The sequence below is a fragment of the Anomaloglossus baeobatrachus genome, chromosome 2, assembly GCF_048569485.1.
Source record: "Anomaloglossus baeobatrachus isolate aAnoBae1 chromosome 2, aAnoBae1.hap1, whole genome shotgun sequence".
In the NCBI taxonomy this organism is placed as follows: Eukaryota; Metazoa; Chordata; class Amphibia; order Anura; family Aromobatidae; genus Anomaloglossus; species Anomaloglossus baeobatrachus.
Genome location: NC_134354.1, coordinates 330,205,596 through 331,359,028, shown reverse-complemented (window position 1 = coordinate 331,359,028; position 1,153,433 = coordinate 330,205,596). Strand labels below are relative to the sequence as shown.

The 1,153,433-nt window shown below is 48.4% G+C and overlaps 1 protein-coding gene across 1 annotated transcript; it reads left to right on the top strand.

The window, feature by feature from the left end:
• Positions 1–211,856: 211,856 nt before the first annotated feature.
• Positions 211,857–1,107,298, top strand: FGR (FGR proto-oncogene, Src family tyrosine kinase). The gene is made up of 14 exons (XM_075333908.1): positions 211,857–211,930; positions 545,720–545,762; positions 693,412–693,456; positions 787,182–787,389; positions 864,812–864,908; positions 884,798–884,896; positions 953,748–953,851; positions 963,775–963,924; positions 994,901–995,056; positions 1,001,726–1,001,905; positions 1,002,687–1,002,763; positions 1,084,910–1,085,063; positions 1,086,072–1,086,203; positions 1,106,875–1,107,298. Exons 4-14 carry the CDS (start codon positions 787,185–787,187, stop codon positions 1,107,081–1,107,083), a joined length of 1,563 nt encoding a protein of 520 aa, XP_075190023.1. The 5' UTR covers positions 211,857–211,930; positions 545,720–545,762; positions 693,412–693,456; positions 787,182–787,184; the 3' UTR covers positions 1,107,084–1,107,298.
• Positions 1,107,299–1,153,433: the final 46,135 nt, after the last annotated feature.

The window sequence follows — 1,153,433 nt, the reverse complement described above, 5'->3', positions numbered from 1 at the left end:
GCACAGACAGACAGGGAAAGAGACAGGCAGACAGGGAAAGAGACAGACAGACCGGGAAAGAGACAGACAGGAAAAGAGACAGACAGGGAAAGAGACAGACAGGCAGACAGTGAAAGACACAGACAGACAGGGAAAGAGCCACACAGGGAAAGAGACAAAGAAAGTTACAAAGAAAGAGATAGAGACAGGGAAAGAGACAGACAGGGAAAGAGACAAATAAAAAGACATAGAAAGACACAAAGAAAGAAATAGGGAAGGAGGCAGACAGGCAAAGAGTCAGACAGGGAAAGAGAGACAAAGAGACAGACAGGGAAAGAGACAGACAGGGAAAGAGACAGGAAAAGAGACAGACAGGAAAAGAGACAGACATGGAAAAAGACAGACAGACAGGGAAAGAGACAGGAAAAGAGACAAAGAAAGAGATAGAGACAGGGAAAGAGACAGAGACAAGGAAAGAGATGTAAAGAGACAGAGACAATGAAAGAGACAGACAGGAAAAGAGACAGACAGGGAAAAAGACAGAGAGGTCAAGAAACAGAGAGACAGATAGAGACAGACAGACAGAGAGAGACAGACAGAGACAAACCGAGACAGACAGAGAGATAGAGAAATAGACAGACAGGCAGGGAAAGAGACAGACAGAAACACAGAGACAGAAAGGGAAAGAGACAGACAGACACTCAAGGACAAACACACAGGGACAAACACACAGGGACAAACAAACAGGGACAGACACACAGGGACAGACATACAGAGACATATAGACAAAGAGATAGAGAGAGACTGATTCAGAGACAGACAGAGAGATAATCAGACAGAGACAGACACAGATAGAGACAGAGACAGACATACAGGGACAGAGAGACAGAGACAGACAAACACACAGATAGACAGACAGAGATAGACAGGGAAAGAGACAGACAGATAAAGAGAGACAGACAGACAGACAAAGAGATACAGAGACAGACAGGGAAAGAGACAAACACACAGACAGACAGAGACAGACAGGGAAAGAGATAGAGAGACAGACACACAGAGACAGACAGACACAGACACAGAGCAAGAGAGAGACAGAGACAGGGAGAGGGACAGAGAGACAGTTACTATCCGGGCAACGCCGGGTACTACAGCTAGTCTAATATATAATTAGCTAGATGTTAGCCCGATTCTAGCATATCGGTTATTCTAGAATATGTATGTATTTTATTTATGAAGATTTAAGAATAATGCAATGAATATACAGGGTAAAATATATACATTATCATTAAATGTTATTGTTCATAGAACTTAATTCAAATGAACGAAATTATTAAACTGATCATCAAAATATATAAACTATTACATGAATAATTAGCTGTATTTAAATAAATCATTGGACGGAAGAAGTACATCGACACTATAATATATTAGTTAACAATATCAACCTAAAATATTTTTATACACCACATTTCTTGTGAATACACGGCAGCTCAGTGGCTCAGTGGTTAGCACTGCAGTCTTGCAACACTGGGGTCCAGGGTTCAAATCCCACCAAGGACACCATCTGCAAGGAGTTTGTATGTTCTCCCTATGTTTGCATGGGTTTCCTCCAGGTACTCTGGTTTCCTCCCACACTCCAAAGACATACAGATAGGGACTTTAGATTGTGAGCCCCAATGGGGACAGTGTTCCTGATGTATGTAAAGCGCTGTGGAATATGTTAGCGCTATATAAAAATAAAAATAAAGATTTGAATACCTTTTGACTATCTACAAGAAACTTTCCTTGTAAAGGGGTATCAAAAACTTGAACCTTGACATTGGATCTCATTTTAACTCTTGAATATGCAATGTAGAGATGACCATGACCAAAAACGGGCTCTGGTAGATATATGCCAACTTGGTGTAGAGTTTGACCTTGTGACTTGTTTATTATCATGGCAAATGCTAGTTTTACTGGAAACGGTCAATGCCGAAGCCAGCATCAGTACCCACCGCTGCCGACACACATCGTGCCATAACGTCGCAATCATTATTTTCCCCTGCATTTGCTAATTTTTCCCAATCCCCTCCATTTGCTCTCTAACACAGGTTCTGTGACAGTTTGTGTCACGTTGCTAAGGCTGCAGTCGGGTATCTAAGGGGCCTGCCCGCACCACTCCCTCAGCAACACCCACATCCAATCTGGAGGCAATTGAGCAGAGAAGTGGGCGGGACATGCCAAGGAGGAAATAGGAAGCAGCCGCATCTCCCAGCCTGCAGGGCCAGCGAGGGGAGGGAGAAAGTACTACAGAGTATGAAAAGAGAAGAAAGTGCAAGGTGAGTATAATCGTTCTTTTTTTTTTACTGTGTGCTGGAGGCTGCTGCTGTGGTGTATATAGAGGCTTTGGCTTGTGGGGTGTATATAAAGGCTGCTGGTGTGTATATGCAGAGGGTGTAAATAAAGGCTGCTGGGCAGTATATAGAGGCTGCTGGGGTGTATATAGAAGCTTCTGAGTGCGGTGGTGTCTGTGTGTGGCGGTAACTGTGTGCGGCGGTGTCTGTGTGCGATGAATCAGCAAAGCGTGGTTCAAATCCCGCGCCAATTCGTGGCCGGACTGCGCCTGTTGCTGATTGGTCGTGGGTGGCTGGCGCGACCAATCAGCGACGCGGGATTTCCTTTACAGACAGACAGAATTATAAGTATAGATTAATACACGTCTAAGCACTTTGAACAATTGTAATTTTAACTACTGTATTAATATACGTTATTGCACAGTACAAAATATATCCTTAGTCACTGGATACTCGGCTCGTTTTTACTTGTCTTTTGTATTCAAGCATTAGATTATATCTCTGGTGATTGTCCAATAGTCGTCTGCAAGCATTGAAGAGTTCCAACTACCCTGATATCTTTTTTCCATAGTCGCAATTTCCTGGTGAAATTGCTCACTGTGCTCGTCACTCACTGCTCCACAGTTTGGTGCAAAGAAGTCTACATGCGAATGCAAGAGATGAATCGTTAATGACATGTTGCAGCCAAGATTATGATACGCCTGAGGAAGATTTTCCATCAGCTCTTTATAGTTGTCTGACTTCGTGTTTCCAAGGAAATTTGTTACCACTACAGTCCGACAAAAGTTCTGTCGCTTATCCATGTTTCTTTATATACACACCCACTAATTAACCAATCACTTAGTGAGCACAGGTGAGGATGTAAACTAGGATTGGGTGCATTATATGACAAGGCGACAAAACTTATGACTTGCCAAAATCTGACCTTTCATGATGATCAATATTTCAGCTTAGTAGCAATGTTATTTTCATAACTTAAACCAAATTTGGGAGGATTTCAGCTTTCAAAAGCGTAATTTATGAAACCAATGGATGAATTTAAAGTCAGGTTATAAGCTTTCATATACATGTGCCGCCCCCACGTCAGCAGCCGGGCTGCTCGGATCCGGATCTGGAGTGGCTCAAGGGGTCTCCGGACCCGGGGGTCGTGCGGACACTCATTAAAAAGGGGATGTAATATATACAAGGGATTGTCGTAGATACTTCGTGATGCCACCCACGGTATGTGGTAAGGTGGAGTACCACCGCTGCTGTTGGGGAGCACCCGGGGCGATGGAGCGGCAGCTAGGTGTTTGACCCCTCCGTGCGTAGGGGTGGAGGCCCTGGGGCTCAGTGTCCAGAACTCGGGAAGTGATGGCTGCCGGTGGTGGTGCGCCGGGCCGGACCGGAGGGTGTTGGTATACTCACGATTAAATGATTGCACACAAGTCCGAAGGTAAACCAAGGTGTCAGTGGCCGGCTGCCGCCTCCGGGTGTATACGGTTCCCACACCCGGCTGGTGTACCAATGTCCCTTCCTCCGGCACTATGTACTTTTCTCCTCTTTTGGACAACCTCGTGTGGAACGGGGAAGTCCACTCCTGGTTCTGTTTTTGTTGGGAGATGTGCCCGCGAAAACTGACCCGTGGGATCTCAGTGGGTTGCTGCGGATACCCTATCCCCCGCGGTGGGCTGCCGTTTCGCTCTACCTGGGCTAACACACTGGAACAACGTCTGGAACCTTGTCCCTGGCCTGGTTAATTAGAGATGGGGCTTGCAACCGTCTTCTAACTAGGGTCCAGGTACCCCGACTGTGCATGGTTTCCGGACCGGATCTCCGCTGTCGGTACCAGCGGGCTCCAACCCTGCCCACTTTGCATTTCCCGCGACCGGACTCCCGTCGCCTTTGGACACAGTCCACTGCCTGCCACCTAGCCAGCAGACCAGGGCCACTACCCTGGCTACCCTTCACTAGGCTCAGACTTCACTTCAACTCTGACTTGAACCTCCATTTGAACTGAACTCTGACACTTTCACTCTCTGACTGGTTCCCTCCCTCGGATCCTCAAGACCCCTAGGTGGGCGCTCCCAATCCGCCTGGTCTCGCCCACTGGTGTGTCCTTCCTACCCTGAGGGGGGTGGCTAGGGTTTTGAGGAAGATGGTATCTGATGTGGGATGGTGTTGTGTGGGGTGTACTGTTTCTCTGTGACCACCTGGCGGCGCCAGGGCGTCACATACATAACATGGATAAGCGACAGAACTTTTGTCAGGGACTGTATATTATATGCCATTATGGTTCGATAAATGATGTCGGGATTCTTCAAGCAATAATAGACTAAAGACCGCTTTACACGCAATGACGTATCTAACGATATGTCGTCGGGGTAATGGAATTCATGACGCACATCCAGCATTGTTAGCGACGTTGTTGCGTGTGACACCTACGAGCGACCACTAGTGATCACAAATATTCACCAAATCGTGGATCGTTGACACGTCATTCATTTTTTAAATATCATTGCTCGTGCTGGATGCAGGTTGTTCGTCGTTCCTGAGGCAGCACACATCGCTACGTGTGACACCCCGGGAACGACGAACAACAATGTACCTGCGTTCTCCGGCAAAGAGTTGGGAGTGACGTGAATGCGGCTGCTCTCCGCCCCTCCGCTTCTATTGGTGGCCCGCTGAGTGAAGTCACTGTGACGCCGAACGAACCGCCCCTTTAAAAAAGAGGTTGTTTGGTGGCCACAGCGACGTTGTTAGGAAGGTAACTATGTGTGACGCGTACCGGCAATGTTGTTCGCCACGGGCAGCGATTTGCCCGTGACGCACAAACGACGGGGGCGGGTGCGATCACTAGCGACATTGCTAGCGATGTCGCAGCGTGTAAAGCAGCCTTTATGCTGAAAATGTTTTAATAGAATCCAGTGAACCCTGTACTGTTATGATACGTAAATGCTATTCTGCTGTTTTTTAATTGTGTTTCATCTTTATTATAAAAAATAAAAAGAATATTGAAAGAAAGACATTTGTTACCATTAACTGGAATACTACCCATGCAGCCTTTTCCTTGCCATGCAGTAAACGGTGAATCTCCTCATCTTGCAGGAGCACACAAATCTGAGGCCCAATGAAGACTCCTTCCTTTATCTTTGCTTCACTCAACCTTGGAAATTTACAAATGAGATACTTGAATGCTTCTGCATTTTTGTCCATTGCCTTTACGAAGTTCTTCATGAGACCCAACTTGACATGCAATGGAGGTAATAGAATTTTTTGTGGTTTGACAAGTGCTGGATGAAGAACATTTTTAGTCCCTGGATGCAGTGCATTTCTGAGGAGCCAGTCTCTTTTCTTGTAGTGTTTTGACTTGCTCGACTATCCCATTCACATAGGAAACAACAGTACTTTGTGTAACCAACCTGGAGACCAAGCACGAGGGCACAGAGGCACTGATCCTGATCCTTGTCCTGATCTCCTATTTTGCAACCAAAATACAGGTTGTAGGCTTTCTAACCATATGAGTCAAGTTTCTCTTTTATGACTCAAAATTCACCTCACAACAGATATAGCAGAAATTATCTGCTTTATTAATGCAAGTCTGAGGCATCACTGAATTGATGAACGATTATATCAGTCGACCTCTGAAAATACTGTGTGACTGATAGAGGGAGAACATGTGCCTTTTATAGAGTTGTGTGCTGCAAGTTTAATTAGGATTGCATCATCTTTCTTTCTTTGACATCTACCATTGGTCATTTAGAGATGATGAAATACTGATGAAGCAATCCATTAGTCAGTTGGATGGTGCAAAACTAATGACGCAAGGCTGATGATGTACTCCTTGTAACGCCCCTGAGACCATCAGGGTGCTACAAGGTTCTGCATCCCCACCAGGATGCAGGGCCTACCCCCTTAGGGACCCAGAACCCCAGTACCGGTAACACCAAAAACCTAGGTAATCCCAGTTTTCCCCAACAATCCCTCATACAATGGTACTTAGCTAGGGTGGGACCATGGATAGCCACCTAGAGGTGGAGCCCCTCCAGTCCACTAGTTGGCCAGGTGGGAGGGGCAGACTGTGGACAGAGAGAACACAGGAAGTCAATAGTCAGAGCAGTAGTGACTGTTGAGAGTAGAGGAGAGAACTGCAGTGACTGTAGAGGTGTAAAGGTGGAAGTGAAATGACTCCCTGACTGAGGTTAACGGTGACCTGGTACCCAGGAGAGGTGGTTGCCGGTGGAGTACGGAGGAGTACTCCCGGAACTACGCAACAACGGGTTACAGGACCCTAGGACAGGAAAGAGCTTTAATCCGACCTGTTAACACATGCACAGCAAAGGGGACCATCAAGGACCTTGCTCACCCAAAGAATCCGAAGACTCAGTAGGAAAGGGAGAACCGGAGACAGGATCAGAGACTCCAACCCCACAGGGTTCACGCTACTTTCAGGCAGACAGAAGTGGACAAACCACAGACCGCGGACCCGCAGTGTTCCATACCACGGGAACCCGCTTACTAGAGACAGATGCAGGGGCAGAAGGTACCAGAACACCACACTGGCACTGGGATGAAGGGGACCTGGAGGTGAAACCAACCGGCCTCAGGCAACCAGTTAACAACCAAGTGACTAAACCAGTTGCACTGAATACCTGTCTGGACTCCCACTACACCATATACCCGCTGGGGCAATACCCTCCTTGCGGAGGGACTACCATACTAGCTGCTAATACCATCAGCTCCAGTAGAGACATTTTGCAGCGGCGGCTCCCTATACTTAGCCGCAATACTGCAAGCTGCGTCACGTATAAACTTTATTCACCAATCCCCTGTAAATATCCTCATTATAAAAAGGCTCAGGGCACATAATTGGGTAACGGCCACCACTGTGACATTCCCAATAAAGACACTGCCCGGAACCGAGTACCCCATATCCCTGGGTGCTACACTCCTTTCGTTGTATCAAAGGCTGTGAGAAATATCGACGCACCCCTGTAACTAGAGCCAATTTAAAAATGTAAGCAACATTTTCATTTCAGCACCCCAAAATTAGTTAAGTCCAACTGTTTTCATGTCTGAACCAATTTTGCTGTTTACTAGTGTTATCAATAAAATTATTGTTTGCTTGATGATACCTCTTCAGTGATCCCAAAAAATTTTTGCTCACTGTCTTTTCTTTTCACTTGTGACTGGGGTCTTTGTCACTCCTCCACTCGCCCCTTGGGACCTTGGACTCCCAACTCTTGTGGCTCTTGTACCCTTCTTTTGGGTGTCACTTGACAATTGAACCCCCCAGTAGGGAAATAGTAAGTCCCGTGGCTTCCCTTGAGAACTTCCTAGTTCCACCTGGTCATCGGCATTCCAGGGGTCTCCCTGGGCAACCCAAGTCTATTCCGGCTTTGGAAGGGTGTGAACGAACCTGTCCATTACCACCCGCTCCAATTTCTGCGCTGAGGTGGAGGACTCTGGCTGCAACCATTTTTGTACCAGATACAGCAAATTAAACATTTGCGAGCGATGGGGTTTGTCGCCATATGCCCACTGGTGGACCCATTGTGCTCTGACAGTCATAGTTACACCCAGGTGCGCCAAAATTTCAGTTTTTAACTTATCATACTATTTAGCGTTCTGTACGGTCAGATCATAGTAGGCCCTTTGTTGCTCTCCACATAAATATGGCGCCAGCACCTCTGCCCACTGCTCCAGCGGGAGTTTCTCCCGTACATTGACTCACTCAAACACCATCAGGAAGGCCTCAACATCATTCCCTGGGTTCATCTATTACACAGCTTACCTTACTGCATTCCGGACATTGGAGTCATCATCTGGACTTGGGGGTGGGGTGGTCGTCCTGGATTGCCTCAGCTAGGAGATCTATCTGCTGCTGCTGATGTTCCATCGCCTGCTGCCGCTGCTGTTGCTACCGCTGCTGTTGCTCCCGCTGGTGCTCAAAAACCTAATGCTGTAGATGCTGCTGCTCCTGCTGCAACTGTTGTATCAACAGATTGTTTGTCTGCTGCAGAGCTAGCTGCTGCTGCTGCGCTTGCACCAGGTTCTTGATCAGGTCCTCCATGTTGTCAAACCGTGCTTCCTGGCTTATAGCTGCATTCACAAAGGACATTTGTGACGCCCCTGCACTAGTCAGGGTGTCACAGGGAACTACACTCCCGTCCTTATAGTGCAGAACCCACCCTCCTTGGTTCCAGGTTCCACCCAATGGTATTGCTACCAACCGCATTCAAACACCCAATCCACACTCACACCAGTACAGGACAGACAAGTCAATGGGTAGGTCTAGAGAGGAAAGGGCCGCCCACCTGTGCCGCCTCCGTGTCAGCAGCAGAGCTGCTCAGATCTGGATTCGCAGTGGCTCGTGCGGCCACTCAAATGAAAGGGGTATTTACAGGGGATTGTGTTAGAGTTTGTGACGCCACCCATGGTATGTGGTAATTTGGAGTACCACCGCTGCAGTTGGGAGTACCCAGGGGTGATGGAATGGGGCAGCCAGGTGTTAGAACCCTCCACGGGTAGGGGGGAATACCCTGGTCCTTGGTGATGGGGACCGGGGAGTGCCGTTGGGTGTGAAGTGGTCACTTGCGTACTCACTCAGTCCATTAAGCTGACATCAACAACTGGATAAAAGAAAAAGTTCTGGATACCGCTGCCGCTGAGGGGAGCTAGTTCAGGTCCCGTCCCTAATGGTGCTTCCTGGTGATCCGTGACCTGCCTCCTGACACTAAGTTTACTTCTCTGTTGGTCCCGGTAGTATGGAACTTGCCGGGTCTCGCTCCCCACTATGTGTGGGAGCTTGCTCTCAGAGTTCACGCTTGGGATTTTCTGGACCGTTTGAGAGGAAAGTCCTATCCCCCTCGTTGCGCTAGTACCCCGATTTTGGAGCGGGTAGAGAGCGGATCTTGAAGGCTCTATTCTCGTCGGGTAAATTGTCAGGTTGCCTGAAGCTACTCCCTGACCTAGGGTCTACGTACCCAGTCATGCCCTGGTCCCAGCCCGGTGATGGTGCAAGGCTGCCGGCTGTCCTCCTCGACAGTTCCGTGCCTTTTGCCATGATCCCCTGCGAGCGGGGGTCCAGCTCCTCTAGACCCAGATCACCATCTGCTACCTAGATAGCTTCCTAGGAGCCATGCTCCTGACCTCCTCTCTCGTTTGCTTCCAACACAACACTCTCCACTCCTGACATTCCTGACCTCCCCTAGCCAACCCCCCAAGTGGGTGACCCTATTCCAATCAGGCCGTCCACTGGTGTGCTTGGTGGGTGTGGTGCAGAGTGTACCTAGGATTTAATTAGCTGATGTAGGCAACACCATGTAGTTGGGGACTCATAACCAAGAAGGAGGTGGATACTGCTCGGGAGGGCAGATTTGCGCAATACCCTGTGAAAACCTGATAGTCCAGGAGCGTCCCACACCGAAAGGTTAAGCAGACTGGTGGGAGGTGACAAGTCAGTGAGCTCCAGGGGAACAAAGGGAGAGGAAACCGGGGGTTGGAGCTCCCAGGAAAAGTGAAGTAGTGGCCCTCATAGTGTGAGGGGCCGAGGAGTCGAAGCTTCAGAGAGGTCGGACTAAATTGGGACATAGCAAAAGCAATACTATTGGGAGCGGATACCTGGATGTGCTCTCCATCCTAAGCAGCAGTGGTACACTGGGACTTTTGGTACAACTGCAGCACGTGTGTAATGACTTTAGAAAACATCATCGAGCACCACGATAACCGGCCTGAGTGAATACCTGGTTATCCCCTGCTTCTAGCAGCCCTGCGCTCCCCTGCAATCCATTCCACCATCCAGAGTCCCGGGGCCTTCCTTACCCGTGGAGGGTAACGTCATCTGGCTGCCCCTGTTCCATCCCCCCGGGTACTCCCAATGGCAGCAGCGGTACTCCCTTATACCTCACACCACGAGTGGCGTCACGAACTATCTAATCCCCTTGTAAATAACCCCCATCACGTTTTAGAGTGACCCTGAGCCCCCGGGTCCGAAGACCCTAGAGCCACGAGCAGTGACACCTGGATCCAAGTGGTTCAACCACTGCTGGGGCCATACACCTCTGAAACGTCTGGCATCACTAACAGGATTCGGACAGGACCCACTAACCTGGGTGACGTGCGCCTTGAAAATCCAAGCTGCGGTGTCAAGATCCTGTTCCTGCCATTTTCCGCCATCTTTGGCGCTAAAACGCCATCTTCCAGACCAAAAGCGCGCAAAGCTGAAGCCCCGCCCTTCGTCCTGATAGTGTGGCCGGAACCGGAAGTTCCCAGGGCTCCCCAGCGTGAAAGTGAGTGGCTGGTGAAAAACAAAGGGGGCGTGACGGGATGTAGCAGCGGAAGTGGAGCAGGGACACCAGGACTCTGCCATAAAGTTCCTGGACACCGCAGAGGCAAGATGGCGGCAGCAAGGGACTGGTCACCAGAGCGCGCTGCTCCTGGGACCACGGCCTGGATAGAGCAGGAGACCGAGCAGCTCTGCAGGAGGATGCGTATGCAGTTCCTCTTCATTCTGGATCATGAAGAGGGCCCGGAGCGGTGTGCCACGAGGAGATGGTACCAGAGGCCCTTGGTGGGGGATGGTGCAAAGGGCAACAGCTGTACGGGGTTACCCGGTTCATCTGAAGGACTGAAAGCAGTTGCACCCATCACCACGGACAACTACAAGGAACTCAGAACAGTGCAGCACCGTGAGTGAAGGTGGCACTGGGGATCCAGGTGGTTGGGGTGGCGGGTTGAGGGAAGGAAAACTGCAAGAGGAGGTTGCCCCAGCAGCTGTTGCTTAATGTTGTTGACTGTTGTTGTTTTGCCCGGAATTCAACTCCATCACGGATCCCAAGTAGGAAGCAGCGGGTTTAGGTTGTTTGGGTGGTGGGTTGAAGGGATCCGGGACACGGGGAATCTGGACTCCGTGAGTTTTCTTTTGCAACGTTTAAGAATATGCCTACCCTGTGTGGAATGAGAAACTGTCATTAAAATGTTACCCCTTTTTCTACTTACAGGAGCACTTTTAATAAACCTCAGTGTGTCCTGTATCTCGGTGACGAGCTACGTTTAACCAAGGGGGAATGTGACGCCCCTGCACTAGTCAGGGTGTCACAGGGAACTGCACTCCTGTCCTTATAATGCAGAACCCACCCTCATTGGTTCCAGATTCCACCCAGTGGTATTTCTACCAACCGCATTCAAACCCCCAATCCACACTCACACCAGTACAGGACAGACAAGCCAGTGGGTAGGTCTAGAGAGGAAAGGGACGCCCAACGAAGGGTTAAGCAGACTGATGGGAGGTGACAAGTCAGTGAGCTCCAGGGGAGCAAAGGGAGAGGAAGTGTAGTAGAAACTCTCAAAGGGAGAGGGAACCAGGGGTTGGAGCCCCCAGGAAAAGTGAAGTAGTGGCCCTCATAGTATGAGGGTCCGAGGAGTCAAAGCTCCGGAGAGGTCGGACTAAATTGGGAAATAGCAAAAGCAATACTATTGGGAGCGGATACCTGGACATGCCTGCAGCATGTGTGTGTAATTACTTTACAAAACATCATCCAGCACCACGATAACCGGCCTGAGTGAGTACCTGGTCATCCCCTGCTTCCAGCAGCCCTGCGCTGCCCTGCAATCCATCCCACCATCCAGAGTCCCAGGGCCTTCCATACTTGTGGAGGGTAACGTCATCTGGCTGCCACTGTTCCATCACCCCGGGTACTCCCAATGGCAGTGTCGGTACTCCCACCACAGGTGGCATCACAAACTATCTAATCCCCCTGAAAATAACCACCCATCACATTTTAGAGTGACCCTGAGCCCCCAGGTCCGGAGACCCTTGAGCCACGAGCAGTGACACCCGAATCAGAGCGGTTCGACCGCTGCTGGGGCGGTACACATGCAGCTCCTCTGTAGCAGTCAGAGATGTTCTCTGGCATTCTAGCCACCAACTGTGGTAGATTCACTCACTCAGCTGCAGTTTGAGGTAGACAGAAAAAGACTTTCAACTTGAATTTCAGCTGGTTTATTGACTTCATAAACCAGCCTGAACCAAAAACAAAACAGCCTTTCGTATAAAAGAAAGTAAAAACAGATGTACGAAGTCCATACACTGCGGGTTCCGCCCGCTGAGGTTTGGAGTTTCACACTGTTCACAAAGAACAACACAGAGATGAGGAACTGCTTCCTCCAAAACACAGACCAGAAGCCTGAGTGTTTCCAGAGGCCTGACTTTTACTTGCTGGACCACACCCCAAGGTGGACATATGGTGAACAGCTGTCCCACCCATCTCTTTAGATGTTCACCAAAAACCCAGCCCTGTTAAAAGCCATTTAACTCTCTTAGCACCTAGTACACTGGAGCAATACATCCAGGTTCACATCACTGAATTTCATAATCTCAGCGACACATACCTCCCCTCTTGCACTTTACCAGTGATCATATCACACTAAGGACACATGAAGTCACTGCTATGTGCTCCTGATCATGGGCACACAGATGTTAGCTGCTGGCTGTTATGCTTGCCGGGCGAGAAGGGATGTTTAGCGAACATACCAGTTGCCACTCGGGAAGACTGGTGCTGCGTCAGCTGGCCCCAGGAGTATGGGAGTGACAGTCTCTAGCAGTAGGTTACAGGAGCAGCAAGTGTAGAGATTCCGTCCGGGATGGATGGATGGATGGATGATACAGCAGCAGCGACCGGTGTGGATACTTGCTATAATGTTCCTCTCACAGAGGAGTGAGAGATGCAGTAATTAGACAGTACACTAGGTGGCCCTGGGAATACCTAGTGGCTGAGGGAAGTTAGGCAGGCTGGGGTCCGAACCGAAAGTTCACGAACAGACACAGGGAGCACACAGGAGAGTTGTCGTCAGGTTGGGTACTAGGACAGTAAGTATAAACAAAAGGGGCAGGCAAAAGAGTAGTCAGAGAAGAAAGCCATGGTCAGGAGCCAGACTGGAACGGAGAAGTCAGAGGGGAGTAGACAGAGGCAAGTCAGGAGTCATTCCGGGGTCAAGTACCAAGATCAGTCACTATAACCAGGAGACAAACACTTAAGGGGGCTTTACACGCTACGATATCGTTAATGATTTATCGTCGGGGTCACGTTGTTTGTGACGCACATCCGGCGTCATTAACGATATCGCAGTGTGTGACACTTATGTGCGACCTAAAACGATCGCAAAAGCGGCCAAAATCGTTTGCTGCGCTGAGGTCGTCCTAAAACAAAAAATCGTTCTCTTCTAATTAGCGATATTGTTCGTCGTTCCTGCGGCAGCACACATCACTATGTGTGACACTGCAGGAGCGAGGAACATCTCCTTACCTTCCTCCACCGCCAATGCGGAAGGAAGGAGGTGGGTGCGATGTTTACGTCCCGCTCAACTCCACCCCCTCCGCTTCTATTGGACGGCTGCCGTGTAACGTCGCTGTGATGCCGCACAACCCGCCCCCTTAGAAAGGAGGCGGATCGCTGGCCAGAGTAACGTCGCAGGACAGGTAAGTCCGTGTGATGGGGTAAGCGAGGTTGTGCGCGACGGGCAGCGATTTGCCCGTAATGCACAACCGACGGGGGCGGGTACGATCGCAGCGTGTAAAGCCCGCTTTACTGTAACCTAGCCAGAGAATACGACTGGCGTTGCTCCGGGAATGAACTCCCCCAGATAAAGGAGAGCAACTGCCCAGAATTGGCGCATGTGAGTTAAGCCCCTCCCACAGCCAGCAAGTAACCCAATGCCTGTCAAAGGGCAGAGAATAACATGTGACTGCATGCAGAAGAATCTAACAGAAAGTCCCAGCGCAGGAGCCACACCGCAAGTCAGGGCCATAACAGTACCCAGTCTTCAAGGGAGAGCCACAGGACCCCCAGGTTTTCCAGGAAACCTTCGATGAAAGGCCCTGGGGCTAATCGGTGGGCACTAACTGAACGTGCCGGAACTCATTCTCTCTCTTCAGGTCCGTAACCCCGCCAATGGACCAAGTACTGAAGGGAGTTCTGGACTTTAGGAGAATCAACAATCCTTTGCACTTCATATTCAAGACCTCCATTGACTAAGACAGGAGGAGGCGGAACAGGAGTCAAGGCAGAGAGGACAAAGGGATTTGTGAAAAACATAGGGAATACAAAAATTTTGAGGGAATCGTAAACAGAAAGCCACAGGGTTGACAACCTCAATAATTTCATATGGCCCAATAAACCTAGGACCCAACTTGGCCAAAGGCACTTTAAGTTTGATGTTTTTCGTGGACAGTCACACCTTATCTCCTACCTGCAAACGGGACCTGAAGAACGTCTCTTATCCGCATTCCACTTTTGATGACGCTGATGTGACGCCAGGTGGTCACAGAAGTACACAACACCCCACATAACACCTTCCCACACAAGATTCCATCAGCCACAAAATCCTAGCCACCCCCCCCAGGTTAAGAAGGACACACCAGTGGGCAGGACCAGGTGGATTGGGAGCGCCCACCGAGGGGTCTTGAGGATCCGGGGGCGGGAACACAATAGATTAAGTTTGGAGTTGAAAGTTGGAGGTTAAGTGGAGAGGAGTGACAGTGACAGACTGTCAATAGAAAGCTGAGCCTAGTGGAGAGTAGACAGGGTAGTGGCCCTGGTCTACTGGCTAGGTGGCCAAGCAGTGGACCGTGTCCAAAGTCGACGGGAATACGGTCACAGGAGATCCGGAGTGGACCGGGACAGGGTTGGAACCCACCGGTACCGACAGCGGAGATCCGGTCCGGAAACCGTGCACAGGTGGGGTACCTGGACCCTAGTTAGAAGACGGTTGCAAGCCCCTTCTCTAATTCACCAGGCTGGGAGCAGGTTTCAGGCCTAGCTCCAGAAGTGTTAGTCAAGATAGAGCGAAACGGTAGCCCACTGCGGGGATAGGGTATCCGCAAACACTTACTGAAATCCCAAGGGTCAGTTTTCGCGGGCACGTCTCCCAACCAGAATATACCGGGAGTGGACTTCCCCGTTCCAGATGGAGTCGTCCAAAAGTGAGGAAAACTACAGAGTGCCGGAGGAAGGGACATCGGTACACCAGCCGGGTGTGGGACCCGAGTACACCCGGACGCGGCAGCCGGCCACTGACACCTTGGTTTATCAACGGATTTGTGTGCAATTATTCCACAGTGAGTACACCAACATTCCCCGGTCCGGCCCGGCGCGCCACCTCTAGCCTACATCACTCCCTGTGTTCTGGACACTGAGCCCCGGGGCAACCATCCCTACCCACGGAGGGGTTAACATCCAGCTGCTATCCCATCACCCCCGGGTGCTCCCCAATAGCAGCGGTGGTACCACATCTTGCCACATACCGTGGGTGGTGTCACAAAGTATCTACAGCAATCCCCGTATATATACGTCCCCTTTTTATTTGCGTGTCCGCGCGACCCCTGGGTCCGGAAATCCCTCGAGCCACTGCGGATCCGGATCCAAGCAGCCCAACTGCTGACGTGGGGGCGGCACACTGAGCCACCCCAATATTTCTCTAACCCTCCTTCCAGACCTCCCCAAGCTGCAGTATAGCCAATTCCACACCTGGACACCCCGAGGTCAATCCAGAAAACTCTCCAAAATGAGGGTGGGAACCATAATTGCAGAAAAAAGGCGGGGTCCTAGTGGATTGATTAACTCGACTGTTAAAAGCAAATTCAGCAAGAGGCAAGGAAGAGCACTTTGTCCTCAAACACCGTAGAATCTGTTCCAGAGATTGGTTAGTTATCTCGGTCTATCCATTGGTCTCAGGGTGATAGGCCGATGAGAACGATAACTCAATCCCTAGCTTCCGGCAGAATGCCTTCCAAAATCTGGAAACAAACTGTACCTCCCTGTCAGATACAATATTTAGAGGAATACCATGCAACCGAACCACATGAGTAATAAATAACTTAGACAGAGTCTCGGCATTCAGTAATCCCACTAGCGGGACAAAATGTTCTTGTTTACTAAAACGGTCTACCACCACCCAGACCAGTCTTCCCATCAGATACAGGTAGGTCCTTAATGAAATCCTTGGAAAGGTGCGCCCATAGTCTTTCAGGAATAGGCAGTCAGCGGAGCCAATTCCCTGGCAGGCTGGTTACGACACACTTTAGCCTGAGCACATGTTTCTTAGGCAGAAACAAAATCAGAGACATCCGAGCATATGGAAGCCCACCAAAAAAGCCATGAAATAGCCCTCAATGTGGCCGTGGGTGACCACTTAAAACAGAGTCATGAAATTCCCATAATACACGTAACTTTAAGTGTACTGGAACAAACAACGTGGACACAGGCAAGGAAGACAGAGTCGAAGACTGAGCATCCTGAATTTCTCCTCCAGCTTTGAAGAAATTGTGGCAATAATGAAACCCTGTGGAAGAATGGAGGATGGAGGGTCAGGGAAAGATACAGGATCAAGGCTGTGTGATAAGGCATCTGCCTTCACGTTTTTCGACCCAGGCCAGAATGTAATACAAAATTAAATCGTGAAAAGATTGGCCTGCCTAGGGATCAACTGTTTAGCCAACTCAATGTCTGCTAAATTTTTGTGATCTGTGATAACCATTATTTGATGCACAACACCCTCCAAAAAATGCCTCCATTTCTCAAATGCCAATTTAACTGCCAGTGTGACGCCCTGGCAAAACTAGGTAGTCACACAGTCTTAGGTCCCCGCATAACACCGCTCCCACACAGGGTTAAACCAGCCGACAAAATGCTAGTCACACCCCCCTAGGTAAGGTCAGACACACCAGTGGGCGGGACCAGGTGGAAGGAGAACGCCCACCTAGGGGTCTGGAGAGCCCGGGGCGGGAAAATAGTCAGATAAGTCTGGAGTTAGGTTGAGTAGTTGAGTGAAGTTGGAGGTTGGAGGTGAAGCTGACAGGTGCCAGGGTCGGAGCCCTGATACCTTGGCTAGGTGGCAGACAGTGGTCAGCGCCAGCTGGAGACGGGGATACGGCTGCCGTGGATCCAAGGTGGACTGGGGCAGGGTTGTAGCCCGCCGGTACCGACACGGAAACTGTGCACAAACAGGGTACTTGGACCCTGAAGCCAGGACCGGCACCAACGGCCTAGCTAATTAACCAATTGAGAGCAGGATTTCAGGTCCTGTCCCAACCTACAGGTTGCTTTACACGTGTCGATTTCATGTGCGATCGCACCCGCCCCCATCGTTTGTGCGGCACGGGCAATTTGTTGCCCGTGTCGCACAAAGTTAGTAACCTCCGTCACACGTACTTACCTACCGAACAACCTCACTGTGGGTGGCGAACATCCTCTTCCTGAAGGGGGAGGGACGATCGGCGTCACAGCGACGTCTCACAGCGGACGGGAATGTAAACATCCCGCCCACCTCCTTCTTTCCGCATTGCCGGCGGGACGCAGGTAAGCTGCAGTTCATCGTTCCGGAGTGTCACAAGGAGTGATGTGTGCTGCCTCGGGAACGATGAAAAACCGGACGTTCGATTTTTTGAAAATGAGCGACGTGTCAATGAGCAACGATAACGTGAGTATTTTTGCTCGTTAACAGTCGCTCATTTGTGTTACACGCTACGTATGTCAAACGAGGCCGGATATGCGTCACTAACAAAGTGACCCCGGCGACATATCGTAGATATATCGTAGCGTGTAAAGCGGCCTTTAGTCCCGAAAAGTAGACAACCACCCACAGAGAGGGATAGGGCATCCGCCAGGGCCCAGTAAATCCCATGGGTCAGCGTCTTATGGGCACGGCTCCCAATCAAAGGACCGGGAGCGGACTCCTATGTTACACACCGGGAAGTCCACCACAGAAAACACAAAGTGCAGAGGAAAGGGGCATTGATCTCCGGCCCGGGTGGGGGACCAGATACACCTGTCTACGGCAATCGGCCACCATTACCTTGGTTTACCAAAGGACTTGTGTGATTTATTCAACTGTGAGTAACATCCCCGGTCTGACCGAGTGCGCCGGCCCCTGCCATTATCATCCCCTGCACAGAGACATTGGGCCCCGGGGCATCCATCCGTGCCCACGGAGGGGTTAAGATCTAGCTGCCAGCCCATCGTCCCCGGGAGTCCCACAGCAGCAGCGGTGGTGCTACATCTCACCACACACCATGGGTGGCGTCACAGACAGTTTTCAACGAAACCCGTACAAATACGTCCCCCTTTTATTCTAAGTGTCCGCGTGACCCTCGGGTCCAGTAGAGTCCCTTGGGCCATACTGCAGATCCGGATCCGAGCAGCACGGCTGCTGGCACGGGGGCCGCACACCAGCAGCTCATGATTACCAATATCATAATTTTTCTCTGCGGGGGAAAACTTCTTGGAAAAGAAGGCACATTGCTGCAGATTGGTCAGAGGCTTCAGTTCCTGATACAGTGTGTCACCCACCTGCAGCGGTCACCCCAGGGACACCACTCCACCTTCGGGGATGCCACAGGGTCTTCACCTTGGTATTTCTGGCAACAGATATGTCAGGTTTATTTACATGGGAGTCGTGACGCCACTCACGGTTTGCGGTCAGGGTTATGGGTGACCGCCACTGCAGGTTTAACGAGCGTCTGGGGCTGATGGAGTCTGCAGTCTGTTGGTGTGGCCTCCCGTGAGTGAGGCTGGCCCCAGGGGCTCAGGTGCGTGGAATAACTCAGTCTCAGTCTAAGATATCTTTCAACTGTTCTTTACTCACTTTCAGATGTTCTGTGAAGAACCCAAGCGATGCTGAGATAAACCAGGAGGAACCAGGTATTCTTTAGGCCGGTCTAAGGGTAACCGTTAACTCGCCTTCCTAGCACTTCTTGTTTTGGATAACCCCTGACTTGAAGTACCATGGGATTCATCCAGGGAAGTCGCTACTGCCTTTTCTCCCTTTTTGGCCCGTTTGCTGGCAGCGTGGACCAAGGGAGATAGCTCAGGCTCGATCGCCCTTATGGGCCCCCTCATTGCTGCTGAGGCTTGGACTCTAGTTGGTTGGTGTGGGACTTGTGGTTCCCCCCACCGGCAGGTTTAGCAGATCAGTAAATGGACGTCTACTCTAGGGACCTGTTCCCCGTGCGTGCCTAGTCACCAGGAGTCTCCGTACTTGACCAGCTGACTTCCTCAGCGTCTTTCTGAAAGACTTGCTGGTAACCGTTCTGCCCCGCTAACGGCTACTACACGTGCAGGGTCTGACTAACGTGTCAGCGCGTGTCTCTCCTTCAGCAACCCTCTTTTCGCGCCCACAACTCTCAGACTGACTAGCTCCTCCTACTTTCCTTACAGCCGCTGCCACTTTAGCTTCCAGACCCTCCCCTACACCCCTAGGTGAGATGTGGAGGAAAGCCCCCTCTTGGGTCTGCCCAAGGGTCCCCTCTAAGGTGTGGAAGATCTGGTTGCTATGTGTCTGCGCGTACACACCCCTGTCCGGCCTTTGGAATTACCTGAAAGTACTGTCCCAGCATGGGTGCAGTACTCAGTGGCGCATGACCATGTCAGGGGCGCCACATTAGCACCGCCCCCACCCCAACCTTTGATGCGTCTACCTCAACAATGAATGGTTTTGTGAGATCAGGCTGAATAAGCACCGGTGCGGACATAAAACACCCCTTCAAATACTGAAAAGCCTGAGTAGCCTTCAGCGACCAAACCTTCAAATTCGCCCCCTTGAGTGTGAGATCTGTCAAGGGTTTGACAATCTGCGAAAACCACTGACTGAATTTCCTATAGTAGTTGGCAGAACCCAAGAACCTTTGCAGTGTTTTAAAGGGAATCTGTCACCAGTTTTTTGCCCTATAAGCTGCAGCCACCACCAATATATACAGTATTCTAACATGCTGTATATAAGAGCCCAGGCTGCTGGGTATAACATAAAAAACACTTTATAATACTCACCTAGAAGGTCGCTCGTTCTCCGTTCAAGCCACAGTGTATGACACATCTACGTTATACACACGAGCCGCCATTGAGGTCCTGTGCAGGCGCACTACAATACTTTAATCTGCTCTGAGCAGGGCAGATGAAAGTGCGCCTGTGCAGTACCTCAATGCCGGCGCGTGTGTATGACGTAGACGCGTCATGCACCGCGGCTTCAGAATAAGGAAAACTAGGATGGCCGAAAGGGGAGGTGCCGGTCCCGGAGAACGGCGCCACCCATCTGACCGTTGTGCACCGGAGTAACCTTCTAGGTGAGTATTATAAAGTGTTTTTTTATGTTATACCCAGCGGCCTGGGCTCTTATATACAGCATGTTAGAATACTGTATATATTGGTGGTGGCCGCAGCTTAAAGGGCAAAAAACTGGTGACAGGTTCCCTTTTAAGGTCTCTAGGCTGAACCCAATCCACTATGGCCTGCACTTTCCCAGGGTCAATCTTGAAATCGGCTGTAGACACAATAAACCCCAGGAACGAGATTTCCTGTACCGCAAATGTACATTTCTCCAATTTGGTAAACAGAGAGTTTTCCGTAAGCTGAAGCAACACCAATCGGATATGTTCATAGTGGAATATTAAATCAGGGGAAAATATCAAGATATCATCAAGATATACCACAATAAACCTTCCAATAAGATCAGAAAAGACTTAATTCATAAAATTTTGGAACACAGTGGGTGCATAACCAGATTTTTGAACAGACCCTCAGAGGTCAAAAATGCCGTCTTCCACTCATTTCCCTCCCGGATACGTATAAGATTGTAGGCCCCCCTGAGATCCAGCTTAGAAAACTATTTGGCCCCAGGTATACAGGTTGGGGATAAGTGGAAGAGGATAAGTATTTTTCACAGTAATTTTATTTAGTTCTTGGAAGTCAATGCAGAGACGGAGGCTACCATCCTTTTTACTAACAAAAAAGGACGTAAACTGCGTAAACTCTTGCTAATATACTCCTTCATGGTAGTCTGCTCCGGACCAGACAAATTGTACAAATGGGCTTTGGGCAATTTAGCACCAGGAATAAAATTGATTCCAAATTCATATGGATGATGGTGGGGTAATATCTCTGCCCACTTTCCCGAGAACACGTGTCTGAAGTCAGTCAGGTATTCCGGAAGACCCTCAAGATTAGTAGAGAACACTTGAATCAACTTTAAACAAGTCTTATAACATTTGGGACCCCATTTAACAATATCTTTTTTACACCAGTCAATTACAGGATTATGCAATTGCAATCAAGGTAATCCCAAAACCAGCCCCGCTGGCAAATTATTCAGCACAAAACAGGCTATAACTTCAGTATGGAGAAATCCTCACTTTGAGTCTGAAATCCCTTGTAACAAATCGGACCGAATTTTGGAATAGCATAGTCTTGTCAATTGCGATTACATGGATGGGTTTCACCAACCTAACTGTCCCTAAGGTGGGCTTTACACGCTGCAATTGCTAGCGATGTCGAGCGCGATAGCACCCGCCCCTGTCGTACATGCGATATCTGGTGCTTGCTGCCGTAGCAAACATTATCGCTACGGCAGCTTCACACGCACATACCTGGTCGGCGACGTCGCTGTGACCGCCGAACAATCCCTCCTTCAAGGGGGAGGTGCGTTTGGCGTCACAGCAACGTCACTAAGCGGCCGGCCAATAGAAGCGGAGGGGCGGAGATGAGCGGGACATAACATTCCGCCCACCTCCTTTCTTCCGCATTGGCGGTGGACGCAGGTAAGGAGATGTTTGTCGTTCCTGCGGTTTCACACACAGCGATGTGTGGTGCTGCAGGAACGACAAACAACATCGTATCTGCAGCAGTAACGACATTATGGAAATGAACGAAGTGACACAGATCAGCGATTTTTTTATGCTTTTGCGCTCGTTCATCGTCGCACCTAGGATTTACACATTGTGATGTCGCTACCGGCGCCGGATGTGCGTTACTAACGATGTGACCCCGACGATATATTGGTAGCGATGTCACAACGTGTAAAGCCTGCCAAACGCTAAACTCTGAACCAGTTCAGCATCAATAAAATTAACTGCAGACCCACAGTCAATGAAAGTAAGTGTAGATATGGACTGGTTCCACACTCAACAAGAACTTATTAGAGGAGAATAAAGGTACCTCGAAGTCTGGGTTACCTCCTCGACAATTACCCACCCAGACTTAGGCGTTTCCCGACGGCTTGCTTGTAACAGGGCGTGCCGGGCAGTCCTTCCTCCAGTGTCCTGTGTGACCGCAGTAAAATCAGAATCCTAAGTGGCGACGTCATCTTCTTTCTTTATCTCTCAGGCTGGCAGCACTGATTTTCATAGTCTCCGGATTGGGTTGGCAGCTGATCTTGGTGAACAGCGTCTCTGGTCGGACTACACGTTTTTCCCAGATTCTACGATCCATACAGATGGCCTGAGTCATGGCCTCTTCAAGGGAACTAGGAGGAGCATGGAGGGCCAAAGCATATTTTAAGGGCTCCGACAGGCCTCTTAGGAATTGACAGTGGAGGGCGACATCATTCCAAAAGACCTCGGAAGACCACTGATGGAACTCGGAGCAATATTGTTCAGCTGCGCTCTCACCCTGAGTCAAGCTTATGATCTTGGCCTCAGCTACATGGGCTTTGTCAGGTTCATCATAAATGAGGCCTAAAGCCTCGAAAAACAGGTCCACGGATGACCATTCTGAGGCCGAAGGGGGCAACAAAAATTCCCAAGTCTGGGACCGCCTAAGCAGGGACATAACAATTCTCACCCTTTGGGACTCACTAGCAGAAGACCGGAGTTGTAGGGTGAACAACAGTTTACAGCTTTCCCTAAACATCCTAAGATGATCCTTCTCTCCAGCCAATTTATCTGGAAGGACTATCACAGGTTCGGGAAAGCTAGAGACAACATCAGTGGTTTCAGAAGACCCATCAGCAGCCTGAAGTGAGGTGCTCTAAGAGAGTCATAATACCGAGGAAACCTGTCCCTGTAACTGTGTCTTAGAGGAGACCAATTTTTGGTGCTCCTCTGCCAGATCCTGAACCATCTGGGTTAGGTTTGCTACCTGGTCGCAGAGTGTGGTCAGAGGATGCATAGGTGGTAAAAATGTATGGCCAGTCATAATATAACGTTCCTCTCACAGAGGAGTGAGAGATGCAGTAATCAGACAGTACACTAGGTGGCCCTGGGGATACCTAGAGGCTGAAGGAAGTCAGGCAGACCAGGGTCAGAATCGAGAGGGCATGAAGAAACACAGAGAGCAGACAGGAGAGCAGTTGTCAGGCAAGCCGGAGTTCAGGTACCACAAAAGCAGATACCAGAGCAACCACCCGGAAGCAGCACGTGTAAATAAGCCCTTCCCATAGCCGGGGAGCAACAAGGTGCAGGGAACAGCCCGTCAAAGGGCAGAGAATAACATGTGACCGCATGCAGGAGAACCTAACAGAAGATCCCGGCGCAGGAACAACACCGCAAGTCAGGGCTGTGACACTTGCAGAGATGGGTATCGTGTAAGATGGTCGGCATTGATAGTAACGGCAGCAGAAGCAGACAGCACTATAACAGCAGCAGCATTAAGAGACATCTAGCAATGACTCTAACTCATTGCCCAGGCACCTTCCATAAGGCAGATGTGTAGCGCCCCTGAGCTACTCAGGGCACTACTAGGAACTGCATCTTCACAAGGATGCAGGGCCTACCCCCTGGGACCTGGAACACCAGTGCCAGAAACACCCACACACACCAAAATCCTAGTTACCACTCCACACCAGGGGTAATTGGGTAGTCGGACACAAGGGTATGGCCACCTAGATGGCGGAGCCAAACCAGAGGGACTAGACAACCTGGTGGGAGGGGACAACAGGCAGAGAAGCAGTAGAAGTGAAAGTGGAGAGGGGTGCCTGAGAGTTGGGTCGTGTAACGGTGACACAGGAGAGTGGTCGCCAGGGCAGGTACACCGAGTACCGCTGGGACCAGAGCATACTCGGGGCACAGGGCCCTACGTCAGGCGACAGTTTCATATGGACTGGCAAATACCTGCACAGTGAGGGGACCTACACAGACCTCACTGACCCACAGATCCAGGGGTATCAGCAGTAAAGCAAGGATCAGGGTTTGGGACACAGACCAGCCCCACACTGCTCGCTGTACGGACAAGGAGGTTGCCACCACAAAGGGACAGTTGGGCCCCAAACGCCCCAAACGCTCGACGCTACGGGGACCCAACCACACTGAGAGTGTCGGGGACAGAGCAACCGAGTCATCAACTGGCACTGGAAATACAGGGACCTGAACCAGCCGTCCAAGGGTCCAGAGTGAGTAGAGACTGTTAATTACAACCCACGGTGTGGCCTCCCTTATTGCTCCTTCACACATCTCCTGGGCTCAGCCCTACCTGCGGAGGGCCTACCACCACAGCTGCCATTACCACCAGCCCTAGAGATAATCAACTCAGCAGCGGCGGTTCCCCCATATTAACTGCAACCTGCAGTTGGCGTCACACAAATTACTTTATTCTCCCCAGTAAATACTCCCCATTATAAAGCACCCAGGGCACGGGACTGGGCAACGGCCACCAAAGTGACATTCCCCAGTAGTAAACCGCCCGGGACCGAGTACCCCATTCCCTGGGCGACACAGTTTTTTCCTGGCGTCATGAACAGGATATGAGACTAGGCCCGTTAACCCGGGTGACATGCGCCTTATGGACTGTTTTGTGCAAAAACTACCGCCATCTTTATTTTTGTGTAAAACGGGCTGCGCCATCATTCTGCCAAAAGCGCGCAAACAGAAATCCCGCCCACTAGTCATGTAAGTACGGACGGAAGCTGGCAGTAACCTGACCCGGAAGCTCCCAGAGTGCCCAGTCCCCGCGAGAGTGGTGAAAATAACCAAGAGGGAATGAAAAGATGCAGGCACCGGACAATGGGAGCGTCGCGGAGCCTTCCCTGGCCGCGCAAGGTGACGAGAACGCAGCGGGACCTGCTCCGGTGGCGCGAGCGGCAGCACCAGTAGCTGAAGTGGCAGTTCCAATCATGCCGATCACCTTTCGATATGTACCAGGCGCAGCCTGGCTGCCCCAGTATGCCGGCAAACCAGATGCCTTGCCCGGATTTAAAAAGAAAATTTGCCCTGTGCAGGACATGTACGCGATAATGGTAGACAAAGAGCGTCTGTGGTACTGGGACAGTTAACGGGTGCAGCAGAACTAGAGGTAGAGACCTGGTCGGATGAAGATCGGGCCTCAGTGAACACTGTATTTGAGAAACTCGAGGTTGTTTTTGAAACCCGCACCGAGGTAGAGCTCAGAATGGGGTTTTATAACTGTAAGCAGCGGTCCCAGGACAGTATCAGAGACTACGCCGTGAGATTACAGGCAGCACTGCAGACCCTAAGGGGTACTTCACATGCTGCCACATCGCTGCCGATATTTCAGGGGTTACTTCGTTGGTCACGCACATCCGGCACCGGTAGCGACATCGCAGTGTGTGACACAAATGAGCGACGATCAACGAGTGCAAAAACATGCAAAATCGTTGGTCGTTGACATGTCGTTTATGTCCATAATATCGGTGCTGCTGCAGGTACGATGTTGTTTTTCGTTCCTGTGGCAGCACACATCACTGTGTGTGACGCCGCTGGAACGACAAACATCTCCTTACCTGCGTCCACCGGAAAAGGAGGAAGGAAGGAGGTGGGCGGGATGTCCCGGCTGCTCATCTCCGCCCCTCCTTTTCTATTGGGCGGCGATTCAGTGACGTTGCTGTGACGTCGCTGTGACGCTGAACGAACCGCCCCCTTAAAAAGGAGGCGGTTCGGCGGTCACAGCAGAGCAGGTATGTGCGAGTGACGCTGCCGTAGTGATAATGTTCGCTACGGCAGCGATCACCACATATCGGCCGTGCAACGGGGGCGAGTGCAATCGCGCTCGACATTGCTAGCAAATGCTATGGATGTTGCAGCGTATAAAGTACCCCTAAAACTTGTGGACTCCATCAACGACCAGGAAGGGAACAAAATGATGGTGGAGCACTTCCTGCAGGGTTTACAGTCAACTGAGGACCACAAGCAGCTGCGGCTGTGGGCTCTGGAGCACCCGAATGTGGACTTTTCTATCCTTTAAGATCGGGCTTTCAAGGCCTTGCAACCCCCTAAGACCACTGACTCTATCCCCCAGTCCTGGCAAGCCAGCACCTCCCCTCTGCGGGTGGAGCCTCTTTCCTTAACAGTGGCAGAGACTAGAACTTAGGTCGCGCCCCCTGGTTCTCCCAGTGATTTGTGTTCCCAGGTGAAGCAGCTGAGCAAAGACGTGGCCAGGATCCTAGAGGTGATGCAGCTCCAGCCAGAGATCAAGCCGGCAGAGAAGATCCAGCTAGCCAACTGCCCTGAGGATGTTCCTTGGATGCGAGGAGGAAGGACCCCATCACTTAGAGGGAGGAGCAGCGACCGCTACAACTCATCTAGACAACCCATCTGCCATAGGTGCCAGTGTGACGCCCTGGGCAAGCCAGGGGTCACAGGTAATGACATCACCACACCCTACACCCCGGTTAGGTACACCTAAGCTAGACCAGAAATCCTTGTTGCCTTCCCCAGGGGCTGATGTCCACACCAGGGTGTGGAGCCAGGCGGTTGGTCTATATCCACCAAGGAGTTCACAGTCCTGGAGGAGAGAAAACTGGCAGATTAGTTGTGGAGGTTGAAGTAGTAGGAGGAAAAGTAGTAAAAGAGGAGCCTGAAGTTAGTCCGGGTGTGTGCCCCGGACTGAGACAGCAAGGTTAGCAGACGGCGGTGACCGTCTGCAGGAGTGGCCTATCGGAGTTGCCGTGAGGACCGTGGACGGGTGGTGGCCCGGCGGTACCGGACCGGTACACAAGGAGAAGCCAGCACCATTGGCAGGGGCCTTTCAGATCCCGGCAAGGCTAGGAGTCGCCGTGAATTTGCCAAATCCGTCAGTGAAGGGGACCCCCGGGTCTCCAAACAACTAAGTCCCGATTGAAGGCAACAGTCCAACCGTATGAGAGAGACACCGCCACCGCCAAGGCACCAGTTTCTCAGGGCCAGCGCCTGCGGGCAAAAGGGGCTCCTCCGGCCCATATCCAAGTCGGGGAGCGGGTTACCGGTGGGAATCCGTCGCTACCAACATTGAACATAGGTACAGGGAAAGAGACAGTCACCGTTAACTACCGGGGAAAAGCAACAGCAGCCGTCCGTGGGAATTGTCTTTCCAGCCGTGTGTTTTACCGAGAACTGTGTCAACGTCTCAGGCTGAGTGAGTACCACCGTGCCGTACGGCACAGCGCTGCCCCCGCGACCCTGCACCTCACCAGGCCCCGCACCGGCCTGCCATCCAGCCCTACCCCATCACCGGGCCCCGGGACAATCAACCCCCTACCCACGGAGGGGAGAAATAACAACAAAGCTGCTCCCTGTCACCGCTCCCGGGATCCCCATACAGAGCAGCGGTGGTGTCCACACAATCACCACAACCGTGGGTGGCGTCACGGACAACAAATCCCCAAAACCAATCCCCCTTTTTCACTCACGGGCGAGGAGCGGATCCGGCCCATCGCTCGAGCCACCGAGCAGCAGAGGCCGCAGCAGCAACGGCAGCCGAACCCGAGCAGTGGGAGAGCGCAGCGTCCCCTCCTCCGCCCGCGACACCAGAAGATGTCCTTTAGACTGGCAACCCCAGGGTCCGAAGGCCCGTCCCCAGGAATAAGACAAGGCCCAGCTGATTGGCGTGACTGGTATGTAGGAGGACGACCCATAATATCCATCACCTTGGATGGAATTCCTACTTCTGCATTGTTGGACACCGGCTCGCAGGTAACAACCATCCTGTATATACTGTATAAAAAGGTTCTGGTCAGCTGCTGAACTCACCCGGCCCCATGCAGGCCTTACTATCTATGCTGTCAATGGTTCTCCAGAAGAAACAATAGTTAAAAAATTATATATAGATTTATTTCTAAGTAATAAATTAAAATATAAAGGCAAACTTGGCCGTGTTACTTTTAAACTAGAATATTTTAAACCACAAAATTCTGTTTTAAAGCAGATCTGTCCCCTAAATCTGCCCCATGTACAAAACTGCAGACTTCATGACAGATCCGCTCTATTAGATAAAATATCTGTAATAATACTGTGCTTTTGGTTAATGGGAGGAATTAGTGAATACAGGCAACTTACTGTTCTGATTGTTCCAATTGTGGAGACACGGGGGTCAGTGGGTGCTCTCCTCCGCTGATCCGGCCGCCTTTAGAAAGACAGCAAGGCCCAGGGCTCATCCCAACTGAACGCCTCACCTCCTTAATCCCTCCCTCTCCTCCTCAGCTGTGATCCGACGGCAGGATCAGATCACAGTGTAACGGCTCACGCTCACAGCATAGCAGGAGCTGAGGGTCAATAGCATATCGCATCACATGTGATATGCCAGTGTGACCTCAGCTTGGTATGTGCGCACGTTGCGTTCTGTGCAGTGCGGAAAAAAACACACCCTCTGGCAGACTAGACAAATGTAAACACTGCGTTTGTAAAAAAAAAAAAAAAATGCACCCAAAACTCATGCATTTTGGATGCATTTTCCATGCGTTTTGCATGTGTTTTGGATGCATTTTTGACAGTGCGTTCCCCCGTCAATTCAGCTCTGCTACATGCCCGCTGACAGCAGACTCATCATTCTCATCGCACAGAGTTGTGCGATGAGAATGAACTCAGATGAATTTCACCCGACTTCATTGTCATCCCGCGGCTCTGTCTGTGTGCGCGTCCTGGTTAGCGGTCACCCTTGAAGGACGCACCAGTGACCGCAAATCCCCTGAGTGACTGAAGTGAGCAGCGCCATCAGCGGTGCCATCACTCAGGTTACCCGCGGCTAGCTGGAGTCCTCCACCTGAGACCGCAACTCGCCTGTGATGTCATCGCTGATCGCGCAGCTCACTTCAGTCACTCGGGCAACTTGCTGTCACAATTGGAGGATCCAGCAGTGGGCGCGGGTAACCTGAGAGATGTCATCGCTGATCGTGCGGCTCACTTCAGTTGCTGCGTGGAGCTCACAGAGCAATCGTGGTCTGTGGCCGCTTCTGTCAGCTTCATGTAGCAGAGCTGGATGCGTCGCGGGACCTCATGTGGATTACGTCGGACCTGGAGGGGTATTTGGGGGTTTAATAAAATGGTGAAAGAGGTTTTTTTTTTTTGTCTTTTATTCCAAATAAAGGATTTTTGGGTGTATGTGTTTATTTTCTTTAACTTACAGGTTAATCATGGAAGGTATCTCGGGGACATGCCTGCCATGATTAACCTAGGACTTAGTGGCAGCTATGGGCTGCCATTAACTCCTTATTACCCCGACTGGCACCACACCAGGGCAATTTGGGATGAGCCGGGTAGAGTCCCAGGACTGTCGCATCTAATGGCTGCGGCAATTCCGGGCAGCTGCTGGCTGATATTGTTAGGATGGGGGGCTCCCCATAACATGGAGCTCCTCATCCTGAGAATACCAGCTTTCAGCCGTGTGGCTTTACCCTGGCTGGTATCAAAATTGGGGGGGACCGTTTTTTTTAAATTATTTATTTATTTTACTGCACGATATAGACCTGCCCACCGGCGGCTGTGATTGGTTGCAGTGAGACAGCTATCACTCAGCGAGGGGGTGTGTCTGACTGCAACCAATCTTAGGCGCCGGTGGGCGGGGAAAGCAGGGAATATGAGATGGAATAATGAGCGGCTGGCATTTTCAAAAGAGGAATAGCCGCCGGAGCAGTGTGACAGCCGTGCAGCGCCGCGCCGGTGATCGGTGAGTATGAGAGAGGGAGAGAGACTGACATACGGACAGAAAGACAGAGAGAGAGACAGAGAGAGACTGACCGACGGACAGAGAGTGACAGACAGAGCGACCAACTGACAAAGAAAGAGACCGACCGACAGACAGAGGGAGACTGACCGACATCGACAGAGAGAGACTGAAAAGACCTGCGTTTTGCTTGTCAAAAAAGCATGCGGAACGCAACAAAAATGCAGTCCAAGTGCATTTTGGTTGCGTTTTGACCCACATCATTGGTTTCAATGGGTGGAGAATGCAGCTACAATGCACAAAAGAAGTGACATGCTGCTTTATTTTCCGCAGCGATTATTGGCATCCAAAACGCTGCATTTACAAATGCAGAGTGCGTATTGAATTTTTGCACTTCTCATAGACTTTGCTGGGAAAGCAGAACACATGCAATTTGGCACTGAAAACGCTGCAGTTCAAAACGCAGCGTTAACACGGGGAAAAAACGCAACGTGCGCACATAGTTGTAGGTCGCCGATGCATCGCGACGAGGAAGGAATCCTCGCGGCGAACTACAAGACCCAGGAGTCCGGCGATAGAACGGAAGATAAGGTGAGTATAATATGTGTACCTTCCGTTCCATCGCCGGCCTCCTGGGTCCTGTAGTTTGCCGCTCCAGGCTGTGTATCAGTAACCATCGGCGACGAAGCAGGAACTTCTGCTGTCAGACACTACTCAAAGGCAGCGCGCGCTGACCAATCAGAGGCTCCTGCCTTTGACGTCAGCGCTCTGGGTGCAGAAGTTCCTCCCTCGTCGTCATGGTTACCCGATACACAGCCTATGTTAGCGGAACAGCAAGTCCCAGCAGGCCGGCGATGGAACGGAAGGTAATGTGAGCATATAATATGTGCGTGTGCTTGTTTGTGTGTGTTTGTGTGTGTTTGTGCGAGTTTGTGCGAGTTTGTGCATGTGTGGAATGGCACAACAGAGGACCAGGATGGGACATTTAACAAGTTGTGGAACGAATTGTCTGCATTGCAATGATTTCCTATACATACACAGTACTGGGGCCTGTGGAGCTTACATACTGACAGTGGTGGTCTGTAGGGCATACATACTGGCCCTAGGGATGTGTGTCGCCCTGGGCAAGCCAGGGGACACAGGTCACAACACCACCACACCCCACACTCCTTGTTACCGCCGGAGGTATCCGGCAGAAAAATTTCAGAAGCCGCCATCTTTGGCGCGAAAAGTTCCCGCTCGAGCGTCTTCTCGAGCAGTAGAGGCGCGAAGGCCAAAACCCTGCCCCGAGAGAGGAGGGGCCGGAAAGAGCTAAGGGGGACGGAAACAAGATGTCTGCGCCCGACGGAGCCGCTGGAGGAGCGGTGGTCGCAGCCGCAGCGGCACCCGCGGATGGGAATGGGCCTGCCCAGGTCCCGGCCGTACCGGCGGGAGGTGCCGCGGCCCCCACGCTGGCTCAGGTCATGCCGTTTTCCTTGCCCTATGCGCCTGGAGCTGCCTGGCTACCGCGGTATGATGGGAAACCGGATGCCCTACAGGCCTTCCGGAAAAAGCTTAACCCGTTGCTAGAGCTGTACCCCCTGACTGATAAGCAATGTGCAGCGATAGTGCTAGGCCAGTTAACCGGTGCGGCGGAGCAGGAAGCGGAGACCTGGGCCGAGGGGGACCGGCTCTCTGTAGCCACCATCTTCGAGAAGCTACAGACTGCCTTCGAGACCCGGACTGAAGCTGAGCTGAGGATGCAGTTTTACCAGTGCCGGCAACGAGCTGGGGATAGCATTCGGGACTATGCTCTACGTCTGCAGACCGCCCTCCGCACGCTGAAGCGGGTGAACTCTATTAATGAGGCGGATAGCAACAAGATGTTAGTGGAGCAATTTGCGCAGGGGATGAGGTCCCCTGAGGATCGTAAACAACTCCGGCTGTGGGCCTTGGAACACCCTGATGTGGACTTTGCTGTGTTAAAGGAGCGGGCTATCAAGGCACTACAGCCCCCAGCTGCTGAAGTTCTGGAACCCGTCCCGTGGCCCGTCGAGACAGCTCCCGTTTTGGCGGCCCCAGCCAAACCAACCTCCTTAATACCTGCAGCCCCGAGCAGCACAGTGCAAGAACTGGCAGCCCAGGTCCGTCGCATGGACGGAGACCTTGCCAAGATCCTTGCTGCGCTACAACCTCTGACCAGATCTCAGCCTCCAGCGCAGATACAGCTTGCTGACAGTCCCGAAGATGTTCCCTGGATGCAGCGGAGAAGCGCTAACAACCCGCGGAGCAGACCCCCAATCTGCTACAAGTGCCGTAAGCCGGGCCATTATTACCGACAGTGCCCGTTAAACGAGCAACCCCTGGGGCCCCGGGCCAATCCTCAGGAGTAGAACACCGTGGCCCCCCGGACTGGCGAGACCGATATATCGGGGCCCGCCCTATCATCCCCGTGGCTGTGGACGGCATACCAGTGATGGCTCTCTTGGACACTGGATCACAGGTAACTACCATACCGTACACATTGTATCAGCAGTATTGGGCCACAGACGAGCTGGCGCCTCCAGACAATAGTATAAATTTGATTGCCGCTAATGGACTTCCATTGACCCAGGTGGGGTATAAACAAGTGGCTATGTCAGTGGGGCAAGCTGAACTGCAGCACCAGGGTATGATTGTGATCATGAATGAACCCAGTGATCATAACCCGAAAATAGTGCTGGGAACCAATGTGATGGAACACTGCATGGTTGATGTGTTGAACCTATTGCAACAGCTAGCCGCCACAGCGGCGGGGAGCCGGCAGAGGGCTGTGCAGCGGGAGATCCGCGCCCTGATGTACCGCCAGCATGTAAGCTCAACCGGAGGGGAGATTGGTGGAGTGAGAGTGATGGATGTTGCTCCATTGACTGTGCCCCCTAGGAGTGAGATGATGATTTGGTGTAGGGCAGCAGTAGGGCCTCAGGGGCGTGACTACCCTGCGATGATGGAGCCCATGCCTTCCGAGCACTGGCCCACTGTAGAAGCCGCCCGAGGGCTGGTAGATGTGAAGAAAGGGAGAGTGCCCGTGAGAGTGTTGAACTGTGGGGAGGAAGAAGTCAGGCTCCCCCGGTATGCCACCATTGCCAAGCTGCTCACCCTGGACCCTCACACTATCCATGAAGCCAGTCCATCCACACTCCCACCTACCGTCAGCACTCCCCCACCCCAGGGGGACCCAAAGGAGTGGCACCAACAGTTACATGTAGGCACTGATGATACCCCTACACATCACAAGGCAGGGGTACACAGGGTGGTGCAGGAGTACGAGCAGGTTTTCAGTAAGCACCCCCTAGACTTTGGGCAGATCAAGGGGGTCCAACACCACATTCCCACGGGTGAACATCCCCCTATCAAAGAGAGGTATAGACCTATTCCCCCTGCACATTACCAGTGTGCCAAAGATATGTTGAGGAATATGAAGGAGGCAGGGGTTATTCGGGACAGCTGTAGTCCCTGGGCCGCTCCGTTGGTACTGGTCAAGAAGAAGGATGGTACCATGCGGATGTGTGTGGACTACCGGAAGATCAACCAGATAACCCATAAAGATGCCTATCCATTACCTCGTATTGAAGAGTCTTTGGCTGCACTAAGAACTGCAAACTACTTCTCGACCCTTGACCTCACCAGCGGATACTGGCAAGTGGCCGTGGCCCCAGAGGACCGGGAGAAGACCGCCTTCACCACCCCGATGGGGCTCTGCGAATTCAATAGCATGCCGTTTGGGCTGTGCAATGCCCCCGGGACCTTCCAACGGTTGATGGAGTGCTGTCTGGGACATTTAAACTTCGAGACCGTCCTGCTGTATTTGGATGATGTGATTGTTTATTCCCAGACGTATGAAGCCCATCTGGAACACCTGGCCGAGGTGTTCGCGTCCCTTGCCAAATACGGGATGAAGTTGAAGCCCTCAAAATGCCACCTGCTGAAACCCAGGGTGCAATATCTAGGGCATGTGGTGAGTGCGGATGGTGTCGCCCCCGACCCTGAGAAGATTACTGCCATCCAGAGCTGGCCGAGACCAACTACAGTGAGGGAAGTAAGGCAGTTTCTGGGTCTGGTAGGGTACTATCGGCGCTTTATAAAAGCGTACACGAAGATGGCTGCCCCCATGCAAGATCTCCTCGTGGGACAGACCAAAGGTGGTAGACCCATTGGAGCCCCACTGTCGTGGGAGGACAAGCATGAGGAGTCCTTTTGCCAGTTGAAGGCGGCCTTGACCGGAGAAGAGGTCCTGGCGTTCCCTGACTATGGGCGCCCGTTTATCCTCCACACGGACGCCAGTAACGTGGGGCTAGGAGCGGTCCTATCCCAGGTCCAAGATGGAAAGGAGAAGGTGATTGCCTATGCTAGCCGAAAACTCCGGCCGACCGAAAGGAACCCCGAGAATTATAGCTCCTTCAAGCTTGAGCTATTAGCGTTGGTATGGGCTATCACGGAGCGGTTCCGCCACTACTTGGCGGCAGCAACCTTCACTGCGTTTACGGACAACAATCCACTGACCCACCTGAACACGGCCAAGTTGGGCGCGCTGGAGCAGCGGTGGGTAGCTCGGCTAGCCAACTATGATTTCACCATAAAGTACCGAGCTGGTCGTGTCAACATAAATGCTGATGCCCTCTCCCGGATGCCCCATTTGTCGGAAGAGGGGTGCGAGGATGACGACCTCGAGGAGATCGAGTTGCCTGCGTTTCACCAGCCGCCTACTGAGAGGGTACAAGTATGCCAGCAGAGGGTAGATCTGGACCCGCGGCCCAGTCAAGAGTGGCAGGACGCCCAGGACCAAGCGCCGGCTGTCCGCCTTGTCAAGACTCTGGTGGAACAAGGCGCCATGGGAATAGACCCTGGCGCTCCAGCCGAAGCCCAACGCTTGTGGAAAGAACGAAAACGGCTCTACCTACACCAAGGGAGGCTGTACCGTGAGCTGATCAACCCAAAGACCCATGAGAAAATATGCCAGTTGATCGTTCCTCAAGCCGAGGTCGCTACTGTCCTGCGGGCATACCATGATGGTGCTGGCCACTTCGGGTGGAAAAAGCTGGATATGCTGTTGACGGAGCGGTTCTATTGGAGTGGGATGCGTGAATCGGTGGAAGCCTGGTGCCGAGAGTGCGGTCCTTGTACACTGAGGAGAAAGGACGAGACTAGCCAGAGGGCACCGTTACATCCCATCGTTACCCATCAGCCGTTGGAGCTGGTCGCCCTGGACCATGTCAAGCTCACCCCTAGCCGAAGCGGGTACACCTACGCATTGACCATGGTAGACCACTACTCAAGATTTATGGTGGTAGTCCCCGTTAAGGACCTAACTGGTCGAACCGCTGCTCGAGCGTTCCAGGCTTATTTCTGCTGACCCCATGGGTACCCCGAGAAGGTGCTGACTGACCAAGGCCCGGCTTTTGAAGCAGAGGTGTTTCACGAATTCTGCCAGTTGTACGGCTGCAAGAAGATCCGGACCACTCCGTACCACGCCCAAACCAACGGCATGTGCGAGAAAATGAACCACTTGGTCCTGGGGCTTCTCAAGACGTTACCGCTGGAAGAACGGAACATGTGGCCGGAAAAGCTACCTGACTTGGTCGACATGTACAATAATATCCCGTCCAGCTCGACGAAATGCACCCCAGCGTATTTGATGAGGGCTCGGCCTGGCCGCCTGCCGGTGGATCTGGAGATGGGGTTGGAAGCTCCGGAAGCACTCCCTTCAACGGCGGAGTGGGAAAGTCGGAGGAGGGCACAGTACCGGCAAATCCAGGAGTATGTGGAGAAAAACCTCAGTCGAAGTCGAGAGCAGCAAGAGCACCGGTTCAACCAGAAGGCGCCCGCAGGTCCTTTCCAGCCAGGAGATGTGGTGCTGAAACGGAAGAGAAAAGCCCACAAGCTGGATGATCAGTGGGAGCAAGTCCCTTATGTCATACAACCCACAGAATGGGGAGATGGGAAAACCTACCAGATCAGTCGTGACCAAGGGGGCACCCTAGCCACAGTTTCCCGGGACCATCTAAAAAAATGCCCCCCAGCGCTGAAGGCAGAGGCTGAAGTACCGGTCCCTCCACCAGTGGAGAAGGCAGCAGAGGTAATCCACACTGTAATGGGTGACTTCCCAGCAAACTGGCCTACACAGAACGGCGCGGTGATTCTTCCAGTGATACTGTTCCCACAACCCGTGGATGAAGAAGTAGTGGAAGCGGTTAACCGTGAGCCAGAACCAGTGCCAGTGCCCAGGGATGAACCTGTACCCAGCCCCCCTGCACCTCCGCCTGCTCCACACTATAGCAGGGAGGAGGAACCGATTGTTCCCTCTACCCCACTGTCTAGCACCACTGACACCGGGCCCCGAAGGTCCACCCGTTCCAACCTAGGTAGACCCCCACTTAGGTACAGGGAGACCGTTCTATGAGTAAAAGGGGTCCGCAAATGTAAAAGAGTGTTGTTGTTTGTTTGAAAGTTTGCAAAAGAATGATAAGGAAAATGAAAATTACCGAGTTTTTCATCTGATTTGCTTGTGATTGAACCGGCAGGAGCCGGCACCGTTGTCCCCGTGGGGACCGTTTAAAGTTTGATTTGCATGGGAACTATTCATGGACAAGCCCGTGAACTTGCAGGGCACCACAAACGTTAAGTGGCTTGTAAATATGTTGGTTACCGTTACCGTTTCCGCAATACCGTCTCCGGAGAGGCAGGTTGGAGGGAGGGCCCTGAGCAGAGCAGGCCAGGGCCCAGCCACCAAAGGAACCGGTGGCCACCCTCTGGAGGGGAAGGACAGATCCCGCTCGGGTAACTTGTGCTGGACTGTGGGTCAAGGGGTGCTGCCTGGGTTTTAGTGGCAGCATCAGGGCCAGGTTGCTTGGGTGGGAGAGAGCGGAAACCGTGACCGTATACCGTTGCAACGTTAAAAGTAAATGTGCCTCCCGTCTTGGGAAGAGTTATGATTAAAAATGTTATTTATGTTTTCTTAACCCTGTTACCCCCTTTTTCAGAAAAATAAAACCGGTGTAGGACGGCAGCCCGCGGACGGTCTGCATTTTGCTAAGGGGGAATGTGTCGCCCTGGGCAAGCCAGGGGACACAGGTCACAACACCACCACACCCCACACTCCAGGTAGGCACATCACAGCTAACCTACAAATCCTTGTTGCCTTCCTCCAGGAGTCTGATGATGCACACCAGGGGGTGGGCCAGGCGGTTGGCTCCGCCCACCGAGGAGCTCACAACTCTGGAGGCAGGAAGAAACCAGGCAGTCTAGTCAGGGAGGAGGAAGTGGAAGGAGTGGAGGAGTAGTCTAGACAGGGCAAAAGTAAACAGCAAAGTGAGAGTGAAAGTAGAAAAGTAGAAAAGGAGGAAAGCAAGTGAAGTGACAGAAGAGAAAGACAGCCTGAAGGGTCCAGCTTTGTGGAGGGCCAGAACAGCAAGGTCAGCAACGGCGGTGACTGTCTGGAGGGGGACAGTTTGGAAGTTCCTGGAAGGACCCCGTTGGCTGTGTGCCCGGTGGTCTGGAGCAGTGTTCCGAAGGACAGTCAGCACCAGGGCAGGGGCCTCTCGGACCCCGGCAAGGCTAGGAGTCGCCAGATTTGCCAAATCCGTCAGTGACGGGGACGCAGATCCCCCAACAACCAAGTCCCGAGTGAAGGCAACAGCTCAACCTGAAGCAGAGAGACACCGCCACCGCCACGGCACCAGTTTCTCAGGGCCAGCGCCTGCGGGCAAAGTGTAGAGCTCCTCCGGCCCAGATTGCAGCCGGGGAGCGGGTAACCGGAGGGAATCCACCGCTACCACAAGTCAACCATAGGTGCAAGGAAGAGGGACATCACCGTCACCTACTGGGAGTGCAGGTGCAGCCGTCTGTGGGACCGTCCTACCAGCCGTTTGGTTTACCGTACAAACTGTGTCCGTGTGTCAGGCTGAGTGAGTACCACAGTGCCGCAAGGCACAGCGCTGCCCCCGCGTCCCTGCGCCCATCAGGCCCCGCACCCACTTCTCCACCACAGGGCCCCGGGATCACCACCCCTACCCACGGAGGGGCAACACAACATCTGGCTGCTCCGCATCACCATCCCCGGGAGCCCCGTACAGAGCAGCGGTGGTGAAATCACCACAACCGTGGGTGGCGTCACGAACTATAACAATCCCCACACCCAACAAACACCCCCCTTTCACTCACGGGCGAGGAGTGTCGCTCGAGAAACCCCGGGATCCGGCCTACAGCTCGAGCCACCAGGAGCAGCTGCCGGACCCGAGCAGAAGGGGTGAGCGCGGTGTGCTGACACCCTCCTCCCCGCCCGCGACAGATGCTTAGCACACAGGCTGGCAGCGGTGGAAGACGCGGAGGGACCAAGCTGGCAGCACTGGAGGGTGCTTAAGGTATAAGCTGGCAGCACTGCGGGGGAGCGCCGAGGGCACAGGCTGGCAGCACTGCGGGGGGCACTAAGGGCACAGGCTGGCAGCACTGCGGGGGGCACTTAGGGCACAGGCTGGCAGCACTGCGGGGTGCACTGAGGGCACAGACTGGCAGCACTGCAGGGGACACTGAGGGCACAGGCTGGCATGGTGCTGGGTGGCGCTGAGGGCACAGGCTGGCAGGGCACTGAGGGCACAGGCTAGAGCACTGGGGGGCACTGAGGGCACAAGCTGGCAGCACTGGGGGGCACTGAGGACACAGGCTGATGGGGCGCTGAGGGCACAGGTTGACAGCACTGGGGGGGGCACTGAGGGCACAGGCTGGCGGGGCGCTGAGGGCACAGGCTGGCATGGTGCTGGGGGGCGCTGAGGGCATAGGCTGGCGTGGTGCTGAGGGCGCAGGCTGGCATGGTGCTGAGGGCACAGGCTGGCGTGGTGCTGGGGGGCGCTGAGGGGACAGGCTGGCATGGTGCTGGGGGGTGCTGAGGGCACAGGTTGGCAGCATTGCAGCACCAGAGCCTGAGAGCTCCTCTGGCTGCTTTCTCTGAGTCCCCTGTTTGTCTGCTTTTTCTATTGCAGGCACAGGGGGGACCTGAGAAGACAAGTGCTGGACTTTCCCCTGCTCTCCCCTCCTGCAGGCACACTGCTACCCCCTCCTGCAAGCACACTGCTCTCCCCTCCTGCAGGCACACTGCTCTCCCCTCCTGCAGGCACACTGCTCTTCCCTCCTGCAGGCACACTGCTCTCCCCTCCTACAGGCACACTGCTCTCCCTTTCTGCAGGTACACTGCTCTCCCCTCTTGCAGGCACACTGCTACCCCCCTCCTGCAAGCACACTGCTCTTCGCTCTCCTCTCCTGCAAGCACACTGCTCTCCCCTCCTGCAGGCACACTGCTCTCCCCTCCTGCAGGCACACTGCTCCCCCTCCTGCAAGCACACTGCTACCCCCTCCTGCAAGCACACTGCTCACCCCTCCTGCAGGCACACTGCTCTCCCCTCCTGCAGGCACACTGCTCTCCCCTCCTGCAGGCACACTGCTCTCCCCTCCTGCAGGCACACTGCTCCCCCCTCCTGCAAGCACACTGCTACCCCCTCCTGCAAGCACACTGCTCACCCCTCCTGCAGGCACACTGCTACCCCCTCCTGCAGGCACACTGCTACCCCCTCCTGCAAGCACACTGCTACCCCCTCCTGCAAGCACACTGCTCCCCCCTCCTACAGGCACACTGCTACCCCCCTCCTGCAAGCACACTGCTCTCCCCTCCTGCAAGCACACTGCTCTCCCCTCCTGCAAGCACACTGCTCCCCCCTCCTGCAAGCACACTGCTCTCCCCTCCTGCAAGCACACTGCTACCCCCTCCTGCAAGCACACTGCTCCCCCCTCCTACAAGCACACTGCTCCCCCCTCCTGCAAGCACACTGCTTCCCCCTCCTGCAGGCACACTGCTACCCCCTCCTGCAAGCACACTGCTCCCCCCTCCTGCAAGCACACTACTTTCCCCTCATGCAGGCACACTGCTCCCCCCTCCTGCAGGCACACTGCTACCCCCTCCTGCAAGCACACTGCTCCCCCCTCCTGCAAGCACACTACTCTCCCCTCATGCAGGCACACTGCTTTATTCCTGCTACTGTTGCACTTACCACAGTTGTAGAACAAACGCTTTTGATGCAGCCGCTGTGTGTAGATGAGCTGGTCACACGTGAGGTTCCTGGGTAGAAGGGGCAGACAAAGGGGGCGTGGCCAGCATCGGGAGAGCAGCAGGAGGGGACAAGGAGGCATCCGAGGAGTGTGTCCAGCATTCAGAGGGGGCATGGACGACCGCAAAGGGGTGTGGCCAGCAGCATAGATGCCATGGAAGGCATCCAGAGAGTGTGGCCAGCATCCGGAGGGGGCGTGGCCGGTAGAGTGCGGGGGCAAGGCAGCTGCTTCTCACTGCACTGCGGGACACATAGCTTCCCGGGCGTGAGAACGGGACTGAAGTATAAAATCGGGGCTGTCCCGCTATATCCGGGACGGTTGGGTGGTATGCTCAACAGTCTGAGCACTGGCTCACAGTTTTGACAGCCAGAAGAATAGTTCATGTCCGCAAGGGAAGAGTGCCCGTGCGAGTGCTAAATTACGTGGAGGAGGAGACCAGATTGCCCAAATATGCCACCATTGCCAAACTATTCACTGTCACTGAAGGGTCTATCCAGGCAGTGGAATCCTTAACCCCACCAGGGCAGGCAGACAGTTCTACCCAATACTGTATATAGTATATATCCTATCCCTTCATAAACAAACAGTAAGTTAAATAATACAAAGATTCAATGAAAATATGGAGGTCAGTGGGGAGCATAGACATTACTGGGGTCAGTAGGGGGCATACACATTACTAGGATCAGTGGGGGGCATACACATTACTGGGGTCAGTGGGGGGGCATAGACATTACTGGGGTCAGTGGGGGGCATAGACATTACTGAGGTCAGTAGGGGGGCATACACATTGCTGCGGTCAGTGGGGGGGGCATACACATTACTGGGGTCAGTGGGGGCATACACATTACTGGGGGCATACACATTACTGGGGTCAGTGGGGGACATACACATTACTGAAGTCAGAGGGGGAAATACGGACATACACATTACTGAGGTCAGTAAGTGGCATAGACATTACTGGGGTCAGTAGGGGGCATACACATTATTGGGGCCTGTGGAGCCTACATACTGGCCCTGGTGGCTTGTGGACCATACATAGTGGCCCTAGTGGCCTGTGGACCATACATACTGGCCCTGGTGGCCTGTGGACCATACATACTGGCCCTGCTGACCAGTGGAGCATACATACTGGCCCTGGTGGCCAGTGGAGCATACATACTAGCCCTGGTGGCCAGTGGAGCATACATGCTGGCCCTGGTGGCCAGTAGAGCATACATACTGGCCCTGGTGGCCAGTGGAGCATACATACTGACAGTGGTGGCCAGTGGAGCATACATACTGACAGTGGTGGCCAGTGGAGCTTACATACTGACAGTGGTGGCCAGTGAAGCTTACATACGGACAGTGGTGGCAAGTGGAACATACATACTGACAGTGGTGGCCAGTGGAGCATACATACTGACAGTGGTGGCCAGTGGAGCATACATACTGACAGTGATGGCCAGTGGGGCATACATACTGGCCCTGGGGGCGCTGAGGGCTCGCTCCTCTGGCTGCCTTCTCTGAGTCCACTGTGTGTCTGCTTCTTATATTGCAGGCACAGGGGGACCTGAGAAGACACAAGTGATGCTCCCCTGCTCTCCCCTCCTGCAGGCCCACTGCACTCACCCTGCTGCTACTGGTTCATATTACCTCAGTTGCAGAACAGATGTTTATGAAGTGGCCACTGTGGAGATAAGCCGGTCACATGTGAGGATCCTGGGTATAATGGGTAGGCAAAGGGGCATGGCCAGCATTGAGAGAGCAGCAAGAGGGGACAAGTAAGGCTGGTTTCACATCAGCGTTTTTTTGCGTAGCGGCAAAAAAATGCAGAGCGCATATCACCGGATCCTGCAGATGGAATGTCGAACGCATTCAACCACAATTGTTATTTACCGAATCCTGGATGAAGCGGGACACAGAATTTATTGGCCGGTACTGCAGTCAGCTGATCGGGAGTCAGCTGAACTCCTGATGTGACAGCTCGCACACGCTGTGGATGCACTGCTGCCTATCACGTTTGAGGGCTGTGTGGTCAGGAGTTCAGCTGAGTTCAGATCAGCTGACTCCATCGTCGGCCTTTACTTGTTCTGTGTACCCCTGCATCCATTGCAGAGTGTGCGGGCTGTGAGGTCAGCTGAGTTCAGCCGACACTGGAGTCAGCTGATCTGAACTCCTGATCTCATAGCCAGCTGAGAGATCAGCTGATCGCTCTTAAAAGCCAGTCGCCGACTGATCAGCTGATCACTTATATAAGCTGGCCGACGACTGATCAGCTGATCGCTCATAAAAGCCGGCCGCCATCTTATCACCTTATCGCTCATCAAAGCCGGCTGCCGGCTTATCAGGTGATCGCTCATCAAGGCCGCCCGCCGGCTGATCAGCTGCTTGCTCATCAAAGCCGGCCGCCGGCTGATCAGCTGGCGGACGGCTTTTATGAGCGATCAGCTGATCAGCCGGCAGTTGGCTTTTATGAGTGATCAGCTGAGACTCTGTTCACGCTAGGCAGCTTCAGAGCATGCTCTGTAGGGCAAACTGGATCCGTTCCGAGCAGTGTGTGTGTCCAGCATTGAGGGGGCATGGACGACAGCAAAAGGGGCATGGCCAGCAAGATAGATGTCATGGAAGGCATCCAAAGACTGTGACCAGCATCCAGAGGGGGCATGTGTGCAGCAGAGCTGCGTGTATATACAGTATACTGTATATATATATATATATATATATATATATATATATATATATATATGCAGCAGAGCTGTGTATGTTTGTGTCTGTACATATGCAGCAGAGATGTGTGCAACAGTACTATCAGTGTGTGTGTGTGTGTGTAGCAGAGCTGTATGAGTGTGTATGTATGGATCAGAGCTGTGAGTATGGCCCCCCCCATAGCCATCTGTGTGGCCCTCCAGAGCCATATGTGCAGCCTCCCAGAGCACTATTCAACCCACCCCAGTAATGTGTACACTCCCAGATGTTTTCTACTCCAGCAACATCTATGCCCACCAGTAATGTCTATGTCACCTCCTGTGATGTATATATTGTAGCCCCCAGCCCCACCTGTGATGTATATACATCAGTGTCAGTGTGCACTGTGCATGGCCATGTCTGTAAAGGGCACTTTACACGCTGCGATATCGGTATCGCTATCGCTAGCGAGCGTACCCGCCCCATCGGTTGTGCGTCACGGGCAAATCGCTGCCCGTGGCGCACAACATCGCTTACACCCGTCACACGGACTTACCTTCCCTGCGACGTCACTCTGGCAGGCGATCCGCCTCCTTTCTAAGGGGGCGGTTCGTGCGGCGTCACAGCGACGTCACACAGCAGCCGTCCAATAGAAGCGGAGGGGCGGAGATGAGCAGGTGGAATATCCCGCCCACCTCCTTCCTTCCTCATTGCCGGTGGACGCAGGTAAGGAGATGTTTGACTTTCCTGCGGTGTCACACATAGCGATGTGTGATGCCGCAGGAACGACGAACAACCAGTGGCATGCACCACCAACGATATTATGAAAAGGAGCGACGTGTCAGCGATCAACGATTTTTGACATTTTGATGTCACAGCGTGTAAAGCACCCATTAGTGACGGCCATCATGCAGCACAGCCACATGCCCAGGAGGAGCTGGATGGAGAAGAGCGGGAATGTGTCTGTATGCATGTATGATGTGTATCTACAGTATGTATGTCACTGTATATGACTGTATAGATTTGTCTGTTTATAAGTATTTTTGTGAGTTTGTCTTCAAATATGTATATGTGTGTATGGCTGTATGTGCACGTATCTGTGTATGTGCGTGCCTGCGTGTGGATGGGGCCCACTGAGACTCTTCCGCCCGGGGCCCACAAAAACCTGGAGCCGGCTGTTGTGAATGTCAGTTATGCTTTTGCTGCTGTGAGGCTCCCTCTTGTGGCCAGGAATGGTTTGGACAGAGACCAGGTGTGTTGAGCAATGGGCGTTTCCATTGCTAACTCTCTGCCTATTTAAACCCTGGTCTGCTGGCAGGCTATGCCGGATGTCAGTTGTTCTTTGTTCACCAGCCTGCTTTATCCTGCTCCAGACCACATCTACCCCAGATAAGTGCTTGGCTCTTTATTTGTTGTTTGGTTCTTTTTGCTCTTATCTGAGTATGTCATTTGCTGTGGTTATTGTCAGTTTATTTGCATGCAGGGATCTTCCCTCTCAGTTGCTTAGCTGGGAAGCTCCCTGCAGCTTTGTTTGGAGTATTGCTCCTATAAGTCCATGTGTTTGTTGCTTCTTGAATTTGTATGGTTCCTGCTTTCTGTTCATTGGTATGACAAGAGCGCCTGGTATAGGACGGAGTTCAGATCTAGTAATCTGAGAGCTTTTTTTACTATCAGGTTTTTGGATTTTTGTAGGGTTTTTCTCTGGCCCCCATCAGTCCCTTTCCTATCCTGTCCTATTTAGTCAGTAGGGCCTCACCTTTTGCTAATCCTATCATCTATCTGTGTATTGTGTTTTCCTATATTACCGCAGTCTTTGAATCTGGGGGGCTTGCTACTCTTTGGCAATCTATTTTCTGAGGCAGAGAGTTATTCATCTTTCCTTCCTTTAGGATAGCTAGTTCTCCGGCTGGGTTCGCGGTGCACAGGATGTTAGTTCACCCCTCGGCTACTTCTAGTGTTGATGGTTAGTAAGGGGATGGCAGCCAGATTAGTTGCCAATGCTCTTGTCACCTTTTTACCAATGATTTATGGTGGTCTTCCATGGTTCCGGATCATAACAGCCGGCCCTGCCTATAAGGACAAGATCAGACGTGGTGACATTAATGTGGCTTTGAGTTGCAGATTCTCCAGCACATATCTTGAGGAGTTTATTGTACATTTGAAGAGATCACTTTTCTTAGGATATAAAAAAATGACTTCCTGTCTTCGTTTGTTTCCTGGGTAAAAAAAATTAGTAGTGTGCGGGGACCAAAGGGCAGTTTTGCACAGGGAACCATTCAGGCTAAGGCCGGCCCTGCTCAGATGGAACCTGTATACAGGCACAAGGAGCCCCTACACCTACATACCTGGATTGCTAATGTCCATTAACATAGGCCCTTCTTTGCTCCATCCATATGTGACGCCCTGGCAAAACCAAGTAGTCAAAGTGTCCACCCTCCTTGTTACCACCAAAAACCCACACCCAGGTACAACACACAGCCATTGAAGCCTAGCCACCCCCTCATGATAATAAGGACACACCAGTGGACGGGATTAGGCAGATGAGAACGCCCACCTAGGGGTCCTGAGGTGGGAACACGAAAGAACAGAATTGACAGTTGAGGTTGGAGAGTTCAAGTTGACAGGAGTGAAGTACAGACTAAGAAGTGTAGTCAGGGGTAGGGGCCCTTGGACTACCCGGCTAGGTGGCAGACAGTGAACAGCGCCACAGGCGACGGAGATCCGGTCGCGGGAAACCTTAAGTGGATCGGGGCAGGGTTGGAGCCCGCCGGTGCCGACAGCGGGAATCCGGTCCGGAGGCCATGCACAGACAGGGTGCCAGGACCTTAGAACGAGGAAGGTTGCATGCCCCTTGTTTATCAAACAGCAGAGGATGAGGTTTCAGACCTTGTTCGTCAGAAGCCCAGAGAGCGAAACGGAAGCCCCACGTGGGGGATAGAGTGCCCGTCAGAACCCACAGAAATCCCAAGGGTCAGATTTCGCGGGTCACAGCTCCCAAAAATACACAGTACCGGGAGTGGACTTCCCCGTTTCATGTGGAGTTGTCCCACAGAAGAGACAAACACAGAGTGCAGGATGAAGGCACACCTGTTTACTACACCCGGGTGTGGGACCCGAATACATCCCCCAACGGCGACCAGTCACTGGCAACTTGGTTTACCACTGGACTTGTGTGAGATTACTGAACTGTGAGTACACCATTGATCCACGGTCCAAACCGGCATGCCACCTCCAGCAGCCATTACTCCCGTGTACTGACACTGGGCCCCGGGACTACACCTCCCCTACCCGTGGAGGGGATCCCACCTTGCTGCCCCGCTCCATCAGCCCTGGGCGCCCCCTCACCAGGCAGCGGCGGTGTCACCATCACTCACCGCAACCCACGGGTGGCGTCACAGACACATCAAAACTCCCCTGTAAATATCCCCTTCCGACGGTTGTGAGGACGGACGGCCGTGCGAGCCTGGGTCTGGTCACCACTCGAGCCGCAGCAGTGAACCCGGATCCGAGCGGCCCCAGAAGCAGCAGCGGCCTCCGCCCGCAACAACCCGAACCTGGCGTCACGAACAGGATTCCTACCCCATCTATAAGCTTGGATGACGTGCGCCTTCTTACGAACTGTAGACTGTGAACTGTTGCAAAATTTTGAACTGTCGCCATCTTTCCCGCCATCTTTAGCGCCAAAAACAACAATGCCATCATCTTCTTCCCCGAAAAAGGCGCAAGGTTGAAGCCCCGCCCCCTAAGAACGCAAGCGGAACTCGGTGATTCCCAAAGCAGGATATTGAAAATGACAGTGGGTCCCGCGAGACTACTGACGAAAACCAAGGGAGAAAGACGGGAAGGATGTTCGCACCTGATAGCGATGGTGGAGCGGTGGCTCCCGCAGTGGTGCAGGATGACAGAGAAGCAGCAGGTGGAGCCTGCGGTCCCGGCGGTTACACAAGTTATGCCGATCACTTTACCTTACGTGCCCGGCGCTGCCTGGCTGCCACAGTATGATGGCCGACCCGATGCCCTGCAGGTATTTAAGAAGAAGATAAGCACTGTTCTTGATATGTATGCCATGACCGGCAAGCAGCGCGCGTCAGTGGTGCTTGGACAGCTGACCGGCGCCACTGAGCAGGAGGTAGAAACTTGGACTCACGAGGATCGGGCCTCAGTAGCCGCCATCTTTGACAAGTTGCAAGTAGCCTTGCATGGAGGCAGAATTAAGGATGCAGTTTTATAATTGCTGGCAGCGTCCACAGGACAGCATCAGAGACTACGCCTTGAAGCTACAAACCGCTTTGCGCATTCTGAGGCAGGTAGACTCTATTAACGAGCCCGAGAGTAATAAAATGCTGGTGAGCAGTTCCTGCAGGGGCTGGGGTCAGCGCAGGACCGTAAGCAGCTGCGGCTATGGGCCCTAGAGCATCCGGACTTAAACTTCGCAGTCCTAAAGGACCGGGCTATTAAGGCCTTACAAACCCCGGAAGCTAGTGACTCTGTACCATCGCCCTGGCCAGCTGACACTTCTCACTTACTGGTGAAGCCTCCTCTATTAGCCCTGCCAGTACCTGCAGTGACAACAGCACCCCCTGGAGCCCCCGGTGATCTGTCATCCCAAGTTCAGCAGCTGAGCAAGGACGTCGCCAGGATCCTCGAGGCCATGCAGCTCCAGACAAAGACCAAGCCGGCGGAGAAGAGCCAGCTCGCCAACAGCCCTGAGGACGTCCCCTGGATGAAGTGAAGGAGCAACAACCGCTATGGACAGCCCGGTTGTTACAGGTGAAGGCCCAGCTGATTGGCGTGAGCGGTATGTCGGAGGCCGCCCCATCATCTCCCTCACCGTAGACGGGATCCCGACGTTCGCACTCCTTGACACTGCCTCGCAGGTAACGACTATACCCTATGTACTATATAAGCGTTACTGGTCTGATGATGATCTCACCCCACCAGACTCTGCAGCCTTACTATTATTGCGGTCAATGGACTCCCCATGACCCAAGTGGGGTTTAAGAAGGTGACTCTTAAGGTGGGGCCAGTGCAGCTAGAGCATCAAGGACTTATAGTGGTGCAGAATGACCCTAGGGACCGTAACCCGAAAATGCTCCTAGCAACTAATGTTATTGAAAATTGTATGGGGGGAAGTTTTGCACCTATTGCAACAGCTGTTTGCCACGGCAGAAGGGGGTCGGCAGAGGGCTCTGCAACGTGAAATTCGGGCCCTCCTACAGCGGCAACAGGTGAATCTGTCTGTCTGGTGGAGAAATTGATGGTGTGCTTGTGATGGATGTGGCGCCTCTGGTGGTGCCTCCGCGAAGTGAGATGATGATTTGGTGTAAGGCAGCAGTAGGTACCCGTGGACAGGATTAGCAGGCAGTGGTGGAGCCCCTGCCTTCAGAACACTGGCCCACAGTCAGGTAGCCAGAGGAGTAATTGATGTCCGAAAGGGGAGAGTGCCCGTGAGAGTGATGAATTGCGGAGAAGAGGAGGTTAAGCTACCCAGATACGCCACCATTGCTAAGCTATTCACCAAAGATGCACATGCCATTCAAGCCACTGCACCCCCCATCACTGCACCTCAACCAGCCAGTGACAGTCCATCAAGTCAGGAGGAGTGGTGTCGAGAATTACACATAGGCACTGACTCCACATCTTCACATAACAAGGAGGGGGTTTACAGGGTAGTGCAATAGTACAAGCAAGTCTTCAGTAAACACCCGTTAGACTTTGGGAGTATCAAAGGGATCCAACACTACATCCCCACAGGTGCACACTAGTGTTGAGCCAGCCCCCTAGTGTTCAAGTTCCGTTCGGTTCATCGAACGGCTGGTGTGTTCGGCGAACGTTCGACGAACAACTGCGAACCCCATTGAAAACAATGGCAGGCAAACACAAACACATACAAACACATAGAAAACACGTTCAAAGGTGTCCAAAAGGTGACAAACAACTCACAAGACACCACAAACACATGGAAAAGTGACAAGTACATATACTCATGCTGAAATTAAACAGCTGGACCAGTAAAAGGAGGAGAAGACACAGATATAGGCATGTCATGCCCTTCTAAAATCATGTAAAACACAGCAAGGGGACACCAAACCAGAGTTTCCATTTTTTCCAAAAATTGGGCCACAGACACCACTTAAGTGGCATCAATTGTCCCACAGTTGCAAACTTGACATGTTGATTTGCATGAAGCACAATCAAAATCCACAAGCCTTTACTCCCCCCAGGATGACAAAGGGGTAGAAAAGTCCTTGCGGATCCATGACTTCTTCATCTTAGATCATTTAAAACATAGCAAGGGGACTCCAACCAGAGTCTCCATTTTGTCCAAAAATTGGGCCACAGACACCACTTAAGTGGCATCAATTGTCCCACAGTTTCAAACTTGACATGATGATTTGCATGAAGCATAATCAAAATCCACAAGCCTTTACTCTCCCCAGGATGACACAGGGGTAGAAAAGTCCTTGCGGATCCATGACTTCTTCATCTTGGATCATTTAAAACATAGCAAGGGGATTCCAACCAGAGTCTCCATTTTGTCCAAAAATTGGGCCACAGACACCACTTAAGTGTCATCAATTGTCTAACAGTTGCAAACTTGACATGTTGATTTGCATGAAGCACAATCAAAATCCACAAGCCTTTACTCTCCCCAGGATGACACAGGGGTAGAAAAGTCCTTGCGGAACCATGACTTGTTCATCTTGATGAACGTTAGTTTGTCCACATTGTCACTGAAGAGACGCGTGAGCTTATCTGTCAGCACACACCCAGCAGCACTGAAGACACGTTCCGAGAGAACGCTGGCTGAGGGACACGACAAGATCTCCAAGGCGAGAGTGGCGAGCTCAGGCCATTTTTCCAGATTGGAAGCCCAAAATGGCATAAATATTCACTTGGAGATACTCCTGTATCATCCTCTCCAGTCGTTGACAATGTGTCAGACATCTTGTGTCTTGTGGCCTTGCAAAGGATGGTCTAAAAAATTCATGAAACAATTCCATAAAATTGCTGTTACCACCAGATATGGTGTTGCTGGTACGGTTTGAGTGATGATGACTCGACAGTCACATGGTTGGCAAGTTAGAACTGTGAGATTCACTCTGTGCAGCACTGGTGTTTAGTGGAAAAGCCGAGCTAAGATTGCGTAACAGCTTCTGATGATACTCCTGCATACGTGCGTACCTTTCTATGGCAGGAATTATTTCGCCAAATTTTGACTTGTACCAGGGATCTAAGAGTGTGGCAACCCAGTAGTCAATATTACTTCTAATTCTGACAATCCGAGGGTCATGTTGTAGGTAGTGCAGCAAGAAGGCACTCATGTGTCTTGCGCATGCAGGAGGACCAAGTCCTTGCTGTATGGGTGGCGGCGAGGTGAGAATCATGCTTCCTTCCTCTGCCCTCTCCCCCCAACCTCAAACAACAGAAATGTGATCAATGTCTCCCTCATCTGCTGAGTCTTCCATGCCCATCGCCAGTTCGTCCTCCATTTCTTCCTGGGCTCCTGCACCTTCCTCAACAGTTTGGCTGCTACCATGCACCCTTGTTAATCCCTCTCCACCAGCGTCCCATGCCTGCCTCCTTGGTGATGCTGAACGTCTGGACCTTGTAGATCTTGGTATCCCTTCCGCATATGAATCCTCCTGTACTTCCTCCCCTTCCTCTTGTCCCACCACCTGACTCCGAATACTGTTTAGAGTGTGCTCCAACATGTAAATGACTGGAATTGTCATGCTGATAATGGCATTGTCAGCACTAAAAATCTTCGTCGCCATGTCGAAACTGTGCAGAAGGGTGAATAGGTCCTTGATCTGAGACTACTCCAGCAGTGTGACCTGCCCCACCTCTGGATCTCATTGGCCCAGGCTATACGTCATAATGTATTGCACCAGGGCTCGGCGGTGCTGCCACAGTCGCTACAACATGTGGAGAGTCGAATTCCAGCATGTCGAAACATTGCATTTCAGGCGGTGAACGGCAGGCCGAAAGACTTCTGGAGCGATGCAAGTCGTTCACCTGCGGCGTGTGAACAGCAGAAGTGAGCACATAGTGACCGTGCCCTGTGCAGAAGCCCATCTAGGCTGGGATAGTGGGTTAAAAATTGCTGGACAACAAGGTTCAACACGTGAGCCATACAAGGCACGTGTGTCACCTTGCCCCGGAGAAGTGCCACACCCAGGTTTGTGGCATTGTCGCACACGGCCTTCCCTAGCTGCAGGTTGAGTAGAGACAACCATTGACGAAACTCATTCTCCAGAGCTGACCACAACTGGTCAGCTGTGTGACTCACATTTCCCAGACATTTCAACTTAAAGACCGCCTGATGCCATTGAGCTCTGCTGCCAGCATAGTAAGGATGTGTGCGGGATTCCTTGTGCGCAGTTACAACGCGAGTGGCCTGACCAGACAGGCTTTGGGCAGAGGTCAAGGACACAGACGAGATAGAAGAGGCAGAAGCAGTTGAGGAACTTCTACATACAGAGGATTGACACACAACTCGTGGGGACAGCAAGACTTGTGCAGCAGACCCTTCTCCATCTCTCACCATAGTTACCCAGTGCCCAGTCAGCGACATGTAACGCCCCTGTCCATGCTTACTGGTCCAAGTATCTGTGGTGAAATGCACCCTGTCACACACAGAGTTTCTCAAGGAAGCGATGATGTTGTGTGGACATGCTGGTGTAGCGAAGGCACTCCTTTCTTGGAGAAGTAGTGGCGACTGGGTATCTGGTACTGGGGCACTGCAACGGACATAAGGTTTCGAAAATCCTCTGTGTCCACCAGGCGGAAAGGCAGCTTGCAGATGGTGAAAGTCAACCTCTTAGCTTTGTCATGGCTAGGAGGAAATGGTCTTTTACTTGTCCACATCTGAGGGACCGATGGCTGGCTGCTCTGCTGAGACGGCATTCAGTAGGGTGTCCCTGGAAAACTGCTGGTCTGTGAGGAAAGTGCAGGCGAAGACATAATGTTGATTTCATCCAAAGGCGGTGCTCTCGATGTCTGAGAGAGCTCAACACCAGCAGCTGTTTCCATTTCAAAAACAACTGATGACCTGCCAATCACACTGCCTGTTGCGGTTAAAGAGGTGAAAGGTCTGCGTCGAAAAGCATGTGTGACTGCTGTCCCCACAGTCATAGAGGATGAAGAGCACGCGGATGCACTTGAAGGGTGCATCCGCTCCGCTAGGCTGCATTGTAGCACAGTGAGCTTCGCACTGCGAATTATGCTTCATATCCATGTGACGGTTCATGGACGTAGTCAAACTAGTGAGTTTTTGGCCTCTACTTAGAGATTGGCGACAAATCTTACAGATGACATGAGTTGGGAGACCCTTTGCGATGTCAAAAAAGGACCAGGCTAGGCAAGACTTAGAGCCCATGCGACCTGCAGAACCACCCCGACATGTGCTCAGAGGCAGAGTTGTGGCTGAGGATGCAGTTGTTGACGTGCTACCAGTACTCTGTCTCTGTCCAGGAAGGCGCAAGCTAACCTCATCATCAGTCGCATCCTCCTCCACCGCCTCTGCTGACCTCATCGAGTGCCTGACTGTGGGTTGACAGTAAGTGGGATCCACAACCTCATCATCACCCTGTGTGTTTGCACTCCCCTCGTCCTCAGAACTAACCTCTTCCTGCCCTGACCGAATAGTTAAGTTGTCATTCCAATCAGGTATCTGAGTCTCATCGTCATCAGCATGTTCCTCATTGTCTCCAGCAAGAGGAGTTACAGTTTGGGAATGAGGGTCTACATTATGCTCAGAACCTTCTTCATCTGGGCCTGAATCTGACTCACAAAGCTTCTGGGCATCACTGCAGATCATTTCCTTGTCTGGACTCACTATAGCTTTGGAGCAGACCTCTGATTCCTAGGCTAGAGTGTGACTGAACAGCTCTGCAGACTCAACCATCTCGGTTACCCATCTGCGGGCCAGGTGGAGACTTGAGAGCTGTTGGAAAGCGAGTGCAATTGGGGTGACAACTCAGAGGACTGGAGTCTTTGGGATGTTGAAGTTGAGGTGGAGAGGCCACTTGATGGAGCACTTGAGATCCATTCAAGCATCTGCTGTTTTTGTGCCTCATCTACCTTTGGTAGAAATGGTCGTTTCCATAACAAAGGGATCATATCAGATTGTCCATGGAAAGTAGTAGACTTAGCAGATGTTACTGTTGCTTTACCACCTACCCCACGGACACAAACATTTTTCCCTTTCCAACACGCCTGTTCCCCTTTACACCAGAATCTGTCCTTTTTGCCACTCATTTTGTTTGTGAACAAATTAGACACTGTTTGTTGCACTTAAAATTGTGTAGCAAAAATGGAGAGGTGGTGTAGAATGCAGAGGTGGTATAGCTTTCTTGTCAGCAGAGAAACCCTCACTGACTATCCCAGACAATGAAACTATGCCGCTAAAACTGCCTGCACTTTTTGCACTTAAAATTGCGTAGCAAAAATGGAGAGGTGGTGTAGTATGCAGAGGTGGTCTAGCTTTCTTGTCAGCAGAGGAACCCTCACTGATTATCACAGACAATGAAATTATGCCCCTAAAACTGCCTGCACTTTTTGCACTTAAAATTGCGTAGCAAAAATGGAGAGGTGGTGTAGAACGCAGAGGTGGTCTAGCTTTCTTGTCAACAGAGGAACCCTCACTGACTATCCCAGACAATGAAACTATAGGGGGTGATACATGAAGCGATATCGCTAGCGATATCACTGGTGAAAGCACCCGCCCCCGTCGTTTGTCCATCACAGGCAAATCGCTGCCCGTGGCGCACAAAATCATTTAAGCCGTCACACGTACTTACCTGCCTAGCAACATCGCTGTTGCCGGCGAACCGCCTCCTTTCTAAGGGGGGCGGTTCTTGCGGCGTCACAGCGGCGTCACTAAGCGGCCGCCCAATAGAAGCGGAGGGGTGGAGATGAGTGGGACGTAACATCCTGCCCATCTCCTTCCTTCCGCATTGCCGGAGGCCGCAGGTAAGCTGCAGTTCGTCGTTCCTGAGGTGTCACACATAGCGATGTGTGCTGCCTCGCGAACGACGAACAACCTGCGCGCTCAACAATCAATGATTTTTTAAAAAGGAACGACGTGTCAACGATGGACGATAAGGTGAGTATTTTCCATCGTTAATGGTCGTTCCTTGCTGTCACACGCAACGACGTCGCTAACGATGCCGGATGTGCGTCACGGAATCCGTGACCCCGGCGATATATCGTTAGATACGTTGCTGCGAGTGACGGGGCCTTATGCCGCTAAAACTGTCTGCAGTTTTTGCACTTAAAATTACGTAGCAAAAATGGAGAGGTGGTGTAGAATGCAGAGGTGGTCTAGCTTTCTTGTCAGCAGAGGAACGTCACTGACTTTCACAGACAATGAAACTATGCCCCTAAAACTTCCTGCACTTTTTGTACTTAAAATTGCGTAGCAAAAATGGAGAGGTAGTGTAGAATGCAGAGGTGGTGTAGCTTTCTTGTCTGGAGAGGAGCCAACACTGACTATCCCAGACAATGAAACTATGCCACTAAAACTGCCTGCACTTTTTGCAATTAAAATTGCGTAGCAAAAATGTAGAGGTGGTGTAGAATTCAGAGGTGGTCTTGCTTTCTAAACAACAGAGGAACCCTCACTGACTATCCCAGACAATGAAACTATGCCCCTAAAACTGCCTGCACTTTTTGCAATTAAAATTGCATAGGAAAAATGGAGAGGTGGTGTAGAATGCAGAGGTGGTCTAGCTTTCTTGCCAGCAGAGGAACCATCACTGACTATCACAGACAATGAAACTATGCCCCTAAAACTGCCTGCACTTTTTGCACTTAAAATTGCGTCATAAAAATGGAGAGGTGGTGTAGAATGCAGAGGTGGTCTAGCTTTCTTATCAACAGAGGAACCCTCACTGACTATCCCCGACAATGAAACTATGCCCCAAGGAACTGCCTGAGCTGATTTAGACAGACGCTGTGATAAACCCTTGCTCAGCGCTGGCACAGACATGCCTAGCAAAAATGGCTATGAACTGCTCTAATGTAGCCCTGAAAAGGGCAGAAGTTACAAGTAGTCCCTAATCCCTAAACCGATGTGTAGATTGCACTGTATAAGTCTATAGTGCACGCAGCAGCGGGAGCGGTGACTGTCACACACCCGCAGCAGAGAGATAATGGCGGCGATGGGGAAAATGGCCGGGTCTTATAGGGCAAGGACATGTGACATGCACAGCCAATTACACATGCCCTTGCTTGTTTGGCAAAAATCCACTTTGCTGTGTGTGTGTCTGTGAATGACGACAGCCTGGCCCGCCCCACTGTACACGCGGTTAGGAAAAAAAAATGGCGATCGCCATTCTTTCAGCACTCAGCAGCACTGATCTAAACCCCGTCCCCCCGCACTCTATACACTTACTTTTGATAATATCATTAGTAACAGTGACTGACATGTATTACAGTGAAAAGACAGCAAGTAACTAGCTACGCTTTTGGTGATCGAACCATTATCAAATGGTAACTCGAAAGGTCAAACATGAAGCAAATCGTTCGAGTTCGTCAAACGACTCAAACACTGACCAAAACCACTCGAATTTGAAATTGGCGAACGGTTCGATTCGAACATCGCTCATCTCTAGTGCACAGCCACCCATATAGGCCAATACCGCCTGCACATTACCAGTGTGCCAAAGACATGTTGAGGAACATGAGGGAGGCAAGGGTTATCCGTGATAGTTGTAGCCCCTAGGCAGCTCCGTTGGATCTGGTCAAGAAAAAGGACGGCACCATGAGGATGTGTGTGGATTACCGGAAGATTAATCAGATCACCCATAAGGATGCATACCCTCTTCCCCATATTGAGGAATTGCTGGCTGCATTAAGAACTGCGAATTACTTTTCCATTCTTGATCTAACTAGTGGCTACTGGCAGGTGTCCGTTGCAGAGGAAGACCGAGAGAAGACCGCCTTTGCTACCCCGATGGGCCTCTGCGAGTTCAACAGCATGCCCTTTGGGTTGTGCAACGCACCAGGAACCTTCCAGAGGATGATGGAGTGCTGCTTGGGACATCGCAACTTTGAAACGGTCCTGCTATACTTGGATGACGTCATTGTCTATTCGAAGACGTATGAAGAGCATTTGGAACATCTTGCAGAAGTCATTGAAGCCCTCTCCAAGTACGGGATGAAGTTGAAACCGTCTAAGTGCCACCTGCTGAAGCCCAAGGTCCAATACCTCGGTCATGTGGTAAGCGCAGAAAGTGTAGCTCCGGATCCGGAGAAGGTAACCGCCATCCAGAACTGGCCAACCCCCACAACCATCAAGGAGGTATGGCAATACCTGGGCCTGATGGGCTATTACCACCGCTTCGTCAAGGGTTACACTAAAATGGCAGCCCCTATGCAAGACCTCCTGGTTGGACAAACCAAACATGGTAAAGTTTCCGGTCCTCCATTTGCCTGGGGCAAGGAGCAGGAAGCATCCTTCCAGCAGATGAAGTCAGCCCTGACCGGAGAAGAGATCTTGGCATCCCCCGACTACGGCCTCCCGTTCATACTATATATGGATGCCAGTAACATGGGATTGGGAGCTGTCCTGTCCCAGATGCAGAATGGCAAGGAGAAGGTAATAGCTTACGCGAGCAGGAAGCTCCGCCCAACAGAGAGAAACCCTGAAAATTACAGTTCTTTCAAGTTGGAATTCCTGGCACTCATCTGGGCTGTGACAAAGAGATTTAAGCATTACCTGGCTTCTGCAAAGTTCACTGCGTCTACGGACAACAACCCTTTGACCCATCTGGACACAGCGAAGCTGGGGGCCTTGGAACAGCGCTGGGTTGCCTGGTTGGCGAACTATGATTTCACCATAAAGTACAGAGCTGGTCGGAAGAACATCAACACCGACGCGTTGTCCAGAATGCCACATATGCCTGATGGTGGAGTGGATGAAGATGAGTTGGAAGAAATTGAACTGACTGCATTCCATCAACCTGCCGGTCTGGAGAATACCCAACCTTACAGCGGTCAGCAGGAGGCAGCATTCAAGTCGCTAGCCCATCATGGTTGGCAGGAAGACCAAGATAGAGATCCTGCAGTCCGACTGATCAAGACGCTGATTTCCCAGGCTGATTCCAAGATGGAGCCTACTGCAGCGGCAGAGGCACAGAGGCTGTGGAAGGAGAGGGGCCGGTTATACTTGCAGAGAGGCAAGCTGTGCAGAGGACTGATTAATCCTAAGACACATGAGAGGATCTGCCAGATCGTAGTACCTCAAGCATATGTACCGGTGGTCCTGGAAGCTTACCATGATGGAGCTGGACACTTTGGCTGGAAGAAATTGGAGATGCTGCTATGAGAACGCTTCTACTGGGCTGGAATGAGAGAATCCATCGAAGCATGGTGTCGGGATTGTGGTCCCTGTGTGCTAAGAAGATGGGATGGTACCAGTCAGAAGGCCCCGTTGCAGCCGATCGTTACCAACCAGCTGTTGGAACTTGTCGCTTTAGACCACATCAAGCTCACACCAAGTAGAAGTGGGTATACGTATGCTCTCACAATAGTGGACCACTAATCAAGATTTATGGTCGTGGTACCCGTCAAGGATCTAACAGCTCGCACGGCAGCGAGGGTTTTTGCAGGCACATTTCTGCCGGCCGCATGGCTACCCAGAGAAGGTACTTACAGATTACAGATTAAGGCCCTACTTTTGAAGCGGAGATCTTCAAGGAGTTCTGCAGTCTATCCGGATGCAGAAAGATCCATACCATGCCCAAACCAATGGGATGTGTGAGAAGATGAACCACTTGGTTATCCACCTGCTTAAGACTCTGCCCATTGAAGAGCGGAACCAGTGGCCTGAGAGACTGCCTGATCTAGTGGATATGTATAATAACATCCCTGTCAGTTCTACTAAGTGTAAACCTGCTTATCTTATGAGGGTGAGGCTTGGGAGATTGCCGGTGGACCTGGACATGGATATTGAGGTGCCCAAGACTATCTCGCCAACTACGGACTGGAATTCCAAACGCCAGATGCAGTACAGACAAATCCATGAATATGTGGAGTAGAACCTGAACCAGAGCAGGGAAAAGCAAGAGCAGCACTTTAACAGGCGGGAGAAAGCTGCCCCCTTTGCACCAGGAGACGTGGTGCTGAAGAGAAAAAGAAGACTGCATAAATTGGACGACCAGTAGGAGAGGGCCCCCTATGTTGTCCAACCCTCTGACTTGGGTAATCAGAAAACTTACCTTGTCAACAGAGATCAAGGGAAAATCACAACTACCGTCTCCAGGGACCACTTGAAGAAGTGTCCGGAAACCCTGAAAATCGTGGAAGAAGTTCCCACTCCAGCCCCGGGCGTGGAAAGAAGAAAAGAAGTGATCCACACCATCCTAGGTGCTTTCCCGGCGAATTGGCCTATGCAAAATGGAGCAGTGATTGTTCCCGTTCTAACGTTCTGACAACCTGTGGAAGACCCAGAACCAGAGAGGCCCATTGACATTCAACTGGTACATACACCTAGGGATGCACCTGCACCTATGTCATGCCCCCATAGGTCTCTATCTACTGTACCCATCACTAGGAGGGAGGAACTTGTAGATAATTCAACCCCACCGAGCCTAGGAGAAATTGTTGGGTTGAGGAGGGCCACACTCCCTAATCTAGCTCAGCCACCGCTCAGATGTAGGGAGTGAGTGGTGTCTGTATGTTCTTGTATATAGCAATGCATTTGTATAAGTAAATGCCAATCAACTGTGTATTTTACCTGATTTGTTTGATAGAATAAGGAGTAGGTAGCGGATTCCGGTTACCCTTCTTCAGTTCACTGATATTTATCCCCGGTTAAAGTTAATGATGGACCATGGCTTCAGGATTGGCGAAGCCACCCAAAAACTTTCTTGGGCCTTGTAAATAACCTCCATCTACATTCTTGTTACCCCACCACCAGGACTGTAATGCCTCTGGAGAGGTTGGTTGGAGGAAGGGCCGAGGCCCAGTCACCAGCAAAACCGGTGGCTAACCTCCAGGCCAAGGGTTCCGGACCAAAGAACTCTTAGGGTGGACTGGCGGGTAAGGGACTCTTACCCGGACAATCTGGACACTCACAGGAACTCGGGACGGTGTGCACCGAGGGTGGGTTCAGGTGTTTTGGGTGGCGGGTGAAAGCGAAGAAGAAGATGTTTGTTCATTGCAACACCCAGGTACAACACACAGCCATTAAAGCCTAGCCACCCCCTTATGATAATAAGGACACACCAGTGGACGGGATTAGGCGGATGAGAACGCCCACCTAGGGGTCTTGAGGTGGGAACACGAAAGAACAGAGTTGACAGTTGAGGTTGGAGAGTTCAAGTTGACAGGAGTGAAGTACAGACTAAGAAATGTAGTCAGGGGTAGGGACCTTTGGACTACCCGGCTAGGTGGAGACAGTGAACAGGGCCACAGGCGACGGAGATCCGGTCACGGGAAACATTAAGTGGACCGGGGCAGGGTTGTAGCCCGCCGGTGCCGACAGCGGGAATCTGGTCCGGATGCTGTGCACAGATGGGGTGCCTAGACCCTAGGACGAGGAAGGTTGCATGCCCCTTGTTAATCAACCAGCAGAGGACGAGGTTTCAGGGGTTCTTCTCCAGAAGCCCAGAGAGTGAAACGGAAGCCCAACACGGGGGATAGGAGGTCTGTCAGAACCCACAGAAATCCCAAGGGTCATATTTCGCGGGCCACAGCTCCCAAACATGCACAGTACCGGGAGAGGACTTGCCCGTTCCATGCGGAGTTGTCCCACGGAAGAGACAAACACAGTGCAGGAGGAAGGGACACCTGTTTACTACACCCGGGTGTGGGACCCGAATACACCCCCCCAACGGCGACTGGTCACTTGCAACTTGGTTTACCACTGGACTTGTGTGAGATTACTGAACTGTGAGTACACCATTGATCCCCGGTCCAACCCGGCACGCCACCTCCAGCAGCCATTACTCCCGTGTACTGACACCGGGCCCCGGGACTACACCTCCCCTACCCATGGAGGGGATCCCACCTTGCTGCCCCGCTCCAACAGCCCTGGGCGCCCCATCACCAGGTAGCGGCGGTGTCACCATCCCTCACCGCAACCCACAGGTGGCGTCACAGCCACATCGAAACTCCCCTGTAAATATCCCCTTCTGACTGTTGTGAGGACGGACGACCGTGCGAGCCCGGGTCTGGTCATCACTCAAGCCGCAGCAGCTAACCCGGATCCGTGCGGCCTTAGAAGCGGCAGCGGCCCCCGCCCGCAACACATACACATTTATTAAGGTGTTTTTTTAATGTTGACTTGTATACAGATTATTTTGGCTTTAATTTTCATCATTTTACAGTTTACAGTGAATGCAGCTAACGTCTTTCTATGAGAATTATGGGCTGGAGACATGTATCACCTATAATCATTATGATTTATTCTATTTTTCCAATATGTCTTTAAAATATATGGTTGTCCGTGTTTTTCGATAAGCTTTTCAGAAAAAATAGACAAGTTTGGCAACCCTGCTTCATACTGAATAGGAATATGGGTTCTGTGTGCTGTGTAGTGCCAATAAATCCATTATGGCATCTGAGGGAGCATGACACAATTTTATTTTTAGTATAAAAACCCATATACATTGCGGCTTCATGAACTTCCTTGTGCATGAGGCCACACTGCGTTTTTACCCACTTTTTTTGTATTTTTGCTGCAGAAATTTCTTGAGAAAATGGTTGTAACCTTTCTGCAGACATTCCCCATCAAAACCTATGGGAAAAAAAAATAGCTATGCGCTCACTGCGTTTTTTTCTGAAGAACATTCATTCTGCAGAATTTCTTGACAAAAAGAATGTGCATGTCACTTCTTTTCTGCAGGTACCTGCGTTTTTTGCCATAGATAATGGTAAAAAAACGCAGAAACCAACCTGCGGAAAAAACGCACCAAAAACGCATCAAAAATGCACAATAACGCTGTAAAAACGCATGCGTTTTTCGATGCGTTATTGGTGCGTTTTTTTACCACAAGTGCGCTAATCTTTCAGACTCTCAATAAATTTCTTGAGAAAAATCCTTTTTCTAGTGTGAACAGAAAACCTTAACATTTATATCCTGCACGTAATTGTGACGGCCCTGAACTAGTCAGGGTGTCACAGGGTACTGCACTTCTTTCCCTTTTGGTGCAGAGCTCAACCCCCCATGGTTCTGGGATCCTAGCCTTTGGTATTGCTCAATCAGCATTCAAATCCTAGCCACACCTCGCACCACGCCCTGTCAGGCACACCAGTGGGTGGTCTAGCTGGAACAGGGCCACCCGCCTAGGGGGTCAGGCAGACTGGTGGCAGGGGCTGAGTCAGTTGAGTGGTAGCCCTCAGAGAGTGAGGAGCTGGAGGGAGCTCTCTGGAAGACGTTGGCTAGGTCGGAGACGGTGGTCTGGGACCGGAGGAGTCGAAAACCCGGTTGCAGGGTATTAGAGACGGGTGCCAGACTTAGTTTGGAGAACGGTCGGCACCGAAAAATCTAGTAAGCACAGCGGGGTACTGGACCCTAGATCAGGGAGTAGCTTCACGCAACCTGTTAATTAAACTGTGTAGGATAGTCTCTTTATGAACTTTCCCCAAGAGCTCAGAAGATCGAAGGCATCAACAGAACGAGGGGGATAGGGCTTTCCAGCTTATGCGGCCCACTGAGATCCCAAGTGTCAGCCATTGAGAGCACAGCTCCTCTATCTAACCGTAGGGAGTGGGACCCCGAAAGCTTCAAGCTGAGTGGCAGGGCCAGATTAAGGTTGGTGGGGGCCCCTGGGCAGAAAATCTGGTGGGGGCCCCATAACGTTAACATTTTTAGCCATAACAGTAGAGCGTGAACCGAGGCATTTACAAATAAATCCACTGAGCATGGATCTTATCCTGTTATGCCACATTCACATTTACACTTATAAACAGAAAGTTACTCACATTTTTTTTATTGATCCCAATGTTAAGACAGCCATGGAATAGTAAAAATACAGAAAGGGAAAGTTCTCACTGGCAGCAATGGTTGCTAAAAATACTAATGTGCTCTCTATTGTATTATCTCCGGAGTAGTACATAGCAGCTGGTGTCTGTACACGGTATGCCATACACTGTATCAGAGGTGGATCTAGGTTTTCCTGTCCATGGAGTAGGAGGTCAGTTTGGCGCCCCCTTTCTATACACGGCTTATGCGGTTTGAGTAGTTGTCAGGTGACCGCTCATACGCTATTTTCACACTTGCGACGTGCCGATGAGCTGCTCATCCTAATTCTCTCAATGTTAAGTGAAATACTACAGCCCATAAAGGGAAGCAGGAAGAGAAGCTAATTTTGACTCAAAGTATTAAAATGACCTGCAAGTGGTCATGTGACCACTTCTGGAATTAGCAAGCAGAGCTAAATCCTTACATTGAGTATATTACAGGTTGTTGGATTGGGCATGCTACGGGGCTTACTTTTATTATTAAAGGGGTTGTCCAGGTCGACAAGGAAAATTTGTTGTTATCCTATATGACTGCAGACTTCTGAATTCTCACAGCTTGCGGACTGCACACTGTCATGATTTTCCCGTGCCATGAGCAAGTAGTCATGGGACTGCAAGTATGCGATTTGCTTACTTCCGGCCACATTCAAATTAGACGTCTGCAGCCTCACTCAATAGTTACATGCCCTCAAGCTCTCACTGCTGGCATCGGAGAGTCCTGATAGTGTGCAGTGTGCACACTGAGGATTCAGAAGTCTGCAGTCACATAGAAACTTTCATCACAAACCTGGACAACCCCTTTAATGCTACTAACATAATGTAGAAACCCTTGCGGTCATGTAATTTTACAAATTATGGCTTGCTACATGTGTACAGGATCAGAATCAGTAAAATGTACATAAATACACTGTGAGCAGAATTATTGGGCAAATGAGTATTTTGATCACATGATGCTTTTTATACATGTCGTCCTACTCCAAGCTGTATAGGCTGAGAGCCAACTACCAATTAAGTAAATCCGGTGATGTGCATCTCTGTAATGAGGAGGGGTGCGGTGTAATGACATCAACACCCTATATAACGTGTGCTTAATTATTAGGCAACTTCCTTTCCTTTGGCAAAATGGGTCAGAAGAGAGATTTGACGGGCTCTGAAAAGTCCAAAATTGTGAGATGTCTTGCAGAGGGATGCAGCAGTCTTGAAATTACCAAACTTTTGAAGCGTGATCACCGAACAATCAAGCGTTTCATGGCAAATAGCCAACAGGGTCGCAAGAAGCGTGCTGGGCAAAAAAGGCGCAAAATAACTGCCCATGAATTGAGGAAAATCAAGCGTGAAGCTGCCAAGATGCCATTTGCCTCCAGTTTGGCCATATTTCAGAGCTGCAACGTTACTGGAGTATCAAAAAGCACAAGGTGGGCCATACTCAGGGACATGGCCAAGGTAAGGAAGGCCGAAAACCACCACCTCTGACCAAGAAACATAAGATAAAACATCAAGACTGGGCCAAGAAATATCTTAAGACTGACTTTTCAAAGGTTTTATGGACTGATGAAATGAGAGTGACTCTTGATGGGCAGATGGATGGGCCAGAGGCTGGATCAGTAAAGGGCAGAGAGCTCCACTCCGACTCAGACGCCAGCAAGGTGCAGGTGGGCACTGGTATGGGCTGGGATCAGCAAAGATGAACTTGTGGGACCTTTTCGCGTTGAGGATGGAGTGAAGCTCAACTCCCAGACCTACTGCCAGTTTCTGGAAGACAACTTCTTCAAGCAGTGGTACAGGAAGAAGTCGGTATCGTTCAAGAAAAACATGATTTTCATGCAGGACAATGCTTCATCACATGCATCCAACTACTCCACAGCGTGGCTGGCCAGTAAAGGGCTAAAAGATGAAAAAATAATGACATGGCCCCCTTGTTCACCTGATCTGAACCCCATAGAGAACCTGTGGTCCCTCATAAAATGTGAGATCTACAGGGAGGGAAAACAGTCCACCTCTGGGAGCAGTGTCTGGAGGCTGTGGTGGCTGCTGCACGCAATGTTGATCGTAAACAGATCAAGCAATGACAGAATCTATGGATGGTCGCTGCTGAGTGTCATCAGAAAGAAAGGGGGCTATATTGGTCACTAATTTTTTGGGTTTTGTGTTTGCATGTCAGAAATGTTTATTTCTAAATTTTGTGCAGTTATATTGGTTTACCTGGTGACAATAAACAAGTGAGATGGGAATAGATTTGCTTTTTATTAAGTTGCCTAATAATTCTGCACAGTAATAGTTACCTGCACAAACAGATATCCTCCTAAGATAGCCAAATCTAAAAAACCCCACTCCAACTGCCAAAAATATTAAGATTTGATATTTATGAGTCTTTTGGGCTAATTGAGAACATTGCTGTTGATCAATAATAAAAAAAAAATCCTCTAAAATACAACTTGCCTAATAATTCTGCACACGGTGTACAGCACCAGAACCAAAAGCAATACCAAAATACATCACTAGCACCCTCATCACTAAACGAATATATCACCAGAACCACCAATACATGACTACAGTACCAAATTTACAACAATATATTGTAATGTCACATCCCCATATACATTTGTATCACATGAATTAACAACTCCCAGTATGTCCTTAACAATTGTAAGAAAATGCTGGGAGTTGTTATCAGTATTTATCAGACTTTGGACCATAGAGGAACCACAGTCCTGATGAGAAGCATTGAGTATTAGGCCCCTTTCACACGTCAGTGATTCTGGTACGTTTGTGCTTTTTTTTAAACGTACCAGAATCACTGACATACGCAGACGCATTATAATGAATGGGTCTGCTCACACGTCAGTGATTTATCACTGCACGTGTCTCCGTGCTGCGTACCCGCATGTGCGTGATTGCCGCACGGAGACATGTCCATTTTTTTCTGGCATCACTGATGTCCCACGGATTACGCAGTGGTGTGATCTGTGAAACACGTGCCAGAAAAAAACGTGCTTTTAAAATAATAAACATTTTAACTCACCCGGCGTCCAGCGATGTCCTCTGCAGCCCGTTCTCCCTGCTGCTTCTGAGCCGGCTGATTACTGTCACGCATATTCATTATGCGCGACACAGCCGACCCGGAAGCAGCTGCTGCGGGGGTCACCGCCGGCCGGATGCTGCGTCGCGGGAGGATTCAGCACCACGGAGAGCGGGAGCGGGCGCAGGTGAGTTGATTTCTAAGTGCAATCACAGGCCACGGAGAACGGAGCCCGGATTGCACTTAGACAACCCACGTGTGCCGAGATTCACGACACACAGAGGGACATGTGTGTGTTTTACACGCCAGTAAAAAACGTCTGTGTTTTTCACTGACGTGTGAAACGGGCCTCACACACATACAGTTACATCCGGGTACCTTGTAGGTGACATCTTCTCTGATCGGAGTCATCTTATTCTTTCTTCTCCATCTTGTCCAGACGTCATGAAGACTTTTCACATCTACAGCTCCCCTCTGCAGACCTCCCGGGTCTTCTGCAGCACATCTCGACATTATGCCCTTAAAATAAATAGCAGAATGATTATAATGCTCCTAAATATAAATATATGACCTACGCTGTGCGCCTGAATAAATAATTGCCCTTCACTGTGCTCCCTGCACAAAATGACCCACACAATGTCATTCTTATGGTACATGGCCTATTCGTTCAGTTCTGGGCCCCCTCTTCACACAGGCCTCTACATTGTGTACCCACTATACCTCCAAATGTCTATACTGTGCCCCCTCCTCACACTCCCCCTCCTGAGCTGTGCCCTCACACTGTTCCCCATGCAATCCCCTCTCTATACTGCCCTCACCCTCAGTACCAAAATCACTATACTGCACCTCAGTCTCACATTCCCTCTCCTCAGCATACTGTGCCCTCACACTGCCCACCATGCTGCCCCTTCTCTATAATGTCTACCTCCTTCACTATACAGTCAATATACCGCACCTCAGTCTCACATTCCCCCTCCTCAGCATACTGTGCCCTCACACTGGCCACCATGCTGCCCCTTCTCTATACTGTCTACCTCCTTCACTATCCAGTCACTATACTGCACCTCAGTCTCACATTCCCCCTCCTCAGCATACTGTGCCCTCACACTGCCCACCATGCTGCCCCTTCTCTATACTGCCTACCTGCTTCATTATCCAGTCACTATACTGCACCTCAGTCTCACATTCCCCCTCCTCAGCATACTGTGCCCTCCATACTGTGCCCTCACACTGGCCACCATGCTGCCCCTTCTCTATACTGTCTATCTCCTTCACTATCCAGTCACTATACTGCACCTCAGTCTCACATTCCCCCTCCTCAGCATACTGTGCCCTCACACTGGCCACCATGCTGCCCCTTCTCTATACTGTCTACCTCCTTCACTATCCAGTCACTATACCGCACCTCAGTCTCACATTCCCCCTCCTCAGCATACTGTGCCCTCCATACTGTGCTCTCACACTGACCACCATGCTGCCCCTTCTCTATACTGCCTACCTCCTTCACTATACAGTCACTATACTGCACCTCAGTCTCACATTCCCCCTCCTCAGCATACTGTGCCCTCCATACTGTGCTCTCACACTGACCACCATGCTGCCCCTTCTCTATACTGTCTACCTCCTTCACTATCCAGTCACTATACTGCACCTCAGTCTCACATTCCCCCTCCTCAGCATACTGTGCCCTCCATACTGTGCTCTCACACTGACCACCATGCTGCCCCTTCTCTATACTGTCTACCTCCTTCACTATCCAGTCACTATACCGCACCTCAGTCTCACATTCCCCCTCCTCAGCATACTGTGCCCTCCATACTGTGCCCTCACACTGCCCACCATGCTGCCCCTTCTCTATACTGCCTACCTGCTTCATTATCCAGTCACTATACTGCACCTCAGTCTCACATTCCCCCTCCTCAGCATACTGTGCCCTCCATACTGTGCCCTCACACTGCCCACCATGCTGCCCCTTCTCTATACTGTCTACCTCCTTCACTATACAGTCACTATACTGCACCTCAGTCTCACATTCCCCCTCCTCAGCATACTGTGCCCTCCATACTGTGCCCTCACACTGCCCACCATGCTGCCCCTTCTCTATACTGCCGATCTCCTTCACTACCCAGTCACTATACCGCACCTCAGTCTCACATTCCCCCTCCTCAGCATACTGTGCCCTCCATACTGTGCCCTCACAAAGCCCACCATGCTGCCCCTTCTCTATACTGCCTACCTCCTTCACTATACAGTCACTATACCACACCTCAGTCTCACATTCCCCCTCCTCAGCATACTGTGCCCTCCATACTGTGCTCTCACACTGACCACCATGCTGCCCCTTCTCTATACTGTCTACCTCCTTCACTATACAGTCACTATACTGCACCTCAGTCTCACATTCCCCCTCCTCAGCATACTGTGCCCTCCATACTGTGCCCTCACACTGCCCACCATGCTGCCCCTTCTCTATACTGCCGATCTCCTTCACTACCCAGTCACTATACCGCACCTCAGTCTCACATTCCCCCTCCTCAGCATACTGTGCCCTCCATACTGTGCCCTCACAAAGCCCACCATGCTGCCCCTTCTCTATACTGCCTACCTCCTTCACTATACAGTCACTATACCACACCTCAGTCTCACATTCCCCCTCCTCAGCATACTGTGCCCTCCATACTGTGCTCTCACACTGGCCACCATGCTGCCCCTTCTCTATACTGCCTGTCTCCTTCACTATACAGTCACTATACTGCACCTCAGTCTCACATTCCCCCTCCTCAGCATACTGTGCCCTCCATACTGTGCCCTCACACTGCCCACCATGCTGCCCCTTCTCTATACTGTCTACCTCCTTCACTATACAGTCACTATACTGTACCTCCGTCTCACATTCCCCCTCCTCAGCATACTGTGCCCTCCATACTGTGCTCTCACACTGGCCACCATGCTGCCCCTTCTCTATACTGTCTACCTCCTTCACTATACAGTCACTATACTGCACCTCAGTCTCACATTCCCCCTCCTCAGCATACTGTGCCCTCCATACTGTGCCCTCACACTGCCCACCATGCTGCCCCTTCTCTATACTGCCGATCTCCTTCACTACCCAGTCACTATACCGCACCTCAGTCTCACATTCCCCCTCCTCAGCATACTGTGCCCTCCATACTGTGCCCTCACAAAGCCCACCATGCTGCCCCTTCTCTATACTGCCTACCTCCTTCACTATACAGTCACTATACCACACCTCAGTCTCACATTCCCCCTCCTCAGCATACTGTGCCCTCCATACTGTGCCCTCACAAAGCCCACCATGCTGCCCCTTCTCTATACTGCCGATCTCCTTCACTACCCAGTCACTATACCACACCTCAGTCTCACATTCCCCCTCCTCAGCATACTGTGCCCTCCATACTGTGCCCTCACACTGGCCACCATGCTGCCCCTTCTCTATACTGTCTACCTCCTTCACTATACAGTCACTATACCGCACCTCAGTCTCACATTCCCCCTCCTCAGCATACTGTGCCCTCCATACTGTGCCCTCACACTGGCCACCATGCTGCCCCTTCTCTATACTGTCTACCTCCTTCACTATACAGTCACTATACTGCACCTCAGTCTCACATTCCCCCTCCTCAGCATACTGTGCCCTCCATACTGTGCCCTCACACTGGCCACCATGCTGCCCCTTCTCTATACTGTCTACCTCCTTCACTATCCAGTCACTATACTGTACCACCATCTCACATTCCCCCTCCTCAGCATAATGTGCCCTCACACTGGCCACCATGCTGCCCCTTCTCTATACTTCTTATCCCCCCCCCCCCCCCCACTACCCAGGCTCTATACTATGTCCCTCACACTTTTTTCCACCAATACTCTCCACTTACAATTTTCTCCCACCATACTGCTGCCTCACACTTTTTAATGGTGCCCCCCTGATTGCTGTGCAGGGACAAATATGACGCATGCCCCCCAAAGGTACGCCCCTGTACAGTGTACAGGAGAATACATGACTGTTACACAATATACTGTGATACAGACACCAGATGTTATACAATATACACATTATTATATACCATCTGATGTGTGTACACAGTGTATCACACTACTCTCTCTGTACACTGGATGTGGTATACCATGTGCACAGTATATCACACTACTCTGTACACTGGATGTGGTATACCATGTGCACAGTATATCACACTACTCTGTACACTGGATGTGGTATACCATGTGCACAGTATATCACACTACTCTGTACACTGGATGTGGTATACCATGTGCACAGTATATCACACTACTCTGTACACTGGATGTGGTATACCATGTGCACAGTATATCACACTACTCTGTACACTGGATGTGGTATACCATGTGCACAGTATATCACACTAATCTGTACACTGGATGTGGTATACCATGTGCACAGATATACAATCCCCTGCACTGATCACACCTGGACCTACAGGATATAACATATTCTATATGTAATATGGGCCATATAGTGTAATGTGTGCTGCAGGCTCAGATGTGATCAGTGCAGGATTCTGTGTAGTGATGTCTCTGCTGGAGATCAGTGTGTGTTATTGCAGGGGAGGGATGAGGCCGATGACCCGGCACTGACAGCCCGACCTGATCTGCAGCAGTTCAGACTCCGGCGACCGGCAATAACTCACACTGATAGCAGAGTGGCCGCTGACACTATGGAATCCCGTCTGGAGTTATCAGCGGCGTCCTGCTCCCTCCTCACTGCAGTCTCCTGCCCGGCCGGCACCATGATTAATGACCTCATACTTACCGGGATAAACTGAGACCTCCGGTCCTCCCACAAGCTCCTCTACGGCAGGAAGAAACAGCAGCGCGGTGACGTCATCCTGGCAGACGCAGCCCACACAGCGTGCAGTGGGCGTGTCTACAGTATAGTGATGGCCGGGATTGAAATACCTTAAAGGTACAGTGCAGTCTTGAACCACTGCAACATTAATAAAATGGCGGACACACAGATGGTGGTGGGGGCCCCCTCAGAGGCTCTTGTGGTGGGGGCCCCTGGGCTGAAGCCCCGTCTGCCCCGCCTATAATCCGGCCCTGCTGAGTGGTACTCAGAACTCTCTAAATTAGTGCATGGAGGCAGGTCCAAAACCATCAGGAAAACCCACGGGGAAGGATTCCCAGACGAGCTCTCCCTGAAGCGGCAGCGGCACCCAGAGACTTGGTTTACTCCTGTGTCAGAGTCTGCTTAATGGTCGCACCAACATCCATACGGCCTGAATGAGTACGCTGTCCCTGCCTGGCCTGCACCACGCTCCCCTACGCCTCCACCATCCAGAGTCCCAGGATCTCCCCTACCCATGGAGGGAACGTCATCTGGCTGCCCACTCCATCTTCCCTGGGTACTCCCATCTGCAGCAGCGGTACTCCCCTTACCGCGAACCACGGGTGGCGTCACGAACATTAATCCCCTGAAAATAGCCCCTTTCATTTTCGGGTGACACCGAGCCCCCGGGTCCGGAGACCCTCGAGCCATGGCAATCCCAGATCCGAGCAGTCTGACTGCTGCAGGGGCGGTACATAATCATCTGGTACAGAACGGGTTATTACTTAACTTGGATATCATTTCACTCATTCACATAAACTATAAAAAGCAAATATCAAATGGCTTTAATGTCAGTCATCCTCTCCTCCCCCGCTCTTTGTTTCTTTCTGATAGGTAGCGAATTGAGAAAGTGCTGGACAGTCCTTGAACCACCCGAAAGAGTCTCTGCTGCCTAGCAAAACAGAACATCTAGGGAAGCATTTTTGTTTCCGTGACAACCATGCAGTCTTGCAAGACAATTCAGCTCCACTTCTACCGCATCTCTCCCCTGTTGGAAACCGATGAACGTCCTCTAAGTCCCATGGTGATACCATGAAGTCATTGAGGAGGATTTTGCCTGAAAAGTCCATCTGCGTTGCCATGGGAACTCACTTTTCTGTCTTGCACAGTGAAGCGAATTTGTTGCAAAGACAGATTCAACCTCAGTTTTTTACCGTTGTTTTCAGCTCTCCCTGCAGAAAAAGCTTGATGTCTGTCATAGTATAAAGTTACAAGCACGTGAGGATTAATTTGTACAGATGTATTCATAGCACAGAATAAAATCAAATATGTAGCCATTCAGTGCAATGTCAGGATACATAGCTCTGTGCAAATGGCTAAGCAATATGACTGACACTGATTAGAGCTGCTTAATCATAAAAAATGATTATCACTGTGATTGTACTGTATAAATGGCAGAGCCATGATACTATAGGATCTATAAATAACTTTGTAGACAAGTCCCTGTAAAAAATTGGTTTGAGGCTATGTTACATTTGATGAGCATTTGATGTTGCAGATTTTCTGCAGGATTTCTGCACGCAGGACTGGAACAAAGTATTTTGGCCCCCTAGGCCGACAAAGCCAATGGTACTCCCTGCTCCAATGAACCTAAGGTGCAATGCCCTGAACAAGAGGTAAGAGACATGGCTATATCAGGAGAACTATACTACATTTCTAATTGGAAGTATCTGCTAATATTATTATTATTATTATTACACCTATTACATATTGTGATAGGATCCTGGAGATCTGAACACCCCTTTAACTATAATGGGGGCCAATTGGTTTCAATTAAGGTGTCCAACATTTGGTCAATACCTTAATGGAAACTAAACAGACCCCATTATAGATAAAGGGTGTGAACGAAAATATAATTGTAGGGAAATATATAAGCAGCAGTAAAGTTACATTTAGTGACTAAAGGACAAACAGGGTTTACCAGTATTGCAAAAACAAAGGGGCTTTTGCTGCAGGTGACATGTACGGCACATCAGCTCCAGGACTCTGAGCTTCAGGCCTCTTTCACACATCCGTGCAAAACACACACGTTTTGCACGGTCCATGGTGTATGTGCGTATGTGTGAACTTGCATGCTTGAACTTCTATACTTACCTGTCCATGGTACTGTTGTGTCCGGCGCTGCTGCTATTTCCGATCCGATGTGCAGTGAATATGCAATGAGCATAATGAGTGGGGGTCGGAAGCAAGTGACAGCAGCGCTGGAGAACGTGTGTATAGAAAATCATTTTATTTCACAGACACAGTGTTTTCTCCAGTATGTGCCACACTGATGTCACACAGAGCACATCAGTGTGCCATCCGTGCGGACTCTGTGACCCCTGTGCTGCCATTGAAAAATGGACATGTCGCCGTAGGGATCACACGAACACACGTATGCTCCACACAGACTCAAGATCCATGGGAAAACACACACATGTGGCAAACCCATTGATTTTAATGGGTTCACGTGTTCCCGTGTCTCCAGTACATGTGAAAACGAACATCACACGTACCGGAGAAACGGACATGTGAAGGAGGCCTCAAACGTTTTTCAAATAGTCTGTAGCAAGCAGAATACACTGACGAGCAAAGGGGTAACAAATAATGTCTTGAACTTTTGACTGTAAGGCTCCATATCTCACTATCCACTAAAGCTATATACTGTATGTATGTATAAAGTACAAAAAAGTGGGGTTTTACATACATTCATTGTAAATTATATTGGAAATAGTAATTGAAAATAGTTTTTTATTTTACTAATTTTATCCCAAAAGAATAAAATTAATTGCGGACATGTTTAGATTTATTGGTAGATGCTGGAGCATAGAAGTGTTAAGCGGGCTTTACACACTACGATATCGTTAATGTTCTAACGTCGGGATCACGTCGTTAGTGATGCACATCCGGCGTCATTAACGGTATTGCAGCGTGTAACACTTACCAGCGACCTTAAACATCTTCCAAACATCTTCCAAAGTGGTGAAAATCGTTCACCATGGAGAGGTAAAATTGTTAATGGTTGTTTATAGATTTTGTTCCTCGTTCCTGCGGCAGCACACATCGCTGTATGTGACACCGCAGGAGCGAGGAATCTCACCTTACCTGCGTCCCGCCCGCAATGAGGAAGGAGGAAGGTGGGCGGGATGTTCGTCCTGCTCATCTCCGCCCCTCCACTTTGATTGACCGGCCGCTTAGTGACGTCGCAGTGACGTCGCCGTGACGCCAAACGCATCTCCCCCTTGAAGGAGGGATTGTTCGGCAGTCACAGCGACGCCGCTGACCAGGTAAGTGCGTGTGACGCTGCCGTAGCGATAATGTTCGCTGCGGCAGCGATAACACAATATCGCATGCACGACGGTGGCGGGTGCTTTTGCGTAAAATATCGCTAGCAATTGCTAGAAATATCGTAGCGTGTAAAGCCCGCTTTAGAATTTTCTATGGCAAATCAGCATTTTATGGTGATTTACTTGGAAAATTAATTTTTATTTCATACATCTTTTCCAAGATGGCCAGTATTTATTTATTCTAGATTTTTCTGCCTCCATGTACATAGAAAAGTTATAGTATACATGGACAGAATTATCACAGAGATGCCGACAATGTCTTCAATTTTACAAATATAAATGCCTCTATATCCAGAGGTTGTGTTAATTATAATAATCTTTGTTAATAATCTAATTTATTAAAAATTACAATAATTTGGTTTAAGATGATTTATGGCATTCTGAGTTTGATATTTAATGTATTGAAATGTAGCGCCCCTGAGCCACTGAGGGCACTACTAGGTACTGCATCCTCACCAGGATGCAGGGCCTACCCCCAGGGACCTGGAACACCAGTGCCAGTAACACCTGCACACACCATAATCCCAGTTCCCACTCCACACAAGGGGTAATTGGATAGTCACATACCAGAGAGATGGCCACCTAGAGGGCAGAGCCAGTCCAAGGGACTCGACAGCCTGGTGGGAGGGGACAAGCAGTCAAGAGTAGAGGAGTCAAGTAGTAGAGAGGGAAGTGAAAAGATGTGTCCAGAGCTGTGTCGTGTAACAGTGACCCAGGGGCACAGAAGAGTGGTCGCAAGGGTAGATACACCCAAGTACCACTGGAACCAGAGCACCAACTGGGCACAGGGCCCTAGGTCAGGCGCCAGCTTCACGTGGCCTGGAAATTACCTGCCCAGTGAGGGGACCTTCACAGACCTCACTGACCCACAAATCCGGGGGCACCAGCAGTAACGCAAGGATCAGGGTTCGGGACACAGTCCAGCCCTACAGGGTCCACACTTCCCACCGTACGGACAAGGAGACTGCCAAAAAGGACAGTTGTACCCCAAATCAGCTCCAGCTATGGGGACCCAACCACACTGAGGGTGCCGGGAACAGAGCAACCGAGTCATCAACTGGTACTGGAAGTATAGGGACCTGAACCAACCGTCTAAGGGTCCACAGTGAGTAAAGAACTGTTAAACTGCAACCCCTGGTATGGCCTCCCTTCTTCGGCGAAACTATCCACCATACATCTACTGGGCTCAGCCCTACCTGCAGAGGGCTTACCACCATAGCTGCCATTATCACTAGCCCTAGGGGTAATCAACTCAGCAGCAGTGGTTCCATCATCTTAACTGCAACCTGCAGGTGTCGTCACACTAATGACTTTCATCTCGCCTGTAAATACTCCCCATTAAAAAAGTGTCCCCAGGGTCACGGAACCGGGCAATGGCCAGCATTCACCACCCATGACACAGCATCCCCGTAAATAAACGGCGTGGGACCAAGTACCCCATAGTCCTGGGCGACACAGCTTTTTGCTGGCATCATGAACAGGATATGGACTAGGCCCGTTAAGTGGACCTAGTCCATTCATTAATTGAAAACTACTTGGGGGAAGTGTTATTTTTGCTCCAACAGATTGCTGAAACTGCAGGTGCTGGGCAACAGAGGGTCCTGCAACGAGAAATCCAAGCCCTCCTGCAGAGACAACAGGTAAACTTGTCTGGTGGAGAAATTGGCAGTATACAGGTAATTGATGCTGGTCCTATTGTGGTACCCCCGCAAAGTGAAATGATGATATGGTGCCGTGCGGCCATAGGCCTTACCAGGCAGTGGTAGAACCCCTACATTCTGAGCACTGGCTCACAGTTTTAACAGCCAAAGGGGTAGTTGATGTCCGCAAGGGAAGAGTACCTGTGTGAGTGTTAAATCACGGGGAGGAGGAGACCAAATTGCCCAAGTATGCCACTATTGCCAAACTATTCACTGTCACTGAAAAGTCTATCCAGGCAGTGGAATCTCTAACCCCACCAGGGCAGGCAGAATGCGACAGTCCACAAGATCAGTTGGAAGGTTGGTGTCAAGAATTGCATGTAGGTACTGATTCCACACCTTCACACCAGAAACATGGGGTCTATTGGGTAGTACAAGTGTCGCGGGTGGAGGAGGGGACGCTGCGCTCTCCCACTGCTCGGGTCCGGCTGCTGCTGGTGCTGCTGCTCGGTGGTGGCTCGAGCGGTGGGCCGGATCCCGGGGACTCGAGCAGCGTTCCTCACCCGTGAGTGAAAAGGGGATTTTGATTGTGGGGGTTTTGGTTATTGTCCGTGACGCCACCCACGGTTGTGGTGATATTGGTGACACCACCGCTGCACTAGACGGGAGCGGTGACACCGAGCAGCTTGGTTGTTATTTCTCCCGTCCGTGGGTAGGGGGTTGGTTGTCCCGGGGCCCGGTGATGGGGTAGGGATGGATGGCAGGCAGGTTACGGGGCCTGGCGAGGTGCAGGGTTGTGGGGGCAGCGCTGTGCCGCACGGCACGGTGGTACTCACTCAGCCAATGATGAGGACACAGTTCTCGGTAAAACACACGGCTGGATGGATGGGTCCCACAGATGGCTGCGGTGTTGTTTCTCCCGGCAGGTTGATGGTGACTGCCTTTCCCTGCACCTATGTACGGTAGATGGTTCCAATGGGTTCCCACCGGTAACCCGCTCCCCAGCTTGGATATGGGCTGGAGGAGCCCATTTTGCCCGCAGGCGCTGGCCCTGAGAAACGGTTGCCTTGGCGGTGGCGATGTCTCCCTCACTTGGTTGGACTGTTGCCTTCTGTCGGGACTTGGCTGTTGGGAAACCCAGGAGGTTCCCTTCACTAACGAATTTGGCAAATTCACGGCGACTCCTAGCCTTGCCAGGGTCCGTAAGCCCCTGCAAGATAGTGCTGGCTTCTCTTTGCGTACCGGTTCGGTACCGCCGAGCCACCGCTCGTCCACGGTCCTTACGGTAGACTCCAATCAGCCACTCCTGCAGACGGTCACCACCGTCTGCCAACCTTGCTGTCTCGCCTGGGCCACACACCCGGACGCTGTCAATTAGTTGCTCCACTACCACTTCTCCTCCTTCCACTTTCACCTCCAAAACTAATCTGTCTGTTTTCCCGCCTCCAAGACTGTGAACTCCTTGGTGGGCGGGACCAACCTCCTGGCCCACCCCCTGGTGTGGACATCAGCCCCTGGAGGAAGGCAACAAGGGTTTGTGTTTGACCTCGGTGTGCCTGCTGGGAGTGTAGGGTGTGTTGATGTTGTTCTCTGTGGCCCCTGGCTTGTCCAGGGTGCCACATTCCCCCTTAGTTAAATGCAGACCGTCCGCGGGCTTCCCGTCCATCACCGGTTTTATTTTCACAAACTGAAAAATATGAAACGGTTAAACGGTAAAACAGATTACATTTATAATAACATCTTCCCACATCGGGAGGTACTCTTACTTAAACGTTGCGTAACGGTTACGGCTTCCGTTCTCTCCCACCCAAGCAACCTGGCCCTGATGCTGCCCCTAAGCAGACAGGCAGCACCCCTTGACCCCAGTCCAGCTCAAGTTGCCCGAGCGGGTTCTGTTCTTTCCAGGGGACCCACGTCTGTGGGGAACCCCTGAAACCCCCAGAGGATCACCACCGGTTCCGGTGGTGGCTGGGCCCCAGCCTGTTCCACTGCGGGCCCTTCCTCCAATCTGCCTCACCGGAGGCGGTCACGGTGAAAGCCACAACAACATTATTTACATGCCACTAGTTTGTGGTTGCCCTGCTAGTTCTCGGGCCTGTTCATAAGGAGTTCCTTATGCAAAAAATGGTAAAGGGGGTCCCAGCGGGGACCAGTTGCCGGCAACGACCGGTTCAAATCAGCAGCAAATCAGATGACTTCATCGGTAGATTATTTACTTATCATTCATCTAACTTTCAAACGGTACTTTTAACACACACAGCTGGTGGTCCCAACGGGGACGAGGACAACGGTACTCCGCTGCCATCACTCTGATTCTTTCGATGAGGCAGCCCCATCTTCCGCCATCAGCATATCAAACATGCAGTGACATGCCTACTGTGACAGGGGTGCCCGGTATCCGTTCCCACCACTGCGCTCGGTGTAATAAACTACCGGTTCTCCGACGTAGCGGAGACGCTCACTTGCCTCCTCACTTTCAAGGGTGGGCTCAGCACCGGAGCTGGAGTCACTGGAGTCACTATCACTTGTCTCTGCGTCAGGCGGGTTGCCGCCAGCTGTCGCAGCCTCCTGGCTCCCAGTATACAGCACATCAGACCCCTCTACAGTAGCATGGGGCAGCAGGCCAGGTGGGTTCACGCTGAGGCGCCCCATAAGTAACGGTAACGGCGATGCGTGGGTCGAGACTAGGCCGGGCCCCTCAGCCGCAGTGGCCGGTCCTGGTAGGACATAGGGACGTGGGTCACCAGTCGGCTCCGTCACATCTGTTCCCATCCCGTAAATCGGGGTAGTTGCAATCAGCATCTCCACCTCATTGGTCCACTGCTCCATCATGAGCATGAATAGAGTAGAAATCCAGCAATCTGGTCCAAAATAGGTTAAAAATAGGTTCTTTCTTTATTTCATGTTCAAGTTAAAAAATTTTTCCATCATGAATTCATAGGAATAAACGTGAGAGGACGCGTTTCGAACAGAGTTTGTTCGTAGTCTGTCTCTAGTAAATGGACACTGACAGAGTGATTAAAAAGACATGAAACCGGACATAGAATCTGAAAAGACTGCACAGGTTCAAGGTGATTAATTGGAGTAGTTCGACTCCCATGGGAAATAAGTGGTCATATCAATACACATACAACATATCTTTCTTTAACCCCTTCACGACCGCGGGCCGTAAAATTACGTCCTATTTTAACGTGACTTAACGACCAGGGACGTAATTTTACGGCCTAAACTTCATTTGATTGCCGTGGCCATAGCAACGGCTTTCAAATGATGTCCCCTGCTGTTTCTTACAGCAGGGGACCTTTGCTTGACCCCAGGGGGGGCGGCATCGCCACCCCCTATCGACGATCGATGTGATTGGCTGTTCAAATCTGAACCGCCAACCACATCGATCGCACTAATTTCGGCAAAAATAATGCCCGAATTAGTGCGATCCTGTGAGATCCAGCTATGAGATGCCGCAGCTGCTGCAGCATATCATAGGTGAACCTCAAACATGCCGCCCCCAGCCCCTGCAGCACTGATTGGAGCGATCGTGCTATGACGCGCAATCGCTCCAATCAGTGTGCAGTGGGGCGGTCTGATCTGGAGGTGGCCGCCCTCCCCAGGCCTGTGTTGGTTTGGGAAGCCCTCCCCCAGCATGTTTGCGGCGTGCACTGGCTGGTACTTGTAGTACCACACAACGCTGCTGCCGCCGCCCGATCGCCGCTCCTGCCCCACTTGAGTATTGCGCGCCTGATAGCCCCTGCGCGCTCCTGTGATGGCCCTGCCCGCTGCCGATGTGTCCCCCCGATCTGCTCCCCGCCACGATCTGCCCCTCTGCTGCGATCTGCCCCCCTGCCACAATGTGCCCCCCTGCTGCAATCTGCTTCCTGCTGCGATCTGTCCTCTGCCATGATGTGCCCCACTGCTGCGATCTGCCTCCTGCCGCAATCTGCCCCCTGCTGCCATCTGCCTCCCTGCTGCGATATGCCCCCTGCCGCTGCGAGCCCTCCCCCAACATGTCTGCAGCGTGCAGTGGCTGGTACTTGTGGTACCACGCCACCGCCGCCGCTGCTGCTGCCGCCGCCGCTGCTGCACGTGAGTACTGTGCTCACTTTGCAGCCTGTGCGCGCTCCCGTGGTGCCCCTGCGCGCTGCCGTGATAGCCCCTGCCGTGCCCCCCCCGCGATCTGCTCCCCCCAACCCCCCCCCCTCCCCCATTATCTCTGTTCTGCTTCTGCAGCTCCCTCTCCGGTCTCCCCCTCTGCTCTACCCCCTCCCCCTCTGCTCCCCCCCCTCTGCTCTCAGCCCCCCCTCTGCTCTCACCCCCCCCCTCTCCCCCTCTGCTCTCCCCCGACGTCCTCTTACCTGTCTTCACCGGCCTGATCACATCTGCGTCCATCGCTGGGTCCTTCCTGGGCATTCTGCTGATCTGCCTGCTGCTCCTGTAAAGCTGTCCATCTCTCTGCCATCTGTTCCTCTGCAGCTCTTCTGGTCAGTGATCCTCCTGCTAGTCCTGTGGGTACTGTGAGTATAACTTTTTTTTTTTTTTCCGTATCCCCTGTCCATTTTTACACCTCATCCGTCCGTGCGTCCCGCCAAGCGCTGATCAGGGATGCAGATAACGGATCGGCATCCCTGCTCAATTTTTGGCGTGACTTTTTTTTCCGTATCCCCGACGCTTTTTGTATCGCATCCGTCCGTGCGTCCCGCCAAGCGCTGATCAGGGATGCAGATAACGGATCGGCATCCATGGTCAATTTTTGGCGTGACTTTTTTCCGTATCCCCGACGCTTTTTGTATCGCATCCGTCCGTGCGTCCCGCCAAGCGCTGATCAGGGATGCACATAACGGATCGGCATCCATGGTCAATTTTTGGCGTGACTTTTTTCCGTATTCACGACGCTTTTTGTATCGCATCCGTCCGTGCGTCCCGCCGAGCGCTGATTAGGGATGCAGATAACGGATCGGCATCCCTGCTCAATTTTTGGCGTGACTTTTTTCCGTATTTGCGACGCTTTTTGTATCACATCCGTCCGTGCATCCCGCCAAGCGCTGATCAGGGATGCACATAACGTATCTGCATCCATGGTCAATTTTTGGCGTGACTTTTTTTTTTTTACGTATCCCCGACGCTTTTTTTATCGCATCCGACCGTGCGTCCTGCAGCGACCGATCAGTGCACTGCGTCTGTGCGTTTGAAAAGTCAAATGGCGCTCCTTCTCTTCTGAGCCCCGCCATGCGCTCAAACAATTACTTTCCACCACATATGAGGTATCTGCGTACTCAGGAGAAAATGCACAATACATTTTATGGTGCATTTTTTCCTGTTACCCTTGTGAAAAAAAAAGCTACCTAGTTGAAGCAACCGTTTTGTGGTAAAAAAAAAAAAATTCTTTTCACGGCTCAACGCTATAAACTTCTGTGAAGCCCCCAGGTGTTCAAAGTGCTCACCAAACATCTAGAAAAATTATTTGAGGGCTCTAGTTTCCAAAATGGTGTCACTTGTGGGGGAGCTCCACTGTTTAGGCACCATAGGGGGTCTCCAAACGTGACATGGCGTCCGCTAATGATTGCAACCAATTTTGCTGTCAAATGGCGCTCCTTCTCTTCTGAACCCCGCCATGCGCCCAAACAATTACTTTCCACCACATATGAGGTATCTGCGTACTCAGGAGAAAATGCACAATACATTTTATGGTGCATTTTTTCCTGATAGCCTTGTGAAAAAAAAAGCTACCTAGTTGAAGCAACCGTTTTGTGGTAAAAAAAAAAAAATTTCTTTTCACGGCTCAACGCTATAAACTTCTGTGAAGCCCCCAGGTGTTCAAAGTGCTCACCAAACATCTAGAAAAATTATTTGAGGGCTCTAGTTTCCAAAATGGGGTGACTTGTGGGGGAGCTCCATTGTTTAGGCACCTCAGGGGGTCTTCATACCCCACATGGCGTCCGCTAATGAGTGCAGCTAATTTTGCACTCAAAAATTCAAATGGCGCTCCTTGCCTTCCGAGCACTGCCGTGTGTCCAAAGATTTGATTTCCACCACATATGAGGTATCTGCGTATTCAGGAGAAAATGCACAATACATTTTATGGTGCATTTTTTCCTGTTACCCTTGTGAAAAAAAAAGCTACCTAGTTGAAGCAACCGTTTTGTTGTAAAAAAAATTTTTTTTCTTTTCACGGCTCAACGCTATAAACTTCTGTGAAGCCCCCAGGTGTTCAAAGTGCTCACCAAACATCTAGAAAAATTATTTGAGGGCTCTAGTTTCCAAAATGGGGTCACTTGTGGGGGAGCTCCATTGTTTAGGCACCTCAGGGGGTCTTCAAACCCGACATGGCGTCCGCTAACAGGTGCAGCTAATTTTGCACTCAAAAATTCAAATGGCGCTCCTTGCCTTCCGAGCACTGCTGTGTGTCCAAACATTTGATTTCCACCACATATGAGGTATCTGCGTACTCAGGAGAAAATGCACAATACATTTTATGGTGCATTTTTTCCTGTTACCCTTGTGAAAAAAAAAGCTACCTAGTTGAAGCAACCGTTTTGTTGTAAAAAAATTTTTTTTTCTTTTCACGGCTCAACGCTATAAACTTCTGTGAAGCCCCCAGGTGTTCAAAGTGCTCACCAAACATCTAGAACAATTATTTGAGGGCTCTAGTTTCCAAAATGGGGTCACTTGTGGGGGAGCTCCATTGTTTAGGCACCTCAGGGGGTCTTCAAACCCGACATGGCGTCCGCTAATGAGTGCAGCTAATTTTGCGTTCAAAAATTCAAATGGCGCTCCTTCCCTTCCGAGCTCTGCCGTGCGCCCAAACAATTGATTTTTACCACATATGGGGTATCAGCGTACTCAGGAGAACATGCACAATAAATTGTATTGTGTACTTTCTCTTTTCTCCCTTGTAAAAATGAAAATTTTATGGCTAAAGTAACATTTTTGTGTTAAAAAGTAAAATTTTCATTTTTTCCTTCCACATTGCTTTGGTTCCTGTGAAGCACCTAAAGGGTTAATAAACTTATTGGATGTGGTTTTGAGCAGTGTGAGGGGTGTAGTTTTTAGAATGGGGTCACTTTTGGGTATTTTCTGTCACCTAGGCCTCTCAAAGTCACCTCAAATGTAATGTGGTCCCTAAAAAAAATTATTTTGTAAATTTTGTTGGAAAAATGAGAAATTGCTGATGACCTTTGACCCCTTCTAACTTCCTAACGGAAAAAAAATTTGTTTCGAAAATTGCGCTGATGTAAAGTACACAAGTGGGAAATGTTATTTAGTAACTATTTTGTGTGACATATCTCTCAGATTTATGGGCATAAATTTTCAAAGTTTGAAAATTGCGAAATTTTCAAAATTTTTGCCAAATTTCCTAAATTTTCACAAATAAACGCAAAAAATATCGGCCTAAATTTACAACTGACATGAAGTACAATATGTCACGAAAAAACAATCTCAGAATCGCCAGGATCCGTTGAAGCGTTCCAGAGTTATAACCTGTCAAAGTGACACTGGTCAGAATTGCAAAAAATGGCCCGGTCATTAGGGTGTTTTAGTGGCCGGGGGTGAAGGGGTTAAATTCATACCCAGGGGAGTTCTAGTGTCCATTATAAAAATCCACTTGATTTCCTTGCGACAAAGAATATCTTTAAGATTACCACCTCTTTTTGGTAGACACACTTTCTCAATTGCATTAACCTGCAGTGAATCCATGTTGCCCGCATGCACATTGAGAAAGTGCTGCGATGCTCCAGATAATCCTCTAGTAGTTGCATTATTTGCATCATATATATGTTCAGACAGCCTCTTTCTCAATGTGCGTGTCGTGCTACCTATATACTGCAGATGACATTTAACGCATGAAATCAAATAAATAACATTGCTATTACCACAATTAATCATTGAATTTATAAAAAAAAAATTTCCATTAGAAAATGATGTGAAATTATTGGTGCTAACCATGTATTTACAAAGCCCACAGGTTTTATGGCCACATTTATAAGATCCCACTGTTGACAGCCAATTGCCCGCAGTACATACATCTGTTTTTTTCGCAAATTTTTTATTTTTATTTTGGGACATTTTATTTTTATGGTCACTTGGTGAAATTAAAGCCCCCAGTGTTGTATTTCTTTTTGATACAAATTTAACCCCTACATCAAGGATTTTAAATAGTCTCATCTGCTGTCAAAATAGGAAGGTATTTTTTTATTATTCCTACTATTTGATGGTAATTTTTGCTATATCTGGTGGAAAACACTAGGGGCAAAAGGCTGTCAGATCCAGAATGGAGATTATTTGTGTTTTTATTTTTATTTTTAAATTGGAGATAATCCGAACGTTCCCTCTGGTGAGTTTTGATCTTTGCTCTTTCTAGAGTGTTTTTTGAATAACCCCGTGCTAAAAATCTTTTGTCAACCAACTCAAATTCTTTTTCCAAGGTTTCCTGGTTACTGCAACACCTTTTGGCTCTGATATATTCGCCAGTGGGTATATTCTCTATTACATGCCTGGGGTGGCAACTGTTGGCATGCAATAGAGAATTGCCCGCAGACGGTTTGCGATATAATCTGAAATCAACAGACCCCCTATTGCTATTGCCTGTGAGGGTCATGTCCAGGAAATTAATTTCGCTTTTTTCATGTGAGTGGGTGAAGGATAAATTATAAGGATTATTGGCGATATACAAGAAGAAATCTGTGGCCATATCATCAGTGCCCCGCCAGATCATGAGTATATCGTCAATAAATCTCAGATAGATAACAATATCTGAAAAAAATGGATTTGAAAAATTAAAAATAAACTCCTCCTCCCACCAAAACATGAAAATATTTGCGAGCGAAGGTGAAAACCTAGCGCCCATAGAGCATCCTTGTTGCTGCAGATAATAATCGCCCAGGAAAGAAAAATAGTTGTTGTTTAATAGGAAAGTGGTGACTTCAAGAATATAATTTTGTAAGTCAGGGGCATATTCAGAATATCTCTCCATTTGTTTTTTCAAAGCCAATATGGCCAAATAGTGGGGAATGGATGTATATAATGTTTGCACATCACAAGAAATCCAACTACAATCACTCCGCCACTGTATATGGGAGAGAATATTCAGGACATGCTTACTGTCCTGGATATAGCTTGGGGACGCTTTGGCTAAAAACTGCAGATGATCGTCAAGCCACTCAGAGAGGTGTTCGGTTATAGATCCAGTACCTGAAATAATCGGTCTAAATTTAGGTGGAAATGAGTCTTTATGGGACTTAGGTAAGGCATGCAATAAGGGTGTGAGTGGACATGTGGGATAGAAAAATTCTTTCTGTTTGCTTGTAATTAACCCTAAATGGGCCCCCTCATCTAGCAATTTTTCTAAGGATTTTTTTACATCATTGATAGGATCCGATTTCAATTTCCTGTAGATATTACTATCATTAAGCATACATAACAATTCTTTTTCATAGAGTCCCACATCAAGGATCACCACCGATCCCCCCTTGTCAGAGTTTCTGACAACAATGTTCTCATTGTCCATTAACGATTTCAATGCGTTTTTTTCTTGTTTATTCAGATTTTGAGGGATAGGTTTATTGTTGTTATATAATTTAGTGAGATCCTTTTCAACAAAATTCTGAAAATCGTCCATCTGAGTACATCTAGATTGGACCAGGTAAAATTTAGGATTTGGAATTTTTTTCACAATAGTATCATATGGATTTGTAAGTTTGCAGGCTTCATCAGATAAATCTCTTAGATTTTGCAAAGTCATTTGTTCTTGAAAAGAGGACAAGATGGAAATGTCCTGAGTGACAGGTTGAGACAAATGTTGTTGTTCTTGGTGAAAAAAATGTTTTTTCACTGTAAGCTTACGTATAAATTTATTCACATCCAAGATTGTGTCAAATAAATTAAACTTCGCGTTTGGAACAAAATTGAGCCCTTTTTCTAATAGCCTAATTTCTGGACTGGTAAGGATGCATGCAGACATATTAATGACTGAGGAAAAACCGCATTTCTCTAGATCCTCTTGCCCCTGGTATAATGACCGTGCTGATACTTGCTTGTTCCTGGCGTGTTTACGCCCTGCTCTCCTGGTTTTTTTCGGGAGTTTTTTGGAACAGCAGTATAGTTTTTTGCACCTCCTGTTGAGAGGGGTTCAGAATCAATATCAGAAAAGTTCGTGTTACCATCTGTCGATTCAGGTTCTGTAGATGAAAAGTTTACTTTGTTGGAGTTATGTTTTTTATTTTTTAAAATAGACTTTGGACCATGTTCATAGAATTTTCTAAAGTGGTGCCAATTGTACACCCTATTGCTTTCATAGTCCTTGGTATCACGTTTAAACTTTCCTTCTTTGAATACAGTAATAGAATCCTCCAATTTCATAAGATTGTCATTAATCTGCTCCTTAAGAGTTCTATATGAGTCCAAACTTGAATATTTTGCCAATGAAGCTTCCATATCTCTGACTTTTTTTTCTAGATCACTGAGTTTAGTATCTTCCTGTTCAATGATAAGACGTATTAATTTAGCGGAACATTCAGACAAAATCAGATCCCATTGTATAATAAATTCTGGGTTGAAATCAGTGGTGGGTCTTTTCTTGAGGCGTAGACCCCGAGGTATCATTTGTTTATCCAAGTATGCTTGCAAAGTTTTTTTGTCCCACCAGGTGCGAATATGCGCTGAAAGGATTTTTTCCAAGTCCCACATTAATTTATTCAATTCCACCTGGTCTTCAGTAAGGGTGGCAATGTTATTACATGAAAAAATCCTAGCTGCTTTGTCCAGTCTTCTCTGATCATTCACATTAAAAAATTCATCCATTGGTGATTTATCGTTAATGATCTCCATAAAAAATAATTCACTTTACAGTATGAAAGTCCACACAATTTTGATACCCAAGGAGACACGGGGAATATATACTAATTCCTTCGCATATTATATGGGCAGGGAGCTGGGGTACTAAGCCAGACTAATAAGTACCAAAACAGAGGAAGGGGGTGACCCCGCTCACCTGTACCCGAGATCAAATCCAGACCGTGCACGGAAAGAAAGAGGTAGGCAGACCTCAGCATCAGCATGAATAGAGTAGAAATCCAGCAATCTGATCCAAAATAGGTTAAAAATAGGTTCTTTCTTTATTTCATGTTCAAGTTAAAAAAAATTTCCATCATGAATTCATAGGAATAAACGTGAGAGGACGCGTTTCGAACAGAGTTTGTTCTTAGTCTGTCTCTAGTAAATGGACACTGACAGAGTGATTAAAAAGACATGAAACCGGACATAGAATCTGAAAAGACTGCACAGGTCTTCAAGGTGATTAATTGGAGTAGTTCGACTCCCATGGGAAATAAGTGGGCTAATGTATGTTACTTTTTGAGATTAATACATGAAAGATTTTACGTAAAACATTGTGTGGCACTCCGATGTCCCTGAGAAGAGACGTACATAAAGGCCTCTGAGTCTAATGTGCCCATTTTGAGGAAGTGAGTCTTTGTAGTATTTTCCTTTGCCAGGGCAGTCCAAAATTGTGAGGTTCACCAATGCCCCTGCATACAGACGTGCATGAGGGCCTGTAAACCTGAAGTGCCCATTGTAAGGAAGTGGGTCTATTGTAGTATAGCCCTTAGGCAGGGCAGCCAAAAATTGGGAGGCTCCACGTTGTCCCTGGATAGAGACGTGCATGAGGGCCTGTAAACCTGAAGTGCCTATTGTAAGGAAGTGGGTCTATTGTAGTATAGCCCTTTGGCAGGGCAGCCAAAAATTGGGAGGCTCCACGTTGTCCCTGGATAGAGACGTGCATGAGGGCCTGTAAACCTGAAGTGCCTATTGTAAGGAAGTGGGTCTATTGTAGTATAGCCCTTTGGCAGGGCAGCCAAAAATTGGGAGGCTCCACGTTGTCCCTGGATAGAGACGTGCATGAGGGCCTCAAAACATTAAGTGTCCATTGTCAGGAAGTGGGTGTATTATAGTATAACCCTTAGGCAGAGCAGCCAAAAATTGGGAGGCTCCACGTTGTCCCTGGATAGAGACGTGCATGAGGGCCTCAAAACATTAAGTGTCCATTGTCAGGAAGTGGGTGTATTATAGTATAGCCCTTAGGCAGGGCAGCCAAAAATTGGGAGGCTCCACGTTGTCCCTGGATAGAGACGTGCATGAGGGCCTCAAAACATTAAGTGTCCATTGTCAGGAAGTGGGTGTATTATAGTATAGCCCTCAGGCAGGGCAGCCAAAAATTGGGAGGCTCCACGTTGTCCCTGGATAGAGACGTGCATGAGGGCCTCAAAACATTGTTCCCATTGCAAAGGAGCGGGTCTCCTGTCGTTGTAATGCCCATTCTGCAAAGAATGGGCGAAAAAATTTACCACTGGGGGTATACCTGAAACAAAGGCCTAACTATTGTAACGGTCATCATGGTGGCGCATGAGGAGAAGGAGGAGCAGTCCAGCGATTATCCAAAGTCCAGAAGTGTGTACCCATGGGTGAGTGGAGGTACATGGCAAATTCCCGTTACAAACTTTAAATTCCGCTCTCATTTGCTGGTGGTGTGGTGAAGTCTGGCACAATCCAACCCTTGTTCATCTTGATCAGAGTCAGCCTGTCAACCGCTGAACCACGAGGTTGAGCACATGGGCCACGCATGGAACATGTGTCAGCTGGCCTCGCCTCAAAGCCGCCACCAGGTTCCGGCCATTGTCACACACGACCTTTCCTGGCTTTAGGTTCAGAGGTGTGAGCCAGTGATCTGCCTGCTGTTTCAGAGCTGTCCACACCTCTTCTGCATTGTGGGGTTTGTCACCTATGCAGATTAGCTTCAGCACAGCCTGTTGCCGCTTCGCCGAGGCAGTGCTGCAGTGCTTCCAGCTTGGGACTGGTGTGGAGGGTAAAGTGGATGAGGATGCGCAGGAGGAGGAGGAGGCTGAAGAGCATGACATTCCGGAGCTGTAGAGTGTGGGTGAAACCTTGACTGAGGTAGGGCCTGCAAACCTTGGTGTGGGAAGGACGTGTTCCGTCCCTCGCTCAGACTGGGTCCCAGCTTCCACAATATTAACCCAGTGTTCCGTCAACGAGATGTAGCGGCCTTGCCCACAAGCACTTGTCCACGTGTCTGTGGTTAGGTGGACTTTGGGTGAAACAGCGTTGTTCAGGGCACGTGTGATGTTTTGTGACACGTGGTTATGCAACGCGGGGACGGCACACCGGGAGAAATAGTGGCGGCTGGGGACCGAGTAACGTGGGACAGCTGCCGCCATCAGGTCGCGGAATGCTTCTGTCTCCACCAGCCTAAAAGGCAACATTTCCAGCGCAAGCAGTCGCGAAATGTTAGCATTTAGAACTGTGGCATGTGGGGCGTTGGCAGTGTATTTGCGCCTGCGTTCAAAGGTTTGCTGAATGGATAACTGAACGCTGCGCTAGGACAAGGACGTGCTTGATGATGGTGTTATTTCTGCGTAGGCAACTGCAGGTGCAGGACCGGAGGAGGCTTGTTCGCAGGCAGCATGGACAGGGGATTGGCTCGCATGCACAACCAGCGAAGACGTAGCAGTGACATCAGCAAGCACTGCTCCTCGACTCTGTTGTACTTCCCACAAAGTCGGGTGCTTGGCTGACATGTGCCTGATCATGCTGGTGGTGGTCAGGCTGCTAGTTTTGGTACCCCTGCTGATGCTGGCACGGCAGGTGTTGCAAATGGCCTTTTTAGAATCATCTGGAGCCAACTTAAAAAACTGCCAGACTCGGGAAGACCTAACATTTGTACAGGCACCTTGTGTCGTGTTGTTGTTCCGGGGAACGGTTGCCTGACTTCTGCCTGGAGCCACCACCCTGCTTCTTACTGCCTGTTGGGATGCTACGCCTCCCTCCCCCTGTGCACTGCTGTCCTCGCTCTGCATATCCTCCTGCCAGGTTGGGTCAGTTACTGGATCATCCACCACGTCGTCTTCCTCTTCCGCACCCTGCTCTCCTCCTGACTTCCTGACAATTGTGTCTCATCATCGTCCACCCCTTGTTGAGACACGTTGCCAACTTGGTGAGAACGTGGCTGCTCAAATATTTGGGCATCTGTACATACGATCTCCTCATGACCCACTTCAACATGAGCTGGCGAGAGGCCAGAATGTGCGAATGGAAACGTGAACAGCTCTTCCGAGTGTCCAAGTGTGGGATCAGTAATGTCCGAGGACGTGTACTCAGCCTTGTGGTAGGAAGGAGGATCAGGTTCTGAAATGTGCGGTGCAGTATCACGGCTACTGACACTTGACCGTGTGGAAGACAGAGTGTTTGTGGTGGTGCCAATCTGACTGGAAGCATTATCCGCTATCCAACTAACAACCTGTTGACACTGGTCTTGGTTCAAGAGCGGTGTACTGCTGCGGTCCCCAAGAATTTGGGACAGGACGTGCGAGCGACTAGATGTGGCCCTTTGTTGTGGCGAAATTAGAGCTTGCCCACGACCTCGGCCTCTGCCTGCTCCACCATCACGTCCACTTCCTTGTTCCTTGCCAACGCCCTTGCGCATTTTGCAATGCTGTGCTGACGTGTATTCACTAGACTTGTGCGTTATATCCAAGTTTGTGCAAATCGTGCACCTGTACGCTGCCACCGACAGGCACACACGTGCGGTTTTTAAATGCAAGCACGGATGCACTAAGAACCTAACAGGTTTTTAGGAGCGACAATTACTGAGAAGTCTGACACTATCAGCCACTGCTGACTGACGTGTATTATACACTACACTTGTGCGTTATATAATAGTTTGTGAAAAACGTACACAAGTGCACCTGCACGCTGCCACCGACAGGCACACACGTGCGGTTTTTAAATGCAAGCACGGACGCACTAAGAACCTAACAGGTTTTTAGGAGCGACAATTACTGAGAAGTCTGACACTATCTGGACTGTTTTAGACTGTGTACACCAGCCCCAGATATGATGAAGGCTGGTATACGGTCACCACTAGGAATGGCTATATACCCTGCCTGCCTGCCTGCCTGCCTGCCTGTATACTGCTACAATAGTCCTGACAAGGACTCTTCTGGTCACTAGCCTGTATTCCGACCTGGCTATACCCTGCCTGTATATAGCAACAATAGTCCTGAGAAGGACTCTGCTCCTGTACTCCGACCTGGCTTTACCCTGCCTGCCTGTATAGAACTACAATAGTCCTGAGAAGGACTTCTGGTCACACTGTTTGCAGCCCTGCTACGGAAATAACTATAAAGGGCCGCAAACCTTTCCCTGAAGCAGCAACCCTCTCCCTGCACTGACTGTCTGGATGGCTGTGAGCAGAGCATAGCGCGCCCGCCGGTATAAAGGCTCGGTCACGCTGTGCGGGCCGGCCAATCACTGCAATTCCACAACTAACAGGGTTGTGGCATTGCAGTGGTCTGCCAGCCAATCCCTGCATGAGGGCTGGCTCTCAAAAGAGCGCCAACATGCAGGGATGAAGACCACGAGTACAGCACGAGTATCGCGAGATTACTCGGTCCCCGCCGAGTAGCCCGAGTACAGTGATACTCGTGCGAGTACCGAGTAGTAACAAGCATACTCGCTCATCACTAATCCTTACTAGTGATGAGCGAGTACTAAAAAGCTCGGGTGCTCGAAGCTCGGGCCGAGCCTCCCAAGATACTCGTGTACTCGGGCCGAGCAACGAGCCCAATGTTATCCTATGGGAGACCCGAGTATTTTTGTGAAATGACCCCCCGGCAGCATGGAGAAACCCTAAAAATGTCACAAAAGTCTCAGAAGAGTGCTCAAATGACATGGCAACAGCATGGGGTAGACCCCTTGAAGCATTTATCACTGAAAAGTCACAGCTGTGAACAATTTTGTCCGCGTTTTACGCCATTTTTACGGACTCACCAGAAAACCTTCCAAAATGACCCCAAAATGATTTTTCATGGCGGAAATGTTAAGGGCACATACCCAATAGTGAGATAGAGCTGGTGTATGTTACTTTTTGAGATTAATACATGAAAGATTTTACGTGAAAACATTGTGTGGCACTCCGATGTCCCTGAGAAGAGACGTACATGAAGGCCTCTTGAGTCTAATGTGCCCATTTTGAGGAAGTGAGTCTTTGTAGTATTTTCCTTTGCCAGGGCAGTCCAAAATTGTGAGGTTCACCAATGCCCCTGCATACAGACGTGCATGAGGGCCTCAAAACATTAAGTGTCCATTGTCAGGAAGTGGGTGTATTATAGTATAGCCCTTAGGCAGGGCAGCCAAAAATTGGGAGGCTCCACGTTGTCCCTGGATAGAGACGTGCATGATGGCCTGTAAACCTGAAGTGCCCATTGTAAGGAAGTGGGTCTATTGTAGTATAGCCCTTAGGCAGGGCAGCCAAAAATTGGGAGGCTCCACGTTGTCCCTGGATAGAGACGTGCATGAGGGCCTGTAAACCTGAAGTGCCCATTGTAAGGAAGTGGGTGTATTATAGTATAGCCCTTAGGCAGGGCAGCCAAAAATTGGGAGGCTCCACATTGTCCCTGGATAGAGACGTGCATGAGGGCCTGTAAACCTGAAGTGCCCATTGTAAGGAAGTGGGTGTATTATAGTATAGCCCTTAGGCAGGGCAGCCAAAAATTGGGAGGCTCCACGTTGTCCCTGGATAGAGACGTGCATGAGGGCCTGTAAACCTGAAGTGCCCATTGTAAGGAAGTGGGTGTATTATAGTATAGCCCTTAGGCAGGGCAGCCAAAAATTGGGAGGCTCCACATTGTCCCTGGATAGAGACGTGCATGATGGCCTGTAAACCTGAAGTGCCCATTGTAAGGAAGTGGGTCTATTGTAGTATAGACCTTAGGCAGGGCAGCCAAAAATTGGGAGGCTCCACGTTGTCCCTGGATAGAGACGTGCATGAGGGCCTGTAAACCTGAAGTGCCCATTGTAAGGAAGTGGGTCTATTGTAGTATAGCCCTTAGGCAGGGCAGCCAAAAATTGGGAGGCTCCACGTTGTCCCTGGATAGAGACGTGCATGAGGGCCTGTAAACCTGAAGTGCCCATTGTAAGGAAGTGGGTGTATTATAGTATAGCCCTTAGGCAGGGCAGCCAAAAATTGGGAGGCTCCACGTTGTCCCTGGATAGAGACGTGCATGAGGGCCTGTAAACCTGAAGTGCCCATTGTAAGGAAGTGGGTGTATTATAGTATAGCCCTTAGGCAGGGCAGCCAAAAATTGGGAGGCTCCACATTGTCCCTGGATAGAGACGTGCATGATGGCCTGTAAACCTGAAGTGCCCATTGTAAGGAAGTGGGTCTATTGTAGTATAGCCCTTAGGCAGGGCAGCCAAAAATTGGGAGGCTCCACGTTGTCCCTGGATAGAGACGTGCATGAGGGCCTGTAAACCTGAAGTGCCCATTGTAAGGAAGTGGGTCTATTGTAGTATAGCCCTTAGGCAGGGCAGCCAAAAATTGGGAGGCTCCACGTTGTCCCTGGATAGAGACGTGCATGAGGGCCTGTAAACCTGAAGTGCCCATTGTAAGGAAGTGGGTGTATTATAGTATAGCCCTTAGGCAGGGCAGCCAAAAATTGGGAGGCTCCACATTGTCCCTGGATAGAGACGTGCATGATGGTCTGTAAACCTGAAGTGCCCATTGTAAGGAAGTGGGTCTATTGTAGTATAGCCCTTAGGCAGGGCAGCCAAAAATTGGGAGGCTCCACGTTGTCCCTGGATAGAGACGTGCATGAGGGCCTGTAAACCTGAAGTGCCCATTGTAAGGAAGTGGGTCTATTGTAGTATAGCCCTTAGGCAGGGCAGCCAAAAATTGGGAGGCTCCACGTTGTCCCTGGATAGAGACGTGCATGAGGGCCTGTAAACCTGAAGTGCCCATTGTAAGGAAGTGGGTGTATTATAGTATAGCCCTTAGGCAGGGCAGCCAAAAATTGGGAGGCTCCACATTGTCCCTGGATAGAGACGTGCATGAGGGCCTGTAAACCTGAAGTGCCCATTGTAAGGAAGTGGGTGTATTATAGTATAGCCCTTAGGCAGGGCAGCCAAAAATTGGGAGGCTCCACGTTGTCCCTGGATAGAGACGTGCATGAGGGCCTGTAAACCTGAAGTGCCCATTGTAAGGAAGTGGGTGTGTTATAGTATAGCCCTTAGGCAGGGCAGCCAAAAATTGGGAGGCTCCACGTTGTCCCTGGATAGAGACCTGTTAGGTTCTTAGTGCCTCCGTGCTTGCATTTAAAAACCGCACGTGTGTGCCTGTTGGTGGCAGCTTTCCGCTGCATTTGTGTGAGTTTTGCAAAAACTTGGATATAACGCACAAGTCTAGTGAATACACATCAGCACAGCATTGCAAAATGCGCAAGGGCGTTGTCAACGAACAAGGAAGTGGACGTGATGGTGGTGCAGGCAGAGACCGAGGTTGTGTGCAAGCTCTAATTTCGCCACAACAAAGGGCCACATCTAGTCGCTCGCACGTCCTGTCCCAAATTCTTGGGGACCGCAGCAGTACACCGCTCTTGAACCAAGACCAGTGTCAACAGGTTGTTAGTTGGATAGCGGATAATGCTTCCAGTCAGATTGGCACCACCACAAACACTCTGTCTTCCACACGGTCAAGTGTCAGTAGCCGTGATACTGCACCGCACATTTCAGAACCTGATCCTCCTTCCTACCACCAGGCCGAGTACACGTCCACGGACATTACTGATCCCACACTTGGACACTCGGAAGAGCTGTTCGTTCACGTTTCCATTCACAAATTCTGGCCTCTCGCCAGCTCCTGTTGAAGTGGGCCATGACGAGATTGTATGTACAGATGCCCAAATATTTGAGCAGCCACGTTCTCACGAAGTTGGCAACGTGTCTCAACAAGGGGTGGACGATGATGAGACACAATTGTCAGGAAGTCAGGAGGAGGAGCAGGGTGCGGAAGAGGAAGACGACGTGGTGGATGATCCAGTAACTGACCCAACCTGGCAGGAGGATATGCAGAGCGAGGACAGCAGTGCACAGGGGGAGGGAGGCGTAGCATCACAACAGGCAGTAAGAAGCAGAGTGGTGGCCCCAGGCAGACGTCAGGCAACTGTTCCCCGGAACAACACGACACAAGGTGCCTGTACAAATGTTAGGTCTTCCCGAGTCTGGCTGTAATACTATTGTATGTATTGAGGATTTCGATTGCGTTAGGGCAATGACAACCAGAGACGAGTTCTTGGTGCAAGACGTTTATAATATGCAACCAGCAAATATGTACATAAACGGAACAAAAACACAGTAGAACATAAATACAGGAAATACCTTCCAGGGACGGAGCGAAAGGGAATTCCCGGGACCGCGCACCGGACTCCCCCAGGGAGACCACCAAGAGCGAACCCCTATACAGGGACTGTCTGGCAATCACCCCAGAAGCCCTAAATGCGCAGCAGCCGGGACACAAAAGGGCAATAGGTAAGTCCAAAAATGTCCGTACGTGATGTGAGTCCAGAGTGGTATTAAACGGAAGGAACCGGGCAGAAGTGCCGACCAAAGACGGCAAACGGAGTCCGGGCACAGCTAGATGATACCAGATGAAGTCCAGAGTCGGTGTCGGTTGTTTTCCAAGAGGATCCGAATAACAATCAGGAACCAAAAGCAGCAGGGCAGGAGCACACAGGAAGCAGTATACTCAGGCACTGGACTAAGCCTTAGGGGCGGCTTTTAAACAGATGGACAGGAAGTAGGGCAACAGAACAGAAAACTCCATGTTAACAAAGGGCAAGCTCTTTCAAAAGAAAACTGGAAAACCCGGAACTCTGACACTGGCAGTTTTTTAAGTTGGCTCCAGATGATTCTAAAAAGGCCATTTGCAACACCTGCCATGCCAGCATCAGCAGGGGTACCAAAACTAGCAGCCTGACCACCACCAGCATGATCAGGCACATGTCAGCCAAGCACCCGACTTTGTGGGAAGTACAACAGAGTCGAGGAGCAGTGCTTGCTGATGTCACTGCTACGTCTTCGCTGGTTGTGCATGCGAGCCAATCCCCTGTCCATGCTGCCTGCGAACAAGCCTCCTCCACTCCTGCACCTGCAGTTGCCTACGCAGAAAGAACACCATCATCAAGCACGTCCTTGTCCCAGCGCAACGTTCAGTTATCCATTCAGCAAACCTTTGAACGCAGGCGCAAATACACTGCCAACACCCCACATGCCACAGTTCTAAATGCTAACATTTCGCGACTGCTTGCTCTGGAAATGTTGCCTTTTAGGCTGGTTGAGACAGAAGCATTCCGCGACCTGATGGTGGCAGCTGTCCTACGTTACTCGGTCCACAGCCGCCACTATTTCTCCCGGTGTGCCGTCCCCGCATTGCATAACCACGTGTCACAAAACATCACACGTGCCCTGAACAACGCTGTTTCAGCCAAAGTCCACCTAACCACAGACACGTGGACAAGTGCATGTGGGCAAGGCCGCTACATCTCGTTGACGTCACACTGGGTTAATATTGTGCAAGCTGGGACCCAGTCTGAGCGAGGGACGGAACACGTCCTTCACACACCAAGTTTTGCAGGCCCTACCTCAGTCAGGGTTTCACACACACTCTACAGCTCCGGAATGTCATGCTCCTCAGCCTCCTCCTCCTCCTGCGCATCCTCATCCACTTTACCCTCCACACCAGTCCCAAGCTGGAAGTGTCGCGGGCGGAGGAGGGGACGGTGCGCTCTCCCACTGCTCGGGTCCGGCTGACGCTGCTCTACGGCTGCTGCTGCTCGTTGGCTCGAGCGATGGCTGGATCCCGGGGACTCGAGCGGCGCTACTCGCCCGTGAGTAAAAAGGGGTGGTTTGGGTTTTGGGGATATTGTCCGTGACGCCACCCACGGTTGTGGTGATTGTGTGGACACCACCGCTGCTCTGGACGGGGATCCCGGGAGCCTGTGACAGGGAGCAACTTTGTTGTTATTTCTCCCCTCCGTGGGTAGGGGGGTTGGTTGTCCCGGGGCCTGGTGATGGAGTAGACATGGATGACAGGCGAGTTGCGGGGCCTGATGAGGTGCAGGGTCGCAGGGGCAGCGCTGTGCCGCACGGCACGGAGGTACTCACTCAGCCCAATGATGATGACACAGTTCACGGTAAAACAAGTGGCTGGATGGACGGGTCACTCGGACGGCTGCGGTTGTTCCTCCCTGCAGGTTAGTGATGACTGTCTCTCCCTGCACCTAAGTTAAGTGTTGGTAGTGATGGTTTCCCAACGGTAACCCGCTCCCCGACCTGGATATGGGCCGGAGGAGCCCCTTTTGCCCACAGGCGCTGGCCCTGGGAGACGGTTGCCCTTGGGGGTGGCTGTGTCTCCCCTTCACGGTTGTACGGTTGCCTTCTATCTGGACTTGGCTGTTTGGAAACCCTGAGGTTCCCTTCACTAACGGATTTGTCAAATTCACGGCGACACCAAGCCTTGCCGGGATCCGAAAGTCCTCTGCCAATGGTGCTGGCTTCTCTTTGTATACCGGTCCGGTACGGCCGGGTCACCACCCGTCCACGGTCCTTACGGCAGACTCCAATCGGCCTCCACTGCAGACGGTCACCACATCCTGCCAACCTTGCTGTCCTGTCCGGGCCACACACCCGGACCAACTTCAGGCTCTTTGCTGTCACTTTTCTCCTCTCTACTACTTTCCTCCTTCCACTTCCTTAGCTTAACTCTCACTGCCTGTGTTTTCCCTCCTCCTCGGTGGGTGGAGACCAACCGCCTGGCTCCACACCCTGGTGTGGACAACAGCCCCTGGGGAAGGCAACAAGGATTTTGTGTTTTGACTATGATATGCCTGCAGGGAGTGTGGGGTGTTTAAGTGTTGTGCTCTGTGGCCCCTGGCTTGTCCAGGGCGACACAGAAGCACTGCAGCACTGCCTCGGCGAAGCGGCAACAGGCAGTGCTGAAGCTAATCTGCATAGGTGACAAACCCCACAATGCAGAAGAGGTGTGGACAGCTCTGAAACAGCAGGCAGATCACTGGCTCACAACTCTGAACCTAAAGCCAGGAAAGGTCGTGTGTGACAATGGCCGGAACCTGGTGGCGGCTTTGAGGCGAGGCCAGCTGACACATGTTCCATGCGTGGCCCATGTGCTCAACCTCGTGGTTCAGCGGTTTCTAAAGTCATACTCAGAGCTGTCTGATCTGCTGGTAAAAGTTCGCCGCCTGTCTGCACATTTTCGAAAGTCACCTACTGCTTCAGCCGGCCTTGCCGGCTTAAGACGCCGTTTGCATCTTCCGGCACACAGACTGGTGTGTGATGTCCCCACGCGTTGGAATTCAACTCTGCACAAGTTGGTCAGGATATGTGAGCAGAAGAGGGCAGTTGTTGAGTACCTGCATCACCTAAGCCGTCGGGAAATGGGTCAAACTCCACACATAACACCTGAGGAGTGGAGATGGATGTCCGACCTATGCACCATCCGCCAAAACTTTGAGGACTCCACCAAGATGGTGAGCGGCGATGACGACATTATTAGCGTCACCATACCGCTTCTCTGCCTTCTAAAATGGTCTCTGCTCAAAAAACAACCATGATGCATTGCAGGCGGAGCGCGATGAGTTTGAGCAAGAAACAGTAGTGGGTGTGGGTGATGATAACACACAGCCCAGCCTCGTCTCATCACAACGTGCAGTGGAGGACTATGACGAGGAGGAGGATGAAGACATGGAGCAACTCTCTGGCCAAATTGAGGATATGACATGCAGTCATATCCTCGGTTCAGCGTGGCTGGCCAGAGGACAGGGTAGATGATGATGAGGAGGAGGAGGACAGCATGTTCAGTCATCGTGTTGGTCAGGATACTGAAGTGATGGCTGTTAAGAGTCTGGCACACATGGCTGACTTTATGGTAAGCTGCCTGTCTCGTGACCCTCGCGTTAAGAACATCTTGGCCGACAATCATTACTGGTTGGTAACACTGTTAGACCCACGCTACAAGGAGAACTTTATGTCTCTTATTCCCGAGGCGGAGAGGTCAGGCAAAATGCAGCAGTTCCAGAAGGCCATAGTCACGGAAGTAGGCAAAGCATTCCCCTCACAAAACGTTAGCGGCATAGGTCAGGAATCAGTGGACAACCAAGGCGTACAGCCGAGAGGGGCACAAGTCCAATCCGCCAGAGGTAGGGGAACAGTCTTTAAGATGTGGGACAGTTTTCTCAGCCCCTCACATACCACAGCCCCTGAGGTGAGGGGTAGTGCCACAAGAAATCCTAAGTTTGCCCAGATGCTCAAGGAGTACCTTGCAGATCAAACAACTGTACTCCGACATTCCTCTGTGCCTTACAATTAATGTGTATCCAAGCTGGACACGTGGCATGAATTGGCTCTCTACGCCTTGGAAGTCCTGGCCTGCCCTGCCGCTAGCGTTTTGTCAGAGCGTGTTTTTAGTGCCGCAGGTGGAATCATTACAGATAAACGCACCCGCCTGTCAACTGTAAATGCTGACAGGCTGACTCTGATCAAGATGAACAAGGGTTGGATTTGGCCAGACTTCACCACACACACCAACAGCAAATTACAGCGGAATTTAAAGTTTGTAACGGGAATTTGCCATGTACCTCCACTCACCCATGGTAACACACTTCTGGACTTTGGCTACTCGCTGGACTGCTCCTCCTTCTCCTCATGCGCCATCATGGTGACCGTTACAATAGTTAAGCCGTTGTTTCAGGTATACCCCCAGTGGTAAATTTTTTCGCCCATTCTTTCTGAATGGGCATTACAACGACAGGAGACCCGCTCCTTTGCAATGGGAACAATGTTTTGAGGCCCTCATGCACATCTCTATCCAGGGACAATGTGGAGCCTCCCAATTTTTGGCTGCCCTGCCTAAGGGCTATACTACAATAGACCCACTTCCTTACAATGGGCACTTCATGTTTACAGGCCATCATGCACGTCTGTATCCAGGGACAATATGGAGCCTGACGCTGCCACCGACTGCCACACACATGCTGTTTTTAAATGCAAGCACGGACGCAATAAGAACCTAACTGGTTTTTAGGAGCGACAATTACTGAGAAGTCTGACACTATCAGACACTGCTGACTGACGTGTATTATTATACACTAGACTTGTGCGTTATATAATAGTTTGTGCAAAACGTGCACCTGTACCCTGCCACCGACTGCCACACACGTGCTGTTTTTAAATGCAAGCACGGACGCAATAAGAACCTAACTGGTTTTTAGGAGCGACAATTACTGAGAAGTCTGACACTATCAGACACTGCTGACTGACGTGTATTATACACTAGACTTGTGCGTTATATAATAGTTTGTGCAAAACGCGCACCTGTACCCTGCCACCGACTGCCACACACGTGCTGTTTTTAAATGCAAGCACGGACGCAATAAGAACCTAACTGGTTTTTAGGAGCGACAATTACTGAGAAGTCTGACACTATCAGACACTGCTGATGTGGCGCCCCTGACCTGGTCAGGCACCACTGAGTACTGCACCCATGCTGGGGACAGTACAATACAGGTAATCCAGAAGGCTGACCGAGGTGTGACTACACAGGCGCATAGTGATCAGGTCTCACACATTTACCTTTGAGAGGACCCCTGGGGATCCCAGGAGGGGGCAAAGCCTTCACCTCCACTGGAATAGTGGAGGGGGCCAAAAGCCTCCATCTCCACTCAAGGGGTGTGGTAAGAGAGCCTGGTTGCTAGGTGGCGTAGGCAAGAACAGGAGAGGAGGAGCAGTGAGCCGGTTTAGTGCAGAGTCCAGGGAGCTCCGAGGAGAGCAGACCCCTGGGGCTGTTGCAGTCTAACAGCGCCCGCGCAGTGGCTACCGACGGGGGAGAACGGTCACCTAGGAGTGCTACCCGAAATCCATCTTCAGCTAAAGAGAGAGCACGGAGTGGGAAGTAAGGAGACTGCTAGGGAGTACCAGGCCCAAACGGGCGGCAGATCCCGGAGCGGGGATAGATCTACCTTTCCTCGCTAAACCTGCCGGTGTGGGGCCCTCAAAGCCCACACCACAACACCCAAAAGCCGCAGCCACGTAGCCACAGTTAGGGCCCATAGTTCACAGGAGGCAAGCAGCTGGAGTGATCTGGTCCAGGCGACAAGCAAACGGCAATCAAACGAAGGGGAGAGAGGCTTCAGCAACTTCCCTGGGTGACCCCCATAGGGACTAAAAGTCGGGGTTACCCCAAACCACCAAGGGCTAAGGAAGGCGAGTCGGTAGTCACCATCATCAGTCAGCCTGAAGGATACCTGGTTCCAGCCTGGTTCATCCCAGCTACGCCCGGGTTACTCACCCTGCCATCAACTGTGAGTAAAACCCCTGAAAGACATCCTGCTTGTGTGGAGTTATTCTGCGCCTTGTGGTTCTACACACCTACACAGGGCCCTGGGGCTTGCCTCACTCTCAGGAGGCTATTACAACTAACTGCACCCACCATCAGCCCCAGGCGTCCCTTAACCTGCAGTGGCGGTCCGCACTGACCGCAATTCTGAGAGTGGCGTCACGACAATCCTACAAGAAGGTTTCCTACCTGTGACCAGACTGAGCCAGTGAAGTCCCTGAAGGTAATGCACCGACACAGCGTTCTCGGGGCTTCACACTGACTGACGTGTATTATTATACACTAGACTTGTGCGTTATATAATAGTTTGTGCAAAACGCGCACCTGTACCCTGCCACCGACTGCCACACACGTGCTGTTTTTAAATGCAACCACGGACGCAATAAGAACCTAACTGGTTTTTAGGAGCGACAATTACTGAGAAGTCTGACACTATCAGACACTGCTGACTGACGTGTATTATTATACACTAGACTTGTGCGTTATATAATAGTTTGTGCAAAACGCGCACCTGTACCCTGCCACCGACTGCCACACACGTGCTGTTTTTAAATGCAAGCACGGACGCAATAAGAACCTAACTGGTTTTTCGGAGCGACAATTACTGAGAAGTCTGACACTATCAGACACTGCTGACTGACGTGTATTATACACTAGACTTGTGCGTTATATAATAGTTTGTGCAAAACGCGCACCTGTACCCTGCCACCGACTGCCACACACGTGCTGTTTTTAAATGCAAGCACGGACGCAATAAGAACCTAACTGTTTTTTAGGAGCGACAATTACTGAGAAGTCTGACACTATCAGACACTGCTGACTGACGTGTATTATTATACACTAGACTTGTGCGTTATATAATAGTTTGTGCAAAACGCGCACCTGTACCCTGCCACCGACTGCCACACACGTGCTGTTTTTAAATGCAACCACGGACGCAATAAGAACCTAACTGGTTTTTAGAAGCGACAATTACTGAGAAGTCTGACACTATCAGACACTGCTGACTGACGTGTATTATTATACACTAGACTTGTGCGTTATATAATAGTTTGTGCAAAACGCGCACCTGTACCCTGCCACCGACTGCCACACACGTGCTGTTTTTAAATGCAAGCACGGACGCAATAAGAACCTAACTGGTTTTTCGGAGCGACAATTACTGAGAAGTCTGACACTATCAGACACTGCTGACTGACGTGTATTATTATACACTAGACTTGTGCGTTATATAATAGTTTGTGCAAAACGCGCACCTGTACCCTGCCACCGACTGCCACACACGTGCTGTTTTTAAATGCAAGCACGGACGCAATAAGAACCTAACTGGTTTTTCGGAGCGACAATTACTGAGAAGTCTGACACTATCAGACACTGCTGACTGACGTGTATTATACACTAGACTTGTGCGTTATATAATAGTTTGTGCAAAACGCGCACCTGTACCCTGCCACCGACTGCCACACACGTGCTGTTTTTAAATGCAAGCACGGACGCAATAAGAACCTAACTGTTTTTTAGGAGCGACAATTACTGAGAAGTCTGACACTATCAGACACTGCTGACTGACGTGTATTATTATACACTAGACTTGTGCGTTATATAATAGTTTGTGCAAAACGCGCACCTGTACCCTGCCACCGACTGCCACACACGTGCTGTTTTTAAATGCAACCACGGACGCAATAAGAACCTAACTGGTTTTTAGAAGCGACAATTACTGAGAAGTCTGACACTATCAGACACTGCTGACTGACGTGTATTATTATACACTAGACTTGTGCGTTATATAATAGTTTGTGCAAAACGCGCACCTGTACCCTGCCACCGACTGCCACACACGTGCTGTTTTTAAATGCAAGCACGGACGCAATAAGAACCTAACTGGTTTTTCGGAGCGACAATTACTGAGAAGTCTGACACTATCTGGACTGTTTTACACTGTGTACACCAGCCCCAGATATGATGAAGGCTGGTATACGGTCACCACTACCCTGCCTGCCTGCCTGCCTGTATACTGCTACAATAGTCCTGACAAGGACTCTTCTGGTCACTAGCCTGTATTCCGACCTGGCTATACCCTGCCTGTATATAGCAACAATAGTCCTGAGAAGGACTCTGCTACTGTACTCCGACCTGGCTATACCCTGCCTGCCTGTATACAACTAGAATAGTCCTGAGAAGGACTTCTGGTCACACTGTTTGCAGCCCTGCTCCGGAACTAACTATAAAGGGCCGCAAAGCTTTCCCTGAATCAGCGACACTCTCCCTGCACTGACTGTCTGGATAGTTGTGAGCAGAGCACAGCGCGCCGGCCGGTATAAAGGCTCGGTCACGCTGTGCAGGCCGGCCAATCACTGCAATTCCACAACTAACAGGGCTGTGGCATTGCAGTGGTCTGCCAGCCAATCCCTGCATGAGGGCTGGCTCTCAAAAGAGCGCCAACATGCAGAAATGAAGACCACGAGTACAGCACGAGTATCGCGAGATTACTCGGTCCCCGCCGAGCAGCCCGAGTACAGCGATACTCGTGCGAGTACCGAGTAGTTACAAGCATGCTCGCTCATCACTAATCCTTACCAGTCCAGAAATTAGGCTATTAGAAAAAGGGCTCAATTTTGTTCCAAACGCGAAGTTTAATTTATTTGACACAATCTGGGATGTGAATACATTTATACGTAAGCTTACAGTGAAAAAACATTTTTTTCACCAAGAACAACAACATTTGTCTCAGCCTGTCACTCAGGACATTTCCATCTTGTCCTCTTTTCAAAAACAAATGACTTTGCAAAATCAGTTGCTGATTTATTGTAATCCGTTTTTGGTGGGAGCGGGCTGATGCAAGGCTTATTAGAGCCGCCCGCTTACATTATGTTTCGGTGGCGATCTGCCTAATACTGTAAACATTAGTCCATTCATATGCCATGATTAAGTGTACAGGACAATTGGTATCTGTGTAAAAGGCTCCTTGTGTTACATCTATACTGCTGCACTGTGTCCTCTGAAAAACTTCCTTTCGAGGTGTTTTGTACTTATTTCTAAGCATCTTATAGGATATAGCCGGTCTTGATAGTATTCCTGTAGAGTTACACCCACATGTGTGTCAGATGTCAATAGGGTTACCCCCCGACATTACATTATTTGCATTTCTGTTAATTTTTTGGCAGTGCAGTAATATTCATCTTGAGCACTCCCATACTCCCAGACTAGTTGCACCTCCAATTTTAGTGCAGGGAGAGGAGGGCTAGCCGACGGTGAGCGGGGGCACCATTGCGTAATTTCGGGTGCCGACCTCCGCAGACTAGGTAGGGAGAAGTGAAAGGGTGTCGACCACTCCCATTCTGCACTGCAGCACTTTTTTCCTGTTTTTGTATATATACATGTGTGTGTATTTTCATGTTGGGATATCTATTTTAATCTTAATTAATAAAAATTGAAATTTTAAGGGTTTTTTTCCACGATCTTATAAATGTGGCCATAAAACCTGTGGGCTTTGTAAATACATGGTTAGCACCAATAATTTCACATCATTTTCTAATGGAAATTTTTTTTTTATAAATTCAATGATTAATTGTGGTACTAGCAATGTTATTTATTTGATTTCATGCGTTAAATGTCATCTGCAGTATATAGGTAGCACGACACGCACATTGAGAAAGAGGCTGTCTGAACATATATATGATGCAAATAATGCAACTACTAGAGGATTATCTGGAGCATCGCAGCACTTTCTCAATGTGCATGCGGGCAACATGGATTCACTGCAGGTTAATGCAATTGAGAAAGTGTGTCTACCAAAAAGAGGCGGTAATCTTAAAGATATTCTTTGTCGCAAGGAAATCAAGTGGATTTTTATAATGGACACTAGAACTCCCCTGGGTATGAATTTAAAGAAAGATATGTTGTATGTGTATTGATATGACCACTTATTTCCCATGGGAGTCGAACTACTCCAATTAATCACCTTGAACCTGTGCAGTCTTTTCAGATTCTATGTCCGGTTTCATGTCTTTTTAATCACTCTGTCAGTGTCCATTTACTAGAGACAGACTAAGAACAAACTCTGTTCGAAACGCGTCCTCTCACGTTTATTCCTATGAATTCATGATGGAAAATTTTTTAACTTGAACATGAAATAAAGAAAGAACCTATTTTTAACCTATTTTGGATCAGATTGCTGGATTTCTACTCTATTCATGCTGATGCTGAGGTCTGCCTACCTCTTTCTTTCCGTGCACGGTCTGGATTTGATCTCGGGTACAGGTGAGCGGGGTTACCCCCTTCCTCTGTTTTGGTACTTATTGCTCCATCATGAGGTATATCTGACTTTGCTGACGTTGGTGGAACTCAACCACTCGGGCCTTCATCCATGCCACGGTCCCGGGCTCGGGGTCTGGCGCAATCACTGCCGGGGCTTCTGGCACATTTTCATTAAGGGGCCGCGGTCCCAGCGGCTCTCACGGGAGCGATTCAGGGGAGTCCTGAGCGTTTGCAGCCGGTTGGTCCGCCGTGGCGGGTTGGCAGGGTATCGCTACCGGTTGGATAGGTAGCGGGCCTAGTGGTGGGGCGGCAGCAGCTAACACGGGTAGCGGGGAGGGAGGCAGGGTGAGCGGGTGCAGGCCAGGCTCCTCAGCCGCAGTGGCTGATCCCTCGGGAATACAGGGGCGTGGGTCTCTTACCTGCTCCTCCAAATCCTCTTCCACCTCACGTCTCCGCATAGCAGCCACCACGTCCGCCATGTCGGTCTCCCATTCCTCCAGGAGGAGCTGCATGTGGGCTTGCACATGGTTATTCAGCGGGGCAGTCCGGTCTCTCAGCCACATCGCCGTGCCGGGTGCGAGAGCATCCTCGTTGGTAGTCGGACTGTGCATCTTTGCAATGAAGTCCTCCAGGAACCCGGTATCGCTGCAGAGTCCTGGCGTCTCTGCTTTTACAGCCGCACTCACATGCGACCAGCCGCCATTTTGTCCCCCTTAGCCTCTTTCCGGCTCCTCCTCTACAGGGGCGGGGTTTTGGCCCTCGCGCCTCCACTACTCGAGGAGACGCTCGAGCGGGAATTCTTCACGCCCAAGATGGCGGCTTCACAAATTTTCCGGCCGGACACCTCCGGCGGTAACAAGGCGCACCTCTACCAGACGGCAGAGCGGTAGGATCCTGTTCGTGACGCCAAGTTGTCGCGGGCAGAGGAGGGGACGCTGCGCTCTCCCACTGCTCGGGTCCGGCTGCTGCTGGTGCTGCTGCTCGGTGGTGGCTCGAGCGGTGGGCCGGATCCCGGGGACTCGAGCGGCGTTCCTCGCCCGTGAGTGAAAAGGGGATTTTGATTGTGGGGGTTTTGGTTATTGTCCGTGACGCCACCCACGGTTGTGGTGATATTGGTGACACCACCGCTGCTCTAGACGGGAGCGGTGACACCGAGCAGCTTGGTTGTTATTTCTCCCGTCCGTGGGTAGGGGGTTGGTTGTCCCGGGGCCCGGTGATGGGGTAGGGATGGATGGCAGGCAGGTTACGGGGCCTGGCGAGGTGCAGGGTCGCCTGGGCAGCGCTGTGCCGCACGGCAAAGTGGTACTCACTCAGCCAATGATGAGGACACAGTTCTCGGTAAAACACACGGCTGGATGGACGGGTCCCACAGACGGCTGCGTTGTTGTTTCTCCCGGCAGGTTGATGGTGACTGCCTTTCCCTGCACCTATGTACGGTAGATGGTTCCAATGGGTTCCCACCGGTAACCCGCTCCCCAGATTGGATATGGGCTGGAGGAGCCCCTTTTGCCCGCAGGCGCTGGCCCTGAGAAATAGTTGCCTTGGCGGTGGCGGTGTCTCCCTCACTTGGTTGGACTGTTGCCTTCTGTCGGGACTTGGCTGTTGGGAAACCCAGGAGGTTCCCTTCACTAACGAATTTGGCAAATTCACGGCGACTCCTAGCCTTGCCGGGGTCCGTAAGCCCCTGCCAGATGGTGCTGGCTTCTCTTTGCGTACCGGATCGGTACCGCCGGGCCACCGCCCGTCCACGGTCCTTACGGTAGACTCCAATCAGCCACTCCTGCAGACGGTCACCACCGTCTGCCAACCTTGCTGTCTCGCCCGGGCCACACACCCGGACGCTGTCAGTTAGTTGCTCCACTACCACTTCTCCTCCTTCCACTTTCACCTTCAAAACTAATCTGTTTTCCCGCCTCCAGGACTGTGAACTCCTCGGTGGGCGGGACCAACCTCCTGGCCCACCCCCTGGTGTGGACATCAGCCCCTGGAGGAAGGCAACAAGGGTTTGTGTTTGACCTCGGTGTGCCTGCTGGGAGTGTGGGGTGTGTTGATGTTGTTCTCTGTGGCCCCTGGCTTGTCCAGGGCGCCACACAAGAATATGAGCAGGTCTTCAGCAAACATCCACTAGACTTTCGGAGGGTGAAAGGGGTACAACATCACATACCCACCCGTAATCATCCACCCATTAAGGAGAGATATAGGCCTATACCAGCCATACACTATCAATGTGCCAAAGAGATGTTGAGGAATATGAAGGAGGCAGGGGTCATTCGGTATAGTTGTAGCCCCTGGGCAGCTCCACTGGTTCTGGTTAAGAAGAAAGACGGCACCATGAGGATGTGGGTGGACTATAGACAGATCAACAATCATCACTCACAAAGACGCCTACCCATTACCCCGAATTGAAGAGTCACTGACTGCATTGAAGGCTGCTAATTACTTTTCTACCCTAGATCTTTCCAGTGGCTACTGGCAGGTCTCAGTTGCCGAAGAGGATCGGGAGAAGACCATTTTGCCACCCCCATGGGTCTGTGTGAATTCAACAGCATACCGTTTGGACTGTCAACGCACCAGGAACATTCCAGAGGCTAATGGAATGCTTCGAGACCCTAGTGCTATACCTGGATGATGTGATCGTATACACAAAGACCTACGAAGATCATCTAGAACACCTAGCAGAGGTATTCGAAGCCTTTCGAAGTATGGAATGAAGTTGAAGCTGTCCAAGTGTCATCTGCTGAAACCCAAGGTTCAGTACCTGGGGCATGTGGTCAGTGCCGAAGGAGTGGTCCTCGACCCGGAAAAGATAACAGCTATCAAGAACTGGCCTAGGCCAACTACTATCAAGGAGGTACGTCAGTTCCTGGGCCTGGTGGGATACCGGAGGTTCGTGAAGGGCTACACGAAGATGGCTGCACCCTTGCAAGAGCTCCTGGTGGGCCAGTCCAAGAAGGGCAAAACTTCTGGTCCTCCATTCACATGGGGTGAAGGAGAAGAAAATTCCTTCAGACAGATGAAGTTGGCCCTGAGAGCAGATGAGATTCTGGCGTATCCCGACTATCACCTTCCCTTTGTGTTGTACACAGACGCCAGTGATGTGGGATTGGGAGCTGTACTGTCCCAAGTGCTGAATGGCAAGGAAAGAGTGATTGCCTACGCAGGCAGGAAACCCCGCCCCACTGAGAGGAATCCCAAAAACTACAGCTCCTTCAAGATGGAGTTCCTGGCTTTGGTCTGGGTGGTGACTGAAAGGTTCAAGCATTACCTGGCAGCTGCAAAGTTCACCGTGTACACGGATAACAATCCCCTGACTCATCTGGACATGGCAAACCTTGGTGCGCTGGAGCAACGTTTGGTGGCACAACTGGCGAACTATGACTTCACCATCAAATATCGAGCTGGTCGCAAGAATGCCAACGCGGATGCGTTATCCAGGATGCCTCACCTATCTGATGAAGGGAGAGATGAAGACGAACTAGAGGAAATCGAGCTGCCAGCTTTCCATCGCCCTGGTGATTTGAAAAGCCATCAGCCTTATAGCATGCGGCAAGAAACCACATTAGACCCCCTTACTTCACCACGGGTGGAAGGAAGTACAAGACAATGATCCTGCATTCAAGCTGATCAAGGAGTTGATAGCCCAACCAGACTCGCATCTGGACCCAGAAGCTCCATTGGAGGCTCAGAAGTTGTGGAAGGAAAGAAGCCGACTATATCTCCATCGAGGGAAATTGTGCCGAAGCCTCACTAACCCTAAGACACATGAAAGGGTACGCCAAATAGTAGTACCCGGAGCCCATGTTCAGCTAGTCCTAGAGGCATATCATGATCGAGCGGGACATTTTGGTTGGAAGAAACTGGAAGCACTGCTATGAGATTGATTCTACTGGGTTGAAATGAGAACCACAATCGAGGAATGGTGCACAAATTGCGGTACTTGTGCGTTGGGAAGAAAAGAAAGCGCCAGCCAGAAAACACCACTACAACCCATTGTCTCTAAGCAGCCCTTAGAGATTGTCGCCTTGGATCATGTCAAGTTGACACTCAGCCGAACAGGTTACACCTATGCTCTCACAATGGTAGATCACTACTCCAGATTCCTGGGGGTTTTATCTGTCAAAGATCTGATGGCGAGCACCGCAGCCAAAGCCTTTCAAGTTCACTTCTGCAAACCTGCCCAGAGCAGGTATTGACAGACAGAGGCCCCACCTTTGAATCCGAAATCTTCCGAGAATTTTGTAACTTATATGGATGTAAGAAGATACATACTATGCCTTACCATGCACAAGCAACTGGAATGTGTGAGAAGATGAACCACCTAGTCATCAATTTGTTAAAAACTTTACCACTTGAAGAGAGAAACCTGTGGCCAGAGAAGTTACCTGACTTGGTGAATATGAATAATAACATTCCAGTAAGCTCTACAAAATGCACCCCCGCCTATCTCATGCGAGCAAGACCTGGAAGACTACCAGTGGATTTTGAAATGGAAGTAGAAATGCCGGAAAACAGCTCATCAGATGAAGACTGGGACTCCAAACCATCAAACCCAATATAGAAGGATACAAGACTATGTTGAACAGAACTTGAATCACAGTCGAGAAAAACAAGAAAAAGACTACAACAGAAAAGCGTGTGCTATCCCTCTTACACCTGGAGAAACAGTTCTCAAAAGAAAAAGAAAACTTCACAAACTCGATGACCAATGGGAAAAGGAACCCTATGTAGTACTACCTTCTAACTTTGATAATCGGAAAACCTGTCTAATCAGTAAAGACCAAGGAAAAACTACATCTACTGTTTCACGTGATCACTTAAAAAAATGCCCAGAACCATTGAAACCAACAACAGAAGTGTGAAACCAACCTCAAGTCACGGAGAAGAAATAAAAAGTGATCCATACCATCTTGGGAGACTTTCCAGAGAATTGGGCATGGTACAATGGAGCAGTCATCGTACCAGTCATCACATTCCCACAACCTGTGGAAGAACCAAAGGTACAGAGACAATTGCCAAGCCCACTGTTACGGAGGGGACAATTGAAATAAAAAATAAAAAATAATATAATATCAATCGTTGCCCCACGTCCGCTGGGCAGGTGTTAAATCCACTAAGGACAGAAGAACGGAGTACAGCAACTCAAGAGATCAAAACAGAAATGAAGGAGATGTTGTAAAGGCACACTCCTACGTGTAGCGTGTCCCTGTTAACCTCACAGGTGCACAAGTCATAGTCACGTGTGTAAGGACACATCTAAACCAAAGGAAAACACAGCAGAGAACAGTCATGTGTGTAGGAACACGTCGAAACCGAAAGGTAATCCAGTTAGTATTACTGGGAAACCTGGAACGTAACCACTGAGCCGGTCACGTGCGTGCAGGGGCACGTCAGACCGTGAGGGTCACCCAGTTAGTGTAGATACAAGTACCTGGTACCAGCGCCTGCCCTAAATTCAGAATCACACTGCACATATACAGGGGTCTGCCACAAGCTCTGCAGACTTACAATGGCGCTGGAACCCACTCACTCTGACAGCCGGGAATACAGCCTTTGCTGTCAGCATGGATAATGACGCTCGCAGGCTGATGGGCGGAGCTACAGACCTTTTATAGCCGCCACCCTGGCCCAGACCACATGGCATGTGGTAATGGCATCAGCTGCAGCCATACAGGGGCTGCCACGTCATTGCTGAAGTCATGATGATCAATCAGTGGCTGCCACTTCATCGCTGATGTCACTGATGACCAATCAGTAGCCGCGTTGTCATCAATGACATCACGCATCAATCAATGACATCAGTGTGGCTGCATGAGCACTTAGGCTCAGGATGGTACAAAACTCTAGCCACCTGATGCCTCAAGCAATGGCCAGGTGGTGCTGCAGAGTTAACTGACCCCAATGTGGGAGTCAATGACGGGACTAGGCCAGTTTGAGGCATAACCGTAAAAGCCACCTACCAAGGGAGATGATCTGTCCTTTGAATGTTTTATATATTGCTTCTCCACATATACCTAATTGAAATATTAACGGAATGTATAACCAAAACAAATTATGCTTAGGGCTGAGTAGAATACGTTTTAGTTCATGAATAAGTAACTGACGTTCATGAATAGAAGAGATACTTATCTGTAGTTTCAAATAGGTAACAAACATTCTTGAATAGAAGAGATGCTTATCTATAGTTTCAAATAAGTAAATGACATTCATGAATAGAAGAGATACTCATCTGTAATTTCAAATAAGTAACTGACATTGTTCTATTCATAGACTCTCGTCTATGTCTAAACACACTTGAATGTTTTGCTAACGAATGTTGCTAAGACTGTTCAAACAAGGAATGAACTATGCCCAAGCTAACTTGTTGGTTAATAGATAACATGGATGTACTGAGTAAGCTGTATATTTATTCTATGTTTTGAATACAAGGGTTAGAAGAGCACTGTGCATCTCCCAAATAGAGATACGTCTCTGTGTGGTCATTTTCCTGATTTATATAAATCTGCGCAGTTCAAATTCGAAATCCTTCTCTGAGACCCTGAGAGAGACCCGGCGGTCTCCCCTAACAGTCTGGCGCCCAAATCGTGGGGCCACCATAAGGAGCACCCCGAAAACCTGGACACCCCGATACCCGGATTACTGGGACCAGGACCTCCCTCCGTTCCAATCGGACTGATCATCCCACAACCTCAGTAAGTGTTACATACTGTGTATTCACTGCCAACAAGGTTGTTCTTGGAGAGGAGGGGGTGACAGGCCTTGTGTCACCATCGGAGTTAAAGGTACCCGATAGTGACTCGTAGGTGGTGCCCACTTGAGGCCCAGTAGCTTGAATCATACCCTGTGGTGTGGATTTCAATTGTCACAAGGGATCCGGAGGATCGATAGTAGTGAGTAAGACGGCAGCGGTTGGATATAGCTGGCTAGACTGACCCGATCCATAGTTTGAGGATGCAGGGGGATACCCGTGATTGAAGATAGGGATTAGGACAATAAATTGGTATAGCTGACCAAGTCCAGAGGACAGGACATTCTTGTATGTGACATTTTTGTGCGTCCTTCTCTTTTCACGGGACACCTTTTGTTTTTACTTAGCTGAGGGAGCTAGAGTAAGGGTGGAACGCCCCAGTGCCGGCCGGACTGTAGCATGCACCATATAGTCTTGGATTAGTGTAACCCAACTACCGCCAAGACAGCAACAATGTTTAAGTGGAGAAAGAAGAAAGTTGAGAAGCCGGAAGGTTCGCAGAATGTTATAGAATTAATGACAGACAGAGAGGGAAAGAAAGTTGTGCGCAATGCCTCAGAGATTTTTTAACGTGTTAGGTTTGCCTGGGAGCGGACGACTACAGCTGTCACAATGGAATGCAACACTGAAGGGAAAGAAAGGAAAGTTGAAAGATAAAGCATTGTGTGAAGATGCAGAGGTGTTTGGTAAAGTAGCACAGATTTTGCAGTCAGAAGGATATGTTGAAATAGGAAAAGAAGGTGCAGGAGGAGATGCTGTGTTTTATTATATGTTGCCTAAATCCGAGAGCAGTGCAAATGAACATGTAGGGTGTTTTGTTGCTACTACTGCCCCGCTACCCCAGTCAATCTCAAGGTTGTTATTGGATACGGCAGTACCCCAAACAGGTCAAGACCCCATGAAACATGCCACATCAACACCCCCCATCCCAGCTCCCACATCTCCAGTAGCGCCCTCTGTAGCTGGCCTTGCCTCCCAGTTAGAGTCACTGCCTCATGCCTCTCCACCGGTAAACCCTCCCCCTGTCCCACCTCCCACAATAACCCCGACACCAGCACCCACATATCCATCAGTCTCAGTCGAAAAACCGCCCCCATATGACCCGGCTGGTTGGACATGTTTTCGATGTGGCTGTCGGAACCCAGGTTGGAGAGACATTTGTTATTATTGTGGGGCACACCGTCCACACCCTGGCTATAAACAGGTTCCTACTTTCCCGGTGTTAATAGCAGAAAGCGGATATTATGTGCCCACCCAGAACAGAGGATGATCAAGCAGGCTCAGGAGTTGCCGCCTCCCGTACCTGTAATGCTGCCCCTCCACCGGCCAGTTTGACGCCACGCTCCCCGCCCCCGGCTCCTTCCTCCTCGGCCACCATATACCTCCCCCCAGGTGCCCCCTCTTCCCCCAGGACACATAGTGAACCCTACTCTGAGCGATCCCAAACCCGTCCAGACGTCTTCAATTCACGAATGCCCAGATACTCACTATGCCCTCGGGGGCTCAGGTTTTGTTCAGGATAGGCATGGGAGATTTATTGACGCAGGAGACAGGGGTGTATGTTAACCCGGCTATTTCAAATTTGCATCATGCTGGGGAATTGGCCCGGCAAATGGTTTTACAAGGTGGTCAGACGATTCAGGAGGAATCAGAGAATTATGTCAGACAATATGGTCGTGTTGAGCCTGGCCACATTAGTGTAACTCAAGGAGGTGCCCTCCTGGCAGATTATATTATTCATGCTGTAGGCTCCCAATTTGATCCTTTGCACCCCAAGAATTCTGAAGGTATTCTCAGGGATTGTATATACCGTTCAATTGTTTATGCCTCTGAAATGAGTCTGACCATCTTGTTCAGATGCAGTGTCTCCTTCCCTTTGATATCTGCTGGTTTGTTTGGGTTTCCTGTGGAAAGAGCTGTGAGGACTATTGTTGAAAGTATAATGTTCACGGTCAAAAGCTCAAATGTACACCTTGAGTTAATAAGGTTGGTTTTGGATGGTGAACTTGCGGCACATCATGTGGTGGCAGCTGCCCAGTGGGAACGCCCTGTATTCTTGCCCGCTGCTCCCCAACTCCCAGTCACAACAGAATCAGAAGTTCGCTCTGAGTTTGATCCCGATCATGAATCAGATGATGAGTAGCCCTCCCCACTCCCTAAGTATGTTCCCTTCAACCCCACCCAGTCAGCAGCATTGGTCCATCGTCTGTCCGACCCGGAGATTAACCCAATGCATTTCTATAGGGAAATGCTCCAAATCTTCCAACTATACTCTGCGGCCCAGAAAGATCTAGTCAATCTTACTAAAGTTAAGGCGGGAGACAGCTTCTGGCCGTTTATGGAACTCCACCTAGTGCTGCCCCCGGGAACTGATGATACCACATACCAGAGTGGCCAGCAATACTATGCCACGCTTAAAAGGTGGGCCCAGGATCAACTTGCAGATCAGGCCACCAGTTTGAAAGATGTAGTGCAAGAAAAAGGTGAATCTGCAGAAAAATATTATGCTATACTGCAGCGTGTCTTTCAAGACCTGGGGTTCACGGCCACTAATACGTCCCAGGCCTCCCTCCTCGCTAATGCATTTATAGAGGGTCTCCAGATAGATCTCAGAGACACTGTTATGACCACTAGACCAGAAATAGTGAACCTTCCTGCAAAGGATGCTATGTTGGTGGTAAAAAAGTTTCCAAAAAAGTCTGGCCAAACAGGCCCCCGCCCCAAAGTCAAAACGTAATGCCCCGGCTCTGGTGTACACGAACCCACCGGCCCAGACCATGCCACCACAGCAATATCAATCAGCCCTGCCCTGATTTTGGGTGGCAACCCGAATATTATCCGCCAGGTCAGTATCCACACCAACAGCCCTACCCCCAAAACAGCCAGACCCAGTATAACCATAGACCAAATCCACGCCAGAACAGAGGTCAGCAGTGACGGGCGAACCAACAATTGATCTGATGGAGTTGTGGTCGGACCGGTCATTTCCAACGGGAATGTCATACCCCGCAGCCACAATATCTAACCAGAAACCCCAGAATCAGTGCCAAACTCCTGAAAATCCCCGATGAAGGCATGGTCAACCAGACTCCACCGCAATGGTCAGTACAAACCAGGGATACTCTACGTCTGTAATTTTAGAAGTAGCAGGGAACCCGGTCAAATTTATGGTGGACACTGGGGCGGCCAACTCTATTGTCAAAATCTCTGATATCCCTGCAGACCATGCCCTACCACTTTCAGAAGACACCCTCACCCTGGTAGGGGTAGATGGGGCTCCCACCACCCATACCCTCACAATTCCCTTTCCAGTAGGCCCCTTTCCAGAAATATATAATCAGTTTGTCCTTTCAAACACTTGTCCGGTTAATCTCCTGGGGTCAGATCTTCTTAATAGGATGAGAACTGCCATTAACTATGATGAGGAAGGAGGAATTACCCTTACCCTAAATAAACCACATTCTCCCGAAAGTTGTGAAGAAGTCTGTCTACTGCGGGCACTACCCACACTAATGCTTTCACCTCCTTGTAACGTTAAAACTAAATACCCCGAACTCTCATCAGTCCCTGGCATACTATGGTCAAAATGACCGGATAATGTAGGTAAACTCCCGGTTGATCCGGTTATTGGTTTATTTAAAATCAGGAGTCCCCCTCGTCCCACAATATCCCCTTAAATTAGCCCAAGAAGCTGGACTACAGGACCAGATTGATAGTTTATTACACAGTGTGTCTCCCCTTGTAATCTCCCCTGTACCCAGTTAAAAGGAAAGCAGTCCCAGATGAACCCCAAAAATATCGATTGGTACAGGACCTTAGAGCAGTCAATGTGGCCATGGACCTGGAAACTCCTGTTGTTCCAAACCCTCAGACTTTGTAATCAAATATCCCCAGTGATTCTGAATGGTTCCCTGTGATTGATCTAGCAAAAGCCTTTTTCAGTGTTCCCTTGCACCCAGATTGTCAGTATCTGTTTTCACGTTCAGGGGTACGCAGTATGTCTGGACTGTTATGCCCCAGGGTGCCCAGAACAGCCCCAACCAGTTTACTCGTTGTTTGACGCAATGGTTGTTACCTTGGATTGTTGCAAATCCTGAAATTGCTCTACTCCAATATGTTGATGACCTGTTGGTATGTGCCGCTACTCAGGATTTGTGCCGTTCTCACTCAGTGTCGCTCCTCAAGCATCTTGCAGAATTGGACTGTAGAGTTTCATGCTCTAAATTACAATTCTGCTAGTTTCAGGTCATATTTCTTGGCCACTGTATCTCTAGGGGTGCCAAACATCTCACAGAAGACAGGAAGACCACAATACAGCAATTACCGTTCCTCCGGACGTTCACGGATCTCCCGATGTTTCTTAGATTAATCACTTACAGAAAGCCATGGAACCCATAGGGTGGAGGGGCGACATGACTAGAGGGAAGGGAAGGAGTGATGGGGTTAATAGGAACAGGAATGGTCGTGTATAGGGCAGAGAAAGGGATTGGTGGGTAGGAGGAGTTTCTCTGGAGGAAGAGGTGGGACAGATGAGGGGTGTAAGTATAGGAAATCTGGCTTACCCCCTCTCTTGATTTCCGGACATGGAGCGATCCGGACGTCCGACGGGATGGCTGCGATGCAGGACCAGCAGCGAATATCACATGGCAGTGCACGGGCCCCTGGCAGCGCGGTCCCATGTCAGGGCTGCCGGGGGTTAACCTGTCGGCACTTTCCCCTCGCTCCCCGGTCTGCAGCGGGCGGCGGTATCCCCCCCCTCCCCTCTCCTTCAGGTACTTGCAGTGTATGGGGGGAGCGAGGAGGATTTGTGAGAGCCCCTTCAGGGACCCTCCACGGCAGCGACGTGGGCAGCGGCGGTACCTAGCAGCTCCTCCGGTCGTGGGAGGAATCTCCGTCCGGGCCGCGGCAGCCGGGAAGGGGGCGTGGCTAGTCTACGGCCTACTTCCGGTTTTGAGCCGCAGCCTGGATTGCTAGATGCGGCGGCTCCTGGACAGGAGAGCGCTCGGCGGTGGACGGAGGCCAGCGCTACCCCCCCCGGACGGTGGGGGGGCCGCGGGGCTGCTGCCAGCGGGGTATCCGGCATCAGGGCAGGCAAGCCTGGTGCGACTGGTGCCTGGGAGGCGTTAGTAAGTGGGGGCTGACGGCGGGGGCCCTGCGGTTCCTGCCCGGTCACCCCGATCTGGCGTGCAGCTCCCGGCAGCGGCGGTCTCCCCCAGGAGGGGGAGGGCCCGGCAGTCGGATGCTTTCTGGGCCCAGGAGGGCAGGATGCGACGGCGGCTCTAGATGGGAGTCTGCTGGCAGCGGGTCGGGCCGCAGGTACCCCCCTTCCCTTGCAGGCGGCGGGGGGGGGGATCTGGCCAGAAGATGATGAGGCCCGCGGTGGCAGCCCATGGGACGGTGTGGTGTCCAGGGTTGTTGCCGCAGGGCAGAAGATGGAGCCTGGAGGACAGTGCCCACGCGGCGTACCAGGAGGACGGCCGTGGTGGTGGCGGCGCTTCGGCAGCGCCTGCATTACCTGAGCCAGAGGCAGTCGGCTCCAGCGAGGAGGATTGAGCAGCGTCGTTGGAAGATTCAGATGTCCAGATGGCTTGACTTCTACTCCAGTATCCGCCGGGTCGCGGTCGGGTGAGACAGCCGTGAATTTGGTGGGATTTTGGGGAGCACCTGGGGGTGCAAAAAAGGGTAGTGTGGGGGGGGAGGCTGCGGATACGGCAGCGCCAAGGGGGTCCGTGATATTGCACCAGGAAGGAGGTCTTCCTGCAAGGGTTTGTTGTATGATACGGTTGCCGGGAGTGCGCGTGTGCCGGCGGCGGCATGGACGGGAGCGGCGGTGGTAGGCGCAGGTACGGCAGGCAGAGTGAGGGTGCGTGAGGCGGCGGGGGAGATTGTTCTGGCAGAGTCGACGGGGGGGCTGTGACAGAGGAAGAGATGTGGAAAGAAGAGGGGGAGGAGTTGGTGCATCTGGATGACAGAGGCAATTGTGAGAGGTATATATGTGCGTTGAAAGCCCGCTGGGGGCTTACCTATTGGCGGATGTGAGGGATAAGAATTGCAAGGGGTGATGGTTGAAATATTCTCCCTGCTGCCCCTGGAACAGTTTCACTTGGATGAGGCAAGCTAGGTGACTCCAGGAAGGAGGGGGAGGGGATGTGCCGTTATAGGTCATCTCTCGTATATTTGCAACTTGGCGGCGGGCGTTTTGCGTTCTTTTGGTGAGTGTATTGGGGAGCAGGAATTGGGAAATTGTTTGGCGTTGTTTGGTTATATGGTTGCATTTGGGGGTGCTTGTAGGTCAGTTGGCGGTGTAGCCTGGCTTCTGTACGCCAAGCGATTTTTTTGGCAGGGGACGGTGCTGGGTACAAGTATGCGGTAAGATCATAAGGGCATATCCTTCTGGATGCGGTGATGGCGGCCCCTGGTCAACCCCCCCCTTTCCCAGGGTGCAGCCGGGTGCTTGAGACTTGGAACCCCGGCGAACCGGATGACGGGGGGGGGTTTGTGGGCAGTATAGTGATGGGCAGTGCAAATTTGGCACCGCCTGTCATCTTATGCACAAGTGTTCGGGCTGTGGAAGGGGACATAGCACTTCCCACATTTTTGCATTCTGTCGGTGTTGGGGATCTTTGCTCCTTATTGGAATTGGCGCTTTGCTAAGGGAGGCCCGGATGTGGTCAGTGGGCAGTTGGGTAAGGAGGTGGCTTTGGGCAGGTTGGGGGGGCTATTCGAGGCCCTCCTTGTCATGATTGGGCTTCTCCGTTGGGGGTGGTGCAAAAAGGTGCCAAACTTATTTCGGCTTATTCAATTTTATCTTATACAGAGGAGTCATCGGTGTGTGCCTGCATTGCTCCAGATTTGTCGACGGTTTATTATTGTGTCGTGGGACGGAGTGTGGGATTTGGTAAAGGCGGTGAGCCGTGGACCATTGATGGCAAAGGCGGCTGTGGAGGCGGCATTTAGGTTGTCATTGGTCCACTCCTGCTAGCCAACATTTCTGGTGTTGCTGTGGGGATGGGAATTATTACGTTGTTCGCTGTTGGGTGGTTCCATTTCGTGTTACTATTTGAGGCGGTTATTTCTTTGTTGAGTGGGTTGTGCATGGTGTGTCCAGGATTACATTGCTCATTCATTATTGGATGATTTGCTTTTGCGTCAGGTCGGCGGGTCCGATGTTTTGTGTGGGGTTTTTTGTCTCATTGCCGAAGGTGGCGGTTACTCTTTTGGCGTCCCGTGGGCGCAGGAGAAGACTGAAGGTCCAGCGTCAGTGATGCGGTTTATGGGGGATAAAGATTGATGTTCTGGCTATGGAGCGTAGGCTCCGTGGGTAATAGTGTGGTCCTTCGGGCTGCGCTAGAGGCAGTAGATCAGCTAAGGCAGTGCGGTTTAAGGTGGTGCGGTCTTCGCTGGGGCAGTGGAACTGCGGGTGCAGATATACGGCATTGTGGAGTGCGTTTGCTGGACGGCTGTCGTCGGCTACGCCAAGGGTGCAGCCATTGGCTCATTTTGTGGGGGGTCACGAGGGAAATCATGGACAATCTAATGGTAGGATGTTTTCTTGCGGCGATTTCAATAGCTGCGGGTGGTGGCTGGGTAAGGTGGTACCTGATGGAATGTTGCAGCGGTCCTCGGATGCGGCAGGACCGGCTGTTTTGGTTTGGCATGGTGGGGTATTGCTTCCAATTTGTGGTGGTGGTCGAATCGTGGGGGGTTAGCAGTTTTTGCGAGAGGAAGGTGTGCTGTCAGGGTGTTTATTAGTCGCTGGAGGATTTGATTATTGGTTTGTTGGCTAATTCTAGGCCAAGGGTGGTGTACTTGCAGCATTTCATTCTCAAATGTATGTGGTATAATCATATAAAAAAAAAAAAAAAAAAAAAAATTTAGGTGTGGCACAACCCGTGTCGGGGGTCAACAAAGGGGTAGCTGCTGCTTTGTTTCGTTTCAGTTCCGCAGGTTTCGGGAGTTGAAGCCGGGGACGGAAGAGGTTGGAACGGTGTTTCCGGGGGGCTTGTGGAGTCAGGAGCGGCTGTGTTTCGGAGCTGGTCAGGAACTCGGTGACTGTGGTTATTTGGTGCTGATATATAGAACTGTGGGCGGCATGGATAACGTTGTTTGGGGCCAGGTTTAGGGGGGGCCCGGTGGTGTATTTGGTGGTCTTGTTGACAGTGGTGAGTAACAGATTTTTCGGGTTGGTAGGTCGGCATCGGCAGTGGTCCATGGGATGGCGGCTGTGGTTTTGAGTTGAAGTTTAGGGGTGAGAGGGATGTTTTCGGAGGATTTTCGGGTGCGGCAAGGCCTTGAAGGGTTTTTCGCAAGGGTGTGAAGGAGCCGGACGCAAGGGTCCGATCTCCTTTGTGGTGTTAAAGCGTTTTAGAAGTGATTTGTGGTTGATATGTTCATCTGATTGTGAGCGGGTCTGTGTTTTCTTTGGCCCAAAACAGTTGGTGTTATCCTTGTATGGGGCGCTGCAAATCAGGGGTTTGCCGGCCCATCTACGGTTAGGGGCGGTGGTTTGATGTTGGCAGTTGGGTCTGCGGTGGGGCAGGGGGTTGAGCGCTGACTTCGTCGCGCACAAACAACGGATCAGGCAGGTTGTGAAGGTTGGGGGTGTTATACGCGGTCCTGGGTGTGGAATCATGTCGGGAGGACGCCCAGGACTGTTGTTGTGTCGTGTGGATGGTCACCCCCCCCCCCTCGTTTTGTTAAGGTACCAGTTTTGGCAGTGCTGGAAACTTGCTTGCAAGGGGCGGGGGTGGGCGCCCGGATTATTACGTGTCGCATTCCTTCTGGATTGGGGCTGCCACGGAGGCCCCTTGGTGTGGTCTCGGGAAAGTGTTTGTGAGCTGTATTGGGAGGGAGGACCCCTCTTGTTTTCGTCGTTACGTTCGGCCTCCGTTGTTATCGTGTTAAGGCCAACGGGGGGGTTTTTTGAGTCTTTTTGGAAGTGGAACATGTTTGGTTAGCATAACCGGTTGTTGTTTTATCTGTGGGGTTTATAACCTGTGGGTTTGTGGTGCGTGTATGCCTCATTTGGTTATTCGGGCACTAGTTTGTAGGGGGGTTCGGCGGGCTGAGGCTCGCCCAAATTTTCGCCAGCTGGGTCTAGACGGGCCTAATGGTGCTGGTTCTATATGTGGGAGGCAGCGATTTGGTGGCCCGGGCATCTAGGGAGTTAATTATAAAAAAAAAAAAAAAAAAGTAATTATACTTATATTGGTTTGTTGCATCTGTGGAAGATATACACCGTGGGTGGTTGATTGTGTGGCCAGGTGGAGTGGAGAGGGCTCGTTCGGTAGCTAGTATCACTTGAGCCTATTGGGTTGCGGCACTGAGAGTTGGTGTCGCTGATCTGGTAGTTTCGGAGATGCAATGGGGGTGCATTTTAATGATATTGGTGCTGTTTGTGGCACTGGGATTGCGTGGAGGTGTGGCACAAGCTTTTGGTGTGTGGCAGGTCCAGGCCACGTAAGGAGTCACGTGCCCTGTCCTGTGGCGGGTGGTAGGTCTGGTCCAGAGGCGGTTGAAGGCAATGGTAACTGGACTGAGGGACACCATCTTGGTATGGTGGCTCCGGGTTCCGGGATGTTGCAGACACGGGGTTCTGCAAAGTTGGGGGTATTAATCCGTTGGTGATTAATACCTCATCTCTGGGTCGGTGTGTTGCGGCCAGGGATATTGGTGTGAGAAGTTGTTCCTGGACTGGGCCTACTCAGGGTTATATATTTAATGTATTGATTACTGTGTTACCTGTTATTTGTTGGGGTCGCCCGTTGGACGGCGCCCCCTTGTGTATAAAATGTAAATAATAGGTAATTGTCACGCTCCCCGGGTCCTCTGCTCCGCTCCCCGGCTCACCTGCCACGCTCCCCGCTCCCCAGCCTCCAGTGCCCGCGCTTCCCAGGCCTCCTGGTCCCCGCTCCCGGCGCCCGTCGGCTTCCCAGTCCCTGGCCGGCTCTGCTGCGTCCTCCTCTCAGCTTCCTGCCCTGGCTTCTGGCACCCGGGCTGCGCGCATGCGCATTAGGGCGCGCGCGCGGTCACTGACCCTTTCTTAAAGGGCCAGTGTCCACTGACAGGAAATGATGCATACAGGTACAGGGTATAAAGGGGGTTAATGTCCAAGGGAGCGGGGCCTGTTCTTCGTGTTTTCCCAAGCTAGGAGTCAGGTCTCCTTGTGTTCTGTGAGATACTTACCTCTCTGTCTTCTAGAGCCGATCCTGCATCGCCATCCGGTCCTGCTGTATCTCGAACCCCGAACGCTGCCCATCTGCCATCCTGACAGTCCGTACCATCTCGGTTCCCTGCGGTGACCCGTCATCTCGCTCCAACGGTTCCGGACCCCGCCTGACATCATCACGGCTTCCGAACCTGAGCTCCGTCACCCGGACCACCATCAGTGACCTCGTGGTCCCAGGGACGTCTCCATTGTGTTCCAGTGCACGGACTGTCCTGCTACCTAAAGTGCTCCGGCTACCGGACTCCTTTCCATCATCGGGGAGTTCGGCCCAGTGGATCCACCTCCCGGGTCTGCCCATCCATCTGGCCCTAACAGTAATAAAGGCTGCTGTGGCCAATTTGAACCAAGTCACATGCAGTCCGTGTATTATTTACAGATGGTATTGGTGGGTAACACATACACACAGCACGACTGGAGAATCCTTCCTCAATGGTCAAGAAAGCCATGGAACCCATAGGGTGGAGGGGCGACATGACTAGAGGGAAGGGAAGGAGTGATGGGGTTAATAGGAACAGGAATGGTCGTGTATAGGGCAGAGAAAGGGATTGGTGGGTAGGAGGAGTTTCTCTGGAGGAAGAGGTGGGACAGATGAGGGGTGTAAGTATAGGAAATCTGGCTTAGCCCCTCTCTTGATTTCCGGACATGGAGCGATCCCCGCCCACCCTCCCTTGTGTTTAGTACGGTGGAAAATATTTGCCTGGATTATTTTCTTTGTCACTGCAGCGGGGGGTAGGTCTGGTCCAGAAGCGGTTGAAGGCAATGGTAACTGGACTGAGGGACACCATCTTGGTATGGTGGCTCCGGGTTCCGGGATGTTGCAGACACGGGGTTCTGCAAAGTTGGGGGTATTAATCCGTTGGTGATTAATACCTCATCTCTGGGTCGGTGTGTTGCGGCCAGGGATATTGGTGTGAGAAGTTGTTCCTGGACTGGGCCTACTCAGGGTTATATATTTAATGTATTGATTACTGTGTTACCTATTATTTGTTGGGGTCGCCCGTTGGACGGCGCCCCCTTGTGTTTAGAATGTAAATAATAGGTAATAAAGGCTGCTGTGGCCAATTTGAACCAAGTCACATGCAGTCCGTGTATTATTTACAGATGGTATTGGTGGGTAACACATACACACAGCACGACTGGAGAATCCTTCCTCAATGGTCATGCTACTCTACTGGCTAACATGGTACAAAGATATATTTTACCTGTATCAAAATGGAGGATACCAGAATGTACCGCATCTTTATGGAACTAAAGACACTTCTGAAGAAACGTGTGTGTCGCCCAGGGATAGAGGGTACTCAGAGCTGGGCCAATGGGGTCGCTTCTAGAGGTATCACAGTGGCGTGACCCGGTCTGTAATCCCAGGCTCCACAAGAAAGAAAAAGAGGAATATGTACAGGGGAGATTGTCTGTGACACCATCCGTGGGTTGCGGTGATGAGATGGTGGCACCGCCGCTGCCTCTGGGGACCATGCCCGGGACTGATGGTGTCTGGTGGCAAGGTGGGATCCCCATCCACGGGTAGGGGAGTTGTAGTCCCGGGGCCCAATTGGGAGTTGTGGTGGTGGCAGGGATTGCAGGGAGCAGGAAACTCACAGTTCGGTTATCCTGGTGTTGGATGAGGCTGTTTTCATGTGTAGGGTCAGGAAGCACAGAGACCAGTACTTAACCAGAAATTCCCGGTGTCCGTAGTAGAGATGAGGGAACTGGTCCCGGTTCGGCTCGAGCTTGGTTCGCCGAACGGAGGTCGCGAACGAGTTCGGTTCGGCGAACCGGTTCGGCGAACCACTCGAACCCCATAGGAAACAATGGGAGGCAATCACAAACACATAAAAACACATTATAAATGTACACATACAGTTAATAAACATTGCCATAACACTTACCGGTGCCCGCGATGCGTCCTGCCCTCTGTCTCCCGCCGCTTTTCCATCGGTAATCACTGCGTACGCTCGGTAACCAGCAGTGATGCAGGACCTATTGTGATGTCAAAATAGCCATGTGACTAGTCACGTATCTATTATCTCATTGGCTACAGACTGGTCACATGGCTTTGACGTCATGTCCTGTCCTAGGTCCTGTCATTGCACTCTCCGGTAAAAAAATAGTTAAAAAAAAAATGACGGTGCTTGTTTGTGTATCGCCGTGTATCGTCTAGATGCTCTGGCACACGGTTGACTACCCGTTCTGCTTCCCCATTCCGTTAGGGGACAGCCGGTCAATAATGGAGATCACCGTTGCCATAGCAACGCGCATGTTAACGGTGACGTCACCGCTAACAGCGTCACCGGGAATCACATGATCGGAGCACTGTTGCTATGGCAACCCGTCTGTCAGCGGTAACGTTACCGCTAACATCCTGCAGCACTGATCACTCACGGAGTAAAGACTGCACGGGGAGCAGCAGCGTCTTTCTCCCATGCTGTGCTGCTCATGTAGCAGAGCTGCATGGGCTGAAGGAGAAAGACAGAAGAGCATGGATCGTGGAGGTATGCGAGGGAGTAATAAACATGGAGTCTCTAAGTGTGTCTGTGTATTTGTTTCTATTAAAGTATTTTTTCTCTGTGTGGTGTCTTTTTTTAACCCTATATTGGAGATTCTTAATGGCTGGGTCAAACTTGCCTGACATTAAGAATCTCTGACTTAATACTAGCTAGTAAAACAAAGCTGGTATTAACTCATGATTACCCAGCAAGCCACCTGGCTTCAGAGCTGCTGGAAGAGTTGGATACAGTGCCAGATGATGGCGCTTCTATGAGAGCGCCATTTTCTGGGGTGGCTGTGGACTGCAATTCGCAGCAGAGGCGCCCAGAAACCTCAGGCTAACCTGTGCTGCGGATCAAATTCCCAGCTGCCTAGTTGTAACTGGCTGGACACAAAAATGGGGCGAAGCCTACGACGTTTTTTTTTTTTTTAATTATTTCCCTATATTTTTAGTTCCCAGCCGGGTACAAATAGGCAGCTGGGGGATGGGGGCAGCCGTACCTGCCTGCTGTACCTGGCTAGCATACAAAAATATGGTGAAGCTCACATCATTTTTTTTGTAGTTTTTTGGCAAAAAAAATAAAAATGCTTCCCTGGATTTTCCATTGCCAGTGAAGGTAACACCAAGCAGTGGCAGTTAGCAGCCAGTAGCTGCTTGGATTACCCTTATCTAGCAATACAAAAAATGCAGCGGGAGCCCATATATATTTTTTTTATTATTTATTTAAATAACTAAAAACAAAAAGGGCTTCCCTGTATTTTGATTCCCTGACATCACAGTGCTGTAAAAATAAATCTTTAAAAAAAATGACATAGCGCTCCACGGTATTTTTGATTCTCAGCACAGATAAAGCAGACAGCTACGGGTTGCCACCCCCATCTGCCTGGTGTTACCTTGGCTGTCAATCAAAATACAGGGAAGCCCATTAATTTTTTTTATTTAAAAAAATAGTTAAAAAAAAAATGACGTTGGGTCCCACCATTTTTGATAGCCAGCTAGGGTAAAGCAGAAGGCTGTAGCCTGAAAACCACAGCTGGCAGCTTTACCGTGGTTGGGGATCCAATGTGGAGGTCACCCCAGGCTCTTTTTTTATAATTATTTTATAAATATTAATAATTACAAATAAAAAGTAGGGTCCCCCCAAATTGGATCACTAGCCAAGGTAAAGCGGACAGCTGTGGTCTGGTATTCTCAGGGTGGGAAGGTCCATAGTTATTGGCCCTTCACAGCCTAAAAATAGCAGGCCGCAGGTGCCCCAGAAGTGGCGCATACACTAGATGCGCCAATCCTGGCGCTTCACCCCAGCTCATCCCGTGCCCTGGTGCAGTGGCAAACGGGGTAATAAATGGGGTTGATACTAGTTGTAAAGTCACCTGACATGAAGCCCAGCAGTTTGTGATGTCATGGCGTCTATCAGATACCCGACATCACATACTGTCAGTACTAACAAAAAAAATAGACAAAAAAAATGTATTTGAAAAAACACTCCCCAAAACATTCCCTCTTTCACCAATTTATATGTAAGAAAAAAAATAAGGGGGTCCCACGACGACTCTGGACCGTCTAGAATATGGGGGGACAAGCTCAGGGAACGTATCCCCCATTTTCTAGGAGTGCAGACCCTCCATGTGAGGAGTGTGGGTGCAATGAATCTGCACCCACTCTCCCCGGATCCACAGCAGTAGAGTCCATGTCGTAAGTGTTGCTACCAAAGCTGCAATGCCCTGCTCATGAGGTAAGGGCATGCCTAATCAGGAGAACTATTCTACATTTCCAAATATTGGTATTTGCTGATATTATTGCTATTCCACCTACTATATATTGGGGATAGGATCTTGGAGATGGAATACCCCTTTAAGTCCAGTTATCCAGCTGAATGAATACTAAACAACAGAGCTCGCTATTTAGACATGTTTTTTGTGGCGTATAATGGACTCTCATGTTTGGTAGTCGTTCAGCAGGGCAATTATAAAATCAAATACCTCCATTTGGAAATGTAGTATAGCTCTCCTGATCAACTATGTTCCTTACCTCATGAGCAGGGCATTGCAGTAGCTTACAGATGCATGGTTACCACCACTCACTGTGTCTGAACACAGGAAGCTGAGCTGACAGCCACTCTGTGCATGCGGCAGGGTCTATTGTGAAGGAGGGGGCCACGGGGGATCAACGCTGCACAGGTACCGTGGGACACCGGGGAACACCGTTGGGGATATAGGGGGTGACCTGGCAGAGCACATGCAACAGAAATCAGAGGAGTAGGGAGAATGCGGCTGTGCGCGTGGCCATCTTGGATTTCCGGGAGGGGGTCAGGGGGGGCACTTTGGCGACAGCGGGGGACCGGAGGGGACTGGGGATGAGATTTATCTCCCATCTGACATGTTTGTTCATGCCAGATGGGAGATAAATAATTTTTTACCGGCGCTGTCATTTACTGTAACGTGATCATCGGTATACGGTGTATACCGGTGATCACAAGAGCGGGGACCGGAAAAACCGGCCTGAATCATGATCTCCAGGGTCTCAGCTACACCCTGAAACCCCGGAGATTTTCTGACACTGGGGGGCGCTATTCACTTATTTCTGCCTGCTGTTTATAAACGGCAGATCAGAATAAGGCTACATTCACACGACCGATCCGTTTTTGCGGTCCGCAAAAAGCGTTCCTTTTTTTCACGGTTGCATCCGTTTCCGTTCCGTATGTCATCCGTTTTTCATCCGTGCGCCTTCGGTTTTTTTTGCGTACTGCAAAAAAACTGAAGGAGGCAAAATACATCAATTTACCCAGGATCCATAGCTTCAACCTACATGAGGCGGTCACATGTTCACTCCAGTGCCATTTTCTACTGCTTTTCACAGCGTAGAGCGCTCTGGTGGTTTTCCTGTGCTTATACACTTCATATCAGTCTTTTCTGTCATTATAATGGCAGAAAGACACATCATGTCCCACTCTCCTGCATTTTGTAATTTTGCACCCTTTGGTGCCTTTCATGTGGCACTAAGGGGTGCTTAGCCTTGTATTTACCAAAAAAAACAAATACATTTTAAAAAAAAATGACATGGGGTTCTCCCTATTTTTGTAGCCAGCTAGGGTAAAGCAAACAGCTGCAGCCTGCAGACCACAGCTTTCAGCTTCTCCTTGGCTGGTAATCCAAAAGTGAGGGCACCCCACGCTGTTATTTTAAATTAAATAAGTAATTAAAAAAAAAATACGTGGGGGTCCCCCCAAAATTGGATTACCAGCCAAGGTAAAGCGGACAGCTGGGGTCTGATATTCTCAGACTAGGGAGGACCATGGTTATTGGACTCTCCCCGGCCTAAAAATAGCAGGCCGCAGCCGCCTCAGAAGTGGCGCATCCATTAGATGCGCCAATCCTGGTGCTTCGCCCCAGCTCATCCCGTGCCCTGGTGCGGTGGCAAACGGGGTAATATATGGAGTTAATACCAGATGTGTAATGTCACCTGGCATCAAGCCCTGGGGTTCATGAGGTCAGGCGTCTATCAGATACCCAACATCACCAACCCAGTCAGTAATAAAAAAAAATAGACGACAAACACATTTTTATTTGAAAAAACACTCCCCAAAGCATTCCCTCTTTCACCAATTTATTAGAAAGAAAAACAAATCCAGGTCTGGTGTAATCCAAGCGGTTCCCATGACGATCCATACCATAGTCAATGTCCCAGTCAATGAAGAACAGAATGTTCCCCATTGGCTGGGCGAGCAATGCAGTGACCTGAGCTAACATCAATAGGTCAGCCCAGGTCATTGCAGGGCATGACAAGTGCTGCTGTCAGGAGCGAGGTACATTACCTGCGGTGACGATCTCCTGCACTGCTGACAGCAGACCTGTCACTGACTTCAATGACCGCCGCCATCACAGCCAAGTATTGCGGGAGCCTGTGACGTCACCGCTAGTCATAGTCTCGGGTCGGAAGCGAGAGGAGGAGATGTGACAAGCAGCGGCCATGGAGGACAGTGACAGCGCTGAGGTTGGGAGGGCGGGACTTCATCACCGCAGGTAAGCCGAGCGGGGCCATGTGTGCCGAGTGTGAGGTGGGTGGAGCCAAGCGGGGTAATGTGTGCGGAGTGCCAGGTGGGTGGAGCCAAGCGGGGTAATGTGTGCAGAGTGCCAGGTGGGTGGAGCTAAGGGGGTAATGTGTGCAGAGTGCCAGGTGGGTGGAGCCAAGCGGGGGAATGTGTGCAGAGTGCCAGGTGGTGGAGCCAAGCGGGGTAATGTGTGCAGAGTGCCAGGTGGGTAGAGCCAAGAGGGGTAATGTGTGCAGAGTGCCGAGTGGGTGGAGCCAAGCGGGGTAATGTATGTGGAGTGCTAAGTGGGTGGAGCCAAGCGGGGTAATGTGTGCAGAGTGCTAGGTGGGTGGAGCCAAGCAGGGTAATGTGTGCAGAGTGCCAGGTGGGTAGAGCCAAGCGAGGTAATGTGTGCAGAGTGCCAGCTGGGTGGAGCCAAGCGGGGTAATGTGTGCAGAGTGCCGGGTGGGTGGAGCCAAGCGGGGTAATGTATGTGGAGTACTAAGTGGGTGGAGCCAAGCGGGGTCATGTGTGCAGAGTGCTAGGTGGGTGGAGCCAAGCGGGGTAATGTGTGCAGAGTGCCAGGTGGGTGGATCCAAGCGAGGTAATGTGTGCAGAGTGCCAGGTGGGTGGAGCCAAGCGGGGTAATGTGTGCAGAGTGTCAGGTGGGTGGAACCAAGCGGGGTAATGTGTACAGAGTGCCAGGTGGGTGGAGCCAAGCGGGGTAATGTGTGCGGAGTGCTAGGTGGGTGGAGCTAAGCGGGGTAATGTGTGCGGAGTGCCAGGTGGGTGGAGCCAAGCGGGGCAATGTGTGCAGAGTGTGAGGTGGGTGGAGCTAAGCGGGGCCATGTGGCGCTGAGGACTTCAGTGCCGGGGTCTGCATGGCTGGGGACAGGTGAGTGTGAGTGTGTGTGTGTGTGTGTGTGTACATGCCGAGTGCAGGAGGGGGCCCATATATATTTTTTTTATTATTTATTTAAATAACTAAAAACAAAAAGGGCTTCCCTGTATTTTGATTCCCTGACATCACAGTGCTGTAAAAATAAATCTTTAAAAAAAATGACATAGCGCTCCACGGTATTTTTGATTCTCAGCACAGATAAAGCAGACAGCTACGGGTTGCCACCCCCATCTGCCTGGTGTTACCTTGGCTGTCAATCAAAATACAGGGAAGCCCATTAATTTTTTTTATTTAAAAAAATAGTTAAAAAAAAAATGACGTTGGGTCCCACCATTTTTGATAGCCAGCTAGGGTAAAGCAGAAGGCTGTAGCCTGAAAACCACAGCTGGCAGCTTTACCGTGGTTGGGGATCCAATGTGGAGGTCACCCCAGGCTCTTTTTTTATAATTATTTTATAAATATTAATAATTACAAATAAAAAGTAGGGTCCCCCCAAATTGGATCACTAGCCAAGGTAAAGCGGACAGCTGTGGTCTGGTATTCTCAGGGTGGGAAGGTCCATAGTTATTGGCCCTTCACAGCCTAAAAATAGCAGGCCGCAGGTGCCCCAGAAGTGGCGCATACACTAGATGCGCCAATCCTGGCGCTTCACCCCAGCTCATCCCGTGCCCTGGTGCAGTGGCAAACGGGGTAATAAATGGGGTTGATACTAGTTGTAAAGTCACCTGACATGAAGCCCAGCAGTTTGTGATGTCATGGCGTCTATCAGATACCCGACATCACATACTGTCAGTACTAACAAAAAAAATAGACAAAAAAAATGTATTTGAAAAAACACTCCCCAAAACATTCCCTCTTTCACCAATTTATATGTAAGAAAAAAAATAAGGGGGTCCCACGACGACTCTGGACCGTCTAGAATATGGGGGGACACGCTCAGGGAACGTATCCCCCATTTTCTAGGAGTGCAGACCCTCCATGTGAGGAGTGTGGGTGCAATGAATCTGCACCCACTCTCCCCGGATCCACAGCAGTAGAGTCCATGTCGTAAGTGTTGCTACCAAAGCTGCAATGCCCTGCTCATGAGGTAAGGGCATGCCTAATCAGGAGAACTATTCTACATTTCCAAATATTGGTATTTGCTGATATTATTGCTATTCCACCTACTATATATTGGGGATAGGATCTTGGAGATGGAATACCCCTTTAAGTCCAGTTATCCAGCTGAATGAATACTAAACAACAGAGCTCGCTATTTAGACATGTTTTTTGTGGCGTATAATGGACTCTCATGTTTGGTAGTCGTTCAGCAGGGCAATTATAAAATCAAATACCTCCATTTGGAAATGTAGTATAGCTCTCCTGATCAACTATGTTCCTTACCTCATGAGCAGGGCATTGCAGTAGCTTACAGATGCATGGTTACCACCACTCACTGTGTCTGAACACAGGAAGCTGAGCTGACAGCCACTCTGTGCATGCGGCAGGGTCTATTGTGAAGGAGGGGGCCACGGGGGATCAACGCTGCACAGGTACCGTGGGACACCGGGGAACACCGTTGGGGATATAGGGGGTGACCTGGCAGAGCACATGCAACAGAAATCAGAGGAGTAGGGAGAATGCGGCTGTGCGCGTGGCCATCTTGGATTTCCGGGAGGGGGTCAGGGGGGGCACTTTGGCGACAGCGGGGGACCGGAGGGGACTGGGGATGAGATTTATCTCCCATCTGACATGTTTGTTCATGCCAGATGGGAGATAAATAATTTTTTACCGGCGCTGTCATTTACTGTAACGTGATCATCGGTATACGGTGTATACCGGTGATCACAAGAGCGGGGACCGGAAAAACCGGCCTGAATCATGATCTCCAGGGTCTCAGCTACACCCTGAAACCCCGGAGATTTTCTGACACTGGGGGGCGCTATTCACTTATTTCTGCCTGCTGTTTATAAACGGCAGATCAGAATAAGGCTACATTCACACGACCGATCCGTTTTTGCGGTCCGCAAAAAGCGTTCCTTTTTTTCACGGTTGCATCCGTTTCCGTTCCGTATGTCATCCGTTTTTCATCCGTGCGCCTTCGGTTTTTTTTTGCGTACTGCAAAAAAACTGAAGGAGGCAAAATACATCAATTTACCCAGGATCCATAGCTTCAACCTACATGAGGCGGTCACATGTTCACTCCAGTGCCATTTTCTACTGCTTTTCACAGCGTAGAGCGCTCTGGTGGTTTTCCTGTGCTTATACACTTCATATCAGTCTTTTCTGTCATTATAATGGCAGAAAGACACATCATGTCCCACTCTCCTGCATTTTGTAATTTTGCACCCTTTGGTGCCTTTCATGTGGCACTAAGGGGTGCTTAGCCTTGTATTTACCAAAAAAAACAAATACATTTTAAAAAAAAATGACATGGGGTTCTCCCTATTTTTGTAGCCAGCTAGGGTAAAGCAAACAGCTGCAGCCTGCAGACCACAGCTTTCAGCTTCTCCTTGGCTGGTAATCCAAAAGTGAGGGCACCCCACGCTGTTATTTTAAATTAAATAAGTAATTAAAAAAAAAATACGTGGGGGTCCCCCCAAAATTGGATTACCAGCCAAGGTAAAGCGGACAGCTGGGGTCTGATATTCTCAGACTAGGGAGGACCATGGTTATTGGACTCTCCCCGGCCTAAAAATAGCAGGCCGCAGCCGCCTCAGAAGTGGCGCATCCATTAGATGCGCCAATCCTGGTGCTTCGCCCCAGCTCATCCCGTGCCCTGGTGCGGTGGCAAACGGGGTAATATATGGAGTTAATACCAGATGTGTAATGTCACCTGGCATCAAGCCCTGGGGTTCATGAGGTCAGGCGTCTATCAGATACCCAACATCACCAACCCAGTCAGTAATAAAAAAAAATAGACGACAAACACATTTTTATTTGAAAAAACACTCCCCAAAGCATTCCCTCTTTCACCAATTTATTAGAAAGAAAAACAAATCCAGGTCTGGTGTAATCCAAGCGGTTCCCATGACGATCCATACCATAGTCAATGTCCCAGTCAATGAAGAACAGAATGTTCCCCATTGGCTGGGCGAGCAATGCAGTGACCTGAGCTAACATCAATAGGTCAGCCCAGGTCATTGCAGGGCATGACAAGTGCTGCTGTCAGGAGCGAGGTACATTACCTGCGGTGACGATCTCCTGCACTGCTGACAGCAGACCTGTCACTGACTTCAATGACCGCCGCCATCACAGCCAAGTATTGCGGGAGCCTGTGACGTCACCGCTAGTCATAGTCTCGGGTCGGAAGCGAGAGGAGGAGATGTGACAAGCAGCGGCCATGGAGGACAGTGACAGCGCTGAGGTTGGGAGGGCGGGACTTCATCACCGCAGGTAAGCCGAGCGGGGCCATGTGTGCCGAGTGTGAGGTGGGTGGAGCCAAGCGGGGTAATGTGTGCGGAGTGCCAGGTGGGTGGAGCCAAGCGGGGTAATGTGTGCAGAGTGCCAGGTGGGTGGAGCTAAGGGGGTAATGTGTGCAGAGTGCCAGGTGGGTGGAGCCAAGCGGGGGAATGTGTGCAGAGTGCCAGGTGGTGGAGCCAAGCGGGGTAATGTGTGCAGAGTGCCAGGTGGGTAGAGCCAAGAGGGGTAATGTGTGCAGAGTGCCGAGTGGGTGGAGCCAAGCGGGGTAATGTATGTGGAGTGCTAAGTGGGTGGAGCCAAGCGGGGTAATGTGTGCAGAGTGCTAGGTGGGTGGAGCCAAGCAGGGTAATGTGTGCAGAGTGCCAGGTGGGTAGAGCCAAGCGAGGTAATGTGTGCAGAGTGCCAGCTGGGTGGAGCCAAGCGGGGTAATGTGTGCAGAGTGCCGGGTGGGTGGAGCCAAGCGGGGTAATGTATGTGGAGTACTAAGTGGGTGGAGCCAAGCGGGGTCATGTGTGCAGAGTGCTAGGTGGGTGGAGCCAAGCGGGGTAATGTGTGCAGAGTGCCAGGTGGGTGGATCCAAGCGAGGTAATGTGTGCAGAGTGCCAGGTGGGTGGAGCCAAGCGGGGTAATGTGTGCAGAGTGTCAGGTGGGTGGAACCAAGCGGGGTAATGTGTACAGAGTGCCAGGTGGGTGGAGCCAAGCGGGGTAATGTGTGCGGAGTGCTAGGTGGGTGGAGCTAAGCGGGGTAATGTGTGCGGAGTGCCAGGTGGGTGGAGCCAAGCGGGGCAATGTGTGCAGAGTGTGAGGTGGGTGGAGCTAAGCGGGGCCATGTGGCGCTGAGGACTTCAGTGCCGGGGTCTGCATGGCTGGGGACAGGTGAGTGTGAGTGTGTGTGTGTGTGTGTGTGTACATGCCGAGTGCAGGAGGGGGCAGAGCGAGCTGAGCGGGGAAGTGTCGGCTCCCTGCACATATAACTAGGGTAAATATCGGGTTACCAAGCAAAGCGCTTTGCTTGGATACCCGATATTTATCTTGGTTACCAGCTTACCACAGGCTGCCAGCGATGGCTCCCTGCACACTGTAGCTGTAAAAAGCCCTGCTTTTGGTGATAGAACCGTTCTCAAACGTAACTCAAAAACTGTCGAGCTTTTAGCAAAAAGCTCGAGTTCTAGTTCGATCTAGAACACCCCCCAAAATCACTCGAACCGCGAACTGGCAAACCTCAAACCACGAACCACGCTCAACTCTAGTCCGTAGGCCTTTGGTATGGTGGTGTTCGGATTCCACACCCGGTACACGAAGCAGGGCCCTCTCTCCTCTGCACTCCAGCTAAGAGTCACCTTCTCTGTTTCGGATGGGGGAAGTCCTCTCTTTGCACAAGTCCGGGGTCCCGTGCACACTACCGGCGGGCTACTACCCTGCCCCGGTCCACTACAGGTGCCCCTGAGCCTACTCTCTACTTCTGCTCCAAGACTCGGCTTTCTCCTTTCTCCACTTCCCCAGCAGCCCAGGAGCCACAACCCCCTCCTGCTCTCCTCTCCTCTCTCCTTCCACTGACTGACTCAACACCTCCCCTTCTGCTCTTTTTGTTACACTGGGGGAGGGGGCGGCTGCCACACTGTACCAGTGTGGGATCAGGTGGTACCAAGAAGGTTTAACTCTTTCTGTGACTACCTGGCTGGCCAGGGCGTCACACATGCACAACTGGACAGCGACATATTTTTGTTATCCAAATGCAAATCCAAAATCCAAAGGAGAATCTGATCCCCAAAGAACTCTGGATTACAAACCCAATTCTACATATCTACAATACCCATTATGCACAAAACCTTTGTCACAGGACTTCTGAGAGACTAAGGAACCACCTTTTGCATGTCTTCTACAGCATCAAGAGTAAAATCCAGAGGGAATTTGAAACACAAAGGAAGACACTTCCAGAAAGCACAGAGCAAAAACTACAACAATCATCTCGGGGCATCACAGCCCTGGACCAGACCCTAATCAAAGAACAATAAAACTTTCACACTGAACTGCAGCAATATTTATGGCCACAACAGTTTTTCCTCTTGCCATAGTGATAGTTCTGCTTCACATACCGTATTTTTCGCTTTATAAGACGCACCTGATTATAAGACGCACCCCCAAATTTGGTGAAGGAAAAGAGAATTTTTTTTTAATGTTAAATGGGGTCCATCTTATAATGCCAGTGTCCCTCTAACAAATTATATAGGGTATATGTCCCTCATAGCCCCCCATCCTAAAATTAGCCCCCTTAATCTGGATATGGCCCCCTTATATTGAATATAGCCCCCTTGTGATGGCACACGTTCCCCTGTGCTGCCTATGGCCCCCTATGGATTGCATACATTCCCCTGTGCTGCCTATGGCCCCCTATGGATTGCATACATTCCCCTGTGCTGTCTATGGTCCCCTATGGATTGCACACGTTCCCCTGTGTTGCCTATGGTCCCCTATGGATTGCATATGTTCCCCTGTGCTGCCTATGGCCCCCTATGGATTGCAAATATTCCCCTGTGTTAGATAGTGCCCCCATGCTGCTGCCCATGGCCCCTATAGATTGCACAAGTCCCCCGGTGTTAGATATCGCCCCCATGGTGCTGCCCATGGCCCCTATATAGATCGCACAAGTCCCCCTGTGTTAAATATCGCCCCCATAGTGCTGCCCATGGCCCCTATATAGATCGCACAAGTCCCCCTGTGTTAGATATCGCCCCCATGGTGCTGCCCATGGCACCTATGAGAAAAAGGAGCCAGCACGATCTGAATTTGGCATGCATCATATAAAAAGTGAAAATTCACAGATTTATTCCAACTGTACTATAATAAAAAAAAAAATGAGATTTTTAGCAAATAATTGATCAATTTTTTGAGCCACTCCTGCCAACGTCACGGCAAATCTCAATAGGGGGGTCCTACTCTATATTCTGTATTTCATGTGCCATGCAGCCTCCTAGATAAAGTTAAAAGCAGAACCATAATGGAGCACACATACCTGTAACCTGTATATAGCCGCTTCCATGTTGCAAAAAAGGCAATTGAGGATAGAGACCAGCCCAGGTCCCAGCATGTGGAGCAAGCTCTACACATACCAGGACTATATCAGAACTGACCCTCCCAGTGCCAGACTGCAACCATTGATAAAGGCGGACCAGATCCAAGAATGGTGCTTAATTAGCATTGCCTGTGGAAGGGGTGAGGTAACTGAATCTGAACAGCTACCAACAGGAGGAATACATTGCAAACCAAAATCAGGCGTGCATGGTATGGTGATGGTCAGTCACTAGAAATTGTAGCATAACTACAATCATAACAGAGAAAAAGGAGCCAGCACGATCTGAAATTGGCATGCATCATATAAAAAGTGAAAATTCACAGATTTATTCCAACTGTACTATAATAAAAAAAAAAAATGAGATTTTTAGCAAATAATTGATCAATTTTTTGAGCCACCCCTGCCAACGTCACGGCAAATCTCAATAGGGGGGTCCTACTCTATATTCTGTAATTCATGTGCCATGCGGCCTCCTAGATAAAGTTAAAAGCAGAACCATAATGGAGCACACATACCTGTAACCTGTATATAGCCGCTTCGATGTTGCAAAAAAGGCAATTGTGGATAGAGACCAGCCCAGGTCCCAGCATGTGGAGCAAGCTCTACACATACCAGGACTATATCAGAACTGACCCTCCCAGTGCCAGACTGCAACCATTGATAAAGGCGGACCAGATCCAAGAATGGTGCTTAATTAGCATTGCCTGTGGAAGGGGCGAGGTAACTGAATCTGAACAGCTACCAACAGGAGGAATACATTGCAAACCAAAATCAGGCGTGCATGGTATGGTGATGGTCAGTCACCAGAAATTGTAGCATAACTACAGTCATAACAGAGAATTAATATATTCCTCCTGTTGGTAGCTGTACACATTCAGTTGCCTCACCCTTTCCACAGGCATTGCTAATTAAGCACCATACTTGGATCTGGTCCGCCTTTATCAATGGTTGCTGTCTGGCACTGGGAGGGTCAGTTCTGATATAGTCCTGGTATGTGTAGAGCTTACTCCACATGCTGGGACCTGGGCTGGCCTCTATCCACAATTGCCTCTTTTGCAACATAGAAGCGGTTATATATACAGGTTACAGGTATGTGTGCTCCATTATGGTTCTGCTTTTAACTTTATCTAGGAGGCCGCATGGCACATGAAATACAGAATATAGAGTAGGACCCCCCTATTGAGATTTGCCGTGACGTTGGCAGGGGTGGCTCAAAGAATTGATCAATTATTTGCTAAAAATCTCATTTATATTACAGTACAGTTGGAATAAATCTGTGAATTTGCACCTTTTATATGATGCATGCCATTTTCAGATCGTGCTGGCTCCCCTCTCTCTCTGTTTGGTTGTAGTTATGCTACAAATGTCTGGTGGCTGGTCACCACCATGCTATGCACGCCTGATCTTGGTTTGCAATATATTCCATCTATTGGTAGCTGTACACATTCAGTTGCCTCACCCTTTCCACAGGCATTGCTAATTAAGCACCATACTTGGATCTGGTCCGCCTTTATCAATGGTTGCTGTCTGGCACTGGGAGGGTCAGTTCTGATATAGTCCTGGTATGTGTAGAGCTTGCTCCACATGCTGGGACCTGGGCTGGCCTCTATCCACAATTGCCTCTTTTGCAACATAGAAGCGGTTATATATACAGGTTACAGGTATGTGTGCTCCATTATGGTTCTGCTTTTAACTTTATCTAGGAGGCCGCATGGCACATGAAATACAGAATATAGAGTAGGACCCCCCTATTGAGATTTGCCGTGACGTTGGCAGGGGTGGCTCAAAGAATTGATCAATTATTTGCTAAAAATCTCATTTATATTACAGTACAGTTGGAATAAATCTGTGAATTTGCACCTTTTATATGATGCATGCCATTTTCAGATCGTGCTGGCTCCCCTCTCTCTCTGTTTGGTTGTAGTTATGCTACAAATGTCTGGTGGCTGGTCCCCACCATGCTATGCACGCCTGATCTTGGTTTGCAATATATTCCTCCTGTTGGTAGCTGTACACATTCAGTTGCCTCACCCTTTCCACAGGCATTGCTAATTAAGCACCATACTTGGATCTGGTCTGCCTTTATATATGGTTGCTGTCTGGCACTGGGAGGGTCAGTTCTGATATAGTCCTGGTATGTGTAGAGCTTGCTCCACATGCTGGGACCTGGGCTGGCCTCTATCCACAATTGCCTCTTTTGCAACATAGAAGCGGTTATATATACAGGTTACAGGTATGTGTGCTCCATTATGGTTCTGCTTTTAACTTTATCTAGGAGGCCGCATGGCACATGAAATACAGAATATAGAGTAGGACCCCCCTATTGAGATTTGCCGTGACGTTGGCAGGGGTGGCTCAAAGAATTGATCAATTATTTGCTAAAAATCTCATTTATATTACAGTACAGTTGGAATAAATCTGTGAATTTGCACCTTTTATATGATGCATGCCATTTTCAGATCGTGCTGGCTCCCCTCTCCCCCCATGGCACCTATATAGATCGCACAAGTCCCCCTGTGTTAGATATCGCCCCCATGGTGCTGCCCATGGCCCCTATAGATCGCACAAGTCCCCCTCTGTTAGATATCGTCCCCAGGCTGATGCCCATAGTAAAATAAAACACTCTTTCCTTACCTCCTCCAGCGTTGAGCTCCCTTCGTGCTTCTGTTCTTCCACTTCCTGGTTCTTGGTGCCGGTCATGTGATCGGCACAGCAGACTGAGATCTCTGCGTGCCTGATCACAGTAGAAGCAGGGACACCGGGGAGAAACGCTGGAGGGGGTAAGTAAAGCTTTTTTATTTTAGAATGAGCAGCAGCCTGGGGGCCAAATCTAACACAGGGGGGCATGTGCCATCACAGGGGAATGCAGAGACATATAATATGCACCGCTGCCCCAGTCCCTCACTGTGGTGTGATTTCAGCACCACCGGAGATGGACAGCGGCTGTGCATATTATATGAGCGGGAGCAGGAGATCAAACGCTGCCGCCGCAGTGTTCACCTGCCCCCAGCAGCGCCCCCACCTCCCCTGGACCTTGCAGTGTATATATATATATATATATATACAGTGCCTACAAGCAGTATTCAACCCCCTGCAGATTTAGCTGGTTTACACATTCGGAATTAACTTGGCATTGTGACATTTGGACTGTAGATCAGCCTGGAAGTGTGAAATGCACTGCAGCAAAAAAGAATGTTATTTCTTTTTTTATTTTTTTTTTTTAAATTGTGAAAAGTTTATTCAGAGGGTCATTTATTATTCAACCCCTCAAACCACAAGAATTCTGTTTGGTTCCCCTAAAGTATTAAGAAGTATTTCAGGCACAAAGAACAATGAGCTTCACATGTTTGGATTAATTATCTCTTTTTCCAGCCTCTTCTGACTAATTAAGACCCTCCCCAAACTTGTGAGCCGCACTCATACTTGGTCAACATGGGAAAGACAAAGGAGCATTCCAAGGCCATCAGAGACAAGATCGTGGAGGGTCACAAGGCTGGCAAGGGGTACAAAACCCTTTCCAAGGAGTTGGGCCTACCTGTCTCCACTGTTGGGAGCATCATCCGGAAGTGGAAGGCTTATGGAACTACTGTTAGCCTTCCACGGCCTGGACAGCCTTTGAAAGTTTCCACCCGTGCCGAGGCCAGGCTTGTCCGAAGAGTCAAGGCTAACCCAAGGACAACAAGGAAGAAGCTCCGGGAAGATCTCATGGCAGTGGGGACATTGGTTTAAGTCAATACCATAAATAACGTACTCCACCGCAATGGTCTCCGTTCCAGACGAGCCCGTAAGGTACCTTTACTTTCAAAGCGTCATGTCAAGGATCGTCTACAGTTTGCTCATGATCACTTGGAGAACTCTGAGACAGACTGGTTCAAGGTTCTCTGGTCTGATGAGACCAAGATTGAGATGCTTGGTGCCAACCACACACGTGACGTTTGGAGACTGGATGGCACTGCATACGACCCCAAGAATACCATCCCTACAGTCAAGCATGGTGGTGGCAGCATCATGCTGTGGGGCTGTTTCTCAGCCAAGGGGCCTGGCCATCTGGTCCACATCCATGGGAAGATGGATAGCATGGCCTACCTGGAGATTTTGGCCAAGAACCTGCGCTCCTCCATCAAGGATCTTAAGATGGGTCGTCATTTCATCTTCCAACAAGACAACGACCCAAAGCACACAGCCAAGAAAACCAAGGCCTGGTTCAAGAGGGAAAAAATCAAGGTGTTGCAGTGGCCTAGTCAGTCTCCTGACCTTAACCCAATTGAAAACTTGTGGAAGGAGCTCAAGATTAAAGTCCACATGAGACACCCAAAGAACCTAGATAACTTGGAGAAGATCTGCATGGAGGAGTGGGCCAAGATAACTCCAGAGACCTGTGCCGGCCTGATCAGGTCTTATAAAAGATGATTATTAGCTGTAATAGCAAACAAGGGTTATTCCACAAAATATTAAACCTAGGGGTTGAATAATAATTGACCCACACTTTTATGTTGAAAATTTATTAAAATTTAACTGAGCAACATAACTTGTTGGTTTGTAAGATTTATGCATGTGTTAATAAATCCTGCTCTTGTTTGAAGTTTGCAGGCTCTAACTTATTTTCATCTTATCAAACCAGCTAAATCTGCAGGGGGTTGAATACTACTTGTAGGCACTGTATATATATATATATATATATATATACACCCCCCCCCGTATATTCGGCTTATAAGACGCACCCCCTACTTTCCCCCAAAATGTGGGGGAACAAAAGTGCGTCTTATAAAGCGAAAAATACGGTAACTTGTTTTATTTACTGCCCCATTCTATGTCCTCTTGTGTATAAATATATGACTCTTCAGATTTTGTGTTATATTGAGCCTGAAGAAGAGACCTGGGTAGTCTCAAAAGCTTGCTATTATTACCATCTTTTCAGTTAGCCATTAAAAGGTATCAACCACTGAGGACTTCAGTTCTTTTAAACAATGTTTTATCTCTACTGGCTAACATGGTACAAAGATATATTTTACCTGTATCAAAATGGAGGATACCAGAATGTACCGCTGCATCTTTATGGAACTAAAGACACTTCTGAAGAAACGTGCACAACTGGACAGCGACATATTTTTCTTATCTGGATTACAAACCCAATTCTACATACCTACAATACCCATTATGCAGAAAACCTTTGTCACAGGACTTCTGAGAGACTAAGGAACCACCTTTTGCATGTCTTTTACAGCATCAAGAGTAAAATCCAGAGGGAATTTGAAACACAAAGGCCACACCCTAATCAGAGGACAATAAAACTTTCACACTGAACTGCAGCAATATTTATGGCCCCTACAGTATGTCCTCTTGCCATAGTGATAGTTCTGCTTCACAAAACTTGTTTTATTTACTGCCCCATTCTATGTCCTGTTGTGTATAAATATAAGTATGCACCATATAGGTATGATGCATTGAATTAGGCCAGAATTGGGCCAGAAGTGACCGGAAGGTAACTGGATACATAGTCACTGTAAACAATGTTTGTGTTTACCTTCACTTTCACTCCTATAATACTTCACTTTCTACTGCCCCCTCTAATCCCTAAACCCATTAATGAACTTTGCATCTCTCCCTCCATCCTCCCCACCCATCTCACCTTTCCCTCAGATATTTTCCTCCACATTTCACCCAGTGTCTCCAGACACACAGAACCATCTCATGGCCTCTCCTGCTCCCCCCTACTAACACTCTCACTGCTTCTCCTCACTGCTGGTGATATCTCTCCTAATCCTGGTCCTCCTTACCACATCCCTATTGTCACTTCAAACCCTCATCCACAACCTATCACAAATTTCCGCAACCTCTCTAACCTCATACCCATCCACCCAGCCCCCGCTCCCCCAGTCCCACTAACAGGAGCTCTATGGAACGCTTGCTCTGTCTGCAACAAACTATCCTACATTCATGATCTTTTCATCACTAATAAACTTTCCTTCCTCGCCATCACTGAAACCTGGCTCACCCCATCTGACACAGCCTCTCCTGCTGCACTTTCTTATGGCGGTCTCCAACTCTCTCACACCCCCCGCCCCAGCAACAAGCATGGTGGAGGAGTTGTTTGCTCCTGTCCGACCAATGCTCCTTTACACCAATTCCACTACCACCCTCTGTTACTCTCCCATCTTTTGAGGTGCACTCCGTACGCATCTACACCCCCTCCAACCTTCAACTGGCTGTCATTTACCGCCCTCCAGGGCCAGCCACTGCCTTTTTTGACCATTTCACAACCTGGCTACTACACTTCTTTTCCATCGACATCCCCACCATCATCATGGGTGATTTCAATATCCCCATTGACACTTCCCACTCATCTGTCTCCAAACGTCTAACACTCACTTCCTCCTTCGGCCTCACCCAATGGTCTTCTGCAGCTACTCACAAAGATGGCCACACGCTGGACCTCATCTTCACTCGCCTCTGTTCTTTATCTACCTCTCCCCCTGTCTGACCACAACCTACTCACATTCTCTTACCTCTCTTCTCCAAGTACGCAACCCCCCCTCCACAAACTTTCACACCCACGCAGAAATATCAAACACTTTGATTTACACGCACTTTCTCAGTCCCTTCTCCCTCTCACAGACTTTGCATTTTTACATGATGCAGATGCTGCTGCAACTTTATACAACACTACAATCTCTGCAGCTCTTGAGTCAGCTGCCCCCCTCACACAAACCAAAACCCGCACAATCAACAGGCAACCCTGGCACACGAGACAGACTAAAGAACTGAGACGGGCTTCCAGAATTGCTGAGCGCAGATGGAATAAGTCTCATTCCACTGAGCCCTTCATTGCATATAAAGAGTCCCTCACCACTTTCAAGTCCACACTCACTGCTGCAAAACAAACCTACTTCTCATCTCTCATATCCTCTCTCTCTCTCTCTCTCTCTCTCTCTCACAACCCTAAACAGCTATTCAACACTTTCAATTCTCTTCTCCGTCCCCAGCACCACCTCCCTCTCCTCTCATCTCAGCTAAAGACTTTGCCTCTTTCTTTAAGCAGAAGATTGACAACGTCAGAGCAAGCTTTGGCCCACAATCACCACAGCCCCTCATCATACCTACTCAGCCCTCTTCCTCCAAATCCAGCTTCTCCACCATGACAGAAAACAATCTTTCCACTCTACTCTCAAGATCACATCTACCCACCTATGCACTGGACCCGCTCCCATTGCACAACATCCCCAACATCAGCGAAGTCCTCATCCCAGCCCTAAAACATCTCTTCAACATATCACCTACAACTGGTGTATTCCCCTCATGCTTTAAACATGCCTCCATTACACCCATCCTCAAAAAGGTCTCCCTTGAACCATCCTCTGTGTCAAACTATCGCCCCATATCCCTTCTCCCCTATGCCTCAAAACTACTGGAACAGCATGTCCATCTTGAACTGTCCTCATACCTCTCCTCCTCCTCCCTCTTTGACCAGCTACAATCTGGCTTCCGACCACATCACTCTACTAAAACTGCCCTAACCAAAGTCACTAATGATCTACTAACCGCCAAAGTCAAGTGACACTACTCCATCCTCCTCCTCCTGGACCTGTCCTCTGCCTTCGACACAGTAGACCATTCCCTCCTAATACAGATTCTCTCATCTCTGGGCATCACAGACTTGGCCCTATCTTGGATCTCCTCATACCTAACCGACCGAACTTTCAGCGTCCCCCATTTTCACACCACTTCCTCATCTCTCCCCCTATCTGTCAGTGTCCCCCAAGACTCAGTTCTTGGACCCCTGCTGTTCTCCATCTACACCTGCGGCCTGGGACAGCTCATAGAGTCCCACGGCTTTCAGTATCATCTCTATGCGGATGACACACAGATCTACCTCTCTGGACCTGACATTACCTCTCTACTAACCAAAATTCCACAATGTCTGTCTGCCATTCCATCCTTCTTCTCTGCGCGATTCCTAAAACTTAACATGGACAAAACAGAGTACATTGTCTTTCCTCACCCTCACTCATCTCCTCCAACAAGCCTTTCCATCAAACTTAATGGTTGCTTACTCTCCCCAGTCTCACGAGCTCGTTGCCTTGGAGTAACCCTCGACTCTGCTCTATCCTTCAAGCCACACATCCAAGCCCTCTTCACCTCATGCAGACTACAACTCAAAAATATCTCCCGGATCCTTGCTTTCCTTAACCAAGAATCAGCAAAAACATTAGTGCATGTCCTCATCATCTCCTGCCTCGACTACTGCTACATCCTGCTCTCTGGTCTCCCTTCCAACACTCTTGCACCCCTCCAATCTATCCTAAACTCTACGGCCCACTTAATCCACCTCTCCCCTCACTATTCCCCAGCCTCGCCACTCTGCCAATCCCTTCACTGGCTTCCCATCGCCCAATGACTCCAGTTCCAAACATTAACCATGACATACAAAGCCATCCACAACCTGTCTCCTCCCTACATCTGTGACCTAGTCTCCCGGTACTTACCTGCACGCAACCTCAGATCCTCACAAGATCTCCTTCTCTACTTCTCTCTTATCTCCTCTTCCCACAATCGCGTACGAGATTTCTCCCGTGCCTCCCCCATATTCTGAAACGCTCTACCTCAGCATATCAGACTCTCCCCTACCATGGAAAGCTTCAAGAGGAACCTCAAGACCCACCTCTTCCAAAAAGCCTACAACCTACAATAACCCTCAGTCCAGTACACCACTGCGCAACCAGCTCTGTCCTCACCTATTGTACCATCACCCATTCCCTGTAGACTGTGAGCGGCCAGGGTCCTCTTTCCTTTTATACCAGTCTGTTTTGTACTGTTAATGATTGTTGAACGTATATCCTCTTTCACTTGTAAAGCACCATGGAATAAATGGCGCTATAATAATAAATAATAATAATAATAATATGACTCTTCAGATTTTGTGTTATATTGAGCCTGAAGAAGAGACATGAGTAGTCTCGAAAGCTTGCTATTATTACCATCTTTTTAGTTAGCCATTAAAAGGCATCAACCACTGAGGACTTCAGTTCTTTTAAACAATTTTTTATCTCTACTGGCTAACACGGTACAAAGATATATTTTACCTGTATCACTTACTGCAGACAGTGGATTCCAGATACCTCAAGAACAATGCAACCTCTTTATGATGGACTCAAGAGTGGTACTTCTTTCTACCAGTGTAACAACCCTGACCAGTATAAAGCTATTAGACTTTCTTTCCAGATGTTGAAGCATCAGATTGCCTCCGCCCCAGCTCTCGGATTACCGGATTATTATCATTATTTTTATAATTATAGCGCCATTAATTCCATGACGCTTTACAAGTGAAAAAGGGTATACATAAAAACTAGTACAACAATCATTAACAATACAAAACAGACTGGTACAGGAGGAGAGAGAACCCTGCCCGTGAGGGCTCACAGTCTACAGGGAATGGGTGAGGGTACAACAGGTGAGGACAGAGCCGTTTATGCAGTGGTGTACTGGACTGAGGGTTATTGTAGGTTGTAGGCTTGTCGGAAGAGGTGGGTCTTCAGGTTCCTCTTGAAGCTTTTCATGATTACCAATTACCATTCCACCTATATGTCTCTGAAAAGGTCGGACATGCAGCAGGTGTTCATACTCAATGTCATGGCACCAGACAGCGCCTGGTTGGCTATTACTCTGCAAAGCTGGATCTTGTCCCCTGAGCCTCACCCACATGCCTCAGAGCCGTGCATGCCACCCAACTTCTTCTTGACAAGACAGCAGATATTGTCCTGGGACATGAAACCAAAGTCTATGCTCCCCATGATATAGCAGCTATTCTCAAGCTTACCCAACCAAAACACCTGTCACATTAACGCCATCTTCGTCTACAGTGTTCCCTATTGATGCCTGACAATGTATCTCTTCACCGCTGCATTACCCTGAATTCAGCCACGCTTCTTCCACTTTCAAGGGGGGGATAGTAGTGAGGAAAATGAAGCTGAACATCATGATTGCTTCCAGGAGATGGAGAAAGAAGCTGTCACGCTGTCTCTGAACACACACTTGAAAATCCAGACTACACCCTGTTGACAGACAGCTCAAGATTTGCTGATGAAAAGGGCACCTTTCCTACAGGCTATGCTGTAACCACCTCAGTGTCAGTGATCAAAGCTACAGCACTCCCAGCGCCGAATGTCCACCCAAGAAGCAGAACTTGTAGCCCTGGCTGAAGCCTGTACCTATGCTGAAGATGCTACTGCCAATATTTATACAGAATCTCGATATGCTTTCAGCATAGTGCATGATTTTGGTGTCATATGGGCAAACAGAGGGTTTATCACCGCAGCAGGAACTCCAATCAAAAATGCAGAATGTGTCCACAGACTGATGTTTGCCTTGTCCAGGCCAAGACAAGTTGCCATCTTGAAGGTCCAAGCCCATGGACCCCAGAACACAGAAGTTGCCAGAGGAAATGCCTACACTGAAAAGAAAGCTAAAGAAGCTGCTTTAATGAAAGTGGAAGAATCTGAATCCTATATGGCCATGGTTACAACCAGAGCACAGAAGAAGAGGATTCTACAAGACCTATCTTTAGCTGAACCAGAAGATCCCAGAGACCGCATAAATGTTGGTAGAACACCAATGGATAGGCTCAAGGCAGAACAAAGACTAATCACAAGAGAAGAACTGCATACATGGAAGAAAGAAGGAGCCAAGCTAGAAGGTGACATATGGAAGGTCAACAGTCTACCCTGAGTTCCTAGAAGAATGTATGCCACCATAGCTGCCTGGGGAAATGGCCTTACAGACAGAGGGAAAAACCAGAGCCTAGAAGTGATGCGCAAGTTCTTCTATGCCCCTGGGATATCTACCATGCTTGCTACCTATAATAAGAGCTTCCATATTTGTCAAACTTGTAACACCGGAAGGACAGAAGAAGTCCCACCCAAACACCTAGCAAAGCCCCGTTCCAGAGGAGGATCCAAGTCCACCACATCCAGTTGCTCAAGTGTGGGAGATACGAATACTGCCTAGTAGTAGTGGATGTTTTCTCCAGTTGGCCTAAAGCCTTCCCAGTGCCCAATATGATGGCCAGAACAACAGTAAAGAAATTAATCAGTGAAGTTGTATGCAGATATGGAGTACCTGAAGTAATTGAAAGCGACCAAGGACCTGCCTTCATAGCAACTGTCTATCAAGAACTATTGACCATGGTTGGATCACAAGTTGCCCTGCATACCTCGTATCATCCTCAATCCAATGCAAAGGTGGAAAGAATGAATGGCACTGGGGAATACTGGGGAAGATTGGAGATATAGATTGCCTGAGGCTTTGTCTTGTAAAAATAAAAGCATAAGTCAGAGGGCCCGAATGACGATAACAAACCCCAAGATGCCTCAGACAAAGTATTTATGTTATCAATCTAATCAAAATAATAGATGTTCCTCTTTAATCCTGAACCTGGAGTACCCTACAACCTGCGATCTTACCTAATATGTATTGGGTTTGTGACAAAGTGAAAATAGTAGTAATTTATATTTGGGTCATATAGAACTTAAAGATACAGCCATCCGCCTGGGAGGGCCAGCTGTAAACCCTCTAATCCCGGAACATTTTTTGGGAAAACCCGCCTTACCGGGTACAGCAGTCCAGTTATCCACCACAGAGTCCTTTATAGTAGAAACGAGTTTCACTGACACTAATGTATGGCTACAGTGGACTCAGTATACTGCCAGAACTAATAATATGTCAGATTGTTATGTATGTGCATCTGCCCGGCCTCACCTTGGTTCAATACCTTTGTATATTAAGGATGAGGTGTTAAATTATTTCCTTAGCCTATAGCGGGAAAACGATGAGGAAGGTTCAGAATGTCAGGATTGGAAAAATAAGTACCCTATAGTAACCAAAACGCTCCAACCTGCACAAGGAATCACAATATACCCCGGTAATTATACCTGCATTTCTTTGAATAATACGCAAGCCCAAAGAAATTATGGGCTATTCCCACCCGGTTACTGTTCCCATTATATCACTGAAAAGGATGATGGAAATATAACCCAGTTGACCAATAACCATGCTCATTCGGTAGCAGATATATAATGGTTATGTGGGGACCTGAAAGTGAGGTCTAGGCTAGAACTCCCCTGGAAAGGTCAGTGTGCCCTGATGAAAGTATTAATGCCCATCCTTATAGCACCAATAAATCATGAAGTTACCCCTGAGCAGATAAAAATCAGTGTACAAGGTATGGCTAGGGCCCGTAGAGCTGTGTCGACTAGTGATCTGCTGGAGGCTCCGCATGTATATATAGATGTTATTGGAGTCCCAAGGGGGGTTCCCAAATGAGTATAAAGCAAGAGATGAAGTAGCAGCGGGGTTTGAGTCTCCGATTCAAATCACCATGGTTAATAAAAATGTTTAAATAGCAAGATGTGTGGACATTGTGCAAACGCACACTAATTATAAAATCTAACTTTTAATGGTGCTCTTTAAAATGAGTAAACCTCATAAAAACGTGAGTATAAAATAAGAATACCCAAAACAGTGGTCACCAAGCTCAAATGGACCATGGTTGGGTACAGCACACAAAACACTATCTGGACTGGGTCACCGATATGTCACCACAGAACTATACTGGAGGTCACACGCACAGGGACCCACCTTCCACTCTGTACCTCCAATATTATCTAATGTGTAGACATCTGGTGTAAATGGGTAGCCCTCACGGAGTAAGTAGACAGATAATCTTATTAAGAGGGGACTGTGAAGGCCTAGGCTATGAATCGTTTGTCCAGTATAATAATAAGATGATCTATCCTTTGAATGTTTTATGTATTGCTTCTCCACATATACCTAATTGAAATATTAACGGAATGTATAACCAAAACAAATTATGCTTAGGGCTAAGTAGAATAAGTTTTAGTTCATGAATAAGTAACTGACATTCAAGAATAGAAGAGATACTTTTCTGTAGTTTCAAATAGGTAACTAACATTCTTGAATAGAAGAGATGCTTATCTGTAGTTTCAAATAAGTAACGGACATTCATGAATAGAAGAGATACTCATCTGTAATTTCAAATAAGTAACTGACATTGTTCTATTCATAGACTCTCGTCTATGTGTAGACACACTTGAATGTTTTGCTAACGAATGTTGCCAAGACTGTTCAAACAAGGAATGAACTATGCCCAAGCTAGCTGGTTGGTTAATAGATAACGTGGATGTACTGAGTAAGCTGTATATATATGCTATGATTTGAATACAAGGGTTAGAGGAGCACTGTGCGTCTCCCAAATAGAGATACGTCTCTGTGTGGTCATTTTCCTGATTTCTATACATCTGCGCAGTTCGGATTCGGAATCCTCCTCTGAGACCCTGAGAGAGACCCAGAGGTCTCCCCTAACACCAACAGTAGTGAGACACTTGTAATAGACACCAGAACACAACAGGGGTTAACTGAAAGACCAGAGTTACATAGATCAACCCTTAGCAATCTAGGTCAGCCCCCACTTAGATATAGGGAATAGAGCCTTAAGGGTAATGTACAATCATTAATGTAAATAATGTTGAAAATGTTGAAAAAATTTCATGACCCTGCATAATAACAAAAAAGTTAATATATAAAAATGGAGTACTGGTCATTGGACTGGGAATGACCCGAACTTTCGCAGTGTAAATATGTCACACCAATTGTGCCTCCCAGAGTATACCTTGCCATCAGGACACTGATACCGCCACCAAGGAGAGGAAGATTGGAGAAAAGATCTGGGACAGAGGTGGCTCAGACCTGGTCACCAAAGGAACCGGTGAGCTGCCTCCTTAGAGGGATCTGGGTTCAGGGCCTTTGGGTGGGTTGATGGGGGAAAATGCTCATTGCAACGTTCAAGAAACGCCTCCCCTGCGAGGGAACAATGTTATGTTGTGCTTTTCCATGTTATTAATGTTTAATAAAAACTTTATTCTCATTCAAAGCCCGAGGACGTGCTGTGTTTCACCAAGGGGGAATATAGCGCCGCTGAGTCACTCAGGGCAGTAATAGGTACTGCATTCTCACCAGGATGCAAGGCCTACCCCCAGGGACCTGGAACACCAGTGCCAGTAACACCTGCACACACCAAAAACCCAGTTCCCACTCCACACCAGGGGTAATTAGATAGTCACATACCAGAGGTATGGCCACCTAGAGGGCAGAGCCAGTCCAGGGGACTAGACAGCCTGGTGGGAGGGGACAAGCAGCCAAGACTAGAGGAGTCAAGTAGTAGAGAGGGAAGTGGAAAGACGTGCCTAGAGCTGTGTCGTGTAACAGTGACCCAGGGGCACAGGAGAGTGGTCGCAAGGGTAGGTACACCGAGTACCACTGGGACCAGAGCACCAACGGGGCACAGGGTGCTAGGTCAGGCATCAGCTTCACACGGCTTGGCAATTACTTGCCCAGAGTGGGGACCTTCACGGACCTTACTGGCCCACAGATCCGGGGGCACCAGCAGTAAAGTAAGGATCAGGGTTCGGGACACAGACCAGCCCTACAGGGTCCACACTGCCCGCTGTACGGATAACAAGACTGCCAAAAAGGACAGTCGGGCCCCAAATCAGCTCCAAACTATGAGGACCCAACCACACTGAGCGTGACGTGGACTAGAGATGAGCCAGCCTCTAGAGGCTCGAGTTCGGTTCGTCAAACAGAGGCCGCGTCCGAGTTCGGTTCGGCGAGCCATTCGACGAGCCTCTCGAACCCCATAGAAAACAATGTGAGGCAATAACAAACACATAAAAGCACATAGAAAACACCTTCAAAGGTGTCCAAAAGGTGACAAACAACTCACAAGACAACACAAACACATGGGAAAGTGACAAGGACAAATACTCATGCAAAAACAAAACAGCTGTACGAGGAAAAAGAGGAGGAGACACAGATATAGGCATGGCATGCCCTTCTAAAATCATGTAAAGCCCAGCAATGGGACTCCAAGCGGAGTCTCCCTTTTTTCCAAAAATTGGGCCCCACAGACACTACTTCAGTGGCAGCACTTGTGCCCCAGTTGCAAACTGGACAGGTTGATTTGCATCAAGCACATTCAAAAATACGCCAGCCTTAACTGTCCCCAGGATGACACCGGGGTAGGTAGCAAAGTCTTTGCTGAACCATGACTTGTTCATCTTGGCTCGTTTTTAAAAACACAGCAAGGAGACTCCAAGCGGAGTCTCCCTTTTTTCCAAAAATTGGGCCCCACAGACACCACTTCAGTGGCAGCACTTGTGCCCCAGTTGTACACTTCAAAGGTTGATTTGCATCAAGCACATTCAAAAATACGCCAGCCTTAACTGTCCCCAGGATGACACCGGGGTAGGTAGCAAAGTCTTTGCTGAACCATGACTTGTTCATCTTGGCTCGTTTTTAAAAACACAGCAAGGAGACTCCAAGCGGAGTCTCCCTTAGCGGAGTCTACCTTTTTTCCAAAAATTGGGCCCCACAGGCACCACTTCAGTGGCAGCACTTGTGCCCCAGTTGTACACTTCACAGGTACATTTGCATCAAGCACATTCAAAAATATGCCAGCCTTAACTGTCCTCAGGATGACACCGGGGTAGGTAGCAAAGTCTTTGCTGAACCATGACTTGTTCATCTTGGCTCGTTTTTAAAAACACAGCAAGGGGACTCCAAGCGGAGTCTCCCTTTTTTCCAAAAATTGGGCCCCACAGACACCACTTCAGTGGCAGCACTTGTGCCCCAGTTGTACACTTCACAAGTACATTTGCATCAAGCACATTCAAAAATATGCCAGCCTTAGGGTGGCTTTACATGCTGCGTAATCCGGCCTGATATCACTAGCATGAGACCCGCCCCCATCGTTTGTGTGCGACGGGCATATCGCTGCCCGTCGCGCACAAAATCGCACACCCCCGTCACACGTACTTACCTGCCCTTCGACGTTGCTGTGACCAGCGAACCGCCTCCTTTCTAAGGGGGCGGTCCGTTCGGCGTCACAGTGACATCAATAAGCGGCCGCCCAATAAAAGCGGAGGGGCGGAGATGAGCGGGACGTAACATCCCGCCCACCTCCTTCCTTAAGCATTGTGGCCGGAGGCAGGTAAGGAGATGATCCTAGTTCCTGCGGCGTCACGCGTAGCGATGCGTGCTGCCACAGGGACGAGGATCAACTTCGCCCCAGCGACAGCAGCGATAACTGGCAGCGGACCCCCATGTCAGCGAGGAGCGATTTTGGACGTTTTTGCAACGATCCAAAATCGCTCCTAGAAGTCACACGCTACGACATCGCTACAGTGGCCGGATGTGCGTCACAAAATCTGTGACCCCAACGAGATCGCTGTAGCGAAATCGTAGCATGTAAAGCCCTCTTTAACTGTCCCCAGGATGACACCGGGGTAGGTAGCAAAGTCTTTGCTGAACCATGACTTCTTCATCTTGGCTCGTTTTTAAAAACACAGCAAGGAGACTCTAAGCGGAGTCTCCCTTTTTTCCAAAAATTGGGCCCCACAGACACCACTTCAGTGGCAGCACTTGTGCCCCAGTTGTGCACTTCACAGCTACATTTGCATCAAGCACATTCAAAAATATGCCAGCCTTAACTGTCCCCAGGATGACACCGGGGTAGGTAGCAAATTCTTTGCTGAACCATGACTTGATCATCTTGGCTCGTTTTTAAAAACAAAGCAAGGGGATTCAAGCGGAGTCTCTCTTTTTTCCAAAAATTGGGCCCCCAGACACCATTTCAGTGGCAGCACTTGTGCCCCAGTTGTACACTTCACAGGTACATTTGCATCAAGCACATTCAAAAATACGCCAGCCTTTACTCTCCCCAGGATGACACCGGGGTAGGTAGCAAAGTCTTTGCTGAACCATGACTTGTTCATCTTGGCTCGTTTTTAAAAACACATCAAGGGGACTCCAAGCGGAGTCTCCCTTATTTCCAAAAATTGGACCCCACAGACACCATTTCAGTGGCAGCACTTGTGCCCCAGTTGTACACTTCACAAGTACATTTGCATCAAGCACATTCAAAAATATGCCAGCCTTAACTGTCCCCAGGATGACACCGGGGTAGGTAGCAAAGTCTTTGCTCAACCATGACTTGTTCATCTTGGCTCATTTTTAAAAACACAGCAAGGGGACTCCGAGCGGAGTCTGCCTTTTTTCCAAAAATTGGGCCCCACAGACACCAATTCAGTGGCAGCACTTGTGCTCCAGTTGTACACTTCACAGGTAAATTTGCATCAAGCACATTCAAAAATACGCCAACCTTTACTCTCCCCAGGATGACACAGGGGTAGTAAAGTCCTTGCGGATCCATGACTTGTTCATCTTGATGAACGTTAGTCTGTCCACATTGTCACTGGACAGACGCGTGCGCTTGTTTGTCAGCACACACCCAGCAGCACTGAAGACACGTTCAGAGACAACGCCGGCTGCGGGACACGACAAGATCTCCAAGGCGTAAGTGGCGAGCTGAGGCCATTTTTCAAGATTTGAAGCCCAAAATGAGCAAGGTTCCAGTTGCAAAGTCATGGCATCGATGTTCATTTGGAGATACTCCTGTATCATCCTCTCCAGCCGTTGACAATGTGTAAGACTTCTTGTCTCTTGTGGCCTTGCATTGGATGGTCTAAAAAAATTATGAAACGATTCCATAAAATTGCTGGTACCAGCACCAGATACGGTGTTGCTTGTACGGTTTGACTGATAATGACGAGACAGTCCCATGCTTGGCAAGTGACAACTGGGAGATTCACTCCGTGCACCACTGGTGTTTGGTGGAAAAGCCAAGCTAAGATTGAGTAACAGCTTCTGCTGATACTCCTGCATATGTGCGTCCCTTTCTATGGCTGGAATTATTTCACCAAATTTGGACTTGTACCGAGGATCTAATAGTGTGGCAACCCAGTAGTCATCATCACTTCTAATTTTGACAATACAAGGTCATGTTGTAGGTAGTGCAGCAAGAAGGCGCTCATGTCTCTTGCGCATCCATGCGGACCAAGTCCTCACTGTGTTTGTGGCGTAGAGGTGTTAACTGTGCTTTCTTCCTCTGACATCTCCCCCCAACCTCGTTCAACCAAAATTTGACCAAGGTCTCCCTCATCTGCTGAGTCTTCCATGTCCATCGAGAGTTCGTCCTCCATTTCTTCATAGTCTCCTGCACCTTCCTCAATATTTTGGCTGCTACCATGCGCCCTTGTTAATCCCTCTTCCCCACCGTCCCATGTCTGCCGCCTTGGTGATGATGAACATCTGGACCTTGTAGATGTTGGTATCCCTTGCGCATATGAATCCTCCTGTACTTCCTCCCCTCCCTCTTGTCCCACCCCCTGACAACGAATAGTGTTTAGCATGTGCTCCAGCATGTAAATGACTGGAATTGTCATGGTGATAATGGCATTGTCAGCGCTAAACATATTCGTCGCCATCTCGAAACTGTACAGAAGGGTGCATAGGTCCTTGATCTGAGACCACTCTAGCAGCGTCATCTGCGCCACCTTTGCATCTCGTTGGCCCAGGCTATACGTCATAACGTATTGCACCAGGGCTCGATGGTGCTGCCACAGTCGCTGTAACGTGTGGAGAGTCGAATTCCAGCGTGTCGATACATTGCATTTCAGGCGATGAACCGGCAGGCCGAAAGACTTCTGGAGCGATGCAAGTCGGTCAGCTGCGGCGGTTGAATGGCAGAAGTGAGCAGAGAGTGACCGTGCCCTGTGCAGAAGCCCATATAGGCCGGGATAGTGGGTTAAAAATTGCTGGACAACAAGGTTCAACACGTGAGCCATATAAGGCACGTGTGTCACCTTGCCCCGGCGAAGGGTCGCACCCCGGTTTGCAGCATTGTTGCACATGGACTTCCCTGGCTGCAGGTTGAGTGGAGACAACCATTTACGAAACTCGCTCGCAAGAGCTGACCACAATTCCTCCGCTGTGTGACTCTTATTTCCAAGACATTTCAAGGTAAAGACCGCCTGATGCCATTGAGCTCTGCTGCTAGCATAGTAAGGAGGTGTGCGGGATTCCTTGTGCGCAGTTACAACGCGGGTGGCCTGGCCAGGCAGGCTTAGGGCGGAGGTGGAGGACCCAACGAGGTTGAGGAGGCAGAAGCAGTGGAGGAACTTCTACATAAAGAGGATTGACGCACAAGTCGTGGGGATGGCAAGACTTGTTCAGCAGACCCTTCTCCATCTCTCACCATAGTTACCCAGTGCTCAGTCAGTGACATTTAATGCCCCTGTCCATGCTTACTGGTCCAAGTATTGGTGGTGAAATGGACCCGGTCACATACAGAGTTTCTCAAGGAAGCGGTGATGTTGTGTGCGACATGCTGGTGTAGCGCAGGCAGACCTTTCTTGGAGAAGTAGTGGCGAGTGGGCATCTGATACTGGGGCACTGCGACGGACATAAGGTCTCGAAAATCCTCTGTGTCCACCAGGCGGAAAGGCAGCATTTCTGTAGCCAAGAGCTTACAGAGGGATAAAGTCAACCTCTTAGCTTTGTCATGGCTCGGAGGAAATGGCCTTTTATTTGTCCACATCTGAGGGACAGAGATCTGGCTGGTGTGTAAAGACAGTGGTGAGTAGGGCGTCCCTGGAAAAATGCAGGTCTGTGAGGAGTGTGCAGGCGGAGACATGATGTTGCCTTCATCCAAAGTTGGTGCTCTCGATGTCTGAGAGAGTTGTACACCAGCACTTGTTTCCCCTTCCAAACCAACTGACGACCTACCAAGCAAACTGCCTGTTGTGGTTAAAGTGGTGGAAGGTCTGCGTGGAAAACCAGTTGTGACAGCTGTCCCCACAGTCATAGAAGATGAATAGCACGCGGAGGAACTTGAAGGGGCAGACAGTGTTTAGCCAGCTCCACCAGGCTGCATTGCAGCACGGTGAGCTTCCGACTCTGACTTATGCTTGTTATTCATGTGACGATTCATGGAAGAAGTTGTCAAACTGGTGAGTTGTTGGCCTCTACTTATAGATTGCCGACAAATCTTACAGATCACATGATTTGGGGGATCCTTTGCAAGGTCAAAAAAGGACCAGGCTAGGCAAGGCTTAGAGGCCATGCGACCTGCATAGCCACCCCGACTTGTGCTCAGAGGCAGAGTTGTGGCTGAGGATGCAGTTGTAGATGTGATTCCAGTACTCCGACTCTGTCCAGGAAGGCGCAAGGTAACTTCGTCGTCAGTCGCATCCTCCTCCACTGCATCTGCTGACCTCCTTGAGTGCGTGAATGTGGGTTGACAGTAAGTGGGATCTAGAACTTCATCATCAAGCGTTGTGTTTGCACTCCCTTCGCCTTCAGACCTAACCTCTTCCTGCCCTGACTGAATAGTTAAGTTGTCATCCCAATCAGCTATCTGCATCTCATCGTCATCAGTATGTTCCTCATTGTCTCCACCAACAGGTGTTACAGTTTGTGAATGAGAGTCTACATTATGCTCAGAAACTTGGTCATCAGGGCCTGAATCTGAGTCACAAAGCTTCTGGGCATCACTGCAGACCATTTCCTGGTCTGTACTCACTGTAGCTTGGGAGCAGACCTCTGATTCCCAGGCTATAGTGTGACTGAACAGCTCTGCAGACTTAGCCATCTCTGTTACACCATACTGTGCAGAGCAGGTGGAGACTTGAGAGCTCGGAGAAGGCAAGTGTAATTCGGATGACAACTCAGAGGACTGTTGTTTTTTGGATGTTGAAGTTGAGGTGGAGGAGAGGGCACTTGTTGGAGCAGTTGAGATCCATTCAAGCATGTTCTTTTTTTTGTGCATCATCTACCTTTGTTACAGTTATTCGGGTCCGTAAATAAGGGAGCACATCGGATTGTCCACGGAAAGTAGGAGACATCTTACTTTTGCTGGAAGATGGCCTATCTTCAGCAGATGTTAATGTAGCTTCCCCACGTTCCACACGGACACAAACTTTTTTTCCTTTTCCAACACGCCTGTTCCCCTTTCCACCAGCATCTGTCCTTTTGCCACTCATTTTGTTAGAGACGAGATTGGCCACTTAAAATGTGGATGCAAAAATTGAGAGGTGGTGTAGATTGCAGAGGTGGTCTAGCTTTATAGACAGCTAAAGAACCAACACTGACTATCACAGACAATTTTTGTATGCCCCTAACAGTGGCAGCACAGTTTGCAAATAAAATAGCGTGGCAAAAGTGTGCAGGTGGGTACAGTGCCCGGGTCCTGTGGGTTAGTGGACAGGAAAGGAACACTAAGTTAGTATTCCAGACAATTTTAGGATGGCAGAAAAAGTGTCAGCTCTTTGGCCAAATAAAAAAGCGTGGCAAAAATGTGCAGGTGGGTACAGTGCCTGGGTTCTGTGGGTCAGTGGACAGGAAAGGAACACTAACTTAGAATTCCAGACACTTTTAGGATGGCAGAAAAAGTGTCAGCTCTTTGGGCAAATAAAATAGCGTGGAAAAACTGGGCAAGTGGGTACAGTACCCGGGTTCTGTGGGTACCAGGACAGTAAAGGAAAACTAAGTTAGTATTCCAGACACTTTTAGGATGGCAGAAAAAGTGTCAGCTCTTTGGGCAAATAAAATAGCGTGGCAAAACTGGGCAGGTGGGTACAGTGCCCGGGTCCTGTGGGTCAGTGGACAGGAAAGGAACACTAACTTAGTATTCCAGACACTTTTAGGATGGCAGCAAAAGTGTCAGCTCTTTGGGAAAATAAAATAGCGTGGCAAAAATGGCCAGCACAGTTTGCAATTAGAATTGTGTATCAAAAATGGACAGGTGTGTACAATGCAGAGGGGGTCTAGCTTTATAGATAGCTGAAGAACCAATACTGACTATCACAGACAATTTTTGTATGCCCCTAACAGTGGCAGCACAGTTTGCAAATAAAATAGCGTGGCAAAAGTGTGCAGGTGGGTACAGTGCCCAGGTCCTGTGGGTCAGTGGACAGGAAAGGAACACTAACTTAGTATTCCAGACACTTTTAGGATGGCAGAAAAAGTGTCAGCTCTTTGGGCAAATAAAATAGTGTGGCAAAACTGGGCAAGTGGGTACAGTACCCGGGTTCTGTGGGTACCAGGACAGTAAAGGAAAACTAAGTTAGTATTCCAGACACTTTTAGGATGGCAGAAAAAGTGTCAGCTCTTTGGGTGTGATACCAATGTGATATGACTGAAAGAATGTGTGATTAGATAGGAATCATAATCAAAAGATAGGAGTGATCCCAGATATTATTTGACCTATCAATAATTCAGTATCAGTGTAAAGCTGTGGAAAAAGAAGCGCAAATAGGGTATTACCCCAATAATATGGGGTGAGGGAGGGGGAGTGAATACTCACCAGATGGAGTTGTGCAAGTCACAACCCCTTTAACAGCATGTGAATTATTGATCCAGGCAGCAGCCACCCGATGGCAGATAACAGAGAATAGTAGAGATAGGTGATAATGCCGCGCCACAGATCACTTCTGGAACAGTAAGATTAACGTATCTTTATTGGCATAGGTCTACGCGTTTCAGGAGCACCGCTCCCTTCCTCAAGACCGTGAAGAACCAAGAGACATCAAATCACTGATGTCTCTTGGTTCTTCACGGTCCTGAGGAAGGGAGCGGTGCTCCTGAAACGCGTAGACCTATGCCAATAAAGATACGTTAATCTTACTGTTCCAGAAGTGATCTGTGGCGCGGCATTATCACCTATCTCTACTATTCTCTGTAATAATTCAGTATCAAAGAGATGTCCTTTGGATGGCCAATATGATGACCAAAGAATACATGTCAAACAGGTTTTGAAGCAGTTTCAAGATAATGAGGAAGTCACATTTACAGTTCCACTTACCGGAAACTTGTGGTTGGCTTAAAGACAGGTTTAAGGAAGCTTGCATATGAAATTTACGGCTCATTGCAATATTTCACTAACACTATGGTCAAACTGTGGTCGGCCAGTTGACAACTGGCTAAATGTGCAGGAAATGTGCAGGAAGCTGCTGGTGCCCACAGCAGTTTGTGGTCAAATTACATGAACATGACTCAGCTGTCACATGCTGGTGACCATTTAAACACAACCTACAAAGTTTTCCTATAAAAATACACCGGACTCGCTTAATGTTAGGGAAACCTTCCAGGACATTGAAGTGTACGTACGCACTGTTCCTGTGATGCAAGATGCCATGTTGATTCCTTATCATTAACTCGAGTTCCCTCCGATGTGAAAGGATTGCTACAACAAACGGTAATGTTGATGCATATTTCTGTTATTGTATAAGATTATAGTTCTAAATGCCTATGTACCATTGATTATATTCATGTGCTATTAAAATAAATAGTATCTTGCTATAAAGAATATTAGTATTCGTGCCTGATTAGGATATCAGTGAGCGCTTCGTAAGTACGGGTTTTCAGCCCCCTTTTTAGTAGAATTTAGCAAGACATAAATTGGCGTAGTCGGCAGGATTACTTCTATAAGAAGTAATTAACGAATTTTTGTAATTTAGAAGTTAAAAACATATATTTGGCAAATTTCCAGATATTTTTCAATCTTTTTGCATAGTGTCAAAATGTTCAGAAAACGTAAGGATAATGTTAAGGAGGTTGTTGTGGAGATCCCCGGCTGGACTGAGGCTCCCTACAATCTTATAGCACATGAATTGGTCAATTGTGGATTGGCAGAACAATGGCAGAATAAGCTCAAGGGTAGTGAGATTACTGATGTTGTTAATGTACTCAGTAGTGTCCCTGTGAAAGCAGGTGATGTAGTGTCTTTAGGACGGCGCATCTGGATTTTGGCAAGTGCATATCGCGAGATGCATGAGCGTAATCTAAAGATGCAGAAGAAATGTTCCCAAATGGAACAAAAGATGATAGAATTAGGTGGCCAGAAAACAGTTCTGGAATGTAATACCAGACTGTTGAAGGATAAATTGGAACATTATCAGAATGTGGCAGAAAAAGCTGCCGTAAAAATTGCTCAAAATAAGTACAAGAAAAGAAGAGGAAAAGTAAATAAAACCAAAGTACATAAAAGTATCGCCTCAGCTTCTGTAAACTGGGATCCCGATACTTGGGATGGGGATGTGTGGGATTCATCTTCATCATCTGATGAGGAGGATTACCATAAAGGGAAGATTCAGGCTAATCCCGTGAGGAGGCGCTTAGAGAGGACAGAGAATGAGATCATCCGGGAACATGTCCGGGATGGTCAGGGGAATCTGCAATATAACGAAGATGGTAATGCCATCACAAATGAGAGAACGATCCCTCATGTAAAAAATCGAGTAACCATTGAAGATTACTCTCAGGGAGAAGTTGATAGCATTTTAACACAGTTTAGACAAAAACCAGGAGAAGGAGAAATTCCCTGGTTGGTCAGGGTGCACGATCTCGGAGGAGGTGGAGTGCACTTTGACGCCGGAGACGTGGCAAAATTTGTCACCATGTCTCGGGACCCAGTAATTCAGAGATCAATAAAAAATTATTTTGTTGATCATAATGAGCATGGTACTCAAAACTTAATCATGATCTTAGCCCATGCTTTTCTGGACAAATACCCATCAGAAGCAGACTTTCCTATCAATGATAAACCTTGGCATACCTTAAAAGATGGTATGGAAAGGCTGAAGGAAGAAGCAATGAGGAATGCTCTTCCTCTTTTGGGAATGGATGATGATTATCTCCAGTACCCATTAACAGCCAGCATAAGAAATAGGCTGGTTAAACATGCTCCTCCAGCATACAAAACAGTTATTTTAACCTTAACTGTAGCGCTGACTGGAGAATCAATCGGTGTAGTTCTAGGGAGGATGAGGGAGTTACAGGATATGGGACAGTGGGATAAATCATCCCCTGGAGGCCATGTTGGTAACAGTAAGCCAAACAATCCTGATTGGAAAAAGAAATCAGTAGGGGAGGCCCCACGGGTGTCTCGCAAAGACATGTTCCAGGCTTTGCTTAAAGCCGGGATCAATAAGGAAAGGATTGATGGAAAGGAGACAGGAGAATTATGGAAGTTGTACAAACAGAAAGTTCTATCTGCAAAGAAAGTGACCACTGCAAATATGGAAGGGGGTTCAAAAACCCCCAAGGTAAAGAAATTAGAGGGAAAAGGGGAAAAAAACCCAAAGAAAGTGTCTTGGGAAGATTTTCAGTCAGTTTATCCATGGGAAGAACTGGCTGCAGCCGTGGCCACAAAGGTCACGGAAGGAAGGGCTAATGCACAGACTGAAGTCTGTGTAAATGAAAGTTCAGAAGGAAGTGATTTACTATAGGTAGCCAGCCAAGCCCCCCTATTGATAAAAAGGGACGAACGTCCCTACGTCAATCTTAGCATACATTGGAAAGGGGGAAATGTTCAAAGAGTCCCAGCTTTGATTGACACAGGGGCAGAGGCTACTTTAATTCATGGAAACCCAGAAAAAATAAAAGGACCTAGAGTAAAAATTGCTGGACTAGGTGGTCAAGTGATCACCGGGGTTCAGACACAGGTAGCTTTGAAGATAGGTAATTTACCTATCAAGAAGTATACGGTGCTGGTAGTTCCTATACCAGAATATATTTTGGGAATTGATGTCCTAAAAGGGATGACTCTTAATCTAACAGAAGGAAAATTCTCCTTTGGGATTAAGTCTTGTCATAAGGAAATGTGACCAGTGGTGGTGGGCAAAGTCAAAATGCCCCCTGTACATGTGCCTCCAGCTACAAAAATGGTAGCTATGAAACAATATCGAATACCAGGAGGTCACAGAGAGATAGGAGAAACCATTAAAGAATTGGTAGAAACTGGGGTAATGCGCCCTACTACTACCGCATGGAATAATCCTGTCTGGCCAGTTAAAAAGAGTGATGGCTCCTGGCGCATGACAGTTGATTATAGGGAGTTAAACAAGAATACTCCTCCCTTGACAGCTGCAGTTCCGGATACAATAACGATTGTGGAAAATATTCAGACTCACTCTGGAACTTGGTATGCAGTAATTGATTTGGCAAATGCTTTCTTTACTATACCTATAGAAGAGAAGGCTCAAGATCAATTTGCATTCACTTGGTTAGGAAGACAATATACCTTTACCAGGTTACCCCAAGGATGGCTACATAGCCCCACAATCTGTCACCGGACGGTGGCAGAGCATTTGGATGGATTTGATCTACCATCAGAAATGCAGATCTCACATTATATCGATGATATAATGATACAAGGACAAGATGAGCAAAGTGTGAAAGATCAATTGACAAAACTGATTGCTCATATGAGAAGTAAAGGATGGGAAATCAATGATGCCAAGGTTCAAGGACCGTCTCAGGTGGTAACATTTCTAGGGATTCAGTGGAACAAGGTGCACAGAGAGATCTTGCCCAATGCCAAACAGAAAATTATTAATTTTCCGGTCCCTAAATCCAAACAGGAGACTCAGTCTTATATTGGATTGTTTGATTTTTGGAGACAACATATCCCTCATTTGGGACAAATGTTGGCTCATTTGTACAAAGTAACGAGGAAAAAATATGAGTTCCACTGGGGAGAGGAACAGCAAAATGTGTTTGAGATGGTCAGGGAAGTGTGGCAAGACATTGAAGGGATTATTCAATCTACCAAGACCACTGTATTTCATGTTGATGCTCATGTCCCTACTAACTCACTTGAACATTTGTTTAATTCAAAAGCAGATAAAGCAGCAACCATCAGACAAGTCAGTCCAACAGTTGACAAGGCAAGGTACAGCTGTTTGGGCACACCAGAAAGAGCGACACCTTATTCCGCAGGTTTAGACCTCAGTACATTGGAAACTGTCGTGGTACCCCCAGGTAAGGTAAAACCAATTTCAACAGGATTGGGTTGCCAGATACCAAAGGATCATTATGGTCAAATAGCCACTCCTAGTTTAGTGTTAAAAGGAGCCATAGTGGTGGGAGGGGTAATAGATGCAGATTATCAGGGAGAAATCAAGGTACTGATGCTAAATTTTGAAAATGAACCTTTGATTTTGGTGAAACACCAGAGGGTTGCTCAGATGTTGATAATCCCAATAAACGTGTCTGAAATAAGAGAAGGAACTGCCCCGGCAGAATTAACAATATGGGGTACTAAAGGTTTTGGATCCTCTAATATTACAAATGTAGGAGCAAAAATATTGATTCAAAACCTCCAAGGACCGCCCTCAGAGTCAGCGGTAATAGCGGTCGGAAAAGATCGTACTTTCCTGATGAGACCAGGAGTGGGGAAGTGGGAATATGTCCCAGAAAAATGTTATTTACGAGAATAATAGTGTATCTTTATTTGCAGAGGGTGTTGTAAATAACCGGAATCCATGGTATCGGTTACTGGGAAGAGCTCGATAGTGATGAGATGGAGAAATTCCTGTGTTTGATGTTTGCCTCTTTGGTCGTTGGATGGACAAGTCTACATCAGGAGGAACCTATAGCGAATAAATTTCTGATGCACCATCACATTTTCAACACACAGATTGCTGGATTTGTACACATTCTTCGGTTAGAGCCACCAGTATCCCTTATCTGGATGTCCTGGTATCGATGGAGGAAATCTTAAAGTAGAAAAGTTGTTCTGATCATCTTGCTGATAAAGACACTCGAAGTGTTCGTCTATAGAATACTACAGTACCCTTTTCCATAGTGGGATGGATCAATCTTCCATGGTGGCAAGGCAATTTGAATGCAACAGTCACCAATTTGCAATATCTGGCTTTTAAGGGAGGAATTTGGGTACCAAGAAATAAGACTGGACTGACTAACCTGGGATTCATCCCTATGGGGAATATAAAAATAAGTTTTGGGACAGCTATAAATACTGTAGATCAGGGGTCGGGAACCTATGGCTCGCGAGCCAGATATGGCTCTTTTGATGGCCGTATCTGGCTCGCAGACAGGGCTCCTACCTGTCTATGGGAAGGATGCATGCACCGCGCTCCATCAGGCCGCAGTGCACGCTGATATTGGTAGTTCTTTGATGGCCTGATAAGCATTGGCGGCAGTGGTGAGCGGCAGGGAGCATGGACTACATTTCCCATAACTCCCTGCATAGCCGCGCCGTCTGCAAGCACGCACCTGCGTCCAGGGCCGGCGTCAGCACCCGGCAAACCCGGGCAAATGCCGGGGCCCTGGAGAGCCAGGGGGGCCCACTCGGCCTCGTCAGTTCTCCTGTCCCTTGGCCGGGGCCCACTCGCCTTTATAGTTCTGCTGCCCCCGGCCGAGTTTTGGGGACCGCAGTCCTCGGCAGCAATCTGCGGCGCCGTTACTTTAAGGCGCGCAGACATCCTGTTTTGAACTTCATCTGTGGGCGGAGCTACCGCCTTCTCAGTCCCACAGATGAAGGAGGCGAGCTTCTGTCCGGCGCTGTGTGGGCCCCCTCTCCACCGTGACCTAATTGGGTAAATGCCCTCCCCGCCTCCCCATTATGGGCCCCGGTGAGCTGCTTCTAACCCCCCAGATGTATGCCCTGCCAATCCCCCCCCGCCGATTCCGCGGGTGCTGGCCCCACCGATTCCGCGGGTGCTGGCCCCGCCGATGCCGCGGGTGCTGGCCCCGCCGATGCCGCGGGTGCTGTACCCGCCGAGCCGTGGGTGCAGGCCCCACAGAGCAGCAGAGTTGTGTGTATTTGTCTGTATGTAGCAGAGTTGTATGTGTTTGTCTGTATGTAGCAGAGTTGTATGTGTTTGTCTGTATGTAGCAGAGTTGTATGTGTTTTTCTGTATGTAGCAGAGTTGTATGTGTTTGTCTGTATGTAGCAGAGTTGTGTGTGTTTGTCTGTATGTAGCAGAGTTGTGTGTGTTTGTATGTAGCAGAGTTGTGTGTGTTTGTCTGTATGTAGCAGAGTTGTGTGTGTTTGTCTGTATGTAGCAGAGTTGTATGTGTTTGTCTGTATGTAGCAGAGTTGTATGTGTTTGTCTGTATGTAGCAGAGTTGTATGTGTTTGTCTGTATGTAGCAGAGTTGTATGTGTTTGTCTGTATGTAGCAGAGTTGTATGTGTTTGTATGTAGCAGAGTTGTATGTGTTTGTCTGTATGTAGCAGAGTTGTATGTGTTTGTCTGTATGTAGGAGAGTTGTATGTGTTTGTCTGTATGTAGCAGAGTTGTATGTGTTTGTCTGTATGTAGCAGAGTTGTATGTGTTTGTCTGTATGTAGCAGAGTTGTGTGTGTTTGTCTGTATGTAACAGAGTTATGTGTGTTTGTCTGTATGTAGCAGAGTTGTGTGTGTTTGTATGTAGCAGAGTTGTGTGTGTTTGTCTGTATGTAGCAGAGTTGTGTGTGCTTGTCTGTATGTAGCAGAGTTGTGTGTGTTTGTCTGTATGTAGCAGAGTTGTGTGTGTTTGTCTGTTTGTAGCAGAGTTGTGTGTGTTTGTCTGATTGTAGCAGAGTTGTGTGTGTCTGTTTGTAGCAGAGTTGTGTGTGTTTGTCTGTATGTAGCAGAGTTGTGTGTGTTTGTCACTTAGTACACAAAGGAGTGTTCCTCTCTGCTGCACTAAGCAACCGCTGGACCTAAACAATAATTCGCTGTGAAATAATAAAATAGATAATTGACATAACTGACAATGCGTTGTGTGACATGTCCAATATTCCAGCTTCTTTCTTCTGCGAATGCCTCAAAGCTGGCATTCTCTCAACATCAGGTGGGAAGAATGCCAGCTTCCAGTCATGCGCAGGAAAAAGAAGAAGCCAGACTGCTAGACTGATGTCATGCATCGCAAGTTCACAATGTAAGTTATTTATTTGATTTTTTTACTGCTAATTACCATTGTTTCAGTCCAGTTGTGGCTTTATACAGCAGGGAGGAGCATTCCTTGCTGTACTAAGTGAACATTGGAGCGATTGATCTGTCAATGGCCCTTTAAACATATTGTACGGCTCTCGCGGAATTATATTTCAAAATATGTGGCGTTTACGGCTCTCTTAGCCAAAAAGGTTCCTGACCCCTGCTGTAGATGCTTTTAAACCCAGCTTAGTGGAAAGGACAATTCATGATATGTTATGGCCTTATGCCAATATGTTCATAAATGGGTCTAGTGAAACTTGTAGTAACATATCGGGAAATGTAATGTGTAATGATTCCTTTGAATATCGAGCAAATGCCAAAACACATGATATTCAAGGGAGCTTTTCAGATAATATTGCTTTTAGTTTTAATATACTGTACAAAAGTAGTGAAAGTGATTATATTTGTGATTCAACGTTTATCTAAACAAACCAAGAAAACAAAATTTGTGGCAAACAATATTTCTTGGTCATGGTATGGTATATTCCGAGTGATCTTCTTCTAGTGAAATACTGATGATGGAAAATAATCCCTGGGATCAAGGACCGATTGTGATACCAATGTGATATGACTGAAAGAATGTGTGATTAGATAGGAATCATAATCAAAAGATAGGAGTGACCCCAGATATTATTTGACCTATCAATAATTCAGTATCAAAGAGATGTCCTTTGGATGGCCAATATGATGACCAAAGAATACATGTCAAACAGGTTTTGAAGCAGTTTCAAGATAATGAGGAAGTCACATTTACAGTTCCACTTACCAGAAACTTGTGGTTGGCTTAAAGACAGGTTTAAGGAAGCTTGCATATGAAATTTACGGCTCATTGCAATATTTCACTAACACTATGGTCAAACTGTGGTCCAGTTGACAACTGGCTAAATGTGCAGGAAATGTGCAGGAAGCTGCTGGTGCCCACAGCAGTTTGTGGTCAAGTTACATGAACATGACTCAGCTGTCACATGCTGGTGACCATTTAAACACAACCTACAAAGTTTTCCTATAAAAATACACCGGACTCGCTTAATGTTAGGGAAACCTTCCAGGACATTGAAGTGTACGTACGCACTGTTCCTGTGATGCAAGAGGCCGAGATGTTGTTTCCTTATCATTAACTCGAGTTCCCTCCGATGTGAAAGGATTGCTACAACAAACGGTAATGTTGATGCATATTTCTGTTATTGAAGAAAAAACAAAAAGCCAGCACCAAATGTGCACTGCGGCACTAAACATTCCAAACTGTACTTATTTTAAAAATTTTGAGATTTTTGGCAAAAAATTGCAATTTCTTGAGCTGCTTCGCCACGTCACGGCAAATCTCATTTGAAGCAGTCCTACACTAAAATATTTTTATAAAATGTGCCATACGGCCTCACATATGAATAGTAGAACTGCTCTTAGCAGCACTCACCTGGTCTATTTCAATCCCGTACCCATGACTGAGTCATGGCTGTGGGCGGGACAGGTCCAAGCAAATGCTGCATGAAGTAAATAGCCTGTGGACAAAGCCTGATGACTTAATGTGAACAGTCACCAACCGCCAAAATCCAGACAGATGGAATACATCCCAAATTGGGGTGCATAGCAAGGTGGAGGTCAACCACCGACCAATTCAATGAAGAAAAAACAAAAAGCCAGCACCAAATGTGCACTGCGGCATTAAGTCATCAGGCTTTGTCCACAGGCTATTTACTTCATGCAGCATTTGCTTGGACCTGTCCCGCCCACAGCCATGACTCAGTCATGGGTACGGGATTGAAATAGACCAGGTGAGTGCTGCTAAGAGCAGTTCTACTATTCATATGTGAGGCCGTATGGCACATTTTATAAAAATATTTTAGTGTAGGACTGCTTCAAATGAGATTTGCCGTGACGTGGCGAAGCAGCTCAAGAAATTGCAATTTTTTGCCAAAAATCTCAAAATTTTTAAAATAAGTACAGTTTGGAATGTTTAGTGCCGCAGTGCACATTTGGTGCTGGCTTTTTGTTTTTTCTTCATTGAATTGGTCGGTGGTTGACCTCCACCTTGCTATGCACCCCAATTTGGGATGTATTCCATCTGTCTGGATTTTGGCGGTTGGTGACTGTTCACATTAAGTCATCAGGCTTTGTCCACAGGCTATTTACTTCATGCAGCATTTGCTTGGACCTGTCCCGCCCACAGCCATGACTCAGTCATGGGTACGGGATTGAAATAGACCAGGTGAGTGCTGCTAAGAGCAGTTCTACTATTCATATGTGAGGCCGTATGGCACATTTTATAAAAATATTTTAGTGTAGGACTGCTTCAAATGAGATTTGCCGTGACGTGGCGAAGCAGCTCAAGAAATTGCAATTTTTTGCCAAAAATCTCAAAATTTTTAAAATAAGTACAGTTTGGAATGTTTAGTGCCGCAGTGCACATTTGGTGCTGGCTTTTTGTTTTTTCTTCATTGAATTGGTCGGTGGTTGACCTCCACCTTGCTATGCACCCCAATTTGGGATGTATTCCATCTGTCTGGATTTTGGCGGTTGGTGACTGTTCACATTAAGTCATCAGGCTTTGTCCACAGGCTATTTACTTCATGCAGCATTTGCTTGGACCTGTCCCGCCCACAGCCATGACTCAGTCATGGGTACGGGATTGAAATAGACCAGGTGAGTGCTGCTAAGAGCAGTTCTACTATTCATATGTGAGGCCGTATGGCACATTTTATAAAAATATTTTAGTGTAGGACTGCTTCAAATGAGATTTGCCGTGACGTGGCGAAGCAGCTCAAGAAATTGCAATTTTTTGCCAAAAATCTCAAAATTTTTAAAATAAGTACAGTTTGGAATGTTTAGTGCCGCAGTGCACATTTGGTGCTGGCTTTTTGTTTTTTCTTCATTGAATTGGTCGGTGGTTGACCTCCACCTTGCTATGCACCCCAATTTGGGATGTATTCCATCTGTCTGGATTTTGGCGGTTGGTGACTGTTCACATTAAGTCATCAGGCTTTGTCCACAGGCTATTTACTTCATGCAGCATTTGCTTGGACCTGTCCCGCCCACAGCCATGACTCAGTCATGGGTACGGGATTGAAATAGACCAGGTGAGTGCTGCTAAGAGCAGTTCTACTATTCATATGTGAGGCCGTATGGCACATTTTATAAAAATATTTTAGTGTAGGACTGCTTCAAATGAGATTTGCCGTGACGTGGCGAAGCAGCTCAAGAAATTGCAATTTTTTGCCAAAAATCTCAAAATTTTTAAAATAAGTACAGTTTGGAATGTTTAGTGCCGTAGTGCACATTTGGTGCTGGCTTTTTGTTTTTTCTTCATTGAATTGGTCGGTGGTTGACCTCCACCTTGCTATGCACCCCAATTTGGGATGTATTCCATCTGTCTGGATTTTGGCGGTTGGTGACTGTTCACATTAAGTCATCAGGCTTTGTCCACAGGCTATTTACTTCATGCAGCATTTGCTTGGACCTGTCCCGCCCACAGCCATGACTCAGTCATGGGTACGGGATTGAAATAGACCAGGTGAGTGCTGCTAAGAGCAGTTCTACTATTCATATGTGAGGCCGTATGGCACATTTTATAAAAATATTTTAGTGTAGGACTGCTTCAAATGAGATTTGCCGTGACGTGGCGAAGCAGCTCAAGAAATTGCAATTTTTTGCCAAAAATCTCAAAATTTTTAAAATAAGTACAGTTTGGAATGTTTAGTGCCGCAGTGCACATTTGGTGCTGGCTTTTTGTTTTTTCTTCATTGAATTGGTCGGTGGTTGACCTCCACCTTGCTATGCACCCCAATTTGGGATGTATTCCATCTGTCTGGATTTTGGCGGTTGGTGACTGTTCACATTAAGTCATCAGGCTTTGTCCACAGGCTATTTACTTCATGCAGCATTTGCTTGGACCTGTCCCGCCCACAGCCATGACTCAGTCATGGGTACGGGATTGAAATAGACCAGGTGAGTGCTGCTAAGAGCAGTTCTACTATTCATATGTGAGGCCGTATGGCACATTTTATAAAAATATTTTAGTGTAGGACTGCTTCAAATGAGATTTGCCGTGACGTGGCGAAGCAGCTCAAGAAATTGCAATTTTTTGCCAAAAATCTCAAAATTTTTAAAATAAGTACAGTTTGGAATGTTTAGTGCCGCAGTGCACATTTGGTGCTGGCTTTTTGTTTTTTCTATATTTCTGTTATTGTATAAGTTTCTATGACTATATTTCTAAATGCCTATGTACCATTGATTATATTCATGTGCTATTAAAATAAATAGTATCTTGCTATAAAGAATATTAGTATTCATGCCTGATTAGGATATCAGTGAGCGCTTCGTAAGTACGGGCTTTCAGCCCCTTTTTAGTAGAATTTAGCAAGACATTGGGCAAATAAAATAGCGTGGCAAAACTGGGCAGGTGGGTACAGTGCCCGGGTTCTGTGGGTTAGTGGACAGGAAAGGAAAACTAAGTTAGTATTCCAGACACTTTTAGGAAGGCAGAAAAAGTGTCAGCTCTTTGGGCAAATAAAATAGCGTGGCAATAGTGTGCAGGTGGGTACAGTGCCCGGGTTCTGTGGGTCAGTGGACAGGAAAGGAAAACTAAGTTAGTATTCCAGACACTTTTAGGATGGCAGAAAAAGTGTCAGCTCTTTGGGCAAATAAAATAGCGTGGCAAAAGTGTGCAGGTGGGTACAGTGCCCGGGTTCTGTGGGTCAGTGGACAGGAAAGGAACACTAACTTAGTATTCCAGACACTTTTAGGATGGCAGAAAAAGTGTCAGCTCTTTGGGCAAATAAAATAGCGTTTTTAAAACTGGGCAAGTGGGTACAGTACCCAGGTTCTGTGGGTTAGTGGACAGGAAAGGAAAACTAAGTTAGTATTCCAGACACTTTTAGGATGGCAGAAAAAGTGTCAGCTCTTTGGGCAAATAAAATAGCGTGGCAAAAGTGTGCAGGTGGGTACAGTGCCCGGGTTCTGTGGGTCAGTGGACAGGAAAGGAACACTAACTTAGTATTCCAGACACTTTTAGGATGGCAGAAAAAGTGTCAGCTCTTTGGGCAAATAAAATAGCGTGTCAAAACTGGGCAGGTGGGTACAGTGGCCGGGTTCTGTGGGCACCAGGACAGGAAAGGAAAACTAAGTTAGTATTCCAGACACTTTTAGAATGGCAGAAAAAGTGTCAGCTCTTTGGACAAATAAAATAGCGTGGCAAAACTGGGCAAGTGGGTACAGTGCCCGGGTTCTGTGGGCACCAGGACAGGAAAGGAAAACTAAGTTAGTATTCCAGACACTTTTAGGATGGCAGAAAAAGTGTCAGCTCTTTGGGCAAATAAAATAGCATGGCAATAGTGTGCAGGTGGGTACAGTGCCCGGGTTCTGTGGGTCAGTGGACAGGAAAGGAAAACTAAGTTAGTATTCCAGACACTTTTAGGATGGCAGAAAAAGTGTCAGCTCTTTGGGCAAATAAAATAGCGTGGCAAAACTGGGCAGGTGGGTACAGTGCCCGGGTTCTGTGGGTCAGTGGACAGGAAAGGAAAACTAATTTAGTATTCCAGACACTTTTAGGATGGCAGCAAAAGTGTCAGCTCTTTGGGCAAATAAAAGAGCTTGGCAAAAGTTTGCAGGTGGGTACAGTGCCCGGGTTCTGTGGGCACCAGGACAGGAAAGGAAAACTAAGTTAGTATTCCAGACACTTTTAGGATGGCAGAAAAAGTTTCAGCTCTTGGGCAAATAAAATAGCGTGGCAAAACTGGGCAGGTGGGTACAGTGCCCGAGTTCTGCGGGTCAGTGGACAGGAAAGGAAAACTAAGTTAGTATCCAGACACTTTTAGGATGGCAGCAAAATGTCAGCTCTTTGGGCAAATACAATAGCGTGGAAAAACTAGGCAGGTGGGTAGAATGATGGGTGCTGTGGGTCAGTGGACAGGAAAGGAAAACTAAGTTAGTATTCCAGACACTTTTAGGATGGCAGAAAAAGTGTCAGCTCTTTGGGCAAATAAAATAGCGTGGCAAAACTGGGCAGGTGGGTACAGTGCCCGGGTTCTGTGGGCACCAGGACAGGAAAGGAAAACTAAGTTAGTATTCCAGACACTTTTAGGTTGGCAGAAAAAGTGTCAGCTCTTTGGGCAAATAAAATAGCGTGGAAAAACTGGGCAAGTGGGTACAGTACCCGGGTTCTGTGGGTTAGTGGACAGGAAAGGAAAACTAAGTTAGTATTCCAGACACTTTTAGGATGGCAGAAAAAGTGTCAGCTCTTTGGGCAAATAAAATAGTGTGGCAAAAGTGTGCACGTGGGTACAGTGCCCGGGTTCTGTGGGTCAGTGGACAGGAAAGGAACACTAACTTAGTATTCCAGACACTTTTAGGATGGCAGCAAAAGTGTCAGTTCTTTGGGCAAATAAAATAGCGTGGCAAAACTGGGCAGGTGGGTACAGTGCCCGGGTGCTGTGGGTCAGTGGACAGGAAAGGAAAACTAAGTTACTATTCCAGGCACTTTTAGGATGGCAGAAAAAGTTTCAGTTCTTGGGCAAATAAAATAGCGTGTCAAAACTGGGCAGGTGGGTACAGTGCCCGAGTTCTGCGGGTCAGTGGACAGGAAAGGAAAACTAAGTTAGTATTCCAGACACTTTTAGGATGGCAGCAAAATGTCAGCTCTTTGGGCAAATACAATAGCGTGGAAAAACTAGGCAGGTGGGTAGAATGATGGGTGCTGTGGGCACCAGGACAGGAAAGGAAAACTAAGTTAGTATTCCAGACACTTTTAGGTTGGCAGAAAAAGTGTCAGCTCTTTGGGCAAATAAAATAGCGTGGAAAAACTGGGCAAGTGGGTACAGTACCCGGGTTCTGTGGGTTAGTGGACAGGAAAGGAAAACTAAGTTAGTATTCCAGACACTTTTAGGATGGCAGAAAAAGTGTCAGCTCTTTGGGCAAATAAAATAGCATGGCAATAGTGTGCAGGTGGGTACAGTGCCCGGGTTCTGTGGGTCAGTGGACAGGAAAGGAAAACTAAGTTAGTATTCCAGACACTTTTAGGATGGCAGAAAAAGTGTCAGCTCTTTGGGCAAATAAAATAGCGTGGCAAAACTGGGCAGGTGGGTACAGTGCCCGGGTTCTGTGGGTCAGTGGACAGGAAAGGAAAACTAATTTAGTATTCCAGACACTTTTAGGATGGCAGCAAAAGTGTCAGCTCTTTGGGCAAATAAAAGAGCTTGGCAAAAGTTTGCAGGTGGGTACAGTGCCCGGGTTCTGTGGGCACCAGGACAGGAAAGGAAAACTAAGTTAGTATTCCAGACACTTTTAGGATGGCAGAAAAAGTTTCAGCTCTTGGGCAAATAAAATAGCGTGGCAAAACTGGGCAGGTGGGTACAGTGCCCGAGTTCTGCGGGTCAGTGGACAGGAAAGGAAAACTAAGTTAGTATCCAGACACTTTTAGGATGGCAGCAAAATGTCAGCTCTTTGGGCAAATACAATAGCGTGGAAAAACTAGGCAGGTGGGTAGAATGATGGGTGCTGTGGGTCAGTGGACAGGAAAGGAAAACTAAGTTAGTATTCCAGACACTTTTAGGATGGCAGAAAAAGTGTCAGCTCTTTGGGCAAATAAAATAGCGTGGCAAAACTGGGCAGGTGGGTACAGTGCCCGGGTTCTGTGGGCACCAGGACAGGAAAGGAAAACTAAGTTAGTATTCCAGACACTTTTAGGTTGGCAGAAAAAGTGTCAGCTCTTTGGGCAAATAAAATAGCGTGGAAAAACTGGGCAAGTGGGTACAGTACCCGGGTTCTGTGGGTTAGTGGACAGGAAAGGAAAACTAAGTTAGTATTCCAGACACTTTTAGGATGGCAGAAAAAGTGTCAGCTCTTTGGGCAAATAAAATAGTGTGGCAAAAGTGTGCACGTGGGTACAGTGCCCGGGTTCTGTGGGTCAGTGGACAGGAAAGGAACACTAACTTAGTATTCCAGACACTTTTAGGATGGCAGCAAAAGTGTCAGTTCTTTGGGCAAATAAAATAGCGTGGCAAAACTGGGCAGGTGGGTACAGTGCCCGGGTGCTGTGGGTCAGTGGACAGGAAAGGAAAACTAAGTTACTATTCCAGGCACTTTTAGGATGGCAGAAAAAGTTTCAGTTCTTGGGCAAATAAAATAGCGTGTCAAAACTGGGCAGGTGGGTACAGTGCCCGAGTTCTGCGGGTCAGTGGACAGGAAAGGAAAACTAAGTTAGTATTCCAGACACTTTTAGGATGGCAGCAAAATGTCAGCTCTTTGGGCAAATACAATAGCGTGGAAAAACTAGGCAGGTGGGTAGAATGATGGGTGCTGTGGGCACCAGGACAGGAAAGGAAAACTAAGTTAGTATTCCAGACACTTTTAGGTTGGCAGAAAAAGTGTCAGCTCTTTGGGCAAATAAAATAGCGTGGAAAAACTGGGCAAGTGGGTACAGTACCCGGGTTCTGTGGGTTAGTGGACAGGAAAGGAAAACTAAGTTAGTATTCCAGACACTTTTAGGATGGCAGAAAAAGTGTCAGCTCTTTGGGCAAATAAAATAGCGTGGCAAAACTGGGCAGGTGGGTACAGTGCCCGGGTTCTGTGGGCACCAGGACAGGAAAGGAAAACTAAGTTAGTATTCCAGACACTTTTAGGTTGGCAGAAAAAGTGTCAGCTCTTTGGGCAAATAAAATAGCGTGGAAAAACTGGGCAAGTGGGTACAGTGCCCGGGTTCTGTGGGTTAGTGGACAGGAAAGGAAAACTAAGTTAGTATTCCAGACACTTTTAGGATGGCAGAAAAAGTGTCAGCTATTTGGGCAAATAAAATAGCGTGGCAAAACTGGGCAGGTGGGTACAGTGCCCGGGTTCTGTGGGCACCAGGACAGGAAAGGAAAACTAAGTTAGTATTCCAGACACTTTTAGGTTGGCAGAAAAAGTGTCAGCTCTTTGGGCAAATAAAATAGCGTGGAAAAACTGGGCAAGTGGGTACAGTACCCGGGTTCTGTGGGTTAGTGGACAGGAAAGGAAAACTAAGTTAGTATTCCAGACACTTTTAGGATGGCAGAAAAAGTGTCAGCTCTTTGGGCAAATAAAATAGTGTGGCAAAAGTGTGCACGTGGGTACAGTGCCCGGGTTCTGTGGGTCAGTGGACAGGAAAGGAACACTAACTTAGTATTCCAGACACTTTTAGGATGGCAGCAAAAGTGTCAGTTCTTTGGGCAAATAAAATAGCGTGGCAAAACTGGGCAGGTGGGTACAGTGCCCGGGTGCTGTGGGTCAGTGGACAGGAAAGGAAAACTAAGTTACTATTCCAGACACTTTTAGGATGGCAGAAAAAGTTTCAGCTCTTGGGCAAATAAAATAGCGTGTCAAAACTGGGCAGGTGGGTACAGTGCCCGAGTTCTGCGGGTCAGTGGACAGGAAAGGAAAACTAAGTTAGTATTCCAGACACTTTTAGGATGGCAGCAAAATGTCAGCTCTTTGGGCAAATACAATAGCGTGGAAAAACTAGGCAGGTGGGTAGAATGATGGGTGCTGTGGGCACCAGGACAGGAAAGGAAAACTAAGTTAGTATTCCAGACACTTTTAGGTTGGCAGAAAAAGTGTCAGCTCTTTGGGCAAATAAAATAGCGTGGAAAAACTGGGCAAGTGGGTACAGTACCCGGGTTCTGTGGGTTAGTGGACAGGAAAGGAAAACTAAGTTAGTATTCCAGACACTTTTAGAATGGCAGAAAAAGTGTCAGCTCTTTGGGCAAATAAAATAGTGTGGCAAAAGTGTGCACGTGGGTACAGTGCCCGGGTTCTGTGGGTCAGTGGACAGGAAAGGAACACTAACTTAGTATTCCAGACACTTTTAGGATGGCAGCAAAAGTGTCAGTTCTTTGGGCAAATAAAATAGCGTGGCAAAACTGGGCAGGTGGGTACAGTGCCCGGGTGCTGTGGGTCAGTGGACAGGAAAGGAAAACTAAGTTACTATTCCAGACACTTTTAGGATGGCAGAAAAAGTTTCAGCTCTTGGGCAAATAAAATAGCGTGTCAAAACTGGGCAGGTGGGTACAGTGCCCGAGTTCTGCGGGTCAGTGGACAGGAAAGGAAAACTAAGTTAGTATTCCAGACACTTTTAGGATGGCAGCAAAATGTCAGCTCTTTGGGCAAATACAATAGCGTGGAAAAACTAGGCAGGTGGGTAGAATGATGGGTGCTGTGGGCACCAGGACAGGAAAGGAAAACTAAGTTAGTATTCCAGACACTTTTAGGTTGGCAGAAAAAGTGTCAGCTCTTTGGGCAAATAAAATAGCGTGGAAAAACTGGGCAAGTGGGTACAGTACCCGGGTTCTGTGGGTTAGTGGACAGGAAAGGAAAACTAAGTTAGTATTCCAGACACTTTTAGAATGGCAGAAAAAGTGTCAGCTCTTTGGGCAAATAAAATAGTGTGGCAAAAGTGTGCACGTGGGTACAGTGCCCGGGTTCTGTGGGTCAGTGGACAGGAAAGGAACACTAACTTAGTATTCCAGACACTTTTAGGATGGCAGCAAAAGTGTCAGTTCTTTGGGCAAATAAAATAGCGTGGCAAAACTGGGCAGGTGGGTACAGTGCCCGGGTGCTGTGGGTCAGTGGACAGGAAAGGAAAACTAAGTTACTATTCCAGACACTTTTAGGATGGCAGAAAAAGTGTCAGCTCTTTGGGCAAATAAAATAGCGTGGCAAAAGTTTGCAGGTGGGTACAGTGCCCGGGTTCTGTGGGTCAGTGGACAGGAAAGGAACACTAACTTAGTATTTCAGACACTTTTAGGATGGCAGCAAAAGTGTCAGCTCTTTGGGCAAATAAAATAGCGTGGCAAAACTGGGCAGGTGGGTACAGTGCCTGGGTTCTGTGGGCACCAGGACAGGAAAGGAAAACTAAGTTAGTATTCCAGACACTTTTAGGATGGCAGCAAAAGTGTCAGCTCTTGGGCAAATAAAATAGCATGGCAAAACTGGGCAGGTGGGTACAGTGCCCAGGTTCTGTGGGTCAGTGGACAGGAAAGGAAAACTAAGTTAGTATTCCAGACACTTTTAGTATGGCAGCAAAAGTGTCAGCTCTTTGGGCAAATAAAATAGCGTGGAAAAACTGGGCAGGTGGGTACAGTGCCCGGGTTCTGTGGGTCAGTGGACAGGAAAGGAAAACTAAGTTAGTATTCCAGACACTTTTAGGATGGCAGAAAACGTGGCAGCTCTTTGGGCAAATAAAATAGCGTGGCAAAAGTGTGCACGTGGGTACAGTGCCCGGGTTCTGTGGGTCAGTGGACAGGAAAGGAACACTAACTTAGTATTTCAGACACTTTTAGGATGGCAGCAAAAGTGTCAGCTCTTTGGGCAAATAAAATAGCGTGGCAAAACTGGGCAGGTGGGTACAGTGCCTGGGTTCTGTGGGCACCAGGACAGGAAAGGAAAACTAAGTTAGTATTCCAGACACTTTTAGGATGGCAGCAAAAGTGTCAGCTCTTGGGCAAATAAAATAGCGTGGCAAAACTGGGCAGGTGGGTACAGTGCCCAGGTTCTGTGGGTCAGTGGACAGGAAAGGAAAACTAAGTTAGTATTCCAGACACTTTTAGTATGGCAGCAAAAGTGTCAGCTCTTTGGGCAAATAAAATAGCGTGGAAAAACTGGGCAGGTGGGTACAGTGCCCGGGTTCTGTGGGTCAGTGGACAGGAAAGGAAAACTAAGTTAGTATTCCAGACACTTTTAGGATGGCAGAAAACGTGGCAGCTCTTTGGGCAAATAAAATAGCGTGGCAAAAGTGTGCACGTGGGTACAGTGCCCGGGTTCTGTGGGTCAGTGGACAGGAAAGGAACACTAACTTAGTATTCCAGACACTTTTAGGATGGCAGCAAAAGTGTCAGCTCTTTGGGCAAATAAAATAGCGTGGCAAAACTGGGCAGGTGGGTACAGTGCCCAGGTTCTGTGGGTCAGTGTACAGGAAAGGAAAACCAAGTTAGTATTCCAGACACTTTTAGGATGGCAGAAAAAGTGTCAGCTCTTTGGGCAAATAAAATAGCGTTTTTAAAAGTGGGCAGGTGGGTACAGTGCCTGGGTTTTGTGGGTACCAGGACAGGAAAGGAAGCCTCACTTTCTATCCCTCCTAATGATGAAATGCAGCAAGAAATTCCCTGAGCTGAGGTACACAGACGCTGTTATCTAAAGCTGTACACAGCGTTTGCATGGACCTGCCTAGCAGCTATGGCTATGAACGCCTGGAAATCAGCCCTGAAAAGGGCTGAAATAAATAGCAGTCCCTAATCCCTACAGCGCTGTGTAGCTTGCACTATGTCTATAGCACACACAGCAGGATCGGCGGCAGCAGCGTGAGCGGTGACTGTCACCCACACGCAGAAGGCAGATAATGGCGGCGACAAGGAAAATGGCCATATTTTATAAGGCAAGGACATGTGACATTCACAGCCTATGACACATGCCTTTGGTTGTCTGGCAAAAATCCACTTAGCTGTGTGTGTGTCTTTGATCGGCTGACATCCTGTCCCGCCCCACTGCACGCGCGCTTAAGAGAAAAAAAAAATGGCAATCGGCATTCTCTCAGCACTACTCCCCATTGAAAATGCATCCCCAGGGTCATGGAACCAAGCATAGGCCAGCATTCACCCATGACACAGCATACCCATAAATATACGGTCCTGGACCGAGTACCCCATAGCCCTGGGCGACACAGAATAATCTGTTTTTTTTTTTATAGAAAGAAAGATTGTAATGAAGATTTCTGTGGTCCAAGCGAAGGTTAAAATGTCATTGAAATGGTTTTCCACTATAAAGTTACACATAACACAATATTTATGGTGTTCCCGGTTAGGTACAATCTAGACAAAATGTGACTTTTATGGCTAAATGTAGAACTCTGGTGCCACACACTTTTTGTTATGCTTTGGATAATGGATTCAAAAATTGTAGAAAGATGATATGAAAAGTCAGTCACCTATTTTTAAGTCTTTAATTTGTTCATCAATTGAGTTTTTATATTAAGTTTTCTTTATATTTTTATCTGTAAGGAGAATACAGCAGATATACATATATTTCATGATTGCTCTGATGTAACAAGAATTGTCAGGTTTTGTCTCAGATGAGCCCATTGCTAATGCAGATTTTGAGTTTTTCCGCAGATGGATCCAGATACCAAAATGCTGGTTGATTCTACACTGGATATGCTGAGGTTACGCAACATGAGGTAATAAAAATCGAACCACTCTCTCCTCTCTCATCGGAATAGGAGAATGAGATGAAGATTTGCAATCGCTGTGGTTCGTAGAGCGGAGGGGGGTAAGATAGTCAAATGTCTATATAGGCAGGAGATCTTTTCTAGTGTGACATGATAAACCTATAAAAGACCGTAGAGTGCATATGAGCCCGGACGGACTCTCTCCTCTTATCAAATGAGCCAGTGGAGATGGAGCCGGAGGAGATGCTTGCACAGGTGCAGACAACTAAGAAGCAGTGAACGGGCCTAAAATTGAGAGTATTTTACCAATGCAGACCAATACCATACTTCCGTGACATTTGTCGCTCCTTGTGTTCTTAAATCCCTACAGGAACAAGTGATTCAAGAAGGAACGGAGTGTAAGGTGCAGGGAGCCAGCCGAATGAGGAAGTTCAGTGGATAACGAGCGGTAAGCTTTCTCTACTCAGTGATGGACCAGGTAACCCATGAACACATGTGACAAAGACCGTTATAAGTGTGGTGGTGGACAAGATATGTGTGACACCAATGCTCAGTACCCAGGTGGCCAGACACACCCAGTCTTGTAAGACCTGTGCTTTATACAAGGTAGAAAAACTAAAAAGACCTCGTAGAAACAAAGCCCTCATCCACTCTACTGCTCCAGAGATTGAAGATTAGACATGTGGTTTATATGAGTTTGTGTTTGTTGTGTGAACTTCTTTTCATGCTTCCTCTGAAACATATCCAGTACCGAAAAAGTTACTACTGAAAAACTTATGATATTGGTGGTATGTAAAAAAAAATGGAGTTACTAAAAAGTTGTAAAAGTACATATTTTACAGCAGAGGTCATTATAGAGATCTTACAGTATCCGGGGATTAGTAGCTTTCCAGACTCCTCACTGTCCACAAAACCGTGGGAATGTGGAAAGACTGAATGAACAGCAAAATGTAACAATCCACAAGATAGTGGTGGACTCTGGCTAATCATGTAATAAATGCTTGTTTTCTTTTTTCTTAATAAGTAGATCTTTATATAAAATACTTTTAATTTAGCACCTAGATCATGATTATATTTCTCACAGATACAGCATGATATCCTGACCAGTTATGTATGAGCCTTATACAACTGCCTATACACAGGGCCGTATTTACCATTAGGCACCCGTGGTCCGGTGCCTAGGGCGGCAGATTGTGAGGGGCGGCACCTTCTGGCACCAAAAAAAAAAATAAAATTTTTTTTTTTTTTACATTTTTTTTTTGTGGCCGCCGAGCACAGGGAGCTGATTGACCCCGGAACTGCCGGCGCCTGCACTTCCGGGGTCACAGGCACGCGCCAATCAGCTCCTTCCTCTCTGCTGCGTCCACTGCTGTGTGGACGTCACATGCAGAGCTCACAGCAGGACGCCGCGGAGGACGCCGTGATGGAAGCCGGTGTCAGAAGAGGATACGCACGTGAGCCAGGAAGATGGCGGCGGGCACTGGAGCAGGTAAGTGGATTCATAAGGAGCGTGGGAGTGTCTCTAATGCAGACCGGAGATCTGCGCATGCGGGGGGGGAGGCGGCTAAGGCAGATACTGAAGGGAGGCAGAGGCTGAGACTGGGGGGAGGCTGGAGGGAGGCAGAGGCTGAGACTGGGGGGGGGCTGGAGGGAGGCAGAGGCTGAGACTGGGGGGAGGCTGGAGGGAGGCAGAGGCTGAGACTGGAGGGAGGCAGTGGCTGAGACTGGGGGGAGGCTGGAGGGAGGCAGAGGCTGAGACTGGAGAGAGGCAGAGGCTGAGACTGGGGGGAGGCTGGAGGGAGGCAGAGGCTGAGACTGGAGGGAGGCAGAGGCTGAGACTGTGGGGAGGCTGGAGGGAGGCAGAGGCTGAGACTGGGGGAGGCTGGAGGGAGGCAGAGGCAGAGACTGGGGGGAGGCTGGAGGGAGGCAAAGGCAGAGACTGGGGGGAGGCTGGAGGGAGGCAGAGGCAGAGACTGGGGGGAGGCTGGAGGGAGGCAAAGGCAGAGACTGGGGGGAGGCTGGAGGGAGGCAGAGGCTGAGACTGGGGGGAGGCTGGAGAGAGGCAGAGGCTGAGACTGGGGGGAGGCTGGAGGGAGGCAGAGGCAGAGACTGGGGGGAGGCTGGAGGGAGGCAAAGGCAGAGACTGTGGGGAGGCTGTGGGGAGGCAGAGGCAGAGACTGGGGGGAGGCTGGAGGGAGGCAGAGACTGGGGGGAGGCTGGAGGGAGGCAGAGGCTGAGACTGGGGGGAGGCTGGAGGGAGGCAGAGGCAGAGACTGGGGGGAGGCTGGAGGGAGGCAGAGGCAGAGACTGGAGGGAGGCAGAGGCTGAGACTGGAGGGAGGCAGAGGCTGAGACTGGGGGGAGGCTGGAGGGAGGCAGAGGCTGAGACTGGAGAGAGGCAGAGGCTGAGACTGGGGGGAGGTTGGAGGGAGGCAGAGGCTGAGACTGGAGGGAGGCAGAGGCTGAGACTGGGGGAGGCTGGAGGGAGGCAGAGGCAGAGACTGGGGGGAGGCTGGAGGGAGGCAGAGGCAGAGACTGGGGGGAGGCTGGAGGGAGGCAGAGGCTGAGACTGGGGGGAGGCTGGAGAGAGGCAGAGGCTGAGACTGGGGGGAGGCTGGAGGGAGGCAGAGGCTGAGACTGGAGGGAGGCTGAGGCTGAGACTGGGGGGAGGCTGGAGGGAGGCAGAGGCAGAGACTGGGGGGAGGCTGGAGGGAGGCAGAGGCAGAGACTGGGGGGAGGCTGGAGGGAGGCTGAGGCTGAGACTGGAGGGAGGCTGAGGCTGAGACTGGTGGGAGGCTGAGGCTGAGACTGGAGGGAGGCTGAGGCTGAGACTTGAGGGAGGCTGAGGCTGAGACTGGAGGGAGGCTGAGGCGGAGACTGGAGGGAGGCTGAGGCTGAGACTGGGGGGAGGCTGGAGGGAGGCAGAGGCAGAGACTGGGGGGAGGCTGGAGGGAGGCAGAGGCAGAGACTGGGGGGAGGCTGGAGGGAGGCTGAGGCTGAGACTGGAGGGAGGCTGAGGCTGAGACTGGAGGGAGGCTGAGGCTGAGACTGAAGGGAGGCTGAGGCTGAGACTTGAGGGAGGCTGAGGCTGAGACTGGAGGGAGGCTGGAGGGAGGCTGAGGCGGAGACTGGGGCAGGCTGAGGCTGGGGGGAGGCAAAGGCTGAGACTGGGGAAGAGAGGCCGATGCTGAGGGAAGATAGAGGCTGATGCTGGGGGAGAGAGGCTGATGCTGGGGGAGTGGGAGAGAGGGGCTAATGCTAGAGACAGAGGACAAGGGATGAGGGATAGTGCAATGACAAAATCGATTGGGTGGGGGGAGTGTAAGGACTCAGAATAAGAGGGGGCAGCATTGGGAGCTCATTGTGAAGAAGGGGCAGCATGTGTGGGATCAGTATGGAGTGGAGCAATGTAGGGGGGTCAATATCAAGAGTGGGGTAGTGTGTGTGTGGGGGGGTCTCAGCATAAGCGTTAGTGTGGTGGTCTTAGCATGAGTGGGGCAACATGAAGGTCTCATTATGGAAAAGAGGAAGGCAGCATTAGGAGCTCATGGAGAGGGACAGCATGCATGGGACATTGTGAGGAGGGGGCAGCATGCATGGGACATTGTGAGAAGGGGGCAACATGCATGGGACACTGAGGAGGGGGCAGCATGCATGAGACATTGTGAGGAGGGGGCAGCATGCATGGGACATTGTGAGAAGGGGGCAGCATTCATGGGACACTAAGGAGGGGGCAGCATGCATGAGACATTGTGAGGAGGGAGCAGCATGCATGGGACATTGTGAGGAAGGAGCAGCATGCATGGGACATTGTGAGGAGGGAACATCAAGCATGAGACATTGTGCGGAGGGAGCAGCATGCATGGGACATTGTGAGGAGGGAGCAGCATGCATGGGACATTGTCAGGCGGGAGCAGCATACATGAGACATTGTGAGGAGGGGGCAGCATGCATGAGACATTGTGAGGAGGGAGCAGCATTCATGGGACATTGTGAGGAGGAAGCAGCATGCATGGGACATTGTGAGGAGGGGCAGCATGCATGGGACATTGTGAGGAGGGAGCAGCATGCATAGGACATTGTGAAGAGGGGGCAGCATGCATGGGACATTGTGAGGAGAGAGCAGCATGCATGGGACATTGTGAGGAGGGGGCAGCATGCATGGGACATTGTGAGGAGGAGGCAGCAAGCATGGGACATTGTGAGGAGGGGGCAGCATGCAAGGGACATTGTGAGGAGGGGGCAGCATGCAAGGGACATTGTGAGGAGGGGGCAGCATGCAAGTGACATTGTGAGGAGGGAGCAGCATGCATGGGACATTGTGAGGAGGGGGCAGCATGCATGGGACATTGTGAGGAGGGGGCAGCATTCATGGGACATTGTGAGGAGGGGGCAGCATTCATGGGACATTGTGAGGAGGGGGCAGCATGCATGGGACATTGTGAGGAGGGGGCAGCATGCATGGGACATTGTGAGGAGGGGGCAGCATTCATGGGACATTGTGAGGAGGGGGCAGCATTCATGGGACATTGTGAGGAGGGGGCAGCATGCATGGGACATTGTGAGGAGGGGGCAGCAAGCATGGGACATTGTGACGAGGGAGCAGCATGCATGGGACATTGTGAGGAGGGGGCAGCATGCATGGGACATTGTGAGGAGGGGGCAGCATGCATGGGACATTGTCCTCACATCATGCTGCTCCCTCCTCACAATGTACAGATGATATTTCATAATCGAGGAAGGTGTGGTGCATATACAGTAGTTTATAAGGGAGGGCAGTGTGGTGTTTATTAGGGGCAGTGTCACAGTCACAGTATATAAGTGGGGACGGTGTGGTGGGAATATTTTATACTCATGCTATGTTTTGATGTGCCTGTGGTGATTCCCATTGGGGGGGGGGGGGTCGTTTCTTATTGATACTTTTTAAAGTGTGCTACAGAGTAGATCTGCCTTAAACAGATGTTGTGTGCGAAAACTCAGTTTTACGTTGTCACTAAGGGGCGCGACCACTTAAAGTGCCTAGGGCAGCATGAAGGCAAAATACAGCCCTGCCTATACAGTATGATAGACATGTGTATTATCCAATTCTAGATCCTAAATCAGTGTCAGGAGCACGTGGTCTCAAGCCGGGAGACTGGGTGATCTTCAAAAGACAAGTGAGAAAGAGCCATGAGTCAAAATCAGATGGGCCAGCTACTCCTAGCCACAGAAAGTTCCATGAAGCTTGAAGGAAAACCCATCTGGAGACAACAGCTGCTGGAAAGAGTCATCATACCAGCAGAATGAGGGTCAAAACACACATAGTGTTGGATTATCTCACATAGGTTCTTATGGAGAATTTCAGGATTGGGGATGATGCATGGGAAATAACCATGATAAAAGAACAATGGGTACAAGAACATTACACAAATAAGGGCTCATGGTGGGAAAAAACATTATCTCACCTGAACAAGCTCATTAGTTTAAGCGTTTAAGTGACTGTTACGGATAACACACACCTGTAGGTAAAGCTGGGTTCACACATAGCAACAGTGACAACGACGTCGCTGTTACGTCACCATTTTCTGACATAACAGCGACCTTGTAAGTCGCTGTTATGATCGCTGCTTAGCTGTCAAACACAGCAGAAGCAGCAGCGATCATAACGACGCTGTGCTACATGTACAGAGAGCAGGGAGCTGCGCTTAGAGCTGGCTCCCTGCACTCCTAGCTACAGTACAAATCGGGTTAATTACCCGATGTGTACTGCAGCTACATGTGCACAGAGCAGGGAGCCGCGCACACTGCTTAGCGCTTGCTCCCTGCTCTCCTAGCTAGAGTACACATTGGGTTAATTACCCGATGTGTACTGCAGCTACATGTGCACAGAGCAGGAGCCGGCACTGGCAGCGAGGGCGGACGCTGGTAACGAAGGTAAATATCGGGTAACCAGGGAAAGGTCTTCCCTTGGTTACCCGATGTTTACCCTGGTTACAGCTTACCGCAGCTGCCAGACGCCGGCTCCTGCTCCCTGCTCGCTTCATTTCGTCGCTCTCTCGCTGTCACACACAGTGATGTGTATGTCACAGTGGGAGAGCGACGACCAAAAAATGAAGCTGGACATTCAGCAACGACCGGCGACCTCACAGCAGGGGCCAGGTCGTTGCTGGATGTCACACACAGCGAGAGCGACGGGACATCGCTGCAACGTCACAGAAAATGGTGACGTAGCAGCGACGTTGCTGTCGTTGTCGCTGTGTGTGACACCACCTTAACTGGCATTGTCTTATTTGTTGATATATGAAGCCATAAAAGTGCTACTGAAAGTAATCAAATCTATGTGTAAGGGAAAATCCTGACAAAGAACTCCTGGTCATGGAATATGGAACCGAGTCAAGAAGAGACTCATTAGTGCTGTGATACTATCAGGTGTATTCAGGTAAGGAATTGTGGTGAAGTCCCGAGGTTGCGGGTATAGCGTTCCTATATACCTCCTGATATATCCAGAATTGGTCATGGAAGAGGGCGAAGGCTTGGCATTGTTTATCTAACTGACAGCTTAAAAAGTGGGAGATACGCATTTAGGCTGATGTGTTAGAGGACCACAGTAGGGTAAGAAAGTTAATAAAGTATTTAGGGGGGACTGTTGAGGAGAGCCATTGGATCAAATACTTAATTAACCTCTGGACTTAGGGGATTGTGAGAAGTGTTACGATTTGCCTTACATAAGTCAGTCATCAGAGATATCCAATATGGTCCCGATGACGTCATAGACCCTCCCATCAGCATCACTGTAGATCTGCCCTGATGATGTCACAGACCCTCCCATCAGCATCACCATGGATCCGCCCAATGACGTCATAGACCCGCCCATCAGCATCACCGCAGATCCGCCCAGATGACATCATAGACCTGCCCGTCAGCATCACCGCAGATCCACCCAGATGACATCATAGATGACATCTCCCAGTACCTTCCTGCACGCAACCTCAGATCCTCACAAGATCTCCTTCTCTACTTCCCTCTTATCTCCTCTTCACACAATCGCGTACAAGATTTCTCCCGTGCCTCCCCCATACTCTGGAATGCTCTACCTCAGCATATCAGACTCTCCCCTACCGTGGAAAGCTTCAAGAGGAACCTCAAGACCCACCTCTTCCAGCAAGCCTACAACCTACAATAGCCCTTTGTCCAGTACATCACTGCGCAACCAGCTCTGTCCTCACCTATTGTACCATCACCCATTCCCTATAGACTGTGAGCCCTCGCGGGCAGGGTCCTCTCTCCTCCTATACCAGTCTGTTTTGTACTGTTAATGATTGTTGTACGTATACCCTTTTTAACTTGTAAAGCGCCATGGAATAAATGGCGCTATAATAATAAATAATAATAATAATAATAGACCTGCCCATCAGCATCACCATGGATGTGCCATTTTTCTAACCCATGAACTGTCCCACTAAATGGGCATATCCAAACATGTCTACTCCCCTAGCCTATATAAGATGCACTTATAAAGCACTTTGTCTCTCTTGGGCCATTTTGCTCTGATCAAGAAGAGAGTTCACATCTGACCCTTTTTCCAGCGTAAATTCTTTTAAGCATGCACTTGATCCACACCAATTAGGTCAGGCAGTAGGCAACGTGTGAACTCTGGCAATACAGCATTTGCAAAAATTTCACATAACATTTTTTTGCATGATATGTATATTTTTATTTCACAACTTTTGTATGTCATTGTGTGAGAATACAATATATATTTTTCTATATATACAATATATATCTATATATATATACATACACTGTACATTTATATATATATACACATATATATATTTATATATATGTATATGTATATATATATATATATATGTACAGTATATATATATATATATACATATATATATATATATATATATATATATATACTGTATATATTGTGACGTATCAACCGACTGTATTACAAAGGCCCGGTATGTTTTGCAGAAGCATGGGTGCTCTGCAATGTGACGTTGGCTGGGACCTGTGGTTCCATAGGATTGCATTACATGCAGAGCCATGGAAGGGTGTGTGATGCTGATTACACACTCCTTACCACCTGTGGGTGTGGCTCCAGGGGTTACAGCAATCCTGTCTCTGACCCTAGGTGGAGTGTGTCTAGGGCAGTCTAGATAGAGACTAGCTCCAGACGTCCAGTGTGTGGACTGGAAACAAGTGAGAGCAGAGCCGGGAGCTCTGGGTGTATCAGCCTGTGTGGAGGCTGAACACAAGCCTCTGATATTGAGGAGTCTGAGGTGAGTGCAGCCAAGCCAGGCCAGGGCTGTAGGGCCGAATCTCTCCAGGAGGAGAGACAGACAGGGGTCTGCAGAGGGCCCTGGGTGCTGGAAGGAACCTTGGCTAGAGTTGTACGCTGGCAGGAGCCAGAGAGAGGGGAAGTTGCTAAAACTTCCATTATGGACTTATTGTTTATGTTTGAGGGCAGTTTATGCTGAGTGTTTTTAAATAAACTGCTGGATTTTCTATGAAGAGACTGTGTACGTGTGTTGGTGAAGCTACCTCACATCGCTGCAAGCGAGTGGAACCCCCACGTTGCAGGGTGCAACGTTACATATGGTGGAGAATGCGTGCATGCGGTCTGGTTGCTAGGGGCAACGCAGCCTGGTTGCTGAGAGTAACGGTCTAGGACGTATTCCTCTGGATACAAGTGGTTTCCGGTGGATCGGCGGGTCCACGAAAACGTTTGTCTGCGCATTCAAGCAGCTGGCGGTGGATCGGCGGGTCCACGAACAGTGACAGCGCTCTCAAGCACCTGGCGGTGAATCAGTGGGTCTGCAGGGTTCTGTACTGCAGTGGCGAGAGACCAGTGACTGGAGGTTCCAGACCAGCCGGAATTGTGAGGCCCTGCTTGGTGAGCAGTGATACACCACAGGCTAGAGATCCTGGTTGTACGGGCTGTACAACCCGGAAAGGTTAGTGGTTCTCTAACCCCCCCTGTCTTTGACCACCGGGTATTACCCATTGGAGCACCCCTCCTGTTCCTCTTCTCGTTGCAGCATGGAGGGGCTCCTGAACCAGCTGCTGCAGAGCCAGCAGCACCAACAGCATGTGCCAGGAGGTCCAGTGACAGCAGTGGGGGCTGAATGCCAAAAAGAGGGAATGGTCCCTGCGGACGTTGTGGAGGAGCTGTACCAGTCCCTGGTCCAGGGACAGCAGGAGCTGTCAGTGTGTAGCGATGTCGCAGCCATGGACCAGTTTGAGCGTTCCCTTCGGGGCCCAGTATGGACACTAGGTGCCCAGGGAGATAAGGGCGAACGGTGTGAACTGGGGGCTAAGGACATTGCATGGAGACACCAAAAGGGGGCGGAGTCCCAAAAAGGGGTGGTTGCCCAAAAGGGGGCGGAGTCCCAAAAAGGGGTGGTTGCCCAAAAGGGGGGTGGAGCATTCACAAGCCGAACAGGCGGACTATAGCAAGGGGCAATGGGATTCGCCTTACCTATGTCCTACCTGCAGTATAGGCTATCCATCCGATGTGAGGCCACAGAAGTGCTCTGTGGACCTGAATGGGCTACGTGTGTCTGGTCTGTTAGAACCGGGGAGCCGGCTGACCTTAGTGAGACCCATGCCCAATCTTCATTTTATGGATGGTAGGACAATAGAAGGAAGCTATGTGCATGGGACCACTAAAGAATATCCTCTGGCCAGAGTGATGATTCAGACGCCCGACCGTATGGGGCGCCCAGACGTGGGTGTGGTTCGGGATTTGATCTATCCCATTATCATAGGACAGGACTTTGAGTTGTTTAAGGACTTATGGAAGACAGAGGCCGGGACCGATTACACCGGAATGAGTCGGCCCCCGCCTAAGACAGCCTGTTTACCGTATGAGGTTAAAAGGGGTCCTTGTTGTGCAGTTATGTGTGGTAAGGAGGCGATAGCACCTCCTACAATTGACTGTCCTAAGTTAGGGGTGACCAAAGAAAATGATGGACGGACCCAAGTTAGTGACGTGACGTCTCCAAAGGGAAGTGACAGTCTGATCACTAAAACCCAAGTAGTTTCAGGGGAGGAGACTGACACCTGGTTAAGCGGGGACGTGTTAGTCCAGGACACCAGGGGGAGTGATGATGACTCCAATAAAGACACTGACTCTAGAAAGGGGACAAACGAGTACAGTGAGGTACAGATGAGCGAGAAGGGTAAAACATCCTCTCGACGCCGAAGACGTAATAAGCGCCGAGAGGGGGCACAGTGTATGCCGTCTGAGGGTGCAGAGAAAGTGACATGCCTGGGTAATGAAGACATGGTGCCAGGAACAACTGCTATGGTAGAGTCAGACGGTGATATCCTACAAAAGAAAGAGGAATCAGAAACTGACCTGACACATTGTGACTTCAGAAATCAGCAGGCTGCAATTGCAGGGAAGGGGCCCACCAAGGCCGTAATGGTGGTGGTCTCTATGATTTCCAAGTGTGAAGCTGATTGTTTGTCACGTGAGAGTGGTATAGGAAATGGAATCCTAGAGAGTGAGGGAGGAGGAATAATCCACAACAGTCACAGTGAGCAGACTGATGAACTACCTGGTGCTGGGGAGGATGACAGCGAATTCAGCCCCAAATCTCCAGAAGGAACAGAGTGACATGTTGAAGGGTGTGACACCAAGGCTGAGGGTGACACGGCAGAGACCCCAGAGGAAGTTGAAGGTAATGCAGTGAAAACCCAAGAAACAGCTGGCGCTGAAGTGAAGAGAGCCTCTGAGGAGGTGAAGTCTGGACCAGAGGTCTCATCCAGGACTGAGAGCTTGCCAGACCTGCTTGGTAAAACCAAGATGGAGGATATAGAGAAGGTCGTGGGTAAGAAGAGTAAGAAACCCAAAGGTTCTGAAGCTGAGGCGGGTACACTGGCAAGCGGTGACGTGCTGCCAGACAAACCGATAAATCGGGACAACAGTGGTCCGTGCGATGAAGCCATGGAGAAGGAGCCGACCCCAGAGTTGAAAGCTGAATTCTCTCCCACTTCTGAGCAAGCTGACGAGCCACCTATCTGTGAGGCGGCTGAAGGTGAAGCAGCTGAGACCCAAGAGAGGGGTGACTATGACTAAGTTGCACCCCATGGAACGGCCGGAGGTGTAGAGGTGAAAGAGGCCTCGGAAATAGTGTGTCGTAAACCAGAGAGGTCCGCAGGTGAAGACTCATTCAAGAGGATGAGCAACGGCTATCTGAAACACGAAACACTTCTTAGCCAGGCTACTGAGAGTCGAGTAAGGGAGTTGGAGAAAGAAGTGGCTGAGCTCCGACGTCACTTGGCAGAGTACCAGTCCAGGTCCCAGGTAGCCTTGGAGCAGATGGAGCAGCGAGTGTCAATCTTAACCAAACTTGTTGAAGCAGGGGAGGCCCAAAGAGAGCTGTCTCTGGAAGCTAAACTGGACAAGCATGTGGAAGCGGCAGGGATGAATGAGACTTCTGTAGTCAAGTGTGTGGAGACACGGGGCTCAGTGGGCGCTCTCGTCCACTAAAACCCGCCGCCTTTAGAAAGACAGCGTGACTCAGGGCTCATCCCAACTGAACACCGGCCTCCTTAACCGTGGGCGTAACACTACTCAGACAACACAGGGTTAGGGAACCACAATAATTAGACTTTATTGGATCCCCAAACAATTAACGGCACATAACGCATAACCAGCAAAACACACAAATGTAACAGGCAACAGAGTCTCACCCTTCCGCTGGCTCACCAGGGATTTAGAATGTCCATGCCTCACAGGTTCCAAGCTGTCTGAGGTCTGCAAAGTCTGTAACAGGTGACTGAACTGTCCCAACCTGAGTGTCCTCCTTAGGTAGTCCTGGTTTGATGATAAAATCCTGGCAGCCGGAGTCGAAATCCCTAGGCTGTGGATATGGTCTCCAACCGGGTCCGGAGTCCCTAGATTGAAGCCATAAGATATCCTGATCCTCTAGTCAGCTCCAAAGAGCTTAGACTGGATCCATCAGCATCCGTCAACAACACCTGGTGGCTTAAAGAAGTCCTTTTTATAGCCACAACCTTCCACTTGGATACACTGCGTCCTCATCGATTGGTTGGACAAGATCGCTTCTCCCATTGGAGGAATTTCAAGCTGCATGGACAATGTTCATTTAAATGATGTGCATAGAAAGACTGAGGGTGTACATGTAAACTGGGAGTCACCGACTAGACAATGGCTACTAAGGTAATTACATTATCAATACACAACTACAATACAATGGTTACTGGAAATGTCTGGAGAACAATCAATGAGGGACTTCTTCCCCCCCCCCTCTATAGACAATCTATCATGCTGTCTGGCTGGATTTTAAGAAACTTTAACCCATGAGAGTCCATGTCGTCACAAAGTGCATGGTGGATATACCTGAGGACTTAAGAGAAGCGTGTGCCATCGAGTGCATGCATGACGACTTTAAGAGAGCTGTGGAAGCGTGTGAGGTTTACTGTACCCCAGAGGCTGAACAGTTAGTGATATTGTCCACCAGTAAAATTACTGGGCAGCGGGTGGCTATTCTAAAGGACATGCACTTCAGATGTGTTCGTATGAAGTGGCAGGTCCAGCTGCAAAATGAGGAAGCCACTAGACAGCTAGAGTATAAAAGGAAAGCGCAGAGTCTGGCGGAAAATATCGTCCAAGTACCCTGGGCTCTGGTGGGGAGAGTCATTGGAAGAACCGGACGAGTCATGCAAGACATGGTGAATAAGTCGGGATTGGTGAGATTAAGAATCCCTGCTGTTAATGAGAGCAAGAAACCCAGGGAAGCTGGTATGGTTCCGATCGTCTGTGTCGGGACTGTAGAGAGTCTTGGAAACATTCGAAGCCTTCTTGGATATCGGGTACACCATGTACGTGACATGGAGCGGTTGAGGCAAGAAAACCTGAAAATTGAGGAGCAGCTTCGCCAACTGTGTGGGGGACAGCAGCCGTCTTCTCCCCATTGTTCAGAGGAAAGAAGTGGAAGATGGCGTGTCGGTCCAGTAGTTAAGACACGCGATAAAAGGAATCGCCGACAGAGAAGTACCCTGCGATGTACTGTAGATATTGGCCGCTATGAGCTTAGCGTTCCCGACAGTAGCCCTGAGGGTACACGAGTAAGCCTAGGTTCGGACAAGACTGTAGGTTTGACTGAGGACGTGTCTCTCTACTACTGTGACCCTGGGAGGGGGTCAGGGAGAGAACGGTCCAGAAAGGGGACGTCCTTTAACTCTAGGTTGATACGACAGGGTTTGGTGACAGTGTCGGGCGATGTCTCAGGGACTTCTGCTCTTGGGCACCTTGGACGGCCCTCTCGACTGGTGGGGCATGGCGGCGGGGATACCCTGTCTCGCGGTCCCAGGTCGTTGGCAAGTGTTCTCCCCTACGGGTTTGAACAGAGGGGGAGGGTATTTGACGTATCAACCGGCTGTATTACAAAGGGCTGGTATGTTTTGCAGAAGCATGGGTGCTCTGCAATGTGACGTTGGCTGGGACCTGTGGTTCCATAGGATTGCATTACATGCAGAGCCATGGAAGGGTGTGTGATGCTGATTACACACTCCTTACCACCTGTGGGTGTGGCTCCAGGGGTTACAGCAATCCTGTCTCTGACCCTAGGTGGAGTGTGTCTAGGGCAGTCTAGATAGAGACTAGCTCCAGACGTCCAGTGTGTGGACTGGAAACAAGTGAGAGCAGAGCCGGGAGCTCTGGGTGTATCAGCCTGTGTGGAGGCTGAACACAAGCCTCTGATATTGAGGAGTCTGAGGTGAGTGCAGCCAAGCCAGGCCAGGGCTGTAGGGCCGAATCTCTCCAGGAGGAGAGACAGACAGGGGTCTGCAGAGGGCCCTGGGTGCTGGAAGGAACCTTGGCTAGAGTTGTACGCTGGCAGGAGCCAGAGAGAGGGGAAGTTGCTAAAACTTCCATTATGGACTTATTGTTTATGTTTGAGGGCAGTTTATGCTGAGTGTTTTTAAATAAACTGCTGGATTTTCTATGAAGAGACTGTGTACGTGTGTTGGTGAAGCTACCTCACATCGCTGCAAGCGAGTGGAACCCCCACGTTGCAGGGTGCAACGTTACATATGGTGGAGAATGCGTGCATGCGGTCTGGTTGCTAGGGGCAACGCAGCCTGGTTGCTGAGAGTAACGGTCTAGGACGTATTCCTCTGGATACAAGTGGTTTCCGGTGGATCGGCGGGTCCACGAAAACGTTTGTCTGCGCATTCAAGCAGCTGGCGGTGGATCGGCGGGTCCACGAACAGTGACAGCGCTCTCAAGCACCTGGCGGTGAATCAGTGGGTCTGCAGGGTTCTGTACTGCAGTGGCGAGAGACCAGTGACTGGAGGTTCCAGACCAGCCGGAATTGTGAGGCCCTGCTTGGTGAGCAGTGATACACCACAGGCTAGAGATCCTGGTTGTACGGGCTGTACAACCCGGAAAGGTTAGTGGTTCTCTAACCCCCCCTGTCTTTGACCACCGGGTATTACCCATTGGAGCACCCCTCCTGTTCCTCTTCTCGTTGCAGCATGGAGGGGCTCCTGAACCAGCTGCTGCAGAGCCAGCAGCACCAACAGCATGTGCCAGGAGGTCCAGTGACAGCAGTGGGGGCTGAATGCCAAAAAGAGGGAATGGTCCCTGCGGACGTTGTGGAGGAGCTGTACCAGTCCCTGGTCCAGGGACAGCAGGAGCTGTCAGTGTGTAGCGATGTCGCAGCCATGGACCAGTTTGAGCGTTCCCTTCGGGGCCCAGTATGGACACTAGGTGCCCAGGGAGATAAGGGCGAACGGTGTGAACTGGGGGCTAAGGACATTGCATGGAGACACCAAAAGGGGGCGGAGTCCCAAAAAGGGGTGGTTGCCCAAAAGGGGGCGGAGTCCCAAAAAGGGGTGGTTGCCCAAAAGGGGGGTGGAGCATTCACAAGCCGAACAGGCGGACTATAGCAAGGGGCAATGGGATTCGCCTTACCTATGTCCTACCTGCAGTATAGGCTATCCATCCGATGTGAGGCCACAGAAGTGCTCTGTGGACCTGAATGGGCTACGTGTGTCTGGTCTGTTAGAACCGGGGAGCCGGCTGACCTTAGTGAGACCCATGCCCAATCTTCATTTTATGGATGGTAGGACAATAGAAGGAAGCTATGTGCATGGGACCACTAAAGAATATCCTCTGGCCAGAGTGATGATTCAGACGCCCGACCGTATGGGGCGCCCAGACGTGGGTGTGGTTCGGGATTTGATCTATCCCATTATCATAGGACAGGACTTTGAGTTGTTTAAGGACTTATGGAAGACAGAGGCCGGGACCGATTACACCGGAATGAGTCGGCCCCCGCCTAAGACAGCCTGTTTACCGTATGAGGTTAAAAGGGGTCCTTGTTGTGCAGTTATGTGTGGTAAGGAGGCGATAGCACCTCCTACAATTGACTGTCCTAAGTTAGGGGTGACCAAAGAAAATGATGGACGGACCCAAGTTAGTGACGTGACGTCTCCAAAGGGAAGTGACAGTCTGATCACTAAAACCCAAGTAGTTTCAGGGGAGGAGACTGACACCTGGTTAAGCGGGGACGTGTTAGTCCAGGACACCAGGGGGAGTGATGATGACTCCAATAAAGACACTGACTCTAGAAAGGGGACAAACGAGTACAGTGAGGTACAGATGAGCGAGAAGGGTAAAACATCCTCTCGACGCCGAAGACGTAATAAGCGCCGAGAGGGGGCACAGTGTATGCCGTCTGAGGGTGCAGAGAAAGTGACATGCCTGGGTAATGAAGACATGGTGCCAGGAACAACTGCTATGGTAGAGTCAGACGGTGATATCCTACAAAAGAAAGAGGAATCAGAAACTGACCTGACACATTGTGACTTCAGAAATCAGCAGGCTGCAATTGCAGGGAAGGGGCCCACCAAGGCCGTAATGGTGGTGGTCTCTATGATTTCCAAGTGTGAAGCTGATTGTTTGTCACGTGAGAGTGGTATAGGAAATGGAATCCTAGAGAGTGAGGGAGGAGGAATAATCCACAACAGTCACAGTGAGCAGACTGATGAACTACCTGGTGCTGGGGAGGATGACAGCGAATTCAGCCCCAAATCTCCAGAAGGAACAGAGTGACATGTTGAAGGGTGTGACACCAAGGCTGAGGGTGACACGGCAGAGACCCCAGAGGAAGTTGAAGGTAATGCAGTGAAAACCCAAGAAACAGCTGGCGCTGAAGTGAAGAGAGCCTCTGAGGAGGTGAAGTCTGGACCAGAGGTCTCATCCAGGACTGAGAGCTTGCCAGACCTGCTTGGTAAAACCAAGATGGAGGATATAGAGAAGGTCGTGGGTAAGAAGAGTAAGAAACCCAAAGGTTCTGAAGCTGAGGCGGGTACACTGGCAAGCGGTGACGTGCTGCCAGACAAACCGATAAATCGGGACAACAGTGGTCCGTGCGATGAAGCCATGGAGAAGGAGCCGACCCCAGAGTTGAAAGCTGAATTCTCTCCCACTTCTGAGCAAGCTGACGAGCCACCTATCTGTGAGGCGGCTGAAGGTGAAGCAGCTGAGACCCAAGAGAGGGGTGACTATGACTAAGTTGCACCCCATGGAACGGCCGGAGGTGTAGAGGTGAAAGAGGCCTCGGAAATAGTGTGTCGTAAACCAGAGAGGTCCGCAGGTGAAGACTCATTCAAGAGGATGAGCAACGGCTATCTGAAACACGAAACACTTCTTAGCCAGGCTACTGAGAGTCGAGTAAGGGAGTTGGAGAAAGAAGTGGCTGAGCTCCGACGTCACTTGGCAGAGTACCAGTCCAGGTCCCAGGTAGCCTTGGAGCAGATGGAGCAGCGAGTGTCAATCTTAACCAAACTTGTTGAAGCAGGGGAGGCCCAAAGAGAGCTGTCTCTGGAAGCTAAACTGGACAAGCATGTGGAAGCGGCAGGGATGAATGAGACTTCTGTAGTCAAGTGTGTGGAGACACGGGGCTCAGTGGGCGCTCTCGTCCACTAAAACCCGCCGCCTTTAGAAAGACAGCGTGACTCAGGGCTCATCCCAACTGAACACCGGCCTCCTTAACCGTGGGCGTAACACTACTCAGACAACACAGGGTTAGGGAACCACAATAATTAGACTTTATTGGATCCCCAAACAATTAACGGCACATAACGCATAACCAGCAAAACACACAAATGTAACAGGCAACAGAGTCTCACCCTTCCGCTGGCTCACCAGGGATTTAGAATGTCCATGCCTCACAGGTTCCAAGCTGTCTGAGGTCTGCAAAGTCTGTAACAGGTGACTGAACTGTCCCAACCTGAGTGTCCTCCTTAGGTAGTCCTGGTTTGATGATAAAATCCTGGCAGCCGGAGTCGAAATCCCTAGGCTGTGGATATGGTCTCCAACCGGGTCCGGAGTCCCTAGATTGAAGCCATAAGATATCCTGATCCTCTAGTCAGCTCCAAAGAGCTTAGACTGGATCCATCAGCATCCGTCAACAACACCTGGTGGCTTAAAGAAGTCCTTTTTATAGCCACAACCTTCCACTTGGATACACTGCGTCCTCATCGATTGGTTGGACAAGATCGCTTCTCCCATTGGAGGAATTTCAAGCTGCATGGACAATGTTCATTTAAATGATGTGCATAGAAAGACTGAGGGTGTACATGTAAACTGGGAGTCACCGACTAGACAATGGCTACTAAGGTAATTACATTATCAATACACAACTACAATACAATGGTTACTGGAAATGTCTGGAGAACAATCAATGAGGGACTTCTTCCCCCCCCCCTCTATAGACAATCTATCATGCTGTCTGGCTGGATTTTAAGAAACTTTAACCCATGAGAGTCCATGTCGTCACAAAGTGCATGGTGGATATACCTGAGGACTTAAGAGAAGCGTGTGCCATCGAGTGCATGCATGACGACTTTAAGAGAGCTGTGGAAGCGTGTGAGGTTTACTGTACCCCAGAGGCTGAACAGTTAGTGATATTGTCCACCAGTAAAATTACTGGGCAGCGGGTGGCTATTCTAAAGGACATGCACTTCAGATGTGTTCGTATGAAGTGGCAGGTCCAGCTGCAAAATGAGGAAGCCACTAGACAGCTAGAGTATAAAAGGAAAGCGCAGAGTCTGGCGGAAAATATCGTCCAAGTACCCTGGGCTCTGGTGGGGAGAGTCATTGGAAGAACCGGACGAGTCATGCAAGACATGGTGAATAAGTCGGGATTGGTGAGATTAAGAATCCCTGCTGTTAATGAGAGCAAGAAACCCAGGGAAGCTGGTATGGTTCCGATCGTCTGTGTCGGGACTGTAGAGAGTCTTGGAAACATTCGAAGCCTTCTTGGATATCGGGTACACCATGTACGTGACATGGAGCGGTTGAGGCAAGAAAACCTGAAAATTGAGGAGCAGCTTCGCCAACTGTGTGGGGGACAGCAGCCGTCTTCTCCCCATTGTTCAGAGGAAAGAAGTGGAAGATGGCGTGTCGGTCCAGTAGTTAAGACACGCGATAAAAGGAATCGCCGACAGAGAAGTACCCTGCGATGTACTGTAGATATTGGCCGCTATGAGCTTAGAGTTCCCGACAGTAGCCCTGAGGGTACACGAGTAAGCCTAGGTTCGGACAAGACTGTAGGTTTGACTGAGGACGTGTCTCTCTACTACTGTGACCCTGGGAGGGGGTCAGGGAGAGAACGGTCCAGAAAGGGGACGTCCTTTAACTCTAGGTTGATACGACAGGGTTTGGTGACAGTGTCGGGCGATGTCTCAGGGACTTCTGCTCTTGGGCACCTTGGACGGCCCTCTCGACTGGTGGGGCATGGCGGCGGGGATACCCTGTCTCGCGGTCCCAGGTCGTTGGCAAGTGTTCTCCCCTACGGGTTTGAACAGAGGGGGAGGGTATTTGACGTATCAACCGGCTGTATTACAAAGGGCTGGTATGTTTTGCAGAAGCATGGGTGCTCTGCAATGTGAAGTTGGCTGGGACCTGTGGTTCCACAGGATTGCATTACATGCAGAGCCATGGAAGGGTGTGTGATGCTGATTACACACTCCTTACCACCTGTGGGTGTGGCTCCAGGGGTTAAAGCAATCCTGTCTCAGACCCTAGGTGGAGTGTGTCTAGGGCAGTCTAGAGAGAGACTAGCTCCAGACGTCCAGTGTGTGGACTGGAAACAAGTGAGAGCAGAGCCGGGAGCTCTGGGTGTATCAGCCTGTGTGGAGGCTGAACACAAGCCTCTGATATTGAGTCTGAGGTGAGTGCAGCCAGGCCAGGGCTGTAGGGCCGAATCTCTCCAGGAGGAGAGACAGACAGGGGTCTGCAGAGGGCCCTGAGTGCTGGAAGGAACCTTGGCTAGAGTTGTACGCTGGCAGGAGCCAGAGAGAGGGGAAGTTGCTAAAACTTCCATTATGGACTTATTGTTTATGTTTGAGGGTAGTTTATGCTGAGTGTTTTTAAATAAACTGCCGGAATTTCTATGAAGAGACTGTGTACGTGTGTTGCCGAAGCTACCTCACACCGCTGCGAGTGGAACCCCCACGTTGCAGGGCGCAACGTTACAATATATATACTGTATATATTGTATTCTCACATTAGAAAAGTATATATATATATATATATATATATATATATATATACACAGTGGAACCTCAGTTTACAAGTAACTTGGTAGGCGAGTATTTCGCTATACGAGCAAAGCTTGCTGTAAATTTGAAACTCAGTTTACGAACAAGCTTTGCGGTACGAGCAAATACTCACCGCACCCACTTCCGGTTCCGTACTTTAACTGCGCTCTGACCCGCTTTTGCAGTCCACACAAACTGCACAAATCCAGACAAACACGCACGCACATACACATATTATGCTCACCTTACCTTCCGTCCCATCGCCGGTCTCATGGTGTGTATTGGGTAACCATCGCGACGATGGAGGAACTTCCGCTGTCAGCTGCTACTCAAAGGCAGCACGCTGGCCAATCAGAGGCAAGCGGCTCCTGCCTTTGATGTTAGTGCTCTGGCAGCGGAAGCTCCAGCATCGGTCACGATGGTTACCAGATACGCATCCTGTACCGGCAAACTACAAGAACCAGGAGTCCGGCGATGGAACGGAAGGTAAGGTGAGCATAATATGTGTGTCTGCGTCTGTTTGCGTGTGTTTATGCATGTGTGGAATGACAAAATAGGGGACCGGGATGGGATATTGAACAAGTTGTGAAATGAATTGTCTGAGCTTGCATTATTTCCTATGGGAAATTATGCTTTGCTAGACGAGTAACTTGGTTTACAAGCACACTCCCAGAACAGATTGTTCTTGTAAACAAAGGTTCCACTATATATATATATATTTCTATATGCTTTTCTATAACTAAGCTTTCTTTTGTATATGAGTAACAAGATAGAACCAGTTTCCTGATTATTGTTGCATATCAGGGAGCAAGTATGTGTACAGCAAGGTCTGCAGCTGATGTCTAATACAAGGGAACAGAATGAAGATGTTGATGATGATGACTTGCTGCATCTACGTAATTTCGGATCCATGACTGGTGAGCTACGTGACAAGGACCCTGCGAGTAATGGTGGGTTGAAGATAGCGGCCCCATGGTGCTATGTGACAAGAACCCTGCGAGTTATGGTGGGTTGAAGATAGGGCCTCGCAGCAATGGAAGGGCTGAAGAGGAAATCCCAAATATGGACATAAACATTCCATGCTTTCTGCATATACTTCTAGTATAACCAATGGCATACTGGTAGGAATTTTGCTTAGAGATTAACCCACTATTTCTCTATAAAAAGGCTAGTAACAATAAAGCACGTGTGGTGTGCACCTCGTTTTTACTGAGAGAGGAGTTTATAGCAGAAATCTTTGTGTGGTCTGAATTCCTCCTGCTAGCACTCAGTTACTTTCTGTTTGAGATTCAGCAGACATTCACTGGAAGGAGATTTCCTGAAATTTTGTGATTACCTTATCAATTGTACTTAAAGTAAACCTGTCATGTAAAAACAACTGCCAGACGCAGTATAAGGAACGTTACCCTAGCGGCAACGTCCACCTACGAGTAGAATCACAAGGCCCAGCCGGACCATGTGCCTCAGGCACCTGCCTATGTCCGCTCCACTAAGAGGTAAGGATACAGACTGCAGCCGAAGCTGTAAGGTATAAGAATGCTACCCTGCCGGTAGCGCTCACCTAACATAGACAGAGAGATGCCTAGAGGGACGTGCACAGGGCGTCTACCCTCATGCATGAACCAAGAGGACTGAGCGCCGAGCGGCGTGCATCAGGGTCTTATATAGACTCTGTGCCTCATCCAAGATGGAGGACACCAGAGCCAATTCGCTGCCAGAATGACAGTAATGACGTCAAGCTGGCCTATCACCGAGCAAAGCATCACAAGCACATGACCAGCGACCAATCGGCATAGAAGGTGTCAGAGACATGTGACCACGTGTCACAAGCACATGACCAGTGGCCAATAAGCTTAGAAGGTGTCAGAGACATGTGACCTCGTGTCAGCGATGATGTTACCCGCACATGTGCAATGGCTCCAAGATAGGACTTAGTCTCCAGCGCTTGCACATGTGCAGTAGCAAGAAATCCGGACATAGTCTCCAGAGCCACAGCAACCGTAACAGTACCTCCCCCTCAAGGGCCCCCCTCCCGGCAACGCAGGTAATCGGCAACTAAGTCGGGAGCATGGACAGCCTCCTCAGGCTCCCAAGAGCAATGTTCCGGGCCATAGCCCTCCCAATCTATCAAGAAGAACCTGCGCCTTCTAACCATCTTAGAACCAGCTATGGCTCGTACCTCATAGCTAGAGCGAGAGGAATCAGAGGCAGGAGAGTGCACTTCACGAGCATGAGGTAAAATAGCCGGCTTTAGCAGTGAAACATGGAATTTGTCATGGATCCTAAGATGGACGGGTAACTTCAATTGGTAGACTACAGGATTTACCTGTCGAAGAACCTCATAAGGACCCAGGAAGCGAGGAGCAAATTTGACAGAGCTCACTCTAAGTCTCACGTGTTTTGCAGAGAGCCACACAAAATCCCCTGGAGAAAAGACAGGAGCCGGGCGACGAAACCGATCGGACACCGTCTTCATACGGTCCTTAGCTGCTTGGATCGACTCTTGAGTCCGATCCCAAACCTCTCTGACATTAGTTGCCCAGTCGGCCACAAGAGGAGAAGGTGCAGCAGCGGGAAACGGTACAGGTACCCTAGGGTGTTGCCCATTATTGAGTACGAATGGTGTCTGCCCAGTGACCTCAGCCAGCGAATTGTTAAAGGCAAATTCTGCCCAGGGTAGGAGGGAGGACCAGTTAATGTAGTTCTCAGCAACAAAGTGTCGAAGGTATATAATCATGGATTGATTGGTACGCTCAACCAAACCATTGGTCTCCGGATGGTATGCCGAAGAGAGATTCAACTTAATTTGCAGAAGGCTACAAAGATCTCGCCAGAAACGGGAAGCAAATTGCAGGTCTCTATCACAAATGATACGATCTGGCATCCCGTGAAGCCTAAAGACATGCTTGAGGAATAGTTTGGCTAGTACCCTGGAAGATGGGATTCTTGCTAACGGTACGAGATGAACCATCCGGGAGAAATGGTCCATAATGACCCACACAAATCGATGTCCCTGTGAACACGGAAGATCACCCACAAAGTCCATGCCTACCATCTCCCATGGTCTATCTGGCACTGGTAAAGGATGCAAGAGCCCAGCCGGTCTCTGCCGTAATGGACGGTTGCGAGCACACGAGTAGCAGGAACCGACATATCTTTTGACGTGGCTGGCTAAGTGTGGCAACCAATACCACCTCTCCAGTAACTCTAGTGTCCGCCTAATACCAAAATGCCCACCCACCTTTGAGGTGTGGGCCCATGACAGTATATCATTCTGTCGATCAGGTGGCACAAAGGTCTTGCCCGGTGGGATTTGGTCTAACGTCACAGGGGAGAGCGTATGAAAAACCCTGGAGGGAAGGATAAGACGAGGTTTGTCAATCTCTTCCTGGGTAGAAACCATAGAGCAAGACAGAGCGTCTGCCTTGTTATTCTTATTCTTACTCCCAGACAGATAGTTGATGGAGAAGTGAAAGCGGGAGAAAAACAAGGACCAGCGGGCTTGGCGAGGATTCAGACGCTGAGCGGTTTGTAAGTACGTCAGATTCTTATGGTCTGTATAGACCTGGAAAGGATGTTTCGCTCCTTCCTGCAAGTGACGCCACTCCTCCAAGGCTAATCTCAGGGCGAGCAGTTCCCTATCCCCAATGGTATAGTTTCTCTCTGCCGGTGAAAAGGTTTTAGCAAAGAAGAAACACGGCCTTTTTCTACCTGCACCGTTCTTTTGATACAAGACCGCACCAGCACCCACTGAAGAGGCATCAACCTCCAAGAGGAAGGGCTTATTCTCATCGGGTCTTGGAAGAACGGGAGCAGTTGAAAAGTGTCTTTTTACTGCCTCAAAAGCCTGGGATGTCTCAGTAGACCAGGCTTTTGGATTAGCACCTTTCTTAGTCAAGGCCACCAAAGAGGCCACCAAAGTAGAGAAATGGGGTATGAACTGCCTGTAATAATTTATGAACCCTAAGAAGCGTTGCACCGCCTTCAAGGAATGAGGTTCGGACCATTCCAGGACAGCAGAGAGCTTTGCAGGATCCATAGCTAGACCCTCTTGTGAGATAATGTAGCCCCAAAAAAGGCAAGGATGACTGCTCGAATACACATTTTTCGAGTTTAGCAAACAAAGAGTGCTCCCTTAAAAGGGAAAGGACACGAACGACATCCTGACAATGAGTCTCCAGATCAGGAGAAAAAATCAGGATGTCGTCCAGATACACCACGACGGAGGATAACAGTAAATCCCAGAACACATCGTTTACGAAGTCCTGAAATACTGCGGGTGCATTACATAAACCAAAAGGCATGATGAGGTACTCATAGTGACCGTCTCGGGTGTTAAAAGCGGTCTTCCATTCGTCACCCTCTCGAATTCGTACCAAGTTATACGCACCCCGCAGATCCAACTTCGTAAAAACCTGAGCTCCCCTCAGTCTGTCAAAGAGCTCCGAAATTAAAGGTAACGGGTATTTGTTCTTTATTGTGATTGCGTTGAGACCCCTGTAATCTATGCAGGGACGCAAATCACCCTCTTTCTTCCGAACAAAGAAAAACCCAGCTCCCGTGGGAGAGACAGACTTACGAATGAACCCCTTCTCTAAACTCTCTCTTATATAAGTCGACATGGCCTCCAACTCAGGTATCGACAGGTGGTAAACCCTGCCCTTAGGTGGAACCGAACCTGGGATAAGGTCTATGGCACAGTCATACGGCCTATGGGGTGGAAGAACCTCAGCACCCTGTTTGGAGAACACGTCAGCGAAATCCAAATAGGGTGTAGGTATGGGAGAGAGATCAGTTGATGCAACTGCAACGACCTTAGGTGGTAAGAGAAAACATCGGGACTGACATTTCGAACCCCAACTAAAAATGCTGTCGGACTCCCAGTCAATGTGAGGAGCATGAGTCCGAAGCCATGGGAGACCCAGAAGGACGTCGTCTATACCCTCAGGCAAAACAAGAAAAGAAATCTCCTCTATGTGACCCTGAGGCAGGGAAAGGCGCAAGGGAACTGTCCTCAATGTAATGGAGTCAGACAACATAGTCCCATTAACAACACGGACAGGAATAGGCGCGTCTAACATGATAGAGGGAATATTATGTCTTTTTACAAATCCTGAGGACACAAAAGTCCCGTCAGCTCTGGAATCCACAAAAGCCATAATAGGCCATGTATTCTCAGAGAATGAGAGCTGACCTGGAATACTACACTTAGAGGGTGCAGAAGACGTCTCTAGTAACCCCCCCCTCTAATGGTTACTAGGCCTGGGAGTTTCCCTGACGACTAGAATACTTGTTGGCATAGTGCCCAGCCTGACGACATACGTAACATATAGGAGGACCAGACTTGCGTAGTCTGGAGGACGTATGACCTAACTCCATAGGAGTGGGAGATGTTTCAGATGCTGAGGAAGATGGTAGTGGACCCTCAACAACTGGAATAGCCCGATGCTTAGGGCGTGAGGAAGAGACCTCGAGTCTACGTTCCCTATGGCGTACGTCGATCCTCGTTGCTACTGTGATCAAGTCCTCCAGAGAAGCAGGGATCTCACGAGTAGCAAGGGCATCCTTGACATAGCCTGCCAACCCTCTCCAGAAGATAGGAATCAACACCTTCTCTGGCCAATCTAGTTCTTCCACCAGAGTTCTAAAAGCAATGGCATAAGAACTAGTGGATAACGAACCCTGAGATAGATATAAGAGTCTCAGGGCCGCATCATGGGTAACCTGCGGACCCATGAATACCGCTTTAAGAGCATCAAGAAAGTCTTGATGTCTCCGAGTAACCACATCAGAGCGCTCCCATAAGGGAGTCGCCCATTCTAAGGCTTTGCCCTGAAGTAAGGAGATGATAAAGCCTACTCTGGACCTCTCCGTAGAGAAGCGAGAAGAGTTGACCTCTAGGTGTATCTGACACTGACTAATGAAACCACGACATGATCTGGCATCGCCAGAATATCTGTTTGGCAGAGCAAGTCGAGGATCATGTGCAGATGTCACCATGGTCTGAGGTTTATCCTCTATACTCTTGAGCCGCGATTCAAGTACTTGTATGTAACGGTGTAACTGCTGATATTCTGCCATAACTGCCAGACCCTTGGCTCAGTCCTAATGTTACGGGGGGCTGTCTGATAATAAAACCTAAAGGAATGTCAGACAGTCAGGGTCCACCGTGCAAAGACTCTGCTGCAGACTATGGCAGAGGATAAGGGGTATATAAGTGTGCCACTGTAAAAAATAATAGCACAAGTGCAGAGTGCAATACCTCTGTTAAACTCACAGAGGAATATAATTAGAAAATAAAGCAATTCCTCCCTTACTTGGAGGGTGTGTGGAATGGTCTCTGTTAAAGATCACAGAGACAAAAGCAGTGAGTGGGAAATGGCACCTACCTAGGTCCGTTCCTCTAGTGGTGCCATGAGACGGACAGCAGCGTAAGCCGCACAAAGCTCCTACCTGCGTTCGCTCCACTAGTGTGCGAGGACACGAACCACTAGATATGGCACCTGCCTAGGTCCGCTCTTCTAGTGGTGCAAAAGAGACGGACAGCAGCGTAAGCCGCACAAAGCTCCTACCTGCGCTCGCTCCACTAGTGTGCGAAGACATGAACCACTAGATATGGCACCTGCCTAGGTCCGCTCTTCTAGTGGTGCAAAAGAGATGGACAGCAGCATAAGCCGCACAAAGCTCCTACCTCTGTTCGCTCCCCTAGTGTGCGAGGATACGAACAACTGCCAGACGCAGTATAAGGAACATTACCCTACCACAGGGCGTCTACCCTCATGCATGAACCAAGAGGACTGAGCGCCGGGCGGCGTGCGTCAGGGTCTTATATAGACTCTGTGCCTCATCCAAGATGGAGGACACCAGAGCCAATCCGTTGCCAGAATGACAGCAATGACGTCACGCTGGCCTATCACCGAGCAAAGCATCACAAGCACATGATCAGCGACCAATCGGCATAGAAGGTGTCAGAGACATGTGACCACGTGTCACAAGCACATGACCAGTGGCCAATCAACTTAGAAGGTGTCAGAGAAATGTGACCTCGTGTCAGCGATGATGTCACCCGCACATGTGCAATGGCTCCAAGATAGGACTTAGTCTCCAGCGCTTGCACATGTGCAGTAGCAAGAAATCCGGACATAGTCTCCAGAGCCACAGCAACTGTAACAAGGACAGTGTGAAGAGGGGGTCCAGTACTGATAGAAGAGGCCTTGTACCATAAGAGGGACATTGTGTGGGTCATTTTGTGCAGGGAGCACAGTGAGGGACAATTATTTATTCAGGCGCACAGCGTAGGTCATATATTTATATTTAGGAGCATTATAATCATTCTGCTATTTATTTTTAAGGGCATAATGTCAAGATGTGCTGCAGAAGACCCAGGAGGTCTGCGGAGATGAGCTGTGGAAGTGAAAAGTCATCATGACGTCAGGACAAGATGGAGAAGAAAGAATAAGGGCCGCTTTACTTGCTACGACATCGCTAAAGCGATGTCGTTGGGGTCACGGAATTTGTGACGCACATACGGCCGCGTTAGCGATGTCGTTGCGTGTAACACCTATGAGCGATTTTGAATCAAAAACGTTCAAAATCGCTAATCGGTGACATGGGGGTCCATTCCCAATTATTGTTGCAGCTGCAGGTACGATGTTGTTCGTCGTTCCTACGGCAGCACACATCGCTATGTGTGACACCGCAGGAACGAGGAACCTCACCTTACCTGCATCCACCAGCAATGAGGAAGGAAGGAGGTGGGCGGGATGTTACGTCCCGCTTATCTCAGCCCCTCCTCTTCTATTGGCCGGCCGCTTAGTGACGTTGCGGTGACGTCGCAGTGACGCTGAACGCATCTCCCCCTTGAGGGAGGGATTGTTCATCAGTCACAGCGACGTCACAGCGCTAATGTTCGCTACGGCAGCGATCACCACATATCGGACGTACGACGAGGGCGGGTGCTATCGCGCTCGACATCGCTAGCAATTGCTAGCGATGTCGTAGTGTGGAAAGCGGCTCTAAGATGACTCAGGTCAGAGAAGATGTCACCTACAAGGTACCTAGATGTAAATATATGTTTGTGATACTCAATGCTTCTCATCAGGACTGTTGTTCCTGTATGGTCCAAAGTCTGATAAATACTAATAACAACTCCAAGCATTTTCTTACAATTGTTAAGGACATACTGGGAGTTGTTAATTCATGTGATACAAATGTGTATGGGGATATGACATTGACTCGCCCACCCCAGGGCTATGGGACACCCGGTGCCGGGCCGGTCTAGTCCGGGGGACATCAGTGGTGGCTGGGCCCGACTCCGTACCCTGGTGGGGTCAATTAATATGGCTGGTGACTTGGGGGGTGATTAAAGTTTGTATTAGTCGTGACGCCATCTGTGGTTTGCGGCTATTAAGCCGCCGCTGCTGTATGAGGCCTGCGGGGCTGATGGAGTGGCAGCTTGGATGGTCCTGCTCCCCATAGGTGGAGCAGTGCCCCGGGGACACTGTTGGTGCTTGTAAGTGTCTATGCAGTGATGGAAGTCTATGCAGATGAAATAACAGAGGCAACACCAAGGGTGCAGTTTCAAGTTGTTTACTCACAGTTCCTGGTAGGTGCACACTGGTGCCTCTGGACTGCTGAGACCCACTTTCAGGGACCTCCGCCGATCCTGGGTAGATCTGGGGTTAAAAGCCGGTACACCCCTCTATGTGTTCCTTTCTTCAGCTGTCTGCTTAAGCCTAGCCCTTGTTGGCTGAACCTGGCTCGGCCTCCACTACAGCCTCCGGGCCAGGGGCTTGCCTGTCGGAAATTTACCCCCTTTCTAGAGGTTCTGCTGTGGGCTGTGGCCCGGGGAGCTTGCAGCTTTCCCTGGGCCTCGGTTTTTACTTTTGGAGATGACTTTTCCTCCTCCTAGTTTCTAGGGCCCGCCCCCTGTGTGCAGCTTGATCCCTCCACCGAATCTTCTTATTGTGGAACAGGCCACGAGCCTGAAAGCTATCTGTGGCCCTGGAATCCCTTCTTTTCTCTACTTGGTGTCACCTGGACCCTCTGAGTCCCAGGGTCTTCACCAGGAAGAGTCACTTTCTTCTCTTGCTCCTGACTGACTAGAGCACTTCTTCTTTCAGCTCTCTCTGCAGACTCTCACTTCTCACTTCTCTGCCTCCCGCAGACTTCCTCACTCCCCTCCTCCCTGAGGTAAACTGAAACTCTCTCTTTCTTGACCTTCCTTTCTACTCTTCACTTGGCTGGCTCCTCCCACCCACCCAGTTGCTAAGCTACCACCCTATGGGAGCAGGGATGGGTCTTACGGCCCCTCCCAGCATACAGCATGGGAGGGTTGCTGCCACTGTCCCTGGTCCCTGTGTGTACCTAACAATGGGTGTAGTGTGAATTTGCCTGTGGACCGGCGTTCACTCCTTTCCTTACCCAGGCTGGGACATCACACCTCTGGCTGGTGTGCAATGTCTCTGTGGCGACGGAAGCCTCAGGGGCGCCACACTCCCCCACAGTGAATCCCAGCACGTCCTTGGGCTGAAAAACAAGAACAGTGGAAAGAAACTGCAAAATTTTTGTTATGCATGCATAAACAGTAAAACTTTTTCTTCCCTTTATGGGAGGCACATTTTCTTGAACGTTGCAGAAATTAAAACTAATAAAACTTTAGAGTCTTTTTAAGCTAGAACAGACCAGCCACATTACATCCAGTGGCCTGGTTACACATCAACATAACTCACATATAGACACATGTAACTGCGGCCCACTTTCAAGTCCAGTGGCCCGGTAACACATTACCAGTGGGGGGGTGGTGACATCTTCAAAAAGCACAAAGGGGCAGGACTTCAGGGATAGGGTGTCATCTTCGAAAAGAACAATGGACAGACATACAGGGGCTATTTACAGTTCAGCATCTTCTTCTTTCTTCTAATTAGTTGCGGGGGTCCCGCTGCGGCAGGGCCCTGGGCAGCAGGCATGCCGTGCTCAGACTGGTCTGAGTCCCTTGGTCTTGTTCTCCAGCTGTTGTGGGGCTGTTGCGGCGTGATGGTATCGGAGCTGCGTCCTTGTCTAGGCGGGCCGCGCCCTGCATGGCGGCGGCCTGGATTGGAGTTGCTGCTGTGACCGGTTCTTGCTTGGCCGAGCGGGGTATCGCTGCTGGGGCCATAGCTGGACGGGCCGGGCTGGACGTCGCTGCTGCGGTGTGGATGGGCGTCGCTCCGGAGGCAAAATTTTGGCGGACCGCACCTGGCGTGGCTGCGGCCTGGATAGCGTCGCCGTGCCGGGCGTCTCTCCAGGGACCGCGGGCATGGCAGCGGGGGTTGGGGCACTCGCGCCGGCAGGGGCATTAAATGACTCACCCCTCAGTAGCATCTCCGATGCTCTGGCAGTCGCTGCTCTGCGCGTCGCGGGCTCCTTCATCCTGTCAGCCATCCTCCCGACCTCAGCCTTCAGCTCAGCGGCGGTCACAGGCCTGATCCAGGTGAGCTCTTCCTGGCCTCCGCTTGCAGGAGCCATCTTCTCTCTTCCTCTAGGCAGCATTCTTAGCGCGCCATTTTGCCTCCTCCGCTCACCATAGCGGGCACTGCTTCGCTCTTCTTCTTGCAGACCAATGGGGCGGGGCTTACTTTCGCGCTCTTTCTGCAGGCACGCCCCTCTTCTTCCCGCGCTCAGTGGCTTCAATGGCGGCAGTTTCTCACAGTAAAACAGTCTTTCAACACAGTTTTGTCACACAGTTCTTCAGGCGCACAGTACCCGGTGGGTCCGGGCACGTTATCCTGTTCGTGACGCCAAAGTTGACTCGCCCACCCCAGGGCTATGGGACACCCGGTGCCGGGCCGGACTAGTCCGGGGGACGTCAGTGGTGGCTGGGCCCGACTCCGTACCCTGGTGGGGTCAATTAATATGGCTGGTGACTTGGGGGGTGATTAAAGTTTGTATTAGTCGTGACGCCACCTGTGGTTTGCGGCTATTAAGCCGCCGCCGCTGTATGAGGCCTCCAGGGCTGATGGAATGGCAGCTTGGATGGTCCTGCTCCCCACAGGTGGAGCGGTGCCCCGGGGACACTGTTGGTGCTTGTAAGTGTCTATGCAGTGATGGAAGTCTATGCAGATGAAATAACAGAGGCAACACCAAGGGTGCAGTTTCAAGTTGTTTACTCACAGTTCCTGGTAGGTGCACACTGGTGCCTCTGGACTGCTGAGACCCACTGTCAGGGACCTCCACCGATCCTGGGTAGATCTGGGGGTAAAAGCCGGTACACTCCTCTGTGTTCCTTTCTTCAGCTGTCTGCTTAAGCCTAGCCCTTGTTGGCTGAACCTGGCTCGGCCTCCACTACAGCCTCCGGGCCAGGGGCTTGCCTGTCGGAAATTTACCCCCTTTCTAGAGGTTCTGCTGTGGGCTGTGGCCCGAGGAGCTTGCAGCTTTCCCTGGGCCTCGGTTTTTACTTTTGGAGATGACTTTTCCTCCTCCAGTTTCTACGGACCATCCCCTGTGTGCAGCTTGATCCCTCCACCGAATCTTCTTATTGTGGAACAGGCCACGAGCCTGAAAGCTATCTGTGGCCCTGGAATCCCTTCTTTTCTCTACTTGGTGTCACCTGGACCCTCTGAGTCCCAGGGTCTTCACTAGGAAGCGTCACTTTCTTCTCTTGCTCCTGACTGACTAGAGCACTTCATCTTTCAGCTCTCTCTGCAGACTCTCACTTCTCACTTCTCTGCCTCCTGCAGACTTCCTCACTCCCCTCCTCCCTGAGGTAAACTGAAACTCTCTCTCTCTTGACCTTCCTTTCTACTCTTCACTCGGCTGGCTCCTCCCACCCACCCAGTTGCTAAGCTACCACCCTATGGGAGCAGGGATGGGTCTTATGGCTCCTCCAAGCATGTAGCATGGGAGGGTTGCTGCCACTGTCCCTGGTCCCTGTGTGTACCAAACAATGGGTGTAGTGTGAATTTGCCTGTGGACCGGCGTTCACTCCTTTCCTTACCCAGGATGGGACATCACACCTCTGGCTGGGGTGCAATGTCTCTGTGGCGACGCAAGCCTCAGAGGCGCCACAACATTACAATATATTGTTGTAGAAAACTTGGTGCTTTAGTCATGTATTGGTGGTTCTGGTAATATATTCCTTTACTGATGAGGGTGCTAGCGATGTATTACTGTACTGCTGGTGGTTCTGGTGATGTATTTATATACCATTTTACTGGTTCTGATCCTGTACACATGTAGGAAGCCATAATTTGTAAATATTACATGACCACAAGGGTTTCTACATTAGTATTTATGTTAATAGCATTAAAGGGGTTGTCCAGGTTTGTGATGAAAGTCTCTGTGACTGCAGACTTCTGAATCCTCAGTGTGCACACTGTCAGGACTCTCAGATGCCAGCAGTGACAGCTTGAAGGCACTAACCACAAGTATAATCACAATTCACTTATATTGAGTGAGGCTGCACACGTCTAATTTGAATGTGGCCAGAGGTAGATAAATCGCATACTTGTGGTACTCTGACTACTTGCTCATGGCATGGGAAAATCATGACAGCGTATAGTCCGCAAGCTGTGAGAATTCAGAAGTCTGCAGTCATATAGAATATCTACAAATTTTCATTGTGGACCTGGACAACCCTTTTAATAATAAAATTAAGCTCTGTAGCATGCCCAATCCTAACAACCTGTAATATACTCAATGTAAGGATTCAGCTCTGCTTGCGAATTCCAGAAGAGGTTACATGACCACTTGCAGGTAATTTTCATACTTCCAGTCACAATTAGCTTCTCTTCCTGCTTCTCTTTATGGGCTGTAGTATTTCACTGAACATTGAGAGAATTAGGAAGAGCAGCTCATCAGCACGTGGCAAGTGTGAAAATGGCGTATGAGCAGTCACATATCGACCACTCAAACTGCATAAGCTGTGTATAGGAGGGACCGCCAAACTGAACGATCCACCTCTGATACTGTATATGGTATACTGTGTACAGACATCAGCTGTTATGTACTACTCCAGAGATAATACAATAGAGAATACATTGTTATTTTTAGCAACCATTGCTGCCAGTGAAAACTTTCCCTTTCTGCATATTTACTGTTCCTTTGCTGTCTTAACATTGGGATCAATAAAAAAATGTGAGTAACTCTACTTTCTATATACTTGTATAAGTGACGGCTGTGATTTATCCTGGACTGTATCTGTATTGTAGTACTGTAAATCTGAATGTGGCAAAACGACAGGTTAAGACACATGCTCATTGGATTTATATCTAAATGCTACAGTTCGCGCTTTACTGTTATGGCTAAAAATGTTAACGTTATTGGGCCCCCACCGGATTTTCTGCCCAGGGGCCCCCACCAAGCTTAATCTGGCCCTGGCTGTCAGTGTGCTCTCCGTGTGCAATCCATACTTTTCTCAGCAGCTATTATTCATTTACAGTCACTTACAGGACCATTTACAGTGTTCTGTGCTACATGATAGTAATGTATCCATAAAAACAGACGTCTCTAGGATGGTCCGTGTGTCGTCCGCATAGCGTCCTTTTATTCTCGCACCCATTGACTTTGTACTGGTGAGTCTCGCACGACTTCGGCACCAAATCGCAGCGTGTTGTGACTTTTCACTCATTCAAAATCTTGATGAGAAAAAAGCTGACCAACTGCTCTGCCTCATTGACTAACATTGGTCCAAGTGCAATGCGAGATTTTATCACATTGCACTCATACAAGTCATAAGGCCCAGTCACACACAACGACTTACCAGCGATCCCGAAAACGATGCGACTTGATAGGGATCGCAGGTAAGTCGCTGGGAGGTCGCTGGTGAGATGTCACACAGTCAGACCTTACCAGCGATGCAGGAACGATACAGGTCACAGTAGTGACCTGTATAACGATCTCAGCAGTCACTGTGAACCTGTCACACAGTGTCAAACACAGCGATGTGTTCTGCCCAGCAGGACATCGCCTTTGAAGAAAATGGCCTGGACCATTCTCCAATGACTAGCGATCTCACAGCAGGGGCCTGATCGCTGGTAGATGTCACACATAACGAGATCGCTAACGGGATTGCTACTGCGTCACAGAAACCATGACTCAGCAGCGATCTCGCTAGCGATCTCGTTATGTGTGACGGTACCTATAGGCTTGTGTGAGCTTAACCTTAGACTGCCACTTGAGATTTTTATCAACGAGCCTGACAATATAAATAACAGTAAGTGACAATTGTGATCACCGAAACAACACTATTAGAAACATGATATGATCAGTGCCACATTGTGGGAAAAATGTGCATAGGTGACCATAGTACATCCACCCATATTTCACAAACATATTACACCAATTTATACTTCAGTTAATGTATAGGACTGGAGAATGCATAGTGCAGTTTCTAAATGTTTAACTTCCTTTTATAATATTAAAGAGGAACCTTAGAAAGGGGGAAGTTTCCGAGAAAGACTCAGCGTGTGAAATAGACAGGCCAATATTTGGAGACAGATGTAAAAGTAGTTTCATAGAAAAGTAGGAGCCTTAAAAGGGAAAGGAAGATCAAATATAAGAGAAGAGAGGGAAGACCATCCGATGAAAACCATCACACCATAGCAGGTAAGCTTCAATTTGTCATAAGTGTAAATGTACCGTACATCGTGTGACATGTTGAAGGGGTTATCCGGGACTTTTTAAGTTTATAATATACCTAAGCACTAACAGGTAGTCGCTAACTATGTGTCTTTTGTGCCCGGTGCCAATCTCTACCAAAACAGAGCAGCCACAGACTACTCTTGATAGCGATTCATCATGCTGACAAAGTGCCAACTTCTTTTCTGCTTTGTTCTGTTGACGGGATATGACTGCTGACATCATGCTGATTGACAGCTTGCTCCCTACTGCCTAAATGCGGGAAGTCAATAGAAAAATACAAGGCACTCCCAAGATTGGCTGCAACGTGTGATTTATTTAAAGTGCACCCCTACATCTATTACCATCAGCACAGAGGAAGTGCCATTTACTTCTTGTTGTAAATGCGGGAAGTCTGCTGTCAATAAGGATGAAGCCAACAGTCAAAACCTGTGGATAGAGCAGCCCAGAAGCCCAGAAGAGATGCTCAATGGCCGGCAGAAGCAGTCAGTGACTGCTCTGAGCCAGTGATGGGTACAACAAGCAGGTAGTTGCATCTGTTACCAAGTATCTGCTTATTAGTTTTTAGGCACATAATGAAAAAAATATGGTTAACTTCTTTAAAAGAGATGCTGTTCCAGTGTTCAAAAGGGATTGGAAAACTTCTCTCATAATAAATAAGAGATAAGAAAAACATTGTTTTCAACAGAAAGGTGAATTGTTCTTTATATGTCATGGGAAGAAAGTTATCTTAAACTCCATAATATAATGAATGGGCTTCACTTTAATTTCTTGACCAGCTGATAAAAAAGTGGTATGGCCACCACTCTATGAAAGTGTATTAACCTCTTAATTAACTTATGCCCAAACAGTGAAACCCAAATATGTTTGCCGTATTAGGCGAATAAATGCCATAGAGGGGAGCACCGCTTAGGACCCACCTCTAATGTGCCAAAAGGTGTCTCAGTAATGCTTGTTTACAATACAAGGATGGCAATCCATGTTTCCATATGTGCAAGAATTTTCAAGCCATAAGTCATGGTTATATTTTTATAACGATTTTAATGCTCATAGTGCTGTGAGCTCATTAGTAAATGTATAAAGGTGAAATCAGGAGGAAAAAATCTGCAACAAATGTAGGACATTATTGACATGCTGAACAATTGAAAATCTGTTGTACGTTCGATTTTATTTTATTTTCTATCCTGCTATGTATGGATGACGTTTCAGAAGCCCATCCACATTTATTATACTTAAGCATAGGTCTACACACCGACTTTGGCCATGACACCTGTCATGTGAGCAAGGTTAACTCAATGCCATTGCTACATCACTGAGCAATATGAGTGAATGGGTTGCATTCCGACACCGAGTGTACTGCGACAAGCAAGTCACAAGAAGTCCAATCTCTTTGGATTTTCTGTAACTTGCAGGTCACGGTTGCAGTACCTTCACTCACAATGCAACCCACTTTTACTTGTATTGTGCTGTGATGTACAGCGGTACAAAGCAAAGCTTAGTCACAAGATAGCTGTTGCAGCAAAAGACACAATGTAGCTTTAGCCTTAAACTCAGCAAATCCATTTGAACTGACCCTAAAGGGTGCTTTAGGGTGCGATAGCTAGCGATGTCGTGCTCGATAGCACCCGCCCCGTCGTTCGTGCGACATTTGGTGATTACTGCCGTAGCGAACATTATCACTACGGCAGCGTCACACGCGCATACCTTTTCAGTAATGTCGCTGTGACCGCCGAACAATCCCTCCTTCAAGGGGAAGGTGCGTTCAGTGTCATAGTCACGTCACTGCAGCGTCACTAAGCAGCCGCCCAATAGCAGAGGAGGGGCTGAGATGAGCGGCTAGAATATCCTGCCCACCTCCTTCCTTCCTCATTGCCGGTGGACGCAGGTAAGGAGATGTTCGTCGTTCCTGCGGTGTCACACAAAGCGATGTTTGATGCCGCAGGAACGACGAATAACATCGTACCTGCAGCAGCAACGATCTTATGAAAAGGAGCGAGTTGTCAACGATTAATGATTTTTGATGCTTTTGCGATCGTTGATTGTCGCTCCTTGGTGTCACACGCTGCTATGTCGCTAACAGCGCCGGATGTACGCCACTTACGACATGACCCCAACGATATATCGTTAGCGATGTCGCAGCGTGTAAAGCACCCTTAAAGCTGCAATTACATAGGATACTTTCATAAGTTCATAGTTTCATAGCTTTTAAGGTTGAAAGTAGACAACCTATAGCTTAACATATTGATTCAGAGGAAGGCAAAAATCCATGTGAGACAGATGCTAATAGCCCCACATTGGGGGAAAAATTCCTTCTTGACTCCATAGATGGTAACTTAACTTTTGTAGTGCATTAGCCAATAAAACATTATGTGGCAGAGAATCATAGAATGGTAGAGTTGGAAGGGACCTCCTGGGTCATTTGGTCCAATTTCCTACTCAAAGCAGGAATCACTAAATCATCCCACACAGATGTCCGTCTAGTCTCTGTTTAAAGACTTCCATTGAAGGGGAATGCACTGCTTCTTGTGGGAGACTATTCCACTCACTGATCATCCTCACTGTCAAAAAGTTTTTTCAAATATCTAATCTGTGTCTCCTCCCAATCAGTTTCATCCCATTGCTTCGAGTGTTTCCTTGTGCAAATGAGAATAATTCAGAGCCTTGTACAGTATGACAGCCCTTGAGATATTTGTAGGCAGCTATTAAGTCTCCTCTCAGTCTTCTTTTTTTGCAAGCTAAACATTCCCAAATCCTGTAACTGTTCCTCATAGGAGATGGTTTGCTGACCATTTTGGTAACTCTTCTCTAAACTTGCTCCAGTTTGTTGATGTGTTTGTTAAAATGTGCTGCCGAGAACTGGACACAGTGTTCCAAATGAGGTCTGACCAAAGAGGAGTAAAGGGCAATAATTACTTCATGTGATCTAGACTGTATGCTTCTATTAATACATCCTAGAATTGTGTTTGCCTTTTTTGCTCCTGCATCACACTGTTGACTCATGTTCAGTCTGTGGTCTATAGTATACCCAAGTCTTTTGCATATGTGCTGTTGCTCAGTTCTTTTCCTCCCATTCTGTGCATGTTATTTTCATTTTTCTTGCCCAGATGTAGGATTTTGTTCTAAAGTCTCATTGCTATTACACTAAAGAAACACCATCAGTGATTATGATTATCAATCTTTCCTCTAGACATAGAAGTTGCTGTTGCAGCAGTGTAAAAAGATCATTAGTAGGAATGATCGAATACCCTATTGTTCGATTCGACAAATATCCGACGAATACCTTGCCGCTATTCGAGTATTCGCGAATATTCGACCCCCAATGTAAATCTATGGAAAACCAGAATGATTTTACGTAGACCTGTCAGTGACCTTTGGTGACTGAGGAAAAGGCTGAAATGGATGGGAAAAGGCTGAAACAGTATGGGCACAGCCTGTAGAAGGTGCCTCACTGCATTTCTGGTGTATTTGAATAATGTGGTCAGAGCTGCACGCAGTGTTTACGCAGTCGCCAGACCAGCTCTCAAACCAAAGTAAAAGAAAGGAAATTGCTAAGGGGGGCTTTGCACATTGCGACATAGCTAGCCAATTGTAGCGATGCTGAGCGTGATTGTCCCCGCCCCCGTCGCAGATGCGACCTCTTGTGATAGCTGCCGTAGCGAACATTATCGCTACGGCAGCTTGACACGCACTAACCTGCCCTGCGACGTCGCTCTGGCCGGCGACCCGCCTCCTTCCTAAGGGGGCAGGTCGTGCGGCGTCACATCGACGTCACACAGCAGCCGTCCAATAGAAGCGGAGGGGCGGAGATGAGCGGGACGTAAACATCCCACCCACCTCCTTCCTTCCGCATAGCTTCTGGAGGCAGGTTAGGAGATGTTCCTTGCTCCTGCGGCATCATACACAGCGATGTGTGCTGCCGCAGGAACGAGGAACAACATCGTACCTGTCGCTGCAGCGAAATTATGAAAATGACCGACACTACACAGATCACCGATTTGCGACACTTTTGCGATCGTTTATCGGTGCATCAAGGCTTTACACGTTGCGACGTCGTTACTGGCACTGGATGTGCATCACTTTCAATTTGACCCCGACGATATCGCAGTAGCGATGTCGCACCGTGCAAAGCTCCCCTAAGAAACAGTTTCTAGTGCCTAATCACTGTAATAAAATGTCAAATCAAGCCCCGACCTCCCAAAAAAACACACTTTAGCATATGTTCACACGTTTCCTTTTTTACATTTTTCCTTCTTTTTCGATTAGAAAGGGCTGTAACTTATATATTATATTGGTGTCTGTCTCACACCTCCTTTTTTGGGACATATTTTACAGCACTTTAAAAGGTCAGCTACAATGTGCCTGTTGGGATGTTGACCTTGCCCTCCTCCTCCTCCACCAGCACCACTGGCTCCAGTGGCCCTCAACTCAAATGTAGGAAGGGCCAATGGCTGTTCTCAAATCTCAAACTTCTTAGGGCTCTCAGGTAGGCCCTGTAACATACATTGGGGAGGGATGGCAGTCATTTGTAGTTTTCTGCGTCCCCTATATCATTAGTGTGAAAGTTGGAATACGTACTCTATAACACTTTACAGTGCTATTGCCAATGTGGCCGTTTGGGTGTTAGCCTTGCCCTCCCCCTCCTCCTCCACCAACCCACCGGCTCCAGTGGCCCTCTATTCAAATTCTATTCAAATGATTCAGAAATATATGTTTTATGGACAAACGAACGTCACGCTGGGACATCGAAGCTGATGTCGTTGATGATGATTGCATCTGACCAACAGCAGGTTGGGAGCAGCAGGCATCATCGCCTGCTTCCTAGACTGCAGTTTGTGAAGCATGCAGCACCGTGGAAGTGGCAGTTGTTTCACTCTGGAACTCAGGCTCTATTCCACTAGCTAACACAGAGGATTTAAAAAAAATTCAGTTTCCCCAGGGGGGAATGGTTCAAACACCATATAGCACAGAATCAGAAGGTACCCCAATAGCTTTTTTTTAAAAAAATAGGTAGGATAAGCAACATAACATGCCAAGGAGTTTAATACTTTCAGTTCCCTTAGGGTGTGATGGTTCAGACACCATGGAGCACAGCATCACAAGGTACTCCAACCAGCTTTTTTTTTTAAAAAAAATTGGTAGGATAAGCAACAGGGCATAACATGCCAAGGATTTTAATAAATTCAGTTTCCCCAGGGGATAATGGTTCAGACACCATGGAGCACAGCATCACAAGGTACTCCCAACAGCTCCCAATAGCTTTTTTTAAAAAAATTGGTAGGATTTGCAACAGGGCATAACATGCCAAGAAGTTTAATAAATTCAGTTTCCAATACCGCCATGTGACCACCTCATGTAGGTTGAAGCTATGGATCCTGGGTAAATTTATGTATTTTCCCTCCTTCAGTTTTTTTGCAGTATGCAAAAAAAACGGAAGGCACACGGATGACAAACGGATGACATACGGACCGTATACGGAATGGAGACGGATGCCACACGGATGCACCCGTGAAAAAACGGACCTTTTATGCGGACCGCAAAAATGGATCGGTCATGTGAACGTAGCCTTATTCTGATCTGCCGTTTATAAACAGCATAAGCAAGCATTGTTGACCTTAGGGAGATCAACATATCCACTGCGGAGACACCATCACGTGTTTCTCAACGCAGTGATTCTAGAGCATTGCCCCCTGGGAAGTATGCAAATAAGAAAGCCGCGGAGACACCATCACGTGTTTCTCAACGCTGGCAGGAAACTAGCCAGGTCTTTCACCGGGAAGGAACAACCACGGGAAGGGCAGTCTCCAGTCAAGGAGACCACCTATACCAAACATGGTATCCATCCACAGACAGCCATTTCGGGGTATTTGCCCCTCATCAGTGTGGAGTAGGAATCTGGCTAGTGGAGGCAATGCCTAGTAAAAGACTACTTAAGCAAGCATTGTTGACCTTAGGGAGATCAACATATCCACTGCGGAGACACCATCACGTGTTTCTCAACGCAGTGATTCTAGAGCATTGCCCCCTGGGAAGTATGAAAATAAGAAAGCCGCGGAGACACCATCACGTGTTTCTCAACGCTGGCAGAAAACTAGCCAGGTCTTTCACCGGGAAGGAACAACCACGGGAAGGGCAGTCTCCAGTCAAGGAGACCACCTATACCAAACATGGTATCCATCCACAGACAGCCGTTTCGGGGTATTTGCCCTTCATCAGTGTGGAGTAGGAATCTGGCTAATCTAGATTCCTACTCCACACTGATGAGGGGCAAATACCCCGAAATGGCTGTCTGTGGATGGATACCATGTTTGGTATAGGTGGTCTCCTTGACTGGAGACTGCCCTTCCCGTGGTTGTTCCTTCCTGGTGAAAGACCTGGCTAGTTTCCTGCCAGCGTTGAGAAACACGTGATGGTGTCTCCGCGGCTTTCTTATTTGCATACTTCCCAGGGGGCAATGCTCTAGAATCACTGCGTTGAGAAACACGTGATGGTGTCTCCGCAGTGGATATGTTGATCTCCCTAAGGTCAACAATGCTTGCTTAATTAGTCTTTTACTAGGCATTGCCCCCACTAGCCAGATTCCTACTCCACACTGATGAGGGGCAAATACCCCGAAACGGCTGTCTGTGGATGGATACCATGTTTGGTATAGGTGGTCTCCTTGACTGGAGACTGCCCTTCCTGTGGTTGTTCCTTCCCGGTGAAAGACCTGGCTAGTTTCCTGCCAGCGTTGAGAAACACGTGATGGTGTCTCCGTGGCTTTTTTATTTGCATACTTCCCAGGGGGCAATGCTCTAGAATCACTGCGTTGAGAAACACGTGATGGTGTCTCCGCAGTGGATATGTTGATCTCCCTAAGGTCAACAATGCTTGCTTAAGTAGTCTTTTACTAGGCATTGCCCCCACTAGCCAGATTCCTACTCCACACTGATGAGGGGCAAATACCCCGAAACGGCTGTCTGTGGATGGATACCATGTTTGGTATAGGTGGTCTCCTTGACTGGAGACTGCCCTTCCCGTGGTTGTTCCTTCCCGGTGAAAGACCTGGCTAGTTTCCTGCCAGCGTTGAGAAACACGTGATGGTGTCTCCGCGGCTTTCTTATTTTCATACTTCCCAGGGGGCAATGCTCTAGAATCACTGCGTTGAGAAACACGTGATGGTGTCTCCGCAGTGGATATGTTGATCTCCCTAAGGTCAACAATGCTTGCTTAAGTAGTCTTTTACTAGGCATTGCCCCCACTAGCCAGATTCCTACTCCACACTGATGAGGGGCAAATACCCCGAAACGGCTGTCTGTGGATGGATACCATGTTTGGTATAGGTGGTCTCCTTGACTGGAGACTGCCCTTCCCGTGGTTGTTCCTTCCCGGTGAAAGACCTGGCTAGTTTCCTGCCAGCGTTGAGAAACACGTGATGGTGTCTCCGTGGCTTTCTTATTTGCATACTTCCCAGGGGGCAATGCTCTAGAATCACTGCGTTGAGAAACACGTGATGGTGTCTCCGCAGTGGATATGTTGATCTCCCTAAGGTCAACAATGCTTGCTTAAGTAGTCTTTTACTAGGCATTGCCCCCACTAGCCAGATTCCTACTCCACACTGATGAGGGGCAAATACCCCGAAACGGCTGTCTGTGGATGGATACCATGTTTGCTATAGGTGGTCTCCTTGACTGGAGACTGCCCTTCCCGTGGTTGTTCCTTCCCGGTGAAAGACCTGGCTAGTTTCCTGCCAGCGTTGAGAAACACGTGATGGTGTCTCCGCGGCTTTCTTATTTGTTTATAAACAGCAGGCAGAAATAAGTGAACAGTGCCCCTCAACATCAGAAAATCTCCCAGGTTTCAGGGGGTAGCTGAGACCCTGGAGATCATGATTCAGGCCGTTTTTTCCGGTGCCCGCTCACGTGATCACCGGTATACACCGTATACCGATGATCACGTTACAGTAAATGACAGCGCCGGTAAAAAATTATTTATTTCCCATCTGGCATGAACAAACATGTCAGATGGGAGATAAATCTCCTCCCCGGTCCCCCGCTGTCACCAAAGTTCCCCCCCAACCCCCTCTCGGAAATCAAAGATGGCCGCGCGCACAGCAGCGTGCCGGCCGCATTCACCCTACTCCTCTGATTTCTGTTGCATGTGACAGAAAACTTCTCCCCAGGCCGTGCCAGGTCACCCCCTATAACTCCACCGGTGTTCCCCGGTGTCTCACGGTACCTGTGCAGCATCGATCCCCCTCGGCCCCCTCCTTCACAATAGACGCTGCCGCATGCACAGAGTGGCTGTCAGCTCAGCTTCCTGTGTTCAGTCACAGTTAGTGGCAGTAACCATGCATCTGTAAGCTATTGCAATGCCCTAGTCATGAGGTAAGGAACATAGTTGATCAGGAGAGCTATATTACATTTCCAAATGGAGGTATATGATTTTATAGTTGCACTGCTGAACAACTACCAAACATGAGAGTCCGTTATACGCCACAAGAAAACACATCTAAATAGCGAGCTCTGTTGTTTAGTATTCATTCAGCTGGATAGCTGGACTTAAAGGGGTATTAAATCTCCAAGATCCTATCCCCAATATATAGTAGGTGGAATAGCAATAATATCAGTGTGGCGCCCTGGACAAGCCAGGGGCCACAGAGAACAACACCAACACACCCCACACTCCCGGTCAGGCACACCGAAGTCAGACACAAACCCTTGTTGCCTCCCTCCAGGGGCTGATGTCCACACCAGGGGGTGGGCCAGGTGGTTGGCCCCGCCCACCGAGGATTTCACAGTCCCGGAGGAGGGAAAAGTAGAAGAGTTCAGTTTTGACGTGAAAGTGGAAGGAAGGAAAGTGGTAGTGGAGCAACTAACTGACAGCGTCCGGGTGTGTGGCCCAGGCGGTACAGCAAGGTTGGCAGACGGTGGTGACCGTCTGCAGGAGTGGCCTATCGGAGTCTACCATAAAGACCGTGGACGGGCGGTGGCCCGGCGGTACCGGACCGGTACGCAAAGAGAAGCCAGCACCATCTGGCAGGGGCTTACGGACCCCGGCAAGGCTAGGAGTCGCCGTGAATTTGCCAAATCCGTCAGTGAAGGGAACCTCCTGGGTTTCCCAGCAGCCAAGTCCCGACAGAAGGCAACAGTCCAACCGTGAGAGGGAAACACAGCCACCGCCAAGGCTACCGTTCCCAGGGCCAGAGCCTGCGGGCAAATGGGGCTCCTCTGGCCCATATCCAAGCTGGGGAGCGGGTTACCGGTGGGAACCCATTGGAACCGTTTACAGTACATAGGTGCAGGGAAATGCAATCACCATCAACCTGCCAGGAGAAACAACACCGCAGCCGTCTGTGGGACCCGTCCATCCAGCCGTGTGTTTTACCGAGAACTGTGTCCTTATCATTGGCTGAGTGAGTACCACCGTGCCGTGCGGCACAGCGCTGCCCCCGCGACCCTGCACCTCACCAGGCCCCGTAACCCGCCTGCCATCCATCCCTATCCCCTCGCCCCGGGACAACCAACCCCCCTACCCACGGAGGGGAGAACTAATAACAAAGCTGCTCCCTGTCACCGCTCCCGGGATCCCCGTCTAGAGCAGCGGTGGTGTCACCAATATCACCACAACCGTGGGTGGCATCACAGACAATCACCAAATCCCCCACCATCCAATCAATCTCCCTTTTCACTCACGGGCGAGGAACGCCGCTCGAGTCCCCGGGATCCGGCCCACCGCTCGAGCCACCACCGAGCAGTAGCGGCAGCCGCAGCAGCAGCAGTGGCCGGACCCGAGCAGTGGGAGAGCGCAGCGTCCCCTCCTCCGCCCGCGACATCAGCAAAATTTTAATATTTGGAAATGTTGAATAGTTCTCCTGATTAGGCATACCCTTACCTCATGAGCAGGGCATTGCAGCTTTGGTAGCAACAGTTACGACATGGACTCTGCTGCTGTGGACCCGGAGAGAGTGAGTGCAGATTCATTGCACCCACACTCCTCACATGGAGGGTCTGCACTCCTAGAAAATGAGGGATACGTTCCCTGAGCGTGTCCCCCCATATTCTAGACGGTCCAGAGTCGTCGTGGGACCCCTTATTTTTTTTCCTTACAATAAATTGGTGAAAGAGGGAATGTTTTGGGGAGTGATTTTTCAAATACATTTTTTTTTTGTCACTTTGTTTTGTTAGTACTGACAGTTTGTGATGTCAGGTATCTGATAGACGCCATGACATCAAAAACTGCTGGGCTTGATGTCAGGTGACCTTACAGCTAGTATCAACCCCATTTATTACCCTGTTTGCCACTGCACCAGGGCACGGGATGAGCTGGGGTGAAGCGCATGGATTGGCGCATCTAGTGGATGCGCCATTTCTCGGGCACCTGCGGCCTGCTATTTTTAGGATGTGAAGTGCCTATAACTATGGACCTTCCCACCCTGAGAATACCAGACCACAGCTGTTCACTTTACCTTGGCTGGTGATCCAATTTGGGGGGGACCCTACTTTTTTTTGTAATTAATATGTATAAAATAATTATAAAAAAAAGAGTATAGGGTGACCTCCATATTGGATCACCAACCACGGTAAAGCTGCCAGCTGTGGTTTTCAGGCTATAGCCGTCTGCTTTACCCTAGCTGGCTATCAAAAATGGGGGGACCCCATGTCATGTTTTTTTAACTATTTTTTTAAATAAAAAAAATTAATGGGCTTCCATGTATTTTGATTGCCAGCCAAGGTAACACCTGCTTTATCTGCGCTGAGAATCAAAAATACCGTGGAGCGCTAAGTCATTTTTTTTAATAATTTATTTTTACAGCACTGTGATGTCAGGCAATCATAATACAGGGAAGCCCATTTTTTTTTTTAGTTATTGAAATAAATAATTAAAAAAAATATATATGGGCTCCCGCTGCATTTTTTGTATTGCTAGCTAAGGATAATCCAATTAGCTACTGGCTGCTAACCCCCACTGCTTGGTGTTACCTTCACTGGCAATGGAAAATCCAGGGAAGCATTTTTTATTTTTTTTGCCAAAAAACTACAAAAAAAATGACGTGAGCTTCGCCATATTTTTGTATGCTAGCCAGGTACAGCAGGCAGGTACAGCTGTCCCCAACCCCCAGCTGCCTATTTGTACCCTGCTGGGAACTAAAAATATAGGGAAGCCCTTTTTTTAATTATTTCATGAATTTCATGAAATAATTAAAAAATAAAAACCACGTAGGCTTCGCCCCATTTTTGTGTCCAGCCAGGTACATCTAGGCAGCTGGGGATTGGAATCCGTAGCACAGGTTAGCCCGAGGTTTCTGGGCCCCTCTGCTGTGAATTGCAGTCCGCAGCCGCCCCAGAAAATGGCGCTTTCATAGAAGCGCCATCATCTGGCGCTGTATCCAACTCTTCCAACAGCCCTGGAGCCGGGTGGCTTGTTGGGTAATCATGAGTTAATACTGGCTTTGTTTTACTAGCCAGTATTAAGCCAGAGAATCTTAATGTCAGGCAAGTTTGACCCGGCCATTAAGAATCTCCAATAAAGGGTTAAAAAAAGACACGACACAGAGAAAAAATACTTTAATAGAAATAAATACACAGACACACTTAGAGACTCCATGTTTATTAATCCCTCTCATCCCTCCATGATCCTGGTCTTCTGTCTTCTTTGTGCTTCAACCCATGCAGCTCTGCTACATCAGACAGCACTGCATGGGAGGAAGACGCTGCTGCTCCGTGCAGTAATCACTCTGTATGTGACAAGAGGCTGCCGGCTGTAAGCGGTGACGTCACCGCTGACAGACGGGTTACCATAGCAACAGTGCTCCGATCACGTGATTCCCGGTGCCGCTGCGTGCTGTAAGCGGTGACGTCACCGCTGACAGACGGGTTACCATAGCAACGGTGCTCCGATCACGTGATTACCGATGCCGCTATTTACCGGCTGTGACAGCTAGTCCCTGCATGTGGCTGACTCTGTAAAGAGCGTCCACATGCAGGAACGGGGAGTCGACCATGTACCAGAGCATTTCGCCGGTACACGGAAATGCTCAAACGAGCACCGCGTACCGCGGGAGGATGCAGCGATTATCGGAAGAAAAAGCGGCGGGAGACAGAGTGCAGGACGCGTCGCGGGGACCTGTAAGTGTTATGGCAATGTTTATTAACTGTATGTGTACATTTATAATGTGTTTTTATGTGTTTGTGATTGCCTCCCATTGTTTTCAATGGGTTCGAGAGGTTCGCCGAACCGAACTCGAATGCGAGCCTCTAGAGGCTCGCTCATCTCTACTCCCAACAGCTTTTATTAAAAAAATTGGTAGGATTTGCAACAAGGATTTTAATAAATTCAGTTTCCCCAGAGGATAATGGTTCATACACCATGGAGCACAGAATCACAAGGTACTCCCAACAGCTCCCAACAGCTTTTTTAAAAAAAATTGGTAGGATTTGCAACAGGGCATAACATGCCAAGAAGTTTAATAAATTCAGTTTCTAACACCGCCAAAAGGTCGCGGAAAGCCTCTGTTCCCACAAGCCGATACAGCAACATCTCAAGGGCTATCAATCGTGCAATGTGTGTAGTTATGGTTTCTGCCCTTGGGTGCGTAACGGGGTATTTTCGCTTCTTTTCGAAGGTCTGTGGTATGGACAACGGAACGGAACGCTGAGACATCGAATCTGATGTCGTTGATGATGATTGTATCCGACCAAAAGCAGGTTGGGAGCAGGAGGCATCATCGCCTTCTTGCTAGACCGCAGTTTGTGAAGCATGCTGTTACGGTTGCTGTGGCACTGGAGACTATGTTCAGATTTCTTGCTACTGCACATGTGCGAGTACTGGAGACTATGTTCGGATTTCTTGCTACTGCACATGTGCAAGCGCTGGAGACTAAGGCGGGCTTTGCACACTACGACATCGCAGGTGCGATGTCGGTGGGGTCAAATTGAAAATGACGTACTTCCGGCATCGCATGCGACATTGTAGTGTGTAAAGGCTTGATGATACGATTAACGAGCGCAAAAGCGTCGTAATCGTATCATCGGTGCAGCGTCGGCGGAATCCATAATTACGCTGACGCGACGGTCCGATGTTGTTCCTCGCTCCTGCGGCAGCACACATCGCTGTGTGTGAAGCCGCAGGAGCGAGAAACATCTCCTACCGGCGTCACCGCAGCTTCCGTAGAATATGCGGAAGGAAGGAGGTGGGCGGGATGTTTACATCCCACTCATCTCCGCCTCTCCGCTCCGATTGGCCGCCTGCCGTGTGACGTTGCAGTGACGCCGCACGACCCGCCCCCTTAATAAGGAGGCGGGTCGCCGGCCAGAGCGACGGTCGCAGGGCAGGTGAGTGCATGTGAAGCTGGCGTAGCGATAATTTTCGCTACGCCAGCTTTCACAAGATATCGTACCTGCGACAGGGGCGGGGACTATCGCGTGCGACATCGCAGCATCAGCTTGCGATGTCGCAAAGTGCAAAGCCCGCCTAAGTCCTATCTTGGAGCCATTGCACATGTGCGGGTGACATCATCGCTGACACGAGGTCACATGTCTCTGACACCTTCTATGCCGATTGGTCACTGGTCATGTGCTTGTGACGCTTTGCTCAGTGATAGGCCAGCGTGACGTCATTCCTGTCATTCTGGCAGCGGATTGGCTCAGTCCTCTTGGTTCATGCATGAGAGTAGACGCTCTGTGCACGTCCCTCTAGGCATCTCTCTGTCTATGCTAGGTGAGCGGCAGGGTAGCGTTCTTATACCTTACAGCTTCGGCTTCAGTCCGTATCCTTACCTCTTAGTGGAGCGGACATAGGCAGGTGCCTGAGGCACATGGTCCTGCTGGGCCTTGTGATTCTACTCGTAGGTGGACGTTGCCGCTAGGGTAACGTTCCTTATACTGCGTCTGGCAGTTGTTCGTATCCTCACACACTAGGGGAGTGAACATAGGTAGGAGCTTTGTGCGGCTTATGCTGCTGTCCGTCTCTTTTGCACCACTAGTGGAGCGGACCTAGGCAGGTGCCATATCTAGTGGTTCGTGTCCTCGCACACTAGTGGAGCGAACGCAGGTAGGAGCTTTGTGCGGCTTACGCTGCTGTCCGTCTCCTGGCACCGCTAGAGGAACGGACCTAGGTAGGTGCCCTTTCACACTCACTGCTTTTGTCTCTGTGACCATTAACAGAGATCATACCACACACCCTCCAAGTAAGGGAGGAATTGCTTTATTTTCTAATTATATTCCTCTGTGAGTTTAACAGAGGTATTGCACTCTGCACTTGTGCTTGTAATACTACTGTATGTTCTGAGGATTTCGATAGCGTTAGGGCAATGACAGAGACGAGTTCTTGGTACAAGATGTTATATAATATGTAACCACGTAGATACACAACGGGAATAAACACAGTAAAACAACACACAAAACACTTTCACGAAACGGAGCGAAGGGGATTCCCGGGGCCACGCACCGGACTCCCCCAGGGAGACCACCAGAGCGAACCCCTATACAGGGACTGTCCGGCAATCAACCCCGGAAGGCCTAAATGCGCAGCAGCCGGTACACAAGGGGCAAGTGGTATAGTCCAGGAGTGTCCGTACGGGATGATTGTCCAGAGTGGTTACGAACCGGGCAGAGTGCTGATCAAAGACGGCAGACGGAGTCCGGGCACAGCTTGAAGAAAACCGGGTATGGTCCAGAGTCGGTCGGTAGAGTTTCAGGAAAATCCAAGGCAATCAGGAAGTAGAAACAGCAAAGCAGGAGCACACAGCAAGCAGTATACTCAGGCACTGGACTAGGCTTAGAGGCGGCCTTTTAAGCAGCTGGACAGGAAGTAGGGCAACAGAACAGTAAACTCCATGTTAACCGAGGGCAAGCTTCTTCAACAGAGAACTGAAAAACCCGGAAACCTGACATTACTCCCCCCCCCAGAAACGGCCTCAGGACGGATCAGGGCCTGGCTTGTCCGGGTACCGTCGATGAAACTGAGCGATCTTCCGGGGTGCCCGAATGTTACCCACTGGTTCCCAGGAATCGTCCTCGGGGGCGTACCCCTGCCAACGTACCAGATACTGAAGCCTACGACGATGGAGCCGGGAGTCAATAATGTCCTCAACCACGAACTGCTCCTCGCCGTCGACCATCACAGGCGGAGGAGGAGGCACGACACGACCAGGAAACGTATTAGGAGAGACGGGTTTGAGGAGAGAAACATGAAAGACCGGGTGTACCTTCAGATGGTGCGGTAACCGCAGCCGACAGGCCACAGGGCTCACGATCCCGGTGATCTTAAACGGACCGATGAATTTTTGTCCCAGCTTCTGCGAAGGGACACCCAATCTCAGGTTTTTGGTGGACAACCATACAGAGTCCCCTACCTTATACATGGGTGCCGGTTTCCGGTGAGTGTCCGCCGACCTCTTGTAACGCTCCTGAGCCGCAGCCACAGTGTCCTTTAGAACCTCCAGATTTTGTCGTAGCTCTGTCACTCTGTCCTCCACGGCAGGCACTGAAACCGCAACCGGTGACCTAGGCAAAATAGCCGGATGGTAACCCAAGTTAGCAAAAAAGGGCGTTACCTTAGTGGAGCTGCTCTGAGTGTTGTTATACGAGAACTCCGCCAACGGAAGCATCTTCAACCAATCGTCCTGCAGATGGCTGACATAACATCGAAGGTATTGTTCCAGGGTTTGATTGGTCCGTTCGGTTTGCCCATTTGTCTGAGGATGGTATGCAGAAGACAAACAGACATCAATCTGGAGTGCCGTACAAAACCCCTTCCAGAACCTAGACGTGAACTGCACGCCCCGGTCAGATATGATCTCGTCTGGTATCCCATGCAATCGGAATACGTTCTGGATAACCAAATCCACTGTCTCTGCGGCTGAGGGAAGACCGGTACACGGAATAAAGTGAGCAGCTTTAGTCAACCGATCCACCACCACTAAAACGGTATTGTGACCACCTGAGACTGGCAACTCCACAATAAAATCCATTGAGATGGACCCCCAAGGGCGAGATGGAACGGGTAACGGTTGGAGGAGTCCCGTAGGAGCCACACGAGGAACCTTGCACCGGGCACAAACCACACATGAGTGGACATAGTCCTTCACATCCTTTAAACAGGTAGGCCACCAGAAAAAACGGCTCAGAAATTCCTGCGTCTTCAGTACCCCCCTATGACCAGCCAACACGGAGTCATGGACAAACTTGAGAACCCGAAGTCTTACGGCCTCCGGGACATAAATGCGTCGTTCTCTTAACCACACACCATTCCGAAGAACAAGAGTTACATCATTCGGGGGGGCAGCAAGAAATACGTCACCATCATAGGCCAGCTTGATGTCCTTCCACAAGTCCTGGTCCTGGATTACTCCAACGAAATTGGCATCCGATAACACGGTCTGAGACGGGGTTCCAGGCACGGAGTCCACGGCGTGGATTCGGGACAAGGCATCGGCTTTCCCATTACGTGAACCTGGACGGTATGTAACGACAAAATTGAACTGGTTAAGGAATAGGCTCCAACGGGCTTGCCGTGGAGACAGGCACCTGGCAGACTTAAGAAATTCCAAGTTACGATGATCTGTGAGTACTATCACTTGCTGCGCGGCTCCCTGTAAGTGGTGTCTCCATTCCTTGAAAGCTGAAATAATCGCTAACAATTCCTTGTCCGCAATGTCATAGTTCCTTTCTGCAGGGGACAACCGGCGGGAAAAGAAAGCACACGGATGTAAGAGACTCTTGTCCCCAGTCCTTTGAGAAAGGATGGCCCCTAATGCGTAGTCGGAAGCGTCGACTTCCACGATAAAGGGAAGTGCGGGATTCGGATGTACCAATATAGGCGCTGAGGTAAAACAAACCTTGAGACGATGGAAGGCTTCCTGGGCCTGGGCGGACCACACAAACTTCTGTCCTTTCTTGGTTAACAGAGTGATGGGACGAACGATCTCTGAAAAATTACGGATAAAACGTCGGTAAAAGTTGGCAAAACCGACAAAGCGTTGTACCTCTTTGACGTTACCCGGTTCCGGCCAGTCCAGAATTGCTTGTATCTTGCCAGACTCCATGTTCAGTCCCTGAGGAGAGATGACATACCCTAAGAATTGTATCTGTGAGCAATGGAATTCGCATTTCTCCAGTTTAATGTACAGGTGATTTTCCCTCAGCCGGGTAAGTACGGTCTTGACGTGCTCCTGGTGTTCCTGTAGGGAATCAGAAAAGATTAGGATATCGTCCAGATAAATCACCATGAATTGGTCCATGATATCCCTAAAAATATCGTTAACTAGATGTTGGAAAGCCGCGGGAGCGTTACAAAGTCCAAAAGGCATCACTAGGTACTCAAAATGTCCATACCGACATCGGAACGCGGTCTTCCACTCGTCTCCGGGACGTATGCGAAGTAGATTATATGCCCCACGGAGATCCAATTTGGTGAATATTTTTGCCTGTTGGACCCTCTCCAATAGCTCAGGAATCAACGGTAACGGATACCGGTTCCGGATGGTTATTTTATTCAGTTCCCGGTAGTCAATACAGGGTCTCAGAGTCCCCTCTTTCTTTTTCACGAAAAAGATGGGTGCCCCTGCTGGTGAGGTAGACGGGCGAATAAATCCCTTGGCTAGGCTCTCATCAATGTATTCTTTTAGTGCTTCTAGCTCAGGTGCCGCCAACGGGTAGACATGGCCAAACGGAATCTCCGCCCCTGGGAGTAAGTCTATGGGGCAATCATACGGTCTATGCGGGGGAAGCCGATCGGCTTTTCTTTTGTCGCATATGTCAGCAAAGTCATCATAAACCGGGGGTAGAACAGGTACCTGTACAGTGCCCTCCGCATTCGGTGTTACTGGAACCGGAACAGTTGGACTAATGGTCGGACCACTCTGCGGTGGGAAGGATATTTCCTTAGTTTCCCAATCGATGACCGGATTCGTAGACCGTAGCCACGGAATACCTAAAATAATCGGAAAATGAGGAGAAGAAATTATCATGAAAACAAGGGTCTCCTGCTGACCTGGCTTCATCACGCATTCTAGCGGTACTGTTTCCCGATCCACTGGTCCAGAGCTTAACGGAGATCCGTCTACCGTCTCCATGGTAACCGGTGAGGATCTTTGCTGAGTCCGGATACCGTGTTTCCTGGCAAAAGAGGAGTCCATGAAATTTCCCCCTGCCCCAGAATCTATCATTGCAGAGGTAGGTATTAGATGCCCCTCCCACCGGATCTGAATGGGGAGCGAGCAATGGGTATATTTCCCTTCTGAGTCCTTCGGTGAGGTTGACATTACAGTCAAGGGAAATACCGCATCCAAGTGCCCACTTGCCTCAGAGATATCGGACTCTGCGTCCGTGTTGTCACACTCTGCCATGGCTGCCAATACCTTATTTGGGCAATTCGGACGTTTCGGGCAGTCGATCAAGAAATGATCCGATTGACTGCAATAGAAACACAAACGCTCACGGAGCCGGTGTTCGCGACGTTCGTTGGTCTCTCGCTTTTGCAGAGAGTCCACTTGCATAGGAACGTCCTCGGCCTCCCGTGGTGTCCTGAGAGCGGGTTCTCTAGAAGGAAACGCAAAGTTGTTTACACGGTTTACAGCTGCCCATTTTTCCTGTCTACGCTCCGTCAAGCGGGTATCAATACGCACACAGTGCTGGAGAAACAGTTCAAAATCCCCTGGAGATTCGGAACGAGCTAACTCGTCCTTGATGGTACCGGACAAACCTTTTCTGAAAACAGACAATAATGCATTGTTTCCCCAGTCGGTGTCTACCACTAACCTCTGGAACTCAGTGGCGTATTCAACGACAGAACGCTTTCCCTGACGTAAGGAAAGGAGAGCCGATTCAGCGGTAGCACGGCGATTCGGATCATCAAACATTTGCGCCATTGCGTTCAGAAAGTCATCCAGGTGATTTAAACGGATGTCCCGATTCTCTATCATAGGATTAGCCCAAGCCAGTGCTCGTGAGGTTAATAACATGATTATACATAACACTTTGGACCGGTCAGAACGGTAATAATCAGCATGTACATCAAAAAACAGTATACATTGGTTCACAAATCCACGAAACTGACTACGATCACCATTGAAACGGAATGGGGGTAACCTAGGCATACCGGCAGCTGATACGGACGTAGTGGGGACGGCTTCCTGAGCCTCCACTCTGACTTGCAAATCCTGAATAGCCGGACCCAGTACCTGGTGATCATGGCCCAGCTGTGCCTCCACATCTCTGAGTTTAGTTTGCACCGCCTCCATCTCCTGCTGCAAGGAGTTGATCATGGAAAAGAGCTGATCTACTCGTGTCTCAGTCATTGCCCCAGCGAAATCCTCTTATGGCCTGAGTATAATGTAATACTACTGTATGTTCTGAGGATTTCGATAGCGTTAGGGCAATGACAGAGACGAGTTCTTGGTACAAGATGTTATATAATATGTAACCACGTAGATACACAACGGGAATAAACACAGTAAAACAACACACAAAACACTTTCACGAAACGGAGCGAAGGGGATTCCCGGGGCCACGCACCGGACTCCCCCAGGGAGACCACCAGAGCGAACCCCTATACAGGGACTGTCCGGCAATCAACCCCGGAAGGCCTAAATGCGCAGCAGCCGGTACACAAGGGGCAAGTGGTATAGTCCAGGAGTGTCCGTACGGGATGATTGTCCAGAGTGGTTACGAACCGGGCAGAGTGCTGATCAAAGACGGCAGACGGAGTCCGGGCACAGCTTGAAGAAAACCGGGTATGGTCCAGAGTCGGTCGGTAGAGTTTCAGGAAAATCCAAGGCAATCAGGAAGTAGAAACAGCAAAGCAGGAGCACACAGCAAGCAGTATACTCAGGCACTGGACTAGGCTTAGAGGCGGCCTTTTAAGCAGCTGGACAGGAAGTAGGGCAACAGAACAGTAAACTCCATGTTAACCGAGGGCAAGCTTCTTCAACAGAGAACTGGAAAACCCGGAAACCTGACAGTGCTATTACTATTTGCAGTGGTACACTTATATACCCCTTATCCTCTGCCATAGTCTGCAGCAGAGTCTTTGCACGGTGGACCCTGACTGTCTGATATTCCTTTGGGTTTTATTATCAGACAGCCCCCCGTAACACATGCAGCACCGTGAAAGTGGCAGTTGTTTCACTCTGGAACTCAGGCTTTATTCCACTAGCTAACACGGAGGTTTAAAAAAATTCAATTTCTCCAGGGATAATGGTTAGACACCATGGAGCACAGCATCACAAGGTACTCCCAACAGCTCACAACAGCTTATTTTAAAAAATTGGCAGGATAAGCAACAGGGCATAACATGCCAAAGAGCTAAAAAAAATCTGATTTTGCAGAAGGCCATGTGCAACACACCGCAGAGCACAGCATCAATAAAGAACACAAATAGAGACTGCCTGACCAATTGTTCTAGACAGTGTAGCCTTGTTAGTGCTTGTGCCAGTGCATAATGTAAAAAGGCTTGAAAGATATTGCCCTGGGTCATTGGGCCAAACAATTACATTGCAGCAGAATAACAAGTTAGATTAGTCATGCGGTGTCATTAGATGATAGAAGACAAAATAGTCTTGAATGAGAAACAATGGAACTTATTTGAACTTAAGAAATCCAAATTTTGGGGCCACACTTATTATTGGGTATTGTTAACAGGCGGCCTGAGATACTCTAGGTAAATCCATCTATGGTTCATTTTGATCACCGTCAAACTGTCTGCACTTTCCGTGGATAGTCGTGTGCGACTATCTGTTATTATTGACCCGCTGAGCTGAAAACACGTTCAGACAACACACTCGCAGCAGGGCAAGCTAGGACTTCAAAAGCGTATAAGGCGAGGTCTGGCCAAGTGTTGAGCTTGGAAACCCAATAGTTAAAGGGAACAGTAGACTCTGAAAGCACGCTGATACGGTCACCCACATAGTCCCTCATCATCTTACTTACTTATTTCCTCCTTGTCCCCCAACCTTTATCTGATTTACAGTTGACGGTTTGTGGAAAATGGACCAGTTTTGGCACATTAGTCCCCTGCCTGTGTTGCTCCTACTATGCGTAGCCCTCTCTTGTAATCCTGTAGCGTAAGATGACATGCTATCTCTGACACCAGCATGATCTGAGGGTAATCGTTTCATCAACTGCTCCACTACAGCCCTCTTGAATGTTTCCATAGTACAATACTTATTTGCCTCGAAAAGTAGCGAAGCAAATTTGTCATAGTAGCATGGGTCAAGGAAGGTACATAACCAGTATTTGTTGTCTGCCAAAATGTGGATTAGCCGACAGTCATGAGAAAGGCAGTGTGACATGAACTGTGCCATGTGTCCCAGACTCCGAACTGGAAACCTTTGTGTGTCACTGCTAAGAATAGATTCTGTCTCCCTAAACCTCCTCTCCTCCTCAGTCTCCCTCTCCTCCTCCTGCTCCTCCTCAGGCCATCAATGCTAGACAGCCCTGAAGCTTGGGTTGTCAATCCATTGGTTACCAACTTCAAAGCATTCCTGTTCTTCATCATCCTCCTCATCCTCATCCTCATGATGCAGAGCTTGTTGCCCGAGATTGTGCGTATTACTAGCAACCATTGTGAAGTCTGGATCCACAGACAACACGGGTGCATGAACACTTTGGTCAGCAAGACCATCCAGATAGCGTTTCAATAAACAAATCAGTGGAATGGTAATGCTGATAACAGCATCCTCACAGCTCACAATGTTGGTACAGTAATCAAAATTCTCCAAGACCTGACAAATGTCTGCAATCCACACCCACTAGGCAGTACTTATGTCTGGCAGCTGCATTTGACGGGCATGTTCCAGCTGGAATTGGGATACTGCCCTCTGCTGCTCATGGATCCTGGCCAACATATGATAGGTTGAATTCCATCTTGTAGGGAGGTTACATATTAGTCTGTGACGAGGCAAGTGTAAGCGCTGCTGCAGCACTGCCAGGCCAGCAAAAGAGGGAGATGACTTGCGGAAATGTGTGCTAATATGTCGTAACTTGGTAAGTAGGTCTGGTATCCCAGGCTATTTCTTCAGAAAGCGCTGAACTACTAAATTTACAACGTGGGCCATACATGGAATGTGTACAAGCTTTCCAAGCTTTAAAGCCGCCACCAGATTACAACCATTATCGCACACTACCATCCCCAGACATGTGATTGTGGAACACTGGGACGGCACAACGTGAAAAATAGTGGCGGCTAGGCACAGAGTACCGATGTTCTAACACCGCCAAAAGGTTGCGGAAAGCCTCTTTTCCCAAAAGCCGATACAGCAACATCTCAAGGGATGTCAATCGTGCAATGTGTGCAGTTATGGTTTCTGCCCTTGGGTGCGTAACGGGGTATGTTCGCTTCTTTTCAAAGGTCTGTGGTATGGACAACTCAACGGAACGCTGGGACACCAAAGCAGATGTGGTCGTTGATGATTGAGTTTGGCCAACATCAGGTTGGGAGAAGGAGGCATCAGCGCCACCTTCTTGCACACCAGTTTGGGAAGCAGACAGCCCAGGGAAAGTGGCAGAGTTTTGAGTCTGGAAATCGTGTTTTTCACCTAGAGCTGACAACCACCTAGTGGCGTGCTTGGCTAACATATGGTTTCTCATGGTTGAGGTGCCCAAGCTGGAAGTATTTCTGCCTCTGCTAAGCTTGGTCTGACAGATTTGACAAATGGCAACCGTTTGGTCTGAAGGACTCTTGGAAAAAAAACTCCGAAACAATCGCACTACAGACCCTTGGACTCTGAGATGGTTGAGGTGGTGCACGGACCCTTGGACTCTGAGATGCCACAGGTGGTGGTGTCATGTGCACAGTTGATTGACTTCTGGCAGTGAACGAAACCCTATGCCTTAGGGTATGACCGCACTTTGCGTTTCCACCTGCGTTTCAGCTGCTTTTTAGGTCCGTTTTGAACTGCACCTTTTTCATGCCAAAAGGCATGCGTTTTGATTTTCCAGCAAAGTCTATGGAAAATGGGGATTTCCTGACCGCACTTTGTGTTTTAAAACGCTGCGTTTAATTTGCATAATTTGTGGCAAAAACCATGCGTTCAAAAAAGCAGCATGTCAATTGTGTTTGCCATTTCTGCAGCGTTTTGCTAACATTGAAGTCAATGAGAAGTGTCAAAAAGCAACAAACATCAAAATTCCAGCGTTTTACATGCTTTTTAGGTGCAGAAACACTGCGTTTTTGACTGCAAAACTTTTCAGACATTAAAATAATGGAATAAAATGTCCCTTTACACACACACATAATACGACAATTAAATTAGTGAAAATTATGATTTTATTGCTATTTTAGCAACAAATATTATAAAAGCACTATATTTTCATGAAATATAACTATTTTCTTCATTAATCCAAAAATTATATATGTTTTGCTTTTTTTCTCTTTTTTTCATTCTGTTTGACTATTCAAGCTTTATTTAGCAGTGTCTTGATGTTCAAAACGCATCTGTCAAAACGCAGGTGAAAAAGCATGTAAAAAGCACTGAAAACTCATCTAAAACGCGGTAAATACGCATGCGTTTTTAGCGCTAAATTTCTGGAAAAGGCAACTTTGGCTAAATCAATTAAGGCAAAAACGCGCGTTCTGAACTGCAAGTAGCGCAACGCAAAGTGCGGTCATAGCCTTACAGCCTTTTTGCAGACTATGGGCACATGCTCCTCTACACTGCTGCTCTCGCAATCCATGCCACCCGTCCATGTTGTATCAGTCACCTCATCATCGACCTGGTAGTCTTCAAATTCCTGAAGGTCAACATCTTCGGGAATGCCGCTGTGTATCACTGCACACCACGGCCTCACCTGCGTTGGTGAGAGGCAAGAAAGGTCAAAGGGTCCCATAAACAGTTCCTCAGAGTAACCTGCTATGATGTCATATGTTTCCTTAGAATATTGATGCTGTGAGGAAGAAGGACCAGGGTGAGGATTCGATGGGCCAGCCTCTGGGCTACTCAAGTCTGTCTGTGTGGACGCTTGGGATTTGCCACTCGACAAGTAACTGGAGGCATTTTCTGCTAGCCAACTCGTTACCTGTTCGTCCTGTTCGGGGCGCAGGAGTGCTTTCCCACGTGAACAAGAAAATTGGGATAGGAAGGCAGAGGTAGATAAAGCAGTAACCTTTTTCTTTGGCTCGATCACACTGCTTGGCCGACCACCACTGTCACTACCACCTCTTCCACGGCACTTACCGCCTCTTTTTCCCATTTTTTTGGTTTGATTATTTGAAAGTGAATGCTGTAACGTGACCTTTTCTACAGGCAGTGGAACAACACTTATGCCGGGTTGTTAAACTTGTGTTAATAGTTTCTCACGATAGCTGTTTCTGTAAGTCTGAAAACCAAAAGGTACCTTTATTGGACAAACTACCACTTGGAGGAGTCGACAAAGATGTTGTGAATGTCTTTCAGTCCCAAAAGAAAACAGGGTTTGACAACACTTTTATTTTAGTATTGGTTTTTGGCACTCAGACTGTGTTTTAGTAAGAGCAAGCAACTATGTAGGTTCTGTAAGATATGAAGCCCCTTAAATTACACTAGGTTGCTGATAGGAAGGTACTGGCCTTGAGGCACAAGTAGTGCCGCTGACAACAAGTATTAATAAAAATTGGGTAACACTGAGACTGTGTTAAGGCCGCTTTACATGCCGTAACCGATATTGCTAGCATGTGTACCCGCCCCCATCGGTTGTGCGACACGGTCAAATCGCTGCCCGTGGCGCACAACATCGCGCGGACCCACCACACTACTTACCTGCCTACCGACGTCGCTGTGACCGGTGAACCACCTCCTTTCTAAGGGGGCGGTTTGTTCAGCGTCACAGCAGCATCACTGAACCGCCGCCCAATAGAAGCGGAGGGGCGGAGATGAGCGGGACGTAACATCCCGCCCACCTCCTTCCTTCCTCGTTGCCGGCGGATGCAGGTAAGATGAGGTTCCTCGTTCCTGCGGTGTCACACATAGCGATGTGTGCTGCCGCAGGAGCGACGAACTACTTCGTACACCGATCAGCAGCGATATTTGAGAATGGACCCCCATGTCACCAATGAGCGATTTTGAACGTTTTTGTGACGCTCATAGGTGTCACACGCAAAGACATCGCTAAAGCGACCAGATGTGCGTCACAAATACCGTGACCCCAACGAGATCGCTTGGGCGATGTTGCAGTATGTAAAGCCCGCTTTAGTTGCAGCAAGCCACTATCTAAGTTCTGTAAGATATGAAGCCCCCAAAATTACACTAGGTTGCTGATAGGAAGGTTCTGGCCTTGAGGCACAAGTAGTGCCACTGACACCAAGTATTAATAAAAATTGTGTAACACTGAAATTGTGTTTTAATAACAAGCCACTATGTAGGTTCTGTAAGATAGGAAGATGCCACCACCAGGAAGAAGGGCAGTGAGCCCCATAGGGGTGAATGGACCCCATGACGATCGGGAGGGTGCAAGGTTAGGAAAGAGTTAATAGGTTTGCATGGGATGGGGGATGTGTGGGAGTACAGGATTGGTAGTAGGGAGCTGTAAGGGGATTGGGGGGGAGCAAGGAAGGGGTGGGGTGTTGGGAGAGGTATAAGAGAGGGGGGTGTGCTGTTTACCTCCCCTTTCGTCGATTGATCTTTGTGTCCCAGGACGTAGTGCTGCTGCTGCTTCCTGCCATGGCTGCCCTTGCTGAACTCCTGGAGATGGTGCGGGGGGCATCCGAGGTCATGGGAGTGGATGCCCTGAGGCAGCAGCTGGCAGCGGTCTGTGGGGCTGGAGCGGCGCCGCCTGCTGTTCCAGCGCCCGGGCCGTGGCTACGTGCTCGGCGGGCGCGACCGCCGGAGCGCTACTCCCCCAGCTGGAGGGGGAGAATCAGATCAAGGAGCCCCTGCGGGGACCCTCCGGAGCAGCGGCGGAGCCCTCCAACTAACCTAGGGGAGCAGCCGGCCACCGGGAGGAATCCGCGACGGAGATCCCGTGGGTCGGGGGTGGGCGGAGCCTCTGCGAGGCCCACTTCCGGTCCGCGGCCTGCGCAGCACCAGACCGGAGCATGGATGACGGCAGCCCCCAGTGATGTGCCGGCTGGGGGTGGCGCTCGGCGTGCCGGATTGCCGGAGGAGACTCCCTGCAGGCCGCAGGGGAGAGCAACAGGACGGGGGACGGGAGCGGATGTGAGCGGCGAGGTCAGGAGATCGGAGGAGGGGTACGGTGGCCCGCAGGCACAGAGGAGATCGGTAGTCACGGTCCCCCCCGGCGAGGAGCGTGCTGGGGGTGGGTCCCGGCGAGGAGCAAGCTCGGCACGGCCTTCCGGCAGTCGGCAGGGAGGGAGCCCACTGAGGACGACAGGAGAAGGGGCGGCGCAGCAGGATATCACGATTACAGCGGGAAGAGACGGCGGCAGGGCGCCACGGCGGGAGAAAAGGAAGAGGTCAAGCGGGAGTCGCCCGGACGAGCGGGGTGCGGTGACCGTGGGGGTCGACGGCCGCCAGGTGCGGGCTGTCCCCTCGCTGGTCCCCCCTGAGGATTTCGGCAGCGCATCAGACTCCAGCGAGGAAGAAGGAGCAGCGGCAGGTTGGACGGAGCGGCAGCTGGAAGATCGTGGCACGGCTGTTCCGGCGTCGGCTCAACGGCAGCCTGGTGAGCAGACAACAGAAATGTTACATGCTGTGGGTAGCGCGGGCGAGGGCGGGGGTTCCGTCGCGGGACGCGTTGTGCTGGGGGCGAGTGCGGTCGGGCAGTCTGGTTTACCGGGTCCAGAGTTTTGGGGGCAGCTTTTGGGGGTGTTGCAGGGGTTGTCTGCGGAACGGGGTAGTCGGACTGGGCCTGGGGCTCCGGTGGGGGCGTGGGTGGGCCCCACGGAGGTGGTGCGGACAGAAGCGCCGGTGCGCGATGTTGCTGCGGGGGACACGACCTCGGCGGCAGGTACGGGACAGGAGGCTGGTGGGGCGGCTTTCGTGGGTGCGAGTAAGGAGGCGGAAAAGGAAAAAGAAAAGGAGGATGAGGTAGTGCGTTTGGATGATAGGGCACGGAGTGAAATTTATGTGTGCTTTGAAGGGCAGTTAGGGGTTCATTTGAAAAAGGAGGTGAGGGAAAAGATTTGGAAGGGGGAGTATGTGGAAATTTTTTCCCTGCTTCCCTTGGAAAAGTTTAATTTGGATAAGGTGAAACCTAGTGATACAAAAAAGGAGAAGGAGGATGAGGAAAAACGGCGGTATAGGTTGATCCCGAGGACGTTTACCAATTGGTTGCAGGCCTTTGCTATCTTAGCCAGTGTGATCGGGGAAAAGGAGCCGGAGCATTGTTCCGCCCTATTTGGATATATGGACGCGATAGGGGAAGCGTATAGAGTATACGGCGGTTTGGGGTGGTTGAGATATGATGAGCAGTTCCGGCAGCGGAAGGCTCTGCGGCCGGGAGTCCAGTGGGGCCACAAGGATATTTCTTTGTGGATGCGGTTAATGACGGCGCCGGCTCAGCCCTTTCGAGGGGGTGCCGGGAGCCCGGGTGCGAGTGGCGGGTCCTCGGCTGGACAGAAAAAGGGAGCTTGTTGGCAGTATAACGAGGGACAGTGTAAGTTCGGGGCCTCTTGTCGGTTCAGACACGAGTGTTCCGGATGTGGAGGGTCCCACCCTCTGGCCAGGTGCTTCAAGAAAGGCAAAGGAAAGGCGGGGGAGGGGTCTGGAAAAAGGGAGGACGCCAGTGAGGGTAGAGGCGATGCTTCCCTATTTAAGTAGATACCCGGATGTGCGGGCGGCGGAGTTGTTGGAACGTGGTTTTACAGAGGGCTTTCGGATTCCGTTTGAATCTGAGGCGCCGGTGTTTCGCCCGGGAAACTTGCGGTCCGCAAAAGAACATCCGGCGGTGGTGAAGGAAAAGCTGCAGAAGGAGGTGGAGTTGGGGAGGATGGCGGGCCCATTCCAGGACCCGCCATTCTCTAATTTACGGATTTCCCCCCTTGGGGTGGTACCTAAGAAGGAGCCGAACAAATTTCGGCTCATTCATCATTTATCTTATCCGGCGGGATTGTCGGTGAATGATGGGATATCACCGGAATTGTCGGCGGTATGTTATGTATCGTTCGATAGGGCCTTGGAGCTGGTAAGGGTAGCGGGGCGGGGGGCCCTGATGGCAAAGGCGGATGTGGAAGCAGCTTTTCGTTTACTCCCGGTGCATCCAGAGAGCTTTCATCTCTTAGGGTGTATGTGGGATGGTGAATACTATGTGGATCGTTGCCTGCCGATGGGCTGTTCCATTTCGTGTGCTTATTTTGAGGCATTCAGTACGTTTGTGGAATGGGTAGTCAAGGAGGTGGCAGGAGTCCATTCGGTGATTCACTATTTGGATGACTTCTTTTGCATGGGTCCGGCGGGCTCTTCGGTTTGCTCCTTGTTGTTGTTTACGTTAGAGCGGATCGCGCGGAGCCTGGGTATTCCGTTGGCAAAAGACAAAACAGAAGGGCTGGTGACGGTATTATGTTTCTTAGGTATCGAAATTGATACACTGGCAATGGAATGCCGGTTGCCGGAGGGAAAGCTGTTGGATTTGAAGGCGTCGGTGCGGTTTTTGTCTCAGGCCAAGAAGGTGCGGTTGCGCGAGTTGCAGTCAGTGCTCGGAAAATTGAATTTCGCTTGTCGCATTATGCCGATGGGGCGGATATTTAATAGGAGACTGGCGAGCGCAACCGCAGGGGTAAAAGCTCCAAATCACTTTGTCAGAGTGACAAAAATGATGAAAGGGGATTTGTTGGTGTGGGAGGAGTTCTTGGACCGGTACAACGGTCGGACCCTTTGGATGAGCGAGGCGGTGTCCAATAGCCAGCTGGAATTGTACACGGATGCGGCTGGGGCGACAGGTTTTGGAGCAATTTTTCAAACGCGCTGGTGCGTGGGAAAGTGGCCACGGCGGTGGGTGGAAGCAGGTTTGGTGAGGAATTTGGCGCTGTTGGAATTGTTTCCCATTATTGTGGCGGTGGAGTTGTGGGGCCCTGTTTTTGCTGGAAGAAGGGTTTGCATGCATTGTGACAACATGGCGGTGGTGCATTCCATCAACGCACTGTCGGCAAAATCCCCGCCGGTTGTGGGGTATTTAAGGCATCTAGTGTTGCGTTGTTTGGAGTTAAACATTTGCGTGGTGGCTCGGCATGTGCCTGGGATTCGCAACGAGGTGGCTGATGCGCTATCACGGTTTCAGTTTTGCAGGTTCAGGAAGCTGGTGCCGGAAGCGGACGCGGAGGGGGAACCTTGCCCGAACTGGCTGTGGGACCTGGCATCGGTGTAGCTTTTGAGGGAATTCGGAGATCGGTGTCTGAGGCTACTTAGTGCCGATATCAGGCGGTGTGGCAGGAATGGGCAAAGTTGGAAAGTAGGGAGTTCATGGAGTCGGGTTACCAGGGTCGAGTGTTGGGGTACTGATGTTAATAAGTGGGGATTTTTCGGAAGGCAGGTCTGTTTCGGTGATTGGTTGCAAGTTGGCGGCGTTGGCCTTTTTGTTCCAGATGCAAGGGGTTCGGGACGCGACTAAGGATTTTCTGGTGCGACAGGCGATGAAGGGTTTTCGAAAAGGGGCTCAGTCGCGTGACTGTAGGCGGCCGGTGTCATTGCCATTGTTGGTGCGTTTGGTGGGGTGTTTAGGGGAGTTGTGTTCGTCTCCTTATGAGCGGGTGTTGTTCTCGGTAGCTTTTGTACTGGCGTTTTTTGGGGCCTTTCGTATTGGCGAATTGGTCAGCCCGACTAAGCAAGCGATGGGTGGTTTGCTGTTGGGTGATGTGATGCTGGGGGAGGATAGAGTGGAATGTCGGCTTCGTTTTTCTAAGACGGATCAGAGGGGCCGGGGGCGCTTAGTAGTGTTGTACGCTTTACCGGGGCACCAGTTGTGCCCAGTGTTACATGTGTCAGAGTTTTTAAAGGTGCGCGGCGGTTACCCTGGTGTTTTTCTTAGACATACGGACGGATTGGCTTTGTCGCGGTATCAATTCAATGCGGTGCTGAAGATGGCTCTAGCAAGGGTGGGGGAGGAGCCACGTGAGTACGGGTCTCACTCCTTCCGGATTGGGGCGGCAACGGAGGCCGCCAGGTGGGGCTTGAGTGAGGATTGTATCCGGCGGATTGGGAGGTGGGAGTCTTCCAGGTTCCGTTTGTACATTAGGCCTCACTTGGTCAGGTGATGGTCAGGGGTGGGGGATTCAAGGTTGGTGTTAGATGCCGGTTTGTGGGCAATTTCTTGTGCTGTTGCTGTTTTTATTCGTGGTCTTTGTATTTTATAGGTCCATGCCTTGTGTGGATCCTCGGGCACTCCTATGTGTATTGGGGAGCGTTGCGGGCGGATGTGCGGCGTGACGGTCGGCAGCTCGGAGTGTCGGTGTCGGAAGCTCGAGTAAAGTGGCTCGGAATTCGGGGCATGACCTGGGGTAGGGTGCGCCCTGAGGTGGCTTATTATAGCCGTATGGATCGTGTCCCTGATGTGTTAATTTTGCATGTGGGAGGGAACGATTTGGGAGTAAGGTCGGCGAGGGAATTGAAAAGGGATATAAAGCTGGACCTGTTACATTTGTGGAGGGCGTTCCCGGGCATAGTTATCGTTTGGTCGGACATTATAGCTCGGACGCAGTGGCGTTTTGGGAGGTCGGTGGACCGTATTAATAGGGCTCGGAGCAAGCTGAACCGGGCTATTGGCAGGTTTGTGGCGAGAAATGGTGGGTTGGTGGTGCGGCATAGAGAATTGGAGGAGTCCACGGAGCAGTATCTAAGGAGAGATGGGGTTCACCTGACTGATGTGGGTCTGGATTTATGGATGTTGGGTTTGAGGGATGGCCTAGAGCAAGCACTGGGGGTGTGGGGGGCCCGGGCCAAGTAAGGGTGTCACTTGGCCGGCCTGTGGCGGGGTGATAGGTCCGTCTGAGAGGTTGGGAGTACCGACAGTCGGCTTGTTGGTACGAAGTCGCTCAAGGGGAGTGGCTTCGGACTGGATGGGAACTTGTGGGCGGAGGTCCCGCAGGTTCTGGGTAGGGGTAATTAACGATGGAACGTTGTTACCCCTCACCTCGGGCCGGGTGGTCACGGCCGAGGTGGTCCTCTGGGCCGGTTTGGAGGTTACGGCCGGGGGGTTAGGAATGATGGTTTGCCTCTCGGACGGATCTATCGGTGTTTCTGGTTATACGGGTATATATGTATAAGGTTAAGTTTAACAATTGAGTGGCATGTTGGGCCACAAGTTTGGTATACATATATACGGTAAAATAAAACTGTGGCCATTCCTGCAATAAAGTCGTGGTTCTCGTCTTCATTTAGGTAGATATGGTACGGGGGGTGTGTTTTACAGGATAACCTGCTTATCCCTTATAGATGCCTCAAGAAGGGCAGTGAGCCCCATAGGGGTGAATGGACCCCATGACGATCGGGAGGGTGCAAGGTTAGGAAAGGGTTAATAGGTTTGCATGGGATGGGGGATGTGTGGGAGTACAGGATTGGTAGTAGGGAGCTGTAAGGGGATTGGGGGGGAGCAAGGAAGGGGTGGGGTGTTGGGAGAGGTATAAGAGAGGGGGGTGTGCTGTTTACCTCCCCTTTCGTCGATTGATCTTTGTGTCCCACCCGCCCGCCCTGATATATAATTATATGTATATGTTCAAAAAAAAAAAAAAGATAAAAAAAAAAAATAAAATAAAAAGGTGAAAAGGTGATGGTTTTTCAAAAAAAAAAAAAAAAAAAAAAAAAGAACTTTAAAAAAAAAAAAAAAAATAAAAAAAAAAAAAGAGGAATAAAGGAGAATATAAGGTTGAGTTGCTAATTTATTGTTGTCACAGCGGGGTGATAGGTCCGTCTGAGAGGTTGGGAGTACCGACAGTCGGCTTGTTGGTACGAAGTCGCTCAAGGGGAGTGGCTTCGGAGTGGATGGGAACTTGTGGGCGGAGGTCCCGCAGGTTCTGGGTAGGGGTAATTAACGATGGAACGTTGTTACCCCTCACCTCGGGCCGGGTGGTCACGGCCGAGGTGGTCCTCTGGGCCGGTTTGGAGGTTACGGCCGGGGGGTTAGGAATGATGGTTTGCCTCTCGGACGGATCTATCGGTGTTTCTGGTTATACGGGTATATATATGTATAAGGTTAAGTTTAACAATTGAGTGGCATGTTGGGCCACAAGTTTGGTATACATATATACGGTAAAATAAAACTGTGGCCATTCCTGCAATAAAGTCGTGGTTCTCGTCTTCATTTAGGTAGATATGGTACGGGGGGTGTGTTTTACAGGATAACCTGCTTATCCCTTATAGATGCGTCATGCTAGTAAGGTGCTATGAAGGTATTTTGCTTTACACAGAAGTAGAGCCACTGACACTGAGTATTAATACAAATTTGGTAACACTGAGACTGTGTGTTAGTTGCAGCAGGCCACTATCTACGTTCTGTAAGATATGAAGCCACCACCAAGATGCTTTATATTATGGCATTTGGCTTCAGGCAGGACTGCAGGCTGTGAAAGCAATTTTATTTTTATTCATTTTTTTTTAAAACTTACACTATTTTTTTTAGCAGTCGGGTACTATCGAGTTTATGTACGCTATGAAGCCAACACAAGGACGCAACTGAGCTGGTATGAATTGAGATGGTGGCTGACAGGCACTACACTACACCTGAGCCCGTTGTTTTGACAATTTTGGGACCTTTTTTGCAACTTGTAATACCTATACGTAGTATAACAGACACAAGGGATGTAGTAGTGTTGAGATTGTTGATTACTAGTGTGGTGCCCTGGCCTAGCCAGGTCGTCACAGATAACATACAAACACCCCCACCCCCATTAGACAGGGACACCAGCCAAACAAAAACCCTTGTTGCCTCCCTCCAGTGTCTGATGTCCACACCAGGTGGGGCGGAGCTAAGCGGTTGGCCCCACCTACCCTTGAGTTCACAGGCCTGGAGGCGGGAAAAGTGACAGTTCAGTGTTGGAGTTTGAAGTGAGAGGAGCAAGCACTTAGGTGTCTGGGTTTTTGGCCCAGGCACTAACAGCAAGGTTGGCAGACGGTGGTGGCCGTCTGAAGGAGTGGTGGAGCAACACGGAACCGTAGGACCGGGGTCGGGCGATGGCCCGCCGGTACCGACTGGGGAGCGAAGTGAAGCCAGCACACACAGGCAGGGCCATCGGACCCCGACCAGGCTTGGAGCCGCCGTCAATAGTCAGATCCGAATGTGACTGGAACCCCAGGGGTTTCATAACAGCAAAAATCCCGATTGAAGGCAACCGCCCACACCGTGAGGGTATACAGCTACCGCCTAAGGCTAGAGACCCAAGGGCCAGCGCCTGCAGGCAAACGGGCTCCTCCAGTACCCATACACCGGGGAGCGGACTACCATTGGGAATCCATAGTAGTCAGAAGGAGAATATCAAGGTGCAGGGAAAGACAGCCACCATCACCTGTCCGGGGAGAGACACTGCAGCCGGCTGCGGGACCCATCCATCCAGCTGTTTGGTTTACCGAGGACTTTGTACCTTTCTTGCTGAATGAGTACACCCGTGCCATCCGGCACCGCGCCGCGCTGTCCCTGCAACCCTACACCTCGCCAGCCCTGCCTCCCCGTTACACATCACCGGGCCCCGGGACCACCAACCCCTACCCACGGAGGGGGAAAACAACATCCCAGCTGCTCCTTACCATCGCTCCCGGGATCCCCACTATCAGCAGCGGTGGTGCCTATCATCACCATGACCCGTGGGTGGCGTCACGGACTAAATCCTCCAAACCAACCACCCCTTTCACTAACGGGCGAGGAGCGCCGCTCGAGTCCCCGGATCCGGCCCACTGCTCGAGCCATCGCAGCAGAACTGGACCCGAGCGTTAGCAAGAGGGCAGCAGCAACGGCGTCCTCCCCGCCTGCGACAACTTGGCGTCACGAACAGGATTGAACCCATCTACTTACCAGTAGAAGTGCGCCTTGTAATCTCCGCCGGCGGCGTCCGGCCGAAAATTTTGAAGCACCGCCATCTTGGCGCGAAAATCTCCCGCTCGAGCATCTTCTCCGAGCAGGGAAGGCGCGAAAGCGAAGCCCCGCCCCCAACAAACGGAAGTGCTGAAGAGTACCAAGGGGGCGCGAGAGTGTGTCTGCCTGATGTAGCCGAGGCTATAAAAGCAGGGACGCCAGGACTCTGCCAGCATTTGGTTCCTAGAACACGGCCACGCATGATGCCCTGTTCGTCCGGCACCGCGGAAATCCCCGAGCCCACGCCAGGAACAGCGGCGTGGGTGGAAGCCCGGACCGCACAGATGTGCTGCCACCTTCAAGCCCAGGTCCGGTTCTTGATGGAGCGCTGGGTGGCTGAGATGAAGGAAGTAGCGGCGGCCGTGCGGAGACACGAGGTGGAGACAGAGTTGGAGAAGCGGGTAAGAGACCCACGCCCCTATATCCGAGAAGGACCGGTCGCTGCGGCTGAAGGGCCCGGCCTGCGCCCGCTCACCCTCCTGCTTCCCCAGCCATCCGTACCGGCTGCTGTTGCCCCTCCGCTCGGTCCGCTACCCCCAACACTGGTAGCGGAAGCCAACCCGTCCGCCCTAGAGGACCGGCCTGGGGGCGTTGTTTGGGAACGGCCTGTGTCCCTTGCGCTACCGTGGAAGGCCCCGCGGGAAGTAGCCGTCCGCGACAAGAAGCCATCGGCCCCAGAAGTGGCCGCACCTGAAGCTGTCCCGGCGTTAGCGAGAGCGCAGCAGCGACGGCGTCCTCCCCGCCCGCGACACTAGTAGCAGATGTCAGGACAGCTTTAAGTCTCTCCCTGCCTGTGAATAAGCTCTCCTTATATCACACACTGCAGTAACAGACCGTATGCAGCACTAATAAGAGGATTTTTTTTTTTTGGCTGGTTTAAAACAGGAACAGCTCTCACCTAACCAAGCAATGCACTAACACTGTCCCTGTACCTGGTTCTACGATTTACACAGCTGTTAGCAGCTAGTGGACACTGTGCTCAGCCCTTACAAGGACTATTATTAGTTTGCTGTATAAACGCTGTCCCGCACACAGTACAGTCTAGCTACACCGGCAGCTCAGGAATTAATGCGTGTTCACAAAATGGCCGCAGCCTTATATAGCTCCTATGACGCTGTGCGGCCAAGCCAATCACAGGAACAGCACAACAAAGATGGCTGTGGCGTCACTGTGAGGGCAAGCAACGTCAGATGTGTTCATTGGCTGGAAAAAGGCGCCAGGAAGTCCAGAAATTAAAATGAAAGTATCGGAGTGAATACCATATTAGCCGTCGGATACCAAATACCTCGAATACCCCATTATCCACCGGATACCGAATAGTGGCCAATATATTCGCTCATCCCTAATCATTAGAAATATCTCTGTACTATCCCCTCATATACTTTTACATTGCAATAAGATTGTCCCTAAGCCTTTATTGTTACAAACCGAAAAACTCCAAGATGGATAATCTCTGTTGGTATTGTAGTCCAACAAATTCCCTTAACCCCTTAACGACCGCGGGCCGTAAAATTACGTCCTAAATGACATAATCTTACTGCCCGCGGTCCTCCGGAGGCAGCATGCCGCGATCGGCACACATCTCAGCTGATTTTCACAGCTGAGATGTGTGCCTGCTAGGCACGAGCAGAATCGTTATCTGCTCGTGCCGATTAACCCCTTATATGGCGCTGTCAATACATGACAGCGCCATTATAAGCGCGATCGCGGTAAAGTTTTACTTACCGCCGAAACCGGAAGTCACGTGACGCGATCACGTGACTCACGATAGTTGTCATGGTAGCACAGGGTCATGTGATGACTCCTGTACTACACATGAATTGGTTTCACTTTCGCTGTGCCCGGGGCACAGCAAAAGAGAAAGACAGCGTATCTGCTGTTTACAGCCTTCCAGCTGTGATCAGCAGATACTGCAGAGCGATCGGAATGCTGATCGCAATAGCCCCCTAGGGGGACTAGTAAAATAAAAAAAAAAGTAAAAAAATAAGTTTTAAAAAATTAAAAAAAAACAAAAAAACCTAAAAGTTCAAATCACCCCCCATTCGCCCCATTGAAAATTAAAGGGTTAAAAAAATAAAAAATATACACACATTTGGTATCGCCGCGTTCAGAAACGCCCGATCTATCAAAATATAAAATCAATTAATCTGATCAGTAAACGGCGTAGCGGCAAAAAAATTCCAAACGCCAAAACGACGTTTTTTTGTCGCCACAACTTTTGCGCAAAATGCAATAAGAGGTGATCAAAACGTAGCATCTGCGCAAAAATGGTACCGTTAAAAACGTCAGCTCGAGACGCAAAAAATAAGCCGTCATTGAGCCTAAGATCCCGAAAAATGAGAACGCTACGGGTCACGGAATATGGCGTAAAACGTGCGCCACTTTTTTCGGACAAACTTCCGATTTTTTTTTAACCCCTTATATAAAAGTAAACCTATACATGTTTGGTGTCTACGAACTCGCACTGATCTGAGGCATCACACCCACACATCAGTTTTACCATATAGTGAACACAGTGAATAAAATATCTCAAAAACCATAGTGCTATAGCACTTTTTTTGCAATTTTTCAGCATTTGGAATTTTTTTGCCATTTTCTAGTACACAATATGGTAAAACTGATGGTTTCATTTAAAAGTACAGCTCGTTCCGCAAAAAATGAGCCCTCACATGACCATATTGACTGAAAAATAAAAAAGTTACGTCTCTCAGAAAAAGAATGGCGAAAAAAAAAAACGGAAAGCGAAAAATCGGCCGGTCGTGAAAGGGTTAATAACCCTGATTGCAATCGATCTTACCCGCCCCCGTCGGTTGTGCGACACGGGCAAATCACTGCCCGTCGCACACAACCTCGCTTACCCCGTCACACTACTTACCTGTCCTGCGACGTCGCTCTGGCCGGCGAACCGCCTCCTTTCTAAGGGGGCAGGTCGTGCGGCGTCACAGCGACGTCACACGGCAGCCATCCAATAGAAGCGGAGGGGCAGAGATGAGCGGGACGTAAACATTCCGCCCACCTCCTTCTTTCCGCATAGCCAGTGGAGGCAGGTAAGGAGATGTTCAACGTTCCTGCGGTGTCACACATAGCGATGTGTGCTGCCACAGGAACGAGGAACAACATCGCTAATTAGAAGAAAACGATTTTTTGTTTTGTGATCGTTTTAGATCGCACATAAGTGTCACACAAACAACGTGACCCCGACAATAATTCATTAACGATATCGTAGCGTGTAAAGCCCGCTTAAGTGTGGTCGCACTAGTGACTTCTATAGAGGAAAAACTATGTACTTGTCATGCCTCTCCTAATGCATCCCATTATTTTATTAGCCTTGGCAGCAGCTGTGTGACACTGGTCAATAAGGTTAAGAGTTTGCCGTCCACTCATACACCCAAATCTTTTTCAATTTGACAGTTTTGCATAGAGTTTAACCAACTATTACACTTTTCACTTCCTCTGGCAACTGTATGTACATTAAACTTAAATTAACATGACGTATCTATAAGGGATAAGCAGGTTACATGCTAAACACCCCCATACCAATCTACCTAAATAAAGACGAGAACCATGACTTTATTGCAGGAATGGCCACAGTTTTATTTAACCGTATATATGTATACCAAAACTCGTGGCCCAAACATGCCACTCAATTGTTAACTTAACCTTATACATATATACCCGTATAACCAGAAACACCGATAGATCCGTCCGAGAGGCCAACCATCATTCCTAACCCCCCGGCCGTAACCTCCAAAACCGGCCCAGAGGACCACCTCGGCCGTGACCACCCGGCCCAAGGTGAGGGGTAACAACGTTCCATCGTTGATTACCCCTACCCAGAACCTGCGGGACCTCCGCCCACAAGCTCCCATCCAGTCCGAAGCCACTCCCCTTGAGCGACTTCGTACCAACAAACCGACTGTCGGTACTCCCAACCTCTCAGACGGACCTATCACCCCGCTGTGACAACAACAAAATTGGCAAATCACCTTGCATTCACCTTTTCCTCTTTTCTTTGTTTTTTTTTTTTTATTTTTTTTTGCATTTTCTTTTCTTTTTTTTTTTTTTGAAAACCATCACTTTTCATTATGTTTTTTTTTTTTTTTTTTTTTTTTTATAAACATACACATATACATATATCAGGGCGGGCGGGTGGGACACAACTTTCCGGCGACAAAAGGGGAGGTAATCAGTACACCCCCTCTCTTATACCTCCCACCAACTCCCACCCCTTCCTTGCTCCCCTCCCAATCCCCTTACAGCTCCCTTCTACCAATCCCATAGCCCCACATATCCCCTATCCATGTAATCCAAATTAACCCCTTCCTAACCTGGCACCCTCCCGATCGTCATGGGGTCCATTCACCCCTATGGGGCTCACTGCCCTTCTTGACGTATCTATAAGGGATAAGCAGGTTACATGCTAAACACCCCCATACCAATCTACCTAAATAAAGACGAGAACCACGACTTTATTGCAGGAATGGCCACAGTTTTATTTAACCGTATATATGTATACCAAAACTCGTGGCCCAAACATGCCACTCAATTGTTAACTTAACCTTATACATATATACCCGTATAACCAGAAACACCGATAGATCCGTCCGAGAGGCCAACCATCATTCCTAACCCCCCGGCCGTAACCTCCAAAACCGGCCCAGAGGACCACCTCGGCCGTGACCACCTGGCCCAAGGTGAGGGGTAACAACGTTCCATCGTTGATTACCCCTACCCAGAACCTGCGGGACCTCCGCCCACAAGTTCCCATCCAGTCCGAAGCCACTCCCCTTGAGCGACTTCGTACCAACAAACCGACTGTCGGTACTCCCAACCTCTCAGACGGACCTATCACCCCGCCACAGACCGGCCAAGTGACCCCTTACTTGGCCCGGGCCCCCCACACCCCTAGTGCTTGCTCCAGGCCATCCCTCAAACCCAACATCCATAAATCCAGACCCACATCGGTCAGGTGAACCCCATCTCTCCTCAGATACTGCTCCGTGGACTCCTCCAATTCTCTATGCCGCACCACCAACCCACCATTCCTCGCCACAAACCTACCAATCGCCCGGTTCAGCTTGCTCCGAGCCCTATTAATACGGTCCACCGACCTACCAAAACGCCACTGCGTCCGAGCTATGATGTCCGACCACACAATAACTATGCCCGGGAACGCCCTCCACAAATGTAACAGGTCCAGCTTTATGTCCCTTTTCAATTCCCTTGCCGACCTTACTCCCAGATCGTTCCCACCCACGTGCAAAATTAACACATCAGGGTCACGATCCATACGGCTATAATAAGCCACCTCTGGGCGCACTCTACCCCAGGTCATGCCCCGAATTCCGAGCCACTTTACTCGGGCTTCCGACACCGACACTCCAAGCTGCCGACCGTCACGACGCACATCCGCTCGCAACGCTCCCCAATACACATAGGAGTGCCCGAGGATCCACACAAGGCATGGACCTACAAAATACAAAAACCACGAATAAAAACAGCAACAGAACAAGAAAATCACAACAAACCAGCATCAACACAAACCCGTAATCTCCCCACCCCTGACCATCACCTGACTAAGTGAGGCCTAACGTACAAGCAAAACCTGGAAGACTCCCACCTCCCAATCCGCCGGATACAATCCTCACTCAAACCCCACCTGGCGGCCTCCGTCGCCGCCCCAATCCGGAAGGAGTGAGACCCGTACTCACGTGGCTCCTCCCCCACCCTTGCTAAAGCCATCTTCAGCACCGCATTGAATTGGTACCGCGACAAAGCCAATCCATCCGCATGTCTAAGAAAAACGCCAGGGAAACCGCCGCGCACCTTTAAAAACTCTGACACTTGTACCACTGGGCACAACTGGTGCCCCGGTAAAGCAAACAATACTACTAAGCGCCCCCGGCCCCTCTGTTCCGTCTTCGAAAAGTGAAGGCGACATTCCACTCTATCCTCCCCCAGCATGACATCCTCCAACAGCAACCCACCCATCGCTTGCTTGGTCGGGCTGACCAATTCACCAATGCGAAAGGCCCCAAAAAACGCCAATACAAAAGCTACCGAAAACAACACCCGCTCATAAGGAGACGAACACAATTCCCCCAAACACCCCACTAACCGACCCAACAATGGCAATGACACCGGCCGCCTCATGTCACGCGACTGGGCCCCTTTCTGAAAACCCTTCATTGCCTGCCGCACCAGAAAATCCTTAGTCGCGTCCCGAACCCCTTGCATCTGAAACAAGAAGGCCAATGCCGCCAACTTGCAACCAATCACCGAAACGGACCAACCTGCCGAAAAATCCCCACTAATTAACATCAGGACCCCCAACACTCGGCCTTTGTAACCCGACTCCATAAAGTCCCCTCTTTCCAACTCTGCCCATGCCTTCCACACCGCCTGATATCGGCACCAAGTAGCCTCAGACACCGATCTCCTAATTCCCTCAAATGCTATACCGATGCCAGGTCCCACAGCCATTCCGGGCAAGGTTCTCCATCCGCGTCCGCTCCCGGCACCAGCTTCCTGAACCTGCAAAACTGAAACCGTGACAGCGCGTCAGCCACCTCGTTTCGAATCCCTGGCACGTGTCGAGCCACCACGCAAATGTTCAACTCCAAGCAACGCAACACCAGGTGCCTTAAATACCCCACAACCGGTGGGGATTTTGCTGACAGTGCATTGATGGAATGCACCACCGCCATGTTGTCACAATGCATGCAAACCCTTCTTCCGGAAAAAACGGGGCCCCACAACTCCACTGCCACAATGATGGGAAACAATTCCAGTAGCGCCAAATTCCTCACCAAACCTGCTTCCACCCAACGCCGTGGCCACTGTCCCACACACCAGCGCGTCTGAAAAATTGCCCCAAAACCTGTCGCTCCAGCCGCATCAGTATACAATTCCAACTGGCTATTGGACAATGCCTCGCTCATCCAAAGGGTCCGACCGTTGTACCGGTCCAAGAACTCCTCCCAAACCAACAAATCCCCCTTCATCACTTTTGTCACTCTGACAAAGTGATTTGGAGCTTTTACCCCCGCGGTTGCGCTCGCCAATCTCCTATTAAATATCCGCCCCATCGGCATAATGCGACAAGCGAAATTCAATGTTCCGAGCACTGACTGCAAATCCCGCAACCGCACCTTCTTGGCCTGAGACAAAAACCGCACCGACGCCTTCAAATCCAGAATCTTCCCCTCCGGCAACCGGCATTCCATCGCCAGTGTATCAATTTCGATACCTAAGAAACATAGAGCCGTCACCGGCCCTTCTGTTTTTTCTGTTGCCAACGGAATACCTAGGCTCCGCGCGATCCGCTCTAACGTAAATAACAACAAGGAGCAAACTGAAGAGCCCGCCGGACCCACGCAAAAGAAGTCATCCAAATAGTGAATCACTGAATGGACTCCTGCCACCTCTTTAACTACCCATTCCACAAAAGTACTAAATGCCTCAAAATGAGCACACGAAATGGAACAGCCCATCGGCAGGCAGCGATCCACATAGTATTCACCATCCCACATACACCCTAAGAGATGAAGGCTCTCTGGATGCACCGGGAGTAAACGAAAAGCTGCTTCCACATCCGCCTTTGCCATCAGGGCCCCCCGCCCCGCAACCCTTACCAGCTCCAACGCCTTATCAAACGATACATAACATACCGCCGACAACTCTGGTGATATCCCATCATTCACCGACAATCCCGCCGGATACGATAAATGATGAATGAGCCGAAATTTGTTCGGCTCCTTCTTGGGTACCACCCCCAAGGGGGAAATCCGTAAATTGGAGAATGGCGGGTCCTGGAACGGGCCCGCCATCCTCCCCAACTCCACCTCCTTTTGCAGCTTTTCCTTCATCACCGCCGGATGTTCTTTTGCGGACCTCAAATTACCCGGGCGAAACACCGGCGCCTCAGATTCAAACGGAATCCGAAAACCCTCCGTAAAACCCTGTGCCAACAACTCCGCCGCCCGAACATCCGGGTATCTATTTAAATAGGGAAGCATCGCCTCTACCCTCACTAGCGTCCTCCCTTTTTCCAGACCCCTCCCCTGCCTTACCTTTTCCTTTTTTGAAGCACCTGGCCAAGGAGTGGGACCCTCCACATCCGGAACACTCGTGTTTAAACCGACACGAGGCCCCGAACTTACACTGTCCCTCGTTATATTGCCAACAAGCCCCCTTTTTCTGTCCGGCCGGGGACCCGCCGCTCGCACCCGGGCTCCCGGCACCCCCTCGAAAGGGCTGAGCCGGAGCCGTCATTAACCGCATCCACAAAGAAATATCCTTGTGGCCCCACTGGACACCCGGCCGCAGAGCCTTCCGTTGCCGGAATTGCTCATCATATCTTAGCCACCCTAAACCGCCGTACACCCTATACGCCTCCCCTATCGCGTCCATATAACCAAATAGGGCGGAACAATGCTCCGGCTCCTTTTCCCCGATCACGCTGGCTAAGATCGCAAAGGCCTGTAGCCAGTTAGTGAACGTCCTCGGGATCAATCTATACCTTCATTTCTCTTCGTCCTCTTTCTCCTTTTTTGTATCACTGGGTTTCACTTTATCCAAATTAAACTTCTCCAAGGGAAGCAGGGAAAAAATTTCCACATACTCCCCTTTCCAAATCTTTTCCCTCACCTCCTTCTTCAAATGAACCCCTAACTGACCTTCAAAACACACGTAAATTTCACTCCGTGCCCTATCATCCAAACGCACAACCTCATCCTTCTTTTCTTTTTCCTTTTCCGCCTCCTTATTCACACCCACGTCAGCCGCCCCGCCGGCCGCCGGTCCCGTACCTATCGCCGAGGTAGGGTCCCGCACTGTCACCCCGCTCACCGTCGCCTCAGTCTGCACCACCTCCGTGGGGCCCACCCACGCCCCTACCGGAGCCCCCGGCCCAATCCGACTAACCCGCTCCGCAGACAACCCTTGCAACACCCCCAAAAGTTGCCCCCAAAACTCCGGGCCCGGAAAACCAGACTGTCCGACCGCACTCGCCCCTTGCGCCACACTTCCCTCGACGGAACCCCCGCCCCCGCCCGCACTACACACAGCATTAAACATTTCAGTCGTCCGCTCACCAGGCTGCCGTTGAACCGATGCCGGAACAGCCGTGCCCCGATCTTCCTGCTGCCGCTCCGTCCGACCTGCCGCTGCCATTTCTCCGTCATCACCGCCGGATTCTGACGTGCTGCCGAAGTCTTCAGGGGGGACCAGCGAGGGGACAGCCCGCACCTGGCGGCCGTCAACCCCCACGGTCACCGCACCCTGCTCCTCCGGGCGACTCCTGCTCGACCTTTTTCTTTTTCCACGCCGTGGCGCCCTGCCGCCGTCCTTCCGAGCCGTATTCACGACCACCTGCTGCGCCGCCGTTGCTCCCGCCGCTCTCAGTGGGCTCCCTCCCTGCCGACTGCAGGAAGACCGTGCTGCATTTGCCCCTCGCTGGGAACACCCCCCAGCCCGATCCTCGCCGGGGGGGACCGTAATAGTGGATCTCAGCCGTGCCTGCGGGCCACCGTACCCCTCCTCCACACTCCTCACGTCCCCGCTCCCATCCGCATCCATCCTCCGACCTGCAGCTCTCCCCTGCGGCCTGCAGGGAGTCTCCGTCCGTGATCTGGAATGCTGAGCGCCACCCCCGGCCGGCACTTCACCGGGGGCTGCCGTGATCGCTGCTCCGGTCCGTGACTGCGCAGGCCGCGGACCGGAAGTGGGCCTCGCCGAGGCTCCGCCCACCCCCGACCCGCGGGATCTCCGTCGAGGATTCCTCCCGGCGGCCGGGAGCTCCCCCTGGTAAGATGGAGGGCTCCGCTGTCCCGGAGGGTCCCCGTAGGGGCTCCTAGATCTCTCCCTCCCCCTCCAGCTGGGGGAGTAGCGCTCCGGCGGTCGCGCCCGCCAAGCACGTAGCAGCGGCCCGGGCGCAGGAGCAGCAGGCAGCACCGCTCCAGCCCCACAGACCGCCACTAGCTGCTGCCGCAGAGCGTCCACGCCGAGGACCTCGGAGGCCCCCCTCACCATCTCCAGCAGCTCATTGATGTCAGCCATGGCAGCACGCAGCCCAAACGTCCTGGGGCCACAACTTTCCGGCGACAAAAGGGGAGGTAATCAGTACACCCCCTCTTATACCTCCCACCAACTCCCACCCCTTCCTTGCTCCCCTCCCAATCCCCTTACAGCTCCCTTCTACCAATCCCATAGCCCCACATATCCCCTATCCATGTAATCCAAATTAACCCCTTCCTAACCTGGCACCCTCCCGATCGTCATGGGGTCCATTCACCCCTATGGGGCTCACTGCCCTTCTTTTCTCAGCTCAAACTCCCACCTTATATAAATCCCTATATAACTTCAAAGTAGAGACAAACCCCTGCTGCCTTCTATGTCTATATAGACAATGGTATTTGAATGCCAATGTAACCATCTAAAAACTTTATTATCTATACACAACCATGTGCACAATTTTGTTATAATAAAAAATTTGTGACTGCAAAATCTCATATCACATGGTGCTTTGTCATTGATTGTTAAAGCCACAGGTACACAGCAGTGAAGTAAAAGCTGACATGCTTGTCTTCACTGATATATGAAATTTAATGTTTATCAAAAGCTCAACTTTGTCTTAAATGAGCATTGAACAGTGAAATACTTCTTGTTAATGGGAATCTGTCACCAGGTTTTTGCCATCTATTCTGAGAGTAGCATAATGTAGGAGCAAAGATCCTGATTCCAGCCATGTGTCACTTACTGGGCTGCTTAGAAGTTTTGATAACATCACTGATTAATCAGTAGTAGATTATCATTAGAGGACTACTTAATCTGCTGCCAGGTAGCCCAGCATATTTATGAGTTCTGTATAACTGCTAGATCTGCAGCTGAGAAAACATTGATTTTATCAAAATGACAGCAAACAGCTCAGTAAGTGACACATCGCTTGAATCAGGGTTTCTGTCTCTACATTATGCTGCTCTCAGATGGGGGAGCAAAAACCTGGTGACAGATTCCCTTTAAATTTTATTTTACATGTAAAATTAATACTTATAAATTCTATAAATCTTTTATTACTTTGGTGAAACTAAAATGAATGATCATAGCTGACAGAATTGTACATTACATACAGGAATCATACAACATTATTCCATTAATAAAATTGCTATGTCTTCTCAGTCTTCTTTTTTGCAAGCTAAATGACTCGCCCACCCCAGGGCTATGGGACACCCGGTGCCGGGCCGGACTAGTCCGAGGGTTGTCAGTGGTGGCGGGGCCCGACTCCGTGGCCCTGGTGGGTGTCAGTTAAATATGGCTGGTAACTTGGGGTTTGAATAAAGTTTGTGTTCGTGACGCCACCTGTGGTTTGCGGCTATTAAGCCGCCGCTGCTGTGTGAGGCCACCAGGGTGATGATACGGCAGCAATGGTGGTACTGCTCCCCACAGGTGGAGCGGTACCCCGGGGCACAGTTGGTGCTTGTGAGTGTCTATGCAGATGAAAGTCTAGGCAGACGGAATAACAACAGAGGCCACACCAAGGGTGCAGTTTCAAGTTCTTTACTCACACATCCTGGTAGGAGCTCACTGGTGCCCTCAGACGACTGGAACTCACTGTCAGGGACCTCCGCTGTTTCTGGGTGATTCCTGGAATGAAAACCGGTACCCTTCTCTCTAAGGTGTCTCTGTCTTCAGCTGTCTTCATAAGCCTAGCTCTTTTAGGATGAACCTGCTCGGCCTCCACTACAGCCTCCAGGCTGGGGGGTCACCTGTCGGATGATTGTCCCCTTTCTAGAGGTTCTGCGGTGGGCTGTGGCCCGGGGAGTTTACAACCTTCCCTGGGCCTCGGTTTTTACTGTCTGGAGATGATTTTGCACTCCTCCGGTTTCTAGGGACCGTCCCCTGTTGCAGCTTGATCCCTCCACCGATGTTCCTGTGGAGCAGGCCACCACAGCTCTACAGCTATCCGTGGCCCTGAAATCCCTTCTTCTCTCTGCTTGGTGTCACCTGGACCCTCTGAGTGCCAGGATCTTCACCAGGAAACGTCTCTTTCTTCTTCTTAGCTCCTGACTGACTAGAGCTGTCTTTCCTTCTCTCCTTCTCGTCTGCCTCCTGCAGCCCTCCTCCTCCTTCCCCACTCTCTCTCAGACTCCCAAACTTGACCTTCCTTTCTCTGACTGCTCTCTGATGGCTCCTCCCACCTCCCCAGTTGCTAAGCTGTACCCTATAGGAGCAGGGATGGGTCTTACGGCCCGTCCCAGCATGCAGCATGGGAGAGATACTGCCACTGTCCCTGGTCCCAGTGTGTACCTAACAATGGGTGTTGTGTAGATTTACCAGGGGACCGGTGTTCACTCCTTTCCTCACCCAGAATGGGGCATCACACCGCTGGATGGGGTGCAATGTCCTGTGGCGACGGAAGCCTCAGGGGCGCCACATAAACATTCCCAAATTCTGTAACTGTTCCTCATAAGACATGGTTTGCTGACCATTCTGGTAACTCTTCTCTAAACTTGCTCCAGTTTGTTAATGTCTTTATTAAAATGTGGTGCCCAGAACTGGATAAAGTATTCCAGACAAGGTCTGTCCAAAGAGGAGTAGAGGGGGATAATTACTTCATGTGATCTAGACTGTATGCTTCTGTTAATACATCCCAGAATTGTGTTTGCCTTTTTTGTTGCTGCATCACACTGTTGACTCATGTTCAGTCTGTGGTCTATTAGTATATCCAAGTCTTTTGCATACGTGCTTGTTGCTTAGTTCTTTTCGTCCCATTCTGTATATGTTATATACCTTTTAATGGCTTGAGAAAGGCCCTGCATTGGCCGCAACATTGCTTTTATATATTTTTTTCTTGATGTATGCTGGGACCAATAAAATGTTTTTGCTTAAATAGAGTTTCAGTGCCTTGGATACTTTCATAATTGTTACAGGTTTGCAGCTTATGGAGGGCTGTACCAAGTAGCACGAACGGTGGAGTGGTGCATGGAGCAAAGCATAATTTTTGTGATAACCTAGTCATATGACGTGATGTCACAAAGGTAATGAAGCAGTCATATCATCAAGCTATAAACACTGTGGCCCCTAGGAGAATAGGGTCCTGTGAAGTTGCCCAGTTTGTTCTCTCATTTCCCCTAATGCCAGTCCTGTATACCAGCCTTTCTCCTGTTCAATTCTGTTCGACTCCTGCAATTAAGAGACCTTTGATTACATCATGTCACATGACTGTGAAGTCATCAGAGGTCCTTAACCCCTTAACGACCGCGGGCCGTAAAATTACGTCCTTGCGGTCATAATGTTACTGCCCGCGGTCTGCCGGCAGCATCATGCTGCGATCGGCACACATCTCAGCTGATTTTCACAGCTGAGATGTGTGCCTGCTAGGCACGAGCAGAATCGTTATCTGTTCGTGTCGTTTAACCCCTTATATGGCACTGTCAATATATGACAGCGCCATTATAAGCGCGATCGCGGTAAACATTTACTTACCGCCCGATACCGGAAGTCACGTGACGCAGTTGTCGCGGGCGGGGAGGAGGGTGTCAGCACTGCGCTCACCCCTCTGCTCGGATCCGGCTGCTGCTGCTCAGTGGTGGCTCGAGCGGTGGGCCGGATCCCGGGGGTTCTCGAGCGGCGCTCCTCGCCCGTGAGTGAAATTGGATTGGGTTTTGGGATATAGTCTATTGTCCGTGACGCCACCCACGGTTGTGGTGATTTGTTAGCACCACCGCTGCTCGGTGTGGGGATCCCGGGAGTGATGGTGTGAAGCAGCAAGTTGTTGTGTTGCCCCTCCGTGGGTAGGGGTTGGTGATCCCGGGGCCCAGTGATGAGGTGGGAGGTGCAGGGCCTGGTGGGCGCAGGGACGCGGGGGCAGCGCTGTGCCTTGCGGCACTGTGGTACTCACTCAGCCTGAGACGATGACACAGTTCTCGGTAAAACACACGGCTGGAAAGACGGTTCCCACGGACGGCTGCACTTGCTTTCCCCAGTAGGTGACGGTGATGTCCCTCTGTCCTGCACCTATGTTCTTGATGGTTGCGATGGGTTCCCACCGGTAACCCGCTCCCCGGCTTCAAGCTGGACCGGAGGAGCTCTACTCTTTGCCCGCAGGCGCTGGCCCCCAGAAACTGGTGCCCTGGCGGTGGCGGTGTCTCTGCTTTAATGGTTGGGTTGTTGCCTTCAATCGAGACTTGGTTGTTGGGAGACAGACGTCCCCTTCACTGACGGATTTGGCAAATTATGGCGACTCCTAGCCTTGCCGGGGTCCGAGAGGCCCCTGCCCTGGTGCTGACTGTCCTTCGTATACTGCTCCAGACCGCCGGGCCACTACCCGTCCGCGGTCCTTCCAGCATCCTCCGAGCAGTCACCCCTCCAGACAATCACCGCCGTCTGCTGACCTTGCTGTCTCAGTCCGGGGCACACACCCGGACCAGCTTCAGGCTTTCTTACTGTCACTTTTACTCCTTTACTCCAGCTTTCTCCTTTGCTCCTCTACCACTTCACTTCCTTCTACTTTCACCTGACTACTTGTTTACTCCTCACTCAAGCTCCCCCTGAGCTGACTGCCTGGTTCTTCGCGCCTCCAGAGCTGTGAACTCCTCGATGGGCGGAGCCAACCGCCTGGCCCACCCCCTGGTGTGAACATCAGCCTCTGGAGGAAGGCAACAAGGATTTTTGGGTTAGCTGATGTGCCTAACTGGGGTGTAGGGTATGGTGGTGTGATGACCTGTGACCCCTGGCTTGCCCAGGGCGTCACATTCCCCCTTAGGAAAATGCAGACCGTCCGCGGGCTGCCCGTCCAACACCGGTTTTATTTTTCTGAAAATATATAAAAGTAAAACGGTAACATATATACATTTTTATTACTTCTTCCCATAACGGGAGGCACTTTTACTTAAACGTTGCAAAACGGTTCACGGTTACGGTTTCCGCTCTCTCCCACCCAAGCAACCTGGCCCTGATGCTGCCCCTAAAACCCAGGCAGCACCCCTTGTCCCCAAGTCCAGCACAAGTTACCCGAGCGGGATCTGTCCTTCCCCTCCAGAGGGTAGCCACCGGTTCCTTTGGTGGCTGGGCCCCAGCCTGCTCTGCTGAGGGCCCTCCCTCCAACCTGCCTCTCCGGAGGCGGCAATGCGGAAACGGTAACGGCAAACAACTTATTTACAAGCCACTTAACGTTTGTGGTTGCCCTGCAAGTTCACGGGCTTGTCCATGAGCAGTTCCTCATGCAAACTTTTTAAACGGTCCCCACGGGGACAACGGTGCCGGCAACGGCCGGTTTTCCAAATCACGGTCAATCAGGTTACTTCTTCGGTTATCATTGCTTCCATCATTTTTCAAAACTTTCAAACATAAATTCACACAAACTCAGTGGTGGTCCCAACGGGGACTGTTGTAACGGTGCTCCGCTGCCATTACTCAGATTCTTCTGCTGAGGCGGACCCATCCTCTGCCGCCAGCATATCAAACATGCACTGACATGCCTGCTGTGACAGGGGTACCCGGTACCCATTTCCACCGGTATGCGGGGTATGGACAACCACGGGGTCTCCTACATAGCGGGAACGCTCACTTGCCTCTTCAAACTCAACAGCAGACCCGGGGCTGGGGCAGGAGTCGTCATCTCTTGTTCCTGCGTCGGGCGGGTTGCCGCCAGCTGTCGCAGCCTCCTGGCCTCCAGCATCCAGCATTTCAGACCCTTCTGCAGTAGCACGGAGCAGCAGATTAGGCGAGCTTACACTGAGGCGCCCCATAAGTAATGGCAAGGGTGATGCATAGGCCGAGACTAGGCCGGGCCCCTCAGCCGCAGCGGCCGGTCCTGGTAGGACATAGGGACGTGGGTCACCAGTCGACTCTGCTACATCCATTTCCCCTCCGTACATCGGGGCAGTTGTAATCAGCTCCTCCACCTCGTTGGTCCACTGCTCCATCATCCGGAAGATCTGATCCTGCTGACGCTGGTGGAATTGCATCACCCGGGCCTTCATCCAGGCCACGGTTCCAGGCTCAGGGTCTGGCACGGTCACTGCCGGGACTTCTGGCACCATGCTGTTAAGGGGCCGCGGTCCTAGCGGTTCCCCTTGATGCACTTCAGGGCCGTCCTGGACGTCTGCAGCCGGCTGGTCCGCCAGAGCGGCTGGGCAGGGTATCGCTACCGGTTGGGCGGGTAGCGGGCCTAATGGCGGAGCGGCAGCAGCTATCACGGGTAGCGAGGAGAAAGGCAGGGTGAGCGGAAGCCGGCCGGGCCCCTCAGCTTCAATGGCCGATCCCTCAGGAATACAGGGGCGTGGGTCGCTTACCCGCTCCTCCAAATCCTCTTCTATCTCGCGTCTCCACATAGCAGCCACCACGTCCGCCATGTCGGTCTCCCACTCCTCCAAGAGGAGTTGCATATGGGCCTGCAGACGGTTACTCAGCGGAATGGTCCGGTCCCTCAACCACGTCGCCGTGCCGGGCGCGGGGGCTTCCTCGTTGGGAGTTGGGTGGTACATCTTGGCAATCGTGCCTTCCAGGAACCCAGTATTGCCGCAGAGTCCTGGCGTCCCTGCTTTTATAGCTGCGTCTACATGCAGCCAGCCGCCATCGCATCCCCCTTAGCTTCTCTTCAGCCCCTTCTCTATCGGGGCGGGGTTTTGGCCTTCGCGCCTCTGCTACTCGAGAAGACGCTCGAGCGGGGACTTTTCGCGCCAAAGATGGCGGCTTCTGAAATTTTTTTGCCGGACACCTCCGGCGGTAACAAGGCGCACCTCTACCAGACGGCAGAGCGGTAAGATCCTGTTCGTGACGCCAAGTTGTCGCGGGTGGGGAGGAGGGTGTCAGCACTGCGCTCACCCCTCTGCTCGGGTCCGGCTGCTGCTGCTCAGTGGTGGTTCGAGCGGTGGGCCGGATCCCGGGGGTTCTCGAGCGGCGCTCCTCGCCCGTGAGTGAAATTGGATTGGGTTTTGGGATATAGTCTATTGTCCGTGACGCCACCCACGGTTGTGGTGATTTGTTAGCACCACCGCTGCTTGGTGTGGGGATCCCGGGAGTGATGGTGTGAAGCAGCAAGTTGTTGTGTTGCCCCTCCGTGGGTAGGGGTTGGTGATCCCTGGGCCCAGTGATGAGGTGGGAGGTGCAGGGCCTGGTGGGCGCAGGGACGCGGGGGCAGCGCTGTGCCTTGCGGCACTGTGGTACTCACTCAGCCTGAGACGATGACACAGTTCTCGGTAAAACAAACGGCTGGAAAGACGGTTCCCACGGACGGCTGCACTTGCTTTCCCCAGTAGGTGACGGTGATGTCCATCTGTCCTGCACCTATGTTCTTGATGGTTGCGATGGGTTCCCACCGGTAACCCGCTCCCCAGCTTCAAGCTGGACCGGAGGAGCTCTACTCTTTGCCCGCAGGCGCTGGCCCCCAGAAACTGGTGCCCTGGCGGTGGCGGTGTCTCTGCTTTAATGGTTGGGCTGTTGCCTTCAATCGAGACTTGGTTGTTGGGAGACAGACGTCCCCTTCACTGACGGATTTGGCAAATTATGGCGACTCCTAGCCTTGCCGGGGTCCGAGAGGCCCCTGCCCTGGTGCTGACTGTCCTTCGTATACTGCTCCAGACCGCCGGGCCACTACCCGTCCGCGGTCCTTCCAGCAACCTCCGAGCAGTCACCCCTCCAGACAATCACCGCCGTCTGCTGACCTTGCTGTCTCAGTCCGGGGCACACACCCGGACCAGCTTCAGGCTTTCTTACTGTCACTTTTACTCCTTTACTCCAGCTTTCTCCTTTGCTCCTCTACCACTTCACTTCCTTCTACTTTCACCTGACTACTTGTTTACTCCTCACTCAAGCTCCCCCTGAGCTGACTGCCTGGTTCTTCCCGCCTCCAGAGCTGTGAACTCCTCGGTGGGCGGAGCCAACCGCCTGGCCCACCCCCTGGTGTGAACATCAGCCTCTGGAGGAAGGCAACAAGGATTTTTGGGTTAGCTGATGTGCCTAACTGGGGTGTAGGGTGTGGTGGTGTGATGACCTGTGACCCCTGGCTTGCCCAGGGCGTCACACGATCACGTGACTCCCGATAGTTGTCATGGTAGCACAGGGTCATGTGATGACTCCTGTACTACACCTGACTTGCTTTCACATTCGCTGTGCCAGCGGCACAGCAAAAGAGAAAGTGAGCGTAGCTGCTGTTTACAGCCTTGTAGCTGTGATCAGCAGATACTGCAGAGCGATCGGAATGCTGATTGCAATAGCCCCCTAGGGGGACTAGTAAAATAAAAAAAAAGTAAAAAAAAAAGTCTTAAAAAATTAAAAAAAAAACCTAAAAGTTCAAATCACCCCCCATTCGCCCCATTGAAAATTAAAGGGTTAAAAAAATAAAAAATATACACACATTTGGTATCGCCGCATTCAGAAATGCCCGATCTATCAAAATATAAAATCAATTAATCTGATCAGTATACGGCGTAGCGGCAAAAAAATTCCAAATGCCAAAACGATGTTTTTTTGTCGCCACAACTTTTGCGCAAAATGCAATAAGAGGAGATCAAAACATAGCATCTGCGCAAAAATGGTACCGTTAAAAACATCAGCTTGAGACGCAAAAAATAAGCAGTCATTGAGCCATAGATCCCGAAAAATGAGAACGCTACGGGTCACGGAATATGGCGTAAAACGTGCGACACTTTTTTCGGACAAACTTCCGATTTTTTTTTAACCCCTTATATAAAAGTAAACCTATACATGTTTGGTGTCTACGAACTCGCACTGACCTGAGGCATCACAACCATACATCAGTTTAACCATATAGTGAACACAGTGAATAAAATATCTCAAAAACCATAGTGCTATCGCACTTTTTTTGCAATTTTTTTGCATTTGGAATTTTGTTTGCCGTTTTCTAGTACACTATATGGTGAAACTGATGGTTTCATTTAAAAGTACAGCTCGTTCTGCAAAAAATGAGCCCTCAAATGACCATATTGACTGAAAAATAAAAAAGTTACGTCTCTCAGAAAAAGAATGGCGAAAAAAAAAACGGAAAGCGAAAAATCGGCCGGTCGTGAAGGGGTTAAACAATCTTAACCTCGGAATAAAACTGCTGGAGTCCTTAAGAGAGTGGGGCCCTGAGAAATTGCATAGTTTGACTCCCCCTAACGCTGGCCCTGACTGTAACTAGGGCTTATTTTTGCAGTAGGGCTTTTATTTCTAGCATACTACAAAAATCCTGTATAATCATGTGAGGGCTTATTTTCGGGGAAGGTCTTATTTTCAGGGAAACACAGTAGTTATGTTCAAAAGTCAAAAAGGAAAGAGATCGCAAAGAGGTTTTCTGACTCCTAAAAGAAAAAAACAGTTTTAAACGTAATATCAAGGATATTGTAATTAATGAAAGGTAGTCCCTTTTCAAAACTTTATCAACCAGAGTGAAGAGCGACAAGTGACTGTAGGTATCTTGAACCCATCATGTGCATCCATTTTATAGACAACCAGGGGCGTAACGACCGCGGTCGCAGGGGTCGCCATTGCGACCGGGCCTGGCACCTTAGGGGCCCACTCTGCAGATCAGCAGCCAGCTCCTTTCTGTGAGATAGGAGCTGCGCTGTTCTGCTGCAGACCACGCGGCTGCTATATGACCCTGTGCCGCCGCCACTTACACCGGGCCCCTCTGCCCGGTGTCATCGGTGGGGGCACCGAGCCCCCTCCACCGTGATCACGCAAGGCAATGATGAAGCATAGAGCAGCGCTCCATGCTTCATCATTCTCCCCCTGTGCCCGTGCGGTGACGTCACTCCTGTGCGACTGCTGTGCTGAGGCATGCAGAGCGCAGGACGGGAGGACGCAGACTGGAGCAGCGGGGGAATGGATGAGAGGTGAGGACGGAGCAGTGGTGAAATGAGGAGAGAGGCGAGTATTTTTTTTTTTTTAGTTTTTTCAGTGAGTACACGGTGGCCAGAGGCCTGGGGGTGCTGCATTATACACAGGGAGGCCTGCTGTGGGCTGCATTATACACAGGGAGGCCTGGTGGGGGCTGCATTATACACAGGAAGGCCTGATGGGGGCTGCATTATACACAGGGAGGCCTGGTGGTGGCTGCATTATACACAGGGAAGCCTGGTGGGGGCTACATTATACACAGGGAGGCCTGGTGGGGGCTGTATTATACAAAATGAAGGACACCTTATGCATGGACTATAGGGGTGCGTTATACATGGAGGAGTATGGGGTTGCATAATACAATATGAAGGTTTATGTGACTGCTGTTAGGGCCAGGTGGACGGGCAGACCCAGGAGGTGGATCCACTGGGCTGAACACCTCACCGAGGGCAAGGTGCCCGGTAGCCGGAGCACTACAGGTAGCAGGACAGTCCGTTCAGAGGAGTGTAGAAGTCCCTGGGACCACGGAGTCACTGAAGGTAGTCCGGGTGACGGAGCTCAGGTTCGGAGGCCGAGATGACGTCAACCGACGGAGCGAGAAGACGGGTCACCACAGGGATCGGAGATGGTATGAACTTGACGGGATGGCAGACCGTCACCGTTCGGGGTTCGGGTATCGTCAGAACCGGTTGGCGAGGCAGGAGCGGCTCTAGGAGAGAACTAAGTAAGTATACCACAAAACACAAGGAGACCTGACTCCTAGCTTAGCAAAACACGAAGAACAGGCCCCGCCCACTTGGAAAGGATCTCCCTATATACCCTGTACCTGATTCTTCAATATCCTGTTGGAGGACACTGGCCCTTTAAGAGAGGGTCAATGACCGCGCGCGCGCCCTAATGCGCATGCACGAGGCCCGGGTGCCAGAAGCCAGAGCAGGGAGCGGTGAACAGGAGGCAGGAGAGCCGGGCTGGAGCAGAGTTGCCGACGGGCGTCGGGAGCGGGGACCAGGCTGCCTGGGGACCGCAGGTGATGGGGCATGGAGGCTGTGGAGCAGGGGACGCCTGGCAGAGGAGCCAGGAAGCGAGGCAGGGGAGCCGGGGAGCGTGGCAGGGGAGCCGGGAAGCGAGGCAGGGGAGCCGGAGAGCGTGGCCGGGGAGCCGGGGAGCGTGACAACTGCATTATAATACATATAGGACTATGGGGGCTGCATTATAATATTTGAAGAAATATGTAGGCTACCTTATACATGGACTATGGGGGTGCATTATAAAACATTGAGGACTATGTGGTGCAGTATAATATACAGTTAGGTCCAGAAATATTTGGACAGTGACACAATTTTCGCGAGTTGGGCTCTGCATGCCACCACATTTGATTTGAAATGAAACCTCTACAACAGAATTCAAGTGCAGATTGTAACGTTTAATTTGAAGGTTTGAACAAAAATATCTGATAGAAATTGTAGGAATTGTACACATTTCTTTACAAACACTCCACATTTTAGGAGGTCAAAAGTAATTGGACAAATAAACCAAACCCAAACAAAATATTTTTATTTTCAATATTTTGTTGCGAATCCTTTGGAGGCAATCACTGCCTTAAGTCTGGAACCCATGGACATCACCAAACGCTGGGTTTCCTCCTTCTTAATGCCTTTACAGCCGCAGCCTTCAGGTCTTGCTTGTTTGTGGGTCTTTCCGTCTTAAGTCTGGATTTGAGCAAGTGAAATGCATGCTCAATTGGGTTAAGATCTGGTGATTGACTTGGCCATTGCAGAATGTTCCACTTTTTTGCACTCATGAACTCCTGGGTAGCTTTGGCTGTATGCTTGGGGTCATTGTCCATCTGTACTATGAAGCGCCGTCCGATCAACTTTGCGGCATTTGGCTGAATCTGGGCTGAAAGTATATCCCGGTACACTTCAGAATACATCCGGCTACTCTTGTCTGCTGTTATGTCATCAATAAACACAAGTGACCCAGTGCCATTGAAAGCCATGCATGCCCATGCCATCACGTTGTCTCCACCATGTTTTACAGAGGATGTGGTGTGCCTTGGATCATGTGCCGTTCCCTTTCTTCTCCAAACTTTTTTCTTCCCATCATTCTGGTACAGGTTGATCTTTGTCTCATCTGTCCATAGAATACTTTTCCAGAACTGAGCTGGCTTTATGAGGTGTTTTTCAGCAAATTTAACTCTGGCCTGTCTATTTTTGGAATTGATGAATGGTTTGCATCTAGATGTGAACCCTTTGTATTTACTTTCATGGAGTCTTCTCTTTACTGTTGACTTAGAGACAGATACACCTACTTCACTGAGAGTGTTCTGGACTTCAGTTGATGTTGTGAACGGGTTCTTCTTCACCAAAGAAAGTATGCGGCGATCATCCACCACTGTTTTCATCCGTGGACGCCCAGGCCTTTTTGAGTTCCGAAGCTCACCAGTCAATTCCTTTTTTCTCAGAATGTACCCGACTGTTGATTTTGCTACTCCAAGCATGTCTGCTATCTCGCTGATGGATTTTTTTCTTTTTTTTCAGCCTCAGGATGTTCTGCTTCACCTCAATTGAGAGTTCCTTAGACCGCATGTTGTCTGGTCACAGCAACAGCTTCCAAATGCAAAACCACACACCTGTAATCAACCCCAGACCTTTTAACTACTTCATTGATTACAGGTTAACGAGGGAGACGCCTTCAGAGTTAATTGCAGCCCTTAGAGTCCCTTGTCCAATTACTTTTGGTCCCTTGAAAAAGAGGAGGCTATGCATTACAGAGCTATGATTCCTAAACCCTTTCTCCGATTTGGATGTGAAAACTCTCATATTGCAGCTGGGAGTGTGCACTTTCAGCCCATATTATATATAGAATTGTATTTCTGAACATGTTTTTGTAAACAGCTAAAATAACAAAACTTGTGTCACTGTCCAAATATTTCTGGACCTAACTGTATGGAGTACTATGGGGTGAATTATAATACATGGAGAACTATGGAAAATAAATTAAAATACATGGAGGACTATGGGGGTGCCTTCTATTATATGAAGGGTTATGTGAGACCCTTTATACTATATGGAAGGCTATGTGGGGGCCATTACAGTATTTGGAGTACTATATACGAGGGGGGGACAAAGATACAAGCATGGGATGCCAATGTTTTGTGCTGAGGGAAAAAGGCACCTCAGCACCCAGCTTTCCCATAACTCTAGTTACGCCACTGTAGACAATCTGTTGATTTCAATTTACACTGGACTAGGGGAAGGATACGAGGGGATGCTGATAAGTATTTGGCTTTAACCAGAAAGAAACGAGATATGATGATAAAACTTTACATTTATTCCACATACTCTACTGATGTCAACACACTTCTTACATTAAGGATTTCAGTTGTGCCTCAAACCAGGCATCCGCAGCAGCCATGGCATCAGAAGTGGTGTGAAATTTGGTACCCTTGAGGTGTTTCTTCAGGTTTGGAAACAGATGATAGTAGGATGGAGCTAGATCTGGTGAATAAGGAGGGTGGTCAACCAGCTGGAAGCCCAGCTCTGCCGTTTTGCCGTGGTCGCTTGTGCTGTGTGAGTGGAGGTGTTGTCATGCAGGAACAAGATTCCTTTGGACAGCTTGCCGTGCTTTTTGGCCTTCAGAGCTGCCTTCAATTGGTCCAAAAGTTCAATGTAATACCTTGCATTGATGGTGGAACCCTTTTGAAGGTAGTCCACTAACAGCACGCCGTCCTTATCCCAGAACACAGACAACATCACCTTAGTAGCTCATTTTTGCACCCTGAACTTCTTTGTTTGTTTTAATGTTTTGTTTATTGAAGCAAAAAATAAGAATACACAGTCAACAGAAAGCACAGTCTTAACTAGTATTATTGCAATAGTATCGGATGCTTCCCATTTTATCTCTATGACTCAGATTACTTGTGTAGTGTCTGAACTTATCCAAATAATAAACTTATCCATCAGGCTGTGGGGAAGTCCGATCTAGATTATTAGCCTGGTTTCTGGATTAATATGAAACAATTTTTAACAGTAAGTACCATAGGAACTAGGGGTAGGTGGGGTAGCTAGAATATAGGAGAGCGAGTTTATATCGCATGAAATTCAGTTAAGGGATTAGAGTTAGCGGGTTCAAGAGGCGAAGAGAGAGGGGGAAGGGATAGAAGAGAAAGGAGAGGATTTTGGTCTTGGGTCCATTCAATCCGTGGCAAGGATGGTCAGCCAGCTGTCAGTCATCTCATTGGTGAGGGGTAGGGTGACTTACAGTCCACTATGTTGCCTTCTGCGAAGTAACTACTGAAAATTGAGGTTTAGACTTATAGGCCTGCCAAGCCTTCTAAACCTGGAGGAAAGAGAGCATATTCTGACGTGAAAGGGCTGAGAGTTCCTCAACATGATATAATTGATCAATTTTCAGCAAGAGCTGCGTGAAGGTAGGAATTGTCGTTGTACGCCACAACTGAGCAATGAGACGTTTACAGGCTGAACCCACAAATGACACTAGTTTCGAAGTAGCTTTCTCTTTAGGCCACATTGGGAAGTTCAGGAGCAATTGCCTATTGTCCAGGACCACCGTTTTGCCTGTGAGGTCAAATATTAGCTGTGATGCTGTCTTCCAGAAGGTCTGGATGATCGGACATGTCCACCACATATGAAGATATGTTCCTTTGTCCCTCTCGCATCTCCAGCACTGATCTGAGGAGGAGGAACTCCAAGTACTAGATGAGGTGGGGACAATGTACCATCTCGCAACCACTTTGAGAGAATTCTCTTGGACTCTCACACAGCATGACGGTCCGTGTGAGGCATTATAAATTTGGCTCGTCTGTGCATCGGTGAATGTGGTATTTTGATCCCTTTCGCATGTCAGTATATATGCTCTCTTCACCACCAGTCTTTTTGTAAGCAAGGTACGGTATAAATTAGAAAGTATTTTTCTGGGGGCCCGGGTTTGCGTGCAGAATGATTCAAAGGTAGTTAGAGGTCTATCGAGATGGGTATGTGGTAATAATGGTTGGATCACATGTTTTAGTTTCATATAATGGAGAAATGTAAGCTTAAAGAGGAGGGGGTTCATACACATTTCCTGTTGAGATATCAAAGAGCCATCTACCAGAAGGTCTGCCACCGGAACCTTTGCATTGGTTAAGTATGTAGATTTCGTGGACGCGTCTTGGTTTACATCGGCGTCTAAAATATCTGAAACTTGAGTTAGAGGGGAGAGAGGTGGGGTCAATATCTCTCTATTTTCCTTCCAGTTCTGTAGAAGTGTTCTCGTTAGTTCATTAGCATAGATTCTTTTATCTCCCTGGCTGGGAGAGGAAAGTAGCAGGGCTCGTAGAGGGGCTGGAGCTAGGTATTCCTCTATCGTCGTCCATAGTTTACTCGGTGGACGTCTGATCCAGTCCACCGTTCTGGAGAGAACAGCGGCTTGGTAATATAATGATATATTGTGTAGTCCCATGCCCCCTTTGTCTTTTGGGAGGCTCAATGTTTGGAAGTTGATTCTCGGTTTGTGTTTGTTCCAGACATAGTTGGAGATTAAAGAATTACATTGGGAGAGAAATGCTTTGGGAATTGGTATGGGTAACATTTGGAAAAGGTAAATAAATTTTGGGAGTATGATGCTTTTAATTAAGTTTTTCCGGCCCATCCACGAAAGAAACGGAGCCTTCCACGAGGATATTTGTGCGGTGAGTTTAGGGAGAAGGGGGCTTGTAATTGAGATCAAACAAGGATTTGAAAGTTTTCCCTAGTTTGATGCCTAGATATGTAATGTGACTGTTTGGCCATCGAAAAGGAAACGATTTTTGGAGGGACTTGGTAACGTTACCGGCGATATTAATGCTTAGTGCTTCTGATTTGGATAGATTAATTTTGAAGTTAGACCAGTGGCCGTAATCCTCTAATATTTTCATGAAGGCAGGGAAACCCCTTTCCGGCCTGGACATTACCACCAACAGGTCATCGGCAAAGGCGGCGGACTTGTGGTGAATTCCTTGCAGGCTGAACCCCTCGATTTCCCGGTCTCGCTGGATGGAATTTATCAATGGCTCCATGACCAAGACAAAGAGTAGGGGGGATAAAGGGCATCCCTGCCTTGTACCATTTTTTATGTCAAAGGGGTCGGTGAGAGTATTATTTATCTTAATCCTGGCTGTGGGGGATGAGTGCATCTGTAGAATTGTGCGTATGACATCCGGGGGAAATGAAAGGCCTCCAACATTCCCTGCAAAAAAGTCCAGTCCACCCTGTCAAACGCCTTCTCGGCGTCCGTTCCCAGCAGCACAAGAGGCAAGTTATGGGTCCTGGCGTGTTGCATTAAATTTATCAATCTTAGCGCATTATCCTTCCCCTCTCTACCTCTAACGAATCCAGATTGCTCCGGGGAGATGAGGTCGGGAAGGATGGTCGCCACTCGGTTGGCAATTAAACTAGCATATATCTTTAGGTCCACATTCAGAAGTGAGATGGGTCTATAGTTTCCACAACACTACGGATCTTTCCTTTCTTTGTGTGTTAATGATATGTGGGCCTCTAATGCTTGCTTGGGCATAGGATCGCCGAGTAGTAGAGCATTGCACGTTGCTAGGAGGTGATCTCCCAGGATATCAAAGAATTTTTTATAATAGATAATGGGAAGGCCATCTGGACCTGGTGCCTTCCCCAAGGGGCTCTTGGACAGGATGGACTGAACCTCAGCACGAGAGAACGTTTTTTCCAGGGATGCTTGTTGTGTTTTGGAGAGTTTTGGGAGATTTAGTTTAGCTAGTTTTGTATGCCGCATTTCCTCTTGTCCCTTTCCGTTGCCGTCTCTTCTGGTCGAATTTGATATAAGTCTTTATAAAATCGTAGGAATTCTTTTGAGATTTGGGAATAGTCCTGTGTGCGTTGGCCCTGGGGGTTTTTGATTACATGTATAAAAGTGCGAGCCTGTCTTTTTTTTATCACGGACATCATAAGTTTAGATGCTTTATCCCCGTGGAGGAACATGCGATTTCTCCAACCAAGGTATAGTTTAGCCGACTGTTTATTGAGTATGTCTCTAAGTGCCACACGTTTCGCGGTCAGTTGTTCCAATATCTGTTGGGATAGGGATTTTTTATGTTGGGTTTCCAATGTGGCTATCTCTTCATACAAAGTCTATAAATACATTTTCCTCTGCTTATTAAGGTGTGAGGAAATGGAGATCAATTGTCCCCTAATGACCGCTTTGTGTGCTTCCCACAAAATTGGGGCCGTGATGTCTTGTGTCTTATTCACCGCAAAGTAATTACGGAGGCATTTGCGGTGTGGCAGCGCTCTACACATTCAGAGATGCGTTTCCTATTATCTTCCGAGGAGAGAATTGATTCATTTAATCTCCATGTACGGTGGAGCCAATACGGCCTCAGGAGTGAGAAACTGGCCGAAACATAAGCATGATCAGAGTAGGGTGTTGACTGGATCGCCGTGTCAGTGACGTTAGGAAGTATATGCCTAGGTAGAAAAATGTAGTCTAGTCTATGGTATGATTTATGAGGATGAGAGAAAAAGGTAAAGTCTTTAGTAGGATGTTGATAGCGCCAGATGTCGATCAGCAAGAGGGAGAGGAGAGAGCTTTTAATCCGAGAGAGGTCTCTAAAAGAGATGTGGCTTTTTTTTGCAGTGGAGTCTAATTTAGGTTCCAAAGCCATGTTAAAATCGCCACAAAGTATTGGAGTACCTTCTGAGAAAGCACGAAATTTTTTGGAAATCAGCCAACGGATCTGTTTGACATTCGGGGCGTATATATTCCCTAGGGTTACCATTGAGCCGGCCAAAATACCCTTGACGAATATGAACCGGCCCTCTGGGTCAAAAACGACATCTCGGGCTAGAAAGGTTATATCTTTAGCGAGGGCTATAGAAACCCCCCTAGAACCTTTGTTTGGGGAGGGGGCATGGAACCAGGTGTTGTAATGTGCTTTGTTGAAGCTTGGGATTTTGCCCTCACGAAAATGTTTCCTGAAAGAAGATTTTATCTGCGTGCTTCTTATGTAGGCTAGATAAAGTCTGTGACCTTTGTATGGGGGAGTTCAGCCCGTGTGCATTAAGACTTATCACCGTAAATACCTTATGATGTGTTGCCATGATGACGCATGTGGGAGGACGATCTTTTCTATTTCCATCGGGATGAATGGACCAGACCTGTGACCAATGCAGGAGAAGAAGGATTAGAGAAAATAGAGAGTAGAGGGGGGTTCGGAGGAGAACAGGGTATTAGTATCAACATTTTCAACTATTTGAAATTCAAGACAAGTATGAATGTGCGTCAGAAGGGAGCAGTAAGTGCAAAACCCCTATAATGACTTCATGTTTTAGCTAGCATAAACAGAAATAAGCAACAATAGACCAGATCTTAGGCCCCCTTCAGTGGGGCTCGCCTTCAGGGTTCATCTGGAGTTTCTTTGCCGCTTTGTGTCTGGATCTGTGGGTCTTTGGGGTGAGGCTGTGCCATGGTGTCGGTTCTGGGAGCGGTTGTAGTGTAGATGTCGAGTGATGAGTTTCCAGCTCTGGATATTTCTCCAGAGTGATCCCCAGATCTTCGCAAATCCGTCTTATTTCAGCCGATGTTTTGCCTTGATAGTATTTCCCCTTTGCTGTTACAGCAATGCCAAATGGGAATAACCAGCGGTATGGAAATTGGCGTTGGCGTAACACTTCTGTGAAAGGTTTTAACAATCTCCTCTTGGTCAGGGTGGTGGAGGCAAGGTCTTGGAATATCAGTATTTTGGAGCCTTCGTGACTTATGGACTCAGCTTCTCTTGCTTTTTTAAGAATGAGTTCTTTAATTCGGTAATCCAGGAAGCGGCAGATGACATCTCTTGGTGGTTCCCCTTGTTTGGGTCGGGGTCTCAGCGATCTATGAGCTCTGATCAGCTCTATTGTTGGTGCAGGGTCAGAGTCCATCAGGTCAGTGAAAATGCCTTGTAAAGTCGAGATCAGAGCTTCATTTGCCACCGATTCCGGAAGACCCTTTAATCTGAGGTTGTTTCGCCTTTCTCTGTTTTCATGGTCCTCCAGAATGGCATGTATTTGATTGACACTATCCTCCTGATGGCGAAGGCAAGAGATGATAGCATTGGAGGTGGAGGTTAAGGTGACTTGAGAAGCTTCCAAGGTCTCCACTCTATGTCCTATTTGGCCAATATCTTGTTTAATGTCTGATAACTCCCTTACTACCGGCTCCAGTGCATTTTTGAAAATCCGTTTTATAAAAGATCTTGAGATGGGGAGACTCTTGCTATTATCAGCACCCTCAGTGTCACTTTCGTCATCTTCCATATCTTGTACATCATTAGTAGATATGCTTTGAAGGCTGTCTGTTTCAGCATCAGCTGTATGTAAGTGTTTTTTGAGAAACTTATCGACATCAGCCTGGGTAGTGGACGTAGCTGGTCTAGGCAAAGAACTGGCACGTTTGTTGCCGATTTTGACCATATTGAAGTCAGTCACTTATGGTATTATGTTTAAATGGAAATAGTGGGGGTTAGGCCTCTTTACTCCCTCTGGTCAGCTCGGAGTCTAAAACATTGTGCGCCCCTAGAAAGGGGGAAGTGGGTGAGAAGAGAGTGTCTCTATGTTAGAGGTATATCTGTGTGACAACTCTCTACATCAGCTCCACTGTATAGCCCCACTGGTGGCCTCGGGGCCCTGAAAGATGTATGGAGCTGGATCTTGAGGGGTCTGCTTGCCGCTGCTCCAGTTATGGGGATCCTATCGCAGGCCGTCAGAGCACCCTGCAGTGTGAGGGGGTAAGGATCAGCCCCCTTTGAATCTTAACTTCTTTACGCTGACTGAAAAGGGGGTCCCCTTTAACGGGGTTCCGTTCCTCCTTCTTCTCCCTCCACCAGTCAGGCTTCCAATGTGGGGATTTCACTCGGCGTCTCCCACTCAGCACCGGTCCCTGCTCTCCTCGCGGACAAATGCTCAGCAGCGTGACAGGCCGCTGATCCACGTAGGAGAGCTGTGGATGGGGGACGCTGAGGTGCCGGAGGCCTACGCTTAAGCCCGTACGGTGCTGCAGACTGGGCTCGGGGCTCGCCGAGGGTCCCCGGGGCGGGTGCGGAGCGGGTATGGGGCTGGGCGTCAGGGGAGCTCTCACTCACCGCCAGGTCTCCCCTCTGGACACACCAGGATCTCCCCAAGTGCCGCTCATAGCTGCCGCGAGACATTCCGCCGGGTCCCAGGAACTCCAAGCAGCCTCCCGAGGATCCCACGCGGCTCGCAGTCTCCTCCACTCCGGACCCGCTGTCTTCCGGATCAGGTGAGTGTCGGCGCTCTCCTTCCCCGCAGGTCGTCTGGCGTGCTCCCGTGTCCTGTGGGTTCACCGCACTGTCCACCGTCCTCAGGACCGGGCAGCCGACTACCCAAGATGGCGGCGGTTCTTCTCCTTCTGTTGTCGCGGAACGCCGGGCTCAACCCCTAGCTCGGTCCAGGTCAGGAGGGGAGAGGGCAGCAAGGTCTCCGGACCCCGGTCCGATCCCTCTGAGCCCGCTGGTGTTCTTTAGGTGACCTCCGGCGGGTGCCTGCAGTTCTCAGAGGTCGCGGTGCTCGGGCCTCGCCGCCTCTAGTGCCCTGCCCGGTCTCAGTCCCCTGAACTTCTTTGGAAGAGGAGAACCACTGTGTCTCCACTCTTTTGACTACTCCTTGTTTTCCGGGTCATACAAACAAATACAGGTCTCAACCAGTCAATCCAGGAAGTTCTTATCAGTCCGGAAACGCTGACAAAAGTACTGGGAAGTATTCACTCGCATGCTTCTCTGATCTGTCGTCAAACATTTGGGGACTCACTTTGCAGATAGCTTCCTCATGTCCAAATGTTCATGGATAATGATACAAACATGTTCAAGGGAAATCCCCATGATGATAAGCAACAAACACAAAATTTGGAAAACATATATTAGATACATAAGGCTTTCATGTGATGTAACATTCGTTACCATAGAAACAAAATAAAGATCACAAAGCCAAAGACTTATCAGCAGCCCCTCGTAGCACTGGTTTTCATGAAAGAAATCCTACCAGTGTGCAGCTGTGACGCCCTGGGCAAGCCAGGGGTCACAGGTCACAACACACACACACCCCACATTCCCTGCAGGTACACCAGCTAACCAGAAATCCTTGTTGCCTTCCTCCAGGGGCTAGTGTCCACACCAGGGGGTGGAGCCAGGCGGTTGGTGTCCACCCACCAAGGAGTTCATAGCCCTGGAGGCAGGAAGGAGCAGGCAGTTCAGCCAGGGAGGAGGAAGTGGAAGGAAGTGAAGTGTAGTGGAGCTGAAGAAGAAAGCTGAAGTGACAGATAAGTGAAAGTAGAGAAAGTGCAAAGTGGCAGTTTAGTACAGCCTGAAGTGGTCTGAGGCTGTGTGCCTGGACAGAGACAGCAAGGTCAGCAGACAGTGGAGATTGTCTGGAGTGGGACTGTTTGGAGGTTCCTGGAAGGACCGCGGACGGGTGGTGACCCGGCGGTCTGGAGCAGCGTGCAAAGGACAGTCAGTACCAGGGCAGGGGCCTCTCGGACCCCGGCAAGGCTAGGAGTCGCCATAATTTGCCGAATCCGTCAGAGAAGGGGACGTAGATCCCCCAACAACCAAGTCCCGATTGAAGGCAACAGCTCAACCATTACAGGGGAGACACCGCCACCGCCAGGGCACCAGTTTCCTCAGGGCCAGCGCCTGCGGGCAAAGTGTGGAGCTCCTCCGGCCCAGATTGTAGTCGGGGAGCGGGTAACCGGTGGGAACCCATCGCTACCAATAGATGTAACATAGGTGCAGGGAAGAGTGACCATCACCGCCAACTGCAGGGAACCGCAGCACCGTGAACCGTCCGAGGGACCCGTCCAACCAGCCGTTTGTTTACCAAAAACTGTGTCAACGTCTCAGGCTGAGTGAGTACCACAGTGCCGCAAGGCACAGCGCTGCCCCCGCGTCCCTGCGCCCACCAGGCCCTGCATCTCCCATCTCATCACCGGGCCCCGGGATCACCAAACCCTACCCATGGAGGGGCAACACAACACCTGGCTGCTCCGCATCACCATCCCCGGGATCCCCATATTGAGCAGCGGTGGTGAAATCACCACAACCGTGGGTGGCGTCACGGACAATAAACAATCCCCACACCCAACAACCCCCTTTCACTCACGGGCGAGGAGTGCCGCTCGAGAAACCCCCGGGATCCGGCCCACAGCTCGAGCCACCACTGAGCAGCAACCGCCGGACCCGAGCAGAAGGGGTGAGCGTAGTGTGCTGACACCCTCCTCCCCGCCCGCGACAACTTGGCGTCACGAACAGGATCTTACCACTCTGCCGTTTGGTAGAGGTGCGCCTTGTTACCGCCGGAGGTATCCGGCTGAAAAATTTCAGAAGTCGCCATCTTTGGCGCGAAAAGTTCCCGCTCGAGCGTCTTCTCGAGTAGCAGAGGCGCGAAGGCCAAAGCCCCGCCCCGAGAGTGGAGTGGCCGGAAAGAGCTAAGGGGGACGCGATGGCGGCTAGCTGCATGTAACTGCAGCTATAAAAGCAGGGACGCCAGGACTCTGCAGACATACTGGGTTCCTGGAAGGCACGATTGCCAAGATGTACAACCCAACTCCCAATGAGGAAGCCCCCGCGCCCGGCACGGCGACGTGGTTGAGGGACCGGACCGTCCCGCTGAGAGTAACCATCTGCAGGCTCATATGCAACTCCTCTTGGAGGAGTGGGAGACCGACATGGCGGACGTGGTGGCTGCTATGTGGAGACGTGAGGTTGAAGAGGAGTTGGAGGAGCGGATAAGCGACCCACGCCCCTGTATTCCTGAGGGATCGGCCGTTGGAGCTGAGGGGCCCAGCCGGCTTCCGCTCACCCTGCCTCTCTCCCCGCTACCCGTGATAGTTGCTGCCGCCCCGCCATTAGGCCCGCTACCTGCCCAACCGGTAGCGATACCCTGCCCAGCCACTCCGGCGGACCAGCCGGCTGCAGACGTCCAAGACGGTCCTGAAGTGCACCAAGGGGAACCGCTAGAACCGCGGCCCCTTAACAGCGTGGTGCCCGAAGTCCCAGTAGAGACTGTGCCAGACCCTGAGCCCGGGACCGTGGCCTGGATGAGGGCCCGGGTGATTCAGTTCCACCAGCGTCAGCAGGAACAAATCCTCCAGATGATGGAGCAGTGGACCAGCGAAGTGGAGATGCTGACTACGACTGCCCCGAGGTACGGAGGGGGAATGGATGTAGTAGAACCGACTGGTGACCCACGTCCCTATGTCCTGCCTGGACCGGCCGCTGCGGCTGAGGGGCCCGGCCTAGTCTCGGCCTATGCATCACCCTTGCCGCTACTTATGGGGCGCCTCAGTGTAAGCTCGCCTGATCTGCTGCTCCGTGCTACCGCAGAAGAGGCTGAAGTGTTGGATGCTGGAGGCCAGGAGGCTGCTGTAGCTGGCGGCAACCCACCTGATGCAGGAACAAGAGATGACGACTCCTGCCCCAGCTCCGGGTCCGCTATTGCGGTTGAAGGAGCAAGCGAGCGTTCCCGCTATGTAGGAGACCCCGTGGTTGTCCGTACCCCGCGTACCGGTGGAAATGGGTACCGGGTGCCCCTGTCGCCGCAGGCATGTCAGTGTATGTTTGATGTGCTGGTGGCAGAGGATGGGTCCGCCTCGGCAGAAAAGTACGAGTAGGGCAGCGGATGCCCGTTGCACCGTCCCCGTTGGGACCACCAGAGTGTTGTTTAAAAGTTGAAAAGTTGAAAATGATAAGTGAAATGATACCGAGTACTTCACCAGATTATCTTTGTGATTGAACCGGCCGGAGCCGGCACCGTTGTCCCTGTGGGGACCGTTAAAAAATTTTGCATGGGAACTATCCATGGACAAGCCCGTGAACTTGCAAGGCACCCACAAACGTTAAGTGGCTTGTAAATAAGTTGTTTGCCGTTACCGATTTCCGCAATGACGCCTCCGGAGAGGCAGGTTGGAGGGAGGGCCCTCAGCAAAGCAGGCTGGGGCCCAGCCACCAAAGGAACCGGTGGCTACCCTCTGGAAAGAAAGGACAGATCCCGCTCGGGTACCGTGTGCTGGACTGTGGGTCAAGGGGTGCTGCCTGGGTTTTAGGGGCAGCATCAGGGCCAGGTTGCTTGGGTGGGAGAGAGCGAAAACCGTAACCGTAAACCGTTAGTAACGTTTAAGAAATGTGCCTCCCGTTGTGGGAAGATGTTATGAATCATATGTTATCTTTTTACATTTTGCAGAAAAATAAAACCGGTGTTGGACGGGCAGCCCGCGGACGGTCTGCATTTTGCTAAGGGGGAATGTGACGCCCTGGGCAAGCCAGGGGTCACAGGTCACAACACACACACACCCCACATTCCCTGCAGGTACACCAGCTAACCAGAAATCCTTGCTGCCTTCCTCCAGGGGCTAGTGTCCACACCAGGGGGTGGAGCCAGGCGTTGGTGTCCACCCACCAAGGAGTTCATAGCCCTGGAGGCAGGAAGGAGCAGGCAGTTCAGCCAGGGAGGAGGAAGTGGAAGGAAGTGAAGTGTAGTGGAGCTGAAGAAGAAAGCTGACGTGACAGAGAAGTGAAAGTAGAGAAAGTGCAAAGTGGCAGTTTAGTACAGCCTGAAGTGGTCTGAGGTTGTGTGCCTGGACAGAGACAGCAAGGTCAGCAGACGGCGGAGATTGTCTGGAGTGGGACTGTTTGGAGGTTCCTGGAAGGACCGCGGACGGGTGGTGACCCGGCGGTCTGGAGCAGCGTGCAAAGGACAGTCAGTACCAGGGCAGGGGCCTCTCGGACCCCGGCAAGGCTAGGAGTCGCCATAATTTGCCGAATCCGTCAGTGAAGGGGACGTAGATCCCCCAACAACCAAGTCCCGATTGAAGGCAACAGCTCAACCATTACAGGGGAGACACCGCCACCGCCAGGGCACCAGTTTCCCCAGGGCCAGCGCCTGCGGGCAAAGTGTGGAGCTCCTCCGGCCCAGATTGTAGTCGGGGAGCGGGTAACCGGTGGGAACCCATCGCTACCAATAGATGTAACATAGGTGCAGGGAAGAGTGATCATCACCGCCAACTGCAGGGAACCGCAGCACCGTGAACCGTCCGAGGGACCCGTCCAACCAGCCGTTTGTTTACCAAAAACTGTGTCAACGTCTCAGGCTGAGTGAGTACCACAGTGCCGCAAGGCACAGCGCTGCCCCCGCGTCCCTGCGCCCACCAGGCCCTGCATCTCCCATCTCATCACCGGGCCCCGGGATCACCAACCCCTACCCACGGAGGGGCAACACAACACCTGGCTGCTCCGCATCACCATCCCCGGGATCCCCATATTGAGCAGCGGTGGTGAAATCACCACAACCGTGGGTGGCGTCACGGACAATAAACAATCCCCACACCCAACAACCCCCTTTCACTCACGGGCGAGGAGTGCCGCTCGAGAAACCCCCGGGATCCGGCCCACAGCTCGAGCCACCACTGAGCAGCAACCGCCGGACCCGAGCAGAAGGGGTGAGCGTAGTGTGCTGACACCCTCCTCCCCGCCCGCGACACAGCCAATGCTCCATGGAAAACAGTTATGAAAATTAGAACTAGTACCCACACCTCCTAGAATTATTTCAAATGTATCTCTTTGCTTTAGGCTATGTGTGCATGCTGCGTTTTTTGCCGAATTTTTGTGCGTTTTTGGGTGCAGTTTTGGTCTCAACACTACATGAATTTCCTTCCCCAGTAAGGTCTATGAGATTTTATTTTTGCTGTCTGCACAGTGCAGTTTTTTTGGCTCCGTCTTTGTGGTGACCACAAAGATGCAGCATGTCAATTCTTTTTGCGTTTTTCACTACGTTTTTCACCCATTGAATGCATTGGACAAAAACGCAGCAAAAAACGCATCCAAACGCATAAAAAATGCACAAAAACGCATGCTTTTTTTATGCGTTTTTACTGCGGGTGCATTTTTGTGCGTTTTTTGGGGGCCAACATGCTGCATCTTTGTGGTCAGAAAAAAAACGCAGTGTGCGCACATAGCCTTAGCCAGTACCTTGCTCTGTGCTGAAATGAACCCAAAAACAGCTGTTTACAGATGAGTGTCCTGTTTGTGCTTTTTATGGCATAGTTTTCTTCCTTCTGGAGGAGAGTTGATTTGCACAATTGACACTATGTAATGCAATTCTCTTCAGTGGTCCTGCAATGGAATTGAAGCTGGTCTCTGCCACAGATCTTTGGTTCTCAGAAGAAGTATACAAGTAATCAATCAGATGTCTGAAAACAACTCTTTTGGCATACCTCCCAACTTTTAAAGAAGGAAAAGAGGGACAAAGTTTGTGGCGCGCGTAGCGCGCCGCGGCAAATTTTTAGGCCACGCCCCCTAACCACACCCATTTCACAGTCACGCCCATATCCACTCCCCATCCACACCCATTCAGCATGGACACGCAGGCAGCCGGCGGGCCTCCAGCACGGACACGCAGGCAGCCGGCGGGCCTCCAGCACGGACACGCAGGCAGCCGGCGGGCCTCCAGCACGGACACGCAGGCAGCCGGCGGGCCTCCAGCACGGACACGCAGGCAGCCGGCGGGCCTCCAGCACGGACACGCAGGCAGCCACAGTGAGGCGGCCGGTCGCCCGCACAGTGAGGCGGCCGGTCGCCTTCACAGACAGGCGGCCGGCCGCCCGCCTTCACAGACAGGCGGTGGGCCGCCCGCACAGAGAGGCGGCCAGCCGCCCGCACAGAGAGGCGGCCGGCCGCCCGCACAGAGAGGCGGCCGGCCGCCCGCACAATGAGGCGGCGGGCCGCCCGCACAGACAGGCGGCGGGGGGCGCCCGCACAGACAGGTGGCGGGGGGCGCCCGCACACACAGGCGGCGGGGGGCGCTGGCACAGACAGGCGGCAGGGGGGCGCCCGCACAGACAGGTGGCCGGCCGACCGCACAGACAGGCGGCCGGCCGACCGCACAGACAAGCTCCGGCCGGGGGTGAGGGGGGAGGGAGGGAAATCAGCGCTGGGGAGATTCGTTTACTGTACCAGCAGCAGCACAGGCAGCGCTCCTCTCTATGCCACGTCTACTAGGATGGTAGGAGGGAAAAGCAGGGAGGCGGAGAGAGAGTGGGTGGGCGGAGCCCGGGAGCCGGCCGTCCCGCCCGTGGCAACGGGACAAACAACGTAAAGCGTGAAAGTCCCGCTGTATCCGGGACGGTTGGGAGGTATACAGCATGTTAGAATGTGTATATAAGATCCCACTGGTGGTGGCCGCAGCTTATAGGCCCCAAATCTGGTGACAGGTTCCCTTTAAAGTGAACCTGTCAGGTGCAATAAGAAAGCCACGGACCCACTTGGGGGGAGGGGCGACATGACCAAGGGGGAGGTAGGGAGTGATGGGTTAATAGGGACAGTGGTATATGCCTAATATGGATTTGGGGGATGGTTTTAGCCGGGGAGGAAGAGGAGGAGCAGGGAAAGGGTTAGCTGGGAGAGGAAGGAGTTACCTCCTCTTCTGTTTCCGGACGCCGAACGATCTGCACGTGCACCTCCATGGCAGATCTTCAGGAGCTCCAGCGTCTGATTCAGGCAGCGGTCGCAGCGCACGGGCCCCTGGCAGTGCAGACCCACATCAGGGCTGCCGGGGTTAACCCGTCGGCGCTTGCCCCTCGTCCCCCCAGCAGCGGCGGGCGCCAGTCGCGGCCCCCCCGCAGGTATTCCCCGGGCGCGGGGGGGGCGAGGAGGAGATGTAAGAGCCCCTCCAGGGACCCTCCGCAGAGTGCAGCGCAGCAGCAGCGTCTGGCTGCTGCAGAGGCCGGCGGGAGGAATCTTCGTTCCAGCCGCGGCGGTCGGGAGGTGGGAGTGGCCAGCACGGGGCCTGCTTCCGGTCCCGGCCTCCGGGCTGGAGTTACTGAGACTGCAGCGGCTCCAGGCCGGGAGCGCGCTCGGCGCAGGAGAGAGGCCAGCAGATCCCCCTGCAGTCGGCGGGGGGACCGCGGGGCTGCACGTGGCGGTAGGTCCGGCGCCGGGGGGGGGTCTGCGGTGCCTGACCCCGGTGCGGCTGAGAGAAGGAGTGACGGCGGGAGCCCTGCGGCAACCGCCGGGTCACTCAGTACCGCTGTGCAGCCCCCGGATGTGGCAGTCTCCCGTGGGAGCGGGAGGACTCGGCGGATGGAGGCCTGCAATAGCCCAGGAGGGCCAGAGGCGACGACGGCTGAGATCCGGAGCCGGGCGTCTGGTCGTCCGCGCCCAGAGGCCCCTTGCAGTCGGCAGGGGGGCGGGCGCAAGAGGTCGAGGCCCGGGGTGCCGGCGCGGGGGACAGGACGGTCTCCTGGGTTGTCACCCCGGGGCAAGAGATGGAGCGGGGATGACTCTGCCCACGCGGCGGCCCTGTCTGGCGGCCGTGGTGGGGGGGGTGCTGCGGCGGCGCCCCCCGGATGTCGGATGGAAGATGAGGCCAGCGGCGAGGAGGGGGAAGAGGCTTTCGGTTCGGAGGAGTCGGATGGACGACAGACGGAGGACAGCGAGGCGGCGGTCTCGGGAGACGCCGAGCGGCGGTCGGGTGAGACGGCCGCGGAGGCGGCAGGGGCTGCGCTGGCGGGGGGCTTCGGGGGGGGGGGCGGCTGCGGCTACGGCAGCGCCCGCTGGTTTCGCAGTGTGGAGTCAATTGTTGGGGCTGTTGCAGGGGCTGGCGGCGGCTTCGGGAGCGGGGGGGGGAGGGGGCCCAGGCGCCGGTGGCGGCGTGGGTGGGTGCAGCCGGTTTAGGGGCCTCGGCGGCGACGGGGGGTGACGGAGCGGGTGCGAGTAGAGGGGGGGGCGAAGGGGGGAGTGAGACGGGGGGGGGAAGGAGAAGGAAAAGGAGAAGGAAAAGGAGAAGGAAAAGGAGAAGGAGGATGAGGTGGTGCGCTTAGATGATAGGGCTAAAAGCGAAGTTTATGTTTGTTTTGAGGGCCCGCTGGGGGCCCATTTAAAGAAGGAGGTGCGGGAAAAAATTTGGAAAGGGGAATATGTGGAGATATTTTCTCTGCTTCCCCTGGAGAAATTTAATTTGGATAGGGTTAAGCCGAGTGATTCCAAAAAGGAGAAGGACGAGGAGGAAAAGCGCCGTTATAGGCTTATTCCTCGGACTTTTGCCAACTGGCTACAGGCATTTGCGATTTTGGCGAGCGTGGTCGGGGAGAAGGAGCCGGAGCATTGTTCGGCTTTGTTCGGCTACATGGATGCGATAGGGGAGGCTTATCGAGTTTATGGCGGACTGGCGTGGCTGCGCTACGACGAGCAATTTAGGCAGCGGAAGGCATTGCGGCCAGATATGCGTTGGGACCATAAGGATATTTCCTTATGGATGCGATTGATGTCGGCACCGGCTCAGCCCTTTCGGGGGGGCGCCGGGGGTTCGGGGGGGGCCGGGTCCCCGGCAAGTTTCAAGAAAGGTTTGTGTTGGCAGTACAATGAAGGGCAGTGCAGGTTTGGAGCGGCGTGCCGTTTTAAGCATGAATGCTCCGGATGTGGGGGGGGACATAGCTTGTCCAAATGTTTTAAAAAAGGAAAAGGAAAGGCTGGTGATGGGGCTGGTAAGAGGGACGACGCCGGTGAAGGTAGAAGTGATGGTTCCGTTTTTAAATAGGTATCCGGACAAGGAGGCGGCGGCGTTGTTAAGTTCTGGTTTTTCGGATGGTTTTCATATTCCGTCGGTTGTTAATGCATCGGTTCCGCCGTATCGTAATTTGCGTTCCGCTCGGGATCACCCGGAAGTGGTGGATGAGAAGCTGGAAAGGGAGGTGGCTTTGGGCAGGATGGGCGGCCCTTATGTCGCCCCGCCGTGCGGGAATTTGGTGGTGTCACCGTTGGGGGTGGTACCAAAGAAGGAGCGGAATAAATTTCGGCTGATTCATCATTTGTCTTACCCGGAAGGGTTATCGGTGAATGATGGCATTGCGCCGGAGTTGTCGGCGGTATATTATGTGTCGTTCGATAAGGCGTTGGACCTGGTTAGGGCGGCGGGGCGGGGTGCATTGATGGCAAAGGCGGATGTGGAAGCAGCGTTTCGGTTGTTACCGGTTCATCCAGATAGTCAGCATTTGTTGGGTTGCTGGTGGGATGGCAGTTATTATGTTGATCGTTGTTTGCCAATGGGCTGTTCCATTTCGTGTTCGTACTTTGAGGCATTTAGTTCGTTTGTTGAGTGGGTGGTTCGGGACGTGTCCGGGCTTACGTCCATCATTCATTACTTGGATGATTTCCTGTGTGTCGGGCCGGCGGGTTCGATGGTTTGTGCGGGTTTGCTATTTGCGTTGCAAAAAGTTGCGGCCAGTTTCGGGATTCCTTTGGCGCCGGATAGGACGGAAGGCCCGGCGCCGGTGATGTGTTTTCTGGGAATTGAAATTGACACCATTGCTATGGAATGCAGGTTGCCGGCGGAGAAGGTCCGTGATTTGAGGTCCGCAGTGTCAGGGGTAAAAGCGGCGAAGAAGGTGCGGCTTAAGGCGGTGCAGTCTTTGCTTGGAAAATTGAATTTTGCTTGCAGAATTGTGCCAATGGGGAGAGTGTTTGCGAGGCGTTTGGCGACGGCGACGGCCGGGGTACGGTTGCCGGCGCATTTTGTGCGGATCACAAAGGCGATCAGGGACGATTTGGAAGTATGGGATCAATTTTTGCAGCATTTCAACGGCCGGACGCTGGTGATGGAGAGGGTGGCGTCTAACGGGGCGTTGCAGCTGTTTACGGATGCGGCGGGGTCGGCCGGGTTTGGGGCTGTCTTCAGAGGTCATTGGTGTGTCGGGCAGTGGCCACAGGCGTGGCGGGAGAGCGGCTTGGTTAGGAATTTGGCTCTGTTAGAGCTATTCCCCATTGTAGTGGCAGTGGAGCTATGGGGGTCGCACTTTGCCGGAAGGAAAGTGTGTTTTCATTGTGATAACCAGGCGGTGGTGCACGCGATTAACAACTTGTCTGCTAAGTCGGAGCCGGTGGTGGTGTATTTGCGGCATTTAGTGTTGAGATGTCTGCAGTTGAATGTGCAGGTAGTGGCAAGGCACGTTCCGGGTGTTGACAACGAGGTGGCTGATGCTTTGTCTCGTTTTCAGTTCAGCAGGTTTCGGGCGCTGTTGCCGTGGGCGGACGAAGTTGGAGTGGAGTGCCCCGAGGATTTGTGGCATCTGGTGAGGCGGTGATCTCAGACTTGATTCGGAACTCGGTGACCGAGGTGACTTGGTGCCGGTATGCTAAGGTGTGGGCTGAATGGGAGGAGTTGTTGCGTCTGATGTTTGGTGGGGAAAGCGTGGATTACTTGGTGGCTTTGTTGTCATTGGTGAGTACGGATTTTTCAGCCGGGCGATCGGCATCGGCTGTGGCACATCGGGTGTCGGCAGTGGCATTTTGGTTAAAAATGAGAGGGGAGCGTGATGTTTCACAGGATTTTCGGGTTCGTCAGGCTTTGCGGGGCTTTCGCCGTGGCGTACGGGAGAGGGACAAGAGGCGCCCTGTATCGTTTGGTTTGTTGAGACGGATGGTGGGTGGCCTGAGCGGCATTTGTGAGTCTGTGTACGAGACGGTTCTATTTACAACGGCTTTCGGTCTCGCTTTTTATGGGGCGTTCCGGATAGGCGAGCTGGTGAGCCCGTCCAGGGTGACGGGTGGTGGTTTGATGTTTGAGGACGTGCAAGTGAGCAGTAGTCAGGTGGAGTGCCGGATTCGCCGGTCAAAAATGGATCAGCTGGGCCGTGGTAGATTGGTGGTGTTATATGCGGTTCCAGGAGAGGAATTGTGCCCTGTGCGTGTAGTCGAGAGATTTATGGCCGTGAGGGGCGGCTTACCTGGCCCGTTGTTGCGGCATTTGAATGGGTCGTTTTTGTCGAGGTTTCAGTTTGTGGCGGTGCTGCGGCTAAGTCTACGTAACGCGGGGGAGCGCCCGGAGGAATTCGGGTCGCATTCATTCCGAATTGGTGCAGCAACGGAGGCAGCCCGTTGGGGGCTTGGAGATGAGGTGGTAAAGCGTATTGGTAGATGGGAATCTTCTTGTTTTCGGCGGTATGTGAGACCGCAGTTGTTGTAGCATCATGGGACTTTGGTTACGTGCGGAAGGTTTGAGGAAAGGGGTGTTTTTTGATGTGTTGGTGGTTGTGCTGTTATTGGTTTTGATATTTTCGTTTTGTTTTATTTGTTATAGGGAAGTGCCTGATCTGGATCTTGGGGCACTCCTTCGTATTTTGGGGTGCCCGTCGGGCGGAGGTCCGCCCGAATGGTCGACAGCTGGGTTTGGATCGTGCGCAGGCGACTGTTTGATGGATCGGAGTTCGGGGCATGGAGTGGGGCAGGGTGGTCCCGGAATTTCGTTTCCATTGTAAAGTTGAGCGGCCCCCGGATGTGCTGGTATTGCATGTGGGGGGTAATGATCTTGGTGCCAGGGCGTCGCGGGATTTGATCCGAGACATAAAGATTGATTTACTGCAGTTGTGGAAGCGGTATCCTGGTTTGCTGGTCGTATGGTCTGACATAGTGACCAGGTTGGCATGGAGAGGGGCTCGGTCGGTGGAGAAGGTTAATAAGGCCAGGGCCCAGGTGAATAGGGTAGTGGCTAGGTTTGTGACCAGGAATGGTGGGATTGTGGTACGGCACAGGGATTTGGAGCCGGCTGATTGGCGATTTCGGAGGGGTGATGGTGTGCACCTCAACGAGGTCGGTCTGGATTTATGGGCGTTGGGTCTGCAGGATGGTGTGGAGCGTGCTTTTGGTGTGTGGCGGGTCCAGGCCACGTAAGGTGTCACGTGGTCTGTCCTATGGCGGTGGGGGTAGGTCTGGTCCAGAGGTTTGGAAGTGATTGGTGGCTGGACCGGGAGTCATTGTCTTGGTATGGTGGCTCTCGGTTTCCGGGATGTGGCAGGCACGGGGTTCTGCCAAAGTGTGGGGGTCAATCCGTGGGTGATTGGCACCTCGTCTCTGGGTCGGTGTGTTGCGGCCGGGGACAGGGGGAGTAGTAGTAGTGGACTGGGCCTACCCCGGGGGGTATTGTAAATGTTATTGTCTATTGTTACCGTTATGTGGTTGTTTTGGGTCGCCCGTTGGACGGCGTCCCTAAGGTACTAGTCTGTAAAACAATAGGCAATAAAAAGGCTGCTGTGGCCATTTGAACCAAGTCGCATGCAGTCCGTGTGTTTAATTTTAGAGGATAAGGGGGTTTGGTTACACAGACATCATGACCGGAGAATCCTCCCTCAGCTGGTCAAGAAAGCCACGGACCCACTTGGGGGGAGGGGCGACATGACCAAGGGGGAGGTAGGGAGTGATGGGTTAATAGGGACAGTGGTATATGCCTAATATGGATTTGGGGGATGGTTTTAGCCGGGGAGGAAGAGGAGGAGCAGGGAAAGGGTTAGCTGGGAGAGGAAGGAGTTACCTCCTCTTCTGTTTCCGGACGCCGAACGATCCCCGCCCACCCTCCCTTTGTGTTGTCATGTGGGAGATGTTTTTGGGTAGTTGGGATACCTTTTGTCACAGTAGCGGTGGGGGTAGGTCTGGTCCAGAGGTTTGGAAGTGATTGGTGGCTGGACCGGGAGTCATTGTCTTGGTATGGTGGCTCTCGGTTTCCGGGATGTGGCAGGCACGGGGTTCTGCCAAAGTGTGGGGGTCAATCCGTGGGTGATTGGCACCTCGTCTCTGGGTCGGTGTGTTGCGGCCGGGGACAGGGGGAGTAGTAGTAGTGGACTGGGCCTACCCCGGGGGGTATTGTAAATGTTATTGTCTATTGTTACCGTTATGTGGTTGTTTTGGGTCGCCCGTTGGACGGCGTCCCTAAGGTACTAGTCTGTAAAACAATAGGCAATAAAAAGGCTGCTGTGGCCATTTGAACCAAGTCGCATGCAGTCCGTGTGTTTAATTTTAGAGGATAAGGGGGTTTGGTTACACAGACATCATGACCGGAGAATCCTCCCTCAGCTGGTCATGCACTCAGAGCCAGGAGCAGTTCTGGGTACATATTGCTAATCCCTGCCTAACCGTCCCTGTATACACTAGCATAGATAAAGAGATCATTAGAACAAATATTTTTAAAGATCTTATATCTTATGCTAATGAGCGCGGGGACTAGTCACAAGGGCGTTACTTCACTTGGCTAGTCGGCTCGCATAGCATGTTAGCATGTTATTACGCCCCTGTGTGAGTACTAACACGCTATGTGAGCCGACTAGCCAAGTGAAGTAACGCCCTTGGGACTAGTCCCCGCGCTAATTAGCATAAGATATGAGCTCTTTAAAAATACTTTTTCTATAGATGCCTTTATCTATGCTAGTGTATACAGGGACAGTTAGGGAGGGATTAGCAATATACACCCAGAAATGCTCCTGGCTCTGAGTGCAGATTGCACCTGATAGGTTCCCTTTAAAGGGAACCTGTCACCAGAAATTTAGCAAAAAAAATAAAAGATTCCCCTCTGCAGCTCCTGGGCTGCAATCTGGAAAGGTTCCTGTTGCTATTGTGCCCCCTTTGAGACCTAAAAAAATACTTTATGAAGTCTTACCTTTTTGTATGCAAATCTGTTTTGTATGGTCACGGGGGCGGGCTGCCTGGCGTCCGTTATTCCCCCTCCTGCCGCTGTACGCCGTCCCCCATTGCTCATTTCCATACATGAGGACGCCTTCCTCATGTAACTGTCCTCCTGAAGTTTTGTGCATGCCCAGTGCCACTCTCGCGGGAGTGAGCACTGTGCAAAGTGTGAACGCTTTTGAGGTGATTGCGCAGGCGCGAGATTATGGGCGGCGCTGTGATTGTCATCAGAAAAGTCATCCAAGTACCCGCCCATAATCTCGTGCCCACGCTTCTCACTCTGCCTCCACTGTTATGCGCAAGCACTGTCCATATGAACCATGTTACCTATTACCGTTGGCGCGAGATTATGGGCGGCGCTGTGATTGTCATCAGCAAAGTCATCCAAGTACCCGCCCATAATCTCGTGCAAGCAGTAATAGGTAACATGGTTCATATGGCCAGCACTTGCGCATAACGGTGGAGTCAGAGGGAAAAGTGCGGGCACGAGATTATGGACGGGTACTTGGTTAACGCTGCTGATGACAATCACAGCGCCGCCCATAATCTCGCGCCTGCGCAATCACCTGAAAAAGCGTTCACATGCGCAAAACTTCGGGAGGACAGTTACATGAGGAAGGCGTCCTTGTGTATGTAAATAAGCAATGGGGGACTGCGTAAAGCGGCAGGAGGGGGAATAACGGACGCCAGACAGCCCGCCCCCGTGACCATAAAAACACATTTGCATACAAAAAGGTAAGACTTCATAAAGTATTTTTGTAGGTCTCAAAGGGGGCACAATAACAATAGGAACTTTTCTAGAATGCAGCCCAGGAGCTGCAGAGGGGAATCTTTTATTTTTTTTGCTAAATTTCTGCTGACATGTTCCCTTTAACTGGTAGGGGAGCCAGGATAAAGCAGAGCTGAAGCTGTTGGGCAGCTAGGACCCAGCAGCTCCACAGGCAGGAGACCACTGATCGGTAAGCTAATAGAAGTCTGCAGATGCCACTCTGCATAGGTTATTGCCAGTGCTATCTGCAGGAGAGAGAAGCGCTGATTGCACGGTCTCCTCAGCTTCCTGATTCCCCGTGTGTCTGCAGCAGTGAGAAGCCGCACACGGGGAGTCAGAGAACAGCTGCAGAGAAAGCCAGGCTTCGGGACTGGGGATGTCCGCTCTGGGGGAGGGGGGGTCGGCTCTGGTGCAGGGGATCCACTCCGGGCTGGGGATGTCCACTCTGGGGGAGGGGGGGGGGGCGGCTCTGGTGCAGGGGGGTCGCTCTGCTGCAGGGGGTGATTCATACTTCAGCAGCAGTCACAGGAGTTTCAAGGTGCGCGCTCGGCTCTGTAATGAATAGAAGGGAGAAACAGCGAGGCGGGGCTACAGTGGGTGGGTGGAGCCATGGGACAAAACAGCCTCACGGGCGGGACTCGGGATCAAAGGCTCAAAAGAGGGACTGTCCCGCCGTATCCGGGACGGTTGGGAGGTATGCTTTTGGGTATGATCAGTGGAATCAGATACCATATGCTGGGGAGTTTCCTTAATGGGAACATGCATATTACATGCAGAAAAAACAAAAAGCCAACACTAAATGTGCACTTCAGCACTAAAAATTCCAAACTGTACTTATTATAAAAATTTTTGAGATTTTTGGCAAAAAATTGCAATTTCTTGAGCTACCCCGCCACGTCACGGCAAATTTCATTTGGGGCAGTCCTACACTAAAATATTTTTATAAAATGTGCCATACGGCCTCACATATGAATAGTAGAACTGCTCTTAGCAGCACTCACCTGGTGTATTTCAATCCCGTATCCATGACTGAGTCATGGCTGTGGGCAGGACAGGTCCAAGCCAATGCTGCATGAAGTAAATAGCCTGTGGACAAGGCCTGATGACTGAATGTGAACAGTCACCAACCGCCAAAATCTAGACAGGTGGAATACATCCCAAATTGGGGTGCATAGCAAGGTGGGGGTCAGCCACCGACCAATTCAATGAAGAAAAAACAAAAAGCCAGCACTAAATGTGCACTTACATGCATATTACTGCACTGTGAATGAGATTTTATGAAATCTCATCTATACATTGCATTAAAAAAACACTTTGTCAACTGATCTGTGTGATAAATTTGACATCCATAGCCTATCATTTACCACATTTATCTGCATTTCTGCAATTTATTTTTGTGGACTGCTGTGCTGAGTATCTGCTGTTAAAATTTCAGAGCAGTTTTACCGTTTGTGGACATGCCCTTAAAGAGATTGCCCATTATAACATTGATGGCCTATCCTTAGGCGGGCTTTGCACACTACGATATCGCAGTTGCGATGCCGGTGGGGGTCAAATTGAAAATGACACACTTCCGGCATCGCATGCGACATCGTAGTGTGTAAAGGCTTGATGATACGATTAACGAGCGCAAAAGCGTCGTAATCGTATCATCGGTGCAGCGTCGGCGTAATCCATAATTACGCTGACGCGACAGTCCGATGTTGTTCCTCGCTCCTGTGGCACCACACATCGCTGTGTGTGAAGCCGCAGGAGCGAGGAACATCTCCTACCGGCGTCACTGCGGCTTCCGTAGAATATGCGGAAGGAAGGAGGTGGGCGGGATGTTTACATCCCACTCATCTCCGCCCCTCCGCTCCGATTGGCCGCCTGCCGTGTGACGTCGCAGTGATGCCGCACGACCCGCCCCCTTAATAAGGTTAAGGGGGCGGGTCGCCGGCCAGAGCGACGGTCGCAGGGCAGGTGAGTCCATGTGAAGCTGCCGTAGCGATAATGGCAGCTATCACAAGGATATCACCGCTGCGACGGGGGCGGGGACTATCGCCCTCGGCATCGCAGCATCGGCCTGCGATGTCGCAGTGTGCAAAGTACCCCTTAGGATAGGTGTTCAATGTCTGATCGACCGGGGTCCAACACCCTGCATCCCTGCCGATCCACTGTTCTTTGTGCTGGTGGTGTCAACAGACATCTGGAAATGCTCAGTTCTGGAGTTGCTCCATCTTCTAATAGTGGCTGCATCCAAATCAATAGGATAATAAGTAGGAAAATAATTAAGTCTATACTCACCTAAGGTACAGTCGCAGTTCCAGCAATATCTGAAGCCACATTCCCAGGGCCCATGTGACATTGTTATGACACGCAGGCCCCACGACCAATCAGTGCCCGGCGTCTGTTTCCCTGCCTATGGACATTTGAGCAGGATGTGACCGCTGCACTGACTTCCTGCTTAGACCACCAAAGGCAGGGGGAAGGAAGCCGGTGCTGATTGGTGGCGGAGCCTGCGTGTCATAACAATGTCACATGGGCACTTGGAAAGCGACTTCAGACATCGCTGGAACCATGACTGCACCTTAGGTGAGTATAAACTTATTTATTGTTACGGGGGCAACCAAGGGGCATGAGTAGGGGGTTGTCCAAGTATTGAACAACTTAACATTTTTAACCTGTAGATTAACCCAAGCATGAGAACAGCTCTATAGATTATAATGGGTACAGGTTCTATCTGTAAAAAAAAAAAACCTCCAAATAGAACACTTACCTCTGAAGGAGGCCTAAACCACATGCCATGTAGCATGTGCTATGTGCACCAGAATTTTGCCTGCATTTCAGATAGAATTTTAACATATTTTGAAAAGTAAATCTGTTCCACCGTGTTAGTGTCAGGAAAATTGCTATGACTAGATAGCAGGGTGTGTCTGCTATGCAATGATGAGTACTTACCAAAAGTGGTGCAAGGCAAAACAGTCAGTGAACTGGCAATAGTGCCATGGCCACCCAAGTCTCATTGATGTGTGGAGAATACAAGTTTGCTTGTGTGACGCCCCTGGACTAGTCCAGGGTGTCACAGGGAACTGCACTAACTATTCTCTATCTTTGGTGCAGGGCCCACCCTCCTTGGTTCCGGGGTCCGCAACAGAGATTCTGTACCAACAGCACAAATCCTAGTCACCCAAACACTACACTTGTCAGGCACACCGGGGGCGTAGTTCGAGCTGGGGAAGGAACCGTCCACCTATGAGTCAGACAGGCTGGTGGGAGGAGTCAGTTAGACAGTTGGTAGTAACTGAAAAAGAGAGAGGACCTGGGGATTAAGAGCTCCCTGAGGAGAGTCTAGCTGGGTCGCAGACAGTGGCCTGTGCCTGAGGAGATGGAAACCCAGTCGCGGGAAACTGGAGGACAGGGCTGGACGGGGCAAGAGGACCGTCAGCCATCAGATCCACAGTAACCGGTCTGGGGGCCGAGCACACAGCGGGGGACAGGCCCCTAAGTCGGGAGGTAGCTTCACACAACCCGGCAATTAACCTGCAGCGGGAAGTAGCTTCACATGCTATCTGCAACGGCTCAGAGATTAGAGGCGTCAGCACAACGGAGGGATAGGACTTCCCACACAGAGCAGTCACAAAATCCCACGTGCCAGCTGCTAAGAGCAGGTCCCCAGTAAAAAGAGGGACGGGACCCGAAGGTTTCAAGCCAACAGGGCCAGGGACACACACAGTACACAGTGTATGGAGGAAGGCTCCCGTCCACCACAGAATCACTGAAAGGGACCACCGGACGTGCTGTCACCGAATGTAGCAGTACCAATAGACTTTGTTTACCTCAGAGTATGTGTCCACTGAATGCGTCATCACACCTGAGTGAGTACCCTGGCTCCCCAGCGCCTTGCCGGCCCTATATCAATATAGACTTCCTACCTATTCCCTACCCTGAGTCCCGGGGCCCCTACCTGCGGAGGGAATCACCACCAGGCTGCCCCAATACCATCAGCCCCGGCACTCCCATAAGGCAGCGGCGGTATTCCTTATTACCGCACACCGCAGGTGGCGTCACAAATATTCTCCCCTGTAAATAACCCTTTTTTTTCATCAAAGTGTCTGCCGAGCAGTCCGACTGCTGCTAGGGCGTCACACATTGATTTTTGCTGTCACGAACAGGATCGGACTGGACCCACTAACCTGGGTGACGTGCGCCTTCTGCAAAACTGTTGAGCCCGAAGTGAATAAAATAATTCAGTTGCCGCCATCTTGCCGCTGAAAATCAAGGGGGCATAGAAAGATGTCGGCGCCGGGTGAAGCGAGAGCAGCGGCGGTTCCCCCTCAAGATCAAGGTCACATGGACGCACGAGCGACCGCGCCGGTAATGCCAATGACTTTACCGTATGTGCCAGGTGCTACCTGGCTACCACAATATGATGGTTCCCCTGACACACTGCAAGGATTCAAAAGAAAAATCTGCACACTCCTGGATATGTATGGGATAAATGACCGGCAGCAAGCGTCTGTACTACTCGGTCAGTTATCAGGCGCTGCAGAGCTGGAGGCGGAAACCTGGATAGATCAGGACCGGGCCTCGGTAACTGCCATTTTTGAACGTCTGCGACTTTCCTTTGAAAACCGCACTGAGGCAGAACTCAGGATAAAGTTTTACAACTGCAAGCAGCGCCCACAAGAAAGCATTAGAGACTATGCCCTGAGGCTGCAATCAGCGCTACGGACTCTCAAACTAACCATCCCCATCAGTGAAGCTGAAGGAAACAAGATGCTTGTTGAACAGTTTCTGCAAGGCCTGGGGTTAGTGGAGGACCACAAGCAGCTACGGCTGTGGACTCTGGAATATCCTGCAATGGACTTTGCTGTTTTAAAAGACCGAGCCATCAAGGCTTTGCAAACCCCAGAGCCAGCTGATTCTCCTGCTACGTCCTGGCAAGCCGGCACTTCTCCTCTACATGTGCCGCCTCCTGTTAGAGCACTGCCAGAGCCAAAGACCCCAGCAGCGCCTGCAGGCGGTACCAGTGATTTGTCTTTACAGGTGCAGCAGCTGAGCAGTGATGTTGCAAGGATCCTAGAGGCAATGCAGCTCCAGCCCAAGACCAAGCCGTCGGAGAAGCTTGCTGACCGCCCAGATGACGTCCCTTGGATGAGAGGGAGGACCTCGACATACAGAGGAAGGAACCGTGACCGGTATGAAAACCTTGTTTGTTATAGGTGCAACAAGACTGGTCACTACGCCCGTTATTGTCCTTTAAACGGGCCACCCCTAGGGCCAAGGGCCACTCCCCAGGACTAAATCAACAAGGCCCAGCAGACTGGCGGGAGCGGTATGTTGGAGGAAGGACCATCGTTTCCATCACCTTGGATGGGAATCCGATTTCAGCACTTCTTGATACCGGCTCCCAGGTAACAACTATACCCCAAGTACTGTATACCAAATTCTGGTCAACTGAGGAACTCGCCCCACCGGACAATGATCTCACCATTTACGCTGTTAATGGTTTACCAGTAATACAACTCGGGTTCAAGGAGGTGACCATCAAGGTGGGCAGGGTGGAGTTAGCACGCCAAGGACTCATAGTAGTGCAGAATGACCCTAGTGACCGGAACCCTAAGATGATTTTGGGGACTAATGTTATTGAGAATTGTATGGGGGAAGTATTGTTTCTGCTCCAACAGCTCTCTGAAATTGCAGGAGCGGGACGCCAGAGGGTCCTGCAAAGAGAGATTCGAGCCCTCCAGCAGATGCAACAGGTAAATTTGTCTGGTGGGGAAATTGGCGGTGTACGGGTAATGGATGCAGCTCCTGTGGTAGTGCCCCCACGGAGTGAGATGATGATATGGTGCAGGGTAGCTGTAGGCTCCCGTGGACAGAATTACCAGGCAGTGGTAGAGGCCCTACCTTCAGAGCACTGGTCTACAGTACTGACAGCCAGAGGGGTAGTCGATGTCCGTAAGGGGAGAGTGCCCGTGCGAGTGATGAATTGCGGGGAGGAAGAGGTTAGAATGCCCAGGTATGCTACCATAGCCAAATTGTACACTGTGAGTGAGAATTCCATCCAGACAGTAAAGTCCTCAGCCACACCAGATCAGTCAGCCACAGACAGTTCCCAGATTCAGCAAGAACAGTGGTGTCAAGAGTTACATGTAGGTACTGACTCCACTCCACTACATCAAAAACAAGGGGTCTACAGGGTGGTTCAGGAGTATGAGCAAGTGTTTAGTAAACACCCATTAGACTTTGGGAGGGTGAAAGGGGTTCAGCATCATATACCCACAGGCATTCATCCACCTATAAAGGAAAGGTATAGGCCCATACCACCTGCTCACTACCAGTGTGCCAAAGACATGCTGAGAAGTATGAAGGAGGCTGGGGTCATCCGTGATAGTTGCAGCCCCTGGGCAGCCCCGCTAGTCCTAGTGAAGAAGAAAGATGGCACTATGAGGATGTGCGTGGACTATAGGCGAATTAACAACATCACACATAAGGATGCCTATCCACTGCCCAGAATTGAAGAGTCCCTGACTGCATTAAGATTTGCAAATTACTTCTCTACCCTTGACCTCACTAGTGGTTACTGGCAAGTGTCCGTTGCTGAGGAGGATCGCGAGAAGACCGCTTTTGCCACCCCGATGGGATTATGTGAATTTAACAGCATGCCATTCGGGCTGTGCAATGCACCTGGTACGTTTCAACGACTCATGGAGAACTGTTTGGGCCATTGCAACTTCGAGACTGTCCTGCTGTACCTGGACGACGTAATTGTATATTCCAGGACCTATGAGGAGCATCTGGGACATTTGGCAGAAGTATTTGAAGCCCTTTCCAGGTACGGGATGAAACTAAAACCCTCCAAATGTCACCTGCTGAAGCCCAAAGTCCAATATCTAGGGCATGTAGTGAGTGCCGAAGGTGTGGCTCTGGACCCTGAGAAAATCACGGCTATCCAGAACTGGCCCAGGCCTCAGAACATCAAAGAGGTGCGTCAGTTCCTGGGATTGTTGGGGTACTACCGTAGGTTCGTGAAAGGCTATACCAAGATGGCATCCCCCTTGCAAGATCTCCTAGTTGGACAAACAAAGCACGGCAAGACTCCTGGCTCTCCATTCACATGGGGTGAGGAGCAGGAGAAGTCCTTAAAGTGGATGAAGTCAGCTTTGACAGGAGATGAGATTCTGGCATATCCTGACTATAACCTCCCATTTGTGCTGTACACTGATGCCAGCAATGTGGGACTGGGAGCTGTTCTATCCCAGGTACAGGATGGCAAGGAAAAGGTGATTGCATACGCCAGCAGGAAACTCCGTCCAACAGAAAGAAATCCTGAGAACTATAGTTCTTTCAAACTGGAGTTCTTAGCACTTGTTTGGGCCGTGACAGAGAAGTTTAAGCATTACCTGGCTTCTGCAAAATTCACCGTGTATACAGACAACAACCCGTTGACACACCTGGACACGGCGAAGCTTGGAGCTTTGGAGCAGCGGTGGGTAGCACGACTGGCAAATTACGATTTTACTATAAAGTACAGGGCTGGTCGCAAGAACGCTAACGCTGATGCGTTGTCCAGGATGCCCCAGTTGTGTGATGATAGGAGGGATGAAGATGACCTGGAGGAGATTGAGCTACCTGCTTTCCATCGCCCTACTGATAGAGTGAAACCCCGATATTATAGTGATCAGCAAGAGGCGACCTTCAACCCATTGCCCCACCATGGTTGGCAAGAAGGCCAAGATAATGACCCTGCAATCAGATTGATAAAGGCATTGATATCCCAGGCTGATTCACACCTTGAACCAGATGCTCCAGAAGAAGCTTTAACAAGCAAGCCCAAGCCCCTCCATTTTCACCAGGAGAAGTGGCCTTAAAAAGAAAAAGAAAGATGCATAAACTGGACGACCAGTGGAAAAGAAAGCCATATGTGGTCCAGCCTTCCAATTTCAACAACCAGAAGACCTGTCTTGTCAGCAAGGACCATGGAGGAACCACAGCTGTCATTTCCCGTGATCACTTGAAAAAGTGCCCTGAACCCCTGAACATCCAGAAGGAAGAACAGCCCCAACCTCAAGTGACTGAGAAAAAGAAGAGAGTAATCCACACCATCCTAGGTGACTTCCCGGAAGATTGGCCTATGTACAATGGAGCAGTGATTGTGCCTGTACTCACATTTCCGCAACCCGCGGAAGAACCAGAACCAAGGAGGCCTGAAATCATTGCACCTAGAGAAGTAGTATAACAGCAGGTCTGCTAAGCAGAAAATGTAATGCCCTATAGTCCAAAAAGTAACAGAAATACAGCAGGGACTAAAACTTAGCTTTTACTAGTACATAGATAAAATCAGTAATAACAATAATAATAAGGTGCTTGTGCATAAATTGTGCAAACAACAGCAAAATGCCACATGGCAGCGCATAGGCTTGATCTCACCCAAGCGTCATCCATGGGCTGGACTGCACATCGGTCCCAAGGTGAGAGGTCACAGGCCGGAAGGATCAGGTAGACAGGTATACTACAAACCCTGTTGTGCCCCGTGAATGAACTTCCGCCCTGACAAGGGCAGCACCCAAGTAGAATGTCTGCCCCACAACCAAAAAACAAACAATTCCTCCCGACGCGTTTCCCTCTCAGTAATGAGAGTTCCTCAGGGGAGACGGAGGAAAAAATTGGGAGAGATCAACCTGCAGTGGCAGGGATCAGCGCAGGCCAACAAGGTGATGGACCTATGTGTGCTAGGCAAATGGTGGCGCCACATTCTACTTGGGTGCTGCCCTTGTCAGGGCGGAAGTTCATTCACGGGGCACAACAGGGTTTGTTATTACTGATTTTATCTATGTACTAGTAAAAGCTAAGTTTTAGTCCCTGCTGTATTTCTGCACCTAGAGAAGTACCCATACCAGCACCACGAACACGTAGATTACCACCTACATCACCTAACACCGGTAGTGGGGAACAGGTAGTAGCAAACACCACAGTACAAGGGCTAGAGGGAAGCCAGGAGCTGAGAAGGTCCAACCGTGTGAACTTTGGTCAGCCCTCACATAGGTTCAGAGATGAGGAATGGTAGTGGAACCCGGCTACTCTACCCTAATGTAAATAGTCTGAATATAGAGTAAAGTTAAAAATGTTTAGTATGTTCCATGCTTTTAATTCTACTATTTTCCATGCTAATGATAAGTCATGTAAGACATGTTGATATAGAGTGTTGATAAGAAGAATGTTGATTTTATTTTAATTACCTGGATTCATGACCTGATTGACGACCAATGATAAGTTTTATTAAAAATGGACCTTTGGCTACAGGACTGGTGGTAGCCAGCACGAACTGGTGCTATTGTAAATGGTTATTTCCCATTCATACCCACGGACTGCATCCCCACCTACAGGAGAAGACACAGGTGGAGGAGATACCTGGGAGACATATGGCCCAGGTCTGGCCACCAACAGGAGCGGTGACTTGCCTCCATTTGGAACTTTGGAGGTGGGATGAAGGACTGGGAAAGCAAAACGTTGGGTTCAAGCAAAGTGCCTCCCCTGCGTGGGATGGATAGATGTTTTTCTTATTAAAATGTTCACTTTTTGCAGATAAAAATAAACACTCTGGGTGCACTGTAGCTCGGGGACGAGCTACGTTTAACCAAGGGGGAATGTGACGCCCCTGGACTAGTCCAGGGTGTCACAGGGAACTGCACTATTCTCTATCCTTGGTGCAGGGCCCACCCTCCTTGGTTCCGGGGTCCGCAACAGTGATTCTGTACCAACAGCACAAATCCTAGTCACCCAAACACTACACTTGTCAGGCACACCGGGGCGTGGTTCCAGCTGGGAAAGGAACAGCCCACCTATGAGTCAGACAGGCTGGTGGGAGGAGTCAGTTAGACAGTTGGTAGTAACTGAAAAAGAGAGAGGACCTGGGGATTAAGAGCTCCCTGAGGAGAGTCTGGCTGGGTCGCAGACAGTGGCCTGTGCCTGAGGAGACGGAAACCCAGTCGCGGGAAACTTGAGGACAGGGCTGGACGGGGCAAGAGGACCGTCAGCCATCGGATCCACACTAACCGGTCTGGGGGTCGAGCACACAGCGGGGGACAGGCCCCTAAGTCGGGAGGTAGCTTCACACAACCCGGCAATTAACCTGCAGCGGGAAGTAGCTTCACGTGCTATCTGCAACGGCTCAGAGATTAGCGGTGTCAGCACAACGGAGGGATAGGACTTCCCACACAGAGCAGTCACAAAATCCCACGTGCCAGCTGCTAAGAGCAGGTCCCCAGTAAAAAGAGGGACGGGACTCGAAGGTTTCAAGCCATCAGGGCCAGGGACACACACAGTACACAGTGTATGGAGGAAGGCTCCAGTCCACCACAGAATCACTGAAAGGGACCACCGGACGTGCTGTCACCGAATGCAGCAGTACCAAGAGACTTTGTTTACCTCAGGGTCTGTGTCCACTGAATGCGTCATCACACCTGAGTGAGTACCCTGGCTCCCCAGCGCCTTGCCGGCCCTATATCAATATAGACTTCCTACCTATTCCCTACCCTGAGTCCCGGGGCCCCTACCTGCGGAGGGAATCACCACCAGGCTGCCCCAATACCATCAGCCCTGGCACTCCCATAAGGCAGCGGCGGTATTCCTTATTACCGCACACCGCAGGTGGCGTCACAAATATTCTCCCCTGTAAATAACCCTTTTTTTTCATCAAAGTGTCTACCGAGCCCGACTGCTGCTAGGGCGTCACACTTGTCCATTCGAATCCCACAGAAAAGTTGCAGTAGCACAAATTGATACAAAATAGTTAACGGGGTTGTCCAGTACTTTTACATTGATGACGTATCCTTAGGATACGTCATCAATGTCTGATTGGCCGGGGTTTAACACCCCTGATTAACTGATCTTGGCCCCGGTGGCCGCAGCAGGCCGCCGGAAATGTTGAGCTCTGGCTTCTGATAGTGGCCATGGCCAGGTACTGCACATCTGCCTCCTGTTGATCTGAATGCTCCTGTTGATCTGAATGGGAGGCGGATGTGCAGTAACCAGCTGCTGCCTATCAGAAGACAGAGCAGCTCCGAAACTGATCATTTCCGGCTGCCGCCGCTGGGACCGATAACAGTTGATTGGCAGGGATGCGGGATGTCGGACCCTGGCCGATCAAACATTGATGACCTATCCTGAGGATAGGCCATCAATGTAAAAGTAGTGGACAACCCCTGTAATACTGACTATGGTAGAAAAGTGTCTTAATACATAATGCATTCATAAATTGCTTAGCTCCAGACTGGTAAGAGAGTTTTAGGCTGACCTCTGTCCACTGACAAAACTGTCTACAATTGGCATGTGATATTTAGAACTGAACTATGGAAAAATGGGCGGAGGTGGCCTTGCTTTATGAATCACATTTCCTTTTTCATAATATGGACAGCTGAGTGCTTCTGTGTCGTTTACTAAGGGAAAGAAATGTGACGAAGGTACACTAACAGTGTTCCTGAACTGTAGTCCCTGTGTAATTGTGCCGCCCCCACGTCAGCAGTCGGGCTGCTCGGATCCGGATCCGCAGTGGCTCGAGGGATTTCCGGACCCGGGGGTCGCGCGGACACTCAAATAAAAAGGGGACGGGTTTGCTGTAAGTACTTTATGACGCCACCCACGGTGTGTGGTGAGATGTAGCACCACTGCTGCGGTTGGGGAGCACCCGGGGGCGATGGGATGGCAGCTGGATGTTAACCCCTCCGTGGGTAGGGATGGTTGCCCCAGGGCTCAGTGTCCAGAACACGGGGAATGATGTGGGATGGAGGTGGTATGCTGGGCCGGACCGGGGAGTGTTGGTGTACTCACTGTGGAATAATTGCACACAAGTCCGTTGGTAAACCAAGGTGTCAGTGGCCGGCTTCCGCGTCCGGGTGTACTCGGGTCCCACACCCGGGCTGGTGTACCGATGTCCCTTCCTCCGGCACTCTGTAGTTTTCTTGTGTTGATTTAAGCCGTGTGGAACGGGAGAAATCCGCTCCCGGTGTCTTGTATACCTGAGGAGCCGTTGCCCGCGAACACTGACCCTTGGGATTTCAGTGGGTGATTTCGGATACCCTATCCCCTGCGGTGGGCTGCCGCTTCGCTCTATCTGGGCTAAACTTCTGGAGCTAGGCTTGAAACCTGCTCCTGTAGAGATAAAAATATAGCGCATATGAGAAGCACCCGTGGAGTGATTTCTGTATATATATATTATAGAATTGCTCACCTGGTTAGGTTGTGCGCCCTCGCACAACCCCGGTGTTAGATGTATAATTCCTCTGGGGGATGAGGGACTGTCTCAGCTGGCGATATCCGTTGTTTTGCTGGGTGGATCCAGGTTTGTTGCCGCTGCTGGCTTCAGATTCACCGACTTTTTGAATCCTGGAGCTCTGTGCGGACCTGTGTCCTCCCGCTGTTAGTTCAAATGATCTGATGGATTCTATTACTCACAGCAGCTCTACCCGGATTCCCTTATGGGAGTAGGCATGTAGAAAAAAGATTCCGGTCTTTGTGAGCGCTAGTAATAGATCTTTGGTCTTTGATCTTTTAAGAAATTTGGCTTTATTATTAATAACATAAAGCTCTTGTATTAACACAACGCGTTTCAGCAAGATACACTTGCCATCCTCAGGTGTTTATGTTATTAATAATAAAGCCAAATTTCTTAAAAGATCAAAGATCTATTACTAGCGCTCACAAAGACCGGAATCTTTTTTCTGAAACCTGCTCCTGGCCTGGTGAGTTAGAGAAGGGGCTTGCAACCATCTTCTAACTAGGGTCCAGGTACCCCGCCTGTGCACGGTTTTTGGACCGGATCTCCGTTGTTGGTACAGGTGGGCTCCAACCCTGTCCAGGTCCACTCTGGATCTGCCGTTACCGTATTCCCGTTGCCTTTGGACACGGTCCACTGCCTGCCACCTAGCCAGTAGACCAGGGCCACTACCCTGTCTACCATCACTAGGCTCAGCTTTCCTCCTGACAGTCTGTCACTGTCACTCCTCTCCACTTGACCTCCAACTTCAAACTCAAAACTCCTCTCCCTTGTTCCTGCCCCCGAATCCTCATACCCCTAGGTGGGTGCTCCCAATCCGACTGGTCCTGCCCACTGGTGTGTCCTTCTTAACCTGGGGGGGGTGGCTAGGATTTTGTGGCTGATGGGACCCTCGTGTGGGAAGGTGTTATGTAGGGTGTTATTTACCTCTGTGACCACCTAATACTAAGGAAAGGCTATAAACATGATCAGTTGGTGGGCCTGAAAAGGGTTGTCAAGTCCAAATCCACAATTCTGCAGCTGCAGACTTGTGAATCCTTGCCAGTTTCAGAGCCGGGAATGGCGATCACGTGGTTGCTAGTATGTAATATGCATATGTGAAGCCCCACAGGTGTTGTGTCGGTGCATTACCTTCAGGGACTCCACGTAGCTGGATCTGGTCACAGGTAGGAGATCTTCTTCTTGTCGTGACGCCACTCTCAGTATTGCGGCCAGTAGGGACCGCCACTGCAGGTTGAGGGACGCCTGGGACTGATGGTGAGTGCAGTTAGTTGGAATAGCCTCCTGAGAGTGAGGCAAGCCCCAGGGCCCTGTGTAGGTGCGTAGAACCACAAGGCGCAGAATAACTCCACACAGGCAGAATGTCTTTCAGGGTTTTTACTCACTTCAGGTGGCAGGGTGAGTAACCCGGGCGTAGCTGGGATGAACCAGGCGGGAACCAGGTATCCTTCAGGCTGACTTCTGATGGTGACTACCAACTCGCCTTCCTTAGCCCTTGGTGGTTTGGGGTGACCCCGACTTTTAGTCCCTATGGGGGTCACCCAGGGAAGTTGCTGAAGCCTCACTCCCCTTCGTTTGCCGTTTGCTTGTGGCCTGGACCAGCTCACTCCAGCTGCTTGCCTCCTGTGAGCTATGGGCCCTAACTGTGGCTACGTGGCTGTGGCTTTTGTGGTGTTGTGGCGTGGGCTTTGAGAGCCCCACACCGGCAGGTTTAGCAAAAGAAAGCTAGATCTATCTCCGCTTCGGGATCTGCCGCCCGTTTGGGCCTGGTACTCTCCAGCAGTCTCCTTACTTCCCACTCCGTGCTCTTCTCTCTAGCTGAGATGGGTTTCGGGTAGCACTCCTAGTTGACCGTTCTCCCCCGTCGGTAGCCACTGCGCGGACGCTGTCAGACTACAGCAGCCCAGGGGAAGGGGTCAGCTCTCCTCGGAGCTCCCTGGACTCTGCTCTGAACCGGCTCACATCTGGGACCTTCACTGCTGCTCCTGTCTGAGCTTCACTTTCCTGCTCCTCACTCCTCCACACTCTGCTGCAGACTCTAGACTGTTTACTCCTCCTTCTCTTTTCCCTTTTGTGCCTGCCTACGCCACCTAGCAACCAGACTCTCTTACCACACCCCTTGAGAGGAGATGGAGGCTTTTGGCCCCCTCCACTATTCCAGTGGAGGTGAAGGCTTTTCCCCCTCCTGGGATCCCCAGGGGTCCTCTCATAGGTACATGTGTGAGACCTGATCACTATGCGCCTGTGTAGTCACACCTCGGTCAGCCTTCTGGATTACCTGTATTGTACTGTCCCCAGCATGGGTGCAGTACTCAGTGGTGCCTGACCAGGTCAGGGGTGCCACATTCCCCCTTAGTTATCACCAGCACGTCCTCGGGCTGCAAGACAACATTTTAAAATGCATAAAACATTAAAACATGGTAAAACATTTAAAAGCACCAGGTACCATACATCACCACCCTCCACCCACAAGTCCGTTAACCCACCCAAAACCCTTTCACGTTGGCCGCGCCTTCAGCCACTTCTGGCAGGATGTAGAGGCGGCTTTCTTGGGCTGGTGGTTTTTCAGGGTATACCTGGCCTGGTGGAGCCGCGCCTTCAGCCTCTTCTGGCAGGATGTAGAGGCGGCCTCCACAGTTGGTGCTGACCAGGTACCCTTTTTGTGGTGGAGAGCCAGGCCCCATAAACAGGCATGCTCTCTGGTTGCAGGTAAGCCAAGGCCCTATATACGGACGTGCTCCCTGGTTGCAGACGAGCCAAGCCCCTAAACAGGCTGACTCTGGTGGTGGTGGTGCCCTCTGGTGTAACTATTTACACTGCGAGAGTTTGTGGCTATAGCCAGTTCATAGCCTTAAGGTTCATTTCTCACATTAGTTTATGTGGGCACATTCTTAAACTTGTAAAACGTTGCAAAACAAACTTTTTTCAAACTGGTAACTTCTTTGCTTCTCTGTACTTTATGTGGATTCCTCCATACCAGGGCTTGGGCCTGTAGGGCTGCGGCACCTGTTGCTTCCTTGATCTCTTTCTTCATCTGTGGTTGTCTCATCAGTAGGTCCTTTGTCTTTTCTTTCTTTGTCGCTGTCTTTCCTTTCTTCTTCCTTAGGACATGGTGCTACATCTAGCGCATACCACCCTCTTTCGCCTTGATGCATGGTAAACTGCACTGTGTCTCCCATTTTCAGGTTCCTTCCAGGATGTCCTCTGGGCAAGTGGGCTCTGACGTCTCGTCTATTGACAAAAATGCCTTCTTTCATACCAGGTGCTACGATGAAGCCGTATCCTGATTTTAGGCTAAAATCTTCGACTACTCCTCGACAAAGGGGTCCACTGACCTGTGCTTTGGCTCTTCTCAGGAACCGTTTTTCTTCTAAGTCTCGGGCCGTGACTTCTCTCTGCTCTGGGGATGGCGGTGCAGGGAAAGACTGGGTTCTGCTACGGCGCCGTGTCTTGCGGGCTGGATTCTGCGAGGTACAGCTTACAAGCTCCCAGGTGAGGCTTTTAGGCAAATCTTCTTCAGCAGACGGTGTCAGGTCTTCCTCATCCCAGCGGGAATATGGCAACATCTCCGGCTCTGGGTATGGATCCACTGCTGGTGGCTCCTGAGTCAGCTCCTCAGCTTCCTGGCCTCCCCTCCCCCTTAGTTCTTCTGAGCACTCCTTTGGTGGCAGTGCTGGGGATGGACTTTCATCAGCAGGCCCAGGCGGGGGACTCTTTGGCGTGGTTGCTGCAGGAGTCGTCTTGGGGGTATGCGGAGGGAGTATGTACTGGTCCACCAACCATTGTGGAAACTTGGCCTCCATGTCAGCCTTCAGCTGCCAGTATGCGGGGTCCTCCCCCAGCGTGGGCTTTCTAGCAGGGACCTCTTTGGACTGGGGAGCGGTGTCTGCTCTGGCCTTGCAGGCCGGGGTAAATGGCGAGGCAATCTTATCTTGGCGGGCCGCGCCCGACATGGCGGCGGCCTGGTCTTGGCGGGCCGCGCCCTGTATGGCGGCGGCCTGGTCTTGGCGGGCCGCGCCCTGTATGGCGGCGGCCTGGATCGGCGTCGCAGCTGCGATGGGATCTGTGCAGGCTGGGCTGGGCGTCGCTGCAGCGATCGGAGCTTGGCGGGCCGCACCTGGCGTGGCTGCGGCCTGGTTCAGCACCTCACTTGCGGCGCGGACGAGCGTTGCGGCTGCGGTAGGGTCTCGGCGGGCCGGGCCTAGCATGGCGGCGGCCTGGGTCAGCGTCACACCCGCGGCATGGATGAGGGTCGCGGTGGCAGCCGGTTCTTTACGGGCCGGGCAGGGCATCGCTGCAGGGACCGGGTCTTGGTGGGCCGAGCAGGGCATCGCTGCGGCGGCCTGAGCTTGGCGGGCTGCACCGGGCGTGGCTGCGGCCTGCTTCAGCGTCGCCGCGCCGGACGCCTCTTCAGGGACCGCGGGCGTGGCAGCAGGGGTCGGGGCATCCGGGCCGGCAGGGGTAATACTGGACTCACCCATCGGTGGCAGCATCGGGGTCTGAGTCGTCGCCATCCGGTCTGGCACTCGTCGTGCGGTTCCCCTCTCATAGGCCTGAACCGCGGCAGCCATCTCCAGAAGTTCCATGCGTTCTTCCCTGATCTGCTCCACGACCCGGGTCTCCAGTCGGTCGCAGAACTGGGCCAGCTCCCGATACCACCAGGCAGCGGAGCCCGGTTCTGGGTTTCTGCGGTCAGACGCCATTTCTTCTGCGCCCTCTTCTGCACGATTTCCCAGCAGTGGACTCGCCGTTGCCTCTAGTAGCAAGCTGTTCAGTTTCCGCTCTGCCTCTTTCAGCAGCTCCTCTCCCAGCAGCAGGCTTCTGGCTCCCTTTCTGTCCCGACGTCTCTGGACGCTTCCGCTCTCTTCACAAGCGAGGTCAGGACTCTGCAGGGGATCTCTGGGTAGCCACACCTCTTCGTGGGCGGTAACTTCTCCCAGCGCGGGCTGCTGTTGTTTTTCAGCGCGCTTTTCATGGTGGCAATATGGCGGCGCTTCCAATTTTTCAAGAGGACCGCCCAGGCACATGGTCACCTGTCTGGACAGGTCTAGTCCTTATCCTGTTCGTGACGCCAGATGTGAAGCCCCACAGGTGTAGTGTCGGTGCATTACCTTCAGGGACTCCACTCGGCTGGATCTGGTCACAGGTAGGAGATCTTCTTCTTGTCGTGACGCCACTCTCAGTATTGCGGCCAGTAGGGACCGCCACTGCAGGTTGAGGGACGCCTGGGACTGATGGTGAGTGCAGTTAGTTGGAATAGCCTCCTGAGAGTGAGGCAAGCCCCAGGGCCCTGTGTAGGTGCGTAGAACCACAAGGCGCAGAATAACTCCACACAGGCAGAATGTCTTTCAGGGTTTTTACTCACTTCAGGTGGCAGGGTGAGTAACCCGGGCGTAGCTGGGATGAACCAGGCGGGAACCAGGTATCCTTCAGGCTGACTTCTGATGGTGACTACCAACTCGCCTTCCTTAGCCCTTGGTGGTTTGGGGTGACCCCGACTTTTAGTCCCTATGGGGGTCACCCAGGGAAGTTGCTGAAGCCTCACTCCCCTTCGTTTGCCGTTTGCTTGTGGCCTGGACCAGCTCACTCCAGCTGCTTGCCTCCTGTGAGCTATGGGCCCTAACTGTGGCTACGTGGCTGCGGTTTTTGTGGTGTTGTGGCGTGGGCTTTGAGAGCCCCACACCGGCAGGTTTAGCAAAAGAAAGCTAGATCTATCTCCGCTTCGGGATCTGCCGCCCGTTTGGGCCTGGTACTCTCCAGCAGTCTCCTTACTTCCCACTCCGTGCTCTTCTCTCTAGCTGAGATGGGTTTCGGGTAGCACTCCTAGTTGACCGTTCTCCCCGTCGGTAGCCACTGCGCGGACGCTGTCAGACTACAGCAGCCCAGGGGAAGGGGTCAGCTCTCCTCGGAGCTCCCTGGACTCTGCTCTGAACCGGCTCACATCTGGGACCTTCACTGCTGCTCCTGTCTGAGCTTCACTTTCCTGCTCCTCACTCCTCCACACTCTGCTGCAGACTCTAGACTGTTTACTCCTCCTTCTCTTTTCCCTTTTGTGCCTGCCTACGCCACCTAGCAACCAGACTCTCTTACCACACCCCTTGAGAGGAGATGGAGGCTTTTGGCCCCCTCCACTATTCCAGTGGAGGTGAAGGCTTTTCCCCCTCCTGGGATCCCCAGGGGTCCTCTCATAGGTACATGTGTGAGACCTGATCACTATGCGCCTGTGTAGTCACACCTCGGTCAGCCTTCTGGATTACCTGTATTGTACTGTCCCCAGCATGGGTGCAGTACTCAGTGGTGCCTGACCAGGTCAGGGGCGCCACATTCCCCCTTAGTTATCACCAGCACGTCCTCGGGCTGCAAGACAACATTTTAAAATGCATAAAACATTAAAACATGGTAAAACATTTAAAAGCACCAGGTACCATACATCACCACCCTCCACCCACAAGTCCGTTAACCCACCCAAAACCCTTTCACGTTGGCCGCGCCTTCAGCCACTTCTGGCAGGATGTAGAGGCGGCTTTCTTGGGCTGGTGGTTTTTCAGGGTATACCTGGCCTGGTGGAGCCGCGCCTTCAGCCTCTTCTGGCAGGATGTAGAGGCGGCCTCCACAGTTGGTGCTGACCAGGTACCCTTTTTGTGGTGGAGAGCCAGGCCCCATAAACAGGCATGCTCTCTGGTTGCAGGTAAGCCAAGGCCCTATATACGGACGTGCTCCCTGGTTGCAGACGAGCCAAGCCCCTAAACAGGCTGACTCTGGTGGTGGTGGTGCCCTCTGGTGTAACTATTTACACTGCGAGAGTTTGTGGCTATAGCCAGTTCATAGCCTTAAGGTTCATTTCTCACATTAGTTTATGTGGGCACATTCTTAAACTTGTAAAACGTTGCAAAACAAACTTTTTTCAAACTGGTAACTTCTTTGCTTCTCTGTACTTTATGTGGATTCCTCCATACCAGGGCTTGGGCCTGTAGGGCTGCGGCACCTGTTGCTTCCTTGATCTCTTTCTTCATCTGTGGTTGTCTCATCAGTAGGTCCTTTGTCTTTTCTTTCTTTGTCGCTGTCTTTCCTTTCTTCTTCCTTAGGACATGGTGCTACATCTAGCGCATACCACCCTCTTTCGCCTTGATGCATGGTAAACTGCACTGTGTCTCCCATTTTCAGGTTCCTTCCAGGATGTCCTCTGGGCAAGTGGGCTCTGACGTCTCGTCTATTGACAAAAATGCCTTCTTTCATACCAGGTGCTACGATGAAGCCGTATCCTGATTTTAGGCTAAAATCTTCGACTACTCCTCGACAAAGGGGTCCACTGACCTGTGCTTTGGCTCTTCTCAGGAACCGTTTTTCTTCTAAGTCTCGGGCCGTGACTTCTCTCTGCTCTGGGGATGGCGGTGCAGGGAAAGACTGGGTTCTGCTACGGCGCCGTGTCTTGCGGGCTGGATTCTGCGAGGTACAGCTTACAAGCTCCCAGGTGAGGCTTTTAGGCAAATCTTCTTCAGCAGACGGTGTCAGGTCTTCCTCATCCCAGCGGGAATATGGCAACATCTCCGGCTCTGGGTATGGATCCACTGCTGGTGGCTCCTGAGTCAGCTCCTCAGCTTCCTGGCCTCCCCTCCCCCTTAGTTCTTCTGAGCACTCCTTTGGTGGCAGTGCTGGGGATGGACTTTCATCAGCAGGCCCAGGCGGGGGACTCTTTGGCGTGGTTGCTGCAGGAGTCGTCTTGGGGGTATGCGGAGGGAGTATGTACTGGTCCACCAACCATTGTGGAAACTTGGCCTCCATGTCAGCCTTCAGCTGCCAGTATGCGGGGTCCTCCCCCAGCGTGGGCTTTCCAGCAGGGACCTCTTTGGACTGGGGAGCGGTGTCTGCTCTGGCCTTGCAGGCCGGGGTAAATGGCGAGGCAATCTTATCTTGGCGGGCCGCGCCCGACATGGCGGCGGCCTGGTCTTGGCGGGCCGCGCCCTGTATGGCGGCGGCCTGGTCTTGGCGGGCCGCGCCCTGTATGGCGGCGGCCTGGATCGGCGTCGCAGCTGCGATGGGATCTGTGCAGGCTGGGCTGGGCGTCGCTGCAGCGATCGGAGCTTGGCGGGCCGCACCTGGCGTGGCTGCGGCCTGGTTCAGCACCTCACTTGCGGCGCGGACGAGCGTTGCGGCTGCGGTAGGGTCTCGGCGGGCCGGGCCTAGCATGGCGGCGGCCTGGGTCAGCGTCACACCCGCGGCATGGATGAGGGTCGCGGTGGCAGCCGGTTCTTTACGGGCCGGGCAGGGCATCGCTGCAGGGACCGGGTCTTGGTGGGCCGAGCAGGGCATCGCTGCGGCGGCCTGAGCTTGGCGGGCTGCACCGGGCGTGGCTGCGGCCTGCTTCAGCGTCGCCGCGCCGGACGCCTCTTCAGGGACCGCGGGCGTGGCAGCAGGGGTCGGGGCATCCGGGCCGGCAGGGGTAATACTGGACTCACCCATCGGTGGCAGCATCGGGGTCTGAGTCGTCGCCGTCCGGTCTGGCACTCGTCGTGCGGTTCCCCTCTCATAGGCCTGAACCGCGGCAGCCATCTCCAGAAGTTCCATGCGTTCTTCCCTGATCTGCTCCACGACCCGGGTCTCCAGTCGGTCGCAGAACTGGGCCAGCTCCCGATACCACCAGGCAGCGGAGCCCGGTTCTGGGTTTCTGCGGTCAGACGCCATTTCTTCTGCGCCCTCTTCTGCACGATTTCCCAGCAGTGGACTCGCCGTTGCCTCTAGTAGCAAGCTGTTCAGTTTCCGCTCTGCCTCTTTCAGCAGCTCCTCTCCCAGCAGCAGGCTTCTGGCTCCCTTTCTGTCCCGACGTCTCTGGACGCTTCCGCTCTCTTCACAAGCGAGGTCAGGACTCTGCAGGGGATCTCTGGGTAGCCACACCTCTTCGTGGGCGGTAACTTCTCAACTTCTCCCAGCGCGGGCTGCTGTTATTTTTCAGCGCGCTTTTCATGGTGGCAATATGGCGGCGCTTCCAATTTTTCAAGCGGACCGCCCAGGCACATGGTCACCTGTCTGGACAGGTCTAGTCCTTATCCTGTTCGTGACGCCAGATGTGAAGCCCCACAGGTGTAGTGTCGGTGCATTACCTTCAGGGACTCCACTCGGCTGGATCTGGTCACAGGTAGGAGATCTTCTTCTTGTCGTGACGCCACTCTCAGTATTGCGGCCAGTAGGGACCGCCACTGCAGGTTGAGGGACGCCTGGGACTGATGGTGAGTGCAGTTAGTTGGAATAGCCTCCTGAGAGTGAGGCAAGCCCCAGGGCCCTGTGTAGGTGCGTAGAACCACAAGGCGCAGAATAACTCCACACAGGCAGAATGTCTTTCAGGGTTTTTACTCACTTCAGGTGGCAGGGTGAGTAACCCGGGCGTAGCTGGGATGAACCAGGCGGGAACCAGGTATCCTTCAGGCTGACTTCTGATGGTGACTACCAACTCGCCTTCCTTAGCCCTTGGTGGTTTGGGGTGACCCCGACTTTTAGTCCCTATGGGGGTCACCCAGGGAAGTTGCTGAAGCCTCACTCCCCTTCGTTTGCCGTTTGCTTGTGGCCTGGACCAGCTCACTCCAGCTGCTTGCCTCCTGTGAGCTATGGGCCCTAACTGTGGCTACGTGGCTGCGGCTTTTGTGGTGTTGTGGCGTGGGCTTTGAGAGCCCCACACCGGCAGGTTTAGCAAAAGAAAGCTAGATCTATCTCCGCTTCGGGATCTGCCGCCCGTTTGGGCCTGGTACTCTCCAGCAGTCTCCTTACTTCCCACTCCGTGCTCTTCTCTCTAGCTGAGATGGGTTTCGGGTAGCACTCCTAGTTGACCGTTCTCCCCGTCGGTAGCCACTGCGCGGACGCTGTCAGACTACAGCAGCCCAGGGGAAGGGGTCAGCTCTCCTCGGAGCTCCCTGGACTCTGCTCTGAACCGGCTCACATCTGGGACCTTCACTGCTGCTCCTGTCTGAGCTTCACTTTCCTGCTCCTCACTCCTCCACACTCTGCTGCAGACTCTAGACTGTTTACTCCTCCTTCTCTTTTCCCTTTTGTGCCTGCCTACGCCACCTAGCAACCAGACTCTCTTACCACACCCCTTGAGAGGAGATGGAGGCTTTTGGCCCCCTCCACTATTCCAGTGGAGGTGAAGGCTTTTCCCCCTCCTGGGATCCCCAGGGGTCCTCTCATAGGTACATGTGTGAGACCTGATCACTATGCGCCTGTGTAGTCACACCTCGGTCAGCCTTCTGGATTACCTGTATTGTACTGTCCCCAGCATGGGTGCAGTACTCAGTGGTGCCTGACCAGGTCAGGGGCGCCACACATACTCCTTGCCACATTAAGACTAGATGGGTGTGAACCTCTCTCAATGCAAGTGTAATGCCATTACTATGTAGCAGAGCTAACAGCTCCCTTATTATGTTTGCAATATGTTAACATTTCCCTTTGCAGGTATTGCACATGAGGCTTCAGCACACAGATGTGGTTTATATATGCACCAATTGATGCATCTGTTATGTTATGTTATGTTCTGCAATTATGAGATTATTAAGGGTTAATGAAGAAGCCTGCTTTCCATAAGCGGCATGCAGGTCACCTAGTAGTATCACATGACTGTGTGTCTGGTCTCAGCAGGGAAAAAGAGGAGACATTTTGTCTCTGTGTGAGATGATATAGAGATGCTGAGAGGGGAAGGTAGGAGAGCAGCCATAGCTCCTGTGTATGTATATATATATATATATATATATATATATATATACCGCCCCCACGTCAGCTGCCGGGCTGCTCGGATCCGGATCTGCAGTGTGACTCGAGGGGTCTCCGGACCCGGCGGCTCGCGGACACTTCAAAGTAAAAAGGGGAATAATGGTATGTGGGGATATTGTATACAGTCCGGGACGCCACCCACGGTGAGTGGTAAAATGGGGTACCACCGCTGCTATTGGGGAGCACCCGGGGCGTTGGGATGGCAGCTAGCTGTTGTTAACCCTCCGTGGGTAGGGATGAATGCCCCAGGGCCCAGTGTCTCTGTGCTGAGGATGGTGATTGCAGGGGCCGGCCAAGGTGCCAGTGGCTGTCACTTTCCTCTGCACTACTTTTGTTTCTTGTGGACTTCCCGGTATGGAACTCGGGAGCCCGCTCCCGGTACTTCTATTGGGAGCCTTGCCCGCTGACACTGGCCCTTGGGATCTACCGGGCCCTGGCGGATGCCCTATCCCCCGTGGTGGGCTGTTGTCTGCATTTGTGACTTTGGTTGGGACAGGAACTATAATCCTGTCCTCAATTGGTTAATTAGCGAGGCCGTTGGTTCCTGTCCTGGCTTCAGGGTTCAAGTACCCCCTCTGTGCACGGTTTCTGGGTCGGTTCTCCGGTGTCGGTAACGGCGGGCTCCTACCCTGTCCCGGTCCACGTCGGATCTCCAGCAGCCGTCTTTCCATTTCCTGACAGACATGGACCACCATCTGCCACCCAGCCAGAACGCCGGGGCTCCAACCCCCATGCCTTTGCTCTCTGACTTCACTTGCACTTTCTCCTCTCTCACTCCTACTCCTCTCCACTCCAACTTCAAAACTGAACCGAACCGAACTGACTCTTTTCCCACCCCCCGGATTCTCTAGACCCCTAGGTGGGCGTTGTACTTCCGCCTGGTCCCGCCCACTGGTGTGCCTGTCCTACCCTGGGGGGGTGACTAGGATTTTGTTAGCTTGGTGTAACCCTGTGAGGGAAGGTGTTATGTTGGGGCCTATTTTATGTGTGACCACCTGGGGCGCCAGGGCGTCACATATATATATCAGAACCCACAGCCTCAGCTGCAGATAATTGAGTGGTTAGCATTGTGCATATTAGCAGAAAGGGAAGCTAAGGAATTCCTGCATTTGATATACTGCCACATGACTACCCTGGAAAGTAAGTGTGATTTCTGAATAGGAATTTAGCCTGTGTGCAAGTGTGACGCCCTGGCAAAACCAGGTAGTCACAGAGGACTGTACCCCCCCCCCAAGGGTACAGGAATCGCCTTGTCCTTGGAATTCAACACCACATCCCACACACAGGAACACCAGCCACAAAGCCTAGTCACCCTCCCCCATGACAACCAGGACACACCAGTGGGCGGGACCAGGCGGATGGGAACGCCCACCTAGGGGTCTTGAGGTGTCAGGGGAGGGAACACAAGAGAACAGTTTTGGAGTGAGTGGAGGGGAAAGGGGCTGAAGTGGCAGAGTGGTCAAGGGTCAGAGCCCTTGGACCACGGGAGAACAGACTAGGTGGCAGATGTCAGTGTAGGGCCACAGGCGACAGAGATCCGGTCGCGGGAGACCTGAAGTGGACCGGGGCAGGGTTGTAGCCCGCCGGTACCGACAACAGGAATCCGGTCCGGAGGCCGTGCACAGGCAGGGTACCTGGACCCTAGGACGAGGAAGGTTGCAAGCCCATTGTTAAGTCACCAGTTAGGAGCAAGGTTCCAGGCCTTGTTCTAAAGAAGCCCAGAGAGCAAAACGGAAGCCCAACGCGGTGGATAGGCTGTCTGCCAGAACCCACTGAAATCCCAAGGGTCAGATTTTGAGGGCAACGGCTCCTTATGTATACAAAGCCACAGGGTAGCGGATTTCTCCCGTTCCAAGTGGGTTAAATCAACACACAGCAAGACACAAGTGCCGGAGGAAGGGTCCCTACCTTGCTAACCCGTGTGCGGGACCAGCACACCTCACCAACGGCAACCGGCATCCGGCATTGGTTTACAGTACAGACTCTGTGTGGATTATTCTCAATTGTAAGTACACCGGTGTCATCCGGTCTAACCTGCCGATGGCGCCCCAGCACTGCTCCTCACCTACACCTGGGCCCCGGGACTACACCTCCCCTACCCGTGGAAGGGATACCATCTTGCTGCCCCACACCATCGGTCCCGGGCACTTGTACAAGAGGGAGCGGCGGTGCCACCATTCCATCACCGCAACCCACGGGTGGCGTCAAAGACAAAAACTATCTCCCCTGTAAATACCCTCTTTTCACTGTTGCGTGGACGGGCGGTTGCACGAGCCCCGGGTCCGGTCACCACTCGAGCCCCAGACACGATCCCGGATCCGAGCACCCCGAGCAGCACCTGTGCCGTAGTGTGGCACCTGTCCGCGACACAAGCATCATTCATTTGGATGTACCAATGTAAACTTTCAAAAAATACTGGCTTCTGTGTTTTCTGGACTAGTCGGAGTGCACCATATAACTCCAAACTGCAAGTAAAGAGAGGTTAGTTAAGTGCATGTAGGCAACTCTCAGCACTGGAACAAAACACTGCCCAACAGTCTGTCAAAGGCCCTGAGCCCTGCCCTGGATTGGAACTCTGGACCACTTGCACCATAAGCAACAATCATACCACTAAACCAATGAGGGCAAGTTTAAAGATGACACCTGGGCTCGGCCTTCAAAGAACTCATGTAGGCATCTCCCAGCATTGGAACAAACCATTGGTCATTGCAAAACAGCCTTTCAGAAGCCATGAGCTCTGCCCTGGATTGGAACCCAGGACCTCTTGCACCCCAAGCAAAAATCATACCACTAGACCAATGAGGACAAGTTAGTTAAGTGCACCCTGTCATCAACAACTCGTTTTTCTTTTTATTTGTTTTCTTCTTTTTGTCACAGTGGAGTGATAACTATAGCACACCACATAGTCCATTGTATGCAGCACAAGTGTAATGAGCAAGGCCACACATATCTAGTCGGAATGTGGCTGGGAGTATGCTTATTCCATATTCGCACCACATGACCGCCGCTTTGACAACGGCAAATCTAGGCTACCCCTTTAAAGACTGGAGTTAGGGAAAACTGCACTATAGGAAGAAAGCCAGGTAATATGGTGGCTGCCAGTGAGAATAGTCTTCCCCGTGGTCCCCACTGGTCCCATAAGCCAGATCAGATACCCATACTTTGCACTGACAAGGGTCAATCACCCCAAAACACCGTGTCTGCAAATTGGGATCCTGATCTGGCATTATATCCTAAGTCTTATGAAAAGGCTTGTTTAAAAAGCTACTTTTGACTATTAGGATTGCTACTTCCAATAGGTGGCGCTAGAGTTTGTCTCCTTTCTCACTGGAGGGACAATTTGAATAATTCCCAGAGGGGCATTTCAGCTATAAGTCCCCTTACTGGCAGCCAGACTGGTTTGTCAGGTCTCCATAAGGAGAATAGTCTTCCCCGTGGTCCCCACATAGCTTCTCATCAGCCAGAGCAGATACCCATACTTTGCATTGATGAGGGGCAATCACCCCGAAACACCATGTCTGCAAATTGGGATTCTGATCTGGCATTATATCCTAAGGGCGGCTTTGCACGTTGCGACATTGCACGTGCGATGTCGATGGGGTCAAATCGAAAGTGACGCACATCCGGCGTCGCAGTCGATATCGCAACGTGTAAAACCTTTTTGATATGATGAAGGAGCGCAAAAGCGTCGTTATCGTATCATCGCTGCTGCCTCCGACATTTCCATAATGCCGGTGCAGCGACAGGTGCGATGTTGTTCCTCGCTCCTGCGGCAGCACACATCGCTGTGTATGAAGCTACAGGAGCGAAGAACTTCACCTTACCTGCCGCCGGCTGCAATGAGAAGGACGGAGGTGGGCGGGATGTTTACATCCTGCTCATCTCCGCCCCTCCACTTCAATTGGCCGCCTGCCGTGTGACGTCGCTGTGACGCCGCACGACCCGCCCCCTTAGGAAGGAGGCGGGTCGCCAGCCAGAGGGACGTCGCACGGCAGGTATGTGCGTATAAAGCTGCCGTAGCGATAATAATCGCTACGGCAGCTTTCACTAGATATTGCACGTGCGACTGGGGCGGGACTATCGCTGCAGCATCGGTAACACATTGTTACCGATGTCGCAGCGTGCAAAGCCCGCTTAAGTCTTATGAAAAGGCTTGTTTAAAAAGCCTCTTTTGACAATTAGGATTGCTACTTCCAATAGGTGGCACTAGAGTTTGTCTCCTTCCTCACTGCAGGGACAAGTTGAATAATTCCCAGAGGGGCATTTCAGCTATAAGTCCGCTTACTGGCAGCCAGACTGGTTTGTCAGGTCTCCATAAGGAGAATAGTCTTCCCCGTGGTCCCCACATAGCTTCTCATCAGCCAGATCAGATACCCATACTTTGCATTGACGAGGGGCAATCACCCCGAAACACCGTGTCTGCAAATTGGGATTCTGATCTGGCATTATATCCTAAGTCTTATGAAAAGGCTTGTTTAAAAATCCACTTTTGACTTTTAGGATTTCTACTTCCAATAAGTGGTGCTAGAGTTTGTCTCTTTCCTCACTGGAGGGACAATTTGAATAATTGTCAGAGGGGCATTGCAGCTATACTCCCCTCACTAGCAGCCAGACTGGTTTGTCAGGTCTCCGTAAGGAGAATAGTCTTCCTCGTAGAGTACTGTAAGAAACAGATGCAGCAGAGTGGAACAGTGTGGTATGGAGGAGAACAGGCAAGATTGTGCAGGAGAGGAGTCAAGGTGATTGGAGCAGACTTCAATCCCAAGCTACACTGAAGAAAGCAAAGTAAACGTGGAGAGCGCCCCCTTAGTAGGCAGGCTGCTGTTAATAGTGCGGACAGATGGTGGATCCAGTGTTGACTGACAGGGCCACTGGCACGGAGGGAATTAAGGCTTTAGGAGTCTTCTCGTTTTTACAGAGTCAGGTCATTAGCCTAACCATGGTGTTGGATGGTAGGAACGTCAGGGGACAGACGAAGCGTCCACCCCCACCCTCAATGTTAGCTGTGACGGAAAATCCGGGTTGTAATGTGAAGTTAATACTTGTTGAAAACTGCAGTAACAGCAAATGGAAACAATGTTTTAAACAAGTGTGCAGTAAAACCGTTAAAGTTTTAACTAGTGGACTCATCTCTAATAATATATATACCACAAAAAATGACTTGGGATGGTGCATTTCCTCAATATCAATATTTTATTCATTTCAAAATTTTAAAATTATTTTCCATAGACATACATATGTGCAAAATTGTTTTGCACATATGTATGTCTATGGAAAATAATTTTAAAATTTTGAAATTAATAAAATATTGATATTGAGGAAATGCACCATCCCAAGTCATTTTTTGTGGTATATATATGTATCAGGTGTGGCTCCTACGCAGTTCAGGCGTAAAGATAAGGACAAATGATGCAATTCATCTCTAATAATGCTGCATGTGGTGTCGCACAGTGTGAATGGGATCCACAAGGCTGGCTGAATTCTGCAAATAGGTACTACCTTCACACCCACGCCACACACCACTCTGCCCCCTGTGTCTATAGTGTGCTGCAGCCCTCACCAATGATTACTGCCCCTGTCTACGTTACAAAACTATGATTCTTAGCATGCTCTTACAGTCTGCTACTGTAAGGGCATGTGGGGAATTTATCTACATTTATTGGGGAAGTAAAAGAGACACCTAATAACTTGAAGAATAAGCTCATACATCCTGTGTAATGTGGTCCATACTCAATGTGCTCTTACAGGAAATGATCACTTCCTGTGGACGTTAAATCTCACCATTTCCCACAATGTATAGATAATGTCTATGTAAGGTGTCCTTTGTGTGTGAAAAACCTCCTAGACTATAATGTCACTGACAGCACCAGTACATGAAAAACTGAGGTGTGATTAAGGCTGCTTTCACACATTCGGTTTTTGCCATCAGGCACAATCTGGCGAATACCGGATAAAACGGATTTTTATACTCATTGAATTGTATTAGCTCCGGATTGTGCCTGATGGTTCACTGGTTCACTGGAAATGTCAGCTTTTAAGGCATCCAGGCTCCGGAAGTGAGGCCCGGGAGAAGGCTCCGCCCCCTAGCCATGTGGACGGAGAGGCGAACCATGACACGGATCTGTCGCATTAGTTTTACCACAATCTGCGCCGGATACGTTGCATTAGGCACACACCGGATTGTGCCTCATGGCAAAAACCGGATGTGTGAAAGTAGCCTAAGCCCTTATAGGTATCCACCTTTTTTGTTTGTTTTTTTCTCCCCTTTTTTCCAAGAGCCATAAGTTTTACATTTTTTCATTCACATAGATGTATGAGGGCACTTTTTGCAGGACACCATTCATTTAATACTTTAATGTACAATAAAGCAAGAAATAAATTCCAGGTGAAGCGAAATTGCGAAAAAGTATAGTTTTACATAGTTTTTTGTTTTTGACAACATGGTTCTCCAGGTCAGTATGACTACAGTGATACAATTCAATTGGTAAAGTGTGTACAGGGAGTAAAGGAGGATGATTTGAACTTTTATATTTAAAAAAAAAGTAAATATTTTTTTAAAAACCTTTTTTTTTGCTTTTTACTGTATTCTGAAATACCCTGAGAGAACTCGAACCTACGATCATCTGATCACTTGTACTATATACAGCAGAAGCAAAGCATTGCTGTATATAGCAAAAATGAGGGTCTCCTATTAAAGAAGCATTTCAATTAATCTTTTGTTTTAAAAAAAAAAAAAATTCTAATTAATGTTTTCATTAAATCTGCGCATATTTGCCTATAGTGTAGTGTGACTGTTTTAATATATTAACCTACTACCAGCTTTATCCGGGATCCAGTGCCATTCTGGTCTTCTTCTCAGTGACGGCACTGATGGATCCCGGAGAGAGCAGCGATAAGTGAGTATATGAATTAAAACATATCATTTTACAATTTTCTATAGTGAGAGAGTACATTTAATGCTCACCATAAAGGCCCCTTTACACACTGAGACTTTCTAGCGATCCCACCCTGGCCGGGATCGCTACAAAGTCTCTTGTGAGTCGCTGGTGAGCTGTCAAACAGGCAAACCTGAAAAAGGACGGAACAGCGATACGGACCTGCAGAATGACCTAGCTAGTCATTGGGGACGTTGTAAAGCAGCTTTTTGAAAGGGAAGTCGCTAACGAAGTCGCTGTAAAGTCCCCTTTACACACTGAGACTTTCTAGCGATCATTCAGCACAGCGGGAAACAAAGGACCAAAGAATGGTCCTGAGAGATGTGTAGTGATCAGCAACTTCACAGCAGGGGCCAGGTCGCTGATGTGTTTCACACACTGCAATGTCACTGGGGAGGTCGCTATTACGTCACAAAACCGGTGATGTTACAGCGATGACGTTTGCTGTGTTGCAGTGTGTAAAGGGACCTTAAGACTTTACGCACATATCAGTATTTGTCAAACGTATGCTGTCACTTTATTCACTCACAGAACATTATATTCTATTATGTTATTTACAAGTCAAATTTTTCTGTTGACGAAGGAACACATTAAAAAATATAGAAATGGCCGACTTTGGTCCGACTTGCAGACCAAACATGCCCAATCAAGCCAATGGATCTGCAAATAAAAAAGACAGCACATGCATGTTATCTGTGTTGCAGCAGTGTGATTTACGCTTTTTTCAGGGAGTGCTGAGAATAACAGATGCCATATGAATAAGACTTTACGCCGCTGTCACCCAAATGGTTTTTCGTGCAGATTTCTTTTAATAGTAGAGAAAAGTGAACTGACAGACCCTTATGATTGGGCATGATATATTCAAACATGCTCATGTTTTGTTTCTGCCAATGACAGACATTAGTGCGGACAATCCTGCTCTGCTATGGACTGGCTCAACAGAGTAATAGAAGATCTATCTATGGGTCAAGGCTCTCATACAAGCTGCTTAATACAACATGGCTAAGGCTGAACTTGTAGCTCCTAATTCTTCCTCTTCTATCAAATATATGTCATTTTTTATAATCTCTTTTGAGGCATAGAGCCCTTTCGCCCTCTTCGAGCACCAGGGCTTAGGTGTGACTGCTCCCCCTATAGATATGCCCATGCCGCAGGGGGAGAAGATTTCAACAAATATAAACCTCAGTTTGGTGCTAGGTTTGCAGGGAAACACTTCTATTAAGGCCTCTGCCACACTTCCGCAAAAAACACGTACGTGTCTCACGTTCCGTTTTTCGGGTCTGTATTCCGTTTTTTATGGCCGTTTCTCCGGTACGTGTGACATCCATGTGATGGCGTATGCTCGCCGTGTGTGCGTGTGGAATGTCTGTGTATGCGTGAGATACGTACGTGTAATGTCCGTGTGGTGTCCGTTTGAAATGATCCATGTGTGTGGCAAAATGTCGTTGTTACATACCCGCTGACAGCAGATACAGACAGAGACGCGCGATGAGAATAAACTCGGATGAACTTCACCCGACTTCATTGTCATACCATGGTTCTGTCTGTGTGTGGCGTCCTGATTAGCGGTCACCCGTGAAGGACTCACCAGTGACCGATAATCCCCTGAGTGACTGAAGTTAGCGGCGTGATTATCGCTGCCGTCACTCAGGCTACCCGCTGCTAGCTGGAGTCCTCCACCTGAGACCGCAACTCACCTGTGACTTTTTGCAGATTGCTCAGCTCACTTCAGTCACTTGGGCGACTTGCTGTCACAGTTGGAGGATCCAGCGGTGGCCACGAGTAACCTGAGTGACGTCATCGCTGATTGCGCGGCTCACCTCAGTTGCTGCGTGGAGCTGACAGAGAGCAGTCATGGTATGTGGCCTCTCCTGTCACCTTTATGTAGCAGAGCTGAGAGCGTTGTGGGACCTCCGTGGATTACGCCAGACCTGGATGGTATTTATGGCTTAATAAAGTGGTGAAAGAGGGTGTTTGTTTTTGTGTATTATTCCAAATAAATGATTTTTTTGGATGTGTGTGTTTATTTTCTTTAACTTACAGGTTAATCATGGAAGGTATCTCGAGGAGACGCCTGTCATGATTAACCCCTTATTACCTCAATTGCCACTGCACCAGGGCAATTCGGGATGAGCTGGGTAGAGTCCTGGAAATGTCGCATCTAATGGATGCGGAAATTCTGGGGGCTGCTGGCTGATATTGTTAGGCTGGGTGGCTCCTCATAACGTGGAGCCCCTCATCCTGAGAATATCAGCCTTAAGCTGTGTGGCTTTACCCTGGCTGGTATCAAATTTGGGGGGGGCGCATGTCGTTTTTGTTTATTTATTTATTTATTTATTTTACTGCATGATATAGACCCGCCCACTGGTGTCTGTGATTGGTTGCAGTGAAACAGCTGTCACTCAGCGTGGGGGCGTGTCTGACTACAGCCAATCATAGGCGCCGGTGGGCGGAGGAAGCAGTGAATACGAGATTGAATAATGAGCGGCCGGCATTTTCAAAAAAGTAAAACCCGCCGGAGGTTTTTGAAAGCTGTGCAGCGCCGCACCAGTGATCGGGGATCGGTGAGTATGCGAGAGAGGGAGAGACCGACCAACGGACAGAGAGAGGGACAGACAGAGAGAGGGACAGACAGAGAGAGAGACAGACAGACAGAGTGACCATCTGACAGCGAAAGATACCGACCGACCGACAGAGGGAGACTGACCGACATCGCATCCAGAATTCACCAAAAAAACGCACACGAACGGTACAGGTAGAACACGGGCATGCTACGTGTCACATACGTGCAGACACGGACCCATTGACTTTAGCGGGTCCGTGCCTGCGTGATGCTGGAGAAAAACGGAAATGTTAAGCGTGTGGAAAAATGCACACACGTACAAACGACAGGGACACACGTTCCGTGTGGTTTTACGTGTGTGTGCCTGTTACCATAGGGTAATATTGGTGTACGTGTCTCCGTGCCGCCGGTATGTGCAAAAAGGTACCAAACAAGTATCGGCGGCAGGGATGTGTGTTGGAGGCCTAAAATCAATCTTTTCTGAATGATTTCTGAAAAACCTATTATACCTTAGTAATAATATATGTGACACACCCGCATCGGGGCCGTGGGGTTACTCGTTACCGTGCCGCTGTTTCTGGAGCTCCGCGGTAACAAGGCTCAGTTCCGTGACCCCGGCGGTGTCAGTTAAAGCGAAGATGATGAGGATGGTAATTCGTGACACCAAATGTGGTATGCGGCGAGTTAGGTGCCGCCGCTGCGGGATGGGGACCTCTGGGGCAGATGGTGACACAGCTTGGTTGGTATAGCTCTCCACAGGTAGAGCTGGGCCCCAGGGCAGATGGGGGTAGTAGTAGGTGATGGTGGGAGTGCAGGGCCGGACGGAGGCGCGGGCGAATAATGGAGCAACACAGGGATGCAGTCTCAAGGTCTTTACTCACTGTAGCAGGTTCCAAGGTAACACGACTAGTCAGTGACCGCCTTTGCAGTGCTGGGTTCCACTGTGATGGGCTCCAGTCGATCCCAGGTAGTTCGGAGGTCAAGTCCGGTGCACCTTTCTTATGTTCCTTCCCTGGTCATCTTCCTGCACTAATGTAGCGCCCTGAAAAACCAGGTAGTTGAACATGTAGGCCCCCGCATAACACCCATCACACGAAGGGTTAAATCAGCCAACCTGAGACCCTAGTCACCCCCCTCAGGGAAGGATGGACACACCAGTGGGCGGGACCAGGAGGATAGGGAATGCCCACCTAGGGGTCTGGAGAGCCCGGGGCGGGAAAACAGAAGAGATCAGTTAAGGTAGAGTTCAAGTGAGGAGTGAAGTCTGACAGGTGCAGGGTCGGAGCCCTGACACCTTAGCTAAGTGGCAGACGGTAGCCAGAGTCTGCAGGAGACGGAAAGACAACTGCAGAGATCCGAGGTGGATCGGGACAGGGTTGGAGCCTGCTGGTACCGACACCGGAGAATCGACCCAGAAACCGTGTGCACAGAGGGGATACTTGGACCCTGAAGCCAGGACCGGCACCAACGGCCTAGCTAATTAACCAATTGAGGGCAGGATTTTCGGTCCTGTCCCAACCTAAGTCCCGAAAAGTAGACAACCACCCACAGAGAGGGAAAGGGCCACCGCCAGGGTCCGTAGATCCCATGGGTCAGCCTCAGACGGGCACGGCTCCCAACAAAGGACCGGGAGCGGACTCCCGTGTTTCAAACCGGGAAGTCCTATCTACAAAACACTGAGTGCAGAGGAGAGAGACTTTGACTACCAACCCGGGTGTGGGATCAGATACACCCATCTGCGGCAGCCGGCCACCATCACCTTGGCTTACCACAGGACTTGTGTGCTTTTTTCGACCGTGAGTAACATCCCCGGCCTGGCCAGGTGCGCCTGTCCCTGCACTCACCATCCTCAACATAGAGACACTGGGCCCCGGGACATACAGTTAGGTCCAGAAATATTTGGACAGTGACACAATTTTCGCGAGTTGGGCTCTGCATGCCACCACATTGGATTTGAAATGAAACCTCTACAACAGAATTCAAGTGCAGATTGTAACGTTTAATTTGAAGGTTTGAACAAAAATATCTGATAGAAATTGTAGGAATTGTACACATTTCTTTACAAACACTCCACATTTTAGGAGGTCAAAAGTAATTGGACAAATAAACCAAACCCAAACAAAATATTTTTATTTCCAATATTTTGTTGCGAATCCTTTGGAGGCAATCACTGCCTTAAGTCTGGAACCCATGGACATCACCAAACGCTGGGTTTCCTCCTTCTTAATGCTTTGCCAGGCCTTTACAGCCGCAGCCTTCAGGTCTTGCTTGTTTGTGGGTCTTTCCGTCTTAAGTCTGGATTTGAGCAAGTGAAATGCATGCTCAATTGGCTTAAGATCTGGTGATTGACTTGGCCATTGCAGAATGTTCCACTTTTTTGCACTCATGAACTCCTGGGTAGCTTTGGCTGTATGCTTGGGGTCATTGTCCATCTGTACTATGAAGCGCCGTCCGATCAACTTTGCGGCATTTGGCTGAATCTGGGCTGAAAGTATATCCCGGTACACTTCAGAATTCATCCGGCTACTCTTGTCTGCTGTTATGTCATCAATAAACACAAGTGACCCAGTGCCATTGAAAGCCATGCATGCCCATGCCATCACGTTGCCTCCACCATGTTTTACAGAGGATGTGGTGTGCCTTGGATCATGTGCCGTTCCCTTTCTTCTCCAAACTTTTTTCTTCCCATCATTCTGGTACAGGTTGATCTTTGTCTCATCTGTCCATAGAATACGTTTCCAGAACTGAGCTGGCTTCATGAGGTGTTTTTCAGCAAATTTAACTCTGGCCTGTCTATTTTTGGAATTGATGAATGGTTTGCATCTAGATGTGAACCCTTTGTATTTAATTTCATGGAGTCTTCTCTTTACTGTTGACTTAGAGACAGATACACCTACTTCACTGAGAGTGTTCTGGACTTCAGTTCATGTTATGAACGGGTTCTTCTTCACCAAAGAAAGTATGCAGCGATCATCCACCACTGTTGTCATCCGTGGACGCCCAGGCCTTTTTGAGTTCCCAAGCTCACCAGTCAATTCCTTTTTTCTCAGAATGTACCCGACTGTTGATTTTGCTACTCCAAGCATGTCTGCTATCTCTCTGATGGATTTTTTCTTTTTTTTCAGCCTCAGGATGTTCTGCTTCACCTCAATTGAGAGTTCCTTAGACCGCATGTTGTCTGGTCACAGCAACAGCTTCCAAATGCAAAACCACACACCTGTAATCAACCCCAGACCTTTTAACTACTTCATTGATTACAGGTTAACGAGGGAGACGCCTTCAGAGTTAATTGCAGCCCTAAGAGTCCCTTGTCCAATTACTTTTGGTCCCTTGAAAAAGAGGAGGCTATGCATTACAGGGCTATGATTCCTAAACCCTTTCTCCGATTTGGATGTGAAAACTCTCATATTGCAGCTGGGAGTGTGCACTTTCAGCCCATATTATATATATAATTGTATTTCTGAACATGTTTTTGTAAACAGCTAAAATAACAAAACTTGTGTCACTGTCCAAATATTTCTGGACCTAACTGTATATCCCTACCTACGGAGGGGTTAACATCCAGCTGCCAGCCCAACGTCCCCGGCAGCCCCGCAACGGCAGCGGTGGTGCTACATCTGACCACACACCGTGGGTGGCGTCACAGACATTTTACAACCAATCCCGTATAAATACATCCCCCTTTTATTCGGAGTGTCCGCGCGAGAACCCCTCGAGCCGCACCGTAGATCCAGATCCGAGCAGCTCTGGCTGCTGGTACGGGGGCGGCACACTATCTTCTCTCCCGCCTGGAGAGTGTGTGTTTTGGAGTAGTGTATGAGAAGCACTGCATGAGGAGCAGTCTCTGAGGGAAAAGAGGCTGTTTATCTCAGAGAGTTCTGAAACCTCTGGAAGGAACCCACCTGAAGGAGCAGAGGGTTGGCTTTACATGTGAGTGAGTGAAGGCTGAGGGAGCTCCATTCAGGATACTAGGAAGTATCCAACCTGAGCGGGTGGACCACAACCAGAAATCGTGTTCCCGGTGAAACGGCCAGCGAGAGGTAACACGGCTGTTGGACTCAGTGAGAGAGGCACAGAAACCTCTATGGTATTAAAGGACTGGAAATGACTGAGTGGAGGCTGAGAGAGCTCCATTCATATAAAGTGTATCTGAACTGTGCGGGTCTACTGTGACTATAACAGACCTGAAATCCGTCTGTATTTATGTTATGTTTTGCAGAGCGGTTTATGGTGTTGTTTTTTAATAAACCACTGGAATTTTAACCCCTTCACGACCATAGATGGATATATCCATCATGGAGCGTGTCACGTTAAGCCCCGCCCCCTGCCACGGGCAGGCGGCGTGGATCGGCACACATATCAGCTGTTTTCAACAGCTGACATGTGTGCCTATACGTTATGAGTGGAATCGCATTCCACCCGTAACATTAACCCCTTTCATCTCACTGCCAAAGTCTGGCAGGGAGATGTATATACGCGCCGTGAAGATTATCACTTACCGTGATCACGTGACTTTCAGTGGTTGCTATCGTAGCACAGGGTCATGTGATGACGCCTGCAGCTATGACGTTTCACTTTCGTTTTCCCTCGGCCCAGAGCAGAGGGAAACAGGAAGTGCACGTATCTGCTGTTTACAGCTGTATAGCTGTGATCAGCAGATAGAAAAGAGCGATCGGATTGCTGATCGCTATAGCCCCCTAAGGGGACTAGTAAAATAAAAAAAAAAAAAAAAAAAGACCTAAAAGTTCAAATCACCCCCCTTTCCCCCCACTGAAAATGAAAGGGTTAAAAAATAAATAAATATACACATATTTGGTATCGCCGCGTTCAGAAATGCCCGATCTATCAAAATATAAAATCAATTAATCTGATTGGTAAACGGCTGATTGGTATTACGTTTTTTGGTCGCCGCAAGTTTTACGCAAAATGCAATAACAGGCGATCAAAACGTAGCATCTGCGCAAAAATACCATTAGAAACTTCAGCTCGAGACGCAAAAAATAAGCCATCACTGAGCCATAGATCCCAAAAAATGAGAACTCTACGGGTTTCGGAAATGGCGCAAAACGTACGCCACTTTTATTGGACAAGCTTGTGAATTTCTTTTAACCCCTTAGATACAAGTAAAAATGACTCGCCCACCCCAGGGCTTTGGGACACCCGGTGCCGGGCCGGACTAGTCCGTTGGTAGTCAGTGGTGGCTGGGCCCGGCTCCGTGGCCCTGGTGGGTGTCAGTAGAATATGTGGCTTGGTGAATAAAGTTTGTGTTTTGCCACCTGTGGTATGCGGCTAATAGGCCGCCGCTGCTGTATGAGGCCTCCGGGGGATGATATGGCAGCAATGGTGGTACTACTCCCCACAGGTGGAGCAATGCCCCGGGGCACAGTTGGTGCTTGTGAGTGTCTATGCAGCTGAAATAACAGAGGCGACTGACTTGGATGGGGTGCAATGACCTGTGGCGACGGAAGCCTCAGGGGCGCCACACTCCCCCACAGCAAATCCCAGCACGTCCTTGGGCTGAAAAACAACAGAAAATTGTGGAGAAACTGCAAAAAACATTTTTGTTATGCATAACATAAAACAATAAAACATTTCTTCCCTTTATGGGAGGCACATATAGGTAAACATTGCGAACTTCTTATAAAGAAAACTCTAAGTGTGCACTTCCAGTCCATTGCACGGTTCGGGCACATCCCCCATAATTCTGGTAGGGGGCACAACGGGTGCAACTATTTACATTGTTGGCTACAACAAGTCCAGTAGCCTGGCAGTTCGTTTCTCTCAATCGACGAAGTGGAAAACAAAACCAGCCACTAAGTCCAGTGGCCTGGTTACACAGGATACTTTACACATCACATTTACCAGGGACCACATTCCAGTCTAGTGGCCCGGTACACATACACACGGGGGGTGACGTCTTCAAAAAGTACAAGGGGCAGTAAGGCAGGAAAGGGTGTCATCTTCAAAAAGAACATTAGGGCAGCACAAAAGGGACATCTTCACAAAGCATAAGGGGCAGACAGGGGCTATTTACAGTTCGGCTTCTTCTTTTCTTTGCTTCAATGGCTGGAATCCCGCTTCGGCAGGGCCCTGGGTAGCAGGTAGGCCATGGAGATCTGGGTCTGCGTCTCATGTGTGCTGGTCCCTGACCTACTGCGACGCGCTGCAGCCTGGGCAGGAATGGGGCTTCTTGCATGCTCAGCTCGGCGTTCTTGCAAAGGGCTGCTGGTTTGCAGAGGGCTGTTGCTGTGATCTTTGGGGTCTTGCTTTGGCCGTGCACCTTGCATCAACAAGCCATGGAGATCCGGGTCTGTGTCTCCTGCGTGGCTGTTGCAGGTCCGCTGCTCAGTTCTGCGGCTTGGGCCTGCTTCGCGGTAGAGCTGCGGCTGCTGCTGACAGGGGAGACGCTGCACGCTGGCATAGTGCGGCGCCACTCCGGTTCTTCGGAGGCCATCTCCTCCCGCAGGATGTGGACGTGCAGGGCGTACCAGCCCCGGCTTCCCATCAGCCGTGTGTATTCCACAGCGTCACCCGGCTTAGCATCTCGCCCTGGGTGGCCTTTGGGCAGGTGTTCCTCAATATCTCGTTGGGCCACAAAGACATCTTTACCCAGTCCGGGCTCTCTGATGAAGCCCCAGCCTCCTTTCTGCCGGGAATCTACCACTAGGCCCCGTCTTACTGGGCCCTGTGACCCCTTAAGGGCCTTACGGATTTCATCCTTGGAGGCCAGGTTGGATGCCTCCGCGGCCCTCCGCTTCTTCTCCCGGGCCTCCCGCTCCCGCTGGTACTCCTCCACTAATCTCTGGCAGGTCAGCTCATTTGCCAGGGGGGTCTCCTTGGGCCGCAGGGGCTGCTGCAGTCTCCCACTCTCAATGGGCGCTGCGTCCCAGTTCACTCCCGGGGATGTTGTTCCCAGGAGGCTCACAGGGGGACTCGGTAGGGGGCCCACTAGCTGCTCGGCGTCCACCCCTCCCCAGGCGCCATCTTCGGGGGTTGCCGGCAGGCCTCCGGTGCCCCAACGGGCGTCAGCGAGGCTGGCTGGGAAAGCTCCGGTGCCCCACAGGGCGTCAGCGGGGCTGGCGGGGAAAGTTAGCTAGACGGTGGAGGGACTGGGCGGTGGTGCTTGGTAGGGCCTTGGGTCCGGACGGGTCGGGATTTCATTTAGCTCACCCGGTCGCTGCTCCGCGGCCTCCATCCAGTGGCCCACGCTCTCCGGCACCATCGGGCTTCCACTCCGCCGGTCCACCTCCGCTTGCATGTTGTTCAGCCTCCGAGCCAGGATTCTCATTTCCTCCCGGAGCAGGTCCAGCTCTGGATCCATCTTCCCGGTCCCTGGTGCGCACTTCTGCAGCCTCTCTGCCATGCTGCCGACCTGGGGAACGCTTGCTGGAACACTGCTCGGGAGCTCGACCACGCCACTCGGCTGCACCCTTTCCCTTCTCGGAGGCGGGGCCGGAGGCTGCACTAGCATCTGGCGCCAGACTGGCGCCCAGCCCATCACGGCCGGCACCGCTCCGCTCGCTTTTCTTGGACAAGGGGGCGGGGCTTCTCTTCGCGCCCTTTCTTCTTGCACGCCCCCCTTCTTCCCGCACTCTGTGGCTTCAATGGCGGCAGTTTCTCACAGTAAAACACAGGCTATTTCACGATTCTTCAGGCGCACAGTACCCGGAATGACCGGGCACGAAATCCTGTTCGTGACGCCAAAGTTGACTCGCCCACCCCAGGGCTATGGGACACCCGGTGCCGGGCCGGACTAGTCCGGTGGTAGTCAGTGGTGGCAGGGCCCGGCTCCGTGGCCCTGGTGGGTGTCAGTAGAATATGTGGCTTGGTGAATAAAGTTTGTGTTCATGACGCCACCTGTGGTATGCGGCTAATAGGCCGCCGCTGCTGTATGAGGCCTCCGGGGGATGATATGGCAGCAATGGTGGTACTACTCCCCACAGGTGGAGCAATGCCCCGGGGCACAGTTGGTGCTTGTGAGTGTCTATGCAGCTGAAATAACAGAGGCGACTTCAAGGGTACAGTTTCAAGTTCTTTACTCACAATTCTTGTCACAGTCTTGCAGGGACCCTTGGACTGCTGGGACCACCGTCAGGGACCTCCGCCGTTTCTGGGTGATTCAGAGAGTAAAAGCCGGTACCCTTCCCTTAAGTGTCTCTATCTTCTGCTGTCTTCCTTAGCCTTGCCTTGGTAGGTTGAACCTGGCTTGGCCTCCACAACAGCCTCCAGGCTGGGGAGTCACCTGTCGGCTGATTATCCCTTTTCTGGGGGTACTGCTGTGGGCTGTGGCCCGGGGAGTTTACAACATTCCCTGGGCCTCGGTTTTTACTGTTTGGAGATGATTTTGCACTCCTCCGGTTTCTAGGGACCGTCCCCTGTTGCAGCTTGATCCCTCCACCGATGTTCTTGTGGAGCAGGCCACCGCAGCTCTACAACTACCCGTGGTACCTCTAGGACTACCCGTAGCCCTGGGACGCTTTCAGTTCTCTGCGTGGTGTCACCTGGACCCTCTGAGTCCCAGGATCTTCACCAGGAAGCGTCTCTTTCTTTCCTTTCAGCTCCTGACTGACTTGGAGCTTTCTTTCCGTTACTTCTTCTCCTCCTTGCCTGCCTCCAGCAGGCCTCCTCCTCCTTCCCCACTTTCTCTCGTTCTCCTTCTTCAACTACATGCTGGCTCCTCACTCTCTCACTCCCTGAGGTAGACTGACTAAACTTGACCTTCCTCTCTGTGTCTGCTCTCAGATGGCTCCTCCCACCTCCCCAATTGCCCTGTTCTACCCTATAGGAGCAGGGATGGGTCTTACGACCCCTCCCAGCATGCAGCATGGGAGGGTTGTCTGCCACTTTCCCTGGTCCCAGTGTGTTCCTAGCAATGGGTGTAGTGTGGATTTACCAGGGAACCGGAGTTCACTCTCTTCCTCTCCCAGAATGGGGCATCACACCACTGGATGGGGTGCAATGACCTGTGGCGACGGAAGCCTCAGGGGCGCCACATAATCCTATACATGTCTGGTGTCTACAAACTTGCACCAACCTCAGGCATCATACCCACACATTAGTTTTACCATATAGTGAACACCGTGAATAAAACATCCCAAAAACTATTGTGCCATCACACTTTTTTTGCAGTTTTTCCACACTTGGAATTTTTTGCTGTTTTCCAGTACACCATATGGTAAAACTTATGGTTTCATGTAAAAGTACAACTCGTCCCGCAAAAAACAAGCCCTCATATGGCAATATTGACTTAAAAATAAAAAAGTTACGGCTCTCGGAAGAAAGGGAGCAAAAAACTAAAACGCAAAAACGGAAAGTGCCCCGGGGCTGAAGGGGTTAAAGGGATTTGTATTCCTGTGCTACCTCTGAGACGCAGCAGACGGCGTGACCCCATCACGTGAGCAGACGAGTTCTTACAGTGCATACCGGTAGATGACCTCTTCCGTACCCAGGATGGGATACCACACCTCTGGCTGAGGTGCACTACCTCTGTGGCGACTAAAGCCTCAGGGGCGCCACACTCCTCCACAGCAAATCCCAGCACGTCCTCGGGCTGGAACAAAAAAAAAATACAGTGGTGTTATGACATGCAAATTTTTGTATGCTCTAAACAGAGTAAACATTTTCTTCCCTTTATGGGAGGCATATCACTTGAACATTACCAACATGATAAACTTTTTCAATACAATATTTAGTATTATACTCTGCAGTATAAAATATTACTTTAACACTATTAACTTAGCTTAGGAGCCCATGATGCTGAAGTCCTTTGCACCGCTCGTTATATGTGCAACATCAGCAACCACAGATAGAACAATGTGGGGGACCCGCCACAAACAAACCCCCAATGTAGGCTCTGGGTGTGCTGCAGAGCGTTCCTGACCACGCTTCATTACTTCTGCACACCAGACGGGTTTTAACTCCTGTGGCCTGTGAATTCTGCTAGAGTGCACTGTAATCAGTGCAATTATATACAAGGGCAGTCCTGGTTACCCATACTCCAGTGACTCAGTTGTCCATTTTAACACAGACATAAAGAAAAACATTAACAGTAAGCATATTGACGTTATCAAAACCATCGAAACCAATTAACGTTTTACAGTACTTCAAAACTTGGTTACAGCTTATTTCTTGTCTTCTTTCTGAGGGCTGGCTCCTGGCCCCAGATTATTCTGCCCGCTCAATGGACAGCGTCGGGCATAATGCCCAGGTTTGTCACAGTGTCGGCAAATTGGTTGCCCATTGGAATCATAGCGATCAGAAACTTGACTTTGGGATGACAAGGTCCCCCTTCGCTGTCACCACGGAACATCATCTGGGCTGAAAGCCAGCTCGATAGCTGCTGGCTGCGGGGCCAGTTGGGATTTCTGCACAATCTTGGCTAGGGCGGCCATACCTTTGGTCAGCTCCTGCACTTGGAGCCGGAGGTCAGCCAGGGGGGTCACCACCCAGGGTCTGCTTGCTGGCTCCCACCGTCGTCCGGGTGGAGGACATCACCTCCATTCACAGGACTACAAGGGGTCGAAGGTGGGCAGGGTTGCTTGGAGTTGGGTCTCGCAACACCCAGATAGCCCAATCCTTGAATTGTGCAAAGTCGAGGTCAGGGTTGGGCCATTATACGTAGCTGTGTTCAGTGAGTGTCAGACAGGAGCCCCTCGATAAACTGATCAGTTAACAGCCTGTCCTTGTCATGCACACCGTCGGGATCCAACTGTTTAAAAGCCCGCATTGCCTCCTGGAGGTTCAGATCATAGTCCCATACACTATCTAGCACCCTCTGCTTGCATCCAAAGAACCTCATCTTTATCTCGGCTGCCGTATGGGTGTCGAAGGTGGCCTTTAGCTTGGTCAGGATCTGCCTCACCGTTCTCTTGTCAGCCTCTGACCAGGATTTTACCTCCCGCTGGGCTACACCTGTTAGCTGACCGATTAGGATGTTCACTTTTTGATTTTCAGTCAGGGGGTACACCCTGAACAAACTATTTAATCTCTCCTTGAAGTCACCCAAGGTGTGTGACTCTCCCGAGTACTGTGGTAGGCATGCTGCTCCAGGGATATACGGCATTGAGAACGGCATTACCGACATCGCGGCTGTGACTGCGACAGCAGCCAGGTTTTCCTCCTCGTTCAGCATCTTTGTGCTTCCCTAATGAACCTCAACCAGGCGCCACGTCTTTCTTGGGGAATCTAGGGTTAACTTTTCAGCCACTCCAGCGGCGGGGCTTCCCTTCACGTCCTATTCTGGGTTCTGCGCACGATAGCACGCCCCCTTTCTTCCCGCACTGCGCAGTTAATGGCGGTCATCGTTTTTAGTAAACGCTTTTCATACAGTCTTTTAGGTGCACAATACCCGTGGTAACGGGCATGAAATGCTGTTTGTGATGCCAAAATGACACGCCTACTCCGGGGCTGTTTGGTTACTCATTACTGGACCGTGGTTCTGTTTCTGGGATGCCGCGGTGGCAAGGCCTGGTTCCGTGACCCCGGCGGTGTCAGTTAAAGGAACGATGATGGGGATGGTAGTTTGTGACGCCACCTGTGGTATGCGTCGAGTTAGGCGCAGCCGCTGCGGGATAAGGACTTCAGGGGCAGATGTTGATGCAGCTTGGTTGGTATAGCTCTCCACAGGTAGAGCTGGGCACCAGGGTGGATGGAAGTAGTTGTAGGCGATGGCAGGGGTGCAGGGCCGGAGGCGCAGGTGAATAATGGAGCGACACAGGGATGCAGTCTTGAGGTCTTTACTCACTGTAGCAGGTTCCAAGGTAACATGACTAGTCAGTGACCACCTTTGGAGTGCTGGTTTCCACTGTGATGGGCTCCAGTCGATCCCAGGTAGTTCGGAGGTCAAGTCCGGTGCACCTTTCTTATGTTTCTTCCCTGGTCGTCTTCCTACGCTAACTTCTCTCCCGCCTGTCCCACGCCTATGCACACAGTGCCCTTAGCCGGTGTCCGTGGGCCCTGTCAGGTGGCTTGAAGCTCTATCCCTTTGCTCTATGTGGCCAACTTCGAGCAGATTCATGTGCGGAGTTGGCCTTGTTACTAAATGTGTCCTCAGCCTCTGGTTTTACTAGCGGAGCACGTTGATTCTTCTCCTCTAGTCTAGGGACTAGAACCCGTTCTGCGGCCAAGTCCTTCCACTCCGATATGTCGTATGTGGAATGAGTTCACGGGAGTATGGAGTATCCTCTAGGACCCCTTCTGTCGTTTGCCTGAGTCGAGCTGCACCAGCTCCAGACCCCAGGTCTTCACTCCTCCAATGCTCCTTCTTGACTTCTTTTTGTCACAGGCTGCTCTCACTAGCTAGATTCCACCCCCCAGGTGTCGGATTAGGGGAAGGGAGCTACCATCACCAGTGGTGGCAATACATAGCATTAATGGAACCAAACCCCAACCCTGACCCGGTGGTGAGATGTTAACTAGAGTGTTGCGTGATTTATGTGCATACCGGTGGATGACCAAGATGGGATACCACACCTCTGGCTGAGGTGCAGTACCTCTGCAGCAAGTGAAGCCTCAGGGGTGCCACATATGCTATCTAATGATAATAGCAGAGATTATACAAAATTAAAAGTGAATGTGAACCCTGAAAGTAATTTCCTGGTCTAAAGCCTGCTTTACACGTTGCAATTTCGCATACGATATCATATGCGATTTGCAACGCCCCCATCGTATGTGAGGCACGTTCAATTTCTTGAACGTGCCACACAAACGATTAACCCCCGTCACACGTATTTACCTTCCATATGACCTCGATGTGGGCGGCGAACGTCCACTTCCTGGAGTGGGAGGGACGTTCGGCGTCACAGCGACGTCACGCGGCAGCCGGCCAATAGAAGCGGAGGGGCGGAGCTGAGCGGGACGTAAACATCCCGCCCACCTCCTTCCTTCCGCATTGTGGGCTGGGAGCCACAGGACGCTGGTAAGGTCTGTAAGGTCTAAGGTTCCCGGGGTGTCACACGCTGCGATGTGTGCTACCCCAGATACGATGAACAATCTGACGTGCAATTCTAGAGAAAGGTACGATGTGTATGCGATGAACGTTTTACCGTTCAATCGCAATCGCACATATCTGTCACACACTGCAATGTACCTTATGATGCCGGATATGCGTCACTTACGACGTGACCCCGCCGACACATTGTAAGATACATTGCAGCGTGTAAAGCAGGCTTAAGGATAAGTTCCCATGAGTTTTAAGTGAGTTTTTTATTCATCAAATTTTTGCTTTGATTTCTATAAATCCCATCCACTTTACTGGAACTGTAAAATGCTGCATTATTTGCAAAGTGAAAGAAAGCCATGGAACCCATAGGGTGTAAGGGCGACATGACAGTCTGGAGGGTAGGGAGATGATGGGGTTAAATAGTGATATTATTATAGGCAGGTGGAAGAAGTTGATGATTGGTTAGGGAGGGGAGTATGGTGGAGGAAAAGGAGGAGCTGCATGGGTATATAGGAGGAGGTGGGGGCCAGTTACCTCCTCTTGTACTTCCTGGACGACAGCCTGGGGAACCTCCATCATGATGACATCCAGCCTGATGGATCCGGACATCGTAGATCTGCAGCTTGGACAGCTTGAACGGGACGGGGATTGCAGAGAGGATCTCCAGGTGATCAGCGGTAGCTGCGCACAGGCCCCTGGCAGTGCAGTCCCACATCAGGGCTGCCGGGGTTACCCGTTGGTGCCTTTCCCTCGCTCCCCCAGTAGCAGCGGGCGGCGGTCACGGCCCCCCCCGCAGGTATTCCCTGGGCGTGGGGGGGGCGAGGAGGTGAGGTTAGAGCCCCTCCGGGGACCCTCCGTAGCGGGCCGAGCAGCAGCAGCGTCTGGTGGCTGCTCTGGCTGGCGGGAGGAATCTGTGTTCTGGCCGCGAGGGCCGCGAGGTGGGAGTGGCCAACACGGGGGCCCACTTACGGTCCTGGGCCTCCGGCTGGAGTAGGAGTGACTGCGGCGGCTCCTGGCTGGGAGCGCGTCCGGCGGCAGAGTGGGGTTAGCAGAATCCCTCGCAGTCGGCGGGTGGACCGCGGGGCTGCGGACGGCAGGAGATCGGGTGCCAGGAGAAGGTCGGGTGTGCCGGTCCCTTGGTGGCGGTGAGTGAGCCTGATGGCAGGAGGTCGAAGGGACCGCCCGGTCACTTACATTGATTGTGCAGCCCCCTGGTAGTAGCGGTCTCCTTTGGGGGAGGGAGGACCCGGCAACAGGAGACCTGCGGTGGCCCTGGAGGGCTGGGGACGGCGACGGCTGCGGTCCAGAGCCGGGTGTCAGTGAGTTCGGGTGTGGAGCCCCCTGGCACTCGGCGAGGGGGAGGAGCGCAGTAAGAAGAAGTCGAGACCCGGGGTGGCGGCACAGGGGACAGGACGGTCTCCTGGGGCTGTCACCACGGGTCAAGTGACGGAGCGGAGGACGACTTTGCCCACGCGGCAGCTCGCAGGGGTGGCCGTGGTGGGGGAGGCACGGCGGAGCTGCCTCCCGGATCCAAGATGGAAGAGGACGATGAGGAGAAGGAGGAGGACATCGGGATGTCAGTAGTTTCGGACAGATGGATGGCAGAGGACAATGGGGCGGCGGTTCCGGGGGGTCACTGAGAGACGGGGTCCCCGGGGGGTTTGGGTCATGTAGTGGACGCCGGGCTAGAGTAGAGACAAGGTAGTGCCATGGCGGTATAGCCATGTGGATGCAGGTGGCGTCAAGACGGTGGTCACAGTTTCAGGGTGGGGGATGCACTTTTAGGTCATTGAGGCTCACGGGATGATCGCGGGTTGCGCAAGCAGGGGAGACGGAGCATTTAGTTCAAGGTTCATTGGTCGGGTTTTATGAGGAATCTTCTTCTGCATGGTAGTTCATATTGGTTGGATTACGCTGGGCGAGGCAAATGGGTAAGGTGGTCCCGCAGTACGGAGTGTGCGGGGAGTTTTCGGGGGATTTCGTGAGTGATGAGTGTGAGGGCAGGGCTCCGGTATAGTGTGACGCCCTGGGCAAGCCAGGGGTCACAGGTCATCACACCACCACACCCTACACCCCAGTTAGGAACACCAAAGCAACCAAAATCCTTGTTGCCTTCCTCCAGGGGCTGGTGTTCGCACCGGGGGGTGGGCCAGGTGGTTGGCTCCACCCACCGAGGAGTTCACAGCCCTGGAGGCGGGAAGAACCAGGCAGATGAGTCTAGGAGGAGGAAGTAGAAGGAGTAAACAGTGAAGTTAAGTGAGGGAAATGAAGTAGTAGAGGAGCAGAAGAAAAGAGTAAAAGTGTCAGTAAGAAAGCCTGAAGTTGGTCCGGCAGTGTCAGCAAGGTCAGCAAACGGCGGTGACAGTCTGGAGAGGGACTGCTCGGAGGTTGCTGGAAGGACCGCGGACGGATAGTGACCCGGCGGTCTGGAGCAGTATACGAAGAACAGTTAGCACCAGGGCAGGGGCCTCTCTGACCCCGGCAAGGCTAGGAGTCGCCGTAAATTTGCCAAATCCGTCAGTGAAGGGGACGTCTGTCTCCAAACAACCAAGTCCCGATTGAAGGCAACAGTCCAACCATTGAGGAGAGACACCGCCACCGCCAGGGCACCAGTTCCTCAGGGCCAGCGCCTGCGGGCAAAGTAGGGCTCCTCCGGCCCATATCCAAGCCGGGGAGCGGGTTACCAGTGGGAACCCATCGCAACCATTATCAACATAGGTGCAGGACAGAGGGACCGTCACCGTCACCTACTGGGGAAAGCAAGTGCAGCCGTCCATGGGAACCGTCTTTCCAGCCGTGTGTTTTACCGAGAACTGTGTCATCGTCTCAGGCTGAGTGAGTACCACAGTGCCGCAAGGCACAGCGCTGCCCCCGCGTCCCTGCGCCCACCAAGCCCTGCATCTCCCACCTCATCACTGGGCCCGAAGGGGGTTGTGTGTACAAGGTTTCCTTTAAGAACAATATGTCCGGACATGGTGTTTGGAAAGTTTGTGGCTTCTGATGCCTGTAGTTGCATATGGAGTCAATCTGGCTAGTGGTGTGGGGGGCAATTTTACGGTGTACTTTGTAGTGCAGGCGACTTGTTGTTGGTGTGGTTTGCTGAAGGAAGTGGGACATGAATTATTATTTGGTGAGGTGTTGTTGGGGACCTTGTGGATCGAAAGTAATGCTCCGGCACCTTTGCCTCAGCCATAGGTGCAGTGCGAGGGTTGTGATTGCGTTGTGGTTTTGTGGGTGTGTTAACTTTGGTGGACATGGTTCCGTTAGGTCGGGTGGGCTTCCTGGTAAGTGAAAGGGTCCCACATTCGGATGACGGTTGTCCGATAGTGTGGTGGTTGAGTACGTGGGAAGGTCTTGACCTTTTCTGGGTAAGGCAGATTGTGTCTTGTTGTTTTTAGAGAGTTTTGATGACGGACAGCATCGGTCGGGGGAGACCGGTAGTGATTTATTGCTCTTGGGGAGCGACATGTTAATGCATGTGTTCTGAGTCTGGGGGAAGGCCGAGGGCAGTTTTTCCCTCGCCTATTGGTTAGGCTGCAGGGGACGGCTTTAAAGGAAGTTAGGAGGTTATGGATCGCAATTATTGCCAAGTGGGGTCACTTTAACCATTTCCCGCGGGGGGGGACTTGGTTTCAGGGTACGAGTTGACCCAGTCAAGTGGGCAGTGTACGTGTGATCCTGTTTGTAATATATCAACCCCAGTTGCAGTTGAATCCAGCTGGAGACAGGAGGAGGGGCATGGTGATGGTACAGCAGTTTACTTGGTCAGTAATGGGTAGCTGTCAGTATTGCAGTTTATTGGTCTAAATGATGCCGGTGGGGCATGGCGGTGATCCAGGAATGGTTTGGGAGCTCGTGGCACGGTGTGTCGGGGTGCTTCAGTGGTCGTCAGAGGGAGCCAGTGATGTACTGGGTCCCTGTTGAGGAGTAGACCGGGTTACCTAAAAGTTGTTTTAGTAATATGGGGTGGTACTTGCTTCTATGTAGGATGGTGTGGATAGGAATGAGGTGGATTCCTGTACGTTGTTTTGGGAACCGAGTCGTGGTATCAAGGGTGTTTGATACGTGGTGGTGGCCTTGTTATGGGGTGGCCACGGTCTTGAAGGACAATTAAAAAAAAAAAAATATGAATAAATTGGGATACGGGTTGGTTTGAATTGATTTGAGGTGCCATGTGCGTTCCCAAATGATGATGGGAGCGCGGTGTAGTAAGGTGAGTTGGTAACGTTGGCTGGTGCATATATGGGATGCTCAGAGTTTGAGTTGATGGATGGACGGGTTTAACGGTTGGTTTTCGGCTTGCAGGTTGGAGAAGCAAGCGTTGGGTGTGTGGGGGTCCAGGCCACGCAAGGTGTCACGTGGCCTGTCCTGTGGCGGGGGTAGGTCTGGTCCAGAGGTGGTTTAACGGATAATGTTATTTGATTGGAGAGTCACTGATAAGATATAGTGACTCCGGTTACAGGGATCTTGCAGGCATGGGGTCCTGCAAGGTGGGGGGATTGATCCGTAGGTGATTAATACCTCATTTCCGGCCCGGTGTGTGTGTCGTGGCCAGGGATCATGTCTTGGTGGTGGAAGATGGTTTCTTGACCGGGCGTACCCAGGGTTACGTATTGTATTACGTACTGTATTATTATGGTATTACCTATTGTTAAATGTTGGGGACGCCCGTTGGACGGCGCCTCCTTGTGTTAGTGTGTAAACAATAGGCAATAAAGGGCTGGTGTGGCCAATTTTAATCAAAGTCATAAGCAGTGTCCGTGTATTATTTATACAGGGTAGGGGTAATTAGGAGTAATACAGGAATCAACGACCGGACAAATCCCTCCTGGAACTGTCAAGAAAGCCATGGAACCCATAGGGTGTAAGGGCGACATGACAGTCTGGAGGGTAGGGAGATGATGGGGTTAAATAGTGATATTATTATAGGCAGGTGGAAGAAGTTGATGATTGGTTAGGGTGGGGAGTATGGTGGAGGAAAAGGAGGAGCTGCATGGGTATATAGGAGGAGGTGGGGGCCAGTTACCTCCTCTTGTACTTCCTGGACAACAGCTTCCCACCCACCCTCCCTTCTGCTTTGTACTGTGATTGTTGTTGGGTTTTTTATGCATGTATAATTCTTACATTTTAAAGGAGCTATTTGTAAAAAAAAAATAAATCTTGCTTTGTGGGTTATGTTGTTATATTGTCATTTTGGGTTTTGTCAGTGGATGAACAAAATGGGAGATCACGTGGGAGTATCTGTGTATGTATATGTTATATATGTGTACGGTCAACATTAATAATGGGGTTTATCCCCCCCTCCTCTTTTTTGTCACAGTGTGTCGTCCCAGGTAGACACAACAACACTACACACCCCCTTCCCAGTTAGGTAACAGCAGCCAACCTAAAAGCCTTGTCACCACCCTCCAGGTTTGATGTCCACACCAGGGGGGGTGGAGCCAGGTGGTTGGCTCCACCCACCGAGGAGTTCACAGGCCTGGAGGCGGGAGAAACAGAGTAGTTGTGTGGAGAGAGAGTTAGAGTCTAGCTCGGGCCCTGGAAGGGTCAAGTTCAAGTCCAGAAGCAGACTTGTGCTCAAGGCCTGCCAAAGACTACTCTGGTGGCTGGGTTGGAGCCCAGTCACCATTGGCAAGGAGGCAGACGGTAGTGGCCGCCTGCAGGAGACTGGTAATACGACCGGTGGAACCGTAAGGGACCGCGACAGGGTAGTGGCCCGCCGGAACCGAACCGGGGAGCCAACTGGATACCGGAGCACCAGGCAGGGTACTCAGACCCCAAACTAGGCTAGAAGCCACCACCATAGTCAAATTAACTGATTGCGGTCTGGACCTCAGGGGTTCATTCCCACCTAAGTCCCGATTGAAGGCAACAGCCCAACCATTCCGGATAAGTGCCACCACCAAGGGCCAGAGATCCAAAGGGCCAGTGTGACGCCCTGGACCCCAGGGGTCACAGTACACTAACATCACACACACACCCCCCCCTCTCCTTGGTAGGTGACACCAGTCAAACAGAAACCCTCGTTGCCACCCTCCAGGCTTGATGTCCACACCAGGTGGGGCAGAGCCAGGTGGTTGACCCCACCCACCTAGGAGTTCAAAGGCCTGGAAGCGGGAAAAGTAGTCAGTTCATAGTAGGCAGTGAAAGTGAGAGGAGTAAAAACTGTGCGTGTCTGGGTTGGAGCCCAGTCACGATCAGCAAGGTCGGCAGATGGTGGTGGCTGTCTGCAGGAGTTGGTGGAGGTCAGCGGAACCGTAGGACCGGGGTCAGGCGGTGGCCTGCCGGTACCGAACCGGGGAGCAGATTGAAGCCAAGCGCCAAGGCAGGGTACTCAGACCCCGACCAGGCTCTAAGCCACTCGTGGGCGAGGAGGCGCTGCTCGAGCCCCGGGTCCGGCCCCGCGCTCGAGCCACCGAGGAGCAGAAGCACCAGACCCGAGCGCCAGCGATCACAGATGGGCGGTGTTCCCACCCCTCCGCTCGCGACAACTTGGCGTCACAAACAGGATCCTACCCATCTACTTACCAGTAGAGGTGCGCCTTGCAGTCCCCGCCAGCGGTGTCCGGCCGAAAAATGTGAAAATCCGCCATCTTGGGCGCGAAAGTTCCCGCTCGAGTCGTCTCCCCGAGCAGGGAAGGCGCAAAAGTGAAGCCCTGCCCCCAGAGGAAGGAGGTGCCAGAGAGAACCAAGGGGGGAAGCAAATGGAAAAATGTCGGCTTTCCCGGACGGGAGTGCAGGGGCACCCACCGCTGGAGCGGCGGGGCTTGGAAGAAGCAGAGGAGGAGTAGCCTTTGAAGACTGCGGCCCGGGCGAGCTCCCCGTCGGGACTGCTGCTTGGTTGGAGCGGGAGCTGGGCCGGTTCTGTATGAAGGTGAGGGCGCAGAGCCTGCAGCAAGTGCTGGATTGGAAGGCGGAGGTACGCAGGATGGTTGCCGTGGTGTGGGCCCATGAGCAAGGGGCCGCCCCGCCCCGGCCGGAAAAGTAGTCAGTTTGTAGTAGGCAGGGAAAGTGAGAGGAGTAAAAACTGTGCGTGTCTGGATTGGAGCCCAGGCACAATCAGCAAGGTCGGCAGATGGTGGTGGCCGTCTGCAGGAGTTGGTGGAGGTCAGCGGAACCGTAGGACCGGGGTCGGACGGTGGCCCGCCGGTACCGAACCGGGGAGCAGATTGAAGCCAAGCACCAAGGCAGGGTACTCAGACCCCGACCAGGCTCGGAGCCGCCGTAAAGGTCAAATTATCTGATTGCGGTCTGGACCTCAGGGGTTCATTCCCACCTAAGTCCCGTCAGAAGGCAACAGCCCAACCTGTCTGGATAAGAGCCACCGCCAAGGGCCAGAGATGCAAGGGCCAGCGCCTGCGGGCAAAACGGGCTCTCCCGACACGTACACGCCAGGGAGCGCACTACTCGTGGGAAGCCATAGGAGTCAAATACACTTACACAGGTGCAGGAAAATGACAGCCACCATCCACCCGTCCGGGGAGAGTGAGAACACCGCAGCCGGCTGTGGGATCCATCCATCCAGCCGTTTGGTTTACCAGAGACTCTGTCTTTCTGTGTCTGAGTGAGTACAACAGTGCCATCCGGCACCACGCTGCACCGCAACGTTGCACCCGCGCCCACGCTGCCTCCCTGCATCGCCACCTGCACCTATATCTCCCTACCTACTCACCAACCGGGGCCCCAGGCCCAACAGCCCCTACCCACGGAGGGGTCAACACCTCAGCTGCTCTCCGCCATCGCTCCCGGGAACCCCCGTCACCAGCAGTGGTGGTGCCCACTATCACCACAACCCGTGGGTGGCGTCACGACCGACATCCCCAAACATCCCACCACTAACCTCCCCCTTTTCACTCGTGGGCGAGGAGGCGCTGCTCGAGCCCCGGGTCCGGCCCCGTGCTCGAGCCACCGAGGAGCAGAAGCACCGGACTCGAGCGCCAGCGATCCCAGATGAGCAGAGTTCCCACCACTCCGCCCGCGACACCAGCGTCTGCGGGCAAACGGGCTCCTACGGCAGATACACGCCGGGGAGCGGACTACCGGTGCCTAGGCACAGGAGTCGAGATTCACATATAAAGGGTGCAGGAGAAAGGCGGACATTACCAACCTAACCTGGGAAAAGCTGCAGCCGGCTGCGAGTCCCGTTCATCACTCCGTTTGGTTTACCAGCGACTCCCATGTCTTGTGTCAGAGTGAGTACACCAGTGCCATCAGGCACTGCGCCGCGCTGCACTGCAACACTACGCCCTGCACCCGGGCCCCAGCCCACCGGACCCCGGGACCAACAACCCCTACCCACGGAGGGGTCAACACCTAGCTGCGCCACTACACCGCTCCTGGGGGCCCCCACACCTTCACTGCAGCGGTGGTGTCTACAATCACCACAACCCGTGGGTTGCGTCACGAACTATCACCCCAAATCCCCGCGTGTAGTGCCAACTCCCTTGCAGAGCGACGTGACTCCCGGGTCCGTGAGAAGCTCGAGCCACCACCCGCAGTACGAGCACGGATCCGAGCGGCTCGGCGGTCGCAGCTGAGCCCGCGGGGCGGTACAACAGTAGCGGGGGTAGGTGTGGTGCTTAAGGAGCTCTAATGGTTACTGGTGGTTGGTTGGCGTGCCACTGGGTAAGTTCAGTGATTGTGGTTACTCGTAGCTTGCAGGGACAAGGTCTCTGCATGGTGGAAGATTGCTCTTTGGTGTTCAATGCCTCTTGGATGGGTCAGTGTTGTGGCCAAAAGTTTAGATTACAGTGTTGGTGGTTGCTGAGAGTCACAGGTTGGGTATAGTGGCTCTTGTGACAGGTAATGGTGAGCAGGCTTGGAGCTATGCATGGTATGGAGGGTTTGGTCCGAGGGTGATCAATACCTCTAATATCCGGGCTGGTGGTTGCAGCCAGGGGAGGCTGTTAGTCGGTAATGAGCTTTACGGTTTTGAGTCTCATTTATTGTTAGGCTCTTGGGTTTTAATCTGTAGGAGATTAATGCCTCTTATCTCTGGGTCGATGTGTTGCGGCCGGGGATTGTGTTTATGGTGGTGGAATATGGCTCTGGACTGGACCTATAGTAGGGTGGGTCTGGTTCAGAAGCTGTTTGACGAACAAGGTAATTTGATTGGAGAGTCACTTGTAGGTTATGGTGGCTCTGGTTACAGGGGATCTTGCAGGCATGGGGTCCTGCAAGGTTGGGGTATTGATCCGTAGGTGATTAATGCCTCGTATCTCCGGGTCGGTGTGTTGTGGCCAGGGATTGTGTTCCGATGGTGGTGTATGGCTTCTGGACCGGACTTGTGGTGGGGGTAGGTCTGGTCCAGAGGCGGTTTAACGGATAATGTTATTTGATTGGAGAGTCACTGGTAGGATATAGTGACTCCGGTTACAGGGATCTTGCAGGCATGGGGTCCTGCAAGGTTGGGGTATTGATCCGTAAGTGATTAATACCTCATTTCCGGCCCAGTGTCTGTGTCGCGGCCAGGGATCATGTCTTGGTGGTGGAAGGTGGTTTCTGGACCGGGCCTACCCAGGGTCACGTATTGTATTACGTACTGTATTATTATGGTATTACCTATTGTTAAATGTTGGAGACGCCCGTTGGACAGCGCCCCCTTGTGTTAGTGTGTAAACAATAGGCAATAAAGGGCTGCTGTGGCCAATTTTAACCAAAGTCATAAGCAGTGTCCGTGTATTATTTATACAGAGTAGGGGTAATGAGGAGTAATACAGGAATCAATGACCGGACAAATCCCTCCTGGAACTGTCATGTACACAGCATCAAAAACTCACCTTGAGAATATACTCTTAGATATAGCTTTTTAACGCTATCTGAAAATGTTTAAATTTTAAAAAATGGTGCAAAACCAATTTTTTAGGCATGAATTCAGTTTGAACGTGGCTGTAAGAAGCCCATATTACAGAAACCCCATAAATCATCCAATTTTAATCCAAAGACAACTTGAATCATTCTAAACAGCATTTAACCAGTTTAACTCTCTGGGTCCTAGAGTGCAAATAATGCAAAGTGAGTTGAAATTTAACTCCATCACCACTGGGCAATTTTCCTTTTTTCGTTTTTTTTTCCCTTTCTTCCAAGAGCCATAACGTTTTTATTTTTCTGTCCTTATAGCAATCAGTTAAATCCCACTGTAAATCTCTGGCCGAAGGATTTAACACATGGCAGCAAGGTGACGTGTCATTTCCCGTTCCAATGAAGATGCTCCTGGGAATGATGGCTACAAACCAGCATTCATTGGAGATCATGATTTGTGCTATAGAGAGCACTGCTCATGCACTGCTCTATAAAGCAGAAGTGTATAATGTGTAAAATGTACAAAAAAAGCTTTTAAAAATCTAAAAAAAATAAAAAAAAAAACATAATACAGTTAGGTCCAGAAATATTTGGACAGTGACACAAATTTGGACATTTTTCCGGTTTACCAAACCATATTCAATATACAGTTGTGTAGTCAATATGTGTTGTTAAGTGCATATTCTCAGCTTTAATTTAAGGGAATTCACATCCTAACTGGAGTAAGGGTTTGGGAATTACAGCTGTAGTTGCCCGTTTTTCAAGGGGCCAAAAATAATTGGATAATTATCTCAAAAGCTCTTTAATGGACTGCATGGCTATTTCCTCATTAATCCATCATCAATTAAGCAGGTAAAAGGTCTGGGGCTAATTCCATGGGCGACATTTGGAAGTTGTTATGAACCCACAACATGCAATGAAAGGAGCGCTCAATGGAGGAAAAACAAACCATCATTGGGCTGGATAAATAAAGAAAAAAATCCATCAGAGAGATAGCAGTAATGTTAGGGGTGGTGAAATCAAGAGTTTTGTTTATTCTGGTGAAAAAAGCACTCTGGAGAGCAAGGGAACTCAAAGGGGCATGGGTGTCCAAGAAGATAACAGTGGTAGACAATCACAGACATCCACCGAAGTGAATAACACTTTCCAGAAAGCGGGTGTTTCAGTATCTAAGACTACCATAAAGAGAAGACTTCATGAGAGAAAATAGAAAGGATTTACAACAAGGCGCAAACCATTAATCAGCCTTAAAAATAGAAATGCCAGATTAGACTTGTCATAGAGCAGCTAAAAAAGTCAGCTCAGATAGAGAGAGAGAGATGGAGAGAGAGAAAGAGATCTGTGATTGTTCCTGGCTGGTTTCTGGACATGCTCAGTAAAGGAAATGTGGCGCCCTGGACGAGCCGAGTCGTCACAGGTACTACATCAACACACCCTAAACCCCGGCTAGGCACACCGAAGCCAAACACAAATCCTTGTTGCCTTCCTACAGGGGCTGATGTCCACACCAGGGGGTGGGCCAGGCGGTTGGTCCCGCCCACCGAGGAGTTCACAGTCCTGGAGGCGGGAAGAATTTAGTGAACAGTTTTGGAGCGGAAAGTAGCAGAAGAGGAAACTGACCGTGTCCGGGTGTGTGGCCCGGGCACTCAGCAAGGTTGGCAGACGGTGGTGACCGTCTGCAGGAGAGGCTGATTGGAGTGAACCGTAAGGACCGGGGACGGGTGGTGGCCCGCCGGTACCGGATCGTGGAGTGAAGAGAAGCCAGCACCATCCGGCAGGGCCTATGGACCCCAACCAGGCTAGGAGTCACCGAAAAACTGGTCAAATCCGTTAGCGAAGGGAACCTCCGGGGTTTCCCAGCAGCCAAGACCCGATTGAAGGCAACAGCTCACACCGTAGAGGGAAACACAGTCACCGCCAAGGCTACAGTTCCCAGGGCCAGAGCCTGCGGGCAAAAGGGGCTCCCTCAGCATCCATCCAAGCTGGGGAGCGGGTTACCGGTGTGAAGCCATTGGAACCGTAAACACAACACAGGTGCAGGGAAAGACAGTCACCATCAACCTACCGGGAGGAGAACAACCGCAGCCGCCTGTGGGACCCGTCCATCCAGCCGTTTGTTTGACCAGAGACTCTGTGTGAATTACTGGCTGAGTGAGTACCACCGTGCCGTGCGGCACAGCGTTGTCCCCGCGACCCTGCACCTCATCAGGCCCCGTAACCCGCCTGCCATCCCTAAAACCCTCACCGGGGCCCCGGGACCACCAACCCCCTACCCACGGAGGGGAGAACCAACATTCAAGTTGCTCCCTGTCATCGCTCCCGGGATCCCCGTCCAGAGCAGCGGTGGTGTCACAACTTGACCACAACCGTGGGTGGCATCACGGACAATATTCCCTAAACCACACACCAAACCGCCCCCTTTCACTCACGGGCGAGAAACGCCGCTCGAGTCCCCGGGATCCGGCCCACCGCTCGAGCCACCACCGAGCAGCAGCAGCAGCAGCAGTAGCCGGACCCGAGTAGTGGGTGAGCGCAGTGTCCCCTCCTCCGCCCGCGACAGAAACAGGATACTTTCTGTCAGCATTCCACCGTTCACATGCGGTTCCTTGCAGTACAGTCAGGATCCAGTGACATGCAGTATTTGGACGCAGGGCAAAAACGCTACAAGTAGCGTTTTTCAAGAAAGGTAAAAAACCACAGGATAACGGATCCAGTATATGACGCATGCAAATGCATGCAAAAGCACCTTACCGTGATTCTATTGAAAATGCATTGAAATGTCAACGCATTTGTCAAGGATCTAGTCACAGGTGTTTTGCTTTTTTTTTTTTGCAGTCAGTCAAAAAAATGCTGATGTGAAAACAGCCTGAGAAGTAATGGCAACTGGTACTAGGGCACTCCCACGGCCATCAGATTTTGGAAACCGTCTGTATCCACCAGGCAGAAAGACATTTCCATGGCCAACAGTTTAGATATAGTGAAGTTCAAGCTCTTAGTTTTGGCATGTGTAGGAGGAAATAATTTTACGTGACCACAGAGTTGGGTGTACATGACAAACTGGTGGACCGTGCGGGAGGTGTAGGTGAAGATGTTATGGTGGATTGAGAAAGATGTGGTGTGCTCGGTGTCTGACATTGGTGAAAAACACCTGACATGTCCCCTTCCGTAGCAGCTGACAGGCTCTCACTCACCCCAACTGTAGCGGTTAAACAAGTGTTTAGGTGTCATGGCGGCGTCTTACTCTGTTCACACTGCAGACTCCAACAAGCTGCCTGGGATCTTTAGTTGCACAGCCTGCCATGGGAATCAGCTGATTCTAACTTCACTGCTCTCCAGAGTTAATTTCTGGTGGTCTGTGATCAGCTGCTGGCAGTTCGAGCTGCTAATCATCATCTCCAGCCTTTATAAGCTTCTGTAGACTAGGGCTCTATGCTGGATATAGCTCTTTGCTTCCTGGTTCCTGTTGCTATCCAGTTGCATGGTGATCATCAGCTTGCGGTTCAGCGTCGTGTGAGAGTCCTCCAGTTGTGAAGTTATTTCCTACCCCTTTTGTGTTACCCCCCAGTTCACATATTGTCCCTTTTTTGTGTTTGAGTGCAGTGTGCATGAATTTTTGTTTAAACTTGCCTGTAACTATTTGTGGGGTGTTGGTATCTGGGTCTCCGGCCTGCTCACTGGGTGGAGGAAAGTAGTATCAGGGCTTGGACAGGGTGACATTGGAGGCTCAACCTTGACTACCATCAAGTCTACTGTCAGGATAAGGGGCATCACAGTATTAGAACCAGCCTAGGAGCCACTGTTCCATCTGTGACGCCCTGGTGCCCCCAGGTGGTCACACACAGAATAGGCCCCCGCATAACACCTTCCCTCACAGGGCTACACCAAGCCAACAAAACCCTAGTCACCCCCCCAGGGTAGGACAGGTACACCAGTGGGCGGGACCAGGCGGAAGGACAACGCCCACCTAGGGATCTAGAGAACCCGGGGGCGGGAAAAGAGTGAGTTTTGAGGTTGGAGTTTGAAGTTGGAGTTTGGAGGAGTAGGAGTAGGAGTGAGAGAGAAGGTCAAGTGCAAGTGAAGTCAGAGAGCAAAGGTGTCGGGGTTGGAGCCCCGGCGTTCTGGCTAGGTGGCAGACGGTGGTCAGTGTCTGACAGGAGACGGGAAGACGGCTGCTGGAGATCCGAGGTGGACCAGGAAAGGGTAGGAGCCCGCCGGTACTGATACCGGAGAACCGACCCGGAAACCGTGCACAGAGGGGGTACCTGGACCCTGAAGCAGAGACCGGAACCACCGACTTTGTTAATTAACCAGTTGAGGATAGGATTACAGTTCCTGTCCCACCCAAAGTCCCGAAAGAAGACCAGCAGCCCACCGAGAGGGATAGGGCATCCGCCAGGGCCCCTTTAGATCCCACGGGTCAGAGTCTGCGGGCAAGGCTCCCACCTGAAGTTTTGGGAGCGGACTCCCAAGTTCCGTACCGAGAACTCCAAAAGAGAACTAAAGTAGTGCAGAGGAAAGTGACACAGACCATCACCCCAGGTGAGGGACCAGAATACACCCAACCATGGAGCTCCGGCCAGTGGCACCTTGGTTTACCACGGACTTGTGTGATTTCATTGACTGTGAGTACACTAACATCCCCCGGTCCGACCGGGCGCGCCGGCCCCTGCAGTCACCATCCTCTGTACAGAGACACTGGGCCCCGGGGCAACCATCCCTACCCACGGAGGGTTAACAACAGCTAGTTGCCATCCCATCGCCCCGGGTACTCCCCAATAGCAGCGGTGGTACCCCATTTTACCACACACCGTGGATGGCATCACGGACTGTATACAATATCCCCACATACCATTATCCCCCTTTTATTTCGAAGTGTCCGAGACCCCCGGGTCCGGAGACCCCTCGAGCCACACTGCAGATCCATATCCAAGCAGCCCGGCTGCTGACGTGGGGGCGGTACACCTCCATACACACCAGTGTCAACAAGTGGAGTTTTTGTGGCTGGAGACCTGTGTGAGAACACTTTCGATGGTAATGGAGGAAGAAGCAACTGACACGGTTGACAGGTTGGCTGGTGGTTGGCGAGGCCCGCTAGGACGCGTTTTAGTGCAGTAAGACTCCCAGACTAACCCATGTTAGGTTGCACATGTGTGTCGCCCTGGGATAGGGGGTACTCAGAACCGGGCCAATGGGGTCTCTTCTGGAGGTATCATGGTGGCGTAACCTGGTCTGTGATCCCAGGCTCCACAACAAAAGGGGAATATGTAAAGGAAGATTGTCTGTGACGCCACCCGTGGGTTGCGGTGATGAGATGGTGGCACCGCCTGTTACGAGGGGGACCCGGGGAAGCGTGCCAAGATGGTATATGGACAGCTTCCGCCGGTCAAGGTCCACTGTGCGGTGTAAGGGACCGCTGCTATGGTGGGAGAAGAGTGAGCGGGTTGCTGCTAGCGATCGTCTGGAATGTCACAGACGATCTGCGTACACCTGTCCGCCCTAACCCGTGAGGGTTGTATGGCACGGGGCTCACAACTCGGTGTACCTGTTGCACGGGGACGCACAGAGGTGCCTACGCACGTGTGCCAGCGGGAGTCACAGGAATATGGCACGAGGGTAGCACAGAGGTGCCCACACACGTGTGCTTCAGAAACCAGGTGAGTCCGACAGAGATTCAAGGAGCTCACCTGGGACAGGAACACAGCCTGTTCAACGGAATACTGCCGGAGCAGCAAGGCAGGGGCGAGACCTGCAAAATACAATGACGTCTGTACAGTGGCGTGGCAGCACGCTGCCAGACATCCAAACATAGAAGGACGGTCGAGCGCCGTCATGATGGCAGGAGGGATTTTTAAGGAGATGTAGCTCCAGCCAAGGGCGGGCGCGAGACGGATGTGACCCAATCATGATCTGTGACGTCCTGGCCCGGCCAGTCAGGATTCAGCACATCACCAGCCTCGTTATCTGGCCGTGTGATACCAGTGAGCGAATCAGAAGACGTCACGTGGGGCACATGCTCAACCTCCTGCCTCTGGGTCATAAAGGTGGGATCTTCGGTTTCACAATGTGCAGAGCTAAGGGAAGTCTTGCTGCTTCCCTGAGCATCTATCCTTTGCACACTGTGCAACCACTCCGACCCTCTGCGATGCCGAACAGGAGGGCACGTGGCAGGCAAGGGATGGGAGACCACTCCATTCCTTACAAGGAGTAAACCACTAGGTGTCACCCTACTGCTGCATCTAGGAGGAGGAAACTCCTGCAGTCTCCCAGACCTTTGGCGCTGCTGAGCAGGAGGGCTCGCGGCAGACAAGGAATGGGGGACCACCTCATTCCTTGCAAGAGGAGAGCCACGAGATGTAACAACTGCCGCTGCCTCTGGGGACCGTGCCCAGGACTGATAGTGTGGGGGCAGCAAGGTGGGATCCCCTCCACAGGTAGGGGGGTTGTAGTCCTGGGGCCCAATTGGGAGTTGTGGTGGTGGCAGGGCTCGCAGGGATCAGCACACTTACAGTTCGGTTGTCCTGGTGTTGGATGAGGCTGCTTTCATGTGTAGGGTCAGGAAACACAGTCTGTTTTGTCAACCAACTTGCCAAATGGCCGGTCACCTTTGGCGGGTGTCTTCAGGTCCCACACCCAGATATACAGCCAGGGCCCTTCTTTCCACACTCTGTCTGTCTCTTTCTTGTCTGGACTAGTCCATTTGAACGGCCTCCGGATCGGGTCGCTCTCCCAGCACCGGCGGGCTACAACCTGTCCCGGTCGCCTCAGGATCCCCGCAACCGGATCTCCGTCGCCTGTGGCCCTCACAGCCACCTAGTCCGGAAGTCCAGGGCTCCAACCCCAGCTACCACCTTCTTCCGGGGAGCTCCAAGCTTCCCCTGTCAACACTTCACTGACTACTGCACAACTGAAACTAAAACTCTCTCCACTTCCTTAGCTCCTCTCACCCCCCTCCCTTTTTCCTGGGGAGGGGGTGAGTAGGGCCTGATTGGCTGGTGTACATCTGTGTGGGGATTGTGTAGCTGCCAAGGAGGATTAACTCTTTCTGTGACTACCTGGTTGTGCCAGGGCGTCCCACATGTGTCGGTTCATACATGTAGTAGTTAAATTATTAGAATTTCTGCCTCTTCTGAGTCATTTACAAAGTTGCCAGATAACGTAAGTAGGGTCATCCTTTGCAATCTCAAAAAAGGCCCAGATTAGGCAACCCTTCCCACCCATGCAAACAAAAACCTGCGACTGCTGCTGGTCCCATCCAGAGTTGTGGATAAGGACGCAGTGCATGCCGTGGTTGCATCACTCTGTGTTTGTACGGGAAGCGGCAACGTAACCTCCGCAACTTTGTGCCGCCCCCGCGTCAGCAGCCGGGCTGCTCGGATCTGGATCCGCGGTGGCTTGAGGGGCGTCCGGACCCAGGGGTCGTGCGGCCACTCAAATAAAGGGTGTATCTACAGCGGGTTGTATAGTTAACATTCGTGATGCCACCCGTGGTGTGTAGTGAGGTGGAGTACCACCGCTGCCATTGGGGAGTACCCGGGGTGATGACGGGGGCAGCCAGGTGTTGCGACCCTCCACGGGTAGGGGGAATGCCCCGGGACTCGGTGAGAGAGCTGGGAAGTGCCGTTGGGGGTGAAAGGGTCAATTGCGTACTCACTCAGTCCATAAAGCTGGCACCAACAACTTGGTAAACCTAAGTTCTGGACACCGCTGCTGGTGAGGGGAGCTAGTTTGGGTCCCGTTCTCACTGGTGTTGCCTGATGATCTGTGACCTTTCCCTTGGCACTCAGTTTTCTTGCTAGTTGGCCCCTATAGTATAAAACTAGTCGGGTCCTGCTCCCCAGTGTGGCTAACTGTGGGAGCTTGCTCTCAGGGTTCACGCTTTGAATTTTCTGGACCATTTTTGTGGAAAGTCCTATCCCCCTCGTTGCGCTAGTACTCCGATTTTGGAGCGGGTGGATCTTGAAGGCTCTGTTCTCGTCGGGTGAATTGTCAGGTTGCCTGAAGCTACTCCCTGACCTGGGATCCACGTACCCCGTCATGCCCTGGTCCCAGCCCGGGGGAGGTACAAGGCCACCGGCTGTCTTCCTCGACAGTTCTGTGCCCCTTGTCACGATCCCCTGCGACCGGGGGTCCAGCTCCTACCAGGCCCAGACCACCGTCTGCCACCTAGTTACTTCCAAAGAGCCCATCTCCTGACCTCATCTCTCCTTCACTTCCTACGCTTCACTGACCTACTCCTGACACTCCTGACCTCCCCTTACCAACCCCCCAAGTGGGCCACCCTATTCCACTCAGGCCGTCCACTGGTGTCTGGTGGGAGTGGTGCAGAGTGTTCCAAGGATTTTGATTGGCTGGTATTGGCAACACCATAAGTTGGGGACCTGTAACCAAGGAGGAGGTGGATATTGCACAGAAGGGTAGATTGCACAATACCCTGTGATGACCTGATAGGCCAGGGCGTCATAACTTCATCCTCCTCCTCCACCTCCTCTGCTGAGCTTCTCAGCTGCGTGCCTCTGGGTTCACACCAAGTGGATCTACAACCTCATTGTCATCATCTCTGTTATCCCACGCCTTGCCCTGAGAGTCACTTTCCTCCTCTTCCTGCCCTGACTGCACAGTACAGTTTGTGTGCACCTCAGGTATCTGAGTCTCCTCATCATCACCTCCACTCCCAAGGGTTAACATTTGATCATGAGGGTCTGGATTCTGCTCTACTTCTACATCGTCCGGCCTCAGATCCAACTGTCAAAGATTTTGGGCATCAGTGCAGATGCTTTGCTCCTCTTGAGCCTGAGAATCTTTGGAGCATAAATCTGATGTCCACAGAATAGAATATGTGAAAAGCTCTGCAGACTCACCCATCTGGGGTTCTCTGCAGTCAGATGGCAGTTGGAGAGTTGTGATGCTGGGGGAAACAAGGGTAATTGGGGTGCCATCTCTGAGGACATGTGTGTGATGTTGAGGTGGAGGAAGTGGAGCATAGTCCACTTAATGCAGTTCTTGCCATCCACATGCTGTTTCTGGCCCTCATCTACAAGTTGTACCGCTGTGCAGCTGGCAAAGAAAGGGAGTCGAGTAGCCAGCCCAGTAACAGAAGTCAGTTGTCTTTGGATAGGATGAGTTATTTAGATGATTAAATAACAATTTTGAGCTGAACCACAGATTTTGAACTATTTAGATGATGAAAGAGCAATTTTGGGCTGGATCACACAATTACCACTAATTAGATGCTGAAATAACAATTTTGAGCTGGACCACAAATTTTGCACTATTTAGATGATGAAATAGCAATTTTTAACTGGAGCACACAATTACCATTATTTACATGATTAAATGGCAATTTTTGCTGGACTACAGATTTTGCAGCATTTAGATGATGAAATAGCAATTTTGGGCTGGACCACACAATTATCACAGTTTAGATGATTAAATGGCAATTTTAGCTGGATCACAGATTTTGCAATTTCCATTTAGATGATGAAATAGCAATTTTTGGAAGGACAACACAATTAGCAATCACTAGATGATGAAATGCTGATTTTTGGCACACAACTTTCACTAGACTGCACACCCCTGCACTTCCCTATTGTACACTATTGCCCTCCTAACTATCTTAATTATCTAAAATTAAACCCACAAGCTGAGCTAACTGTCTGTCTAGCAGAAGTAGCAGCGTTAGCACCGCCCCTAAGCTGTAGCAATCACAAAACGGCGCTAACGCAACACATCCGCATTTTATATGCAGAGGGACATGTGACTTAGGCAGCCAATGACAGAAGCCCTTGTGTATGAACGTTGTGGATGTTTTCTGCGCTATGATTTCCTGTTGGAACATCCACATATAAAGTAAAATAAAAACAACAGTCCGTCCCTCCTCTCACCTCTCCCTACCCACTCCCCTCATAAAACACATCCCTCCACTCATCATACAGCACCACTATCCTAACCAAAGTGATAAGGTAGAAGAAGAATATTATTTCACCCGCGAACAGTTCCCAAACAAACCCGGGCTTTGCCGGGTGATTCTCACTTGAGTTCCACGCAAGTGTGTCTCCAGCCTTAAGCGGGCTTTACACGTTGCGACATCAGCAACGAGATATCGTCGGGGTCACGTCGTTAGTGACGCACATCCGGCGCCGTTACCGACATCGCAGCGTGTAACGCAAATGAGCGTCGATCAACTAGCACAAAAATGTAAAAATCGTTGCTCGTTGTGACATCACTCATTTCCATAATATCGCTGCAGCGACAGGTACGATGTTGTTTGTCGTTCCTGCGGCAGCACACATCGTTGTGTGTGACACCGCAGGAGCGACAAACATCTCCTTACCTGCTTCCACCGGAAAAGGAGGAATGAAGGAGGTGGGCGGCATGTTCCGGTCGCTCATCTCCGCCCCTCCTTTTCTATTGGGCGGTGGTTCAGTGACGCTGCTGTGATGTCGTTGTGACGCTGAACGAACCGCCCCCTTAGAAAAGAGGCGGATCGTCGGTCACAGCGACGTCGCAGGGCAGGTAAGTGCGTGTGACGCTGCCATTGCAATAATGTTTGCTACGACAGCTATCACCACATATCAGCCGTACAACGGTAGCGGGTGCTATCGCGCTTGACATCGCTAGCATCGGCTAGCGATGTCGCAACGTGTAAAGCCCGCTTTAGTGTGCAGCTGACACCACAGTGACTGATACCAACAAGTATTACAGCAGATTTTTAGCAGTTACTCTAAAGTTTTTGACCACATGGCCCATCACGAATCTGGAAGTAGCCAGTTATAGCTTCCTCTTTCTGCCAAGTCTAGGTAGTGTAGCAAGTGATCTTTTAACTTTGATCTTGCAAACTATGTGACCAAATGTACAGTATCTCTAAGAACATGCATTGCCTTGACTATTTTTTGTATCCTTTTGCATGTTTATGGAAAGCAATTCTCTTTTAACCACCTTTTTGACAACTCAAGATTATTAGTGATTTGGATGCCATTTTATGTGCTAAGATCCCTTATTAACATTGACATAGGCTAATGTCTGGCTATGCATCATGTTTGTATCGTAACAAACAAAGTGGCTCTACTAAGAACTGAAGACACTTGTCAAATAGGGGTTGAATAATTACTAAGACTACAGTAACCATAAAAAGTTGCATTTTCTATTGAATTTGGATAAACCATTTGTTATATTAATTATGTTGCACTATAAAAAATGGTTTGTGTTTCATTGGTTTATTGCAAACTGGAGAAAGTTTGTACATTTTGCTAATAAAAATAGTTTGCAATCAGGGTGAATCATTTTGATTACAACTGTATATGTTTTTAGTTTGTTTACTTTTATTTATTTGCAAAATAATGCATTCTAATTTGGACAATAGGTTTTTAACTTTTTTTTAATTTTTTCAAACATTTTATTTAACTTTTATGTTTACGTTTTTTGTAACACTGGGCTAGTTTAATTACTTTCATAGTATATTGCATTATATTGGGGAATCAAGAAGGCGCTGGGGCACTAGTATGCATTAGAAACAGAAGATGCAATTGACAGCACAGGGAAGGTAGGGAATGAAGGGCAAGTATCAGAGTGTTGGAAGAGGAAGAAGGGAGGCATTTGCATGAATGAGAATGTGGCACCCCTGACCCGGTCAGGCACCACTGAGTACTGCACCCATGCTGGGACAGTACTTCCAGGTAATTCTAAAGGCCAGAATGAGGTGTGTACACACAGACACATAGCAACCAGGTCTCCCACACCTTTAGAGCGGACCCTTGGGTAGTCTCCAGAGGGGGGCTAGCCTTCAATTCTTTTCAGGAGGTGTAGCAGAGAGTCTGGGAGCTATAGTGCAGAGGCTGTCAGGAAAGGAGTGGATCGAGCCAGTCTGGTAGTGGTGAGCGGCGGATGCTAAGGAATACGCGTGCGGCCACTAGTCAGACCCTGCGCGGTGTAGTGACAGTTAGTGGGGGAGAACGGTCATCGAGTGAGGACACTGAAAAGGTGCCCTGATGACTAGGCACGTACGGGGAACAGGTCCCTAGAGTAGACTCAAGTTTAACTATCTGCTAAACCTGCCGGTGAGGGGAACTACAAGTACCTTACCAACCACACAGAGTCTGAGCCTCAGCAGCAACACAGGGACCCATAAGGAGACAGAGCGAGAAGCCATCTCACCTGATCCACGCTGCCGGCAAACGGACCAAAAAAGGCGAAAAGGCAGTAGCGACTCCCTGGATAGACCCCACGGTAATTCAGGTCAGGGGGGTATACGAAAACAGAAGTGCTAGGAAGGCGAGCTAAGTGTCACCCTCAGACTGGCATGAAGGATACCTGGTTTCACCTGGTTTATTGAAACATCGCCTGGGTCATCTCACAGCAACATCAAAGTGAGTAAAAAGCATTTGAAAGACTTTTGGACTGAGCCTGAGTTATTCCTGACCCACTATCTTACACACACCCGAGTCCCAGGGGCCAGCCTCACTCATGGGAGGCCACACCATCCGACTGCAGACCCCATCAGCCCCAGACGCTCGTTAAATTTGCTGTGGCGGTCACCCATATCCCTGACCGCAAGCCGTGAGTGGCGTCACGACACATATATACAAAACCGACATACCTGTTGCCATATACAGAAGAAGACCCTGTGACGTCCCAGAAGCTGAAGCGACATCCCTGGGGTGACACAAGAAGAAGCAGTGAACAGCACTGGTGTGGAGGGGTAAGTACTGAAGCACTTGAGAGGCAAGAAAGGAGGTACTATCTTGCCTGCCATGGTGAGTACAAGTCAAATAACCAAGAAAATCAACTTTATTATTCATGAAAGTCGAAATTGATGTGCACTCACTGCGCATTTGGAAGAAGTGAGAAGTTAAATTGCTGTCATACTTGCCTGGGAAGAGGAAGGGCTGCCATTGCTTGTGCCTGTTAGCCTGATTGTCCCCAGGGGTATTGACACAGACAGTCTCTGAAGAACAGCAGCAGTAGTCGGAGTCATAGATGCATCTGGTATGGATGGATGGATGCGGTAGCAGTGGCTGAAGAGAATACTTGCAGCAGGTACCATAGCAGGCAGCCGGGGTGGATACTTGCAGCCGTGGATATCATAGTAGCCAGCTGGCTTGAATGATTGCAGCAGTAGACTGGCAATGCACTGAAATGCAGATACGAATCAACAGCAGAATACAGCACAATGACAGCAGCAACACAATGGGACCTGAGAACTAGCAACGTTAGGAACTCATTGCCCAGGCACCTATCTAAAATGGAAGGTGCCTTAAATACCTGAAGGCTCTCAGCTAACCTGGGAGGCATATCTGGGTCAGGGAGCACTGGTCCTTTAAAAAAAAGGGTGTTGCCACGCGCGCACCCTATGGGCATTCCCAGGAGGCCTGTGTGATGCGTGCAGGCCCCGGAAGACATCAGCATTAACCGCAGATGGGCAGTCATGGCACAACGGCCGGGGGAGGTGGGCAGCACAGAGCGGGTACGGCGGTATCGGCGTTACACTGATATATAGAATAAAGATAAAACTTTTTTTAGTGAGTGCCATATCAGTTTCTAATTTTATGGATATTATTTGGTGGACTGCACTTTGGATTATCTGATATTGAGTACCACCGAATTGAATTAAATCCATTGCAGTATCCAAGATGTATAAGATTGGAGCTAAAATGTAGTGCTGGTCATTTCAGCATGTCTTACTGTCTCAGTATCAACTTGGTCTGGCAGGTGTCAGCAGAGACATTAGAGATGCTCTGCCTTTGATACAGGGAGCTCCAATAATGCTAACCTGGAGGAAATCACATGCCTTTTGACATGAATTGGTGACTATATGTGTTGAGTATTTCTGGACAAAGCTTTTTCATGTAGGTAAAAAATGACAAATTTTCTAGTGGAAGCAGCTTCAGGAAGTGCTCCTTTGAGGAGCTTGAGGAGGAGTTATTAGCTTCTTGAAGCAATTTTTAAGTGTTTTTCAGGCATTTTTTAAGAGATTTTTCCTGAAGCAGTTTTTGCAGCCTTCTGATCGGACAATGCTTAGTCTGAAGCATTTAACATCAAGCAACACATCAAAGAAGAGAGCTGGACTTTTTGTTTTCCCACCAGTTGTTTTTTAAAACCTGAAATAGCAGGAAAATGCTCATAAGACATAAAGGGACTCTGTCAGCACAAAATGATTGTTTCTACCAAACAGAGGTGGTCGGTGCATCATGGAGGGAACAAACATTTAAATACACCTTCCCACCAGCTTGTTTTCTATCCATATCCGCCCTTTTGAAGTTGACCCTCTTTATAAGACAACTCAAAAAGCTTAGTGGGCACATACCCTTAAGGGGGCTTGTTTGTGCGTCACGGGCAAGTCGCTGCCCGTGGCGCACAATATCATTAGTCCCCGTGACACGGACTTACCTGCCTAGCGACGTCTTTGTGGTCGGCGAACCGCCTCCTTTCTAATGGGGCGGTTCGTGCGGCGTCACAGCGACGTCACACGGCAGAAGGTGACGCCCACCTCGTTGCCGGAGGAAGCAGGTAAGGTGTTGTTCGTCATTCCTGGGGTGTCACACGCAGCGGCGGACTGGAGTACCTGGGGCCCACCAGGAAAAATCAATCTTGGGGCCCACCAGCACCATGCAGTTACCGTACTGTATATAGCAGGGGTGGGATTGAAATGTTTAACAGGTTCTCTGTAAACACCGCCCATTTGAAAACCACACCCATTCTGTAGCCACACCCATTTTCACGCAATTTCCTCAACCAAAAAATACAAGTAATTTAAAGTAAAATCTCCTTCCCCTTCCTCTCCTGTCGAGCACCAGTTATTCCAGTCACTGTCAGTATTATTGTATTAAATGATTTTTCTATAGTTTTTAAAATTATTACTAAAGGAGCCTTGCTAAAATTGGAATGGACAACCTTCCCCATACAGATCTCATTCCATTATGGCCTCTTTCCCCTGCAGATCCCATCCCATTATGGCCTCTTTCCCCTGCAGATACCATCCCATTATGGCTCTTTTCCCCTGCAGATCTCATCCCATTATGGCCTCTTTCCCCTGCAGATCCCATCCCATTATGGCCTCTTTCCCCCTGCAGATCCCATCCCATTATGGCCTCTTTCCCCTGCAGATCCCATCCCATTATGGCCTCTTTCCCCAGCAGATCACATCCCATGTGCTCCTTTTCCCATATAGCTCCCATCTTATGTGGCCCCTCTCCCCATATAGCTGCCATCTTAATGCGGCTCCTCTCCCCATATAGCCACATATAGCTGCCATCTTAATGCGGCCCCTCTCCTCATATAGCCACATATAGCTGCCATCTTAATGTGGCCCCTCTCCCCATATAGCCACATATAGCTGCCATCTTAATGTGGCCCCTCTCCCCATATAGCCACATATAGCTGCCATCTTCATGTGGCCCCTCTCCCCATATAGCCACATATAGCTCCCATCTTATGTGGCCTTTCCCCATATAGCCACATATAGCTGCCATCTTAATGTGGCCCCTCTCCCCATATAGCCACATATAGCTCCCATCTTATATGGCCTCTCCCCATATAGCCACACATAGCTGCCATCTAAATGTGGCCCCTCTCCCCATATAGCCACATATAGTTGCCATCTTAATGTGGCCCCTCTCCCCATATAGCCACATATAGCTGCCATCTTAATGTGGCCCCTCTCACCATATAGCCACATATAGCTGCCATCTTATGTGGCCCCTCTCCCTGCATCTTCAGCTCACTGAGCACTTACCTGCTACAAGCACCGGTGGCCTCTCCTCTGTCTTCCGTCCTCCGTGGCTCTCTGCACACTAAGGGTATGTGCGCACTAGGTGTTTTTTTTCACACTGCGTTTTTGGCTGCGTTTTTGCTCACTGCTTTTTTATGTGTTTTTTTTATCAGTGAACAATGCCATTAAAGATTATTGAAAAAAAAGGTCTGATTTCCTTCTTCAATATGTTCTTCATTCTCCACTAGTGTATGCAGGAGAGCAGACAGCAGCTGCAGAACCACAAGGCTCAGCATGCTCCATCCAGGACTGTATGCAGGAGTTTTTTGCCCTCCAAAAAAATGACGTGGGCTTTGCCATATTTTTGTATGCTAGCCAGGTACAGCAGGCAGCTATGGGCTGCCCCAAACCCCAAGCTGCCTATTTGTACTCTGCTGGGAACCAAAAATATAGAGAAGCCCTTTTTTTTTTTTTATTTCATGAATTTCATGAAATAATTAAAAAAAAAAATGACGTGAGCTTCGCCCAATTTTTGAGTCCAGCCAGGTACAACTAGGCGGCTGGGGATTGGAATCCGCAGTGCAGGGTGCCCAAGCTTTCTGGGCACCCCCTCTGTGAATTGCAGTCCGCAGCCACACCAGAAAATGGCGCTTATAGAAGCACCATCTTCTGGCGCTATATCCAACTCTTCCAGCTGCCCTAATGTCGGGTGGCTCGCTGGGAAATAATGGGGTTAGGGCTAGCTGTATATTATCAAGTGGCCCTAAGCCCAAAATTCATGATGTCACGCCAATATTAGACATGGCCACCATGAATTTCTAGTAAAGATAAAAAAAAACACAACACACAGAAAAATATTTTTATTAGAAATAAAATACAACACAATTAGTGACTCCATCTTTATTGAAATAAAGAACCCCCCTCCTCCGCAGTAATCCTGGGTCAGGGGTCCCGCGCCGTCCAATCCGGATCCAATATCTTCTGATCGGTTTGCTGTAAAAAGGCTGTAATGGGATGGGAGCTGTAGGGGAAAGAGGCCATAATGGGAGGGGATCTGCTGGGGAAAGAGGCCATAATGGGATGGAATCTGCAGGGGAAAGAGATAACATGAGATGGGATCTGTAGGGGGAAAGGAGCCACATGGGATGGGTTCTGCATGTAAAAGAGACCACATGGGATGGGATCTGTAAGGGTAAAGGAGCCACATGGGATGGGATCTGCACTGGAAAAGCAGCCACATGCGATGAGATCTGTATGGGGAAGGTCATCCATTCCAATTTTAGCAGCTCCTTTAGTAATAATTTTTAAAAATTGTAGAAAAAACGTTTAATACAATATGACTGACAGTAACGGGAACAACTGGTACTGGACAGGAGAGTGAATGTATAGACGGGTAAGAAGGGGAAAGAGATTTTACTTTAAATTGTATTTTTTGGTTGAGGAAAGTGCATGCAAATGGGTGTGGCTAGCAAAATGGGTGTGGTTACAGAATATGTGTGGTTTTGAAATGGGCGGGGTTTACAGATAACCTGATGTTAAAAATTTGAATCCCACCCCTACCCGTATTCTAAAAGTCCAGCATTGACTTCAAAGTTAAAGTGAACGTGCTGCCAGAGTGCGGGTTGTGGATATGCCCTGCACTTTGGTAGTGACTTTCGCTTTCAGTGTATGTGCACACCTTCGGGACACACTGCGTCCTGGATGCAGCATGTCCTTTCCTGCAGGGGCACGAGTGTCCTCCACAGAAGACCACAGCTGCCTGTGCAAATGATCAGGCTTAAGGGCGCTGTAGTCTTTCAGTCTGTTCTCCCTGAGGAGAACACTTGCTTCTGCGCAGCATAAATAGACATGCTGTAACTCTGAGAGCTGCGCTGTTTGTTAGTGTAGCGCCCCTGAACCCATCAGGGCACTACAAAGTACTGAATCTGTGTCGCCCAGGGATATGGGGTACTCTGTCCCGGGTGGTGTATGTCTGGGGAATGTCACTCTGGTGGCCGTTGCCCGGTTCCGGGCCCTGGGCCCTTTTTGTAAAGGGGGTATATTTACAGGGGATTGTAATGTTCACATGTGACACCACTTGCGGTATTGCGGCTATGTGTATGGAGCCGCCGCTGCACAATGTCCACCGCTAGGGCTGGTGTCAATGGCAGCCTGGATGGTAGGCCCTCCGCAGGCAGGGTTGGGTCCCAAAGGGGAAGTGTTGTGACAGATGCTGGAAGAAGGGAGTCCACACAAAAGTTCAGTGCATCTGGTTTTACTCACTGTCCGGAGATGGTAACTGGTTACCCGAGGCCGGCTGGTTTCACCTCTAGGTTCCCTTGTACCCAGTGCCAGTTAGTAATTTGGTGCCTTCTTCCCTTGCACTTGTCTCTGGTTAGTGGGTTCCCGTGGCTTAGAGCAACTGGGGGTCCCCGTCTGGTGGTGTTGTTCCACTGCTGTTCACCTGAAGGTAGTGTGAACCCTGTGGGGTTGGAGTCTATGGTCCTGTCCCCGGTTCTCCCTTTGCTACTGAGTCTTCGGATTCTTAGGGTCAGCGAGGTTCTTAATGGTCCCCTTGCTGTGCAGGCGTTAACAAGCCTGCCTGGAGCTTTTGCTTGTCCTAGGGTCCTGTACCCAACGGTACGTAGTTCAGGGAGTACTCCACCGTACTCCACCGGCAACCACTCTCCTGAGCACCAGGTTACTGCTCACTACAGGACAGTATATCTCCACACCTTCCTTCCTTCACCTTCAATCTCTTACTACTGTCTCCTCTCTCTGTCCACAGTCCGCCTCTCCCACCTGGTGGACTGGACTGGCTCCACCTCTAGATGGCCATCAATTGGTCCGACCCTAGCTGGGTACCATTGTATGGGGAACTGTTGGGGAAAAAATGGGATTGTTTTAGTGTTTGTATGGTACCGGCACTGGGTTTCCGGGTTCCTAAGGGGGTAGGCTCTGCATCCCAGTGAGGTTGCAGAACCTTGTAGCTCCCTGATGGCTTCAGGGGCGCTACACATCCTGTCAAAGATGCCGGGCCTACCCCCAGGGACCTGGAAGACCAGTGGCGGTAACATCAAAACACATAAACATCCCCAGTTTCCCTCTCCCAATCATTGGTGACTGACTAATTTGGGACCCAATGGATGGACACCCAGGGGTGGAGCCGATCCAGTCCACTTGACGACAACCAGGGGGGAGGAGTAAGACAGAAGGAAAATCTGTAGTGATGGTTGTAGGAGATGGACGTGTCTTCAGATGGGGTCGTGTAGCAGTGACCTAGCTGGTGAAGGAGAGTGGTTGCCAGGGAGGGTATTACCAGGTACCCCTGGAACCAGAGCACCGAAAGGGCGCAGGCCCTAGGTCAGGCGAACGTTTCAGGCTACTTGACAAATACCTACACAGTGAGTGGACCATCCAGGACCTCACTGACCCAAGAATCCGGGGGCACCATCAGTAACGAGAGAACCAGGGACCGGAACAGACCACCGACCCTACAGGGTTCACACTGCCCGCCGTAACGACCAGAGACTGAACGACAAATAGGAGGGGACCCCCAGGTTCCACCAACCAGTGAGAAGTGCAGGGGAAAGAAGCCACCAGGTTACCACACCGGCACTGGGACGAAAGGGACCAGAGGTCAACACAAGCCATCCTCAGTGAACCAGCATTACCACCGCTGTGAGTAAACACGAGTTGCAATGCATCCCCATCGTGTGGTTTCCCTTCTTTCCGCGCCGAACTCCATCATCCACCCCCTGGGGCTCGGCCCTACTTGCGGAAGGCCTAACATCCAGGCTGCCATCACCATCAACCCCAGAGGCAAAAGACTGTGCAGCGGCGGCTCCATCTACCTAGTCACAACCCGCAAGTGGCGTCAAAACATAAACTCTCTACTCTTCCCTGTATATAACCCCTTTTCAAGTGACCCCCAGGGTCACGGAACTGGGCATTGGCCATCAAACACCCGTGACACAGAATCCCCGTACATATACGGTCCGGGACCGAGTACCCCATAGCCCTGGGGCGGCTCATTAGTTTATGCTGTGGCGAAAAGAAGCGTAGTCTGCATGGAATTTCAATAAATCCCATCTACTGTTCTTCTACTGAACAATTCAGCGTTTTGGATACAGTAAAAACACACTGCATCCAAAATGCTGCTATTAATGATCGTGGATATGTGCCGCCCCCACGTCACCAGCCGGGCTGCCCGGATCCAGATCCGCGGTGGCTCGAGAGGCGTCCGGACCCGGGGGTCGCGCGGCCACTCAAATTAAGGGGGTATTTACAGGGGATGGTGTATCTAAAGTTCGTGACACCACCCGTGGTGTGTGGTAAGGTGGAGTACCACCGCTACAGCTGGGAGTACCCGATGGTGATGGAGTGGGCAGTCAGGTGTTTAACCCCTCAACGGGTAGGGGCAATGCCCCGGGACTCGGTGATGGTGGTGGGATGTACCGTTGGGGAGATAGGGGTCACTTGCGTACTCACTCAGTCCATAAAGCTGACACCGACAACTTAGCAAACCAAAGTTCTGGACACCGCTGCTGCTTGGGGGGAAGCACGTCTGGGTTCCGTTTCTGCTGGTGTTGCCTGATGATCTGTGACCTTTCCCTTGGCACCTTGTTTTCTTCTAGTTGGCCCCTATAGCTTGAAACTAGTCGGGTCCCGCTCCCTAGTGTAGCTAACTGAAGGAACTTGCTCTCAGGGTTCACGCTTGGGAATTTCTGGACCGTTTTAGTGGAAAGTCCTATCCTCCTTGTTGCGCTAGTACCCCGATTTTGGAGCAAAAGGAGAGCGGATCTTGAAGGCTCCATTCTCGTCGAATAAATTGTCAAGTTGCCTGAAGCTACTCCCTGACCTAGGGTCCACGTACCCCATCGTGCCCTGGTCCCAGCCCGGTGATGGTACAAGGCCGCCGGCTGTCCTCCATAACAATACCGTGCCCCTTGTCACGATCCCCTGCAACCGGGGGTCCAGCTCCTACCAGGCCCAGACCAACGTCTGCTACCTAGTACTTTCAAGGAGCGCAGCTCCAGTCCTGACCTCCTCTCTCCTTCACTTCCAACACTCCACTGGCCTACTCCTGACACTCCTGACCTCCCCTTAACTAACCCCCCAAGTAGGCGACCCTATTCCACTCAGGCCGTCCACTGGTGTGTCTGGTGGGTGTGGTGCAGAGTGTTCCTAGGATTTTGATTAGCTGGTTTTGGCAACACCATAGGTTAGGGACCCGTAACCAAGGATGAGGTGGATATTGCACAGAAGGGCAGATTTCACAATACCCTGTGATGACCTGATAGGCCAGGGCGTCACAGATACATAACCTAAAAGTGTGGGCCACGGCTGTGACATGCACTTCGCCTGCACTTTGAAAGTGACAGTGATTGCCAGAATGTAACATTCCCAGGCCCGGCATACAAATAAAATTATGTGAAGCACCTGTGGGTTCAAGGTACTCACTACACATCTACATAAATTCCTTGAGAGGTCTGGTTTCTAAAATGGAGTCAATTGTGGGAGGTTTCCACTGTTTAGGCACATCATGGTCTCTCCAAACACGACATGGAGTCCGCTAATGTCGCGGGCGGAGGAGGGGACGCTGCGCTCTCCCACTGCTCGGGTCCGGCTGCCGCTGCTGCTGCGGCCTGCTGCTGCTCGGTGGCTCGAGCGATGGGCCGGATCCCGGGGACTCGAGCGGCGCTCCTCGCCCGTGAGTGAAAAGGGATTGGTTTTTGGGATTGTTTATTGTCCGTGACGCCACCCACGGTTGTGGTGATTGTGTTGACACCACCGCTGCTCTGTATGGGGATCCCGGGAGCGGTGACAGGGAGCAGCAAAGTTGTTGGTTCTCCCCTCCGTGGGTAGGGGGTAGTTGTCCCGGGGCCCAGTGATGAGGTGGGTGATGAGGGATGGTGGGGCCGGTGCAGGGCTTGACGGGGTGCAGGGACGCGGGGGCAGCGCTGTGCCTCACGGCACTGTGGTACTCACTCAGCCCGAGACGGCGACACAGTTCTCGGCAAAACACACGGCTGGAAAGACGGTTCCCACGGACGGCTGCAGTTGCCTTTCCCCAGTAGTTGACGGTGACGATCCCTTTTCCTGCACCTGAGATGATGATGGTAGCGATGGGTTCCCACCGGTAACCCGCTCCCCGACTTGGTTATGGGCCGGAGGAGCCCTACTTTGCCCGAAGGCGCTGGCCCTGAGAAACTGGTGCCTTGGCGGTGGCGGTGTCTCTCTCTAACGGTTGGACTGTTGCCTTCAATCGGGACTTGGTTGTTGGGAGACCCAGAGGTCCCCTTCACTGACGGATTTGGCAAATTCACGGCAACTCCTAGCCTTGCCGGGATCCGAAAGGCCCCTGCCAATGGTGCTGACTGCTCTTCGTATACCGCTCCGGTACCGCCGGGCCACCACCCGTCCACGGTCCTTTCGGCAACCTCCAAGCAGCCTCTCCTGCAGACAGTCACCACCGTCTGCTAACTTTGCTGTTCTCAGTCCGGGGCACACACCCGGACCAACTTCAGGCTTTCAACTGTCACTTTCCCTTCCACCTTAACTCCTCTCTCTTGCTCCTCTACCACTTTCCTCTTAACTCTCACTGTCCTCCTCTACCACTTCCTTCTACTTCACTCCCTAGACTGAACTGCCTGGTTTTCCCCGCCTCCAGGGCTGTGAACTCCTCGGTGGGCGGAGCCAACCGCCTGGCCCACCCCCTGGTGTGGACATCAGCCCCTGGAGGAAGGCAACAAGGATTTTTGTGTAGCTTTGGTGTACCTATCTGGGGTGTAGGGTGTGGTGGTGTCATGACCTGTGACCCCTGGCTTGCCCAGGGCGTCACATTCCCCCTTAGCAAAATGCAGACCGTCCGCGGGCTGCCCGTCCAACACCGGTTTTATTTTCTGAAAAGATATAAAAACATGACATACAAATAAAATAACTTCATCCCACATCGGGAGGTTCATTTCTTAACGTTACTAACATTTTAAACGGTTGCGGCTGCCGCTCTCTCCCACCCAAGTAACCTGGCCCTGATGCTGCCCCAAAAACCCAGGCAGCACCCCTTGACCCCAGTCCTGAACCAGTTACCCGAGCGGGATCTGTCCTTCCCCTCCAGAGGGTAGCCACCGGTTCCTGTGGTGGCTGGGCCCCAGCCTGCTCCACTGCGGGCCCTCCCTCCAACCTGCCTCTCCGGAGGCGGTGACGGTAGCTGCAACAAAAGATTTTATTTACAAGCCACTAAAGTTTGTGGTTGCCCTGCAAGTTCTCGGGCTTGTCCATAGAAGTTTCTATGCAGCTAGATGGTCCACGGGGACAACGGTGCCGGCAACGACCGGTTTCAATCACATGACTAATCAGGTTACTGTTCGGTAATTATTCTCATTTTCTTTAAAAATTTTCAATTTCAAAACACACATACTTTCTCCCCCCCCCCAGTGGGGCAGAGGGAACAATCAGTTCCTCCTCCCTGCTATCGTGTGGGGCAGGCTGAGCAGGCAGGGGAGCTGGGCGCAGGTTCATCCCTGGGCACTGGCACTAGTTCTGGCTCACGGTTGACCGCCTCCATCACTTCTTCATCCACAGGTTGTGGGAACAGTATCACTGGAAGAATCACTGCGCCGTTCTGTGTAGGCCAATCTGCTGGGAAGTCACCCATTACAGTGTGGATCACCTCTTTTGCCTTCTCTGCTGGTGGAGGAACCGGTACTTCAGGCATTGCCCTCAATGCTGGTGGGCACCTTTTCAGATGGTCCCGAGAAACCGTGGCCAAAGTGCCCCCTTGGTCACGACTGATCTGGTAGGCCTTCCCATCCTCCCATCCTGTGGGCTGTATGATGTATATGGTTTGTTCCCATTGATCATCCAGCTTGTGGGTCTTCCTTTTCCGCTTTAACACCACATCTCCCGGCTGGAAAGGGCCTGCAGACGCCATCTGATTGAAGCGCCGCTCCTGTTGTTTTCAACTCCGACTTAAATTCTTCTCCACATACTCCTGAATCTGTCGGTACTGCACCCTCCGCCGGGTGTCCCATTGAGCCGTCGAGGGGAGTGTCTCTGGGGCTTCCAGTCCCATTTCCAGGTCCACCGGCAGTCGGCCGGGCTGAGCCCTCATCAGATATGCTGGGGTGCACTTCGTTGAGCTAGACGGGATATTGTTGTACATATCGACCAAGTCAGGCAGCTTCTCCGGCCACAGGTTCCGCTCTTCCAGCGGCAACGTCTTGAGGAGGCCAAGGACCAAATGGTTCATCTTCTCACACATACCGTTGGTCTGGGCATGGTAAGGCGTGGTCCGGATCTTCTTGCAGCCGTACAGCTGACAGAACTCATGGAACACCTCCGCTTCAAAGGCTGGGCCTTGGTCGGTAAGCACCTTCTCAGGGTATCCATGGGGTCGACAGAAGTAAGCTTTGAACGCTCTAGCGGCGGTACGGCCGGTTAGATCTTTGACCGGGACAACCACCATGAACCGGGAGTAATGATCTACTATGGTCAGAGCGTAAGTGTACCCACTTCGGCTGGGGGTGACCTTTACATGGTCCAAGGCGACCAGCTCCAGCGGTTGATGTGTAATGATCGGGCGTAGGGGCGCCTTCTTGCTAGCTTCATCCTTCCTCCTCAACGTACAAGGACCGCACTCTCGACACCAGGCCTCCACAGACTCCCGCATCCCACTCCAATAGAACCGCTCCCTCAACAGCATCTCCAGCTTCTTCCATCCGAAGTGTCCGGCACCATCATGGTACGCCTGCAGAACAGTGGGTACATCAGCTTGGGGAATAACCAACTGGCGGATCTTCTCATGAGTCTTCGGGTTGATCAGCTCACGGTACAACTTCCCTTGATGTAGATACAGCCGGGTAAGTTCCTTCCACAAGCCTTGGGCTTCAGCTGGGGCGGCAGGGTCCATCCCAGCAGCGCCTTGCTCCACCAGGGTCTTGACTAGGCGGACAGCGGGCGCCTGATTTTGAGCTTCCTGCCACTCCTGACTGGGCAGCGGATCCAGGTTCACCCGTTGTTGGTGGACATGTACCTTCTCAGTTGGTGGCTGGTGAAATGCAGGCAACTCGATCTCTTCGAGGTCATCATCCTCGCACCCTCCTTCTGACAAGTGGGGCATCCGAGAGAGTGCATCAGCATTAATGTTGACACGACCGGCCCTGTATTTGATTGTGAAGTCATAGTTGGCTAGTCTGGCCACCCACCGCTGCTCCAACGCGCCCAACTTAGCCGTATCCAGGTGAGTCAACGGATTGTTATCCGTGAAAGCGGTGAATTTTGCTGCGGCTAAGTAGTGGCGGAACCGCTCGGTGATAGCCCATACCAGTGCCAGGAGCTCGAGCTTGAAGGAGCTGTAGTTCTCAGGGTTCCTTTCAGTCGGCCGGAGTTTTCGGCTAGCATAGGCAATCACCTTCTCCTTTCCATCCTGGACCTGGGACAGGACTGCCCCCAAACCCACATTGCTGGCGTCTGTGTAGAGGATGAATGGACAGCCGTAGTCAGGGTACGCTAGAACCTCTTCTCCAGTCAAGCCCGCTTTCAGCTGGCGGAAGGATTCCTCATGCCTGTCCTCCCACACCAGTGGGGCTCCGATGGGTCTACCACCTTTGGTCTGTCCCACGAGGAGGTCTTGCATGGGGGCAGCCATCTTCGTGTACCCCTTGATGAAGCGTCGGTAGTACCCCACCAGACCCAAAAACTGCCTTACTTCCCTCACGGTGGTTGGTCTTGGCCAGTCCTGGATGGCAGTGATCTTCTCAGGGTCGGGGGCGACACCTTCCGCACTCACCACATGCCCCAGGTACTGCACTCTGGGTTTCAGCAGGTGACACTTAGAGGGCTTCAACTTCATCCCGTATTTGGCAAGGGACGCGAACACCTCGGCTAGGTGCTCCAGATGGGCTTCATACGTCTGAGAGTACACGATCACATCATCCAGGTATAACAGGACGGTCTCAAAGTTCAGATGTCCCAGACAGCACTCCATCAGCCGTTGGAAGGTTCCAGGGGCATTGCACAGCCCAAACGGCATACTATTGAATTCACAGAGCCCAATTGGGGTGGTGAAGGCGGTTTTCTCCCGGTCCTCTGGGGCCACTGCCACTTGCCAGTACCCACTGGTGAGGTCAAGGGTAAAGAAGTAATTTGCGGTTCTCAGTGCGGCCAAAGACTCTTCAATACGGGGCAGTGGGTAGGCATCTTTATGCGTTATCTGATTAATCTTCCGGTAGTCCACACACATCCGCATGGTGCCATCCTTCTTCTTGACCAGTACCAATGGAGCGGCCCAGGGACTACAGCTGTCCCGAATAACCCCTGCCTCTTTCATGTTCCTCAACATATCTTTGGCACATTGGTAATGCGCAGGGGGAATAGGCCTGTACCTCTCTTTGATAGGGGGGTGCTCACCGGTGGGGATGTGGTGTTGGACCCCTTTGATCTGCCCAAAGTCTAGTGGATGTTTGCTGAAAACTTGCTCATACTCCCGCACCACCCTGTATACCCCTGCTTTGTGATGTGTAGGGGTATCGTTAGTGCCCACGTGTAGCTGTTGGTGCCACTCATTTACCTCCCCTTGGGGCGGGGGAGTGCTGGTAGTAGGTGGGGAAACTGGGGGAGTGGCCTCGTGGATGGTGTGGGGATCCAGGGTGAGCAGCTTGGCAAGGGTGGCATACCGGGGAAGCCTGACTTCTTCCTCCCCACAGTTCAGTACCCTCACGGGCACTCTCCCCTTCTTCACGTCTACCATTCCTCGGGCTGCCATTACAGTGGGCCAGTGCTCGGAGGGCATGGGCTCCATCATGGCAGGGTAGTCACGCCCCTGAGGCCCTACTGCTGCCCTACACCAAATCATCATCTCACTCCTAGGGGGCACAATCAACGGAGCAACATCCATCACTCTCACTCCACCAATCTCTCCTCCTGTTGAGTTTACATGCTGGCGGTACATCAAGGCTTGGATCTCACGCTGCACAGCTCTCTGTCGGCTCCCCGCCGCCGTGGCAGCCAGCTGTTGCAGTAGGGCCAGCACATCACCCATACAGTGCTCCATCACATTGGTTCCTAGCACTATCTTCGGGTTATGATCACTGGGTTCATTCATGATCACAATCATACCCTGGTGTTGCAGTTCAGCTTGCCCCACTGTCATTGCCACCTGTTTATACCCCACTTGGGTCAATGGGAGTCCATTAGCAGCAATCAGTGTTATACTAGTATCTGGGGGTGCCAGCTCGTCTATCCCCCAATACCGCTGGTACAATGTGTATGGTATGGTGGTTACCTGTGATCCAGTGTCCAAGAGAGCCATCACCGGTATGCCATCCACAGCCACGGGGATGATGGGCCGGGCCCCGATATACCGGTCCCGCCAGTCTGGGGGGCCACGGGGTTCTACTCCTGAGGATTGGCCCGGGGCCCCAGGGGTTGCTCGTTTAACGGGCACTGTCGGAAGTAATGGCCAGGCTTACTGCACTTGTAACAGGTTGGAGGTCTGTTCCGCGAGTTGTTAGCACTTCTCTGCTGCATCCAGGGAACATCCTCAGGGCTGTCGGCGAGCTGTATCTTTGCTGGAGGCTGGGATCTGGTCAAAGGTTGGAGTGCAGCGAGGATCTTGGCGAGGTCTCCGTCCATGCGGCGGACCTGGGCTGCCAGTTCTTCCATCGTGCTGCTTGGGGCTCTAGGTATTGAAGAGGTTGGTAGGGCAGGGGCCACCACGACAGGGGCCGTCTCAATGGGCCACGGGGCTGGCTCCAAGATTTCTGAAGCAGGGGGTTGCAGTGCTTTAATGGCCCGTTCCTTTAACACAGCAAAGTCCACATCAGGGTGTTCCAGGGCCCACAGCCGGAGTTGTTTGCGATCCTCAGGGGACCTCATCCCCTGCACAAATTGCTCTACTAACATCTTGTTGCTGTCTGCCTCATTGATAGTGTCCACCCGCTTTAGTGTGCGGAGGGCGGTTTGCAGACGTAAAGCATAGTCCCGAATGCTATCCACAGACTGTTGCCGGCACTGGTAAAACTGCATCCTCAGCTCAGCTTCGGTACGGGTCTCAAAGGCAGTCTGTAGCTTCTCAAAGATGGTGGCTACAGAGAACCGGTCCTCCTCGGCCCAGGTCTCCGCCTCCTGCTCAGCCGCGCCGGTTAGCTGGCCCAGCACTACCGCTGCCCGTTGCTTATCAGTCAGGGGGTACAATTCCAGAAGCGGATTAAGCTTTTTCCGGAAGACCTGTAAAGCATCAGGTTTCCCGTCATACTGCGGTAGCCAGGTAGCTCCAGGCACATAGGGCAAGGAGAACGGCATCACCTGAGTGAGAGCGGGGACCGCGGCACCTCCTGCCAACACGGCCGGGACCTGGGCAGGCACATTCCCATCCACGGGTGCCACTGCGGCTGCGACCACCGCTCCTCCAGCGGCTCCGTCGGGCGCAGACATCTTGTTTCCGTCCCCTTTAGCCTCTTTCCGGCCCCCCCTCTATTGGGGCGGGGTTTTGGCCTTCGCGCCTCCACTACTCGAGAAGACGCTCGAGCGGGAACTTTTCGCGCCAAAGATGGCGGCTTCCGAAATTTTCCGGCCGGACACCTCCGGCGGTCACAAGGCGCACCTCTACCCAACGGCAGAGCGGTAAGATCCTGTTCGTGACGCCAAGTTGTCGCGGGCAGAGAAGGGGACGCTGCGCTCTCCCACTGCTCGGGTCCGGCTGCCGCTGCTGCTGCGGCCTGCTGCTGCTCGGTGGCTCGAGCGATGGGCCGGATCCCGGGGACTCGAGCGGCGCTCCTCGCCCGTGAGTGAAAAGGGATTGGTTTTTGGGATTGTTTATTGTCCGTGACGCCACCCACAGTTGTGGTGATTGTGTTGACACCACCGCTGCTCTGTATGGGGATCCCGGGAGCGGTGACAGTGAGCAGCAAAGTTGTTGGTTCTTCCCTCCGTGGGTAGGGGGTAGTTGTCCCGGGGCCCAGTGATGAGGTGGGTGATGAGGGATGGTGGGGCCGGTGCAGGGCTTGACGGGGTGCAGGGACGCGGGGGCAGCGCTGTGCCTCACGGCACTGTGGTACTCACTCAGCCCAAGACGGCGAAACAGTTCTCGGCAAATCACACGGCTGGAAAGACGGTTCCCACGGACGGCTGCAGTTGCCTTTCCCCAGTAGTTGACGGTGACGGTCCCTTTTCCTGCACCTGAGATGATGATGGTAGCGATGGGTTCCCACCAGTAACCCGCTCCCCGACTTGGTTATGGGCCGGAGGAGCCCTACTTTGCCCGAAGGCGCTGGCCCTGAGAAACTGGTGCCTTGGCGGTGGCGGTGTCTCTCTCTAACGGTTGGACTGTTGCCTTCAATCGGGACTTGGTTGTTGGGAGACCCAGAGGTCCCCTTCACTGACGGATTTGGCAAATTCACGGCGACTCCTAGCCTTGCCGGGATCCGAAAGGCCCCTGCCAATGGTGCTGACTGCTCTTCGTATACCGCTCCGGTACCGCCGGGCCACCACCCGTCCACGGTCCTTTCGGCAACCTCCAAGCAGCCTCTCCTGCAGACAGTCACCGCCGTCTGCTAACCTTGCTGTTCTCAGTCCGGGGCACACACCCGGACCAACATCAGGCTTTCAACTGTCACTTTCCCTTCCACCTTAACTCCTCTCTCTTGCTCCTCTACCACTTTCCTCTTAACTCTCACTGTCCTCCTCTACCACTTCCTTCTACTTCACTCCCTAGACTGAACTGCCTGGTTTTCCCCGCCTCCAGGGCTGTGAACTCCTCGGTGGGCGGAGCCAACCGCCTGGCCCACCCCCTGGTGTGGACATCAGCCCCTGGAGGAAGGCAACAAGGATTTTTGTGTAGCTTTGGTGTACCTATCTGGGGTGTAGGGTGTGGTGGTGTCATGACCTGTGACCCCTGGCTTGCCCATGGCGTCACACTAACGAATCCAGACAATTTTGTGTTGAAAAAGTCAAAGGCTATATGCGCATGCTGGAGTTTTAACTGCACCCAAACTGTAACCAAAACTGCACTTTGTCAGGCCTGCAACACACATCCGTAGAAAACGTGCGTGTTTGGTCCGTTTCCATATATACCGGAGACACGGCCAAACGTGCACCAATGTTATTTAATGTTTGAGGACACATGTGCGTTTTTCATTAAGGTCCGTGTGTCCGTGTGCGTGCTACGTTTGTGTCTCCGTTTTGCACGGAAGCATGTCCGTTTTCAGCACGCAACACGCAGCACGGACCCAATGAAAGTCAATGGGTCTGTGCGCACGTCCGAGTGACACGGACGCATCTCTGTTTGTTTCCTGTACGTTTTGTGCTTTTTTCATGTGATGTCGGTCTTTTTTCTTTTTCTGTTTTGTTCTCTCCCTCAGTCCGTCGGTCGGTCGGTCTCTCTCTATGTCTGTCGGTCGGTCTCTCTGTCTTACTTGTCCCTCTCGCTGTCTGTCGGTCAGTTCCCCCCCTCTCTCATACTTACCGTTCCCCGATCTCCGGCGCGGCGCTGCACTGCTGTTATAAAAGCTCCGGCGGCTTTTGCTATTTTGAAAAAGCCGGCCACTCATTAATCAATCTCCTATTCCCTGCTTTACCCACCCACGGGCGCCTGTGATTGGTTGCAGTCAAACACGCCCACCACGCTGAGTGACAGCTGTGTCACTGCACCCAATCACAGCAGCCGGTGGGCATGTCTATACTGTGCAGTAAAATAAATAAATAATTAAAAAAAACGGCGTGCGGTCCCCCCCCCCCTATTTTAATACCAGCCAGATAAAGCCATACGGCTGAAGGCTGGTATTCTCAGGATGGGGAGCCCCCCAGCCTAACAATATCAGTCAGCAGACGCCCAGAATTGCCGCATACATTATATGCGACAGTTCTGGGACTTTACCCGGCTCTTCCCGATTTGCCCTGGTGCGTTGGCAAATCGGGGTAATAAGGAGTTAATGGCAGCCCATAGCTGCCACTAAATCCTAGATTAATCATGTCAGGCGTCTCCCCGAGATACCTTCCATGATTAATCTGTAAATTACAGTTAAAAAACACACACACACGAAAAATCCTTTATTAGAAATAAAAAACACTAACAAAGTCCCTCATCACCAATTTATTAACCCCGACAAAGCCCTCCATGTCCGGCGTAATCCACGGATCTCCAGCGTCGCATCCAGCTCTGCTGCATGCAGGTGACCGGAGCAGCAGAAGACACCGCCGCTCCTGTCACCTCCATGCAGCAAATGAGGTGAGTAGCGATAGCGCGATCAGCTGAGCTGTCACTGAGGTTAATCGCGGCCACCGCTGGATCCAGCGGTGGCCGTGAGTTACCTGACTGACAGCAGCTGATCGCGCTACTCACCTCATTTGTTGCGTGGAGGTGACAGGAGCGTGGGGCTCCCCATCCTGAGAATACCAGCCTACAGCCGTATGGCTTTATCTGGCTGGTATTAAAATAGGGGGGGGACCGCACGCCGTTTTTTTTTAATTATTTATTTATTTATTTTACTGCACAGTATAAACACGCCCACCGGCTTCTGTGATTGGGTGCAGTGACACAGCTGTCACTCAGCGTGGTGGGCGTGTTTGACTGCAACCAATCACAGGCCCCTGTGGGCGGGTAAAGCAGGGAATACGAGATTGATTAATGAGCGGCCGGCTTTTTCAAAGTAGTAAAAGCCGCCGGAGCTTTTATAACAGCAGTGCAGCGCCGCGCCGGAGATCGGAGAACGGTGAGTATGAGAGAGGGCTGCTCAATTCAGTCACTCAGGGGATTAGCGGTCACCGGTGAGTCCTTCACGGGTGACCGCTAATCAGTACACGGCACACAGACAGAGCCGCGGTATGACAATGAAGTCGGGTGAAGTTCACCCGAGTTCATTCTCATCGCGCAACTCTGTCTGCTGTCTGCCGACATGTATCAACGACATTGTGCATCACACACACACATGGAACATTTCACACGGACAACACACACATGTCAGTTATTTCACTCACTCACACACGGACATTCCACACGCACATACGGCTAGCATACGGGATACACACGCAGGCCACACATACCATAAAAACGGACCTAAAAAACGGAAAACGGACCCAAAAAACGGCCCGTTTTACACGGACGTGGTTTTCACGGATGTGTGTTTTAGGCCTCACAGAGAGCCCGGAAATGAAAAAAAAACAAACAAAAAAATTGCTTGTAATGATGGTGCGTTTTTACAACGTTTTTGTTGCTGCATTTTTTAAAGGAGAAACAAAATACTGTATGATAGGATAGTTTAATTGATAGATAGAAAGCATAGAATTAATAGATTGATAGATAGATAGAAAAGGAACATATAAAATATATAGAAAGAACATGTAGAATAGATAGAAAGAAAGAACATATAGAATAGATAGAAATAACAGAATAGCTTGATAGAGAGGTAGCTGTTTTTTTAATTTTTTGGGGGGTAAAAAAAATGACGTGGGGTCCCCCCATTGAACAGCAGCAGCTGCAGGCTGCAACCCTCAGCTGTCTGCTGTACCTTGGCTGGTAATGAAAAATAGAGGATATCCCATGCTTTTTTTTAAAATTATTTGATTTACTTATTTTTTGAAAAATTACGTGGGGTCCCCCATTTTTCTAAAACCAGCCAAGGTACAACAGACAGCTGGGGGCTGATATTATTAGGGTGGGAATGGCCATGGTTATTTGGCCCTGTCCAGCCTAACAATAGCAGCCCACAGCCGCCCCAGAAGTGGCACATCCATAAGATGCTCCAATTCTGGCGCTGGACTCGACTCTTCCCGTTGCTCTGGTATGGTGGCAATCAGGGTAATAAGGAGTTAATAACAGCCCACAGCTGCTACTAAGCCCTAGATTAGTGATGGCAGGCGTCTATGAGACACCGCACATCACTAATCTTTAAGTGAAAGTAAATAAACACAAACACCCAAAAAATCCTTTATTTGATATAAAAGACAAAAAAACACCCTTTTTTACCACTTTATTAACCCAAAAACACCACTACAGGTCCTATGTAATGCACACGAGGTCCCACAATGCTTCAACCACTGCTACTTCTGACACTCACAGTGAGCGTCATAGAACATGGCTGCCCACTGTGAGCTTCATGCAGCAACCAAAGTGAGCCGCACGATCAGTGATGACATCACTCAGGTTAGCCGCAGCTACAGCAGGAGTCTTTCATCTGTAACAACAAATCACCTGAGTGACTGAAGTGAGCCGCGCAATCAGCGAAGACGTTAGTTGGGTGACTTGCGGTCACAGCTGGAGTCCTCCACCTGTGACCGCAATTCAGGCTGCAACTGAAGTGAACAGACTGGAGAGAAGAGATAGAGAGACTTCCAATCCCTGCTGTCTGAAATTAGAGAAATCTGTCATTTGGAAATTGTTGCTGTTAGACAGGACATCCAGCACATTGTTCAGAGGGTGGAAACACTGGAAGGAGTTCATGATGAGACCAGAGCATATATGGCCAACTTACACACCACTGTAGCAAAGCAGCATGAGACCTTGTCTGAATATAAGAGGCATGTAGAAGATCTTGACAACAGAGGCCGCAGGCACAACATCAGGGTCAGAGGTCTCCCTGAGCAACAAGATGATAAGAATCTCCCAAATATCTTGCAGACTATTTTCAATATTGTCCTGGGCTCCCCTCCTACCAATGTCATTAGCTGGCACAGAGCTCATAGAGCCCTTCGTCCAAAAGGGTCCTCCACTGCTCCAAGAAACATAATTTGCTGTGTAACAGACTATAGTCGCTCCGGTGACTTTTGGAGACCCTGAGGGAGAAATCAATTTTTTACAGGTGGGGCTTTCTGTTTAGTCTAACAGCAAGAAGAAATAGGCGCTCGCCGCTCAGCAACACTTAAATCATCTGCAGAACTCCCTTAGGCCTCTGTCACACGTTCGTGCTTGCAGTTTTCTCACGTACCGGAGACACGGGCACACATTGACATATGTTTTCCTATAGTTTCGGGCACACGTAAGTATTTTGGAATGGAACGTGTGTCCGTTCCGCACTTACGTGTTCCCGTGTGCTCCATACGCCGACATGTCTGTTTTTCTCCGGCATTAAGGGTGTCCCACGGAACGAAAACGTGTCACACGTAACACACACGGACCACACGAATGTGTTCGTGTGACAGCCACTGGAGAAAAGACATGTGTCTTTTAAAAAAAAAAAAAAAACCTTTGCTCACCTTCTCCAACCCTGCAGTCTCTGCCGCTGCTGTCACTTGCTTCTGACCGCCGCTCATTATGCTCATTTAATATTCACTTCACTGCGGCCGGAAGCAGCAGCAGCGGGGAGTCGGCAGGACCAGAGACCGAAGATCAGCACCACGGACAGCGACGTCAGGGACAGGTGAGTAGAAAGTTCCCGTTCTCCGTGTGTTATCACGGATAACACACGGAGAACACTCGTGTGCCATACACACAGCACACCGAGGACAATCCGCATATTTGACACGTCCGTGAAACACGTGCGTGATTTTCATGGGCGTGTGACAGAGGCCTTAGTGTGGCGCCCCTGAAGCTTCCGTCGCCACAGGAACATTGCACCCCAGTCAGAGGTGTGATGTCCCATCCTGGGTAAGGAAAGGAGTGAACGCCGGTACACAGGCAAATTTGCACTACACCATTGTTAGGTACACACAGGGACCAGGGACAGTGGCAGCAACCCTCCCATGCTGCATGCTGGGAGGGGCCGTAAGACCCATCCCTGCTCCCATAGGGTGGTAGCTTAGCAACTGGGGGAGTGGGAGGAGCCAGCCGAGAGCAGAGTAGTAAGGAAGGTCAAGAGAGAGAGTTTCAGTTTACCTCAGGGAGTCTGGGAGAGAGGAAAAAGAAGGAAGGAGTTCTGCGGGAGGCAGAAGAGAAAGAAGAGTAGTGCTCTAGTCAGTCAGGAGCAAGAGAAGAGAGTGACGCTTCCTGGTGAAGACCCTGGGACTCAGAGGGTCCAGGTGACACCAAGTAGAGAAAAGAAGGGATTCTAGGGCCACAGAAAGCTTTCAGGCTCGTGGCCTGTTCCACAATAAGAAGGTTCGGTGGAGGGATCAAGCTGCACACAGGGGACGGTCCCTAGAAACTGGAGGAGGAAAAGTCATCTCCAAAAGTAAAAACCGAGGCCCAGGGAAAGCTGCAAGCTCCCCGGGCCACAGCCCACAGCACAACCTCTGAAAAGGGGATAAATTACCGACAGGCAAGCCCCTGGCCTGGAGGCTGTAGTGGAGGCCGAGCCAGGTTCAGCCAACAAGGGCTAGGCTTAAGGAGACAGCTGAAGAAAGGAACACATAGAGGGGTGTACCGGCTTTTACCCTCAGATCTACACAGGATCGGCGGAGGTCTCTGACAGTGGGTCTCAGCAGTCCAGAGGCACCAATGTGCACCTACCAGGAACTGTGAGTAAACAACTTGAAACTGCACCTTTGGTGTTGCCTCTGTTATTTCATCTGCATAGACTTCCATCACTGCATAGACACTCACAAGCACCAACTGAGCCCCGGGGTACCGCTCCACCTGTGGGGAGCAGGACCATCCAAGCTGCCATTCCACCAGCCCCGGAGGTCCCATACAGCAGCGGCAGCTTAATAGCCGCAAACCACAGGTGGTGTCACGACAAATATAAACTTTAATCACCCCCAAGTCATCAGCCATATTGATTGACTCCCGCCAGGGACACGGAGTCGGGCCCCGCCACCACTGACGTCCCCCGGACTAGTCCGGCCCGGCACCGGGTGTCCCATAGCCCTGGGGTGGGCGAGTCATTAGTTCTGTGAAGCTCTGGGAATCCCAGTTCCAAAGCTGACAAATTAGGAACTCACTCCAGCCACCACCACCAACAGTGTGGAACAGAGTTGCCTCGAAGCGCCATCATACATTGTCACGGGACTTACCATCTCCAGAAGGGGGTAGACCTACACGACAGAGATGAAGAGGAGAGTGCTTCTTACTAATTGCTTTTCACTATATCTCAACCGCATTGCTTAAAGGTTTATTTCCTTTTATTTTTTTGGGCTGTGAGGAAGCAAGCGAGGAGTCTCTGTTTCCATTTCCTCTTATTCCCATAGTTCCTTCCTCCTTTCTACCATTTCAGAAATCCCACCTGACTTCGGGACAGCTTGATTCCTTTAGGCGTGACCAATCCCTGGGGTCTTATGAACTCTGGAGACTGGTTTATCATCATAGCTGGGGAAATCTGTGTTTTTCCACACTCCTGATTCTGTTTTTCTTGTTTTTGATTTCTTTTGCCAATTTTTCTAAAGCTGATACTATAATGGCATTTTTGCTTAGTGTATACAATTTGAATATGTTTATGTCTTGTCTTCCCCCTCCTTCCCTACCATCTCTCCCTTTCCCTTATGAGGTTTGTCCTTTTGACACAATGACTGCCGAGTTTCATGTGGTTTGGCGCACCAGCCTTGTTGTAGGATGTTGGCTAAAAAGAATGGTCCTGCAACTACTAATCTGGGGTAAGACAACTGTCCTTATACATATTCCCTGTTGGCTCTTCTTGTATCTTCATAATGGTGCATATAATCTCATTGAATGTTAAGGGGTTAAACTAATTTAAAGCGAATACTGTTCCTTCAAGAGCTAAAAGCTGCAAAAGTAAATATCACTTTTTTGCAAGAAACCAACCATGACCAAACTAGCTCCTTTAAATTTGCATGTGGAATGGTCCCCACAGCCTACTCGGTAATTTGTGATAAGAAGAAAGCTGGGGTAGCCATTCTCATAGCACATGGGTGTCCCATACAAATAAATAATCTATCTTAGACCCAGATCGCTATTTAATTCTAAGAGGAACACTCAGGGGGATGCCACTAGTTCTTTGTAATGTCTATGCCTCTAATTCCGGGCAGGTCCTTTTCTGTAATGGATATTAGCTAAACTAAAACGGGAGCTCCCTGCTATAGTGTTGATGAGGGCTACTTTAATTTACCGTTCTATGAGATGAGGAACTGGCACTCCTTGAGCGGGCACCCTCCCTCAGAAACCTTAATCAGACAATCTTGCCTTGCGTATCCTGATCCATAAATATGCCTTTTTTGACCTGTGGTGTATGACTAACCCCACATACATGTTTACTTCCATTCACACTTGACACATACGCGGATAGATACTTTTATGGGAACCTTTTGTGGCTACGGCTCACTAAGATGGGGGACATTGGACATATAATGTGGACTGACCACGCCCCTGTGCCGCCCCGTGGCCCGTTACCTTCAGGTCACCTCAGGGTCTTCAGGGACGGGATGTCCTGGGTCCTTCTGGTCACAGGTAGGTTGACTTCTTTAGGATTTATGACGCCACTCTCGGTATTGCGGTCAGCCTGGGGCTGATGTTGGATGCAGCTGGATGTAATGGCCTCCCGAGAGTGAGGCTAGCCCCAGGGTCCAGTTTGGGTGTGTCGAACCACAGGTCGCAGAATGACTCACACGCACAACCAGAATGTCTTTCAGGGTTTTTACTCACGTCAGGTGGCAGGGGTGAGTAACCCGGGCGATGCTGTGACACTCCAATTGGAAACCAGGCTCCTTCAGGCTGACTTATGAGGGTGGCTACTGACTCGCCTTCCTAGCCCTTGTGTTTTTGTGGTGACCAAGACTTGCAGTCCTATGGGGTCACCCAGGGAAGTTGCTTCTGCCTGTTCTCCCCTTTTTTGGCCCGTCTGCTTGTAGCCTGGACTAGGTCACTCTGGCTGCTTTCCTCTTGTGAACTTTGGGCCCTCTCGTTGCTACATGGCTGCGGACTCTGTGGTGTTATGGTGGAGGGTATGAAGTACCCCCACCTGCAGGTTGAGCAGGCCAACTGAATGGGCCCCTGCTCTGGGAACCTGTAACCCCATGCGGGCCTGGTCCTCGCCTGGCAGTCCCCGTACTCAGCCACCTCTCTGCCCTCCGGCCTTAGGTGGATTTCGGGCGGCACTACCAGGTGACCGTTCTCCCCCGTCAGTAACCACTGCACCTGCGGTGTCTGACTAGTGACAGCCTCCAAGTTTCCTCCTTGTGACTGCTCTCCCTGAGCTTCACTGACTGACTGGCTCACTACTCCCTCCCCTCTGTGCCTGCCTTCGCAACTTAGCAACCAAACTCTCTACCACACCCCTTGAGTAGAGATGTAGGCTACGCCCCCTCCTGGATTCCCCAGAGGTCCCTTCAAAGGTCAATGTGGGAGACCTGGTTACTATGCGCCTGTGTAACCACACCCCGGTCAGCCTTCTGGATTACCTGTGTTGTACTGCCCCCAGCATGGGTGCAGTACTCAGTGGTGCCTGATCAGGTCTGGGGCGCCACATTCCCCCTTAGTTATCAACAGCACGTCCTCGGGCTGTAAAGACAAACATTTTAGAATGCAGAAAAACAGTAAAACACATAAAAGCATCATAAAAGCATCATAAAACATTATAAAACCCCACCAGGTACCATAGATCACCACCATCCACCCACAAGTCTGTTACCCCCGCAAAACCTTCTCAGGAGGCAGGTCACCGGTCCTTTTAGCAACAAGGTCTGGGCCATCTGTTTTCCCAGACCTTTCCTTCAATCTTCCTCTCCTGGGGCTGGTGGTTGAAGGCAAGCCCCTTCCCATCGAGCCGCGTCTTTGGCCTCTTCTGGCAGGAATGTAGAGGCGGCATCCACAGTCGATACAGACAGGGTACCCTCTTTGTGGTGGAGAGCCAGGCCCCATAAACAGGCGTGCTCTCTGGTCACAGACGAGCCAGGCCCCATAAACGGGCTTGGCCAGGTGATAGTACCTCTGGGGTAACTATTCACACTGCGAGAGTTTGTGGCTATAGCCAGTTCATAGCCTTATGGTCCTTTGTTTAAAGTGGACAAAAACAGGTGCAAAAACGCATTTTTAAAAAGGTTTCTCACAACAGTACTTGTGGACACATTACTTAAACTTTCTCAAACGTTGCAAAAACTGGAATTTGGAATTTTCTTTACTTTGCTTACATGGACTCTTCTTCCTCCTCCTTACCAGGGCTTGGGCCTGTAGGGCTGTGGCACCTGTCAATCACTGAGTCTCTATCGTCGTCTGTGTTGTCTGTTTCTTCATCTTGTTCTTTGTCTTTGTCTTCTGTATCTGTTTCTTGATCTTTGTCTTTATCTGTTCCTGTTACTTGCTTTGGGGGTTGGGTAGGGACTGTTGGACTGCTATAGGCATTTCTGGGGCATGATATGACGTCTAGCGCAAACCAACCACATTCTCCTTGGTTTTTAATGAACTCCACCAGGTCTCTCATATGCAGGTTTCTTCCAGGATGTCCTCTTGGCAGGTGGGCTCTCACATCCCTCCTGCTTACTGACTTCTGACACCTGGTGCTACAATGAAGCCATATCCCCACTTAAGACTGAATTCTTCGACCACTCCACGGCAAAGGGGTCCTCTTTCCTGGTGGCGGGCTTTTCTTAACATCTGTTTTTCTTCTAAGTCCCATGCTGTGACATCATCTCTTTGCCGATCTGGGGACTGCTGTATTGCGGTCTGTTTTTCTCGGGCGTGGCGCCATGCTCTGCTCGTGGGGCTCTTCTTGACTGCAGGCTCCCAGGCTACATACATACATGGTATCGTGATGGCCAGCGCTTTATCTTCAGCGGGAGACGTCGGGCTCTCCTCATCCCAGCAGGAGGAGGGTAACATTTTTGGCTCCGGCCCCCCCTCAATCACACAAGGTGTTGCGTCCTCCTCCGATGGTTCCGAGGGCAGCTCCTCAGCCTCCAGGCCTCCCCTCCCCATTAGTTCTCCTGAGCACTCCTCAGGCGGCACCGCTGGGGACAGGCTTCCCGCCTCGGGACAGGGCGGTGGGCCTTCAGCCGCGGGAGTCACTGGGGACACTCTGGATGAGCGCCTGGGGAGTAGATAGCGATCCACTATGTCTTTAGGGAACCGCGCCTCCAGATCTGCCTTGAATTTTAGGAACTCGGGGTCTTCTCCCGGCGGGGATGTGACGCCCTGGGCAAGCCAGGGGTCACAGGTCATAACACCACCACACCCTACACCCCAGTTAGGAACACCAAGGCTAACCTAAAATCCTTGTTGCCTTCCTCCAGGGGCTGCTGTTCACACCAGGGGGTGGGCCAGGCGGTTGGCTCCGCCCACCGAGGAGTTCACAGCCCTGGAGGCGGGAGAACCAGGCAGAGGAGAACAGTAAAGGAAGTGAAGGTAGAAGGAGGTGAAGTAGTAGAGGAGCAAAGGAGAAAAGCTGAAGTGACAGAAAAAGTGAGAGTAGTAAAGCCTGAAGTTGGTCCGGGTGTGTGCCCCGGACTGTGACAGCAAGGTCAGCAGACGGCGGTGATAGTCTGCAGGGGGACTGCTCGGAGGTTGCTGGAAGGACCGCGGACGGGTGGTGACCCGGCGGTCTGGAGCAGTATACGAAGAACAGTCAGCACCAGGGCAGGGGCCTTTCGGATCCCGGCAAGGCTAGGAGTCGCCATAATTTGCCAAATCCGTCAGTGAAGGGGACGTCTGTCTCCTAACAACCAAGTCCCGATTGAAGGCAACAGTCCAACCGTAACGGAGAGACACCGCCACCGCCAGGGCACCAGTTTCTCAGGGCCAGCGCCTGCGGGCAAAGTAGGGCTCCTCCAGCCCATATCCAAGCCGGGGAGCGGGTTACCGGTGGGAACCCATCGCAACCATCATCATCTTAGATGCAGGAAAAAGGGACCGTCACCGTCACCTACTGGGGAAAGCAAGTGCAGCCGTCCATGGGAACCGTCTTTCCAGCCGTGTGTTTTACCGAGAACTGTGTCATCGTCTCAGGCTGAGTGAGTACCACAGTGCCACAAGGCACAGAGCTGCCCCCGTGTCCCTGCACCCCACCAAGCCCTGCATCACCCACCTCATCACTGGGCCCCGGGACAACCAACCCCCCCTACCCACGGAGGGGAGGACTCACATCTAGCTGCTCCATACCACCACTCCCGGGTTCCCCATATAGAGCAGCGGTGGTGTCAACAAATCACCACAACCGTGGGTGGCGTCACGGACAATAAACTATCCCAAAACACCCATTCCCCTTTCACTCACGGGCGAGGAGCGCCGCTCGAGTCCCCGGGATCCGGCCCATCGCTCGAGCCACCGAGCAGCGGCAGCAGCGGGCCGCAGCAGCCGGACCCGAGCAGTAGGGAGGGCGCGGCGTCCCCTCCTCCGCCCGCGACAGGGACACAGGACCCGATTCCTTGGGCTATGGCTGGGGTGCGTTGTCCGCTTTGGCCTTGCTGGCCGGGGTAGATGGCCTTGCGGCCTGGTCTTGGCGGGCCGAGCCTAGCGTGGCGGCGGCCTGGTCTTGGCGGGCCAGGCTGGGTGTCGCTGCTGCGGCTTGGTCTTGGCAGGCTGGGCTGGGCGTCGCTGCTGCGGCTTGGTCTTGGCAGGCCGGGCTGGGCGTCGCTGCTGCGGCCTGGTCCTGGTGGGCCGGGCTGGGCGTCGCTGCTGCGGCCTGATCTTGGCGGTCCGGGCTGGGCGTCACTCTACCCGGCATCTCTATAGGGACCGAGGGCTTCACAGCGTGGGCCGTGGCGGGCATTGCCTCCAGGGTCGCAGCAGGGATCTTCACGGGCGTGGCAGCGGGGCGCGCACAGCGGCCTCATGTTTGGACAGTATGGGGAGATAAGGTATGCACACCAGTGACTATGTAAGGGGAATACATGAAATAGCAGAAACTGCTGTGTGAATACTGACTTGAAAAATCCAATAGCTATATGTAAGAGTGAAAATGTAAGAAATGGAATCTGCATTACTGAACATATGAATCAAGAGAAATTTAGCTACTGAATTGATCAATGCAATAGAGCCCCAACACTACGCCAAAGTATTTCTCTACGTTGGGGTCCCTAGCTTGTGTGTGTCCTCTCATGCAGTTAAAAAACTTACCGTGTATGGGAAGCTGAGACCCAGGCTATTTATGCGTATGATATGGATTGGCAATAGGTGTGGTTGGGGAGGGTTCACAAACGAAAAACTACTAACAAATAAGGAATAACGTTTGGAACACCATTCTAAGTCTGAACTGGGTGCAAAAACCTAAAAGAACATCACTATGGGGAGATAAGGTATGCACACCAGTGACTATGTAAGGTGAATACATGAAATAGCAGAAACTGCTGTGTGAATACTGACTTGAAAAATCCAATAGCTATATGTAAGAGTGAAAATGTGAAAAATGGAATCTGCATCACTGCCATGATCATATGAATCAAGAGAAATTTAGCTACTGAATTGATCAATGCAATAGAGCCCCAACACTACGCCAAAGTATTTCTCTACGTTGGGGTCCCTAGCTTGTGTGTGTCCGCTCATGCAGTTAAAAAAAAAACTTACCGTGTATGGGAAGCTGAGACCCAGGCTATTTATGCGTATGATATGGATTGGCAATAGGTGTGGTTGGGGAGGGTTATTTGTTAGTAGTTTTTCGTTTGTGAACCCTCCCCAACCACACCTATTGCCAATCCATATCATACGCATAAATAGCCTGGGTCTCAGCTTCCCATACACGGTAAGTTTTTTAACTGCATGAGAGGACACACAAGCTAGGGACCCCAACGTAGAGAAATACTTTGGCGTAGTGTTGGGGCTCTATTGCATTGATCAATTCAGTAGCTAAATTTCTCTTGATTCATATGTTCATGGCAGTAATGCAGATTCCATTTTTCACATTTTCACTCTTACATATAGCTATTGGATTTTTCAAGTCAGTATTCACACAGCAGTTTCTGCTATTTCATGTATTCCCCTTACATAGTCACTGGTGTGCATACCTTATCTCCCCATAGTGATGTTTTTTTTAGGTTTTTGCACCAAGTTCAGACTTAGAATGGTGTTCCAAACGTTATTCCTTATTTGTTAGTAGTTTTTCGTTTGTGAACCCTCCCCAACCACACCTATTGCCAATCCATATCATACGCATAAATAGCCTGGGTCTCAGCTTCCCATACACGGTAAGTTTTTTAACTGCATGAGAGGACACACACAAGCTAGGGACCCCAACGTAGAGAAATACTTTGGCGTAGTGTTGGGGCTCTATTGCATTGATCAATTCAGTAGCTAAATTTCTCTTGATTCATATGTTCATGGTAGTAATGCAGATTCCATTTTTCACATTTTCACTCTTACATATAGCTATTGGATTTTTCAAGTCAGTATTCACACAGCAGTTTCTGCTATTTCATGTATTCCCCTTACATAGTCACTGGTGTGCATACCTTATCTCCCCATAGTGATGTTTTCTTAGGTTTTTGCACCCAGTTCAGACTTAGAATGGTGTTCCAAACGTTATTCCTCACGTTTGGACAGTGCCGGCGGGGTCGGTGCTCTCACGAGGGCAGGGGCAACACTGAACTCACTCATAGGCAGCATCATCGGAGTCTGGGTGGTCGCCGCTAGTGTGGCACTTGTCACGCGGTCCACCTCTCATAGGCCTGAACCGCTGTAGCCATCTCCCGGAGCTTGGTGCGTCCTTCCCTGAGCTGCTGCACGATCCTGGCCTCCAGCCGGTCATAGAACTGGGCAAGCTCCCAGTCCCACCAGCCAGCGGAGCCTGGCTCTGGATCTCTGTATGCAGACGCCATCCTCTCTGCTCTCTCTGCACGACCTTCCATCTTCACTTCCTGCAGCTCTGTCTCTTCCCGCCGTCTCTGGACAACTCCGCCTCCATCACTTGCGAGGTCAGAACGCTGCAGGGGTTCTCTGGGTAGGCTCACCTCTTCGTGGGCGACTACTTCTTCTACTGCGGGCTGCTGTTGTTTCTTGGTGCGCTTTTCATGGTGGCAATATGGCGGCGCTTCAAACTTTTTAAGCGGACCGCCAAGGCACATGGTCACCTGTCTTAACAGGTCTAGTCCTTATCCTGTTCGTGAAGCCAGAGTTGTGCCGCCCAGTGCCCCGTTACCTTCAAGTCGTCTCAGGGTCTTCAGGGACGGCACGTCCTGGGTCCTTCTGGTCACAGGTAGGTTGACTTCTTTAGGATTCGTGACGCCACTCTCGGTATTGTGGTCAGGGTGACCGCCACTGCATATTAGGGGACGCCTGGGGCTGATGTTGGATGCAGCTGGATGTAATGGCCTCCCGAGAGTGAGGCTAGCCCCAGGGCCCAGTTTGGGTGTGTGGATCCACAGGTCGCAGAATGACTCACACGCACAACCAGAATGTCTTTCAGGGTTTTTACTCACGTCAGGTGGCAGGGGTGAGTAACCCGGGCAATGCTGTGACACTCCAATTGGAAACCAGGCTCCTTCAGGCTGACTTATGAGGGTGGCTACTGACTCGCCTTCCTAGCCCTTGTGTTTTTGTGGTGACCCAGACTTGCAGTCCTACGGGATCACCCAGGGAAGTTGCTTCTGCCTGTTCTCCCCTTTTTTGGCCCGTCTGCTTGTAGCCTGGACCAGGTCACTCTGGCTGCTTTCCTCTTGTGAACTATGGGCCCTCTCGTTGCTACGTGGCTGCGGACTCTGTGGTGTTATGGTGGAGGGTATGAAGTACCCCCACCTGCAGGTTGAGCAGGCCAACTGAATGGGCCCCTGCTCTGGGGACCTGTAACCCCGTGCGGGCCTGGTTCTCGCCTTGCAGTCCCCGTACTCAGCCACCTCTCTGCACTCCGGCTTTAGGTGGATTTCGGGCGGCACTACCAGGTGACCGTTCTCCTCCGACAGTAGTCACTGCACCTGCGGTGCCTGACTAGTGATAGCCTCCAGGTTTCCTCCTTGCGACTGCTCTCCCTGAGCTTCACTGACTGACTGGCTCACTACTCCCTCCCCTCTGTGCCTGCCTCCGCAACTTAGCAACCAAACTCTCTACCACACCCCTTGAGTGGAGATGTAGGCCACGCCCCTCCTGGATTCCCCAGGGGTCCTTCAAAGGTCAATGTGGGAGACCTGGTTACTATGCGCCTGTGTAACCACACCCCGGTCAGCCTTCTGGATTACCTGTGTTGTACTGCCCCCAGCATGGGTGCAGTACTCAGTGGTGCCTGACCAGGTCAGGGGCGCCACATCCCCGTCACTCTTGACCTCTTGCATTCCGACTCAGTGAAAAAGACCTGTCACTGGAGACTGAATGACCACCTTTTAAAGGCCACAGCACATCGGGCCAAATTGCAAGAACAATTAGGAGCTCTTTCAGTTAAATAAACTCTCTGCTCCTTCAACTTCGATATTATGTGAGGCATATATGTAGCACCCAGGGATATGGGGTACTCGTTCTGGGCAGTACAGGTTTTGGGGAAGTCACGGTGGTGGCCGTTACCCCAGTTACGTGCCCTGGGCCCTTTTTGTAATGGGGATATTTACAGGGGAAAATAAGATAATGTTCACATGTGACGCCACTGGCGGTATTGCAGCTAAGTGTAGGGAGCCGCCGCTGCAGAATGTCTCTACTGGGGCTGGTGGTATTGGCAGCTAGAATGGTAGACCCTCCACAAGTAGGGTTTTGCCCCAGAGGGTGTATGGTGCAGTGGGCGTCGGAGGAAGGTAGTCCACACAGGTGTTCAGTGCAACTGGTTTACTCACTGCTGGTAGATGTTGACTGGTTGCCCGAGGCCAGCTGGATTCGCCTCCAGGTCCTCTTCGTCCCAGTGCAAGTTTGGTTCTCTGGTACCTTCTTCCCTGCATCTGTCTCCCGGTAAGTGGGTTGCCGTGGTATGGAACAACTGGGGGTCCCCGTTCTGTGGTGTGTCCACTTCTGTCCACCTGACGGTAGCATCAACCCTGTGGAGTTGGAGTCTATGGTCCCGTTGCTACTGAGTCCTTGATGGTCCCCTTGCTGTGCAGGTGTTAACAGGTCGGCCTGGAGCTCTTTCCTGTCCTAGGGTCCTGTACCCTGTCGGTGCGTAGTTCCGGGAGTACTCCACCGTACACCACCGGCAACAACTTCTCTTGGGTACCAGGCCACCGTTAACCTGTGTCAGACCGTCTCCTGTCAACTCTCTACAGTCTACACTGTACACTGTACTCTGTCTCCTCTCAACTCCCTACAGTCTTCCTGTGTTCTGACTCTCCTCACTCCGCCCCTCCCACCTGGTCAACTAGTGGACTGGATTGGCTCCAACTCTAGGCGGCCATCCATTGGTCCCACCCTAGCTGAGTACCATTGTATGGGGGATTGTTGGGGAAAACTGGGATTACCTGGGTTTTTGTTGGTACTGGCACTGGGGTTCTGGGTCCCTAAGGGGGTAGACCATGCATCCTTGTAGGGATGCAGAAAATTGTAGCACCCTGATGGTTTTGAGGGGCGCTACATATACATCGATGATGAGGGGTAACTACATCTCCCTTGCATCCCATTTGAAAAGAGACACTAAAGTGGGCTTTACACACTGCGACATCGCTAGCCGATGCTAGCGATGGCGAGCGTGATAGCACCCGCCCCTATCGTTATGCCGATATGTGAAGATCGCTGCCGTAGCGAACATTATCGCTACGGCAGCGTTACATGTAAATACCTGCTCGGCGAAGTCGCTGTGACCGGCGAACCGCCTCCTTTCTAAGGGGGCGGTTCGCTCTGCATCACAGCAACGTCACTAAGCGGCCGCCCAATCAAAGCGGAGGGGCAGAGATGAGCGGGACGAACATCCCGCCCATCTTCTTCCTTCCTCATTGCTGGCGTGTGGCAGGTAAGGAGAGGTTCGTTCCTCGTTCCTGTGGCGTCACACGTAGCGATGTGTGCTGCCGCAGGGACGAGGATCAACTTCGCCCAAGCGACAGCAGCGATAATTGGGAGAGGACCCCCATGTCAACAAGGAGCGATTTTGGACGTTTTTGCAAAGTTTTTGCGTCACAAAATCCGTGACCCCAACGAGATCGCTGTAGTGATCTCGTAGCGTGTAAAGCCACCCTTACAAACAATATCAGGATCTCATAAAGCAGCTTGACCATCTGGAGAGGAACATGGCCATCTCTCCCTCTAAACTTAAATTGAAAGGTATTGGCAACATTAGAGTCAAATTGAAGGACTTAGCTACTGGAAAAGTTGAGAAAATGTTAGTATATACCAGACAAAAATACTATGAAAAATGTAACAAAGCCTATTTCCTGCTTGCAGCCCAACTGCGGGACCACCTGGCCCAGACCTCTCCTTTAGCCATTAAAAATAAACAGAGACATGTGCCGCCCCCGTGCCAGCAGCCAGTACTGCGCGGATCCGGATCTACGGTACGGCTTGATGGGTTCTCCAGACCCGGGGGTCGCGCGGACACTCCGAATAAAAGGGGGACGTATTTATTTTGTCAGGGCGTCACATTCACACGTTTCGTTTTTTACATTTTTCCTTCTTTTTCGATTAGAAAGGGCTGTAACTTATACATTATATTGGCATCTGTCTCACACCTCCTTTTTTATGACATATTTGACAGCACTTTAAAAGGTCAGCTACAATGTGCCTGTTGGGATGTTGACCTTGCCCTCCTCCTCCTCCACCAGCACCACCGGCTCCAATGGCCCTCTACTCAAATGTAGGAAGAGCCACTAGCTGTCCTCAAATTTCAGACTTCTTAGGGCTCTCAGGTGGGCCCTGTAACATACATTGGGGAGGGATGGCAGTCATTTGTCATTTTCTACCTCCCCTATATCATTAGTGTGAAATATGGAATACGTACTCCAAAACACTTTACAGTGCTATTGCAATGTGGCCATTTGGGTGTTGGCCTTGTCCTCCTCCTCCTCCTCCTCCTCCTCCACCAACACCACCGGTTAAAGTGGCCCTCTATTCAAATTCTATTCAAATGATTCAGTAATGTATGTTTTATGGACAAATGAACGCCACGCTGGGACACCGAAGCTGATGTCGTTGATGATGATTACATCCAGGGTCGAACTGGGGTGTCTGGGGCCCACCAGGGGAATTTACTCCAGGAGCCCACCAAACAGCTAAATATAAACTCCCATTAGCGTTATCCCCATTATTGTGTTGCTTTGACTGTAAAGCACAGCCGTCTCCTGCACATCTATATTGTGCACCATAACTGAGATGTACAATTACAGTAGTTTGCTGTAATGAGGTCTTTGGTAACAAGTTATCACCGATTCACAGGTTAGGTTGGTGATAACTTATTGATCAGTGGAACTTTTTGCAGCGGCAGGTGGGATGTGACCACAGCTCCATTCAAACCTCTGTGGAGCAGCCAGATAAAAATAAGCACAGCGCTCGCAGCCACTGAGAGAATGAGTGGATCAGGGGTCGAATTGGACACGAGCTCCAGTGTAATGGGGGATAAAGTTGCACGATCAGTGCAGGTCCCGGCAATCAGACCACCACTGATGAATAAGTTATCACTTATCCTTAGGCCACGTTCACACGTTCAGTATTTGGTCAGTATCTTAAATCTGTATTTGTAGCCAAAACCAGCAGTGGGTGAAAAATACAGAAGAGGTGCTCGAGTTTCTATTATAGTTTTCCTCTGATTTTACCGCTCCTGGTTTTGGCTACAAATATTGAGGTAAAACACTCACTGAATACTCAGTGTGTGTGTCGCAGGCGGGGAGGAGGGTGCCGGCACCTCGCTCACCCCTCTGCTCGGGTCCGGCGGCTGCTGCTCAGTGGTGGCTCGAGCGGTGGGCCGGATCCCGGGGGTCTCGAGCGGCGCTCCTCGCCCGTGAGTGAAAGGGGATTGGGTTTTGGGATGAATTATATTGTCCGTGACGCCACCCACGGTTGTGGTGATTTGTTAGCACCACCGCTGCTCGATATGGGGAACCCGGGAGTGGTGATGTGGAGCAGCCAGTTGTTGTGTTGCCCCTCCGTGGGTAGGGGTTGGTGATCCCGGGGCCCAGTGATGAGGTGGGAGATGCAGGGCCTGGTGGGCGCAGGGACGCGGGGGCAGCGCTGTGCCTTCCGGCACTGTGGTACTCACTCAGCCTGAGACGGTGACACAATTCTCAGTAAAACACACGGCTGGAAAGACGGTTCCCACGGACGGCTGCACTTGCTCTCCCCGTAGGTAACGGTGATGTCCCTTTGACCTGCACCTAATGTTTCTGTGTTGGTAGCGATGGGTTCCCACCGGTAACCCTCTCCCCGGCTTGGATATGGGCCGGAGGAGCCCTACTTTGCCCGCAGACGCTGGCCCCGAGGAACTGGTGCCCTGGCGGTGGCGGTGTTCCTCTTTAATTGTTGGACTTTTGCCTTCAGTCGGGACTTGGTTGTTTGGAGACAGACGTCCCCTTCACTGACGGATTTGGCAAATTATGGCGACTCCTAGCCTTGCCGGGGTCCGAGAGGCCCCTGCCCTGGTGCTGACTGTCCTTCGTATACTGCTCCAGACCGCCGGGCCACTACCCGTCCGCGGTCCTTCCAGCAACCTCCGAGCAGTTCCCCTCCAGACAATCACCGCTGCTGCCGACCTTGCTGACACTGTCCTGCACTTAGCCGGACCAACTTCAGGCCTTTCTACTCTCACTTTTACTCTTTTCTTCTTTGCTCCACTACCACTTCACTTTCACTTCACTTAGCTTCTCCTCTTGTTTACTCCTTCACTTCCCTCACCCTTCTGCTGGTTCTTCCCGCCTCCAGGGCTGTGTACTCCTCGGTGGGCGGAGCCAACCGCCTGGCCCACCCCCTGGTGTGAACATCAGCCCCTGGAGGAAGGCAACAAGGATTTTAGTAGCCTTGGTGTTCCTAACTGGGATGTAGGGTGTGGTGATGTGATGACCTGTGACCCCTGGCTTTCCCAGGGCGTCACATTCCCCCTTAGCAAAATGCAGACCGTCTGCGGGCTGCCCGTCCAACACCGGTTTTATTTTCTGTAAATGTATAAAAGTAAACGGTAACATATATATAAATCATGGCATCATCCTACAGCGGGAGGTTCATTTCTTAAACGTTACTAAACGGTTTTACGGGTACGGTTTCCGCTCTCTCCCACCCAAGCAACCTGGCCCTGATGCTGCCCCTAAAGCCCAGGCAGCACCCCTTTACCCAAGTCCAGCACAAGTCACCCGAGCGGGATCTATCCTTCCCCTCCAGAGGGTAGTCACCGGTTCCTGTGGTGGCTGGGCCCCAGCCTGCTCTGCTGAGGGCCCTCCCTCCAACCTGCCTCTCCGGAGGCGGCAACTGCGGAAACGGTACGGTAAACCAACTTATTTACAAGCCACTTAACGTTTGTGGTTGCCCTGCAAGTTCACGGGCTTGTCCATGGATAGTTCCCATGCTAACTTTTTAAACGGTCCCCACGGGGACAACGGTGCCGGCTCCAGCCGGTTCAATCACTGTTAATCAGGTGAAGTACACGGTAATCATTTTCCATTTTCATCATCTGTAAACTTTTTAAACTTTTTCAAACATGGGCTCCCAACGGGGACTGCTGCAGCGGGCATCCGCTGCCCTACTCCGGGCCTTCAGCTGAGGCGGACCCATCCTCTTCCGACATGGGCACGGTGTCGGGCCCGGAGTCACTATCGACGGCCTCTGCACCAGATGGGTGGCTACCAGCTGCCGTAGCCTCTAGGCTGGCTACTCTCTTGGCCACAGTCGCGGAGGGGTGTACGCCCGACGGGCCAGGCATAGTACGGTGCACGGGTAAGGAGGACGGAGGTGGCGTGGGAGCCAGGGGCAGTCCGGGTCCCTCAGCCGCAGCGACCGGTCCCTCGGGGACACAGGGGCGTGGGTCACTCACCAGCTCCTCCATCATGGCCTCCATTCCATATACCCGTGCAACCGCAGCTATATTCTCCACCTCCGCGGTCCACTGCTCCATCAGCCTGCAGATCTGGCTCCGGTAGTGTCGGCAGATCGCTGCCGTTTGGGCCCTCAGCCATGCCGCTGTTCCGGGCACCGGCTCAGTAGCCTCCGCGTAGCTGGGCGGAACAGACATCTCGTTGTAAGGCTCGGCAAATCACAGGGTCCCAGCGTCTTGGCTCATACAGCCGCGCGCTACATACATCTAGCCGCCATTGCGTCCCCCTTAGCTTCTTTCCGGCCCCTCCTTTATTGGGGCGGAGTTTTGGCCTTCGCGCCTCTGCTACTCGAGAAGACGCTTGAGCGGGAACTTTTCGCGCCAAAGATGGCGACTTCTGGAAATTTTCAGCCGGATACCTCCGGCGGTCACAAGGCGCACCTCTACCCAACGGCAGAGCGGTAAGATCCTGTTCGTGACGCCAAGTTGTCGCGGGCGGGGAGGAGGGTGCCGGCACCTCGCTCACCCCTCTGCTCGGGTCCGGCGGCTGCTGCTCAGTGGTGGCTCAAGCGGTGGGCCGGATCCCGGGGGTCTCGAGCGGCGCTCCTCGCCCGTGAGTGAAAGGGGATTGGGTTTTGGGATGAAGTATATTGTCCGTGACGCCACCCACGGTTGTGGTGATTTGTTAGCACCACCGCTGCTCGATATGGGGAACCCGGGAGTGGTGATGTCGAGCAGCCAGTTGTTGTGTTGCCCCTCCGTGGGTAGGGGTTGGTGATCCCGGGGCCCAGTGATGAGGTGGGAGATGCAGGGCCTGGTGGGCGCAGGGACGCGGGGGCAGCGCTGTGCCTTCCGGCACTGTGGTACTCACTCAGCCTGAGACGGTGACACAATTCTCGGTAAAACACACGGCTGGAAAGACGGTTCCCACAGACGGCTGCACTTGCTCTCCCAGTAGGTAACGGTGATGTCCCTTTGACCTGCACCTAATGTTTCTGTGTTGGTAGCGATGGGTTCCCACCGGTAACCCGCTCCCCGGCTTGGATATGGGCCGGAGGAGCCCTACTTTGCCCGCAGACGCTGGCCCCGAGGAACTGGTGCCCTGGCGGTGGCGGTGTTCCTCCTTAATGGTTGGACTTTTGCCTTCAGTCGGGACTTGGTTGTTTGGAGACAGATGTCCCCTTCACTGACGGATTTGGCAAATTATGGCGACTCCTAGCCTTGCCGGGGTCCGAGAGGCCCCTGCCCTGGTGCTGACTGTCCTTCGTATACTGCTCCAGACCGCCGGGCCACTACCCGTCCGCGGTCCTTCCAGCAACCTCCGAGCAGTCCCCCTCCAGACAATCACCGCTGCTGCCGACCTTGCTGACACTGTCCTGCACTTAGCCGGACCAACTTCAGGCCTTTCTACTCTCACTTTTACTCTTTTCTTCTTTGCTCCACTACCACTTCACTTTCACTTCACTTAGCTTCTCCTCTTGTTTACTCCTTCACTTCCCTCACCCTTCTGCTGGTTCTTCCCGCCTCCAGGGCTGTGTACTCCTTGGTGGGCGGAGCCAACCGCCTGGCCCACCCCCTGGTGTGAACATCAGCCCCTGGAGGAAGGCAACAAGGATTTTAGTGGCCTTGGTGTTCCTAACTGGGATGTAGGGTGTGGTGGTGTGATGACCTGTGACCCCTGGCTTGCCCAGGGCGTCACATTTGCACGTGGCCTTAGTAAAGGTGATTACCTGTTTTCACTGGAGAACCTCTGTAAGTGCATATTTACTGCAGTGTAATAGTCACAGGACAGGGAGGGGTTAGATGTTTAAGTATTTAATTTGTATTGGAAATAATCTCCCCCTTTATAGAGAGAAAATGTGACCTCCATATCACAACACAATCCACTATACCAAAACCATACTGTATATATAAGGTAAACCACTATATAAGGGAGAAATACTGCCACACCGCGACCAGACCACATATTACCACCAAACAGTGATCAAATACAGCCACATACAAGAGAGAAATACAGCCACACCGTGACCAGACTGCAAACTGACCGAATAATACCACATACAAGGGAGAAATACCGCAACACTATGACCAGATAACATACTACCAACACATAGTGATCAAAAGTAATCACATACCAGAGAGTAAGGGTGGCTTTACACGCTGCAACATCGCTAGCCGATGCTAGCGATGGTGAGTGGGATAGCTCCCACCCCTATCGTTATGCCGATATGTGAAGATCGCTGCCGTAGCGAACATTATCGCTATGGCAGCGTCACACGCACTTACCTGCTCGGCGACGTCGCTGTGACCGGCGAACCGCCTCCTTTCTAAGGGGGTGGTTCGCTCGGCATCACAGCAACGTCACTAAGCGGCCGCCCAATCAAAGCGGAGGGGCGGAGATGAACGGGACAAACATCCCGCCCACCTTCTTCCTTCCTCTTTGCTGGCGAGTGGCAGGTAAGGAGAGGTTCCTCGTTCCTGCGGCGTCACATGTAGCAATGTGTGCTGCCGCAGGGACGAGGATCAACTTCGCCCAAGCGACAGCAGCGATAATTGGGAGAGGACCCCCATGTCAACGAGGAGCGATTTTGGACGTTTTTGCAACGATCCAAAATCGCTCCTAGGAGTCACACACAACGAGATCGCTACAGCGGCCGGATGTGCGTCACAAAATCCATGACCCCAACGAGATCGCTGTAGCGATCTCGTAGCGTGTAAAGCCCGCTTAATACCGCCACACCATAATTAGACTACATAGTAACCGAATATTACTACATACAAGGGAGAAATACCGCAATCTATGACCACATCACATAATGACCGAATATAACTACATACAAGAGAGTAATACCGCCACACCATAATCAGACCATACAGTGACCGAATACAACCACATACAAGGGAGAAATACCGTGACACTATAACCACACCACATAATGACCAAATAATACCACACACGAGAAAAATATCAGTACAACATGACCAGACGACATATTACTACCACACAAGGACATATAATACTACAATAATGATCATGAATAAAAGCTACAATGCTAATAACACTAATATTACCATCAGTGCCATAATACACAGGAGCTCTGTATATAGTGTATAGGTAATACAGTGCTCACCAGTGACATATACAGGAGCTCTGTATATAGTGTACAGTATAGTGTGTGTGTGTTCATGTAATACACTGACTTACCAGTGATGTCTCAAGCTGACATTATTCATCTTCAAATTTTTTCTTCATCTGGCACGGACTGCCATCACTTCTTCCTGCTATGACGCGACTCTACAGAAAATAACACACAGTCACCTATAGCTGATCACTCCCAGAGCACATTCCTCACTATTTCCCTAATTTCTACACTATGTCAGACTCTTGTTCCCCCATTGGAGACAGTATCCTCAAAATAAACTTATATTTCATCAGTAATAATTTCCCCTAATTTGCCCCAACAGTAATTATGCCCCACGTGCCACCATAAACTAATAATGTATGTCCCTTATTCTGGCCTCAAATAGTAATTATGTCCCTCATCCTGGTCCCTTTTATTTAATAATGTCTGGGGAAACAAGTAGAATGAGAAGGGGTTCTTAATTGCTTCCTGCACAAAATATCCTGCACACATTGCTCCTCTCCAAAATAGCTCCACAAAGTGCCCTTTTCCAAAATGTCCCCCAAAAATGTGCCCTTTCTAAAATATGTCCCCCATACTAAATCCCTGTATAAATTACCCCCCCAACTCCTCATTACACTATGCTGCCTTCCACAATCCTTGATGCCTCATAATGTCCCCCATTGCCCTATAATGTCCCAATTTTTTTCATAACATCCCCCACTGACCTATAGTGCCCCAATTTGCTTCATAATGTCCACCATTACCCTATAATGTCCCCCACTGCCTTACAATGTCCCAATTTGCTTCATAATGTCCCCACTGCCTTATAATGTCTTCCACTGCCCTATAATGTCCCCCACTGCCTTATAATGTCCCCCACTGCCTTATTATGTCCCAATTTGATTCATAGTGTCCCCCACTGCCCTATAATATCCCCCACTGCCTTATAATGTCTTCCACTGCCTTATAATGTCTTCCACTGCCTAATAATGACCCCCACTGCCTTATAATATCTTCCACTGCCTTAAAATGTCCCCTACTGCCTTATAATGTCTTCCACTGCCTTATAATGTCCATCACTGACTTATAATGTCCCTCACTGCCTTATAATGTCCTCCACTGCCTTATAATGTCTTCCACTGCCTTATAATGTCTTCCACTGCCTTATAATGTCTTCCACTGCCTTATAATCTCCCCACTGCCCTATAATGTCCCCCACTGCGTTATAATGTCCCCACTGCCTTATAATGTCTTCCACTGCCTTATAATGTCTTCCACTGCCTTATAATGTCCCCCACTGACTTATAATGTCTTCCACATCCCTATAATGTCCCCCACTGCCTTATAATGTCCCCCACTGCCTTATAATGTCCCCCACTGCTTTATAATGTCTTCCACTGCCCTACAATGTCTTCCACTGCCCTATAATGTCCCCCACTGACCCATAATATGCTCCATAAAGTCCCCCATCGCTTCTTAATGCCCCTTGTAAAATAACACCGCTCCTCCCCCACCACAGCCCGTGTAAAATTACTGTACATGTCCTCTTCGGCTCCTCTGGAGCACTTACCTGTGCCTGCACGCCCTCCTCTTCATCCCTGCAGCTGCGGCCCCGGTGATAATGCATGTCGGTGCAGGACTGAGGCACGCTCCTCTGCAGCCACTGCCCCAGTGATGATGTCCCGTCATGCTGCGGGGCTGAGCAGCGCTGCTCTGCCTCCTGTCACTGGCCGCACTGTACAAATATATGCGCGCCTGAAAGATGCACATACATTTGAATACCGGCACGGTCTCCAAGTCCTACACACCTCATCGGTGCAGGCCTGGGGACTCCCAAACCGCTAGGATCTATGGTGAGTCATAAGACACACATGTGATGTCACTAAAGGTCCTGCAACTGTGGAAACTTCAGTGATCGTACAAACTTGTAAGATCACTGAAGTTTATGATTGAAAGGCTGGAGGCCTCTCAGAGCGTGGGGGATCTGGATGAGCTGCCCAGTCTGCCCACCAATAAATGCCGGCCCTGAGAAACAGGCGGCCCTGTACAGCCGCCCCGCACTATATAAGGCACAGGGGCCCACTGAGAGCCCGGGGCCTACTGGGGGGTTCCCCGCTACCCTGGTGGGCCAGGCTGACCCTGATTACATCTGACCAAAAGCAGGTTGGGAGCAGGAGACATCATTGCCTGCTTCCTAGACCACAGTTTGGGAAGCATGCAGCACCATGGAAGTGGCAGTTGTTTTACTCTATAACTCAGGCTTTATTCCACTTGGTAACACCGAGAATTTAAAAAAATTCAGTTTCCCCAGGGGTAAATGGTTCAAACACCATGTAGCACAGCATCAGAAGGTACTCCCAATAGCTCTCAACTGTTTTTTTTTTTTAAAATTAGTAGTTTTTGCAACAGGGCATAACATGCCAAGGAGTTTAATAAATTCAGTTTCCCCAGGGGGAATGGTTCAAACACCATTGAGCACAGCATCACAAGGTACTCGCAACAGCTCCCGACAGATTTTTTAAAAAAAAAATTGGTAGGATTTGCAACAGGGCATAACATGCCAAGGAGTTTAATACATTCAGTTTTCTCAGGGAATAATGGTTCAGACACCATGGAGCACAGCATCAGAAGGTACTCCCAACAGCTCCCAACAGCTTTTTTTAAAAACATTGGCAGGATAAGCAACAGGGGCATTACATGCCAAGGAGATTAATAAATTCAGTTTCCCCAGGGGGAATGGTTGAAACACCATGGAGCATAGAATCAGAAGGTACTCCCAATAGCTCTCAACAGCTTTTTTTCAAAAAATTGGTTGGATTTGCAACAGAGCATAACATTCCAAGGAGCTAAAAAAAAATTCTGATTCCGCAGGGGGCCATGTGTAACACATCGTGGAGCACAGCATCAATAAAGAACACAAATAGAGACTGCCTGACCAATTGTTCTAAAAAGTGTAGCCTCGACAGTGGTTGTGCCAGTGCATAATAATAATAATAATAATCTTTATTTCTATAGCGCCAACATATTCCGCAGCGCTTTACAATTCAGGAGGATCATATACAAACAAGTAACAGTTATAGAAATACAATATTTAGAGGGAAAAAAAAGAAAAAGCACAACCCTGCGCGTGAGAGGTTACAATCTCCAATGAGATGGGGGGAGGGGCAAGGTACAAGTGCTTATTTACAATGACAATCCAGCCATCTCACGGAAATGGGGGCTAGATAGTGGTTTCCTCGACCAGTGGGCCCGAGCCTTGAGATGACTTTGGGTGCCATGGAGTTTGATGTGGAGTTATGTTGTGAGAAGTTGTAGAGGGACTATGTGAATCGAATCTGATTAGGGAGTGTGATAGGCCGCCCTAGAAAGATGCGTCTTTAGGGTGCGTCTGAAGCTGAGTAAGTTGTGATTTATCCTAACTTCTTGGGGTAGAGCGTTCCAGAGGGTTGGTGCAGCTCGGAAGAAGTCTTGGATTCGGGAGTGGGAGGTTCGACTTAGTGTGGATGTTAGTCGAAAGTCGCTTGCAGAGCATAGAGAATGGGTGGGGTGATAGACAGAAAGGAGGGTGGAGATGTAGGGGAATGCCACACTGTGGAGAGCTTTGTGGGTGAGAACAAGCAGTTTGAATTGGATCCTGTGATATATGGGCAGTCAGTGCAATGACTGGCAGAGAGCAGAGGCATCCGAGTAGCGGTTAGCCAGATAGGTGACCCTGGCTGCTGCATTAAGGATGGACTGTAGAGGAGAGAGTCTAGTTAGGGGGAGACCAATTAATAGAGAGTTACAGTAGTCAAGGCAAGAGTGGATCAGGTTTTTGATCTTGTTTTGGTTTTGGATCAGGTGAGGGTTTTTGTCATTTCCATAGTGAGAAAGGGGCGGATTCTAGAGATGTTCTTGAGGTGCAAGCGGCAGGAGCGGGCAAGAGATTGTATGTGGGAGGTGAAAGAGAGATCAGTGTCAAGTATAACACCCAGACAGCTGGCCTGCTGCCTAGAACTTATCGTTGTGCCACACACAGAGAGGGAGATGTCAGGTTTAGGAAGGTTGGAGGATGGAGGAAAAAGAAGAAGTTCAGTTTTGGAAAGGTTAAGTTTCAGATAGAGAGCAGACATGACATTGCAAACTGCAGTCAGGCAGTCACTTGTGTTCTGTAGTACAGCGGGGGTGAGCTCAGGGGATGAGGTGTATAGCTGTGTGTCATCAGCATAAAGATGGTACTGAAAGCCAAAACTGCTGATGGTCTGTCCAATTGGGGCAGTGTAGAGGGAGAAAAGAAGAGGGCCAAGGACTGAACCTTGAGGGACCCCAACAGTGAGAGGGAGAGGAGAAGATGTGGAGCCAGCAAATGATACACTGAATGAACGGCCAGAAAGATAGGAAGAGAACCAGGAGAGCACAGTGTCCTTTAGGCTGATAGAATGGAGCATAGAGAGAAGGAGACTGTGGTGAACAGTGTCGAAGGCAGCAGAAAGGTCAAGAAGAATAAGCAAAGTGTGGTCACCGTTACGTTTTGCTGTCAATAGGTCATTGGTCACTTTGACAAGGGCAGTTTCTGTTGAGTGTAAAGGGCGGAAGCCAGACTGTAAAGGATCTAGAAGAGAGTGAGTGGAAAGGTGTTGGGTGAGGCGAGAATAGACCAGGCGCTCCAAGAGTTTAGAAATAAAGGGGAGATTGGAGACTGGTCTGTAGTTGCTTGTGCAGGACGGATCAAGAGAAGGTTTTTTAATAATGGAGTAATGATAGAGTGTTTGAGGTAGCAGGGGAAGATACCTGTGACGCCCTGGACTAGCCAGGTAGTCACATACATACCAACACACACACCCCCACCCTAGGCAGTTACAACAGTCAATCAAAAATCCTTGTTGCCTCCCTCCAGGGTCTGATGTCCACACCAGGTGGGGTGGAGCCAGGCGGTTGGCCCCACCCACCGAGGAGTTCACAGGCCTGGAGGCGGGAAAAGCAGTAGATGAGTTTAGGAGGTAAAAGTGAGAGGTCACGAACTGCAAGTGTCTGGGTTGGAGCCCGGACACTGGCAGCAAGGTTGGCAGATGGTGGGGCCGTCTGCAGGAGTTGGTGGAATTCCGCAGAGTCGTAAGGACCGGGGTCGGGCGTCGGCCCGCCGGTACCGGACCGGGGAACGGAGTGAAGCTAAGCACACAGGCAGGGCCATCGGATCCCGACCAGGCTTGGAGCCGCCGTCAATAGTCAAATCCGAGTGTGACAGGAACCCCAGGGGTTGTCTAACAACCAAGTCCCGATTGAAGGCAACCGTCAACCCAGAGAGGATATACAGCCACCCCCACAGGCTAGAGATCCAAGGGCCAGTGCCTGCGGGCAAAATGGGCTCCTACGGCACCTATACGCCGGGGAGCGGATTATCGGTGGGCAACCACAGGAGTCAAGAACATTCTCAAAGGTGCAGGGAAAGACAGCCACCATCAGCCGTCCGGGGAGAGCACAACAACAACACTGCAGCTGGCTGCGGGACCCGTCCATCCAGCCGTTTTGGTTTACCTATGACTCTGTCAGTGATTGTCTGAGTGAGTACACCAGTGCCGTCCGGTACCGCGCCGCGCAGTCCCTGCACACCAGCCATCTGGCCTCCCCATTACACCACCGGGCCCCGGGATCACAAACCCCCTACCCATGGAGGGGACAACATCCTAGCTGCACCCTACCATCTCTCCCGGGATCCCCGTTACCAGCAGCGGTGGTGCCATCATCACCACGTCCCGTGGGTGGCGTCACGAACAATCTCCCTAAACATACCATCCCCATTTCACTCACGGGTGAGGAGCGCTGCTCGAGTCCCCGGGTCCGGTCCACCGCTCGAGCCACCGAGCAGCAGCAGCAGAAGCCCCGGACCCGAGCGTGGTGAGCGCGTCCTTTCCGTCCGCGACAACTTGGCGTCACGATCAGGATCGAGCCGATCTACTTACCAGTAGAAGTGGGCCTTGCAGTCTCTTTGGCGCGAAGATTTCCCGCTCGAGCGTCTTCCCCGAGTAGGGAAGGCGCGAAAGTGAAGCCCCGCCCCCAACAAGCAGAAATGCTAGAAAGAACCAAAGGGGGACGGGAAAAAGATGTCTTCGCCCGACGGAGACGTTAGAGGAGTGGCGGTCACAGCCGCAGCAGCGCCCGTAGATGGAAACGGGATAGCCCGTGCTCCGGCCACAAGAGTGGGAGAGGCCGCGGGTCCAGCGGTTGCCCAGGTAATGCCGTTCTCCCTACCCTATGTGCCTGGTGCTATCTGGCTGCCGCAGTACAATGGGAAGCCTGATGCTTTGCAGGTGTTCCGGAAAAAGATTAGCCTGGTCCTCGATTTATATCCCTTGACTGACAGGCAACGGGCCACGGTAGTGCTAGGGCATCTAACCCGCGTGGCTGAGCAGGAGACGGAGACCTGGACCAACGCGGATCGGGCCTCGGTGAAAACCATTTTTGAGAAACTCCAAATTGCTTTTGAGACCCACACGTAAGCGGAATTGCGGATGCAGTTCTATCAGTGTCGACAGCGGCCTGCGGATAATATAAGAGACTATGCCCTGCGCCTGCAAACAGCCCTCCATACGCTGAAGCGGGTGGACACTATTAACGATGCGGACAGTAATAAGATGCTAGTGGAACAATTCCTGCAAGGGCTGGGGTCTGCGGAAGACTGCAAGCAGCTATGGCTATGGGCCCTAGAACACCCCAATCTGGACTTTGCAGTGCTGAAGGAGCGGGCCATCAAGGCCCTGCAGGCCCCAACGCCAGACGCTCCTGAGGTGGCCCCATGGCCGGCTGAAACCGCTCCCATTACGGTGGCACCTCCTCTCCCGGCTCTACCAGCCCCTGCATCGCTTGTCAGGATGATGGAGGAGCTAGCTACCCAGGTCCGCCGTATGGATGGAGACCTAGCCAAGATCCTCGCCGCACTCCAGCTTTCGACGAGAGTCAAGCCCCCAGGGAGGATCCAGCTCGCCGACAGCCTGGAGGACATCCCCTGGATGCAGCGGAGAAGGACCAATGACTCACGGTATGGGCCTCCTATTTGTTACAGGTGCAGCAAGCCTGGCCACTACTCTAGGCGGTGCCCGTTAAACGAGCAACCCCTGGGGCCAAGGGCCAATCTTCAGAAGTAGACTCCGATTGGTGAGATCGGTACATCGGAGCTCGCCCCATCATCCCCCTGGCAGTGGATGGCGTCCCGCTCATGGCCCTCTTGGACACAGGATCACAATTACCACTATCCCATATACACTGTACCAGCAGTATTGGGGTACTGACGAATTTGCCCCCTCTGATGATAGCCTGACCCTTGTCTCAGCCAATGGATTCCCGCTAACCCAGGTGGGATACAAGCAAGTGACCCTGACTGTGGGACGTGCGGAGTTAAAGAATCAAGGGATGATTGTGGTAATGATTGAACCCAGTGATCATACCCCGAAAGTAATCTTAGGGACCAATGTGATGGAGCATTGTATGAGTGAGGTGCTGAATCTGTTGCAGCAGTTGGCCGCCACAGCAGGAAGAGGCCGACAGAGGGCTGTGCAGCGTGAGATCCGGGCCCTTCTGTATCGGCAGCAAGTGAACTCAACTGGTGGAGAGATTGGTGGAGTCAGGGTGATGGATGTGGCCCCCTTGGTAGTGCCACCCCGAAGTGAGATGATGATTTGGTGCAGGGCAGCAGTAGGCCCCAAGGGGCGTGACTACCCAGCAATGGTGGAGCCCACGCCTTCCGAACACTGGCCCACGGTGATGGCGGCCAGAGGGGTGGTTGACGTCAAAAAGGGGAGAAAGCCTGTGAGAGTGCTGAATTGTGGGGAGGAAGAAGTTAGGCTCCCCCGTTACGCTACCCTTGCTAAGTTGCTCACCCTAGACCCTCACACATCACACCATTCACGAAGCCGTTCCTCCTACCTCAGCATCCCCTGCCAGTAACCATACACCCCCTAAACAGTTAGAGGACTGGTGCCAGGAATTACATGTAGGCACTGATGCCACACCCACGCATCACAAAGAGGGGGTATACAGGGTGGAGCAAGAGTATGAACAGGTTTTCAGCAAGCACCCATTAGATTTCGGGAGGATTAAGGGGGTTCAACACCATATACCTACAGGTCTACATCCACCTATTAAAGAAAGATATAGGCCCATCCCGCCAGCACATTATCAATGCGCTAAAGACATGTTGAGGAACATGAAGGAGGCAGGGGTCATTCGGGATAGTTGTAGTCCCTGGGCAGCCCCACTGGTGCTGGTAAAGAAGAAGGACGGCACCATGCGAATGTGTGTGGATTACCGGAAGATCAACCAGATCACGCATAAAGATGCATATCCTCTCCCCCGTATCAAAGAGTCACTAGCTGCGCTGAGAACTGCTAACTTCTTCTCTACCCTTGACCTTACCAGCGGGTACTGGCAGGTAGCGGTCGCACCAGAGGACCGTGAGAAGACTGCGTTCGCAACTCCCATGGGACTCTGAGTTTAACAGTATGCCGTTCGGGCTGTGCAATGCCCCCAGAACCTTCCAACGGCTCATGGAGTGTTGCCTGGGACATCTCAATTTCGAAATGGTCCTACTGTACCTGGACGATGTGATCGTATACTCCCAGACGTACGAGGCCCACATGGAACATCTGGCTGAAGTGTTTGCGCCCCTAGCGAAGTATGGGATGAAACTGAAGCCCTCCAAGTGCCACCTGTTGAAGCCCAGGGTGCAGTACCTTGGACACGTGGTGAACGCAGAAGGTGTCGCCCCAGATCCCGAGAAGATCACTGCTATCAGGACTGGCCGAGACTGACCACAGTGAGAGAGGTGAGACAGTTCCTGGGCCTGGTGGGCTACTACCGTTGTTTCATCAAGGGGTACACGAAGATGGCCGCCCCCATGCAAGACCTCCTCATGGGACAGACCAAGGGTGGCAGGTCCCCTAGATCTCCGTTTGTGTGGGAGAAGAAGCACGAGGAGTCCTTTCACCAGCTGAAGACTACAGTTGAGCGCGGTTCGCGGTTCGAGGTTCTCCAGTTCGCGGCTCGAGTGATTTTGGGGGCTGTTCTAGATCGAACTAGAACTCGAGCTTTTTGCTAAAGCTCGATAGTTCTAGATACGTTCGAGAATGGTTCTAGCAGCAAAAAGACAAGCTAATTACTAGCTGGCTTTCCGCTGTAATAGTGTAAGTCACTCTGTGACTCACACTATTATGAAATTTCAGCGTATAGTGTGCGGGAACAGCGCATTCAGATCACTGCTGTTTGGATAATGGCGATCGCCATTTTTTTTTTTTTTTCCTTGTCTTCCTTCGCTAAGCGCGCCCGTGTAGTGGGGCGGGCCAGCATGTCAGCCAATCCCAGACACACACACAGCTAAGTGGACTTTTAGCCAGAGAAGCAACGGCATGTGTGATAGGATGTCCATGTCACATGTCCCTGCATTATAAAGACAGACATTTTCCTCCACCACACCATTATCTGCCTTCTGCGTCTTGGTGTCAGTCACCGCTGGCGTAGCTCCTGTCTCCGATACTGCTGTGTACGCTCTATACACAGCGCTATACAGAATAGGGATAGAAGTTTCTTTCAGCCCTTGTAAGGGCTAATACCGGCAGGGTCAGAGCCATAGGTGACAGTCAGGTCCGTGAAAACAGATTTTAACAGCTACACAAGATGACAGCGTCTGTGTAGCTAAGGTCAGGGATTTCCTCGCTGCATTTACCCATTAGGAGGGATAGAAAGGGAGGCTTCCTTTCCTCTACCCAGACCCACAACCCTGCCACTGTACCCTCCTGCCCTTTGCACACTCAAACTCATTGTTACTAAGCCATTATACTAGCAAACACTGAGTAAACTTAGTGGCATCCTAAAAGTGGCTGTTGGACTTCCATTAGTGTCCCACTGGTGCAAACCTATGTGCAGCACCTCTGCATTGCACACTCAAACTCATTGGTACTAAGCCATTATACTAGCAAACACTGAGTAAACTTAGTGGCATCCTAAAAGTGGCTGTTGGACTTCCATTAGTGTCCCACTGGTGCAAATCTATGTGCAGCACCTCTGCATTGCACACTTAAACTCATTGTTACTAAGCCATTATACTAGCAAACACTAAGTAAGCTTAGTGGCATCCTAACAGTGGCTGTTGGACTTCCATTAGTGTCCTACTAGTGCAAATCTATGTGCAGCACCTCTGCATTGCACACTCAAACTCATTGTTACTAAGCCATTATACTAGCAAACACTGAGTAAACTTAGTGGCATCCTAAAAGTGGCTGTTGGACTTCCATTAGTGTCCCACTGGTGCAAACCTATGTGCAGCACCTCTGCATTGCACACTCATTGTTACTAAGCCATTATACTAGCAAACACTGAGTAAACTTAAGGGGGCTTTAAACGCTGCGACATCGCTAATGCGGAGTCGTTGGGGTCACGGAATTTGTGACGCACATCCGGCCGCATTAGCGATGTTGCTGCGTGTGACACCGATGAGCGATTTTGCATTGTTGCAAAAACGTGCAAAATCACTCATCGGTGACATGGGGATCCATTCTCGATTATCGTTACTGCAGCATTAACGATGTAGTTCGTCACTCCTTCGGCAGCACACATCACTATGTGTGACGCCGCAGGAACGAGGAAGCTCTCCTTACCTGCCTCCCGGCCGCAATGCGAAGGAAGGAGGTGGGCGGGATGTTCCGGCCACTCATCTCCGCTCCTACGCTTCTATTGGGCGGCCACTCAGTGACGTCGCTGTGACGTCGCACGGACCGCCCCATTAGTATGGAGGCGGTTCGCCGGTCACAGCGACGTCGCCGGGCAGGTAAGTATGTGTGACGGGTCTGCGCGATGTTGTGCGGCACAGGCAGCGATTTGGGGGCGGGTACCCACGCTAGCGATATCGGGACCCATATCGCAGCGTGTAAAGTAGCCTTTAGTGGCATCCTAAAAGTGGCTGCTGGACTTCCATTAGTGTCCTACTAGTGCAAATCTAATTGCAGCACCACTGCATTGCACACTCAAACTCATTGTAACTAAGCCATTATACTAGCAAACATTGAGTAAACTTAGTGGCATCCTAAGGCAGGCTTTGCACACTACGACATCGCAGGTGCGATGTCGGTGGGGTCAAATTGAAAGTGACGCACATCCGGCATCGCATGCGACATCGTAGTGTGTAAAGCCTAGATGATACGATTAACAAACGCAAAATCGTCGTAATCGTATCATCGGTGTTGCGTCGGCGTAATCCATAATTACACTGACGCGATGGTCCGATGTTGTTCCTCGTTCCTGCGGCAGCACACATCGCTGTGTGTGAAGTCGCAGGAGCGAGGAACATCTCCTACCGGCGTCACCGCGGCTTCCGTAGGATATGCGGAAGGAAGGAGGTGGGCGGGATGTTACGTCCTGCTCATATCCGCCCCTCCGCCGCTATTGGCCGCCTGCCGTGTGACGTCGCTATGACGCCGCACGACCCTCCCCCTTAGGAAGGAGGCGGGTCGCCGGCCAGAGCGACGGTCGCAGGGCAGGTGAGTGCATGTGAAGCTGGCGTAGCGATAATGTTCGCTACGCCAGCTATCACACGATATCGTACCTGCGACGGGGGCGGGGACTATCGCGTGCGACATCGCAGCATTGGCTTGCGATGTCGCAACGTGCAAAGCCCGCCTAAAAGTGGCTGTTGGACTTCCATTAGTGTCACACTGGTGCAAACCTATGTGCAGCACCTCTGCATTGCACACTCAAACTCATTTTTACTAAGCCATTATACTAGCAAACACAGGAAACTTAGTGGCATCCTAAAAGTGGCTGTTGGACTTCCATTAGTGTCCCACTGGTGCAAACCTATGTGCAGCACCTCTGCATTGCACACTCAAACTCATTGTTACTAAGCCATTATACTAGCAAACACTGAGTAAACTTAGTGGCATCCTAAAAGTGGCTGTTGGACTTCCATTAGTGTCCCACTGGTGCAAACCTATGTGCAGCACCTCTGCATTGCACACTCAAACTCATTGTTACTAAGCCATTATAATACCAAACACTGAGTAAACTTAGTAGCATCCTAAAAGTGGCTGCGACGGGGGCGGGGACTATCGCGTGCGACATCGCAGCATCGGATTGCGATGTCGCAACGTGCAAAGCCCGCCTAAAAGTGGCTGTTGGACTTCCATTAGTGTCCCACTGGTGCAAACCTATGTGCAGCACCTCTGCATTGCACACTCAAACTCATTTTTACTAAGCCATTATACTAGCAAACACAGGAAACTTAGTGGCATCCTAAAAGTGGCTGTTGGACTTCCATTAGTGTCCTACTAGTGCAAATCTAATTGCAGCACCACTGCATTGCACACTCAAACTCATTGTTACTAAGCCATTATACTAGCAAACACTGAGTAAACTTAGTGGCATCCTAAAAGTGGCTGTTGGACTTCCATTAGTGTCCCACTGGTGCAAACCTATGTGCAGCACCTCTGCATTGCACACTCAAACTCATTGTTGCTAAGCCATTATAATACCAAACACTGAGTAAACTTAGTAGCATCCTAAAAGTGGCTGTTGGACTTCCATTAGTGTCCCACTGGTGCAAACCTATGTGCAGCACGTCTGCATTGCAAACTCAAACTCATTGTTACTAAGCCATTATACTAGCAAAATATGCTGCCAGTTTAAGGGCCGTAGTTGCATTGTGAGGGATAGTTATTGTTGTTTATTCTGCTGTTAATAAAGATAGACCACCGCTGCAATCTACACCACCTCTCAATTTTTACTACCGCATTTTAAGTGCACAATCTTGTCGCAATCAAAATGAGTGGCAAAATGACAGATGCTGGTGGAAAGGGGAAGAGGCGTGTTGGAAGAGGAAAAAAAGGGTTTGTCCGTGGGGAAGGTGGCAAAGCTCCATTAACATCTGCTGAAGATAGACCATCTTCCAGCAAAAGTAAGATGTCTACTACTTACCGTGGACAATCCGATGTGCTCCCTTTTTTACGGACACGAACAACTGGAACAAAGGTAGATGATTGCCAAAAAAAGAAAATGATTGAATGGATCTCAAGTGGTCCAACAAGTGCCCTCTCCTCCACCTCAACTACTGCATCCAAAAAACACCAGTCCTCTGAGCTGTCATCCCAATCACACTTGCTTTCTCCCAGCTCTGAAGTCTCCATCCGCCCTGCACAGTATGGTGGAACTGAGATGGCTGAGTCTGCAGAGCTGTTCAGTCACACTATAGCCTGGGAATCAGAGGTCTGCTCCCAAGCTACAGTGAGCACAGACCAGGAAATGGTCTGCAGTGATGCCCAGAACCTTTGTGACTCTGATTCAGGCTGTGAGGACCAAGTTTCTGAGCATAATGTTGACCCTTATTCACAAACTGAAACACCTGTTGTAATAGACAATGAGGAACATACTGATGACGATGAGACGCAGATACCAGATTGGGATGACAGCTTAAATATTCGGTCAGGGCAAGAAGAGGCTCGGTCTGAGGGTGAGGGGAGTGCAAACACAACAATTGATGAGGAAGTTCTAGATCCCACCTACTGTCAACCCACAGTCAGGCCCTCGAGGAGGTCAACAGAGACGGTGGAGGAGGATGCAACTGACGACGAACTTACCTTGCGCCTTCCTGGACAGAGTCGGAGTACTGGTAGCACGTCTACAACTGCATCCTCAGCCACCACTGTGCCTCTGAGCACTAGTCGGGGTGGATCAGCAGGTCGCATGCCCTCTAAGCCTTGCCTAGCCTGGTCCTTTTTTGACATAGCAAAAGATCGCCCAAATTATGTGATCTGTAAAATTTGTCGTGATTCTGTTAGTAGAGGGCAAAACCTCAGCAGTTTGACAACTTCTTCCATGAATCGTCACATGAATAAATATCATATGTCCCAGTGGGAAGCTCACCGTGCTGAAATGCGGCCTAGCGGAGCGAACCATCCACCGCCTGCCCCTTCCAGTGCATCCGCGCGCTCTTCATCTTCTAGGACTGTGGGGACAGCTGTCACACCTGGTTTTCCACGCACAACTTCCACCACTGTAACCGCAACAGGCAGTTTGCTTGGTAGGTCGTCAGTTGGTTTGGAAGGGGAAACAAGTGCGTGTGTACAGCTCTCTCAGACATCGATAGCACCAACGTTGGATGAAGGCGACATCATGTCTACGCCTGCACTTTCCTCACAAACCTGCATTTTTCCAGGGACACCCTACTCAACACCGTCTACACACAGCAGCCAGATCTCTGTCCCTCAGATGTGGACAAATAAAAGGCCATTTCCTGCGACCCATGACAAAGCTAAGAGGTTGACTTTATCCCTCTGTAAGCTCTTGGCTACCGAAATGCTGCCTTTCCGCCTGGTGGACACACAGGATTTTAGAGACCTTATGTCTGTCGCTGTGCCCCAGTACCAGATGCCCAGTCGCCACTACTTGTCTAAGAAAGGTGTGCCCGCGCTACACCAGCATGTCGCACACAACATCACCGCTTCCTTGAGAAACTCTGTGTGTGAATGGGTGCATTTCACCACCAATACTTGGACCAGTAAGCATGGACAGGGACGTTACATGTCGCTGACTGGGCACTGGGTAACTATGGTGATAGATGGTGAAGGGTCTGCTGCACAAGTCTTGCCGTCCCCACGACTTGTGTGTCAATCTTCTGTCTGTCCAAGTTCCGCCACTGCTTCTGCCTCCTCCACCTCATCTGGGTCCTCCACCTCCGCCCCAAGCCTGCCTGGTCAGGCCACCAGCGTTCTCACTGCGCAGAAGGAATCACGTACCCCTCATTACTATGCTGGCAGCAGAGCGCAACGGCATCAGGCGGTCTTTAGCTTGACATGTCTTGGAAATAGGAGTCACACAGCGGATGAGTTGTGGGCAGCTCCGGAGACTGAGTTTAATAAATGGTTGTCTTCACTCAACCTGCAGCCTGGTAAGGCCGTGTGCGACAATGCTGCAAACCTGGGTGCGGCCCTTCGCCTGGGCAAGGTGACACACGTGCCTTGTATGGCTCACGTGTTGAACCTTGTTGTCCAGCAATTTTTAACACACTATCCCCGCCTAGATGGCCTTCTAAACAGGGCACGAAAACTGTCTGCTCACTTCCGCCATTCAACCACCGCTGCTGAGCGACTTACATTGCTCCAGAAGTCTTTTGGCCTGCCGGTTCATCGCCTGAAATGCGATGTGGCGACACGCTGGAATTCAACTCTCCACATGTTACAGTGACTGTATTACACCGCCGAGCCCTGGTGCAATACATCATGACGTATAGCCTGGGCCAACGAGATGCAGAGGTGCGGCAGATCACCCTGATGGAGTGGTCTCAGATCAAGGACCTATGCACCCTTCTGCACAGTTTCGACATGGCGACGAATATGTTTAGCGCTGACAATGCCATTATCAGCATGACAATTCCAGTCATTTACATGCTGGAGCACATGCTAAACACTATTCGGAGTCAGGGGGTGGGACAACAGGAAGGGGAGGAACTACAGGAGGATTCATATGCGCAAGACACAACAACATCACCAAGGTCAAGACGTTCATCATCACCAACGCGGCAGGCATGGGACCATGGGGGACACGGATCAACAAGGGTGCATGGTAGCAGGCGAAATGTTGAGGAAGGTGCAGTAGAACATGAAGAAATGGAGGACGAACTGTCCATGGACATGGATGACTCAGCGGATGAGGGAGACCTTGGTCAAATTTCAGTTGAAAGAGGTTGGGAGGAGATGTCAGAGGAAGAAAGAACGGTTAGAACCTCTATGCCACAAACACAGCGTGCACTTGGTCCGCATGGCTGCGCAAGACACATGAGTGCCTTCTTGCTACACTACTTCCAACATGACCCTCGTATTGTCAAAATTAGAAGTGATGATGACTACTGGCTTGCCACACTATTAGATCCCCGGTACAAGTCCAAATTTTGTGACATAATTCCAGCCATAGAAAGGGATGCACGTGTTCAGGAATATCAGGAGAAGCTGTTACTCGATCTTAGCTCGGCTTTTCCACCAAACAACCGTGCAGGTGCAGGGAGTGAATCTCCCAGTTGTAACTTGACAAACATGGGACGGTCTCGTCATCTTCAACAGTCTACCCGTACCAGTAGCACCGTATCTGGTGCTGGTAACAGCAATTTTATTGAATCTTTTCATAATTTTTTTAGACCCTCCTTTGCAAGGCCACCAGAGACAACAAGTCTGACACATAGTCAACGGCTGGAGAGGATGATACAGGAGTATTTCCAAATGAACATCGATGCCATGACTTTGTAAATGGAGCCTTGCTCATTTTTGGCTTCAAATCATGAAAAATGGCCAGAGCTATCCACTTACGCCTTGGAGATTTTGTCGTGTCCAGCTGCCAGCGTTGTCTCTGAACGTGTCTTCAGTGCTGCTGGGTGTGTGCTGACAGATAAGCGCACGCGTCTGTCCAGTGACAATGTGGACAGACTAACGTTCATCAAAATGAACAAGTCATGGATCGACAAGGAATTTACTACCCCTGTGTCATCCTGGGTAGAGTAAATGCTTGTGTATTTTGAATGTGCTTGGTGCAAATCTAGCTGTGAAGTGTACAACTAGGGCACAAGTGCTGCCACTGATGGGGTGTCTGTGTGGCCCAATTTTTGGAAAAAAGAGAGACTCTTCTTGGAGTAACCCTTGCTTACATTGTTTTTAAAAATGATCCAAGATGCACAGAGCTGGGATCAGGAAAGACTTTGCTACCTACCCCGGTGTCATCCTGGGGACGGTTAAGTATGGCGTATTTTTGAATATGCTTGATGCAAATCTAGCTGTGAAGTGTACAACTGGGGCACAAGTGCTGCCACTGAATGGGTGGGTGTGTGTGGGGTCCAATTTTTGGAAAAAAAGGAGACTCCACTTGGAGTAACCATTGCTTACATTGTTTTTAAAAATGATCCAAGATGCACAGCACTGGGATCAGGAAAGACTTTGCTACCTACCCCGGTGTCATCCTGGGGACGGTTAAGTATGGCGTATTTTTGATTGTGCTTGATGCAAATCTAGCTGTGAAGTGTACAACTGGGGCACAAGTGCTGCCACTGAAGGGGTGGGTGTGTGTGGGGCCCAATTTTTGGAAAAAAAGGGAGACTCCACTTGGAGTAACCCTTGCTTACATTGTTTTTAAAAATGATCCAAGATGCACAGCACTGGGATCAGGAAAGACTTTGCTACCTACCCCGGTGTCATCCTGGGGACGGTTAAGTATGGCGTATTTTTGAATGTGCTTGATGCAAACCTAGCTGTGAAGTGTACAACTGGGGCACAAGTGCTGCCACTGAAGGGGTGGGTGTGTGTGGGGCCCAATGTTTGGAAAAAAGGGAGACTCCGCTTGGAGTAACCCTTGCTTACATTGTATTTAAAAAATGATCCAAGATGCACAGAGCTGGGATCAGGAAAGACTTTGCTACCTACCCGGTGTCATCCTGGGGACAGTTAAGTATGGCGTATTTTTTAATGTGCTTGATGCAAATCTAGCTGTGAAGTGTACAACTGGGGCACAAGTGCGGCCACTGAAGGGGTGGGTGTGTGTGGGGCCCAATTTTTGGAAAAAAGGGAGACTCCACTTGGAGTAATGTAAAGATGTGTCGTTGCTTACCAATAGTCAATAACCAGCAAAGCAAAAGGTACTAAACAATTGTGGTCACAATTAAAATGTAACTTTTAATATCCAAGTTAAAATTCCTATATACCACATAACATAAATGGTTGTAAAACCAACCAAAAAATGGAGCTAATGTTAGGCTCCTATTATTACCCAGTTTAGGACACTGTATATCCGGTAGTAATAACCCCACCGAAATAACAATAGTTGAGACAAGAAAGAGAACTGTCTCATATATCATGTATACAATTAGTAATCCACAGCAAAATGTACATTCGGTAGGAGTCACCCCACCGAAATCACAATAATTGAGACCAGAGTGTAGAACTGTCTCATAAATAGTGTATACAGTTTATAATCCACAGCAAAAAATAACCATGACATAGGTTTTACTGTGAAAAAATGAAGCAAAAATAGTTGTCCAGTAACAGGGGGGCGCCAATCAGCCTCACAATACCCCTTAGCTGGCAACAATCTGACCTGATACCTTCTTAGACCTCCCGACGCGTTTCTTAATTTAGCTTAATCCTCAGGGGACTGTGGTCAAGAAATTACAGCTTCATTTAGAAAACGGACATCCAGCATACTGTTGCCACTGAAGGGGTGGGTGTGTGTGTGGCCCAATTTTTGGAAAAAAGGGAGACTCCACTTGGAGTAACCCTTGCTTACATTGTTTTTAAAAATGATCCAAGATGCAAAGAGCTGGGATCAGGAAAGACTTTGCTACCTACCCCGGTGTCATCCTGGGGACGGTTAAGTATGGCGTATTTTTGAATGTGCTTGATGCAAATCTAGCTGTGAAGTGTACAACTAGGGCACAAGTGCTGCCACTGAATGGGTGGGTGTGTGTGTGGCCCAATTTTTGGAAAAAAGGGAGACTCCGCTTGGAGTAACCCTTGCTTACATTGTTTTTAAAAAATGATCCAAGATGGACAGCGCTGGGATCAGGAAAGACTTTGCTACTTACCCCGGTGTCATCCTGGGGACGGTTAAGTATGGCGTATTTTTGAATGTGCTTGATGCAAATCTAGCTGTGAAGTGTACAACTGGGGCACAAGTGCTGCCACTGAAGGGGTGGGTGTGTGTGTGGCCCAATATTTGGAAAAAAGGGAGACTCCGCTTGGAGTAACCATTGCTTACATTGTTTTTAAAAATGATCCAAGATGCACAGCACTGGGATCAGGAAAGACTTTGCTACCTACCCCGGTGTCATCCTGGGGACGGTTAAGTATGGCGTATTTTTGAATGTGCTTGATGCAAATCTATCTGTGAAGTGTACAACTGGGGCACAAGTGCTGCCACTGAAGGGGTGGGGGTGTATGGGGCCCAATTTTTGGAAAAAAGGGAAACTCCGCTTGGAGTCACCTTGCGGTGTTTTACATGATTTTTGAAGGGCGTGCCATGCCTATATCTGTGTCTCCTTCTCTTTTTCCTTGTCCTGCTCTTTTGTTTTCGCATGAGTATATGTCCTTGTCACTTTCCCATGTGTTTGTGTTGTGAGTTGTTTGTCACCTTTTGCACACCTTTCTAGGTGTTTTTATGTGTTTGTGATTGCTTGCCATTGTTTCCTATGCGGTTCGAGTGGTCCGTCGAATGTTCGCCGAACCGAACTCGAACGAGACCTCCGTTCAGCGAACCGAACTCGAGCCGAACCGCGACCGGTTCGCTCATCTCTATTCCTGACCCTTAGCTACCACCTGACAACGAATTGTCTCTCGCTATGCTCTTAGGGTGAACACTTAACCAGGATAAATTCGTGTGGCCTACTGCCTGATTCTAATTGGTGTGGATCGAGTGCATGCTTGAAAAATGAGATCAGACATACAGTTGGATATTTATCTTTCCTCGATTGAGGTCGGTTATTCAAGAACATGTGTTTATAAAAACTAGTAAAAGGGGCATGGTCAGCCTTACAGTGGGCATACTTGGATGTGTCCATTGGTCAGTGGGTTGAACAATGTGTTAGTCCATGAGCTGATTGGTGGGCATCATCGTAAGCGGATCTATGACGTCATTGGACGGATCCATGGAGATGCTGATTGGAGGGACATCAACTGGTGGATCCATGCTGATGGGAGGGTCTATGATGTCATCGGTGGCCATCTTAGTTATATTTGAAAACCTGGCCCGTGTAAGGCAAATTGACACATTTCCCACAATCCCCTGTCAAGAGCTTAATTAAGTATTTGATTCAATGGCCCTCATCAACAGACCCCCTAAATACTTTATTAACCTTCTGACCCTGCAGGGGTCCTCTAATACATCAGCTCTAATGCTTTAACTGTAACTCTTTTCGTTTTGCTATCTGCTATACGAGCAATGCTAAGCCTTTTCCCCCATTGGTACAGACTGTTGATCAGAGAGTCTGATGTACTCGCTCTACTCTGACTACCTAGTTGGGGATTGTGAAAGACTGAAGGGGCCTAGCTGTTCTATATCTACAGAATAACTAACCTCCTGAGCTAGGAAAGTGGGTACTGACGTTTCTACTACTTTCTCGATCATCTTCCATACACAGGGAAAGACGCAACAAACAATAATAGCTCTTCAAACTTACACACTGATCACATCCCGCGCACACAGTTCACAGAGGCATAGATAATGTCCCAGTCCTTAGAGCAGACTATTTAATGCCAAAGAGCTCACCCGGATTTTGAGATTAATCGATTAGAAAGAGTAAGGCAATTGTAAGAATAAGCTTCTTACCGTTATGCTGCAGCTTTTAGCATTACTGTTTTTGAAAGACTGATTCTCAGTCAACATCTGAGTGCTGTCTGCATCTTCGAGACTTTTCTACCTGAATACACCTGATTGTATCACAACACTAATGGATCTCTTCTTGTCTCGGGTCCATAATCTACCACCAGGAGGCCTTTAACAAGATTCCCTTACACATGGATCCGATTACCTTCAGTAACCTAGAGTAACACTTTTACGGCTTCAATTACCAATAAATAAGACAATACCAGTTACCTACAAGTGTATGTTATCCTTAACCCCTTCAGCCCCCAGCCTGTTTTCACCTTAAAGACCTGGCCATTTTTTGCAATTTTTACCAGTGTCACTTTGACAGGTTATAACTTTGGAACGCTTCAACGGATCCTGGCGATTCTGACATTGTTTTTTCATGACATATTGTACTTCATGTCAGTGGTAAATTTAGGCCAACATGTTTTGTGTTTATTTGTGAAAATTTCGGAAATTCGGCGAAAAGTTTGAAAATTTCTCAATTTTCAAAATTTGAAATTTTATGCCCTTAAATCTGAGAGATATGTCACACAAAATAGTTACTAACTAACATTTCCCACATGTCTGCTTTACACCAGCGCAATTTTTGAAACAATTTTTTTTTCGTTAGGAAGTTAGAAGGGTTCAAAGTCTATCAGCAATTTCTCATTTTTCCAACAAAATTTACAAAAAAAAATTTTTTAGATACCACATCACATTTGGAGTGACTTTAAGTGGCCTAGGCAACAGAAAATACCCAAAACTGACCCCATTCTCAAATCTGCACCCCTCACTCTGCTCAAAACCACATCCAAGAAGTTTATTAACCCTTTAGGAGCTTCACAGCAAACAAAGCAATGTAGAAGGAAAAAATGAAAATTTTACTTTTTTACACAAAAATGTTACTTTAGCCATAAAATTTAGCATTTTCACAAGGGTATGAGGAAAAAATGCACCATGAAATTAATTGTGCAATTTATCCTGAGTACACCAATATCTCATATGTGGTGGAAATCAATTGTTTGGGCGCACGGCAGGACTCAGAAGAGTAGGAGCATCATTTGATTTTTTTAAAGCAAAATTGTCTGGAATGCATTAGCGGATGTGATGTTGCGTTTGGAGACCCCTGAGGTGCCTAAACAATGGAGCTCCCCCACAAGTGACCCCATTTTGGAAACTAGACCTTTCATGGAATTTATCTAGATGTTTAGTGAGCACTTTGAACCCCTGGAGGCTTCACAAACGTTTATAATGTTCAGCCGTGAAAATATTTTTTTTATTTTTTTACCACGAAATTATAATTTCAACCAGGTAGCTTTCTTTTCACAAGGGTATCAGGAAAAAATGCACCATAATTAGTATTGTGCAATTTCTCCTGAGTACACAGATACCTCATATGTGGTGCAAATCAATTGTTTGGGCGCACAGCAGGGCTCAGAAGAGAAGGAGCGCCATTTCACAGCAAAATTGGTTGGAATTATTAGCAGACGCCATGTTGCGTTTGGAGATCCCCTGAGGTGCCTACACAATGGAGCCCCCCCACATGTGACCCCATTTTGGAAACTAGACCCCCCCCTCCCCCACACAACAAATTTAGTTTGGCGAAATAAAAAATACGGACGTCAGTAAAAAAAAATTAATAAAATAATGAGCGCCTGCAACTGACACTAAAGCCCGCTTTACACTCTACAATATATCTTATAATGTGTCAGCGGGGTCACGTCGTAAGTGACGCACATCCGGCATCGTATGTTACATTGTAGCATTTAACATCTACGTGCGATTGCGATTGAACGTTAAAACGTTCATCACATACACGTCGTGGAATCCTGAAGAATTGCACGTCGGGTTATTCAATGTTCTCGAGGCAGCACACATCGCAGTGTGTGACACCCCGGGAACATTGAACAGATCTTACCTGCCTCCCGCGGCTCCAGCCAGCAATGCGGAAGGAAAGAGGTGGGCGGGATGTTTACGTCCCGCTCATCTCCGCCCCTTGGCTTCTATTGGCCGGCTGCCGCGTGACGTCGTTGTGACGCCGACCGTCCCTCCCACTCCAGGAAGTGGACATTCGCCACCCACATTGAGGTCGTATGGACAGGTAAGTACGTGTGACGGGGGTTAATCGTTTGTGTGTCACATTCAACAAATTGAACGTGCTGCACATACGATGGGGGCGTTGCAAATCGCATACGATATCGCATGCGAAATTGCAACATGTAAAGCAGGCTTAAGACAAGTGCCACACGTGAGAGCGATGCATGAATCTCGCATCGCATCATCCGGCACAGCCGCACACTCCTGTCTGGAAGTGAGTGACTGTGCTGGATAATGCGATATGAGACTCATGCATCGCTCTCACGTGTGGCATTGGGCTGGCACTTACAATATTCAGTAAAAAATACTGTAGCTGACGATTACTACAGTATAATTTTACTGGCCCTAAACTAAGTTTATTTGTATTTCTTTCTTAGTTTACAGAAAAAAAAATCAGGACGCACACATGGATGTGCTGCAATAAGAGGGGGACTAGGTGGGATGGAAAAAAAGATGGATGGAGGATGGGAGAGGGCACAGCGGAGGATGGGAGAGTTCGTGGCAGAGGATGGGAGAGGGTGCGTCAGAGGATGGGAGAGGGCACGGCGGAGGATGGGAAAGGACGCGGTGGATGGAGGAGCGGTGGAGGAAGGGAGAGGGCGGGCAGCAGATCAGGGTGAGAGGTGGTGGAGGGGGAAGCAGATCGGGGAGGGTGAGAGGGGGTGGAGGGGGCAGCAGATTGGGGAGGGTGAGAGGTGGGGGAGGGGGCAGCAGGTGAAGAGGATGGGAGAGAGCAGGCAGCAGATCAGGGAGGGTGAGAGAGGGGGTAGCAGATCAGGGAGGGGGGCAGCAGCTGATAAGGGAGAGCGGGCAGCAGATCAGGGAGGGTGAGAGATGGGAGAGAACGGGCAGCAGATCGGGGAGGGTGAGAGATGGGAGAGAGCGGGCAGCAGATCAGGGAGGGGGCCAGCGGCTGATAGAAGAGAGCAGGCAGCAGATTGGGGAGGGTGAGATGGGAGAGAGCAGGCAGCAGATCAGGGATGGTGAGATGGGAGAGAGTGGGCAGCAGATCGGGGAGGGTGAGATGGGAGAGAGCGGGCAACAGATCGGGGAGGGTGAGATGGGAGAGAGCGGGCAGCAGATCGGGGAAGGGTGAGATTGGAGAGAGCGGGCAGCAGATCGAGGAGGGTGAGATGGGAGAGAGCTGTCAGCAGATCAGGGAGGGTGACAGATGGGAGAGCGGACAGCAGATCACAGAGGGTGAGATGGGCGAGAGCGGGCAGCAGATCGGGGAGGGTGGGAGATGATGGAGGGGGCAGCAGATGAGGATGTGAGAGAGTGGGCAGCAGCTCACGGAGGGGGGCAGTAGCTGATGGGGGAGAGCAGTGGCAGATGGAGGCGGCTGCAGCAGATAGAGGAGATCGGCGGTGGTGGCATTTGATCGGGGGATCAGGGGCAGGGCGGCCGATTGGGGGGCAGTGGCTTACCAGGGAACTTGCAGGGATCACTCTCCTCAGCTTCCACGGATGGAGTAAATCTGAAGGGAGTGGTCACGGGCCCCGGATCCATAGTGATTGGAGAGATCGGTCACAAGGCCGATCTCTCGAATCAGAGCTGGGGGCGGGTGAAGCACCAATCACCTAGCTCCAGCCAATGATCAGGGCTACAGCTGCACTGATCAGGGCTGGATTTCAATGTTTCAGCCATTTTCAATTTTCAATGGCTGAAACATGACAGTGGCTGTGATTGGCTGAGCGGCGTTCGTCAGCCAATTACAGCCTCCGTAGGTCCGAGGAGGAGGCACCACCCCTCCTGAGGTCAGGCAGAGGTCCCCTCCTCCCCAAATCTAAGGTTTGTGTGAACCGATTGCACTTACTGGGGCTCCGGGGCCGTGATTTTGCTGGGTTGTTAAGCACCATGTCACCATGGGTCGTTAAGGGGTTAAAAAGTCACTTAAACCCTTAAACTAATTGTTTGGTTCAGGTCAGATAATGTTTTTTCCCACCATAAGCCCTTAATTGTGTAATGTTCTTGTACGCATTGTTCCCTTATCATGGTCATTTCCCATGTATCATCCCCAATCTGGAAAATCTCCATAAGGTGCTATGTGAGATAATCCAGCACTATGTGTGTTGTGACCCTCATTCTACTGGTATGATGGACTCTTTACAGCGGCTGTTGTGTCCAGATGGGTTTTCTCCCAAGCTTCATGGAAGTTGCTGTGGTCGGGAAAAGCTGGATCGGCCCATCTGATTTTGACTCATGGCTCATTCTCACTTGTCTTTTTAGGATCACCTAGTCTCCTGGCTTGAGACCACGTGCTCCTGACACCGATTTAGGATCTGGAATTGGAGGATACACATGTTTAACACACTATGTAGGCAGTTGTATAAGGCTCATACATCACTGGTCAGGATATCACACTGTATCTGAAGTATCTATGAGAAATATAATCACGTTCTAGGTGCTAAACCAAAAATATCTTATATGATTCAATAATTTTTATTAGGTTTTCAAAGTTTATACATAAAACAGTTCTAACAAAAACAATAAAACAGAATGTGCTGTATAGCATTACTTTATGCTATATCAAACAAATAATATAGACATATACAAAAGGAAAAACAAAACAAAACAAATAACATTGGTAAAAACTATGGCATACAGTCGGATTAAGAATTTACAGAGTAAAGCCCACTTTACACGTTGCAATTAGTTGTACAATCGCATTTGCGATGTGACACGCCCAGGTTGCATACGGGATCTATCAGATTTCACGTTGGTCGTTCATTTGCTGTCACACGAGCGTTAGTAGTCTATGTTAAATTGGTCAATTTTGTGTGCGATCCTTTAGATCATGTGTTCTGTGACGTATGCATTGAGCACCTTTTTTTTTTTTTATTTATTGACTTGCCAAGCGTGTGTAATGTGGGATGCGTTTTTACTATGTCATCTGCCATTCAGCTCTGCTACATGGCCGCTAACAGCAGACACAGACAGCCATGTAGCAGAGCTGAATGGCAGATGACAGCAGACACAGACAGAGCCGCACTGTCAGAATGAACTCGGGTGAACTTCACCCGACTTCATTGTGATGCTGCGGCTCTGTCTGTGTCGCGTCCTGATTAGCGGTCACCAGTGAAGACTCACCGGTGACCACTAATCCCCTGAGTAACTGAAGTTAGCAGCCCTCTCTCATATACTCACCGATCCCCGGCGCCGCGTTGCACGGCATTCACACTGCTCCGGCGGCTTTTACTGTTTTGAAAAAGCCGGCCGCCCATTAAACAATTTCGTATTCCCTGCTTTCCCCGCCCACCAGCGCCTATGATTGGTTACAGTGAGACACGCCCCCACTCTGAGTGACAGGTGTCACACTGCACCCAATCACAGCAGCCGGTGGGCGTGTCTATACTGTGTAGTGAAATAAATAATTAAATAATTAAAAAAAACGGCGTGCGGTTCCCCCCATTTTTAAAACCAGCCAGATAAAGCTATACGGCTGAAGGCTGGTATTCTCAGGATGGGGAGCTCCACGTTATGGGGAGCCCCCCACCCTAACAATATCAGCCAACAGCCGCCCAGAATTGCCGCATACATTAGATGCGACAGTTCTGGGACTGTACCCGGCTCTTCCCGATTTACCCTGGTGCGTTGGCAAATCGGGGTAATAAGGAGTTATTGGCAGCCCATAGCTGCCAATAAGTCCTAGATTAATCATGTCAGGCGTCTATGAGACACCCTCCATGATTAATCTGTAAATTACAGTAAATAAACACACACACCCGAAAAAATCCTTTATTAGAAATAAAAACACACACATATACCCTGGTTCACCACTTTAATCAGCCCCAAAAAGCCCTCCTTGTCCGGCGTAATCCAGGATGATCCAGCGTCGCATCCAGCGCAGCTGCATGGAGGTGACCGGAGCCGCAGCAGACACAGCCGCTCCGGTCACCTCCATGCAGCAAATGAACACAGCCGCGCGATCAGCTGCTGTCACTGAGGTTACCCGCGGCCACCGCTGCATCCACCGGTGGCCGCGGGTAACCTCAGTGACAGCAGCTGATCGCACGGCTGTCTTCATTTGCTGCATGGAGGTGACCGGAGCGGCTGTGTCTGCTGCGGCTCCGGTCACCTACATGCAGCTGCGCTGGATGCGACGCTGGATCATCCTGGATTACGCCGGACAAGGAGGGCTTTTTGGGGCTGATTAAAGTGGTGAACCAGGGTATATGTGTGTGTTTTTATTTCTAATAAAGGATTTTTTCAGGTGTGTGTTTATTTACTGTAACTTACAGATTAATCATGGAGGGTGTCTCATAGACGCCTGACATGATTAATCTAGGACTTATTGGCAGCTATGGGCTGCCAATAACTCCTTATTACCCCGATTTGCCAACGCACCAGGGTAAATCGGGAAGAGCCGGGTACAGTCCCAGAACTGTCGCATCTAATGTATGCGGCAATTCTGGGCGGCTGTTGGCTGATATTGTTAGGGTGGGGGGCTCCCCATAACGTGGAGCTCCCCATCCTGAGAATACCAGCCTTCAGCCGTATGGCTTTATCTGGCTGGTTTTAAAAATGGGGGGAACCGCACGCCGTTTTTTTTAATTATTTAATTATTTATTTCACTACACAGTATAGACACGCCCACCGGCTGCTGTGATTGGGTGCAGTGTGACACCTGTCACTCAGAGTGGGGGCGTGTCTCACTGTAACCAATCATAGGCGCCGGTGGGCGGGGAAAGCAGGGAATACGAGATTGTTTAATGGGCGGCCGGCTTTTTCAAAACAGTAAAAGCCGCCGGAGCAGTGTGAATGCCGTGCAGCGCCAGGGATCGGGGATCGGTGAGTATATGAGAGAGGGGGATAGACTGACATGGACTGAGAGTGAGGGACAGAGATAGTGACGGACTGACAGAGATTAGTGCATGACAGACATTGTGAGGCGCTTCAGAACGCAGCTTTTTAGCTGCGCTCTGAAGCAGACCTTTTTTAAGCTGTGGTGCAGAGCGCACACCTGCGCACATAGCATCAGACAACAAAATCGTATGAGGGATGTCACACGTTACAATTGACTAGGTTCGTGCAACAAAACGCTCAATTCTAGAGAATGATACGATGTGTTTGCGATCAACGGTTTTGCGTTCAATCCTGATCGCATGTAGCTGTCACACGCAGATACCTCACAAACGATGCCGGATGTGCGTCACTTACAACTTGACCCCAACGACGGATTGTGAGATATATTGAAGCGTGTGTAGCGGGCTTAAGATTTTCAAATAATATGTCAGGAGATGGATGTAGACAAATAATTCTCTTATTAAACTAATTGAATAAGTATCATGTATTACGTTTATACCAGAATTAGAACTAGATTATGTATAGTTGTGTTAGGGCCAGGTGGACGGGCAGACCCAGGAGGTGGATCCACTGGGCTGAACACCTCACCGAGGGCAAGGTGCCCGGTAGCCGGAGCACTAGCAGGACAGTCCGTTTAGAGGAGTGGAGTAAAGAAGTCCCTGGGACCACGGGGTCTCTGATGGTAGTCCGGGTGACGGAGCTCAGGTTCGGAGGACGAGATGTCGTCAGGCAGAGTCCGGAACCAATGGAGCGAGAAGACGGGTCACCACAGGGATCGGAGATGGCAGGAGCTGACGGGATGGCAGGCCGTCACCGTTCGGGGTTCGGGTATCGTCAGGACCGGTTGGCGAGGCAGGATCGGCTCTACGAGAGAGATAGGTGAGTACATCACAGACACAAGGAGACCTGACTCCTAGCTTAGAAAACACGAAGAACAGGCCCCGCCCACTTGGAAAGGATCCCCCTATATACCCAGTACCTGATCCTTCAATATCCTGTTGGAGGACACTGGCCCTTTAAGAAAGGGTCAATGACCGCGCGCGCGCCCTAATGCGCATGCGCGAGGCCCGGGTGCCAGAAGCCAGGGCAGGGAGCGGTGAACAGGAGGCAGGGGAGCCGGCCTGGAGCAGAGCTGCCGACGGGCGCCGGGAGCGGGGACCGAGCCGCCTGGGGAGCGCAGGTGATGGGGGCTGGAGGCTGTGGAGCGGGGGACGCCTGATAGAGGAGCCGGGGAGCGTGGCAGGTGAGCCGGGGAGCGAGGCAGGGGAGCCGGGAAGCAAGGCAGGGGACCCGGGGGGCGTGACAGTACCCCCCCCCACGCCCCCCTCCCCGCAACCGGGACAGGAAGGCACGTATCAGAGGAGTACCCACATTCTCCCGGGGTTCCCAGGACCTATCCTCAGGACCATACCCTGCCCAGTCCACCAGGAAGAACTGTCGGCCTCGCACGGTTTTCATGGCCACGATATCCCTTACCGCATAGATGTCATCATCAGCAATAGGAGGAGGAGCAGAACTGGCAGCAGCGGAGAAGGGACCAAGGACAACCGACTTGAGCAGGGATACGTGGAAGGAGTTGGGTATTCTCATCGTGGCCGGAAGCTGCAGCTTGTAGGAGACCTCATTTATTTTGCTGATGACCTTAAACGGCCCGATGTAGCGAGGACCCAGCTTGTATGATGGTAGCTTCAATCGGACGTACTTGGAAGCAAGCCAGACCAGATCTCCTGGAGAGAAACATGGGGGATCCAGACGCCTCTTGTCTGCGTGTCTCTTCATCCGCAGGGAAGCATGTCCAAGGGACGACTTGACAGAGTCCCAAATTGTAGAAAAGTCACGGACTACAGCATCAGCAGCAGGGACATCCGAGGAAGAGGATACAGGTAATGGGACGGAAGGCTGAAGACCGTAAACGACATGGAAGGGAGAGCTGGAGGAGGACTCACTGACGTGGTGGTTATGGGAGAATTCAGCCCAAGGAAGAAGCGTGGACCAGTCGTCGTGATGGGCGTTGACGTAGTGACGTAAGAAGGAGGTCAAGATCTGATTGACTCGTTCCACTTGGCCATTCGACTGAGGATGGTAGGCTGAAGAAAAGTCCAGAGTCACTCCCAGATGTTTGCAGAGAGCCCTCCAGAAGCGGGAGGTAAACTGAGTTCCTCTGTCGGACACAATGTGTGATGGAAAGCCATGCAACTGGAAGATGTGCTGTATGTAAGCGTCAGCGAGTTCCTGGGCAGAGGGCAGTCCAGCCATAGGGACGAAATGAGCCATTTTGGAGAACCGATCCACCACGACCCATATGACTGTGTGTCCGGAGGACAGGGGCAAGTCCGTAATAAAGTCCATCGCAATGTGTTGCCATGGAACGGAGGGTATAGGCAGAGGCAGAAGACGACCATATGGCAGGTGTTTGGGCGTCTTGTTCCTGGCACAAGAGGAGCAGGCTGAGACAAAAGAAGCGACGTCCGTGCGAAGGGATGGCCACCAGTAGTGACGTACAATTGTACTCCATGTTTTCTTCTGACCAGCATGGACGGCTATTTTCGAGGCATGGCCCCAGTGCAACACTTTTTTCCTTTTGCTTTTAGCATTACTGTTTTTGAAAGACTGATTCTCAGTCAACATCTGAGTGCTGTCCGCATCTTCGAGACTTTTCTACCTGAATACACCTGATTGTATCACAACACTAATGGATCTCTTCTTGTCTCGGGTCCATAATCTACCACCAGGAGGCCTTTAACAAGATTCCCTTACACATGGATCCGATTACCTTCAGTAACCTAGAGTAACACTTTTACGGCTTCAATTACCAACAAATAAGACAATACCAGTTACCTACAAGTGTATGTTATCCTTAACCCCTTCAGCCCCCAGCCTGTTTTCACCTTAAAGACCTGGCCATTTTTTGCAATTTTTACCAGTGTCATTTTGACAGGTTATAACTTTGGAACGCTTCAACGGATCCTGGCGATTCTGACATTGTTTTTTCATGACATATTGTACTTCATGTCAGTGGTAAATTTAGGCCAACATGTTTTGTGTTTATTTGTGAAAATTTCGGAAATTCGGCGAAAAGTTTGAAAATTTCTCAATTTTCAAAATTTGAAATTTTATGCCCTTAAATCTGAGAGATATGTCACACAAAATAGTTACTAACTAACATTTCCCACATGTCTGCTTTACACCAGCGCAATTTTTGAAACAATTTTTTTTTCGTTAGGAAGTTAGAAGGGTTCAAAGTCTATCAGCAATTTCTCATTTTTCCAACAAAATTTACAAAAAAAAATTTTTTAGATACCACATCACATTTGGAGTGACTTTAAGTGGCCTAGGCAACAGAAAATACCCAAAACTGACCACATTCTCAAATCTGCACCCCTCACTCTGCTCAAAACCACATCCAAGAAGTTTATTAACCCTTTAGGAGCTTCACAGCAAACAAAGCAATGTAGAAGGAAAAAATGAAAATTTTACTTTTTTACACAAAAATGTTACTTTAGCCATAAAATTTAGCATTTTCACAAGGGTATGAGGAAAAAATGCACCATGAAATTAATTGTGCAATTTATCCTGAGTACACCAATATCTCATATGTGGTGGAAATCAATTGTTTGGGCGCACGGCAGGACTCAGAAGAGTAGGAGCATCATTTGATTTTTTTCAAGCAAAGTTGTCTGGAATGCATTAGCGGATGTGATGTTGCGTTTGGAGACCCCTGAGGTGCCTAAACAATGGAGCTCCCCCACAAGTGACCCCATTTTGGAAACTAGACCTTTCATGGAATTTATCTAGATGTTTAGTGAGCACTTTGAACCCCTGGAGGCTTCACAAACGTTTATAATGTTCAGCCGTGAAAATATTTTTTTTATTTTTTTACCACGAAATTATAATTTCAACCAGGTAGCTTTCTTTTCACAAGGGTATCAGGAAAAAATGCACCATAAATAGTATTGTGCAATTTCTCCTGAGTACACAGATACCTCATATGTGGTGCAAATCAATTGTTTGGGCGCACAGCAGGGCTCAGAAGAGAAGGAGCGCCATTTCACAGCAAAATTGGTTGGAATTATTAGCAGACGCCATGTTGCGTTTGGAGATCCCCTGAGGTGCCTACACAATTGAGCCTCCCACATGTGACCCCATTTTGGAAACTAGACCCCCCCTCCCCCATACAAAAAATTTAGTTTGGCGAAATAAAAAATACGGACGTCAGTAAAAAAAAATTAATAAAATAATTAGTGAGGGTGAGAGAGGGGGTAGCAGATCAGGGAGGGGGGCAGCAGCTGATAAGGGAGAGCGGGCAGCAGATCAGGGAGGGTGAGAGATGGGAGAGAACGGGCAGCAGATCGGGGAGGGTGAGAGATGGGAGAGAGCGGGCAGCAGATCAGGGAGGGGGCCAGCGGCTGATAGAAGAAAGCGGGCAGCAGATTGGGGAGGGTGAGATGGGAGAGAGCAGGCAGCAGATCAGGGATGGTGAGATGGGAGAGAGTGGGCAGCAGATCGGGGAGGGTGAGATGGGAGAGAGCGGGCAACAGATCGGGGAGGGTGAGATGGGAGAGAGCGGGCAGCAGATCGGGGAAGGGTGAGATTGGAGAGAGCGGGCAGCAGATCGAGGAGGGTGAGATGGGAGAGAGCTGGCAGCAGATCAGGGAGGATGACAGATGGGAGAGCGGGCAGCAGATCACAGAGGGTGAGATGGGCGAGAGCGGGCAGCAGATCGGGGAGGGTGGGAGATGATGGAGGGGGCAGCAGATGAGGATGTGAGAGAGTGGGCAGCAGCTCACGGAGGGGGGCAGTAGCTGATGGGGGAGAGCAGTGGCAGATGGAGGCGGCTGCAGCAGATAGAGGAGATCGGCGGTGGTGGCATTTGATCGGGGGATCAGGGGCAGGGCGGCCGATTGGGGGGCAGTGGCTTACCAGGGAACTTGCAGGGATCACTCTCCTCAGCTTCCACGGATGGAGTAAATCTGAAGGGAGTGGTCACGGGCCCCGGATCCATAGTGATTGGAGAGATCGGTCACAAGGCCGATCTCTCGAATCAGAGCTGGGGGCGGGTGAAGCACCAATCACCTAGCTCCAGCCAATGATCAGGGCTACAGCTGCACAGATCAGGGCTGGATTTCAATGTTTCAGCCATTTTCAATTTTCAATGGCTGAAACATGACAGTGGCTGTGATTGGCTGAGCGGCGTTCGTCAGCCAATTACAGCCTCCGTAGGTCCGAGGAGGAGGCACCACCCCTCCTGAGGTCAGGCAGAGGTCCCCTCCTCCCCAAATCTAAGGTTTGTGTGAACCGATTGCACTTACTGGGGCTCTGGGGCCGTGATTTTGCTGGGTTGTTAAGCACCATGTCACCATGGGTCGTTAAGGGGTTAAAAAGTCACTTAAACCCTTAAACTAATTGTTTGGTTCAGGTCAGATAATGTTTTTTCCCACCATAAAGCTGGTGTCACACATAACGACGACGACAACGACGTCGCTGCTACGTCACCATTTTTTGTGACGTTGCAGCGACGTCCCGTCACTGTCGCTGTGTGTGACATCCAGCAACGACCTGGCCCCTGCTGTGAGGTCGCCGGTCGTTGCTGAATGTCCAGCTTCATTTTTTGGTCGTCACTCTCCCGCTGTGACACACACATCGCTGTGTGTGACAGCGAGAGAGCGACGAAATGAAGCGATCAGGAGCCGGCACTGGCAGCTGCGGTAAGCTGTAACCAGCGTAAACATCGGGTAACCAAGGGAAGACCTTTCCCTAGTTACCCGATGTTTACGCTGGTTACCAGCCTCCGCTCTTGCTGCCAGCGCCGGCTCCTGCACTGTGACATGTGGCTGCAGTATGCATCGGGTAATTAACCCGATGTATACTGTAGCAAGGAGAGCAAGGAGCCAGCGCTAAGCAGTGCGCGCGGCTCCCTGCTCTCTGCACTGTGACATGTAGCTGCAGCACACATCGGGTTAATTAACCCGATGTGTACTGCACCTAGGAGAGCAAGGAGCCAGCGCTAAGCGCGGCTCCCTGCTCTCTGCACATGTAGCACAGCGACGTTATGATCGCTGCTTCTGTTGTGTTTGACAGCTAAGCAGCGATCATAACAGCGACTTACAAGGTCGCTGTTACGTCACCGAAAATGGTGACGTAACAGCGACGTCGTTGTCGCTGTCGCTTAGTGTGACACCAGCTTAAGCCCTTATTTGTGTAATGTTCTTGTACGCATTGTTCCCTTATCATGGTCATTTCCCATGTATCATCCCCAATCTAGAAAATCTCCATAAGGTGCTATGTGAGATAATCCAGCACTATGTGTGTTGTGACCCTCATTCTACTGGTATGATGGACTCTTTACAGCGGCTGTTGTGTCCAGATGGGTTTTCTCCCAAGCTTCATGGAAGTTGCTGTGGTCGGGAAAAGCTGGATCGGCCCATCTGATTTTGACTCATGGCTCATTCTCACTTGTCTTTTTAGGATCACCTAGTCTCCTGGCTTGAGACCACGTGCTCCTGACACCGATTTAGGATCTGGAATTGGAGGATACACATGTTTAACACACTATGTAGGCAGTTGTATAAGGCTCATACATCACTGGTCAGGATATCACACTGTATCTGAAGTATCTATGAGAAATATAATCACGTTCTAGGTGCTAAACCAAAAATATCTTATATGATTCAATAATTTTTATTAGGTTTTCAAAGTTTATACATAAAACAGTTCTAACAAAAACAATAAAACAGAATGTGCTGTATAGCATTACTTTATGCTATATCAAACAAATAATATAGACATATACAAAAGGAAAAACAAAACAAATAACATTGGTAAAAACTATGACATACAGTCGGATTAAGAATTTACAGAGTAAGATTTTCAAATAATATGTCAGGAGATGGATGTAGACAAATAATTCTCTTATTAAACTAATTGAATAAGTATCATGTATTACGTTTATACCAGAATTAGAACTAGATTATGTATAGTTGTGTTAGGGCCAGGTGGACGGGCAGACCCAGGAGGTGGATCCACTGGGCTGAACACCTCACCGAGGGCAAGGTGCCCGGTAGCCGGAGCACTAGCAGGACAGTCCGTTTAGAGGAGTGGAGTAAAGAAGTCCCTGGGACCACGGGGTCTCTGATGGTAGTCCGGGTGACGGAGCTCAGGTTCGGAGGCCGAGATGTCGTCAGGCAGAGTCCGGAACCAATGGAGCGAGAAGACGGGTCACCACAGGGATCGGAGATGGCAGGAGCTGACGGGATGGCAGGCCGTCAACGTTCGGGGTTCGGGTATCGTCAGGACCGGTTGGCGAGGCAGGATCGGCTCTACGAGAGAGATAGGTGAGTATATCACAGACACAAGGAGACCTGACTCCTAGCTTAGAAAACACGAAGAACAGGCCCCGCCCACTTGGAAAGGATCCACCTATATACCCAGTACCTGATCCTTCAATATCCTGTTGGAGGACACTGGCCCTTTAAGAAAGGGTCAATGACCGCGCGCGCGCCCTAATGCGCATGCGCGAGGCCCGGGTGCCAGAAGCCAGGGCAGGGAGCGGTGAACATGAGGCAGGGGAGCCGGCCTGGAGCAGAGCTGCCGACGGGCGCCAGGAGCGGGGACCGAGCCGCCTGGGGAGCGCAGGTGATGGGGGCTGGAGGCTGTGGAGCGGGGGACGCCTGATAGAGGAGCCGGGGAGCGAGGCAGGGAAGCCGGGGAGCGTGGCAGGTGAGCCGGGGAGCGAGGCAGGGGAGCCGGGAAGCAAGGCAGGAGACCCGGGGAGCGTGACAAGTTGTTAATAAAGTAAGTCCCATTTTTTATGAAATCTGTTCCAGGAGTTATTAATCAGAGCATGCTTCTCTTCATAGAACTTATGAAGGGATATTTTTTCTATTAGAACATAAATATTTGGAATTTTATTGGATTTCCAATGTGCCACCAATTCGACTTTGGTAACTAGAAGGATATGAATTACAAAGGACCTGTATTTTATGTTTATTGTATCCGAATCTATTGATAAGAGGGCTAATTGTGGGGTTAGACTTATTTTTGAGTGTATTATCAGATTTATTATTTTAGACACTTTCTGCCATAAGCTTCTGATTCTAGGACAGCTCCAAAAAATATGAACAATGTCACTGTCAGGGCCGGGCGGTCGGGCAGACCCAGGAGGTGGATCCACTGGACCGAACTCTAAGATGGTGGTAGGGAGTCCGGTAGCTGAAGCACTGATGGGCAGCAGAACAGTCCGTGCAAGTGAAGGTAGCGAAGGAGTCCCTGGGACCACGGAGTCACAGATGGTAGTCCGGGTGACGTAGCTCAGGTTCGGAGGCCGAGATGATGTCAGGCGGGGTCCGGAACCTTGGGAGCGAGATGACAGGTCACCGCAGGGATCCGAGATGGTACGGACTGTCAGATGGCAGACGGACAGCGTGCGGGGCTCGGGATTCAGCAGGACTGGATGGCGAGGCGGGATCAGCTCTAGAAGAGAGATACGTAAGTATGGCAGGAAAACACAAGGAGACCTGACTCCTAGCTCAGAAAACACGAAGATCAGGCCCCGCCCCCTTGGACAAGAACCCCCTTTATACCCCGTACCTGTCTAACCTCATTTCCTGTTAATGGGCGCTGGCCCTTTAAGAAAGGGTCAGTGACCGCGCGCGCGCCCTAATGCGCGTGCGCGCGGCCCGGGTGCCAGAAGCCAGGGAAGGAGGCTGAGAGGAGGACGCAGGGGAGCCGAGCAGGGCCTGGGAGGCCGTCGGGCGCCGGGATCGGCGGCCAGGAAGCCCAGGAAGGACGGGCACAAGGGACTGGGACGCGGGGAGCGTGGCAGGTGAGCCGGGGAGCGGGGCAGGGGACCCGGGAAGGGGAGCCGAGGACCCGGGGAGCGTGACAGTACCCCCCCCCCACGCCCCCCTCCCCGCAACCGAGACATGAAGGCACGGATCAGAGGAGTGCCCACATTCTCCCTGGGTTCCCAGGATCTATCCTCAGGACCATACCCCTCCCAGTCCACCAGGAAGAACTGCCGGCCACGAACAGTCTTCATGGCCACGATATCTCTTACCGCGTAGATGTCGTCCTCAGCAATAGGAGGAGGAGCCGGGCTGGCAGCAGCGGAGAAGGGACCAAGGAACACCGGCTTGAGGAGAGAGACGTGGAAGGAGTTGGGTATTCTCATCGTGGCCGGAAGCTTCAGTTTGTAGGAGACCTCATTGATCTTGCTGAGGACCTTAAACGGCCCGATGTAGCGAGGACCCAGCTTGTAGGAAGGAATCTTCAGTCGGATGTACTGGGAAGCAAGCCAGACCAGGTCACCAGGAGAGAAACACGGAGGGTCTAGACGCCTTTTGTCAGCGTGTTTCTTCATCCGCTGGGAAGCGCGCCCAAGGGACGCCTTGACAGAGTCCCAAATGGTAGCGAAGTCACGGGCTACAGTATCAGCAGCAGGGACATCCGAAGAAGGGGATATAGGCAACGGGACGGAAGGCTGTAGTCCGTAAACGACATGGAAGGGAGATTTGGAGGACGACTCACTGACGTGGTGGTTATGGGAGAACTCAGCCCAAGGCAGAAGCGTGGACCAGTCGTCGTGATGGGCGTTGACATAGTGACGTAAGAAGGATGTCAAGATTTGATTGACCCTCTCCACTTGGCCATTAGACTGAGGATGGTAAGCGGAAGAAAAGTCCAGAGTCACTCCCAGATGTTTGCAGAGAGCCCTCCAGAAGCGGGAGGTGAACTGAGTTCCTCTGTCGGACACGATGTGGGAAGGAAAGCCATGCAAGCGAAAGATGTGTTGTATATAGGCTTCCGCGAGTTCCTGAGCAGAGGGCAGTCCGGGCATAGGGACGAAGTGAGCCATTTTGGAGAACCGATCCACCACGACCCATATGACTGTGTGTCCGGAGGATACTGGCAAGTCCGTAATAAAGTCCATCGCTATGTGTTGCCATGGAACTGAGGGTATCGGCAGAGGCAGAAGACGGCCATAGGGCAGGTGTTTGGGCGTCTTATTCCTGGCACAAGAGGGGCAGGCAGAGACAAAGGCGGCAACGTCCGTGCGAAGGGATGGCCACCAGTAATGGCGTACAATCGCACCCCATGTTCTCTTCTGGCCTGCATGGCCGGCTGTTTTCGAGGCATGACCCCAGTGTAACACTTTTTCCCTGTCGGTCTCAGAGACATAGGTCTTCCCGGGTGGTATCTGGGCCAGAGTGACAGGAGCCACCGGAACAATCTTGTTAGGAGAGATGATAGGTTGGATAGTCTCTTCCTCCTGCTCCAGGGGCATGAGAGACCTAGACAAGGCATCAGCGCGTATATTCTTGTCCGCGGGTCGGAAATGAAGCTGGAAGTCAAACCTGGCAAAGAATAAGGACCACCTGGCTTGCCGTGGGTTCAGTCGCTGAGCGGACCGCAGGTATTCCAGGTTCTTGTGGTCCGTGTAGATAATCACGGGGTACACTGCTCCTTCCAGGAGGTAGCGCCACTCCTCCAGAGCCAGTTTGACCGCTAATAGCTCTCGGTCACCGATGGTGTAATTACGTTCAGGTGCTGAGAAGCTTTTAGAGAAGAAACCGCAAGTCACCATCTTCCCGGAGGAGGATTTTTGCATGAGCACTGCTCCGGCTCCTGAGGAGGAAGCATCCACCTCTAAGGTGAACTGGCGGTTTAACTCTGGTCGGTGGAGTAGTGAGGAATAAACTGGCGGTAGTAGTTGGCAAATCCCAGGAACCGTTGGATTGCCTTCAGTCCAGAAGGGGGAGGCCAGTTGAGAATGGCGGAGACCTTCTTGGGATCCATCTGCAGCCCAGTCCCCGAGATGATGTATCCCAGGAAAGGAAGAGAAGACTGCTCAAAGACGCACTTCTCATATTTGGCGTAGAGACGATTCTCTCTCAGTCTTTGTAGAACCAGCTTTACGTTCTCTCTGTGGGTCTGGAGGTCCGGAGAGAAAACAAGAATGTCATCCAGATAAACTACTACACATACGTAGAGGAGGTCCCGGAAAATGTCGTTCACCAGTTCTTGGAATACGGCAGGAGCGTTACACAGACCGAAGGGCATCACACAGTATTCATAGTGCCCATCGCGAGTATTAAACGCGGTCTTCCATTCGTCCCCAGAGCGGATACGAACTAGGTTGTAGGCACCCCGAAGATCCAGTTTGGTGAACACACGGGCTCCTCTGAGCCGATCGAACAGTTCGGGGATGAGCGGTAGGGGGTACTTGTTTTTTATAGTAATCTGATTCAAGCCCCGGTAGTCAATGCATGGGCGAAGTCACCCTCTTTCTTCTTAACGAAGAAGAAGCCTGCTCCCGCAGGAGAGGAGGATCTCCGGATGAATCCCTTTGCCAGGCTTTCCATGATGTAGGTGGACATGGCCCTGGTTTCGGCTGGAGACAACGGATATATCCGTCCTCGAGGTGGTGTTGTTCCTGGGAGCAGGTCGATGGCGCAATCGTAGGGACGGTGTGGCGGAAGTACCTCAGACTCCTTCTTGTCAAAAACGTCCGTGAAGGACCAATAGGCCGAGGGCAGACCCGGTAGGTTCTCAGGAACCGGAGGTCGTCGGACTGGTTGTATAGACTTTAGACATCTCTCATGACAGGCAGAGCCCCAACGGGTGATTTCGCCAGTACCCCAGTTGACTGAGGGTTCGTGTGTTCGCAACCAAGGAAGTCCCAGCAGGACTTGGTGGGACATGTGTGGAAGGACGTAGAGAGCGATGTTCTCGGTGTGCAGAGCACCGATACGCAGTTCCACCGGCTTCGTGATCCAGGAGATGGTATCAGAGAGGGGTCTCCCATCCACCGAGGCAATCAGTAGGGGCTTCTCGAGTAGAGTAACAGGCAGCTGGTATTTGTCCACCGTGGCCTGCTGGATAAAATTGCCTGCTGCTCCGGAGTCGAGGTATGCCTCAGCCGTGAAGCGCGTCTCTCCTGTTGATACTTGTACCGTCCACATAACTGGGTCGGAGAGAGTCCCAGCACCTAGGGTGGCCTCTCCTACCAACCCTAGGCTTTGGAGTTTCCCGGCCTTTCCGGACAGGAGCGTAGGAGATGTGTGTCCCCTCCGCAGTAAAAGCAGAGGCCCTTGGCGAGCCGCTCTGCTCGACGTTGGTCAGACTGTCGTACTCGATCAACCTGCATGGGTTCGTGGACAGGAATCCCAGCTGTAGATGACTGTGGCACAGAGGACTTCTGTGGCGGAGAGGAGTGCCGTACCGCACGTCGCTCACGAACCAGCTCTTTGGAGCGCTCCTGAAAACGAATGTCCACTCGCGTGGCTAGGGCAATCAGGGCATCTAGGGTGGAGGGCATGTCACGACCCGCCAACTCATCTTTGATGCGACTTGACAGTCCTTCCCAGAAGGCGGCTGTCAGGGCCTCATTATTCCACCCGAGTTCAGAAGCCAAAGTGCGGAAACGGATGGCGTATTGGCCCACCGTCAGTGTTCCTTGACGTAGGCGGAGAAGTGATGAAGCAGACGCAGAGGCGCGTCCCGGCTCGTCAAAGGTACTGCGAAAGGCCTGCAGGAACTCTTGAAGATCCTTGGTCATGGGGTCCTCCTTCTCCCACAAGGGGTTCATCCACGCCAGTGCCTCGCCCTCCAGGTGAGACATTATAAAGGCGACCTTGGCTTGGTCGGAGGCGAACAGATGGGGCAGCTGCGTGAAGTGAAGGGAGCATTGGTTTATGAAGCCCCTGCAGGTCTTGGGATCTCCAGCATAACGAGGAGGTGACGCCAAACGGAGTCGGGAAGCATCCGACGCGGCTGCCACTGGTGCGGGAGCCGTGGATTGCCTAGTGGGAGACCTGGTTGCTGCAGGCGTCATTGATGCTTGTAATGTGTACAGGCGAGTGTCCACGGAGGTCATAAATTGCAGCATGCGGGTCTGGACTTCACGCTGGCGTTGGAGTTCCTCTTGCAGGGCCAATAGTGCTGCAGCGGGATCCATGGCCTGATCTTACTGTCAGGGCCGGGCGGTCGGGCAGACCCAGGAGGTGGATCCACTGGACCGAACTCTAAGATGGTGGTAGGGAGTCCGGTAGCTGAAGCACTGATGGGCAGCAGAACAGTCCGTGCAAGTGAAGGTAGCGAAGGAGTCCCTGGGACCACGGAGTCACAGATGGTAGTCCGGGTGACGTAGCTCAGGTTCGGAGGCCGAGATGATGTCAGGCGGGGTCCGGAACCTTGGGAGCGAGATGACAGGTCACCGCAGGGATCCGAGATGGTACGGACTGTCAGATGGCAGACGGACAGCGTGCGGGGCTCGGGATTCAGCAGGACTGGATGGCGAGGCGGGATCAGCTCTAGAAGAGAGATACGTAAGTATGGCAGGAAAACACAAGGAGACCTGACTCCTAGCTCAGAAAACACGAAGATCAGGCCCCGCCCCCTTGGACAAGAACCCCCTTTATACCCCGTACCTGTCTAACCTCATTACCTGTTAATGGGCGCTGGCCCTTTAAGAAAGGGTCAGTGACCGCGCGCGCGCCCTAATGCGCGTGCGCGCGGCCCGGGTGCCAGAAGCCAGGGAAGGAGGCTGAGAGGAGGACGCAGGGGAGCCGAGCAGGGCCTGGGAGGCCGTCGGGCGCCGGGATCGGCGGCCAGGAAGCCCAGGAAGGACGGGCACAAGGGACTGGGACGCGGGGAGCGTGGCAGGTGAGCCGGGGAGCGGGGCAGGGGACCCGGGAAGGGGAGCCGAGGACCCGGGGAGCGTGACAGTCACCTTTTGTATTGCAACTTCTCCAGCATGTTGGTTTTTGGCTTGGGAATATTTTAGCAACTTTGTCCGGAGTGAAATACCATCTGGAATAAATCTTATAATAAGCTTCATGTAATGTAGCGCAGATATTGGAAAGGTGTGTTTTTAAGGGCTTTATCCCATTGGACTTGGGTGAATTCTACTTTCAAGTCCTTTTCCCAACTGGATATGTGTATCATTTTTCTTGTGGTGAGTTCAGAATTGTAGGCATGATAGATGTTCTTATGACTCCATATTAGTTTGTTATTTGGGTTGTTTATCAATTTAAGTATGAATTTGTTTATTTTACATTTGGGTTCTATAGGTTTCCTGATGGTTTTCCTTATTTCTGGAAAGAAATACAGATCTTTATCTGGTATATTATTTTGTAATTTAAGTTGTAAGAATGAGCTGAAATTTGTACCATCGTATATATTTTTTTATGTATTTTATCCCTGACTGGATCCATCTATCTACTGTCTCCTTATTGTTTGACAAATCTATATTTTTTATCTCTGTATTTTTAAAGACTTCAAAAGTCATTTTGTCTTTTGAGACTCTTGAAATATTTTCCCAGGAAGTAAAATCAGCATTAAGGCTATGTGCACATGTTGCGTTTTTTTCAGCGCGGAAAAAAACGCACCCTCTGGCAGAGGGGAGAATTGTAAACAATGCGTTTTGGAAAAAACGCATCAAAAATGCATGCGTTTTTCGTGCGTTTTTCGTGCGTTTTTTGTGTGTTTTTCATGCGTTTTCCATGCTTTTTCTTCAGCTGCGTTTTTGACCACATGATCCAGTGACAGTGCCACAGTACATCCAGTACACAGTGCCAGCCTTCCTGCAGAGATGTGAGTGTTGTCCACGGGAGAACGCAGCTGCCCATGCCCACGATTTGGGTTCAGGCTGCTGTGGACTTTAGCTCTATTCTACCTGCAGAGAACACTCATCTCTGCAGCATAAATTGACATGCTGAGGCTCGGGAAGCTGCGCCATAGGTCAGTGTATGCTGTGGAGAAAGGAAGCACAGTGGGCATGGGATTTCTAAAATTCCTTCCACTGTGCTTCTACTGCACAACGCAGCGTTATGGACGCAGGGAAAACACTCTGCGCCCATCACGCTGCAAACCCTGATTCTGGGCACACAGCCTAAAATGTGTCAATGGATGTCAAACATATATATAACGTCCCACCCCCCCTGCATATTCTAAGCTGGCGCCCTTTAGTGCCTTTCATGTGGCACTAAAGGGTGCCTAGCCTTGTATTTAGCCCAAAAAAAAAATAATTAAAATAAATGACGTGGGGTCCCCCCTATTTTTGATAGCCAGTCAGGGTAAAGCAGACAGCTGTAGCCTTCAAACCACAGCTGACAGCTTCATCTTGTCTGGTGATCAATTTGGAGAGCTCCCCAAGCTTTTTTTTTTTATTTATAAATAATTAAAAAAAAAAAACAACGTGGGGTCCCCCCCAAATTAGATCACCAGCCAAGGTGAAGCTGACAGCTGGGGTCTGGTATTCTCAGGATGGGAAGAGCCATGGTTATTGGACTCTTCCCAGCCTAAAAATAGCAGGCCACAGCCACCCCAGAAGTGGCGCATCCATTAGATGCGCCAATCCTGGCGCTTCGCCCCAACTCATCCCGCGCTCTGGTGCGGTGGCAAACGGGGTAATAAATGGGGTTGATACCAGATGTGTAATGTCACCTGGCATAAAGCCCAGCAATTAGTGATGTCACTATTTGATACCAGACATAACTAATTGACAGTAATAGCAAAAAAAATTGACAACCAAAAAAAATTTATTTGAAAAAACACTCCCCAGACATATCCTCTTTCACCAATTTATTGAAAAGAAAAAAAATTGGGTGCGCAGTATCCATTTTTGACGTCCCACGTCGCCTCTGGACCTTCTAGAATATGGGGGGCACGCTCAGAGAACGTGTCCCCCATTTTCTAGTAGTGCAGACCCTCCATTTGAGGAGAGTGGGTGCAAAGAATCTGCACCCACTCTCCCCGGGTCACAGCTGTAGTGTGCCGAGCAGCCGGCCAGCGTCTCTGTACACAGTGCTGAGCTGTCAGCTGCTCGGCACATGTGACCGGCCAGTGTGCACTGTGAAGGAGGAGGGGGCCGCGGGGGATCAGCGCTGTGACAGGTACGGGGGTTACCGGGGGACACCGGGGGGACTAGGGGGTGACCTGGCAGGGCCTGGGGAGCAGTTTTCTGTCGCATGTGTTATTCCACATGCGACAGAAACAGAGGAGCAGGGCGGCCGGTGCGCTGCTGTGCGCGCGGCCATGTTGGATTTTCGGGAGAGGGGTCGGGGGTCGGGGCGGGCACTTTGGCGACACTGGGGGCTTTCCTGAACTTTGCCAGGAAGTGAGGTCAACAGGAAACCTCTTGACCTCACTTCCAGGTAAATGCCTGCGTTCTGGCATGCCAACAAAGCCCGCGGACCGCAACAATAAAGCAGCTCACTGTGGTGTAGCTGCGTTCTGACCCACATCATTGATTTCAATAGGGGGAGAACGCAGCTACACCGCACAAAAGAAGTGACATGCTGCTTTTCTTTCCGCACCGATTTTTGGCATCCAAAACGCTGCGTTTAGAAACGCAGCGTGTGCACTGATTTTTCGGCTTTCTCATACACTTTGCTGGGAAAACTGAACGCATGCAATTTGCCACTGAAACGCTGCGGTTCTAAACGCAGCGTTTCCGCGGTAAAAAACGCAACGTGTACATACAGACTAATAGTGCTGCTATCATAGGTATTAGATTTTCTTCCACCAGAGTTTAGTAACTGTTTCAGTAAAGGAGAGCGGAAAGAATTATTTCCTGATAATATTAGTTCCAAGTTAACCCAAGTTGGAGTATTTTCATTTTTTAATAACCAATTGTTGGTTTGTTTTAATAAATTTGAGTAATAATATGCTTGTATATTAGGAAGGCCGTATCCTCCATTAATTTTATTTTTGAATAATGTATTTTTGGCCACCCTTGCTTTGCTATTGTTCCAGACACATTTGGTGATCGATTTTTGCAATTTGACTAGGAATTCGTCTGGGATGATGATAGGTAGACATCTAATTGTATATAAAATTTTGGGTAGAATAAACATCTTAGCTACCAATATTTTACCAAGCCATGTCGTTTCAGTTTTGTTGTATGTTGCAAAGTCTTTTTCAATCTGAGTTGTGAGTTTATTCATGTTGAGGACTAAGGTGTAGTGATGAGCGAGTACTAAAAAGCTCGGGTGCTCGAGGCTCGGGCCGAGCATCCCAACATACTCGTGTACTCGGCCCGAGCACCGAGCCCAATGTTATCCTATGGGAGACCCGAGTATTTTTCTGAAATGACCCCCGGCAGCATGTAGAAACCCTAAAAATGTCACAAAAGTCTCAGAAGAGTGCTCAAATGACATGGCGACAGCATGGGGAAGACCCCTTGAAGCATTTATCACTCAAAAGTCACAGCTGTGAACAATTTTGCCCGAGTTTTACGCCATTTTTACGGACTCACCAGAAAACCTTCCAAAATGACACCAAAATGAATTTTCATGGCGGAAATGTTAAGGGCACATACCCAATAGTGAGATAGAGCTGGTGTATGTTACTTTTTGTGATTAATACATGAAAGATTTTACGTAAAACATTGTGTGGCACTCCGATGTACAAAACGCACGTTTTGTGCTTTTTACTAGCGATGTCGGTCATTTTTTTTTTCATTCTATCTCCCGTCGGTCGGTCTCGCTCTGTCTGTCTCTCTCTGTCTTGTCTGTCCCCCTCTCACAGTCTGTCGGTCATTCTCCCCCCTCTCTCTTACTTACCGTTCCCCGATCACTGCCGCGGCGCTGCACTGCTGTTCACTAAACTCCGGCGGCTTTTCCTCTTTTGAAAAAGCCGGCCGCTCATTAAACAATCTCGTATTCCCTGCTTTCCTGCTTTTCGGCGCCTATGATTGGTTGCAGTGAGACACACCCCCACGCTGAGTGACAGGTGTCTCACTGCACCCAAACACAGCAGCCGGTGGGTGTGTGTATACTGTGCAGTGAAATAAATAATTAAATAATTAAAAAAAAACGGCGTGCGGTTCCCCCAATTTTAATACCAGCCAGATAAAGCCATACGGCTGAAGGCTGGTATTCTCAGGATGGGGAGCCCCACGTTATGGGGAGCCCCCCAACCTAACAATATCAGTCAGCAGCTGCCCAGAATTGCCGCATACATTATATGCGACAATTCAGGGACTGTACCCAGCTCTTCCCGATTTACCCTAGTGCGTTGGCAAATCGGGGTAATAAGGAGTTATTGGCAGCCCATAGCTGCCACTAAATCCTAGATTAATCATGTCAGGCGTCTCCCCGAGATTCCTTCCATGATTAATCTGTAAATTACAGTTAAAAAACACACACACCCGAAAAATCCTTTATTAGAAATAAAAAACACTAATAAAGTCCCTCATCACCAATTTATTAACCCCGACAAACCCTCCATGTCCGGCGTACTCCACAGTCCTCCAGCGTCGCATCCATCTGTGCTGCATGAAGGTGACAGGAGCTGCAGAAGAAACCGCCGCTCCTGTCAGCTTCACACAGCAATTGAAGACAGCTGCGCGATCAGCTGAGCTGTCACTGAGGTTACCTGGATCCAGCGGTGGATGCAGCGGTGGCCGCGGGTAACCTCAGTGACAGCTCAGCTGATCGCACTACTCACCGCCGCTCCGGTCAGCTCCACGCAGCAACTGAGGTGAGTATCGCGATCAGCTGAGCTGTCGCTGAGGTTAATCGCGGCCACAGCTGGATCCAGCGGTGGCCGTGAGTTACCTGACTGACAGCAGCTGATCGCACTACTCACCTCAGTTGCTGTGTGAAGCTGACCGGAGCGGCGGTGTATTCTGCAGCTCCTGTCACCTGCATGCAGCAGAGCTGGACGCGACGCTGGAGGTCCGTGGATTACGCCGGACATGGAGGGTTTGTCGGGGTTAATAAATTGGTGATGAAGGACTTTGTTATTGTTTTTTATTTCTAATAAAGGATTTTTCGTGTGTGTGTGTGTTTTTTAACTGTAATTTACAGATTAATCATGGAAGGTATCTCGGGGAGACGCCTGACATGATTAATCTAGGATTTAGTGGCAGCTATGGGCTGTGATTAACTCCTTATTACCCCGATTTGCCAACGCACTAGGGTAAATCGGGAAGAGCCGGGTACTGTCCCAAAACTGTCGCATATAATGTATGCGGCAATTCTGGGCGGCTGCTGACTGATATTGTTAGGCTGGGGGGCTCCCCATAACGTGGGGCTCCCCATCCTGAGAATACCAGCCTTCAGCTGTATGGCTTTATCTGGCTGGTATTAAAATTGGGGGGGACCGCACGCCGTTTTTTTTAATTATTTATTTATTTTACTGCACAGTATAGACACGCCCACCGGCTGCTGTGATTGGGTGCAGTGAGACACCTGTCACTCAGCGTGGGGGCGTGTCTCACTGCAACCAATCATAGGCGCCTGTGGGCGGGGAAAGCAGGGAATATGAGATGGCTGTGTGCAGAGCACAGCGCGCCCGCCGGTATAAAGGCTCGGTCACGCTGTGCTGGCCGGCCAATCACTGCAATTCCACAACTAACAGGGCTGTGGCATTGCAGTGGTCTGCAAGCCAATCCCTGCATGAGGGCTGGCTCTCAAAAGAGCGCCAACATACAGGGATGAAGACCACGAGTACAGCACGAGTATCGCGAAATTACTCGGTACCCGCCGAGTAGCCCGAGTACAGTGATACTCGTGCGAGTACCGAGTAGTAACAAGCATACTCGCTCATCACTACTAAGGTGCTTTTAATATCTTTTGTGAAAGTAATACCTAAGTATTCAATAGCGTCTGTAACCCATTCATAATTAACATTATTTCTAAGATTTTCTTGTGCTGTTGGGATGAGGTTAAGAGCTAGCATTTTTGACTTTTTCTCATTAATTTTAAAGTTTGAAACAATGGAGAATTCTTTTAAAATTTTGTTGGTCTCATTGATGGAGTTTAATGGGTCGCTAAGAGTCATAATTACATCGTCCGCAAAAAAACTTATTTTAAATTTTTCTTTGCCTATGGAAATACCTTTAATTTTTTCGTTTGACCTGATACATTCTGCCAAAGGTTCCATAATCAGGGCAAAAAGTAGCGGTGATAATGGACATCCCTGACGAGTTCCATTGGTTATCATAAATGTTTTCGAAGAGTGGTTGTCTAATCTAATTGTGACTGAGGGGCAGGAATATAGCGCCATGATGGAGTTAATGGATGTGTTGTCAAAGCCAAATTTTTTCAGGGTGTTTTCCAAGAATTCCCACCCCACTCTATCAAATGCTTTCTCAACGTCAAACGATAAAAGTAGGGTGGGTGTTCTAGATTTTTTAGCTTATTCAAGAATGTTTAGTAATCTTCTAGTACCGTCTGATGCTTGTCTATTTTTAACAAATCCTAATTGGCCTTGATGGATCAATGATGGGAGAATTTCTTTTAATCTTTTGGCTAATATTTTTGAATACATTTTTACATCTGTATTAATTAGAGAGATGGGTATATAGCCAGTCACTAATTCAGGGTCACTATTTGGTTTAGGGATGAGGGTTATATTTGCCTGGAGAATTTCTGCAGGGAATTCTCTAGTGGAAGCTACGTGATTTCAAATTTTACAGAGGTGAGGTACAAGTAATTGGGAAAAAGTCTTGTAAAATTCATTAGAAAACCCATCTGGGCCTGGGGACTTGTTTATTTTTAGGTTTTTAATTGTTTGTAAGATTTCAGAGTCGGTAAATGGACGATTTAAAATATTTATGTTGTATGTATGTACAATTATGTTGTATGTATGTAAATGATGCTCATTTAGTTTAGGAAGATGGATTTTGTCCAAGAAGTTATTCATTTTGTTGAGGTTATCATTCTGGTCAGAAGGAGTGGAATTGAGGTTATATAGTTTTTTGAAATTACTCGCAAATGCTTCTACGATGTCTTTTGGATGGGTATAATAATGGCCATCTGGGTGTTTAAAAAATATCTTATATAAAGATCTAATTATTAAGATAAAGCAAAACGAACATTTGTTACATGATTTGCCAGCATCTACCATTATCTTGTGGATCATTACATTTGTATGTTCTTTCAGCCTTAACACATTCCCACAGCTCTGTGGAAGGTGTGGAAGGTGAGGAGTGTAGAAAGCTGCATCAGAAACCATAAGGATAACTATATATAAGGGTATCAATTATGCTAAACCAGAAAAACCCTTCAAAAATCAATTTTATTATAATCATTAAAATTCCAAACAACATACACCCATGTGAGTAACTATAGACACAAATATTACAATAAAGGAGGGGGCAGGGATTGGGGCAATCACACTAAACTATCCCTACCTTGCAGTGGAGGTCGGAACCCTATAAGGCAAATTGGTGCCCCCGCTCACCGACGGCTCTTCCTCCCTATCCCTACACTGCTAATGCTAATGCGTGCTGCTAGTGTCAATGAGGGATGAGTTTTTCAGCAGTAATATTTTCTGTACTGGATATGTTTCAGAGCAGGCCTGAAAAGAAATTCACACAACATGCACAAAACTCATACAAACCATGTGTAGGTTTATATGACTAATCTGCAATCACTGAAGCAGTAGAGCGGATGAGGGGGGTGTTGCTACGAGGTCTTTACAGTTTTTCTACCTTATATTAAGCACATGTCTTACAAAACTGGGTGAGTCTGGCCACCTGGGTACTAAGCACTCATGCCGCCCATATCTTGTTCATCCCAACACTTATAACGGTCTTTGTCACATGTGTCACCTGGGCCATTATTGAGTAGAGAGCTCATGGCAGAAAAAGCTTACCGCCCTTTATCCATAGACTTTATTCAGTCAGCTGGTTCCCTGCATCTCACACTCTGTTACTTGTTGAATCGCTTGTTCCTGTAGGCATTTAAGAACACAAGTAGTGACCAATGTAACTGAAGTGACAGGTGCCACCGAGGTATGGTACTGGTCTGCATTGGTAAAGGACTCTCAACTCTAGGCCCGTTCACTGTTTTTTTGTTGTCTGCACCTGGGCAAGCATCTCCTCCGGCTCCATCAATCACCGATTCCATCAGTCAGCTCTGGCGTGAGCCCTATCTTCCACTTTGCCAGGCTCATTTGATAACAGGAGAGCCTCCACCTGGGCTCATACGCAATCTATGGTCTTTTATAGGTTTATCACGTCACACTAGAAAAAATCTGCTACCTAAATACACATTTGACTGTTTTACCACTTTCCGCTCTACGAACCACAGCGATCGCAAATCTTCATCTCGTTCTCCTATTCCGATGGGGGAGGAGCAAGTGGTTCAATTTTTAATTACCTCATGTTGTGTAACCTCAGCATATCTAGTGTATTATCAACCAGCATCTTGGTATCTGGATCTATCTATGGAAAAACTCAAAATATGCATTAGCAATGGGCTCATTTTGTTCAAAATCTGACAATTCTTGTTACATCACAATCATGAAATATATGTATGTCTGCTGTATCCTTCTTACAGATAAAAATATAAAGAAAACTTAATAGAAAAAGTCAATCGATGAACAAATTAAAATTCTTAAAAATAAGTGTGACTTTCCACATCATCTCCCCCTCCCCCTTTTTGAAACATTATCCAAAGCATAATTAGATTAAAAAAAAAAAGTGTGTGGCATCGGAGTCCTACATTTGGGGCATAAGAAAGTCACAATGTGTAGATTGTACATAACCAGGAACACCATATATATTGTTTTTATCTGTCTTGAACCACAGAAACCTGCATTGCAATCTTTCTTTCTACAAAAAGAAAACAGATGATTCAAGACATTAAATATCATAAAAACAGAATGCCATAAATTATCCACATACCTTAAATAAAATTATTATAATTATTACTAAATTATAAAATGTTCCAGTATCTACCAATAAATCTAAGCATGTCCACAATTTAATTTATTCTTTCGGGATAAAATTAGTAAAATAAAAAACTATTTTCAATTACTTTTTCCACTATAATTTACAATGAATTGCTAAATGTAGGGAAAAGTCCCTTTTTTTTAGCTAAGACTATCCCCCCTCTATAAGCGGAAACTTTAGTTCTTCGTCCTTCAAACAGGAAAAACCTGTATTTCGCTCCACCCCCTGAAATCCCAACAAAACAAGCCTTCTCTTTTTCTTTTCTGAATACAAGCTTACAAGCCAAAATCTCTCTCTTCCCTTGGATATATTTATTTATTTATTTTATTTTTATTTATTTTTTTAAAACATGCAACTCTCAGGATCCATTCAAACATGCAACTCTCAGGATCCATTCAAACCCATCCATAACTGGAATATCTATTATTTTTCTTTAATTTTTTTTTTATTTTCCATCAGATCTGTTTCTAAGGTACGTTTATTTAATTTATCATTTTCAATATTGCAATGGACTTTAACATTTTGATTCCTGAGACTCACATTGCAGATACTCATTTTATCTAATTCCTACTAAAGATGGCTGCACAGCACACGGTCTCCTTGTTAGAATAGGAGCATGTGGGAAGGGAGGGTAAACTGATTTTTACTTTTGCTAAACTATTTCCTCCCTATATTCTATAGTCTGTGTTTTATACACACACACACACACACACAAACACACATATATATTTATATATATTATATACACACATATCCACAGTCCTGGTCCAAGTACAGTTAAAAACACTAATTTTTCTGTCCAAGTATATAGTAGTCCACCCAGTCTATTGTTCAGACATTTACACAGCGCATGGTCTTCACACCCCCCCCCTCACTCACTTCCTTTTTTTTTGTCTCTGGTCACCATCTTAAGTTTCAAACCTACAGCATGCTTAGATAACCCAAAATGGTTGTCACCAGAGTGAGCACATGGTTTATCAACACAGTACTGTGTCCTAGAGTCCCCACATCCACAACAATGTTCACTCTCATACGGATTTTTCTGGTCACAACTAGAACAGGCTCATACCACACCATCGCCATTATATGGTGGTGGTCTCTCACAAGGTACATTTTTGTAATATACATAACTCAAAACTCTGTCTTTCTTTTCCTTTCCCCTTCTACCCAATTATCTCTATATTGACACTATATAAACTTTCAGAAACCCTTCCCCATGCGCAAGCAGCAGATAACATTTCTTTGTCTTCCAAAACACCTTTTTCCTTCAAAACAATTTCTTCCTCACTGTAACCTCCCCCTTCTGCCATTCCACATTACTATGCACCAACAAACAAAAAGAGAGGGGAGATGACTGACAACTGAAAGCACTAAAGAAAACCTAGAGTTTGCAGCATACACTTCCTATCCGTCCCTATCCGATTTCCGTTAACACAGTTCACAAAAACACTTTGTATTTGTCAAAAATAGCAGGCCTCCTGCCAAAACTCAATTTACCTCGAGCCGAGTCACTCACTATAAGCCTTAAGCCAAAACTCAATTTACTAGGCCCCGTGTCGAGTCATTCACTCTAGACCACGTGCCAAAAACTCAATTTACTAGGCCGAGTCACTCACTCTAGGCCTTGAACCAAAACTCAATTTACTACACCTTAAGCCGAGTGATTCACGCTAGGCATCGAGCCAAAACTCTATTTAAATCTCCACCAGAACTGCAAAACATATCACAGGCAGCAACCAAAAACCGTACCACATGGAGCGTCCTCCACATTTCCAAATACTGCTCAAAAACCCACTTGCTCTTTTAACTACCAGTCAATCTCCTCTCTAGACAACACACAACAGGCACCAGGCAACTAAACATGTGACGGTTCTTCCGTAATTAATATGGCCAACAGCCGTGATACCCGTCTGCCGTCTATACAGATACCCTGAAAACCGGACACAGTCAGGCAATTAGCGCAGCACACCCCAAGAGGCACAGGAAAAGGCTACAGATTATGAAAATCAGCAGACTTACCCTGCTCTGGGTTAGGAGGCGATCAATCTCCTGTCTCAAGGTGTGTAGCTCATCCTGCCGTTCAAATTGCCGATTCCAAGGCTTTTTGGGCGTCTATGTCTGATGGCCCCACATTGGGCACCAATTTGTTAGGGTGAACACTTAACCAGGGTTCACTCGTGTTTCCTACTGCCTGATTCTAATTGGTGTGTATTGAGTGCATGCTTGAAAAATGAGATTAGACACACAGTCGGATATTCATTTTTCCTTGATTGAGGTCGGCCTAAAACTGAGAGATTTATTCAAGAACATGCCTTTATAAAAACTAGGAAAAGGGGCAAAGTCAGCCCTACAGTTGGCATACTTGGATGTGTCCATTGGTCAGTGGGTTGAATAATGTGTTAGTCCATGAGCTGATTGGTGGGCATCATCGCAGGCGGGTCTATGACGTCATTGGATGGATCCATGGTGATGCTGATGGGAGGGATATCATCTGGGGGATCCATGCTGATGGGAGGGTCTATGATGTCATCGGTGGCCATCTTAGTTATATTTGAAAACCTAACCCATGTAAGGCAAATTGACACATATCCCACAATCCCCTGTCAAAAGGTTAATTAAGTATTTGATCCAATGGCCCTCCTCAACAATGCTATTGTTTTAACCTCTTGCTGCCGACTCGGATTACTGACTGTTCTACTGGCCTCTTTTGGTCTGTCTGATAACCACACTCTGAGGGTGCTTTGCTGGCATCTTCTGCAGCCTACATAGTGCAGTGTGACACCTCCATAAATAACTCCATTTTACAAACTACACCCCTCAATGAATTCATCTAGGAGTGCAGTGAGCATATTAATACCACAGGTGTGCCACAGAGTTTATACCATTGGGTGGAGAAGGAAGAATAAGTAGCTTCCATGTATTCAGGAACTACTTTTGAGGTACAGAGCAAAGCTGAGAAGGGAAGGAGTACCAAATTGGACTTCAGAATTTGCTGAAATGGTTTGCGGGTGCTATGTCACATGGCAGGACCCCTGAGGTGCCAGAACAATAGAATTCCTCTACAAGTTACCCCGTTTTACAAACTGCACCTTTCAATGAATTTATCCAGATGTGTAGTCAGTATATTGACACCACAAGGGTGTCACAAAACTTTATACTATTGGGCGGTAAAGAAAAAATAATTACATTTTTACCACTAAAATGTAGTTTTAGCCCCAAATTTCCAATTTTTACAAGAAGAATAAGTAAAAAAGAACTTATTTCTGGTTACACAATTTCTCCTGAACGTGGCAATACCCCACATGTGATTGTACAGCCCTGTTTGGCCACATAACAGGGCTCGGGAGGGAAGGAACGTTATGGAGCACAGATTTTCCTACAATAGTCTGCCAACTCCATTTGCAGAACGCTAAGTGCCAGAAAACTCACTCAAGTGACCATATTTTGGAAATTACGCCGCTCTGGGAATTCATCTACTGTTGTAGTGATGATTTTGTCTTTGGAAAACACCTTTGGAGTCCAAATAGTGAATGTTGCAGAATTAAAAATTGTAAATAAGCCCCTGTAGTGCACAGTATTATTGAAGTGCCCATATATTGTGCCCAGCTTGTGCTTCCGGAGACACACACCTATTAAATGAACCCCTTAGTGACGGATCAAATTTTGATTTTAATGCCCAGGTCAAATTTTACAATTATGACTAGTGTCACTTTAAGGGTACGGTTCCACTTGCGATTTGCACAGACGAGTGTAATCCAATAAAACATCAGATTCCTCTCACTCTATTGAAAAACTATGGGGCAGCATCCATCTGCAATGGATTTCTCATGCCATAGCAGCATGAGGAATGAATCGCAGCATGCTGCGTTTGGCAGCGATTCTTGACTCACCATCCATACAAGTCTATAGGAGCTTGTGAAACATCGCACTGCACTCGCATGTAATCCAACTGCAGTGTGATGTATGCAGAGACAGGCTGGGGAGGAGAGGGAGAGAGGGCTCCCTACCCCTCTTCTCCACACCTGTGGTGCGATCGCAACATCGCATCACAGACACATGACCCTCGGCTGACACCCGCAGTACAGGGTCATTAGCACATCGCTTCTAAAGCTCTCGCATCACAAGCTATGCGCAAGTGGAACCGTAACCTGATTGTGACTCTGCATCAATGGATCCCAGTGATTCTGAGATTGTTTTTTCATGACAAATTGTACTTCATGAAAGTGGTAAATTTACTTTGATATCTTTTATATGTAAAAAAAAATTGCAAATTTGGCAAAAACTGAAAATTTCACAAAATATTTATGCCCTTAAACCAGAGAGTTCTGTCAAATAAAATAGTTAATAAATTACATTTCCCACTTGTTTACTTTACATCAATTTTTTAATGATTTTTTTTGTTAGGAAGTTTCTCATTTTATCAACAAAATTTACAAAACAATTTTTTTAGGGACCACATCACATTTGAAGTGACTTTGAGAAGCATAGGTGGCAGAAAATACCCAAAAGTGACACCATTGAAAAAACTGGACCCCTCAAAGTGCTGAAAACCACATCAGGAAGTTTATTAACCCTTCAGGTGCTTCACAGGAATTAATGGATGAAGTGGATAAAGTGGATGAAGAAAAATATAAATTTACATTTTACCTAAAAATGCTTTCGCCTCAATTTATTCACTTTTACAAGGGATAGCATGACAAAATAGAACCCAAAGTTTGTTACCCACTTTCTTCTGGGCACGCTGATACCCAACATGTTGTAATAAACCTCTGTTTGAACAAACAGGAAGGGTCAGAGGGGAAGAAGTGCCATTTGAATTTTGGAAAGCAAATATGGCTTAAATATATTGTGGGCACCATGCCGCATTTGTAGGGCCCCTAAGGTACCTAAACAGCAGAAACCTCCCACAATGACCCCATTTTGGAAACTAGACCCCTCAAGGATTTTATCCAAGGGTATAGTGAGCATTTTGAACCCACAGGTACTTCACAAAATTTGATAACATTAGGTTGTTATATTGAAAATTTTCTTTTTTTTTCACAAAAATGTTGTTTTAGCACCAATTTTTCACTTTTCCAAGAGGTGACACCAAAACGTGGGCCTCAGTTTGTTACCCAATTTCTTATGAGCATGGTGGTACCCCACTTATAGTCAAAAAGTTCCGTTTGGACAAATGTGAGGGATCATAACAGAAGGAGCAATATTGGAATTTTACTGAAATAAATTGTGGGCACCATGTTGCATTTGTAGGGCATCTAAGGTACCTATACAGCAGAAACTGCAAACAAGTTCATGGATTCATGGGTATAGTGAGCATTTTGAACCCACAGGTACTTCACAGAATTTGAGAACATTAGTTCATCATATTGAAAACTTTTTTACAAAAATGTTGCTGTCACACACATTTTCTCACTTTTAGGCTATGTGCCCACAATCTGGCAACAGTGCGTCTAGGACACAGTGCCAGCCCTCCTGCGGAGATGTTAATGTTGTCTGCAGGAGAATGCAGCTCCCGTGCCCACGATCAGGGTTTGGACTACTGTGGACTTTAGCTCTATTCTCCCTGCAGAGAACATTCGCAAGTCTGCAGCATAAATTGACATGCTGCAGCTCAGGAAGTCATGCCGAATGACAGTTTATGCTGAGCAGTGGGCATGAGATTTCTTAAAATCTCATCCACTGTGCTTCTGCTGTACAACTGTCACATTAGGTACAGGGAAGTACCAAGCAAATAGTGAAAGGGAAGCGAACCCTGCGTCAAGGGAAGAGGGAGATGGTGACCCCTGACCAAACTTGCTGTGACATTCTATTGCCAGGCACCAGGATTGTCTGTTACCTGTGACACACTCGTGATAACAAAAGCAGTGTTTTGGACATGGTAAAAACATGCTGCGTTCAAAACACTGCAAACCCTGATCGTGTGCATGCAGCTTAAAAAGCTAGGATAGATAGATAGATAGATGTGCAACACATACAGTCCCTGACAGAAGTTCTGTCGCTTATTCATGTTATGTAAATAAAAGCTTATAACCTGACTTTAAATTCATCCATTGGTTTCATAAATTTCTCTTTTGAAAGCTGAAACCCTCCCAAATTTAGTTTAGGTTATGAAAATAAAGTTGCTGTAAAGCTAAAATATTGATCATTTAATGAACACAGAAAGGTCAGATTTTGGCAAGACAAAAGTTTTGTCGCCCACAGAAAGTAATGTGAAATTCAATCAAATAATTAACTTCTAAGACAAAGATATGTTGCATAACATTGGTGAATGAAGTTGTGGTGCTATTAGAGCCATATTTAATATTTTGTGTGACTTCCATGAGCTTGAAGGACTGCATCCATGTGGTTCAACAATGATTCATACAATTTATTGATGAAGTCATAAGGAATAGCAAAGAATGCAGTCTTACATGCCTCCCAGAGTTCATCTGGATTCTTTGGCTTTGTCTTCCAAGCTTCCTTTTTCATCATACCCCAAACATGCTCAATGATGTTCATGTCTGGTGACTGTGCTGGCCAGTCCTTGAGCACCTTGATCTTCTTTGCCAGGAGGAACTTTGTTGTAGAGATGGATGTATGAGATGGAGCACCATCCTGCTGCAGAAATTGACCCCTTTTATGATTGGGAATGTAAGAGGTAGCTAATACTTCTTGATATTTTAGGCTATTGATATTGCCTTCCACCATGCAAATGTTTCGCATACCCCCATACTGAATGTAACCTCAGACCATGATCCTTCCACCACCAAACTTAACTTTTTTCTGGTTCCGTACGGGCTCCAGTAGGTCTCCTGCAGTATTTGCAGTGGCTGTGGTGTAATTCAACTGAAGATTCATCAGAGAAATCCACCTTCTGCCACTTTTCCAGCATCCATCTGTTTAGCAGGCTGTGGGACTTGGCAAGTGCCAGACGTTTTTTGAATTGCCTTTTGTTTAGTCCTGACTTCTGGGCACTGATTCGACCATGGAGGTCATTTCGAGACAGAATCCTACAAACTGTTCTAGTTGACAAAGGGACTTGAGGTGACCAGGCCCTTTGGAGCTCGGCTGCAGTGGAAGAGAGGCTGGCTTTGAATTTTCTAACCAACAAACATTCCTTCTGAGAATTTGTCTTGCAGAGTGCCGGACCTGGGCTTATCAAAAACATCTCCAGTCTTTTCAAATATTTTTTTCATTTTTTGTACTTGACGCTGAGACACATTAAAGGTGCCAGCCACCTCTGAAGTGGATCTGTTCTTCAGCCTCTTGATAATCAAGGCTTTAGTTGCAGGGTGGATTTTTGGCATGCTGTCAGAGATCAAGACACAATTCAACTGAAGGTCTGGCGTGCTGGGTTTCTTTTTATACACACCCACTAATTAACCAATCATTTAGTGAGCACAGCTGAGGATGTAAACTAGGATTGAGTGCATTACATGACAAGGCGACAAAACTTTTGTCTTGCTAAAATCTGACCTGCACATTGAACTGCGCTACTGGGAGGAAATTAACTTTATTCCTTCTGGCAGCATTCGGTGTTCAGTCACGGGGGTGGAACCGGGGCAGGTATAATCACCACTCTGTCTATGAAGAGCGCCAGCTGAAACCATGCAGTGACTGACAGCTGGTTGTAATGCTGAGCATCTCTTAGTCAGTGTGGGGGATGTGGTTACAGCCGCTGCTCTCCATACACAGATTTGTGACTGAAGTCGCATCAGCTCCTCCCCCGTGACTGAAACCCGAACGCAGCCGGGATGATTAAAGTTCTTTTCCTCCCGCTATGGGGTTCAATGCGCAGGCACTGGACAGGTTTCAAACACTATTAACACTATTAACCTGTAGAACAACCCCATATATGCAGGTTAATAGTGTTTTTACAAATGACAGGTTTCCTTTAAGGCTGATTAATCCTCTTTACTGTGTAAGGAACCCTCTGGAATTGCTCTCATTAAGTCTTCTCTTTATGGTAGACTTAGATATTCAAACAGTTACTTCCTGGAGAGTATTCTTCACTTAGGTGGATGTTGTTAAAGATTTTTTCTTCACCTTGGAAAGGATTATGTGCTCATCTACCACTGTTGTCTTTCGTGGATTTTCAAGCCTTTTTTTTCTTTAATAATTTTTATTAAAGATTTATATGCTGTATATACACAGCAGCAATAATAATAATAAGATTTTCACATAACACACAACACCACCATACAAATTACAACAACACATAGAGGTGAAAAAAAACGGGGGGAAGGGAAAGACTATTCCACTCAATCGCAGGTAAGGGAGAGACAAAAATTAGATGTCACCCTAGGTTTCCATTGCTGTTTAAGTCTAATGTTTTCCCTAAGGTAGAGGCTAAATGCTTTTCATACATATAGTAAGTGTTAATTCTTATAATTAATTCAGGCAGAGAGGGAGCCTCCGGGAGTTTCCTTTTTGCTGTCAGGCACTGCCTGGCTGCAATCAATGCATGAGAATTAAACCTGAATGCAGTAGCCTGGAGTTCCCCCACCCAGTGGCATACCATCAATAGAGGCAGACCATGCCACTGCTACGGGGCCCGTGAGCTGGAGGAGCCTGGAGGCATTACCAAGCAGCTGATTAGGGCCTCTGGGTGCCGGCATGGATTGTATAGCTGCAAGCTGGCCGCAACACAGAGATGCAGTCTCACCCACATTCACTGCACACTGTGCGGGGCCTGTGTTGAAAAGGAGGGAGTGGCCAGGCAGCCTCGTCTTCCAGTCAGAGAGCTGTGAGAGATGCCAGGAGGAGAAAAGCCAATCAGGAGAGGGGCGGAGCTTGTTCAGTGCAGCCGCGGGAGAAACAAAGATGACCAGGAAAACAGAGTAGAGGAGGAGTAGAGACCATAGAAAGTAGAGAAAAGCAAACAGAGAGCAGAAAAACAGTGAGAAGCAGAGAACAGAAGGAATTGAAAGAAAAGGTGGAGGACAGGAGGAGGAGCCAGGAGGACTCACAGGAAGTGCAGCAGTGAGGCCGGAGCCAGTAACAATCTCTCACATCACAGGAGCAGGTGAGTATTATAATGTACAAATGTCTGTAACACTACAGAAAGAAACTGTCCTGTCCTGTGCCATCAAGGTGTGTGTGTTGACCCTGTGCTGTGCCATCACTGTGTGTGTGTGTGTGTGTGTGTGAGTGAGTGTGTGTTGCTCCTGGGCTGTGCCATCATTGTGTGTGTGTGTGTGTGTTGCTCCTGTGCTGTGCCATGACTGTGTGTGTTGGCCCTGTGCTGTGCCATCACTGTGTATGTGTGTGTTGCTCCTGGGCTGTGCCATCACTGTGGGTGTGTTGCTCCTGGGCTGTGCCATCACTGTGTGTGTGTGTGTGTGTGTGTGTGTTGCTCCTGGGCTGTGCCATCACTGTGTGTGTGTGTTGCTGCTGGGCTGTGCCATCACTGTGTTTATTATTATTATTATTATTATTTATTATTATAGCGCCATTTATTCCATGGCGCTTTACAAGTGAAAGAGGGTATACGTACAACAATCATTAACAGTACAAGACAGACTGGTATAGGAGGAGAGAGGACCCTGCCCGCGAGGGCTCACAGTCTACAGGGAATGGGTGATGGTACAATAGGTGAGGACAGAGCTGGTTGCGCAGTGGTCTACTGGGCTGAGGGCTATTGTAGGTTGTAGGCTTGTTGGAAGAGGTGGGTCTTGAAGTTCCTCTTGAAGCTTTCCACGGTAGGGGAGAGTCTGATGTGCTGAGGTAGAGCGTTCCAGAGTATGGGGGATGCACGGGAGAAATCTTGTACACGATTATGTGTGTGTGTGTTGCTACTGGGCTGTGCCATCACTGTGTGTGTGTGTGTGTGTGTTTGTATTTTCCCTGTGCTGTGCAGAGTTTTACTGTAGTTCCTAAGGCTATGAAGAGGGTCATATTCGTTCCCATTATATGGGGGAGACAGATGTGAAAATTTATATTGTGTGTGGTGAAGGGCACTAAGGAGGACATCGCTACTTTAGGCCAAGTTCACATATTGTAGATTCTTTGGGGATTTCTGGTGTGAACCCACTGGTCTTGGGGCAGTGGACTTTGCTCAGTAACAGGATGGTGATTATATTCAGACTCTATGTGGTGATATTTGGTCATGGTGTGGTGGCATTATTTTGCAATGTTTTATTGCCATTGGTATGATGGGTGTTGCTCAGTAACACTATGTAGTAGTATGTGTTATTTCTGACTATAACCCGCCTGCAGTAACGTGTATGTCACCCTCAGTAACGTGTGCTGCCCCCAGTATGTAAGACCACAAGGGGCAGCACACACCCATATACATATAGACAAATCATTCCAGTGAGGGTGCCTGCTGAAGCAGATTGGATTTGATTGACAAGCAAGATCCTCCCTTAAGGCCCTATCACACACAGAGATAAATCTGCGGCAGATCTGCGGCAGATCTGCGGCAGATCTGCGGCAGATCTGCGGTTGCAGTGAAATTGTGGACAATCAGTGCCAGGTTTGAGGCTGTGTACAAATGGAACAATATGTCCATGATTTCACTGCAACCACAGATATGCCAAAGATGTATCTCTGTGTGTGACGGTGCCTTTAGTGAAAACGTGCCCATTAAGTATAAAAACAAAGGAGTAAAAAAAAAAAATTCTCTTTTCTTTTTTTCTCTTCTTTTTCCTTTTTTCTGTTTTTTTTTTTTTCTTTTTTCTTCTTTTTCCCTTTTCTCTTCCTTCACAAAATAACCAGTATACATAGTACTAGGTAATTAATACAATACTAATAAGACAATAATTAATAAATAAGCAACAAGCAGACAGCTTAATTATATTGTAAAATTAAATCTTGCCTCACATTTAGACCTTCAGGAATACGGCTTCTGACTTTAAAGATACAATAGGATTCTCTGTTGAGTATTTTTCTCTGTAGATCACCTCCATGGAATGTTTTTTTACTTTCTCTGTAGTGTGGATTTAAAAGCTTGGGTACATCTATTATGACACTGTACAAAGTGTTTTGATGTCGCTGAGATGTTACCTGCATCTGGGTTACAAATTTCGGATAAAAGGCGTCTAATACGATTTTTTAAGGGACAGGAGGTGCACCCAATATATTGTACATTACAGTCTAAACAATATATACTGTATATTACTCCTGGGGAATTACAATTTATAAAGCTTCTGATTGGGAAGCTTACCCCTGTTGTGCACGATTTAAACTCCTTACTTTTTAAAACAAGTGAACAACAGATGCAACGTGTGTGTCCACAACGATAGAAGCCTTTACAAGATAACCAGTTTTTCTATTTATTATCATTATTCTCACTGAGAAATAAACTTGGAGAAAGTCTGTTAGAAAGAGACATTGCTTTTCTGGCAACACATTTAATTTGATTTTGGGAAAGAATTTTAAAAAGAGTATTATCTTGCTGCAAAATCGGAATATGTTTCTGAATAATTAGAGTTATAGTTTTGTATTGTTCTGAATACTGTGTGGAAAAAATAATATTTTTATTATTATTGAATTTGCATTTATTTTTATTTCTAGGTAATAAACTTCTATCTGTATTTTCAGCAATGTTTTTAGCTTTTACTAGATTCCATTCAGGATATCATCTATGATAAAGTAATTTAGAAATTGTTTTTATTTCATTTTGAAAAGAACTATTTGTAGAACAATTACGTTTAATACGCAAAAATTCCCCTAGTGGAATATTTTGGATCACATGTTTAGGGTGACATGAGGATGCTTCCAGAATGGAATTGGTATCTGTACTTTTATTAAATGGACTAAATTAAATAGATGTGTTGGAACCAGATAGAGTAATGTCCAGAAAATTAATAGTATGTTTATGAAAATTGTGGGTGAAAGAAAGATGAAATTCATTATCATTGAGATAAGAAATGAAATTTTGTGCTTGTGTTTCCGTGCGTCTCTAAACAAAAATCATATCGTCAATAAATCATCCAAAACATGCTATATTGGTCTGGAAAATATTGTCTTGATTGAAAAGATATTGTTCTTCAAAAACTGCCAGAACCAAATTAGCTAGGGAGGGTGAACATTTACCCCCCATGCTAACACCGCATTTCTGTAAATAACATTTTTTTATTGAAACTGAAATAATTGTGTGTAAGCAAAAATTGAGTTGCAGAGAGGAGAAAAGATATGAGATTAGGAGAATAGGATGAATATTTGTTTAGAAAATAATCCAGAGATACAAGGGCTGTATGATGTGGAATGGACGGGTATAATGCCATACAATGTCGTTTGTAAGCCATGCCCTATCATTATTATGGGCGGCACGGTGGCTCAGTGGTTAGCACTACAGCCTTGCAGCGCTGGGGTCCTGGGTTCAAATCCCACCAAGGACACTATCTGCAAGGAGTTTGTATGTTCTCCCCGTGTTTGCGTGGGTTTCCTCCGGGTACTCCGGTTTCCTCCCACACTCCAAAGACATACTGATAGGGACTCTAGATTGTGAGCCCCAATGGGGACAGTGTTACCAATGTATGTAAAGCACTGTGGAATTAACAGCGCTATATAAATGAATAAAATTATTATTATTATTATTATTATTATTATTCCAGGGAAAATCTGTAATCACAGCTTTAGTGTCTTTTATATAGCCTGGCAAATTTTTTACAAGGGGTTGTAAGAATGAATCCACCCATTCTCCCAACCTCTCATTAAGTGATCCCATACCTGAAATGATGGGACGGAATGGAGGCGGGAAAATACCCTTATGTAGTTTGGGAAAAGTGTGGTAAATCGGCACAATAGGTGAAATAACTCCTTCTTCCATACCATCCTGTAACAAGAATTCTAACCTTTTTTTATATAGAAAAGTGGGATCACTTTATAGTTTGACATAAGTATCAGGATCCTGTAAAATATTGAGATTTTCTCTATAATAGAGGGCAGAATCTAACAATACAACTCCCCCCCCCCCCTTGTCCGCCTGTCTAATGGTAAGATCTTTATTATTTTGTAAATTTTTAAGAGCAGTATATTCTTTTTTTGAAAGATTATTTTTTTGAAGGGTGAAAGTTCTGTCTAATTCTATTAATTCTTTTTCTATTTTGTCCTGGAAAATATCCAAAACAGGAGGTCTTTACTATATGGGATAAAAGAAGGTGTTCTTAGTCCCAAAAGTCGGTGCAGAAAAATCACTTGTTATTGATTCTGATTCTAGAAGTCTGAGGTTGACATTGCATAGGGCAGAAACTCAGTCCTTTAAATAATATTGTAATCTGCGCATCTGAAAGGATTTGGCTGGATAAATTCTAGACAGGACAGGTTAGCAAAGTCTCCTGCTCCGTTGCCTGAAAAAATACCTGTTTCTTGTGCTTTCTACCGGCCCTCCTTTTGCGTTTTTTAAAAATTTGCCACTTTTTTTGTTACTAAAGTTGCTGGAGGATTCTTCTGCAGAATCTTCTGTAGTATCCCCGCACTATAATGTGCAGAACTAGTTGAATCATCAGATTCTGCATCTGCAAAATAGAACCGTGAGGTATAACGTGTATTAGTAGAACATCAGGTTTTAAAATGGATCTGCGGTTGTTTCTCCAAGTATAAACTGAGTCTGATTGGTAATCCTTAAGGTCTCTTGTAAATTTGGATTTTTTTTCCTGTCTGCAATCTTATTTTCCAAATGTTTAAGTCTCTTGTTGATCTTATCCAGATTGGAGATATATATAGTATCATCTTTATATGCTAGGAGATCTTTTTCAATTTGTTCAATTTTAATTGTAAGTGCATCTGCTTGAAAATGTTCATGTTTAACAATAAGCTCCATAAGTTTGATGGAGCATGCACTTAAAATAGCGTTCCAATCCTTTAAGAAGGACTCTGAAAAAGTAGAAAATGTGGGATTTTTTATAATCCTCAGTCCTCTAGGTATCATGGATTTTTCAATATATGACATCAATCATGTTGAATCCCACCAAAGTTTAAGGGATTTTGTTTTGTCCTTGTCCTGTGTAGTAAGAGTGTCCATATCAGTGGATATATTAGCTGGACCTACTGCTGCATTGTTAAAAATGGAATTAAATTTGTCTCTACTTGTGGTCAGGGGATCCATAATGTATTTTACAAGCTTGTGGAAATAATAAAGAGCACAATAACTGTCACTGTCTTAGGCCTTTGCCACACTTACGTGACAAAACTTAACGTTTTTGTCACGTACGTGTTAAAGGGGTGGTTTGCTCCCCGTGTGCCGTTTTTGTGGCACGTACGTGTTCTCCGTGTGTTATACGTAATAACACACGGAGAACGAAAAGCTCCGCCTTACCTGCTTCTTCCGGTGCTGTCTGCGGTGCTGAATGTCAGAGTCCGCCCCAGGCCACGCCCCGCTGACACTGCTTCCGGCCCCCAGTGAAGGAGAAGCACTGTTCAAATTCACTGGGGCACGGATGCAGGGTGTTTCTCCGGCGCGTGTCACATGGGTCCGCATCCACACTACATCTGTGTGGTACATGTGCGGCCCGTGTGACACCCGTGCTGCCGGAGCAACACAGACATGTCAGCGATTTTAACACACGGAGACACGTAAGTACGGAACGGACACACGTTCCGTTCCAAAATACTTACGTGTCTCCTAACCATTGGGATTACCTAGGTCCCCGTGTGTACGTGTCTCCGGTACGTGTAAAAAATGGCAAACACGGACCGGAGGCACGGATGTGTGTCACAGGCCTTATAGGTAGTTAATAATCGGGCAAAATTGCTACCCTATGCAGAATCACTGATAGACACAATTGTTGCTCAGAAGTTATAATGATAAGAAAAGAGATTTTTTTTTTTATATATATATATATATATATACAATAAATGGGCACTTTTTCACTAAGGGAGGATCTTGCTTGTTAATGAAATTCAATCTGTTTCAGCAGGCACCCTCCCTGGAAGGATTTATCTATATGTATGTCCACAGTGGTTTATAACAGCAATACAAGTCTAAAGGGTGCTTTACACGCTGTGACATCACTAGCGATAGCTAGCGATGTCATGCGCGATAGCACCCACCCCTGTCGTTCGTGCGACATTTGGTGATCGCTGCCGTAGCGAACATTATCGCTACGGCAGTGTCACACGCACATACCTTTTCAGCGACGTCGCTCTGACTGCTGAACAATCCCTCCTTCAAGGGGGAGGTGTGTTAGGCGTCATAGTGACGTCACTGCAGCATCACTAAGCGGCCGCCCCATTAAAGAGGAGGGGCGGAGATGAGCGGTCGGAACATGCCGCCTACCTCCTTCCTTCCTCATTGCCGGTGGACGCAGGTAAGGAGATGTTCGTCGTTCCTGCGGCGTCACACATAGCGATGTGTGATGCCGCAGGAACGACGAACAACCAGCGGCATGCGCCACCATCGATATTATGAAAAGGAGCGACGTGTCAACGATCAACGATTTTTGACGTTTTTGCGATCGTTGATCGTCGCTTCTTGGTGTCACACGCTGCGATGTCACTAACGGCACTGGATGTGCATCACTAACGACGTGACCCCGACGATATATCGTTAGCGATGTCGCAGCGTGTAAAGCACCCTTAAGGCTCCATGCCAAAACATGTAGGATCAAGCTGAGTACCTAACTGTGTTCCCCTGCTATTTCTATGGTTTTAGAGGACTAAAATTAAAGTGGTTTTTTTATCATATTTTACTGAGCTTCTGGAGATCTTTTCTTCTATTTTTTAATTAGAAAACTTTGGTTCCAAAAGAAGGGATACCAAAAATTTGTTAGGGGTGGAAAGCAAAGATACAAATTATTTGATTAGAAGCCACCTATGATCACAGTCTCCTTGCCAAAAAACTCATGAGGCCTCTAATATAGCTTCTTTATGACATGTTCAGACATTCGGGACCCCCAAAACCCCCATATCAAAAAGTAAAAATAGAAAGCTCAAGGGTACTCTTGGCTTCTTATTCATCCAGATAAATTTCCGAATCAGCGTTTGTTTAGACGACATAAGATATTTGGTGATCAGGCGTGGCATACAACATAGACAATAGATAATTTTGGGGAGGCACATCATTTTAAAAGTTTACACTCTAGCCTACTATGACAAAGGAATTGAGGAAAACCGAGCCAAATCTGCTTCAAGGTTTTTATATAAATCCCCTATGTTCTTTTTCACCAACCTCTTCGTAATAGTAAGAAATATGCCTAAATAGAAGTCTTCCAATCTAAAAAGATACCTTTGGGATAGTCTCTCCCTAAGTAACTGGGGAATGAAAATAGGAAAAAGAAGAGAATTAGTGGCACTAAAGGGGAGGTGTCATAAAAAAAAAAATCAATAATTAAAAAAATGAAAAGTATTAATGTTTTGTTTAAATAATAATATTATTTGTTTTTAAATGAGCAAAATATCAAAAAAATGAAAAAGCTTGATGTTTTCCACTGTTAAACACTAGGGGGAGCAGCTGCTGAAATCCTACTGAAATCCTACTGTAGAATTATTTCACATTACAACTGCAGTAAAGTGGGCAGAATCTGCTCTCCTGTGTGTGAGGTAACAGCACCTCCTCCCAATCTGGGTGTTTCCATAAGCATAAGGGATGGCAGCCCCCAGTGCTTCAGTAAAACTAGAATTAAATGAAAACTAAATAAACAGTGAGTTTAATTTTGAATTAAAAATACTTGATTTCATAATCCCTATTTTTAATACAAAAATAAAAAAAACGCGACACCCCACCTTTAAGTTTATAATAAGAAACGTCCCCTTAGTAAAAACTTCTCAAATCACCATAACATTCTTCAGTGAAACATCAACATCTGAGTATGAGATAATATTATCGTCAGCATAGAGTCCTATAACATCTTTAGTGTCCATCACATTGATACCAGAAATCCCACAATGAGACCTAATAGACTCCTTGAGGGGCGCCACCATTAGTGCATAAATAACCAGCGATAGGGATCACCCCTAGCGGGTTTCATTAGATATGGGAAGCCTTTTTGAGTTCCCAAAACACAAGTCTACAGTTTATATTTAACTAACTTCAACATTAATACGAAATACCGTAATATCACACAATAAAACCCACAATCACCTAATAATATTTCCCACCCACATTACCTAAAACACACACAATAGTAGCACGCCTAACACTAACTATCTCTACATGGAGATTGAGGAGTTAATAGTGTAATGCCCCTGAACTAGTCAGGGTGTCACAGGGTACTGCACGTCTTTCTTGTCTGGTGCAGGACTTAACCCCCCCCATGGTTCTGGGATCCTAACTTTTGGTATTGCTCCATCAGCATGTAAATCCTAGTCACTCCTCACACCACACCCTGTCAGGCACACCAGTGGGTGGTCTAGCTGGGACAGGGCCCCTCACCTAGGGGTCAGGCAGACTGGTGGGAGGGAGGAAGTCAGAGAGAGGAAGTGGAGAGCAAAGCTTAGTCAGTCTAGAAGTAGCTCCAAAAGAGTGAGGAGCTGGGAGTTGGAGGTCCCTGGGGATTTTTGGCTAGGGCGCGAACGGTGGTCTGGGACTGAAGGAGTCGGAGACCCGGTCGCTGGGTATTGGAGAAAGATGCCAGGCTTAGTTTTGGGGAACAGGCAGAACCGAAGTACCTAGTAACCGAACCGGACCGAGCACAGCGGGGTACTGGACCCTAGATCAGGGAGTAGCTTCACGCAACCTGATAATTAACCTGTGGGGGATAGTTTCTTTATGGACTTTCCCAAAGAGCTCAGAGATCGAAGGCATCAACACAACGAGGGGATAGGGCTTTCCAGCTTATGTGGCCCACTGAAATCCCAAGTGTCAGCCATCGAGAGCACAGCTTCACTACTTAACAGTGGGGAGCGGGACCCCGACAGCTTCAAGCATAGGGGTCACAACGAACACTAAAATACAGTGCATGGAGGCAAGGTACAGACCATCAGCAATACCAAAGGAAGTGGACTCCCGGACGGGCTCCCCTGAAGTGGCAGCGGCACCAAGAGACTTGGTTTACCTTTGTGTCAGAATCTGCTTTGCAGTCGCAGCACTACCAACACTGCCTGAGTGAGTACGCTGTCCTCCCCTGCTTCTAATCTGCACCACGCTCCCCTACACCTCCTCCACAATCCAGAGTTCCGGGGCCTCCCCTACCCGTGGAGGAAACTTCATCTGGCTGCCCGATTCCATCACCCCCGGGTACTCTCATCGGCAGCGGCGGTACTCCCCTTACTGTGAACCACGGGTGGCGTCACAAACTCATATATCCTGTAAAAACCCCCTTTGCATTTGAAGTGGCCGCGAGCCCCCGAGTCCGGAGACCCTCGAGCCACAGCAACCTCGCGATCCGAGCGGTTTGACCGCTGCAGGTGCGGCACAATAGCACTGCAGCAGCAAGGATTAGGGCTAATGCGGGGGAAGGTTACTTAGCCCAGTACGCTTGTCATGATGCTGGTGGAGAAAAAGAGAGCGCTTGTGATCTCTTGGGCTTTTAAGCCCTCAGAAATGGGGGCTTGTCCAGTCTTGGGTGTGGAGGTATCAAGTCAGAAGTCTATTGTATTTTTACCCACTCACTGACCAAGACTCATCCCCCCATACTGGCTGAACCTGCTTTTAGCAGATGGACTATTGTCCATCAGCTTTGAAAGGATATTCCTTTGTCCAAGGCAAATCTTCCCCCCTCAGACACACTGTGCTCATTTGTTTGGTGGGGGGACACTTCTAATAGACAGAGATATATTTATATACAATATGTCACAAAAATGAGTACACGTCTCACATTTCTGCATTCATCTTCATGTACTTTTTTACACTCAGTATATATAAATTCTGGCTGGTGACCAGTCCACGCAGCTGGTTTTGAATCCCCTATTAAATCAATAGCTGGACCATATGTGACAAGCTTTTCTCTCTCCCCCCTCCCCCATTTACCTTTTTTGCCTCCCCTATTTCTTCATAGACTGTAAAGCTGGGTTCACACATAGCGACAGCGACAACGACATCGCTGTTACGTCACCATTTTCTGTGACGTAACAGCGACCTTGTAAGTCGCTGTTATGATCGCTGCTTAGCTGACAAACACAGCGACGCAGCAGCGATCATAACGTCGCTACATGTGCAGAGAGCAGGGAGCCGCGCACGCTGCTTAGCGCTGGCTCCTTGCTCTCCTAGCTACAGTACACATCGGGTTAATTAACCCGATGTGTACTGCAGCTACATGTCACAGTGCAGAGAGCAGGGAGCCGCGCACACTGCTTAGCGCTGGCTCCTTGCTCTCCTAGCTACAGTACACATAGGGTTAATTACCCGATGCGTACTGCAGCTACATGTGCACAGAGCAGGAGCCGGCACTAGCAGCAAGAGCGGCGGAGGCTGGTAACGAAGGTAAATATCGGATAACCAGGGAAAGGTCTTCCCTTGGTTACCCGATGTTTACAGTGGTTACAGCTTTCCGCAGCTGCCAGACGCCGGCTCCTGCTCCCTGCTCGCTTCATTTCGTCGCTCTCTCGCTGTCACACAAAGCGATATGTGCTTCACAGCGGGAGAGCGACGACGAAAAAATGAAGCAGGACATTCAGCAACGAGCAACGACCTCACAGCAGGGGCCAGCTCGTTGCTGGATGTCACACACAGCGACAGCGACGGGACGTCGCTGCAACGTCACAGAAAATGGTGACGTAGCAGCGACGTCGTTGTCGTCGTCGCTGTGTGTGACACCACCTTAAGCTTACGAGCAGGGACCTCACTCCTCTTGGTATCTTAATTTTATTTTGTATTGTCTCATATTGTCTGTACAACATCTCTGAATTGTAAAGCGCTGCGGAATATGTTGGCGCTATAGAAATAAAACCTATTATTATTATTTGTGTAAAAAAAAATTATAACATTATGACAATAGGACATTAGGACAATACTGAACATATGACACTTTGATACCATGTAAAGTAGTCAATGTACAGCTTGCATAACAGTGCAAATTTGGTGCGCCCTCTAAATAAATCAACACACACCCATTGATGTCTGAAGCGCTGGCAACAAAGGTGAGTGCACCCATAAGTGCAAATGGACAAATTGTTCACAAAATGTTAATATTTTGTGTGGGAACCATTATTTTCAAGTACGGCTTTAACTATCTTGGGCATAGAGTTCACGAGAGCTTCACAGGTAGCCACTGGAATCCTCTTCCACTGCTCTATGATGACATCCCAGAGCTGGTGGATGTTAGAGACCTTGCACTCCTCCACCTTCCATTTAAGAATGCTCCACAGATGCTCAATAAGGTTTAGGTCCAGAAACATGCTTGGCCAGTCCAGCATTTTGCTCTCAGTTTCTTTAGCAAGGTAGTGTCGTCTTGGAGGTATGTTTGGGGTTGTTATCATGTTGGAATACTGCCCTGTGGCCCAGTTTCCAATAGAAGAGTATTATGCTCTGCTTCAGTATGTCAGTGTTGCACAGTGACTATTGGAGTTCCGCCAGGTACAAGGGAACCCCCGGCAAGCGTTGCAACACAAAGAGTACATAGGAAACATGATATAAAGGTGGGCTCTGGTGCTAGGGAAAGGGGAGTATGGTCACCTCCTAAACTCACTTGAGGCTGATCCCTTCACTCCATAACATCTCTATACGGATTCTTTCACCCTGCCACCAATCATGTGTCTATCCCTGTCTTTCCCTGGACTGGGCCCTGTCCAGTGAGCAGTACAAATAAAATAAAATAAAATAAACAGCAAGCATACAAAGCACTCAAAATGACTGTAAGAAGTGAAGCCACTGGACCACAGAGAGAATCTGGGCTGATATGGGAGGTGCTTAACTAAGCAACCTTCCCATTGGACGCCAGGTACCACTCCCAGAGCAGTGTCTGAGACTTTGGCAACTGACCCTCAGAGTAGGGAACGCAGGGACGGACACAGGTGCAGAACAGTACAGTCTCTAATGCTGGCAGGTGCAGCCAGGAAGCACAGAGGCAGCGGCAGGCATGTATTGGAAGGTGACCACAGCTATCGGTAACAGGGCAAGACCTGACAACTAGATAATAGACATTAACTGACTAACTAAAGGTATTGCATAGGCACCTCCCCTAGTGGAAGAATTCCTTAAGAACCTAGTGCCTTTCAGTCATAAGCTGAGATACACTTCCGGAACGTGACTTGCTGGCCTTTTAAATGCAGGGCAGCCGCATGCGTGCATTTCCGGAGGACCTGTGCGGCATGCACAGGCCCCGGGAGGAGGAGGCAGTGTGACGCCCTGGCCTATCAGGTCGTCACAGGGTATTGTGCAATCTGCCCTTTTGCGCAGTATCCACATCCTCCTTGGTTACGGGTCACTGGCCTTTGGTATTGCTAAGAACGAGCTAATAAAAACCCTAGGAACACTCTGCACCACACCCACCAGACACACCAATGGGTAGCCTGAAGGGAATAGGGCCACCCACTTGGGGGGTTGGTATGGGAGGGTCAGGAGTGTCAGGAGCAGTCAGTCGAGAAGTGACTCTCATGAGGAGAGGTCACAAGTCAGTTGGAGGAGGTTGGGAGCAGGGCTCCTTGTTACTACAATGGTGGCAGACGTTGGTCTGGGCCTGGTAGGAGCTGGAACCCCGGTCACAGGGGATCGTGACAAGGGGCACGGAACTGCAAAGGAGGGCAGCCGGCGGCCTTGTGCCATCTCCGGGCAGGGGCCAGGGCACGACAGGGTACGTGGACCCTAGGCCGGGAAGTAGCTTCAAGCGTCCTGGTAATTTATCCGAGGAGGACAGAGCCTTCAAGATTCATTCTCCACCCGCTCCAAATTGGGGGTACTAGCGCAACAAGGGGAATAGGCCTTTCCCAGAAAATCCCAAGCATGAACCCTGAGAGCAAGCTCCCTCTGTTAGTGAGCGGGACCCGACTAGTTCTACACTACCAGGGCCAATCAGTAGAAAGGTGCCAAGGAAAAGGTCAGAGGCTAACAAGCAACACCAATGGGCACGGGATCCAGGCGTGCTCTTTACTCGCTGCAGCGGTGCTCAGAACTTGGGTTTACAAGTTGTTGGTGTCAGCGTTATTGAACTGTGTGAGTACACAGTGACCCTTACCTCCCCAACGGTATCCCTCCATCACCATCACCGAGCCCCGGGGCATCCCCCCTACCCATGGTGGGGTTAAACACATGGCTGCCATCCCATCGCCATCGGGTGCTCCCAACGGCAGCGGTTGTACTCCACCTTACCACACACCATGGGTGGCGTCACGAACTTTAAACATACAAACCCCCTGTAAATACCCCCTTTTCGTTTTGAGTGGCCGCACGACCCCCGAGTCCGGAGACCCCTCGAGTCACCGCAGATCCGGATCCGAGCAGCAGTCCCAGCTGCTGACACAGGGGCGGTACACCTACAAAACTTCTGGCGTCATGAACAGGATGCGAGCGGGACCCACTTACCTGGGTGACGTGCGCCTTAGAGTCAAAAACCGCAAGTCAAAAGTCCTCTTCCAGCCAATTCCGCCATTTTCCACCATCTTTTCGCGCCAAAATGCTGTCTTCCCCGTGAAAGCGCGCGAAGACTAGACCCCGCCCTTCGTCCCGCGTGTGAGGCCAGAACTGGAAGTTCCCAGAAGGCCACAGTACGTTAAAGAGTGCTGAGTGAAAACCAAGGGGGCGCGTGAAGATGTCGGCTCCAGATGACGGAAGTGTGGCGGCGCTGCCTCCACCCAACCAGGGTAACGCTGGTGCGGCGGACGCTGCTCCGGATGCAGGAGAGCCGGCACCGGGATCCGAAGCGGTTGTTCTTATAATGCCGATAAAAGTAATAACAGTAACAGTTAACAGTATGATGACCAACCAGACGCGCTGCAGGGATTCAAGAGAAAAATCTGCAACGTCCTTGACATTATTTTCAAAAGATGGTCAAATATATATACGGACACTCCCATACACATAGGTAATTAGCCCAAGAAAAAATAGAGATATATTTTTTCAAAATAAGAGTACATAGTCCAATTCACATACAAATTGATTTTTTATTTAATGACAACATAAACAAGAACACCACACTATTAAAAGAGATGCACACAGAATGAAATAAAACTGGGACCAGCGGCATGTAAAAATTGGCATCAAATTTCAATATCACCATTCCAAACTGACAACTGTTTAAAATATCAGATCAAGTAATGCAAGACACAATCACCTATTCCTAACAAAGTGCATATTGTGCCTAATTGCATATGCATCCCAATGAGGTAGATAGGTAAATGAAAACAGCATCACTATGAGAAAAACTATTTGTCATGTGGGGACTTTAGACAATCAATAACTGCCACCTCCTACTAGTGCTGTAAGCTAGTAACCACAAGGAGTTATATGCACTATTCTACACATGTCAAGAACGAACAAGTGGGCCATCTAACCATACATAACGGCTTTCCGGATTATAGGCAGATCAACATACCCCATATACGGACCAAGTGCATGGCTATGTACGCACTCTCAACCAATGACACTCAACATGCTACGCCCCTTAGTGGTAAGATAGAAATACAGCAAAAGATTACCTGTACGGAGGATATGAAGATGCCACGGTCCCAAGGCAACCCTTTTCACATACAAATTGATTTTTTATTTAATGACAACATAAACAAGAACACCACACTATTAAAAGAGATGCACACAGAATGAAATAAAACTGGGACCAGCGGCATGTAAAAATTGGCATCAAATTTCAATATCACCATTCCAAACTGACAACTGTTTAAAATATCAGATCAAGTAATGCAAGACACAATCACCTATTCCTAACAAAGTGCATATTGTGCCTAATTGCATATGCATCCCAATGAGGTAGATAGGTAAATGAAAACAGCATCACTATGAGAAAAACTATTTGTCATGTGGGGACTTTAGACAATCAATAACTGCCACCTCCTACTAGTGCTGTAAGCTAGTAACCACAAGGAGTTATATGCACTATTCTACACATGTCAAGAACGAACAAGTGGGCCATCTAACCATACATAACGGCTTTCCGGATTATAGGCAGATCAACATACCCCATATACGGACCAAGTGCATGGCTATGTACGCACTCTCAACCAATGACACTCAACATGCTACGCCCCTTAGTGGTAAGATAGAAATACAGCAAAAGATTACCTGTACGGAGGATATGAAGATGCCACGGTCCCAAGGCAACCCGACGCGCGTTTCGCACCCGGCTTCGACGGGGGGCGTGCCGGGCAAGAGGGAACATGGGAACTAAATACTAGTGTCCCACCAATCGGAGGATAAACAGCGCTCACGTGATCTTTCACCATCCGGTTTAAAAACAACTTCCTGTCGGGCGGCTCTGGTACGCAACCTGCGTGTCAAGCACCGGAAGTTGTGCAGCGACGCAGGTTGGTCCCATCATATACGCCGTTCATTTGGTTCCGGAGGAGTCAGACCATAAGAGCGCATACCCCCGATGGTGTATATAATCTACAGATGTACTGACATGAATACTGTAATAGAAATAGAAATAGGAGGCCGGACTTTGAGCAGCTACAGGGCAACTTTTTTCCGCAGGATTACCCACATAATGCATGGAAAAGATTTTTTTAAAAATAAAAATAAATGCATATATCGAATCACTAGAGAACTGCGCACTGCCCACCACTGTTATGATGTATTATGCACAATGCCATTGAAGATACATCGGTAGCCAGTATAACAATGCACACCTCTCCAAGGATACACACATACAACAAGTATCAATATAATCATAGCATACAATAAATCCCGGTGTACCCTTATGGTGAGGAGGACAATCAGTCACCAACCCCATTTAGATGTAGCATATATCACAAAAACATCACGTTAAATTAATTTAAGCAATACTAAAATCCAACAGTTACTGATGGTTTGAACTATCACAAATCCCCTTGTAGGATATCCCATCTACGAGGGAAATTTATTCTTATTGCAGGGAAATGGATGGAATGTCTGGAAAACACATCACGTGGGTCATGATTTCTTCAAACCGCATGGATCAAGGTCTTTCAATATGCACACCCCATTGGTTGGGAACCCAGTCCTCTTTCTTTAGACATACTGGATACCTGATATTGGAAAATCTACAAAAAAAAAGGGGAATTAGCCAAATAAAACAAATACTTCATGAATAAACCGGCACCCCATTGACCATCCCTCATGGTTCCCAATTCCCCCCTGCCTGACACACTACGTAAATTAAAAACAATAAAAACAATATTAAAAACACACTAGCAGGAATTGACGAGCAAAAGCTGAAGGAACAGATAAGAAACCTCACAAAAAGGCCCCAAAACCCAGGGTCTCATTGAGACCCTGGGGGCTGAGGGTACCCAGCCTGAAGATCCAACGGCTCTCCAACCTGGCTAATATCTTTGCCAGGTCCCCCCCTCTAATGCCCAGGTCAACCTGGTCAATGGCCTTAATTTTAAGAACATGGGGGTTGCATCCGTGAAACTCCTTAAAATGACGTGGCAACGTTTTTAATGTAGTGTAATCCTCCACAGTTTTAGCTTTCGCTATATCCCTACAGTGCTCCCGTACTCGGATCTTCAACTCCCGAGTGGTGAGACCTACATATAGTTTTTTACAGGGGCATTCTCCTAGGTAAATAACCCCCTTTGAAGAACATGTCAAATGCATCCTGATGTTAAATTTCCGAGACCCATCAAAGTTTGTAAAATTTTTTGATTTTGTCAAATTGGCACAGGCTTTACAAAAAGTGCAGGGAAAGAAACCCTGATCAGAAATGGGCACCAACCTTCTATCCTTCCGCTGAGGATCGAAGTGGCTATGCACCAACTGATCTCTCAAATTTCTTGACCTCCTAGCTGTTATGAGAGGTTTTTCAGGCAGAACTTTTTTCAATATAGGGTCTGAACGCAAAATCCCCCAGTGTTTAGATATAATGTTTCTCATTTTTTGCCAATGACTATGGTACGTGGTGATATACCGTACCTGCTCTCCTTGATTTTTCTGATTGCCACTTGTTAATATTCTGTCATTGGTAAATAGCAAAGAACTCCTGGGGGTTTTATGAGCCCGATAATAGCCCTTTTTGATGATATTCTTGCTATATCCTCGACTCAAGAAGCGTTGTGCAAGTTCTCCTGCTTGTCTTTCAAATGACTCCGTGTTTGAACAAATTCTTTTGGTTCGTAAGAATTGTCCTGTCGGTATCCCTGTAATGACCGACTTAGGATGAGATGATGATGCATGCAAAATACTGTTGGTAGCGGTACTCTTCCTGAAAATAGATGTAGACAAAAAGCCATCATCAAGAGTCTTCACAAAGATATCCAAAAAATCTAATTCCCTGCCATGTTTAAATGTCAACCTGATGTTTTGATCGTTGTTATTCAACATCAACATAACTTCCTGTAACTCATTGGGGGAGCCATCCCAGATGAAAAGGATGTCATCTATGTAGCGCATCCAATTATGGATGCTGCCACATCCTGGGATGGCCTCCCCCAAGAAAATATCACGCTCCCAGGCACCTAGAAATAAATTTGCATATGAGGGCGCACATGCCGCCCCCATTGCAGTGCCTTGTGTTTGTAGGAAAATTTTTCCGTCAAACGTGAATACGTTGTGGGTCAAAACAAATTCGATCAGAAGAAGTAATAGATCAACCATGTCTCCATCAATTGTGCTGTTCTGTAAGAAGAAGGATACAGCTCGAAGTCCATCATGATGTTTTATGGATGTATATAAGGACTCGACATCGGCCGTAACTAGAGTCATGTCTGGACTCAATTGAATATTGTCCAGACGACGCAAGGCCGATGTCGTGTCCTTAATAAAGGATGGCAACTCTGCAACCAACGGTTGCAAGTAGTAATCGATAACATTACAAACCACCTCACATAAAGAGCCGTTACCTGCCACTATGGGTCTTCCAGGAGGGTCCATTAAGTTCTTGTGCACTTTTGGAATAAGATAAAAAGTCGCCAGTCGGGGATGTAGATTTTTAATGCTCTCCATCAATTTTTTTGGAATAACACCCTTTTCAAAGGCCGCCACAAGAATGGAGAGTAGTTCATCCTGAAAGGCAGGTAAGGGATTACAACTCAATTTCTTGTAGCACTGACGTACATTTAGCAGTTTATAAGCCTGTCTTACATACATGGTAATTGGCCAAATTACCATGTTCCCGCCTTTATCAGCGGGCTTAAACAATACGTCATCCCATGTTTGCAAATCCCTAAGTGCACTTTCTTCATTTCTCGTCAAATTTTTACACCCCATCTTGGAGGGAAACTGCTGTTGAAATTCCTGGGATACCATCCTCGTAAAGATTTCAAGGGCCGGACAGGAATTAAACGCAGGAAATTTATTAGATTTTTTTTAGCAAGGAATGAGGGAAATCACTCACCGTAGTGGGTTCATTTTCTTCTTCTAACGATTGAAGTGTTGCCAAAGCTTCCTTCTCTTGAGTAGTAGACAAATCCGCCAAATCCTCAGACTTACTGTACAATCTCTTAAAAAATAGCTTTCTTGAAAACAAATGTAGGTCCTTTATGGACGTGAAAACATCTGCTGGACATGAAGGTGAGAAGGACAACCCTTTACTCAATAAGGACACGTGGGAGTCAGATAAATCATGTTCAGACAGATTAATTACCTTTAACTGCTGCTTATCACCACCATTGTCTTTGCCGAAAATGTCATAGGCGCGCTTTCCTGGTTTTTGTTTGTTTCTGGAGCGCGTATTCACCACATGACTATGTTCGGTGGACGTGCTACTACCAGCCACACTGGAGGTAAGAGACTGGACAGAAGAACTCCTTGCACGATGGAACCCTTGTTCTGTTCTCATCTGCCATCGAAAATTTTTTTTATTTTCAAAATCTCCTACATCTCGGAGGTATTTTTTTTGTTTATCCGCACTTATATCCTTCTCCCATTTTTCAAAATCTTTTTCAAGCGATGTTAGCAAATTGTGAAACACTTCATCACTCATCTCTTTCTTAAGAGTCATTTGAATGGACTCAATTTCTTTTTCCATTGCAGCCAAGGTCATTAAATTTTTTTCCATAATGATACGAATAAATTCAAGAGAGCACGTGGTTGCAGCCGTTATCCACCTTTGTATAAGAATATCATCCTCTAAATCAAAGGCTGGATATACTTGTACCCTCAATCCTCTAGGAACTATTTTCTGTTCCAAATAGCTATCCAAGGACATGCCAGTCCATACCAATTTGGTCTTTTTATGAAGCATATTTCTGTACCTTCTCGTCAACTCCCTGTGTGTATCAACAGTACTTCCAGCTACTGCCGCATCTCGTCTAAAAATACCCGAGGCTTTGGACTGCCAGGCTGTGAGCTTGGCCTCAAAGTCCATGATTCAATTACGACCAATCTGTAAAAAACAGAACACCATGAAGTTATTTTCAAAAGATGGTCAAATATATATACGGACACTCCCATACACATAGGTAATTAGCCCAAGAAAAAATAGAGATATATTTTTTCAAAATAAGAGTACATAGTCCAATTCACATACAAATTGATTTTTTATTTAATGACAACATAAACAAGAACACCACACTATTAAAAGAGATGCACACAGAATGAAATAAAATTGGGACCAGCGGCATGTAAAAATTGGCATCAAATTTCAATATCACCATTCCAAACTGACAACTGTTTAAAATATCAGATCAAGTAATGCAAGACACAATCACCTATTCCTAACAAAGTGCATATTGTGCCTAATTGCATATGCATCCCAATGAGGTAGATAGGTAAATGAAAACAGCATCACTATGAGAAAAACTATTTGTCATGTGGGGACTTTAGACAATCAATAACTGCCACCTCCTACTAGTGCTGTAAGCTAGTAACCACAAGGAGTTATATGCACTATTCTACACATGTCAAGAACGAACAAGTGGGCCATCTAACCATACATAACGGCTTTCCGGATTATAGGCAGATCAACATAGGGGTTGCCTTGGGACCGTGGCATCTTCATATCCTCCGTACAGGTAATCTTTTGCTGTATTTCTATCTTACCACTAAGGGGCGTAGCATGTTGAGTGTCATTGGTTGAGAGTGCGTACATAGCCATGCACTTGGTCCGTATATGGGGTATGTTGATCTGCCTATAATCCGGAAAGCCGTTATGTATGGTTAGATGGCCCACTTGTTCGTTCTTGACATGTGTAGAATAGTGCATATAACTCCTTGTGGTTACTAGCTTACAGCACTAGTAGGAGGTGGCAGTTATTGATTGTCTAAAGTCCCCACATGACAAATAGTTTTTCTCATAGTGATGCTGTTTTCATTTACCTATCTACATCATTGGGATGCATATGCAATTAGGCACAATATGCACTTTGTTAGGAATAGGTGATTGTGTCTTGCATTACTTGATCTGATATTTTAAACAGTTGTCAGTTTGGAATGGTGATATTGAAATTTGATGCCAATTTTTACATGCCGCTGGTCCCAGTTTTATTTCATTCTGTGTGCATCTCTTTTAATAGTGTGGTGTTCTTGTTTATGTTGTCATTAAATAAAAAATCAATTTGTATGTGAATTGGACTATGTACTCTTATTTTGAAAAAATATATCTCTATTTTTTCTTGGGCTAACGTCCTTGACATGTATGCCCTGACCGGACGGCAGCGGGCGTCTGTAGTGCTCGGACAGCTGACTGGTGCTGCCGAGCTGGAAGTAGAGACATGGACTGAGGCGGATCAGATATCCGTAACCACCATTTTCAGGAGACTGGGAGCTGCATTTGAAACCCGTACAGAAGCGGAGCTGAGGATGAGATTTTACAGCTGCAAGCAACGGCCCCAAGACAGCATTAGAGATTATGCCTTAAAGCTGCAAGCGACGCTGTGGACCCTGAGACTGACCAATGATATCGGAGAGCCAGAGGGGAACAATATGCTGGTGGAGCAGTTCCTGCAAGGCATTGGGTCAGTGGAGGACCGCAAGCAGCTCTGGCTGTGGGTCCTGGAACATCCTGCCTTGGACCCTGAAAGAACGAGTGATTAAAGCCCTGCAGCCCCCAGAGGCCCCTGACTCTCCACTCCCGACTTGGCAAGATGGCACATCCCCGTTACAAGTGAAACCCCCTGCCTTGGCACTGCCTGAGCCAGCTCCTTTAATAACGTCCGGGAGCGGAACAAGCGATTTGTCTACCCAAGCACAGCAACTGAGTAAAGACGCGCCCAGATTCTGGAGTCAATGCAGCTCAAGTCCAAGACCACGTCATCAAGGGAAATCCAATTGGCCGACTGCCCACAGGATGTCCCCTGGATGAGGAAGCGGACCTCGGCATAGAAAGGACGGAGCAGCGACTGGCATGGCCCACCTGTTTTGCTATAAGTGCAACAAGACCGGCCACTACGCAAGAAGCTGTCCTTTAAACGGGCAACCCCTGGAGCCAAGGGCCAATCCCCAGGAATAAATTGCCAAGGCCCAGCAGACTGGAGAGAGCGGTATGTAGGGGGGAGGCCCATTGTTTCCATCACCCTGGATGGGATCCCGACCTCTGCACTTCTTGACACCGGCTCCCAGGTAACAACTATTCCCTATGTACTATATAAGAAGTTCTGGCTTAATGATGATTTAACCCCACCGGACGATAGTCTGACCATCTATGCTGTCAACGGGTTACCTGTGACTCAAATTGGGTTCAAGGAGGTGACCATTAAGGTGGGCCGTGTAGAATTAGTCAGGCAAGGCCTCATAGTAGTACAAAATGACCCTAGTGATCGGTACCCGAAGATTATTTTGGGAACAAATGTCATTGAGAATTGTATGGGGAAAGTACTGTTTTTGCTTCAACAGCTGTCTTAGACTGCAGGAGCAGGTCGGCAGAGAGTCCTGCAATGTGAGATCCGAGCCCTCCTGCAGCGGCAACAGGTAAATCTCTCGGGAGGTGAGATAGATGGTGCAGGACAGCTGTAGGCTCCCAGGCACAGGATTACCAGGCAGTGGTAGAGCCCCTAGCCTCAGAGGATTGGCCAAACGTGTTCACGGCCAGGGGGGTAGTTGGTGTCCAGAAGGGGAGAGTGCCTGTGCGAGTGCTAAACTGTGGGGAGGAGGAAGTTACACTACCCAGATATGCCACCATAGCCAAGCTGTTTACAGTAAATGCAGATGACATCCATGCAACAGGCTCCTCAGACAAGTCTAGTTAGTCCCCCAAATGCTAGCCCCCGGGACCCGGCAGAAAAGTGGTGTCAGGAGTTAGACGTGGGCACTGATTCTACACCTGCACATCCTAAACAAGGGGTCTACAGGGTTGTCAGGGAGTATGAGCAGGTCTTTAGCAAACACCCATTGGAATTTTGGTGGATTAAAGGGGTACAACATCACATACCCACAGGCACTCACCCACCTATCAAAGAGAGGTATAGGCCCACACTACCTGCCCATTACCAATGTGCCAAAGACATACTCAGAAGCATGTAAGAAGCAGGAGTGATCCGTGATAGCTGCAGTGCCTGGGCTACCCCACTGGTACTTGTAAGAAAAAAAGATGGGACCATTAGGATGTGTGTAGACTGCCGACAGATTAAAAAAATCACAAACAAAGACACCTACCCTTTGCCCCAAATTGAGGAATCGTTAGCCGCTTTGAAGTCTGCTACTTACTTTTCCACCCTTGATCTCACCAGCGGGTACTGGCAGGTGGCAGTCGCCGAGTAAGACTGGGAGAAGACCACGTTTGCTACTCCTATGGGTCTATGTGAGTTTAATATCATGCAATTTGGGCTGTGCAAAGCACCCGGGACTAGAGATGAGCGAGCCTCTAAAGGCTCGATTTCGGTTCGGTTCGTCAAATGGAGGCCGCGTTCGAGTTCGGCTCGACGAATTGTTCGGCGAACCTCTCGAACCCCATTGAAAACAATGGGAGGCAAACACAAACCCATAAAAACACATAGAAAACATCTTCAAAGGTGTCCAAAAGGTGACAAACAACTCCCAAGACACTACAAACACATGGGAAAGTGACAAGGACATATACTCATGCGAAAACAAAACAGCTATACGAGGAAAAAGAGGAGGAGACACAGATATATGAGTATATGCAAGTGAACTTCGATGCCATTACTGTGCAACTTGAGCCTTGCTCATTTTAGGCTTCCAATCAGGATAAATTGCCTGAGCTCGCCACGTACGCCTTGGGGATCTTGTCATGTCCCGTAGCCAGCGTTCTCTCGGAACCTGTCCTCAGTGCTGCTGTCCACTGACAATGTGGACAGACTAACGTTCACCAAAATGAGGAAGTCATGGGTCACAGAGGACTTTTCTTCCCCTGTGTCATCCACGGGAGGCGAAAGGTTGGTGTATTTTTGAGAGTGCTTCATGCAAAGCATCTTTTTAAGATTGAAACTGGGGGACAACTGATGCCAGTGAAGTGGTGTGTGTGGGGCCCAATTTTTGGAAACGAGGGAGACTGTGGTTGGAGTCCCCTTGCTTTTTTCAAAAAGAACCAAGATGAACAAGTCATGGATCACAGAGGACTTATCTACCCCTGTGTCATCCAGGGGAGGCGAAAGGCTGGTGTATTTTTGAGAGTGCTTCATGCAAAGTATCTTTTTAAGATTGAAACTGGGGAACAACTGATGCCAGTCAAGTTCTGTGTGTGTAGCCCAATTTTTGGAAACGAGGGAGACTGTGGTTGGAGTCCCATCGCTGTTTTACATGCTTTTAGAAGGGCATGACATGGCTTTGAGGTTGACTTTCAGCATCTGCAAACTGTTGGCTACAGAAATGCTGCCTTTCCAACCTTTTGAACCGAGGATTTTCGAGACCTTATGCCCATCGCAGTGCCCCAAGAGCCGATGACCAGTCGCCACTCCTTCTCCAAGAAAGGCGTGCCCGCGCTACACCAGCATGTTGCACACAACATCACCGCTTCCTTGAGAAACTCTGTGTGTGACAGGGTGCACCACAGATACTTGGACCAGTAAGCATGGACAGTGGCGTTACATGTCGCTGACTGGGCACTGGGTAACTATGGTGAGAGATGGAGAAGGGTCTGCTGTACAAGTCTTTCCGTCCCCACGAGTTGTGTGTCAATCCTTCCTCTATATGTAGAAGTTCCTACACTGCTTCTGCCTCCTCAACCTCGTCTAGGTCCTCAACTTCCGCTCCAAACCTGTATTGTAAGGCCACCGGCATTGTAACTGTGCACAAGGAATCACGCACACCTCCTTACTATGCTGGCAGCAGAGCTCAACGGCATCAGGTGGTCAACTCTTTACTTTGAAATGTCTGGGAAATGTGACTCACACCACTGAGGAGTTGTGGACGCTAAGCTCTGGAGAGTGAGACCGAGTTTCAGCAATGGTTGTCTCCACTCAACCAGCAGCCAGGGAAGGCCGGGTGCGACAATGATGCAAACCTGTGTGTGGCCCTTCACCGTGATGATGTGACACACGTGCCTTGTATGGCTCACGTGTGGAACCTGGTTACCCCGAAATTTAAAACCACTATCCCGGCCTACATGGCCTTCTGCAGAGGGCACGGTGTAACGCCTGCCTGTATCCACATACTCAGACGGTCTGTAAAGGATAGGCTAGAGGGAAGCCACTCACCAAGCAGGAGCCCCAGAACCCTAAAACATGTTGCTGATTGGGCACTGGGTAGCTATGGTGAGAGATGGAGAAGGGTCTGCTGTACAAGTCTTTCCGTCCCCACGAGTTGTGTGTCAATCCTTCCTCTGTATGTGCAAGTTCCTCCACTGCTTCTGCCTCCTCAACCTCGTGTTGGTCCTGCACCTCGGGCCAAACCCTGTGTGGTCAGGCCACCCTTCCTTGTAACTGCGCCCAAGGAATCCCACACACCTCCTTACTATGCTGGCAGCAGAGCTCAACAGCATGATGCGGTCGACTCTTTACTTAGAAATGTCTGGGAAATGTGAGTCACACTGCTGAGGAGTTGTGGACGGTAAGCTCTGGAGAGTGAGACCGAGTTTCATCAATGGTTGTCTCCACTCAACCAGCAACCAGGGAATGCCGGGTGCGACAATGATGCAAAACAGTCTGCGGCCCTTCTTCAGGGACTGTGACACACGTGCCTTGTATGGCTCATGTGTTGAATGTGAATCTCCAGCAATTTTTAAAACACTATCCCGGCCTACATGTCCATCTGTCGAGGGCACGGTGTAACGCCTGCCTTGATCGACACACTCAGACGGGCTGTAAAGGATAGGCTAGAGGGAAGCCACTCACCAAGCTGGACCCCCAGAACCCTGAAACCCTTTAACCCCTATACAGGGATTTGGAATTACACAGAGACCAAGGTGATCAATACCTGTGGAAGGCTGCAGTCCGAGAGAGTAGTAGTCAGGCAGGGTCAAACCATGAATTGAGGAACATGAACAAAATCGGACGGCCAGGACTTAATCAGAAAACAAGCAGAGGTCAAATGCGGATCGGGCAACGAGTTACATAAACAGCAGGCAGGAGACGTAGTCATGAAACAAGCTGTAGTCAGCACAGAAAATCAAAAAACAGAACAGGGCAGAACAGGAACCAGAGGTTCAGAGCAATGTCTGGCAGTGGTCAGCAGAAAGGAGGGGCCTAAAAAAGGGTGTGGTATCTTCCCATTGGTTGTAGCTGAATGATGGTACTTCAGCTGTGAGACACCCACCACCTACAGTCAGCCAGTGATTCTGCATATCTCAAGGTAACGCAGCCCAGTGGGTGAGCGGAACCTGCGACCACCGCTGGCATCGACTCCTCTCCCATCATCAGCACTATCTACAAAAGGAACACGGTGTCACCTGGCTATCGGAGTAAAAATTGATGGAGCGGACTCCGGTGGTGACTTAACAGCCGTGTGCGACAATAATGCAAACCTGGGTGCGGCCCTTCGTCAGGGCAATGTGACACATGTGCCTTGTATGGCTCACGTGTTGAACCTGTTTGTCCAGCAATTTTTAAACCACCATCCCGGCCTACATGGCCCTCTGCAGCGGCCACGCTCACTATGTGCTTACTTCCACCGTTCACACCCAGCAGCTCAACAACTTGCATCGCTCCAGAAGTCTTTCGAACTGGTGGTTCACCGCCTGAAATGCGATGTGCCGACACGCTGAAATTTGAAATTTGAAAAGGCCATATGCTGGTGGAAACGGGAGCAGGTGTGTTGCAAAGTAGAAAAAAGTTTATGTCCGTGGGTTTGGTGGTTAAGCAACAGTAACATCTGCTGAAGAAACACCATCTGTTAGGGGAAGACTGGCAGATTAGGATAAGGTGGTAAATATCCCAATCGCCAGTCGGGGTCCACCGTGCTCACAGATGGAAAAGGAGATGGCGGCAACATGAAGGTTAGGCAGAGGATACAGAGCAGGTTGGCTCTGAAACTAATAGTAGCCTGAACCAAGTTAGACGACACTCGGATCTGGAGACTGGGAACCCTGTTAGTGTCACAGGGTCCACACACCCACCCAGCCCAGTAACTTCCTGTTAACAACACAGGGGCCATTGGGTATGCTGTCCGTGTGCGTAGGGGCCACACCTGTGGACAGCAGGCGCATCAGCAGCAGCAGCCCAGTTAATGCCACTGGGCTGCACTAGTAGGACTGGTAGGACAGGAGCTGGTCTTAACCTTTCTGCGTTACCAATTGTGGTGGCGGCCTGCACCGATGCCCTATCCCTGCCTACCTCTGTCCTAAAGCCGCAATAGGTTCAACACATGGAGGTGTGCTCTTTCTGAGCATAATAGAATACAGAGAGCAAAAGAGAAGGGTGTTTGATACTGCGCCAAAGGATCACAGGAACAGATGTTTAGATTAATGCATCTTTATTTCATCCAGGTCTACGCGTGTCCGGAGCCACTGCCCCCTTCCTCAGGACCGTCAGGAAAGACAAAACATCAAATCACCAGAGAGATTCTCTAATCTAATCTAAACATCTGTTCCTGTGATCCTTTGGCGCAGTATCAAACACCCTTCTCTTTTGCTCTCTGTTATCTGCCATTTGGGTGGCTGCAGTCTTGGATCAGATTCTACATGCGAATACAGTTGTTGTGACTCTCACAACGACATCTGGTGAGTAGTTTCACCCTCCTCCCACCCCTTATATACTGGGGTAAGACCCTATATGCGCTTTTCTCTCCACAGATTTCTTATCTGAGCATAATAGAAGACTGGGCACCTCCTTGTTGGCTCCAGACCCTTTTATAATCTGGGTCCGCCCCAACCCAGGGTGGACCACAATGCACCTCCTGGAGACAAAAGCAGAGTGACACGTCATCAGTGGCATAACCAGCGGCCTATTCGGAACCGCCACTTCAATGATGACCTCATGGCAGCCACGACCTAAACACCTCACCAGTCATAGTCTGACCAACAATAATGAGGTGACAAGTCATAGGGGCGGGCCTCTGCAAGCCAGTCCGGAGTGGCCTGGCCACATCATCAGGACACCTGATGCCCTGTGGCCTATTTGTGTCTGCCACGTCACGGACAGGGCCAAAGAGTTCATTACCGGACCAAGCGTCTGATGCAGTAAGTGCCTGAGCATGCTCAGTAGCCTGAACAACAGTCTCAGAAAAAAGACTATCAGCTTCAGCATGCTCTCTAGGCACAACACAGGACTAGAGATGAGCAAACCGGTCGCGGTTCGACTCGAGCTTGGTTCGTCGAACGGAGGTCTAGTTCGAGTTTGGTTCGGCGAACCACTCAAACCCACAGGAAACAATGGGAGGCAATCACAAACACAAAAAAATACCTAGAAAACACCCTCAAAGGTGTCCAAAAGGTGACAAACAACTCACAACACAACACAAACACATGGGAAAGTGACAAGGACATATACTCATGCGAAAACAAAAGAGCTGTACAAGGAAAAAGAGGAGGAGACTCAGATATATGAATATATGCAAGGGAACATCGATGCCATTACTGTGCAACTTGAGGCTTGCTCATTTTAGGCTTCTAATCTGGATAAATTGCCTGAGCTCGCCACGTACGCCTTGGGGATCTTGTCGTGTCCCGCAGCCAGCGTTCTCTCGGAACCTGTCCTCAGTGCTGCTGGGGGTGTGCTGACAGATAAGCACGCGCGTCTGTCCACTGACAATGTGGACATACTAACGTTCACCAAAATGAGGAAGTTATGGGTCACAGAGGACTTTTCTTTCCCTGAGTCAGCCAGGGGAGGCGAAAGGCACGTGTATTTTTGAGAGTGCTTCATGCAAAGCATCTTTTTAAGATTGAAACTGGGGGACAACTGATGCCAGTGAAGTAGTGTGTGTGTGTGGCCCATTTTTTTGAAACGAGGGAGACTGTGGTTGGAGTCCCCTCGCTGTGTTTCTAAAAGAACCAAGATGAACAAGTCATGGCTCTAAGAGGACTTTTCTTCCCCTGGGTCATCCAGGGGAGGCGAAAGGCACGCGTATTTTTGAGAGTGCTTCATGTAAAGCATCTTTTTCATTTTGAAAAGGGGGGTCAACTGATGCCAGTCAAGTGTTGTGTGTGTGGCCCAATTAGTGGAAACGAGGGAGACTGTGGTTGGAGTCCCATCGCTGTGTTTTACATGATTTTCGAAGGGCATGACATGCCTAAGAGGTTGAGTTTCAGCATCTGAAACTTGTTGGCTACAGAAAGGCTGCCTTTACACCCTTTTGAGACCGAGGATTTTTGAGACCTTATGCCCATTGCAGTGCCCCAAGAGCCGATGGCCAGTCGCCACTCCTTCTCCAAGAAAGGCGTGCCCGCGCTACCACAGCAGGTCGCACACAACATCACCAATTCCTTGAGAAACTCTGTGTGTGACTGGGTGCATTTCACCACAGATACTTGGACCAGTAAGCATGGACAGGGGAGTTACATGTTGCTGATTGGGCACTGGGTAGCTATGGTGAGAGATGGAGAAGGGTCTGCTGTACAAGTCTTTCCGTCCCCACGAGTTGTGTGTCAATCCTTCCTCTGTATGTACAAGTTCCTCCACTGCTTCTGCCTCCTCAACCTCGTGTTGGTCCTGCACCTCGGGCCAAACCCTGTGTGGTCAGGCCACCCTTCCTTGTAACTGCACCCAAGGAATCCCACACACCTCCTTACTATGCTGGCAGCAGAGCTCAACAGCATGATGCGGTCGACTCTTTACTTAGAAATGTCTGGGAAATGTGAGTCACACTGCTGAGGAGTTGTGGACGGTAAGCTCTGGAGAGTGAGACCGAGTTTCATCAATGGTTGTCTCCACTCAACCAGCAACCAGGGAATGCCGGGTGCGACAATGATGCAAAACAGTCTGCGGCCCTTCTTCAGGGACTGTGACACACGTGCCTTGTATGGCTCATGTGTTGAATGTGAATCTCCAGCAATTTTTAAAACACTATCCCGGCCTACATGTCCATCTGTCGAGGGCACGGTGTAACGCCTGCCTTGATCGACACACTCAGACGGGCTGTAAAGGATAGGCTAGAGGGAAGCCACTCACCAAGCTGGACCCCCAGAACCCAGAAACCCTTTAACCCCTATACAGTGATTTTGAATTACATAGGGCCCAAGTTGATCAATACCTGTGGAAGGCTGCAGTTCCAGAGAATAGTAGTCATGCAGGGTCAAAACATTAATTGAGGAAGAGGAACAGAATGGGAGGGACAGGACTTAATCAGAAAGCAAGCAGAGGTGAAATGCGGATCGGCCAACGAGGTACATAAACAGCAAGCAGGAAAAGTAGTCAGGTAACAAGCACACAAAATCATAAAACTGAACTGGGGGTAACAGTAACCAGAGGTTCATAACTATGTCTGGCAGTGGTCTGCAGACAGGATGGGCCTAAAAAAGGGTGTGGTGTCTTCCCATTGGTTGTAGCTGAATGATGGTACTTCATCTGTGAGATACCCACCACCTGCATTCAGCCAGTGGTTCTGCATCTGTCAAGGTAACGCAGCCCAGTGGGTGACCATAACCTGTGTCCTCCTGTGCCGCTGGCGTCGACTCCTCTCCCATCATCAGCACTATGCACGAAAGGAACACGTTGTCACCTGGCGACAGGAGTACAAATTGACGGAGTGGACTCCAGTGGTGACTTAACAGCCGTGTGCGGCAATGATGCAAACCTGGCTGCGGGCCTTCGTCAGGGCAATGTGACACACGTGCCTTGTATGGCTCACGTGTTGAATCTGATTCTCCAGCAATTTTTAAAACACCATCCCGGCCTACATGGCCTTGTACAGCGGGCACGCTCGCTATGTGCTCACTTCCATCGTTCGCACCCTGCAGCTCAACAACTTTCATCGCTCCTCAAGTCTTAAGGTCTGGCGGTTAAACGCCTGAAATGCATTGTTCCGATAAGCAGGAATTGTAATCTGCATATGTTGCAGCGTCTGTGGCAGCACCGCAGAGCCCTGCTGAAATACGTTATGACGTATACCCTGGGCTAACTTGATCCAAAGGTGGTGCAGATCACGCTGCTGGAGTGGTGTCAGATCAAGGACCTATGCACCCTTCTACACAGTTTACAAATGTCGATGAAGATGTTTACCACTGGCGATGCCATTCTCAGCGTGACAATTCTGCTCATCTACATGATGGAGCCCACTGTAAGCATTATTCGGAGTCAGGTGTTGGTGTCGCGGGCGGAGGAGGGGACGCCGCGCTCTTCCACTGCTCGGGTCCGGCTGCCGCTGCTGCTGCGGCCTGCTGCTGCTCGGTGGCTCGAGCGATGGGCCGGATCCCGGGGACTCAAGCGGCGCTCCTCGCCCGTGAGTGAAAAGGGATTGGTTTTTGGGATTGTTTATTGTCCGTGATGCCACCCACGGTTGTGGTGATTGTGTGGACACCACCGCTGCTCTGTATGGGGATCCCGGGAGCGGTGACAGGGAGCAGCAAAGTTGTTGGTTCTCCCCTCCGTGGGTAGGGGGTAGTTGTCCCGGGGCCCAGTGATGAGGTGGGTGATGAGGGATGGCGGGGCCGGTGCAGGGCTTGGTGGGGTGCAGGGACGCGGGGGGCAGCGCTGTGCCTCACGGACTGTGGTACTCACTCAGCCTGAGACGGGGACACAGTTCTCGGTAAAACACACGGCTGGAAAGACGGTTCCCACGGACGGCTGCTGTTGCTTTTCCCCAGTAGTTGACGGTGACGGTCCCTTTTCCTGCACCTAAGTCTATGTTGGTAGCGATGGGTTCCCACCGGTAACCCACTCCCCGGCTTGGATATGTGCCGGAGGAGCCCCTCTTTGCCCGCAGGTGCTGGCCCTGAGAAACTGGTGCCTTGGCGGTGGCGGTGTCCCTCTCTAACGGTTGGACTGTTGCCTTCAATCGGAACTTGGTTGTTGGGAGACCCAGAGGTCCCCTTCACTGACGGATTTGGCAAATTCACGGCGACTCCTAGCCTTGCCGGGATCCGAAAGGCCCCTGCCAATGGTGCTGGCTTCTCTTCGTATACCGCTCCGGTACCGCCGGGCCACCACCCGTCCACGGTCCTTTTGGCCACCTCCAAGTAGCCTCTCCTGCAGACAGTTACCGCCGTCTGCTAACCTTGCTGTTCTCAGTCCGGGGCACACACCCGGACCAACTTCAGGCTTTCCAACTGTCACTTTTCTCTTTCACTACTTTCCCTCCTTCTACTTCAGACTCCAAACTCTATCTCTATCTTCAAGTCACCTCTCTTCCTCCTCCAAACTCTAACTTTTTCTGACTGCCTGTGTTTTCCCGCCTCCAGGGCTGTGAACTCATCGGTGGTCGGAGCCAACCGCCTGGCCCACCCCCTGGTGTGGACATCAGCCCCTGGAGGAAGGCAACAAGGATTTTTGGTTTAGCTTTGGTGTACCTATCTGGGGTGTAGGGTGTGGTGGTGTCATTACCTGTGACCCCTGGCTTGCCCAGGGCGTCACATTCCCCCTTAGCAAAATGCAGACCGTCCGCGGGCTGCCCGTCCAACACCGGTTTTATTTTTCTGAAAAAGATAAAAAATAACACATACAAGTATAATAACTTCATCCCACAGCGGGAGGCACTTTTCTTAAACGTTACGTAACATTTTGACGGTTGCTGCTGCCGCTCTCTCCCACCCAAGTAACCTGGCCCTGATGCTGCCCCTAAGAAACAGGCAGCAACCCTTGACCCCAGTCCTGAACCAGTTACCCGAGCGGGATCTGTCCTTCCCCTCCAGAGGGTAGCCACCGGTTCCGGTGGTGGCTGGGCCCCAGCCTGCTCCACTGCGGGCCCTCCCTCCAACCTGCCTCTCCGGAGGCGGTAACGGTAAGCTGCAACAAAACATACTTTATTTACATGCCACTAATGTTTGTGGTTGCCCTGCAAGTTCTCGGGCCTGTTCATAGAGAGTTCCCTATGCAACTTTTCAAACGGTCCCCATGGGGACAACGGTGCCGGCAACGGCCGGTTCAATCACGGTGCTGACAATCAGGTTACTCCATCAGTTGATCACTTTCATTTTTGGCAAAACTTTCAGAACTTTTAAACACACACAGTTGGTCCCAATGGGGACGGTGCAACGGTGTCCGCTGCCATCACTCAGAGTCCTCGACATCACCTGAGGGAGGGGGCGCGGCGCTCACACGGGACTCTTGGCTGCCCCTTAACTTGGCATCCAGCGCGAACCACCCCCTCTCTCCACAGTGCCGGGTGTACTGGACTATGTCGCCCGGCATCAGGTTACGACCGTGGTGCTCCTCTTGAAGGTGAGCATTCACATCCCGCCGGGCTATAAACACTTCGGCCTCCAGGCCCGGTTCATAAATAAATCCATAGCCCCGGCGGACATCAAACCGCCTCACATGCCCTTCATACAGCGGGCCCCGGACCCAGAAGGTGGCTTGTCTCAGGCTCTCCTTCTCCCGGATCGTACGGGCCACCATCTCCGCCTTCTTTCTTTCTCTCTCACCGATTTCCAGGCCCAACGGTACCGGCTCCCTGTCCCAGTACGACGCTGCTGCGAGCTCCGGCGCACGGGTCGGGCCCCGCGAGACCTGTTGCACATTGCCCACTGCTGGTGATCTGGGCGGCAGGTCCCGCGGTGACTTGGCCTTAGACGCCGCTTTGCAGCGGCAACCCGGCGCAACCTCAGCCGAGGTGTGGGGGATGGGCACAGGGGCTTTCCTCTGCTGGGCCTTCCGCACGGAGCGGGCTATCGGCTCCGTCTCGGGGACTTTCTCGGGGGACGCCTCCAGTTCGGTTTTCGGGGCTTTCCATGGCAGCACCTCCGGTCGGCTACGGGCTCCGGCTACAGGTCGATCCGCCTGGGCGGACATGCTGGGTATCGCTACCGGTTGCGGTGGTAGTAGGCCTAGTGGCGGGGTCACTGCTTCCGGGACGGGTGGCGAGGGAGGCAGCAGGGCGAGAGGGTTTAGACCAGGTCCCGCAGCTGCGATGACCGGCCCTTCAAGGGCATCGGGGCGTGGGTCACTCACCCTCCCTTCCTCAGCTTCCTCCTCGCGTCTCCGCATGGCCGCTATAACCTCCGCCATGTCGGTCTCCCACTCCTCCATGAGGAGCTGCATTTTGACCTGCAGCCTCTGTTAGAGCTGCGCGGTCCGGATCTCCACCCACGCCGCGGTTCCAGGCGCGGGGGCTACGGTGCTTCGGGACGGCATCCACATGTTGCTGGTGGCTTCTCCCAGGAACAAGATGGCTCAGAGTCCTGGCGTCCCTGCCTTTATAGCCACGGCTACATGCGACCAGTCGCCATTTCGTCCCTCTTAGCCTCTTTTAGGCCCCTCCTCTATCGGGGCGGGGTTTTGGCCTTCGCGCCTCCGCTACTCGAGAAGACGCTCGAGCGGGAACTCTTCGCGCCAAAGATGGCGACTTCTGAAATTTTCTGGCCGGACACCTCAGGCGGTAACAAGGCGCACCTCTACCCAATGGCAGAGTGGTAAGATCCTGTTCGTGACGCCAAGTTGTCGCGGGCGGAGGAGGGGACGCCACACTCTCCCACTGCTCGGGTCCGGCTGCCGCTGCTGCTGCGGCCTGCTGCTGCTCGGTGGCTCGAGCGATGGGCCGGATCCTGGGGACTCGAGCGGCGCTCCTCGCCCGTGAGTGAAAAGGGATTGGTTTTTGGGATTGTTTATTGTCCGTGACGCCACCCACGGTTGTGGTGATTGTGTGGACACCACCGCTGCTCTGTATGGGGATCCCAGGAGCGGTGACAGGGAGCAGCGAAGTTGTTGGTTCGCCCCTCCGTGGGTAGGGGGTAGTTGTCCCGGGGCCCAGTGATGAGGTGGGTGATGAGGGATGGCGGGGCCGGTGCAGGGCTTGGTGGGGTGCAGGGACGCGGGGGGCTGCACTGTGCCTCACGGCACTGTGGTACTCACTCAGCGTGAGACGGGGACACAGTTCTCGGTAAAACACACGGCTGGAAAGACGGTTCCCACGGATGGCTGCTGTTGCTTTTCCCCAGTAGTTGACGGTGATGGTCCCTTTTCCTGCACCTAAGTCTATGTTGGTAGCGATGGGTTCCCACCGGTAACCCGCTCCCCGGCTTGGATATGTGCCGGAGGAGCCCCTCTTTGCCCGCAGGCGCTGGCCCTGAGAAACTGGTGCCTTGGCGGTGGCGGTGTCTCTCTCTAACGGTTGGACTGTTGCCTTCAATCGGGACTTGGTTGTTGGGAGACCCAGAGGTCCCCTTCACTGACGGATTTGGCAAATTCACGGCGACTCCTAGCCTTGCCGGGATCCGAAAGGCCCCTGCCAATGGTGCTGGCTTCTCTTCGTATACCGCTCCGGTACCGCCGGGCCACCACCCGTCCACGGTCCTTTCGGCAACCTCCAAGCAGCCTCTCCTGCAGACAGTCACCGCCGTCTGCTAACCTTGCTGTTCTCAGTCCGGGGCACACACCCGGACCAACTTCAGGCTTTCCAACTGTCACTTTTCTCTTTCACTACTTTCCCTCCTTCTACTTCAGACTCCAAACTCTATCTCTATCTTCAACTCATCTCTCTTCCTCCTCCAAACTCTAACTTTTTCTGACTGCCTGTGTTTTCCCGCCTCCAGGGCTGTGAACTCCTCGGTGGTCGGAGCCAACCGCCTGGCCCACCCCCTGGTGTGGACATCAGCCCCTGGAGGAAGGCAACAAGGATTTTTGGTTTAGCTTTGGTGTACCTATCTGGGGTGTAGGGTGTGGTGGTGTCATTACCTGTGACCCCTGGCTTGCCCAGGGCGTCACATTGGGACAAGAGGAAGGGGAGGAAGTACAGGAGGAGTCACATGCGGAAGGGATAACAAGATCTACAAGGTCCAGACGGTCAGCGGCACCTAGGCGGCAGTCATGGTACGGTGGGAGAGAGGGATTATCAAGGTCGCATAGTATCAGCAAAACTGTTGAGGAAGGTGCAAAAGCCCAGGAAGAAATGGAGGACAAACTGGCGATGGGCATGGAAGACACAGCAGATGAGTGAGAGCTTGCTCACATTTCGGTTGTGCAAGGTTGGGGGGACAGGGCAGAGGAAGGAGGCACAATTCTCACCTCTCCGCCACCAACACAACAAGGACTTTGTTACGGTTGCTGTGGCTCTGGAGACTATGTCCGGATTTCTTGCTACTGCACATGTGCAAGCGCTGGAGACTAAGTCCTATCTTGGAGCCATTGCACATGTGCGGGTGACATCATCGCTGACACGAGGTCACATGTCTCTGACACCTTCTAAGCTGATTGGCCTCTGGTCATGTGCTTGTGACGCTTTGCTCGGTGATAGGCCAGCGTGACGTCATTGCTGTCATTCTGGCAGCGGATTGGCTCTGGTGTCCTCCATCTTGGATGCGGCACAGAGTCTATATAAGACCCTGACGCACGCCGCCCGGCGCTCAGTCCTCTTGGTTCATGCATGAGGGTAGACGCCCTGTGCACGTCCCTCTAGGCATCTCTTTGTCTATGTTAGGTGAGCGCTACCGGCAGGGTAGCGTTCTTATACCTTACAGCTTCGGCTGCAGTCTGTATCCTTACCTCTTAGTGGAGCGGACATAGGCAGGTGCCTGAGGCACATGGTCCGGCTGGGCCTTGTGATTCTACTCGTAGGTGGACGTTGCCACTAGGGTAACGTTCCTTATACTGCGTCTGGCAGTTGTTCGTATCCTCGCACACTAGGGGACAGAACAGAGGTAGGAGCTTTGTGCGGCTTATGCTGCTGTCTGTCTCTTTTGCACCACTAGAAGAGCGGACCTAGGCAGGTGCCATATCTAGTGGTTCGTGTCCTCGCACACTAGTGGAGCGAACGCAGGTAGGAGCTTTGTGCGGCTTATGCTGCTGTCCGTCTCCTGGCACCACTAGAGGAACGGACCTAGGTAGGTGCCATTTCACACTCACTGCTTTTGTCTCTGTGATCATTAACAGAGACCATTCCACACACCCTCCAAGTAAGGGAGGAATTGCTTTATTTACTAATTATATTCCTCTGTGAGTTTAACAGAGGTATTGCACTCTGCCATAGTCTGCAGCAGAGTCTTTTCATGGTGGACCCTGACTGTCTGATATTCCTTTAGGTTTTATTATCAGACAGCCCCCCGTAACATTAGGACTGAGCCAAGGGTCTGGCAGTCATGGCAGAATATCAGCAGTTACACCGTTACATACAAGTACTTGAGTCGCGGCTCAAGAGTATAGAGGATAAACCTCAGACCATGGTGACATCTGCACATGATCCTCGACTTGCTCTGCCAAACAGATATTCTGGCGATGCCAGATCATGTCGTGGTTTCATTAGTCAGTGTCAGATACACCTAGAGGTCAACTCTTCTCGCTTCTCTACGGAGAGGTCCAGAGTAGGCTTTATCATCTCCTTACTTCAGGACAAAGCCTTAGAATGGGCGACTCCCCTATGGGAGCGCTCTGATGTGGTTACTCTGAGACATCAAGACTTTCTTGATGCTCTTAAGGCGGTATTCATGGGTCCGCAGGTTACCCATGATGCGGCCCTGAGACTGTTAGATCTATCTCAGGGTTCGTTATCCACTAGTTCTTATGCCATTGCTTTTGGAACTCTGGTGGCAGAACTAGATTGGCCAGAGAAGGTGTTAATTCCTATCTTCTGGAGAGGGTTGGCAGGCTATGTCAAGGATGCTCTTGCTACTCGTGAGGTCCCTGCATCTCTGGAGGACTTGATCACAGTAGCAACGAGGATCGACGTACGCCATAGGGAACGTAGACTCGAGGTCTCTTCCTCACGCCCTAAGCATCGAGCTATTCCAGTTGTTGAGGGTCCACTACCATCTTCCTCAGCATCTGAAACATCTCCCACTCCTATGGAGTTGGGTCATACGTCCTCCAGACTATGTAAGTCTGGTCCTCCTATATGTTACGTATGTCGTCAGGCTGGGCACTATGCCAACAAGTGTCCTAGCCGTCAGGGAAACTCCCAGGCCTAGTAACCATTAGAGGGGGGTTACTAGAGACGTCTTCTGCACCCTCTAAGTGTAGTATCCCAAGTCAGCTCTCATTCTCTGAGAATACATGGCCTATTATGGCTTTTGTGGATTCCGGAGCTGACGGGACTTTTGTGTCCTCAGGATTTGTAAAGAGACACAATATTCCCTCTATCATGTTAGAGGCGCCTATTCCTGTCCGTGTTGTTAATGGGACTATGTTGTCTGACTCCATTACATTGAGGACAGTTCCCTTGCGCCTTTCCCTGTCTCAGTGTCACATAGAGGAGATTTCTTTTCTTGTTTTGCCTGAGGGTATAGACGACGTTCTTCTGGGTCTCCCATGGCTTCGCACCCATGCTCCTCTAATTGACTGGGAGTCCGACAGCATTATGAGTTGGGGTTCGAAATGTCAGTCCCGATGTCTTCCCTTACCACCTAAGGTCGTGGCGGTTGCATCAACTGATCTCTCTCCCATACCTACACCCTATTTGGATTTCGCTGACGTGTTCTCCAAACAGGGTGCTGAGGTTCTTCCACCCCATAGGCCGTATGACTGTGCCATAGACCTTATCCCAGGTTCGGTTCCACCTAAGGGCAGGGTTTACAGTCGGAGGCCATGTCGACCTATATAAGAGAGAGTTTAGAGAAGGGGTTCATTCGGAAGTCTGTCTCTCCCGCGGTAGCTGGGTTTTTCTTTGTTCGGAAGAAAGAGGGTGATTTGCGTCCCTGCATAGATTACAGGGGTCTCAACGCAATCACAATAAAGAACAAATACCCGTTACCTTTAATTTCAGAGCTCTTTGACAGACTGAGGGGAGCTCAGGTTTTTACGAAGTTGGATCTGCGGGGTGCGTATAGCTTGGTACAAGTTCGAGAGGGTGACGAATGGAAGACCGCTTTTAACACCCGAGACGATCACTATGAATACCTCGTCATGCCTTTTGGTTTATGTAATGCACCCGCAGTATTTCAGGACTTCGTAAACGATGTGTTCAGGGATTTACTGTTATCCTCCGTCGTGGTGTATCTGGACGACATCCTGATTTTTTCTCCTGATCTGGAGACTCATCGTCAGGATGTCATTCGTATCCTTTCCCGTTTAAGGGAGCACTAATTATTTGCTAAACTCGAAAAATGTGTATTCGAGCAGTCATCCTTGCCTTTTTTGGGTTACATTATCTCACAAGAGGGTCTGGCTATAGATACTGCGAAGCTCTCTGCTGTCCTAGCATGGTCCGAACCTCATTCCTTGAAGGCGGTGCAACGCTTCTTAGGATTCATCAATTACTAGAGGCAGTTCATACCCCATTTCTCTACTTTGGTGGCCCCTTTGGTGGCCTTGACTAAGAAAGGTGCTAATCCAAAAGTCTGGTCTACTGAGACATCCCAGGCTTTTGAGGCAGTAAAAAGACACTTTTCAACTGCTCCCGTTCTTCAAAGACCCGATGAGAATAAGCCCTTCCTCTTGGAGGTTGATGCCTCTTCAGTGGGTGCTGGTGCGGTCTTGTATCAAAAGAACGGTGCAGGTAGAAAAAGGCCGTGTTTCTTCTTTGCTAAAACCTTTTCACCGGCAGAGAGAAACTATACCATTGGGGATAGGGAACTGCTCGCCCTGAGACTAGCCTTGGAGGAGTGGCGTCACTTGCTGGAAGGAGCGAAACATCCTTTCCAGGTCTATACAGACCATAAGAATCTGACGTACTTACAAACCGCTCAGTGTCTGAATCCTCGCCAAGCCCGCTGGTCCTTGTTTTTCTCCCGCTTTCACTTCTCCATCAACTGTCTGTCTGGGAGTAAGAATAACAAGGCAGACGCCCTGTCTCGCTCTATGGTTTCTACCCAGGAAGAGATTGACGAACCTCGTCTTATCCTTCCCTCCAGGGTTTTTCATACGCTCTCCCCTGTGACGTTAGACCAAATCCCACCGGGCAAGACCTTTGTTCCGCCGGATCGACAGAATGATATACTGTCGTGGGCCCACACCTCAAAGGTGGGTGGGCATTTTGGTATTAGACGGACACGAGAGTTACTCGAGAGGTGGTATTGGTGGCCACACTTAGCCAGCCACGTCAAGAGATATGTCGGTTCCTGCTACTCGTGTGCTCGCAACCGTCCGTTACGGCAGAGACCGGCTGGGCTCTTGCATCCTTTACCAGTGCCAGATAGACCATGGGAGGTGGTAGGCATGGACTTTGTGGGTGATCTTCCGTGTTCACAGGGACATAGATTTGTGTGGGTCATTACGGACCATTTCTCCCGGATGGTTCATCTCGTACCGTTATCGAGAATCCCATCTTCCAGGGTACTAGCCAAACTATTCCTCAAGCATGTCTTTAGGCTTCACGGGATGCCAGATCGTATCATTTGTGATAGAGGCCCGCAATTTGCTTCCCGTTTCTGGCGAGATCTTTGTAGCCTTCTGAAAATTGAGTTGAATCTCTCTTCGGCATACCATCCGGAGACCAATGGTTTGGTTGAGCGTACCAATCAATCCATGATTATATACCTTCGACACTTTGTTGCTGAGAACCACGATAACTGGTCCTCCCTCCTACCCTGGGCCGAATTTGCCCTTAACAATTCGCTGGCTGAGGCCACTGGGCAGACACCGTTCGTACTCAATAATGAGCAACACCCTAGGGTACCGGTACCGTTTCCCGCTGCTGCACCTCCTCCTCTTGTGGCCGACTGGGCAACTAATGCCAGAGAGGTTTGGGATCGGACTCAAGAGTCGATCCAAGCAGCTAAGGACCGTATGAAGACGGTGTCCGATCGGTTTCGTCGCCCGGCTCCTGTCTTTTCTCCGGGGGACTTTGTGTGGCTCTCTGCAAAACACGTGAGACTTAGAGTGAGCTCTGTCAAATTTGCTCCTCGCTTCCTGGGTCCTTATGAGGTTCTTCGACAGGTAAATCCTGTAGTCTACCAATTGAAGTTACCCGTCCATCTTAGAATCCATGACAAATTCCATGTTTCACAGCTAAAGCCGACTATTTTACCTCACGCTCATGAAGTGCACTCTCCTGCCTCTGATTCCTCTCGCTCAAGCTATGAGGTACGAGCCATAGTTGGTTCTAAGATGGTTAGAGGGCGCAGGTTCTTCTTGATAGATTGGGAGGACTATGGCCCGGAACATCGCTCTTGGGAGCCTGAGGAGGCTGTCCATGCTCCCGACTTAGTTGCCGATTACCTGCATCGCCGGGAGGGGGGCCCTTGAGGGGGAGGTACTGTTACGGTTGCTGTGGCTCTGGAGACTATGTCCGGATTTCTTGCTACTGCACATGTGCAAGCGCTGGAGACTAAGTCCTATCTTGGAGCCATTGCACATGTGCGGGTGACATCATCGCTGACACGAGGTCACATGTCTCTGACACCTTCTAAGCTGATTGGCCTCTGGTCATGTGCTTGTGACACGTGGTCACATGTCTCTGACACCTTCCATGCCGATTGGTCGCTGGTCATGTGCTTGTGACGCTTTGCTCGTTGATAGGCCAGCGTGACGTCATTGCTGTCATTCTGGCAGCGGATTGGCTCTGGTGTCCTCCATCTTGGATGAGGCACAGAGGCATCTCTCTGTCTGTGTTAGGTGAGCGCTACCGGCAGGGTAGCGTTCTTATACCTTACAGCTTCGGCTGCAGTCCGTATCCTTACCTCTTAGTGGAGCGGACATAGGCAGGTGCTTGAGGCACATGGTCCGGTTGGGCCTTGTGATTCTACTCGTAGGTGGACGTTGCCGCTAGGGTAACGTTCCTTATACTGCATCTGGCAGTTGTTCGTATCCTCGCACACTAGGGGAGCGAACAGAGGTAGGAGCTTTGTGCGGCTTACTCTGCTGTCTGTCTCTTTTGCACCACTAGAAGAGCGGTACTAGGCAGGTGCCATATCTAGTGGTTCGTGTCCTCGCACACTAGTGGAGCGAACGCAGGTAGGAGCTTTGTGTGGCTTACGCTGCTGTCCGTCTCCTGGCACCACTAGAGGAACGGACCTAGGTAGGTGCCATTTCACACTCACTGCTTTTGTCTCTGTGATCATTAACAGAGACCATTCCACACACCCTCCAAGTAAGGGAGAAATTGCTTTATTTACTAATTATATTCCTCTGTGAGTTTAACAGAGGTATTGCACTCTGTCATAGTCTGCAGCAGAGTCTTTGCACGGTGGACCCTGACTGTCTGATATTCCTTTAGGTTTTATTATCAGACAGCCCCCCGTAACAGACTTGGTCCTGCTGGATGCACAAGACACATGAGCGCCTTCTTGCTGCACTACCTACAACATGATCCTCGGATTGTCGGAATTCAAAGTAATGCTGACTACTGGGTTGCCACAATGTTAGATCCCCGGTACAAGACAAAATTTGGCAAAATAAATCCTGCCATAGAAAGGAACGCACGTATGCAGGAGTATCAGCAGAAGGTGGTACGCAATCTTAGATCTGCTTTTCCACTAAACACCAGTGCTGCACAGAGTGAATCTCAACGCTTTGTCATGGATAGGAGGAAATGGTCTTTTACTTGTCCACATCTGAGGGTCCGAGGGCTGGCTGCTGTGCTGAGACGGCGTTGAGTACGGTGTCCCTGCAGAGTTGCACTTTTGGTCATATACAAAATGAGTTGAAAAAGGACAGATGCTGGTGGAAAGGGGAACAGGTGTGTTGGAAAGGGGAAAAAAGTTTGTGTCCGTGGGTTTGGTGGTTAAGCAACAGTAACATTTGGTGAAGAAACAACATCTGTTATGGTGGGACTGGCAGATTTGGATAAGGTGGTATATACTATGTTACCGCTATATAAAAAAAATTAAGATGAAAAGAAAGAGAAAGGTATATATCCCAATCGCCATTCGGTGTCCACCGTGCTCCCAGATGGAAAAAGAGAGGTTGGCAACTGGAAGGTTAGGTGGAGGATACAGAGCAGGTTGACTCTGAAACAAATAGTAGCCTGAACCGAGTTAGACGCCACTCAGGTCTGGAGACTTGGAGCCCTGTTAGCGTCACAGGGTCCAAACGCCCACTCAGCCCCGGAACTCACTGTTAACAACACAGGGGCCATTGGGTACACTGTCCGTGTGCGTAGGGGCCACACCTGTGGACAGCAGGCGCATCAGCAGCAGCAGGCCTGTTAATGCCACTGGGCTGCACTAGCAGGACTGGTAGGACAGGAGCTGATCTTAACCGTTCTGCGTTACCAACTGTGGTGGCGGCCTGCAACGACGCCCTATCCCTGCCTACCTGTGCCCTAAAGCCGCAATGGGTTCAACACATGGAGGTGTTCTCTTTCGGAGCATAATAGAAGACTGGGCACCTTCTTGTTGGCTCCAGACCCTTTTATAACCTGGGTCCATCCCAAACCAGGTTGGACCACAATGCACCTCCTGGAGACAAAAGCAGAGTGAGACGTCATCAGTGGCATAACTAGCGTCCTATTTGGAACCGCCACCTCAATGATGACCTCATGGCTGCCACGACCCAAACACCTCACCAGTCATGGTCTGACCAACAATAATGAGGTGACAAGTCATAGGGGCGGGCCTCTGCAAGCCAGTTGGGAGTCGCCTGGCCACATCGTTAGGACACCTGATGCCATGTGGTCTATATGGGCCCCCCACATCAGGGGCAGGTCCAAAGAGTTCATTACCGGACCTAGCCTCTGATGCAGTAAGTGCCTGAGCATGAAATACAGTTTCAGAAAAAAAGACTATCCGCTTCAGCATGCTGTCTAGGCACAACACAGGACTTAGACCCGGCACGGAGTGCAAGTACCTGTGCAAAGAGGATTTTCGCAGTAAGTGTGAAGCCCCACAGGTGTTGTGTCGGTGCATTACCTTCAGGGACTCCACTGGAGGAACAGTCTGGTCACAGGTAGGTTGCTTCTTTATATGTATTTTCGTGATGCCACTCTCGGTATTGCGGTCTGTGGACCGCCACTGCAGTGTAAGGGGACACCTGGGGCTGATGTTGGGTGCAGTTAGTTGTAGTGGCCTCCCGAGAGTGAGGCAAGCTCTAGGGCCCTGTGTAAGTGTGTGGAACCGCAGGTCGCATAATGACTCAGGCACAGTTTAAACGAGCATGCGCTGTAGCCCAAAATGAAGACTTAGCCTCAGGAATGACACAGTCATGCTGAACATACTCAGTAGTCGAAACACTGGAGTCAAGGGGGCTTTACACGCTACGACATCGCTAATGCGAACTCGTTGGGGTCACAGAATTGGTGACGCACATCCGGCCGCATTAGCGATGCCGTTGCGTGTGACACCTATGAGCGATTTTGCATTGTTGCAAAAACGTGCAAAATCGCTCATCGGTGACATGGGGGTCCATTCTCAAAAATCATTACTGCAGCAGTAACAAGGTTGTTCCTCATTCCTGCGGCAGCACACATCGCTCCGTGTGACACCGCAGGAACGAGGAACCTCTCCTTACCTGCCTCCCGGCCGCTATGCGGAAGAAAGGAGGTGGGCGGGATGTTACTTCCCGCTCATCTCCGCCCCACCGCTTCTATTGGGCGGCGGTTCAGTGACGCAGCTGTGACGTCGCTGTGACGCTGAACGAACCGCCCCCCTTAGAAAGGAGGAGGTTCGCCGGTCACAGTGACGTCGCCAGTCAGGTAAGTAGTGTGACGGGTCTGGGCGATGTTGTGCGGCACAGGCAGCGATTTGCCTGTGTCGCACAACAGATGGGGGCGGGTACCCACGCTAGCGATATCGGTACCGCTATAGCAGCGTGTAAAGCGGCCTTTAGGCTGCGGCTGGGGTAAATCGGCACACTCATGCGCACTGGCCGCTTCTCCACACTTACACGTGGTGGAGAAAGCAGCCAGCTGGACAACCCGAGGCACAGCCCTAAATGGCAGCTGACGCCTGGGCGCAACTGGAACCGCAGCAGGTTGCTTGTGTTTACGGCGGCACCAATTCGTAACAACAAATAACAGCTAAAATAACAGGTGTACTTCTTCCCGTAGATAATCTGATATGATCATTTTTTCACGGACACGACCATCGTTAACAAAAGTAGATGTGGCACCAAAACAGCAGCTGCTTCAATGGATGTCAAGTGCACAATAAAGTGAGCTCTCCTCCACCTCAAGTTCAATACCACAAATACTCCATTCCACAGTGGTGTAAACCCAATCGCACTTGCTTCATAACAGCTCTCAAGTTTCCACCAGCCCTGCTGAATAAGGGGTAACAGAGATTGTTGAGTCTGCAGAGCCGTTCAGTCACACTATAGCCTGGGAATCAGAGGTCTGCTCAAAAGCTGCAGTGAGTACAGACAAAGAAGTTCTTATTATTAGTATTATTATTATTATTAATAATATTTATTTATGGAGCACCGTTGATTCCATGGTGCTGTGCGTGACAAAGGGGTTACATACAGAATACATATACAATGAAGAAAAAAAAAAAACAAAAAGCCAGCACCAAATGTGCACTATAGCACTAAACATTCCAAACTGTACTTATTATAAAAAAAATTTTGAGATTTTTGGCAAAAAATTGCAATTTCTTGAGCTGCTTCGCCACGTCACGGCAAATCTCATTTGAAGCAGTCCTACACTAAAATATTTTTATAAAATGTGCCATACGGCCTCACATATGAATAGTAGAACTGCTCTTAGCAGCACTCACCTGGTCTATTTCAATCCCGTACCCATGACTGAGTCATGGCTGTGGGCGGGACAGGTCCAAGCAAATGCTGCATGAGGTAAATAGCCTGTGGACAAAGCCTGATGACTTAATGTGAACAGTCACCAACCGCCAAAATCCAGACAGATGGAATACATCCCAAATTGGGGTGCATAGCAAGGTGGAGGTCAACCACCGACCAATTCAATGAAGAAAAAACAAAAAGCCAGCACCAAATGTGCACTATAGCACTAAACATTCCAAACTGTACTTATTCTAAAAAAATTTTTGAGATTTTTGGCAAAAAATTGCAATTTCTTGAGCTGCTTCGCCACGTCACGGCAAATCTCATTTGAAGCAGTCCTACACTAAAATATTTTTATAAAATGTGCCATACGGCCTCACATATGAATAGTAGAACTGCTCTTAGCAGCACTCACCTGGTCTATTTCAATCCCGTACCCATGACTGAGTCATGGCTGTGGGCGGGACAGGTCCAAGCAAATGCTGCATGAAGTAAATAGCCTGTGGACAAAGCCTGATGACTTAATGTGAACAGTCACCAACCGCCAAAATCCAGACAGATGGAATACATCCCAAATTGGGGTGCATAGCAAGGTGGAGGTCAACCACCGACCAATTCAATGAAGAAAAAACAAAAAGCCAGCACCAAATGTGCACTATAGCACTAAACATTCCAAACTGTACTTATTATAAAAAAATTTTTGAGATTTTTGGCAAAAAATTGCAATTTCTTGAGCTGCTTCGCCACGTCACGGCAAATCTCATTTGAAGCAGTCCTACACTAAAATATTTTTATAAAATGTGCCATACGGCCTCACATATGAATAGTAGAACTGCTCTTAGCAGCACTCACCTGGTCTATTTCAATCCCGTACCCATGACTGAGTCATGGCTGTGGGCGGGACAGGTCCAAGCAAATGCTGCATGAAGTAAATAGCCTGTGGACAAAGCCTGATGACTTAATGTGAACAGTCACCAACCGCCAAAATCCAGACAGATGGAATACATCCCAAATTGGGGTGCATAGCAAGGTGGAGGTCAACCACCGACCAATTCAATGAAGAAAAAACAAAAAGCCAGCACCAAATGTGCACTATAGCACTAAACATTCCAAACTGTACTTATTATAAAAAATTTTTTGAGATTTTTGGCAAAAAATTGCAATTTCTTGAGCTGCTTCGCCACGTCACGGCAAATCTCATTTGAAGCAGTCCTACACTAAAATATTTTTATAAAATGTGCCATACGGCCTCACATATGAATAGTAGAACTGCTCTTAGCAGCACTCACCTGGTCTATTTCAATCCCGTACCCATGACTGAGTCATGGCTGTGGGCGGGTCAGGTCCAAGCAAATGCTGCATGAAGTAAATAGCCTGTGGACAAAGCCTGATGACTTAATGTGAACAGTCACCAACCGCCAAAATCCAGACAGATGGAATACATCCCAAATTGGGGTGCATAGCAAGGTGGAGGTCAACCACCGACCAATTCAATGAAGAAAAAACAAAAAGCCAGCACCAAATGTGCACTATAGCACTAAACATTCCAAACTGTACTTATTATAAAAAATATATATACAAGTAACAATAGACAGACTGGTACAGAGGGCAGAGGACCCAGCCCTTGCGGGATTACATTGTAAAGTATTTTGGGGAGGAGACAGTAGGTGGGGTGTAGGTTGGGCAGAAGCTCCGCACGGTGGTGGTGTCATTTAATGGTTATAGTCATTTATGAACAGATGAGTTTTCAGGTTCCGTTTGAAGCTTGCGGGTATAGCAGATAATCTGATGTGTTGAGGCAGCGAGTTACAGGAGACAGGGGAAATTATCTGCATAGATGGCGAGAAGGTTTGTGAGTCGGATCCAGGCACCGATGAAGAAGGTGCTGAGCATAATGTACACCCTCATTTCCAAACCATACATCATCCTGGTGGAGACAATAGGTAACATGCTGAGGAGACTCAGATACCTGATTGTAACGTCAACTTTGCTATTCGGTCAGGGCAGGAAGAGGTTGTCACGGAGGACTCAGGACGAGGGGAATGAAAACACACAGGGTGATGATGAGGTTGGAGACACCACTTACTGTCAAACCAAAGTGAGCCAATCGATGACGTCAGCAGAGGAGGTGGAGGAGGATGCTACTGACGACGAGTTTACGTTGTGTCTTCCTGGACAGAGACAAAGTACTGGAAGCACGTCAACAACTGAATCCTCGGCCACAACTCTGCCTATGAGCATAAGTCATGTTGGCTATCCAGTTCGCATGGGCTGTAAGCCTTGCCTAGCCTGGGAATTTTTTGGACATAGCAAAGGATCATCCAAGTCATGTAATCTGTAACAATCTGTAAGTAGAAGGCTAAAAAACTCTACTTTGAGTACTTCCACCATGAAGTGTCACATGGATATGAATTGATAGTGTGAGGATGTATTGCTCAGCTTCAGCCACTGTCAATGCAACATGCTTATTTGCCGTTCATTGCATGCATTGTTGCAGACTACACACAAGGGGCTGCTGTTTTTTTGGAGCTGCGTTTGTCTGTTTGGTCACTATAGCAATAGCAAAACGATCTTCAGGTGTGGACTTGGAGATGCTGTCTATGAACAGAATGAAAAGATGAAGGTGTGTGTTACAGCAAGGAGCAACCGCGGAAACACTTCGTTCAATTGTGAGGGGAGTCATTTTGGAGTTTGGTGAGCAGTACCGTAACGCCAGTGAGCAGAATCCTGTGCCACAGACCAACATTCTTTCTGTGCTGTCTATACTGTTTACCATGATAGGAGCGTAAAGTCTGTATTTATGGCAAATGGGCATGACAGTACCCGGGTACGGTAGGCTGTGCCCAGACAGTAATGCGTGCACGCAACACTTTGTTTTATTATCAAAACACATATCTGTTCTGGGTAGGACGACTATATAGACAATCAGACTTGCTGCCGCTGCACTGTCAAATTGTCACGTACAGTTAAAATCATAGAGGGACAGCGACACATGTTTGCATTGACTGATGGTTTTCAAGATTTCCATGACTGTGTTGCAGAGCTGTGTGGTTTGCATTCACACTATTATCATCTGCCTTATCTGTGAGGCTTCAGCTAACAAGGGTATTCAGGGTGGGTGATGTGTTTTGTCTATGTTTAGGTAGATAACTGGGAAGCTCTTGTGATGCGCCACTAGTAAGTCGTAAGAGCAACTTAATGTCTGCCCTTGAGAAAGCTACCAAGAGGTAGCAATACGCGTGGGGTCACCCATATCTGGTCCACCACCCTTCCTTGCCCTGCCCCGGATGGTTTTTTTTAGCATTATTTTGCTGCACCCTCCTCCTTGAGGTTTTAGTATGTCATCCTGAGGGATTTTCCTTAGTTGCTCTCTGGGCTTTTCTTTATTACTTTAGCCCACTTGCTTGATTATCTAAAACATGTTTGAAATGCCTGCTGGGTGTCCTGCTCAGGTCTTTGTGAATTTGTGAACTGTACGATTTGATCTTGTTCATTTATTTTCTGCTGTTCACTTTGCCATGGGCCAGCCAGTTAATTTCATTTGAGTACCTGTGGGATCCTCGGCATAAGCTGCTATTCTATTTTGCGGATAGTCCTCTCCTTGTGGCACAAATATAGGGGTATTTCAGGGTTTGTTCAATATTGACTACAACCTATTGGTTTTGGACCAAGAATATATATTTTTCAATGTGGGTATCTCTCAAGTGCATTAGTGCTTTTAATTGATTTTAGATGTCCGTATTTGTCTGTGTGTATTCGTTTATTTGTATTATTTCACTTTCACTATGTGCTTTATGTGTGTTCTATTGACAATAAAATATTCATGATTCTTAATAATACTCCATATGTGGTGATCCCATTTTTTAGGTACGTCTTTTTTTGTTCTTGCCATGTGGGGACAGCAGTCACACATGCTTTTTCACAATGAACTTCCACCCCGTTACCCGTAAGCGGGAGTGTGATTGGCAGGTCATCACTTGTTTTGTAAGTGAAAACAGATGGTATTGTTGAGCTGTCGACATCGAGAGAACCACCATTGTATGAAGGAAACATTATATCCACGCCTGCACCTTCGTCAAAGATTGGCTGGACTACTTACAGTTAATAATTGCGTTCCACAAATGGAAAGGCGTGTAGAATGCCCATGTGTTGTACCTTGCTTGGCAGCAAAGGAACACTAACTTAGTATTCCAAACAATTTTAGGATGGCAGAAAAAGAGTCAGCTCATTGGGCAAATTAAATAGCGTGGCAAAAGTGGGCAGGTGGGTACAGTGGCTACCAGGACAGTAAAGGAAGCCTCACTTTCTATCCCTCCTAATGATGAAATGCAGCAAGGAATTCCATGAGTTTGCTAAAAAAATTTGCATAGCAAAATGAGCAGGAGGGTGTAATGCAGAGGTGCTGGAAATTGCTTGCCAGCAGTGGGGCACAAATGGAGTACAACAGTCACTTTTTGGATGCCACTAACTTGCAGCATTTTTTGCTATTATTATAGCTTATTAAAAATGAGCAGGAGGGTGTAATGCAGAGGTGCTGGAAATTGCTTGCCAGCAGTGGGGCACAAATGAGTACAACAGCCACTTTTTGGATGCCACTAACTTGCAGCACTCTTTTCAATTAAAATGGCTTTGCAAAAATGTGCAGGAGGGGAGAATGCAGAGGAGGTGGGACTTGCAAGGCACAAGTGCCACAATAATGGAGGACAGCAGCCACTCTTTGGATGGCACTAACTGGCAGCACTCTGTAATTAAAATGGCTTTGCTAAAAAGGGCAGGAGGGTACAGTGGCCGGGTTGTGGGTCAGTGTAGAGGAAAGGAAGCCTCAATTTCTATCCCTCCTAATGGTGAAATGCAGCAAGGAAGTCCCTGAGCTTAGCTACACAGACGCTGTTATCTGTAGCTGTTAAAAACTGTTTCCACGGACCTGACTGTCACCTATGGCTCTGAGCCAGCTGTAATTAGCCCTTAAAAGGGCTGAAAGAAACTTCTATCCCTATTCTGTATAGCGCTGTGTGTAGAGCGTACACAGCAGCATCGGCGGCAGGAGCTGCGTCTGCAGTGACTGTCACCCAGAAGCAGAAGGCAGATAATGGCGTCCAGACGGGCAGATGACCGTATTTATAATGCAGGGACATGTGACATGGGCAGCCTATGACACATGCCCTTGCTTGTCTGGCAAAAAGTCCACTTAGCTGTGTGTGTCTGGGATTGGCTGACATGCTGGCCCGCCCCACTACATGCGCGCTTAGGGAAGAAAGAAAAGACAAAAAAAAAAAAATGGCGATCGCCATTATCCCAGCAGCAGTGATCTGAACATGCAGTCCCCGCACACTATACGCTGAAATTTTGAAATTTCATAATAGTTTGAGTCACAGAGTGACTTACACTATTACAGCGAAAAGCCAGCTAGTAATTAGCTTGGCTTTTTGCTGATAGAACCGTTCTTGAACGTAACTCGAGCTAACGAACTTTTAGCAAAAAGCTCGAGTTCTAGTTCGATCTAGAACACCCCCCAAAATCACTCGAACCGCGAACTGGAGAACCACGAACCACAAACCGCGCTCAACTCTACACAGGACTTACACTCGGCACGGAGTCCAAATATCTGTGCAAAGAGGCTTTTCGCACTAAGTGTGGGAGCATGTGCTCTAGCCCAAACTGAGGAATTAGCCTCAGGAATGGCACAGTCAGGCTGAGCATACTCACTAGGCGAAACACTGGACTTAGGCTGCGGCTGGGCTAAATCGGCACACACATGCGCACTAGCCGCCTCTCCACACTTTGACGTGGAGGAGAAAGCAGCCAGCTGGACGACCCTAGGCACAGCCAAAAATGGCAGCTGACGCCTGGGCGCAACTGGAACCGCAGCAGGCTGCTTGCGTCTACGGCGGCACCTATTCGTAACACCAACTACCAGCCAAAATAACAGGTGTACTTCTTCCAGTGGATAATCTGATATGATCCCTTTTTTCACGGACACGACCATCGCTACCAAATGTAGATGAGGCACCAAAACAGCAGCTGCTTCAATGGATCTAAAGTGCTCCATAAAGTGGCCTCTCCTCCACCTCAAGTTCAATATCCCAAATACTTCATTCCTCTGTGGTGTCAACCCAATCGCACTTGCTTCCTAACAGCTCTCAAGTTTCCACCAGCCCTGCTGAGTATGGGGTAACAGAGATGGTTGAGTCTGCAGAGCTTTTCAGTCACACTATAGCCTGGGAATCAGAGGTCTGCTCCAAAGCTGTAGTGAGTACAGACAAGGAAGTTATTATTATTATTATTATTTATTTATAGAGCACCATTGATTCCATGGTGCTGTACATGAGAAGGGAGTTACATACAGAATACATATACAAGTTACAATAGACAGACTGGTACAGAGGGAAGAGGGCCCTACCCTTGCGGGATTACATTCGAAAGGATTTTGGGGAGGAGACAGTAGGTGGGGTGTAGGTTGGGCGGCAGCTCCGCACGGTGGTGGGGCAACAGCTCCGCACGGTGGTGGGGCGGCAGCTCTGCACAGTGGTGGGGTCATTGAAGGTTATAGGCATTTCTGAACAGATGAGTTTTCAGGTTCCGTTTGAAGCTTGCGGGTGTAGCAGATAATCTGACGTGTTGAGGCAGCGAGTTCCAGGAGACTGGGGAAATTATCTGCACTGATGCCCAGAAGCTTTCTGAGTCAGATCCAGGCCCCGATGAAGAAGGTGCTGAGCATAATGTACACCCTCATTCCCAAAGTGTAAATCCTCCTGGTGGAGAAAATGGGGAACATGCTGAGGAGACTCAGATACCTGATTGGAACGACAACTTTGCTATTCGGTCAGGGCAGGAAGAGGTTGTCTCGGAGGACTCAGGACGAGGGGAATGAAAACACACAGGGTGATGATGAGGTTTGAGACCCCAAACCAAACCGAAGTCCCCTAGTCGATGAGCTCAGCAGAGGAGGTGGAGGAGGATGTGAATGACGACGAGGTTAGGTTGTGTCTTCCTGGACAGAGACAAAGTACTGGAAGCACGTCAACAACTGAATCCTCAGCCACATCTCTGCCTCTGAGCAGAAGTCGTGGTGGCTCTGCAGGTCCCATGGGCTCTAAGCCTTGCCTAGCCTGGGGCTTTTTTGACATCGCAAAGGATCACCCAAGTCATGTAATCTGTAAGATTTGTCACCGATCTCTAAGTAGAGGCCAAATACTCACTACTTTGAGTTCTTCGTCCATGAAGTGTCGCATGGATATCAATTGATAGCGTGAGGGTGTATTAATCAGCTTTATCCAATGTCAATGCAACATGCTTTTTTGCCGTTCATTGCATGCATTGTTGCAGACTACACACAAGGGTCTGCTGTTTTTTTGCATCTGCCTTTGTTTGGTCACTATAGCAATAGCAAAACGGTCTTCGGCTGTGAATTTGGAGAGCGGAGGAGATTCTGTCTATGAACATAAGGAAAAGCTAAAGGTGTGCGTTACAGCAGGGAGCCACCGCAGAAACACTTCGGTTAATTGTGAGGGGAGTCGTGTTGGAGTTGGATGAGGAGGACCGTAACGCCTGTGAGCAGCATCCTGTGCCAGAGACCAACATTCTTCCGGTGCTGTCTATACTGTTTACTGTGAGAGGAGCGTAAAGTCTGTATTAATGGCAACTGGACACCACAGTACCCGGGTACAGTAGGGTGGGCCCAAACAGTAATGCGTGCACGCAACACTTTGTTTTATTAGCAAAACACATCTGATCTGTTTAGGCCGACTATATAGACAATAAGACTTGCTGCCTGTGCACTGTCAAATTGTCACGTACAGTTTAAATCATAGAGGGACAGCGACACATGTTTGCATTGTCTGTTGCTTTACAAGATTTCCAGGACTGTGTTGCTGAGCTGTGTGATTTGCATTCACACTGTTATCATCTGCCTTATCTGTGAGGCTTCAGCTAACAAGGGTATTCGGGAGGGGGGGGTAATGGGTTTTGTCTATGTTTAGGTAGATAACTTGTAAGCTGTTGTGATGCGCCACTGGGAAGTTGTGTTCGCACACACACACACACACACCCACACACACAATTACTCCTGCAACACAGAGGGATTACCAGGTAGTAGGCAACTGTTTACACAGTCCCTTGGTATGTCCAAGTTTGGTGAGCAGGGCTTATAAATCGCCATTACGGGTGTCGCAGCATAGGGGTGTAGGCTTTTGGAATTGTGAATAGATTGTTCTATTCTTTCAGTTTTATGCATGCTTCTTATTGTTTGTTATGGGAAAGTTAAGCAATCATTTATCAACCCAACTGCCTAGAGTCCTTTTCCTGTTACGTGCTTTTGATGGATACTAGGGAGCCCACCCTGTACACGACTTTAAATGAAGCATAAGTCGCAATGGGAAGTTCACTGTGCTACAATGCGGCATAGCGGGGCTGTGCAACCACCGTCTGCCCCATCAAGTGCATCTGCGTGCTCTTCATCCTCTGTGACTGTGGGGACAGCAGTCACACATGCTTTTTCACGCTGACCTTCCAACCCTTTACCCGCAACAGGGAGTGTGATTGGCAGGTCGTCAGTTGTTTTGGAAGTGGCAATAGCTGGTCGTGTTGAGCTTTGTCAGACAGCGAGAGAACCACCTTTGGATGAAGGCAACATTATATCCACGCCTGCACCTTCGTCACAGATTGGCTGGACTACCTGCAGTTAATAATTGCGTAGCAGTAATGGAGTGGAGTGTAGAATGCACATGTGGTGTGCCTTGCTTAGCAGCAAAGGAACAGCGCGGCTCCCCGAGGAAGGTCACGAAATGTGCGCGTCGGAGCACGCCACGCTGAGCAGTCAGGTATAATGGGTAAGTGATTTGGGCTCCTAACTGTTTCCTCCATACTGCCCTTGTTTGGGCTGGAGACTGTGGTGCACTAACATTATAGAATCACTTATACGTGTTATCTCAGGTCTTGTCTTTCTATTACATAACTTTTCCTGCTAAACCTGTTTAACCCCCCATGGTGTGTTTCGGTTTGCTGACAACTGAGTGGGTGTGCCTCTCTGACTATTGCCTGCTTTGCATAAGCATAGCATTAACCGTTTGATGCCTTGTGACTATTTTGTGCAACCCTATTATATTTACATATATTATTTTTATTGTCGGCACCCCTATTCACAGCATTTGTGTGGGTTTTGTCAGGTTTATTACTCTCTCCCTCTATTTACCTATTTGGGCCTTGTGAGATAATTAATTTTGCTCCACTACCCCATTCCCTGACTGCTTGGTGTGACTGTTATCGGATTTTTCCAGTTTTACCTGATCCCCATTATATTGTTGTTATTATGTAATTTAGATTATTTCCTCTTATGGCTGTAAATTTCCATTAATAAAGACTTTTTGTGGTTATTATAAGAGGTTTTTTACTCTTTGTGATTATTTGGCCACATTTGGCCTCACTAGTGGACTCCTATTTCTTTGGTTTGTATAAAAGGAACAGTAAGGTAGTATCCCAGACAACTGAAGTATGCCCCTAACAGTGGCAGCACTTTTGTAAATTAAAATTGCGTAGCAGTAATGGAGAGGAGTGTAGAATGCACATGTGGTGTGTCTTGCTTGCAATAAAGGAACAGTAAGGTAGTTCCCAGACAACTGAAGTATGCCCCTAACAGTGGCAGCACTTTTGTAAATTAAAGTTGCGTAGCAGTAATAGAGAGGAGTGTAGAATGCACATGTGGTGTGCTTTGCTTGGCAGCAAAGGAACAGTAAGGTAGTATTCCAGACACTTTTAGGATGGCAGAAAAAGTGTCAGCTCTTTGGGGAAATAAAATAGTGTGGCAAAAATGGGCAGGTGGGTAGAATGCACGGGTGCTGTGGGCCAGTGGACAGAAAAGGAACACTAAGTTAGTATTCCAGACACTTTTAGGATGGCACAAAAAGTGTCAGCTCTTTTGGAAAATAAAATAGCGTGGCAAAAATGGGCAGGTGGGTAGAATGCACGGGTGCTGTGGGCCAGTGGACAGCAAAGGAACACTAAGTTAGTATTCCAGACACTTTTAGGATGGCACAAAAAGTGTCAGCTCTTTGGGGAAATAAAATAGCGTGGCAAAAATGGGCAGGTGGGTAGAATGCACGGGTGCTGTGGGTCAGTGGACAGCAAAGGAACACTAAGATAGTATTCCAGACACTTTTAGGATGGCAGAAAAAGTGTCAGCTCTTTGGGGAAATAAAATAGCGTGGTAAAAATGGGCAGGTGGGTAGAATGCACGGGTGCTGTGGGTCAGTGGACAGCAAAGGAACACTAAGTTAGTATTCATAATAATAAATAATAATTGTATTCATTTATATAGCGCTATTAAGCCTGCTTTACACCTTACAATTAGGTGTGCGATCTCGTATGCGATGTGACACGCCCAGGTCGCATATGCGATCTAATGAGATTGCACGTAGGTCGTTCATTTGCTGTCACATGAGCGTTAGTAGTCTATGTTAAATTGGTCAATTTTGTGTGCGATCCTTTAGATCATGTGTTCTGTGACGTATGCATTGGGCACCTTTTTTTTTTTTTTTTATTTATTGACTTGACAAGCGTGTGTAATGTGTAGGGATGCGTTTTTACTATGTCATCTGCCGTTCAGCTCTGTTACATGGCCGCTGACAGCAGCCACAGACAGCCATGTAGCAGCGGTGAATGGCCGATGACAGCAGACACAGACAGAGCCGCACTGTCAGAATGAACTCGGGTGAACCTCACCCAACTTCATTGTCATGCTGCGGCTCTGTCTGTGCCGCGTCCTGATTAGCGGTCACCAGTGAAGGGCTCACCAGTGACCACTAATCCCCTGAGTGACTGAAGTTAGCAGCCCTCTCTCATACTCACCAATCCCCGATCCCCGGCGCTGCACGGCATTCACACTGCTGAGGCGGCTTTTACTGTTTTGAAAAAGCCGGCCGCCCATTAAACAATCTCGTATTCCCTGCTTACCCCGCCCACCGGCGCCTATGATTGGTTACAGTGAGGCACACCCCCACGCTGAGTGACAGGTGTCACACTGCACCCAATCACAGCAGCCGGTGGGCGTGTCTATACTGTGTAGTGAAATAAATAATTAAATAATTAAAAAAAAACGGCGTGCGGTCCCCCCAATTTTAAAACCAGCCAGATAAAGCCATACGGCTGAAGGCTGGTATTCTCAGGATGGGGAGCTCCACGGTATGGGGAGCCCCCCAGCCTAACAATATCAGTCAGCAGCCGCCCAGAATTGCCGCATACATTATATGCGACAGTTCTGGGGCTGTACCCGGCTCTTCCCGATTTACCCTGGTGCGTTGGCAAATCGGGGTAATAAGGAGTTATTGGCAGTCCATAGCTGCCAATAAGTCCTAGATTAATCATGTCAGGCGTCTATGAGACACCCTCCATGATTAATCTGTAAATTACAGTAAATAAACACACACACCCGAAAAATCCTTTATTTGAAATAAAAAACACACACACATTCCCTGGTTCACCACTTTAATCAGCCCCAAAAAGCCCTCCTTGTCCCGCGTACTCCAGGATGGTCCAGCGTCGCATCCAGCGCTGCTGCATGGAGGTGACCGGAGCTGCAGCAGACACAGCCGCTCCGGTCACCTCCACGCAGGTAATGAAGACAGCCGCGCGATCAGCTGCTGTCACTGAGGTTACCCGCTGTCACTGGATCCAGCGGTGGCCGCGGGTAACCTCAGTGACAGATCAGCTGATCGCGCTACTCACCGCCGCTCCGGTCAGCTCCAGTCAGCAACTGAGGTGAGTAGCGCGATCAGCTGATCTGTCACTGAGGTTACCCGCGGCCACCGCTGGATCCAGTGACAGCGGGTAACCTCAGTGACAGATCAGCTGATCGCGCGGCTGTCTTCATTTGCTGTGTGGAGGTGACCGGAGCGGCTGTGTCTGCTGCAGCTCCGGTCACCTCCATGCAGCAGCGCTGGAAGCGACGCTGCATCATCCTGGATTATGCCGGACATGGAGGGCTTTTTGGGGCTGATTAAAGTGGTGAACCAGGGAATGTGTGTGTGTTTTTTATTTCCAATAAAGGATTTTTCGGGTGTGTGTGTTTATTTACTGTAATTTACAGATTAATCATGGAGGGTGTCTCATAGACGCCTGACATGATTAATCTAGGACTTATTGGCAGCTATGGGCTGCCAATAACTCCTTATTACCCCGATTTGCCAACGCATCAGGGTAAATCGGGAAGAGCCGGGTACAGTCCCAGAACTGTCGCATATAATGTATGCGGCAATTCTGGGCGGCTGCTGACTGATATTGTTAGGCTGGGGGGCTCCCCATACCATGGAGCTCCCCATCCTGAGAATACCAGCCTTCAGCCGTATGGCTTTATCTGGCTGGTTTTAAAATTGGGGGGAACCGCACGCCGTTTTTTTTAATTATTTAATTATTTATTTCACTACACAGTATAGACACGCCCACCGGCTGCTGTGATTGGGTGCAGTGTGACACCTGTCACTCAGCGTGGGGGCGTGTCTCACTGTAACCAATCATAGGCGCCGGTGGGCGGGGAAAGCAGGGAATACGAGATTGTTTAATGGGCGGCCGGCTTTTTCAAAACAGTAAAAGCCGCCTCAGCAGTGTGAATGCCGTGCAGCATCGGGGATCGGTGAGTATATGAGAGAGGGGGATAGACTGACATGGACAGAGAGAGAGGGACAGAGATAGTGACGGACTGACAGAGATTAGTGCATGACAGACATTGTGAGGCGCTTCAGAACGCAGCTTTTCAGCTGTGCTCTGAAGCAGACCTTTTTTAAGCTGCGGTGCAGAGCGCACACCTGCGCACATAGCATCAGACATCACAATCGTATGATGGATGTCACACGTTACAATTCACTAGTTTCGTACTACTAAACGTCCAATGTATGAGGAATAAACGACGTGTATGCGATCACCGTATTTTCGTTCAATATCGATCGCATGTAGGTTTCACACGCAAATACTTCACGAACGATGCCGGATGTGCGTCACTTACAACTTGACCCCGACGACGGATTGAAAGATTTATTGAAGTGTGTAAAGCAGGCTTTAATTCCACAGCGCTTTACATACAGTTAGGTCCAGAAATATTTGGACAGTGACACAATTTTCGCGAGTTGGGCTCTGCATGCCACCACATTGGATTTGAAATGAAACCTCTACAACAGAATTCAAGTGCAGATTGTAACGTTTAATTTGAAGGTTTAAACAAAAATATCTGATAGAAATTGTAGGAATTGTACACATTTCTTTACAAACACTCCACATTTTAGGAGGTCAAAAGTAATTGGACAAATAAACCAAACCCAAAAAAATAATTTTTATTTTCAATATTTTGTTGCGAATCCTTTGGAGGCAATCACTGCCTTAAGTCTGGAACCCATGGACATCACCAAACGCTGGGTTTCCTCCTTCTTAATGCTTTGCCAGGCCTTTACAGCTGCAGCCTTCAGGTCTTGCTTGTTTGTGGGTCTTTCCGTCTTAAGTCTGGATTTGAGCAAGTGAAATGCATGCTCAATTGGGTTAAGATCTGGTGATTGACTTGGCCATTGCAGAATGTTCCACTTTTTTGCACTCATGAACTCCTGGGTAGCTTTGGCTGTATGCTTGGGGTCATTGTCCATCTGTACTATGAAGCGCCGTCCGATCAACTTTGCGGCATTTGGCTGAATCTGGGCTGAAAGTATATCCCGGTACACTTCAGAATTCATCCGGCTACTCTTGTCTGCTGTTATGTCATCAATAAACACAAGTGACCCAGTGCCATTGAAAGCCATGCATGCCCATGCCATCACGTTGCCTCCACCATGTTTTACAGAGGATGTGGTGTGCCTTGGATTATGTGCCGTTCCCTTTCTTCTCCAAACTTTTTTCTTCCCATCATTCTGGTACAGGTTGATCTTGGTCTCATCTGTCCATAGAATACTTTTCCAGAACTGAGCTGGCTTCATGAGGTGTTTTTCAGCAAATTTAACTCTGGCCTGTCTATTTTTGGAATTGATGAATGGTTTGCATCTAGATGTGAACCCTTTGTATTTACTTTCATGGAGTCTTCTCTTTACTGTTGACTTAGAGACAGATACACCTACTTCACTGAGAGTGTTCTGGACTTCTGTTGATGTTGTGAACGGGTTCTTCTTCACCAAAGAAAGTATGCGGCGATCATCCACCACTGTTGTCATCCGTGGACGCCCAGGCCTTTTTGAGTTCCCAAGCTCACCAGTCAATTCCTTTTTTCTCAGAATGTACCCGACTGTTGATTTTGCTACTCCAAGCATGTCTGCTATCTCTCTGATGGATTTTTTCTTTTTTGTCAGCCTCAGGATGTTCTGCTTCACCTCAATTGAGAGTTCCTTAGACCGCATGTTGTCTGGTCACAGCAACAGCTTCCAAATGCAAAACCACACACCTGTAATCAACCCCAGACCTTTTAACTACTTCATTGATTACAGGTTAACGAGGGAGACGCCTTCAGAGTTAATTGCAGCCCTTAGAGTCCCTTGTCCAATTACTTTTGGTCCCTTGAAAAAGAGGAGGCTATGCATTACAGAGCTATGATTCCTAAACCCTTTCTCCGATTTGGATGTGAAAACTCTCATATTGCAGCTGGGAGTGTGCACTTTCAGCCCATATTATATATATAATTGTATTTCTGAACATGTTTTTGTAAACAGCTAAAATAACAAAACTTGTGTCACTGTCCAAATATTTCTGGACCTAACTGTACATTGGCAATACTGTCCCCATTGGGGCTCACAATCTAGAGTCCCTATCTGTATGTCTTTGTAGTGTGGGAGGAAACCGGAGTACCCGGAGGAAACCCACGCAAACACGGGGAGAACATACAAACTCCTTGCAGATAGTGTCCTTGGTGGGATTCCAGACACTTTTAGGATGGCACAAAAAGTGTCAGCTCTTTGCAGAAATAATATAGCGTGGAAAAAATGGGCAGGTGGGTAGAATGCACAGTGCTGTGGGTCAGTGAACAGCAAAGGAACACTAACAGTATTCCAGACACTTTTAGGATGGCAGAAAAAGTGTCAGCTCTTTGGGGAAATAAAATAACGTGGCAAAAATAGGCAGGTGGGTAGAATGCACGAGTGCTGTGGGTCAGTGAACAGCAAAAGAACACTAAGTTAGTATTCCAGACACTTTTAGGATGGCACAAAAAGTGTCAGCTCTTTGCAGAAATAATATAGCGTGGAAAAAATGGGCAGGTGGGTAGAATGCACAGTGCTGTGGGTCAGTGAACAGCAAAGGAACACTAACAGTATTCCAGACACTTTTAGGATGGCAGAAAAAGTGTCAGCTCTTTGGGGAAATAAAATAACGTGGCAAAAATAGGCAGGTGGGTAGAATGCACGAGTGCTGTGGGTCAGTGGACAGCAAAAGAACACTAAGTTAGTATTCCAGACACTTTTAGGATGGCACAAAAAGTGTCAGCTCTTTGGGGAAATAAAATAGCGTGGCAAAAAGGGGCAGGTGGGTAGAATGCACGGGTGCTGTGGGTCAGTGGACAGCAAAGGAACACTAACAGTATTCCAGACACTTTTAAGATGGCACAAAAAGTGTCAGCTCTTTGGGGAAATAAAATAGCATGGCAAAAATGGGCAGGTGGGTAGAATACACGGGTGCTGGGGGTAGGTGGACAGCAAAGGAACACAAAGTTAGTATTCCAGACACTTTTAGGATGGCACAAAAAGTGTCAGCTCTTTGGGGAAATAAAATAGTGTGGCAAAAATGGGCAGGTGGATAGAATGCACGGGTGCTGTGGGTCAGTGGACAGCAAAGGAACACTAACTTAGTATTCCAGAAACTTTTAGGATGGCAGAAAAAGTGTCAGCTCTTTGGGGAAATAAAATAGCGTGGCAAAAATGGGCAGGTGGGTAGAATGCACGGGTACTGTGGGTCAGTGGACAGCAAAGGAACACTAACTTAGTATTCCAGACACTTTTAGGATGGCAGAAAAAGTGTCAGCTCTTTGGGGAAATAAAATAGCGTGGCAAAAATGGGCAGGTGGGTAGAATGCACGGGTGCTGTGGGTCAGTGGACAGCAAAGGAACACTAAGGCTACTTTCACTAATCCGGTTTGAGCCCTGCGGCTCAATCCGGCTGTGAAAACTATGCAACGGATGCGGCCAAAACACCGCATCCTTTGCATAAATTTTTACATGCGGCCCGTCCGTTTTTTTCCGGTTGCGGCATGCTACTGAGCATGCGCAGTGGAAAAAACCGCATGCGGCGACCGGATGCGTTTTTTTCCGCATCGCACCGCATCCGGCCTCCATAGATATGCATTGAAAAATGCGCCGCAGCGGCCGGATGCGGCGCGATGCGGTGTTTTTTGCCGGAGCAAAAAACGTTGCAGGGAACGTTCGATCCGGCCGCAGCATCGGCTAAATCTGCCGCATGCGGCCAAAACCGGACCGAACGCAAGCCCCTGTGGCACAATACGGCACTAATGTAAGTCTATGCAAAAAAAAACCGCAACCGGCGTTACAAAAGCCGGTTGCGGTTTTTCTGCAGAACGCCGTATTGTGCCGCAGAGCAAAAATCCGGATGTGTGAAAGTAGCCTAACTTAGTATTCCAGACACTTTTAGGATGGCAGAAAAAATGTCAGCTCTTTGGGGAAATTAAATAGCGTGGCAAAAATGGGCAGGTGGGTAGAATGCACGGGTGCTGTGGGTCAGTGAACAGCAAAGGAAGCCTCAATTTCTATCCCTGCTAATGAAAAAATGCAGCAAGGAATTGCCTGAGCTAAGGTAGTCAGACGCTGTTATCTAAAGCCCTACACAGCGTTTGCACGGACCTGCCTAGCAGCTATGGCTATGAACGCCTGTAAATCAGGCCTGAAAAAAGCTGAAATAAGCAGTAGTCCCTATTTCCTAAAGCGCTGTGTAGATTGCACTGTATCTCTATAGCGCACACAGCAGCAACAGCAGCAGCAGCGGGAGCGGTGACTGTCACCCACCAGCAGCAGACAGATAATGGCGGCGACGTGGAAAATGGCCGTATCTTATAAGGCAAGGACATGTGACATGCACAGCCTATGACACATGCCCTTGCTTGTCTGGCAAAAATCCACTTTGTAGTGTGTGTCTCTGTGATTTGCTGACAGCCTGGCCCGCCCCACTGTATGCGCGGTTAGGGGAAAAAAAAAAATGGCGATCGGCATTATCTCAGCACTCAGCAGCAGCGCTGATCTAAACCCCGTCCCCCCCGCACATTATACGCTGAATTTTGATAATAGCGTGATTCACAGTGACTCACGCTATTACAGTGAAAAGCCAGCTACTAACTAGCTAGGTGTTACAGTTTCTGTGGCTCTGGAGACTATGTCCGGATTTCATGCTACTGCACATGTGCAAGCACTGGAGACTAAGTTCTATCTTGGAGCCATTGCACATGTGCGGGTGACATCATCGCTGACACGAGGTCACATGTCTCTGACACCTTCTAAGCTGATTGGCCGCTGGTCATGTGCTTATGACACATGGTCACATGTCTCTGACACCTTCTATGCCGATTGGTCGCTGGTCATGTGCTTGTGATGCTTTGCTTGGTGATAGGCCAGCGTGACGTCATTCCTGTCGTTCTGGCAGCGGATTGGCTCTGGTGTCCTCCATCTTGGATGAGGCACAAAGTCTATATAAGACCCTGACGCACGCCGCCCACCGCTCAGTCCTCTTGGTTCATGCATGAGGGTAGACGCCCTGTGCACGTTCCTCTAGGCATCTCTCTGTCTATGTTAGGTGAGCGCTACCGGCAGGGTAGCGTTCTTATACCTTACAGCTTCGGCTGCAGTCCGTATCCTTACCTTTTAGTGGAGCGGACATAGGCAGGTGCCTGAGGCACATGGTCCTGCTGGGCCTTGTGATTCTACTCGTAGGTGGACGTTGCCACTAGGGTAACGTTCCTTATACTGCGTCTGGCAGTTGTTCGTATCCTCGCACACTAGGGGAGCGAACAGAGGTAGGAGCTTTGTGCGGCTTATGCTGCTGTCCGTCTCTTTTGCACCACTAGAAGAGCGGACCTAGGCAGGTGCTATATCTAGTGGTTCGTGTCCTCGCACACTAGTGGAGCGAACGCAGGTAGGAGCTTTGTGCGGCTTACGCTGCTGTCCGTCTCTTTTGCACCACTAGAAGAGCGGACCTAGGCAGGTGCCATATCTAGTGGTTCGTGTCCTCGCACACTAGTGGAGTGAACGCAGGAACGTAGGAGCTTTGTGCGGCTTACGCTGCTGTCCGTCTCCTGGCACCACTAGAGGAACGGACCTAGGTAGGTGCCATTTCACACTCACTGCTTGTGTCTCTGTGATCTTTAACTGAGACCATTCCACGCACCCTCCAAGTATGGGAGGAATTGCTTTATTTTCTAATTATATTCCTCTGTGAGTTTAACAGAGGTATTGCACTCTGCACTTGTGCTATTATTATTTACAGTGGCACTCTTATATACCCCTTATCCTCTGCCGTAGTCTGCAGCAGAGTCTCTGCACGGTGGACCCTGACTGTCTGATATTCCTTTAGATTTTATTATCAGACAGCCCCCCGTAACATTAGGACTGAGCCAAGGGTCTGGCAGTTATGGCAGAATATCAGCAGTTACACCGTTACATAGAAGTACTTGAGTCGTGGCTCAAGAGTATATAGGATAAACCTCAGACCATGGTGACATCTGCACATGATCCTCGACTTGCTCTGCCAAACAGATATTCTGGCGATGCCAGATCATGTCGTGGTTTCATTAGTCAGTGTCAGATACACCTAGAGGTCAACTCTTCTCGCTTCTCTATGGAGAGGTCCAGAGTAGGCTTTATCATCTCCTTACTTCAGGACAAAGCTTAGAATGGGCGACTCCCTTATGGGAGCGCTCTGATGTGGTTACTCTGAGACATCAAGACTTTCTTGATGCTCTTAAAGCGGTATTCATGGGTCCGCAGGTTACCCATGATGCGGCCCTGAGACTCTTAGATCTATCTCAGGGTTCGTTATCCACTAGTTCTTATGCCATTGCTTTTAGAACTCTGGTGGCAGAACTAGATTGGCCAGAGAAGGTGTTGATTCCTATCTTCTGGACAGGCTTGGCAGGCTATGTCAAGGATGCCCTTGCTACTCGTGAGGTCCCTGCTTCTCTGGAGGACTTGATCACAGTAGCAACGAGGATCGACGTACGCCATAGGGAACGTAGACTCGAGGTCTCTTCCTCACGCCCTAAGCATCGGACTATTCCAGTTAAGGGTCAACCACGATTTTCCTCAGCATCTGAGACATCTCCCACTCCTATGGAGTTAGGTCATACGTCCTCCAGACTACGCAAGTCTGGTCCCCCTATATGTTATGTATGTCGTCATACTGGGCACTATGCCAACAAGTGTCCTAGCCGTCAGGGAAACTCCCAGGCCTAGTAACCATTAGAGGGGGGTTACTAGAGACGCCTTCCGCACCCTCTAAGTGTAGTATCCCAGGTCAGCTCTCATTCTCTGAGAATACATGGCCTATTATGGCTTTTGTGGATTCCGGAGCTGACGGGACTTTCGTGTCTTCAGGATTTGTAAAGAGACACAATATTCCCTCCATCATGTTAGAGGAGCCTATTCCTGTCCGTGTTGTTAATGGGACTATGTTGTCTGACTCCATTACATTGAGGACAGTTCCCTTGCCCCTTTCCCTGTCTCAGGGTCACATAGAGAAGATTACTTTTCTTGTTTTGCCTGAGGGTATAGACGACGTACTTCTGGGTCTCCCATGGCTTCGGACTCATGCTCCTCTAATTGACTGGGAGTCCGACAGCATTATTAGTTGGGGTTCGAAATGTCAATCCCGATGTCTTCCCTTACCACCTAAGGTCGTTGCGGTTGCATCAACTGATCTCTCTCCCATACCTACACCCTATTTGGATTTCGCTGACGTGTTCTCCAAACAGGGTGCTGAGGTTCTTCCACCCCATAGGCCGTATGACTGCGCCATAGACCTTATCCCAGGTTCGGTTCCACCTAAGGGCAGGGTTTACCCTCTGTCAATACCGGAGTCTGAGGCTATGTCGACCTATATAAGAGAGAGTTTAGAGAAGGGGTTCATTCGTAAGTCTGTCTCTCCCGCGGGAGCTGGGTTTTTCTTTGTTCGGAAGAAAGAGGGTGATTTGCGTCCCTGCATAGATTACACGGGTCTCAACGCAATCACAATAAAGAACAAATACCCGTTACCTTTAATTTCGGAGCTCTTTGACAGACTGAGGGGAGCTCAGGTTTTTACGAAGATGGATCTGCGGGGTGCGTATAACTTGGTACGAATTCGAGAGGGTGACGAATGGAAGACCGCTTTTAACACCCGAGACGGTCACTATGAATACCTCGTCATGCCTTTTGGTTTATGTAATGCACCCGCAGTATTTCAGGACTTCGTAAATGATGTATTCAGGGATTTACTGTTATCCTCCGTCGTGGTGTATCTGGACGACATCCTGATTTTTTCTCCTGATCTGGAGACTCATCGTCAGGATGTCGTTCGTGTCCTTTCCCGTTTAAGGGAGCACTCATTGTTTGCTAAACTTGAAAAGTGTGTATTCGAGCAGTCATCCTTGCCTTTCTTGGGTTACATTATCTCACAAGAGGGTCTGGCTATGGATCCTGCGAAGCTCTCTGCTGTCCTGGAATGGTCCGAACCTCATTCCTTGAAGGCGGTGCAACGCTTCTTAGGATTCATAAATTATTACCGGCAGTTCATACCCCATTTTTCCACTTTGGTGGCTACTTTGGTGGCCTTGACTAAGAAAGGTGCTAATCCAAAAGTCTGGTCTACTGAGACATCCCAGGCTTTTGAGGCAGTAAAAAGACACTTTTCAACTGCTCCCGTTCTTCAAAGACCCAATGAGAATAAGCCCTTCCTATTGGAGGTTGATGCCTCTTCAGTGGGTGCTGGTGCGGTCTTGTATCAAAAGAACGGTGCAGGTAGAAAAAGGCCGTGTTTCTTCTTTGCTAAGACCTTTTCACCGGCAGAGAGAAACTATACCATTGGGGATAGGGAACTGCTCGCCCTGAGACTAGCCTTGGAGGAGTGGCGTCACTTGCTGGAAGGAGCGAAACATCCTTTCCAGGTCTATACAGACCATAAGAATCTGACGTACTTACAAACCGCTCAGCGTCTGAATCCTCGCCAAGCCCGCTGGTCCTTGTTTTTCTCCCGCTTTCACTTCTCCATCAACTGTCTGTCTGGGAGTAAGAATAACAAGGCAGACGCCCTGTCTCGCTCTATGGTTTCTACCCAGGAAGAGATTGACGAACCTCGTCTTATCCTTCCCTCCAGGGTTTTTCATACGCTCTCCCCTGTGACGTTAGACCAAATCCCACCGGGCAAGACCTTTGTTCCGCCTGATCGACAGAATGATATACTGTCGTGGGCCCACACCTCAAAGGTGGGTGGGCATTTTGGTATTAGACGGACACGAGAGTTACTGGAGAGGTGGTATTGGTGGCCACACTTAGCCACCCACGTCAAGAGATATGTCGGTTCCTGCTACTCATGTGCTCGCAACCATCCATTACGGCAAAGACCGGCTGGGCTCTTGCATCCTTTACCAGTGCCAGATAGACCATGGGAGGTGGTAGGCATGGACTTTGTGGGTGATCTTCCGTGTTCACAGGGACATAGATTTGTGTGGGTCATTATGGACCATTTCTCTCGGATGGTTCATCTCGTACCATTATCGAGAATCCCATCTTCCAGGGTACTAGCCAAACTATTCCTCAAGCATGTCTTTAGGCTTCACGGGATGCCAGATCATATCATTTGTGATAGAGGCCCGCAATTTGCTTCCCGTTTCTGGCGAGATCTTTGTAGCCTTCTGCAAATTGAGTTGAATCTCTCTTCGGCATACCATCCGGAGACCAATGGTTTGGTTGAGCGTACCAATCAATCCATGATTATATACCTTCGACACTTTGTTGCTGAGAACCACGATAACTGGTCCTCCCTCCTACCCTGGGCAGAATTTGCCCTTAACAATTCGCTGGCTGAGGCCACTGGGCAGACACCATTCGTACTCAATAATGGGCAACACCCTAGGGTACCGATACCTTTTCCCGCTGCTGCACCTTCTCCTCTTGTGGCCGACTGGGCAACTAATGCCAGAGAGGTTTGGGATCGGACTCAAGAGTCGATCCAAGCAGCTAAGGACCGTATGAAGACGGTGTCCGATCGGTTTCGTCGCCCGGCTCCTGTCTTTTCTCCAGGGGACTTTGTGTGGCTCTCTGCAAAACACGTGAAACTTAGAGTGAGCTCTGTCAAATTTGCTCCTCGCTTCCTGGGTCCTTATGAGGTTCTTCGACAGGTAAATCCTGTAGTCTACCAATTGAAGTTACCCGTCCATCTTAGGATCCATGACAAATTCCATGTTTCACTGCTAAAGCCGGCTATTTTACCTCACGCTCGTGAAGTGCACTCTCCTCCCTCTGATTCCTCTCGCTCTAGCTATGAGGTACGAGCCATAGTTGGTTCTAAGATGGTTAGAGGGCGCAGGTTATTCTTGATAGATTGGGAGGGCTACGGCCCGGAACATCGCTCTTGGGAGCCTGAGGAGGCTGTCCATGCTCCCGACTTGGTTGCCGATTACCTGCGTCGCCGGGAGGGGGGTCCTTGAGGGGGAGGTACTGTTATAGTTTCTGTGGCTCTGGAGACTATGTCCGGATTTCTTGCTACTGCACATGTGCAAGCGCTGGAGACTAAGTTCTATATTGGAGCCATTGCACATGTGCGGGTGACATCATCGCTGACACGAGGTCACATGTCTCTGACACCTTCTAAGCTGATTGGCCGCTGGTCATGTGCTTATGACACGTGGTCACATATCTCTGACACCTTCTATGCCGATTGGTCGCTGGTCATGTGCTTGTGACGCTTTGCTTGGTGATAGGCCAGCATGACGTCATTCCTGTCGTTCTGGCAGCGGATTGGCTCTGGTGTCCTCCATCTTGGATGAGGCACAAAGTCTATATAAGACCCTGACGCACGCCGCCTGGCGCTCAGTCCTCTTGGTTCATGCATGAGGGTAGACGCCCTGTGCACGTTCCTCTAGGCATCTCTCTGTCTATGTTAGGTGAGCGCTACCGGCAGGGTAGCGTTCTTATACCTTACAGCTTCGGCTGCAGTCCGTATCCTTACCTTTTAGTGGAGCGGACATAGGCAGGTGCCTGAGGCACATGGTCCGGCTGGGCCTTGTGATTCTACTCGTAGGTGGACGTTGCCGCTAGGGTAACGTTCCTTATACTGCGTCTGGCAGTTGTTCGTATCCTCGCACACTAGGAGAGCGAACAGAGGTAGGAGCTTTGTGCGGCTTATGCTGCTGTCCGTCTCTTTTGCACCACTAGAAGAGCGGACCTAGGAAGGTGCCATATCTAGTGGTTCGTGTCCTCGCACACTAGTGGAGTGAACGCAGGAACGTAGGAGCTTTGTGCGGCTTACGCTGCTGTCCGTCTCCTGGCACCACTAGAGGAACGGACCTAGGTAGGTGCCATTTCACACTCACTGCTTGTGTCTCTGTGATCTTTAACTGAGACCATTCCACGCACCCTCCAAGTATGGGAGGAATTGCTTTATTTTCTAATTATATTCCTCTGTGAGTTTAACAGAGGTATTGCACTCTGCACTTGTGCTATTATTATTTACAGTGGCACTCTTATATACCCCTTATCCTCTGCCGTAGTCTGCAGCAGAGTCTCTGCACGGTGGACCCTGACTGTCTGATATTCCTTTAGATTTTATTATCAGACAGCCCCCCGCAACACTAGGCTTTTTGTTGATCGAACCGTTCTCGAACGCTACTCGAACTGTCGAGCTTTTAGCAAAAGGCTTGAGTTCGTCGAGCCTCTCTAACACCCTCCAAAATCCCTCGAACATGAAATTGGCGAACCTCGAGCCTCGAACATCGCTCATCTCTACCCTGGACCTTCCAGAGGTTGATGGAGTGCTGATTGGGCCACTGAAACTTTGAGACAGTTTTATTGTATCTGGATGACGTCATTGTTTACTCCAAGACATACGAAGCACACTTGGAGCATCTGGCTGAGAGGTTTGACGCCCTGTCTAAATACGGAATGAAGCTCAAGCCCTCCAAGTGCCACTTACTAAAGCCGAAGGTGCAGTACTTAGGGCATGTGGTGAGTGCTAAAGGTGTGGCACCGGATCCCGAGAAGATCACAGCCATACAGAAGTGGACACGGCCCACTACCGTCAGAGAAGTGCGGCAGTTCCTGGGCCTGATGGGGTACTACTGGAGGTTCATCAAGGGGTATACCCAGATGGCAGCCCCCTTGCAGTGCCTTCTGGTATGTCAAACTGTACACGGTAAATCCTCAGGGCCTCCATTCAAATGGGGCAAGGAACAAGAAGACTCCTTTGAACGGATGAAGTCTGTCCTGACCAGGGACGAAATCCCCGCTTATCCCGATTACGGTCTCCCGTTCGTGCTTTGTACGGATGCCAGTAATGTTTGATTAGGAGCCGTCCTGTCACAGGTGCAGAAGGGCAAGGAGAAGGTGATCGCCTATGCCAGCTGGAAGTTAAGGCAAACGGAGAGGAATCCGGAAAATTATAGCTCCTTCAAGCTGGAGTTCCTGGCACTTGTATGGGCTGTGAAAGAAAGGTTCAAGCACCACCTTGCCGCTGCCAAGTTCACGGTGTACACAGACAATAATCCATTGACTCACCTGGATATGGCGAAGCTGGGTGCCTTGGAGCAACGATGGGTCGCACGGTTAGCCAATTATGATTTTGTTATCAAGTACAGGGCTGGCCAAAAGAATACCAACGCAGATGCGCTGTCCAGGATTCACCATTTGTTTGATGATGGGAGGGATGAAGACGACCTGGAGGAAGTTGAGCTGCCTGCATTCCATCAGCCGCCGTCGGAGGAACGGCCTCGATCAAGTGTTCATCAGCAAGAGATAACCTGTAACCCATTGCCTCATCACGGCTGGCAAGAAGCCCAGGACTGGGATCCTGCGATTAAGTTAGTCAAAGTGTTGCTGGCCAGAGCTGATGCCCGTCTTGAACCAGGCGCCCCAGAGGAGGCCAGAAAATTTTGGCAAGACTGGAGTTGGCTTTATCTACACCAAGGCAAGCTATGCAGGAGCTTGACCAACTTCAAGACCCACGAGAGAATCTGCTAGATCGTGGTTCCCAAGTCGTACGTCCCAGTGGTGCTGGAGGCATACCATGATGGAGCCGGGCACTTTGGGTGGAAGAAGCTGGAGATGTTGCTAAGAAGTCGCTTCTACTGGATAGGGATGAGAGACTCCATAGAGGCCTGGTGTAGAGATTGCGGCCCCTGTGCCTTGAGGAGGCAAGATGGCACTAGTCAGCAAGCACCACTTCAGCCGATTGTCACCAAGCATCCCCTGGAGATTGTGGCTTTGGACCATGTCAAGCTGACCACTAGCCGAAGTGGGTACACGTATGCGCTCATGATGGTTGACCATTACTCACGGTTCCTGTGGTGGTACCTGTTAAAGATTTGACTGCCAGTACTGCAGCGAAGCATTCCAGGCACACTTCTGTAGGCCGCATGGGTATCCTGACCGAGTCTTGATGGATCAGGGTCCTGCGTTCGAGGCCGAGATCTTCCAGGAGTTCTGCAGTCTGTACGGGTGCAAGAAGATCAGCACTACACCCTATCATGCGCAGACGAATGGGATGTGTGAGAAGATGAACCACCTGGTGATCAATCTGCTGAAAATCCTTCCTCTAGAGGAGCGTAACCAGTGGCCTGAAAAGCTACCAGACTTGGTAGACATCTATAACAACATTGCGGTGGGATCCACCAAGTGCACCCCAGCTTATCAAATGAGAGCTCGGCTTGGAAGACTTCTGGTAGATCTGGAAATGGAGGTTGAATTGCCTGAGACTTACGCACCTGGAAAGGATTGGGACTCACGTCGCCAAGCCCAGTACAAGCAGATTCAGAAGTGTGTTGAAGAGAGTCTGAATCAAACCCGGGAGCGGCTAGAAAGGAACTTTAACAAGCAAGCTAAAGCAGCCCCCTTTGCCCCTGGTGAAATCGTGTTGAAACGTAAGAGGAAGCAACACAAGTTAGATGATCAGTGGGAGAAGGAGCCGTATGTAATATAGCCATCCAACTTTGACAACCAAAAGACCTGTTTGATCAGCAAGGATCACATGAGAACTACGGCTACTGTATCTCGGGACCATCTGAAGAAGTGCGTAGAACCTTTAAGAATAGCAGAAGAACCTCAGCCCCAGCCTCAAGTGGTGGAAGGAAGGAAAAGAGTGATCCCTACCATTCTAGGTGATTTTCCGGAAGATTGGCATATGCAGAATGGAGCAGTAATAGTCCCTGTGTTAACATTCCCACAACCCGTGGAAGAACCAGAGCAGGAAAGGCTAAAGCAGGCTTTACACGCTACGATATATCTAACGAGATGTCGGCGAGGTCACGTCGTAAGTGACGCACATCCGGCATCGTTAGTGATATCGTAGCGTGTGACAGCTATGAACGAGCAGAAATACTCAGCTTCTCGTTCATCGCTGACACGTCTCTCATTTTCTAAAAATCGCACGTACTGTTGTTCATCGTTCCCGGAGCAGCACACATCGCTCCGTGTGACACCCCAGGAACGATGAACACAGCTTACCTGCGTCCCGCCGGCAATGCTGAAGGAAGGAGGTGGGCGGGATGTTTACGTCCTTCTCATCTCCGCCCCTCCGCTTCTAGTGGCCGGCCGCTGTTTGACGTCGCTGTGACGCCAAACGTCCCTCCCCCTTCAGGAAGTGGATGTTCGCCACCCACAGCGAGGTCGTTTGGAAGATAAGTATGTGTGACGGGGGCTTACAGCATTGTGCGACACGGGCAAGAAATTGCCCGTGCCACACAAACGATGGGGGCGGGTGCAATCGCAAATGCGATCGCACGAGAAATTGAAATGTGTAAAGCAGCCTTTACTGACACTGCACCCACTCCAGCACCTAGAATAGCACCAGTCCCCTTGCCATGCACACGTAGGGTCTTGTCAGTTACACCCAGCACTGAGGGCGATGAACCTGCAGGGAGTGTAGCCATGTCATAAGAAGGGGATGAGAGTCCAACATTGAGGAGATCAACCCGTGTTAACTTTGGCCAGCCTCCACGGAGGTACAGAGAAGAGTGTTGAAAATTCATAATGCCAGTGGTTTTACGATGCCATAGAACTGTTAGGTATCGGTGTTTTCGGTTGTTATTTTCCACAGTTTGTTATTTTTCATTTAGAAAATGTTAGTAAATAAGTGCTTAATTAACCAATTGCAAATGAACAAAGACGTTACCTGATTAATAACCAGATTCCTTTACAGTGTGTACACCCGGTACATGGACTCTGTTGATTTTTATAGTTAGTAAAAAAAATGGACCATGGTCACAGGACTGGCGTGACCAACACAAACTCATGTTTTGTACATAGTTGCACCTCCTGTGCCCACCAGAATCGTCTAAAACAACATCCGGGACCTTAACCTGGTCACGTACCCACCATAGGTTTCCAGGGGTTAAGGTTGTTTGGGTGGCGGGTTAATGGGACATTGGGACTGGACTGTCGTGGGTAGAGGCTGCAACGGAGCAGGTTGAGTCTCCGCTACCATTAAAACCGGTAGCGTCCCATCATTGAGAGATGAACTCTAAAATGTTTGGTAACGTTTAAGAAAAAATGCCTCCCCTGCATGGGATGAAACTATTAATAAAAATGTTAACCTTTTTCAACTTTTTTCTACAGTTAAAAAAATAAATAAATAAACCTCTGGTGTCCTGTAGCTCGGGGACAAGCTACGTTTAACCAAGGGGGAATGTGACGCCTCGGCCTATCAGGTCGTCACAGGGTATTATGCAATCTGCCCTTCTGCACAGTATCCACATCCTCCTTGGTTACGGGTCCCTGGCCTTTTGTGTTGCTAAGAACGAGCTAATCAAAACCCTAGGAACACTCTGCACCACACCCACCAGACACACCAATGGGTAGCCTGAAGGGAATAGGGCAGCCCACTTGGGGGGGTTGCTATGGGAGGGTCAGGAGCAGTCAGTCGAGAAGTGACTCTCGTGAGAAGAGGTCACAAGTCAGTTGGAGGAGGTTGGTAGCAGGGCTCCTTGTTACTACTAGGTGGCAGACGTTGGTGTGGGCCTGGTAGGAGCTGGAACCCCGGTTGCAGTGGATCATGACAAGGGGCACGGAACTGCCAAGGAGGGCAGCTGGTGTCCTTGTGCCATCTACGGGCAGGGGCCAGGGCACGACGGGGTATGTGGACCCTAGGCTCGGAAGTAGCTTCAAGCGTCCTGGTAATTTACCCGAGGAGGACAGAGCCTTCAAGATTCGTTCTCCACCCGCTCCAAAATCGGGGTACTAGTGCAACGAGGGGACTAGGACTTTTCCAATCCGCAGTCCAGAACATCCCAAGCGTGAACCCTGAGAGCAAGCTCACTCCGTTAGCCATACGGGTGAGCGGGACCCGACTAGTTCTACACTACAGGGGCCAATCAGTAGAAAGGTGCAAAGGAAAAGGTCACAGGCTAACAAGCAACACCAACGGGCACGGGATCCAGGCGTCCTCCCTCCCTGCTGCAGTGGTGCTCAGAACTTTGGTTTACAAGTTGTCGGTGTCAGCGTTATTGGACTGAGTGAGTACACAGTGACCCTTACCTCCCCAACGGTATCCCTCTGCCACCATCACCGAGCCCCGGGGCATCCCCCCTACCCACGGAGGGACGGCTGCCATCCCATTGCCACCGGGTGCTCCCAACGGCAGCGGTGGTACTCAACCTTACCACACACCGTGGGTGGCGTCACAAACTTTAAACATACAAACCCCCTGTAAATACCCCCTTTTCGTTTTGAGTGGCTGCACGACCCCCGGGTCCAGAGACCCCTCGAGCCACCGCGGATCCGGATCCGAGCGCAAGTCCCGGCTGCTGACACGGGGGCGGTACAGCAGCAGAACACATAGACGACCATGGGAGTGCAGGGGTGTGTGGAGGAGGATGCAGCCCAGGCATGGGTGTGAGTGAGTTGGCATCCCTGCGGGGGAAAGGTAGGGCAGTGCAGGGACGCTGGCGCTAGAAAAGATAACACAAGTAAACACAAAATGCAGTTTACAAATTAAAGTCTTTATTATTAAGGGAAAAAGAAATACAAACCTACAGGGCCCTATGTGAAAAAGTGATTGAGCCCCACATAACATAAATTAACTGTGGTTTATGAAAAAAAATAGATTTGTTTAGCTTAGAAAAAAGACGTCACAGAGGAGATCTCATTTATATGTATAAATACATGTGTGGTCAATATAAAGGACTGGCACATGACTTATTCTTTCCAAAGACAATACTAATGACCACGGGCCACTCATGGCAGGTGGAAGAAAAGCAATTCCAGCAGCTAAATAGGAATGGATTCTTTACAGTTAGAGCAGTCAGATTGTGAATAGAACAAGAGGCAGTAATGGCAGATACTATAACTGTTTTTAGAAAAGGGCTGGATGATTTCCTAAAGTACACAAAACATTGTCAGTTATACACTGTGTGCAGAATTATTAGGCAAATGAGTATTTCGACTACATGATAATTTTTATACATGTTGTCCAACTCCAAGCTGTATAGGCTTGAGAGCCAACTACCAATTAAGTAAATCAGGTGATGTGCATCTCTTTAATGAGGAGGAGTGTGGTGTAATGATATCAACACCCTATATAAGGTGTGCTTAATTATTAGGCAACTTCCTTTCCTTTGGCAAAATGGGTCAGAAGAAAGATTTGACGGGCTCTGAAAAATTGTGAGATGTGTTGCAGAGGGATGCAGCAGTCTTGAAATTGCCAAACTTTTGAAGCATGATCACCAAACAATTTAGCGTTTCATGGCAAATAGCCAACAGGGTCGCAAGAAGCGTGTTGGGCAAAAAAGGCGCAAAATAACTGCCCATGAATTGAGGAAAATCAAGCGTGAAGCTGCCAAAATGCCATTTGACACCAGTTTTGCCATATTTCAGAGCTGCAACGTTGCTGGAGTATCAAAAAGCACAAGGTGTGCCATACTCAGGGACATGGCCAAGGTAAGGTAGGCTGAAAAACGACCACCTTTGAACAAGAAACATAAGATAAAATGTCAAGACTGGGCCAAGAAATATCTTAAGACTGATTTTTCAAAGGTTTTATGGACTGATGAAATGAGAGTGACTCTTGGTGGGCCAAATGGATGGGCCACAGGCTGGATCAGTAAAGGGCAGAGAGCTCCACTCCGACTCAGACGCCAGCAAGGAGAAGGTGGGGTACTGATATGGGCTGGTATCATCAAAGAGCTTGTGGGACCTTTTCAGGTTGAGGATGGAGTGAAGCTAAACTCCCAGACCTACTGCCAGTTTCTGGAAGACAACTTCTTGAAGCAGTGGTACAGGAAGAAGTCGGTATCGTTCAAGAAAAACATGATTTTCATGCAAGACAATTCTCCATCAAATGCATCCAAGTACTCCACAGCGTTACTGGCCAGTAAAGGTCTAAAAGATGAAAAAATAATGACATGACCTTCTTGTTCTCCTGATCTGAACCCCATAGAGAACCTGTGGTCCCTCATAAAATGTAAGATCTACAGGGAGGGAAAACAGTACACCTCTTGGAACAGTGTCTGGGAGGCTGTGGTGGCTGCTGCATGCAATGTTGATCGTAAACAGATCAAGCAACTGACAGAATCTATGGATGGTAGGCTGTTGAGTGTCATCATAAAGAAAGGTGGCTATATTGGTCACTATTTTTTGGGGGTTTTGTTTTTGCATGTCAGAAAGTTTATTTCTAAATTTTGTGCAGTTATATTGGTTTACCTGGTGAAAATAAACAAGTGAGATGGGAATATATTTGGTTTTTATTAAGTTGCCTAATAATTCTGCACAGTAATAGTTACCTGCACAAACAGATATCCTCCTAAGATAGCCAAATCTAAAAAAAAACCACTCCAACTTCCAAAAATATTAAGCTTTGATATTTATGAGTCTTTTAGGGTTGATTGAGAACGTAGTTGTTGATCAATAATAAAAAAAACCCTCTAAAATACAACTTGCCTAATAATTCTGCACACAGTGTAAACGATTTAGTGACAAAATGTACAATTGGTGAAGGAATGTTGAACTAGATGGATCTATGTGACTCCAGCAACCCACAGTGAGAGTCATTATCCACAAATGGCAAAAACATGGAACAGTGGTAAATCAGGAGTGGATGGCCAACCAAAATTTCCCCAAGAGCACAGCGATGACTCATCAAAAAAGTCACAAAACACCCCACAACAGCATCCAAAGAACTGCAAGCCTCACTTTCCTCAGTTACGATCACTGTTCATGACTCCACCATAAGAAAGAGACTAAGCAAAAATAACATAAAGGCTTATATCAGTTTTGTCAGAAAACATCTTGTTGATCCCCAAGATTTTTGGGAGAATTCTCTGGGGACTGATGAGACAAAAGTTGAACTTTTTGGAAGGTGTATGTGCCATTACATCTGGCGTAGAAGTAACACAGCATTTCAGAAAAGGAACATCATACCAACAGTAAAATATGGTGGTGGTAGTGTGATAATCTGGGGCTGTTTTGCTGCTTCGGGGCCTGAAAGACTTGCTGTGGCAAATGGAAACATGAATTCTGCTGTCTACCAAAAAATCCTGACGGACAATGTCCTGCCATCTGTTCGGGACCTCAAGCTGAAGCGTGCTTAGGTTATGCAGAAGGACAATGATCCAAAACACTATAGTAAATCCACTTCTGAATGGCTTAATAAAAACAAAATTAAGACTTTGGAGTAGCCTAGACAAAGTCCTGACCCTAAACCTATTGAGATGCTGTGGCATGACCTTAAAAAGGTTCATGCTCAGAAACCCTCCAATATAGCTGAATTACAACAATTCTGCAAAGATTAGTGGGCCAAAATTCCTGAAAAGTGATGTAAAAGACTCATTGCCAGTTATAATAAATGCCATTTAAAGAAGTAGGGGGTGCACAGCCACTTAATAATTATGAATGGGAGTGCAGCCTCTTGTGTAGAAGGCAATTATCAATAGGGAAGAGAAAAGGCTACACAAATACAGAGGCGCACATCCGGATTATATGAAAAAATATCAAAATTTTATTGAATCCATGAAAACACCAACAATTAAAAACATTTAAAACCACACATACAGTTAGGTCCAGAAATATTTGGACAGTGACACAATTTTCGCGAGTTGGGCTCTGCATGCCACCACATTGGATTTGAAATGAAACCTCTACAACAGAATTCAAGTGCAGATTGTAACGTTTAATTTGAAGGTTTGAACAAAATTATCTGATAGAAACTGTAGGAATTGTACACATTTCTTTACAAACACTCCACATTTTAGGAGGTCAAAAGTAATTGGACAAATAAACCAAACCCAAACAAAATATTTTTATTTTCAATATTTTGTTGCGAATCCTTTGGAGGCAATCACTGCCTTAAGTCTGAAACCCAAGGACATCACCAAACGCTGGGTTTCCTCCTTAATGCTTTGCCAGGCCTTTACAGCCACAGCCTTCAGGTCTTGCTTGTTTGTGGGTCTTTCCATCTTAAGTCTGGATTTGAGCAAGTGAAATGCATGCTCAATTGGGTTAAGATCTGGTGATTGACTTGGCCATTGCAGAATGTTCCACTTTTTTGCACTCATGAACTCCTGGGTAGCTTTGGCTGTATGCTTGGGGTCATTGTCCATCTGTACTATGAAGCGCCGTCCGATCAACTTTGCGGCATTTGGCTGAATCTGGGCTGAAAGTATATCCCGGTACACTTCAGAATTCATCCGGCTACTCTTGTCTGCTGTTATGTCATCAATAAACACAAGTGACCCAGTGCCATTGAAAGCCATGCATGCCCATGCCATCACGTTGCCTCCACCATGTTTTACAGAGGATGTGGTGTGCCTTGGATCATGTGCCGTTCCCTTTCTTCTCCAAACTTTTTTCTTCCCATCATTCTGGTACAGGTTGATCTTTTTCTCATCTGTCCATAGAATACTTTTCCAGAACTGAGCTGGCTTCATGAGGTGTTTTTCAGCAAATTTAACTCTGGCCTGTCTATTTTTGGAATTGATGAATGGTTTGCATCTAGATGTGAACCCTTTGTATTTACTTTCATGGAGTCTTCTCTTTACTGTTGACTTAGAGACAGATACACCTACTTCACTGAGAGTGTTCTGGACTTCAGTTGATGTTGTGAACGGGTTCTTCTTCACCAAAGAAAGTATGCTGCGATCATCCACCACTGTTGTCATCCGTGGATGCCCAGGCCTTTTTGAGTTCCCAAGCTCACCAGTCAATTCCTTTTTTCTCAGAATGTACCCGACTGTTGTTTTTGCTAGTCCAAGCATGTCTGCTATCTCTCTGATGGATTTTTTCTTTTTTTTCAGCCTCAGGATGTTCTGCTTCACCTCAATTGAGAGTTCCTTAGACCGCATGTTGTCTGGTCACAGCAACAGCTTCCAAATGCAAAACCACACACCTGTAATCAAGCCCAGACCTTTTAACTACTTCATTGATTACAGGTTAACGAGGGAAACACCTTCAGAGTTAATTGTAGCCCTTAGAGTCCCTTGTCCAATTACTTTTGGTCCCTTAAAAAAGAGGAGGCTATGCATTACAGAGCTATGATTCCTAAACCCTTTCTCCGATTTGGATGTGAAAACTCTCATATTGCAGCTGGGAGTGTGGACTTTCAGCCCATATTATATATATAATTGTATTTCTGAACATGTTGTAAACAGCTAAAATAACAAAACTTGTGTCACTGTCCAAATATTTCTGGACCTAACTGTATATGACAAAGATCATACAATCGTATTACATAACATGTATATAAGAGGTCCTGAAAATCAGGATTTATCCGTGTTCATAATATACGGTGGAATATCCCAAAGACATATGAGCATCACATATATACGTATACGTATATAGTAAACCCATCAATACTTAATATATATCCTAATTATATTCAGGAGTACATATATGGTGTCCAGGCTTTGACAATAGTAGTTTTTTAAAAAGTCTTACAATCGCTATAGTTATAGAGAAATAGATCCATATAAGGTACCAGATGGAAATTCCCACGATTATATTTGGAAGGTTAATCCCCAATAAGGGAGGGGTATTTTAGGTCACATATATCCAGGTAATGATCTGTAAGGTCCCAACATGAAGAGATAATTTTGCAAAGCCATAAACGTAGTACATTGATCCCATTATAAAAACGTCATAGAAATACGGGACAACAATAATTCAAGAGGACCCAAGTCCCAAGGAGATAATCCCAATTACAGATTGTGTCTACTGACAACAGCATGCGGTCCCCGATAATAAGTTCAGAATATATGGTCACATTAATTTGATCACATGATGATTCATAAGATGGAAGAAGATTAAATCTTGTGGATGTAGATCCATGAGGATTCAATTTCCCAAAACATTCCAATTATTTCCAGAAGAAGGGTATGATAGATGATCATAATAATGAAAATAAAGCAAAGAATTAGAGAGCATAAATGTCAAGAGAAATTGTTCCAATTGTAAAGTTTCAGCATAGCATGGTCAGCCCAAGAACCCGGTATATAAGAGCTCCTCATTCAGTCCCCCAGGAGTTAGGGATTGCAGATGAAAGATCCATCTAGTCTCGGCTCTTAATAAAGGTTTGTGTAAGGAGCCACCTCTGCCCGAATCTTGGATTTTCTGCAGGCCAATTATCCGCTTATTTCTACAGGAACCTGAGTGAGATTGGAGAAAATGAGATGCTACTGAGGTAATAGTTTTACCTTTTTTCTGATCAGAATCCGCAAGTTTAATGGTAGATGTATGTTTTTGGATCCTTTTCCTCAGTTCCTGGGATGTTTGGCCTACATACACCTTTGGGCAAGAACAGATAATAGCGTAAACAACATTGGTGGTTTTGCAGTTGATATAGGAATGAAATTTGTGTTGTTTAGAGTCAACAGGATTCACAAAGGTATTATAGACAGGTTTCATGTAAGGGCATATACTGCATGATCCACACGGAAATGATCCCTTCAGTACCAAACCCCTATTCAGTTTATGGGTTGGCCTCCTGAAGTGACTTTTGGTGAGGATATCCCTGAGCCTTGGTGCCCATCTAGCTGTTAAAAGGGGTACATCACTCACCAAAGAACCCACCTGAAGATCAAAACTTAGTATAGTCCAATGGGTTTGCAGAATACGCCTCACATGAGTCCATTGATTGTTGAAATCCGTGACGATTCATAATCTTTGTTCATGCCTAACTGGATGTTTACGGATCAAGGTTTGCTGTGTCTCATTCTTAGCCCTCTGGTACGCAGAAGACACAATTTTCTTCGGATAGCCACGTTTTCTGAACCGAGCCGTAAGTTCTTTAGCCTGCATGGAAAAATCTTCATTCAGGGAACAATTCCTCCATACACATAAGAATTGTCCAATCAGGACCCCCCTACGTGTATAGAGGGGATAAAAACTATCAAACCTGAGTAAATTGTTTGTCGCAGCAGGCTTGCGGTACAAATCCGTGAGAAGTAGACCATCCATGATTCTTATGGAGAGATCAAAAAAGGTTTCTGTAGAGGGTGACATGGTATAAGTAAGGAAAATGTTAAGGCAGTTATCATTTAGTTGTGTCAAAAAAACATGGCATAATTCCAAAGGATCAGTCCAAATAAAAAACACATCATCCAGGTATCTGCACCAATGGGTGATGTGCTGTTTGTAAAGATCCGAGGGATAGACAATGGTCTTCTCCCACTATCCCAAAAAGAGATTGGCATAGGTGGGCGCGAATCACACCCCCATTGCCACTCCTGATACCTGACGATAAAATTGCCGATCAAATAGAAAGTAGTTGTGGTTCAATGCAAAAGAGCATAGATCAAGCAAAAATGAATCGTGCATCCTATCCGAATTACTCTGTATATCCAGAAAATGTGTTACAGCACTGATGCCATCCTGGTGTGCGATGTTAGAGTACAATGACTCCACATCGCAAGTGACCAGGATGGCATCAGTGGGGACATTGACAAAGGAGCAGAACTTAATGAATTCGGTAGAATCCTGTATGTAGGATGGGAGTTGGACTGCCAAGGATTGGAAGAAGAAGTCTAGATAAGTGCCCACTTTTTCACAATGCTTCCAATGTTTGAAACTATAGGATGACTAGGAGGTATATTAGTGTTTTTGTGGACCTTGGGCAACATATAAAAGGTAGATATAGTTGGTTTATCAATCAACATGTATTGTTTTTCCTTTTTAGTGATCATGCCCAAGGTACAAGCATTACACAAAAGGGTCCCTAGATTCTTGGAAAAAACCTCCGTGGGGTCCGAGGGAATCTTAAGATAAACTCTGTTATTGTCAAGCTGTCTCCTTGCTTCATCCTGGTACATTGTGGTCGGCCATAGCACCACATTCCCTCCCTTATCTGCCTCCTTGATGACAATATCGGAATTATTCTTTAACTCCTGTAATGCAACTTTTTCAGAGGAGGTAAGGTTCTGACCTGTTCCTGGTTCTAGAGGCATCCTCATGATTTCCAATTTTATTACCTCAATAAAGGTTTTAATAGCAGGATAGTGATGGAGTGGCCATAGATTTAGATTTGTGGAGGAATATTCTCCAACCTACACTTTCATTTTCCTAAAGGAGGTCCAGTAGATCTTGTGACACTTGACGGTCTGCATCTGGAAGATGATCAATAATAGATGGCCTGTGGTAAATAACCTTAAAAACCAAGTTCCTGCAAAAGAGGTAAAGGTCCTTAATAACCGTAAATGTATCTAATGGGTGCATAGGAACAAATGTCAAGACCCTTTGTAGGACAGAAATTTGACCAGGAGTAAGAGTGTGATTAGAGAGATTAATGATCTGGAGTGAGTCGCATTTACGGTGTTTTTGGGTTATATCTTCCTAATCACTGTATATTTGGTTATCAACTACCTTATTGATTATGTGATTATTGTATTAATTATTTACTCCAACCATATTTACCTTTTATATTGGTCCCTGGTCAACTAAGCCATGATTATATTATACGGAGGTCGTCTTTGTATATATGTGTGGTTTTAAATGTTTTTAATTGTTGGTGTTTTCATGGATTCAATAAAATTTTGATATTTTTTTCATATAAGCCGGATATGCGCCTCTGAATTTGTGTAGCCTTTTCTCTTCCCTATTGATTAGATATAATAAATGCTTGATTGCAGTTGTTGCTGCTAAGGGTGGCTCAACCTGTTATTAGGTTTAGGGTTTAATGACTTTTTCAAACAGGGCCCTGTAAGTTTGGATTTCTTTTTCCCTTAATAATAAAGACATTAATTTATAAACTGCATTTTGTGTTTCCTTGTTATCTTTGTCTAATATTTAAATTTGTTTGGTGATCTGAAACATTTAAGTGTTACAAACATGCAAAAGAATAAGAAATCAGGAAGAGGGCAAACACTGTTCTACACCATTGTACACAGTAATATAACACGTTTAGTCTCTGGGTTTCCAGTTCCTTTGAGGTCAATTTTGTGCTGCTCAGTATTTATTATTATAAGGTAATGGGTTTGTCTATTGCTAAATTCACACATAAAAGCTTCTATCTTACTCCCAACTCTACCTCCATCACACATAAAGAACAAGAAGTAAGAAACTTCTGTAAATAAACATTTTACATGATTTTTGTTATGAAACTCCCTATTCCATTTCTTCAATAAAACATTCAAAATGAACCTCATATTGTACCTATTTAGGCATTATATTGTACCACACAGTGAAATCTTATAGAATAACAGTTCAAAAGGTAATCCAAATCAGAATTTATTAACCTATAGGTTGCAAAAAAAAAAATCAATGCCCCAAAATTATTGGATCAGATTTAATCTTACCATTTTAGCCAGCTTAAGGCTATGTGCGCACTAGAAATGTGAAGTTTCTCAAGAAAATTTCTTGAGAAAATTCTGCCAGTGAAAGATTTCCGGACCTGCGGAAAAAATCCGCACCAAATCCGCATGCGTTTTTGCCGCGGATTTGCCGCGAATTTGCCGCGAATTTGCCGCGGATTTACCGCGGATTTACCGCAGGTTTGTCCCTGCAATAAATAATAAAGATAATCGATAGACAGATAATGGATAGAGGGAAAGATGGATAGATGAATAGATAGATAGATAGAGGGATAGATAGATAGATGAATAGATAGATAGATAGAGGGATAGATAGATAGATGAATAGATAGATAGAGGGATAGATGGATAGATAGATAGATAGATAGAGGGATAGATGGATAGATAGATAGATAGAGGGATAGATAGATAGATTAATAGATAGATAGAGGGATAGATGGATAGATAGATAGATAGATAGAGGGATAGATGGATAGATAGATAGATAGATAGATAGATAGAGGGATAGATAGATAGATAGATAGATGGATAGATAGATAGATAGAGGGATAGATAGATAGATAGATAGATAGATAGAGGGATAGATAGATAGATAGATAGATAGATAGATGAGAAAAACCTATATAATGTTCCACCTCCCTGCATTTTCTAAGCTGGCACCCTTTAGTGACTTTCATGTGGCACTTAGGCTACTTTCACACCTCCGGTTTTTGCTATGCGGCACAATCCGGCACTTTGCATGAAAATCGCAACCGTTTTTTTTTGCTGCCGGTTGCGATTTTCCTGCATAGACTTTAATTAGTGCCGCATTGTGCCGCATGGCCTTGCGTTCCGTCCGTTTTTTGCCGCATGCGGCAGATGTAGCCGATGCTGCGGCCGGATGGAACGTTGCCTGGCACGTTTTTTCGTGCGGCAAAAAAAACCGCATCGCGCCGCATTCGGCCGATGCGGCACATTTTTCAATACATGCCTATGGCGGCCGGATGCGGCGCGATGCGGCAATAACCGCATCCGGCCGCCGCATGCGGTTTTTGCCACTGCGCATGCTCAGTAGCATGCCGCAAGCGGCAAAAACCGGACTGGCCGCAAAGGAAAAACCTATGCAAAGGATGCGGTGTTTTCACCGCATCCGTTGCATAGCTTGCACAGCCGGATTGAGCCGCAGAGCTCAAGCCGGATGTGTGAAAGTAGCCTAAAGGGTGCTTAGCCTTGTATTTAGCCATAAAATAAATAAATAATTAAAAAAAATGACGTGAGGTCCCCCCATTTTTTGTAGCCAGCTAGGGTAAAGCAGACGGCTGCAGCCTGCAGACCACCGCTGGCAGCTTCACCTTGGCTGATAATCCAAAACAGTGGGCACCCCACGCTGTTATTTTAAATTATATAAATAATTTAAAACAAAAAACGTGGGGTCCCCCCCATATTGGATCACCAGCCAAGGTAAAGCGGACAGCTGGGGTCTGATATTCTCAGACTAGGGAGGTCCACTGTTATTGGACACTCCCCAGCCTAAAAATAGCAGGCCGCAGCCGCCCCAGAAGTGGCGCATCCATTAGACGTGCCAATCCTGGCACTTTGCCCCAGCTCATCCCGCGCCCTGGTGCGTTGGCAAACGGGGTAATATATGGGGTTGATGCCAGATGTGTAATGTCACCTGGCATCAAGCCCTGGGGTTGGTGAGGTCAGGCGTCTATCAGATACCCGACATCACCAACCCAGTCAGTAATAATTAAAAAATAGACAACAAAAAAAGTTTTATTTGAAAAAACACTCCCCAAAACATTCCCTCTTTAACCAATTTATTGAAAAGAGCACAATCAATTCCACGTCCGGCGTAATCCAATAAGGGGGGGGGGGGCACGGCGATCCATACCATAGTCGCTGTCCCAGTCAATGAAGAACAGAATGTTCCCCATTGGCTGGGAGAGCAATGCAGTGACCTGAGCTAACATCAATAGGTCAGCTCAGGTCACTGCAGGGGATGACGAGCGCTGCCATCAGGAGCATAGATGAGATCATTACCTTCTGTGATCATCTCCTGTACTGCTGACGTCAGCGCTGTCACTGACTTATCGCGAGAGCCCGTGACGTCACCGCTAGTGACAGTCTCGGGCCGCTCGCGAGTCGGCCCTAGACAGCAGTGACAGCGCTGACGTCAGGAGGCAGGAGATCGTCACAGCAGGTAATGATCTCACCTCCAGACAGCAGCGATCGTCATCCCCGCGGCTCCCAGCACTGCAGGATGTCCGTGTCTGCCTGCGCTGCAGCGTGACAGGCTGCTGACACTGCGGGCAGACACTGACACCCTGCAGTGCAGGCAGCCGCGAGGCCGGAGCAGGACACACACTGCACGGGCACCTGGAGGTCGCACGGAAGTGCTTCTGTGCGGCGTCCAGGGAGTGCGACGTGTGTTTCCTCTGCTCCTCTTCCTGGCATAATGACATCGCTTCCTGCAAAACCGCAGGCAGCGATGGGCATTACCGCAGGTAAATCGCGGCTATTCCGGTGGTATACCGCACATCATTGCTACCTGCGGAATACCCCCGGAATACCCCCGGTACCTGCGGAAATTAATGGACATGCACATTTTCTCAAGAAAGTTTCTCGAGAAAATTTTCTCAAGAAATTTTCTTGAGAAAAATCCGCACAGTGCGCACAGCTATTTTTTTTTCTCATTGAATTTCATGGGAAATGTCTGCACAAAGATTGCAGACATTTCTCAAGAAATTTCCGGGGCAAATCCGCGGGTAAATCCGCGGGAAAAACGGTCTAGTGCGCACATAGCCTTTAGGTATAACCAGGCAAATATGCTAAGTGTATCACAGTGGTACATGCGTTGTGATGGCTTTGGTGCTTCTTACTAAACATGTTACAGTATACAAGTTGCCGTCCTTTGGAGTTAGACTAAAGGGTACTTTACACGCTGCGATATTGGTACCGATATTGCTAGCAAGCGTACCCGCTCCCGTCAGTTGTGCGTCACGGGCAAATCGCTGCCCGTGGTGTACAACATTGCTAACACCCGTCACACGGACTTACCTTCCCTGTGACATCCCTGCTGCCGGCAAACCACCTCCTTTTTAAGGGGGGCGGTTCATGCGGCGTCACAGCGATGTCACACGGCAGCCGTCCAATAGCAGAGGAGGGGCGGAGATGAGCGGCTGGAACATGCCTCCCACCTCCTTCCTTCCTCATTGCCGGTGGATGCAGGTAAGGAGATATTTGTCGTTCTTGCGGTGTCACACGTAGCGATGTGATGCCGCAGGAATGAGGAACAACATCGCTACTGACCAGACAACGATTTTTAATAAATAAACGACCTCTCACAGACAAACGATTTTTGCCTCTTTTGCGATTGTTTAAGGTTGCTCCAGCCTGTCAAACGCTGCGATGTCGCATGTGCGTCACAAACACCGTGACCCCGACGATATATCGTTAGCGATGTCACAGCGTGTAAATGGCCCTTAAGGGTATGTGCCCATGATCAGGACTCACTGCATCCTGGACGTGGCAGGTTCTGACCTGCAAGGCCGCGAGTCTCCTCCGCAGGACATCGGAGGAGACCACAGCTGTCAGTACCCATGATCAGGGTTCAGTGTGCTGTGGTCTCCTGCTTGTGTTCTCCCTACGGAGGACGCATGTGATTCCGCAGCAAACAATTTACATGCTAAAGTCTGGAAAGCCGCTCCGCAGGTCAGTGTTTACTGCGGAAAAAACAAGCACAGTGGGCACTGGATTTCTAGAAATCCATCCACTATGCTTGTACTGTACAACGCAGCGTTTTGGACTCAGCTGAAGCATGCACATCCAAAATGCTGCAAACACTGATCGTGGGCACGCGCCCTAAGATTTCATGCCAAAATAGTGGTGAGATGTGAAAATTTTAAGCCAAAGCACTTCCTGTGAGCTACACCTCTTGTCTAGACACTTTTCATTTAACCAGAGCAATTTAATTTTTAAATTTGCATTTTTGTTTTTTCCTTTTCCTTTTCAAAAAGCTATAACTTTTTATTTTCTTTAGGAGATGTATGAAGGCTTGTTTTTTTGTGAGAAGATTTGTCGTTTTGAATATCATTCTTTTTCCTCTAAAATATACTGGAAAATTGGAAAAAAATCAAGTAAGATGAAATGGGGAAAAGAATTGTAATTCCACCATTGTGTTTTGATTAGTTTTTACATAGTTTTTTTATATGGTAGAAATGACCCGTGAATATAATTATGCAGGTCAGTATGATTATTCATTATGTTGATACCAAACTTGCAAAGTTTTTTAATTTAAGTGATGACAAAAATGTAGATGTTTGTAAAAAAGAAAAAGAAATTTGTTTGTGTCGCCATTTTCCAAGACCCATAATGTTTTTCATTTTTTGCAGATAAAGCTGTGTGAGCTAACGTTTTCAATGATACCACTTTAGGGTATGTATGGATATTTTAATTGCTTTTCACTGTATTGATTAATGAGTTGTGGTGACTGAAAAATAATGCCATTTTTGGCATTCAGAGTTTTATTCTGTTTTATGGTGTTTATTGATCGGGTTATTTAATTTTATTAGATTTTGATATATTAGACTTCTGTAGGAGCATTGATACTACATACTTAATGTGGTTAACTGACATTTTCACTGATACCGTGCCGGTGTATATATATGACGTTTTCATTGCTTTTTACTGTATTTTTAGGGTGGTACATTAACTGAAAAAAAAAAACTGATTTCTGGCTTTTTTAGCTTTTTTTCTCATCACAACATTTACAGATTAGGTTAATTAATTTTATGTTTTAACAGATCACCCTTCTATAGAATATGGTGATACACAAATTTTCAGTGTTTTATTATTTCATTTTTTATTATTTTTTAGTCCCCTTAAAGAGGTTTTCCACTACAAATGTCATCCTCTTTTATTTGTCCTAAGTTCCTAACTAATCCTAAGGCGGGCTTTGCACGTTGCGACATCGCAAGCCGATGCTGCAATGTCGCACGCGATAGTCTCCGCCCCCGTTGCAGGTACGATATCTTGTGATAGCTGGCGTAGTGAAAATTATCGCTACGCCAGCTTCACATGCACTCACCTGCCCTGCGACCGTCGCTCTGGCCGGCGACCCGCCTCCTTCCTAAGGGGGCGGGTCGTGCGGCGTCATAGCGACGTCACACGGCAGACGACCAATAGCGGCGCAGGGGCGGAGATGAGCAGGATGTAAACATCCCGCCCACCTCCTTCCTTCCGCATTGTGGCTGGCGGCAGGTAGGAGATGTTCCTCGCTCCTGCGGCTTCTCACACAGCGATGTGTGCTGCCGCAGGAACGAGGAACAACATCGTACCTGTCGCAGCACCAGCATTATGGAAATGTCGGAGCCTGCACCGATGATACAATAACGACGCTTTTGCGCTCGTTCATCGTATCATCTAGGATTTACACACTACGACATCGCAAGTGACGCCGGATCCAGTCCAGGATTTGACCCCACCGACATCGCACCTGTGATGTCATAGTGTGCAAAGCCGCCCTAAGGCTATGTTCATATGTTGCATTTTTGCAGTGTTTTTTAATGAGTTTTATGCAAATTAAAAGCTGCATTTTACAGTATCAGCATAGACTGAGATTTCAGAAGCCTCATGCACACAATTGCTTTTTTCATTTTGTCCAGTCACGAAGCATTTCCTCACAGTTATGACACACAATATAAGGAGCCCAATTCGTGTCTTGATCACCAAGGTGAACTTGAAAATAGGCAATATATGTGTCACGCCCAGGGTAATGGGATACTCGGTCCCGGGCAGTGTATATCTTGGGAATGTCACTTTGGTGGCCGTTGCACGGTTCTGTGCCCTGGGCCCTTTTTGTAAAGGGGAAGTATTTACAGGGGATTAAAATAGTGTTCACTCGTGACGCCACATGCGGTTTTGCAGCTATGTGGATGGAGCTGCCGCTGCCAATCTCGACTACTGAGGCTGGTGTTAATGGCAGCCTGGATGGTAGGCCCTCCACAAGCAGGGCCAGGCCCCAGAAGGTGGGTGATGGGACGGGTGTCGGAAGAAGGTAGTCTACACAAGGGTTCAGTGCAACTGGGTTTTTAATAACTTTTGCTGCTGTTAACTGGTCACCCAAGGCCAGCTGGTTTCCCCTTCAGGTCCCCTTTGTCCCAGTGCCAGTTTAATAATCTGGTACTTTCTTCCCCTACACCTGTCTCCGGTTGGTGGGTCCCCATGGCATAGAGCAACTGGGGGTCCCAGTCCAGTGTTTTTTTCACTGCTGTCCAATTAACGGTAGCGTGAACCCTGTGGGGTTGGAGTCTCTGGTCCTGTCCCCGGTTCTCCCTTTGCTACTGAGTCTCGAATTTTTCAGCAAGTTCCTTGATGGTCCCCTTGCTGTGCAGGTGTTAACAGACCTGCCTGGAGCTTCTGCCTATCCTAGGGTCCTGTATCCCGTTGATGCGTAGTTCCGGGAGTACTCCACCGTACTCCACTGGCAACTACCCTCCTGGGCACCAGGTTATTGTCAACTCCTTGTCAGTGCGTCTCATCCTGTTCACCTTCACTCCTCGACTCTGTCTGACTCTCTGACCACAGTCTGCCCCTCCCACCTGGTCAACTAGTGGACTGGACTGGCTCCACCTCTAGGCGGCCATCCATTGGTCCGACCCTAGCCCTGTACCATTGTATGGGGGATTGTTGGGGAAAACTGTGATTACCTGATGTTTTTGTGTGTGACCGGCCCTGGTCTTCCAGGGACCTAGGGGGTAGGGCCTGCATCCTGGTGAGGATGCAGAACCTTGTAGTTCCCTGATGGCTTCAGGGGTGCTATATTCCCCCTTGGTTAATTCCAGCACGTCCTAGGGCTGCAAGTGAAGCTGGTTACACTTTTATTTTTCACACAAATAACATAACAGGTCTTCCCACGCAGGGGAGGTTCATCACTTTAATGTTGCTTTAACTGGAGTACCCCTCCCTGCACCCACCACCCAAAGGTCCTGGTCCCAGAACCCAGTAAGGAGGCAAGTCACCGATTCCGTTGGGGACCAGGTCTGGACCATCTCTGTCCCAGACCTTTCCTGCACCCGGCCTCTCCTGGTGGCGGTGCTTTAACAGGGTCCACTGGTGGTACTCTGGTGATACACAACTGGTGCAACTTTTAACAAGGTGAGCGTTTTTGGCTGCTGCCAGTCCTGCAGCCTGGGTCCATTTTTATCAAAAATACAAAACTGGTAAACTTTTTTTTCAATTGTCCATTTTCAAAACATTCATTAAGCAGTTTTAAATCAACATTTTCATTTTTACATATTTACATTTTATTTTGTACACCTTATTTTCTGTACCTGAGCAGAGATTGACCTAGGTTGCTACGGGTAGACCTACATAACCCTGGTATGTCAACTTGTCTTTGTGGAGCTCTGGTATGTGGTGTCTGTGTCACTCTAGTGTCTCTAAGTGAACTAAGTGTTTGTCTGTCACTCCTCAATCTTCTGGTTTGATGGTCTCTGAGTGTACCATTTGTAGGCTCCTCTGGTGTTGCTAGAGCAGGTATTTCTTCTGGAGCTGAGATTACTCCTTCTTGAATGACTTTCTCCACTGGTTGTGGGAACGTAATCACTGGTACAATTATGGCTTCGTTGTATTGAGGCTAGTTTTCAGGAAAATCTCTAAGTATTGTGTGTATCACCTCTTCTTTTGGTTCTTGCACTTCTGGTATACTGGAAATCTCTTCTTGAGGTTTTAATTGTTCTTGACATTTATTTAAATGGTCCCTGGATACTGTAGATGTACTTTTTCCTTGATGATTGATAATTACACAAGTTTTCTTTTTTGTGTTAGAAGGTAGCACTATGTAGGGTTCTGCTTCCCACTGATCATCGAGTTTGTGAAATCTTCTCTTTCTTTTCAGTACTACTTCTCCTGGTGGTAAAGCATCAGCTTTTTCTTTCTTGTTGAAGTCCGTCTCTTGTTTTTCTTGAATCTGGTTCAAGCTCTTTTCAACGCATTCTTGTATCTTCTTGTACTGCACTTGACAAGTAGTATTCCAGTCACTCTCTGATGAATCCAGCTCTGGCATGATGACTTCCATTTCAAGATCAACTGGTAGCCTTCCAGGTCTCGCTCTTATGAGATATGCTGGCACACAGTTTGTTGAACTTACTGGGATGTTATTGTAGATATCCAATAGGTCTGGTAGCTTCTTTGGCCACAGATTTCTTTCCTCTAGTGCAAGAGTCTTTAGTAATTAAATGACGATTTCATTCATCCTTTCATAAATGCCATTGGTTTGTGCATGGTAAGGGGTGGTACGAATGTTCTTTCATCCGTACAGGTTGCAGAACTCCTGGAATATCTCAGCTTCAAATGCAGGTCCCTGATCCGTTAATACCTGTTCAGGTATCCATGTGGTCTGCAGAAATGTGCTTGAAAGGCTTTTGCTGCAATGTTTGCTGTTAAGTCCTTGACTGGGATGACCACTAAGAACCTGGAGTAATGATCCACTATTGTTCGGGCATGTTTCACATGATCCAGGGCTACAAGCTCCAAGGGCTGTTTGGCAATAATAGGCTGCAGTGGTGCCTTTTGACTCTCACAGTCCTTTCTTCTCAAGGCACAGGGGCCACAGTTTCTGCACCTGTTTTCCATGGAGTTCCTCATTCCAATCCAATAGAATCTGTCTCGCAGCAATGCTTCCAACTTTTTCCAGCCAAAGTGTCCTGCTCTATCATGGTAGGCTTCTAACACCATCTGGATGTGGCTTCTGGGTATCACCACTTGATATACTCATGAGTTTTAGGGTTGGTAACACTTCTGCATAGTTTACCTCGGTGGATGCATAGCTTGCTTCTTTCTTTCCACAACTGTTAAGCTTTAGGTGGAGCATCAGGTCCCAAATGTGAATCTGGTTGGGTGATCAGTTCCTTGACCAACTTTACCGCAGGGTCACCATCCTGGGTTTCCTTTCAACCATGATGAGGTAACGGGTTTAATGCAGCCTCTTGGTGCTTGTTATAGGCTTGCTGGTACTGGGAGGTGCCAGGGCGGTGGAAAGCTGGCAACTCAATCTCTTCCAACTCATCCACATCTTCTCCCTCCTCTGGCAGGTGAGGCATCCTGGATAATGCATCTGTATTGGCATTCTTGCGGCCAGCCCTATATTTGATGGTGAAATCATAATTTGCTAGTCGAGCCACCCAGCGTTGTTCCAGTGCACCCAATTTTGCTGTATTCAGGTGGGTCAGAGGCTTGTTATCCGTGAAAACGGTAAACTTCGCGACTGCCAGGTAGTGTTTGAACTGCTCTGTGACAGCCCAGGAACTCCAGGTTAAAGGAACTGTAATTCTCAGGGTTCCTCTCCATAGGACGAAGCTTCCTGCTTGCATAGGCAATCACTCTCTCTTTACCGTTCTGCACATGGGATAGCACAGCTCCCAATCCCACGTTGCTGGCATCAGTGTACAGCACAAAGGGTAGATTGTAGTCCGAATACACCAGGATCTCATCGCCAGTCAGGGCCAACTTCATCTATATCAAGGAGTTTTCTTCCCTTTCACCCCATTCGAATGGAGGTCCAGAACTTTTACCCTTTGTGGTGTGATCAACCAGGAGTTCCTGTAGAGGCGCTGCCATCTTCGTGTAGCCCTTATTGAATCTCCTATAGTATCCTACCAGGCCCAGGAACCGATAGACTTCTTTGACAGTGGTTGGTCTTGGCCAATTCTTGATTGCAGTAATCTTTTCTGGAACCGGTGCCACTCCCTCTGGGCTGACAATGTGTCCAAGGTATTGGACCCTGGGTTTCAACAGGTGGCACTTTGACAGTTTCAACTTCATTCCATACCTGGACAATGCCTCAAATACCTCAGCCAGATGTTCCAGATGGTCCTCGTAAGTCTTCGAGTAAACGATCACGTCATCCATATAGAGCAGTACTGTCTCGATATTGCGGTGTCCCAGACAACAGAGTCCAAAGGGCATACTGATAAACTCTTACAATCCCATCAGGGTGGCAAATGCAGTTTTCACCCGATTTTCTTCTGCAACAGAGACTTGCCAGTAGCCACTGGTGAGATCTAGGGTAGAAAAGTAGTTAGCAGCCTTCAATGCAGCCAGGGATTCTTCTATATGGGGTAGTGGATAGGCATCTTTGTGTGTTATCTGGTTGATCTGCCTATAATCCACACACATCCTCATGGTGCCACCCTTCTTCTTTACTAGAACCAATGGAGCTGGCCAGGGGCTGCAACTGTCTCTGATAACCCCAGCCTCCTTTATGTTCCTTAACATCTCTTTGGCACACTGGTAATTCTTAGGTGGTATAGGTTTGTATCTTTCTTTAATAGAAGGGTGATTCCCTGTGGGTATGTGATGGTGTACCTTCCAAAGTCTAGTGAATGTTTGCTAAAGACTTCCTCATATTCCTGTACTACCCTGTAAACCTCGTGTTTCTGATGTGTAGGAGTGGAATCAGTACCTACATGCAGCTCTTGGCACCAGTCCTCTAACTGTTTTTGGGGGTTGTCAACCTCTGTCTGCTCTGCTGAGGTCAGGGATTCCACTGTCTGGATGGAGTCATCTGTTACTGTGAACAATTTGGCAATGGTGGCGTACCTGGGCAATCTAGTTTCCTCCTCCCCACAATTGAACACTCACACGGGTACTCTTCCCCGGCGGACATCAACCACTCCCCTGGCTGTCAGAACCGTGGTCCAATTTTCTGATTAGATGGGCTCCACTACCTCCTGGTAGTCCTGCCCCTTTAAGCCTATGGCCGCCCGACACCAGATCATCATTTCACTTCTGGGAGGTATCACAATGGGACCAGGGTCTATTAGGGTATGTGCGCAATAGGCGTTTTATTGTGGAATCAAAACGCACATAAACACAAAATGTATTAAAAAAACGCATGCGTTTTTACTGTGATTTGGTGCGTTTTTTGGCTGCGTTTTGCTGCGTTTTTGTTCACTACGTTTTTATGCGTTTTTTTTATCAGTGAACAATGCCATTAAAGATTGGTGAAGAAAAAAAAAAAAGATCTGATGTAATTTCCTGCTTCAATCTGTTCTCCTTCATTCTCCATTAGTGTATGCAGGAGAGCAGACAGCAGCTGCAGAACTACAAGGCTCAGTATCCTCCATCTAGGACTGTATGCAGGAGTTTTTTTGCCCAAAAACGTAAAAAAAAAGCGCCATGGGCTTTGCCATATTTTTGTATGCCAGCCAGGTACAGCAGGCAGGTACGGCTGCCCCCAACCCCCAGCTGCCTATTTGTACTTGTTACGTCACCGCCGGAGTCTGCTCCAGCAACTTCTGCTCCGATCGCCAGGCAACGCCGTGTTCCTGCCGTGGATGGTGCTGGTGATGGGAGAGAAGTCGATGCCAGCGGCACCAGTGGGCGCAGGCTTCGATCATCCACTGGGCTGGGTTAGCTTGGGATCTGCAGTACCGCTGGCTGACTGTGGGTGGCATGTGTCTTCCAACTGAAGTTGCCAGCGTTCAGCTACAGCCATTGGGAAGACACCACACCCTTCTTATTTCCCCTCCTGTCACATGATTACTGCCAGATATAGTTCTGATTTTCCTGGCTCCTGTTACATCCTATTCTGTTGGTGATTCCTGTGTTGACTTCTGCGTGTTTTTGACTACCCTTCTGCCTACTGTTTTTGTACCTTGCTGCCCGACCCGGATCTGACCTCTGCTACGTTTACTGACTACGTCACTGCCTGCCGATTCTGTCCCTGTTACGCAATTCCTGGTTTGACCCTGCCTGACTACTACTCTCATCGGACTGCAGCCTTCCACAGGTAGTAATCTCCAGGGTCCTGTGTAATTCCAAATCCCTGTATAGTGGTTAAAGGGTTTCAGGGTTCTGGGGGTAAACTTGGTGAGTGGCTTCCCTCTAGCCTCCCCTTTACAGCCCATCTGAGTCTGTGGATCCAGGCAGGCGTTACAGTACTTGGCTGGGAACCAAAAATATAGAGAAGCCCTTTTTATTTTTATTATTTCATGAATTTCATGAAATAATTAAAAAAAAATGACGTGGGCTTAGCCCAATTTTTGTGTCCAGCCAGGTACAGCTAGGCAGCTAGGGATTGGAATCCGCAGCGCAGGGTGCCCATGCTTTCTGGGCACCAACGCTGCGAATTGCAGTCCGCAGCCGCCCCAGAAAATGGTGCTTTCATAGAAGCGCCATCTTCTGGCGTTGTATCCAACTCTTCCAGCGGCCCTTATGCCGGGTGGGTCGCTGGGTAATAATGGGGTTAGGGCTAGCTGTGTATTATCAACTGGCCCTAAGCCCGAAATTCATGGTGTCATGCCAATATTAGACATGGCCACCATGAATTTCTAGTAAAGATAAAAAAAAACAACACAGAAAAATATTTTTATTAGTAATAAAACACAACACAATTAGTGACTCCATCTTTATTGAACTAAAGATCCCCCCCCCGCAGTAATCCTGGGTCAAGGGTCCCGCGCCGTCCAATTCGGATCCAATATCATCTTATCAGTTTGCTGGAAGGCAAAGCGATCAGATGATGTGTGAGGTTCAAGGATGTGAATCACATGACACATCAGTTGATTGTATAAACGGCGTTTATACAATCAGCTGATGCATCAGTAGAAAAAAAAAAAACAAAACTACTCACTTCTGTGCAGACTCCCGTCTGATCGCTACAGGACCTGGCGGTAATCAGCTGATGAAGTCACCTGACCGCATCAGCTGATGATTTAAGTCGGCCGGGCGGTAAAAAGCCGGCCTCACCGCCAGACTTATACGATCAGCTGATGCGGTCAGGTGACTGCATCAGCTGATCAGCGGCAGGTCCTGCAGTGATCAGACATGTCCCGGGAGTCTACATACAGCCGGAGCAAGGGTGGTGGTATTGGGAAGAGGAGCTGGGAGCAGACATGTACCGGGAGTCTGCAGGCAGGTGAGTATGATGGTTATTTTTCTACTGTTCACTTTTGATTTTGCAGCTACTTCCACCTCCCGTCCGGACATGGCGCAGGACAGGAGCGGACATGGCGCCGGACTGTAGGTGGAAGCAGCGGTAGCGGTACCGGGAGGATTCACGCTTCTGTGTTTACCAACACAAGGAATCCTCTTCCTGTATACGTCACTGTACCCCTTGTGTTTTTAGCTGCGTTTTTAGTCATAGAAACGCAGCTATATTTGCAATTTGCGTTTTTCATTACGTTTTTGAACATCTCATTGAACTCAATGGCTGAAAAACGCAGGAATTATTGACATGCTGCGCTTTTGTGGGCACCACAAAAACGCAGCTAAAAAAAAACGCTGTTTGCAGACAGCAAAAATGAAAACTCATAGACTTTGCTGGTGAAGCAAAGTCATGTAGTTTTCTGAACAAAAACGCACCCGAAAAACGTGCAAAAACGCCGCGAAAAACGCCTAGTGCGCACATAGCCTTACCTGTACACTACCAATCTCTCAACCAGACAGGGTTACCTGTTGTCTTTGCAGGAGGGCTCGAATTTCTCTCTGCAGGACTTTCTGCTGTCCAGCACCTGCAGTCTCAGCAATCTGTTGGAGTAAAAACAACACTTCGCTTAACCAGTTTTCAATCATAGTACCCAGAATCATCCACGGATTCCTGTCATTTACATCAGTTTCGACTACAATTAAGCCTTGGCCCTTTAACTCTACCCTCCCCACTTTTATTGTTACGTCCTTGGAGAAAACCACGGCGAAACGCGTCAGGCTATCCCCTTGGTAAGGCTGTGTTTATATGTAGCAATATGGCATACTTTATTTATTGGCATTTCTTAGTTTATTTTTAATTTCACTATCAGGTTAATATATTTTTTCTCCTGATATATATTATTATTATTTTCATCTGCCATCTTCCTTCCATCTATCCCACATTGCTACTATATTATGCCTTTGTTATCCTTATATGAATGAAGTCTTTATCATAAATTAGCATGTAGCATAATTTGTATCAGACCATAGAAATAATTATTTTGCAATTTTTTTCATAATTTATTATGAATTTAATGGTATTTTTTATTATCAATTGTTGACATTGTCTGAGGTCAATATATACAAACAGAGGTAGAATCTTTTTTGCCATTATATTTTTCTATAGGCCATTTTTCAACTCCTTCATTCTATACTGCTGTGCAATTTATTATCCTTTTAATTGTTTCAATAAAGATGAATTTTGTATCAATTTTCGTTTGATTCTTTCCAGTGTAGTTTTATAGGTTTTATAAAAACAACACTTCTCATAAACAGTTTTCAATCACATTGGGACCCAGAATCGCCTGTGGGTTTCTGTCATTTACATCAGTTTCAACTACAATTTAGCCTTGGCCTTTTAAAGGGTACTTTGCACGTTGCAACATCGCTAATGATATATCGTCGGGGTCACGTCGTTAGTGACGCACATCAGGCGCCGTTAGCGACATCACAGCCTGACACCATGGAGCGACGATCAACGATCGCAAAAACGTCAAAAATCGTTGATCGTTGACACGTCACTCCTTTTCCAAATATCGTTGGTGGTGCATGGTTGTTCGTCGTTCCTGCGGCGTCACACATCGCTATGTGTGACGCCGCAGGAACGACGAACATCTCCTTACCTGCGTCCACCATCAATGAGGAAGGAAGGAGGTGGGTGGGATATTCCGCCCGCTCATCTCCGCCCATCCTCTGCTATTGGGCGGCTGCTTAGTGACGCCGCAGTGACATTGCTATGATGCCGAACGCACCTCCCCCTTGAAGGAGGGATTGTTCGGCGGTCACAGCAACGTCGCTGAAAAGGTATGTGCGTGTGACGCTACCGTAGCGATAATGTTCGCTACGGCAGCGATTACCAAATGGCGCACGAACGACGGGGGCGGGTGCTATCGTGCACGACATCGCTAGCTATCGCTAGCGATGTCTCAGCATGTAAAGCACCCTTTACTCTACCCTCCTCACTTTTATGGTTGCTTCCTACGTTTGTGAAAAACCACGCATATTTTTCATGGATATGTCAGCGGTGCGTTTTCCCTCCGTGACCCGTGTTTATGGGCTACGTGTGTTACCACGGATAACACACGGAGAACAGGAACATTCTACTCACTTGTCCCTGGTGTCGCTGTCCGTGGTGCTGATCTTCGGTCTCCGTTCCTGCAGACTCCCTGCTGCTGCTGCTTCCGGCCGCAGTGAAGTGAATATTCAATTAGCATAATGAGCGGCAGTGGCAGCAAGTGACATCAGCGGCAGAGACTGCAGGGCAGGAGAAGGTGAGTAAAGGTTTGTTTTATTTTCTCACACACACGTCTTCTCTCCAGTGCGCGTCACACGTAACACATCCGTGTGGTTCGTGTGTGTTATGTGTGACACGTTTGCGTTCCGTGTGACACCTGTGATGCCAAAGAGAAAACGGACATGTCGGCGTGAGAAACACACGGACACACGGAAGTACGGAACGGACATATGTTCCATGCACAAATACTAATGTGTGTACTAAACCATAGGAATACCTAGGTTTACGTGTATACGTGTCTCCGGTACATGAGAAAACTGCCAAAAACGTACCGGAGGCACGCACGTGTGAAAGAGGCCTAAACCAAACTTGAGTTACTGGTAGTCCATTCACAGCATAAATAGTGAGGCCCAAGTCCGGACGGGTAAGTTCAACATCTGACCAAAACCTTTTGTACAGTACATATGGTATGGTGGTTACCTGGGAGCCGGTGTCCAGCAATGCAGAAGTTGGAAGTCCGTCCAGGGTGATGGACAGAATCGGTCGTCCTCCTACATACCAGTCTCGCCAGTCAGCTGGGCCTTGTCTCCTTAATCCTGGCCCCAGGTTTTGCCGGTTTAAAGGACACCTGCGTGCAAAATGGCCGGCTTTGTTGCAACAACGGCATATGAGTTGTCCAGATGAGTCGCAGCAGTCGCTGCTCCTCCCTCTGGACGATGGGATTCTCCTACCTCGCATCGTGGGGACGTCCTCAGGGCAGTCGGCTAGCTGAATCTTCTCCAATGGCTTGGATTCCGGCTTGATCTGCATCACTTTCAGGATCATAGCAACATCCTTGCTCAGCTGCTGTACCTGAGAACACAAGTCATTTGGAGCACCAGGGGGCACAGCCTGCTCATTAGCTGCTGCCATGGTTGAAGAAGGGGAGAATTGCAACCCGTGCAGGAATTGTTCAACCATAATTTTGTTATCTGCCAAGTCATCGATGGGGTCTATGTGTTTCAGAGTCCGTAGTGCGGCTTGCAACCTTAACGCATAGTCTCTGATGCTATCTTGGGATCTCTCCCTGCAGTTATAAAATCCCATCCTCAACTCTGCTTCTGTGTGTTTCAAAAGCAGTCTTTAACTTTTCAAAGATGGTGGGCACAGATTCCCGATTCACATCTGACCAAGTTTCTACTTCCAGCTCTGCTGCACCCCTTAGCTGTCCCAGCACAACGCTTGCTGCTTACCGGTCATTGCATACATGTCCAACTCGGTGCATATTTTCTTTTTAAATCCGGGAAAGGCGTCCAGTTTGCCATCATATTGGGGCAGCCATGCCGCTCCGGGGACATACGGCAGGGTGATCGGCATTATCGGTACTACCGCTCCGGCTCCGGGTGCTGCCGCTTGATCTACCGGAGCAGACCCCGCTGCATTCCCGCTATCAGGCTCCTGCATGTTTCCGTTCCCCCTTGGTCTTTCTCCCCACTCTCTCGCGGGACTGGAGCACTTCTGGAACTTCCGGGTTAGGTTACTGCCCCCTTCCGCCCGCGCTTACAGGAGTTGTGGGCGGGGTTTCTTTTCGTGCCTTTTTCTCTGCTGTGGCGCAGTTACTTTTCACAGCAAAATGGCGGCGGTGTTTCAAGCAATAAAGCACAGTCCATAAAACCCAATCTTAAAGGCACACGTCACCTGGTTTGACCGGGTTCAGTTCAATCCTGTTTGTGACGCCAGGAAAAAGGGTTGTCATGCCCAGGGTTTTGGGGAACTCGGTTCCGGGCAGTGTATATTTTGGGAATGTCACCTTGGTGGCAGTTGCCCGGTTCCGTGCCCTGGGCCCTTTTTGTAAAGGGGATTAAAATAGTGTTCACAAGTGACACCACTTGCGGTGGTGCAGCTATGTGGATGGAACCACCGCTGCCAATGTCCACTACTGGGGCTGGTGTTAATGGCAGCCTGGATGGTGGGCCCTCCGCAAGCAGGGCCGGGCCCCAGAGGGTGGGTGATGCGACGGGTGTCGGAAGAAGGTAGCCTACACAAGGCTTTAGTGCAACTGGGTTTTTACACACTTTTGCTGGTGGTAACTGGTCACCCGAGGTCGGCTGGTTTAACTTTCAGGTCCCCTTTGTCCCAATGCCAGTTTAGTAATCTGGTACCTTCTTCCCCTGCACCTGTCTCCGGTTGGTGGGTTCCCGTGGCGTAGAGCAACTGGGGGTCCACATCCGGGGATTTTTCCATTGCTGTCCGCCTGACGGTAGTGTGAACCCCTTGGGGTTGGAGTCTCTGGTCCTGTCCCCGATTCTCTCTTTGCTAGTCAGTCTCGGATTTTTAGGGTCAGCAAGGTCCTTGATGATCCCTTTGCTGTGCAGGTGTTAACAGGCCTGCCTGGAGCTTCTGCCTGTCCTAGGGTCCTGTACCCCATTAGTGCATAGTTCTGGGAGTACTCCACCGTACTCCACCAGCAACTACCCTCGTGGGCACCAGGTTACTGTCAACTCCTTGTCAGTGCGTCTCCTCCTGTCCACTTTCACTCCTCGACTCTCTCTGACTCTCTGACCACAGTCTGCCCCTCCCACCTGGTCAACTAGTGGACTGGACTGGCTCCACCTCTAGGTGGCCATCCATTGGTCCGCCCTAGCCCTGTATCATTGTATGAGGATTGTTGGGGAAAACTGGGATTACCTGGAGTTTTTCTGTGTGACCGGCACTGGTCTCCCGGGGACCTAGGGAGTAGACCCTGCATCCTGGTGAGGATGCAGAACCTTGTAGCTCTCTGATGGCTTCAGGGGCGCTACATTTACATGTCACAAATGATTAAATATTGTGCCTTTGACATTGAAGTGTATAACAGCCACATATATAACAGAAGGTGTCAGGACTATTCTTACATTTACGTCTACTCGAGGAAGCCATGATTCAATCTAAAAACAAAATAAGAGGGTGTTTTTATCAAATATTATAATTATTTACATTTCAAAACAACTACAATTATGTAAAAGTGATGTTTCTAAAACATTAAAGAGGCTCTGTCAGCAGATACAGGCTCTGTCAGCAGATGTACAGTCATGGCCAAAAGTTTTGAGAATGACACCAAAATTATATTTTCACATGATCTGTTGCCCTCTGGTTTTTAATTGTGTTTGTCTGATGTTTACATCACTAGAGTTGAGCGCGGTTCGAGGTTCTCCAGTTCGCGGCTCGAGTGATTTTGGGGGCTGTTCTAGATCGAACTAGAACTCGAGCTTTTTGCTAAAGCTCGATAGTTCTAGATACGTTCGAGAACGGTTCTAGCAGCAAAAAGACAAGCTAATTACTAGCTGGCTTTCTGCTGTAATAGAGTAAGTCACTCTGTGACTCACACTATTATGACATTTCAGTGTATAGTGTGCGGGAACAGCGCATTCAGATCACTGCTGTTTGAATAATGGCGATCGCCATTTTTTTTTTTTCCTTGTCTTCCTTCCCTAAGCGCGCGCGTGTAGTGGGGCGGGCCAGCATGTCAGCCAATCCCAGACACACACACAGATAAGTGGACTTTTAGCCAGAGAAGCAACGGCTTGTGTGATAGGATGTCCATGTCACATGTCCCTGCATTATAAAAACGGACATTTTCCTCCAGCACGCCATTATCTGCCTTCTGCGTCTTGGTGTCAGTCACCGCTGGCGTAGCTCCTGTCTCCGATACTGCTGTGTACGCTCTATACACAGCGCTATACAGAATAGGGATAGACGTTTCTTTCAGTCCTTGTAAGGGCTAATACCGGCAGGGTCAGAGCCATAGGTGACAGTCAGGTTTGTGAAAACAGATTTTAACAGCTACGCAAGATGAAAGCGTCTGTGTAGCTAAGGTCAGGGATTTCCTCGCTGCATTTCCCCATTAGGAGGGATAGAAAGGGAGGCTTCCTTTCCTCTACCCAGACCCACAACCCTGCCACTGTACCCTCCTGCCCTTTGCACACTCAAACTCATTGTTACTAAGCCATTATACTAGCAAACACTGAGGAAACTTAGTGGCATCCTAAAAGTGGTTGTTGGACTTCATTATTGTCCCACTATTGCAAAGATATTTGCAGCACGTCTGCCTGCATTGCACACTCAAACTCATGACGCATCTATCAGGGATAAGCAGGTTACCATACAAAGCACCCAACCATATCTACCTAAAATAAAGACTCGAACCACGACTTTATTGCAGGAATGGCCACAGTTTTATTTACCGTATATATGTATACCAAAACTCGTGGCTCAACATGCCACTCAATTGTTACTTAAACCTTATACATATATACCCATATAACCATACACACCGATAGATCCGTCCGAGAGGCCAACCATCCTTCATAACCCCCCGGCCGTAACCTCCAAACCGGCCCAGAGGACCACCTCGGCCGTAACCACCCGGCCCAAAGGTGAGGGGTAACAACGTTCCATCGTTAATTACCCCTTCCCAGAACCTGCGGGACCTCCGCCCACAAGTTCCCATCCAATCCGAAGCCACTCCCCTTGAGCGACTTCGTACCAACCAACCAACTGTCGGTACTCCCAACCTCTCAGACGGACCTATCCCCCCGCTGTGACAAAACAACTTGGCAAATCAATCTTATATTCTCCAGTCTTTCCTTTTTTTTTTTTTTTTTTTTTTATTTTTTACACAATGTTTTTCTCTTTTTCCTTTTTTCTTTTTTTTTTTTTTTTTTTTTTGTTTGTTTTTTTTTTTTTTTTTTTTTTTTATACATAACATCAGGGCGGGCGGGTGGGACACAACTTTCCAGCGACGAAAGGGGAGGTAATCAGTCCACCCCCCTCTCTTATACCTCCCACAACCCCCCACCCCTTCCCTGCTCCCCTCCAATCCCCCTACATCTTCCTTCCACCAATCCAATAGCCCTAACTATCCCCTATCCCAGTTCAACCAATTAACCCCTTCCTAACCTTGCACCCTCACGATGGTCATGGGGTCCATTCACCCCTATGGGGCTCACTGCCCTTCTTGACGCATCTATCAGGGATAAGCAGGTTACCATACAAAGCACCCAACCATATCTACCTAAAATAAAGACTCGAACCACGACTTTATTGCAGGAATGGCCACAGTTTTATTTACCGTATATATGTATACCAAAACTCGTGGCTCAACATGCCACTCAATTGTTACTTAAACCTTATACATATATACCCATATAACCATACACACCGATAGATCCGTCCGAGAGGCCAACCATCCTTCATAACCCCCCGGCCGTAACCTCCAAACCGGCCCAGAGGACCACCTCGGCCGTAACCACCCGGCCCAAAGGTGAGGGGTAACAACGTTCCATCGTTAATTACCCCTTCCCAGAACCTGCGGGACCTCCGCCCACAAGTTCCCATCCAATCCGAAGCCACTCCCCTTGAGCGACTTCGTACCAACCAACCAACTGTCGGTACTCCCAACCTCTCAGACGGACCTATCCCCCCGCCACAGACCGGCCAAGTGACCCCTTACTTGGCCCGGGCCCCCCACACCCCCAGCGCTTGCTCCAGGCCATCCCTCAAACCCAACATCCATAAATCGAGACCCACCTCGGTCAGATGAACCCCATCTCTCCTCAGATACTGTTCCGTGTCCTCCTCCAATTCTCGATGCCGCACCACCAACCCACCATTTCTCGCCACAAACCTTCCAATTGCCCGGTTCAGCTTGCTCCGAGCCCTATTGATACGGTCCACCGACCTGCCAAAACGCCACTGCGTCCGAGCTATAATGTCCGACCAAACAATGACTATGCCCGGGAACGCCCTCCACAAATGTAACAGGTCCAGCTTTATGTCCCTTTTCAATTCCCTCGCCGACCTTACTCCCAGATCGTTCCCACCCACGTGCAAAATTAACACATCAGGGTCACGATCCATACGGCTAAAGTAAGCCACCTCTGGGCGCACTCTACCCCAGGTCATGCCCCGAATTCCGAGCCACTTAACTCGGGCTTCCGACACCGACACTCCGAGCTGCCGACCGTCACGACGCACATCCGCTCGCAACGCTCCCCAATACACGTAGGAGTGCCCGAGGATCCACACAAGGCATGGACCTACAAAATATAAAGAACCACAAATAAAAACAGCAACAGCCAAGTAAATTGTCACATAACCGCATCAACGCAAACCAGGAATCCCCCACTCCTGCAACATCACCTGACCAAGTGAGGCCTAATGTACAAGCGAAACCTGGAAGACTCCCACCTCCCAATCCGCCGGATACAATCCTCATTCAAACCCCACCTGGCGGCTTCCGTTGCCGCCCCAATCCGGAAGGAGTGAGACCCGTACTCACTGGGCTCCTCCCCCACCCGTGCTAAAGCCGTCTTCAGCACCGCAATGAATTGGTAACGCGACAAGGCCAATCCGTCCGCATGCCGCAGGAAAACGCCAGGGTAACCTCCGCGCACCTTTAAGAACTCCGAAACCTGTACCACCGGACACAGTTGGTGCCCCGGTAACGCAAACAACACCACTAAGCGCCCCCGTCCCCTCTGATCCGTCTTCGAAAAACGAAGCCGACATTCCACTCTATCCTCCCCCAGCATTACATCCTCCATCATCAAACCACCCATCGCTTGCTTGGACGGGCTAACCAACTCCCCAATGCGAAAAGCACCAAAAAACGCCAATACAAAAGCTACCGAAAACAACACTCGCTCAAAAGGAGACGAACACAATTCCCCCAAACATCCCACTAAACGCCCCAACAATGGCAATGACACCGGCCGCCTCATGTCACGCGACTGGGCCCCTTTCCGAAAACCCTTCATTGCCTGCCGCACCAGAAAATCCTTAGTCGCGTCCCGAACCCCTTGCATCTGAAATAAGAAGGCCAACGCCGCCAACTTGCCACCAATCACCGAAATGGACCGACCTGCCGAAAAATCCCCACTAATGAACACCAGGACCCCCAACACCCGGCCCTTGTAACCCGACTCCATAAAATCTCCCCTTTCCAACTCCGCCCATTCCTTCCACACCGCCTGATATCGGCACCAAGTAGCCTCAGCCACCGATCTCCTAATCCCCTCAAATGCTACACCGATGCCAGGTCCCACAGCCATTCCGGACAAGGTTCTCCATCCGCGTCCGCTCCCGGCACCAGCTTCCTGAACCTGCAAAACTGAAATCGTGATAGCGCGTCAGCCACCTCATTTCGAATCCCCGGCACGTGCTGGGCCACCACACAAATGTTCAACTCCAAACACCTCAACACCAAGTGCCTCAAATACCCCACAACCGGCGGGGATTTTGCCGACAGCGCATTAATGGAATGCACCACCGCCATGTTGTCACAATGCATGCAAACCCTTCTTCCTGAAAAAACGGGGCCCCATAACTCCACCGCTACAATGATGGGAAACAATTCCAGCAGAGCCAAATTCCTCACCAGACCTGCCTCCACCCAAAGCCGTGGCCACTTTCCAACACACCAGTGCGTCTGAAAAATTGCCCCAAAACCGGTCGCTCCAGCCGCATCCGTGTACAACTCCAACTGGCTATTGGACAAAGCCTCGCTCATCCAAAGGGTCCGACCGTTGTACCGGTCCAAGAACCTCTCCCAAACCAACAAATCCCCTTTCATCACTTTGGTCACTCTGACAAAGTGATTTGGAGCTTTCACCCCCGCGGTTGCACTTGCCAGCCTCCTATTAAAGATCCGCCCCATCGGCATAATGCGACAAGCGAAATTCAATTTTCCAAGCACTGACTGCAAATCCCGCAACCGCACCTTCTTGGCCTGATACAAAACCCGCACCGACGCCTTCAAATCCAGAAGCTTCCCCTCCGGCAATCGGCATTCCATTGCCAGTGTATCAATTTCAATCCCTAAGAAACATAGGGCCGTCGCCGGCCCTTCTGTTTTTTCCTTCGCCAACGGAATACCTAGGCTCCGCGCGATCCGCTCTAACGTGAACAACAACAAGGAGCAGACCGAAGAGCCCGCCGGACCCACGCAAAAGAAGTCATCCAGATAGTGAATCACAGAATGGACTCCTGCCACATCTTTGACTACCCATTCCACAAAAGTACTAAATGCCTCAAAATGAGCACACGAAATGGAACAGCCCATCGGCAGGCAGCGATCAACATAGTATTCACCATCCCACATGCACCCTAAGAGATGAAGGCTCTCTGGATGCACCGGGAGTAAACGAAAAGCTGCTTCCACATCCGCCTTTGCCATCAGGGCCCCCCGCCCGGCAACCCTTACCAGCTCCAAAGCCTTATCAAAAGATACATAAGAAACTGCCGACAACTCTGGCGATATCCCATCATTCACCGACAATCCCGCCGGATAAGATAAATGATGAATGAGCCGAAATTTGTTCGGCTCCTTCTTAGGCACCACCCCAAGGGGGGAAATCCTTAAATTGGAGAATGGCGGGTCCTGGAATGGACCCGCCATCCTCCCCAATTCCACCTCCTTTTGCAGCTTTTCCTTCACCACCGCCGGATGGTCTTTTGCGGACCTCAAATTCCCCGGGCGAAACACCGGCGCCTCAGATTCAAACGGAATCCGAAAACCTTCCGTAAAACCCCTTGCCAACAACTCCGCCGCCCTAACATCCGGATACCTATTTAAATAGGGAAGCATCGCCTCTACTCTCACTGGCGTCCTCCCTCTTTCCAGACCCCTCCCCCGCCTTTCCTTTTCCTTTTTTGAAGCACCTGGCCAATGGGTGGGACCCTCCACATCCGGAACACTCGTGTTTAAACCGACACGAGGCCCCAAACTTACACTGTCCCTCGTTATACTGCCAGCAAGCCCCCTTTTTCTGTCCAGCCGAGGACCCGCCGCTCGCACCCGGGCTCCCGGCACCCCCTCGAAAGGGCTGAGCCGGAGCCGTCATTAACCGCATCCACAAAGAAATATCCTTGTGGCCCCACTGGACTCCCGGCCGCAGAGCCTTCCGTTGCCGGAACTGCTCATCATATCTTAGCCACCCTAAACCGCCATACACTCTATACGCCTCCCCAATCGCGTCCATATAACCAAATAGGGCGGAACAATGCTCCGGCTCCTTTTCCCCGATCACGCTGGCTAAGATCGCAAAGGCCTGTAGCCAGTTAGTGAACGTCCTCGGGATCAATCTATACCTTCGTTTTTCCTCATCCTCTTTCTCCTTTTTTGTATCACTGGGTTTCACCTTATCCAAATTAAACTTCTCCAAGGGAAGCAAGGAAAAAATTTCCACATACTCCCCCTTCCAAATCTTTTCCCTCACCTCCTTCTTCAAGTGAACCCCTAACTGCCCTTCAAAACACACGTAAATTTCACTCCGTGCCCTATCATCCAACCGCACAACCTCATCCTCCTTTTCTTTTTCCTTTTCCGCCTCCTTGCTCGCACCCACGTCAGCCGTCCCACTGGCCGCCGTTCCCGCCCCCACCGCCGAGGCAGGGTCCCGCACCGACACCCCGCTCACCGCCGCCTCAGTCTGCACCACCTCCGTGGGGCCCACCCATGCCCCCACCGGAGCCCCCGGCCCGGTCCGACTAACCCGCTCCGCCGACAACCCCTGTAACGCCCCCAAAAGTTGCCCCCAAAACTCCGGGCCCGGGAAACCAGCCTGCCCGACCACACTCGCCCCTTGAGCCACACTGCCCGCGACGGAACCCCCGCCCCCACTACACACAGCATTAAACATGTCAGTCGTCTGCTCACCAGGCTGCCGTGGAACCGACGCCGGCACAGCCGTACCACGATCGTCCTGCCGCCGTTCTGCCCGACCTGCCGCTGCCGCCGCTCCATCGTCACTGCCGGAATCTGACGTGCTGCCGAAGTCGTCAGGGGGGACCAGCGAGGGGACAGCCTGCACCTGGCGGCCGTCAACCCCCACGGTCACCGCACCCTGCTCCTCCGGGCGCCTCCTGCTCGACCTTTTTCGTTTCTCACGCCGTGGCGCCCTGCCGCCGTCCTTCCTCGCTGTCTCCATGGGCGCCTGCTGCGCTGCTGTGGTTGCCGCCGTCCTCAGTGGGCTCCCTCCCTGCCGACTGCAGGAAGGCCGTGCTGCATCTGACCGTCGCTGGGAACCCCCCCCAGCCCGATCCTTGCTGGCGGGGACCGTGACTGTGGACCTCATCCGTGCCTCCGGGCCACCGTACCCCTCCTCCAAGCTCCTCACGTCGCCGCTCCCCACATCACCCATCCGCCGACCTGTCGCTCTCCCCTGCCGTCTGCAGGGAGTCTCCGTCCATGATACACCTCGACGAGCGCCACCCCCAGCCGGCACTTCACTGGGGGCTGCTGTGATCGCTGGTCCGGTCCTGGACTGTGCTGGCCGCGGACCGGAAGTGGGCCCCGCCGAGGCTCCGCCCACCCCCGACCCGCGGGATCTCCGTCGAGGATTCCTCCCGGCGGCCGGCAGCTCCCCCTGGTCAGATGGAGGGCTCCGCTGTCCCGGAGGGTCCCCGTAGGGGCTCCTAGATCTCTCTCTCCCCCTCCCACTGGGGGAGTAGCGCTCCGGCGGTCGCGCCCGCCGAGCACGTAGCTGCGGTCCGGGCGCAGGAGTAGCAGGCTGTACCGCTCCAGCTCCACATACCGCCACCAGCTGCTGCCGCAGAACTTCCACGCCGAGGACCTCGGAGGCCCCCCGCACCATCTCTAACAGGGCATGAAGGTCAGTCATAGCAGCAGGCAGCACGTCCTGGGGCCACAACTTTCCAGCGACGAAAGGGGAGGTAATCAGTCCACCCCCCTCTCTTATACCTCCCACAACCCCCCACCCCTTCCCTGCTCCCCTCCAATCCCCCTACATCTTCCTTCCACCAATCCAATAGCCCTAACTATCCCCTATCCCAGTTCAACCAATTAACCCCTTCCTAACCTTGCACCCTCACGATGGTCATGGGGTCCATTCACCCCTATGGGGCTCACTGCCCTTCTTTGTTACTAAGCCATTATACTAGCAAACACTGAGGAAACTTAGTGGCATCCTAAAAGTGGCTGTTGGACTTCTGTATTGTCCCACTAGTGCAAAGATATTTGCAGCATGTCTGCCTGCATTGCACACTCAAACTCATTGTTACTAAGCTATTATACTAGCAAACACTGAGGAAACTTAGTGGCATCCTAAAAGTGGCTGTTGGACTTCTGTATTGTCCCACTAGTGCAAAGATATTTGCAGCACGTCTGCCTGCATTGCACACTCAAACTCATTGTTACTAAGCCATTATACTAGCAAACACTGAGGAAACTTAGTGGCATCCTAAAAGTGGCTGTTGGACTTCATTATTGTCCCACTAGTGCAAAGATATTTGCAGCACGTCTGCCTGCATTGCACACTCAAACTCATTGTTACTAAGCCATTATACTAGCAAACACTGAGGAAACTTAAGCTGGTGTCACACTAAACGACAGCGACAACGACGTCGCTGTTACGTCACCATTTTCGGTGACGTAACAGCGACCTTGTAAGTCGCTGTTATGATCGCTGCTTAGCTGTCAAACACAGGAGAAGCAGCGATCATAAGGTCGCTGTGCTACATGTTCAGAGAGCAGGGAGCCGCGCTTAGCGCTGGCTCCTTGCTCTCCTGCAGCACACATCGGGTTAATTAACCCGATGTGTGCTGCAGCTACATGTCACAGTTCAGAGAGCAGGGAGCCGCGCTTAGCGCTGGCTCCTTGCTCTCCTGCAGCACACATCGGGTTAATTAACCCGATGTGTGCTGCAGCTACATGTCACAGTTCAGAGAGCAGGGAGCCGCGCTTAGCGCTGGCTCCTTGCTCTCCTGCAGCACACATCGGGTTAATTAACCCGATGTGTGCTGCAGCTACATGTCACAGTGCAGAGAGCAGGGAGCCGCGCGCACTGCTTAGCGCTGGCTCCTTGCTCTCCTTGCTACAGTATACATCGGGTTAATTACCCGATGCATACTGCAGCCACATGTCACAGTGCAGGAGCCGGCGCTGGCAGCAAGAGCGGAGGCTGGTAACCAGCGTAAACATCGGGTAACCAGGGAAAGGTCTTCCCTTGGTTACCCGATGTTTACGCTGGTTACAGCTTACCGCAGCTGCCAGTGCCGGCTCCTGATCGCTTCATTTCGTCGCTCTCTCGCTGTCACACACAGCGATGTGTGTGTCACAGCGGGAGAGTGACGACCAAAAAATGAAGCTGGACATTCAGCAACGACCGGCGACCTCACAGCAGGGGCCAGGTCGTTGCTGGATGTCACACACAGCGACAGCGACGGGACGTCGCTGCAACGTCACAGAAAATGGTGACGTAGCAGCGACGTCGTTGTCGTCGTCGTTATGTGTGACACCAGCTTTAGTGGCATCCTAAAAGTGGCTGTTGGACTTCATTATTGTCCCTCTAGTGCAAAGATATTTGCAGGACGTCTGCCTGCATTGCACACTCAAGCTCATTGTTACTAAGCCATTATACTAGCAAACACTGAGGAAACTTAGTGGCATCCTAAAAGTGGATGTTGGACTTCATTATTGTCCCACTAGTGCAAAGATATTTGCAGCACGTCTGCCTGCATTGCACACTCAAGCTCATTGTTACTAAGCCATTATACTAGCAAACACTGAGGAAACTTAGTGGCATCCTAAAAGTGGCTGTTGGACTTCATTATTGTCCCACTAGTGCAAAGATATTTGCAGCACATCTGCCTGCATTGCACACTCAAACTCATTGTTACTAAGCCATTATACTAGCAAACACTGAGGAAACTTAGTGGCATCCTAAAAGTGGCTGTTGGACTTCTGTATTGTCCCACTAGTGCAAAGATATTTGCAGCACGTCTGCCTGCATTGCACACTCAAACTCATTGTTACTAAGCCATTATAATAGCAAACACTGAGGAAACTTAGTGGCATCCTAAAAGTGGCTGTTGGACTTCTGTATTGTCCCTCTAGTGCAAAGATATTTGCAGCTCGTCTGCCTGCATTGCACACTCAAGCTCATTGTTACTAAGCCATTATACTAGCAAACACTGAGGAAACTTAGTGGCATCCTAAAAGTGGGTGTTGGACTTCATTATTGTCCCACTAGTGCAAAGATATTTGCAGCACGTCTGCCTGCATTGCACACTCAAACTCATTGTTACTAAGCCATTATACTAGCAAACACTGAGGAAACTTAGTGGCATCCTAAAAGTGGCTGTTCGACTTCATTATTGTCCCACTAGTGCAAAGATATTTGCAGCACGTCTGCCTGCATTGCACACTCAAGCTCATTGTTACTAAGCCATTATACTAGCAAACACTGAGGAAACTTAGTGGCATCCTAAAAGTGGCTGTTGGACTTCTGTATTATCCCACTAGTGCAAAGATATTTGCAGCACGTCTGCCTGCATTGCACACTCAAACTCATTGTTACTAAGCCATTATACTAGCAAACACTGAGGAAACTTAGTGGCATCCTAAAAGTGGCTGTTGGACTTCATTATTGTCCCACTAGTGCAAAGATATTTGCAGCACGTCTGCCTGCATTGCACACTCAAGCTCATTGTTACTAAGCCATTATACTAGCAAACACTGAGGAAACTTAGTGGCATCCTAAAAGTGGCTGTTGGACTTCATTATTGTCCCACTAGTGCAAAGATATTTGCAGCACATCTGCCTGCATTGCACACTCAAACTCATTGTTACTAAGCCATTATACTAGCAAACACTGAGGAAACTTAGTGGCATCCTAAAAGTGGCTGTTGGACTTCTGTATTGTCCCACTAGTGCAAAGATATTTGCATGACATTTCCAGGAGGGATTTTCCGGTCGTTGATTCCTATATTATTCCCAATTACCCTTACCCGGTATCAATAATACACGGACACTGCTTGCGACTTGGTAAAAAATGGCCACAGCAGCCCTTTATTGCCTATTGTTTACAGACTAACACAAGGGGGCGCCGTCCAACGGGCGTCCCCAACATTTAACAATAGGTAATACCATAATAATAATAATACAGTACGTAATACAATACGTAACCCTGGGTAGGCCCGGTCCAGAAACCACCTTCCACCACCAAAACATGATCCCTGGCCGCAACACACACCGGGCCGGAGATGAGGTATGAATCACCTACGGATCAATACCCCCCACCTTGCAGGACCCATGCCTGCAAGATCCTTGTAACTGGAGCCACTATATCCTACAAGTGACTCTCCAATCAAATAACATTATCCGTTAAACCGCCTCTGGACCAGACCTACCCCCGCCATAAGTCCGGTCCAGAAGCCATACTCCACCACCAGAACACAATCCCTGGCCGCAACACATCGACTCAGAGATACGAGGCATTAATCACCTACGGATCAATACCCCAACCTTGCAGGACCCCATGCCTGCAAGATCCCTGTAACCAAAGCCACCGTATTCCGCAAGTGACTCTTCAATCACACAAACCGTCAGAAAAACACGATCCCTGGCCGCAACACACCGACCCAGAGATACGAGGCATTAATCACCTACGGATCAATACCCCAACCTTGCAGGACCCCATGCCTGCAAGATCCCTGTAACCAAAGCCACTATATCCTACAAGTGACCCTTCAAATCACACAACCGTCAGAAACACGATCCCTGGCCGCAACACACCGACCCAGAGATGGGGGCATTAATCACCTACGGATTAAACCCCCCCAAGTAGCATCAAGTATCAACCGTGTCTCAAAACCTTACATTCCTTTTTACCTCCAACTCAATATTATCCCCGGCTGCAACCTCCAGCCCAGAGATATGAGGCATCAATCACCTACGGATTAATCCCCCATGTGCATAACAGTAACTGTGACCTCAAAAACCTTAAAGCCCGTTAGCGACTTTAATCCAACAACATCCCCGGCTGCAACTAGCCCAGAGATAAGAGGTATTAATCACCTACGGATCAAAACCCCTATGCCTTGCAGAACCACGTGCTTGCACTGCACTTGGATCCAGAACCATGACCCCAACCAGTGACTCCTCCTGCGAATACCATTTCACCAAAATGGATCACTGACCATAACAATGGTCCCATATTTAAATGAGGTAAAAGTCACCAAAGGAGTAATACCCTTACCCAAACCAAAAACTCCCGTACTTTCAATTACCTATCACCTGGGGCACTATAGCCACCTGTGACTCCCCGGCAACCATCAACTCCTTAATATATAATCCTTGGCAACAACCCTGACCCATATATAAGGCATTGATCACCAACGGAGCAATACCTCCTCCCTGCAGACAACCTTGTACCTGCAGGTCACCAGTAACCGGAGCCACTGTACCTTCCCCAGTGGCTCTCCATCCAAACACCAGTAACAATTAGAGCTCCTCTGGACCAGATCTACCCCCGCTGCTGTGACAAAGGACATAATCCCCATTATTTATGCTGACCATACACATATACATCATACACATCATATACATATACATATATTCCCACATTACCCACATCTTATTCACCCACTTACAAGAATCCCAAATGACAATATACATCACAATCCACATAAAAATCTCTTTTGTTTCGTTTTTTTTTTTTTTATTATTATTATTTTATACACGACACTTCCTCCAATCCTTTCTTTTCTCATTTTTTTTTTTTTTTTGTTGTAATGGCTCTAAAAATTGAATAACTATACATGCATATAAACACACCAATAATAACAATACACAATAGAAGGGAGGGTGGGTGGGAAGCTGTCATCCAGGAAGTGCAAGAGGAGGTAATTGACTCCCACCTCCTATTATATACACCATGAATCTCCCTCCTTTCCTACCACCACACTCCACCCCCTAACCAATCACCTTCTTTTCCTCATTGTTAAATGAACCAACACTGTTTAACCCCATCAACTCCCTACCCTCCGGGCTGTCATGTCGCCCCTACACCCTATGGGTTCCATGGCTTTCTTGACATTTCCAGGAGGGATTTTCCGGTCGTTGATTCCTATATTATTCCCAATTACCCTTACCCGGTATCAATAATACACGGACACTGCTTGCGACTTGGTAAAAAATGGCCACAGCAGCCCTTTATTGCCTATTGTTTACAGACTAACACAAGGGGGCGCCGTCCAACGGGCGTCCCCAACATTTAACAATAGGTAATACCATAATAATAATAATACAGTACGTAATACAATACGTAACCCTGGGTAGGCCCGGTCCAGAAACCACCTTCCACCACCAAAACATGATCCCTGGCCGCAACACACACCGGGCCGGAGATGAGGTATGAATCACCTACGGATCAATACCCCCCACCTTGCAGGACCCATGCCTGCAAGATCCTTGTAACCGGAGCCACTATATCCTACAAGTGACTCTCCAATCAAATAACATTATCCGTTAAACCGCCTCTGGACCAGACCTACCCCCGCCACAGAACAGGCCACGTGACACCTTGCGTGGCCTGGACCCCCACACACCCAACGCTTGCTCCCCCAACTTGCAAGCCAAACCAACCATTAAAACCTTTCCATCTATCACTTAAACTCTGAGCATCCCATATATGCACCATCCAGCGTACCCAGTCCACCTTACTGCACCGCACTCCCCTGATCCTTGGTGGCAGGAGCCACCGGGTCCCTCTGACGGCCACTCAGGCCCACCATGCCACAAGCTCCCAAACTATACCGGAATCCACACCATGCCCCGCTGGCCTTATTATAACCAATTAAATGCAGTACCGACTGTACCATCGTCCTCCCCAGTACCGACCAAAGAACCACTGTACAGTCACCCTGTACAGTCAGTCCTCCTCCTGCCTCCAGCTGAATTAAACCACCACTGGGGTTGAGATACAACAATAGGATGACACACACTGCTTATGCTACTGGGTCACTTCGCACCCCAAACCTAGTTCTCCCAGGAAACCGCTAAAGAGAAACCCCGCTGTAAAACGACTGCAATCCATAGCCTTGAAATTTCCCCTACAGCTGACCTTGCAGCTTCCCCAGAGCCAAATATCACTACTGGTCTCCCCTGACCGATTTATTCCGCTATCACACCCTCTGACAACAACAGAGGCTCGAGCTGTCTTCCCCAGAAAATCCCAAAATCGTCCCACATACTCAACTACCACACTAATGGACCTTCTTCATCCGAAATCAGGCCCACTTAATTTCAACGAGGCCCACACGGCCTAACGGAACCATGCTCCACTCCAAAATTAACACGGCCTCAAAAAACAAAACAACCGCAACCATAGCCCTGTACCCCTTACTGAGTCGAAGATATTGAAGCATTACCTTCGATCCCAAGGTCCCCAACAACACCTCCAACCATAATGCATAGTCCGCTTGCCTCTGCAAACTGGACCACGACAAGCTCCCTGTACTACAATGCCCACCGGAAAATTGCAGCCACACCACTGGCCCGATTGACTCCATATGCAACTATGGGCATCAGGAGACACAACTTTACCAAACACCATGTCCGGGCCTTTCGATCTCAAGGAAAACCTTGTGACACGCAACCCCCTTTGAGCTCTCATATTACACCCCAAGATAAATTAAAACCTTGGCCACACCATAGTATCCGCTCAAAGCCGACCACCGTGGGGTGTACCAACATTTTCCCGTAACGCACAACTGCACCTTCAAACCAAATACCCATGCAAAACACCCAATAATACCAGATGGCCCTAAGCTATCCGACTTACACTCTATGCACCACAAGTACCCAATCCTCTAGTCCAAACCAAAACTCGCATAGTCCCCACCCGTAATCACGGCTGTCCGAAGAACTCCATTATTCCGTCCGCAGCCCACCATTGCTGATTAACCGAGTTCACCCACAGCAGCCCAAAGCTGCCCAGCACCTACATTAACACCAATTCAGTCACGCTGGACTCAACATTCCTCCCAGCACCAACCTTCACAATGGGATAACATGCTGACTAGCCACAAATTAACCCCATGTTACCATTGATGCGGTTGCAAACCTACAAACCCATAACAGCAACCAACACTTCACCTTCTCCTACATTTCCGCTCTCCTTTATTCACTTATCCACAGCAACCCTCGCGCCATACCGGGGCCCCGCACCTACACATCACTCACAAAACCCCCCTGAAAACTCCTCGAACACACCGTACCGCGGGACCCCTCGCCCCTTTACCTTACCCACCATAATTCATCCAATAAGAACCACCATGCATCAGAAGATTAATAATGAAACACCCCAGCAAACCTTCAATAACTGCGCCGTCTCACCCGCTCACATGTGCCGCAATCATCAGCCCCCTTAACCAAGTCTCACAAGACCTAAACTGCGGTAAACGCCGAACCTCGCCATCCCCAACCTGCAACTGTAACCACCGGACCTGACGCCACCTGCACCCTCACGGCCCCGCTGCCATGAGACCACCCCGTCCGTAACTCTGCCCCTGGCCTCCAGAACAACCAACCGACCTATGCTCCAAACCCCCCCAGCTGCTACCCATATCTCCAGACACTACTCCACTATAGCGACTGTCCCCCCACCACTACAAAAAGTCTGAAACTTAAATTGATTACCGCGCCAGGCTGCCTCCAGAGGACGCCCTCAGATCAGCCGTCACCGTCCTTTTCGCCAGTCGTCCGTCGCTGATCCCGGGACAGTCCCTCAAGCTGCAGGCACCGAATGCCCGCCGGGTTCGCCCCCTGACGCCAGGAGCACCGTGTCCACATGCCCTGTTTGGGCCGATTGTCGCCTCCACAATGCTGGGCGCTCCCCTCCTGGGGGAAGCCGCTACTGATGAGAGCTACACCCTTGTCCCAATGCCTGCTCCAGGATAGACAGCAGGCCTCCTGTCTCCTCCTCGCCGCTGCCTACTGCGCCCAGTCCTCCGGTCCCGATAATCCAGCCACACAGGTGAGGTGACCCTGCAGGCGCATCCTGTCTCCTCCTCGCCGCCGCCTTCTGCGCCCAGTCCTCCGGTCCCAATAATCCAAGCCACACAGGTGAGGTGACCCTGTAGGCAGCCGTCCTCCGCCCCCCCCGCGGAGGGAGGGGGGGGGTGTTGTCCATCCACCGCCGCTGGGCGCGCTCCCTGCCGGGAGCGGCCGCATCTCTCAAAAAATCCAGCCTGAGGCCTCACACCGGAAGTAGGCCCCCGGGCTGGACACGCCCCCTTTTCGGCCGTCGCGGCCCTGCAGGAGATTCCTCCCGACAGCCAGAGCGGGCGCTGCAAGCTACCGCTGCCCACCCAGCTGCGGAGGGTCCCCACGGGAGTGGGGGCTCTCACGTTGTCCTCCTCACCCCCACCTTCCCCAAAAGACCCCGGTGAGTCCTGAAACTGCCAGCACTACAGCAAAGAGGGGGGGGGGGGGAGGGGAAAGTGCCGAGGAGACACCCAGGCAGCCTGGGTGTAGGACTGCACTACCTGGGCGCCCTGCACCGCCATGCTGACCAGATCCGAGGATTCCGCAGGACATCATGATGGAGGATCCCCAGCCCGTCCAAGCTGCAGATCTGCGATGTCCGGATCCATCATGCTGGATGTCATGATGGAGGTTCCCCAGCCCGTCCAAGCTGTCATCCAGGAAGTGCAAGAGGAGGTAATTGACTCCCACCTCCTATTATATACACCATGAATCTCCCTCCTTTCCTACCACCACACTCCACCCCCTAACCAATCACCTTCTTTTCCTCATTGTTAAATGAACCAACACTGTTTAACCCCATCAACTCCCTACCCTCCGGGCTGTCATGTCGCCCCTACACCCTATGGGTTCCATGGCTTTCTGCACGTCTGCCTGCATTGCACACTCAAACTCATTGTTACTAAGCCATTATAATAGCAAACACTGAGGAAACTTAGTGGCATCCTAAAAGTGGCTGTTGGACTTCATTATTGTCCCTCTAGTGCAAAGATATTTGCAGCTCGTCTGCCTGCATTGCACACTCAAGCTCATTGTTACTAAGCCATTATACTAGCAAACACTGAGTGAACTTAGTGGCATCCTAAAAGTGGCTGTTGGACTTCATTATTGTCCCACTAGTGCAAAGATATTTGCAGCACGTCTGCCTGCATTGCACACTCAAACTCATTGTTACTAAGCCATTATACTAGCAAACACTGAGGAAACTTAGTGGCATCCTAAAAGTGGCTGTTGGACTTCATTATTGTCCCACTAGTGCAAAGATATTTGCAGCACATCTGCCTGCATTGCACACTCAAACTCATTGTTACTAAGCCATTATACTAGCAAACACTGAGGAAACTTAGTGGCATCCTAAAAGTGGCTGTTGGACTTCTGTATTGTCCCACTAGTGCAAAGATATTTGTAGCACGTGTGCCTGCATTGCACACTCAAACTCATTGTTACTAAGCCATTATACTAGCAAACACTGAGGAAACTTAGTGGCATCCTAAAAGTGGCTGTTGGACTTCATTATTGTCCCTCTAGTGCAAAGATATTTGCAGCACGTCTGCCTGCATTGCACACTCAAGCTCATTGTTACTAAGCTATTATACTAGCAAACACTGAGGAAACTTAGTGGCATCCTAAAAGTGGCTGTTGGACTTCTGTATTGTCCCACTAGTGCAAAGATATTTGCAGCACGTCTGCCTGCATTGCACACTCAAACTCATTGTTACTAAGCCATTATACTAGCAAACACTGAGGAAACTTAGTGGCATCCTAAAAGTGGCTGTTGGACTTCATTATTGTCCCACTAGTGCAAAGATATTTGCAGCACGTCTGCCTGCATTGCACACTCAAGCTCATTGTTACTAAGCCATTATACTAGCAAACACTGAGGAAACTTAGTGGCATCCTAAAAGTGGCTGTTGGACTTCTGTATTGTCCCACTAGTGCAAAGATATTTGCAGCACGTCTGCCTGCATTGCACACTCAAGCTCATTGTTACTAAGCCATTATACTAGCAAACACTGAGGAAACTTAGTAGCATCCTAAAAGTGGCTGTTGGACTTCATTATTGTCCCACTAGTGCAAAGATATTTGCAGCACGTCTGCCTGCATTGCACACTCAAGCTCATTGTTACTAAGCCATTATACTAGCAAACACTGAGGAAACTTAGTGGCATCCTAAAAGTGGCTGTTGGACTTCATTATTGTCCCACTAGTGCAAAGATATTTGCAGCACGTCTGCCTGCATTGCACACTCAAGCTCATTGTTACTAAGCCGTTATACTAGCAAACACTGTGGAAACTTAGTGGCATCCTAAAAGTGGCTGTTGGACTTCATTATTGTCCCACTAGTGCAAAGATATTTGCAGCACATCTACCTGCATTGCACACTCAAACTCATTGTTACTAAGCCATTATACTAGCAAACACTGAGGAAACTTAGTGGCATCCTAAAAGTGGCTGTTGGACTTCATTATTGTCCCACTAGTGCAAAGATATTTGCAGCACGTCTGCCTGCATTGCACACTCAAGCTCATTGTTACTAAGCCATTATACTAGCAAACACTGAGGAAACTTAGTGGCATCCTAAAAGTGGCTGTTGGACTTCATTATTGTCCCACTAGTGCAAAGATATTTGCAGCACGTCTGCCTGCATTGCACACTCAAGCTCATTGTTACTAAGCCGTTATACTAGCAAACACTGTGGAAACTTAGTGGCATCCTAAAAGTGGCTGTTGGACTTCATTATTGTCCCACTAGTGCAAAGATATTTGCAGCACATCTGCCTGCATTGCACACTCAAACTCATTGTTACTAAGCCATTATACTAGCAAACACTGAGGAAACTTAGTGGCATCCTAAAAGTGGCTGTTGGACTTCTGTATTGTCCCACGAGTGCAAAGATATTTGCAGCACATCTGCCTGCATTGCACACTCAAACTCATTGTTACTAAGCCATTATACTAGCAAACACTGAGGAAACTTAGTGGCATCCTAAAAGTGGCTGTTGGACTTCATTATTGTCCCTCTAGTGCAAAGATATTTGCAGCTCGTCTGCCTGCATTGCACACTCAAACTCATTGTTACTAAGCTATTATACTAGCAAACACTGAGGAAACTTAGTGGCATCCTAAAAGTGGCTGTTGGACTTCTGTATTGTCCTACTAGTGCAAAGATATTTGCAGCACGTCTGCCTGCATTGCACACTCAAACTCATTGTTACTAAGCCATTATACTAGCAAACACTGAGGAAACTTAGTGGCATCCTAAAAGTGGCTGTTGGACTTCATTATTGTCCCACTAGTGCAAAGATATTTGCAGCACGTCTGCCTGCATTGCACACTCAAGCTCATTGTTACTAAGCCATTATACTAGCAAACACTGAGGAAACTTAGTGGCATCCAAAAAGTGGCTGTTGGACTTCTGTATTGTCCCACTAGTGCAAAGATATTTGCAGCACGTCTGCCTGCATTGCACACTCAAACTCATTGTTACTAAGCCATTATACTAGCAAACACTGAAGAAACTTAGTGGCATCCTAAAAGTGGCTGTTGGACTTCATTATTGTCCCACTAGTGCAAAGATATTTGCAGCAAGTCTGCCTGAATTGCACACTCAAGCTCATTGTTACTAAGCCATTATACTAGCAAACACTGAGGAAACTTAGTGGCATCCTAAAAGTGGATGTTGGACTTCATTATTGTCCCACTAGTGCAAAGATATTTGCAGCACGTCTGCCTGAGAGCACACTCAAACTAATTGTTACTAAGCCATTATACTAGCAAACACTGAGGAAACTTAGTGGCATCCTAAAAGTGGCTGTTGGACTTCATTATTGTCCCACTAGTGCAAAGATATTTGCAGCACGTCTGCCTGCATTGCACAGTCAAGCTCATTGTTACTAAGCCATTATACTAGCAAACACTGAGGAAGCTTAGTGGAATCCTAAAAGTGGTTGTTGGACTTAATTATTGTCCCTCTAGTGCAAAGATATTTGCAGCGCGTCTGAATGCATTGCACACTCAAGCTCATTGTTACTAAGCCATTATACTAGCAAACACTGAGGAAACTTAGTGGCATCCTAAAAGTGGCTGTTGGACTTCTGTATTGTCCCACTAGTGCAAAGATATTTGCAGCATGTCATGTAGAACTATTGAAGGGTCTCCATCCCCCTCCTGTCCACCATCAGCCAGAGATCGTCATGACGATTATCTGATTGGCCTGGAAGCTTAAGGTATTTATGACTTTGGGTGATGGTAGAACCAAAGCCAAAAGCTGCAGAGAAAGACAATTCTTTGTAATATTGGCGGGAAAACTCCCAAAGCAGGTTTTGAAGTGCAACTTTAATGCTAGAAAGATGAAAAACACATTGCCAGAATCCCTGCGTCGTGCGGAACCCAGCGCACCGTCTCACCTGACGAGGAGATCGACGGAATCACGACAAATTAGTATTGGCCAGTAAAATTGTGCTAGAGGCGTTGTGTTTGGTATCAATGTAACTGTAAAATCGAGATATTAAATATGACGCTAATATCTTCCACCTGTGTGACCCAGGAGCAAAGATATGAAAAACCCTAGAATTATGGAACTTTGTGACCATCTCAAGCCCAGCCCACAAGTGACTGTAAAATGATGTCACAGGCAAGGGGGGCTAGCAAGAGCATAAGAGACAGTTCCTGTCTTGGGGGCCCAGTCAGCACGAGGAGGGCATCATGAAGGGTGATGCTGGCCGATTCTAACATCTCTTGGAGCCCCTCCCTCCATAAGCAGACGTCACTTCTATGGCAGAAGCTTAGTAAGTTTCACGTTTATACCTTTTATTTTAATGTAACTGTTATGCCGTAATGTGTATTGTTCCCTTTTGTAACTTCTTGTATATTCTTTAAACACTGCCTATTTTCGGATTAAATATATAAAAATTTAAGAGTTTCTTTCCTTATGCTTTATATACGAATCCAAAACCCCGAAGGGCCTTATGCTATCTGAAACGGGTCCCCAGCTACCTGTAGAAAGTCTGGGTGGTGGCAGCGTAATTGTTATTGCATAGAATTATTGGAGTGCTATCATTAAGGGTACCGAGGTATATAAATATTCCATTAGCAGGAATCAGAGATATACATTTACCCTTGCTGTGAGACCTCCAATATTTGGCATTATCAGCTCAGCAGCCTCATCTTATGCATTGTCCTGCAGTACCAAAAGTGGCCTGCAGACAAGGGGGGCGCTAGAGAGTAGTCGTGTGTAACGAATCAGTGAACAGCTGCGGATTTCTGAGGGACTTCCCCGGCTGTTCGTGACAAATTTCATGTTGACATGGAAGACCTTTTGCCTCTTCCTGGCATGGTCGATGGTGACCACATAGTTTACGTCATTGAGGCGCTGATGCACCAGGTATGGACCCTCCCAGGCCGCCTGAAGCTTGTTCTGGGTCATTGGGACCAGGACCCACACCTTCTGACCCACTTCATACACCCGCTCTCGAGCGTGTTGGTCGTACCATCGCTTCTGGCTGGCCTGGGCTTGCGCCATATTCTCATGCACCATCTGCGTCATTGACTGCATTTTGTCACGGAGCCGAATGACATACTCCACAACGGACACTTCTGGGGCATTCAGTTCCTCTTCCCAGGATTCCCTTACCAGACCAAGAGGCCCCCGGACTCGTCTGCCATACAGGAGCTCGAAGGGGGAAAACCCCGTTGAGGCCTGTGGTACCTCTCTGTAGGCAAACAGCAGGTGTGAGAGATACCGCTCCCAGTCGCGTCCATGTGACTCAACCAGCATCTTAAGCATCTGCTTAAGTGTACCATTAAATCGCTCACACAAACCATTGGTCTGTGGGTGATAAGCGCTTGATATCAGATGCCGCACCTGCATTTTCTTACAGAGAGCCTCCATTAGACGAGACATGAACTGAGTCCCCTGGTCGGTAAGCATCTCCCTGGGAAATCCTACTCGGGAGAATATGGTCAAGAGGGCATCTGCCACCTTATCGGCTCTAACTGAGGACAGAGCCACTGCCTCCGGATACCGGGTAGCATAGTCTACCACAGTAAGGACGAACCGTTTTCCAGAGCTGCTGGGGACGGCCAGAGGCCCGACAATGTCCACAGCGACCCTCTGGAAAGGCTCCTCTATCACCGGCAAAGAGATCAGGGGAGCTTTGGGAGCAGGCCCTGACTTTCCCACTCTTTGACATGTGATACAGGAGCGGCAGTAGTTGGCAACATCTGTCCCCATTTTGGGCCAATAGAAGTGGTGAGACAGCCGGGCCTTGGTTTTGCTAACCCCCAAGTGTCCGGCGAGTGGGATCTCATGGGCAATCCGCAGCAACTCACTCCTAAAGCGGTGAGGCACCACCAGCTGTTTTTCCTTCAGCCACTCTTGTTGGGGGTTACAGGGAATTGTCTCCCGGTACAACTTTCCCTGGTCCCAGAATACCCTCTCCTTATCGGTCTCGGAAGAGGGCTTCTCTGCGAGGTCCCTTAACGTCTCTAGACTGGCATCAGTTCGTAGAGCCACCTGAAACTCTTGGCTAGAAGCAGCCAAAAGTGACGTTAAGGTTCCAACCTCACCGGGACCCTCTGGGACCTGCTCTGGGTCCATCACCAGTTCCGTTATCCCTCTGGGTGAAGAGGTGTCAGAAGGCAGGGTTTCATTTGCGTTCTGGGCACTCTGACTGCGGGTGACAGCACCGATGAAGGCTGTCTCCCCGGGGAATAACCACTCTTCCCCATCAGCCTGACAGGTACTACTGGCTGTGTCACTGTCCGCTGTGACACTGCTCAGCTGCATTTGGCCACTGTCCTCGTGGTTCTCATGTCTGCCTCCATCTCTGTCGGTACAGACTCTTGCTACCTTGGGGTCGTCCTCAGCCACGTCACCCTGCCGCGTGGCATGGCTGAGTTCCCCTGTACAAATCTCCACATTATTACCATGCACAACATTTGTAATTACGTTCTGGGTATCCGCATTCGGGTCGCATGACTTATCAACAACATTTGCATCACATGATTTAACAACATTTGCATCACATGACTGATCAACAACATTTGTATCACATGACTTTTTGGATTCGGGAGGATCATCAGGGAGAAATTGTGCAACTAATCGCCCCAGATCAGTCCCCAATAAAACATTGGTTGGTAGATGTTCATCCACCCCCACTTCCCTCAACCCTCTCCCAGCACCCCAGTCGAGGGGAATCAGGGCCATTGGGAAGGAGTGGTGGACACCCCCCACCAAGGCGACAGTCAGGAGTTTTCCCGGGATAAAGTTTTCAGGGGGTACCAGTTCAGGGCGGACCAGTGTTCTGTCGGCCCCAGTGTCCTTGAGCCCCACAGTGGGGGTTCCGCCTACGGTGACGGGGTGTAGGTTTTCGCAGGCCCTACCACCCGCCTTCCTTGCCAAAAGGACAGTTCCAGTGGGCCCTTGGGCCTTGGATGTGGGGTTCCTCTTCTGCCTCTCTGGGCAACCAGAGCTGAGGTGTCCAGGCAGGTTGCAGGAAAAACACCTGCGAGTGTCAGAGGTGGGCCGGGCACTGGTGGATGAAACAGGACCTACGGGAGGTCGGCTGGTAGGGGCAGGGGTGGTTGTAGTTGTCATCTTACCCCCTTTCCAGCTAGTGGTGGACGGCTTCCGCACCTCCGATGCACGGTTGGCCACATAGGCGTCGGCAATCTGGGCTGCTTTTGAGGCCTCCTTGGGCTCTCGGTCCATAACAAACTGTCGAACCTCCACAGGACAGACATGTAGGAGTTGGTCCTTCACCATGAGGTCCTTTAACTCCTCAAAGGTTGTAACGGACAGTCCTTGGATCCACTGGTCAAAGGTGCGCTGGAGCCCACCCTCCAAATCGCTGTAGCTGTCATGAGGTCCGAGCTGGAGGGTCCGGAATTTTTTTTCGGTACACCTCCGGAGTCAGCTGATACTTCCGTACTAGGGCCTGCTTTATGGCCCCATAGTCTCCACTCTGCTCTTGAGGGAGACTGGCAAACGCGTCCAGGGCCTTGCCTCGCAGCCCTGGGGTTAAGTATTGTGCCCATTGTGTTGAGGGCAACTGGTACTGCAAGCAAGTCTTTTCAAATCCCGTCAGAAAGCTGTCCAAATTCCCGTCCTTTTCCATCACAGGAAAGTGCTCCGGTCGGGGCTTAAAGCTGCTGGCATTATTGGACTCACCGTTTAGTGAGGAAGATGTCTGCTGCCGGGCTTTGAGGACATTCAATTCATGGTCTCTCTGGGCTTGGCGCTCTCGCTCGGCTCGCTCAGCCTCTCGCTCGGCTCTCTCAGCCTGAGCCTGGCGCTCGGCTCTCTCAGCCTGGGCCTGGCGCTCGGCTCTCTCAGCCTCTCGATATTGCTGAATGAGGTCCAGCCGTCCCTGCCGGTCCTCGGCAGTGAACTGTTGTAGGGCCATTTGCAGGTAGGAGTCCATGTTGCCCTGGTCACTGCTCTGGCTCGCAGTTGATGGTGGGGATTCTGCAGCAGTCCCATCCTGGGCTTGGCTTGCCTCCCCTTCTTCAGCACTGGGGGAATGAACGTGCTCTGCGTCCCATTGTAAAAGTTCTTTAATGAGGTCCTGCCTCGTTTTGCCATGGCCATCAATCAACTTGGATCTGCAGAGTGCAGAAAGAACTTCCTTCTTCTGCTGATTGTACCAGGCTTCTGACACAGCCTCCATAATTGCCAAATAAAAGATAGGATAGAAAACAAGAGAGAAGGGGAGGGGGTAACTGCTACACGTACAGTATTGTTCCAGGTATATTTAAACACTGAGTTCGATCCTCAAAACTTTTGCAAGTTTTTAGTGAAAGGGATGATTGCTCAAACCAGATCACTAATGCTTTATATATCCCACCGCTTGCCACCAATTTGTCACGAACAGCCGGGGAAGTCCCTCAGAAATCCGCAGCTGTTCACTGATTCGTTACACACGACTACTCTCTAGCGCCCCCCTTGTCTGCAGGCCACTTTTGGTACTGCAGGACAATGCATAAGATGAGGCTGCTGAGCTGATAATGCCAAATATTGGAGGTCTCACAGCAAGGGTAAATGTATATCTCTGATTCCTGCTAATGGAATATTTATATACCTCGGTACCCTTAATGATAGCACTCCAATAATTCTATGCAATAACAATTACGCTGCCACCACCCAGACTTTCTACAGGTAGCTGGGGACCCGTTTCAGATAGCATAAGGCCCTTCGGGGTTTTGGATTCGTATATAAAGCATAAGGAAAGAAACTCTTAAATTTTTATATATTTAATCCGAAAATAGGCAGTGTTTAAAGAATATACAAGAAGTTACAAAAGGGAACAATACACATTACGGCATAACAGTTACATTAAAATAAAAGGTATAAACGTGAAACTTACTAAGCTTCTGCCATAGAAGTGACGTCTGCTTATGGAGGGAGGGGCTCCAAGAGATGTTAGAATCGGCCAGCATCACCCTTCATGATGCCCTCCTCGTGCTGACTGGGCCCCCAAGACAGGAACTGTCTCTTATGCTCTTGCTAGCCCCCCTTGCCTGTGACATCATTTTACAGTCACTTGTGGGCTGGGCTTGAGATGGTCACAAAGTTCCATAATTCTAGGGTTTTTCATATCTTTGCTCCTGGGTCACACAGGTGGAAGATATTAGCGTCATATTTAATATCTCGATTTTACAGTTACATTGATACCAAACACAACGCCTCTAGCACAATTTTACTGGCCAATACTAATTTGTCGTGATTCCGTCGATCTCCTCGTCAGGTGAGACGGTGCGCTGGGTTCCGCACGACGCAGGGATTCTGGCAATGTGTTTTTCATCTTTCTAGCATTAAAGTTGCACTTCAAAACCTGCTTTGGGAGTTTTCCCGCCAATATTACAAAGAATTGTCTTTCTCTGCAGCTTTTGGCTTTGGTTCTACCATCACCCAAAGTCATAAATACCTTAAGCTTCCAGGCCAATCAGATAATCGTCATGACGATCTCTGGCTGATGGTGGACAGGAGGGGGATGGAGACCCTTCAATAGTTCTACATGACACAGCACGTCTGCCTGCATTGCACACTCAAACTCATTGTTACTAAGCCATTATACTAGCAAACACTGAGGAAACTTAGTGGCATCCTAAAAGTGGCTGTTGGACTTCATTATTGTCCCACTAGTGCAAAGATATTTGCAGCATGTCTGCCTGCATTGCACACTCAAGCTCATTGTTACTAAGCCGTTATACTAGCAAACACTGTGGAAACTTAGTGGCATCCTAAAAGTGGCTGTTGGACTTCATTATTGTCCCACTAGTGCAAAGATATTTGCAGCACATCTGCCTGCATTGCACACACAAACTCATTGTTACTAAGCCATTATACTAGCAAACACTGAGGAAACTTAGTGGCATCCTAAAAGTGGCTGTTGGACTTCTGTATTGTCCCACGAGTGCAAAGATATTTGCAGCACATCTGCCTGCATTGCACACTCAAACTCATTGTTACTAAGCCATTATACTAGCAAACACTGAGGAAACTTAGTGGCATCCTAAAAGTGGTTGTTGGACTTCATTATTGTCCCTCTAGTGCAAAGATATTTGCAGCTCGTCTGCCTGCATTGCACACTCAAACTCATTGTTACTAAGCTATTATACTAGCAAACACTGAGGAAACTTAGTGGCATCCTAAAAGTGGCTGTTGGACTTCTGTATTGTCCTACTAGTGCAAAGATATTTGCAGCACGTCTGCCTGCATTGCACACTCAAACTCATTGTTACTAAGCCATTATACTAGCAAACACTGAGGAAACTTAGTGGCATCCTAAAAGTGGCTGTTGGACTTCATTATTGTCCCACTAGTGCAAAGATATTTGCAGCACGTCTGCCTGCATTGCACACTCAAACTCATTGTTACTAAGCCATTATACTAGCAAACACTGAGGAAACTTAGTGGCATCCTAAAAGTGGCTGTTGGACTTCATTATTGTCCCACTAGTGCAAAGATATTTGCAGCACGTCTGCCTGCATTGCACACTCAAGCTCATTGTTACTAAGCCATTATACTAGCAAACACTGAGGAAACTTAGTGGCATCCTAAAAGTGGCTGTTGGACTTCATTATTGTCCCACTAGTGCAAAGATATTTCCAGCACATCTGCCTGCATTGCACACTCAAGCTCATTGTTACTAAGCCATTATACTAGCAAACACTGAGGAAACTTAGTGGCATCCTAAAAGTGGCTGTTGGACTTCATTATTGTCCCACTAGTGCAAAGATATTTGCAGCACGTCTGCCTGCATTGCACACTCAAACTCATTGTTACTAAGCCATTATACTAGCAAACACTGAAGAAACTTAGCGGCATCCTAAAAGTGGCTGTTGGACTTCATTATTGTCCCTCTAGTGCAAAGATATTTGCAGCACGTCTGCCTGCATTGCACACTCAAGCTCATTGTTACTAAGCCATTATACTAGCAAACACTGAGGAAACTTAGTGGCATCCTAAAAGTGGCTGTTGGACTTCATTATTGTCCCACTAGTGCAAAGATATTTGCAGCACGTCTGCCAGCATTGCACACTCAAACTCATTGTTACTAAGCCATTATAATAGCAAACACTGAGGAAACTTAGTGGCATCCTAAAAGTGGCTGTTGGACTTCTGTATTGTCCCACGAGTGCAAAGATATTTGCAGCACATCTGCCTGCATTGCACACTCAAACTCATTGTTACTAAGCCATTATACTAGCAAACACTGAGGAAACTTAGTGGCATCCTAAAAGTGGCTGTTGGACTTCATTATTGTCCCTCTAGTGCAAAGATATTTGCAGCTCGTCTGCCTGCATTGCACACTCAAACTCATTGTTACTAAGCTATTATACTAGCAAACACTGAGGAAACTTAGTGGCATCCTAAAAGTGGCTGTTGGACTTCTGTATTGTCCTACTAGTGCAAAGATATTTGCAGCACGTCTGCCTGCATTGCACACTCAAACTCATTGTTACTAAGCCATTATACTAGCAAACACTGAGGAAACTTAGTGGCATCCTAAAAGTGGCTGTTGGACTTCATTATTGTCCCACTAGTGCAAAGATATTTGCAGCTCGTCTGCCTGCATTGCACACTCAAACTCATTGTTACTAAGCCATTATACTAGCAAACACTGAGGAAACTTAGTGGCATCCTAAAAGTGGCTGTTGGACTTCATTATTGTCCCACTAGTGCAAAGATATTTGCAGCACGTCTGCCTGCATTGCACACTCAAGCTCATTGTTACTAAGCCATTATACTAGCAAACACTGAGGAAACTTAGTGGCATCCTAAAAGTGGCTGTTGGACTTCTGTATTGTCCCACTAGTGCAAAGATATTTCCAGCACATCTGCCTGCATTGCACACTCAAGCTCATTGTTACTAAGCCATTATACTAGCAAACACTGAGGAAACTTAGTGGCATCCTAAAAGTGGCTGTTGGACTTCTGTATTGTCCCACTAGTGCAAAGATATTTGCAGCACGTCTGCCTGCATTGCACACTCAAACTCATTGTTACAAAGCCATTATACTAGCAAACACTGAAGAAACTTAGTGGCATCCTAAAAGTGGCTGTTGGACTTCATTATTGTCCCTCTAGTGCAAAGATATTTGCAGCACGTCTGCCTGCATTGCACACTCAAGCTCATTGTTACTAAGCCATTATACTAGCAAACACTGAGGAAACTCAGTGGCATCCTAAAAGTGGCTGTTGGACTTCATTATTGTCCCACTAGTGCAAAGATATTTGCAGCAAGTCTGCCTGAATTGCACACTCAAGCTCATTGTTACTAAGCCATTATACTAGCAAACACTGAGGAAACTTAGTGGCATCCTAAAAGTGGATGTTGGACTTCATTATTGTCCCACTAGTGCAAAGATATTTCCAGCACGTCTGCCTGAGAGCACACTCAAACTAATTGTTACTAAGCCATTATACTAGCAAACACTGAGGAAACTTAGTGGCATCCTAAAAGTGGCTGTTGGACTTCATTATTGTCCCACTAGTGCAAAGATATTTGCAGCACGTCTGCCTGCATTGCACAGTCAAGCTCATTTTTACTAAGCCATTATACTAGCAAACACTGAGGAAACTTAGTGGCATCCTAAAAGTTGCTGTTGGACTTCATTATTGTCCCACTAGTGCAAAGATATTTGCAGCTCGTCTGCCTGCATTGCACACTCAAACTCATTGTTACTAAGCCATTATACTAGCAAACACTGAGGAAACTTAGTGGCATCCTAAAAGTGGCTGTTGGACTTCATTATTGTCCCACTAGTGCAAAGATATTTGCAGCACGTCTGCCTGCATTGCACACTCAAGCTCATTGTTACTAAGCCATTATACTAGCAAACACTGAGGAAACTTAGTGGCATCCTAAAAGTGGCTGTTGGACTTCTGTATTGTCCTACTAGTGCAAAGATATTTGCAGCACGTCTGCCTGCATTGCACACTCAAACTCATTGTTACTAAGCCATTATACTAGCAAACACTGAGGAAACTTAGTGGCATCCTAAAAGTGGCTGTTGGACTTCATTATTGTCCCACTAGTGCAAAGATATTTGCAGCTCGTCTGCCTGCATTGCACACTCAAACTCATTGTTACTAAGCCATTATACTAGCAAACACTGAGGAAACTTAGTGGCATCCTAAAAGTGGCTGTTGGACTTCATTATTGTCCCACTAGTGCAAAGATATTTGCAGCACGTCTGCCTGCATTGCACACTCAAGCTCATTGTTACTAAGCCATTATACTAGCAAACACTGAGGAAACTTAGTGGCATCCTAAAAGTGGCTGTTGGACTTCTGTATTGTCCCACTAGTGCAAAGATATTTCCAGCACATCTGCCTGCATTGCACACTCAAGCTCATTGTTACTAAGCCATTATACTAGCAAACACTGAGGAAACTTAGTGGCATCCTAAAAGTGGCTGTTGGACTTCTGTATTGTCCCACTAGTGCAAAGATATTTGCAGCACGTCTGCCTGCATTGCACACTCAAACTCATTGTTACAAAGCCATTATACTAGCAAACACTGAAGAAACTTAGTGGCATCCTAAAAGTGGCTGTTGGACTTCATTATTGTCCCTCTAGTGCAAAGATATTTGCAGCACGTCTGCCTGCATTGCACACTCAAGCTCATTGTTACTAAGCCATTATACTAGCAAACACTGAGGAAACTCAGTGGCATCCTAAAAGTGGCTGTTGGACTTCATTATTGTCCCACTAGTGCAAAGATATTTGCAGCAAGTCTGCCTGAATTGCACACTCAAGCTCATTGTTACTAAGCCATTATACTAGCAAACACTGAGGAAACTTAGTGGCATCCTAAAAGTGGATGTTGGACTTCATTATTGTCCCACTAGTGCAAAGATATTTCCAGCACGTCTGCCTGAGAGCACACTCAAACTAATTGTTACTAAGCCATTATACTAGCAAACACTGAGGAAACTTAGTGGCATCCTAAAAGTGGCTGTTGGACTTCATTATTGTCCCACTAGTGCAAAGATATTTGCAGCACGTCTGCCTGCATTGCACAGTCAAGCTCATTTTTACTAAGCCATTATACTAGCAAACACTGAGGAAACTTAGTGGCATCCTAAAAGTTGCTGTTGGACTTCATTATTGTCCCACTAGTGCAAAGATATTTGCAGCTCGTCTGCCTGCATTGCACACTCAAACTCATTGTTACTAAGCCATTATACTAGCAAACACTGAGGAAACTTAGTGGCATCCTAAAAGTGGCTGTTGGACTTCATTATTGTCCCACTAGTGCAAAGATATTTGCAGCACGTCTGCCTGCATTGCACACTCAAGCTCATTGTTACTAAGCCATTATACTAGCAAACACTGAGGAAACTTAGTGGCATCCTAAAAGTGGCTGTTGGACTTCATTATTGTCCCACTAGTGCAAAGATATTTCCAGCACATCTGCCTGCATTGCACACTCAAGCTCATTGTTACTAAGCCATTATACTAGCAAACACTGAGGAAACTTAGTGGCATCCTAAAAGTGGCTGTTGGACTTCTGTATTGTCCCACTAGTGCAAAGATATTTGCAGCACGTCTGCCTGCATTGCACACTCAAACTCATTGTTACAAAGCCATTATACTAGCAAACACTGAAGAAACTTAGTGGCATCCTAAAAGTGGCTGTTGGACTTCATTATTGTCCCTCTAGTGCAAAGATATTTGCAGCACGTCTGCCTGCATTGCACACTCAAGCTCATTGTTACTAAGCCATTATACTAGCAAACACTGAGGAAACTCAGTGGCATCCTAAAAGTGGCTGTTGGACTTCATTATTGTCCCACTAGTGCAAAGATATTTGCAGCAAGTCTGCCTGAATTGCACACTCAAGCTCATTGTTACTAAGCCATTATACTAGCAAACACTGAGGAAACTTAGTGGCATCCTAAAAGTGGATGTTGGACTTCATTATTGTCCCACTAGTGCAAAGATATTTCCAGCACGTCTGCCTGAGAGCACACTCAAACTAATTGTTACTAAGCCATTATACTAGCAAACACTGAGGAAACTTAGTGGCATCCTAAAAGTGGCTGTTGGACTTCATTATTGTCCCACTAGTGCAAAGATATTTGCAGCACGTCTGCCTGCATTGCACAGTCAAGCTCATTTTTACTAAGCCATTATACTAGCAAACACTGAGGAAACTTAGTGGCATCCTAAAAGTTGCTGTTGGACTTCATTATTGTCCCTCTAGTGCAAAGATATTTGCAGCACGTCTGAATGCATTGCACACTCAAACTCATTGTTACTAAGCCATTATACTAGCAAACACTGAGGAAACTTAGTGGCATCCTAAAAGTGGCTGTTGGACTTCTGTATTGTCCCACTAGTGCAAAGATATTTGCAGCACGTCTGCCTGCATTGCACACTCAAACTCATTGTTACTAAGCCATTATACTAGCAAACACTGAGGAAACTTAGTGGCATCCTAAAAGTGGCTGTTGGACTTCATTATTGTCCCTCTAGTGCAAAGATATTTGCAGCACGTCTGCCTGCATTGCACACTCAAGCTCATTGTTACTAAGCCATTATACTAGCAAACACTGAGGAAACTTAGTGGCATCCTAAAAGTGGCTGTTGGACTTCATTATTGTCCCACTAGTGCAAAGATATTTGCAGCACGTCTGCCTGCATTGCACACTCAAGCTCATTGTTACTAAGCCGTTATACTAGCAAACACTGTGGAAACTTAGTGGCATCCTAAAAGTGGCTGTTGGACTTCATTATTGTCCCACTAGTGCAAAGATATTTGCAGCACATCTGCCTGCATTGCACACTCAAACTCATTGTTACTAAGCCATTATACTAGCAAACACTGAGGAAACTTAGTGGCATCCTAAAAGTGGCTGTTGGACTTCATTATTGTCCCACTAGTGCAAAGATATTTGCAGCACGTCTGCCTGCATTGCACACTCAAGCTCATTGTTACTAAGCCATTATACTAGCAAACACTGAGGAAACTTAGTGGCATCCTAAAAGTGGCTGTTGGACTTCATTATTGTCCCACTAGTGCAAAGATATTTCCAGCACATCTGCCTGCATTGCACACTCAAGCTCATTGTTACTAAGCCATTATACTAGCAAACACTGAGGAAACTTAGTGGCATCCTAAAAGTGGCTGTTGGACTTCTGTATTGTCCCACTAGTGCAAAGATATTTGCAGCACGTCTGCCTGCATTGCACACTCAAACTCATTGTTACAAAGCCATTATACTAGCAAACACTGAAGAAACTTAGTGGCATCCTAAAAGTGGCTGTTGGACTTCATTATTGTCCCTCTAGTGCAAAGATATTTGCAGCACGTCTGCCTGCATTGCACACTCAAGCTCATTGTTACTAAGCCATTATACTAGCAAACACTGAGGAAACTTAGTGGCATCCTAAAAGTGGCTGTTGGACTTCATTATTGTCCCACTAGTGCAAAGATATTTGCAGCACGTCTGCCTGCATTGCACACTCAAGCTCATTGTTACTAAGCCATTATACTAGCAAACACTGAGGAAACTTAGTGGCATCCTAAAAGTGGCTGTTGGACTTCATTATTGTCCCACTAGTGCAAAGATATTTCCAGCACATCTGCCTGCATTGCACACTCAAGCTCATTGTTACTAAGCCATTATACTAGCAAACACTGAGGAAACTTAGTGGCATCCTAAAAGTGGCTGTTGGACTTCTGTATTGTCCCACTAGTGCAAAGATATTTGCAGCACGTCTGCCTGCATTGCACACTCAAACTCATTGTTACTAAGCCATTATACTAGCAAACACTGAAGAAACTTAGTGGCATCCTAAAAGTGGCTGTTGGACTTCATTATTGTCCCTCTAGTGCAAAGATATTTGCAGCACGTCTGCCTGCATTGCACACTCAAGCTCATTGTTACTAAGCCATTATACTAGCAAACACTGAGGAAACTCAGTGGCATCCTAAAAGTGGCTGTTGGACTTCATTATTGTCCCACTAGTGCAAAGATATTTGCAGCAAGTCTGCCTGAATTGCACACTCAAGCTCATTGTTACTAAGCCATTATACTAGCAAACACTGAGGAAACTTAGTGGCATCCTAAAAGTGGATGTTGGACTTCATTATTGTCCCACTAGTGCAAAGATATTTCCAGCACGTCTGCCTGAGAGCACACTCAAACTAATTGTTACTAAGCCATTATACTAGCAAACACTGAGGAAACTTAGTGGCATCCTAAAAGTGGCTGTTGGACTTCATTATTGTCCCACTAGTGCAAAGATATTTGCAGCACGTCTGCCTGCATTGCACAGTCAAGCTCATTTTTACTAAGCCATTATACTAGCAAACACTGAGGAAACTTAGTGGCATCCTAAAAGTTGCTGTTGGACTTCATTATTGTCCCTCTAGTGCAAAGATATTTGCAGCACGTCTGAATGCATTGCACACTCAAACTCATTGTTACTAAGCCATTATACTAGCAAACACTGAGGAAACTTAGTGGCATCCTAAAAGTGGCTGTTGGACTTCTGTATTGTCCCACTAGTGCAAAGATATTTGCAGCACGTCTGCCTGCATTGCACACTCAAACTCATTGTTACTAAGCCATTATACTAGCAAACACTGAGGAAACTTAGTGGCATCCTAAAAGTGGCTGTTGGACTTCATTATTGTCCCTCTAGTGCAAAGATATTTGCAGCACGTCTGCCTGCATTGCACACTCAAGCTCATTGTTACTAAGCCATTATACTAGCAAACACTGAGGAAACTTAGTGGCATCCTAAAAGTGGCTGTTGGACTTCATTATTGTCCCACTAGTGCAAAGATATTTGCAGCACGTCTGCCTGCATTGCACACTCAAGCTCATTGTTACTAAGCCGTTATACTAGCAAACACTGTGGAAACTTAGTGGCATCCTAAAAGTGGCTGTTGGACTTCATTATTGTCCCACTAGTGCAAAGATATTTGCAGCACATCTGCCTGCATTGCACACTCAAACTCATTGTTACTAAGCCATTATACTAGCAAACACTGAGGAAACTTAGTGGCATCCTAAAAGTGGCTGTTGGACTTCTGTATTGTCCCACGAGTGCAAAGATGTTTGCAGCACATCTGCCTGCATTGCACACTCAAACTCATTGTTACTAAGCCATTATACTAGCAAACACTGAGGAAACTTAGTGGCATCCTAAAAGTGGCTGTTGGACTTCATTATTGTCCCACTAGTGCAAAGATATTTGCAGCACGTCTGCCTGCATTGCACACTCAAGCTCATTGTTACTAAGCCATTATACTAGCAAACACTGAGGAAACTTAGTGGCATCCTAAAAGTGGCTGTTGGACTTCATTATTGTCCCACTAGTGCAAAGATGTTTGCAGCACGTCTGCCTGCATTGCACACTCAAGCTCATTGTTACTAAGCCATTATACTAGCAAACACTGAGGAAACTTAGTGGCATCCTAAAAGTGGCTGTTGGACTTCATTATTGTCCCACTAGTGCAAAGATATTTGCAGCACGTCTGCCTGCATTGCACACTCAAACTCATTGTTACTAAGCCATTATACTAGCAAACACTGAAGAAACTTAGTGGCATCCTAAAAGTGGCTGTTGGACTTCATTATTGTCCCTCTAGTGCAAAGATATTTGCAGCACGTCTGCCTGCATTGCACACTCAAGCTCATTGTTACTAAGCCATTATACTAGCAAACACTGAGGAAACTTAGTGGCATCCTAAAAGTGGCTGTTGGACTTCATTATTGTCCCACTAGTGCAAAGATATTTGCAGCACGTCTGCCTGCATTGCACACTCAAACTCATTGTTACTAAGCCATTATACTAGCAAACACTGAGGAAACTTAGTGGCATCCTAAAAGTGGCTGTTGGACTTCATTATTGTCCCACTAGTGCAAAGATATTTGCAGCACGTCTGCCTGCATTGCACACTCAAGCTCATTGTTACTAAGCCATTATACTAGCAAACACTGAGGAAACTTAGTGGCATCCTAAAAGTGGCTGTTGGACTTCATTATTGTCCCACTAGTGCAAAGATATTTGCAGCAAGTCTGCCTGAATTGCACACTCAAGCTCATTGTTACTAAGCCATTATACTAGCAAACACTGAGGAAACTTAGTGGCATCCTAAAAGTGGCTGTTGGACTTCATTATTGTCCCACTAGTGCAAAGATATTTGCAGCACGTCTGCCTGCATTGCACAGTCAAGCTCATTGTTACTAAGCCATTATACTAGCAAACACTGAGGAAACTTAGTGGCATCCTAAAAGTGGCTGTTGGACTTCATTATTGTCCCTCTAGTGCAAAGATATTTGCAGCACGTCTGAATGCATTGCACACTCAAGCTCATTGTTACTAAGCCATTATACTAGCAAACACTGAGGAAACTTAGTGGCATCCTAAAAGTGGCTGTTGGACTTCATTATTGTCCCATCAGTGCAAAGATTTTTGCAGCACGTCTGCCTGCATTGCACACTCAAGCTCATTGTTACTAAGCCATTATACTAGCAAACACTGAGGAAACTTAGTTGCATCCTAAAAGTGGCTGTTGGACTTCTGTATTGTCCCACTAGTGCAAAGATATTTGCAGCACGTCTGCCTGCATTGCACACTCAAACTCATTGTTACTAAGCCATTATACTAGCAAACACTGAGGAAACTTAGTGGCATCCTAAAAGTTGCTGTTGGACTTCATTATTGTCCCTCTAGTGCAAAGATATTTGCAGCACGTCTGAATGCATTGCACACTCAAGCTCATTGTTACTAAGCCATTATACTAGCAAACACTGAGGAAACTTAGTGGCATCCTAAAAGTGGCTGTTGGACTTCATTATTGTCCCATCAGTGCAAAGATTTTTGCAGCACGTCTGCCTGCATTGCACACTCAAGCTCATTGTTACTAAGCCACTATACTAGCAAACACTGAGGAAACTTAGTGGCATCCTAAAAGTGGCTGTTGGACTTCTGTATTGTCCCACTAGTGCAAAGATATTTGCAGCACGTCTGCCTGCATTGCACACTCAAACTCATTGTTACTAAGCCATTATACTAGCAAACACTGAGGAAACTTAGTGGCATCCTAAAAGTGGCTGTTGGACTTCATTATTGTCCCTCTAGTGCAAAGATATTTGCAGCACGTCTGCCTGCATTGCACACTCAAGCTCATTGTTACTAAGCCATTATACTAGCAAACACTGAGGAAACTTAGTGGCATCCTAAAAGTGGCTGTTGGACTTCATTATTGTCCCTCTAGTGCAAAGATATTTGCAGCACGTCTGCCTGCATTGCACACTCAAGCTCATTGTTACTAAGCCATTATACTAGCAAACACTGAGGAAACTTAGTGGCATCCTAAAAGTGGCTGTTGGACTTCATTATTGTCCCATCAGTGCAAAGATTTTTGCAGCACGTCTGCCTGCATTGCACACTCAAGCTCATTGTTACTAAGCCACTATACTAGCAAACACTGAGGAAACTTAGTGGCATCCTAAAAGTGGCTGTTGGACTTCTGTATTGTCCCACTAGTGCAAAGATATTTGCAGCACGTCTGCCTGCATTGCACACTCAAACTCATTGTTACTAAGCCATTATACTAGCAAACACTGAGGAAACTTAGTGGCATCCTAAAAGTGGCTGTTGGACTTCATTATTGTCCCACTAGTGCAAAGATATTTGCAGCACGTCTGCCTGCATTGCACACTCAAGCTCATTGTTACTAAGCCGTTATACTAGCAAACACTGTGGAAACTTAGTGGCATCCTAAAAGTGGCTGTTGGACTTCATTATTGTCCCACTAGTGCAAAGATATTTGCAGCACATCTGCCTGCATTGCACACTCAAACTCATTGTTACTAAGCCATTATACTAGCAAACACTGAGGAAACTTAGTGGCATCCTAAAAGTGGCTGTTGGACTTCTGTATTGCCCCACGAGTGCAAAGATATTTGCAGCACATCTGCCTGCATTGCACACTCAAACTCATTGTTACTAAGCCATTATACTAGCAAACACTGAGGAAACTTAGTTGCATCCTAAAAGTGGCTGTTGGACTTCTGTATTGTCCCACTAGTGCAAAGATATTTGCAGCACGTCTGCCTGCATTGCACACTCAAACTCATTGTTACTAAGCCATTATACTAGCAAACACTGAGGAAACTTAGTGGCATCCTAAAAGTGGCTGTTGGACTTCATTATTGTCCCTCTAGTGCAAAGATATTTGCAGCACGTCTGCCTGCATTGCACACTCAAGCTCATTGTTACTAAGCCATTATACTAGCAAACACTGAGGAAACTTAGTGGCATCCTAAAAGTGGCTGTTGGACTTCATTATTGTCCCTCTAGTGCAAAGATATTTGCAGCACGTCTGCCTGCATTGCACACTCAAGCTCATTGTTACTAAGCCATTATACTAGCAAACACTGAGGAAACTTAGTGGCATCCTAAAAGTGGCTGTTGGACTTCATTATTGTCCCATCAGTGCAAAGATTTTTGCAGCACGTCTGCCTGCATTGCACACTCAAGCTCATTGTTACTAAGCCACTATACTAGCAAACACTGAGGAAACTTAGTGGCATCCTAAAAGTGGCTGTTGGACTTCTGTATTGTCCCACTAGTGCAAAGATATTTGCAGCACGTCTGCCTGCATTGCACACTCAAACTCATTGTTACTAAGCCATTATGCTAGCAAACACTGAGGAAACTTAGTGGCATCCTAAAAGTGGCTGTTGGACTTCATTATTGTCCCACTAGTGCAAAGATATTTGCAGCACGTCTGCCTGCATTGCACACTCAAGCTCATTGTTACTAAGCCGTTATACTAGCAAACACTGTGGAAACTTAGTGGCATCCTAAAAGTGGCTGTTGGACTTCATTATTGTCCCACTAGTGCAAAGATATTTGCAGCACATCTGCCTGCATTGCACACTCAAACTCATTGTTACTAAGCCATTATACTAGCAAACACTGAGGAAACTTAGTGGCATCCTAAAAGTGGCTGTTGGACTTCTGTATTGCCCCACGAGTGCAAAGATATTTGCAGCACATCTGCCTGCATTGCACACTCAAACTCATTGTTACTAAGCCATTATACTAGCAAACACTGAGGAAACTTAGTTGCATCCTAAAAGTGGCTGTTGGACTTCTGTATTGTCCCACTAGTGCAAAGATATTTGCAGCACGTCTGCCTGCATTGCACACTCAAACTCATTGTTACTAAGCCATTATACTAGCAAACACTGAGGAAACTTAGTGGCATCCTAAAAGTGGCTGTTGGACTTCATTATTGTCCCTCTAGTGCAAAGATATTTGCAGCACGTCTGCCTGCATTGCACACTCAAGCTCATTGTTACTAAGCCATTATACTAGCAAACACTGAGGAAACTTAGTGGCATCCTAAAAGTGGCTGTTGGACTTCATTATTGTCCCACTAGTGCAAAGATATTTGCAGCACGTCTGCCTGCATTGCACACTCAAACTCATTGTTACTAAGCCATTATACTAGCAAACACTGAGGAAACTTAGTGGCATCCTAAAAGTGGCTGTTGGACTTCATTATTGTCCCACTAGTGCAAAGATATTTGCAGCACGTCTGCCTGCATTGCACACTCAAGCTCATTGTTACTAAGCCATTATACTAGCAAACACTGAGGAAACTTAGTGGCATCCTAAAAGTGGCTGTTGGACTTCATTATTGTCCCACTAGTGCAAAGATATTTGCAGCAAGTCTGCCTGAATTTCACACTCAAGCTCATTGTTACTAAGCCATTATACTAGCAAACACTGAGGAAACTTAGTGGCATCCTAAAAGTGGATGTTGGACTTCATTATTGTCCCACTAGTGCAAAGATATTTGCAGCACGTCTGCCTGAGAGCACACTCAAACTCATTGTTACTAAGCCATTATACTAGCAAACACTGAGGAAACTTAGTGGCATCCTAAAAGTGGCTGTTGGACTTCATTATTGTCCCACTAGTGCAAAGATATTTGCAGCACGTCTGCCTGCATTGCACACTCAAGCTCATTGTTACTAAGCCATTATACTAGCAATCACAGAGGAAACTTAGTGGCATCCTAAAAGTGGCTGTTGGACTTCATTATTGTCCCTCTAGTGCAAAGATATTTGCAGCACGTCTGAATGCATTGCACACTCAAGCTCATTGTTACTAAGCCATTATACTAGCAAACACTGAGGAAACTTAGTGGCATCCTAAAAGTGGCTGTTGGACTTCTTATTGTCCCATCAGTGCAAAGATTTTTGCAGCACGTCTGCCTGCATTGCACACTCAAGCTCATTGTTACTAAGACATTATACTAGCAAACACTGAGGAAACTTAGTGGCATCCTAAAAGTGGCTGTTGGACTTCTGTATTGTCCCACTAGTGCAAAGATATTTGCAGCACGTCTGCCTGCATTGCACACTCAAAATCATTCTTACTAAGCCATTATACTAGCAAACACTGAGGAAACTTAGTGGCATCCTAAAAGTGGCTGTTGGACTTCTGTATTGTCTTACTAGTGCAAAGATATTTGCAGCACGTCTGCCTGCATTGCACACTCAAGCTCATTGTTACTAAGCCATTATACTAGCAAACACTGAGGAAACTTAGTGGCATCCTAAAAGTGGCTGTTGGACTTCATTATTGTCCCACTAGTGCAAAGATATTTGCAGCACGTCTGCCTGCATTGCACACTCAAACTCATTGTTACTAAGCCATTATACTAGCAAACACTGAGGAAGCTTAGTGGCATCCTAAAAGTGGCTGTTGGACTTCATTATTGTCCCACTAGGGCAAAGATATTTGCAGCACGTCTGCCTGCATTGCACACTCAAGCTCATTGTTATTAAGCCATTATACTAGCAAACACTGAGGAAACTTAGTGGCATCCTAAAAGTGGATGTTGGACTTCATTATTGTCCCACTAGTGCAAAGATATTTGCAGCACGTCTGCCTGAGAGGACACTCAAACTCATTGTTACTAAGCCATTATACTAGCAAACACTGAGGAAACCTAGTGGCATCCTAAAAGTGGCTGTTGGACTTCATTATTGTCCCACTAGTGCAAAGATATTTGCAGCACGTCTGCCTGCATTGCACACTCAAGCTCATTGTTACTAAGCCATTATACTAGCAAACACTGAGGAAACTTAGTGGCATCCTAAAAGTGGCTGTTGGACTTCATTATTGTCCCATCAGTGCAAAGATTTTTGCAGCACGTCTGCCTGCATTGCACACTCAAGCTCATTGTTACTAAGCCATTATACTAGCAAATACTGAGGAAACTTAGTGGCATCCTAAAAGTGGCTGTTGGACTTCATTATTGTCCCACTAGTGCAAAGATATTTGCAGCACGTCTGAATGCATTGCACACTCAAAATCATTGTTACTAAGCAATTATACTAGCAAACACTGAGGAAACTTAGTGGCATCCTAAAAGTGGCTGTTGGACTTCTGTATTGCTCCACTAGTGCAAAGATATTTGCAGCATATCTGCCTGCATTGCACACTCAAGCTCATTGTTACTAAGCCATTATACTAGCAAACACTGAGGAAACTTAGTGGCATCCTAAAAGTGGCTGTTGGACTTCATTATTGTCCCACTAGTGCAAAGATATTTGCAGCACGTCTGCCTGCATTGCACACTCAAGCTCATTGTTACTAAGCCATTATACTAGCAAACACTGAGGAAACTTAGTGGCATTCTAAAAGTGGCTGTTGGACTTCATTATTGTCCCACTAGTGCAAAGATATTTGCAGCACGTCTGCCTGCATTGCACACTCAAGCTCATTGTTACTAAGCCATTATACTAGCAAACACTGAGGAAACTTAGTGGCATCCTAAAAGTGGATGTTGGACTTCATTATTGTCCCACTAGTGCAAAGATATTTGCAGCACGTCTGCCTGAGAGCACACTCAAACTCATTGTTACTAAGCCATTATACTAGCAAACACTGAGGAAACCTAGTGGCATCCTAAAAGTGGCTGTTGGACTTCATTATTGTCCCACTAGTGCAAAGATATTTGCAGCACGTCTGCCTGCATTGCACACTCAAGCTCATTGTTACTAAGCCATTATACTAGCAAACACTGAGGAAACTTAGTGGCATCCTAAAAGTGGCTGTTGGACTTCATTATTGTCCCTCTAGTGCAAAGATATTTGCAGCACGTCTGAATGCATTGCACACTCAAGCTCATTGTTACTAAGCCATTATACTAGCAAACACTGAGGAAACTTAGTGGCATCCTAAAAGTGGCTGTTGGACTTCATTATTGTCCCATCAGTGCAAAGATTTTTGCAGCACGTCTGCCTGCATTGCACACTCAAGCTCATTGTTACTAAGCCATTATACTAGCAAATACTGAGGAAACTTAGTGGCATCCTAAAAGTGGCTGTTGGACTTCATTATTGTCCCACTAGTGCAAAGATATTTGCAGCACGTCTGAATGCATTGCACACTCAAAATCATTGTTACTAAGCAATTATACTAGCAAACACTGAGGAAACTTAGTGGCATCCTAAAAGTGGCTGTTGGACTTCTGTATTGCTCCACTAGTGCAAAGATATTTGCAGCATATCTGCCTGCATTGCACACTCAAGCTCATTGTTACTAAGCCATTATACTAGCAAACACTGAGGAAACTTAGTGGCATCCTAAAAGTGGCTGTTGGACTTCATTATTGTCCCACTAGTGCAAAGATATTTGCAGCACGTCTGCCTGCATTGCACACTCAAGCTCATTGTTACTAAGCCATTATACTAGCAAACACTGAGGAAACTTAGTGGCATTCTAAAAGTGGCTGTTGGACTTCATTATTGTCCCACTAGTGCAAAGATATTTGCAGCACATCTGCCTGCATTGCACACTCAAACTCATTGTTACTAAGCCATTATACTAGCAAACACTGAGGAAACTTAGTGGCATCCTAAAAGTGGCTGTTGGACTTCTGTATTGTCCCACTAGTGCAAAGATATTTGCAGCACATCTGCCTGCATTGCACACTCAAACTCATTGTTACTAAGCCATTATACTAGCAAACACTGAGGAAACTTAGTGGCATCCTAAAAGTGGCTGTTGGACTTCATTATTGTCCCACTAGTGCAAAGATATTTGCAGCACGTCTGCCTGAGAGCACACTCAAACTCATTGTTACTAAGCCATTATACTAGCAAACACTGAGGAAACTTAGTGGCATCCTAAAAGTGGCTGTTGGACTTCATTATTGTCCCACTTGTGCAAAGATATTTGCAGCACGTCTGCCTGCATTGCACACTCAAGCTCATTGTTACTAAGCCATTATACTAGCAAACTCTGAGGAAACTTAGTGGCATCCGAAAAGTGGCTGTTGGACTTCATTATTGTCCGACTAGTGCAAAGATATTTGCAGCACGTCTGCCTGCATTGCACACTCAAATGCATTGTTACTAAGCCATTATACTAGCAAACACTGAGGAAACTTAGTGGCATCCTAAAAGTGGCTGTTGGACTTCTGTATTGTCCCACTAGTGCAAAGATATTTGCAGCACGTCTGCCTGCATTGCACATTCAAACTCATTGTTACTAAGCCATTATACTAGCAAACACTGAGGAAACTTAGTGGCATCCTAAAAGTGGCTGTTGGACTTTATTATTGTCCCTCTAGTGCAAAGATATTTGCAGCACGTCTGCCTGCATTGCACACTCAAGCTCATTGTTACTAAGCCATTATACTAGCAAACACTGAGGAAACTTAGTGGCATCCTAAAAGTGGCTGTTGGACTTCATTATTGTCCCACTAGTGCAAAGATATTTGCAGCACGTCTGCCTGCATTGCACACTCGAATTCATTGTTACTAAGCCATTATACTAGCAAACACTGAGGAAACTTAGTGGCATCCTAAAAGTGGCTGTTGGACTTCTGTATTGTCCCACTAGTGCAAAGATATTTGCAGCACGTCTGCCTGCATTGCACACTCAAACTCATTGTTACTAAGCCATTATACTAGCAAACACTGAGGAAACTTAGTGGCATCCTAAAAGTGGCTGTTGGACTTTATTATTGTCCCTCTAGTGCAAAGATATTTGCAGCACGTCTGCCTGCATTGCACACTCAAGCTCATTGTTACTAAGCCATTATACTAGCAAACACTGAGGAAACTTAGTGGCATCCTAAAAGTGGCTGTTGGACTTCATTATTGTCCCACTAGTGCAAAGATATTTGCAGCACGTCTGCCTGAGAGCACACTCAAACTCATTGTTACTAAGCCATTATACTAGCAAACACTGAGGAAACTTAGTGGCATCCTAAAAGTGGCTGTTGGACTTCATTATTGTCCCACTAGTGCAAAGATATTTGCAGCACGTCTGCCTGCATTGCACACTCAAACTCATTGTTACTAAGCCATTATACTAGCAAACACTGAGGAAACTTAGTGGCATCCTAAAAGTGGCTGTTGGACTTCTGTATTGTCCCACTAGTGCAAAGATATTTGCAGCACGTCTGCCTGAGAGCACACTCAAACTCATTGTTACTAAGCCATTATACTAGCAAACACTGAGGAAACTTAGTGGCATCCTAAAAGTGGCTGTTGGACTTCATTATTGTCCCACTAGTGCAAAGATATTTGCAGCACGTCTGCCTGCATTGCACACTCAAGCTCATTGTTACTAAGCCATTATACTAGCAAACACCTAGGAAACTTAGTGGCATCCTAAAAGTGGCTGTTGGACTTCATTATTGTCCCACTAGTGCAAAGATATTTGCAGCACGTCTGCCTGCATTGCACACTCAAGCTCATTGTTACTACGCCATTATACTAGCAAACACTGAGGAAACTTAGTGGCATCCTAAAAGTGGCTGTTGGACTTCATTATTGTCCCACTAGTGCAAAGATATTTGCAGCACGTCTGCCTGCATTGCACACTCAAGCTCATTGTTACTACGCCATTATACTAGCAAACACTGAGGAAACTTAGTGGCATCCTAAAAGTGGCTGTTGGACTTCATTATTGTCCCACTAGTGCAAAGATATTTGCAGCACGTCTGCTTGCATTGCACACTCAAACTCATTGTTACTAAGCCATTATACTAGCAAACTATGCTGCCAGTTTAAGGGCCGTAGTTGCATTGTCAGGGATAATTATTGTTGTTTATTCTGCTGTTAATAAAGCTAGACCACCGCTGAAATCTACACCACCTCTCAATTTTTACTACCATATTTTAAGTGCACAATCTTGTCGCAATCAAAATGAGTGGCAAAATGACAGATGCTGGTGGAAAGGGGAAGAGGCGTGTTGGAAAAGGAAAAAAAGGGTTTGTCCGTGGGGAAGGTGGCAAAGCTCCATTAACATCTGCTGAAGATAGACCATCTTCCAGCAAAAGTAATATGTCTACTACTTACCGTGGACAATCCGATGTGCTCCCTTTTTTACGGACACGAACAACTGGAACAAAGGTAGATGATGGCCAAAAAAGGAAAATGCTTGAATGGATCTCAAGTGGTCCAACAAGTGCCCTCTCCGCCACCTCAACTACCGCATCCGAAAAACACCAGTCCTCTAAGTTGTCAGCCCAATCACAGTTGCATTCTCCCAGCTCTGAAGTCTCCATCCGCCCTGCACAGTATGGTGGAACTGAGATGGCTGAGTCTGCAGAGCTGTTCAGTCACACTATAGCCTGGGAATCAGAAGTCTGCTCCCAAGCTACAGTGAGTACAGACCAGGAAATGGTCTGCAGTGATGCCCAGAACCTTTATGACTCTGATTCAGGCCGTGAGGACCAAGTTTCTGAGCATAATGTTGACCCTTTTTCACAAACTGTAACACCTGTTGTTATAGACAATGAGGAACATACTGATGACGATGAGACGCAGATACCAGATTGGGATGACAACTTAAATATTCGGTCAGGGCAAGAAGAGGCTCGGTCTGAGGGTGAGGGGAGTGCAAACACAACAATTGATGAGGAAGTTCTAGATCCCAACTACTGTCAACCCACAGTCAGGCAATCGAGGAGGTCAACAGAGGCGGTGGAGGAGGATGCAACCGACGACGAAGTTACCTTGCGCCTTCCTGGACAGAGTCGGAGCACTGGTAGCACGTCTACAACTGCATCCTCAGCCACCACTCTGCCTCTGAGCACTAGTCGGGGGGGCTCAGCAGGTCGCATGCCCTCTAAGCCTTGCCTAGCCTGGTCCTTTTTTGACATAGCAAAAAATCGGCCAAATTATGTGATCTATAAAATTTGTCGTGATTCTGTTAGTAGAGGGCAAAACCTCAGCAGTTTGACAACTTCTTCCATGAATCGTCACATGAATAAATATCATATGTCCAAGTGGGAAGCTCACCGTGCTGCAATGCGGCCTAGCGGAGCGAACCATCCACCGCCTGCCCCTTCCAGTGCATCCGTGCGCTCTTCATCTTCTAGGACTGTGGGGTCAGCTGTCACACCTGGTTTTCCACGCACAACTTCCACCACTGTAACCGCAACAGGTAGTTTGCTTGGTAGGTCATCAGTTGGTTTGGAAGGGGAAACAAGTGCGTGTGTACAGCTCTCTCAGACATCGATAGCACCAACGTTGGATGAAGGCAACATCATGTCTACGCCTGCACTTTCCTCACAAACCTGCATTTTTCCAGGGACACCCTACTCAACACCGTCTACACACAGCAGCCAGATCTCTGTCCCTTAGATGTGGACAAATAAAAGGCCATTTCCTGCGACCCATGACAAAGCTAAGAGGTTGACTTTATCCCTCTGTAAGCTCTTGGCTACCGAAATGCTGCCTTTCCACCTGGTGGACACACAGGATTTTAGAGACCTTATGTCTGTCGCTGTGCCCCAGTACCAGATGCCCAGTCGCCACTACTTCTCTAAGAAAGGTGTGCCCGCGCTACACCAGCATGTCGCACACAACATCACCGCTTCCTTGAGAAACTCTGTGTGTCAACGGGTGCATTTCACCACCGATACTTGGACTAGTAAGCATGGACAGGGACGTTACATGTCACTGACTTGGCACTGGGTAACTATGGTGATAGATGGTGAAGGGTCTGCTGCACAAGTCTTGCCGTCTCCACGACTTGTGTGTCAATCCTCTGTCTGTCCAAGTTCCGCCACTGCTTCTGCCTCCTCCACCTCATCTGGGTCCTCAACCTCCGCCCCAAGCCTGCCTTGTCAGGCCACCAGCGTTCTCACTGCGCAGAAGGAATCACACACCCCTCATTACTATGCTGGCAGCAGAGCGCAACAGCATCAGGCGGTCTTTAGCTTGACATGTCTTGGAAATAGGAGTCACACAGCGGCTGAGTTGTGGGCAGCTCTGGAGACTGAGTTTAATAAATGGTTGTCTCCACTCAACCTGCAGCCTGGTAAGGCCGTGTGCGACAATGCTGCAAACCTGGGTGCGGCCCTTCGCCTGGGCAAGGTGACACACGTGCCTTGTATGGCTCACGTGTTGAACCTTGTTGTCCAGCAATTTTTAACACACTATCCCGGCCTAGATGGCCTTCTGACCAGGGCACGAAAACTATCTGCTCACTTCCCCCATTCAACCGCCGCAGCTGAGCGACTTGCATCGCTCCAGAAGTCTTTCGGCCTGCCGGTTCATCGCCTGAAATTCGATGTGCCGACATGCTGGAATTCGACTCTCCACATGTTACAGCGACTGTGGCAGCACCGCCAAGCCCTGGTGCAATACGTCATGACGTATAGCCTGGGCCAACGAGATGCAGAGGTGGGGCAGATCACCCTGATGGAGTGGTCTCAGATCAAGGACCTATGCACCCTTCTGCACAGTTTCGACATGGCGACGAATATGTTTAGCGCTGACAATGCCATTATCAGCATGACAATTCCAGTCATTTACATGCTGGAGCACACGCTAAACACTATTCGGAGTCAGGGGGTGGGACAACAGGAAGGGGAGGAACTACAGGAGGATTCATATGCGCAAGACATAACAACATCTCCGAGGTCCAGACGTTCATCATCACCAACGCGGCAGGCATGGGACCATGGGGGACAGGGATCAACAAGGGTGCATGGTAGCAGGCGAAATGTTGAGGAAGGTGCAGGAGAACATGAAGAAATGGAGGACGAACTGTCCATGGACATGGAAGACTCAGTGGATGAGAGAGACCTTGGTCAAATTTTAGTTGAAAGAGGTTGAGGGGAGATGTCAGAGGAAGAAAGAACGGTTAGCACCTCTATGCCACAAACACAGCGTGGACTTGGTCCGCATGGCTGCGCAAGACACATGAGCGCCTTCTTGCTGCACTACCTCCAACATGACCCTCGTATTGTCAAAATTAGAAGTGATGATGACTACTGGCTTGCCACGCTATTAGATCCCCGGTACAAGTCCAAATTTTGTGACATAATTCCAGCCATAGAAAGGGACGCACATATGCAGGAGTATCAGCAGAAGCTGTTACTGATCTTAGCTCGGCTTTTCCACCAAACAACCGTGGAGGTGCAGGGAGTGAATCTCCCAGTTGTAACTTGACAAACATGGGACGGTCTCGTCATCTTCAACAGTCTACCCGTACCAGTAGCACCGTATCTGGTGCTGGTAACAGCAATTTTATTGAATCTTTTCATAATTTTTTAGACCGTCCTTTGCAAGGCCACCAGAGACAACAAGTCTGACACATAGTCAATGGCTAGAGAGGATGATACAGGAGTATCTCCAAATGAACATCGATGCCATGACTTTGCAAATGGAACCTTGCTCATTTTGGGCTTCAAATCTTGAGAAATGGCCAGAGCTCTCAACTTACGCCTTGGAGATTTTGTTGTGTCCAGCTGCCAGCGTTGTCTCTGAACGTGTCTTCAGTGCTGCTGGGTGTGTGCTGACAGATAAGCGCACGCGTCTGTCCAGTGACAATGTGGACAGACTAACGTTCATCAAAATGAACAAGTCATGGATCCATAAGGAATTTACTACCCCTGTGTCATCCTGGGGAGAGTAAATGCTTGTGGATTTGGAATGTGCTTGATGCAAATCAAAACATCCTGTTTGTAACTAGGGCACAAGTGCTGCTACTGATGGGGTGTCTGTGTGGCCCAATTTTTGGAAAAAAGGGAGACTCCGCTTGGAGTAACCCTTGCTTACATTGTTTTTAAAAATGATCCAAGATGAACAGATCTGGGATCAGGAAAGACTTTGCTACCTACCCCGGGGTCATCCTGGAAACGGTTAAGTATGGCGTATTTTTGAATGTGCTTGATGCAAATCTAGCTGTGAAGTGTACAACTGGGGCACAAGTGCTGCCACTGAAGGGGTGAGTGTCTGTGTGGCCCAATTTTTGGAAAAAAGGGAGACTCCGCTTGGAGTCACCTTGCGGTGTTTTACATGATTTTAGAAGGGCGTGCCATGCCTATATCTGTGTCTCCTCTTTTTCCTTGTCCTGCTTTTTTGTTTATATGTCCTTGTCACTTTTCCATGTGTTTGTGTTGTGTTGTGAGTTGTTTGTCACCTTTTGGACACCTTTGAGGGTGTTTTCTAGGTGTTTTTATGTGTTTGTGATTGCCTGCCATTGTTTCCTATGCGGTTCGAGTTCGGTTCGTCGAACGTTCGCCGATACGAACTCGAACGGGACTCCCGTTCGACGAACCGAACTCGAGCCGAACCACGGCCGGTTCGCTCATCTCTATACATCACATACAGAAATATAATTGCAATCATATTATGAGTACTAAAAGGTTATATTGACAGTTAGAATGAGTTAATGCAGCAAGTCCATATTTGCAGTGTTGACCCTTCTTCTTCAGGACCTCTGCAATTCTCCCTGGCATGCTCTCAATTAACTTCTGGACCAAATCCTGACTGATAGCTGTCCATTCTTGCATAAGCAATGCTTGCATTTTGCCAGAATTTGTTGGTTTTTGTTTGTCCACCCGTCTCTTGATGATTGCCCACAAGTTCTCAATGGGATTAAGATCTGGGGAGTTTCCAGGCCATGGACCCAAAATCTCTATGTTTTGTTCCATGAGCCATTTAGTGATCACCTTTGCTTTATGGCAAGGTGCTCCATCATGCTGGAAAAGGCATTGTTGGGCGCCAAACTGCTCTTGGACAGTAGGGAAAAGTTGCTCTTGGAGGACATTCTGATACCATTCTTTATTCATGGCTGTGTTTTTAGGCAAGACTGTCAGTGAGCCGATTCCCTTGGCTGAGAAGCAACCCCACACATGAATCGTTTCAGGATGCTTAACAGTTGGCATGAGACAAGACTGGTGGTAGCGCTCACCTCTTCTTCTCCTAATAAGCTGTTTTCCTGATGTCCCAAACAATCGAAAAGGGGATTCATCTGAGAAAATAACTTTACCCCAGTCCTCAGCAGTCCACTCCCTGTACCTTTTGCAGAATATCAGTCGGTCCCTGATGTTTTTTCTGGAGAGAAGTGGCTTCTTTGCTGCCCTCCCTGAAACCAGACCTTGCTCACGCAGTCTCCGCCTCACAGTGCGTGCAGAAGCACTCACACCAGCTTGCTGCCATTGCTGAGCCAGCTCGGCACTGCTGGTAGTCCGATCCCGCAGCTGAAACAGTTTTAAGATACGGTCCTGGCGTTTACTGGTCCTTCTTGGGTGCCCTGTTGCCTTTTTGGCAACAATGGAAGCTCTCTCCTTGAAGTTCTTGATTATGCGATAGATTGTTGACTGAGGTGCAATCTTTGTAGCTCCGATACTCTTCCCTGTTAGGCCATTTTTGTGCAGAGCAATGATGGCTGCACGTGTTTCTTTAGAGATAACCATGGTTAACTGAAGAGAAACAATAATACCAAGCACCAGCCTCCTTTTAAAGTGTCCAGTGGTGTCATTCTTACTTAATCATGACTGATTGATCGTCAGCCCTGTCCTCATCAACACCCACACCTGTATTAATGGAACAATCACTAATACAATGTTAGCTGCTCCTTTTAAGGCAGGAATGCAATGATGTTGAAATGTGTTTTGGGGGTTGAAGTTCATTTTCTTAGCCAATATTGACTTTGCAAGTAATTGCTGTTAAGCTGATCACTCTTTATGACATTCTGGAGTATATGCAAATTGCCATTAGAAAAACTTAAGCAGTAGACTTTGTAAAAATTAATATTTGTAGCATTCTCAAAACTTTTGGCCATGACTGTACCTATGTATGTGCTAATGCCACTAATGCTACTAACTGCAACTAATGCTACTAATAAATAATGCTCCTAATGCTACTCTATATGATCGTATATGCAGGTTACACACCAAAATGTGACGACAGCTCCTCTTTAATTGTCTTGTGGGTGTGTTCAATCCAAGAGTCGCTGCCCTTTCACTCCAATTTAAAAAACAATTTATGCTATAAACTGTAACAAAAAGAAATTAAAATTCCCAAAAAACTAGAGCATGCACCAAAAAACGGATGTCAGATTTGGAATCAGCAATGCAGAAATATATAGAAAAAGTTCATGCAACAGAAAATGAAAATTGTTGCCCAGTGATGAATGAACTAACTTTATTAACTGTTGTGAATGTCATCCGAGTGGGTGCTGGTGTGGAGCTCCCTCTGGTGGCTAGGAATGGTAATCAAGCTGAGTCTGAATCTGTGACTCAAACACGTGATGGAATTAATTAGGAATCCAGGAAGTCCTATTGCAGATCAGCCTAGTGTATTTAGGGGAGCAGTTTCTGCCTGGCGGCCGCCGGTGATAATTGTTTCCTGCTGCTTCTGAAGATGACTGGGAGTTTTCCCTTCAGTTTCTCCCATTTATTCTGTACCTGAATCTACTCCAGATAAGTTTACCTGTTTCTATGCTTAATTGATGGAATTGCACTTAAGGGTGTTTCTGCTTATTCCATTTTGTTCTTTGTTTTGGTTTCTTGCTTGTGAGGACCCGTCTCTCTGCTTTTTGTGAACTGGGTAGTTCCTCCAGCAAGAAATCGGAGTTTGCTCCCTGTTCATGTTTGGATTATTTGCACTTTTAAATATTATTTGTTCTGTGATTTTGTTTCTTCCCATTATATCTGCAGTTCTGTTTAAAGTGTCAAGCATAAGAGTACCTAATATACTGGGGGAGAGACCGTGTGGTCTTAGGATTTTTATTTATCAGAAGTTTGTATTTTTTGCAGGGTTTTTTGCTGGCCGCAATCAGTTATCTTTCCTGTCCTGTTGTATCTAGTAAGTTGGGTCTCACCTTTGCTAATCTATATTTTCTGTGTATTGTGTTTTCTTACATCATCATCGTTGCATGTTGGGGGCTTGCTATTTCTTTGGGGACTGCTCTGAGGCAAGTTAGGATTCTTCATTTTTATCTTTGAGGTGTAGCAAGTTTCTCTGGCAGTGACGAGGTGTCTAGGTGTGTTAGAAACATCCCACTGCTACTTCTAGTGTTGTCCGATAGATAGGGGATTGCGGTCAGCTAAGTTTCCAACTACTCTTGTAGTTTTGTTTTTTTCCTGATTAATGGGATTTTTTGTGATCATCCACAGTTACCAGTTCATAACAATTAACCTCTTGATCACCCTGCCTGTTTTCACCTTCCTGACTAGGCAATTTGTTTTCAACTCCAGTGTCACTTTATGAGGTAATAAATCTGGAACGCTACAACAGGTCCCAGTGATTCTGAGATTATTTTCAGTGACACATTGTACTTTATGTTAGTAATAAATTTAGGATGAAACTTGTTTGCATTTATCTGTGAAAAAAATTGGAAATTTGGCAAAAAAAATTAAATTTGGCAATTTTCAACTTTTTTATTTTTATGCTTTACATCAGCACCATTTTTGAAAGATTTTTTTTGTTAAGAAGTTAGAAGGATAGAAGGGTTAAAAGTTTATCAGGAATTTCTAATTTTTCCAACAAAATTTATAAAACCAAATTTTTAGGAACCACATCACATTTCAAGTGATTTTGAGGGATCTATATGACAGAAAATACCTCAAAGTGACACTATTCTAAAAATTGCACCCCTCAAAGTTCTCAAAATGACATCCAAGAAGTTTATTAACCTTGTAGGTGCTTAACAGGATCTAAAGCAATGTGGAAGAAAAAAAAATGAAAATTTTTCTTTTTCACACAAGCATTTTGCTTCAGACTCAAATTTTGCATTTGCACAAGGGTAACAGGAGAAACTGTACGATACAATTTTTTGTACAACTTCTCATTAGTTCAGAGATAATTTATACATGGTGGAAATCTTCTGTTTAGGTGCACGACAGAGCTCCGAAGGGAAGGAGCACTATGTGACTTCTTGAACACAAAATTGTCTGGATATGTTAGTGAACACCATTTTGCGTTTGAATACCCCGTAATGTGCCTAAACAGTGAAAAACATCCACAAACAGAGGAAACTACAACCCTCAAGGAATTTATCTTTATGTGTGGTGAGCACCTTGACCTCCTGGTGCTTCACAGAATTTTATAACATTGCGCAGTGAAAATGCAAAATATATATTTATACCACAAAAATGTTGCTTTAACACCAATTTTTTCATTTTTATAATGTTAACAATAGAAAATGGATGGTAGACTTTGTTGTCCAATTTTCCTTGAGTACAGGGATACTCCATATGTGGTGGAAAACTATGATTTTGGCGCTCAGAAGGGAAGAAGCGATATTTGAATTTTGGAGCACAAAATTGCCTGGAATAGATAGAGGAGGTCATGTCGTGGTTGGAGAGGCCCTGATGGGCCTAAACAGTGGAAACCCTCTCACAAATGATCCCACTTTGGAGCTAGACCCCTCAAGGAATTATTTAGATGCAAAGTGAGCACAGGTGCATCACAGAATTTTATATCATTGAGCTGTGAACATAAAAAACATTTTTTGCACGAAAATGTTGTTTTGGCTTCAAAATTTTCACAACAGTAATTGGAGAAATTGCGCACTTCGTCTACCAGCCCCATAAATGCTGCAATCGATTTTGATCAAGACATTTAGGGGTTAAAAAGCCAGGGATGTTATGTGGTATATCCCTGGCTGTGAGAACCGGGGCTCAGCTATCATGTAAGCTCAGCTCCTGGCAGTGTTCGCATAGGCACAGCTTCAGTGCCCCGTGCGAGTACAATGACGTAAACGTAAGACATAGGTCATAAACGACTTCCCAACCATATCTCATAGATTATGAAGGGGTTAAAAATGTACTGTAGACAAATGACAAACCAAAAAACGAAGTATATCACAGGGCTTGTCAGCTGAAGGCAGTTCTGGACTTCAGAAGACTGAGTCGGCACCACGCATGACAGAGCTCACATCGAGCTTCACTCTCCTCTGCCTGAATGCTGCCTTGAACTGCCAGTGCAGTTGACAAGCCCTGTGATATACTATCCAATGATCAGTGCATTGCAGCACTTATCAGATGTAAAACCCATACTCCAAGCTCCAGGCTGAGAGGAGAGTGACGTCCAATCTGAGCACGCGTGCTCATACTGCTGTTACTCATCGAGAGGTAGCCCCACTTCCACAAGTGACATGCCCTGGTCTGTCCAGGTCTCCAGATCAAAAGTAGCAAAGCCAGAACAACAACATAAGGATATATAAGCCACAGATAGATGAGATTACAGTAGCAGGGTAGGTAATAGAAGTACAGTTGAAACCAGAAGTTTACATACGCTATCTAAAAAGACACATCTGCATGTTTTTTCTCACTATCTGTCATGAAATCAGAATAAACCTTTCCTGTTTTAGGTCAATTAGGAACCAAAATTATTTATATTTGCCAAATGGCAGAATAATCAGAGAGAATATGTTTTAAGGTATTTGTATTACTTTCTGCAAAGTCAAGAGTTTACATACTCTACTGGACTTTTCAAAAGATTTTGATACGGTGCCACACAAAAGGTTGGTACATAAAATGAGAATAATGGGGATAGGGGAAAATATGTGTAACTGGGTTAAAAACTGGCTCAGTGATAGGAAACAAAGGGTGGTTATTAATGGTACATACTCGGACTGGGTCTCAGTTCATAGTGGGGTACCACAGGGGTCAGTATTGGGCCCGCTTCTTTTCAACATATTTATAAATGACCTTGTTGGGGGCATGCGGAGTAGAATTTCAATATTTGCAGATGATACTAAACTCGGCAGGGTAATCAATACAGAGGAGGATAATTTTATATTACAGGGAGATTTATGTAAATTGGAGGATTGGGCTGAGAAGTGGCAATTGAAGTTTAATGTAGATAAATGTAAGGTCATGCACTTGGGTAGAGGAAATAACATTTATGATTATGTACTTAATTGTAGAACACTGGGTAAAACAGATACAGAAAAAGACTTGGGTGTATGGGTGGATGGTAAACTTCACTTTAGTGGACAGTGTCAGGCAACTGCTGCCAGGGCTAATAAAATAATGGGATGTATTAAATGAGGTATAAGTGTTCATGAAAAAAATATAGTTCTACCTCTGTACAAGTCACTAGTGCGACCGCACTTAGAATACTGTGTACAATTCTGGTCACCGATATATAAGAAGGACATAGCTGAACTGGAGAGGGTGCAGAGAAGAGCGACCAAGATTATTAGAGGAATGGGTGGGCTGCAATACCAAGACAGGTTATTAAACTTGGGGTTATTTAGTTTGGAAAAACGAAGGCTTAGGGGGGATCTAATCACAATGTATAAATATATGAGGGGACAGTACAGAGACCTTTTCAAAGATCTTTTGTGTAAAAGGCCTGCGACTGGAACACGGGGGCATCCGCTACGTCTTGAGGAAAGAAGGTTTAATCATAATCACAGACGAGGATTCTTTACTGTACGAGCAGTGAGACTATGGAACTCTCTGCCGCATGATGTTGTAATGAGTGATTCACTACTAACATTTAAGCAGAGCCTGGATGCCTTTCTTGAAAAATTTAATATTACCAGTTATGTATATTAGATTTTATGACAGGGTATTGATCCAGGGAACTAGTCTGATTGCCGGATGTGGAGTCAGGAAGGAAATTTTTTCCCCATTGGAACTTGTTTGCCACATTGGGGTTTTTTTTGCCTTCCTCTGGATCAATGGATCAACATGTTAGGCTACGGGTTGAACTAGATGGACTTAGAGTCTCCCTTCAACCTTAAAAACTATGATACTATGATACATTTCATTAGTATTTGGTACCATTGCCCTTAAACTGTATGACTGGGTCAAATGTTTTTAATATCCTTCCCCAAGCTTCTCACAATAGTTGGTAGGAATTTGGACCCATTTCTCTTGACAGGAATGGTATAAATCAGCCATGTTTGTAGGTCGCCTTGCTCTCACTTGCCTTTTCAGCTTTGCCCATAAATTTTCAATAGGATTGAGATCAGGGTTTTGTGATGGCCATTACAAAACTCCAAAACATTGACTTTGTTATCCCTAAGCCACTTTGTAACCAGTTTGACAGTATGGTTTGGCTCATTGTCCATTTGGAAGACCCATTTCCGCCCAAGTTTTAAGTTCCTGGCTGATGTTCAGCGCATGTGCGCTACATCGCCCGACATATTGGTTCTCTCTCTGCGCGGCTTGATCCAGTTCAGTTTTCCAGTTTCCAGTTCAAAAATGCGCGGTTCACTGCCCGCTGCCATTTTTGACCATTTATTTAATTGCCGCAGCTGTTGTTCCCACCCTCAGACAGCTGTTTCAGGTAATGACTTGCAGTATTTTTATCTGTATATACCTCCTTTACCTGTTACATTTGCACAACTCAGATGTATTTTGCTGATCATCCATACATGGCATACTTGTTTTCCTTTTCAAAATCGCTTCTGTATTGGTATGATTAGGATAGATCCCATATTACTTGGTGGTGCCCTCCTCCCTTCCTTTTTGCTGTTAACTAGTTAAACCCTGCTGTCAATCCCTCATGGCAGGAATTAGTGCCTGCCGGTAGGGAGAGCGTCATTTCCCACTCTCATCGGCAGTGCATTACATGGTTGTGAGGCAACAGAGTTGCCATCAGAGCATGACAAGTGTATGGGGCCCAGTTAATAGGATGGCCCAGCCAGGCCCAGGGTAATTACTTAGCTTTAATAAGCTCCGTGCAAAGGGGCTTCACATGCAAATTAGCCATGTGCTGAAGGCAAAGTCCGTCACGGAGAGGAGGGTGCCGGCTCATCATCCTGTGGCCAAGTGTGCAGCAGTGTCATGAGGTAATCACACTGCTGCAGGCAACACAGAGCCACGTAGGTGGTGAAGACATGGCAGCTAGCGGGTAAAGAAAAGTGCTCTGTGAGCTGAAGACAGGAGTGGGACGATTGCCGGGGATAGTCGGGAGGACAGACCTGGACCTAGACCCCCAAAACTCCCACCAACAATAAATGACAGAGAGGGGGTACAAGAACACATAAACACCAATACATAAACCCCAGGCGAACACATATGGAGGTGAACTGGAACTGACATCAACAGAGGGAAAGTAACTACACCAGGAAATGGTCACACAACAGAGGAACAGGAACAGGATGATCTGAATAACCGGAAACCCAATGCTGGATTTAGATGGTATTTATCCAGGCTGGAAGTGGCCATCAGCAGGAACAGCTGATATGAAATGAGAAGTCTGCTGCTGCAACAGAAACTGACATTAACCCCTAGTTTCCTAAAGAAAGAAACACATTTAGGCTATGTGCGCACTTTGCGTCGAGGTTGTTGCAGTTCTAAACACATCCTCTGGCAGAAATGGTCTTTGTCAAATTTGATTTTGACCACAAAAACACTATAAATATGGTTGTGTTTTTAACGCGTTTTCACCGCGTTTTACATGCTTAAAGTCACATGCGTTTTGATGACAAATACACTAATAAATAAAGTTTAAACATTCAAACACTATGAAAAAAACGAAAAAAATGATAACAAATATCATGAGTAAAATCATACACAAATTAGCTAATTTTATTAAAATTATAACTGTGTTCTAATATTTATACTTAAAATAACGTAAAATTATGGATTTTCATTAATTTAATTGTCGGACTATGTATGTGTGTAAAGGGACATATCATGCCCTTATTATAAAGTTAAAAATGCTTGCGTTTATTTAGTCAAAAAAGCATGCATTCTGCATCAAAAAAGCATGTACAGTAAAACGCTAGGATTGTGATTTAGGATGCATTTTGAAATTTCTCATTGACTCTAATGTTAGCAAAACGCTACCAAAATGGCAAAAACAATGGACATGTTGCTTCTTTAAACGCTGAGTTTTTGACAAATTTGCTGCAACTAAAACGTGCGCACAAGAAATCCCTGTTTCCCATAGACTTTGCTTGAAAATCAAAACGCATGCATTTTGGCATTAAAATGCTCCAGTTCAAAACGCTGCGAAAAGCAGGTAAAAAAGCAAAGTGCACACATAGCCTTAAACAACATAGTCACAAAAGGCAAAAAAGACAAACGGCCCTGAGCAAATCACAAGTCACACGGCACATAGTGACTAACGTCACAAGAAAAATAATCAGAACGCCAGAATTATTTTTAGCCGCTGCAACATTACAATAAAATACACTATTAGCTGATCAAAACATCGCATCTAAACCAAAATGATATAAATAAACATGTCAGCTCAGTCAGGACGCAAAAAGTAATCCCTCACTCAGTCCATGATCCCGAAAAATGAGAAACATTATGGGTCTTACAAAAGGGTGCCAAAAGTGCCATTATTTTTTACACATTTTTGAGTTTTTTGACCACTTAAATAAAAAAATGTATATATGTTTTCTATTTATAAAATTGTACTGATCTGGGGAATCATATAATTCCAGGTTAGTTTTACCATATAGTGAACAAGATAAATTTAAAAGAAAAAAAAACAAAAAACAAAAACATTGTGGAATTGAACTTTTTTTTTTTAGCAATTTCTACACACTTGGAGTTTTTTTTCCACTCTTTCCAGTACAATATGGGGCAAAATGAATGGTGTCATTCAAAAGTACAAGTCATCTTGCAAGAAACAAGCCCTCATATGGCTGTATTAACAGAATAATAAAAAAAAGTTATGTCTCCTGGAAAAAGGGGAGGGAAAAACAAAAACGCAAACAAAATTCCATAATTGTGAGTTTTAACATATCCTGACCTGTGAATGCTGGACCCTATCCTACTTTTCTCACTAAATGTAAGATTTGTACTCCTCTTTTGCCATCCAAGGCTGAGAAGACTGACAGTTGTGTTCTCCAAAAGGCTTAAACTTTGAAGATTGACTGTTTCCTGAAATTACCTGTACGTTTTAAGCCATACTAGCACTTACATTTTTGTTGCATTTCTTCTGCTAGATTTTTAATTATATTACCAAAAGAGATTTTGCAACATACTATTCAAAATATAGCATTTTGTTCAATATATTCCTAATAAAATACATATCACACGCAAACCCCCTTCTGAATATGGAACTGCATGGCTGTCCAGTGAGTGAAAAAGTTGCTTTAACTTGTTTACAGTGAAATAAGATGAAATCTTCTATACCACAATAATTAGGCAATTTGTATTCTTGATGATTTTTTTTACTATTGAACAACTAAGTGCTGTCGAAGAAAAAAGGTTAATGAATCTGAAACCTGAATATTTAAGAAAGTACAAGTGTGGTTTTGTCTTCCTTAGTAGACTATCCATGTGTGCATAATTATTGGGAAAATATTAGTGTACAGAAGTATTATGCAAGTAATTGAAAAACAAAAATTATCCCATCTCAATTGTTTATTTTCATCTGTTAAAGTGAGAACAAAAATCAAAAACTTAAAATGTATAATTTTACAGTTCAGACAGTTAAAAAATATAAATATTGTATAAGTGACTTTCATAGCCACTCTTCTTTTCAATAACAATATAAGCCTTACATCCATGTCTGTCAGTTTCTTAGGCCTCCTTCACACGTCCTTGAAAAACACGGAACATTTTCCATGGTTCGTGGTGAAGATGCGTATGTGTCAGCGTCTGTCAGTGTGTGTTCTATGTGTGCTGTCTCTGTGCTATCCGGGTGACATCTGGCTAGCACACGATCAGTATGAACTTGTATACTTACCTGTCTCCGGCGTTTGTCTCCTGCGCTTCAGTTACTTTTGGGTCCTTGGTGAGTGCAGTGAATATGCAATGAGTATAATGAGTGGGACCCGGAAGCAACAGCAGAGGCAGAGACAGCAACACAGGGGACAGGAAAGTATAAAAATTCTTTATTTTTATGTGACCTGTGTTTTCTCCGGTACGTGTCACACTGATGTCACACGGATCACATCAGTGTGCGGTCCGTGTGACACCTGTGCTGCTGGCAGACAGCGGACATGCTGCCGTGTGGACCACACGGACAAGCGTGTGCTCCACATGGACACACGGTCCATGTGAAAACTCGGATGTATGACCAAGCCCATTGATTTTAATGGCTCTGTGTGTGCCCATGTCTCCGGTACGTGTGAAAACGTAAGTTACATGTACCAGAGACATGGATGTGTGAAGGAGGCCTTAATCTGTTGCCAATTAACTTTATGGGCAGCATCAACCACAGCCTGCCATTGTCTGTTCATAGACCTGTACAGTTCTCCTTCACTGTAAATTGCCCATTTAAGGGCCCAAATATTCTCACTAGGGATTAGGTCTGGTGAGGAAGGAGGCTATGTTATTATTCAATCATCTTTATGGCCTCTACACGGAGTAGTTGGATTCATGCAATGGAGTATTGTCTGTCAGGTAGCTGAGAGGACAAGCATTGTTTTACCATGTTCCTGTGGACAAGTCTGTCCCTCGTGCTTCTGTCAGTTCCCCTCCTCCCTGGCAGGTGGTCTCCCGTGTTTCTCTGGTTGTTGGGCATGGGGTGGCGCCTCCAGGGGTGGTGTCAGCGCAGGGCCCTTCCGAGTCTGTACCCTTCTTTTGCAGGGTCCTTAGTGTGGTGGAAGACCGGGATGCCATTGATCTCAGCACTGGCGCTGTTCTGGGACCCTGGGACACCGGGTTCCTCAGCATCAGTAGTTGTCAGAGAACTTTGGATACTGTGTCTCCTGGCTCAGGTGTGTGGTGGGACGTTCCCGCCTCTCCAGCTTCCTTTCCCTGTTCTCAGTCTCTCTGGTGGGACATACTAAAAAGAATGATGAAAAGGAATAAATAAAAAGTATGAGGATAATAACTTATTAGGTGTATTTTATGTAGATGTATAAAAGGTTTCTTTGGCAAGTTAGACATGGAATAAACATTATATATGAGCATTATAGGTGTGGAATGATCTTGAAATATCTGTAGATAATAATAGAATGAACGCATATGCCATATAACCAGGTGTGTATTACGTTACCTGAGTATTATAAGTGTGGAATGATCATAAAATATCTGTAGATAATAGGAAAATGAACGCATATCCCATATAACCAGGTGTATATTATGTTACCTGAGCATTATAGGTGTGGAATGATCATGAAATGCGTTCATGTGACCGATCAGCGTGCGTGCGAGGTGCTGAAGTAAAGTACGGGGATTGAAGATAAGTGCATAGTTTAAACACAATTTCATAGTTTGACACAAGAACATAGTTTGAATTTATCCTTATACATTTCCCATTTTTTTTTTCTTTGTTTTTCTACTTTACTGTTGATCCCCATTTAATAGGTGCTCCATGGACTATGCTACCAGGTGTGTATCTTGTCAGATGTATGCATGCCTTGAGCAACCGTTCGAGGGTGAATATGTCTGCACTCGATGCAAGCATGTTGCGTATTTGGAAGCCAAGGTAACTGATCTAAATAAGCAGCTTGCAACACTCAGGGGCATTGCAAACCTGGAGAGGAGTTTAGAGCTCACTGAACCTTCTCTGGCTGGAGCCAGTGATATGGAAAAGGGTGGAGGTGGGGAATATCAGGACCCAGAGGTAGGTAGCTGGGTAACAGTTAGAAAAAGAGGTAGGGGGAAAAGTGTCAGGGAGCCTAGTCCTGACCTGGCACATACTAGTAAATATGCCTGTTTGGCTGATATTAGGAATGAAGGGCCAGGACTAGGGTCACTACAGCAGGATGTTACTCCTAGCAACCAGGAAAACAACTGCGGTAGGAAGGAGGGAAATAGGAGTGCAGCAAAGCCCAGACAGATGTTGGTGGTAGGGGACTCTATAATTAGGTGGACATACAGGTGTTACGTCACCGCCGGAGTCTGCTCCAGCGACTTTTACTCCGATTGCCAGGCGACGCCGTGTTCCTGCCGTGGATGGTGCTGGTGATGGGAGAGGAGTAGATGCCAGCGGCACCGTGGGGCGCAGGCTCCGATCATCCACTGGGCTGGGTTATCTTGGGATCTGCAGTACCGCTGGCTGACTGTGGGTGGCATGTGTCTTCCAGCTGAAGTTGCCAGCGTTCAGCTACAGCCAATGGGAAGACACCACACCCTTCTTATTCCCCCTCCTGTCACATGACCACTGTCAGAGATAGTTATGATTTTCCTGGCTCCTGTTACGTCCTATTCTGTTTGGTTATTCCTGTGTGCTGACTTCTGCGTGTTTTCTGACTACCCACTTGCCTACTGTTTCTGTACCTCGCTGCCCGATCCGGATTTGACCTCTGCTACGTTTTGCTGACTACGTCATTGCCTGCCGATTCTGTCCCTGTTCCGCAATTCCTGGTTTGACCCTGCCTGACTACGACTGCAGCCTTCCACAGGTAGTGATCACCAGAGCCCTGTGTAATTCCAAATCCCTGTATAGGGGTTAAAGGGTTTCAGGGTTCTGGGGGTCCTGCTTGGTGAGTGGCTTTCCTCTATCCTCCCCATTACAGCCCATCTGAGTCTGTGGATCCAGGCAGGCGTTACAACAGGGTCATCTGTCGCCGAGACCGGGAATGCCGAACAGTGTGTTGTCTGTCAGGTGCTCGGGTTCGGCATATTGCAGATCGGATAGACAGATTCCTGGGTGGGGCTGAGGAAAACTCAGCGGTCATGGTGCACATTGGCACTAATGACAAAGTTAGAGGCAGGTGGAAGGTCCTTAAAAATGATTACAGGGAACTAGGAGAGAAGCTGAAGTCCAGGACCTCCAAGGTGGTGTTTCCAGAAATACTACCGGTGCCACAAGCGTCACTAGAAAGACAGGGGGAGCTTAGGGAGATAAATATCTGGCTTAGAAATTGGTGCAGGAAGGAATGGTTCGGGTTCATGGAGAACTGGGCCGACTTCTCAGTCGGCTACAGGCTCTACGGTAGGGACGGGCTGCACCTCAATGGGGAGGGCGCAGCTGTGCTGGGGGAGAAAATGGTCAGACGGATGGAGGAGTTTTTAAACTAGGATCTGGGGGGAGGGAGGGTAGTGGAGCAAATAAGGGGATAGCTAGAGCAGATAGAGACAGTGAGACGGTAGGGGTCAATGAAGGATTAGGGGGGGATGGGACATGCAAGGAACGTAGGGAGGCTAGGAGTAATGTTAATAGTGTTAATAGTATTAAATTTCTACTTGCAAATGCAAGAAGTCTTGCAAACAAATTGAATGAATTGGAAACTCTTATGTCAACCATGGATTATGATGTGGTGGGCATTACGGAAACCTGGCTGGATGAAAGCCATGACTGGGTGACAAATATACAGGGTTATACTACATTTAGGAAGGACAGGAAAGGCAAAAAAGGTGGTGGGGTATGTATATTTATCAAATCTAACCTAAAACCTGTGTTGTATGATGACATTGGGGGGAACTGCAACAATGTAGAGTCAGTATGGGTAAATGTACATGGAGAGGGGAATAATGGAAAAATGCTAATTGGTGTTTGCTATAAGCCTCCTAACATACCTGAACAAATAGAGGGTGAAATGCTGGAACAAATTGAAAAGGCAGCTAATAATAATAATCAGGTTCTTATTATGGGAGATTTCAACTATCCAGACATACAGCGGGACATAGAATCTTCTGGTTCTGCTAAAAGCTGTAAGTTCGTATCTACTATTCAAGACAATTTCCTCTCTCAGACGGTAGATGAACCGACAAGGGGAGATAATCTGCTAGATCTGGTCCTGTCAAATAGACTGGATACAATTTCAGATCTACAGGTCCGGAAGCACTTGGGCACCAGCGATCATGATAGGGTAAGTTTCAACGTAATATTCAATAGAGCATTTCAAAGGGGAAATGCTAAAACCTGGAATTTTAGGATAGCTGATTTCAACAAATTAAGGGAAGAGCTTAAAGGTGTAGATTGGGGTAAGTTTAAGGATATACTATACAGGCGGCACGGTGGCTCAGTGGTTAGCACTGCAGTCTTGCAGCGCTGGGATCCTGGGTTCAAGTCTCACCAAGGACACCATCTGCAAGGAGTTTGTATGTTCTCCCCGTGTTTGCGTGGGTTTCCTCCGGGTACTCCAGTTTCCTCCCACACTCCGAAAACATAGATAGGGACTCTAGATTGTGAGCCCCAATAGGGACAGTATTACCAATGTATGTAAAGCGCTGTGGAATTAATAGCGCTATATAAATGAATAAAATTATTATTATTACTACTAGAGTCCTGGAAAAAACGTATACCCTCTGGTAATAAAATGTCCAGGAATAAAAATAAAGCACTATGGATAAATAAGACTGTACAAAGTATAATAAAACAAAAACAAAGGGTGTTTAAAATCTTAAAGGCTGAGAATACAGAAATAGCATTTCAGAAGTATAAAGATATCAATAGGAAATGTAAAAAAGAAATCAAACAAGCAAAACTAGCTACTGAAACAAAAATCGCCAATGACATTAATATAAATCCCAAAATCTTTTATAAATACATTAATGCCAAAGGGAAAACAAAGGATAGTATCGGCCCCTTAAAATATAATAACATATTAGTTATAGAGGACAAACAAAAGACTGAGATATTAAATAGGCATTTCTCATCTGTGTTCACAAAGGAACTGACTGTACCAGGGATCATTCAACAAGTGAAAAATCAAAGTTCACCACCCGATATAATTAATTTAACACAAGATGAAGTACGCCTACATCTGAGTAAATTAAACATTCACAAATCCCCAGGTGTTGTGAATATTGGTTGTGTTTTGGCTGCTGGGAGGCTCCCTCTGGTGGCCAGGGATGGTTTGGACTTGGACCAGGTGTGTTGTGCAGTGGGTGTTTCCTTTGCTAACTCTCTGCTTATTTAAATCCTGGTCTGATTGCAGGCTGTTGCAGGATGTCAGTTGTTCTTTGTATCTCCTGCCTGCTTAATCCTGCTCTACACCACAGCTTCCCCAGATAAGTGCTTGCTCTTTATTTATTGTCTGGTTCTTTTGTTTATCTGGGTTTGTCAATTGCTGTGGTTGGTTTCAGATTAATTGCTTGCAGGGATTTTCCCCCTTAGTGGATTGTTGAGGAACTCCCTGCAGTTCTGTGTGGAGTATAGCTCCCTTGGGTCCATGTGTTTGTGGCTTGTTGACTTTGTTATGATTCTTGTTTTCTGTTCATTGGTATGACAAGGGCACCTGGTATAGGACGGAGTTCAGATCTTTTTGTACTATCAGGAAGTTGGTATTTTGCAGGGTTTTTCTCTGGCCACCATCAGTCCCTTTCCTGTCCTTTCCTATTTTAGTCAGCGGGGGCCTCACATTTTGCTAATCCTGTCATCTACCTGTGTATTGTATTTTTCCTATATCACCGCAGTCTTTGAATGGAGGGGGCTAGGCATCAAGTTGTGGTGCTTACGGACCACAAGAATCTCATCTATCTGGAATCGGCCAAGAGGTTGAATCCTCGGCAGGCCAGGTGGGCTTTGTTTTTTACCCGGTTTAATTTTGTGGTCTCTTTTTTGCCGGGCACCAAGAATGTTAATGCCGATGCCCTTTCCAGGAGTTTCTGCGCGGACTCTTTGGAGGTTGTCGAACTGTCTACTATCCTGAATGATGGTGTAGTTTTCTCGGCTATTTCGCCTGATCTGCGGTTGGCACTGGTGGAATTTCAGGGGGATAAACCTGAGAGATGTCCTACAGGGAAACTGTTTGTCCCAGACCAATGGAGAGACCGAGTTGTCTCTGAGGTTCATTGCTCTGTTTTGGCGGGTCATCCTGGCATTTTTGGTACTCGGGATCTTGTGAGATGCTTTTTTTGGTGGCCTTCCCTGTCACGAGATGTTCGTCGTTTTGTGCAGTCGTGTGGAGTTTGTTCTAGGTCCAAGCCCTGTTGTTCACGTTTTAGTGGGCTATTATTGCCTTTGCCTATACCTAAGAAACCTTGGACGCACATCTCTATGGATTTTATTTCAGAGCTTCCCGTCTCTCAGAAAATGACTGTGATCTGTGACAGATTCTCCAAGATGGTCCACTTGGTTCCCCTATCTAAGTTGCCGTCTTCATCAGAGTTGGTGCCTTTGTTTTTCCAACATGTTGTTCGTTTGCATGGTATTCCCGAAAACATTGTTTCTGACAGAGGGGTGCAGTTTGTATCCAGGTTTTGGAGGATTTTTTGCTCCAAATTGGGTGTTCAGCTGTCTTTCTCCTCGGCGTTTCATCCTCAGACCAACGGTCAGACTGAAAGGGCTAACCAGACCCTGGAGACCTATTTACGGTGTTTTGTTTCTGCGGATCAGGATGACTGGGTTTCATTTTTGCCTTTGGCTGAATTTGCCCTTAACAATAGAGCTAGCTCTACCACGTTGGTGTCCCCCTTTTTCTGCAATTTTGGGTATCACCCTAGGTTCCTCTCAGGGTAGCTTGAGGCATCTGACTGTCCGGGGGTGGATTCGGTGGTCAACAGAATGCAGCAGATTTGGGGGCAGGTAGTGGATAAATTGTTTCAGTCCCAAGAAACTGCCCAAAAGTTTGCCAACCGGCGTCGGACTGTTGGTCCCCGGTTTAACCCCTTCACGACCATGGACGGAAAGATCCGTCCTTGTGCCCTGGGCCTTAACGACCAAGGACGGATCTTTCCGTCATGGCGGAATCGCGGCACCGGAGCCTCCGGTGACTGCGATCGGTTAACATAAACCGCAGATTCGGGGAGGAGGGGATCTGTACCTGACCTCAGGAGGGGTGGTGCCTCCTCCCCGGACCTACGGAGGCTGTGATTGGCTGACGAACGCCGCTCAACCAATCACAGCCACTGTAATGTTCCAGCCACTTAAAGTGACTGAAACATTGAAATCCAGCCCTGGCCAGTGCAGCTATAGTACTGGCCATTGGCTGGAGCTGGGTGACCTCACTGGATCACCCTCCCCCAGCTCCAATAACTCTGATTGGAGAGATCGGCCTTGTGACCGATTTCTCCAATCACAGTGTACCTGTTGCCGGTGACCGCCCCCGTCATCGTCCCTGCAGCACGCCAGCACAGTGAGTGTACACAGTGCAATGGCAGGGCGACAAGCTGCGGTCCCATGCTGTTATGAGACTGGAGCATGGGACCCGGAAGTTGCCGCGCTGCCATTGCACTGTATGAAACCGGCCTCCCGATCCGCCGCCGCCGCTGCCCTCCGCCGCGATCTGCCACCCGCATCCCCACCCCTCGTATCTGCTGCCCGCACCCTCACCCCCACACCTCCCGATCCGCCGCTGCCCTCCGCCGCGATCTGCCACCCACACCCTCACCCCCACACCTCCCGATCCGCCGCCGCTGCCCTCCGCCGCGATCTGCCACCCGCACCCTCACCCCCACACCTCCCGATCCGCCACCGCTGCCCTCCGCCGCGATCTGCCACCCGCACCCTCACCCCCACACCTCCCGATCCGCTGCCCTCCGCCGCGATCTGCCACCCGCATCCCCATTCCTCGTATCTGCTGCCTGCACACTCACCCCCACACCTCCCGATCCGCCGCCGCCCTCCGCCGCGATCTGCCACCCGCACCCCCACCCCTCGTATCTGCTGCCCGCACACTCACCTCCACACCTCCCGATCCGCCGCTGCCTTCCGCCGCGATCTGCCACCCGCACCCCCACCCCTCGTATCTGCTGCCCACACACTCACCCCCACACCTCCCGATCCGCCGCTGCCCTCCGCCGCGATCTGCCACCCGCACCCTCACCCCCACACCTCCCAATCCGCCGCCGCTGCCCTCCGCCGCGATCTGCCACCCGCACCCTCACCCCCACACCTCCCGATCCGCTGCCCTCCGCCGCGATCTGCCACCCGCACCCCCACCCCTCGTATCTGCTGCCCGCACACTCACCCCCACACCTCCCGATCCGCCGCCGCCCTCCGCTGCGATCTGTCACCCCGCACCCCCACCCCTCGTATCTGCTGCCCGCACACTCACCCCACACCTCCCGATCCGCCGCTGCCCTCCGCCGCGATCTGCCACCCGCACCCCCACCCCTCGTATCTGCTGCCCGCACACTCACCCCCACACCTCCCGATCCGCCGCTGCCCTCTGCCGCGATCTGCCACCCGCACCCCCACCCCTCGTATCTGCTGCCCGCACCCTCACCCCCACACCTCCCAATCCGCCGCCGCCCTCCATCTGCCACAGTGCCACCGGTCCCCCCCCGATCTGCTGCCCGGCCCCTTTCCCTCGTGATCGGCTGCTCGTCCCCTCACCGCCGTGAAGTGCGCTCCCTCCCCTGTCACCGCCGTGATGTGCGCTCCCTCCCCTGTCACCGCCGTGATGTGCGCTCCCTCCCCTGTCACCGCTGTGATGTGCGCTCCCTCCCCTGTCACCGCCGTGATGTGCGCTCCCTTACCTGTCACCGCCGTGATCTGTGCTCCCTCACCTGTCACCGCCGTGATCTGTGCTCCCTCACCTGTCACCCCCGTGATCTGCTGTCCGCTCTCCCTCACCTCTCACCCCCATGATCTGTGCTCTGCTCACCTGTCTCCTCCGTGATCTGCGCTGCACTCCCTCCCCCACCTCTCACCCTCCCCGATCTGCTGCCTCCTTCATCTCCTGTGATCCAGCTGCCTAGATCCATCCTGTAGGGTAACTATCCCCAATCTCACCTCCCACTCCCCTTCCCACCCATCCCCCCCATCCCCCCCTCCCCCCATCCTCTGCCGCTCCTGCATCCACTGCGCCCTCTCCCATCCGCCCCCACCCTATCCCAGCCGCCGTCTCACAATCACAGATGCTCCCTTTATATGCCGCTGCCCCCCCCATCTGCTGCCGCCCCATCTGCCGCCCCCCCCCATCTGCCGCTGGGTTTTTTTTCTATGCCATGGGGGTCTAGTTTCCAAAATGAGGTCACATGTGGGGGAGCTCTACTGTTTCGGCACCTCAGGGGGTCTCCAAACAGCATGGAATACGCTAATTATCCCAGACAATTTTGCGTTTGAAACGTCAAATGACGCTCCTTGCCTTCCGAGCCCTGCTGTGCGCCCAAACATTTTATTTCCACCACATATGAGGTGTCTGTGTACTCAGGAGAAATTGCACAATACATTTTATGGTGCAATTTTTCCTGATACCCTTGTGAAAAAAAAAGCTACCTGGTTGAAGTAACAATTTTGTGGTAAAAACATTTTTTTTTATTTTCACAGCTCAACTCTATTAACTTTTGTGAAGCCCCCAGAGGCTCAAAGTGCTCAATAAACATCTAGATAAATTCCATGAGGGGTCTAGTTTCCAAAATGGGGTCACATGTGGGGGAGCTCCACTGTTTCGGCACCTCAGGGGCTCTCCAAACGCAACATGGTGCGGCTAACGATTCCAGCTAATTTTCTGTTCAAAAAAGTCAAATGGCGCTCCTTCCCTTCCGAGTCCTGCCGTGCGCCCAAACAGTGGTTTTTCGCCACATATGAGGTATCTGCCTGTTCAGTAGAAATTGCCCAACAAATTCTGGGGGTTCATTTAATCCTGCTACCCTTGTGAATATTCAATATTTGAGGCTAAAGTAACATTTTTGTTGCAAAAAGTAAAATGTTCATTTTTTCCTTCGACATTGCTTTAGTTACTGTGAAGCACCTGAAGGGTTAATAACCTTCTTGAATGTGGTTTTGAGTAGCCTGAGGGGTGCCGTTTTTGGAATGGTGTCACTTTTGGGTGTTCTGTGTCATGTAGACCTTTCAAAATTGCTTCAAATGTGATGTGGTCCCTAAAAAAAGTGGCTTTGTAAATTTTGTTGTAAAAATGAGAAATTGCTCATAAACTTTGAACCCCTATAACTTCCTTAAATTTTTATTTTTTGTTCCCAAAATTGTTCTGATGTAAATTAGACATGTGGGAAATGTTATTTATTAATTATTTTGTGTCATATGTCTCGTTGGTTTTAGAACATAAAAATTCAAAGTTTGAAAATTACAAAATTTTCAAAATTTTCGCGAAATTTCCGTTTTTTTCACAAAGAAACGCAAAAAATATCAGCCTAAATTTACCACCCAATATGTCACGAAAAAACAATCTCAGAATCACCGGGATCCGCTGAAGCGTTCCAGAGTTATAACCTCATAAAGTGACACTGGTCAGAATTGCAAAAAATGGCCTGGTCTTTAGGGTCAAAATAGGCTTGGGGCTGAAGGGGTTAAAGTAGGGGACATGGTGTGGTTGTCCTCTAAAAATATTCCTATGAGAGTTCCATCTCCTAAATTTAAGCCCAGATTTATTGGACCTTATAAGATTTCGGAGATTATTAACCCTGTATCTTTCCGTTTGACTCTGCCTGCGTCATTTAAGATTCACAATGTCTTCCATAAGTCCTTGTTGAAGAAACATGTGGAGCCAGCAGTTCCTGCAGCAGCGCCTCCTGACCCTGTTTTGGTACAAGGGGATCTGGAGTATGAGGTTCAAAAAAAATCTGGATTCCCGTCACAGTAGGCGTCAACTTCAGTACCTTGTGAAATGGAAGGGTTATGGGCAGGAGGATAACTCTTGGGTTGCGACTTCTGACATTCATGCGGACAGGTTGGTTCGCGCCTTCCATCATGCTCATCCCGAGCGACCCGGTGGCGTGGGTGAGGGTTCGGTGACCCCTCCTCAAGGGGGGGTACTGTTGTGAATATTGGTTGTGTTTTGGCTGCTGGGAGGCTCCCTCTGGTCTCTGGTGGCCAGGGATGGTTTGGACTTGGACCAGGTGTGTTGTGCAGTGGGTGTTTCCTTTGCTAACTCTCTGCTTATTTAAATCCTGGTCTGATTGCAGGCTGTTGCAGGATGTCAGTTGTTCTTTGTATCTCCAGCCTGCTTAATCCTGCTCTACACCATATCTTCCCCAGATAAGTGCTTGCTCTTTATTTATTGTCTGGTTCTTTTGTTTATCTGGGTTTGTCAATTGCTGTGGTTGGTTTCAGGTTATTTGCTTGCAGGGATTTTCCCCCTTAGTGGATTGTTGAGGAACTCCCTGCAGTTCTGTGTGGAGTATAGCTCCCTTGGGTCCATGTGTTTATGGCTTGTTGACTTTGTTATGATTCTTGTTTTCTGTTCATTGGTATGACAAGGGCACCTGGTATAGGATGGAGTTCAGATCGTGCGATCTGAGGGCCTTTTTGTACTATCAGGAAGTTGGTATTTTGCAGGGTTTTACTCTGGCCACCATCAGTCCCTTTCCTGTCCTTTCCTATTTTAGTCAGCGGGGGCCTCACCTTTTGCTAATTTTGTCATTTACCTGTGTATTGTGTTTTTCCTATATCACCGCAGTCTTTGAATGTGGGGGGCTTGCTATTCTTGTCTATTTTCTGAGGCAGAGAGTTATTCATCTTTCCTACCTTTAGGATAGTTAGTTCTCCGGCTGGGTTCGCGGTGCACAGGATGTTAGTTCACCCCTCGGCTACTTCTAGTTCTGATGGTTAGTAAGGGGATGGCGGCCAGATTAGTTGCCAATGCTCTTGTCACCTTTTGCCAATGATTTGTGGTGGTCTTCCATGGTTCCGGATCATAACACCCAGGGCCAGATGGCATTCATCCACGAATATTGAGGGAATTGAGCTCCGTAATCGACAGACCCATGTATCTCATCTTTTTAGACTCGCTTGTAACAGGGTTGGTGCCTCAGGATTGGAGGATTGCTGATGTGGTACCGATATTTAAGAAAGGTAAGAGGGTAGATCCAGGCAACTACCAACCAGTAAGCCTGACATCAGTAGTATGCAAAGTTTTTGAGGGCATTTTAAGGGATGACATGCAAAAATATATTGCAGAAAATAATATGATAACTGACAAACAGCATGGATTCATGAAAGATAAGTCATGTCTAACCAATCTGTTGGGGTTCTATGAGGGGGTAAGTGCAAACCTGGATATTGGTAATGCCGCTGATGTGATTTATTTGCACTTTGCAAAGGCATTTGAAACTGTACCACATAATAGCCTTATACTAAAGCTCCAGAAGCGAGGACTAGGGGAAACTATATGCAACTGGGTAAGGAATTGACTAAAAGATAGGAAACAAAGAGTAGTCATAAATGGTACAGTCTCTAAATGGGCTATAGTCAGCAGTGGGGTGCCGCAGGGATCTGTGCTAGGATCGATTCTTTTTAATCTCTTTATTGATGACCTTGTGGATGGGATTGATAGTAAAGTGTCAGTCTTTGCTGATGACACCAAACTATGTAGGATATTAAAAACTGACCTTGATAGTACAATATTACAAAAAGATCTGGATAAGATGTCAGAATGGGCAGATACTTGGCATATGAAATTTAATGTTGATAAATGTAAAGTAATGCACTTAGGACGGAGTAATCCTATAGCTGCATATGCATTAAATGGAAGTAAACTCGGGACCACAGAACAGGAGAAGGACTTGGGTATTCTCATTACAAATAAGCTGAGCAGCAGCACTCAATGTCAAGCAGCAGCTGCTAAAGCAAACAAGATTTTAGGGTGTATAAAAATAGGAATTACTACTTACCGGTAATGATGTTTCCAGGAGCCATCATGACAGCACTGTAGGAGTTGCTCCTTTGACCTTTACAGGGACAGGAAGCGCAAGAGTTTAAAAGCCCCTCCCCATCCCCCTCTCCTCAGTGATTTTTCAAGTACCACACCAGGATGGGAGATAACACCACTTTATTAATGCATAAACGTACGACAAACACGGCACAGAATCAAACGGGAGGGAAATAATAGTGCTGTCATGATGGCTCCTGGAAACATCATTACCGGTAAGTAGTAATTCCTATTTTCCAGGACGCCACATGACAGCACTGTAGGAGAATGCCAAAGTAATCCCTATGAGGGGGGAATCACAGCCTGTAGAACCTTCCTACCGAACAAGGTATGTTGATCAGTAAGAAGATCCAGTTTATAGTGTTTACAAAACGTGTGGGGACCAGACCACGTCGCTGTATGGCAAATTTGTTCTAAGGAAACCCCCACTCTCTCCGCCCAAGAAGTGGACAGAGCTCTGGTGCAGTGAGCCCTAAGGTGAGTAGGGGGGTCCCGACCCGCGGACTGGTAAGTAGCTGTAATAGTGGACCTAACCCACCGAGACAGAGTTGTCTTAGACACCGTCTTCCCTCGGTTTTTCCCTGCAAATTGCACAAATAGGGTTGAATCTATACGCCAGCTCCGGGTAGCTTCCAAATAAGCCAGCACCGCTCTTCTAACATCCAAAGAGCGAAGGGAATCTTCATGTTGAGACGAAGAGGTGGAACAGACTGCCGGCAAAACCACCTCTTGTTCTAGAGTAGTCGCGGACACCACCTTCGGCCGGAATGTTGGATCAAGCTTCAAAATGAGTCTGTCGGGCAGGATCTGGAGATATGGAGGACGAATGGATAAAACCTGTAGTTCTCCAATTCGCTTTGCAGTGGTAATGGCCACCAAAAAAGCCGTTTTGAACGATAATTGCTGAATATTGACATCATCCAGAGGTTCAAACGGAACTTCACAGAGTCCATTGAGAACTAGACCCAGATCCCATGGAGGAACTGTGGATCGAATAGTAGGTCGCAATCTTTGAAGTCCTTTGACAAAACGGACAATCCAAGGATGGGAAGCGAGGGAAGCATCGAAGAACACACTGAGCGCTGAGATCTGGACTTTTATTGTACTGGGCTTCAGGCCCTGGCGAAAACCATCTTGAAGAAAATCAAGGATCCGAGGAATATCTGGACGGGCACTGTCGCTTGGTTCCTCTCCTAGGAAGGCACAAAACCGAGTCCATATCCGCCTATAAATCGCCTGGGTAACCGGCTTTCTACTGGCTTGTAGGGTAGTAATAACCGCTGCGGATAAACCCTTATTCTTCAAGAATCGCCCCTCAGGATCCAAGCCAACAGATGAAGATTGTGAAGGTCCTGGTGGAATACTGGACCCTGGCTGAGTAGATCCTCCCGTAGGGGAAGAAGAACGGGCTTGTCCACTGCCATGTTGTTCAGGAGTGAGAACCAGCTCCTTCTCGGCCAAAACGGAACAATGAGGATGACCTTGGCCTTGTCCTGTCGGATCTTCTGAAGGACTCTGTAAATCAATGGAAGAGGGGGGAAGGCATATGCCAGATTCATGACCCAAGGTTGAGACATCGCATCCACTGCTGCTGGCCTGTCGTTGGGATTGAGAGAGAAGAAGTTCTTGCACTTCGAGTTGTTCCTGGACGCGAATAAGTCCCAATGAGGTGTCCCCCACCGGGCAATTAATGTCTGGAACACTGAGTCGTTGAGGCACCAACCTGCGGGATCTATCCGGTGTCTGCTGAGATAATCCGCCAGATGATTGTCGGATCCCCTCAGATGGACAGCCGAAATGGACAGAACAGATGTCTCGGCCCAGCGGAAGATGAGGTGCGCCAAGGCTTGCAACTGGTGATGTCTCGGGCCGCCCTGGTGCCTGAGAAACGCCACTGTTGTCACATTGTCCGAGAGAATGCGGACATGTTGATGTAGAAATAGATGTTGTCTGCTGCTGAGGGCCTGCCAGACTGCGTTCAACTCCCTGTAGTTGGAAGAGTAAGCCATCGACTGGGTTGGCCACGTTCCTTGGAAAGAAACCTTGCCCACGTGTGCCCCCCAACCTGTTTGGCTGGCGTCGGTAATGAGCGTAACTGATGGCGAGTAGTCCCAATGAACTCCCACCGAGAGATGCTCCTTTTTTGTCCACCATTGCAGAACGCGTCGGAGCCGCACCGGAAGGATGATCTTGCGGTTCAAAGTGATTCGGCTGGTCAACGAGCAGTGACGACCCACTGGTCTTGAAAGAATCAGTTGTTGAAGCGGTCTTGAATGAAACTGGCTCCACCGTACACATGTGATACAGGACGTCATCAGACCTAACACCCTCATAGCTTCCCGGATAGTACACTTCCTTTGACTTCGGAAAGACCGTATTCTGCTCTGGAGTAACCTCACCTTCAGGGCTGGTAAGAATGACATTCTGGCATTCGAGTCCAGAAGAATGCCTAGGAAGATCTTCCTGGATTCTGCCAGTAAATTTGATTTGTGAATGTTCACCATCCACCCCAGAGACTGGAGTTGGAATAGAACGATCCCCACCTGGTGGTACAATTCTCTTGGGTTGGCTGCAATGAGAAGCAGATCGTCTAGGTATGGAACGATGGTGACACCCAGAGTTCTTAGGTGGGCCACCACCTCCGCCATAACTTTTGTGACGGTTCGGGGAGCAGATGATAGGCCAAACGGAAGACACCGGAACTGGTAATGATAGATTACACCCTGTTTTTCCAAAGCAAATCTCAGGAATTTCTGACAGGCGGGGTGTATAGCTATATGATAATATGCGCTTGACAGGTCTATTGTGGCCATAACCGAGTGATGGCTGATGAGTGGGATGGCCGATCTGATGGATTCCATACGGAATTTTTTGTAACGAACGAACCGATTCAGGGGCTTGAGATTGATAATGGTGCGCACGTCTCCCGACGGTTTTAGGATGGTAAAGAGACTGGAGTAGTGACCTCTGAAGTGTTCCCGAGGAGGAACAGGACATATTGCCCGGGTACGTAACAGATTTTGAACCTCTGACCAGAGCCGGAAGGACGAGTCTGGAGAGCGAAATCGTGTTAGAAGAAATCTGTCGGGGGGCACCCGAGAGAATTCTATCAGGAGACCTCCTAAGACCACTTGGCGAACCCAAGGATTGGACGTGATACGTTCCCATGCCGCTTGAAACCCCGTCAGACGAGCGCCCACCCTGGCGTCAGGATCGATTTTGGTTCTTTCTAGTGTCAAATGAGGGATTTCTCTCTTTTCCTCCTTTGTAATAACTCCATCTACCTGATCTACCCCTACTTTTGTAGTCAGGATTTCTAAAGGAACGAAATCGACGGGTAGGAGGGCCCCGACGAGTCTTCTCCTCGGGAAATCCCCCTTTTTTATCCGAAGCCTTTTCTAATATATCGTCTAGAGCGGGACCAAAAACTCTCACACCTGAAAATGGGATAGCACACAATTTGTTTTTAGAGGCGCAATCCCCCGACCACGTTTTTAACCATATGGCCCTGCGGGCAGAATTAGTTAATGCCTCATTTCTAGCAGAAAATCTAATTGATTCCGCTGAAGCATCTGCCATAAATCCTGTGGCAAGTTTCAGGAGAGATATAGAGTCCTGGACAGTCTCCCTGGGAGCCCTATCCACAATTAGGGATTCTAAGTCATCTAACCACCTAGACATGGATCTAGCCACCGAAGTAGCCGCAATGTTAGTCTTGATAGTGGTGGCTGCAGCTTCCCATGCTCTTTTCAGAAAGCCATCTGCCTTTCTGTCCATAGGGTCCTTCAACCCGGACGAGTCCTCAAATGGGATAGCAGTTTTTCTAGCAACCTTAGCCACCGGTACATCAATTTTAGGTACATCCTCCCAATCCTTAATATCATCCGGTTCAAAAGGGAGGCGAGCCCGAAATTCCCTGGGAATAACTAGCTTCTTCTCAGACTCCTGCCATTCCTCCATTATCATTGCTCTGACATGGGAATTGACAGGGAATACTCGATGACGTTGAGACCTAAGTCCTCCGAACATTTCGTCCTGGACAGATCTCGGTTTCTCCTGCTCCTCCACCATCATTGTCTTTCTGACGGCACGAAGAAGGTCATCCGTATCACAGGAGGAAAAAAGATACCGACGGCCCTCCTCTGGTGCTGGACCCGCCGTCTCCTCCTCTAACTGAGAATCAGAGTCATAAGAAATCTCTCCCTCTTCTGAAGAGATCCCCATGTCCTGACGTTGTCGTTTGTGAGGCATGTCTCGACCTTCCAGGTGGGATGATGTACTGGCAATGACCGACTGTACTTCCTCGCGTATCATAGCTCTCATGTCCGTCAGCAGGGAATTTTGTTCACTGGAGACCAACTCAGCTATACAAGTGTCACATAGCTGTTTAGTACAGGACTCTGACAGGTGTAAATGACAGACTGCACATTTTCTAATCCTGGCGGATTTCCTCTGCACTTTCTTAGGAATAGTTCCGGTGCGTGTTGTGGAAGAATCCTAAAATGAAGGGGTAGACTGAATCAGGTACTACCCTTCTCATCCCTGGACAGAACCCAGGTACACCTGTACTTACTTGACCCTGGGACTCTGCAGGGACCCCGGCATCCGACCTGTCATCCTCATCCATTACAAGTGAATACAGACAACAGTGAACCATCCCCCGGTCCCCACGGTTTTATTACCTGTTTGGGCGACGTCATGGTCCGTTCCCGCCTTCAGTGTTCCGTCCTGGATCACCTACTGCCTTCCAGGGCATCGCCATAGTCCTAACCCGGAAATGCGGCAATCTCTGCACAGCGCATGCGTCAGCGTGCGTGTCACGCTGGAACGCATGATGTGCGCATACCCGCAAGTGCCACATGGCCTGCAGAGGACAGCGGGAGGCCGAGAGCCCTCACCTGAGGGAAGCGGCTGTTGCCGGGAATCTCGTTTCACCGGCCGGCTGAAGAACCTCTCCTTTAGAGGTGTCGGCCAGGGGCTGCTTGACCGGCAGGAAGGAGAGAGCAAGCCCCCCCGATCCGCCTGGACCCCGTACATCTAACGGTAAGACTTGCGTCCGTCCTGTACAGGGACAGGAAAAACACTGAGGAGAGGGGGATGGGGAGGGGCTTTTAAACTCTTGCATTTCCTGTCCCTGTAAAGGTCAAAGGAGCAACTCCTACAGTGCTGTCATGTGGCGTCCTGGAAAAGAGAGATTAGATCCCGTGATCCCAACGTATTGTTGCCCCTCTATAATTCACTTGTAAGGCCACATCTGGAATATGGGATCCAGTTTTGGGCTCCACATTTTAAAAAGGACATTCAGAAGTTAGTTCAAAGGCGGGCGACTAGACTGCTACAAGGAATGGACGGCCTCCCATATGATGACAGGTTGAAAAAGTTAGATATGTTTAGCTTAGAAAAAAGACTTCTCAGAGGAGATCTCATTTATATGTATAAATACATGTGTGGTCAATATAAAGGACTGGCGCATGACTTATTTCTTCCAAAGACAGAACTAAGGACCAGGGGGCATACACTGCGAGTGGAAGAAAAGTGATTCCGACAGTTAAATAGGAAAGGGTTCTTTACAGTTAGAGCAGTCAGACTGTGGAATGCCCTACCACAAGAGGTAGTAATGGCCGATAGTATAACAGCTTTTAAAACAGGGCTGGATGATTTCCTCAGTACACAAAACATCTATATATATAATTGCCTTATTCTGTCTGTCTGTCTGTCTGTCTGTCTTGCTCCAAAATTGTGTCCTTACGGTGACAAACAGCGGATTGGCCGCTCGCCTCGGCTCCGCCCCCCCCGCACGGATTGGCCGTTCGCCTCGGCTCCGCCCCCGCACGGATTGGCCGTTCGCCTCGCCTCGGCTCCGCCCCCACACGGATTGGCCTCTCGCCCCGGCCCCCTGCACGCATTGGCAACTCGGCCATGCCCCGCCCCCCTCACGCATTGCACGCTCGCTCTGGCCCCGCCCCCCGCACGCATTCCCCGAACCGAAACGGAGACCCGACTCCCAGGTGAGTGCTGTACCCCCGGGAGCCCACACCAGCGTACGCCGGCAACCCAGCCGACACATACCCTCGCATTGCTGGGATTGCCGGCGTACGCTGGTGTGGGCTCCCGTGCGAGCGGGGGGCGGGGTACGCTGGTAACCATGGTACACCGAGTAATATTGTGTAGCATGGTTAACAGCGTACACCGGCTCCCAGGTGAGCGCATCAAGGTCCTGCAGCGGCGGAACACACACACGCACAAACATAAGAACAGACACACACACACATCAGATCACACTCACTCCCACACACACCTCACACACACATCAGATCGCATCAAGGTCCTGCAGCAGCGGAACACACACACGCACACACATAACAACAGACACACACACACATCAGATCACACTCACTCTCACACACACCTCACACACACATTAGATCGCATCCACACACTCACAACATCCCGTGATATCGCTTGCTTCTCGGCGGCGATACTGTGCAGTGACCTTCCAGGACCTGCCGGAGGATCACATGGCCGGAAGCATGTGGTATCTCCGGATGTTGTAATTGTGTGAGCGCGTATGTGCAATATCGTCAGTGTGTGTGTGTGAGTTTATGCGATCGGATGTGTGTGAGTGTGTTCTGATGTGTGAGTGTGTATGTGTGAGTGTATGCGATCGGATCTGTGAGTGTCGGCAGAAGAGCACGGCGTGCAGCACAGCTGCTGGGACCGCCCCCCAGTGGGCACAGGGAGAAGTGGGGTGTGTGTGTGAGTGTATGCGATCAGATGTGTGCATGTATACTGTCTGATGTGTGACTGTGGAGCACGATGGGGGGTGCACAGCATGGGGGATGGAGCACGATGGGGAGTCCGCAGCATGGGGGATGGAGCACGATGGGGAGTGCGCAGCATGGGGGATGGAGCACGATGGGGAGTGCGCAGCATGGGGGATGGAGCACGATGGGGGGTGCGCAGCATGGGGGATGGAGCAAGATGGGGAGTGTGCAGCATGGGGGATGGAGCACGATGGGGGGTGCGCAGCATGGGGGATGGAGCACGATGGGGAGTGCGCAGCATGGGGGATGGAGCACGTTTGGGAGTGCGCAGCATGGGGGATAGAGCACGATGGGGAGTGCGCAGCATGGGGGATGGAGCACGTTTGGGAGTGCGCAGCATGGGGGATGGAGCACGATGGGGAATGCGCAGCATGGGGGATGGAGCACAATGGGGGGTGCGCAGCATGGGGGATGGAGCACGATGGGGGGTGCGCAGCATGGGGGATGGAGCACGATGGGGGGTGCGCAGCATGGGGGATGGAGCACGTTTGGGAGTGTGCAGCATGGGGGATAGAGCACGATGGGGAGTGCGCAGCATGGGGTATGGAGCACGTTTGGGAGTGCGCAGCATGGGGGATGGAGCACGTTTGGGAGTGCGCAGCATGGGGGATGGAGCACGTTTGGGAGTACGCAGTATGGGGGATGGAGCACAATGGGGAGTGGGGATGGAGCAAGATGGGGGGTGCGCAGCATGGGGGATGGAGCACGATGGGGGGTGCGCAGCGTATGGGGGTTGGAGCACGATGGGGGGTGCACACCTCCCCCCAAAACACACACACACACACTGCCACACACGCACTGCACAACACACCACACACACACTGGAAACCACAAACACTGCCCTACACAGACACCCACACACACAGACAATGCCGCACACACACAACACCCAACACACAAACACCGCGGCATACACAAATATACGCACATACCGCACAACACACACATTGCACAAAACACACACAAACCGCGCAACACACACACACAACGCTACAGACACACAGCGCTCCACAAACAACGCAACACACGCAACACACAAACAACACCGCTCTCACCCCCCGACACACCCAGACAACACCCAGAACATTTACAGCCCCTACACAAACACTCGGTAACTACACACAACAACATCTATATATATATAACACAAATCATACATTAACTACACAATACGTAAATTCTAGAATACCCGATGCGTAGAATCGGGCCACCTTCTAGTTGTTGGTTATAAATGACTTAGTGACCAAATGTAGAATTGGTGGAGGAAGGTTGAACTAGATGGACCTAGGTCTTTTTTCAACCTAAGTAACTATGTAACTATGGATATGTGTTCATTCTTCTATTATCTACATATATTTCATGATCATTACACACCTATAATGCTTAGGTAACATAATATACACCTGGTTATATGGCATATGCGTTCATTCTATTATTATCTACAGATATTTCATATTCATTCCATGTCTAACTTGCCCAAGAAACCTTTTATACATCTACATAATATATACCTGATAAGTTATTATCTTCATTCTTTTTATTTATTCCTTTTCATCATTATTTTTAGTATATCCCCTCTCTGGTTGGAGAGTGGAGATTGGGTGTTACCTCAGTGGTATCAGATGATCTGTGATAGGGATATTTAAACCATCTCTTTCCTCTTGTTCACTGCTGATTACTTTCAGTTTCACTTTAGTGGTCTGAACAATAGAAAAAGGGAAGGAAGGGTCGGCACTACAAGAAATAGCTATATATTACTGGTAACGTGCACCCCACATAAGGGACTGTATATAGAAAAGGAGGATTGTGTCTAATGGGCAGCGAAACCAAATGAATAAACATGTAATTGCCTCCATAAATGTATCAAAAAGAATTTTATTACTACATCAAGATTAAAAAACACCTAAAAACATGCAAAGTGCAGTCTAAGCTACCCGGGAACCTAAAGCATGCTCAAAAAGATTTTTTCATGTATGTGGAACATGTTCAATAAAATAAATGGTATCTTGGCACCTGTAAGCAATAAACAAAATGAAAAGACATGATGTAAGCACACATGGAAAATACATGAATAATAGTACAGAATTATAATGGATCATCACAGAATCATAGTATGATTAACAAAATATACCTGAAAAGACAAGGGTATAAATGACCCCAGTCCGTACAAAGAGAGGAGAGACCGGGAGTCGGCTGCTAGCCCCATGCCTTACAAAGTGCTGGGCTTCCTCAGGGATGCAATGGCTGGACGCAAAATGACACTTTAAATAGTCAGTAAACAAGGTGCAGGCAAATCTAATTGCAATCAATAAACATTTTTGTTTTTCATTATTGTGTGTTTATTGATTGCAATTAGATTTACCTGCACCTTGTTTACTGACTATTTAAAGTGTCATTTTGTGTCCAGCCATTGCACCCCTGAGGAAGCCCAGCACTTAGTAAGGGTGTAACGCATGGGGCTAGCAGCCGGCTCCCGGTCTCTCCTCTCTTTGTACGGACTAGGGTCATTTATACCCTTGTCTTTTCAGGTATATTTTGTTAATCATCCTATGATTCTGACATAGAGGGACTGCAGACTTGAACCCCAAGCCTTGACAACCTCTTTAAAAATAAACAACATCAATAGCGTTCGTCATTGATAAAATTTGAGTTCCTCTCCCTGGATGTTCTCTTGTTAGGGCCCACACTTACTTTACAATAAAGTAAGCCAAAACCTGACTAGTGGGCTAATACGAACGTCTAAAGGCTGTTTTACACGTGTCAATTTCTCATGCGATCGCATGTGCGATCGCACCCGTCCCCATTGTTTGTGCGGCACAGGCAATTTCTTGCCCGTGTCGCACAAAGTCGTAAACCCCCGTCACACGTACTTACCTTCCAATCGACCTCACTGTGGGCGGCGAACATCCACTTCTTGAAGGGGGAGGGATGTTCGGCATCACAGTGACGTCACACAGTGGCCGGCCAATAGAAGCGGAGGGGTGGAGATGAGCGGGACATAACATCCCGCCCACCTTCTTTCTTCCGCATTACCGGCGGGACACAGGTAAGCTTCAGTTCATCGTTCCAGGGGTGTCACACGGAGCGATGTGTGCTGCCTCGGGAACAATGAACAAGCGGCGAGCAGAAGGATGTTCGATTTTTAGGAAATGAGTGATGTGTCAACGAGCAACGATAAGGTGAGTATTTTTGTTCGATCACAGACGCTCGTAACTGTCACACGCTACGATATGTCAAACGATGCCGGATGTGCGTCACTATCGACGTGACCCCGACGACATATCGTTAGATACATCGTAGCGTGTAACATGCCCTTTAGGTATATGGAAGTCTTCTGTCGTTCGGTGGAGATCAGAATATATGGCATGTGAAATTTCAAAATGGCAACCTTTTGCTCTCAGGTTATTCATAGAGAGCACAAGAGCGAGCGCTTGGCAGAGTAATCGCCCCTTTCTACTTGGTATTTTTCGTGTTTTGCTACCTCACAAGTTGGAATATCACTTTTTTTTTGGGTATGTATCAGTTCATGTAAATACTTTGCCTACGGCTACATTTACACGACTGTTCTGTTTTTGCAGTCTGCAAAAAACGGTCCTGTTTTTCCACAGATGCATTCATATGGCATCCATGTGACAACCGCATCTGTCCCGTTTCGTTCCGTATACGGTCCGTGTGACATCCGTGTGACTTCCGTTTTTTTGAGTACCGCAAAAAAGCAGAAGGAGAGTTACATACAGTCCAGGGCATCTGGCCAGATGCTGGTCCCCTTATAAGCTCTATGGGGAACATAATCCGGTGCAAAGGGGTAGGAGCAAGCGCTAAATACTCACCGAGCCTCACAGCTGCTGGGTGGTATTCTTAGGGTGGGGAGACCCATGTTATTGGGAGCCCAACCTATTAATATCAGCCAGCAGCCAGACAGAATTGCTGCATCTATTAGATGCAACAGTCCCGGGACATTACCAGGCTCATCCCGAATGACCTGGTGCGTTGGCAAACGGGATAATATATGGGGTTGATACCAGTGTGTAATGTCACCTGGCATCAAGCCCTGGGGTTAGTGATGTCACAGCGTCTATCAGATACCCAACATCATTAACCCAGTCAGTAATAAAAAAAAATAGACAACAAACAACTTTTTATTTGAGTAAAAACACTCCCTAACACATTACCTATTTCATCAATTTATTGGAAGGGAAAAACAAATCCGGGTCCGGCGTAATCCAATAAGGAGGTCTGTTATGATCTGGTAACCGTGGACGAACACGAAAAATCCCAATAATAATGAAAAAACAAAAACCACAAGAGTAGTTGGAAACTGAACTTACTGCAATCCCCTATCAGACAACACTAGAAGTAGCAGTGGGATGTTCCTAACACACCTAGACACCTCGTCACTGCCGGAGAAACTTGCTACACCTCAAAGATAGAAATGAAGAATCCTAACTTGCCTCAGAGTAGTCCCCAAAGAAATAGCAAGCCCCCAACAGGCAACAACAGTGATATAAGAAAACACAATACACAGATAGAAAATATAGATCAGCAAAGGTGAGGCCAGACTTACTAGATAGAACAGGACAGGAGAGATAACTGATTGCAGCCAGCAAAAAACCCTGAATAAATACCAATCTCCAGATAATAAAAATACTGAGCCCATACGGACTCTCCCCCACTATATCAGGTACTCTTGTGCTTGACACTTTAAACAGAACTGCAGATATAATGGGAAGAAACAAAATCACCAAACAAGTAATTTTCTAAAGTGCAAATAATCCAAAACTGACCAGGGAGCAAGCTTCCTTTCTTGCTGGAGGGACTGCCCTGCTCACAAAAGCAGAAAGACAGATCCTCGCATACAGGAAACCAAACACAGAACCAAATGGAATAAGCAGAAACACTCTTAAGTGCAAATCCAGCAAATAAGCACAAAAACAGTAAACGTATCTGGATTAGATTTAGGCACCAAATAAATGGGAAAATCAGAAGGGAAAACTCTCAGCCATCTTCAGAAGCAAGCAGGAACATTTATTACCGGCGACCGCCAGGCACACAATGCTCTCCTAAATAAACTAGGCTAATCTGCAATAGGATTTCCTGGATTCCCAATTATTTCCATCACCTGTCTGAATCATAGATTCCAACTCAGCTTCATTACCATTCCTGGCCACCAGAGGGAGCTCCACACCAGTACCCACTTGGATGACATTCACAACAGAGGTCCCACGATGATCCATATTCACTATCCCAGTCAATGAAAAACAGAATATTCCCCATTGGCTGGGAGAGCAGTGCAGTGACCTGATTTAACATCCTTAGGTCAGCCCAGATCTCTGCAGGGCATGATGAGTGCTGACTTCATAAGGTTAACTAGGTACATTACCTGCAGTGATGAATGCCGCTGCACTCCTGATGTCAGCACTCATCACTGACTTCCATTGCCCGCCGCATTCACAAGCGAAGTATCGCAAGCGGCCTGTGACATCACCACTAGTCACAGTCTCGCGCCACTTGCGAGACTTGATGTGAGAATGTGGTGGGCATGGAAGTCAGTGACGAGCACTGACATCAGGAGTGCAGCACTTCATCACTGCAGGTAATTTGCTAACTTCCTAATGTCGGCGCTTGTCATCCACGCAGCTGCTGACACTGCTGTGCGGGCAGATGCTGACATGCTGCAGTGTGAGCAACCATGAGGCTGGCACGGGAGCAGGACACAGACTGCAGGGGCACCCGACGGAGGTCACATGGAAGTGCTTTCGTGTGGCTTCTGGGGATTTTGACTTGTATTGTGTCACGGTCCACAATTACGGAACTGTTATGTTCCATAATAACGGAACGGACATACGGCATCCGATGTGTTTTTTTGTTGGAACTGATGCCCAGAGAAGTGCTTCTGTGTGCCGTCCGATACTACACAAAAGACATTGAAAAGATGATCCTGTCAGTAGGTCCACAAAAAAATTGAACTGAACAGGACAAATGGAACAGTCGTCTGAATGCAGACACCAAAACGTACGTCAGGGTGGGCACTATCCCTCAGCTCTACACTTCAGAAACACAAGCACTTTGGTAAGCATTAACCAGTATATACTATCTATTTCTCACATACTGTCAGGCAATGTTTTTTGGCTCCTCTACATGGCTCTCTGCTCACTGTATTAGAATGTGGCAGCATCCTTCTATTTCTAGTATTCCATTGGATTTAGATAGGGTACATATTGAACTTATCTCCACTATATTGCTGGTAAACATTACATGTATATGTATGAACTTTATGAGAGGCCTTCCTTTATTTCTTTCTATTATGAAAAATATTTACTGTGTCAAAAATGAATTTTCTATAAAGCTGAGGACAAAAAAAAATGCAAATAGGGTCTTATCAGATATTAATGTGCAGTGTGCACAAAATTACACTCACCTCTATTAGGGTTGTGATAGTCACAACCCATATGAAGCTTAAGGTAATGGTGGCTGCCGTTGCCCCACGTGGGTAAACTTCAGTGCTGGAGAGGAAAAACGGGCTTAATGCTGCGTTGCTGCCAAATAAAAAAGTGGTTGATTATTAATAAACTTCTTTTATTTCATAGGCATTATTCCCGTTTCACCTCTCCAGCACTGAAAATTGAATTTTCCTGATACATGTTTATTGCTCTGTGCATATCATCAGTACTAATTTATATTGTATGCCTGCAGTGTGTTGTATTGGCTTGCCTTACCTGGGGTTTTGTGCACCCCACTGTATGTAACTTTTGCCCCTATCTTTCACACCACTTTGATTATAACAATACTAAACACCCATTTTTGCATTAAGGATGTCTTATTGCTTTTTTGCTTTACTTTTTGGTCTATGTGTTTTGTGATCTATCCTGGTCCATTATATCTGCACATTTGCTGGTAATATGGTCAATATTTAAATGAGTATACAATTCTATTAAAATGTATATGCATTTGTTGAATTACCTTTATCTTAATTGAATTAAGGTCTGGCCTTTAAATAGGCCACTCCAATACATTTATATGTTGCCACTTAAACCACATGAGTGGTGCTTTAGCAGTATGCTTTGGGTCATTGTCTTTCTGGAAGGTGAACATCCGTCAAAGTCTGAAATCGCTGACAGACTGAAAAAGGTTTTACTCAAGAATATCTGTATTTCAAACCATCCAGTTTCCTTTTGACTTGGACCCCTTTCCATGTCCTCCACAGCATGATGCTGTCACCACCATGTTTCACTGTGCGGATGGTGTTCTTGGGGTGATGAGCTGTGTTGGTTTGTCGCCAGACATAGCATTTATCTTAGTGGCCAGAAAGTTCAAATTTAGTCTCAACAGACCACAGTACCTCCCTCCATACATTTGGGGAGTCTCCCACCTTTTTTGGCAAAATCAAAATGAGCCTTCCAATTTTTAGCTGTATGTAAGTGCTTTTTTCTGGCCACTCTTCCATAAAGGCCAGCTCTATGGCATGTGTGGCTTATTGCAGAGGTATGGATAGATACTTCAGTCTCTGCTTGGGAACTCTGCAGCTCCTTCAGGGTTACCTTTAGTCTCTGTACTGCCTCTGATTAATGCCCTTCTTGCTCGGGCTGAGAGTTTTGGTGGGCGTCCCTCTCTTAGCAGGTTTGCTGTGATGCCGTATTCTTTCCATTTGATGATAATGGATTTGATGGTGCTCCAGGAATCATCAGAGATTGGAATATGTTTTTTAGAACCCAACCCTGACTTGTACATCTCAACAACTTTGTCTCTAAATTGTGTGATCTCCTTGGTCTTCGGGGTGTTATTTGGTTAGTAGTGCCTCTTGCTTAATGATGTTGCAGCCCCTGTGGCCTTTCAGAAAAGATGTGTATATAATGAGTATGACAGACCATGGGACACTTAGATTACACACAGGTGGACTTCCTTTCACTAAGCATGTGACCTATGAAGGTAATTGCTTGCACTAGACATTTTAGCGGCTTCATAGCACGTCTTCATACATATGGGGCGTCATACATATGGGACGTTATACAGTTAGGTCCAGAAATATTTGGACAGTGACACAATTTTCGCGAGTTGGGCTCTGCATGCCACCACATTGGATTTGAAATGAAACCTCTACAACAAAATTCAAGTGCAGATTGTAACGTTTAATTTGAAGGTTTGAACAAAAATATCTGATAGAAATTGTAGGAATTGTACACATTTCTTTACAAACACTCCACATTTTAGGAGGTCAAAAGTAATTGGACAAATAAACCAAACCCAAACAAAATATTTTTATTTTCAATATTTTGTTGCGAATCCTTTGGAGGCAATCACTGCCTTAAGTCTGGAACCCATGGACATCACCAAACGCTGGGTTTCCTCCTTCTTAATGCTTTGCCAGGCCTTTACAGCCGCAGCCTTCAGGTCTTGCTTGTTTGTGGGTCTTTCCGTCTTAAGTCTGGATTTGAGCAAGTGAAATGCATGCTCAATTGGGTTAAGATCTGGTGATTGACTTGGCCATTGCAGAATGTTCCACTTTTTTGCACTCATGAACTCCTGGGTAGCTTTGGCTGTATGCTTGGGGTCATTGTCCATCTGTACTATGAAGCGCCGTCCGATCAACTTTGCGGCATTTGGCTGAATCTGGGCTGAAAGTATATCCCGGTACACTTCAGAATTCATCCGGCTACTCTTGTCTGCTGTTATGTCATCAATAAACACAAGTGACCCAGTGCCATTGAAAGCCATGCATGCCCATGCCATCACGTTGCCTCCACCATGTTTTACAGAGGATGTGGTGTGCCTTGGATCATGTGCTGTTCCCTTTTTTCTCCAAACTTTTTTCTTCCCATCATTCTGGTACAGGTTGATCTTTGTCTCATCTGTCCATAGAATACTTTTCCAGAACTTAGCTGGCTTCATGAGGTGTTTTTCAGCAAATTTAACTCTGGCCTGTCTATTTTTGGAATTGATGAATGGTTTGCATCTAGATGTGAACCCTTTGTATTTACTTTCATGGAGTCTTCTCTTTACTGTTGACTTAGAGACAGATACACCTACTTCACTGAGAGTGTTCTGGACTTCAGTTGATGTTGTGAACGGGTTCTTCTTCACCAAAGAAAGTATGCGGTGATCATCCACCACTGTTGTCATCCGTGGACGCCCAGGCCTTTTTGAGTTCCCAAGCTCACCAGTCAATTCCTTTTTTCTCAGAATGTACCTGACTGTTGATTTTGCTACTCCAAACATGTCTGCTATCTCTCTGATGGATTTTTTCTTTTTTTTCAGCCTCAGGATGTTCTGCTTCACCTCAATTGAGAGTTCCTTAGACCGCATGTTGTCTGGTCACAGCAACAGCTTCCAAATGCAAAACCACACACCTGTAATCAACCCCAGACCTTTTAACTACTTCATTGATTACAGGTTAACGAGGGAGACGCCTTCAGAGTTAATTGCAGCCCTTAGAGTCCCTTGTCCAATTACTTTTGGTCCCTTGAAAAAGAGGAGGCTATGCATTACAGAGCTATGATTCCTAAACCCTTTCTCCGATTTGCATGTGAAAACTCTCATATTGCAGCTGGGAGTGTGCACTTTCAGCCCATATTATATATATAATTGTATTTCTGAACATGTTTTTGTAAACAGCTAAAATAACAAAACTTGTGTCACTGTCCAAATATTTCTGGACCTAACTGTACATATGGGGCTTCATACATATGTGGTTTCATACATATGCACATGGCATTTTTTTTAATTTTATCCCATAAATTTAATATTTCCCTATATTTTTTTCACTTTACTTCCCCAACTTGGATTATTTAATGCTGATGCATCACACACTAATTAGATTATAAAAATATTTAAACACAGGTTTTAATGTAACAAAATAGGTAAAAAGCCAAGCGGGTGAATACTTTCACAAGTCACTGTATATGGAGAAGTCGTGAGAGAAAGCTGCCAACTGAATGATAACTATCTATTGAATATGGGGCCCCTCGCTCCTGAAATTATGAAAGTAACAATTTAATAAATAAACAAACATAATCTACTTTACATATTAAATAGTTTACAAATTCACAACATGCTTATTCATGTGAAAATCTCTCCTTCAGGTGCCACCTATAGGCACTGCTTTCAGAATATATAATTACTTATAAGTCCATCTGTTTTTTCTTCTCATGCCAAATCGGCATGAGAAAAGAACATCAGCATGATGCGTTTGACTTCACCCACAACTATATAAGTCTATGGATGCGTCAAAATCATTGCAGTGCAGTGCGATAAACGCCCAGATAGGCAGTGGAAGAGATTTCTCCGCAGCTGTGCATAGATCGCAAGATTGCATCACAGTTGCATGACACTCGGCTCACGCTCACAGCAGAGCCTGAGCCATGGGTCATTAGCATATCGCATCCGAAACTCTCACAATAGAAGCGTTACGCAAGTTGAACTAAGGTCTTAAATATAGAAACTGAGCTTTACCATCTGACCCTGGGTCTAGCACAGAGTGTCTGCCCATGCTCCCTATATCTGTTATTGGCTGCAGCATTGAAGTCACATCAACAGGGAGACAGCCGTCACTCAGCTCAGTGGTTCTGTCCTTTTAGATACAATGGCTTGCTCGTAGTTGTTTCACTTGCCTCTTATCCTGTTGACATAATGTCACTGTGCTATAGCCAACAACAGACACCGAGTGCAGTGGCAGAGACTCACCCGGGGACAATGTGTAAAAAGTATTTTTATGGAATTTCTGAAGTGGACAATCCCTTTAAATCTGCCTGTGTATCCACAGAATTAAATTGCTTGAATGCATACCATGTCAAATACAGATGTTAAAATTTCAGTTTCTAATTAATCGGAAAGATAGTTATTTACGGTTAGGGCTGAAACTGAGAGCCAAAAGTTCTCATTTTGCACAATGAGTTGAAACTTTGTAATTAGTAGGCTCGTATACTTTGTAGCAGTATCCACTATTTGTTGGAACCATACTGACTAGCTACTTCTCTCCAAGCAACCATCCAAAACATCCTGGGCAATCAGTCACAATATGGCACTTTTCCAGTGTATGTAAAAAAAATTGATGCAGCTACCGCACTGTAAATGATACTAAGTTATTTATATAGTATTACATAAAGTAGTAGGTGTGACGTTGTCTTCAAAGTTGTATAAGTGTGACGTTTGTATAAGTTGTCTACAAAAATAAAAAATCAAGTTTTCAATACTTAGAAATGGAAACTATCTAGTAGGAAGGACAGGACTGCGCTTAGGTGGTTTAACATGTGTTGGTTTATAGGGAAGGCATGTAGACATGTATTCCTTCTAGCACCTTCAGAACATAGGCAGCCTCTATCTCCTGTTCTTACTGATCAGACTGTTCTTCCAAATCACGATGCCCAGCATTTTCTGGCAGCAGTAGTGTATTCAGTACTCATCTCTAAGGGCTCGCTCTTACCACCATATAACACAGAAATGTTCAATCCAATGTTTTATCGGATAGTACTTAGATCACTGTTATACTATGGCAAAATTCCAACCAGTATGATGCAAGTGGCAGCACAAATCAAATGGCGTGCACCCGTTAAAGTCTGCGGGTGTGAGTGGAAAACATCGGATTACACTCAGATGACATTCGAGTGCAGTCCGATTTCTGCATGCTCACAGAATGGAAAAAATGGAGAAATATTGTTCACCTGTGCTACAAATCTTTCATGCGAGAGAATCGGATCACAGTAGGCTTACACTCTGAGCAAACTCAAATCAGAGTTTGATCGGAGTGTCATTACCATAATCAATCTTATTCTATCATAGAGAGAATATACGCTTGTCTGACCCTGGACGAAGGCTCAAAATTCCAAGGAAATGTGGTTCTTGTTTGGCAATACTTTCCAATGGAGATCAGGAGAGAGGTGTCTAATTCTATACTTAAGTCTAAGGGGCACTTTTCACACTACGACATCGCAGGTGCGATGTCGGTGGGGTCAAATCGAAAGTGACGCACTTCCGGCGTCGCTCCCGACATCGTAGTGTGTAAAGCATTTTTGATACGATTAACGAGCACAAAAGCGTCGTAATCGTATCATCGGTCTAGCGTCGGTCATTTCCATGAATTTGGAAAGACCGTTGTTACGATGTTGTTCCTCGTTCCTGCGGCAGCACACATCACTGTGTGTGAAGCCACAGGAACGAGGAACATCTCCAACCTGCGTCCCGGCCGGCTATGCGGAAGGAAGGAGGTGGGCGAGATGTTTACGTCCCGCTCATCTCCGCCCCTCCGCTTCTATTGGCCGCCTGCCGTGTGACGTCGCTATGACGCCGGACGACCCACCCCCTTAGGAAGGAGGCAGGTTGCCGGCCAGAGCGACGTCGCAGGGCAGGTGAGTGCATGTGAAGCTGCCGTAGCGATAATGTTCACTACGGCAGCTATCACCATGATATCGCAGCTGCGACGGGGGCGGGGACCATCGCGCTCAGCATCGCAGCATCGGCTTGCGACTTCGTAGTGTGCAAAGTGCCCCATACGGTCTGCTCCACACATCCGACATTAAATGACCAAGTGCAACTCCCAATGTACGGACTATCTGAAGGTCTTCATACATAGACTAGACAATGTTAAAGAGGTTGTCTACTACTTTTACAATGATGGCCTATCCTTAGAATAGGTCATCACTGTCTGATCGACTGGGGTCCAACACCCAGCACCCCCGCTGATCAACTGCCTTCTGTGCCATCGGCAGCAGCAGGCTGCCGGAAATGCTCAGTTCCAGAGCTGTCTCATCTTCTGATAGTGGCCGTGGCTGGTTACTGCACATTCACCTTCTGTTGATTTGAATAGGAGGACGATGTTCATTATCTGCCTGCGGCCGCTATCAGTTGACGGGGCAGCTCTGAAACTGAGCATTTTCAGCCACAAACAGCTGATCAGCTAGGGTTCTTGGTGTTGGACCCCAGCCAATCAGAAATTGATAACCTATCCTAAGGAAAGGCTATCAATGTTAGAGTAATGTATAACCCCTTTAAATATGCCTATGAGGTTGTTGAACTTGTCCCAGAAGACATTGGCCAGTCTGTACATTGCGGTCCATAGATATATTATTAATATTAGAGGTGTCAAGCTGGTATAATGGCAGTAGCATAACTAGAGTCCGATGGACCCCAATGCAAAATTTGGTCACATGTATGGGTCATTGTAGCTTTCAAAATTCTACAAAGACATATGTGTTGCCCCCCTCCCCCTTTCTTATGTAGTAATGTCCCTGATCCTGGGCCCCTTCCAGGTATATAAAACTGGATCCTTCACCCCTTCCAGGTATATATGTCTCCCATTCTGGGCCCCTTCATGGTATTTGTCCACCATCCTTGATCCATCCTGGTATATATGTTTCCCATCCTGAGGCCCATCCAGGTATATGTCCCCCATCTCAATCTCCTTCCTGGTATATATGTCCCCCATTTTGGTATATATGTTCCCTGTTCTACTGCTGTTCTGTAACTCAACAAAAAGTATTCTTTCTACCTTCCGCTGCTTGATGCGCAGCATCACCTTATGTAGTCAATGCAGAGGTCGGCAACTGACATCGATGTTACTGCTATTGTAACACATGACGTCTCTTCCATGCAACGCCAATGCCTGGAATGCTGACATCAGCTGCCAGCCTCTGATTGACAGGTGGTGTGTCTTGCATTGCAAAGATCCAAAAGTTGTCATAATATAATGTAAAATAGGAACAATATATTAGACACATGGCTGCATCATAATTTGGAAATGAAACAAGAGCTAGCACTGTACCAACTGACCCCTGTTCAGCTATGACCCCCTGGTGTGAACACGTAATTAAACTGAGAAGGAAACAAAAAATTGAACCAGTTCACCCAGTGAGGAGACCACCATTTATTTCAGGATGGTGCACGGATACATGGACAGTTTCAGCCAGACTGTGTGTGTAGAGATCCTAGAGAAAAGAAATATCCAGCATCCAATTTCCTTAAAAAAATATCTTCTTCTTTATTGTAAAGATTAAAAAAAATTCCATTTCCAAGGGTAAAAAACAATGCATTGTCAGCACAGGTACAAGTACGCGTTTCAAGTGTTACACATCCTTAATCTGAAACATGAATTGAACTGGTATATCTGCTGGAAAGCAGTCACAAAGTCTGGGCTCTGTATATACCAGAGGTTGAGAAATGAAAAATGTATCACCCCTGGAGATAGCTCTCCTCATCTTCTTAACACCTACAAAGAGACTTTTTGGAGCCGAAGTTCAGTTATAAATATTTGGGCTTTTGTGATAAGCGTAGGTCCTACAGGTGTGCAAGACACATTGTTAGCATCATGATACTAAGTGGAATAACATGCATGTTCTTAGATAACTGTGCGATCTGCATATCAGCCCCAAATTAACATCAGCCCCAAATAATAGGCCATATTTCTGTAACGCCTGCCTGGATCCACAGACTCAGACGGGCAGTAATGGACAGGCTAGAGGGAAGCCACTCACCAAGCAGGACCCCTAGAATCCTGAAACCCTTTAACCCCTATACAGGAATTTGGAATTACACAGGGCCCAAGGTGATCACTACCTATGGAGGGCTGCAGTCCGAGAGAGTAGTAGTCAGGCAGGGTCAAACCAGGAATAGCAGAACAGGGACAGAATCAGCAGACAAGGACGTAATCAGTAAATGAAGCAGAGGTCAAATCTGGATCGGGCAGCGAAGTACAAAAACAGCAGGCAGGAGAGGTAGTCAGGAAACAAGCAGAAGTCAGAACACGAAAACCACAAAACAGAACAGGGCGGAACAGGAACCATAATTTCAGAACTATCTCTGGCAGTGGCCATCAGACAGGAGGGGAATTAAGAAGGGTGTGGTGTCTTCCCATTGGTTGTAGCTGAATTATTGTAACTTCAGCTGGGAGACACACACCACCTACAGTCAGCCAGTGGTACTGCATATCCCAAGTAAACCGAGCCCAGTGGATGAGCGGAGCCTGCGCCCACCAGCGCCGCTGGCATCGACTCCTCTCCCATCACCAGCACTATCCACGGCAGGAACACAGCGTCGCCTGGCGATCGGAGTAGAAGCCGCTGGAGCGGACTCCGGTGGTGACATAACAATTTCTTATCTATGGAAAGTTAAAATCATGATAGGAAATATGGCATTTTTTTTTCCACCTGGCACTTCCAGGGGGGAAGATATCCTGAAGATCAGGGATCACCAAAGGGGGGTATATGAGAGTGACTCTTGTTTAATAAAAACAGATTCTGGGATTTCATCCGTGTTCAGTGCTGAAACATACAGTTCTCTGTAGAATTGTTCCATATTTCTTAGTAGGAATGCTTTCCTCCATATAAAAAGGAAGGGTCAGTACTTTTCTTATATAACCTATAAAGGTCCTCAATATAAAGCATTCCTCAATAAGGTACTGTAAAATAAACTACAAAAAATGATGAATTGATACAGTTAGGTCCAGAAATATTTGGACAGTGACACAATTTTCGCGAGTTGGGCTCTGCATGCCCCCACATTGGATTTGAAATGAAACCTCTACAACAGAATTCAAGTGCAGATTGTAACGTTTAATTTGAAGGTTTGAACAAAAATATCTGATAGAAATTGTAGGAATTGTACACATTTCTTTACAAACACTCCACATTTTAGGAGGTCAAAAGTAATTGGACTAATAAACCAAACCCAAAAAAAAATTTTTTATTTTCAATATTTTGTTGCGAATCCTTTGGAGGCAATCACTGCCTTAAGTCTGGAACCCATGGACATCACCAAACGCTGGGTTTCCTCCTTCTTAATGCTTTGCCAGGCCTTTACAGCTGCAGCCTTCAGGTCTTGCTTGTTTGTGGGTCTTTCCGTCTTAAGTCTGGATTTGAGCAAGTGAAATGCATGCTCAATTGGGTTAAGATCTGGTGATTAACTTGGCCATTGCAGAATGTTCCACTTTTTTGCACTCATGAACTCCTGGGTAGCTTTGGCTGAAAGTATATCCCGGTACACTTCAGAATTCATCCGGCTACTCTTGTCTGCTGTTATGTCATCAATAAACACAAGTGACCCAGTGCCATTGAAAGCCATGCATGCCCATGCCATCACGTTGCCTCCACCATGTTTTACAGAGGATGTGGTGTGCCTTGGATCATGTGCCGTTCCCTTTCTTCTCCAAACTTTTTTCTTCCCATCATTCTGGTACAGGTTGATCTTTGTCTCATCTGTCCATAGAATACTTTTCCAGAACTGAGCTGGCTTCATGAGGTGTTTTTCAGCAAATTTAACTCTGGCCTGTCTATTTTTGGAATTGATGAATGGTTTGCATCTAGATGTGAACCCTTTGTATTTACTTTCATGGAGTCTTCTCTTTACTGTTGACTTAGAGACAGATACACCTACTTCACTGAGAGTGTTCTGGACTTCAGTTGATGTTGTGAACGGGTTCTTCTTCACCAAAGAAAGTATGCGGTGATCATCCACCACTGTTGTCATCCGTGGATGCCCAGGCCTTTTTGAGTTCCCAAGCTCACCAGTCAATTCCTTTTTTCTCAGAATGTACCCGACTGTTGATTTTGCTACTCCAAGCATGTCTGCTATCTCTCTGATGGATTTTTTCTTTTTTTTCAGCCTCAGGATGTTCTGCTTCACCTCAATTGAGAGTTCCTTAGACCGCATGTTGTCTGGTCACAGCAACAGCTTCCAAATGCAAAACCACACACCTGTAATCAACCCCAGACCTTTTAACTACTTCATTGATTACAGGTTAACGAGGGAGACGCCTTCAGAGTTAATTGCAGCCCTTAGAGTCCCTTGTCCAATTACTTTTGGTCCCTTGAAAAAGAGGAGGCTATGCATTACAGAGCTATGATTCCTAAACCCTTTCTCCGATTTGGATGTGAAAACTCTCATATTGCAGCTGGGAGTGTGCACTTTCAGCCCATATTATATATATAATTGTATTTCTGAACATGTTTTTGTAAACAGCTAAAATAACAAAACTTGTGTCACTGTCCAAATATTTCTGGACCTAACTGTATATATATCACATGTTTTTACAAGAGTGGCAGTGAGACTGTAGGAGGTTTGAGGGGTGGGGGCGGAGCTGGGATGGAGCCTGGGCGGAGTCCCAAGGGGGCCCGAAAGTTTTGCCAGTATGGGGCCGTGAAATTCCTAGTGGTGGCCATGGGTGTGATGCCTCAGATTGGTACAAGTTCGTAGACACCAAACATGTATAGGTTTACTTTTGTCTAAAGGCCACTTTACACGCTACAATTTATCTGACGATATGTCGTCGGGGTCACGGTTTTTGTGACGCACTTCCGTCATCGTTAGCAATGTCGTTGAGTGTGACACCGACTTACGACTCCGAACGATCGCAAATAGGGTAAAAATCGTTGATCGCTGACACGTCGTTCAGTTTCAAAATATTGTTTGTTGTTTGGAGCGCAGCAGATGTACCGCCCCGCGCTCGGCTGCAGCCGAGCCGCTCAGATCCGGGCTCGTTGGTGGGTGGCTCGAGCGCCTCCGGACTCGGGGTCACTTCGCTCTGAAAGGGGTTGCTGACGCTTTTGGTGGGGGTTTGATAGGTGCACAGCCAGAGCCGCGCTTGAGTTTGTGATGCCACTCACAGGTCGTGGTGAAGTTGGGCACCACCGCTGCGATTATTGGACACCCCGGGGGAGATGGTAGTGCAGCAAGATGTTAACCCCTCCGTGGGTAGGGATGATGGCCCCGGGACCCGTTGGGGAGTAGCTGGGCGGTGCAGGGCGGTGCCGGCCGGATGGCACTGTTGTACTCACAGTTATTGACACACACAAGTCTCTGGTAAACCAAATTGATGGTGGTCGGTGCCCGCAGCCGGCTGCGTCTGGTCCCCCACCCGGTTCGGTGGTCCTGGCCTTTCTCCTGCACTGTGTTGTGTATCTGTAGACTGCCTGCGCTTCAGCGACGGGAGTCCACTCCCCGGCTTTGTAGATGTCGGGAGAGCCCTTTTTGCCCGCAGACGCTGGCCCGTGGGATATCTCTGCCTGTGCGGTGGCTTTCTATCCCCCTCGGTGGGCTGTTGTCTTCAGTCGGGACTTGGGTGGGAAAGGACCTATAGTCCAGACCGCAATCAGTTAATTAACTCAGTCCAGTGGATTCTGGACCTCGTTTCAGGGTCTGAGTACCCCCCTGTGTGCTCCGGTTTCCGAGTCGGTTCCCCGGGTCGGTACCAGCGGGCCACTACCCTGTCCTGGTCCACCACGGTTCCACCGAGCTGTCTTCCCGACTCCTGCAGGCTAAGGCCACTGTTTGCCTCCTAGCCAAGGTACCAGGGTTCCGACCCTGGCACCTGTCAGACTGCTGCTACACAGGCCTGCTTCCACTCTCCTTCACTCCACCAACCACACACTGACTGACTGACTTTTTTACTGACTCAGGCCCTCTGAACTCCTCGGTGGGCGTGACCAACCACCTGGCTCCGCCCCCTGGTGTGTCCATAAAGCACTGAGAGAGGTGACTAGGTTTTAATGCTTGGCTGATGACACCTTATTGGGGGACAGGTGTAGTGCGGGGGTCTATCTGTGACTACCTGGCTGGTCCAGAGTGTCACACAGACATTTTGCTACGTTTGACACCCTGCCAACAACGAACAACATCCATACAACCGCCTTGGTCAAACAATATACCGCTGAACGATGTAGCGTCGTTTGTGAGATGTGTACGTGTGACCGCTACAAAACGACCTATGAGCGATCTCAGCAAATCGTAACAACGACCTGGGCGTGTCACATCGTTAACGAGATCGTTAACGATCTCGTTGTGTGTAAAGCGGCTTTTAGGGGTTAAAAAAATTCACAAGTTTCTCCAAAAAAAGTAGCACACTTTTTGCGCCATTTTCCAAAACTCATAGTGTTCTTATTTTTGGGATCTATGGCTCAGTGATGGCTCAGTGATGGCTTATTTTTTGCGTCTCGAGCTGATGTTTTTAATGGTACCACTTTTGCACAGATGCTACGTTTTGATCGCCTGTTATTGCATTTAGTGTAAAATTTGCGGTGACCAAAAAACATAATTTTGGTGTTTTGAATTTTTTTGCTGCTACGCCGTTTACCGAATGAATGAATTGGTTTTATATTTTGATAGATCGGGCGTTTCTGAATGCGGCGATACCAAATATGTGTATATTTTTTGTTTTTTTAACCTTTAAATTTTCAATGGGCCAAATGGGGAGTAATTTGAACTTATAGGTTTTTTTATTTTTTTTAAATTTAAAAAAAAAACAAAAAAAACACTTTTTTTTATTTTACTAGTCCCCCATAGGCAACTATAGCGATCAGCAGTCTGATCGCTCATTCATTTCTTCAGATCACAGCTACACAGCTGAGATCTGGAGAAAAGCTGCTTTTCTCTCACACATGGCACACATGGCCGGCAGTGAGAGAAAGTGACTCATGATAGCTACAGGAGTCATCACATGACCCTGTGCTACCATGGCAACCACCAGAAGTCACATGTTCACATCACATGACTTACAATGGGGGTGGGTAGGTTATCGTTATGACAGCGCGCTGATACATCTCGCTATGAGAATTTGACAGTGAGATGTAAGAGGTTAATAGGTGCTGGTGGAAAGCTGGTGGAAAGCGATTCCACTCGCGCCTGGCACTCACACATGTTAGCTGTTCAAATCAGCTGATATGTGCGTGGATTGTCGTGGACTGCCCACGGCAGCCAGCCGAGGGTCATACCACTGTAATGCGATCTTGCGATCGGGTCACAGCTATGGAGAAAAAAGGGAGGGAACACTTTCTCCCCATCTCCTTCTCTGTCTGTGTCTGCATTGCAGTCGCATAACATGCAAGTACAGTGCGATGTTTCACAGGCTCCCACAGACTTGTATGGGGGTGCGTGACCGAAGACTTGCTGCCAAACGCAGCATGCTGCAATTCAAAATACTCTAAATAGAGGGTGGGAAGTAGTCACATGTGTGCGTGTATCCGTGGGCGCTGCCGCCAGATTGGTTGATGCATCCCAACCTGAGGCGCGTCCACTGGAAATACCGCCCCTTAAGACGGTGGAACTTCCTTTAATTGGAACACATCGATGGAAAGCAGAAGAGTGCTCTGCATCGCATACATATTCCAGTCAGCAGCCTGTACATGTGATTGCGGACCACACCCACGAAAGTAACCATAATTGGAGCACATATGTGGAACGCATCTAACTTCCAGCCCAAAGACAAGTATGTTGCAACTGCTTGATGTATAGCAGAACCGGTGAGATCTTTATAACCCTTTATGGATTATTGTTAGGCACTGGCAGATGTATCGCATGTGCAGCCGACTCAGTCACACAGGGACCCAAAGGTTCAGGGGGCCCTTACTGGCCGGTTACTAATGAGGGCAATCTGACCTGCTGTCCGGAGCTCCAAGCTCCGGGAGGCCCCTGGTGAGATCACCCTCATCACAAGCAGCGTGACGGGCAGGGAGCGATCCCGCGCAGTCAGTGCAGGAAGCGGAATGCAGGAATCTGTTCTGTGTTGCCTGCCGGCACTTTTTCTGTGACACACGCGCGCACTGATGTCATCAATATGGGGCGCGCGTGTCAATTAAAAGTTCTCGGCAGAAAAAGCAGTGCAGCCGGGACCCGTACAATAACAGCAGCGGCGGCGGGGTCCCGAACAGGAGAAGTAGCGGTGGGGGCTCCTACAAGACCAGCGGTGGGAGCCCCTACAAGAACAGCAGCGGCGGGGTCCCAAACAGGAGAAGTAGTGGTGGGGCCCCTACAAAAACAGCAGCCGCGGAGTCCCGAACAGGAGAAATAGCGGTTGGGGCCCCTACAAGAGCAGTGGTGGGGGCCACTACAAGAGCAGCAGCGGCGGCGGTGGGGTCCTGAACAGGAGAAGTAGTGGTGGGGGCTCCTACAAGAGCAGCGGTGGGGGCCCCTACAAGAACAGCAGCGGCGGCGGGGTCCCAAACAGGAGAAGTAGCGGTGGGGGCTGTTACATCTCGTGGCTCTCCTCTTGCAAGGAATGAGGTGGTCCCCCATTCCTTGTCTGCCACGAGTCCTCCTACTCAGCAGCGCCAAAGGCCTGGGAGACTGCAGGAGTTTCCTCCTCCTAGATGCAGCAGAAGGGTGACACCTAGTGGTTTATTCCTTGTAAGGAATGGAGTGGTCTCCCATCCCTTGCCTGCCACGTGTCCTCCTGCTCAGCATCGCAGAGGGTCGGAGTGGTTGCACAGTGTGCAAAGGATAGATGCTCAGGGAAGCAGCAAGACTTCCCTTAGCTCTGCACATTGTGAAACCGAAGATCCCGCCTTTATGACCCAGAGGCAGGAGGTTGAGCATGTGCCCCACGTGACGTCTTCTGATTCGCTCACTGGTATCACACGGCCAGATAACAAGGCTGGTGATGTGCTGAATCCTGACTGGCCGGGCCAGGACGTCACAGATCATGATTGGGTCACATCCGTCTCACGCCCGCCCTTGGCTGGAGCTACATCTCCTTAAAAACCCCTCCTGCCATCATGGTGGCGCGCGACCGTCCTTCTATGTTTGGATGTCTGGCAGCGTGCTGCCACGCCACTGTACAGACATTGTATTTTGCAGGTCTTGCCCCTGCCTTGCTGCTCCGGCAGTATTCCGTTTAACAGGCTGTGTTCCTGTCCCAGGTGAGCTCCTTGAATCTCTGTCGGACTCACCTGGTTTCTGAAGCACACGTGCGTGGGCACCTCTGTGCTACCCTCGTGCCATATTCCTGTGACTCCCGCTGGCACACGTGCGTAGGCACCTCTGTGCGTCCCCGTGCAACAGGTACACCGAGTTGTGAGCCCCGTGCCATACAACCCTCACGGGTTAGGGCGGACAGGTGTACGCAGATCGTCTGTGACATTCCAGACGATCGCTAGCAGCAACCTGCTCACTCTTCTCCCACCATAGCAGCGGTCCCTTACACCGCACAGTGGACCTTGACCGGCGGAAGCTGTCCATATACCATCTTGGCACGCTTCCCCGGGTCCCCCTCGTAACAGGGGGCCCCTGCAAAAAGAGCAGCAGCCGCGAGGTCCCGAACAGGAGAAATAGTGGTTGGGGCCCCTACAAGAGCAGCTGCAGGGCCCCTACAAGAACAGCAGCAGCGGCGGCAGGATCCCGAACAGGAGAAGTAGCGGTGGGGGCCCCTAGAAGAAAACAACGGCGGGGATCCGAATAGGAGAAGTAGCGGTGGGGAGGGAGAGGTGAATGTTGACTAATGTTGGTGGAGTAATGATGTCTATTGGAGGTATATAGAGGCTGTAGTGATGTATATTGCAGGTGTAGTATATTGAGGGTGTAGTGATGTAAATTGTAGATGTAGTATATAGGGGGTGTAATGATGTATATTGCATGTGTAGTTTATAGGGGTGTAGTGATGTATATTGCATGTGTAGCATATAGGAGGTGTTGAGAGGTATACTGCATGTGTAGTATATAGGGGGTGTTGTGAAGTATGTTACATGTGTAGTATATAGGGGGCGTAGTAATGTAGTATATTGCAGGTGTAGTATATGGGGAGTTGTAGAGATGTAATATATTACAGGTTTAGTATATGGGGGGTGTAATGATGTAGTATATTACAGGTGTAGTATATGGTGGGTGTAGTGATGTAGTATATTACAGGTGTAGTATATGGGGGTGTAGTTATGTAGTATATTACAGGTGTAGTATTTGGGGGTGTAATGATGTAGTATATTACAGGTGTAGTATATGGGGGGGTGTAGTGATGTAGAATATTGCAGGTTTATATAAGGGGTGTAATGATGTAGTATATTACAGGTGTAGTATATGGGGGTGTAGTGATGTAGTATATTACAGGTGTATATAAGGGGGTGTAATGATGTAGTATATTACAGGTGTAGTACATGGGAGGGTGCAGTGATGTAGCATATTACAGGTGTAGTATATCAGCATGTACTGATGTAGTATATTACAGGTGTAGTACATGGGGGTGTAGTATATTACAGGTGTATTATATGGGAATGTAGTGATGTAGTATATTAGAGGTTTAGTATATGGGTGTGTAGTGATTTAGCATATTATAGGTGTAGTACATGTGGGTGTAATGATGTAGTATATTACTGGTGTAGTATATGGGGGGTGTAGTGATTTAGTATATTACAGGAGTATATAAGGGGGTGTAATGATGTATATTACAGGTGTAGTATATGGGGGGTGTAGTGATGTAGTATATTGCAGGTGTATATAAGGGGGTGTAATGATGTAGTATATTACAGGTGTAGTATATGGGGGTGTAGTGATGTAGTATATTACAGGTGTAGTATATGGGGGTTTAATGATGTAGTATATTACAGGTGTAGTATATGGGGGGTGTAGTGATGTAGTATATTACAGGTGTATATAAGGGGGTGTAATGATGTAGTATATTACAGGTGTAATACATGGGAGGGTGCAGTGATGTAGCATATTACAGGTGTAGTACATGGGAGGGTGCAGTGATGTAGCATATTACAGGTGTAGTATATCAGCATGTACTGATGTAGTATATTACAGGTGTAGTACATGGGGGGTGTAGTATATTACAGGTGTATTTTATGGGGATGTAGTGATGTAGTATATTAGAGGTTTAGTATATGGGTGTGTAGTGATGTAGCATATTACAGGTGTAGTACATGTGGGTGTAATGATGTAGTATATTACTGGTGTAGTATATGGGGGGTGTAGTGATTTAGTATATTACAGGAGTATATAAGGGGGTGTAATGATGTATATTACAGGTGTAGTATATGGGGGGTGTAGTGATGTAGTATATTGCAGGTGTATATAAGGGGGTGTAATGATGTAGTATATTACAGGTGTAGTATATGGGGGTGTAGTGATGTAGTATATTACAGGTGTAGTATATGGGGGTTTAATGATGTAGTATATTACAGGTGTAGTATATGGGGGGTGTAGTGATGTAGTATATTACAGGTGTATATAAGGGGGTGTAATGATGTAGTATATTACAGGTGTAGTACATGGGAGGGTGCAGTGATGTAGCATATTACAGGTGTAGTATATCAGCATGTAGTGATGTAGTATATTACAGGTGTAGTACATGAGGGGTGTAGTATATTACAGGTGTATTATATGGGGATGTAGTGATGCAGTATATTAGAGGTTTAGTATATGGGTGTGTAGTGATGTAGCATATTACAGGTGTAGTACATGTGGGTGTAATGATGTAGTATGTTACTGGTGTAGTATATGGGGGGTGTAGTGATGTAGTATAATCTGTATATGGGGGTGTAGTGATTTAGTATATTACAGGAGTATATAAGGGGGTGTAATGATGTAGTATATTACAGGTGTAATACATGGGAGGGTGTAGTGATGTAGCATATTAGTAGTGGTGTAGTATATGGGGGGTGTAGTGATGTAGTATAATCTGTATATGGGGGTGTAGTGATTTAGTATATTACAGGAGTATATAAGGGGGTGTAATGATGTAGTATATTACAGGTGTAATACATGGGAGGGTGTAGTGATGTAGCATATTACAGGTGCAGTCTTAAAATCCGAATGTACCTTATCAGGAGGGGGAGAATGGGCGCTGTGCTGGGTGAGGTGTGTGGAGCAGGGCGTTGTGGAGCTGTGCTGGCTCCGTTGGGTGAGATGCTCTGTCGGCGGTGCGGGGCTGCGGTAGGGGCTGTGTGGAGTAGGGTGATGCAGCGTGTAAGATGCTCTATCAGTGGTGTGGAGCAGGGCGGTGCGGCAGGTGAGATGCTCTTTTGGGGGTGTGATCTTCAAATAATGCTGCCAGGAGTCGGCACGTGCACAGATGAGATCTCGGATTGTCATTGAGCCAAGAGCTCAATCTGCACAGGCGCTGATTCCGGGGGGCATTTCTTTGAAGCCGACACCACCAGTATCTGGGACAGCAGCCGCACCACCCTTCTTCACACAGCCAGGACAGCCTCCACAGCCAACACAGCCGGCCACGCAGCAGCCAGAACTGCCCCTGCCTCCTGAGACCCCACTCTACCACCGATGCCGCCCCCTATAGTAAGACATCACTGTATAAGTGTATAAGAGTATAACACGGACACCATTTTGTTTACCTTTTTTATCTGTAAATTTGGGGTGCGTCTTATAATCCGGTGCGTCTTAGATACTGTATTTTTCGTTTTATATATATGTATATATATGTGACGCCCTGGACTAGCCAGGTTGTCACAGGTAGTCCCATACACACACACGCCAGCCTTTCCCCCCCCCCTTAGTAAGGGGACAGCAGCCAAACTACAGAAACCCTTGTCACCTCCCTCCGGGTTTGATGTTCACACCAGGGGGGCAGAGCCAGGCAGTTGGCTCCGCCCACTGAGGAGTTCACAGGCCCCGAGGCGGGAAAACAGTAGAGTAGTGGAGTCTAGTCTTGACAGTGAAGTGGAGGGGAGTGAAGTTCAAGGACAGACCTGTGTCTAGGTCTGCCATAGGCTACATCTGGTGTCTGGGTTGGAGCCCAGTCACCTCTGGCAAGGAGGCAGACGGTGGTGGCCGCCTGCAGGAGCTGGGATTACAGCTGGTGGAACCGTAGGGACCGGGGACGGGCGGTGGCCCGCCGGTACCGAACTGGGGAACCGATTGGAAACCAGAGCACCAGGAGGGGTACTCAGACCCAGTACGAGGCCCAGAAACAACCGGACTGAGTCAAATCAACTGATTGAGGACTGGACTTTAGGACCTTTCCCACATAAGACCCGACTGAAGACAACAGCCCAACCAGAGGGGTAAAGCCACCACCCACGTATAGAGAACCGAACGGCCAGCGTCTGCGGGCAAAGAGGGCTCTCCCAACACATATCAAACCGGGGAGTGGACTACCGTTGCTCAGGCATAGGAGTCGTGATTTCTACATAAGTGAGGTGCAGGAGCAAGGCGGAAACCACCAACCTGATCAGGGAAAAACTGCAGCCGGCTGCGGGCACCATTTACCATCTTGTTTGGTTTACCAGAGACTCCAGTGTGTTTGTCATAGTGAGTACAACAGTGCCTTCGGGCCGCGCACCGCGCCACACCGCACCGACACCCCGGAAGGCATCCATTCCCCCCCCACCTCAGCACCTCCCTCGGGCCACCGGGACCATCATCTCCCTACCCACGGGGTCAACACCAAGCTGCGCAACACCGTCCCCGGGAGCCTAGTCAACGGCAGCGGTGGTGTTCATCCATTCACCACAACCCGTGGGTGGTGTCACGAACTTAAATCCCCTACAAACAGCCGCGGCTTCAGCCATGGACATCCCCACCAAAGTCCCTACGTGTAGCGCCAACCCCCTTTCAGAGCGATGTGACCTCCGGGTCCGTGAAGAGCTCGAGCCACCCACCGACTAGCACGGATCCGAGCGGCTCGGCAGCTGGCCGAGCCCTGGGGCGGTACACATTGACTCTTCTGGCGTCACGAACACTTACCTGTGGAAGTGTGCCTTGAAGTTATCGTCAGCGGAGTCCCTGTTGAAAAATTGCAGAATCTGCCATCTTGTCACCATCCTGTGGTGCATAGTTTCCCGCACAAGCCGTCTTCTCCAAGCAAAAAAGACGCAAAAGTGAAGCCCCGCTCCCTGAGAGCAGAGCGGTGCAGAAAGCAAGTAGAGTGCCCCGAAAAGACCAAGGGGGGACGGAGGGAAGATGTCTGTACCTACCGGAGATGGCGGAGGGGCGTCAGCTGCGGGAGTGGCGGCGCCCGAAGACAAGAATGTGGCGGCCCTCGCTTCAGTCGCAAGAGCGGGGGAGGCCGCAGGTCCAGCGGTCGCCCAGGTAATGCCGATCTCCTTGCCCTACGTGCCCAGTGCTACCTGGCTACCCCAGTACGATGGGAAGCCTGATGCCTTGCGGGTGTTCCGGAAAAAGATAAGCACGATCCTTGACTTGTATGCCATGACTGGCAGACAGCGTGCGACGGTAGTGCTAGGGCAGCTGACCGGCGCGGCCGAGCAGGAGACGGAGACCTGGGCAGACGCGGACGGGGCCTCGGTGACCACTATCTTCGAGAAACTCCAGACCGCCTTTGAAACCCGCACCGAGGCTGAGTTGCAGATGCAGTTCTACCAGTGTCGGCAACGGCCCGCGGACAGTATAAGAGACTATGCCTTGTGCCTGCAGACAGCCCTCCGGACGCTGAGGCGGGTGGACCCCATCAGTGAGGCCGACAGCAACAAGATGCTAGTGGAGCAGTTCCTGCAGGGACTGGGGTCTGCCGAAGATCGCAAACACCTGCGGTTATGGACTTTGGAGCACGCCGACCTAGACTTTACAGTACTAAAGGAGCGGGCCATCAAGGCCCTGCAAGCACCAACCATTGGTGCTCCTGATGCAACCCCTTGGCCGGTCGAAACCGCTCCCGTCTCGGTAGCGCACCCTCCCTTGGCCCTACCGGCCCCTGCCGCACCCGTCGGGATGATGGAAGCGCTGGCCTCGCAGGTCCAACGCATGAACGAAGACCTCACTCGGATCCTCGCCGCACTCCAGCTACCGATGAGAGCCAAGCCCCAGGAAAAGATCCAGCTCGCCGACAGTCCGGAGGATGTCCCTTGGATGCAGCGGGGGAAGAACAACGACCCGCGGTATGGGCCACCTGTTTGCTACAAGTGCAACAAGCCTGGCCATCACTCTAGGCGATGCCCGTTAAACGAGCAACCCCTGAGGCCAAGGGCCAATCCTCAGGAGTAGACCCTCACGGCCTGACTGATTGGCGAGACCGGTACGTTGGAGGTCGCGCCATCATCTCCCTGGCAGTGGGTGGCGTCCCAACCATGGCCCTGTTGGACACCGGATCACAGGTAACGACTATGCCTTATTCATTGTACCAGCGATACTGGGCCGATAGTGAACTTGCCCCTGCCGATGATAGCATGACCATTATTGCGGCCAATGGGCTCCCTATGACCCAGGTGGGATTCAAAGAAGTGACCCTGACTGTGGGACGGACCCAGCGGAAACGCCAAGGGATGATTGTGGTGCTGAATGAGTCCAGTGACTGTAACCCGAAAGTGGTCCTAGGAACCAACGTGATTGAGCACTGTATGGGAGAAGTGTTGAGCCTCTTGCAGCAGCTGTCTGCCACTGCAGGAGGGGGTCATCAGAGGGCACTACAGCGTGAGATCCGGGCCCTCCTGCATCGGCAGCAAGTGAACCTGACGGGTGGAGAGATTGGTGGAGTGCGGGTGATGGACGCAGCCCCTTTGCTTGTCCCGCCAAGGAGCGAGATGATGATTTGGTGCAGGGCAGCAGTAGGCCCCCAGGGACGGGATTACCCGGCATTGGTGGAACCCCCGCCTTCAGAGCACTGGCCCACAATAATAGTAGCCAGGGGGGTGATTGACATCAAGAAGGGGAGAGTGCCTGTGAGAGTGCTGAATTGCGGGGAGGAAGAGGTTAGGCTCCCCCGCTACGTCACCATAGCTAAGCTGTTCACCATAGACACCCACTCCATCCATGAAACCACCCCCACTACCCCTGCACCCAACATTAGCAGTGACACCCCATCCATGCAGATAGAGGAGTGGTGCCGGGAGTTACATGTCGGCACTGAGTCTACCCCGATAAACCACAAAGACGGGATATACAGGGTGATACAGGAGTATGGGCAGGTTTTCAGCAAGCACCCGCTAGACTTCGGGAGGATTAAGGGGGTTCAACATCATATCCCCACAGGCACACATCCACCCATTAAAGAAAGGTATAGGTCGATTTCACCAGCACACTATCAATGCGCCAAAGACATGTTGAGGAACATGAAAGAGGCAGGGGTCATGCGGGATAGTTGTAGTCCCTGGGCAGCTCCATTGGTGCTGGTAAAGAAGAAGGATGATACCATGAGAATGTGTGTGGATTACTGGAAGAACAATCAGATCACCCATAAAGATGCCTATCCTCTCCCCCGTATCGAAGAGTCGCTGGCTGCATTAAAAACTGCTAATTATTTCTCTACCCTTGACCTTACCATTGGATACTGGCAGGTGGCGGTTGCACAGGAAGATCGTGAGAAGACCGCATTTGCTACCCCCATGGGACTCTGCGAGTTCAACAGCATGCCGTTCGGGCTGTGCAATGCCCCCGGGACCTTCCAACAGCTCATGGAGTGCTGCTTGGGGCATCTCAACTTCGAGACTGTTCTACTGTATTTGGATGACGTGATCGTATATTCCAAGACGTACGAGGCCCACTTGGAGCACCTGGCAGAAGTGTTCGCGGCCCTCTCCAAGTACGGGATGAAGCTGAAGACCTCCAAGTGCCATCTTTTGAAAGCCAAGGTGCAGTACCTCGGACTCGTAGTGAGCGCAAAAGGTGTAGCCCCGGATCCTGAAAAGGTTGCCGCTATCCAGAGCTGGCCACGACCGACCACGGTAAGGGAAGTAAGGCAGTTCCTGGGCCTAGTGGGCTACTACTGCCGTTTCATCAAGGGGTACATGAAGATGGCCGCGCCCATGCAAGACCTCCTCATGGGACAGACCAAGAACAGGAGAGCCCCTGGGCTCCTGTTTGTCTGGGGCGAGAAGCACGAAGAGTCTTTTCACCAGATGAAGTCAGCCCTGACAGGGGAAGAGATCTTGGCCTACCCCGATTCCGGCCTCCCATTCGTCCGCTACACCGACGCCAGCAATGTGGACCTGGGTGCCGTTCTGTCCCAGGTACAGGACGGGAAGGAGAAAGTGATCGCTTACGCTAGCAGAAAACTTCGGCCAACGGAAAGGAACCCCGAAAATTACAGCTCCTTCAAGCTTGAGTTCTTAGCCCTCGTGTGGGCAATAACCGAAAGGTTCAAGCATTACCTCGCGGCGGCAAAGTTTACTGTGTGGTGCCCTGGACTAGCCAGGTCATCACAGGTAACACACACACACCCCCACCCCCACTAGACAGTAACATTAGCCAAACACAAAACCCTTGTTGCCTCCCTCCAGGGTCTGATGTCCACACCAGGTAGGGTACAGCCAAGCGGTTGGCCCCACCCACCGAGGAGTACACAGGCCTGGAGGCGGGAAAAGCTGGGAGGTTAGTCCAGGAGGTGGAAGTGAGAGGAGTAAAGTGGAGAGTGTCTGGGTTTGTGGCCCAGGCACTGACAACAAGGTTGGCAGACGGTGGTGGCCGTCTGCAGGAGTGGTGAATCAACGCGTAACCATAGGACCGGGGACGGGCGGTGGCCCGCCGGTACCGACCGGGGAGCGAAGTGAAGCCAGCACACACAGGCAGGGCCATCGGACCCCGACTAGGCTTGGAGTCGCCGTCAACAGTCAAATCCGAGTGTGACCGGAACCCCAGGGGTTTCCTAACAGCTAAAGACCCATTAGAAGGCAACCGTCCGCACCGTGAGGGTATACAGCTACCGCCTAAGGCTAGAGACCCAAGGGCCAGCGCCTACGGGCAAACGGGCTCCTCCGGCATCCATACACCGGGGAGCGGACTACCGTTGGGGACCCATCGTAGTCAAACAGTACACAAAGGTGCAGGGAAAGACAGGCGCCATCACCTGTCCGGGGAGAGACACTGCAGCCGGCTGCGGGACCCGTCCATCCAGCCATTTGGTTTACCGAGGACTTTGTGCATCTCTACACCCATGCCATCCGGCACCGCGCCGCGCTGCCCCTGCAACCCTGCACCTCACCAACCTTGCCTCCCCGTCACACCACCGGGCCCCGGGACCACCGACCCCTACTCACGGAGGGGGAAAACAACATCCCAGCTGCTCCCTACCATCGCTCCCGGGATCCCCGTCACCAGCAGCGGTGGTGCCCATCTTCACCACAACCCGTGGGTGGCGTCACGGACTAAATCCCCAAACAAACCAACCACCCTTTTCACTCACGGACGAGGAGCGCCGCTAGAGTTCCCAGATCCGGCCCACCGCTCGAGCCACCGAGCAGCAGCCGCAGCAGCGCCGGACCCGAGCGTTAGCGAGCACAGCAGCGGCGTCCTCCCCGTCCGCGACAACTGCCTACACGGACAACAATCCGTTGACCCATCTGGATACAGCTAAGCCCTAGAGCAGTGGTGGATGGCTCGACTGTCCAATTACGATTTCACCATCTAGTACAGGGCTGGTCGCAAGAACACCAATGCGGATGCGCTGTCTTGGATGCCACACCTACCCGATGAAGGGGTGGAGAACGATAACCTCGAGGAAATTGAGCTACCCGCGTTCCATTGCCCACGGAATGAGAAGCCCTGCGTTAACCAACAGCAGGTGAACCTTGATCCACTGCCCAGCCAAGGATGGCAAGAAGCCCAGGACCGAGAACCTGCAGTCCAACTGGTCAAAACTATGATCGCACAGGGCTTTTCCAGGATGGACCCCGCAGCCCCCTCAGAAGCTCAGCGGTTGTGGAAATAGAGAGACCGGCTGTACTTTCATCAAGGGAAGCTGTATAGGGAGCTGATCAACCCAAAAACCCATGAGAAGGTTCGCCAGCTGGTGGTCCCCCAGGCCACCGAGCCCAAGGTCCTGCAGGCCTACCATGATGGCGCAGGGCACTTCGGTTGGAAAAAGCTGGAAATGTTGCTGAAGAAGCGGTTTTACTGGAGTGGGATGCAGGAGTCTGTGGAGGCCTGGTGTCGAGAATGTGGCCCCTGTACACTGAGAAGGCGGAACGAGGCCAGCCAGAAGGCCCCTGTTACGGTTGCTGTGGCACTGGAGACTATGTTCGGATTTCTTGCTACTGCACATGTGCAAGCGCTGGAGAGTAAATCCTATCTTGGAGCCATTGCACATGTGCGGGTGACATCATCGCTGACACAAGGTCACATGTCTCTGACACCTTCTAAGCTGATTGGTCGCAGGTCATGTGCTTGTGACACGTGGTCACATGTCTCTGACACCTTCTATGCCGATTGGTCGCAGGTCATGTGCTTGTGACGCTTTGCTCGGTGATAGGCCAGCGTGACGTCATTGCTGTCATTCTGGCAGTGGATTGGCTCTGGTGTCCTCCATCTTGGATGAGGCACAGAGTCTATATAAGACCCTGACGCACGCCGCCCGGCGCTCAGTCCTCTTGGTTCCTGCATAGGAGTAGACGCTCTGTGCATGTCCCTTGCGGCACCTATTCTATCTAGGTGAGCGTTATCGGTAGGGTATCGCTCTTGTACCTTGCAGCTTATGTTGTGGTCCGTATCCTCGCACCTTAGTTGAGCAGACATAGGCAGGTGCTTGCTGCACATGGTCTGACTGGGCCTTGTGGTTCTACTCTGAGGTGAGCGCTATCGGTAGGGTAGTGCTCCTGTACCTTTTAGCCGTACTGTTGTCCGTGTCCTCACACCTTAGTGGAGTGGACATAGGTAGGTTAGGTGGTCGTTGCCTTCTAGGGTAACGCTCCACTACGCTGCCTCCTGCAGCAGTCCGTATCCTCGCACACTAGGGGAGCGGTCATAGGCAGGAGTTTCAAGCTAGCAGCCTTGCTGCTGTCCGTATCCTTGCACCACAAGTGGAGCGGACATAGGTAGGTGCCATATTGCACACACTACACCTAGTCTCTGTGACTGTTAACTGAGACAGGTGCTTTCACGCTCACAGACTGTGAGACTTCTATGCACTTTTATGTTGTATTCCTCACTCTTTTGCATTTCCACTCCTATGTTATTCTAATAAGGTAGTCGCTGTGACTTAAACAGTATACGCCGCTATTGGTCTTGGTGACACTGTGACGCAACAGTGTCAGTACCGCTTTGGTGGTACAGGTTTCCCCTATCCTCTGCCATACTCTGCAGCAGAGCTCTGTACGGTGGACCCTGACTGTCGGATAGCCTTCCATTCCCTTATTATCCGACAGCCCCCGTAACAGCCCCTCTGCAGCCGATCATCACTCACCAACCGCTGGAGTTGGTCGCCTTGGACCACGTCAAGCTCATGCCCAGCCGAAGCGGGTATACCTATGCCCTGACCAATATGGACCACTACTCAAGGTTCATGGTGGTTGTCCCCATTAAAGACTTGATGGGCCGTACCGCAGCTAGAGCCTTCCAGGCCTACTTTTGCCGACCGCATGGCTACCCGGAAAAGGTGCTCTCGGACCAGGACCCGGCCTTTGAAGCAGAGGTGTTCCAGGAGTTTTGCCACTTGTACGGGTGCAAGAAGATCCGGACCACGCCATACCATGCCTAAACTAATGGGATGTGTGAGAAGATGAACCACCTGGTCCTGAACCTCCTCAAGATACTACCGTTGGAGGAAAGGAACCTGTAGCCGGAGAAGCTGCCTTACCTGGTGCACATGTAGAATAACATCCCCTGCAGTTCCACCAAGTGCACGCCTGCGTACCTGATAAAAGCCCGACGGCTGCCAGTGGACCTAGAAATGGACATAGAAGCACCCGAAGCCCTTCCCTCCACTAACAACTGGGATGCCAAGCGACAGACGCAGTACCGACGGATCCAAGAGTATGTGGAGAGGAATCTGCGCCAGAGCCGAGAAAAGCAAGAGCAGCGCTTCAACAAGCGGGCTCCGGCTACCCCCTTTGAACCCTGACGCATAAGCTCGACGACCAGTGGGAAAGGACCCCATTTTTCATACAGCCTACTGAATGGGAAAACGAGAAGACCTATTTGATCAGTCGCGACCAGGGGAAGACCACGGCTACTATTTACAGGGACCACCTGAAGAGATGCCCGGCTCCCTTGAGACTGGTAGATGAGGCTCCGGTTCCCTTGCCGAGCGGGGAACAGAAGAAAGAGGTGATTAATACCTGATGGGTGACTTCCCAGCAGACTGGCCTATACAGAATGGCGCGGTAATTGTTCCCGTGATAATGTTCCCACAACCCGTGGAAGAAATAGAGACGGAGAAAGGCAGCCAGCGAGCCACCTGAACAAGCGCCCAGGGATGCACCAGCTTAGGTACAGGGAGACTGCCATCTAGGGGTACAACATGTTGATTGTGTAAATAGCTGAATGAGTGAGCACTAATCATCCGAGACTTTCACCTGATTGACATGAAAGTTAAAGGCAGCGGATCTCGGCTGCTGAGTTGAAAAAAAATCCCCGTTTGGACCATACTGCCCGTCCCCGTTGGAACTTTGTTTTTCCCCTGTTTAAAGAGACAAGGCTGAGAACTTGCAGGCAACCCCAAAAACGTTTGGGTTTGTAAATAGTCCCTTGACCGGCCTGTCCCGTTTCACGACCTCCGGAGAGGCAGACTGGAGGAAGGGCCTACGGGAAAGTGATGGCCGAGACCCCATCGCCAATGCAACCGGTGGCGATCCTCCAGGCCCGGGGGTCTTCTGGACGTGGGGCACCTGAGAGACAATCAGATGTGAAACCTTGTACCCGTCCCGTAAAACAAAACCTGGGCCCGTCCTGGACTGGAGAAAAGGGGTGCTGCCCGTTTCTTAGGGGCAGCATCAAGGCTAGGTTTGTTTGGGTGGGCAAACAAAAGGGCCCGGTCCCGTTCCCGTGTTAATAAAAATGTTTTATGTTTGCAACGTTTAAGAATATGCCTCCCGTAAGGGAAGATTTAAAAATATCCTTGAAGTTTGTACAAAAGTTATTATATTTGTAAATCTGTTTTAAATCTTTTCCAGTTACAAAGCAACAAAATAAACCAATGGTGGACGGGCAACCTGCGGACGGTCTGTATTAAACCAAGGGGGAATGTGACGCACTGGACTAGCCAGGTTGTCACAGGTAGTCCATACACACACACGTCCCCCTCTTAGTAAGGTAACAGCAGCCAAACTACAAAAACCCTTGTCACCTCCCTCGGGGTTTGATATTCACACCAGGGGGCAGAGCCAGGCGGTTGGCTCCACCCACCGAGGAGTTCACAGGCCCCGAGGCAGGAAAACAGTAGAGTAGTGGAGTCTAGTCTTGACAGTGGTGGAGCGGAGTGAAGTTCAAGGGCAGACCTGTGTCTAGGTCTTCCATAGGCTACATCTGGTGTCTGGGTTTGAGCCCAGTCACCTCTGGCAAGGAGGCAGATGGTGGTGGCCGCCTGCAGGAGCTGGGATTACAGCTGGTGGAACCGTAGGGAACGGGGACGGGCGGTGGCCCACCGGTACCGAACCGGGGAACCGATTGGAAACCAGAGCACCAGGAGGGCTACTCAGACCCAGTACGAGGCCCAGAAACAACCGGGCTGAGTCAAATCAACTGATTGAGGACTGGACTTTAGGACCTTTCCCACATAAGACCCGACTGAAGACAACAGCCCAACCAGAGGGGTTAAGCCACCGCCCAGGCATAGAGACCCAAGGGGCCAGCGTCTGCGGGCAAAGAGGGCTCTCCCGACACATATCAAACCGGGGAGTGGACTACCGTTGCTCAGGCATAGGAGTCGTGATTTCTACATAAGTGAGGTGCAGGAGAAAGGCGGAAACCACCAACCTGATAAGGGGAAAACTGCAGCCGGCTGCGGGCACCATTCACCATCTTGTTTGGTTTACCAGAGACTCCAGTGTGTTTGTCATAGTGAGTACAACAGTGTCTACGGGCCGCGCACCGCGCCACACCGCACCGACACCCCGGCACGCATCCATTCTCCCCCGCCTCAGCACCTCCCTTGGGCCCCTGGGATCATCATCCCCCTACCCATGGAGGGGGTCAACACCAAGCTTCGCAACACCGTCCCCGGGAGCCTAGTCAATGGCAGTGGTGGTGTCCATCCATTCACCACAACCCGTGGGTGGCATCATGAACTTAAATCCAATACAAACAGCCGCGGCTTCGGCCGTGGACCTCCCCACCGAACGAAGTGCCTACGTGTAGCGCCAACCCCCTTTCAGAACGATGTGACCCCCGGGTCCGTGAAAAGCTCGAGCCACCTACCGACGAACACAGATCCGAGCGGCTTAGCAGCCGGCCGAGCCCCGGGGCGGTACATATATATATATATATATATATATATATATATATATGTACATACTGTGTATATATATATATATATATTTTTATATATATATATATATATATATATATATATATATATATTAATCTCTTCAGCTTTGTCGCCATAGAAGAAGGGGGAGGGCCTAGGGACAATTTCTTACACAGGGGCCCCAAGCTGTCAGTGTCCGCCCCTGTGTTTAGGCATTTCTTTTTTACCACAACGAATGTATATGACAATACCATTGTAATTTATTTAGTGTACGTCAGTTTCTTACAGCAGGAGATCTGGGTGAAATTCAATAACCTGGGTATTGGAGATAAAACACTTCTCTTACATATACAGTATGAACCCTAGTCTGGGCTATTTAGACGTAGTAATCAGTATTGATTGAGTGTCGCTTGCTGCATTTTCTGAACCCTACCTCCTTAAGTTGATTTTATATGTTTTTAGTGTCGCCAGGGGCCTAATATTAATAGGCACATTCAACTGATAGGTCAGGGTGACTGTTTTCCAAATGGACAAGGCCTGGATTGACTCAGACTGCTCAACCTTAGCGGATGACAGCAACAGAACATAAAGTCAATTCAAATGTTCCTTTTGTTTCTTGTGTATTTTCATGCACCCCTTCCAACCCCAAAAAAGGTATATGGTTCATGTTTTTTATTTTTATTGTTCTCCTCCTCCACCTTTAGCATATCCAAATAGTCATCGTGTGGCCCCCGTCCTCATACGTTTAAGAGGGCCAGCCCTCGGCCCTCAGTCAAAAATGTTTTGGGGCCAGCAGACAGCCCATACTCATACTTTTTAGAGGGCCAGCCATCAGCTCTCGGTACTTGTTCTCCAACTTTCACTATATTTCCTGGGGTGCCCTCCCTGCCTTACACGTGCACGTGTTTCATAATATCACCCATGCCCTCCCGAATACAGTTACTGGAAAAGTCAACTTAACCACCAACAGGTGCACACATGCTTGTGGTCAGGGACGCCTGATGGCGCACTGGGTAAAATTTGTGGAGGCCAGGACAGAGTCAGACCCTGGGACGGCACACGTGCTACTGTCGCGGGCGGGGAGGGGACGCTGCGCTCACCACGCTCCTCGCCCGTGAGTGAAAAGGGGAATGGTTTTGGGGATTTATTGTCCGTGACGCCACCCACGGTTGTGGTGAGGTTGTGACACCACCGCTGCTCTGGACGGGGATCCCGGGAGCGATGACAGGGAGCAGCTTGGATGTTGTTTTTCCCCTCCATGGGTAGGGGGCTTGGTTGTCCCGGGGCCCGGTGAGGGAGAAATGGCAGGCGGGTTACTGGGCCTGGTGAGGTGCAGGGTCGCGGGGACAGCGCGGTGCCGCACGGCACGGTGGTACTCACTCAGCCAATGATGAATGCAAAGTCTCCGGTACAACAAACGGCTGGATGGACGAATCCCACAGACGGCTGCGGTGGTTCTTCTCCCGGTAGGTTGGCGGTGACTGCCTTTCCCTGCACCTGTGTTATGTTCTTGGTTCTGGTGGCTTCCCACTGGTAACCTGCTCCCGAGCTTGGATGGAGGCTGAGGGAGCCCCTTTTGCCCGCAGGCTCTGGCCCTGGGAACTGTAGTCTTGGCGGTGACTGTATTTCCCTTCATGGTTTGAGCGGTTGCCTTCAATCGGGTCTTGACTGCTGGGAAACCCCGGAGGTTCCCTTCGCTAACGGATTTGACCGGTTTTACCGCGACTCCAAGCCTGGTCAGGGTCCGTAGGCCCTGCCGAATGGTGCTGGCTTCTCTTCACTCCCCGATCCGGTACCGGCGGGCCACCGCCCGTCCCCGGTCCTGACGGTTCACGTCAATCAGCCCCTCCTGCAGACGGTCACCACCGTCTGCCAACCTTGCTGTATGTGCACGGACCACGCACCCGGACACCGTCAGTCTGCTCCACTACCACTTCACTTCTCAACCCTCCAACTCAACTCTCCACTTCCACTGAACTTCCTCCCTTTTCCCACCTCCAGGACTGTGAACTCCTCGGTGGGTGGGGCCAACCACCTGGCTCCACCCCCTGGTGTGGACATCAGCCCCTGGAGGGAGGCAACAAGGATTTTTGTCTGACCTTGATGTGCCTAGCCGGGGTGGGGGGTGTGTTGTTGCAGTATCTGTGATGTCCTGGCTTGTCCAGGGCGCCACACTACTGATTCCGAGGATTGCAGCCTTTAGCTCCCTCAGGGTTTCCCCCACCTTCTACACCAGTTGCTACACCAACTCCTCCTCCATTTACACATTTTTATATTCAAGCAAGGCCTCCATATGCAGTTGCACTGCCTTGGTGAAGTGACAACAAAAGGTAAAACACACCAGACAGAACTGACTTTCGCTGCTTAATCTACAACGAGGCATGGTTCTGTGTGATAAGGGCTGTAATCTGATGACATCTCTGAACCTTGGAAAGCTTGCACATGAACCAGACCTGGCCAATGTGCTCAACTTAGGCGGGCTTTACACGCTGCGACATGGCTAGCAATTGCTAGAGATGTCGAGCGCGATAGCACCCGCCCCGTCGTACACGCGATATCTGGTGCTTGCTGCCGTAGCGAACATTATCGCTACAGCAGCTTCACGCGCACATACCTGGTCGGTGACGTCGCTGTGACCGCCGAACAATCCCTCCTTCAAGGGGGAGGTGCGTTTAGTGTCACAGCGACGTCACTAAGCGGCCGGCCAATAGAAGCGGAGGGGCGGAGATGAGCGGGACATAACATCCCGCCAACCTCCTTCCTTCCGCATTGACGGTGGACACAGGTAAGGAGATGTTTTTCGTTCCTGTGGTATCACACACAGCGATGTGTGCTGCTGCAGGAACGACAAACAACATCATATCTGCAGCAGTACTGACATTATGGAAATGAATGACGTGACACATCAGTGATTTTTTACACTCATTCATCGTCGCACCTAGGATTTACACATTGCAATGTCGCTACCAGCGCCGGATGTGCGTCACTAACGACGTGACCCCGACGATATATCGGTAGCGATGTCGCAACATGTAAAGCCCGCCTTAGTGGTTTAGTGTTTTCTGAAAAGCTATCCAGATTTTCCTCAGTTCCTTGTAAAGGTATGCCGTGTTTGCACCCCATTTATGTCCTGCAGCCTTTCCCGTGACCTTCACATTATATGCATTTTGCCCATTGATGGTTGTTCACCCTTCTCACGCTACGAGGAGCACTTTCCATCTCTGCTTCCTGAGGTGGGGAGGGCTAAAAAATAGAGCAATACCAAAAGGCCCTAGTTTAACAATTCGTACAAAAATTTCCCATTTGACACCGCTGGAGGCAGAGGTGACAGTTCCTTGGGCAACCAAAGACAACAGATGAGGGAGACACATACCAGGTCCAACAGAGGCAGGGGAACACTATCAAAGGTCTGGGACAGTTTCATTAGATCCTCCCAGGCTCTGATGCACAGGGTAGTCTGACTGACTAGGAGGGAAACGTTTATGAAGATAGTCCTTCTATGCCCTGGAGATGCTGGTCTGCCCTGCTGATAGTGTAGCGCCCCACGGGGCAGGCGGTTAACCAACTCGTCGCTGGGCCGTTTCGGGTTGGGTCAGACGTTGTGACGGGGTGGCCTTGCCCGGTTCCATTTCCCAAAGGCGTACAGTAAATGGTGGGGGAAGCGAGGTGTTGGGAAAAGTTGTTGATTCATATTGAATTGATGATGCCCTACAACTTTGTAATTCACTTTTTTTCTCTATCTCGTACCGTTTTCGAGATAAAAATGCTAACTCCGTTGTTTTCCACCAGGTGGCGCAATAGGTGGTTTCATTGCGTAGCACATGGCTACTTTACTATACCTAGACACCACTTCTATGCCTATAGCTGCCGCCATTCTCAAGTTAATGGCGGTGGACAGGATATGGGTGGACACACTGAATTTCCCAGGGTGCTATGCCAATGTTACACCTGCAGTTTTCCTATAACATCACCCATACCTTGATCAACGCAGATAGGTTACAGCAGCAGTAAACCTATAGAAGGACTGAAAGCAATATACCCTGACTATATGCTTCTAATCCAAAATTATCCCTCCTCCAGCAGCCATCCCTACACTGAATGCAGCTAACAGCGGTATTAATAAGGAAAAGAGTAGATGTAGGCTTGAAAAGGACTTTTGCTTTTAGTCTGTAAGGCTCGAATCCCTGCCTACAGGCCTCTAATACTTATAATATGTATTATTCTGTAAGACTTATAACAATTTTTAATTTTTCAGAGTCAGTTATATTTCTTTGTTCGCCCATTTTGCCTAAGGAAAACAAGCTGCCTAATAATTCTGCATACCTTGATAAAGGGTGCTAATTAAAGAGGTTCTGCTGGTCCAGCTGAACCTTTTTAAAGTTCACTTTTGGGCCTGGACTTGACCTGAACTGCATTTGAAGTCACTGATTGGCAAATTGGGTCTCCTCCCACATGCAGGTAGCCATCAACAGGGGAGGGTGGGCAAGTTTTTTCCATTTTCGGGGGGGAGTGCACACTACTTCTATCTTTCTGTTGCTACCCCTAGTGAAAACCATTCAAACACTGGAAGCGGCTCGCACTGGGCGAAGCACCGTGCATATCCGAGCACAGCAATGCTTACGCAATTGGTTTACATTCCTAAAACACCTGAAATTTGTTTTCTTGGAAAAGTCTGAGTTAGTACCAAACACCGAACTTCGGGTTCGCTCATGTCTATTGCTGATAGCCTTAGGGGTACTTTACACGCTGCAACATCGCTAGCATTTGCTAGTGATGTTGAGCGTGATAGCACCCGCCCCCGTCGCTCGTGCGACATTTAGTGCTCGCTGCCGTAGCGAACAGTATCGCTATGGCAGCATCACACGCACATACCTGGTAGGCAAAGTCGCTGTGACCGCCGAACAATCCCTCCTTCAAGGGGGAGGTGCATTTGGCGTCATAGCGACGTCATTGCGGTGTCACTAAGCGGCCGGCCAATAGAAGCGGAGGGGCGGAGATGGGCGGGACGTAACATCCCGCCCACCTTCTTCCTTCCGCATTTCCGGTGGACGCAGGTAAGGAGATGTTCGTCGCTCCGGCGGTGTCACACATAGCGATGTATGATGCTGCAGGAACGACGAACAACATCGTACCGGTGGCAACAGCGATATTAAGGAAATGAACGACGTGTCAACGATCACCGTTTTGGAATGATTTTGCGATCGTTGATCGTCGCTCATTAGTGTTACATGCTGCGATGTCGCTACCGGCGCCAGATGTGCGTCACTTACGCCATGACCGCGACGATATATCGGTAGCGATGTCGCAGAGTGTAAAGCACTCCTTAGACTAAACCCTCCCTCATTAAACAAATAAACATTGCCTGATATTCTTTATAGTTTACACTAATAAAAGTAATGTTATGGTCACAATACTCACTTACCTAATAATTAATGCACACAGTGAATATACACTTTAGGAAAACTGTCACTAGGTTTTCGCTACCCCATCTGACGGCAGCTTGATGTAGAGACTGAGACCCCAAGTCCAGTGATGTATAACTTACTGGGCTGTTTGCTTCAGTTTTGCTAAAATCACTTCTATATGCTGCAGATCTACTAGAGCTTTAGTGATAATCTCCTGCTGATAAAACAGTGATTTTTATTAAAACTACACTGAACAGCCAAGTAAGTAGCACATTGCTGGAATCAAGGTCTCTGTCTCTACATTATGCTGCTCTCAGATTAGGGGGTAAAACCTGGTGACAGATTCCCTTTCAATCATACTTCCAGGTTTAGTCATCCATCTGTCTCAGGATACAGCTGACTAGGCAGCCATGCAACCATATAACCACAAGTGAGTATTGTGCATGGTTCATTATAATTTTATATACAGAGATACAATATAGTAACATGGAGTTTTGCATAATTGTACAGAAACATAATATAATCATGAGAAATTAGACAAAAAAATGTTTCCCATACATAATGTTATTCTAAATATGACTGTTGTCGTGTATACAGCTCTATAAATAACGAACCACACCTACCACTAAGTGTTAACGCTTAACTCCCCATCAGTAGTGATTTCCTGCTTTTAGTTTTATCTACCACATAACTTTTCTTGGTTATCTTTAGTTCTTATTAGGAAACAATTTACAAGTAATATAAGATACAGCACAACCTGGAGTTACACGCCTGTCCACCTTGCACTAAGGCCTCTTTCACATGTCCGCATAAAACACAAGTCCATGTGGAAGGTGCGTATGTGTGTGTGTGTCCATGTGTGTGTTTTACATGTGCTGTCCCTGTGCTATATCCATGTGACTTCTGGATATCACACGGACAGTATGAGCTGGTATACGTACTTACCTGTCTTCGATGCTGGTGTTACATCTGGGTCCGTGGTGAGTGCAGTGATTATGCAATGAGCATAATGAGCCAGACCCGGAAGTAACAGCAGAGGTAAAGACAGCAGCACAGGAGACAGGTAAGTATAAAAATTCTTTATTTTTAGGTGACACGTTTTCTCTGGTACATGTCACACTGATGTCACACGCATCTCATCAATGTGACACCCGTGCTGCGGCCAGAAAATGGACATGTCGCAGCGTCGAGCCAATGGACACACATGTGCTCCACATCAGGGCTGGATTTAAGTGGTGAGTGGCTCGGTGCCCATTTTGGAGGGAGGCCCATTTTTTAAGGTGTTGCAATATGTAACACTAAATGAAATAAACGCACGTTTATTTACAAAAATCATTTATGCACAGTAATTCAGGTGAAATCATTCATTTTTTTACAATCCAGGCACTTTCCTTGATTTTCGTGCCGCAAAATCACTAATGATGTCACTAAAGTCCAATTCACGCAGTATATCTGACTCGATGCTCATGATGGCCAAATTTACAAGTCGTTCCTGCTTCATGGATGTCCTTAATCGGTTTTCAATTAATTTGAGTTTTGAGAAGGAACGCTCACCACTGCAGTTTGTTACCATCAAAATTAGATATATCCTTAGAGCTATCTCAATATGTGGGAAAGTGTCCTGCACACCCTTTTTCATGATAAGCTTGTACATGAAAAGTTCAGTGCTGATATTTTTTGGCTCCTCGTCTGTGAATAAATTGGCAAATGTTACAAACTGCCATGTTTCCCACATCCTGCAATGTTTTCCCCATGCTGTCATGTTTCCCCCATCGTTGCATGTTTCCCCCATCGTTGCATGTTTCCCCCATCGTTGCATGTTTCCCCCATTGTTGCATGTTTCCCCCATCCTTGCATGTTTTCCCCATCCCTGCATGTTTTCCCCATCATTGCATGTTTCCCTATCCTTGCATGTTTCCCCCATGCTGCCATGTTTTCACTCATCCTGCCTTGTTTTCTCCCATCCTGCCATGTTGTCCCCCATCCATCCTTGCATGTTTTCCCCCATGCTGCCATCTTTACACCATCCTGCCATCTTTTACCCCATCCTTGCATGTTTTCCCAAATCCTTGCATGTTTTCCCCCATCCTGCCCTGTTTTCCCCCATTCTGCCATGTTTTCTCCCATCCTTGCATGTTTTCTCTCATCCTTGCATGTTTTCCCCTATCCTTGCATGTTTTCCCCATCCTTCCATATTTCACCCCATCCTTCCATGTTTTCCCCCATGCTGCCATGTTTCTCCCCCACCTTGACACAGCCACTGCCGCACACAGTTTTAAAAAAAAAAATATAAAAAAACCATTCACCTTCCGGCCCCTGCTCTACCGCTGCGAGCTGCTAGGTAGGGCCCTCAGTTCCCGCGCTGTCACCAGCCGTCATTACGCTGGTGCCACTTACAGACGCTTCCGCCGTCTCATAGGCAACAGGCCTTCGGCCTAGGAGAGGAGGAGTGTCATAGCGAGGAGAAATTTCTCCTCTGGCTCTGCTCTATCACAACTTTGAACTGCCGGCGCGATCTCACCAGCAGTTCAAAATGGCTGAATGAGGCGACAGCGCGCGTGCCGACAGAAATGGCTCTGCGTACCCTGTCTGGCACGCGTGCCATAGGTTTGCCATCACTGGCCTAGAAGCTTCTGTTGGGATCGGAGAAGGCTGCCGCATGCCATAAGCTAAGCATTAGGTACAGGTACTAAGGAAGTCTGGCTAGCCAGGTCAGTGGATGCTGATGCAGGTGCCATGACTCTGCACCAGCCACTGAGATGTAGGACTGTGTAGCCAGGTCCCTACACTTTCAATAGTTTCTCTTTTGTTAAATGTTCCTTATCATTAGAAATGGTTCACAGCAAAGAGACGTGTATTTTACATGTTTTGAGATATTTATCCCTATATTGGTTACCCCATGGGTCCCCGTAAATCCGGGCCTGCTCCACATGGTCCATGTTAAAACACAGATGTGTGCGCAGACACATTGAATTGAATGGGTCTACGTGTGTCGTGTCTCCGGTATGCGTGAAAACAGACGTCACACAGACGTGTGAAAGAGGCCTTGTTTTTTTTAGGAAAAATGTAGGGGATTTTTCACCAGATTTTAGCTGGTAGTCAATAGGGAATAGGAACACAACCCTAACATTCTGATTTTTGTGGTTCTCTTTTTGTGTGCATATTTTGCACTTATGGCATTTTGATTTAACAAAATAAAGTATTCTGTAGGTATGGTATTTTTCATTGTTTTTTCATTGTTTTTTTTTAAAAAAAACGTATACAGTAAAATAATGTCTTCAAAAATGCATGAAAAAATACCAAAGGAAATAGGAATGTGTATAAACGCATCATTGGGATGTATTTGTGACGCCCTGGCAAAACCAGGGTGTCACAGATCTGCAGAACTCCAGCAAAGAGCAGGTCATTCTCCTCCTTGGTAACCTGATCCCACACCAGTGCAGCAGGAGACACACCCCCCTTCCCCAGTGTAAGAGCAAAACAGAGCAGCGGGGGTGGGGGGGGGGGGGGGGGGGGCTGGAGCAGAGTGTGTGGGGAGAGGAGAGGAGTCCGGAGTTGTAGCTCCCGGGTTGCTACAGAAGCGTGCTCCAAAAGGGCCGGGACAGGCTGTTAGTGAGGAAGGGACTTGAGGTGACCGGGGCAGGGTAGTGGACCACCGGTATCGAAAGAGCGAAAGAGATTCCCGATCACTGCAGGGGAGTGGACTCCTCGTTCCCGGCCGAGGAGGAAAGAAAGAGAAAGAGTGGAGAAAGAGGCACCTGACTGTAGGGAAAGAACAGGGGTCTGCTGCACCGTGTGTGGGACTTCAACACCCTCCGTACCGAAGGCTACGGACACTGGCAATTTCTGGTTAATTCCTGACTATGTGTGAATTTCCTTGAAAAGTGAACTGTGAGTAACAACATCCCGTGGTCCAACCGGGCGCACAGCTCTCAGACAGTCTCCATCTCCTCCCTGCACCACCTCACTGGGGTCCCGGGACACCAACACCCGACCCGTGGAGGGACATCACCACCTTGCTGCTCACCATCATCCCCGGGATCCATTAACCGGCAGCGGCGGTGTTCCATTACTTCACCGCACACCACGGGTGGCGTCACGGACAATCTCCCTTACCTAATCCCCTTCTTACTGTAGAGCCTGGGATCACAGACCGGGTCACGCCACCGTGATACCCACAGAAGTGACCCCGTGGCCCGGATCTGAGTACCCCTTATCCCAGGGCGACACATTCATCTGCTGTGGCCATTATGTATTTTTGTCATTATTTTGGGAAATTGCTGCAAAAAATTGTGATATAGCCGCATTGTGGACAAGATGTTACTCAATAGAAGGATATTGTTACGGTTCCCGTTCTGGGTATCTGCGTGTCTCCTTTCCCTTTGCTGTGGCACTGGAGACTATGGTCGGATTTCTTGCTACTGCACATGTGCGAGCGCTGGAGACTAAGTCCTATCTTGGAGCCATTGCACATGTGCGAGTGACATCATCACTGACACGAGGTCACATGTCTCTGACACCTTCTAAGCTGATTGGCCTCTGGTCATGTGCTTGTGACACGAGGTCACATGTCTCTGACACCTTCTAAGCCGATTGGTCGCTGGTCATGTGCTTGTGATGCCTTACTCGGTGATAGGCCAGCGTGACGTCATTGCTGTCGTTCTGGCAGCGGATTGGCTCTGGTGTCCTCCATCTTGGATGAGGCACAGAGTCTATATAAGACCCTGATGCACGCTGCTCGGGGCTCAGTCCCAATGTTACGGGGGCTGTCGTATAATAAGGGAATGGAAGGCTATCCGACAGTCAGGGTCCACCGTGCAGAGCTCTGCTGCAGAGTATGGCAGAGGATAGGAGAAACCTGTACCACCAAAGCGGGTACTGACACTGTTGCGTCACAGTGTCACCAAGACCAATAGCGGCGTATACTGTTTAAGTCACAGCGACTACCTTATTACAATAACATAGGAGTGGAAATGCAAAAGAGTGAGGAATACAACATAAAAGTGCATAGAAGTCTCACAGTCTGTGAGCGTGAAGGCACCTGTCTTAGTTAACAGTCACAGAGACTAGGTGTAGTGTGTGCAATATGGCACCTACCTATGTCCGCTCCACTTGTGGTGCAAGGATACGGACAGCAGCAAGGCTGCTAGCTTGAAACTCCTGCCTATGACCGCTCCCCTAGTGTGCGAGGATACGGACTGCTGCAGGAGGCAGCATAGTGGAGCGTTACCCTAGAAGGCAACGACCACCTAACCTACCTATGTAAAGGTACAGGAGCGCTACCTTACCGATAGCGCTCACCTCAGAGTAGAACCACAAGGCCCAGTCAGACCATGTGCAACAAGCACCTGCCTATGTCCGCTCCACTAAGGTGCGAGGATATGGACCACAGCATAAGCTGTAAGGTACAAGAGCGTTACCCTACCGATAACGCTCACCTAGATAGAATAGGTGCCGCAAGGGACATGCACAGAGCGTCTACTCCTATGCAGGAACCAAGAGGACTGAGTGCCGAGCAGCATGCGTCAGGGTCTTATATAGACTCTATGCCTCATCCAAGATGGAGGACACCAGAGCCAATCCGCTGCCAGAATGACAGCAATGACGTCACGCTGGCCTATCACCGAGTAAGGCATCACAAGCACATGACTAGCGACCAATCGGCTTAGAAGGTGTCAGAGACATGTGACCTCGTGTTACAAGCACATGACCAGCGGCCAATCAGCTTAGAAGGTGTCAGAGACATGTGACCTCGTGTCAGTGATGATATCACTCGCACATGTGCAATGGCTCCAAGATAGGACTTAGTCTCCAGCGCTCGCACATGTGCAGTAGCAAGAAATCCGAACATAGTCTCCAGTGCCACAGCAAAGGGAAAGGAGACACGCAGATACCCAGAACGGGAACCGTAACAGATATGCTGTAACTGAGGCTATCGTGCAGAGAATGCATAGTAGAAAACACTACATAGTAGAAATGATGTATTATTTTTATGTGGTACTTATAATATGAATCTCTAACTTTTGTATAACCTACTGAAAAAAAAAAATGCTATAACAATCCCCCAACATTTCCCATAAATGGCTGCAAGATCATTTTTAATGTGAAAGTAACTAAAGATAATATATTGTGAAATGTTCCATAACTAATGTCGATTGTTTCTCAATCTGCAATATATTCAAGATCTCTGTTGGCTTTCAGTGAATTAAAGCATTATTGCTTAAGGACAAAAAACAGAAATCTTGTTTTGGATTGAGCAAAGCTTTACAAATATCCCACTCATTGCGATTCTATGGCTTAACCCATCTGGTTAAATCACTGAAAACCCAGCGCACATTTGGAACTACTCTGACCTGTTGTACCTTTCCCATGGTACATTCTCCTGTTATACCTCAATCCTCCTCTGTGTATCCCATATTGGGTGTCATGAGAATTTTAATTTCTCTCTATAATTAAGCAAGTCCTAACAATACACACTCAAACTCCACATGCAGCTGATCCCCTCTCTTTTGTAACTGAGGAAACGTCCAAGAACATTTATGCACAACATCTGTGAAGCCAACTTAGTTTGAAGCACAGGAATGTGAAGGAGGGCAAATTTATGGCCAGGTAAAGATAAGGAGTATATGGACAGAAGACTAGAGAAATTAAAATGACAGCGAAATGGCGAATGCAAAACATTCTGCAACTCTGGGCAATGGATGGAATCATAACAAATGGATATCAGCCAGATTGATGATACTAGGCATCTCATGTTTCCTATCTATGAACAGGTAAATCATGATAGGAAAGATGACGCTAATATCTCCCACCTGGAACCTTCAGGAGTGGTGATATCCACAAAGTTGGGATTTCATCATTTTCTGAAAACTGAAGCATATCCCAAAAACAGCCTCCACACGAGGTCACCAGAGGGGAGGTTATTGGTGTTAATAAAAGGTACACACCATATTTTTGCTTTGTCCAATGCCATTAGGATACATTATGATGTAGTATTGATCCATGTTTTCCTAAGGAGTACCTCCCTCCATATATCTGAGCCATTTCAGTGACCCATGTGTGGTAATTTTCTTTTTTTTATCCCTTTTATTTTATGTAATTGTATATTCGGTATTGTATTGTTTCCTTTTGTGAAATCATGTGTATTTTTATAACCACTGCCTACTCTTTTGGATTAAAAATATAAAACTTAAAAGCTTTGTTACTCTTGCTCTATAACCCGCCATCCCAAAGAGACCATATGTTACCTGCAACGGGAGTCCAATCGGTCTATAAAACGATTGGTGGTGGCAGTTAATACCTTTTTATGTGTTATTGTGGAGCTTGGCGGTGACGGTATATATAGATATTCTATATGCTGGAACAGGTTTTTTTTATATATATATATATATATATATATATATATATATACAATACCCACACTGTGAGCTCCCCAATAGTCAGGGTAATATTGGAAAAAGCCACAGACAGATTTATTGACAGTTAATTGCGGAATTGTCCGGATGATAGGGGGCAGTAGAGGGCTGTTCAGTGACAAATTGGTGGTAGCGGTGGAATGACTCCCCCCCCCAGCTGCTCATGACATTAGGTAATCCAGTTTTCCCCCTGGGCCTACATGACAATGTCTTTTGAACCTTGATTAACAGTGAATACTTCAGAATTTACTATTTTGAAGCCAGACATATCTGGTCTTCAAATGATTATCTTCTTGGTGTCTCCATCCCACCTGAGACCCTGGAGAGTTGGTCAGTTGTCTATTTTTTTTTTCCTTCACTTCCTCGTAGGCTCTTTTATAATAAGGACAAGACAACTTTTGAGATGGCATGCTCTCCTATAAGACATACTTTTTCCTTCTCATACTCCTTGTGAATTGATTCTCCAGACCAACCTGCCACTTAATTTCAAACACAATGGGGCACTGGCTTGGGTCTTTCTATATCCAAAAAACAATGGAGGTGAATTTTAACTTTAACTCATGAACCATCAATTTCATCATATTTTCATGTTGCCAGTTATAAACTGCTATCTTGGTGGTATAAAGTCCCAACTTGACATTTTCCCTGATGCCAATCCCATGTGTTGGAGATGTGGAGATGAGGAAGGTAACCTAGTACATATTCTTTGTACTTGCAGACTCCCTACTCCTTTTTGGGAAAAAGTTTAACTAATAATACAAGGGATCAAAGAGCTTGCATTTGACTTGAATCCCACCCTCGTTATTCTCCATCACTGCCACATCCCTATAAAAATATACAGGCATTTTATACAGAGGCACTTAATTTTGACAGCTCAAGCGTGCATCCCTCTGCTCTGGAAAAAAATCCACTCTGACAATCTCCATCTGGTTTTCTAAAATGAGTGTAGGGATGTTGATGGAGGAGCTTACTTCTACAGTCAATAACTCCTATGACCATTTTTATAAAGCTTGATTTTATAGAGAAGAATTTAGTGATGAGCGTCCGGGTTCGGAGTTCGGCGCTGTTTGTATGCTAATAACATTTGTTGAATGACTGCTCCATAGCCAATCAACAAGCTTTATTGCATGAGGAGGGTGCCAGTACGCTTCTGTGAACAACAAAAAAAAAAGAAAATTACATGGGGTCCTGTCTATTTTTGAGAACAAGTGCAGATAAAGCAGATAGCTGGGGGCTGCAGCCCTCAGATGTCTGCTTTACCTTGGCTGGTTATCAAAAATAGAGGGGCTCCCAAACCATTTTTTTAAAATTATTTATTTAAAGTGAACCAACCACCACCAGGTAAGGTAAAGAAAGGCAGTACCATACTGGCACTATGATGCTGAATTCAAGCATACCTTTTGTTGAAAGATGGGATGCTTGGTTGCTGAAATATATGTAATCAGTTCCAGTTCCAGAAATGCACTGCACCTTTGACTGACGTGTGCAGGGGTACAGGCAATTGTGGGTCGAGCCCTCAATGCAAATTCCTCCTGCGTCCTCTTTGGCATGCCACCTTTTCTTTATTTAAATATCAAGCCATGCCATGTTAGAGGAGGACTTTACAACGAGGACCTGACCTGCAAAGTTATGCATGACTGCACACGCCAAATCAAAGGTGCAGTGCTTTTTTGGAACTTTGATTACGGATATTTCAGCAACAAAGCATCCAAACTTTCACAAACGGTAAGCTTGGATTAAGCATACTAGTGCCAGTATGTCACTGCCTTTACGTTATATAGCTATATCCTGGTAATTGGTTCCATTTAAAGAATTTTTTTAAAAACTACTGTATGTGATTCTTCCTATATTTGATAACTAGCCAAGGGAAAGCAGACAGATGGGGGTTGATATTATCAGGCTGGGAAGGCCCATTGGTTATTCAGCCTTTCCCAACCTAAAAATTCCAGCTCAGAGCCACTCCAGAAGTGGCGCATCCTTTATATCAGGGGTGGGGAACCTTTATACTACCGGCACCATTTGGAAGTTTCTGCCAATCTTCGGGGGTCGCACAAAATTATCAATGTGAAAATTACCCTGCTACATTTGGTAAAACAATTAATTAACTCACCTCTACTGTGGTGGTTGGAGCTGCTTCTCTTTGGTGTGGCGGTTAATTTTCGGTGATATTGATCATGCTGCTTCTTACAACTTCTTTTCCAGGATTGTGTCTGTCTGGAGCGCAGTCAACTCTTTTTGTTAATAAGATTGGTAAATCATATATATCACATAACAGACAATGGGACTGCTGTACATACATCACAGGAGAGGCTGGGGGCATGTACATCACATAGGAGATGCTGGAACTGCTATATATATATATCACACAGGAGACTCTGGGACTGCTGTATGTATATTATAGGAGATGCCCCAGCTCCTTCTGTGATGTATATGCCCCAGCCCCTCATGTGATGTATATGCCCCAGCCCCTCATGTGATGTATATGCCCCCAGCGTCTCCTGTGATGTATATATCACAGGCGGGGCTGGCGTATACATATAATAGGAGATGCTGGGGCATATACATCACAGGAAACGCTAGGGCATATACATCATAGAAGGGGCTGGGAGTATATACATCACTGGAGGGGCTGAGGGCATAAACATCACTGGGAAGCATATATATGTGTTGCAAACACATTTGGACTGGGTTCTGGTTTGGGACTCCCTCTTGTGGCCAGTGCTGTTAGTGGAGTTGGTCTGCATAACAGAAGCCAGACAGCTGATGTTGATTGGAAAAAAGGTTGTTCAGACTGGGCCTATATAACTGAGTAGTTTTCTCTTGGTCAGGGCCGGTGATCAATGTTGCTTCCTGTGGTGCTGTGGACATTCTGAAGCCTGCCCTACCTTCTGTTTCTACCTGAACTCCTAACAGATAAGTTTGGTCTTGTACCTCTGCTGGTTTTGTTTCCATTTTCCTGTTGTTTAATTTGGAGGTACTACGGCTTGTTCCCTGATTTTGCTTGTGGAGTTCTGGGTGGAGTTGGATCATTCCCTGCTGGGAATGTCTGTGTACCTTGCTCCATATTCTACAATGCATTTGTGTTTTGTCATGCTTGGTATTAATTTTAGTCCTTCCTCTATATTAGTGTTTTTTGCTTGGATCCCAGTAACACCAGAGTACTGATATAGTGGGGGAGAGGCCGTGTGGTCTCAGGTTTTTTCCTATCAGGTGTGTTTGTTTTTTCTAGGGTATTGCGCGGCTGCAGACTGTGCTCTTTTCTGTCCTTTCCTATATAGATAGTTTGGGGCTCATCTTTGCTGAATCTGTTTTCTACCTGTGTACTGTGTTTCATCTTGTCTCCCCAGTTATATATGTTTGGGGGCTATCTATATCTTTGGTTAACTGCTCCATGGCAGAATAGCTTTTCATATTTTTCTCCCTTTAGGAAGAATTAGTTCTCCGACTGTGTCGAGGCGACTAGGTCAAAGTAGGCTCATCCCACTGCTACTTCTAGTTGTGCTGTCAGAGTGAGGTCTGCAGTCAGCTGAGTTTCCAACCACTCTGGTGACACTCTGGATTTCCTAGTTTTGGCCTTTTTTGATCCTGCTCAGTCACTGAATCATAACAGATATGGCTTTGGCGCACAGACAGCATTTGGAGGGCACATACATCCCTGGAGGAGCACAGACAGCACTGGAGGAGCACAGACAGCACTGGGGGGGGTCACAGACAGCACTGGGGGGCACAGACAGCACTGCAGCGGGTACAGACAGCACTGGGTGGGCACAGACAGCACTGGGGGGCACAGACAGCATTGGGGGGCACAGACAGCACTGGGGGCGCACAGACAGCACTGGGAGACACAGACAGCAAATGGTGGAGCACAGACAGCACTGGGGGGCACAGAGAGCACTGGGGGGCATGAACATCACTGGGGGGCACGCACATCACTAGTGCGGCACAATCAGCTATAACATCTTGCATCAAGCCCTGGGTTAGAAATGGATACGCAACTATCAGACATCCCAATTACTAACTCAGGAAGTGTAGAATTAAAAAACATACAAATACACACAGGAAAAAAATAGTTTATTTGAATAAAGACTACCCCACATGCCCTCATTCAGCAATTAATTAAAAAGAAATCCTCAAAGTTCAAAAGTAATCCAATGGTGCAATGTCCCACGATGACCGTTGATTCCTATGGAGCTTCGTTCTGAGATCATTCTGAGAACATGGCACCATAAGTCACGCCACATCAATGGGAGGCACGGAATTTATCACAGTTGTAAAAAATTTCAGGTCTGCCATTGACCGAGCGTGACCTATCTAGCCTCATTATGAGAACACGCTCAGAACGATACTCCATAGGTCCTCTCCGGTCAGCAGCAGACACGGAAGTTCTCACAAGCATAGGAAATTCCGTGCTTGATGCTGATCGTCAGTGAGCTATAAAGCCTAGCTCTCAGAACATTCTCACAACGAAGCTCTATAGGAATCGATGCATATCGTGGGATATTACATCATTGGATTACATCGAAATTTTGAGGATTTTTTTCTGAATTAATATATTGGTGAAAGAGGGAGTGTGAGGGAGTCTTTATTCCTAAATTTAATTAGGTCAGATATTTGTTTTTAATTAATAAATTGGTGAAAGGGAGAGTGTGTTGTAGTCCTTATTCAAATTAACATCTTTTTTCCTCTGTGTGTGTGTGTGTGTGTGTGTGTAGTAATAGGGGTGTCTGATAAATGCCTATCCATTACTAACCCCTGGGCTTAATGCCAGATGTCAATTCACAGCGGACGTCAACCCCAAAAGTTTTACCCTGATTGCCACCGCACTAGGGCAGTTAGAAGAGCTAGGCAAAGGGCCAGAGTTGGTGCTTCTAGTGGATGTGTGGTTCCCTTGGTGTTCAGGCGCCACAGGGTATTACACCACTTTTTTGGGGTAATATCTATCCCGGCTCAGGAGGGGGTTAACCTGCTGGTACCTTCACAAAACACACACAAACAACAGCAAGGTGCTTACTCACAGGGGGTTGGACTAGGGCAGACAGGGTAGCCAGCCATCACGAAGCATGGGACTTCCCCAGTCGCTAGGACAACCACCTGGGGCAGGCACCACATGGGGTAGTAGTAGGCACAACCATGACACTTAACACCTTCCTGGGCACAGCTTGGGATAACACCTAGCACTGACAACTGGAGTTAGTGTTCCTCTCTCTTCGTGGGCCCGTGGTTTGGAGCAGGAGGCTTGGCCCGGGTTCCAGATAGCTACAGAGGGACACTTCACTAAAAACCTTCACGGTCACCGGCGGTGACCGCCGACGGATCCGTGATCGGCTGGAGCCCATCGTGGCAGAGGACGGTACCTCGGGCAGCGTCTGAAAGACTTGTGAGTAAAAGCACTTGGAACTGCAGCCCTTGTGTCTGCCTCTCCTTTACTGGTGCTGACGCCCAGTGCTGCGGCGTCAACGGGGACTACTACTACTGCCCCCGCCATCCTCCCGGGGTAATCCCACTCTGCCTATGGGGAGTGACTCCATCCCAGCTGCACTTAACATCTGCCCCGGTGAGAGACCTTGCAGCGGCGGCCCCCATCCCTAGGCACGTACAACAGGTGGCGTCACGATCCTGATAGACTTTCCTAACCTCCGACTACTACCTCCATCCTCCCTGCCACCCTCCAATCCTCCTTCCTGTACGCCTCAGGGTAACGGAACCGGGTCAGGCCACCCTGTGACAACGCAGAGGATCTGCACCCCCGGCCCGGCAACGAGTAGGTTAAAACACCTGCCCCGTGGGGCGCTACAGATGTGCCTCTCCTGGGGAGGCTGCAGGTTGCTATATTTAGGCTGGGAAGGGCTAAATAACCATGGGAGTTCCCAGACTGATAATATCATACCCCAGTTGTCTGCTTTATCTTGGCTTGTTATTAAAAATAGGGGACCTTAGACCGTTTTTTAAATTTATAGATGCGTTTTTGAGCCCCAGGCTGTGTTTCTGTGACTACAGGATGAAATTCTGTGGTCACCACAAGATGCAGCATGCAGACACCTGTGTCTGATGATTTCAGTATACTGTATCACAGGCTTCCCAATACAGCTAATGCTTTAGAAGTTTATTAATAAATACACTGACACTTTTCTGGATAGAGGTGGCATATTACTTCAAAACAGATGATACTGATGTGCTTATAAAGTGCTCTGCACCCTCACAGTGAATAAGGAAATGATTGACCTCTTGAGTCTTAACAGGAAGGAAGAGGTCAGTCTTTCTCAAATGTCAATAACTATAGCTGTGCATTTTATGATATACCTTACACAACATCAGAGGATCGAAATAAGAGCATTACCATGGAATGGAAACAAATGACCGGTAGAATTAATTGCCCTGTGTAAACAGGGCTTTGAGAAGAAAGCCACCCAATATGTAAGGAAATATGACTCAGTTCTATTATATAGCATAACAATCTTCAACCTTTTGCAATATCAGAATGCTGAAATGATATTGAACCATCACTGTCTTTCTATCTTACAGATTATTCTCATCAGGTAATGTCTCTCCTCTGACGTGTTTTCATCAGTAAGTATATATCCTCAGTGATTGTGATTGCGTTTACAATATATTGATAAAAAAAATCTTTCAGTGGCTCTTGGGTGGCACAGGTTGGGCTGGCTTTACACCATTGTTTTTTTTATTATTTTGTCAAACTAGTCAAGCTTTCAGTTTTTTAGTTCTTAAAGAAGTCCTCCCATTAAGGTTTTTATTAAATAAATGTATATATATATATATATATATATATATATATATATATATATATATATGTAGTGTGAGTGTATTAGCATACACACTTGCTGCTGCTCTCTCCGGTGTCCAGTACTGTTCTTCTCCTCCTCTGAGTGACATCACTGCTTTGCTGTCTGCCCAGGTCATGCTGCACTCTGCGTGACTCAAATGTGACTTTTGGAATATAAGTCTATAGAATGTCAGAATGAGGCTCCATAGACTTGCATTGTAAAACAGCATAGAGTGAGTCAGCTAGTGACAATTGTGGTGGTATCACTCATAATAGCTACCATATGTAAAGATGTTGGACACCAGAGAGAGCAGTGGTATTGTATTGTACACACGTGTCTCATGTCTGGGCTTTACTCCTCTCACACTGTTCACTGAACTCTGTTGTGCTCCAGTTTGGGCTTTGCAGGTGGCCTGGTGTGCTGCCTTGTGATTACCTGCCTGGGTCTAAATAAAGACCACCAAGACTCACACCTGTGTCTTGGTATTAAGACTTTTAATGTTCTTGTGACCTGTCTGCCTGAGGCCTCTAGTGTTTCTACTACCTGTTTCACGGTTTTCCATTTGCCTGTGGTCTCCAGTGCTTCTGTTACCCACTTACCGGTTTCCTGTCTGCATGCAGACTCCAGTGCTTCTACTACCTGCTAACTGGTTTCCAATCTGCCTGCAGCCTCTAGTGCTTCTACTACCTGCTTCCTGGTCTCCTATATGTGCTTCTACTACCTGATTTCTGGTCTACTTTCTGCCTGCGGTCTCCAGTACTTCTACTCCCTGCTTCCCGATCTCCTGCCTGACTGCGGCCTCCAGTGCTTCTACATTGTTTCCCATGTGCCTCAGCTGCATGCTGCATCAACACGCGTAGCCTGTGTGTCAAGCCCGACCTTGGGTTTGGAAGATCCACCTCACCAGGTGAGCGGAAACAGGTAGAAGAGTATATTAAGAAACTCATACTACATGGCATGCATATATACACACATTTAATAATTACAAAACTTAATGGGAGCGCTTCTTTAACAAATTTCCTACCAAGGACGTACCGGCACGTCCTACTTTCCGGGTACTTAATGACCAAGAATGTACCGGTACATCCTGACAATTGCGGGGGCACAGGACACTGTGCATCTGGGATCACCGACTGGGACTCAGCTTGCCCGACAGCCGCCTCATCTATCACAGCCAGAGACGATGCCTGCACCCTCACTGGCTGTTTAACCACTAAATGCCATGTTATATACTGATCGCGTCACTTAGGGGATTGGGAGAGGGATCGCACTCCCTCTCCCCTGCAATCGGGACCACCGCAATGTAATCGTGAGGGCCCGATTGTTGGTATGGTGACCCAATGTTCTCCTGATGACCTCTGGGTCATCTGACTATGGAAAGCCTTTGTAATCATATCTGCATCATGATCACTCAGGCTTTCACAGTGCAGCTCTGATAGCTGCAATGTTCTGCAGTGATCGAGCACTGCAGAACATTGCAGCTGCAATCAGACTACTGTGGGGTGATGGTCAATATAGGGACTAATTGAAAAAGTAAAACAAAGTTTAAAAAAAGTAAAAATATTTTTAAAAACTCAGAAAATAAAGAACAAAAAAATTCCAATAAATAGCTATGTTTGTATAAAAAAAAGTACAGATATTTGGTATTAATAACCCAAGCTGTAAAATTGTCACACTAGTTAACCTCTTCAGTGAACACCGGAAAAAAAAATAAAAAAAATTAGCAAAAACTGTTTTTTCAATATACCACTAGAAAAAAAAGTGTAATAAAATGCAATAAAAAAGTCATATATAACTAAAATGGTACTGCTGAAAACAACATCTTGTCCCGCAAAGAACAAGCCATGATACAGCTACATCAGCCAAAAAATAAAAAACCTATAGCTCTCAGAATACAGCAATGCAAAAACTATTTTTTCCTATAAAAGTTTTTATGGTGTAAAAGCGGGAAAACAAAAAAAAATATATAAATGTGGTATCCCTGTAATTGCACTGACCAAAAGAATTAAGCTATCTTATCACTTTTATGACATGGTGAATGGCGTCAAACAACACACAAAAAATATTCCTGAGTTGCTGTTTTTTTTTATTCTACCTAACAAAAAGTGGAATAGAAAGTAATCAACAACTATTATGTGGTCCAAAATGGTACCACTCCAACTCATCATGCAAAAAAAAAGCCTTCACATGACTCTGTCAGCAGAAAAAACTATAGCCTTCAAAATCCGGTGATGCAAAGAACCTTTATTTTGCAAAAAACGTTTTTAGTGTGATTGCAGCCAAACAAAAAAAATCTATATAAATCTATTATCACTGTAATAGTACTGACTCGAGGAATAAAGCCACCTAATTACTTGCACTGCAATGTGAAAAGTGGGAAAAATAAATAATTAAAGCCAATTCTTTACCTGCTATTGATTTGTACATTCTGTCTCTAAATGATCGCAGTATGGCGTGGCTCCTATTTATCCTGTGCTCTACGCTGAGCACATGCACCGGGATTATATGTAAGGGTACATGCCCACAATTAGGAATAGCAGTGTTTTGGACGCAGAGTGTTTTCACTGCATCCAAACTGCTGCATTGTGAAGTACACACACAGTGGATGGATTTATAGAAATCCCATGCCCTCTGTTCTTCTTTTCTCCGCAGCATAAACTGACATGCAGCACGGCTTCCCTAGCTGCAGTATGTCAATTTATGCTGCGGAGACATGAATATCTTCAGCTGGTAAAACAGAGCAAAAGTCCACAGCGCCCCAAACCGTGATCATGGTCACGGGCACCTTGTGTGCAAGGAAAGAGACACAGCGTCCAAGATGCAGAATGTCGGAATCATTGGTACTTACCCTAAATCTCTGAAAAACGTGATTGAGACAAAATTCCCAATGGAAAATTCAGAGGCAGTCACTTTGACCTCACGTCTGGCCTGTGGTCCAGTAGTGTCCATCTTTTTACGCCTCTTTTTAGGCGTGCACAATAGTGCAGTCATTAACAGTTTTGTTCACCATTGAGAAAACAGACACCGCTGAACAGAGGTCAAACAGAGTCCAGAGTAACTCTACTGCCTCATTAGTGAATGGATCAGTTGCCGGTTTCACCTGAATCACGTATTTCAGAGAAGTAAATGGAAACCCCGATATAATTACTTAGCAATCAGCATAGAGCACAAGATAAATGTTAACATCCAAAATGTTCTATACCAAAATCGCCACCAAATAGCATTCAACTAAACCCACAAAAACACAAGTCCTCACTCAGGTCTGTCATTGGTTAACGGAAATATAGGTAACTTCCACATTACTAGTAGCACAAAGGCTCTTGAAAAATTCTATGGCTCCCCCACTCTCCAAAAGAAAGTCAGCAAAATCTGTGCTCCAAATCCAAATGTTCCCCTATCTTCTGAGCCCAACAATGTGCCTAAACCAGAGTTGGCATCCACATGTTTAGCATTGTTGTAGAGAGGAGAGCCCACTTAAATGTACGAGGTACAGGTTTACAGATGCACAAGCTGGACACAGCATACGGGCATTACAATGTACTGGGCACAACAAGGACTTATTTGCAATTTTTAATTCTGCAATATTCACTGCATTTGACACCATAGGTGTTCTCCAAAGACTAAATTTTCACTTTACCCATAGATGAACCCCCAAAAGCGTGTCAATTCCAAAATTTGGTTACTTGAGGGGGATTTCTTCTGTTCTGTCACTTAGGGGCTTTGCAAATGGAGTCCGCAAACTATTTTAGCAAACTCTGTGCTCCAAAAATCAAATGGCGCTCCTTCACTTCTGAGCCCTGAGGTGCTGTCAAACAGTACTGTACAGTCACATATGGAGTTGTGTCACGTTCAGGAGAAATTATGTAATACATTATGGGGCATTTTTTATCTAATCTCCTTATGAAAATTGGAAATCTGGAGTTAAAACAACATTTTAGTGGTAAAAATCTAATTACTTGTCGTTTACCCAATAGTATAACATTTTGTGACACACCTGTAGTGTCAATACACTCTCTGCACCCCTGGATGATTTCATTGTGGGGTGCAATTTGTAAAACGGGGTCACGTGGGGGGGGGCGGGTTCTGCTGTTCTGGCTCTGCCAATGAGGCATGGCACCTGTAAATCATTGCAACTAAATCTGCACTCCAATATGGTGCTTTTTCCCTAATTTACTTTGTACTGTGTCTCAAAAGTACAGTAGTTTTCGCTAATATATGGGGTACTGGTGTACTCAGGAGAAATTGCACAACACAGTGTATAGTTCATTATCTCCTTTTACCCCAGTGACTTTGAAAAATGTGGGGTTAACACAACATTTTTGAGGTTGAAAATTTAATTTTTCTTTTTCACGGCTTGTAGCAGGGAAGCCCCCGTCGTAAGGCTATGTGCACACGTTGCGTAATTACATGCAGTTACGCTGCGCTTTGTAGCGCAGCGTAACTGCATGCGTCATGCGTCCCCTGCATAATCTATGGAGATTGTGCAGGGGCCGTGCGCATGTGGCGTATTAGAGCGCAGCGCTTCGGCTGCTGCCCGAAGCGCGCGTTCTAAGAAGTGACATGTCACTTCTTCCGTGCGCTTTGCCGGCAGCCCCTGCTCTGTCTATGGCAGGAGCTGCAGGCAGAGCACAAGAAATCGGCTTTTTTTTTTCACTACGGACATTTTCTGCAGCGATTTGAAGCGCACGTGTGCTCTTCAGATCGCTGCAGAAATTTCTGCAGTGACTGTACGCAACGTGCGCACATAGCCTTAGTGTGATATTGTGTGATCGCTGCCGTAGCGAACATAATCGCTACGGCAGCGTCACATGCACATACCTGCTCTGCGACGTCACTCTGGCCGCCGATCTGCCTCCTTTCTAAGGGGGCGGGTCGTGCGGCATCACAGCGACGTCACACGGCAGCCGTCCAATAGCAGAGGAGGGGCGGAGATGAGCAGCCGTAACATGCCACCCACCTCCTTCCTTCTCATTGCCGGTGGACGGAGGTAAGGAGATGTTCGTCGCTCCTGCGCTGTCACACACAGCGATGTGTGATGTCGCAGGAACGAGGAACAACATCGCTAATAAACAGGCAACAATATTTGGTTTTAGGACGACCTCTCCAAAACCAACGATTTTTGCCTGTTTTGCGATTGTTTAAGATCGCTCGTACGTGTCACACGCTGCGATGTCGCTAAGGATGCCGGATGTGCGTCACTAACGACGTGACTCCCATGATAAATCATTAGCGATATCGCAGCATGTAAAGCTCCCTTAAGTATAATTTTCCTGCCCTTTTTTCCCATTAAGGATAAGGAAACTTATACTTATTCCTGCCTTGCTCCACAAAGGATCTATTCCCAATATCACAAATGTACTGTATATATTCCCAAGGGTAATAGTTTCTCTGTTCCTATTGCTTTATTCTGCTTTGCCCTATATACCTGGTGTATCTCAAATAAGCATGCACTCAGAGTCACTTTGTTGTAATAATAAAATAAAACAAGTTTATTATTAACTAACAAGACTACACTTAATTAGAGATGAGCGAACCAGCTGCGGTTCGGCTCGAGCTCGGTTCGCCGAACCGAGGTCCCGTTCGAGTTTGGTTCCGCGAACGTTCGACGAACCGAACTCGAACCAATAGGAAGTAATGGGAGGCAATCAAAAACACATAAAAACGCATTATAAATGTACACATACAGTTAATAAACATTGCCATAACACTTACCGGTCCCCGCGATCCCTCCTGCACTCTGTCTCCTGCCGCTATTCCATCCAATGATCGCTGAATCCTCCCGGTGACCAGCACTGCCAGCAGTGATGCAGGACCCATCGTGATGTCAAAATAGCCATGTGACCAGTCACGTGGCTATTATCTCATTGGCTACAGACTAGTCACATGGCTTTGACGTCATGTCCTGTCCTAGGTCCTGTCATTGCACTCTCCGGTACACGGGGCACACTTGTGTATTGCCGTGTACCGGCGACATGCTCTAGCACACGGTCGACTCCCCGTTCCGTTAGGGACCGGCTGACACAACCGGTCATTAACGGAGATCACCGTTGCCATAGCAATGCAGTTAGCGGTGACGTCACGGCTAACCGCGGCTCCGGGAATCACATGATCGGAGCACCGTTGCTATGGTAACGTGTCTGTCAGCGTTACCGCTGTTACCGCTAACAGCCAGCAGCACTGATCTCTCATAGAGTGAAGGCTGCACGGGAAGCAGGGTCTTCCCCCATGCAGCAGTGATGGAGCAGAGCTGCATTTGTTGAACGAGAAAGGCAGAAGACCATGGATCGTGGAGGGCTGACAGGGGGTAATAAAGATGGAGTCTCTAATGTGTCTCTGTATTTATTTCTATTAAAGTATTTTTTCTCTGTGTGGTGTCTTTTTTTTAACCCTTTATTGGAGATTCTTAATGGCCGGGTCAAACGTGCCTGACATTAAGAATCTCTGGCTTAATACTAGCTAGTAAAACAAAGCTAGTATTAACTCATTATTACGCAGCAAGCCACCCGGCTTCAGGGCTGTTGGAAGAGTTGGATACAGCGCCAGATGATGGCGCTTCTATGAAAGCACCATTTTCTGGGGCGGCTGCGGACTGCAATTCGCAGCAGAGGCGCCCAGAAACCTCGGGCTAACCTGTGCTGCGTATTCCAATCCCCAGCTGCCCAGTTGTACCTGGCTGGACACAAAAATGGGGCGAAGCCCACATCATTTGTTTTTTAATTATTTCATGAAATAAGTGAAATAATTAAAAAACACGGGCTTCCCTATATTTTTGGTTCCCAGCCGGGTACAAATAGGCAACTGGGGGTTGGAGGCAGCCCGTGGCTGCCTGCTGTACCTGGCTAGCATACAAAAATATGGCGAAGCCCACGTCATTTTTTTGGTGGGCAAAAAACTTCTTCATACAGTCCTGGATGGAGTATGCTGAGCCTTGTAGTTCTGCAGCTGCTGTCTGCTCTTCTCCATACAGACAGACAGCAGCTGCAGAGCTAAAAGGCTCAGCATACTCCATCCAGGACTGTATGCAGAAGTTTTTTGCCCCCTGAAAAAATTATGTGGGCTTCGCCATATTTTTATATGCTAGCCAGGTACAGCAGGCAGGTACGGCTGCCCCCAACCCCCAGCTGCCTATTTGTACCCGGCTGGGAACCAAAAATAAAGGGAAGCCCTTTTTTTATTATTTCATGAATTTCATGAAATAATTAGAAAACAAATGACGTAGGCTTCGCCCCATTTTTGTGTCCAGCCAGGTACAACTAGGCAGCTGGGGATTGGAATCCGCAGCACAGGTTGGCCTGAGCTTTCTGGGCCCCACTGCTGCGAATTGCAGTCTGCAGCCGCCTCAGAAAATGGCACTTTCATAGAAGAGCCATCTTCTGGCGCTGTATCCAACTCTTCCAGCACCTGCCTGCTATACCTGGCTAGCATACAAAAATATGGCGAAGCTCACGCCCTTTCTTTGTAGTTTTTTGGCAAAAAAAAATAAAAAATGCTTCCCTGGATTTTCCATTGCCAGTGAAGGTAACACCAAGCAGTGGGGGTTAGCAGCCAGTAGCTGCTTGGATTACCATTAGCTAGCAATTCAAAAAATGCAGCGGGAGCCCATATATATTTTTTTTAATTATTTATTTAAATAACTAAAAAAAAAATGGGCTTCCCTGTATTTTGATTGCTGGACATCACAGTGCTGTAAAAATAAATCTTTAAAAAAAATGACGTAGCGCTCCACGGTATTTTTGATTCTCAGCGCAGATAAAGCAGACAGCTATGGGTTGCCACCCCCATCTGCCTGCCGTTACCTTGGTTGGCAATCAAAATACAGGGAAGCCCATTCATTTTTTCTATTTAAAAAATAGTTAAAAAAAAATGACGTTGGGTCCCCCCATTTTTGATAGCCAGCTAGGGTAAAGCAGACGGCTGTAGCCTGAAAACCACAGCTGGCAGCTTTACCGTGGTTGGGGATCCAATGTGGAGGTCCCCCCAGGCTCTTCTTTTATAATTATTTTATAAATATTAATAATTACACAAAAAAAGTAGGGTCCCCCCCAAATTGGATCACCAGCCAAGGTAAAGCGGACAGCTGTGGTCTGGTATTCTCAGGGTGGGAAGGTCCATATAGTTATTGGGCCTTCACAGCCTAAAAATAGCAGGCCGCAGGCACCCCAGACGTGGCGCATCCACTAGATGCGCCAATCCTGGCGCTTCACACCAGCCCATCCCGTGCCCTGGTGCAGTGGCAAACGGGGTAATAAATCGGGTTGATACTAGCTGTAAAGTCACCTGAGATCAAGCCCAGCAGTTTGTGATGTCATGGCGTCTATTAGATACCCAACATCATAAACTGTCAGTACTAACAAAAAAAAAATCGACAAAAGAAATTTATTTGAAAAAACAGTCCCCAAAACATTTCCTCTTTCACCAATTTATTGTAAGACAAAAAATAAAGGGGTCCCACGACGACTCTGGACCGTCTAGAATATGGGGGGGAGACACTCAGGGAACGTATCTCCCATTTTCTAGGAGTGCAGACTCTTCATGTGAGGAGTGTGGGTGCAATGAATCTGCACTCACTCTCCCCGGGTCCACAGCAGCAGAGTCCATGTCGTAATGGTTGCTACCAAAGCTGCAATGCCCTGCTCATGAGGTAAGGGCATGCCTAATCAGGAGAACTATTCTACATTTCCAAATATTGGTATTTGCTGATATTATTGCTATTCCACCTACTATATATTGGGGATAGGATCTTGGAGATGGAATACCCCATTAAGTCCAGTTATCCAGCTGAATGAATACTTAACAACAGAGCTCGCTATTTAGATGTGTTTTCTTGTGGCGTATAACGGACTCTCATGTTTGGTAGTCGTTCAGCAGGGAAACTATAAAAGCAAATCCCTCCATTTGGAAATGTAGTATATAGCTCTCCTGATCAATTATGTTCCTTACCTCATGAGCAGGGCATTGCAGTAATAATAATAATTTATTCATTTATATAGCATTATTAATTCCATAGCGCTGTATGTCTTTGGAGTGTGGGAGGTAACCGGAGTACCCGGAGGAAACCCACACAAACACGGGGAGAACATACAAACTCCTTGCAGATGGTGTCTTTGGTGAGAATTGAACCCAGGACCTCAGTGCTGCAAGACTGCAGTGCTAACCACTGAGCCACCGTGCCGCCCATTTAGCTTACAGATGCATAACCACCACTCACTGTGACTGAACACAGGAAGTTGAGCTGACAGCCGCTCTGTGCATGCGGCAGCGTCTATTGTGAAGGAGAGGGCCGTGGGGGATCAACGCTGCACAAGTACCATGGGACACCGGGGAACACCGGTGGTGTTATAGGGGGTGACCTGGCATGGCCTGGGGAGAAGTTTTCTGTCGCATGTGTCATGGCACATGCAACAGAAATCAGAGGAGTAGGGTGAATGCGGCCGGCGCACTGCTGTGCGCGCGGCCATCTTGGATTTCTGGGAGGGCATCAGGGGGGCACTTTGGCGACACCGGGGGACCGGAGGGGACCAGGGAGGAGATTTATCATGTTTGTTCATGCCAGATGGGAGATAAATAATTTTTTACTGGCGCTGTCATTTACTGTAACGTGATCATCGGTGTACGGTGTATACCTGTGATCACGTGAGCGGGGACCGGAAAAACCGTCCTGAATCATGATCTCAGGGGTCTCAGCTAGCCCTGAAACCCCGGAGATTTTCTGACGCTGGGGGGCGTTATTCACTTATTTCTGCCTGCTGTTTATAAACGGCAGATCAGAATAAGGCTACATTAACACGACCGATCCATTTTTGCGGTCTGCAAAAAACAGTCCTTTTTTTTCATGGGTGCATCCGTAGGGGCATGCGTTTCCGTTCCGTAGACGGTCCGTATGTCATCTGTTTGTCATCCGTGTGCCTTCCGTTTTTTTTGTGTACTGCAAAAAAACTGAAGGAGGGAAAATACATAAATTTACCCAGGATCCATAGCTTCATCCTACATGAGGCGGTCACATGTTCACTCCAGTGCCATTTTCTACTGCTTTTCACAGCGTAGAGCACTCTGGTGATTTTCTTGTGCTTGTGCACTTCATATCAGTCTTTTCTGTCATTATAATGGCAGAAAGACACATAATGTCCCACTCTCCTGCATTTTGTAATTTTGCACCCTTTGGTGCCTTTCATGTGGCACTAAGGGGTGCTTAGCTTTGTATTTAGCCAAAAAAATGAAAAAAAAAATGACGTAGGGTTCCCCCTATTTTTGTAGCCAGCTAGGATAAAGCAGACGGCTGCAGCCTGCAGACTACAGCTGGCAGCCTCACCTTGGCTGGTAATCCAAAACTGAAGGCACCCCACGCTGTTATTTTAAATTAAATAAATAATTAAAAAAAAAAAAACACGTAGGGGTCCCCCCAAAATTGGATCACCAGCCAAGATAAAGCAGACAGCTGGGGTCTGATATTCTCAGACTAGGGAGGTCCATGGTTATTGGACTCTCCCCAGCCTAAAAATAGCAGGCCGCAGCTGCCCCAGAAGTGGCGCATCCATTAGATGTGCCAATCCTGGTGCTTCGCCCCAGCTCATCCCGTGCCCTGGTGCGGTGGCAAACGGGGTAATATATGGGGTTAATACCAGATGTGTAATGTCACCTGGCATCAGGCCCTGGGGTTGGTGAGGTCAGGCGTCTATCAGATACCCGACATCACCAACCCAGTCAGTAATAAAAAAAAATAGACGACAAACACATTTTTATTTGAAAAAACACTCCCCAATACATTCCCTCTTTAACCAATTTATTTGAAAGAAAAACAAATCCAGGTCTGGTGTAATCCAAGGGGTTGCCATGACGATCCACACTGTCCCAGTCAATGAAGAGCAGGATGTTCCCCATTGGCTGGGAGAGCAGTGCAGTGACCTGAGCTAACATCAATGGGTCAGCCCAGGTCACTGCAGGGGATGACAAGTGCTGCTGTCAGTGAGGTACATTACCTGCGCTGATCTCCTGCACTGCTGACAGCACCTGTCACTGAGTTCAATGACCGCCGCCTTCACAGCCAAGTATCGCGAGCGGCCCGTGACATCACCGCTAGTCAGTCTCGGGTCGGAAGCGAGAGAAGGTGATGTTACAAGGTCGGGACTTCATCACCGCAGGTAAGCCTAGCGGGACCATGTGTGCAGAGTGAAGGTGGGCGGAGCCATGTGTGCTGGCGGCGGACTGCGAAGTGGGTGGCGCTGAGGACGTCAGTGTCGTGGACTGCTTGGCTGGGGACAGGTGAGTGTGAGTGTGTGTGTGTGTGTGTTTGTGTGTACATGCTGCGTGCAGGAGGGGGCGGAGTGAGCTGAGCAGGGAAGTGTGGGCATCCTGCACGTAACTAGGATAAATATCGGGTTACTAACCAAAGTGCTTTGCTTGGATACCCGATGTTTATCTTGGTTACCAGCTTCTGGCAGGCTGCCAGCGATGGCTCCTGCACACTGTAGCTGTAGCTTTTTGCTGCTAGAACCATTCTCGAACGTAACTAGAACTATCGAACTTTAGCAAAAAGCTCAAGTTCTAGTTCGATCTAGAACAGCCCCCAAAATCACTCGAACCACGAACTGGAGAACCGAGAACCGCGCTCAACTCTACACTTAATACACTATATAATTCTAGCATATGTAATCACTATGAAAAGCATATACTAAATTATGTACACATACAATACAATAAAACACCAGTAAATACTTTACTATAAAACCCACAGTTACATACAACCCACTATGGCACTCACACAGTTACTGCCCACCCAACAATATGATACTATCTATCCCTATATGAGGGGTACTCAGCCATCCTTCTGTGTGTCCATCCAGGGAGGAAGAGAGAGAGGGGGGTTAGAGGTCAGCTTAATATAGCGCTTGTGACCAAGATTCATTTAGCCCTATGATTGGCTGTAACCTGTGATGTCATGGGGGCATGTGTATAGTCAGGTGTCGGAGACTCCTCCCAACCTGGCTGAGGGTTCAAAGACATGATCTTCTGTGTGTGTTATCCTCCCCCATCCAGCACAAGAGAAATTATATTATTATATATTATTTCACAATTAACTTCCCTGCTATACAGCTCAACATTATAAAATTCTGTGAAGCCGTGGTGCTCACCAACTATCTAGATAAATTCCTTGAGGGATCTATTTTACAAAAGTTGGTGACTTGTGGGGGAGCTCCTCTTTATAGGCACCTCAGGGGTCTCCATATGTGACATGACGTCTGCTAATGATTCTAGCTAATTTTGCTTTCAAAAATTCAAAAGGCGCCCCTTCCCTTCCGAGCCCTGCCGCGCGCCCAAACAGTAATTTTCCACCACATATGAGGTATCATCGTACTCAGGAGAAATGTCACATTCTATTTTATGGTGCATTTCTATTACTCTCGTGAAAATGCAAAATTTTATAACTAAAGTAACATTTTTGTGGAAAAAAGTAAAATTTTCATTTTTTCCTTCGCCATTTTTTTGCTTACTGTGAAGCACCTAAAGTGTTAATAAACAACTTGGATGTGATTTTGAACAGTTTGATGGGTGCAGTTTTTAGAATGGTGTCACTTTTGGGTATTTTCTGTCACCTAGGCTGCTCAAAGTCACTCCAAATGTGATGTTTTCTCTAATAAAAATGGTTTGGTAAATTTTGTTAGAAACATGAAAAATTGCTGATGAACTTTGAACCCTTCTAACAAAAAAAAATTATGTTTCAAAAAATTGCACTGATGTAAGGTAGACATGTGGGAAATGTTATTTAGTAACTATTTTGTGTGACATACTGTATTTTTCGGACTATAAGACGCACCGGACCATAAGACGCACCCTGGTTTTAGAGATGGAAAATAGGAAAATAAAATTTTAAGCGAAAAATGTGATCATGACACACTGTTATGGGGTGAGGATCTACTGCTGACACTGTTATGGGTGTAATGTACCCAAATTCTCTACTAAGGTACCCCATCCTGGTAATGATCCTCTTGCCTTGTATCTGATCCTCCTGCCTTGTATATATGCCCCTCTTCCTGGTATAGCCCCCATCCTGCTATATACTGCCATCCTGGTATGTGCTCCCATCCTGCTATATACCCCATCCTGGTATATGGCCGCATGCTGCTATATACCCCATCCTGGCATATGGCCGCATCCTGCTATATATCCCATCCTGGCATATGGCCGCATCCTGCTATATACCCCATCCTGGCATATGGCCGCATCCTGCTATATACCCCATCCTGGCATATGGCCGCATCCTGCTATATACCCCATCCTGGCATATGGCCGCATCCTGCTATATATCCCATCCTGGCATATGGCCGCATCTTGCTATATACCCCATCCTTGCATATGGCCGCATTCTGCTATTTACCCCATCCTGGCATATGGCCGCATCCTGCTATATACCCCATCCTGGTGTATGGGCGCATCCTGCTATATACCCCATCCTGGCATGTGGCTGCATCCTGCTATATATCCCATCCTGGGATATGGCCGCATCTTGCTATATACACCATCCTGGCATATGGCCGCATTCTGCTATATACCCCATCCTGGCATATGGCCTCATCCTGCTATATACCCCATCCTGGTGTATGGCCGCATCCTGCTATATACCCCATCCTGGTGTATGGCCGCATCCTGCTATATACCCCATCCTGGCATATGGCCGCATCCTGCTATATACCCCATCCTGGAATATGGCTGCATCCTGCTATATACCCCCTCCTGGCATGTGGCCGCATCCTGCTATATATCCCATCCTGGGATATGGCCGCATCTTGCTATATACACCATCCTGGCATATGGCCGCATTCTGCTATATACCCCATCCTGGCATATGGCCTCATCCTGCTATATACCCCATCCTGATGTATGGCCGCATCCTGCTATATACCCCATCCTGGTGTATGGCTGCATCCTGTGGCACACAAAAAAATAAACGTTCATACTCACCTTTCCTCCCTCCACGCAGAATCGCTCCTCCTCCCATCTGTGCCAGCAGGAGCGCCGCTGACCTGTGTGAAGCCGGCCACGATCCCTGCAGCATCGGTCATCCTCCTGTCTGTGCCGGCCATGGCTGTGTGTCGACACAAATGCGCACAGAGATGATGTCATCGCTGTACGCACTGCCAGTCTCCACACACAGCCGTGGCTGGCAGACAGGAGGAAGAGCGATGCTGCAGGGATCATGGCCGGTGAAAATACTGATTCACTGCATTCTGCGCTGATGATGATGCTTGGGGGGCAGTGAATATAGCCACACATGATCACTCCAGGCTGTAGGTGCCAGGGGTGATCATGCGGGCCGGCTGTTTAGTATGCGCGCATCCCGCCCACCTGTCAGCGTCGGCTTCAGTGCTGAGAGATGATGGGCGTGCATATGAAATGAGAGGGCCCACGTGGTCACAGTAGGCGCTGCTTCAGCCTGCTCATGCCCCCGATGACCCGGGCCACCGCAGCACCCTCATTCCCCGCAGCCATTCCCTACATTCAGACTATAAGACGCACCCCCCACTTTCCCCCAACATTTGGGGGAAAAAGTGCGTCCTATAGTCTGAAAAATACGGTAACTCTCATATTTATGGGCATAAAATTTCAACGTTTGAAAATTGCGACATTCCAATATTTTTTCAAATAAAAGAAAAAAAGATCGGCTTAAATTTACCACTATTATGAAGTACAATATGTTATGAAAAAACACTGTCAGAATCACTGGGATCCGTTGAAGTGTTCCAGAGTTATAACCTGTCGAAGTGACACTGGTCAGAATTGCAAAAAATGGCCTCGTCAGAAAGGTGAAAATGGGCTCGGGGGTGATGGGGTTAAGATACTGTCACATTAGCAGGAGTCAAAAAGGAAATGAAGAATTACATTTTTGTAGATTAATTTTAAATAAATGATTGATCAACAGATTCTATACATCTCAAAATAATACCAAAATGCAAAAGAATAGAAACATAAACCACCTGCGTTTGTTGCAGCCTGTAAAAAGATCTAGATCCTGACTGCACTGAGGCAGTCTGCATCTGTTCATTTTTCGAGTTTTCTACACTTTACAAATAAGAAAATGTAAAGACCAAAACTGGATTGAGCCCTGCTGTACCATATTCTGATTTCATCGTATGGATTATAAAATGTATATTATTTTGAGTAATCCATCTATCAGACAAGATGAGAACTGAAATAGATTAAAAGCTCCCCTGCACAGCCATGTTATACAGCAGGTAAAATAAGTATTGAACACGTCATTAATTTTCTAATTAAATATATTTGTTAAGGTGCTATTGACATTAATTTCTCACCAAATGATGGTAACAACCCAACCAATCCACACAGGCAAAGAAATCAAACTATAGCTGTCCACAAATTTAGTGATGTGTAATAATAATATTCACATATAGCGCCATTAATTCCACAGTGATTTACATACATCAGCAATACTGTCTCATTTGGGCTCACAATCTAAATTCCAGTGTTAAATTGAAGTGTTAGAGGAAACCAGAGAACCCGGTGAAAACCCACACAAAAACAGGGAGAACATACAAACTCCTTGCAGATGTTGTCATTGGTGGGATTTGAATCCAGGACCCCACCGTTACAAGACTGCAGTGCTAACCACTGAGCCACCATGCTGCCCGTATGCAGCTGCACCTGCACCCTACTATTCCTGTACAGACTAGTATCCCATGCTGTACAGCCTCTAATGGCACAAGCTGGGATATCCCTAACTGCAACACTAGAAATCCACAACTCTGAACTATATGCCTAAAAGTCATTCCTCATTCCTCCTGAAGAACCAGAGGGGAGATTACTAAGTACTAAAAAACAAGATAGGAAAAGGGTGTAGAGAAAGGTAAGGACCCAAGGGGAGAAAACATAAACATGTGCACTAGCGGACAAAGGAGAAATAATAAATGGAAGCAAGGGTAAACTCCTAACAGACTAACATAAAACAAAACATAAGTGTAGGAAAGGCAAATTAGAAAACACAGAGAAAACAACACTGGTCTGTGCCTAAATTTATTAGCTGCAGGGCTGTAGGACTAGAACTCCTTAGCCGTAATCCATATAAAAATATAGCCAGGAGAAAAGGTTAGTATGAGTATAGTATAAATACCCCCACCCGGTATGTGATAGGACAGAGAAAATGAGCAAGTGAGAACACCTGATAACAACAAACCAAAAGGATAGAAGCAAAGGTAAAAGACAATCTGCATTTAGACAGGATGTGGCTCAGCATGTAAGGAAACTGACCACGCAGCACAAGGTCAACAGATAGAGTCCCAAACCCGAGGCATCAACAAGGAGAAGAAGAGTCACACATAATAGAAGTGCACATCCAATGAAAAAAAATGAAAGATATTTATTGAATCCATAGAAACACACACAATATAAAATCACTTAAAACCATACATGAACCATGACCATGACCTCCACAGTTGAAAATATGCGCATAAGGACAATAATAAGACCAATAATGATATATTTCAAGAGAGTGAGTGTGCAAAATTAGTGAGGATAATTGATTGTGTTCCCACAGCCAAAAAATGGTTAATAGGAGTAATATACAGTATGTCTATAGGCAAGGTAATGATTTAATACCTATGTAAGTATGCTGGATGTAAAATGGCAGAGACAATAGATCACAATCCCACAGTCAAGGAATTAAATATAATATATATCTATAAGTCAATGACCTAATACCAACATATATATATATATATATATATATATATATATACATATACGCATAATTATATGCGCACATATACACACATGCAATCTTGCATAACAAGAAATTGTATGATAAAGATATTCATAATAAATAATCAAGATAATTCCCATGATTTAACAAGCAACTATAGATATAAATAATCCTAATCGCTGATCCAAAAACATAGATTAATAGTTATTACACAGCCATAGACAATAAACTCCCCCAAACAAATTCCTGCAAGGTAGGTCAGGAATAGTTGGACACCTCACAACCTGCTAGTTAATATTAACGGGTCTATATAAAAAATGCCCATGCACAAAAATGGTAGTAAATCATCACTCAAGGGTAACCCTCCCATGAAAATTACAGGTGTGAAAGGTAATCTAAGGGGTTAACCCCAAGCTACACATAGTTACCAGCCGGTATCCTGATGGAATAGTCAGGCAAGTATGTGAGCAGGGAACCGCATGAAGAGGGCAGGGACCCAAAATAGCAGTGGTGCTGAAGGAGAAGCAAAACAGTTGCTTCAATAGGGAGGATCATGGAAAAAGCCTCACGCGTTACGCTGCATAGCAGCTTCGTCAGGGGTATAATCCATGGATCCAAATAAGGTTCTATATAAACAAGCAGTATTAATTAACACTAATTAAATCATTCATACAGGAGAGTAGCCGACCAGAGATCACGGAGGAGGGAGGGCAATGTGATGGCTGAGTGAGCCAGTACCATAGAAATGGCAGTATACAATTCAAACCACACATGATCGGAAAGAATAAAGCACATGTTGGTGAATGGTAAATCAGCCAGTAACCTGGCAATGGTGATATACAAATGTGGCCGTGCATACACAGAACAGAGCGGCGTGTAACTTGAGACGATGCTGAAGTTGGTTTCTTATTCGTCCAGTTTCTTATTCGGGGCTGAAGTTGGTTTCTTATTCGTCAGTTTCTTATTTGGCAATTTAGTTTTTTCAGTTTTTTATGCATTTATCAACAAAAATGACACATGACAATAATAAAATACAATGCACTGATGTGCCCTAATATAAATACACTCAAAACCAGCTGCGAAAATTATAAAAGTGGCAAAAAAATGGGCATCAAAGTGGGCACCAAAGTATGTTAGTGAAAGGGTTAAATGGCTTTGGGCCACTGATCTAACACCACAATTACCTATCTAGTGATGCCCCTAATCAAACTCAAGTGTCTCCAGCCTGGCCCAAAGGGGTTCTGGGCATCAAAACTGGCATCAAAGTGGGCACACAGCCAATTTTCACAGATTTGAATAAGTAACCAGTGTCTTTGAGGGGTTAAATGGCTTTGGACCACTGATCTGACACCACATTTACATACCTAGGGATGCCCCACATCAAACTCAGATCACTCCAGCCTGGCCCAAACAGGTTCTGGGCATCAGAACTGGCATCAAAGTGGGCAAATGGCCAGTTTTCACAGATTTGAATAAGTAACCAGTGTTTTTGAGGGGTTAAATGGCTTTGGGCCACTTATCTCACACCACATTTACATACCTAGTGATGCCACACATCAAATTCAGATCACTCCAGCCTGGCCCAAACAGGTTCTGGGCATCAGAACTGGCATCAAAGTGGGCAAAACCCACTTTTCACAGATTTGAATAAGTAACCAGTGTTTTTGAGGGGTTAAATGGCTTTGGGCCACTGATCTGACACCACATTTACATACCTAGTGATGCCACACATCAAATTCAGATCACTCCAGCCTGGCCCAAACAGGTTCTGGGCATCAGAACTGGCATCAAAGTGGGCAAAACCCCAGTTTTCACAGATTTGAATAAGTAACCAGTGTTTTTGAGGGGTTAAATGGCTTTGGGCCACTGATTTCACACCACATTTACATACCTAGGGATGTCCCACATCAAAATCAGATCACTCCAGCCTGGCCCAAACAGGTTCTGGGCATCAGAACTGGCATCAACGTGGTAAAAATCCCAGTTTTCACAGATTTGAATAAGTAACTGGTGTTTTTGAAGGGTTAAATGGCTTTGGGCCACTGATCTGACACCACATTTACATACCTAGTGATGCCACACATCAAATTCAGATCACTTTAGCCTGGCCCAAACAGGTTCTGGGCATCAGAACTGGCATCAAAATGGGCAAAACCCACTTTTCACAGATTTGAATAAGTAACCAGTGTTTTTGAGGGGTTAAATGGCTTTAGGCCACTGATTTGACACCACAATTACATACCTAGTGATGCCACACATCAAATTCAGATCACTCCAGCCTGGCCCAAACAGGTTCTGGGCATCAGAACTGGCATCAAAGTGGGCAAAACCCCAGTTTTCACAGATTTGAAAAAGTAACCAGTGTTTTTGAGGGGTTAAATGGCTTTGGGCCACTGATCTGACACCACATTTACATACCTAGTGATGCCCCATATCAAATTCAGATCCCTCCAGCCTGGCCCAAACAGGTTCTGGGCATCAGAACTGGCATCAAAGTGGGCAAAACCCACTTTTCACAGATTTGAATAAGTAACTGGTGTTTTTGAGGGGTTAAATGGCTTTGGGCCACTGATCTCACACAACATTTACATACCTAGTGATGCCACACATCAAATTCAGATCACTCCAGCCTGGCCCAAACAGGTTCTGGGCATCAGAACTGGCATCAAAGTGGGCAAAACCCACTTTTCACAGATTTGAATAAGTAACCAGTGTTATTGAGGGGTTAAATGGCTTTGGGCCACTGATCTGACACCACATTTACATACCTAGTGATACCACACATCAAATTCAGATCACTCCAGCCTGGCCCAAACAGGTTCTGGGCATCAGAACTGGCATCAAAGTGGGCAAAACCCACTTTTCACAGATTTGAATAAGTAACCAGTGTTTTTGAGGGGTTAAATGGCTTTGGGCCACTGATCTCACACCACATTTACATACCTAGTGATGCCACACATCAAATTCAGATCACTCCAGCCTGGCCCAAACAGGTTCTGGGCATCAGAACTGGCATCAAAGTGGGCAAAACTCACTTTTCACAGATTTGAATAAGTAACCAGTGTTTTTGAGGGGTTAAATGGCTTTGGGCCACTGATCTGACACCACATTTACATACCTAGTGATGCCACACATCAAATTCAGATCACTTTAGCCTGGCCCAAACAGGTTCTGGGCATCAGAACTGGCATCAAAGTGGGCAAAACCCACTTTTCACAGATTTCAATAAGTAACCAGTGTTTTTGAGGGGTTAAATGGCTTTGGGCCACTGACCTCACACCACATTTACATACCTAGTGATGCCACACATCAAATTCAGATCACTCCAGCCTGGCCCAAACAGGTTCTGGGCATCAGAACTGGCATCAAAGTGGGCACACAGCCAATTTTCACAGATTTGAATAAGTAACCAGTGTTTTTGAGGGGTTAAATGGCTTTGGGCCACTGATCTCACACCACATTTACATACCTAGTGATGCCACACATCAAATTCAGATCACTCCAGCCTGGCCCAAACAGGTTCTGGGCATCAGAACTGGCATCAAAGTGGGCAAAACCCACTTTTCACAGATTTGAATAAGTAACCAGTGTTTTTGAGGGGTTAAATGGCTTTGGGCCACTGATCTGACACCACATTTACATACCTAGTGATGCCACACATCAAATTCAGATCACTCCAGCCTGGCCCAAACAGGTTCTGGGCATCAGAACTGGCATCAAAGTGGGCAAAAACCCACTTTTCACAGATTTGAATAAGTAACCAGTGTTTTTGAGGGGTTAAATGGCTTTGGGCCACTGATCTGACACCACATTTACATACCTAGTGATGCCACACATCAAATTCAGATCACTCCAGCCTGGCCCAAACAGGTTCTGGGCATCAGAACTGGCATCAAAGTGGGCAAAACCCCAGTTTTCACAGATTTGAATAAGTAACCAGTGTTTTTGAGGGGTTAAATGGCTTTGGGCCACTGATTTCACACCACATTTACATACCTAGGGATGTCCCACATCAAAATCAGATCACTCCAGCCTGGCCCAAACAGGTTCTGGGCATCAGAACTGGCATCAAAGTGGGCAAATGGCCAGTTTTCACAGATTTGAATAAGTAACCAGTGTTTTTGAGGGGTTAAATGGCTTTGGGCCACTGATCTCACACCACATTTACATACCTAGTGATGCCACACATCAAATTCAGATAACTCCAGCCTGGCCCAAACAGGTTCTGGGCATCAGAACTGGCATCAACGTGGTAAAAATCCCAGTTTTCACAGATTTGAATAAGTAACTGGTGTTTTTGAAGGGTTAAATGGCTTTGGGCCACTGATCTGACACCACATTTACATACCTAGTGATGCCACACATCAAATTCAGATCACTTTAGCCTGGCCCAAACAGGTTCTGGGCATCAGAACTGGCATCAAAATGGGCAAAACCCACTTTTCACAGATTTGAATAAGTAACCAGTGTTTTTGAGGGATTAAATGGCTTTTGGCCACTGATTTGACACCACAATTACATACCTAGTGATGCCACACATCAAATTCAGATCACTCCAGCCTGGCCCAAACAGGTTCTGGGCATCAGAACTGGCATCAAAGTGGGCAAAACCCCAGTTTTCACAGATTTGAAAAAGTAACCAGTGTTTTTGAGGGGTTAAATGGCTTTGGGCCACTGATCTGACACCACATTTACATACCTAGGGATGCCCCCCATCAAACTCAGATCACTCCAGCCTGGCCCAAACAGGTTCTGGGCATCAGAACTGGCATCAAAGTGGGCAAATGGCCAGTTTTCACAGATTTGAATAAGTAACCAGTGTTTTTGAGGGGTTAAATGGCTTTGGGCCACTGATCTCACACCACATTTACATACCTAGTGATGCCACACATCAAATTCAGATCACTCCAGCCTGGCCCAAACAGGTTCTGGGCATCAGAACTGGCATCAACGTGGTAAAAATCCCAGTTTTCACAGATTTGAATAAGTAACTGGTGTTTTTGAAGAGTTAAATGGCTTTGGGCCACTGATCTGACACCACATTTACATACCTAGTGATGCCACACATCAAATTCAGATCACTTTAGCCTGGCCCAAACAGGTTCTGGGCATCAGAACTGGCATCAAAGTGGGCAAAACCCACTTTTCACAGATTTGAATAAGTAACCAGTGTTTTTGAGGGGTTAAATGGCTTTGGGCCACTGACCTCACACCACATTTACATACCTAGTGATGCCTCACATCAAATTCAGATCTCTCCAGCCTGGCCCAAACAGGTTCTGGGCATCAGAACTGGCATCAAAGTGGGCAAAACCCACTTTTCACAGATTTGAATAAGTAACCAGTGTTTTTGAGGGGTTAAATGGCTTTGGGCCACTGACCTCACACCACATTTACATACCTAGTGATGCCACACATCAAATTCAGATCACTCCAGCCTGGCTCAAACAGGTTCTGGGCATCAGAACTGGCATCAAAGTGGTAAAAATCCCAGTTTTCACAGATTTGAATAAGTAACCAGTGTTTTTGAGGGGTTAAATGGCTTTGGGCCACTGACCTCACACCACATTTACATACATAGTGATGTCACACATCAAATTCAGATCACTTCAGCCTGGCCCAAACAAGTTCTGGGCATCAGAACTGGCATCAAAGTGGGCAAATGGCCAGTTTTCACAGATTTGAATAAGTAACCAGTGTTTTTGAGGGTTAAATGGCTTTGGGCCACTGACCTCACACCACATTTACATACCTAGTGATGACACACATCAAATTCAGATCACTCCAGCCTGGCTCAAACAGGTTCTGGGCATCAGAACTGGCATCAAAGTGGGCAAAACCCACTTTTCACAGATTTGAATAAGTAACCAGTGTTTTTGAGGGGTTAAATGGCTTTGGGCCACTGATCTCACACCAAATTTACATACCTAGTGATGCCTCACATCAAATTCAGATCACTCCAGCCTGGCCCAAACAGGTTCTGGGCATCAGAACTGGCATCAAAGTGGGCAAAAACCCACTTTTCACAGATTTGAATAAGTAACCAGTGTTTTTGAGAGGTTAAATGGCTTTGGGCCACTGATCTCACACCACATTTACTTACCTAGTGATGCCACACATCAAATTCAGATCACTTCAGCCTGGCCCAAACAGGTTCTGGGCATCAGAACTGGCATCAACTTGGTAAAAATCCCAGTTTTCACAGATTTGAATAAGTAACTGGTGTTTTTGAAGGGTTAAATGGCTTTGGGCCACTGATCTGACACCACATTTACATACCTAGTGATGCCACACATCAAATTCAGATCACTCCAGCCTGGCCCAAACAGGTTCTGGGCATCAGAACTGGCATCAAAGTGGGCAAAACCCACTTTTCACAGATTTGAATAAAGTAACCAGTGTTTTTGAGGGGTTAAATGGCTTTGGGCCACTGACCTCACACCACATTTACATACCTAGTGATGCCACACATAAAATTCAGATCACTCCAGCCTGGCCCAAACAGGTTCTGGGCAGTAGAACTGGCATCAAAGTGGGCAAAACCCACTTTTCACAGATTTGAATAAGTAACCAGTGTTTTTGAGGGGTTAAATGGCTTTGGGCCACTGACCTCACACCACATTTACATACCTAGTGATGACACACATCAAATTCAGATCACTCCAGCCTGGCTCAAACAGGTTCTGGGCATCAAAACTGGCATCAAAGTGGGCAAAACCCACTTTTCACAGATTTGAATAAGTAACCAGTGTTTTTGAGGGGTTAAATGGCTTTGGGCCACTGATCTCACACCACATTTACATACCTAGTGATGCCACACATCAAATTCAGATCACTCCAGCCTGGCCCAAACAGGTTCTGGGCATCAGAACTGGCATCAAAGTGGGCAAAACCCACTTTTCACAGATTTGAATAAGTAACCAGTGTTTTTGAGGGGTTAAATGGCTTTGGGCCACTGATCTCACACCACATTTACATACCTAGTGATGCCACACATCAAATTCAGATCACTCCAGCCTGGCTCAAACAGGTTCTGGGCATCAAAACTGGCATCAAAGTGGGCAAAACCCACTTTTCACAGATTTGAATAAGTAACCAGTGTTTTTGAGGGGTTAAATGGCTTTGGGCCACTGATCTCACACCACATTTACATACCTAGCGATGACACACATCAAATTCAGATCACTCCAGCCTGGCTCAAACAGGTTCTGGGCATCAGAACTGGCATCAAAGTGGGCAAAACCCACTTTTCACAGATTTGAATAAGTAGCCAGTGTTTTTGAGGGGTTAAATGGCTTTGGGCCACTGACCTCACACCACATTTACATACCTAGTGATGCCTCACATCAAATTCAGATCTCTCCAGCCTGGCCCAAACAGGTTCTGGGCATCAGAACTGGCATCAAAGTGGGCAAAACCCACTTTTCACAGATTTGAATAAGTATCCAGTGTTTTTGAGGGGTTAAATGGCTTTGGGCCACTGACCTCACACCACATTTACATACCTAGTGATGCCACACATCAAATTCAGATCACTCCAGCCTGGCTCAAACAGGTTCTGGGCATCAGAACTGGCATCAAAGTGGTAAAAATCCCAGTTTTCACAGATTTGAATAAGTAACCAGTGTTTTTGAGGGGTTAAATGGCTTTGGGCCACTGACCTCACACCACATTTACATACATAGTGATGTCACACATCAAATTCAGATCACTTCAGCCTGGCCCAAACAAGTTCTGGGCATCAGAACTGGCATCAAAGTGGGCAAATGGCCAGTTTTCACAGATTTGAATAAGTAACCAGTGTTTTTGAGGGTTAAATGGCTTTGGGCCACTGACCTCACACCACATTTACATACCTAGTGATGACACACATCAAATTCAGATCACTCCAGCCTGGCTCAAACAGGTTCTGGGCATCAGAACTGGCATCAAAGTGGGCAAAAACCCACTTTTCACAGATTTGAATAAGTAACCAGTGTTTTTGAGAGGTTAAATGGCTTTGGGCCACTGATCTCACACCACATTTACTTACCTAGTGATGCCACACATCAAATTCAGATCACTTCAGCCTGGCCCAAACAGGTTCTGGGCATCAGAACTGGCATCAACTTGGTAAAAATCCCAGTTTTCACAGATTTGAATAAGTAACTGGTGTTTTTGAAGGGTTAAATGGCTTTGGGCCACTGATCTGACACCACATTTACATACCTAGTGATGCCACACATCAAATTCAGATCACTCCAGCCTGGCCCAAACAGGTTCTGGGCATCAGAACTGGCATCAAAGTGGGCAAAACCCACTTTTCACAGATTTGAATAAAGTAACCAGTGTTTTTGAGGGGTTAAATGGCTTTGGGCCACTGACCTCACACCACATTTACATACCTAGTGATGCCACACATAAAATTCAGATCACTCCAGCCTGGCCCAAACAGGTTCTGGGCAGTAGAACTGGCATCAAAGTGGGCAAAACCCACTTTTCACAGATTTGAATAAGTAACCAGTGTTTTTGAGGGGTTAAATGGCTTTGGGCCACTGACCTCACACCACATTTACATACATAGTGATGTCACACATCAAATTCAGATCACTTCAGCCTGGCCCAAACAAGTTCTGGGCATCAGAACTGGCATCAAAGTGGGCAAATGGCCAGTTTTCACAGATTTGAATAAGTAACCAGTGTTTTTGAGGGTTAAATGGCTTTGGGCCACTGACCTCACACCACATTTACATACCTAGTGATGACACACATCAAATTCAGATCACTCCAGCCTGGCTCAAACAGGTTCTGGGCATCAGAACTGGCATCAAAGTGGGCAAAAACCCACTTTTCACAGATTTGAATAAGTAACCAGTGTTTTTGAGAGGTTAAATGGCTTTGGGCCACTGATCTCACACCACATTTACTTACCTAGTGATGCCACACATCAAATTCAGATCACTTCAGCCTGGCCCAAACAGGTTCTGGGCATCAGAACTGGCATCAACTTGGTAAAAATCCCAGTTTTCACAGATTTGAATAAGTAACTGGTGTTTTTGAAGGGTTAAATGGCTTTGGGCCACTGATCTGACACCACATTTACATACCTAGTGATGCCACACATCAAATTCAGATCACTCCAGCCTGGCCCAAACAGGTTCTGGGCATCAGAACTGGCATCAAAGTGGGCAAAACCCACTTTTCACAGATTTGAATAAAGTAACCAGTGTTTTTGAGGGGTTAAATGGCTTTGGGCCACTGACCTCACACCACATTTACATACCTAGTGATGCCACACATAAAATTCAGATCACTCCAGCCTGGCCCAAACAGGTTCTGGGCAGTAGAACTGGCATCAAAGTGGGCAAAACCCACTTTTCACAGATTTGAATAAGTAACCAGTGTTTTTGAGGGGTTAAATGGCTTTGGGCCACTGACCTCACACCACATTTACATACCTAGTGATGACACACATCAAATTCAGATCACTCCAGCCTGGCTCAAACAGGTTCTGGGCATCAAAACTGGCATCAAAGTGGGCAAAACCCACTTTTCACAGATTTGAATAAGTAACCAGTGTTTTTGAGGGGTTAAATGGCTTTGGGCCACTGATCTCACACCACATTTACATACCTAGTGATGCCACACATCAAATTCAGATCACTCCAGCCTGGCCCAAACAGGTTCTGGGCATCAGAACTGGCATCAAAGTGGGCAAAACCCACTTTTCACAGATTTGAATAAGTAACCAGTGTTTTTGAGGGGTTAAATGGCTTTGGGCCACTGATCTCACACCACATTTACATACCTAGTGATGCCACACATCAAATTCAGATCACTCCAGCCTGTTTGGGCCAGGCTGGAGTGATCTGAATTTGATGTGTGGCATCACTAAGTATGTAAATGTGGTGTGAGATCAGTGGCCCAAAGCCATTTAACCCCTCAAAAACACCAGTTACTTATTCAAATCTGTGAAAAGTGGGTTTTGCCCACTTTGATGCCAGTTCTGATGCCCAGAACCTGTTTGGGCCAGGCTAAAGTGATCTGAATTTTATGTGTGTCATCACTAGGTATGTAAATGTGGTGTGAGGTCAGTGGCCCAAAGCCATTTAACCCCTCAAAAACACTGGTTACTTATTCAAATCTGTGAAAAGTGGGTTTTGCCCACTTTGATGCCAGTTCTGATGCCCAGAACCTGTTTGGGCCAGGCTAAAGTGATCTGAATTTTATGTGTGTCATCACTAGGTATGTAAATGTGGTGTGAGGTCAGTGGCCCAAAGCCATTTAACCCCTCAAAAACACTGGTTACTTATTCAAATCTGTGAAAAGTGGGTTTTGCCCACATTGATGCCAGTTCTGATGCCCAGAACCTGTTTGGGCAAGGCTGGAGTGATCTGAATTTGATGTGTGGCATCACTAGGTATGTAAATGTGGTGTGAGGTAAGTGGCCCAAAGCCATTTAACCCCTCAAAAACACCAGTTACTTATTCAAATCTGTGAAAAGTGGGTTTTGCCCACTTTGATGCCAGTTCTGATGCCCAGAACCTTTTTGGGCCAGGCTGGAGTGATCTGAATTTTATGTGTGTCATCACTAGGTATGTAAATGTGGTGTGAGGTCAGTGGCCCAAAGCCATTTAACCCCTCAAAAACACTGGTTACTTATTCAAATCTGTGAAAAGTGGGTTTTGCCCACTTTGATGCCAGTTCTGATGCCCAGAACCTGTTTGGGCAAGGCTGGAGTGATCTGAATTTGATGTGTGGCATCACTAGGTATGTAAATGTGGTGTGAGGTCAGTGGCCCAAAGCCATTTAACTCTTCAAAAACACCAGTTACTTATTCAAATCTGTGAAAACTGGGGTTTTGCCCACTTTGATGCCAGTTCTGATGCCCAGAACCTGTTTGGGCCAGGCTGGAGTGATCTGAATTTGATGTGTGGCATCACTAGGTATGTAAATGTGGTGTCAGATCAGTGGCCCAAAGCCATTTAACCCCTCAAAAACACTGGTTACTTATTCAAATCTGTGAAAAGTGGGTTTTGCCCACTTTGATGCCAGTTCTGATGCCCAGAACCTGTTTGGGCCAGGCTGGAGTGATCTGAATTTGATGTGTGGCATCACTAGGTATGTAAATTTGGTGTGAGATCAGTGGCCCAAAGCCATTTAACCCCTCAAAAACACCAGTTACTTATTCAAATCTGTGAAAACTGGGGTTTTGCCCACTTTGATGCCAGTTCTGATGCCCAGAACCTGTTTGGGCCAGGCTAAAGTGATCTGAATTTGATGTGTGGCATCACTAGGTATGTAAATGTGGTGTGAGATCAGTGGTCCAAAGCCATTTAACCCCTCAAAAACACTGGTTACTTATTCAAATCTGTGAAAACTGGGTTTTTGCCCACTTTGATGCCAGTTCTGATGCCCAGAACTTGTTTGGGCCAGGCTGAAGTGATCTGAATTTGATGTGTGTCATCACTAGGTATGTAAATGTGGTATGAGATCAGTGGCCCAAAGCCATTTAACCCCTCAAAAACACTGGTTACTTATTCAAATCTGTGAAAATTGGGGTTTTGCCCACTTTGATGCCAGTTCTGATGCCCAGAACCTGTTTGGGCCAGGCTAAAGTGATCTGAATTTTATGTGTGGCATCACTAGATATGTAAATGTGGTGTGAGATCAGTGGCCCAAAGTCATTTAACCCCTCAAAAACACTGGTTACTTATTCAAATCTGTGAAAACTGGGGTTTTGCCCACTTTGATGCCAGTTCTGATGCCCAGAACCTGTTTGGGCCAGGCTGGAGTGATCTGAATTTGATGTGTGGCATCACTAGGTATGTAAATGTGTTGTGAGATCAGTGGCCCAAAGCCATTTAACCCTTCAAAAACACCAGTTACTTATTCAAATCTGTGAAAACTGGGATTTTTACCACTTTGATGCCAGTTCTGATGCCCAGAACCTGTTTGGGCAAGGCTGGAGTGATCTGAATTTGATGTGTGGCATCACTAGGTATGTAAATGTGGTGTGAGGTCAGTGGCCCAAAACCATTTAACCCCTCAAAAACACTGGTTACTTATTCAAATCTGTGAAAACTGGGGTTTTGCCCACTTTGATGCCAGTTCTGATGCCCAGAACCTGTTTGGGCCAGGCTGTAGTGATCTGAATTTGATGTGTGGCATCACTAGGTATGTAAATGTGGTGTCAGATCAGTGGCCCAAAGCCATTTAACCCCTCAAAAACACTGGTTACTTATTCAAATCTTTGAAAACTGGGGTTTTTACCACTTTGATGCCAGTTCTGATGCCCAGATCCTGTTTGGGCAAGGCTGGAGTGATCTGAATTTTATGTGTAGCATCACTAGGTATGTAAATGTGGTGTGAGGTCAGTGGCCCAAAGCCATTTAACCCCTCAAAAACACTGGTTACTTATTCAAATCTGTGAAAACTGGGGTTTTGCCCATTTTGATGCCAGTTCTGATGCCCAGAACCTGTTTGGGCCAGGCTGGAGTGATCTGAATTTGATGTGTGGCATCACTAGGTATGTAAATGGGGTGTCAGATCAGTGGCCCAAAGCCATTTAACCCCTCAAAAACACTGGTTACTTATTCAAATCTGTGAAAAGTGGGTTTTGCCCACTTTGATGCCAGTTCTGATGCCCACAACCTGTTTGGGCCAGGCTGGAGTGATCTGAATTTGATGTGTGGCATCACTAGGTATGTAAATGTGGTGTGAGGTCAGTGGCCCAAAGCCATTTAACCCCTCAAAAACACTGGTTACTTATTCAAATCTGTGAAAAGTGGGTTTTGCCCACTTTGATGCCAGTTCTGTTGCCCAGAACCTGTTTGGGCCAGGCTGGAGTGATCTGAATTTGATGTGTGGCATCACTAGGTATGTAAATGTGGTGTGAGGTCAGTGGCCCAAAGCCATTTAACCCCTCAAAAACACTGGTTACTTATTCAAATCTGTGAAAAGTGGGTTTTGCCCACTTTGATGCCAGTTCTGATGCCCAGAACCTGTTTGGGCAAGGCTGGAGTGATCTGAATTTGATGTGTGGCATCACTAGGTATGTAAATGTGGTGTGAGGTCAGTGGCCCAAAGCCATTTAACCCCTCAAAAACACTGGTTACTTATTCAAATCTGTGAAAAGTGGGTTTTGCCCACTTTGATGCCAGTTCTGATGCCCAGAACCTGTTTGGGCAAGGCTGGAGTGATCTGAATTTGATGTGTGGCATCACTAGGTATGTAAATGTGGTGTGAGATCAGTGGCCCAAAGCCATTTAACTCCTCAAAAACACTGGTTACTTATTCAAATCTGTGAAAACTGGGGTTTTGCCCACTTTGATGCCAGTTCTGATGCCCAGAACCTGTTTGGGCCAGGCTAAAGTGATCTGAATTTGATGTGTGGCATCACTAGGTATGTAAATGTGGTGTGAGATCAGTGGCCCAAAGCCATTTAACCCCTCAAAAACACTGGTTACTTATTCAAATCTGTGAAAACTGGGTTTTTGCCCACTTTGATGCCAGTTCTGATGCCCAGAACCTGTTTGGGCCAGGCTGGAGTGATCTGAATTTGATGTGTGGCATCACTAGGTATGTAAATGTGGTGTGAGATCAGTGGCCCAAAGCCATTTAACCCCTCAAAAACACTGGTTACTTATTCAAATCTGTGAAAACTGGGATTTTTACCACTTTGATGCCAGTTCTGATGCCCAGAACCTGTTTGGGCCAGGCTGGAGTGATCTGAATTTGATGTGTGGCATCATCAGTTATGTAAATGTGGTGTGAGATCAGTGGCCCAAAGCCATTTAACCCCTCAAAAACACTGGTTACTTATTCAAATCTGTGAAAACTGGGATTTTTACCACTTTGATGCCAGTTCTGATGCCCAGAACCTGTTTGGGCCAGGCTGGAGTGATCTGAATTTGATGTGTGGCATCACTAGGTATGTAAATGTGGTGTCAGATCAGTGGCCCAAAGCCATTTAACCCCTCAAAAACACTGGTTACTTATTCAAATCTGTGAAAACTGGGGTTTTGCCCACTTTGATGCCAGTTCTGATGCCCAGAACCTGTTTGGGCCAGGCTAAAGTGATCTAAATTTGATGTGTGGCATCACTAGGTATGTTAATGTGGTGTGAGATCAGTGGCCCAAAGCCATTTAACCCCTCAAAAACACCAGTTACTTATTCAAATCTGTGAAAACTGGGATTTTTACCACTTTGATGCCAGTTCTGATGCCCAGAACCTGTTTGGGCCAGGCTGGAGTGATCTGAATTTGATGTGTGGCATCACTAGGTATGTAAATGTGGTGTCAGATCAGTGGCCCAAAGCCATTTAACCCCTCAAAAACACTGGTTACTTATTCAAATCTGTGAAAACTGGGGTTTTGCCCACTTTGATGCCAGTTCTGATGCCCAGAACCTGTTTGGGCCAGGCTAAAGTGATCTGAATTTGATGTGTGGCATCACTAGGTATGTAAATGTGGTGTGAGGTCAGTGGCCCAAAGCCATTTAACCCCTCAAAAACACTGGTTACTTATTCAAATCTGTGAAAACTGGGGTTTTGCCCATTTTGATGCCAGTTCTGATGCCCAGAACCTGTTTGGGCCAGGCTGGAGTGATCTGAATTTGATGTGTGGCATCACTAGGTATGTAAATGGGGTGTCAGATCAGTGGCCCAAAGCCATTTAACCCCTCAAAAACACTGGTTACTTATTCAAATCTGTGAAAAGTGGGTTTTGCCCACTTTGATGCCAGTTCTGATGCCCAGAACCTGTTTGGGCCAGGCTGGAGTGATCTGAATTTGATGTGTGGCATCACTAGGTATGTAAATGTGGTGTGAGGTCAGTGGCCCAAAGCCATTTAACCCCTCAAAAACACTGGTTACTTATTCAAATCTGTGAAAAGTGGGTTTTGCCCACTTTGATGCCAGTTCTGATGCCCAGAACCTGTTTGGGCAAGGCTGGAGTGATCTGAATTTGATGTGTGGCATCACTAAGTATGTAAATGTGGTGTGAGATCAGTGGCCCAAAGCCATTTAACCCCTCAAAAACACCAGTTACTTATTCAAATCTGTGAAAAGTGGGTTTTGCCCACTTTGATGCCAGTTCTGATGCCCAGAACCTGTTTGGGCCAGGCTAAAGTGATCTGAATTTTATGTGTGTCATCACTAGGTATGTAAATGTGGTGTGAGGTCAGTGGCCCAAAGCCATTTAACCCCTCAAAAACACTGGTTACTTATTCAAATCTGTGAAAAGTGGGTTTTGCCCACTTTGATGCCAGTTCTGATGCCCAGAACCTGTTTGGGCCAGGCTAAAGTGATCTGAATTTTATGTGTGTCATCACTAGGTATGTAAATGTGGTGTGAGGTCAGTGGCCCAAAGCCATTTAACCCCTCAAAAACACTGGTTACTTATTCAAATCTGTGAAAAGTGGGTTTTGCCCACTTTGATGCCAGTTCTGATACCCAGAACCTGTTTGGGCAAGGCTGGAGTGATCTGAATTTGATGTGTGGCATCACTAGGTATGTAAATGTGGTGTGAGGTAAGTGGCCCAAAGCCATTTAACCCCTCAAAAACACCAGTTACTTATTCAAATCTGTGAAAAGTGGGTTTTGCCCACTTTGATGCCAGTTCTGATGCCCAGAACCTGTTTGGACCAGGCTGGAGTGATCTGAATTTTATGTGTGTCATCACTAGGTATGTAAATGTGGTGTGAGGTCAGTGGCCCAAAGCCATTTAACCCCTCAAAAACACTGGTTACTTATTCAAATCTGTGAAAAGTGGGTTTTGCCCACTTTGATGCCAGTTCTGATGCCCAGAACCTGTTTGGGCAAGGCTGGAGTGATCTGAATTTGATGTGTGGCATCACTAGGTATGTAAATGTGGTGTGAGGTCAGTGGCCCAAAGCCATTTAACTCTTCAAAAACACCAGTTACTTATTCAAATCTGTGAAAACTGGGGTTTTGCCCACTTTGATGCCAGTTCTGATGCCCAGAACCTGTTTGGGCCAGGCTGCAGTGATCTGAATTTGATGTGTGGCATCACTAGGTATGTAAATGTGGTGTGAGGTCAGTGGCCCAAAACCATTTAACCCCTCAAAAACACTGGTTACTTATTCAAATCTGTGAAAACTGGGGTTTTGCCCACTTTGATGCCAGTTCTGATGCCCAGAACCTGTTTGGGCCAGGCTGGAGTGATCTGAATTTGATGTGTGGCATCACTAAGTATGTAAATGTGGTGTGAGATCAGTGGCCCAAAGCCATTTAACCCCTCAAAAACACCAGTTACTTATTCAAATCTGTGAAAAGTGGGTTTTGCCCACTTTGATGCCAGTTCTGATGCCCAGAACCTGTTTGGGCCAGGCTAAAGTGATCTGAATTTTATGTGTGTCATCACTAGGTATGTAAATGTGGTGTGAGGTCAGTGGCCCAAAGCCATTTAACCCCTCAAAAACACTGGTTACTTATTCAAATCTGTGAAAAGTGGGTTTTGCCCACTTTGATGCCAGTTCTGATGCCCAGAACCTGTTTGGGCCAGGCTAAAGTGATCTGAATTTTATGTGTGTCATCACTAGGTATGTAAATGTGGTGTGAGGTCAGTGGCCCAAAGCCATTTAACCCCTCAAAAACACTGGTTACTTATTCAAATCTGTGAAAAGTGGGTTTTGCCCACTTTGATGCCAGTTCTGATGCCCAGAACCTGTTTGGGCAAGGCTGGAGTGATCTGAATTTGATGTGTGGCATCACTAGGTATGTAAATGTGGTGTGAGGTAAGTGGCCCAAAGCCATTTAACCCCTCAAAAACACCAGTTACTTATTCAAATCTGTGAAAAGTGGGTTTTGCCCACTTTGATGCCAGTTCTGATGCCCAGAACCTGTTTGGGCCAGGCTGGAGTGATCTGAATTTTATGTGTGTCATCACTAGGTATGTAAATGTGGTGTGAGGTCAGTGGCCCAAAGCCATTTAACCCCTCAAAAACACTGGTTACTTATTCAAATCTGTGAAAAGTGGGTTTTGCCCACTTTGATGCCAGTTCTGATGCCCAGAACCTGTTTGGGCAAGGCTGGAGTGATCTGAATTTGATGTGTGGCATCACTAGGTATGTAAATGTGGTGTGAGGTCAGTGGCCCAAAGCCATTTAACTCTTCAAAAACACCAGTTACTTATTCAAATCTGTGAAAACTGGGGTTTTGCCCACTTTGATGCCAGTTCTGATGCCCAGAACCTGTTTGGGCCAGGCTGGAGTGATCTGAATTTGATGTGTGGCATCACTAGGTATGTAAATGTGGTGTCAGATCAGTGGCCCAAAGCCATTTAACCCCTCAAAAACACTGGTTACTTATTCAAATCTGTGAAAAGTGGGTTTTGCCCACTTTGATGCCAGTTCTGATGCCCAGAACCTGTTTGGGCCAGGCTGGAGTGATCTGAATTTGATGTGTGGCATCACTAGGTATGTAAATTTTGTGTGAGATCAGTGGTCCAAAGCCATTTAACCCCTCAAAAACACTGGTTACTTATTCAAATCTGTGAAAACTGGGTTTTTGCCCACTTTGATGCCAGTTCTGATGCCCAGAACTTGTTTGGGCCAGGCTGAAGTGATCTGAATTTGATGTGTGTCATCACTAGGTATGTAAATGTGGTATGAGATCAGTGGCCCAAAGCCATTTAACCCCTCAAAAACACTGGTTACTTATTCAAATCTGTGAAAATTGGGGTTTTGCCCACTTTGATGCCAGTTCTGATGCCCAGAACCTGTTTGGGCCAGGCTAAAGTGATCTGAATTTTATGTGTGGCATCACTAGATATGTAAATGTGGTGTGAGATCAGTGGCCCAAAGTCATTTAACCCCTCAAAAACACTGGTTACTTATTCAAATCTGTGAAAACTGGGGTTTTGCCCACTTTGATGCCAGTTCTGATGCCCAGAACCTGTTTGGGCCAGGCTGGAGTGATCTGAATTTGATGTGTGGCATCACTAGGTATGTAAATGTGTTGTGAGATCAGTGGCCCAAAGCCATTTAACCCTTCAAAAACACCAGTTACTTATTCAAATCTGTGAAAACTGGGATTTTTACCACTTTGATGCCAGTTCTGATGCCCAGAACCTGTTTGGGCAAGGCTGGAGTGATCTGAATTTGATGTGTGGCATCACTAGGTATGTAAATGTGGTGTGAGGTCAGTGGCCCAAAACCATTTAACCCCTCAAAAACACTGGTTACTTATTCAAATCTGTGAAAACTGGGGTTTTGCCCACTTTGATGCCAGTTCTGATGCCCAGAACCTGTTTGGGCCAGGCTGGAGTGATCTGAATTTGATGTGTGGCATCACTAGGTATGTAAATGTGGTGTCAGATCAGTGGCCCAAAGCCATTTAACCCCTCAAAAACACTGGTTACTTATTCAAATCTTTGAAAACTGGGGTTTTTACCACTTTGATGCCAGTTCTGATGCCCAGATCCTGTTTGGGCAAGGCTGGAGTGATCTGAATTTTATGTGTAGCATCACTAGGTATGTAAATGTGGTGTGAGGTCAGTGGCCCAAAGCCATTTAACCCCTCAAAAACACTGGTTACTTATTCAAATCTGTGAAAACTGGGGTTTTGCCCATTTTGATGCCAGTTCTGATGCCCAGAACCTGTTTGGGCCAGGCTGGAGTGATCTGAATTTGATGTGTGGCATCACTAGGTATGTAAATGGGGTGTCAGATCAGTGGCCCAAAGCCATTTAACCCCTCAAAAACACTGGTTACTTATTCAAATCTGTGAAAAGTGGGTTTTGCCCACTTTGATGCCAGTTCTGATGCCCACAACCTGTTTGGGCCAGGCTGGAGTGATCTGAATTTGATGTGTGGCATCACTAGGTATGTAAATGTGGTGTGAGGTCAGTGGCCCAAAGCCATTTAACCCCTCAAAAACACTGGTTACTTATTCAAATCTGTGAAAAGTGGGTTTTGCCCACTTTGATGCCAGTTCTGTTGCCCAGAACCTGTTTGGGCCAGGCTGGAGTGATCTGAATTTGATGTGTGGCATCACTAGGTATGTAAATGTGGTGTGAGGTCAGTGGCCCAAAGCCATTTAACCCCTCAAAAACACTGGTTACTTATTCAAATCTGTGAAAAGTGGGTTTTGCCCACTTTGATGCCAGTTCTGATGCCCAGAACCTGTTTGGGCAAGGCTGGAGTGATCTGAATTTGATGTGTGGCATCACTAGGTATGTAAATGTGGTGTGAGGTCAGTGGCCCAAAGCCATTTAACCCCTCAAAAACACTGGTTACTTATTCAAATCTGTGAAAAGTGGGTTTTGCCCACTTTGATGCCAGTTCTGATGCCCAGAACCTGTTTGGGCAAGGCTGGAGTGATCTGAATTTGATGTGTGGCATCACTAGGTATGTAAATGTGGTGTGAGATCAGTGGCCCAAAGCCATTTAACTCCTCAAAAACACTGGTTACTTATTCAAATCTGTGAAAACTGGGGTTTTGCCCACTTTGATGCCAGTTCTGATGCCCAGAACCTGTTTGGGCCAGGCTAAAGTGATCTGAATTTGATGTGTGGCATCATTAGGTATGTAAATGTGGTGTGAGATCAGTGGCCCAAAGCCATTTAACCCCTCAAAAACACTGGTTACTTATTCAAATCTGTGAAAACTGGGTTTTTGCCCACTTTGATGCCAGTTCTGATGCCCAGAACCTGTTTGGGCCAGGCTGGAGTGATCTGAATTTGATGTGTGGCATCACTAGGTATGTAAATGTGGTGTGAGATCAGTGGCCCAAAGCCATTTAACCCCTCAAAAACACTGGTTACTTATTCAAATCTGTGAAAACTGGGATTTTTACCACTTTGATGCCAGTTCTGATGCCCAGAACCTGTTTGGGCCAGGCTGGAGTGATCTGAATTTGATGTGTGGCATCATCAGTTATGTAAATGTGGTGTGAGATCAGTGGCCCAAAGCCATTTAACCCCTCAAAAACACTGGTTACTTATTCAAATCTGTGAAAACTGGGATTTTTACCACTTTGATGCCAGTTCTGATGCCCAGAACCTGTTTGGGCCAGGCTGGAGTGATCTGAATTTGATGTGTGGCATCACTAGGTATGTAAATGTGGTGTCAGATCAGTGGCCCAAAGCCATTTAACCCCTCAAAAACACTGGTTACTTATTCAAATCTGTGAAAACTGGGGTTTTGCCCACTTTGATGCCAGTTCTGATGCCCAGAACCTGTTTGGGCCAGGCTAAAGTGATCTAAATTTGATGTGTGGCATCACTAGGTATGTTAATGTGGTGTGAGATCAGTGTCCCAAAGCCATTTAACCCCTCAAAAACACCAGTTACTTATTCAAATCTGTGAAAACTGGGATTTTTACCACTTTGATGCCAGTTCTGATGCCCAGAACCTGTTTGGGCCAGGCTGGAGTGATCTGAATTTGATGTGTGGCATCACTAGGTATGTAAATGTGGTGTCAGATCAGTGGCCCAAAGCCATTTAACCCCTCAAAAACACTGGTTACTTATTCAAATCTGTGAAAACTGGGGTTTTGCCCATTTTGATGCCAGTTCTGATGCCCAGAACCTGTTTGGGCCAGGCTGGAGTGATCTGAATTTGATGTGTGGCATCACTAGGTATGTAAATGGGGTGTCAGATCAGTGGCCCAAAGCCATTTAACCCCTCAAAAACACTGGTTACTTATTCAAATCTGTGAAAAGTGGGTTTTGCCCACTTTGATGCCAGTTCTGATGCCCAGAACCTGTTTGGGCCAGGCTGGAGTGATCTGAATTTGATGTGTGGCATCACTAGGTATGTAAATGTGGTGTGAGGTCAGTGGCCCAAAGCCATTTAACCCCTCAAAAACACTGGTTACTTATTCAAATCTGTGAAAAGTGGGTTTTGCCCACTTTGATGCCAGTTCTGATGCCCAGAACCTGTTTGGGCAAGGCTGGAGTGATCTGAATTTGATGTGTGGCATCACTAAGTATGTAAATGTGGTGTGAGATCAGTGGCCCAAAGCCATTTAACCCCTCAAAAACACCAGTTACTTATTCAAATCTGTGAAAAGTGGGTTTTGCCCACTTTGATGCCAGTTCTGATGCCCAGAACCTGTTTGGGCCAGGCTAAAGTGATCTGAATTTTATGTGTGTCATCACTAGGTATGTAAATGTGGTGTGAGGTCAGTGGCCCAAAGCCATTTAACCCCTCAAAAACACTGGTTACTTATTCAAATCTGTGAAAAGTGGGTTTTGCCCACTTTGATGCCAGTTCTGATGCCCAGAACCTGTTTGGGCCAGGCTAAAGTGATCTGAATTTTATGTGTGTCATCACTAGGTATGTAAATGTGGTGTGAGGTCAGTGGCCCAAAGCCATTTAACCCCTCAAAAACACTGGTTACTTATTCAAATCTGTGAAAAGTGGGTTTTGCCCACTTTGATGCCAGTTCTGATGCCCAGAACCTGTTTGGGCAAGGCTGGAGTGATCTGAATTTGATGTGTGGCATCACTAGGTATGTAAATGTGGTGTGAGGTAAGTGGCCCAAAGCCATTTAACCCCTCAAAAACACCAGTTACTTATTCAAATCTGTGAAAAGTGGGTTTTGCCCACTTTGATGCCAGTTCTGATGCCCAGAACCTGTTTGGACCAGGCTGGAGTGATCTGAATTTTATGTGTGTCATCACTAGGTATGTAAATGTGGTGTGAGGTCAGTGGCCCAAAGCCATTTAACCTCTCAAAAACACTGGTTACTTATTCAAATCTGTGAAAAGTGGGTTTTGCCCACTTTGATGCCAGTTCTGATGCCCAGAACCTGTTTGGGCAAGGCTGGAGTGATCTGAATTTGATGTGTGGCATCACTAGGTATGTAAATGTGGTGTGAGGTCAGTGGCCCAAAGCCATTTAACTCTTCAAAAACACCAGTTACTTATTCAAATCTGTGAAAACTGGGGTTTTGCCCACTTTGATGCCAGTTCTGATGCCCAGAACCTGTTTGGGCCAGGCTGCAGTGATCTGAATTTGATGTGTGGCATCACTAGGTATGTAAATGTGGTGTGAGGTCAGTGGCCCAAAACCATTTAACCCCTCAAAAACACTGGTTACTTATTCAAATCTGTGAAAACTGGGGTTTTGCCCACTTTGATGCCAGTTCTGATGCCCAGAACCTGTTTGGGCCAGGCTGGAGTGATCTGAATTTGATGTGTGGCATCACTAGGTATGTAAATGTGGTGTCAGATCAGTGGCCCAAAGCCATTTAACCCCTCAAAAACACTGGTTACTTATTCAAATCTTTGAAAACTGGGGTTTTTACCACTTTGATGCCAGTTCTGATGCCCAGATCCTGTTTGGGCAAGGCTGGAGTGATCTGAATTTTATGTGTAGCATCACTAGGTATGTAAATGTGGTGTGAGGTCAGTGGCCCAAAGCCATTTAACCCCTCAAAAACACTGGTTACTTATTCAAATCTGTGAAAACTGGGGTTTTGCCCATTTTGATGCCAGTTCTGATGCCCAGAACCTGTTTGGGCCAGGCTGGAGTGATCTGAATTTGATGTGTGGCATCACTAGGTATGTAAATGGGGTGTCAGATCAGTGGCCCAAAGCCATTTAACCCCTCAAAAACACTGGTTACTTATTCAAATCTGTGAAAAGTGGGTTTTGCCCACTTTGATGCCAGTTCTGATGCCCAGAACCTGTTTGGGCCAGGCTGGAGTGATCTGAATTTGATGTGTGGCATCACTAGGTATGTAAATGTGGTGTGAGGTCAGTGGCCCAAAGCCATTTAACCCCTCAAAAACACTGGTTACTTATTCAAATCTGTGAAAAGTGGGTTTTGCCCACTTTGATGCCAGTTCTGTTGCCCAGAACCTGTTTGGGCCAGGCTGGAGTGATCTGAATTTGATGTGTGGCATCACTAGGTATGTAAATGTGGTGTGAGGTCAGTGGCCCAAAGCCATTTAACCCCTCAAAAACACTGGTTACTTATTCAAATCTGTGAAAAGTGGGTTTTGCCCACTTTGATGCCAGTTCTGATGCCCAGAACCTGTTTGGGCAAGGCTGGAGTGATCTGAATTTGATGTGTGGCATCACTAGGTATGTAAATGTGGTGTGAGATCAGTGGCCCAAAGCCATTTAACTCCTCAAAAACACTGGTTACTTATTCAAATCTGTGAAAACTGGGGTTTTGCCCACTTTGATGCCAGTTCTGATGCCAAGAACCTGTTTGGGCCAGGCTAAAGTGATCTGAATTTGATGTGTGGCATCACTAGGTATGTAAATGTGGTGTGAGATCAGTGGCCCAAAGCCATTTAACCCCTCAAAAACACTGGTTACTTATTCAAATCTGTGAAAACTGGGTTTTTGCCCACTTTGATGCCAGTTCTGATGCCCAGAACCTGTTTGGGCCAGGCTGGAGTGATCTGAATTTGATGTGTGGCATCACTAGGTATGTAAATGTGGTGTGAGATCAGTGGCCCAAAGCCATTTAACCCCTCAAAAACACTGGTTACTTATTCAAATCTGTGAAAACTGGGATTTTTACCACTTTGATGCCAGTTCTGATGCCCAGAACCTGTTTGGGCCAGGCTGGAGTGATCTGAATTTGATGTGTGGCATCATCAGTTATGTAAATGTGGTGTGAGATCAGTGGCCCAAAGCCATTTAACCCCTCAAAAACACTGGTTACTTATTCAAATCTGTGAAAACTGGGATTTTTACCACTTTGATGCCAGTTCTGATGCCCAGAACCTGTTTGGGCCAGGCTGGAGTGATCTGAATTTGATGTGTGGCATCACTAGGTATGTAAATGTGGTGTCAGATCAGTGGCCCAAAGCCATTTAACCCCTCAAAAACACTGGTTACTTATTCAAATCTGTGAAAACTGGGGTTTTGCCCACTTTGATGCCAGTTCTGATGCCCAGAACCTGTTTGGGCCAGGCTAAAGTGATCTAAATTTGATGTGTGGCATCACTAGGTATGTAAATGGGGTGTGAGATCAGTGGCCCAAAGCCATTTAACCCCTCAAAAACACCAGTTACTTATTCAAATCTGTGAAAACTGGGATTTTTACCACTTTGATGCTAGTTCTGATGCCCAGAACCTGTTTGGGCCAGGCTGGAGTGATCTGAATTTGATGTGTGGCATCACTAGGTATGTAAATGTGGTGTCAGATCAGTGGCCCAAAGCCATTTAACCCCTCAAAAACACTGGTTACTTATTCAAATCTGTGAAAACTGGGGTTTTGCCCACTTTGATGCCAGTTCTGATGCCCAGAACCTGTTTGGGCCAGGCTAAAGTGATCTGAATTTGATGTGTGGCATCACTAGGTATGTAAATGTGGTGTGAGGTCAGTGGCCCAAAGCCATTTAACCCCTCAAAAACACTGGTTACTTATTCAAATCTGTGAAAACTGGGGTTTTGCCCATTTTGATGCCAGTTCTGATGCCCAGAACCTGTTTGGGCCAGGCTGGAGTGATCTGAATTTGATGTGTGGCATCACTAGGTATGTAAATGGGGTGTCAGATCAGTGGCCCAAAGCCATTTAACCCCTCAAAAACACTGGTTACTTATTCAAATCTGTGAAAAGTGGGTTTTGCCCACTTTGATGCCAGTTCTGATGCCCAGAACCTGTTTGGGCCAGGCTGGAGTGATCTGAATTTGATGTGTGGCATCACTAGGTATGTAAATGTGGTGTGAGGTCAGTGGCCCAAAGCCATTTAACCCCTCAAAAACACTGGTTACTTATTCAAATCTGTGAAAAGTGGGTTTTGCCCACTTTGATGCCAGTTCTGATGCCCAGAACCTGTTTGGGCCAGGCTGGAGTGATCTGAATTTGATGTGTGGCATCACTAGGTATGTAAATGTGGTGTCAGATCAGTGGCCCAAAGCCATTTAACCCCTCAAAAACACTGGTTACTTATTCAAATCTTTGAAAACTGGGGTTTTTACCACTTTGATGCCAGTTCTGATGCCCAGATCCTGTTTGGGCAAGGCTGGAGTGATCTGAATTTTATGTGTAGCATCACTAGGTATGTAAATGTGGTGTGAGGTCAGTGGCCCAAAGCCATTTAACCCCTCAAAAACACTGGTTACTTATTCAAATCTGTGAAAACTGGGGTTTTGCCCATTTTGATGCCAGTTCTGATGCCCAGAACCTGTTTGGGCCAGGCTGGAGTGATCTGAATTTGATGTGTGGCATCACTAGGTATGTAAATGGGGTGTCAGATCAGTGGCCCAAAGCCATTTAACCCCTCAAAAACACTGGTTACTTATTCAAATCTGTGAAAAGTGGGTTTTGCCCACTTTGATGCCAGTTCTGATGCCCACAACCTGTTTGGGCCAGGCTGGAGTGATCTGAATTTGATGTGTGGCATCACTAGGTATGTAAATGTGGTGTGAGGTCAGTGGCCCAAAGCCATTTAACCCCTCAAAAACACTGGTTACTTATTCAAATCTGTGAAAAGTGGGTTTTGCCCACTTTGATGCCAGTTCTGATGCCCAGAACCTGTTTGGGCCAGGCTAAAGTGATCTAAATTTGATGTGTGGCATCACTAGGTATGTAAATGGGGTGTGAGATCAGTGGCCCAAAGCCATTTAACCCCTCAAAAACACCAGTTACTTATTCAAATCTGTGAAAACTGGGATTTTTACCACTTTGATGCTAGTTCTGATGCCCAGAACCTGTTTGGGCCAGGCTGGAGTGATCTGAATTTGATGTGTGGCATCACTAGGTATGTAAATGTGGTGTCAGATCAGTGGCCCAAAGCCATTTAACCCCTCAAAAACACTGGTTACTTATTCAAATCTGTGAAAACTGGGGTTTTGCCCACTTTGATGCCAGTTCTGATGCCCAGAACCTGTTTGGGCCAGGCTAAAGTGATCTGAATTTGATGTGTGGCATCACTAGGTATGTAAATGTGGTGTGAGGTCAGTGGCCCAAAGCCATTTAACCCCTCAAAAACACTGGTTACTTATTCAAATCTGTGAAAACTGGGGTTTTGCCCATTTTGATGCCAGTTCTGATGCCCAGAACCTGTTTGGGCCAGGCTGGAGTGATCTGAATTTGATGTGTGGCATCACTAGGTATGTAAATGGGGTGTCAGATCAGTGGCCCAAAGCCATTTAACCCCTCAAAAACACTGGTTACTTATTCAAATCTGTGAAAAGTGGGTTTTGCCCACTTTGATGCCAGTTCTGATGCCCAGAACCTGTTTGGGCCAGGCTGGAGTGATCTGAATTTGATGTGTGGCATCACTAGGTATGTAAATGTGGTGTGAGGTCAGTGGCCCAAAGCCATTTAACCCCTCAAAAACACTGGTTACTTATTCAAATCTGTGAAAAGTGGGTTTTGCCCACTTTGATGCCAGTTCTGATGCCCAGAACCTGTTTGGGCAAGGCTGGAGTGATCTGAATTTGATGTGTGGCATCACTAAGTATGTAAATGTGGTGTGAGATCAGTGGCCCAAAGCCATTTAACCCCTCAAAAACACCAGTTACTTATTCAAATCTGTGAAAAGTGGGTTTTGCCCACTTTGATGCCAGTTCTGATGCCCAGAACCTGTTTGGGCCAGGCTAAAGTGATCTGAATTTTATGTGTGTCATCACTAGGTATGTAAATGTGGTGTGAGGTCAGTGGCCCAAAGCCATTTAACCCCTCAAAAACACTGGTTACTTATTCAAATCTGTGAAAAGTGGGTTTTGCCCACTTTGATGCCAGTTCTGATGCCCAGAACCTGTTTGGGCCAGGCTAAAGTGATCTGAATTTTATGTGTGTCATCACTAGGTATGTAAATGTGGTGTGAGGTCAGTGGCCCAAAGCCATTTAACCCCTCAAAAACACTGGTTACTTATTCAAATCTGTGAAAAGTGGGTTTTGCCCACTTTGATGCCAGTTCTGATGCCCAGAACCTGTTTGGGCAAGGCTGGAGTGATCTGAATTTGATGTGTGGCATCACTAGGTATGTAAATGTGGTGTGAGGTAAGTGGCCCAAAGCCATTTAACCCCTCAAAAACACCAGTTACTTATTCAAATCTGTGAAAAGTGGGTTTTGCCCACTTTGATGCCAGTTCTGATGCCCAGAACCTGTTTGGACCAGGCTGGAGTGATCTGAATTTTATGTGTGTCATCACTAGGTATGTAAATGTGGTGTGAGGTCAGTGGCCCAAAGCCATTTAACCCCTCAAAAACACTGGTTACTTATTCAAATCTGTGAAAAGTGGGTTTTGCCCACTTTGATGCCAGTTCTGATGCCCAGAACCTGTTTGGGCAAGGCTGGAGTGATCTGAATTTGATGTGTGGCATCACTAGGTATGTAAATGTGGTGTGAGGTCAGTGGCCCAAAGCCATTTAACTCTTCAAAAACACCAGTTACTTATTCAAATCTGTGAAAACTGGGGTTTTGCCCACTTTGATGCCAGTTCTGATGCCCAGAACCTGTTTGGGCCAGGCTGGAGTGATCTGAATTTGATGTGTGGCATCACTAGGTATGTAAATGTGGTGTCAGATCAGTGGCCCAAAGCCATTTAACCCCTCAAAAACACTGGTTACTTATTCAAATCTGTGAAAAGTGGGTTTTGCCCACTTTGATGCCAGTTCTGATGCCCAGAACCTGTTTGGGCCAGGCTGGAGTGATCTGAATTTGATGTGTGGCATCACTAGGTATGTAAATTTGGTGTGAGATCAGTGGCCCAAAGCCATTTAACCCCTCAAAAACACCAGTTACTTATTCAAATCTGTGAAAACTGGGGTTTTGCCCACTTTGATGCCAGTTCTGATGCCCAGAACCTGTTTGGGCCAGGCTAAAGTGATCTGAATTTGATGTGTGGCATCACTAGGTATGTAAATGTGGTGTGAGATCAGTGGTCCAAAGCCATTTAACCCCTCAAAAACACTGGTTACTTATTCAAATCTGTGAAAACTGGGTTTTTGCCCACTTTGATGCCAGTTCTGATGCCCAGAACTTGTTTGGGCCAGGCTGAAGTGATCTGAATTTGATGTGTGTCATCACTAGGTATGTAAATGTGGTATGAGATCAGTGGCCCAAAGCCATTTAACCCCTCAAAAACACTGGTTACTTATTCAAATCTGTGAAAATTGGGGTTTTGCCCACTTTGATGCCAGTTCTGATGCCCAGAACCTGTTTGGGCCAGGCTAAAGTGATCTGAATTTTATGTGTGGCATCACTAGATATGTAAATGTGGTGTGAGATCAGTGGCCCAAAGTCATTTAACCCCTCAAAAACACTGGTTACTTATTCAAATCTGTGAAAACTGGGGTTTTGCCCACTTTGATGCCAGTTCTGATGCCCAGAACCTGTTTGGGCCAGGCTGGAGTGATCTGAATTTGATGTGTGGCATCACTAGGTATGTAAATGTGTTGTGAGATCAGTGGCCCAAAGCCATTTAACCCTTCAAAAACACCAGTTACTTATTCAAATCTGTGAAAACTGGGATTTTTACCACTTTGATGCCAGTTCTGATGCCCAGAACCTGTTTGGGCAAGGCTGGAGTGATCTGAATTTGATGTGTGGCATCACTAGGTATGTAAATGTGGTGTGAGGTCAGTGGCCCAAAACCATTTAACCCCTCAAAAACACTGGTTACTTATTCAAATCTGTGAAAACTGGGGTTTTGCCCACTTTGATGCCAGTTCTGATGCCCAGAACCTGTTTGGGCCAGGCTGGAGTGATCTGAATTTGATGTGTGGCATCACTAGGTATGTAAATGTGGTGTCAGATCAGTGGCCCAAAGCCATTTAACCCCTCAAAAACACTGGTTACTTATTCAAATCTTTGAAAACTGGGGTTTTGCCCATCTTGATACCAGTTCTGATGCCCAGAACCTGTTTGGGCCAGGCTGGAGTGATCTGAATTTTATGTGTGTCATCACTGGGTATGTAAATGTGGTGTGAGATCAGTGGCCCAAAGCCATTTAACCCTTCAAAAACACCAGTTACTTATTCAAATCTGTGAAAACTGGGATTTTTACCACTTTGATGCCAGTTCTGATGCCCAGATCCTGTTTGGGCAAGGCTGGAGTGATCTGAATTTTATGTGTAGCATCACTAGGTATGTAAATGTGGTGTGAGGTCAGTGGCCCAAAGCCATTTAACCCCTCAAAAACACTGGTTACTTATTCAAATCTGTGAAAACTGGGGTTTTGCCCATTTTGATGCCAGTTCTGATGCCCAGAACCTGTTTGGGCCAGGCTGGAGTGATCTGAATTTGATGTGTGGCATCACTAGGTATGTAAATGGGGTGTCAGATCAGTGGCCCAAAGCCATTTAACCCCTCAAAAACACTGGTTACTTATTCAAATCTGTGAAAAGTGGGTTTTGCCCACTTTGATGCCAGTTCTGATGCCCACAACCTGTTTGGGCCAGGCTGGAGTGATCTGAATTTGATGTGTGGCATCACTAGGTATGTAAATGTGGTGTGAGGTCAGTGGCCCAAAGCCATTTAACCCCTCAAAAACACTGGTTACTTATTCAAATCTGTGAAAAGTGGGTTTTGCCCACTTTGATGCCAGTTCTGTTGCCCAGAACCTGTTTGGGCCAGGCTGGAGTGATCTGAATTTGATGTGTGGCATCACTAGGTATGTAAATGTGGTGTGAGGTCAGTGGCCCAAAGCCATTTAACCCCTCAAAAACACTGGTTACTTATTCAAATCTGTGAAAACTGGGATTTTTACCACTTTGATGCCAGTTCTGATGCCCAGAACCTGTTTGGGCCAGGCTGGAGAGATCTGAATTTGATGTGTGGCATCATCAGTTATGTAAATGTGGTGTGAGATCAGTGGCCCAAAACCATTTAACCCCTCAAAAACACTGGTTACTTATTCAAATCTGTGAAAACTGGGATTTTTACCACTTTGATGCCAGTTCTGATACCCAGAACCTGTTTGGGCCAGGCTAAAGTGATCTGAATTTCATGTGTGGCATCACTAGGTATGTAAATGTGGTGTGAGATCAGTGGCCCAAAGCCATTTAACCCTTCAAAAACACCAGTTACTTATTCAAATCTGTGAAAACTGGGGTTTTGCCCACTTTGATGCCAGTTCTGATGCCCAGAACCTGTTTGGGCCAGGCTAAAGTGATCTGAATTTGATGTGTGGCATCACTAGGTATGTAAATGTGGTGTGAGATCAGTGGCCCAAAGCCATTTTACCCCTCAAAAACACTGGTTACTTATTCAAATCTGTGAAAATTGGGGTTTTGCCCACTTTGATGCCAGTTCTGATGCCCAGAACCTGTTTTTGCCAGGCTAAAGTGATCTGAATTTGATGTGTGGCATCACTAGGTATGTAAATGTGGTGTGAGATCAGTGGCCCAAAGCCATTTAACCCCTCAAAAACACTGGTTACTTATTCAAATCTGTGAAAACTGGGTTTTTGCCCACTTTGATGCCAGTTCTGATGCCCAGAACCTGTTTGGGCCAGGCTGGAGTGATCTGAATTTGATGTGTGGCATCACTAGGTATGTAAATGTGGTGTGAGATCAGTGGCCCAAAGCCATTTAACCCCTCAAAAACACTGGTTACTTATTCAAATCTGTGAAAACTGGGATTTTTACCACTTTGATGCCAGTTCTGATGCCCAGAACCTGTTTGGGCCAGGCTGGAGTGATCTGAATTTGATGTGTGGCATCATCAGTTATGTAAATGTGGTGTGAGATCAGTGGCCCAAAGCCATTTAACCCCTCAAAAACACTGGTTACTTATTCAAATCTGTGAAAACTGGGATTTTTACCACTTTGATGCCAGTTCTGATGCCCAGAACCTGTTTGGGCCAGGCTGGAGTGATCTGAATTTGATGTGTGGCATCACTAGGTATGTAAATGTGGTGTCAGATCAGTGGCCCAAAGCCATTTAACCCCTCAAAAACACTGGTTACTTATTCAAATCTGTGAAAACTGGGGTTTTGCCCACTTTGATGCCAGTTCTGATGCCCAGAACCTGTTTGGGCCAGGCTAAAGTGATCTAAATTTGATGTGTGGCATCACTAGGTATGTAAATGTGGTGTGAGATCAGTGGCCCAAAGCCATTTAACCCCTCAAAAACACCAGTTACTTATTCAAATCTGTGAAAACTGGGATTTTTACCACTTTGATGCCAGTTCTGATGCCCAGAACCTGTTTGGGCCAGGCTGGAGTGATCTGAATTTGATGTGTGGCATCACTAGGTATGTAAATGTGGTGTCAGATCAGTGGTTCAAAGCCATTTAACCCCTCAAAAACACTGGTTACTTATTCAAATCTGTGAAAACTGGGGTTTTGCCCACTTTGATGCCAGTTCTGATGCCCAGAACCTGTTTGGGCCAGGCTAAAGTGATCTGAATTTGATGTGTGGCATCACTAGGTATGTAAATGTGGTGTGAGGTCAGTGGCCCAAAGCCATTTAACCCCTCAAAAACACTGGTTACTTATTCAAATCTGTGAAAACTGGGGTTTTGCCCATTTTGATGCCAGTTCTGATGCCCAGAACCTGTTTGGGCCAGGCTGGAGTGATCTGAATTTGATGTTTGGCATCACTAGGTATGTAAATGGGGTGTCAGATCAGTGGCCCAAAGCCATTTAACCCCTCAAAAACACTGGTTACTTATTCAAATCTGTGAAAAGTGGGTTTTGCCCACTTTGATGCCAGTTCTGATGCCCAGAACCTGTTTGGGCCAGGCTGGAGTGATCTGAATTTGATGTGTGGCATCACTAGGTATGTAAATGTGGTGTGAGGTCAGTGGCCCAAAGCCATTTAACCCCTCAAAAACACTGGTTACTTATTCAAATCTGTGAAAAGTGGGTTTTGCCCACTTTGATGCCAGTTCTGATGCCCAGAACCTGTTTGGGCCAGGCTGGAGTGATCTGAATTTGATGTGTGGCATCACTAGGTATGTAAATGTGGTGTGAGATCAGTGGCCCAAAGCCATTTAACCCCTCAAAAACACTGGTTACTTATTCAAATCTGTGAAAACTGGGTTTTTGCCCACTTTGATGCCAGTTCTGATGCCCAGAACCTGTTTGGGCCAGGCTGAAGTGATCTGAATTTGATGTGTGGCATCACTAGGTATGTAAATGTGGTGTGAGATCAGTGGCCCAAAGCCATTTAACCCCTCAAAAACACTGGTTACTTATTCAAATCTGTGAAAACTGGGATTTTTACCACTTTGATGCCAGTTCTGATGCCCAGAACCTGTTTGGGCCAGGCTGGAGAGATCTGAATTTGATGTGTGGCATCACTAGGTATGTAAATGTGGTGTGAGGTCAGTGGCCCAAAGCCATTTAACCCCTCAAAAACACTGGTTACTTATTCAAATCTGTGAAAACTGGGATTTTTACCACTTTGATGCCAGTTCTGATGCCCAGAACCTGTTTGGGCCAGGCTGGAGTGATCTGAATTTGATGTGTGGCATCATCAGTTATGTAAATGTGGTGTGAGATCAGTGGCCCAAAGCCATTTAACCCCTCAAAAACACTGGTTACTTATTCAAATCTGTGAAAACTGGGATTTTTACCACTTTGATGCCAGTTCTGATGCCCAGAACCTGTTTGGGCCAGGCTGGAGTGATCTGAATTTGATGTGTGGCATCACTAGGTATGTAAATGTGGTGTCAGATCAGTGGCCCAAAGCCATTTAACCCCTCAAAAACACTGGTTACTTATTCAAATCTGTGAAAACTGGGGTTTTGCCCACTTTGATGCCAGTTCTGATGCCCAGAACCTGTTTGGGCCAGGCTAAAGTGATCTAAATTTGATGTGTGGCATCACTAGGTATGTAAATGTGGTGTGACATCAGTGGCCCAAAGCCATTTAACCCCTCAAAAACACCAGTTACTTATTCAAATCTGTGAAAACTGGGGTTTTGCCCACTTTGATGCCAGTTCTGATGCCCAGAACCTGTTTGGGCCAGGCTAAAGTGATCTGAATTTGATGTGTGGCATCACTAGGTATGTAAATGTGGTGTGAGATCAGTGGCCCAAAGCCATTTTACCCCTCAAAAACACTGGTTACTTATTCAAATCTGTGAAAACTGGGTTTTTGCCCACTTTGATGCCAGTTCTGATGCCCAGAACCTGTTTGGGCCAGGCTGGAGTGATCTGAATTTGATGTGTGGCATCACTAGGTATGTAAATGTGGTGTCAGATCAGTGGCCCAAAGCCATTTAACCCCTCAAAAACACTGGTTACTTATTCAAATCTGTGAAAACTGAGATTTTTACCACTTTGATGCCAGTTCTGATGCCCAGAACCTGTTTGGGCCAGGCTGGAGTGATCTGAATTTGATGTGTGGCATCACTAGGTATGTAATTGTGGTGTCAGATCAGTGGCCCAAAGCCATTTAACCCTTCAAAAACACTGGTTACTTATTCAAATCTGTGAAAACTGTGGTTTTGCCCACTTTGATGCCAGTTCTGATGCCCAGAACCTGTTTGGGCCAGGCTATAGTGATCTGAATTTGATGTGTGGCATCACTAGGTATGTAAATGTGGTGTGAGATCAGTGGCCCAAAGCCATTTAACCCCTCAAAAACACCAGTTACTTATTCAAATCTGTGAAAACTGGGGTTTTGCCCACTTTGATGCCAGTTCTGATGCCCAGAACCTGTTTGGGCCAGGCTAAAGTGATCTGAATTTTATGTGTGTCATCACTAGGTATGTAAATGTGGTGTCAGATCAGTGGCCCAAAGCCATTTAACCCCTCAAAAACACTGGTTACTTATTCAAATCTGTGAAAACTGGGATTTTTACCACTTTGATGCCAGTTCTGATGCCCAGAACCTGTTTGGGCCAGGCTGGAGTGATCTGAATTTGATGTGTGGCATCACTAGGTATGTAAATGTGGTGTGAGATCAGTGGCCCAAAGCCATTTAACCCCTCAAAAACACTGGTTACTTATTCAAATCTGTGAAAACTGGGGTTTTGCCCACTTTGATGCCAGTTCTGATGCCCAGAACCTGTTTGGGCCAGGCTGTAGTGATCTGAATTTGATGTGTGGCATCACTAGGTATGTAAATGGGGTGTGAGATCAGTGGCCCAAAGCCATTTAACCCCTCAAAAACACTGGTTACTTATTCAAATCTGTGAAAACTGGGGTTTTGCCCACTTTGATGCCAGTTCTGATGCCCAGAACCTGTTTGGGCCAGGCTGTAGTGATCTGAATTTGATGTGTGGCATCACTAGATATGTAAATGTGGTGTGAGATCAGTGGCCCAAAGCCATTTAACCCCTCAAAAACACCAGTTACTTATTCAAATCTGTGAAAATTGGCTGTGTGCCCACTTTGATGCCAGTTTTGATGCCCAGAACCCCTTTGGGCCAGGCTGGAGACACTTGAGTTTGATTAGAGGCATCACTAGATATGCAATTTTGGTGTTAGATCAGTGGCCCAAAGCCATTTAACCCTTTCACTAACATACTTCGGTGCCCACTTTGATGCCCATTTTTTTGCCAGTTTTTTAATTTTCGCAGCTGGTTTTGAGTGTATGTATATTAGGGCTCATCAGTGCATTGTATTTTATTATTGTCATGTGTCATTTTTGTTGATAAATGCATAAAAAACTGAAAAAACTAAATTGCCGAATAAGAAACTGACGAATAAGAAACCAACTTCAGCCCCGAATAAGAAACTGGACGAATAAGAAACCAACTTCAGCATCGTTTTAGTGAGTGGCTGATTAAGCTAATAACCAGAGAACAATAGTATATATTTACATACAGTCAGAGGTAGAGCCACGGCATCTGGAGTCAAATAAACAATGAGCGATGATATACATACATAACCGTGCATAGCAAAAAGCAAGGCAGCATGCATATTAAGGAAAAAAACAAAAACAAACCCGAGGCATGACACTATAAATCCAATGGAAAGTTTCCTTGGCTGTGTGTTTAGGATATTTGACTTGCTAAAATGTCTACTCTCATTTCATTACAACTACGAAACATATACAGCTGCACACTAAAATGCTAACAATGAAAAAGTGAACTCTGGCATTGCATCACTGCTATAGGAATATTTGAAAAAAAGATATGTTTGGCTTATACATTGGCCAATGCATAACCAATAACCCGATAACCAATGGCAAGGTAATCTCTGTATATCGAGTACCTAACTTGAAATGCCAGTCTCTGGGTAAAAACCCTCCATGTCTGGGCAAAATGCCACTATCCAGGTTAAAATTTGCACGTCTGGGCAGCCAGACTCCTGCTATAAGGGAAGTGAACACAGCCTGGTTATAGGGCGGAGTGCTCAAACAGAAAGAGATGCACTACAATTATACAAAAAGACTGACTCGTACATCCAATAGGTGTGAACAGGTGCTAGCTAGCTTTCGTAGTTATAATGTGTTTTTCAGCTTGCACCTCTTCCCACCTATTGGATGTGCGGGTCAGTCTTTTTGTATAATTGTAGTACTCTCATTTCATTTTCATCATCCTGGCAGATGGCAGTAGATTTTTATCAAGAATGTCTTGATACGTTGATCCATTCATTCTTCCTTCAATTATGTGAAGTTTGCCAGTGCCATATGCTGAAAAACAGCCCCACACCATGATGTTCCCACCTCCAAACTTCACAGATGGTATGCCATTTTGGAGGAGATATATATAGCTTCCAAACATGCTGTGTATTACGACATCCAAAAAGTTTCAATTTCAATTTTGGTCTCACCTAACCTGACTTTATTCTACCAGTTTTTGAGAAAACTTTACCTGTTCTTTAGCATGCATTTTGCTCAGCAATGGAGTCTTGAGTGGTGAGTGTGCATACAAGTCATGGAGGTTGAGTGCACTAGTAGCTCTTCACATGGTTCTTGGCTCTTGGACAACTTTTCAGATAATTATTTTCATGCCTTTGTCTGAAATCTAGTAGGGACTACCTGGTCATGGCTGACTTATGGTGAAATGATGATCTTTCCGTTTCTAGATTATGATCCCAACATTGCTCACTGGAACCTTCACTGGTTTAGATCTTCTGTAACCAATGCCATCAGTATTTTTTCCAACAATAAGGTTGTGAAGGTCTTGAGAAAGTTAATTGGCTTTAACCATCATGACTCGTTTCTTGTGTGGCACCTTGGTATTGAGACACTTTTTTTTATAGACCATCAGTTGAACCAACTGATATTATTTTTCACTAAGTGGTATGATTGCTTTCTAATTACTGACAGATTTCAGCTGGTATAATGACTTTCTTTATTCAGGTGTCCAATACTTTTTTCCTGTGTCATTCCTCATTATTATACATAACTTAATTTATGGACATCTATGATTTGATTGCTTTCACTGTGGGTTCTTATCGACCTCTGGAGAGAAATTAGTATGAATAATATGGAAATATGTTATTTAGAAAGTTGGTGACATGTTTAATATTTATTTCACCTGCTGTATGTTAAACTTTGTGAAACAGTTTTCTCAAAGAGGCTTGTTTTTACTGTTTTGCAGTTTTTGAGGCCGACTGCACATGTTTAAAGAAATGACAATTGGCTCCTTGCAAGCTTATCAGCAGTCATTTAATAGCATCTTTATATGGGCAACCTCCCTTCCATGCACACAGAAAGATTGGTAATACAATTGTTCTGTGCGCATAGAATCTCATTTACCCAGAACAATAAACTGCTGTAAACAATGATTTTTAAGCAAGCGTTTTGCTCACTTGTCAATGATTAGCCATGTCAGCCTGTTTAGCCTATAATTGTAAAACAAATATTCCTAAGGATGCTCATTTCCGATTATCGGCCAGAATAAATGCAACTTAAATGATGTCATCGTATACTGATCAGTGGGGATCCGACTGCTAGGATTTCCGTGTCTCTTAGGGTGCCTTCACACTTTAGCGATGCAGCAGCGATCCGACCAGCGATCTGACCTGGTCAGGATCGCTGCGGCATCGCTACATGGTCGCTGTGAGCTGTCAAACAGGCAGATCTCACCAGCGACCAGTGACCAGCCCCCAGCCAGCAGCGACGTGCAAGCGACACTGCGCTTGCACGGAGCCGGCGTCTGGAAGCTGCGGACACTGGTAACTAAGGTAAACATCGGGTATAGTTACCCGATGTTTACATTAGTTACCAGCGCACACCGCTTAGCTTTGCTCTCCTAGCTACAGTACACATCGGGTTAATTAACCCGATGTGTAATGCAGCTACATGTGCAGAGAGCAGGGAGCCGCGCACACTGTTTAGCGCTGGCTCCTTGCTCTCCTAGCTACAGTACACATCGGGTTAATTAACCCGATGTGTAATGCAGCTACATGTGCAGAGAGCCGGAGCCGGCAGCACAGGCAGCGTGAGAGCTGCGAAGGCTGGTAACTAAGGTAAATATCGGGTAACCACCTTGGTTACCCGATGTTTATCTTGGATACAGCTTACCGCAGCTGCCAGACGCCGGCTCCTGCTCCCTGCTCGCTTCATTTGTCGCTCTCTCGCTGTCACACACAGTGATCTGTGTGTCACAGTGGGAGAGCGCCTTTGAAGAAAACGAACCAGGGCTGTGTGTAACGAGCAGCGATCTCGCAGCAGGGGCCAGATCGCTGCTCAGTGTCACACACAGCGAGATCGCTAATGAGGTCACTGCTGCGTCACAAAAAGCGTGACTCAGCAGCGATCTCGGCAGCGAGCTCGCTGTGTGTGAAGCACCCCTTAGAATGAAAAGATTACATCGCTAGCTAAGCATTGTAGCTCAGTATTTCTATGCATGGCTACGCTGCAGGAAACTACATCACAGCTCTGCTCACCCAAAGGAGGCTGTTTTGCAATTTTCCGAGCAGTGGGTGACACTGCGGGAGAAAACTGTAGGGACCGCAGTCCCATATTATTTCATTGTTGAAGAGGTCAGGTTCTTAAAGACTGGAATGTTATTGTATCTAGCTGTACAGCATAATAAGTCTATAATTGGAATAACCATTTACCTATGTATTAGAGCCAGAGTACACTGTGGTATTACATGTGCTAATTGTCACTTTGCAATCATGGTGGATTACAGTGTAATTCAACAAATTATTGCCTAGTCGTGTCCTCAACTGGATGGAAAGTATTTCTTCTCTTCAACATCGGGGTGTAACAGAAACAAATATAACTGGCTGCAATCGCGCACCACGCTCTGAGTATGCTGCCTGCTATGGAGAAATATATATCATGGATCGGTCTGGAAGCTCACATCACCCTAGGATTCATAGTAAATGCACTCACATATAGTCCGTGGTTGTCACTTAGAAGTCACACCAGTTGTCTAAAGCCTAATGAACTCAATTACACTTGAAGATTTGAAGATTTCCCACCATTTTTGCTGACGCAAAAGATTTTTACTGTTATCACAAAAAGGGTGAGACAGCTTGTAATAATCATTCTCCTCTGTCCAGGACAATAAAGCCATAGAATTGGAAAATACATAGGCCAATCCTGTCTGCCCCGACAGCTGCTTCCCAAGATGGGAGTCTCTATTACACATACCGTATTTTTCGGACTATAAGACGCACCTGACCATAAGATGCACCCTGATTTTAGAGGAGGAAAATGGGAAAATAAAATTTTAAGCAAAAAATGTGGTCATGACACACTTATGGGGCGAGGATCGGCTGCTGACATTTATGGGGTAATGTCCTGCTCATATACTCCCCATCCTGCTCATATACTCCCCATCCTGCTCATATACTCCCCATCCTGCTCATATACTCCCCATCCTGCTCACATACTCCCCATTCTGCTCATATACTCCCCATCCTGCTCATATACTCCCCATCCTGCTCACATACTCCCCAGGCTGCTCATATACTCCCCAGGCTGCTCATATAATCCCCATCCTGCTCATATACTCCCCATCCTGCTCATATACTCCCCATCCTGCTCATATACTCCCCATCCTGCTCACATACTCCCCATTCTGCTCATATACTCCCCATCCTGCTCATATACTCCCCATCCTGCTCACATACTCCCCAGGCTGCTCATATACTCCCCAGGCTGCTCATATACTCCCCATCCTGCTCATATACTCCCCATCCTGCTCATATACTCCTCATTGCTGCTCATATTCTCCCCAGGCTGCTCATATACTCCCCAGCCTTCTCATATACTCCCCATGCTGCTCATATACTCCCCATTGCTGCTCATATACTCCCCATTGCTGCTCATATACTCCCCAGGCTGCTCATATACTCCCCAGGCTGTTCATATACTCCCCAGGCTGTTCATATACTCCCCAGGCTGCTCATATACTCCCCAGGCTGTTCATATACTCCCCAGGCTGTTCATATACTCCCCAGGCTGCTCATATACTCCCCAAGCTGCTCATATACTCCCCAAGCTGTTCATATACTCCCCAGGCTGTTCATATACTCCCCAGGCTGCTCATATACTCCCCAGGCTGCTCATATACTCCCCAGGCTGCTCATATACTCCCCATGCTGCTCATAACAAACCCCTATCCTGCTCATATACCCCCATCATCCTGGTGTATGGCCGCATCCTGTGGCACATAAAAAAAAAAATAAACGTTAATACTCACCTTACCTCACCTTACCTCACTCCCTGCAGCACCGCTCCTCTTACTATCTATGTCAGCGGCAGCGGCGCTGAGTGGAGCCATCCCCGTTCCCCTGCAGCATCGCAATCTCCTCCTGTCTGTCCCGTCTGGACACGTGCGCACAGCGATGACAGCGATGACGTCATCGCTGTGCGTGGCGCTAGTCTCCACGCAAGTCAGCTGACCGGAGGAGACAGGAGGAGATCGCGGTGCTGCAGGGGAACGGTGAGTACTGTACACTGATTCATTGCACCCCGCGCTGATGATGATGCGCGGGGAGCAGTGAATACAGCCCCACATGATCACTCCAGGCTGTAGTTGCCAGGGGTGATCATGCGGGCCGGCTGTTTATCCCCCGCCCATCATCCCGCCCACCTGTCAGTGCCAGCTTCAGCGTTGAGAGATGATGGGCGGGAGGATGGGCGTGCATATTAAATGAGTGGGTCCAATCTGCCCCTCCCACCTGGACAACTAGTGGACTGGAGTGGCTCCACCTCTAGGCAGCCATCCATGGTCCCCCCCTAGCTAAGTACCATTGTATGGGGGATTGTTGGGGAAAACTGGGATTACCTGGGTTTTTGGTGGTACAGGCACTGGGGTTCTGGGTCCCTAAGGGGGTAGGCTCTGCATCCTTGTGGGGATGCAGAACCTTGTAGCACCCCGATGGCTTCAGGGGCGCTACAGTTGCATTGGCCAATACATAAGCTAAGTATCTATTTTTTCCCAAATATTCCTATAGCAGTAATATAATACCAGAGTTCCCTTATACATGGGTGCTGTGGGTGTTGCTAGGGCCTATAACAATATTTGTCCTCATCACTCAAAAAAATCTTGTAAATATTGCAAATAGCTACTGTATATATCTCAATGACAACACACCTCTAAATAATAATAATAATAATAAAAATAATAATAATAATCAGTGCTTTTTTTGCGGTGGTACGCGCCGGTACGGCGTAACAGAAAATTTGAAGAGTGCTGAGGGCCAGCACCTCTGGCTCTGTCCACATGGCTAATTTGTAAATTTGCTATATCATCGGCCATTGGCTGGAGCAAGGTGACCTCTGTGTCTCCCCCCCCCTCCGATCTGATTGGAGCTTGCATCCATGTGATGCTATCCCTCCAATCAGATGTGGAGGGGTGGTGGGACCGGTGGATGCTTGTCCTCTCCAGGATGTTCATGGACGCTGAAGATCGCGGTCATGGCCGGTCACCCCGATCTGCTGCCATCCGGTAAGGTATTTGCTCCCGTCTGCTTTCTTCTGCTCCCCCCCGACTTCCGTTGCCCCCCGTCGCCCGATTCAAACCCCCTCACTGACCTCCGCTCCCTCCCACCTGCCCTGTAATCACTGTGCTGCTCCTGCCGCTGGCGATCGGGTCCCCCAGTGCTCACACCCCCCCCCTTGCTTCCACCTCCCGTCTGGCGCTATGTCCGCTCCCAGCTGCTAAGCGGGAACACTAGAAAAAAAAATCACATTTGCCGGTCTGCAGCCTCCCGGGACACGTCTGATCGGCTTCAGGACCTGCTGGTAATCAGCTGATGCAGTCACGCTACGGCATCAGCTGACAGTCTAAGTTCAGCGGTGGGGCCGGCTTTTTACCGCCCAGATAGTTTAAGTGATCAGGTGATGCTCTCAGGTGACTGCACCAGCTGATTACCGGCGGCTCCTGGAGCGATCAGACGTGTCGGGAGTTTGCAGACAGGTGAGTATAGGTTTTTTTTTTTTTGCACTGATGCATCAGCTGATTGTATAAACGGCTTTTACACAGCTGATGTGTGATGTGATTAAGGCCCTTGAACCTGACATCATCTGATCGCTTTGCCTTCCAGCAGACCGATCAGATGATATAGCATCCGGATTGGACGGCGCGGACCCTTGACCCAGGACTTTGGCGCAGGAGGGGGGTTCTTTTATTTCAATAAAGACGGAGTCACGAATTGTGTTGTGTTTTATTTCTAATAAAAATATTTTTCTTTGTTTTTTTTTTTTTTATCTTTACAAGAAATTCATGGTGGCCATGTCTAATATTGGTGTGACACCATGAATTTTGGGATTAGGGCCAGTTGATAATATACAGCTGGCCCTAACCCCTTATTACCCAGCGAGCGACATGTCATCAGGGCAGCTGGAAGAGTTGGATACAGCGCCAGAAGATGGCACTTCTATGAAAGTGCCATTTTCTGGGGCAGCTGCGGACTGCAATTCACAGCAGGGGTGCCCAGAAAGCTTGGGCACTCTGCGCTGCGGATTCCAATCCCCAGCTGCCTAGTTGTACCTGGCTGGACACAAAAATTGTGCGAAGCCCACGTCATTTTTTTTTCTTAAATTATTTAATGAAATTCATGAAATAACTAAAAAAATGGCTTTCCTATATTTTTGGTTCCCAGCCGGGTACAAATAGGCAGCTGGGGGTTGGGGGCAGCCCGTACCTGCCTGCTGTACATGGCTAGCATACAAATATTATGGCAAAGCCCACGTCATATTTTATTTTTACATTTTATGTTTTTGGACAAAAAACCCCTGCATACAGTCCTGGATGGAGGATGCTGAGCCTTGTAGTTCGGCAGATGCTGTCTGCTGTCGTGCATACACTAGTGGATGGACATACAAATAAAGTTTGTCCAGCTCACCTGCTTAGTAGGAGACCCAAAAGCAATGGATATTGCAAGGAAAGGAAGGTCGGCAAATCCTGGTAGTACAAAAGGAAGAGTTTTTTCAGCAATTGATCCACGCAAATAATTTTTCTTAAAATCCAATTTTCTTTATTCAAGACATGTTTAAAAAGTCCATAACATGGTCAAGGAAGCCCATAGATGAGAGGACGCGTTTCGATCGAAACCCTCCTACCTACCGTTTTGTACCTCTGTCCGATCCGGATTTGACCTCTGCTTCGTTTGCTGACTATGTCTTTGCCTGCCGATTCTGTCCCTGTTCTGCTATTCCTGGTTTGACCCTGCCTGACTACTACTCTCATTGGACTGCAGCCTTCCACAGGTAGTGATCTCCATTGCCCTGTGTAATTCCAAATCCCTGTATAGGGGTTAAAGGGTTTCAGGGTTCTGGGGGTCCTGCTTAGTGGATGGCTTCCCCCTAGCCTCCCCATTACAGGCCATCTGAGTCTGTGGATCCAGGCAGGCCATTACAGAATCGCACTAGCCGGCAATGGAGGAATAAGGGAGATAAATCCCTCCCTCTGCTCCGTAGCGCCGGCCCTCCCTTCCACAGCGTCGGCCCTCCCCTCTGCAGTGTCGCGCCCACCCTCTGCAGCTGTGGTCTGATTGCATGACACTGGCATGACACTCAGCTCCCGCTGTGCTGCGAGCGTGAGCCGAGTGTCATGCGAGGACACGCAGTAATACCCGTGTGGCCTCAGCCTAAGGGGAAGAGGAGAGGAAGAGGAGACAGCAAAAGATACAGGGAAGGAGCGGTCAGATAGATAGGAGGAGATCCAAGAGAGAACAGTGTCCTTGAGCCCGATAGAGTGGAGCATAGTGAGGAGGAGCTGGTGATCAACAGTATCAAATGCAGCAGAGAGATCGAGGAGAATCAGCAGGGAGTAGTGACCATTAGATTTAGCTGTTAGTAGATCAGTAGAGACTTTAGTAAGAGCAGTTTCAGTAGAGTGTAAGGAGCGGAAACCGGATTGTAGACGGTCGAGGAGAGAGTTATCTGACAGATAGCGGATTAGATGGGAGTGGACCAAGCGTTCTATGAGTTTGGAGATGAAGGGGAGATTAGAGACTGGTCTGTAGTTAGCGACGCAGTTTTGGTCCAGGGATGGTTTTTTAAGTAATGGGTGGATGCTGGCATGTTTGAAGGAGGAGGGAAGGATATCAGCAGAGAGAAAGATTGAATATTTTAGCTAGGTGAGTTGTGACAGCTGGGGTGACAGATTTAAGGAGATATGAGGGAAAAGGGTCACTGGTGCAGGTAGTAGGGTGAGAAGATGCGAGGAGCCTGGTAACTTCTTCTGTGACCGGATCAAAGAATGAAAGTGAGCTAGAATAAGTGTAGGAGAGCAGACAATGTGTGGTGTTATGAGGCTGTGACAAAATTTCCTGGTGTATATGGTCAATTTTTTCTTTAAAATGATTGTCCAGATCGTCAGCGCTGAGGTTGGTGGTTGGGGCCAGAACTCTTGGTCTGAGGAGGGAGTGGAAAGTATCAAAGAGTCGTTTAGGAGTGTTGGCTAGAGAGGTGATGAGGGTGTTGAAGTAAGCTTGTTTGGAGAGAACCTTGTATGTTTTGAGCATAAACTTATAATGGATATAATATGCAGTGTACATATATGATTGTAGATTCTGTATGTACAGTTGATACCAGAAGTTTACATCCACTATCTGAAAAGACACATATAGATGTTTTTCTCACTATCTGACATGAAATCAGAATAAACCTTTCCCGTTTTAGGTCAATTAGGATTATCAAAATTATTTATATTTGCCAAATGCCAAAATAATAAGAGAGAGAGAATGTTTTTAAGGCATTTTTATTACTTTATGCAAAGTCAAAGTTTACATACATTTCATTAGTATTGGGTACCATTGCCCTAAAACTATATTTCTTGAGTCAAGCATTTTGGATATCCTTCCACAAACGTCTCACAATAGTTGGTAGAAATTTGGGCCCATTCCATCTGACAGAACTGGTGTAACTGAGACATGTTTGTAGGTTGCCTTGCTCGCATCTGCCTTTTTAGCTTTGCCCATAAATTTTCAATAGGATTCGGGGCTTTGAGATGGCCACTCCAAAACATTGACTTTGCTATCCTGAAGCCACTTTGTAACTTGTTTGGCAGTATGCTTTGGGTCATTGTCCATTTGGAAGACCCATTTCCGCCCAAGCTTTAAGTTCCTGGCTGATGTCTTGAGATGTTACTTCAGGATTGCCACATAATCTTCTTTCCTCATGATCTATTTTGTGAAGTGCAACAGTCCCTCTTGCAGCAAAACAACCTAATAACATGAAGCTGCCACCCCCATGTTTCACAGTTGGAATGGTGTTCTTAGGTTTCAAAACTTTTTCCTTTTTTCCTCCAAATGTTAAAATGGTCATTATGCCCAAAGAGTGCAATTTTAGTTTTGTCAGACTACAGGACATGTCTCCAATTGAGGTCTTTGTTCCTGTGTACATTTGCAAACATTAATTTGGCATTTTTATGTTTCTTTTGGAATAATGACTTCTTTTTAGCAGAGTGGCTTTTCAGCCTATGTTGATACAGTTCTCATTTCACTGTGGATATTGATACAATCTTACCAGCTTCCACCAGAATCTTCACAAGGTGTTTTGCTTTTGTTCTTGGGTTGATATGCACATGTCTGACCAAAGCATGTTCATCTCTGGTACACAGAAACCATCGCCTTCCTGAGCAGCATGATGGCTGGACATTCCCATCTTGTTTGTACTTGCAAATAATTATTTATACAGATGAACGAGGCACCTTCAGGCATCTGGAAATTTCACTCAAGGATGAAACAGACTTGTGCAAGTCCACAATTCTCTTCTTAAGATCTTGGCTAATTTCTTTTGACTTTCCCATGATGGTACACAAAGAAGTAGTCTGTTTCAGGTGTGCATTAAAATACATCCACAAATGTGTCACTAATTAGCTGATGTTGCCAATAAAGATATCAGAATCTTCCAAAGACATGACATCATCATATGGACTGTCCCATATTGTTTAAAGGAATAGTGCTCTTAGTGTATGTAAGCTTATAACTTTGTAGGAAGTAATAAAAATGCCTTAAAACATTCTCTCTCTCTTTCTCATTATTCTAGCATTTGGCAAATATAAATAATTTTGGTAATCCCTAAAAGGGAAAGGTTTATTCTTATGTCATGTCAGATAATGAGAAAAACATGCATATGAGTCTTTTTAGATAGTGTATGTAAACTTCTGGTTTCAACTATATATATATAGTGCATACATACTCTACATGTCTATAGGTCGTGGGCGGGGAAGGACGCCGCTGCGCTGCACTCGCTAACGCTCGGGTCCAGCGCTGCGGCGATGGCGGCTCGGTGGCTTGAGCTGTGGGCCGGATCCGGGGACTCGAGCGGTGCTCCTCGCCCGTGAGTGAAAGGGGGTAGTTTGGTTTGGGGATTTGGTCCGTGACGCCACCCACAGGTTGTGGTGAGGTTGGGCACCACCGCTGCTGGTGACGGGGATCCCGGGAGCGATGGCAGGGAGCAGCATGGATGTTGTTTTCCCCCTCCGTGGGTAGGGGTTGGTGGTCCCGGGGCCCGGTGAGATGACGGGGAGGCAGGGTTGGATGGATGCAGGGTCGCCTGGACTGCGCAGCGCGGTGCCGGATGGCACGGTTGTACTCACTCAGCCACAAAGATATGCAAAGTCTCTGGTAAACCAAATGGCTGGATGGACGGGTCCCGCAGCCGGCTGCTGTAGTCTCTCCCGGACGGTTAGTGGTGGCTGCCTTTCCCTGCACCTTTGTGTATGTTCGGTCCCGATGGATTCCCACCGGTAACCCCCTCCCCAGCGTATATATGTGCCGCAGGAGCCCTTTTGCCCACTGGCTCTGGCCCTTGGAACTCTAGCTGTGGTGGTAGCTGTATTTCCTTTTGCTGGTCGGACGGTTACCTTCAATTGGGTCCTGGCTGTTAGGAAACCCCTGGGGTTCCGGTCACTGACGGATTTGACCTCTAATGGTAGCTCCAAGCCTGGTCGGGGTCCGCAGGCCCTGCCTGTGTGTGCTGGCTTCACTTCGCTCCCCGGTTCGGTACCGGCAGGCCACCGCCCGTCCCTGGTCCTATGGTTCCGCGTTGATCTGCCTCTCCTGCAGACGGCCACCATCGTCTGCCAACCTTGCTCTTGGTGCCCGGGCCACACACCCGGACACAGTCAATTTACTCCTCACTTCACTCCTCTCTCTTCCACTTCCCTAACTGGACTCCTTTCTTTTCCCACCTCCAGGACTGTGAACTCCTCAGTGGGTGGGGCCAACCACCTGGCTCCACCCCACCTGGTGTGGACATCAGCCCCTGGAGGGAGGCAACAAGGATTTTGTGTCTGGCTGATGTGCCTGTCTCAGGGTGGGGGTGTATGTTGTAGTACCTGTGACGACCTGGCTAGTCCAGGGCGCCACATATACAGTATAGATAAATCCAGTGACTTACAGGTGATGTTCTCTCTGTTCATACAGCAGTTGTTCATTTTCCCTTTTTGTTCTGCCTTCAGCCCAGATCTCCATGTCAACTTCTTTCATACATGACTCGACTTTGCAGAATGTAACACACAGAGATCATTGGCTGATTGCTTTTCCAGCACCACTGACCACAATGCTAGCGTCCTAGAGAGTAACAGTGCTCCCTCTGTGCTCCACTCAGTAATATTGCTTCCTTTATGCCTCTACATAATAATAATAATAATAATAATAATAATAATAATAATGCCGCAACTTAAATTAAGTCTTAAAGCCACCTGACATCCACTGCACAACGATAAAGCAGTCTGTGGCCGGCCGAGGTAGAGGTATAAGCTGATGACTCTGCTCTGCCATAGATCTCAACACTATCTGCATCCTGAGGAAACGAATACCAGTGCAGCCGAATGTAGTCACCGGCACTTCAGGCATTTCCCATTCTGCCAATTTTTATGAGACTAAATAATGCCACCATAGAGTAGTATATGCAGTCGCTGTAACGCTGCGTCCCTGCACTTGTTGCTCTGTTGCAGGTACGCTCTCTGACTCACCATCATGGCCAGGTCACTCCACGCTTCCCAGCGTAACTAGAATCTGATGGGCCAAGGTGCAGAGTTTGAGACTACCCCCCCCCCCCATATGTTCGTCAGATGTATGGGACATTGTAGCATTCTAAATCTTATAAATACATACAAGTTGCCCCCCCTCCCCCTTCATTGTGTAGTAATTTACCCCATCCTGTACTAATTTCCCCCATCTTTGGCCACTTCCTGGTAAATATGTTCCCCAACCTGGTAAATATGTCCCCCATCCTGGTAAATATGTCCACATCATGGCCCCATCCTGGTGTATGACCCCATCAAGGCTGTATCCTGGTATATATTGTCCCATCCTGGTATATGTCCCCATCATAGCCCATCCTGGTGTATGACCCCGATCATGGATATAGTCTGGTATATATGGCTCCATCCTGGTATATATTGCCCCATCTGGCCCCAACCTGGTATATATGGCCCCATCATGGCCTCATCCTGGTATATATGTTACCATCAAGGCCCCATCCTGGTATATATGCTCCCAGCATGGTTTATATGGCTCCATCATCTCCCCATCCTGGTATATAGCCCCATCCTGGTATATGTCCCAAGCCTGTCCCCATCCTGGTATAAAGCACCCCTGTCCTGGTATATAGCGCCCCATACTTGAATATAGCCCCCTCATCCTGGTATATAGTCACCTCATCCTGTTACATAGCCACCTCATCCTAGTATATAGCCACCTCATCCTGGTATATAGTTACCTCATTCTGGTAGTGACCTCATCTTGGTATATAGCCACCTCCTCCTGGTATATAGCCATAGGGGAGCAATGAATATTCATGGCCTTAATCGGCAGCCGGCACATCGCTGTGCAGGGACCTGACGGGTTTCTGTACTGCGATGCATTTCAGCTGGATGCGTGCCCGCAGACACACATCTATCTGAATCAGTGGCTGGGGCCAGCGGGCCCCGGTCACAGTGGCGACCTCTGTGACCGCGGTTGTTACGCCCCTGCTCCTCCCCTCACCTCCCAGAGTCTGGGCACGTATCACATCAAATCCTGTAGCAGTCCTAAAGAGTGTGCACTCCCCTGCCCCTCTCTTAAAGGGCCAGCATGATATTCCCAGGAAGTGCCTCCTAACCTATTGCTGAGAGGAACTGGGTGTTTCGGGCAAGCTCCCACTGGGGGAGTTTCCTGATAAATGCCTTAGCTTAGCTAGTCAGTGTCCAGTACTCAAGCTAGCTAGTTGTCAGATTCCCTTGTCTGTCCTGTCTGTTCAGCCTTGCTGGTTCCCTGCCAATTGGTCGTGTTCTGTCAGTACCTGTGTCCTTGCCTGGCCATGCTTCTGGCCTCAGCTACCCTGGTGGCCTTCACCACACTAGAGACTGTGCCTGTCCTTCCCGGCCGTGCCCCCAGCCTCAGCTACCCCGGTGGCCCACGCCACATCAGAGACTGTGCCTGTCTGTCCTGGCCGTGCCTCCAGCCTCAGCCACCTAGGGGGACCTTGCCACACCAGAAATCATGCCTGTCCATCCCGGCTGTGGCTCCAGTCTTGGCTATCCCGGTGGCCCTCGCCGCACCATAGACTGTGTGTGTGTGCCTGTTTCGGTTGTGGCTCCAGCCTTAGTCATCCTTGTGGCTCTCACCACACTAGAGTCTGTGCCTGTCTGCTGTAGCTTTTATCTTTGCTATCCTCATGCTTCCGGTTTACAGTCGAGACTCAGCCCTGTCTTTTCCGCCCCTCCCCTGGGGGTCAGCTGCCACAGTACCGGTCCCTGCCTTGGGAGTAGACCTTTTGTTTTCTGGAATTCTGCTTCGGCTCATATACCTGAGCCTATTGAAGTGACCAGCGTCTGTATGGCTGAGCTTCCATGCGAGAATCTTCAAGCCAAGGTCTGGTATGTAGCTGCTGTGGTGAATCTCTAAACTCCTATCCGATACCATCTGAAGCCTTTGTCGGCGTAGTGCATAGGTGGAATGCTCCCATCCAAACCTGGTAGCCTCGTTCAACAAGCCGCAGTGGCGCATCTCCAAACTTCTATCTGATGTCTTTTGAAGCCTTTGTCAGTGTTGTGTGTGGTAACCCCTATCCAATGCCTTCTGAAGCCTTTGTCGGTGTCATGCATAGGGGGAATGCTCCATCTGAACCTGGCTGCTTTATTCCTGTACCTATGGAAAGCTTCATTCAACAAGCTGTGGTGGTGCATCTCCAAACCCCTATCCGATGCCCTCTGAAAACATTTTTGCTGTCGTGTGTAGGTGGCATGCCCCAATCTGAACCTGGACGCTTTGTTCTTGAACCTGTGGTGCATCTCCAAGCTTTCATCTGATGCCTCCTGAAGCTCTCGTTGGTGTTGTGCGTGCATGAAATGCCCCACTTTGAATCCGGATGCCTCGTACCTGAACCTGTAGGAGATACGCAATTGGAGAAGCTCCCCCCGTCTCTCAGAGTCTGTGCGCGAGTCACAGCATCTCCGGGAGCGCTCCTACGGAGTGCATATGCACCACTCCCCCCTCTCTTAATAGGCCAGCGTGCCACAGGAATTGCCTCCAGCCTCAGCTATCCCGGTGGCCCTCACCACACCATAGACTGTGCCTGTCTGTCCTGGCCGTGCCTCCAGCCCTTGCTATTCTGGTGGCCGTAGCCACACCAGAGACTGTGCCCGTCCAGCCCAGCCGTGCATCCAGACTCAGCTACCTTGGTGGCCCTTGCCACACCAGAGACTGTGTCCGTCTGTCCTGGCTGTGCCTCCAGCCTCAGCTACCTCGGTAGCCCTTGCCACACCAGAGACTGTGCCTGGCTGTGTATCCAGCTTCAGCTAACCTGGTGGCCCTCGCCACATAATAGACTGTGTCTATCCATCCTGGTTGTGTCTCAAGCCTAAGGGCGGCTTTGCACACTAGGTGCGATGTCGATGGGGTCAAATCGAAAGTGACGCACATCCGGCGTCACTTGCGATGACGTAGTGTGTAAATCCTAGATGATACGATTAACGAGCGCAAAAGCGTCATTATCGTATCATCGGTGTATTCTCCGACATTTCCATAATGCCGGTGCAGAGACAGGTACGATGTAGTTCCTCGTTCCTGAGGCAGCACACATCGCTGTGTGTAAAGCCGCAGGAGTGAGGAACATCTCCTACCTGCCTCCCGGCTGCAATGAGAAGGAAGGAGGTGGGCGGGATGTTTACATCCTGCTCATCTCCGCCCCTCCACCGATATTGGCCACCTGCCGTGTGACGTCGCTATGACGCCGCACGACCCGCCCCCTTAGGAAGGAGGCGGGTCGCCGGCCAGAGCGACGGTCGCAGGGCAGGTGAGTGCATGTGCAGCTGGCGTAGCGATAATGTTCGCTACGCCAGCTATCACAAGATATCGTACCTGCGACGGGGGCGGGCACTATCGCACTCGACATCGCAGCATCGGCTTGTGATGTCGTAATGTGCAAAGCCCGCCTTAGTCATCCCGGTGGCTCTCCTCACACCAGAGACTGTGTCCATCTTTCCCGGCTGTGCTTTCCCTCCAGCCTCAGCTACATCGTTGGCCCTTGCCACACCAGAGATTGTGCCTGTCCATCCCGGCTGTGTATCCAGCTTCAGCTAACCCGGTTGCCCTCGCCACATCATAGATTGCGTCTGTCAGTCCTGGTTGTACCTTTGTGTCGCCCAGGGCTATGGGGTACTCGGTCCCGGGCCGTATATGTACGGGGATGCTGTGTCATGGTTGTATAATGGCCGATGCCCGGTTCTATGACCCTGGGGACGCTTTTTAATGGGGAATATGTACAGGGGAGATGAAAAAGTTTATATTGTGACGCCACTTGCGGGTTACGGTGAGGGAACCACCGCTGCACAGACTTTTACCTCTGTGGCTGATGGTGGTGGCAACCTGGATAGTAGGCCCTCCGCAAGTAGGGCCAGGCCCCATGGTGGGGTCCATCGCAGAAAGAAGGGAGACCATACGATGGGGATGCAATGCAACTTCTGTTTTACTCACAGTGATGTTGAGCTTTAGCACAGAGGATGGCTGGTTCAGACCCCTGGTCCCTTTTGTCCCAGTGCCAGTCTGGTGATCTGGAAGTCTCTTTCCCAGGTACCTCTCTCTGGTTGGTGGGACCCCATAGCCTGGAGCATTTGTGGGTCCCTTACTGTCTAACGGCAGTCTCTCATCCGTACGACGAGCAGTGCGAACCCGGTCCCTGGCTCAATCTTTACTGCTGGTGCCCCCGGATTCTTGGGTCAGTGAGGTCCGTGAAGGTCCCCTCACTATGCAGGTAGTTGTCAGGTTGCCTGAAGCTGTCGCCTGAGCTAGGGCACTGTGCCCCATCAGTGCTCTGGTTCCATAGGTACCTGGATGTACCATCCCTGGCAACCAATCTCCTATGCCACCTAAGTCACTGTTACACGACCCCATCTGGAAACATGTCCGTCCCCTTCAACTGTCACTACCGTACTCCACTGACGTTCTTGTTTGAGTGTTTTTTTGTCCCCTCCCACCAGGCTGTTGGCTAGTAGACTTAACTGGCTCCACCTCCGGGCGGCCATCCGTTGGGTCCTGGACTAGTCAGTCATCCCTAATGGGGAGTAGGAAACTGGGGATGTTATGTGTTTTGGTGGTACCGGCACTGGTCTTCCAGGTCCCTGGGGGTAGGCCTTGCATCTTTGTCAGGATGCAGTACCTAGTGGTGCCCTGATGGGTTCAGGGGCGCTACACCTTCAGCCTTAGTCATCCTGGTGGCTCTCGCCACACGAGAGACTGTGCCTGTGTGGAACCCAGGGGGGCAGGGGTTCAGGTCCGGTCTTATACCTGTTATTCGTCACCAGGCCGGTACAGAGGGCTGGGACGTCACAGTGGCCTGCCCGGCTTCGTGCCCCGAGGTGTCCACAATAAAAGGGGGAAGAAAGGAGGTTGTTGATGGGGGTTGTTGTCGTGACGCCACCTGTAGTACATGTCCAAGGAATTAGCTGCCGATGCTGTTGCTGTCCACCGGGACGGATGGTAGTAGCAAAGATGGTTTCGCTCCCCACAAGTGGAGCGGGCCCTGGGGAGGATGATGAGGGCTGTAGCGGTGGTGGGGGTCATTGGCGCCGAGGAGCCGGAAATAAGAGTCCGAGTCGGCTGCTGCGGTTCCAGGTTGTTTTTACTCACTGTTATGCCACGCGCCCGGATAGTGCCGCTCACCCGCTGTGATGGGCCCCCGTCGACCTCGGATAAGTTAAAAGAAGCCAAGTGTTTGGAACATGTCCTTTCTTAAGCCCGCTGCAATGTGTCCGCGGGGTCTCGTCGTAAGTGACGCACATCCGGCATTGTAAGTACATTGCAGTGTGTGACAGGTACATGCGATTGCGATTGAACGTTAAAACGTTCATCGCATACCCATCATACCTATCTCTAGAATTGCACGTCAGGTTGTTCATCGTACCCGGGGTAGCACATTGCAGTGTGTGACACCCCGGGAACGATGAACAGATCTTACCTACGTCCTGCGGCTCCAAGCCCACAATGAGGAAGAAAGGAGGTGGGCGGGATGTTTACGTCCCGTTTAGCTTCGCCCCTCCACTTCTATTGGCCGGCTGCCGTGTGACGTCGCTGTGACACCGAACGTCCCTCCCACTCCAGGAAGTGGACGTTCGCCGCCCACAGCAAGGTCGTATGGACGGGTAAGTATGTGTGACGGGGGGTTACTCGTATGTGCGGCACGTTCAACAAATTGAACGTGCCACACATACGATGGGGGCGTTGCAAATCGCATACGAAATCGTATGCGAAATTGAAACATGTAAAGAAGGCTTTAGAGTTGCCCCTCCAGTAGTGAGTAGGGCTGAGCATTCCACTCCAAGCCACAGACCTTGTGAAAGAAGAAAAAGGAAGAAGGTGATAGTGGTGTCTTGTTGTTAGAACTGAAGTCCCAGGTAAACTGGCTGAAGATTGTGTGAAGTTGCTCCTACTTCTACCCCAAGTGGAACCCGCCCCCCCAAGTGGTTGTCCTAGTGACCGGGAAGTCCCAAGCTTCATGTTGGTCAACCCCTGCCTACCCTAGTCTAGCTCCCCAGTGAGATGGCTCCTAAGCTGTATGTAAAGTGTGAATGTGGAACACTGGTGATTAACCCCCTCCTTTCCCGAGGCAAATACTGCACCTTAAATAAGGTGCAGTACTCTGTGGCAACTAGAGCCTCAGGGGTGCCACACCTGCCCACCCTAGCAGTGCCTTCTGCCTCTGTTACCCTCGTGGTCCCTGTTTACACTCGATACTCAGCCCGGTCATCTCCTGTGTCCGCTCCTGCCCTGGGGGTCAGCTGCCACAGTCCCGGTCCGTGCCCCGGGAGTAGCACCTGGCATCCACCTCACGATGGGCACTTAGTCAAGCCTCTCCCACTAAAAGGGTAGGCCCAGGGTTCACCTGTGGTCCAGTGGGTCTATTTTTGCTTGCCACAGTACCATCCCCGGCAGCGAGTGTGACAGTCAGCACAGTGTTATTGTCCCAGACGTGTACCGACCCAGCAGCGATCGAACCGCTCGGATCCGGGTGTCGCTACTCGTGGCTCGAAGGTCTCCGGACCCGGGGGCTCGGAGTCACTCCGAAACGTGATGGGGGGTTATTTACAGGGAAGTTAGGTAGTTCGTGACGCCACCCGTGGTGTGCGGTAATAGGGAGTACCACCGCTGCCGTTGGGAGTATCCGGGGTGATGGAGTGGGGCAGCCAGATGACGTTATCCTCCACGGGTAGGGAAAGACCCCGGGACACTGATTGGTGGGATGGATTGTAGGGGGAGTGCAGAGTCGCTGGTAGCAGGGGTTAATCAGGTACTCACTCAGAAGGAAAGCAGATGCTGACAACCTGGTAAACCAAGTTTCTGGGTGCCGTTGCCCTCTTGGGGAGCTCGTCTGGGTTCCGTCTCCTGCAGCACTGCCTGATGGTCCTTCCTCCATGCACAGAATTTAGAAGTGTCCAAGTGGCCTGTAAGCTTGAAGCTGTCTGGGCCCCGCTCCCTACTATGGGTAGTAGAGGAGCTTGCTCTCAGGAGCTCACGCTTGGGATTTCAGTGGGATGCTTGTTTGGAAAGCCCCATCCCCCTCATTGCGCTAGTGCCCCCGATCTCTGAGCTTCATGGGAACAGTCCATAAAGGCCCTGTCCTCCGCAGGTTAACTGCCAGGTTGCTTGAAGCCTCTCCCCGACCTAGGGTCCAGTACCCCGACGTGCTTTCGGCCCCAAACCGGCTATTGGACTGCAGCTGGTGACCATCCTCCTCGACTAGCCAGGCACCCAGTCCCAATATCCCGTGACCGGGTCTCCGACTCCTCTGGGTCCAGACCACCATCTGCAACCCAATCTGCTTCTCCCCTGGGAGCTCCAACTCCCAGCTTCTTCCGAGCTCCTCACTGCTCGAGGGCTACCACTCAACTTTTTGCTCCCCTGGGGCCGACTGACTTGTCACCTCCCACCTCCCTGCCTAACCCCTAGGTGGGCAGCCCTATTCCAGCTTAGCAGCCCACTGGTGTGCCTGACAGAGTGTGGTAATGTGACGCCCTGGCCTATCAGGTCGTCAGAAGGGTGCCATGCAATCTGCCCTTCTGCATGGTACCCACTCCTCCTTGGTTACGAGTCCTGTCCCTTTGGTGTTGCTAACAACAGGTATACACAAATCCTGAGGAACACTCTGCACCACACCCACCAAACACCCATTGGGCAGCCTGACTGGATTAGGGCCGCCCAGATGGAAGAATGGTAGAAGGAGGGCCAGAAGTGTCAGGAGTAGGAGAGAGGAGCAGTTGGAGAGAAGTGCCAGTGAGCAGTGACAGGAATGGTCACGCTGCGGACCAGGTGCCAGACGTTGGTCTGGCCTGGAAGGAGCTGGAACCCCGGTCGCAGGAGGTAGTGACAGGGGGCACGGTGCTGCCACAGAGGGCAGACCGGCGGCCTTGTGCTACAACCGGGCATGGGCCAGGGCACGACGGGGTACGCGGACCCTAGGCTGGGAAGTAGCTTCATGCAGCCCAGTAATTCACCCGACGGGAACGGAATCGTCATGAACTGCTCCCCACCCACTCTAAAATCGGGGTACTAGCTCACCGAGAGAAATAGGACTTCCCAAAACCGTCCAGAAAATGCCAAGCGTGAACCCTGAGAACAAGCTCACTCTGCTAGCCACACAGGTGAGTGGGACCCAAGTAGTTCTAGGCAAAAGGGATCCACCAAGTATAAACACGGTGTCAAGGGACAAGGCTTCAGACCAACAAGCAACGCCAAAAGGGCACGGACCCAACGTGTTCGGATTAAGGTTGCAGGATGTTCAAGACTTTGGTTTACCTGGTGTCAGTGTCAGCATCTCTGGACAGTGTGAGTACGTATGACGCCCTGACAAAACCAGGTAGTCTGAAAGTTTAGCCCCCACACAACACCTTTCCCACACAGGGATAAAACAGCCGACCTGAAACTCTAGTCACCCCCTCAGGGAAGGACAGGCACACCAGTGGGCAGGACCAGGCAGATAAAGAACGCCCACCTAGGGATCTGGAGAGCCCGGAGCGGGAAAACAGTTAGTTCAGTTTTAGAGTCAAGTTGAGTGGAGTGGAGGTGAAGCTGACAGGTGCCAGGGTCGGCCCAACAGGCTGAGGAGCTCGGTCTGCCCCCGTCCACCACGCCGCCTTCCTCGCTGCCCGTACCTGTAGCTGGCACCCCGCTAGGTCCGTTGTCACAAGCAACGGCAGCGGTACCCGTTTCATCTGCCTGCGAGGACCCGGCAATGGAGTCCTCGGGCCGCGAGCATGCCACCGCTCCGACACCCGCAGCAGTCCCACGAAAGACCAAAGCCCAGAAGACATCCCCTCTGGCCTGTGCCCATCCGCACCAGAGATGACATCATCCCTGATCCCGGAGAAGGCAGCGCACAATCCGCCCGGCCGCAGCAGTGGCGACACCCGACCGAAAGTCAGCAAAGACGCAGGGCGCTCCCCAGTACCCGGTCCCGGCTGAGGCGTAGCTGGGTTGCACCTGCAGGGCGGCAGAGCAGGCCGCGGATCAACGGAGCCCTCTTCCACTTCACGTGAGCCCGGTCGTAGCCAGCAGTGAGGGCGTCCTGATGGTCCAAGCCCCTGAGCAGGAGGAAGCAGAGTGCGGAACCCGTACTCCGTATTGGGAGCGGCAGCAGCTGAAGACAGAGATTGCGGCCCGGGAGAAGCGGAAGGCCGAAGTACTAAATAGGACATACCGGGAGAAGGATAACCTCCGGCAGGCAACTTTCCGGGTGCAGGGCCCGACGTTCGAAGGACAGGTCCGGCACTTTAACCCCCAAAAGGGATGGGGCTTCATTTATGAATAGAGATGAGCGAACCGGTCCCGGTTCGGCTCGAGGTTGGTTCGCCGAACGGAGCTCCCGTTCGAGTTCGGTTCGTCGAACGTTCGACGAACCGAACTCGAACTGCATAGGAAACAATGGCAGGCAATCACAAACACATAAAAACACCTAGAAAACACCCTCAAAGGTGTCCAAAAGGTGATAAACAACTCACAACAAAACACAAACACATGGGAAAGTGACAAGGACATGTACTCATGCGAAAACAAAACAGCTGGACAAGGAAAAAGAGGAGGACACATCGATACCATTACTGTGCAACTTCAGCCCTGCTCATTTTAGGCTTCCAATCTGGATAAATTGCCTGAGATTGCCACGTATGCCTTGGGGATCTTGTCGTGTCCTGCAGCCAGCGTTCTCTCGGAACCTGTCTTCAGTGCTGCTGGGGGTCTGCTGGCAGATAAGCACACGCGTCTGTCCACTGACAATGTGGACATGGCTCTCAGAGGACTTTTCTTCCCCTGGGTCAGCCAGGGGACGGGAAAGGCACGCGTATTTTTGAGAGTGCTTCATGCAAAGCATCTGTTTCATTTTGAAAAGGGGGATCAAGTGATGCCAGTCACGTGGGGTGTGTGTGGCCCAATTAGTGGAAACGAGGGAGACTGTGGTTGGAGTCCCCTCGCTGTGTTTCTAAAAGAACCAAGATGAACAAGTTATGGCTCTCAGAGGACTTTTCTTCCCCTGGGTCAGCCAGGGGACGGGAAAGGCACGCGTATTTTTGAGAGTGCTTCATGCAAAGCATCTGTTTCATTTTGAAAAGGGGGATCAAGTGATGCCAGTCACGTGGGGTGTGTGTGGCCCAATTAGTGGAAACGAGGGAGACTGTGGTTGGAGTCCCCTCGCTGTGTTTCTAAAAGAACCAAGATGAACAAGTCATGGCTCTCAGAGGACTTTTCTTCCCCTGGGTCAGCCAGGGGACGGGAAAGGCACGCGTATTTTTGAGAGTGCTTCATGCAAAGCATCTGTTTCATTAAGAAAAGGGGGATCAAGTGATGCCAGTCAAGTGGGGTGTGTGTGGCCCAATTAGTGGAAACGAGGGAGACTGTGGTTGGAGTCCCCTCGCTGTGTTTCTAAAAGAACCAAAATGAACAAATCATGGCTCTCAGAGGACTTTTCTTCCCCTGGGTCAGCCAGGGGACGGGAAAGGCACGCGTATTTTTGAGAGTGCTTCATGCAAAGCATCTGTTTCATTTTGAAAAGGGGGATCAAGTGATGCCAGTCACGTGGGGTGTGTGTGGCCCAATTAGTGGAAACGAGGGAGACTGTGGTTGGAGTCCCCTCGCTGTGTTTCTAAAAGAACCAAGATGAACAAGTCATGGCTCTCAGAGGACTTTTCTTCCCCTGGGTCAGCCAGGGGACGGGAAAGGCACGCGTATTTTTGAGAGTGCTTCATGCAAAGCATCTGTTTCATTTTGAAAAGGGGGATCAAGTGATGCCAGTCACGTGGGGGGGGTGTGTGGCCCAATTAGTGGAAACGAGGGAGACTGTGGTTGGAGTCCCCTCGCTGTGTTTCTAAAAGAACCAAGATGAACAAGTCATGGCTCTCAGAGGACTTTTCTTCCCCTGGGTCAGCCAGGGGACGGGAAAGGCACGCGTATTTTTGAGAGTGCTTCATGCAAAGCATCTGTTTCATTTTGAAAAGGGGGATCAAGTGATGCCAGTCACGTGGGGGGTGTGTGTGGCCCAATTAGTGGAAACGAGGGAGACTGTGGTTGGAGTCCCCTCGCTGTGTTTCTAAAAGAACCAAGATGAACAAGTCATGGCTCTCAGAGGACTTTTCTTCACCTGGGTCATCCAGGGGAGGCGAAAGGCACGCGTATTTTTGATAGTGCTTCATGCAAAGCATCTTTGTAAGCTTGAAAATGGGGGTCAACTGATGCCAGTCAAGTGGGGTGTGTGTGGCCCAGTTAGTGGAAACGAGGGAGACTGTGGTTGGAGTCCCCTCGCTGTGTTTTACATGCTTTTAGAAGGGCATGACATGGCTTGGAGGTTGACTTTCAGCATCTGCAAACTGTTGGCTACCAAAATGCTGCCTTTCCAACCTTTTAAACCGAGGATTTTCGAGACCTTATGCCCATCGCAGTGCCCCAAGAGCCGATGCCCAGGCGCCACTCCTTCTCCAACAAAGGCGTGCACGCGCTACACCAGCATGTCGCACTAAACATCACTGATTCCTTGAGAAACTCTGTGTGACAGGGTGCATTTCACCACAGATAATTGGCCCAGTAAGCATGGACAGGGGCGTTACATGTCGCTGACTGGGCAATGGGTTACTGTGGGGAGAGATGGAGAAGGGTCTGCTGTACAAGTCTTGCCGTCCCCACGAGTTGTGTCAATCCTTCTTCTGTATGTAGAAGTTAATACACTGCTTCTGCCTCTTCAACCTCGTGTGGGTCCTCCACCTTGGCCCAAACCCGGTGTGGTCAGGCCACCCTTCCTTGTAACTGCGCACAAGGAATACCACACACCTCCTTACTATGCTGGCAGCAGAGCTCAATGCCATCAGGCGGTCAAAGGTTTACTTTGAAATGTATGGGAAATGTGAGTCACACCGCTGAGAAGTTGTGGACGGTTAGCTCTGGAGACCGAGTTTCATCAATGGTTGTCTCCACTCAACCAGCAGCCAGGGAAGGCCGGGTGCGACAATGATGCAAACATGGGTGCGGCCCTTCGCTGTGACAATGTGACACACGTGCCTTGTGTGGCTCACGTGTTGAACCTGGTTGTCCAGCAATTTTTAAAGCACTATCCTGGCCCACATGGCCTTCTGCAAAGAGCACGGTGTATCGCCTTCCTTGATCCACACACTCAGATGGGCTGTAAATGATAGGCTAGAGGGAAGCCACTCACCAAGCAGGACCCCTAGAACCCTGAAACCCTTTAACCCCTATACAGGGATTAGGAATTACACAGGGCCCAAGGTGATCAATACCTGTGGAAGGCTGCAGTTCCAGAGAATAGTAGTCAGGCAGGGTCAAAACATTAATTGAGGAACAGGAACAGAATGGGACGGCCAGGACTTAATCAGAAAACAAGCAGAGGTGAAATGCGGATTGGCCAACAAGGTACATAAACAGCAAGCAGGAAACGTAGTCAGGTAACAAGCACACAAAATCATAAAACTGAACTGGGGGTAAAAGTAACCAGAGGTTCATAGCTATGTCTGGCAGTGGTCTGCAGACAGGATGGGCATAAAAAAGGGTGTCTTCCCATTGGTTGTAGCTGAATGATGGTACTTCATCTGTGAGATACCCACCAGCTACATTCAGCCAGAGATTCTGCATCTGTCAAGGTAATGCAGCCCAGTGGGTGAGCATAACCTGCGTCCACCTGCGCCGCTGACATCGACTCCTCTCCCATCATCAGCACTATGCATGAAAGGAACACGTTGTCACCTGGCGACCGGAGTACAAATTGACGGAGCAGACTCCGTTGGTGACTTAACAGCCGTGTGCGGCAATGATGCAAACCTGGCTGCGGGCCATCGTCAGGGCAATGTGACACACGTGCCTTGTATGGCTCACATGTTGAACCTAATTCTCCAGCAATTTTTAAAACACCATCCCGGCCTACATGGCCTTGTGCAGCGGGCACGCTCGCTACGTGCTCACTTCCATCGTGCGCACACAGCAGCTCAACAACTTTCGTCGCTACAGAAGTCTTTAGGTCTGGTGGTTAAACGCCTGAAATGCGATGTGCCGACACGCAGGAATTTGAATCTGCACATGTTGCAGCGTTTGTGGCAGCACTGCCGAACCCTGCTGCAATACGTTATGACATATAGCCTGGGAAAACTTGATCCAGAGGTGGTGCAGATCACGCTGCTGGAGTGGTGTCAGATCAAGGACCTATGCACCCTTCTACACAGTTTACAAATGTCGACGAAGATGTTTAGCACTGGCGATGCCATTCTCAGCATGACAATTCTGGTCATCTACATGATGGAGCACACTGTAATTATTATTCGGAGTCAGGTGTTGGGACAAGAGTAAGGGGAGGAAGTACAGGATTAGTCATATGCGGAAGGGATAACAAGATCTACGAGGTCCAGATGGTCAGTGGCACCTAGGCGGCAGTCATGGTGAGGGAGAGGGATTAACAAGGGCGCATAGTATCAGCAAAAAGTGTTGAGGAAGGTGCAGGAGCCCATGAAGAAATGGAGGACGAACTGGCGATGGGCATGGAAGACTCAGCAGATGAGTGAGAGCTTGCTCACATTTCGGTTGTGCGAGGTTGTGGGGAGAGGGCAGAGGAAGGAGGCACGATTCTCACCTCTCTGCCACCAACACACCAAGGACTTGGTCCTCCTGGATGCACAAGACACATGAGCGCCTTCTTGCTGCACTACCTACAACATGACCCTCGGATTGTACGAATTCGAAGTAATCCTGACTACTGGGTTGCCACACTGTTAGATCCCCGGTACAAGACAAAATTTGGCGAAATAATTCCTGCCATAGAAATGGACGCACGTATACAGGAGTATCTGCCGAATGTGGTACGCAATCTTAGATCTGCTTTTCCACTAAACACCAGTGCTGCACAGAGTGAATCTCAACGCTTTGTCATGGATAGGAGGAAATGGTCTTTTACTTGTCCACATCTGAGGGACCGAGGGCTGGCTGCTGTGCTGAGATGGCGTTGAGTACGGTGTCCCTGCAGAGTTGCACTTTTGGTCATATACCAAAATGAGTTGAAAAAGGACAGATGCTGTTGGAAAGGGGAACAGGTGTGTTGGAAAGGGGAAAAATGTTTTGGTCCGTGGATTTGGTGGTTAAGCAACAGTAACATTTGCTGAAGAAACACCATCTGTTACAGTGGGACTGGCAGATTTGGATAAGGTGATATATACTATGTTACCGCTATATAACGAAAAAGAAAAGAAAGAGAAAGGTATATATCCCCATCAGCAGTCAGTGTCCACCGTGCTCCCAGATGGAAAAGGAGAGGTTGGCAACTGGAAGGTTTGGTGGAGGATACAGAGCTGTGTGGCTATGAAACTAATAGTAGCCTGAACCGAGTTAGACGCCATTCGGATCTGGAGACTGGAAGCTCTGTTAGCGTCACAGGGTCCACATGCCCACCCAGCCCAGGAATTCCCTGTTAACAACACAGGGGCCATTGAGTACGCTGACCGTGTGCGTAGGGGCCACACCTGGGAACAGCAGGCGCATCAGCAGCAGCAGGCCTGTTAATGCCACTGGGCTGCACAAGCAGGACTGGTAGGACAGGAGCTGGTCTTAACCGTTCTGCGTTACCAACTGTGGTGGTGGCCTGCATCGACACCCTATCCCTGCCTACCTCTGGCCTAAAGCCGCAATGGGTTCAACACATGGAGGTGTGCTCTTTCGGAGCATAATAGAAGACTGTGCACCTCCTTGTTGGCTCCAGCCCCTTTTATAACCTGGGTCCGCCCCAAACCAGGGTGAACCACAATGCACCTCCTGGAGACAAAAGCAGAGTGACACGTCATGAGTGGCATAACTAGCGTCCTATTTGGAACCGCAACTTCAATGATGACCTCATGGCTGCCATGACCCAAACACCTCACCAGTCATCGTCTGACCATCAATAATGCGGTGACAAGTCATAGGGGTGGGCCTCTGCAAGCCATTTGGGAGTGGCCTGGCCACATCGTCAGGACACCTGATGCCCTGTGGTCTATGTGGGACCCCCACATCAGGGGCAGGGCCAAAGAGTTCATTACCGGACCTAGTCTCTGATGCAGTAAGTGCCTGAGCATGCTCAGTAGCATGAAATACAGTCTCTGAAAAAAGACTATCAGCTTTAGCATGGTGTCTAGGCACAAAACAGGACTTAGACCCGGCACGGAATGCAAGTACCTGTGCAAAGAGGCTTTTCGCACTAAGTGTGGGAGCATGCGCTGTATCCCGAAATGAAGACTTAGCCTTAGCAATGGCACAGTCAGGCAGAGCATACTCACTAGGCGAAACACTGTAGTTAGGCTGCGGCTGGGGTAAATCGGCACACGCATGCGCACTAGCTGCCTCTCCACACTTAGACGTGGAGGAGAAAGTAGCCAGCTGGACAACCCAAGGCACAGCCCTAAATGGCAGCTGACGCCTGGGCGCAAATGAAACCGCAGCAGGCTTCAGGTTACAGGTTTTGTAACAACAAATACCATCCAAAAGAACAGGTGTACTTCTTCCCATGGATAATCTGATATGATCCTTTTTTTCACTGACACAACCATCGCTAACAAATGTAGATGAGGCCAAAACAGCAGCTGCTTCAATGGATCTCAAGTGCTCCATAAAGTGGCCTCTCCTCCACCCCAATTTCAAGATCCCAAATACTCCATTCCTCTGTGGTGTCAATCCAATCGCACTTGCTTAATAACAGCTCTCAAGTTTCCACCAGCCCTGCTGAGTATGGGGTAACAGAGATGGTTGAGTTTGCATAGCTGTTCAGTCGCACTATAGCCTGGGAATCAGAGGTCTGCTCCAAAGCTGCAATGAGTACAGACAAGGAAGTTATTATTATTTTTATTATTATTGATTTATAGAGCACCATTGATTCCATGGTGCTGTACATGAGAAGGGGGTTACATACAGAATACATATACAAGTAACTATAGACAGACTGGTACAGAGGGAAGAGGGCCCTGCCCTTGCGGGATTACATTCTAAAGGATTTTTGGGAGGAGACAGTAGGAGTGGTTTAGGTTGAGCGTCAAGTACGTATGGTGGTGGTGTCATTGAAGGTTATAGTCATTTCTGAACAGATGAGTTTTCAGATTCAGTTTGAAGCTTGCGGGTGTAGCAGATAATCTGACGTGTTGAGGTAGCCAGTTCCATGAGACAGGGGAAATGATCTGCGCAGATGGCCAGAAGCTTTGTGAGTGGGATCCAGGCCCCGATGAAGAAGGTGCTGAGCCTAATCTACACCCTCATTTCCAAAAAGTAAATCCTCCTGGTGGTGACAATGGGGAACATGATGAGGAGCACAGATACCTGATTGGAATGACAACTTTACTATTCGGTCAGGGCAGGAAGAGGTTGTCTCGGAGGACTCAGGACGAGGGGAATGAAAACACACAGGGTTATTGATGAGGTTGGAGACCACACTTACTGTCAAACCAAAGTCAGCCAGTCGATGAGGTCAGCAGAGGAGGTGGAGGAGGATGCTACTGACGATGAGGTTACGTTGCGTCTTCCTGGCCAGAGACAAAGTACTGGAAGCACGTCAACAACTGAATCCTGGACCACAACTTTGACTCTGAGCAGAAGTCGTGTTGGCTATGCAGGTCGCATGGGCTGTAAGCCTTGCCTAGCCTGTGAATTTTTGGACATCGCAAAGGATCACCCAAGTCATGGAATCTGTAAGATTTGTCAACAATCTGTAAGTAGAAGGCAAAAACTCACACCTTTGAGTAGTTCCTCCATGAAGTGTCGCATGGATATGAATTGATAGCGTGAAGGTGTATTGCTCAGCTTTAGCCACTGTCAATGCAACATGCTAATTTGCCATTGCATGCATTGTTGCAGACTACACACAAGGGGCTGCTGTTATTTTGGATCTGCCTTTGTTTGGTCACTATAGCAATATCAAATTGCTCTTCGGGTGTGGACTTGGAGATGCTGTCTATGAACAGAAGGAAAAGCTAAAGGTGTGTGTTACAGCAAGGAGCCACCGCGGAAACACTTCGTTCATTTGTGAGGGGAGTCATGTTGTACTTTGATGATGAGCCCCGTAATGCCAGTGAGCAGCATCCTGTGCCACAGACCAACATTCTTACAGTGCTTTCTGTTACGAGGGGGACCCGGGGAAGCGTGCCAAGATGGGGAATGGACAGCTTCCGCCGGTCAAGGTCCACTGTGCGGTGTAAGGGACCGCTGCTATGGTGGGTGAAGAGTGAGCGGGTTGCTGCTAGCGATCGTCTGGAATGTCACAGACGATCTACGTACACCGGTCTGCCCTAACCCGTGAGGGTTGTATGGCAGGGATCACACGGCTCGGTGTACCTGTTGCACGGGGAAGCACAGAGGTGCCCACGCACGTGTGCCAGTGGAAATCACGAGAATATGGCACGAGGGTAGCACAGAGGTGCCCACGCACGTGTGCTTTCTATAACCAGGTGAGTCTGGTGGAGACTCGAGGAGCTCACCTGGAACAGGAACACGGCCTGTCGAAGGAGCTACTGCCGGAGCAGCAAGGCAGGGACACGGCCTGCAAACTAGGTGCTGCCTAAGCAGCAAGGGCCAAGCCCACGGAAGACAATGCCTGAGCAGTGGCGTGGCAGCACGCTGCCAGACATCCAAACATAGAAGGACGGTCGCACGCCGCCATGATGGCAGGAGGAGCTTTTAAGGAGGTGTCGCTCCAGTCAAGGGCGGGCGCGAGGCGGAGATGACGGGCTTGACCCAATCAGGATCCACGACGTCCCAGCCTGGCCAGTCAGGATTCACCACGTCACCAGCCTCGTCATCAAGCCGTGTGACGTGAGTGGGCGAATCAGGACCCACCAAGCATTGCACATGCTCACCCTCCTGCCTCTGGGAAATAGAGGCGGGATCCTCGGTCTCACAATGTGTAGAGATAACGGGAGTTTCACTGCTTCCCTGAGCAGAAAACCTCTGCACATTGCGCAACCTCACAGACCTTCGGGGCTGCTGAGCAGGAGGAGCCGCGGCAGGCAAGGAATGGGAGACCGCCTCATTTCTTGCAACAGGAGTACCACTAGGTGTCACCCTTGTGCTGCCTCTCTGAGGAGGTTTCTCCTGTACTCTGCGCAGTCTGGCAGACCTTCGGCGCTGCTGAGCAGGAGCGCTCGTGGCAGGCAAGGAGACTGCCTCATTCCTTGCCACAGGAGAGCCACGAGGTGTAACATTACCCCCCCGTCTAGGCCCCCCCCCTGCCCGTGCTCGAAGGCCGCTATCAAACCCGGGGTGTGGATATGATCCTCCAATTCCCAGGACCTATGCTCCGGACCACGGCCGACCCACTCCACGAGGTAGTACCTCCTGCCCCGTATGACTTTTGTCTCCACAAGCTTCGCCACCTCAGGGTCGTCGGACGGAGAGTCGGTTTGAGGCGTCAGGGACCCCGAGAACTTATTAAGTCGTATGGGTTTCAGGAGGGACACGTGAAAGGTGTTGGCTATAGCCCAGCGTGGAGGGAGCTGGAGTCGGTATGCCACCGGGTTTACCTGCTCTAGTACTTTAAACGGACCCAGGTACATAGGGGCGAACTTGGCTGCCTGTACCCGTAGGTTAACATTCTTAGAGGACAGCCACACTAGGTCACCAGGGGCGAAGGATGGTGCTGGGCGGCGGCGCACATCAGCTGTTGTCACCATCCGGTCTTTAGCCCTCTTAAGGGCCTCTTGGGTGTTATCCCAGATCTCCCGGGCCTCGGTCGCCCAATCCTCCACTCTAGGATCGGGTGACGTAATGGGCATCGGAACCGGGATTCTGGGATGTTGTCCGTTATTGAGCAGGAACGGAGTCTGGCCAGAGGATTCATGGACCGAATTATTAATGGCAAATTCGGCCCAAGGAAGGAGGTTAGCCCAGTTGTCGTGGTGCGCAGAGATAAAATGGCGGAGGTAAGTTACCAAGGTCTGATTGGTCCTCTCCACCAGTCCATTGGTTTCGGGATGGTATGCGGAGGAGATGTTCAGCTCTATCTGCAGGAGCTTACAGAGCTCTCTCCAGAAGCGAGACGCGAACTGGGGACCCCGGTCGCTCACCACCTTGTCAGGCATGCCATGCAGCCTAAATACATGCCTAATGAATAAGGTGGCGAGAGCACGTGACGTCGGGAGTCGTGGGAGAGGCACCAAGTGGACCATTTTAGAGAAGTGATCCATGATGACCCATACGACCTTGTGGCCTGCTGACTTGGGCAGATCTCCCAGGAAGTCCATTCCCACCACTTCCCAGGGACGATCCGGCACTGGCAGTGGGTGAAGAAGACCTGCCGGTCTCTGCCGGGACGGCTTATTCCGTGTACACGACATACAGGCTCCCACATACTCCTGTATGTCCTGGGGTAGTCTCGGCCACCAATAGTGCCTGGTCACAAGGTCTCTGGTCCTTTTGACCCCAAAGTGACCCCCGACCTTGGAGGCATGGGCCCACAATAGCACCTCATTCCGTAATTAAGGGGAAACGAGGGTCTTTCCAGGTGGCACCTGGTCCAAGGAAGTGGGAGTGACCATCCTCAAGCTGTCCGGGGGTAGTATAAGACGAGGCTCCTCCTCGTCCTCCTCCAACACAACCATACAACGTGACAAGGCATCGGCCCGCACGTTTTTCTCACCGGCCAGGTGGCGGATAATAAAGCGGAACCGGGAGAAGAACAAGGACCAACGGGCCTGCCTTGGGTTCAGGCGTTGTGCTGTCTGGAGGTATGTGAGATTTTTATGGTCGGAAAATACTTCAAATGGATGCTTCGCACCCTCCAGGAGATGCCGCCATTCCTGGAATGCTAGTTTCATCGCCAGTAACTCCCTATCCCCTATGGAGTAGTTCCTCTCGGCCGGAGCATGCTGTCTCAACCAGGGGAGGCCCAGTAGGATCTCATCCGTCCCCCCTGGAAGCACCAGGAAGGACACCTGCTCATGGTGTCCTGGTGGTACTTCCATCCTGAGAGGGATGGTGATCTGGGTGATGGAATCGACTAGTAGGGACCCGTTGACTACCCGAACCCTGAATGGCTTGGGCAAGAGAACCAGGGGAACTGAGTATCGGGTTGCCAGGGAGGTCGAAATGAAATTGCCATCAGCGCCTGAGTCCAGGCAGGCCAGAGCAGAGAAGAGAGTAGTGCCAAACTGCAACTGGGCGCTGATAGTCAACCTAGAGGGAGAAGCAGCGTCTAGGAACCCCCCTCTGATGGAAACTAGACGCTGTCTTTTCCCGACGGTTTGGGACATCGGGTAGCTATGTGTCCCCTCTGCCCACAGGAAAAGCAGATGACACCAGACCGAGAACCTGGGGTAGAGGAGACCGCTTTGGACACCTCCATTAACTCCACGGAGTCGCCTACAGAGCTGGCTGGGAGACCTGTCTGGTGGAAGAAGGGAACCAGACGCTTTTTAGGCCGTGAGGACGTGGGTGCTGAAGAGACCTCGAGCCTCTGCTCCGCCTGGCGGATGTCTATGCGAGAGGCAACCACAATCAAGGACTCTAAAGTAGCAGGCACCTCACACGTGGCCAGTGTGTCTTTGACGAACCCTGCCAGGCCTTCCCAGAACACAGGACAAGGACCTTATCCGGCCAGTCCAGCTCTGCGGCAAGTGTCCTAAAGTGTACGGCAAAGTCCCCGACTGAAGCGGACCCTTGCCGAAGTCGTAGGAGGCGCAGCGCGGAGTCGTGGGTGACTTGAGGCCCGAGGAACACCATTCTCATGGCCCCAAGATAGGCTGCTAAGTTATTCACCACCCGATCTCCGCGCTCCCACAACGGCGTGGACCACTTCAGCGCTCTCCCTGTGAGCAGGGACTGGACGAAGGCTACCTTCGCCTTCTCGGTAGTGAAAAGAGTCGCGGACAGCTCTAAGTAGGTGGTGACCTGGTTTATAAAGCCACGGCACTCGGAGCTGTCCCCGCTAAAGCGCTCTGGAAGCGAAAGGCGAGGAGACCTTCCGCCCAATAGCACAGCCTGGGTAGCCGCCTGGGTGGCGACTGTCGTCAGAGTAGTCTTGTCGGAGGAAGACTGCTCCACTGCTGCCAATCGTGATTCCAACTGCTGCACATAACGCAGCAACTGCTGCTGCTCTTCTGCCATAGCCAGACCTTTGGCGCGACCGTAATGTTACGAGGGGGACCCGGGGAAGCGTGCCAAGATGGGGAATGGACAGATTCCGCCGGTCAAGGTTCACTGTGCGGTGTAAGGGACCGCTGCTATGGTGGGTGAAGAGTGAGCGGGTTGCTGCAAGCGATCGTCTGGAATGTCACAGACGATCTACGTACACCAGTCTGCCCTAACCCGTGAGGGTTGTATGGCAGGGATCACACGGCTCGGTGTACCTGTTGCACGGGGAAGCACAGAGGTGCCCACGCACGTGTGCCAGTGGAAATCACGAGAATATGGCACGAGGGTAGCACAGAGGTGCCCACGCACGTGTGCTTTCTATAACCAGGTGAGTCTGGTGGAGACTCGAGGAGCTCACCTGGAACAGGAACACGGCCTGTCGAAGGAGCTACTGCCGGAGCAGCAAAGCAGGGACACGGCCTGCAAACTAGGTGCTGCCTAAGCAGCAAGGGCCAAGCCCACGGAAGACAATGCCTGAGCAGTGGCGTGGCAGCACGTTGCCAGACATCCAAACATAGAAGGACGGTCGCGCGCCGCCATGATGGCAGGAGGAGCTTTTAAGGAGGTGTCGCTCCAGTCAAGGGCGGGCGCGAGGCGGAGATGACGGGCTTGACCCAATCAGGATCCACGACGTCCCAGCCTGGCCAGTCAGGATTCACCACGTCACCAGCCTCGTCATCAAGCCGTGTGACGTGAGTGGGCGAATCAGGACCCACCAAGCATTGCACATGCTCACCCTCCTGCCTCTGGGAAATAGAGGCGGGATCCTCGGTCTCACAATGTGTAGAGATAACGGGAGTTTCACTGCTTCCCTGAGCAGAAAACCTCTGCACATTGCGCAACCTCACAGACCTTCGGGGCTGCTGAGCAGGAGGAGCCGCGGCAGGCAAGGAATGGGAGACCGCCTCATTTCTTGCAACAGGAGTACCACTAGGTGTCACCCTTGTGCTGCCTCTCTGAGGAGGTTTCTCCTGTACTCTGCACAGTCTGGCAGACCTTCAGCGCTGCTGAGCAGGAGCGCTCGTGGCAGGCAAGGAGACTGCCTCATTCCTTGCCACAGGAGAGCCACGAGGTGTAACAGCTTTCTATACTGTTTACCGTGAGAGGAGCGTAAAGTCTGTATTTCTGGCAACTGGACATCAGAGTACCCGGGTACGGTAGGCTGTGCCCAGACAATAATGCGGGCACGCAACACTTTGTTTTATTAGCAAAACACATATCTGTTCTGGGTAGGCCGACTATTTATAGACAATAAGACTTGCTGCCTCTGCACTGTCAAATTGTCACATACAGTTTAAAGCATAGAGGGACAGCAACACATGTTTGCATTGACTGTTGCTTTTCAAGATTTCCATGACTGTGTTGCAGAGCTGTGTGGTTTGCATTCACACTGTCATCATCTGCATTATCTGTGAGGCTTCAGCTAACAAGGGTATTCAGGGGGGTAATGTGTTTTGTCTATGTTTAGGTAGGTAACTTGGAAGCTCTTGTGATGCGCCACTGGTAAGTCGTGTTCGCACACACACACACACACACACGCACAAACACACAATTACTGCTACACAGAGGGATTAGCAGGTAGTAGGCAACAGAATAGATTGTTCAATTTTTTAAATTGTATGCATGGTTCTTATTGTTTGTTTTGGTAAAGTTAAACAATCATTTATCAACCCAACTGCCTAGAGTCCTTTTCCTGTTGCCTGGTTTTGCTACATACTGGGTAGCACACCCTGTACACAACTTAAAATGAAGCATAAGTCGCAATGTGAATTACACTGTGCTACAATGCGGCCTAGCGTGCCTGTGCAACCACCGCCTGCCCCATCAAGTGCATCTGCGTGCTCTTCATCCTCTGTGACTGTGGGGACAGCAGTCACACATGGTTTTTCACACTGAACTTCCACTCCTTTACCCGCAACAGGGAGTGTGATTGGCAGGTCATCACTTGTTTTGGAAGTGGAAACACAAGGTATTGTTGAGCTGTCAGACATCGAGAGAACCATCATTGGATGCAGGCTACATTACATCCACGCCTGCACCTTCGTCACAGATTGGCTGGACTACCTGCAGTTAATAATTGCATTTCAGAAATGGAAAGGAGAGTAGAATTCACATGTGTTGTACCTTGCTTGGCACCAAAGGAACACTAACTTAGTATTCCAGACAATTTTAGGATGTCTGAAAAAGAGTCAGCTCTTTGGGCAAATTAAATAGCGTGGCAAAAGTGGACAGATGGGTACAGTGGCCGTGTTCTGTGGGTACCAGGACAGTAAAAGAAGCCTCACTTTCTATCCCTCCTAATGATCAAATGCAGCAAGGAATTCCCTGAGTTTGCTATAAAATTAGCATAGCTAAATGTGCATGAGGGTAGAATGCAGAGGTGCTTGAGATTGCTTGGCACAAGTGGCACAATAAAGGAGTCCAACAGCCACTTTTTGTATGCCACTAAATGGAAGTATTTATTGCTATTGTGGCGCCCCTGACCTGGTCAGGCACCACTGAGTACTGCACCCATGCTGGGGACAGTACAACACAGGTAATCCAGAAGGCTGACAGGGGTGTGGTACACAGGCGCATAGTAATCAGCTCTCACACATGTACCCATGAGAGGACCCCTGGGGATCCCAGGAGGGGGAAAAGCCTTCACCTTCACTGGAATAGTGGAGGGGGCCAAAAGCCTCCATCTCCTCTCAAGGGGTGTGGTAAGAGAATCTGGTTGCTAGGTGGCGTAGGCAGGCACAAAAGGGAAAAGAGAAGGAGGAGTAAACAGTCTAGAGTCTGCAGCAGAGTGTGGAGGAGTGAGGAGCAGGAAAGTGAGGCTCTGACAGGAGCAGCAGCAGTGAAGGTCCCAGATGTGAGCCGGTTCAGAGCAGAGTCCAGGGAGCTCCGAGGAGAGCTGACCCCTTCCCCTGGGCTGCTGTAGTCTGACAGCGTCCGCGCAGTGGCTACCGACGGGGGAGAACGGTCACCTAGGAGTGCTACCCGAAACCCATCTCCAGCTAGAGAGAGAGCACAGAGTGGGAAGTAAGGAGACTGCTAGGGAGAACCAGGCCCAAACGGGCGGCAGATCCCGGAGCGGGGATAGATCCACCTTTCCTTGCTAAACCTGCCGGTGTGGGGCCCTCAAAGCCCACACCACAACACCACAAAAGCCGCAGCCACGTAGCCACAGTTAGGGCCCATAGCTCACAGGAGGCAAGCAGCTGGAGTGAGCTGGTCCAGGCCACAAGCACACGGCAAACGAAGGGGAGTGAGGCTTCAGCAACTTCCCTGGGTGACCCCCATAGGGACTCAAAGTCGGGGTCACCCCAAACCACCAAGGGCTAAGGAAGGCGAGTTAGTAGTCACCCTCACAAGTCAGCCTGAAGGACACCTGGTTCCCGCCTGGTTCATCCCAGCTACGCCCGGGTTACTCACCCTGCCACCTGAAGTGAGTAAAAACCCTGAAAGACATTCTGCCTGTGTGGAGTTATTCTGCGCCTTGTGGTACTACGCACCTACACAGGGCCCTGGGGCTTGCCTCACTCTCAGGAGGCTATTCCAACTAACTGCACTCACCATCAGCCCCAGGCGTCCCTCAACCTGCAGTGGCGGTCCCCACTGACCGCAATACTGAGAGTGGCGTCACGACAAGAAGAAGATCTCCTACCTGTGACCAGATCCAGCTGAGTGGAGTCCCTGAAGGTAATGCACCGACACTTCACCTGTGGGGCTTCACACTATCATTATAGCTTATTAAAAACAGAGCAGGAGGGTGTCCTGCACAGGTGCTAGAAATAGCTTGGCACCAGTGGGGCACTAATGGAATACAACAGCCAGTTCTATGATGCCACTAAATGGCAGTATTTTTTGCTATCATTATAGCTTATTAAAAACAGAGCAGGAGGGTGTCCTGCACAGGTGCTAGAAATAGCTTGGCACCAGTGGGGCACTAATGGAATACAACAGCCAGTTCTATGATGCCACTAAATGGCAGTATTTTTTGCTATCATTATAGCTTATTAAAAACAGAGCAGGAGGGTGTCCTGCACAGGTGCTAGAAATAGCTTGGCACCAGTGGGGCACTAATGGAATACAACAGCCAGTTCTATGATGCCACTAAATGGCAGTATTTTTTGCTATCATTATAGCTTATTAAAAACAGAGCAGGAGGGTGTCCTGCACAGGTGCTAGAAATAGCTTGGCACCAGTGGGGCACTAATGGAATACAACAGCCACTTCTATGATGCCACTAAATGGCAGTATTTTTTGCTATCATTATAGCTTATTAAAAACAGAGCAGGAGGGTGTCCTGCACAGGTGCTGCACATAGATTTGCACCAGTGGGGCACTAATGGAGTACAACAGCCACTTCTTGTATGCCACTAAGTTTACTCAATTTTTGGTATTATAATGTCTTAGTAAGTAACAATGAGTTTGATTGTGCAATGCAGGCAGACGTGCTGCAAATATCTTTGCACTAGTGGGACTAGACAAAAGTCCAATAGCCACGTTTAGGATGCCACTAGGTACACTCAGTGTTTGCTAGTATAATGGCTTAGTAACAATGAGTTTGAGTGTGCAATGCAGGCAGACGTGCTGCAAATATCTTTGCACTAGTGGGACTAGACAAAAGTCCAATCGCCACGTTTAGGATGCCACTAGGTACACTGAGTGTTTGCTAGTATAATGGCTTAGTTATAATGAGTTTGAGTGTGCAATGCAGGCAGACGTGCTGCAAATATCTTTGCACTAGTGGGACTAGACAAAAGTCCAATAGCCACGTTTAGGATGCCACTAGGTACACTGAGTGTTTGCTAGTATAATGGCTTAGTTATAATGAGTTTGAGTGTGCAATGCAGGCAGACGTGCTGCAAATATCTTTGCACTAGTGGGACTAGACAAAAGTCCAATAGCCACGTTTAGGATGCCACTAGGTACACTGAGTGTTTGCTAGTATAATGGCTTAGTTATAATGAGTTTGAGTGTGCAATGCATGCAGACGTGCTGCAAATATCTTTGCACTAGTGGGACTAGACAAAAGTCCAATAGCCACGTTTAGGATGCCACTAGGTACACTGAGTGTTTGCTAGTATAATGGCTTAGTTATAATGAGTTTGAGTGTGCAATGCAGGCAGACGTGCTGCAAATATCTTTGCACTAGTGGGACTAGACAAAAGTGGCTGGTCTCCTATACCCGACACTGAGGAGAGAGGGGGTGGTTCACCCTCGACATAAAGAAGTGGGGAAAGAGGGATGAAAAAGTGTGCCTCCGCCCCCCTCCGCCATCTTCAAGCAAGGAAGATTGTTAAGGTAGCGGTTCCCGGCTACCCCAGCTAAGGTTGAACCCCGTTAAAGTTTACAGTTTTAAGGACCATGGCTTTAGACTGGAAAGCCAACCCAAAAACTTTTGGGCCTTGTAAATAATTTAAGGCTACCCTTTTTTTCACGGCAGCCACTGGAGAGGCTGATTGGAGAAAGGGCCTGCGGTAAAGTCGGCCGAGGCCCAGTTACTACCAAAACCAGTGAACAACCTCCAGGCCAGGGGTCCCCGGACTTGGGAAACCGTGACAAGGACTGCCTGGTAAGGAACTTTTTACCCGGCCCGTGTGGGCATCACCCGGACCCGTTCCTGGACTTGGGCAAAGGGGTGTGCACCAGTGTTTAGCGGTGGCACCAGGGAACAGGTTGTTTGGGTGGGAGCAACAAGAAGGTGGCCCGGTCCATCCCGTTCCGTTTGATTGTGTAACGTTTAAGATTTCTGCCTCCCGTAAGGGAAGAAATTGTAAAAAGTTAAGTATGCTTGTAAATCTGTTTTTTCTACTTTTTCTAGTTCCCGTTAAAAATAAACGGTGGTGGTCGGACAGCCCGCAAACTGTCTGTATTAAACCAAGGGGGAATGTGACGCCCTGGCAAAACCAGGTAGTCACACAGTTTAGCCCCCACACAACACCTTTCCCACACAGGGTTAAAACAGTCAACCTGAAACCATAGTCACCCCCTCAGGGAAGGACAGACACACCAGTGGGTGGGACCAGGCGGATGGAGAACGCCCACCTAGGGGTTTGGAGAGCCCGGAGCGGGAAAACAGTTCAGTTTTAGAGTCAAGTTGAGTGGAGTGGAGGTGAAGCTGACAAGTGCCAGGGTCGGAGCCCTGACACCTTGGCTAGGTGGCAGACAGTAGCCAGTGCCGGCAGGAGACGGGAAGACAGCTGCCGGAGATCCGAGGTGGACCGGGACAGGGTTGTAGCCTGCCGGTGCCGACACCGGAGAACTGACCTGGAAACCGTGCACAGAGGGGGTACTCGGACCCTGAAGCCAGGACCGGCACCGACGGCCTAGCTAATTAACTGATTGAGGGCAGGATTCCAGGTCCTGTCCCAACCTAAGTCCCGAAAAGTAGACAACCACCCACAGAGAGGGACAGGGCATCTGCCAGGGCCCGGTAGATCCCACAGATCAGCGTCTGATGGGCACGGCTCCCAACCAAAGGACCGGAAGCGGATTCCCCGTGTTACACACCGGTTTAGTCTATCTTAGAGCAACACGAAGTGCAGAGGAGAAAGGCATTGACTACTAGCCCGGGTGTGGGACCTGATACACCCGTCTGCGGAGGTCGGCCACCATCACCTTGGTTTACCAAAAGAACTGTGTATTTACTGACTCCACACCTCAGCGCAGCTTCATCCAGCACCAGGACAACCGAACTGTAAGTGTGCTGATCCCTGCAACCCTGCACAACACTGGGCCCCGGGGCATCCATCCCTACACACGGAGGGGTTAACATCCAGCTGCCAATACATCTCCCCCGGGTATCCCATAATCGCAGCCGTGGTGCTACATTTCACCACACACCGTGGGTGGCGTCACAGACAGTTTACAACAAATCCCGTGCAATTACGTCCCCTTTTTATTCGAAGTATCCGCGCGACCCCCGGGTCCAGAGAACCCCTCGAGCCATACCGTAGATCCGGATCCAAGCAGCAGCGGCTGCTGGCACAGGGGCGGCACATGCGTTGTGCCCCTTTGCTCCCAACGGGTCCCCAGCCTGCCAGCACCGAGCCACGGGACACCTTCCCCTGCCCACGGAGGGGTTAACATCAGTAGCTGCCATTCCATCGCTCGCGGGCGCTCCCCTCTCCTTTAAGCGCAGTAGCGGTGGTATCCCAATTTTTACCACGAACCGTGGGTGGCGTCATGAACATTATACAATCCACCCTTTCAACCCCCCTTTTATTTTCGAGAGGCAGCGTGACCCCGCCTCGGGTCCGGAGACCCCTCGAGCCACTGCAGATCTGGATCCGAGCAGCCCGTCGGGTGTCGTGGGGGCGGTACAGTGCGAAGTGTGATTGGGATTTGTGGATGCTGATGGAGGCAGTACTGCAAGTTGGAAACCCAGAACCATGACGGGTTGAGTCCTGCACTGAGAGATAAAGAGCATGCAGTACCCTGTGACGACCTGACTAGACCAGGGGCGTCACATTATCATATTGCAAACAGGACTAATCCAACACATTCCAAGGTATAATACACAATAATTATATTCAGTCACCACTAGGTGATGTTTTTTCTTTCCTTTATTGGATCCAGACTATTATGACATTTTCTCTCTGCCTTGACTGCTCTTTGCACACTAAGGGGTACTTTGCACGCTGCGACATCGCTAGCCAATGCTAGCGATGCCGAGCGCGATAGTACCCGCCCCTGTCGCAGATGTAATATCTTGTGATAGCTGCCGTAGCGAACATTATCGCTACGGCAGCTTCAGACGGACTTACCTGCCCTGCGACGTCGCTCTGGCCGGCGACCCGCCTCCTTCCTAAGGGAGCGGGTCGTGCGTCGTCACAGCGACGTCACACGGCACGCGGCAAATAGAAGCGGAGGGGCGGAGATGAGTGGGACGTAAACATCCTGCCCAACTCCTTCCTTCCGCATAGCCGGTGAAGGCAGGTAAGGAGATGTTCATCGCTCCGGCGGCTTCACACACACAGCGATGTGTGCTGTCGCAGGAACGAGGAACAACATCGTATCTCCTATTGGTGCGACATTATGAAAATGTCCGACGGTACACAGATCACCGATTTACGACGCTTTTGCGATGATTTATCGGCGCATCTAGGCTTTACACGTTGCGCGGTCGTTACTGGCGCCGGATGTGCATCACTTTCGATTTGACGATATCGCAGTAGCGATGTCACAACGTGCAAAGTACCCCTTAGTTTAGTACATCGGTATCCCTTCAGTTTGCAATTTCAAATCACGTGATAGAAGCATGTCGGCTGGAAAAAAATATATGAAGCTGACCCGCTCCTGTCAGTAGAGCCGCTGGCCGATCCAAGCAATGCGATGAGATCCAAGTGATGCAAGTGTCACTCCAGTCTAAATATGCATCTCCGGTGTCTACCGTAGTTGTAAATAAAGCCCTATCACGATTGCACAGTGGGATAGAAGTATTTTATTTTCTGGTGCAATTAAATATCTGTATACTTTCACCTGCCTGAGCCTAAACTACCGTACTTATATTGTTGCTATCTCTACAGGTAATGGGCTGTGCACAGTGCAAAAAGGAAGAAGAAAAAGCAGGGGATGTAAGTGCGGAGAACATTCCCAATAGATGCTATTACCCAGATCCTGTAACACCATTTTACAATCAAGACATTGGCATTTCTGCCAGCAAGTCATTATGTATAGTTGGAGGACCTTTTGTGGGAGGAGGACAGACAGGCATGGGTGTAACAAGACCTTCAGGTAAGGTGAATAAAAAGAGTACGCTTCAATTTACCCATTATCATCAATATTGCATCCGATTTTAATCTTACATTAATCTTGGATACTCTATTTGGTCATGTTTCATTTTAAAATGTCGATGTACAAATACAGATGCCACACTGACTAAAATATGGACACAGGGATTGCGCACTGATAACAATATGAATGAAGATTGGACTGTTTTTCATATGTACTTCTGAACCTGGCCTAAACTAACTTCACACAAATCTGTATGCAAAACGGACCGCACATGAACACACTGATAATGTAAAACAATGTGGTAGTGTGCCGCCCCGCTCGCAGCAGCTGAGCTGCTCGGATCCGAACCTTCTGTGGGTGGCTCGAGGGTCTCCGGACCCGGGGGTCTCGCGGTCACTTCAATCAAAAAAGGGGTGGATGTAGGACGTATATGTACGGGCTGAGTCGTATTAAGTTCGTGACGCTATCCACGGTGTGTGGTGAGGTTGGACACCACCGCTGCAGTGACTGGGCACCCGGGGGAGATGTTATGCAGCAAGTTGTTAACCCCTCTGTGGGCAGGGATGGTGGCCCCGGGACCCGTTGGGGTTTTGGTGCAGGGAGATGGGCGACCGCAGGGTGCTGGTGTACTTGTCGTGGGTGGAGGGGCTGCGCTCGCTACGCTAGGGTCCGGGGCTGCTGCTGCTCGGTGGCTCGAGCGGTGGGCCGGCCCCGGGGACTCGAGCAGCGCTCCTTGCCCACGCGTGAAAAGGGGGTGGTTTGTTTGGGGAGATAGTTCGTGACACCACCCACGGGTCGTGGTGATAATGGGCACCACCGCTGCTGGTGACGGGGATCCCGGGAGCGATGGCAGGGAGCAGCTAGGATGTTGGTTCCCCCTCCGTGGGTAGGAGTTGGTGATCCCGGAGCCTGGTGGTGGTACAGTGAGACAGGGTAGCTGGGGTGCAGGGTTGTGGAGGCAGCGCGGTGCGGTGCCAGATGGCACTGTTGTACTCACTCAGGCACAGATTCATAGAGTCTCTCGTAAACCAAACGGCTGGATGGACAGGTCCCGCAGCCAGCTGCAGTATCTTTGCTCTCCCCGGACAGGTTGATGGTGGCTGTCTTTCCCTGCACCTTTGTAGAATGTGTTGACTCCGATGGTTTCCCAACGGTAGTCCGCTCCCCGGCGTGTATGTACCGAAGGAGCCCCTTTTGCCTGCAGGTGCTGGCCCTTGGATCTCTAGCCTATGGCGGTGGCTTTTTATCCTCACTGTGTGGACGGTTGCCTTCTGTCGGGTCTTGGGTGTTAGGGAACCCCTGGGGTTCCGGTCACTCGCGGATTTGACCGTTGTCGGCGGCTCCTAGCCTGGTCGGGGTCTGATGGCCCTTCCTTTGTGCTTGGTACAGATCTGCTCCCCGGTTCGGTATCGGCGGGCCACCGCCCGTCCCCGGTCCTACGGTTCTGCTGACTTGCACCACCTCCTGCAGACGGCCACCACCATCTGCCGACCTTGCTGACAGTGCCTGGGCTCCTACCCAGACACTAGCAGTTTCTCCACTCCAAACTCAACTCCTCACTCCACTCACTGCTTCTCTCAAACTAAAAACTGTCCGCTTTTTCCCGCCTCCAGGCCTGTGACCTCCGCCCCACCTGGTGTGGACATCAGACCATGGAGGAGGCAACAAGGATTTTGTTTGACTGGTGTAGACTATCCAGGGGAGGGTATGTGTGTGATGTTATGTTTGTGACTACCTGGCTAGTCCAGGGCATCACATTCCCCCTTGATGGAATGCAGACCGTCCGCGGGCTGCCCGTCCATCACTGGTTTTATTTCTGAAAAATATAAGTTAACATAGAAAATATAAAACAATAAGCATACTTTTAATTCTTCCCTTACGGGAGGCTTTTCTCTTAAACGTTACTAACGGATATAAAAACATTTTTATTAATAACGGACGGGTTCATGTTCCTCCGCTTCCCCACCCAAGCAACCTACACCTTGATGCTGCCCCTAAGAAACGGGCAGCACCCCTCTTCCCCAGTCCGGAAGCAGGAACTCGGTTCCAGGTCACCCAAGCGGGAACAGGTACGGTGTCTCGCACCCGGCTGTCATTTCAGGGGACCCAACATCCAGGGGGACCCCTGACCCCCGGAGGATGGCAACCGGTGCAGGTGGTGGCCGGACCCCAGCCTGCTCTGCTGCGGGTCCTTCCTCCAATCTGCCTCTCCGGAGGCGGCAACAGAACACAGCCCAACATATTATTTTCAAGGCCACAAGTTCGTGGTTGGGGTTGGGGTTAGTGGAAACACATAAAGTCCCTACAGGGACAACTTTCTTCTTTACGGACGGCAATCAGGTGAAGTATTCAGGTAATTGGTGTTCATTCATTCATTACAACTTAAAACGGTAACATGGTGCTGATGGTCCCAACGGGGACAACTGGGTTGCAACGGAGGACCGCTGCCTTACTTGAGGTCGCCTTCCTCATACGCCTCCTCCAACTCTACATCTGGATGGTACGGTGGAGGAGGGGACTGGGACCGCTTCTGGACACTGCGGCCTTCCCTCTGCTTCACATCTAGGGAAAACCAGCCCCTCTCCCCGCAATGTCGGGTGTAGGTCACCAGGTCGCCCGGTTGCAGGTCACGACCAGGGTGACCCGTTGGGAGGTAGGAATTGACATCTCGGCGTGCCACAAATATTTCGGCCTCCAGGCCCGGCTCGTAGATGAAGCCATATCCACGTTGAGGGTCAAACCGTCTGACCTGGCCCTCGTAAATCGGGCCCTGCACCCGGAAAGTGACGTTGCGGAGATTGTCCTTCTCTCTTATAGTGCGTGCCAGCACTTCGGCTCTCTGCTGCTCTCTGGCGGCAATCTCGCGGCCCAGCTGGTTCGGCTCTCTGTCCCAGTAAGGGGTGTCTGCATGCCCCTGCGCGGGTCGGCCCCCGCTTGACCTACCCCACACCGGCCACGACCGGTATCATCTTTGGGGGGTCCTGCGGTGACACGGCCTGGGATGCTGCCTTGCAGCGGCGACCCGGCGCAGCCTCAGCCGAGGCGTGGGTTTTTTTGACAACAGGCCTCACCTGCTGGGACTTCCTGCTCTTGGCTTCCACTTCTTCTGTAGCCTGACGGACTGCCGGAGCCGGGACAGTCTTGGGTGCGGCCACTTCCGGGGCCGACGGCTTCTTTTCACGGACGGGCACCTCCCGAGGGATCTTCCACAGCAGCGGGATCAGTGCGAGTCGCTAACTGGTAACACCTACAGGCTGGTACTCTAGGGCGGACAGGTTGAACTCCACAACCGGTGTTGGGGGCAGCGGACCTAGTGGCGGGGCAGCAACAACCGATGCGGATGGCGGGGTAGGCAGCAGGGTGAACGGACGCAGACCGGGCCCCTCAGCCGCAGCGACCGGTCCTTCAAGGACACAGGGGCGTGGGTCGCTTACCCGCTCCTCCAGCACTGTCTCCACCTCGCGTCTCCGCACGGCCGCCGCTACTTCCTCCATTTCGGCCATCCATCTCTCCATTAGGAATCGTACTTAGGCCTGCAGGCGGCAGCACATCTGCACGGTCCGGGCCTCCACCCACGCCGCTGTTCCTGGTGTGGGCTCTGGGATATCAGCATTGCCGGACGGGACGGACATACTGGCGCTTGTGCTTCCAGGAACCGGATGTGTAGCAGAGTCCTGGCGTCCCTGCTCTTTATACCTTTGGTTACATCAGGAACACCTGCACCCTCCCCCCCTTGGTTCTTTCTAGCACTTCCTTCTTCTGGGGGCGGGGCCTCACTTTCGCACCCTCCCTGCTCGGGGAAAATGCTCGAGCGGGAAATCTTCGCGCCCAAGATGGCGGAACTTCAAATTTTTCGGCCGGACGCCGCCGGCGGGGACTGCAAGGCGCACTTCTACCGGTAGGTAGATTGGTTCTATCCTGTTCGTGACGCCAAGTTGTCGTGGGCGGAGGGCCTGTGCTCGCTACGCTCGGGTCCGGGGCTGCTGCTCGGTGGCTCGAGCGGTGGGCCGGACCCGGGGACTCGAGCAACGCTCCTCGCCTACGAGTGAAAAGGGGGTGATTTGTTTGGGGAGATAGTTCGTGACGCCACCCACGGGCCGTGGTGATAATGGGCACCACCGCTGCTGGTGACGGGGATCCTGGGAGCGATGGAAGGGAGCAGCTAGGATGTTGGTTCCCCCTCCGTGGGTAGGGGTTGGTGATCCCAGGGCCCGGTGGTGGTACGGGGAGACAGGGTAGCTGGGGTGCAGGGTTGCGGAGGCAGCGCGGCGCGGTGCCGGATGGCACTGCTGTACTCACTCAGGCACAGATTCACAGAGTCACTGGTAAACCAAACGGCTGGATGGACGGGTCACGCAGCCGGCTGCAGTGTCTTTGCTCTTCCCGGACAGGTTGATGGTGTCTTTCCCTGCACCTTTGTAGAATGTGTTGACTCCGATGGTTTCCCAACGGTAATCCGCTCCTCGGCGTGTATGTACCGAAAGAGCCCCTTTTGCCCGCAGGCACTGGCCCTTGGATCTCTAGCCTATGGCGGTGGCTTTTTATCCTCACTGTGTGGACGGTTGCCTTCTGTCGGGTTTTGGGTGTTAGGGAACCCCTAGGGTTCCGGTCACTCTCGGATTTGACCGTTGTCGGCGGCTCCTAGCCTGGTCGGGGTCTGATGGCCCTGCCTTTGTGCTTGGTACAGATCTGCTCCGCGGTTCAGTACCGGCGGGCCACTGCCCGTCCCCAGTCCTACGGTTCCGCTGACTTGCACCACCTCCTGCAGACGGCCACCACCATCTGCTGACCGTGCTGACAGTGCCTGGGCTCCTACCCAGACACTAGCAGTTTCTCCACTCCAAACTCAACTCCTCACTCCACTCACTGCTTCTCTCAAACTAAAAACTGTCCACTTTTTCCCGCCTCCAGGCCTGTGAACTCCTCGGTGAGTGGGGCCAACCGCCTGGCTCCTCCCCACCTGGTGTGGACATCAGACCCTGGAGGAGGCAACAAGGATTTTGTTTGACTGGTGTAGACTATCCAGGGGAGGGTGTGTGTGTGTGATGTTATGTTTGTGACTACCTGGCTAGTCCAGGGCGTCACATACTAACTATTAAAGGAAACACACGAGTCTCTGGTAAACCAAGGTGATGGTGTTCGGTGCACCAGCCGGCTGCGTTCTGGTCCCCCACCCGGCTAGTGGTCTCTGTCTTTCTCCTGCACCTTTGTGTAATGGTGGACTGCCTGTGCTTGCAACCTCAGGAGTCCGCTCCCGGCTGGATGTGGCCTAAGGAGCCTTTGCCCGCAGACACTGGCCCGTGGGATCTCTGAGCCCTGATGGTGGCCTTTTATCCCCCTCGGTGGGCTGTTGTCTTCTAATAGGGACTTTGGGTGGGACAGAACCTTTAATCCTGGCCTCAATCGGTGAATTAACCAGTTCCAGTAGCTTCTGGACTTGGCTTCAGGGTCCGAGTACCCCCCTGTGTGCTCCGGTTTCCGAGTCGGTTCCCTGGGTCGGTACCGGCTGGCCCCTACCCTGTCCCGGTCCACCTTGGTTCCAACGAGCCGTCTTCCTAGATGCTGCAGACGGAGACCGCCGTCTGTTTCCTAGCCAAAGGCACCAGGGCTCCTACCCTGGCGCCGTTCAATTTTGGGTATTCACCTCTGCTGGAGCTGCACACAGCTCCAGCCCACACTCCTCTCCAACTTGAACTCTAACACTCAACTGTTTACTTTCCCACCCCGGGCTGTCCAGACTCCTTGGTAGGCGTCTTCCAACTGCCTGGTTCCGCCCCCTGGTGTGTCCATCTAGCCCTGAGGGTGGTGACTAGGGTTTTGAGGTTGGCTGATGACACCTGTGAGGGAAAGGTGTAGTGCAGGGGCCTATCTGTGACTACCTGGCCTGGCCAGGGCGTCACAGTAGTTCACATTAACGTTTGTAGAACAGTTCAACATGTCTATATGGAGAAAAAATGTAAGTCATTAGTCTTTCATTTTTAGGAAGAGACTCAATCAAAGATACCAATGAATATGCAAAGAAAAAAACAGATGCCATATGTACACAGTCTCTCATTAGTTTTCATATGCTTGTGTCGCGGGCGGAGGTGCAGGCCACGGCCAGTGGGGAGCTACTCGAGATGCTCGGATCCGGGATCGTCGCTGTGGCTCTTGCAGCAGCCCTTCGCGCACAATGTAATAAAGGGGGATATTTACAGGGGAAGAGTTTGTCAGTGACGCCACCCGTGGGTTGCAGTGGTAGTTTGGTGACACCGCCACTGCCTAGGTATGGGTGGGGGGCACCCAGGGCTGATGGAGCAGGGCAGCAGGATGGTATCCCCTCCACGGGTAGGTGAGGTGTTGTCCCAGAGCCCAGGTGTGGGTGGTGTGCAGTGCTGGGGCGCCATCTGCAGACTGGACCGGATGACACCGGTGTACTCATTGTTTAGAAATAAATTACTTAAAGTCCAAGTAGTAAACCAAGTGCCGGACACCGGTAGCCTTCGGAGGGGTGTGCTCGGGGTCCCACACACCGGTTGACAGGACAGGGGCCCTTCCTCCTGCACTTCTGTGTTTTGTCTTGTGTGTTGACTTGCCCACATGAAACAGGAAAAGTCTGCTGCCGGTATCTTTGCTGTGGGAGCTGTTGCCCGCGAGATCTGACTCTTGGGATGTTTGCAGGCACTTGCAGATGTGGCGCCCCTGAGGCTTCCGTCGCCACAGAGACATTGCACCTCAGCCAGAGGTGTGATGTCCCATCCTAGGTAAGGACAAGGGTACATACCGGTTCACAGGCAAATTCGCACTACACCTATTGTCAGGCATATTTTGGGACCGGAGATAGTGGTAGCTACCCCCATGATTCTGACACAGGGGGCCGTAAGACCCATCTCTTCTCCCATAGGGTGGGGCATAGCAACAAGGAAAGTGGGAGGAGCCAACTAGAAAGGGAGAGTAGAAACAGGAAGTTCAAGTTCAGTCAGTCGAGTAGTGAGAGGGAGAAGGAGAGAGAGGTAGTTACCTCAGGAGAGTGAAGAGAAAGTGACAGAGAGAGAAGGTTCCTGGTGGAGATCCTGGGCCCGGCTAGGCCCAGGTGACACCACAGACAGAGAAGAGAGGATCCCAGGGCCACGGAAAGGCATTTCTGCTCGTGGCCTGCTCCACAGGAAGATCGGGTGGAGGGGTCTGGCTGCATTCCGGGACGGTCCCCAGACAGAGGGAAGAAAGACATTTCCTCATAAAGTAACACCGAAGGCCCAGGGTGGTTGCAAGCGCCCAGGGCCACCAACTGCCATAGATCCCCTGGGAAGAAACCAAGATTCCTGTAAGGCAAGTCCTCTTGACCAGATTCTGGGCAGAGGCCGAGACTAGTTCATCTACCAAAGTCGAGGCTCAGAAGTCAGCCAAGGAAAGAGACTTAAAAAGTGGTGCACCGGTATTAACCCTGAGAATTACCTGGGATTGGCGGAGGCACCGGATAGTGAATTCCAGCACTCCGACGGCAACCAGTCTGCTGCAGCCCTGGCAACAGTGAGTAAAGACCTTGAAACTGCAACTCCTGGTGTCGCCTCCTTTTTGTTCTACACCGCATTGCATAGACTTTCATAAGCACCAATGGTTACCCCGGGGTACCGCTCCACCTGTGGGGAGCATAACCATCCCAGCTGCCATTACATCAGCCCCGGAGGCCCTATCCAGCAGCGGCGGCTCCATAGCCACAATCCACAGATGGCGTCACGAATCTCCCATAAACTTAATTATAATCACCATCCCCACAGTTACCATATTAGTTGACACCGCCATGGTAACGGAGCCGGGCCCTGCCACCGCTGACTACCCCCGGACTAGTCCGGCCCGGCACCGGGTGTCCCAGAGCCCTGGGGTGGACGAGCCACAGGCGCTCTATCCCCCGCGTTGGGCTTCCGTCTCGCTCTATCTGGGCTCACTGGTGGGACAAGACGTGGAATCTTGTCCCCTGCTGGCTAATTGACAAGGGGCTTGAAGCTGTCCTCGCCCTAGGGTCCAGGCACCCCGACCGTGCACGGCCTCTGGACCGGATTCCCACTGTCGACATCGGCGGGCTACAACCCTGCCCCGGTCCACTTAAGGTCTCTGTCACCTGTGGCCCTGTTCTGCCGTCTGCCACCTAGTCAGCTCAGGTAGTCCGGTAGTCCGGGAGCTACAACCCCCGACTACCACTTCACTCCTCTCACTTCCACTGTCCAGACTAATCTCCTGTGTTCCCTCCCCTGACACCTCAGAACCCCTAGGTGGGCATCACCATCTGCCTGGCCCCGTCCACTAGCGTGTCCCTATTGTCCTGGGGGGTGACTAGGCTTTGTGGCTGGTGTTTGTACCTGTGTGTGGGTTGTGTTGGTAGGACAAGGAGGAGAGAGTCTCCTGTGACAACCTGGTTTTGCCAGGGCGTCACACTTGTATGAACTAAGCCTTAAGGCCCTGTCACACACAGAGATAAATGTGTGGCAGATCTGTTGTTGCAGTGAAATTGTGGACAATCAGTGCCAGGTTTGTGGCTGTGTATAAATGGAACAATATGCCCATGATTTCACTGCAACCACAGATCTGCCAAAGATTTATCTCTGTGTGTGACGGGGCCTTTAGTGTTAACTCACAGGAGCTTATAACATGGCCACGTGCTATCCAATGTTTTTATCTGATAGCACTTGGCCCAATGTTATACTATGGGGCAGGGCAGGGCAGGCCAGTGCTTTTTTCTCATGTCGATTCTTGTAAATGGGTGTGTGCAGAATATAGGACTGCACTCAGATGACATCCAAATGCAGCCAATACAGACAATGGAGGCAGCCAATATAGACAAAGGAGACAAAGACAATAGAGAAGATAGAGAAATTAAGTTGAATGAGAAAAGGAAATATTTAGCTCACCCCTCTTCACTCCAGGAACCCACCACCGATGCACAAAACGCCCTGGGCCGGGCAGAAAGCACATTCAGCAAAGGAAAAAATCCAGCATCGTATAGAGGAGATGTAGAGATAAAACTTGAAAATGTATTAAATCCAATAAAAACGTAAGTACAAAGTGGAACACAGGGACACAGAGTGAACAGATACTATCCTACGCGTTTCGACCTTGCGGTCTTATTCATGGAATGTATGATATCTCTATAACAGGTTATTTAAAGACACACAGATGAACGTCATAGGTATACATCTGCTAATTAATTAGAGAACGGGGGAGGTATACACCCTTTCCAGATTTTATAGCAAACAGCACATGAAAAATCAGGTGAATATAAATATTTTTAGAAGACAACAGCCCACCGATAGGGATAAGAGATCACCGCCAGGGCTCATAGATCCCACGGGCCAGCGTCTGCGGGCACAGCTCCTTAGGCCACATCCAGCCGGGAGCGGACTCCTGAGTTCCAGACCAGGCAGTCCACCATACACAAAGTCAGTGCAGAGGAAAAGGACAGAGATCACCAGCCTGAGTGGGGGACCCTGAATGCAACCGGCCGCGGCGGCCGGCCACCAGCACCTTGGTTTACCAAAGACTCGTGTGGTTCATTTACTGTGAGAAACCAAAACGTTCACCTGTTGCTGCTATACCCTGCACAAGGACACTGGGCCCCGGGGCCACCATCCCTATCCACGGAGGGGTTAACATCCATCTGCCACTACACCTCCCCCGGGTGCCCTATAACAGCAGAGGTGGTGTCCCACCTCACCACACACTGTGGGTGGCGTCACGAACTTAATACGGCCTAGCCTGTACATCTACATCCCCCTTTTTATTCGGCGTGCCCGAGAGACCCCCGGGTCCGGAAACCCTCGAGCCACCCCCTTTAGGAGGTCCAGATCCGAGCAGCGGTGGCTGCTGGTGTGGCGCCCTGGCCTAGCCAGGTCGTCACAAATAACATCCAAACACCCCCACCCCCTTAGACAAGGACACCAGCCAAACAAAAATCCTTGTTGACTTCCTCCAGTGTCTGATGTCCACACCAGGTGGGGCGGAGCCAAGCGGTTGGCCCCACCCACCGAGGAGTTCACAGGCCTGGAGGCGGGAAAAGTGACAGAACAGTTTAGGAGTTTGAAGTGAGAGGAGCAAGCACTTGGATGTCTGGGTTTGTGGCCCAGGCACTGACAGCAAGGTTGGCAGACGGTGGTGGCCGTCTGCAGGAGTGGTGGAGCAACGCGGAACCGTAGGACCGGGGACGGGCGACGGCCCGCCAGTACCGACCGGGGAGTGAAGTGAAGCCAGCACACACAGGCAGGGCCATCGGACCCCGACCAGGCTTGGAGCCGCCGACAATAGTCAGATCCGAATGTGACTGGAACCCCAGGGGTTTCACAACAGCAAAAGTCTCGATTGAAGGCAACCGCCCACACCGTGAGGGTATACAGCTACCGCCTAAGGCTAGAGACCCAAGGGCCAGCATCTGCGGGCAAATGGGCTCCTCCGGTACCCATACACCGGGGAGCGGACTACCGTTGGGAATCCATAGTAGTCAGAAAGAGAACATCAAGGTGCAGGGAAAGACAGCCGCCATCACCTGTCCGAGGAGAAGCACTGCAGCCGGCTGCGGGACCCGTCCATCCAGCCATTTGGTTTACCGAGGACTTTGTACCTTTCTTGCTGAGTGAGTACACCCGTGCCATCCGGCACCATGCCGCGCTGTCCTTGCAACCCTGTACCTCACCAACCCTGCCTCCCCGTCACATCATCGGGCCCCGGGACCACCGACCCCTACCCACAGAGGGGGAAAACAACATCCCAGCTGCTCCCTACCATCGCTCCCGGGATCCCCGTCACCAGCAGCGGTGGTGCCTATCTTCACCACAACCCGTGGGTGGCGTCACAGACTAACTCCCCCAAACCAACCACCCCTTTCACTCACGGGCGAGGAGCGCCGCTTGAGTCCCCGGATCCGGCCTACCGCTCGAGCCACCGAGAAGCAGCCGCAGCAGCGCCGGACCCGAACGTTAGCGAGAGCGCAGCAGCGACGGCGTCCTCCCCGCCCACGACACTGGCACGGGGCGGCACACATACATGTAGTAACACGTTGACAAGTGAATTGAGCGAGGCCGAGCACGTGTGGTTGGAATGTTGCCGGAAACATACTGATCACATACTTGCAGCCATGTGACCATCCACTCTCTCCACTAGCGCAGTAAACATGCTGTAAGGATTCAGACTTTTTTTGGAGGTTCGGACAACTCTTTTATTAATAAGCAAGGGGTTACAAGAGTTGAAAATCCAACAGATTAATTCTCAGTATTCTGAGTCGAGTTGATATTGGTGCCAGTTTGCAGCTGTTGATTTTCCTGCAGTTTATGAAAAAAAATAAAAAACACATTTTTGAAATCCACTGCAAAATATATGTCGCGCCCAGGAATGTGGGGTACTCGGTCCCGGGCAGAGTATATCTTGGAAATGTCATTGTGGTGGCCGTTGCCCGGTTACTTGCCCTGGGCCCTTTTTGTAATGGAGGTGTATTTACAGGGGATTAGATTAATGTTCATACGTGACGCCACTTGCGGTGTTGCGGCTATATAGATGGAGCCGCCGCTGCAGAATGTCACTACTGGGGCTGGTGTTAATTGCAGCCTGGATGGTAGGCCCTCCGCAAGCAGGGCTGGGCGCCAGAGGATGGTTGATGTGACGGGCATCGGAAGAAGGTAGTCCATACAGAAGTTTAGTGCAACTGGTTTTCACTCACTGCTGGTTGGTGGTAACTGGTTACCCGAGGCAGGCTGGTTTCACCTCCAGGTCCCCTTCGTCCCAGTGCCAGTGTAGTAATCTGGTACCTTCTTCCCCTGCACCTGTCTCTGGTAAATGCGTCCCCGTGGCGTAAAGCAACTGGGGGTCCTCGTCCAGTGGTTTGTCCACTTCTGTTCGCCTGACGGTAGCGTGAACCCTGTGGGGTTGGAGTCTCTGGTCCTGTCCCCGGTTCTCCCTTTGCTACTGAGTCTTCCGATTTTTAGGGGCAGCGAGGTCCTTGATGGTCCCCTCACTGAGCAAGTGTTAACAGGTCAGCTTGGCGCTCTTTCCTGTCCTAGGGTCCTGTACCCCGTCAGTGCGTAGTTTCGGGTATACTCCACCATACTTCACCGGCAACTACTCTTCTGGGTACCAGGTCACTGTTAACCCCGCGTCAGAATGTCTCCTCACGTCCACCTTCACTCCTCTCCTCTACTGTTCTTTCTCTGTGCAGTCTGCCCCTCCCACCTGGTCAACTAGTGGACTGGACTGGCTCCACCTGTAGGTGGCCATCCATTTGGTCCTACCCTATCTTTGTACCATTGTATGGAGGATTGTTGGGAAAAACTGGGATCACCTTGGGTTTTGTGTGTTACCGGCACTGATCTTCCAGGGCCCTAGGGGGTAGGCCCTGCATCCTTGTGGGGATGCAGAACCTTGTAGCACCCTGATGGCTTCAGGGGCGCTACATATACAATAAATCTAATATATAAAGCTGTTTGTATGTGTATGTGTGTGTATGTGTGTGTGTGTTTTTGTGTGTGTTTGTGTGTGTATCCGCTAAAGGAATACGCACTGTCACATTTACAATCACAAAATTTTGCACAGCCGCCTCACTACTTGACTCAGGGAACTTCATTAGACTATGTTTTGAGGGGAAAATTTAACTTCGTGCTTTATAGCTATTCACGAAAAAACCTGCTTACATTAAAGTCAATGGAGTTAGGAGCTACAGTGCTTTAATAGGAGCTCTGATTGGTTGCTGTAGGCAACAAAGGACATTCTTAGTATAAGACAGCTTATATATGAGGTAATATGATTTTGGTAGAGACAGAGACACACAGACAGAGACACACAGATAGAGACACAATGAGACACACACAGTGAGACACACACACAGAGACACACACAGAGAGAGAGAAACACACAGACACACAGAGACAGACACACGGACACACAGAGACAGACACACGGAGACAGACACACAGACACACAGACAGAGACACACAGACACACAGAGACAGAAACACAGAGACAGAAACACACAGACAGACACACAGAGACAGAGTGACACACACACACAGAGATACACACAGAGACAGAGACACACAGAGAAACACAGAGAGAGAGGCAGACAGAGAGGGATACAGGTAGACACAGATGGAGACAGACAGACAGATAGGGAGGGAGGGAGACAGAGAGGGAGACAGACCGAGAGTGAGAGTGGGAGAGAGGGAAAATGAGAAAAACAGAGAGACACTTAGTTACTATCCTGGGCAACGCCGGGTACTACAACTAGTTGGATATAATACACACCTCTGCTACTGCAGAACATCATAATAAACATCTCAGCTGCTGCTGAACATTCAGCTGCTGTAGGATCATGTTTTGGTGGTTTTTAGATTTGCCCAAAGTATTTAATTTTCTTTATTTCTCTTAAATTCATGTGATGTCAAATGCATCATAAAATAACCTGTCAGCAGATCAAAAGTGGACATTTTTTTTATGTTGTTTTATGTCTATTTCTCCCTGAGAATACAGGTTTTTTAGGGTGAAGGGTGTTTTTTGTCATTTTTCTTTTTTAATCCGGCATACGGTTCCCCCGATATGAGCCTTCTTATTTGGTGCTATTTTTTATGGTCTTTACTCAGTAGTATTATCATTAAACCCTATTAAAACTTAACATTTAATGTTTAGATAAAAAGGTAGAATACCACAATTCATATAAATAAATTAAAGTAACTCGGTGCACAGAGGAGAGAGGGAAAATACAATCCCTACAATATCCACTCCCTCCTGCACCCTGCCTAGCAGTGGAGATTGGCACCCTAGAGATACGTAGTGGCGCCCCTACTCCTCGACGGCTGTCCCTACTATATCCCTGCAAAACCCTTAAATGAAAGGATAAAGTGCAGTGCGCAAATTTAAAGTGCAGTGCAAATACAAAATGTGATAATGTGCATTACAGGGTTCACAGTCAACCTCAGAGATCAGGAGGCCGTAATTGTTCACATAGGAACAATATTGTAGCAGGGATATAGAAAAAGATAAACTTAGCTAATGTTGCCTCATGCCTCTGCCTCAACGCGTTTCCCCATTACATGGTTCATCAGGAGGCCGATATCCATCTGTTGTGGCTCGATATACCTAGAGCAGCAAGTGTGCTGCTAGATTTTCATGATGCTAAGGGGGCCAACAGGTGCATCAATCTACCTTATAACCCCTCAGATGTCCTCAAACCTCAGATCCGCTAAATCAGCGTGGCAGCTAGTAGTTACCTTGCTTGCTTTCACACTATTCAAATCCTCCATAAGTCATACAATGGTGACCGCGTCCACTTCCGCGTTCCACAGTGGAACGCACGGAAGTCCCGCCTCCGGAGATATAGGATCGTGCCACAGCGCAAGCTCGGGGGGGGGGCGTAACCCCGGCTCCGCCCCAAACGTGGAACGCCTCCCATGTGCATCCGACACTCCGCCCCCCGTACAGGGGTGCCGCGTCACTAGCTCCACCCACCAAACAGAGGCGCCGCGTCACCAGCTCCACCCAAATGTAAGGTGGGTCTAGGGCGCAGCGTCAGCGGGCCAGATAATATAGCCACGTTACTTCTGCATTCCACAGTGGAACACAAGCTACACCACTTCCGGATTAGACATTACAATAATAAGATTAACCGGATTATGCAAAGGCGTCCCACAGAGCAAAAGTAACAATGCGATATAGTTAACTAAGACAATAGATATGGAGCTATATTTAGACGGATCCCGCATACAGGGGAACCATAGGGCCGGATTTAATGTGTGGAAGGGGCCCTATATCAATTACCACCCTATCCTAGTATCATTTTATATTCTGAGAGTGAAGGACACAAATTAAATACCTGGATAGTTAGCTTATGGCTATCCCATATACAGGAGAGCTTTGCCAGATTCTCCATCATAGAACCATATCTAGTGACACCTTGTCGTTACAGAAAACACGTGTAGGATAACTGTTCATTAATTCCCTCGGGGACTAGGGAATCCAATCTGAAAGTCCACTCGCTTTCTTTGCGTAATATACATCGATTAAAATCCCCCCCCTCTAGGATTAGGCTTGACAACCTCCATAACACAGAAGGACACCTGGTGTGGATTTCCCCCGTGATACTCTTTCACGTGTCTAGCCAGCGGGGTATCCCGCTTGTTGCGGATGTCGCCCAGATGTTCCCCCACCCGCCTCCTGAACTCTCTCCTCGTCTTCCCCACATAGTCCAGGGGGCAGGTGCAGGTAACCACATATACGACACCCGATGTCTTGCAGTTGGCAAAGTCCCTAATGAAGAAATCTAACCTCAACGGGGGGCGGGGTGTCAGATGCACATGGGAGGAGTTCCACGTTTGGGGCAGAGCCGGAGTTACGCCCCCCGAGCTTGCTCTGTGGCACGATCCCATACCTCCGGAGGCGGGACTTCCGTGCGTTCCACTGTGGAACGCGGAAGTGGACGCGGTCACCATTGTATGACTTATGGAAGATTTGAATAGTGTGAAAGCAAGCAAGGTAACTACTAGCTGCCACGCTGATTGGGCGGATCTGAGGTTTGAGGACATCTGAGGGGTTATAAGGTAGATTGATGCACCTGTTGGCCCCCTTAGCATCATGAAAATCTAGCAGCACATTTGCTCTACGTATCTCTAGGGTGCCAACCTCCACGGCTAGGCAGGGTGCAGGAGGGAGTGGATATTGTAGGGATTGTATTTTCCCTCTCTCCTCTGTGCACCGAGTTACTTTAATTTATTCATATGAATTGTGGTATTCTACCTTTTTATCTAAACATTAAATGTTAAGTTTTAATAGGGTTTAATGATAATATTGCACGGTTACTCTTGACTACTGAATTGATTCTTTACTCAGTAGGTAATTTTGCAGAACATTCTGAAGACATGCTCCCAGGACATCATGTTATCAATGCTCCCTTAGTAAAAACCATAAAAATTAGCACTAAATAAAAAGCTCATATCTCTGGAAGCATATGGTGGATTAAATTAATAAAACTGAATACTCAGGGGAGCAGCAAAAATAAAATAAGATACGAAACAGTCCACTTTTGACCTGGTGACTGCTCCTCTTAAGAGATGATCTGTCACTTGATCAAAAAATTGAGTTAAATGGTTTGTAAAAAAAAATATAGCTAAGATTCCCTAATTCTGATATTGTTTTCATTTTCCGTTGTGTAACTCCATTGCAGAGATATTCACATTTGTTTATGTTAAAGCACACTATGTGAAATCTCGGCTTACAGTGCAACCTGCCATTTCTTCAGAGTCTTCTTTGTAGGTGTACTCTTTCACCCCTACCTCCCAGAAGCTGAAAGAGAAGCCCTTGAAGAAAACCCAGTTCAAGCAGAAATTTCACATACTGCGCTCAAAGGACAACAAATGTAAATATCTTCACATTGGAGAGACACAGTGCAATATGGAAAAGAGTGGCAGAATCAGGGGGCTCAAGGATTTTTACAAGGTATTAAGTCAATTGTTTTTAGCAAGTAACAGTTCCTCTTTAAGTGGATTCTAATTTATCCAATGAAATGGTTTATCCACTACTGAACAATCCTGGATGCAGCAGAAATAAAAAAAAAATCTAACACTCAAAAATAGGGAAAATAAGCTGGAATTACCCTAAATGCAAGTAAGTAGTTCAGCTCAGCATGGATGGATAGGGCCTCTTTGTGATTAATGCTGCTGCTCTGGCTTCAAAACAGTAGCAAACTGTGTCAGGCCTAAAACACACTTCCGCAAAAAAAAGTCCGTGTGACACAGTCCGTTTTTCGGGTCCATGTTCCGTTTTTTTGGGGCGTTTCTCCGGTACGTATGGCATCCGTGTGATGGCGTATGCGAGCCATGTGTACGTGTAAAATGTCCGTGTTTGTGTGTAAAATGCCCGTGTATGTGTACGTGGAATGTCCATGTGGAATGTCCATTTGTGTGTTGCACAATGTCGTTGATACATGTCGGTTGACAGCAGACAGAGTTGCGCGATGAGAATGAACTCGGGTGAACTTCACCCGACTTCATTGTCATGCCGCGGCTCTGTCTGTGTGCCGCGTACTGATTAGCGGTCACCTGTGAAGGATTCACTAGTGACCGCTAATCCCCCGAGTGACTGAAGTGAGCAGCCCTCTCTCATACTTACCGCTCCCCGATCACCAGCGCGGCGAGGAACAGCTGTGCAGAGAATACGCGGCAACAATTACTTTGAATATGCCGGCCGCTCATTAATCAATCTCGTATTCCCTGCTTTCCCCACCCACAGATTCCTGTGATTGGTTGCAGTGAGACACGCCCCCACGCTGAGTGACAGGTGTCTCACTGCACCCAATCACAGCAGCCGGTGGGCGTGTCTATACTGTGCAGTAAAATAAATAATTAAAAAAAACGGCGTGCGGTCCCCCCCAATTTTAATACCAGCCAGATAAAGCCATACGGCTGAAGGCTGGTATTCTCAGGATGGGGAGCCCCACGTTGTGGGGAGCCCCCCAGCCTAACAATATCAGTCAGCAGCCGCCCAGAATTGCCGCATACATTATATGTGACAGTTCTGGGACTGTACCCGGCTCTTCCAGATTTGCCCTGGTGCGTTGGCAAATCGGGGTAATAAGGAGTTTTTAGCAGCCCATAGCTGCCAATAAGTCCTAGATTAATCATGTCAGGCGTCTCCCCGAGATACCTTCCATGATTAATCTGTAAATTACAGTAAATAAACACCCCCCCCCGAACAATCCTTTGTTAGAAAAAAAAAACCCACTAACAAATTGCCTTGTTCACCAATTGTTCACGCAGCTAATAAAGGGAATCAGCTGAGCTGTCACTGAGGTTACCAACGCTGAATACAGCTGATCGCGCTATTCCCTTCATTAGCTGCGTGGAGCTGACAGGAGTGGCGGTGTATTCTGCAGCTCCGGTCACCTTCATGCAGCACAGCTGGAAGCGACGCTGGACCATCCTGGATTACGCTGGACATGGAGGGCTTTTTCGGGCTTATAAAATTGGTGAACAAGGCAATTTGTTAGTGTTTTTTTTTCTAATAAAGGATTGTTCGGGTGTGTATTTACTGTAATTTACAGATTAATCATGGAAGGTATCTCGGGGAGATGCCTGACATGATTAATCTAGGACTTATTGGCAGCTATGGGCTGCCCAAAACTCCTTATTACCCCGATTTGCAAACGCAAATCGGGAAGAACCGGGTACAGTCCCGGAACTGTCGCATCTAATGTATGCGGCAATTCTGGGCGGCTGCTGACTGATATTGTTAGGCTGGGGGGCTCCCCATAAGATGGGGCTCCCCATCCTGAGAATACCAGCCTTCAGCCGTATGGCTTTTTCTGGCTTGTATTAAAATTGGGGGGACCGCACGCCGGTTTTTTAAATTATTTATTTATTTATTTTACTGCACAGTATAGACACGCCCACCGGCTGCTGTGATTGGGTGCAGTGAGACAGCTGTCACTCAGCGTGGGGGGCGTGTCTGACTGCAACCAATCACAGGCGTCTGTGGGTGAGGAAAGCAGGGAATACGAGATTGATTAATGAGCGGCCGGCATATTCAAAGTAATTGTTGCCGCGTATTCTCTGCACAGCTGTTCCTCGCCGCGCTGATGATCGGGGAGCGGTATGAGCCGGGGGAAGAAAAAAACCGAGCGCCAATGTAAGTATGACTGAGAACAGCAGTAAAAAAAGGTAAGTATACTGAATTTAATAAAAAACAAAAGAAAAGATCGCTAGTGTAAAAACGCACACACACGAAACGTGCTGAACACGGACATACTCCGTATGCGGTACATGCAGGCACGGACCCATAGACTAAAGCGGGTCCGTGCCTGCGTGCTGCCGGCCAAAAACGGACATGTCGTCCGTGTAGAAAAGCGCACACACGTACTTACCACACGGTCACACGTTCCGTGTGATTTTACGTGTGTGTGCCATCTACCATTGAATAACATGGGTCTCCGTGTGTACGTGTCTCCGGTACGTGCAAATACGTACCGCACACGTACAAATTAAACGGATGTGTGTTGCGGGTCTTATATAGTGCAAATAAAGTGGCACCCACCAGCATTCTCAAGTTTCACTTCTTACCGCATCCGTGTGTCACGGTCCAAGTAGAGACCATGATGCATGTACTGTCCTAGCGGGTTTACTGACGCCAATATGACAGCTTTATGCCTCTAAGGTGGTCACGTTTGAGTCAGGAGACCCGTGGACAGTCCATGCATCACAGTTTGTACATGACCCGTGACAACACAAATATGTGAATATTTAACTAGACAAACAGTATCTCATGGGGTGTTCAATGAGGCGGGGGTTGCAAACAGTCAGCAACAGAAGTTTTGTGCTTCCAATAACCCTTCCAATAGCTATAAGCTAAAGAAGGCTCTGCATAGTGTGAAATGGCTATTGCCAACTGCACAATTTTTTTTTTTTATTGAATACCACTTTTTATGCTGTTTTGGCTACAGAATAAAAGATGAAAACACTAGAGAGTGGTTTTGTACTATATGGAGATTGAAAAAAAAAAATCTATACTTACCCAGACTAGGGCAGAAATTAGGGCGTTCGTCTGCTCTCTGCCCTGTGTCCCTCAACAGTCTTCTGATATGGACAATGCCACGCAATCGCTACAGATCCAGCCTTAATATTTCTGTTTAAGGAGAAGAAACAGTGTTCTTGAGCTCAATGAAAATGTCATTATATAATGTACTAAAATCAGTATATAATGTATTCCCTTACACTCCAGTATATAATGAACATCCTCCTAATACATCATTATATAATATAGACTCCCCCTCATACATCAGTGTCTATGTCCAACTTCTAGTTTATAGTAGTGTATATTGTGCAACCCCACATACATTAATGCATGATGTACACAGTCCCACATATATGTCAGTATATATCGTATAACCTCATACAGCATATTATATACATAATACACACTTACCTTTGTGGAAGATAGATAGATGTTTTCCTGCAGGGTCTGGGGGGAGCAGCAGATAGAGAGTCAGAGTGCATGGCAGGAGTCACAGCCTCCTCATCCGACAGAGCACTGCAGCAAAGCTCGGACTGACCCACTAGTTAAATCCCTCTTTATAGTAGAGAGTAGAGTTGAGCGCGGTTCGCGGTTCGAGGTTCTCCAGTTCGCGGCTCGAGTGATTTTGGGGGCTGTTCTAGATTGAACTAGAACTCGAGCATTTTGCTAAAGTTCGATAGTTCTAGATACGTTCGAGAACGGTTCTAGCAGCAAAAAGACAAGCTAATTACTAGCTGGCTTTCCGCTGTAAGGCCCGTTTCACACGTCAGTGAAAAACACAGACGTTTTTCACTGGCGTGTAAAACACGGACATGTCCCTGCGTGTGCCGTGAATCTCGGCACACGTGGGTTGTCTAAGTGCAATCCGGGCTCCGTTATCCGTGGCCCGTGATTGCACTTAGAGATTCACTCACCTGCGCCCGCTCCCGCTCTCCGTGGTGCTGAATCCTCCCGCGACGCAGCATCCGGCCGGCGCTGACCCCCGCAGCAGCTGCTTCCGGGTCGACTGTGTCGCGCATAATGAATATGCGCGACAGTAATCAGCCGGCTTAGAAGCAGCAGGGAGAACGGGCTGCAGAGGACATCGCTGGACGCCGGGTGAGTTAAAATGTTTATTATTTTAAATGCACGTTTTTTTCTGGCACGTGTTTCACGGACCACACCACTGCGTGATCCGTGGGACATCAGTGATGCCAGAAAAAAATGGACATGTCTCTGTGCAGCAATCACGCACACGCAGGTACGCTGCACGGAGACACGTGCAGTGAAAAATCACTGACGTGTGAGCAGACCAATTCATTATAATGGGTCTGCGTATGTCAGTGATTCTGGTACGTTTAAAAAAAAGCACAAACGTACCAGAATCACTGACGTGTGAAAGGGGCCTAATAGTGTAAGGCACTCTGTGACTCACACTATTATGAAATTTCAGTGTATAGTGTGCGGGAACAGCGCATTCAGATCACTGCTGTTTGGATAATGGCGATCGCCATTTTTTTTTTTTTTTCCTTGTCTTCCTTCCCTAAGTGCGCGCGTGTAGTGCGTAGGGCCAGCATGTCAGCCAATCCCAGACACACACACAGCTAAGTGGACTTTTAGCCAGAGAAGCAACGGCATGTGTGATAGGATGTCCATGTCACATGTCCCTGCATTATAAAAACGAGTATCTACCCGTCCGGACGCCATTATCTCTTCTGCGTCTGGGTGTCAGTCACCGCTGGCGTAGCTCCTGTCTCCGATACTGCTGTGTACGCTCTATACACAGCGCTATACAGAATAGGGATAGAAGTTTCTTTCAGCCCTTGTAAGGGCTAATACCGGCAGGGTCAGAGCCATAGGTGACAGTCAGGGCCGTGAAAACAGATTTTAACAGCTACACAAGATGACAGCGTCTGTGTAGCTAAGGTCAGGGATTTCCTCGCTGCATTTCCCCATTAGGAGGGATAGAAAGGGAGGCTTCCTTTCCTCTACCCAGACCCACAACCCTGCCACTGTACCCTCCTGCCCTTTGCACACTCAAACTCATTGTTACTAAGCCATTATACAAGCAAACACTGAGGAAACTTAGTGGCATTCTAAAAGTGGCTGTTGGACTTCTGTATTGTCCCACTAGTGCAAAGATATTTGCAGCACGTCTGCCTGCATTGCACACTCAAACTCATTGTTACTAAGCCATTATACTAGCAAACACTGAGGAAACTTAGTGGCATCCTAAACGTGGCTGTTGGAATTCTGTATTGTCCCACTAGTGCAAAGATATTTGCAGCACGTCTGCCTGCATTGCACACTCAAGCTCATTGTTACTAACAATTATACTAGCAAACACTGAGGAAACTGAGGCGGTCATTGCACGTTGTGACATCACAAGCCGATGCTGCGATGTCGCATGCGATAGTCCCCGCCCCCGTCGCAGGTACAATATGTTGTGAAAGCTGGCGCAGCGAAAATGATCGCTACGCCGGCTTCACATGGATCACCTGCCCTGCGACCGTCGCTCTGGCCGGAGACCCGCCTCCTTATTAAGGGGGCGGGTCGTGCGGCGTCACTGCGACGTCACACGGCAGGCGGCCAATAGGAGCGGTGGGGCGGAGATGAGCAGGATGTAAACATCCCGCCCAACTCCTTCCTTCCGCATAACCTACGGAAGCCACGGTGACGCCGGTAGGAGATGTTCCTCGCTCCTGTGACTTCACACACAGCGATGTGTGCTGCCGCAGTAGCGAGGAACAACATCGGACCGTCGCGTCAGCGTAATTATGGATTACGCCGATGCTGTACCGATGATACGATTACGACGCTTTCGTGCTTGTTAATCGTATCATCTAGGCTTTACACACTGCGATGTCGCATGCGATGCCGGATGTGCGTCACTTTCAATTTGACCCCACCGACATCGCACCTGCGATGTCGTAGTGTGCAAAGCCCGCCTTAGTGGCATCCTAAACGTGGCTGTTGGACTTCTATATTGTCCCATTAGTGCAAAGATATTTGCAGCACGTCTGCCTGCATTGCACACTCAAACTCATTGTTACTAAGCCATTACACTAGCAAACACAGAGGAAACTTAGTGGCATCCTAAAAGTGGCTGTTTGACTTCTGTATTGTCCCACTAGTGCAAAGATATTTGCAGCACGTCTGCCTGCATTGCACACTCAAACTCATTGTTACTAAAGGCCCCGTCACACTAAGCAACATCGCTAGCAACATCGCTGGTAACGAACAACTTTTGTGACGTTGCTAGCGATGTTGCTGTGTGTGACATCCAGCAACAACCTGGCCCCTGCTGTGAGGTCGTTGGTTGTTGCTGAATGTCCTGGGCCATTTTTTAGTTGTTGCTGTCCCGCTGTGAAGCACAGATCGCTGTGTGTGACAGCGAGACAGCAACAACTAAATGTGCAGGCAGCAGGAGCCGGCTTCTGCTGAGGCAGGTAACCAATGTAAACATCGGGTAACCAAGAAGCCCTGTCCTTGGTTACCCGATATTTACCTTTGATACCAGCCTCCTCCGCTCTCACTGCCTGTGCTGCCGGCTCCTGCTCTGTGCACAGATAGCTGCAGCACACATCAGGCAATTAACCCGATGTGTGCTGTAACTAGGAGAGCAAGGAGCCAGCACTAAGCAGTGTGCGCTGCTCCCTGCTCTGTGCACATTTAGCTGCAGCACACATCGGGTTAATTAACCTGATGTGTGCTGTAACTAGGAGACTGGGGGCTGGTCACTGGTTGCTGGTGAGCTCACCAGCAACTCGTGTAGCCACGCTCCAGCGATCCCTGCCAGGTCAGGTTGCTGGTGGGATCGCTGGAGCGTCGCAGTGTGACAGCTCACCAGCAACCTCCTAGCAACTTACCAGCGATCCCTATCGTTATTGGGATCGCTGGTAAGTTGTTTAGTGTGACTGGAGCCATTATACTAGCAAACACTAAGGAAACTTAGTGGCATCCTAAAAGTGGCTGTTGGACTTCATTATTGTCCCACTAGTGCAAAGATATTTGCAGCACGTCTGCCTGCATTGCACACTCAAACTCATTGTTACTAAGCCATTATACTAGCAAACACTGATGAAACTTAGTGGCATCCTAAAAGTGGCTGTTGGACTTCATTAGTGTCCCACTAGTGCAAAGATATTTGCAGCACGTCTGCCTGCATTGCACACTCAAACTCATTGTTACTAAGCCAATAATACTAGCAAACACTGAGTAAACTTAGTGGCATCCTAAAAGTGGCAGTTGGACTTCCATTAGTGTCCCACTAGTGCAAAGCTATTTGTAGCACCTCTGCATTGCACACTCAAACTCATTGTTACTAAGCCATTATACTAGTAAACTATGCTGCCTGTTTAAGGGCCGTAGTTGCATTGTCAGGGATAATTATTGTTGTTTATTCTGCTGTTAATAAAGATAGACCACCGCTGCAATCTACACCACCTCTCAATTTTTACTACCACATTTTAAGCGCACAATCTTGTCGTAATCAAAATGAGTGGCAAAATGACAGATGCTGGTGGAAAGGGGAAGAGGCGTGTTGGAAAAGGAAAAAAAGAGTTTGTCCGTGGGGAAGGTGGCAAAGCTCCATTAACATCTGCTGAAGATAGACCATCTTCCAGCAAAAGTAAGATGTCTACTACTTACCGTGGACAATCCGATGTGCTCCCTTTTTTACGGACACGAACAACTGGAACAAAGGTAGATGATGGCCAAAAAAGGAAAATGCTTGAATGGATCTCAAGTGGTCCAACAAGTGCCCTCTCCGCCACCTCAACTACCGCATCCAAAAAACACCAGTCCTCTGAGTTGTCATCCCAATCACACTTGCATTCTCCCAGCTCTGAAGTCTCCATCCGCCCTAAACAGTATGGTGGAACTGAGATGGCTGAGTCTGCAGAGCTGTTCAGTCACACTATAGCCTGGGAATCAGAAGTCTGCTCCCAAGCTACAGTGAGTACAGACCAGGAAATGGTCTGCAGTGATGCCCAGAACCTTTGTGACTCTGATTCAGGCCGTGAGGACCAAGTTTCTGAGCATAATGTTGACCCTTTTTCACAAACTGTAACACCTGTTGTTATAGACAATGAGGAACATACTGATGACGATGAGACGCAGATACCAGATTGGGATGACAACTTAAATATTCGGTCAGGGCAAGAAGAGGCTCGGTCTGAGGGTGAGGGGAGTGCAAACACAACAATTGATGAGGAAGTTCTAGATCCCACCTACTGTCAACCCACAGTCAGGCACTCGAGGAGGTCAACAGAGGCGGTGGAGGAGGATGCAACCGACGACGAAGTTACCTTGCGCCTTCCTGGACAGAGTCGGAGCACTGGTAGCAGGTCTACAACTGCATCCTCAGCCACCACTCTGCCTCTGAGCACTAGTCGGGGGGGCTCAGCAGGTCGCATGCCCTCTAAGCCTTGCCTAGCCTGGTCCTTTTTTGACATAGCAAAAGATTGCCCAAATTATGTGATCTGTAAAATTTGTCGTGATTCTGTTAGCAGAGGGCAAAACCTCAGCAGTTTGACAACTTCTTCCATGAATCGTCACATGAATAAATATCATATGTCCCAGTGGGAAGCTCACCGTGCTGCAATGCGGCCTAGCGGAGCGAACCATCCACCGCCTGCCCCTTCCAGTGCATCCGCGCGCTCTTCATCTTCTAGGACTGTGGGGACAGCTGTCACACCTGGTTTTCCACGCACAACTTCCACCACTGTAACCGCAACAGGCAGTTTGCTTGGTAGGTCGTCAGTTGGTTTGGAAGGGGAAACAAGTACGTGTGTACAGCTCTCTCAGACATCGATAGCACCAACGTTGGATGAAGGCAACATCATGTCTCCGCCTGCACTTTCCTCACAAACCTGCATTTTTCCAGGGACACCCTACTCAACACCGTCTACACACAGCAGCCAGATCTCTGTCCCTCAGATGTGGACAAATAAAAGGCCATTTCCTGCGACCCATGACAAAGCTAAGAGGTTGACTTTATCCCTCTGTAAGCTCTTGGCTACCGAAATGCTGCCTTTCCGCCTGGTGGACACACAGGATTTTAGAGACCTTATGTCTGTCGCTGTGCCCCAGTACCAGATGCCCAGTCGCCACTACTTCTCTAAGAAAGGTGTGCCCGTGCTACACCAGCATGTCGCACACAACATCACCGCTTCCTTGAGAAACTCTGTGTGTCAACGGGTGCATTTCATCACCGATACTTGGACCAGTAAGCATGGACAGGGACGTTACATGTCGCTGACTGGGCACTGGGTAACTATGGTGATATGGTGAAGGGTCTGCTGCACAAGTCTTGCCGTCCCCACGACTTGTGTGTCAATCCTCTGTCTGTCCAAGTTCCGCCACTGCTTCTGCCTCCTCCACCTCATCTGGGTCCTCCACCTCCGCCCCAAGCCTGCCTGGTCAGGCCACCAGCATTCTCACTGCGCAGAAGGAATCACGCACCCCTCATTACTATGCTGGCAGCAGAGCGCAACGGCATCAGGCGGTCTTTAGCTTGACATGTCTTGGAAATAGGAGTCACACAGCGGCTGAGTTGTGGGCAGCTCTGGAGACTGAGTTTAATAAATTGTTGTCTCCACTCAACCTGCAGCCTGGTAAGGCCGTGTGCGACAATGCTGAAAACCTGGGTGCGGCCCTTCGCCTGGGCAAGGTGACACACGTGCCTTGTATGGCTCACGTGTTGAACCTTGTTGTCCAGCAATTTTTAACACACTATCCCGGCCTAGATGGCCTTCTGACCAGAGCACGAAAACTGTCTGCTCACTTCCGCCGTTCAACCGCCGCAGCTGAGCGACTTGCATCGCTCCAGAAGTCTTTCGGCCTGCCGGTTCATCGCCTGAAATGCGATGTGCCGACACGCTGGAATTCGACTCTCCACATGTTACAGCGACTGTGGCAGCACCGCCGAGCCCTGGTGCAATATGTCATGACGTATAGCCTGGGCCAACGAGATGCAGAGGTGGGGCAGATCACCCTGATGGAGTGGTCTCATATCAAGGACCTATGCACCCTTCTGCACAGTTTTGACATGGCGACGAATATGTTTAGCGCTGACAATGCCATTATCAGCATGACAATTCCAGTCATTTACATGCTGGAGCACACGCTAAACACTATACGGAGTCAGGGGGTGGGACAACAGGAAGGGGAGGAACTACAGGAGGATTCATATGCGCAAGACACAACAACATCACCAAGGTCCAGACGTTCATCATCACCAATGTGGCAGGCATGGGACCATGGGGGACAGGGATCAACAAGGGCGCATGGTAGCAGGCGAAATGTTGAGGAAGGTGCAGGAGAGCATGAAGAAATGGAGGACGAACTGTCCATGGACATGGAAGACTCAGCGGATGAGGGAGACCTTGGTCAAATTTCAGTTGAAAGAGAATGGGGGGAGATGTCAAAGGAAGAAAGAACGGTTAGCACCTCTATGCCACAAACACAGCGTGGACTTGGTCCGCATGGCTGCGCAAGACACATGAGTGCCTTCTTGCTGCACTACCTCCAACATGACCCTCGTATTGTCAAAATTAGAAGTGATGATGACTACTGGCTTGCCACACTATTAGATCCCCGGTACAAGTCCAAATTTTGTGACATAATTCCAACTTACGCCTTGGAGATTTTGTCGTGTCCAGCTGCCAGCGTTGTCTCTGAACGTGTCTTCAGTGCTGCTGGGTGTGTGCTGACAGATAAGCGCACGCGTCTGTCCAGTGACAATGTGGACAGACTAACGTTCATCAAAATGAACAAGTCATGGATCCACAAGGAATTTCCTACCCCTGTGTCATCCTGGGGAGAGTAAATGCTTGTGGATTTGGAATGTGCTTGATGCAAATCAAAACATCCTGTTTGCAACTAGGGCACAAGTGCTGCCACTGAAGGGGTGTCTGTGTAGCCCAATTTTTGGAAAAAAAGGGAGACTCCGCTTGGAGTAACCCTTGCTTGCCGTGTTTTTAAAAAGGAGCCAAGATGAACAAGTCATGGTTCAGCAAAGACTTTGCTACCTACCCCGGTGTCATCCTGGGGACGGTTAAGAATGGCGTATTTTTGAATGTGCTTGATGCAAATCTACCTGTGAAGTGTACAACTGGGGCACAAGTGCTGCCACTGAAGGGGTGGGTGTGTGTGTGGTCCAATTTTTGGAAAAATGGGAGACTCCGCTTGGAGTAACCCTTGCTTGCTGTGTTTTTTAAAAGGAGCTAAGATGAACAAGTCATGGTTCAGCAAAGACTTTGCTACCTACCCCGGGGTCATCCTGGGAACGGTTAAGTATGGCGTATTTTTGAATGTGCTTGATGCAAATCTAGCTGTGAAGTGTACAACTGGGGCACAACTGCTGCCACTGAATGAGTGGGTGTGTGTGGGGCCCAATTTTTGGAAAAAAAAGGAGACTCCGCTTGGAGTAACCCTTGCTTACGTTGTTTTTAAAAATGATCCAAGATGCACAGACCTGGGATCAGGAAAGACTTTGCTACCTACCCCGGTGTCATCCTGGGGACGGTTAAGTATGGCGTATTTTTGAATGTGCTTGATGCAAATCTAGCTGTGAAGTGTACAACTAGGGCACAAGTGCTGCCACTGAAGGGGTGGGTGTGTGTGGGGCACAATTTTTGGAAAAAAGGGAGACTCCGCTTGGAGTCACCTTGCTGTGTTTTACATGATTTTAGAAGGGCGTGCCATGCCTATATCTGTGTCTCCTCCTCTTTTTCCTTGTCCAGCTCCTTTGTTTTTGCATGAGTATATGTCCTTGTCACTTTCCCATGTGTTTGTGTTGTGTTGTGAGTTGTTTGTCACCTTTTGGACACCTTTGAGGGTGTTTTCTAGGTGTTTTTATGTGTTTGTGATTGCCTGCCATTGTTTCCTATACGGTTCGAGTTCGGTTCGTCGAACGTTCGTCGAACTGAACTCGAACGAGACCTCTGTTCGACGAACTGAACTCGAGCCGAACCACGGCCGGTTCGCTCATCTCTAGTAAAGAGCCCCCACTCCTTATAGGCACAATACACTGATTTGCTATGTGGAGACAAGGGCAGCATCTCACCATTCATTTATCAAACTACCCATTTTATTACTTTATAGAATCACATGTAAATTTGTGAATTTCCATATAATAGAACAGTGAACTCCCATAGTCAATGTTACTTGGTATCCCAGACCAGAGGCGTATCTAGGTGAAGGCTGGCGGGGCATCTGCCCCGGGGGCAGCTGTCAGGGGGGCGCTGTCAGGCTGCCTGATGCAGCGCTCCGGGAGTCTCCTCGGCGGCTGTGTGTTACCGCCCTCTGTAGTGGGAGCCGGCTATTCTCTGAGTCCGGCCGTCAAGCTGACAGACAGAGTTAGAGAAAGTGTGGTGTGCGGCTCCCTGTTATCATTTGCATGGCCAGCGGTAGCTTCGTGAAACCTGTGCAGTGACACAGGGTGGCGGTCGGCAGACATTACTTGGGGGGATCTCCCCCTGCCTCTGGCTCCTGCACATCTCCTGTCACATTGCAGAGTGATGGGGGAGGGGCCCGCACGGCAGTGCTGCATAGTGCCATGTGCTCAGCCTGTCACCCTCCGGTGCTGTGCACTCAGGCCTGTGTGTGCTTGGCTCTAGTACCGCAGAGGAGACAGAAGAGGAGAATGAAACCAGCGCTGATTGGCCACACATTAACCCCTTAGTGTCCGGCTGCTGCCTCCATCTTACAGGAGGAGGGCGCTAGGCAGGAAATTGTTCTGCACCTAAGCTTACAGGGGCAACTAAGCAGCAGGTATTTATATCTGAGCTAAGTGTGTTTATGTCTAATATATATCACCATATATCTAATGTATTAGTGACTTCAATGTTCAGTGTATGTGTGCTGTATATGTCCAGTGTGAGAGTGCTGTATAGAAAATGTGAGTGCTGTATAGAAGGTGAGAGTGCTGTAAAGAAGGTGTGAGTGCTATATATAAGGTGTGAGTACTGTATAGAAGGTGTGAGTACTGTATAGAAGGTATGAGTGCTGTATAGAAGGTGTGAGTGCTGTATACAAGGTGTGAGTGCTGTATACAAGGTGTGAGTGCTGTATACAAGGTGTGAGTGCTGTATACAAGGTGTGAGTGCTGTATAGAAGGTGTGAGTGCTGTATAGAAGGTGTGAGTGCTGTAAAGAAGGTGTGAGTGCTGTAAAGAAGGTGTGAGTGCTGTAAAGAAGGTGTGAGTGCTGTATACAAGATGTGAGTGCTGTATAGAAGGTGTGAGTACTGTATAGAAGGTGTGAGTACTATATAGAAGGTGTGAGTGCTGTATACAGGGTGTGAGTGCTGTATACAGAATGTGTATATGTGTATGGCTTGTGTCAGTGCTGTATATGGTGTGTGTGAATGCTGTATACAGGGTGTGAGTGCTGTGTACAGCATGTGTGAATGCTGTATACCAGTTGTGAGTGCTGTATACAGAAGGTGTGAGTGCTGTATAAAAGGTGTGAGTGCTGAATAGAATGTGAGTGCTTAATAGAAGGTGTGAGTGCTGAACAGAAGGTGTGAGTGCTGTATAGAAGGTGTGAGTGCTATATACAAGGTGTGAGTGCTGTATACAAGGTGTGAGTGCTCATTTCATGTATAAGAAAAAATTCCAGCAACAAGTCCATGGAAAAATCTTCATTAAAAATTCATGTTTATTTATTAAACTTGTAAAAACAGTCCATGTTAACAATTGCCCCAACAGAGGACGCGTTTCGAACGACCAAGTTCTTAATCCGTCTCTAACTCTTCTGAGAAAAAAATGGACTCATTAAAAAGGGCTGAAACCCTAACATGAACCTCATTAACCAGTAGAAAGGTTTAGGAGGTGCAGCAAAGAAGTTCTCCTATTAACCCTACATATTCAAAGTCCCAGAGAAGACCAACCACAGTCTCCTATAGCACTAATTCCCATATGTCCACATTCTAGTTTGTTTTTAATTAATTTTATTTCTATTTAAATTTTTATTTTTATTTTATTTAATTTTATTTAATTTTCGTTCTATCATTATATCATTATATCCCCCTATCACTATTTCCCAATCAGAAGCAAATTCAAAGGAAGAAGAGAAAAAAGAGGAAATCCCCCTCTAATAGAATTTATTTCCCTAGGAATTATTTTCTATGATGTTTTTTCATAAATTTTTAACAAACTTCCAATAGAGTCCACTCTTTTCTCAATCAGAAAAAGTACAATGGAATATATTACACATCTCATTCCTATCCGGTCCCATATTCACATTGATACAAAAAACAAAATTATAAAAAATTTACAACAAATACAAAAAAACAAAAAATTACAAAAAAATCAAAATTTTACATTTCACATGTTATTCTTCCCTAATATGCATATAACACATAATTTCTCCTGTTCAAACCCATCGGATATCTAGTTCCCATCAGGAAAATCCACTTGCTTTCTCTGTGCAACAATAACCTCTTCAAATCACCTCCTCTTTTAGGCAACTTTACTTTTTCTATTGCGTTTACTCTCATATCTGTTAAAACTCCCGCATGTACGTCCCGAAAATGTTGCGACACTGCAGACAAACTCCTTGTTGTTACATTATTCGTGTCATAAACATGCTCCGAAATTCTCCTCCTTAACCCCTTAGTGACGGAGCTAATTTTCACCTTAATGACCAGACCAAATTTTGCAATTCTGACCAGTGTCACTTCATGAGGTTATAACTCTGGAACGCTTCAACGGATCCCGGTGATTCTGAGATTGTTTTTTCGTCACATATTGGACTTCATGTTAGTACCAAATTTAGGACAATATTTTTTGCGTTTATTGAAGAAAAAAATTGAATATTGGCAAAAATTTTGAAAATTTAGCAATTTTCAACTTTTGAATTTTTATACCGTTAAACCAGAGATTTCTGTGACACAAAATAGTTAATAAATAACATTTCCCACATGTCTACTTTACATCAGCACAATTTTGGAAACAAAATTTTTTTTTGTTAGGAAGTTAGAGGGGTTCAAAGTTTATCAGCGATTTCTCATTTTTACATCAAAATTTACAAAACCATTTTTTTAGGGACCACATCACATTTGAAGTGACTTCAATAGGCCTAGATGACAGAAAATACCCAAATGTGACACCATTCTAAAAACTGCACCCCCCAAAGTACTCAAAACCACATTCAAAAAGTTTATTAACCCTTCAGGTGCTTCACATGAACAAAAGCAATGTGGAATGAAAAAAAGCAAAAATTAAATTTTACCTAAAAATGTTGCTCTAACCCAAATTTATTCACTTTTATAAGAACTAACACAACAAAATGGACCCCAAAATTTGTTCCCCACTTTCTTTTGAGTGCGCCGATACCCCACATGTGGTCAGAAACCTCTGTTTGGACAAATGGGAGGGCTCGGAACAGAAGGAGCAATATTTGAATTTTGGAAAGCAAATTTGGCTGAAATAGATTGCGAGCACCATGTTGCATTTACAGGTCCGCTAAGGTACCTAAACAGAAGAAACCCCTCACAAGTGACACCATTTTGGAAACTAGACCCCTCAAGGATTCTATCTAGGGGTATAGTGAGCATTTTAGATCCACAGGTACTTCACAGATTTTGTTAACGTTACGTTGTCATATTGAAAATTTTAATAATTTTCTCAAAAATGTTGCTTTAGCATCAATTTTCTCACTTTTTCAAGAGGTAATTCCAAAAATTTGACCTCAAGGTTTGTTAACCACTTTTTTATGAGCACGGTGATACCTCACATGTGGTCTGAAACCTTTGTTTGGACAAATGGGAGGGCTTGGAACGAAAGGAGCAATATTTGAATTTTGGAAAGGAAATTTGGCTGAAAAAGATTGCGGGCACCATGTCACATTTGGAGGACCCCTAAGGTACCTAAACAGCAGAAACCCCACACAAGTGACCCCATTTTGGAAACTAGGCCCCTCAAGGAATTTATCTAGATGTTTTTTACCACAAATTGCTATTTCAACCAGGTAGCTTTTTTTTTTACAAGAGTAAAAGGAAAAAATTCAGCATAACATTTATTGTGCAATTTCTCCTGAGTTTGGCGATACCTTATATGTGGTGGAAATCAACTGTTTGGGCGCATGGCAGGGCTCGGAAGGGAAGGAGTGCCATTTGACTGCAAAATTGGCTGGAATCAATAGCGGACGCCAGGTTGCATTTGGAGAGCCCCTGAGGTGCCTAAACAGTGGAGGTCCCCCACAAGTGACTCCATTCTGGAAACAAGACACCTCAAGGCTTTTATCTAGGTGTATAGTGAGCAGTATGAATCCACGAATACTTCACAGAATTTGATAAGCTTAGGTTGCCATATTGAAAATTTTCATTTTTTTCACAAAAATGTTGCTTCAGCATCAAATTTCTCACTTTTTCAAGAGACAACAACAAACCGTGGACCCAACAGGTTGTTATCCAATGTCTTATGAGCACAGGGATACCCCACATGTGGCCAAAAACCTCTGTTTGGATAAATGGGAGGGCTTGGAATGGAAGCAGCACCATTTGAATTCTGGAAAAGTTGAAATAAATTGCGGGCACCATGTCACATTTGCAGGGCCCCTTGGGTACCTATACATTAGAAACCCCCACAAGTGACCCCATTTTGGAAACTGGATTTTATTCAGGAGTATAATAAGCATTTTGAATCCACAGGTACTTCACAAAAATGTTGCTGTAGCAACCAATGTCTCACTTTTAGGCTATGTGGCCATGAGCCAGCGACACGGCGTCTAGTACACAGTGTCAGCCTCCTGCAGAGATGTGAGTGTTGTCCACGGGAGAACGCAGCTGCCCATGCCCACGATTTGTGTTCAGGCCGCTGTGGAGCTCTATGCTACCTGCAGAGAACACTCATCTCCGCAGCATAAATTGACATGCTGAGGCTCGGGAAGCTGCGCCACAGGTCAGTTTATGTGGCGGAGAAAAGAAGCACATTGGGCAAGCACATTGGGCATGGGATTTCTAAAAATCCTTCCACTGTGCTTCTACTGCACAATGCAGCGTTATGGACACAGGGAAAACACTCTGCGCCCAAAACGCTGCAAATCCCGATTGTGGGCGCACAGCCTAAAATGCTACAATGGATGAATGGATAGATGTCAAACATATATAACGTCCCACCCCCTGCATATTCTAAGCTGGCGCCCTTTAGTGCCTTTCATGTGGCACTAAAGGGTGCCTAGCCTTGTATTTAGCCCCCCAAAAAAATAATAATTAAAATAAACGACGTGGGGTCCCCCCCATTTTTGATAGCCAGCTAGGGTAAAGCAGACAGCTGTAGCCTGCAAACCACAGCTGACAGCTTCACCTTGTCTGGTGATCAATTTGGAGGGCTCCCCAGGCGTTTTTTTTTAAAAAAAAAAAACGTGGGGTCCCCCCCAAATTAGATCACCAGCCAAGGTGAAGCGGACAGCTGGGGTCTGGTATTCTCAGGGTGGGAAGAGCCATGGTTATTGGACTCTTCCCAGCCTAAAAATAGCAGGCCGCAGCAGCCCCAGAAGTGGCACATCCATTAGATGCGCCAATCCTGGCGCTTCGCCCCAGCTCATCCCGCGCCCTGGTGCGGTGGCAGACGGGGTAATTTATGGGGTTGATACCAGCTGTAATGTCACCTGGCATCAAGCCCTGGGGTTAGTGATGTCACGGCATCTAAACAGATACCCGACATCACTAACCCAGTCAAGTAATAGACAAAAAAAAAATTTATTTGAAAAAAAAAACTCCCCGAAACATTCCTCTTTCCCCAATTTATTGAAAATAAAGAAATTACGGTCGCTGTAATCCATTTTGGAGGTCCCACGCCGACTCTGGATCTTCTAGAATATGGGGGGGCACGTTCAGGGAACGTATCCCCCATTTTCTGGAAGAGCAAGCTCTCCATGAGCAGTGTGGGTGCAGTAATCTGAGAATACTGCACTCACACTGCCCCGGTCCAACTTAGGGCAGAGTGACCTGCAGTAACCTCATTCCAGAATATGAGGGGCACGCTCACAGAACGTACCCCCCATTTTCTGGAACAGCAGTCTCTCCATGTGAGGACCACACTCCTCACATGGAGAGACTGCTGATTACTGCACTCACTCTCCCCCGGTCCACAGTGGAGCAGCCTGTGCATCAGCGACGTCAGCGTCCCTGCAAGACTGACGTCGCTGATGCACAGGCTGCTCCACTGTGGACCGGGGGAGGAATCCAGCTGATAGCCGCTGTCTGCGCATGCGCCGTCAGCATTCAAGAAGGAGGCGGCGTGATCGCGGGACGGATCACCAGACAGGTAACGTATGACCGGGGGCTGGGGGGGGGGTGATGGGGGGTGACTTAGTGGGACCTGGGGGGACCTGGGGACACCTTTCTGCCGCATGTGACGTGTCACATGCGGCAGAAAGAGCAGAATGAATGCGGGGGAGGGGGGGTGGCTCTGGAGACCCGGAGGGGGCTCCGGTGACCAGAGGGCTCCGGTGGACCGGAGGAGGGGTCAGGGGGAGGACATTTCCCTCCGATCTGAAATGTTTGATCATTTCAGATCGGAGGGAAATGAATGCAGAGCCAGCGGCGGCAGTTTTCAGCGCGCGTCGGCGCCATCTTGCACGCTCCGGAGGGGGGCTCTGAAGAACTGGAGGGGGCTCCAGGGACCAAAGAGCTCCGGTGTACCGGAGGTGAGGTCAGGAGGGGGACATTTCCCTCCGATCTGAAATGTTTGATCATTTCAGATCGGAGGGAAATGAATGCAGAGGCGGCGGCGGGAGTTTTCAGCGCGCGTCGGCGCCATCTTGGATTTTCCGGAGGGGGGGGGGGTTGGATGGATTTCTCCGGTACTGGGGGCTTTGGGGGCACTAAGGGCTCACATTTATTTCTCATCTGACATGTTTGATCACGTCAGATGAGAAATAAATAAATTTTACCAGCCATTTTTTTTTTTTTATGTTGTCGCCGGTATACGGTGTATACCGGTGATCGCATTAACGGGGTGCATAAAAAACACCCTGATTCATAATCTGGGGGGTCTCAGCTACCCCCGGTAGCTGAAACCCCCCGAGATTTTTCGTCACTGGGGGGCGCTACAGGGTTTTTCCGGCCTGACGTCTCAAGACGTCGGAACAGAATAAGTACCCTGTTTTTCCGACGTCTTGAGACGTTAGGCCGTCGCTATGGGGTTAAAGGACGCGACGTACTCCCAATATACTGCAACCGACAAGTTACACAGGAGATCAAGTAGACTACATAATCCGTACCACAGTTTATCATAGAATTTATCTCATAACTTTTGCCTTGACTAAAAGAAGAAAAACCCTTGGTACCTTGCATAAAAACACAAGAACCGCACGATTTATGTCCACACTTATAAGATCCTTTTGTCGGAAGCCAGTTCCCTGTCGATCCCTCCACATCATTCACATTAGACCTATTCAAGTGGTCACTAGGCGACAATAACGCGTTCAAAGCCGTATTCTTTTTAGATACAAACTTGACTCCTTCTTTCAGGATTTTAAACAGTGTCTCATCGGTTGTTAATATCGGTAAATACTTTTTGACCACATGTACCACTTCATGATAATTTTTACTGAATTTTGTGGAGAAAACCACAGGCAACTTCGACCTCCCCACTACCTCCTTTGTCTCCAAATACTGCGCCCTACTTTTCAAATTAGTTTTTTCTTTAGCTCTTTCCAAATCATCCCGACGGTATCCTCTGGCTACAAATCTTTCATCAATAATTTTACATTCTAGTTTATAATCCTCCTCACTCGTACAACACCTTTTAGCTCGTATGTACTCACCTGTTGGGATGTTCTCAATAATATGCCTCGGGTGACAACTCCCTGCATGAAGCAGAGAATTCCCCGCTGCAGGTTTTCGATACAATTTGCATTCTATCATTCCCATATTGGGATTACCATTCATGTTCATATCCAAAAAATTTATGAAAAACATCATAGAAAATAATTCCTAGGGAAATAAATTCTATTAGAGGGGGATTTCCTCTTTTTTCTCTTCTTCCTTTGAATTTGCTTCTGATTGGGAAATAGTGATAGGGGGATATAATGATATAATGAGAGAACGAAAATTAAAAAAAATTAAATAAAATAAAAATAAAAATTTAAATAGAAATAAAAATAATTAAAAACAAACTAGAATGTGGACATATGGGAATTAGTGCTATAGGAGACTGTGGTTGGTCTTCTCTGGGACTTTGAATATGTAGGGTTAATAGGAGAACTTCTTTGCTGCACCTCCTAAACCTTTCTACTGGTTAATGAGGTTCATGTTAGGGTTTCAGCCCTTTTTAATGAGTCCATTTTTTTCTCAGAAGAGTTAGAGACGGATTAAGAACTTGGTCGTTCGAAACGCGTCCTCTGTTGGGGCAATTGTTAACATGGACTGTTTTTACAAGTTTGATAAATAAACATGAATTTTTAATGAAGATTTTTCCATGGACTTGTTGCTGGAATTTTTTCTTATACATGAAATGAGTTCTGCTACCTTCCATTCCGTGCACGGTCCTGGATAAGCGGTCTCCGGCAAATAGCAGGTGAGCTGGACAAAGCGAAATTGTTTGTGTAAGGTGTGAGTACTGTATACAAGGTGTGAGTGCTGTATACAAGGTGTGAGTGCTGTATACAAGCTGTGCGTGCTGTGAAGAAGGCGTGCGTGCTGTGTAGAAAGTGTGAGTGCTGTGTAGAAGGTGTGAGTGCTGTATAGAAGGTGTGAGTGCTGTATAGAAGGTGTGAGTGCTGTATAGAAGGTGTGAGTGCTGTATACGGGGTGTCAGTGCTGTATACAGAATGTGAGTTCTGTGTATGGCTTGTGAGTGCTGTTTATGGTGTTTGTGTATGCTGTATACAGGGTGTAAGTGCTGTGTATGGCATGTGTGAATGCTGTATACCGGTTGTGGGTGCTGTATAGAAGGTGTGAGTACTGTATAGAAGGTGTGAGTGCTGTATATGTGGTGTCAGTGCTGTATAGATGGTGTGAGTGCTGTATAGAAGGTGTGAGTGCTGTATAGAAGGTGTGAGTGCTGTAAAGAAGGTGTGAGTGCTATATATAAGGTGTGAGTACTGTATAGAAGGTGTGAGTGCTGTATACGGGGTGTGAGTGCTGTGTATGGCTTGTGTGAGTGCTGTATATGGCGTGTGTAAATGCTGTATACAGGGTGTGAGTGCTGTGTACAAGGTGTGAGTGCTGTATAGAAGGTGTGTGTGCTGTATACGGGGTGTAAGTTCTGTATACGAGGTGTCAGTGCTGTATACAGAATGTGAGTGCTGTGTATGGCTTGTGAGTGCTGTTTATGGTGTGTGTGAATGCTGTATACAGGGTGTGAGTGCTGTGTACGGCATGTGTGAATGCTGTATACCGGTTGTGAGTACTGTATATGTGACGCCCAGGGCAAGCCAGGGGTCACAGGTCATGACACCACCACACACCCCACATTCCCTGCAGGAACACCAAGGTCCGAACACAAAACCCTTGTTGCCTTCCTCCAGGGGCTGATGTCCACACCAGGGGGTGGGCCAGGCGTTTGGCTCCACCCACCGAGGAGTTCACAGTCTTGGAGGCGGGAAAACCAGGCAGATTAGTTGGAGCTGAAGTTGAGGTTAGAGTGAAGTGGTAGAGGAGCAAGAGAGAGGAGTAAAAGTGGAAGAGAAGGTGACAGCAACAGAACCTGAAGTTGGTCCGGGTGTGTGCCCAGGGCTGAGACAGCAAGGTTGGCAGACGGCGGTGACCGTCTGCAGGAGAGGCTGATCGGAGGTTGCCGAAAGGACCGTGGACGGGTGGTGGCCCGGCGGTACCGGAGCGGTATACGAAGAGAAGCCAGCACCATTGGCAGGGGCCTTTCGTATCCCGGCAAGGCTAGGAGTCGCCGTGAATTTGCCAAATCCGTCAGTGAAGGGGACCTCCTGGGTCTCCCAACAGCAAAAGTCCCGATTGAAAGCAACCGTCCAACCATATTGGAGAGACACCGCCACCGCCAAGGCACCAGTTTCTCAGGGCCAGTGCCTGCGGGCAAAGGAGGGGCTCCTCCGGCTCATATCCAAGCTGGGGAGCGGGTTACCGGTGGGAATCCATCGCTACCAACAACCGTATTTAGGTGCAGGAAAGAGACAGTCACCGCTAACTTGCAGGGAACATCAACACCGCAGCCGTCCGAGGGAGCCGTCCAACCAGCCGCTTGTTTACCGTGAACTGTGTCATCATCCTTGGGCTGAGTGAGTACCTCCGTGCCGTGCGGCACAGCGCTGCCCCCTGCGCCCCTGCACCTCAACAGGCCCCATAACCCGCCTGTCAACCATCCTAACTCTCCATCATCGGGCCCCGGGACCACCAACCCCCCTACCCACGGAGGGGAGGGCCAACATCTAGCTGCTCCATACCATCACTCCCGGGATCCCCATACAGAGCAGTTGTGGTGTCCACACAATCACCACAACCGTGGGTGGCGTCACGGACAATAAATCCCCCAAAACCAATCCCCTTTTCACTCATGGGCGAGGAGCGCCGCTCGAGTCCCCGGGATCCGGCACATCGCTCGAGCCACCGAGCAGCAGAGGCCGCAGCCACAGCGGCAGCCGGACTCGAGCAGTGAGAGAGCGCGGCGTCCCCTCCTCCGCCCGCGACATAAAGAAGGTGTGACTGCTGTATAGAAGGTGTGACTGCTGTATAGAAGGTGTGACTGCTGTATAGAAGGTGTCAGGGCTGTATACAAGGTGTCAGGGCTGTATACAAGGTGTGAGTGCTGTATACAAGGTGTGAGTGCTGTATACAAGGTGTGAGTTCTGTATACAAGGTGTGAGTGCTGTATATAAGGTGTGAGTGCTGTATATAAGGTGTGAGTGCTGTATATAAGGTGTGAGTACTGTATAGAAGGTGTGATTACTGTATAGAGGGTGTGAGTGCTGTATACAAGGTGTGAGTGCTGTGTATGGCTTGTGTGAGTGCTGTATATGGCGTGTGTGAATTCTGTATACAGGGTGTGAGTGCTGTGTACAGCATGTGTGAATGCTGTATACCAGTTGTGAGTGCTGTATACAGTATGTGAGTGCTGTATACAGTGTGTCACTTATGTGAGTGCTGTGTAAGGCGTGTGAATGCTGTATATGGTATGTGAGTGCTGTATACAGCGTGTCGCATGTGAGTGTTGTGTATGGCGTGTGAGTGCTGTATACAGTATGTGAGTGCTGTATACGATATGTGAGTGCTGTATACGATATGTGAGAGCTGTATACGATATGTGAGTGCTGTATACAGCGTGTTGCATGTGAGTGATGTGTACAGGGTGTGAGTGCTGTATAGAAGGTGTGAGTGCTGTATAGAAGGTGTGAGTGCTGTATTGAAGGTGTGCGTTCTGTATAAAAGGTGTGAGTGCTGTATAAAAGGTGTGAGTGCTGTATAAAAGGTGTGAGTGCTGTATAAAAGGTGTGAGTGCTGTTTACAAGGTGTGAGTGCTGTGTACAAAGTGTGAGTGCTGTTTCCAAGTGTGAGTGCTGTTTACAATGTGTGAGTGCTGTATACAAGGTGTGAGTGCTGTTTACAAGGTGTAAGTGCTGTATACAAGGTGTGAGGGCTGTATAGAAGGTGTGAGGGCTGTATAGAACGTGTGAGTGCTGTGTACGGGGTGTGAGTGCTGTATACAGAATGTGAGTGCTGTGTATGGCTTGTGTGAGTGCTGCATATGGCGTGTGTGAATGCTGTATACAGGGTGTGAGTGCTGTGTACAGCATGTGTGAGTGCTGTATACCGGTTGTGAGTGCTGTATACAGTATGTGAGTGCTGTATACAGTGTGTCGCTTGTGTGAGTGCTGTGTAAGGCGTGTAAATGCTGTATACAGTATGTGAGTGCTGTATACAGCATGTCACGTGTGTGAGTGCTGTATACGATATGTGAGTGCTGTATACGATATGTGAGTGCTGTATACAATATGTGAGTGCTGTATACAATATGTGAGTGCTGTATACAGCGTGTTGCATGTGAGTGATGTGTACAGGGTGTGAGTGCTGTATAGAAGGTGTGAGTGCTGTATAGAAGGTGTGAGTGCTGTATAGAAGGTGTGAGTGCTGTATAGATGGTGTGAGTTCTGTATAAAAGGTGTGAGTGCTGTATAGAAGGTGTGAGTGCTGTATAGAAGGTGTGAGTGCTGTATAGAAGGTGTGAGTGCTGTATAGAAGGTGTGAGTGCTGTGTACAAGGTGTGAGTGCTGTGTACAAGGTGTGAGTGCTGTGTACAAGGTGTGAGTGCTGTGTACAAGGTGTGAGTGCTGTTTACAAGGTATGAGTGCTGTTTACAAGGTGTGAGTGCTGTTTACAAGGTGTGAGTGCTGTATACAAGGTGTGAGTGCTGTATACAAGTTGTGAGGGCTGTATAGAAGGTGTGAGGGCAGTATAGAACGTGTGAGTGCTGTATACGGGGTGTGAGTGCTGTATACAGAATGTGAGTGCTGTGTACAGCATGTGTGAATGCTGTATACCGGTTGTGAGTGCTGTATACAGTATGTGAGTGCTGTATACAGTGTGTCGCTTGTGTGAGTGCTGTATAAGGCGTGTAAATGCTGTATACAGTATGTGAGTGCTGTATACAGCATGTCACGTGTGTGAGTGCTGTATACGATATGTGAGTGCTGTATACGATATGTGAGTGCTGTATACAGCGTATTACATGTGAGTGCTGTATAGAAGGTGTGAGTGCTGTATAGAAGGTGTGAGTGCTGTATAGAAGGTGTGAGTGCTGAACAGAAGGTGTGAGTGCTGAACAGAAGGTGTGAGTGCTGAACAGAAGGTGTGAGTGCTGTATACAAGGTGTGAGTGCTGTATACAAGGTGTGAGTGCTGTATACAAGGTGTGAGTGCTGTATACAAGGTGTGAGTGCTGTATACAAGGTGCGAGTGCTGTATACAAGGTGCGAGTGCTGTTTACAAGGTGCGAGTGCTGTTTACAAGGTGTGAGTGCTGTTTACAAGGTGTGAGTGCTGTATAGAAGGTGTGAGTGCTGTATACAAGGTGTGAGTGCTGTATACAAGGTGTGAGTGCTGTATAGAAGGTGTGAGTGCTGTATAGAAGGTGTGAGTGCTGTATAGAAGGTGTGAGTGCTGTATAGAAGGTGTGAGTGCTGTATAAAAGGTGTGAGTGCTGTATAAAAGGTGTGAGTGCTGCATAAAAGGTGTGAGTGCTGCATAAAAGGTGTGAGTGCTGCATAAAAGGTGTGAGTGCTGTATAGAAGGTGTGAGTACTGTATAGAAGGTGTGAGTGCTGTATACAGGGTGTGAGTGCTGTATACAGAAAGTGAGTGCTGTATATGGCACGTGTGAATGCTGTATACTGGTTGTGAGTGCTGTATACAGTATGTGAGTGCTGTGTAAGGCGTGTAAATGCTGTATACAGTATGTGAGTGCTGTATACAGCGTGTCGCATGTGAGTGCTGTGTATGGCGTGTGAGTGCTGTATACAGTATGTGAGTACTGGAGCATATACAAGGGTGTGTCCAGCTCACCTCTTTGTTTTAGGAGACCATCATTTCACCATATAGGGATCCATTTCGATTCAAGATTCAAAGAAGTCGATCCAGCACAGTGCATTTAATTAAAAATAAAAGTCCTTTTTTGAAAAACCATTAAAAAGTCCAATATGCCATGCTAGGAGGACGCGTTTCGGACGGGTTGTCCTTACTCAGTCTCAGCACATCTCACAATGAGTCCAGACTAAAAACATATGGCACAGGACATGATGTCAGCAATCAGTACAAAATTTACATATGGAGGAAAAAAAAAAAATCCAATTCATTCATTATTATATGTGCAACCAAACAAGGAAACATACAAATAAATTCTCAATAGAAATACATTAGGTAATTTCTTATATTTAGTCCAATAGGAACCCTCGTTTCCATTTCAAAAATCCATTTTATCTCTTTATATTGTAACATTTTTTTTATATCACCTCCTCTCCTAGGTAGCAAAACATTTTCAATGCCACTCACTTGCAAACTACCTAGATCACCACCGTGGACACTGAGAAAATGCTGGGAGGCTCCTGGGGGACTCCTGGTTGATTTATTTAAGACATCGTACACATGTTCCGATATTCTTTTTCTCAGTGTCCTAGTGGTGTGACCTATGTATTGCAGTCGACATTTGGTGCAAGAAATTACATACACAACATTTGTAGAACTACAATTTATCATTGTTCTGATGTCAAACTGTTTACCATTGGTATATGATGAGACATTCTTTGTATTGATAGCATATTTACACAAACCGCAGGTTTTTCCACCACATTTATATGAGCCGTTTACTGAAAGCCAGTTCGACTTATCCGTTTTTTTGGTTTTATTATTATGATCACTGGGGGACAACATTGCACCCAGTGTAACAGTTTTCTTTGAAACAAATTTAACACCTCCCTCCAATATGTGGTTCAGAGTTTCATCCGCTGTCAGAACCGGTAAGAATTTTCTCACAATGTGTATTATGTCATAATAATTCTTACTAAATTTAGTAGAGAAAACTGGTTGCACATTGTGAGAATTTTCCCTCCTACTCTGCTTTAAGTATTGCTCTCTAGTTTTGGAGTACACTTTTATTTTGGATTTTTCAAGGTTTTTTTGGGAGTAACCCCTAGCAACAAATCTCCTGTCTATTTCCTTATATTCCTGCTCTAAATCCGACATTTTTGTACAGCAACGTTTTGCCCTTACATATTCCCCAGTGGGGATGTTTTCCACTACAAACCTAGGGTGACAGCTAGTTGCATGCAGGATAGAATTTCCTGCTGAGGGTTTACGAAATAATTTACAGTCAACAGTCCCATTTTTTTCATTACCCATCAAAATCATATCCAAAAAATGAATTTCCACTGGATTGCTCTGATGTGTAAACCCTAGATTATAAGGATTGTTGTTTCCCTCCTACTCTGCTTTAAGTATTGCTCTTTAGTTTTGGAGTACACTTTTATTTTGGATTTTTCAAGGTTTTTTTTTTTTCCTGCATATGTAAATTTTGTACTGACTGCTGACATCATGTCCTGTGCCATATGTTTTTAGTCTGGACTCATTGTGAGATGTGCTGAGACTGAGTAAGGACAACCCGTCCGAAACGCGTCCTCCTAGCATGGCATAATGGACTTTTTAATGGTTTTTCAAAAAAGGACTTTTATTTTTAATTAAATGCACCGTGCTGGATCAACTTCTTTGAATCTTGGATACTAAGGCTATGTGTCCACGGGAGAATGTAGCTGCGGATTTTTCTGCATCAAAATCCGCAGCTTTCCCGCAAAATCCGCACCTTTTCAAACATGTCAATTGTTTTTGCCATTTGGGTTTTGGACTGCAAAGCTGAGTTTTTTACCAAAGTTCTGCAACAAAAAGGCTGCAGTTTGAACTGCATAGTGCGGACAAGAAACCCAAATTCCCATAGACTTTGCTTGAAAAGCAGAACACAACCATTTTGGCATTAAACGCTGCAGTTGAAAAAGCAGCAAAATAGCAGGTAAAAAGCAGGTAAAAAGCAACATGCGGACATAGCCTAAATCCCACAAAGATCAATTTCCACCAAGTTTTCGCCCTATTATTTCTGGTATAGGGTCTGTCACTGAACATCTCTCGGAGTGGCTGGATAAACATCTCCAATTTTTGGCTAAGGCCTCTCCGAGTTTTGTTCAGGACAGTAAACATGTGCTTAATATTTTAAATGGAATGGAGTGGCGGGAAGATAATTGTTGGTTAACATGTGATGTATGTACATTATATACGTCCATACCGCACTACCTGGCCATTTTGGCACTAAAAACCCAAATGGAAAAATATTCTGATTTTTCCCAGGATTTGCAGCAGTACATTTTGGATGTAACCTTTTTTCTGTTAAAAAATAATTATTTCACTTTTTTGGGGGAATTTTATTTACAGACACAGGGTTGTTCAAGGGGTTCACGTTTTTCACCGTCTCTGGCGAATATTTATATGTTTTGGTGGGAGGAGGAATTTATTTTTAATCTAAAAAATCCTTTCAGCCCGAATATATTAATTTTCCTCAGATTTATTGAAGATATATTGATTGTATGGAAAAATGGAGATAAAAAAATGGAAAATGTTATTTCATTCATTAACAACAATCCTTATAATCTAGGGTTTACACAACAGAGCAATCCAGTGGAAATTCATTTTTGGATATGATTTTGATGGGTAATGAAAAAAATGGGACTGTTGACTGTAAATTATTCCGTAAACCCTCAGCAGGAAATTCTATCCTGCATGCAACTAGCTGTCACCCTAGGTTTGTAGTGGAAAACATCCCCACTGGGGAATATGTAAGGGCAAAATGTTGCTGTACAAAAATGTCGGATTTAGAGCAGGAATATAAGGAAATAGACAGGAGATTTGTTGCTAGGGTTTACTCCCAAAAAACCCTTGAAAAATCCAAAATAAAAGTGTACTCCAAAACTAGAGAGCAATACTTAAAGGGGTGGTTCACCCATTTTTTTTTTTCCCCAATGATTCACACTTACCATTGTCTGCATCTTCTGCATTGGCTTCTGTTTCCATTTCTGGCACTGAGCGGCGCTATCCTGCACGCTCAGTGCCGGACACATGACCCCCTGGAGCTGTGGCCGCCGGCATCCTCTGACGTCCCGGCATTTCCAGTCTCTCAAACTAGACGGGTACGTCAGAGGATGCCGGCGCCACTCACAGTGATTGACTGGACTGTGGGCGGTGACTACCTGACATCACAGCCCAGCATCGAGGGGAGGATCCGGAGGACGCCAGTGTGGAGCGGTGAAGGCAGAGCGCGCGCTTACCAGCATTCAGCTGTGGGAGGTACGGGCTCCAGTGTGGAGTACAGGGGGGGGTTTCCTCCACTGAAATCCCCCCTGTCACGCAAGTATGTGATCACACTGTCCACCCGCCCGCTGTGCTCAGCTGTCAGGAGAGCGGGCGGTGTCGGCAGTGTGATCATATACTCCCCCCAGCAGCACAGGTGACCGGACGCTGCATGGGACCAATCTGCTCCACTCTGTCACCTGCACAACAAGTCCCACAGTGGAGACAGTGACATGTAGCATCCGGTCACCTGCACAACAAGTCCCAGAGTGGAGACAGTGACATGCTCTGCTCTGACACATAGTGTGCTGCATGTCACTGTCTCCATTCTGGGACTTGTTGTGCAGGTGACCGGATGCTACATGTCACTAACTGTATCCACTCTGGGACTTGTGCAGGTGACCGGATGCTACATGTCACTATCTGTCTCCACTCTGTGATTTCTGCTGCATAGTACCAACTGTATACACTCTCACCTGCAGAACAAGTACCACAGTGGAGCAAGTTAGTGACATCCGGTCACCTGCACAACAAGTCCCAGAGTGGATACAGTGACATGCAGCACACTATGTGTCAGAGCAGAGCATGTCACCAACTTGCTCTGCTCTGTCACCTACGATGCTGCATGTCACCAACTAAGGGTAAGTTCACACAGTGCGTTTTTCGTGGCGTTTTTGCGCGTTTTTCTGGTGCGTTTTTACTCAGAAAACTGCATGACTTTGCTTCCCGAGTAAAGTCTATGCCATTGTGCGCACTAGGCGTTTTTGCTGCGTTTTTTGCTGCGTTTTTTACCACATTTTTGTGCTGAAAACGCAGTGACATTGCTTCCCCAGCAATGTCTATGGGTTTTCAGAAGTGCTGTCCGCAGACAGCGTTTTTTTGTAGCTGCTTTTTTGTGTTGACCACAAAAATGCAGCATGTCAATTATTTCTGCGTTTTTCACTGCGTTTTTCACCCATTGAGTTCAATGAGATGTTCAACAACGCAATGAAAAACGCATATAGCTGCGTTTCTATGACTAAAAACGCAGCTATAAACGCAAGGGGTGGGTACTACAGTGACGTGTACAGGAAGAGGATTCCTTCTGTTGGTAAACACAGAAGCATGAATCCTCCCGGTACCGTCACCGCTGCGTCCACAACCCGCCCGGTGCCATGTCAGCTCCGTGCGGTGCCATGTCTGGGCGGGAGGTGGAGGCAGCGGCGAAAACCAAAGTGAACAGTAGAAAAAAAAAAATGTCATAGTCACCTGTCTGCAGGGTCACGGTGCCATGTCCGCTCCCAGCCTCTGTCTCGGTACCGCCGCTCTGGCTGTGTGCAGTCTCCCCGGGGCACGTACGAAGCTTGCAGGACCTGGCGGTGGATCAGCTCATCGATTCTCGCGGTGTTGCCGGCTTTTTTGCGCCCGGCCGGCTATCAGCTGCTCCTGCCGTCAGGGGACTTCATCAGCTGATTACCGGCAGCTCCTGCAGCGATGGGACAGGATCATACTCCTGTCCAATCGATCGCTGCAGGAGCTGCCGGTAATCAGCACATAAGTATGTATTTATTTTTTTTTTTTTTCGACTGATGCATCAGCTGATTGTATAAAAGCCGATTATACAATCAGCTGCTGTGTCATGTGATTCACGTAGTTTAACCTGACACATCATCTGATCGCTTTGCCTTCCAGCAAACCGATCAGATGATATTGGATCCGGATTGGACGGCGCGGGACCCTAACCCAGGATTACTGCGGAGGGGGGTTTATTTCAATAAAGATGGAGTCACTAATTGTGTTGTGTTTTATTTCTAATAAAAATATTTTTCTGTGTGTTGTGTTTTTTTTTTTTTTTTTATCATTACTAGAAATTCATGGTGGCCATGTCTAATATTGGCGTGACACCATGAATTTCGGGCTTAGGGCTAGCTGATAATATACAGCTAGCCCTAACTCCATTATTACCCGGCTAGCCACCCGGCATCAGGGCAGCTGGAAGAGTTGGATACAGCGCCAGAAGATGGCGCTTCTATGAAAGCGCCATTTTCTGGGGTGGCTTCGGACTGCAATTCGCAGTGGGGGTGCCCAGAAAGCTTGGGCACCCTGCACTGTGGATTCCAATCCCCAGCTGCCTAGTTGTGCCCGGCTGGACACAAATATTAGGCGAAGCTCACGTCATTTTTTTTTTTTAATTATTTCATGAAATTCATGGAATAATTAAAAAAAAAAAAAGGGCTTCTCTATATTTTTGGTTCCCAGCCGGGTACAAATAGGCAGCTGGGGGTTGGGGGCAGCCCATACCTGCCTGCTGTACCCAGCTAGCATACAAAAATATGGCGAAGCCCACGTCATTTTTTTTTCTTTTTTGGCAAAAAACTGCATACAGTCCTGGATGGAGCATGCTGAGCCTTGTAGTTCTGCAGCTGCTGTCTTCTCTCCTGCTTACACTAGTGAATGGAGGATGCTGAGCCTTGTAGTTCTGCAGCTGCTGTCTGCTCTCCTGCATACACTAGTGAATGGAGGAGAGCAGACAGCAGCTGCAGAACTACAAGGCTCAGCATCCTCCATTCACTAGTGTATGCAGGAGAGCAGACAGCAGCTGCAGAACTACAAGGCTCAGCATCCTCCATTCACTAGTGTATGCAGGAGAGCAGACAGCAGCTGCAGGACTACAAGGCTCAGCATCCTCCATTCACTAGTGTATGCAGGAGAGCAGACAGCAGCTGCAGGACTACAAGGCTCAGCATCCTCCATTCACTAGTGTATGCAGGAGAGCAGACAGCAGCTGCAGGACTACAAGGCTCAGCATCCTCCATTCACTAGTGTATGCAGGAGAGCAGACAGAAGCTGCAGAACTACAAGGCTCAGCATCCTCCATCCAGGACTGTATGCAGTTTTTTACCCAAAAAGAAAAAAAAAATGACATGGGCTTTGCCATATTTTTGTATGCTAGCCGGGTACAGCAGGCAGGTACGGGCTGCCCCCAACCCCCAGCTGCCCATTTGTACCCGGCTGGGAACCAAAAATATAGAGAAGCCCTTTTTTTTTTTAATTATTTCATGAATTTCATGAAATAATTTAAAAAAAAAATGACGTGAGCTTCACCTAATTTTGGTGTCCAGCCGGGTACAACTAGGCAGCTGGGGATTGGAATCCACAGTGAAGGGTGCCCAAGCTTTCTGGGCACCCCCACTGCGAATTGCAGTTCGCAGCCACCCCAGAAAATGGCGCTTTCATAGAAGCGCCATCTTCTGGCGCTGTATCCAACTCTTCCAGCTGCCCTGATGCCGGGTGGCTAGCCGGGTAATAATGGAGTTAGGGCTAGCTGTATATTATCAGCTAGCCCTAAGCCCGAAATTCATGGTGTCACGCCAATATTAGACATGGCCACCATGAATTTCTAGTAATGATAAAAAAAACAAACAAAAACACAACACACAGAAAAATATTTCTATTAGAAATAAAACACAACACAATTAGTGACTCCATCTTTATTGAAATAAATCCCCCTCCGCAGTAATCCTGGGTTAGGGTCCCGCGCCGTCCAATCCGGATCCAATATCATCTGATCGGTTTGCTGGAAGGCAAAGCGATCAGATGATGTGTCAGGTTAAAGGATGTGAATCACATCATACATCAGCTGATTGTATAAAAGCCGATTATACAATCAGCTGATGCATCAGTGCAAAAAAAATAAATAAATAAATAAATACTCACGTCTGTGCTGATTACCGGCAGCTCCTGGAGCGGAGTCTGATCCTGGCCCATCACTGCAGGAGCTGCCGGTAATCAGCTGATGAAGTCCCCTGACGGCAGGATCAGCTGATAGCCGGCCGGGCGCGAAAAAGCCGGCGAGACTACGATCAGCTGATGCGTCAGGTGACTGCATCAGGTGATCCACGGCCAGGTCCTGCAAGCTTCGTGCGAGCCCCGGGGAGACTGCACACAGCCAGAGCGGCGGTACCGAGACAGGGGCTGGAAGCAGGCATGGCACCCGGACCCTGCAGACAGGTGAGTATGACATACACACTCACACAGACACTGTATATATACACACACACACTGTATATATACACACACACACACACTGTATATACGCAAACACACACTGTATATACACACACACATGCACACTCACTCACACACTGTATATACACACACACACTGTATATACGCGCACACACACTTTCTTCCCCTGGCTGTGTAGAGCTGCTGCTGTCTCTGTGTAATTGATCTCAGTGCACATCCACAGGGAAGAGGCAGGGAGGAGGGTTTGGGTGGGAGCAGAGTGGGTGTATTAGACACAGTGGGTGTGTTAGATAAGCTAGACACCGCCCTAGAGCCACAAACAATTCTGGGACTTGTAGGAACTGAACACAGGAAGTCAGAGGAGAGATTAACCCCATCAGAGCTGGAGCCAGCAATGAGCATGTGCTGCTAGTGCACAATAAAAGGTAATTTTGCTGAAAAAACATAATAGATGTGTTGAGGGGCACATATTAGCAAGATTTATCAGAAAAAAAAAATCAGTTTTGGTAACTGGACAACTTCTTTAAAGCAGAGTAGGAGGGAAAATTCTCACAATGTGCAACCAGTTTTCTCTACTAAATTTAGTAAGAATTATTATGACATAATACACATTGTGAGAAAATTCTTACCAGTTCTGACAGCGGATGAAACTCTGAACCACATATTGGAGGGAGGTGTTAAATTTCTTTCAAAGAAAAATGTTACACTGGGTGCAATGTTGTCCCCCAGTGATCATAATAATAAAACCAAAAAAACGGATAAGTCGAACTGGCTTTCAGTAAACGGCTCATATAAATGTGGTGGAAAAACCTGCGGTTTGTGTAAATATGCTATCAATACAAAGAATGTCTCATCATTAGAGTTGAGCGCGGTTCGCGGTTCGAGGTTCTCCAGTTCGCGGCTCGAAGTGATTTTGGGGGCTGTTCTAGATCGAACTAGAACTCGAGCTTTTTGCTAAAGCTCGTTAGTTCTAGATACGTTCGAGAACGGTTCTAGCAGCAAAAAGCAGGGCTTTTTACAGCTACAGTGTGCAGGAGCCATCGCTGGCAGCCTGCCAGAAGCTGGTAACCAAGATAAACATCGAGTATCCAAGCAAAACGCTTTGGTTAGTAGCCCGATGTTTATCCTAGTTACGTGCAGAAAGCCCACACTTCCCCGCTCAGCTCACTCCGCCCCCTCCTGCACGCGGCATGTACACACACACACTCACACACTCACCTGTCCCCAGCCAAGCAGTCCACGACACTGACGTCCTCAGCGCCACCCACTTCGCACTCCGCCACCAGCACACATGGCTCCGCCCACCTTCACTCTGCACACATGGTCCCGCTCGGCTTACCTGCGGTGATGAAGTCCCGACCTTAGCGCTGTCACTGTCCTCCATGGCCGCCGCTTGTCACATCACCTTCTCTCGCTTCCGACCCGTGACTGACTAGCGGTGACGTCACGGGCCGCTCGCGATACTTGGCTGTGAAGGCGGCGGTCATTGAACTCAGTGACAGGTGCTGTCAGCAGTGCAGGAGATCAGCGCAGGTAATGTACCTCGCTGACAGCAGCACTTGTCACCCCCTGCAGTGACCTGGGTTGACCCATTGATGTTAGCTCAGGTCACTGCACTGCTCTCCCAGCCAATGGGGAACATCCTGCTCTTCATTGACTGGGACAGTGTGGATCGTCATGGCAACCCCTTGGATTACACCAGACCTGGATTTGTTTTTCTTTCTAATAAATTGGTTAAAGAGGGAATGTATTGGGGAGTGTTTTTTCAAATAAAAATGTGTTTGTCGTCCATTTTTTTTTATTACTGACTGGGTTGGTGATGTCGGGTATCTGATAGACGCCTGACCTCACCAACCCCAGGGCTTGATGCCAGGTGACATTACACACCTGGTATTAACCCCATATTTTACCCCCGTTTGCCACCGCACCAGGGCACGGGATGAGCTGGGGTGAAGCACCAGGATTGGCACATCTAATGGATGCGCCACTTCTGGGGCGGCTGCGGCCTGCTATTTTTAGGCTGGGGAGAGTCCAATAACCATGGACCTCCCTAGTCTGAGAATATCAGACCCCAGCTGTCTGCTTTACCTTGGCTGGTGATCCAATTTTGGGGGGACCCCTACGTGTTTTTTTTTTTTTAATTATTTATTTAATTTAAAATAACAGCGTGGGGTGCCCTCAGTTTTGGATTACCAGCCAAGGTGAAGCTGCCAGCTGTGGTCTGCAGGCTGCAGCCGTCTGCTTTACCCTAGCTGGCTACAAAAATAGGGGGAACCCTACGTCATTTTTTTTTTCGGCTAAATACAAAGCTAAGCACCCCTTAGTGCCACATGAAAGCCACCAAAGGGTGCAAAATTACAAAATGCAGGAGAGTGGGACATTATGTGTCTTTCTGCCATTATAATGACAGAAAAGACTGATATGAAGTGCACAAGCACAAGAAAATCACCAGAGCGCTCTACGCTGTCAAAAGCAGTGGAAAATGGCACTGGAGTGAACATGTGACCGCCTCATGTAGGATGAAGCTATGGATCCTGGGTAAATTTATGTATTTTCCCTCGTTCGGTTTTTTTGCAGTACACAAAAAAAACGGAAGGCACGCGGATGACAAACAGATGACATACGGACCGTCTACGGAACGGAAATGGATGCCACACGGATGCACCCGTGAAAAAAAACGGACTGTTTTTTGCAGACCGAAAAAATGGATCGGTCGTGTTAATGTAGCCTTATTCTGATCTGCCGTTTATAAACAGCAGGCAGAAATAAGTGAATAACGCCCCCCAGCGTCAGAAAATCTCCGGGGTTTCAGGGCTAGCTGAGACCCTGGAGATCATGATTCAGGACAGTTTTTCCGGTCCCCGCTCACGTGATCACAGGTATACACCGTACACCGATGATCACGTTACAGTAAATGACAGCGCCGGTAAAAAATTATTTATCTCCCATCTGGCATGAACAAACATGATAAATCTCCTCCCCGGTCCCCTCCGGTCCCCCGGTGTCGCCAAAGTGCCCCCCCTGATGCCCTCCCAGAAATCCAAGATGGCCGCGCGCACAGCAGCGCTCTGGCCGCATTCACCCTACTCCTCTGATTTCTGTCGCATGTGCCATGACACATGCGACAGAAAACACCTCCCCAGGCCCTGCCAGGTCACCCCCTATAACCCCACCGGTGTTCCCCGGTGTCCCACGGTACCTGTGCAGCGTTGATCCCCCCACGGCCCTCTCCTTCACAATAGACGCTGCCGCATGCACAGAGCGGCTGTCAGCTCAGCTTCCTGTGTTCAGACACAGTGAGTGGTGGTTATGCATCTGTAAGCTAAATGGGCGGCACGGTGGCTCAGTGGTTAGCACTGCAGTCTTGCAGCGCTGAGGTCCTGGGTTCAATTCTCTCCAAGGACACCATCTGCAAGGAGTTTGTATGTTCTCCCCGTGTTTGCGTGGGTTTCCTCCGGGTACTCCGGTTTCCTCCCTCACTCCAAAGACATACAGCGCTATGGAATTAATAACGCTATATAAATGAATAAATTATTATTACTGCAATGCCCTGCTCATGAGGTAAGGAACATAATTGATCAGGAGAGCTATATACTACATTTCCAAATGGAGGGATTTGCTTTTATAGTTTCCCTGCTGAACGACTACCAAACATGAGAGTCGTATGATAGCAAAAACTGTGGAAAGAAAGCGCACATAGGGTTTTAACCGATAGATATAGGTGCAGGGAATAGGACAGGTACTCACCTGCTTCAGTTGTGACAGGCACAACTCCTTGTCAGCATGGAATAAATGAATACAAAAATGGTCAGCTGCAGCCCCGATGTTGCAACAAGATGGGGGATGATCAAAAGAAATCGGGTTAAATGCTGCGCTAAAAACCACAATCCAAAGATATATCGTGAATTCCTTTTCTTTATTTTCACAGGTCAACGCGTTTCAAAGGCATCTCCACCTTCTTCATCAGGACAAAAGTCAGAAAGGAATAGCATCTATTGCTATTCCTTTCTGACTTTTGTCCTGATGAAGAAGGTGGAGATGCCTTTGAAAAGCGTTGACCTGTGAAAATAAAGAAAAGGAATTCACAATATATATATGGATTGTGGTTTTGAGCGCAGCATTTAACCCGATTTCTTTTGATCATCCCCCAAACATGAGAGTCTGTTATACGCCACAAGAAAACACATCTAAATAGCGAGCTCTGTTGTTAAGTATTCATTCAGCTGGATAACTGGACTTAATGGGGTATTCCATCTCCAAGATCCTATCCCCAATATATAGTAAGTGGAATAGCAATAATATCAGCAAATACCAATATTTGGAAATGTAGAATAGTTCTCCTGATTAGGCATGCCCTTACCTCATGAGCAGGGCATTGCAGCTTTGGTAGCAACCATTACGACATGGACTCTGCTGCTGTGGACCCGGGGAGCGTGAGTGCAGATTCATTGCACCCACACTCCTCACATGAAGGGTCTGCACTCCTAGAAAATGGGGGATACGTTCCCTGAGTGTCTCCCCCCCATATTCTAGACGGTCCAGAGTCGTCGTGGGACCCCTTTATTTTTTTTCTTACAATAAATTGGTGAAAGAGGAAATGTTTTGGGGACTGTTTTTTCAAATAAATTTCTTTTGTCGATTTTTTTTTTGTTTGTACTGACAGTTTATGATGTTGGGTATCTAATAGACGCCATGACATCACAAACTGCTGGGCTTGATCTCAGGTGACTTTACAGCTAGTATCAACCCGATTTATTACCCTGTTTGCCACTGCACCAGGGCACGGGAGGAGCTGGGGTGAAGTGCCAGGATTGGCGCATCTAGTCGATGCGCCACGTCTGGGGTGCCTGCGGCCTGCTACTTTTAGGCTGTGAAGGCCCAATAACTATGGACCTTCCCACCCTGAGAATACCAGACCACAGCTGTCCGCTTTACCTTGGCTGGTGATCCAATTTGGGGGGGACCCTACTTTTTTGGTCTAATTATTAATATTTATAAAATATTTATAAAAAAAGAGCCTGGGGGGACCTCCACATTGGATGCCCAACCACGGTAAAGCTGCCAGCTGTGGTTTTCAGGCTACAGCTGTCTGCTTTACCCTAGCTGACTATCAAAAATGGGGGGACCTAACGTCATTTTTTTTTTAACTATTTTTTAAATAGAAAAAATTAATGGGCTTCCCTGTATTTTGATTGCCAACCAAGGTAACGGCAGGCAGATGAGGGTAGCAACCCATAGCTGTCTGCTTTATCTGCGCTGAGAATCAAAAATACCGCGGAGCGCTACTTCATTTTTTTTAAAGATTTATTTTTACAGCACTGTGATGTCCAGCAATCAAAATACAGGGAAGCCCATTTTGTTTTTAGTTATTTAAATAAATAATTTTAAAAAAATATATATGGGCTCCCGCTGCAATTTTTGTATTGCTAGCTAAGGGTAATCCAAGCAGCTACTGGCTGCTAACCCCCACTGCTTGTTGTTACCTTCACTGGCAATGGAAAATCCAGGGAAGCATTTTTTTTTTTTTTTGCCAAAAAACTACAAAAAAAGGACGTGAGGTTTGCCATATTTTTGTATGCTAGCCAGGTATAGCAGGCAGGTGCTGGAAGAGTTGGATACAGCGCCAGAAGATGGCGCTTCTATGAAAGTGCCATTTTCTGAGGTGGCTGCAGACTGCAATTCGCAGCAGTGGGGCCCAGAAAGCTCAGGCCAACCTGTGCTGCTGATTCCAATCCCTAGCTGCCTAGTTGTACCTGGCTGGACACAAAAATGGGGCGAAGCCTACGTCATTTGTTTTCTAATTATTTCATGAAATTCATGAAATAATAAAAAAAGGGCTTCCCTTTATTTTTGGTTCCCAGCCGGGTACAAATAGGCAACTGGGGGTTGGGGGCAGCCGTACCTGCCTGCTGTACCTGGCTAGCATACAAAAATATGGCGAAGCCCACGTCATTTTTTTGGTGGGCAAAAAACTTCTGCATACAGTCCTGGATGGAGTATGCTGAGCCTTCTATGAAAGCGCTCATCTCTACTCATCATATACCAATGGTAAACAGTTTGACATCAGAACAATGATAAATTGTAGTTCTACAAATGTTGTGTATGTAATTTCTTGCACCAAATGTCGACTGCAATACATAGGTCACACCACTAGGACACTGAGAAAAAGAATATCGGAACATGTGTACGATGTCTTAAATAAATCAACCAGGAGTCCCTCAGGAGCCTCCCAGCATTTTCTCAGTGTCCACGGTGGTGATCTAGGTAGTTTGCAAGTGAGTGGCATTAAAAAGGTTTTGCTACCTAGGAGATGAGGTGATATAAAAAAATGTTACAATATAAAGAGATAAAATGGATTTTTGAAATGGAAACGAGGGTTCCTATGGGACTAAATATAAGAAATGACCTAATGTATTTCTATTGAGAATTTATTTGTATGTTTCCTTGTTTGGTTGCACATATAATAATGAATGAATTGGATTTTTTTTTTTCCTGCATATGTAAATTTTGCACTGATTGCTGACATCATGTCCTGTGCCATATGTTTTTAGTCTGGACTCATTGTGAGATGTGCTGAGACTGAGTAAGGACAACCCGTCCGAAACGCGTCCTCCTAGCATGGCATAATGGACTTTTTATTGTTTTTTAAAAAAAGGACTTATATTTTTAATGAAATGCACTGTGCTGGATTGACTTCTTTGAAGTATGTGAGTACTATATACAGCATGTCGCGAGTGTGAGTGCTGTATACGATATGTGAGTGCTGTATACGATATGTGAGTGCTGTATACAGCGTATTGCATGTGAGTGCTGTGTACAGGGTGTGAGTGCTGTATAGAAGGTGTGAGTGCTGTATAGAAGGTGTGAGTGCTGAATAGAAGGTGTGAGTGCTGAATAGAAGGTGTGAGTGCTGAATAGAAGGTGTGAGTGCTGAATAGAAGGTGTGAGTGCTGTATATGGGGTGTCAGTGCTGTATAGAAGGTGTGAGTGCTGTATAGAAGGTGAGTGCTGTATAGAAGGTGTGAGTGCTGTATAGAAGGTGTGAGTGCTATATAGAAGGTGTGAGTGTTGTATATAAGGTGTGAGTGCTGTATATAAGGTGTGAGTGCTGTATATAAGGTGTGAGTGCTGTATACAAATTCTGAGTGCTGTATATAAGGTGTGAGTGCTGTATACGGGGTGTGAGTGCTGTATACGGGGTGTGAGTGCTGTATACGGGGTGTGAGTGCTGTGTATGGCTTGTGTGAGTGCTGTATATGGCGTGTGTATATGCTGTATACAGGGTGTGAGTGCTGTGTACAGCATGTGTGAATGCTGTATACAGTATGTGAGTGCTGTATACAGTGTGTCACTTATGTGAGTGCTGTGTAAGGTGTGTGAATGCTGTATATGGTATGTGAGTGCTGTATACAGCATGTCGCATGTGAGTGCTGTGTATGGCGTGTGAGTGCTGTATACAGCATGTCGCGTGTGTGAGTGCTGTATACGATATGTGAGTGCTGTATACGATGTGAGTGCTGTATACGATATGTGAGTGCTGTATACGATATGTGAGTGCTGTATACGATATGTGAGTGCTACATACAGCGTGTTGCATGTGAGTGATGTGTACAGGGTGTGAGTGCTGTATAGAAGGTGAGAGTTCTGTATAAAAGATGTGAGTGCTGTATAGAAGGTGTGAGTGCTGTATAGAAGGTGTGAGTGCTGTTTACAAGGTGTGAGTGCTGTTTACAAGGTGTGAGTGCTGTTTACAAGGTGTGAGTCCTGTTTACAAGGTGTGAGTCCTGTTTACAAGGTGTGAGTCCTGTTTACAAGGTGTGAGTCCTGTTTACAAGGTGTGAGTCCTGTTTACAAGGTGTGAGTGCTGCTTACAAGGTGTGAGTGCTGCTTACAAGGTGTGAGTGCTGCTTACAAGGTGTGAGTGCTGCTTACAAGGTGTGAGTGCTGCTTACAAGGTGTGAGTGCTGTTTACAAGGTGTGAGTGCTGTTTACAAGGTGTGAGGGCTGTATACAAGGTGTGAGGGCTGTATACAAGGTGTGAGGGCTGTATACAAGGTGTGTGAGGGCTGGTTATAAGGTGTGAGTACTGTATAGAAGGTGTGAGTGCTGTATATGGGGTGTGAGTGCTGTGTATGGCTTGTGTGAGTGCTGTATATGGCGTGTGTGAATGCTGTATACAGGGTGTGAGTGCTGTGTACAGCATGTGTGAATGGTGTATACCGGTTTTGAGTGCTGTATACAGTATGTGAGTGCTGTATACAGTGTTTCGCTTGTGTGAGTGCTGTGTAAGGCGTGTAAATGCTGTATACAGTATGTGAGTGCTGTACACAGCATGTCGCGTGTGTGAGTGCTGTATACGATATGTGAGTGCTGTATACGATATGTGAGTGCTGTATACAGCGTGTTGCATGTGAGTGATATGTACAGGGTGTGAGTGCTGTATAGAAGGTGTGAGTGCTGAATAGAAGGTGTGAGTGCTGAATAGAAGGTGTGAGTGCTGAATAGAAGGTGTGAGTGCTGAATAGAAGGTGTGAGTTCTGTATACAAGGTGTGAGTTCTGTATACAAGGTGTGAGTGCTGTATACAAGGTGTGAGTGCTGTGTACAAGGTGTGAGTGCTGTGTACAAGGTGTGAGTGCTGTGTACAAGGTGTGAGTGCTGTGTACAAGGTGTGAGTGCTGTATAGAAGGTGTGAGTGCTGTATAGAAGGTGAGAGTGCTGTATAGAAGGTGTGAGTGCTGTATACGGGGTGTGAGTGCTGTATACGAGGTGTCAGTGCTGCATACAGAATGTGAGTGTTGTGTATGGCTTGTGAGTGCTGTTTATGGCGTGTGTGAATGCTGTATACAGGTTGTGAGTGCTGTGTACAGTATGTGTGAATGCTGTATACCAGTTGTGAGTGCTGTATACAGTGTGTCACTTATGTGAGTGCTGTGTAAGGCGTGTGAATGCTGTATATGGTATGCGAGTGCTGTATACAGCGTGTCGCATGTGAGTGTTGTGTATGGCGTGTGAGTGCTGTATACGGTATGTGAGTGCTGTATACAGCATGTCGCGTGTGTGAGTGCTGTATACGATATGTGAGTGCTGTATACGATATGTGAGTGCTGCATACAGCGTGTTGCATGTGAGTGATGTGTACAGGGTGTGAGTGCTGTTTAGAAGGTGTGAGTGCTGTTTAGAAGGTGTGAGTGCTGTATAGAAGGTGTGAGTGCTGTATAGAAGGTGTGAGTGCTGTATAGAAGGTGTGAGTGCTGTATAGAAGGTGTGAGTGCTGTATAGAAGGTGTGAGTGCTATATAGAAGGTGTGAGTGCTGTATAGAAGGTGTGAGTGCTGTATAGAAGGTGTGAGTGCTGTATAGAAGGTGTGAGTGCTGTATAGAAGGTGTGAGTGCTGTATACAGGGTGTGAGTGCTGTATACAGAATGTGAGTGCTGTATACAGAATGTGAGTGCTGTATACAGAATGTGAGTGCTGTGTATGGCTTGTGTGAGTGCTGTATATGGCATGTGTGAATGCTGTATACCGGTTGTAAATGCTGTATACAGTATGTGAGTGCTGTATACAGCGTGTCGCATGTGAGTGCTGTGTATAACGTGTGAGTGCTGTATACAGTATGTGAGTACTGTATACAGCATGTCGCGTGTGTGAGTGCTGTATACGATATGTGAGTGCTGTATACGATATGTGAGTGCTGTATACAGCGTATTGCATGTGAGTGCTGTGTACAGGGTGTAAGTGCTGTATAAAAGGTGTGAGTGCTGAATACAAGGTGTGAGTGCTGAATAGAAGGTGTGAGTGCTGAATAGAAGGTGTGAGTGCTGAATAGAAGGTGTGAGTGCTGTATAGAAGGTGTGAATGCTGTATAGAAGGTGTGAGTGCTGTATATGGGGTGTCAGTGCTGTATACAAGGTGTGAGTGCTGTATACAAGGTGTTACGCTTACCGAGGAGCGGCGAGTGTCCGGAGGTGGACCCATTGGACCATGCACCGGACTCCCCCGAGAAGGCGACCAGCAGCGAACCCCTATACAGGGACTGTGCGGCGCCTCCCCAGAAAGCCTAAATGCACGGCAGCCAGGAACCGGTAGTAGGAGTCTCTGTAGGGCCAGGTGTAGCAAGGTTGTGACGTCCACAGCCGGCAGAACACGGAAACGGCACCGGAGATGTTCACAGCAGGTGACGTCCACAGCAGGTACGGTACAGATAATGTCCACGGCAGGTAGAACCCGGTGACGTCCACTGTAGGTATGAGCGGTGACGTCCACTACGGGTATGGCCGGTGACGTCCACTGCGGGTATGTATAGATAGTGTCCGCGGCAGGTATGGCACGGTGACGTCCACGGTAGGTATAAGCGGTGACGTCCCCAGCCGGAATGGTATAGATGGCACTACGGTGAGACAAAGGATTAGAACCAGGTATCAAATGCACGGATATCAAATAATAGCACAAACGGCTCTGGACACTGGCAATGCACTAATAGAGGCGTTGCTCGGGCGCCTGCTGCCAGGGGAGGTGAACTTAAATACCATATGGCAACAGATGACCTCTGAGGTCACTTCCAGGTAATTGGGCGCTACCACTTTAAGAAAGGGGGCGTGGCCTCGCGCGCAGCCTAGAATCAGACACTGCAGAACTGTGTGTGCTCTGCAGACAGGAAGAGGCTGAAGCAGCCCCAGGAGCATGATGTCTGACCCGGGAGTGAGCAGGAGCAGAGTCATGAAACCGGTAAGAGGAAGGCCGTCGCTGCCTGGGGCTATGACTGGGAGTGCAAGTGGGAGCCATGCTGGGACTGGGCACATGTGAGGGAGCGCGCCCCCCCATGGGGTCTGGTGGGACCAGGCGCTACACAAGGTGTGAGTGTTGTATAAAAGTTGTGAGTGCTGTATAGAAGGTGTGAGTGCTGTATAGAAAGTGTGAGTGCTGTATACAAGGTGTGAGTTCTGTATACAAGGTGTGAGTGCTGTATACAAGGTGTGAGTGCTGTATACAAGGTGTGAGTGCTGTATATGGGGTGTGAGTGCTGTATACAAGCATAACTGCTTTATGATACATAAAGAATGAAAAATACAACTAGCCATATGAAAAATGGAAAAACAAATTTTTGGTGATATTGCATAACTGCTGAGGATTATTTTGAAAAAAAGAGATATTTAACTAATGTATTGATCAATTCATTACTGCCCCATAACCACTTCATGGTAATCTCTTATTTATGGGGTCCCTAACAAAATGTTACCTCTATATGCGGTTAAAACCTGCTTGTGTGCATGGGTACCTAAGCAAATGTTACCTGTTATGATTCGGAACCATGGAAGACCACCACAAATCATTGGCAAAAGGGGACAAGAGCATTGGCAACTAATCTGGCCACCATCCCCTTACTAACCATCACAACTAGAAGTAGCCGAGGGGTGAACTAACATCCTGTGCACCGCGAACCCAGCCGGAGAACTAACTATCCTAAAGGTAGGAAAGATGAATAACTCTCTGCCTCAGAAAATAGACAAGAATAGCAAGCCCCCCACATTCAAAGACTGCGGTGATATAGGAAAAACACAATACACAGGTAGATGACAGTATTAGAAAAAGGTGAGGCCCCCGCTGACTAAATAGGAAAGGACAGGAAAGGGACTGATGGTGGCCAGAGAAAAACCCTGCAAAATACCAACTTCCTGATAGTACAAAAAGGCCCTCAGATCGCACAATCTGAACTCCGTCCTAAACCAGGTGCCCTTGTCATATCAATGAACAGAAAACAAGAATCATAACAAAGTCAACAAGCCACAAACACATGGACCCAAAGGAGCTATACTCCACACAGAACTGCAGGGAGTTCCTCAACAATCCACTGAGGGGGAAAATCCCTGCAAGCAAATAAACTGAAACCAACCACATCAAATGACAAACTCAGATAAACAAAAGAACCAGACAATAAATAAAGAGCAAGCACTTATCTGGGGAAGATGTGGTGTAGAGCAGGATTAAGCAGGCTGAAAATACAAAGTACAACTGACATCCAGCAACAGCCTGCAATCAGACCAGGATTTAAATAAGCAGAGAGTTAGCAAAGGAAACACCCACTGCACAACACACCTGGTCCAAGTCCAAACCATTCCTGGCCACCAGAGGGAGCCTCCCAGCAGCCAAAACATAACTAACATTCACAACAGTTAACTCTATGTGCGGCTGAAACCTGCTGTGTATGGGAAGCAAGGGACCTGGCTATATAGGAAGTTGAATAATCGTGGCTAAAGGTCGGGACTGGGTTCTCAGACAGAAAAAAAACTCTTTTTTTCAAAATAATCCTCAGCAGTTATGCAATATTACCAAAATTTTTGTTTTCAATTTTTCATATGGCTAGTTGTATTTTTCATTCTTTATGTATCATAAAGCAGTTATGCTTGTTCATATTACTCTGAATTTGGTGTGCAGCTTTCACTTCATATAGATTATGTATTTTTTGGCTAGCACCCTGTTCACATTTACAGTGGTGTTCCAGCAGTCATTTTGATTGTTATGCAGTTTTTTTTCTGTCTGAGAACCCAGTCCCGCCCTTTCGGCATGATTATTCAAATTCCTATATAGCCAGGTCCCTTGCTTCCCATACACAGCAGGTTTCAGCTGTATAGAAGGTGTGAGTGCTGTATCCAAGGTGTGAGTGCTGTATCCAAGGTGTGAGTGCTGTATCCAAGGTGTGAGTGCTGTATCCAAGGTGTGAGTGCTGTATCCAAGGTGTGAGTGCTGTATACAAGGTGTGAGTGCTGTATACAAGGTGTGAGTGCTGTATACGGGGTGTCAGTGCTGTATACAGAATGTGAGTGCTGTGTATGGCTTGTGTGAGTGCTGTTTATGGTGTGTGTGAATGCTGTATACAGGGTGTGAGTGATGTGTACAGCATGTGTGAATGCTGTATACCGGTTGTGAGTGCTGTATACAGTATGTGAGTGCTGTATACAGCATGTCGCTTGTATGAGTGCTGTGTAAGGCGTGTGAATGCTGTATATGGTATATGAGTGCTGTATACAGCGTGTCGCATTTGAGTGCTGTGTGCGACGTGTGAGTATTGTATACAGTAAGTGAGTGCTGTATACAGCATGTCGCGTGTGTGAGTGCTGTATATGATATGTGAGTGCTGTATACAATATGTGAGTGCTGTATACGATATGTGAGTGCTGTATACAGCGTGTCGCATGTGAGTACTGTGTACAGGGTGTGAGTGCTGTATACAGTGTGTCGCGTGTGTGAGTGCTGTGTACAGGGTGTGAGTGCTGTGTATGGCATACAGTTTGTCCAATGCATGTGTAAGGTATATGGCCAGTGTGTGTCGTGTGCAGTATACAATATGACCAGTGTGTTAAGACTGTGTGCATTATACGCCCATTGTGTGAGTACAATGTGCTGTATACTGCCAGTGTGTCAGAGTTGTGTGCGGTATATCGCCAGTGTGTCATGGCTGTGTACAGTATGCGGCCAGTGTGTCATGGATGTGTGCAGTATATGGCCAGTTTGTCATAGCTGTGTGCAGTATATGGCCAGTGTGTCATGGCTGTATGCGGTATATGGCCAGTGTATCATGGCTGTGTGCGGTATACGGTCAGTCTATCATGGCTGTGTGCGGTATACAGTCAGTGTATCATGGCTGTGTGTGGTATATGACCAGTGTGTCATGGCTGTGTGAGTTATACGGTCAGTGTGTCATGGCTGTGTGCAGTATATGGTCAGTGTGCCAAGGCTGTGTGTAGTTTACGGTCCGTGTGCCAAGGCTGTGTGTAGTATACAGTCAGTGTGCCAAGGGTGTGTGTAGTATACGGCAGTGTGCCAAGGCTGTTTGTAGTATACTGTCAGTGTGCCAAGGCTGTGTGTAGTATACGTTCAGTGTGTCATGGCTCTGTGTAGTATATGGTCAGTGTGTCATGGCTGTGTGTAGTATACAGTCAGTGTGCCAAGGCTGTGTGTAGTATACGATCAGTGTGCCAAGGCTGTGTGTAGTATACGGTCAGTGTGCCAAGGCTGTATGTAGTATACAGTCAGTGTGTCATGGCTGTGTGTAGTATACGGTCAGTGTGCCAAGGCTGTGTGTAGTATACGGTCAGTGTGTCATGGCTGTGTGTAGTATACGGTCAGTGTGTCATGGCTGTGTGTAGTATACGGTTAGTGTGTCATGGCTGTGTGTAGTATACGGTCAGTATGTCATGGCTGTGTGTAGTATACGGTCAGTGTGCCATGGCTGTGTGTAGTATACGGTCAGTGTGCCAAGGCTGTGTGTAGTATATGGTCAGTGTGTCATGGCTGTGTGTAGTATACGGTCAGTGTGTCATGGCTGTGTGTAGTATACGGTCAGTGTGTCATGGCTGTGTGTAGTATGCGGTCAGTGTGTCATGGCTGTGTGTAGTATGCGGTCAGTGTGTCATGGCTGTGTGTAGTATACGGTCAGTGTGTCATGGCTGTGTGTAGTATACGGTCAGTGTGTCATGGCTGTGTGTAGTATACGGTCAGTGTGTCATGGCTGTGTGCGGTATACGGTCAGTGTGTCATGGCTGTGTGTAGTATACGGTCAGTGTATCATGGCTGTGTGTAGTATACGGTCAGTGTGTCATGGCTGTGTGTAGTATACGGTCAGTGTGTCATGGCTGTGTGTAGTATACGGTTAGTGTGTCATGGCTGTGTGTAGTATACGGTCAGTATGTCATGGCTGTGTGTAGTATACGGTCAGTGTGTCATGGCTGTGTGTAGTATACGGTCAGTGTGCCAAGGCTGTGTGTAGTATACGGTCAGTGTGTCATGGCTGTGTGTAGTATACGGTCAGTGTGTCATGGCTGTGTGTAGTATACGGTCAGTGTGTCATGGCTTGTGTAGTATACGGTCAGTGTGTCATGGCTGTGTGTAGTATGCGGTCAGTGTGTCATGGCTGTGTGTAGTATACGGTCAGTGTGTCATGGCTGTGTGTAGTATACGGTCAGTGTGTCATGGCTGTGTGTAGTATACGGTCAGTGTGTCATGGCTGTGTGCGGTATACGGTCAGTGTGTCATGGCTGTGTGTAGTATACGGTCAGTGTATCATGGCTGTGTGTAGTATACGGTCAGTGTGTCATGGCTGTGTGCAGTATATGGTCAGTGTATCATTGCTGTGTGCGGTATACGGCCAGTGTGTCTAATCGGCCGGGGTCTGGCACCTGGCACTTTCGCCAATTGGATGTTTTTAAGGGAACCTGTCAGGTGAAATATGCATCCAGGACCACGAGCAGTTCTGGGTGCATATTGCTAATCCCTGCCTGTCAGTCCGTGTATACACTAGCATAGATAAAGAGATCTATAAAAAAACGTATTTCTAAAGATCTTATATTGTATGCTAATGAGAGAGGGGACTAGTCCTGAGGGCGTTACTTCCCTTGCTAGTAAGCATCATTAGCATGTTAATACACCCCTGTGGGCCTCTGTGCTAATGAATACGAAGCATTAGAGGATGATGTTACTCACCTCTCCGCTGCTGTTGCCACCCGACACTGGATTTCGGCTGAGTGCGCATGACCCCGGACGTTCGATCATGTGCACTACTTCCGTTTGAAGCCAGGAGCGTACACCCGACTTCATAGTGCACATGACAAAAACTCCGGGATCATGCGCACTGAGACGAAATCCAGCGTCAGGTGGTGATGGCAGCATCGCATACGATAAAGCATCTTTAGAAATACGTTTTCTATAGATCCCTTTATCTATGCTAGTGTATACAGGGACAGTTAGGCAGGGATTAGCAATATACACCCAGAACTGCCCGTGGTTCTGATGCATATTGCACATGACAGGTTACCTTTAAATATCGACGACAGCAGCAGACGGCTAGAAGGCTCACTTCCAGATCTGCTCTGTCTTCTGATAGTGACCGCGGCCAGGTACTGTAGATCTGCTCCCATGCAAATCAATGAGACAGATGTGTAGTACTTGGCATAATTATGCTCACATGATCCTCCACTGCTGCTGTGAAGCCCCACAGGTGTAGTGTCGGTGCATTACCTTCAGGGACTCCACTCGGCTGGATCCTGTCACAGGTAGGAGATCTTCTTCTTGTCGTGACGCCACTCTCAGTATTGCGGCCAGTAGGGACCGCCACTGCAGGTTGAGGGACGCCTGGGGCTGATGGTGAGTGCAGTTAGTTGGAATAGCCTCCTGAGAGTGAGGCAAGCCCCAGGGCCCTGGGTAGGTGCGTAGAACCACAAGGCGCAGAATAACTCCACACAGGCAGAATGTCTTTCAGGGTTTTTACTCACTTCAGGTGGCAGGGTGAGTAACCCGGGCGTAGCTGGGATGAACCAGGCGGGAACCAGGTATCCTTCAGGCTGACTTCTGATGGTGACTACCAACTCGCCTTCCTTAGCCCTTGGTGGTTTGGGGTAACCCCGACTTTTAGTCCCTATGGGGGTCACCCAGGGAAGTTGCTGAAGCCTCACTCCCCTTCGTTTGCCGTTTGCTTGTTGCCTGGACCAGCTCACTCCAGCTGCTTGCCTCCTGTGAGCTATGGGCCCTAACTGTGGCTACGTGGCTGCGGCTTTTGTGGTGTTGTGGTGTGGGCTTTGAGGGCCCCACACCGGCAGGTTTAGCAGGGAAAGGTGGATCTATCCCCACTCCGGGATCTGCCGCCCGTTTGGGCCTGGTTCTCCCTAGCAGTCTCCTTACTTCCCACTCTGTGCTCTCTCTCTAGCTGGAGATGGGTTTCGGGTAGCACTCCTAGGTGACCGTTCTCCCCCGTCGGTAGCCACTGCGCGGACGCTGTCAGACTACAGCAGCCCAGGGGAAGGGGTCAGCTCTCCTCGGAGCTCCCTGGACTCTGCTCTGAACCGGCTCACATCTGGGACCTTCACTGCTGCTCCTGTCAGAGCTTCACTTTTCTGCTCCTCACTCCTCCACACTCTGCTGCAGACTGTTTACTCCTCCTTCTCTTTTCCCTTTTGTGCCTGCCTACGCCACCTAGCAACCAGGCTCTCTTACCACACCCCTTGAGAGGAGATGGAGGCTTTTGGCCCCCTCCACTATTCCAGTGGAGGTGAAGGCTTTTCCCCCTCCTGGGATCCCCAGGGGTCCTCTCATAGGTACATGTGTGAGACCTGATCACTATGCGCCTGTGTGGTCACACCTCGGTCAGCCTTCTGGATTACCTGTATTGTACTGTCCCCAGCATGGGTGCAGTACTCAGTGGTGCCTGACCAGGTCAGGGGCGCCACATTCCCCCTTAGTTATCACCAGCACGTCCTCGGGCTGCAAGACAACATTTTAAAATGCATAAAACATTAAAACATGTAAAACATTTTTAAAAGCACCAGGTACCATACATCACCACCCTCCACCCACAAGTCCGTTAACCCACCCAAAACCCTCTCACGTTGGCCGCGCCTTCAGCCACTTCTGGCAGGATGTAGAGGCGGCTTTCATGGGCTGGTGGTCTTCAGGGTATACCTGGCCTGGTGGATCCGCGCCTTCAGCCTCTTCTGGCAGGATGTAGAGGCGGCCTCCACAGTTGGTGCTGACCAGGTACCCTCTTTGTGGTGGAGAGCCAGGCCCCATAAACAGGCATGCTCTCTGGTTGCAGGTAAGCCAAGGCCCTATATACGGACGGGCTCCCTGGTTGCAGACGAGCCAAGCCCCTAAACAGGCTGACTCTGGTGGTGGTGGTGCCCTCTGGTGTAACTATTTACACTGCGAGAGTTTGTGGCTATAGCCAGTTCATAGCCTTAAGGTTTATTTCTCACATCAGTTTATGTGGGCACATCTCTTAAACTTGTAAAACGTTGCAAAACAAACTTTTCAAACTGGTAACTTGCTTACTTTACTTGAACTTATGCAGACTCCTCTTCACCAGGGCTTGGGCCTGTAGGGCTGCGGCACCTGCTGTTTTCTTGACCTCTTTCTTCAATTGTGGTTGTTTCTTTTTCTTTATCGCTGTCTTTCCTTTCTTCTTTAGGACATGGTGCTACATCTAGCGCATACCACCCTCTTTCGCCTTGATGCATGGTAAACTGCACTGTGTCTCCCATTCTCAGGTTCCTTCCAGGATGTCCTCTGGGCAAATTAGCTCTGACGTCTCTCCTATTGACAAAAATGCCTTCTTTGATACCAGGTGCAACGATGAACCCGTATCCTGACTTCAGGCTAAAGTCTTCCACAATTCCTCTACAAAGGGGTCCTCTGACCTGTGCTTTGGCTCTTCTCAGGAACCGTTTTTCTTCTAGGTCTCTGGCCGTTATGTCATCTCTTTGCTCTGGGCATGGATCCACTGCTGATGGCTCCGGGGTCAGCTCCTCAGCTTCCTGGCCTCCCCTCCCCCTTAGTTCTTCTGAGCACTCCTGTTGTGGCAGCGCCGGGGATGGGTGGTCATCAGCAGGCCCTGGCGGAGGACTCTTTGGCGTGGTTACTGCAGAAGTCGCCTTGGGGGTGTGCGGAGGGAGCAGGTACCGATCCACCATCTCCTGTGGGAACTGGGCCTCTAAGTCAGCCTTCAGCTTCCAGTATGCGGGGTCCTCTCCTATCAGGGACTTCCTAGCAGGGACCTCCTTAGACTGGGGAGCGGTGTCTGCTCTGGCTTTGCAGGCCGGGGTAAACAGAGGTACATTCTTGTCTTGGCGGGCCGCGCCTGACATGGCGGCGGCCTGGTCTTGGCGGGCCGCGCCCTGCATGGCGGCGGCCTGGTCTTGGCGGGCCGCGCCTGGCATGGCGGCGGCCTGGATGGGCGTTTCTGGCGCAGCTTGGATCGACGTCGCAGCTGCGATGGGGTCTTTGCAGGCTGGGCTGGGCGTCGCTGCCTCGATCGGAGCTTGGCGGGCCGCACCTGGCGTGGCTGCGGCCTGGTTCAGCACCTCACTTGCGGCGCGGACGAGCGTTGCTGCTGCGGTGGGGTCTCGGCGGGCCGGGCCTAGCAAGGCGGCGGCCTGGGTCAGCGTCACACCTGCGGCGTGGATGAGGGTCGCGGTGGCAGCCGGTTCTTTGCGGGCCGGGCAGGGCATCGCTGCAGGGACCGGGTCTTGGTGGGCCGAGCAGGGCATCGCTGCGGCGGCCTGGGCTTGGCGGGCCGCACCTGGCGTGGCTGCGGCCTGGCTCAGCGTCGCCGCGCCGGGCGCCTCTTCAGGGACCGCGGGCGTGGCAGCAGGGGTCGGGGCATCCGGGCCGGCAGGGGTAATACTGGACTCACCCATCGGTGGCAGCATCGGGGTCTGAGTCGTTGCCACTCGGTCTGGCGCTCGGCGCGCGGCTCTCCCTTCATAGGCCTGAACCGCGGCAGCCATCTCCAGAAGTTCCATGCGTTCTTCTCTGATCTGCTCCACGACCCGGGTCTCCAGTCGGTCGCAGAACTGGGCCAGCTCCCGATACCACCAGGTAGCGGAGCCCGGTTCTGGGTTTCTGCGGTCAGACGCCATTTCTTCTGCGCCCTCTTCTGTACGATTTCCCAGCAGTGGACTCGTCGTTGCCTCTAGTAGCAAGCTGTTCAGTTTCCGCTCTGCCTCTTTCAGCAGCTCCTCTCCCAGCAGCAGGCTTCTGGCTCCCTTTCTGTCCCGACGTCTCTGAACGCTTCCGCTCTCTTCACAAGCGAGGTCAGAACTCTGCAGGGGATCTCTGGGTAGCCACACCTCTTCGTGGGCGGTAACTTCTTCCAGCGCGGGCTGCTGTTGTTTTTCAGCGCGCTTTTCATGGTGGCAATATGGCGGCGCTTCCAATTTTTCAAGCGGACCGCCCAGGCACATGGTCACCTGTCTGGACAGGTCTAGTCCTTATCCTGTTCGTGACGCCAGATGTGAAGCCCCACAGGTGTAGTGTCGGTGCATTACCTTCAGGGACTCCACTCGGCTGGATCCTGTCACAGGTAGGAGATCTTCTTCTTGTCGTGACGCCACTCTCAGTATTGCGGCCAGTAGGGACCGCCACTGCAGGTTGAGGGACGCCTGGGGCTGATGGTGAGTGCAGTTAGTTGGAATAGCCTCCTGAGAGTGAGGCAAGCCCCAGGGCCCTGGGTAGGTGCGTAGAACCACAAGGCGCAGAATAACTCCACACAGGCAGAATGTCTTTCAGGGTTTTTACTCACTTCAGGTGGCAGGGTGAGTAACCCGGGCGTAGCTGGGATGAACCAGGCGGGAACCAGGTATCCTTCAGGCTGACTTCTGATGGTGACTACCAACTCGCCTTCCTTAGCCCTTGGTGGTTTGGGGTAACCCCGACTTTTAGTCCCTATGGGGGTCACCCAGGGAAGTTGCTGAAGCCTCACTCCCCTTCGTTTGCCGTTTGCTTGTTGCCTGGACCAGCTCACTCCAGCTGCTTGCCTCCTGTGAGCTATGGGCCCTAACTGTGGCTACGTGGCTGCGGCTTTTGTGGTGTTGTGGTGTGGGCTTTGAGGGCCCCACACCGGCAGGTTTAGCAGGGAAAGGTGGATCTATCCCCACTCCGGGATCTGCCGCCCGTTTGGGCCTGGTTCTCCCTAGCAGTCTCCTTACTTCCCACTCTGTGCTCTCTCTCTAGCTGGAGATGGGTTTCGGGTAGCACTCCTAGGTGACCGTTCTCCCCCGTCGGTAGCCACTGCGCGGACGCTGTCAGACTACAGCAGCCCAGGGGAAGGGGTCAGCTCTCCTCGGAGCTCCCTGGACTCTGCTCTGAACCGGCTCACATCTGGGACCTTCACTGCTGCTCCTGTCAGAGCTTCACTTTTCTGCTCCTCACTCCTCCACACTCTGCTGCAGACTGTTTACTCCTCCTTCTCTTTTCCCTTTTGTGCCTGCCTACGCCACCTAGCAACCAGGCTCTCTTACCACACCCCTTGAGAGGAGATGGAGGCTTTTGGCCCCCTCCACTATTCCAGTGGAGGTGAAGGCTTTTCCCCCTCCTGGGATCCCCAGGGGTCCTCTCATAGGTACATGTGTGAGACCTGATCACTATGCGCCTGTGTAGTCACACCTCGGTCAGCCTTCTGGATTACCTGTATTGTACTGTCCCCAGCATGGGTGCAGTACTCAGTGGTGCCTGACCAGGTCAGGGGCGCCACACTGCCACTGGCATGCAAGAATCCTAAAAGTGTGCAGAGCATGCTTTGTGACAATTCAGAAGCCTGCAGTCACTTAGAATGACTGTAGACTTTCATCATAAAATATTAAAATTAAGCTGTGTAGCCTTATGTTAACAACGTATAATATACTCACTGTCAGGATTCAGTTCCGCTCGCTGTTTCCAGCAGTCATCACATTGCCGCACCACTCATATGCAAGTCTCATATTTAGTCATGTGACAATTAGCGTCTCTTTCTACTTCTGTTTTTTAGTGAAGATTGAGAGAGTAAAGGGTACTTTACACACAACGATATCGCTAACGATATATCGTCGGGGTCATGATGTTCGTGACGCATATCCGGCGCCGTTAGCGATATCGTTGTGTGTGACTAAAAGGAGAGACGATCAACGATCGCAAAAACGTCAAAAATCATTGATCGTTGATACGTCGCTCCTTTTCATAATATCGTTGGTGGTGCATGCCGCTGCTTGTTCATTGTTCCTGCGGCATCACACATCGCTATGTGTGACGCCACAGGAACGACGAACATCTCCTTACCTACGTCCACCGGCAATGAGAAAGGAAGGAGGTGGGCGGCATGTTCTGGCCGCTCAGCTCCGCCCCTCCTCTGCTATTGGGCGGCTGCTTAGTGACGCCACTGTGACGCCGAACGAACCTCCCCTTTAAAGGAGAGATTGTTCGGTGTCTCCAGCGACGTCGCTAAGCAGGTATGTGCATGTGACGCTGCTGTAGCGATATTATTTGCTATGGCAGCGATCACCCCATGACGAAACAGCGACGTGAGTGGGTGCTATCGCGCACGACATCGCTAGCTATCGCTAGCGATGACACAACGTGTAAAGCACCCTTTAGGCTGAAGCCACCCGAGGATTACTGCAAGTCCTTGCATGACACTCGGCTTACGCTCGCAGCACAGCGGGAGCCGAGGGTCATACGACTGTGGTCCGATCGTACGATCAGACCACAGCTACAGTGGGGAGGCACAGCGCTGCGGAGGGGAGTGCTGGAATTTTTCTCCCTCACTCCTCTATTGCCGGCTGATGTCAGATTCGCACAGCAGTCGCGGTACACTGGTGTAACGCGAGTGCAGTGCGATGTTTCTCTTGCCCCATAGACTTGAATGGGTGCAAGTGAAATAGGCTCACATTACACTCACAGCATGCTATGACTGTTTTCTTGGTTCGATTAGGGCTGAGAAAACAATTGCTTATGGGAGCGGGCACATAGAGTAATATTGGTCCAAGTAAAATGCGATTTTATCACATTCCACTCGCTCCAGTTTTTTTTTCTCCCTGTGTATGCTAGGCCTTAGGAAGAGAAGCTTGTCTGCACATAACTAAATGTGCAAATCATATATGAATGAGCGGCCACATGACGACTACCCAAACCGCGGGGCGGGGGGGGGGGGGGCGCCACACAGGATTCTTGCCCCTGGTGCCAGAAAGCCTAGATACACCTCTGTCCCAGACTACAGAGGAATGGGGGAATCTCCCCATTATAGGTTTACAGCTAGGGCCCTCTGGGACCGCACAGGTCACACATAACTAGAGTCCATGTAAAGTGGGCATCACATTTAGTGGAACAGTGCCTGTGTGATCTCATGATTGATTGCTCTCTGTGTGATCTCAGTTATGCTTTAAAAGCAGCTCCTGAAAGAAGAATAAAAAATGGAGGAAGCTCTTTCTAACTCTTTTACTTTTAGGATGTGATTTATCAAAGCTTTTACTGCAGAATTCTGGCATAAAACAACTTTGAAAAGTCTACAGATTTTGGCACAACTCAAGGCAGCACTAAAACTTTGTGACTTTTGGGGGTTTCATGCCATTTCTGCCCAGCCTTGGCAAAGTGGGCTGAGCTAGGGGGAACAGGGGGCATGCAGACACTTCTCATCAGGGTCATGATTAGCAGCAGCATTCACTATACCAGAAATTTTACTCCAGCAGGGACTGGAGTAGGATTGTGGTGTGGTGCAAATAGTAGTGTACACCATTTGTCCGACAGTCCTGAATCATTGAGAGTTGTGTACCTCTTTATAAAACAGAAGCATCTGACTCCAGCCCATCTCCTCATCTGTTGTGAACAAGGCCTGAATTGATAAATTGGGGCAATAGTCTTCTAGAGTTCTGAAAAAAACAGCTAAATTCAAATTATGAGTTTATAGAACATTCTCTTTCCATCGAGGTAAATGAGATGGGTAAACACCAAGAATCGCTGAATTGACTGATACTTTTTATCATAAGTTGCTTATACAGTCATATGAAAAAGTTTGGGCACCCCTATTAATGTTAACCTTTTTTCTTTATAACAATTTGGGTTTTTGCAACAGCTATTTCAGTTTCATATATCTAATAACTGATGGACTCAGTAATATTTCTGGATTGAAATGAGGTTTATTGTACTAACAGAAAATGTGCAATCCGCATTTAAACAAAATTTGACTGGTGCAAAAGTATGGGCACCTAAACATAAAAGTGACATTGATATTTTGTAGATCCTCCTTTTGCAAAAATAACAGCCTCTAGTAGCTTCCTGTAGCTTTTAATGATTTCCTGGATCCTGGATGAAGGTATATTAAACCATTCCTGTTTACAAAACAATTCCAGTTCAGTTAAGTTTGATGATCGCCGAGCATGGACAGCACGCTTCAAATTATCCCACAGATGTTCAATGATATTCAGGTCTGGGGACTGGGATGTCCATTCCAGAACATTGTAATTGTTCCTCTGCATGAATGCCTGAGTAGATTTGGAGCGGTGTTTTCGATCATTGTCTTGCTGAAATATCCATCCCCTGCGTAACTTCAACTTCCTCACTGATTCTTGCACATTATTGTCAAGAATCTGCTGATACTGAGTTGAATCCATGCGACCCTCAACTTTAACAAGATTCCCGGTGCCGGCATTGGCCACACAGCCCCAAAGCATGATGGAACCTCCACCAAATTTTACTGTGGGTAGCAAGTGCTTTTCTTGGAATGCCGTGTTTTTTTGCCTCCATGCATAATGCCTTTTTGTATGACCAAACAACTCAATCTTTGTTTCATCAGTCCACAGGACCTTCTTCCAAAATGTAACTAGATTGTCCAAATGTGCTTTTGCATACCTCAGGCGACTGTTTGTGCCGTGCTTGCAGAAATGGCTTCTTTCGCAGCACTTTCCCATACAGCTTCTCCTTGTGCAAAGTGCACTGTATTGTTGACCGATGCACATTGACACCATCTGCAGCAAGATGATGCTGCAGGTCTTTGGAGGTGGTCTGTGGATTGTCCTTGACTGTTCTCACTATTCATCTTCTCTGCTTTTCTGATATTTTTCTTGGCCTGCCACTTCTGGGCTTAAAAAGAACTGTACCTGTGTTCTTCCATTTCCTTACTATGTTCCTCACAGTGGAAACTGACAGTTTAAATCTCTGAGACAACTTTTTGTATCCTTGCCCTGAACAACTATGTTGAATAATCTTTGTTTTCAGATCATTTGAGAGTTGTTTTGGTTAGCCCATGATGCCACTCTTCATAGGAGATTCAAATAGGAAAGCAACTTGCAAGTGGCCACCTTAAATACCTTTTCTCATGATTGGATACACCTGCCTATGAAGTTCAAAGCTCAATGAGGTTGCAAAACCAATTTAGTGCTTTAGTAAGTCTGTAAAAAGTAGTTAGGAGTGTTCAAATCAAGAAATTGATAAGGGTGCCCATACTTTTGCACCGGTCAAATTTTGTTTAAATGCGGATTGCACACTTTCTGTTAGTACAATAAACCTCATTTCAATCCAGAAATATTACTGAGTCCATCAGTTATTAGATATATGAAACTGAAATAGCTGTTGAAAAAACCCAAATTGTTATAAAGAAAAAAGGTTAACGGGTGGCCAAACTTTTTCATATGACTGTATGTGGCATTTTTGTTGTTACTGTTCTCCAGCAGGGCTGTGATTTTATTTTTTTCTGAAACTAAAATTATTATTTTCATCTTGCTCAATTGTCAACAACGAGGCAAACTTATGAAACTCCTAGATCATAGGTCTAGAGGGTTTAGGGGACGTCTAAAAAGTAGATTTTATCAGCTGGGTAATAGAAGCGGCAAATTTCTGGCAAGAGCCTTGCACCCACGAAATTCTAACACACACATCCCTTACATCATGAACTCGAGTGGGAGTAAAAAATTACACAGTATCCAAGACAAATTAGCAGAATTTCGTAAGTACTATGAGGACTTGTATAATATTGAAGAGGGGGGGTCTGGAAATGGAAGAAGAAACGACATTCGGGCATACTTGGATCTCCATGGGCTTCCCCCGATACCACATGAGGAATTAGAGGGTTTTGTGGAGGATTTTACATTGGAGGAGGTGAATGAGGTGGTAGCTTGCCTGAAAAGAGGGAAGTGTCCAAGACCAGATGGGTTCCTGGGGTGTTCTATAAAAAATTCTCTGAACCTCTTAATCCGCTGTTCCTTTCAGTCTGTAATTCCATATCTAGAGGCGAAGCTTTCGCAATACAGTCGCTGATGGCACACATATTGGTTATTCCCAAACCAGGTAAAGATGCTTGTCTATACAGCAATTATAGACCAATATCGCTCATGAATGTTGACATTAAAATGTATTCTAAACTAATGGCGAATAGGTTAAAACACATTCTCCCAGGTATTATTAATCATGATCAAGTGGGCTTCGTGCTAGCCAGAGAGGCAAAGGATAATACCCTGAGGACTATTTCTCTAATAGACAGAGCTAGCAGGAGAGGGCATCCCATGTGCATCCTGTCGGTAGATGCCGAAAAGGCGTTCGACAGGGTGCACTGGTGATTCATGTTCTTGGCCCTGGAAAGGATGGGTCTGGGGGAACGTATGTTGAGTAGAGTAAAAGCTTTATATACGGTACCGACTGCCAGAGTAAAGATTAACGGGGCCGTATCGGAGCCGCCTGAAATCTGAAATGGCACGAGACAGGGGTGTCCCCTTTCGCCTCTACTTTACATCATCACTATGGAATATTTGGCAGTGACCCTAAGAGATAATCCCTCAATTAAGGGTGTTAGAATGGCATCCAGTGAGCACAAATTCGCACTCTTCGCAGATGATTCCCTCCTTTATATTACTTCACCATTATTCTCCATACCTAGCATTCTGGCAGAAATGAAAACATTTGCCTCCTTAAGTAACTTTAAAATAAATAACCACAAATCAGAGATGTTGGATGTTTCTCCCCCTTCTTCTCTAAGGACTCAGCTCCAGTCCTCGCTCCCCTTTAAATGGAAAAGAGACTCCCTTACATACCTAGGTATTCAGATAATGGCAGACCCAGCCCAGCTTTACTCACTAAACTATATACGCATTCTCATGCAAAGCAAATAGAAATAGACTTCAAAAAATGGAACAAGCTACAGCTTAATTGGTTCGGTCGGATCAACGCAGTAAAAATGGACTCGCTGCCGAAACTGTTATACTAATTTCAAACCATATCACTTAAATTGCCAGCCTCCTTCGACTAAAAACTATGAGAACGCAATTTGTGTGGGCTCACAAACACGCTCGTTTATCATACAACATTTAAAGTAGACCCCGAGATGCAGGCGGGACGGGTCTTCCAGACATCCGCCTTTATAGCTTTGCTTCTCTGGGAGCTTGTGTCTTGGACCTTTTTCACTCAGGGGATCAGAAGAGATGGGTAGAGGCGGAGACGGGCTTGTCTCCCTTGGACCCTATAGCCATGATTTGGGGGAGAGGGGCGTCGGGTGGAGATCCTGGGTCTCTTTCCTTCATTGTCAAGCAGCTTGCGACCTTTGTCTCTAGAGGAGTTTCAGAATGAGGTCTTACCTCTGTTCCTGGGCCGCTCACCCCGGTCTTTGACAACCCGGACTTCACAGCAACACTTAAGACACACACATTTCTCCACAAGGTCAGGAGGGAGTATCCAGTTGTTCATGATTTCGTGACCAATAATGGGATCAGGCCACTGACTTGTCTTTATTTAGACAAGGATGTCCCAGAGGGTTCCTGGTTTTTTTATGCACAATTAAAATGTTTTATTAATTCCTTAAACAGGAAAACTAACATATATAGAACGCTGACATCTTTTGAAACACTATGTTTAAAGAGGAAGACAATAGCACACTCAGTCTCAGTTTTGTGCGACCTATTTGGAATCCACAAATGTGGGGTTGCGGGCCTGCTGGGATATGTTAGGAGATGGAAGTCGGAGTGGGGCTGTTCTTTTCACAGAAAGAACTTGGGAAGATGTTCCTTCTGGTAAGTATGGTAAGTAATCAATGAGCGCAGTATCCCAGGATAGGAGCTATAAGGTGATGATTCGGTAGTATAAGAGGCTGGCCGCGATCCATGCGGTGTTTCCCTCTGTTCCGGACACGTGCTGGAGGTGCGGCTTGGAGAGTGGTACGTTCACACATATTTGGTGGTCATGCGCAGGAGTGTGACGCTTCTGGGATGATGTGATCTATCTACACAATAAGCTGTCGATTAGACAAGTGTAACCCTCTAAGGAGTTGACGTTGCTTTCTCTGGGAGACGTTTCGTTGGCGGGCTTTAAGAGAGGCCTGCTGAGACATCTGCTTACAGTGGCTAGGAATTTGATCCCTAGACACTGGAGACAAGCAGAGGCCCCATCTAAAGTGCATCTGATAGCAGAACTTAACAATATATGCAGGATGGAGACCCTGGTAGAGTAAGATGAGATGTCGGACCAGGTGAGCATGACCCCTCCTTCCCTTTCCCCTTCCTTCTCTTGTGATCCTATTCTTACCCATGTAATACCTTTTATTTTCTGCTTCTTATTTCTTCCTCTGTATACGTATTATCTGGATTTACATCCTTTTTCTTTCTAGGTTTCTCTTCTATGGTTCTTTAAAACTAACTCTTTAATAATAAAACTGAATTACGGTTGTGGATAGTTGAAATATTCACTTAATGAAAAGTTTATTAGAAATGCGATTTGTAATACCAAATGTGATTTGACAAAGAATGTTTGTGATTTGACTGTACTTGATTTCAATAAAAACTGATTTTACCAAAATTATTATTTTCTTTTATACCCTGAAGTAATAATTCTCTTCCATCTATTCTTAGGCGCAACAACCTTCATTGCGTTGTATGACTATGAAGCTCGGACAGAAGATGACCTCACTTTTGTAAAGGGAGATAAATTTCACATTATCAACAACACGTATGTAAACTAAATATATTCTAACTAAGAAAACAATCATAATATAATATGGATGTTACAAGTGTAATTATTGGAAGATTTGTCACATTAGGAGTGTATCTAGATATATTAGTTAGAGATCCCCACCAATCCTGAGAATGACAGGTCCAGTGTCTCCAGTATGAATTGAGCAGTAGTGAGCATGTGAGACCAACACTATTATGCCCAGTGAATTCAGCAGGGGCTAGAGATGCTCACTACCCATCCATTCAAACAAGGGACTTTGGAATTCCAATTCTTGTGGTTGGTGGTGGTTTTAGCAGTCGAACCTACAGTATCATACATTTAACCTATCTTGAGGATAGATAATAAATAATTAATATATGTTATTTAATGTAACAACCTCCATAAGCATTAAATAATACCAATTACATCCCTAAGTTCAAATATAAAGAAAAAAAATAATGTAATTATTTGGAAATTTCTTATAGCCATATATTATTCACAACATAACATATAACACAGATCAGAAGGTGAAAGTTAGACATTTTTCCAATTTATTAGAAAAAAAATAACTCGTTTAGAAATTGATGTTTGCAACAGATCTCAAAACAGTTGTGTTAGGGCTATATCTGCCATTGTGTAGCATCACCTCTGCAATGTCTGGGAAGTGAGGAGACCAATTGCTGGGGTTTGGGGGGGGGATGTTCTTCCCCTCTTGTATAATGTTGGATTTTAGCTGCTCGAGGGTCCTGGGTCTTCTTTACTGGATGTTTTCTACTGGTAAAAGGTCTGGACTGCAGGCAGCCAGTTCATTATTGGACCTGTTCTTCTGTGAAGCCATGTTGTTGTGTTGGATTCAATATGTGGTTTACCATTGTTTTGCTGAAATAAATAAGGCATTCCCTAAATAGATGTTGTCTGGATTGGAGGATTTGATGTTCTAAATCCTCAATATACGCTGTGTGCAGAATTATTAAGCAAGTTGTATTTTTGAGGATTTTTTTTATTATTCATCAACAACTATGTTCTCAATCAACCCAAAAGACTCATAAATATCAAAGCTTCATATTTTTGGAAGTTGGAGTGGGATTTTTTTTTAGATTTGGCGGATATCTTAGGTGGATATCTGTTTGTGCAGGTAACTATTACTGTGCAGAATTATTAGGCAACTTAATAAAAACCAAATATATTCCCATCTCACTTGTTTATTTTCACCAGGTAAACCAATATAACTGAACAAAATTTAGAAATAAACATTTCTGACATGCAAAAACAAAACCTAAAAAAATTAGTGACCACTGTAGCCACCTTTCTTTATGATGACACTCAATAGCCTACCATCCATAGATTCTGTCAGTTGCTTGATCTGTTTATGATCAACATTGCGTGCAGCAGCCACCACAGCCTCCCAGACACTGTTCCGAGAGGTGTACTGTTTTCCCTCCCTGTAGATCTTACATTTTATGAGGGACCACAGGTTCTCTATGGGGTTCAGATCAGGTGAACAAGGGGGCCATGTCATTATTTTTTCATCTTTTAGACCTTTACTGGCCAGCCACGCTGTGGAGTAGTTGGTGCATGTGATGGAACATTGTCCTGCATGAAAATCATGTTTTTCTTGAACGATACCGACTTCTTCCTGTACCACTGCTTGAAGAAGTTGTCTTCCAGAAACCGGCAGTAGGTCTGGGAGTTGAGCTTCACTCCATCCTCAATCCGAAAAGGTCCCACAAGTTCATCTTTGATGATACCAGCCCATATCAGTACCTTGCTGGTGTCTGAGTCAGAGTGGAGCTCTCTGCCATTTACTGATCCAGCCTCTGGCCCATCTATCTGGCCCATCAAGAGTCACTCTTCACATCAGTCCATAAAACCTTTGAAAAATCAGTCTTTAGATAATTCTTGGCCTAGTCTTGATATTTTATCTTATGTTTCTTGTTCAAAGGTGGTCGTTTTTCAGCATTCCTTACCTTGGCCATGTCCCTGAGTATGGCACACCTTGTGCTTTTTGATACTCCAGTAACAGCTCTGAAATATGGCCAAACTGGTGGCAAATGTTATCTTGGCAGCTTCACGCTTGATTTTCCTCAATTTATGGGCAGTTATTTTGCGCCTTTTTTGCCAAACACGCTTTTTGTGACCCTGTTGGCTATTTGCCATGAAGCGCTTGATTGTACGGTGATCATGTTTCAAATGTTTGGCAATTTCAAGACTGCTGCATCCCTCTGCAAAACATCTCACAATTTTGGACTTTTTAGAGCCGGTCAAATCTCTCTTCTGACCCATTTTGCCAAAGGAAAGGAAGTTGTCTAATAATTAAGCACACCTTATATAGGGTGTTGATGTCATTACACCACACCCCTCCTCATTACAGACATGCACATCACCTGATTTACTTAATTGGTAGTTGGCTCTCAAGCCTATACAGCTTGGAGTAGGACAACATGTATAAAAATTATCATGATCAAAATACTCATTTGCCTAATAATTCTGCACACAGTGTAAAGCTCACCTTTGATATTGACTTTCATTATATATAAGCTGCTCATGTCATAGGCATTTATACAACCCCATGTCATAAGAGATGCCGGCTTTTTAACTGTGCACTGGTAAAAAGCTGGATGGTCCTTCTCGCATTTGTGTTCACAACAACTGGCATCCTTGATTGCCATTAAAAAAACATTCATCTGTACACAGAATAGTTTTTCATTTTGCCTGAGTCTATTTTAAAAGGGACCTTTCACCAACATTTTCATGTTGAAATGGACATGATTAGTGATGGGCGGACTGCAGATACACGGGATCGGCGGGTCCAACCGGGTTTAGAAAAAAAAAAACAGATCGGGCCCAGAATTGATCCTGAATATCAGGCTGGGCACTGGTCCTCATATAAGTTTATGGGGACCAGAATCTGGAGCTTTAAAATGAATGTAAAAGGGATAGGGGGATTGGAGCAAAAGCGCATTATACTTACAGCCGCACAGGAGACTCGGTAACGCTATTTCCAGGGCCGCTCATTATCCCTCATTCATATGCAAGCCTTTCTCCGCCCAATGGCAGTCCCTGCATCTCTGATTGGTTGCAGTCAGATGCGTCCCCACAGTGATATGCCATGTCTAACTGCTTTCAATCAGAGACACTGTGTGTGGGCCTCTAATGGTGTAAAAATAAATAATTAAAAAATTGGCTTAGGGTCCCTCCATTTTAAGATACCCAGCACAGATAAAGCATATGGCTAAAAACTGCAGCCCCCAGCCATGTGCTTATCTTGGCTGTGTATCAAAATAAAAGGAACCGCATGCGTCTTTTTTTAAATAATTTAAATAAGTATTTAAAAAAACGTCGTGTGGTTCACCCCAAATTTTCATACCCAGCCTTGATAAAGCTGACAGTTGGGGGCTGGGATTCTCAGGCAGGGGAGACAAATGCATATTGGGCCCACCAGCCTAAAAATACAGAAAAAGAAATTTTCAACTCACCTGTAGCCTGGGCTGTGGAATCCAGCAATTGCACGGTATCCACCGGCAGGTCCCAGCCGGTAATGCAGAGGTAAGAAGTTGAAGGAAGGATCCGGCACAAAAAAACTCCTTATAGTAAAAACATTGTAGCCTTTATTTTAAACGTTAAAAACAAACATGTAGTGGAGACCCAAGATTGTATTTATAACGGGGGAGCTTTACGCGTTTCGGACTTGAATAAAAACAAAAAAGTCCTTAGTCATAAGTGCCCCGTCTGCAACACAAGACTACTAAAATAGACTAACCCATCAGTCGGACACTGGGGAGGGGCGGAAGCAACATAATTGCATGGGAAAAACAGGTGAAGAAAAGAAGCTCACATTAAATCGAATCACATTATTATACATAAGTATACACATATGTATATATATATATATATATATATATATATGCATGCATACACATGCACGCATGCACACAAGTGACTCATTAGATTTTATAAGATGCAAGGCCATCCACATGGATGTAAATAATGTGAATATGAACAATAAGAGAAATAAAAATAAGTCCAGATTATATTATGCTAATAGCACATGATTATAAGAATAAATAGATCAATATGAATAGATGACTGTTCACAGAGAATGGAATAAATTGCTCACGGAAAAAAGAAAAAAAAAAAAAACCACAGCCTTTTTTATATCTTTCAAAAATAGGTAAATGTGCATACATATTCAGGGATATTCCGAAAAAATGTACCGTTTGGGCCATCAGGGTATCTAGAATTGGGTTTTGGTAGCCATTATACCTCAGAGAAAGAAAAAAGAAAAGAAAAAAAATAACCTTTTTTATGTTATTCAAAAATAGGTAAAAGTGTATATATATTCAGGAATATTCCTAAACCTAAAAGATGTACCGTAGATCTGATCGGTCGTTTGGGCCATCAGGGTATCTAGAATTGGGTGTTGATATCCATTTTGCCTCAAAAAAAAAAAAACAACCTTTTTTATATTTTTTTCAAAAATAGGTAAATGTGTATATATATCTTCAGGGATATTCCTATAAAATGTACCGTAGATCTGATCGGTAGTTTAGGCCATCAGGGTATCTAGAATTGAGTTTTAATATCCATTTTGCCTCAGCAAGAAGGAGAGCCTGGAACCAGTTCCCACCTCGGGGGGGTCGAGGTATGTATTCAATACCAGTAACTATCAATGACGAAAAATCTGCTGAATGATTTTCAATAAAATGCCTAGTTATCCCAGAAAGGGAACGTTTTTTGACTAGTGTGGCATAGCTTAATGAGGCAGGGTCAGACGCTGTTAGGGGTTTCTCTTTGTCTCATGGCCAGTGTGAACATGGTCTCACAAGTTCCATGTATACCATCTCATACTCCGGCTCACTTTTTTGTTTTTATGTAGTTTTTTTTGTATTCAGTACAAACAGGGAGTGGCCCCCTTCTCAGCGAGCTGGACATTTCATTCTGTGAATCCCCCTGACTGTGTGTGTCCTGTTGGGACCCGGTCGCTCTCAGCCCTTAGCCACATTGAGGCCTATTTTAGACCCATGGTAAGGTTTTAATATTAGAGAGTGTAGGTACTATCCCAACTGGGTACCCCTTGACATTTGGTGGGATAGCTTTATGCTTTTTTTGATCAAAAACAGTGTTTACTAAGTACCCCATGTTTATATGCACTATGCTTTTATTTAGTTACAGCAGGGTATGTTTTCACAATATTTTCCTTGGTTTCTCTACGGCTTCTATTCGCAGTAATGGAAGAAGCCCTGTTCAATATTTGGTCTGAGTAGCCCCTCTTTCTGAGCCTGCTCCTGATAAAACTGGCTTCTCTGTGGTGTGAGACTTCAGACGAGCATAGCCTCTTAGCCCGTAGAAACTGCCCCACAGGTAGGTTCTGTAAAGTGTGGGGCATGTGGCAACTCTCAGCATGTAGGGAAGTGTTACCACTTATGGGTTTCCTATACAAGATAGAATTGATGCATCCAGTTATGGGATCGCCAGACAAGCTGATGTCCAAAAAGGGCGCAGTTTCTTCATGATGATTCACTGTGAATCTTAAATTCAAGTTGTTGTCATTAAAGTAAGTATCAATAGCCCTTACGGCCTCCTGGGGGGAAACAAAATCACCCATCTCGCATATTAAGAGCTGGTCATCAATATACCTTGCGTACCATATAATGGACTTTAGAAGGGGATTATCATCAACATAGATATATCGTTCCTCCCAGTAGGCCATATAGATTTTGGCCAGTGCACACGAGAAACTAGCGCCCATAGGACACCCTGTAATCTGGAGATAAAAAACCCCATTGAACTGGAAAAAATTATGCGTCAAAAGAAAGCCTGTCGCCATAAGGATGAATTCCTTACAAACATCACTGAATGAACTATATCTTTCTAGATGGTAACTGAGAGCTTGCAGGGCTTCCTGGTGTGGTATACTAGGGTATAACGATACCACATCACTCGTCACCCAGAAGGAATTTTTCATCCAAGTCATTTTGTCTAGGTTTTGTAAAAGGCTCTTTGTGTCCCTAATATAGCCTGTGGTACGTGTCATAAGTGATTGGATATGGTGGTCCAACCAGTCACTCAGGTTACTGGTTAGGGAGCCCGTACTGGCAACTATAGGTCTTAGTGGAGGGGGGAAAACCCCCTTATGAATCTTGGGCAAACCCTGGAAAATAGGACAAACCGGAGTATCAACAAATAGGTATTCCTGGACTCTTTTATTACAGATCCCCCATTCAAAGCCGTGTGTCAAGAGAACCTGTAGGGTGGAAGAAAAGTCTAATGTCGGGTCACAAGTCAGCCGTCTGTAGGTGGAAGCATCACTCAAGATGGAATTAATTTCTCATATAATGAGTTGTCCAATACCACCACAGAACCACCTTTGTCAGCCCCACGGATGATTATACGGTTATTTTCCTTCAATAACCTCAGGGCATTCCTCTCTAAAGGTGATAAATTATCCTGGGTTTGAGATTTCATAGAAAGGACTCCTCTGATTTCAGATTCGATGAGGTCTTGGAACATGTCCATAACTGGTGCCCTGGAAGCAACCGGGTAAAAACTCGGATTTTTCGTAACAAAAGGGGAGGGCTCAGAAACGTTCATGCCAGTATGACTCAATTCATGTAATTGTAAAATGGAAATCTGTTCCCTCAGACCTAAATACATCAGAACCTGGGAAGAGTTTACTGTAGGAGCATCAGATGGTTCATGCTCATTAATGTCCGTATGGGAAGCATCAAAAAAGTGCCTTTTTACTGTCAAATTCCTGATGAATTTGTTGACATCCTTGAGGGTTTGGAAGAGGCTAGCTCTATTTTTAGGGGCAAAGTTCAGTCCTCTCTGCAAGATGTTAATTTGTGCCGAACTCAGTATGCTAGCAGACAGGTTCAGCACTGGAATATCCAGGGAATTCTGGCAGGTTAGTTCCTCCAATATTTGCGCCCCCTGGAGCGTAGAGGATATCTCTCTTCCCTTATGGTTATGTTTCCTGCCCCCTCTCCGGGGCTTACGTCTTTTGATTGCAAGTTTTTTGAGCAGCGAGATGTATAACTTTCTCTACTGGATTCATATGATCCAATGCTTCCATCAGTAGAATCATTATCGGTGGATGAAAAATATACTGTTTTCCCACCTTGCATATGCTGATTACGTTTTTTGAGAATAAATCTAGTTCTCAAAGCCGTGTGCCAGGTATAGACCTGTTTGGACTCATAATCTCTGATGTCCCTGCGGTATTTGTTTTGTTTTAGATCTGCAATGCTGGATTCCACCTTCTCAATGGTGTTTCTGAGTCTCATATTTAATTTTTCAAAGTCTGATGGATCATAAGTTCTTGTTAAGTATGTATGAACATCTTTGATTTTAGCATCCAAGTCCTGGATGCGTTTAAGTTCTTCTTTAATAATTAGATCCATTAGTTTTAAAGAGCATGTGGAAAGCACTGAATTCCACTCCTCCATGAACTGGTCAGAAAAAACGTGAATGGGGATCTTCTTAATCCTAAGACCCCTAGGGATCATGTCCTTCTCCGTATATTTTTTGAGAGTCATTGAATCCCACCACGTTTTAAGGCGTTGTATGGACAATTTCTCTAAGTCCCAAAATGTATGAATATCCTCATTCGGGGCATTATTATCCTGTGTAGGACGTGGGGGTGGATGCTCTGAAAAGACATTATCAAGTCTCTTTATCCGTTCCTCACTATCCAGAAAAGCAGAAGTATCCATTGTTGTGAGTTCAAAAAATCTACGTAGTCCGTGAAGATAAATATACAAAAATATAGATCATCTGGGTCTCCACAAAACATATATAGGTCTGTGATCGTACAATTTCAACGCAAGTTGCAACAATATGGATGCGTTAGAATTAAATTGTGTGTAACGATATAAGCGATATATATGATCCTTTGTTTGGCAATAGGGAGCACGAAAATGGGACAATAATCTGGATAGAGAAAAAGAAATTTTCAGCTCACCTGTAGCCTGGGCTGTGGAATCCAGCAAGTGCACGGTATCCACCGGCAGGTCCCAGCCGGTAATGCAGAGGTAAGAAGTTGAAGGAAGGATCCGGCACAAAAAAACTCCTTATAGTAAAAACATCGTAGCCTTTATTTTAAACGTTAAAAACCAACATGTAGTGGAGACCAAAGATTGTATTTATGACGGGGGAGCTTTACGCGTTTCGGACTTGAATAAAAACAAAAAAGTCCTTAGTCATAAGTGCCCCGTCTGCAACACAAGACTACTAAAATAGACTAACCCATCAGTCGGACACTGGGGAGGGGCGGAAGCAACATAATTGCATGGGAAAAACAGGTGAAGAAAAGAAGCTCACATTAAATCGAATCACATTATTATATATAAGTATACACATATGTATATATATATGCATGCACACACATGCACGCATGCACACGTACATGCACACAAGTGACTCATTAGATTTTATAAGATGCAAGGCCATCCACATGGATGTAAATAATGTGAATATGAACAATAACAGAAATAAAAATAAGTCCAGATTATATTATGCTAATAGCACATGATTATAAGAATAAATAGATCAATATGAATAGATGACTGTTCACAGAGAATGGAATAAATTGGTCACGGAAAAAAGAAAAAAAAAAAAACACAACCTTTTTTATATCTTTCAAAAATAGGTAAATGTGCATACATATTCAGGGATATTCCTAAAAAATGTACCGTTTGGGCCATCAGGGTATCTAGAATTGGGTTTTGGTATCCATTATACCTCAGAGAAAGAAAAAAGAAAAGAAAAAAAACAACCTTTTTTATGTTATTCAAAAATAGGTAAAAGTGTATATATATTCAGGAATATTCCTAAACCTAAAAGATGTACCGTAGATCTGATCGGTCGTTTGGGCCATCAGGGTATCTAGAATTGGGTGTTGATATCCATTTTGCCTCAAAAAAAAAAAAACAACCTTTTTTATATTTTTTTCAAAAATAGGTAAATGTGTATATATATCTTCAGGGATATTCCTAAAAAATGTACCGTAGATCTGATCGGTAGTTTAGGCCATCAGGGTATCTAGAATTGAGTTTTAATATCCATTTTGCCTCAGCAAGAAGGAGAGCCTGGAACCAGTTCCCACCTCGGGGGGGTCGAGGTATGTATTCAATACCAGTAACTATCAATGACGAAAAATCTGTTGAATGATTTTCAATAAAATGCCTAGTTAACCCAGAAAGGGAACGTTTTTTGACTAGTGTGGCATAGCTTAATGAGGCAGGGTCAGACGCTGTTAGGGGTACCCGGATATGTTCTGAGATTCTAACTCTAAGGGCTCTCGAGGTACAGCCGACGTAATCCTTGTGGCAAATCGTACATGTGGCCACATAAATAAGATGTGTGGTGGCACAATTAATAAATGAACTGATAGTAAAATTCTCATCTTGATTTCTCACAATGGATTTGGTATTGTACATAAACCTACAAAGACCACATCGGCTGGATCCACACTTGTAAGAGCCAGAAACGCTGAGCCAGGATTTTCTGTTGTTTTTCTCCGAGGTGTACATGCTGGGTGCAACCAGGTTCCCTATCGTGCAGGCTTTCCTAACAACTATATTCACACCTGGCTGAAGGATAGAGTCAAGTGTCATGTCTTGCATCAAAAGAGGAATGAAACGTTGAATGATTTGTTTTATTTTAAAAAAATCTATACTGAAAGGGGTGGAAAAAGTGACCCGCTTAGTGGAGTTGAAGGATTTGGGATGATCTTCCAGTAAACTACTACGGCTTCTATTCGCAGTAATGGAAGAAGCCCTGTTCAATATTTGGTCTGAGTAGCCCCTCTTTCTGAGCCTGCTCCTGATAAAACTGGCTTCTCTGTGGTATGAGACTTCAGACGAGCATAGCCTCTTAGCCCGTAGAAACTCCCCCACAGGTAGGTTCTGTAAAGTGTGGGGCATGTAGCAACTCTCAGCATGTAGGGAAGTGTTACCACTTATGGGTTTCCTATACAAGATAGAATTGATGGATCCAGTTAGGGGATCGCCAGACAAGCTGATGTCCAAAAAGGGCGCAGTTTCTTCATGATGATTCACTGTGAATCTTAAATTCAAGTTGTTGTCATTAAAGTAAGTATCAATAGCCCTTACGGCCTCCTGGGGGGAAACAAAATCACCCATCTCGCATATTAAGAGCTGGTCATCAATATACCTTGCGTACCATATAATGGACTTTATATACGGGCTAAGAGGCTATGCTCGTCTGAAGTCTCATACCACAGAGAAGCCAGTTTTATCAGGAGCAGGCTCAGAAAGAGGGGCTACTCAGACCAAATATTGAACAGGGCTTCTTCCATTTCTGCGAATAGAAGCCGTAGTAGTTTACTGGAAGATCATCCCAAATCCTTCAACTCTACTAAGCGGGTCACTTTTTCCACCCCTTTCAGTATAGACTTTTTTAAAATAAAACTAATCATTCAACGTTTCATTGCTCTTTTGAGGCAAGACATGACACTTGACTCTATCCTTCAGCCAGGTGTGAATATAGTTGCTCGGAAAGCCTGCACGATAGGGAACCTTGTTGCACCCAGCATGTACACCTCGGAGAAAAACAACAAAAAATCCTGGCTCAGCGTTTCTGGCTCTTACAAGTGTGGATCCAGCCGATGTGGTCTTTGTAGGTTTATGTACAATACCAAATCCATTGTGAGAAATCAAGATGAGAATTTTACTATCAGTTCATTTATTAATTGTGCCACCACACATCTTATTTATGTGGCCACATGTACGATTTGCCACAAGGATTACGTCGGCTGTACCTCGAGAGCCCTTAGAGTTAGAATCTCAGAACATATCCGGGTACCCCTAACAGCGTCTGACCCTGCCTCATTAAGCTATGCCACACTAGTCAAAAAACGTTCCCTTTCTGGGTTAACTAGGCATTTTATTGAAAATCATTCAACAGATTTTTCGTCATTGATAGTTACTGGTATTGAATACATACCTCGACCCCCCCGAGGTGGGAACTGGTTCCAGGCTCTCCTTCTTGCTGAGGCAAAATGGATATTAAAACTCAATTCTAGATACCCTGATGGCCTAAACTACCGATCAGATCTACGGTACATTTTTTAGGAATATCCCTGAATATATATATATATATATATATATATATATATATATATATATACACATTTACCTATTTTTGAAAAAAATATAAAAAAGGTTGTTTTGTTTTTTTTGAGGCAAAATGGATATCAACACCCAATTCTAGATACCCTGATGGCCCAAACGACCGATCAGATCTACGGTACATCTTTTAGGTTTAGGATTATTCCTGAATATATATATGTCACGCTCCCCGGGTCCTCTGCTCCGCTTCCTGGCTCACCTGCCACGCTCCCCGCTCTCCAGCCTCCATCGCCCGCGCTTCCCTGGCCTCCTGGTCCCCGCTCCCGGCGCCTGTCGGCTTCCCAGCCCCAGCCCGGCTCTGCTGCTTCCTCCTCTCAGCTTCCTGCCCTGGCTTCTGGCACCCGGGCCGCGCGCATGCGCATTAGGGCGCGCGCGCGGTCACTGACCCTTTCTTAAAGGGCCAGTGTCCACTGACAGGAAATGAAGCACACAGGTACGGGGTATAAAGGGGTTCAATGTCCAAGGGGGCGGGGCCTGATCTTCGTGTTTCCCAAGCTAGGAGTCAGGTCTCCTTGTGTTCCTGTGAGATACTTACCTCTCTCTCTTCTAGAGCCGATCCTGCATTGCCATCCGGTCCTGCCGTATCCCGAACCCCGAACGCTGCCTATCTGCCATCCTGACAGTCCGTACCATCTCTGTTCCCTGCGGTGACCCGTCATCTCGCTCCAACGGTTCCGGATCCCGCCTGACATCATCCCGGCTTCCGAACCTGAGCTCCGTCACCCGGACCACCATCAGTGACCCCGTGGTTCCAGGGACTTCTCCATTGTGCTCTTGTGCGCGGACTGTTCTGCTATCTATAGTGCTCTGGCTACCGGACTCCTTTCCCTCATCGGGGAGTTCGGCCCAGTGGATCCACCTCCCGGGTCTGCCCATCCACCTGGCCCTAACAGTAAGATCAGGCCATGGATCCCGCCGAAGCACTAGCGGCCTTGCATGAGGAACTCCAACGCCAGCGTGAAGTCCAGACCCGCATGCTGAACTTTATGACTTCCGTGGACGCCCGCTTGAACACGCTACAAGCATCGGTCACATCTTCAGCACCTCCGGCCTCCACTAGTCAATCCACGGCTCCCGCTCCCGTGGCAGCCTCCTCGGATGCTTCCAGACTTCGTTTGGCCTCACCACCCCGGTACGCCGGAGATCCCAAGACCTGCAGGGGGTTTATAAACCAATGCTCCCTCCATTTCACGCAGCTGCCGCATTTGTTTGCCTCCGACCAAGCCAAGGTCGCCTTCATAATGTCTCACCTAGAGGGCGAGGCACTGGCGTGGATGAACCCCTTGTGGGAGAAGGAGGACCCTATGACCAAGAACCTCCAGGAGTTCCTGCAGGCTTTTCGCGGCACCTTTCACGAGCCCGGACGCGCCTCCGCGTCTGCTTCATCTCTTCTCCGGTTACGTCAGGGAACTCTGATGGTGGGTCAATACGCCATCCGTTTCCGCACCTTGGCTTCGGAACTCGGGTGGAATAACGATGCCCTAACCGCCGCCTTCTGGGAAGGACTCTCGGGTCGAATCAAAGATGAGCTGGCTGGTCGTGACGTACCGTCCACCCTGGACGCCCTGATTACCCTAGCAACTCGAGTGGACATTCGCTTTCAGGAGCGGTCCAAAGAGGTGTCCCGTGAGAGACGCCCGGTACGGCATTCCTCTCCTCCGCAGAAGTCCGCCTTACTCCAGTCAACGGCATCTGGTGTCTCCGTCCATGAGCCCATGCAGATCGACCGTGTGCGACAGTCTGAACAACGTCGAGCAGAGCGGCTCGCCAAGGGTCTCTGCTTCTACTGCGGAGAGGGCACACACCTGCTACGCTCCTGTCCAGAGAGGCCGGGAAACTCCAAAGCCTAGGGTCGGTAGGAGAGGCCACCCTAGGTGCTGGGACTCTCTCAGACCCGGTTACATGGACTGTGCAAGTGACAACGGGAGAGACGCGGTTCACGGCTGAGGCGTACCTCGATTCTGGGGCAGCAGGCAATTTCATCCAGCAGGCCACGGTGGACAAGTACCAGGTGCCTGTTACTCCACTCGACAAACCCCTCGTGATTGCCTCTGTGGATGGGAGACCCCTCTCTGACACCATCTCCTGGATCACCAGGCCGGTTGAACTGCGTATCGGTGCTCTGCACACCGAGAACATCGCTCTCTACGTCCTCCCACACATGTCACATCAAATCCTGCTGGGCCTTCCTTGGTTACGGACACACGAACCTTCAGTCAGCTGGGGCACTGGTGAAATCACTCGATGGGGCTCTTCTTGCCATGAGAACTGTCTGAAGACCATACAACCCATCCGGCGACCTCCGGTTCCAGAGTCCCTACCGGGACTACCCTCAGCCTATTGGTCCTTCGCGGACGTCTTTGATAAGAAGGAGTCAGAGGTACTTCCGCCACATCGTCCTTACGATTGTGCCATTGACCTGCTCCCGGGAACTACACCACCTCGAGGACGGATATATCCACTGTCTCCAGCCGAAACAAGGGCCATGTCTTCTTACATCACAGAGAGCCTGGCAAGGGGATTCATTCGGAGATCCTCCTCTCCTGCTGGAGCAGGTTTCTTCTTCGTAAAGAAGAAAGAGGGCGACTTACGCCCATGCATAGACTACCGGGGATTGAACCAAATCACCGTAAAAAACAAGTACCCCCTGCCGCTCATCCCCGAATTGTTTGATCGGCTCAGAGGAGCTTGTGTGTTCACCAAGTTGGATCTTCGGGGTGCCTACAACCTGGTCCGTATCCGCTCGGGGGACGAATGGAAGACCGCGTTTAACACTCGCGATGGGCACTATGAATACTGCGTGATGCCCTTCGGCCTGTGTAACGCACCAGCAGTCTTCCAAGAATTAGTGAACGATGTGTTCCGGGACCTACTCTACGTCTGTGTGGTGGTATATCTGGATGACATCCTTGTCTTCTCTCCGGACCTCCAGACCCACCGAGAGAACGTGCAACTGGTTCTACAAAGACTGAGAGAGAATCGTCTGTACGCCAAGTACGAGAAGTGTGTCTTCGAACAGTCTTCTCTCTCCTTCCTGGGTTACCTCATCACCGATACCGGACTGCAGATGGATCCAAAGAAGGTCTCTTCCATTCTCAACTGGCCTCCTCCTTCTGGACTGAAGGCAATCCAACGCTTTCTGGGATTCGCCAACTATTACCGCCAGTTCATCCCTCACTTCTCTGCTCTGACTGCTCCTCTCTCCGCCTTGACCAAGAAGGGGGCTAATCCAAAGGACTGGTCACCTGCGGCCGACGCCGCGTTTGGCTCCCTAAAGCAGGCCTTTGCCTCCTCTCCTGTACTCCACCGTCCGGAGTTAAACCGCCAGTTCACCTTGGAGGTGGATGCCTCCTCCTCGGGAGCTGGAGCAGTGCTCATGCAGAAGTCCTCCTCCGGGAAGATGGTGACTTGTGGTTTCTTCTCCAAGAGCTTCTCAGCGCCTGAACGCAATTACACCATCGGTGACCGAGAGCTATTGGCAGTCAAACTGGCTCTGGAGGAATGGCGTTATCTTCTGGAAGGAGCAGTGTACCCCGTTATAATTTACACGGACCACAAGAACCTGGAATACCTGCGGTCTGCTCAGCGACTGAACCCACGGCAAGCCAGGTGGTCCTTATTCTTTGCCCGGTTCGATTTCCAGCTCCATTTCCGACCCGCGAACAAGAACGTACGCGCTGATGCCTTGTCTAGGTCTTTCATGCCCATGGAGCAGGAAGAGGAGACATCCCAAACCATCATTTGTCCAAGTAAGATTATTCCGGTGGCTCCTGTCACCCTGGCCCAGATACCGCCCGGGAAGACCTATGTCTCTGAGACTGACAGGCAAAAAGTGTTACACTGGGGCCATGCCTCGAAAACAGCCGGTCATGCTGGCCAGAAAAGAACTTGGAGTGCGATTGTACGTCATTATTGGTGGCCATCCCTTCGCACGGACGTCGCCTCTTTTGTCTCTGCCTGCTCCTCTTGTGCCAGGAACAAGACGCCCAAACACCTGCCATATGGCCGTCTTCTGCCTCTGCCTATACCCTCAGTTCCCTGGCAACACATTGCGATGGACTTTATTACGGACTTGCCATTGTCCTCCGGACACACAGTCATATGGGTCGTGGTGGATCGGTTCTCTAAAATGGCCCATTTCGTCCCTATGGCTGGACTGCCCTCTGCCCAGGAACTCGCGGACGCCTATATACATCACATCTTCCGCTTGCATGGCTTTCCATCACACATTGTGTCCGACAGAGGAACTCAGTTTACCTCCCGCTTCTGGAGGGCTCTCTGTAAACATCTGGGAGTAACTCTGGACTTTTCTTCAGCCTACCATCCTCAGTCGAACGGCCAAGTGGAACGGGTCAATCAGATTTTGACCTCTTTCTTACGTCACTACGTCAACGCCCATCATGACGATTGGTCCACGCTTCTTCCTTGGGCTGAATTCTCCCATAATCACCACGTCAGTGAGTCCTCCTCCAGTTCTCCCTTCCATGTCGTCTACGGACTTCAGCCTTCGGTCCCATTGCCTGTATCCTCTTCCTCGGATATCCCTGCTGCTGATGCGGTAGTCCGTGACTTTACAACCATTTGGGACTCAGTTAAGGCGTCCCTTGCACGTGCATCCCTGCGGATGAAGAGACACGCAGACAAGAGACGTCTGGATCCTCCGTGTTTCTCCCCCGGAGATCTCGTCTGGCTTGCTTCCAAGTACGTCCGATTGAAGTTACCATCTTACAAGCTGGGTCCTCGCTACATCGGGCCGTTTAAAGTCCTCGGCAAGATCAATGAGGTCTCCTACAAACTGCAGCTCCCGGCCACGATGAGGATACCCAACTCCTTCCACGTCTCTCTGCTCAAGCCGGTTGTCCTTGGTCCCTTCTCCGCTGCTGCCAGTCCGGCTCCTCCTCCTATTGCTGATGACGACATCTATGCGGTAAGGGATATCGTGGCCATGAAGACCGTACGGGGTCGACAGTTCTTTCTGGTGGACTGGGCAGGGTATGGTCCTGAGGATAGGTCCTGGGAGCCCAGAGAGAATGTGGGTACTCCTCTGATCCGTGCCTTCCTGTCCCGGTTGCGGGGAGGGGGGCGTGGGGGGGGGGTACTGTCACGCTCCCCGGGTCCTCTGCTCCGCTTCCCGGCTCACCTGCCACGCTCCCCGCTCTCCAGCCTCCATCGCCCGCGCTTCCCTGGCCTCCTGGTCCCCGCTCCCGGCGCCCGTCGGCTTCCCAGCCCCAGCCCGGCTCTGCTGCTTCCTCCTCTCAGCTTCCTGCCCTGGCTTCTGGCACCCGGGCCGCGCGCATGCGCATTAGGGCGCGCGCGCGGTCACTGACCCTTTCTTAAAGGGCCAGTGTCCACTGACAGGAAATGAAGCACACAGGTACGGGGTATAAAGGGGTTCAATGTCCAAGGGGGTGGGGCCTGATCTTCGTGTTTCCCAAGCTAGGAGTCAGGTCTCCTTGTGTTCCTGTGAGATACTTACCTCTCTCTCTTCTAGAGCCGATCCTGCATTGCCATCCGGTCCTGCCGTATCCCGAACCCCGAACGCTGCCTATCTGCCATCCTGACAGTCCGTACCATCTCTGTTCCCTGCGGTGACCCGTCATCTCGCTCCAACGGTTCCGGATCCCGCCTGACATCATCCCGGCTTCCGAACCTGAGCTCCGTCACCCGGACCACCATCAGTGACCCCGTGGTTCCAGGGACTTCTCCATTGTGCTCTTGTGCGCGGACTGTTCTGCTATCTATAGTGCTCCGGCTACCGGACTCCTTTCCCTCATCGGGGAGTTCGGCCCAGTGGATCCACCTCCCGGGTCTGCCCATCCACCTGGCCCTAACAATATACACTTTTACCTATTTTTGAATAACATAAAAAAGGTTTTTGTTTTTTTTTGTTTTTTTTTTCTTTCTCTGAGGTATAATGGATACCAAAACCCAATTCTAGAGATACCCTGATGGCCCAAACGGTACACTTTTTAGGAATATCCCTGAATATGTATGCACATTTACCTATTTTTGAAAGATATAAAAAAGGTTGTTGTTTTTTTTTTTCTTTTTTCCGTGAGCAATTTATTCCATTCTCTGTGAACAGTCATCTATTCATATTGATCTATTTATTCTTATAATCATGTGCTAGTAGCATAATATAATCTGGACTTATTTTTATTTCTGTTATTGTTCATATTCACATTATTTACATCCATGTGGATGGCCTTGCATCTTATAAAATCTAATGAGTCACTTGTGTGCATGTACGTGTGCATGCGTGCATGTGTGTGCATGTGTGTGCATGCGTGCATGTACGTGTGCATGTACGTGTGCATACGTGCATGTGTGTGCATGTACGTGTGCATGCGTGCATGTGTATGCATGCATATATATATATATATATATATATATATATACATATGTGTATACTTATATATAATAATGTGATTCGATTTAATGTGAGCTTCTTTTCTTCACCTGTTTTTCCCATGCAATTATGTTGCTTCCGCCCCTCCCCAGTGTCCGACTGATGGGTTAGTCTATTTTAGTAGTCTTGTGTTGCAAACGGGGCACTTATGACTAAGGACTTTTTTGTTTTTATTCAAGTCCGAAACGCGTAAAGCTCCCCCGTTATAAATACAATCTTGGGTCTCCACTACATGTTGGTTTTTAACATTTAAAATAAAGGCTACGATGTTTTTACTATAAGGAGTTTTTTTGTGCCGGATCCTTCCTTCAACTTCTTACCTCAGCCTAAAAATACAGCCTTCAGTCACCCAGGATTGTCACATCCATTAGATGTGACAATCCCGGAATTTTACCCGGCTCATACTGATTGCCCTGGTGTAGTAGTAATCAGGGAAATAAGGGGTTAATAACAGCTCACAGCTGCCACTAAGCCCTAATAAGTAATGGGAGGCATCTACGAGATCACCCCCAATATTAACCTGTAAGTTAAAAGAAATAAACACAAACACCAAAAAATCCTTTATTTGAAATAAAATAGAAAAAACCCACCCTATTTCGCCCCTATAATAATCCCCAAAACACCCAGGTCTGACGTAATCCACACGAGGTCTCACAACAATTCCAGCTCTACTAGATCTAAAGTAACAACACGCGGGCACAGAACGTGACCACCCGCTTTGACCTTCAGGTAGAAAATGACTTAGCCTCAGCAATCAGCGGTGACACCACTCAGATTATTTGCGGTCACAGGTGGAGAAAAATGGGAACCTCCCGCTGTGACCTCAAGTAACCTGAGTGATATCACCACTCATTGCTGCGGGTCTGTCTCCCCCTAAAGCTCACAGTGGGCGGTCATTTTCTATGCCTGTGCATGCACAGTCACTTCAAATGTAGCAGAGCTGGAATCGTTGTGGGACCCCATGTGGATTACGTTGGACCTGGGTGTTTTGGTGGTTAATAAAGGGGTGAAAGACAGTGGGTTTTTTGTATTTTATTTCAAATAAAGGATTTTTTCGTTGTTGGTGTTTATTTCTTTGCACTTACAGATTAGTAATGGGGGTGGTCTCATAGAAGCTTCCCATTATTACTAGGGCTTAGTGGCAGCTGTGAGCTGCTATTAACCCCTTATTACGCCGATTGCCACCGCACCAAGACAATCGGGATGAGCCAGGTAAAGTTCCGGGGTTGTCGCATCTAATGGATGCAACAATCCTGAGTGACTGCAGGCTGCTATTTTTAGGCTGGGGGGTCCAATAAGCATGAGTTTCCACATCCTGAGAATACAAGCCTCCAACTGTCGGCTTTATCATAGTTGGGTATCAAACTGGGGGGGAACCACATGCCGTTTTTTTTAATTATTTGAATAATTTTAAAAAGCTGCAAAAGGTCCCTCTTATCTTATTTTGATACACAGCCAAGATAAGCACACGGCTGGGGGCTGCAGTCTGTAGCCGTATGTTTAATCTGTGCTGGGTACCATAATATGGGGGAACCCTACAACAATTTTTTAATTAATTTATTTTTACACCACAGGTACACACACACAGCGCCTCTGATTGAAAGCTGTTAGACACGCTGTCACACAGGGTGGAGTCGTGTCTGACTGCAACCAATCAGAGACTGCAACCAGTCGCTGCCATTTGGCGGGGAAAGCAGTGTATATGTATGTAGGATAATGAGCAGTGCCGGACATAGTATTAGTGGACCCACAAGCAGTGTACAGCTGCGTGAGAGACTCGGTAAGTATAACGCACTTGCTTTCCTTCCCCCTTTTTTTTCTTTGTTTTTCCTTTTTTTTTTAAATTACCTGAGTTGCTGGACCGAGGTCGTTACCCAGAGTTCCCTGAGAACTCCGGGCCCAGGGCCGGTGCTCAGGTTCTTTTGAATCCGCACGGATCCGGACTTTTACAGTTCGGGTCCGCCCATCACTAGACATAATGCAATCGTGACTGTAGATGAGAATACAACTTTTTTCTTTTTTTTAATTTCACCTTTCTGTTGCACAGATATTATCAATCAAGGTATTTGTTAGGTAACAAGTTAACATATGTAAAGACCAAGTTGATTTTATCAAATTGGTTTCTCTGGGAACGCTTTCCAGCTCCATTCTTAGATTATCATAGAACCTATAGTTTCTTTGATTTCACATTTTTGCCAATTTTCTGTATTATTGCTTAATTAATCATTTTAACATCATGAACTTCTGCTTTGAGCTTGTTCTATACAATATATTTAAGTAACCAATATTAATAAAATATAGCTATTTGCTTTCCTTACTGTTTCTTGTTTTTATCTTTACAGTGAGGGAGACTGGTGGGAAGCACGATCACTGCGTTCTGGAGAGACAGGATACATCCCTAGTAACTATGTAGCACCCATAGACTCAATCCAAGCAAAAGAGTGAGTATTGTAGTAGTATATAGTACATAGTCAAAGGACAATAAAATACAGAGTGGGCCTCGAAATATAGAACCCTGTCTCTCTTGTATGGTCTCTACAGGATAATGGTTATTGGACCTACAGTTGAACCAGAAGTTTACATACAGTACATTATCTAAAAAGACATCTGCATGTTTTTCTCACTATCTGACATGAAATCAGAATAAACCTCTCCTGTTTTAGGTCAACTAGGAACCAAAATTATTTATATTTGCCAAATTTGCCAGAAAAATGAGAGAGCGCTAGAGATAATGTTTTCAGGCATTTTTTATTACTTTCTGGAAAGTGAAAAGTTTACATACGCTTAAGGCTGCTTTACATGCAGCGACATCGCTAGTGATGTCGCTAGCGATAGCACCCGCCCTTGTTATTTGTGCGTCACGGGCAAATCGCTGACCGTAGCAAACAAGATCGCCGGTACGCGTCACACCAACTTACCTTCCTAACAACGTCGCTGTGGCTGCCGAACAAGGGGGTGGTTCATGCGTCATCACAGCGACGTCACACAGCAGGCCACCAATAGAAGCGGAGGGGTGGAGAGCAGCGGCATGAACGTCACTCCCACCTCGTTGCCGGAGGACACAGGAACGCTGTTGTTCATCGTTCCCGGGGTGTCACACTTAGCGATGTGTGCTGCCTCAGGAGCGACGAACAACCTGCGTCCCAATCGAGCAACGATATTTTAAAAATGAACGACGTGTCAACAATCAACAATTTTGTGAGTATTTGGGATCGTTAGCGGTCGCTCGTAAGTGTCACACGCAACAACGTTGCTAATGAGGCCGGATGTGGGTCATGAATTACGTGACCCCAGCGATATCTCGTTAGCGATTCGTTGCGTGTAACGGGGCCTTAAGAGTACTATGTCTTTATGGGACAACCCATATGATGATGTCATATCTTTGGAAGCTTCTGATTAGTTAATTAGATACATAGCTATGGCTGTATTTTAATGCACACCAGAAACACACTGCTTCTTTGTGTAGCATCATTGGAAAGTCAAAAGAAATCAGCCAAGAACTCAAGGAGAATTGTGGACTTGCATTCTTGGGTGCAATTTCCAGATACATGAAGGTGACTTGTTCATCTGTACAAACAATTATACGCAAGTACAAACAAGATGGGAATGTCCAGCAATCATACCGCTCAGGAAGGAGACAGGTTCTGTGTACCAGAGGTGGACATGCACTTTGGTCAGTCATGTGCATATCAACCCAAGAACAAAAGCAAAATACCTTGTGAAGATTCTGGCGGAAGCATGTGAGATTGTGTCATTAACCACAGTGAAACGGGTACTGTATCAATGTGGGCTAAAAGGCCACTCTGCCAGGAAGAAGCCATTACTCCAAAAGAAGCATAAAAAAAACAGATTAATATATGCAAATACACACAGAAACAAAGACCTTAATTTTTGGAGACATGTCCTGTGTTGTGACAAAACTAAAATTAAACTTTTCAGCCATAATGACCATCGTTACGTTTGGAGGAAAAAGAGAGAAGCTTTGAAGCCTAAGAACACCATCCCAACTGTGAACTGTGAAACACGGGAGTGGCAGCATCATGTTGTGGGGTTGTTTTGGTGCACCAGGGAATGGTGCACTTCACAAAATAGATGGCATCATGAGGAAATAAGATTAGGTGGCAATACTGAAGTAACATCTCAAGACATCAGCCAGGAACTTAACGCTTGGGCGGAAATAGGTCTTCCAAATGGACAATGACCTGAAACATACTGCCGAACTGGTTACAAAGTGGCCTAAGGATAACAAAGTCAATGTTTTGCAGTGGCAATCACAAAACCCAGATATCAATCCTATTGAAAATTTATGGGCAAAGCTGACAAGGCAGGTACGAGGAAGGCAACCTACAAACGTAGCTCAGTTACACCAGTTCTGCCAGGAGGAATGGGCCCAAATTCCTACCAACTATTGTAAGAAACTTGTGGAAGGAGATCCAAAACGTTTGACCCAAGTCATACAGTGTAAGGGCAATGGTATCAAATACTAATGAAATGTATGTAAACTTTTAACTTTGCAGAAAGTAATAAAAATGCCTTAAAGCATTCTCTCTCTCCCTCTCTCTCCCTTATTTTTATTCTGGCATTTGGCAAATATAAATTGGTAATCTGCATTGACCTAAAATGGGAAACGTTTATTCTGATCGCATGTCAGATAGTGAGAAAAACACATATGTGCCTTTTTAGATAGTATATGTCAATTTGTAGTTTCAACTGTATTTCATTAACCCCTTACCTCCGCAGCTAATTTTCATTTTTACATCTTCTTACAAGAACCATAACTTTTTTATTTAAAGGAAAAAAAAGTGTTAGTGAGATGAAATGGTAAAAACAATGTTATTCCGGCATTATATTTTATGTTTTGTTTTTATGGTTTTCATTACAGTATATAATAAAAATGACTCAAAAAAAATAATTCTCCAGATCAGTATGATTATTACCAAATTTACATAGATTATTTTCATTTAAGTCAGGGTGTCAAACTTGGCTGGGTAAATGGGCAGCACATAGAAAAAAAATAATTTGACAGGCCGCATCTTTTTGCAGGATTAGATGATATTTTCAGCGATACCATATTTCTTTTCTATCCAACTTTTTGATAATTTTTGGAACAATTTTGATGTTTTCTTTCTTTTTTTTTAAATGGCATTAACAGAATGGGCTATGGTTTTGTATTTTGAATTATTACTAGAGATGAGCGATGTTCGAGGTTCGTCAGTTTCATGTTCGAGTAATTTTGGAGGGTGCTCGAGATCGAACTTGAGCTTTTTCCTAAAAGCTCGATAGCTCGAGTTACGTTCAAGAACGGTTCGATCAGCAAAAAGCCTAGCTATTTACTAGCTGGCTTTTCACTGTAATAGTGTGAGTCACTGTGATTCACACTATTATCAAATTTCAGCGTATAGTGTGCGGGGGGGACGCGGTTTAGATCTGTGATGCTGATCGAATGCCGATCGCCATTCTTTTTTTTTTTCCCTAAGCGCGCGTGCAGTGGGGCGGGCCAGGATGTCAGCCAATCACAGACACACACACAGCTAAGTGTACTTTTTGCCAGACAAGCAAGGGCATGTGTCATAGGCTGTGAATGTCACATGTCCTTGCCTTATAAATACGGCCATTTTCCCTCATGCTGCCATTATCTGCTTTCTGCGTGTGGGTGACAGTCACTGCTCACGCTGCTCCTGCCGCTGCTCCTGCTGTGTACGCTATACACACAGCGCTGTACAAATTGGGGACTGCAGTTTTTTCAGCCCTTTTCAGGGCTGATTTCAAGGCGCTCAGAGCCATAGCTGACAAGCAGGTCCGTGGAAACGCTGTATACAGCTTCAGATAACAGCGTCTGTGTACCTAAGCTCAGGGAATTCCTTGCTGCATTTCATCATTACGAGGGATAGAAAGTGAGACTTCCTTTCCTGTCCTGGTACCCACAGAACCCGCGCACTGTACCCACCTGCCCACTTTTTGCCACGCAATTATATTTGCCCAAAGAGCTGACACTCTTGCTGCCATCCTAAAAGTGTCTGGAATAGTAACTTAGTTTTCCTTTCCTGTCCTGGTACCCACAGAACCCGCGCACTGTACCCACCTGCCCACTTTTGCCACGCAATTTTATTTGCCCAATGAGCTGACACTTTTTCTGCCATCCTAAAAGTGTCTGGAATAGTAACTTAGTTTTCCTTTCCTGTCCAGGTACCCACAGAACCCGGGCGCTGTACCCACCTGCCCACTTTTGCCACGCAATTTTATTTGCCCAAAGAGCTGACACTTTTTCTGCCATCCTAAAAGTGTCTGGAATAGCAACTTAGTTTTCCTTTCCTGTTTTGGTACCCACAGAACCCGGGCACTGTACCGACCTGCCCACTTTTGCCACGCAATTTTATTTGCCCAAAGAGATGACACTTTTTCTGCCATCCTAAAAGTGTCTGGAATACTAAGTTACTGTTTCTTTCCTGTCCTGGTACCCACAGAACCCGGGCACTGTACCCACCTGCCCACTTTTGCCACGCAATTTTATTTGCCCAAAGAGCTGACACTTTTGCTGCCATCCTAAAAGTGTCTGGAATACTAATTTACTGTTCCTTTCCTGTCCACTGACCCACAGAACCCGGGCACTGTACCCACCTGCCCACTAGTGTCACGCAACTGTATTTGCCCAAAGAGCTGACACTTTTTCTGCCATCCTAAAAGTGTATGGAATACTAAGTTACTGTTCCTTTCCTGTCCTGGTACCCACAGAACCCGGGCACTGTACCCACCTGCCCACTTTTGCAACGCAATTGTATTTGCCCAAAGAGCTGACACTTTTGCTGCCATCCTAAAAGTGTCTGGAATACTAATTTAGTGTTCCTTTGCTGCCAAGCAAGGTACACCACATGTCAATTCTACACTCCTCTCCATTTCTCCAACGCAATTTTAATTTTCAAAAGTGCTGACACTTTTAGTGGCATACTACAATTGTCTGGGATACTACCTTAGTGGTACTTTGCTGCCAAGCAAGGTACACCACATGTGCATTTTACACTCCTCTCCATTTCTGCTACACAATTATTAACTGCAGGTAGTCCAGCCAATCTGTGACGAAGGTGCAGGTGTGGATATAATGTTGCCTTCATCCAAAGGTGGTTCTCTCGATGTCTGAGAGAGCTCAACACCACCAGCTGTTTCCACTTCCAAAACAACTGACGACATGACAATCACACTCCCTGTTGCGGGTAAAAGTGTGGAAGGTCAGCATGAAAAAGCATTTGTGACTGCTGTCCCCACATTCACAGAGGATGAAGAGCACGCAGATGCACTTGATGGGGCAGGCGGTGGTTGCACAGCCCCGCAAGGTCGTATTGTAGCACAGTGAAATTCCCATTGCGACTTATGCTTCATCTAAAGTCGTGTACAGGGTGGGCTCCCCAGTATGCAGCAAAACCACGCAACAGGAAAAGGACTCTAGGAAGTTGGGTTCATAAATAATTGTTTAACTTTCTCAAAAAAAAACCATAAGAAGCATGCATAAAACTGAAAGAATAGAACAATCTATTCAGTTGCCTACTACCTGGTAATCTCTCTGAGTAGCAGGAGTAATTGTGTGTTTGTGTGTGTGTGTGTGTGTGTGTGTGTGTGTGTGCTAACACGACTTACCAGTGGCGCACAAGAGCTTACAACTTATGTAACTAAACATAGACAAAACCAATTACCCCTCCTGAACACCCTTGGTAGCTGAAGCCTCACAGATAAGGCAGATGATAACAGTGTGAATGCAAACCACACAGCTCAGCAACACAGTCATGCAAATCTTGTGAAGCAACAGTCAATGCAAACATGTGTCGCTGTCCCTCTATGATTTAAACTGTAAGTGACAATTTGTCAGTGCAGAGACAGCAAGTCTTATTGACTATATAGTTGGCCTAACCAGAACAGATATGTGTTTTGCTAATAAAACAAAGTGTTGTGTGCACGCATTTGTGTCTGGACCCAGCCTACCGTACCCGGTTACTGTGGTGTCCAGTTGCCATAAATACAGACTTTACGCTCCTCTCACGGTAAACAGTATAGACAGCACCGGAACAATGTCAGTCTTTGGCACAGGATGCTGCTCCCAGGCGTTACGGTCCTCCTCAACAAACTCCCACACAACTCCCCTCACAATTGACCGAAGAGTTTCCACGGAGGCTCCTTGCTGTAACACACACCTTTTAGCTTTTCCTTCTGTTCATAGACAGCATCTCCAAGTCCACAGCCGAAGACCGTTTTGCTATTGCTATAGTGACCAAACAGACAAATGCAGATGCAAAAAAACAGCAGCCCCTTGTGTGTAGTCTGCAACAATGCATGCAATGAACGGCAAATAATCATGTTGCATTGACAGTGAATAAAGCTGATCAATACAACCTCACGCTATCAATTCATATCCATGTGACACTTCATGGACGAAGTACTCAAAGTTGTGAGTTTTTGCCTTCTACTTAGAGATTGTTGACAAATCTTACACATTACCTGACTTGGGTGATCCTTTGCGATGTCAAAAAAGCCCCAGGCTAGGCAAGGCTTAGAGCCCATGCGACCTGCAGAGCCACCACATCTTCTGCTCAGAGTCAGAGTTGTGGCTGAGAATTAAGTTGTTGATGTGCTTCCAGTACTTTGTCTCTGTCCAGGAAGACGCAAGGTAACCTAGTCGTCAGTAGCATCCTCCTCCACCTCCTCTGCTGACCTCATCGACTGGGTGACTTTGGTTTGACAGTAAGTGGGGTCTCCAACCTTATCATCACCCTGTGTGTTTTTATTCCCCTCGTCCTGAGTCCTTCGACACAACCTCTTCCTGCCCTGAGCGAATAGTAAAGTTGTCATTCCAATCAGGTATCTGAGTCTCCTCATCATGTTCCCCATTGTCTCCCCCAGGAGGATTTACTGTTGGGAAATGAGGGTGTACATTATGCTCAGCACCTTCTTCATGGGGGCCTTGATCCGACTCACAAAGCTTCTGGGCATCTGTGCTGATCATTTCCCCTGTCTCCTGCAACTCGCTGCCTCAACACGTCAGATTATCTGCTACACCCGCAAGCTTCAAACGGAACCTGAAAACTCATCTGTTCAGAAATTAATATAACCTTCAATGACCCCACCACCATGCGGCGCTGCCGCCCAATCTACACCCCACCTACTGTCTCCTCCCCAAAGTACTTTAGAAAGTAATCCCGCAAGGGCAGTGCCCTCTTTCCTCTGTACCAGTCTGTCTATTTTTACTTGTATATGTATTCTGTATGTAACCCCCTTCTCATGTACAGCACCATGGAATCAATGTTGCTCTATATATATATATATCTATATATAAACAGCTAAAATAACAAAACTTGTGTCACTGTCCAAATATTTCTGTACCTAACTGTATATATATATATATATATATATATATACAGTTAGGTACAGAAATATTTGGACAGTGACACAAGTTTTGTTATTTTAGCTGTTTACAAAAACATGTTCAGAAATACAATTATATATATAATATGGGCTGAAAGTGCACACTCCCAGCTGCAATATGAGAGTTTTCACATCCAAATCGGAGAAAGGGTTTAGGAATCATTGCTCTGTAATGCATAGCCTCCTCTTTTTCAAGGGACCAAAAGTAATTGGACAAGGGACTCTAAGGGCTGCAATTAACTCTGAAGGCGTCTCCCTCGTTAACCTGTAATCAATGAAGTAGTTAAAAGGTCTGGGGTTGATTACAGGTGTGGGGTTTTGCATTTGGAAGCTGTTGCTGTGACCAGACAACATGCAGTCTAAGGAACTCTCAATTGAGGTGAAGCAGAACATCCTGAGGCTGAAAAAAAAGAAAAAATCCATCAGAGAGATAGCAGACATTCTTGGAGTAGCAAAATCAACAGTCGGGTACATTCTGAGAAAAAAGGAATTGACTGGTGAGCTTGGGAACTCAAAAAGGCCTGGGCGTCCACGGATGACAACAGTGGTGGATGATCGCCGCATACTTTCTTTGGTGAAGAAGAACCCGTTCACAACATCAACTGAAGTCCAGAACACTCTCAGTGAAGTAGGTGTATCTGTCTCTAAGTCAACAGTAAAGAGAAGACTCCATGAAAGTAAATACAAAGGGTTCACATCTAGATGCAAACCATTCATCAATTCCAAAAATAGACAGGCCAGAGTTAAATTTGCTGAAAAACACCTCATGAAACCAGCTCAGTTCTGGAAAAGTATTCTATGGACAGATGAGACAAAGATCAACCTGTACCAGAATGATGGGAAGAAAAAAGTTTGGAGAAGAAAGGGAACGGCACATGATCCAAGGCACACCACATCCTCTGTAAAACATGGTGGAGGCAACGTGATGGCATGGGCATGCATGGCTTTCAATGGCACTGGGTCACTTGTGCTTATTGATGACATAACAGCAGACAAGAGTAGCCGGATGAATTCTGAAGTGTACCGGGATATACTTTCAGCCCAGATTCAGCCAAATGCCGCAAAGTTGATCGGACGGCGCTTCATAGTACAGATGGACAATGACCCCAAGCATACAGCCAAAGTTACCCAGGAGTTCATGAGTGCAAAAAAGTGGAACATTCTGCAATGGCCAAGTCAATCACCAGATCTTAACCCAATTGAGCATGCATTTCACTTGCTCAAATCCAGACTTAAGACGGAAAGACCCACAAACAAGCAAGACCTGAAGACTGCGGCTGTAAAGGCCTGGCAAAGCATTAAGAAGGAGGAAACCCAGCGTTTGGTGATGTCCATGGGTTCCAGACTTAAAGCAGTGATTGCCTCCAAAGGATTCGTAACAAAATATTGAAAATAAAAATATTTTGTTTGGGTTTGGTTTATTTGTCCAATTACTTTTGACCTCCTAAAATATGGAGTGTTTGTAAAGAAATGTGTACAATTCCTACAATTTCTATCAGATATTTTTGTTCAAACCTTCAAATTAAACGTTACAATCTGCACTTGAATTCTGTTGTAGAGGTTTCATTTCAAATCCAATGTGGTGGCATGCACAGCCCAACCCGCGAAAATTGTTGTGTCACTGTCCAAATATCTCTGGACCTAACTGTATATATATATATATATATATATATATATATATATATATATATAAAAAATAATCATAATAATAATAATAACTTCCTTGTCTGTACTCACTGCAGCTTTGGAGCAGACCTCTGATTCCTAGGCTATAGTGTGAGTGTGACTAAACAGCTATACAGACTCCACCATCTCACCATCTGTTACCCCATACTCAGGAGGGCTGATCGAAACTTGAGAGCTGTTAGGAAGCAAGTGCGATTGGGTTGACACCACAGAGGTATGGAGTATTTAGGATATTGAACTTGAGGTGGAGGAGAGGCCACTTTATGGAGCACTTGAGATCCATTGAAGCAGCTGGTGTTTTGGTGCCTCATCTACATTTGGTAGCGATGGTCGTGTACGTGAAAAAAAGGATCATATCAGATTATCAACGGGAAGAAGTACAACTGTTATTTTGGCTGGTAGTTGGTGTTATGAATTGGTGCCGCCATAAAGACAAGCAGCCTGCTGCGGTTCCAGTTGCGCGCAGGCGTCAGCTGCCATTTTGGGCTGTGCCTCTTGTTGCCCAGCTGGCTGCTTTCTCCTCCACGTCTAAGTGTGGAGAGGTGGCTAGTGCGCATGCGTGTGCCGATTTACCCCAGCCTAAGTCCAGTGATTTGCCCAGTGAGTATGATCAGCCTGACTGTGCCATTCCTGAAGCTAAGTGCTGAGTTCGTGCTACAGCGCATGCTCCCACACTTAGTGCGAAAAGACTCTTTGCACAGGTACTTGGACTTCTGGCCGTGTCTAAGTCCTGTGTTGTGCCTAGACAGCATGCTGAAGCTGATAGTCTTTTTTCTGAGATTGTTGTTCATGCTACTGAGCATGCTCAAACACTTAGTGCATCAGAGCCTGGGTCCGATAAGGAACTCACTGGCCATGTCCGTGAGGTGGTAGTCCATGATAGGCCAGGGGGCATCAAGTGTCCTGATGATGTGGCCACTCCGGACTTGCTCGCAGAGGCCCGCCCCTATGACTTGGCACATCATCATTGTTCGTCAGACGATGACTGGTGAGGTGTTTGGTGCGTGACTGCCATGAGGTCATCAGTGAAGTGGCGGTTCCGTATAGGCCGCTGGTTATGTCACTGATGACGTGGCACTCTGCTATTGGCTCCTGGAGGTGCATTGCGGTCCACCCTGGGTTGGGACTCACCCAGGTTATTAAAGGGGCTGGAGCCAACAAGGAGGTGTACAGTCTTCTTTTATGCTGAGAAAGAGCACACCTCCATGTGTTGAACCCTTTGCGGCTTTAGGCCACAGGTAGGCAGGGATAGGGCGTCAGTGCAGGCTGCCACCACAGTTGGTAATGCAGAACAGTTAAGACCAGCTCCTGTCCTACAAGTCCAGCTAGTGGAGCCCTGTGGCATTAACTGGGTTGCTGCTGATGCGCCTGGTGTCCACAGGTGTGGCCCCTACGCACACGGACAGCATACCCAATAGCCCCTGTGTTGTTAACAGGGAGTTCCTGGGCTGGGTGGGTGTGTGGACCCTTTAACGCTAACAGGGATCCCAGTGTACAGATCCGAGTGTCGTCTAAATCGGTTCAGGCTAATATTAGTTTCAGAGCCACCCAGCTCTGTATCCTCTGCCTAACCTTCATATTGCCACCATCTCCTTTTCCATCCGTGAGCACGGTAGACCCCGACTGGCGATTGGGATATATACCACCTTATCCAAATCTTCCAGTCTTCCCCTAACAGATGGTGTTTCTTCAGCAGATGTTACTGTTGCTTAACCACCAAACCCACGGACACAAACTTTTTTCAACTTTCCAACACACCTGCTCCCCTTTCCACCAGCATATGGCCTTTTGCCACTCATTTTGTATATTTACTAATTTCCAACTCTGCAGGGACACCATAGTCAACGCCGTCTCAGCACAGCAGCCAGCCGTTGGTCCCTCAGATGTGGACAAGTAAAAGACCATTTCCTCCTAGCCATGACAAAGCGTTGAGAGTCACTCTGTGCAGCACTGGTGTTTAGTGGACAAGCCGAGCTAAGATTGCGTACCTGCTTCTGCTGATACTCCTGTATACGTGCGTCCCTTTGTATGGCAGGATTTATTTTGCCAAATTTTGTCTTGTACCGGGGATCTAACAGTGTGGCAACCCACTAGTCAGCATTACTTCGAATTCGGACAATCCGAGCGAGGGTCATGTTGTAGGTAGTGCAGCAAGAAGGCGCTCATGTGTCTTGCGCATCAAGGAGGACCAAGTCCTTGCTGTGTTGGTGGCGGAGAGGTGAGAATCATGCCTCCTTCCGCTGCCCTCTTTCCCCAACCTCGCACAGCCGAAATGTGAGCAAGCTCTCCCTAATCTGCTCAGTCTTCCATGCCCATCGTCAGTTCGTCCTCCATTTCTTCATGGGCTCCTGCACCTTCCGCAACAGTTTTGCTGAAACTATGCGCCCTTGTTAATCCCTCTCCCCCGCCGTCCCATGCCTGCCGCCTTGGTGCAGCTGACCGTCTGGACCTTATAGATCTTGTTATCCCTTCCGCATATGACTCCTCCTGTACTTCCTCCCCTTCCTCTTGTCCCATCACCTGACTCCGAATAATGTTTAGAGTGTGCTCCAGCATGTAGATGACCGGAATTGTCATGCTGATAATGGCATCGCCAGTGCTAAACATCTTCGTCGACATTTGTAAACTGTGAAGAAGGGTGCATAGGTCCTTGATCTGACACCAATCCAGCAGCGGGATCTGCGCCACCTCTGGATCTAGGTAGCCCAGGCTATATGTCATAACATATTGCAGCAGGGCTCGGCGGTGCGGCCACAGACGCTGCAACATGTGCAGATTCAAATTCCTGCGTGTCGGCACATCGCATTTCAGGCGGTGAAACGCAAGACCAAAAGACTTCTGGAGCGATGCAAGTTGTTGAGCTGCTGGGTGTGAACGGTGGAAGTGAGCACATAGCGAGCGTGCCTGCTGCAGAAGGCCATGTAGGCCAGGATGGTGGTTTAAAAATTCCTAGAGAACAAGGTTCAACACATGAGCCATACAAGGCACGTGTGTCACATTTCCCTGACGAACTGCCACACCCAGGTTTGCATCATTGTCACACACGGCTGTTAAGTCACCACCGGGGTCCGCTCCATCAATTTGTACTCCGGTCGCCAGGGAGTCAGCGTGTTCCTTTCATGCATAGTGATGATGATGGGAGAGGAGTCGATGCCAGCGGCGGTGGTGGCCGCAGGTTCCGCTCACCCACTGGGCTGCTTTACCTTGAGATATGCAGAACCACTGGCTGACTGTAGGTGGTGGGTGTCTCACAGCTGAAGTACCATCATTCAGCTACAACCAATGGGAAGACACCACACCCTTTTTTAGGCCCATCCTGTCTGCTTACCACTGCCGGACATAGCTCTGACCCTGAGGTTCCTGTTCCGCCCAGTTCTGTTTTGTGATTTTGTGTGCTTGTTTCCTGACTACATCTCCTGCCTGCTGTTTATGTGCCTCGTTGCCCGATCCGCATTTTACCTCTGCTTGTTTTCTGATTAAGTCCTGGCCGTCCCATTCTGTTCCTGTTCCTTAATTAATGGTTTGACCCTGCCTGAGTACTCCTCTCTCGGACTGCAGCCTTCCACAGGTATTGATCACCTTGGGCCCTGTGTAATTCCAAATCCCTGTATAGGGGTTAAAGGGTTTCAGGGTTCTGGGGGTCCTGCTTGGTGAGTGGCTTCCATCTAGCCTATCCTTTATAGCCCGTCTGAGTGTGTGGATCCAGGCAGGCGTTACACCGTGCCCTCTGCAGAAAGCCATGTAGGCCAGGATAGGGGTTTAAAAATTGCTGGACAACCAGGTTCAACACATGAGCTATACAAGGCACGTGTGTCACATTGCCCTGAAGAAGGGCCGCAGCCAGGTTTGCATAATTGTCGCACCCGGCCTTCCCAGGCTGCTGGTTGAGTGGAGACAACCATTGATGCAACTTGGTCTCACTCTCCAGAGCTTACCGTACACAACTGCTCAGCGTTGTGACTCGCATTTCCCAGACATTTCAAAGTAAAGAGTCGACCGCCTGATGCCATTAAGCTCTGCTGCCAGCATAGTTAGGAGGTGTGTGGGATTCCTTGTGTGCAGTTATAACGCGGGTGGCCTGAACACACAGGGTTTGGGCGGAGGTAGAGGACCCAGACGAGGTTGAGTAGGCAGAAGCAATGGAGGAACTTCTACATACAGAGTAAGGATTGACACACAACTCGTGGGGACGGCAAGACTTTTCCAGCAGACCCTTCTTCATCTCTCACCATAGTTATCCAGTGCCCAGTCAGAGACATGTAACGCCCCTGTCCATGCTTACTGGTCCAAGTATCTGTGGTGAAATGCAACCTGTCAGACAGAGTTTCTCAAGGAAGCGGTGATGTTGTGTGCGAACTGCTGGGGTAGCGCGGGCACGCCTTTCTTGGAGAAGGAGTGGCGACTTGGCATCGGCTCTTGGGGCACTGCGATGGGCATAAGGTCTTGAAAATCCTCTCATCCAAAGGTTAAAAAGGCAGCATTTCTGTAGCCAACAGTTTTCAGATGCTGAAAGTCAACCTCCAAGCCATGTCATGCCCTTCGAAAATCATGTAAAACACAGTAAGGGGACTCCAACCATACTCTCCCTTGTTTCCCAAAATTGGGCCACACACACAGCACTTGACTGGCATCAGTTGACCCCCATTTTCAATCTTAAAAAGATGCTTTGCATGAAGCACTCTCAAAAATACACCTGCCTTTTACCTCCCCACAATGACACAGGAGAAGAAAAGTACTCTGTGATCCATGACTTGTTCATCTTGGTTCCTTTTTTCAAAAGCGAGGGGACTCCAACCACAGTCTCCCTCGTTTCCAAAAATTGGGCCCCACACACACCACTTGACTGGCATCAGTTGTTCCCCAGTTGCAATCTTACAAAGATGCTTTGCATGAAGCACTCTCAAAAATACACCAGCCTTTCGCCTCCCCTGGCTGACACAGGGAAAAAGTCCTCTGTGATCCATGTCTTGTTCATCTTGGTTCTTTTTTCAAAAGCAAGGGGACTCCAACCACAGTCTCCCTCGTTTCCAAAAATTATGCCATACACACAGCACTTGACTGGCATCAGTTGACCACCATTTTCAAGCTTACAAAGATACTTTGCATAAATCACTCTCAAAAATACACCTGCCTTTCGCCTCCCCAGGATGACACAGGGGAAGAAAAGTCCTCTGTGATCCATGTCTTGTTCATCTTGATTCCTTTTTTCAAAAGCGAGGGGACTCCAACCACAGTCTCCATTGTTTCCAAAAGTTGGGCCCCACACACACCACTTGACTGGCATCAGTTGTTCCCCAGTTGCAATCTTACAAAGATGCTTTGCATGAAGCACTCTCAAAAAGACACCAGCCTTTCGCCTCCCCTAGCTGACACAGGGAAAAAGTCCTCTGTGATTCATGTCTTGTTTATCTTGGTTCTTTTTTCAAAAGCAAAAGGACTCCAACTACAGTCTCCCTCGTTTCCAAAAATTGGGCCCCACACACACCACTTGATTGGCATCAGTTGTCCCCCAGTTGCAATCTTACAAAGATGCTTTGCATGAAGCACTCTCAAAAATACACCAGCCTTTCGCCTCCCCTGGCTGACACAGGGGAAGAAAAGTCCTCTGTAATCCATGTCTTGTTCATCTTGGTTCTTTTTTCAAAAGCAAGGGGACTCCAACCACAATCTCCCTCGTTTCCAAAAGTTGGGCCCCACACACACCACTTGACTGGCATCAGTTGTCCCCCAGTTGCAATTGTTGTAGCTGTTCTTTTTTGTCACAAGTCAGCTTATGGGATCACCAGTGAGGTCCTCTGAATTAGGCCTCTTCAGACCTAATCAAGATCGAGCGCTCGGAGAAAAAGACCTGCATTCAAGTGGGCATGATCAATTTTCTGTTTATTTAACCAAAGTACAGTTTATTTATACCATTTACAGATCAATGTGATATTGCAAAAAAAAGCTTCTAGCTGGACTTTACAAGTTGCTCATATGACCTTTAAGTTTTAGCAAAACAAAAATGTAGAGTCATGCATATGAGATAAGAAGAAGATAAGAAGAACATTTAGAGACAATAATAATCCTTGAGCCTGTCTCTTATTCCGTAGGCTCCATAATGACTATGAACTACCATCAGATATACTTACTAATAACAATAAAATATCTTTAATGAAGAAATAGAGAAACTATTAACCCTTCTATATCAATTTCCCACTTTTGTAAATGGTATAACCTTCACTACAGGGTCAGTAGGCGTCCAAACAGGAGCTGCTGGCTCATGGGCCTAGTACCCATGAGGGGTCTTACTACCACTTCACCCATCCACCCTCAGTGTGGACACCTACTCCCCGTCAGCAGAGGCCATTTGGGGTCCGTAGTAAACTACAGAGGGTTCAATGCTGGGACTCTTAGCACATACATTATTCATTAGTTTAGGTAATGCATATATCAATGTTTTTACAGCTATATAAAGCAGTAGACAGAACAACAATATTTGCATACAGGTTTGTATAATGCCAGAAACCCAACCTGCTATGCCCTTAAACCAATTGGCTGGATTCATAAAAGAAAATGTATTTCCCCACCAGGAGTCCTTGTTGGCATCGTGCTCTTTTAACCATTTATCCCTAAGTTCACTTGTTTTCTGTATATCTGCTCTAACCTGGAGGTTGCCTGCAGGGTCAATGTAATGGCAACAGGCAGGACCAATTATTTGACACATTCCGCCGTCTTTTGCTGTCACAAAGTCTAGCACTATAGTATGCTGGTTAGTGACTACAATTAATTGTTTTTGTATAGCATTGGTAGCATTTAGAATCTCAAGAACCCGAAAAATTTGATCATCCAGGTAGTCAGTGGACTCTACTAGCTTGTCCCACATTTGCATTAAGAAAGGGTGTATGAAAATAGCACTAAATACCTTATTTGCTTTTCCCATTTCTACTACATGAGGCCTACCATTTGGCCGGGGTTTATTATTTGCTGCTCGTTTATACAAGGTATGAATTGGGACAGCTGCTACATCTACTTTACTATGAGGAACTATGAAAGTGGCTGGTGTAAGTCTGGCAAGTGTGCAAACCCCTCTCATGTCAGGGCTCACCCACTTGTGAGCACGATTCCCACAAACCAAAAACACTCCCTCTGGGAAAATACAAAAGTGAGCTTGACTTTGTACACAATAAAGCAGATTCAGAAGCCCCTTCATACAATATGAGCACACCACGTATTGTTCATTTGTTTTCCGGTCATACCCGAGATACAGCTACCCCGCTCCCTCCTAAAAGTCCGTCTAATAAATGATGATGTACAGCCCTCAATACCCTTCTGATATATTGTCTCATTGTCCTTGGTTAAGTCATGTGTATGTATATAGAAACAGTTATTGTCTTTTCCACAATTTCCAACACCATTGTATTGAAGACTGAACCATAATCCATCATGGGGAATGGGGCCCGAATGAGGAATCTTAGTCTTTATTTTGGCAATTATGCCCTTGTCTGAATCGTATTCCATCCACCACGAGTATCCATCGGGCCGTGTGATATTTAGCTGGAACCAGGGTTTAGTGACCCATCCAACTATAGTTAATGTAGCAGATACATCACGAGGTACATCTTCTCCCAAAAATCTAGATTGAGTCCAGGTTTCATTGTGTATACAGTCTGGTACCAATACCTCCTGTGGTTCCAGAGGTAAGGCTAAATAAGGCATAGTCTTTGAAGAAATAGGACTGTGTGTGCAGATCCAACAGTCTTTTGGCTTTTCTCCTTCCATGTCCTCAGTAAGAGAAATATGGTAGCGAATGAGTTTATTATTCCAGTCCGTATTTAAAAGTTCGCTCAGTGTCTTTGTTTGGTGCAGCAACTCTGCTACACCTAGCAGGATAATTAGCAAAACTGTCATTCTGCCGGTGGAGTGACCTTTTTACAGTGACTAGCGTGGATCCAGGTGGGTTTTCCCTCAAGTTTCACTGAGGTGGATGTGGTCAGCTGGACTTGGAATGGGCCATCAAAGCGTGGATCTAGGCTCCTTCTCACGTGTCTGCGCACGACCACCCAATCACCTGGATTCAGTTGATGCACATCTGCACTTGCATTGGGATCTGGAATGGATGAAAAGACATGTTTATGCACCACATTAAGTCTTTCCTGTAAGGCCTGGACGTAGGCTGTCATAGTGCCGTGTTGCATCTGTAACACTTGTGGAAAGTAGAGACCTGTTTTTGGGGCACTACCAAAAAGGACTTCAAAAGGAGACAAGCCTGTCTTTCTATTTGGAGTGTGTCTGACTGAAAAGAGTGCCAGGGATAAGCACTCTACCCAATTCTTTCCTGTCTCTGCCATGGCCTTTTGAATTTTTAGTTTAAGTGTCCCGTTTAATCTCTCTACTTTTCCACTGCTCTGTGGATGATAAGGGGTATGGAATGCCTGCTCTATTCCCAGGGCCTGCATAATGTCCCTCATTATTTCTCCAGTGAAGTGTGTACCCCTGTCACTTTCTATGGCTTCTGGGATGCCATACCGACAGACTAGTTCCTTCATCAGTTTTTCTGAAGTTATTTAGCGTTTGCACATTTTACTGGATAGGCATCAACCCATCCTGAGAAGAGATCTACATATACCAGGACGTATTCATACACTCCTACCTTGGGTAGTTGTATGTAGTCTATTTGCAGTCGTTGAAACGGGTAGAGCGGTCTGGGTGTTGCTTTCTTAGGGACTTTTACTGTTTTACCTGGGTTGTGTTGTGCGCAGATAATGCAGGATTGTACGTGTTTGGAGGCTACGTAACTGAAGCCAGGAGCGATCCAGAAGCCATTCACCTGGTTACACATGTGACTTTTTGAGGCGTGAGTGGGGCCATGTGTTGCTTGTGCCATCATAGGGAACAGGGACCTTGGTAAACACAACCTATCCTTACTTTCCCATACTCCATTCGAGTTCAGCCCAGCTCCCATTTTCTCCCAGTGTTCCTTCTCTGTTTGGGCAGCCTGATGCTGGAGGGATTTCAGGACATCCAGATTTACTGTGGCTGGGACTTGCTGGCTCCCTGCCAGTATCCTCTGATCCCTAGGCCTCTTTGCCGCTGCTTTCGCAGCTGCATCCGCCCTTCTATTGCCCGCTACCTCCAGTGAGTCACCTTTTGTGTGTGCTTTCACCTTAATGATGCCAACCTGGACTGGTAACATTAGTGCCTCCATTAACCGTTTTACCAATTCTGCATTTTTAATAGGCTTACCAGCTGACGTAAGAAAAGCTCTACTTCTCCAGATAGGGCCAAAATCATGACAGATCCCAAATCCATAATTTGAGTCTGAATAAACATTAATTTTCCTACCTGATCCCGCTCTACATGCCTCAATGAGCGCTGTTAGCTCCGCCTCCTGCGCGGACATGTGCGGCGGGAGTGGTTCAGCTCGGATTACCTCATGTGAGAATACTACTGCATATCCAGTGTAGAATCTCCCATCCAGGTGGTATCTGGAGCCATCTACAAAAAACTCAAAATCTGCATTAGTAATAGGTGTATCATAGACATGTGTAAAACCTGCTGTCTCCTGACTCATCAGCTCTATGCAGTCATGCTCGTGCGTCATGTCAAAGTATTCATCCTCACTTGCTACCATTGTCACCAATTCCCCCTTTTCTGAATCTACTGGCAAAAGGGTGGCTGGATTCAGAACATTACACCTCTTGAGGGTGACATACTCAGGAATCAGAAGGGCACATTCAAGTCTGAGCTGTCTGGCCATAGACAGGTGTTTCGGTTGGACTTGCACAAGTATAGCATGGATGTCATGCGGGGAGTAAATTGTTAAGGGAAATGTCAATGTGATCTCGCAAGCTTTCCCTAGCAGTACTGCAGCAGCCGCTACAGCACGGACACACGTGGGTGACCCTCTGACAACTGGGTCCAATCGCGCTGAGTAGTAAGCTATTGGTCTTTGTTTGTCACTATGTTGCTGTGTGAGGACGGCTGTCGCATGCCCTCCCTGTTCTGTGCAAAACAAGAAAAATGGTTGATCGTAATTTGGAATACCCAGGGCCGGGGCCGATACAATGAGTAGTTTAAGGGAATGAAAGGAATCAATAGCTTCCTGAGTGAGGTCAAAGGGGTCAGATGACAGACAATCATAGAGGGGTTGCATCATTTGCGAGGCAGACCTTATCCAAGGCCTGCAGTATGACACTAAGCCCAAAAAGGTGCGCAGTTGCTGGTGGGACCTGGGTAGGGAGAGATTTTGGACTGCTTGTTTTCTCTCCTCAGTCAGGTGTCTTGTACCTTCAGAGATACAGTGACCCAAAAAGGTTACCTTTTGCTTACAGTACTGTAATTTTTCACGTGAAACTTTGCAACCATTCTCTGCCAGGAAACACAGCAAATAAATTGTGGCTTCCTTGCAGGACATCTGGTCTGGACAGCAGAGCAAAAGGTCATCCACATACTGCAATAGCGTAACCTGTGGATGAGGCGGTTGCCAGTGCTCCAGAATTCCTGCCATAGCTGTAGAATAAATGGTAGGTGAATTCATTCCTCCTTGCGGGAGGACTGTCCACATGTACTGTTTCCCCTCATGTGTGAAGGCAAAAAGATACTGACAGTCAGGGTGTAGAGGCACAGAGAAAAATGCATTTGCCAAATCAATTACTGTAAAACATTTGGAGGTCCCTGGGATTTGTGACAGTAAGGTATGTGGGTTTGGAACAATTGGTGTTACACTCTCAGTGACAGCATTGACAGCTCTCAAATCATGCACCATTCTGTACGTGTCAGGGGAACCTTTGGGCCCTTTTTCTTGATTGGATACAAGGGAGTGTTACAGGGGGAGGACCTTTGTACTAGAGCCCCTGCTTCCACATATTCTCTTATATCTCTGGTCAGGGCCATTGATTTGGCTGGGCTTAAGGGATACTGTTACAAGGAGGAGTGGAGCCTTCTTTTAATTTTATCATGACTGGGGGAATAGGAAGCCGACCAACATCAGTTTTTCCCTTTGCCCATACGATGTCTGGAACTTGTTGCATTGCTATGTCTTCACTAGTTCTGGTATCGGACACTCTCGCAGATTTGGACATGTACACCATTGCTGCAATCTTGCACAAGTGTTTGTCAGAGAGGGGACTTGTGACTGTAATACCTTCTGGGGTGTATTGTATGGTAGCCTGGATAGCACTTAACACATCAGCCCCCAGCAAATTCATAGGACTATTTTCACTAACAATAAGCTTTGTGAGAATTTCCTGGATATCTTGTAATCTCAGCTTCATCTGTTTTGTCAAGGGAGTTTCAGACACCAATCCCTCCACCCCGACACACTCCACAGTCTCGTCAGTAATCATATCTGGCTTTATCAGGTCTTTATGTACCACAGTGCCGGCTGCCCCAGTGTCAATTAAAAATTCTGCCTCCTTCCCCCTGGCATTGTTATGGTCGTAAGTAAGGTGGGACCAGGTCCTGAGGGAACGAAAACAGGGTACACATTTGTCACTGGGTTGCCAGTTTCCTAGGTCAAAGGCAAGGGAGGAGGGAAATCAGTCTGCTCACTCTCCTTTTTGGAGTTTTTGCACTGTCTGGCATAATGTCCATTCTGTCCACAATTCCAGCACTGTACGGTCGCTCGGTCACCTGGTGCCCCCCCTCTCTGCTTCCACTGTCTTCCTTGTGCTCTAGCATACATAACTGGTAGCTTGCATTTTGTCAGTTCAACCCCCTTAGCTACTTGCAGACGGTCTGTTGGGTCCATGTTTCTCCACTCAGGTCTGGCTGTCTGTACTGCTTCTCGTAAAAACCTATTCATACCGTCAATGAATGCATTCACCAATATTTTGATATCAAGGTCGTTTCTTGCACTGTACCCCATGTCTGTCCACTTCAGCTGTAACCTCCCAAAGTACGTCTCTATACTCTCCCCTTTTTGCTGTGTCACATCAGTCATCAGTACAGACTGCTCTGTTTGTTTCTTTGCAGCCCATCCTTTCAATGCCTCACAGTACGTCATTCCAGACCTCTCAGACTGAACATCCATGACCCATGATTGCTCCTTTATCATATCAGTATGCTTTTTAATTATGTGTCCCAGCACGTCACCTGCCTTTGCAGTCACCAAACTCTCGAGGTCTGCCCAAGTGCATTTATAAGTCACCTGTATTGTCTGTATTTGCCTGTAAAATGGGAAAGGTTGGTTATCAGGGTCAGGTAACTGTTTCAACATAGCTAGCTGGTCAGAGGGGCTCCAGGGATGATATTCCTGGGTCTGTCTGATTCTTGTGACCTTCCTCGGTCGGGATGTATCTGATTTTTTTGTACTGGTCCCAGGGCGTTCTTTCCTTTCCTCACCGTCAGCTTCCTGCCCAAAACTCAATTCCTTCACTACCTCTGTCTCAGAGTCAGCATCCTCTGTCATCAAATGTGATCTGGTTCGAACAGGATTTAGTGCAATCTGCTTAGGGCGAGTAACATTACACGTAGCACAAGTACCTCTCCAGTCTGGATTTTTCTGACTGCAATGTTTACAAGTCCATTCATCTGGTCTGGGTTCCTGCTTATGTGAAGGGGGGGCGGTAACAGTCACAATTCCTGCTTTTGGTGCATTAAAACATTCATAATACACCTTATCTCCCGCTGTGGTCTCTTTATATCCACAATGCTGCACCTCTTCAGCCACACGACACCATTTATTTACTTGTTGCTCTACCCTCTTATCTTTTATCCAACCTCTCTTTTCTTCCCTGAATCTGTGCCATTTCTCAACATCCAAACATCCGTACTTTGGCATGTCTGCCTTTTTGAGTATCGGTCTGACATTTTTCACTGCTTCTTTGCCTTCTCTTTCTTGCACTATCTGTTTGGCTGTTTTGGATCCTGCTGGAGCCCCACGCTGCACACTGAACAAGTTGCCCATGGCTTCAACTTATTCCCACACAGCCCACCTTTCTGCAAATGCCCTCTCAGTGTCCCTGAACCTTGTTAACAGGCCACACTTCTTCTGGCAAGTCAGAATGGGCTCTCAAGTGGTAGCAGGAAGGCTAAATCAGCATTCACTCTCACCTGCTACACTTGCAGGGCGTATTGGGAAGGGTTAAAAAAAAAACACCTCTCTCACCCAATAGACCAGATAACTAAAGCAGGAAGGACCAGGTGTGATAGTCCTCTCACCTACTAGACCACCTCCATGTAAGTGGGAAGGCCACAATGCTCTCTAATCCACTTCAAACCTGATGTGCAGTTGGGTACTCCATGCTGGTCCTTTACAAAGTATTCCAGCAACGAACGTAAACTAGAGTTAAACCAAAACAATCCTCAGAGCTGACTTCTCACAGAGGGCAGAAAATCGCGCAGCTGTTCACTTGACCCCTCCCAACAGAATATCAGCGCACAGTTTGTTTAGCAAGAGTGTTATCTCAAAAGAATTCTTCGTCCAGATTCAGTTTTTCCAAAAGATCCCTAATACCCACTGGTATAATACACAATCCCAGCAGAAAATTGAAACTACTTATATATCTTCACAGTACTAATATTCTACTTTGCTATAAAACCTTCATCCCCATTTTGAGGGGAAGAAACACACAATATCTCACTATAAGGACAGATCCCAGGACCACTTGTCTTACTCATTCATTGATTCCAGAAACTTATGTAACAATACACCTTCCAAGGATCAGTTAACCTCACATGCAAATAAAATTATCTAAACCGCTCTTGACACTGATGGGAAAAAATACATATGTCAGGTATCCACTCAAATACTCTATATGGCTATGCCCTGTGACATTTCACAACCGGAACATCTTTTCACAGTCCACAGTATGACCTAGAACCATTAGACTTATACATACATATTATTTCACCAAGTCTCTTATCTCAATTACTTGTCACTTTGTTATTCAGAGGCTTCTCATCAATATACAACAACCTATTGCCTGCCTACTTTATCTAGGCATTAATATGAAACCACTAAAGATGGTCAAAGCAAAACACAAAACACAGCAACACAGCAAATGCAATTATACAGAGACTGTCCCAAATTCCGTGCTATGCAATCTATGCAATCAGTTAATGGACGGACAACAGATTATCTTATTACTCTATATTTCAACTCTCATGCAGACATGCATGAAAAACAAACAATACTCACTGGTGATGCCAGAGTTCTTGAACCGTGTGTACAGCCTTACCCAGAATATTTGGGAAATCAAAGAGAGTGAAATAAAGTGTAAGAATAAAGCTTCTCACCTTGCTGCACCAGAAATTTCACTGTCTCAAGAGTCCCCAAAACTTCTTCCGAATAGGCTGGTTGGCCACGGCTCCACGTTGGGCACCAAAAACTGTTGTAGCTGTTCTGTTTTGTCACAAGTCAGCTTATGGGATCACCAGTGAGGTCCTCTGAATTAGGCCTCTTCAGACCTAATCAAGATCGAGCGCTCGGAGAAAAAGACCTGCATTCAAGTGGGCATGATCAATTTTCTGTTTATTTAACCAAAGTACAGTTTATTTATACCATTTACAGATCAATGTGATATTGCAAAAAAAAGCTTCTAGCTGGACTTTACAAGTTGCTCATATGACCTTTAAGTTTTAGCAAAACAAAAATGTAGAGTCATGCATATGAGATAAGAAGAACATTTAGAGACAATAATAATCCTTGAGCCTGTCTCTTATTCCGTAGGCTCCATAATGACTATGAACTACCATCAGATATACTTACTAATGACAATAAAATATCTTTAATGAAGAAATAGAGAAACTATTAAACCTTCTATATCACAATCTTACAAAGATGCTTTGCATGAAGCACTCGCATCAATACACCAGCCTTTCGCCTCCCCTGGCTGATACAGGGGAAGAAAAGTCCTCTGTGATCCATGTCTTGTTCATCTTGGTTCTTTTTTCAAAAGCAAGGGGACTCCAACCACAGTCTCCCTTGTTTCCCAAAATTGGGCCACACACACACCACTTTACTGGCATCAGTTGACCCCCATATTCAAGCTTACAAAGATGCTTTGCATGAAGCACTCTCAAAAATACACCAGCCTTTCGCCTCCCCAGGATGACACAGGGGAAGAAAAGTCCTCTGTGATCCATGACTTGTTCATCTTGGTTCCTTTTTTCAAAAGCGGGGGAACTCCAACCACAGTCTCCCTCATTTCCAAAAATTGGGCCCCACACACACCACTTGACTGGCATCATTTGTTCTCCAATTGTAATCTTACTAAAATGCTTTGCATGAAGCACTCTCAAAAATACACCAGTCTTTCGCCTCCCCTAGCTGACACAGGGGAAGAAAAGTCCTCTGTGATCCATGTCTTGTTCATCTTGGTTCTTTTTTCAAAAGCAAGGGGATTCCAACCACAGTCTCCCTTGTTTCCCAAAATTGGGCCACACGCACAGCACTTGACTGGCATCAGTTGACCTTCATTTTCAAGCTTACAAAGATGTTTTGCATGAAGCACTCTCTACAAAATACATCTCCCTTTCGCCTCCCCTGGCTGACACAGGGGAAGAAAAGTCCTCTGTGATCCATGTCTTGTTCATCTTGGTTCTTTTTTCAAAAGCAAGGGGACTCCAACCACAATCTCCCTTGTTTCCCAAAATTGGGTCACACACACAGCACTTGACTGACATCAGTTGACCCCCATTTTCAAGCTTACAAAGATGCTTTGCATAAAGCACTCTCAAAAATACACCAGCCCTTCGCCTCCCCTGGCTGACTTAGTCGAAGAAAAGTCCTCTGTGATCAATGTTTTGTTCATCTTGGTTCTTTTTTCAAAAGCAAGGGGACTCCAACCACAGTCTCCCTTGTTTCCCAAAATTGGGCCCCACACACACCACTTGACTGGCATCAGTTGTCCCCCAGTTGCAATCTTACAAAGATGCTTTGCATGAAGCACTCTCAAAAATACACCAGCCTTTCGCCTCCCATGGCTGACACAGGGGAAGAAAAGTCCTCTGTGATCCATGTCTTGTTCATCTTGGTTCTTTTTTCAAAAGCAAGGGGACTCCAACCACAGTCTCCCTTGTTTCCAAAAATTGAGCTCCGCACACACCACTTGACTGGCATCAGTTGTCCCCCAGTTGCAATCTTACAAAGATGCTTTGCATGAAGCACTCTCTAAAATACACCACCCTTTCTCCTCCCCTGGCTGACACAGGGAAAGAAAAGTCCTCTGTGATCCATGTCTTGTTCATCTTGGTTCTTTTTTCAAAAGCAAGGGGACTCCAACCACAGTCTCCCTCTTTTCCAAAAATTGGGCCCCACACACACAACACTTGACTGGCATCAGTTGACCCCCAATTGCAATCTTACAAAGATGCTTTGCATGAAGCACTCTTAAAAATACACCAGCCTTTCGCCTCCCCTGGCTGACACAGAAGAAGAAAAGTCCTCTGTGATCCATGTCTTGTTCATCTTGGTTCTTTTTTCAAAAGCAAGGGGACTCCAACCACAATCTCCCTTGTTTCCCAAAATTGGGCCACACACACAGCACTTGACTGGCATCAGTTGACCCCCATTTTCAAGCTTACAAAGATGCTTTGCATGAAGCACTCTCAAAAATATACCTGCCTTTTGCTTCCCCAGGATGACACAGGAGAAGAAAAGTCCTCTGTGATCCATGACTTGTTCATCTTGGTTCTTTTTTTCAAAAGCAATGGGACTCCAACCACAATCTCCCTCGTTTCCAAAAATTGGGCCCCACACACACCACTTGACTGGCATCAGTTGTCCCCCAGTTGCAATCTTACAAAGATGCTTTGCATTAAGCACTCTCAAAAATACACCAGCCTTTCGCCTCCCCTGGCTGACACAGGGGAAGAAAAGTCCTCTGTGATCCATGTTTTGTTCATCTTGGTTCTTTTTTAAAAGCAAGGGGACTCCAACCACAGTCTCCCTTGTTTCCCAAAATTGGGCCACACACACACACCACTTGAATGGCATCAGTTGACCCCCATATTCAAGCTTACAAAGATGCTTTGCATGAACCACTCTCAAAAATACACCAGCCTTTCGCCTCCCCAAGATGACACAGGGGAAGAAAAGTCCTCTGTGATCCATGACTTGTTCATCTTGGTTCCTTTTTTCAAAAGCGGGGGAACTCCAACCACAGTCTCCCTCATTTCCAAAAATTGGGCCCCACACACACCACTTGACTGGCATCATTTGTTCTTTAGTTGTAATCTTACTAAAATGCTTTGCATGAAGCACTCTCAAAAATACACCAGCCTTTCGCCTCCCCTGGCTGACACAGGGGAAGAAAAGTCCTCTGTGATCCATGTCTTGATTATCTTGTTTTTTTTTTCAAAAGCAAGGGGATTCCAACCATAGTCTCCCTTGTTTCCCAAAATTGGGCCACACGCACAGCTCTTGACTGGCATCAGTTGACCTTCATTTTCAAGCTTACAAAGATGCTTTGCATGAAGCACTCTCTACAAAATGCATCTCCCGTTCGCCTCCCCAGGATGACACAGGGGAAGAAAAGTCCTCTGTGATCCATGACTTGTTCTTCTTGGTCCCTTCTTTCAAAAGTGAGGGGACTCCAACCACAGTCTCCCTCGTTTCCAAAAATTGGGCCCCACACACACCACTTGACTGGCATCAGTTGTCCCACAGTTGCAATCTTACAAAGATGCTTTGCATGAAACACTCTCAAAAATACACCTGCCTTTTGCCTCCCCAGGATGACTCAGGGGAAGAAAGGTCCTCTGTGATCCATGACTTGTTCATCTTGGTTCTTTTTTTCAAAAGCAAAGGGACTCCAACCACAGTCTCCCTCATTTCCAAAAATTGGGCCCCACACACACAACACTTGACTGGCATCAGTTGTCCCCCAGTTTCAATCTTACAAAGATGATTTGCATGAAGCACTCTCAAAAATACACCTGCCTTTTGCCTCCCCAGGATGACTCAGGGGAAGAAAAGTCCTCTGTGATCCATGACTTGTTCATCTTGGTTCTTTTTTCAAAAGCAAGGGGACTCTAACCACAATCTCCCTCGTTTCCAAAAATTGGGCCCCACACACACCACTTGACTGGCATCAGTAGTCCCCCAGTTGCAATCTTACAAAGATGCTTTGCATGAAGCACTCTCAAAAATACAGGAGGCTTTCGCCTCCCCTGGCTGACTTAGGGGAAGAAAAGTCCTGTGTGATCAATATCTTGTTCATCTTGGTTCTTTTTTCAAAAGCAAGGGGACTCCAACCACAGTCTCCCTTGTTTCCCAAAATTGGGCCACACACACAACACTTGACTGGCATCAGTTGACTCCCATTTTCAAGCTTACAAATATGCTTTGCATGAAACACTCTCAAAAATACACCTGCCTTTCGCTTCCCCAGGATGACACAGGAGAAGAAAAGTCCTCTGTGATCAATGTCTTGTTCATCTTGGTTCTTTTTTCAAAAGCAAGGGGACTCCAACCACAGTCTCCCTTGTTTCCCAAAATTGGGCCCCACACACACCACTTGACTGGAATCAGTTGTCCCCCAGTTGCAATCTTACAAAGATGCTTTGCATGAAGCACTCTCAAAAATACACCAGCCTTTCGCCTGCCCTGGCTGATACAGGGGAAGAAAAGTCCTCTGTGATCCATGTCTTGTTCATCTTGGTTTTTTTTTCCAAAGAAAGGGGACTCCAACCACAGTCTCCCTTGTTTCCCAAAATTGGGCCACACACACAGCACTAGACTAGGATCAGTTGACCCCCATTTTGAAGCTCACAAAAATGCTTTACATGAAGCACTCTCAAAAATATACCTGCCTTTTGCCTCCCCAGGATGACACAGTGGAAGAAAAGTCCTCTGTGATCCATGACTTGTTCATGTTGGTTCTTTTTTTCAAAAGTAATGGGACTCCAACCACAGTCTCCCTCGTTTCCAAAAATTGGGCACCACACACACCACTTGACTGGCATTATTTGTTCTCCAGTTGTAATCTTACAAAAATGCTTTGCATGAAGCACTCTCAAAAATACACCAGCCTTTTGCCTCCCCTGGCTGACACAGGAGAAGAAAAGTCCTTTGTGATCCATGTCTTGTTTATCTTGGTTCCTTTTTCAAAAGCAAGGGGACTCCAACCACAGTCTCCCTCGTTTCCAAAAATTGGGCCCCACACACACCACTTGACTGGCATCAGTTGTTCCCCAGTTGCAATCTTACACAGATGCTTTGCATGAAGCACTCTCAAAAATACAGGAGGCTTTCGCCTCCCCTGGCAGACTTAGGGGAAGAAAAGTCCTCTGTGATCAATGTTTTGTTCATCTTGGTTCTTTTTTCAAAAGCAAGGGGACTCCAACCACAGTCTCCCTTGTTTCCCAAAATTGGGCCCCACACACACCACTTGACTGGCATCAGTTGTCCCCCAGTTGCAATCTTACAAAGATGCTTTGCATGAAGCACTCTAAAAAATAAACCAGCCTTTCGCCTGCCCTGGCTGATACAGGGGAAGAAAAGTCCTCTGTGATCCATGTCTTGTTCATCTTGGGTTTTTTTTCCAAAGCAAGGGGACTCCAACCACAGTCTCCTGTTACGCTTGCTGTGGCACTGGAGTCTATGGCCAGATTTCTTGCTACTGCACTGTGCAAGCGCTGGAGATTAAGTCCTATCTTGGAGCCATTGCACATGTGCGGGTGACATCATCGCTGACATGAGGTCACATGTCTCTGACACCTTCTATGCCGATTCTGGTCATGTGCTTGTGACACGTGGTCACATGTCTCTGACACCTTCTATGCCGATTGGTCGCTGGTCATGTGCTTGTGACACTTTGCTCGGTGATAGGCCAGCATGACGTCATTCCTGTCGTTCTGGCAGCGGATTGGCTCTGGTGTCCTCCATCTTGGATGAGGCACAAAGTCTATATAAGACCCTGACGCACGCCGCACGGCGCTCAGTCCTCTTGGTTCATGCATGAGAGTAGACGCTCTGTGCACGTTCCTCTAGGCATCTCTCTGTCTATGCTAGGTGAGCGCTACCGGCAGGGTAGCGTTCCTATACCTTACAGCTTCGGCTGCAGTCCGTATCCTTACCTCTTAGGGGAGCCGACATAGGCAGGTGCCTGAGGCACATTGTCCGGTTGGGCCTTGTGATTCTACTCGTAGGTGGATGTTGCCGCTAGGGTAACGTTCCTTATACTGCGTCTGGCAGTTGTTCGTATCCTCGCACACTAGGGGAGCGAACAGAGGTAGGAGCTTTGTGCAGCTTATGCTGCTGTCCGTCTCTTTTGCACCACTAGAAGAGCGGACCTAGGCAGGTGCCATATCTAGTGGTTCGTGTCCTCGCACACTAGTGGAGCGAACGCAGGTAGGAGCTTTGTGCGGCTTACGCTGCTGTCCGTCTCCTGGCACCACTAAAGGAACGGACCTAGGTAGGTGCCATTTTATACTCACTGCCTTTGTCTCTGTGATTATTAACAGAGACCATTCCACACACCCTCCAAGTAAGGGAGGAATTGCCTTATTTACTAATTATATTCCTCTGAGTTTAACAGAGGTATTGCACTCTGCCATAGTCTGCAGCAGAGTCTTTGCACGGAGGACCCTGACTGTCTGATACTCCTTTAGGTTTTATTATCAGACAGCCCCCCGTAACATCTCCCTTGTTTCCCAAAATTGGGCCACACACCCAGCACTAGAATAGGATCAGTTGACCCCCATTTTCAAGCTCACAAAAATGCTTTACATGAAGCACTCTCAAAAACACACCTGCCTTTTGCCTCCCCAGGATGACACAGGGGAAAAAAAGTCCTCTGTGATCCATGAATTGTTCATCTTGGTTCTTTTTTTCAAAAGCAAAGGGACTCCAACCACAGTCTCCCTCGTTTCCAAAAATTGGGCCCCACACACACCACTTGACTGGCATCAGTTGTCCCCCAGTTGCAATCTTACAAAGATGATTTGCATGAAGCACTCTCAAAAATACACAAGCCTTTCGCCTCCCCTGGCTGACACAGGGGAAGAAAAGTCCTCTGTGATCCATGTCTTGTTCATCTTGGTTCTTTTTTCAAAAGTAAGGGGACTCCAACCACAGTCTCCCGTGTTTCCCAAAATTGGGCCCCACACACACCACTTGACTGGCATCAGTTGACCACCATATTCAAACTTACAAAGATGCTTTGCATGAAGCACTCTCAAAAATACACCAGCCTTTCGCCTCCCCAGGATGACACGGAAAGAAAAGTCCTCTGTGATCCATGACTTGTTCATCTTGGTTCCTTTTTTCAAAAGCGGGGGATCTCCAACCACAGTCTCCCTCATTTCCAAAAATTGGGCCCCACACGCACCACTTCACTGGCATAATTTGTTCTCCAGTTGTAATCTTAATAAAATACTTTGCATGAAGCACTCTCTACAAAATACATCTCCCTTTCGCCTCCCCAGGATGACACAGGGGAAGAAAAGTCCTCTGTGATCCATGACTTGTTCATCTTGGTTCCTTCTTTCAAAAGCGAGGGGACTCCAACCACAGTCTCCTTTGTTTCCAAAAATTGGGCCCTACACACACCATTTGACTGGCATCAGTTGTCCCCCAGTTGCAATCTTACAAAGATGCTTTGCATGAAACACTCTCAAAAATACACCAGCATTTCACCTCCCCTGGCTGACTCAGGGGAAGAAAAGTCCTCTGTGATCCATGTCTTGTTCATCTTGGTTCTTTTTTAAAAGCAAGGGGACTCCAACCACAGCCTCCCTTGTTTCCCAAAATTGGGCCACACACACCACTTGACTGGCATCAGTTGACCCCCATTTTCAAGCTTACAAAGATGCTTTGCATGAAGCACTCTCAAAAATACACCAGCCTTTCGCCTCCCCTGGCTGACACAGGGGAAGAAAAGTCCTCTGTGATCCATGTCTTGTTCATCTTGGTTCTTTTTTCAAAAGCAAGGGGACTCTAACCACAGTCTCCCTTGTTTCCCAAAATTGGGCCACACACACAGCACTTGACTGGCATCAGTTGACCCCCATATTCCAGCTTACAAAGATGCTTTGCATGAAGCACTCTCAAAAATACACCTGCCTTTCGCCTCCCCAGGAAGATACAGGGAAAGAAAAGTCCTCTGTGATCCATGACTTGTTCATCTTGGTTCCTTTTTTCAAAAGGGAGGGGACTCCAACCACAGTCTACCTCATTTCCAAAAATTGGGCCCCACACACACCACTTGACTGGCATCAGTTGACCCCCATTTTCAAGCTTACAAAGATGCTTTGCATGAAGCACTCTCAAAAATACATCAACCTTTCGCCTCCCCTGGCTGACACAGGGGAAGAAAAGTCCTCTGTGATCCATGTCTTGTTCATCTTGGTTCTTTTTTAAAAGCAAGGGGACTCCAACCACAGTCTCCCTTGTTTCCCAAATATGGGCCACACACACAGCACTAGACTGGCATCAGTTGACCCCCATATTCAAGCTTACAAAGATGCTTTGCCTGAAGCACTCTCCAAAATACACCTGCCTTTCGCCTCCCCAGCATGACACAGGGGAAGAAAAGTCCTCTGTGATCCATGACTTGTTCATCTTGGTTCTTTTTTCAAAAGCAAGGGGACTCCAACCACAGTCTCCCTTGTTTCCCAAAACTGGGCCACACACACAGCACTTGACTGGCATCAGTTGACCCCCATTTTCAAGCTTACAAAGATGCTTTGCATGAAGCACTCTCAAAAATACACCAACCTTTCGCCTCCCCTGGCTGACACAGGGGAAGAAAAGTCCTCTGTGATCCATGTCTTGTTCATCTTGGTTCTTTTTTAAAAGCAAGGGGACTCCAACCACAGTCTCCCTTGTTTCCCAAATATGGGCCACACACACAGCACTAGACTGGCATCAGTTGACCCCCATATTCAAGCTTACAAAGATGCTTTGCCTGAAGCACTCTCCAAAATACACCTGCCTTTCGCCTCCCCAGCATGACACAGGGGAAGAAAAGTCCTCTGTGATCCATGACTTGTTCATCTTGGTTCTTTTTTCAAAAGCAAGGGGACTCCAACCACAGTCTCCCTTGTTTCCCAAAACTGGGCCACACACACAGCACTTGACTGGCATCAGTTGACCCCCATTTTCAAGCTTACAAAGATGCTTTGCATGAAGCACTCTCAAAAATACACCAGCCTTTCGCCTCCCCTGGCTGACACAGGGGAAGAAAAGTCCTGTGTGATCCATGTCTTGTTCATTTTGGTTCTTTTTTCAAAAGCAAGGGGACTCTAACCACAGTCTCCCTTGTTTCCCGAAATTGGGCCACACACACAGCACTTGACTGGCATCAGTTGACCCCCATATTCAAGCTTACAAAGATGCTTTGCATGAAGCACTCTCAAAAATACACCTGCCTTTCGCCTCCCCAGGATGACACAGGGGAAGTAAAGTCCTCTGTGATCCATGACTTGTTTATCTTGGTTCCTTTTTTCAAAAGCGAGGGGACTCCAACCACAGTCTCCCTCGTTTTCAAAAATTGGGCCCCACACACACCACTTGACTGGCATCAGTTGTTCCCCAGTTGCAATCTTACAAAGATGCTTTGCATGAAGCATTCTCAAAACTACACGAGGCTTTCGCCTCCCCTGGCTTACTTAGGGGAAGAAAAGTCCTCTGTGATCAATGTCTTGTTCATCTTGGTTCTTTTTTTCAAAAGCGAGGGGACTCCAACCACAGTCTCCCTCATTTCCAAAAATTGCGCCCCACACACACGACTTGACTGGCATCAGTTGTCCCCCAGTTGCAATCTTACAAAGATGCTTTGCATGAAGCACTCTCAAAAACACACCAGCCTTTCGCCTCCCCTGGCTGACACAGGGGAAGAAAAGTCCTCTGTGATCCATGTCTTGTTCATCTTGGTTCTTTTTTCAAAAGCAAGGGGACTCTAACCACAGTCTCCCTTGTTTCCCAAAATTGGGCCACACACACAGCACTTGACTGGCATCAGTTGACCCCCATATTCAAGCTTACAAAGATGCTTTGCATGAAGCACTCTCAAAAATACACCTGCCTTTCGCCTCCCCAGGATGACACAGGGGAAGTAAAGTCCTCTGTGATCCATGACTTGTTTATCTTGGTTCCTTTTTTCAAAAGCAAGGGGACTCCAACCACAGTCTCCCTCGTTTTCAAAAATTGGGCCCCACACACACCACTTGACTGGCATCAGTTGTTCCCCAGTTGCAATCTTACAAAGATGCTTTGCATGAAGCATTCTCAAAACTACACGAGGCTTTCACCTCCCCTGGCTTACTTAGGGGAAGAAAAGTCCTCTGTGATCAATGTCTTGTTCATCTTGGTTCTTTTTTTCAAAAGCGAGGGGACTCCAACCACAGTCTCCCTCATTTCCAAGAATTGCGCCCAACACACACCACTTGACTGGCATCAGTTGACCCCCATTTTCAAGCTCACAAAAATGCTTTACATGAAGCACTCTCAAAAATACACCTGCCTTTTGCCTCCCCAGGATGACACAGTGGAAGAAAAGTCCTCTGTGATCCATGACTTGTTCATCTTGGTTCTTTTTTTCAAAAGCAATGGGACTCCAACCACAATCTCCCTCGTTTCCAAAGATTGGGCCCCACACACACCACTTGACTGGCATCAGTTGTCCCCCAGTTGCAAACTTACAAAGATGCTTTGCATTAAGCACTCTCAAAAATACACCAGCCTTTCGCCTCCCCTGGCTGACACAGGGGAAGAAAAGTCCTCTGTGATCCATGTCTTGTTCATCTTGGTTCTTTTTTAAAAGCAAGGGGACTCCAACCACAGTCTCCCTTGTTTCCCAAAATTGGGCCACACACACCACTTGACTGGCATCAGTTGACCCCCATATTCAAGCTTACAAAGATGCTTTGCATGAACCACTCTCAAAAATACACCAGCCTTTCGCCTCCCCAAGATGACACAGGGGAAGAAAAGTCCTCTGTGATCCATGACTTGTTCATCTTTGTTCTTTTTTCAAAAGCAAGGGGACTCCAACCACAGTCTCCCTTGTTTCCCAAAATTGGACCACACACACAGCACTTGACTGGCATCAGTTGACCCCCATTTTCAAGCTTACAAAGATGCTTTGCATGAAGCACTCTCAAAAATACACCAGCCTTTGGCCTCCCCAGGATGACACAGGGGAAGAAAAGTCCTCTGTGATCCATGACTTGTTCATCTTGGTTCTTTTTTCAAAGAAAGGGGACTCCAACCACAGTCTCCCTTGTTTCCCAAAATTGGACCACACACACAGCACTTGACTGGCATCAGTTGACTCCCATTTTCAAGCTTACAAAGATGCTTTGCATGAAGCACTCTCAAAAATACACCAGCCTTTCGCCTCCCCTGGCTGACACAGGGGAAGAAAAGTCCTCTGTGATCCATGTCTTGTTCATCTTGGTTCTTTTTTCAAAAGCGAGGGGACTCCAACCACAGTCTCCCTCGTTTCCAAAAATTGGGCCCCACACACACCACTTGACTGGCATCTGTTTTTTCCCAGTTGCAATCTTACAAAGATGCTTTGCATGAAGCACTCTCAAAAATACACCAGCTTTTCGCCTCCCCAGGATGACACAGGAGAGGAAAAGTCCTCTGTGATCCTTGTCTTGTTCATCTTGGTTCTTTTTTCAAAAGCAAGGGGACTCCAACCACAGTCTCCCTTGTTTCCCAAAATTGGGGCACACACACTGCACTTGACTGGCATCAGTTGACCCCCATTTTCAAGCTTACAAAGATGCTTTGCATGAAGCACTCTCAAAAATATTCCAGCCTTTCGCCTCCCCTGGCTGACACAGGGGAAGAAAAGTCCTCTGTGATCCATATCTTTTTCATCTTGGTTCTTTTTTCAAAAGCAAGGGGACTCCAACCATAGTCTCCCTTGTTTCCCAAAATTAGGCCACACACACAGCACTTGACTGGCATCAGTTGACCCCCATATTCAAGCTTACAAAGATGCTTTGCATGAAGCACTCTCAAAAATACACCTGCCTTTCGCCTCCCCAGGATGACACAGGGGAAGAAAAGTCCTCTGTGATCCATGACTTGTTCATCTTGGTTCCTTTTTTCAAAAGCGAGGGGACTCCAACCACAGTCTCCCTTGTTTCCAAAAATTGGGCCCCACACAAACCACTTGACTGGCATCAGTTGTCCCCCAGTTGCAATCTTACAAAGATGCTTTGCATGAAGCACTCTCAAAAATACACCAGCCTTTCGCCTCCCCTGGCTGACACAGGGGAAGAAAAGTCCTCTGTGATCCATGTCTTGTTCATCTTGGTTCTTTTTTCAAAAGCAAGGGGACTCCAACCATAGTCTCCCTTGTTTCCCAAAATTGGGCCCCACACACACCACTTGACTGGCATCAGTTGTTTCCCAGTTGCAATCTTACAAAGATGCTTTGCATGAAGCACTCTCAAAAATACACCAGCCTTTCGCCTCCCCTGGCTGACACAGGGGAAGAAAAGTCCTCTGTGATCAATGTCTTGTTCATCTTGGTTCTTTTTTCAAAAGCAAGGGGACTCCAACCACAGTCTCCCTTGTTTCCCAAAATTGGGCCACACACAAAGCACTTGACTGGCATCAGTTGACCCCCATTTTCTAGCTTACAAAGATGCTTTGCATGTAGCACTCTCAAAAATACACCAGCCTTTCGCCTCCCCTGGCTGACACAGGGGAAGAAAAGTCCTCTGTGATCAATGTCTTGTTCATCTTGGTTCTTTTTTCAAAAGCGAGGGGACTCCAACCACAGTCTCCCTTGTTTATCAAAATTGGGCCACACACACAGCACTTGACTGGCATCAGTTGACCCCCATATTCAAGCTCACTAAGATGCTTTGCCTGAAGCACTCTCCAAAATACACCTGCCTTTGGCCTCCCCAGGATGACACAGGGGAAGAAAAGTCCTCTGTGATCCATGACTTGTTCATCTTGGTTCTTTTTTCAAAAGCAAGGGGACTCCAACCACAGTCTCCCTTGTTTCCCAAAATTGGGCCACACACAAAGCACTTGACTGGCATCAGTTGACCCCCATTTTCTAGCTTACAAAGATGCTTTGCATGTAGCACTCTCAAAAATACACCAGCCTTTCGCCTCCCCTGGCTGACACAGGGGAAGAAAAGTCCTCTGTGATCAATGTCTTGTTCATCTTGGTTCTTTTTTCAAAAGCGAGGGGACTCCAACCACAGTCTCCCTTGTTTATCAAAATTGGGCCACACACACAGCACTTGACTGGCATCAGTTGACCCCCATATTCAAGCTCACTAAGATGCTTTGCCTGAAGCACTCTCCAAAATACACCTGCATTTGGCCTCCCCAGGATGACACAGGGGAAGAAAAGTCCTCTGTGATCCATGACTTGTTCATCTTGGTTCTTTTTTCAAAGCAAGGGGACTCCAACCACAGTCTCCCTTGTTTCCCAAAATTGGACCACACACACAGCACTTGACTGGCATCAGTTGACCCCCATTTTCAAGCTTACAAAGATGCTTTGCATGGAGCACTCTCAAAAATACACCAGCCTTTCGCCTCCCCTGGCTGACACAGGGGAAGAAAAGTCCTCTGTGATCCATGACTTGTTTATCTTGGTTCCTTTTTTCAAAAGCAAGGGGACTCCAACCACAGTCTCCCTCGTTTTCAAAAATTGGGCCCCCACACACACCACTTGACTGGCATCAGTTGTTCCCCAGTTGCAATCTTACAAAGATGCTTTGCATGAAGCATTCTCAAAACTACACGAGGCTTTCACCTCCCCTGGCTTACTTAGGGGAAGAAAAGTCCTCTGTGATCAATGTCTTGTTCATCTTGGTTCTTTTTTTCAAAAGCGAGGGGACTCCAACCACAGTCTCCCTCATTTCCAAGAATTGCGCCCCACACACACCACTTGACTGGCATCAGTTGTCCCCCAGTTGCAAACTTACAAAGATGCTTTGCATTAATCACTCTCAAAAATACACCAGCCTTTCGCCTCCCCTGGCTGACACAGGGGAAGAAAAGTCCTCTGTGATCCATGTCTTGTTCATCTTGGTTCTTTTTTAAAAGCAAGGGGACTCCAACCACAGTCTCCCTTGTTTCCCAAAATTGGGCCACACACACCACTTGACTGGCATCAGTTGACCCCCATATTCAAGCTTACAAAGATGCTTTGCATGAACCACTCTCAAAAATACACCAGCCTTTCGCCTCCCCTGGCTGACACAGGGGAAGAAAAGTCCTCTGTGATCCATGACTTGTTCATCTTTGTTCTTTTTTCAAAAGCAAGGGGACTCCAACCACAGTCTCCCTTGTTTCCCAAAATTGGACCACACACACAGCACTTGACTGGCATCAGTTGACCCCCATTTTCAAGCTTACAAAGATGCTTTGCATGAAGCACTCTCAAAAATACACCAGCCTTTGGCCTCCCCAGGATGACACAGGGGAAGAAAAGTCCTCTGTGATCCATGACTTGTTCATCTTGGTTCTTTTTTCAAAGCAAGGGGACTCCAACCACAGTCTCCCTTGTTTCCCAAAATTGGACCACACACACAGCACTTGACTGGCATCAGTTGACTCCCATTTTCAAGCTTACAAAGATGCTTTGCATGAAGCACTCTCAAAAATACACCAGCCTTTCGCCTCCCCTGGCTGACACAGGGGAAGAAAAGTCCTCTGTGATCCATGTCTTGTTCATCTTGGTTCTTTTTTCAAAAGCGAGGGGACTCCAACCACAGTCTCCCTCGTTTCCAAAAATTGGGCCCCACACACACCACTTGACTGGCATCTGCTTTTTCCCAGTTGCAATCTTACAAAGATGCTTTGCATGAAGCACTCTCAAAAATACACCAGCTTTTCGCCTCCCCAAGATGACACAGGAGAGGAAAAGTCCTCTGTGATCCTTGTCTTGTTCATCTTGGTTCTTTTTTCAAAAGCAAGGGGACTCCAACCACAGTCTCCCTTGTTTCCCAAAATTGGGGCACACACACTGCACTTGACTGGCATCAGTTGACCCCCATTTTCAAGCTTACAAAGATGCTTTGCATGAAGCACTCTCAAAAATACACCTGCCTTTCGCCTCCCCAGGATGACACAGGGGAAGAAAAGTCCTCTGTGATCCATGACTTGTTCATCTTGGTTCCTTTTTTCAAAAGCGGGGGATCTCCAACCACAGTCTCCCTCATTTCCAAAAATTGGGCCCCACACGCACCACTTCACTGGCATATTTTTGTTCTCCAGTTGTAATCTTAATAAAATGCTTTGCATGAAGCACTCTCTACAAAATACATCTCCCTTTCGCCTCCCCAGGATGACACAGGGGAAGAAAAGTCCTCTGTGATCCATGACTTGTTCATCTTGGTTCCTTCTTTCAAAAGCGAGGGGACTCCAACCACAGTCTCCCTTGTTTCCAAAAATTGGGCCCTACACACACCATTTGACTGGCATCAGTTGTCCCCCAGTTGCAATCTTACAAAGATGCTTTGCATGAAACACTCTCAAAAATATACCAGCATTTCACCTCCCCTGGCTGACTCAGGGGAAGAAAAGTCCTCTGTGATCCATGTCTTGTTCATCTTGGTTCTTTTTTAAAAGCAAGGGGACTCCAACCACAGCCTCCCTTGTTTCCCAAATTTGGGCCACACACACCACTTGACTGGCATCAGTTGACCCCCATTTTCAAGCTTACAAAGATGCTTTGCATGAAGCACTCTCAAAAATACACCAGCCTTTCGCCTCCCCTGGCTGACACAGGGGAAGAAAAGTCCTCTGTGATCCATGTCTTGTTCATCTTGGTTCTTTTTTCAAAAGCAAGGGGACTCTAACCACAGTCTCCCTTGTTTCCCAAAATTGGGCCACACACACAGCACTTGACTGGCATCAGTTGACCCCCATATTCCAGCTTACAAAGATGCTTTGCATGAAGCACTCTCAAAAATACACCTGCCTTTCGCCTCCCCTGGCTGACACAGGGGAAGAAAAGTCCTCTGTGATCCATGTCTTGTTCATCTTGGTTCTTTTTTCAAAAGCGAGGGGACTCCAACCACAGTCTCCCTCGTTTCCAAAAATTGGGCCCCACACACACCACTTGACTGGCATCTGCTTTTTCCCAGTTGCAATCTTACAAAGATGCTTTGCATGAAGCACTCTCAAAAATACACCAGCTTTTCGCCTCCCCAGGATGACACAGGAGAGGAAAAGTCCTCTGTGATCCTTGTCTTGTTCATCTTGGTTCTTTTTTCAAAAGCAAGGGGACTCCAACCACAGTCTCCCTTGTTTCCCAAAATTGGGGCACACACACTGCACTTGACTGGCATCAGTTGACCCCCATTTTCAAGCTTACAAAGATGCTTTGCATGAAGCACTCTCAAAAATACACCTGCCTTTCGCCTCCCCAGGATGACACAGGGGAAGAAAAGTCCTCTGTGATCCATGACTTGTTCATCTTGGTTCCTTTTTTCAAAAGCGAGGGGACTCCAACCACAGTCTCCCTTGTTTCCAAAAATTGGGCCCCACACAAACCACTTGACTGGCATCAGTTGTCCCCCAGTTGCAATCTTACAAAGATGCTTTGCATGAAGCACTCTCAAAAATACACCAGCCTTTCGCCTCCCCTGGCTGACACAGGGGAAGAAAAGTCCTCTGTGATCCATGTCTTGTTCATCTTGGTTCTTTTTTCAAAAGCAAGGGGACTCCAACCATAGTCTCCCTTGTTTCCCAAAATTGGGCCCCACACACAGCACTTGACTGGCATCAGTTGTTTCCCAGTTGCAATCTTACAAAGATGCTTTGCATGAAGCACTCTCAAAAATACACCAGCCTTTCGCCTCCCCTGGCTGACACAGGGGAAGAAAAGTCCACTGTGATCAATGTCTTGTTCATCTTGGTTCTTTTTTCAAAAGCAAGGGGACTCCAACCACAGTCTCCCTTGTTTCCCAAAATTGGGCCCCACACACACCACTTGACTGGCATCAGTTGACCACCATATTCAAGCTTACAAAGATGCTTTGCATGAAGCACTCTCAAAAATACACCTGCCTTTCGCCTCCCCAGGATGACACGGAAAGAAAAGTCCTCTGTGATCCATGACTTGTTCATCTTGGTTCCTTTTTTCAAAAGCGGGGGATCTCCAACCACAGTCTCCCTCATTTCCAAAAATTGGGCCCCACACGCACCACTTCACTGGCATAATTTGTTCTCCAGTTGTAATCTTAATAAAATGCTTTGCATGAAGCACTCTCTACAAAATACATCTCCCTTTCGCCTCCCCAGGATGACACAGGGGAAGAAAAGTCCTCTGTGATCCATGACTTGTTCATCTTGGTTCCTTCTTTCAAAAGCGAGGGGACTCCAACCACAGTCTCCCTTGTTTCCAAAAATTGGGCCCTACACACACCATTTGACTGGCATCAGTTGTCCCCCAGTTGCAATCTTACAAAGATGCTTTGCATGAAACACTCTCAAAAATACACCAGCATTTCACCTCCCCTGGCTGACTCAGGGGAAGAAAAGTCCTCTGTGATCCATGTCTTGTTCATCTTGGTTCTTTTTTAAAAGCAAGGGGACTCCAACCACAGCCTCCCTTGTTTCCCAAAATTGGGCCACACACACCACTTGACTGGCATCAGTTGACCCCCATTTTCAAGCTTACAAAGATGCTTTGCATGAAGCACTCTCAAAAATACACCAGCCTTTCGCCTCCCCTGGCTGACACAGGGGAAGAAAAGTCCTCTGTGATCCATGTCTTGTTCATCTTGGTTCTTTTTTCAAAAGCAAGGGGACTCTAACCACAGTCTCCCTTGTTTCCCAAAATTGGGCCACACACACAGCACTTGACTGGCATCAGTTGACCCCCATATTCCAGCTTACAAAGATGCTTTGCATGAAGCACTCTCAAAAATACACCTGCCTTTCGCCTCCCCAGGAAGATACAGGGAAAGAAAAGTCCTCTGTGATCCATGACTTGTTCATCTTGGTTCCTTTTTTCAAAAGGGAGGGGACTCCAACCACAGTCTACCTCATTTCCAAAAATTGGGCCCCACACACACCACTTGACTGGCATCAGTTGACCCCCATTTTCAAGCTTACAAAGATGCTTTGCATGAAGCACTCTCAAAAATACACCAACCTTTCGCCTCCCCTGGCTGACACAGGGGAAGAAAAGTCCTCTGTGATCCATGTCTTGTTCATCTTGGTTCTTTTTTAAAAGCAAGGGGACTCCAACCACAGTCTCCCTTGTTTCCCAAATATGGGCCACACACACAGCACTAGACTGGCATCAGTTGACCCCCATATTCAAGCTTACAAAGATGCTTTGCCTGAAGCACTCTCCAAAATACACCTGCCTTTCGCCTCCCCAGCATGACACAGGGGAAGAAAAGTCCTCTGTGATCCATGACTTGTTCATCTTGGTTCTTTTTTCAAAAGCAAGGGGACTCCAACCACAGTCTCCCTTGTTTCCCAAAACTGGGCCACACACACAGCACTTGACTGGCATCAGTTGACCCCCATTTTCAAGCTTACAAAGATGCTTTGCATGAAGCACTCTCAAAAATACACCAGCCTTTCGCCTCCCCTGGCTGACACAGGGGAAGAAAAGTCCTGTGTGATCCATGTCTTGTTCATTTTGGTTCTTTTTTCAAAAGCAAGGGGACTCTAACCACAGTCTCCCTTGTTTCCCGAAATTGGGCCACACACACAGCACTTGACTGGCATCAGTTGACCCCCATATTCAAGCTTACAAAGATGCTTTGCATGAAGCACTCTCAAAAATACACCTGCCTTTCGCCTCCCCAGGATGACACAGGGGAAGTAAAGTCCTCTGTGATCCATGACTTGTTTATCTTGGTTCCTTTTTTCAAAAGCGAGGGGACTCCAACCACAGTCTCCCTCATTTCCAAAAATTGCGCCCCACACACACCACTTGACTGGCATCAGTTGTCCCCCAGTTGCAATCTTACAAAGATGCTTTGCATGAAGCACTCTCAAAAATACACCAGCCTTTCGCCTCCCCTGGCTGACACAGGGGAAGAAAAGTCCTCTGTGATCCATGTCTTGTTCATCTTGGTTCTTTTTTCAAAAGCAAGGGGACTCTAACCACAGTCTCCCTTGTTTCCCAAAATTGGGCCACACACACAGCACTTGACTGGCATCAGTTGACCCCCATATTCCAGCTTACAAAGATGCTTTGCATGAAGCACTCTCAAAAATACATCTGCCTTTCGCCTCCCCAGGAAGATACAGGGAAAGAAAAGTCCTCTGTGATCCATGACTTGTTCATCTTGGTTCCTTTTTTCAAAAGCGAGGGGACTCCAACCACAGTCTCCCTCGTTTTCAAAAATTGGGCCCCACACACACCACTTGACTGGCATCAGTTGTTCCCCAGTTGCAATCTTACAAAGATGCTTTGCATGAAGCACTCTCAAAAATACACCAGCCTTTCGCCTCCCCTGGCTGACACAGGGGAAGAAAAGTCCTCTGTGATCCATGTCTTGTTCATCTTGGTTCTTTTTTCAAAAGCAAGGGGACTCTAACCACAGTCTCCCTTGTTTCCCAAAATTGGGCCACACACACAGCACTTGACTGGCATCAGTTGACCCCCATATTCAAGCTTACAAAGATGCTTTGCATGAAGCACTCTCAAAAATACACCTGCCTTTCGCCTCCCCAGGATGACACAGGGGAAGTAAAGTCCTCTGTGATCCATGACTTGTTTATCTTGGTTCCTTTTTTCAAAAGCAAGGGGACTCCAACCACAGTCTCCCTCGTTTTCAAAAATTGGGCCCCACACACACCACTTGACTGGCATCAGTTGTTCCCCAGTTGCAATCTTACAAAGATGCTTTGCATGAAGCATTCTCAAAACTACACGAGGCTTTCGCCTCCCCTGGCTTACTTAGGGGAAGAAAAGTCCTCTGTGATCAATGTCTTGTTCATCTTGGTTCTTTTTTTCAAAAGCGAGGGGACTCCAACCACAGTCTCCCTCATTTCCAAAAATTGCGCCCCACACACACCACTTGACTGGCATCAGTTGTCCCCCAGTTGCAATCTTACAAAGATGCTTTGCATGAAGCACTCTCAAAAATACACCAGCCTTTCGCCTCCCCTGGCTGACACAGGGGAAGAAAAGTCCTCTGTGATCCATGTCTTGTTCATCTTGGTTCTTTTTTCAAAAGCAAGGGGACTTTAACCACAGTCTCCCTTGTTTCCCAAAATTGGGCCACACACACAGCACTTGACTGGCATCAGTTGACCCCCATATTCAAGCTCACAAAGATGCTTTGCATGAAGCACTCTCAAAAATACACCTGCCTTTGGCCTCCCAAGGATGACTCAGGAGAAGAAAAGTCCTCTGTGATCCATGACTTGTTCATCTTGGTTCCTTTTTTCAAAAGCGAGGGGACTCCAACCACAGTCTCCCTCGTTTCCAAAAATTGGGCCCCACACACACCACTTGACTGGCATCAGTTGTTTCCCAGTGTCAATCTTACAAAGATGCTTTGCATGAAGCACTCTCAAAAATACACCAGCTTTTCGCCTCCCCTGGCTGACACAGGGGAAGAAAAGTCCTCTGTGATCAATGTCTTGTTCATCTTGGTTCTTTTTTCAAAAGCAAGGGGACTCCAACCACAGTCTCCCTTGTTTCCCAAAATTGGGCCACACACACAGCACTTGACTGGCATCAGTTGACCCCCATTTTCAAGCTTACAAAGATGCTTTGCATGAAGCACTCTCAAAAATACACCTGCCTTTGGCCTCCCCAGGATGACACAGGAGAAGAAAAGTCCTCTGTGATCCATGACTTGTTCATCTTGGTTTCTTTTTTCAAAAGCAAGGGGACTCCAACCACAGTCTCCCTCGTTTTCAAAAATTGGGTCCCACACACACCACTTGACTGGCATCAGTTGTTCCCCAGTTGCAATCTTACAAAGATGCTTTGCATGAAGCATTCTCAAAACTACACGAGGCTTTCACCTCCCCTGGCTTACTTAGGGGAAGAAAAGTCCTCTGTGATCAATGTCTTGTTCATCTTGGTTCTTTTTTTCAAAAGCGAGGGGACTCCAACCACAGTCTCCCTCATTTCCAAGAATTGCGCCCAACACACACCACTTGACTGGCATCAGTTGACCCCCATTTTCAAGCTCACAAAAATGCTTTACATGAAGCACTCTCAAAAATACACCTGCCTTTTGCCTCCCCAGGATGACACAGTGGAAGAAAAGTCCTCTGTGATCCATGACTTGTTCATCTTGGTTCTTTTTTTCAAAAGCAATGGGACTCCAACCACAATCTCCCTCGTTTCCAAAGATTGGACCACACACACAGCACTTGACTGGCATCAGTTGACCCCCATTTTCAAGCTTACAAAGATGCTTTGCATGAAGCACTCTCAAAAATACACCAGCCTTTGGCCTCCCCAGGATGACACAGGGGAAGAAAAGTCCTCTGTGATCCATGACTTGTTCATCTTGGTTCTTTTTTCAAAGCAAGGGGACTCCAACCACAGTCTCCCTTGTTTCCCAAAATTGGACCACACACACAGCACTTGACTGGCATCAGTTGACTCCCATTTTCAAGCTTACAAAGATGCTTTGCATGAAGCACTCTCAAAAATACACCAGCCTTTCGCCTCCCCTGGCTGACACAGGGGAAGAAAAGTCCTCTGTGATCCATGTCTTGTTTATCTTGGTTCTTTTTTCAAAAGCAAGGGGACTCCAACCATAGTCTCCCTTGTTTCCCAAAATTGGGCCCCACACACACCACTTGACTGGCATCAGTTGTTTCCCAGTTGCAATCTTACAAAGATGCTTTGCATGAAGCACTCTCAAAAATACACCAGCCTTTCGCCTCCCCTGGCTGACACAGGGGAAGAAAAGTCCACTGTGATCAATGTCTTGTTCATCTTGGTTCTTTTTTCAAAAGCAAGGGGACTCCAACCACAGTCTCCCTTGTTTCCCAAAATTGGGCCACACACAAAGCACTTGACTGGCATCAGTTGACCCCCATTTTCTAGCTTACAAAGATGCTTTGCATGTAGCACTCTCAAAAATACACCAGCCTTTCGCCTCCCCTGGCTGACACAGGGGAAGAAAAGTCCTCTGTGATCAATGTCTTGTTCATCTTGGTTCTTTTTTCAAAAGCGAGGGGACTCCAACCACAGTCTCCCTTGTTTATCAAAATTGGGCCACACACACAGCACTTGACTGGCATCAGTTGACCCCCATATTCAAGCTCACTAAGATGCTTTGCCTGAAGCACTCTCCAAAATACACCTGCCTTTGGCCTCCCCAGGATGACACAGGGGAAGAAAAGTCCTCTGTGATCCATGTCTTGTTCATCTTGGTTCTTTTTTCAAAAGCAAGGGGACTCCAACCACAGTCTCCCTTGTTTCCCAAAATTGGGGCGCACACACTGCACTTGACTGGCATCAGTTGACCCCCATTTTCAAGCTTACAAAGATGCTTTGCATGAAGCACTCTCAAAAATACACCAGCCTTTCGCCTCCCCTGGCTGACACAGGGGAAGAAAAGTCCTCTGTGATCCATGTCTTGTTCATCTTGGTTCTTTTTTCAAAAGCAAGGGGACTCCAACCACAGTCTCCCTTGTTTCCCAAAATTGGGCCACACAAACAGCACTTGACTGGCATCAGTTGACCCCCATATTCAAGCTTACAAAGATGCTTTGCATGAAGCACTCTCAAAAATACACCTGCCTTTGGCCTCCCCAGGATGACACAGGAGAAGAAAAGTCCTCTGTGATCCATGACTTGTTCATCTTGGTTCCTTTTTTCAAAAGCGAGGGGACTCCAACCACAGTCTCCCTTGTTTCCAAAAATTGGGCCCCACACAAACCACTTGACTGGCATCAGTTGTCCCCCAGTTGCAATCTTACAAAGATGCTTTGCATGAAGCACTCTCAAAAATACACCAGCCTTTCGCCTCCCCTGGCTGACACAGGGGAAGAAAAGTCCTCTGTGATCCATGTCTTGTTCATCTTGGTTCTTTTTTCAAAAGCAAGGGGACTCCAACCATAGTCTCCCTTGTTTCCCAAAATTGGGCCCCACACACAGCACTTGACTGGCATCAGTTGTTTCCCAGTTGCAATCTTACAAAGATGCTTTGCATGAAGCACTCTCAAAAATACACCAGCCTTTCGCCTCCCCTGGCTGACACAGGGGAAGAAAAGTCCACTGTGATCAATGTCTTGTTCATCTTGGTTCTTTTTTCAAAAGCAAGGGGACTCCAACCACAGTCTCCCTTGTTTCCCAAAATTGGGCCCCACACACACCACTTGACTGGCATCAGTTGACCACCATATTCAAGCTTACAAAGATGCTTTGCATGAAGCACTCTCAAAAATACACCTGCCTTTCGCCTCCCCAGGATGACACGGAAAGAAAAGTCCTCTGTGATCCATGACTTGTTCATCTTGGTTCCTTTTTTCAAAAGCGGGGGATCTCCAACCACAGTCTCCCTCATTTCCAAAAATTGGGCCCCACACGCACCACTTCACTGGCATAATTTGTTCTCCAGTTGTAATCTTAATAAAATGCTTTGCATGAAGCACTCTCTACAAAATACATCTCCCTTTCGCCTCCCCAGGATGACACAGGGGAAGAAAAGTCCTCTGTGATCCATGACTTGTTCATCTTGGTTCCTTCTTTCAAAAGCGAGGGGACTCCAACCACAGTCTCCCTTGTTTCCAAAAATTGGGCCCTACACACACCATTTCACTGGCATCAGTTGTCCCCCAGTTGCAATCTTACAAAGATGCTTTGCATGAAACACTCTCAAAAATACACCAGCATTTCACCTCCCCTGGCTGACTCAGGGGAAGAAAAGTCCTCTGTGATCCATGTCTTGTTCATCTTGGTTCTTTTTTAAAAGCAAGGGGACTCCAACCACAGCCTCCCTTGTTTCCCAAAATTGGGCCACACACACCACTTGACTGGCATCAGTTGACCCCCATTTTCAAGCTTACAAAGATGCTTTGCATGAAGCACTCTCAAAAATACACCAGCCTTTCGCCTCCCCTGGCTGACACAGGGGAAGAAAAGTCCTCTGTGATCCATGTCTTGTTCATCTTGGTTCTTTTTTCAAAAGCAAGGGGACTCTAACCACAGTCTCCCTTGTTTCCCAAAATTGGGCCACACACACAGCACTTGACTGGCATCAGTTGACCCCCATATTCCAGCTTACAAAGATGCTTTGCATGAAGCACTCTCAAAAATACACCTGCCTTTCGCCTCCCCAGGAAGATACAGGGAAAGAAAAGTCCTCTGTGATCCATGACTTGTTCATCTTGGTTCCTTTTTTCAAAAGGGAGGGGACTCCAACCACAGTCTACCTCATTTCCAAAAATTGGGCCCCACACACACCACTTGACTGGCATCAGTTGACCCCCATTTTCAAGCTTACAAAGATGCTTTGCATGAAGCACTCTCAAAAATACACCAACCTTTCGCCTCCCCTGGCTGACACAGGGGAAGAAAAGTCCTCTGTGATCCATGTCTTGTTCATCTTGGTTCTTTTTTAAAAGCAAGGGGACTCCAACCACAGTCTCCCTTGTTTCCCAAATATGGGCCACACACACAGCACTAGACTGGCATCAGTTGACCCCCATATTCAAGCTTACAAAGATGCTTTGCCTGAAGCACTCTCCAAAATACACCTGCCTTTCGCCTCCCCAGCATGACACAGGGGAAGAAAAGTCCTCTGTGATCCATGACTTGTTCATCTTGGTTCTTTTTTCAAAAGCAAGGGGACTCCAACCACAGTCTCCCTTGTTTCCCAAAACTGGGCCACACACACAGCACTTGACTGGCATCAGTTGACCCCCATTTTCAAGCTTACAAAGATGCTTTGCATGAAGCACTCTCAAAAATACACCAGCCTTTCGCCTCCCCTGGCTGACACAGGGGAAGAAAAGTCCTGTGTGATCCATGTCTTGTTCATTTTGGTTCTTTTTTCAAAAGCAAGGGGACTCTAACCACAGTCTCCCTTGTTTCCCGAAATTGGGCCACACACACAGCACTTGACTGGCATCAGTTGACCCCCATATTCAAGCTTACAAAGATGCTTTGCATGAAGCACTCTCAAAAATACACCTGCCTTTCGCCTCCCCAGGATGACACAGGGGAAGTAAAGTCCTCTGTGATCCATGACTTGTTTATCTTGGTTCCTTTTTTCAAAAGCGAGGGGACTCCAACCACAGTCTCCCTCATTTCCAAAAATTGCGCCCCACACACACCACTTGACTGGCATCAGTTGTCCCCCAGTTGCAATCTTACAAAGATGCTTTGCATGAAGCACTCTCAAAAATACACCAGCCTTTCGCCTCCCCTGGCTGACACAGGGGAAGAAAAGTCCTCTGTGATCCATGTCTTGTTCATCTTGGTTCTTTTTTCAAAAGCAAGGGGACTCTAACCACAGTCTCCCTTGTTTCCCAAAATTGGGCCACACACACAGCACTTGACTGGCATCAGTTGACCCCCATATTCCAGCTTACAAAGATGCTTTGCATGAAGCACTCTCAAAAATACATCTGCCTTTCGCCTCCCCAGGAAGATACAGGGAAAGAAAAGTCCTCTGTGATCCATGACTTGTTCATCTTGGTTCCTTTTTTCAAAAGCGAGGGGACTCCAACCACAGTCTCCCTCGTTTTCAAAAATTGGGCCCCACACACACCACTTGACTGGCATCAGTTGTTCCCCAGTTGCAATCTTACAAAGATGCTTTGCATGAAGCACTCTCAAAAATACACCAGCCTTTCGCCTCCCCTGGCTGACACAGGGGAAGAAAAGTCCTCTGTGATCCATGTCTTGTTCATCTTGGTTCTTTTTTCAAAAGCAAGGGGACTCTAACCACAGTCTCCCTTGTTTCCCAAAATTGGGCCCCACACACACCACTTGACTGGCATCAGTTGACCCCCATATTCAAGCTTACAAAGATGCTTTGCATGAAGCACTCTCAAAAATACACCTGCCTTTCGCCTCCCCAGGATGACACAGGGGAAGTAAAGTCCTCTGTGATCCATGACTTGTTTATCTTGGTTCCTTTTTTCAAAAGCAAGGGGACTCCAACCACAGTCTCCCTCGTTTTCAAAAATTGGGCCCCACACACACCACTTGACTGGCATCAGTTGTTCCCCAGTTGCAATCTTACAAAGATGCTTTGCATGAAGCATTCTCAAAACTACACGAGGCTTTCGCCTCCCCTGGCTTACTTAGGGGAAGAAAAGTCCTCTGTGATCAATGTCTTGTTCATCTTGGTTCTTTTTTTCAAAAGCGAGGGGACTCCAACCACAGTCTCCCTCATTTCCAAAAATTGCGCCCCACACACACCACTTGACTGGCATCAGTTGTCCCCCAGTTGCAATCTTACAAAGATGCTTTGCATGAAGCACTCTCAAAAATACACCAGCCTTTCGCCTCCCCTGGCTGACACAGGGGAAGAAAAGTCCTCTGTGATCCATGTCTTGTTCATCTTGGTTCTTTTTTCAAAAGCAAGGGGACTCTAACCACAGTCTCCCTTGTTTCCCAAAATTGGGCCACACACACAGCACTTGACTGGCATCAGTTGACCCCCATATTCAAGCTTACAAAGATGCTTTGCATGAAGCACTCTCAAAAATACACCTGCCTTTCGCCTCCCCAGGATGACACAGGGGAAGTAAAGTCCTCTGTGATCCATGACTTGTTTATCTTGGTTTCTTTTTTCAAAAGCAAGGGGACTCCAACCACAGTCTCCCTCGTTTTCAAAAATTGGGTCCCACACACACCACTTGACTGGCATCAGTTGTTCCCCAGTTGCAATCTTACAAAGATGCTTTGCATGAAGCATTCTCAAAACTACACGAGGCTTTCACCTCCCCTGGCTTACTTAGGGGAAGAAAAGTCCTCTGTGATCAATGTCTTGTTCATCTTGGTTCTTTTTTTCAAAAGCGAGGGGACTCCAACCACAGTCTCCCTCATTTCCAAGAATTGCGCCCAACACACACCACTTGACTGGCATCAGTTGACCCCCATTTTCAAGCTCACAAAAATGCTTTACATGAAGCACTCTCAAAAATACACCTGCCTTTTGCCTCCCCAGGATGACACAGTGGAAGAAAAGTCCTCTGTGATCCATGACTTGTTCATCTTGGTTCTTTTTTTCAAAAGCAATGGGACTCCAACCACAATCTCCCTCGTTTCCAAAGATTGGACCACACACACAGCACTTGACTGGCATCAGTTGACCCCCATTTTCAAGCTTACAAAGATGCTTTGCATGAAGCACTCTCAAAAATACACCAGCCTTTGGCCTCCCCAGGATGACACAGGGGAAGAAAAGTCCTCTGTGATCCATGACTTGTTCATCTTGGTTCTTTTTTCAAAGCAAGGGGACTCCAACCACAGTCTCCCTTGTTTCCCAAAATTGGACCACACACACAGCACTTGACTGGCATCAGTTGACTCCCATTTTCAAGCTTACAAAGATGCTTTGCATGAAGCACTCTCAAAAATACACCAGCCTTTCGCCTCCCCTGGCTGACACAGGGGAAGAAAAGTCCTCTGTGATCCATGTCTTGTTTATCTTGGTTCTTTTTTCAAAAGCAAGGGGACTCCAACCATAGTCTCCCTTGTTTCCCAAAATTGGGCCCCACACACACCACTTGACTGGCATCAGTTGTTTCCCAGTTGCAATCTTACAAAGATGCTTTGCATGAAGCACTCTCAAAAATACACCAGCCTTTCGCCTCCCCTGGCTGACACAGGGGAAGAAAAGTCCACTGTGATCAATGTCTTGTTCATCTTGGTTCTTTTTTCAAAAGCAAGGGGACTCCAACCACAGTCTCCCTTGTTTCCCAAAATTGGGCCACACACAAAGCACTTGACTGGCATCAGTTGACCCCCATTTTCTAGCTTACAAAGATGCTTTGCATGTAGCACTCTCAAAAATACACCAGCCTTTCGCCTCCCCTGGCTGACACAGGGGAAGAAAAGTCCTCTGTGATCAATGTCTTGTTCATCTTGGTTCTTTTTTCAAAAGCGAGGGGACTCCAACCACAGTCTCCCTTGTTTATCAAAATTGGGCCACACACACAGCACTTGACTGGCATCAGTTGACCCCCATATTCAAGCTCACTAAGATGCTTTGCCTGAAGCACTCTCCAAAATACACCTGCCTTTGGCCTCCCCAGGATGACACAGGGGAAGAAAAGTCCTCTGTGATCCATGTCTTGTTCATCTTGGTTCTTTTTTCAAAAGCAAGGGGACTCCAACCACAGTCTCCCTTGTTTCCCAAAATTGGGGCGCACACACTGCACTTGACTGGCATCAGTTGACCCCCATTTTCAAGCTTACAAAGATGCTTTGCATGAAGCACTCTCAAAAATACACCAGCCTTTCGCCTCCCCTGGCTGACACAGGGGAAGAAAAGTCCTCTGTGATCCATGTCTTGTTCATCTTGGTTCTTTTTTCAAAAGCAAGGGGACTCCAACCACAGTCTCCCTTGTTTCCCAAAATTGGGCCACACAAACAGCACTTGACTGGCATCAGTTGACCCCCATATTCAAGCTTACAAAGATGCTTTGCATGAAGCACTCTCAAAAATACACCTGCCTTTGGCCTCCCCAGGATGACACAGGAGAAGAAAAGTCCTCTGTGATCCATGACTTGTTCATCTTGGTTCCTTTTTTCAAAAGCGAGGGGACTCCAACCACAGTCTCCCTCGTTTCCAAAAATTGGGCCCCACACACACCACTTGACTGGCATCAGTTGTTTTCCAGTGTCAATCTTACAAAGATGCTTTGCATGAAGCACTCTCAAAAATACACCAGTTTTTCGCCTCCCCTGGCTGACACAGGGGAAGAAAAGTCCTCTGTGATCCATGTCTTGTTCATCTTGGTTCTTTTTTCAAAAGCAAGGGGACTCCAACCACAGTCTCCCTTGTTTCCCAAAATTGGGGCACACACTGCACTTGACTGGCATCAGTTGACCCCCATTTTCAAGCTTACAAAGATGCTTTGCATGAAGTACTCTCAAAAATACACCAGCCTTTCGCCTCCCCTGGGTGACACAGGGAAGAAAAGTCCTCTGTGATCCATGTCTTGTTCATCTTGGTTCTTTTTTCAAAAGCAAGGGGACTCCAACCACAGTCTCCCTTGTTTCCCAAAATTGGGGCACACACACTGCACTTGACTGGCATCAGTTGACCCCCATTTTCAAGCTTACAAAGATGCTTTGCATGAAGCACTCTCAAAAATACACCAGCCTTTCGCCTCCCCTGGCTGACACAGGGGAAGAAAAGTCCTCTGTGATCCATGTCTTGTTCATCTTGTTTCTTTTTTCAAAAGCAAGGGGACTCCAACCACAGTCTCCCTTGTTTCCCAAAATTGGGCCACACACACAGCACTTGACTGGCATCAGTTGACCCCCATATTCAAGCTCACAAAGATGCTTTGCATGAAGCACTCTCAAAAATACACCTGCCTTTGGCCTCCCAAGGATGACTCAGGAGAAGAAAAGTCCTCTGTGATCCATGACTTGTTCATCTTGGTTCCTTTTTTCAAAAGCGAGGGGACTCCAACCACAGTCTCCCTCGTTTCCAAAAATTGGGCCCCACACACACCACTTGACTGGCATCAGTTGTTTCCCAGTGTCAATCTTACAAAGATGCTTTGCATGAAGCACTCTCAAAAATACACCAGCTTTTCGCCTCCCCTGGCTGACACAGGGGAAGAAAAGTCCTCTGTGATCAATGTCTTGTTCATCTTGGTTCTTTTTTCAAAAGCAAGGGGACTCCAACCACAGTCTCCCTTGTTTCCCAAAATTGGGCCACACACACAGCACTTGACTGGCATCAGTTGACCCCCATTTTCAAGCTTACAAAGATGCTTTGCATGAAGCACTCTCAAAAATACACCTGCCTTTCACCTCCCCAGGATGACACAGGAGAGGAAAAGTCCTCTGTGATCCTTGTCTTGTTCATCTTGGTTCTTTTTTCAAAAGCAAGGGGACTCCAACCACAGTCTCCCTTGTTTCCCAAAATTGGGGCACACACACTGCACTTGACTGGCATCAGTTGACCCCCATTTTCAAGCTTACAAAGATGCTTTGCATGAAGCACTCTCAAAAATACACCTGCCTTTCGCCTCCCCTGGCTGACACAGGGGAAGAAAAGTCCTCTGTGATCCATGTCTTGCTTATCTTGGTTCTTTTTTCAAAAACAAGTGGACTCCAACCAGTCTCCCTTGTTTCCCAAAATTGGGCCACACGCACAGCACTTGACTGGCATCAGTTCACCTTCATTTTCAAGCTTACAAAGATGCTTTGCATGAAGCACTCTCTACAAAATACATCTGCCTTTTGCCTCCCCAGGATGACACAGGGGAAGAAAAGTCCTCTGTGATCCATGACTTGTTCATCTTGGTTCCTTCTTTTAAAAGCGAGGGGACTCCAACCACAGTCTCCCTCGTTTCCAAAAATTGGGCCCCACACACACCACTTGACTGGCATCAGTTGTCCCCCAGTTGCAATCTTACAAAGATGCTTTGCATGAAGCACTCTCAAAAATACACCAGCTTTTCACCTCTCTTGGCTGATACAGGGGAAGAAACGTCCTCTGTGATCCATGTCTTGTTCATCTTGGTTCTTTTTTCAAAAGCAAGGGGACTCCAACCACAGTCTCCCTCGCTTCCAAAAATTGGGCCCCACACACACCACTTGACTGGCATCAGTTGTTTCCCAGTGTCAATCTTACAAAGATGCTTTGCATGAAGCACTCTCAAAAATACACCAGCTTTTCGCCTCCCCTGGCTGACACAGGGGAAGAAAAGTCCTCTGTGATCAATGTCTTGTTCATCTTGGTTCTTTTTTCAAAAGCAAGGGGACTCCAACCACAGTCTCCCTTGTTTCCCAAAATTGGGCCACACACACAGCACTTGACTGGCATCAGTTGACCCCCATTTTCAAGCTTACAAAGATGCTTTGCATGAAGCACTCTCAAAAATACACCTGCCTTTCACCTCCCCAGGCTGACACAGGAGAGGAAAAGTCCTCTGTGATCCTTGTCTTGTTCATCTTGGTTCTTTTTTCAAAAGCAAGGGGACTCCAACCACAGTCTCCCTTGTTTCCCAAAATTGGGGCACACACACTGCACTTGACTGGCATCAGTTGACCCCCATTTTCAAGCTTACAAAGATGCTTTGCATGAAGCACTCTCAAAAATACACCTGCCTTTCGCCTCCCCTGGCTGACACAGGGGAAGAAAAGTCCTCTGTGATCCATGTCTTGCTTATCTTGGTTCTTTTTTCAAAAACAAGTGGACTCCAACCAGTCTCCCTTGTTTCCCAAAATTGGGCCACACGCACAGCACTTGACTGGCATCAGTTCACCTTCATTTTCAAGCTTACAAAGATGCTTTGCATGAAGCACTCTCTACAAAATACATCTGCCTTTTGCTTCCCCAGGATGACACAGGGGAAGAAAAGTCCTCTGTGATCCATGACTTGTTCATCTTGGTTCCTTCTTTTAAAAGCGAGGGGACTCCAACCACAGTCTCCCTCGTTTCCAAAAATTGGGCCCCACACACACCACTTGACTGGCATCAGTTGTCCCCCAGTTGCAATCTTACAAAGATGCTTTGCATGAAGCACTCTCAAAAATACACCAGCTTTTCACCTCTCTTGGCTGATACAGGGGAAGAAACGTCCTCTGTGATCCATGTCTTGTTCATCTTGGTTCTTTTTTCAAAAGCAAGGGGACTCCAACCACAGTCTCCCTTGTTTCCCAAAATTGGGCCACACACACAGCACTTGACTGGCATCAGTTGACCCCCTGTCACGCTGTACTCTAAGATGTACAATAGCAGTACAGCGCAGTAATGTGGGACTGAGAGTATTCCTGAAACTATCTGAGAAGGTAGTTAGCTGCTAAACCACTAGGGGGCGTAAAAGTGGAGGAAACGTATGAGCAGGGAATTCCCTAGCAGAGGTAATACTAGTCAAGCCCACCAGATGGCAGTAGAATCGTCAGAAAGCCGTGTCACAACATGAGGTTTTGTAAGTACACAAGGGCAAAGTCTAAACGTAGTCAGAGGGAAGCAAATAGTCAGTAGCCGGGAAATCAGAGCCTAGAAGCGAGGGGGAGTGGGAAGACAAGATAGAATTAAGGTATACAAATAAGGAACGAACAGGGACACAGCGGGAGAGACACTGATGGAAATAGACAACAGATGAGGTTAACAGGTCAGGTGAACACGGAGGTCAGGAGGGGGCAGGGCAGACAACAGGTCACTCAAGAGCAGAACGCAGCAGAGCCAGAAGTATCACTGGCGAAGTCCAAGAGAAACAGTGTCCTAATAAAGCAGCCTGACCTCCAGAACGAGGCAGAAAGGATTAACCCCTAACGTGACTTGCATCAGAAATGAAACTAAAAAAAGGCTCAGCTCCAGCTGAGCCAGGAGTCAAATCATGACACCCCCATTTTCAAGCTTACAAAGATGCTTTGCATGAAGCACTCTCAAAAATACACCAGCCTTTCGCCTCCCCTGGCTGATACAGGGGAAGAAATGTCCTCTGTGGTCCATGTCTTGTTCATCTTGGTTCTTTTTTCAAAAGCAAGGGGACTCCAACCACAATTTCTCTTGTTTCCCAAAATTGGGCCACACACACAGCACTTGACTGGCATCAGTTGTCCCACCGTTGCAATCTTACAAAGGTGCTTTGAATGAAGCACTTTCAAAAATACACCTGCCTTTCGCATCCCCAGGATGGTAGAAAAGTCTTTGCGGATCCATGACTTGTTCATCTTGATGAACGTTAGTCTATTCACATTGTCACTGGTGCTGGTCAGCACACACCCAGCAGCACTGAATACACGTTCAGAGAGAACCCTGGCTGCGGGACACGACAAGATCCCCAAGGCGTAAGTGGCGAGCTCAGGCAATTTATCCAGATTGGAAACCTAGAATGAGCAAGGCTCAAGTTGCACAGTAATGGCATCGATGTTCACTTGCATATACTCATATATCTGTGTCTCCTCCTCTTTTTTTCTCATCCAGCTGTTTAGTTTTCGCATGGGTATTTGTCCTTTTCACTTCTCCATGTGTTTGTGTTGTCTTGGGAGTTGTTTGTCACCTCTTGGACACATTTGATGGTGTTTTCCAGATGTTTTTAGGTGTTTGTGATTGCCTCCTATTGTTTTCAATGGGGTTCGAGAGGTTCGTCGAACGGTTTGCCGAACCGAACTTGAACGCGGCCTCCGTTCGACGAACCGAACCGAACTCAAGCCTCTAGAGGTTAGCTCATCTCTAATTATTACGGATAGAACTATAACAAATGTACTTTTTTGTTTTCTTTAGTTTGTATATAAAACAGCTTTTTAAGTAGCAAAATATTTTTCTATTATTTTTTCATACTTTATTTTTTTGTTTTTTACATTTTTATATTTTTTTTCCTTTTTTGTCACCCAAATGGCACCATGCAGTAATATTGTCTTATAACTAGCACCATATAGTACATTTTGTACCAATGTCCCTCCTCCTGATCCCCATCTTGTAGCAATGTCTATATAGTGGTTCCCATCTTGTGGTAATGTCCACATCCTAGTCCCCTTATTGTAGTAACATCCCCATTTGCAGAAATGACCCTCATTCTGCCGGTCTTTACATATACATGAAAAAAATCTTCTCAGCTATCCTCCTCTCTTCTCTTCCACAATTGGGGCAGCGCATAGTAGTGACGTCATACAAAGCCAGCATGCCAACGTCAATTGCTGGCCTCTGATTGGCCTGTCGCTGGTATTGGCATTGCTGTGCAAAGAGCTGGTCTGTGCACCGCAATACAATTTAATTGAATGTGCGTCCAAGGATGTACATTCAGCTGAAAGGATGTGCTGGCATCGGTGGCCCCATGGATCGTGCTGCGATTATCATGGGAGCTCCGATGCCTGCGGGCCGCACTATGTGTGATGCCCTGGACTAGCCAGGTGGTCACAGACATAACAACATACACACCCCCCACCCTAGACAGTTACAACAGTCAGACAAAAACCCTTGTTGCCCCCCCTCTGATGTCCACACCAGGTGGGACGGAGCCAGGCGGTTGGCCTCACCCACCGAGGAGTTCACAGGCCTGGAGGCGGGAAAAGAGACAGATGAGTTTAGGAGTTGAAAGTTAGAGGAGTGAAACATCTGCGTGTGCCTGGGTAGGAGCCCAGGCACTGACAGCAAGGTTGGCAGACGGTGGTGGCCATCTGCAGGAGTTAGCGGAACTCTGCAGAGCCGTAGGACCGGGGTCGGGCGTTGGCCCGCCGGTACCGAACCGGGGAGCGGAGTAAAGCTAAGCACACAGGCAGGGCCATCTGACCCCGACCAGGCTTGGAGCCGCCAACAATAGTCAAATCCGAGTGTGGCAGGAACCCCAGGGGTTTCCCAACAACCAAGACCCGACTGAAGGCAACAGTCCACACCGAGAGGATATACAACCACCGCCATAAGCTAGAGATCCAAGGGCCAGCGCCTGCGGTCAAAACGGGCTCCTATGGCACCTATACGCCGGGGAGTGGACTACCGGTGGGCAACCACAGGAGTCAGAACATTCTAAAAGGTGCAGGGAAAGACAGCCACCATCACACCATCCGGGGAGAGCACAACAACACTGCAGCCGGCTGCGGGACCCGTCCATCCGACCGTTTGGTTTACCAGAGACTCTGTCATTGACTGTCTGAGTGAGTACACCAGTGCCATCCGGCACCGCGCTGCGCTGCCCAAGCAACCCTGCACCCCAGCCATCCAGCCTCCCCGTTACACCACTGGGCCCCGGGATCACCAACCCCTACCCACGGAGGGGACAACATCCTAGCTGCTCCCTACCATCTCTCCCGGGATCCCCATCACCAGCAGCGGTGGTGCCATCATCACCACGTCCCGTGTGTGGCGTCACGAACTATCTCCCCAAACAAACCATCCCTTTTCACTCACGGGTGAGGTGCGCTGCTCGTGTCCCCGGGTCCGGCCCACCGCTCGAGCCACCGAGCAGCAGCAGCAGAAGCCCCGGACCAAAGCGTGGCGAGCGCGTCCCCTCCGCCCACGACAACTTGGCGTCTACGAACAGGATAGAACCGATCTACCTACCGTTAGAAGTGCGCCTTGCAGTCCCCGTCGGCGGCGTCCAGCCGAAAAACTGGAAGTTCCTCCATCTTTTGGCGCGAAGATTTCCCGCTCGAGCGTCTTCCCCAAGTAGGGAAGGTGCGAAAGTGAAGCGCCGCCCCCAAGAGGAAGTGCTAGAAAGAACCAAGGGGGGGCGGGTGAAGGCCTGCCTCATGTAACCGAGGGCATAAGAAGTGGGGACACCAGGACTCTGCGACACATCCGGTTCCTGGAAGCACAAGCTCTGGCATGACCAACCCCACTGCACAACCCGAGGGCTTGGAGCCCGAGCCCGGAACACCAGTGTGGCTGGAGGCCCAGACGATGCTGCTATGTCGCCGCGGCCAAGTTAAATTACGCCGCCTGATGGCCTGGTGGACGGCCAAAGTGGAGGAGCTGGTTACGGCCGCGCGGCTGTACGAGGTGCAGGCTGTCAAGGAGTGGGTAGGTGATCCACGCCCCTGTGTCCCTGAGGGACCGGCCGCTACGGCTGAGGGACCCGGTCTGCCCCCGGCCCCAATTCAGTCTCCCCTGCTGCCTGCGTCAGCTGTCCACTGACCCACAGCACCCGTGCACTCTACCCACTTGCCCATTTTTGCCGCTCTATTTTATTTCCCCAAAGAGCTGACCCTTTTTGGGGCATCCTAAAAGTGTCTGGAATACTAAATTAGTGTTCCTTTGCTGTCGACTAACCCACAGCACCCGTGCATTCTACCCACCTGCCCATTTTTGCCACGCTATTTTATTTCCCCAAAGAGCTGACACTTTTTGGGGCATCCTAAAAGTGTCTGGAATACTAAGTTAGTGTTCCTTTGCTGCCCCCTCACCCACACAATACCCGTGCATTCTACCCACCTGCCCATTTTTGCCACGCTATTTTATTTCCGCAAAGAGCTGACACTTTTTGGGACATCCAAAAAGTGTCTATAATACTAAGTTAGTGTTCCTTTGCTGTCCAGTGACCCACAGCACCCGTGCATTCTACCCACCTGCCCATTTTTGCCACGCTATTTTATTTCCGCAAAGAGCTGACACTTTTTGGGACATCCAAAAAGTGTCTATAATACTAAGTTAGTGTTCCTTTGCTGTCCAGTGACCCACAGCACCCGTGCATTCTACCCACCTGTCCATTTTTGCCACGCTATTTTATTTCCCCAAATAGCTGACACTTCTTGGGGCATCCTAAAAGTGTCTGGAATACTAAGTTAGTGTTCCTTTGCTGTCCATTGACCAACAGCACCCGTTCATTCTACCCACCTGCCCATTTTTGCCGCGCTATTTTATTTCCCCAAAGAGCTGACACTTTTTGGGGCATCCTAAAAGTGTCTGGAATACTAAGTTAGTGTTCCTTTGCTGTCCACTGACCAACAGCACCCGTGCATTCTACCCACCTGCCCATTTTTGCCACGCTATTTTCTTTCCCCAAAGAGCTGACACTTTTTGGGGCATCCTAAAAGTGTCTGGAATACTAAGTTAGTGTTCCTTTGCTGTCCAGTGACCCACAGCACCCGTGCATTCTACCCACCTGCCCATTTTTGCCACGCTATTTTATTTCCGCAAAGAGCTGACACTTTTTGGGACATCCAAAAAGTGTCTATAATACTAAGTTAGTGTTCCTTTGCTGTCCAGTGACCCACAGCACCCGTGCATTCTACCCACCTGTCCATTTTTGCCACGCTATTTTATTTCCCCAAATAGCTGACACTTCTTGGGGCATCCTAAAAGTGTCTGGAATACTAAGTTAGTGTTCCTTTGCTGTCCATTGACCAACAGCACCCGTTCATTCTACCCACCTGCCCATTTTTGCCGCGCTATTTTATTTCCCCAAAGAGCTGACACTTTTTGGGGCATCCTAAAAGTGTCTGGAATACTAAGTTAGTGTTCCTTTGCTGTCCACTGACCAACAGCACCCGTGCATTCTACCCACCTGCCCATTTTTGCCACGCTATTTTCTTTCCCCAAAGAGCTGACACTTTTTGGGGCATCCTAAAAGTGTCTGGAATACTAAGTTAGTGTTCCTTTGCTGTCCACTGACCAACAGCACCCGTTCATTCTACCCACCTGCCCATTTTTGCCACGCTATTTTATTTCCCCAAAGAGCTGACACTTTTTGGGGCATCCTAAAAGTGTCTGGAATACTAAGTTAGTGTTCCTTTGCTGTCCACTGACCAACAGCACCCGTGCATTCTACCCACCTGCCCATTTTTGCCACGCTATTTTCTTTCCCCAAAGAGCTGACACTTTTTGGGGCATCCTAAAAGTGTCTGGAATACTACGTTAGTGTTCCTTTGCTGTCCACTGACCCACAGCACCCGTGCATTCTACCCACCTGTCCATTTTTGCTACGCAATTCTAATTGCAAACTGTGCTGCCACTGTTAGGGGCATACTAAAATTGACTGAGATACTACCTTAGTGTTCCCTTGCTGCCAATCATGGTACAGCACCTGTGCATGCTACACACCTGTCCATTTTTGCTACGCAATTCTAATTGCAAACTGTGCTGCCACTGTTAGGGGCATACTAAAATTGACTGGGATAGTCAGTGTTGGTTCTCCAGCTGTCAATAAAGCTAGACCACCTCTGCAATCTACACCACCTCTCCATTTTTGCTACCACATTTTAAGTGTCCAATCTTGTTGCTAACAAAATGAGTGCCAAAAGGACAGATGCTGGTGGAAAGGGGAACAGGCGTGTTGGAAAAAAAAAAAGTTTGTGTCCGTGGGGTAGGTGAGAAAGCTACATTAACATCTGCTAAAGAAAGGCCATCTTCCAGCAAAACTAAGATGTCTACTACTTTCCGTGGACAATCAGATGTGCTACCTTTTTACGGAACCGAACAACTGTAACAAACGTAGATGATGCACAAAAAAAGAACATGCTTGAATGGATCTCAAGTGCTCCAACAAGTGGCCTCCTCTCCACCTGAACTTCAACATCCAAAAAACAACAGTCCTCTGAGTTGTCACCCCAATCGCACTTGCTTTCTCCCAGCTCTCAAGTCTCCACCCGCCCTGCAGAGTATGGTGTAACAGAGATGGCTGAGTCTGCAGAGCTGTTCTGTCACACTATAGCCTGGGAATCAGAAATCTGCTTCCAAGCTTTGTGAGTACAGACCAGGAAATGGTCTGCAGTGATGCCCAGAAGCTTTGTGAGTCAGATTCAGGCCCTGATGACCAAGTTTCTGAGCATAATGTAGACCCTCTTTCCCAAAGGGTAACACCTGTTGGTGGAGACAATGAGGAACACACTGATGACGATGAGACGCAGATACCTGATTGGGATGACAACTTAATTATTCAGTCAGAGCAGGAAGAGGTTAGGTCTGAGGGCAAGGGGAGTGCAAACACAACGCTTGATGATGAAGTTCTAGATCCCACTTACTGTCAACCCAGAGTCAGGCACTCGAGGAGGTCACCAGAGGCGGTGGAGGAGGATGCGACTGACGACGAAGTTACCTTGCGCATTCCTGGACAGAGTCGGAGTACAACTGTCAACGTCAACAACTGCATCCTCAGCCACAACTCTGCCTCTGAGCACAAGTCGGGGTGGCTCTGCAGGTCGCATGGGATTTAAGCCTTGCCTAGCCTGCTCCTTTTTTGACATTGTGTAAAGGATCTCCCAAATCATGTGATCTGTAAGATTTGTCGCCAATCTATAAGTTGAGGCCAAAACCTCACTAGGTTGACAACTTCTTCCATGAATCGTCACATGAATAACAAGCATAAGTCCCAGTGGGAAGCTCACCGTGCTACAATGCAGCCTAACGGAGCGGGCCAACCACCGTCTGCCCCTTCAAGTGCATGCGCGCACTCGTCATCCTCTATGACTGTGGGGACAGCTGTCACACATGTTTTTCCACGCAGACCTTCCACCTCTTTAATCGCAACAGGCAGTTTGCTTGGCAGGTCGTTAGTTGTTTTGGAAGGGGAAACAAGTGTTGGTGTAGAGCTCTCTCAGACATCAAGAGCACCAACTTTGAATGAAGGCAACATCATGTCTCCGGCTGCATTTTTCTCACAGACCTGCAGTTTTCCAGGGACACCCTACTCAACACCGTCTCCACACATCAGCCAGATCTCGGTCCCTCAGATGTGGACCAATAAAATGCCATTTCCTCTGACCCATGACAAAGCTAAGAGGTTGACTTTCACCCTCTGTAAGCTCTTGGCTACCGAAATACTGCCTTTCCGCCTGGTGGGCACAGAGGATTTTCGAGACCTTATGTCAGTCGCAGTGCCCCAGTACCAGATGTCCAGTCGCCACTACTTCTCCAAGAAAGGTGTGCCTGCGCTACACCAGCATGTCGCACAGAACATCACCGCTTTCTTGAGAAACTCTGTGTGTGACAGGGTGCATTTCACCACCGATACTTGGACCAGTAAGCATGGACAGGGGCGTTACATGTCACTGACTGGACACTAGGTAACTATGGTGAGAGATGGAGAAGGGTCTGCTGAACAAGTCTTGCCGTCCCCACGACTTGTGCGTCAATCCTCTGTATGTGAAAGTTCCTCCACTGCTTCTGCCTCCTCAACCTCATCTGGGTCCTCCACCTCCGCCCCAAGCCTGCCTGGTCAGGCCACCCGCGTTATAACTGCGCACAAGGAATCCCGCACACCTCCTTACTATGCTGGCAGCAGAGCTCAATGGCATCAGGCGGTCTTTACCTTGAAATGTCTTGGAAATAAGAGTCACACAGCTGAGGAGTTGTGGTCCGCTCTTGCGAGCGAGTTTAATAAATGGTTGTCTCCACTCAACCTGCAGCCAGGGAAGGCCGGGTGCGAAAATTCTGCAAACCTGGGTGCGGCCCTTCACCGGGGCAAGGTGACACATGTGCCTTGTATCAAACAAAGGGGAGGAAAAAGTACACATAATAAGGGCGCACATCAGAACCATACAACGTTTTAATATACAATATATTTTATTGGGTCAAAAGGGACAAGGACATCATAAAAACCTTAAAATACACATATAACATGTGACCTCACTAATACTCCAATTATAGTGAATGAGATTTAATACAGATAGACAAAAAATAGCTCAATCCATGAATAAACAGTATATTGCATGCAGATGACCTTTCTTAATCACAAATTGAGGCCAAAATACCTAATGCAGTGATTAATACCAAAGCAGTTAGCAAATAATGGAGCCCTCAAATTGATAATATAGAGGTTGTATCATGGCTGAAGACTGTGCCTGTATCAATGATATACAAGTTCGGCCCATCCAAATGTCTGTCTAACACTATATGTCAGATAGTAAAGGTTATATCAATGGTGGTGTGGGATGATATGATACATCAAGAGTGGCCAGACACTGGGTGAGCTGGAAACAGTTATATAGACAAATGAAAAGATACACATGAACATCAAAGATGATAATATGAAACAACAAGTCCCAGCCAGGAACTATCTCTGAGACAATGCATGCAGGGGCAGCCCATCACACTTGCTGCATAGCAATCTACAGCAAAGGGTACCAAGATCACCTAAGCTGGCATAAGTATATAGAGGAGTGTTAAAGGCTCCTCACCCATACAAGGTGCCTGTGCCTAGGCACATGCGGGGAGTATTTGCCAGACAAAAGGGGATCACAGAAGCGTACCCATTGACCACTCAACAGTGTGGGGGTCAAACAGGTGTGGTTACCAGCCGGGCCCGGCGTAGTCAAAGCATTGCATGCACGGATAATGCAGAGGAGTAAAAGCGAGGTCAGCAGGAGGCCCAACGCGTTGCGCTGACTAGCAGCGTCGTCAGGGGAGGTATGAAACAAAGGACCCAAAACACACATATATATACATAAGTAACCTTGTATGGCTCACATATTGAACCTTGCTGTCCAGCAATTTTTAACCCACTATCCCGGCCTAGATGGGCTTCTGCACAGGGCACAGTCACTCTCTGCTCCCTTCTGCCGTTCAACCGCCGCAGTTGACCGACTTGCATCGCTCCAGAAGTCTTTCGGTCTGCCGGTTCATTGCCTGAAATGAGATGTGCCAAAACGCTGGAATTCGACTCTCCACATGTTGCAGCGACTGTGGCAGCACCGCCGAGCCCTGGTGCAATATGTTATGACGTATAGCCTGGGCCAACGACATGCAGAGGTGGGGCAGATGACACTGCTGGAGTGGTCTCAGATCAAGGACCTATGCACCCTTCTGCACAGTTTCGACATGGCAACGAATATATTTAGCGCTGAAAATGCCATTATCAGCATGGCAATTTCAGTCATTTACATGCTGGAGCACACTATTCGGAGTCAGGTGGTGGGACAAGAGGAAGGGAAGGAAGTACAGGAGGATTCATATGCGCAAGGGATACCAACATCTACAAGGTCCAGACGTTCAGCATCACCAAGGCGGCAGGCATGGGACGGTAGGGGAGAGGGATTAACAAGGGCGCATGGTAGCAGCCAAAATGTTGAGGAAGGTGCAGGAGCCCAGAAGAAATAGAGGATGAACTCTCAATGGGCATGGAAGACTCAGCAGATGAGGGAGACCTTGATCAAATTTCGGTTGAACGAGGTTGGGGGGAGATGTCAGAGGAAGAAAGCACGGTTATCACCTCGCCGCCACAAACACAGCGAGGACTTGGTCCGCATGGATGCGCAAGACACCTGAGCGCCTTCTTGCTGCACTACCTACAACATGACCCTCGGATTGTCCGAATTAGAAGTGATGATGAGTACTGGGTTGCCACACTATTAGATCCCCGGTACAAGTCCAGATTTGGAGAAATAATTCCAGCCATAGAAAGGGAAGCACGTATGCAGGTGTATCAGCAGAACCTGTTATGCAATCTTAGCTCGGCTTTTCCACCTAACACCAGTGGTGCATGGAGTGAATCTCCCAGTTGTAACTTGCCAAACATGGGACTGTCTCGTCATTATCAGTCAAACCGTACCAGCAACACCGTATCTGGTGCTGGTAACAGCAATTTTATGGAATCGTTTCATAATTTTTTTAGACCATCCAATGCAAGGCCACAAGAGACAAGAAGTCTGACATATAGTCAACGGCTGGAGAGGATGATTCAGGAGTATCTCCAAATGAACATCGATGCCTTGACTGTGCAACTGGAGCCTTGCTCATTTTGGGCTTCCAATCTTGAAAAATGGCCTGAGCTCGCCACTTACGCCTTGGAGATATTGTCGTGTCCCGCAGCCAGCGTTGTCTCTGAACGTGTCTTCAGTGCTGCTGGGTGTATGCTGACAGATAAGCGCATGCGTCTGTCCAGTGACAATGTGGACAGACTAACGCTCATCAAGATGAACAAGTCATGGACCCGCAAGGACTTTACTACCCCTGTATCATCCTGGGGAGAGTAAAGGCTGGCGTATTTTTGAATGTGCTTGATGCAAATCTACCTGTCAAGTTTGCAACTGGGGCACAAGTGATGCCACTGAAGGGATGTCTGTGGGGCCCAATATTTGGAAAAATGGGAGACTGCTTGGAGTCCCCATGCTGTGTTTTTAAAAATGAGCCAAGATGAACAAGTCATGGTTCAGCAAAGACTATGCTACCTACCCCGGTGTCATCCTGGGGACAGTTAAGGCTGGCGTATTTTTGAATGTGGTTGATGCTAATCAACACATCCAGTTTGCAAATGGGGCGCAAGTGATGCCACTGAAGTGGTGTCTGTGGGGCCCAATTTTTGGAAAAAGGGAGACTCTGCTTGGAGTCCCTTTGCGTTGTTTTTAAAAATGAGCCAAGATGAACAAGTCATGGTTCAGCAAAGACTTTGCTACCTACCCCGGTGTCATCCTGGGGACAGTTAAGGCTGGTGTATTTTTGAATGTGCTTGATGCTAATCAACACATCTAGTTTGCAAATAGGGCACAAGTGATGCCACTGAAGTGGTGTCTGTGGGGCCCAATATTTGGAAAAATGGGAGACTCTGCTTGGAGTCCCCTTGCTGTGTTTTTAAGAACGAGCCAAGATGAACAAGTCATGGTTCAGCAAAGACTTTGCTACCTACCCCGGTGTCATCCTGGGGACAGTTAAGGCTGGCGTAAGGCAGGGCCTTGGTCTGTAAGTACCTTCTCCAGGTAGCCATGCGGCCGGCAGAAATGCGCCTGGAAAACCCTCGCTGCCGTGCGAGCTGTTAGATCCTTGACGGGTACCAAGACCATAAATCTTGAGTAGTGATCCACTATTGTGAGAGCATATGTATACCTGCTCCTACTTGGTGTGAGCTTGACGTGGTCAAGAGCAACGAGTTGCAATGGCTGGTTGGTGATGATCGGCTGCAACGGGGCCATCTGGCTGGTACCATCCTTTCTTCTTAACACACAGGGATCACAATCCCGACACCATTCTTCAATGGATTCTCTCATTCCAGCCCAATAGAAGCGTTTTCGCAGCAACATCTCCAATTTCTTCCAGCCGAAGTGTCCAGCTCCGTCATGATAGGCCTCTAGGACCACCGGTACTTATGCCTGAGTTACTACAACCTGATAGATCATCTCATGCGTCTTGGGGTTAATCAGTCCTCTGCACAGCTTGCCTCTCTGCAAGTATAGCTGGCCACTCTCTTTCCACAGCCCCTGTGCCTGTGGCGGTGCAGTAGGCTCTATCCTGGAACCATCCTGGGAAATCAACGTCTTGATCAGTCGAACTGCAGGATCTTTATCTTGGGCTTCCTGCCAACCATGGTGGGGTAACGGATTGAACGCTGCCTCCTGCTGACTACTGTAGGGTCTCGTATTCTCCAAACCGGCAGGTTGATGGAAGGCAGGCAGCTCAACTTCTTCTAACTCATCTTCATCCACCACACCATCAGGCAGGTGTGGCATTCTGGACAGCGCATCAGCGTTGGTATTCTTCCGACCGGCTCTGTACTTTATGGTGAAATCATAGTTCGCCAACCGGGCTACCCAACGCTGTTCCAAGGCTCTAAGCTTTGCTGTGTCCAGATGGGTCAAAGGATTGTTGTCCGTATACGCAGTGAACTTTGCAGAAGCCAGGTAGTGCTTAAATCTTTCCGTCACTGCCCAGACGAGTGCCAGGAACTCCAACTTGAAAGAACTGTAATTCTCAGGGTTCCTCTCTGTGGGGCGAAGCTTCCTGCTCGCATAAGCTATTACCTTCTCCTTGCCATTCTGCACTTGGGACAGGACAGCTCCCAATCCCAAATTACTGGCATCCGTATAGAGTATGAACGGGAGGCCATAATCGGGGTTTGCCAAGATCTCTTCTCCGGTCAGGGCCGACTTCATTTGCTGGAAGGAATCTTCTTGATCCTTGCCCCAAGCAAATAGAGGACTGGGAATTTTACCATGTTTTGGCTTGTCCAACAAGGAGCTCTTGCATAGGAGCTGCCATCTTAGTGTAACCCTTGATGAAGCGGCGGTAATAGTCCATCAGGCCCAGGAATTGCCATACCTCCTTGATGGTCGCTTCTGCGGCTCGAGTGGTGACCGGACCCGGGCTCGCCCGGCCGCCCGTTCTCACAACCGTCGGAAAGGGGGATATTTACAGGGGAGTTGTTGTGTCTGTGGGTTGTGGTGAGGGATGGTGGCACCGCCGCTGCCTGGTGATGGGGCGTACAGGGCTGATGGAGCGGGGCAGCAAGATGGGATCCCCTCCACGGGTAGTGGAGGTGTAGTCCCGGGGCCCATGGTCTGAACACGGGAGTGATAGCTGCTGGAGGTGGCGTGTCGGGCTGGACCGGGGGACAATGGTGTACTCGCAGTTCAGTAATTTCACACAAGTCCAGTAGTAAACCAAGTTGCGAGTGGCCGGCTGCCTTAGGAGGGTGCATTCCGGTCCCGCACCCAGGTTAATGAACAGGTATCCCTTCCTCCTGCACTTTGTGTTTGTCTTTCCTTTGGGAGGACTTTTCATGGAACGGAGAAGTCCACTCCCGTTTTTCTGTGTTGTTGGGAGCTGTGGCCCACGAAAGCTGACCCTTTGGATCTCAGTGGGTTCTGACGGACACCCTATCCCCCGCGTTGGGCTTATGTTTCGCTCTATCTAGGCAGTTAACGGGACAAAGTCTGGAACCTTGTCCCCGGCTGGTTAATTGGAGAGGGGCTTGCAACCTTCCTCGCCCTAGGGTCCAGGCACCCCGACTGTGCATGGCCTCAAGACTGGATTCCTGCTGTCGGCACCAGCGGGTTACAACCCTGCCCCGCTCCACTTTAGGTCTCCCGTGACCGGATCTCCGTCGCCTGTGGCTGTGTTCACTGTCTGCCACCTAGCCGGGTAGTCCAAGGTCTACTATCCCTGACTACACTGCACACTTCGCTCCTCTCACTTCAACTGTCAGTTTGAACTCCCTAAACCTGACTCAACTGTTGTGTTCCCGCCTCTGACACCTCAGGACCCCTATGTGGGCATTCTCATCCACCTGATCCCGCCCACTGGTGTGTCCTTATTATCATGAGGGGGTGGCTAGGGTTTAAGGGCTGTGTGTTATGCCTGAGTGTGGGTTTCTGGTGGTGACAAGGAGGATGTACAACTTTTGTGCCTACCTGGTTTTGCCAGGGCGTCACATATACCCTTGGGAAGGAGAGCTGTATACCCTTGTGGGAGGGAACCTGTATACCCTTGGGGGGAAGCTGTATACCCTTGGTGGAGGGGAGCTGTATGCCCTTGGGGGGAGGGGACCTGTATATCCTTGAAGGGAGAGCTGTTATACCCTTTGGGGGAAGGACAGCTGTATACCCTTGGGGAGGAGAGCTGTATACCCTTGGGGAGGAGAGCTATATACCCTTGGGAAGGAGAGCTATATACCATTAGGGGAGGTAACCCGTATACCCTTGGGGGGAAAGCTGTATACCCTTGGGTGAGGGTAGCTGTATACCCTTGGGGGGAGCGGAGTTGTATACCCTTGGGGGGAAGGGAGCTGTATACCCTTTGGGGGAAGGACAGCTGTATACCTTTGGGGGAGCTATATACTAGGGAGGTGAGCTGTATACCCTTGGGGGGGAGATCTGTATACCCTTGAGCCAAGCGTTAGCTGGCTGAGAACAGCTAGTATATATATATACAGTATGTGTATATATGTATGTATATACTGTATTATAAAGCATGCACATAATAAAAGCAAGCTGCCTCCGCTCAATAGTTGTTAGGATGGTCTAAACTGGCATACGTAATGGCCCATTTCATTATGTGTATACAGTGAATGTAAGAGATTGAATTCATTTAATATCTTCACTCCCACAGCTGGTTCTTTGGTAAACTTGGAAGAAAGGATGCAGAGAGGCAATTGTTGAGTGAAAGCAATATTCGAGGAAGTTTCCTGATCAGAGAAAGTGAAACTACAAAGGGTAAGATATCTAAGCCTAAATATATAGAACTGAGAGAATCCTGCTTTAATAAATGATTTAGTGACAAAGTATATAATTGGTGGAGGAAGGCTGAACTAGATGGACCTAGGTCTGTTTTCAACCTATGTAACTATGACTTAAAGCATAGATATAACTATGACCATGCTTTCAGTAAAATCACTTGATTTAGGTTTGGGTGAAGCTTATCTGTCAGAGTGCTGTGGGCCCAAGAAAACTGAAATCTGATACAGAAAATTAATTAACATTGGACTAATATATTTCCTGTGTAAGACAAATGTGCCAAAGATCACATCTCCAAAAGCTTCTGCAGTGTAGAAACCATACTTGAGCAATTCTGAGTGTTCACAGAAAATCGCTCTATATAGAAGCAGAAAAAAAATGTTTAACGTCTTTTACTGACAGTTGGAAAAAAACTGATCCATGAAAACTAAATAAATAAATATATTGTTTATTAAATCACTAAGCTATGTTTACATATCAAGCAGCTACTTCCATTTTGGGATACGTTTTGAGATAATAAAAATGGAAGTTAAACTTTCCAATCTGGCAACCACTGTTCAGAGTGGAGACCACAATAACCTAAAATGCCTTCCACCTACCTCCTTTACTGCTGCTATCCACTATTTAGCGAAAATTAAAATTTAGTTTGCACAACTTTTTTTATATTGCCTTAAAAGAAAAGAATATAAACTGGATCTGAGATATATATATATATATATATATATATATATACACAAATATATATTATATGTATAATTGGAGTCTATGGGAAATAGATTCATCTGTTAAAAAATCACTTCTTTAGCACTATGCGTGACTAGTGTCAGTTTCTAAAGATATGTTTTTCGTTCAAGAGACAGAACTTTGGCTTCGACATTGCACATTTTTGCTTTGCTTGTAAAGGATTTTTTTTTATTTATTTTTTTTTTTTTAAATACTGGTTCTGCTGCTAACTGGAAATGTGAACGGTGCCTTACATATAAATGTTCCTACTCATACTGCAATGTACTGTGCAAAGGTTTTAGTCAGACGTGGAAAAAGTGCTTCAAAAAAGGTTTTCAAATCTAGAAGTATTAAGGGTTATACACAGACCATTCCTGCCAGCGATTCTGTTGCTTCCACTGATGCCACAATTACAGAGTGGAGGCTTCTCATCCACTCTCCTCTGTGGGACATCATGCTGGTTGACAGATGGCTCACCCGGGAAGGCAGTGGAGAGTCGGCTGTCAATCAGCATGACATCGGCTGTCCTGCCCCGTCTACAGAGCAGCATAGGAAAGAAGCCGCCGCTCTGTTGACGAAGCCACTGTATCGCCGGCATGAGTGGTCTATGACTGCTCTGTGCCGGCAAAGAGAGGTGCCAGACACAACAGGCAGGTAGGTAGTAACAACCTGCCTGATAGTTCTTAGGCACATTTTTTAATTTTTAAATTCCTAAATATACCCTTTAATAGTTTAATTTTATTAATTAACAAAATACAAACTGAATGAGCAAATGAGAAATCTTAATCAATATTTGGTGTGTTCTCTATTTGCCTTCAAAAAAGGTACCAAAGCATCAATTCTTCTCAGCACACATACACACAGTTTTTGAAGCAACTCAGTAGACAGATTGTTCCTAACATCTTGGTGAACAAACCACAGATCTTCTGTGGATGTAGTCTTGTGCAAATGCTTCTGTCTCGTCATATAATCCCAGAAAGACTAAATGATCAGAGATCAGTGGGAGCCATATAATTACTTATAGGACTCATTGTTCTTTTTTGCTGAAGATAGTTGTTGATGGCATGGCCTGTATGTTTGGGGTCGTTGTCCTACTGCAGAATAAATTTGGTCCCAGTCAAACTTCTCACTGATGATATTGCATGATGGAGAAGTAAAACTAAAACTTTTACACAGTAATGTATGTTGTATTGGTTTTTAATTTCAAACTTAAGCTTCATACCCAGAGATGATGTGAAAATTACCTGTTTTGAAGAATACCCATTAGCTCTCCTGACTTGTCTATTGCAGTAAACATTTGGGCTTTCTATGAAACCACAATTATAGATTATTTTATCTCCTATCTGCTTATTGAGCGGTCTTTCTATTATTCCTCCTTGATATTTATAAAAACATTGACATCAGGATGGTACCTAATGAGGGTGTGTGCCTCCATATTCTGAGACTGGCCAATTAGTGCTCATAGTGTTAGAATAATGTAAAGACATGCCTCTTTAATAATGAGAAGTGTAGCACCTAGCTGTCAACTTACAGTGCCTACAAGTAGTATTCAACCCCCTGCAGATTTAGCAGGTTTACACATTCGGAATTAACTTGGCATTGTGACATTTGCACTGTAGATCAGCCTGGAAGTGTGAAATGCACTGCAGCAAAAAAGAATGTTATTTCTTTTTTTAAATTGTGAAAAGTTTATTCAGAGGGTCATTTATTATTCAACCCCTCAAACCACCAGAATTCTGTTTGGTTCCCCTAAAGTATTAAGAAGTATTTCAGGCACAAAGAACAATGAGCTTCACATGTTTGGATTAATTATCTCTTTTTCCAGCCTTTTCTGACTAATTAAGACCCTCCCCAAACTTGTGAACAGCACTCATACTTGGTCAACATGGGAAAGACAAAGGAGCATTCCAAGGCCATCAGAGACAAGGTTGTGGAGGGTCACAAGGCTGGCAAGGGGTACAAAACCCTTTCCAAGGAGTTGGGCCTACCTGTCTCCACTGTTGGGAGCATCATCCGGAAGTGGAAGGCTTATGGAACTACTGTTAGCCTTCCACGTCCTGGACAGCCTTTGAAAGTTTCCACCCGTGCCGAGGCCAGGCTTGTCCGAAGAGTCAAGGCTAACCCAAGGACAACAAAGAAGGAGCTCCGGGAAGATCTCATGGCAGTGGGGACATTGGTTTCAGACAATACCATAAGTAACGTACTCCACCGCAATGGTCTCCGTTCCAGACGAGCCCGTAAGTTACCTTTACTTTCAAAGCGTCATGTCAAGGTTCGTCTACAGTTTGCTCATGATCACTTGGAGGACTCTGAGACAGACTGGTTCAAGGTTCTCTGGTCTGATGAGACCAAGATCGAGATCTTTGGTGCCAACCACACACGTGACGTTTGGAGACTGGATGGCACTGCATACGACCCCAAGAACACCATCCCTACAGTCAAGAATGGTGGTGGCAGCATCATGCTGTGGGGCTGTTTCTCAGCCAAGGGGCCTGGCCATCTGGTCCGCATCCATGGGAAGATGGATAGCACGGCCTGCCTGGAGATTTTGGCAAAGAACCTCCGTTCCTCCATCAAGGATCTTAAGATGGGTCGTCATTTCATCTTCCAACAAGACAACGACCCAAAGCACACAGCCAAGAAAACCAAGGCCTGGTTCAAGAGGGAAAAATCAAGGTGTTGCAGTGGCCTAGTCAGTCTCCTGACCTTAACCCAATTGAAAACTTGTGGAAGGAGCTCAAGATTAAAGTCCACATGAGACACCCAAAGAACCTAGATAACTTGGAGAAGATCTGCATGGAGGAGTGGGGCAAGATAACTCCAGAGACCTGTGCCGGCCTGATCAGGTCTTATAAAAGACGATTATTAGCTGTAATTGCAAACAAGGGTTATTCCACAAAATATTAAACCTAGGGGTTGAATAATAATTGACCCACACTTTTATGTTGAAAATTTATTAAAATTTACCTGAGCAACATAACTTGTTGATTTGTAAGATTTATGCATCTGTTAATAAATCCTGCTCTTGTTTGAAGTTTGCAGGCTCTAACTTATTTGCATCTTATCAAACCTGCTAAATCTTCAGGGGGTTGAATACTACTTGTAGGCACTGTAAATTAAAACCTCAGATAGAAGCAAAATGAGCATATACCTTGCAGTAAATAAGTAAGTAAACAGTATTAGTACATATGAATAATATAGGGTACTTAGTAAAAACTGTTTTTGATTTAAAAAAAAGTGTAAAAGCCATTCCACCACAAGAAGCCGCACCCCAGTCAAAACGTTCCTATCCTCTAGTATTAAAACCTAGCCTTGTGCTACAACTGGCAGGAAGCCCAGCAGACCCAGCCCATGATAAAGGTACAAAACAATCCTCAATTTGTATGGGAAAGGCGTGACCAGCTCCAATCACAGAATGAGTGGTTTTGCTGTCATTCTGAATCTTGACAGTCCAGCACACTCCTGCCATCTATTGCGCGGTTGAGCTGTCAATCACAATGTCTGAGTAGTCAGACACCAGTCCTGTTCTGCCCCCATCTACATTAAGGTTGGCTGACACAAGATAAGGTTTTTATGCTAGAGAAAGGATAGGAACGTTCCAATTGGGGTAAGCCTTATCATGGTGGGATGGCTTTTATCCTTTTTTGATCAAAAACAGTGTGCACTACGTACTCTATGTTATTTATATGTACTATGACTCTTACTTATTACAGGATATATGATCATTTTGTTTCTAGCTTAGATTTTGTCTGTTAAATGGCCAAAGTGGGAACATGCTTCTACACGTTGTATGTATACTTATACTCTGGTTCATTTCTTTGCTTTTACTACTCATTTATTACTAAAAAGAATAACAGAGGAATGGAAAAACACAGACTTTCAGAATTAAATTTCATACAAAATTCATGTATTCAGTAAAATAGATAAAGGAGCTGAAATAAGTGGCTTAACTAGAGATGGATGGGCCCCGGTGCAAAGTTCGGACCCGGGGCCCCCCACCCCCACCCCTCCACGTACAGTACAGACCAAAAGTTTGGACACACCATCTCATTCAAAGAGTTTATTTTATGTTCATGACTGTGAAAATTGTAGATTCACATTGAGGGCATCAAAACTATGAATTAACACATGTGGAATGAAATACTTAACAAACAAGTGTGAAACAACTGAAAATATGTCTTATATTCTAGGTTCTTCAAAGTAGCCACCTTTTGCTTTTATTACTGCTTTGCACACTCTTGGCATTCTCTAGATGAGCTTCAAGAGGTAGTCACTGGAAATGGTCTTCCAACAGTCTTGAAGGAGATGCTTACCAGTTGTTGGCCCTTTTGCCTTCACTCTGCGGTCCAGCTCACCCCAAACCATCTCGATTGGGTTCAGGTCTGGTGACTGTGGAGGCCAGGTCATCTGGCATAGCACCCCATCACTCTCTTTCTTGGTCAAATAGCCCTTACACAGCCTGGAGGTGTGTTTGGGGTCATTGTCCTGTTGAAAAATAAATGATGGTCCAACTAAACGCAAACCGGATGGAATAACATGCCGCTGCAAGATGCTGTGGTAGCCATGCTGGTTCAGTATGCCTTCAATTTTGAATAAATCCCCAACAGTGTCACCAGCAAAGCACCCCCACACCATCACACCTCCTCCTTCATGCTTCATGGTGGGAACAAGGCATGTAGAGTCCATCAATTCACCTTTTCAGCGTCGCACAAAGACACGGTGGTTGGATCCAAAGAGCTCAAATTTGGACTCATCAAATCAAAGCACAGATTTCCACTGGTCTAATGTCCAATCCTTGTGTTCTTTAGCCCAAACAAGTCTCTTCTACTTGTTGCCTGTCCTTAGCAGTGGTTTCCTATTTTACCATGACGGCCTGCTGCACAAAGTCTCCTCTTAACAGTCGTTCTAGAGATGTATCTGCTGCTAGAACTCTGTGTGGCATTGACCTGGTCTCTAATCTGAGCTGCTGTTAACCTGCGATTTCTGAGGCTGATGACTCGGATAAACTTATCCTCCGCAGCAGAGGTGACTCTTGGTCTTCCTTTCCTGAGGTGGTCCTCTTGTGAGTCAGTTTCTTTGTAGCGTTTGATGGTTTTTGCCACTACACTTGGGGAACACTTTAAAGTTTTCCCAATTTTTCTGACTGACTGACCCTAATTTCTTAAAGTAATGATGGCCACTCCCTTTTCTTTACTTAGCTGCTTTTTTCTTGCCATAATACAAATTCTAACAGTCTATTCAGTAGGACTATCAGCTGTGTATCCATCAGACTTCTGCACAACACAATTGATGGTCCCAATCCCATTTATAAGGCAAGAAATCCCACTTATTAAACCTGACAGGGCACACCTGTGAAGTGAAAACCATTTCCGGTGACTACCTCTTGAAGCTCATCAAGAGAATGCCAAGAGTGTGCAAAGCAGTAATTAAAGCAAAAAGTGGCTACTTTGAAGAACCTAGACTATAAGACATATTTTCAGTTGTTTCACACTTTTTTGTTAAGTATTTAATTCCACATGTGTTAATTCATAGTTTTGATGCCTTCAATGTGAATCTACAATTTTCAGAGTGATGAAAATAAAGAAAACTCTTTGAATGAGAAGGTGTGTCCAAACTTTTAGTCTGTACTGTACACCGACACTTGGGGTACGAGATGACAATGACACTCGGGGTACATGATAATCACGCTGACACTTGGCTCTTAAGGCCACTTTACACACAGAGATAAATCTTTGGCAGATCTGTGGTTGCAGTGAAATTGTGGACAATCAGTGCCAGGTTTGTGGCTGTGTACAAATGGAACAATATGTCCATGATTTCACTACAACCACAGATCTGCCAAAGTGGCCTTTACCCTCAGCACTCAGATGTCCCATGATCTGAAATCCCTCTATCAGCACCCAGCTTTCCTATGTTCTGATATGCATCTTGTCATCGGCACCCAGTTTTCCCATGCTCTGCTATACATCTTTCCCTCAGCACCCAGCTTTCCCATATCAGAGCATGGGAAAGCTGGGTGCTGAGAGAAGATTATAGCAGAGCATGGGAAAGCTGGATGCTGAGGGAAAGAGCCTTTTTCCCTCAGCACAAAACGTTTGCATCCCCTGCTTGTATCTTTGTCCCCCTTGTATATAGTTCCCCAAATACTGTAATGGCCCCCATATAGCCTTCCATATAGTATAAAGAGTCCCACATAACCCTTCATAAAATAGAATGCACCCCCATAGTCCTCCATGTATTATAATGCATTTCCCATAGTCCTCCATGTATTATAATGCATTTCCCATAGTTCTCCATGTATTATAATTCACCCCATAGTACTCAATATATTATACTGCACCACATAGTCCTCAATGTTTTATAATGCACCCCCATAGTTCATGTATAAGGTAGCCTCCATATATTATAATGTAGCCCCCATAGTCCTATATGTATTATAATGCAGCACCATAAACTTTCATATTGTATTATGCAGCCTCATACTCCTCCATGTAAATGCACCCCTATAGTCCATGTATAAGGTGTTCTACATTTTGTATAATGCAGCCACCCCAGGCCTCCCTGTGTATAATGCAGCCTCCATCAGGCCTCCCTGTGTATAATTCAGCCCCCACCAGGCATCCCTGTGTATAATGCAGCCTCCCCCAGGCCTCTCTGTGTATAATGCAGCCCCCCCAGGCCTCCCTGTGTATACTGCAGCCTCCCCCAGGCCTCCCTGTGTATACTGCAGCCTCCCCCAGGCCTCCCTGTGTATAATGCAGCCTCCCCCAGGCCTCCCTGTGTATACTGCAGCCTCCCCCAGGCCTCCCTGTGTATAGTGCAGCCTCCCCTAGGCCTCTCTGTGTATAGTGCAGCCTCCCCCAGGCCTCCCTGTGTATAGTGCAGCCTTCCCCAGGCCTCCCTGTGTATAGTGCAGCCTCCCCCAGGCCTCCCTGTATATAGTAAGACACAAAAAGATTGAACTAAAGCACATCTCGTATCAATATATATGCCACTCCATGAAGGCTCAGAAGAAACAGAAAAACGGAGTATTCAAGGGCTAAATGTATAAAACATCAATTCTTTATTGAATACTAATATTAAAAAATTCAATTTATTTTTTTTTTTTTACAAATATATAGTGGTGCTAATAAGAAAAAAAGGTGAAGACCCACATATTGATGGGGAGCAAGAGGCAAAAAAACACCATAGAGGATGGGTATTTCTTGCTGGTGTGGGATGCTCTGGTGACCACCTTTATTATTATTAGGCCTCCCTGTGTATAGTGCAGCCTCCCCCAGGCCTCCCTGTGTATAGTGCAGCCTCCCCCAGGCCTCCCTGTGTATACTGCAGCCTCCCACAGGCCTCCCTGTGTATAGTACCATAACCAAAGAGAAACATACGATCAAAGCCCAATATACTGAAGTGATAATCTTTATTGACAAAAGGAGGTAGGTGCGGGGCGGCACAGAACAAGTGAGAGCATAGGCATATAATCACTGGTAAAGTGAGTAAGTATCCAACTACTGGCAGATCACTACCACATCCATAATTAATGAATAACAATTACAAGTAGAATTACAAAGTACATATATGGACACAGAGAGATGTCAGCGGTTACTCCAAGTAAGAGAATAATATTAGTGGGCATCATGAGGCAGAGGTCCCAATGTTGGATAAAAACCTCCCATCACAATCACAGCAACAACACATACTGAAATATCAGCGCTGTGATTTTATGCAACGTGGAACAAAATTGTTACATTATCTAATGAATTAAGGTAGAGGAGGGACCCTAACACCCCAGACGCCATACAAGCAAATAAATTATAGTGTGTCTCATTACCTGGAGAAGGACAGTGATCCGCGCAATGCCTGTGTCCTACCCGACGGCCGTTTCGGCTGGGAAGCCTTCGTCAGGGTCATGTTCTCACTTGTTCTGTGCCGCCCCGCACCTACCCCCTTTTGTCAATAAAGATTATCACTTCAGTATATTGGGCTTTGGTCGTATGTTTCTCTTTGGTTATGGTACAATTATAGCGACTTGTCCAAGTCCCCATTCAGTCTCTTGTTAACACTATGGTTTCTGTATTACGCCTTTATATATCCATCTAGTAAATCATGGTGTGGCTGAGGCTTTTATTGAATACTCCCTGTGTATAGTGCAGCCTCCCCCAGGCCTCCGGCCACCGTGTACTCACTGATTTAAAAAAAAAAAATTACTCACCTCGTTCGTTTCACCACTGCTCTGTCCTCACCTCTGTCCTCCGTTCCCCCGGTGCTCCGGTCACTGTCCTCCCGTCCTGCACTCTGTGCTCTCTGTACAGCAGTCGCACAGGAGTGACGTCACCGTGCACAGTGAGAGAATGATGGAGCATGGAGCGCCGCTCTACGCTTCATCATTGCTGTGCATGATGACGGGGGAGGGAGCCCGGTGCCGCCGCCGATGACACCGGGCATGGGGACCCAGTGCCGCCGCCGATGACACCGGGCAGGGGGGCCCAGTGCCTCCGCCGATGACACCGGACAGGGGGGCCCAGTGCCGCCGGGGATGACACTGGGCAGGGGGTCCCGCTGTCAGCGGCGGCGGCACCGGTACATATAGCAGCCACGTGGTCTGCAGAGCAAGCCCCTAAGCTGCCGGGCCCGGACGCAATGGCGACCTCTGCAACCGCGGTAGTTACGCCCCTGAACACGTGACGTCCCCATTTGTCTAAGTAAATATATTTCTAAAGGTGCTATTGACATGAATGTCTCACCATGAGAACATCATGAGATGTTTCTTGTGTGGCACCCTGGTAATAAGACACCTTTTTATGGGTCACTAGTTGAACCAACAGATATTTTTCACTAAGTGGTAGGATTGCTTTCTAATCACTGATAGATTGAGCTGGTGGCCTGACTTTCCCTCTTTCTTCATGTGTTCAATACTTTTTCCTGTGTCATTTCTTATTATTGCACAAAATTTATGGACATCTATGGTTTGATTTCTTTTCCTGTGTGGATTGGTTGGGTTGTTACTGAAATTTGGTGAGAAATTCATGCCAATAGCACCTTTAGAAAAATATTTACTTGGAAAATTGATGACGTGTTCAATACTTATTTCACCCATTGTATGTTAACAGTGGTAACATCTAGATAGATGTTCCTACATTATAAGTGCCGTTCGTATGTTGTTACCTTTTCTTGTCTACACACAGGGGCATTCTCACTCTCTGTTCGTGACTGGGATAATATCAAAGGAGATCATGTCAAACACTATAAGATCCGCAAGATTGACAACGGAGGCTTTTACATCACAACACGGGTTCAGTTTGACAGTGTGCAGGAGCTAGTACAACATTACACAGGTATGAAAAACTGCTAATTACATATAATATTATGGCATCATAACTGGAAACTTCTTCAAGATTTGTGCGCCATTGATATGAAGGGGAAAGTTCTATACATATGTAATATCACCGGGTAAAATTGTTTGAAATGTAAGAGATTATTTTTTATTGTTATGACTATAGCTTGTCTCTGACTGGGTTAAGGTAGGTGGAATGGGTTTGTTCGGGCCTGCCTCGTTCCGGGACTCTCGATGCTTTATTATTGTTTGTATATCGCTGGAACGCAGCCAGTAATAGCTCTGCTCTGCATTGTGCATCCTGGTCTCTGTAAGTTGACTCTGATCTCTCCCGCTACCCAGCCTACCTCTCCTTGACCTACGCTCCCCTAGTCTCATCCTCCCATCCTGTTTACCTGACCCCGATCCCATTCTATGTGTCAACCTCCTACCCCTCCTCTGTATTTACCTGATCTCCCGGCCTCCGACCTCAGCTACGTTCCCTTACTACGGAGCTGCTCCCCTCCGACTCCTGACGTGATCTCCTGGCTTTGCTTCCACTTAACTATGGCTTGCTCACTCCCTTGGTTTGACGTGACATCCCGGTGTTGACTTTAGGCTTGTTTGACTTTTTGACGCGGTGCTAGTGACCTCTTGTGGCCTTTTGTTGTACTGCACTTAGGAATCTGAGCTTCTTTAGTCCCTGCGCTCCCAAATGGAAGCTTGACATATATACTTTCAAAATCTGAATTTAGTAAAAATATTGAAAATACTCCATCACGTATAGTTTTTTCACTAACACTGACTCCATAGGCTTCCAAAAGATTACAATTCCATAGCGTTCCAAAAGGAATTCCTTCTATACTTTGCTAAAGATGGTGCTCTAGTGCAATGCACTGATGTTGCTGGGCTGATGGAAAAATGTAACATTGAGTACAATGTGAGCGAGTGTAGACTGTTTATTGATTCATCCAAAAAAAGTCTAAGGCTATGTGCCCACGCTACAGGATTTATCGCGGATTTGACGCGGATTTTGACGCGGATTTAGCGCGGATTTGCCGAAAATCTGCAGCACAGCTACTCCCCAGCCATTTCAATGGCATTTTGGAAATGCTGTGCCCATGCTGCGGATTTTTCCGCTGCGGATTTTGCCGCGGATTTTGATGCGGAACAAACTGCAGCATGTCAGTTGTTTGGTGCGGATTTGGTGCGGATTTTCTGTTTTGAATGGGGAAAAAAAAAAAAATAAAATCCGCATCAAAATCCGCGGCAAATCCGCGGTAAATCCGCGGTAAATCCGCGGCAAATCCGCGGGTGCGGATTTGCCTATTATTATTATTATTTGCCGCGAAAGTTGCGGATTTTCAGGCAAAAAAATCCGCAGGGACCTTTTACTGTGGACACATAGCCTAAAAGCTGTGCTGCTGTACAATGGCAGCAAGTATGCATTAGTATCTGTAGGGCATTTGGCCACTTGAAGGAAAGCTATGAGAATTTGGACTTTATTCTCAAGAAACTTAACTAGGAGCGTCAAGGATGGTCAATATGTGATGATGATATGAAAGTTCTCTGCAGCTTGGGCAGCAAGAAGGATGCACAAAGTACCCATGCTTTTTGTGTGAATATGACACCCAGGATAGGACTCATTACTGGAGCCAAAATATTTGGCCAACGAGAACATCTTTGCAACATTTACTCAGGAACTCAGTTGTGGAAAGTTTAATTGATCCCACTAAAATTCTCCTGTCCTGTGAAAACTCTACCAAAAGAAGGAGAGACTTTTACGTATCTGTGTACCAAGTTTCAGGGACTGTCCGAAGAAAAACTGAAGGAAGGCATTTTTGTGGGTCCAGATATTTGGAAACTCATAAAAGACGACATGTTCAAAACAAAAATGAAAGCTGATGAAAAAAGGCTTGGGATTATTTTAAAAAGTTAGGAACAAATTTCTAGATAACAACAAAGATCCAAAATTTAAGTCCATCTTGGAGAACATGCAGAAACGTTTCAAAGCCTTGGGTTGTCTGATGAATTTCACGTGACATTTTTTACGTTCCCATTCGGGTTAATTTCCTGAAAGCCTTGGTGCTGTTAGGGAAGATCAAGGAGATTGATTTCATCAGGATATCAAGGAGATGAAACAACAATACCAAAGTAGGTGTAATGTGAACAAGATGGGGACCTACTACTGGATGCTTCACAGAGAAGATCCACAGGCCCTCTACACCGTGTGCAGAATTATTAGGCAAGTTGTATTTTAGAGGATTTTGTTTTATTATTAATCAACAACTATGTTCTCAATCAACCCAAAAGACTCATAAATATCAAAGGTTAATATTTTTGGAAGTTGGAGTGGTTTTTTTTAGATTTGGCTATCTTAGAAGGATATCTGTTTGTGCAGGTAACTATTACTGTGCAGAATTATTCGGCAACTTAATAAAAACCAAATATATTGCTATCTCACTTGTTTATTTTCATCAGGTAAACCAATATAACTGCACAAAATTTAGAAATAAACATTTCTGACATGCAAAAACAAAACCCCAAGAAATTAGTGACCAATATAGCCACCTTTCTTTATGATGACACTGAACAGCCTACCATCCATAGATTCTGTCAGTGGCTTGACTGTTTACGATCAACATTGCGTGCAGCAGCCACCACAGCCTCCCAGACACTGTTTTGAGAGGTGTACTGTTTTCCCTCCCTGTAGATCTTACATTTTATGAGGGACCACAGGTTCTCTATGGGGTTCAAATCAGGTGAACAAGGGGGCCATGTCATTATTTTTTCATCTTTTAGACCTTTACTGTCTAGCCACGCTGTAGAGTAGTTGGATGCATGTGATGGAGCATTGTACTGCATGAAATCATGATTTTCTTGAATGATACCGACTTCTTCCTGTACCACTGCTTGATGAAGTTGTCTTCCAGAAACTGGCAGTAGGTCTAGGAGTTGAGCTTCACTCCATCCTCAACCCGAAAAGGTCCCATAAGTTCACCTATGATGATACCAGCCCATACCAGTACCCCACCTCCAACTTGCTGGCATCTGAGTCAGAGTGGAGCTTTCTGCCCTTTACTGATCCAGCCTCTGGCCCATCCATCTGGCCCATCAAAAGTCACTCTCATTTCATAAGTCCATAAAAACCTTTGAAAAATCAGTCTTAAGATATTTCTTGGCCCAGTCTTGACGTTTTATCTTCTGTTTCTTGTTCAAAGGTGGTCGTTTTTCAGCCTTCATTACCTTGGCCATGTCCCTGAGTATGGCACACTTTGTGCTTTTTGATACTCCAGTAACGTTGCAGCTCTGAAATATGGCCAAACTGGTGACAAATGGCATCTTGGCAGCTTCACGCTTGATTTTCTTTAATTCATGGGCAGTTATTTTGCGCCTTTTTTGCCAAACATGCTTCTTGCGACCCTGTTGGCTATTTGCCATAAAATGCTTTATTGCTCGGTGATCACGCTTCAAAAGTTTGGCAATTTCAAGACTGCTGCATCCCTCTGCAAGACATCTCACAATTTTGAACTTTTCAGAACTCGTCAAATCTCTCTTCTGACCCATTTTGCCAAAGGAAAGGAAGTTGCCTAATAATTAAGCACACCTTCTATAGGGTGTTGATGTCATTACGCCACACCCCTCCTCATTACAGAGATGCACATCACCTGATTTACTTAATTGGTAGTTGTCCCTCAAGCCTTTACAGCTTGGAGTAGGACAACATGTATAAAAAGTATCATGTGATCAAAATACTCTTTTGCCTAATAATTCTGCACACAGTGTATAAGAGGAAAAGTATCAAGAGAAGTTGTGAAGGGACAAGTAAAAGGTGCAATAACTAATTTCCAATAAAGTTGCAAAATTAATGTTCATTAAATTTATAAATATACAGTACATCACAAAATGAGTACACCCCTTACATTTTTGTAACTATTTTATTTTATCTTTTCATGGGACAACACTGAAGATATGACACTTTTAAACAATCTAAAGTAGTCAGTGTACATATTGAAATAACAGTGTACATTTGGTGTGCCCTTTAAATAATTCAACACACAACCATTAATGGCTAAATCGCTGGCAACAAAAGTAAGTACACCCATTAATGTGAAAATGGCCAAATGGTGTACAAAGTGTCAATATTTTGAGAGGCCAACATTATTTTCAAGCGATGCCTTAACTCTCTTGGGCATGTAGGTCACTACAGTGTCACAGGAATCCTCTTCCACTCCTCCATGACAACATAAAGGAGCTAGTAGATATTAGAGACATTGTGCTCCGCCATCTTCCATTTGAGAATGCCACACAGATGCTCAATAGGGTTTAGGTGTGTGAGACGTGTTTGGCCCGTTCAGTACCTTTACCCTCAGTTTCTTTAGCAAGGCAGTGGTCATCTTGCAGGTATGTTTGGGATCATTATCATGTTGGCATTCATGGTTCCCTCAATGAATTGTAGCTCCCTACAGCCAGCAGTAATCATGCAGCCTCAAACTATAACATTCCCACCACCATGCTTGACTGTAGGCAAGTCACACTTATCTTTGTACTCCTCACTTGGTTGCCACCACACACACTTAACACCATCAGAACCAAATAAGTTTATCTTGGTCTCATCAGACTATAGGACATGGTTCAAGTAATCCATTTCCTTAGTCTGCTTGTCTTCAGCAAACTGTGGCCTTTCTTGTGCATCATCTTTAGAACAGGCTTCCCTCTAGGACAACAGCTATGCAAACTAATTTGATGCAGTGTGTGGCATATAGTCTGAGCAAAGACAGGCTGACCCCCCCCCCCCACACACACCCCTTGAACCTCTGCACTCATACATCTATTTTGAAAAGACAACCTGTTGATATAACGCTGAGCACATGCACTCAACTTCTTTGGTCAACCATGGCGAGTCCTATTCTGAGTGGATCCTGTTTTGTTAAACCGCTGTATGGTCTTGGCCACCGTGCTGCAGCTCAGTTTCAGGGTGTTGGCAATCTTCCTATAGCCTAGGCCATCTAACAAGTATTTTTTTCCGGAACCTCAGAGAATTCTTTGCCATGAGGTGCCATGTTGAATTTCCAGTGACCAGTATGAGAGAGTGTGAGTGATAACACCAAATGTGACACACCTGCTCCCCATTCACACCTAAGACCTTGTAACACTAATGAGTCACATGACACCGGGGAGCGAAAATGGCTAATTGGGCCCAATTTGGCCATTGTCAGTTAGGGGTGTACTCACTTTTGTTGCCTACAGTTTAGACATTAATGGTTGTGGGTAGAGTTATTTAGAGGGCACCAAATTTACACTGTTACACAAGCTGTGCACTGCCTAATTTACAATGTATCAAAGTGTCATATATTCAGTGTTGTGCCAAAAAAAAAGATATAATAAAATATTTACAAAAATGTGAGGGGTGTACTCACTTTCGTGATATAATGTAATATTGTGCACATTTTTGGCTACAATAAAGATTTTACTTGTTCATCTCGCTTGTACATAATTTCACACGTATTTTGTGCAAAATCCATAATTGATGATTAACAATAGAAGTTTTGGGGGTTTTTTTAATCAGGGCATAAAAACACATAAGATCTACAGTAGTTATTGGATTTGAAACAATTTTCATAAACCCAAATGTTGCATGCCTGTGTATTTAGTAGCATGCATAACTAAACTACACTAATACACCCGGAAGTGCAACAAATGGCATCACAAAAAATCGGAACGGGAACGTGCACTGCGTGTGCACAGGACCGCATACATGCCGCCAGCATTTAGGTAGTGCTCACTGTCTGAATGGCCATGCCAAAGCTGCACCGAAGCCGGCTCATTTACATATGAAATAAAAGCTATTTTCTAAGGATCTGTACCATTAACAGGTACAGTGCTGGCATAGGAGCTACGTCCCTTACAACACTGTATAGCTTATTTAAAATTCATTTTGGCAGTGACGGGCGCCCTTTAACCCCTTCACGACCGCGGGCAGTAAAATTACGTCCTATTTTAACGTGACTTAATGACCAGGGACGTAACTTTACTGCCTAAAGTTCATTTGATTGCCGTGGCCATAGCAACGGCTTTCAAATGATGTCCCCTGCTGTTTCTTACAGCAGGGGACCTTTGCTTGACCCCGGGGGGGCTGGCATCGCCACCCCCCATAGACGATCGATGTGATTGGCTGTTCAAATCTGAACCGCCAACCACATCGTTTGCACTGATTTCGGCAAAAATAATGCCCGAATTAGTGTGATACTGTGAGATCTGGCTATGAGATGCCGTAGCAGCTACAGCAGATCATAGTTGGACCTCAAACATGTCGCCCCCAGCCCCTGCCGCACTGACTGGAGCGATCGTGCTATGACGCGCAATCGCTCCAATCAGTGTGCAGTGGGGCGGTCTGATCTGCAGGTGGCCGGCCGCCCTCCCCAGGCCTGTGCTGGTCTGGGAAGCCCTCCCCCAACATGTCTGCAGCATGGACTGGCTGGTACTTGTGGTACCGCGCCATCGCTGCTGCCGCCGCAGACGCCGATGTCACCACTTCTGCTCCTGCTCCACATGAGTATTACGCTCCCCTTGCAGCCCGTGCGCGCTCCCATTATGGCCCGTGCGCGCTCCCGTTATGGCCCCTGCCCGTGCCCCCTGCGATCTGCCCCCCCACGCCCTGATCTGCCCCCCGACATCCCGATCTGCTCCCCCTGTGATCTGCCTGCCTCCTCTGTCATCTCTATTCTGCTTCCTTCCTTCTTTGCTTCTCTGATATCCCCCTCTGCCCTCCGGCGCCACCCTCTGCTCTCCCTCTCCCCTCACCTGCCTTCACCGGGTCATCCGAGGTCTTCACTGGCCCGATCACATCTGCCTCCATCTCTGGGTCCTTCTTCCTGGGTCTTCTGCTGATCTGTCCAACATCCTGCCTGCTGCTCCTGTAAAGCTGTCCATCTTGCTTGCCTTCTGTTCCTCCTACAGTTCTTCTGGTAAGTGATCCTCCTGCTAATCCTCTGGGTACTGTGAGTATAACTTTTTTTTTTTTCCCTGTATCCTGTCCATTTTTACACCTCATCTGTCCGTGCATCGCGCTGAGCACTGATCACGGATGCAGATTATGGATCTGCATCCGTGGTCAATTTTTGGCGTGACTTTTTTTTTTTCCGTATTCCCAACGCGTTTTGTATCGCATCTGTCCGTGCGTCCCGCCGAGCGCTGATCAGGGATACACATAACGGATCTGCATCCCTGCTCAATTTTTGGCGTGACTTTTTTCCATATCCACGACGCTTTTTGTATCGCATCTGTCCGTGCGTCCCGCCGAGCGCTGATCAGGGATGCACATAACGGATCGGCATCCCTGCTCAATTTTTGGCGTGACTTTTTTCTATATCCGCGACGCTTTTTGTATCGCATCTGTCCGTGCGTCCCGCCGAGCGCTGATCAGGGATGCAAATAACGGATCTGCATCCCTGCTCAATTTTTGGCGTGACTTTTTTCTATATCCGCGACGCTTTTTGTATCGCATCTGTCCGTGCGTCCCGCCAAGCGCTGATCAGGGATGCACATAACGGATCGGCATCCCTGCTCAATTTTTGACGTGACTTTTTCTTTTTTTCCGTATCCCCAACGCTTTTTATATCTCATCTGAACGTGCGTCCTGCAGCGGCCGATCAGTGCACCGCGTCTGTACGTTTGAAAAGTCAAATGGTGTTCCTTCTCTTCTAAGCCCCACCATGCGCCCAAACAATTTATTTCCACCACATATGAGGTATCTTCGTACTCAGGAAAAATTGCACAATACGTTTTATGGTGCAGTTTTTCCTGATACCATTGTAAAAAATTAAAAGCTACCTGGTTGATGCAAAAATGTTGTTGTAATAAAAAAAAAAAAATTCACGGTTCAACGTTATCAACTTCTGTGGAGCCCCTGGGGGTGCAAGGGACTCACCAAACATCTAGATAAATTCCTTGAGGGGTCTAGTTTCCAAAATGGGGTCACTTGTGGGGGAGCTCCACTGTTTAGGCACCATAGGGGGTCTCCAAACATGACATGGCGTCCGCTAATGATTCCAACCAATTTTGCTGTCAAATGGTGCGCCTTCTCTTCTGAGCCCCGCCATGCACCCAAACAATTACTTTCCACCACATATGAGGTATCGTCGGACTCAGGCAAAAATGCACTATAAATTTCATGGTGCATTTTTTCCTGATACCCTTGTGAAAAAAAAGCTACCTAGTTGAAGCAACAGTTTAGTGATAAAAATTTTATTTTTTTCTTTTCACGGCTCAACGTTATAAACTTCTGTGAAGCCCCCAAATGTTCAAAGTGCACACCAAACATCTAGAAAAATTATTTGAGGGCTCTAGTTTCCAAAATGAGGTCACTTTTGGGGGAGCTCCATTGTTTAGGTACCTCATGGGGTCTTCAAACCCGACATGGCGTCTGCTAATGAGTGCAGCTTATTTTGCACTCAAAAATTCAAATAGCGCTCTTTGCCTTCCGAGCCCACCCGTGCACCCAAACATTTGATTTCCACCACATATGAGGTATCTGCGTACTCAGGAGAAAATGAACAATACATTTTATGGTGCATTTTTACTGATACCCTTGTGAAAAAAAAGCTACCAAGTTGAAGCAACAGTTTTGTGGTAAAAAAAAAATGTTTTCTTTTCACGGCTCAACGTTATAAACTTCTGTGAAGCCCCCAGGGGTTCAAAGTGTTCACCAAACATCTAGAAAAATTATTTGAGGGCTCTAGTTTCCAAAGTGGGGTCACTTGTGGGGTAGCTCCATTGTTTAGGCACCTCAGGGGGTCTTCAAACCCGACATGGCGTCCGCTAATGAGTGCAGCAAATTTTGCAGTCAAAAATTCAAATGGCGCTCCTTCCCTTCTGAGCTCTCCCGTGCGCCCAAACAATTGATTTTTACCACATATGGGGTATCTGCGTACTCAGGAGAGAATTCACAATAAATTGTAGGGTGCACTTTCTCTTTTCTCCCTTGTGAAAATGAAAATTTTATGGCTAAAGTAACATTTTTGTGTTAAGTAAAATTTTCATTTTTTCCTTCCACATTGCTTTGGTTGCTGTGAAGCACCTAAAGGGTTAATAAACTTCTTGGATGTGGTTTTGAGTACCTTGAGGGGTGCAGATTTTAGAATGGGGTCACTTTTGGGTATTTTCTGTCACCTAGGCCTCTCAAAGTCACCACAAATGTGATGTGGTCCCTAAAAAAATTCTTTTGTAAATTTTGTTGGAAAAATGAGAAATTGCTGATGAACTTTGACCCCTTCTAACGAAAAAAAAAATTGTTTCGAAAATTGCGCTGATGTAAAGTAGACATGTGAGAAATTTTATTTAGTAACTATTTTGTGTGACATAACTCTCAGATTTATAGGCATAAATTTGAAAATTGCGAAATTTAGAAAATTTCCTAAATTTTCACAAATAAACGCAAAAAATATCGGCCTAAATTTACCACTGACATGAAGTACAATAGGTCACGAAAAAACAATCTCGGAATCGCCAGAATCCGTTGAAGCGTTCCAGAGTTATAACCTGTCAAAGTGACACTGGTCAGAATTGCAAAAAATGGCCCGGTCATTAGGGTGTTTTAGTGGCCGGGGGTGAAGGGGTTAAAGGGAGTCTTTCATCAGGTTTTTGCTACCCCATCTTATTCCAGAGATGTGTCTCTTACTTTACTGGGTGTTACAGTTTTGCTTAGATCACGCAGTTCTCTGAAGTCTGAGCTCTGTATAGCCCCGATCACAACACCGATCGACAGCTTTCTGTGCATAGGCAGAAAGTTGCTAATTGTACCGGACCTGGTTGGACCACATGGTAGCAGCTCTATTATTTGTCCTTATAATAAAACTGTGATATTATAAAACTACACTAAGAAGACCAGTAAATGAGACATCGCTGGAATCAGCGTCTGTGTCTCTACATTTTGCTGCTCCCAGATGGGGGAGCAAAAACCTGCTGACAGATTCCTTGTAAATTCAGAGGTACTTAGCTAGTCCTGCTCTCAGATGGGAAGTAATTAGAATTGTATGTAGCTGAGGCAATCCCCTGCAAGCTAAATGTATAAATTGCAGCTGCACATTTCTCGACTAGCTTGGTACAATGTATCAGTCTGTAGCACAAACTGGCTCCCAAAGAATTGTACAGACTTGATACAATTGTATTCACTTCTCACCGAAAAGCAGCCCTCCTTATCTACTTATAACCTGCGAATGGAAGACAAGGGCATTATTATTCTTGTCTGTATCACTTTATATCTACATAATATATAACTATGTTGCTGCCACTTTATATTTATCACTAAATAATTAGTGACAACTTATTACAAAAGGTAAAGGTAAAGTTGATATTAGCAAAAATATTTTACCATACGAATGCAACATGTAAAACAGGATGAGGTTGCCATCTTGAGGACATCACTGGTATTGCAGTTTCAGTGGCTAATTCTTTTTCTTTAGGCCATGTCAGTTCTACAAAGCTTCCTGACTGATGAAAGAGGCACAATAGACGAACCCTTCTCAGCAATACCAGCTTCACTTTGAAAATTGAGTAGTAGCCAAAAATAAGCTCTGCAAACACATCACGGCCGCTGTGCTTTATTTCTTTGCTGTTCATGGTAAACTTGCAACATTTTACACATTGTTGCTACAATATGTGAACAGAACCTAAAGGTGTAAGTGACAAGTAACATATGCTCTTTAACTATTTAAATGTTATATGCACAATTGGAATGATGTCATAATAGTATTTGACTTTATACAGTGAAGGAAATAATTATTTGATCCCTTGCCGATTTTGTAAGTTTGCCCACTGACAAAGACATGAACACACTATCATTTTAAGGGTAGGATAATTTTAACAGTGAGAGAATATCCAAAATAAAATCCAGAAAATCACATTGTATAAATTGTATAAAATTATTTGCATTTTGCAGAGAGAAATAAGTATTTGATCCCTCTGGCAAACAAGACTTAATTCTTGGTGGCAAAACGCTTGTTGGCAAGCACAGCAGTCAGACATTTTTTGTAGTTGATGATGAGGTTTGCGCACATGTCAAGAGGAATTTTGGTCCACTTCTCTTTGCAAATCATCTCCAAGTCATTAAGATTTTGAGACTGTCGTTGGCATCTCGGAGCTTCAGCTCCCTCCATAAGTTGTCTATGGGATTAAGGTCTGGAGACTGGCTAGGCCACTCCATGACCTTAATGTGCTTCTTTTTAAGCCACTACTTTGTTGCCTTGGCTGCATATTTTGGGTCATTGTCATGCTGGAAGACCCAGACACGACCCATTTGTAATATCCTGACAGAAGGAAGGAGGTTGTCACTCAGGATTTTACGGTACATAGCTTCATCCATTGTCCCATTGATGCAATGAAGTAGTCTTGTGCCCTTAGCAGAGAAACACCCCCAAAACATAATGTTTCCACCTCCTTGCTTGACAGTGGAGATGGTGTTCTTTGGGTCATAGGCAGCATTTCTCTTCCTCCAAACACGGCAAGTTAAGGCCAAACAGATCAATTTTTGTCTCATCTGATCACAGCACCTTCTCCCAATCACTCTCAGAATCATCCAGGTGTTCATTGGCAAACTTCAGACGTGCCTGCACATGCGCCATGTGGGACTTTGTGGGCACTGCGGGATTTTAAGCCATTATTGTGTAATGTGTTGTGGCACTCCTGAGGCTTCAGTCGCCACAGGGTACTGCACCCCACTTAGGGTACAGTATTCATCTCGGGTAAGGAGGGGGTTAATCACCGGTGTTTCCACATTTCACCTTACATACAGCTTAGATGCCTTCTCACTGGGGACTGGACTAGGGTAGTGTTACGTCGCCGCTGGAGTCTGCTCCAGCGACTTCTGCTCCGATCGCCAGGCGACGCCGTGTTCCTGCCGTGGATGGTGCTGGTGATGGGAGAGGAGTCGATACCACCGGCACCGGTGGGCGCAGGCTCCGATCATCCACTGGGCTGGGTTATCTTGGGATCTGCAGTACCGCTGGCTGACTGTGGGTGGCATGTGTCTTCCAGCTGAAGTTGCCAGCGTTCAGCTACAGCCAATGGAAAGACACCACACCCTACTTATTCCCCCTCTTGTCACATGACCTCTTCCAGAGATAGTTCTGATTTTCCTGGCTCCTGTTACATCCTATTCTGTTTGGTTATTCCTGTGTGCTGACTTCTGCATGTTTTCTGACTACACACCTGCCTACTGTTTCTGTACCTCGCTGCCCGATCCGGATTTGACCTCTACTACGTTTGCTGACTACGTCATTGCCTGCTAATTCTGTCCCTGTTCCGCAATTCCTGGTTTGACCCTGCCTGACTACTACTCTAATCGGACTGCAGCCTTCCACAGGTAGTGATCATCAGAGCCCTGTGTAATTCCAAATCCCTGTATAGGGGTTAAAGGGTTCCAGGGTTCTGGGGGTCCTGCTTGGTGAGTGGCTTTCCTCTAGTCTCCCCATTACAGCCCAACTGAGTCTGTGGATCCAAGCAGGCGTTACAGGTAGGCTGGGGAGTGGCCATCACGATGCATGGGACTTGCCCGGTCACAAGGACAACCACCTTGTGAGCGGGCACCACTTGGGGAAGAAGTAGGAGCAACCTCTACACAAACTTCAGTCAAGTTGGGACTACAGTTCTGGCAACACGACACCAACTTCTTCATTCTTTCTTCTTAAAGCCTGTGGCTTGGAGCGAGAAGCTCAGCCCGGGCTCCTCACTTCCACAGGGGCAACCCTTAGGAAAGGACATTTCCAAATACCGGTGGCTATCTCAAAATTATGCGGGATCGGCTGAGGCCCATCACGGCAGAGACCAATACCCTAAGGCAGCACTTGAACTGTGAGTAAAAAGACCTGGAACCGCAGCAGCTAACTCAGCCTCTTATTACCAACGCTGTAACCCCGCGTTTCGGTGCCAACGGCCATGACTACAGCCTCCATTATCCTGGTGGGGAGCAGAACCATCCTTGCTGTGACACCACCAGCCCCAGAGAACATCACCGGCAGTGGCGGCTAATCCCTGGCCGCGTACCACAGGTGGCATCACGAGACAAACTATTATTCCACCATGCTTCATCCCTACCTTTTATTGTACACCTCGGGGTCACAAAACCGGGCAAGGGCCACCCGTGGCATCCTCAGACTCGATATCACCAGCCCGGCGACGAGTACGTTAACCCCTTCACCCATGGGTGCTAGAGTTACCGATGGTTTTCTTGGTGACAGTGGTCCCAGCTGCCTTGAAATCATTAACAAATTCTCCTGTGTAGTTTTAGGCTGATCTCTCACCTTCCTCATGATTCTGGAGACCACACGAGGTGAGATTTTGCATGGTGTCCCTGATCGATTGACACTCATTTTGTATTTCTTCCATTTTCTTACTATTGCACCAACAGTTGTCTCCTTCTCACCCAGCATCTTACTTATGGTTTTGTAGCCCATTCCAGCCTTGTGTAGGTCTGTGATCTTATCCCTTCGGTCTATATATAGCGCAATAAGGATATTTGCTGGTGATAGTTATTTAAACTTTATTAATTAGGCACTCCTATTATTACAACGCGTTTCAGCAGAATTGCTTTCATCAGGTAAAATGGGAGCAGGAGCACTGCTCCTATTTTACCTGATGAAAGCAATTCTGCTGAAACGCGTTGTAATAATAGGAGTGCCTAATTAATAAAGTTTAAATAACTATCACCAGCAAATATCCTTATTGCACTATATATAGACCGAAAGAATTATCCATATACCCCCTCCCTATTGGGAATCGGTAATAGCTGCAAAGGACCTGCTGACATATCAAAAAACCCAGCTGGTTAGCTGGAGGATTGAGGAACAAAAACCTGAATTCAATGGTGCCGGTGGAAATCAGTAGCCGACATTGATACCCTAAATCTGGACTCCTGAAGCCTGGACACAGGATCTGTTCGGAGGAATTCCAGTCTGATAAGCTGACACTGAAGTTGTGCGGGGGCGCACAACCAACAAAGGTGAGCAATTCTAATATTATAAACGTTAAAAAGGATTCCACGGGTGCTTCTCATAGTGCGCTTGTTTTATTATCTATTTATGTGATCTTATCCCTGGCATCCTTAGAAAGCTCTGTGGTTTTGCCCATATTCTAGAGGTTAGAGTCTGACTGGCCTTTGTGCACAGCCGACGTTTATCAACGGTCTGCGGTCAGGAGGGGATCGCGACCCCTTGCATGCTACTATCAATGGGTTTCTAGTGTACAACGTTATTTCTGCCCAGAAACATCACCAGGACCTCATTGGATCAGGTCCTGGTGATGTTAACCCTTTGCAATCATCTATGTGCTGTGATCAATAATGATCATGACACCTAGATATTTCAGAGGTACAGAGAGCTGCATGTCTTACCTCGCCTGGGTCTCCTGTGTCAAGCTTATGGAGGACCTGAGAGTTGTCATGGCAGCCACAGGTCACATGATGACCTCATGGTCTGCCATGTACGGTGGCCTGTCAGACTCAGCCAGCAGCAGGATCTGACAGGCGATCTGCAGCCTGACACTGCCAGTATAATGCATTGCTGTGCTCTGGCTGCATGGCAATGCATTATACCAGCGATCAGACTAAGAAAAGTTAAAGTCCTATATAGAGACCAGGTAAAAAAGTTAAGAAAAGTAAAAAAAAAAAAAAAAACTTGCAAAATGTAAAAAAAAAATACAAAAATTATACCCAAAAATACATTTATTTATATAAAAACAAAAATAAGCATAAAGGTACACGTATTTGGTATCACCGTGTCGACCTGATGTATAAAACTGTCATACTATTTAACCCCTTCAGTGAACAGTTTTAAAAAAATGCATAAAAAATTGATTTTGTATCATACTGCAGAAAAAAGTGGAATAAAACCCAATCAAAAAGTCGAACATGAATAAAAATGGTATTACTGAAAACGTCATCTTGTCCTGCAAAAAACAAGCTGCCACAAAGCTCCATCAGCGGAAAAATAGAAAAGATGCAGCTTTGAGAATACAGCAATGCAAAAATAATTATTTCTTCTAAAAAAATTTGTTTTTATTGTATTGTAAAAGCAGCAAAACATAAAAATGATATAAATGGTATCGGTGTAATTGTACTGACCTGAACAATGAACCTGTGTTGTTACTTTTACCAAACAATGAATGACCGAAAAAAATCGCTAAAAAACAATTCCTGAATTCCTGTTTCATGTTAAATCTACCTACCATATATGAGAATAGAAAACGATCAATGTGCCTGAAAATGATACCAATAGAAACGTCAACTCGTCCCGCAAAAAACAAGACCTCACAAGGATGGCTCTCCAAACGCAACATGGCATTCACTATCTTTTACAGACAATTGTGCGCTCTAAGGCTAGGTTCGCACACTGCGTCTTTTTGACGCTGCGTTTTTGTGCGTTTTTGGCCGCTAAAAACGCACAAAAACGCACCTGCGTCGAAAAAACGCATGCGTTTTTGCCGCGATTTGGTGCGTTTTTGGCCGCATTTTGCTGTGTTTTTGATCTCTGTGTTTTGCTGCGTTTTTCAAATGCATTGCATGGGCGGAAAACGCAGAAAAACGCAAGAAAGAACTGACATGTCCATTTTTTTTTTTAACTCAAAAACGCAGGTAAAAAAACAGATGTGTGCGGACAGCAAAAATGAAAACTCATAGACTTTGCTGGGGAAGCAAAGTCCTGCAGTTTTGAGGCCAAAAACGCACACGAAAAACGCGCAAAAATGCCGCGAAAAACGCACTGTGCGCACATAGCCTAAAATTCAAATGGCGCTTCTTACCGCCTGAGCCCTGCCGTGGGTCCTAACAGATGATTTCCACCACATATGAAATATCTGCGTACTCAGGAGAAATTGTAGAATACATTTTATGGTGCATTTTTTCCTGATACCATTGTGAAAAAAAAGCTACCTTGTTGAAGAAACAATTTTGTGGTAAATTGTTTTAGGCACCTCAGGGGGTCTCCAAACGAAACATTGCATCCGCTAATGATTCTGGCTAATTTTACTTTCAAAAATTCAAATGGCCCTCCTTCCCTTCTGAGCCCTGCTGTGATTTCCACCACATATGAGGTTTTCAGTGTACTCAGGAGAAATTGCATAACAAATGGCGCAAGTAAATTTTTAAATTTTTCCTTCCACATTGCATTGGTTCCTGTGAAGAACCTAAAGGGTTAATAAACTTCTTGGATGTGGTTTTGAGCAGTGTGAGGGGTGCAGTTTTTATAATGGTGGCACTTTTGGCTATTTTCTGTCACCTAGGCCCCTCAAAGTCACTTCAATTGTGATGTGGTCCCTAATAAAATGGTTTTGTAAAGTTTGTTGGAAAAATTAGAAATTGCTGATGAGTTTTGACCCCTTCTAACAAAAACAAATTATGTTTCAGAAATTGTGCTGGGGTAAAGTAGACATGTGGGAAATGTTATTTACTAACTATTTTATGTAACATAACTTTCTGGTTTAAGGGCATAAAAATTAAAATTTTCAAAAATGTTGCCAAATGTTTGATATTTTCACAAATAAACACAAAAGATATCATCTTAATTGTACCCTTATCCTGAAGTACAACGTGTCACGAAAAAAACATTCTCAGAATCACTGGGATCCGTTTAAACGTTTCAAAGTTATAACCTGTCAAAGTGACATTGGTCAGAAATGAAAAAATTGGCCCAGTCCTGAAGGCAAAAACAGGCTCTAGCACAAAAAGGTTAATTGAGTCTGACTGACTGAGTGTGTGGACAGGAGTCTTTTATGCAGGTGACAATTTAAGACATCTATCTAATGCAGGTAACAAGTTAATTAGGAGTGTCTAAAGGCCGCTTTACACGCTACGACATCGCTCCAGCGATCTCGTTGGGGTCACGGAATTTGTGGCGCACATCCAGCCGCTGTAGCGATGTCGTTGCGTGTGACACCTATGAGCGATTTTGAATCGTTGCCAAAGCATTCAAAATCGCTCATCGGTGACATGGGGGTCCATTCCCAATTATCGTTGCAGCTGGAGGTACAATGTTGTTCGTCGTTCCTGCGGCAGCACACATCGCTATGTGTGACACCGCAGGAACAAGGAACATCTCCTTACCTGCGGCCGCCCGGAATGCGGAAGGAAGGAGGTGGGTGGGATGTTACGTCCCGCTCATCTCCGCCCCTCCGCTTCTATTGGCTGGCCGCTTAGTGACGTTGCGGTGACACCGAACGAACCACCCCTTTAGAAAGGAGGCGGTTTGCCGGTCACAGCGACGTCGCTAGGCAGGTAAGTGTGTGATGGGTTAGCGCGATTTTGTGCGCCACGGGCAGTGATATGCCCGTGACGCACAAAAGATGGGGGCGGGTACACACGCTAGCGATCTCGCTAGCGAGATCGCAGCGTGTAAAGCGGCCTTAAGTGTCTGTAGGAGCCAGAACTCTTAATGGTTTGTAGGAGATCAAATACTTATTTCTCTCGGCAAAATGCAAATAAATTTATATAATTTATACAATGTGATGTTCTGGATTTTATTTTGGATATTCTATCTATCACTGTTAAAATTAACCTACCCTTAAAATTATAGACTGTTCATGTCTTTGTCAGTGGGCAAACTTACAATATCAGCAAGGGATCAAATACTTATTTCCTGCACTTGCTGTGTAAGTTCATGAACAAGGCCAGAAAGGGTGTGCACCTAGTTTAGCACAGCATGGAGAGAATCCATTTTTTTTTCTCTCCTTGTAGATGGGCCAGAGATAATATAACGCCTGCCTGGATCAACAGACTCAGGTGGGATGTAATGGACAGACTAGAGGGAAGCCACTCTCCAAGCAGGACCCCCAGAACCCTGAAACCCTTTAACGCCTATACAGGGATTTGGAATTACACAGGGCCCTGGAGATCACTACCTATGGAAGGCTGCAGTCAGATGAGAGTAGTCGTCAGGCAGGGTCAAACCAGGAATAGCAGAACAGGGACAGAATCGGCAGACAAGGACGTAATCAGAAAACGTAGCAGAGGTCAAATCCGGATCGGGCAGCGAGGTACAAAAACTGCAGGCAAAAGGGTAGTCAGAAAACACGCAGAAGTCAGCACACAGGAATCACAAAACATAATAGGGCAGACCAGGAGCCAGGAAATCAGAACTATCTCTGGCAGAGGTGAGCAGACAGGAGGGGAGCTTAGAAGGGTGTGGCATCTTCCCATTGGCTGTAGCTGAACGCTGGCAACTTCAGCTGGAAGACACACGCCACCCACAGTCAGCCAGTGGTACTGCAGATCCCAAGATAACCCAGCCCAGTGGATGATCGGAGCCTGCGCCCACCGGTGCCGCTGGCATCGACTCCTATCCCATCACCAGCACCATCCACGGCAGGAACATGGCGTCGCCTGGCGATCAGAGCAGAAATTGCTGGAGTGGACTCCGGTGGTGACTTAACACCTAGTTAGATGACAGTTGCAAGCCCCTTCTCTAATTCACCAGTCCGGGAGCAGGTTTCAGGCCTAGCTCCAGAAGTTCAGCCCAGATAGAGCAACCGGCAGCCCACCGCGGGGGGATAGGGTATCCGAATTCACCCACTGAAATCCCAAGGGTCAGTGTTCGCGGGCAATGGCTCTTCAGGTACACAAAAAACCGGGAGCGGATTTCTCCCGTTCCACACGGGTTAAATCAACACAAGAAAATTACAGAGTGCCGGAGGAAGGGACATCGGTACACCAGCCTGGGTGTGGGACCCGAGTACACCCGGACGCGGCAGCCGGCAACTAACACCTTGGGTTACCAACAGAATTGTGTGCAATTATTCCACAGTGAGTACACCAACACTCCCCAGTCCGGCCCGGCGCGCCACCTCCGGCCTATATCATTCCCCGTGTTTTGGACACTGAGCCCCGGAGCAGCAATCCCTACCCACGGAGGGGTTAACATCCAGCTGCTATCCCATCGCCCCCGGGTGCACCCTAACAGCAGCGGTGGTGCTACATCTCACCACACACCGTGGGTGGCGTCACGAAGTACTTGCAACAATCCCGTATATATACGTCCCCTTTTTATTTGAGTGTCCGCACGACCCCCGGGTCCGGAAATCCCTCAAGCCACTGCAGATCCAAGCAGCCCAGCTGCTACTGACGTGGGGGCGGCACACCTCCACAACTTAGAATGGTGAATTCCAATCCGGAAATTCTGGATGTATTCATAGTTCATAGTTCATAGTTTTTAAGGTTGAAGGGAGACTCTAAGTCCATCTAGTTCAACCCGTAGCCTAACATGTTGATCCAGAGGAAGGCAAAAAAAAAACAATGTGTCAATGAGCTCCAATGTGGAAAAAAATTCCTTCCTGACTCCACATACGGCAATCAGACTAGTTCCCTGGATCAACACCCTGTCATAAAATCTAATATACATACTGGTAATATTATATTTTTCAAGAAAGGCGTCCAGGCTCTGCTTAAATGTTAGCAGTGAATCACTCATTACAACATCATGCGGCAGAGAGTTCCATAGTCTCACTGCTCGTACAGTAAAGAATCCTCATCTGTGATTATGATTAAACCTTTTTTCCCTCAAGACGTAGCGGATGATCCCGTGTCCCAGTCGCAGGCCTAGGTGTAAAGAGATCTTTGGAAAGGTCTCTATACTGTCCCCTCATATGTTTATACATTGTGATTAGATCCCCCTTAAGCCTTTGTTTTTCCAAAGTAAATAACCCCAAGTTTAATAACCTGTCTTGGTATTGCAGCCCACCCATTCCTCTAATAATCTTGGTCGCTCTTCTATCTACCTGTAAGATTATGCTATTTATAACCTTCTATACTTTTGCTATCAAGAAAAGCATCCATTCCTCTCTTAAATTCATTCAGTGAGTTGGCCATCACCACCTCCTCAGGAAGAGAGTTCCAGAGCCTCACTGCTCTTACTGTGAAGAACCCTCTTCTATGCTGATGTAGGAATTTTCTTTCCTCCAATCGAAGAGAATGCCCCCTTGTTCTTGTCACAGTCCTTGGTTAAAAGCTATTATGCCAGGTTATATAATCTGCCCTCTCCACCGGCTTCATCCCTTGATCTACCCTCTTCATTTCAGCCTTTGGACCCAGAAGTAGTCTCAGAGTTGGAGGCCCCCTTTTCACCACAGGAGCTAGCCGAAGTAATCGGTGATCTCCCGGGTAATAAGAGTCCTAGCCCCGATGGCCTCACCTCTAAATTTTATAAAACATTTGGGTGAGCAGCTGTCTCCGTTGATGCTGGCGGCTTTCAATTCAGTGACAGATTCATCTCCGTTCCCGCATCAAGCTACTACTGCTTTTATTTCAGTGATTCCTAAACCGGGCAAAGACCCGAAATCATGTGCAAGCTATCGGCCAGTCTCTCTACTAAACATTGATTTGAAGGTGTATGCCAAGATGCTGGCGAAGAGACTCAATCCCATTTTATCCAAATTAATCCATCTGGACCAGGCCGGGTTTGTTCCTGAGAGGGAGGACTGTGACAACACTATCAAAACATTATACACCACTCTAAGGTCAATAAGATTCTTTTGATGGTGTTGTCGTTGGACGCGGAGAAGACCTTCGACCGGATTTCTTGGTCTTCCATCCCCCAAACACTAAGGAATATCGGCTTGGACCGTGGTTCTCATCCAAAATACTTGCCCTCTATCATTCCCCCTCAGCAAAAATTAAAGTCATTGGTGCATTGTCCGATCCCTTTACAATTAGCAATGGAACTCGCCAGGGCTGCCCTTTGTCCCCACTTCTTTATGTGTTAGTGATGGAGCATCTTCTCCATGCAATTCGTGAAGACTTGGGTATCAGGGGTGTCAGGGTGGCGGGGGGGGTACAAGTGTTCAGCCTTCGCTGATGACTTAGGGGCACTTTTCACACTACGACATCGCAGGTGCGATGTCGGTGGGGTCAAATTGAAAGTGACGCACATCCAGCGTTGCAGGCGACATCGTAGTGTGTAAAGCCTTTATGATAGATTAACGAGCGCAAAATCGTCATAATCGTATCATCGGTGTAGCGTCGGTCATTTCCATAATTTGGAAATGACCGATGTTACGATGTTGTTCCTCGTTCCAGCGGCAGCGCACATCGCTGTGTGTGAAGCCGCAGGAGCGAGGAACATCTCCTACCTGCGTCCTGCGGCTCACGCCAGCTATGCGGAAGGACGGAGGTGGGCGGGATGTTTACGTCCCGCTCATCTCCGCCCCTCCACTCCTATTGGCTGCCTGCCATGTGACGTCGCTATGATGCCGCACGACCCGCCCCCTTAATAAGGAGGCGGATCGCCGGCCAGAGCGACGTCGCAGGGCAGGTGAGTGCATGTGAAGCTGCCGTAGCGATAATGTTCTCTACGCCAGCTATCACCATGATATCGCAGCTGCGACGGGGGCGGGCACTATCGCGCTCGGCATCGCAAGCATCGGCTTGTGATGTCGTAGTGTGCAAAGTGCCCCTTACTGGTATACGTTGCGGACCCGTTGGCTTCCCTGCCATCTTTGATGTCCATTATTGGGCAGTTTGGGGATTGGTCCAACTTTAAATTGAACTTGGACAAATCTCAGGCTCTTGGTGTGTCCCTTCCTTTACAACTAATTGAGGCCCTGAAGGCTGAGGCTACTTGAGCACTCTTATCCCGTCAGACCTCACTAAATTGTTTCATTTGAATTTTCATCCCTGGCTTACCAAATTGGGGGGTGTTTGGCAACTTTGGACAGAAAAGAATTTTCATGGTTCGGTAGAATAAGTATAATAATAATATATGGTAATAATATAGTAATAAGACTTCTATACCTCCTCCAAACTATTCCATTATACATTCCCTCATCCTTTTGGATTAAAGTTCAGCGTGCTTTCGGGGGCTTGGTTTGGGCCTCTAAGAGACCTAGACTTCGGTACGACATTATCACCCGTTCCAAATTAGCCGGAGGAATTGGGCTCTCGGACTGTAAATATTACTATTTTGCCACAGCTCATGCGAGAGTCCTTGACCTAATATACTGCCACGCGTCGAAATTATGGGTTCACTTGGCCCAAGATGCATGTCCCCTTTTGGTAGCCCCGGTTCCATGGACATGGTCGTCTCTCTCCAGAGTTAATATTCCCATGTCCTTCTCAACTCGACAAATAATGAAAATTATACATACCTCGTCAGTCAGAGGAGTTTTGATAGATCCCAGGGGACCATTGCAACCACTGGTGGATACACCGAAGTTTCCGCCTGGCACTTCCACACGTACATTCTTATATAATTCTAGGAAGAAACCACTCCGCATGTACCATGTGGCGCCTAAAGGGGCCCTCCTCCCCCTGTGGGTCATTTTGGGTGAACGTCCAGTCCTGGCCCGCTATGCATTTGAATATATACAATTCCAGCATTTCTTCTCCAAACTCTAAACTGGCTCATTATATATCAGTCCTTTATGGTTTATTATTTTAAAGAGAGACGGAAGACGCCCCTCCCCTTTTGCAGAGCCTGGGAACTTGAACTAAATACCACTTTCACAGAGGAACAATGGGTTAAGTGTTTCTTTCCGTCCCATAAGTCTGTAATGGTGACAAAAGGTCAGGAGACAAGTTATAAGATTGTCTCTCGGTGGTATCGGGTCCCCGTAATTTTGCATAGGTGGTTCCCGGGGGTGTCGAGTCTTTGCTGGCGTTGCGGGTTGGAGGAGGGCACCGTGTCGCATATATGGTGGACTTGCTTCGGGCGTTTTGGCAGGGAGTACTCAGGGTGATAAATGAAATCACGGATGTGTCAGTCCTGACATCTCCTGAGGCGGTGCTTCTATTTATGTTCTCCCTGTCCAAAGTCATCTATAAAAGGTCTCTATTGCGGCACTTACTACAAGCAGCAAAGACAGTAATTCCTCGCCATTGGAGATCCACTGACCCCCCCCCCTCTTTAGAGGAGTGGTTTGAGGAGATTTCTATAACACCATATGTAGATTTTGGTGGCCCAGTCCCATCAGGAACAAGCCAGTGTCGCTTCCAAATGGTTCCACTGGGAGGCTTTCTTTTCCTCCTCACTATATCGGACAGTTTTGAGATAGAGTTTTGTCTGAGTAGTGGTTGCGCCCGGGGTTCTCTTGTGGCTCATTATTTGGGTTGGTGGATTCGCGTGTTCAGAACTTAAAGAATATATTGGACCTGTCCAGGTGGATATTTTCTTTTGCGTCCAAAGTTATGTGGTCTTACTCTCCCCTCTTTAGTCTCTTTCTCTTTAATTTTATAAGCTTATATTCAGATTGTATAAATTCTTGTTGTTGAATGAAAATCAATAAAATCTTAAAATTGAAAAAAAATAAATTAAAACTTGAAAAAAAACATTAAATGCATGGTCAAAAAAAATTTGGTGGTTAAAAATCTCCATTTCAGCAAATAGACATTACTCATTTCTGGCATATAATAATATAATAAATATAGCAGTAATGCAATTTAAAATGAAAACATTCTTTAAACAAGGCAGCAAATCTGTGCACCCATAGGGGCAGTTGCATGTTAGTAATGTTTGATTTTTCCAATCACAGCGGATCTGTATTCTTCAATCCTCACTTTGTAGGAGATGCGGACAGTATATCCACATCCGATGGATTTTCATTGGGAAAAAAACTGCATTAGCATTGCGGCAGATTCTGGCGTATGATATGAAATCTTGTATGTTAATTATCTTGAGGAATCTACAGACTCTTTTTCACAATCATTCAAAACAAGATTGTCCATAATATTAAAAAATCACAATAAAATCTCACCAATTCTGAAATACAGCAGATCCTTACCCACAACATCCGGACAGAAAATATGAAGCATATGCCACCATGTGGGCATACCCCAAACTTTTTCTTATGGGTTTTCTCTATTTGTAAGCTAGTGATGGCCCTATAGCCTCATTTTTCATTATGTAATGTGATAATGTCACAATAGTGATTGTATTTATTGATAAGTTGTGTTCTATTATTATTATTATTATTAATAATAATAATAATAATTTTTAAAGCACAATTAAGTCTAAGTCTATATGTCATATGTGACAATGTTGCAGCAGTCTCTACCTTGATTTCCAGGCTGTACTTCATTGTGATGATCAATCGTGTTGGTATTATTCTTTTCTTGAGTTCTATTGTGTTCATGTCATCTGCATTCAATATCTTGTGCTTTGTTATGATATCACAATATTGTTTGTGTTTTCCCTTAGAGTTTCTATGTTTATATTCTGTTGTTATGATTATCAATAGTTGTGATTTATTATAATAATGTCGCTGTAGCTTTTGTCTTTATTGTTAGGCTGTAATATGTTGAGATGATGTCACCATCGTCTTTTCATTTCCAGCTTGTGCTCTATTGTGATGATGTCACAGCATTATTTTTCCCATGGAGTTCATAGATGATGATATAACAGTAGTAATGATTTTATTTATGTGTTGTGTGTTCTATTCTTTTGATGTATCTACACTGTGTGCAGAATTATTAGGCAAATGAGTATTGGGATCACATGATACTTGTTATACATGTTGTCCTACTCCAAGCTGTAAAGGCTTGAGAGACAACTACCAATTAAGTAAATCAGGTGATGTGCATTTCTGTAATGAGGAGGGGTGTGGTGTAATGACATCAACACCCTATAGAAGGTGTACTTAATTATTAGGCAATTTCCTTTCCTTTGGCAAAATGGGAAAAAAAAGAGAGATTTGTTGGGCTCTGAAAAGTCCAAAATTGTGAGATGTCTTGTGGAGGGATGCAGCAGTCTTGAAATTGCCAAACTTTTGAAGCATGATCAACGAACAATCAAGCGTTTCATGGCAAATATCCAACAGGGTCTCAAGAAGCGTGTTGGGCAAAAAAGGTGCAAAATAACTGCCCATGAATTAAGGAAAATCAAGCATGAAGCTGGCAAGATGCCATTTGCCACCAGTTTGGCCATATTTCAGAGCTGCAACGTTACTGGAGTATCAAAAAGCACAAGGTGTGCCATACTCCGTGACATGGCCAAGGTAAGGAAGGCTGAAAAACGACCACCTTTGAACAAGAAACGTAAGATAAAACGTCAAGACTGGGCCAAGAAATATCTTAAGACTGATTTTTCAAAGGTTTTATGTACTGATGAAATGAGAGTGACTCTTAATGGGCCAGATGGATGGGCCAGAGGCTAGATCAGTAAAGGGCAGAGAGGTCCACTCCAACTCAGATGCCAGCAAGGTGGAGGTGGGGTACTGGTATGAGCTGGTATCATCAAAGATGAACTTGTGGAACCTTTTCGGGTTGAGGATGGAGTGAAGCTCAACTCCTAAACCTACTGCCAGTTTCTAGAAAACTTCTTCAAGCAGTGGTACAGGAAGAAGTCGGTATCGTTCAATAAAAACATGATTTTCATGCAGGACAATGCTCCATCACATGCATCCAACTACTCAACAGAGTGGCTGGACAGTAAAGGTCTAAAAGATGAAGAAATAATGACATGGCCCCCTTGTTCACCTGATCTGAACCCCATAGAGAACCTGTGGTCCCTCATAAAATGTAAGATCTACAGGGAGGGAAAACAGTACACCTCTCGGAACAGTGTCTGGGAGGCTGTGGTGGCTGCTGCACGCAATGTTGATCGTAAACAGATCAAGCAACTGACAGAATCTATGGATGGTAGGCTATTGAGTGTCATCATAAAGAAAGGTGGCTACAGTGGTCACTAATTTTTTTAGGTTTTGTTTTTGCATGTCAGAAATGTTTATTTCTAAATTTTGTTCAGTTATATTGGTTTACCTGGTGAAAATAAACAAGTGAGATGGGAATATATTTGATTTTTAATAAGTTGCCTAATAATTCTGCACACGGTGTATTTGGTTTTTATTAAGTTGCTTAATAATTCTGCACAGTATTAGTTACCTGCACAAACAGATATCCTCCTAAGATAGCCAAATCTAAAAAAAACACTCCCACTTCCAAAAATATTAAGCTTTGATATGTATGAGTCTTTTGGGTTGATTGAGAACATAGTTGTTGATCAATAATAAAAAAAATCCTTTAAAATACAACTTGCCTAATAATTCTACACACGGTGTAGAAGGCCTGTGGATCTTCTCTGTGGAGCATCCAGTAGTACGTCCCCATCATGTTCACATTGTGTATAGTTTTGTATAGTTTTGTCTACTTCCCACATGTTCACACATTGTGTAGTTTTGTCTTCTTCCTTTCGGATTGCTATTGTTATGACTTCTCATCATTGTTTTCTGTATTCATTGATTGTGTTCTTTATGATGTCTATGTGTAAATTTTCAAGTTGTGTTCTCTTATGTTGATATAATAAATAGTCACTGTATTCAGTTATAGATGGTATTATGTTGCGGTGGTGTCACAATTAAATTTGTCTTTTCCTGGGTTATGTTATATTGCCATATATCACAGTAGTTGTACTCATTTATAGATTTGCTTATATTGTGATCAGTGTCACAACTGTTGTTAACCTACAGTGGGGGAAATAAGTATTTGATACACTGCTTATTTTTCATGTTTTCCCATTTACAAAGAATGGAGAGGTCTGTAATTGTTATCACAGGTACATTTCAACTGTGACACACAGAATAAAAAAAATCCAGAAAATTACATTGTATGATTTTTAAGTCATTAATTTGCATTTTATTGCATTAAATAATTATTTGATATCAGTTAATATTTCGTAGAAACCTTTGTTTGCAATTACAGAGGTCAGACATTTCCTGTAGTTCTTGACCAAGTTTGCACACACTGCAGCAGGGATTTTGGCCCACTCCTCTATACAGATCTTCTCCAGATCACAGATCTTCTCCAGATCTTGCAGGGTTCGGGGCTGTCGCTGGTTAACATTGAGTTTCAGCTCCCTCCAAAGATTTTCCATTGGGTTCAGGTCTGGAGATTGGCTAGGCCACTACCGGACCTTGAAATACCAAAAAGGAGAAAAGGTACAGGTTCATCAGTAGAGCCACAGTGTAGCCATGGTGGTAGGACTGCCAACTCATTGTTCAGAAGTCGCCGACCCATTATGCAAGGATTGAAGTTTGGAGAATCTCCAGTTCTTCCATAGGCCCAATTATCTACCATCACAAACTGTTAGTTGCTATCAACCAAGGCTACCGTGTTTTTCCAAAAATAAGACACTGTCTTATATTTTTTTTGCCCCTTCCAAAAAAAGCACTAGGGCTTATTTTTGGAGGAGGTGTTATTCTTGGAGAAATACGGTTGGGGGAAAGTTTACCCCCCCAAAAAAGCAGACCCCCCCCACTTCCCAGGAGACTAATACTCACCAGACCAGGACGTCTGCGTGGTTCCCAGGTCCTCCTGTGATCTCCGGTCGGTGCTGCATGCCATCCTACCCTGCTGCTAGCTGACACACACAGCAGATCGCAGGCACACACAGCAGATCACACACACAGCAGATCGCAGGCACACACAGCCGATCACAGATACACACAGCCGATCACAGATACACACAGATACAGATACACATCCAATCGCAGGCACATACACACAGCAGATCGCAGATATACACAGCAGATCACACACAGCAGATCGCAGGCACACACAGCCGATCACAGATACACACAGCCGATCGCAGGCACACACAGCCGATCACAGATACACACATCCGATCGCAGGCACACACAGCTAATCACAGATACACACATCCGATCGCAGGCACACACAGCCGATCACAGGCACACACAGCCGATCACAGATACACACAGCCGATCATAGGCACACACAGCCGATCACAGGCACACACAGCCGATCACAGATACACACAGCCGATCATAGGCACACACAGCCGATCACAGGCACACACAGCCGATCACAGGCACACAGAGCCAATCACAGGCACACAGAGCCGAACGCAGACATACACAGCCGATCGCAGAAAAACACAGCCGATCGCAGACACACACAGCCGATTGCAGACACACACAGCAGATCACACACACACACACACACACATCACATCACATCCAGCACTTACAGCAGCAGGGAATGAGAGCAAGTCACGTGTCCGGCCGCAGGTCCTGTTCTCACTGCCTCTCAGGATTCTCCCGGCGAGAAGAGATCGGTGTCGCTGGATGAGGTGAGTGTGTATGCGATCCGATGTGTGTGCAATCCGATGTTTGAGAGATCTGATTATGTGTGCAATCTGACTGTGTGTGTGATCCGATGTTTGTGTGTGAGATCTGGTGTATGTGTGAGATCTGATTGTGTGTGTGTGTGAGAGCTGATGTGTGCGGGTGTGTGATCACTGCAGGTCCTGCCGCTCAGCATCGGGTGAGTGTAATTGCCGGGTGCCGCTGTGTATAATGAAGTGTCCTGTAGTATCTGTAACTTTTTTAGCTGCACGGACACTTCATTATAGATCCACGACTAGGGCTTATTTTCGGGGGAGGGCTTATATTTAAGCCTTTCTCCGAAAATGCTGAAAATCCCTGCTAGGGCTTATTTTTGGGGGAGGTCTTATTTTTGGAAAAACACGGTAACAGCACTAGTGAAAAGTTTTGCTTGTAATTGTATTGGGACCTGAGTGCGGCGACTTCTTCACACACATGTGTTTCAAATCGAGGACCCCTAAATGGTTATGAAATTGGCATTTTTCATACATCCCATGGGAAATGTGCTCCTAGTGTTGTGTGATTGAGTTGGGCATGACAGTATAGTGAAGTCTGCCCCAGATCTGCTGGTAGGCTGTGCTGACAATGACAGAGATGGTGGACTTCTCCAGGAGAATCTATAGATGTAATGTCGTGTAGGAGAGCCCAGCTGCCAGACATCTAAAGGGGCAAAGCAACACTGCAAATTACATTTGGAAACGAAACACTGATGTTTTTATGAAAAGGTAAACATGTATAAAAAAGCTACAGACCCAGCAGTGGTCAGCAGGTTTGGATCTTTCAGAGCATATGCACTACACACATTTGAAGGTATGAAAAAAGCAATAAGATCCTGAAGTGTGTAAGGTGTCCAGACATGTAAACTGACGTCATTAAATAATAAACTCACACCATATAACCCAGCTGTGTGTGTCCCCCACATTTGTGTTATATTTTAGATGCATGCATGACCAACAGATACATGCTAGATTGTTACTAAGCTAACTAGAGCTGCCCGCAAAGGTTGTGAAGCAGGCCTTCTATTACTATTTACGCAACATCATAAATTAAGTGTCCTTTTTTCACACATTTTTACAAATCTACTTGTACACAATCTCCCCAAGAAGGAAACAGGATTATTTCCCTAAAACAACATCACATGGATATGCATAGATTGATCAATTACCAGGGGGTCACTATGAGACAGGCAGAAATATATCACCTCATTCGTGTATTTTCAAGGGTTATCCCTGGCCCCAGGTCCTCCAAGAACTGGTCAAAAGATTGGAGGTGCATGCGGCAATAAGAAGAAAAATCCTCAGGGTGTCTGTGTAGCCCCCCATAAAGAAGCTTGAAATGGTCTGCTGTGGCACGTTGGTGGAGGACAGGATGGACCCATACTCTGCACCACCTCTTAAGACCCTGAATGCCTGGAGACTTTTCCCCAAATTCCCTGGACATTCTCTGGTTGAATGACAAATCTGATGGCATATTTTCAGCCCAAGAAAACAAAACAATATGCCGCAAGAAAAATAAGATATGGGGATCTCCCAACAATATGGATGTGCACCCAGTATTTATAGTGTTACCAAGCAAACAGGCCCTTCATTAAAAGGATCATTACAATGGAAAAGCTGGCACAAAAATGCATTGCATTCGGATGGCACACTGAGCAAGACAAGAAAAAAAATCACACACTCGAATGACATACGGAATGGCTTATGGATGACACTTATCCAACTTTTCTGGATCAAAATCGGACTGATTTTTTATACATAAGTGAGTGTACCTTATTGACATTTTTTCCTAGGCAGGGTTTATTCTGAAGATGTCACAGTTGTATTTGTATTCATTTAAGATTATGCTATATTCTGATTGTGTTACGTTAATATGATTTTTACCTGTGCTCCGTTGTAATAAATCACAATAGGCTCAGTGTGCCTTTATACATTGGATTCTGTTGCTGCAATGTCACAATAATATTTGTCTGTGTTCTATACTAGTTGTGTATTGATTAATGTATTCATTTACAGGCTGTGTTCCATTGTAATGATTTCACAGCACTGCTTGACTATATTTCGACTGTGCTCTTTTGTGACAATGTAACCAAACTCTTTATACAATTGTGTGAAGTCCGTTTTGAAAGCACATTTTAATGTGAATTAGGAAACTGTAAAATAAAACAATCTAAATTGAGAAAAAATATTTTTAGCTTTTAAAAAGTAAATTTTTGTATGATTTATACCTAACAAAGTTAAAAAAATTAAAAAAGAGAAACACATTGTTACAAAATCTTCTCTGGGTGGTTTGAAAATTGTTGATCTGTTGTTGCATAGAAAAATTGATCATTTAGGGCCAAAATATTCTAGTCGTTACAGAGAAGCTGATAGTTGCCCAGTCTACGGGCTGCATCTATCAGTCACTTGCTGTATGATTTTAACCATACTCTCTGAAATGCTGTGGTGCGTCAGAGAAAAAATGCTGCGGACCAAGCCACATTGGCAACTAGTCAAAAAGTCAGGTTCCCGGCCGCTTCTTCCACATGCTCCCTTTGAGTAACGAGTTATTCCCTGCATACGTTTACATGTAGAAACCTGTCAGTCATTGACAGTAGGTAGGGAAAAGCCACCAGGGAGTGGCCTCTTCAGATAGTCACCCATGTAGCTTAGTCCCCGGCGGCTTTTAAAGTATGCCGTAGTGTTTCAGAGTCAAACGTACATGATAGAAAACATACAACCAGTGTCTCTGATACATATTACCCATGCACTGAGCATCATGTATCAGCTGTCAAGTTCATTTTAGGAGTCTAATAGAGCGATATATTCATTTCGCAGATATACTTCAATGATATATTTTTTATTGCACATCTGCTATAAGGGTTTATCATAATCCTTTATCTGTTATTTGATGTTTCCTCATATCTGCAGAATTCAATGATGGTTTGTGCCAACTGTTAACAAAACCTTGTGTCAACCTAAAGCCTCAAACAATGGGACTAGCAAAAGATGCCTGGGAAATAGCAAGAGAGTCTATCACTTTAGATAAGAAGCTGGGACAGGGCTGCTTTGGAGATGTCTGGAAAGGTAAGATTTATCAACGTTGGGAGGTCATCCATGCACTTGTGGTTATTCTTCAGCAAATCAAGGGGATAACAGTTCTGATGGTCATGATCCACATTAATTTAGGTAACATGGAAAGTCATATTGGGTAAACCTGATATAAGGCTATGTCCACACAGGACGTTTTTGCAGTGTTTTTTTTCTGACCAAAACCTGAACTTGTGGCAGGATGTCTCCTGGGAGGCATCTGCGGTTTTGATGCGGCTTTTGTAGAGTTTTATGTGGCGTTTTTACAGAATTTTTTTTCTGTGATGTCAAGACTAGCACGGGTTCAAGAGTACCCAAGTGCTGGGCTGGCCCGGGATTGACCTGGATCCGGCACTCAGGTAGTAAAAAAAAAAAAAAGGTGGAAAGAAAAAAAAATAAAGTAAAGCAAGCGCGCTATACTTTATATATATATATATATATATATATATATATATATATATATATATATATATATATATATATACAGTCTCCGGTAGATGCTAGAGTGTATGGGCTCCTTCCAGGTATGACGACATTCAACAGGCCCCTATCACATGGGAGACAGGGGGGCGAAGCATGATGGTAGTGGGAAGGGAGAAAACATCGCCAAGCTCAATAACACAGCTGGTCACGCCTACTAACCCAGCTGGTCATGCCCACTAACTTGGATGGAACCCATACATTCTAGGCTCAACCGTACCTGCTCCCGCAGCCCCTCCCACTTCCACTGCTGCTCATTAGCCTCATGCATATTCACTGCTTCCCATGGGTGGGATTCAAATTTTTAACAACAGATTCTGTTTTTGTGTGTAGGGAAGCACTACCCATTTTAAAGCCACACCCCTTTTAAGCTACACACATTTCAAGCCACACCCATTCATCAAATATATATGAATAAGGGTGCAGTCTGATGGCTGTTAAAAATTGGAGCAACATTGGAATACTTCATGTTCTGGCTGGCGACTCTCCTGACCCGCATCTGACCTGCATGCATTTCCACTGTAAAGCTGCTGATTAACCCTAGAACGCATACCTGGGGCCTCGCAGGCCTGCTAGGTCATTTGTTTTCTATGGTAGATTGAATTGCTTGCGCGTTCTAGGGTTAAGAAGTTAGCGCTGGTGGGTGTCACTGTCACAGCGCATCCCTGCTGCAGCCAATAGCTCGTTCCAGTCCCCGAGAAGTGTCAAGTTACCACTCGCGCTGCTCCTCACTGATCTCTGCCAGCACAGCCGTGATGTTTGCAGGGGTGAGTGAGTGAAGAGCGCAGATGCCGCAGAGCAGATTGTGCGTTGGCCACGGCCAGGGGCTGGCTGGCATATTTTAGCCTGGGGGACAATCATAAGGCAGTGGCCCTCAAGTTGCGGCGGCCCACCTTTGGTCTGTTTATCTGTTGCCGCTGCATTAAAGCATCAGTGGTAACAGGCTTTATGAACAGACTGGGACATATATAATTTGGAACAGAACCGTTCTTACTGCTTACCTAGATACTGCAACAAAACCAAGATGACAACATAGATATGGGAACTGAAAGGAGCTTACTACAGAGATATTGGAACAGAACCGAGCTTACTACAGAGATATGGGAGCAGAACCAAGCTTACTACAGCGATACAAGATCAGGACCAAGCTTACTACAGAGATATGGGAGCAAAACCGAGCTTACTACAGAGATATGGGAGCAGAACCAAGCTTACTACAGAGATAAGAGAGCAGAACTGAGCTTACTGCAGAGATATGGGAGCAGAACTGAACTTACTACACAAATATGGAAGCAGAATGAAGCTTACTACAGAGATAAGGGAGCAGAACTGAGCTTACTACAGAGATATGGGAGCAGAACGGAGCTTACTACAGAGATATGGGAGCAGAACCGAGCTTACTACAGAGAAATTTGAGCAGAACCGAGCTTACTACAGAGATAAGGGTATCCTCAGCTCACCTGTTCCTCTGGCTGCCAGTCCTTGCGGGTGCCTGGGATCCACCGGTAAGTCCCAACCGGTTTAGGAATAAATGCAAAAAGGGAAAGGATCCGGCACAAACTCCTCCTAATAAAATGTCAAAACTTTATTAGCAAGTATTAAAAAGGTTCCATCCGTGTAAACAAAAGGAGGGAGTTATCCCATGGAAACTTTACGCGTTTCGGACTTCCATATTAAAAGCAAAGAGTCCTTAATCATAAGTCTTATGATCAACAATACCATTATTACATGCCTTACCCAAGTCACATAAAAATCAGTTTCCCCCAAAAATGAGACCAATTGTTTCAGGTATCGATTCTTATACTGAACATCTAGCAGAGTGGTTGGATAACCACCTCCAATTTCTTCCCAAAATGTCCCCTGGCTATGTATTGGATAGCAAACATGTATTGAATATTATCTCTCAGATGAAATGGCAGGATAATTATAGCTGGTTAACTTGTGATGTACAATCACTATATACATCCATTCCCCATTCTCTTGCCACTTTGGCTTTGAGAGATTTGCTCAACAAATATTCTGACTACTCACTTGAACTTCAAAATTATTTGGTGGATGTGACTGATTTTCTACTCAAGAACAACTATTTTACTTTTTTAAACAAAGGATATGTTCAGTTGCAGGGATGTTCAATGGGCGCACGATTTTCCCCTTCATTAGCGGGCATATTCATGTTTTGGTGGGAAGAACAGTATATTTTCAATCAATGTAATCCCTTTTTTTCGGATATAGCGTTATATCTGAGATTTATAGATGATGTACTTATTGTATGGCAAAATCCAAATAAAAAAATTGAGGATTTTATTTTTTACATCAATAACAATGCCCACAATCTTTTTTTCACTTTTTTTCATGATGTATCAAAAATTAATTTTTTGGATATACAATTTCATGGGAAGGGTGATAATGGAGAAATTAATTGCAGCCTTTATAGAAAACCCATATCAGGCAACTCGCTACTACATGCGGGAAGTTGCCATCCAAAACATGTCATAGACAACATCCCTACAGGTGAATATGTCCGTGCCAGGAGGTGTTGTAACACACAAAATAGTTTTGAGGTGGAGTGCGACATTATTGAAAAGAGATTTTTGGCAAGAGGTTATAAATTGAAAAATCTTCAAAAAGCCAAAGTCAAGGCGAGTAAAGTGAGTAGATCACAATATTTGGATATGAATAAAATCAAAAACAGTTCCCAAAAGGAATTGTCAGTTGTTTTTTCAACAACATATAGTAAGTACTATTATGATGTAATTAAAATTATCAAAAAATATCTACCCATTTTATCTACAGATGACATATTACATCAAATTTTAAAAAATGGAGTAAAATTTGTTTCAAAAAGGAACATTACATTGGGATCTATGTTATCACCAAGCGATCACACTAACAGGTGTGGTTCCACTAAAGGGGAAAAAAATACCGGCAATTGGTTACCTAGCATAGGTTCGTTTAAATGTGGCCACAGATCGTGTGGATTATGCGGTTATATGTTAAATGCAAAAGATTTTTCTTCATACACAGATAAAAAAACTTATAAAATAATGTCACTAATAAACTGCAGTTCAGACCATGTAGTTTATTTAATATCTTGTACCATTTGCCAGCTGCAATATATAGGCAGCACTTGTCGCCCACTTAGAAAAAGGATATCTGAACACATCTACGATGTGAATAATGCCACCACGAGAAAATTATCAGGAGTGTCTCAACATTTTCGCGACGCACATGCAGGTGATTTGAAAAGCATGAAAGTTAATGCCATAGAAAAAATCAAACTACCTAGAAGAGGTGGAAATTTGAAGGATATCCTTTTTCAAAGAGAAATAAAATGGATGTTTTTAATGGGCACAAGATTTCCTAAAGGTTTAAATAAAAGAAATGAATTGATGTTTGCATATTAACCTTGCATAAATATTATGTATGTATATGGGTGTTATGGCACTATATGGAGTGATCCAACACAATGGGTTAATGTTTTTGTAATTAGCTTGCTCTTTCCTTCCATTTGATCACATGTTTGGGTTCAGCCCTTTTTAAACAGTTCTGTGACTAGATGGTTTAGAGACTGAATAAGAACTGGATGTTCGAAACGCGTCCTCTCTAACATGGGCTAACCACTATAGCATGGACTTTTTAATGACAAGAAATAAAGAAGTTTTATTTTAAAGAACCTGCCTGGAGTTTTGTGCTGGTGAAACCCCTCAATCACTTTCTATGCACATGGACTGGCTCTCCAAACCTTTTCTCCGTGCACAGCCTAGACTTTTTGGCTTCCATTGCACAGGTGAGCTGGGCAAAAAACCTTTTTACTAGTGAAAGAAATAAGTATTTGACCCCTTGCTGATTTTGTAATTTTGGCCACTGAAAAAGACATGAACAGTCTATAATTTTAAGGGTAAGTTAATTTTAACAGTGAGCGATAGAATGTCCAAAATTCCAAAAAATCACATTATATAAATCATATAAATTTATTTGCATTTTGCAGAGAGAAATAACTATTTGATCTCCTGGCAAACAAGACTTAAAGGGGTGGTTCACCCATATTTTTTATTGTCTAGATCGATATTATATTGAGAAGCAATGTTTCTCTCAAATACCTTATGTTGGCAATAGTGCCTGTGAGACTCCGTGACCCCTGGCTTCCATGACCTCGGGGATACGGTGACATCACGTCAAGTTCCTGACACTGCAGCTGGCCGCAGTGTCTGTTAGTGATGGGCTGTGGGCGGTGTCTCACAGCTCGTCACAGCCCATCAGCTCCCAGCTCCCTGCCCCCTCTTCCCTCCTCCCTCACAGCAAAGTGCTGCAAGCAAGAGACATGCTGAGCTGTGACAAGCGGTGAAACACCGCCCACAGCCCAGTGAGTCAGGAAGACTGGAGCTGGCCGCAGGGATGTGACGTTTCCGGGAACTTGGCGTGACGTCACCGGAGCGGAGAACAGCGGTCTGCAATAGCGCCTCTCACAGGCACTTTTGCCAACATAAGGTATTTGAAAGAAACATTGTTTCTCAATCTGATATCGATCAAAAAAATAAAAAAATATGGGTGAACCACCCTTTTAATACTTAGTGGCAAAACTCTTGTTAGCAAGCACACCAGTCAGACATTTTTTGTAGTTTATGATGATTACGCACATGTCAGGAAGCATTTTGGTCCACTCCTCTTTCCAGATCATCTCTAAATCATTAAGATTTTGAGGCTGTCGCTTGGCAACTCGGAGCTTTAGCTCCCTCCATAAGTTTTCTATGGGATTAAGGTCTGGAGACTGGTTAGGCCACTCCATGACCTTAATGTGCTTCTTTTTGAGCCACTACTTTGTTGCTTTGGCGGTATGTTTTGGGTCAATGTCGTACTGGAAGATACAACCATGACCCATTTGTAATGTCTTGGCGGAGGGAAGGAGGTTGTCACTCAGGATTTTACGGTACATGGCTCCATCCATTGTCCCATTGATGTGGTGAGGTAGTCCTGTGCCATTAGCAGAGAAACACCCCCAAAACATAATGCTTCCACCTTCATGCTTGACAGTAAGGAAGGTGTCCTTTGGGTCACAGGCAGCATTTCTCTTCCTCCAAACATCGTGAGTTGAGCTAAGGCGAAAGAGCTCAATGTTTGTCTCATCTGACCATAGCACCTTCTCCCAATCACTCTCAGAATCATCCAGGTGTTCATTGGCAAACTTCAGACAGCCTGCACATGTGCCTTCTTGAGCAGTGGGACTTTGCGGGCACTACAGGATTTTAATCCATTGCGGCGTAATGTGTTTCCAATTGTTTTCCTGATGCCAGTGGTCCCAGCTGCCTTGAGATCATTAACAAGTTCCCCCCATGTAGTTTTAGTCTGATCTCTCACCTTCCTCATGATCCTGGTTACCCCACGAGGAGAGATTTTGCATGGTGCCCCAGATCGATGTCGATTGACACTCATTTTGTATTTCTTCCATTTTCTTACTATTGCACCAACATTTGTCTCCTTCTCACTCAGCGTCTTACTTATGATTTTGTAGCCCATTCCAGCCTTGTGCAGGTCTATGATCTTGTCCCTGACATCCATAGAAAGCTCTTTGGTCTTGCCCATGTTGTAGAGGTTAGAGTTTAACTGATTAATTGAGTGTGTGGACAGGAGCCTTTTATACAGGTGACAATTTAAGACAGCTGTCTAATGCAGGTAACGAGTTGAATAGGAGCGTCTAAGTGGTCCGTAGAAGCCAGAACTCTTAATGGTTGGTAGGAGATCAAATACTTATTTCTCCCTGCAAAATGCAAATAAATTTATATAATTTATACAATGTGATTTTCTGGGTTTTATTTAGGATATTCTATTTCTCACTGTTAAAATTAACCTACTCTTAAAATTATAGACTGTTCATGTCTTTGTCAGTGGGCAAACTTACAAAATCAGCAAGGGATCAAATAATTATTTCCTTCACTGTAGATGCTTCTGAGTAACACTTAGCTTTGTTGTCAGGTCTCCGTATACATAGTTAGAGAGGGAACATGTTAAGCAAGGAGTGGCCACCACATCAATAAAATTTAGATGCCTACTTTGAAGAAGTCAATCCCCGATTCACTGCCTTGGTTTTCATCCATAATACAATGCTTTTAGAACTTGGGGATTCTTTTGAGAATGTCTTATTGCATTTGCTATTTTTCTCACATTTCATTGTCTTTCCACACTTATAAGGTACATGGAATGGTACAACAAATGTAGCTGTAAAGACCCTCAAGCCAGGCACTATGTCTCCTGAAGCATTTCTGGAGGAAGCTCAGATCATGAAGAAGCTTCGCCATGATAAACTGGTCCAATTATATGCAGTGGTTTCTGAGGAGCCCATATACATTGTCACTGAATATATGACACAAGGTGAGTTTATACAATAAGCTGACCGCATTGCTAAGCTTGATATGACATTTTTCTAGTGACCTTTATGCATGGTCTTCTCTCAAAGCTTTTACTTTTTGTGGATTTGTCTTAGGCCTCCTTCACACATCCGTGTCTCCGGTACGTGTTTGGTCCGTTTCCTCACGTGCCGGAGACACGGGCACACATAGACCCATTAAAATCAATGGGTCTGCGCTCACATGCGTGTTTTGCCATGGACCGTGTGTACGTGTGGAGCATACGTGTGCCCGTGTGTGCCACACGTAGACATGTCCGGTTTTTCTCCGGCATCATGGGTGTCACACGGACCGCACGGATGTGATCCATGTGACACGCACCGGAGAAAACACACGTGCCTGGGAAATAAAAAGAATTTCTGTACTCACCTTCTCCAGCGCTGCTGTCTCTGCCGCTGCTGTCATTTGCTTCCGACCCCCGCTCATTATGCTCATTGCATATTCACTCCACTGCGGTCCGGAAGCAGCAGCAGCGGGGAGTCGGCAGGACCAGAGACCGAATATCAGCACCACAGACATCAACGCCAGTTACAGGTGAGCAGAAAGTTCCCGTTCTCCATGTGTTATCACGCATAAAACACGGAGAACACATGTGTGCCATAAACAAGGCACATGGAGGGCAATATGCACTTTGACACGTTCGTGAAAAACATGCGTGAATTCCACGAACATGTGAAAGAGGCCTGAAACTGCTGTAAAACAATGTTGCTAAAGTTGGTGCAATGTAAGTTTCTTTTGTTCTCCAGGAAGTTTGCTAGAGTTCATGAAAGAAAAGGAAGGACGATATTTGAAGTTACCTGACTTAGTGGATATGTCAGCACAGGTAAGTGGGTTCACACTTTACCTACTATGCACAATAATGTAAAAATGTTAATTCAGATAACTATTCATTGATAGGGCAGCACGGTGGCTCAGTGGTTAGCACTGCAGTCTTGCAGCACTGGGGTCCTGGGTTCAAATCCCACCAAGGACACACAATCTGCAAGGAGTTGGTATGTTCTCCTCGTGTTTGCGTGGGTTTCCTCCGGGTACTCTGGTTTCCTCCCACACTCCAAAGACATACAGATAGGGACTCTAGATTGTGAGCCCCAATGGGGACAGTGTTGCCAATGTATGTACAGCGCTCTGGAATTAATAGCGCTATATAAATAAATAAAATTATTATTATTATTAAAATTATTAATTATTATTGATCATGGGTGTAACTACCAGGTTAATACACAGGGTCGGACATATCATTGATGCAACCTGTTCAACTGCACAAAGGCTCAGGAGGTAAGGAGGCCACTATCAGCTCCAAAGCAGATGGAATTTTACATTGTGATCAGCTTTTTGACTGCAAAGGGCCAATATATTCTTCTTGCATAGGGACTTCTTTCTGTGCCTGCGACTGGTAACATGCATAGTAACTGCTATATCTAAAGGAGTACCATCTTCACTACTAGGGGAGATACAGTTAGTGATAGGTGAAAGTAGGAAAATGAATGTGTGGCACCCCTGAGGTTCAGGTCGCCACAGGGTACTGCACCTCAGTTAAGGTGTGGTATCTATCTCAAGTAAGGAGGGGGTTAATCACCGGTGTTCCACCTTCATACACTACATACAGCTTAGGAACCTTCACATAGGGTGGGTTGGCTCAGGGTAGGCAGGGGGTGGTCATAGCGGTCATGGGACTTCCCGGTCACTGAAACCAGCCACCTGGGGGGTGAGTTCCACTGGGGGTAGAGGAAGGCGCAACACACTCACACAGTGAGTTGAGTCGGGATCATAATTCTGGCAAGAGCTCTCTGGAAAACTTAGACTTTACTGGACCCTGAGGCTTGGAGCGGGAAATCAGCCGGCGTACCTAACTGCTGAATGGGAAACCCTAGAAAAAGGATATTCTCCCTCCTTCTTTCTCCAAACACCGGTGGTGACCCCTTACCGAATCCAGGATTGACCGGAGCCCATCACAGCAGTGACCAGTGTGACCGGGCTGGCAGCCAAAGTTGTGAGTAAACTACACCCTGAACCCGCAAGATTGTGTTAGCTCGTCCTTATCGGCGCCACCGCCCAGCACTTAGGCGCCAACAGCCATTACCTTCTCCATCATCATCCACCCGGGGCCCGCTCCGCCTGTATGGAGCGATACCATCCCGGCTGCCTTAACACCTGCCCTGGAGAGGAATTCTGCAGCGGCGTCACGACAAACTCTCCCCAAGACCCCGCTTCCCCCACCATTTACTGTACGCCTCAGGGCAACAGAACCAGGCAAGGCCACCCTGTAACAACGCCTGACCCGACCCGAAACGAGTTGGTTAACCGCCTGCCCCGTGGGGCGCTACATTTGGTGTCACAAACCGGATATCGTGCCCATTAACCCCTTCACGACCGCGGGCAGTAAAATTACGTCCTATTTTAACGTGACTTAACGACCAGGGACGTAATTTTACGGCCTAAAGTTCATTTGATTGCCGTGGCCATAGCAACGGCTTTCAAATTATGTCCCCTGCTGTTTCTTACAGCAGGGGACCTTTCCTTGACCCCAGGGGGGGTGGCATCGCCACCCCCCATCGACGATCGATGTGATTGGCTGTTCAAATCTGAACCGCCAACCACATCGGTCGCACTAATTTCGGCAAAAATAATGCCTGAATTAGTGCGATACTGTGAGATCCGGCTATGAGGGGCTGAATCAGCTTCACCACATCATAGCCGGAGCTCTAACATGTCGCCCCCAGCCCCTGCAGCACTGATTGGAGCGATCGTGCTATGACGCGCAATCGCTCCAATCAGTGTGCAGTGGGGCGGTCTGATCTGCAGGTGGCCGCCCTCCCCAGGCCTGTGCTGGTCTGGGGAGCCTCCCCCAACATGTATGCAGCATGCACTGGCTGGTACTTGTGGTACCACGCCATCGCTGCTGCTGCCGCCGCTGAGGTCACCGCTCCTGCTGCACGTGAGTACTGTGCTCACCTTGCAGCCCGTGCGCGCTCCAGCAATGCCCCTGCGCGCTCCCGTGGTGCCCCTGCACGCTCCCTTGATGGCCCCTGCCCGTGCCCCCCTGCGATCTTCCCCTCCGACATCCTGATCTGCTCCCCCCGACATCTGACTGCCTCCCCCATTATCTCTATTCTGCTTCTGCAGCTCCTTCTCCGGTATCCCCCTCCCCCTCTGCTCTCCCTCCCTCTGCTCTCCCTCCCTCCTCCTCTGCTCCCCCCCCTCCCCCTCTGCTCTCCCCAGACTTCCTCTTACCTGTCTTCACCGGGTCGTTCGAGGTCTTCACTGGCCCGATCACATCTGCCTCCATCGCTGGGTCCTTCCTGGGTATTCTGCTGATCTGTCCAATGTCCTGCCTGCTGCTCCTGTAAAGCCATCCATCTCGCTTTTCTTCTGTTCCTCCTGCAGTTCTTCTGGTCAGTGATCCTCCTGCTAATCCTTTGGGTACTGTGAGTATAACTTTTTTTTTTCCTTTCTGTATCCCCTGTCCATTTTTACACCTCATCCATCCGTGCGTCCCACCGAGCGCTGATCAAGGATGCAGATAACGTATCTACATCCGTGATCCGTTTTCGGCGGGACTTTTTTTTCTCGTATCCCCGATGCTTTTTGTATCGCATCCGTCCGTGCGTCCTGCCAAGCGCTGATCAGGGATGCACATAACGTATCTGCATCCCTGCTCAATTTTTGGCGTGACTTTTTTTTTTTTTTCCGTATCCCCGACGCTTTTTGTATCGCATCAGTCCGTGCGTCCCGCCAAGCGCTGATCAGGGATGCACATAACGTAACTGCATCCATGGTCAGTTTTCGGCGGGACTTTTTTTATCCTATCCCTGACGCTTGTTGTATCGCATCCGACCGTGCGTCCTTCAGCGGCCGATCAGTGCACCGCGTCTGTGCATTTGAAAAGTCAAATGGCGTTCCTTCTCTTCTGAGCCCCGGCATGCGCCCAAACAATTTATTTCCACCACATATGAGGTATCTGCGTACTCAGGAAAAATTGCACAATACGTTTTATGGTGCAGTTTTTCCTGGTACCGTTGTAAAAAAAAAAAAAAGCTACCTGATTGATGCAAAAATGTTGTGGTAAAAAAAAATAATGATTTTCACGGTTCAATGTTATCAACTTCTGTGGAGCCCCTGGGGGTAGAAGGGGCTCACCAAACATCTAGATAAACTCCTTGAGGGGTCTCGTTTCCAAAATGGGGTCACTTGTGGGGGGAGCTCTATTGTTTAGGCACCTCAGGGGGTCTCCAAATGCAACATTACGTCAGCTAATGATTCCAACCAATTTTGCTGTCAAATGGTGCTCCTTCTCTTCTGAGCCCCGCCATGCACCCAAACAATTACTTTCCACCACATATGAGGTATTGTCGTACTCAAGAAAAAATGCACTATAAATTTCATGGTGCAATTTTTCCTGATACCCTTGTGGAAAAAAAAGCTACCTAGCTCAAGCAACAGTTTTGTGGTAAAAAAAAAAAAATTTTCTTTTTACGGCTCAACATTATAAACTTCTGTGAAGCCCCCAGGTGTTCAAAGTGCTCACCAAACATCTAGAAAAATTATTTGAGGGCTCTAGTTTCCAAAATGAGGTCATTTGTGGGGGAGCTCCATTGTTTAGGTACCTCAGGGGGTCTTCAAACCCGACATGGCGTCCGCTAATGAGTGCAGCTAATTTTGTACTCAAAAATTCAAATGGCACTCCTTGCCTTCCGAGCCCTGCTGTATGCCCAAACATTTGATTTCCACCACATATGAGGTATCTGCGTACTCAGGAGAAAATGCACCCTTCCAGATACCCTTGTGAAAAAAAAGCTACCTAGTTGAAGCAACAGTTTTGTGGTTAAAAATTACGGCTCAACGTTATAAACTTCTGTGAAGCCTCCAGGGGTTCAAAGTGCTCACCAAACATCTAGAAAAATTATTTGAGGGCTCTAGTTTCCAAAATGGGGTCACATGTGGGGGAGCTCCATTGATTAGGCACCTCAGGGGGTTTTCAAACCCGACATGGCGTCCGCTAATGAGTCCAGCTAATTTTGTGTTCAAAAATTCAAATGGCGCTCCTTCCCTTTCGGCCTCTGCCGTGCGCCCAAACATTTGATTTCCACCACATATGGGGTATCAGTGTACTCAGGAGAAAATGCACAATAAATTGTATGGTGCAATTTCTCTTTTCTCCCTTGTGAAAATGAAAATGTTATGGCTAAAGTAAAATTTTCATTTTTTCCTTCCACATTGCTTTAGTTCCTGTGAAGCACCTAAAGGGTTAATAAACTTCTTGGATGTGGTTTTGAGCAGTGTGAGGGGTGCAGTTTTTAGAATGGGGTCACGTTTGGGTATTTTCTGTCACCTAGACCTCTCAAAGTCACTTCAAATGTGATGTGGTCCCTAAAAAAATTATTTTGTAAATTTTGTTGGAAAAATGAGAAATTGCTGATGAACTTTGACCCCTTCTAACTTCCTAACGGGAAAAAAAATTGTTTCGAAAATTGCGCTGATGTAAAGTAGACATGTGGGAAATGTTATTTAGTAACTATTTTGTGTGACATATCTCTCAGATTTATGGTCATAAATTTTCAAAGTTTGAAAATTGCAAAATTTTCAAAATTTTCGCAAAATTTCCGAAATTTTCACAAATAAACGCAAAAAATATCGGCCTAAATTTACCACTGACATGAAGTACAATATGTCACGAAAAAACAATGTCAGAATTGCCAGGATCCGTTGAATCGTTCCAGAGTTATAACCTGTCAAATTCACACTGGTCAGAATTGCAAAAAATTGCCCGGTCATTAGGGTGTTTTAGTGGCCGGGGGTGAAGGGGTTAAACTGGTTAATTTGGCGTTGATGAAAACAGTCGCCGTTATCAGCAAAGTGCGGTAAAAGAGGAGGTGTGTCTTCGTGGTTGGAGCCCAGACAAGCGCGCAAAGAAAATCCCCGCTGCCGGAAATTACCAGGAAACCCCATGTCTCCAGCCAAGGGCGGAAACTGTTTTCCAGGATAGACTGTACAGCTTATTGGAACTGCAACTCTAGATTTTGGAACTGAGAAAAGGCATGGCTGCTCTGACCAAGGTAATGTAGACCAAGCCAGGGACCCAGCAACCGGTGACCATTGAACTGGCTTCCGGTGCTGATGATCTTCCCTGGTGTTGACGTGGAAAGAACCAGCCATCCCCAGAGACTGACCGTTATGATGTTGATGGGCAGCCCATCTGCCGCCGTTGCGGCAAGTCAGGACATTATGCCAGAGGATGTCCAGTGATCATGCCAAGCCCAGGGGTCGGGACCGGCCCACTGGAAACACCAGCAACCAAGCAAGAATAATTGTTCATATTTTTTCTATGCTGAATTTCTCGTTTCTGATATTTTCTGACTTGAGCTGTGTTCATGACCTGTGACCAGTAATGTTGAACAAGTTTGAAACGTTTGAAGTCAAAGCTGTTTCCCAAAAAAGGAGAAGAAATATTTTTCTTGTTAACCTGTTACATGCATTTAAAAATTGCGGTGTTAATTGTGTTTTGTTGCAGCCCAGGAGTGCTGCAATTTTCCATGGGGGAATGTGGCACCCCTGAGGTTCAGGTCGCCACAGGGTACTGCACCTCAATTAAGGTGTGGTATCTGTCTCAGGTAAGAAGGGGTTTAATCACAGGTGTTACACCTTCACACACTACATACAGCTTAGGAACTTTCACATAGGGTGGGTAGGCAGGGGGTGGTCATAACGGTCATGAGACTTCATGACCACTGAAGGCAGCCATCTGGGGGGTGGGTTACACTGGCGATAGAGGAAGGCGCAACACACTCACACAGTGAATTGAGTCCGGACCATAGTTCTGGAAAACGTAGACTTTACTGGGCCCTGAACCTTGGAGCGGGAGCTCAGCCGGGGTACCTAACTGATGACGGGGACAACTTAGAAAAAGGATATTCTCTTCTTCTTTCTCCAAACACCGGTGGTGACCCCTTACCGAATCCAGGATTGGCCTGAGCCCATCATGGCAGTGACCAGTGTGACCGGGCTGGCAGCCAAAGTTGTGAGTAAACTACACACTGACCCCGCAGAGACTGTGTTGGCTCATCCTTACCGGCGGCGGCGCCCAGCGCTTAGGCGCCAACGGCCATAACCTTCTTCCTTTATCATCCACCCGGGGCCCGCTCCGCCTGTGGGGAGCGATACCATCCCGGCTGCCTTAACACCTGCCCCGAAGAGGACTGCAGCGGTGGCTACTACTGGTCACATACCACAGGTGGTGTCACGACAAACTCTTCCCAATACCCCGCTTCCCCCACCATTTACTGTACGCCTCGGGGCAACGGAACCGGGCAAGGCCACCCCGTGACAATGCCTGAACCGACCCGAAATGGCCCGGCGATGAGTAGGTTAACCGCCTGCCCCGTGGGGCGCTACAAATGCCTATTACTGGATGATGAAGGAATAACGCATATAGGAAAAATAAAAAATTTAATAAATACAAGCTTTGCATGGCTTGATGGAGCAAGGCCTGATGCTTAAAGTACATTTACAATGGCCAGTTATAGGCATTGAGCATTCCTAGTGTGGCCGTTCGAGGTAATCACAGGAACGCTGCACGTTTAAATTTTCCTTTGGTTTATTAAACTTCATAAACCAGTAAAACAAACAGAAGAAAAATCACCTTCCTGGCACACAGAAAACAAGAGCACATAAACACAGTCTGCGTGCTCCAGCTGCTAAAATTTGGGGTTCCAGTCTGCTCAACCTCAGAGCAGTAGGAAGGAGGTCTGCTACCTCCAAACACAGAACACAGAGTGATTTCAGAGACCCTACTTTTAACTCCTGGACCACACCCTAAGGTGAAGATATGAACAGCCGTCCCACTCATCTCTTTAGCTGTTCACAAAAATCTGGCCTTGTTAACAGCCATAAGACTCTCTCAGTGCCTAGTATACTGGTGCCTTACATCCGGGTTCACATCACTGAGTCTAATAATCTCAGTGACACATACCTCCCCTCCTGTATTTCACCAGTGACCACCTTACACTGGCCTCGTTAAACAGACTGCCAGTTCCCTGAATGAATGAGTGAAATGCTCATTTGAAATTCTGAAATTATTTTTAAGTCTGCTTATAAATGATCATTCTCAGCAGCACATCATCATCATGTATAAAGCAGAATTGTGCTTCCGAGAACAATCAAAGTTCTATTCGCACAGGATACATAGAATGTTATTTTTAGATTAATAGATTGAGGAAATAAGATTATCTGCCTAAAATGTACATCTCGATCATCCAAGCGTCTCAGTTGACTATGTGATTTATCACAAGATCTCTGAGACTAATATGGCATAATATATACATCTGTCACAATCAGACAAGAAAGTGGACAAATACATGTGTAAATGTTGCTTATGTTTATTACAATGCATGATACATAAATGAGCTTTCAATCTTTCAATTTCTTCTATGATCAGAGCCATAAATATATCATTGCACGTCATAGATATGTGCATTATCCCATTTTCCTCTAACTGTATCTATTTGCCTGTAATTATATGTATTTGCCTGTAACTTTATAGCCAGCCATACACAAAGTATTATGGATAATTTTTACCATGGAATCAACAGACAGTCTCATGTACATTGGGGCAGCCAAACCATGCCCTAGAAACAGATGTCATAGGACACACTGATCTGGAAAGGCACTTCCCTCCCTTTTCCCAGTAGAAAAATGAGGCACACTGTATAAACTGAGTGTGTATTTCTATTGGGAAGTCAGGGATATAGCAGCTGCATGCACAACTGTTCAAATCAACTATCTTATCTGTATGGCAAGTTTAAGGGTCAGCTACACATTTCACCACAGGCGAATTCAGATAATATTTTGAACTGTCAATCGCTGAAGAAAAATATTGAATATATCATGAAGATAAATATGTTAAATACATTTACATCTTAGCAACGATTAGAGTAGCTTGTTTGCTCAAAGGTTGCATTAATGAATTGAATAAATGTAAAATAAATAAACTGAGGAATTTATATATACGTATTAGGTCATATGTTCGAGAAGGATTATCTGTAAAAGCTGTTTAGCTCTTGGATAATAATTTGAAATACATAATATAGCTGTATTTTCCATTTGGTACTGGAGATTCGTTGCCTATGGTGGAGGGTTGCAGGGGGAACACTGGCTTGTTGAAAGTTTTAAAAAATCTTAAAATGTACTCCCTCCTCTGCTAGATCATCGTCTTGTCGGGTGCAGGATGGAGGTGCAGGTTCACACATTCTTGGCATTAATTTATATTCGTGTCTGTAGAGACTCAAATACAAATGAAGATGTGAGCTCTGATACTTCCGGGATCAACTTCCTGCCTGATGTGCAGCATGATCAGGTCCTCATTCTGTAGATGTCATCAGAGCGCCGATGAAGATGGCACAACTTGGGAGCAGCAGCCAGGAGACTGTAAGTTCTTGCAGTACTGAAGATATCAGCTTATTAGTATGGGCTCATTATGGAGCTGGGGCTGTATAGGGGGACTCTGTGTGGGAATGGGCAGTATACAGAAGTCTCAATGAAGATGGGGTACAAACCCCCTATACTACTCCATCTCAATATTGAGCCCCCTATGCTGCCCCATCTTGATTTAGAGCTCCTCATAGATTAAACTTTGCGAAGGACGTATAGATCAAACCGCATACAAGGTTATCCTTGAAAATCAGTTGCTTCTTTCTGCTCAGGCAATGTTCCCCAACTCCGAGGACTGGATTTTCCAGCAGGACAATGCACAATGCCACACAGCTAGGTCAATCAATGTGTGGATGAAGGACAACCACATCAAAACCCTTTCATGGCCAGCCCAATCTCCAGACCTGAACCCCACTGAAAAACTCTGTAATGTAATCAAGAGGAAGATGGATAGTCACAAGACATGAAACAAAGAAGAACTGCTTACATTTTTGTACCAGGAGTGGCATAAGGTCAACCAAAAGAAGCGTGAAAGACTGATGGAAAGCATGCCAAGACGCATGAAAGCTGTGATTAAAAATCATGGTTATTCAACAAAATATTGAGTTCTGAACTCTTCCTGAATTAAATATATTAGTATTGTTGTTTCTAAATGATTATGAACTTGTTTTCTTTGCATTATTTGATGTATCTGAAAGTAATGCATTGTTTTGTTATTTTGACCATTTCTCATTTTCAGAAAATAAATACAAAACCCTGAGCTGAGTTGCCAACACACTGGTTGCCTGCAAAATCTGGTCTTAGCGCTCACCTTGGGCTCGGACTTCCTCATACAGGATTTGTACATGGGACTTAGTCACTTGGCCCCATCTTACCAGCTGAGTCCATGGCCTGGTCTATCTGTGGCAGCTGTGTGCACGCACTGTACTACTGGCCAGGGTTACCCTGGAGAGGCGTTACTAAGCGACTTCACTAGAGCCTCTTCTAGTGAGGATAGGCTGGGCTGCAGGTAGCCGCAAGGTACCACTCAACGGGCACTCCCCGATCCTGAGGCAACTGACAAACCAGTCAAGGCAGGCATGCTAAGTAGGACACAGTGGTGTAGTGATGTAATACAAGGTTGGGGTAGGCAGCATATTCAGTAAATGTCTAATCAGCATCTTAATATGCCACACCTGCGAGGTGGATGGATTATCCCGGCAAAGGAGAAGTGCTTAAAACAGGCTTAGATAAATGTGTGAACAATATTTGAGCGAAAAAGGCCTTTTGTGTACATAGAAAAAGTCCTTCATCTTTGAGTTCAGCTGAAAATTTAGATCAAAAACAAAAGTGTTGCATTTATATTTTTGTTCAGTATATATGCAAAAATCTGTTCACATGGGTCAATAAATACACCATTTTTGCATGGAATTTGCTATTTGTTGACCAAACCTGTGAAATACTGAGAGAATATTATATTTATTGTTAGTAAAAGGCCAAACATGGTCTGCATTATGGCATCAAAATAATTCAATTTTGGTTTCATTTGACCAGCCAATATTCTCCCAGTATTTCACAGGCTTGTCTAAATGTTGTTGAGGAAACTTTAAGGCTATGTGCGCACGTTGCATAATTACATGCAGTTACGCTGCGCTTTGTAGCGCAGCGTAACTGCATGCATCCTGCGTCCCCTGCATAATCTATGAAGATTATGCAGGAGACGTGCGCACGTGGTGTCTTAGAGCGCAGCGGTTCGGCTGCTGCCCGAAGCGTGCGTTCTAAGAAGTGACATGTCACTTCTTTCCTGCGCTCTGCATGCAGTCCCCGCTCTGTCTATGGCAGGAGCTGCAGGCACAGCGCATGGAATCGGCTTTTTTTTTTTTTCACTACGGACATTTTCTGCAGTGATTTGAAGCGCACGTGTGCTCTTCAGATCGCTGCAGAAATATCTGCAGTGACTGTACGCAACGTGCGCACATAGCCTTAATGTGCTTGAACATTATTTATATTAACATTATTATTTTTCAATAAGTGGCAGGATTCCTTTCTATTTTCTGATAGATTTTAGCTGGTTTCATGACTTTCCTTGTTTTTTTTGCACCTTACTTTCTGCATGTATTTAATACTTGTTCCCTATGTCATTTATCAATATTACACATAACTTAATAGGACTTAGATGGACATCTATGGCTTCACTCCTTTAGCACCATTATACATGTTCAATATGTCACCAATGACAAAACAGTGCTAAGCGAGTCAAACCATAGATGTCCATCTGAGTCCAATTAAGGTATTTCACCTTCTGTATATATATACATATATATTGTAAGATGGCGCTCGGTAATATTGGCAATGGCCGGTATTTGTTGCAGAGAGCCTCTGCCATGAACCTGGAGTATTCGCTGGGACTTGTAGTTCTACACGTCTTTTTGGTAACATGTTTTAGGGTTAGATTAATGCGATGGTCAGAAGTGATGGGCAGGACTGACCATCCACATACCTCCCACCCAGGGGTGTGTCTGGGAGGATATCATGTGTCTGGTTTTGATCACATGGTGGTCTACCAGGGTCCTGTAAGGACACTGCCCTGCTGGAGCACATGGTAAGACCATGTGGGGAGTGTGCTGTGACTCCCAAACAGGTACCTCCAGGAGAAGTTGGTTGTGAGCTGACTGGGTGTCAGCAACTGAAGACCGCCATATTTGTCTTCACTTGGATACAGCTGAGAGGTCAATGAGTAAAGGCTGTGTGTCAATGAGTAAAGGCTGTGTGTCAATGAGTAAAGGCTGTGTCCCCTGCACTGGGACGCTGTGTGTATGAAAGATTACGGATATAATCACTATTGGAACAGACTGGGGATAGTGGCTGTTCCTGTAATTGTGTTGAAATAAACTGTAACAGTGGTTGATGACATGCTTGAATAAACCGCATGGGCAGTTAAGTGACAAAGTGCTCAATCCCGCTGCCAGATGTGTGTCCCCACTACAGTCAGATAAGGAATAATGTTTGGAACTCCATTCTATGTCTGAACTGGGTGCAAAAACCTAAAAAAAATCACTATATAGAGATAAGGTATGCACACCAGTGACTATGCAAGGGGAATACATGTAATAGCAGAAACTGCTGTGTGAATACTGACATGAAAAATTCAATAGCTATATGTAAGAATGAAATGTGAAAAATGGAACCTGCATTACTGCCATTAATATATGAATAAAGAGAAATTTAGCTACTGAATTGATCAATGCAATAGAGCCCCAACACTACGCCAAAGTATTTCTCTACGTTGGGGTCCCTAGCTTGTGTGTGTCCTCTCATGCAGTTAAAAAACTTACCGTGTATGGGAAGCTGAGACCCAGGCTATATATACGTATCATGTGGATTGGCAATAGGTGTGTATGGGGTGGGTTCACAAACTAAAAACTACTAACAAATAAGGAATAACGTTTGGAACGCCATTCTATGTCTGAACTGGGTGCAAAAACCTAAAAAAACATCACTATATAGAGTGCCCACTACAGTCAGGGCACAGGTCATTACAATATATATATACTAGATGGAGGCCCGATTCTAACATATCGGGTAGTCTAGAATGTGTATGTAGGTTAGCAGATTGAATAATAAGGTAATGAATGGACTGGATGGGTTAGGTTTAATTTAGTATTCTTATAATTGTGTATTGGTTTTAAAATGACAAACAACAGAAGGAACAGTTTTAATAGATGAGTCTAATGTTTAATGATGTCCATTGCTTCTAATGAAAGAAGGCCATGAACAGTGTAAAGTTAAGTAAAAATATGCTGAGGCTGGAATGTGGCCCAATGCTGGTATGTGCTCCCATCGTGGTGCAGCCACCATCCTGACATGTGCCCCCATCCTGTGGGGTAATGTGTGTGGGGGTGTGGATTGCGGAGGGGGTGGAGCCGAGCGGGGCCATGGCGCAGAGGACGTCAGTGCCGGGGACTGCATGGCTGGGGACAGGTGACTATCAAGGTATGTGTGTGTGTGTGTGTTCAGTGTATACATGCGGAGAGCGGAGTGCGGGGGGCGGAGCCGAGTGGGGTAATGTGTGCGGGGGCGGAGTGCAGGGGGGTGGAGCCAAGCGGGGCCATGGCGTTGAGGACATCAGTGCTGGGGACTGCATGGCTGGGGACAGGTGACTATTTGTGTGTGTGTGTTCAATGTATACATACGGAGGACGGAGTGCGGGGGGAGGTGGAGCCGAGGGGGGTAATGTGTGCGGGGGTCGGAGGTGAGCGGTGGGTATCTGTCGGCTGGATTACCGGTGTGGGCTTCCGGGGGTGCAGTCGGGGCTCCGTGTGGGTGCGGGAAAAAGTGTCGGGCGTCGTCCTGTTGGCCCGTAGTTTGGGCTGTTCAGTTAGCGGAGCCGTTGGTCGCAGGCTCTTTAGCGTGCGCGGTGTGGCGACGGTTGTCACTGTAATGACGTCATTTTGGAGCAAGACAGAATAAGGCAAATATATATATATATATATACACATGTACACACACGATGAACACCGTGATGCCTTTTTGTATATGTATATATATATATTTATATACATATATACACAGTATATATATTTATACAGTCAGGGCCAGAAATATTTGGACAGTGACACAAGTTTTGTTATTTTAGCTGTTTACAAAAACATGTTCAGAAATACAATTATATATATAATATGGGCTGAAAGTGCACACTCCCCGCTGCAATATGAGAGTTTTCACATCCAAATCGGAGAAAGCGTTTAGGAATCATAGCTCTGTAATGCATAGCCTCCTCTTTTTCAAGGGACCAAAAGTAATTGGACAAGGGACTCTAAGGGCTGCAATTAATTCTGAAGGCGTCTCCCTCGTTAACCTCTAATCAATGAAGTAGATAAAAGGTCTGGGGTTGATTACAGGTGTGTGGTTTTGCATTTGGAAGCTGTTGCTGTGACCAGACAACATGCGGTCTAAGGAACTCTCAATTGAGGTGAAGCAGAACATCCTGAGGCTGAAAAAAAAAGAAAAAATTCATCAGAGAGATAGCAGACATGCTTGGAGTAGCAAAATCAACAGTCGGGTACATTCTGAGAAAAAAGGAATTGACTGGTGAGCTTGGGAACTCAAAAAGGCCTGGGCATCCACAGATGACAACAGTGGTGGATGATCGCCACATACTTTCTTTGGTGAAGAAGAACCCGTTCACAACATCAACTGAAGTCCAGAACACTCTCAGTGAAGTAGGTGTATCTGTCTCTAAGTCAACAGTAAAGAGAAGACTCCATGAAAGTAAATACAAAGGGTTCACATCTAGATGCAAACCATTCATCAATTCCAAAAATAGACAGGCCAGAGTTAAATTTGCTGAAAAACACCTCATGAAGCCAGCTCAGTTGGAAAAGTATTCTATGGACAGATGAGACAAAGATCAATCTGTACCAGAATGATGGGAAGAAAAAAGTTTGGAGAAGAAAGGGAACAGCACATGATCCAAGGCACACCACATCCTCTGTAAAACATGGTGGAGGCAACGTGATGGCATGGGCATGCATGGCTTTCAATGGCACTGGGTCACTTGTGTTTATTGATGACATAACAGCAGACAAGAGTAGCCGGATGAATTCTGAAGTGTACCAGGATATACTTTCAGCCCAGATTCAGGCAAATGCCGCAAAGTTGATCGGACGGCGCTTCATAGTACAGATGGACATTGACCCCAAGCATACAGCCAAAGCTACCCAGGAGTTCATGAGTGCAAAAAAGTGGAACATTCTGCAATGGCCAAGTCAATCACCAGATCTTAACCCAATTGAGCATGCATTTCACTTGCTCAAATCCAGACTTAAGACGGAAAGACCCACAAACAAGCAAGACCTGAAGGCTGCGGCTGTAAAGGCCTGGCAAAGCATTAAGAAGGAGGAAACCCAGCGTTTGGTGATGTCCATGGGTTCCAGACTTAAGGCAGTGATTGCCTCCAAAGGATTCGCAACAAAATATTGAAAATAAAAATATTTTGTTTGGGTTTGGTTTATTTGTCCAATTACTTTTGACCTCCTAAAATGTGGAGTGTTTGTAAAGAAATGTGTACAATTCCTACAATTTCTATCAGATATTTTTGTTCAAACCTTCAAATTAAACGTTACAATCTGCACTTGAATTCTGTTGTAGAGGTTTCATTTCAAATCCAATGTGGTGGCATGCAGAGCCCAAATCGCGAAAATTGTGTCACTGTCCAAATATTTCTGGACCTAACTGTATATATATATATATATATATATATATATATACATATATATGTGTGTATAGTCACACTGTACTAAGTGAGACGCTGAAGCTACAAGCAGTGTAGCTTCAGAGTGCAGTCAGCAGGAAAACCACCAGAGGGCAGTAGAGTAGTCAGTAAACTAGGTCAGCAGCAGTTCTCGACAATAGTACAGGGATAGTCAAATTGTGGTCAGGACTCAGGAGATAGGGTCAGAAGCCAGAAAGTTACGGGTATAGCAGAAGGGAGAGATGGAGGCCGGAGTCGGGAACGTGGATACAGGTCAGATGCCGGGAAGTCCTAGTACAAACAGGTTGGGACCGGGATGAGACAGACAGGGAAGATTACACAGCAGAAAGGAGCAGGTAGACAGGGACTGGGACGGATGGACGAATGAAGAGAGAAGGGTAAGGGTCAGAACAAGGTAGCTCTGAGGCAGGACAGATTAGGTAACTCACCGGAGCCAGTAACATACGCTGCAGGGCATAAACTATCACTGACACTGAACCGGAGGTGCAGCGCCAGGATATAGTGCAGCACCCTGGGGTATGCTACCCCTGTGGTCTGCAGGATCCTAAGGCTTTCTGGAATGCCCTCTGCTGACAAGCCACACCTCACACACAGGTAGGGGCACATTCCCTGAGAACTGGGCGCAACATGTAGAGGGTTAACAGTGGGCAGGTGTGAGAACCAATCCCTTAGCCTGGGGAAGGGGCATGGCTAGTGGAAAGTAACAGGGGTTGCTAGGCAGAGTAGGAGAGGAAAAAGGACAGTTGAAGGGGTGACAGTTCAAAGGAGTCAGTGAGTGAGAAAGGTGTAAGGATTGTGAGGAGACCCCAAAGGGCGACTAGGAGGTAGTAGCCTGAGGGTAGACAGAAGATCCCAGGTACTATGCATGATGGGGTACTGCACCCTAGAGTAGACGACAGCTCCAGGCGGTCTGCTGATACAGCCGTGTGTGGTGACTTCCAGGGTACCACACCACTCATAGGCTCAGGGACACAGCCTCATATATAGGATTCGGGAGAGGGCACCGAGAAGTAGCCTACCCCACAAGGGACCGCGAGGCCTGTCATACTGGGCCCGGAAAGAAAAGGAGCGGAGCGCCGCAGGTCCCCGACAGCTTCAGGCAAGGGGACCATCAGCTCTGCATGTGCACGGAGGGCTCAACTAGGTCTCACGTCAGCACCGGGACAAAGGAAAGTCGGTTGACCAGCCGTACCAAACTGCACTTGCAACATCCAGTGAGTAAATACCAGTTAATCTGCAAGAACTGTGTCGTGTCTATTCTGTCGCACCACAAGGCGCAGCACACCTACATGGGACTTAAGCCCTTACTGGCAAAGGGCGCAAACACACTTGCTGATATACCATCTGTCCCTAAAACCAGAGCAGCGGCGGGACATCTTATTACCACAACCCGCTAGTGGTGTCATGAGTGACATACAAAATAACCCTGTTAACGAGCGCCCCCCCAAGTCACGGAACCAGGCACGACCACCTGTGACGTTGATCCCCGTTATCCAACGTCCATAACCGAGTATCCCAAGGGCCTGGGGCGTGGCCGCTCTCTACAAATTGGCGTCACGAACAAGATACAAACTAGGCCTAGCAACCCTTGGTGCAGTATGCCTTAAAAAGTGTAAAACTGTATATAGTCTTTTGCTGCCATTTTGCCTCAGTAAAAACTACTGCGCCATCACTCTGCCTGTAAAAGACCGCGAAGTTTGAAAAAGCGTGCAGGACAACCTGGCTCTGCCCCCACAGGGAATCTGCAGAGAAGCCGAACACCGAGCAGTAGCCTGACTTCAGGAGCTCCCGAGCCGCTCCAGATCCCTATAGAGAAGGTTGGTGAAATTAACCAAAGGGGACTAAAATGGAAGCGCAAGAGAACAGAGACGCAGCCAGACCAAGTCGGGGCGCAGACTCTACGGCCGTGGCACTGATCATGCCGCTCATGCTGCCCTACCTCCCAGGTGCGACCTGGATGCCCCAGTACAATAGCAAATCGGATACCTTAGCCGGGTTCAAAAAGAAAATAACTACTGCAATTGACATGTATCCCTTAACTGGCAAGCAAAGGGCGTCCATTATACTGGGTCAACTTAAAGGGGCAACGGAGCTAGAAGCAGAAACTTGGTCAGACGCTGAACGCAAGTCAGTAACCTCAATATTTGACAAACTGAAACTTGCATTTGAGACCCTCACTGAGGCGGAACTGCGGATGGAGTTCTACAACTGCAGGCAGAAACCATAGGATAACATCAGGGACTATGCCCTGAGACTCCAAGCAGCATTAAGGACATTAAAACATTTCTATCCTCTCAGTACCAGAGAAGAAAACCAGATGCTAACAGAGCAGTTCATACAGGGCCTGTTGTCATCAGAGGACCGCAAGAAGCTGCGCCTGTGGTCCCTTGAACATGCTGATGCGAACTTTGCAATTCTAAAAGACCTGGCTATCAAGGCATTGCAGCCCCCGGCAACCTCAGACTCTACCCTGGCGGTGCTACCTGCCAGTGTCCCTTCCTTGGAAGTGGAATCTGCCTCTTCTACTCCAGGAAAGGCCAACAGGCAGCCCTACTGTGCTAGAGTGAGCAAGGATGGTTGACCTTAGGGAGATCAACATCCACCACTGCGGAGACACCATCACGTGTTTCTCAACGCAGTGATTCTAGAGCAATGCCCCCTGGGAAATATTCAAAGCAAGAAGGCCTGCAGAGACACCATCACGTGTTTCTCAACGCTGGCAGGAAACTAGCCAGGTCTTTCACCGGGAAGGAACAACCACGGGAAGGGCAGTCTCCAGTCAAGGAGACCACCTATACCAAACATGGTATCCATCCACAGACAGCCGTTTCGGGGTATTTGCCCCTCATCAGTGTGGAGTAGGAATCTGGCTAGTGGGAGCATTGCCTAGTAAAAGACTATGTGAGCAAGGATGGTTGACCTTAGGGAGATCAACATCCACCACTGCGGAGACACCATCACGTGTTTCTCAACGCAGTGATTCTAGAGCAATGCCCCCTGGGAAATATTCAAAGCAAGAAGGCCTGCGGAGACACCATCACGTGTTTCTCAACGCTGGCAGGAAACTAGCCAGGTCTTTCACCGGGAAGGAACAACCACGGGAAGGGCAGTCTCCAGTCAAGGAGACCACCTATACCAAACATGGTATCCATCCACAGACAGCCGTTTCGGGGTATTTGCCCCTCATCAGTGTGGAGTAGGAATCTGGCTAGTGGGAGCATTGCCTAGTAAAAGACTATGTGAGCAAGGATGGTTGACCTTAGGGAGATCAACATCCACCACTGCGGAGACACCATCACGTGTTTCTCAACGCAGTGATTCTAGAGCAATGCCCCCTGGGAAATATTCAAAGCAAGAAGGCCTGCGGAGACACCATCACGTGTTTCTCAACGCTGGCAGGAAACTAGCCAGGTCTTTCACCGGGAAGGAACAACCACGGGAAGGGCAGTCTCCAGTCAAGGAGACCACCTATACCAAACATGGTATCCATCCACAGACAGCCGTTTCGGGGTATTTGCCCCTCATCAGTGTGGAGTAGGCAGCTGGCTAGTGGGAGCATTGCCTAGTAAAAGACTATGTGAGCAAGGATGGTTGACCTTAGGGAGATCAACATCCACCACTGCGGAGACACCATCACGTGTTTCTCAACGCAGTGATTCTAGAGCAATGCCCCCTGGGAAATATAAAAAGCAAGAAGGCCTGCGGAGACACCATCACGTGTTTCTCAACGCTGGCAGGAAACTAGCCAGGTCTTTCACCGGGAAGGAACAACCACGGGAAGGGCAGTCTCCAGTCAAGGAGACCACCTATACCAAACATGGTATCCATCCACAGACAGCCGTTTCGGGGTATTTGCCCCTCATCAGTGTGGAGTAGGAATCTGGCTAGTGGGAGCATTGCCTAGTAAAGACTATGTGAGCAAGGATGGTTGACCTTAGGGAGATCAACATCCACCACTGCAGAGACACCATCACGTGTTTCTCAACGCAGTGATTCTAGAGCAATGCCCCCTGGGAAATATTCAAAGCAAGAAGGCCTGCGGAGACACCATCACGTGTTTCTCAACGCTGGCAGGAAACTAGCCAGGTCTTTCACCGGGAAGGAACAACCACGGGAAGGGCAGTCTCCAGTCAAGGAGACCACCTATACCAAACATGGTATCCATCCACAGACAGCCGTTTCGGGGTATTTGCCCCTCATCAGTGTGGAGTAGGAATCTGGCTAGTGGGAGCATTGCCTAGTAAAAGACTATGTGAGCAAGGATGGTTGACCTTAGGGAGATCAACATCCACCACTGCGGAGACACCATCACGTGTTTCTCAACGCAGTGATTCTAGAGCAATGCCCCCTGGGAAATATTCAAAGCAAGAAGGCCTGCAGAGACACCATCACGTGTTTCTCAACGCTGGCAGGAAACTAGCCAGGTCTTTCACCGGGAAGGAACAACCACGGGAAGGGCAGTCTCCAGTCAAGGAGACCACCTATACCAAACATGGTATCCATCCACAGACAGCCGTTTCGGGGTATTTGCCCCTCATCAGTGTGGAGTAGGAATCTGGCTAGTGGGAGCATTGCCTAGTAAAAGACTATGTGAGCAAGGATGGTTGACCTTAGGGAGATCAACATCCACCACTGCGGAGACACCATCACGTGTTTCTCAACGCAGTGATTCTAGAGCAATGCCCCCTGGGAAATATTCAAAGCAAGAAGGCCTGCGGAGACACCATCACGTGTTTCTCAACGCTGGCAGGAAACTAGCCAGGTCTTTCACCAGGAAGGAACAACCACGGGAAGAGCAGTCTCCAGTCAAGGAGACCACCTATACCAAACATGGTATCCATCCACAGACAGCCGTTTCGGGGTATTTGCCCCTCATCAGTGTGGAGTAGGAATCTGGCTAGTGGGAGCATTGCCTAGTAAAGACTATGTGAGCAAGGATGGTTGACCTTAGGGAGATCAACATCCACCACTGCGGAGACACCATCACGTGTTTCTCAACGCAGTGATTCTAGAGCAATTCCCCCTGGGAAATATTCAAAGCAAGAAGGCCTGCGGAGACACCATCACGTGTTTCTCAACGCTGGCAGGAAACTAGCCAGGTCTTTCACCGGGAAGGAACAACCACAGGAAGGGCAGTCTCCAGTCAAGGAGACCACGTATACCAAACATGGTATCCATCCACAGACAGCCGTTTCGGGGTATTTGCCCCTCATCAGTGTGGAGTAGGAATCTGGCTAGTGGGAGCATTGCCTAATAAAGACTATGTGAGCAAGGATGGTTGACCTTAGGGAGATCAACATCCACCACTGCGGAGACACCATCACGTGTTTCTCAACGCAGTGATTCTAGAGCAATGCCCCCTGGGAAATATTCAAAGCAAGAAGGCCTGCGGAGACACCATCACGTGTTTCTCAACGCTGGCAGGAAACTAACCAGGTCTTTCACCGGGAAGGAACAACCACGGGAAGGGCAGTCTCCAGTCAAGGAGACCACCTATACCAAACATGGTATCCATCCACAGACAGCCGTTTCGGGGTATTTGCCCCTCATCAGTGTGGAGTAGGAATCTGGCTAGTGGGAGCATTGCCTAGTAAAAGACTATGTGAGCAAGAATGGTTGACCTTAGGGAGATCAACATCCACCACTGCGGAGACACCATCACGTGTTTCTCAACGCAGTGATTCTAGAGCAATGCCCCCTGGGAAATATTCAAAGCAAGAAGGCCTGCGGAGACACCATCACGTGTTTCTCAACGCTGGCAGGAAACTAGCCAGGTCTTTCACCGGGAAGGAACAACCACGGGAAGGGCAGTCTCCAGTCAAGGAGACCACCTATACCAAACATGGTATCCATCCACAGACAGCCGTTTTGGGGTATTTGCCCCTCATCAGTGTGGAGTAGGAATCTGGCTAGTTGGAGCATTGCCTAGTAAAAGACTATGTGAGCAAGGATGGTTGACCTTAGGGAGATCAACATCCACCACTGCGGAGACACCATCACGTGTTTCTCAACGCAGTGATTCTAGAGCAATGCCCCCTGGGAAATATTCAAAGCAAGAAGGCCTGCGGAGACACCATCACGTGTTTCTCAACGCTGGCAGGAAACTAGCCAGGTCTTTCACCGGGAAGGAACAACCACGGGAAGGGCAGTCTCCAGTCAAGGAGACCACCTATACCAAACATGGTATCCATCCACAGACAGCCGTTTCGGGGTATTTGCCCCTCATCAGTGTGGAGTAGGAATCTGGCTAGTGGGAGCATTGCCTAGTAAAGACTATGTGAGCAAGGATGGTTGACCTTAGGGAGATCAACATCCACCACTGCGGAGACACCATCACGTGTTTCTCAACGCAGTGATTCTAGAGCAATGCCCCCTGGGAAATATTCAAAGCAAGAAGGCCTGCGGAGACACCATCACGTGTTTCTCAACGCTGGCAGGAAACTAGCCAGGTCTTTCACCGGGAAGGAACAACCACGGGAAGGGCAGTCTCCAGTCAAGGAGACCACCTATACCAAACATGGTATCCATCCACAGACAGCCGTTTCGGGGTATTTGCCCCTCATCAGTGTGGAGTAGGAATCTGGCTAGTGGGAGCATTGCCTAGTAAAGACTATGTGAGCAAGGATGGTTGACCTTAGGGAGATCAACATCCACCACTGCGGAGACACCATCACGTGTTTCTCAACGCAGTGATTCTAGAGCAATGCCCCCTGGGAAATATTCAAAGCAAGAAGGCCTGCGGAGACACCATCACGTGTTTCTCAACGCTGGCAGGAAACTAGCCAGGTCTTTCACCGGGAAGGAACAACCACGGGAAGGGCAGTCTCCAGTCAAGGAGACCACCTATACCAAACATGGTATCCATCCACAGACAGCCGTTTCGGGGTATTTGCCCCTCATCAGTGTGGAGTAGGAATCTGGCTAGTGGGAGCATTGCCTAATAAAGACTATGTGAGCAAGGATGGTTGACCTTAGGGAGATCAACATCCACCACTGCGGAGACACCATCACGTGTTTCTCAACGCAGTGATTCTAGAGCAATGCCCCCTGGGAAATATTCAAAGCAAGAAGGCCTGCGGAGACACCATCACCTGTTTCTCAACGCTGGCAGGAAACTAGCCAGGTCTTTCACCGGGAAGGAACAACCACGGGAAGGGCAGTCTCCAGTCAAGGAGACCACCTATACCAAACATGGTATCCATCCACAGACAGCCGTTTCGGGGTATTTGCCCCTCATCAGTGTGGAGTAGGAATCTGGCTAGTGGGAGCATTGCCTAGTAAAAGACTATGTGAGCAAGGATGGTTGACCTTAGGGAGATCAACATCCACCACTGCGGAGACACCATCACGTGTTTCTCAACGCAGTGATTCTAGAGCAATGCCCCCCTTCTTGCTTTGAATATTTCCCAGGGGGCATTGCTCTAGAATCACTGCGTTGAGAAACACGTGATGGTGTCTCCGCAGTGGTGGATGTTGATCTCCCTAAGGTCAACCATCCTTGCTCACATAGTCTTTTACTAGGCAATGCTCCCACTAGCCAGATTCCTACTTCACACTGATGAGGGGCAAATACCCCAAAACGGCTGTCTGTGGATGGATACCATGTTTGGTATAGGTGGTCTCCTTGACTGGAGACTGCCCTTCCCGTGGTTGTTCCTTCCCGGTGAAAGACCTGGCTAGTTTCCTGCCAGCGTTGAGAAACACGTGATGGTGTCTCCGCAGGCCTTCTTGCTTTGAATATTTCCAAGGGGGCATTGCTCTAGAATCACTGCGTTGAGAAACACGTGATGGTGTCTCCGCAGTGGTGGATGTTGATCTCCCTAAGGTCAACCATCCTTGCTCACATAGTCTTTTACTAGGCAATGCTCCCACTAGCCAGATTCCTACTCCACACTGATGAGGGGCAAATACCCCGAAACGGCTGTCTGTGGATGGATACCATGTTTGGTATAGGTGGTCTCCTTGACTGGAGACTGCCCTTCCCGTGGTTGTTCCTTCACGGTGAAAGACCTGGCTAGTTTCCTGCCAGCGTTGAGAAACACGTGATGGTGTCTCCGCAGGCCTTCTTGCTTTGAATATTTCCCAGGGGGCATTGCTCTAGAATCACTGCGTTGAGAAACACGTGATGGTGTCTCCGCAGTGGTGGATGTTCATCTCCCTAAGGTCAACCATCCTTGCTCACATAGTCTTTTACTAGGCAATGCTCCCACTAGCCAGATTCCTACTCCACACTGATGAGGGGCAAATACCCCGAAACGGCTGTCTGTGGATGGATACCATGTTTGGTATAGGTGGTCTCCTTGACTGGAGACTGCCCTTCCCGTGGTTGTTCCTTCCCGGTGAAAGACCTGGCTAGTTTCCTGCCAGCGTTGAGAAACACGTGATGGTGTCTCCGCAGGCCTTCTTGCTTTGAATATTTCCCAGGGGGCATTGCTCTAGAATCACTGCGTTGAGAAACACGTGATGGTGTCTCCGCAGTGGTGGATGTTGATCTCCCTAAGGTCAACCATCCTTGCTCACATAGTCTTTTACTAGGCAATGCTCCCACTAGCCAGATTCCTACTCCACACTGATGAGCGGCAAATACCCCGAAACGGCTGTCTGTGGATGGATACCATGTTTGGTATAGGTGGTCTCCTTGACTGGAGACTGCCCTTCCCGTGGTTGTTCCTTCCCGGTGAAAGACCTGGCTAGTTTCCTGCCAGCGTTGAGAAACACGTGATGGTGTCTCCGCAGGCCTTCTTGCTTTGAATATTTCCCAGGGGGCATTGCTCTAGAATCACTGCGTTGAGAAACACGTGATGGTGTCTCCGCAGTGGTGGATGTTGATCTCCCTAAGGTCAACCATCCTTGCTCACATAGTCTTTTACTAGGCAATGCTCCCACTAGCCAGATTCCTACTCCACACTGATGAGGGGCAAATACCCCGAAACGGCTGTCTGTGGATGGATACCATGTTTGGTATAGGTGGTCTCCTTGACTGGAGACTGCCCTTCCCGTGGTTGTTCCTTCCCGGTGAAAGACCTGGCTAGTTTCCTGCCAGCGTTGAGAAACACGTGATGGTGTCTCCGCAGGCCTTCTTGCTTTGAATATTTCCCAGGGGGCATTGCTCTAGAATCACTGCGTTGAGAAACACGTGATGGTGTCTCCGCAGTGGTGGATGTTGATCTCCCTAAGGTCAACCATCCTTGCTCACATAGTCTTTTACTAGGCAATGCTCCCACTAGCCAGATTCCTACTCCACACTGATGAGGGGCAAATACCCCGAAACGGCTGTCTGTGGATGGATACCATGTTTGGTATAGGTGGTCTCCTTGACTGGAGACTGCCCTTCCCGTGGTTGTTCCTTCCCGGTGAAAGACCTGGCTAGTTTCCTGCCAGCGTTGAGAAACACGTGATGGTGTCTCCGCAGGCCTTCTTGCTTTGAATATTTCCCAGGGGGCATTGCTCTAGAATCACTGCGTTGAGAAACACGTGATGGTGTCTCCGCAGTGGTGGATGTTGATCTCCCTAAGGTCAACCATCCTTGCTCACATAGTCTTTTACTAGGCAATGCTCCCACTAGCCAGATTCCTACTCCACACTGATGAGGGGCAAATACCCCGAAACGGCTGTCTGTGGATGGATACCATGTTTGGTATAGGTGGTCTCCTTGACTGGAGACTGCCCTTCCCGTGGTTGTTCCTTCCCGGTGAAAGACCTGGCTAGTTTCCTGCCAGCGTTGAGAAACACGTGATGGTGTCTCCGCAGGCCTTCTTGCTACTGTGCTAGAGGACCTGCGTTCCCAAGTACAGCAACGCAGCGAATATGTAGGAAAGATCCTCAAAGCCATGCAGCTTGCTCCAGAGCCCAAGCCACCAGACCGGATTCTGCTTGCTGACTGCCCTGAGGACGACCCGTGGATGAGGAACCGGAGGAGTCCCCCACTGAGAGGAAGACCCACTGATCGCTATTGATCTTCAGGACAACCCATCTGCCGGCGTTGCGGTAAAACAGGCCATCTTGCAAGAAGGTGTCCTTTAAATCCGCAACTCCTGGGGCCAAGGGCCAATCCCCAGGTGTGAGTCGACAAGGCCCAATGGAATGGCATGACCGGTATGTGGGAGGATGTCCGATTCTGTCCATTACCTTGAACGGGATCCCTACTTCTGCACTGTTGGACACCGGTTCACAGGTAACCACCATTCCCTATGAGCTGTACCACCGATTCTGGTGTGATGAAGAACTCACCCGACCTGATCCAAGCCTCACTGTATATGCTGTAAACGGGTTACCGGTAGAGCAGATAGGATTTAAAGAAGTAACCATAAAGGTGGGGAGGGTGGGCTTAGGGGTCAGGGATTGATTGTTGTCAAAACTGATGCAAATGATAGAAATCCCCATATGATCCTATGTACCAATGTCATCGAAAATTGTTTGGGAGAAGTATTGTTCTTGCTCCAACAGATCGCCAAGACTGCTGATGCCAGGCAGCAGAGGGTCCTGAAGAAGGAGATTAAAGCCCTCTTGCTAAAACAACAGGTAAACCAGTCTTGTGGTGAACTGGGTCGTGTGCGGGTAATGGATTCTAACCCCATTGTGTTACCTCCAAGAAGTGAAATGATGGTGTGGTGTCAGGCATCCATAGGTCCTAGAGGGCAAAATTACCAGGCGGTGGTAGAGCCTGTGTATTCAGAGGACTGGTCCACAATCCTGACAGCCAGGGGAGTAGTCAATGTACACAAAGGGAGAGTTCCTGTACGTATATTAAATTTTGGGGAAGAGGAAGCCAAATTGCCTAGGTACGCTACCATTGGTAAATTGTTTGCCGTCACTGAAAGTGCCATTCAAGCAGCAGAACCACTTGCCCCAGCAGACCTGGCAGATGAGCAATTAGCAAACTGGTGCCAGGAACTCCTTGTTGGTATCGACTCCACGCCTTCTTACCAGAAGCAAGGAGTATACCGGGTTGTGCAGGAATATGAACCAGTCTTCAGTAAGCATCCATTGGATTTCGGGAGAATTAAAGGGGTACAACACCATATCCCCACTGGTAACCATCCTCCCATCAGAGAGCGATACAGACTTGTACCACCAAAACACTATCAGAGGGCCAAAAAAATGCTACATGACATGATGGAGGCTGGGGTTATCTGAGATAGTTGCAGCCCTTGGGCAGCTCCACTAGTCTAAAGGCCCCTTTACACACTGAGACTTTCTAGCGATCCCACTAGCGATCCTGACCTGGCCGGGATCGCTGGAAAGTCTCTAGTGAGCTGTCAAACAGGCAGACCTGGCCAACGATGCAGAAGCGATACAGACCTGCAGAATGACCTAGCTGGTCGTTGGGGACGTGTCAAAGCAGCTATTTGAAAGGGAAGTCGCTAACAAAGTCATTGTAACGGTATCAAACACAACGATACATGCTGCGCAGCGGGAAACAAAGGACCAAAAAATGGTCCTGAATGACTTGTAGCGATCAGCGACCTCACAGCGGGGGCCAGGTCGCTGATGCGTTTCACACACTGCAATGTCGCTGGGGAGGTCGCTATTACGTCACAAAACCGGTGACGTTACAGCGATGTCGCTAGCGATGTTGCAGTGTGTAAAGTCAGAAAAAAAGATGGCACCATGCGGGTGTGTGTAGATTACAGGCAGATAAATCGCATTACATATAAGGATGCTTACCCATTACCCCACATAGAAGAGTCACTAGCTGTACTGAAGACTGCTAACTACTTTTCCACCTTAGACCTTACTAGTGGGTATTAGCAGGTCTCTGTAGCAGAGGAAGACCAGGAGAAGACTGCATTTGCCACCCCGATGGGCCTGTGCGAGTTCAACAGTATGCCATTTGGAGTCTGTAACGCACCTGGAACCTTCCAGCGCCTTATGGACTTTTGTCTAGGGCACCTGAACTTTGAGACTGTACTACTCTATTTAGATGACGTCACTGTGTTCTCCAAGTCCTACGAAGACCATCTGGAACATCTGGCAGCGGTGTTTGAAGCACTAAGTACGGCATGAAGCTGAAACCATCCAAGTGCCATCTCCTTAAACCTAAGGTTCAGTATCTGGGACACATAGTCAGTGCTGAGGGAGTCGCACCAGATCCAGACAAGGTAACAGTCATCAAGAGCTGGCCAAGACCAACTACTATCAAAGAGGTACGTCAGTTCCTGGGCCTGGTAAGATACTAACGAAGATTCATCAAAGGTTACACCAAGATGACTTCCCCCTTGCAAGACCTCTTGGTTGGTCAACCCAAGAAAGGCAAGAAGTCTGGTCCTCCATTTGAATGGGGCGAAAAAGAAGAAAGTTCATTCAGACAAATGAAGTGGGCTCTGATGGGGGAAGAAATTCTAGCTTACCCAGACTACAACTTACTCTTTGTGCTGTACACGGATGCCAGCAATGTGGGACTAGGACCAGTGTTGTCACAGGTCCAGAATGGGAGAGCGCGAGTAATTTCCTATGCTAGCAGGAAGCTCCGGCCTAATGAGAGAAATCCGTAAAAATTACAGCTCTTTCAAGGTGGAATTCCTGGCGATGGACTGGGCTATCACTGAAAGGTACAAGCACTATCTAGCAGCCACTAAGTTCATGGCTTTCACTGACAACAATCCTCTTACCCATCTAGATACAGCAAAGTTGGGCGCATTAGAACAACGCTGGGCAGCTCAGTTATCCAACTATGACTTTATCATCAAGTACAGAGCTGGACGTAAGAACGCTAATGCAGATGCACTGTCAAGAATGCCCCATTTGCAAGAAGAGGGAGAAGACATAGATGAGCTAGAAGAGATAGTTACCTGCCTTCCATCGCAAGAGAACATGCCAATGTCAACAAACTGGTTCTAGACCAAAAGAGGCAACCTTGAAACCCTTATCACATTTTGGTTGGAAAGAGACACAGGACAGTGATCCCGCTGTCAGATTAATCAAGAGACTGGTAAGCCAAACCGATTCTCGTCTTGCACCAGAGGCTCCACAAGAAGCCCAACATTTGTGGAAGAACAGGAATAAGTTGTTTATCCACCGGGGAACACTCTGTAGACAATTCATCAATCCAAAAACTCATGAGATGAGATAGCAAGTAATAATACCAAAAAGAGTCCCAATAGTGTTAGAAGCGTACCCCAACGACGCTGGACACTTTGGCTGGAAGAAACTTGAGATTTTACTCCGTGAAAGATTCTACTGGGTTGGAATGAGATCTTCTATCGAAAACTGGTGTAGAAATTGTGGTCCATGTGCTTTGAGAAGAAAAGACAGAGATAGTCAAAGAGCACCACTGCAGCCTATTGTTACCAAGCAATCTCTAGAACTAGTCGCCTTAGATCATGTAAAATTAACACCAAGTACCAAAGGTTATACTTACGCCCTTACCATTGTAGACCAGATTCCTTGTAGTACTACCAGTCAAGGACTTAACAGCACAAACAGCAGCAAAAGTGTTTCAAGCCTACTTTTGCAGACCTCATGGTTATCCAGAGCAAGTAATTGCAGATCAAGGACCAGCGTTTGATTCAGAAGTTTTTCAAAAGTTCTGTAATATGTATGGTTGTAAAAAGATTCGTACTACATCCTATCACCCTCAAGGAAATGGAATGTGTGAGAAAATGAATCAGATAATCATTGACATGCTAAAGACCCTACCACTGGAAGATAGGAACAAATGGCCATAAAAATTGCCTGACCTAGTGGATATGTATAACACATCCCCATAGGATCTACAAACTTCACCCCAGCTTATCTTATGCGAGCAAGACCAGGAAGATTACCTGTCGACTTAGGGTACCTTCACACTTAGCGATGCAGCAGCGATCCGACCAGCGATCTGACCTGGTCAGGATCGCTGCTGCATCGCTACATGGTCGCTGGTGAGCTGTCAAACAGGCAGATCTCACCAGCGACCAGTGAACAGCCCCCAGCCAGCAGCGACGTGCAAGCGACGCTGCGCTTGCACGGAGCCGGCGTCTGGAAGCTGCGGACACTGGTAACTAAGGTAAACATCGGGTATGGTTACCCGATGTTTACATTAGTTACCAGTGCACACCGCTTAGCTGTGTGTGCAGGGAGCAGGGAGCCGCGCACACTGAGCGCTGGCTCCTTGCTCTCCTAGCTGCTGTACACATCGGGTTAATTAACCCGATGTGTACAGCAGCTACATGTGCAGAGAGCCGGAGCCGGCAGCACAGGCAGCGTGAGAGCTGCAGAGGCTGGTAACTAAGGTAAATATCGGGTAACCACCTTGGTTACCCGATGTTTATCTTGGTTACAAGCTTACCTCAGCTGTCATACGCCGGCTCCTGCTCCCTGCTCGCTTCATTTGTCGCTCTCTCGCTGTCACACACAGCGATCTGTGTGTCACAGCGGGAGAGCGCCTTTGAAGAAAACGAACCAGGGCTGTGTGTAACGAGCAGCGATCTCGCAGCAGGGGCCAGATCGCTGCTCAGTGTCACACACAGCGAGATCACTAATGAGGTCACTGCTGCGTCACAAAAAGCATGACTCAGCAGCGATCTCGGCAGTGAGCTCGCTGTGTGTGAAGCACCCCTTAGACATGGGAGTCCTAAACCCTGAAGACCATCTACAAAGTGATTGGAATACAGCTTGTCAAGCTCAATACAAGTAGGTTCAAGAACGTGTTGAAAGAAATTTAGACCAAAGTAGAGAAAAACAAGAAAGAGATTACACCAAAAAAGCAAAAGCTGTACCATTGACATCTGGAGAAACGGTACTAAAAAGAAAAAGAAGACTTCACAAACTTGATGATCAATGGGAAGAAGAACCTTACATTGTCCAAATATCTAACTTTGACAACAAAAAAGTCTGTATTATTAGCAAAGATGAAGGAAAAACATCAACAGCTGTTTCTAGAGACGATTTAAAGAAATGCCCAGAACAGTTAGCGCCAAAAGAAAGTACAGAAAGAATTGTAAATCTACCTCAACCTGAACCAAAGAAGAAAATGATCCATACTGTATTAGGAGATTTCCCAGAAGATTGGCCGCAATACAATGGAGCAATAGTCATACCTTGTATCGCCTTTCCACAAGTACCAGAAAAACCTGTACCAAAACAAGAAGAACTTGTACTAGTACAAGAACCAGAAGAAATCTCAGGGGAAGTTGAACTAGAACGTTCTGCAAACATTGACCTTGTCAATCCTACAGTAAAGCAGGCTTTACACGCTACAATAAATCTAACGATGTGTCGGCGGGGTCACGTCATAAGTGATGCACATCCGGCATAGTTAGTGTTGTTGTAGTGTGTGAAACATACCTGCGATTGCGTTTGTATGAAAACACGTTGATCACATACACGTCGTTGAAATTCTAAAAATTGAACGTCCGGTTGTTCATTGTTCCCGAGGCAGCACACATTGCTGTGTGTCACACCCCGGGAACGATGAACACATCTTACCTGCGTCCTGCCTTCAATGCGTAAGGAAGGAGGTGGCCGCTCATCTTTGCCCCTCCGCTTCTATTGGCCGGCTGTCGTGTGACGTCGCTGTGATGCCGAACGTCCCTCCCACTACAGGAAGTGGTTGTTCACCGCCCACAGTGAGGTCGTATGGCAGGTAAGTACATGTGACGGGGTTTAACAGTTTGTGCGACACGGGCAACAAATTGAACGTGCCGCACATACGATGGGGGCGTGTGAGATCGCATACGAGATTGCATGTGTAATTGTAATGTGTAAAGCAGGCTTTAGGGTAAGAACACGTAGATACTTACCAAGTCAACCTACTGTACCAAGTGTAGTACAAAACACAGACAACATTGACACACCAGAGTTGCGTAGGTCAAACAGAAGCGCCATTGGTCAGCCCCCATCCAGATTAGGAGAGTGGGTATACTTCTAAAGATTGTCATTAAATGCATATTAACTGTATGTAAAATGTAAATAATGTATATTAAGCATGTTGACCCTACAGAGACTGACATGTATGGACTTTTGGGTCACTAACAACTGTTCGTAACGTCTGTTTAAGAACTGTGCCTCCCTTTGGGAAGAAGCTAGGTTTTTCCCCATCCACTGTTTTATGGACCTAAGCCACAGGACTGGCGTGGCACAAAAACATATGTATATACTGTAGTTGCACACGTTGTGCTTTTCATTGGCATTACCCAGGAACTGAACTTTTGTTCACCACACCCTAAAGAAGAGCCGGAAGTCGCAGGGAGGGTCTGCAGTGGAGCAGGCTGAGACCCCCATCACCATTATAACCGGTGATGTGCTCCCTAGGACAGTCCCCACAGGGTACAGTCACCAGGACGTTCGGAGAAGTCCACCGGATAGTGGCCTCAGAGACTGTGGGTGATGGGAAGGAAAGTGTATGGAGTACTAACCTGTTGCAAATGTATATATGTTATTTATTGCCATTTAAAAATAATATATATTTTGCAGATTTTCTTGTTTTGCAGCCCGTGGACGTGCTGGTCTTAACCAAAGGGGAATGCAGCACCCTGGGGTATGCTACCCCAGTGGTCTGTAGGATCCTAAGGCTTTCTGGAACGCCCTCTGCTGACAACCCACACCTCACACACAGGTAGGGGCACATTCCCTGAGAACTGGGCGCAGCATGTAGAGGGTTAACAGTGGGCAGATGTGAGAACCAATCCCTTAGCTGTTAGCCTGGGGAAGGGGCATGGCTAGTGGAAAGCAACATGGGTTGCTAGGCAGAGTAGGAGAGGAAAAATGACTGTTGAAGGGGTGACAGTTGAAAGTGAGTGAGAAAGGTGTAAGGATTGTGAGGAGACCCCAAAGGGCGACTAGGAGGTAGTAGCCTGAGGGTAGACAGAAGATCTCAGGTACTATGCACGATGGGGTACTGGACCCCAGAGTAGACGACGGCTCCAGGCAGTCTTTTGATCCAGCCGTGTGTGGTGACTTCCAGGGTACCACACCACCCATAGGCTCAGGGACACAGCCTCATATATAGGACCCGGGAGAGGGCACCGAGAAGTAGCCTACCCCACAAGGGACCGCGAGGCCTGTCATACTGGGCCCGGAAAGAAAAGGAGCGGAGCACCACAGGTCCCCGACAGCTTCAGGTAAGGGGACCATCAGCTCTGCATGTGCATGGAGGGCTCAACTAGGTCTCACGTCAGCACCGGGACAAAGGAAAGTCGGTTGACCAGCCGTACCAAACTGCACTTGCAACATCCAGTGAGTAAATACCAGTTAATCTGCAAGAACTGTGTGGTGTCTATTACTGGCGCACCACAAGGCGCAGCACACCTACATGGGACTTAAGCCCCTACTGACATAGGGCGCGAACACACTTCCTGCTATACCATCTGTCCCTAAAACCAGAGCAGCGGCGGGACATCTTATTACCACATCCCACCAGTTGCGTCACGAGTGACATACAAAATAACCCTGTTACCGAGCATCCCCCAGGTCACGGAACCAGGCACGGCCACCTGTGACGTTGATCCCCGTTATTCAACACCTGTAACCGAGTATCCCAAGGGCCTGGGGCGTGGCAGCGCTCTACAATAGCATTCTGGAAACCGGAACAAGGCAGGGAGGAGTTAACTCCTGCCATGACCAGGCCGGAGCTAGGTAAAATACTCAAACCACAGCAATCGATACAGACCTGGATCATGACATGTATCACATGAAGACATGGTGGTGTGATTAAAAACGGTTCCTGTGACACTTTGCAAAAATGGTCATGCCATTGGTTGTACAAGTAATCTATTCTGTATGTAATTTTCAACATTGAAGTTGCAACACCAAGACGGAAAAGTGGTGGAATTATGGAAATCACAGGATTGACAAATATTTAATGATATGCAAATGATGAAAAGATTAAAGCAATATTTTATAAACATCTTGATGTTCTGCCATGTTGAAAACATTTGGGAACTCAAATCTTCAACATTTCTTCTAAGTGTCCTAGGAGCCTGTTTTTCAACACAATACCAGGCCACATGTTGGTCATGTTTCTGTAAGCAGCCTGTGTGGCCTACATATCTTATCATGACCTCCAGAGCGGCCAGACTATTAGAGAATCTTGATAATTTGTGTGTCCAAGTGCATTCAGTGTGGCATAATATTCCTCAGACACTCATTAATAGCCTCATTGTTACGGGGGGACCGGCAGATTAGGACCAGGGGTATATATCCCAATCGCCAGTCGGGGCCCACCGTGCTCCAGATGGTAATGGAGCTGCTGGCACCCTGTGGGTTAGGCGGAGACTATAGAGCTGGATGGCTCTGAGATAACTCAAGGAACCGGTCACGTGTGTAGGGACACGTCAGACCGGACGACAACCCAGTTAGCGTTTCGGTGGAGCGGACACTTCTCCGACCATGTGTGTAACAACATGTCAGGCCGGATGGTAACCAGTTAGCGTTGACCGAGATGACTGCTGCGACAGCGCCCTGTCGGCCACGTGTGTAAGACACGTCAGGCTGAGCGGTCCTCCGATTAGCGTTTCTGGCCACCACTCAACTGGTCACATGTGTAAAGGACACGTCAGACCAGGTAGTCACACCAGTAGCATTTGACTGGGAAGCCGAGGAGGATAATAGGGTCCACACACCCAATCCCTGTTAACTTCACAGGGGTTCTGGGGTGCGCTGTCCGTGCGCGTAGAGGGCACAACCGGACAGGTGGCGCAGCAGGTACACTGTCCGTGTGCGTAGAGGGCACTCTCGGACAGGTGACGCAACAGGTATTCTGTCCGTGTGCGTAGGAGGCACAACTGAACAGGTGACGCAGCAGCCGCAGCCCAGTTAACACCACTGGACTGCTCTAGCACAACAGGAACGGTAGCAAGGAAGCACGGCGCCTGACCCTCATGTGCTGAGCCACGATTCTTGGCGTGACAGGCACCGTTCGCCTAGCCCTACCTACCGCTTCCAACAAGGCTTATGTCACCAAGAACTCTAAATGAAGACTGTGCACCTCCATGTTGTCTCCAGCCCCTTTTATAACCTGGGTCCGCCCCAAACCCAGGGTGGAACCACCAAGGTCCAATAGCAGAGTGCCATGTCATCAGTGACATCAAATGCAACCTATCTGGAACTGCCGCGTCATTGATGACGTCATGACAGCCACGCCCCAAACACTTCACCAGTCATCGTCTAACGACCAATGGTGAGGTGCCAGATCATAAGGGCGCGCCTCTGCGAGCCAGTCCGGAGTTGCGACGTCATCAGGACACCTGACACCCTCTGCCCTATCAGGGCCTGCCACCTCACGGACATGCTCAGTGAGGTCCTTACCGGACCTAGCCTCTGATGCACTAAGTGCCTGAGCATGCTCAGTAGCCTGAGCAACAGGCTCAGAAAGCAGACTATCAGTTTGAGCATGCTCAGTAGGCACATCCCAGAACTTAGACACAGTATAAAGTCCAAGTACCTGTGCAAAGAGGCTGTTAGGGTTAATTGTGGGAGCATGCTCAGTAGCCTGAACTGAGGACTTAGTCTCAGACATAACACAATCAGGCTGAGCATGCTCACTAGGCAAAACACCGGGGTTAGACTCTGGCTGGGGTAAATCGGTGCACGCATGCGCACTAGCCGCCTCTCCACACTTAGATGTGGTGGAAGGAACAGCCAACTGCACGACCCGAGGCATGGCCAAGAACGGCAGCCGGCGCCTTGGCGCAACAGGAACCGCAGCTGGCTGCTTGTGGCTATGGCGGCGCCGGTTCGTAACAGTACCCCCCCCTCTAGCGGCCCTCCCACTCGAATGGTCTATAGTCGCCACAGATACCACTGAGCGACGGGCGGAAGATGGAGACATGCAGTGGGAGCTACAAGACTCGCTCCACTGCGTAATCACCCCAGATGACCAGTCGATATGTGGGGAATGCCGCTTCAACCAAGGAATACCCATCAGAATATCATCTGCACCCTTAGGGAGAACCAGAAATGAAATGGTCTCCATATGCCCAGATGACATGGCAAGGGTAATGGGCACTGTCCGCTGGTGCATTACCTTGGGCAACAAGGACCCATCCACCACACGGACTCTCACTGGCCTTGGTATTTGCACCAGCGGGATGGTATGCCGCCGGGCAAAAGAGAAGATGAAACTATCCCCAGCACCTGTGTCCACACTTGCCCTTGTGGACCATGTTGACCCCTTAAAGGAAATGGACGCGGGAAACGTCACCCTAATGGATGACGCAGAGTCCAGTCTACCTCCAGCTATGGTTACCAATCGCGGTCGCTTACCCTGACGCTTTGGGCAACGGTTGGCATAATGACCATACTGCCCACAAGCGAAACAGGAAATGCCCTTGCGACTCGAAGACCTAGCAACACCAACCCTAGCGATGTCCATAAGGACAGAGATGTCCTCTAAGGGAGGTGCAGTAGGAGAGACCACTACAGTGGCTGAACGACCCTTTGACCTGCGCTCCAGCTGACGTTCGGAGGTCCGCAGGTCAATGCGGATAGCCAGAGTCATGAGGCCCTCAAGGGTAGTTGGTACCTCACGTGACGCTAATGCGTCCTTCACGTGCGAGGCTAATCCCCTCTAGAACAGTGGAATGAGAGTCCTCTCTGACCACCCCAGTTCTGCAGCAAGTGTCCTGAAACTCACAGCATATTGACTTGAGGAGGTACGCCCCTGCTCCAAAGTTAGTAGCTGTAGGGCCGAGTCGTGAGTGACCTGAGGCCCCAGGAACACTTGTCGCAAAAACTCCAAAAACTCCTTAGAGTCCTGTACTACGGGGTCATTCCTCTCCCACAATGGTAGAGCACTGGAGTGGGCTACATCAGAGAGCAAGGAGATGATAAACCCCACCTTCGACCTCTCTGTAGGAAACCGTGCAGCCAACAGCTCTAGATGGACTGAGCACTGGTTCACGAATCCCCTACATGCCTTGCTGTTCCCCGTAAACTTTTTGGGCAGCGACAGGTGAGGGAGGGTTGGAGTAGGCTTGGTGACGGACACCATTGCAGCCGCTTGAGCCACCACATCATCCATATCAGCAGCAAGAGCAGACTTCTCCAGAGACCTCACTTTGGCATCAAGCTGCAGCATGAACTGACGTAGCTGCTCCATCTCCGCCATGCCAGCCAGACCCTGGCGCAGTCTTACTGTTACGGGGGGACCGGCAGATTAGGACCAGGGGTATATATCCCTATCGCCAGTCGGGGCCCACCGTGCTCCAGATGGTAATGGAGCTGCTGGCACCCTGTGGGTTAGGCGGAGACTATAGAGCTGGATGGCTCTGAGATAACTCAAGGAACCGGTCACGTGTGTAGGGACACGTCAGACCAGACGACAACCAGTTAGCGTTTCGGTGGAGCGGACGCTTCTCCGACCACGTGTGTAACAACACGTCAGGCTGGATGGTAACCAGTTAGCGTTGACCGAGATGACCGCTGCGACAGCGCCCTGTCGGCCACGTGTGTAAGACACGTCAGGCCGAGCAGTCCTCCGATTAGCGTTTCTGGCCACCACTCGACTGGTCACGTGTGTAAAGGACACGTTAGACCAGGTAGTCACACCAGTAGCATTTGACTGGGAAGCCGAGGAGGATAATAGGGTCCACACACCCAATCCCTGTTAACTTCACAGGGGTTCTGGGGTGCGCTGTCCGTGCGCGTAGAGGGCACAACCGGACAGGTGGCGCAGCAGGTACACTGTCCGTGTGCGTAGATGGCACTCTCGGACAGGTGACGCAACAGGTATTCTGTCCGTGTGCGTAGGAGGCACAACTGAACAGGTGACGCAGCAGCTGCAGCCCAGTTAACACCACTGGACTGCTCTAGCACAACAGGAACGGTAGCAAGGAAGCACGGCGCCTGATCCTCATGTGCTGAGCCACGAATCTTGGCGTGACAGGCACCGTTCGCCTAGCCCTACCTACCGCTTCCAACAAGGCTTATGCCACCAAGAACTCTAAATGAAGACTGCGCACCTCCATGTTGTCTCCAGCCCCTTTTATAATCTGGGTCCGCCCCAAACCCAGGGTGGAACCACCAAGGTCCAATAGCAGAGTACCATGTCATCAGTGACGTCAAATGCGTCATTAATGACGTCATGGCAGCCACGCCCCAAACACTTCACCAGTCATCGTCTGACGACCAATGGTGAGGTGCCAGATCATAAGGGCGGGCCTCTGCGAGCCAGTCCGGAGTTGCGACGTCATCAGGACACCTGACACCCTCTGCCCTATCAGGGCCTGCCACCTCACGGACGTGCTCAGTGAGGTCCTTACCGGACCTAGCCTCTGATGCACTAAGTGTCTGAGCAACAGGCTCAGAAAGCAGACTATCAGTTTGAGCATGCTCAGTAGGCACATCCCAGAACTTAGACACAGTATGAAGTCCAAGTACCTATGCAAAGAGGCTGTTAGGGTTAATTGTGGGAGCATGCTCAGTAGCCTGAACTGAGGACTTAGTCTCAGACATAACACAATCAGGCTGAGCATGCTCACTAGGCAAAACACCGGGCTTAGACTCTGGCTGGGGTAAATCGGCGCACGCATGCGCACTAGCCACCTCTCCACACTTAGACGTGGTGGAAGGGACAGCCAACTGGACGACCCGAGGCACGGCCAAGAACGGCAGCCGGCGCCTGGGTGCAACAGGAACTGCAGCAGGCTGCTTGCGGCTTTGGCGGCGCCGGTTCGTAACACTCATTGACAGTATGCCCAGGTGTGTAAGTGCATTCCTGCTCATGGTGCTCATACTTAATACTAAATAAGTTGAGATGTTTCAAAAGTTGAGTTTTTACTTTTTCTTCATTGCAAATGAAGGCTATAAAACAAGGCTATAAATTCTGTGATTTGTATAATTCCTCACTTTTCAATTTTACAAATTCTATGTTGAGGAGCATATATAGTATATTATCATACACCCCACACATCATGGAGAGGAGATATGTATCACAGATGTGATTATCCTCAGTGATGTAAGTCCAAAAGCAAGCTCCAGTACGTATAGTACTGAGAGTATTAATAGGCCATGGGGTGGGTTTATGTGTTGACCCCTCTGTGGGTAGGGGCTGTTGGTCCCGGGGCCCCGGTTGGGGAGTAGGGAGGAGGTATAGGTGCAGGTGCCGAGGCGGGGAGGCAGGGTGGGCGCGGGTGCAACGTTGCGGTGCAGCGCGGTGCGGGATGGCACTGTTGTACTCACTCAGAAACAGAAGGACAGAGTCTCCGGTAAACCAAATGGCTGGATGGACGGGGCCCACAGCCGGCTGCGGTGTTCTCACTCTCCCCGGATGGGTTGATGGCGGCTGTCGTTTTCCTGCACCTGTGTAAGTGTATTTGACTCCTATGGCTTCCCACGGGTAGTCCGCTCCCCGGCGTGTACGTGTCGGGAGAGCCCATTTGCCTGCAGGCGCTGGCCCTTGGATCTCTGGCCCTTGGCGGTGGCACTTATCCGGACGGGTTGGGCTGTTGCCTTCTGACGGGACTTAGGTGGGAATGAACCCCTGAGGTCCAGACCGCAATCAAATAATTTGACCTTTTCAGCGGCTCCTAGCCTAGTCGGGGTCTGAGTACCCTGCCTTTGGTGCTTGGCTTCAGTCTGCTCCCCGGTTCGGTACCGGCGGGCCACCGCCCGACCCCGGTCCTACGGTTCCGCTGACCTACACCAACTCCTGCAGACGGCCACCACCGTCTGCCGACCTTGCTCAACGTGCCTGGGCTCCAACCCAGAGACCAACAGTTTTCACTCCTCTCTCTTTCACTGTCTATCTCCAACTCCACTGTCTTTTCCCGCCTCCAGGCCTGTGAACTCCTCGGTGGGTGGGGTCAACCACCTGGCTCCGCCCCACCTGGTGTGGACATCAAGTCTGGAGGGTGGCAACAAGGATTTGATTGACTGATGTCACCTACCCAGGGGAAGGGGTGTGTGTGTGATGTTAGTGTACTGTGACCCCTGGGGGTCCAGGGCTTCACAGTAACCTGGTAGTCTCTTTCCCCGGAACCTATCACTTGTTGGTGGGACCCCGTAGCCTGGAGCATTTGTGGGTCCTTTACTGTTTTTTGGCAGTCTCTCGTCGGTACGGCGGACAGTGAGAACCCTGTAGGGTCGGTGTTCTGTTCCAGTCCCTGGCTCAATCTTTACTGCTGGTGCCCCCGGATTCTTGGGTCAGTGAGGTCCGTGAAAGTCCCCTCACTGTGCAGGTATTTGTCAGGTTGCCTGAAGCTGTCACCTGACCTAGGGCCCTGTGCCCCATCGGTGCTCTCGTTCCAGAGGTACCTGGCTGTACTGTCCCTGGCAACCATTCTCCTTGCCACTTGGGTCACCGCTACACAACCCCGTCTGGAGACACGTCCGTCCCCTTCAACTGTCACTACCGGACTCCCCTGTCTGAGTGTCTGTGTCTGTTTGTCCCCTCCCACTGGGCTGCCTTCTAGTAGACTGGACTGGCTCCGCCTCTGGATAGCCATTCATTGGGTCCTGGACTAGTCAGTCATCCCTAACTGGTAGTGGGAAACTGGGGATGTTATGTGTTTTGTTGGTACTGGCACTGGGCGTCCAGGTCCCTGGGGGTAGGCCCTGCATCTTTATCAGGATGCAGTACCTAGTAGTGCCCTGATGGTGCCCTAATGTAACACATTAAAATTAACATTCTTCCCACCCAGGGGAGACATTTCTTGAACCGTTGTAAACTTGAGTACTCCCCCCGTCACCCACCACCCAAAGGTCCTGGTCCCCAAAACCCCTAGGAGGAAGGTCACCGGTTTGCATGGTGACCGGGTCTCGGCCTTTTACTCTCCTAATGGTGGTATTATTGAGTCTGGCAGGGTTATACTCTAGTATTGGCACAACTGGTGCAACTATTTACAAGGTCAGTTCTTGTCACAACCAGTCCTGTGACCGTGGTCCATGTTTAGATTAACTGGGCAGGGTTATTCAAATAATTTTCAACAAAACAACAACAAAACTGGGTAGCTGCCAGAGCTGCCGTTCCACTAGCGCACCAGGGAGCATTCCCGCCTCCTGCAGTTAGGAGTGATGGAGCAGTTGTTTTTTTCACAAAATTTGCATGCGAAACAGGCCATAAGGCACACGTCACCCGTGTTAACGGGTCCAGTCCATATCTTGTTCGTGACGCCAGGAAAAAGCTGTGTCGCCCAGGGCTATGGGGTACTCAGTCCCGGACCGTATATGTACGGAGATGCTGTGTCACGGTTGTATAATTTTGTAAAGCTGTAGGGGGGAAAAAGCGCAATAGGGTCTTACCCGGTATGAGGGTAGAGAGACAGAACAGAAAGAGATACACTCACCTGGTAGGGTTGTGCCAGTCACAACCCCCTATGATCGCATGTGAGTGGTTTTATGTGGTTTAGCAGCGGCCCCGGAAAGCAGGTTATCATATAAATCAAATAGAAAACCGGCTTTAAATGCCGCGCTAAAAACCACAGATGCATTTAAATCTTGGGAGAAACAATTTGAGGACCCGTCTATGGGGGTAAAAATTAGGGGAGGGTGGAATGCTCTTCGTAAATCAATTTTAAATGAGAATTGGCGAGAAACCCAATTTAGAATTATGCACAAGGCAATTTATGGTTTTAATCTCCCTCCATCAGCAACAAAGCCAGACAGGATTACGTATTGCCCTAAGTGTAAGAGTAGTGGAACTGATCTCCTTCACGGGTTGTGGTCCTGCCCCCATTTGAGTCCATTATGGTCACAGATCAAAAGTTGTATACAAAAGGTGTGGGGTCTTGAAGTTCGGCTCTCACCTGGGTTCGCTATTTTTCACCATTGGGAGGAGGGGAACGATACCAAAGGGAAGATGACTAACCCACCCAGACTTATACATGTGATACTTCTGGCAGCCAAGAGAGCGATACTAAAAAATTGGTTGGAGTCTAGGGTCCCCGCGATTGAAGAGATCTTGGGTCAGCTCATGCATCTTCTTGAAATAGAAGGATTGGATGCAGAAAGGAGGGCGGATAGAATACGACAGCACTTTAACAAATGGAAGAAATTCATACTGGCCTATTGTACTCGGGAGGAGATAGTCAGGATTATGTCACCTTTCAAAGACACAGTCTGGTATCATACTGAAAAATTGAAGGATACATTGGATGGCTTGGAGGTGGGGGAGGAAAGGCCGAAAACTGACTAAAAGGAGAGGGGGAAATAACCGATTTGAGTGGGACTTCTTTATTATATGTCATTACCATGTTCACAAGGGTTCAATGGGGGGAATGATAAGAATGATGGGTTAAGGGGTCGCTGCTTTCCTTTGCTTTATCTTGCCATGTTACGGTTATTGATTTTAAAAATTGGTATGGAATTTGGGATGATCAAATATGACAATGTAATGTTGAATTTACAATGCTGAATTCGCTTATGCCAGTGTTATGTTATTGAAAAATTTGAATAAAAATATAGTTAAAAAAAAAAAAACCACAGATGCTGTAGATAAAGAGATTTCCTTTATTTCACAGTTCTACGCGTTTCAGAGACATCTCCGTCTCCTTCCTCAGGAAAAGATTTCAGAGAAATCTCCCGCTCGAGCGTCTTCTCCGAGCAGGGAAGGCGCAAATGCGAGGCCCCGCCTCCAAAAAACGGAAGTGCTGAAGAGTACCAAGGGGGCGCGAGAGTGTGTCTGCCTGATGTAGCCGAGGCTATAAAAGCGGGGACGCCAGGACTCTGCCAGCAATTGGTTCCTGGAATACGGCCACGCATGATGTCCCGTCCGTCCGGCACCGCGGAAATCCCCGAGCCCACGCCAGGAACAGCGGCGTGGGTGGAAGCCCGGACCGCACAGATGTGCTGCCGCCTTCAAGCCCAGGTCCGGTTTTTGACGGAGCGCTGGGTGACTGAGATGGAGGAAGTGGCGGCGGCCGTGCGGAGACGCGAGGTGGAGACAGAGTTGGAGGAGCGGGTAAGCGACCCACGCCCCTATGTCCGAGAAGGACCGGCCGCTGCGGCTGAGGGGCCCGGCCTGCGCCCGCTCACCCTCCTGCTTCCCCCGCCATCCGTACCGGCTGCTGTTGCCCCTTCGCTCGGTCCGCTACCCCCAACACCGGTAGCGGAAGCCAACCCGTCCGCCCTAGAGGACCGGCCTGGGGCCGTTGTTCGGGACTGGCCTGCGTCCCTCCCGCTACCGTGGAAGGTCCCGCGGGAAGTAGCTGTCCGCGACAAGGAGCCATCGGCCCCGGAAGTGGCCGCACCTGAAGCCGTCCCGGCTCCGGCAGTCCACCCGGCCGTGGAAGAACCGGCCGCTGCTTGCCCGAAGGCTCAATGGGTGAGGTCAACAAGCCCTGAATCCCCCGCTTCGGCTGAGGCTGCGCCAGGCCGCAACTGCAAAGCCGCAGTCCAGGCCATGTCACCGCAGGACCCCCACAACAGAGAACCGGTCATGGCCGGTGTGGGTGCGGTCCAGCGGGGCTCGACCCGGGCGCAGGGGTCTGCCAACGCCCCATACTGGGACAGTGAGCCAAACCCGTTGGGCCGGGAGATCGCCACTAGAGAGCAGCAGAGGGCTGAAGTGCTGGCGAGGGTGATCCGAGAGAAAGATGCACTCCGTCATGCCACCTTTCGGGTGCGGGGCCCAGTGTACGAGGGTCAAATCCGGCAGTTTGACCAAAGAAGTGGGTTTGGCATCATCTATGAGCCGGGCCTGAAGGCCGAAGTATTCGTGGCCCGCCGTGATGTCAATTCACACCTCCCCACGGGTCACCCAGGTCGTGATGTACTGCCGGGCGACCTAGTGACTTACACCCGCCACTGCGGAGAGAGGGGCTGGTTCGCCCTGGATGTAAAACAGAGGAAGAGCCGCAGTGAGCAGACGCGGCCCCAGCCCCCTCCTCCACCAAGCCATCCGGATGTGGAGCTGGAGGAGGTCTCAGAGGAGTATGACCTCAAGTAGTGGCAGCGGTCCTCCGTTGCAAGCAGTTGTCCCCCGTTGGGACCCTCAGCAGTTTGATGAATGACTGTAATGAGCTGTGACATCTACCTGATTGTCTATATGAATATTCCGGCCGTTGCCGGCAAGTTGTCCCCGGAGAGTGTTTACAACCTGCATGAGAGACTACTCATGGACAAGGCTGAGAACTGGCAGGCCACCCACGAACTTCTGGGCTTGTAAATAAGTTGAAGGGTGATATTCCGTCGGAGCCGCCTTCGGAGAGGCAGATTGGAGGAAGGGCCCGCCGCAGAGCAGGCTGGGGCCCGGCCACCACCAGGACCGGTGGCCATCCTCCGGGGGTCAGGGGTCCCCCAAGGACGTGGGGTCCCCTGAAGTGACAGCCGGGTGCGAGTAACCGTACCCATTCCCGCTCGGGCAGCCTGAACCTGGACTGGGGTCAAGGGGTGCTGCCCACTTCTTAGGGGCAGCATCAGGGCTAGGTTGCTTGGGTGGGAGAGCGGAAGACACCCGTCCGTCCATCTGTTATTAAAAATGTTATATATGTGCAACGTTGAAGTGTCCTTACAAGAAATGCTTATGTTTGAAAATGTTTTACATGTTATTTATATCTTTTTACAGTTTTGAAAAATAAAACCGGTGATGGACGGGCAGCCCGCGGATGGTCTGCATTTCACCAAGGGGGAATGTGGCGTCCTGGCCTAGCCAGGTCGTCACAGATAACACACAAACACCCCACCCCATCAGACAGGGACAACAGCCAAACAAAAATCCTTGTTGCCTCCCTCCAGTGTCTGATGTCCACACCAGGTGGGGCGGAGCTAATCGGTTGGCTCCACCCACCGAGGAGTACACAGGCCTGGAGGCGGGAAAAGTGTCAGTGGAAGTGAGGAGTTTAGTGTTGGAGTTTGAAGTGAGAGGAGCAAGCACTTGGGTGTCTGGGTTTGTGGCCCAGGCACTGACAGCAAGGTTGGCAGACGGTGGTGGCCGTCTGCAGGAGTGGTGGAGCAACGCGGAACCGTAGGACCGGGGATGGGTGACGGCCCGCTGGTACCGACCGGGGAGCGAAGTGAAGCCAGCACACACAGGCAGGGCCATCGGACCCCGACCAGGCTTGGAACCGCCGACATTAGTCATATCCGAATGTGACTGGAACCCCAGGGGTTTCACAACAGCAAAAGTCCCGATTGAAGACAACCGCCCACACCGTGAGGGTATACAGCTACAGCCTAAGGCTAGAGACCCAAGGGCCAGCGTCTGTGGGCAAACGGGCTCCTCCGGTACCCATACACTGGGGAGCGGACTACCGTTGGGAATCCATAGTACTCAGAAAGAGAACATCAAGGTGCAGGGAAAGACAGCCGCCATCACCTGTCCGGGGAGAGACACTGCAGCCGGCTGCGGGACCCGTCCATCCAGCCGTTTGGTTTACCGAGGACTTTGTACCTTTCTTGCTGAGTGAGTACACCCGTGCCATCTGGCACCGCGCCGCGCTGTCCCTGCGACCCTGCACCTCGCCAACGCTGCCTCCCCGTCACAACATCACCGGGCCCCGGGACCACCGACCCCTACCCACGGAGGGGGAAAACAACATCTCAGCTGCTCCCTACCATCGCTCCCGGGATCCCCGTCACCAGCAGCGGTGGTGCCCATCTTCACCAAGACCCGTGGGTGGCGTCACGGACTAAATCCCCCAAACCAACCACCCCTTTCACTCACCCGGCCCACCGCTCGAGCCACCGAGCAGCCGCAGCAGCGCCGGACCCGAGTTTTAGCGAGAGCGCAGCAGCGATGGCGTCCTCCCCGCCCGCGACATAGGGGTCCATCGTAGAAAGAAGGGAGACCACACGATGGGGATGCAGTGAAACTTCTGTTTACTCACTGTATGTTGGAGCTGTGGCCCTGAAGACAGCTGGTTCAGACCCCTGCTCCCTTTTGTCCCAGTGCCAGTGTGGTGACCTGGTAGTCTCTTTCCCCGGCACCTCTCACTTGTAGGTGGGACCCCATAGCCTGGATCGTTTGTTGGTCCCTTACTGTCTTTTGGCAGTCTCTCGTCCGTACGGCGGGCAATGCGAACCCTGTAGGGTTGGTGTTCGGTTTCGGTCCCTGGCTCAATCTTTACTGCTGGTGCCCCTGGATGAAAGGGTGACGGAATGGGAGAAATTACCCACAGAGCAGTGAACAGAGGTGCTGATGCCATATTTAATGGGAGAACCGCAGAAGGCTTATTATGACCTAGCTCTGCAGGACACAAAAGAGTACACCAAGTTGAAAACAGAAATTTTAGTTCACCTAGGAGTAACCCTGTCTGTTAGGGCGCAACAAGTACACCATTGGGGCTATCGCGATGACATACCTCCCCGATCTCAAATGTTTGACTTATTACATCTGGTTGAAAAGTGGTTGCAACCATAATCTTCCTTCCCAGTCCAGATAGTTTAAAGGGTCATCATGGACAGGTTCATACACTTCCTTCCAAGTGCGATTCAGTCCTGGGTTGCCCAAGAAGATCCCCGGAGTGCTGATGACCTGGTGGGCATGGTGGAAAGGTACCAGGCAGTTGAGAAGTCCTTAGGGAAACAAGGGGCTGTAGCTTCTCCATCCTGGGGTTATTATAGGGAGGCCTACATCCAAACGAAGGGAACTAGGGCCACACTTTTTGGGATGGTCCCAAAGCCCAGAGAATGTCTGAGTTGCTGCCTACAGCACCAGCTAATGATGTAATTTGTTGGCGGTGTCATGGCCCCGGTCATATAGCTGCCCATTGTTCCAGAGCTACCAAGTTGATGGACTGCATGCACTTGTGCTCCTGCTCTCTCCTACCCCCAGGGCTAGTGCACATCACACAGGCTCTCTGGAAATAAGCTTAGGGCATGCACACACGCACTGGCTTCCCTCTTAAAGGGCTGATGTACCATTTTCCTCTAAATGTCTCTTAGCCTATGGCTGAGAAGCACTATGTATTTAAGGCACCCTCTCATTATGGAAGGTACCTGCACAATGCCCTTAGTTATCTGTTCCTGCCGTGCTCACCATACCTGTCCTTACCCCCCTACCTGTCTGCCTCAGTCATCCCACCTGTACCTGCCTGCACCTGTGCCTGTACCTGAGTCTGTCCTCTGTCCTGGAGGTCAGCTGCCACAGTCCCAGTCACTGCCCTGGGGGTGGTACCTGGTATCCGCCTTATGGCAGGTGCTTAGTTAAGCCCCTCCCATTAAAGGGTAAGCCCGGGTCTCTCCTGTGGTCCAGTGGGTCCACACCCGCTCGCTGCCTCAGCAACACCAGCTGAGAGGGTTACAATATAATGTAAGCAGGAATGCCTTCTGATGAGAACATGCAAGTTCACTGCAGTTTGCTAAATAAGTAGGAAGCTTAATCAGGGATGAGTGTTTTCCATGACACAATACCTGTGAGAATTAGCAAGCATTGGTGTTGCCCACAAAGAAAGCCTCTACAAAAGCCCATGTACAAAAAAGCCTACAATTTGCCAGGGCCCATGCTGAAAATTAATAATCAAGATAAATATTTTTGGAACTGATGGCTCCAAAACTGAATGGTGTCACAAAGGTGAATAGAACAAAGAAAAATGTTAGATGTCTACAGTGAAACAATGGTTATGGCAGTGTCCTTATGTGGGACTTTATAAGTACTGTCAAAGTATGAATCCTGAGCTGAACCCAATCGAACAACTATGGAGAATTCTGAAGAGAAAAGTTGAGCATCACTCTCTTTCCAGCATCCAGCCTCTAAAAGAGGTTTTTTTTGCAGTATGGAAAGATAGTTGTTGCAATATATTGCCAACTTGTTCATTATATGCCTAGAAGACTTAAGGCCGCTTTACACGCTGCAATATCGTTACCGATATCGCTAGCGTGCGTACCCGCCCCCATGGGTTGTGCGACACGGGCATATCGCTGCCCGAGTCGCACAACATCGTGCGGACCCATCACACCTGCCAAGCGACGTCCTTACCTGCCTAGCGACGTTGCTGTGACCAGCGAACCGCCTCCTTTCTAAGGGGGCGGTTCTTTTGGCGTCACAGAGACGTCACTAAGCGGCCGCCCAATCAAAGAGGAGGGGCGGAGATGAGCGGGACGAACATCCCGCCCACCTCCTTCCTTCCTCATTGCTGGTGGGACGCAGGTAAAGGCCGCTTTTAACGCTACGACATCGCTCAATTGATGTCGTTGGGGTCACGGAATTTGTGACGCACATCCGGCCGCTTTAGCGATGTCATTGCGTGTGACACCTATGAGCGATTTTGCATACTCATAAAAACGTGCAAAATCGCTAATCAGTGACATGCCCCCCTATTCCCAATTATCGTTGCTGCTGCGTGTACAATGTAGTTCCTCGTTCCTGCGGCAGCACACATCGCTATGTGTGACACCGCAGGAATGTCAAACATCTCCTTACCTGCGGCCGCCGGCAATGAGGAAGGAAGGAGGTGAGCGGGATGTTACATGCGCTCTTCTCCGCCCCACCGCTTCTATTGGGCGCCCGCTTAGTGACGTCGCTGTGACGCCGCACGAACTGCCCCCTCAGAAAGAAGGCGGTTCGCCAGTCACAGCGACGATGCTAGGCAGGTAAGTAGTGTGACGGGTCTGAGCTATGTTGTGCGCCACGGGCAGTGATGGGGGTGGGTACACACGCTAGCAATATCGGTAACGATATTGCAGCGTGTAAAGCGGCCTTAAGGAGAGGTTCCTCGTTCCTGCGGTGTCACGCGTAGCGATGTGCGCTCCCGCAGGAACGACGAACAACATCGTTACTGCAGCAGCAACGATAATTGAGATTAGGGGGATGTCACCGATTAGCGATTTTGAACGTTTTTGCAACGATTCAAAATCGCTAATAGGTGTCACACGCAACGACATCGCTAACGCGGCCGGATGTGCGTCACAAAATCCGTGACCCCAACGACATCACTTTAGCAATGTCGTAGCGTGTAAAGCCACCTTTAGTGCTGTCCTAATCATAGAGGTAATGCAAAATACTATATGTAGTTATTTTTATATGAGGTGTAGTTATTGCATCAACTAATTTAAGAAAATGTGAGGATTTTGTAATTAAACTTATATTATTAAACTTACTTTCATACTATGGTTAAAATAATGTTCTTTAAAATTCAGCCTTGTCAAACTTTTGGAAAAACCTCTTGTGTGCAGTGAAATGTTGATTACAATCTTACTTTTTTAATGGGGTGTACTAATTTATGCTGAGAACAGTATATGATATATGATTTGTGAGCTATATGTATATACTGTATATATAGTATAAGAGCCGTATATGAGCCGTTGTGATTACTCGTGGTTACTCACTAATCCCGCCCCCCACAAATTACCATATGCGGGTCCGCCCCCCCGCCCATTACCACTCGTGGCATCGCCCCCCCCATATTACCACATGCGGCTCGCCCCCCCCCCCGTACATTACACATGCGGCTCCACCCACCGCACATTATTACACGCAGTTCCTCCCCCCCACAGATTACTACTCGCGGCTCTGCCCCCCCTACATTACCACACGCAGCTCTGCCCCCCACACATTACACACGCGGCTCCGCTCCCCCCGCACATTACACGTGCGGCTCCGCGCCCCCGCACATTATACACATGGCTCTGCTACATCCACACTCTAAATCCCTCCTGACCCCACACAAACTTCACTAAATTCAGCACCATGACAACCAGCACAGCAGAGTCCTGCATACACTGAGGAACTGATCATGTGACCCCCTGACTCCTCCCCTCCATGTGACATCACCACAGGTCCTGTACAGAGACAAATCCTGTTGCGTACATTGCACACTCGGGGGAGAGCTGTATACCCTTGGGAAGGAGAGCTGTATACCAGGGAGGTGAGCTGTATACCAGGGAGGTGTGCTGTATACCCTTGGGGAGACAAATCCTGTTGTGTACATTGCACACTCACACATCTCAAGCTGAGCTGATTCAGCCAATGGCAGACAAAGGGCGCGTACTGTAAAATTGTAACTCCCAGCATTTTTCACGTCACGTTTTCATTCCACTGTCACTACTATTACAATGTCTTGCTTTCCGTGTATCATTGGGATTCATGTTGCCAGTTGACAATTATCAACTTCCTTTCCACGTAATTCAACCACTTCAACGAAGGTAAACGTACATTTAATTGCATCCGCATTCTCCCAAATAACCCTAACTCCCCCAACCCACTGGGAAACCCATCAATATTCAACTCTGCAGTTAAGTGCCACGGTAATTAACCCTTACTACCCCAGCTGTATACAGCTAGCTGTATACAGAGCGGGGGAGTTGTACATGTGGCACCCTTGAGGCTTTAGTCGCCACAGAATACTGCACCTCATTTAAGGTGCAGTATTCATCTCGGGTAAGGAAGGGGTTAATCAACGATCAGTGTTTCCACATTTCACCTTACATACAGCTTAGGTGCCTTCTCACTGGGGAGCAGGACTAGAGTAGGCTGGGGGTGGCCATCACTAGGCATGGGACTTTCCCGGTCAGTAGGACAACCACCTGGGGGGGCGGGTACCACTTGGGGTAGAAGTAGGAGCAACCAGATACTCTCGACAGTCAAGTCGGGACTACAGTTCTGGTGACACGACACCACTTTCTTCTCTTCTTTCACGGGGCCTGAGGCTTGGAGCGGAAAGCTCAGACCGGGTTTCTCACTCCTGCAGCGGCATCTCTTGGAAAGGACACTTTCAAATACCGGTGGCTACCTCTAATTTAACCGGGATTGGCTGGAGCCCACCATGGCAGTGACTGGTACCTCCCGGGCGATCTAAAGACAGTGAGTAAAAGACCTGGAACCCCACCCTTCGGCGCCAACGGCCACCACTACTCCCCTCATCATCCTCCTCGGGGCCCGCTCCACCTGTGGGGAGCAGAACCATTCTTGTTGCTACAACCATCCACTCCAGAGGACAGCGACAGCAGAGTGGGCTAATCCCTGGCAGCGTACCGCAGGTGGCGTCACGAGACAATCATCCTCATCCACTACTACCCCCATCATCCCATCCATTCCCCCTTCAAAACCAAGCAGGCCACCCATGACATCCCCTGACCCTTCACCGGCCGGTGACAAGTATTCCCCCAGGCCCCGTGGGGTGCTCCATATACCCTTGAGAAGCTGTATACCCTTTGGGGGGAAGGACAGCTGTTTACCATTGAGGGGGAGGGAAGCTGAATACGCTTGAGGGGAGAGCTGTATACCCTTGGGGGGAGAGCTGTATACCAGTGAGTTGAGCTGTGGAGGTGAGCTGTGTATTAGGTAGGTGAGCTGTATACCCTTTTGGGGGGAGAGAACTGTATACCCTTGGGGAAAGCTGTATACCATTGGGGGGAGGGGAGCTGTATATCCTTAATAAGAGAGGAACTGTATACTCTTGGGGAGAGGAGAGCTGTATACCCCTGAAGGGAGAGCTGTATACCCTTTGGTGGAAGGACAGCTGTATACCCTTGGGGGGAGGACAGCTGTATACCTTTGGGGGAGCTATATACCAGGGAGATGAGCTGTATACCTTTGAGGATGAGAGCAGTATACCTTTGGGGGGGAGCTATATTCCAGGGAGGTGAGCTGTGTACCCTTGGGGGGAGAGCTGTATACCTCTGGGGGGAGCTGTATACCCTTGGGGGGAGGGAACCTGTATACCCTGGGGGGGAAAGCGGTATATCCTTGGGGATAAGGGAGCTGTATACCCTTGGGGGGAGGAGAGTTGTATACCCTTGGGGGGAAGGGATCTGTTTACCCTTGGGAGGAGAGCTGTATACCCTTTGGGGGAATGACAGCTGTATATCCTTGGGAGGAGGACAGCTGTATACCTTTGGGGGGAGCTATATACCAGGGAGGTGAGCTGTATACTGTTGCGGCAGGAAGAGAGCTATATACCCTTGAACCGAGCGTTAGCTGGCTGAGAACAGCTATATATACAGTATATATATATATATATATATATATATATATATATATATATATATATATATATATATATTTTGTATATGTAGTTGTGCTCAAAAGTTTACATACCCTGGTAGATTTTTTGTTTTCTGGGCCTTTTTTCAGAGAATATGAATAATAACACAAAAGCTTTTTTTTCCCACTTATGATTAGTGGCTGGGTGAAGGCATTTATTGTCAAACTATGTTTTCTCTATTTAAATCATTATGGCAACCAAAAAATTACCTTAATTAACAGTTCACATACTCCAGTTCTTAATACCGTGTATTGCTCCTTGTAACATTAATGGCAGCTTGAGGTCTTTTGTGGTAGTTGTGGATGGCGCTCTTTATTTTCTCAGATGGTTAAGCTGCCCATTCTTCTTGGCAAAAAGCCTCCAGTTCCTGTAAATTCCTGGGCTTTCTTGCATGAACTCCCCAGAGGCCAGTCCAGAACCTTCTCTTTGTTCTGCTGTAGCCAATGACAGGTCTACTTGGCCTTGTGTTTTGGATTGTTGTCATGTTGGAATGTCATGTATGTTCCATGCGCAGCTTCTGGGCTGATGAGTGAAAATTTGCCTCCAGTATTTGCTGATAACGTGCTGCATCATTCCTTCAACTTTGACCAAGTTTCCTGTGCCTTTCCAGCTCACATATTCCCACATCATCAGTGATCCACCTTCATGCTTTACAGTAGGAATGGTGTTCCTTTCATCATAGGCCTTGTTGACACCTCTCCAAATGTAACATTTATGTTTGTGGCCAGTAAGTTTGATTTTGGTCTCATCACTCCAAATTACCTTGTTCCAGAAGTTTGGAGGCCTGTCTCTGGGCTGTTTGGCATATTGTAGGTGAGATACTTTGTGGCATTTGCGCAGTAATGGCTTTCTTCTGGCGACTCAACTATGCAGCCCATTTTTCTTCAAATGCCTTCTTATTGTGCATCTTGAAACAGCCACACCACTAGTTTTCAGTGAGTCCTGTATTTCAGCTGATGTTATTTGTGGGTGTTTCTTTGCATCCCGAACAATTTTCCTGGCAGTTGTGACCGAACTTTTTGTTGGTCTACCTGATCGTGGTTTGGTTTTTACAGAGCCCCTGATTTTCCATTTGTTAATCCTTTCGTATTCTTCAGATTTCATAATAATTTGCACACATTGAAAGCACCCAGAGGCAGCAAAGCAACCCCAAAAGCTGTTTGACCCTCAACCATATTTGACTGTAGGTATTGTTTTCTTTCCTTTCTAGACCACATTCAATTTTCAGTAAACAGTAGAATGATGTTCTTTACCAAAAAGCTCTATCTTGGCCTCACGTGTCCACAAGACGCTTTCCCAGAAGGATTTTGACTTACTCATGTACATTTTGGCAAACTGCAGTCTAGCTTTCTAATGTTTCTGTGTCACCAGTGGGGTCCTCCTGAGTCTCCTGCCATAGCGTTTCATTTCATTCAAATGTCGCAGGATAGTTTTTGCTGACACTAATGCACCCTGAGCCTGCAGGACAGCTTGAGTTTCTTTGGAACTTGATTGGGGCTGCTGATCCACCATCTGGACTATCCTGCATTGTGGACCCATGGAAGCCTAATTGATAGGCGAAACGGCCCCTGCTAGGAGCCGGCATACTGGTTGCCTCCAGCCTTTTATCCTGCACTTAATTTAATAAACCAACATCCAGCACAGTGGCAGAGTGCGGTCTTCTTTCTTATCGTGTATCCTGCATTGCAACCTTTCATCATTCTTCTCCACCATCCACGGCCAGGGAGATTAGCTATAGGGCCAAGTGTTATAAACTTCTTGATTATGTTGCGCACCATGAACAAAGGAACATCAAGATCTCTGTAGATGGACTTGTAACCTTGACATTGTTAATATTTTTCAACAATTTTGGTTCTTGGTTCCTCAGGTAGTTCTATTCTCTCCTTTCTGTTTTTCATGCTTAGTGTTGAACACACAGACACACAATGCAGAAATTGAGTCAACTTCTCCAATTTTTATCAGGTTTCAGGTCTGCATGTCATATTGCACATACCTGTTACCTAGGCTGCTTTCACACTTGCGTTGTTTTACATCAGTCACAATCCGTCGCCTTGAGGAATTACAGTATCCTGCAAAATATTTAGCAGGAATCCACTTTTTCCCCATAGACTTCTATTAGCGACGGATTGTGACTGATGGCCCTGCGTTGCATCCACCGCGTGACGGATCAGTCATTTACTGACTGACCGTTAGGCGGGAGCAACGCTGAATGTAACGTTTTTTGTTCGCAGCGGATTCGTTTTTTTACTGTGAGCAGTAAAAAATCATGATCTACTGTAAATTTAGTTCCAGCAGCGGCTGACTTTTGTGAACAATCAGCTGAAATCCTCTGCGATTTGAACCTGGAATGTTTCTCTGGGACTTGTAGTTCCATGAGGATTGTTGTACACATTCAGGGCTGGGTTTATGGGATGCTCAGAAGTGATAGCCGGGACTGACCATCCACATACCTCCCATACGTATGTGTGTCTCATGGGATTTAATGGAGTTGTCGTTTGTCACATGACCTCCGTGTGCTGGTGGGAGCCAATTTGGTTGGAGAACATGTGCAGGAGATCCTGTGCATTCAGAGCTAGTGAGAGCTCTGAAATGTCAGAGAGCTGCAGAATCCACTGAGGCTCTGGACCAACGGCAGGGGCCATTAATTGGCCCCTGCCGTTAATTGGCCATTAATTGGAACGTGTCCAAGGGCCGAGATGGTGAGCCCAGTGTGAGAGTCTCCCTGGACTGGCGGTTTAAACAGTGTGACAGTGAGACATTGTTGTCCTGCGGGAGAGTGGCTGTGGCCCGTTACACTGCGTGGTTTATGAGGATGTGAATAAATCACCAGGATTGTTTAAGTGACAAAGTGCTCGTGTGTGTCTCGATCCCGCTGCCAGACGTGTGCCCCAAATCATTCAGGGCCCAGGTCATTACAAATATATATATATATATATATGTATATATATATATATATATATATATATTAGTGCCATATAAACTGTTATCTTTGTTTACCAAAAAGGTTGTGTAACGTGCAGTGGGACTTGTGCACAGAACCGTATTTTCAGTATAAGTTCTTTCCATTAAAAGAATGGATCACATTCGGAAAATTGGTATTCAATGTGGCAGTGCAAATTAACATTTTTCTTTTTCATTGACCGATTCAGTATGTGAAAAAAATTGCAGTATGTATAAGTTTCCTCCTAGAATAGGATGGCCCTCATCCAATTCAAGTCCGTAGGCCCGTGAAGAAAATCATACCACATTCTGGTGACATTCGGTCTGATTTTCATGGACTGATAGAATGGAGAAAGTGAAGAAACTTTTTTTTTTTTCCTATCCACCTCCAAGAGAAACTGATCCCACCCTGACCAGACTCTGATCAAACTCTGAACAGGCTCTGATCAATCTGATGTGCAAAATCGACCATTTTCTCGGATGGAGAGAAAACAATTGTGTGAACCTTCCCGTACTGTCATATATATAATTTTTCTAGAGTCTGATATTGCGATTTCTGTTCTTATCCCAGCTACCCTTAGTGCTTTGCTTGTTTTATTTGCTGTTTTTTAAAAGGAATCTAGTACTAAAGGGTGCTTTATATGCTGCGACATCGCTAGCGATAGCTAGCGATGTCGTACGCGATAACACCCGCCCCCATCGCTTGTGCGACATTTGGTGTACGCTGCCGTAGCTAACATTATCGCTACGGCAGCGTCACACGCACATACCTTGACAGCGACGTCGCTATGACCGCCGAACAACCCCTCCTTCAAGGGGGAGGGGCATTCGGCATCATAGCGACCGGCCAATAGAAGCGGAGGGGCGGAGATGAGCGGGACGTAACATCCCGCCCACCTCCTTCCTTCCGCATTGCCGGTGGACACAGGTAAGAAGATGTTTGTCGTTCCTGCGGTGTCACACACAGCGATGTGTGCTGCCGCAGGAATGACGAACAACATCATACCTGCAGCAGCAACGATTTTTCAATTTTTCACGTTTTTGCGCTTGTTGATCGTTGCTCATTTCTGTCACACGCTGCGATGTCGCTACCGGCGCCGGATGTGCGTCACTAACGACGAGACCTCGACGATATATTGGTAGCGATGTCGCAGCGTGTAAAGTACCCTTAAGAGTTCATAAATCAGTTCTGATGGTGTCACCAAACCAATATGTTCACGCAGTAAATTGTTTCAGTGCCTGAGTACTTACCTGAATTCATGAATGCTGTAAAAGTGTGTTTCTGTTTTGACTTTCACATTTAGCCTTTTGTGGATAAACTTCACTTGAGTTGACCTGTGCCTCCAAATCCATCTAACTCATATTCAAGACTCATGCTGAATTATATGAATATCTGACTATGGTGTTTTATCTGACTATTATGCTGGTCTGATTTTTATTGAGAATTTAATTGTCCTATTACAAAAATCTGTTGTACGGTAGCTATGAACTGATAAAAAAAAATTTCCCTCAGTTTTGATCTAGAGAGTGTGCTGGAGTAAGATGTGCGCAGAACCTCTCAATGACTTTAGTGCATCTTTTAGCTGTAGTATATGTACTCCCATAATGGACTAAAGTATATTTTGTCTTAATTTTCACTTCACTTGAATGAGACTTTATCTGCCTCACGTACAGACAGTAGCATCACAGCCTGGAGCGTCGCAGGAGTTGCTGAGGACCCGTGGTAAGGGATACTTTACACGCTGCGACATCGCTAGCAATTGCTAGCGATGTCGTGTGCGATAGCACCCGCCCCCGTCGTTGTAACGATATGTGGTGATCGCTGCCGTAGCGAACATTATCGCTACGGCAGCGTCACACGCACATACCTGTTCAGCGACGTTGCAGTGACTGCCCAACAATCCCTCCCTCAAGGGGGAGGTGCGTTCGGCGTCACCGCAACATCACTAAGCGGCTGGCCAATAAGCGGAGGGGTGGAGATGAGCGGGACGTAACATCCCGCCCACCTCCTTCCTTCCGCATTGCCGGTGGACGCAGGTAAGGAGATGTTCGTCGCTCCCGCGGTGTCACACATAGTGATTTGTGGTACCGCAGGGATGACGAACAACATCGTACCGGTGGCTGCAGCGATATTAAGGAAATGAACGACGTGTCAACAATCACTGTTTTGGAACAATTTTGCGATCGTTAATCGTCACTCATTAGTGTTACACGCTGCGATGTCGCTACCAGCGCTGGATGTGTGTCACTAACGATGTGACCCCGATGATATATCGGTAGCGATGTCGCAGCGTGTAAAGTACCCCTTAGAATGGACAACTGGCACAGTTCCAGGTCACAACTAGTGTGTCATTTAGGACAGAACTGTGGGCATCTACTTTTTCCTACCTATAGACTCTGCAATCTTATAACCGGACAGTGTCACAGTGGATTGAAAGGAAACACCCACAAAGTTGAATGAAATTAAGTGTCCAGTGGAATAAAAATATTAATGCTTAGACGCAAGTAATTTTATTATCCTAAAACACCGCAAAAAAGAGAAGGAAAAAATGTTTTTATGTACATTCATACTCAGCATCGGACTGTGGTGTTTAGCCTTAAGGCGGCGTTACACGCTACGATTTATCTGACGATATGTCGTCGGGGTCACGGATTCCGTGACGCACATCTGTCACCGTTAGTGACGTCATTGCGTGTGACACCTACGTGCGACTCCTAACGATTGCAAATAGGATGAAAATCGTTGATCGCTGACACGTCGTTCACTTTCAAAATTTTGTTCATTGTTTGGAACACAGCAGACATATTGGTACGTTTGACACCCTGCAAACGACGAACAACATCCACACGACCGTCTTGGGCAAACAAAATATCTCTGAACGATTTTGCGTCGATTGTGAGATCATTACGTGTGACCGCTAATAAACGACCTTTGTGCGATCTCAGCAAATTGTACCTACGATCTGGTAGTGTCACATCGCTAATGAGATCGTCAGATAAATCGTAGCGTGTAACGTGGCCTTTAGAATAGGCAATTACTTAGTATATTTGCTAAAGTGTAATAGTCACAGGACAGGACGGGGTTAAACATTCAAGTATTTAATCTCTACTGGAAATATTCTTCCCTTTCTTGATAGAGAGAAAAAATGTCCAACACAATCCACTATACCAAATCCAATAATACCACATACTGGGGAGAAATACCGCCACATCGTGACCAAGAACATATTACCACCACATAGTTACCGAATACAACCACATACAAGAGAGAAATACTGCCACACCATAATCAGAGCACATAGTGACCGAATATTACCACATACAAAGGAGAAATACCACCACACTATGACCAGACCACATAAATGACCAAATAATCCCACATACAACAGAGAAATACCACCACACTGTGGCCAGACCACATATTACCCCCACACAGTGCCTGAATAATACTACAATAATGATCATGAATAAAAACCACAATACTAATAACACTAATATTACCATCAGTGCCATTATACACAAGAGCTCTGTATATAGTGTTATAGTGTCAGTGTACAGGTAATACAGTGATCACTAGTGACATTATACACAGGAGCTCTGTATATAGTGTATAGTGTGTGTGTACATGTAACACACTGACTTACCAGTGATGTCTCTAGTTGAAGTTATTCATCTCCACTTTTCCTCTTCATCCGGCACTGACCGACATCACGTCTTCCTGCAATGACGCGATTCTGCAGAAAATAACAGTCACCTATAGCCGATCACTCCCAGAGCACATCCCTTACTTTTCCCCCAATTTCTACACAATGGGTGGCACAGCACTGGGTTGGTGGCACACAGTACTAGGGGCGTACACAGCGGCAGGAGGCTAACTGAAGGGGGAGGCAGGAGGCTCACTGTAGGGGGAGGCAGGAGGCTCACTGTAGGGGGAGGCAGGAGGCTCACTGTAGGGGGAGGCAGGAGGCTCACTGTAGGGGGAAGCAGGAGGCTCACTGCAGGGGGAGGCAGGAGGCTCACTGCAGGGGGAGGCAGGAGGCTCACTGCAGGGGGAGGCAGGAGGCTCACTGCAGGGGGAGGCAGGAGACTCACTGCAAGGGAAAGGCGCACTTCAAGGGGGAGACTCACTGCAAGGGAAAGGCGCACTTCAAGGGGGAGGCTCACTGCAAGGGGGTGGCCCACTCCAAGGGGAAGGCAGAAGCACTTACCTGGTGCCTGCGCATCCTCTTCTTCTGTGTGGACCCAGTGATGACAGATGTCGGTGCGGTGCTGAGGAACTCCTCTGCCTCAGTCCTGGCACCGCACAATTCAAATGTACACGCGCCTAAAAGATGTGCGTATATTTGAATATGAGAGGCGCAGTCTGTAGTTCCTGCGCGCACCTCATTTTGTGCAGGGTGCAGGCATGATGACTCCCGCACTGCAAGGACCTGTGGTGAGTCACATGACTGTGATGTCACCACAAGTCCTGCTACAACCACGGAAACTGCAGAGATCGCACAGATTATTCTGTGCGATCACTGCTGTTTATGATGGAAAGGCTGGGGGCCCATCAGAGTATGGGGGCCCAGTCTGCCCCCTAAACACCCCTGCCCAGCCTGCGGTAACAAGCCCACGGTACCCTGCACAATATAAAGCATGGTGGCCCACTGGGGACTGGGGCCATGGGGGCCCACCGGAGGATTCTCCGGTGCTCCGCTGGGCCAGTCCAACGCTGTTCATACTACTAAGCGCAGGAATGTTAAGTTTATAAGACAAAAACTGGTTAAATGTCATCTTTAAAGGAGCTCACTGTGAACAGAAAAAGAAATAACTAAGGGGAATGCCATTATAAATAAATTCCTAAACACTTTTAATTAGTAAATCACAATAGTTTTGCCTTGGGAGGTAATTACTATAGCATTAATGACCGCTGCCCTGCTACACTGACAGAAACATGTCCTGGAATATTAGGATAGGGGCTTGTCAATTTGCGTAGTAGGAAGAGCCCCTGCTTTGACCTGGAGATACCTATACCATGAATTGTCATTCATACAGGGTGGACAGCTGTGTGAGCAGCCTCGTCTTAACTCAGGTTCCCTGAAATATGCCCACAGGAAAATTGCCCACAGGAAAAATGACCACAGGAAAAATGCCCACAGGAAAAATGCCCACAGGAAAATTGCCCACACGGAAAATTGCCCACACGGAAAATTGCCCACACGGAAAATTGCCCACACGGAAAATTGCCCACATGGAAAATTGCCCACACGGAAAATTGCCCACATGGAAAATTGCCCACACAGAAAATCGCCAATTGCAGCATCACAAAGTTTCAGATCTATGATATTTGAGGTGCAAGGTGAGGATGTTCACATAATAGGTCATCAACTTGTGATTTACAGTTGACCTAGTGCAAAACTGCAAAAATGCTGAAGATCTTGGTTTGTAGCAATCTGTCATTATCACCAATAGATAGATACAGTCTGCTCTAATCTCACTGATTCTGCCTTACTCCTTCCACCAGCCCAAAACAGCAGCACATGCAGAACCAGCAGCAGTGTGATCCAGAGGAGCAATCACTACTATCTGTACTCACAAAAGTATCACTGTATTATCTGTTGAGTTACATGTGACTGCAGGTCACATCTAATACATTATCATCTCAGGGGAGCCCACCAAAAGCAGGGTGCTGCTGGCAGAGATAGGGTACTTTCACACTTGCGTTCATCACAATCCGGCACTATGGAAAATAGCGCAGTCCGTTAACAGACTGCGCTATTCTCCATAGACTTATATTGACGACGCACTGTGACGCAGTGTCTGCGTTTCATCCGCTGGCCGACGCTCAGTCGTTATTTTGACTGAGCACTGGGAGGAGGGAACGCAGCATGTAGCGTTTTTGGTGTCGTTAAAACAACTCACCTTGGCAACCGCCAAAGTGTCTAATGATCGTCTATGGTGGCGGATTCCACCGCTATGCGCTAAGCAGCGGAATCCGCTGATGGATTCCATCACATTCTACTGAGCATATGTACCACCCCGGGGCTTGGCCGGCTGCCGAGCCGCTCGGATCCGGGCTCATCGGTGGGTGGCTCGAGCTCCTCCCGGACCCGGGGGTCACGTCACTCTGAAGGGATGCTGACGCCACGTGAGGGGTGGTGTTCGGTGGGGAGATCCACGGCCGAGGCCGCGGTTGTTTTTGGGGGTTAAGTTCATGACGCCACCCACGGGTTGTGGTGAATGGATGGACACCACCGCTGCCATTGACTAGGCTCCCGGGGATGGTGTTGCGCAGCTTGGTGTTGACCCCTCCGTGGGTAGGGGGTGATGGTCCCGGGGGCCCAAGGGTGCTGAGGAGGGGGGATGCGTGCTGGCTTGTTGGTGCGATGCGGTGCGCGGCCCGAGGGAACTGTTGTACTCACTATTACAGACACACTGGAGTCTCTGGTAAACCAAACAAGATGGTGGACGATGCCCGCAGCCGGCTGCGCTTCTCCCCTTTTTTCAGGTTGGTGGTTTCAGCCTTTCTCCTGCACCTCACTTTTAGTAGAATGGTGACTCCTATGCCTGAGCAACAGTAGTCCGCTCCCCAGCTTTGTGTGTGCCAGTAGAGCCCGTTTGCCCGCAGAAACTGGCCCGTGGGATCTCGATGCCTAGGCGGTGGCTTTCTTTCCTTCTGGTTGGGCTGTTGTCTTCAGTCGGGTCTTGGGTGGGAAAGGACCTAAAGTCCAGACCCCAATCAGTGAATTCAACTCGGTCCAGTGGCTTCTGGGCCTCGTACTGGGTCTGAGTACCCCTCCTGGTGCTCTGGTTTCCAATCGGTTCCCCGGTTCGGTACCGGCGGGCCACTACCCGGTCCCTTACGGTTCCACCGGCTGTAATCCCTGCTCCTGTAGGCGGCCAACACCGTCTGCCCCCTGGCCACAGGGTATCCGGGCTCCAACCCAGATCCCTGACAGACATGCACACTTTGCTACCACTCTCCTCCACCCCTGTCACTGAACTCTCTGTTTTTCCCGCCTCAGGCTCTCCGAACTCCTCGTTGGGCGTGGCCAACCGCCTGGCTCCACCCCCGGGTGTGAACGTCAAGTCCTGAGAGGGGTGACTCAGGGTTTTAAGGTTGGCTGCTGGTACCTTTTTAGGGGAAGGTGTTTGTGCAAGGGCCTACCTGTGACTACCTGGCTAATCCAGGGCATCACACATGCTCAGCATGTCCAGCAGAACGATCTAAATTGTTTAAAATCACTCCTGGTCTCCCTATCGCTCTCTGTCGGTCGGTCTCTCCCTCTCACCCCCTCTCTCATACTCACCAATCATGGGCGCGGCGCTGCACAGCTGTCACCATGCTCTGGTGGCTTCTCCTCTTTTGAAAATGTCGGCCGCTCATTATTCCATCTCGTATTCCCTGCTTCCCCCGCCCACCGGTGCCTATGATTGGTTGCAGTCAGATGCGCCCCCACGCTGAGTGACAGCTGTCTCACTGCAACCAATCACAGCCGCCGGTGGGCGGGTCTATATCATGCAGTACAATAAATAAAATAATTTAAAAAAAAGGTAAAGCCACACGACTGAAGGCTGGTATTCTCAGGATGGGGAGCCCCACATTATGGGGAGCCCCCAGCCTAAAAATATCAGCCAGCAGCCGCTCAAAATTGCCGCATCCATTAGATGCGACAGTCCCAGGACTCTACCCGGCTCATCCCAAATTGCACTGGTGCGGTGGCAATCAGGGTAATTAGGAGTTAATTGCAGCCCATAGCTGCCACTAAGGGCGGCTTTGCACGTTGCAACATCGCACGTGCATGTCGGTGGGGTCAAATCGAAAGTGACGCACATCCGGCGTCACTTTCGACATCGTTGTATGTAAATTCTAGATGATACGACTAACGAGCGCAAAAGCGTCGTTATCGTATCATCGGTGCAGGCTCCGACTTTTCCATAATTATGCTGCTGCGACAGGTACGATGCTGTTCCTCGTTCCTGCGGCAGCACACATCGCTGTGTGTGAAGCCGCAGGAGCGAGGAACTTCACCTTACCTGCCGCCGCCGGCTCTATGGAAGGAAGGAGGTGGGCGGGACTTTTCTTCCCCTGGGTCATCCAGGGGAGGTGAAAGGCATGCGTATTTTTGAGAGTGCTTCATGCAAAGCATCTTTTTCTTTTTCAAAACGGGGGTCAACTGATGCCAGTCAAGTGGGGTGTGTGTGGCCCAATTAGTGGAAACGAGGGAGACTGTGGTTGGAGTCCCCTCGCTGTGTTTTACATGATTTTCGAAGGGCATGACATGCCTAAGAGGTTGAGTTTCATCATCTGCAACTTGTTGGCAACAGAAAGGCTGCCTTTACACCCTTTTGAGACCGAGGATTTTCGAGACCTTATGCCCATTGCAGTGCCCCAAGACCCGATGGCCAGTCGTCACTCCTTCTCCAACAAAGGTGTGCCCGCGCTACCACAGCAGGTCGCACACAACCTCACCGATTCCTTGAGAAACTCTGTGTGTGACAGGGTGCATTTCACCACAGATACTTGGACCAGTAAGCATGGACAGGGGAGTTACATGTTGCTGACTGGGCACTGGGTAACTATGGTGAGAGATGGAGAAGGGTTTGCTGTACAAGTCTTGCCGTCCCCACGACTTGTGTGTCAATCCTTCCTCTGTATGTACAAGTTCCTCCACTGCTTCTGCCTCCTCAACCTCGTGTGGGTCATCCACCTCGGCCCAAACCCTGTGTGGTCAGGCCACCCTTCCTTGTAACTGCGCCCAAGGAATCCCACACACCTCCTTACTATGCTGGCAGTACAGCTCAACAGCATGATGCGGTCGACTCTTTACTTAGAAATGTCTGGGAAATGTGAGTCACACCGCTGAGGAGTTGTGGACGGTAAGCTCTGGAGAGTGAGACCGAGTTTCATCAATGGTTGTCTCCACTCAACCAGCAGCCAGGGAAGGTCGGGTGCGACAATGATGCAAACCAGTCTGCGACCCTTCTTCAGGGCAATGTGACACACGTGCCTTGTATGGCTCACGTGTTGAACCTGGTTGTCCAGCAATTTTTAAAACACTATCCCGGCCTACATGGCCTTCTGCAGAGGGCACGGTGTAACGCCTGCCTGGATCGACACACTCAGATGGGCTGTAAAGGATAGGCTAGAGGCAAGCCACTCACCAAGCTGGACACCCAGAACCCTGAAACCCTTTAACCCCTATACAGTGATTTGGAATTACACAGGGCCCAAGTTGATCAATACCTGTGGAAGGCTGCAGTTCCAGAGAATAGTAGTCATGCAGGGTCAAAAACAGTAATTGAGGAAGAGGAACAGAATGGGATGGCCTGGACTTAATCAGAAAACAAGGAGAGGTGAAAAGCGGATCGTCGAACGAGGTACATAAACAGCAAGCAGGAAAAGTAGTCAGGTAACAAGCACACAAAATCATAAAACTGAACTGGGGGTAACAGTAACAAGAGGTTCATAGCTTTGTCTGGCAGTGGTCTGCAGACAGAAGGGGCCTAAAAAAGGGTGTGGTGTCTTCCCATTGGTTGTAGCTGAATGATGGTACTTCATCTGTGAGATACCCACCACCTACATTCAGCCTGTGGTTCTGTATCGGTCAAGGTAACGCAACCCAGTGGGTTACCATAACCTGCGTCCACCTGCGCCGCTGGCATTGACTCCATTCCCATCATCAGCACTATGCACGAAAGGAACACGTTGTCACCTGGCGACCGGAGTACAAATTGATTGAGTGGACTACGTTGGTGACTTAACAGCCGTGTGCAGCAATGATTCAAACCTGTCTGCGGTCCTTCGGCAGGGCAAAATGACACACGTGCCTTGTATGGCTCACGTGTTGAATCTGATTCTCCAGCAATTTTTAAAATACCATCCCGGCCTACATGGCCTTGTGCAGCGGGCACGCTGCTATGTGCTCACTTTCATCCTTCGCACCCAGCAGCTCAACAACTTTCATCGCTCCTGAAGTCTTAGGGTCTGGCGGTTAAACGCCGGAAATGCGATGTTCCGACACGCAGGTATTGGAATCTCCACATGTTGCAGCGTCTGTGGCAGCACCGCAGAGCCCTGCTGAAATACGGTCTGACGTATACCCTGGGCTAACTTGATCCAGAGGTGGTGCAGATCACGCTGCTGGAGTGGTGTCAGATCAAGGACCTATGCACCCTTCTACACAGTTTACAAATGTCGATGAAGATGTTTAGCACTGGCGATGCCATTCTCAGCGTGACAATTCTGGTCATCTACAAGATGGAGCACACTGTAAGCATTATTCGGAGTCAGGTGTTGGTCCAAGAGGAAGGGGAGGAAGTACAGGAGGAGTCATATGCAGAAGGGATAATAAGATCTACAAGGTCCAGACGGTGAGCGGCACCTAGGTGGCAGTCATGGTGGGGGAGAGGGATTAACAAGGGCGCATAGTATCAGCAAAAATTGTTGAGGAAGGTGCAGGAGCCCATGAAGAAATGGAGGACGAACTGGCGATGGGCATGGAAGACTCAGCAGATGAGTGAGAGCTTGCTCACATTTCGGTTGTGCGAGGTTGGGGGGAGAGGGCAGAGGAAGGAGGCACGATTCTCACCTCTCTGCCACCAACACACCAAGGACTTGGTCCTCCTGGATGCACAAGACACATGAGCGCCTTCTTGCTGCACTACCTACAACATGACCCTCGGATTGTACGAATTCGAAGTAATGCTAACTACTGGGTTGCCACACTGTTAGATCCCTGGTACAAGACAAAATTTGGCGAAATAATTCCTGCCATAGAAAGGGACGCACGTATACAGGAGTATCTGCGGAAGGTGGTACGGATTCTGTGGTGGCGGCCTGCATCGACGCCCTATCCCTGCCTACCTCTGGCCTAAAGCCGCAATGGGTTCAACACATGGAGGTGTGCTCTTTCAGAGCATAATAGAAGACTGCGCACCTCCTTGTTGGCTCCAGCCCGTTTTATAACCTGGGTCCGCCCCAAACCAGGGTGGACCACAATGCAACTCCTGGAGACAAAAGCAGAGTGACACGTCATGAGTGGCATAACTAGCGTCCTATTTGGAACCGCAACTTCAATAATGACCTCATGGCTGCCACGACACAAACACCTCACCAGTCATCGTCTGACCATCAATAATGAGGTGACAAGTCATAGGGGCGGGCCTCTGCAAGCCATTTGGGAGTTGCCTGGCCACATCGTCAGGACACCTGATGCCCTGTGGTCTATATGGGCCCCCCACATCAGGGGCAGGGCCAAAGAGTTCATTACCGGACCTAGTCTCTGATGCAGTAAGTGCCTGAGCATGCTCAGTAGCATGAAATACAGTCTCTGAAAAAAGACTATCAGCTTTAGCATGGTGTCTAGGCACAAAACAGGACTTAGACCTGGCACGGAATGCAAGTACCTGTGCAAAGAGGCTTTTCACACTAAGTATGGGAGCATGCGCTGTATCCCGAAATGAAGACTTAGCCTCAGGAATGGCACAGTCAGGCTGAGCATACTCACTAGGCGAAACACTGTAGTTAGGCTGCGGCTGGGGTAAATCGGCACACGCATGCGCACTAGCTGCCTCTCCACACTTAGACGTGGAGGAGAAATTGCTCTTCGGGTGTGGACTTGGAGATGCTGTCTATGAATAGAAGGAAAAGCTAAAGGAAGCCTCACTTTCTATCCCTCCGAATGATCAAATGCAGCAATGAATTCCCTGAGTTTGCTATAAAATTAGCGTAGCAAAATGTGCATGAGGGTGTCATGCATAGGTGCTGCAAATAGATTTGCACCAGTGGGACACTAATGGAAGTCCAACAGTCACTTCTTGTATGCCAGTAAATGGCAGCATTTTTTGCTATCATTATAGCTTATTAAAAACAGAGCAGGAGGGTGTCCTGCACAGGTGCTAGAAATAGCTTGGCACCAGTGGGACAATAATGAAATACAACAGCCAGTTCTTGTATGCCACTAAATGGCAGCATTTTTTGCTATCATTATAGCTTATTAAAAACAGAGCAGGAGGGTGTCCTTCACAGGTGCTAGAAATAGCTTGGCACCAGTGGAACAATAATGAAATACAACAGCCAGTTCTTGTATGCCACTAAATGGCAGCATTTTTTGCTATCATTATAGCTTATTAAAAACAGAGCAGGGGGGTGTCCTGCACAGGTGCTAGAAATAGCTTGGCACCAGTGGGGCACTAATGGAAGTCCAACAGCCACGTTTAGGATGCCACTAAGTTCACTCAGTGTTTGTGTGAAGCCCCACAAGTGCAGTGTCGGTGCATTACCTTCAGGGACTCCACTGGCTCAGTCTGGTCACAGGTAGGAAACCTTCTTGTAGGATTGTCGTGACGCCACTCTCAGAATTGCGGTCAGTGGGGACCGCCACTGCAGATTAAGGGATGCCTGGGGCTGATGGTGGGTGCAGCCAGTTGTAATAGCCTCCTGAGAGTGAGGCAAGCCCCAGGGCCCTGTGTATGTGTGTAGAACCACAAGGCGCAGAATAACTCCACACAAGCAGAATGTCTTTCAGGGGTTTTACTCACAATTGATGGCAGGGTGAGTAACCCGGGCGTAGCTGGGATGAACCAGGCTGGAACCAGGTATCCTTCAGGCTGACTGATGATGGTGACTACCGACTCGCCTTCCTTAGCCCTTGGTGGTTTGGGGTAACCCCGACTTTTAGTCCCTATGGGGGTCACCCAGGGAAGTTGCTGAAGCCTCTCTCCCCTTCGTTTGGTTGCCGTTTGCTTGTCGCCTGGACCAGATCACTCCAGCTGCTTGCCTCCTGTGAACTATGGGCCCTAACTGTGGCTACGTGGCTGCGGCTTTTGGGTGTTGTGGTGTGGGCTTTGAGGGCCCCACACCGGCAGGTTTAGCGAGGAAAGGTAGATCTATCCCCGCTCCGGGATCTGCCGCCCGTTTGGGCCTGGTACTCCCTAGCAGTCTCCTTACTTCCCACTCCGTGCTCTCTCTTTAGCTGGAGATGGATTTCGGGTAGCACTCCTAGGTGACCGTTCTCCCCCGTCGGTAGCCACTGCGCGGGCGCTGTTAGACTGCAACAGCCCCAGGGGTCTGCTCTCCTCGGAGCTCCCTGGACTCTGCACTAAACCGGCTCACTGCTCCTCCTCTCCTGTTCTTGCCTACGCCACCTAGCAACCAGGCTCTCTTACCACACCCCTTGAGTGGAGATGGAGGCTTTTGGCCCCCTCCACTATTCCAGTGGAGGTGAAGGCTTTGCCCCCTCCTGGGATCCCCAGGGGTCCTCTCAAAGGTACATGTGTGAGACCTGATCACTATGCGCCTGTGTAGTCACACCTCGGTCAGCCTTCTGGATTACCTGTGTTGTACTGTCCCCAGTATGGGTGCAGTACTCAGTGGTGCCTGACCAGGTCAGGGGCGCCACATTCCCCCTTAGTTATCACCAGCACGTCCTCGGGCTGCAAGACAACATTTTAAAATGCATAAAACAGTAAAAACATGGTAAAACATTTAAAACCACCAGGTACCATACATCACCACCCTCCACCCACAAGTCCGTTAACCCACCCAAACCCTTTCAGGAGGCAGGTCACCGGTCCTTTTGGTAACCAGATCTGGGCCATCTACTTCCCCAGACCTTTCCTCCAATCTGCCTCTCCCGTTGGCCGCGCCTTCAGCCACTTCTGGCAGGATGTAGAGGCGGCTTCCAGGGTCTGGTGGTTTTCAGGGTATACCTGGCCTGGTGGATCCGCGCCTTCAGCCTCTTCTGGCAGGATGTAGAGGCGGCCTCCACAGTTGGTGCTGACCAGGTACCCTCTTTGTGGTGGAGAGCCAGGCCCCATAAACAGGCATGCTCTCTGGTTACAGGTAAGCCAAGGCCCTATATACGGACGTGCTCCCTGGTTGCAGACGAGCCAAGCCCCTAAACAGGCTGACTCTGGTGGTGGTGGTGCCCTCTGGTGTAACTATTTACACTGCGAGAGTTTGTGGCTATAGCCAGTTCATAGCCTTAAGGTTCATTTCTCACATTAGTTTATGTGGGCACATCTCTTAAACAGTAACGTTGCAAACTTTCAAACTGGTCAAAACAGTAACTTGTGGTACTTCTTACTTTATGCAGATTCCTCCTCACCAGGGCTTGGGCCTGTAGGGCTGCGGCACCTGCTGCTTTCTCGGTCTTTTTCATCATCCGTGGTGGTCTCATCGGTGGGTTCTTTGTCTGTTCTTTCTCTATCTTTCCTTTCTTCCTCTGTGTCTGTTTCTTTTTCTTTAGGACATGGTGTAACATCTAGCGCATACCAGCCTCTTTCTCCTTGATGCATGGTAAACTGCACTGTGTCTCCCATCCTTAGGTTCCTTCCAGGATGTCCTCTGGGCAAATGAGCTCTAACGTCTCTTCTGTTGACAAAAATGCCTTCTTTCATACCAGGTGCTACTATGAAGCCGTATCCTGATTTTAGGCTAAAATCTTCCACTACTCCTCGACAAAGGGGTCCTCTGACCTGGGCTTTGGCTCTTCTCAGGAACCGTTTCTCCTCTAGGTCTCTGGCCGTTATTTCATCTCTCTGCTCTGGGGACTGCGGTGCAGGGAAAGACTGGGTTCTGTTACGGCGCCGTGTCTTGCGGGCTGGATTCTGCGGGGTACAGCTTACAAGCTCCCAGGTGAGGCTTTTGGGCAGATCTTCTTCAGCGGAAGGTATCGGGTCTTCTTCGTCCCAGCGGGAGTATGGCAACATCTCTGGCTCGGGGTATGAATCCACTGCTGATGGCTCCGGGGTCAGCTCCTCAGCTTCCTGGCCTCCCCTCCCCCTTAGTTCTTCCGAACACTCCTGTGGTGGCAGCGCCGGGGATGGGTGGTCATCAGCAGGCCCGGGCGGGAGACTCTTTGGCGTGGTTGCTGCAGAAGTCGCCTTGGGGGTATGCGGAGGGAGCAGATACCGGTCCACCATCTCCTGTGGGAACTTGGCCTCCAGGTCAGCCTTCAGTCTCCAGTATTCGGGGTCCGCACCTATCAGGGACGTCCTAGCAGGGACTTCTTTAGACTGGGGAGCGGTGTCTGCTCTGGCCTTGCAGGCCGGGGTAAACAATGGTACGTCTGTCTTGTCTTGGCGGGCCGCGCCCTGTATGGCGGCGGCCTGGTCTTGGCGGGCCGCGCCCGGCATGGCGGCGGCCTGGTCTTGGCGGGCCGCGCCTAGCATGGCGGCGGCCTGGATCAGCGTCGCTGTTGCAGCTGGCGTCTTAGCGGGCTTCGCTACTATGGCCGGTTCTTGGCGGGCCGGGCAGGGCATCGCTGCGGCGGCCTGGATCGGCGTCGCTGTCGCGATGGGATCTTTGCAGGCTGGGCTGGGCGTCGCTGCAGCGATCTGGGCTTGGCGGGCCGCACCTGACGTGGCGGCGGCCTGGTTCAGCACCTCACTTGCGGCGCGGACGAGCGTTGCTGCTGCGGTGGGGTCTCGGCGGGCCGGGCCTAGCATGGCGGTGGCCTGGGTCAGCGTCACACCTGCGGCGCGGATGAGGGTCGCGGTGGCAGCCGGTTCTCTACGGGCCGAGCAGGGCATCGCTGCGGCGGCCTGGGCTTGGCGGGCCGCACCTGGCGTGGCTGCGGCCTGGTTCGGCGTCGCCGCGCCGGGCGCCTCTTCAGGGACCGCGGGCGTGGCAGCAGGGATCGGGGCACTCGCGCTGGCAGGGGCAACACTGGACTCACCCATCGTTGGCAGCATCGGGGTCTGAGTCGTCACCGTCCGGTCTGGCACTCGGCGCGCGGCTCTCCCCTCATAGGCCTGAACCGCCGCGGTCATTTCCAGAAACTCCGCACGTCCCTCTCTGATCTGCCTTCCGACCCTGGCCTCCAGTTGATCGCAGAACTCGGCAAGCTCCCGACACCACCAGGCAGTGGAGCCTGGCGCTGGGTCTCGGTGTTCATACGCCATTTTCTCTAGCAGCAGACTTCTGGCTCCCTTTCTGTCCCGACGTCTCTGAACGCTTCCGCTCTCTTCACTGGCGAGGTCAGGACTCTGCAGGGGATCTCTGGGTAGCCACACCTCTTCGTGGGCGGTAACTTCTCCCAGCGCGGGCTGCTGTTGTTTTTCAGCGCGCTTTTCATGGTGGCAATATGGCGGCGCTTCCAATTTTTCAAGCGGACCGCCCAGGCACATGGTCACCTGTCTGGACAGGTCTAGTCCTTATCCTGTTCGTGACGCCAGATGTGAAGCCCCACAAGTGCAGTGTCGGTGCATTACCTTCAGGGACTCCACTGGCTCAGTCTGGTCACAGGTAGGAAACCTTCTTGTAGGATTGTCGTGACGCCACTCTCAGAATTGCGGTCAGTGGGGACCGCCACTGCAGATTAAGGGATGCCTGGGGCTGATGGTGGGTGCAGCCAGTTGTAATAGCCTCCTGAGAGTGAGGCAAGCCCCAGGGCCCTGTGTAGGTGTGTAGAACCACAAGGCGCAGAATAACTCCACACAAGCAGAATGTCTTTCAGGGGTTTTACTCACAATTGATGGCAGGGTGAGTAACCCGGGCGTAGCTGGGATGAACCAGGCTGGAACCAGGTATCCTTCAGGCTGACTGATGATGGTGACTACCGACTCGCCTTCCTTAGCCCTTGGTGGTTTGGGGTAACCCCGACTTTTAGTCCCTATGGGGGTCACCCAGGGAAGTTGCTGAAGCCTCTCTCCCCTTCGTTTGGTTGCCGTTTGCTTGTCGCCTGGACCAGATCACTCCAGCTGCTTGCCTCCTGTGAACTATGGGCCCTAACTGTGGCTACGTGGCTGCGGCTTTTGGGTGTTGTGGTGTGGGCTTTGAGGGCCCCACACCGGCAGGTTTAGCGAGGAAAGGTAGATCTATCCCCGCTCCGGGATCTGCCGCCCGTTTGGGCCTGGTACTCCCTAGCAGTCTCCTTACTTCCCACTCCGTGCTCTCTTTTTAGCTGGAGATGGATTTCGGGTAGCACTCCTAGGTGACCGTTCTCCCCCGTCGGTAGCCACTGCGCGGGCGCTGTTAGACTGCAACAGCCCCAGGGGTCTGCTCTCCTCGGAGCTCCCTGGACTCTGCACTAAACCGGCTCACTGCTCCTCCTCTCCTGTTCTTGCCTACGCCACCTAGCAACCAGGCTCTCTTACCACACCCCTTGAGTGGAGATGGAGGCTTTTGGCCCCCTCCACTATTCCAGTGGAGGTGAAGGCTTTGCCCCCTCCTGGGATCCCCAGGGGTCCTCTCAAAGGTACATGTGTGAGACCTGATCACTATGCGCCTGTGTAGTCACACCTCGGTCAGCCTTCTGGATTACCTGTGTTGTACTGTCCCCAGTATGGGTGCAGTACTCAGTGGTGCCTGACCAGGTCAGGGGCGCCACATTTGCTAGTATAATGGCTTAGTAACAATGAGTTTGAGTGTGCAATGCAGGCAGACGTGCTGCAAATATCTTTGCACTAGTGGGACAATACAGAAGTCCAACAGCCACTTTTAGTATGCCACTAAGTTCACTCAGTGTTTGCTAGTATAATGGCTTAGTAACAATGAGTTTGAGTGTGCAATGCAGGCAGACGTGCTGCAAATATCTTTGCACTAGTGGGACAATACAGAAGTCCAACAGCCACGTTTAGGATGCCACTAAGTTCACTCAGTGTTTGCTAGTATAATGGCTTAGTAACAATGGGTTTGAGTGTGCAAAGGGCAGGAGGGTACAGTGGCAGGGTTGTGGGTCTCTGGGTAGAGGAAAGGAAGCCTGCCTTTCTATCCCTCCTAATGGGGAAATGCAGCGAGGAAATCCCTGACCTTAGCTACACAGACGCTGTCATCTTGTGTAGCTGTTAAACTCTGTTTTCACGGACCTGTCACCTATGGCTCTGACCCTGCCGGTATTAGCCCTTAAAAGGACTGATAGAAACTTCTATCCCTATTCTGTACAGCACTGTGTATAGAGCGTACACAGCAGTATCGGAGATAGGAGCTGCGCCAGCGGTGACTGACACCAAGGACGCAGAAGGCAGATAATGGCGTGCTGGAGGAAAATGTCCGTTTTTATAATGCAAGGACATGTGACATGGACATCCTATCACACATGCCGTTGCTTCTCTGGCTAAAAGTCCACTTAGCTGTGTGTGTGTCTGGGATTGGCTGACATGCTGGCCCGCCCCACTACACGCACGCGCTTAGGGAAGGAAGACAAGGGAAAAAAAAAAAGGCGATCGCCATTATCCATACAGCAGTGATCTGAATGCACTGTTCTCGTACACTATACACTGAAATTTCATAATAGTGTGAGTCACAGAGTGACTTACACTATTACAGCGGAAAGCCAGCTAGTAATTAGCTGGTCTTTTTGCTGCTAGAACCGTTCTCGAACGTATCTAGAACTATCAAGCTTTAGCAAAAAGCTCGAGTTCTAGTTCGATCTAGAACAGCCCCCAAAATCACTCGAGCCGCGAACTGGAGAACGTCAAACCGCGAACCGCACTCAACTCTACTTATGAACTGCCTCCCCTCCCCCTTCATTATGTAGTAATGTCCTCCGTCCTGGCATATGCCCATCATCCTGGTGAATATGTCCTCATCCAGGTGTATATGACCCAATGCTGGTATATAAGGTCCTCATCCTGGTATGTATGGTCCACGCTGTCTCCATCCTGGTATATATGTTCCCATCCTGAGTTACATGGTCCCCAATCCTAGTGGTCATTCATGTCTGTTGGCAATTTTCTGTGGACATTTTTCACATATCATGTGAACATCCTCACCTTGCACCTCAAATATCATAGATCTGAAACTTTCTGATGCTGCAATTGGCAATTTTCTGTGTGGGCAATTCTCCATGTGGGCAATTTTCCGTGTGGGCAAATTTCCATGTGGGCAATTTTTCGTTTGGGCAATTTTCCGTGTGGGCAATTTTCCGTGTGGGCAATTTTCCATGTGGGCAATTTTCCTGTGGGCATTTCTCCTATGGGCAATATTCATGTGGGCATTTTTCCTGTGGGCAATTTTCCTGTGGGCATTTTTCTGGTCACCCTTAACTCACCACCCCTTATCTCTCCAGTATTAGATCAGAAAGACAGAATGGACAGCAGTGTGAGCAGCCTCTTTTCTTTTAATTATCCCGGTTATCTCTAATATTAGATCACAAAGACAGGGTGGACAGAAGTCCAAACAGCCTCTTTCTACCTCAGGAACTGTTGTATCTCCAGTAAATGAGCCAAAGCACAAGGCAGACAGCAGTCTGAGCACCATCTTCTTACTTCAGCACTCCTGGTACCTCCAGGATTAGATCGAAAAGACAGAGTGGACTTCAGTGTGAGCAGTCTCTTCTTACCTCAGCACCCCTGGTATCTACAGTATTAAAACAGAAAAACAGGATGGATAGCAGTGTAATAGGCTGATTTTTCTTTTATTTTCCAACAGAATCCCTGATATCTGCATTATTAGATTAGAAATACATGGTAAACAGTGAATGTTTGCAGCAGGACTTTTTTCATACAGCACGCAACCAGCCCGATGGTGGGACACACGTCAAATCCAAGGAGTCCACCTGGATAGTTACATAGAGAAGCAAAATCTGGACAGCATCTCAGTAGGTAGAGAGTCAAAAATTCACTCTTTTAATTCTGCCATAGTAGTAACTACTATGGCAGAATAAAAAGTGTGGATTTTTAACTCTTCACCCACTGGGATCCTGTCCAGTTTTTTCTCAAAGTGAACAGGGGTGTCAGCAGCCTCTTTTTACCTCAGCACCACTGATATCTCCAGTATTAGATTAGAAAGACAGGATGGACAGCAATGTGAGTAGTATCTTACCTCAGCACCCCTGATACTTCCACTATTAGGTCAGAATATACACGGGGCACATCTTCCTAGGCATTAAGGAAGGTGTTGAAGGTTCCAACTACAGTGCCTTGCGAAAGTATTCGGCCCCCTTGAATGTTTCAACCTTTTCCCACATTTCAGGCTTCAAACATAAAGATAAAAATTTAAAATTTTATAGTGAAGAATCAAAAACAAGTGGGACACAATTGTGAGGGTGAATGATATTTATTGCGTATTTTCAATTTTTGTAAAAAATAAATAACTGAAAATTGGGGCCTGCAGTATTATTCAGCCCGTTTAAGTTAATACTTTGTTGCGCCACCTTTTGCTGCGATTACAGCTGCAAGTAGCTTGGGATATGTCTCTATCAGTTTTCTACATCAAGAGACTGAAATTCTTGCCCATTCTTCCTTTGTAAACAGCTGGAGCTGAGTGAGGTTGGATGGAGAGCATTTGTGAACATCAGTTTTCAGCTCTTTCCACAGATTCTCGATTGGATTCAGGTCTGGACTTTGACTTGGCCATTCTAACACCTGGATACATTTATTTGTGAACCATTCCATTGTAGATTTTGCTTTATGTTTTGGATCATTGTCTTGTTGAAAGACAAATCTCCATCCCAGTCTCAGGTCTTTTGCAGACTCCAACAGGTTTTCTTCAAGAATGGTCCTGTATTTCGCTCCATCCATCTTCCCATCAATTTTAATCAACTTCCTTGTCCCTGCTGAAGCAAAGAAGGCCAAACTATGATGCTGCCACCACCATGTTTGACAGTGGGGATGGTGTGTCTCTAGGGTGATGAGCTGTGTTGCTTTTATGCCAAGCATATCATTTGGCATTGTGCCCAAAAAGTTCGATTTTGGTTTCATCTGACTAGAGCACCTTCTTCCACATGTTTGGTGTGTCTCCCAGGTGGCTTGTGGCAAACTTTAAACGATAATTTTTATGGATATCTTTGAGAAATGGTTTTCATTTTGCCACTCTTCCATAAAGGCCAGATTTGTGCAGTGTACGACTGATTGTTGTCCTATGGACAGACTCTCCCACCTCAGCTGTAGATCTCTGCAGTTCATCCAGAGTGATCATGGGCCTCTTGGCTTCTCTGACCAGTCTTCTCCTTGTTTGACATGAAATTTTTGAGGGACGGCCGGGTCTTGGTAGATTCTCAGTGGTAGGATACTCCTTCCATTTTAATATTATCGCTTGCACAGTGCTTTTTGGGATGTATAAAGTTTTGGAAATCTTTTTGCACCCAAATCCGGCTTTAAACTTCTCCACAACAGTATCACGGACCTGCCTGTTGTGTTCCTTGGTCTTCATTATGCTATCTGCGCTTTAAACAGAACACTGAGACTATCACAGAGCTGGTGCATTTATATGGAGGCGTGATTACACACAGGTGGATTATATTTATCATCATGAGTCATTTAGGACAACATTGAATCATTCAGAGATCCTCAATGTTTGCTGCACTAAAAGTAAAGGGTCCGAATAATATTGCATGCCCCACTTTTCAGTTTTTTATTTTTTACAAAAAATTTAAAATAAGCAATACATTTTGTTCAACTTCACAATTGTGTCCCACATGTTGATTCTTCACCATAAAAATAAATTTTTTTATCTTTTATGTTTGAAGCTTGAAATGTGGAAAAAGGTTGAAAAATTCAAGGAGGCCGAATACTTTCGCAAGGCACTGTATATATGGCCACTGTTACCTGTCCTACCATTCTAGGATAGATTTCTATCAGTGTTACAAGACAGTAGAGATCTGCGAACCTCTGAAGGCTCGAGTTCGGTTCAGTTCGTCGAACGGAAGCCCCGTTCAACGAACGTTCGACAAAGCGTTCGATGAACCTCTCGAACCCCATTGAAAACAATGGGAGGCAAACACAAACACATAAAAACACATTATACATGTACACATACAGTTAATAAACATTGCCATAACACTTACAGGTCCCCGCGACACGTCCTGCACTCTGTCTCCCGCCGCTTTTCCTTCCGATAATCGCTGCGTCCTCCCGGTAACCAGCACTGATGATAGGACCTATTGTGATGTCAAATTAGCATGTGACCAGTCACGTGTCTATTATCTCATTGGCTACAGACTGGTCACATGGCTAGACGTCATTGCTAGGTCCTGTCAGTGCATCTCTCCGGTACGCGGTGATCATTCCAGCATGTCCGTGTACCAGTGAAATGATCTGGCACATGGTCGACTCCCTGTTCCTGCATGCGTGCGCTCTTTACAGAGTCAGCCCACATGCAGGGACTAGCTGTTACAGCCTGTAAATAGCGGCATCGGGAATCACGTGATCGGAGCACCGTTGCTATGGTAACCCGCCTGTCAGCGGAGACGTCACCGCTTACAGCACGCAGCTGCTGCTCACTCACTGAGGGAATAGACTGCACGGGGAGCAGCAGCGTCTTCCTCCCATGCAGTGCTGTCTGATGTAGCAGAGCTGCATGGGTTGAAGGAGAAAGAAGACAGAAGAGCAGGATCGTGGAGGGCTGACAGGGAGTAATAAATATTTATTTATATTAATAATATATATTTATTAATAATAATAAACATGGAGTCTCTAATGTGTCTGTGTATTTATTTCTATTAAAGTATTTTTTCTCTGTGTGGTGTCTTTTTTTTTAACCCTTTATTGGAGATTCTTAATAGCCGGGTCAAACTTGCCTGACATTAAGAATCTCTGGCTTAATACTAGCTAGTAAAACAAAGCTAGTATTAACTCATTATTACCCAGCAAGCCACCCGGCTTCAGGGCTGCTGGAAGAGTTGGATACAGCGCCAGATGATGGCGCTTCTATGAAAGCGCCATTTTCTGGGGCGGCTGCAAACTGCAATTCGCAGCAGAGGGGCCCAGAAACCTCAGTCCAACCTGTGCTGCGGATTCCAATCCCCAGCTGCCTAGTTGTACCTGGCTGGACACAAAAATGGGGCGAAGCTTATGTTGATTTTTTTTTTTAAATTATTTCATGAAATTCATGAAATAATTAAAAAAAGGGCTTCCCTATATTTTTAGTTTTCAGCCAGGTACAAATAGGCAGCTGGGGGTTGGAGGCGCCGTACCTGCCTGCTGTACTGGGCTAGCATACAAAAATAAGCTCACGTTTTGTTTGGGGGGCAAAAAATTCCAGCATACAGTCCTGGATGGAGTATGCTGAGCCTTGTAGTTCTGCAGCTGCGGTCTGCTCTCCTGCATACACTAGTGAAAGGAGCATGCTGAGCCTTGTCGTTCTGCAGCTGATGTCTGCTCTCCTACATACACTAGTGAATAGAGCATGCTGAGCCTTATTGTTCTGCAGCTGCTGTCTGCTCTCCTGCTTACACTAATGAATGGAGCATGCTGCTGTCTGCTCTCCTCCATACAGACAGACAGCAGCTGCAGAACTACAAGGCTCAGCATACTCCATCCAGGACTGTATGCAGGAGTTTTTTGCCCCCCAAAAAAATTACGTGGGCTTCGCAATGTTTTTGTATGCTAGCCAGGTACAGCAGGCAGCTACGGGCTGCCCCCAACTCCCAGCTGCCTATTTGTACCCAGCTGGGAACCAAAAATATAGGGAAGCCCTTTTTTTTTAATTATTTCATGAATTTCATGAAATAATTAAAAAAAAAAAATGACGTGGGCTTCGCCCAATTTTTGTGTCCAGCCAGGTACAACTAGGCACCTGGGGATTGGAATCCGCAGCTCAGGGTGCCCAAGCTTTCTGGGCACCCCTGCTACGAATTGCAGTCCGCAGCCGCCCCAGAAAATGGTGCTTTCATAGAAGCGATATCTAGTGCTGTAGCCAACTCTTCGAGCTGCCCTGGTGACGGGTGGCTCGCTGGGTAATAATGGGGTTAGGGCTAGCTATATATTATCAACTGGCCCTAAGCCCGAAATTCATGGTGTCACGCCAATATTAGACATGGCCACCATGAATTTCTAGTACAGATAAAAAAAAACACAACACACAGAAAAATATTTTTATTAGAAATAAAACACAACACAATTAGTGACTCCATCTTTATTGAAATAAAGAACACCCCTCTGCAGTAATCCTGGGTCAAGGGTCCCGCGCCGTCCAATCTGGATCCAATATCATCTGATTGGTTTGCTGGAAGGCAAAGCGATCAGATGATGTGTCAGGTTCAAGGGCATGAATCACATGACACAGCAGCTGATTGTATAAACAGCTTTTATACTATCAGCTCGTGCAAAAAAACCCCAAAAAACTACACACTTCTGTGCAGACTCCTGTCCGACAGCATCAGCTGATAGTTTAGCCAGCCGGGCGGTAAAAAGCCGGCCTCACCGCTCGACTTATAGTGTCAGCTGATTCCGTCAGGTGACCGCATCAGCTGATCATCGCCAGGTCTGAGACAGAGAGAGAGAAAGAAGAGAGAGAAGATAGAGTAAAGAGAGAGAGAAAAGAGAGAGAGAAGAAAGAGAGGGAGAGAGAGAAGAGAAAGAAACAGAGAGAGAAAGAGAGAGAAAGAGAGAGAGAGAGAGAGAAAGAGAGAAAAAGAAAGGGAGAGAGAGAAAGTGAGAAAAAGAGAGAGAGAACAAGAGAGAGAAGAGAGAGAGAGAGGAGAGAGCAGTGCAGCCTCATTCCATGAATTGCTCCGATTTTAGAGGTGTGTCCCGCGGCTCACAGCTGATGTCCGGCTCCTCCCCTCAGTGCATAATTAAATTATAATTATAAATAATAATTATAATTTAAAATTAAAAATAAATTAATTTTTTTACCAGGACGGCCGGGACGCGAACTCGTGAAGTACTGCTTCTTAGGCGAGAGCTCTATCCATTGAGCCACTGGCTCTATTGAGAAACATAGGCAGATTTGGTTATCTTGACTTCTGCATTGCAGACTGAAGTCTGGTGACAGCACGGCTCACTTCAGGTGCTGCTGGAGAGAACACACATCGCTCCCTGTCATCTTCATGTAGCAGAGCTGACAGTGTCGTGTGGATTACTTCGGACCTGGATTGTTGTTTTGGGATTAATAAAAAGGTAAATGAGGGTGTTTTTGTCTTTTATTCCAAATAAAGGATTCTTTCGCTGTGTGTGTTTCCTTACTTTCACTTTCAGGTTGATCATGGAAGGTGTCTCAGGGAGACGCTTATCATGATTAACCTCTTATTACCCCGATTGCCACCGTACCAGGGCAATTTAGGAATGAGCTGGGTGGAGTCCCGGGACTGTCGCATCTAATGGATGTGGCAATTTCGGGCGGCTGCTAGCTGATATTGTTAGGGTGGTGGGCTCCCCATAGTGTGGCGCTCCCCATCCTGACAATACCAGCCTCCAGCCGTGTGGCTTTATCCTGGCTGGTATCAAATATGGGGGGACCGCATTTTTTTTTTTTACTGCACAATATAGACCCGCCCACCAGCGGCTGTGATTGGTTGCAGTGAGACAGCTGTCACTCATCGTGGGGGCGTGTCTGACGGCAACCAATCATGGGCGCCGGTGGGCGTGGAAAGCATGGAATAACTAATTGAATAATGAAGCAGCAGCCATGTTCAAAAGAGGAAATGCCGCTGGAGATTTGTAGCAGCCGTGCAGCGAGATGCCCATGATCGGTGAGTAGGAAAGATAGAGGGATTGTGCTGGGGACGCAGGACGCATGCAGATACGAAAGGTGCGCACATACTTACTGTGAAAAGCCACGCTTTTGGTGCTCGAACCGTTCTCGAACGTAACTCAAACTGTTGAACTTTTAGCAAAAGGCTCGAGTTCGTCGAACGACTCGAACACCCCCCAAAATCACTCGAACATGAAATTGGCGAACCTCGAACATCGCTCATCTCTACAAGACAGTGGTCATTTTAATTCTACAGTGAATAGCTTATTAGACAAAGGTATCATGATTTGATAATAGGGAATAAGGAATTTTATTTAGTTATTTTTTTTTTCTTTTCATTAAGAACCTTTTTTAAAGTCCCAGAAATCAACAGTCCATTTTAAAAGAAGAAAATAATTCTGCAGAAGAAATCTAAGCTCTTCTTTTATATCCTTGTTATACCCTTACAACTGTTGTGCTTTTATGATTTCCTAATGCTAGGCGCTGCATTTGTAGAATTCACGGTCATGTCACGTTCAGTCACTCTGTTCATATGTTCTGGTTGTTATGATGTGAAAGTCATCAACAACTGATACACTTTATGCCAAGCTGCCTTATTTCTGGCACAGGGTTTGGTGAGGGTTATTTAGAGCAATCTTGTCAAGGTATTGGTAACACAATCTCTCTATATATTTAAACTAGCTGTAGCATTAGGCCATATACAATCTCTTCATCAATTTACTGAGGACAAGAGTTTAAGACATCAAAAATATACAGATGTTCATTACGTTGGCAGCATGCGTCCCTGTTCACGCTAACAACCACCAGGCTGCTAATTACAGTGTTTCAGGGACACAGCCAGGAAACATTTTACGCTGTTGCTAGCCAGTCGATCCAGGCTGTCGTACATTCAGACTGTTGGACTTCCGCATCTGGATTAACCTCAGTTATGATTCTCCTGGGATTCTTTATGCAGAAATGAGAGCTTCTTAGTCCAAAGAAACTGAAATTCACTGAGACTAAATTATATTGCTGATCTTTAGGCTCACATATTAGATTCAATTTACAAAAAATCCGTTTGAAAATAAAGGCATTACTGTATTACTAGAAATTAAAAATGGCTGTGATGTGAAATATATTGTAGGTACTGTGATTATACAAAAATGTGTCGCCCAGGTTTATGGGGTACTCGGTCCCGGGCAGTGTATAACTGGGGAATGTCACTTGGTGGCCGTTGCCCAGTTCCGTGCCCTGGGTGATTTTTGAAAAAGGGGTATATTTACAAGGGAATTAAATAAGTTTCTAACGTGACGCCACTTGTGGTTTGCGGCTATGTGGATGGAGCCGCCGCTGCACAGTTTTCTCTACTGGAGCTGGTGTTGGTGACAGCCTGGATGTTAGACCCTCCGCAAGCAGGGCCAGGCCCCAGAGGATAGGTGATGTAGATGGGTGTTGAAAGAAGACAGGCCACACAAGGGGTTGCAGTGTAACTGGTTCCTTTACTCATGGCAAGATGTAAACTGGTCACCCAAGGAAGACTGGTATTCACCGCAGGTCCCCTTAGTTACAGTGCCGATTTAGTGACCTGGTGGCTTCTTTCCCCTGTACCTCTCTTTGGTTGGTGGGTCCCCGTGGCTTGGAGCGGCTGGGGGTTCTCTCCTGGAAGTCTCTTAACGGCAGTCCATATGACGGTAGCGTGAACCCTGTGGGGTCGGAGTCTCTGGTCCTGTTCCCCGGTTCTCCCGTTGCTACTATGTCCCAAACTTCAAGGTCAGTGAGGTCCTTGATGGTCCTCTCACTGTGCAGATTTTATGAGGTCTGCTTGGAGCGTTTGCCTGACCTAGGATTCTGTAGTCCATCGGTGCTGTGGTTCCAGGAGTACTCCACCAGCAACCAACTGCCTGGGCCCTCAGGTCACTGTTTCACTCCTGTCAGTGCGTCTGGTCGCTTCCTTTCTCTTTCACAGACTCCTGCCAACTACTGTCTGACTGTCCACTGTCTGCCTCTCCCACCTGGTTGTCTAGTGTACTGGATTGGCGCCACCTCTAGGCGGCCATCCATTGGTCCAACCCTAGCCTGGTACCATTCGATGGGGGATTTGGGGAAAATAGGGATTATCTGGAATGTTTGTGTTGTTACCTACACTGGTCTTCCGGGTTCCTGGGAGGTAGGCATGCATCCTGGTGGGGATGCAGTACCTTGTAGCTCCCTGATGACCTCAGGGGCGCTACAAAACAACCAGTCCGCAACATGGTGCTTAATAAGGAACCATAATTTGTCCATATTCCAGATAGTATTGTTATACACCAGTGTTGTATTTACTGTACCCCTAACAGGAATCACAAGAACAGTACTTTTATTGGGTAATGCCATCCGAAATATGGCAACCTGATGGGGCTGCGTTTCTATACCTTTTGCCGGCTCAGCGGTAAAAGCATAGGTAATTCTTGTTTGATAATGAGGTGTTATGCATAACCTGATTGAAATACACTTCTGCATTCACTGTAATGTGCACACAGCTTCTGTACCTGCACACATCTATCAAGAGGACAAAGAACTTCCCTACACACTTGATATGGCAAATATGTAAAGAAAAAAAAAGTACAAAAATAACTTGCCCATAGATGAGAATATAATTATAAAACAATATTAGCGGATTTTTAGGCAATGATAAAAGTATCTGGCAATGTAGTACAAGAGGTCTTCTCAGTTGAGGTATCGGAAATCACAAATTTCATCAACTTTTAGACATTTTTAACTCCTTTATTAAAAATGAACCTAATCTGTGTTTCATTCCATTGTTAATCAGATTAGATCTCAGTATTTGGAATGTATACATTGGGCACCATTCGGTGATAGTTTGTATTGAAATCAGTTGTTAATTTTGAATGTAACGCCGGTCTAATTGTTAATACAGTTGCTTGCTTGCTTGCTTGCTTACTTGCTTGCTTACTTGCTTACTTACTTACTACTTGTTAATACACCTAAGCCAAATAAAAGTTCTGTTCTGTATATGTATCTCATGTTTTCAAGTTTAAATCTGCAGGGAGTCCGGAACCATTGCCACTTTAATACATTTCCTCATTGATTTAACCCTTCAGCTCAATCTTCTGTTTTTTGTTCACTGGCCAAAAACCTCTTGCACAACAACCCCTGGCAATATCTATCAGCATGTTTTGACACTTGCCATTTATTGAAGTAATGTTACTCATATACACTTATATGAACCTCGCATCTCTACTCTTTTAGGTAGCTTCCGGTATGGCATATATTGAAAGAATGAACTATATTCATCGTGATCTTAGAGCTGCCAATATTCTAGTGGATAATAACTTGATTTGTAAGATAGCAGATTTTGGTCTTGCTCGGCTCATCGAAGACAATGAGTACACAGCTCGACAAGGTAATTATCCTTAAAGTATATAAATATACTTTATAAAATATAGTATTATAAAGCAGATATCAACCAGAGTGTATGGAAATAAATTAACATTTCTTTGCCTTTCAATAATTGCTGGCTCAGTTGGTAATGCTAAATTAATGGGGCTCTCCTCTCCAGTTATAAAAGTAGCAGAGGAGTATACCATAATTTGGGGAATCATGGCAGTGTGTGTCGATTAAAGTATTCCTCTTTGTAGATGCTATTTCCACATTTCAATTCCCAGAAGAGCTGTGCATAGGCTATAGGTCTGTTTACCTCATTTTGACAATCTCAACAAGGAAAAACACTACCCCTTAGACCCTTTGCTGTAAACATTACATAGAATACACCGTGACTGCTGCTTACATCACATAGGGTACACTGAGACTGCGGTATACATAACATAGGATACTCTGAGACTACTGTATACATGACATAGGATATTCTGAAATAATAGAAAATAACTCCGGCACACTCCAAAGAATTATGTTCAAACAAATATCTTTTAATTGTAGTATAGTCCGTAGTGAAAATTGGTATTATACAGACAGTGTCACAGAACGTTTTCGGCAAGCTATGCCTTCCTTTTTCTTTTTTTTTTTTTTTTATAGGATATTCTGAGACTGCTGTATACATCACATAGGTTACACTGAGACTATACTATAATAATCACATAGGATATACTAAGACTCTGGTGTACTGTATATCAGGGGAAAGTATATTAGAGGATAAGCAGGAATCCAGATGGCAAAAAAAGATATGACACATACATTGAGACGGTATATGCAAGATATACAGAAGAGCCTCCACATTATTCTTTAATAATAACCTATACTGTACTATGTAAGTAAAACTTTGTGTCAAATGACCAATTGTTGGTAGAAAAATCATAGCTGTTTTAAAAAGCCACATTTGCCAATTGTTAATTCTGCTTCATGTCACAAGCACCTGAACATTCATGACTATATCTACATTATATGATTATAACAGGTGCCAAGTTTCCCATCAAATGGACAGCTCCTGAGGCTGCAATGTATGGAAGATTCACAATTAAATCTGATGTCTGGTCATTTGGAATCCTAGTGTGTGAGCTGGTGACGAAGGGAAGAATTCCGTATCCAGGTGCAAGAAATCTGCTAGGCAACCGAATGTGGGGAGCTGACTGTGCCATAACAACGCACAGCTGTACTCAGACCACGCATTCATATGCACTTGTACTTGTACAAATTCATTATTACAAAATATCAATATTTTCAACCATGTGGAAAAACAGTATTCTTTGGGAATGAATCACTAGAAAATTACCTGTTTTAAACTCATTCGCGATGCGGCCAATTTTCGTTTTTTGAGCTTTCATTTTTCCCACTTCTTCTTTCCATAGCCATAACTTTTTATTATTTGTCCAGATAGACATGAAGGCTTTTTTTTGGTAGGATAAGATATACTTTTGAATGACACACTTCATTTTACCACATAGCGTCCTGTAAAATGGTGACAAATTCAAAATGGGGAGAAATTGTGAAAAAACACAATTCTGACATGGTTTCTTGGGAATTATTATTGTTAATCATAATAATAATAATATGTATAGAACACCATTGATTCCATGGCGCTGTACAGGAGAAGGCAATACATATAAAATACATATACAAGTTACAATAGACAGACTGGTACAGAGGGAAGAGGACTCTGCCCTTGCGGGCTTATGTCGCGGGCGGGGAGGAGGGTGTCAGCACTGCACTCACCCCTCTGCTCGGGTCCGGCTGCTGCTGCTCAGTGGTGGCTCGAGTGGTGGGCCGGATCCCGGGGGTTCTCGAGCGGCGCTCCTCGCCCGTGAGTGAAAGGGGATTGGGTTTTGGGATATAGTCTATTGTCCGTGACGCCACCCACGGTTGTGGTGATTTGTTAGCACCACCGCTGCTCGGTGTGGGGATCCCGGGAGTGATGGTGTGAAGCAGCAAGTTGTTGTGTTGCCCCTCCGTGGGTAGGGGTTGGTGATCCCGGGGCCCAGTGATGAGGTGGGAGATGCAGGGCTTGGTGGGCGCAGGGACGCGGGGGCAGCGCTGTGCCTTGCGGCACTGTGGTACTCACTCAGCCTGAGACGATGACACAGTTCTCGGTAAAACACACGGCTGGAAAGACGGTTCCCACGGACGGCTGCACTTGCTTTCCCCAGTAGGTGACGGTGATGTCCCTTTGTCCTGCACCTATGTTGTTGATGGTTGCGATGGGTTCCCACCGGTAACCCGCTCCCCGGCTTCAAGCTGGACCGGAGGAGCTCTACTCTTTGCCCGCAGGCGCTGGCCCTCAGAAACTGGTGCCCTGGCGGTGGCGGTGTCTCTGCTTTAATGGTTGGGCTGTTGCCTTCAATCGGGACTTGGTTGTTGGGAGACAGCCGTCCCCTTCACTGACGGATTTGGCAAATTATGGCGACTCCTAGCCTTGCCGGGGTCCGAGAGGCCCCTGCCCTGGTGCTGACTGTCCTTTGTACACTGCTCCAGACCGCCGGGTCACCACCCGTCCGCGGTCCTTCCAGGAACTTCCGAGCAGTCACCCCTGCGGACAATCACCGCCGTCTGCTGACCTTGCTGTCTCAGTCCGGGGCACACACCCGGACCAGCTTCAGGCTTTACTACTGTCACTCTTTCTCTACTTCAGCTTTTCTCCTAAGCTCCTCTACCACTTCACTTCTACTTCACTTCACTTTCCTCCCTCCACTGTTTACTCCTTTCCGTCCCTAGCTGGACTCCTCTCTCAAGCTCTTCCCTGAGCTGACCGCCTGGTTCTTCCCGCCTCCAGGGCTGTGAACTCCTCGTTGGGCGGAGCCAACCGCCTGGCCCACCCCCTGGTATGAACATCAGCCCCTGGAGGAAGGCAACAAGGATTTTGGATTAGCTGATGTGCCTAACTGGGGTGTAGGGTGTGGTGGTGTGATGACCTGTGACCCCTGGCTTGCCCAGGGCGTCACATTTACATTCTATAGGATATTGGGGAGGAGACAGTAGGTGGGGTGGTGGTGAGGCAGCAGCTTCAGTGGTGGAGAGGCAGTGGGGTCATTGGAGGCTGTAGGCATTTTTTAACAGATAGGTTTTCAAGTTCTGTTTGACGCTTGCAAGTGTAGTAGATAATCTAACAAGTTGAGGAAGAAAATTCCAGAGGACAGGAGATACTCGAAAGAAGTCTTGGAGGCAGTTGCATAAGGAGTGGATAAATGTGGAGGAGAGAAGGAGATCTTGGGGAGACTGGAGATTACATGTTGGAGTATATCAGGAGATTAGTTTGCAGTTATACAGAGAAGACAGATTGTGGACGGCTTTGTAGGTCAGTGTTAGTAGTTTGAATTGGATACAGTGGAGAATTGGGAGCCAATGAAGGGACCTGCATAGGGGAGAAGCGGTGGAGTAGCGAGGAATAAGGTGGATCAGTCAGGCAGCAGAGTTAGCAGGGAGGCCACAGAAGAGGATGTTGCAGTAATCGAGGCGGGAGATTATAAGGGAATGCAGTAGCATTTTCGTAGATTAGGAGTTGAGGAAAGGACAGATTCTGGAAATATTTTTGACTTGGAGACAGCAGGAGGTGGTGAGAGATTGGATGTATGATATGAAGAACAAGGCAGAATTGAGTGTTACTCCGAGGTAGCAGACTTTGGGTACTGGGGAGAGTGTGATGTTATTTATTGTAATAGATAGATCAGGTAGGGAACATAGGTGAGATGCGGGAAAGATGATTAGTTCAGTTTTGGCCACATTGAGCTTTAGGAAGCGAGAGGAGAAGGAGAATATGGCTGATAGACACTCCAGGATTCTGGACAGCAGAGAGATGACATCTAGGCCAGAGAGGTAAATCCGAGTGTCATCAACATATAGGTGGTACTAAAACCCATGGTGTCGCGGGTGGGGAGGGGACGCTGCGCTCACCCACCGCTCGGGTCCGGCTGCTGCTGCTGCTGCTCGGTGGCTTGAGCGGCGCTCCTCGCCCGTGAGTGAAAGGGGGTGGTTTGGTTTAGGGATATTGTCCGTGACGCCACCCACAGTTGTGGTGAGGTTGTGGCACCACCGCTGCTCTGGACGGGGATCCCGAGAGTGGTGACAGGGAGCAGCTTGGATGTTGTTTCTCCCCTCCGTAGGTAGGGGGGTTGGTTGTCCCGGGGCCCGGTGAGGGAGGGATGGCAGGTGGGTTAAGGGGCCTGGTGAGGTGCAGGGTCGCGGGGATAGCGCGGTGCCGCACGGCACACTGGTACTCACTCAGCCAATGATGAATGCAAAGTCTCCGGTAAAGCAAATGGCTGGATGGACGGGTCCCACAGACGGCTGAAGTAGTTCTCCCGGTATGTTGGCGGTGACTGCCTTTCCCTGCACCTGTGTTATGTTCACGGTTCCAATGGCTTCCCACCGGTAACCCGCTCCCCAGCTTAGATGGAGGTTGAGGGAGCCCCTTTTGCCCGCAGGCTCTGGCCCTGGGAACTGTAGCCTTACAGGTGACTGTATTTCCCTTCACGGTTTGAGCTGTTGCCTTCAATTGGGTCTTGACTGCTGGGAAACCCCGGAGGTTCTCTTCACTAACGGATTTGACCGGTTTTACGGCGACTCCTAGCCTGGTCGGGGTCCGTAAGCCCTGCCGAATGGTGCTGGCTTCTCTTTGCTCCCCGATCCGGTACCGGCGGGCCACCGCCCGTCCCCGGTCCTTACGGTTTACGTCAATCAGCCTCTCCTGCAGACGGTCACCACCGTCTGCCAACCTTGCTGTATGTGCCCGGGCCACGCACCCGGACACGGTCAGTCTCCTCACTACCATTTCACTTCTCAACTCCTCAAACTCAACTCCCTTCCTTTTCCCGCCTTCAGGACTGTGAACTCCTTGGTGGGTGGGGCCAACCGCCTGGCTCCACCCCCTGGTGTGGTCATCAGCCCCTGGAGGGAGGCAACAAGGATTTTTGTTTGACTTCGGTGTGCCTAGCCGGGGTGTGTTGTTGTACTACCTGTGACGTCCTGGCTTGTCCAGGGCGCCACATTCCCCCTTAGTAAAATGCAGACCGTCCGCGGGCTGCCCGTCCATCACCGGTTTTATTTTTGCTAACTGTAGAAAAAGGGATAAAACCACATAAACATCAAAACAAGCATTGCTGTAAAAAACTTCCACTACCGTCTGCCTGACTCTCTGCTGCACGAGGGCCCTAGGCTCCAATCCTAGGCCCCAGTCTGCGTCTGCCTCTCTGCAGACCTCCTCTCTCTTCCTCTCCTAGGACTTGACTCGGCTTGTTTCCTGCCTCAGGCCAGCTAACTCCTGGGTGGGCGTCTCCATCTTCTGACTCCGCCCACCTGGTGTGTCAGTCTGAGCCCGAGGAAAGGAATCAAGTTTCACTGGGGATGTCTGCTGTGAAACTGCTGGGGGTGGGGGTGTGTGTGTGTTATTACCTGTGGCCCCTGGCTTGTCCAGGGCGCCACATTCCCCCTTAGCAAAATGCAGACCGTCCGCGGGCTGCCCGTCCATCACCGGTTTTATTTTTGCTAACTGTAGAAAAAGGGATAAAACCACATAAACATCAAAACAAGCATTGCTGTAAAAAACTTCCTTTAACGGGAGGTATGGTTCTTAAACGTTGCAAACGGTAACGGCTTCTGCTCTTCTCCCACCCAAAAAACCTGGCCCTGATGCTGTCCCTAAGAAGTGGGCAGCACCCCTTGACCCCAGTCCAGAACCAAGTTGCCCGAGCGGGTACGGTCTCTTTCAGGGGACCCGCGTCCATGGGGGGACCCCCTGAACCCCCGGAGGATCGCCACTGGTTTTGGTTGTGGCGGGCCTGGGCCATCCCTTTCCTCCAGGCCCACCCTCCCAAATCAGCCTCTCCGGAGGTGGTAACGGTATCAAGCCAACAATTTTTATTTACATCCCACTAGTTTGTGGTTGCCCTGCCAGTTCTCGGGCTTGTCCGTAAGAAGTCCCTTACGCAACGGTTGTAGAAAGTTCCTACGGGGACTAGTTGCCGGCAACAGCCGGTTCAATCAAAGTTCCAATCAGGTGACATCTTCTGTTGATTTACTTATCATTCAGAACTTTTAACGGTACACTGGTGGTCCCAACGGGGACATTGCTGGCAACGATGGACCGCTGACTCACTCCAAATCCACGGTGTCGGCCGGGGGAGGGGTCCGGGCTGGTACTCGGGCCTTTTGACTGCCCCTCAGCTTAGCGGCTTAGCGTCCAGAGCAAACCAACCCCTCTCCCCGCAATGCCTAGTGTACTGGACCAAATCCCCCGGCATCAGATTGCGGCCCGGGTGGTCCTCCGGCAGGTGGGCATTGACGTCCCGTCGGGTCACAAAGACTTCGGCCTCCAGGCCCGGCTCATATATAAAACCGTACCCCCGACGCACGTCAAACCTCCTCACTTGTCCTTCATAGAGCGGGCCCCGTACACGGAAGGTGGCTTGGCGGAGGCTTTCCTTCTCTCTTATCGTGCGGGCTACCAGCTCCGCCTTCCTCCTTTCCCTCTCTGCGATCTCCTGGCCCAGCGGGGTCTGTTCCCTGTCCCAGTAAGGAGCTACTACGGGCCCCAGCGCACGGGTCGGGCCCCGCAAGACCTCCTTCACGCTGCCCAATACTGGCATTCTGGGGGGAAGGTCCCACGGTGTCATGGCCTGGGGTGCTGCCTTACAGCGGCAACCCGGCGCGGCCTCAGCCGACGTGTGGGGGATGGGCGCAGGGATCGTCTCCCGCTTAACCTCCTGCACGGAGTGGCCTGAAAGGAACCGATTTGGGCTCAGGCACGATCACTACAGGTGCCTCCGATATCTCTCCGCTGACGGTCTCGGATTTCGGCACCTTTCAAGGGAGTGGCTCCGGACGGTCACGGGCCCCGGCTGCAGGTCGGTCCGCCTGGGCGGATTGGCGGAGTACCGCTACCGGTTGTGGTGGTAACGGGCCTAGTGACAGGGCAGCAGCAGCCAACATGGGTAGCGGGGGAGGTAGCAGGGCGAGCGGGTGTAGACCGGGCCCCTCGGCCGCGATGACCGACCCACTAGGGGTACAGGGGCGTGGGTCACTTACCCTCTCTTCCAAAACTCCCTCCACCTCGCGTCTCCATATGGCCGCCACCACCTCCACCATGTCGGCCTCCTACTCCTCCAAGAGGAGCTGCACACGGATCTGCAGCCGTTGTTGTAGTTGGGCGGTCCGGACCTCCACCCACGCCGCGGTCCCGGGCGCGGGGGCTACGGTGCTGCGGGACGGTTGGTACATCGCTGCGGCGGCCTCTTCCAGGAACCAAAAGATGGCCGCAGGGTCCTGGCGTCCCTGCTTTTATAGCCGCGGGCTACATGCGGCCAGACGCCATACGTCCCCCTTAGTCTTTTTTCGGCTCCTCCTCTACAGGGGCGGGGTTTTGGCTTTCGCGCCTCCACTACTCGGGAAGACGCTCGAGCGGGGACTTTTCGCGCCCAAAATGGCGGCTTCTCAAAATTTTCGGCCAGACACCTCCGGCGTTCACAAGGCGCACCTCTACCAGACGGCAGAGCGGTAAGATCCTGTTTGTGACGCCAAGTTGTCGCGGGCGGGGAGGGGACGCTGCGCTCACCCCCTGCTCGGGTCCGGCTGCTGCTGCTGCTGCTCGGTGGCTCGAGCGGTGGGCCGGATCCCGGGGACTCGAGCGGCGCTCCTCGCCCGTGAGTGAAAGGGGGTGGTTTGGTTTAGGGATATTGTCCGTGACGCCACCCACTGTTGTGGTGAGGTTGTGGCACCACCGCTGCTCTGGACGGGGATCCCGGGAGCGGTGACAGGGAGCAGCTTGGATGTTGTTTCTCCCCTCCGTGGGTAGGGGGGTTGGTTGTCCCGGGGCCCGGTGAGGGAGGGATGGCAGGCCTGGTGAGGTGCAGGGTCGCGGGGATAGCGCGGTGCCGCACGGCACGGTGGTACTCACTCAGCCAATGATGAATGCAAAGTCTCCGGTAAAGCAAACGGCTGGATGGACGGGTCCCACAGACGGCTGCGGTAGTTCTCCCGGTAGGTTGGCGGTGACTGCCTTTCCCTGCACCTGTGTTATGTTCACGGTTCCAATGGCTTCTCACCGGTAACTGCTCCCCAGCTTAGATGGAGGCTGAGGGAGCCCCTTTTGCCCGCAGGCTCTGGCCCTGGGAACTGTAGCCTTGGCGGTGACTGTATTTACCTTCACGGTTTGAGCTGTTGCCTTCAATCGGGTCTTGACTGCTGGGAAACCCCGGAGGTTCTCTTCACTAACGGATTTGACCGGTTTTACGGTGACTCCTAGCCTGGTCGGGGTCCGTAAGCCCTGCCGAATGGTGCTGGCTTCTCTTTGCTCCCCGATCCGGTACCGGCGGGCCACCGCCCGTCCCCGGTCCTTACGGTTTACGTCAATCAGCCTCTCCTGCAGACGGTCACCACCGTCTGCCAACCTTGCTGTATGTGCCCGGGCCACGCACCCGGACACGGTCAGTCTCCTCACTACCATTTCACTTCTCAACTCCTCAAACTCAACTCCCTTCCTTTTCCCGCCTTCAGGACTGTGAACTCCTTGGTGGGTGGGGCCAACCGCCTGGCTCCACCCCCTGGTGTGGTCATCAGCCCCTGGAGGGAGGCAACAAGGATTTTTGTTTGACTTCGGTGTGCCTAGCCGGGGTGTGTTGTTGTACTACCTGTGACGTCCTGGCTTGTCCAGGGCGCCACATTCCCCCTTAGTAAAATGCAGACCGTCCGCGGGCTGCCCGTCCATCACCGGTTTTATTTTTGCTAACTGTAGAAAAAGGGATAAAACCACATAAACATCAAAACAAGCATTGCTGTAAAAAACTTCCTTTAACGGGAGGTATGGTTCTTAAACGTTGCAAACGGTAACGGCTTCTGCTCTTCTCCCACCCAAAAAACCTGGCCCTGATGCTGCCCCTAAGAAGTGGGCAGCACCCCTTGACCCCAGTCCAGAACCAAGTTGCCCGAGCGGGTACGGTCTCTTTCAGGGGACCCGCGTCCATGGGGGGACCCCCTGAACCCCCGGAGGATCGCCACTGGTTTTGGTTGTGGCGGGCCTGGGCCATCCCTTTCCTCCAGGCCCACCCTCCCAAATCAGCCTCTCCGGAGGTGGTAACGGTATCAAGCCAACAATTTTTATTTACATCCCACTAGTTTGTGGTTGCCCTGCCAGTTCTCGGGCTTGTCCGTAAAAAGTCCCTTACGCAACGGTTGTAGAAAGTTCCTACGGGGACTAGTTGCCGGCAACAGCCGGTTCAATCAAAGTTCCAATCAGGTGACATCTTCTGTTGATTTACTTATCATTCACAACTTTTAACGGTACACTGGTGGTCCCAACGGGGACATTGCTGGCAACGATGGACCGCTGACTCACTCCAAATCCACGGTGTCGGCCGGGGGAGGGGTCCGGGCTGGTACTCGGGCCTTTTGACTGCCCCTCAGCTTAGCGGCTTAGCGTCCAGAGCAAACCAACCCCTCTCCCCGCAATGCCTAGTGTACTGGACCAAATCCCCCGGCATCAGATTGCGTCCCGGGTGGTCCTCCGGCAGGTGGGCATTGACGTCCCGTCGGGTCACAAAGACTTCGGCCTCCAGGCCCGGCTCATATATAAAACCGTACCCCCGACGCACGTCAAACCTCCTCACTTGTCCTTCATAGAGCGGGCCCCGTACACGGAAGGTGGCTTGGCGGAGGCTTTCCTTCTCTCTTATCGTGCGGGCTACCAGCTCCGCCTTCCTCCTTTCCCTCTCTGCGATCTCCTGGCCCAGCGGGGTCTGTTCCCTGTCCCAGTAAGGGGCTACTACGGGCCCCAGCGCACGGGTCGGGCCCCGCGAGACCTCCTTCACGCTGCCCAATACTGGCATTCTGGGGGGAAGGTCCCACGGTGTCATGGCCTGGGGTGCTGCCTTACAGCGGCAACCCGGCGCGGCCTCAGCCGAGGTGTGGGGGATGGGCGCAGGGATCGTCTCCCGCTTAACCTCCTGCACGGAGTGGCCTGAAAGGAACCGATTTGGGCTCAGGCACGATCACTACAGGTGCCTCCGATATCTCTCCGCTGACGGTCTCGGATTTCGGCACCTTTCAAGGGAGTGGCTCCGGACGGTCACGGGCCCCGGCTGCAGGTCGGTCCGCCTGGGCGGATTGGCGGGGTACCGCTACCGGTTGTGGTGGTAACGGGCCTAGTGACAGGGCAGCAGCAGCCAACACGGGTAGCGGGGGAGGTAGCAGGGCGAGCGGGTGTAGACCGGGCCCCTCGGCCGCGATGACCGACCCACTAGGGGTACAGGGGCGTGGGTCACTTACCCTCTCTTCCAAAACTCCCTCCACCTCGCGTCTCCATATGGCCGCCACCACCTCCACCATGTCGGCCTCCTACTCCTCCAAGAGGAGCTGCACACGGATCTGCAGCCGTTGTTGTAGTTGGGCGGTCCGGACCTCCACCCACGCCGCGGTCCCGGGCGCGGGGGCTACGGTGCTGCGGGACGGTTGGTACATCGCTGCGGCGGCCTCTTCCAGGAACCAAAAGATGGCCGCAGGGTCCTGGCGTCCCTGCTTTTATAGCCGCGGGCTACATGCGGCCAGACGCCATACGTCCCCCTTAGTCTTTTTTCGGCTCCTCCTCTACAGGGGCGGGGTTTTGGCTTTCGCGCCTCCACTACTCGGGAAGACGCTCGAGCGGGGACTTTTCGCGCCCAAAATGGCGGCTTCTCAAAATTTTCGGCCAGACACCTCCGGCGGTCACAAGGCGCACCTCTACCAGACGGCAGAGCGGTAAGATCCTGTTTGTGACGCCAAGTTGTCGCGGGCGGGGAGGGGACGCTGCGCTCACCCCCTGCTCGGGTCCGGCTGCTGCTGCTACTGCTCGGTGGCTCGAGCGGTGGGCCGGATCCCGGGGACTCGAGCGGCGCTCCTCGCCCGTGAGTGAAAGGGGGTGGTTTGGTTTAGGGATATTGTCCGTGACACCACCCACTGTTGTGGTGAGGTTGTGGCACCACCGCTGCTCTGGACGGGGATCCCGGGAGCGGTGTCAGGGAGCAGCTTGGATGTTGTTTCTCCCCTCCGTGGGTAGGGGGGTTGGTTGTCCCGGGGCCCGGTGAGGGAGGGATGGCAGGCCTGGTGAGGTGCAGGGTCGCGGGGATAGCGCGGTGCCGCACGGCACGGTGGTACTCACTCAGCCAATGATGAATGCAAAGTCTCCGGTAAAGCAAACGGCTGGATGGACGGGTCCCACAGACGGCTGCGGTAGTTCTCCCGGTAGGTTGGCGGTGACTGCCTTTCCCTGCACCTGTGTTATGTTCACGGTTCCAATGGCTTCTCACCGGTAACCTGCTCCCCAGCTTAGATGGAGGCTGAGGGAGCCCCTTTTGCCCGCAGGCTCTGGCCCTGGGAACTGTAGCCTTGGCGGTGACTGTATTTACCTTCACGGTTTGAGCTGTTGCCTTCAATCGGGTCTTGACTGCTGGGAAACCCCGGAGGTTCCCTTCGCTAACGGATTTGACCGGTTTTACGGTGACTCCTAGCCTGGTCGGGGTCCGTAAGCCCTGCCGAATGGTGCTGGCTTCTCTACGCTCCCCGATCTGTCCCCGGTCCTTACGGTTCACGTCAATCAGCCCCTCCTGCAGACGGTCACCACCGTCTGCCAACCTTGCTGTATGTGCTCAGGCCACGCACCCGGACACGGTCAGTCTCCTCACTACCACTTCACTTCTCAACTCCTCAAACTCAACTCCCTTCCTTTTCCCGCCTCCAGGATTGTGAACTCCTCGGTGGGTGGGGCCAACCGCCTGGCTCCACCCCCTGGTGTGGTCATCAGCCCCTGGAGGGAGGCAACAAGGATTTTTGTTTGACTTCGGTGTGCCTAGCCGGGGTGTGGTGTGTGTTGTTGTAGTACCTGTGACGTCCTGGCTTGTCCAGGGCGCCACAATGGGACTTTAGAAGTTGTCCAAGGCCAAAGCTATAGATAGAGTAGTAAGAGTCCCAGGACAGAGCCTTAACAGACCCCAACAGAGAGCACAGGAGGAAGAGCTTGTGTGGGAGTGGGAGTCATTAAAACTGCGGTTGGAAAGGTATGAGGAGATCCAGGAGAGGGCAACGTCTCTGACGCCAAGGGAAAAGAGGATTTGTAGTAGGAGGGAGTGGTTGACGATGTCAAAGGCTGAGGACAGGTCTACAAGGATGAGGGATGAGTACAGAGAAGTGTCTGTTAGCTTTTCAGTAAGTCATTAGTAATTTTGGTCATGGCAGTTTCGGTAAATTGGTGAAGACAGATTGTAGGTTGTCAGCGTGAGATATATGAGAGGTGGGAGGAAAGTTCAGCATGGACGTGCTGTTCGAGGAGTTTGGATGCGACCGGGCAGGGCCGTGGCCTCAGGCGGCGCCACCTGCTAGGAGAAGGAGAGCGGCAGCCATAGTCTGTGCGGTGTATTCCATGAACATGACAGTTACAACACTGTTAGTAAAATCACTGGCCGCCGGTTGCAAGTGACCTACACTAGTATAGACACAGTCACAGACTGTGTGTGTCAGAGTTCAATGCAGCCGGCAGCTGATGAAAATGGGTGATGTACCTTCTTTAACCCCCTTCCCGACCATTGACGCACCGTATGCGTCATAGCGGGTTTCCGTTGCTGCAGCACTGGTGACTGGGTTCACTGAAATGTCACCAGCGCTGCAGCTACGTGAGGACCTGTAGTGGAGCCCAGGGGGGTAACTTTGCCCCCCGTGGCTAGATCACTCTGATTGGCTGTTGAAAGTGTCATTTTCACTTTCAATCAGAACGAGTGAAAAATTTCACCAATAAACTTGGTGAAATATTACATTATGAAAAACCACTAGAAACAATACCTCTATAAAAATATATCTTTATTGTAAAAAATATTAAAAACGACACCATGTGTCTTGTAAAACATAAATGACATGGACAGTGTACTAGTGAAAAGATCAGATGAAAACAGGATGGTGTGAGGGAAATCCTGATAGATCGATAGCTAAATAGCATATAAAGGGACTAAATTAAATCCTCAACTTGCCCTTCCTGTCAACGGAGGGTATCATAATTTTTAGGGTACCCCCCGCTCCGGGTGGCTGACCCTCACTGACCCTGTTATTCACTGGCCTAAACCCTCCACCAAGAATCCAGGTGCAATAGGTGAAACGAACCAAAACAAGGACAAATACAAAAATGAATCGGATAGATTGGTTCCTAGACTGGACCAGGTTTTCCAGTCACAGCAGCAAAATGAAATGGTTAGGATTGAGCCGGTGGTTCCACCCGGTATGTGGGAACCTCCCGCCCTCCCGACGCGTTTCCCCCCTTCCTAACAGGATAATAAGGGGTTCATCAGGGGTATTTTGCCAAGGACACCTGAAATCAAGACAAAAAGGATGTCGTTCAATATAGAAAAAAATACCCATGCCTGACCAAGCCTCATATATAAGTATAGCTTACTTAGAAGATAGTTCCTAGGTCTGTTTGTTGTATAGAATAACATGTGCTATGTAACCCCTCTTATGATATCCGAGGAAATGGTTGAATCTCTCTGCACAGATGAAAAAATAGAGTCAAAGGGGAGAGAGTTATCCCATAGAGTGTACCACAGGTCCTTCACAAAGTAAGTGGCTGGACGGGCTCATCCCAAGTGTATACCTTGTCCAAGCCAAAAGAATGTAGCACGGTTAGCTGGACCAAATCTCGTCACAAATGTGGGAGAACATAAAAGACCTGTGGGAAGAGAAGCCAAATCTCAATGTCAGCATGCCCAGGGGTGCATTATTAGTGAATAGTCACCCTCCAAAATTCAAAATACCTGGCTTATAATTTATCCAATAAACAGTGCAGCACGGTGGTATAAAGATGATACCTAATCACCTGTGAGATGCACGTAGGGTACCTAAAAAAGCAAACACACAGAAAACTCGTCTTAATATGTTGATGAAGGTAGAAATATTAGCTAGTTCCAAAAGGGGCAGACTGAAGGTGTTATGGTGTGAAACCCCATGGACAGAGCTTGTTGGTAAAAAATATATAGGTCGCTTTTCTCAGTATAGCACAATAACCTGAAGATATACGTACAGAAAACATGAAGATACAAGGAGTACCTTTGATGTCTATTACAGTCAATATTGGAGCCGCCCAGCAGTATTAAGATGATACCTAGGCACCTGCAGGATACATATGGGATACCTATAGGGAAAAACAGAACCTCATCTTAGTATCCTGATCAGAGGCTAAATCAATAGGGGAGGGTCCAAGGGTGTAATAGGGTTAGTAGCTCATCAGAACTCCTATGTACCAAGTTAATTGGTGAAGCAAATGTTGATCACCCCTCCAAATATAAAAGAATAATGTTGAAATGTACCTACAAATACAGAAAATTCAAAGGGACTCCCCTTACTGTCTGTAGCAATCACAGTTGTAATAATATACACAGCTTAGGAAGCAGCCCTGTAAAAGAAACAGAATGGCACATAATGTGGGACCTGCAAAAAAAAAAAAAAAAGCCACCGAGAAAAGTATCATGATAATTGCATACCTGCACAGAAATTGACAGGAGGGGAAAACTCCTCCAAAAGACCTCTCAATCTTGGGATAAGCACAACAGGATAACAGCGTCCTAATAGACGTTGTAAGCACCTAAAAAAGCAATGAGTCCTAATGCAAAAGGGATCTTAAAGCTAAGTAGCACAATAGCATAGGAGCGTGGTTACCTACCAGGGGCCGTTTCAGCAGGTCACATGCTGAGGGGGAGCTGCGTCCAAGGGTGTTCCTGTATCCTATAGGTGCTGATATGCACCATTGTTCTATTTAAAATGCCCGCGTCCAGAAGTGAAATTCAGTAACGCCCCCCCTTTGGCATCTTAACTCCAGATTGACAGGTTAGATAGCCAATGAGGTGGGGGAATCCCGTATCACATGGCCCGAGCCCAGGTATTGCCCCCTCATAGAGTGACATATGAGGGGACCTATCGCGGCGGGTATATCACTGAAACCGGAAGTGACGTGGGTCAGGGGCGGTAACTACGGGTACTAACACAGACAGCACCTCCAAGTGCCAATCCAGATCCATAGGCGGAGCTAACCCCACATCGCATCTCAGGCAACTGTTGGCAAGAGCTAACATGCTTGTTTAAAACAACATGAACAAGCATGGATCAGCAACTCGCGCTGTATTAAGGACAGCCATATCCTTACAGCCATACACGTGCCCACTAAAAAGACCAGATCACTATGTTAATAAGGAGATGACAAATCTATCTCCCAGGCAGCCATCTACGCTACCTACCTACCACCAGAGGAGAAAATGCCATCAAAGACAGTGGTAGTAAATGATTGTATATATAACTCCCTGCAAAGTTCTATATGGGGAATGCGATAAAATTGGCGAGGTTCTCCTGAAATATTACATTCCAGCCATGGCTGATGATGCAATATTATCGGCCATTGGCTGGAGCAGGGTGACCTCTGTGTCTCCCCCCCTTCCCTGATCTGATTGGAGCTAGCGTCCATGTGACGCTATCCCTGCAATCAGATGTGGAGAGGCGGTGTGACTGGTGGGTGCGTGCCCGCTTCAGCCTCATCCTGTTCATGAACGCTGAAGATCAAGGTCCCCGCTGGTCACCCCGCTGTCACCACGATCTGCCGCCATCCGGTGATGTATTTGCTCTCCTCTGCTGTCTTCTGCTGTCCCCCGTCATCCGATTCCACCCCTCCACACCGACCTCCACTGCCCCCTGTTGTCCGATTCAACCACCCACTGACCTCCGCTCCTCCCACCTGCCCTGTAATCACTCACTGCGCTGCTTCTCTGCCAGCCAGCCGGCTGGTGTAAGGCCCCTGCTCCAGCCGCCAGCGATCGGGCCCCTGCTGCTGCCACCAGCGATTGGGCCCCTTGACCCAGTGCTCACCACCAACCCTCCCTCCTTGCTCCAGTGCTCACCACCACCTTCCTTTCCCCAGTGCTCACCACCACCCGCCACCCTCCTTTCCCCAGTGCACACTCTCACCCCCTCTGACAGCCCGACAAAAGTTTCATTAAACACACGCACAGTATAATAATGTTTAGTGGGTGGTTTGTTTGTTTTTTTTACACATGAACACGCAATATGTCCCGCTCGTCCCAGTTACAAAGGTTATACTCAGCTGAGGAGGCATATGCATCTGAAGCTGATAGTAAGGGAGAGGACCCCACTTTTCTCTATTCCTCCCACTCTTGCTCCTCCACCAACCTGACGTACACTAAATCACATAAACCAACCTGACGTACACTATACCACACACACCAACCTGAAGTAGTGTATGTTAGGTTGGTGTGTGGTGCGGTGTAGTTTATTCAGGTTGATGTGTGGGGTGTAATAAACACCACACACACGCACACCAACCTGACATACACTTCACCACACCACACCAACCTGACATACAATACACCACACCAGACAGAGCTAATTTTCCATTCAAATTGTTAGCTGACACAATGTCGCATATAGAGAGTCCCTGTGGGCCTAAACATTGTAGCTCCCTCACAAGTAACCCCATTTTGGAAACTAGACCCCCTTCCCCAAGGAACTTATCTAGATACATAGTGAGCACTTTGAACCCCCAGGTGCTTCACAAATACGTTTTTTGGGGGGTTTTTTGTATTTGTTTGTTATCTATAAAAAAATTCTTTTAGCCTCAATTTTTTTCATTTTCACATGGGCAACAGGATAAAATGGATCCTAAAATTTGTTCGGCAATTTCTCCTGAGTACACAGATACCTCATATTTGGTCATAAACCACTGTTTGGGTGCACAACAGGGCTCGGAAGGGAAGGAGTGCCATTTCACTTTTTGAATGGAAAATTAGCTCCAAAAGTCAAATGGCGCTCCTTCTCTTCCAAGCCCTGCTGTGTGCCCAAACATTTGATTATGACAATACTCGCACACGATTATCCACGGAAAGTGCAAACAGTTTGACGATGATCAAAATGAACCATAGATGGATTGCCCCAGAGTATCTCAGGCCGCCTGTTAACAAGACCCAATAATAAGTGTAGCCCAAAAATTTGGATTTCTTACGTTCAAATAAGTTCAATTGTTTCTCATTCAAGACTATTTTGTCTTCTATCATCTAATAACACCGCGTGACTAATGTAACTCGTTATGCTGCTGCCATGTAATTGTTTGGCCCAATCACCAAGGGCAATATTTTTCAAGCCTTTGTACATTATGCACTGGCACAAGCACTGTCGAGGCTGCACTGTCTAGAACAATTGGTCAGACAGTCTCTATTTGTGTTCTTTATTGATGCTGTGCTCCACGATGTGTTAAAAATGGCCCCCTGCGGAATCAGAATTTTTTTAACTGCTTGGCTTGTTATGCACTGTTGCAAATATTCCCAAATTTTTTTAAAAAAAAAAAAGCAGTTGGGAGTACCTTCTGATGCTTTGTTCCATGGTGTCTGAACCATTCCCCCCTGGGGAAACTGAATTTTTTTAAATCCTCGGTGTTAGCTAGTGGAATAAAGCCTGAGTTCCAGAGTGAAACAACTGCCACTTCCACGGTGCTGCATGCTTCACAAAATGTGGTCTAAGAAGCAGGCAATGATGCCTCCTGCTCCCAACCTGCTTTTGGCCAGATGCAATCATCATCAACGACATCAGCTGCGATGTCCCAGCGTGGCATTCATTTGCCCATAAAACAGACGTTACTGAATAATTTGAATAGAGGGCCACTGGAGCCGGTGGTGTTGGTGGAGGAGGGGGGCAAGGCCAACTCCCAAATGGCCACATTGGCAATAGCACTGTAAAGTGTTATGGAGTACGTATTACAACTTTCACAGTAATGACATAGGGGACGCAGAAAGCTATAAATGACTGCCATCCCTCCCCAATGTATGTTACAGGACCCACCTGAGGACCCTAAGAAGTCTGAGATTTGAGGACAGCCAGTGGCCCTTTCTACATTTGAATAGAGGGCCAACATCCCAACGGGCACATTGTAGCTGACTTTTTAAAGTGCTGTCAAATATGTCCCAAAAAAATGAGGTGCAAGACAGACACCAATGTAATGTATAAGTTAGAGCCCTTTCTAATCGAAAAAGGGAGAAAAATATAAACAACACGCGTGAACATATGCTAAAGAGGTTTTTTTGAGGTCGGGGCTTGATTTTACATTTTACTAAAGTGATTAGGGACAAGAAACTGTTTCTTATCAATTTCCCCTCTTTTACTTTGGTTTGAGAGCTGTTCTGGCAACTACGTAAAAGCCGCGTGCTGCTCTGAGCACGTTATTCCAAAACACCAGAAATGCAGTCATGTACCTTCTACAGGCTGTGCCCATACTGTTTCTGCCTTTTCCCATCCATTTCAGTCTTTTCCTCAGTCACTACAGCTCACCGTTAGGTCTAACGTGAAATTATTCGGGTTTCCCATAGACTTACATTACGCATTGAATATTCGCGAATAGTCGAATAGTGGCGACCTATTCGTCGGATATTCGCGAAGTCAAATATTTTGGTATTCGATCATCCCTAATAGGCTCTCCTTCAGTGATGGTGGGAAGGAAGTTCATGGGGGAGGGGCAGTGGTCTGTTATATGAAGGGGTTGTGGTGATCGAGCAGAAAAGACTTGCGTTGTTTGGTCAATCTTATCTTTGAAATATGCGGCAAAGTCTTCTGCAGAGATGAGGGAGGTTGGAGGGGACAGTGGTCAGTGGAGGAGGGAGTTAAAAGTATTGATTAACTGTCTGGGGTTGTGGGATAAAGAAGAAATGAGAGTTCTGTAGTAATCCTGTTTAGCAGAGGTGAGGGCCGAACAAAATGTGTGAATTGCTTTTTTGAATGTGGTGAAGTCTTCCTGTGAGTACGTTTTCTTCCAGCACTGCTCAGCAGCCCTAGCCACTCGCTGCACTCTGCCATGCACGAGAGGAGCATAGATCAAAAAAATTGGTCTGTCACTGCACTGATAGATTATGATGCAAAAAAATATTTAAATTTATTGAGGCGACTGTGAAGTCATTTGACGACATTTCGAGCCCGCCTGGGTCTTAGTCAAGAATCGCTTAAAGGTGGGTGCCAGGGATATGGAAATTTGAGTGGATTATAGCGTTGGTACAAAAAACCTTGATGATAAAGGTCAGCGCTGTGGCTGGAGCTCCACTTAAGATTATTAAAGGCTGGTCACGGCTGTTACACACAGCCATTACCGGCCGAGTATTCAGTGGGCTCACCCAGTGAGGCCGCTTTGTACTTCTTCTTCCGATTTGCACCATACATGTACAGCGAATGTCGTGAAGGGGTAAATTTTAAATGTATTTTTTAAATTTGCTCTTATCTTTGTTTTAAAAAAAATAAGCATAGGGTTGCCGCATATTGTGATGCCCAGCACAGATAAAGCATACAGCAACAGGCTACAGCCCCCAGCCATGTGCTTATTTTAGCTGTGTGTGTGCCCAACCCCCCCCCCCAAATATATTATGATATCCAGCCATGGTAAAGCCCGACATCTGGTGGCTGATATTTTTAGGCTGGAGAGGGCCATGGTTATTGGGCCCCAAGCCTAAAAATAGCAGCCTGCAGCCACCCAGAATTGTTGCATTCAGTAGATGTGACAACTAGGGGACTTTACCCAGCTCATCGCGATTGGCCTGGTACAGTGCCAATCAGGGTAATAAGGGATTAATAACAGCTCACAGTTGCCACTAAGCCATAGTTAGTAATGGTAGGTGTCTATGAGACGTCCCCTATTACTAATCTGTAAGTGAAAAGAAATAAAAACAAACAGAAAAAATCCTTTATGTGAAATAAAACATAAAAAAAAACCTCTTTCACCAATTTATTAACCACCAAAACACCCAGGTCTGACGTAATCCACACAAGAGCCCATGACTATTCCAGCTCTACTACATCTGAAGTGACAGTGAGCAGTCATAGAACATGACCGCCCACTGTGAGCTTCAGGCAGAAACTGAGTGAGCCGCACAATGAGCGGTGATGTCACTCAGGCTATTTGCGGTCACAGCTGGAGATTCCCACAGTCCTCCACCTGTGAGGGCAGGTAATCTGCCCTCAGGTGACCTCATTGAACTCAGTGACCTTACGAGTTCACTCACCTGGCAGAAAACCGTGGGGATTTTTTGCCAAGAGATGCAGATTTGGTGCTGAAAGTTTTACAAAATATTCGTACATCCAATCTACACCTCCTGGTAAAAAAAACGTATCAAAACTGCATTATAACGCATGTGGTTTTGATGCATTTTTTTTGCCAGGAGGTGTAGGTTCAGTGCAGGAATATGGTGTACAATTTCAGCACCGAATATGCTGCTCTGAGCAAAATAATGCACAAAAGTGGTTTTGACGCCATTTCATTGTGGTTTTCTGCCAGGAAATGCAAATTTGGTGCTGAAATCTGGTGCAGACATTTCAGCACCAAATTTGCACCTCCTGGTAGAAAACGGCATCGAAACTACGTCAAAACCGTTTTTGTACATTTTTTTGCCAAGAGATGCAGATTTAGTGTTGAAATTTTTACACTATTTTCCTGAACCAAATCTGCTGGTAAAAAATTGCATCACTATCACATCAAAACCGCTTGGTATTTTAATGTTGTTTTGTTTGCCAGTAGGTGTAGATTAGGTGCAGTAATATGCTGTAGAAATTTCAACACCAAATGTGCATCGCTTGGCAAAAAAACCCACAGTTTTCTGCCACGAGATGCAGGTCTGTGAACACAGGTCACTTCTACCCTTCTACCACCATTTTTAAGCTCTAGATTCTGGTCCCTATAGACTGATATGGAAACCAGCATCCAGCCAGATATCCAGGATCAATTCCGACTGGGAATGGTGTTTTTTTTTTTGTTTTTTTTTATTATACCTGGTTAGACCCGCCAATCTCAGATATCTGTGAGTCCGCCCATCACTACTCGTGTTTCCTGTTCTGTGCAGGAAGGCTCACGGACATAGGCTGCTATAGAATGACTGGCTTATTGATATTTACAGGATTGCTTGCAAAGAATAGTCTGACATGGGCAAAGGTCATTTTGAGGAAAAGAGAGATCAGATATGACCATCATCTACAGTACAGTGCATCTTGTATTATCTACTGTATATCAGGGTCATTTTAATTCCTGTCTGTAATGATAATGAGGCAGCTGAAAATTCATCTGTACAAAACAGGAAACTAGTTTTAGGATTAGTAGCCAGTGTGAAAATTGCATCATTTAGAATTATTCTTATATAGTTTATGATATACTTATTTTTTAAAAGAAATCTTTTTCTAGGTGTTTGCAACCTATCTGCGAGCACAAAGATGTACAGGTGGAGACCGTGATTCAAGTGATGTATCACACACTTTGGTGGTTACTGTAGTATTGATAAAAATCGTTTTATCTGCTGCAGATCTACCAATTCTCTGAATACTAAGGTCTTTTCACCCCACCCACACCACTGATTGATTACTTTCTGTGTGTACTGTGCATAGGCAAAAAGCTGCCAATCTGTAGTGGGAGTGGGGTTATACAGAGCTCATGAATACAGAGGACTACATGGCAGCAGGTTTACTAGTCCTCTAGTGATAATCTACTAGTAAAAGTGATATTATCAAAATTACACAAAGCCAAGCAGTAAGTAACACATCATAGGAATCAGGGTCTGCTGCTCTCAGATTAGATAGCAAAAACCTGGTGAAAGATTCCCTTTAAATTCTTTTAACAAAAAATCCTGATTAAAAGTATAGTTCACTTTCTGACACCACTTTTCTTTAATAAGTGCCATTTTACAAAACCTGGTTATTAATCAAATGTACAAATCTATTCTATTGTCTTTTTTTCTCAACACTAGGTATGAGTAATAGAGAAGTATTGGAGCAAGTGGAACGGGGGTACCGAATGCCATGTCCTTCAGGTTGCCCCCCATCTCTTCATGACCTTTTGTTACAGTGCTGGAAGGGTGATCCTGAGGAACGTCCAACATTTGAGTACTTGCAGTCCTTTCTGGAAGATTACTTTACAGCTACAGAGCCACAGTATCAGCCTGGGGACAATATCTAAAGTTTATTGCGATGGTAACAAGGCACATGAAGTCAAATCTATCAATGAACAGATTATAAAGTCAAAAGACATGTTGAAAAGCCGAAGAGTGTGGTCCTGAGTTGTTTTCAACCCATTATGATATACCTGAATCTTTATAGCCAGACTATAGAACATGTCCTTAAAGTTAACAACCTCATGTCCTATTTGGTGGAAATTAGCACTCTATATAGCATAATTGAACACAACCATGGACGTCAGTAGACACCCATATTGAAGAGTGACACGAAAGAACAATAAAAAAGACACCTTTATTGATATTCATTAAAAATGTTTAAAAACAAGCAAAAGGTACCGTATACAAAAGAGGGACACAGACAGGAAAAATTTGAAGAAAAATGATGATTTTTCACAGGTGGAAGAATATACACCTGCGCTGGTACACCTCTTAAATTAAGTAATGAGAATTGAACGCATTGCTGTATCCTGTGCTACACATTAGTTACAATGAATCATTAATTAATTAGTTGCCATACAGGTGGAACTCCACCAACCTGCAGAGCATATATGTAAATATAGATAAATGACCATGTGCAGAACTCAGAGCACAGCAATAAAGCGTTCTACTTATAGTAAAATACACCCACTTACTACCCTTCACCAATCTATACCTACATGCTACCCGTGCATAGCATACATCAGGATCATACCAAAGCAGATCCCACCCCTTAGTGGGGCAACCATCCCAAAGTGGGGCTGGATATATAGTATAGGGTTCACCAAACAAATAAGGGGAACAAGTATGCAGTTTAACAAAGCACAGTGCATGCAACGCACAGGCAGCTAAGTTAATGCCAAGGAAGGGGGGAGGGGGGGTGGGTGTAAACGGGCAAGCCGGCAAAGCAGGCACACAGAAGAGTGAAAATGACAAATTACATCACCTGAAAATATCCTGCCGTGACCCTCACACTCCGACACGTGTTTCGCAGTCGCTTTCTCAAGGAGCGTGTCAGAGGTGAGGGGCAGGCTGGTTAAAAAGGCTGGAGCAACCTATGGAGGTACACCTTTAGATCATGTGATCGGCCGGACGCGAACGAATTAACCTAATGACGCGGCGCATGACAACCGTTGCCACCACCGCTATTGAAATAAGCTTCCCGTATGCCGCGATCACGTGCCCGTGATGTCACGGCCCATGTGATAATGGAGCCATGGAGACCACGGGACGCTTTCAGACGCGGCATAGGAAGCAAGCGAGCAGCACAGCAGGCATGCGCACTAGGTAAATTCTTATGCATAGAGACAAAAGGAAGATATTTAAACCCATTGGGCTTCCAACAGCCGACCTCATATTTCAAGGGGATCATATATGTCACAACATTATCAGCAACGTGATACCACAACAGGAAAAGAACAGATATTGCATCAATAAACATACGCTGATACATACATTGCAAATGATGACTAGATTTTTTTTGGGCAAAATATACATCCCGTAGGCAATATTCAGTCACCCCTGTTGTGTTATAACACATTCACCAGGAAAATAACAGATATTGCATCAGTAGACATACGCTGATACATACATTGCAAATGATGACTAGATGTTTTTTTGGGCAAAATATACATCCCATAGGCAATATTCAGTCACCTCTGTTGTGTTATAATACATTCACCAGTACATTATGTCACAATTATATCCCATGGAACATAACAGGATCATAGATCGACAATTGTAGTTCATGGGAACAAAATCCTCTTCTTTTCTTTAGATGGATACCATGAGAAGATGAACTCCAAGGCACAGATGTAAAGGTATATGCTCCAGAATAGACAAAGCCAAACATTGGTAACCTAATGAACTAAAAAAACAAACAATTAAAATTGTATAAAACACCCACCACATACACCTATTTAAAACCAGGTATAGCTATAAATGCTCATCAAAAACCAAAGCAAAAAACAAAAAAACAAAAAAAAAAAACAAATGCATTGAACGACCACCTGTATCGCCTTACAGGAAAGCTGAGAACCCCATATTCTCATTCAGACCATTAGGGGCCAAAGTCCCAAGTCTGTATATCCATTTACTTTCGACTTGGGCAAGAACCCTACCCAAATCTCCCCCTCTTGTTCCCATGGAAACCAGATCTATGCCTTTGACCTTCAACTCAACATGGTAGAATTACAGCAATGAAATTTCTTGAAATGTCTTGGAATAGTTTTCAAAAGGCTTTCATCATTGATACCTTTAGCCTTCTCTATATCTAAACAATGTTCGCGGATCCTAATTTTTAACTCCCTCGTGGTCAAACCAATATATACCTTTTTACACGGGCATTCAGCCCTGCAGATGACCCCCTTCTAATTCTGAGGAACTGACTACTAGGGATCCCCTGAATGGTACTTTTGGGGTGAGCAGAGGATGCCAACAGTAACGAGTTAGTGGCCGTCGGCTTACAATAAACTTGTGTGGACAAAAGGCCATTAGATGACACGACAATCCTCAAATCCAAAAAATTGATTGTACGACCATATTCAAAGGTGAGCTTAATGTTCAAATCATTATGATTTAAACATTGCATAAATTCCTGGAGACCACAGAGATCCCCCTCCCAGATGAACAGGACATCATCAATATACCTGACCCAATTTTGGACCTGATGTGTACATAAGTTGTTATCATCCACAAAAATTTGCCGCTCCCATGCCCCCCAAAAAAGGTTGGCATAGGAGGGCGCACAGCAAGCCCCCATGGCAGTTCCCTGCGTCTGTAAATAAATATTACCGTTAAACGTAAAAATGTTATGCGTCAAAATAAATTCCAACAAAATAAGTATTAAATCCACCGTTGGTCGTGAGATGTTACTAGCCTCCAGGTACCACGAAACCGCCCTAAGACCATCCGGGTGTCTGATTGAAGTATACAAGGATTCTATATCTGCAGACACCAACAGCATGTTATCCTCAAGATGAATACCATCTAGACGTCTCAGGGCGGCAGTGGTATCCTGAATATAAGATGGCAATTCACAAACCAACGGTTTTAAATAAAAATCTATAACCTGACAGACTAATTCTATCAGGCTACCATTACCCGATATAATGGGTCTGCCAGGGGGGTTTGCTGGGTCCTTGTGGATCTTTGGGATCAGGTAAAGTGCCGGGAGCCGTGGATGAAGTCCCTTTATAGTATCCAGGAATTTTTTCGGTATAATACTCTTATCATATGCTCGTTCCAAAATCAAAATTAGAGAATTGTGGAAAGATGAGGTAGGATTATATGGCAATTTCCGGTAGCAATTAGTATCACTCAGCAATTTGTTGGCTTGCTCCTCGTATTTGTCACACGGCCATATAACTAAGTTGCCGCCTTTGTCGGCTGGCTTGATCATCACATCCCGCCAGGACTGTAACTCCTTCAAGCCAACCCACTCAGCTCTATTGAGATTGCGGGATGGTGGTGGCAATACAGCCAAACCCTCAATCTCCTCAGAGACAAGTTTAGTGAATACTTCTAAGGCCGGACAAATACTCAAGCTAGGAAATTTTTTTGATTTATTCATCAGTTGTAACGGGAAATTACCAACCTCATATCCTGAGCTTTCCTCCTCCAAAGATTGCAAGGCCAAAAGTGCTTCCTCCCTAGTGGTGAAGACGTCAGAAACCTGTGTTTTGTGATGTAATTTTTTAAGCAATATTTTCCTTGAAAAGAGGTGAACGTCCTTCACCGCTGTGAACGCGTCTAAAACATTAGAGGGAGAAAATGTTAATCCTTTTTCCAATAGCCGAATTTGTGTATCGGAAAGCTTGTGCTGGGAAAGATTGATTACCTGTGGTCCATCCTTCCGTTTATCCCGCGGATTGAAAATATCATATCCTTTGCGTTTGTGTCCACTATATGAAGGATTTCTTGGACCCTCAGAACCACTGGTTGAAGCCATGCTTTCCGATACAGAATTCAAAGACTGATTGGACGCAGACCTAGAGGTCATTAAATTTGATACCTTCTTTGTCTGCCATTTATATATTTTGTTAGAATCAAAATCGTGGACATCCCGCTGATACTTCTTCAATTTGTCAGCGCTGATCTCCTTCTCCCAGCGTTCAAAGTCCTTGTCCAGGCTTGCAAACAATTCATGCAATTCATCCTTGGACAGATCTTTTTGAATAACCTCTTCCAAATCTTTTATTTCAGCCTCTAATTTCTGGAGGGTTATGACGTCTAGATGGTATTGATCTTGAGGATAACATGCTGTTGGTGTCTGCAGATATAGAATCCTTGTATACTTCAATCAGACACCCGGATGGTCTTAGGGCGGTTTTGTGGTACCTGGAGGCTAGTAACATCTCACGACCAACGGTGGATTTAATACTTATTTTGTTGGAATTTATTTTGACGCATAACATTTTTACGTTTAACAGTAAGATTTATTTACAGACGCAGGGAACTGCCATGGGGCTTGCTGTGCGCCCTCCTATGCCAACCTTTTTTTGGGGGCATGGGAGCGGCAAATTTTTGTGGATGATAACTTATGTACACATCAGGTCCAAAATTGGGTCAGGTATATTGATGATGTCCTGTTCATCTGGGAGGGTGATCTCTGTGGTCTCCAGGAATTTATGCAATGTTTAAATCATAATGATTTGAACATTAAGCTCACCTTTGAATATGGTCGTACAATCAATTTTTTGGATTTGAGGATTGTCGTGTCATCTAATGGCCTTTTGTCCACACAAGTTTATCGTAAGCCGACGGCCACTAACTCGTTACTGTTGGCATCCTCTGCTCACCCCAAAAGTACCATCCAGGGGATCCCTAGTAGTCAGTTCCTCAGAATTACAAGGATTTGTTCGGATGATGCCAGTTTCATGACTCATTCGGAAGAACTGGCACATAGATTTGAGACTAGAGGCTATAGTCGGAGAGTTATTAGACATGGTTTTAAAAGGGCAATGAAATCGTCTAGAAATTCTCTTCTTTTTTCCAATGTTATAAAAGATAGTAATAGGAGTGATCCAATGGTGCGTCTCATCACAACCTACAACAGTAGGTGGGATGAGTTGAAAAAGATTGTTCAGAAACATTGGAATATCCTTATGACGGATCCAATTTTGAGATCAATTCTCCCATCACGACCATCCATGGTTGCTAAGCGTGCTAAAAATCTGAGAGACATGCTGGTCCATAGCCACTATGAACCATCCCGGGTGGGTATGCCTAGTCAACCGCCATTGCTTGGCTTTTTTCCTTGCGGTTTATGCAAGGTGTGTGCCAACCTTGTAAAGGCCAAAAGATTTCATAACTTTGATGGATCTCGGGAGTTCGATATCAGACATCGAATCACGTGTTCATCAAAGGGGGTCATCTACAGGGCTGAATGCCCGTGTAAAAAGGCATATATTGGTTTGACCACGAGGGAGTTAAAAATTAGGATCCGTGAACATTCTTTAGATATAGAGAAGGCTAAAGGTATCAATGATGAAAGCCTTTTGAAAACTATTCCAAGACATTTCAAGAAATTTCATTGCTGTAATTCTACCATGTTGAAGGTCAAAGGCATAGATCTGGTTTCCATGGGAACAAGAGGGGGAGATTTGGGTAGGGTTCTTGCCCAAGTCGAAAGTAAATGGATATACAGACTTGGGACTTTGGCCCCTAATGGTCTGAATGAGAATATGGGGTTCTCAGCTTTCCTGTAAGGCGATACAGGTGGTCGTTCAATGCATTTGTTTTTTGTTTTTTTGTTTTTTGCTTTGGTTTTTGATGAGCATTTATAGCTATACCTGGTTTTAAATAGGTGTATGTGGTGGGTGTTTTATACAATTTTAATTGTTTGTTTTTTTAGTTCATTAGGTTACCAATGTTTGGCTTTGTCTATTCTGGAGCATATACCTTTACATCTGTGCCTTGGAGTTCATCTTCTCATGGTATCCATCTAAAGAAAAGAAGAGGATTTTGTTCCCATGAACTACAATTGTCGATCTATGATCCTGTTATGTTCCATGGGATATAATTGTGACATAATGTACTGGTGAATGTATTATAACACAACAGAGGTGACTGAATATTGCCTATGGGATGTATATTTTGCCCAAAAAAACATCTAGTCATCATTTGCAATGTATGTATCAGCGTATGTCTACTGATGCAATATCTGTTATTTTCCTGGTGAATGTGTTATAACACAACAGGGGTGACTGAATATTGCCTACGGGATGTATATTTTGCCCAAAAAAAACATCTAGTCATCATTTGCAATGTATGTATCAGCGTATGTTTATTGATGCAATATCTGTTCTTTTCCTGTTGTGGTATCACGTTGCTGATAATGTTATGACATATATGATCCCCTTGAAATATGAGGTCGGCTGTTGGAAGCCCAATGGGTTTAAATATCTTCCTTTTGTCTCTATGCATAAGAATTTACCTAGTGCGCATGCTTGCTGTGCTGCTCGCTTGCTTCCTATGCCGTGTCTGAAAGCGTCCCGTGGTCTCCATGGCTCCATTATCACATGGGCCGTGACGTCACGGGCACGTGATCGCGGCATACGGGAAGCTTATTTCAATAGCGGTGGTGGCAACGGTTGTCATGCGCCGCGTCATTAGGTTAATTCGTTCGCGTCCGGCCGATCACATGATCTAAAGGTGTACCTCCATAGGTTGCTCCAGCCTTTTTAACCAGCCTGCCCCTCACCTCTGACACGCTCCTTGAGAAAGCGACTGCGAAACACGTGTCGGAGTGTGAGGGTCACGGCAGGATATTTTCAGGTGATGTAATTTGTCATTTTCACTCTTCTGTGTGCCTGCTTTGCCGGCTTGCCCGTTTACACCCAACCCCCCTCCCCCCTTCCTTGGCATTAACTTAGCTGCCTGTGCGTTGCATGCACTGTGCTTTGTTAAACTGCATACTTGTTCACCTTATTTGTTTGGTGAACCCTATACTATATATCCAGCCCCACTTTGGGATGGTTGCCCCACTAAGGGGTGGGATCTGCTTTGGTATGATCCTGATGTATGCTATGCACGGGTAGCATGTAGGTATAGATTGGTGAAGGGTAGTAAGTGGGTGTATTTTACTATAAGTAGAACGCTTTATTGCTGTGCTCTGAGTTCTGCACATGGTCATTTATCTATATTTACATATATGCTCTGCAGGTTGGTGGAGTTCCACCTGTATGGCAACTAATTAATTAATGATTCATTGTAACTAATGTGTAGCACAGGATACAGCAATGCGTTCAATTCTCATTACTTAATTTAAGAGGTGTGCCAGCGCAGGTGTATATTCTTCCACCTGTGAAAAATCATCATTTTTCTTCAAATTTTTCCTGTCTGTGTCCCTCTTTTGTATACGGTACCTTTTGCTTGTTTTTAAACATTTTTAATGAATATCAATAAAGGTGTCTTTTTTATTGTTCTTTTGTTTCACTCTTCAATATGGGTGTCTACTGACGTCCATGGTTGTGTTCAATCATGTTCTTAAAGTGTATAAGATCCAATAAGAACAACAGTGACTTGGACCTAGTGCAATGACTTGCAATGTTAAGCCATGAAACATTGGTCATTACAGTAATAACAAGTAAAATGAATATATAATCTGGGAAACTGGTGATATAGTGATACCAAAATATTTTTTCTCTAATTGTAAACAGGCACAAAACACACCAATATACAAATCACATCTCATCTCAGATGTGAGAAAAAGTAGTGAACTTCATGAATATATTAAAAATAACAGGCAGTAAAAAACATCAGCAACACAAACATGGATCAGTAGTCGAGCAAAGAAGTACAGTTAAAAATGGTATTACGTACACTAGTTACATTGTGATAAAATAAACAAATGCTGCAACAAGCAGGAGAAATAACCATCCAGTAAAGGCCTAACAGATGTCACCAAGCCAATCTTGACCAACAGGTCCATCCGACAAGAGAAGCACGGATGGTGGAGGGGGAACTCTGCTCGTCATTCAATGCATCTTTAGTTTTCTTATTCTTGCCATTTTATTTCGTTATCTAGTTTACCTGCTTACTGCAGCATTTGACTATTTTACCCTAATTTGTGCTTTTTGGACATTGATGAGCTTTCTTCCTGTGCTGACCATTACATGTACATTTAGGTCCAGAAATATTTGGACAGTGACACAAGTTTTGTTATTTTAGCTGTTTACAAAAACATGTTCAGAAATACAATTATATATATAATATGGGCTGAAAGTACACACTGCCAGCTGCAATATGAGAGTTTTCACATCCAAATCAGAGAAAGGGTTTAGGAATCATAGCTCTGTAATGCATAGCCTCCTCTTTTTCAAGGGACCAAAAGTAATTGGACAAGGGACTCTAAGGGCTGCAATTAACTCTGAAGGCGTCTCCCTCGTTAACCTGTAATCAATGAAGTAGTTAAAAGGTCTGGGGTTGATTACAGGTGTGTGGTTTTGCATTTGGAAGCTGTTGCTGTGACCAGACAACATGCGGTCTAAGGAACTCTCAATTGAGGTGAAGCAGAACATCCTGAGGCTGAAAAAAAAGAAAAAATCCATCAGAGAGATAGCAGACATGCTTGGAGTAGCAAAATCAACAGTCGAGTACATTCTGAGAAAAAAGGAATTGACTGGTGAGCTTGGGAACTCAAAAAGGCCTGGGCGTCCACGGATGACAACAGTGGTGGATGATCGCCGCATACTTTCCTTGGTGAAGAAGAACCCGTTCACAACATCAACTGAAGTCCAGAACACTCTCAGTGAAGTAGGTGTATCTGTCTCTAAGTCAACAGTAAAGAGAAGACTCCATGAAAGTAAATACAAAGGGTTCACATCTAGATGCAAACCATTCATCAATTCCAAAAATAGACAGGCCAGAGTTAAATTTGCTGAAAAACACCTCATGAAGCCAGCTCAGTTCTGGAAAAGTATTCTATGGACAGATGAGACAAAGATCAACCTGTACCAGAATGATGGGAAGAAAAAAGTTTGGAGAAGAAAGGGAACGGCACATGATCCAAGGCACACCACATCCTCTGTAAAACATGGTGGAGGCAACGTGATGGCATGGGCATGCATGGCTTTCAATGGCACTGGGTCACTTGTGTTTATTGATGACATAACAGCAGACAAGAGTAGCCGGATGAATTCTGAAGTGTACCGGGATATACTTTCAGCCCAGATTCAGCCAAATGCCGCAAAGTTGATCGGACGGCGCTTCATAGTACAGATGGACAATGACCCCAAGCATACAGCCAAAGCTACCCAGGAGTTCATGAGTGCAAAAAAGTGGAACATTCTGCAATGGCCAAGTCAATCACCAGATCTTAACCCAATTGAGCATGCATTTCACTTGCTCAAATCCAGACTTAAGACGGAAATACCCACAAACAAGCAAGACCTGAAGGCTGCGGCTGTAAAGGCCTGGCAAAGCATTAAGAAGGAGGAAACCCAGCATTTGGTCATGTCCATGGGTTCCAGACTTAAGGCAGTGATTGCCTCCAACAAAATATTGAAAATAAAAATATTTTGCTTGGATTTGGTTTATTTGTCCAATTACTTTTGACCTCCTAAAATGTGGAGTGTTTGTAAAGAAATGTGTACAATTCCTACAATTTCTATCAGATATTTTTGTTCAAACCTTCAAATTAAATGTTACAATCTGCACTTGAATTCTGTTGTCGAGATTTCATTTCAAATCCAATGTGGTGGCATGCAGAGCCCAACTCGCGAAAATTGTGTCACTGTCCAAATATTTCTGGACCTAACTGTATATCATACCAGTCATTATTAGGAACATTTCTTGCACACTCATTATTTTTGCAAATTTATGAAATAACGATGATATAGTTTATAACTTTGGTTCTGAACAGCTTTATTTCATGTGTTGAAACTATAGATATAATTATTAGTCCATGTGCAGTCAACCTGCCTTTTTATATACATACACACGTGGTCAAAATTGTTGGTACCCCTCGTTTATTGAATGAAAAACCCACAATGGTCACAGAAATAACTTGAATCTGACAAAAGTAATAATAAATAAAAAGTCTATGAAAATGAACAAATGAAAGTCAAACATTGCTGCTTTTCTGCTTCCACATAATTTTTAAAAAAACAAAACTCATGAAATAGGCCTGGACAGAAATGATGGTTCCCTCCTTAACTTAATATTTTGCTGCACAACCTTTTGAGGCAATCACTGCAATCAAACAATTCCTGTAACTGTCAATGACACTTCTGCACCTCTCCACAGGTATTTTGGCCACTCCTCAAGAGCAAACTGCTTCATATTTGAAGGTTGCCTTTTCCAGACGGCATGTTTCAGCTCTTTCCAAAGTTGCTCAATAGGATTTAGGTCAGGGCTCATAGAAGGCCACTTTAGAATAGTCCAATGTTTTCCTCTTAGCCATTCTTGGGTATTTTTAGCTGTGTGTTTTGGGTCATTATACTGTTGCAAGACCCATGACCTGCAACAGAGACCAAGCTTTCTGACACTGGGCAGCACATTTCTCTCTAGAATTCCTTGATAGTCTTGAGATTTCATTGTACCCTGCACAGATTCAAGACACCCTGTGCCAGATGCAGCAAAGCAACGCAAGAACATAACAGAGCCTCCTCCATGTTTCACAGTAGGGACAGTGTTCTTTTCTTGATATGTATCATTTTTCCATCTGTGAACATAGAGCTGATGTCCCTTGCCAAAAAGTTAAATTTTTGTCTCATCTGTCCATAGCAAATTCTCCCAAAAGCTTTGTGGCTTGTCAACATGTAGTTTGGCAAAGTCTAGTCTGGCTTTTTTATGATATATTTTTTTTTTTTTCAACAATGGTGTCCTCCTTGTTCGTCTCCCATGAACTCCACTTTGGCTCAAAACAACGACGGATGGTGCGATCTGACACTGTTTCTTGAGCTTGAAGTTCACCTTTAATCTCTTTAGAAGTTCTTCTCGGTTCTTTTATTACCATCCGTATTATCCATCTCTTTGATCTGTCATCAATTTTCCTCCTTCGGCCATGTCACTGGAGGTTGGCTACAGTCCCATGGATCTTAAATTTCTTAATAATATGTGCAACTGTAGTCACAGGAACAAAGCTGCTTGGAGATGGTTTTATAACCTTTACCTTTTAACATCCTTGTCTATAATTTTCTTTCTAATCTCCTGACACAACTCTTTCCTTTGCTTCCTCTGGTCCATGTTGAGTGTGGTACACACCATGTCACCAAGCAGCACAGTGAGTATCTGTAGCCCCAAGTTATTTCTGTTACCAGTGTAGCTCTTTCCTTCATTAAACGAGAGGTACCAACAATTGTGACCACGTGTGTAGATTCTGAGGATATTCCCAAATGCCCTGTCTGCCTCACTCTATGTTCTGCAAATCTTCTTTGTTTCATAATTCTGAAAATAAATATATTTTGATACCGCTGCAAATCCAATATCATACCATTTCATGCATTAAATACTATTTAAATCAAAAGGTAGAATTTATCAAATTAACACATGCTTGAAAATTAATATAGATTGGAATTTTGCTATTCATGACCGACAATCCACATACAATTTTGACCCCATGTATGCTGTTTGCTCAAGCAAAATGCTTACTGTATATCTAACTATCTTTATAAAGGCCTTTCACACAGATTGATAATAGGCTAAACAAGCATTCAAGGCAACTCTCACTCCTGATCAATGGCTTATGTGAACATGTCGTTACTTACCTGTTCAGATTCCTGCTAACAAGTATATTTTGGTAAGGTGGCCATTCCCACATGGACTGTTAAAAGCTCAAAGCTAAATAGGGCATCTACGTGAAAAGGAGGAATCATATTAGGGATAGTGTTATCCGCAATTAAAGATAAGCTTGTTTTGCCTATGTGTGTCATCTTCAGTTCTTCTCAGTTAATGGGTCAAGCCTTTATCAATTGCAGAACTACAATGGTTTATGATGGATGCCAAATTAGTAAGAAGGATGAAAACTCCTTTAATTTCCTTACAGACTCCTCTGAAACTTATTTCTGCAAATGGTTCTGCAATCCCAATAACATATCAAATTCCCAACTAGGAAGCTGACCCTACATGTCGGAGATTTTCATATCGAGAACTTTCCTTTTCTAGTTTTTTGTCAGTAACCAATGCACTGGTGCTCTTGGGATTGCTGTGCTTAAGGCTTCATGTTCCAATTATTGTTTGGTTAACCAACCAGATTACCTGGTGGGGATTCCCTTATTTTCAAAGGTGCCTAACAACTTTACCTCAACCACCTTCTCTGTTAAGGTCCAGTCACACTAAACAACTTACCAGCGATCCCAACAACGATAGGGATCGCTGGTAAGTTGCTAGGAGGTTGCTGGTGAGATGTCACACTGCGACGTTCCAGCGATCCCACCAGCAACCTGACCTGGCAGGGATCGCTGGAGCGTCGCTACACAAGTTGCTGGTGAGCTCACCAGCAACCAGTGACCAGCCCCCAGCGCCGCGTGGAAGATGCTGCGCTTGGTAACTAAGGTAAATATCGGGTAACCAACCCGATATTTACCTTGGTTACCAGCGCACGCAGCTACACGTGCAGAGAGCAGGGAGCAGCACACACCGCTTAGCGCTGGCTCCCTGCTCTCCTAGTTACAGCACACATCGGGTTAATTACCCGATGTGTGCTGCAGCTACATGTGCACAGAGCAGGGACAGCGCACAATGCTTAGCGCTGGCTCCCTGCTCTCCTAGTTACAGCACACATGGGGTTAATTACCCGATGTGTGCTGCAGCTACATGTGCACAGAGCAGGGAGCAGCGCACAATGCTTAGCGCTGGCTCCCTGCTCTCCTAGTTACAGCACACATCGGGTTAATTAACCCGATGTGTCCTGCAGCTACAAGTGCACAGAGCAGGAGCCGGCACTGACAGTGAGAGCGGCGGAGGCTGGTAACGAAGGTAAATATCGGGTAACCAAGGACAGGGCTTCTTGGTTACCCGATGTTTACTGTGGTTACCAGCCTCCGCAGAAGCCGGCTCCTGCTGCCTGCACATTTAGTTGTTGCTGTCTCGCTGTCACACACAGCGATGTGTGCTTCACAGCGGGAGAGCAACAACTAAAAAATGAAGCAGGACATTCAGCAACAACCAACGACCTCACAGCAGGGGCCAGGTTGTTGCTGGATGTCACACACAGCGACATCACTAGCAACATCGCTGCTACGTCACAAAAGTTGTTCGTTAGCAGCGATGTTGCTAGCGATGTTGCTTAGTGTGACGGGGCCTTTACTCTGCTCTTCCTCCATCACCACCAATTAGCCATTTCCATATCAGAACTTCACAGATGTATGTTTCAAACAAAGGTCCAAAACCAGCGTCTAACTGGAGTACCCTATGCCCACCAGAGAAAACCATTCTTGGGGCCCACTATGTATCTACATACAAAATGTAATGTAATGTAAATGTAAGACCTCCAATTGTGTGGTAAAACATGCGAATGTCAGTGTATAATACAAGGTAATACACTTTTTAAATCACCATTCTGGTTTTTTTTTTGTTTTTTTCTTTTACTGCTGGAGTGAGGGTTCTTATCTAAGGTCCCTGACCTTAAGGTCCAGTCACACATAATGAGATCGTTAGCAAGATCGTTACTACGTCACAGTTTCCGGATCGTTGTTATGTCGTTGGTGAGAACGTTGGTGAGATGTCACATAGTCATTTTCCCAACAACTTTAGTAACGATGCAGCAACCTGTATAACGAGCTTGTTGGTCGTTGGGACCCTGTCACACAGCAGCTATGTAACGATTCCGTCCTCGAATAGGGGCGTAGTATTTGATGCTGTAAGCCACGTAGGCGTGCATATGCGTCGCCTTTTCCACACCCTTCTTCTCCCATTGGTGGCCAATACTGTGTTCTGATTAGGTGGCCGGCCTAGAAGGCAACTTTGTATAGCTTCATCCTTTGTCCCTTTTTGAGCCTTGCTTTGAGGATAGAACCTGCAACTCCACCCGGATTCATTCATACTTTGTTCCCGGTTGCTTGCTTGCTTTTCTGATCGAAGCTGCATCTGAACCCGGATTCATCCCTCCTTCATTCCCGAGTGTTTGCTTACTGTTCTCAGGGCCAACCAATCGGTGCAGGGGGGGCGCGGAAAAGGTGACACAACTACACGCCTATGTATTACACTTTAAGTTCTCATCTAGGTCATTAACAAGATTGTTGGTAGGTGTCAAAAATGCAGATCCATCCTGTCCAGCAGGACTCTAACGAGCCAAAAATGGCCCAGGACATTCAGCAACGAACAACGATCTCACAGCAGGGGGCGGATCGTTGGTACATGTCAAACATAACGAGATCGCTGGTGAAGTCGTTGTTTCATCACAGAAACTGTGAAGTAGCAACGATGTTGTTAGCGATCTCGTTATGTGCGAAGTGGCCTTTACTCTTATACTCCCCTTCTGGCATCTTCACCCTCTAGTGCTGACAAGCTTGTCGATCTCCGGCAGTTTGTGATCTGCCATCTCCTCCAATGTTTCATGGAGCCAGAGGTCACAACTCCATGCCTCGTTCTTGCTCTCATAGACTTGTATTGAGCACTTCTAGCCAGTCAGAAGTTGAGCTCACAAGATGACGCCACAAGAAAAAAAAAGATGAAACCGCTAGAGGATGAGTAAAGGATAGTGGCAGAGACCTTGGGTTAAAAGCACCATTGCAGTGGTGAAGATAAACAAACAAAATGCTGGAGTGGTGCATTTATGTTATAGAAAAAGCCCGTGCCCACATTTTAGTGCAAACTCAATGATAAATGTCCCCGGATGGGTATTAACCACTAAACGCATTGACCACTGCTTCAGATTAGTCATGAACAATGTGTCAATTTATGCTGCAGATATTCACCATTGATTTCATCTTTTGCATCACAAAGGAAGAGGTCAGAGGTAAAGGTGAATGAACCATTTATGTACTAGGAAACGCAGCAATATCTGCACAATATTTGCATGGATATTACTGCTGTTATTTGCTGTGAGATTTCCATTGTAGAAATTCTGCAGCAAATACATTATGTGAATGTACATATGACATGCCTGCACTGGGGCCTGGGATGACTCGTTACCGGGCAGCGGTTTTGCTCCTGGGGCGCCGCGGTGGTGTAGCCCGACACCGTGACCCCGACGGTGTCATTTTAGGGAATAGGAAGGGGATGATGATAGTTTATTTGTGATGCCACCTGTGGTATGCGGCAAGTTAGGTCACGCAGCTTAGATGGTACAGCTCACCACAGGTAGAGCTGGGCCCCAGGGCGGATGGGGGTGGTCGTAGTAGGCGATGGCGGGGATTGCTGGGCTGGAGGCGCAGGAGAATAACAGAGCGACACAGGGATGCAGTCTCAAGGTTTTTACTCACTGTAGCAGGTTCCAAGGTTACACGGCATGCCAGTGACCGCCTTTGGAGTGCTGGGGTTTTAGGCTATGTGCGCACGTTGCGTATTTACATGCAGTTACGCTGCGATCTGTACCGCAGCATAACTGCATGCGTCCTGCGTCCCCAGCATAATCTATGAAGATGGTGAAAGTAAATAAACACATACACCCGAAAAATCCTTTATTTGAAATAAAAGACAAAAATCACCCTCTTTCACCACTTTATTAAAATCCCCAAACAAACCTCCAGGTCCGGCGTAATCCATGAGGTCCCGTGACACATCCAGCTCTGCTACATGAAGCTGACCGCCGCTCCTGTCTGCTCCATGCAGAAACTGAAGTGAGTCGCGCTGTCAGCGGAGACGTCACTGAGGTAATGCCGGTGTGTGTGCGGTGATGATGAGGGCTGTAGTGTCGGAATGTGTGCAGGGATGTCGGGTTGTGTGCGGGGATGTCGGCGGTAATATCGGGATGTGTGCAGGAATGTCGGGATGTGTGCGGGGATGTCGGAGGTAATGTCGGGATGTGTGCAGGGATGTCGGAGGTAATGTCGGGTTGTGTGCGGGGATGTAGGCGGTAATGTCGGGATGTGTGCGGGAATGTCGGGATGTGTGCGGGGATGTCAGGATGTGTGCGGGGATGTCAGGATGTGTGCGGGGATGTAGGCGGTAATGTCAGGATGTGTGTGGGAATGTCGGGATGTGTGTGGGAATGTCGGAATGTGTGCAGGGATGTCAGGATGTGTGCGGGGATGTCGGGATGTGTGGAGGGATGTCAGGATGTGTGCGGGAATGTCAGGATGTGTGCGGGGATGTAGGCGGTAATGTCAGGATGTGTGCGGGGATGTAGGCGGTAATGTCAGGATGTGTGCAGGGATGTAGGCGGTAATGTCAGGATGTGTGCGGGGATGTCGGGATCTGTGCGGGGATGTCGGCGGTAATGTCGGGATGTGTGCGGGGATGACAGGATGTGTGCGGGGATGACAGGATGTGTGCGGGGATGTAGGCGGTAATGTCGGGATGTGTGCGGGGATGTAGGCGGTAATGTCGGGATGTGTGCGGGGATGTCGGGATGTGTGCGGGGATGTCGGGATGTGTGCGGGTATGTCAGGATGTGTGCGGGGATGTAGGCGGTAATGTCAGGATGTGTGCGGGGATGTAGGCGGTAATGTCGGGATGTGTGCGGGGATGTCGGGATGTGAGCGGGGACGTCGGCGGTAATGTCGGGATGTGTGCGGGGACGTCTCTCAGGTTACCCGCGGCCACAGGTCTCGGGTGGAGGACTCGAGCTGGCCACTGGTAACCTGAGTGACGGTACCGGTGATCGCGCGGCTCACTGCAGTCACTCAGATTTGCGGTCACAGGTGAGTCCTTCACCTGTGACTGCAAATCAAGCCGCGGCACACGGACAAAGGCGGTAATGTCGGGATGTGTGCGGTGATGTCGGGATGTGTGCGGGGATGTCGGGATGTGTGCGGGGATGACAGGATGTGTGCGGAGATGACAGGATGTGTGCGGGGATGTAGGCGGTAATGTCGGGATGTGTGCGGGGATGTAGGCGGTAATGTCGGGATGTGTGCGGGGATGTCGGGATGTGTGCGGGTATGTCAGGATGTGTGCGGGGATGACAGGATGTGTGCGGTGATGAAAGGATGTGTGCGGGGATGTAGGCGGTAATATCGGGATGTGTGCGGGGATGTAGGCGGTAATGTCGGGATGTGTGCGGGGATGTCGGGATGTGTGCGGGTATGTCAGGATGTGTGCGGGGATGTAGGCGGTAATGTCAGGATGTGTGCGGGAATGTCGGGATGTGTGCGGGAATGTCGGGATGTGTGCAGGGATGTCAGGATGTGTGCTGGGATGTCGGGATGTGTGCAGGGATGTCAGGATGTGTGCGGGAATGTCAGGATGTGTGCGGGGATGTAGGCGGTAATGTCAGGATGTGTGCGGGGATATAGGCGGTAATGTCAGGATGTGTGCAGGGATGTAGGCGGTAATGTCAGGATGTGTGCGGGGATGTCGGGATGTGTGCGGGGATGTCGGCGGTAATGTCGGGATGTGTGCGGGGATGTCGGGATGTGTGCGGGGATGTCGGGATGTGTGCGTGGATGTCGGCGGTAATGTCGGGATGTGTGTGGGGATGTCGGGATGTGTGCGGGGATGTCAGGAAGTGTGCGGGGATGTAGGCGGTAATGTCGGGATGTGTGCGGGGATGTAGGCGGTAATGTCGGGATGTGTGCGGGGATGTAGGCGGCAATGTCGGGATGTGTGCGGTGATGTCGGGATGTGTGCGGTGATGTCGGGATGTGTGCGGGGATGTCGGGATGTGTGCGGGGATGTCGGGATGTGTGCGGGGATGACAGGATGTGTGCGGGGATGTAGGCGGTAATGTCGGGATGTGTGCGGGGATGTAGGCGGTAATGTCGGGATGTGTGCGGGGAAGTCGGGATGTGTGCGGGTATGTCAGGATGTGTGCGGGGATGTAGGCGGTAATGTCAGGATGTGTGCGGGGATGTAGGCGGTAATGTCGGGATGTGTGCGGGGATGTCGGGATGTGTGCGGGGACGTCGGCGGTAATGTCGGGATGTGTTCGGGGACGTCTCTCAGGTTACCCGCGGCCACAGGTCTCGGGTGGAGGACTCAAGCTGGCCACTGGTAACCTGAGTGACGGTACCGGTGATCGCGCGGCTCACTGCAGTCACTCAGATTTGCGGTCACAGGTGAGCCCTTCACCTGTGACCGCAAATCAAGCCGCGGCACACGGACAAAGCCGCGCGATCACAATGAAGTCGGGTGAAGTTCACCCGAGTTCATTCTGATCGCGCGGCTGTCTCCCGCAGCCAGCCATGTGCTCTTTTTGACATTCCGGTCCCAGTCGGCTCTGCTGAAAGTCTATGGGGATGAGTGGGTCCGCACTGTCAAAAATGTGCGCTCTGGATGCTTTTCCCATGGCAGTGCAAGCATCCAGAACGCATGAATTCTGCAGGAATGTGCGCACGTTGCGTTCTGCCGAATGCATCTCAGAACGCAGCTTTTCGGCTGCGTTCTGAGACGCACATGCAGTGACTATTTTACGCTGCGTAATAGAACGCAACGTGCGCACATAGCCTTACTGTGATGAGCTCCAGCCGATCCCAGGTAGTTCGGAGGTCGAGTCCGGTGCACCTTTCTTAAGTGTACCTTCCCTGGTCGTCTCTGCGCTTGCCTCGCCCTCCTGCCTTGCGGCCTCGCTCACTGAATCCTGTGCCAGTGCCTGTGGACCCTGTTGGGTGGCATGAAGCTCTATCCCTTGGTCCTTTTTGGTCACCTACCAGCGAATTTGTGTGCGGATGTGGCTTCGGTGCTTGAAGTCACCTCAGCCGCTGGTTTTGCTAGTGGAGTATGTAGGTTCTTCTCCTCTAGCCTATGGACCAGTCCCCGTGTTGCGACCAAGTCCTTCCACCTGTAGATTATATGTGGAACAAGGCCACGGAAGGTTAGCTCCCATGGTCTCTAAAACCCCTTCTGTCTGTGCCCACGCCGAGCGGTACCAGCTCCAGGTCTCGGGTCTTCGCTCCTCCACTCCTCCTTTGCTTCTTTCTCCACACTCCACCACTGACTGAATCTGTCCCCACTCGTACGTTTCCACCCCCCCGGCCTGGCTTCGGGTATAATCACGCCCTTGCCATGTCTGGTGAGGCGTTACTAAGTGAGGGTGTTATGCTTTGCGTGAACCGGTGATGACCTCCTCCTCACCCAGTATGGAATACCACAACTCTGGCTGAGGTGCAGTACCTCTGTGGCGACTGAAGCCTCAGGGGCAACACACATATTATATGAACTAAAAGTGGTGGGATGCCTAAATCAGTTATATGTGACATTGCAGTAATAGTGAAAGAGAGCTTTCCATCACATCCCCCATACATTTTACAGAAATCTCTCGATTACCTATAAGGTCACAACTTTTTATGAAAGGCCTCATTTGTTAGTGGTAGGTGAAGAAAACCATAGTCAGTCAGAGGTGATACAGCGGGAGGTGACACAGTCAATCAGGGGTGATAGAGGGGGAGGGAACGCATTTTAGTCAGGGGTGATAGAGGGGGAGGGAACGCATTTCAGTCAGGGGTGATAAAGGGGGAGGGTACGCAGTCAGTCCAGTTAGGGGTGATACAGGGGGAAGGGAGCACAGTTAGTCAGGGGTGATACAACGGGATGAGACGCAGTCAGTTAGGGGTGATACAGTGGAAGGGGATGCAGTCAGTCAGAGGTGATACAGGGGAAGGGGAAGCAGTCAGTCAGGGGGTGATACAGGGGGAAGGGATGTAGTCAGGCAGGGGTGATACAGAGGGAATGGCTCAGTCATTCAAGTGTGATATAGGGGGAGGAGGCGCAGTCAGAAGTGATATAGGGTAAAAGGGGCCTCATTTTGTTAGTGGTCGGGGAAGAAAATAACAGTTAGAGGTGATACAACGGGAGGGGACACAGTCAGTCAGGGGTGATACAGGGAGAGAGACTCAGTCAGTCAAGGGTGATACGGGGGAAGGGGTGAAGTTGTGGCGCCCCTGAGGCTTAAGTCGCCACAGGGTATTGCATCTGACTTAAGCTGCAGTACTCATCCCGGGTAAGGAAGAGGTTAACCACTGGTATTCACTTACACAACACACACAGCTCAGGTGCTTTCCTACTGGAACTGGGCTGAAGGTGGTTACCATGACAATGGTTTTTTTCCCAGCCACCAGTGAGTCATCAAGAAGGTGGGGGGGTACAGGGGAAGTGAGAGAACACAGTTTTTACCTCAGAATAGTCTGAGACTCAGAACAACACGGTCACTGTGGCAAGTGCTTCAGAGCTTCCACAGTTAGGACTGGGCAGACTGGAAGGAGCAGGAGACGACCGGTGGAGTTGGTGAGACACCTGAGCAACATGGTAGTTGGAGGTAGAGCTCAATAGCTCCCTCAGTACCAGCGCAGTTCAGGGTGCAGAGCCCTAGAGTGGAGCATACTCCACGTTGCACCACCAGAATCTTCAGGACAGGGGGATTCTACGTCCCTCTGGCCACGACAGATCCACAGTAGCAATATAGAGACCGGGGCCGCAGAAATACAAGCGGGCCCATACCTGGCTCGCGCTGCCTGCATACGGGATGGGAGCTTAAAACCAAGGACATGGGGTCCCCAAGTAACTTCACGCCACGGTGATTCACACTACAGAGCGCATGGAAGGAAGGTCTCACACTCCACAACAACAGTGGTGGCCTCTGAATCATGTGGGATCGGCTGGGGCCCATCACGGCGGAAACCGGCTTTTCGGGCGCGAGTACCTGACTGTGAGTTAAAAGAACTTTGACCGCAGCCCCTGTGTCATCCCGTTACTGCCGGCTCCGTCGCCCCACTTTCCGGCGCCACCGGCCACTACAACCTCCATCATCCTCCCTGGGTCCCGCTCTGCCTCTGGGGAACCGAACCATCCTAGCTGCGACAACATCCGCCACAGAGAACAGCGACCGCAGCGGCAGCTAATCCCTGGCCACATACCACAGGTGGCGTCACGAGACAACTATTACTCCCAACCTCCTCAACTTCAACATCCTCATCATCACACCATCCTCATCCCATCCTCCAATCCCCCTTTGGTGTACTCCTCGGGGCCACGAAGCTGGGCATGGCCACCTGTGACATACCAGACCCGACATCACCGGTCCGGCGACGAGTATTTAACCCCTGCCCCATGGGTGCTACACAGTCAGTCAGGGGTGATACAGGGGAGGAGGCGCAGTCAGTCAGGGATGATACAGGGAAAGGGGGTTCATTGAAGGGTGATAAAGTGGGAAGGTGTGCAGTTAGACAGGGGTGAAACAGGGGAAGGGGGTCCAGTCAGTCAAGTATGATAGAGGGGAAAGAGGGCGCAGTGAGTCAGGGGTGATACAGGGTACAGGGGTAAGGGGAGCTGTCAGTCAAGGGTGATATAAGGGGCTCAGTTAGAGGTGATAAAGGGGGAGGGGGTGCAGTCAGTCAGGAATGATACGGGAGAGAGACCGCAGTTAGGCAGAGGTCAAACAGGGGAGAAGGGGCTCAGTCAGTCTGGAGTGATACAGGGGAAGGGAACATAGTTAGTCAAGGGTGATATGCAGAGAGGGGCTCAGTCAGTCCGGGGTGATACAGGGGGAGGGGGCTCAGTCAGTCAAGGGTTGCACAGGGGGAGGAGCTCAGTCAGGGATTAAACAAGAGGAGGGGGTGCAGTCAGTAAGAGGTAATACATGGGGAGAAGACTCAGTTAGGGGTGAAAATATCTTCAGTTTGTCTGTAGACTAAATCATTGTCAAACTTGGTTGTTTTTCTGTTCCTGGTTCAATTTTCTATTCCTCACCTATAGTCCATTTGGTCACTTGGTGGTTTAAACCTGATGAATAAGTTGGATTACTTCAAAACGCATTGATAAACTGCCTATAATCCGCATTTATTTACCGTATTCGCTTCCTGCAGCAGTGCAGATTAAATCATATATTTTTATCTCAGTATCTCTTGATCCAAAGCTCGGTGTCCCTGCAGCAGCTGCCACATCATCCAAATCTCATCTGTGTTGTTTGTGCACAACCTCACAAGGAGAACAAATCCTCTGTTATTGTTCACATGTCTCCTGAAATCAGACCCTATTGCCCTTTTTCTCTGTAGCTTTCTCATTCTCATGACCCTCAAGAAGTACCCACTCATTAATAGTACCTGAATGTACTCAATGTATTTTTGCCACTATCTCTTCTTCAGCTAATTCTCCATACAAAGGAGGATCTGTTGTCTCCAAAGCAGCATGTTTACAGGCCTAAGCTTGGGCTTCTTTTCATTTTGGTCACAACAGAATAAAATGAACTGTAGAACTACAGTAGTTTCCCATTTTTATTGATGGTCTACGTGGAAACAAAGCTGTAGAGACAAGAGGGTCAGTGGGTGCTCTTGTCTAATGGCCTGTCTCTCTTTAGAAAGACCACATGAACCAGGGCTCATCCCACTGAATGCCCATACTCCTTCCCTGTGGGCAGGACACTGCACAGACAACAAAGGGTGAAGGTACCAAACTCAGATAAGACTTTATTGGATCACCAACAGTCAACAGCATATAGTACATTTCCAGCAAGTACACGAGATTGTACAAGCAACTCTTCGTGACTTCAGGGCATCCAAGCCCAACTATCCTAGCCAGCAGCATCCCACTTTTTGGCATATACTTACATAGAGGAGGTAGTGGAGAACTTACGAAGTTGATCGAGCCCAGCAAGGTATGTAGCCCTATGACTGGATTGTTCCGACCTGAGTTGCTTCCAGTCCGTTATTCAATGTGTCTGTTTGGACAATGAACCACGGCAGTAAGGACTGTGCTCTTGGCTAGGTGGGTTTTTAGCTGGAGGATTACTCCACTACACAACACCAATCCCACGAATTTGCTGGAGAATCCAGGTTGGGACAATCCAGTCACCTGGCTACACAGCTTACTGTACTCAGTAATCTTCCTAAGGTTGATGAGTCGCCCACCACAGCGGCGGTCGCCTCAGGGACACCGCTCCACCTCCAGGGACGCCGCAGGGTTACTTCTCTTAGGGATCTCCTGGCAACAGGTAAGTCAGGTTCACTTTCATAGGAGTCATGATGCCACTCTCTGTTTGCGGTCAGGGTAGTGACCGCCACTGCAGTTTAACGAGCGTCTGGGGCTGATGGTGTCTGCAATCTGGTGGTATGGCCTCCCGAGAATGAGGCTGGCCCCAGGGGCTCGGGTGTGTATGTGTGGAACCAAAGGTCGCAGAATAATTCAGACAGAGTCCAAAAATGTCTTTCAACTTGTTTACTCACGTTCAGCTGGTTTTGTGAGGTAACCCGGGCAATACTGAGATAGACCAGAGAGAACCAGGTATCCTTCAGGCTGATGTAGGGGTGACTGCTGGCTCGCCTTCCTAGCACTTCTTGTTTTGGACAACCCTTGACTTAAAGTACCGTGGGATTCATCCAGGGAAGTCGCAGCAGCTGCCTTTTCTTCCCTTTCTGGCCCGTTTGCTGGCAGCGTGGACCAAGGTGGATAGCTTCAGGCTCAATCCTCCTTATGGGCCCCCTCATTGCTTCTGATGCTTGGCCTCTGTGTTGGTTGGTGTGGGACTTGTTGTCCACCCCACGGGCAGGTTTAGCAGATCAGTAAATGGATGTCTGGCTCTAGGGACCTGTTCCCCGTGCGTGCCTAGCCCTCCAGAAGTCTCCGTACATGACCAGCTGATTCCCTCAGTGTCCTCCAGACCAACTGGCTTCCTCAGCGTCTTTCTGTCTAACTTCTGGTGGCCGTTCTCCCCCGCCAACAGCCACTACACTTGCAGGGTCTGACTAGCGTGTCTGCGTGCCCGCTCCCTGCTTCAGACTCGGCTTGCTCCTCTGCTCCTTTCTCTCTGAATGCCACTGCAACACTCTAGCTTCCAGTCCTTCCCTCACCACTAGCTGAGATGTGGAAGCCACGCCCCCTCCTGGGTCTGCCCACAGGTCCCCTCTAAGGTGTGTGTGAAACCTGGTCACTATGTGTCTGTGCGTGCACACCCTATTCAGCCTTTAGGATTGCCTGTGTGCACTCACCCAGCATGGGTGCAGTACTCAGTGGTGCCTGACCAGGTCAGGGGCACCACATTGCCACTATCTCCTCTCAGTGGGTGCCTGACAAAAGCAGGGTGCTGCTGGCTAGGATAGTTAGCCCTGTATGCTTTGAAGTCATGAAGATTCTAATCCCTAGCAGGCAGCGCAAGGGTGAGACTTAGGCTATGTGCGCACGTTGCGCAAATACATGCAGTTACGCTGCGCTTTGCAGCGCAGCGTAACTGCATGCGTCCTGCGTCCCCTGCACAGTCTATGGAGACTGTGCAGGGGCCGTGCGCACGTGGCGTTTAAGAGCGCAGCGCTTCGGCTACTGCCGAAGCGCTGCGTATAAAGAAGTGACATGTCACTTCTTTCCTGCGCTTTGCCGGCAGCTCCTGCTCTGTCTATGGCAGGAGCTGCAGGCAGAGCGCATGGAATCGGCGCTCACTACGGACATTTCTGCAGCGATCTAAAGCGCACATGTGCTCTTCAGATCGCTGCAGAAATTTCTGCACGGCTAGTACGCAACGTGCGCACATAGCCTTATAGGATCTTCTGTTCTTTCTGGGAATTTACTACGTACTGTTGGCTGTGTAGTGTTCTACACACAGTGAGGCCTCTGCCACACTCACGTGAATTTCACGCACGTGCCGAGAGACACGTATTTTCCCTGCGTGTTGCGTGCAGGTAAGTACGTGTCTCTGGTACGTGCGTGACACGTGTGTTCTACGTGTGTTATCCGCGATAGCACACGTAGAACCGGTAATTATCATACTCACCTGGTCCTTCCTGCTATCCGCGCTGCTGTCCGTGGTGCTGATCCTCGGTCTCCAGCCCTCCTGTCTCCCCGCTGCTGCTGCTGCCAGGCAGTGAAGTGAATATTCAATGAGATTAATGAGCGGCGGTCGGCAGCAAGAGGCAGCAGCGGCAGAGACAGGAGGGCTGGAGAAGGTGAGTTAATGTTTTGTTTTTTTTCAATGACATGTGTGTTTTCTCCGGCGCGTGTCACACGGGACCGCATCCACACTACACCCGTGTGGTGCGGGTGCGGGCCGTGTGACACCCGTGCTGCCGGTGAAAAAACGGACATGTCAGCGCTTTCAAAAACGCACACACGTACAAACGCACACGGACACACGTTCCGTGTGGTTTTACGTGTGTGTGCCTGCTACAATAGGGTAGCATTGGTTAAAGTGTCTCCGTGCCGCCGGTACGTGTAAAAAATGACAAACACGTACCGGAGGCACGGATGTGTGGCGCAGGCCTGAAGGAGTATGGGTATTCGGTGCGAGGAGCCCAGATCCATGAGGTCTTTCTAATGACTTTCAGGCCAGTGGAAGAGAGCAACCACTAACCATTGTGTCTCCACAAAACCATTAAAGAGTTTGGGCACTTTGCCTTCAATGTGCCTAATTTAAATCTTCTACAGCCACTAGAAATCACTTTGCTGAAATGTTATTTTTTTTACTGATCTTCTTGAGTCACAAATGTTTACTACTATTATCTCCAAGATATCTTGTTTTCTTCCATTTTCCATTTCCATTATCCAATTTTTCCATTATCTGGACTTCCATCTGCTCCACAGCTGGCCCAAGTTTTTTTAGAGAGATTTCCAAGCTCCACATTTTTCCTGCCTTTAGTCTTAAATTGTTGTGTGCAGTTTGTCTCTAGGTTTTAGAAGGCACTGATGCATAATTTTTGCCCATCAGGACAAATACACTGATGAGCAAAAGGGTAAGGTTATGTTCATACAGGGCTTTTTTTGGTGCGTGTTTGGTGCGTTTTTTAGCTGCAGATTTGGCTTTTTATGCAAATCCATGCTAATAAAACGCTGCTTTTTACAGTCCCAGCAAAGTCTATGAGATTTCTGAAATCTCATGCACACACACACACACACAAATGTAGCGCCCTGGACAAGCCAGGGGCCACAGGTAACATCACACACACCCCCCCACCCCCAGCAGTTTCACAGCAGACATCCCCAGTGAAATTTGATTCCTTTCCTCGGGCTCAGACTGACACACCAGGTGGGCGGAGTCAGAAGATGGAGACGCCCACCCAGGAGTTAGCTGGCCTGAGGCAGGAAACAAGCCGAGTCAAGTCCTAGGAGAGGAAGAGAGAGAAGGTCTGCAGAGAGGCAGATGCAGACTGGGGCCTAGGATTGGAGCCTAGGGCCCTCGTGCAGCAGAGAGTCAGGCAGACGGTAGTGGCCGTCTGCAGGGAGCCGGGGAGACAGCTGGTGGAACCGTAGGTAGCCAGGGCTGGGCGGCGGCCCACCGGTACCGAACCGGGGAGCCAGCTGGAAGCCGGAGCGCAGGAGGAGCGTGCACGGAGGTGGAAGAAAGGACTTACACCACCAAACTGGGTCAGGGGAGAAACAACAACCGCAGCCGTCTGTGGGCACCCGTCCATCCAGCCGAGTGTTTTACCAAGGACTGTGTCGTGATTACTGGCTGAGTGAGTACCCCGTGCCGTGCGGCACAGCGCTGCCCCTGCGACCCTGCACCTCACCAGGCCCCGTTACCCAGCTGCTACCCATCCACCTACCTCACCGGGCCCCGGGACAACCAACCCCCTACCCACGGAGGGGAAACTAACATCTAGCTGCTCCATACCATCACTCCCGGGATCCCCGTCCAGAGCAGCGGTGGTGTCACAACCTCACCACAACCATGGGTGGCGTCACGGACAATCTCCCTTACCAAATCCCCTTTTACTGTGGAGCCTGGGATCACAGACCGGGTCACGCCACCGTGATACCCACAGAAGTGACCTCGTGGCCCGGATCTGAGTACCCCCCCTGGTCCCCGGGTGACACATTTGGCGTCACGAACAGGATCCGACCGCTCTGCCGTTTGGTAGAGGTGCGCCTTGTTACCGCCGGAGGTGTCCGGCCGAAAGTTTTGCAAAGCCGCCATCTTGGGCACGAAAAATTTCCTGCTCGAGCGTCTTCCCCGAGCAGGAAAGGCGCGAAAGTGGAGCCCCGCCCCCTGATGAAGGAAGTGCTAAAAAGAGGCTAAGGGGGACGGGATGGCGTCCGGCCGCATGTGAACCACGGCTGTGGAAGCAGGGACGCCAGGACTCTGCCAGTGTTTGGTTCCTGGAACACCGCTGCACGAGATGTCCCGTCCGTCCGGCACCGCTGAAACCTCAGTGCCCACGGCCAACGCCCCGACTGACCCGTTACCCCTGTCACCAGTAGCGGAGCTCGCAGCGTCTGTGAGGGAGGGCCCAGGCCTTACCATCGTCACCGCCCTGCCACCGGTCCCGGCTTCCATCCCAGCCGCACCGCCGACGACCCCGGCAGTCCGCCCGGCCACAACGGAGATGACGACGGCTCCGGCAGTCCGCCCAGCCGCAACGGCAGCGAAGCACCCATCCCGTTAATTATCTGGGCAGCCTGGTTCTGGACTGGGGTCAAGGGGTGCTGCCCATTTCTTAGTGGCAGCATCAGGGCCAGGTTGTTTGGGTGGGTGACTGAAGGACCCGTTCCACTGTTATTATTAAAAGTGTTTGATTACTGTTGCAACGTTAAAGTAATGTGCATCCCATTGTGGGAAGATTGAAAATGCTTGTGTTTAATGTTTTAATCTTTTGCAGTTTAAAAATAAAAATAAAACCGGTGATGGACGGGCAGCCCGAGGACGGTCTGCATTTTGCTAAGGGGGAATGTGGCGCCCTGGACAAGCCAGGGGCCACAGGTAATAACACACACACACCCCCACCCCCAGCAGTTTCACAGCAGACATCCCCAGTGAAACTTGATTCCTTTCCTCGGGCTCAGACTGACACACCAGGTGGGCGGAGTCAGAAGATGGAGACGCCCACCCAGGAGTTAGCTGGCCTGAGGCAGGAAACAAGCCGAGTCAAGTCCTAGGAGAGGAAGAGAGAGGAGGTCTGCAGAGAGGCAGACGCAGACTGGGGCCTAGGATTGGAGCCTAGGGCCCTCGTGCAGCAGAGAGTCAGGCAGACGGTAGTGGCCGTCTGCAGGGAGCCGGGGAGACAGCTGGTGGAACCGTAGGTAGCCGGGGCTGGGCGGTGGCCCACCGGTACCGAACCGCGGAGCCAGCTGGAAGCCGGAGCGCAGGAGGAGCGTGCACGGAGGTGGAAGAAAGGACTTACACCACCAAACTGGATCAGGGGAGAAACAACAACCGCAGCCGTCTGAGGGCACCCGTCCATCCAGCCGAATGTTTTAACAAGGACTGTGTCGTGATTACTGGCTGAGTGAGTACCCCGTGCCGTGCGGCACAGCGCTGCCCCTGCGACCCTGCACCTCACCAGGCCCCGTTACCCAGCTGCTACCCATCCACCTACCTCACCGGGCCCCGGGACAACCAACCCCCTACCCACGGAGGGGAGAACTAACATCTAGCTGCTCCATACCATCACTCCCGAGATCCCCGTCCAGAGCAGCGGTGGTGTCACGACCTCACCACAACCGTGGGTGGCGTCACGGACAATCTCCCTTACCAAATTCCCTTTTACTGTGGAGCCTGGGATCACAGACTGGGTCACACCACCATGATACCCACAGAAGTAATCTCGTGGCCCGGATCTGAGTACCCCCCTGGTCCCCGGGCGACACACAAACACCTGCAGATTTTTTCCTGACTGTTTTGTCAGATACCTGCGTTTTTGCTGCACATTTCAAAGAATAAGCATGTCAATTCTGTGCAGCGTTTTTTTCATTGCTGCAACCCATTTTGTAGAAAAAAACGCAGCAAATCCGCCGCATAACGTTACTAAAAAATGCAGCAAAAACGCACCAAATCCGCACCAAAAACGCAGATGACTCAAAGGAGATTTCCTGCCACAGGATCAGGTTTTGGTCAGGAAAAAAACACACCAAAAAGCTCTTAGTGAACATAGCCTAACAATGCTTGAAAGTTTGACTTTCAGGCTTCATATGTCACCATCTACTGCAGCTTTGAACATGAGCCTATCATAATTTTATAGACAATCATTTTGACTATCTCATACATAAATTTGACTTGCAATTATTTAGCATATGATTTTTTACACTGGGTTATCATGGTAGTGTGCCACCCCCCGCAACAACCGACGGGCTGCTCGGACCTGGATCCACAGTGGCTCGAGGGGTCTCCTGATCCGAGGTGGGGTCGTGCGGCCACCTAGGAAATAAAAAGGGGGGAGATGTGTTTTGGCGTGGTGAATGGGATAATGTTCATGACGCCACCCACAGTGCGTGGTAATGGGAGAGACCACCGCTGCTGTTTGGGGAGCCCGGTGACGATGTTGAAGCAGCAGGATGTTTTAACACCTCCGTGGGTAGGGGGTTTGGTGTCCCGGGGCCCGGTTGTAGGATGGAGTGGGGAACCCGTCGGGGTGAAGGGATATCGGGTAGTCACACAGTCCAAAGTCACTGACGCTGACACCAGGTAAACCAAACTCTTGAAATGCTCTGCTTCTCTTGTTCGAGTATGCTGGGTCCGTGCCCCTTTGGTGTTGCTGGTTGGTCTGAAGCCTTGTCCCTTGGCACTGTGTGTAACTTGGTGGATCCCTTTCACCTAAGACTACTCGGGTCCCGCTCACCTGCGTAGCTAGCAAGGTGAGCCTGCTCTCAGGGTTCACGCTTGGGATTTTCTGGACGATTTGGGAAGTCCTATCCCCCTCGTTGCGCTAGTACCCCGATTCTGGAGCGGGTGGGGAACGGTTCCTGAAGACTCTGTTCCCGTCGGGTAAATTACTGGGCTGCGTGAAGCTACTTCCCAGCCTTGGGTCCGCGTACCCCATTGTGTCCTGGCCCCTGCCCGGTTGTAGCACAAGGCACCCGGCCTGCTCCTGTAGCAGCACCGTACCCCCTGTCACTACCCCCTGCGACCGGGATTCCAGCTCCTTCTGGCCAGGCCAACGTCTGGCACCTGGGAAGGGTACAGGAGCCCATCTCCACAGCGTGACCTGCACTGTCACCGCTGTCTCACTGCTCAACTCTACTCAACTCATCTACTGACATCTCTGCCCTCCCTTTTCCATCCCCCCATCTGAGTGGCCCTATTCCCCTCAGGCTGCCCAATGGGTGGTTGGTGGGTGTGGTGCAGAGTGTTCCTCAGGATTTATGTACACCTGTTGGTAGCAACACCAAACTGACAGGACCCGTAACCAAGGAGGAGCGGGTACCATGCAGAAGGGCAGATTGCACGGCACCCTTGTGACGACCTGATAGGCCAGGGCGTCACAGTAGCTAAATCCACAACAGTGCAAGGAGAGATGTCTGCTAGGGAAGGAGGAAGCAGAGCCCACTACTGGAGCTGGGAGATAAGTTACATTAACACTCCTTCCAGAAACCTTCATAATAAGAAAGAGGCTGCTTAGCATAAACATTTAATCTGCCCAATTCCTGCCCAATTTCTAGTGTAAAGTAATCTCTGATGAGTCTAATTTTCCCCTTTGCCCAACACCTGGTCATCTAATGGTGAGACAGAGATGTGGAGAGGCGTACAAGTCACAGTGTCTTGCACCCACCATGAAATTAGGTGGAGGATTGGTGATGATCTGGGGATGCTTCTGCAAGGCTGGAATTGGGCAGATTAAACTTTTCGATGGTCGTATGAATCAAGCCGCATACAAGGTTATTCTGGAAAAACAGTTGCTTCCTTCTGCTCAGGCAATGTTCCCCAACTCTGAGGACTGGTTTTTCCAGCAGTACAATGCACCATGCCATACAGCTAGGTCAATAAATGTGTGGATGAAGGACCACCACATCAAAACCTTGTCATGGCCAGCCCAATCTCCAGACATGAACCCCATTGAAACCCTCTGGAATGTAATCAAGAGGAAGATGGATAGGCACAAGCCATCAAACAAAGAAGAACTGCTTAAATGTTTTGGCCAGGAGTGGCATAAGGTCATACAAAATCAGTGTGAAAGACTGGTGGAAAGCATGCCAAGACGCATGAAAGCGGTGATTAAAAATCATGGTTATTCCACAAAATATTGATTTCTGAACTCTTCCTGAGTTAAAACATTATTAGTATTGTTGTTTCTAAAGGATTATAAACTTATTTTTTATTTTTTTTTGTATTATTTGAGGTGTCTGAAAGCAATGCATTTTTTTTATTATTTTGAGCATTTCTCATTTTCAGAAAATAAATTCAAAATATAATGCTGGAAATTCAGAGACATGTTGTCAGTAGTTTATAGAATAAAAAACAATATACATTTTACTCAAAAATATACCTATAAAGAGAAAAATCTGAAAAACTGACAATTTTACAGTGGTCTCTTAATTCTTGCCAGAGCTGTATACAGTGTCTTGCGAAAGTATTCGGCCCCCTTGAATTTTTCAACCTTTTCCCACATTTCAGACTTCAAACATAAAGATAAAAAATTTAAATTTTATGGTGAAGAATCAACAACAAGTGAAGGTGAACGATATTTATTGCTTATTTAAAATTTTTGCAAAAAATAAAAAACCTGAAAATTTCGGCGTGCAATATTATTCGGCCCCTTTAATACTTTGTAGCGCCACCTTTTGCTGCCATTACAGCTGCAAGTCGCTTGGGGTATGTCTCTATCAGTTTTGCACATTGAGAGACTGAAATTCTTGCCCATTCTTCCTTTGCTATTTGCTCGAGCTCAGTGAGGTTGGATGGAGAGCGTTTCTGAACAGCAGTTTTCAGCTCTTTCTAGAGATTCTCAATTGGATTCAGGTCTGAACTTTGATTTTGCCATTCTAACACCTGGATATGTTTATTTGTAAACCATTCCATTGTAGATTTTGCTTTATGTTTTGGATCATTGTCTTGTTGAAAGACAAATCTCCATCCTAGTCTCAGGTCTTTTGCAGACTCCAACAGTTTTTCTTCAAGAAAGGTCCTGTATTTGGCTCCATCCATTATCCCATCAATTTTTCGATTTTAACCATCTTCCCTGTCCCTGCTGAAGCAGAGCAGGCCCAAATCATGATGCTGCCACTACCATGTTTGAGAGTGGGGATGGTGTGTCCAGGGTGATGAGCTGTGTTGCTTTTATGCCAAACATATCGTTTGGCATTGTGCCCAAAAAGTTTGATTTTGGTTTCATCTGACCAGAGCACCTTTTTCCACATGTTTGGTGTATCTCCCAGGTGGCTTGTGGCAAAGTATTACCCCTTCACGACCGCGGGCAGTAAAATTACGTCCTATTTTAACGTGACTTAACGACCAGGGACGTAATTTTACTGCCTAAACTTCATTTGATTGCCGTGGCCATAGCAACAGCTTTCAATTGATGTCCCCTGCTGTTTCTTACAGCAGGGGACCTTTGCTTCACCCCAGGGGGGGTGGCATCGCCACCCCCCATCGACGATCGATGTGATGGCTGTTCAAATCTGAACCGCCAACCACATCTTTCGCACTGATTTTGGTAAAAATAATGCCGGAAATAGTGCGATACTGTGAGATCCGGCTATGAGATGCCGTAGCAGGTACAACAGATCATAGGTGGATCTCAAACATGCTGCCCCCAGCCCCTGCAGCACTGATTGGAGCGATCGTGCTATGACGCGCAATCGCTCCAATCAGTGTGCAGTGGGGCGGTTTGATTTGCTGGTGGCCGCCCTCCCCAGGCCCGTGCTGGTCTGGGGGCCCTCCCCCAACATGTCTGCAGCGTGCAGCACTGGCTGGTACTAGTGGTACCACGCCACCGCTGCTGCTGCCGCTGCTGTCATGTGGAGCAGGAGCAGGAGCGGTGAGTATTGTACTCACCTTGCAGCCCCTGCGCGCTCCTGTGATTGCTCCTGCGCGCTCCCGTAATGGCCCCTGCCCATGCCCCCCTGTGATCTGCCCCCCGACATCCCGATCTGCCCCCCCCCCCGACATCCCAATCTGCCCCCCCGATATCCCGATCTGCCCCCCGACAACCCGATCTGCCCCCCGACAACCCGATCTGCCCCACGACATCCCGATCTGCCCCCCGACATCCCGATCTCCCCCCCGACATCCCGATCTGCCCCCCGACATCCCGATCTGCCCCCCGACATCCCGATCTGCCCCCCCGACATCCCGATCTGCCGGCCTCCCCCGTAATCTCTATTCTACAGCTCCTCCGGTATCTCCCTCCTCCTCTGCTCTCCCCCTCTGCTCTCCCCCTCCCCCTCTGCTGTCCCCCAGACGTCCTCTTACCTGTCTTCACCGGTCCTCCGAGGTCTTCACTGGCCCGATCACATCTGCCTCCATCGCAGGGTCCTTCTTCCTGGATCTTCTGCTGAGCTGTCCAACTACCTGCCTGCTGCTCCTGTAAAGCTGTTCCTCCTGCTAATCCTCTGGGTACTGTGAGTATAACTTTTTTTTTTTTTTCCTCTATCTCCTGTCAATTTTTACACCTCATGCGTCCGTGCGTCCCGCCGAGCGCTGATCAGGGATGCAGATAACGTATCTGCATCCGTGGTCAGTTTTCAGCGGGACTTTTTTTTTCCCGTATCCCCGACGCTTTTTGTATCGCATCAGTCCGTGCGTCCCGCCGAGCGCTGATCATGGATGCACATAACGGATCGGCATCCCTGCTCAATTTTTGGTGTGACAAAAAGCATCGGGGATACGGAAAAAAAAGTCACTCCAAAAATTGAGCAGGGATGCCGATCCGTTATGTGCATCCCTGATCAGCGCTCGGCGGGACGCACGGACTGATGCGATACAAAAAGCGTCGGGGATACGGAAAAAAAAGTCACGCCAAAAATTGAGCAGGGATGCTGATCCGTTATTTGCATCCCTGATCAGCGCTCGGCGGGACGCACGGACCGATGCGATACAAAAAGCGTCGGGGATACGGAAAAAAAAGTATCGCATCTGTCCGTGCGTCCCGCTGAGCGCGGATCAGCATCCCTGCTCAATTTTTGGCGTGACTTTTTTTTTTCCGTATCCCCAGCGCTTTTTGTATCTCATCCAACCGTGCCTCCTGCAGCGGCCGATCAGTGCACTGCGTCTGTGCGTTTGAAAAGTCAAATGGCGTTCCTTGTCTTCTGAGCCCCACCATGCACCCAAACAATTGATTTCCACCATATATGAGTTATCTACGTACTCAGGAAAAATTGCACAATACGTTTTATGGTGCATTTTTTCCTGATACCATTGTAAAAAGAAAAAAAAAATCTACCTTGTTGCTGCAAAAATTTAAAAAAAAATAAAAAAAAAATAAATAATTTTCACGGTTCAATGTTATCAACTTTCAGTGGAGCCCCTGGGGGTACAAGGGGCTCACTAAACATCTAGATAAATTCCTTGAGGGGTCTAGTTCCAAAATGGGGTAATTTGTGGGGGAGCTCCACTGTTTAGGCACCATAGGGGGGGGTCTAAAAACGTGACATGGCGTCCGCTAATGATTCCAACCAATTTTGCTGTTAAATGGTGCCCTTCTCTTCTGAGCCACGCCATGCGCCCAACAATTACTTTCCACCACATGTGAGGTATCTGCGTACTCAGGAGAAATTGCACAATACGTTTTATGGTGCATTTTTTCCTGATACCCTTGTGAAAAAAAAAGCTACCTGGTTCAAGTACCAGTTCTGTACAAAAGAAAATTGTATTCATGGCTCAACATTATCAACTTCTGTGGAGCCCCTTGGGGCTCACTAAACATCTAGATAAACTCCTTGAGGGGTCTAGTTTCCAAAATGGGGTCACTTGTGGGGGAGCTCCACTGTTTAGGCACCTCAGGGGGTCTCCAAACGTGACATGGTATCCGCTAATGATTCAAACAAATTTTGCTGTCAAATGGTGCTCCTTCTCTTCTGAGCCCCGCCATGCGCCCAAACAATTACTTTCCACCACATATGAGGTATCGTCGTACTCAGGAAAAAATGCACTATAAATTTCATGGTGTATTTTTTCCTGATACCCTTGTGGAAAAAAAAGCTACTTAGTTGAAGCAACAGTTTTGTGGTAAAAAAAAAAAATTCTTTTCACAGCTCAACTTTATAAACTTCTGTGAAGCCCCCAGGTGTTCAAAGTGCTCACCAAACATCTCAAAAAATTATTTGAGGGCTCTAGTTTCCAAAATGGGGTCACTTGTGGGGGAGCACCATTGTTTAGGCACCTCAGGGGGTCTTCAAACCTGACATGGCGTCCGCTAATGAGTGCAGCTAATTTTGCGCTCAAAAATTCAAATGGCGCTTTTTCCCTTTCGAGCTCTGCCGTGTGCCCAAACATTTGATTTCCACCACATATGAGGTATCTGCGTACTCAGGAGAAAATGGACAATACATTTTATGTTGCATTTTTTCTCGATACCCTTGTGAAAAAAAAACCTACCTAGTTGAAGCAACAGTTTTGTGGTAAAAAAAATGTTTTTTCTTTTCACGGCTCAACGTTATAAACTTCTGTGAAGCCCCCAGAGGTTCAAAGTGCTCACCAAACATCTAGAAAAATTATTTGAGGGCTCTAGTTTCCAAAATGGGGTCACTTGTGGGGGAGCTCTATTGTTTAGGCACCTCAGGGGGTCTTCAAACCCGACATGGCGTCCGCTAATGAGTGCAGCTAATTTTGCGTTCAAAAATTCAAATGGCGCTCCTTCCCTTTCGACCTCTGCCGTGCACCCAAACAATTGATTTTTACCCCATATGGGGTATCAGCGTACTCAGGAGAAAATGCACAATAAATTGTAGGGTGCACTTTCTCTTTTCTCCCTTGTGAAAATGAAAATGTTATGGCTAAAGTAACATTTTTGTGTTAAAAAGTAAAATTTTCATCTTTTCCTTCCACATTGCTTTGGTTCCTGTGAAGCACCTAAAGGGTTAATAAACTTCTTGGATGTGGTTTTGAGCAGTGTGAGGGGTGCAGTTTTTAGAATGGGGTCACTTTTGGGTATTTTCTGTCACTTAGGCCTCTCAAAGTCACTTCAAATGTGATGTGGTCCCTAAAAAAATTATTTTGTAAATTTTGTTGGAAAAATTAGAAATTGCTGATGAACTTTGACCCCTTCTAACTTCCTAACGAAAAAAAAAATTCTTTCGAAAATTGCGCTGATGTAAAGTAAACAAGTGGTAAATGTTATTTAGTAACTATTATGTGTGACATATCTCTCAGATTTATGGGCATAAATTTTCAAAGTTTGAAAATTGCGAAATTTTCAAAATTTTCGCACAATTTCCTAAATTTTCACAAATAAACGCAAAAAGTATCGGCCTAAATTTACAACTGACATGAAGTACAATATGTCACGAAAAAACAATCTCAGAATCGCCAGGATCCATTGAAGCGTTCCAGAGTTATAACCTGTCAAAGTGACACTGGTCAGAATTGCAAAAATGGCCCGGTCATTAGGGTGTTTTAGTGGCCGGGGGTGAAGGGGTTAAACAACACTTTTTATGGATATCTTTGAGAAATGGCTTTCTTCTTGCCACTCTTCCCTAAAGGACAGATTTGTGCAGTGTACGACTAATTGTTGTCATATGTACAGACTCTCCCACCTCAGCTGTAGATCTCTACAGTTCATCCAGAGTGATCATGGGCCTCTTGGATGCATCTCTGACCAGTCTTCTCCTTGTTTAACATGAAATTTTTGAGGGACGGCCGGGTCTTGGTAGATTTGCAGTGGTATTATACTCCTTCCATTTCAATATGATCGCTTGCACAGTGCTTCTTGGGATGTTTAAAGTTTTGGAAATCTTTTTGCAACCAAATCCAGCATTAAACTTCTCCACAACAGTATCACGGACCTGCCTGTTGTGTTCCTTGGTCTTCATGATGCTCTCTGTGATTTAAACAGAACACTGAGACTATCACAGAGCAGGTACATTTACAGTATACGGAGACTTCATACATTACAGTCATTTAGGACAACAATGGATCATTCAGAGATCCTCAATGAACTTCTGGAGTGAGTTTGCTGCACTGAAAGTAAAGGGGCCGAAAAATATTGAACGCCCCAATTTTCATTTTTTTAATTTTTACAAAAATTTAAAATAAGCAATAAATATTGTTCACCTTCACAATTGTGTCCCACTTGTTGTTGATTCTTCACCATAAAGTTAGAATTTTTATCTTTATGTTTGAAGCCTGAAATGTGGGCAAAGGTTGAAAAATTCAAGGGGGACGAATACTTTCGCAAGGCACTGTATATGCTTACAGCGTGATCACACAGGCTTTCATAGTGCATCTCTGACTGCTGCAATTTCCTGCAGTGATTGAGCACTGCAGAACATTGCAGCTGCAATCAGAGGACTGTGGGGTGATGTCGTATAAAGTGACTAAGTGAAAAAGTTAAAAAAAGTAAAAAAAAAATCAGAAAATAAAGAACAAAAAATATTCTAATAAATACTTAGATTTGTGTAAAAAAATTAGTAAATAATAAAAGTACGCATATTTGATATTTCTGCATTTGTAACAACCTAAGTTATAAAACTGTCATACTAGTTACTCCTTCAGTGAACACCATAGGAAAAAAAACTGTCTTTTCATCATACAGCTGACAAAAAGTGGAATAAAACGCGATCAAAAAGTCATATATAAATAAAAATGGTATAGCTGAAAACGTCATCTTGTCCCGCAAAAAACAAACTGCCATACAGCTCCGTCGGCAGAAAAATAAAAAAAGCTATAGCTTTTAGAATACAGCAAAGCAAAAACAGTTTTTTTCCTAAAAAATAGTTTTTAAGGTGTAAAAGCGGCAAAAACAACAACAAAAAAAACTATATAAATGGGTATCGCTGGAATTGTACCGACCTGAAGAATAAAACTGAAGTATAAAACTTTCTTTTCAATTTTACGGGATGGTGAATGGTGTAAAAAAAAAACAACTTCCTGAGTTGCTGTTTCTTCTTGATTCTGCTTCACAAACAGTGGAAGAGAAAGCGATCAAAAGCTATTGTGATCAAAAATGGTACCAATAAAAACTCCAACTCATCCCACAAAAAACAAGCCATTACATGACTATGTTGGAAGAAAAATAAAAAGAATTATAGCCTTCAATACCTGATGATGCATAAAACCATTAAATAAAGCCACCTAGTTACTTATACCACACGTGAACGGCATAAATAAAGCCAATTCTTCACCTGCTATTGATTTGTTCGTTCTGCCTCTGAAAGATCACAGTACAGCGCAGCTTACACTTATCCTACGCTCTATACTGATCACTTATGTGGCGCCCCTGAGGCTACCGTCACCACAGAGGTACTGCACCTCAACCAGAGGTGTGGTGCCCCATCCCGGGTATGAAAGAGGCCATCTACCGGTTCACATACCAAAAACCTGCAGACACTCAATTGTTAGCTCACACATTAGATCAGGGCCAGGGCAGGTCCCATTAATACTTAGCGACCAGTAGTCTGGTTATGGCACTTAAGCCCTGTGCACTATCTCTAGAACAGGGAGTGGAGATTGGTGGGTGAGGTGTCTGAGGTAAAATGGGTGGAGCTAAGTTTAAAATAAACGTTGACCATTGACAGAGTCAGTCAGGAGCAGGGAGCAGACCGACTAGGGGTCCGAACCCTGGGGGTCTTCCATGACCATGGTGACTTTGAGGAGAGAATCCCAGAGACTTGGGGAAGAGGTGTCAGACTCCCCTATAGCTTAGTTCCACAATTAACATCCCAAATGTGGAGGGATTTGGTCGCAAATGGGGTCCCGGTCCCTAGGCTAGAAAAAGACTTCAGGACTTTCTAGTAACATCAGAGGCCAGGGTGACTGTACACACCTTTGGGTCATAAGCACCACACAAATCTGCTGGAAGGAGGTCACAGAGGATCAGGGAGCCAAGCAGGCAGAATTCCCTTTGAAGATCCGCGGCCCCTGGCTCAGGAAACTGTGAGTGGAGGCGTAGGACAGGCGGGTGAGAGTCAGCACCATAGAGACGACCAGCAAAGATAAACAAAGGGTGTACCGGTACTGGCCTTGGACTTACTTGGGATTGGCGGTGGCCCATCACCGGGGATCCCAGCATACCGTGGGTGGTCTAAGCTGGCTGTCAATCTGGATTTCGTACATTGAGTAAAAGACTGTTGTTGCAAAACCCTGGTGTCGTCTCCATAACTTACCATCATAGACTTTTCATATTTCCAATGGTTGCTTCGGGGTTCCGCTACACCTGTTGGGAGCAAGAACGCCTCAGCTGTGCCATCACCACCTGCCCCGGGGAACACGCAGCGCAGCGGCGGCCCACAAAGCCACAAAACCACAGGTGGCATCACAAACTTTATTTCATTGTAAATATAACACCCATCATCATCCCCTTTATTGAAGAAAGACACTGCCAGGGTCACGAAACCGGGCCCCGCCACTGCTGACATCCTCGGACTAGTCCGGCTCGGTTCCGAGTATCGCCTAAGGCCCTGGGGCTGGGCGTGTCACTTACACCGGGATTACATGTAAGGCTGCATGCTCACAATCAGGACTAGCAGTGTTTTGGAAGCAGCGTATTTTTGCTGTGTCCAAACCGTTGCGTTGTGCGGTACAAGTACAGCAGATGGATTTCTAGAAATCTCCTGGCTACTGTGCTTCTTTTCTCTGCAGCGTAAACTGACATGCACGGCGGCTTCATTTGATGCAGCGTGTTAATTTATGCTACGAAAACACAAGTGTCCTCAACTGGAAGAACAGAGCAAAAGTCTATGGCGCCCCAAACCCTGATAGTGGGCATGGGCAGCTGTTGTCTCCAGTATAGAACACTTGCATCTCCGCAGGGGACGACACGCTGCATCCAGGACATAGCATGTGCGGATCGTGGGCACATACCCTAAATCTCTGAAAAACATGATTCAGACAAAATTCCCTCACTGTAAAGGGGGCGCTTTGACCTCATGTCTTGCCTGTGGTCCGATGGTGTTCATCTTTTTACGCCTCTTTTTAGGCATGCACAAAAAGTGCGGGCATCAACAGTTTTGTTCACCTTTGAAAAGACGTAAACCACTGAACAGAGACCAAATGGAGTCCAGAGTAATAATAATAATAATATTTATTCATTTATATAGCGCTATTAATTCCACAGCACTTTACATACATCAGGAACACTGTCCCCATTGGGGCTCACAATCTAAGGTCCTTATCAGAATGTCTTTGGAGTGTGGGAGGAAACCAGAGTACCCGGAGGAAACCCACGCAAACACAGGGAGAACATACAAACTCCTTGCAGATGTTGTCCTTAGTGGGATTTGAACCCAGGACCCCAGCGCTGCAAGGCTGCAGTACTAACCACTGAGCCACAATGCCGCCGTACTGCCTCATTGGTGAGTGTAACCGTTGTGGGTTTAACATGAATCACGTATTTCAGAGAGGTAGATGGAAAGCTCGATTTAAGTGCTCAGTATAGAGCACCAGGTAAATGTGAACTGATCCAAAATGTTCTGTACCAAAATCGCCACCAGATAACATTCAACTAAACCCAAAAAAAACATGAGTCCCCACTCAGGTACATCATCAGTTAACGGAAATATAGGGGGCTTCCACGTTACTGGTAGCATAATGGCTTTGGAAAAATGCTATGGCCTCACCCCTCAAATAAAGAAATCCAGCAAAATCTGTGCTCCCAAATCCAAATTCCTCCCTCTCTTCTGAGCCCCACAATGTTCCTAAACTACAGTTAGCGTCCATATGTTTGACATTGTTGTAGTGAGGAGAGCATAACTAAATGTACGAGGTGCAGGTTTACAGAAGCAGGAGCTGGGTACAATGTATGGACACTACAATGAACAACGACTTATTTGCAATTTTTAATTCTGCAACATTCACTGTGTTTGACCATGGGTATTTTCTGGAGACTAAATCGTCACTACACCCATAGATGAACTCATAGAGGGGTGTAAATTCCAAAATATGGTCACTTGAGAAGGATTTCTTCTGTTCTGGCACTTAGGGGCTCTGCAAATGGAGTCCACAAACTTCTTGGAAAATCTGTGCTCCAAAAATCAAATGGCACTCCTTCCCTCCTGAGCCCTCTGGTGCAGCCAAACAGTACTGTACAGGCACATATGAGATATTGCCACATTCAGGAGAAATTGTGTAACACATTATGGGGCCTTTTTTACCTTTATCCCTTGTGAAAATTGGAAATCTGGGGTTAAAACAACATTTTAATGGTTAAAATTTAATCATTTATTGTTCACCGCTCAATGGTATAAAAGTTTGTGACACACCTGTAGTGTCAATATGCTCACTGCATCACTGGATGAATTCATGGAAGGGTATTGTTTATAAAATAGAGTCACTTGTGGGGTTTTCTGCTGTTCTGGCACCTCAGGGATTCAGCTAATGTGACATGGCGCCTGCAAACCATTCCAACTAAAGCTGTGGTTAAATTAGTTTTTAACCACATATTGGGTACTGGGGTACTCAAGAGAAATTGCACAACAGATTTTATGGATCATTATCTCCTGTTACCCTAGTCAATTTTAAAAATTTGGTGTTGACACAACATTTTTGTTGTTAAAAATGTATTTTTTAATTTTTACAGCTCAATTTTATAAAATTATGTGAAGCACCTGGGGGTTTAAGGTGATACCCAAACAACTAGGTAAATTCCTTGAGGGGTCTAGTTTCCAAAATGGTGTCACTTGTTGGGGAGCTCCACTGATTAGGCACCTTATGGGGTTTCCATTCGTGACATGACGTCCGCTAATGATTCCAGTTTCCAATTTTGCATTCAAATGATGCTCCTTCTCTTCCGAGTCCTGCCATGCGACCAAACAATTGATTTCCATCACATATGAGGTATCGGCGTACTCAGGAGAAATCGCACAATTAATTTTATGGTGCATTCTTTCCTGATACCCTTGTGAAAATGCAAATTTTTATGGTTATAGTAACATTTTAGTGTAAAAAAAAAAGTAAAATTTTCATTTTTTTCTTACACATTGCTTTGCTTCCTGTGAAGCACCTAATAATAAACTTCGTGGATGTGGTTTTGAGCAGTGTGAGGGGTGCAGTTTTTAGAATGGTGTAACTGTTAGGTATTTTCTGTCACCTAGGCCTCTCAAAGTCACTTCAAATGGGATGTGGTCCCTAAAAAAATGGTTTTGTAAATTTTGTTGGAAAAATTAGAAATTGCTGATAAACTTAGAACCCTTCTAACGTACTAACAAAAAAAAAAAATTACTACGCTTCACAAATTGAACTGTTGTAAAATAGACATGTGGGAAATGTTATTTATTAACTACTTTGTGTGACATAACTCTTGAATTTATGGGCATAAAATTTCAAGTTTGAAAATTGTGAAAATTTTCGCCAAATTTTCAATATTTTTACAAATCGCACATAAAAATTGTCCTAATTTTACAACTATCATGAAGTACAATATGTCACAACTAATCACCGGGATCCGTTGGAGCGTTCCAGAGTGACACTGGTCAGAATTGCAAAAACTGGCTTGGTCATGAAGGTCAAAATGGGATAAAGGGGTTAAAGTTGGTGCTCTGTGGGGGAACTCTGACAATCTTGGCTGTGTGGGTGAACTGGGAATACAGGCTATATTGGGACCTTTTCTTAAACTTGTTGCTCTATGGGGTAACTCCAAGCTTAACTGTGTGCATCAACTGTGGAAAAAGGCTCTGTTGGGGTCTATATTTAAAATCTGACTATCATGGCTGTGTGGGTCAGCTGTGAAAACAGCCTCTGTAGGGGTCTTTTTTAAAATATTTTCTCTGTAGGTGAACTGTGCCAATCTTTGCTGTGAGGGTCAACTGTGGAAATAGGCTCTGGAAGGACCTTTTTTTTATTTATTTTTTTATTTTTATTTTTTAAATTGTTGTTGTGTGGCAAAACTCTGAAATCCATCTCTGTGGGGTCACTGTTAAAATTTTTAGTCTCTTCATTTACTTTCTATGTAACCATGATTGCTGGTGACAGAATCGCTTTAAGTCATTTCCCTAGCCACATTTATTTACAGAGCAATTTTCCTGCTCTTATCCCCTTAATTCTGCATCATCCTAGCCCTTACTACCATGTTTCCCCAAAAATAAGACTGTCATATTATTGTTTGCCGTGAAAAATGCGCTAGGGTTTATTTTCGGGGTCTAGTAAATATGATTCCAGGAGAACCATATTTACCAGACCCTGCACGTCTGCATCGCTCCCAGGTCCTCCTGCGGTCTTTGGTGGACCCTCCCAGCAGATATGCCTCACACGGTCCTCCCCTGCTTCTGGCCAACACTCACATACATCAGATCGCACACAAACACATACACCAGATCGCACACACAATCGCACTCACAGTGACCACATCTGGCAATACCGATTGCTTCCGGCCGGAAGGGGAACCTGGGACACAGTGCAGTAGAGTGCAAGGATCTGCAGTGGAACCCCAGGTCCTGCATGCGTTCCACCGCAGATTCTCAGGCTCTACTGCACTGCACCCCAGGTTCCCCTGTCGGCCCGACACAATCGGTATTGCCAGATGTGGTGAGTGTGCGTTTACGATCTGATGTGTGATTGTGTATTCGACACAGGTCCTTAATGCATTCCACTGCAGTTCCTCCCTGTCATGATCCAGGACCAGTATTGCCCGCTCAGAGTTTCCCAGACCCGGCCTGGTCATGTCAGGGGTTAACTTCCATCAGCCTCGTTCTGATTTCAGGAAACACTATATCTGGGCACTGCACCAGCATTCCTGTGCTTCTATAGTTGAAATGAAATGCCTTCGTCAGGGCATGGTTTGAGTGAGGGAAGTGAGGGGATGCCGAAACAGCCGTCGGGCGGACGCTGACACAGGTCTCTCCTGGTTCCCTTTCAGGTATGTTTTCTAGGGATAACGCTTGTTCTCCCTCCTTGGATTTTTCCATGGTCTTTTTGCATCTTGTGCATATTTAGGTCACTTTCAGTATAGACAGGCTATCTAAATGTGGCAATTAGCTAGACTCATGTAACTCTTAGTGTCTTGGTTGCCTTTATATTCATCTGCCAATATTGGCCATTTTGCCATTCTACAGTCATAATTTGATTATTCCAATCATGACCCTTTAGGTTTTTGGCTGCCCTAGCACATACCTGACTAAACTTGGTACTCCAATTTTTACTACATATATTCTGGTTAATCATTATACCGTATCCATAGGTCCATAATGTGATTTATGGTTCCTCAATTATGTACCTTCTATTTTGCTGGGAATTCCTGTTGCCAGAGTCTTTCTTGTAATTGTGCCGCTCACCACCTTCAATAAAAGTTTTTCACTTTCAGCTAGTTGGGCTCTGCTGGTCGTTTTTTCTTCTGTTCTCACTTCTCCCATTGGGTGGGGCCTAGCAACTGGGTGGGTGGGAGGAGCCAGCCGAGAGTAGAGTAGAAAGAGGAAGGTCAAGTGTAGTCAGTCTGAAGTTGAAGTTAGAGTGAGAAGTGAGAGTTAGGCTGCTTTCACACTACGTTTTTTTAACATGCGTCAGGAACGTTTTATTGCTGCAAAAGCGGATCCTGCTTTTACAGCAAAAAACGCATGCTAACGCATCTGTTATTTTGCAGGATCCTGTCACTGGATGTTTAGGGGCGGGCATTGGAGTCATGTGATCGGGAGTGAGGGGAACTAAACGTGCCAGACTGGGAGCCGGCATCTGACAGCTGCAGACGCTCGTAACCAAGGTAAACATCGGGCTTGGATACCCGATATTTATCTTGGTTACAAGTGTCTGCAGCTGCTAGGAGCAGGGCTGCCTGCACACGTTACCAACGTAAACATCGGGTAACTAAGATAAGTGGTTACCCGATATTTACCTTGGTTACGAGTGTCCGCAGCTCTCAGGTGGGAGAGAGAGACAGGAGAGGGAGGGGGAGAGACAGAGAGAGAGGAAGGAGAGAGAGACAGATCACGCGAGACTGGTTCTGGGCATGCTCAGTACTTTCTGGGCATGCTCAGTACAAAAGCAGGATCCTGTTACAACGCAACTCAACGCATTCTGCTAGGCAGGATCCAGCGCTCATTGAAATGCATTGCAGCTCGCGGCGCAATGTGAAGGATCCTGTGAGATGCGTTATTTTGACAAAGGTAAAAAACGCTACAAGTAGCGTTTTTGAAACATGTTAAAATAACGCAAAAGTACGGATCCTGTGTGTAACGCACGCAAATGCATGCGAACGCAGGTGGACGCGAGTCCATTGCAAATGCATTGAAGTGAAAACGCATTTGCACTGGATCCGTTTTTCCGCTAAAAAAACGTTATGGACGGATGTTAAATAAACGAAGTGTGAAACCAGCCTAAGGAGGAGAGCTGAGAGGAGTAAGAAGAGTAGTGCTCTAGTTAGTCAGGAGCAAGAAGGAGAAAGTGACATTTCCTGGTGAAGACCCTGGGGCCCAGCTAGGTCCAGGTCACACCACAACCGAAAAATACAGAAGGGATTCCAGGGCCACTGAACTGCTTTCAAGCACAGGGCCTGTTCCACAGGAAGATCAGGTGGAGGGATCAAGCTGCAGACAGGGGATGGTCCCTAGAAACTAGAGGAAGAGAAGTCATTTTCCAAAAGTAAAAACCGAGGTCCAGGGTGGCTGCAAGCGCCCAGGGCCACAGCCCACTGCAGAACCTCTGGGAAGAGGGTGAAGTTCCAACTAGGCTAGCCCCTTATCTGGAGGCTGTAGTGGAGGCCAAGCCAGGTTCATCCAGCAAAGGCAAGGCTTAGAAGACAGCTGAAGAGAGGAACACAATAGAAGGGTGCACCGGCTTTTATTCCCAGATCTACCCGGGATCAGCGGAGGTCCCTGACAGGGGGTCCCAGCCGTCCAAAGGCACAGTGCGCCATAAACCAGGAATTGTGAGTAAACAACTTGAAACTGCACCCTTGGTGTTGCCTCTGTTATTTTATCTGCACTGCATAGACTTCCATCATTGCATAGACTTCCATCACTGCATAGACTGTAATAAGCACCAACAGTCGCCCCGGGGCACCGCTCCACCTGTGGGGAGCAGGACCATCCAAGCTGCCATTCCACCAGCCCCGGAGGCCCCATACAGCAGCGGCGACTTAATAGCCGCAAACCACAGGTGGCGTCACGAATAATATAAACTTTAAGCACCCCCAGTGAAGCCATATTAATTGACTCCCGCCAGGGTCACGGAGTCGGGCCTCGCCACCACTGACTAACCCCCGGACTAGTCCGGCCCGGCACCGGGTGTCCCATAGCCCTGGGGTGGGCGAGTCACATACGTCTGTCCCAGTCCCTGACTTCCCACTCCTGTCCCACTCCTGTGAGTTGTTTATCCATCCTGTTTCATCTTCTTTCCCGTGTTTGTGTCTCCTCACCCTTTGGTCTTGTCTTCTGTTCCCTATGCCCTTTGTGTTTCCCTCTGCATACCTGATCTCCTGGCATCCGACCTCGGTTCTGTTTTCTGACCTGATCTTGATCCTCCCTCTGCAGTGACTTGACTTCCTGGCTAGACCCTGACTGTTTTACTACTCTATTTCCCCCTGGTAGTTCGTTTGTGAACTGCCTGCTGAAGTTACTCTGCTGTACTTCAGCTCCTTTCTGTTACAGTGTTACTTTGACTCTCCTTCACTACTCTGCTGCCA

Excerpts from the sequence above, each read along its gene's own strand:
- FGR (XM_075333908.1), top strand. The coding sequence starts at position 787,185 with ATGGGCTGTGCACAGTGCAAAAAGGAAGAAGAAAAAGCAGGGGATGTA. Across the intron at positions 864,909-884,797 it reads TTTCACATTATCAACAACAC|TGAGGGAGACTGGTGGGAAG; the intron begins GTATGTAAACTA and ends TTATCTTTACAG. Across the intron at positions 1,086,204-1,106,874 it reads GGGAAGAATTCCGTATCCAG|GTATGAGTAATAGAGAAGTA; the intron begins GTGCAAGAAATC and ends TCTCAACACTAG.